The sequence below is a fragment of the Pristis pectinata genome, chromosome 16, assembly GCF_009764475.1.
Source record: "Pristis pectinata isolate sPriPec2 chromosome 16, sPriPec2.1.pri, whole genome shotgun sequence".
Taxonomy (NCBI): domain Eukaryota; kingdom Metazoa; phylum Chordata; class Chondrichthyes; order Rhinopristiformes; family Pristidae; genus Pristis; species Pristis pectinata.
The window spans coordinates 28,804,389-29,957,821 of record NC_067420.1 but is presented as its reverse complement, the minus strand read 5'-3'; the positions used below and the strand labels follow the sequence as shown (position 1 = coordinate 29,957,821).

Here is a 1,153,433-nt window from a genome sequence, read left to right as displayed (position 1 = left end):
TGGATGAGTTTTAGTAACAGCTCCAGATATTTTTGCTGACTAATTTGATTTCTGAATTGGTTTAGACCACTTCAAGAGCATGTTACAATAACAGCCATCTACATTTACACAGATGAGTCTCAAAAGATAGAGTGATATGTAGTAACTATTTTGAAACATTGGCAACTGTAACATGTTACATAAATGATTCAGTCCCAGGTTTTCAGATGTTTGTAAATATGACAGGACTATATGTTGTCAAGGCCGTGTGGATTCAGAATTAGCTTGCCTGTAGAAAGCAGAGGGTTGTGGTGGAGAGAGTGCATTTGGATTGGAGGGGTGTGACTAGTGGTGTCCCACAGGGATCGGTTCTGGGACCTCTACTTTTTGTGATATTTATTAATGACTTAGATGGGGGGTGGAAGGGTAGGTTAGCAAGTTTGCAGACGACACAAAGATAGGTGGTGTTGTGGGTAGTGTGGAGGGCTGTCGAACCTTACAGAGGGATATTGATAGGATGCAGAGCTGGGCTGACAATTGGCAGATGGAGTTCAATCCGGAGAAGTGTGAGGTGGTACACTTTGGAAGGACAAACTCCAAGGTGGAATACAAGGTAAATGGCAGGATTCTGGGCAGTGTAGAGGAGCAGAGGGATCTGGGGGTTCATATCCACAGATCACTGAAAGTTGCCACACAGGTGGATAGGGTAGTTAAGAAAGCTTATGGGATGTTAGCTTTCATAAGTCGGGGGATCGAGTTTAAGAGCTGCGAAGTAATGATGCAGCTTTACAAAACTCTGGTTAGGCCACACTTAGAGTACTGTGTCCAGTTCTGGTCGCCTCATTATAGGAAGGATGTGGAGGCCTTGGAAAGGGTGCAGAGGAGATTTACCAGTATGCTGCCTGGATTAGAGAGTATGGATTATGAGGAGAGACTAAAGGAGCTAGGGCTTTACTCATTGGAGAGAAGGAGGATGAGGGGAGACATGATAGCTGTATACAAAATATTAAGAGGAATAGATAGAGTGGACAGCCAGTGCCTCTTTGCCAGGGCACCAATGCTCAATACAAGAGGACATGGCTTTAAGGTAATGGGTGGGAAGTTCAAGGGAGACGTCAGAGGGAGGTTTTTCACCCAGAGAGTGGTTCGTGCATGGAATGCACTGCCTGGGGTGGTGGTGGAGGCCGATACGTTGGTTAAGTTCAAGAGATTGTTAGGTAAGCATGTGGAGGAATTTAAGATACAGGGACATGTGGGAGGGAGGGGCTATATAATCTTAGGAGTGGTTTGAAGGTCGGCACAACATGGTATTGTTCTATGGTTCTATGGTATGGTAATAATGTAATGACCATTCTTAATTCTAACCTTCAGAAATGTGAGTTTCAGGATACAGTAGAAAGCAAAGCAGATGTAGAAAGTATTGCTGAAACGATAGCTCCGGTTTCATTTAAAGAAAGCAAAATACATCATAACCAGCAAAATTATTGTTCAATATCAGCTTTGTACGTTTTTAAATAGGAAATACTGGTGCATCTTTCCTTGGCTGCAATGCTTTTCAGAGGCCATCCTTCACTTTGTCATGTAATTCCCTTCCTGCTCGCCACAGTCTGTCTCACTCCCTTTTCCATTACACAGTTGAGTGAGCTGAGAATGAGTGAAGTTTGATTTTCGAGAAAGGTAATTAATTGACTTTCAACACTCGTTGCAATGCAGCAGGCTGAAAACTGCAGTGAACGCAGTTCATTTGGAAGCCTGCCAGATTAACTGAGAATCATCATTATGTAGATCATCAGCTGTCCATGGCAATCAAAGCTTCTGCATCCAGTCGATAATGGCAGCTGCTGAGCTCTGACACAAAAATTTGATGTGGTTGCTTTGCAAAATAGTAAGATGAGATTTATCTTTTTTCAGCAGCAATGAAAGTAAGATAATAAATAGTGTTCAGGCTGTGTCATGTCAGTCATAAATACTTCAGCTACCTTTTAGAATATTTCAAAACCTTATCTATGCATATTGTCTCAGACCATGCATTTTAAACCTTCTACTGCTGCAATGCAGAGCAGTCCAGCTGTTAAACAGTACACCTTCATTTGCCTTTAAGGACCATAATTTTCCTTCATCGTTGTGGTGCTCCCTGGGTAAGACGAGTTCATTACGAGCTCTCCTGAGAACCTTCAGCGCCTCACAGAAATTGATTCAAAATGAATTGTTCTCTAATCAAGCTAAAGGAGTGAAAATTGAAGCAATTTATAATTATTCAAATAGAAAATGCATCTTGAATCTCTATGTGTATGAATTGGAAATGTGGAAGCATATTTTATCCTTCATAGATCACTGCTGAGCAAGCAGCACAATGAAAAATTGGTTGCTATAAGTGCACAACAACGGGAGTGCTCGGAACCATGAGGAACCTTCTCCAGGCAACACTCTAAAACAGCAATGCATGGTGAATTGCATCATCATCTGCACGCCTACTACAGAAAACCTTCCATCAGGCAAGCACGATTCATAATCGGATGTGTCTAAGCTGATTTCTGGAGTGGTCTGATTCAACTGGGCAACATTGTGGTCATGTTCCACTCCAGAGAAATATCAATTTTCATACACATAGCACTAAAAATGTTAAGGTTATGCAATCAATCTTCAAGACAATAGTCCTCTTCCAGTAAGTGCAGCTGTTCCTTCATGCGTCATTGTGTTGGTTGCAGATGGAAGCTACCCCTGCAAGATATTTTCAGCATAAGTATTTTCGAATGTCTCTGTAATCTTGGGTCCATATTAGTAGGACAGAACAGTTTCAGTAAACTCCAAGTTTGCAGAACATTTACATTTTTGTGCAGTGGCATATGCAGTCACATTGGAATGGAAAATGTTGAAAACAGCAATTATGTTTAACATGAGCTATCACTGAAATATTTTGGCTAACGTAAAGAAATAAAAAACTCTTGTTTTAAAAAATCTAGACAAATATTCTCAGTTTGTTTTCAAGATGGAATCACAACAGTGTATCAGTGTATTTCAATATTTCACTAGTTCACTACAGAACATTTTGTTTGCAGCCAGCTGTAACATGAGGTTAAAACACATATTCTTCTACAGATTAATAGGCACAGGATACAAATGCATGTCATGTTGTCATTGTCAGTATCTGTTATCATTCCAATGTCCTACTAATGCATTGTAAGCATAATTAGAGTATAGGTGTAAGAATAGAGTATATTCCAGTATCGTGTTGATTCTACCATGAAGAGTGTTTTAATGGAATGAAAATTACACAATAGTATATGACAGGATATAGAGAATTTTTGAATAATAGTCCTGGCAACCTTGTGAATGTAATTGAGTTGATTGTTTTGTATTCATATTGATTAAAACACAAATTAAGTGCACCCCAATATGAACTTTTATTATGTCATCTCTTTCCTGTCTGATCTTTAATTTTGTAAAATCAATTGATGTAAATTAATTGTGAAAATTGAAAAGAAGAATTGTGCATTCCTGTAGATATAAACCCAGCCAATATTGGCTTTATGGTATGTAGAGATATTTTAAATTGCACCAACTCTGGAAATACAAAATGTTTCATGGATTATTTTTCTGGTTAAGCATTTGTAGATCAGCATATTTAATGGCTTCATATGTTTGAGGGGGAAAAATGAATTCCAATTATAAATTGAATTATAAAATATGGAAACATTTTATCTGCCTTGGTTGTAATGGACTATTACTTTCTCAACAATATAACTATTACTGTCTCAACAATATAACTTTGATTTGCACATGCTTGACATGCACAGAGGACATATTCTACCGATAGGTGGGATGGGGTAAACCTATTCTCAAGTGAGACTAACAAGCGAACTCATGAGTGGCAGGGTCACAAATAACTTACAATGGAGACAGTTACTCCAGTGATAAGTGGCTATAATCTAATAACTGATATTGTTTTTGTTTTAGTGATAAAACAAAGATCTGTTTCATCATCACACCATTCAGATTTCTTAGATCGTATGTGCTGCACAGACTTGTAGTGATGGCACAATTGTCAATGCTCATTATCTTTAATGAGAAAAACTGATAGTGATTTCTGCCTTCCGCACAGACACTCTTTAACAAGAAAGTAAGGATGTTCTCCACCTCCTCCACAAGGTGCACATTTTAGTCTTTGCTGCTGTAATCAAGACCCAATTGGTGATTTGATGTGAACTTTACATTTTTTATTTACTATGCTGTTATTCTTACTGTAAAAACAATTGAAAATGTCAAGCCTTGTTGAATGAGTTTCCAATGCTACTAAGAAATTAACATTGTCAATCCAGGATAAATATTCTATATAACTTTATTTTTACATTTTGTGATTTGAATGTTTCAATGTTCTCTTCACCTCAGGTGTATTTCTCAATCTTTATTTCACTTTTTATAAACTATGTAAAATGTTAATAATCTTTGCTTTTTATTTTCTAATTTGCTGTGTGTGAGGGTTTTTTTTAATGTGATTATTTGCCAGCCAGCTCATTGACTTCCGTGTTCAAGGATTCATGGATCTGTCATGTAAGGCACCAGAGAAAATGACACTAGAGTATAGTTAGATTTTGTAGGCAAGTTCAATGCTGTCTCTTTTCTGTGACTTCCAAGATTGAGGCCAAAAACTTATTCATAGTTTTTCCTATTTGGTGAAAAGACTTAAGGAGATTAGGTATGAATATTCTGTTTTGATTGCTGGCATGCAAGTTGTGGGTGGGTATCATCTCCCTGTCATCAATGTGCTGTGGTGACTACAATGCTCAGGTGTGTCGTTGAGTCATACAGCACAGAAACAGACCTTCAACCTATTGGGTCTGTACCAACCATCAAACACTCATTTACAGTAATCTTATTCTAATCCCTTTTTCTTCTCTTTGCATTCCCATCCACCCTTCAATTCTACCTCTTGCCTGCATCAATTTACAGTGACCAATTAACCTACCAACCAGCATGACTTTGGGAAGTGGAAGGAAACTGGAGGACCTGAAAGAAACCCACACAGTCATAAGGAGAATGCTTAAACTCTACGCAGGCAGTACTGGAATTCAAAACTAAAACCTGGTCACTGGAGCTGTGAGATAGCATCTCTAGTATCTGTGCTACTGTGCCAGCTTTTGTATCTGGAAATACTGGTCACACTAATATTTCCCCTTTCTACATCTGCTCTCTCAGCTATTGTTTCCTCCTAAATTATTCCCATACTTGATAAATGATGGAAATATGTAATCTGGGAATGAAAAATGAAGGAGTAAAATGCATGTTAAGTTGCATTGGATGCAACTATTGGATGGAGATGCAAACATTAAGAAAAAAATGTTGAGTTCTTGCTACTTATTCAGTCATAGTTGTCCTCAGTTAATGTGTTACCAGAGGAGGTAGTGGAGGCAGATCCTATTAAAAGGCATTCGGGCAGATACTTGGATAGGAAAGTTGAGGGATACTGGTCTAATGTGGAAATAGGATTAACGTAAATAGGCTTCACAGTTGGCATGGACAAGGTGGACGAGTTTCTATGAATAAAAAAAACAGAAGAGATACAGTGAAAAGACTTGCCCAAGTATATGCTTGGTGAATTTTAGCAGGCAATTAGCAATGAGAGGATAGCACTCATACATGATTTTTGCAGGAAGTTCATGCATTGATACTTTCCTTTTAAATACTCAGCTATAAATGCAATGATGAGATTTTCTTCTTCTCGTATCCCTCCACCAAAGTCGTTCCATTAATGTGTACGGTACAACGCTCATGAGTTAGCCTTGTCAAAGTCCCAAACCATGCGTGGGAGTGGGCAGATCAAAAGGCCTTGCATGGTCTATCTTTCACCATGTATGCAGGTCTGAAGTATTGTAGCACTTCCCCCTTTCACTTTGTTGGCTCTTGACTGACTGACTTAGGGAGAGAGGCACTTTAATGCTTTCAAGGTGGATTATTTTTCCCCAAACCCCTGCAAGAAGCTGCTCCGTCACTCTCATATCCATGCTGTCTCCATTGTGAAGATAACAGCAGTGTACAGGCAACCAGGTTACCGAGTAAGCCTCCATTAATGAGATAAAATAATGAATGATTAAGAAGCACTGATTGTTGTCAAAAATCGGTTGCACAGATTGCCAAATGGATATTCCAATGGCATTTTTCTGCAAGTGTAATAGGCTAAAGATTCCACAAGGTTTTTAGAATTCATTATTAGAGCTTTAACCATTGGTAATAGTATTTGACAAAAAGAATATGATTTGTTCTGTTATATCATCTCCAAAGGTATAAGTGAGGCTGACTGGGAGTTGATCCGTGAGAGACAAGAGAACACAACAGAACAGATTTTATTGAGTATTTTATTCTGCTGTTTATGGCCAGAAGTACAAGATATATTAAAGATTGCCAGTCATTCTACTTAAACCCAAGGTGAACAACTATTCCAAAAATATCTGAAGGTAGAATAACATTTCTTCATTCTTGAGACAATCAGTCATTTAACACATATGGTTACAAAACTGTTTCAACTTTTTTGCTTTTATGAGAACAAATGGAGCATGTTTCTATGTTGGTGTCAGTAGCTGTTTTGATGTCTTTAGAAAATGGGCTGTTGTAAATATCTGGAGAGGCACTCGGGGAAAATACTGTCAGTAGATCAATGCATGCCTGGGCAAAATCGTAACCTGTGAATGCACTGAAAGGTTCAGTGAGCCTTTGGTGTGAAACTGCTATAAATTGAACAGTTTGACAGGAAGAAACAAATCTGTTCCACATCCCTTGGACAAGGGTCATATACAATGGTCATCTCTAGGGACACCTCTTAATGACACCAAGGTGCTCTGCAAAATCTTGAAATGATACTGGTTTATAATGGAAATGGAGTGCCTTTACAAATATGAAGACTGTTTATACATAGCAGAAATGCATTAATTGAGTGTTTGAAACCATGATGTTGACTTCAGAATTTGGGCATTGCTTATTCAATGTAATTTTGCTTCATGATAATTAAGTAAAACTGCCTTCTCACTCTAATAGCACATTTAAGACAAAGAAATTACTTGCAATGAACCTCAGTGACAGCAGTCAGCTAATTCAAGATTTAATTAATAGAGCAGTACACTTTTATTTCTATTCTTAGCAGTGAATGTGAATGTTGCCTGTTTTGATGATAATTGTATAAACTTAACACCATGATGCATATTTCACAATTTTTAGAAATAATTTAACAAGTAAATTGTTTGTAAAGATTGTGAAACATCCTTGATTTTAGCATTTTCTGGGAAGTTACGTTGTGCCAAATTAGCATGATAAAATATAAAGCTTTTCAGGTCATTGGGAGTCTTATGGATCAATTTATTTTTAGCAACTTAGCTTTTAAAGATCATATAAATCAGATGGAAAAAGTATTTCTGATTTAGGAATGAGAAGATCAGTCAGTCAAGCCAATGGACTCTTCTAGCTGAATTGCTAAGGAATCATGCACTATTTATCTTGCTCTCCAAGCAGATAAAGGCCTGTCTTTCCTCCCTGATTCCAGGAGTTATCTGGTTAGAAATGCTGAGATGAAGCACTGTATTACAGTTGCTGGCTCCGGCTACAACTGGATCGTAGTTCTGACATGCAACCACAAACCCTACATTGTCAATGTGTTCATGATTCCTATCAACAGCTGTCCTCTGATTGTGCAGTCATATCACATTAGCAGGACTGAATTGAAATACAGTTAATTTCATGCTTTGTGGTTTGTTCCCCACATCCCTGAATAGCTGTGCAGAGCGAGATAACACACACTCCCACCAGCTGAAAGCCCTCAGAGGTTGCTTTCAATCAAATAAGCAGTTTCCTTTTTTCTGGCTGTCAGTGTTTCTCTTTTGTGGGAGCTCTTTCATTCAGATGACTGGTAATTAGAACAAAAAGAAAAAGAGGTTAATTTTCTGATACAAAAGGCATGCCTGAATTGCATCTTTCTGACACACTTTTCCTTCCCTTTCCAGGAAAAACAAAATTGTTGTAGATTTTGTTCCTACATTGAGTGTTGTCTCTTTTCTTCCCTCAATATCACATCAATGCAGTTGTCTTTAACCATCATTTTAGGAAGGTGAGTGGCTAATTGGATCCAAAATTGGCTTGGTGATAGGAAACAGAGGATGGTGGCAGAAGGATGCTTTTCTGATCAGAAGTCTGTGACCAGTGGTATACCAAAAGGGAATGGTGCTGTTGTTCGTGATATATATTGTCCACTTGGATCTGAGTTTTGGAGGTATGATTAGTAAGTTTGCTGAAAATTGGTGGTATTGTGGATAGCAAGGAAGTTGTCGAATGCCACAGCAGGATATAGGTCAGATGGAAACTTGGGCGGAGCACTGGCAGATGGAATTTAATCCCAAAAAGTGTGAGATGATGCATTTTGGGAAGTTGGGTAAGGGTAGGGTATAGACAGTCAATGGCAGGGTGCTAAGAAATATGGGGGAAGGAGACCCAGTCAGAGGAGTGTGTGCGTGATGGGCAGGTTCATATTCCGCCTGGGTAGTCTGCAACCCAATGGTATGCTAATTGAAATCTCCAATTTCAGGTAACCTGCTCCTCCTTTGTCCTCTTCTCTTTCTGATTTACCCGGGTGGTCTCTCACACACCCTTCTTTCTAAGCCATCCCCTCCATCTGCCCATCCACTCACACGGTCCACCCACTGTTCCCTTCTGCCCACACTACCTCCCTTGGTTCCTCTTCGCCTTCCTTTCTTATCAGGTTCCATGACGTGTCACCCTTTGCTGCCTCCCAGCATCTGTCAATATCTCCACCCTTCTCTCCTCCCCCCCCCCCGACACCGCCTGCCAATTAATTGCTTCTCATTTGGATCCACCTATCACTTGCCAGCTTTTGTCCCACCCAGCCCCCTCACCTCTTTATACCAGCTATCTCCCATCTACTCTTTCAGTCCAGATGAAGGGTCTGACTTGAAATGTCAACTGTCCATTTTCCTCTACAGATGCTGCCTGACCCGCTGAGTTCCTCCAACAGCTCGATTTTTGCTTCCAAATTTCATGCTCTTTCCTTGATGAACCATTGATAATCTTGGTTTTATGACTCTGAATCCATCTTCATCAAATAATATACAATAGTTTGCAAATCTCATTAATACATTGTAAAATGAAAATTAATAGTCATCTCCACAAACCAGCTTCTTCTGATCACTCTTCTCGTTACTACTATCGGGGAGGAGGCACAGGAGCCTGAAGGCCCACTCTCAATGATTCAGAAACAGCTTCTTCCCCTCCACCATCAAATTTCTGAACTGTCCATGAATCCATGAACACTACCTCGTTATTCCTTCTATTTGTACTATTTATTTATTTTTGTAATTTATGGCAATTGTATGTCTTTGCACTACTGCCGCTGCAAAACAACAAATTTCATGTCAATTAAGTCAGTGATAATAAATCTGATTCTGATTATTTATAGTTATCACAGCATTAATTCCAAATTATCTGTTTTTGTCTTCAGGAAGAAATGATTTTTAGTTTCTTCCCAGTCTCTAATCCTCTATTTCTATCTCTGCTGCAATATTTGCTTAAAGGTGTATTGCATTTACACATTTAGAAGTTCAAACATCTGGACTTGCTCAGCAAAAAAATTAATTTCAATAAATTAAATGTTTTACTTCAATGGCGCCGATGTAATACTAGGATCCATGTAACTGGAGAAAAGAATGGAGTTCTCTGAAAGGACATTAAATAAGGACAACCTTGTTTCTATTACTATAACCAGAGGTGCTTTAATTTTATCAGTTAAGGGAACCTTCAAATGTTTTTGGAGTAATATGGAATAATGTTCCATATTACTCCAAAAATGTTTGGTGAAATTAATGACAACAGGTGCAAGAGCTCTTTATTCTAACCAACTTGCTTGTGCAATTCCTGACGTTACCAAAATGAATGGTTAGTTGGGTCAGGAGTGGGGATACTTATTGAGATTTGAAGTTTTCACTCATCTCATTGAAAAATTTAGAAAAGCAAAAAAGAGCTTCTGGAAATATGAAAACCCCCCACAGAAAATGCTTTGGATACTCACCAGACCAGACGGTATCTGTGTAGAAAAAAATGGGTAATGTTTCTGGTCAATGACCATTCATCAGAATGGGGAGAGTGGGAAAATAAGTGTGATTTAAGATGCATTGAGGGGGAAGGCTAGAGAGAAGAATGGGGATGTTTGTGGTATGATACAACCAAGATTGTCTCGGTGACAGTTGTTTTCAGCACCATTTAAGAGAGGGAAATGAATGCTTCTTAATCATAACTGATTGTTCTGATCAGGAAGGAAGATGAATTTGGACAGTTGGAAGGGCAATAAAAAAATGGTGCTACTGTGAGAGGTAGGACTTGGTGGTTGCTGGAATTCTGAGATAAAACAGAAAGCTAGAAATCAGGAAGCATCTGCAAACAGAGAAAATGAGTTAATGTTAAAGTTTTAGGATGTTGCATCAGAAATGACCAGATTTGATACAAATCGGAAAGGCTGGTTACCTGAAGTTGTTGAATTCAATATTAAGTCCTGGGGGCTGCAATGTCCCTCTATGGAAGTTGAAGTGCTGATTACATTGGACTTCATTGAAACAGGGTAGGAAGCAAAAGATAGAGGTCAGAGTGGAAGTGGGAAGGAGAATTAAAGTGATAGGCAACAGGAAGCTCAGTGTCACCCATGCAGAATGAGTGGAGGTGTCCTGTAAAACAGTCACTCAGTCTCCATTTGGTTTCACTAATATTAAAAAAATCACATTGTGAGCATCAAGTGCAATATATTAAATTGGAAAAAAGGCCAAGTAGAATGCTGCTTTGGTCCCAGATGATGAGAAGGAATGAGGTAAATGGACAGGTGTTGCATCTTCTGTGGTTGATGGGAAAGTAACATAGAAGGGGAGAAGTTGGTGGAAATGAAAGAGCAGGTCAAGGAGTAGCGGAGAGACTGGTCAATTCAGAGTATTGGAGAGGAGGAGAAGATTGTATCTGGTGGTTGAATCTCATTGAAGGTGGTGGAAATTATGGAGGAAGATTAATTGAATCTGTAAGTTCCTGTGGTGGAAGGTGAGGGCAAGGGGAACCCTAACCTTGGTCTAGCTGAAAAGGAAGGGGTTGAAAGCAGGAGTGCTGGAAATACAGGAGGCATGGTTGACAGACCTATTGACAGTGGTCAAAGGGAAGCTTTGGTTAAGGAAAAATGGAAGACATTGCAGAGAGACTGGTATGGAAACTCTGATCATCGGAACGGATATGATGGAGACGGAGAAATGAGAAGAAAGGAGACAGGGTGGGATGAGAGGTAGTCAAGATGTCTGTGTGCTTGTAATGGATATTGGTTGCTAACTTATTGCATGAGGTGGAGGAGAGAAGTCAAGGAAAGGAAGAGAAAGATATCAACCATGTGAAAGTGAGAGCAGGATGATAAATGATAATAAAGGTAATAAAATGTTTGCATTCTGTCTGAGTGCAGGAAGCAGTAGCAATGAAGTTGTCAATATATCAAAAAAAAGAAATGAAGGAGGGGTCTGAGTAGGACTGAATCAAAGACTGTTCCATATATTCTGCAAAGAGCCAGACATAGCTTGTAAGTTCCTGAATCTTCCCCTTCGATTTAAGAACATGAGCAGAGTCAAATTTGTTCAATTAAGAGAGAGTTGAGCCAGGTGAATGAAGCTGGTGATGGAGGAGGCCTGGTTCAGCCTTTGTTTAAGGAAGAAGGTTCATCGTGTGTTGGCAGTCAGCAATGAGTAAATCTAGAGAGGCTAAATGGCCAGAAGGAGGGTTACAGGTGGATTGGAAGATCTGGAGATGGAAGAAAGGGCCTATAGTCCTGGCAAAAGAACTGGGCATGGAGATGAAAACGTCAGAGAGGACCCAAGATGGCACTGTTGTTACTTATCTTCTATTTATACTCTTCCCTGAAAGACTTTAATCAGCTGGTATTCGTTTTACTCCCATGACACTGAGACAACCTTAGTCTTCAGATACTGCCTCTGCTATCACCACCCCACCTCCTTAAAATATGCTTATTTTCGCACTTTTCCATTTCTGATAATGGGTTGTTGACCTAAAACATTAAACTCTCTTTCTCTCCAAACGGGTGCTGTCGAATATGCTCTTTTTACAACTGAGGAGTTTTATTCTGGGCAGAGTTTTTGCATTTCTTCCCCTTGCTGCTCAAGAGGTACCAGCTCTGTCCTTCAGTAGACTCAGGAAAATGTAGCTGTATTAGCTGGATCGCGGCAGAATGAATTTCACGGGAGAAAGTTTTACATCTTGCATATTCGGTAAATCTTTTTGTCTGCAATACAGCAGATGATTTCCCCCACATTATTGCTGTCCGGAAAATGAATAAGAAGATAAGACACTGTTCCAAAATTTGCAATTCTATTTGTACTATTGTTCCTGATCAAAGTATTTGTGATTAAGTCAAAAAATGTTTTAATTACAATCAGAAATCCTACTTCATTATATTTCTGGTTTTCCTCAGCAATTTTGAGCTTCTAACTTCATGAAGTTCCTGAGCTAGAAGATCTATTTTGGTAACGTCTTACAGCCAAGTTGCCAATAGCAACAATCAGTTGGAAACCTAGACAGAAATGCTGCAAAGACCTTCTCTGCAGTATCGTGTTTAAAATGTTATTTTTATCCAGCACAATGTCAGAAAGGAGATCAATTCATTTTGTTTACATCCTGGAGTCATGGTCTTCTGTGACTCGTGCTGGTGACCCACTTGTCAAAAGAGTGCTTGAAAGAAGAGTTACGCAAACACAAGAAGTGTAGCTCAGATTCTAAGAGGTTACTGAGCAAAAGAAAACAGAGTGCACTCTACTTCCAGCTATTTGATCTGTTGTATGATCTTTGTAATACTAATTGATATTTGTACTCCTGAATTTGACCGAATGATTTCTCCTCAGCTCTCTGTCTTATTATTTCTGGGAAAGTATTTGAGCAGGAAGGGATAATAATTGACCCTTTTCTCTTCTATCATTTCTTCCTCCCCTGAATAATTCATTCCTCACTGGGTTATTTTTTTCCATCATTTCCAGGTACCATCTGGCACTTCATTAAAGTGAAATTCTTCATTTGCCAGCATGGCTGTCAATTTGGCTTTGGGAAACTTTACCACCCATTGCACTTCTGGCCTGCATATTGTATGCACACATGTACACACACGAATATACTCATGCAAACATGCACATGCAATCACACATACGCATGCACAAATACACACGTACGTGCACACATGTATCAGGATCAGAATCAGGTTTATTATCACTGGCATGTCATGAAATTTGTGCAGCAGTACAGCACAAAGACATATAATTTACTATAAATTGCAAAATAAATAAATAGTGTAAAGAAAGGAATAACAAAGTAGTGTTCATGGGTTCATGGACTGTTCAGAAATCTGATGGCGGAGGGGAGGAAGCTGTTCCTAAATCATTGAGTGTGGGTCTTCAGGCTCCTGTAGCTCCTCTCCAATGGTAGTAATGAGAAGAGGGCATGTTCCAGCTGGCAAGGGTCCTTAGTGATGGATGCCGCCTTCTTGAGGCATTGCCTCTTCAAGATGTCCTCAATGGTGGGGAGGGTTGTGCCGTGATGGAGCTGGCTGAGTCTACAACCATCTGCAGCCTCTTGCGATCCTGTGCATTGGAGCCTCCATACCAGGCTGTGGTGCAACCAGTCAGAATGCTCTCCACTGTATATCTGCAGAAATTTGCAAGAGACATACCAAATCTCCTCAAACTCCCAACAACGTAGAGCCGCTGGCGTGCCTTCTTCTTGATTGCATCAATATGTTGGGCCCAGGATAGATCCTCCGTGATGTTGATGCCCAGGAACTTGAAGCTGCTCACCCTTTCCACCGCTGACCCCTCAATGAGGACTAGTGTGCATTCTCTCAACTTCCCCCTCCTGAAGTCCACAATTAATTCCTTGGTCTTGCTGATGTTGAGTGTGAGGTTGTTGTTGTGAGACCACTCAACCAGCTGATCTACCTCACTCCTGTACGCCTCCTGGTCACTATCTGAGATTCTACCAACAACAGTGGTGTCATTGGCAAAGTTATAGATGGCATTTGAGCTATGCTTAGCCACACAGTCATGAGTGTAGAGAGAGTAGAGCAGTGGGCTAAGCACACATCCTTGAAGTGGGCCCATGTTGACTGTCAGTGAGGAGGAGATGTTGTTACTGATCCACACTGACTAGGGTCTACTGATAAGCAAGTCAGGGATACAGTTGCAGAGGGAGGTACAGAGGCCCAGGTTTTGAAGCTTGTTGATTAATACTGAGGGGATGATTGTGTTGAACACCAAGCTGTAATCGATAAACAGCAGCCTGACTATGTTTTGCTGTTGTCTGGGTGCTCCAAAGTGGAGAGCCAGTGAGATTGCATCCGCTGTAGACTTGTTGTGGCAGTCAGCAAATTGCAGCAGGTCCAGGTCCTTGCCCAGGAAGGAGTTTAGTCTAGCCATAACCAATCTCTCAAAGCACTTCATCACAGTAGATGTGAGTGCTACCGGGTGATAGTCATTGAGGCAGCTCACCCTGCTCTTCTTGAGCAGACACGCACACATGCACTCTCTCCCACACTCATATACGTGGACACGCTGGAACCCATTCAATCTCTCTTTCTTCCTTGCATAGAAATTTCCACCAGTGTGGAGTAATCTTTTAAGGGGGAAGATAAAATGGAAGAGAAAATGAATCATTGTCATCCTCAATTATTCTGAACCCTACTGTTCAGAGCAAAAAAATTCTGGTCATAAAATAACCAAAATCAAAATTGACTGGAATCACATTTTTATACCATCCACTATCAAGCAGAGTAGCCATCCAGATCAGAAAGTAGAGGTCATTTCCTAAATTGTGTTAGAAGTATTAAAGTAATTGTGGTATTCCAACTGCAGTTATCCACCTCAGCACAATTTTAGATTAAATCATTACCTGTGGAAGCCCCTGACTCTCCTTCAGTGCTGTTCATTTACAATGAATAATGGTCATAGAATGATAATGTGAAGTCCCCTTTATATGTATGAAAGAGAGCAATGATTCCCTATTAGCCTGAACGGGGGTCTATATCTGTGTTAAACTTACAAGTGCAAACCTTTACTGTGGTAAACTATTGTTATAATTTTGTGCTCCTGTCATTTTATAGTAAGTAGAAAAAACATGAATTTGATCTTAATTAGTTGTAACTGGTTTTGATCAGTTGTAATCAGGAAATTGGTTTTGCCATTTCAGCTAAAGAAATAATTGCATACCTTTGCAAATAAAGCCCTCAACTTTTGTTGGGGTTCTCCCATCATGACTCGTTAAGCCAATGTTTCTCAGAAGGCATGTGGCCAGAAGGGGAGGGGTTACCACATCCCTTGTCTCCCAGCAAAACCATTGCTGGAAGCTGTGAGAGTCCTGTGCCAAATGCCACACAAGCTGGGAAAGTCTCCGCCAAGTACTGAATACAAGATATCAGTTGGAGAAATGCCAATTATCTCTCGCAGTCCTGTAAAAGGGAAGAAAAATTGGCCAAGATTCTTATTCTTGATATCTATATGACAGCCTCCTCCACAATTGCAGTGAAAGTTGGTCAAGGATATCATTGGATTTGGCTGTGATATCCTTCTTGGTTGGACTGCATGCTGGCTTTTACTACATAGGTTCTCACATGAGGGCATGTCCCAGTGTGGAGAGGTTTGGCACTTTCAGGAGGGGGAAAACAGAAGATTTTATTTTCAACATCAAAATATGTTCAGTTAGGAATCTTGTTTAATAGATTGAATAAATGGTCATACAATAGACGTGTGAAATTAGTAACAACCTACTTTAGACCTAGCAATGTCCATCAGGAACTGACAGTACGCTTGTCATTTTACTAACATACACAGTATGCTGGAGAGACCATCTGAGATCATGTCTGATCTCAATGTAGGGGTTTGTACTGCTTTATAGTATAACTCCAATTACTGAAAGGCTAGGAGCTGATATTACTCTAAGTAAGGATTTGTAGCCTATAAATGTCATTCCCCCTGATTTGACTTGTACCACATTGCTTGTTTCTATTCTGGCCTTTGAAGAACCAATAAGAATTGATCCATTGTTTTGTTGCAGTCCCTGTGATAGTACCTTAAATGAAGATGTTGTCCTTGAATTTTATTGGAGTTATTATTCAGGATTATGGCGAATGTACTGTAGTAATCCCACCAAGATGGCAGTGAGGAGATTATTTCAAGTTAAACTGTGAGATGAGGAGAAAGGGACGTAAGTTCAGTTACAGATACAATTAGATCAATTTCCAAGAAGAAATTATTCATGCAGGCTTATAGAGTACAAAAGGGAAACTTCAAATATTGGAAACATAAAATTGGAATGTTTGAACTACACAAAACCCTGGCTTGTGGCTGAAGAGAGTAAAGACAGCATCAAGATTTTGGATATTTTGACGTTTTTCACAGAAAGGAACTGTACAAAATGAGGTGGTCTTTCAAATGTTATGTTTCAGAAGTAATGTGCACTCTTATAAATTCAATTGGGGTCCAAAACAATAATTACTTCTAGTTCCAGTGGGCCAAGTTTGGTTTTTCATCATAACTGTTAACCAACTTGTTAGCTTGTCTCTGCAATAGAATAAAATACGAGGCACTATTGCATGAAAAACTATTTTATCTAATTACTCAGGATTAAAAGGCAGTCTAGATTTTACAACAGCGAAGCTACTGCTACATATAGTTACAAGAAAAGATGCCTCAATGAAAATTTGGTTGGGAATAAGATCTGACTTTGAGAATTGCACAACAAAGGGAAAGGAAAAGAAAATCAGATTTGCAGTTAATTGGGAAGCTGAGAGACCAATTTCTGTTTAGCATCAGTATCAAAGTTGTACGGTTAGCGTAACGCTATTACAGTGCCAGAGACCTGGGTTCAATTCCGGCCACTGTCTGTAAGGAGTTTGTATGTTCTCCCCGTATCTGCGTGGGTTCCCTCCGGGTGCTCCGGTTTCTTCCCACATTCCAAAGCTGTACGGGTTAGGAAGTTGTGAGCATGCTATGTTGGCACTGGAAGCGTGGCGACACTTGCGGGCTGTCCCCAGAACACTCAACGTAAAAGAGGCATTTCACTGTGTGTTTCGATGTACATGTGACTAATAAAGATATCTTATCTTTTCTTATCTTATTTTACCCCCAATGTATTAAAGAAAAACTTGATGATTTGCTGATGTATGATCATGCAATATGTTTATAACTATTATTGTAAGTTGTATTGATCAAAACAAGTGAATAATAGTCGTTCTCGATGCTCACTTTACTGTTGAATTAATTCAAACAAAACTTCGTCTCATTGTATTTGAACTAAAGTCACATTTGGAGAGATTGAGGAAGTATGCTTAAAAAAGACAATAGCATCTGATTCTTTCCATTGACTTAATGACCGCCTTCTCCTCTGCAAGTGCAATATGCTTAATTTACAAGATACATTACTGAAAAACCCAAGATTATTTTGACAGCATTTTCTGTGTCACCGTCATTCCTACACTTTCCTCCTTCCTCTCCGCACCTTCCCCCTCCACCAATTTTCAGCATTGATCAGGGTAATATTTTTCTCTTTTACCTCCAGGACTCCCTAATGACTTGGACATACTGTATGTCAATAATCCTACTTTGGTGGGCCAGTATCTTGTATTCCCTACCTAGGACTCTGATGAGAGAATTAGCACCACCACAGTGGTTCTTGATGAAAGTCCATTGTTACTTCGTCACAGCAAGTAGAGATGGATCAGGAATCAAGCCACACCACCAATGTCCCCACCTTAACAACAAAAAAGCACAAAGTAACTTTTGTGGCCTGAATGAAAGAACAAAAAATGCTGAAGTTAATCAACGGATTAGGCAGGATCTGTGGAGAGAGAAACAGAGTTAATGTGTCATGTCCAAGGGGTGGAGAGCAAGAGAGATTGAACAATGCAAATCTTGGTGCTGCCCGCTGAGTGGCAAAGGATTGTTAATTGCAGATATTCTACCGTGAGCTGATGTAAACAGAGGGAGATCAGTGAGGACAGAAGAGGAAGGAAAGGCAAAACAATGTTCATTTTGTAGGAACAGGACACTGTTATTTCTGGAAATCTGAAATAAAGGAGAATGCTGGAAATACTCAGCTGGTCAGGCAGCATTTATGAAGAGAGAAAAACTGAGTTAATGTTACAGTTTGATGACTTTTCATAACAATTCTGAATCAACCTAGAAGGGGTGATTATCTGAAATTGTTGAATTCAACATTGAATTCTGGAGGCTGTAACAGTAGCTGGAAGATGAGACGCTGTCCTCGAGCCTGCATTGGGCTTTGCTGGAACAATATAAGAGGCCAAGGACAGAGGTCAATGGGAATGGGATGGATAATTAAAGTGACAGATGACTGGAAGCTCAGGCTCACCTGACTGAACAAAAGTGATCTGCACAGCAGTCACTGAATCTGTGTTTGGTTTCAGCAAATTGACTCCCTGCCACTTTGACAGTTTCCGGTTTCCTGGTCCCAATGGGCTTATTTTCAGTATGGAATTACTATTCCTTCACACCCCCAAATCACACGTGGATTGAAGGTCCTTTGCTTTTCATTAACCAAGTCTTATACTATTACTCCTCGTCTTTGTTAGACATTTATACATTGAACAATCTCATGTTCATATTGTCATATTTCATAATGACATAGAAGGAAGCCAGTCAGCCCACTGCCAATGCTGGATCTCAAAGCTATCCCATTCCCCCACTTGTTTCCCTTCTCCTTTAACTCCACTTCACTTTTTTCAAATGAAAGGTGTAGTCAAGGGAAGTCCCATGAGTAAGCTTTGCCTGTCTCTTTGAAGGATATGTAGCACAATCCTTGCTTCAGATTTCCAGCAAGGACAGTGTTCTGTATCCTATAATTTGAATACTATTTTGTCTTTTCTCCCTCATTGGTCTCCCTCTACATGTCCCACATACAGATCACTGGCAATTAACAAACCTTCACCGCCCTCTCTCAACTGGCAGCACCACCTTGCCTCTTTTTCTGGTACATTCGATGACTGCATTAGTCTGATACTTGCAATCAAACAAAACTCAAAAGTTGTATCAACTTTGCGGCGAATTTCCCCCCTACTCTCCTGGGCATGTAGAGTTCTTGCCTTGCAGCCCAGGAGGCCCAGGTTCAACCCTGACCTTTCATGCTGTCTGTGTGCATTTCCTCCAAATGCTCCAGTTTCCTCCCACATCCTAAAGATGTGCTGGTTGGTGGGTTAATTGGTTACTGTAAAATTACCCCTTCTATAGATGAGTGGTAAAAGGCTTGGAATGGAGCTAGTGAGCATGAGAGAGAATAGGTCATGGTGGAATAAGTCGAGGAATGGCATTGATGGAATTTCTCTCAGAGCTGGCATTGACTCAATGGGCCAAATGACCTCCTTTGTCAGAAGAAAATATGAAACATATGAAAAAAAATCCCACTGTCCATCTCTGGCTCTTCATTCTCCTTTCCTAACTCCTCAATCTATTTTAGCGGATAGATTACTGTTCGACATCCATTACCAGCCCTTACCATCCTGACTCCCATACTGTTTCCTGTAACACATTCATTCTATTTTCACATTTTCTCTGGCTTCACCATATCGATCTGATGATGACACATCCTGCACAGGTGCTTCCAATATGCTGTCTTTATGCCTTAACTGTAGTTTCACCTCTACTACAGTTGACAGCGCTTTTGACCACAGCTGTGCCATTTCCAGCATATCTGCTCTCAACCTTCTTCATGCCACTCATACTAAGGATAGGACTCTTTTTTTTCATTTTCCATCCCACAACCCTCCACAGTCAATAGATTATTCGATAAGAACGTAAGAAATAGGAGCAGAAGTAGGCTTTCTGGCCCGTTGAGCCAGCTCTGCCATTCAATAAGGTCATGGCTGATCTGGCTGTGGACTCAGATCCACCTACCTGCCTTTCCCCCATAACCTTTAATTCCCCAACTATGCAAAAATCTATCAAACTGTGTCTTAAATATATTTAATGAGGTAGCCTGTACTGCATCCCTGGGCAGAGAAGTTCACAGATTCAGTGCTGTCTGGGAAAAGCAGTTTCTCCTCATCTCCATCCTAAATCTACTCCCCTGAATCTTGAGGCCATGTCCCCTCGTTCTAGTCTCACCAACCAGTGGAAACAGCCTTCCTGCCTCTATCTTATCTATCCCTTTCATGATGTTTTATGTTTCTATAAGATTCCCTCTCATCCTTCTAAATTCCAGTGAGTATAGTCCCAGATGACTCAACCTCTCCTCATAGGCTAACCCCCTCATCTCCGGAATCAAGCTGGTGAACCTCCTCTGCAGCACCTCCAAAGCCAGTATATCCTTCCTCAAGTAAGGAGACCAGAACTTCATGCAGTACTCCAGGTGCGGCCTCACCAGTACCCTGTACATTTGCAGCATAGCCTCCCTGCTCTTAAATTCAATCCCTCTAGCAATGAAGGCCAACATTCCATTTGCCTTCTTGATAACCTGTTGAACCTGCAAACTGACCTTTTGCAATTCATGCATAAGCACTCCCAAGTCCCTCTGCACAACAGCATGCTGCAATCTTTCACCACTTAAATAATAAACTGATCTTCTATTTTTCCTTCCAAAGTGGATGCCCTCGCATTTACCAACATTGTACTCCATCTGCCATACCCTTGCCCACTCATTTAACCTATCTACAGTATATCTCTCTGCAGACTCTCTGCGTCCTCTGCACAGTTTGCTTTTCCACTCAATTTAGTGTCATCAGCAAACTTAGATACGCTACACTCAGTCCCCTCTTCCAAATCATTAATGTATATCATGAACAGTTGCAGGCCCAGCACTGACCCCTGCAGCACCCTGCTCACCACTGATTGCCAACCAGAGAAACACCCATTTATCCCAACTCTCTGCCTTCTATTGGTTAACCAATCCTCTATCCATGCACCTTACCCCCAATCCTCTATCCATCCACCTTACCCCCACTCCATGCATCCTTATCTTATGGATAAGTCTTTTATGCAGCACCTTATCGAATGCCTTCTGGAAATCCAAGTATACAACATCCACCTGTTCCCCTCTATCCACTGCGTTCATTATATCCTCAAAGAACTCCAGTAAGTTTGTCAAACAGGACCTGCCCTTCCTGAATCCATGCTGTGTCTGCCTGATGGAACCACTTCTATCCAGATGTCTCGTTAGTTCTTCCTTAATGATAGCTTCAAGCACTTTCCCGACTACAGACATTAAGCTAACTGGCTTATATTTTGCCTACATCATTCTTTAAACAGTGGCGTGACATTCGCTGTTTTCTAGTCCGCCAGGACCTGCCCAGAGTCCGGAGAATTTTGGCAAATTATGCTCTGTAATTTCCGTTGCATTCAATGTGATGTGTCCCACTGAGACATCTTCCCTTGTCCAACCCTTTCAGCATTCTGAAGGGACTGTTGCCTCTGTGTTCATTTTTCCATCTCAACCAACACCCACTTTCCATCTTGCAGCACCTTCACATGCAACCACAGGGGATGCAACATCTGACCTCTAACCTCTTCCCTTCTCACCATCCAGGGACTTAATCAGGCGAAGCAGTGATTCACTTAAACTTCTTCCAAACTTTGCAGAACACCTCTCCTCAGTCCGTTCTGTCTGCATGAGTGAATCTGAGCTTCCAATTGCCTGTCATTTTGGTTCTCCATCCCATTCCCATTCTTATCCCCTTTTCTTTGGCTTTTTATCCTATTCCAACAAAGGCTCAAGGAACAGCAGGCACTCATTTTCTCAGCATGCACTTTTTTCCCCAGGGTAGGGGAATCTAAAACTGGAGGCCATAGATTTCAAGTGAGAGGGGAAAAATTTATAAGGGATCTGAGGAACAACTTTTTCACACAGGGTAGTGGATGTATGGAACAAGCTGCCACGGGAAGTGGTATAGTTGGGTACATTTGCAATGTTTACAAGACATTTAGTTGGGTACATGGATAGGAAAGGTTCAGAGGGATATGGATCAAATGCAGGCAAATGGGAGGAGCTCAAGCAGTCATGGGTGAGTTGGGCTGAAGGGCCTGTTTTCATGCTGTGTAACTCTATTACTCTCCCTCTATTTACATCCCCTCCAGGAAGGTGGTCTGCAACAGAAAACCCTTCACCTCCTCCCGGAGCCAACACCGCCACTGCTTGCATCACTCGGTCCCTTGATCTCCACTCTGCCACCGACATTCCCTGTGCTCTCCCTTCCCCTTCTCAGCAGCTTCAAATCGGTTTGATTTCTCATTCGGATGGAAGGCCATGGACATGAAACGTTAGCTCTATTTATCTCTCTACAGATGCTGCCTAATCCATTGAATATTTCCAGCATTTTTGTTTTAAAATGCAGGCATCTTCAGGGTTTTTTTTGCATACTGTCATCTTCCTGAGTTTTCATATCATTCAAGTAGATATAGAATATTACATGTCACTCATAAAGATGCTCAGACACTCAAGGCAAAGACGATATTATTAAAGTGGAGAAGGTATCTCCAGCAATTTGTAACAGTTTGTGTGTTTTGTTTATCAAAAAAGATCATAATCTCCCTCTTCATATGCACAAACTGACATGATTTTTGTGTTGAGGATTAACTGATCAGATGTCCAGTCCCATCAGTCTCTGTATTGTCTCTCTGTAATTGTTCACATTTTTATGTTAGTAATTGGGTTCCTTCTCGCCTCTCCAAGCTCCAGCTCTCCTCGGAGCTATTAACCAGGTCAAACAGGCTTGTCCCACTCCCGCAGCTCGCGTAATTGCCTTTTTAAAGTGTATTATCGGACTCTTTATTATCCTGTCATATTTCGCTTTCAGGCTCTCCGGAGGGAACCAAAGCGAATGAAATTCAGCGTTTGCGGCTCCGTCCACCTGCCGCTCTCGGGGAGAGAGTGCCTGCTCGGAGGTGTACTGTCATTTAGGGGAATTCAAACTGCCTTGCTCAAAAGACTACAGGCTTCCTCCAAGCCTTAAATCGATGCTCCTAATAATAGTTAACAACAATATTAATAATTTACCGGCAATATTAACAGCAGGCAGCACGTGTCGCCTGCCTGGCGGTGCCGGCTCGTTTTCGGTGGCTATTGGGCCGCAATCGGTTTCTAAGAGCAGGGATCGTGCAGTCGCCATCTACCATTGTGGCAACACACATTCTTAACTCACTGACAATGCACCGGGAACCGCACAGTAAACAGGCGGATTGCACAGTTTTTCCATGTCTGAAAATGAAGTGCTTGCAGTAGGAGGGTGAGACAGTGAACCTCAAACAATGAGGAAAGTCTGCATAAGGACTGGACGCTCAGTCCACAACGTGTAATCCTCCACCCAGACCTCGGCTATTTTTCTTTGACAATTGTCTACAGTATTTCCCCGGGGCCAGAGAGAAGCAATGTCTTTTTAAAAAGAGCGTCATTTCCGTATGAATTATAGTTTTGCACGGTTTGGAAGGCACGGGCTCAGGCTATCTTCAAGATGTTGGACACGACGCCCCTTTACACCAAACGTTCCCGCACCCAGATGGCCCTTCGAGAAATCTGGTTTTCCCTTTTTTGAAAATAAAGTACCAAAGGAAGGTTCGGGGTAGTTTTCCGGCAGGTTTTTGGTGTCGGAGGTCTGAAGGTGGCCCCTCTTTCAACACGGGTTGAAGTTTACAGAAAGCGTTTCACCATCATTGGACCGGGCATGCGAAGTGCCGGGGAAGTGAGAAGCCTAATAACATGGGAAGTGCCGGGAGGAGAGTGAAAAATCAAAAGCACTGTAACCAAGGAATCTGAAGTCTGCAGAAGGCGAGCAGAGTACGTTTCCGTTCCGCTGCTCTGGCCTCTGGCATCAAACGCCTGTTCGTGGGACGCGTGGCTCGGAGGGGAGTCTGCACGCCAAGCAAGTGAGTGCACAGTGACTTCTGTAACTTGGGGGACACAATGCTGCGTTAGTGACCAGGCGCAGCAACTGAACATGGTTTCAGTGTTTGCCGCCTCGTACGTCAGCTAGGTTTGAGTTTGCTTAACATAAACTTCTTTAGCACTAATTCTTGCTCAGAAAAGTATTTCAAAATAGTTTCTGGCAGATTTAAGTTTCCTGTACCTCTTTTTTTGCACTAAACTCATTTCTGTGCAATGAAACAGGAACGAATGAGCGCAATTTGAAATGAACGAAGTAAATTTGAACTGCTTCAGGTGGGATTCTGGTGCCGAGGCAAGTAAAACGAGGTAAGCATTCTTCCTTTAGGGAATCTTAATCTTAATCTTCAGAGTGGCAGTTCAGAGGGTTGTGAATTTTCTCCTTGTTTCAAGTAAAGTAATGCAATGTTACTGTTGTACCTGATGAGAATGAATAATGAAGAACGATTGAGTTCACTGGCCTGAAATTTTAAAGGAAATTTGTTTGCAACAGTCTTGTGAACTTATGGAATCCGTGAACGAGTTCGGCCCTGTGACTGGTGAATGGTTGCTAAACTTTGTAACGGTGGCTTTAACACATGGTACTGAACATCAATTAAGATGGAATTTAAAAGAGGAATCAACTACAGCTGACGGAATAACAAGTCTGTGGTAATAATCATGCGGGTGAATGTGATCAATTCATTTTAAATGTAAAGAAATGTTTAAATTGCGATGAGTGATTGTTTTATTTTAGTGAGGACGTTTTGATTTCCCATTCCTCATACAGATGTAATAGAGCGCAGTCTCACAATGCTCTCGTCTGATGCAACGTACTACCTAACCAATAGTAAATGTTCAGGCAGTCCTTAGCTCTGCCGCTAATTTAAACTTTAATTCAAAGGTCTAGGTTCACCGAAGGTCTGAATGTTCCTTTCAAGTAGGCATGGTCAAAATTCATTCTGAGATTTGATTAAATTGCGATGCGGTCACAATTTTTACTGTGAAGAATAAACGTTTTCAGATGTGTTAGTTTAACTTTTTGAATTATTTCAAACTGCTTGCAAAAGCTGATCAACCGCATGTTGAATACTGTGTTTCATTGAGTATCTATTCAATTGACGCCCCTTAACCAACGACCAAATATTTTCGAATTGCGGAAGATTTCTCTTCCATTCTGTCCATCTGGGGAGCGGAACCAGTGGGGTTAGGTGTTTGGGTCTGCCGATTAATTGTGGCTGAGGCTGCTGTCGATTACGCGCCATCAAATGTCAATGCATGCATGTCAAAGACCTTGCTTACACTCGAGGGTTATCGCCAGAACAGTTTTGGTCAAATAAAGCTTACCCCCAGGCTTGTGAAAGTAATGCAACCGAGCAGTTCCAACGAAGGGTCATCGATCTGAAACATTAATTATGTTTTTCTTTCCCCAGATGCTGCCTGACCCGCTGAGTATTTCCAAATAGTACTGTGTGTTGTAATGTAAGTGAGAAAACGACCCACGCCTTTGCTTGTACTGCACGGGTAGATTTACAAACCAACTTTCGTGTTACATTGAAGCGATTTCTCTTTTAATGCAAAGGTTAGTGTTGGAAATCTCATCTCAAGTTCAGCCAAGGTTTCAACCCCGTAATGACGGACACCGTAAGCAACATGCAGGTTCACTACAAATGTCCAGTGTATTTTGCGTCCGTTACTGGCACATTGTGAGGTCGGTGACATCAGAATCTCCATTTGAAAATCAGAAGTCGTTCAGCGTTTGGAAAGAATTCGAGGAATCGAGAGAATAGCTCTTACTGTTTGTTTTGAAATATGTAAATACCACCATGGTGTTCAAGTCTTTCCAAAAACTATACAGCGAAACTAGTTATTCGGAAGGCTTAAGTACTGTCGTCGATTCCTTTGCCTGTCTAGCGTTTGTGAGTCTCAAACTACAAAGTCAGAATTATAAGTTGAGAACCAGGGACCGTGGGACTTCACCAGCAAGGCCAGATAACCAAGGTCTTACAGAAAGACAGAGCAGGCGCCAGGGCCAGTTATGCTCCTATTTCATTTGATAGAATTCTCCTCCCATTAAGGTAAAGCCGAAGTTTTTCAGCTGCAAGTTAGGACGAATTCAAACAGAATTATACAATAATTTCAGTCAAACAACAGTAAGCCGAATCCTCACTTCTTACAAAGGGAAAGAGTTAAATAAATGTCATCTCATTGTGCAGGGAATGGGAGAAGAATATTGTGAGATAGTTGAAGGCATGCATGGTGGCCCATATTTCACCATCTGGCCTGTTTATTGCACCAGAGGCTGACATGTCATGCATTGCAATGTGACAATTGGGCATTTGGACCTTACACGGTTTGTGCACAAGGACATTTCTGGGCTCTGTGGTGAGCTCCAGCAACAATGACCTTGGCAGGCAAACTCCAAGTGCCTGCTGCTGCTTGCAGAATGCTCTGTTGGACAGTGATGACTTCATTTAAACGCTCAGTGGGCCTTGCTACTCTTTACCGAGTTGTTCCTAGCCAGATGCGTCGTCAGAGTAATTGTTTCGCTTTAACTGCAGAATGGTGTGCAAGCAAAGTAGCGAGGATGCTTGTTGTGTCACGTGGTCGAGCTTCCGGCCTTTGTCGTTTTATCTCGTTATCTACTGATAAAATCCCCCACGTGACACAAACTTCCCGCTTCAAGGTCAAGATCTGAGTGTGGTTTGAACAGCCGAAACGCTCACTACCTTGTGTTCTCGCGACAAGTTCTTCCCAGCTCACTGAGTGCCACGAATGTTTGCTATTTTTGAGGATACTTGGAATCTGATACATTACTCAAGAAAATGACTGAATAAAAACACCAGTTCAATACAGTGCACTTTTTGGACTTCGTTGTAAAGGTGTTGTGAAGCAATAGTTAGTACGCTCACTGTTAGCATGATTAAATGCTAAACAAAAGAATAAAGAACACACTTAACTGACACCATGCAAATGAGTGTCATTCTATATTAACACAATGCTGCTCAATTTGTGTAGAGTACAGATTGCGTCCTACCCAGGCTCAGTGTAAAAGCCTCCTGACCACACATTGAGGGGATGGGGATGATGTGCCCCACTCCCCGACGCAGTACGAAATGTAAAATCAGTTTAGCACCATACCCAGAGCAAAAGAAGTGACTGGAAAATGACAGGGATTTTTATTTCAAATTAAAGAATAATCCCAAATTCATTTAAATATTTGTCCAAACAAATAAAATGTTGAGATATGAATGTTCTGCCTTTGCATGGATTACTCCCGGCGATTTCCCACACAGTAGCGCTGAAGTTTGAGTGTGTGTTGGGTTTTGGGAGGGCGGCCTGTGTTGGGTGGAGAGGTCATCTTGGTGAGGTCGGTAGGTCCTCTGTATCGGATTCTCAGATTGTGCTCCTTAAACCTTTGGCAACTAAAATGCAGACACTTCACCGGGTTTCTTCCCATCCATATTGTTTAATAATGTTAAAAATTCTCTGTAATGAAACGGTTCGAGGGATATTTAAAAACACAGACGCTTATAGAAAGGGCCGCAGTCAGATCCTATGGCTATTTTGATATTTGACATGTGTTGTTGTTGATATCAAAATACTTTCTGCCTGTGGATATGGCTCATTTTTGCAGGCGTATCTTAATTTTTCACTCCGAGAACCACCCTATTCCCTTTTCAAATTAAAGCAATGTAACTTCAATAATAGCATTGGCCCAGAAGCCTGTACTGCAAGATTGCACAAGGGGTCATCATGGCAGCTTTCCCCCGTGAGGACTAGAGTTTATTCCGTCTATAAGTCCAGAGGTGACGGTCGAAAGAACGCTGCGCTGCGGTGGCAAACATCTAGATGATTGGGTTGTACAATTTGATAAAGATATACGCGTTATTTGCAGTCTGAATGTATGCTTGGCAACGCCCTTTAGATTTGCGGACAGTGCAATTTAAATTAAAATTTGATGCTCAAATGTATTGATTTATTGTTATACGGGGTTCTGGCAGTCCAGTTAGAGGGGTCTGGAAGGAAATGCACTTGAGTTGAAGGAAAACATATCGGTATGGTTAAATCAGCACACCATTCGATCGATGGACATTTTGAGGAACCCAGCACATACCTCTCAAAGGAGTTGTTAGACTGCACGTTAGATCATTGCTTAACGCAGAGCTTTTATTTACTCACTGTGCACCAATGTCCTCAAAACGTGAACTTTTAAAAATTGTTTTATTTATTACTAGTAACCTGTCAGAAACAAAGGTGACTTGTTTTATTGGGATCCCGTAATTAAGGGAGCTGGCAAAGAAAACAAGATTGTTCGCTTTACAAGGGATAGAAAATCTACCATTTCAAATTAATTTTGCGTGTCACTTCAGGTAACAATAAGAACAACTCTTCGTGTTTCCAGTGTGTAGGAGCTGGTCTTGTTTCATGAGTATTGAAAACAAATGATTATTTGTGTTGTAATTTATGCGTTGCACTTTTTGGCCAATGTACACAGCGAAGTTACCGATTGCACATTGGAGAATTGCCCAAACAACTTCCAAATACTTAGTTTGAGAACTCATTTGCAAGGTTTGGCGTTGTGCAATAAAATGGGGGGGGGGGGGTAGTTTCATAAGGATTGAAAAATTGGAAGTGCTTGCCATTCTTTTTGCATTCAAATTTCAGTTAAATATATCGCAAGGGTAGACAATGACGGAATTAATTATTTTAATGCGTAGGTAGAGTTACCTGGATCTTGAGCAATTACTGATAATCATTGTGACAGCAATCGAGCAAAACAGGTTTAACATCTGTTAAATATGATGGATAACTTTTAATGTATTTTGATAGAATTGGATTGGTTTCTGTACAACTGAGCACAATGCACATAAAGAGAAGGAAATGAATTTTCACTCATCTAGCACGTCAACTGTTTCCTGCTTCACTGATGCTGACTAATTTGCTGAGTATTTCCATCACTTCTGGAGTATTTTGCCTTTGTATAACTTGACAATAAATTTAGAGGACTTAACTTTTACCTTTCTTAGTGGATTTTGGTGGGCAATGTATTACCATTAAGTACAAAAGTAAGGAGATGCTGGCTTTCATTACATGATCAAAAAGATAGCATTTTTATTAACCAAGAAGGAACATGTGCAGTTCATAAATGTTTATAGAAGAAATATACTGCACAATTTGCCAAGTAACGTAGACTTAAATCCAAGATAAATTACATTATATACGTTTGAGAGAGCAGAAGAAATTCTGCAAAGTAATGTGAAATCACTTCCAACCAACAGACTCCTGCTGCTTCTGTTTCTGATCCACTGTTTATAATGAACAGGCATCAAGGTGACTTCAGAGACTCTGGTTAATCCACATGGAATTTACTGAACTTAATATTGTTTCATGGTGTTGTGTATGCCTTGAGACATAAATACAAATACGCTATATCTGGACATGATTTAAGACTTGTTCTGCATGTATCCACATATATTTTGGGGGATAAAGCTATGCCTGAGAATGGCAAATAGTGCATCTTTGATCTACTGCTCGTATGTAGGAAAGGGGGTTAAACTGCCGCCTGTAGCAGAAGAGCCAACTGGCTTAAGGGCTAATGATCAGGAAACCATGGAAGTTCAACCAAATATAACCACAGGATTTTTAGACATTTTCTTCATTGTTTAAATTTTGTGTTCATTCTTAATTTGCTATTAAATATGTAATGATTAGGGAATGTTTAATTTTAGTCAGCAAGCAATTGCACTACTTTTTGGAGATACCTTAGAAATTCAGTTTTCTCAGGCAGTTTCTGCCAAGTTAGTAGTTGGACAAAAACAAGAAGTTACATTTTGTTGAGTTTTAAAAATAGGGTAAAAGTGGAGGCAGACTTTTTATGTTTAAAAATGGAAGACAGAAAATAATATTGCTAAAAGGAAAATGCTTTCTTTATAGAGAAAATCAGTCAAAATGTAGATTTTGAGATATCAAGGAATATACTACTGCCTGATGAAAAATATAATTTCCATGTACTGTAAAGCGGCAAACTGAATAAGCTATTTTATTACGAGCAAGCCTGAGTTCCACACTAAATTTGCCATGATGAACTAGATGTAAAGGATAGAAGATTGTTTTGTGAATCAAATCTCATCCCTTGAATACTGTGTATAATATTGCAGAGCAAACTGATGCACATCATGACTATAACAGAAAACAAATAAAAAGATACAGATTTGTTTGGAGGGAAAAATCACTAGGTGTTGGTGATTGTGGGAGGGTCAAAAACAATAAATTTACATTATATTAGAGCTAAATGTCGTGCAGATTATTAATAAGTGCATGGGAAACAAATTATGAAAATACAATCCCAAAATATATAATTAGTTGAAATGTTTTTTGGCTGCGCAGGTCGACTCTGTGGTTAAGAAGGCATATGATGTATTGTCCTTCATCAAAAGGGGAATTAAATTTAGGAGCCGAGAGGTATTGTTGCAGTTATATAGGTCCCTGGTCAGACCCCACTTGGAGTACTGTGCTCAGTTCTGGTCGCCTCACTACAGGAAGGATGTGGAAGCCATAGAAATGGTGCAGAGGAGATTTACTAGGATGCTGCCTGGAATGCGGAGCATGCCTTATTAAAGTAGGTTGAGGGAACTCGGCCTTTTCTCCTTGGAGCGATGGAGGATGAGGGGGGACCTGATAGAGGTATATAAGATGATCAGAGGTATTGATCGGGGAGATAGTCAGAGGCTTTTCCCTAGGGCTGAAATGGTGGCCACAAGAGGACATAAGTTTAAGGTGCTGGGAAGTAGGTGTAGGGGAGATGTCAGGGGTGAGTTTTTTTACTCAGAGAGTGGTGAGTGCGTGGAATGGGCTGCTGGCAACAGTGGTAGAGGGAGATACGATAGGGTCTTTTAAGAGACTGTTGGATAGGTACATGAGATGAGAAAAATAGAGGGCTATGGGTAAGCCTAGTAATTTCTAGGGTAGGGACATGTTCGGCACAGCTTTGTGGGCTGAAGGGCCTGAATTGTGCTGTAGTTTTTCTGTGTTTCTATGTTTCTATGTTTCTGCTTTCTTTACAGGTCAGCCAAAGCTAAGATGATCCATAAGTCACAGCTGATGAGCTTGGACATTTTTTATTATCATTGCCATTTAAAGCATATCCAGAAGTCCATGAATAATGGGATCAATGACAAAGAATATTGACACAAAATATCTTGTAAAAGTCAGCTTTGAAAATAAAAAAAATAGCTACAGATGCTGGAATTCTAAAATAAAATCAGAAGACACTGGTCAGACAGCATCTCTGGAAAAAAAAAGTGTTAAGATTTCAGGCCAAAGACCATTCATCAGAAATGAGAAAAAGAGAAAACAAGTTAGTTTTAAGTTGCAAAGAGGATGGGGGAGATTTGAGTAGGTTGAGGCCAGGTCAGTGTATTTGATAAGCTGTATGAGGCCAACTACTTGATTGGTTAATGGGGACAATGGATTCAAACAAAGGATATTTTAAAAACCTTCTGGAGGAAGTGGGTGGGCTTGAATGAGAAGTTGTTCAACATGAAAATGTGCTCAGCTTGGCAAATGAGTGCACTGAAGGAGGGGAAACCAAATGAGCCTCTGTTCAGAAAGGGTTAGAGGGCTCTTGGATCATTTTTGTATAAGATGGTGGTGGAGAAGTATTGTATATCCATGGTAACACCAATCAGGACCAAACAATTGGAAACTGTCAAATTGGTGGAGAGCATTAGAGATGTCACAGATATATGTAGAAAAGGGGTGGACCAGGGCAGCTCTGACTCAGTTGATAACACTCTTCCTTCTAAGTCATAAGCTTATATTTCAAGTCCCATCCCAGGGACTTCAGCACAAAGATTTAAACTGACAATCCAGTGGAACACAGAGAAAGTGCTGAACTTTAAGAGGTGGATGTAAAAGACCCCTTGGTACTATTCTGAAGAACAGATTTCCTGATGAATATTTAATCAATTTTATTAAAAGAAAGAGAATCTGGTCATAATTATTTTGTTGTATATGGGAGCAAATCAGTTGTCACACTTCCTGCATTATCATAGTAATCACACTTCAAAAAGTAATTAATTATCTGTAAGTTGCTTTGGATCATCCCGAGGCTCTGAGGATGCTAAAGAATGCAAGTTGGTCTCTCTTTAGGTTGTGGTTGTTGAGCAACCACCTGGTACTGAGTGAATATCTTGATCTCATTAGTTCTGGGTTGTTTGTATATAGACACACACACACACACACACACACACACATATTTATATATATATAAAAACAAATTGATTTTCTTTCAAAAGGATGGACTGTTTAGTAATGCAGTAGAGTTCAATGCTCAGATACATAATATTTCCCATATGAGTAATGTGATAAAAGTAATCTATATTATTTGCTAATCGTTGATTGTAGAAACACCAATACTGTATGTGGACAGATAAGTTTTGTGTCTCTTATAATACTACTGATATAGGGTCTGTGGGGCTGGAACTTCAATATGCACCCATTGCAAGTTCAACTTGCTTGTTTGCAAGATGATGTGAAACAGCAATTCTGCTATGATTCATCAAACACTGTTCACTGTCTATTCAGGCTTTCCCAGGTGGATGTATAAGATGTCTTGGCACTATGTAGCCACGCCACTCCTCCAATCAGATTAATGCTGTTTTGGCATTTCTAAAGGCACAAGTTCACCAACCATAAACAAATGCACCCAACTAGCCATTGCAGCAAATGCACCTTTAACATATATTGTGCATTCATCCTTCATAAATTAATGCACGGGGTTGAAAACAAAACAAAATGTCTGATTTCTGTAATTTTTGATGGATGCTTGAAAGATGCCGTGTGATATTAAAACTGAAGACTTATTACACTCAAAGTGCAATAGGAGTAGTTGATTAACCTCGCAGGCCTTTATAATTGAAGTCTTATAATAAACCTCCAGATCCTCCAGCAAGCAAAAACAGAAAATGCTAGAAACGCTCAGCAGTTCAAACAGCTTCCGTGGAAAGAGAAGCAGTTAACATTTCAGGCCGGGTACTTTTCATCTCAACTAGGAAAGAGAGAAAGCAAGGTCGTTTTAGGTAGCAGAGCAGGTTGGGGGCGTGGGTGGGGAACAAGGGGAATATATCTGATGGTTTAGACCAGACGACGAAATGTGGCAGTTAATAAGTAGCAGTTAAAATCAGATTACTGTTCCTTGTCTGTGTAACATGTTGCTACTGTTAAGCCTGTGGGACAAATCCAACAGGCCAGACGATACAAAAACAAAACGAAGCCAAAACGATGAGAGGCAGAAGTGGCCATTTCTGATACAAAGAGAAAGAGTGATTTACATAAAGGTGGAGAATTCGATATGTGTATTTGGATCTGTTGTGGTATATATGCAGCAAGTCATGCCTCTTACTTCATCTGCATTCCAGAGCTGTTTCCTCCTTGCACCATTGTGATCTACATTTCCATTTTCTACACTATACAGATTCAAGTAAATGCATCTTTCCCTCCGTTGTGCTGCTACTTTTGTTTTTTTATTTCGTTTGGCTCCGTGATTCCAAAATTCTGTACAGCTTTATCGTCATTGACCTTTAGTAATAGTAAAGAAAACAACTCGAGTGAAAGACTTGCCCACTGGGCTAGGGAGAATTATTCGTGGTTAAACGTCGACTCTTAGTGCGTTCTTAAGTCTATACACTTTATTTTTCATAGAAATTAACCGACAAAAGAAATAGGAACAATTTGAAACTAAAATAAAGGTTTTATTTTCTTAAACAAAACATTCAATTGATTGGCGGCTTCTTGGGATATCATTTTAATCCATGCTGATATTACTGCAGAGCGAATAGAAATCTTGGTTGCTCTCTGAGCTGTTTAGATGGGCTGCCACTGGCTGCTAACCCAGTGAACTTGCTTTCACGCTGGACTGGAGGTGTATTAGTGTCAACCAAAAGATCAGTTGAAGCACAGTTATAGTTAGTTACCCGTTCTATCGGGCTGTTACAGCCACACGTTCCTTGGTCTCAGAGAATTTGGTAATGAAAACGTTAAACTTTTACATTTGCTTGTCGAGTATATTCGAAATCACAATGCATCAATGTTCAAGTAGCAACAAGCTTTAGTTGCTGTCCAATTTCGCTACTGTCAAAAACGTGCTATTTCGGCGTACGAACATTTCCCTCCCTGACTAGTGCACCGAATTTGCCCGCACAGCAATTGTGGCCACCCTTTATAATAAAGTTCGCTTGATGTGATTTTTTTTATAAATGCGAATGCATGTTTCCTTGCAGTAAAAAAAATCTCAGGAATAGCATATCTGTAAATCAGATATCCTCCCAAGAAAATAAGTAATGAAGCTTCAAATGGATCCTTTCACAAAGAGCACAGATTCTGAACCGCTACTCCGATTTCCAAAAGTGACAACGTTTCACAGTGGAATTGTTATTTCAGTCATTTTATTGAGATGCGATTTCTCTCGCCTTGGCGCAATTGAGTCTGGTAATATACATCAAACAAACGTAAAATAGTAGTATTCACAGCACGAATTTGTGACGGCATTCCTATAATGAACAAATAGTGCTTTTTAATACCATTTGTTAAAATAATGTTAAAGATGGTTATGAAAGTACAATTTAAAATCAGCGTTTCCTTAACGTCAAATATACTTTGCATAAATCTTGGTTTAATATGGACATAATATTAACTTTCAATCACACAGTTATCATTAATTGGAAATATGCTACAAAAATCGATGTTTTACTCCTATGATTTATAATTTGTAATGGAAGGTCTACAGTCTAGTTTCAGTTAAAAATATAATTTTCTCAGGTTCTGGAATTGCCTTGCTTGGTGCTAAACAATCAAGATGCTTTGATCACAGCGGAGCTGGGACATTGGAAACATTCTTAACTGAAGGAGTTCGTTTTAATTTTGACCCACTTTCGTCATTCTGTTCGACGTTCCTGTCTCTGTACTCAGCAATATTACTTATGAGTGAATATTCAATTACACTCGAACATTTAGTATAAAACGTATTTGCTTGCATTAACTCTGTAAAATTCAGTTTGGAAATCCGTACACGGTGTAAGCGGTGATATCCCCACCGAACGGAATTGCTTTTACTTGTGTGTGAAGGCCTGCAATCGACATTTGATAACTGCAGCAGAAATTAGGCAAAATGGGAGGATGCTGCTTTGTCATCACCCAGAACCAATGCAAAATGTATACATTGTCTATTGGTAAAAATTGCGGAAAATAAATGTGGAAAAATGAAAATATTGCAGAAAAGTGAATAATGTCCATCTGTGGTAAAGTTGACCATCAGTGCACCAAACTCTATGTATTAAAATTGTCTGCAAGTAAATTGCTCGCCCCCTTATTGTATCGTGAATATGCAAATTTATCGCTCGTAGTCTAGCGTGACATTGTTCCGAAAGGGTGTGTTCTTTAAGCGCCTCGGTTATCTGTTTAAATCATAATATTTTTCGTAGAGGTCGGTGTGGCTCATAGCCAAACCCGTCCCAGCAAACCGGATCCGTCCACAATCCCAGCGCAAGATTCTCTGCTCGGCCAAACGCGAACCCCTTTGGTGTAACGAGATCAACATTGGGACTACAATAATTTCCGTTGCAAGTTGGCCGCGAGGAAAGTGTGAGGGAATGGAAAGTGATTTCCCACAGACCACAGCGCTGGTGTAAAGGTGCTGGTCTGAATTTAAAGAAAGGGACTTTGATTCCTTTTATTTCAGGAGAGTTCTGAAAACTGCTTTATAGAAAGGGGAGTGAGTCGATTTTGTAACTTTCCCCTATAAAGTCCCAGCAAATGACAATGATCAGAAGAAATAAACCACTGGCTTCTGCGAATTATATGATCGGCGGGTCAGACCTGGTCATTTGTTTGGAAAGGTTGAAATCAGTCGAAGCTTCTGTAAAGAGAGGCTAATGTAAATACTATAAATAAAAAGTCTTCATCTATTTCATGATGACTTCAGCAGTGGATGCTTGTATCTATTAAAATGGACATTAACCGTGCAAAGCACAATCTGGACGTACGTTTATTTTGAAAAAAAGCAATACGTGAAAAGTTGTCAGTGAAGAATTTCATCGGTCCCTTTCCGAGTTGTAAGGGCCGGGACAATATTTTGTGATGGTTATCAAACCGGGATTTCGGAATCAAACAAAATGAGAACGTGGATTTGCTAATACTTTATCCAAAAGCAACGATTCCAACTCCCGCGGTTACATAATTGCGTGTTTTATCGTCGGAGGGGGAAAATGTTTTTAGTGTTCGACCACGGCAACATCTGAATGTTTAACGAACGCTCTCGGCTGGCGGCGGAGCGGGTATGTTTCTACACTGCACGTTCGTTCAGACCAAAGCTGGGAATGTTCACTGGTAGTTCAACACCCTTTTGGGCAAGTGGCGCTTCAACTCGGTGGTAAGCAGTGTTTTATCTGTGAAACAGATTTTTGCTTCATTCGCTCGAACTGACTCAAAAGCAAAGGACGTGTGGAATGATTAACACAGAGTTCTCCATTCTCCCCCCGCTTCGTCTCCGTCGTAAAAAAACAACGTTAATACACTTAATTTACAAACGAGCTATGATTTCCACTCCAATGTAGAGGTAATGCAATACACGTTTCAGAAAATGTCTAATGTGACATGTTTGTGACTTATGTGTGTATTAACTCCGTGTCCTAGCAGAGTTTGCGCTTTCTCTCGTTGTAGCGAACTGAAACAATATGATGTATAAAACGGGGATTGGGCGCCCCTCCCACGTGAATGAGTGTAACCTTCTGGTTGATGGATGAACGTGCTGGATTTGGAGACGTGCTTGGCAATGCAATGGCTTGCGTTGTCAGTTGTATGACACGTCGCCTTTCATTCGTCCCCTTAGGCTCACCACGGCAGCACTGGCATCATTCCGACTGAAGAGAACCAACGGGACCTTAGCGGCACAGACTGGGCTAAACATCGACGCAGAGAGAGAGAGAGTGAGAGAGAGAGAGAGAGAGAGAAATAACGCTCCCGTCCCGGATTCGCGTCTTTTCATCGTTTGCTGGTTTCACTGACAGTGAGTTAGAACGGTTTAGAATGCGGGACTCCAACTTTAAGAGCTGTCATGATCCACGTTAAAGACCAGAGCGAAAGGTACACTTTCAGTAGGAATTGGAGATAGCAGTTTGGGATTCATTCCCTCTCCACCAATCTTTGGTGCGCAGATTAAAAGTACCTTCGTCTTTGCATATAACACTCTCCCAATAGCCGAGTAGTGATGGCGATGCTTATAAAAAGTAAGCTTTCAAACGTTGCGACTTCTGTTTCGAACAAATCTCAGGCTAAAGTTAGCGGGGTGTTCGCCCGGATGGGGTTTCAGGCGGCAACCGATGAAGAAGCGGTTGGGTTTGCACAGTGTGATGATCTGGACTATGAGCATCGCCAGGGTTTGCAGATGGACATTCTGAAACCCGAAGAGGTGTCTGGAGGAGCCGAGCCAGTGGATGAGGGTGATAGTCACTATCAGAGAGACGGGGCTGGTCTGCCTCCTTCCAGCTCGAAAGACGGGGAGCCGTGCATGGAATTAGCAGCTCAGGGAAAGCCGAAAATCACTGCCTGGGAAGCAGGCTGGAATGTGACCAATGCAATCCAGGTAAAGCTCATAGCTTCTACGTTCACTCATCACTTCAAATCTTTCGCCCAAGCCATGAACTGGCTGTTAACTCATCGCGGAATAAAGTTACTGCATGGGTATAGAATGCAACTGATCTATTTAATATTCACTAATTGAACATGATCGTGAAAGAAATACGTCTCAAACAGGATAATGAAAGCCCAGGGGATCACAACTATACAGATATATTTAATTAGCTATAGAAAAAAATAATCTATACATCGAACAGCAACATAATTCCAAATACATGTTAAATATAACGAAGCCTGGAATTGTAGCTATTTTTAGTCAACATTTATTGCATGTAAATTCTTGTTCATTTGAACTATTTAAGCTGCAACATACAGTCTCCTAAATGTTATTATAACGAGCGCCCCATTTATGCTAAGAGTAAATGCGTTACATTGATAACTTGAAAGAAAGAAAACATTTGCCCACTTTGCGTCGTATCTTTCAGGGTATGTTCGTCCTGGGCTTGCCCTATGCTATTCTGCATGGAGGATATCTAGGACTATTTTTAATAATATTCGCTGCTGTTGTGTGTTGCTACACGGGGAAGATCCTGATCGCTTGTCTGTACGAGGAAAACGAAGACGGACAGCTGGTGAGAGTAAGGGACTCCTATGTAGACATTGCAAATGCCTGCTGCGCCCCTCGCTTCCCAAAGCTGGGTGGCAGAGTCGTGAATGTAGCCCAGATCATTGAGTTAATAATGACTTGCGTATTGTACGTGGTTGTAAGTGGCAACCTTATGTATAACAGCTTCCCAAATCTGCCTATCTCTCAAAAATCGTGGTCTATTTTGGCCACTGCAGTGCTGTTACCTTGCGCGTTCCTGAAAAACCTGAAAGCGGTCTCCAAGTTCAGTTTGCTCTGCACTTTGGCACATTTTGTAATTAACATCTTAGTGATCGCCTACTGTCTGTCCAGAGCCCGGGACTGGGCCTGGGATAAAGTCAAATTTTACATTGATGTAAAAAAATTCCCCATTTCCATAGGCATTATCGTTTTTAGCTATACTTCACAGATCTTCCTTCCGTCGCTGGAGGGCAACATGAAGAGCCCCAAAGAATTTCACAGCATGATGAACTGGACACATATAGCGGCGTGTATACTCAAGGGACTGTTTGCTCTGGTCGCTTTCCTGACCTGGGCAGATGAGACAAAAGAGGTAATCACAGACAACCTCCCGTCTACTATCCGAGCAGTGGTTAACATTTTTCTCGTGGCCAAAGCTTTGCTTTCCTATCCATTGCCATTCTTCGCAGCTGTAGAAGTCTTAGAGAAGTCCTTTTTCCAAGAGGGCAGAATTGCAATGTTTACTAATTGTTATGGGGCCGATGGTAAAATCAAATCCTGGGGGTTAGCTTTAAGATGCGTCCTCGTGGTCTTGACCTTGCTGATGGCCATGTATATCCCCCATTTCGCTTTGCTAATGGGCCTGACAGGTAGCCTTACGGGCGCTGGCCTCTGTTTTCTGCTCCCCAGCCTCTTCCACCTCAAACTTTTGTGGAGACAGTTGCAGTGGCATCACGTGTTTTTCGATGTCTCCATATTTGTAATAGGTTCTATATGCAGTGTGTCTGGATTTATCCACTCGTTAGAGGGTCTGATTGAAGCGTACGATACAAACGCAAGTGATTGAGGATGTATTCGGGCATGTGTTACGTTTCTAGTAGATTTACAAAACATTTCAGATAGTCGCCCATTTTAATTTTGTGCAAAACTCAAAAAAATGTTACCTAAAATGGTCCAATATCTGCATTACTGTGTGAAAAAATCTACAATTAAATTATCACCGCATTGCGGCAACCCATGCCACTACAAATCAACGTGATATAATTGAAGATGGCAGGCCAGCCTTCAGAAATTCCTTGAGGTACTTTCAGCGTATTCCCAATACGCAGTGGTGCCGGAGTCTGCTATAATCAACACGCTTCCTGACATTATAGGATTTCAACAGTCTTTAGGCAAGAGGCTGGAAGCGTCTTAAAGTCCATGTTTAATATATGGAGGGGAGTATATGTGCTAACTAAGCGATTGTCTCATGAATTTGTGGAAATGTTTTAAAACGTATGTGTGGTGTGGTTATACATGGCGGAATGTAAAAAAAGTTTATCTTGAAGCAAACATTGTGTAATATATATATATAAAACATATATGGTCTAATAAATGAGAGTATCTAATTCACTTTGCTAGTATTATTTTAAAATGTCGAATTCGGCGGAATTACATGCGCTTTAACCAGATTGACCGATCGTTGTGCAAACCGACATGGAAATAAAAAAAAACAGAGTTTGTTAAGTCCATTTCACGTGTTTAAAAAGCAATGACTTTAGTGCATTAAAGGCTTACGGTAGGAGCTCCAGACTATGTCCATATGTAAATATCATCCAACACTTTTAAAATAATATATTTATTTGGCCCTTTCTACGACCACAGAGCTGTCATTCTTCCTAAATAAACCAGCGAATGCACTGTATTTCATTCTTGGAACAGTCTAGGGATGGGTGGGGGGCGGTGGTGGTTGAGGAAATCATAGTAACTTGACTTTGGTGTATCAGTGTTGTTTTATTGCTGTAACCATTGATACAATACGAATTATTTGCCAAGTAGTTCGACATTAGCGCACTGGTTATTTTAGTTTGAAATTATGTAACAAATAGCGTTTGATTTCACAACAAATTGAAATATTGCCCAATAAGGTCAACGTTTAGTTTACTGCAGTGCGTTATCACTGAATTAAAACATTAGTGCTGATTTTTTTAAATCAAACATTAGATCTGCTCATGGTCCGTATTCTTCTCTTCATCTCCCTATTGAATGATAACAAATTGCGTGTTGCTGAATACAAATTCTAAACTTACAACTTTTTTATGAAACACAACAAAGAAATACGTATTTCAACATCTTATTTAGAAAATAAAACTGTGTCACGAGTCAGATTTGATCCACGTACATGTGACCTTTTATAGTTCAAGTACATATTTGAAAGGGAAGTATTTTTAATACAGGTAAACAAAAAGCAGAGATTTACAAAATGGTTATACAATTATGAATTCGGAATGCGCCAGTGTCGATTAAGTAATCCAACCTTGCACACCTTACTGTAGGGCATTTGATGTTTGCTTATTTATCTTAGTAAATGAGTTTTGTTTTAAAGACGTCTTAGTTTGAATTTATGATAGGTAGGTTATTGGGTCTCACGCTGAAAGATAAAAGATAAAACCAGATTGAAAAAAATAATCTTACCGGAAATTGGTCCCCGTTCGACGGGAGGTAAACCAGTTAAACGCATTTCTTCACGGACACATGCCTGAGAACCTTTCCTTAATTAGTAATGTTCACGCGACTGGTTACTTCTGCATTCTTTTCCTATGTGTTTAGATGTTAAAACTAAATTGGTGCAAAGTGCCCGATTGTTCTCTACTTCTTAAGCTAAATCATTTACGCGGTGTTTCTGCAAGAGCTGAAACACTTCTGTCACAGAATTGTTTAAGGTAACTTACTTTAAAGCACATTATTCCTCTCTAACTAGCTGAAGGTCATCCTAGATACAGATAGCAATCGACATCATTTAACTCCCTCACGGCACCGCTTTACATTGTTGTTACAGGATATGACTGTCCCCCAGAACCAATTCTGTTAAAGGTCATCGTACCTGCTGAAAGATTTAAATATAAATTGCTATATTAATATTGAATCTAATTTTCACCCCATTCCCATGCCTGACTATGCTAATATTTAAAATATTGTTAAACCGGCAAGCGGCGTGATGTTAACGCATCGTTTAGATTTAAGCTTTGCAGTTTCTTCGACTGAAGCCGCAATTATTCGTCAGTCTGGAAACGAAATTCAGACGGAAAGCAGAAATAACCTGATGATTTCTAAAAGATATATTTAGAATAATTGCAAACGGATTGATATTTCAGTCAGTTGTACTGTGTTTGATTGAGTAATGAACAGTCTTGCTCCAAACCAGATGCTGATCGCCCGTTGTTCGTCGCTCGTTGTTTGCCAAACTAATTTCCATTTGGCTGGTTAAAAAGTCATCGCAACTAAATTTTATTTGAAAGCCACCATTTAATCTTGTCACTGATAATTATCTTTTCAATTATTAGCTATTTCCGTAGTGCATTTATTCACTGATTGTTGGCACTGAGTAACGATTCCCTCACAGATACCAAGCTTATAAAACAAAGCTTGTTCACGTTACCATCTTTGAGAACCCCCAGTGCAGGGCAGTTGGTTAAATACAACTCTGTTAGACCTTTGTTTTCCATAGAATTCAACATTTTTACATTTTGGTGAAAAGGATGGCTCATTAAAATTTGTCTTCATCGTTTATTCAGTTTAACAACTGAATTCGTTGCCATAAGGGATACTGTAGGAAAAAAAAGTCAACATTGCTTCGTCATTCAATAGGGAGATGAAGAGAAGAATACGGACCATGAGCAGGCAGATGGAATTAGTTAGGTTGGTACCAGGGTGGACGCAGACACGGTGGGCCGAAGGGCCTGATCCTGTGCTGTATTGTTCTATGTTTAATAAAATAATGTAGCAATTTATACTTAAATAGTTGTCTTAAACCCACATCGCTCCATTTAAGACAGCCATGTTACTCTTCCAAATGACAATAAAAGTCCAAAGGTCAGGGAATTTAATCGGAAATAATTTTTAGCGTTATATTAACGTAAGAAGTCATACATTGCTTGTTGCATTTTTTTTCTTCTGAGTGGCAACTGTTGGGAAGAGGAGACTGAAGATATTTTTAAAGATTACACCCGCAGTCAGGGCTTCAAACATTTGTTCCTGCCCCTTGAAGCAGGCCTGTCAGCGATATTAAGAAAGTGCGCATTGGCGAAGCTGGCCGACATATCTCCAGTTATTATGGTAAAAATATATTCCATACACGGCAGGAGTCTTGGGGACGTCCCTGCAATGCGGTAAAACAGGAAAGTTAGTAGAGCGCTCCCAAGCGGCAAATTATTCAACTACATGGTTTCCAGAGCATCGTTTGGTGTTAAAAATGTACACAACACAGGTAAGGGTCAGCAACACAGCGTATATTTCAAGAAAAGAATTTAAAACATAATATTTAGTGCGTTTTGCTATTTCCGACGCTGACTGGCCTACTGTGCATTCTCAGTCTTTTTTCATTTGATTTCTTGTGTGCGGAATTGTCTGTTTTTGCAGTGTCGTTTGATAGGTTTCGCAGTGGCGCAGCTAAAGCGTAAGGAAAGAGAATGAAGGACTTCGCGCTGAGATTTGCCTGCACCGATGTGGACGGTGGTCGTCCTTAGTTTCCTGTTAGCACGAGGTATGATATTTGCAAAGGGTGAGATCAGCAAAGTAACCACTTTGCACACTTCAACAAAATATTAGCTCGGAAATGAGGACATTACGTTACTTCCATTATAAAAAAAGGACGCAAAGTCAGAGATATAAATAACTGTAAATGTCCTTGTCAGAAGGACGGCGGAGAATACAGCCAGAACTCCACTTTCCTCGGAAACAAAATATCACTGAATAAAATTGCACTTATTTTCTCACATCGAAACGTCCAAGCTCTACTTGTGATTTTTTGACTATTGGAACCATTTAATAAAACATGTCAGATTCCAAAGTACGATCAGTTAAGTTTGCCTACATAAAATGAAGAATAGGCAAAGAAAATACAAATGAAACTTTTGATTACTGCCAGTAGACAGAAGTGCATTTCAGACCTGAAATAATAACTATCTTTCCGTTATGCTGTCCCAACCTGTTAAACCACAAAATACCCGTGAATAAGCCAGGCCATTTGGTCCATCTCCATCCAGCCATGGTGGAAACTCCTTTCACGGAATTTCTCCATTCCTTAATCCCATGTTTTTGACTTCCACTACTGGAAATTGGTTTGATCAATCAGTCTTTGTCTGAAGAGGAATATTCAGGCACCAATTCCAAATCTCCATCTATTGTGTACAAATTACTTTTCAGCAATGTTGTAAATTCATTTGTTCCCTGTCTTATATACCTCTAAAAGAATGCCTCTTGGACTCTGGCCTTCCAGTTTGAAAGTCCCAAAATCTTCAGCCTTTTCTTGAAGATGTATGTCAGAAATTAATGGTTCAAACAGTAGTTTGGACCAACACCAGGTATTAATCGAGCTCTGAATGTTCCAGATGTTGCCTTTCAATTATAGTTTAAATTCAGTCTCCTGACAGGTGAATTATAAACTTGAACACTTCATTGGTTATTTATTTCTTTATGGTGACTACAGTTAGCAACACAAACAACTGCACAATTTAATTCATCTGTGCAAAATACTTTGATCCACTTGATAGATATGACAGAATGGTACAGTGGTTGGTTTTCATGTAGCTTGTATTTGAAGTAGAAAAATGGCAGGGCGATGTTGTGCATTTGAGTGCTACCATAAGGAGAGGGGATCTAGTTCACATTTCCCAGTCTAACAAATTCTTGTTCAGTTGGACAGGAGAAGAGAAAATTACATGGGATCATTGAAGGGTATCTATAGAGCTGTTTGCAAGGTGGGCTTAGAAGATCACCTTCTGCCTGCTTTCTGTGTGGCAGTTATGAGATTTCAGTTGGAAAATAAACATGGTTACTAAATTGTTTTATGCAAAAGTTCCTTTCATTTAAATTTCAACAATGAATTCTACATGAAGCTATAATAGAACATAACTCCATACAATTGAAAATCAAGAACATTGATGTTGATTTCATTTGCTGAGTAATTTTTTTCAATGTTAAGACAGTAAAAACAATGTTTTACTTTATTCACATTAAGTTTTACCATGTATAGCCCAAGGTTTAACAGTGTACATTTGGATAGGTACTTATACATGCAACACATAATTTCACTCATGTCTTGGCTCTGTGACTGACTCGGGAAGATCAATCATAGTCAGCTCCTTTTCATATTGAGTTTTCAGCTCAAGAACCAGCGAAAAATGGGTGCAATTATGTGGAGGACACAAGCAAGAAAACTGTGTTGAAATTCAAAGGTGTGTTGCAGCTTAAAGAGAAGTGGAAGCACAGAGAGACAGATTCCGTTTTCTGTTTTAGATTCTATTTTGGTGAAGCAGTAATGGATGTATGGAAGTAATCCAATGCGGTTTGGTACATGGTAAGTTCATCCTCTCTGCCACAGTAAGGGCAGGGATATGGTGGTGGGATGGGGTGGGGAACAGATGGGGGTGGTAATTGGAGTATGGATCCACCCACTTAAAAGATATTCTGAATGCACATGTGCATATGTATATATTATGTATGAGTTTAATATGCCATTCCAAAAGCGAATGAATTTAATTTGTGTATACCCCTGAGTAAGGGTAAGCATTATAGGAGGTGGTTGAAGTATGTCAGGAAAAATGTCAGGAACGTAAAGGCCTCATGTTACCAGAAAAGATCATGCAACTGTCACCTTAACACAGTCAATGTCCCACAGTGGAAGAGGTGAAAATGGGCTTATATTGCTGCCATACAGTTGCATCCTACTGGCATAATTTTTGATTTGAAGTACACTGGCATGGCTATTTCTCTCATCCAGATCATTGACACATATTGTGAATAGCTGTGGCCCAAGCATTGTTCCCTGTAGTCACTTGGAAAAAACTCATTTATTCCTATTCTTTATTTTCTGTCCATCAACCAGTTCTCAGTATATTACTCTCTATTCCACATGCTTTAATTTTGCAATCTAACTTCATATGTGACACCTTATCAACTGCCTTCTGAAAGTCCAGATATACTCATCCATTGGTCTTCCCTTATCTATTTTGCAAGTTGCATCCACAAAGTATAACAGCACTTTCATAAACCATGCTAACTTTGTCCAATCCTGTGAATGCTTTCCAAGTGTTGAATTGAATTTTCATAATAAATTCCAGCATTTTCCCCACTACTGGCACTGGGATTTATGGTCCAGAATTACCATTATTTTTCTCTCCTTTTCTAAATAATGTTATTTCATTTGCCATCCTCCAATCTGCAGGTACTGCTCCAGAGTCTAAAGAATTTTTTAAGATGACCACCAATGCAGTCAATATTTCTTGGGCTACTTGTAGTACTCAGTGATGTGGATTATCAGACCCTGGGGATTTATCTGTCTTAGCCCCAATTAACTTCCTTAACACTATTTCTTTACTAATACTGATTTCATTCAGTACCTCTTTCTCTTGAGACCCTTAGTTCCCTGTTATATCTGGGAGATTATTTGTGAAGAAAGAATTAAAGTACACATTTAATTATTTTACCATTTACTCCCTCCCCATTATAATTTCCCCTCTTTCTGACTGGAGGGTTCCTACAATTGTCTTCACTTGCATTCCTTCTCTTCATGTTTCTAGAATTTTTTAGATAGCTTTGGTGTTTCCTTAAAGCTTACTTTCACACTCTTATCTTTCCCATCTTAATAAATAATTTTGTTCTCCTTTGCTAAATTCTAAACTGCTCTCAACACTCAGGCCTGCTTTTTCTTTTCTGGGAATTTTATATACCTTCATTTTGGACCTAATACTGTCTCTAATTTCCTTTGTAAGCCATTGTATCCTTCCTTTTGTTTTCCTTCTCTCTGTCTCCCTTTCTTTCTGAATAAAGGAGTTATATTTGCAACTTTCCAATCTAATGGAATCCTCCCAAATCCTGTGAAAAAATTTTAAAAAACAACACATCAGCTATCCTACTTATAACCTCTTTTAAGACTGAAGGAGAAAGTCCATCAGGACATTTTAGCCCCCAGCTCCCACAATTTGCTCAGTACCACTTCCTTGATAATTGTTCAGTACCACTTCCTTGATAATTGTAAGTTTCCTACATTCTTCCCCTCCAATTCCTGATTTACAACTATCTTTGCATTTGGATGCAGTCTCTAGGTGTCTTTCCTTATACTTTGAACTAAACAGCACTACTATTTTTTTAATTGTTCTTTGGTCACATACCAATTATGCACTGAGAGAAAGTATTTAAATAAAATCAGCAAACTTTTACACTCTTAAAAAGTGTGTTAATTCTGCATTAATTAAGTATCCTCTCATGTTGGCATGCTGCCTCCAATGGGTTTCTCAGCTTGAATGAATAATGTTAGTTGTTCTCAGTTGTCTGATGCACATGTGTACACAACATACTGATATACAAGATCATCTTCAGTGAATTGATATGAAATCAACTTAAAGAATATAATTAGTAAACTTCACCTGCATGGAGAAAGCTGTGCTATTCTTGGAGGATGTTCTCCAGTCAGGTTCTATTGTCCACAGAGGTCAGAGAATGCACCCTTAGGGGAAAAAAGGCATGTCATGCATTGTCCCTCAGAATAATTTTGTAACATCCCTAGCCTCCTCTGATACAGATTCACAGTTAGCCTTTCTTCATCACCTCAAGGGATGCCAGTTAAAATAGTACTCAGTATTCCATTTGAAAACCGACACCACATACAGTGGTGTTCCTGATATGCATTGGGCAAATCCAGATACACACAAAATATTTAGGCAGCAATAATAGAGAAGGAAACAGTTCCACTGTAATTTCCAAGGTAGCAATGAATCTTGCTGTTGTTTCTTTTCTATCTTGACTGCCTCTAAAATTTGCTTGGAAGGTAGAGATTTTTATGTGCTGCTTTTTTAACCTTGTCATTTACAATTATGCACGATGTAAAATGTTATTGTAAAGAATACCTTCTGAAAGGGCGTGCTTCTTTCAAGTTAACAGATGCCAATTGTTTTTATCTAATATAAATCCATGCCTTTCATAAGCAGCTTTTTTTAAAACAAACCTTCCATTTATTCAAAAATAGACAAATCAAAGAACTACGTTAAATTCAAGATTTTATCCACCTTATTTCTGTTAACTTGGGGTGACCAATAAACATCACATTCACAGCAACAAAATGACAAGGAATGAACCAAAGATATTGTAACAAATGCATGATGTGTTTGCTCTGGACTGGGTTCAAAGAATTATTTCTGTCACATCTTCCATTTCTGTTACATTGTTCCAAATATGTTCGTTAGCTGTATTTAATGACTGATTCTTGCTGGGCAACAATTTACCATTTCAAAATACAGGAATTGGCTAATTTTATCAGATATAGACATTAGTTATTTAGCTTGGCAAGTGATTCTTGATCCACAATGAATGGTCCTGCACTAATTCCTTGATCAATAATCATTATCTTTTCCTAATTAAGAAGTAAGTGAGTGAAATCTATACAACCATAATACACTTCTGGATAGAGAAAAAATGTCTAAATTGCTGCTAAATTGTCAAAATCTACCAGGTTTTAAACAAATACAGAAGGGAATTTCCTTATATATGAAAAGTAATAGTAGTTCAGTTTCCATTGAGAATAATGCAGCATAATCAAAGACCCCACCCACCCAGAACATTCTCCCTTATCTCCTCTTCCATCGGGTAGAAGATACAGGAGCCTGAGGGCACGTACCACCAGACTTAAGGACAGCTTCTACCCCACAGTGATAAGACTATTGGATGGTTCCCTTATACAATGAGATGGACTATGACTTCACAATCTACCTTGGTGTGACCTTGCACCTTATTGCACTGCACTTTCTCTGTATCTGTGACACTTTACTCTGTACTGTTTTTGTTTTTACCTGTACTACATCAGTGCACTCTGTACTAATTCAATGTAACTGCACTTTGTAGTGAATTGACCTGTCCAGTATACAAGACAAGTTTTTCACTGTACCTCGGTACAAGTGACAATAATAAACCAATACCAATAAAATTCTGTCTATTGAACTTGTATTCAAATTTATTATTCGAAACAGTATCCACAGCAAAGACAGAAAGGCCCATGTCTGAAATAAATTTCATACTGATTTTTGCTAATTTCAGCTGTATTGTCAGTAAAGCACTATAATTACCTTCAGTACCAACTGATTGGGGAGGTGGAGATCAAAAGCTAGCGCAACATATTCAGCTGAACTGTGCTTACTAAAGCTGTAGCTGGTGGTGTAATTAAGTTGCAGATTTGTGTGGGTCCACTGTATGTCCAAGTTGTTCTAATTGACAGAGAGTGGTGCATCCGTCACCCCACCCCATCAGTGAACTGCACATGAAGTCAGACCTACTGTTGGATTGGAGTGCCCATACGTTTCAATTGGCTTTCCCAATTGAAGATCAGGAAGAAAGAGTAAGTTTAGTTAGTTAATGTTACTTATTTTTATTTTGTTTTCAATTATCTCTCAGCATTTTATGTGTTTTAATTAATGCTGTCAATTGTATATAATTTTTAATCCTTTACATCTATTGTGATAATTTTTGAATGTCTCTCAACATTTAAAGTCTTTTAACTTACTATTCAGGCTTTGACAGGTCATCCCAAGAACAATGCACTGTAGTAGGCTGCCTCTGGTCTGCTTGCCGCCGAGATCTTGTAGAGCACAGATGACTCCTGGGTATGGAGGTGCAGCTCGATTGGTCCTCCATATCCACCCCAGGTGGACCAGATGGACATGGATAATGGTGGGGGGGGGGTGGTGAAGTGGGTCTGGGTTGTGGGCTCCATCCAACTTGATACAATTCATCATAGGTAAGTCACAAGAGAATTGAACTCACGGGTTTGAATAGCCTGCTAACATCTGCCATCCAGAGACAGTCAAAGAAAGAATGACCAGCTAATGGTAAGTCGGTTTATTTACCATTGGCTGAGGTACAGTGAAAAACTTGTCTTGCATACGATTCATACAGATCAATTCATTACAACAGTGCATTGAGGTAGTACAAGGAAGAACAATAACAGAGTGCAGAGTAAGGTATTACAGTTACAGAGAAAGTGCAGTGCATCAATGAACCATTGGATGTGACCAAGTCCTGCCAACCCATGCTATGGAATATCTTGCTAAACCCCAGGAAAGCCTAATCCAGATGACTATTTTGTAGAAAGATCTATTGAGAAGCTTAATCTTCTCTTCATTAATTTTAGGTGCCTTATTTACTAAGTCATTATTATCTGAATCTGTATGACAATCAATTTTCATTCTATGTATGTTATTTCAGTACAATAGTTATTGTGTACTTCCTTAAAAAGTTACAATGCTGCAACATCATCAATATTCCATGTACAGGTAGACAATATTGCAGAGAAGCCTTCAAAGACCTATCCTAAACATTTTTCTCCAAAGTTTCTGTGCAATTAAATATTGGAACTTGTTCTCTTTTCATTCATTCAAGAGATGTGGGCTTCACAGGCTAAGCCAGCATTTAATTGCCTATTCATAATTGCCCTTGAGAAGGTGGCAGTGAGTTGCCTTCTTGAACCCGCTGTGGTCCCTGAAGTGTGAGTATACACCTTAGTTATGAAATGAAGGAGGCTTGTCTAAGAAATATCCAGATTTTGGCTGTGAGGTTCAGGATTTTTTAAATTCTATATTATGTACAAACCATACCTGTTGGGAGGATTCAGTTCTGAGATTTGTAGGTATGTTGGTATGACAAAGTTATAAAGTGTGAATGGAAATCAGAATAAAATTCAGAGTCATTTGCACAGTGTAATTTGTTAGAAAAAAAATTAATAAAATGATTTGCTGACTCAAAGTACATTAAAATATCAGGATGTACTTATATGATAGATTTTTGAAAACATTGAGGTTTTTAATAAAAATAAATTAATGTTCTTTATAGAATAATTTGCCCTTGTGTGATGCCTCATCATGTCCTCAGAATTTACCAAATCTCTTCAACTACAATTAATTATTTCTGAAGTACTCTTGCTGTGGTGATGTAGGCAAATATGGTGCATGATTAAGACTTGACTTTGGCCTGTGCACTTTCTTCAAAAGAATCATGGGATCCTCTGTATTCACTTTCGAAATATGAAACTTAAACTTAAGTCCTGGTTATATCCTCAACTGGATATAAAAGGACCATTGAAAACGCACCGAATGTCATTTTATGTTGTTAAGTCCTGGCCTGGAATTTGATCCAACCACGATCTAACTCAAAGGATCAGTCATGGCATATAACACAATATACCAAGCCAAGATGACAACTGAAGTACCAAAGAGACAACTTGTTACAGGTTCACATTTATAGCCTTGAATGGTATTCAGATCTGTAAAACAGTTGTACTTTCTATATAATTACAGTAAAGATATGTGATTTGACATTCATTTTCTGCACTTTAATGCCAATATTTAATTTATTTAAAAATATTATGCATGTTTACATGTGTGAAATAATTTTACAATTATAAAGAACTTTATGGAACATCCCATAAATGGTCATGGTCACACGAGAAAACATAAACCATGTTAATTCAAGTATATTAGCTTTTTCACAGCTCCTCTCTAATGTAGTCGGTAAGCAGTCTTTCTGGCAGTTCTGATTGAATTTTATTTTAAGACACATATGCACAAAAATGTATCTAAATTACAGAAGAACATCAGAGCACAAGAATATAGGTGCAGGGCGAGGCCAATGGGCCCTCAAGCCTGCCCTGCCATTTAATATGATTATGGTTGATCTACGCTGACCCCATCTCCTCTTTATGTCATTTCTCCATATCCCTCTGTTCCTTGATCTATCAAATATTTAGCCACCTCCACTTTAAATACTTCTGATGATTCAACTTCCACCACCCTCTGGGGCAGAGAATCCCAGAGATTCACCACTCTCTGTGAGAAGAAGTTTCCATGGACCACAGTTTCAAATTATGCAGGTCACGTGATTGTGGAGCTGTTAGACTGAGCCAGTAGATACAATTAGTTGATCTTCTCATCTCTCAATGGATCACAAATTATGAAAAACATGTGCTTTCAATATAAAGGATGTCAATTTTTTTGTATGCTATTCATAAGTCTTGAGAATGATATAGCTCTATTCTATAATGATAAATGCTAAATATATTTAGACACAGATATGAAAAGCTAATCTTCAAGCTGCCATACTTGGGAAAATTAAAGAAATGTGGTTCAGCCATTTCTAACATCTGCAGTTAAGAAATAATTCTTTATCTTAAACATGGAGTAAAGAATATCTTATAACTCAATCACCCTTTCGCCTTCTGAAGAACAATAATGGTGTGGTTAATCTGCAGCAACCTAGAAAATTAACCCAGTACAGGTAAGGTCAACGGAGACACAAGAGATTCTGCAGATGCTGGAATCTGGAGCAACACACACAAAATGCTGGAGGAACTCAGCAGGTCAGGCAGCATCTCTGGAGGGCAACAAACAGTTGATGTCTCAGGTCGAGACCCTTCATCAGGACTGGAAAGGAAGAGGGCCTAATAAAGACACGAGTTCAGTGGGGCAGGAGCAGGCAGAAACAATGGGCCTACTGGGGTAGTTGGGTTTGTGAATCTTTGGTAGAGGTAGAAATGGGCAGTCTTGGGTAGGGGAACTATGAGGTTGGAGGGATTGGGGGTAGATCTGTGGAGGTGATGAGGTCAGTGATAGTGTGGGAGACAATGGCCTGATGATCCTTGGTGGGGTCAAGGTTGAAGGATAAGTAAGAGGTAAGTTCAACATTTTAGGAACAGTTTCTTCCCCTCTGCCATCAGATTTCTTAATGATCCATGAACCTATGAATGCTACTTCGTTATTCCTCTTTTGCACTTTTTTTTTAGGATCAGTAATGTTTATGTCTTGCACTGTACTGCTGCTTCAAAACAACAAATTTCACGACATATATCAGTGATAATAAACCTGATTTTGATTCTGATTCTGAACAAGGACATGAGGAATGTTACCAGATTGTGGATAAAGTTGTTAACGATTAGGGCAATCATAGAAGACAGGAGAAACTGCATGACAATATCAAATCTCCAGACCTATTATCACCAAATTAAAACATTTGTTCAGAGAAGGGAGTTTCAACTGAGATCATGGAAGACAAGATTAGGAACTGCTATATCTGTAGGAACAATGAAGAATTATTTCCATACTTATGACAGAGACATTTTGGCCCATTGTTTCTCTGCAGATCACAGATCAATTCCATTTTCCCACTATTCTGAAAGCTTAACTAGGCTTGAAAGTCACAAAGTTGCTAGGGTTTGTCACATCCTGAGCTATGCGGAATTCTCCTCATTACCTGTTCAGATGTTATTTATTATACATTGGACATCTTGTGCTTATTTATTGGACTGATTAATAAAAAATACTTAAAATACTTGTGTGAAATTGTTAACATAGATTTGAACATCCTTGCAAATGCTTGTCTAACTATGCTGAATCTCCCGAAAGTAAGATTTGATATCCTATGAAGTGGTCTCTAGACAAGTTGGGTTCCTTTTGTGGTTGCTGGCCTAGTATTGCATTGTTTCTTCTTCTACCAGACAGCCCAGTTGATCTGAATAGAATGAATATTTCAAAAGAATTAAAACTGCCAGCAAGGCAAATCTGGACATGGAAAACCATGTGAATAAACTTCTGAGGACATTTTTTCTGAGAAGTTCACTTCAGAGCTTGCTAAAAATGTTGAAGAAAAGCAGCAATCATTAAATCAAAAGTTCATTAGTCAGTCGTCATTAAACTAATACCAATATCAGTTCATTTTTGGGAGAAGCTGCTTTGTCTCTTTATAGGAAAATGATCAACAACATTCTTCCATAATTCTGAACATGAGAAATATCCTTTTATTTGGAAACATAATTCCCTAGAGGAGCAGCTTCTTCAATCCATTGTATCTGTTGTAAGGCTGATGATCTTGCGTGAGTCATCCAGAGATGCAACAACAAAGGAAAAGAATAAGGTGAGAAGGCAATCTGACTGCAGAAATGTATCTTTCCAATTCTCTACATCCTGCAAATAACACTTATTCTTGTGTGCGCTACAAAGGATGAACAGAATCTTAACCTTTGTGCTGTGAATGGGATATGATTAAGTTAGTATTACAATTGTAGCCATTTAACTGCTGAGAGTAGACTATTTGCTTGTCAAGTAGTTATTGCAACAGTTATTGGAATGAGGAAGAAAAGGGCATTCATGCCTCATTTTTCTGCTCCTTGAGGGAAGTCCGCTTGAAGCACCTGCAGTCCAAGGACTGAAAAGATATAGATAATGGTGTTGAACATAATTCCAGCATGTTTCCTCCATGGGAATTAGCTGCAAGTTAATTGATGCTTTTTTTTGTGAACTAATGTTGCATTGAGATGTCTGAGAACCTCACTTGTACGTAACGAGAATATAAAAACACAGTTTTATCACCTATTAAGATTAATCAATAGAAAGTCATAGAGAATATGAAGCGAGCTCCAAATATCGACTCCCAATGAGCCCATGCTTTCCACTGGCAACAAATTTATGACAAATTGGTTTTTATATTCCATTATTTTATTTGGTTTTTAAGTTGTTTTGTCAAATTTGGCAAAAATTGATGATGCTGTTGATAGGGAGGAGGGTTGTCTTAGGCTACAGAATAATATTGATCAGTTGCTAAGACAGGCAGTTCCATGGCAGATAGAATTTTAATGCTGGTAAGCGTGAGGTGCATTTTGGGAGGATTAATAAGGACAGGACATACAAAATGAATGGTAGTGCCCATGGGAGTATTGAGGAACAAGGAGACATTGATGTAGAAATTCGAGCATCCCTGAAGATGGCAGTTGGTGAAGAAGCCAGATGGGATACTTGCCTTCATTAGCAAGGACATAGAATATAAAAGCAGGGCAGTTATAGTACAACTGTTGCCCTTGATGAGGCCACAGCTGGAGTACAATGTGCATTTCTGGATACTACACAAGAGGAAGGACATGATTGCTCTGTGGAGGGTGCAGAGAAGATTCACCAGTATGTTGCCAGGGATGGAACGTTCCATTTATGAGGAGAGACTAGATAGGCTGGGCTTAGAGGTGAAGGAGGCTGAGTAGGGACCTGACTGACTGATACAAATTTGTGCGTGGCCTTGATTGGGTAGTCAGTAAGAACTTTTCCCCACAGCCATGGTGTCTAAAATTAGAGGGTATACTTTGAAGGTAAGGGGCTAAAAGTTTAGAAAGGATCTGAGGAAGAATTTTTGGAATCTGAAGTGCATAACCCAAGGGCTGGTGGAGATAGAGAGTCTCACAACATTTAAGAAGTATCTAGATGAGCATTTGAATTGCCAAGGCTATGGACCAAGTGCTGATAAATGGGACTAATATAGATGGGTTCTTGATGGTTAGCATGGTAGCTAAAGTGCCTGGTTCTGTGCTCTGTGACTCTATGATTCTATTTTCTAGATATAATCAGCCAGGGATAACCAACCCCAGAGATCTCTAAATCTCTAAATTCCATTATTTGTATCCTTATGATATGCATTTTAATAAGATTACAATGTCTTACTTTGAGAGTTTCTGCTAATGACAATGCAAAAAATGTGACAGCATTTCATTTTTCTCTGTTATGTTTTGTCACAGAATTCTGTCACTCCCAACAGCTTTCACATTATCTCCATCTATGTGAGGTCTTTGAATCAGGTACCACGGCAGGTCGAGGGGGGAGGGTATTCTTATTAATTAGCGGCAGTCGGTCGTCATATGCCAGCTACTGGCCAGACTGGGCTATTGTAGCCGGAGACTGCAGGTCGGATGACTCCCGCCTGGAGAAGCCCATCGGTGGTTTCCCCGATCTCCTCATGGCCACCTGGTCTGCGGTATTGCTTTATGGACACTACACAGGCAGGTGTCGGGATCAGTACAGGTTCCCATTTAGCATTGCCCACCACCACTGGTACTCTCCGGATCCCAAAAGAAAATTTACCCAAGAGAGTCCGTACAGTGGATCTCCTTAACAAATCCATGTCCAATGTGTTCTCAGCTATATTTGAGATTAAAATAGGGACAGTCTCTGGTGAGCCACTATGAATAGACACTCAAATAACGGTCCACATCACGGGGTTGACTGCACCTCCATATCCCAGAACCCACACCTATTCTCCCTTAAATGGATCTGGATTGCTGTGTATCAGCCTCTGCACTAGTATCTACTGATGCCACTTCCCTCTGTACATTCCCCCTCTCCCCACCAAAGGGTTACTGGAACATGAGCCTCAGGTCTCCAGGTGATACTCCAGGGACAGGGGTCACTCACACTTGAGCCCTGGAGTCCCAGCCTCACCCTAATCTATGGGGTGGCAGAAATACCACAATTGATTGAGCTCTGTCAGGTAGGGGTAGAGCCACGACATGGGAGGTGCAGAGAACTTTACCACCTCTTCCCCCTTCTTTGTTTTTACTGACTGGGTTTGCCCCATCCCACAATGCTGCCTCCAAAGGGCATACATGACTCCAGTCGAATGCCATCAATCTTATCTTTGTCTATCCCGGCCCTTAACAGAGCTAGAAACATCTCCCCCCGAGTAATTTTCCATTTATTCTGGTTCTTCCCCACCTTTCCTTTGTATTCGGTCTTGCTGTGCCTGGGATTTCCTTTGGCTACTGTCGGATCTGGTTATTTTTGAATCCGCTGGTTCTTTCAGGAGTTCAAGAATAAGCTGGAAACAACTTGGCGCTTCACAAAGTTTTATTGGGAAAGTTTAGAACAAAGAAACAGTCATAGAGCACATGGCATTGGCTTTACTAGAAGGAGATGAGCCGAGACAAAAGGAACTAAAAATGTGTCACGAACCAGCAACAAAAGAAACACACTGAGCATGATTTAGTGTTAAAAACTATTTTATTAATCACTACTTATGATAATACGTAAAATAAAAGTAAAAAAAATGTTAGTATGTTAGAATTCAAAAATGTTAAACCTTGAACGTTAACCCCAAAACTAAACTCTTTGTGTGTGTGTGTGACAAAGTCCAAACTCCCAGTTCCGGAATGGTTCTTAAAGTTCAGTTCCGCAAGCCATAAGGTGAAACATGAGCAAGGGCTTCTTCAACAACCACCGTTGTCTGAAGATAAGATGTAGATGTAGAAAAACATAGAGAGAGTACATACGAAATCCAAATGTTCCACGATGGACCCCAAACGACACTCCAGTGTTTACTCGGTAGTGACTTCCTCACCCCGAAAAGCATCCGAACCGTGGTCGTCCACACACAAATACCTGTTTCCTTCTACAGGTCAGCAACAAAGTGAACTCCACCGGATTACTTCCAACTTTCATACATGGATTTCTATGGCAAACACAGTTATTGTTTCTCATCCATCGATAGAGAAAACAAGCAGGCTGGTGTCTCTCTCCCTTCTCTCTCTCTCTCCTTCTTCTTCTGACTTCTTCAACAACGTCATTATGTCCTTTATCTTCTATTGACGTAAGCACGCCCCACACACATACACACACACTCTCTATCTTAAAGGGACTTTCACTGAGTCCGTAACAAATGAGCTAGGGCCGGTGGGGGAGGGGGGAGAGCAAGAGAGCAAGATGAGTAAGAGAAAGATAGAGGCAAGAGAGAGATCGAGGCAAGAGAGAGATAGATGCAAGAGAGATATGGAGGCAAGAGAGAGATAGATGCAAGAGAGTGATTAACAAAAAATGACACCTTTTATACCTGAGATAAGAGGTACTCCAAGATAACAGTAGTCCAGTCACAAAACCTATTAGATACCTGTGGTAAAACCAACCAATGAGAAAACACGTATTCATCTGATGGACGAACCAATAAGCTAAGAAGCCGCCATTCCTTGTACAGCCACTTGAGGTGTATTAATCACTATACATGTTAAAAAACTACTTAAAACAGTCGAATCCAACACTACTTTAATCTTAACCTCCTCCCCTTCTACTTCCTCCAGTATATTGACAACCTCTACTAACGTCCTTCCTACTGTCACTCCCAGCACAGCCAACAGGATCCCGCGCAGATGTACAGGTCCTGTTTTCATCAGACGGCTACGCATGCCGCTGGTGAATCTTTTGGCCTCAACCCTGTTTGCGAGGCCATGTCTCGTAACCTAGATATAGCCTCCCATGCAGTGCTCCAGAGATGAGGTTTTGACTCCCAGTCCATGAGATATCAGTCTCTGAGGACTTGTGTGATCCAATACCAGAGACTATGTATCCTGTGGTTGGGGTGCATCATGGCCACAACAAGTGGATCCATGCTCAAGGCACCCATGTGTCTTACTTCATTCTCACTTGTTCATTTGACCAGAGCCCTGATCCCACAGCCAGCTGAGCCAATTGGCTAATGGCTCCCTAGGTTGTTGTTTCATCCTTGCTCCTAACTCTTGCAATTCCCTCTGCTGTTGTACTGTCGCCAACTTACACACTATGCCCATCAGTTTACATTTTGCCTCTTCTGCCTGTTCCTGTGCAGTATTCGCTGCCTTAGTTAATGTCACATCTTGCTTTTCCAGGGTGGCTGACTCCTTTAATTTATCAGTTTCACTTTTAAGTTCTTTAATTTCAGTGCACTGCTGTGTTCGTGCAGTGGCAAATGTCCGTCCCAATTGTGGGAGGTTTTCTTTCTTTTTGGGGAAGCCCTCTACTCTCCAGACACTTAGTAATTGAGATCGGTAACTTTTCCAACTTATCCTTCAACTCTCTCTCCCAATACTGAGGTGATCCCCACCTACTCAATACACTTGTTAAGCTACTGAACCGCCCAGAGTTGTCTGTTCACCCTGGGACCTGAAAACTCTCAGGTTTTGGCTCTTTGGTCTCCTTTCTGAACATTTTCACCGAATCCTGCCGAACTCAAACACTATTCTTTTGAACAGAGAGAAACAACTGCAGGGAAAATGGTAAGGTTCTGGTAGTTAATATTTATTACTTAATTGACATGATTTAAATTAATATAATTGTTTGTATTTTCTAGTGTTTTAATTCTTTTACTTTCAATTATAAATAAGTTTAACTTTTAAGTCTCTTCTTAATCCCTCATAAGTAGCTTACACACTTCTTATTTTTAAACCTCCTGCAGTTCCTTTCAGATCTCTTATTAGGCTGTTCAATGCCAAGTGTGCAGGACACAAACCATATGTTGGTGCTTCAGACGTACACCTGGATCCAAGGTAGATGACTCATGAGCTGAGTGAGACTCCTGTCATTTCTGGTGAACATTTGTTGACTTGTTTCTGCTGAAAAACGTAACTGGAATGACAAAGACCTTGATGATGATGGATCTCTTGTTCGGGAATCTTGGATGAAAAGAAATGTTGTAAATTTAGTCAAAAAGGAAAGGGAAGTGTATGTAAGTAAGCAAGCTGAAATTGGACAGGGCCTTTGAGGAATATGAAGGAAGCAGGAGAGAACTTAAACAGGGAATCAGGATGGTCAAAAGGAGCCATGAAATGTTCTTAGCGAGTAGGATTAAAGAGAATCACAACGGCTTTTATACATACTGTATACTACAAACAAAAGGACAACTAGGGAGAAGGTAGGACCATTCAAGGACAAAGGAAGGAACTTACACCTGGAGTAGAGGAAATGGGCGAGATATTAAATGAATACTTTGCATCGATCATCACCAAGGAGAAGGACATGGAGGATATTGAGGTCAAGGAGGGATATGCTGATGTTCCAGGCCATGTTGATATTGAGAAGGAGGAGGTTCTGGAGCTCTCGAAGAGCATTAAGGTAGATACTGTAAGTCTCCAGCACCTGCTCTATCCCAGGTTATTGAGAGATAAGGGAGGAGATTGCTGGGGTCCTGAAAGAGATCTTGGTATTCTCTTTAGCCACAGGGGACTGGAGAATAGCCAATGTTATTTCTCCGTTTAACAAGGGCAATGGAGACAAATCAGGAAATTATGGGCCGTTGAGCTTTACGTCAATGGTAGGAAAATCATTGGAGAAGATTTTTAGGGTTAGGATCTACTTGCATCTTGAAAAGCATGGCCTTATTGGGGATAGTCAGCCTGTCTTTGTGAGGGGAAGGTTATATTTTACAAACTTGATTGAGTTTTTTGATGAGGTGACAAAGATGATTGATGAGTGTAGAGAGTGGATGTTATATACATGGACTTGAATAAAGTTTTTGACCCTTATGGTAAACTGATCCAGAAGATGAAGGCATGGAATCCATGGAGACTTTGAAGGCTGGATTCAAAATTAGTTTGGCCATAAAAGACAGAGGGTAATGGTGGAGGGGTGTTATTCTGACTGGAGGCCTGTGACCAGTGGTGTTCCACATAGATCAGTGCTGGGACCTCTGTTGTTTGTGATATATAAAAATGAATTGGATGAAAGTGCAGGTGGGCTGATTAGTTAGTTTGCAGATGACACAAAAATTGGCAGAGATGTGGATAGTGAGGAAGATTGTCAAAGAATTCAGCAGGATGTAGATAAGCTGGAAACATGGGCAATGAAATGGCAGATGGAGTTGGCAAATTTCAAATGGCAGATGGCAGACAAGTGTGAGGTGTTGTACTTTGGGAGGTCAAATGTATACAGTAAATGGCAGGATCCTAAGGAGCATTGATGTACGGAGGGATCTTGGGGGCTGCAGGTCCACAGCTCCCTGATAGTAGTAACACAAGTAGATAAGGTGGTAAAGAAAGCATACGGCATACTTGCTTTCTTCCGTCGAGGTGTTGAGTATAAAAGTCAAGAAGTCATGTTGCGGATGTAAAAATCTTTGGTCAGGGCACATCTGGAGTATTGTGTACAGTTCTGGTCACTGCACTTTAGGAAGGATGTGGAGGCTTTAGAGAAGGTGCAGAAGAGCTTCACCAGGACGGTGCTTGGATTAGAGAGTATTAACTATAAGGAGGGGTTTGACAAACTTGGATTGTTTTCTCTGGAGCTGAGGGGCGACCTGATAGAAGTATAGAAAGTTTTGAGAGGTATAGATAGGGTAGACAGTCAATGTCAAATATTAGAGGGCATAGTTTTAAGGTGAGAGGGGGAAAGCTTAAAGAAAATTTACATGGCAAATTGTTTACATAGACAGTGGTAGGTGCCTGGAATGGGCTGCCAGGCAATGGGTGGAAGCAGATACAACAGCAATATTTAAGAGGCATTTAGACAGGCATATGAACAGGCAAAGAACCAGAGAGACAACCAGGCAAGCGACAATGGAAGGAGGTCAGCCTCATGTCAACACCAGGAGTGAAACATCCAGGATATAGATGTTGTGCTCTGCGATGTTTAATGACTGCACGTAAATCATCAATGCCTTCCCCAATCTCTTATCGTGAAATGAGCCTTTTTCTCTGTCTGTATATTTATCATAGAACATAGAACAGTACAAGACTGGACAGGCCATTCAGCCCACAATGTTGTGCTGATCTTGATGCCAATTTATACTAACCTATCAATTTGTAAGTTTGATTTCATTTCCAAAATATCTGTCATTTGTAGAGACACAATCCAAATTTCCTTTTCTCCCACATTAAAAAAGGTAAAGGATGCTGTGGTAGCTTCACTATTAAGTCACCTAAAGCATTCGAACAATAACATTCAATCCTGGCTTTGGAAGAATCTGAAATAAATTAGGTAGCTTTGATCTGAAGGATCAAAGTGGCCATTTTCTTTTATGCTTTCACTGCAATCTTTTTTTCTTAGGCTTACAATTGATACAGCTTTGTAGTATTATTTTTTAGTTCATCATATTCCAAATTATCCTGATGATTACAACTCCAATTTAGTAATTAAGTTAGTTAAAATATCAAAGAAACAGGAGAGTCTCTGCTGGCCGCTAATGGAGTAACAGCTATTTGCTGCTGCTCCCACTATATTTAACACCTTCAACCCGGTTTGAAATCCTTCTCTCTCATCCTCAGTTATAAATTTAAACATGATTTTAGCTCATTATGAATACAAGGAGTGCTAAAGCTATGAAAACCACTAAGGAAGATGATCCTCCTGTAACTCTGGAATCTATTTTCAACAGCTTTGAAAGCTCAATCCAAGTTTGACTCTATTCAAAAAATCCTGGATGATCATAACAAACGAATTAAAGTGAATGAAGCCTCTCTTTCGGCTTTGCATGGGAAAATTGATGACCTACAGAACCTTTGTAAAAAGCAAGCCAAAGCAAATGAAAAATTAAAGCAGAAGGTTACTGACTTAGAAAACAGAAGCAGAAGAAGCAATCTCCGAATTCTGGGTTTAACAGAAAAATCTGAAGGGAATCAACCTACAGAATTCTTTGCAAAGCTTTTGACTCAATTATTTCCTGATATTTTAGAATCTTTGCCTAAGATTGATCGAGCACACAGATCACCCCTGTTTAAACTCCCTACTCAAGTCAAACCCAGATCAATCATCATCTCTCGCCATGATTTTCAAACTAAGGAGTTCTAATTTGTGTAGCACATCGTTGATTACCAAGATTGTAAGATCAGAATTGTTGAAGATTACTCACCTGAGGTTATGAAGGAACAGGTTAAATTTAAAAAGGTCACGTCGGATCTTTATCGGAAAGGTAACAAACCTTCTCTTCGTTACCCTGCAAGACTTAGAATTATACTGGGAGATGGTTTGCAGAAGAGGTTTCGGTTGCCCGAAGAAGCCCAGCTTTTTCTGGAAGCTGACGATTGAATGATTTCGTATTCCTCTCTATGAACATTTTCGGTTTTTATTTTTGGTAACCCCTTACAAATACTTTGGATGCCTCTGTTTTTTGATTTTTTTAATCATTTCTTCAAATATATTTTGAAATAAGGACACTTGTTTTTTACATTTGCAACTGTTTTTTTTAACTCATTGTTATGAATGGGTTGGAATTTACTAACCTTGAAAGTTAGTGAGCAGAGATATTTGGGTTAATCTGTCTTTAGGTAGTTGCCAGCTGTCTTTTTGCTGGCTTTCTGTCTTTGGGTGGTGGGGGAGGTTTCTTCCTGGGAAGCTGTTTTGGGCTATCAGCCAAAGCTGTTGCTTAGTTACCTTATCTGGAACCTCACAATTTGTTTTGATTGTACATTCCAGTATGGTTTGTTCATTATTCTCTTTTTACTTACATTTAAGCAACATTATAATGGATCGAGTTATTAATTTACTTAGTTTCAACGTGAAAGGTTTAAGTCACCCTGTGAAGCGAAATAAGATTTTTGCCTATATTAAAAAACTCAAAGCCGCTATTATCTTCTTACAAGAAACTCATATACGTAACTATGATATTTCTTGTTTTTTTAATTGATGGAATGGGTTCCAATTTCATTCCTCTTTTCAAATTAAATCTGGGGGGTCTCAAATTTTATAGATAAGACAGTTTCATTTGATCAACATAAGATAATAACTGATACTAATGGTCGTTTTGTTATAGTTGCAGGGAAAATAAATAATAGACCGATGGTATCAGCTAATATTTATGCTCCAAATACGGATGACCCAGGATTTTTTGAATGATTTTTTTGCACTTCTACCAGATTTGCATCTTTATTCTCTGGTGTTAGGAGGAGACTTTAATTGCTGGTTAGATTCAAAACTAGATAGGTCATCTCCTAAATCAGCTGTTCCTAATAAATCAGCTTTATTTCTTCAATCATTTTTAATGAAATCTGTTGTCACTGATGCCTGGTGCTTTTTACATCCAGAAGATAGGGACTATTCAGTTTTTTCTCATGTTCACCATACATATTCCAGGATTGACTTTTTTTTATTGATAATCAAATAATTCCATCAGTTCGATCCTGTGTTTATAAAGAGATTGCTCTTTCAGATCATGCTCCCGTGTTTCTATCTTTATATCCCCCTGGACTCCCTCAGACAAACAGATTTTGGCGTTTTAACCTAATTTTGCCATCTGATAAAGACTTCTTAAAATTCCTGGAGAAACAGATTACTCTTTTCTTTAAAGAGAATACGTTGGAAGAGATTTCTAGTCTTATTGTATGGGATGCTTTTAAAGCCTTTATTAGAGGACAAATTATTTCTTATATGGTAAGCATTAGGAAAAAAGCTAACAGAGAGAAAGTCGATCTAGTTAATCAGTTGAAACTATTAGATCAAAAATATGCTTTGGATCCAGATCTGGCTTGAAAGGCAAGTTGAAATTAAAACTAAATATGATCTTCTTTTAACATATCCAATTGAAAGTCAACTTTTAAAACATAAATGTCAATTTTATATTCATGGAGATAAAACAGGTAAATTACTGGCTAACCAATTATAAATCTCTAAAGCTATATGGCAAATTAAAGAAATTTGTGAAGCCAATGGTGAGAGGACAACTAATCTTTTAGAAATAAATGATACTTTTAGAGAATTTTATTCTAAACTTTGTTGTACTAATTTTCCTAAAGATGAAACTGTAATGAATAATTTCTTTGACCAATTATACGTTCCTACACTTTCTACTGATAACCGAAAACAGTTGGATCAATCTATTACATATGAGGAAATCGCCAAGGTTGTACGATCTTTACACTCTGGAAAGACTTCGGGTCCTGATGGATTTCCTGGAGAATTTTATAAGGCCTTTTCCTCTTTGCTTATACCTCATCTATGTTCTGTTTTTTCAGACTCTTTTAAATTGGGTAGGTTACCACAATCTTTTTATGAAGCTTCTATTTCACTCATTTTTAAGAAAAATAAGAACCCAATGGAATGTGCTTCGTACAGACCAATTTCGTTACTTAATATGGATGTTAAAATTTTATCCAAAGTTCTGACTCGCGGATTGGAAAATATTTTACCTTCAATTATATCCAATGATCAGACTGGTTTTATTAAAAATTGATATTCTCATTTTAATATTCATTGTTTATTCTCCCTCTAAGGAAATATTGGAATGTGTGATATCTCTAGATGCTGAGAAGGCCTTTGATCGGATTGAATGGAATTACTTATTTAAAACTTTAGAGAAATTTAACTTTGGGCCCGATTTTATCCAATGGATTAAATTACTTTATCTATCCCGTTCTGCTCGAGTTCTTACTAACTTTCAAAATTCTAAACCTTTTAAACTTCAACGTGGAACCAGACAGGGTTGCCCTTTGAGCCCTTTGCTCTTTGATTTGGCTTTAGAACCTTTGGCTATTTCTTTCCGAGAATCTAGAGATATCATTGGTATCTCCAGAAGAGATATTAACCATAAAGTTTCGTTATACACTGATGATTTATTACTCTTTATATCTAATGTTGAAACCTCGTTACCTCCTATGCTTTCTCTACTTTCTTGTTTTAGTCAGTTTTCAGGATACAAATTGAATTTACACAAGAGCAAACTTTTTCCCTTGAATAACCTGGTACCACTCGATATTAACCTTTCTTTTAAAATTGTAAGAAATCATTTTACCTATCTGGGCGTATCAATTACTAAAAACTATAAACATTTATTTAAAGAAAATTTTCTCACCTTACTGTATTATGTGAAAAGGGTTTTATTAAGTTGGTCACCCCTCTCTATATCATTGATTGGCCGAATTAATTCTATTAAAATGAATATTCTACCTAAGTTCATATATCTATTTCAGGCTTTACCTGTTTTTATTCCTAAGTCCTTTTTTGACTCTCTTGATTCAATTATATCTTCCTACATATGGAAAAACAAACATCCTAGACTAAATAAAGTTCACCTTCAGAAGGTTAAAAAGAACGGAGGTTTAGCCTTACCTAATTTTAGGTTATACTACTGGGCAGTCAATATACGAAATCTTACGTTTTGGTTACATTACATTAATCAAGAGGCTTATCCAATTTGGGTTTCTTTGGAAGCTAACTCTGTTAAAAAATTTTCTATTATTTCTCTGCTTGGTTCTTCACTTCCTTTATCATTAAATAAACTCACTGATAATTTGGTAGTTAAACACGCTTTGAGGATTTGGTTACAATTTAGAAAATACTTTGGCTTATCGAGATTTTCTTTGTCTAGTGTCATTTTTTCTAATTATTTTTTGAAACCTTCTATGACTGATGTAGTTTTTAAAGAGTGGGACAAATCGGGTATTACTTGTTTTCAGGATCTGTTTGTTGGAGGAAATCTTTCTTCTTTTGAACAATTGTCAACCAAATATAGTTTACCCAAAACTCATTTTTTCCGATATTTACAAATTAGAGATTTTCCTCGATCTCAACTACATTCTTTTCCTATGAGTCCTGATAAAAATTTACTAGATGCAATTTTTAATTTGAAGCCTTTTCATGATGGCTCAATATCTAATATTTATGACAGGTTATTAGGAATGAGTAAGGTTCCACTAGATAAAATTAAAAATGCCTGGGAACAAGATTTGCAGATGTCAATTTCTGAGGAAACTTGGGATGAAATTTTTAAATTGGTTAATACTTCGTCATTATCTGCCCGTCATTCTCTCCTTCAATTTAAAGTGGTCCATAGAGCTCAATTGTCTAAAGACAAACTATCCCGTTTTTGTTCGGATGTATCTCCTTACTGTGATAAATGCAATAGCGGAGAGGCTTCTTTAATTCACATGTTTTGGACGTGTCAAAGTCTTAAAAAATATTGGACAGAGGTGTTTCAAACTTTTTCTGTGCTTTTTAAAACAAATTTTAAACTTAATCCTTTGACTGCATTATTTGGGATTGTCAGAGAAAAAGATATAACTTTGGAGGCTTCCGATCTACACATTCTGGCTTTTATTTCTCTTATAGACGGGAGGGCTGTGTTGCTTAAATAAAAGGAAGTTACTCTGGCTACTCATGCTTAACGGTTACGGAATGTTATGTCATACCTGAATCCAGAGAAGATCCGTTGTTCAATTCTTGAATCTAACTTAGACTTTCAAACCCTGTGGGGACCTATTTTGAATTATTTTCAAAACCTTTGACTTGGTGACTAAAGTACAGATATTGGCTGATATCGTTATGTCTCAAGGGTTTTTCCTTGTCTTTTTTTTAACCAAACAGCTCCGATTTTTGGTAGTTGGTGTAGATTTTTTTTGTAATAAAATTATTCCAAGTTTTTCTTTATTAACTATCACATGTGATTATTAATTTAGAGTATTGTGATCTCAAGTATGATTTAACACAATGTATTCAGTAGTATTTTTATTCCCTTTTTGATGCATGTACTCTTTTTGTGGAATTAATAAAGATATTGTCAAGAGAAAATATCAAAGAAACAGTGCATAAATCTTCAAGTCACATTGAAATGATTTTCCTCTCTCTTGCAAGTTTGGAATTTTATGTGTGTGTGTGTGTGTGTGTGTGTGTGTGTGTGTGTGTGTGTGTGTGTGTGTGTGTGTGTGTGTGTAAGATAAACTATAAATGTCTTGCTGTAGAAATGGTGAAATGCCTGCCTTAAAATTCACTGAAGTTTCCAAAGGTGTTTTGACATGAATTTCCAGACACTGTTGATTCCTCCATCACTCTATTCTGCTCGTTTAATTGATATTTAGTTGTGGATCTCTGTATTCCAGTTGAGGTAAGAATATAAATAGTCAAAACAAGCTTGTTCATTTTAGGCAAGGGCTATCAAACACACAACTGGGGTTGAATGAATGAAAGAGGTGTGTTTGCTTGGCACTGTTTGCATTTCCTTGCATTTCCACTATAATTACAGATAAAAGTATTACTTTTACAACGGCATAAACAGTACATGAATCATTAGCCAGGAGTAAACCCTATTAAAAGCACAATGTGGCTAAAGATTGCTGGGGACTGCTAGGGACTTGTGCTGTTCAATGCATATGTGCCTACCAAGAATAAACATGAATAACAGTTCACACTTAATTGCCTAGAATTTTTTCAGTGGCTACAAAGGTGTAATATCAGGCTCATGAAAGTTTCACTTGTGGGCTACCCACAAGGAAAATCAATCAAAAAAACCCGTGATCTTACACCAGGTTGGGCCCTTCCTTTGCCCACCCACTCCCCTTGCATAAAAAGAAATCAAGGACCAGGGCTATGTGTGGTGGGCCACAGCTGAGATAGGTTTGGGATTGTGGGGAAAATGGTTGGAGGTGGAGGAGGGATGCTGCTAATCAGGGGTGATAGGTTTGTGATCACTCGTCTTGAATAGGGGTGGAGTTTAAGGCTTCTGATTTATATATTCTGGCTTTTATTTCTCTTATAGCCAGGAGAGCAGTATTGCTTAAATGGAAGGAAGCTACTCTGCCTACGCATGTTCAATGGTTACGGGATGTTATGTCTTACTTGAATGTAGAGAAGATTCGCTGTTCAGTTTTTGAATCTAACCTAGACTTTCAAACCCTGTGGGGACCCTTTTTGAATTATTTTCAAAATCTCTGATTTGGGGACTAAAATGCAGATATTGGCTGACACTGTTACGTTTTTTTAAGGTTTTTCCTTGCTGTTTCTTCTATCTAACAGCTTCGAGTTTTGGTAGTGAGGGTAGATTTTTTTTGTAATAAAATATTTCAATTTTTTCTTTCCTTATTGACTAACTACTATATGTGATTATTGATTTAGAGTATTGTAATCCTAAGTATGACTTAATAGAATGTATTCAGTCGTATTTTTACTTTCTTTTTCGATGCATGTACTTTTTTTCATGGATTTAATAAAAATATCGTAAAGAATAGGGGTGCAGTTTAATGGTTAAAAATGTGTCCGCAATTAAAATGGAGCTGTCTTCTAACAGTCTCCATACAGAGCAAGCAAGCTCATTGAGAAAAAGCAAGTAAATCATGAGGCCTGGAATCATGCAGACATGTAGTAATGTAGTAAGATAAGATAAACTCGTTTATAAAATAGGGCAACAGAGACTAGCTGGGCACCTGATGTAACGTATAACCTTGTCTCTTTGTTATGGAGGCTGGGTAGTCTTTAAAATGTAATTGACAATTCGGAAAGAAGTGCGGACATATTAATGATATGAGTGTGGGCTATAAACAAACTCATCAGACTTCTATGACTGGGATCCGAAATGGTGTCAGGACCTTTGAGGTCTCTGAGTCAGCCTTTGTTCGTTTCTACAGAGGCTGCAGTGGGCAGAAGGGGGTGAGACTTGCTGCTTTATTGATGCTCTAATAAGTATAGTGTTGTAACTTTATATTGTCCCTTCTCCGTCATTGATCTGAAATCTTGAGACCTGCTTATACTGTTACATCTTGGCACAGAGTTTGGCCTGTACAATTCCCAGTGTAACTGCAATGAAGATGCAGGAAGTGTGTTCTCTGCTGCTGAATTCAGTGTTGAAATGCAATTTGGATAACAGCATGGATCAGTCGTGAGCAAGTTCAGGGCTTTCCTGTTTCTGTATGCTTACTTTGGAGTCCTTAACTTCATAGCAGCCAAATGCTGACTGTTCTGTATGGAACAGTTGTTCTCCTCAGGAAAGTTCAGACTACCAATCTTGGAATTATTCTTTTAGCCCTTGCTCAACAAAACTTATTTCTTCCTACCTTGACTCAAATCTTTCTTCCCTCCTTTAGTCCCTTCCCACTTACAGAACACCCCCACACCTCTGAACCCCTCAGTAACTTTGACAGTTTCCAGTTCATTGGCCTTAACCATCTCATCTTCACCAGGATGTCCAATCCCTTTTCATATCCATCCCACACTAGGAAGGCTGGAGGGGCCTTCACTTCTTCCTTGAACAGAGCCTCAACCAGCCCCCCTCCACCACCATCCTCATTTTGCTCGGCTGAACTTGTTCTTTCATTGCACAACTTAATCCTCAACTGCTCACTTTCTCCATGTGGAAGGTATAGGTACGGGGACTTGCTTGGGCTAAGCTACACCTGTTGTTTCAGTGGGATGTGTGGAGCAGGACTTGTTTCAGTCCTCCCCAGGCCCCTTGCCTCAGCTCTGTTTCGGGAACATTGATGAATGTATTGATATCCCTTCCTACGCTTGTACAGAACTCAAACATTTCATCACCCTTTAAGGTTGGCTTCCTCCCTTCTCTCACTTTCACCTTCACATGGTCCACATCTCACCCTTCCCTTTCCTTTCCTGACCACCCTTATCTCCATCTCAGGGGATAAACTAGTGACTAATATCAATTTAAAACCCACAAACTTTTTTGTGATATATATAAATGACTTGGATGAAAATGGGTGGCTTCGTAAATTTGCAGATGACATAGAAATTGAGACACAAGAGACTGCAGATGCTGGAATCTGGAGCAACACACAGGCTGCTGAGTGTCAGGCAGCATCAATGGAGGGAAACGTTCACTCGACGATTCGGGTCGAGACCTTTCAGCTGGCCTGTTCATTATTTTGACAGAAGAAAAGGCAACATGGCTGTAGATCTTCAGCTATCTCTGGCCATCTAAATGGAGGTCAAGCAATGGATCGTACACCATCATGGAGGCCAAAGTTGCTGCAACCTGTCTTCTCCTGAATTCACACACATTGAGTCAGATTTTTTTGATCTTATGTTCAGATGGCTCCACCATGTGGTCTTGTTGAGTAATAGCAAGACCCGCTGCAGCCAGGGGGCACATGTTGCACAGATCTGAAATCGTTTATACACATTAATGAGTACTGTGGTTGTTTAAAATTTAACACAATGCCTGCAGGTATAATTGTACATTGTCACAATTTCATTCTCAATCTGGCTCAAAGCATAAAACTAGATCACATAAAATTTAAAGCAGTGATACAAATTAGTTGACTCTCTTCCCACCCCTTCACCTCATCCTAATGTTATATCTATCTATACTCTTCCCCAAAATTTTCTTATACATATTTTATTAGTTAATCTATGCTATTCAACAACTCCATGTGATAATGAGTTCAAATTTCTCACAACTCTCTGACTGAAGGCATTTTTCTTGAATATTTGTTTGGAATATCTTTACTGGAAGAAAGAACAGTCATTTATTCAATTTTCCTGATTGTTGTATCTTCCATGTCCTGGTATCATTCTTAAAAGTTATTCTGCACTTCATGCATTTCTTCTGTATCCTTTGAAAACCAAGATGGTGAACAGTATTTTAAGTATTGCCTAACCAAGATTCTTGACCAATTTCATGCAACTTTTCTGCATTTGAATCTATTCCTTAGAAATAAATTCCAGTACTATGTTTGTATTTTTTCCGACTTTTTAAACCAGTAACACTAGTTTTAGTGATTTGTATTCTTTACCTCCAGATTCTTTTTAAATAAAGATTATACACTCTTCCCTGAATTAGTTAAGGTTCTTCACCATGGGGATATTTTAACTCCCCAGCCAAGAGAAAACTTCATTGAAATGGAATGGGAGGATACCAACTCTGAGAGACAGCTGTTTGATTTGTAAGGGAGTCACGTACACTCACGAGAAGCCTTACATCAACGGAATCCCAATGCTGTGTTAAACTGGAAAGAGGTGAGGATCTTGCAGTGACCGCTCTAATAGTGATAGCCTAGCTAGAACAAACAAATGGTATTGTATGATAAGTTCAAACATTGCGGATTCAGTGGCCCTTGCTAGACCATCTTGTGCTTGGAAATTAAATTTTCCCTCCTGGTTTCTGGTTTGAGATTTCCAGTTAATATTAGTTTAGCTCCAGGGATGATAGTTCTAATAATTCTGATAATCCCTAAGATTATCAAAGAAGATCTTCATAATTAAAATCCAAAATTGCTATCAGATGTCAGTAGTCAATCCACAGTTTAAGCTGCATTGACTCTTCAGTTATTTTTGACACTTATGTTAGTGAAATAATAGTTATTATGCAGAATGCAACTGTATTGACAAGTCTGTCCCTGAATAGTACAACTGTCCTTATATGTGACCAGAAATGGTTGACCTTACAAAAAAAAAACTTGTAAGTAATTTCCCCAATATCATTTTAAAAGTTTGGAACATTAAACTTAAATGTTTCATGTGGAAGGAAAATCTCAGTCTTGAATTGTAGGAATTCAGATAATTCAATTGATCAGACAATTGATTCAGGCAATCAATTAGTGAATTTTTGGAAAATTTGTCTCTTCTACACGGTGTTGAATATTATTGTCACGAAAGAAGCAGCAGATTATGTATTATTTTTAATTGTATTCTAGATTAGTTATCTGTATTATATTAAAAGTTTTGTGCATCATACACACTTACTGCAAATATCATAATTCCAGGCCAGAAGAAGAACTGCCATTTATATCTCTTGGCAGAATCTCAGGATATGCCAAACCTCTTTGTAGACCATGAGATGATCTTCAGTCACTGTTTGTAATAAAGGAAAGGTTTGCACATATCATGGTCCCAACAAGAATAATAATAGTATAACCATGTTTTTCATGATGAGGGATAACTACTGGCTCAGACACCAGGGAGAAAGCTCCCGTTGTTCTTACAAAAATTGGCCTGGGATATTTTTGATTCATTTTAAAAAGCAGGTCTCATTTGAAAAATAGCACCTCCATTAGAGCAACACTTCTTTAATGTATCATGTATCATGTCTAAAGTAAATACCGCCACTATTTTAAAATACTATTTTCCCTGACTCACCACAAGCAGTAACACAAGAGTTTTTCTGATATCAAACTGGACCTCCTTGTACTTTCTGTTGTCTATTGTTTTTATTGTTTCATTTTTAAGATTTTTCATATTCCATTGGCACACTTCCATTTCATTGACAGAAATTTCACATTCATGAAACCAGATCAAAACGCAAATGAACAGATGGCACCATGTTAATCAGCAAAATTACTGACACAATTTAACATAGTCACTGGAAATTATTAGCCAATTTTGCACCAAAAACTGGCATAAATTAAATTTCTCTGCACGCATCCTCACTGCAAGTGATAATGACATTATATTTTCAAATCTAATATTATCTGTTGCATCATTAATAACCCTAGGTACAAACTGTTCTGAATCTGCGAAAGGCACCACCAGCAGGACGTGAAAACTCCATGTAAGTCAAATTTACAGGGATGGGGCAATTAAAGGGAAGTGCCAAAGGAAAGGTGAAAGCTTCTCGAGAGCATTAAAAATACATTTCAGTGCATTAACAAGCTCTGCCAAGGCTGAAGAAAGCTGAGGTCATGAATTGGATGGCCGGCATAAATGGGAAGGTGCCTGTAGTTTTAGACAGGTTTCTTTAGACAATTAAGCAGAGTGCCTACCTTTTGGCCATGGCTTCTGCTTTGGTAGCTGCTGAAGCTGAGCAGGTGCTTCATGAGACGATTGAGGAGAATGTTCGTCTTTGATATTCCTACAGTATCCCATCTATCAGCTCTGCAGTATGCTTACCAGAAGGTGCAGCTAGGTTTTAGTTCATAGTTGACCATCATTGTTCCTATACATGCATATATTTTGAGATTCTGGTGTCATTGCATCAGATGGATGAGTCTGGTACCTTCACGTTTCTTGATCCAGGCACTGAGGATTCATTCTAGCTGGGTTGCTAAGGCCTGCATAGATACACTGTGACATTTTGCTAAGTAAAGCAAAGCAAAGCAAGCAACACAACCAAAGACACAGCATATTCCAATAGCTGGCCAGTCCCAAGATTCATTCATTATTGGACCTTGGATTTTTATTCCTGTGAGGTGTGTGGAAGAGACAGCTCACTCTAATGATCATAGACATTCAAAGCAGTTGAAAAAATGAATAATTAAGAATATTTAAAATTATTAATAAAATATTTAAAAATAATATTCTCTTTCTCAGCTTTGCTGGGTCCATGTGGAACTGCAAGCTTGCCTGAACTGGGCATCTGTGAAGGGTCTAGAATAGCAATTTACAAATATCTGATAAAAAGTCAACAGACTGGAAATGAATAATTAAGAAGATTTTAAAATATTAACAAAATATTTAAATATAATAAATTCATTTAAAATCTAACTGATGGAAACTAATTAAAATATAAATTAAAATAAAGCAAAAAGAACAACACACTTATCTTCACTAACCTTTTCGATATAGGTCAGTGACCACTTTCAGTTGAATGTGGCCATGCTGGATAGGCTGTTGATTAATCCTGGAACAGAGCTAAAGGTCAGGTGTGCCTACATTTGACCTCCAGCACAATCCATACTTCTGCACTGCGGCTAGATGGAGATTCTCAAAGGAACTTCTGGCTGTCAGTAATCCACACCGGTGTCTTGGTCAGGTGAAGCATATCCCCTAGATTGTCTGGGAAAAAGTGAATGCTGGCAACACCGCAGGCAGCGTGTAGATATAATATATGCAGAATGAGACCGTTTCTATCACCTGTTGTGTAGATGTTTCAGGAGTGAAAACTCTTCCTGCCCACGAATTTGATTTATCTTTCAAGCAAGATTATAATGGGGAGTTCCTTAGATTTTAGAAGTCCAGCAACTCATAAAAAACTGATGGTTTTCTCTCTGTCGGCTTTGCTGTGTCCACATGGATCTGCAGACTTGCTAGATCAGAGAATCACTGAGAAGTTTAACATGGCAATATGTGAATAACAATAATATCTGACAGACTGGTGGCCAGTAGGTATGAAGAGGGAGAGTATGTGGTGGGGATTTCACAGAAGGGGCAGAGGAGTGAAGTTCTGAGTTATGGTCTTTGCTGTGGTCCTCTGCGAAACACTCTCTCACTAGAAGTTTTTAAACCTTGCTGATTTCCTGCCAGCTTCACCCAACAAGGGTTGCTCTGATGGGTGGATTAAAATGCCATCTGAGTACCATGACATTATTGAGGGTAATATAGAGACTGGTGCTTGTCTCAATCTCTGCCTCAGGCATTAATGTGGATTATCAGTGGGAATAGAGTATAAACCATAAATTCAAGTCAATGACCTAAAAATTGTTCTGCAACTCAAAGGATGCATTAAACATGCAACGCATAGCGAATCAACGCAGATTGTGTATGTGGGCACCCTACTACAACATTCTATTGTGCTGAGGCCTAAGGTGTTATGCCCATTAGAATTGGTCTTGCACACTTCATACGTGAAGACTTCTCCTCCATTCACCTTGCCATGGCAAATCTGGCGAAAGACTGAGACACGTTGCATTTCATGGCTCGTGGGCCGTGGGGTAGTGACTGCGGTGGAGAGTAGCCTGGATGTAGTGGGAAGGTGTGTAGGAGGGGTCGGGAAGTTGGGAGCTTTGATGGGAGGATGGAATTGGGACTATGTGGATCAGGTAAGGGTTAATTAGTTGGGGAAGAGATCAACAGTGAGGTGGTGGGGTTGGAGTGGGGTGCAAGGGGTGGTAGGTGGTAACAACAGATATGGAGAAAACATGGATGTACTAGTGAGAAGATCCACACACCAGGCTCCATAGGCTCAGACCAGTTTGGGCAGGTGCCCCTTAAGTTATGCTGAAGAAACTCTTGTACCTTTAAAGCCTACTTCTGTACATGTTGCTGTGCTGTCTGCCAACCATGACCGTACAAATGAACTTGGCAGAAGTGGAATTAAAATGTGCATCGACTGCTCCTTGATGGCACTGTGCATGTTTGGATATGTCCAGGTGTTAACACATACACACGGGGTACCCTGAACCAATTTAATGTCCTTCAAAACCTGCAGCTTGTACAGACTGAACTTAGTGATTAGGTTTTGAATGAACTTCTTTGCATAACACACAGAAAATTTCTTGCTCCTTTCCCACCGATAAGGCAGTGTTAAAGTCTTCCCTTTCCTGTGTGTCTGCAAGAATGAATATATTTGAAAACAAAACCAACAGTTTGTCCACAAGATGGTGCTTCAATACTTAACTATAAAATCAATGTGAGGAAGCAACAGTAAGTATTTGCACACAAAGTGCAAATTAGAATTTGAATACCAGATATATTGATGCATGGGCTTTCTCTAAGAACAGCATGTAAATAATTCAACCAGAATAACAACAGCATTAATTTATTATCAAAGTAAGTTAATTTTGTTACTTAATAGAGTTACTCATGTAACTTTAGGTCTTTAAATGTCACTTATCATTGGGAAGGTGAACAGGCTTCCAATCATTGGCCATTCCTGCTCTGAGGATCCATTAGAAGTTGTTCAGTTGTAGCCTGAGGACAAGAAGTATCTGCTCTCTGCCATGATACCATTTTCCAAAACATTGCCATAGTTGGGAATTCATCATGTGGAATATTAATGTAAACGTATATTGTGCAACTGCATGTGCCTTCAGAGCACTGCATCGTCAGATAATAGGACCAACCTTTAATATTTCAGTGGTTCATGGGCCTATCAGGAAGCGTTGATATGTTGAGCAAGAGAAGAAGTATGTTAATCTCATCTCAGAAGAACATAATTTCTGAGCTAAGTTTTAAGTTTATGACAATTTTACACTTTTTTTTCCTGTGGTGCCATGATGCTCATTACAGTGCTTGGCAGCAATTCTGATGCTCGTTGCGGAAGCAAAGTTTAGATACGTGGCCTGCACAGTTCCAACAAATTGTGGAATAAAAGCATCAATTCATAAAGAGCACATGAAGCGTTCAGTGGAGAGAGGTTTTATTGTAAAGATTCCCTTATGCCAATGCCTGCAAGTGTACACTGCATTTGGGCTGCTGGTCTCCCTGTGAACAGCTGGCAAAGTACTGCTTCTGGTTAAGTCATCATCTACTGTTTTTGTTGCTTTCTGGATCTTGCTGTGCCTAGCAGCAAACAGTAATCAGCCCCACTACACCCAACAGAGAGATTTTAAGGATAGCTGAGAATGCTCCCGTGGAGCAGAGACCAGGTAGAAAAAGACAAAACCCAGCATCTGTTATCCACAATGTTACCATGCCCCAGGAATGAAAATCTAGTCTCGTGAGCCCTTGCAAGCAGGTTGCAAGTTTTTGTTAAAGACAGTGGCCTGGATTTTCTGATTGTAACACATAATGTGCTGGCATCAGTGTTAAAGTTGTTAAAACCTAGGCAAATATATGCAAATGAACAACTCATTTCCCACTTATTAATAAACAAATATTCTCTGAACATGTTAGGTACTTCCCCATCTCCTGCAATATATCTTCAACAAGATTTTAGTTATATATGCAAAGATTATAATTATATATGCAAAGTTTATGGTGACACAAAATATTTTTGTACATCAATGCAAAAGCAGAAGTATAAGATTACAGCATGTTCTTATTTGCTTCCTGGCTCACCAAAACCTGAGTCTCCATGTCAATAAAGTTGCAGTGCAGTCCCAAGAATGTCAATTGGATCAGCTGGGACCTCCACAGATTAACGAATGAAGAAAATAGCACAGGAAATATGACCTGCTCTTCCAACAAGACTATTTTACCTCAAAGATATGAGAAAGTTGTGCCTCCTCCCAGGGTGAGGGAGCAATGGAGTCAGCACGGAATGATCTGAAACTGATGTCTGGGTCCTTGTGATGTCCCAGAGTGATTGTTTTCTATAGTAAGCCAGGTTTTCCCAAGGATCTGCATCATCGCATAACATCATAGAATCCTCAGCCCAAGTTATATAGAACAGAGAACATTACAGTACCGGCCCTTCAGCCTACGATGTTGTGCCGACATTTTATCCTGCTCTAATATCTATCTAAGCCTTCCCTCCCACATAGCCCTCCATTTCTCTCTCATTTATGTGGCTACCTAAGAGTCCCTTAAACGAACCTAACGTATCTGCCCCCGCAACCTCTGCAGGCACTGCGTTCCACGCACCCGCCACTCTCTGTGTAAAAAGCTTACCTCTGACATCCCCCTTATACCTTCCTCCAATCACCTTAAAATTATGCCCCCTCGTGTTAGCCACATAGTAGAAATGGCTACCAAATATTACTCCTTGAAACTGAAAGGAGCTTTTTTTTAATTTGTGTACCTTATCCTCCAAATCTGATATTGCTGTCAGTGATACAACTATTTTCATTGGCTGTGGTCTTTGTGGGATTGTAAGATGGCAGTATTCTCATTGCAAACTAATGTTTGCACCATAAACCCCTTCTGCCTTGGGATGATGTTAACTGACTCACTGAGTCTCTTCATGAGAAACTTGGCGAAGATTTTTAGGAGCATAGCCAATGCTGATTGACCACCAGTTGTCAATGCTTTTCGGTAGCTCCTGGTCTTCGGTTTTGGGGATTAGCACAGTCTGGCTCACCTTGAGAGTCTCTTGGGTGTAACCCAGGACTATTGGGAGCTTGTGCAAGAGAAATCCTGTGATATTAAATTAATTTTAGGCTTTTACAACACTATAAAATATCTTGAAATATTAACCTTGTTTACATACAGTTTTGAGAAGTTTTAATGTGCAATAAACCATTGTGGCTGCTCAACAAGCAATCTGGACATAAACAAAATGTGTATGTGGATGAGCTATTAAACTAGCTATCAATAACCTTCCCCTTAAATCTCTTCCATGGGCTTGTGCCACCTACAGTGAGCCCTGCAGGTAATATATCTGGCCTATTGATTGAGCATTAAGCTCCATTAAAACAGTCTAAGACTGAGCTGTTGCTTCAGTTATGGAAAGGCCAAAGAGAGTGACAGGTGCATAACCCATGAAAAAGATATTTTTCATAACAGATGGTAAAATGCTTGAGACATAATATAAAGTAGTTAAAAAATGCCAACAAATTTTAATTTTAATTCATATTACGATGAATTTGGTCTGATTCCAACTGGCAGGGAGGAGACAGGAAAAGCCAGTTGCCTGGCTGACGAAAGGGGACTGTGGCCCAACCAATTTCCATGGCAAGATGGAATTAGCATTCCATCTATGAGCTGCTGATACATTTGGAACAGCTTGATCAAAGGCACAGAAAATCTAATAGACCTCCATGGAGCCCAGCCGATACAGATGGTTGAAGGAGAGGAGGTGATCTCGAGAGAGAGCCACAAATGGTTAGACATTAAAGCTCTTTCTGATCCCACAAAAGTAGTTTACAAAACTCTTACTTTTAACTTTTTGCAGTAACCTCTAGCAACCTCTTTGATTAGGCTGCTCAATGCCAAGTACCCATGGGCAAAGTATGTGCAGCATACAGCTGACACATCGGTAGTTCAGATTAAACCTGCGTCTAATGACATCAAGATAGGTGATCTCTGGCCTAATGAAACTCTTGCACATTTCTCGTGAACACTTGGCTGTTCATTTTTGGACCTAACCACAGTGACAGCAAATTAGATGATGAAGGGATGTTTGAATGCAGCAGAGATGTGCTCCAACTTTACCATGCTACAACCTAATTTCTCACAGAGTAGAGGAGACAGAAGTCACCCATAATCTTTTTTTAAAGTGACAATATTCCTCTTTACATGAAATGATACTTCATGATGCAATTTGACCTGTACTAATGCTTTGGCAAGTTCCACATAAGATTCTATTCAGTGCATGCAACATGCTGATTTTTTCTGCACTTTTTTTGCATGTATGTAATGAAGTTATTTCAGTTGGTAAGAACTTTTCGTTGATTTGAATAAGTTAGTAATCAGAATACAATAATATCTCATGCCTGCCATAATAAGATATTATTTTAGCTGCCCCATCTTTCCATAACTTGAGATTTTCATCACACAATGCAGAGCAAATATAGTGTACATTGTCTTGTTCAAATATCATACATCAACAGCTGATGTGGTCTGAAGCAGGAAAATTAGAATTTACAGGAAGCAGAGGTTATTTATTTAGACTGACATATTTCATTTTGAAATGACATATTCAGAAAAACAGATTCATTATAGTGATTCCTTATTTATTGTGTATGTGTCTTGAATCTCCAAAGGATCTCTATTCATGAAATTGCGGGATTCTAATGTCAAATATTTTGACACAACTAACGAGATGTTACCAGACTCACACCAGGGAGTTGAATGATAGATTCAGCACAAGATGTGATGTGCAGGGTAACAATCAGTGAGCATTGTAGATGTATTAACAGGTACTTAGTGAGGAGGCTTTAGGCAAAAATAAGATATTAAAATGTGAGGGTTTTTCTAATTCTGTTGCTGCTCACTTCCCTCCCGATTGCAATTTTAATTGAGCCCATTTTGCAATTGTCTGAGGCTCCCTTCGCAAATTGGCTGCAGTCTCTTGAAGAGATGCCAATTGGAGCCTTGTATGAACTGAAGAGATCAGAAGTTTCACCTGTCACCCAATGTGCTAAGTAAAACCAATGAGATAGGTTCCAGGATTAACATGAGGCAAGATTTTCAAATGTCTTATGTTCCAGCAGTCAGACCATTGGCATCTATGTGTTGGTAAACTTGGAGCTGCAATAATTTGACACTTTCTGTTCTGCATTCTGTGGTTTATTTGGCATGTATTCATTGGACTGGGGCAGCATCTGCTTGGTGGTTTTTTACTGGGTGGAGGAGAGAGGAGCAGGACTAGTGGTGGGGGGTGGGGGAGGTTTTATATGAAGTTTCTGGGAGGACAACAAATAATGGAGATGATTGGAGCAGGATCCACTCAACCAGTAGGGTGGAAAGAACAAGTATATATCTGAGGAGCTGTGCCTGAGGAGTTTGGACTGGAGGCCATAAGCTATGGCTTTTGATAGGTCTAAATAAAATACAACAGAGGTAAAGGTAAATCAAGAGGTTGGGGTTTACCTTTCAGGCCAAATCTCCTGTTCATCCAGTATAACTATGATTGACTTCAAAATGAAGGTAAACTGGGCAAGAGCTGCGATAACAAGCCATTTTGCAACCATCATTTTCCACCACTACCATAATTGAAAATGACCCCCTTGTGGGTTTTTAATTTAACAGAAACCAACAATAAAATAATGTGGGACACCAGACTTTGAAGATAGTGGATATAAAACTCATTAAGAGAATGGATGTGTACATCCCCGTCCAGCAAGCCCTCTCGCCAGATTTGCTACACCTCATGCCAGACAACAGCTCACTAGTGTCCAGTCCATTTTCCTTTGACCGGGTATCACTCTAACCTTCCCCCGAGGTGCCAGTATCTGAGGTGGTGTTGTGGGTTGTTAGCATACTGATGTAATTTGGAAATTATCATCCCTACCACCCTACCCCTCATGCACCTCCAATCCCTGCCCTCAAAACTGCCTCCACAAAGTTCTCCAATCTTACCTGTTCTCCCAGTCTAACATCTCCAGCTTTGATGTCCTAATTGCACTCAGATGATTCCACTGGGCAAGCCCAACACTAGAATCCAGGAACAAACAATTTATTACACCCTTTCTCACAGTAAGAAATTACCAGGTGGATTCAGGGATGTTCGGCCACCCTCTATGAAAACATGTAACATCCTCACTGACTCTTGGGAGTCCCTGGCCCATGATGGCTCAAAGCAGAGGAGTATTCGTGATGGTACTGAACATCAAGTCCACTATCAGGAGCACGCAACAGAAAGAGGGCACCACTCCCCAAACTTGTCACATGACCTTCCTGTCAGGCTACTGCTGCTTCATCTATGGGAGTCTGTGGTCCCACACTGGTCACTTCAGAAACCCAATGAACTAGAATGGAAGCAAGTTATCCTTGATCTCAAGGAACTGCATTAGAATAGAAAAAGAAGACACAACCCCTCCTCTTCCACTTCCTTCAGTGTCCTCTCTTCTCTACCTGCTCTTTCCATTCACCTCCTCTGATGTTGAAATGTCCCTGCAAAGAAACAACAGAAGATGGTTGCACTAGTTAGTGGTGGCCAAACATTTTCATACTGGTGCAGCAGCATTGGTGATAATGAGTGTATCCACTGCTAACTAAATCAAGGAGTAAAGTATCAGCCTCAGAATAAAGTGATGTCCCTTTGGAACTGAGATGAGGAGGAATTTCTTCAGCCAGAGGGTGGTGCACCTGTGGAATCCATTGCCACAGAGGGCTGTGGAGGCCAAATTATTTAAGGCAGAGATTGATAGGTTCTTGAGTGGTAAGGGGGTTAAGGGTTATGGGGAGAAGGCAGAAGAATGGGGTTGAAAAAAAAATCAGCCATGAACTCGATGGGCCCGAATGGCCTAATTCTGCTCCTATACCTTATGGTCTAAACTAGTATGGATTATTCTCCGTCGAGGAAGGGTGAAGCACACACAAGGGCACTGCTCCCTTCCGTTCTTTGCTGTCTTTTTTGAAATGGAAAAGATGAAGGATACCATGTGACTTCTTCATTATTGTTCCTTCTAAGATTTGACCTCTGAGTAACACAAGGGGCAGAATATCAATGTGGGGAGATGGTGTGTTTGTGTTTGGGCGGGTGTGGCACCTCATCCCCACCAACCCACCGCTTCCCCATACTCAGGGCCTCCATCTGCCTTCCTGGCCTCTTTCTCATGAAGACCTTGATGTTCTCTCCCTTTCTTTCCTCCGAGGCAGCCATAAAGTATCTTAGGATGTTGCTATCTGGCTGGCAGAGGGAGTGTACCTTTAAGGCCTGGCACCCTTTCATCACTGGTTTGCAGCAAAAGATTTCCAGCTGAGCCAAATTGACAAGAATTGTCTCAGAAACAGCAATCCCATTCTAGAACATGACCCTGGGTGTACACCTTGTTTCTAATGCATTTTTTGGCAATTTCACAATTCCGTACAGGGATCCAATTGGGTATTAGCACAATTAGCAACACATGTTTGGTGCACCAAATAAAGAGGGGGGGGGAGGGAAGAAATATCCAATTTCTTGGCATGTGACTTTTTGTAAAGAAAACAAGGATCACCTCCTAAAGTTTTAAAATTATCACAGCTTCTTTTGATTATTTTTTTTCAAATTACTTTTGATATTGCAGCAAAGGAGCATAATCCTTCCTTTGATGATCATCCACAGGGTAAGGTATCAAAGAGAATTCTTTACTAATCTTTTGAGGTGGCTTAATATTAGGATTTAATATTGCTTTAACCCTTTGGGTTTTATTTGAAGTGTGCATTTTGCATCCAGTAGAATATGTAAAAAAAAACACATTTATTTTAATTGTAAAATACTATCAAACTAATGTACAAAATTAAAGAAGTCTGCATGGCTTTTCCTACCAAAACAATCTTGTTAAAATTAATTTCATTACACAGAAATTGGATGCAGGAATAGTAACGTGGAAGGGATGAAATCAGAACCAAACAAAAATGTGACTATAGCCATAAGTTAGTCTCTTGTGTAATATTCTTGTTCGTTTTGTGGCAATACCCTCGACATTTAATGACTATTTTAGGGCAATTAATATCCATAATAAAACCTAGAAGTGGATGGAGAATTTGCTCTAATAGATACAGAAGATGTTGGAAGTACTCAGGAGGACAGCCTCACAACTGAATTGACAAAAGATTGTCTACCCTGTTTACCTCTCCTCAGATGCTGTCTGACCTGCTGATTATTTTTGGCATATTCTGTTTTTATTTCAGATTTCTAGCAGCTGCAGTTTTTTTTGCTTAAAGAATTTGCATTATGAGTTCAGAGAGAAAAACCGTTTGTCTCTCAGGTTCAATGCCAGGGCCTCCTGCTGTTCCTAATCTGCATAAGTAATTGGGATTCAGAGACAAAATGCAATTTGTTCAGTTTTGTAGATATCAAACTGTGAACGGGAAGCAGTCAGGAAAAGCAATCAAGAGACTGTAGAGTGTCAATCTTTGCTTTGTGGTAGCTCTCCCATATGTGAGTAAGGAGGGAGTGAATTCAAACCCAAACTCAGGACTTCACTATGTAATATCAGCTGATATTGATAGATTATTCATAGTGGAATATTCTGCTTTTTGAATAAACTTGGGTTTTATTTGCTATCTTGGCTAGATGTGGGCTTGCCAGGTCAATGTTTGTCAAAGAGTGGGGACTTTTGATGCTTGGTCTCGCCAGCAGCTAACAGCACCAAAAAATCCTGCTGATAAGCTGATGATTTATTTATTTGCTGTGACTTTTGGGACCACGCTGTGTACAAATTGCCGCATTCCTCTTTGTAATGGCAATGATTGCAATTCAAAAGCAATTAATTGGTTAATAGAATTTAGGAACATCCTGTGGTAAAGGAATGTGACACAGAGATGAATGTTATCAAAGAATCAGAGTGATAAAGAGGTAATACATGGAGACCATTTGGCCCATTGAGTCTGGTCTTGTTCTTTCAAAGAATAATTTAGTTAAGCATACTGACTTATTCTTAAAATTACTACATTTTTTCTTGAAGTATTAAGATTTGCTCTTGAGGGTGACTATTAAATATGATCTACCATGGTCAGGTACTACCTTTCAAAGCCCAATCACTTATTTTGGAAAATTTATTTTCCTCATGTTGTTCCTGGTTGTGTTCCTAATTCCCACATTAATCTTACTACTGGTAAATTGGTTTATTATTGTCATATGGACTGGGGTGCTGTTTCAAAAAGAACTGTTTTGCATGCCACCCATTCAGATCATTTCATCACATCTGTACACTGAGGCAGTACAAGGGAAAAGCAATAACAGAATGCTGAATAAAGTGTTACAGTTACAGAGAAAGTGCAGGCAGACAATAAGGTGTAAGGCCACGATGAGGTAGAATAAGAGGTCAAGGGACCACCGGTCAATTGTTTTATAACAGCAGGATAGAAAGTGTCCTTGAGTCTGGTGGTATGTGCTTTCAGGCTTTTGTATCTTCTGCCTGACTAGAGAAGGGAGAATGTCTGAGGTGGGTGAGGTCTTTGATTGTGCTGGCTGCTTTACTGAGGCAGCAAGAAGTTTAGACAGAGTCCATGGAGGGGAGGTTAGTTTCTGTGATGTGCTGAGCTGTGTCCACAACTCTCTGCAGTTTCTTGTGGTCGTGGGCAGAGCAGTTGCAATACCAATCTGCGATGCATCCAAATAGGATGCTTTTTTTGGTGTATCTATAAGAAATTGGTGAGGGTCAACAGAGACATGCTGAATTTCATTAGCCTCCTGAGGAAGTAGAGATGCTGGTGTGCTTTCTTGGCCATGGCATCTGCTCTAGGAACGATTTCCTTCAGTTTACTCTATGTACATCCTTCGCAATCTTATCAAATTTCCTCATAGCCTTCTTTCTTCTGAGAAGAACCTCAGCTGCTCCAGTCTATTCCATGAAACTGTAATCCATTATCTCCAGACCACTCATGCAGATCTCTTCTGTACCCTCATTAAACTCTGTACATTCTTCCTAAAGTGTGGGACTGAGAATAGAATGCAATGTTCTAGCTGCGAACAACGTTGTTTTATTTAGCTGACATTATTTGGATTTGGTACTCTATTTCTTTAGAAAATCCAAATTTTCACCAAGAACGTTGATTTAAAATAGATTAGTGAACAGAAGTAATTTAGAAAAATATTGATGTAGAAAGGATTCACAATGGAACAAGTACAATTCTGGAAAATTTATTCAATACGTGACAAAAGACTTGTTAGGGGAGAACATTCTGGGAATGATAGACCTAGAAATTGGCTCACATGCAGGCTTATGCAAATTAGGCACAGGAAAGAAATGCAGGAATAACAAAGTGCATGACACAGCGAAAAACAGACCTTGGATCTCACTTATCTGAGGCTGATGAGCTGCTGACACCAGCTGGGCAGCCACAGACAGCTCAGTAGGAAAGAGAATTTACACTTTGGGCCACTCTATCATCAACATTGGGCCTTGGGTAGATCCTGGTAGAGGTGATGGGAAAGCTGAGCAGAGGAGAAAGTGGGTAGAAATGGTCAGGAAGGACAGTGGGGAGAAGCAAGAATGGCAGACCTAATGCTTTTTACTTATTGTACATGGAACATTGGAAACATCTGTGAAAGTCCACCTAAAATTATAATTAAGATGCAAGAACTTCTGCAGCCCATCCATGTTAGAAACCAGAAAGTAATGAATTGTTTTGTTGTAATATTAGCTCTGTTATCATGCTAAGCATTTAGGAGTGAAACTGTATTCTATAAACCACAATTTGACTTTTTATTTTGTTGCTGAATCACGAAGCTTGCTGTTTATAGTTTTCTACAAGTTTTTTTAATGGTTCCTGTCAACAAATTCCATTGATAATATTTTCATAAATTCAATTAATTTGAAGCTATTAAATGAGTTGGAAATGGTATTGTGTAATTGAATTTCAAATAGCAATAATAATTCTATCATGAAAATAATTTAAGTGCTTCATTAAAGAAACATTGAATTAAAATGTGTTTTTCATATTAATTTCCCATTGTCGTCTACTGTATCCAGTTATACATGGTTGCTGACAATTGGTTAGTTTGATCAGCTAAATAAGTGATACGCTGGACAGTGCAGGTTGAGCATGTCTTTTTTTTCATCTTTCAAATGCCAAAGAGGTCAACCACCTTTTGAGGTAATGTAGACTATGGCTATTTGTTTTGATCATTGTGTCCAAGATTAGATATATGAATAGAAGAGTTAGAGTGAAAATCGGAAAGATCAGCTTTAAAGAATGTTCCCCATCTCCATCTAAACCTGTCTTTTTGTATGATCTTCACATGCTTTATTTAGCCTGAGTGCAACCTGCAACTACTTTTGCCCCCTATGTCAACCCTTGTGGTATAACTTGTGATATTTATTTAATTTTGATTTCATAGTAATCTAATTTATTTATGCCTGTCAAATGTGGAGAATATTTTCCCAATAGTATAAGCTGAAAATTACATCAACAAAAATATTCATATCATTTGTGTTAAATTCTATTATCATGTGCATATGTCATAAGTCAAAGCCTCCATGAGACTAAAACCAAACTTGTTCAAGTTCTACAAAAAAATCTTGTTAAGATGGCTGTTCACCGCAGAGGACAATGTGGATTAATTTTCCAGTAAGTATAAAAATGTAACCCTCCCCCCATCCCACCCATTTTTGTAAGTCACAAGCAAAGTGAACTCAGAGCTTGGTTAAGAGATTAAAAGATCCAGTTATGTTGCTGCTCTTAAAGTGTGCAACAGGATGTTGAAGATTATGGGAAGGAAAACTGGAGCAATTGATCAGAATGGTAATTAAAACATCTGATCAATAATCTTTTTAGTTCTTAAAAAAAAAAGTGGCAATTCCAGCTGCAGGAAAATTCCACAATGAAGGGATGATGATCCGTTCATTTAAAGCAAAGGTCCAACCATTGGAGATGATAGCATCAGTTAGGCTAAACTTGGTTTATAACTGGGTGCAAATTTGCTGTTATCCTGGAGTAGTTAATGGGAACTATACTTCCCACTGTTAACATGAATATGTTTTGTGTTCAGCAATGAACAAAGTCAACTGTAATTTAAGAACATCCACACACATCTTAGAAAGCACCATTTCAAAAATCTGACGTAGCCAACACCCTTTATCATGCATTATTTATTGCACTCAGGATAAATGTCTTGTATTTCTTGCAGGGAGAAGTGGCATTAATGGAAATCTTAATAGATGCATAAACTTTAATCCCAAGATGTTCTTTTCCTATACATGTGTTTCTCTGTAGGATTAGTAACCATGGATGGAAGAGTTTGCAATGGCATTCAGCTCTATGGCTAAGTTACTATTTGAATTTTTTGTGTTATAATATTAATCTATGATGTCACTATACTTCTAAAAGGTGTTAAATAAACTTGTTCATTGAAGGCTATTGGTAAAGTTCAAAGCAGAGAATCTTCAGAGGAAATCTTGGACTTGATAAAACACTGGTTTGAGATGGAAAACATTGAAAACTTGTTTGACCACTTACTTGAGGTGATCAGTGGTACTGATTGATATGCTCTAGTGATCAATATTGAGATCACTATTTTCATTCTTTATAAAGTACTGAAATTGGCAGCTGTTACTGTTTGGATGTACTGGTGGAAAAGGAAGGGAATGCTGACTGCCAGATTTTCCAATGTTTTCTTGCTGCTATAGAAATGCTATGAGAGTAAGCAGGGGCTAGAAGGAAGTTTTCCATTGTTTTGGTGCCAAACAAGTCAGTGTGTTTGGAGAGAGAATACATAGCATTAACAACTTGAAGAATATCATTCAGAACTTAGTTGCTACAGTAGATGAAGTTTAACAACCTCAACTCTACAGTTGAGGGCTTGAGAATTCAATTGCACAGTTCCATTTTCTTGGGGTGATAATTGAGTGTACCATGTGGCATGACCTTGAAACATTTCTGTACTTGACACTGCTGTTCCAGTTGAGAATGGATGTCCTCAGAAGAGGATGTACTGCTTTCAGTTCTGTTTAGTCTGAGTGCTAGTAATTCAGCAACACTAAAGAAACCCAAGACAGCACACTAACTGGTTTACTAAGTCCCCAATATTTTTGCATTTATTTATTCACAGGATGCGGATGCCACTGGCAAGGCCAGAAATGTTCATTCCCAAAGTATTTGCTGCGACCAAGTGAGGGAAAATTTGGCTGCAGAAAGCCAAAATTTCCATTCACTGCGGAGTCTTCAATCTACAGGGCAACAAGAAGTTAACTTAGCAAAAAAAAAAGTTTATCGATCTGTTACCCAGGTCTTCTAATTCTCAGCTTTATCACTCCTGGTGGCATATTTTGTGATGAGCCTGTTTAAACCACTTCCCTGCCCATTATGGCATGTTCAGGCAAAGAATTTGGTTTCCATAATTATTCAATTTAAATGCAGTTGGCAAACACCAGTTTAACCTCATTTTGGCTGCAGAAATTACAAGTCAGGTTTCCTTAACCAAATCCACTGCCTGAGAGGTTCAAGCCCCATGCAACTTGAGACAATCTAATCTTTACTGGAATTTGTCTGGAGGCATTTTCTTTTTAATGCAACATTGGTATTACAACCTTGGCCTTGCAACATTTTGTATTTTTGAGCTGTGGGAATTTAAATGTCATATTTATGCAAATTAGCCACATAACCAAATAAAAAGACTGCCTTGGGATGAACAGAAAGGAAAGTCTAAATACCAGAACAGGTGCTTCACAAGCTCTGAATCCATAAGCATGAGGATGGAAGAAAAGTATGGAATGTCAGTGGGATGAACTGCTGGGGGGGGGGGGGGGGCGGTTGGTTTAAAAAAAAATTAGACTATTGCAGTGCCATCTGACATCTCTGAATCTTTCGATCTTAGGACAAACAGCCAAGCACTCTTCAAATGATCAAAAGCAGAGGAAGATGTCAGAGGTGGTTAAGGTAGAAGGATAGCCTGCCATTTTCCGCCTCTCCGAGAGCAGGTTTTGCGTGTGCTATGACACAATTCAAGTTTTCTTTTACTGCTGACCAAAGGCCATTTCCCTTATGATGGATCTAAGCCAGATCCAGTGACAGTCACTGCTACTTATCTTAGTTCACAAAATAAGGCAGCCAAGACAAGACTACAATTAAAACAAACATGTCCTAGAAATGCACAGCTGCAGTGTTGCTATTTTTCATATTTCCTTGCAACACAGAAGGAGACATGCAGCCTATTGTGTCTGTGCTGGTTCTTGGGGCAATCTTATTAATCCCTTTCCCCCACATTTCCTGATAAAATATTCTCTCGTATGTCCATTAACTCCCCTCTGATTTCCCTACCATCCACCGATGTGATAGTTAACTTGGAGTTGCCTATTAACCTACCAGCCAGTACTCCTTTGGGATGTGGGAGAAAACCAGAATTCCGGAGGGAAACCTATGAAGTCATGGAGAGAACATTGCAGACTCCATACAGACAGCACGAAAAGTCTGGATGGAATCCAGGCTGGTGTTATGAGGCAGCAGAACTACCTGCTGTGCCCTTGAGACAGAATGGTACACTGATGTTTATGGCATAATCATCAGTGAAACATTGCAGCAGTTTGGTATCTTAATAGTAGTTAAATTATCGGCCTATTACTCAGTGGCCTGGATTATTGTTCTGGGGACATGAGTATGAATCCCACTGTGGCAGAGTGCAGAATGCATTAAAACTTGTCACTTTAATTCTCCATCTCACTCCCACTCTGACCTTTCTGTTTTTGGCCACCTATACTGCTGCAACAAAGCCCAAATTAAGCTTGAGGAGCAGCACCTCACCTTTTGACTAGGTACATTGTAGCCCTGGGTTTAGATGTTGAAATCAACAAATTACCAGAACAAAAATGGTCAGTTCTCACCTAAAGTCATTGGCTTGTAATGTTAATTTGTTTTTTCTCTTTCCCCATGAATGCTGTCTGATCTGCTGGGTACTTCCAGAATTCATTTTATTTCAACTTTCCAGCACCTGCTGCATTCTGCTTCCTGCAATTAGAGCATGTCTCTTTTTTTTCCTCTTTGTACCTATCCTTGCTCATCTGCTTTGCCCAGACAGCTCTGCTCACCTCCTTATCTTAGATTGTCCTCTCCACCTGATCCCTTCCTTGCAACTTAAAGACATGCATTTAATTCTTCACTTTTCCAATTCTGATGGGTCATTGATCTGAAATGTGAACTTTGTCTCTCCACGGATGCTACCTGACCTGAGTATTGCCAGTGCTTTGTTTTTATTTCAGATTTGCAGCATCTGCATTTTTTGCTTGTTAATCACAAGTGGTGACCATGGATGCTAATGCATGGTAGTTAAAACCTGTCTGGTTCTCTATACCTTTCATGGAAGAAGGTCTGCTGTGCTTATCCCACCTGTTATGTGTCCCTCTAAATTCCTCAGGTGGTCCAGCTGACCACTCATTTCATGAACTATTTTGAATCTACAATAAATGCTGGCCATGCCAATGATATTCACAAACTGAGCTTTTTTCCTTGGGGGGGGGGGGAGGGGGGTGTCGGAAACAAACTGTCTCCATAGCTCTTTAGCAGACTGCATGTCATTTTCACTTTTGTCAGAGTCCAGCTCTTGAATACATAACCAGGAAAAATTGGCTGGAATCCTCTGTATTCATCTAATCTATGGATCGATGAGATCCTGGCCCAACACAATGCTGAGCTCTTCTTCCGCCAACTTCACCTCTGTTTATTTCTTTGCAAGGAATCCCCACATCTCCAACACATTCTTTCCATTTGGATACCTCCTTCTGGCCTCTTGCTCTCTTGACCTTTTCATTTCTAATTGCTGACATAAAACATGATGTGTTGCCTTGATCCAAAATGCTGATCATCTCTTTGCCTCTATAGGTGCTCCTTGACTCACCAAATTCTTCCAGCAATTTGTTCCTTTTTGCTCCATTTTCCAGCATCTTCAGTCTCTTGTGTTTTCATGCAACCATTCTACTTCCACTATTCTGTCTCTGCTAAATGTGAATCTTATTGTGTTGGCATCTTACCATGGATACAGCAGGAACCAATTATACATAATACTTCCTGCATATGTATGGTGAAATTCTACTTGAATAACCTGAAGGACAAGAGATAATGTTTTAAATTATTATTGTGCACTCCAGAGCTATTTTTTCAGAAGTGCAAGCTCCATTAAATTATCCATAAGTGTAGGTTTGGGGAATTTGGAACTTTTAGCTACTTGCGGTTCTAATCATCAACTCTGCTTAAAAAAAAATGTAAGGATTTAAATAAAATCTAGCATTTTGTATCAATAAGTTAACACATTACATTAGGTCCTGTCTCATCAAAACTCTAAGCTTAAAATTCTTTGTCAGATTGCCTGAAAGACGATATGATTAACACTGCTCATCACATGCTTTACAACATTTTGCTTATCAGGCTATCAAGCTTGGTAATTAGATAAGTTAGTATCTGGGATCCATTGCAAAAATATCCACCAGTAGTGGTAATGGGACCACTCTGATTCACAGTGGAAAATCAATCATCTTGCTGTGGGCCTATTGTCATGTTTAGGCATATTGTGGAAATAATGGCAGATTTCCTCATTCAGGTAGTTTTATGATCATTGTTGCTGAGACCATTTAAAAAAAAAATGGAGATTGTCTTACTGAATTTAGTTTTTACAGCTGCTGTGGTGCAATTTGAACTTGCATTTCTGGATGTAGTCCACAACTTAATTGATGTTCAAAAATGCAGAAATATTGTATGTTTGAAACAATAATTTAATTTGCAAACAGAATTGTTAACTGAGTGGATTTGCCTAAAGAATAAAATTAGCATCTGTAATAGATGGTTTAACATAAATGAAAGCTGGATCGAGCATGTTTTCACATGTGGATGTAGCCTGTATGCAAACGTATTGTTGCACAACTGATTGGCTTGGGTGTAGTGGTCAATAAAAAAAATCATAACTAACCAAGTAAGGAAAAAATAGTGTGCAAATTAACAAGTAGTATCTTAAAAGATACTTTTTTTAAAAAAAAGCAAAAAGTAATTCTTTGCTGCTTTTCTTTGATCTTCATAACGTGAGCTGCTGGTCTTATTGAAAGTAATATGCAACCTCCAAGGTTCCTCAGGATAAGGATCTGACCTTCAAATGACTTCACTTGACTATTATAAATACATGCATTTATAAAGCAACTTTGAGATGAAAGAAACAATTTTGTTTTAGTAGCATCATAATTCATGGTATGTTCCTCCTGTCATTTTCAAAAGCATATCCTTAATACACTTGAGCAGCATCATGGGGGAAGGCCAATATTAGTGCCTAATAACTAACACAGAAACATCCTTGCATAGCCAACATTATTTGCACATATTTATTCCAATATATGATGCCATTTGTTCTTATTTCTTTCTATCATTTTAAGAACATGCTGATTAATATCTTCATTGAGCTAACTGGTTGATGTATTACTCAGCATGTTCAGAACTGGAACTCTTTTGTGCAACAGAGGAATAATTTTGTTTGGGGGAGAAAAATAGTTAACCCAGAGGTATTTCTTCACTTTTATTATGCAGTCTTGAAGTGGAAATTCTAATGTAATTGAACTGATTCACATCTTGAGGTATTACCTTAATTTTGTGGAAAAGTACTACCAATTTACCTAGGGTTCTTAGTTTCAATCATTTGACAATACAAGTAATTATTTTGATGAATCTAAGCTTGGCTAATTCAACAGCCTGACCGTGAAGTGCCCATTTCTGTTCTAGCCCATTCAAGTAGTCTGGTTATATTCCTCAGATGTCTCCTCATCCACCTTGCATGGTTTCATCAGCAGACATAGATGTATTACACTCAATTCTCTCCTTCAAATCATCCAAATAAACTGTGAACAGCTGGTTTGCCAGCCATTCTCTGCTGCATTTGACTGGTCACAGCCTTCTAACCTGAAAATGACCTGTTTATTTCTACTGTTTTCTGTCCACGAAACCAATTCTTAATCATTGGTAGAATAAAACAAGATATTTATGTTGGTCACACGTACACCGAAATGCATCTTTTTGCGTAACTGAGAATGTGCTTGGGTGCAGCTTGCAAGTGTTGCCACTCTTCTGGTGCCAACGTAGCATGCCCACAGCTCCTAAACTGTACGTCTTTGGAATGTGGGAGGAAACCAGAGCACTCGGAGGAAACACATGCAGACACTGGGAGAATGTACAAACTCCTTACAGTGGCAGAATTGAACCTGGGTCACTGGTGCTGTAATAGCATTACACTAATCTCTACACTACCATGCCACCCAACACCATATGCTCTAATTTTGTTCAATAATCTTTTGTGTGGCACTTTATCAAAGGGCTTCTGAAAGATCACATCACATCACATCAACTGTTTCATCCTTATCTATTCCACTTGTTACAACTTCAAAATCTTTGAGATTTGTCAACATGATTTCCCTTTCACAAATGCTTGTTGTCTCTGTCTAATCCTATTATTATTTTTCACTACTGTTACCAATTCCTTAGTAATAGATTCCAGCATTTTTTCCCCCTTGCTGATATCAGCTTGACCAGTCAATGTTTCTCTTTTCCCTCTCTCCCTCTTCAAATAGTGGAGTTACATTTGCAATCTAATCTGTTCGAGTCTGTGAAACTATGGAAGATAACCAATGCATCCACCGTTTTCATAGCCACTTCCTTTGTAACTATAGGAAGTAGATAATCAGATGTTGGGGAGTTACTAATATTCAGTCCTATTGATTTCTTAATTGTACTCATTAGCAATTTCTTCCTTGGTGTGTAAGAGACCCGCATTAACTTTTGCTAACATTTTCCTCTTTGTAAAGACATCTATAGATTTATAATTTATTTTTGTATTTCTTGCTAACCTAGTCCCTTATACTGACACTTCCTTATCAATTGCCTTGGTCTTCATATGCTGAATTATCAAGATGTTGCCACTTTAATTCACCATCCCTCTCCCATTCTGACCCCTCTGTCTGTAGCCTCTTTCACTGTTACAGTGGGACCCAAGGCAAGCCTGAGGACTGACACCTCATCTTCTGATTGGGCATATTGCAGCCTTCTGGATTCTATTGAATTCTCCCTCTGTAGATAACATGCCCTTTCTTCCTAACTACATCTGAAGCATTTCTGCCTGCCATCATTTTTTTCTATTTCTATCTATCATCTGGCCTGCTGGGACAGAAATTATGCAGCCACAGTGGCTGAATCTGATCGCACCTGCCACATAACTTCACTCTATCAGAGAAATTCCCTTTGTTCCACCCATCACCCTTCTCAACCTTTGCTGCTACCAAAATGAACTTGTTTCTCTCTTTGAAGTTTGATGAAGGGTCTGTCACTCGTTTCTCTTTCCACAGATGCTGCCTGACCTGCTTAGTTTTTCCAGAATTTTCCATTTTCTGTTCTAATATGTTGACCCAGGTTTTCTTATGCTGCACATACGAGGCCAGCCTACTTGGCAGGTCAAACAACTCTACTATTTAAAAACACTTGACAGACCAAGAAGCTTAACGTGCTGGTAACTGCTGCCAGTTAAGACACCTCAACTCATCCTATCACAGACATTCCCTTTTGTTCCACACATCCCTTCCCTAACTTCTGTTCTGCTTGAACTAACTTGTATCAATTTCTTTTCCAATTCTGACAGGGTAGCAGACTCAAAATATTGAGTCTCTCTTTCCAGAAATGCTACCTATCCTGAGTTTTTCCAGCATTTTGTTTTTACTGTATGTTTACTGCTTTTTTGATAATATTATAAGCCTTCTCCTTTGATCTAATTCTTTGAATGTTAATTGTTGGCAGTTAGAGCAGTTTGTCAACCTACCATATCCAGCTCATGTCTCATGCCTTTGTAATTTGCTTTATTTAGATTTAAAATCCTGTTTCAGATGAAGTAATCAATTTAAATCTTAGTATAAAATTCTATCATTTTGTGATCATTGTTCCTTAAAAGCCCATTAACTGCCAGATATTCAACCAATCCTTTCTTATTATTGCTACATCTAAAATAATTTCTTCTTTGTTCCTCAACACATTGATCTTTAAAAAATGTACATCTCTTACATATTCCATAAATTTATCCTTCAAGCTGTTAGTGCTAAGGTGGTTTGCCAAGTCTACATGCAGATTAAATTCACCCAGGGCTATTGTATACCCTTGTTACATGCACCTCTAACTTTCTGATTATAGTTGTACAAGACAATGACAGATTTAGTTAAGGAGAAGCTATTCTCATTAGCTGATGGTGTAAGAATTAGAGGACACAGATTTTGCATTCTGGGCAAGACACACAAAGATTGATGTGAGGAAGAACTTTTTTTTTACTCTGCGTAGTAAAGACCTGGAACCTACTGTGGGGGTGGTGGAAACTGAAATGATCAACAATTTCAAAAGGAAATTGGTCAGAACGTTGAGGAAAACAAACCTGCAGGCTAAAATTGGTTTATTATTGTCACATGTGCCAAGGTACAGTGAAAAATGTTTTGCATGCCATCCAAACAAGATCATTTCACCACATCAAGGTAGTACAAGGGGAAAAAATGCAGAATAGAGTGTGACAGGTTACAGAGAAAAGAGTAGAATGATTATAATAGAAGTAATAAGTAGATCTGCAGAGAGCAGCTTGCAATGAGTCACTGCGCTCCGGCACTGTGATTGACTGGATTATTCCACAAAGAGTCAACATGGATTCAATCGGCTCAATGTTCTCTTTCAGTACCATAAATGATTCTTTGACTCATCCCCATTTAAATTTTCTTGTGCCTAAATCCATTTCAATCTACTGGCACCTGAAATGAAAACTAACCCAGTGGCCTGGCAGTGGTGTGATTACTGACTTTAAATGCATTTGTTCATTGTATTTAAATGTTCTCATGTTTGCTGATTGGGGCTTATTGAACTAACAGTTTTCAAACTATTATGCAAGTATACAGAGTTGGAAAGTGCAGCAAAAGCTGTCAGTTCATCAGTTTCTAAAAGCAAGAGGTTAGGTAGTGCCCCCACTAGCTTTTTAGTAAATTGTTGATGAAAATATTTTGAATCTGTTTAACATGCCAATCTTACAGACCTCTTACTCCAATTAAATCTGTTTCATCTTTGAAAAACTGTAGTATGAGAGCACATGGCTGTCATGTGACCGTAACAACACTCTTCCCTCTTGTTGGAGGATAGCATTGCTTATTGGATCAGAAGTGACACCACTGTCAATCGAGGTTTGGCTCCACCCCACCCATCTGGTGTGGGCATAGGGATTGGCCTTCGAGAGAACCTTTGTTCCTGAACTTGCCTGACCATTGGCCTGTCTAAGTCACCTGGGGGGCTCCACCCAGCCTCCCAGCACTATAAAAGGTGTTGCACTCCCCTGGCCCTTCCTCTTTTGACTTCCCCAGGAGTAGTGAGATAATGCTGCAGAGACCACTGGTAAGAGTGTGCACCACCATGTAGTTTGGGAGCATCTTAGTTAGAATCCAGGGATTGTTAGAGCCAATGCTTGTTTGGGTCAAGGTATTAGGGCATTGAAGTGTTTATCCCTTGATAAACTGTACCTTGTTTATTGTATGTGTATCTCATCCTCGTTGTGATTTCCCCCTCGCGTTCGCAGTCTCCTGCATGTGTAAGTGTGCATCTGTTCCCATTCATTCTGTCCCCGCGTTTGCCTTTGTGATTAAACTATATTTTTAAAATCCAAAGCCTGCGTCCAGAGTCCTCCATCTTTAGGATTCCAAAAGAACCTTTTCACACAACAAAAACCCTGCAATTAATTGGAGCTCCAACTAATATCAGTCCAAGTTCTTCCTTTTCTGTCATTAATTGCTAACATTCACTGAGTTCCTGTTGATTTCTTTGATAACCTAATCTATGTTGTTAATCAAGGTGAAATCATTTGCATCATACACTTGCCAAATTGTTGGGTAAAAGTTATCTTTGCTGCTTCTGCTGATTTCTATATAGAAATGAATATTGAGAACTTTGTTTTCTGAACTTTGCTGCAAGTCCTCTGGATTTTTACATCTCAGAGCTATGCATATTGATGTGAAGTAAAAACCATAAAAAATTCTTCAGTGTTTAACAATGAGTACTGAACTAATGCAGCAGAGGGGACATTGGCCAGTTTTAGTAGAGTTCATGGGGAAGTGGTGTTCCAAGTTGCACATTTCTTAAAAACAGAAGCATAAAATGTAGGCCATATTGCCCTTTGATCCTGGTTCACCATTTGGGTGATCATGGCTGATCAACCAAGTTCAGCACCCTGTTCCCACCTTCTCCCTTGATCTCTTTAGTCAGGACAACCATGGATAACTCCTTCCTGAATATTTAATAATTGGGCTCAACTGCCTTCCGTAGTAGAGAATTCCATCGGCTCACCACTCTTTGGGTGAAGTAATTTGTCCTCGTCTCAGTCCTAAATGTAAACTCTGTATGCATAGGCAATGACACTGTTTCTGTACTTCCCCACCATTGGAAACATCCTTCCTGTGCCTAGTCTGTTAGTCCTGTCAGGATTTTGTAAGTTTCAATGAGGTTCCCTCTCATTCTTCTAATTCTAGCAAAGATAAGCCTAGTCTCTTCCCAATTTCTCTTCATACATTAACCCTACCATCCCAGAAATCACAAAGCTTGTTTTCTCCACATTAACCTCAAAGTTGTATGAGAAGCACAAACTTTCCTCTGATCTTGTACCCTGTTGGAAATCAGTGCATTCTACGGGGCTGGTTTTGCCCACATTTGTTCTTGACTACATGGCAAATGAGGAGTGCACCACAAGCATCCAAAGACCAATGGAAGACTGCGATTGAAGATGCCTACCTACAATAGGCATCAAAGTGGTTGACTACCCTTCCACTCAAAGACCCACCTTCTGAGAAGGCTTATCTTGCAGAAGGATGGCTGAGGGGTCATTTTGGAAGAAGAAACAAAGCTGTCTCTTCACTGCCTGGATAAGCAAAGACTAATATTTGGAGCAGAAGGCTTCACCTTCTAGTTGAGGTTGCTTCTGCAGTTGAGGCCCATGCAATTTGGAAATGCACGTTTGTGACAGAAAATCAGAAAAGTGGTGTCAATTGTGACAACGTGCACACAGCTGTCTCTGTGAGGGGTTCCTATGCACGGAGGTCACATCACAATATTGCAAAACAATCTTTACATGCACAGAGTTGCCAATTACATTTGGCAATTGGGTTTTAGCTTGGTTTATTCTTGTAGCATGCAAAAATATTATGCTATCCAAAAGGACTTCAAAGCCACATTCTTTTATAATTAGACGATGGGCCAACTCACGCTGGCAGAGCCATCTTAATATAAGTTAGTTGCAGACTTGTATGGACCTGCTTTACTCCACGTTGAGTTCAACTGAGGAGCTTGATTATGCTAAACGTCGGAACATTAGCCTGAGAAATCTGCCTCAGCGATCCAATGCCAGTAAGAACTAGTATGGAGGACAATCATTTACTTAAATGGTGATTCTTGACCTGGAGATTTGGAAGGGAAAAGTAACTTAATTTACTTCTAATTTTACTAATTTTAGTATTTTTACTAATTAATTATGAAGTACTCATACATTTTAAATGTCTCTGGGTATCAAGAACATTTAAAAGTGGGGGGGGGGGGGGGGGAAAGAATCCTCCCCAGCTCTGACAGGAGACAAATCTCTGCCTCTACCCTCTCCTCCTGTTCAAAACCATCCAGGTGTTCTAGGGTGTGGCCTTGGCAGCATGCCACCTGAGACCTAGTCACTGCTGAGGTATTGCTATGTCTGGCTGGAAACCCACTGGGTGCAGTTTGACACTTGATCTACTCTCTGCATCTGTCCCAAATAAATGCAGGTGGATGGAGACAGTAGGCAGTGAGATGAGCCACTGGGCTGAATCAAGCTTGATTTGGCACCATGCTTGTCATTTTTCTACAGTACAAGGAGATTTTTGTTTGACACTTTGACAAATAAGGTTTGAGTGAAGAATTGGGTTCTGAAAATGGTTGTGTACCAGAAAATGACCGCAATATGTGTTACATTGACAACTCTTTCTCAGCAACCTTTGAATTTGATTTTATTGCATTAAGTACATGACTTCAAGCCCACATATCGTGAAAAAAATGGAAATCCTGTTTCTTCTAACTGAATTGGAATAAAAGCTTTTTCTGAGAGTAATAAGATGTAATCATAAACTTTCTGAAAGAATTATTATTCTTTTGGCACAAATAACTATTGATATGCAAGACTTATTCTACTGCTTAACGTGTAAAATAAAAACGAAATCAGATTTCAGTGCACATGGGCAATTATCTAATTATAACAGAAGTGTTATTTAATTTTAGTTAAGTGACAGAAGAATTAGGGAAAGATTGGAATGGAATCTTTTTTGTGCTCAGCTGTGAGTAGTCTGATCTTTGAGTCAGAAGGTTTCAGTTTCAAGTTGCACTTCAGGACCTTGAGTTCAAAACTCTCGACTGACACTGCAGTTCCAAGGGGGTGGTATACTGTTCAAGGTCCTGTTTTAGGATGACTTATTAAGGCAGGATCATATCTGTATTCCCAGTTGGATGTGAAGGTTGTGGTCGTAAAGTTTTGAAAAAGAGCTGTTCTTTGATGTCTTGGCAACATTTGTCCCTCAATCAACTTTACTAAAACAGATCATCTGATCATCACATTGTACGCTGCAAATTTGTGAATTTTATTCCTCATATGCATTTAAATATTGAATTCATTATGCTTTTTTTTAAGCTAAAGGACTATTAGAATATTTACCCTGTGTGATAGGTTCTTCACTATTCATCTGTTGTACTCTCCTCGTGCATCAGAGTATGCGTTTTTGGAAAAAAATGGATCTGTCTATGTCCAGGCAGAGATGTGCATCTATTTTAACGATGGCATTCATCAAGCAGAGCATACTGATCCTGAGAGCCAGTGAGGTACACTCTGTAACACGAGTCAGAACATGGAAACAAAGGTGTAAAGAACCAGAATATACAACTTCAGTTCATCTGTCTAATTCCATTGTTCAAAAAAAGAATGAACAGTATACTACCTAAACTCCTTAATTGATTTGCTTGCCAAAAGCCTGTTCACCTCCTTCTAAAGTTATTGTTGTTATCAGCCTTGACAGCTTTCTCAGGCAATCCATTTCAAACATTCATCACCTTCAGTGTGAAATAGTTGCATTGAATTTGTTCATTCATCTTTTCTTGTTCTGAGTTTCATGCTGCAGCCTTTTGTTGTCATATCTGGGCCATGCTAAACTGTTTCTGGGAGTTCCATTTCCCATATCCTTCAGCTTGTTCATACCTCTTAATAAAACTTTCTCATTTCTTTCTTACCAAATACATACAACCATAGCTCTTGTAGTCTATCCTGCAGAGAGGAATGTTTTCTGGATAACGTGTTCAGAAAATGGCACCTTGGAGATGGCGATATGGGAAAGTGGGTGATGGTCTGCTTAGCAAGTAGGAGGTGTCGTGATGAAAGCCCCGAGGGTTTAGACTGGCCAAAAGGCTTGGAATTTGAAAGAAGGTAGAGGCACAGGGGAATGCAAGTAAGATCAATATCACAGCACTGTACAATGTGGGTTAAGTAATGAAAAGTGAGGGTTTTATCAGCTGTGGAAAGCACATAATGAGTCCAAGGATTTTAATCAAGGAGACAAAATTGGCCTTTTCTGTACTTTGGTCATCGCATTTTGCTGTTTATGGAGCATGGATCACTGAGAGGCCATCATCCAGAACATTTAATCTGCAGATGGAAGATGGGCAGTAGTTGGTCAGGAAGAGGATAAAAAACAGAAAACCCATTAATAGGATTATGGAAAAACCTCCTGAGAGAACTTCATATCTCAGCCTACTGACCCTAGAGCCTCTAGTCATTAAGACAGACAATCACAGTCAACCTCCCACCTCTTTAGAAAATCAAACAAATTCTTACCATTAGAAATATTTGTGGCTACAGTTAAGCCTAAACATGACAAGCAATAAAGTGACACCCTGCAATCCATACAGGAGCAGCAAGTACATGTACACACCCTCTTCTGGAGGTTTGTCCCCGATGTTGACATCTCGAGTTTGGGTGAGAAATGGGTGGGGTGGGGGGGGGTTAGCTTGTTTACACATATAAGTCATTTTCCAAACTTTGGAGGAATTCAGCAGGTTGAGTAATATCTGTGGGGGGGGGGGGCAGGGTGGAGGCGTGGTGGTGAGGAGAAGGAATTGTTGATGTTTCAAATCAAAGCCCTGCATCAGGATCCTGGATCAGGTTTTGATTCGAAACATTGACAATTCCTTCCTCCTGTGCACACCCCCCCCCACCCGCCCCCCCCCCACTGTTCACCCCACAAATGCTGCTCAACCCACTGAGTTCCTCCCAGCAGACTTTTTTTCTTGTTACTCCTGATTCCAACATCTGCAGCCAATTATTTCCAAACTTTGGAAGTGGCTGAATAGTGGTGTTTTCAGATGCTCACTGTCTATGTAAAATGGTATTGATATCATTGTGAGAGCAGTACCACATGACCAACAGCTCTGTACGTATTACAATAATGCTTAATGTTGAAAATTGCAGTGACTCGGTCAGTCTCCAGGGAGAAGCTACCTTCTGTTTGGTATAAATAAGTACCTTTGTTCATTTAAGTCACTAATTATTTTTCAGTATCCTGGTGAGTGTATAAGAGGCAGCTATTGAGATACTGGGTAGCCAAAGCAACAATCTTTGGTTTCCTTCCACATCCCAAAGACGTGTGAGTTGGTAGGTTAATTTGTCACGGTAAAGTTGTCCCTAGTGTAGGGAAATAGTAGACCTGAGGGGAATTGATGAGAATGTGGGGAAAATAAAAAGAAAAAAATGAGATAAGGATATGATAAGCTGAAGGTCGGGGCAGATTCTTCACACAGGGTGGTGGGTATTTGGAAAGAGCTGCCAGAAATAGTGGCTGAGGCGGGAACATCGGCCAAGTTTTAAAGCCATTTAGAGAAGTACATGAATCGGTTTAGAGGGCTATGGGCCAAATGCAGGCAGATAGGACTAGCTTGCTGGGCAATATAGATGGCATGGATGAGTTGGGCAGAAGGGCCTTTTTCCCTGCTGTAAGACTGAGTGTAAATGGTGGTTGATGATCAGTGCAGACTGGATGGGTCAGAGACTGTTTCCATGCTGTATCTCTGACTAACCCTTAAAGGGCCTGTTGCATACTGCCTCTGAGAAAATCAGTTTTATTTCAACAGGGATTTAATAACAATTAGTGTAATTTTCAAAAGTTAATTCAGTAAGGATATTGGATATCTTGGTTTTTTTTCCCACTCGCCTTATTGTAGATCTGGGAGAACCCTAAGTCCATGTTCAGTCTGCCACTTTTTCTCCATCTTCCAACTGCTTCCTTGGACCGTAGCTCTTGTTGTCTGGGCTAGTATTTAACCAATCTTTGTTTCTTTTTTCCAAACTTGGGGAACTACTTAGGATGTTGTGACTGGCACCCATGTTTCACCAATGAGTAAGATGTAAGGCTGGCCTATTTTGCATCAACTCTCCAGTGGTTACCTTGGGTGTAAATGAATGCTTTGTGCTGCTTTGGGATTGTGGTTCAGTTTGGTCAGGTTCCAGATTCTGGGTGACCATTTCTGTTCTTAACCTGCATAACGAAATTTCATCTTGAATCAAGTGAACAGCGGGCTGCAACTTAATTGAAAGGTTATGGCATTATTGAGAAAAGCTGATTGGTAATTGGTTTGTTATTGTCACAAGTGCTGAGGTGCAGTAAAAAAAAACTTCTTGTTATGCATGCCATACACACAGATCACTTAAAAACATAAGCACTTTGAGGTAGTACAGAGGGAAAAGCAATAACAGAATGCAGAATATAATGTTGCAGTTACAGAGAAAATGCAGTGCAAGAAGATAAGGTGCAAGGGCCATGATGAAGAAATTGAGGTCAAGAGTTCACCTTTACCATACAAGAGGTCTGTGCAAGAATCTTAAAACAATGGGATAGAAGCTGTCCTTGAGCCTGGCAGTGTTTTCAAGCTTTGGTATCTTCTGCCTGGTGGAAAGGGGGAGATGAGAGGATGACTGCGGTGAGAGGTGTCTTTTGATTATGTTGGCTGCTTTACTGAGGAAGTGGGAAGTGTAGACAGAGTCAATGGAGGACTGGCTGGTTTTCATGATGGACTGAACTGAGTCCACAACTCGCAACTCTCTAATTTCTTGCAGTCTTGGGCAGAGCACTTGCCATACCAAGCTGTGATGCATCTTGATAGGATACTTTCTGTGGTGCATCTATTAAAAAAAAAATTGGTGAAGGTCAGCTGGGTCATGCCAAATTTCTTTAGCCTCCTGAGGAAGTAGATGTGCCAGTGAGCTTTCTTGGCTGTGGCATTGATGTGGTTGGACCAGGACTGGCTATTGGTGATGTTCACTCCTAGGGACTTGAAGCTCTTAACCCTCTTGACCTAGGCACTGTTGATGTAGACCAATTTTCTTTAGCGTCCTGAGGAAGTAGACATGCTGGTGTGCTTTCTTGGCCATAGAATCAATGTCATTGGATCAGGACAAACTATGGGTGAAGTTTACACCTTGGAACTTGAAGCTCCTAACCATCTCCATCTCAGCACCATTGATACCTAAAGGTGTGTGTGCTCTGCCCCCCCCCCCCCCCCTTAGTCAATGACCAGCTCTTTCGTTTTGCTGACATTGAGGGAAAAGTTGTTGTCATGACACCATGCACTAGGCTCTCTATCTTCATGTACTCTCTCATCATTATTTGATATCTGGCCCACTACAGTGGTGTCGTCTGTGAACCTGTAGACAATGTTAGAGCAGTATCTGGCCACACAGTTGGGTGTATAGGGAATATAGAAGGCTAAGGATTCAGCCTTGTGGGCCACCAGTGTTGAGGATAATCATAGCAGAGGTGTTGCTACCTATCCCTACTGTCACAAACCAGCAACAAAAGAAACACACTGAGCATGATTCAGTGTTAAAAACTATTTTATTAATCACTACTTATGATAATACGTAAAATAAAAGTAAAAAAAATGTTAGTATGTTAGAATTCAAAAATGTTAAACCTCGAACGTTAACCCCAAAACTAAACTCTTCGTGTGTGTGGCAAAGTCCAAAACTCCCAGTTCCGGAATGGTTCTTAAAGTTCAGTTCCGCAAGCCATAAGGTGAAACATGAGCAAGGGCTTCTTCAACAACCACCGTTGTCTGAAGATAAGACGTAGACGTAGAGAAACATAGGGAGAGTAAATACGAAATCCAAATGTTCCATGATGGAACCCAAACGACACTCCAGCGTTTACTCGGTAGTGACTTCCTCACCCCGAAAAGCATCCGAATCGTGGTCGTCCACACACAAATACCTGTTTCCTTCTACAGGTCAGCAACAAAGTGAACTCCACTGGATTACTTCCAACTTCCATACATGGGTTTCAGTGGCAAACACAGTTATTGTTTCTCATCCATCAATAGAGAAAACAAGCAGGCTGGTGTCTCTCTCCCTTCTCTCTCTCTCCTTCTTCTAACTTCTTCAACAACATCATTACGTCCTTTATCTTCTATTGACGTAAGCACGCCCCACACACACACATACACACACACACTCTCTATCTTAAAGGGACTTTCACTGAGTCCGTAACACTACTGATTGCAATCTGTTGGTCAGGAAGTCAAGGAAGGTCTAGGAGTTCAGAGACAAGTTTGTTTGGAATTATAGTACTGAAGATGGAGCTGTAGTCAATAAATAGGAGTTTGATGTAGCTGTCTTTGTTATCCAGGTGCTCCAGAGACGAGTGTAAGGGCAGGGAGATGGTATCTGCCATGTCCTTTTGGGGGTAGGTGAATTACAGTGGGTCAGGGTTGTCTGGGAGGCTGGAGTTGAGGTGCTGTGACCGGCTTCTTGAAGCACTTCATAATGGTGGATGTCAGAGCCACCAGATTGTAGTCATCAAGGCATATTACCTTATTTTTCTTTGGCATCGGGATGATTGTGGTCTTGAAACGGGTGGGAACCTCAATATTGAAGCAGGGAAGGGTTAAAAATGTCTGCAAATACCCCCACCAGCTGATCCGCACAGGATCTAAGTACACAGCCATGTACTCCATCTGGGCCAGATGCTCTCCTTGGGTTCACTCTCAGGAAGACTGATCAACGTCTGCAACAGAGTCTATGGGTACTGATGCATTGGAGGCTGTTGGGGCGAGTGAAGTCATTTCATTGCCCTTCTGTTTAAAGCATGCATAGAATGCATTGAGCTCATCGGGGAGGGACGCGTTGTTGTCAGCGATGCTGCTCAACTTCATTTTGTAGCCCATTATAGCATAGAAGCTCTGCCACGACTGACAGCTGGTCTGGAACTCTATTTCAGACTGGTATTGTCTCTTGGCATCACTGATAGCTTTACAGAAGTCATACCTAGATTTCCTGCACAAGTCAGGGTCATCCGGTTTGAACGGCACAGACCTGGACGTCAGTAGAGAGTGGATCTCTCTGTTCATCCATGGTTTCCTGTTGGGGACCACCCAGATTCACATGTTTGGTACACAGTCCTCTACATACTTGCTGATGAAGTCTGACGGCAGTGACATACTCAGTTAGATTGGCCGCTGGGTCCTTGAATACAGACCAGTCTACCAATTCAAAGCAGTCTCTGAAGCTCATCTATTTCCTCAGACCAGCACTGTAGGACTTTCTGCACTGAATTCTCGCATTTCAGTTTTTGCAGGGGGCAGGAGCATAGCCTGATGGTCTAATTTACCAAAGTGTAGGTGGGGGATGGATCAGTAGGTGTCTTTAATGGTCAAAGGTGTTTGGGGGCCCCTGGTGGAACAAGAGACGTGCTTTTAGTATTTTGGTAGCACACTCTTGAAGTTGGTCTGGTTGAAGTTACTGGCTATGATGAACAGGGTCCTAAGGGTATACGGGTTCAAGGCTGTTGATCATTAAGGTGAATCATTTCAATCTAATATAACTTAAACCAATACCAATAATAGACCAATATCAATACTTTGAAATGTCTGAATGGTGTCTTGTTTAATTTTGTGGTGCTTTATATAACCATGGTTTTATGCATTCTGTCACTCTCACCAAGCTCTGTCATTGTGATACTGAAGGATTATTGATTGTGATGTTATTAAAGACAGTTTATAAAAATAAAGTAAGTTTCAATTGCAAACTTCTCAAAATGGTGAAACAATCTCCTTGAGTGAAAAATGTTTGGGATCCTTAACTTCCATGACAGATGCATATCCCATATTTAAGATTCAATAATATTCTTTAGTATTCACTAAAGAATTTAAATGCTATCAGAATTCTGATCAATCACATTACCTAAAGTACAAGGTTAGAATGGCACCTGATAATCCCTTAACACCCAGGATGATCAGGCCCAACTTGTGAAACTAGCTGGGAGAATTGAGGCATACTTCCACTGGACAAACTCAAGGTTTACAAAATCGACTACTTTACTTTTGTAAGGCCTTGTAGATTCTGCAAATAAAGCCTGCACTGACTCAGGTGCTCGGTACAGATGGAATGTCATGCAGTGGCAAGAGTTAGTGGTGAAAATGATGTTCTGGTGGGAGAATAATACCATGAGTGAGGTGTGGTAAATATCAAGGGGAGTCAAGACTACTTAGAGACTGAGAAGCTCTTGGAGCTATAAATAACTGGAGGAGAGGAGAACTCTAGTTTAATAATGGGATATGAAACCCGGTGCTGCTTAAAGAGAGTAAAATTTGAGAGGATTTACACATACTTCCTTGTGACACAGACGAGTGACATTCAGTCCATTGAGTCTATGAAGCTCTTGGAGCACCATCAGTTTCATTCTTCTCCTCTGCCCCATGCAACCTACCCTTTCAGACATGCAACTCCCCCAACTCTCCTGCCATCTACCTACACTAGGGACAATTTACAATTGCCAATCGACCTACCAGTGTATCTTTGGGACCTGAAATGAAATTGGAAAACCTGGGGGAAATCCATACAGTAACAGGGAATCTACAAACTCCACACAGCCAGTTTGTGAGGTCAGGATTGAACCAAGTTTGCTGGAGCTGTGAGTCAGCAGGAATCTGCTGTACCACTCTACTGCAAGGTGTGAGGGGGAAAAATATAACAGCCAGGCCAAAGACAGAAGTGGCAACCTTTTAAAAGAGCTAAAGGCCTTCTGATATAAATTGAGAACCAGAGTGGTGGGACTACGAATGTGGTGCACGCTTACTGGAGGGTGTTTCTGGCAGTGACTGCCACCCAAACTGAACCATAAGGTCCATTAGCCTGCACACATTATCTGTGTGCTGCTCTTAAATCTATATGATAGTACACCAGGAACCACTGGGTGGGGGTAGAGTGGGGTAGTGGGAAAAGCTTATGTGAAGTCCAAAGCCTTTTATGTTACTTTGTTGAAAAGATCATTTGGTTGTCAGCAATGGAGCATGAAAGTTGCAGCTTAAGTTAGCTGCATCCCCTGTTCACACTCAGAAATTGCAGAGAGAAGCACACGGCAACTGGTGGGTGGTTGAGATCAGTGGGAGGATGTCATTGGAATCCTGTTGAATGTATCTTGCTAAGTTGCATCAATGCAGCTTATAGAACAAGTGTCTTGATCAGTGGTGTAGACAGTGGATATTGAATTAATGGAGGAGGTCAGATCCTCATTTGCATATCTTTAATTTCTCCAAAAATGAGTTTTCTTAATAATTGTATAAGATGAGATCGGGTCTGATTTTGGTAAATTGCTTAATTCCTCAAAAACAAACGAACAGATTACATTGCCCTATTTTTACTTGGCTTAAACAATATCAGAACAGAGATTCTACTTTGGCACCAAGACAAAGTAGACTAAAGTATTGGTTGTCCATTTTATACCCCACACAATTTTGTAAGTATGTGTGAAATAGCTCTTTCAGTTTTTAAATCCATTCTGTGCAAAGATGATTAATGGATCATAAAGCAGTGTCTCTTATGGATTCCTACTGATCTTTTGTGTATTACCAGCATTTGTTTTTATTTTAGACATTCAACACTGCACACAGCAGATTTTTTTTTTGACGTGTAGGTGCATTAAGGGAATTGGGGGGGCTTGAACTTGCTGCTACAGTAAGCCACCTACACTTATGTTGTGGGAAAATGTTCTTTCGGGTCTCAAAGGCAGAGGTACCTGGTCGCAGTCTTTGGATTTTAAAAAGAATTTATTTACAAAGACACGCAGGGACAGAATGACAGGAACGGATGTACACTCTCACACGTACTCGGGTAATCACGAAACGTGAGGGGAGTTGCAACGGGTGAAATGCACACACACGAATGCGCATGTGACTGCACACACAGTAAGCTAGTTACAAATGGTCAGGGGAAAAATGCAATACGGTGCCTGAACCCCTCCCTGCCTCTGGGACAAGCAACAGCTCTACACTACTGGGAATCTACTTAAAAATGCCCCTAACCCCTGTGGACACACTCTTACCAGTGGCCCCTCGACATGGTTTTGACCCTGGCAGCAATCAAGAGAGCTACACATGTGGCATCCTTTATTGTGCTGGAGAGCTGGGCAGAGCTAGCTCAGGTAATTCAAGAAGTCCAATGGGTCGTGGCCAGTTATGAGAGGTATGCGCAGGGACCAATGGTCAGAGTGTGCTGCTAATGGCTGGGTGGGGCTAGACCCTGACTGACAGTGGTGTCACTTTTGACCAGTACTCAGTGGTGTCACATGACAGCCATGACATTTTCACATTACAACTTACTGTTGACCTACTTACTGAAAAGATGAGTGAGGGCAAATGTGGAGAAAGAGACAAGTGAATTTACTCCTGAATAAGAAAATGGAAGAAGAATTGAACTATAATGTTACTCTTCTTTTTCCCAGAAGTTTCACTAAACCCACTTGATGTATTAGAGAATAAAGGGTCTAACAAGGATGAGGAACTGAAGGAATTTAGTATTGGTCAAAAAAACTAAAGTTGTTGAGTTTGAAAGCTGATATGTCCCAAAGGCATAATGATTTACATCTCAGAACTTTGAAAGACCTGGCTTTGGAGACGGTGAATATCTGGTTATCATCTTTCAAAGTTCTGCAGAGTTTTGATTTGTACCTGCAGACTGGATGGTAGCAAATATAAACTCGCTATATAAGAAAGGGGGGAGAGAAGAACTGGGGAACAATGATAGCTGAGGGGATCAAATGAAATAGTTCCAAGTCTGCTGACAATACTAAACCAGGTGGCATTTTGAATATGCAGAGAATGTCAAGTGGTCTTGAGGTGTGGACACAGAGTTGAGTGGTAAGAACATGGAAGATGGAACATAATGAGGAAAAGTGAGGTTATCCACTTCAGTTCACATCACAGAAAAGAGGAGTATTTGTTAGATGGTGAGGGATTGGGTAGTACTGATGCTCATAGGGACTGAGGTGTGCTTCTGCTTAAGTTGCCAAAGGCTAACCTGCATCTACAGCAAATGACTGAGGACAAAAATTATGTTAGCTTTTTATTATGAGAGGATTTGAACACTGAAGTAAGGAAGACCTTCTGCATTTCTAAAGGGCTGGGAATATAGTTTTGGTCTCCTCACCAGATTTGCTTGTCATAAAGCAATGCAGCAGAGATTCACAAAACTGGCTCCAGGGATAGATTGTTTGCCATAGAAGAGATTTGAGCAGACAGAGACTGCATTCTCTAGAATTTAGAAAAGTGAAAGAAGATCCCATCCAAGCATGCTGAATTCTTTAAGGGCTTGCTGGCTAGATATTCTTCCTGGCTGAGGAGTTTAGCACGGGGGGTACAATTTGAGAATAAGGTATGGCTCATTTAGGACTGAAATTAAGAGAAATTTCTTCAAGGGTGGTGGACCTTTGGAGGACTTGAGGCTGTAGGACTGCAATTCATAAGAGATTGATACAGTTCTGTACATTTAGGGAATCGAGATATGGGGATAGTACTGGAAGATGATGTTGAGGTTGGCAGCAGCTATTATTAGGCAAGTTCACAACTGTCATGTCAGAGGAGTTTAAAGGAGTTTAATTCGGGACCAATAGCTAGCATAATGCTATTATAGCACTAGTGACCCGGGTTCAATTACGACCACTATCTGTAAGGAGTTTGTGCATTCTCCCTGTGTCTGCATGGGTTTCCTTCAGGTGCTCTGGTTTCGTCCCACATTCTAAAGACATGGGTTAGGAAGTTGCGGGCATGCTATGTTGGTGCCAGTAGCATGGCAACACTTGCGGGCTGCCCCCAGAAGACTCTACACAAAGATGCATTTCACTGTGTTTCAATGTCCATATGACTAATAAAGAAATCTTATCTTAACATCCTCCTGTGAGGAAGAAAGACAAGGATGCCAAGGCTCAGGAACTTTGGATGATGAAAGGCTGCAAATTTAGTCAAAAAGGAAAAGGAAGCTTATGCAAGGTTTAGGAAGCTGAAATTGGATAAGGCATTTGAGGAATATAAAGGAAGCAGAAGAGAACTTAAAACAGTGAATCAGAAGGGCTAAAAGGGGCCATAAAATATCTTTGAGTAGGATTTAAGAGAATCCCAAGGCATTTTGCACATGCCCTTTTGCTTTTAATGTAACTTGGGAGAAGGTAGGACCACTTGAGGACAAAGGAGGGGAGTTGTATCTGGAGCCAGAGGAAATGGGTGAGATACTAAATGAGACTTCACATTGGTACTCGCCTAGGAGAATGACACTGAGAACAGTGAGATCAGGGAGGGGTATACTGATATTCTAGGGCATGTTCACATCAAGAAGACTGGAGAATAGTTAATGTTGTTCCTCTGTTTAAGAAGGGCAGTAGAGACAAACCAGGAAATTATGGGCTGGTGAGCCTTGCATCAGTGGAAGGGGTCTCCCTCATAATAGACTGATACAGAAGGCTTAAAGCACATGAGATCCTGTAGTGTGAAAGGTCATGGCTATCATGTGACTGTGACAACACTCCCCCCTCTGGCTGGGATGACACCATTGAGCACATGGCTGAAAGTGACACCACTATCAATCAAGGTCTGTCTCCACCCCACCCATTAGGTAAACACCTTTGTCCTTGCTGGACCACCTGGATTGGTCCTTGCAAGCACCTTTGTTCCTGGGCACACCTAACCATTGGCCTGTTTAAACACCTTTTGTCCTTGCTGGACCACCCAGCCCTCCAGCAGTATAAAAGTGCTATGTGTCTCTGTGTGCAGTTAGTTAAGGACTCCTGAGACCAAAGAGCCAATGTTTGTCCAGAATCAGGGTGTTCAAACATTGTATTGTTTATTCCTTGATCATTTGTAACCAGTTATTTGTGTGTGTGTGTACCTCACCCCGTTGCGATTCTCTTCACGATCCCTTGCGTGAGAGTGTGCATCCATTCTGTCCCCGCGTTTGTCTTTGTAAGTAAAATTCTCCTTTATAAAGTACAAAGACTTGTGTCTGAAGCCCTCTGCCTTTTAAGACCTGAAAGAACCTTTTCTCACAACAGATCCATGGTAATCTGGTCAATTAGATTCAAAGTTAGCTTGGCCATAGAAGCAGGTAGTAATGGAGGCATGTTATTCTGACTGGAGGTTTGTGATCAGTGGTGGTCTGTGAGGAATAGTACTGAATTCCCCGTTTGTGATATTGATAAATGATTAGAGAGTATTAGCTATAAGAAGAAGTTGGACAAACTTGTTTTTTTTCTATGGAGCTGAGGGGTGACCTGATAGAAGTGTAGAAAGTTTTGAGAGGTATAAATAAGGTAGATAGTCGGTGTCTTTTTCTCAGGGTGGAAATGTCAAATACTAGAGGGCATAGCTCTAAGGAGAGAAAGGGAAAGTTTAAAGGAGAGTTACGTGGCAAGTTATTTTTTGCTTACAATGGTAGGTGCCTGGAATGCGCTGCTAAGGGATGTGGTGGAAGCAGATACGATAGCAACACTTAAGAGGCATTTAGACAGGCATGAGAACAGACAGGGAATGTGCAGTTTAAATTGGTATCTTGGTCAGCACAGACATGGGCTGAAGGGCCTGTTCCTTTTCCCATGCTGTACTGTTCTATGTTCTTAAAGATTAGCCATGATCTTCATGAATGGTGAACAGGCTTGAAGCTCAGACTGGATCCTTTACATTCTTATGGTAGAACTGCAATCTTATGGAGTGCTGAAGGAGGCTTGAAGAACTCTGGCCTTTTCCTGCTCCTGAACCTTGTATTAGCTTCCTAGTTGTGTGTGACATTGACTTCAGCTTGTGCTGTGCCTTCATTTCTTGGCTTGAATTTCTGTATGTAACCCTCAGAACTTTGATTTTCTGCATATTTTTGTCAGTACCATGACTATTTTGTAGAGCAGTTTTACGTTTTCTTTTTGGTGAAATTGTCAAACATTGCACAGCTATGATTTAACTAACATCATTGAAGTTATTTGTCTTCATAGAGCATGTACCCTTCAATTATTTTCTGTGATCTTTCTGACCTTGTAGAAACTGCAATGCAAAGTGATGAAAGATTAATGCAGAGAATGTATTAAAGTGGTTCTTGGCCAATAAGAAAAAGCATTCATGAACAGAACCTTGCTTTAGGTCTGTTTATAATCAAGTGTGCACAGCTAATGGTACAAAATTAATGGTCATGAAAATGTCATAAATGCAGTGCAAAAGAAGCAAGATTATATATTAGCAGATTTGTAATATAAGAAAATGACTGTTAATTGACATAGTTGATCACTTTTTATTTGATTATTCTGGAAAATCATTGGAAATAAGGCTATGAGAAATAAAGATGTGTTAATGTAAACATTACCATAGTACCTAATTTGATTATACTTGTACAGTCAAAATTGCAATGGGAAATTTGTTATTATCTAAATCTTACAATTTTCATAAACTAAAAGATGAACTTTACAAGGAATAATCACACACCCAAGGACTAAGGAAAAAAGTAATTACATTCTCAAATGCAATAAACAGTACAGTAATAACACTTCAGAATTATTTTGAGAACAACTGATATTTGTGCTAGCCTGGATGATGGATACTGGGATCAACATTCATTCAGGACACAGCTGTGGCTTGCAAAGGCAATATTTATCGATTTCCATACTGCCCTCAAGAGGTGCTGCTAGGGATGGTTTGATTTAACTGAGTTACTAGAGAGGTGGGTTAACAGTTCGTCTGGAGTCAGATGTGATCCAATTGTGTAAGAAAGTCAGTTTTCCTTTCCTAAATGACATCAGTGAACCATTTTTACTGAAATCTGGCAGGCATTTTATTTTTTAAATTGAAGACAAAGTGCGAATGTTGGCATTGACATCTCCTGCATTATTATTCTTGGTATGTTGGATCACTAGTGCAGTAATATAACCATTGGTTGTATATATAGTGTATCAGGCTCTCACTGTGTCAGGCTGTTACTGTACTTAGTCATATCACTAGATTAATTTGCAATTAAAATATTAGTTCAGTTGGAAGCTAAGTTGGCAGGTTAAATAAACCTTTAAAAAGAGATATTGGGTCCATAATTCATCTGTCTAACTGTTAGAGTAAGTACAATTCAGGAGAACTTGTGGAGATGCAAGAGACTGCAGATGGAATCTGGAGCAACAAACAAGCTGCTGGAGGAACTCAGCAGGTCGAGCAGCATCTGTGGGAGGAAAGGAATTGATGTTTCAGGTTGAAACCCTGCATTTGGTCCTGTTGGCCTGGACTGGTTGATAAAGTTGACATGACTGGTTGGGCAGAGTGATCTTTTTATGTGCATTTATCCAATATTAGATTTGGGTTATTGTCATTGTTACGAACTGGGTTACTATTGGTGGATGTCCCTTTAAGATAGAGCATAGTGGGGTGTGTGTGTGTTGGCGTGGTTACGACAACAGAAGATAAAGGATGTAATGATGTTTTTGAAGCAGTCAGTCAGAGGAGAGAGAGAGGGGAGAGAGACACAGCAGCCTGCTAGTCTCTATCGATGGATGAAAAACAGTAACTGTCTGTCACTACAATCCATGTATGGATTTTTGGAGTAATCTGGTGGAGTCCACTTTGTCGTTAACCTGTAGAGGGAAACGGGTATTTGTGTGGACAGCCACATCTCGGATGCTTTTCAGGGTGGCAGTTACTTCGTAACAAAGCAGTGGAGTTCACTTTGTTGTTGACCTGTAGAAGGAAACGTATTTGTGTGGACAGCCACGATTCGAGAGCCTTTCAGGGTGAGGAAGATGTGGTGGAGTGGTCACTGCTGAGTAAACACGGAGGTGTCGTTTGGGTTCCATCATGGAACATTTGGATTGCATAATTACTCTATTTTCTCTCTACATCTACATTTTGTCTTCAGTCAACGGTGGTTGTTGAAGAAGCCTTTGATCACGTTTCACCTTATGGCTTGCTGAACTGAACTTTAACAACCATTCCTGGACTTGGAGTTTGGGAATTTGCCACACACACACTAAGAGTTTAGTTTTTGGGGTTAATGTTTAAGATTTAACTTTTTTTTTACTTTTACTTTTATTTTTCTTATCATAAGTAGTTATTAATAAAGTAGTTTTAAACACATCACATGACTCGGAGTGTTTCTTTTGTTGCTGGTTCGTAACATCATATACACCAGGGTGTAATGAAATTCCTTGTTTGCATAAAGCTCTCAGAATAAGCAGTATGCACGATAATAAGTAAAACAATAAATACAATGATGAGCGTAAAATAGATTGTCATTGTATTTATTAGTGCAAAGCTTCAGCTCATAATTTTGTACACATCGATTAACTCTCCACTTGGCCTTTTTGATTCAAAGGTAACAACTCTAGCCTACCCAGTGTCTCTTCACACTGTATTTCTCCAGCCCTGGAAACATCCATATAAATCTCTCTGCCCTCTCTTGTACAATCACACCCAGTCTACAGTGTGGGGATTGGATGTATGCAGTTTTCTAGCTGTGGTCTGACTACTGTTTCACATGACACCAGCATGATTCATACTTTATTCTTTAGCCAAATAAGGCAAGGAACCTTCTTATCTACTTTGCCCATTCCATTACCTTCAGGGATCTATGGATCTATTCCAAGATCTCTTCCTCAACCCTATTATTTATTGGGTATTCCCTTGGCTTGCCTGCCCTCCCAAGTGCATTAATTCACATCTGTTTTTTTTAAATAAAACTACCTTGCACCACATGGATCCAGGTGTCTTTTAATGAAGTGGATAATGGGGGATCCATTGCAATTCCTCAAATTACCTACTTGGAGCATTAATTTAATATGAATGCACCAAGCATAATAGTACTGGTTATAATTTAGATCTAGTTACAAATCTTGCATGGAGTAAATTGAGTTCATTTTTCTGAGGAAGAAATTCAGAAATTGATACAATGTGATATTAGAAATTCAGCTCAATATTATAGTTTTGTGATATCCTTCTGTCATAATGCCATACACAGCTCCCCTATCATTAGTGATGTATTATGTTGTCAGTCAATTTATTACGTCTTGGTAAAAGACAAACATCTTCCCAGAAGGTCACCAAGTGTACACATGCAAAAACACTTTATCAGTAATGAAATACAATAATTCAAAAGTAAGTAGTGCAAACTAAAATGCAAAATCAAGACAAAATTCAAATTTAACAATGAAATTGTCAGGTACTAGAGAATACAAGTATTTATCGGGATTTCAACTTGAACACTGCACAGTAACAGTATCACTTTAGTGATATGTCTCAATCTGCATTAATCCTGTTTAAATGAATAATTTTGCTTGGTTTGAGTAATGGATTTAAGATGACATTGAACATATGGGAGACAGTGTGGGGAAAACTGTCCAAGAAGTGTATTCGCACTGGCTAGTGGGTTGTCCTGATTCATCACTGTAGCTTCAGCAGAAAACCTAATTCTTCATCTGTTAACTATATTGGAAATTGGAAGGTTTCTCAAGTGTCCCTTCAATGAATGCAAACTTCAATTTCATTAGCTTTCCTTGCTCTTTGCATGAGAATCCCAACCTCTTGGGGAGCCAGTCCACCCAAGTACCTGGATTTTCTCCCAAATGAATGGTAAGTGATTTAGAGGACCTCGAGAGAAAATCTCTGGCAGTTAAACATGACCTGTCATTTTGTGCATTTGCAGTCGTCGTTTTCCTATTTATTAATTTTAACAGACAATGTTGCAGGCTAGTACATGGGCAGCTGGAATGCACTAAAGTGTGACACATCAATATTTTATGTCATATTTTACACCAGGGTATGTGAATTGAAGATATTGGATCAGATATCAGTGGCTAATGCCAGTTATTTCAAATGGAACTGTAGGTGATGAGCATTTTCAGCAATAATACGTCCAGGATTTCTGCCTAGGCACTAAGTCCCAGATTTACTGACAGATTCTGAAAATCAAATCTGTCAGTTCTTTCTACCAAGGGGCTCCTGGATAGCATTGAAGCATGAGAGTAGTAATTTTATCACATGGCTTTCACCTGGGTACGTGGATATACCCAATCTTTTGGAGATCTCCAGAATTACACTTGGGAATTGTCACTCAAGTCCTGTGCCAGGAAGATCTGAAACCCCATTGATTTTTGATGAGGGCTGCAGATCTGGAGGCAGAGGGGAGGACAAGTTACTTGTTAGCCATTTCACTTCAGTTTGATGCTTTTTAATTACCTATAAATGTCTTTAAATCATTTTATTTAAAGGAAGTTAATAATTTTCAGCATTTATTTCAATTTTAATAGGGATCTTAACTGTTTAAAATCACTCAACTTTCACAGCCATCAAAGCAGGCATTGGGGTTTTGCTGGCTGCCAAAACCTTCAAGGGAGTTTTGGGCAGGGGCTTCACCTCATATTTTCTTATGACAGAGGAGGACACTATTTGGACCATCAAATCTACGCTGGCTCTTGGAGGAATCCCCCACCACCTATTCTCTCATGTGCCCATCAACTTCCCCTTGTATTCTCCTACCACCCTCCTACATTGGGTCAATTTACAGAAGCCAATTAATCTACTATCAGTGCATCTTTGGGATGTGAGTTGACGTCTTGTTGCAACTGAGAATATGCTGCTTGAATCCATGATGCTTCAGGCTACCAAGACTGGCTCTCCACATCCATACTGTGTGGTGGAACAACAAGAGGTGAGGAGTTGGATCAGTAATCTCTGGTCCAAAGTCTCAGGAGAAATTTATTGCAAATTTTGCACATGAATACAGATGAGCAGGAGATTGGATGGTTTTATCGTAGATGGAAATTCTGTATAGTGAAATCTAACATTTGGCCAAGTCTTAAAAGAAAAACTTAAAACACCGAACAAATAATGTTCTGATACATAATTCAATTCTAACTGCTAAATTCGGACAATCTTTAAAAGCCATCAAATTTGGAGTTTTATGTTTAGTTTGGGGCAAAGTACTTAACAAGGATTTATATTTTATCATGTATAGAGTTATTTTATCTGACATTTACTGACTGTAAAATGTTACCATTGGCTATAATCCAACATTCATGATGATTAGTACTAATTTGTATTCTCCACACTGATTTTTAAATGAGCTTTCAAGGATCATGAGATCATGGAATTTTATAGCACAAGTGATGGTCTATTCTGTCCAGTTACTGTGGCAGCTCTTGGGAAAGGAAAAAAAAAACAAATTTAGAATCATCTCCTTTCCCTTCACATTCTTTTTCTTTGGAATGCTTTTGAAAGCAATTTTGCATCTGTTTCCCTGGATCTTTCAGGAAGGATTTCCTCTTGTAACTGAGGCTGTTGGTGGTGTTGTCCATCTGTTTGTACCAGTCACAGATGTTCAATATCAATATAAAGATACCTGCAGCCTTCACTACAATGTAGACCGGTGACACTCAAGAATTCAAGCTCAACTCTTAATTGTCAATCCTACCTTGACAAAGTCAAAACCATAATTACAGCAAAGACTAATGAATTTTGTAATATGCAAGCAGCAGATAAGTGTAGCTGAATTATTTTACATACCATAAAATATGTTAAAATATCAATATTGACACTGCAGTTTTAAACAAAAATTTGGGGCACATAGCCAAAATATGTAGGTAGAGAGATTTGTGTTTGTTTGCTGGGTCTGTCATACTCTTGACATTGAAGTTCCATTGAAATCAATGCTCTTGACTTCATTTACAAATTTATCCAACCTTGCTTTTGGAGTATCTGTTATAAACTATCTTAAATAAGATTTCCTTTGCACTGGTGTTCTCTTCAATGTTGAAATATTTATGATACCTTTTCAGAAGAAGCACAGCTGACAAGGTATTACATTTACCTGAAAGTTTTCAGCCATAGTAATTTTCAATGCAAATTGTCTTCTCTAGTTTTGTAATGAGGTTTGAAAAGTTGGTAATTGGTGTTTGTGTTTGAGACGGGCAGATCCCATTTTATATTGCTTGCCTCTTGGCCAATTGGGAAAGGAAGGGGTATTGATCTATAAACAGTTTATCTGGGTCTACAGAGCTTTAAATAGTTCCATGAGGTTCTAAGGTTTTGTAAAATAGGTGTTAACATCATGCTGGATTTTACTGCAAGCAGTAAAAACTGAAGTGCTGTGAGATTGACCATTCTAGGGATTCTAACTTAATTCCAACAATCTTGGTCCTGACTCTAAAATTGCAATGTAACTTTAATGCTGAAGTAGTTTTGTATCGAATTTACTACTTGTGGCAATGTGGAGAGAATAGCTTTGGGGAAAATTAGTGGGGAGTGGTATGCTCTGAGCTGGTGTAGATATGACGGGCTGAAAGGCATCCTATGTCTGAAGGAAATATAGAAAGCTAAGTATTTGCTAAACTGGGAGGACATCTATAGCCGCTCTTGCAAATTTCCATCATAAGCTTTTACAGTATTCCACTGGAATGGATAGAAATCTAGGGTAGGGCCCATTCACACCAAATATGGGCCTTCGATAGGACAGGACCCTCACTTATTCTTTACAAACCCAGTAATGTAAACAGGATAGAGTTGGAGGCAACCTTGAGTCCCTACGACACTCAAGATGCTGGAGGAACTCAGTGGGTCTGGCAGAATCTATGAAGGGAAATGGACAGTTGATGTTTCGGGTTGAGACCCTTCATCTGCACCTGAAACATTAACTATATAATAAATATTTTAAAAAAAGGTAAAAGTTAATAAAAACTTTCATTGCAAAGCTAGATAATATTAACTACAATTAAAGAACATTGGCTGTATCTTTCAGATGTTCTGATTATATTGATGGGGTCAAGAGAAAATTGATCTTGATAGGAATCCAGTATGCAGCAATGACATTGATTTGATTTGTAGTATTCCATTTTTGATTTCAGAACACTTATGATGTCTAATCTCTCCGATGGCCAAAATTGTATATCACAGTGACAACAGCCAGACACATTCATAAGTTTGATTCAGATCAATAAGGTAAAAAAAAGCTAGTTAATTATGTTCAAGCTTAGTCTCCAAGATTAGGCAGGTGAACAGATATGATCTACAACTGAAGAACTTATTTGGAAACCATCTCCTTTAACAGCAATCCTCAAGGTGCTCAGTTTTGCCGAGAATGTCTAACTCTCACTGTGAGAATGAATGTGCATCTCCTTCTGTTGAAGATTATGATGGCCTGTTTAAAATATTCAACCAGTTATTGACTTGTACAAACACATGCATAAGCCAATTTAGTACAATAATAATCATTCCAATTAAATAAGATTTTATTTGCAGCATCTGGGGCTCTGACTTTTGGTTTAAATGCAGAGCTTTGCTCATTTGTGCACAAATGCCAAATGAAATGTTTCTTGCTTGTTAGCAGCCCACTGTCCATGGTAATGTATTCTTTTCAATGTCAAATTATTGTTGCAATTAATGAGTTTAGTAGCCTAGGTCATTCAAGACTAATTCAGGTAGGCAGGAGAAAACACCAGATGTGTATATGTTTTTAAAGGACTGGTAATTGAGTTGTACAGAAGTATGACTTCAGTTGTACATAAGTTGTCACTGGGGATTTTAGTAAATAGCAAAAGATCATTATTCTTTATTCTGTAGTGAAATACCTTTACTTGAGTATGGCAGATTACGATAACTTTAATGTAATAGCACAATGATATCCTTCCTTCTCCCTCTTCTCTATGCCATGAGCTCGCAATTATCAATCCACTGACAATCTGAAGAAGTATGACATCTGGTGACTAATCAGGTCACTCTTTCCTGACTGCAGAGCCCTCGCAGCTGAGATCACTGCTTTTCTTTATCTAATACCAAGTTTCACTCTCCTCCCATTCTCCTAGCCTGAACAAAAAGAACTTTCTCCCCCTTTCCTGAATGACATCTATCTCAATTGTTTGATACAATTTTAGTACATTACAAATTCACAATTTTGAATAACATTCCAGGTGATCAAACACATTGAACAGTTACCATGGGGATACACTTATAATGGGGTTTTGGGTATGAAGGTAGTTTCAGTGGTGTGTATTCACAATGGGGTTATATTGTTGGTATGAAAATACAAGCTTCAAAACTTTTAATCTCCAATTCTGTTAAAATTAGCTAACTGCATGTTGATATGAAATGTCAAGTGGAAATGAACAAGTTCTTCAGACACACAACAGGGTTTCCAATTGCAGCCTTTTTGTTTACTTAGCTGAAGAACTCTTTTTAGGTGTCTTTTTTTTACCCCTACCAGCTTCTGATTATGGAGCCTTTATTTATGACTATTGTGAATATTGCAGACCCATGGATAATCAAAAACCACAGGGGGTCAGAGAAGAAAAAACATGATTAAACATTTAGAAAATGTGTGTCTTTCTCACTGTGTTCTCACCGCTTGTACATTCACTGAGCCCTCAGTTCTCTTGTGGTATGCTGGATATTAAACATTAAGTGAATTTCCCAACTTGCAGGTGACAAACTGCCTCCTATGTATGCTTTCGAGCTCTGCTAATATAGGTATGGTTAACCATTTTCCTGCCAATTATAATTACACCCCACCATTACTTGAATGTTCATATCACTAAGATCAATAACTTCAAATTACCACTGTTCTGGATGTTCCAGCATACATGGGGGTAATTCTAACTTAACCAACCGGCAGGAATTGACCTGATCAGATTGGTCATGCTACACCATCAACCGATATTTTTTTGCTGTGTATTTAGTTCATCAGAAAGTAACTCCAAGCAGGCTGCAAAACAATTGCAGGACTGTGGGGAAGACTCAGGGGAATGCAACAAACTGATGAAAGCTGGCAGGAGCTTGATGGGCTACATGGCCTCCTTCTGTTCTATAATTATTTTATAATTCTCTAACTGTAAGCTAGTTAATGCCTTATTACATAAAGACTCCATAGGTTTTACAGCACAACAATGGGTCACTCATCTCAACTGGTTCAGGCCAACATTTCTGCCCTACACATGCTTCCTGCCACCTTTCCCATCAAATCCTATTAACAAATCCCCTTCATCTACTTATTTAGCTTTTCCTTATCTCTCAATTTTTCAAAACACTTCAGATACAGCACTTCACTTTGAAATGCAGCCTTCGTTGTTGAGTACAAGAAACACCGGAGTTCAGAAACTGGGGAACTGAATGATGGCAATGGCATTAATGTGCCAAATATTGTCTGGGTGCCAAGGAAGTCCCATTATAACCAGAGTCAGTGGAGCTGTATACAAGTCAACCAAAGCTATTAGAATGAACCTTGCATTTGATGTTTAATATTCAGATTGATGATGTTCTGACAGCTTTCCAACACAAAACTGATTGCACTCCAGATGCCCTGCAACAAATATTATTCACAGAACCAGAAGCTTGCCAACAATAAGTCCCACAGGCAACAGATTACTTACAAATTCCATGACAGGCACTCTTCAAACGATGGTGAATTTAACCCAGAACACATACCAAATCCTGCAGAAGTAGCAAATATTTTTCATGCAATCTTCAATGTTGGTGTAAAATTCAATGCATTCGTGATTAGTGCAAAGACGACTACCAGGATGACAACAACGTGATGGAAATCTAGTTTCAACAGCAACCCAGATTAAAACATGTAATGGATGGTATAATAAGCCTGCTAGTGCAGTGCAAATGGAGGCTCTGCCTGCCAGATGAGACATTGGAGCTTAGATTCTCCATCTGCTAGTGGATTCAAGGCAATTGTTAACCCATGGCTATTTCCTCCTGGAATTCTCATTAGCCATCTAGGGGCCAGAAAACTACACTTTACTACCTCACTGCCTCTACAGGAGTGGTAAGTATCACTTTTTTTTTTAAAGTGTTTTTTGATAGGCCACTGCCAGTTAAAGAGGAATGTGCATTTATAGTTTCAGGTACAATGAGATGTCTAAGGGGCGAAGAGTTCAAGTGTATCAGCATAAAAATGCAACCCAAAGTTATGAAAGGCTTCTATGTACATGTTGCTGATGGAAACATAAAATATTAGTGGGTGAATTGTCTGATTAAAATGCAAGTATTTGATATGCAGGTACAGTGAGCAATCAGGAGGACACAAGACATCATAGTTTTTATTGAATGGAGATGCAAGCACAAGAAGTCCTGCTATGATTATATAGAGCTTCAGTGAGGCCACAGAAGTACTGCAAGTGTCTTTTGTCTCCAAATCTGAATAAACCTGCCTTGGCAACTTGCTGCAAAGATTCATGGATTGGTCTCTGGAATAAACATTATAGCCCATGGAGAGAGCTTGAGTGAGACTGGCCTTTAGTCACCAGAGTTTAGAAGAATAAGAGGTAAAGACCTGGAATCGTATAAGATTCTAGGAGGGATAGATGGGGTAAATATAGGGAAGATGTTCCTTTTAACCTAGGACTATTGAACTATAAGCAAACTTGGGGTCAGCCATTTTGAATTGAGATGAGTAAAACATTTCTTCATTGTAAATCTTTGTATTTCTCTATCCCAGAGGCAGAGATGCTTAGTGTATGTGGAATACACTCGACAGATCAGACTGGTGTTGGAAATGGTGACAATGTGACTCCTGGATTTTTGTAAAGATCTATTGGATTCACCAATGTCCATCAGGGAAGGAAATTTTGTCCTTGCACAATCTGACCAATATGTCGCGGACATCTTGGAGCGCTTGCAGAACATTCTCTAGCGGGAGGGGGAGCAGCCAGAAGTTGTTGTGCGTGTTGGTACCAATGACATGGGTAGAAAGAGGGATGAGGTCCTGTGCATTGAATATAAGGAGTTAGGAGAAAACCTTTTATAAAAAAAATAAGACATCGAGGGAAGTAATTTCTGGATTACTCCCAGTACCATGTGTTAGTGAGGGTAGAAATAGAATGATGCCTCAGATGAATGCGTGGCTGAGGAGCTGGTGCAGGAGAAAGGATTCAAGTTCTTGGATCATTGGGATCTCTTCTGGGGTAGGGGTAACCTGTACAAGAGAGATGGGTTGCATCTGAACTGGAGGGGGACCAATATCCTGGCTGAAAGATTTGCTAGTGCTACTCGGGTGGGTTTAAACTAGAGTGGCAGGGGGGTTGGACCCTGAGCAGTAGAGTGGCTGATGAGAAATCGGAGGATAATACTGAAGCCAATGAGAGCAAATTTAGTCACAGGATAGACAGCACAGTAAAGAGAGGAAAGCCCATTGGTTTAAACTGCATTTATTTTGATTCACGAGGCTTGATGGGTAAGGTGGATGAGCTCGGCATGGATTGGCTCTGGGTACTGGGATATCATAGCCATAAGAGAAATGTGGCTGAGGGAAGGGCAGGATTGGCAGCTCAATGTTCCAGGACGCAGATGCTATAGGCATGAATGAGGTGCAGGTAAGGGGGGGGGGGGGAGTTGCCCCCTTGATGAAAGAGGACATAACAATGGTCATTGGAGAGGACATTCTTGGGGGATCATCCAGTGCGGCCATATGGGTAGAACTTAGAAACAAGAAGGGGATGGTCACTCTGATGGGATTGTATTATAGGCTCCCCAATAGTCAGTGGGAATTAGAGGACCAGACATTCAGAGATTGCAGCTTGTTGTAAACAGGGTAGTATTAGTGGGAGATTTTAACTTCCCTAATATTGATTGGGCCAACCATAGTGTAAAGGCTTGGATGAGTAGAATTTGAGAAATGTGTCCAAGAAAGCTTCCTTCATCAACATGTAGAGGGAACTACTGGAGGGTGCAATACTGGACCTCCTGGGAAGTGAGGGCAAGTGGTGGGTGTCTGTTGGTGAGCACTCTGGGTGAGTGACCATAACACTCTGTTTTAAAAGAGCTATGTAGAAGGATACGGTCGGTTCACAGGTTAAGCTCCTGAAATGAGGCAGAGCAAATTTTGGAGCCATTAGGCAGGATCTTGCAATGGTTGATTGGGTGAGACTGTTTGCAGGGAAAGGAGTGCCTGCCAAGTGGGAGGCCTTTAAAAGTGTAATGTCAAGAGTTCAGGGCCTGCATGTTCCTGTTAGGATGAAGGACAAGGCTGATAGGTTTTGGGAACCCTGGCTGATGAGAGATAGTGAAGCTGTGGTTAAGAAAGAGGGAGGCACACAATGTGTATAAGCAACTTTGAACTTGAGAGAGAAGTTAGCATGGCAAAAGGAGGATATGAGAAGGATCTGGAAGGCAACATGAGGCAAAATCCCTGGTGATTCCAAATCCACCAATGTGCTCGATGGATGAGCCAACCAGTTCAGGGGGCAATTATGGATAATTTAATAAATAATATGGGCATGGAAAAGGACTTGAGATAAAGGATCAGCCGTGATCTTATTGATAGCAAAATCGGCTTGAGAACCTGTATGACCTACTTGCTTCTACTACTTGGGCTGAATTATGCTCAATGGTCATTGGCAGTTTCCATGGAGAACTGTGTCCTCCTCACAAATGGGTTTGTTTCTGACTTCAGTGCTGACACTTCTGATGTAATGAGTGAGGGAATGGATGCACTTCATACCAGCCATTTCACTTTACCATGGTCATGGCTGATGTATGTTGGATGGGGTCATCAATCCTTAAGAAAAAGCAAAGTGGTTCACTTCCTTTTTCTTCAATTTATTTTATCTTATTGCTTTAAGAATTTACAGGACATTAATGTCTTTTTAATTAAATGTAATTATTTGTTTTAAATGTATTTTTAAATTATTTAAACATGGTTAAACTGCATTTATAAGTCTCTGGTGATGTGAAAAGGAGTTCAAAGGCAGTAGTGAGTTCTTAAGAGGCCATTAAAGTACTCAGGGAGTGCAATGTAATAATCCGGTACCCGGCCTAATCATTGCCTGTGCTCTGCTCCACGAGAGGACTCTCAAATATGGAGGGTTAGCTTGGCTGGCGACTGACCACCCCCCCCCCCCCCCCCCACCCCCAAATCTGGAGTTGGAGGCAGGTAGGTACCCTGGATGATGTATATAAGCAGCAGGTTGTATCCAGTGTGATCAGGCCCAATAGGTTAATTCAAGGCAAAGTCTGGAAAATGCATCCACAAGGGCACTTGCTGGTTAAAACCTGCAACTATGATATGAGAGCTGACTTTAGAAGAATGAATGAAAAGTGGTTGCATTGCAAATTTTATAAATCATAACAAAGTCATAGCAAGTATCTTTAACAATAGGAATTAATATTCTTTGACAGGAAATGCTTTCCCCATCTCAGGAATTCTATTGTTCTACTCTGGTGTTCTGTAAGGGTTTAAATATAATTCCAGTTTTGAAGTGAAATTAGAGATGGGAGTATTTGGATCAAATTCAATTTTCATTGCAAAATTGTATTTATGCCCTGATTTTGTTGATTCAGGCTGGAACCCCATAATTGTCCCTCACCCAAACTTGCTTGGGCTGGATTTGGAGGGTCTCTAGTGGTTCAAAGCATCCAAGAATCCAGCAATGAGGCCTTAAGCTTCAAAAGGGCCTTGAATTATGTATTGGAGAAACCTTTCCCCTGAAACTCTTTGGACGGCTTTGACAGCTGCAAAAGCCCTGGCTCCAGCTTTTGACTCTCCGAGCTGTCAAGGTTTTTAAATGATTCTACGAAATTGATATCAAAAATGAAATAAGACAGGAAATGCATATAGAGACATTTCTAATTCTTCACTCTTTTTACTGTGCCACACCTTTTTAAAACAGAACATAGAACAGTACAGCACAGGAACAGACCCTTCGGCCCACTGTTTTTGTGCTGACAAAGATGCCAATCAAAACTAATGCCATCTGCCTGCACATGGTATATATCCCTCCATTTCCTGTCGGTTCATGTGCTTGTCTAAATACCTCTTAAATGTTGCTATTGTATCTGCTTCCAATACTTCCCCTGGCAGTGCCTTCCAGGCACCTACCACTCTGTGTAGTTTAAAAAAAACACTTGCCTTGTAAATCTCTTTTAAACTTTTTCCCCCTCTCACTTTAAAGCTAAGGTCTCTAGAATTTGACATTTCCACCCTGGGGAGAAAGACGTGCACTATCTACCCTATCTATTACCTCACAATTTTATGTACTTCTATCAGGTCACATTTCAGCCTCTGTTCCAGATAAAATGATCCAAGTTTGTCCAAGCTGTCCTTGTAACTAATACTCTCTAATCCAGGCAACATCCTCTTCTACACCCTCTCCAAAGCCTTTATATCCTTCCTGTACTGTGGTGACCAGAACTGGACACAATGCTCTAGATGAGGTCTAACTAAAGTTTTATGTAGCTGCAACATTTTCAAGACCTCATGGCAGTGTCTGAGGCTAATAGGCAGTCTGGGATCTCCGAGCAGGCTGGATTTCTGTGATTAAATTAGAACTGTGTATGACAGCTCAATATTATTGCTTTCCCGGACAGCACTTCTCTTTCTCATTTGTTGTGAGGATTTGGACAACACTTTAAAGTTCACATTTATTATTCATCTCTTGTGGATTTATTTTTTTCCCCACACCCAGCCCCCAGAAATTAATGATGGGCTTTTTTTTCCTTGAAGCACTATTGCCTGTGACCAATGGTCATGATGCTCCTTCTCAGGAGACATTTGTTCTTGATCCATCTCGTTTACTTCAGGTTTGTGCCAAACTACCAAAGAGACTAAGGCCTCATAGTGAAGACAAGAATTTATTTGAGATTATGTGGATTCATTGGTCAAGAAGGGAACTTTCTCACATTAAGTTCTGGTCTGACAGCTATAACAGGATTTAGGAAGCTTGATCTGTGGTTCTACCTGATTATTTTTGATGGCAGATATTAATGTCCCCCACTAAGAAGATAGTTAGTGATTTTGCTTTTCTCCAAATTCCCTTCAATATCTTCAATGTCTAAGAGCATTGATGTGTCTTTTAATGCAAATGATAGTGATTAGCACAGGATTACTTGAGACCATGGGGTTTGGAGTCAATATTGAGCATGACTCTGAATATGTTTGATTTTTGCTTGACCAGTCTGCAGTAAATCATTCCACAGCAGACAATTCCCAGGTATTAATGAGAACTACCTTGCAGGTTGTGGCCTGAGATGATCATAAATTATCATTGATTATGAATGCCTTCATTGTATTCCTGAACTTTGAAGCAATTGCTTATAATTAAGTGGCATGCCAGACCAGTTATAAGAATGTTAAGGATAACCATATACTATGGGGCCAGATTCATGTTTGGGGCAGTTAAGGTAAGGGACTCAGGAGTTTAAAATAGAAGCAGAAGGAGGTTACACAGCCCCTCAGTGCAACAAGATCAGTTGATTCTATGCCTTGACCACTTTCCCACCTGATCTCCTTTTACTCTGATTCCCACAGTGTCAAGAAATATATCAATCTCAGCCTTGAATGTTCTCAATAACCAAAAATCTATAGGACTGCAGGATAGAAAATTTAAAAAAAAATTGAAAGAAATTTCTCTACCTCCTAGTCCTAGAAGTTGGCCCTACTGACATCTTCTCTCCTTGTTCTCATTTCTGCAGCCAGACAATACAGTGTATGACCATCCACCCTGTCCATATCATTCTGAGTATTGGAGGTCTCAATGACATCCTCTCTCGTTCTTAACTCTCGTGGGTGTTGGCCAAATGTAAGTAACAAACAAAATGCTGGAGGAACTTGGCAGATTGGACAGCATCTGTGGAGGGAAATGGGCAGTCAATGCTACGGGTTGGGATTCCTCATCTAGACTGAAAGATAGAGGGGAGACAGCCAGTATAAAGAGGTGAGGGAAAAGGGTGGAGCAAGAATCAGCAAGTGATGGGTGGATCCAGCAAATTACTAGAGGAACTTGACTAGTTGTCTTTAAGGAGGACACAGAAGTTTAAATGCCCAAATTATGTGACAATATCAACAGAACAAGCATCTTTGAAAGAAATAGAGATGCTCTGACAGCAAAGAAAAAAGGGTTGTTAAAGGCTGTAAGCCATGTAAGTGCAGATTTACTGATAGACAGAATTAAAATCAGACTGAGCTGGACTACAAAGCCCATTCGCATCTGGCAGGAATAACTAATTACTGTGCAACATTTTGGTATTAATGGTTTCTCAGGAACTATCTAATCTGGGAAGGTATCTTGCAGAAAATGGGTAAAAATGCAAAGTGGTATGTAAAATTTTCAAACAAGAATGAAGGTACAAATATGAACACTGGAGTTTTGCAATCACAATTTAAATATTTTGAAATTCTGCCATATGTTCCTTAGCTGGCAACTGAGAAATTCAGTAAAAGCTGAACAGTAATGTCAAGAAAACTAACATAGCTTCACAGCAACTGACAAGTCAAAAACAGCCTGAGTATATGCTTATGTCATTAATTACACTGAAACTGCAACAGGGCACAGGTTAGTGGTAACGTAAGCTGCAAATGCACTCAAAACTGCCAAAGTTGCTGTGAATAGGATTGATTATAGCTCTAGTGAAATCCAGTGAGTACCCAGTCACTCACTACAGAACTTTAAACTGAAATCATCAATTTTAATTGCTATGACATTAGGGATGTTTTTAATGGTCAGCCATCTTTTATCAGTGTGGAAAAATGAATTTCAGAACAGTACCTTTAACATTCCATTGATGCATATGAATGCAGAGGAGAATATAGAAGCAGGAGAATGTCATGTGGCCCTGAACTTGCACTGTTATTCAAAAAGATCAAGTTTGATTTTTGTGCTCAGTTTACTTTCCCGCCTTGTCACATGAGAACAGAAGTAAAAAAGCAGGAGTAGGCCATCAAGCCCCCTTTGCTTGCTCCATTTAGTAAGATCATAGTTGATCTTGTACTTTGGCACCAAATTGCTGTATGAATTCTATATCCCCTGATCACTGTTTTCCCCTGTTGTCCTCCTTGTCCCAAACTCTATCAGTCTCAGTGTGCTCAATATACTCAATGACTGAGAATGCACATTTGTTTGAGCTAAAGAAGTTCTCCTCACCTCAGTCCTAAATTTTTGACACCTCATCCTGAGATGTTGCCTCTTGATGCTGAATTCTTTACCAAGAGAAGCAACTTGGCATCCACTCTCTCAATCCTCTGCCTTAATGCAAGTTCTAGGTGTGATGCACATTCTAAGCACTGAGTGAATGACCTAACAATCAGTCTTTGAAGGCAACTCAAAGAAAAGGGCAATGTAAATATTGTCCTTGTATGCCTGTGTAATGCCCCAACAATTGCCATCTTCCAACCTCCCAACCCCACTCATTTTCACCATGTCCCATTCATGACTAAATGGGCTCCACTTACTACCCAAAGGATAATAATGGGCAACAGGTGCTCAATTATAATTTGCAAAATACTTCTGAATTAGTGCAAACAATTTGGACTTTTTAAACTTGAAGCTGACTCTGTATTGGTAACAGTTATGTTCATATTTATGTAAGGGAGGCCTAATGAATTGGGTAGAGGCCTTAATGCATTAGAATACCATATTCCAAGTGTGTGTGCAGCAATATATGGTCAATCTTCACGGCTAGGAACTTTGTGCGTATCCTTTTGGTAGCCGCAGTGAGATTGCCCAATCACCAAACTTGGGTAGTTTAACAACAAATTCAGCAAATCAGGAGGCTATCACTTGGCTCTGCAGATAAGCACTTGCTAAATACATGTACATAATAAACTATAACACAACTAACAGAACAAAGTATAATTGAGAATCATACCTGTTAATGTTCTTTAGCAGTAGTGTGGCTATTCCCTGATATCTTGCATTCAAATGTGCTGCTTGATTCATTTAGTCTTCTCTTTGATTTTTCTGTAATGAGAATCTTTTTTAAAAATCAAACTCCAGAGAAATGCATCCAAATATAGCCACAGCAAGTTTTGTATTTGGGTGGAGGTCTTGGGCTTCCCTTCAACACATTCTATCAGTTGTAAATACTTTATCTGTGGTTGTTTTCCATTTTCTTGGTTGATGATGCTTCTCAGGACCTTAAGGATAACAGAAGTCTCTCAATAAATAAGACCTAGATTTAGCAGACTTAAAAAAAAATGTCTGAAGTATTAAACCCACATGCTGGCAACCCTAATGTTAAACTGCAATCTCTCAAAGCTTAATGTGGACAAGTGGTAAAACAGGATTATATTTGATTATATTTCAGTAACTTACAAAAGTTCACCCTTTCCCACAGGCATGGAAAGAGATGAAAAAATAAGGTTGTAAACTGCTTTTAAGTCTGATGCTCTCCTTATCCTCACTCCTCCAGCAACAGCAATGTGACTGGCATTACTGTGCTTGGCAAAAGTCTGTACTCACTCCACAGTGGAATATTTTTTTGCAGTATGGTAACTTTGGGGCGGGGCGGGGGGTGGAGGAGAAGGTCAGTTAGTACTTGTTATACCTAATCCCTTAAGATATCTCTTAAAAGTCTTTACTTTGAAATGCAACCCTAGTTTGCTTATGTACTCTACTCTTCCTCCAAATTTCAATCCATTGACTTCAGTTGTGTAAATATTGATTCAGGGTACAACATGCTTATGTTACCATGTTTATCATAAATTGAGATGAACTTTTAGACACATGTATTTATACCTGTTCACAGCTTTCCCAGTTCAATTGTGTCACTGAGAATACATAAAACCTTCTCTGAGTCTGAAGTTGTGGTGATGTTGTTTGAATAGCTCTTAGTAACATCAAACTTTTTGGCATTGAATTTTAACTATAACAAGTGTGCAGTCTCATTACCTCCAGGATTTAAGTGTTGCAGAAAAGTTTAAAAATGTAATATTTATTGTCCTCAACATTAGTTTCCTTCCCTTTTTAGTGCTCTTCCTGAAACTGATTTTTAAATTGAATTTTGTATTTAACTTTACTCTTCCTTTTCAGACTTGCACTATTAATTTCAAAATGATCCACTCTGAAGGAGATGTACATTTACTTTTCATTGAGCACAGAAACATACCATTTGACTCATTATGTCCACATTGACTATCAAGTACCCATATATTACTAATCCCATTTATCAGCACAGTCCATAGCCTTCTATACCTTGGTGATTTGAGTACTCATCTAGATACATATTGAATATTGCAGCAGAACCTGCAGCCACCATCCCTTTGGGTAGCATGTTCCAGATTCTAATTACTCCAAGGGAGAAAATTCTTCATCAGATCTCCTTGGAACTTCCTACCCCTTGCCTTTTAAACCTTTATGCTCTAGACTGAGATATATCTGCTACTGGGGACAGTTTCCTCCTACTTATCCTTTCTATGTCACTCATAAATTTTGTATATCTCCATCAGGACCCGTTCAGCTTTCTCTGCTCCAAGGAAAACAAACCCTTCCAATCCAGTTTCTCCTCAAAACTAACACTCCTTTCATGGCATGGATTCCCAGTGAATCTCCTCTTACAACCTGTTGACACAAGTCTCAGGTCCCCAGTTTCCCTTGCAATGGTGTTATCAGTTTGTACATCCAGCTGCTCAAATGTAAAAAAAATGTAAACATCCACATGTGCAAGGGCAAGTCTAACCATCAGGCACTAATTGGTGCTGCTGTGGCAATTATGGTGCAAGAAATCAAACAAATAGGCAATCAATAGAGATAACATGTTGTGAAAAGTAGATTGTTCTGTTTGACAGAAACTAAATTGGTTATGGTCCAGTACGGCAAACAGCTAAAGAGGTCTTAGATTCAATCCTCACTAATTTTGTTGACCTCAGTGAAGAGTGGAATCTCTATAATAGGTTTTGGTCTTCCAGGGCTGATGAAGGGAAAGTTCAGTTAGGTTTCACCCTCCTGATTGCCATTCACTGAGAACTGCTGGATTGTATGGATGTGGAAAAGTAAGCACTGAATTGGACTCTCTGAAATACCTCCAGGTATTAATTAACTTGTCAACATTGGCCACCTTGGCTTGTATGGGGCCAGTGTGGGGTAGAGATACATTGAGCTGTGGAACAGCAAGTATTATTCACTGTGTTGAAGTGGGATGATATGAAATCAGAGCCAAAAAAAACTGAAATGAAATGAGAGTAAAGGAACCAATGCAACTTCTAGGGGACAACTTATTTGCAAAAGAATTGACTATCACCCCACTGTACACATACATTCAACACCATATTTTTCTGACCTTTCCATCACAAATAAAAACAAGATTATAAAAAGCAAATTGCAAAACCTCACACCAACAGCATTGCTCTCAGCTGCAATCCACACATTGCAAGAAGTATTTTGAATGTAAAAAGATTTCAGTCATCCACCCACACATCACACTTACCTAACTGAAATGAACAAAAATAGGCCTGCCTAATCAATTATGCTATTGATGAAGGAAAAAATTGCAAGAATAACATTGTTTACAATTCTTGCATGGTTCTTTTGAAAATTAAAACATGTTTGAAGATAAACCATTTTTTTAAAAACATTCTTCATGAGTCATAATGTGTTGACAATTTGCATACCAGTCAATCCACCTCCACACTGAGCTCATCACCTAGCACATCATAGTACAATGACTACTCCAGAGCAAACAGCAGCCTTCTCCAATGTTAAACCTCTATAAACTGATGCTAGTATGCTGTGGCAACCTTAAAAAAAATAAATTCATTAATTCATCAGTGCGTAGAATACGGAAATGTGCAATGGGGCCCAAGGATTCACCAAAGCACAACATTGTCCATATGGTAATTAAGCAGCTTCTATAATGTATCATAACAGATCACTGCATCACAATGCAAGAGATGTATCATTTGCAACACAACACATCTCCCTAATGGTAACAGTGCAATTCAGAAAACACAATGTGGCATGTCAAGTAAATCTCCCACGTGGAAGTACAGCAGATCTCCAATTAAGTGAATCAGTAGATTGTCCAAACTTTATAGGAACACATGAGATGACTTCAAGCCTGTTTTAGATCAGAGTTTATTTGTGTCTTGACTTGTTCTACCCACTTTGATTTCAGTACCCTAAATACCTTTGCTTAACAAAAATCTATTCGTTTCAAATTTCAGGTTTTAACCTGACCTGTCGTCAACAGATTTTTGAGAGCGTTTCAGAGTCGGAGAGTAATACAGAATGGAAACAGGTCCTTCAGCCCAACTGGACCATGCTGACCACAGCATCCTCCCTGCTAACCCCAGTTCCCCACATTCAGTCCATAACACTCTAAGCCCCTCCCCTCCATGAACCTATCCAAATGCATCTTAAATGTTGCCATTGTACCTGCCGCGACCACTTCTTCTGGCAGCTCATTCCAGGTACTCACCACCCTCTGTGTAAAGAAGTTACCTCTCAAGTCTCTTAAATCTTTCCCCTCATCTTGTGTCTGTGCCCTCTAGTTTTGGACTCCCCAGTCCTAAAAGACTACGACTGTCCACCTTATCCATACCCCTCATAATTTTTTAAACTTCTGTGAGGTCACCCCTCATTCTCCTACGCTCCAAGGAATAAAGATCCAGTGTGGCCAACCTCTCCCTATAACTCAGGCCCTCTAGTCCAGGTAGCATCCTCATAAATCTCTTCTGCACCCTCTCCAGCTTGCCAATGTCTTCCCTATAACAGGGTGACCAAACTGTATGCAATACTCCAAATGCAGACTTACCAACGACTTCTATAACTGCAACATAATGTTCCTGCTCCTAAACTCGATGCCCCAAGTGATGAAGGCCAGCATGCTAAACGTCGTCTTCACCACCCTGTCTATTTGCGTGGCCACTTTCAGCAAACTGTGCACTTGTACTCCCAGATCCATCTCGTCAGTGCCCTGTCATTCACTGTATAATTCCTGGTTTGAATGTCCAAAATGCATTATCTCACACTTATCTAAGTTAAAATCTATTTGCCATTCCTCAGTCCATCTCCCTAACTGATCAAGATCTCTTTGCAATTTATTGTAACTTGTTTCACTATCAACAAGACCCCCTAATTTAGTATCATCAACAAACTTGCTAATCGTGCCATGTACATTCATATCCAAATCATTTACATACATAATGAATAATAGAGGTCTCAACACTGACTCCTGGAGTACCCCACTAGTCACAGACCTCCGGTCAGGGAATCGACCTTCAACCATCACCCTCTGCTTCCCATCGTCAAGCTAATTCTGAATCCACCTCACTAGTTCCCCCTGAATCCCATGAGACCTAATCTTCCAGATCAGCCTGCTATGTGAGATCTTGTCAAAGTCCTTACTAAAGTCCATATAGACAGCATCCACTACTCTACCTCCATCTATCCTCTTAGCTACTTCTTCAAAAAAAAACTCCAAAAGATTCATCAGATATGACCTCCCACACACAACCATGCTGACTATTCCTGATCAGACCTTGACTATCTGAGTCTCACTACCCTTTTGTGTAAATAGTGCATTCTGACATTGTCCCTGAATGCTTTAAGACAAGTTTTAAGCTTAAGATTTTGTCCCCTGATCTGGATTCTCTGACAAGGAAATTATGTTTCTCTTTAAGATAATTGTATAATGTTATGAATTAATTAATGAAACCATCCTGTAAGCTTCAAGAAACAAGGGAGCAATATCTCGTCAGTGCAGTTTGATGTTTTAATCATATTATTCTAATTAAATCTGTGCTCCAAGACCAAAATATCCTTGCTGTTACTCAATGGTGGGAAGCAGGCTTGGGAGATCCAGCTTTGTACATGGAGATTCTTCAGGGCTACAGCCAGGCACTTCTGCTAGGAGACGCAAGAGATTTCTGATGCTGTAATCTGGAGAGAAAAAAAAATGCTGGAGGAATTCAGCAGGTCAGGCAGCATCTGTGGAGGCAAAGAACAGGTGGTTGCTAAGGAGACTTCTGTTTGGAGTATACTACATGAATGCATCAATGAACGTCGGCACTTTACAGAAGAGCACAATGTAAGCAAATCTCCGTGCCTGTAGGAAAGCCCAGAATTATGATCCGAACTATGGGATCTCCAACAGCACAGTTCTCCCTCAACAGTGCATTGAGATATCAGCTGAGGTTATACACTCAAGTCTCTAGAATGAAGCATCAGTCTATACAATCTTCTGACTCGGAAGTAACCGTACTGCCATTGAGTCATAGCTGATACCTTGGTATGAAGGAGGGAAAATTATTCAGATTGTCAGAAACCTTTTGAAATACAATTGACCAGAAACAGTTCTGCAATGGTATGTATGGTAGGCCAACACATGTCTTGTGCTAGGGCTGAATGCAATAATATTCTTCTGCTTTTGCAGTTCAAGATACAGGAAGCTCAGCCTTGCATGGAAAATGTCAGACCAAACAAAAACTTGGGTCACAGTTTGTGAGAGAATAGTTATGACTAAACAAAGCTTAGGAAGGAGTAGCGAGGTGAAGGGATCAGGACCTCCAGGGATGTTGGGATTCAGAAGTGGTGGAGCGGGGTGTTGGCAGGAGGAGGAAGTCGCAGTTGGCTGGTGGCACCGAGAGGCAGAAGTCAGTGATGTAATTTTATAGTAGTGTTGGGGGAAATGGATCAGGGATATGATCAGGACATGGTCTGTTGGTGGAAGCCTAGATGGAAAGCTGTTTATGGGTCCTGCATGTGAAGCTAAATTTGGTGGATATGGCATCAAACAAATATTAAATGCTGTTTCACAACACGGTGCAGGTCTGGATACCTCTGTCCGTAAACATATTACATGCACAAAGGAACTGAAACAAAATTTGCATCCAACAAGAAGTACTTTTATTTGTTTTCATTTTATCAAATTCCTTCATGTAGCACACACAAGCCTTGCACCACATGAAAAAGTAATAGGACAGGGTATGTTTAGTCTGTGATTATACCATTAGTCTTCCTCTTCATAGCAACCAGTTATATTTTTATCGCACTAGTATCACAGTATTACTTCCCACGACTTCCAAATGAGCACATTCAAATAAAATTTGATACCAGCCACATAAGGATGTATTAGAAGAAGTTAATATGAAATGGGTATAAAGGAACAGTTTAATGTATCAGAGAGATGCCATGATGGGGAGCTTGAAGAGTGAATTTCAAAGCTGGGGGAAATGACAAATGCAAGTTTACTTGCCAATGGTTAATTGGAAATTGTACAAAAGGCCAGGATTGAAGGAATATAGAGATTGTAGAGCTGGAGAAGGTTATGGAGATTGGGTGAGGAGGATTAAAATTTAAAAGCTACATAACAATGTTAAGACTAAGAATTGGGGCACTTGCTATGTGATAGGACATCTGCAGTCTGTGGAACCTGATGTCACCTTCTTGAGTGGCATCACTGAAGAACAGCCTATAAATGGACTGAGTACAAATCCCAAAGGCTACCTCAGAGGTAGCAGTGAGAAAATAATGTCATACTTGTTTCTCTGGAATTAACAAGTTGGGGAAAAATATGGAATCGGGGAAGGTAATTCCATCCAGCTGGGACACGGAGGAAGACAGTGTTGTCAGTCATGACAAAGGTTTTCATTGAGATCGAGAAGGATGAGAAGGAATAATTCATAGAGTAATGCTAAAGATGATGGTTTATGTTGATAGAAATGGTCCTTCTATTAAATTTTGAAAGCTTTTACCATTTAATGTGATGTCAGTAAATTACCATAGGTGACCGTTCACACTTAACTGGTTTCCATAAAGGCCTTTTACATTGATATATAACATAATTATTGAAAATTATGCACTAAAGTATTTAGGAACCTTATAAAAATTTTTTCTGGTGAGAAAAGGTACATAAGTTCCTGAACATTTAATAGAAGTGTTAACGTCATTATATAAGAGAAGAAATTTAGGAGAAAGAAATGAATATGAAGGAAAATTGATCACATACTTATATAATAACAACAATTTAACTGGAGAGGAAACCAAATTAGCAAAGTCTAATCAATCATTATTTAATTAAGGATTTAATTACATGATATAATTAACTTTATTTTGAGGCTTCCATTTTGCTAACTTCACCTTTCTACTCATTTAAAATAAAACATTGAAGGGGTTCAAATTTTGAAGTAAACAATGAAAAAGAAACTTTTATTTACAAAGAAAATTGAAGTATACTATACCCCATTCTACTAACCCTATTTTTCAGTAATAGTCAATGGAAGTTCATGTTTGGCAGAGTTGACAGCCTTTCTGTAGCCTGTTTAATTTCACTGGTGTTAGGTTGTGGTATCATGTAACTCATTCAAACCAGGAGGGCAGGAAATGCCTGTTTATTGAGCCAGTTAGATCTTAACTGAGACTGCACCCATATTCCAATAATGTTGTAATGATTAATCATATGGTATCATCCTTAAGAAGATAGTGATTGATTAACTTTGATGTGATAGTCAACCTTGCAGTTAGTATCACAACCCAAAAACCACTCTTTTCTTTGTTTTTGAACTCTGAGCCATTGAATTATCTTTGAGAGGGAGAATGAACAGCACAAATTGTGCTCTTATAACCTTTAGAGGTAGCGATCTTCTGCATGTAACATGAATCTTCCAAGGCTTCTCTCTGCTTTGCAACTTTGTTTTCTAACCATGCTTTCTTGTATTTGGCTATATTTTTGGTTAAATGCTTGGGAATTTTCTGGTCAATTTGACTTGATGCTCAGGATTCAAAAATATTAATGCAAAATCATAATACTGCAGATGCTGGAATTCTGAAATAAAACCAAATGCTACAAATACTCTGCATGGCAAACAACATCTATGGACAGAGAAAGACACAGTTAATGTTTCAGGTCATTGACCTTTCATCAGAAAGCAATGAATTTTATTACCAATCCTGAATTGTACTCTTTTTGTCTCTAAACTGTGTTGTCAGCCATAACCTGTAATTTGAGCTTCAAAAGATGTCAACATTTGTTGATCCGCTCTGGAGCCTTTCAAAAAAAACTAAGGATATGACTTGCACCACTGCCCTGTTGAGGGATGTATAAACCACTCCAGGTCTTCAAAAAGGTTGATGTGAATTGCTGAAAAATGAATTTCAAAGACTGAGCACATACCCTCCATTTACTGGGAGTTAACTTCTGGAATCAAATATCCAGTACAACATTGAAACATCCCGCTGAAGAACATAAAGAAGAGTGAGGCTTGCAGCAATGCAAAGTGGGTGAAGTTATAGAAGAGCATATGAATGTTAGATATGAGTTCTGAGTGACTGATGTTGTGGATAGTTGGGTGATAGGAGTATAGTCCATTGAATAGTGGCTGAGGCTAGGAGTTGGTAGTATATGTCATGTGGAGGTATGTTTTCAAATCTTGATCATATTTGAGGTTCTTGCAGCAATATATACAGTTTTCAGGCATGCAACCTGGCGCTGATGTTCAGGATTATCCTCTGCTGTCTTACTCAGGGTGGCTGGAGGGTATCTTGGTCTCTTGAAGGTGCTGAGGATCCTGCTTTTCCACATCCTTCACTAGTGGCACAATTACCGCCCCTGGCAGACCTTGGAAACTGCTTCTTCCCATGTTGTATCTGTCTTCAGTTTTCCAGGTCAGCTTCACCAGTAAAGCTGCCAGGAGAACCTGCTCCAGACACAATGCAGATCCCCCTTGAAAAATGTTTAAATATTACAGCCCAGCTTTAACAGAAGTTAAATGTTCACAATATTGGCCTTCTGCCGAAGCTTTCAACTGGTGGCATTTGAGCTGGCTGGTGCTGAAAATCATTAAGATACACAAGCAGTACAGAGTTGCTGTGATTCTGCATTGCAATCAACTGCTGAAGGTTCATCATGCGTTGCAATCTCCACACCAATTTTTGAGAGCTTTCAAAAGTAGGCCCCAGTGTCTCTTCTCTTTAAAATAGTAGTTTAAGTTACTCGAAGCAATGAGTTTAATTATTTTTTTTCTCTTGTGTTTGATGTATTTGATTTCCATTTTCCAGAAAAATAAATCGAAGGTATTCTATTCTGGAGAAGTTAAATTATATGCATTCCTCACAGCATTCTTCTTCAATCTTTCTCTTCAGAGATACTGATGTGCTGGAGTGTGCAGATTCCTAGACATTGGGTCCCTATGCAATATTGTAGGAGTCCCTTCACAGCCAGACTACAGCAGTTCAAGATAATTTGCCACCACAATCCCAGGGCAGTTAGGGATGACTGATAAAAGCTGGCCTTGCCAGCAGCTTCCACCTTTTGCAAAATTGTAAACAAAACTCCAGAACATTACCTAGGTCATCTTTCCTAAAGTGAAGTCTCAGTACTATTTTCAGAATAGTTATTGGCAAAACTCCATTAGCCAATATGACATGCATCTCACAAAGAAAAGTTCTTTGTACACCAAGAAAATTAATTTGAATTTGTTTAGAAAGCAGAGAAAACAGAAACTATGGCAACTTCTCCCAATAAAAACAGCAATTTACGAGAGAAATACATTGAGTGGAGGATAGTTACAAATAAATTGCATGCATGAAATCAATAATATTCATTGAATTGTCACAACTGTTGCCTATTAAATTTTTGGTCATCTACTTTCCCAGGATATAGCCATATCCTCGGATGGCATTCAAATTAACAATCGGGTGCAGAAAACTTTGCTGACCTTTTTCCTCTCTTCGACATAGGGATGCTAAAGTCTGTTGGAAAGTCTGCAATGGCTTGCCTAAGGCTTGTTAACGTAATACAGACAACTGATTAAATTGTTTTTTTTATGCTTTGTATGACTCAGTACCACGCAACAGTTAACTACTCCACCAGAACTTTGTGATGTGACTTGACATTCAAGCAGCAGTATGTGAATAACATTACACTATGTTCCTTTTAAATAAATAATAAGCTTTCCTGCTAACCTTGATTGAGTGACAATTCTCCTTTAAGAAATCTTTCAAAAATTGGAGAAAAGATTTTCAATAAACATATTAATTTGTTAATTGAAATGAATTAATCAACCAGTGGTAGTCTGGATACAAATCTATTTCAAAGCTGACAGATCTTATGAGATTCACTGAGCATACAAACTTAGCTTTTGATTGTAAGACAGTGATTGACTCTATTTGTAGAGTTTCTAAGGTGTTCAACACAATCAGTCATAACCCATTATTCATGATTCTATGGTTTCAGAACTTAGACTATTTCCTGTTTTAAATCATAAACAAATAAATACCAAAAGGCAGGTTTAAATGGTTCATTATCTGGTATAGCTGAGGAGTGTTCATATTCCCTAAGGCTCAATTTAACATCCCTTATTATTCAAGATATTAGCAACTTGCAGGACATATGTTGCCAAGTAGGAGTGTTGATGAATGCAGACGTACTGCCATTTAGCATGAATCTTCTTCAGTTAGTGACATCTCATTTGCACTTTTGCGGAAACTGGGGGAGATTAATAATAATGTAAAAAAAACTCTTGGGATTCTGGCTCTGCATTTATAGCTCAAACTGTAGTTAAAAAGGAATTGCCATCCTTGTAAAAAATACTTTTTAGCTGCAGTTTTCTCCATCAAAAATGAAGCAGCATAAGTTAAATTGCACTGACCTCATCCTGAATAGAAAATCCTGTGTACCAAGATATTGATCTGTGAGTGTATAGTCTTCTCCCCGTCCCTCCAAATAAATTATGTAATATTAGTATTTATCTGGTATGGAAGACATTTGAGTTTTAAAAAACATGAATTTGTTTAAAATGATGAATCATTAATGTCAATATATTTCCCTGTTGCTTTTCCTTGCATTCTTTTTGTTGAACCAAACTTGGCCTCTGAGCTTGTTGGTGACGCGAAAGTGAAGTCCATGTCAGATCGCAGGGTTACATATGATGGTGAAATAAAATTCTGCTGCTATTAATGTTCACTGTGGTATTGTATATCCAGCTGTGACCTAGGTCTATTCTGAATTAATCCCATTTTGAACGATGGAAGTATCACACAACAGAATACAGGATACGCTCATTGTTCAATAGGAACATTATCCCCACGTGACCTCTGTAGTGGAAACTTCTGCCACAGGCAGGTGCATTTGCTGAAGCTGGTGAAGCTGAATTTGGCAGGTTGGTGAAGATGAGGTCAGATAGATTGTTTCACTTGTAGATTCTTTTACGCCCAGTCTGAAAGCTTTGGCCTTCAATTTGAGAGCAGTTCAGTCAGTAGAGATGATACCAAACCACTCTTGGAGATGAATACTTGCAGTGCCACTGCTACTATTTGTTTCTTCATAGTATTCAACATGGCAGGGTATTAATTCTTCAGCTGATGGAGGCTAGTAGGTGGCAATCACCCATGCTTTACTGAACATCATGAGAGTTTTATTGATGACTCCCAGTGATGCACACTCCCTTCCCATTGTACACCACTGGATCACCACCCATGGAGGGTCTGACCCAGGAACGGTAATCTGTAACTTAATTAGTCTGTGGAACAATTCCCAGATGTTTGTGGACATGGTCCAGACCTAATCTAGTGTTAAGATTAATGTCATCCAATTCTGGCTTGATTGTTTTTTCAAAAATATTTTTAGCAGTTTGACACTGCTGGCTGGCTTGCCAGGCCATTATAGGGGCCACTTGGAGTCAACCAAATTGTTGTGGGCCTGAGAGACATGCAGGCAGATTTCCTTTCTTAAAGGGCGTCGCTGAACCAGATTGGTTTTTTTGTAACAGCACAATCATTGCATTGTCACTGTTACTGATCCCAGCTTTTGATCCCAACTTTTTAATCAACTGAATTTAAACTAATTGGCTGCCATGGTGTGATTTGTTCTCTTGCTATTCCAGATCACTAATCCAGGCCCCTGGGTTACTACTCAAGCAATATACCAATTACCCTGCACGATGCTGCCAGCTGTGTTTGAAAGAAGTTCAGTTTGAATCACATATGTTTCATAGAGGTGCTTCAGACATGTATTTACTGTTTGCATGAAGTACTTTTTACTGCATATGCTCTCTCTCACATTGTCAAACCACTTACCATTCAGGTGATTGCTTGGGTTTTGTGAAAGTCCATTTCCATCAATCTCTTTCCTGATAGGAAGTTATCAAAGGGTTTTATTAAATGTCCCTTGAACACAACAGTTCTGATCAGTATCAATATCGCAGCACTGTATAAGAGAAGCTCACAAGTAAAATCTTGGGATCATCCTTTCTCTTAGTGTGACAGCAGTTTTATCCGATTACAATGACATCTACAAAGTCATGGGGCTGTAACACATGTTGCCTCCATAAATGCTCATTTATTTGTTGAATTCTTCCAGCATTCTGTTTTTGTTTCAGAATTCCAGCATCTGCAGACTCTTTCATCTTATTATTTTTACCCTCTGTTTCCTCCATTCTTTAGATAGACTCTGTTTTCAAAGTAAATTTAATTTTGCTGCATATTCGACTGTTTTCTGTGTGTTATATACTTCACAATGCCCTATTTCATTGGCTGATGAATTTTGTCAGTGAACACTGCATCCAATCAGGGTCAACCTCCATGGGAAAGATAATTGGTATTGGTTTATTATTGTCACTTGTACCGAGGTAGAGTGGAAAAACTAGTCTTGCACACTGTTCGTACAGATCAATTCATTACACAATGCTTTGAGGAAGTAAAGGGTAGAAACAATAATGGAATACAGGGTAAAGTGTCACAGCTAAAGGGAAGTGCGTTGCAGGTGGACATTAAGGTGCAAGGTCATAACAAGGTAGATTGTGAGGTCAAGAGTCCATCTCATCGTATAAGGGAACCGTTCAATAGTCTTATCAGAGTAGGATAGAAGCTGTCCTTGAGCCTGGTGGTATGTGCCCTCAGGCTCCTGTATCTTCTGCCAGATGGGAGAGGAGAGAAGAGAGAATGACCTGGGTGGGTGGGGTCTTTGATTATGCTTGCTGCTTCACCAAGGCAGTGAGAGGTACAAACAGAGTCCATGGAGGGGAGGCTGGTTTCCATGATGTGCTGGGCTGTGTCCCCAACTCTCTGCAGCTTCTTGCAGTCCCGGGCAGAGCAGTTGCCGTACCAAGCTGTGATTCGTTCAGATAGGCCAAATCCGTATGAGGGGAAGGATCTCCGCAGAGATTCTGGTAGGCCATCATCATGACTGCAACAGAACAGCAGAAACCCCAAGAAGAAAACAGAGAAAATGAGAGAACTCCCAAGGAAATTTAACCCTTGTGGTGTAATCAGCTTTAATCTATAAACTTTATATGTGATGTACCTTAAGGAAATCCATCATTCTTACAGTATTGATTAACAATTTTCTGTCCTGTGTTAAACAATATCTAAAATTAACGGGACGAGCATCATTCCATTGTAAAGTGGAAAATTACCCTTTCATTTTGATACCAGGCAGCAAACAACAATGCCTCAAAAGTCTGAATGGTACTTCAGAGTTACTCAATCAAAATCTATAAACTTTAAATGTTTTAAAATGTAAAAAGATGACAGCCATTTGAAGTTACCTGAGTAACAATGTTTTCAAATAGAGTCTACATTTGGACAAAGTGTTTACTGACAAAATTTGTCAGCCAATGAATTGGAGGTAAAATGAGGCATTGTGGAGCATATATCTTGTAGAAAACAGTCTATTATGCAGCAAAATCGATTTACTTTGAAAACAGTCTATCTAAAGAGTGGAGGAAACAGAACATAAATTACAAGACAAAAGAGTCTGCAGACGCTGGAATTCTGGGGAAAGAAAACAATGCTGAAAGAATTCTGCAAGTAAATGAGCATCTGTGGAGATAACAGGAATGAGTTGGTGTTTCGGGTCAATGCCATGCATCAGGATTGGAGTGAAGAGGAAAGAATGTCAGTATTCAGCAGTATGAGAGGGGTAGGCAGTGGGTAGAAGTTGGTAGGTGATTGGTACAATCAGATGGGGAGAGGATCTGTCCATCATCCTACCTGTCTCCTGACACAGGATCTCCACCCGAAACATTGACTTACACCTTTTGCCTTCACAGATGCTGATTGACCCACTGAATTTTTCCAGTGTTCAGTTTCTTTTGTTCCTAAAGCTACGAGACCTTCTTCCAATAAAGAGCGATTTCACCAGAAAGTACTAGGAGTGGAAGATATTTGCATGCAAATTATGGACATAGAGTCTTACGGCAGGGAAGCAGGCCCATTGGCCCAACTGGTCCATGCCGACTGTGTTGCCCAGTGAGCAAGTCCCATCTGCCCGTGTTTGGCCCATAGCCCTCTATACCTCTCCTATCTATGTACTTCTCTAGATGGCTTTTAAATGTTGCTAATGTGCCTTCCTCAAGCACTATTTCTGGCAGCTCATTCCAAATATGCACCGCCCTTTGCGTGATGAAACTGCCCCTGATGTCCCTTTTAAATCTCTCACCTCTGATCTTAAACCTATGCCCTCTTGTTTGTAGCACCTCCTCCCTGGGAAAAAGACTATGTGCTTTCACCCTGTTTATGCCCCTCATGATCTTGAATCCCTCTATCAGGTCACCCCTCAATCTCCTACGTTCCAGGGAATAAAGTCCTAGTCTACGCAACCTCTCCTTGTAACTCAGGCCCCCAAGTCCAGACAACATCTTGGTAAATCTTTTCTGCACTCTTTCTAGTTTAATAACATCTTTCCTATAACAGGGTAACCAAAACTGTACACAATACTCCAGCTGGGGCCTCACCAATGTTTTATATGACTGCAACATAACTTTCCAACTCCTGCACTCAGTGCCCTGACTGATGAAGGCCAGTGTGTCAAATGCCTTCTTCACCACCCTACCTACCTGTGATGCTGCTTTCGATGAATTATGCACTCGGACTCCTAGGTCCCTCTGTTCCATAACACTCCCCAGGGCCCTACCATTCATTGAATAACTCCTACCCTGATTTAATCTCCCAAAACACAACATCTCACATTTATCTGGATTGAAAGCCATTTGCCAATCCTCAGCCCTCATACCCAGCTGATCAAGATCCCCCTGTAATTTTTCATAACCTTCTACACTTTCTACATCACAACCTATTTTAATATCATCCGCAAACTTACTAGCCATGCCTTGTACATTTACGTCCAAATCATTTGTAGAAATTACAAACAACAAAGGTCGCAGCACTGATCCCTGTGGCACACTACTGGATACAGGCCTCCAGTCCAAGGAAACAACCTTCGACCATCATCCTCTGCATCCTACCACTGAGCCAATTATGAATCCAATCCGCTATCTCCCCTGGATCCCATGTGATAGAACATAGTAGAACATAGAACAGTACAGGCCCTTTGGCCCATGATGTTGTGCCAAACTTTATAAACACCTACTCCATCATCAATCTAACCCTTCTGCACCATAACCCTCCATTTTCTTACATTCATGTGCCTATCTAGGAGTCTTTTAAAAGTCTCTATTGTATCAGCCTCTACCCCGGCTGTGCATTCCAGGCACCCACTACTCTCTCTGTTTTTAAAAAAATAACCTACCTCTGACATCTCCCCTAAACCTTCCTCCTCTGACCTTAATCTGATGTCCACTAGTATTTGTCATTACCGCCCTGGGGAAAAGGTGCTGGCTGTCCACTCTATCTATGCCCATCATAATCTTATACACCTCTATCAAATTGCATCTCAACCTGCGTCACTCCAAAGAGAAAAACTTACTACAAACTTACTAAGCCATCCCTCCACTTCCTCATCCAAAAATCATAAAGAGCAGGGGTCCCAGAACAGATCCCTGTGGAACACCACTAGTCACTGACCTCCAGGCAGAATACTCCCTATCTACTACCATCCTCTGCCTTCTATGGGCAAGCCAATTCCGAATCCACGCAGTCAAGTCTCCGTGGATCCCATGTCTTATGACTTTCTGGATGAGCCTACCACGGGGAATCTTGTCAAACGCCTTACTAAAGTCCATATACACCACATCCACTGATCTAACCTTCCAGACTAGCCTGCCATGAGGGACCTTGTCAAAGGCCTTGCTAAGGTCCATTTAGACAACATCCACTGTCCTACCCTCATTTACTCTCTTGGTTACCTCCTCGAAGAACTCTATGAGATTTGTTAGACACGACTTCGCACATAAAATCAAACTCTTACATCAGTATAGTCACTGAGTTGGAATAGTGCTCTCACCAACTGCAATTATTTTGAAATACATCCACATAAAAACAGGGTGGTTTTACTTTTGCCCTCCAAAATCATTAATTACAAAGAATAGGTAGACTGCATTTTTTATTCCATGTTATTTTCTTGCCAACCCAGGGATCAGAACAAAATTTCTAGTTTTACTTTCCAACAATTCATTCACAAAAATTGTTAACTGTGTATAATTTTGGTGAGTATCTTAGTACTAAAAATAATTGCTACCTGGATAAAGTAACCAAAAATCTTAAGAAATTCAATTTAGACATGACAAAGGATATAAAGATCAGTACTGGGAAGGTTTTGAAACTGAGAATCAATTGACATGCAATAAATTACTACAAGCATGCAATTAGCAATAATATTGATTCCTTGCAGATAATGAGTTACACTACCTGAAATGCCAGTTGCCTGGCTGCCTCACTAGACTAATAATTTTTATTGTCATTATCTTTACGTTGTAATTGCTTTAATTCACTCAACGGTACAGTTGTGATTAACAGAAGAAATCAGAGACTATTTAGACATAAGTGCCAATGTTACAAAAGTGCCCAGCAGTGATCATCTCCAACAGGGGAGAATCTAGCTACGTATCCTTGGCATGGAATGACATTGACAAATACCCCATATTAACCTGCTGGTGGTCACCATTGACCTTAAAGTTAATAGGACAAGCCACATCAATAAGTTGGTTATGAAAGCAGGTCAGAAGTTGGTTATACTGCGGTAAGTGAACTCACTTTCTGACATCAAAAAGCCTCTCCACTATCCACACATCAGGGTGTGATGGAATGCTCTCCGGGTCCCTGGATGAGGGCAACACCAACAATAGTCAAGAAGTACGACACCACCCTGCACCAAAGAGCCCAGTTGATTAGTATCCCACCGACCACCCTAAACATTCATTCACAGTGGCTGGAGTGTATACCTTCTGCAAAATACACTGCAGTTATATATTTTAAACTACTTGCATATTACTTCCCAAGCACGTAACCTCAACCACTAGAATGTAGGGCCTTTGACCCACAATACCTCTGCTGAACACAATGCCGAATATGTTACCCTGCACATCTCCTTTAAACTTTCTCCATCTTACCTTAAATACATGTCCTCCAGTACTTGACATTTCTACCCTGGGAAAAAGATTCTGACTGTCTACCCTCAGCCTCCAACGCTGCAGAGGAAGCAACCCAAGTTTGTCCAACGTGTCCTTGTATCCCATACTCCCTAATCCAGGTAACATCCTGGTAAACCTTTTTTTGCTCCATTTCCTCCACATCCTTCCTGTCCAATTAAGAGGGACAAGGGCCAGAGACACATGGGAACACCACTATGTGGATGTTCCCTCAAAGTCATACCATCCTGACTTGTAAGCATATTCCTGTTCCTTTGACGTTGCTGGAGCTTAATCCTTACCCTAACAGCACGATGGGAGTATCTTCATCAGAAGGAATGTAGCGTTTCAAAAAAGCAGCCCAACACCACCATCTCATGGGAATTTGGGAATGGGCATTATCTGCTGGCCTTGCCTGGGATACCCAGATCCAGAAAAATGAATAAATGAAAAATAAGAACAATATATAAACACACCTTGTGATTTCACCAGGGTAAATTATGCAGATGTAAGTGACCTGTAGTGATAAACAGATTAAGTATTTTTGACACATTGGTTAATATGTAAATAAAACATTATTTTGACTGCAGAGAATATAACTTTTTGTCTAATATCAGAATGCACTATAAATTTAGATTACTAATAAAATTAGCCAACGTCTCAGTACTTGTTGGGATACTTTTAAACCAAATCTGAGATTGAAATAGGGATGCATCTCTAAGGGCCAAGAAGTTGAATTCAGCAATTGAAGTATGTATTAGAATTGTGTGTAGCACCATGTTTTTGAATGCTTGTATCAATGCCCCTCGAAGTCATCTTCCACAAATGCTAGGATCATTTAAATACTGAGGATGATCCTCCTTTGCCCTGAAATCATAGGCCTCCTGCTGCTGGGCCATGCTCTTTTTTGCAACTGGCAGAATTAGCACTGGCTGCATTAGAACAGGCAGTTGCTGCACACACAGAATGGCCCTGCCCCAGCCTCTCCAACTGTCAAAGTTGTTACTGTTATCAGGGGGGCCATGAAGATTGGGAGCTGTTAAAAAAATTAAAAAGATTGCTAAAAGTTACTTTTCCTTTAATATTTAACATGCAAAGTACTAATTCACACACCAGGAATTAAATAGAAATATAGAAATTAAATTGAAAAATATACTAAAAGAACAAGCTTTTTTTCTCCAGTAGGCCACATCTCCCAAGTATTTTAATGGAGAGTGTCGTGCTTATGCTAGGTTTGAACTGGCATGATTTAACCTGGAACTCCATGAGGGCTCCATAACTGCTGCCTGGTGACAGCTGAAGCTGACAGCTGGCAGCAGCAGGGCAGAAGATGCTGCTACAGACTAGTAATGGAAATTGAGGCTTCTGCAGGGAAACACTAGTAAGTACCAACATTAGCATTGGCATGGGTCATTAGATCAGGTGTTGTGCCTGAATCAGTGCCTTTTTCTGTCTAAGCTGTTCTTTGTAAGGTCAGGTGGTGCATCCTGATCAGCAGTTCTGTTCTCTCCTCTCTCTAGGTTGAGTGCCCTCTCTGGACCTTGTATGTTAAGGAGGAGATCGGATTAGGATTCACTGGTATTGATCAGCATTGATAACTGATTTCTGAAAGCAGCCAAGGGGTTTAAGAGGGAGGGAAAAGAGAAGACGTTTGTTTAAAAACTCTTCTAGAAGATCAAAATACTGTAGATGCTGGGAATCTGAAGTAAAAAAAACAGAAATACTCGTCAGATAGCATTGGCGAAGAGTCACAGAGACATTGAGCAATACAACACAAATTCAGGCCCCTTGGCCCAATAAGTCCATGATGACCATGGTGCCCACCCAGCTAGTCCCAATTTCCTGCATTCAGCCAATATCCCTCCAAGCCCCTCCCCTGCAAGTACTTATCCAAGTGCTTCTTAAATGATACTATCGTACCTGCCTCAACCACTTCCTCTGGCAGCTCATTCCATATATTCACCACCCTCTATGTGAAAAAGTTTCCCCTCAGGTCCCTTTTAAATCTTTCCCCTCTCCCCTAAACCTATGCCCTCCAGTTTTGGACTCCCCTACCCTGGAGAAAAGACTGTTGCCATCCACCTTATCAATGCCGCTCATCGTTTAAAATATTTCTATAAGGTTGCCCCACATTCTCCTATGTTCCAAGGAATAAAGTCCTAGCCTGGCCAACCTCTCCCTATAACTTAGGCCCTCTAGTCCTGGCAACATCCCCGTAAATCTTTTCTGCACTCTTTCCAGTTTAACCACGTCTGAGTGAAGCCATGCTGAGTGAGACACAAGCAATTTTAGTTCAATGTCATTTTATTAGAAGTGGAAAAATTTACAGATAAAACAAGTTTTAAGGTACATGAAAAGGGTGAGGGAAAGAAAGAACAAAAGGAAGTCGCTGTGATTGGCTGGAAGGCAGAGAGGTTAAAGGGCAAAAAAGGATGATAATGAAAGACTGAGGGGAGTGGTGATGTGCTGATTAAAGTCAATTTGAGAAAAGGTGTAAACAGAAACAGTTGTATCATTATTTGAAGTAGTTATCAGAGGTGATAGGGTCAGCACAGAAACAGGCTTTTCAGCTCACCAAGTCTGCAACAACCATCAGCCACCCATTTACAATAATTCTACATTAAATCCATTTTATATTCTCCCTACATTCTCATCAATATTCCTCTAGATTCTACCACTCACCCACACACTAGGGACAATTTAAAATGGACATTTAACCTCCTAACCCACATGTCTTGAGGATCTGGGAGGAAACCGGAGCACCCAGACTCACTCAGGGAGAACATGCAAACTCCACACAGACGGCACCCGAGGTCAGGATTGAACCCAGGATCGAGGACTAAAGCAGCATCTCTGGGTCCTGATCCAGGGCCTCAACTTGAAATATCGACAATTCCTTTCTCCCCACAGGTGCTGGTTGTCCCGTTGAGTTCCTCCTGCAATTTGTTTTCTGCTCTAGATTCCAGCACCTGCAGTCTCTTGTGTCATCACCAATTTGATATTGTTCCTTACCAAACCGATGTCTGCAATCAATGAGTCTTAGTGGCGGTAATACGCTTACTTTAGTTAACAAGTTGCACCGATTTGATAAAATCTTTGTGGCCAAGTGATTGGCACATTCTGAATGTGATATGTACCCAAGGATGTACAAGGAAATGTTCCCAAACTTACCCAGACTCTTCATTTTGGTTCCAATGTATCACAAATTTAGCTGCAGTTTATTCTCAGGCAACTTCTAATTAACCTCAATGTTTATTTCATTTGACTGTCACAAACTAATGCTGAGCTACATCAAACATGGTCTGAATGTCTCTGTGCTGTTGAAATGTCATTGGAGATTACTTTGTGGTTAATTTCACCCTTTTCCTTTTATTTTAAGTAAATATAAAATATATAGGCTAAGCTAGAATAATCCAACATATCTGCACAAAAAATTAATTTCTAATGTTGATAAATAACTTCAAAGAAAAATTTCAACATTTTTCATTATCTGAACATTCATAGTTGTCATTAATGAGTATAGTGCAATTTTAAAGGGCCCCAGTGAGACAACAGCTGGAGCATTGTGTACAGTTTTGCCTCCTTACCTAACAGAGGATGTACTTGCCATAGAGTGAGTGCAGCAAAGGTTCAACAGACCAGTTCTAGGGATGGTAGTTTTGCTGTACGAGGAGAGATTCAGATTCAGTGTAGTTTATTGCCATATAATCACCCGAGTGCAATGAAATTCCTTGCCCACACGAAGTTCACAGAGTAAACAGTATACATGGTAATAAAAAATACAACAATAAATACAACAATGAGTGCAAAAGCAACAGAATGGTACAAAGATAGTAGTGTAATCTTAAGCAGTGGGGAAAAAAAATGCTAAAGTGACAATAACAGAATAACAGAGAGAGGTAGAATTAAGATAACGTGGTGGCACCACCGGGAAGGGGATGCAAAAGAGATGATTGGTTCAGGAGTCTGATAGCAGTGGGGAAGAAGCTGTTCTTGAGCGTGGTCATCTGGGCTTTCAAGCTCCTGTATCTTCTCCCAGAAGGCAGAAGAGAGAAAAGGGAATGAGTTGACTGGGTCTGTATACTCTCGTGTTTAGAAAAAAAATGGGAGAAAGCTTACATTCTTAAAAGGCTTGGCAAGCTAGATGCAGGGAGGACGTTTAGCCCTGACTGAGGTATCTATGACCAAGGAAGATAGTTTGATAATAAGCAGTAGGCCATTTAGGACTTAAAGTAGGAAAAACTTCTTCACCCAGAGAGTCATAGATCTTTGGGATTCTGCACACGGAGGGTTGTGGGTACTCATGTTGTGTTCATTCAAAACACAGAATGATAAGATTTCTGGATAGTAGAGAAATCAAGACAGTATTGGAAAATGGCACTGAGGTAGATCAACCATGATCCTGATGAATGGTGGAGCAAGCTCGAAAGGCTAAATGGCTTACTCCTACTCCTATTTCTTATATTCTTATCAATGTCAAAGTTGAGTTTATTATCATATGCACAAGTACATGCATGCACAGGTACAATGAAAAACTTACTTGCAGCAGCATCACAAGCAGATGGTATCAGATAAGCAGCATTCACAAGAAAAACATGAACTAAACATAAACTGTACACAATTTTTACAAGAAAGAAAACAGTTAGAACAAAAATTCCATTGTTGTGCAAAGTGATCAAACTGGTCATAGTGTTGCTATACTGAAGTAGTGATTAGGGTTGTGCAGGTTGGTTCAAGAACCAAATGGTTGAAGGGAAGTAGCTGTTCTTGAACCTGGTGGTGTGGGACTTCAGGCTTCTGTACCTCCTGCCCGATGGTAGCTGCAAGAAGATGTCATGGTTCATCAATGAGCTGAAACAACCATTTCACCAATCAGGATATAGTTTCATAAATGTAGATTTGGCTGCTCAATTTAATGCCTATTGTAAAAGGCTGCTGTGATAAGTTCCGTCAAGCTGTACTTTATCTATTATTCAGCAGCAAAAGTTTTAAGAAACATTGTGAAAATCAGTACAAATATTTGTAATCAGGCTGTATCATTGCTTAAAATAATAAAGCACCAGATGTTTAGTCAATGCAGAAATAATACCTGTTTTGGATAAGATATTCAGGACCATTGAAGAGTCTAAAATATATAACTGTGTGTTTGAAGGTGTTTCAGTTTTCAACGTTTATGCCTGCTGCTTAATTTCCATTTTATTCTGAAGAATGTATAATGAAATCTAATATAAACAGAAGTGGTACATTTGCTCAAGAGAAATTTCTATTTATCTTCCTATGTGGGACATTTTTAGCATTCTCAGCATATTTAAACTTCTCTCTCTCTCACTCTCTCTCTCTCACTCTTTCACATAGCCCCCCTCTCTGTCCCACCTGATTTCTAAGAACTTGAGCTCTCTACTGATGTCATGGAACACTAACATACAAATCCCTGATGCATTCAGTCAAAATCCCATCAGGTTGTTATGATTGGGAAACTACACAGCGTGCAAAGTATTATAAAACAAAAGGCCAGATAAATTTTAACTTTCAAACTATTTACATGGGATCACATTTGGTACTGACTCAGGATAGTTGACCCAACCATTCCCTCCCTGCATTAATGTTCCATCTGAAACTCCTTCTGCTGTTCCCTCAGTGTAGCCTGCTAGTCACATCTCCCTCGTGTACTCGGAGACACACGAGACTGTTGGAATCAGGAGGAATAAATGATCTGCTGGAGGAACTCAGCAGGTTGAGCAGAATTTGTGGGGTGGGGTGGGGGCGGGGGGGGGGTGGCAGGTGGTGGGGGAGAGGAATTCTCGATATTTTGGGTCGACTTATACCCAGACAGGAATTTTACTTCTCTCCATATGGTTCCTGTTATCATCTCCCTTACTTATCAGACTTCAGCACTGCTAGCCTTTGTGTCCCTGCTTGTCAACCTCCTGGCTGTCTCCACCTTCACCCTCTCCTCCTCCCACCTGGTTCCATCTGCCTTTTGTTTTGTCTGCTTCCATCCACCTGTCTCTGTTTCCCAACTCCATCCCTCCCCCTCCTCCACCTGGCTCCATCTGCCTATCATCCTTCACCTCTCTTTGATCCACCAATCACCTAACTGGCCCCTGTCTCACCCCTCCCCCTCTCCTCTTTATAACGGCTGTCTTCTCTTCCACTCTCAGTCCTGACATAGGGTCTTGACCCAAAATGTGGGCAATTCCTTCCCCCACCCTAGCCCGCCCACAGGTGCAACTCAACCTGCTGAGTTCCTCCAGAAGATGGTTTGTTGCTCCCTCATATGTTTGTCCAGTCTATCTTAAATGTACCTATCCTTACTTACAATGGCGCAGAAGAAGCCCATTCAGCAATTAAGTCCATGCCTGACTCTCAGCAGAGCAAACCCACCAGTCCCATTCCTAATTGTCTTAAATGGAATTGGTTAAGAAATTAACCACGATTTGGTCAATTGGAAGAAGTCACTTGGAGGAGCTGAATGGTCTTTGTCTGAACCAGTTACGATAAAGCAAATAACAATATATTAATAGTAAACATTAGAGTTATATAAATTTATGTAGAAAATCATTAATATGGCATTATAAACAAGTTATAATGGCAGTCTCAGTAACCATTGGGATTTACTTAGTACAAATTAGCATTAGGTACAATGTGCAAAATCACCATAAAGTTGATTGTATCCAGCATACATGGGGAATAAGAAGTGCCAGTTTATCACATAAACCAGTTGGTCAAAAGTTAAATAGGTTTTCATGCGATTAATAGCAGTAAATGTCATAGAATGAGAGAAATGAAATGCACTACAGTACTTAGCTACTGTATGAACTGGCAATCCTGTATTATCCAGCAGCCAAGAAAAAAGATATAAGTGATGCATAGCAACAGGGGATACCTGGTAGAACCATAGAACAATACAGCACAGAAAACAGGCCATTCGACCCTTCTAGTCTGTGCCGAAACGTTATTCCGCTAGTCCCACTTCCCTTCACCCAGTCCATAACCCTCCAGACCTCTCCCGTCCATATATTTATCCAATTTATCCTTAAAGCTTAAGAGTGAGCCCGCATTTACTACATCAGATGGCAGCCCGTTCCACACTCCCACCACTCTCTGAGTGAAGAAGTTCCCCCTAATGTTCCCCCTAAACCTTTCCCCTTTCACCCTAAAGCCATGTCTTCTCGTACTTATCTCTCCTAATCTAGGTGGAAAGAGCTTACTCACATTAACTCTGTCTATGCCCCTCATAATTTTGTAAACCTCTATCAAATCTCCCCTCAGTCTTCTAGGCTCCAAGGAATAAAGTCCTAACCTGTTCAATCTTTCCCTGTAACTCAACTCCTGAAGACCTGGCAACATTCTAGTAAATCTTCTCTGCACTCTTTCAACCTTACTGATATCCTTCCTATAGTTAGGTGACCAGAACTGCACACAATACTCCAAATTTGGCCTCACCAGTGACTTATACAACCTTACCATAACATCCCAACTCCCATACTCAATACTTTGATTTATGAATGCCAGGATGCCAAAAGCCTTCTTTACAACCCTGTCTACCTGTGACGCCACTTTCAGAGAATTATGTATCCGAACTCCCAGATCCCTTTGTTCCTCCACACTGCCTAGTGCCCTACCATTTACTGTGTATGTCCTACCTTGATTTGTCCTTCCAAGATGCAACACCTCACACTTGACGTCAGCCTGGTGACTTCCTCAGTGCTGCCATAATGTCAGGTTGGGTACTCTCTCAGTGCTGCCCTGTTGTTGGACAGGCCACTCTCTCAGTGCTGCTCTGATGTGAACTCGGGCACTCCCTCAGTACTGCCCCAATATTGGAGTGGGTATTCCACTGGTACTTCCCCAACACTGGCCAGGACTTTCCCTGGGCATTACCCTGATTTTGACGAAGGTGTTTCCTCTAAATTGCCATTTCTGAAGGGTGCCAGTAGATGAAGTGCTGGATAACTGAGCTTTTACTTTACATCTGTGGTAACCCCTGGAAAAACTGACATACTTAAATAACAAGCCTCCCACATTTGCAACATCTAGAAATACTCCACAGAACAGGCAGCATCTGTTGAGAGTGAAGGAGAGTTAAAGTTTCAGATCAATAACCTTTGCATCAGAACTCAGACTATGGTGACTACACTTCAAAATTACTTAATTAACTGTAAAATACTTCAGAACATCCCAAGGATTTGATAGGCACCAGACAGAATGGAAATGGAATTGGAATTTGTTTATTATTGTCACTTGTACCGAAGTACTGTGAAAAGCTTGTCTTGCATACCATTTGTGCAGATCAATTAATTACGCAGTGCATTGAGATAGTACCTGGTAAAACAATACAGAATGCAGAATAAAGTGTCACAGCTGCAGAGAAAGTGCAGACAATAAGGAGCAAGGTCATAAGGAGGTAGATTGTGAGGTCAAGAGTCCATCTTATTGTACTAGGGAACCATTCAATAGTCTTATAACAGTGGGATAGAAGCTGTCCTTCAGCCTGGTAGAACGTGCTTTCAGGCTTTTGTATCTTTTGCCCAATGGGAGAGAGGAGAAGAGACTTGTTGTCTTGGTGAAGCAGCCAGCATAATCAAAGACCCCACCCACCCGGGACATTCGCTCTTCTCTCCTCTTCCATCGGGTAGAAGATACAGGAGCCTGAGGGCACGTACCACCAGACTTAAGGACAGCTTCTACCCCACAGTGATAAGACTATCGAACAGTTCCCTTATACGATGCGATGGACTATGACCTATGACCTCACGATCTACCTTGTTGTGACCTTGCACCTTATTGCACTGCACTTTCTCTGTAGCTGTGACACTTTACTCTGTACTGCTATTGTTTTTTTTTACCTGTACTACATCAATGCACTCTGTACTAACTTAATGTAACTGCACTGTGTAATGAATTGACCTGTAAGATCGGTTTGTAAGACAAGTTTTTCACTGTACCTTGGTACAAGTGACAATAATAAACCAATACCAATACCAAATGTCTGGGGTGGGTGGGGTCTTTGATTATGCTGGCTGCTTTACTGAGGCAACAAGAAATATAGACAGAGTCCATGGAGGGGAGACTGGTTTCTGTCATGTGCTGAGCTGTGTCCACAACTGTCTGCAGTTTCTTGTGGTCCTGGGCAGAGCAGTTGCCATACCAAGCTGTGAGGCATCCAAATAGGATGCTTTCTGTGGTGCATCGATAAAAGTTAGTGAGTGTCAAAGGGGACATGCCAAACTTCTTTAGCCTCCTGAGGAAGTAGAGGCGCACTGGTGAAATGTCTAACTCCATGACTGACCTAACCCAATCAATCAACCAAGACCAAGTGATTACTGCAATCACGATCGATGAGGTTACACAAATGTGGGTGAACGGGCTGAATTGCCAAGGTATTCTTGTTTATTAAAGGAAGAAACATTCATAAAATCACATGAAGATTAAGTCATTTGATGAAATTATACTGGATGTGGTCCATTGCCTGAGCTTGCTGCCCACAGTTCCTGCCCACATGCACAAACAAACCCGGTCCATATAAAAAGGTCAATGAGCTGATAATCTATACCTAAAAGTCTGACAGGGAGGTGGAGTGGGTCACAAGCAGCAACTAGGCTGAGGTGGCAGATCCTGACCTTGATGGTCTTTTGATAGCTCATGAATAACAACTCTCTTTATATTTTTCTGATAATCAAATAGTCTTAAATCATTGGAAAAGAATGAAAAAGATCAAGAAATAATCCATTTAATCAAAACACCTTCAGTGCTTGAAATTAATTAAAAACATTAATGAAACATAAAATAAAGATAAATAAATAAGACACTCATGCCTTCCAAATGAATGTGGTCAGAATGGTGAGTCCCGTGACAGAACAAGAGGTCAGCTGAACCAGCATCTGATGTCCAGCTCACCTCTGACTTCTGCATTAAATAAAAATAGGTATGGAAGTCAGAGACAAAATGACCCACATGGACGAGGATGTTGCTGGTGGTCCTAGACTGAACCACTGGCCATGGGTGAGCATAATCTGACCTATTAACTTAACAGTTATGTAGAAAGTCAGTGAATTAAGATATGTGGGGGAGTGTTATGGAACAGAGGGACCTAGAAATGCAAGTGCATAGTTCGCTGAAAGCGGTGTCACAGGTAGATAAGGTGGTGAGGAAGGCATTTACCACACTGGCCTTTATCAGTCAGGGCATTGAGTATGGGAGTTGGGAAGTTATATTGCAGTTATATAAGAAATTGGTGAGGCCGCACTTGGAGTATTGTGTACAGTTGTAGTCACCCTGTTATAGGAAAGATGTTACTAAACTAGAAAGAGTGCAGTAACCAGGATGTTACCTGGACTTGGGGGCCTGAGTTACAAGGAGAGTTTGCGTAGACTAGGACTTTATTCCCTTGAATGTAGGAGATTGAGGGGTGAACTGATAGAGGTGCATAAAATCATGAGGGGCATAGACGGTGAAAGCACATAACCTTTTTCCCAGGGCGGGGGTGCTAAAAACAAGAGGGCATCAGTTTACAATCAGAGGCGAGAGATGTAAAAGGACAACTTCTTCATGCAAAGGGTGGTGCATATTTGGAATGAGCAGCCAGAAATAATGGTTGAGGCAGGCACACAGGCACATTAGCAACATCTAAAAGACATCTAGATAAGTACATGGATAGAAGAGATTTAGAGGGTTATGGGCGAAATACAGGCAGATGGGACCAGCTCACTGGGCAACACAGTTGGCATGGACCAGTTGGGCCGAAGGGCCTATTTCCATGCTGTATAACTCTATGACTCTTTGTGCTTCTTAAGGATTACATAGAAGATGTTTTTCCTCTAAGAACAATTCCTGATTTTCAGTGGAGTTAAGGTTTGTTCCCATGGCACCCCTATCTTACTTTAGGTCATCATTAACAGGATCACAAATGGAAAGTACCAGTTACTCGGTCTAATGTTAACAGTCCTGCAATAATATGGCGGTGACATTAGCTCCATATTTGAAGCTGTTGGATCCTGGTCACTTACATTCTACTCCACAACATGCAATTCCCCAATGTTCAGAAAAAGATCAAAGTATTTTTAATAGAACTTTCCATATCTAAAATAATTAGCTATTGAGTTATACAGCACGGAAACAGGCCCATTGGCCCAACTTGTCCCTGCTGACCAAGATGTCTATATGAGCTAGTCCCATTTGCTTGCATTTGTCAACCATTATGATCTGTAGCTACAGCCCTCATATCCCCAATATAGACATGTGGGAATTGCAAACTTTGTTGCTTCCAGGGTAAAGCATGATTCCCTGTCAGAGTGATAGTATAGTTTGAGAAAAGCCAAGTGCAAGACCGTCAGTAGGCAACTGAAAACTTTGCAAATGTGACCTGTACCTTTGCACAGATAGAAATTGAGAAAACAGAGGTTGCAGTGCAGAAATATTAGCCGTAAGGGAAAGGGCTAATGGATTACTAAAAATAACAAAAAATTAAAGGAAGTCAAGTTACTTTTCAAATTTGGGCCAAATGGTATACAGGTCAGAAATATACAGGTCAAGGAAAGTAATTTAAGTGGCAGATGAAATATAAAAACAGGGGAGGATGAATTGATAATGGATGCCAAGATGAGTGAAAGCATAATTTAATGGCTGTGGGTGAGAGGTTAAAATCAGCAGCAGAGCTGGTGCTGTGAAGGTAATAGAGGATTACTAGTTAGAGAGCAACTCTGCATTAACATATTGGGTGGCTGAGTGTCTATCTCAGCAGATGATTAGTTGACTGAATGAATATCAGGCAAGAGGGTTGCATTAATTTGAATACCATCTCCTTGTCACTTTTTCATATCTTTTAGGGCCACATACAAAGGCCAAACTTACATTTATAAACCTTAGAGGATAACTTATTTGAAATTCAAAAATAATCTTGAAAATAGTACAGAATAAAGACTGTTGTGTCAAAAATGTACACAAATCTGCAAAGGAAGTTTGATATGTAGCTTTTATGTATCATTGTAAATGAATAAGAATACATTAAATTGTAATGTGCCATATAGAAGCAATCTGTTTTATAATCTTTAATGATGCAGCATTGGAATAAATGCAGTTTTATTTATAGAGTCATAGAGTCATAGAATGGTGCAGTATGGAAACAGGCCATTCAGCCCAACTTGTCCATGCCAACCAATGGGCACCCTGCTGTATTAATCCCATTTCAAATTTACTGGATTAAATTTGTAGACTGTAAATTCTCCACTTCCAGATAATTCAAATGCTTGTGAGATTATTTGTCTGACTGAAGAAAACAGTCTGTAAACTTCAGTTCAGATGATTTATCTTCTAAAACATGGTTTCTTACAAGTGATAATATGGCCATTTTGAATAGTTATTTACAATGACATTGAGAGACATTTATATGACAATTACAATGCTATTTTGGAATAATCAAACCCATAATGTAACAGTCCAGGAATATTTGTGGAAATATATGTATGATTTTTGATCAAAATTTTATGTTATTTATGTAAAACATATATAATGTTAAATTGCATGGGGGAACATTTGGTAATTGAAATTTCTCCTAATTGTAATTTTCTAGCCCTTTTTCAATAAAATATGATGAGTGAAATCCTTCTTCGGGATTGAGGATGCTTAAATATTTCCACCTGAAGAGTCAGCAACAATATGATAGGTTAAATTGCATCTTACTGAAATGATTTATCTGGTTTTAATGACTTTTATTGACAAAACGTTTTATAATTTTAATTGTTCACATTGTTCTTTTATTCTCCTTTCATTTTCATTCCACAGTCTAGTTAAGACTAGAGGAGGGCATTCATTTTGATTATCCTTTCTTCATACTGACTACTAATGAGACTGTTTTTCACTTTAGGAACTTCTGAACTCACAGTTCTTCTTGCTAACACTGAAATTAAGAGGCTACATGATATTTTGCACAAAACCTATCCCTTAGATTTAGGCTCCTTAGTGATCTGGTGTGATTTCAGTTTTGGGATTTTATATATTATGCTTAAGCAAAAATTGTACCGAGTAATATTTTCTAAGCAGAGTGAAACATGTCAAGTATTTCTGTAATGGGTCTAAGGGAATTTTGAAATGCTAGAGCATTAGCCGTAGAGTCACGGGGTTATGTGGCACAGAAACAGGCCCCTCAGCCTTTCCACGTCCAAGCCAACCATCTGTACCTCACTATACTTACCAATACCTATCCCATTTCCCAGCACTTAGCCCATAGCTTTCCATGCCTTGGCAATTCAAGTGCTTATCTGGATACTTTTTAAGCATTGTGAGAGCATCTGCCTCCATCACCTACTCAGGAAGTGCACTCCAGATCCCAACTACTCTCTAGTTGAAGGATTTCCTCCTCAGATCCCCTTGAAGCCTTTTACCCCTTACCCTAAACCTATGACCTCTCAGTTTACATACGTCTGCTATGGGGGAAACTTCCTGCTATCAACCCTATCTATGCCCTTCATAACTTTGCATACCTCAGTTTGGTACTCCTTCAGCTTCCTCTGCTCCAGGGAAAACAAACCCAACTTATCAGCCTCTCCTACCTGAAAGCTCCATCCCAGTGAATCTCCACTGTACCCTTGCCAGTGTAATCACATCCTTCCTACAGTGGCAACCAAAAATACACATTGTACTCCAGCTGTAGCCTAACCAATGTTTTATAAAGTTGTACCATAACCTTCTAACTCTTATATTCTGTACCCCAGCTCATGAAGGCAAACATCCTGTATATCTTTTTGACCACCTTATCCCTGTGTTGCAACTTTAACTGGTCCTTGGACTTGCATACCAGATCCCTCTGTTCCTCAATAGTCCCAAGGGCCCTACATTGTATGTGTCCTAGGCTTATTTATCCTCCCAAAATTGTTCTTGTAATCTTCCACTGAGTCTGAATTATTTCCCATATCTAACTGATGGGGATGATTCCCAAGATCCACCCTGATTTTGGTGAAACAAAATGACGTCCAGATAATCTAAACTAACTTTTGTGAGTACCTAAGTGCAGTCTTACAACCCCCTTGCATTAGAATCCCGGAGATTAAAATTTTTAATTTGTTCTGATTTCCTTTGGAAGGGATATGAAAGACCCTATGTAAATACAAACTTTTCTTTCTCTCACTCATTATAAGTCAAAGTCTCAGAGCTACCAAACATTGAGATTTGCATGTGTTTTAGGGCTTTCAGTATTTACTTTTATCATCTTTACCCAACTTTTTCCAGCATTAAGTTGTATTTTCAGTAGCAGAATGTTATCAGTTGCAATTTCAGCTGTTCACTGCACAAAATATTTAAACTTGCGAGAACAAGCTTATCTAACAGTAGGTACCATAAGATGCTCCAACACAGCAAATTGTGGCTCAGTACTTTTTTAATAAGAGGTTCGTGATATAATAATGATGAATGTCTGAAGTGATCAAAACTCACCAGGCTGTTCTTTAAAAAAAAATGGATGAATACTTTAAAATGATTTGGCTCCTTAAAGAGAAACATACCTAAGCAAAGATTACCAGAGCTTTCATAAAATGAAAACAAAAATGAAGCCTTCAAATAGTCCCATATCATGGGAATAAAGTTTCATCTTTCTAGCTTTACATGAATGCTATGATTTTATTGATGAGTATCACAAAAGACAATTATGTTTATTTTGTTAGCTTTGATGACATTCTCATCCTAGTTGGAAGGCTGTATGCTTAGAGACGTGTAGGTGTTACTTAGGCACCACTTCAACACTGAGTGAGTGTTGTGTAGTGAGAAGCATAACCTTTTAGGTAATACGTTAAGTCAAAAAACCTTGTGCCCTCAGTTGGATATAAATTTTTGAAGAAGAGCAGATTAATTTTCGTAGTGTCCTGGATAATCCCTCAAATTTAGTAAAGCAGAATATCTGTTCATGTATCTTAATTTCTGCTGCATTTGCCTACATGACTATGGTTGGCTAGCTAATTTACAAAAAAGGTATTTCATTGGTTTCAAACTGTGGACGGTGTTATACAGATGCCAAAAAATGTTTTCCTTTCCTTTGCAAAGATAGCAACTGCTTATTTTATTGAAATTGGTCAAAGCATTGTTAAAGCAAATCATACAGAGGGTAAGTGACTATTGGTAGTTTGATTGAAGATGATTCTGACAATGAACATTTTGAAATGCTCTATAAATTTACTGGTATAAAACTCAAGAAAAGGGTAAGTATTCGGAAGAGTTATCAAGATTAGGCAAAACAAAGGAGAGAGATTTTCAAATGAAATTTATGTATCTGAGGTACTAATACAGAACATACACCAAAAAAGGTTAAAAGTGATGGAAGGCTTCAGTCCCTTTGCTGTGACCATCATGTTCTTTACTTTTTATCACAAATTTGTCATATAATTGTCTTTTTTCCTTTTCCCTCTCCACTTCACAGCTGATGAGCAGATTATGAAGCAGTTGCTTTTGTGTTTTTTTAATATTTTCTTTTGTTTCCCAGTAAAAGAAATGAAAAAGAGTGCTCGAATATACTGCCACAGTCTACATATGCAAACAATTAAACCTTGAGATGGGAGGCCAAATATCAGTTTACCTCAGCCTGGAACATTTTATAAAACCATCAAATTCACCAGTGAGTGTTTAGATATTATGAAGACCACATTATATATTGTCCAGTTTTGTCTGTTTTACACTATTGCTGAAAATTTAGATTATTCTGACGACATCCTGTTTGCTGTTGAGATAGTAATGTACTTCCTTGTTACACCAGAACCAAAGGATGAATCGCTTCTTTCATGGAGTTCTTTTGGAATCATTCATAAAACCAATGATAGGGACTAGTTAATCAATATGTAACCAAATGATCATCAACAATTTCGAGAATAATGTCAGTAAAATGTGAAATTAGATTTCTCATAGCTATAGGTAAAAGTCTTCAATGCCATTATGAATCATATAGTTGTAGTGACCTACTGTTTTTTTGTTTCACCTCAGTCAGTGATTCATTCACTTTGGAACATTTCTGGAAGATATGAAAAAGCACCAGAAATGTGTATAGTTTATCTCTGTTTTTCAGGATTTAATTGTTTGTATTTTTTCTGATCACATATTATTTGCATCTTAAGAAGACAAAATGTATTAGGGTGAAAATCCAGTGTAAGAATTTCGATGAAAGTTAGTAATGAGAGATTATTATTAGCTAGAACTTCCTTCATGGGATAATTTTAAATCATGAGAAAAATTAAAGGTTAGTTAAGATGAAGGGAACTCTAGTGTTAAACAACCTGCAGTTTTATCTCCAGGTTTTGCCACAAAATGCAGGTTCTGAAGCGAAGACCTATAAAGTTTATCAATTATGTGTTTCTGCTCAGCTTTCACATTTGTACATTTTGTGCCCTTTGATTAAGTTCTGAATCTTGTGTAAAGCTAGCAGATTGATACAAATGAGAAATGCATTTTTGTTATTGCATCAGCAGATATTAAGACAAAAGAGCAGTGGAGGGCAGTCCTAGAAGAAGATCTTACAGAACTGATAATGCTCTTACTCGCCTGCTGGATACATCATGATGTCCTGCAAAACATATTCTCCATAGCAATGATTGTTCAACAAGATAATTCCACTACAAGATAATCCACTACACATCTCATCAGCAGAATCTATTAGCAAGTAGTCCCTCAGTACACTTGGACACCCCATAAATCTGTGTATATAGTTTCATAATTCCCATTGCCTTTCTGATGAGCACACAGAAGGAAGGATTGATTCCAAGCTGGAATGCAAATCCATCATATTTATTGGTGTAATAATATGTGCTATTAAAACTGTGTTATGTACTGTGATATTAAGCACCCTTGAGCTTGGTGAATTTGTGTGGCATGACCAAATTTTTGTTCTGCTACTAAAAGTTTCCCTGAAGGAGCAATCGGTCTGACTATAAAGATTCCAACAAATCTCAGGACATGGTTGCAAAGAATGGGGTGGGGATTGGTGGGGGAGGAGGACATAATCTCATCTGACACAAGGCATATGTATGTTATTTAATAGGGAATATTGTACCTACTATGCACCTGAATACCTTGGGTTGAATTGTCCTGACTGACAGCTGACAGTTCCATGGGGAAACAGTAGGTTGAACCCATTTGTATCTCAGATCAACTCAAACTTCCATTGCAGCTAACATCCGATCTCCTGAACCAGCTGGATTTGCTGCTGAGTCCAGTGGCAGAGTACTGACATGGTCCACCAATGATATTTGCATCAGGGCCCTCAGCTCTACTGTACTCCAGATAAGAGAATTATTTATTTGTGTAGTGCAACCTCAATATAACACAAGTGTTGAGGACAATTTTAACACTACTTTATAAGTTACCCATGTTTTAAGTGAAACTACAATTACCTTATTTCCATCTTGGGGACATGATAATGCTTGTGGTATATCCAAAACCATGATATTGTAGCGGCTAACTACACAATACAAAATCAAGACACACAGTCGCTGGTTTCGAGATCGAAGGTCGAATGCCGACCGGGGCACGGTGCGCCTTTAATAGCTGAGCAATTCCCGCGCTACAGTTCCCGCGCTGACGTCACGCGCATGTCACCTGACCTTCCTGTGCGCGGGCTTTCCCAGCCCAACGCTGGGGAAGAAGGAGGGCCCCGCACCATCTTGGATCGGGGCCTCCGACGACGTCGCGATGTCGGGAGCCGGTTCGATGCCGGTGCGGTGAGTCGCTACAATATAATGACGATGGCAAATTATCAAAAGCCATTAGAGTGACTTGTGGGTAGGAACTCAACAGTGTACTGTCTGTGGCTTAATGTCGACTTGGGTTCCCCTCTGCCTTGTGGGATGCCACTCAGATGAGGATGGTCAGCTCATTTGACACTCCACATCTGGCAAAGATAAGTTCAGGTGAACAGTGAATCTGGGTAGCAGGCTGGGTTGAATGTGACCTGACCCATTGTGAAGGTGAATCACCACTTCAAGCCAGCTGCACTTCCAGATGTTATATCCTAAAATATCATCAGCAGCTCCTGATTAAGGACACAGGTTTGCATTGGTTAGTCTGCCATGGATTTATGAGGACTAACAAACAATCTGGTGGAAGAACTCAGCAGGTTGAGCATCATCTGTGGGACAAATGGAATTGTTGACCTTTCAGATCAAAACCCTGAATCAGGACTTGGGTTTTGACCTGAAACATCCACAATTCCTTTCCTCCCACAGATACTGTTCGACCCGCAGAGTTCTTCCAGCAGATTGTTTGTCGTTCCAGATTCCAACGTTTGCAGTCTCTTGTGTCTCCTTTATGAGGACTACTTGTGTGATGGAGATGAGTTAGCCAACAATCCCGTACGTTACATCATGACCTTTAAAGATTCTGTTGGACAAGAGGAGTAAGATTTTGCCACTAAAGCACAATGCTCTTTATTTTGTATTTTCTCTTAAATTTGGTCTGACTTGTTTTAAAGTTAATAGCCTGCAGTTTCTGCTCAATTATGCTGCTTTCTTTTCAGCATTGATCCCTCAATATTGCTACAACTAGTATGAAAGCTGTGTAAATTGTTTCCAGCAGAACCTCAGTTTCCATGATATTTTACCTTTGTTTTAAAATGTGCTGGAAGTTGACCCTGTCCACAAAAACTGCTGGTGCTCCAAGTGGAATTTAATTAACACTGAGTGAATCCACTGTTTGCAGGCATTCAGGGAGGGCCCAAAAATTAAGTTAGAAATTTTGAACATAGGAACAGTAAAAGGCTTGGAATGTTTGGTTATTAAGGGACTGACTCTTTACTCAAAAGCAGAAATTCTAGTGCTAAATATGACAGATAAGTATCCATATAATTTATTAGAAGGTGTCTTTATTCCAAGGTGTGAATTATAATACACAAGACTGATAAGTTGTACATCATTTAACCATGATTAGTTCACAGAGAGGAACTTGTAACCATATACATTTTGAACAGACATTATGTATCTCTATCTCTGCAATAACTGTGGCTTTTTGAAAGAATTTTAACGATTAGTTGATTGGATCGAAGGTTGGCAGATAACACTATTGATGCAGAGATACATATAGTAACTCTGATTCTACTTAGAAATTTTCTATAAATACATTGTAAAATGAAATAAATTGATTTTTTTGCTCATTTCACCAAGTGGAATTTGCTGCCACCAGCAACTGGCCACATCTGATTAAACTTCCTGCTCTCTGCACTTGATGATACCACACTTCCTTGAGAAAGATTGAATTGCTTACAGTTTATTTTTCTGATTACAGTGTAGGATGTATTTGCACATGGAATTGCCAGGCTTTGTTGAATTTTCTGCCATATTTAATTAAGAATGTTCTTAATTAAATATGGCAGAATTCACTTATCTGGAATAACAGGTACTATCACTTACACTTCTTCACTTTCCATATAATTGAAACACCAGGTTGTTTCACACAGGAAACACGGATGCTAAGATATCATGATTGAAGGATATATTTTGTGGAGGATTTTCTAGTTGGAGAAAAGCAGAAAAGTGGAAAGATTAAGCTTGGGGTTCTGGGCTGTAGGGCTGAAGCACTGACAAGCTTCTCCCAATGTGACGTACAGCAGAGAGGATGAATGCACATGAGATAGAACCGATAAGAACAGGATCATCCTTGGATAGACAGCAGGAGGATATTGCAAAGGCAGTGTCAGCTGAGGTCATGGAATGAATTCTAAAGAAAGGCAAGAAATTAGAATTTCATGTGTTGGGATTCAGGGATTATAGAAAGCTAGAAAGACAGGCAAATGAAATTCCGAATGACAAAATTTGGGACCTGGAATACTCAATGAATTGTATTTCTACGGTTGATGAAAAGGAAACCAGAAAGATGTATATATAAGGTGAGTAACATGGAGGGAATTACTGGTATTGATAATGGATAGGTGATACGGTTCACAATTCAGTGCTATAGACGGCACGTGATCAAGTTGCTTGAGTATCTCATAGGACAACGGAATGAGGTGCAAAGACATTGATGGAACAAGCTATCAGAGGAACTGGTTGAGGCAGGTACATGAATAGGAGAAGTTTAGAGGGATATGGGCTAAATGCAGGCAAACGGGACTGGTTTAAATGGGCATCTTGGTTGGCATGGACCACTTGGTCTGAGGGGCCTGCTTCCATGCTGTATTACTCTGTGACTCTATGGTATTGTCCATACATTGTACCCAACAGCAACAGGCTTTTCCTTGTGGTTGGTACCAACTTGCCTCAAGATTGTCGTGAGAATTGTATATGTACATTTATTGAGGTGACTCACACAATGTCAAATTGGGTAATGTGGTAGCGATCGCATCTGCCGTGCACACAAAAATATGGAGTGTAGGCAGATCAAGATGTCAATCCTTGTTCAACGGTAATTTGATGCCAACACTGCTAAACTGGGCCATAGTGATTCAGCTAACACCATGTGTCAATAACTCAAAAGGAACACAGTGCTTAGTAGCAGAAAGAAAGTTCCTACCTACACGATGTCTTCCAGGAGTTTTGACATTTGATTAGTTGGAGAAAACTGTGGTCATTGTTATTGTTAAATGAAGTTTAATTCTCTAAAATTTTCACTCAGTGCTGTGACTGAGATTGAGATTATATCGTCAATTATTACCGTTAGCAATTCCCATCTTCTTGCTGGATTTGGTAGCTGTTGGTCCTTCAATATGATTGAGTGGAGGAAAAGTCCTGAAGAAGAGGATGATCTGTCAGAAAAGGAAGAGGCAGGGGAGAGGATCTGTGTAGCAGGGCATATGTGCAGTTCATTTTCAAGGGGGCAGTGGCTCAGTGTGCATCTCAATTGGTTCTTCACAGACTGAAACCTGCCACATATTCCAGCATAACTGAGCCACAGAGACGTGCAATGACTATTTTGTCAGTGGCTGAGATGGTGATTGTAGTCTTCAATTTCTTCCCCTCCTGATCTTTCCAAGTAATGTTGACATGAAGAGGAAATGGAAAATGGGAAGGGAATGAAAAAGCATTATCTTCAATACTCTCTGTGTCATTGCTGGTCGTAGACATTGTGGCAGATGCTCCAATGTGGCCAGTCTGCTGGTGGCAAATATCCACAATCTTCCCCTGTTTGAGAGAAGGAGGTGTGTTAGTGAGTGTCTTGCAATTTATCCAGGTGATGTTCCTTGCATTAATGAATAACTAGAAGATGTGAGATGCGAGCATCCATAAATGTGTGAAGGTGTAGTGGATGATATGAACGCTCGGTAGGAATGTAGGTTGATAGAGATTGATGTGAGGTAAATGATGCGGGTATAGCATAGAGCACCATGTGAGTCTAGTGGTGCAGTGGTTTCAGGTTGGTTTTTGATGATTTTCTCACTAATTGAACCAGGTGTGAATACTTTCGTTGTGCAGGATCAATGTCCTGTTGGGCTTCTTTCCTCATGTTAGCTTTATTAGCAACCTACTCCTCCTTCCCTAGTGGTCAGTCAGAAGGACTTGCTGAATCCTTCAAGAAAAGGACCTATCACCTTCTCCCCACAGCAGTGTCTAAAAATTGGGATGCAGTTTCTGTCCATCCTTTGCTGTGGCCCGTACAAAGCTTGCAGAACTATCAGATGCAGCAACAAAATAATTCTTTATGGGCTGTAGATTTAAACAGTACTATCTTGCTTCAACAATGCTAGCCACTCACAAAATTGGCACCTGTCAATGTAACTAAGGTCGTCAAACAGTTGAGACCTTGGAGTGGAGATTGAAATTTGCGCAGTCATCACCATGTTGAACAGGCAAGGGTTAAAATGCAATTTGCAATTTCACAGCATGAGGCGCCGGAAACGCGGCAACACTTGCGGGCTGCCCCCAGGACACTCTAGGCAAAGAAGCATTTCACTGTGTGTTTAGATGTACGTGTGACTAATAAAGATATCTTATGCTTCCAGGTCAATCTGAATAATTCTTGCTTCACTTCCCTAAATGATCACTGAAATAGGCTCTCATGTAGCTGGAGCACCTCAGAATTAGTCATGGAGTCACAGGTCATAACGGAAGGATGGGTGAGTGTCTTCAAGTGGAACTGTGGCAAAGCCATCTAAATCTGGAACATTACCTTTCTGCCACTGTTTAGTTTAAAATGATGCACCTATTCTGAAGTACACATCATCTACATATACGAGTTTTGTGCCAACCGCTAAGTAAAAACTATTTCTCCAGTCTGAGCAACTCATTTTTTACTGTAATTCCTTGTTTCCTATCCATCAACCACCTTCTATCCATGCTGCTACATTTTCTTTAATTTATTACATCCCAATTTTTCTAACAGGCCTCCTGTGACCTATCTGATTGAACACCCTTCTGACAACTGCAATAAACTACGTCTACTGCATCATTTATTCATTTGGTCACTTCCTCAAAATATTCTATTACTCTTCACTGGTTCATGCTGATTGCTGAACTCATACATTTCTAAATGCTCACCGGTCGGCCGAAGCTTACTGGGAAATGCCAGCAGCTTCGTACCAATCTGTTGGCATTTCCCCACAAAAGTGTTAGGAAGTCCAGGAGTCCTGTGGGAATGCAGGTGTCTTGATTTGGCTGGGTTGTTCTTCAGTGTCCTGCAGTGCTCCAATACTGGTCGCTGCTGGGAGTTGTCCTCACAAACTTGCTCCAATTCCCTGGCACTTATTCTGATGGACCTGCCCCAGGTTAGATGTGACAAAGGGGTGGAGGCTCCATATGCTTCAATTGACAGGAACAACTCAATGAGGCAAAGTATTAGTTAATCTACATATCTGGAAATAATTGAGGTTATTCAAATGGATTTATTTGTTTAAAATTACCTTCTAGTCTTCCCAAATTTTACTTTGGTTTTAATCTTTTAAAAATGCCCCAGAACATATTCTGTTCTTAGAAATGTCCACGTCAATTTTGTCCGTAAGTTGGGAAATACACAAAAAAAACATGCGATTTGGTCACCATACCTCCACAGTATTATACAGAAACAACTACTAAAAGAAGAGAGAGGAACTAGTTTCCTCTCAATACTTTTAGTTGTCGATGTCAGACTTTTGAATTTAATAATGTTATGGGAGGTCTCCTTTGTAGGGGCATCCATAAGTTGGGTGTTCTTAACCGGGGGATGGTCTGGATTTAATTGATGGTACTGAGCTTTGAATACTTTTGAATGTCTGATAGATTCAAAGTCTTGACTGATTTTAGCCTGGGAGAATGGTTTGAGCACATTTTAAAGTTTTTAATCAGCTGTTCCAAGAGATTTGTTCTTGCTCACCAACTTATGGTATTGCATCACACAAGGCTATTGGTACTTGTCACAGACTCAGCATTTAGAATGGGTTTGGTTTCAAGAGACAAGCCTTTATTGATGGATCGGGAAAAAGCATGTCTGTACTTAGCTCATAGGTCAGCAGTAAGTGTGTACAGGAAAAAGAAAGAACAAAACAGAGAACAGATTTTATATTTTACTCAGTTTGATTTTTCAAAATAGGGATAATTGCTTGTGGAAAAAATCAAGTTTTATCCCAGGGAAAAATGGATTCATGAACTTCCTGCATTAGCAGAAAAACATCCTCAACACAATTATACTTGCACTGCACTTCTAATTTAGGGAAAACATCTCAAGGCATTTCACAGATAGAGAAAGGAATAAAAACTCTGCTTTTGTGAGGGAGCTAAAAAGACCATATGTTTGATGGAAGTGATGTGGTTTACAATGGCTTTCACAGGCTTTTGAAAATTAGAGAGGTTGGGTCTGAAGAAGCTAATTGGTCAAGTGGGATTGCAGAGAAGAATAGAGAGGGTTTAGGAGGCAAAATTGCGGAGTTGTGGGCAGGTTTTGCATATCTGTGAGTGGATAAAGATTAGTATTTTTAAGCTGAATGCACCTATGCAAAACCTGAGAGGCCAGTGAAGAAGTTGTATAATTGGTACTTCAGAAGGGAAAATGCATTGTTCCTTTCAACAAACCAATTTTAGAAGCAATGTAATATTTTACATAAAAGATAAACACTTAGCAGCCAGAGTTTCCTCAGTAAAGCCTGTATAATGGGTTTTATGCACTCATTAAAATGAATGGAGATATAAACTGCAAATGGGCTGTAACCACAAGCAACAAACCTGACTATAATGTCTTCATGAATTGTGGTCGAATTGATTTGCATTATCAGCTGCTTCAGAATTTCCTGTGTCTTGCAGGGGTGAAGTTTCAGTCTGCCGGATGTGGCAGAGATAAAATGTTCCTGGTGCCAAACATGGGAATTTGGCTCTGTGCATCATTCCAGAATTGCAATGTGTTTAGCAGTGAGGTTAGTTATCAGCCTTGATCAGAATTAGCTTTCAAATCATTTCCAAAGTGTTCAACTGTGTGAAATGTTTTTCAAGATTAAATATGCCTGATAAATAATCCATTTTAGTAAATTTATATAATAAATTTAATTATGAATCAAGTAGTCAGTGCTTATGGTAACTGAAGTGCAAACAGAATTAAGTAACATAAAAATATCTAGACTATTGAAGAGGTTGCTCCACCTTGTGATTTGTTTTTTTCCTTCAGTGCTGGGAATTACTTTGCCTTCATTTGGCCAAGATTAGAAATGTTAAGTCCAACATCCACATTTCACACAGTATTCTACTTATCTCACAGCATTGATACTAATGGTAATTTTGTAGCATAAGCTGTGGGTTTTTAGTGCTAAAGTAATTCAAAGTCTTATTGTCAGCTCATGGCTCTGATCTTTTGTCATCATCAGAATAAAGAAGTCGCCACCTGCAGGGAGACAAGCTTTTTGACTCCAGTTGTGAGCAGGAAGAAATCTCAGTCAGCTCTAGCTTTCAGTCATGGCTTGGTCGAATACGAAGTCTGGGCTTTCAAGTGCTATTCCAGAGCCTAAGGGACAGCTGTAGTGTGAGTGTCATACAGCGAGCATTGGTTGTAGAAGGAGATTCTGCTTTAAAGGCTGTGTCAGGTGGTTGATTGCTCTCTGGGTTGCAACATTTGTATAAAATTAATTCTGGAGGAGCCAATGGGATAAAACAATCATATCTGTTGGAACTCCTGTGCCGAGGTGAATTTGATCCAAGATTCATGAAGTCACCTGAATATTTTGCACTATAATTAAGCAGAGACATTCTACAGTGACGGGGCAGACTTTCAAATAAAAATTTAAGACAAGCCCTGCTTGCTCTCTTTGGTGCACATAAAAAATGCATGCCACCACTTTGAAGAGAGCCAGGGGCTTACCTCCAATACTTATCCCTTGATCAACACAAGGAAAGCAGATTATCTGGTATTTATTACAATGCAGTTTGTAGTGTCTTGCTATGTGTTGTTGCGTTTCCTACATTACAGCAATGACTAATTTCAGAGATGGAATGACATTGGATGCCTGGAGTTTGTGAAACGTAGCAGACAATCGTCAGCTGGTCCTTTAAAACTGCTGATACATTGTGGGCAATGGAACAGCGTTAAATTGTGAATCCCCTTTTAAGTGTGACTTAAGTGTAACATTTATTGATTAGTCTACGTTATGTATTTCAGACATGGGGTAAACTATATAGTCATGAGAATCAATAGGGGCCTATCCCTTTAAATAGTATCAACATTATCAAGAAAGCTTGATTATTCTTTAATTTATGTTCATAAGTACAAGATGCATGAGCTACATTGAACAGAAAGGCATCCTTACATCACTTGTACATTGTGCCAACAATGACATCTATCTCCCTGGCCTCTCTCTCTTCCTGAATAAAACCCTGCCAAACATCTTTTGATCGCCATCTTCAGTTCTTCTCTCACCATCTGCATAAATCACAGCATGAGGCAGTGTGTCATAACACAGTAGTGAATGGAGAATATTGTTTAACCTATTTGCAGAATTCATACTTTCTTACCTATGTTAAACCGAGAGAAACAAAATTGCAAACACTCATGATTCTTGGAGACAGGCAGGCAGGCAGGCACTCAGCCTCGATATGATGGAGTATAAAATGTCCCCTCAGAGAAACAAATATAACACAAGCTTACATAGGCGTGAATCAAATATACCAGGCAGCCTACAGGTACAAAAAGGTCAACTGTGTGACCAAACATAAGAGCTCAGATTACACTAACAGGAATCTTGTGTCACTTTGAATATTCCTGCTGTATTTGATATTTCACTCACCTGTACACAATGTTGACTGTACCTAACAGTATCAAGTAGAGTAAAAAAAGAAGTGAAATACTATTTTCAGCCTACCTTATCAAGAAAGACTTTTTCTAAAGAATAGTTGGGCAGGGGAGATGGTAGGGTTGAATGTAAGACTCGAAACATCTGTAGGTTTTACAAAGGCATAGTGTTGTCCATATTAAAAGCATGACATGCTGGAAGTACTCACTTTGTCAGGCAGCATCTGTGGAGAGAGAAAGAGTAGTTTTGGGTTAGTGACCCTATTTCTTTCTCAGCAGATGCTGTCCTCCTGTTGAGCAATTCCACAATTTACAGTACTTTAGCTTTTGCATTGTTGTTTGAAATGGAGATTCTGCCTTTGTTATAATACAATTTGAGATGGTGGATCAGGAAACAATGTTTCAGCATAAAATATCCATAACCTTCAACGGCATTTTCAATTACTCTGCTGAACTCATGATACCATGCAGCACTGGTGGTAGGATTAGTGGAATATTTAGTAGTGAGACTCTGCCCAAGATTTGTCACGTTCGTGAGATACAGGCGATCCCTGTGTTATGGCTGGGGAGGTGGGTTTGCATTCCTAGAGGACGGTCTACATTGGGATTTTCTATTAAGTGAAGCAGCGTCATCTGTGCAAGTGTCAAGAAACGCAAGTTATTATTGGTTTATTATTGTCACATGTACCAAGATGTAGTGAAAAGCTTTTGTGTGCCATCCAGGCAGATCATGCCATACATAATTACATTGAGGTAATAAAAGGAAAACAGAATGCAGAATATAGTGTTGCAGCTGCAGAGAAAGTACAATGCAAGTGGATAAATAAAGTGCATGGGCCACAACGAGCTAGATTGGAAGATCAAGAGTTCACCTTTTAGTGAAAGAGAGGTCCGTTCAAGAGTTTGAGAACAGTGGGATAGAAGCTGTCTTTGAGTCTGGTGCTCCCAAGTTTTTGTATCTTATGCCTGAGGGGAGAGAGGAGAAGAGAGAATGTCCAGGTGGGAAAGGTACTTGATTATGTTAGCTCCTTTTCCAAGGTAGTGGGAAGTACGTATAGATGGAGTCATTGGAGGGGAGGCTGGTTTGTGTGATGGACTGGGCTGCCTTTACAACTCTCTGCAATTTTTTGTAGTCTTCAGCAGAGCAGTTACCCAAATTGAAAAAAAGAGAAATATTGTGTTTATTTAATTATGTTTACTCACAATAACTCCATGAGAGTGAATGTTATTCCGTATCTCAAATTTTTGGGCAGTCATTTGTAAATTCTGGAAGAGCAAATTTCCGTTACCTGAATGGCTGTGACTAACTAAGAATTGCTGGGTTCCACAGAAATTAAGTTACTGACAGGAACATTTTCATTGTACTTATAAAAATATTAAGGACCATAGAAAAGTGCTTATGTGATGCATTAAAATGTACTTATTAGCCGACTTTAAGGTGTGCAGATGATTTTGTTTTGATTCTTAGATTTAAGCTGTTTATTTAAGCAAAAGATAGATAACACCAGCATGATGTAATTCAAGTGCTAAATTCTGGGAGATTAATACAATAGAAATGTTTGTTTCTGTTGCTACTCCACTCAGCACTATGCTAACAATTTCATTTTAATTTTAGTTCATTACCATATTCATGAAAAGTAATAATGTCAGGGTATTACTTAATGGCAAAATGATACAATTTAAACACAAACTTGCTTTAATCATGCAAAGGAGACACAAGATGCTTGAACCTGGAACAAAAACAAACCGCTGGAAGAAGTCAGTGGGTCAAGCAGCATCTGTGGAGGCTAAGGGGTGGTTGACATTTCAGGTCAAGGCCCTGTATCAGGACTGAGAGCGTAGAGGGAAGATAGTGAGTATAAAGGGGTGAGAGGGAGAGGTGAGGCAGAGGCTGGCAGGTGATAGGTGGAACCAAATGGTGGGGTGGGGGGGGGGGGGATGTTGGGCAGAATGAACCAGCTGGGGGATGGGGAGAGGGAAGTGTTGAGACAAGAGACTTATAGATGATAGATGGAAAAACAGATAAAGGAAGAAAATAGGCAGATGGAACCAGGTGGGGGAGGAGATGGGAAAGGTGAACTAAGGGAGAAGAAAGAAGAAGCCCAGGTGGATAGATATGAGGGTGATGGGCAGATGGAACCACATGGAGGGAGGGTGAAGAGTCTTGGTTAAAAAGGGGAGGGGTAGAGAATCTGGGTGAACTGATGGGAATGGAAAAGGAACACGGGGTTACCTGAAATTAGAAAATTCAATGTTCACACCACTGGGTAGTAAGCTGCCCAGCTGGAACATAAAGTACTGTTCCAGTTTGCAGTTGGCTTCACTATGATAATGGAGAAGGCCAAGGACAGACAGATCAGGTTAGGAATGAGAAAGGGACTTGAAATGACATGTAACCAGAAGCTCAAGCTGGTCATTGTGGACAGAGTGCAAGTGCTCTGCAAAATGGTCACCTAGTCTGCTCCTGGTCTCATTGAAGTATGTATAGGAAAACTGTAAACAACTTGTCTACATTGGCAATTGTCCCCACAGTAAGTTTTAAAGATTTGCATTGTTATTTTAATTTTCATTGAAATTTATTCAGATTTAATGCATGCTGCAGTTGTATGCTACACATTGCTAACTTGCTTCAAAAGCTCAGTACTCTTCTGAGCAACGGTAAAGAAAGCAAAGGAATATTATCTCAGAAAATAGGTCCTGAAACCCCATCAGCACAGAGTATTTTCCTTTGCATTAGCAACAGATAAGAGCTAGCCATAATTTAAAGTTGCTCTTCTTTTAATGTTATTCATTTTTTATATGATAACATGCATAGTAAACAGAATATTGCATTGTTGTACTTTGCAGATGAGTTTTCTTCCTCACATGGATGGAGCAGATTATAATTTATCTGAAGTAACTACCAGTTTGAGATCACCAGGAACTAGTATGTATACCCTAGTATGTATGCAACAATACATTGTGGCTTACTATATTTAGTGATTTTAAAGTAAACTGTTTTTATAAACAATTTTAAACTCAAAATCAAGTTGTGCTATTTGCGTGAGAATTGCTTGCATAGATGTATACATTTTTTAATGAATGAAAAAATAAGCTGAATCAGAGACATCATAGTGGTTGGGATCAGACTGGAGAATATTATAGAGTTGGATGAGGGTGAGGGGGAGGATAGGGGTGAGGGTGAAAGTGAAGGTGTGAGGCCTTAGAAGGATTGAAAGGGAAAGCTGAGAATTTAAAAGTATGGGTTTGTGGATCAAAATAATGGACTAGAAACAGTGAGAGAAGTAGTTTTGTGAACAGTAGCAATCTTGATGAGCTGTCATTTATGGAAAGATAACAATGGGAGGTTGAGGGAAACACTGGAAGAGCCCTCAATGTAATGTCCCATGCAGGTAGTGTTATTGACTAGTATAGATCCAAAAGCTCATCATTATCAGTATTCTTATTACCACTTGTTGTTTCACTCACAAATTTAGAAGTCGTGTTGAATTATCTGGAGGAATTCTCAGTGCTGCAGGTATTTAACCAGCTGCACAAGAAAGAGTGGATTATATTTTCAAAGGTACAACTTGGCTACAGGACATAAGAACATAAGAAGCAGGTGTAATATGATCATGGCTGATCCAAACTTGGCCTCAACATCGCTTTCTCATTCTGTCCCTATATCCCTTGAATCCCTTCTGGTGCAAAATTGTATGAAATTCTGCTAATAATTAATCTTTGAATTATCTTGTTCGCACAGACTATTCCCAGGTAGATTTTCAGTGCACAGCCCAAAATGATTTGAGGTCTGGAGGCAAATCTAGTTATGCAAATTAGTCAGCCATGGTATAATGTCTTCAATGCATATTGATGTAAATAACGTTGACCATTTATTTGAAGGAAGTTTAGTTGTAGCATGCAACTGTTGTCAACACCAAGAAAATAATGAAGATGCATATCTATAAGATATTCAACTGAAAATTTATAATATTGCTTTGAGAAAGTGGATAAATTGTTTTGAATCTAAATTCTAAAATCAGTAAATTGATTCCTGCAACTTTTGATGGCCAAATGACGATTCCTTATTAGAAGGTTGAAGATATCAGCTAAACGTATGGGCTTGAGTTTTCCTTGTGTAACTGCTGACATTTCCATTCATAATTGACATTTCCATTTAGAGGTTCTGTGAGATCATGACAATCCCAAAGATGTGATCAACTGTTTGAGGTTGTTTGTCTGGCTGCCCCAACGATAGATTCCTCATGGAGTCCAGCAAGGAAACCAAATTTTGTGGTAATCCCCCACCAAATATGGTGAAGAATCCACATAAGTATCTTGTGGCAAGTTGGGCCTGAAGCAAGTTGCTTCACTGTTAATATCACTGTAGGTGAATGGTAGGGATAGATTTTGGGATTAGTTAACTTAGATGTTTTTAATTAATTAGTTGGTTTTAATGTTCTCTGTTTTCTGAATACTTTTGAACATCTGGAATTTTTGGTAACAATTTGACACAAAGCTAAGATAGGAATGAAAAATGCTTTGCATATCTTAATGCTTGGGATGTGTTTTGATTATGCTACATTATGGAAGGCTTATACACATGCAGCTGTACAACTGCGTCGGTTTTACGGATCCTAGTAGGTAATTTCAAAATCTATTTAGAAATCAGCAGTGAGGTTAGATGATTCCACATGCTGACTGCAACTTCTGGCCTTCAATTTTACTGAATAAGCATGAGAACATTTTAGCACAGGGTCGTTGAATCACTGATTTTTGATACAGTTTCAATGGTATCTATTAAACTTCCTGTTAAATCATTAATGCTAGTTTTATATCCTCTGCAGACCCACTTCATCTGGTTTTTTTGGAAATGGTTCCTTCACATTTGGTACTCTTGCTCCTCTCTCCTTCCCTCACCATGACTGAGAATATCTTCCATCTTTTATGAACACAACTCCCCTTAGCTTCACGCAGCTTAGAAATTTGGTTGTATATCATTTTTTTTCATTGCACCACTTCTAAAAATTGTTAATTTTCGATGAGGATTGCAATAGTGAACATTTTCTCATCACGGCATCTCGCTCCAGAAATTTGAATAGCTACTTCTGGTTATAAATCTCCCCTGTGTAGCTGATATTATTTCCCCATAACACACACATTCGATGGCATCATTCACCACTGTCCTGTGGGGTGCTGTTGTACATTCTGCAACAGCCATGTATTCCAGTGCTGTTCCCTGTGCAGTAGAGGTATTTAAAGGGGGACTTCACAAATAGGATTCAGCCTAGTGCTGGAAACTCAACTCAGGTAGATAAAGAGAGTTTACTTACTGATCAGCTGTCCTTGGGTATCCCTCCCTGCATGAGTCTGTGACCACACTCAATGTCCTGATGACCCATCCTGGCTCCAAAATAGCAGCAGCCTGATGTTATCCTAGGGCAAAACTGGTCCTCTCAGCTGCCCCCACTCCCACTTCCAGGACTGTATGCCCAAGCTGTGAAGGAAAGGGTTCAATAGGCTAACATTAAAACCCAGTGTGCCATTGAGATTTTCTGTGAACAATGATTGACTTGCCATACAATGACTCCTTAATGTGGTTTTAAAAGCCAGATTAAATTTCTAAGTTCACATGTCCATCTGGAAATCTATACCCCAGCTGAAGCACTCTATAATTATATCAACACAATAACAATGGATTCAATTCAGAGGCAGAGTACAAGACACTGAAGCTACTGCATAGCTTCAGTAACACAACCAACCACGGATGAATTTCTGGGCTTGAGTCTCAAAACCTCATACAGTAACATGGCAGTTAAAATTCAAGACGAGCAACATGAATTCTGGACCACTCATTCCTGCAAACAGGAATGAGTTTGAATCTTGAATTTTAAAGAAAAATTAAGTGCCTTGAAGAGTAATTATGAAACTACTGGGTTGCCAGAAAAACTCCTCTGGTTCACTAATTTCACACAGGAAGAAAATCTACCCTTTCCCACTCTGGAGTTTTGTCCCCAGACTGCCTACTCTGTTTAGGAGCAATTAAGGATGGATGATAAACACCAGCATTGCCAGTGGCATCTACATCCAGTGAATGAATATTCTTTTAAATTTATTAGTTTGGCTACAATGGACTCTGCTAGCCTTTTCTCACCCATCTATAAAAATGGCCCATTGAGACATTATACTTTGTTTTGTTTTGTTTTATCTTAGCTTTGAGCAAACATACTCTCTCCCAAATTGAGCATTAATTGTCCTCCAATTCTACTTTGTGTCAGGGTTCAGATGTTTCCATGTAGCCGCTGAGCTTGGCTTGCCTCTGCTGGTTCCCTACTGCTGAGACTGCATTCTGCAAAACATAACACACCTGTTTGAAGTATTTGTATCCCTAGCACCAAAGTGATGTATAATTTATAGAGTGGGAGTTTGCAGAGGAGAGTTGTGCATCTTTTCCAACAAATAAATACTTAAGATATTCACTCAGTAAAGTTTAAGCCTCCTTTAAAGTTTGAAATACTTTTTTTCTTTAATTGCCAACAATTTTTGATGCCTCAAAGGAATGTTTGTTTAATTTTCTACATTTCAAATTCCAGTTACAATTAACAGTGCTTTAGTTCTCGGCAATCATTGAATGAGGATTATATCTGTGGTGTCATTTCTTTGATCTTAATGCTATTCTAAATCGGCTCATGAGTATTAGAGCATCGTTAACCAACAACAAAGAAATTGTGATTTAACAAAATATATTTTCATTGTCAATGTATTTGCCAAATAAGGTCCCTTTGACATGCCAAGCTATCATAATTCAATGATCCTCTGTCATTAGTTCATATAGCATTTCTTTGAAGAATTCACTCAATTCTATTCAAAGATATTGCCCAAAATGCTTGAAAATATCAGCTTAAATTTCCAAGATGTATACACTATAGTCAGTAGAAACAAGGAACCTTTGACAATATTATTACAAACCGGAAGCAATTCACCATTATTTGGGAAAATCCATCCATCAACTCAAAGTACTTGAATTGAAATATGAATGCTGGATATTTATTTTGGAGCAGTATCCAAGACAAATTCACAGACCCTGTGGCATTGCAAAGTAATGACTCTGTCCAATGATGACACTGTCAAGCCTGTGTCAGCAAATGGGAGGACAGCTTTAGCTGATTTTTTTTTGAGACTCTAGCCCCTTGTCCTCATTTTAATTCATTCTTACTGCAAATAAGCCCAGGCAGCTAAGTAGGCAGAGTGATTGACTAAGGTTGGGAAATATTGAGACCATGAGAGGGTAGAGGAATTTTTTGTTTCAGTTAATGTTCTTATTCCAGGATATCTATTAACAGAGAGAAACTGTCCCTGCAACAGGAAAAAAAGAAAAAAAACATTTTGAAGGTGAATTTTGAGATTTCTGTAACATTTTAATAATAAGATCTTGCTAGGATAATAAATGGGGGAGAACTTTCCTGCAGGTTGAAATGAGCATTTCAAAAGAAGTATCATCATAGGTTCTAGCACCCTGTCACATCAGATGAGAAGAGGCAACAGTGGATGAGGTCCCCAATTCAAAGGGCATAGCAGAAAGTGCAGGTGATGAACGAGGAACTGTCACAATGCGTAGAGACTGAGCCCTAGGTGCTCCTTGGTTGCATGGACCAGGGTCTGCCTTTGAAGATGAATGATTAATGAGAAGAAAAGGTGGCTATGACGTTTTATTGTACTGCACTGAACATTCAAAGATACTTGTCAGATAAAATGCAACTGTACATTTATGAACTCAAAGCAATAATGCATGACAGAACTACAAGTCAATACATCATGGAAACTTAGCAAACATCCCCAAGGGACTCCCAAGGAAAGCAATCAAGAGTGATGAAGCTTTGCTTCTTGAAATAAAGAGTGGCCCGCAAATTGTTCTTTATAGCATCAAGGGTAGCGCATACTTCCTTGGTATCACAGCAAAGAAAAAACACAAAGGTCAAATGTGCTCCATACCAAATTTCTGTGAATTTGCTGGCAGCCCGGATCTAGATCCATGCTTATGCTAGGCCACACATGTTAATGCTCTAATAGTTGCTTTTACAGCGGTTCTGGCTCCTTTTTATGTTATTGCAATTTTTTTTCATCATTTTACAATTTGTGGGTGTTGCTGGAAGGCCAGCATTTATTGCTTAATCCCTAATTCACAATGGGTTTGAACAGAATAAGTACTGTCATCCATTTCCATGAGCAAGTACATTGCTCGGTCTGGAGTTGTGTCCAAGTCATTTTACATATAGACTCTAGTTATCCTTTCTTGAAGAACATCAGAGAAGAAGGTAAGCTTATACAATCATATGATTTTTTGTTTGGTGATCCTGAGCCTCTCATGTCAGATTGCATAATGGACAGAATTTAACTTTCCCCACTGGGATCTGAACTTGTGTATCTGGATCACTAGTCCAGGCCTCTGAATTAACATTCCAGTAATATAGTGTGTACTTTCGAATGTAGACAAGGATATCTGAAGAAGCCGCTACTTGGTCTTACCCTCAGGAACCACTCAGTATTCTGAGGGGCTATGTAACAAGACACAGAAGACTCCTTTCTTTCACAAGGCTAAGATTTCCAACAGATTTCTAACAAAAGTCAATGTGCATTGAAAGATTATGACCTGAAATTGGCGACTAGTTTCACAGAGTCACAGAGGTTCTCAGTTCCTAACCTTTATCCTCAGTGGCAGGCTGTATCGAGACAAGTCTTTGCATGGTGAGGTTGCTTGCTGGGTGTAACTTAGCCATACTAATAACCCAACCTAATAAATTCAGGTGTAATGAAACTTGGACAGATGAAGTGATGTGCTTTGAGTCCAGCACCTGCCCATGCATGGGAGAGATTATGGCAACACTATTACAGAAACATTTATAGACTGTAGACTGATGGAACTGGCAAATGCCAGTTTAATGATTTTGTGATCATCACAGCTTCAGCATGAATTATCCTTGTGGTTATAGTTGTGCATAGCTTAACATGGAACACATGGCGCATCATAGTGAATCTCTTTGTTATGAAGCAGAGGCTTTGAGATGTTTCCTTTGACATGTCCAGATAGGAATGTTGAAATGAATGGAACTAGGTTCTGGCATAAAAACTGGTGTAGATGTAACACCTCAAATGCTGTCCACCTGAATTTAGTATCCTTTCACAAGTTCATCTTCCTGCCCTAAATTGTGAAAGATTTTCTGAATTTCAACACTTTGCCACAAATTCAGTTGCGGCACCACAGAAGAATATTGGGGTGAAACCTATGAGGAAAAGAAATACTAGGCAAAAACATTCCCACAAAAATAACAGAATTAATTCAGGGATCCAGATCGGTGTCTACTTCTGCACAGTTCCCTAAATTACAGAATTCATCATTAGCAGGCCAATTGGAAATGTTCAGCAGTCAAGCAGCATCTACCGAGAGAGAAGCTGATATCCTTTTATCAGATCTGCAAAATGGTAGCAATAATAATATATTTATACATTGATTTTATTTGACAAGCTCAATGCTGAGAGCAAATGTATTGGTATTGGTTTATTATTGTCACTTGTACCGAGGTACGGTGAAAAGCTTGTCTTACAAACCGCTCGTACAGGTCAATTCATTACACAGTGCATTTACATTGAGTTAGTACAAAGTGCTTTGATGTAGTACAGGTAAAAACAGTAACAGTACAGAGTAAAGTGTAGTGACATAGAGTTTAAATTTAAAACGATTATAGGAAGGGTAATGAGTAGATCTGTAGACAGCAGCTTGCAACATGTCGCCACACTCCAGCACCATCTTGCACCAAAGAAACTGAAATGTGCCATGGGACCTGATAAAAGGTTCACAAGAAGCAAAATACTGCAAGTTGAGGAAACATGGAAACAAAAAATTGTGGGACATATTTCTCAGGTAAGACAGTGGTTGTTGTGTAGGAGGATCCTGAGGAGGTGTAGTGGACCTGAAACATTGACTTGATTTTCCCAGACGATCCTGGCTTGGTGAGTAATTCCAGTTTTTTCTATTTTTACTTATAATGAGTCTACCAGAGCAAATTTCCTTTGCCTGTCACCTCTCTGTGAAATGAAATGAGAAGCAGCATGAATTCAGCACAAATGACTTCATGACTACCTGCACAACACTTAGTCACTGTTGCAAAGCTCAGCACTGTGTGAGTCTGGGCTGATGAACAGAGCTAGAGGGCCAGAACTTGCTGTCAAAGTGTTGGTGAGTTTAACGAGACTCAGTATTACTTACGGATAAACAGTACAGCCATGTCAGGAAAAGAGTGGATATGTGGTTAAATGTGATTATTAGGGATGTTAATGTGTGCAATTAACACAACAAAAAATAATGTCTTCCTTTAAGGTGTGCCATCTGAAAGATGTAGTCCTGGTCCCAAGATGAATAACTTTGGACAACATTTCTCCTAGAGTCTTCTGAGCACCAACAAACTGCTGATCCACTAGGTTCCACTTATCAATGATTGCCTGTGAACATCCAATCCCAAGAAACTTTACACAAAGCCTGGGCTTCATATGATGCATGAGGTACACTGCTGAGCTACACAACCCAGTTCCAAACCAATCAGTGATTGGTGTCCAGTAATCTTGACCCTCATTGGAAGTGAATAAGTCCCAGCCCTGTTTTCCATTGCCTGTGCCAAAAGAGGATGGTGCAAGCACAAGGTACGATGGCAGCAGCTGCTGCAGGTACAGTAGAGGTAAAAGCTGTGACTACCAGCGTCCACTCACGCTGCTCCCACATTGCTGGCGTTAAGTAACAGCAGAGTGTGAGGGGAAGAAACTTACTCACAAAGGTTAGTACCATCTAGAACCAGAACTTCCAAACTAGAGTCAGTATAATTCTTCTCACCATAGGGCTCCCTCCCTGTAATATCTCCAGAAATATTGATCTTCTATTGTTTAACCAAGCCATCAATATTGTGAAGTTTTAAAAACTTCTGGGACTATCTCCTCTTTATCTTTTGATAACCGTGAAGAATGAAAGGAAGTTGCTTTCTGAGTTGGAATCCCATTGCTTGGGACAGGACCTTGTCCACAGCTTCTCTCTTTAATTTGGGAAACTTTCAATATTGGCCATTAATCTCACAAAAAGCTAAATTATTGCCATGAATATTCCAAGTGTCATCTCAATAATGCAATTCATTAATGACTGCCAATCAATCTTTCAGCCATTGAAAATGAACATTTCCAAAGGTTGTTTCATTCCTTGACTTCTGAATTTTTCAAAGATTTAAAAAGTCAATCTCTTTTTTGACATTAAATTTGCTCCTTTAATTCATTCTTCAACTGATTTCTTGTGTGACTGTGTTTATTCTGCACTTCTTCCATGTCATCGGTTGAGAAGATACCACTTCTGTTACCCAGTTAGCTGTCTCAGATATCCTACTTCTTTCACTGTGCCTCAGTCAGCTTGCACTCAGATCAATTTACAAGGAGGAACTCAGCTGAAGGGTACAGTTAGATTTCTTGCTCAAATTCAGAGTCTTGAACATTGTTGGATATTAAATGTACTATGAAATGAATTGAACAGATTTTCTTTTCAATTCATTAAGAGAATCTCAACCAAGATGTGTGGCTATGGACAATGGAATATAATCAACGACGCATTGAACCTTTTATTGATATGTGCTTTGAGAATATTATATTTGTTAGTCAGAGTTTTAATGCACAATCGTATGTTTCCTTCAACATTATATAATATTCACTGTTATCACAGAAAGTAATGAGTCATTACAACTGACAATTTTTTTCTTCTTTGGCTTGTTTCAGTAAGGCAGGAACTTGCTTAGAATAAATGGGTTAATACTGCAAGTTTTCATAGAAAGAAGTGAATTATAGAAACCATTGTACCTGTTCCCTGATGTAGTGAACCAACTTTTAGCAGGATTCAGCTAACACTCCTCATAGCCACTGTTGCCCAGGCATTCTGTTGCCTGAGCACGCTAGATACTTTAGAGATGTTACATTCGATCCCTAACTGGAATGTGTATAGTGTAAGTTCTTGAGAGACAATTGTGAGTTAATTCTTATCGTCTATTGAGTCTGGAAATGAAATTCTTACACGGCATGACTCTTTGGTGTATCCTTAATAATGCCATCAATATTTCTTACCACTTGTAAGTGAGCCTAGGCTTTGTTGACAAGAACTTACGAGTTTAAAGAAATCCAATTTATTAAATCAAAACTAGAAAAATCAAAAAATGACAATTGCTTCTCTGATTCATATTATTCCCTTGTCACTTCCCACTGTTTCTTTTTCCTTTTGTTTATATGCTTTAGGTCAGAAAGTGGAAGGATTGAGAGGAAGCTGGATGCCATGACCAGTAAGTCTGTAAGGAAGGACAGGCAGGAGTGAGGTAATAGATGCAATGGGACAAATAGGTTGAACTGAGTCTGTTTTAATGCTTGGAGTATTAAGGGTAAAGGTGATGAACTTAGAGTATGGATCAGTACATGAAACCATGATGTTGTGGCCATTACAGAGACATGGTTGAGAGAGGGACAGGACTGGATGCTTAATGTTCCAGGGTTTCAATGTTTTAGACAAGTTAGAGAGGGAGGTAAAGGGTGGGTGGGGGGAGGGGGCAGCTGCAGTATTAATCAGGGACAATTAATCGGGGAGTGTTAGCTGAATGGTGGGCTCATCCACTGAGTCTATATGGGTGGAACTCAAAAATAAGAAAGATAGTCCCAGAAGTTTTTAAAACATCACAATTTTGATGGCTCGGTTAAACAATAGAAGATCAATATTTCTGGAGATATTACAGGGAGGGAGCCCTATGGTGTGAAGAATTGTACTGACTCTAGTTTGGAAGTTCTGGTTCTAGATGGTACTAACCTTTGTGAGTAAGTCTCTTCCCCTCACACTCTTGTGGGATTATACTACAAGCCCCCCTGTAGCTACTGGGACATTGAGGAACAGATATGCAGGCAGATTAGGGAAAGGTGAAAAAACAACAGGGTTGTTGTTGTGGGTGACTTCAACCTCCCCAATATAGACTGGGACTTCCTTAGTACAAGAGGTTTAGACAGGGCAGAATTTGTTAGGTGCATCCAAGAGGGCTTCTTAATTCAGTATGCAGATAATCCAACTAGAGGAGGGGTCATCCAGGACCTGGTATTGAGAAATGAACTTGGCCAGGTCACTGACCTCTCAGTGGGAGAATATTTAGGGAACAGTAATCACAACTCTTTAAGCTTTAAGATAGATATAAATAAAGACCTATGGACCTTGCGGGAGACTATTAAAGTGGGCCAGGGCAAATTATGATACTATTAGGCAGGAACTCGGGAGAGCTAATTGGGAACAGATGATTTTGGGCAAATCCACATCTGACATGTGGAGGGTGTTTAAAGACCAACTGCACAGAGTACAGGACCGGTAAGAAGGAAGGACAAGGATGGTAAGGTAAGGGAACCTTGGATGTTGAGAGAGGTGATGAATTTACTCAAGAAGAAAAGGTTTAGGAAGCTAAAATCAAATTGAGCCATTGAGGATTACAAAGAAGTTAGAAAAAGAACTCAAAAAGGGAATTAGGAGAGTCAGGAGGGGTCATGAAAAGACCATGGTAAGTAGGATTAAAGAGAAACATAAGGCATTCTGTCCATACATCAAGAATAAGAGGATAACTAGGGAAAGAGTAGGACTGCTCAAGGAAGGATAAAAGAGGGAACATGTGCTTGGAGGCAGAGGATGTGGGCAAGGTCCTAAATGAGTACTTTGCATCGGTATTTACCAAGGAGAAGAATGTGGAGGATAGTGAGACCAATGTGGAGCGTACTAATACGCCGGGACATTTTGAGATAAAGAAAGAGGTAGCGTTGGATCTCTTGAAGAACATTAAAGTGGATAAGTCCCCAGGGCCTGATAGGATATACCCCAGGTTATTGAGAAAGGCAAGAGGTGAGATTGCTGGGGTCTTGGCTAGGTCCTGGATGACTGGCGAGTAGCTAATGTTGTTCCATTGTTCAAGAAGGGAATTAGGGATAATCCTGGAAACTATAGACTATAATCTTATGTCAGTGGTACGGAAGCTATTGGAGAAGTTTCTTAGGGATGGGATTAATGAGAATTTGGAAAACCATGGCCTAATTAGGGACAGTCAGCATGGCTTTGTGCAGGGCAAGTCATGTCTTACTAACTTTCTTTTTCAATCTCTTTATTAATTTTCAAATTAGTACAAAATAATAGATATAACATCAGTAATTTTACACATGGTGCAAAGAGATCAGGATATCAATCATAACAGTTAATATATATAATCACAAGGAGTAAAAAAAAAGTAATCTCGACCTCTTGTTCTCTTATTAAGTAAACAAATACAATAGGAAAGATTGAAAATAAATGAAATTTAGTTATATGAAAGAAGAACCGCCAAATCAAAAAAAAAGATAATAAACCAAAAAAAACCCAAAAACTTCAAAAAAAAACTGTACTGATATTTCTTCAATTAAAAAGAAAAAAAAACATTATTATGTCATCAACTCCGCTCCTCTGCATTCAAGGGTTATTGAAAGGGATCTGAAAAAGGTCAGCTTATATCATATGGAAGTATTGAATAAATGGACTCCAAACTTCCTCAAATGTAAGCGAAGGATCGACAGTACCACTCCTAATTTTTTCTAAGTTTAAACATGCTATAGTTTGAGAAAACCACTGAAAAGTGGTGGGAGGTATTGGATCCTTCCATTTGAACAAAATGGATCGCTTGGCCATTAATGTGACAAAGGTGATCATACGACAAGCAGAAGCAGATAAATGGTGAGATTCCATCATTGGTAACCCAAAAACTGCAGTTATAGGATGAAGTTGTAAATCAATGTTCAATACAGATGAAATGATGTTAAAAATGTCTTTCTAATGTTTTTCCAAAAGGGGACAGGGCCAAAACATATGTGTCAGGGAAGCCACCTTCGAATTACATCTGTCACATATAGGATTTATATGATGATAAAAAGGGGCTAACTTGTCCTTGGACGTATGGGTCCTGTGAACCACCTTAAACTGTATCAAAGAGTGTCTAGCACACATTGAAGATGTATTAACTAATTGAAGAATTTTCTTCCATGTCTCTGTAGGGAAAAGTATCTGGAGTTCTCTTTCCCATTCATTCTTAATTTTATCAATTTCCTCTGAACGTATTTTCATAATCCGATCATAAATTATTGCTATCAGGCCCTTCTGATAAGGATTAAAACCTAAATTTTTTTCCATAATTTCAGTTTTATATGGTGTCAGAAAAGAAGGTAAAATAACTTTAAAAAAAATTCTTATCTGTAAATATCGAAAAAAATGTGATCTAGGCAGATTGTATTTATTAGACAACTGTTCAAAAGATAAAGAGCAGTTATCAATGAATAAATCTCGAAAACGTTATTTCCTTCATTCTCCATAAAGAAAAAGCTGAGTCAATTCTAGATGGTTGAAAGAAAAAATTAGATTGAATAGGACTTGATAACTTAAATTTATTCAATCCAAAAAATTTATGAAATTGAAACCATATCCATATTGTATGTTTAAATATTGGATTTGTCATTTGTTTACTCAATTTAGTAAGTGCAAAAGGGAATGAAGCTCCTAAAACAGAAACTAATGAAAATCCTTGCACTGATTCACACTCAAGGTGTACCCAACAGGGGCAATGAATTGCATCTAAATCTTGTGCCCAGAAAATTAAGTATCTAATATTAATTGCCAATAGTAAAATCTAAAATTAGGCAAAGCCATACCACCATCCTTTTTTAATCTTTATAAATATTTATTACTTAACCTTGGGTTTTTATTCTGCCATATATATGAAAGAATTTTGGAATCAATAGTGTCGAAAAAGGATTTCGAAATAGAAGTTGGAATCGCCTGAAATTGATACAAAAATTTTGGTAAAATATTCATCTTAACTGTATTAATTTGGCCAATCAATGATAAAGAGAATGGGGACCATTTAGTAAATAATTGTTTAATGTAATTAATTACAGGTAAAAAGTTCATTTTAAATAAGTCATTGTGTTTCTTGGTAATTTTAACACCCAGGTACGAAAAGTAATCTGTCACTAATCTAAATGGCAATTGCCTATAAATTGGGACTTTCACGTTTAATGGGAAAAATTCACTCTTATTAAGATTTAATCTATAACCAGAGAAAACACTAAACTGAGCAAGTAGTGATAATACTGCAGGAATAGATTTCTCTGGGTTAGAGATATGAACTAACAGGTTATCTGCATAAAGAGATATCTTATGAGTCCCCTTTCCACAAGTAATACCAAATATGTTAGAAGAATCCCGAGTGGCAATTGCCAAAGATTCCAAAGCAATATTAAATAATAAAGGACTCAGAGGGCAACCCAGTCTAGTGCCTCGAAAAAGCCTGAACAAGGGGGATCTCTGATTATTAGTAAGTATTGAAGCCATAGGTGTGTGGTAAATCAATTTGATCACGGATATGAAATTTGAACTAAAATTAAATTTCTCAAGCATGTTAAATAAATATTCCCATTCAACTCTATCAAATGCCTTCTTGGCATCTAATGAAATAACACATTCTGGAATTACAGATGAAGGGGTTATATATAATATTCATTAACCTCCTAATATTAAAATGCAAATAACGATTCTTAATGAATCCTGTCTGGTCATCAGAAATAATTTGTGGAGTACCTTTTCCAGTCTAGAAGCCAATATTTCAGAAAAAAATTTTAGAATCCACATTCAATAAAAAAATAGGTCTATAAGATGCACATTCAGTGGGATCTTTATCCTTTTTAAGAATTAAAGAAATTGTTGCTTCATAAAAGGATTGTGGTAATTTACCCACTGATGGGGCATCTTTAAAAATTTTACCTAACCAAGGAGAGAGAAGGTCAGAAAAGGATTTAAAAAATTCAACTGTATACCCATCAGGACTGGGTGTTTTACACGAATTCATTGAAGAAATTACTTCCTTTATTTCTTCTTCTGAAATGGGTGCATCTAATATTAAATGTTCATTAAGTGGTAATTTCAGAGTCTTCAAATTCCTTAAAAATTCATGCATTGATGTAGAATACTCAGGAGATTCTGACTGATATAAAGAAGTATAAAATTCTTGAAAAGATTTGTTAATTTGATCATGGCCTACCGTGCAGTTATCATCTCATTTACGAACTTTAATAATCTGACGTTTAGTTGAAACAGCTTTCAGTTGGTTGGCCAACAATTTACCAGATTTATCACCATGTACATAAAACTGACTTTTGGTTTTGAGTAATTGATTTTCATTTGGAGGTGTTAATAATAAACTGTGTTGTAATTGAAGTTCTGTTCTCATTTTATTGAGCTCCAAACTAGGAGCATCAGAGTATTTTTTATCGATTTCTTTAATCTTATCAGCCAATATACGTAATTCATTATTAGTTAGTTTTTTCAGTCCAGCAGAGTATGAAATAAATTGACCACGGATATAAGCTTTAAAGGTATCCCATAATATCCCACTGGAAATTTCTTCAGTAAAATTGGTTGAGAAGAAAAAGGAAATCTGTTCTTTAATAAAATGGACAAAGTCTAAATCTTGCAATAAAGAAGGATTGAGTCGCCATTGTCGAGCACCAGAGGGTATGTCCACTAAGTTAATTGATAGTTTCAGTGGCGCATGATCAGAAATGGCAATTGCATCGTACTTACAGTCAGTAACAAGTGGAACTAATCGTGCGTCAAGAAAAAAGTAATCAATCCTAGAGTGATTATGATAGACATGAGAAAAGAATGAAAACTCTTTATCATATGGGTGTAGAAATCTCCAAACTTCTAAAATTCCGGAATCAACTAAAAAGGAGTTGATAAAAACAGCAGATTTGTTAGGAAGTGCAAGATTCGACACAGATCTATCTATTGAAGGGTTTAGACAATTAAAATCTCCACCCATAATTAACGGATATTCGTTTAAATTAGGAAAAGATGCAAATAAATGTTTAAAAAACTCAGGGTGATCCACATTAGGTGTATAAACATTAACCATAACAACTTTTTTGTTATGAAGTAAGCCAGTGATTAATAAAAATCTACCATTTGGGTCTGAAATTGTCTCATGATGAACAAATGAAATTGTGGAGTCTATAAAAATAGAGACTCCTTTCACCTTTGCTTGTGAGTTAGAATGAAACTGTTGACCCCTCCAAAATCTGAAAAAGCGCTGATTATCCTCTTTCCTGATATGAGTCCTCTGCGCAAAAATAATCTGAGCATTCAGTCTATGAAAAACTTTAAAGATCTTCTTACACTTAATTGGACTATTCAAGCCGTTTGTATTCCATGTAACAAAATTAATCATCTTATCCATTTTAATAGACTAAGAAAAACATATGGTATGTAAAGAGTTAACCTTGATGCTAAGGAGATTCGTTAACAGGAAGAGGAAAAAAAGTTCAAAGAGGAGCCGGATATGACGACAGTTCAGGCATATTTGTAATTTATCAATCCAGAAGAAAAAAAACAACTAACCTAAAAACAGCCCCACCCCCCACCCAACAAAGCCCGAAAACTGGCCAATATGCAGCCAGAATGCTACCCACTATTGTTTAACCCCAACCTTTTGGTGGCAGGTCTCCAAGTTGAAAAGAATGTGAGGCACCATCATTAGTCTAAACAAAAAAAAATTAGCCAAAACAATTTTTCAAATTGTAAACAGACTTGCAAAAAATACAGCCTTATTTTAATTCCATAGAGAAAAAGGCAATCAGTCACTCAGTTAAATTCCCAATTATTACCCAAACAGAACATTAAAAATGTTAAAGTAAAATAATAAAGAGAAAAAAAATTAAATTAAAACATGGTAAGTATCCATGTTTCAGAACCAAGCATGAAAAAATTAACAAAGGGCAGGAAAATATCTCCGGACATAAAAAGCATTTATACCTGTAAGTTAATCATTGCTTAGTAGACCAATTAAGTATAAAGTCAAAGAAAAGCACACTTCTTGACCATCTGGAGACAAAAAGTTAACCTTGGAGGAAATCTTCGGCTTCCTTAAAGGAATTAAACCACCGACGTGATTTGTCAGGAAGCGAGATTCTCAGATGGGCTGGGAACAATAATGCGGGTTGGAAATTCTTTTGATAAAGCCACAAGATAATCAGTTTGTAAAGCAGTCTCTCTTTCATAACTTCTGGGGTGTAATCTTCAACCAGATGAAACTTCCACTCTTTGTATTGAATCATTCCTCGATGATGAGCAATTCGAATCAAATGCTCTTTGATACTGACATAATGAAATATCAATATTACTGGCCATGGTTTTTGCTCTGCCAGAAGTTTTGGTCTTAATGCTCGGTGGGCATGATCAAGTACAGGGCTTGTAGAAAAAACTTCAGGGCCAAACACATCCTTCAGAAGTTTAGGTAAGAATTCAATGGGATTACCAGATTCAGCATTCTCGGAGAGGCCGATAATCCTCACATTATTTCTCTGACTGCTGCTTTCTAAATCAATAATCCTCTGTCTTTGCTGTTCCAGTCTTTGTCTGGTCACTATTAAATCTTTTTCCAGTAAATCCAGCCTGCGATCTCTCTCTTTGCCAGCTTGATCCAGTTCAGCAATTAATCGCTGCTGTTTAGCACTCTCCTGTATGAGTGTGGTCTGTCTGTCTTCCATATCTTTTAACAGCGTTTCCAAAGTGGCAAATCTCTGGTAAAGCTTTTTATCCAGTTTAGAGATAGCTTCCAATGCGAGTTGAGGGTCTCTGTTACCCTTGCTATCAGCTCCAGCCTCATTCCGACACTTAGAAGTCAAAAGCAATCTTGTAAAAGTATTATAAAAGTCTTAGTAAAGGGTGGTGCATAAGGAGTTAAAAGGTAAGTGGAGCAAAGCCAAGATACGACCTACTCCATGTAGCGCCACCAAAAGACTCCTCCTGTCTTACTAACTTGATTGAATTTTTCAAGGAGGTGATGAAGGTGATTGATGAATGTAGAGCTGTGGATGTTGACCACAAGGCATTTGACAAGGCTTCTTATGGCAGGCACATCCAGAAGATTAAGATGCATGGGACCCATGGTAACTTGGCCATTTGAATTCAGAATTGGCTTGCCCATAGGAGACAGAGGGTAGTAGTCAATGGGACTTATTCTGGCTGTAGGTCTGTGACTAGTAGTGTTGTGCAGGGACCTCTGCTGATTGTGATATATATAAAGGACTTGGATGAACAGGTGGATGGGTGGGTTAGTAAGTTCGCAGGCAATACAAAGATTGGTGGCATTGTAGATAGTGTAGAAGATTGCCAAGGATACAGTGGAATATAGATTAGTTGCAGATATGTGCAGAGAAATGGCAGATGGTGTTTAATCCAGCCAAATGTGAGGTGTTGCACTTTGGGAAATCAAATGTAAAGGGACAGTACACTTTTAATGGCAAATCCCTTAACAGTTTGATGTACAGAGGGATCTTGTGGTCCAAGTCCATAACTCTCTGAAAGTGGCTGCACTGGTTGAGAGAGTGGTCGAGAAGAGGAATGGCATTCTTGCCTTTATTAGTCGAGGCTCTGGTTAGGTCGCATCTGGAGCATTGCATTCAATTCTGATCGCCCCATTATAGGAAGGATGTGGAGGCTTTGGAGAGGGTGCAGAAGAGGTTTATCAGGATGCTGCCTGGATTAGAGGGCATGTGCTATAAGGAGAGGTTGGACAAACTTGGGTTCCTTTCTCTGGAGTGGCAGAGGCTGAGAGCAGACCTGAGAGAAGTTTATAAGATTATGAGAGGCATAAATAGACAGCCAGTATCTTTTTACCTGGGTTGAAATGTCTAATACTAGAGGGCATACGTTTAAGGTGAGAGGCGGTAAATTCAAAGGAGATATTCGAGGCAACTTTTTTACATAAAGGCTGGTGGGTGCCTGGAATGCACTGCCAGGGGTGGTAGAAGAGGCAATTGCAATAGAGGCATTTAAGAGGTTCTTAGATAGGCACATGAGTGTGCAGAGAATGGAGGGATATGGACGTTGTGTAGGCAGAAGGGATTAGTTTATTTAGGGTTTTAATTATTAGTTTAATTAGTATGGAACAACATCTTGAGCTGAATGGCTTGTTCTGGTACTGTAATATTCTATGTTCTTTATCCAATACACAATCTTTTCAGTCAAAAGACACCAGAAGGCAGCCTGCTTAGAGACCAGAGCCAATGATGCCCTGTAACAATTTGCCAGTTACATGATTGCATTAGTTCTAGATTGCATTAGTTCTAGATTTTGCCTCTTGTTCTCTGTGCATTGCCACCATGGGATCTCTTCGCTGAGAAATAGGAACTGTTGGTGACCATGGGCGTAGATCTCCAGCCACTATCTCATGCACTTGAATTTCTATTCTACATATTAAGTGCCCTAACTTTCTCCTTAAATACAAAAGTGAATGGCACAATGAATTAACCCACTTTTAATCTCACTGTAATTAAGGCTGCATCAACATATGCTGTCATTTTTGCCAGACCCTATTCATTTCTTCTCTACTTTTGATTTAATTTGGAAAATGCAGATTTATAATTAATATACATTAAAATATAAGGATGACATTGTTGAAAAGACGAGTGAAAAATTATGATTATGTTGGCATCTGTTTTTGCTGAGGGTTCTACATTGCAAGTCTGCAAAATGGACAGAACATATCGCAACACTACACGCAACACTGAATTGACAACAGAGCTAACAATTTGGAGCTCAGCACTTCAGCTGATGCCTTCTCCGTACCTTGTGTGGGTTGAAAGCAGTTCAGCAGCAGCAAGAAAACACCATTAGTGCTTCTGGCTGTTGCTGCGACTTTAAATATTTGGCACGACGTACAGTTGTTTCCAGTTACTGTGGTCTACAGGGAACAATGCAGCAGGTGCTGTGGGATTTTGTTTATTGACATCAAGGTTTCTTACAAACCTTTCACTCGCAGAAATGGGTGCATGAGTAAGTTCTCTCCTTGGAATGGACTATGAAAGAGAAAAGGTGGAGGCCACACAGACCAGGACAAACAGCTTGAAGAGAGGAAGGAAAAACAGGACAATAGGATTCAATAGGAGGCTAAATTGGGCCAGGATTCTTCTTGAAGAACAAGATGTTGGATATCAAAGTTTCAAAGTTGGTATATGCTTACAGTTCTACTGCTGGCTGCACTTACCCTCAATACATCAATAAGGACTTTGGTGCTGAGATATCCAAATGCTCCTGTATTGTGTCTGATGGAATATGTACATATTGTTTTTTTATAAAGATTTTAGTAGGGGAAATCTATAGACCTGGTGCAGGATTCAGGAGGCCATTTATTTCAATGGAGATTTTCTAGCTGCAAGAAAAAAATGTAAATGTAAGTAAAGTGACAATTTTAATTATTTCTGTTAGAAGTAATATTTTTAATTGTAAGTAATTTCAATTATTTCATTTAATTTTTCAGGAAATTGTATTTTTTAATTGCTCCTTTCAATTTTAGTTATGTTTCTATGTTTCTAGATGTCAGGAACATCTGAAAACATCAAAAATAGCAAATTGACAAATGGTAAAGCTAGGGTGTGGATTTGCTGTCTGTCGAGCCATTTTATGGCTATGGCCTATGCTCCCTTTCCAAGCGACCTTTTCACATCACACAGGGCTCTGGCAGGGTGCCTCACCAAATGGGATGCAGGAACTCTCAATCAACAAGTCACCCTTATGAATAGATATAAGGTAAGCACAGAATAATTGTCTTTTGGCTGCAAGTACTGTCAGTGGGTGGCACTTAAGCAAAATTCAGGCCACAAGCTTCCCCACTGAAGTTTCCATCTCCTTCATAGAGAAGGGCAAAGGGACAGTGCCAGTGGCTGCCAAGGCAACAGTGGCAATGAACTATTATGATCTGGTTCCTTCCATGCTGGAGTTGGATACTTTTTACATCTCATATCTACCGTTACATTGGAGAGGTCGTCGAGGCTCTCCTTTGAAAATGAGCTAATTGCAATTCAGTTTTTCTTGCCAACGAATAACAGACAGAGAGACTATGTGGTATTGCTCTTGCAGACTTTCCCAGGGTTCGTAGAGCCATGGACTGCATGTAAGGCACTTTGCGGGTGCCATAGGTCAACTATGTCATAGGAATTGGAATAGGTTCTACTTCCTCATCACACAGCCGGTGTGTGACAACAGCCAGAGTATCATGCAGGTCAATACCTTGCAGCCTGGCAGTGGTCACAGTGCCTTCAACTGTGCAAGCCACGTTTAAGCCACTATGGCAAATTAGATTGGTTATTAACCATCAAGAACAATCTATTAAGGATAGGCCTGCTGATTTTAATGCACAACTGAAACCTATGCGTACAGCAGGAAAAGTAAAAAAGAATCATTGGCATCTTACACATTGTGCACCAACGAGATTCAGGTAGGAGAATTATTCCCTGAATATGCTGGCTCTAGAAGCAAGGTGTTCATTGGAATCAATGCCTCAGGAGGTGGTAAGTGTGTGGATAAGAGTTTCAATAGCAGGTTAACTGAAGCAAGTTTGGAGTGGACAATGTTACGGTGATGAGAGGTTTGTGTCCTCCTCAAGCCAAGCTGCCACAAAAAATGAACAAACCATTGCCTTGCCAAATCAACAGTTCTGCTGCACAGGGAACTGGCACAGAGGAGTTGAGGCCAGCATGGATCAGCCATGATAATATTGAATGGCTGGGCAGTCTTGAGGGGGCCAAGTGGACAATCCCTGCTCCGATTTTCTTGTCTTCTTGTAAATTAATGTAAAGCATCTTAAAGGAAGAAAGAGTGGTGCAGAGGAGTTATAAAGGAATTTCGGGTGTTTGGATCTTGAGCAATTAAATCTGGGAATGGGGAAGTTCTGATACTTCAGGGCACTGGAGAAGATAACAGAGATAAGAGGAGACAAAACCATGGAGAGACTTGAAAGCAAGGCTGAGAATTTTAAAACTGTGGCTTTGTTTAATAAGGAGCCAAGATAGGACAGTAAGCAGAGGTGAACAGGATTTGGTACAAGTTAGAAAAAGGGCAGCAAAATTTAGGATGGCCTCAAGATGTGCTTTGTCTGTCCTATTGATCCCATAAAAAACTTCCCCAATGGCTCCAGCGTAGCCATGCAAGGCCATTGACTTGCCATGGAGTACTCTGGAGGAAGTGTTTGAGCATTCCTGGGTTAAGGAGACCCTGTTATGAACTGAATGGCAACAGACAAAACTTGCTGAGTGTAAGACAATGTAGTGGCACCGACAGAGGGAAGGGGGTGTGAGGGTGAACACTTCTTGACAAAGTCATTGCCACTACCCAGGATGGCACCTCAGCATTGCCTGTAATCCACTGCAGAACAGACTGCTGGCTTGTTATTAGACCCTGCAAGTTCCCACAGTCTTGAGAAAAGCAGAATGAGCTTCCACTGGAGCATTCAGATTTTGGGATGGCCACTGTTCTTCAATAGAAGCTGCAACATGACTTCATAAAGATAGAAGGACAGAGAGGTGTTATAAAGGATTTCAAAGGTTGGGGTCTTGAGCAATTAAATCTGGGAATGGTGAAATTCTGATAACCATACTGCCAGTCCATGCTGGAAAGGCAGGCTTCCCTGATGTTGTCATCAAAACAGCTGACAAAGGTGATGCTGTGGTAGTCTGGTGTACTGACCTCTACCTTGCAGAGGCCAGGCGCCAACTCTCGGACACTTCCTCCTACCTACCCCTGAACTACGACCCCACCAAGGTCATTATCTCCCACACCATCACTGACCTCATCACCTCGGGAGACCTCCCCCCACAGCTACCAACATGATAGTCCCACAACATAGGACTGCTTGTTTCTATCTCCTTCCCAAAATCCACAAGATGGACTGTCCCGGCAGACCTATTGTCTCTGCATGCTTTTGCGTCACAGAGCTCGTATCCTCATACCTGGACACTACCTGGTCCCCATCCAATCCCTTCCCACCTACATCTGTGACACATCACATACTCTCCAACTCTTCCATAGCCTTAAGTTCTCCGGCAAGCACAACCTCATCTTCAGCATGGATGTCCAGTCCCTATATACCTCCATTCCCCATCATGATGGTGTCACCGCCCTCCGCTTCTTTCTTGACCAGAGACAAAACCAGTCCCCTTCCACTAATACTCTCCTTTGCCTGGCTGAATTTGTCCTCGCCCTAAACAACTTCACTTTCAATTCCTCTCACTTTCTGCAGACCAAGGGTGTAGCCATGGGCACTTGCATGGGCCCCAGGTATGCCTGCCTCTTCGTTGGCTATGTTGAACAATCTCTGTCTACTCTGGCCCCATTCCTCAACTCTTTCTCTGCTATATTGATAACTGCATTGGTGCCACCTCTCGCACCCATGCAGAACTCGACAGTTTCATAAATCTTGCCACAAATTTTCACCCTACTCTCCAATTCACTTGGACAATCTCTGACACCTCTTTCTCCTTCCTTGATCTTTCCGTCTCCATCTCAGGAGGTTCCTTATCCACCAACATCTTCTACAAACCCACTGACGCCCACAGCTACCTCGAGTACAGCTCCTCCCACCCCGTCTCTTGCAAGGACGCTATCCCTTTTTCTCAATTTCTCTGCCTCCGCCGCATCTGCTCCCATGATGAGGCTTTCCACTCCAGGACATCCGAGATGTCCAACTTCTTTTCTAACTGGGGCTTCCCCCTGACTGTGCTCTAGAGAGCTCGCGCCCATATCTCTGCCATTTCCCACACCTCTGGTCTCACCCCCACCCCTCCCCGACCCAACAGGGATAGGATCCCCCTTGTCCTCACATTTCATCCTACCAGCCTACGTATCCAACACATCATTCTCCGCCACTTCCGCCATCTCCAACAGGATCCCACCACCAAGCATATCTTCCCCTCCCCACCCCATTCTGATTTTCGCAGGGACCGCTCTCTCCGCGACTCTGTAGTTCACTCCCCCCCTCCCCCCCCACCACCCTTTCTGCTCCCACCCTGGGAACTTTCCACTGCCCTCGCCATTGGTGCAACACCTGCCCCTACACCACCTCCATCCAGGGCCCCAAACAGTCCTTTCAGGTGAGACCTGCACCCCCCTTAATGTTTATTAATACCTTAATCATCTACTGCATTTGGTGCTCCAAGTGTGGCCTCCTCTACATTGATGAGACCAAACGCAGACTAGGTGATCGTTTCCCCAGAACACCTGCGCTGTCCGTAACCGCGATCTGCATCTCCCCATTGCCAGTCACTTCATTTCCCCCTCCCAGTCCATCACAGATATGTCAGTCCTTGGCCTCCTCCACTGCCAAGAGAATTCCAAGTGCAAACTGGAGGAACAGCACCTCATTTTCCATCCTAATAGCATGCAGCCTAATGGCATGAATATTGAATTCTCCCACTTTAGGTAATCCCTACACTGCCCCCCACCCCCCAACCATGCCTCTTCTTTTCTTCCCTTTCCTCGCCTATCTCTCTTTTATCTACCCCCTTTTTTCCTCCTTATCTTTGACCCATACCCCTGTGTACCTGCTCTCCCCTTCTCCCCGCATCTGCCTATCACTATCTCTTACCTGCATCGACCTACCAGCACCTTGTGCCCACCCTGCCTCCCCTCTTTTGTCCACCTATCGCTGGTCTGTTTTCCCCTCCTATATATTGGCTTCCCCTTTTCCTGTCTTCAGTCCTGAAGAAGGGCCCTGACCCGAAACATTGACCGCCTGCTTTTCTCCATGGATGCTGCCTGGCCTGCTGAGTTCCTCCAGCATCACAGTGTTTTTCATTCAGGTCTCCAAGTTCTCTGCAAATTCCTTTGCCAATCTCTTCTGTGCTTCTGAACGTGGGCACAGACTTCCTGACAGCCTTCCCATTATACCAAACTTCTCATTCTGCACAAATGTCATTTTCTGTCCATCGGTTTCCCTTTTACTGTCCTCATCTGCGTCCTTCACAACATGTGCAATCTCATCCCCTCCTAATGAGCCAGAACACACCTTTTCTTTGCACTGCCCCTCTCCCAGCACTGACTGCTGTCTATTTGTGCTAGATGCCCCAGTTTTATACTATCTGTTTATTATATTTTCATAGAAATTGGAAAGGCCAGCATATACTATCCTCTAAGAGGGGCTTGCATGACCACTTCAGAGGGAAGTTAACAGACAAGATCAGTGGGTCTGGAGTCATTTCTAACTCAGATATGGTAAGGGAAAGATTGGCAACTTTCTTCCCCCCTTGCAAGTCCAGACAGCCCCCACCCCCCCCCCCACCCTCTAGGTGGAAAAATTATCTTTTCTCGTCTCCACTCTAATCCAAATAACATTACATCCATGATCCCTGGTTTGTGGCCCTTTTGCTAAGAGCTTAACACAGTTCAATTAAGTCTCCCTTCAGCTTCCTTTGTTCCAAAAAAAAAATCAGTCTTTCTCGCCATGGCAATATCACTAAATCTCTTCCTCCCTCTCTCCTGGGCAATCACATTCTGTGGTAATCAGAACTGTATGCAGGACTTGGGCTATGTTCTAACTAGTGTTGTATGCTGTTTTAGCATAACCTCCCTACTCTGGTATTCTATCCTTCAAAGAAAGCATTCCATATGCCTTTTTAACTCTCTTATTGTCTTTCCTGCTACTTTTAAAGATCTAAGAGCATACACTCCAAAGTTCCCATTTTCCTCCACATCATTCAATATCCTCCCATTTATAGTGTAACCTCTTGCCTTGATGCTTGCCCTCACTCCCACTCTCCACTAAATGCATTCCCACACACTTCTTTGGGTTAAATTCTGTTCCACACAACTGACCTTGGCCATCTATGACTTCCTGTAATTTTAATCTTTCCTCCTCACTATCAACCACACACCTATATTTCATATCATTTGCAAACTGCTTCATCATGCCTTACATTTAAGTCAAAATTATTAATATGTAATACAAAAAGCAATGAACCAAATGGTAAGCCTGTGGAAACCGACTGGTAACAGCCTTCCAGTCCCAAAAGACACCTGTCACTCATTTGCCTTTCTTACCTTATCTTATCTGCCACTGAACCAATTTTGGAACCGCTTTACCATTCTCTTTTAGGTTGCATTGGCATTTGCCTTTTTCACCAGCCTGCCTTGTGGGAACTTGTCAAAAGCTATGATAAAGTCCATGCAGGTTATATCAAACACACTGCCTCATTGATCCTCCTTGATATCGCCTCAAAAAATTCAATTTATTTGGTCAGACATAATCATCCCTTAGCAAATCCTGCTGTTTGTCCCTGAATAATCTGTAAATGAAAGTTTATACTGACCCTCTGGACTGATTCCAATAATTTGTCCACCACTGAAGTTAAACTAATTGGCCTCTAAGTACGTGGTTTATCCATTCCTCCCTCTATAAACAATGGTACAATGTCATCATTTCTCCAGTCCTCTGACACTATTCCTGCAGGCAAGCACAAGTTAAAAATTGAAGTCAGAGCCTGGTATATTGGGAAAGCTGCCAGAAAATCTGTGTTCACTGTCAAAATGTCTGGCACCAACTTGGCACAGGACTTTGCAATAGAAAGTTTATCTCCTTAGACTTGCTGAAGTAGCATATTGTAGCATCTTAGTGCCTTTGAGACTTTCTAGTTTGCATACATTTGAGCTGAAGGATTTAGTTGTGTATTTGAAACATCTAGTTCTTCATGAATTGTTATATCACAAATACCGCATTTCTTTATTAGATATAATTGATCAAAATTTGTGCAGTTATGGTAGGGTGATGAAATGACATATCCTGGTAGAATGGTTCATGACTATCCAATAACTGGAATAGATTCAGTGAATTTATCTAACCCTGCAGCTGAAAACCCATTATAGACCTGTTACGGACTCAGAGAAAGTCCCTTTAAGATAGAGAGTGTGTTTGTTTGTGTGTGTGGGGCGTGCTTACATCAATAGAAGATAAAGGACGTAATGACGTGGTTGAAGAAGGCAGAAGAGGAAGAAGGAGAGAGAGAGATGAGGGAGAGAGACACCAGCCTGCTTGTTTTCTCTATCGATGGATGAGAAACAATAACTGTGTTTGCCATAGAAATCCATGTATAGAAGTTGGAAGTAATCCAGTGGAGTTCACTTTGTTGCTGACCTGTAGAAGGAAACAGGTATTTGTGTGTGGACGACCACGGTTTGGATGCTTTCGGGGTGAGGAAGTCACTACCGAGTAAACACTGAAGTGTCGTTTGGGTTCCATCGTGGAACATTTGGATTTCGTATGTACTCTCTCTATGTTTTTCTACATCTTATCTTCAGACAACGGTGGTTGCTCAGGTTTCACCTTATGGCTTGCGGAACTGAACTTTAAGAACCATTCCGGAACTGGGAGTTTTGGACTTTGCCACACCCACACACACACGAAGAGTTTAGTTTTGGGGTTAACGTTCGAGGTTTAACATTTTTGAATTCTAACATACTAACATTTTTACTTTTATTTTACGTATTATCATAAGTAGTAATTAATAAAATAGTTTTTAACACTGAATCATGCTCAGTGTGTTTCTTTTGTTGCTGGTTCGTGACAGACCTGTATACTCCAGTTGTCTCATGGCTGTAACTATTGACAATTGAGCAAAGCAACAGATGATGTGCAGCAGCTTGGTGTCTCATCTGCAATATTATGATTTACGTATAGCAGATGCTACTATAAAATCTGTTACAGATATTTATAGAATTTTTACCTACCAGCCATAAAAACGTGGAAATAGCTGGCATAAAACTATCTGCCACAAATGTGGTATAATCTATATATGTGTTCTGAAATAGTGTGTCCAACTTCAACATGTAGACACAAAATGGTGTAGTATAATATTCAGTGCAAATCCAGTTATGTTTCAGCAATAACATTTTAACATTGCTTTGTTATAACTAATGTGATTTGATGTATCAGGTCATTTTGTATGAACTGAAATACCCTGATCTACTGTATAATGCAATAAAAAGAAAATGACTATGAAAAATAAGCTGGATTGGCAATTCACCATCTACGTGAAATAAATCTTCATATCGAAAATTCATTTAAAATCATTTCCATAATTTCCATAATATCAAATCATTTAAATTAGAATTGTTATCAAAATTCAGAAAAATTGCATTATCACCAAAAATATGGGGAAAAATAGTGACTCATGAATTCACGCTTGGATGAAAGCTCTGCTGACAGTGACAAGTGTAAGCCCATGTTTATCTATTACAAACAAATCACAACTTATCCTTCCAGAAGAAAGGCTTGCTCTTCTGTTTAACATCCTTACATCTTTGGGTCGTAGATCCAAGGAAAATCCTTTGATCCCAGGATATATGGAACAGAGATAAAAGCAGAAATTCTCAGGCCAGTCTTGCAGAAGTGTCTCCAGCCTATTGTGATCTCCATGTCAAATTCTTTGCAGAGATGTCATTTTCAGAAATAAACACATGGGTAGAAATTCATCCTTAGTTGCATCTGGGAAACATTTGCTTATATTAGCGCCATTATGTTCTGTTCTTCCTTTTGTTCTATTGACTATAATGGAAGTGGATTTCAAAAGTGGAAGAAAACATTTGTTACTATATTACAGATTTACCACTTGCTGTTGATGATGTTGGTGATGTAAAATTGCGTCACATTGCCATACTTCTTTGTCCACTGCTACAGATATTAATTTGCTTGTGATTTAATTCACAAGCTGCAAGAACACATCTTTAGAATGATCTGCCCAAGAAGGGTGTATAATTCCATAGCACACATGTTCAATGTGCATGGTTTAGAGTGGGAAAATGGTGACATTAATCCTTGTACAACATGGATATGCTACCAGTCCTGGAATTAGGTCAGATGTCAGCCACACAGTGAAACCTCACCTTAGCAGGAGGAATCTCCCTCAAACCACTTGCTCAAGTTAACTTGAAATTTTGTTGAAGATTGTTCAGGGTCTCAGCTAATTTTAGAGATCTGTGCTGTGTGGGAGTTTAAAACAAAAGATATTTGAGATTGACTCTTAAGGGAGGCTTTCCATGAAAGAATAAAAGAGGAAAAATTACTGGAGTAAGCCATTTTGCACTTGGAGCCTGCTCTTGAACCTCACTCACTTTACTTTCTGATCTCCATATCCTTTGATACATTTCAGGATATATTCAAGGACCGAACATGCAAAGCCCTCTGAGATAGAGAATTCCAAAGATTTACAGACATCTGAGAAGAGGAGTTTCTTCTCATCCCAGTCCTAAGTGGCGACTGCTTAACCTGAGATTTTTTTTCCTCCTAATTCTAGATTTTTCATTCTGAAGAAACAGTCACCCAGCACCAACCCTGTCAGTTGCTCTCAGAATCATACATATCCCAATAAGATTATCCCTCATTCTTTTAGTGAATTGCAGGCCAATCTTCCTTGGCCTCTCTTGATGCCAGGAATTGCACTGGTTAATCTATTCTCCACCACCTCCAAGTCAAGTACATCCATCCTTTGGTACCAAGACACAACCGCACAAAACTCAAGGTTTTGACAAAACCCAACACAATTGCAGTTAGAAAACCTTTGTGCTCCATTTACCTTCAACCTTCTGCTTTCCAAATTGTTCACTGTGCTTTCATATTTGAATGAACACAAAGTCCCTCTGTAGCACACAATTATTAATTTTTCATCATTTTAAAAAAATCATATTTTCCTCTTAGTCCCAAAAGTGCATATATTTCTATTTTTCTGTAACATGACTATAGCTGCCATCTTCTCACTTACTCACTTAACTAGTCTCAACCCTTTGAAGACATTACATCTTCCTCACAGCTCGCATTCCTATTTAGTTTTGCATCATCAACAAATTTGGAAATGTTATATTTCGTCCTTTCATTGGAATCATTGATGTAAATTGTGAATACCTACAAGTCTAGTACTGACCTCTATGGCACTCCATTAGCAACAGCCTGCAGATCTAAGAAATACTTGTTTATCTCTACTCTCTACTTTCTGTCCTTTGGTCAGTCCTCTGATCAGCCCATTTCTTTTGGCTCACTCACCAACACCCTTCACCACCAGTACATTGGCTGCACCATCTGGAATATGCATGGCAAAAATTCACCAACATTCGTTTGACAGCACCTGAAAAACCTAAGATCTCAACTGTCTAGAAGGACTAGGAGAGAAATGGCATGGCTACACAAACACGAGCGTGTCTCCCTGGGACTATGTCCTGGAAGTCCCTACTTAATAGTCCTGTGAGAATAGTGCAAGTACAATGAGAGACCAAGAAAGAGGGTCCCTAGGACAATGTTGAGGGCAATTAGGGAAGAATATTACGACTAAACTGCTGGAAAATTCCAGATTATAAGAGTTAATAAAAATAGATAAAAATAAAATTCCCTATTTCACCAAACATCTGTTTTACTTTCCCGCTTTTGCTAATCATCTCAATGTTCATTTGGCTGAATACAAGACCGACCAAAATCAATATTACAAATCGTATTCACAAATCCAATTAAAACAAAAATTATACAGACTTCAAATTGTACATAACATTAGTGGCTGTCTATCCCCATGCCTTCACCTGTGCTCCCGCTGTTTCACAATGCTTTGCTGGTTCTGTAGCATGGCAGGTAGAAGGTTGCTCATTTGGTGGGAGAATTGCAAACGGATGTGAAGGGCAACCTTGAGCAAAGATGGGTCTGGATGTCCTGGCTTTGAACTGCTTCACCTTGTCACAAGCAGCAGCAGTTTGGACTTACTAATAGACCACAAGAAGGGCACAAGCAGAGTACAAGAGTACCAGTCATGTGAACACAGATGTTGTCATCCTGTGAAATGACACTAATTTGTGTTCCACTCAGCTTCCTGTAGTGCAGCTCAGTAATCCTAGGAATTTGTTGGAGAATAGGATGTTGCAGTGCTGTGAAATCCTCAAGGCTCAGTTTCACTACAGCACAGTAGCCATCTAAAGCTTTAGGACAGCTGGGTCTACACATGTTGAGCAAGAGAAAACCAGCACTTCCTTGCTGGAAGGGAGGCTCAGCAGGATACATTGAAATACCTGTACAAAGTAGGAGCTGTTTCTTGAAGTTTCAAGTATGGCATTTGCAGATGTCACAAATGTCTTGTTGTGTTTGCCCATAAGCTGTTGTTTGAAGCCTGCCCTGTTCAAATCCTGAGTCCCCTGAAGTGGAAGTAATGTGCAACATTATCCTCCAGAAAACTGGTACATTGCTGACCATGGTTGGTGGAAGGTTGCTCACTAACTCCTCTCTTATTGCAAAACACTCATGTCCAGTGATTCTCCTCACTGAATCTACTTATTAGCATACTTGAGTGTCTTTGTTTGAGCTGATGTCTTTGAGTCAGAGATCGAGTGATGATGAGACATTTTCTTCATTGTTTAGTGACCCAACAGCTGGGTTCTCATCAGGTGGGAATTCTTGATTATCTCAGGCACTTGGTAGTGAACTGGGAAATGGGAAAACAAGAGGAACATGCTTACTGATCTACATTTTGTAAATCCAAAGTGATTGTTGGTTGAGATAAATAGATGTGAGAAGGTGGATTAAATATGAATGGATCAATATCTTTCACGTTTTCTGCATGCCACTGACCATGAATTTCACAGTGACCACTTGAATTAAGACCAATACTGTGTCCACCAAGCCTCCAGTTCTACAGCTACAATGTTAGTCCATCTTTCCCACACATTAGAGCGGGGTGTGCTGGTGATTTGTAATGATTCTGGATAATGTACAGCCATGGTTGAATGGATAGGAGTGAGTGTGGAGTAAAAACTGAAAGAATTAAGTGGTAGAATTAAGTGTATGAAGTTGAGGTGGGGAATATAAATCCTGAGTTGTGATTTATAGGGATTGTTATGTTGACTGCTGGGTTCTAAAGCATGGAACAATGGTTGGAAGGGGGTATCTTTTATTGTCTTCATTGGCATTGACCACATGGAAGACCAATGAACCCTTTCTGGCAGTTCATCCAAGTTTGGATGCCTCACATCTGGAACTGGCCCTGTTAATGCCCTTGCACTTATGCCTCAAGATGGACCAATATGGCCACCTGGAACCCATATGCATGTTGGGGTCCTTCCTCTCCTGAGATTTTCACCATACCATCCAGAGCCACATCTGGAGATCAGGCTGCCTACTTTCTGCCTTGTTCTAATCAGTTTTAACAAGTTTAAAACAGCCCAGAGCACTAGAAGTAATGGGCATCACTCCTTTAAGAGGTGGTTAGCATTAGAAACAAGCCTGTCATGAAACCGCAACCTGCAAATGTCCACTGATGAAATAAACAGATGGTTGAAGACTGCAATCATGCTAATATTTATGTGTAAAAACGTGCGTGAACCACTCCAGGTCAAACGGCCGCAGGTTAATTGTGCATCGTGTTTCCAGCACATGACTTCAAGTGCAATCTAATTTCTGTCCCATAGATTCTCTAAGAAAGCTTGATAAGGTTGTTGTCCTGGCTTTTATAGCGTTTTTCTGCAATTACAAACCTGTTTTTTTTAATCTAATAATCTTGCTTAGATCTTCTGATTATATTTTATGTTAAGTATGGTAAAATAGTTTTAATTGAATCTCATTAAAACATCAAATGTTGAGTTTATTATGGGAAAATGCAGTCAACAAAACTGTGAAAAGTGAATGCTTTATTATTTCATTTGCATAATCAAGGTAGTTTTTTTCACATAAAGCTATTGTAAAATTCAATTGACAATATTTTCTCAAGTGGAGTGAAGTGAATGTCTTTTCTATGAATAAACATGAAGGTTTTCACATGATGGTTTGCCCTTGAAATGCTCACATATGACCAGAGTTTGATTGTGAACATTAATTCTGTGTTATCTTCATACTGCAAAAGGCCTCCTTCAGCCCAGTGCTTGATTTGCACTTTTATGGTGGTGACATGGTTTGAACTCTCAGGAATCAACATTTAAACTTTGTAAATTATACGTCTAGCTGAAGAATTTTGACAACAAACGATTTATGGATAAATGAGCTCGCATCTTTTTTCAGTAATGTCAATGTAGACCTTTACTTAGAGAGCGAGGAATCAAAATCTGACACTGGGTAACATCTCTCATTAATGATGTACTTTCTGCTGGTTGGCAATTGCACTGTAGCATCGTTAACAACTGTGGAGGACTCATCATCCAGAAACTGCCACCTTGTTAATTGAAGGCTGGCAGTGCTGAATCATCAATAGGTATTTTGTTATTTTTCACAAAGTGGATTTAAAAAAAATGTTCACAAACAATTTTCTGGTTGACAAGCCACTTGTTGCACCTGGGGTGTGAAATTGATTGGAGTTTCGCTTTAAAATGAACCATATGTTTATTCTTTAAATGCTAATGTTATTTTCAATGTTAGGTAATGTAATGTAATGCTCCAAAATTAGAGATCATTAGTTCCACTGGTATGCAAATGATTGAAAATATAGCCTCTTTTTTCAGTTGCAGATATCTCTGAGGTAGGAATTTGCCCCAGACTGCATATGCTAAACATACAATGCATTAGCACGTATACAATGTACACTGCTTTTGTCATTCTGCTCCATTGAAGTCAACAGAACCAAGTTTTGAAAGCAGAATACAACTCATATATGCCATTATATTGTTGGTTTAGCATCTGTAACTAATGATTCTCACATTATGATGTGGTTGGATGGAGTTTTTTAAATTTATTTACAAAGCCTGACAAAGAGATTATCATTGTGCAAATAATGGATGCCATTGCTATTTCATGAAGGACAAAACCTAATGGGAAAATTTGAATTTAAAAAAATATCATTTATTAAAGGAAAGCATTTATTGGAAGTTATAAGAAACTTGTGGGAAAAGTTTACAAAACTAAACATCTATTTCCAATTTTGTCTCTTTCTACCTCAAAGCCATTGGTTCAGGAAACAATATGGAGTTCCATATGTGTGAGCTGTTGACTCATTCCTTCAGCAAGCTGCTATTCCCCATGATTAAGACTCATAGTGGATATTGATAGACTATAAATCCATACTGACATTAAAACAATGTTCTCATCCTCACTTCAGATCCTTATATCCTATTAGTGTCTATGGCATTCCCATTTGGACAAACGCTCTGAATTTTACACATGGAGTATAATGAACAAACACTTACAGGATGTAATTTTAGTGGATGTGATCAAGGACCAAATTCTACCCTTTTTACTATTGGTACTTTGGGATCCAGCAACACTGGAATTTTCACAAGTACTTGTTGACAATATGAGGAGACCATCAGGCAAGAATCAATGAAGGTTGCAAAATCAAATGGAATGGCAGGCAAGATTGTCAATTGCATAAGAATATTTCTTTCACTTTTGTTTTATATTAATATGCTGCAGAGCTATCTGCTGTCACTCTCTTGTGAGTGTCTTGCCTCATGACCTGCTCCCATTCCTTATCCAGAACATTGAGAATCTTAGCAAGATGCCTACAACCAAGTATTCTCTTTGTCTTAGTGTCTTCTATAATATGTTTGATAAGATGAAGTAAAACTGTTTTTGATAAGACATGAGAGATACTGCAGATGCTGGAATCTGGAGCAAAGTTCCTCCGGTATTTTGTATTTTTGAAAAGGTTTTGTTGTGAAATTTGAGAATTATCACAGAACTTTTGGTCTTTTAACTGAATCTAACATTTAAATTTAAAATCTTAGTCATGGTATTTGGAATAAGTAAAACCACACAGATTTATGCAGGAACAGTGAAGAGCTCTGCAAATTCCCTTTGCATTATTTTTGGAGTATTCTGTAGGCATGTGTTCATCTCAATCCTGACATTATTTACTACATTTAAAGTGATATTCAATGGAACAAATTATCATTTAATAGCTCTTCTGCATTTCACATTTGAGAATTACATTGAAAAGTGATCAACAATACCATTAAGATAATTAAAATTAATTATGAATCAAAAGAACCAATCAACACACTTCATTGTGCATCTTGACTGTCACTGAAATATGAAAGATAGTTATCACAGCTTAAATATATTTAGGTATTATCACTGCTGCCACAGTCTGGGCACATCTCTTCAATCAAATGAGTATTTTTTTAAAAGCTATTTTTCCATGGTTTATGCAACTGAATTTGTATAAGAAATTCATATTTATAGTACTTCAGATTTGAGATATCTATATATCCATTTTAACCTAAATAATTGCTATTGGAGCAATCAAAAAACACAAAAAATGCAGAAACTGGAATTTTGAAATAAAGCCAGAAAATGATGGAAATATTCAGCAGGTCAGCCAGTATCTGTGAGAGAGAAACAAAGTTAACATTTCAGGCCTTTGATCAGAACTGGGGTTATTTAGGAATTGAACATGTATTAAAGCAAATCTGAGATATATCTCTCTCTTGTATGGTAAGTTAGATGTCATACAGAATGCAAAAGTTTCAGCACAGAACATGGAACACTAAAGCACAGTACAGGCCCTTCAGCCCACAATGTTGTGCCGACATTTTATCCTGCTCTAAGCTCTATCTCACCCCTCCCTCCCACATAGCCCTCCATTTCTCTAACATTCATGTGTCGTCTTTGGTATCAATTTCCATTCTGCTCTCACTTTCACATTCTCTATCTTTGACTCTTACCTTTCTTTTTTTGATTTCTCTATCTCCATCTCAGGTGATAAGTAAGGGACTAATATCCATTAAAAGCCCACAGACCACAACTATCCTGATTACCTCTCTTCCCACTGCAAAACCTGTAAGGACTCTATTTCAATTTCCCCATTTCTCTGGCCTCACTATACCTGTTCTGATGATGATACAAACCACTTCCGAGATGTCTTTGTTTAACCATGGCTTCCCCTCCACCATAGTTGACCAGATTCTTAATGTGTACCTTCCATTTCCTGTATTTCTGCTCTCACCCCCATCCTCTCACCCAGAGCAAGGATAGGGTTCCTCATATCCTGACCTTCTACCTCACAAGTCTTCATATTCCAGGTGTCGTCCTCAGTAATTTCTGCCACTTTCAAGGTGATGCCATCATCAGACACAGTGGGAAAGGACAATACACTGCTCTCCTCATTTTACTGTCACTCTCTTGTGAGTGTCTGGCCTCATGACCTTCTCACATTGCTTGTGCAGACCAATGGGAATCTTAGCAAGGTGCTCATAACCAAATATTCTCTTTGTCTTAGTGTCTTCTATAATACGTTTGACGAGATGGAGTAAAACTGTATTTATTCTTCTACAGTGCAGTCCTCAGAGCATTACCAGAAGAAAGGATCCTTGGGTGTTGGTGAAGTTTGACAAAGTGTTTCAAAGTCTCTCCCAACGATTTGATAGTTCTCTGCACAACTTCTGCAATGATCATGAAATGGGTAGTATCCATTTCAATATTGATTCCATAGTTACTCTCAAGATGGGAGGCTGGGTTAGGAAAAGGGTGTTACTTGTAGTGCTAGCCACCAAACCACCATGAATACTGGCAGATACTTTGAGTGACAATCAAGTCTACACAAACCTGATCCCAGTGCTGGTATCAACTTCTTAACCAAGGTGGCATATAAATCACAAGCTAAACTGGTGTTGCATTTAGGAACAGATATTTACCACTAATTTACATCTTTGGTGCTTGAAGTATTCAACAAAATTTGCCCCCAACCTCCATTAATCTTTAGGCCATACTTTCAATTATAATTTCCAAGTGGCAGATGGATTTATAGTTGGATTAAATTTTGGAAATTCTCCAATGCTTTCAATGAATATTGATTAGTATCTATGACCATATTCATTTTAAGAATCTGTTTTGACAAATTTAACTTTCACAATTTCCTAAAAGAACAAACATAGGCTTCAACATTCAATGTTTATGTTAAATTTCAGGATGATTTTGAAAAATTGGGAAGAAGTTAGAGATTATAAACAGCCTAATTAGCTTTCTTTTACATTAACATAAGTCCCAATTGACTTCAAAGGAAATAAGTGATCTGTCACAATTTTGAAATACTACTTTGAAATATCTACACATATATTACAATGATAGACATGAACATGGAAATGGAAATCCTGTGGTAAAATCAACAGTTCCCACAAGACTAGGAAGAGAATAACTAATTCCAATGAGATAGGACAGGGAAATGGAGGAGAATGATGCAGCCTCAACTTTTAATTTTTCAGTTGACAACAGGACCGGAGGTAGACAAATAGGCAGACAAGTTCGAGATCATAATATAATTTACAATTTTTATATATTCAATCTTCAAAGGGACAAACTACAGACCAATCTAAAAGTTGGCTGATAAAAGTAGTCCTGTGTATTGTCATGAAAAATGAAATACAATATAAGCAACAATAATGTTGGGCGCTTAAAATTAAATTTTCTATACCAGGGTTCACTGATCAATGATTACAAATCAATGGGTCATTTGTTATATAAGTGAGAGGTCACATAATAATGGAAGGTTTATTTTATGCATCAAAGAGCCACTCCAGCACATACTTGTACATATGTCAAGCAGCGTGGCACACTGGTGCTCTTTTCTGTGGAGGAATAGGGTGAGTATTTGCACCTGCTATCCTCCACATGGTGAGTTTCTAATCTTGAAAAAAGTGTCAAGCAGAAGTGAAGTGATTTCCCACAGGGCAACAAAGAATTGTACCAAAGGATTGCATGCAACCCAGGAAAATTCAAGAAAGAAAATAAACAGTAGGAATTTAACTCCATAATTATTTTGAATATGTAATACAGAGCACAGCAATTAATGAATCCTATTACAATAACAATTAGAAGTATAAAAGGGCTAAGTTTTAAAGATGGAAATTCATATTTCACTTCAGAAGTAGTAAAATATCCAAATATGCACGCATTGGAGCAGTTAGCCTCAATCTCATCAAAGAGCTAGCTTTAAGGGGCATGTTAAAGGAGGTTAAGATAAATGGTGAAACCGAGAACTGGAGGGAGGGAACTGCAGAATTTCAGAACCCATGCAACTAAAGGGATGGCAGGAATGGGCTGTGGGTCAATAGGAATGCAGAGATCCCAGAGAATCACAAAGGAAAAGAACTTTAAATTTGAGATGTTGCTGGGCCAGGAGTCAATGAAGGCAGCATGTACATGGGCAATAGATAAACAGGATGTGCTGGATTGAAGACCTCTGCTTGAGCTGACGGTAACATCGGGTGGAATGTGGGAGACAGAGCAGGACAGTGTTTTCCCAGTCCAGACTGTTGAAAGTTGGAAGTCGGGGTATAAATGGACTAATTTTTGGTGAGGGAAATTCCCGGTCATGGAGAGGGTGCAAGGACAAAAAAAGAAAGACAAACAAGTGAATGAAAAATCAGGAATCAATAAAGGGATAAATAGTCTCTGAAAAGAAAAAAACAAGTTTCACCACTTGTGAGACCAGAACATTTTGTAAAGTAAAATCAACTCGATTTAAATAGTACTTCACTTTTTGTTTCCTTTGCCCTGAAATGTTCTGGATTTTGCCATGTGTGTTTATTATGTTCAGAATCTAATCTATAAATAGTTAATTCTATCAAAATTATTTTTGTATTTTTTTGAATTAGGGAAGATCAATCTGAAAATTCCATCTATTGACTCTTCATACTACCATCTAGTCTAAGTAGCTGGATGTTATTTTATAGAATGACTGGAGCCAAGTAATTTTGAATATTAGTGCCATTTAGATGTGGCAAATAGGGAAAATGGAAATGTCACACTAATTACCACACGATGTTGGGGGAGATCTCAAAGCTTTACTATGCACCCAGTTAATGCAGGTCACCCATATTATTTAATACCACAGTTTTAACTTAATCAAAAGGTGAATGCCAAAATAAATAATTGATCCAAAAAGATTGTAATTTTGTTTACGTGCTATGAAGATGACGACTGTTGTACAATCATCTTTGGCATTCTCCGGGATCAAGGATGACTTACTTTCACTCCAGTTCTGTGAGTTCTGTTGTGGGTATTGAGGTCAATGAGGGAACCACAGATTGCTCCATAGATGAGACAGGAGATGGTTGTTCGGTTGTGGGGTGGGGGGTGGGGGGTGTGGGGGGGAATGGTGAGGTGGGGGGAATGTGGGTGGGTCAGCAGGTTGTGAGGTGCTCTGCTCTTTCGCTGGTTACACAGGGTCTCTGCTCCTGATACATGGCCTTGAGGTTCTCAGTTTCATCCTGAATGCTCCTTATCTATTTTAACTGGTCATAGGCCAGAGATTTCTAAGAGTCAGTGGGAATGTTGTATTTCTTCAAAGAGCCATTGAGAACATCCTTGAATCTTTTCCTCTGTCTACCTTGCAATCTCTTCTCATGACAGAGCAACTAATAGGAAGTTGTTCAGCCTCTGGTGACTATGCTCCAGAACCCAGGTTACCCAGACCTTAGTTCTTGTGCTGCAGTTTGCAGATGATGCTTGCATTTGTGCACTCTCAAACTCCAATGTCAGCAACACTGAAGCATACAAGAAGATGAGTCTTACATTCAACATAATGTAAGACAGTAGTCCTCTTCCAACATGCCTCTGTGCACCAAACTGCTGGCTCACAATAAAGGTTCACTGCAAGACCCTGGAAAACCCAGATCACTCCCCATAACTTGGGAGCCACCTGTCGGTGTAGGTAGGCGTTGATGATGAAATCTACCATTGCCTTCAATGTGCCAGCATAGCTTTTGGTCAATTGAGGAAAAAGGTATTTGAAGATCAAGATCTCAGACATCACACAAAACTCATTTACAATGCAGGTGTTGGAACTGGGGACGCTCAACAACATGAGTCTGTTTTATTACTTTCTCTAGTGGTGCAAGATTTAGCCATCCTTATGTTCTCCAAGTTAATTTTTTCCCATGTTTTATTGAACCCCAAAGCATGTTATGCTTTCTGATAATTTTTATGCAATATATGTTCAGTTCCAAGAGGGCAAATGAAAAAGAAAATCTGTCAGATTATTATTTAAACTATATCATCTGACATAACTTCCATACAAATCCCTCAACTTCAAAGGTAATGGATTAACATTTTTTTATTCAAAGACATATCAAAGATGAAGTATAAAAATAAACATTTCACAAAGACTCGTGAGTAAAATGAAAGATTTGTACAGTTGAATTAATTGCATTTCAACTAACTTTATGCTAAACACTCAGGACACTTTTGCATATCAGTTTGTGGAAAGTAACACAATGGTTATGGTAATGATCTCGCAGCCCAAATCTTTTTAGTTCTACATCCCACAGTGGAAGTTACATAAGTGAATTTGATCAATTAAGTAGTTTGTGGTAAATATGAGCAAATATGTCTTCAAAAGCTGCTTGAGTGTCTTTAAAACCAATAAAATGCCTAATTTTATGAAAGTGTACAACTTCACTCTCTGTGGCTGATATGAATATAGTACTGTGCTGTGTTATTTTGCTGTATCCAAAAGCCCAAGATATGACTTCATAAATGCCAATATTGACCATATCCTGAGAATAAAAGCAGAATTCAGATTTCAAATCTTCTCTTCCTGTTACAGCCACTTTCATAACATCACATAGCCAACTTCAGGTTGAAGAAATGAGCATGGATTTGAAGAGCTAGTGCAAATAAGTTCCCCAAATCCTCCGTAAACTTAAAAGCAATTCACTCAACATGTTTGTTCCTGATTTAAATGCACCTTTAGAGTGCAGAGCTTGTCAAGCACCAATAAGAATCAAGCACATAGAATGCTTTCTCCCTATGATTCACTAACTCTCTCAGCCTCCATTTACTCTGTGACTGGGGTGTTGGTGGGAGGTAGCTTTCTCTCACACTGACACTGAAATTGTACTGGAAATCAACTGTCAGGGTCAAACCCACTGCCAGAGCAAAGCAGAATGAACCTCCATGGAGAAACCAGTTTTGCATTCTTACACTCCAATCCCTTATACCCAACTTATACACTGCAGATTTAGTATGGAGGGAAGGCAAAACAATTTTGCACTTATGCTAAACTTGCAATTTAAATGCACCCTCAGAGATTCCCACCAATTTGAACTGCCTCCAAATTCATACCTCCAAATTTCATTAAGAAACAAAACCTGCCTAACTTATCTTGTTGAAAAATTAATTGACTTATACAAATATCATGGGAATTTTTAAAAATGACTTTTAATTACTATAATGTAAAGATTTACATAAATTAGAATAAATTAGTTATTTGGGGCATTGATTTATAAAGGTGACATTGGAGAAAATGTTCACTTGCTAATTAGAAAAGTAAACAAAATAACGATTATAATTAGGTGTTCCGGTGTCTATCGATATTAGTGTTTCATATCTTTTCGAGTATTTTGAGCATTTCGAGCTTGATCGAATTCAGGGCTCTGCTTGAGAAGTGAAGTGACGATTGAAAACTCAACATTTCACCAATTTAAAACATAAGATACACGGCTCCTACTCGAGATAAAGCAACTGGAAAGTATCTTCATCTTGAGACATCAATCGCCTGATTTTGTTGGAAGCTGTCTGTCACAAAGTATGCATTGCATGTTACAATGGACGTCATTCACAGCAGAACACAAATGAAATATTAAATATTCAGGTCGTGCTATATCAGTCAATCAACCAGCTTACTGGAAATGCGAACTTATCATCACCTCATCATTCTCCATTGTAGTCCGCTTCTGACAGCTTTAGTCTCATCTCATGCAACCGTGTTCTGTCTTAACTGTTTAGAAAAATGCACCACTTCAGTTTCCAGTTTGAAAGGAGATTTCTTTCCCAAACGTTTTGAAATAGGAGGCGAGCTTCACGCTTGCTTGTGTATACGTGAGAGAGAGAGAGCAAGAAATAGACACACAGCGAGACAGAGAGGGGGAGAAAGAGAGAAACGGCTTGCGTCAGGACCCGGGGGAGTCCTCACTCAGCAACTACTTCAAGATCTCCAAGCTGCCATGCAGAGCCAGTAGCAGTCAGCATTTAAGTGCAGCGCGGTGGTCCGGGTTTCACTAACGGATCATCGCTTGCTAACCAGCCAGTAACTGGATGATGCCACAACTGCACAAGTAATGCGAGAAAAATAGCCAGACATGAGTGTGCTTCTGATTTCCCTCTCTCTACTGGGGCATCTATTCTCGAGGGCTGAGGGACAAGTCTTTGCAGGTAAGTTCAGCGTTGAGAGAGACTACATTATAACCCGTTGTAATGCAAACGTTGTATATACGGGGTAAGTTGCAAAACTTAGACAACGGTCGCTATCGTGGAGGTCGTCATAAAGCAATGCTGTCTCTTGTAGTCCTTGTTCCATTCAGTGATAGTTGAGAATGCGCTTGTCCATTTGCGTTTTGAAATGGCAATTCTTGGCAAACTTAATTTTCAGCCTCAGTTAATGCGCCCACAGTGGGCTCGGACCCCACCAAATTCAGGCAGTGGACAACGACGAGTTGACCCTTTTTCAAGGGCTTCTTCTATAAGCGGCTCATGGATAACACTGATCTGCTTCCAGCAGGTGCCTTTTGACCGAGGTCGCTAACTTTTTGATGAAGTTTACCTTCTGCTATGGGTGACAGGAGAGGTACGTTGATCAGCTGAAGGCGCCGCCTGCTCAAGTCGAATAGAGTCCGGTCTTTGGGTCGCTTGTTCTGGGCTCAGAAGTTAGAGTATGGGGTCCTTGAAAGGTTGTGCGACAGCTAATTGAGTTGGTCAGTATGGGGTTGGCAGGAGTGGGTTGGGATAAGGTAGAGGGCAGTGTGCTCATGAACCGGTCAATTGTCTCTGATTTTCCTGGAACTCAACAAGCCGTCAAGGACATTGTAGTACATTAGCAATCATGGCATAGGAGACAAAAAAAGTGACTTAAGCTATAATTGTCAGTAAATTCCACCGTTATGAACGCTTCCTGAGCGGCGCCCCATCGATCGATGCAAAATCAACTGAAGTTTTGTCAACTGTCAAATGAAACCACAGCAGGAGCGACGCTGCATTTTGTTTAGCACCGTGATACTGACTCTTCAGATAAAATTTCTTAAGAAAACTACTTTTGAATTCATTGCAGTAACATTCATGATCAGACATCTCCACATGATGCTACCCTAAATATGAAGCCTGTTTCGGTGGTGAGGGAGTCTGAGATTTGTCAAAGTGCAATCCCTAAATAAAAGGGTAGTTTTATTAAACGCACCCGCTGGTGATGGATGGAACGTTTCTGGTCATGTGGTATTAGAACACATAGTCTTGCTTGAGCTGTCTAATAATGAATGAAAGTGATTGTGCGTTTTGTGTCAAGTGGTTCATTTGTCTATTACAATAAGACCCTGTTGTTCTCAGTCTAAGCTGATGAACACGGAGCCGAAGGCTTCTGATCAATTTCTTCCTGGTATCAGCTGCGTCCTATTGCTACGAACTGAGTTTGTGCCCCTTTTAAGCAGAAAATAAATTCCTTTGCACATCTTTCAAGTTGATATTCTTTTCTCTGACATCATTGCTTGCATCGCGTGTCACGTGCAAGAAGTATTTGGGTGATTTAGTTTGGTTGTCGAAGGGTGAGAGAGCTAGAAAGAGTTGATAATTTGGGAACAGCATCGGTGCGGTGGAGATTTCGTCTCTGGTGGATACTGAACTTCCCCTATTTGTGTACATTACTGAACTGACGAGGAAGGAAATAAGTGACCCGGATTCCCAGATATAGGACATTCCAAAGCAGAGCTCCATTTTTTGAAAACCTTTGCATTGGCTTAATCAGGCTTATTTATGGGTTCTCTTCGTAGGTGGAAGAATTAAATAAAATGTGCTAATTTGCCAATCTTCCGACATTAGTCATGCAAAACAGTTTTATTTTGGGAGTGAGGTACTCGTTCTCCACAGAACAGCAGTCAAAAGGCTGGTTAAATTTCCAAATACATATAAAACTATTTTCTTGCAGTAAGAAATCTTTTGTGAAATATTTTAGTTTTACCCTTTGGTTATAGACATTGTTTCTGTTGTATGTAGTTCTGCGATCCATTATTATTAATGTTTTGTAGTCAAAATCTTGCTCTTCTAATCTTCCTGTTAGAGATCCGATTAATGTTAAGACCAAGGTTGGTTTTTCGTACAGCAGTCTAAAATTTGAAAACTTAAAATGTGTATTCGGGTGAGATGACACAATTTCAATTAGTTTATATTTATGTTGCTAAAATTGGATTCTTTATTCAGACTTGATATTTCCCCATTTAACCATATCACTTTAACTTTTTGCATTTCCAAAAGGAAAATGATTGTTGCCATGAGGTGGCGCCCTAAACAATAACATTTGGAAAGGTCTTGCTATCTCAACAAGAGGGAAAGCTATCGTTCCATTCTTATGATAAACAAATGTCACTAGAGTTGACATGTTAAACTACATAACTTTAAAAACAGAATTTGATTGTAAATATCAAATTACAACAATCACAGTCCTGATCTATTAAAATAGTTTGTACATTTTCTAAATAAAAATTAAATATTCCATATTGGGTACTCTTATTAAATATTTCAATTTTGCAATCCATGGATCTTTGTTGGGATATCTGCTGGCTTCCTCACCCTTATCTAGATGCAGACACAACGTGAGTTCATTGCATTACTCTCTTTTGGAGATGGAGCATAATGAAGGTGGGCATTGGAGATGCCCAGTTGCTGTCCACTCAATGCCCATGCGCAACCCTGGCGAGATTGCACTTTGATTAGTTTAAGAAGAAGAAGAAGAAACTGCCTGGAACTTCAGTCAAGGTTTAGCTTTGAACTGAATGTGGAATTTATGCAGCTTTAATTGGTCAGGATTCTGCATGATGTATTTCCAAAGCTAGCCTAATTGTTACAATGTGCTCTTCAAGAAAGCTAGTAAGTAAGTATTTTGATATTTATGTAGTTTTGCAAATTCATGAAGTAATTGCCCAAGAAGAATAGAGGATGAGGAAACTACTACCTTTTAAATCAAATTGGAGGAAATAAAAATAAGATATATTAAAAGTGGTCAATGTGTTGTTTAACCTGTTTTTGTTTGCATCATGTGAATAAGTAGCTGGAAGTTCATATAACTTGCCATATAGGTTTGCTGTTATATTAATGAAGGAATGCTGGAATATAATACAAACAGAGAAAATACTGGAAATAGCTACTCGATCATCATCCTAAAAATGAAATATTCTGCATAGCTGAAATACGAATCTGATACCAACATCCCAATGGTGTATTTGCAGGATTTGTAGCCTATATATCTTTGATGTAAAAAGCCTTGTCAGTTTATGTATTATGAAGAGCTTCAAAACTTCATTCTGGGAGAAGCTTGCCATTTGGGGCATCATCCAAGTTGTCAAATGCCATTTGAGGTAAATGTAGAATTTAAAGGTGTAATAAAGAAACATCTTTCATTAGAATTTAGTTTGCTTTGAAATTTGAAAGGAACAAAAGTGTGGCCAGGTTTGTTATTGTGGCAAACATTTTGCTTCATTACATAATTCATTATGATGATGCTGGATTTTTGTCAGAGGATTAGGTGAAGTGAATCTTATAAAAGGATCTAAAGTATAGGTTAAGATCTTGTTCCAGTTCCATGGAAGGCTTGTTGGATATTTATCTATTTTGTTTTAAATAAAAATGATCAGAAGGAAAGTAATTCCAGTGATGTTAAAAAAAAGGTGCAATTTAATAATGGAAACACTATGTGAAGGAAATGTTTGCACAGGCCAAATACACCCTTCTATTAAGAATTAACATATATACACACCATTATATCTTAATAATATATAAATAGGAGGGCCTCCCAAAGGCCAGTTAATTAAGGCTGTGAAGGGCTCAACCAGAAAGGTTCCAGGGTTTGACATGAGTTTAGTTAATTTCAGCAAGAGAAAGAAAGGACTTTTACAATATCATAACAATATAAAATTTTCAGTGGTTTGTACTTTAATAAAAAAAACAAAGTGTCAAACTGCAACAGTTTGAAAATATTCATTTTGAATAAAGTGAAGATAGCACTGTTTTATACCTTTTTTTTATTTGCACTGAAGCAACTTACTACAATACATACACAACAAGTTACCAAAAAGCAACAATAAACTGAGGAAGTGGTTGGTCTCAGTTTTGACGAAGAACTGTTAGTTAAGACACTGGGAGAGCTCTTTGATCTTCAACTTGTATCATGAAATCTTTAGCATCCATGAATTTAGACATATGGCCTTGTTTAATATTTCAAACAAGAGACAGCCCTGTTCTCAATCTTGCATTGAAATTTCAGGTTAGATTTTGTGGTTTATCCCTATTGCAAGGCTTGAATCCATAATTTAGAGTTAAGTGTGCCAATAACTGAGCAACATGCATATGGATTGGCAACAGGAGTAGGCCATTTGGCCCACTGAGTCTGTTCTGCCATTCAGATCATGGATGATCTGCTTGCAGCCTCAACTCTCATCTATTTCTGGTAAACTTTCACTCCATTCCTTATCAAGTACCTATCTACCACTGCCTTAAATACTTAAGGAGAAGAAAATTCTGAAAACTTAGACCCTCCTGAGAGAGAAAATGTTCATCTCATCTGTGTTTTAATTGGGCAGCCCCTCAATTAAACAATGATTCCCTAATTCAAAATTCATGAGGGAACATCCTCTCCATATTCGCCTGTCAATACATCTCATGATCTTGTATGTTTCATTAAAGTATTACTGGTATTAGTTTATTCTAAATTCTACAGGATATAGGTCTAGCCTGTCCGACCTTTCCTCATTAAACAACATCCCTATCCAGGGATCAGTTTAGGAAACCTCTCAACTGCTCTGAAAGCATTTACATCCTTCCTTAAATAGGGAGATCAATACTCCAGATGTGGTCACACCAATGCCCTACCTTTTACACTATTTAACTAATAAGGCTTTTTTTTCCAGCCAAAATTGAGAATTTCACATTTTTTCATAAGATACTCCTGTGCCCACTCACTTAACCTATCTCCTGTTTTTCACTTATTATCCCCATTTTTTTCTATAGAAATCCGTGTTTACTTATCCACCGAGCTTCTTCATTAATCTCTCAGTCATTCTTGGCAGTTTTTTTGTATTCTGCCCAATTTTCTGACTGTTGCCCATTCTTGTGCATCATGTGTTTTCTTTTTATCTTTGATACTAATTTTTAACATTTTAAATTAACTATGGATAGTGGGTCCTCCACTTGGAATTTTTCTTTCTCATTGAAATGTACCTGTTTGTGTATTCTAAATGTTTCCTTTGTATGTCTACCATTGCATCTCAATTGACTGATCGCTTAACCTAATTTGCCACTTCACTTTAACTGTGTCTGCTTTCACACCTGCATAATTCCTTGCATGCACGTCTAAATGCCGGGCTAGGAGCAATTCTTTCCCTCAAACTGAATGTATTATCCAATCGCATAATGATCATTGCTACCTAGGGATGCCTTTCATTTTGGGTCACTAATTAATCCTGTCTTGTTGCACAACACCAAGTCAAGCACAGCCCACTCCCTGGTTGATTCCAGAACATGCTGTTCCAATCTAATGTCACATAAACATCGGATTTTTTTCCAGTCTGTATGTAGGTTAAAATGTACCATGTTTATCAATGTATCTTTATAACAAGTTCCCATAATTAATTTTTTGTCTAACTTGTCCTGTGGCTATCATCAGGGGGCTTGAACACTATTCACGCAAGTAACTTCATGCCTTTCATTACTTTTCATCTCCACCCAAAGCACTTCTGTATCTTGAAGATCAAATAACTGCAGATGCTAGAAATCAGCAACAAAACAAAATTGCTGGAAACATTCAGCAGGCCAGGCAGCATCTATGGAAAGAGAAACAGAGTTTACATTTCAGGTCAAAGACCTTCTATCAGAATTGGGAAGTAAATTAGTTTGAAGTTTCGGGGACGGTAGGGGACGGATGGGTGGGACAAAGGGAATATCTCTGAAATGGTGAGGTCAGGGTTGACCTGGGGATAAAATGGACTTTATTTTCATTCTAATTGTTTTTTTTTCTTGTGAAATTCTGTATAATTTATGTTTTTCTTGTGAATGCTATTTATATAATGCTATGTGCCTGTGATCCTGCTGCAAGTAAGTTTTTCATTCCACTTGTGCATATGACAGTAAATTTGACTTTGACTATAAATGAGGTTCTCTAGTTGATGAGTTAATGGGGACAGTTAGGGAGAGAGAATGTGGTCCTTTGTTCATGAAAATTATGAAATGAGGGCAGACAGACAAAGCAATGCAAAAAAAAAATTGTGGAATGCAGGACATGCCCAGCAGGTCGGGATGTCTCAATGGAGAGAGAAAACCTGAGTCAATATTACAGAGAGGTCATCTCCTCTGTTCTGATACTGAGAGAGAAAGTGAGTTACCTGAAGTTGTATCATTTGGTATTGAGTCCAGAAGGCTGCAACATGCCCAATGGAAAATGACGTGCTCTTCCTCCGGCTTACCTTGGGCCTTTTTATAAAGGCCACTGACAGGTTAGTGTGGACGTGGGATGGAGGATTAAAGTGGAGGGCAACAGAAAGCACAGTGTCGCTCCTGTAGTCAAACACAGATAGTACACGAAGCAGTCACCCAATCTGCACTCAGTCCTCTGAGGTAGAGGAGACCTTGTTGTGAATACTGAATGCAGTGTATGAGGTTGGAAGTCGTTGCTTCACCTAGAAGGACTGCTTGGATGAGAAGAGGAGTAAAAGGACGGCAGCTGCAGCTCCTGTGGTTGAAGGGTAAAGTGGCTCAAGGAAGGGAGTGGCTGGTAGAGATGGAAGAGCAGATCAGGCAGTCGAGGAGGGGAACAGTTCAGTTCAAATGTTGAAAGGTGCGACTGGTGGTGGAATCACATTGAAGGTGGTGGAAGTTGCCAAGGATGATCTGTTGAATGCAGAGGTTGATGGGATGGAGGGTTAGGATTGGGGGAACTCTCTCCTTGCTCTCTCCAGGAGGAGAGGGGGTGAGAGCAGAGATTCAGGAAACGGATGAGGTGCAGTTAAGAGCTTGGATGAAGATTCTTTGACCTGATTCATGAACTCTATTTCTCTTTCAACAGATGCTGCCTGACCCACTGAGTGTTTCCAGCATTTTCTGTTTTCACCTCGACGTGCTTATTTCCTGAATTTGGGCCTTCCTTTTCTATTGCACATGAGTTTAAAAGTCAAATTTTAACAACTTGCTCTACTGCTGTGTAAATAAAAATAGCTTGCCTATCATGTTGCTGATCATGCAGCAAATTTTATTAAGTTCATGAACTTATCAATGTTTATCTTAAATGTTCTTACAATCTTGGAACATTTCATTCTTGACATTTAAAAGTGAACATTAAAAACAAATATGTAACACACAAAAATTTTGAAACCTTGATCTCGTGATGGTCAGCTAAAACTGCCATAATTTACATATCCTATAACTGAAAGATTATACTTGATAGAATCTTACTTTGAACAGTTCAGCTGTCCTTATGGAAACAACAAATGTAGTTTAGCTTTAAATAATAGCAAATCCACACAGCCACAAAAGGAAAGATTCATAAATTGCTTGTCTATCACAAAGCCTTCTTTAATTAGAGCAGAAACAATCTGCTTAAGGAACTCAATTGGTCGAACAGCATCTGTGGGGGGAAAGGAATTGTCGACGCTTTGGGTCAAAACCCTGCATCAGGACTGTTACCATGCACACTGTTTACTCTGTGAGCTTCTCACAAGCGAGGAATTTCATTGCACTCTGGTGTATGTGACAATAAATGAATCAATTTGAATCTGACTGATGCAGGATTTTGACCCGAAACATCGACAATTCCTTCACCCTCCCACCACCCCCCCCCCCACAGATGCTGCTCGACCCACTGAGTTCCTTCAGCAGATTGTTTGTTGTTTCAGATTCCAGCATCTGCATTCTCTTGTGTCTTTAATTAGAGTTCATTCTCGCATATCAGTATGGCCAACTCATTTTATCTTGTAAATGACTGAAATATAAAAGGTGCTTGGGTGAAGAATTTAACATAAAATTTTAATTCATTTTAAATAACAAAGACACATAATTTGGTCACTTCCTTTCAACTGAGAGACTACAGCAGAATAAAAAATCCAATCACCAAGATAACCCTGTGGAATTAATTACAAAACAGTAAATTATATCCCTGGGCGATGGAGAAGATTGGAATTGGATTCCCGACTTTCTTCAGTGTTGCATTGTAGCTTTAGGTGAGAATAGTCAGGTTGTAAATGTCAGAGCAATGATTTTGGAGTGATTGCTTAAGTGCATCTTGATAATCAGGCATTGCAAAAGTGCATGAAACCTTTGTCTGAAATAAGAACTGCCCTTTATAAAATTGCACATTTAATTTTTTACTTCTCTCTGAAAAAATATGTGCTTTCTGTCTAAATCTGCATGTTGTAGATTCAGGCAGAAAGCAGACTTGCATTCTAACATCCTATTGAAACAGTTTGAACCTAAGATTCCGTGTAATTTACCAATGTTTCTCTTGCTGTGGAAATGGTTAAAGAAGTCTGTTTAAAGAAAATTGATTAAAGTCTATACCTTTTTCGTTATCCAGGCACCTTGCCTTGAGTACAAACTGATGACTGTGTGTCATGTCACACTAGGGTCATTTTGTCTCATAAATTCCATTGCTTGAAAGCTGTATGTGCCAGGAAATTATGAAGGAACTGTCAATGATTTTCTGTATATGATTCCTGAATCCAAAACTGTGGGCAGAACAAATATCTTTTATGTACTCGTTAACAAAAAAAAATTAAAAATTGACAATGCTTAAAAGAATATTTCTTTTCACTTCACTTTAAAAATCCAATTACTGCAAGCTGTTTCCCATCTACCAAGCTATTAGTGAATCCCAAATTAAATTTTTTCACACTTTATAATATCTTGTGGTTTATAGTTTTAAATTTACTGCAATATTTTTCCAATTTGCAAACCTAGAATATATGGCTAATTAGGGTCAATCTTTACAAGTAGTTGTACCCAAAGCGATTGCATTACCTGGAAAAAAAACAACAAATGATCTGCTGGAAGAAGTCAGCGAGTCAAGCAGCATCTGTGGGAGGAAAGGAATTGTTGATGTTTTGGTTGGAACCCCTGCATCGTCTACCTGAAGACCTCGGTCTCTATTACAGTCATTTCTTTTTGTTCTTTCCATCCCTCTCCCTCTCTGTAGCTAAAACACACACGTTTTCCAGTTCTTATGAAGGGTCATTGACCTGAAATGTTAATCCTGTTTCTCTTTCTACAGATGCTGCATGATCTGCTGAGTATCCCCAGTATTCTCTGTTTTTATTTCAGATTTACAACTGCTTTTTTTTTAGCTTTTAAATTTTAAATGTGATATCCTTTCGAAAGGTGTGAGATTATGGTTATCACACCAACTATATTCTGCTTCATTAACTTGAAACTGTTGTCCATTTACTAGCATACCACTAATTAAATACAACTTTTTAAATAGAATAGAAATACTCGAAATAAAAATAGTATTATCATTCATTCTCCTCACTAAATAAGCCAGTATTTGCTTACTAGACTGTCTGTTGCAAGTCAATAGATGTGGTGAACATTATGATACCCTGTACATTAAATATGTAGCATTTTCACTGTTTTCTTTCAGCCAAAGCATACACAAATACCATTTTACTGTGCACTACAGATGATTGGAGCTAGATACCTCTGTTGTAATGAATGATATTGAACTTGGAACTGATAGTTATAACATAACAACAATATCGATTTTGCAGAAATCCAATATTGCAACAGAGAAATGCAGTGGTTGCAATGCAGAAGAAAAAATGTATTATGTCCATCTCTAAGATAAGTGACAAAATGAGAAATAGCATGCCCAAAATGGAAGCCACATTTGTTTATCATCATAGAACAATTTAAACTGATAGATCCCCTCATGATTTGCATTGGTTTCAAACATATGGCAAGGTGCCTTTTCCAGGTTTGTGCTCCCAAGGTTTTCATTTTTGTTTTTACAATTTTAGGAATGTCTGATGTAAGTCAAAATGGTTTTAATATTTTCATAAGTAACAGATCTCATTGGATGCATGATGTGCAAGTGCATTCAAATTTTGTGTAATGCTGATTTCAGAAAATATGTTTGACTCCGGTTTTGAAAATTATACTTGCTTTCTGAGATTGTAATAGTTTAAGCCAGTGATCAGAAGATTGTAAATATTAGATCCATCTGGATACCTGTTTCTGATCCAGAACTGTTACACAAGGGAAGCAGTATGTTATCAAAATACTGCAGATGCTGGAAATCTGAAAGAAAATAGATATTGCAAATAATTAGCAAGGTAGGCTGCACTTGTGTAGGGAGAAATAAAATTAATGATTCTTTTGATGATCTTTCAAAAGAAAACACATTTTGGGATAAAGAATCCCATATCTATCACTAAAAGTAGCTTGATATCAGCACCACTGAGTGTATACCAAAGGGCATGGCTGCCAGAACATGTCTGTCAAAACATGTCTGTGACAGGTATGAATGAACCAACACAAGGGATAAACCTATTTGACCTCACTATTATCAATCTATCTATTATACATGTATCTGTCCATGACAACATCGGTAGGAGTGACCATGACATATAACTGTTATGGAGACAAATTCCCCACTTCACATCAATACAGGCCTTCTCATCGTATTGTGTGGCATTGCCATCATGCAAAACTAGTGTGGGTTCAGAACAGACTTTGGGGCTCTAAATTGGGTAACTATGGGGTGTTGAGGTCCATTAACAGTGGCCTAAATATACACGATATCATGTCTGGCAGATCAAATGAGAAGTACTGAAGAGCAAATCAGCATCTTCAAAGGTACACGTAATAATGTGGCACCAACTGGTGAAACTACAGTAGGATCGATTAAAGTGCATGCAATAGATAGAGCTGAGTGATCTCGCATTCAATCCTGGTACATCTAGATCACTGTGTGGCAAAAGGCCTCAGTCTGAATGAGATCCTGGGAAGGAATAGGGTCTTTGGCTCAGTCTGGGTTTTGTGAGGCTAGGAGGAACTGCATTTGGCATTTTTTCTTGGTATGCCAACTTGCTCCTGATGAACTGTGCACACCAGGGCAGGCAAGACCAGCCTCCAAAGGACATCAATGTGTAAATAGCACCACTCCAAAGGAAGAAAGTGGGCAGGCAAAAAAACTTCACTTTGATCACAGGCTGCTTCACCATAGGCAGTAAATGGAGAGAAATCAGAAAGGGAGGATCCTGGACAATCAACGTGGTTTGCCTGAATTTCAATCCAGGTGGAGATAAATTGGATGGCATGATTACTCAGAAGATCCAATACAACAAGCCTGGGAATAATGAAATTTGCTGCACAGTCTCCACATAAGCTTCTCCTAATAGCCACTTAGCTTGTAAGGGGGAAATTTTATTACTTATTTTGGGGTGGGGAGAGAGATGGGGAAAGGGATCATGGAAAGGATTACATGAAGATCAGGCAGTTCAGGAAGGGGCTAGAAGTGTTGGCTGGGCAGACAATCGGGGAACAGCATTGGAATCAGACTAACTGTCCGAGGCAGTGGTCAGGCAGATGATTGTGTGTTGGAATAGGAAAGCTTGTGACTTTGGAGGAGGGGGTTTCAGCAGCACTTATGGCTTGAGAAATCTGTTATTTATTTACAAGGTAGTGATTTATAAGATTTTCTTGAAACCATCAACGTCTGCTTATTTATTTAGCTAAGAATGGGCAACAAAGACTTATTTTCAGTCTGATTACTGATCCAACATTTGTTTTGTTGTGGGATTAATTGTGCAGTAATACCCTTTAGGGATTTTAAACCTGCATATTTGGTAGACAAATATATTTTTGGCACATTCCAGGCAAATAAACAAGACCATCATTTCCTCTGTTATCAGATGTTATCAACAACACAGGAAATGATATTGACAATTTTGTTGAAACATAATCGAAAAATCTGTTGAAAAACAGATTTTTCATGGTCAGAGGTAGGTTTTTTACACAGAGAGTGGTGGGTGCGTGGAACGCACTGCCGGCAGAGGTTGTGGGGGCAGATACATTGGGACATTTAAGAGACTCTTAGCCACATGAATGCGAGAGAAATGGAGGGCTATGTGGGAGGGAAGGGTTAGATAGATATTAGAGCAGGATAAAGTGTCAGCACAACATTGTGGACCAAAGGGCCTGTACTGTGCTGTAATGTTCTATGTTCTATAACTGATTTGGAACCTCATTAAGTCACCTGTAATAACACTAGGGGTGTCAAGGTTAAAATAAGTTACTGGGTTCATACTACAGAGTAGCACTCCATGCATTGATTTATAATTTAGGTTATGAACATGCAAAATACATTAAAATATGCAAGAGTAGAACTTGAGAAGATTTGTTTTTTGACTCCTATCTTTTTTGACATTCTTCAACAAAGAAAATTTCAAGAAAAATAAAGAAAAGTCAGTGTCAGCATCACCTACTGAATTGGAAAAACAGATTTTTCAGGGAGTATGGTTCGGTGTCGATGTAATCAACGTGCACAGGATGTCATCAGTGAACACAGGGTCCCCCTTGTTTGGTGGGGCCGAAAAGGCTTTGAGTGATGTGCACTATGACCATTGCTACTTGGTGGGAAGCTGGTGAGCTGAGTCTGTTGTTGCCATCTGGACTGTACATTGAGTTAAGTAATTTCCGGTAATGAGTATTTCCTACATCTTTAATATTTGGTATTGGTATTGGTTTATTATTGTCACTTGTACCGAGGTACAGTGAAAAGCTTGTCTTACAAACTGATTATACAGGTCAATTCATTACACAGTGCAGTTACAGTGAGTTAGTACAGAGTGCATTGATGTAGTACAGGTAAAAACAATAACTACAGAGTAAAGTGTCACAGCTACAGAGAAAGTGCAGTGCAATAAGGTGCAAGGTCACAACAAGGTAGTTTGTGATGTCATAGTCCATCTCATTGTATAAGGGAACCGTTCAATAGTCTTATCACAGTGGGGTAGAAGCTGTCCTTAAGTCTGGTGGTATGTGTCCTCAGGCTCCTGTATCTTCTACCCGATGGAAGAGGAGAGAAGAGAGAATGTCCCAGGTGGGTGGGGTCTTTGATTATGCTGGCTGCTACACCAAGACAATGAGAGTCCACCTTTTACAATTCCTTTTACAATTTAGGGGAATAATACTGTTTCAAACATTTATACCTCCTTATTGCCACCATCTTTTGACTTGTTTTTATCTGCTCAATCCAGGCCATTCCTTTATTCACTCCTCTTTTCTTTTAAACTGGTTTATCTTTAAATGTTCCCAGTTCTGATGAAAAATAATTGGCCTGAAATATAAACTTTCTTCCTTCCGCCACAGATATTTCTGTAATAATAGGAAATGTACGTTTCAGATTATGATTATTATATCTAATAAAATTGGGAGTCAGGGAGGGGAAAGTGTTAGAAAAGTGAGGTTAAGAACAGACCGCCTGGCAAAACCAGCTATGTGCTTTCTGAATAAGGAATTTAGGATTCTTCCCCACGAGAGGATTTCATTATGGACTGAGTGAATGCTACATTGTTGGAGAGGAAATCCTTGAGGTGAAATGTTAATTTAAGGACTCATCTGGCTTTTGAGGTAGATAGAAAAGATTCCTGGATACTCTCTCATGAAAAAACAGGATGTGTTCTGTCTGTGAGCCAATATTCCTCCTTTAGTAATTACCCCTGAAAACAGGTTAACTGGTTACTGTCTCGTTTGCAAATCCTTGATGAACATAAATTGTTCATTACATTATTGACATGACTTCTCTTCAATGGTAATTCATTCAATATGTGAGCTGCTCTTTGGCGTTCTGGGGATGTAACATTTATGATCAAAGTGATCAGATGATTTCTCATGTTGAATTTGAATTGTGTCCTATACTGGGTCATAAAGCTATGGTTTTGGATCCAACCAGGCAGAATCTTACCATTTTGTCTGGGACTAAACTGGGCATATTAATGTTATTGATCTCTCATTTCTGATTTGCACTGTTTGTTTAATATTGGCAAAATCACTTTAAGCTTTTCACAAATTCATTCTTAGTGCCTCCACCGGTTTATTCAACTGTAGCAGCTTACTTGTTGAGCATTACTGTACTTTAGGATTTTGTGTTGTCTGGTAGAACCAAAAAGCTGCTTGGGTTTGGTGAAGATTGTTGCTCAAAGCACAGCAATTAACCTAAATTATATTTCTAAGTTTGGCTCACTTTCTGTTATAATGAGGTCAAAATGCATAAGGTGTGCGACTTACTTCAATAATTTAAAATCCTGTTTTTCTAGTCACATAATATAGAACTGGTGTGACATAGGCCCAGGTCTATACCTAACTGCTTCACAGTTAAAAGGTTCCAGATTTATGTAATTTATTTTGAATGCTGCTTGATAATCCTGTGAACATTATTTACAAAACAAAAACTGGTGATTACACAGCCAATTAGAATATATATAGCTGATCTGATAATCAATATAAATACACTAAGAGAGCAATTATGGATTTTTCAGACTGCCCTTGCCACACATTTCAGTTGCATAGATCACTCTGCTTAGTTCCAGCAACATTATGAAAGTCTGATATGCAAGAAGTAATTCTTCCTTGAAAATATTGTCCAGTTGGGACAACTTAAAATTGACTTCTGCTTTTGTATTTAATAATAGAACTTTTGGTTTGTTTGAAAGATAAGTCTTTGTGGCAAAGGATTCCTCTGGAAATCTTAAAATTGTTTGAATTAATACATATATTAGAATACCCAATACAACTTCCATTTCATTTTTTAAAAAATTGGATAGTTTCATAAAAAGTACTTCTTAATGCGATAAAAACATGTACCTGCCACAACTGATTATATGATCAAGTTATGACACATTTCATTCTGTGCTTTTAAATTTTCAGCTTTCTTTGTCAAATGTGCATTAGGATCTGACATGGTACTTCATCAAAGTCAGACTCCTGAAATGTGACCTTTTTAGTTTATTTTTTCAGCTAGCACATAAAGCACTAAAAGGGCATTTCAGTATTTTTTACGTCATAAGAATAAAATCTAAATAACCTTTGCGCTCGGGTTATGTTAAGGCCATTCTGACATTCTGGTGAGAAAGTGATAATTGTTTATTGAATTTTCTGTTGATTAAAACATTTGATCAGATAATCACTTCTAATTAATCAGATCAGGTCCAGTTTCCTCTGTGGACTAATCCGTTTGGAATATGTGGGGTTCCATAAAATAAGTGCTCTCTGGAAGAATGGATAGAAGTAAGTATCCGGATTGGTTTGTAAAATTTTTAGATCCAATAAAAAAAGTCTTTTGAATAACTTTGCTTTTCACTCATTGCATCTATAAATAGAATCTTTGTTCATCAGTTGTGTTCTGCACATAGAACTTTTCTAACTTGAAGAAGGACATAAAAACTCAGATGTAATAAAGTCACTTGAGTTATTCGGTTTTCTGAATTAGGAAGACACGCTGAGATTGTACTTTAATGTAACTACTTGCAGATTTGCCATTCCAGATTTCTCATCTAATCAGCAATGATTGAATTAGCTAGATCTTGGCAGAAAGCTAGCTGAAGAGAATGTATTGTGTCCACATGGCAACAGTCTGGTTGAGTTTGCCGGTTAATCACACACGTAATACGCTCATTTGCTGGACTACCTTCTATAATGTTTCAGCCAGGGAGTACAGTTTGAATAATTGCAAGTGTTTTGGAACTCAAGGTACATGTTCATTATATATAAGAAATACTTACACCCATACATATTTTAAATGCTGCCATCCATTCAAATGAGCAAACATCCTTCATCAAATGAATGTGTGAAACCATCAGATTTATTGGTTTTTAAATAAAGTTCCTTTTTATTTTTTTAACACAATTTGAAGGTTGCCATAGTCTTTGTGATTCACTGATTTTTGCCTGACCTGCTCTGCAGGATGAGATAAATGCTTTCCTTGCTATGTCCACTATGACATGGTCACTTTTTTGCCTATGCAACAGATTTGCAAGTTGATGCAGATGGGAGATTGGAGCAGATAAATAGAGCTTGTTATTTTCCGGAAGTACCTCACCTTTGGAATTCAGCAGCTGTTATGAATGCTAACTTTTTCAATCAGTTTTTAAAAATTGCAGTGCCAGGAATTCCGGACATATTCAACCTTTCGTTTCTGTGGTTTGAGGTTCCCACCTGCTTCAAAAAGGCATTTATTGTACCAGTGCCCAAGAATAGCATGGTGACTTTTGTCACAAACCAGCAACAAAAGAAACACACTGAGCATGATTCCGTGTTAAAAACTATTTTATTAATCACTACTTATGATAATACGTAAAATAAAAGTAAAAATGTTAGTATGTTAGAATTCAAGAATGTTAAACCTCGAACGTTAACCCCAAAACTAAACTCTTTGTGTGTGTGTGTGACAAAGTCCAAAACTCCCAGTTCCGGAATGGTTCTTAAAGTTCAGTTCCGCAAGCCATAAGGTGAAACATGAGCAAGGGCTTCTTCAACAACCACCGTTGTCTGAAGATAAGATGTAGATGTAGAAAAACATAGAGAGAGTATATACGAAATCCAAATGTTCCATGATGGAACCCAAACGACACTTCAGTGTTTACTCGGTAGTGACTTCCTCACCCCAAAAGCATCCGAACCGTGGTCGTCCACACACAAATACCTGTTTCCTTCTACAGGTCAGCAACAAAATGAACTCCACCGGATTACTTCCAACTTCCATACATGGATTTCAGTGGCAAACACAGTTATTGTTTCTCATCCATCGATAGAGAAAACAAGCAGGCTGGTGTCTCTCTCCCTTCTCTCTCTCTCCTTCTTCTTCTGCCTTCTTCAACAACGTCATTACGTCCTTTATCTTCTATTGACGTAAGCACGCCCCACACACACAAACACACACACTCTCTATCTTAAAGGGACTTTCACTGAGTCCGTAACACTTTCCTCAGTGACTTGCCTCAATGACTACCATCCGGTAGTGCTTACATCACTGTAATGAAGTGTTTCGAGAGGTTGATTTTTGCTCAATCATCTCCTGCCTCAGTGATGACCTGGACCCACTTAGTTCGCCTATTGCCACTACAGGTCAACAGCAGAGGCAATTTCTCTGGCTTTTCCCTCTGCTTTGGACCATCTGGACTACAGGAACACATGCCAGGCTGCTGTCCATTGACTACAGCTCGGCGTTCAACACAATAATCCCATGCAAACCTATCATCAAGCTTCAAGACCTGGGCCTCTGTACCTCCCTTTGCAACTGGATCCTCACCTTCCTCATCATCAGTGAGGATTGGTAACAACATCTCCTCCTTGCTAACCATCAACACAGATGCACCTCAAGGTTGTGTGCTTATACACAAATGACTGTGTGGCTAAGCACAGCTCCAATGTCATATACAAATTTGTCAATGACACCACTATTGTTGGATGAATCACAGGTGTTGATGAGTCAGTGTACAGGAGAGAGAATGCCTGGTTGAGTGGTGTCGCAACAACAACCTTTTGCACAATATTGGTAAAACTGAAGAGCTGACTGTTGACTTCAGGAAGGGAAAGGAGGGTGAACATGTGCAAGTCTATATTGGGGGATCAGTGGTGGAGAGGTTCAGCAGTTTTAAATTCCTAGGCGTTAACATGTCAGATGATCTGTCCTGGGCCCAACACATAGGTGCAGTCAAATAGAAGGCACACCAGTGTCTTTACTTTCTTGGAAGGTTAAGGAGGTTCAGCATATCACCGAACACTCTAACAAACTTCTGCAGATGTACTGTTGAAAGTATCCTAACTGGTTACATCCTGGTCTGGTACTGTAATTCGAATGCGCACGAATGTAAGAAGCTACAGAGTAGTGGACTCAGTCCAATACATCACGAGCACATCCCTGCCCACCATCAGTGGTATCTATATGAGGTGCTGCCTCAAAAAGCCAACATCTATCTTCAAAGATCCCCATCATCTGGGCCATGCCATTTTCTCACAGCTACCATCGGGCAGGAGGTACAGAAGCCTGAATCCCACACCTTCTCTTCAATGATTTGGTTCTTGAACCAACCTGCACTACCCTCATCACTCCCTCAGTATAGCAACACTATGACCACTTTCCACTACAATGGACTTTGTTTTTCTTTTGTTATAATTGTGTTCTTTCTTACATAATTTTGTATAATTTGTGTTTTCCTTGTGAATGTTTTGTATCAGATGCTATGTGCCTGTGATGCTGCTGGAAGTAAGATTTTCATTACACATGTGCGTGCATGTACTTGTGCATATGACAATAAACTTGACCTTGACTTTTGAGGTAGGCCAGATGAATAGTTTGACTTCTATCTCCTTGTGTTCAGTTTTCATCACGCTGCTATATGAAAGAAGCCATTAAACTGGAAATAGTGCAGAAAGTATTTACAAGGATGTTGCTAGGACTTGAGGCACTGGTTACAGGGAGAGGTTGGGCAGGATAGAACCTTATTCACTGGAGTGTAGGAGACTGAGGGGTGACCTTATAGAGGAATATAAATCATGATTGGGTGAATGCACACAGTCTTTTTCCCAGGGTTGGAGAATCAAGAACTAGAAGGGAAAGATTTAATAGGAACCTGAGGGGCAACTTTTTCACACACAGGTTTGTATGTATACGGAATGAGCTGTCAGAAGCAGTGGTTGAGGCAAGTAAATTAACAACATTTAAGAGGCATTTGGACAGCTACATGGATAGGAATGATTTAGAGGGATATGGGTCAAATGCAGGCAAATGGGATTAGCTCAGATGGGCATCTAGGTCAACATGGATGATTTGGGCCAAAGACCTGTTTCTATGCTCTATAACTCTCCATGACTCTCTAATAATTGCAGCCCAGGTGCTGATATTCCATTGTTCAAATTGTCTTGACACACTTTAGCATAAGATCATAAGATATGGGAGCAGAATTAGGCCATTCAGCCCATTGGATCTGCTCCGCCATTCAATCAAGGCTGATTTTTTTTTTGTTTCAAACCCATTATCCCACCTTCTCCACATAACCCTTAACCCCCTTGCCAATCAAGAACCTATCAGCCTCTGCCTTAAATATACCCAATGACTTGGCCTCCACAGCCCTCTGCAGCAACAAATTCCATAAATTCGCCACCCTCTGGCTGAAGAAATTCCTCCTCAGTTTTAAAGGAAAGTTCCTTTATTCTGAGGCTGTGCCCTTGGATCCGAGGCTCTCCTACTAATGGAAATGTTCTCTCTGCATCCACTCTATCCTATCCACTAGGTTTCAATGAGATTCCCCCCTTCACCCTTCTGAACTCCATGGAGTACAGTTCCAGAGACGTTAAACCCTCCTCATCCATTAAGCCATCCATTGCTGGGATCATTCCTGTGAACCTCCTCTGGACCTTCTCCAGGGGCCAGCACATCTTTCCTTCGATATGGGGCCCAATATTGCTCACAATATTCCAAATTATATGGCATTGTAATTCTGGCACTGCTCTTCCCAAAGCTCTGAGATATTCAGAAACCTGACTGGGTCAATGATGCCCTTTGTGGAAAGGCAATCTGATCTTGTACTAAATTTTATAACGAGACTTCCATTCCACTGAGTTCTTGTATCATCATACAGAACTACAAGGAAAATACGATGTTTCAGCAAGTCTGTATTACTGTTTACTTTAAGACATTGATCTGAGGAGCTTCTGCAGCATGGTGTTGGTGCTGAGATGATTAACCTCCCACACATTCCTTTGGACTTGGTATGACTCCAGTCATTGGAGATTGTTCCCCATGATTCCTAATGTCTTCAGTTTTACCAGCACCTCTTGATATCGTGCTAGGTTAAATGTTATCTTGATTTCAATTACAGTCAATCTCACCTCAAGATTTGAGATTATTTATCCATGTTTGAGTCAACACTATAATTTTAATGTGTTTTGTGGACGGGACTGGGCAATTTTTCACATTGTTGGGTTGATGCCAGTTATCGTAGCTGTACTGGAGTGGCTTACCTATGCTTGGCTCACTCTTGAACTCAATGCTGCAGGACAATTTCAGATCTATAGCCATTTCTCTATCCAGTGTACTCTCACCTTTTCACTGATTTCACATGAATTAAAGTAACCAGAGATTAGTCTCAACAATGGTGAAGTAAAAGAGTCACATTTGTGGAGAGAAATGTAAAACATTTTCTGGAGATGATGAAAATCTGAAATTAAAAAAATGACCTTATAAAAAAAAGGATGTCAGAAGAAGGTTGGTCTTTGCAATCATTGAGGATGGAGATATTCATGGAATCTCTTTTGGCCATTTAATTGTCCATCATTCACAATTGGATGAGGTAAGACTGCAGAAATTTGATCCCTTGCTTGTGGGACTTCTCAGCTATGCCTGTACCATTTAGTGCACATACAAAATTGTGCTGTACCTTGGTTAGTGTGGCACATCCATATTTGTTTTTGCTACACCTGTTGCTGCTTCTAGCTTGTTCTTCTCCGTTCATCAAATTGGGGTTGGTCCCTGGCTTGACTGTAAGGGAAGAGTGCGGACAATGTCACGCCATGACTTTGGACATTGTGGTGGAATATAATTTCGCTGTTGTTGAGCAGAGTCACTTATGGATAGCGATTTGCTAATGACTAGATTTGTTCTGAATCTATCCCATTCCACACAATGACATGGCCTCACTATACACCAAAGATGGTCCTTGGTGTGAAGAAGAAACTTTACCTCTATAAGAGCTATTTTGTGATTACTGTTATGGACAGATATGCTTGTGACTGGTTGGCTGATGAGGATGATTTCAGCCCACCCTGGGAGGAATGTTCTTCAGGCTTCAAAAAGTCATACACAATGAGAGCTTTGGAGCCATGTCCAAAATATGTTCTTTGCCTTGCTGACTTTTGATGCATTGTCCAAGAGACATTCAACATGGAGGATTATTTGTTTTTCAACAGGAGGTTTCCTAGTTTGTGTTTGATTTGATGCCTTGAGACTTCATGAAGTTGAGAATCGCTGGTGAGGTCTATGCACCATTGTACTGCCTCCTTGGTGGGACAGTCCTGCTGTAGAATTGGACATGCTGTGATAATAGAGGAGTTGAAGACACTGGCTGAAAGCTGTGATTAGAGTAAAACTCTGATACTCCGCAACCTGATGGTTTGGCATCTGACTCATCAGGTACTGAATTCTGCATTCCCTTGAAACACACTGGGGGGCCCCCCTTCCCGTGCTCCCTTGAAACACACCAGATTCACTGGAAAATTTATTATACTACTGTGTAACATCTTAAAACAAAAGCAAATTAAAAGTGTATAGATATTAATTGGAATAATGTCCATTTGTCTGGAAAATCTGTCAGTCCAATATCACCAAAGTCCTGACTCTGCTGGATTAATGAATTTTTACTGTACTCCATTATGATTATGTTGGGCTTTTTGCTTGATTAGTTTGTGAGACAGCTCTCTCAATTTCAGTGTAAGGTTCCCAGATGGTAACGAGAAGGACTTCGCTGGGTCAGCTGGACTGAGTTGTGTTTGTCCTTGTTGAATCCAGTGCTGAGATTAATTCCAATTGATGCATCTGGTTTTATTCTTGTTGTCCTTCGTGCCATTAGTTTCATACAACTGAATAGCTTTCAAAGAGCAGATAATGTCAGCTGCTTTCTGTGGACCTGGAGCCACATGCGGGCCAGATTGGGTAAAGGCAGAAAATTACCCACCCAAAAGGATGTTGAGGGTCCACATGATCCAGTAGTTTTATGGTCACCATCACTAATATAAAATGTTAATTTCAGATTATTTAAATGAATCTAACTCCCCAGCTGCACAGTGGGATTTCAGTCCATGTTTTTGGAGCTAACTATTGACAAACAATTCTACATTTAATTCTTAGTGCAAACTAAAGAGCAGAATCAATTATTTTGCATCCATTTTTTTGAACCTCTTCAAACTGCATGTGCCATAAGCTTCTCCACTCATCTATATGGCACCCTGTCAAAAGCCTTCTGAAACCTGTCACCTGCATGTGCTCCCCCTCCCCACCTTCTTATTCTGGCTTCTGCCTTCTTCCTTTCCAGACCCAATGAAGAGCCTTGGCCCAAAACGTCAACTGTTTATTTCCCTCCATGGATGCTGCCTGACCTGCTGAGTTCCTCCAGCGTTTTTTGTGTATTGCTCCAGATTCCAGCATCTGCAGAATTTCTTGTGTCTGCCTTCTGAAATATGCTGTCTTTTAATATATTTTCTCCATCAACCACATCATTCATTTCCTCAAGGGGCTCTATTTGGTTTATAAAGCACAGTCTTCCTTTCCAAATATGTAATAGCTGCTTCTAATTCATCTTGCTGTCTGGCATTTCAATTTAATTAAAGATCCAAAAATGTTCTATGCCATGTATGTTGGACTGCATGGTTATCTCCTATTTCTCATTATTATAATAGTTACGTAACTGACCACTTTGTAACGTTACAGAACACATCCATTCTCCATAAAACTCTGAAATATAATGTATCCTATTCATCTTGGGATCTTTGTGTATATCCTGCCCTACTTTAACTGAACCATCTTCTCTATTACTTTTTGTACATTTATTACAATAGCTCTTTCCTCACTTTTAACCTTTTCTGGATTTGCCACCTCTTGGTTCTCTTCTCTTTTGTACTGAAGTAAAAGAATTAAGAGGTATGCCTGTTAATTAATCTTGACCTTTGTGAACTAATTATTCTTGGCTTTCAGGGGGCCCACATTAAGTTGTAACAATTTTTTTTTGCTGAATATATTTGCATCATCTTTTGGAATTCAGGTAAGTATTTCTCAACGAACTATGGGATCATTCTTCTCAGCAATCCAATTAGGTTGTTGATGTTTATGAAGAGAGCCCAATGTCTCCTGCTCATTGCTGAAGGATTGCAGAATATTGTGGCATCAAGTTCAATTTATTGCCATGGATAAAGTTTAAGATTATAGTGACAGAAAGCCTTAGAAAATAAACAAAGCTCTTTTGTTTCAGGTTATATGGAAGTGCCAATTGTTATATGGGCAACTGTATTGTGTCTCTGTGGAGAATGACCAATCTACTTCTGGTGTGTTGATTGAGGCATAATATTTATCCTGAATGCAGCAAAAGGCATCTGCCCTTCGGATAGTTTGCTGGCATATTTAACATGCCTTAAAATGGGCATGCAATGCAACCTTAATATGGCACTAGAGGAGGGGTCTTGTTCAAAAAGGGCTTCAAGAATGCTTGATCTCTCTTGTCTGTAATGATATCAGTTGGAGTAATTTGATGATTTAAGACTTAAAGTGCAGTTTCTGGTTAAAACTCCTTAGGAAAGTATCTGTTAGACAGGTTTCAAGAAGAGGCCAGAAAGTATGCAATAATTCAGAATTTCTGGTGACATTGTGGCACAGTTTGGGAGAGGGGTGAGAATAAAAAAATTATAATATTTCCTAATGTTTTTATTTCCCAAAGCTGAGATTACATGTGGTTGATCTGTGGCTTGCTGTTGAAGTATGCTCAAGTGAGATGTAGCCAGGCTTCTGTTGACCTCATGGGGATTTCTTGACACTATTCAGCACCTCCCTCATTTTCCAGTTCCAGACGCATTATTGATGTTCCATAGTACAGAACATTTGAATGAAGTCCAGTGTGTCACTAGTCTACCTGGTTTTAGTATCATTGTTAATATTTCACATTAGGCAGGCTTATTTAAAAGTTAAAAGCAACTATTTTAAAGTTATCCTAAAATTGTCAGGATTGAAACCAATGAAAGATGTTCATTTGTCAGATGGTGAAGCTCTATCTCTATTGTTTACTTGTTATGCAGTCAGGATATGTTGTTGGCAGATAACCCGGAAACAAAGAACAAATTAATCCTCACTTTACATCTTTTTATTTGTTTCCTCCATTTTTTTCCCACGTATTTTCTTCTAATTGGTTCTTCAGGCTCTGAGACTGCTTTCTAAATTATATATCTCTCTGTAATATTGCAAACTATCCAAAGGAGAATATTGCGTGAACTGTAAATCTGAGAAACTCAGCAGTTGGAAGATATTTTTTGCTTTTGTAGAGATGTGAAAATCGCAGTTGTTGTACTTGGCATCAATCTGGCAGTGAGGCGTTCAATAGCATTAATAGTTGTGAACTTTAGTGCAACTAAAGATACTAAATTCCTGTGATGTAGTGTGGAAAGAAAAAAAACCTTGATTCATTTTTTATGTGACATGTTTGTCCAAAGTTTTGTAAACATTTATCATGATATAAACCCATCAGCAATATTAGCTGCACTGTTATACAAGAGTTAACATAGCTTTTTAGTGACGGGATGACTGTTATTATTTTCAAGTGGAACCTGATAATGAATTACTTGTGATGATTGGGGGGGGGGGGGGGACAGATAATTAATGTCATAAATCATTAACACCTTTAAGGCATAATCATCTTCAATACCATGCAGTCTTATCCACTGTAGTGAGCAATCCAATTATCTAACATTGGACGAGTTAGTAAACTGATTAATTCTCTACCATCCAGTACTAAAGACTGAACCCATCATTATCATGGCATACAATACTTCTGCAATCCGTTCGGAGTCTAAAGATTAGTTACTGGAATCTAATCGGGAAACAGGTTTTAGAATGAAAAAAAAGAGTACTTTTACAAATATTTAATGTCTGTGAAAGTGTGCAGAAAGAGGGGAGGGGAGCTGACAATTAAATGTTGAGCTTCAAGGGAACTTGAATATGATCTCCTGCTCCTGTATAGAGTGTACTGTTTTGTAGCCTTCTCCACCATAACTTTTCAACATCAGTGATCTGATGAGAACTATTTATGAACTATACTCACTGCAAACTATGTTGAAAATGTTATTCTTTATTGCAGAAATGTTATTCTTTATCTGAAATCCATACAGGGTATAGCAGCCCACTTGATAGGACGCCATTCACAACCATTCTCTCACTCCTCCACCACTGATGCACAGTAGCAGCAGTTTATACCATTTACAGGATGCATTGACAGGACCTTTTCAGACAGGACCTTCTTAAACTCATGACCTTTTTCAGCTAGAAGGACAAAGGCAGCAAAAGCATGGGAACACCACTACCTGGAAGTTGCCCTCCAAGCCACACACCATCCTGACTTGGAAATATTTCACCATTCCTTCATTGTCACTGGGTTAAAATCCTGGAACTACCTCCCTAACAGCATTGAGGGTATATCTACACTTCAAGTACTGCAGTGGTTCAAGAAAGCAGCTCACCACCACCTTTTCAAGGGTAATTAAGGATGGGCAATTAAATCTGGCTCAACCTGTGAAGTCCACATTCCTTGAATGAATTAAAAAAAGAATTAAATAAATGTGGTGTAAATAATTATTCATAGCATACGAAGCTTGCAGCTTAGCAACCCCCGACTCTAAGAAGTATTTTAATCTATAGATTGATAAATATTAAAATGTGATGTTGCAGGTTTCACCTTAAACATTTGTGCATGATCTGATCATTAATATTGGTTTCGTGCAATAGTTGGTTTAACCAAATAGTTAATCTTTTTACTTCCTGGTTTGTTATGTGTGAGAACATGATTAGTTGCTCAACAGCTTGATGGCATCATTGTTGCCAGATGCCACAAATCCTATGCAGCTGATACCCAGCAGTTATCAACACCAGAAAAGAAGCTCACTGGATCTCTGTAAATGGGTTTCTTCAAAGCTAATGGCAAGCTCTGTCACTTTGCCACTGAATGCAAAATTCTTGTCGTTGTTTGTGTTTCGGAGACTCGCTAACTTTTACTTACAGTTTCACTAAACTGTCAAACATTGAACTTCATAGTCTTTGACCAGATTATGTGTGCTCCATTTCATTACTTGCAGATTTTTGGAGAACTCAAATTACTGGTTGCTTTAAAACACATCCTTACAAATATTTTTTTAAAATGCTTAAGTGTGATTTTGTTGAATTACTTGTTATGTCTAACAATATACTGAGATTTCTTTGTCAATCATTGTTAATTTCATTCTTTTATCTTGCATTGTTCAGAAATCATTCTGTGATTTAGCTATTACAGGAATATAGCATAAAAATACTTACGGATATGAAGGTGTAACCCACTAAAGTATTGTTTTCAGACTTTTTAGGATACAGAAAATTTCTAATTATTCTTCTGACTCCAGCTTGTGACCATTCTTAATTATCAATGGAAGCAGGCTGCTTAGCTATATGATTATACCTGGAGGTGTTGGATACCCAATTAAAAAGCAGTGGCTCTCAGGCTCAAATTACATTGATGGTAGAAGTGATCAGTGCCTCGGGCATGCCACCAATCATCTACCTCATACATTTATTATTGCTTTTTAAATCAGGTGGTAAAAGGGCATTTAACCTTGCTGAACAGTTTAATAAGCATGATTAAATTGTTTATCTGGGTAGTACTAAAGACTAGAGACTGCAGATGCTGAAATCTGGAGCAAAACAACAAACTACTGGAGGAACACAGTGGTCAAGCAGCATTTGTGGGAGGAAAGGAATTGTTGACATGCTAAACACTATACATGTATCATTGGTGCAGTACACAGTTGTTATATAGTCACCTTTGCTGTTCTATCTGGGTTCTATACAAGACGCAAGGTTCCTTAAGTTCTTTGGAAATCAAATGACATAAGATTCAATTTCCTGAGTTGGAATAGTATTATGATTTGGAACTGTAGACTAGCCCATTCAAGGTGATTTACTCCAAATTCTGTGAACAGAATTTAAAGTAAGTTAGTAGTAATCTTGACAAAAAAAAATCATCATCATCCTGAAGTGCTTTCTTTGGGGAAAGTAGCAGAGCTTCTGCTCGACTTGCTATTTTCAACATCTTTTTGTTTATCCACTTTTACTTTGAATAAAATGGGAATTGAATAAGTTATGTGTAAAACAGAGTGTGCAACCAATGTCTGCAATCTGTGTTTAAAAAAACATATTCACCTGTTCAATTTGCTTGCTTTCTCTTTTCATTCAATATAATGAAGCACTCCCATTTAACTCCACTGGAATCCTTGATCGGAGAACTTGCGCATGAATAGAAAACCATAATTTCTGTATGAACAACCTTCTACATTAGGATCTATGTCCGTTACCTTTTATAAGCTGGTTATCTGTGGGAAAGATAATATTTGGCTTATGTGTTCATTTCCTTTTGAAAGCTCCATTGGAGAAGGGTTTCAGGTGTTGAAGTTGAAGGGAAGACAACCAAAAGAAGTAGTAGTTCTGAAACAATACAGTAGCATTCCTCAAGGGAAAATAAATGTGAAAACAACTTCAGTGCCATGTCACTGAGCAGTAATACAACCAAAGTAGTAGGAACAGTTAAATGGAAACAGATATTCTTGGAAAAATGGGGATAGAAATTCTATGAAGCACCACGCAATGGTTTTTGTCTGAAAACTGATCAATAAAAATGGCAAGTCTATGCACGCATAGAATGTTTTGGGAAATCATGTATAATGTGCATATCTGCAATTGCAGCTGGGTGTACAGTGCAATCTTAATGAATAGTATGAACCTTGAATGCAGAAGCAGGTCCTTGTTAGACAGTGCAGGCTTGCTTCAGTATTAATGAAAGAACCCAAGCTTTCTTTGGCCTCTGGGGAGCACAACAGTGACACAGATTCAGAAAACTTCAAGGGTAGTCCTGCTGTCCTTCTTCCAGTTAAGCCCTTCCTACTTATTTGGAGGCCCTGACAATGAAAATCACTGCCCAGGGTATCAATTTCCAACAACATGGAGTTTGTGATCCCAGTGCAGATATTGAATGTTGTATGATTTGGGATATTGCTGTTATGTAGCTTCATGTGAAGTTGGTGAGGTACCTCATACAGCAGCACTATAACACATTGTCAGATGCAGGATTTCATTGCCAGTGCAAAAGCATGCCAAAGTGGAAAACATCCCTTGCATTTCAAAATGCTGGCAGAACTGCTTTGTATTTCTGGGATTTGATTTCTTTTTCCCTTTTCAATTTCTAACATAGGGGCTCTTCATTCTCAGATGGGTTTGAGTTCTAGTGCTGCTTACTGCTTTAAAATTGTTTACTGTTATGTGGTGAATTTTATTAGTGCTCAGTTTGCCACATGATACAGTCACACATGGTGACAAAATTTCATGTTGAGGAGAATAAAAATTGAAGGACGATAGCCTGTGGATCTGAATTGCTGTTCCTGTCTGTTGTTCTTGGACAATGACAACACTGATCCAACCTGTTTAATGCTTTCTGTTGAATTAAGGCGATGCTGAGGGGATTGGTCACAGCAGACAAAAATGTAAGAGAGGCTAACGATTGAGGAACAAATTGGCCTTGGTTAAGAAATGTTTTATTCCTTTGAAAATCCTTCCCATCGTTTTTAGATTAATGCTTTTGACTGAACTATTAGATGATACTAGATCCAGGACTGAATCAAAAGTATTTTTTTCCAAGTAATATACTCACTGATTTATACAGCATGGAAATGTGCCCTTTGGCCCAACTGGTCCATGCTGACCAAGATGTCCCATCCAAGCTGGTCCCATTTGCCAGCATTTAGCCCATAACCTTCTGAACCTTTCCAATCCATGTATTTGTCCAACTGTCTTTTAAAAGTTGTTATTGTACCTGCCTCAATCACTTCCTCTGGCAGCTCAGTCTACATAGATATCACCCTTGATATACATATGAAAAGAAAAGTTCCTCTCAAGTTCCTATTAAATCTTTCCCCTCTCACCTTAAGCCTGTGTCCTCTAGTTCTTGATTCCCCAACTTTGGGGGAAAAAGACTCAGTGCATCCACCGTATCTATGCTCCTCAAGATTTTATACACCTCTCAGTCTCCTGTGCTCTAAGGAATAAAGTCTTAGTCTATCCAACCTCTCCCTGTAACTCAATCCCTCAAGTCCTGGCAACATCCTAGTAAATCTTTTCTGCAGGCTTTCCAGTTTCTAATAACATCTTTCCTATAGCAGGGCAATCAAAACTGACCACAATACTCCAAGTGTGGCCTCACTGGCATCCTGTACAACTGCACCATGACCTCTCAACTTTTATATTCAATGCCCTGACTGAAGAAGGCCAGCGTACCAAAATCCTTCCTCACCACCTTGTCTACCTATGAGTCCAGTTTCAGTGAACCATGTACTTGTACTCCAAGGTCCCTCTGTTCTACAACACTCCCCAGGGCCCTGCCATTCACTGTGAAAGTCCAAGCTGGATTTGACTTTCCAAAATGCAATACCTTGCGCTTATCTGAATTAAACTCCATTTGCTATTCCTCGGGCCACTTACTCAGATGATCAAGATCCCGCTTTAATTTTTGATAACCTTCTTCATTGTCCACTATACCACCTATTTTAGTGTCATCTGCAAACTTAATAACCATGCCCTGTGCATTCTTATCCAAATCGTTGATATAGATGACAAACAACAATAGGCCCAGCACCAACCCCAGAGGCACAACACTAGTCGTAGGCCTCCAGTCCGAGAAACAACCTTCCACCATCACCCTTTCTACCATAAAGCCAATTGTGTATCCAATTAGCCAGCTCTCTCTGGACTCCATGTGATCTAACCTTCCAGAGCAGCCTACCTGGATTCCATGAATACATAGGTAAAGATGTTTAAGAACATTTTGAAACTTAGAACATCAGAAGTTTACTCAGTGCCTCTGCAACAAGCAAAACAGTACATTTGAAATATAGTTATTTTTTAATATGTGGCAACCTCTCTATCTTTTTGTATTTGCAAGAAAACTCAAAGCTGATTGTGGGGAAGGTCCTGAAAGTACTGCACAATTATTTAAATCCAAAGAGATATAGGAAGAAAAATCCTGCATATGAACCATGCAGTGACTAATTAAAACTAGTTTGTTATAAGACACTGCCATTTCTTTCTGCGTGAATGTCCCCATTTTGTATGCAAGATGGAAGGACTTCTTCCTCTGTTCCATTTAAAAAAATACCTGCATTTATATGGTACCCATCCTGGCTTCAGGGTGCTTTAGAGCCAGGGAAATGCCTTTTTAAGTGTTCTTGTTATTGTAGCGTGGGCAACACACAGCCATTTTGCATATAACAAGCTCTCACAAACAGGTGGTGTGATGATAAGTTTAGATGATATTTGTTGAGGGATTGTATTTGAGAGGCCAGAACATTATGGAGAAGTCCCTTGTTCTTTAATCAAAATAACATACTGGCATCTTTTGCATCCAGATACAGGGGTTTTAAAATATTCAAGTTTCTGTGAGGGCTTTGAATTTTGGAATAATGTACAGAACTGTCTGTTACCAATAAAGTCAGACCCTTGCATTCTTCCATCACAATATATTCACTTTTGCCACTTCTTTTCTCTTGATTGCACTGATTTGACTGGGATTGATTTTAAAATGATTTTACGTGAAAATCTTCTTGGTAAGAAACTGGTTTAGAAACAGTTTATCCACATAAACATGGCAGTTACTTAACCCACACGTAAAACAAAAAAGTAACCAAGCGAGAACATTGCTGTCGAGTCAGATGGATGGCGGTAATGTATCTCTGTATCTTCCATAACTTCTCCTTTTTGACTGGCAAAGTTCTCGAACCAAAGTCTGTATTTGGATACTTTAAAAACTTATACTCCTCCCTTAATATTACAGTTCTACAGATACATCTAAGGGACTATGTTCTGTTTTCTCTCTTTTAATTATTTCCATTGCTTTGAAATTCATGTTTATCTGACCAAGTTGACATTCTTCTTGTTTTGCTTTAGCACTTGCTTTCTTTGCATTTCCAACTACTGTTGTAAAACTTAGTGAAGCTTTTCACAAACAAAATGCCTTTAATAAAACCCATGTCCATTTATGATCCCTTTTCTCTTCAGGTAATACATTCCAAATTTGGTCTAACTTCATGTTTCAACTGTTCCCTTTTAGTTTCTGGCAGATTTCTTCATTTGTTTCCCTGCCCATGCATGAACACATTTTATAATAGGGGAATAAGATTACGTCTTTGGTCATTTTTGTTTTTAGCACCCACTTTTTTGTATTCCAAATACCATCTTTTGCTGTTACTGTCACTTATAAACAATAAACCTTCTTTTATCTTTTAATGATCTCCTCTACTTGTGTATTTTTTTAAAGAGGCAATTAGTTTTAACACATCATTCCATTGTTTTCCTTTTTAATCACCTCTCATTTGTGGCTTCATTTCATATTCCTGCAATTGAATATTGTATTTAAATATGTATCATATAGCCATCTTTACTCAACCATTCTACAATAAGGTAGTTACAGGCATTGATTGCACTACATCTTCAGATTATTTCCATAATGCCCACATTTTAAGTAATGCCCTGTAATCAACTCAGAAATGCTATATTCCATATTCCAGCACAGAAAGGTTTAACTGTCTTAGCCACGTAGCCATTTTTAATTTGGGTTTTTCAACTGGGAGTGGGGCTTGGTGGTGTGTGTGTGGGAGAGAGGGTCATGGCTGAATATGAACCATCAGTCACTGATACTTCTCACATGTGCATTTTCTGGCAACTCTCCAGACAGAACTCTAATACCAAGAATGTACTTACTTTTATCCTTCTCACTCCAGGGATACTAAATGTAGTTATACTTGTAGTACCTTGCTGACAGTACGTGATTTAGCACAGAAAAGGGATCAATAGATAAGCCTATATATCCTCCACCAAATGGCAGCTGAGATCCTGTGTGTGCCAATTATATTGTCACTGGTCAGAAATGGGCAGGCAAACGTATGCCCAGCTATAGACCCTTTCAAGTTGATTTTGGTTGGGAAAAAAATGGAGTATTTATTTTCATTCCCTTTTCCAAAATGTTTGTGCTGTGACCACCTTTAAATCCATGGCAGAGCTGCTGTGCATTGTGGTTGTTACTGTATATATCCAGAGACCTAGACCATTGATTTTGAATCTCACAATGACAATCGGGGAATTTATATTCTGGTAATTTAAATTAATCTGGAATGTGAAACTAGTAACTGTCATGGTGACTGTGCAACTATTGGATTGTCATCATAATCTATCTCGTTCATCCTTCTGCAGAGGAAGTCTGCCATCCTTTTCCACTCTAGCCTTACTGTGCCTCGGTTGACTTTTAAGTGCTTTTAGAAGTGATCCGGCAAACCATGCAAATCAGGGGTAGTTGAGGGAGGACAGTGCCCTTGACAATGATTTCCACATTTCGTGAACAATTAACTTTTTTTAAATGGAAAAATTTTTTATTGATTATGATTTTTGCCTGGCTCCTAGTATTAATACTTAATACTATTATGAAAGTTTGCTGTTCACCTAAATGTCCCCTCATTAGAATTTTAATGCTGCCTAGAAAAATAAAGGTATTGACACTTGCTAAAACAGTTGGGAGGATTTTTTAAACAAAGCAAAGCCAATAATAGGAATGCAACTTCTACTTATCTGCAGTATTACCCATCTAAACTGAAAGTTTGTTCCCTCATTATGAACCTATCATGCAAAAGGAATATGTAATTGTAAATTAACCTGTACAGTTTAATAGTATGACTTTTCATTACTTTTATGCAAAGTTATAACAATAAAATTAAATAAGCAGATCTAGACAATATGAAAAGATTGGTAGTAAATCTCAATGAAAATTGAAGAAATATAGGAGAATGTGAGATGGAAAGCAGTATTAACAAAAATGTGAGCTTTTCTAAGAACCAGAATATAATTGTGAGAAAATAATATAAAAGCTGTGACAAAAGCAAGATCATTCTGAATGTAGCCAGAGAACAGAAAAGAAAATGAGATGGAAATAAGGCATCTGAAGTGAAAAAGAGAAGTACTTGCGCGACTAAGGTACAGAGGTTACTGGAACGTAAATGGTGAATTCAAAGAATTCCCCATTTAAGAATTGACAGGAGTCTAGTCTCATAAGAAAAGAAATTTGGAAGATACACATGCAATTTTTGAAAAAAGAAACTTTTTAAAATGTTATTATGGTTTGCTTCATCACATTTCCTCTCTTTTTATTTTTGGAGTTCCTAATCCATCAAATGTACTCTGTGGAATTTAATATGTTTTTTCATGGAGTAAATTTGCATAACAATGAGGAAGAATTTTTGCCACTTTTTAGTGGTATTTTCACAGCATTACCATCATTACAATGGAAGAACAGAAGAACTGGCAAGGAAATTACGATCCAAAATATTCTAACAGAAGTTATTGGTTTAGTTATGTTTGAGGCAGTATTGCCTTTGTGATTTTGGCATTGTTCAGAGTTAGACCACTTAACTGGGGATTTGGGTAGAAAGCAAAAGTATGTGGAAGAGAAACATGAGAGTTGATAGTGCAGGATTAGCAACTGAAGGGTCAAGACTTCTAATCCTGCTTTGAAATTCCAATTTGTGATGAACACAAAAAAAAATTACATTAAGAGGATGGTGGATACCTAGCTTAAATCACAGAAGAGAGCCAATAACTTCTACCTCTTCTAGTCCACATATGGCTTATGTCCCACAATTATGGGGTTAAATATTTGCTCCTTATATTCTTGTATGTGAAATACAGAAAGTTGGTATGCAGGTACATCACGTAATTAAGAAAGCATTTGGAACATTGACTGTCATTGTAATTGGAGGAGGAATATAGAAGTAGTCTTGCTGCAACTTGACATGACATGGTGAGACCTCACCTGGAGTACTGTGTCTGGTTTTGGCCTTATCTGAAGAAGGATACACTTGTATTTGAGGTATTTCAGAGAAGGTTCACCAGGTTGATTGCTGGGATGAAGGTTTTTCTTTTAAAATGATGAACAGGTTGGGTCTATGTTCATTGGTGTTTAGAAGAATGAGAGATGACTTTACTGAAACCTATAATATTCTGAGTGGTCTTGTCAGAGTAGTTGCTAAGAGGATGCTATTCCAGGGCGTGATGAATCTGGAACTGAAGGACATGGTTACAGAACTGGGGATGTCTATTTAAAGTAGATGAGAAAGAATTTCTTTGGGGGTTGTGAATCTTTTGGAATTCTCTAACTGAGAGCTATAAAGGCTGAGTAATTAAATATTTACAAGGCTGAGCCAGACAGGTTTTTGGATAAAGGAGGAGTTGAGAATTGTGAAAAAGTGGAGTTGAGGCCAAGATCTGATCAGCCATGATCTTACTGAATGTTGGAGCAGGTCTGAGCTGCCATATAATCTATTGCTGCTTCTATTACTTATGTTCATGTTTGTTCATTGTTTGAGCAATGATGTAATGGAGTGAAAATTGTTTGAATTCTGCAATCAGTTCTCTGTCTTTAATGCTACAGTGCAGGTTATGATGTTGTCTTGCCAGTGTTGTCTGAGAACAAAAAAAAGTAAAAACAATGCCTAGTTAGTATAGGTGGAAGCTCCCTGATGTATTGAATGGTGTATTTTCCACATACCATCAGCCTTTCAACAGGTTTTACAAGCACAATATAATAACTTCACATGCCACACTGCACTGAAGTCCAATTCTACTTACTAGTGTTAACGTTTCTTCTAACCCACCTCAGACTCAGACCATATAGGAGGAAAGTTTTTTTTGTGTAAATTTTCTGGCACAATAAGGAGATAACTTATTTGCTAAAATGATTCACTCTGACATTCTTCAATGTGTTACACATGCTGGTGAGACATAAAGCAGTCCTCCTCCTCAATGACACCATTCAGCTATCCATAGAGTGTGCTGAAGGCTATTTGTGGAGGATGTTGAACCATCTGGTGGCATTATTTGTTATGTATTTCAAAGCTCCTTGCATGCTGAAGTGTGATCTCCATTAAATAGATGAAAATCGATGTGTGCTTTGCAATGTTGTTGTTTATTTACTTCTCAGCTCATTATACAGTTACATGTATATTGAATGCTTTCAATTTTATTGGTGTATTTATACATGGTGACAGCATTCAGTCAGTACTTGATACAACAATGTGGGTTGGGCATTCATTTCTGGAGTGGAACGTGATTGTGAGGTTGATCCTGACACTCTGGAAATTCAACCTGGCACACTTGGTCCCGAATCACATTTTCTGTGACAGACAAGAAAGGAACGATGCCATTTTTCATTCAGTGCTCTTTTGCAGCCTTGCCTGGGAACTTGGGTCACATGGTTCAGAGGAGCATGCGTCATAGGACACTCCAGGAAAAAAAACATATTTTCATTGTGCTGCTGCTTCTACATCAGCACAATTTCAAAAGGCCTCCTGGAACAGGAACCCAGCTCAGAATGGACCATCTAATTTTGTTAACACACCTGCTTTCCTCGGGGTATTCCCCATTTTCTGTGAACTCCTGGTTGTACAACCCTACCCACCTCTTGAGTCATTGACCTCTCAGCACCCTTCTCTCAGATCTCTGGACCCTGTTTCTACCAGCCCTTACTGGACTCCCTCCCCATCCGTGTGGACTTGGGATATTTTTAGTCTTACGCTCTTCTGTGTGAGAGATGATGTATAACTGGTGGATTGTACCCTCCAATACCTTGGGCTTTGGGCACTCTGAATATAAAGTGACAGGTGCATGGCCAAAATGGTCATTTCCACATGGACAAGGACGCAGATACGTTTCTTGGCCTATGACTTTCAAGGACCTTAGGACTACAGGAAATCCAGTTTTGTAAATTTACTACAACAAAATTTTGCATTATCGGGAATAATCTTTTACATTGACCACTATTTTTCCTGTCTCACCCTTTCTTGGCAAGGCAGATATCTTTTGTTTAACTATCATACGAGAGCCTAATTGCATCAATCTCTTACTGACCTGATTAAGAAATGAACTGTTTTTCCATTCATAAAGACAGAAGACACTGGAAATGCTCAGCATCAGTACAGAAACAAAATTAACATTTTGAGCTGATGACGCTTCCCTTTCATGTCTTATCTTATGATTTTGTGATGTTTGCTTCATTATCAACATAAGGAATAAAAAAAAGTCTTGGAAAGTAACACAATGCAGACAAATCAGTATCCAGGATCACTCACTGTGCCCGATTTTCCTTTGTGTTAAGGAAAACGTAATCGAGTACCCAATAAAACAAGTTGGCGATTTGCTATTGTCCATTTTAGGTGACTGGCCAACACAAGTTTCACTCTTGATTTCCACAGGCTCATTTTACAAAGGGGCTTCTTTCACTCTGAATAGAGGTGCCAGTGTGATCCCACTGCCAGTGGGATAGAGGCTCAGGGAAGGAATTTAATACTTTAGGACTTTAAAGATGAAGCTCAGCCATCAATGATGGAGCAATTACATTCAAGCATGGGTCAGAGTATCAAGATGCCTCCATTTTGTGACCCTTCCGTGAGACAGAGTGGCTGTGAATAGCAAAGGGGCCTCAGGTGGTGGAACAAGGCCCGACCCCCAGGACCACCTCTTTGGCTTTCAACGGCCCACCACTGTTGAAAGCTGTTTTGATTGTTTTTATGTCTCTGATATTGGGAGACTTTTAAAAGAAAAAAAACAGTTCAAATGGATTTAAATATTTTTAAAACATTTTTTGAAATGCTTTTGCATTTTTATCTGAAATAAAAAAAACAGTGGAGAAGACAAAAGACTTTCTTTCAGTTCCTCACGTGTGAATAATTGGTCTGACCCTGGGTGAAAATTTGATGGCCTCAAATGCTACCAGGAAAGATAAAATGAATTTAAAGACAGGTCACTGCAGCTTTGCATGGATATTTTTGACCAAGCACTTTATCTTGGATCTGTCAAAATGGGTAGAAACCATGACTTGAAGCCCATTGTGATTTATGTATGGCTTTCAAACCAAGGTCTGTTGGTACAATGTTTTTAAATGACAACGTGACCACTTTTTCCTTCTTGCACATAAATCATATTTAATCAGGAATACAATTTCTTTTCCAGTTCTGAGCGACGGAGAGGAAGAAGTAGTTTTCATCATTTAACTTTTTGTGCATCCAGGCGTTACAGCACAGAACAAAGGCATATGCTGATTTATTCCATCTGGAACATAAAACTAATAGCTGCAGTTTGTATATTGTCAGATTCTTAACTGTACCTTGTATGCCTGAATAAGTTTGTGCATTTTCTTTTTTTTAACGCCAGTTTAAGACAGTAACCTGTAGTTGATGGATCTGGAACAGCCAACTTGAGATCGTGTTTTGCCTTTCTGACATATTCAGTAATTTGGTGCAATAATTTCAGCCAGCTCTTGCATTCAAAATAGCTGATTCTCATGCAAAGCAGCCACCAAGGGACTATCTTTCTAGTCTTGATCATTTTCCAGTGATAAATATGTTATAGTAACTGGCACTTTACCAGTGAACTTAACTGTCAACTAATACCAACAGCATGTAATTTTAGTTAATACATTGTTGCCACTATAAGGAATCAGTTGATTTGAAGCTTTCCCACATTAACAAAATGAGACAATTTTACAATGTTCAAACTAACAGGAGCCTTTGTGTTATGTTTTTAAGAAAATTGAGAAAATTGATATTGTTTACCAATGTCAAGAATGTCAATGAATGGGAACGGGACACGTGTCATATCAGAAAAAGCAGAATTAAATGCAGACAAAAGCTTTTCTTATCCTGCTCTCAACAATAACTCCAATTCTGCTCACACAATTCCTGTATTTCGTACAAGGGATCCTGTGGCTCTGAGAAGTGACGTCAGTCAGTCTGTTGTTTAGAAATATACAACAATGTTCAGAAGAGAGACTTCATTCGATAAAATGTTGTTGCAATATTGGGTAAATATCTATATAAAAGCAAAATGAAGAATGCAAGAGGATAGAATGAACCTGCTCAGTGTTTGCACCAATATTGGATTCATCAACTATCTGAGGCAGATTCCATTAAGATGTCATTGTTATCAGTTCAGAATCTGTACAGATCAATCACGACTTTGTAACACCAGTACAAATCAAATTGGCTTGTTAGCACAGCATTGACCCTTTATGGAAAGGGTTCCTAGTTAAAAGGAAAATGAATATTTTTTTCCAAAATTGTTGAGGTGTACCATTTTATATCGAGTCAAGAAAACTGATAAAAATAATGGTAAAAAGTTAAAATATTTGTCAACATTCTAGAGTAGATTGTAGAACATAGGATTCTACAATAAAATAATTCGTTACAACTTGTTGCTGGTTGCACAGGAATTCTGGCAGATGTGATGTTAAAATCATTGCAAGTGAAATTCCACAGAGGATTAAGGAGCAGATTGGTAACATAATAATACTGAGTGAACCATTGGTCCCTGTTGAATAGAAGGTTACACGTAATTGAATCTCTCCCTAATTGTGTATACCGCAAACAGAATTATTTTTTATAGGATTCTGCATGGTTTGTTCAAACACATTGGTAAATATGCACTAGTATACCTGGATGGAGAAGATGTTTTGGTACAATAACCCTGAGACTGAATTGGAGATTTCAATTGATCTCGACAAGTTAACTGAGGGGATTATTTCTGTTAACCAGAGTGCTGTAATCCAGCATCTAAACAGTGGGATATAATTATTTTGGACAGTTACACAACTTGGAGCTGTCAACACTCCAGGAAAGTGATGATTCCAGTAACTAGTAGAATTGCTCTGAAGCTGCAGAGAGAGGGTTTGTATTTATTTTCATGTGGAACAGGATTTTCAACATTGGCATTTTAGTTTTAGTGTTGATGTTGAAATATTTTAACAGCATTATGGAATGTATAGTAGCAAAGGAAAGGATGACTGATACAATCATGGTCCTTGGCATAAGAAACCTCTTAAGCACATGTATTGCTTCATTCATGGGTTGCACAGGTGAAGGAGCAGAGACAACACCCTTATACAAAATATTTACCCAGAATTTTAGATTATATAATACTCCAATAAAATCAATGTGCTTGGGATGTTGGAGGTGCTGGACTGGCAGATTTTCCAGACTATTGGAATTTGTATCTATTAATACTCCAACACAATTTTTCTTTACATGTAACACAGTGTTATAATCTTCCAGTGAACTAGATAAGTTTAAAGGGAGCACAGGAACCAGGGGCCCGATGAGTCGAAAGGGAGTGTGGGAACTGGGGCCCCAGTGAGTGGAAAGGAAGTTGTATTGTATTAGTGTGTGAAAACACAGCAATTTGGTGATGAGGAAGAGATACGTTTGAGTTATAAATCACCACAAACTGCTGGACAAATGAAACTACTTCATCATTAATGTCAATAAAATATGTAGCTGTGCATCAACCTTTCTGTCAGGTTCAAGGTTTTACTGCATTTACAATGGTAAATTGAATTAAATTACAGCAGAAACTTTGAGTTGATACATGACTGTGTCATGCCCTATTTACTGACCAGGTATTGGATCTCAACAAAAAAGCTGCAGTTCCATTTGGAACTACCAGCATTTTCCAGTGTTTCCAGTAGGATTTTAATTTTTTTAAGTGCTTTAATAATTTTAAATATTTTAATGCAACACTTAACCTCTTTTTAGTATGGAGACATTCATAAAGATTCAATGACTTTGACAGTTTTAGCAGTTGAGTCGGCCTTTTGAAACATCATTTAACCAGTTCTCAAAGCCCTTCACTGGGGTGAGAGTGGGTTCAGTGGATTGGCAACAGGCAAGTGTTTGTTCCTGCAGTACCTCAACCTAAAAGTAATGTGGTATGGCATTGGGAGCACACAGAATCCCTCCATAAAATGCCCAGAAAAGGACTGTGCAGTCTCATTCCTGTAAATAATAAATTATTATTGGATTCCCCCTCCAACAATTTTGTTCTCAGTAAATACCAGTGCCATCTCATTGTCCCAGCGTATTTTTCAATCTTTCTTACCACAGTGCCTAACCTCCCCTTCAACCAGCTTCCCTTGGGAGTGGAGCTAATCTTCAGAATGACTGGGAAACTGTTCAATCTATAGCAGTGTATATAAAACCAAGCTCACTCGAACCCCAGGAGTTGGGCTGCAGCATACTGGCAATATTTACTTTTGTGCATGTTTGGAGGCCAACTCCAAGCCATTGTTTAGTGAAGCACATGAGAAGACGGGCCTTGCAGTCAACAGCAGAAGGCAACAGAGGTCTTCAATTAGTCTGCTCCTATACAATAAAAATTTATGGTGAAACACTAAAAATGTGAAACACAGCTAAGATCTTGGAAATGGCTTATCAGCAAAAGTACACATTGATGATACATGATCACCTTCAATATGCCAGGACAGCCTTTGGTTAATTGAGGAAAAGTGTATTTGAAGATCAGGACCTCAAAGTTGGCAGAATACTCATGATCTACTATACTTCTGAAATTCTGACTAACTTCAAGGCACAGGGAAGATACCCCCATGTCTATCTCCAGAAACTCTTCCAAAGTCACTGGCAGGATAAGTGAACCAACAGCAGCATCTTTCCAACATTCCCAGAACTGAGGCCTTAGTTATAATTGGTCAGCTCCATTGCACAGGCCACTCTATTTTAAGAGAAACAAAGGACTGCAGATGCTGGAATCTGGATGAAAAACACTATGATGCTGGAGGAACTCAGCAGGCCAGGCAGCATCCATGGAGAAAAGCAGACGGTCAACATTTTGGGTCAGGATCCTTCTTCAGGACTGAAGATAGGAAAAGGGGAAGCCCAATATATAGGAGGGAAAAGCAGAACAGTGATAGGTGGACAAAAGAGGGGAGGTGGGGTGGGCAGAAGGTGTGATAGGTAGATTCAGGTAAGAGATAGTAATGGGCAGGTGTGGGGGAGGAGGGGAGAGCAGATCCACCGGGGGATGGGTCAAAGGTAAGGAGAGTAAAAAAAAGGAGGCTAGGCAAAGAGAGAGAGGCTAAGAAGGAGAAGAAAAGAAGTAGCATGGTTTTGAGGGGGGGATGTTTGGTGTGGGGATTACTTAAAGTGGGAGAATTCAATGTTCATGCCATTAGGCTGCAAGGTTCCAAGATAGAAAATGAGGTGTATTTCCTCCAGTTTGTGCTTGGAATTCTCCTGGCAATGGAGGAGGCCAAGGACTGACATATCTGTGATAGTGTGGGAGGGGGAGTTGAAGTGACGGGCAACGGGGAGATGCAGATTGCGGTTACAGTCAGGGTGCAGGTGTCCTGCAAAACAGTCACCTAGTCTGCGTTTTGTCTCACCAATGTAGAGGAGGTCACACTTGCAGCACCGAATGCAGTAGATGATATTAAGGGAGGTGCAAGTGAATCTCTGTCTCCATCTTAATATCTGACACCAGGCTCCCAAACCACATACACGGTCCCAAACTCTATAAATGGAAGAAATTACCAGACAGACAGAAGAAAAAATTCAAGGATTTGCTCAAAATCTCCTTGATAAAATCCAACAATCCCATTGACTCCTGGGATCTCTGGCCGGTGACAACTCAAAGTGAAGAAGGAGCTTTCAGAATGATATTGAGAACCTTGTCCATGCATTGGAAGTGCAAGGAAGCTCTGCGTATATGGAGGAAGATGCACAACTCCCTCACAAGCTGCTCATCTGCCTGTCAAGCATATCTTGCTCCATCTTTGGAAGAGTCTGAGATTCTCACATTGACTTCATCAGTCACCTCACAATCCACAACACTGAAGTGGAAGCAATTTCTTCTCTATCCTGAGTGACTGCTGAAGAAGAAGAAGAAATGCCTCAGTCTCAAAGGTTTGGGACAGGAATGATAGAAACTGCAGTGTCTTTCCCCCTGGCCTCAATTCTGTGAATGTTGGAGAGGGATGCTGCTCTTGGTTCACTCCTGGTATTTAATCAATGTCGGTGGTTATGGAAAGAAGCTATTGATCTACTACCAGTATTGCCTAAAAAACATTCCTCTGCTTTGTCATGGATTAGGATTGATTGTCCAATAGCTGAAATTATGATCAGCTTCAGAAGAGATATGAACATTTGTAAAAGTATTAAGAAGTAATTAGCTCAGTGATATGGTTAACACTTTGCTATTAGAACTTTGCCAGAGTTTACCAATTATTGATATGAATTGCCACAATGTCAGTGATTATTCCAAACAAAAATAGGAAGCTGATCACTTTTTCCATTGGAATACCAAGGGAAATACCACATCTGTTTAACAGACCAACGAATGTAATCTAAAAGTGAAGTTTTTAATATTGATTCTACTCCTCATGAAATATTTTAAAGTTACAAATGAAAGAATTGTGCGCAGAATTTAATTTTAAGTTTTGATGCTAACCTCTTGATTGTCAGTCAGTGTTCTGAAGAAATCTTGATAATAAAGATGGAAAAAAAATGTCTGGATGGTAAGCTCCTTGGATCATTGCTGTAGCTTTTGAAAATGCCTTTCCCAGCAATTTTGGCATTAGATTGGTGCTAGAGAGTGAACAAGATAAAACGATTTATTGCCAATAACACCCTCACTGGCCAACAACACTAATTCTGTTCCTTCACTTCCATAGGTTCCTCTGCTGTACACAGCGTTCTAAAGTCTTACATTTTGTAGAGCTTGTTGTTTCCCACATGGACTGGAGCAACTTAAAACTGCAGCTCGCCTCCACTTTCTCAAGTATAATTAGGATTAGGCAACATGTTCTCCTTGACAATTGTGCCTGCATCCCATGAAGAAATAATATGAATTGTATATCTTCCTTGTTGTTGTTCTTATCCAACTCCCATTTTTTAAAATCTTTTATTCCTTTCGTTCCACTTCTTTTGCCATTTCTTTCCATGCCTTTGCTAGTTCTTCTCCCTTCTCGTTACACATTCCTCCGTTTTTTTCCCTGAGTTTTCCTCTACCCCATCAATGATAAGAGCAATCTGTGGAATTAATTCCACATTTGTTAATGTGTTTTTCATATATTTCTGTCCCTTTTCCTCAGTGCCACTGGTATCTGCTGTAGAATGATGCCTATAACTTCAGGTTTCACTTTGACTCCAGGTTTATGATCTTTCCTCTTTTATTCTTTCTGGTCTCTTTATTAGTTGGTCTGTTTGATAATCACTCACCTTAATAACCTATCTCTCTCTCAACCTACCCTCTATTTCTTACTATCAACTATGCCTGAGGTGACAGAGTTTAACCAGTCAGAATGTATTAACGAGAATTGAGCAATTTCACAGGAGAGTAAAATGATCACATTCCTTTACAGCATCCAATACTCTACAGAGAAAGGAAATGTGATGCATTAACTGTACACTTCAAATGAATAAATTGAAAGATGAATCTGTGATAGAAATAAGATTATAAAACAATGGAAGAAAAAATTAGAAAGTAACTCTGACTTGTTTGGTGTGTATTAGATTTAAAAAAACCAACTAGGTTATGCAAGTTTGCCAGAAGAACATTAATAATGACATATTTGTTATGTATTGGTTTTATCTATCAAGGAGCATCAGCTGCACTCCATAACATGCGGCATACAGTTTTATATAAAAGATGAGTCAGGAAGTTGATGATTGACTGCACTGAGAGAGGTAAGTACAATGCCAGACAGATTTGAAGGTGGGTCTGTTACTCTTGTGTTGGTGGAATATCCATCAACACTTGATGGGAATATAAACTTGGATGAGGTAATAGGGGGCAGCTGGCATCCAAACAACTGAGTCTGTCTTTAAATCACGACGTTAGCAAGAACGAAATAAAGTAACAGATGCCTGATTGGTTTATTCATCTGCTGTAGCCATGAGTTGTGAAGGATGACAAGTAATTCTAATCTCTGCATCCTTGCTGTGCATAACTACAGTAATCTATTTTTCTGGCAACATTCAGGAAGACTCCATTATTGACAGATGATGTAATTAATGAATATTGGATTTTCTTTCAGTGGATAAGTGCCATTTCTTATTTTCTAACACACAGACTTTACAGGTTATTGTTAATTGACACTATCTTAAACATGTAGACTTCCTTAATGCTCCACTGAGATGTTGTTTATTCTTTATTTGATGTACTTGTTCGTCATCCTGAAGTCAGCCACAAAGCAATTACTTTACTTCTGGGCACTGGAGGATTCAATAAAGATGTTAGCAATGTATTTGAATATCACTTCAGAATCAAAATTTAACATTTTAGACTGAAGTACCAAGATTTCTTTCAGTTACTATGTCAGCATGTAGGACATCTTAACACTCAGTCTGGGCTTGCAGTCAGAGCTTGTTTGCAGACAGCTGCAGTGTGGGTACATACTTCATATGGTGTAGAGTGCAAGGTTTATTTGACAATAAAAAAAAGTGGAGAATGGAGAAAATTTCCAAAATGCCCCAGAAAAAAAGAGATTCAGTTGGTAGTTGAGTCATAAAGTCTTGGTCAAAAAAAAAACTGCTGGAAAAACTCATTGGATCAAGCAGCATCTGTGGAGACAAAGAGATAGTCGACAGTTCTTACAACAGTTTGTTTTTTGCTTCAGATTCCAGCATCTGTAGTCTCTTGTGTCTGTCTCCAAGTCTTGGTCAAAGTTTGGTACTGATCTTATTTGGCTAGTGCAGAGAAACCAAAATTGCCACTAATACCATTGTATTGCAAAGGAGGAAATCGGACAATATTCCTCTACAAATCTGCAGTCAATTTTTGGGGAAATGCAAAACTTGAGGGCATCGCAGCAATTGTGCAAATAATTTACTCCCAGTTTTGATGATGGGCCTGAAGTCAGTAACATGAAATAGGTAATGGGGGTGTAAGCTGTCACTTTCACACTCCACCACCTAATTTTCTCTTCCATTAAATGTGTTATTTCTAATTTTGCACCTTCACGCAAAGCAAATTTCACTTCTGTTACTTGTATTTTGAACCTTTGACCGTTGGAATGGTCTGAGTAATTTTTTTACACATTATTACATATCAGCTTTCTTTCAGAAAACAAGAAAGTAAACTCTCCGCACAGTTTGAGGTTATTATTCTAAGGTATTGTTTAGCTAAAATATGGGTCTAATCTATCAAGTGAGTTGAGATTCTGAATGGATGTTCCAGCTTTAATCAGTCCCATTGTTTGAGTTTCCTCTACAAGGTTTTTTACAGTGCCTTCTATATTTTAGATGTTTTGATGTCCGTGTCTGTGTTCTTTTTCAACTCATGATCATCTACTGTTATGATTTGAGATTTTAGCCCTCAATTTTACAGATAATTCTGTTTTTTTTCACATTGTTAATGTACATGTGCTCTATATACCTCATGGTGGCTTTCACTGGTTCACTGTCATGAAGCATTTTTTGTCATTCTTGAAATATATTGTGAATACAGTCAATGTGATCTGAGAAGTCCAGATTGTTTTCTGGAGTAATGCTGTTGAAACAACCATATTGACAGGAATGTGTTAACAATCAAACAAGGCTAGGTGTGGAATTAGACAGATGCATTTCTTCATTAAATCTAAAATGCGATTTTAAAGGGGCAAGGATACATTAGATAACTCGTAGTAAAATTTATTGGAATGATCATGTCCAGAGGCAATCATATAAGTAGGAATATGACCTATAAGTGGGATGGTGAAGGAGGAAATTGAGGTACAAAGGAATACAGAAAAAATTGAAGAGAAATGTAACAACCAAAAATGTCTATTTATGTAGCATTTGTAATGTAGTAAAAAAAATTGGAAGTGCTTCATTGGAACATTATCAAACAAAAATTGACTTTGAGTCACAAAAGGTGCTACAGACAGTCTCACAGATTAAGAACGCCCAATTTATGGACACTCCTACGTTAAGGTGAGCTCCCATAAAATTATTAAATTCAGAAGTTCCTACAAATGGCAGAACTAGTTTCCTCTCTCTCTCCGCTTTTAGTAATTGTTCTTTCTTGTCAGTCTTGCCTTGTGTGCTTTTGATGTCATTCATTACAATACTGTGGAGGGTTAGTTAACGTGTTGAGTGATTTTTGTGTATTTTCTGACTTACAGACAAAATTGACTTTGAGGCGTTTGGAAAAACAGAACCCATTTGTTACCCAGTGATGGCCTATATCATTATTTTCAGGCAAAAATGTGGAAAGGATCTTTCCTTCTGAAATTCCTGCGGGGAAAAAGGAAGCTAGTCTTCAGCCAATTTGATTTACTCTATGTTTTATTAAGAAATACTTAAGACCACTTGTGCAAAGGGTATGGGACCCAATTTGCACCCAGCTGTAGTACTGAATACTTGTACTCCAGACTAGCTACACCTTGAGCCAAGCTGTTCCAGTACAGTTAAAACACTGCCATTTACCCGATTTTAAAGTGGAAATCACTAGGTATGTCCTGTCCCCAAATTGCACAGTAGTGGGGCAGGCATGGTAGTGTAGGAGTTAGCATAACGCTCTTACAGCGCCAGCGACCCGGGTTCAATTCTGGCCACTGTCTGTAAGGAGTTTGTATGTTCTCCCTGTGACTGTGTGGGTTTCCTCCAGGTACTCCAGTTTCCTCCCACATTCCAAAGATGTAAAGGTTGGGAGATGTGTGCATGCTATGTTGGTGCCGGATGTGTGGTGACACTTGGGGGCTGCTCCCAGAATATTCTATGCAAAAAAATGCATTTCACTGTGTGTTTCAATGTACATGTGACTAATAAAGATATCTTATATTCAATCTGGCTTATAATTGTCCTCCTGTCCACTATCATTTAATAAAGATGTGGTCGACAGTGGTATCAAGTGGCACTTGGGAGGGTTCAGAATAGACAGCCATTAAAAAACAGTGTGAGGGTTAAAATACAGATTTATGAGTAAGAATATGGAATGCAAGAACTTACAATGTAAATATTATTTTAATTAAGCATTGATTAGACCTTGGTTACAAAGAACTCTGGGTAGCTTCAGACACCCCGTGCAGAAAGGACACTAATCCCCTTGGGAGCATACAATGCAATTTATCAAGGTAGAGGTGGATATTGAAAGTCGTACTGAGGAGGAGGGACTTTATATACTAAAATTATTACCACTGGAGCAGGAAAAGCCAAAGGGAGATTGAAAAGACCTTTCTAAATTATGAAGGGTTTTGGTACAATGAATAGAGAAGATGTTTTTCTCTGGGAAGAAAGTGACAAGGGGATTATCAATTTAAAATTGCCATGTACAGAATAAGCAAAGTTCTTTTACACTGGGTCAGTGAAGAATGAATTGCTTCACTGCAGGGAGGTGTTAAGGCAAAGAGTAATGTAACTTTTAAAGAAAAATATGACAAATATTTGAAACCAAGAATGGTGTAGGATAATGAGGAGGGACAACATTAAGAGTGGGCAGTGAAAAGGTGGGCCAAATTCCCTCCTTTAGTAGTGTGAGCTTTTATGATGCTAAGCTGACTGTGGTGTGATTATTACCTTGAATTCCCCTTTCAAGATTAAAATAAGTAATTCTATAATTTATATCAATGTCCAGCCTAATTCAATGGTATTTGCAATCTGAAGTGCATCCATAAAAAATGTTATTCTTGCTCTTTAATCTGTGGCTCCTTTCCCAGTTGATTCCTTTTGCTTGACGGGTGAGAATGGTTGTAGTTTGGCTTTACCCACATGATTTTGCTTTTGATATGCCATACATAAGTGTCTATACTCTGGAAGTTACTTCCACTCTTCTGCTAAATCACACTAATTCCAACCACGTTTTATAGGTATCAGTTATTCTGTACACACAGACCACTTTTTGTAGATCCAAAAGCTCATGTTCTTGTTATAGAAACTAATGGGGAATCCACATGGAGGAACAGTGCATGAACTTTCCACTATTGATTGAAGATCTTAGGCTGTATTCTGATAACTTACTGATATGCTTGGCTGTGCAAACTTTGAGCTTGGAATATTGTCCCTCTAGAACTTGCTTCAGGCATTTGGCACTTTCCTTATTGATTATGGCTGAGAACATAATTTGATCTTTTAAATTAGATTATTTATAGAGGTACCATACTTAACTCATAAATTTTTACACAAGATATTCTATCTTGATCAATTTTTTTGAAGTTACAACTTTCTATTGAACATGTCTTACATATTTCACAATTCTGAAAAATATTGCTTATTTCCTAAACTCATTAATACTTCTCCTCCAACGTAGATGAATGGATTACAATATGTAATTTAATTGCTCCCAGCCCTCATACATAAGTATGTAGTACTGGCTTATTTTAGTCATATTCCTGTGTCATTGGAGTGACACCTGACCAGACTAGCTACTTTTGTATCAGCATGTCTTGAATATCATTCAGACTTTCACCTTTCAGTACATAGTGTTTTTCTATTTAAATCCTATTTCTAATCTCTAAATGACTCTACACAGTGCTTTATACATTCAAAGGTTCCTGCTTCTAATGGCCAGTCAGCAGTCCATGTGCACCAGGAAGTTGAATTGAAAGTCAAAAGTAACGTTGGCAGGCTGAGATTGGTAGGGAGATGAGTTATGGCCCAAGTACGTAGAAAGTTTGAGGAGAGGCTTGATTATGTGGAACAATGGTGGTGGGATGGCCAATGATTCATTGAGGACAGTTTGGTTGCAGGGGTTTGCTGGTGACTGTCATCGTCATTGAGGGGGCCTGGGTTGGCAGATCAGTGGGAGGGTCAAGAGCTAGGCTGGGGTGGAAGTCACAACTGGGGGGAGGGGAGCTGGAAAAGAAGTGAAATGAGAGGACCGAAACCTGAGGCGAATTCCCAACACTGGACTCCTCTGGCCTGGTAGGTCCCTTTTAAGTAATGGCAAAGCAGACCTCACAAGGATTGTGATGGCCAACTTCTGGAAGATGTGCTCCATACAAGTGTGGACGGAAATCTTACGGTTGTACCCAGCTGTGCATTGCATGGCCTTGATGCCATTGAGCATGTGCGGTGCTCAGTATATTCACACAACAGATGCCTGTAGGACTTGGAAAGAGAATTGTGGTCTTTACATTAATGTATTCACACAGCATCCAAAAATATGGCACAGGTGACTCAATTATTCTGCATTATTTAAAAAAGAAGAAACTAAATTAATGAGCACAAGCTAAAACCAAATGCTCTGTGAACTAGGAATTATAATGAATGAAGGAATGCACACCAAAGAAAACTAAAATCAAAAGCCTCAAGAAAATAAAGATACAAGACAAGTCAAAACAGAACTGCAATAAAATGAGAGGAAGGATTCAAATCTGTATTGAAATAAAAGTTTCAAAAAAACTAATGAAAAATGCACTATCAACATGTTAATTTGCATGCATGAGCAAAGTTTTGTTGCACAAAGTATTTTGATAGATTCTGAAATATTTCAGTTTGACTTTGGGTCAATTATTAAACCTGCGAGGTTATTCATTTGGATAAATTCCTTTGAGCAGTTCTTTTGAAACTGTTCACATCACCTGATAATGTGTTTCATGATAGTTCAGTTCCATTAATCTCAGAATGTGGTTTTCTCACCTATATACATCCCCAGAGGTTCTCATTAAAATCTGAATGGTAATCACTTCAGGGTAAGCAATGACCATAACGTCCTTCAATTTTCCTTTTAATCCATTGTAATTATTTCAAGGACATAATTTAATGAGTTTACAATTTTGAATAAAATGATCTGAGAAATTTATATCAAACAGAAGCCAGGGAGCTTTTAAAAAAAACACAGGCACGTCAAAATTTTGCTTTGTTTGGCTCTTCTTATAACCTTGCAGCTTCTGCAGAGGTGCTGCTGTTGTGACCCATGGGTAGATATCTTTCAGATATTGGGGTTATTACTGCAAGATTTGAAGGTGACCTTTAAATCTGTCATTGCATAGTTTCGTCCACCTGTCTCTGCAGTCTGCCACAGATATTGGCTTTGGGAATCCCTAATTAGGCATATGGCAATGCAATTGGACCATTTGATTATGGCATTACCAGCCAGATGGAAGGACTTGAGGACATAAAGTGCACTCTATCCAATGTGCCTTTGAAGGTACACATGGGTATGGTCGGGTTGTTCAGTGTAACAGGAGTCATGACACTTGTCCATATTAAATGGTAGGCAGAGCAACACTTTTGCAGACACCCACTTTTTCTTGGCGGACTTGAACCATGTTCCTGTCAGATTCTTCTTAAGTTCTAGCCGAAGGCTGAGCTATCAACCCAGTGAGTGTTACCATTACTGATTTATTGCTTTCTAGTAGAGAACTCTACCAGGTTTATGACCTGGCATTGATTTGCAATGGCAGGGATTTAACTGGATTACCAATGTATAGTCTGTTGGCCTGACTTAAATCTGTTTTGAGTGGATTGTAAATCAAAATAGTGTGTAACTTGGTCAGTTTACATAATGAAGCATTGACTTGTCATATTGCTTAATATGTACAAATACATGCTTCTGTGTAACATAGGATATATTATATGAAATAAATGCTATAAGTCAGGTGATTAGAATATTCACTGTAAAAGCCTTCAGATTTTTGAGGCAATTTGAAGAGCTCATAGTAATTATTTTCTCAGTTTTTATTTTGAGTTGCACTTGATGTATGTAAAATGTAGGAAGTGAGGGAGCGATGTGGCTTTAAAACACATGAGCCTTGAAGTGGGTTTCACCTATTTTTGGTGCATTAAATGTTCACCATAAAGTTGAATTGCTGGGGGGGGGCGGTCGGTGTTTCACAAGAAAGGTCACTTAATTGGCTCAGCTTTGTTCTAAGAAATCTGTTGTTTATGGTTTTTTCCCATTTGCAAACAGTGTATCCCAACCTGCATGTTCACAAATGGCAACAGCTTGTTACCCGGATGTTCTCACATTGCCTGTTGGGAAGTGGGTCACCGTTGTTAAAATACTCTCTCCTTGGATATGAGGGTGAACACAGAGAGACGGTATAAAAGCAGGGTGAGGAGTGAATTAGCTTACTGGTCTCTGCTGAGGCTTATAATGGAGCATCCTGATTAGGCCCAGAGCTGTGACAGGGCTGCTGCCATAGCAACAACTGGACAGATTGTAGCCTTTTTCACTGAGGCACACAGCTAATTCAAGCTTTCTTAGTGCTGCACATGCACAGAGGTATAGCACGTGGAAATGAAAGCAGGGCCTTCAGTGCTTCTAAAATCATTGTGCCTGTGGGGAGCCTTTAAATCAAGTCTGAGTTCCCAATTTGCTGCTTGTTCAAATGTGGGTAAAGAATAAAGGCCATATATCACACCCTTTTAATCCAATTTCTGTAAGCAATTTTCATGTGCAAATATGATTTAGGATTGATCGTAATAGGAAATGCCCAAGACAATCTCCAAATATGCAGACTTCAATAGTAAATGGTGCAAATACTTCCCAAGTGCAAAAATGGCCTTTTCTTGTGCACAACAAAAATGCAAAAGTTTTTTTCTATCTAATTTTCAGGTAACCATTGTTTACCTCAATTTATTCCGTAATATTTAATCTCACAACGTAATCCCATAAACCTGAAGTGCCAATCATTCTTGCATTATTTCCTTTACAAACAGTTCCTGCTTAATCAAATATATTCAAGCACATAAAATGCTGATTCATATAAAACACTGGCTTTCAAGATAATACTTACTGAGCACTTAATCTTCTACACTGAGAATTTATAGATTTTCCCAATATTTTTCTTGCATAGATTTTCCTTTTATGTTCTGTAAATTAGTTGTAATTCTTTTGTCTACCTTTCTTCTGCTTTATTTCTGGGCTCATTAGTATTGGGAAATTAATTTTGCTGTGAGGCATATTCTTTCCTGGTTTGCAGGCAGTTTCAAAGTGTTTTTATTTCACATCACATGGATTATAAATCTGGTATGGTTTCACAGTCACTTTGCAAAATGTTGAAGGACCTGCTGAACTTCCTTGGCACAGCTATAAATGTATGTCACTTTCATTTATTTTTAAAGAGCTCGGTACTTTACAGGTTTTAAACATTTAAGGAAGAATTCATGGGGAAATGGATTTTGAGCCGGTCTGGAGCTGGATGGTACTCAAACTGTAAATGCAGTCTTCACCTTTCTGGTTTGTTCTATCTTTTTTACTTAGTACTATATTTACTTAGTGTCCTGTAGTCTCAAGGTTTATCGCTCTGTAGCACACTCATTTTCATTCAAGTACTGATGTTTCAACTTAGAAAATTAATGTGAAATTTTGTTCTGATGATACAAGTATGATATGTAACAATTTCCATATGCAATGGGGCATCGCACAAAGCAAGATCTCAGACCTGGTAGTCTGTAGGATATAACACATACTCAGATGAATATCTGTCTTAAATCTACTGCTAAACAGAACATTTGGACTAACATTTGAGCTCTGGGATGCTAAATGATGAGTGAACATATCAAGAGCAAGCCAGTTCAGTCAGTACTTTTGAACATCTGTATGATTTAAGCATAGAAATATGGTTAAATGTAGATCATATGAGTGTCTGAGCACAGTATGTGGTCAATATAATAACCAATAAAGTTATATCCTCAGAAACATTGTTGTATTTGATAAAATGCACTTGGTTTCTTAATGGTAATTAATCCAATTGGGCATTAACTTTAAAGGTCTAACCTCTGTTGAAGATGATTGGGCTGTATTTAGAATTCCACTTTGGGCACATCCTTGCCTGTTTTTCCTGACCATGATTTGTTTCGCAACAAACTTTGTCTTTTCTTTTTTGCAAGGAGCTTATAACTTATTCAAAAACCCTGGGAAAAAGCCCCAGGCTAAAATGACATTTTCATCACATTAGAGGAGAAACTTCTTTTTTGGAGAAGTTTCTAAGTCTAACTGTTGGTAGATTGATGTTTGTTAGTTCACTCTTCCTTAAGCTTCTGTCTGCTCTGTGATAAACAGACTTCAGATGTGACCAAACATGCAGGCAAGTTAAGGTTGATTTCTTGGATTTATTTTTGGGTCTATCATCTTGTAACTTCCTAGTCTGGAGAGTATGTTATATATTGTTGTATTGATGGGAATATTGTGTTTGAATCTTTCTCCAACATAAGGCTTCTTAACCATTTTTATGCTTATTTTTAACTAGTGATGCAATGGGCTTTCTTTCTTAACTTGGGGGAAAGGTTCAATGTAATCGCCAATGTCTGTTCGAATCATGGGAGGTTTTACAATTGCTCCCTATAACTTATTTTAAAGGATAGTTTGTTTTTATTTCTCTAATTTCTCCTCCTGTGTTAAACCAGTATCCAGTCAGCTATTGTGCAGTTATTAATGCATTTGAAATTCTGTCATTTCCTTCGTTCCAAAGAGAAATGTCACTCTTATGTATTGGTTGGATTTTAAATCTGGTTATGGAGTGAACTAATAAAAATTTTTTTCACAGACTTACTGGCCTTTGTTTGCAAAGTTATTATGACCATTTTGGTTCTTTCCCCATTCTAAAGGAAAGCTCTAACCCCTGCACTGTTTGGAAATCAGGATTCATAGCAACTATTAGATCATCAAGGGCAGATCCATTTCTACATATTCATCAGTGATTAAATAGACTTGTGTTAAATGAATCATAAATGCATCATAATCATTACAGATCAAAGATGGACACTTAAACCCATGCAATGGTCAATTGAATTTAAAGAAACTAACTCCTGCAAGCAGACGTTGTGACTAGTAAATTCCGCATTTATTGGTAGTGACTCAAGGCAGATTCTATCCTCTAAGTTATAGATCAATCTAAACTAGGTAGATTAAAGTAACTATGGCTAACATGTGCTCTTCAGTTAATAAGTTTGCATTATTGGCTGGCTGTCAGCAACAATCATCCATAGCAACAACAAAAACAACAGCAAATCGTACTGGAAAAGAAAAAGTTGAGCACTTGCTCAGTAGCACTGCAGGCTGCAAAACAAAAATTCACTTTCATTTTTTGTTTTGCATCTATTCTTTCAAAATGTTTGAATAACAATTGAAGCAAATGTTAGAGGAAGAAAATCTCACACCAATTTTTTTGGAAAGGTTGCGGCAACAAGTCTGCATTTTAGGAAGTTTCTACATTTGCCTTGCATTCATTTATCTTTGTCTAAATTTGCTTTGTTGATAGTTTTAATGGTGAGCTGACTTGCTTAATTTTCCTTTTTTACATTTGAGTCTTACTTGCTACAAGAGTTAAGGCTGCACTTTCAAAGCATACTAGTTAATTAATACAGTGCTCTGTTTTCCCCAAAAAATGTTCCTTGATCAGTAATTCTCAAATAATCTTTTATTGTTTGTGACGTGACACACTGGGGTAGGGGAACTCGCTGGCTGAGACAACAATAAAACTGCCATCAAAAGGCTGGCAGCATCCACAAAAAATCGTAGAATAATTACAGTATATGTACATCAATAGAATCAAACAATATGGACGCAGGCTCATCATGTCTATGCTGACCTTTTTGCCAATCTACACTAATCCCAGTTGCCCACATTAGATCTGTGTCCTCCTATGCCTTGCCTATTTGAGTGCCTGCCTAAATGTCTCATGAACATGCTGTTTGTATCTGCCTCCATTGCCTTCTCTAGCAGTGAGTTCCAGATGTCAACCATTTTCTATGTGGAGAAACTTTCCCCTCGGATCCCCTTTTGAATCTCTTTCCTCTCGCCTTCAACCTCTGCCCTCTTGTTTTTGATATCCCTACCATGGGAAAAAGATTCTGACTCTCTACGGTATCTATGTTGCTCCTAATTTTATACACCTCTATCAGGTCACTGCTTGGTCTCCTTCAGTTCAGGGAAAACAAGCCCAGCCCCTCCAATCTCCCCACATAACTAAAGTCCAGGCAACATGCTGCTGAATCTCCTCTGCACTCTCTCCATTACAATCACATCCTTCCTGTAGTGTGGAGACCAGATCTACACACAAGTGTGGGCTAGCCAGTGTGTTGTAAAGTTGAAACTTGTCATCCTAACTCTTATATTCTATACCCCGGTCGACGAAGGTGCCCTATCTATCTATGTTGTCACTCTCAGGGAATTATGGATTTGTACCCCAAGGTCTCTCTGTTCATCAACATTCCTTGGGTCCCATCCATTCACTGCAAATGTCCTTCCCAAAATACATTGCCTCATGCTTTCCAGGATTAAATTCCACCTGCCAATGCTCCACCCAATTTTCCAGCTAATCTATATTCTGCTGTAATCTTTGATAACCTCCACAATCTACAACACCACCAATTTTCATTTCATCCACAAACTTGCAAATCAAGGTGGCGCAGACTTTCTGAGTAAGCTATCCACTTGTTCTCATCCCCTGACTCTTTCAGTTGTTGGTCTGCAATTATTCCCCTTTATGTATTTAGCTAATTCCCTTTAAGTAAGCCACGATTGACTCTACCTCCAGCACTCGTTCAGGCAGTGATTTTTTTTCAGATTATCATTACTTGCTGTGTGAGAAAGCTTTTCCTCCTTTAGTTCCTTTGTGAGTCACCTTAAGTCTGTGTCCTTTGGTTCCCAACCCTTCCACCAACGGAAATAGGTTGTCTTTATACACTTTGCCTGCACAGATTGTTATTGATTAATTTGCCTCTCAATCCCCTCTACTCTGGGGGAAACCAGCCCCAGTTTTTCAATCTACTGGTATAACCAAGCTCCCTAGTAACTCTTTCTTGTATCCTTCTTGAACTGCAGAGCCTGGAATTGGATTGATCCAGTTGTTGTTGAGTCAGTGTATTACGTTAGTGCAATGTGACTGTGACATCAAGGGAATGGCAGCAGTAACAACAGAGACTGTTGTGAGAAGAATGGTGGCACTAACAGGGTAGGGAGAGGGCGATGTGGAAGGTAGAAGTCACCACCAGGCAAGCAGGGAGTCATGGGACTTGGAATGAGGGGCAGAAGGCCAGAGACTAAAAATGGGGAAAGTAGATGTCAAAGATGGAAGCTGTAGAATCCAGCCTGCCTTGGCCTGTGCTCCCTTCCTCCTTGAGTGAGTACCCCTATCTCCACTGATAATGTGCTGTGGAGCCAGACCAAATATTTGATGTAATCTGTGCTGGAAGAAAGGTTCCTGCACCTGACCTTCAGGAGCGTGATCATTCACTGTCAGGGTCAGGAACCTGGCATGGTGGAACATGAGTATCTTCTCCCACTCTTGTACAATGTTCAGAGAAGAAAAGTGGTACCAACGAGAACTTGCAAACTGGAGCTGACTCAATCCTTTGAGATGGCGATGCCTCTCATAGACCAGAAGCAATGCCACTGTGCAGCTGTCTCCAGCTCATCAGCCTTGTTTACCATGCTTCATGCATTTCCACATATAAATTATAAAGGAGTCATAGTCATGGAGTACCACAGTGCAGATACAGGCCTTTCAGCTCATCCAGTCCATGCCAATCTGATCTTTTGCCTAGTCCCATCTACCTGCACTCCGACCATATCCCTCCAAAGCCCTGCCATCCAGCCATCCATGTACCTATCCAAACTTCTCTTAAACGTTACAACTGAACCCACATCTACCACTTCCGCTGGCAGCTCGTTCCACACTCGCACCACCCTTTGAGTGAAGATGTTCCTCCTCAGATTCCCCTTAAATATTTCACCTTTCACCCTAAACCTATGATCTTTAGTTCTAGTCTCACACAACCTGAGAGGAAAAAGCCTGCATGCATTCACCCTATCTAAACCCTTCATAATTTTGTCTACCTCTGTAAGATCTCCCCTCACTTGGATGGTAGAACCTCTCATATTCTCCTTTTATTCTCACTCCATTTAGTACTGTTTCTTACTCCAGTGCATCTTCCTCCACTAATCCTTTTCTCACCCTGTTTCCCTTTTCAGCCCTACATCCTAATACCCATCTTCCTGCCAGATTAGTTTAAACTCTTTTGTCCATGGTTTGATAAATGCATTATTGACCTTTTGCATCCCCATCAATGTCCCATCTCTGACTTCCCATCTGAGAACCTGTCCCAATGCATCAGGAATACAAAGCCCTTTGTTCTGCAACATATCTTTTTCCTTGAATTCTTTTTCTTATTTTTGTACTTACTGGCATCATCCAATAAAGGGAAAATATAAAAATGAGCCAGCACAGATTTTCAAACAGTTGTATCCTCTTGTAAGTTTGTAGTTCCTTTCCTGGAGATTAAAGCTGTCACCGAGAGAGATTTGTCTTTTTTTCTAAGGCAATGTCACTGATGGAAAAAGAATTGCAACGATAGGCAAATTAGCCAGTTCAGTTGTCTTTGATCATATGCCAAACCTATTTTACTCGAACAATATTCCAGCACAACAGCAGAGCACTAATGTTTTCCTTTCAATAACTTCATTATTTTCTTTCTCTGCATTATCAAATTATTTTATTTCATTTGTAACCCTGTGGGAGCAAAAATACCCTGGTACTAGAACACAATGCTATACCCTAATGGCATTATTCCTTTGTTAGGGAATCAATGCCTTGGTAATATTGTTGTAGAATTTAAAATTCTCCAGGCAGCAATATATATTACATCGGGAATCTTCTTTTATCAGTGGGTTCTGGCTTGGAATTGGTCATTTAATCCTTAATGTTAAAATCCCTTTGCATCTTGCAGTGCACTTTGTATTTTTGATGATAATTGGTCATCAGTGAACTTGCAACTTTGCAAATGGTGAGTACTAAACTGTTTTTATTGAAGTCACTGAGATTACTCAAAATAACCAGCCAAATATGTGTTTTCAATTGACTTTTTCAGGATATTAAAATGGAAGTAGTTGGGCACTTCTTCTATAGCTGTGTTCACACCAACTCATCACTCATGATACAATTACCTAGCCTGTTGGAGCAGTCCTGTCACTCCCCTTGCAAAAATTCAATGATGTTTGTACTTTAAAAAAAAAATATCTTATTTGATGTTTTAGAAGTTTTTCCTTTTTGAGAACTCTGCTTTGGGGATAAAAATAAGGTACCATTGTTGGGGGGGGGGGGGAAGGTGGTGGTGGGGGAGAGGAAAGAAAGCTTAAGATATTTTGAGGGTTTTTCAATCATTAGATGTAATTTTGATTCATGCCATCTTTTTCAACATTGGGTGCCAATTTCCCAGTTTTGTAGTTTTTATCTTTGATCCATCACCGTATCCTGACTTGTTGGGTTGTGGTTTCTATCTCCATTGAATAAGTAGTATCCTTCAAAGTCACAGCATTATGTGAAGCTTTTAATTAGTGGCCAGTGCTAATAATACCAAGTGTGTGTGAATGATTGGTTTCTGTATTATAATGTCCAGAATCTTGTATGGCTTCAGACTTAACCTGTGATAATTTGCATATGTTATCTCATTGGCTCTCTGGAGGCCGAATAAATCATCCTGAAGAGAATAAGATTAATCTCCATTCAAATAAATTGGTTATAAAAACACACAATGCTATCCTAGCTAAGGCACATATACCCTGCTGGCCAGTTAAGGTTTATATTTTAAATAAGGCAGCATTGTTTATCATCCCTCTCAATTTTTGTCTTCGAAGAAAACAATCTATTTATCTCGAGCTCACATATTTCATGTTTGCCTATAGCACAAGGGAATCGTAAAATTTCTCAAATGATTTTTCTATGAAGTGGTTTCCTGCTATCCCATTGGTGCAGATTTTCTTGTTTATTAACCTTGTCTTCTCTTCCTCAGTTTGTTATGTTACCATTTACCAGTAAGTTCCCTTGTCCCTTTGCCAAGTATCTGATTCAGGAGAGGGAAGGCACAAATTAGCAATAGTATTAATCCGGTGTCCTTGCAACACTATTCATCAGACTGGAAACAATGAGGAATTGGGTGGGACAATGCTTCCATGATTGTTGAGGCTTGGAAATACGTTTTGGCATGTTATTTGAACACAAGGCTTATGTTCAAACCCACATTGACCTGACAATGAATCACATTTCCTGCAGGTATTGCTAGATTGTGAATAAGAGAAGAAACTTTCCCTTGGTTAGTATGGTTTAGTTCAGACTTACTACACCCTGGACAGATGAAGAATCATACTAGAAATCTCCTCATCTGCATTGTCTGCTGTGTACTTGATAAGTGCATCTAGACACTGAAAGAGGTCCTTGTGTAGATTCTGATTGCTCAGAATCAGAATCAGGTTTATTATCACTGATATATGTCGTGAAATTTGTTGTTGTATGGCAGCAGTACAGTGCAAGACACAAAGATAAAAATTACTGTAAGTTACAAAAACAAATGGTGCAAAAGAGGAATAACGAGGTTGTGTTCATGGACTGTTCAGAAATCTGATGGCAGAGAGGAAGTAGCTGTTCCTGAAGTGTTGGGTGGGAGTCTTCAGGCTCCTGTATCTCCTCCCTGATGTTAGAAACGTGAAAAGGGCATGTCCTGGATTGTGAGGGTCCTTAATGATGGATGCTGCTTTGAGGCGCTGCCTCTTGAAGATGTCCTCGATGGTGGGGAGGATTGTGCTCGTGATGGAGCTGGCTGAGTCTACAACCCCCTGCAGCCTCTTTTGATCCTGCGTATTGGAGACTCCATACCAGGCAGTGAAGCAACCAGTCAGAATGCTCTCCACCGTACATCTGTAGAAACTTGCAGAAGTCTTTGTTACAGTTTGTTATCCTTAACCCAGTAGATTTATTTAATTTACTGTCAATTTTATAAATTCCTATGAATTACCTTTTTATTTTCTTCCCCACTTTCAATTGTTTTTCATCCAGTTTGTTTGAGTTTAAGGTTTTCCTCTTGCATATTTGCAATTCCCGCTTTGGAGAACAGTCTATGGAATTTTAGCATTTTGTGCAATTGATTTATTTTGGTTTGATAGGAGATGACAAGACTTCTTCCCTTTTAAACCTGTGTGTGAGATTAAGCTGGTCCTCTAGTTATGAATTACATAGCTGCATAATAATCTGTGCCAACAATGGATGAGTAGTCCATATTACTCGTGTTGTGAAATGTGCACAAGTGACATTTTATTCGCAGGTATTAAAATAGATTTTTGCATGATTCATGATGACATGGACTACTAATGGTTGTAATAAATATCCAGCTATCTATGTGTACATGATTTTAATTAAGCTAGTTATTTTCAAATATCTATATTTCTGGTGTTGATTGGTATGAATTTATTGGCCCAGATTTTAAAGTTGTACTGACAGTGAAACTGTTTGTGTTTGCTGTTTTTTTTCTCATTGTAAAGCTGACAGCAACATCTGGAGTATACACGTGTGCAGAAAATCCAGAAGTTATTGTCATTAAGTTCTCTTTCCACATAGTGTGCTACTTTGCCACTTTCTCCAACATAATCTTAAGGAAGTGGCCAGTGTACTTTGGAGTTAAGATGGCCATGAACTTGTACACATAAGGCTCCCTCAAGACTGGAAATTGCAGATATTTGCATTGTATGCTAACTTGATATATACTTGCATAAGAAAGGCTGTAGATATTCTTTCTTTTGAGAGAGTTGAGTACTTATTTTCCCATTGTAGAAGGAATGGACATTTTTTGAGCATTGTCGGCTTCCCTCTGGTGAAGGAATGCCATGAACAAGGCAATCACGTTATAGGGGCTGCATGTCAAACTGGAAATGTATTACATTTGGAGTTCTGGTCCTTCGATTCTCATGGGTATGTGATCCTGGACAGCTCACCTTTGCCGGGTATCCTGGCAGCAGTCACAATTCACAAAAGTTTGACAAAAGCACTCTGTTTCATCTGTATTTGAACTACCACAACAAAACACAGGCAACTGGGTGACAAGGGCAGTTCACTAACCACATGGCTCTCAACACCCATACACATGAGAGAATGTGTGACAAGTGATTACCATGCTGCCACATGCAGTCTGATGGCGGAACCCTGCAATATGCAACAGATTTGTTGTGGTTGCCTTGCATGCTTCACAATCTCACTGCACCCTTGTCACCAACTATCCAGCGATCAGCAGATACTTCCCTGGCAGGGGAGAGTCGGTGGGTGCCACCGCTCTCCCAGGACAGGAATCATGGAGGCTGATCTACGATTCATGGGTGAACTCTGATGTTGAAGAAGGAAGAGAATGGTGACTCTTTGTGATCAAGTGGCTGCCAGATGAGAGCTTAACCTGCTGATGTAGGGATGGATGCTAAAGCTGATTGGGAAACCAATCTAACACCTCTTTCCAACGACTAAACCTGCGATAACCAACCAGTTCCATCAGGATAGCTGCGGCAACGAGCGCCTCGGGAGGATGATGGGGGATACAGCTAGACAATCCAGCAGTGCCAATAGGAGACTGGAAATGGTTAAAGGCGCAAAGTTGTGCAATGCCTTCAGCACGCCTGCAGGCAGAGCACAGCCACAACACACTTGGACTGGAATGGCAGCTCCTTATGGTCCCAGATAGACTTCCCTTTCACATCAAAGGCAGTCATGGTCATATCCACTGATCTCATGCTGGTGTTCTTTGACTGCTGCCTCCTTTGAGCCTCCTGTCACCTACTGCAGGACGAGAATGCAGGCTGGGGGATGTGGAAGTTGAATGTCAAGCTGCAGACCCCAGAGAATATCAAGGAACTAAAGAGATTACTCAGGTTGGAGAACCGTGAAGTGCCTCTTTGACTCTGATTTACTGGTGGGAAGCAACCAAGGAGAACATCAAGAGGTTCTTCATCCTCAAAGGTGTTCAGAAAGCAAGACAGTGTCAGAGGGAATTGTACCAACTCCAGACAGACTTGCAGCAATGTCTCCTTCTGCAGTTGAGGGAAGTGGATGTGAGAGAGGAACTCTGAGAGGTGAAAAGCTAGCAAGCTGCACTGTTTGCCTCTGAATCCTCCAAGATCATCTTCAGATCTAGGGTCTGCTTTGTGGAGCAGGATGAGATGTGCTCACACTTCTTCCGAAAGGTTCATGGGGGGGCTCTGTAGTCCACAACCTTAAGGAAGAGGATGGCTTGGTAACATCCTCACAGACAGACATCCTGAGGATCTGCAGATCCTTCCATGCCGGTCTGTATGACAGAAAGGCTACAGACAACCCAGCCTCCCAGAACTCCCTGTCCTCTATCACAGAAGTGTTAGACAATAGCAAGTGGGAGAGTCTGGATCAGCCACTGACCCTGGAGGAGTTGACTGGCTCCATCTGTTCCCTTGACACAAATAAAACTCCTGGAAGCGACGGCTTACTAACAGAATTGTACTTGGCTCTGTGGGATTGGATGGGCCCAGACCTGCTGGAAGTGTATAACACTATGCTTCTGACTGGCAGCATGTCAGACTCCATGAGGAAGGGCATCATCACGCTCATCAACAAGCAGAAGGGGGAGAGGAAGGACATCAGGAATCGGAGACCCATTTCATTGTTGAATGTGGACTATAAGGTCCTGTCCAAGGCCATCGCCAACTGGGTCAAGTCTGCTCTGGAACAGGTGATCCACCTGGACCAAACCTGTGCTGTACCTGGCAGGAAAGTTTCTGACGGCCTTGCACTACTCGGGGATGCCATTACCTACATGCAGGACAGGGGTGGATACCTGCCTGATCAGCTTGGACCAGGAGAAGGGCTTTGACAGGATATCACACACGTATATGTCGGACATGCTCTCCAAATTGGTTCTGGGAAGGAAATCAGAAATTGGATCCAACTGCTCTACACAGATATATCCGTAGTGCTTTTCAAATCAATGGGTGTGAGACAGATAGTTTCCCCATCAAGTCTGGAGTCAGGCAGGGTTGTTCACTCTCCCGTCTTGTTTGTGTGCTGCATAGAACCCTTTGCTGAATCCATCAGGAAGGATGAGAGCATAAGAGGGGTGACATTGCCAGGCAGAGGAGGCACACATGTCAAAACCTACCTGTACGTGGACGATATCGGTATCTTCTGCTCTGATCCACAGTCATTTTGCTGATTGACCAGCATCTGCGACCAGTTTGAGTTGGAATCTGGGGCCAGGGTCAACCGCAGGAAGAGTGAGGCCATATTCTTTGGTAATTGGCCCAACCGATCCAACTTCCCCTTCACCATCAGGTCTGACTACCTGAAGGTGCTGGGGATTTGGTTTGGAGGGGCTGTGGCATGTAACACGAATTGGCTGGAGTGGATTGGGAAAGTAAAACGAAAATTGGGTTTGTGGAAATGGCATTCTCTGTCAATAACCGGGAAGAACTTGGTCATCAGGTGCAATGTGCTCTCAGGGCTGCTGTACTTGGCGCAGGTGTGGGCTGTTCCCTGCTCCTTTGCCTTGGTAATCACCCAGGACATCTTCCAGTTTATCTGGGGGCCCAAGATGGAGTGAGTCCAATGGGTCATGATACACATGTTCCCTGAGAATGGGGGCAAAAGTGTACTCAACTTTGCCCCCATCCTGATGACCACCTTCATCTGTGGCTGCATCAGTCGGTGCGTGGATTCAAAGTACGTGGGCATCAAATGTCATTACATGCTGAGGTTCTATCTGTCCCTGGTGTTGCAGAGGATAGGCCTGGCCCTGTTACCGTGCAACGTCCCAGTCAGCTGGACGTTGCTGCACTACCTGTCCTTTGTGGAAGAGTTCTTCCAAGTATACACCTTTGACTACAAGTCCATCAGGTGGTGATCAGCATGGAACATCCCACAGATACTGCAGGACAGGGACACTATGGGGTGGTTCCCTGAGCACACTGTCCGAAACCATCTGGCAGAATGCCTCATCACCAGATCTCAACAACAAGCACCAAGACCTCACTTGGCTGGCGGTAAGAGAGGCCCTCATAGTCAGATGCTTCCTGTACAGGTGCATGCTGCCCTTGGGATGGCTGTGGTGGCGAAGAGACAGTCATCCACCTCTTTGCAGACTGTGGATTTGCAAAGAAGGTGCAGAGGTGGATGCAAGGGTCCAGTCCTGGTTCATCCCCAGCAGCTGTGTAACAGAGGACTCTCTGATCTACAGACTGTTCCCAAGGACACACACACTGAGATGGACATCAAGTGCTGCTGGAAGGTCATCAACTTGGTGAAGGACGCCCTTTGATTTGCCAGAAACTTGGTCTTCCAGCACAGCGAGATGTCCGTAAGGAAATGCTGCTGACTGGCACAGTCCAGGCTGCAGGAGTACGTGCTGAGGGACGTACTGAAGCTTGGTGCAGCTAATGCTAAGGCTCTGGGGAAGGACCACAATTGAGGCTCCTTCTGCTACCTCACATGGAGGGGCAGAGTTGGGTGGGGAAGCCCCTCGAACAATGAAAAGGGCGTATCACCCTAGGGAGCCACACAAGTGGCATGGTGCTTTGTTTGTTTATCTTTTTAAAAAGGCTTACCCTACTGACTGTAATGACCATGAATGTGAAAGTTTTTTTCACTGTTTGTATATATTTTTTATTATAAATAAAGTTTATTTTTGAAATTAAAAAAAAATTACAGTGAGCAGCTACAGAATGGAATACAGAATGTTGTCTTTCTGGTTGGGTTGTCTGTGACCAATTCATCCAATTGTGCTCCCTAAAATGATGATCTGAATTCCCTGTTTACCAACCATTCTCATCTCATCTTTGTTTCCCTCTGCCCAAGACCATCACAGTTTCCAATTGGCCAGTAATATCAGAATACAAGTCAACTCAAGGTCAACATTCCAAAGAAATGTATCAATTAATCCATTAAGACACTGATTAAAATTAGCTCGTCACTCGTGTGCATTCCCTTGGTACTTATCTTCAACAAACCTTTTTCCTGTCCTAGTTTTATCCCACTGACGGCAGCATCTGTCTGGGAGGAGACTGCAAAAATCCTTGGAGGATGACTTAAGGGAGCTCTGGTCCTGGAAAATATAGCAGCTTCTCAGCATAAGCAGCAACAGCCTAGGCTGGCAAGAGCAAAGACAATGCAAGACTGGTAGTGATGGGAACATTAATGATGTCATTCTAAAGGAGGACAGCTGATTCACACAGTTTGGGGCCCTTGGGCTGTGTCTCAAATTCGAGTACTTTTGAAGAACAAATTATTGGCTGGTGTGAGGAGCTGGAATCCCCTTTTGGTGGCACTGACAGCAAGTTGAAACTGTCTGACAGAAGTATGAACTTGAATAGTAGCCAAAGCAGGCGGTGCAGTGCAAACTGGGCTTTCAGGTACTATGTGATAGTTAGGTTGATAATTGTGCTACCGGATTTGCACACCACTTCTGTGCTGGAATGTGTTTGATAAACATGCCCCTCCAAATCCAATGCAGGGTTGGTGTGGATCCCTCCATGCTCCTTGTAATTGTTCTGGCATATCTACGGAGCCTACCAAACATTTATTTATACATACTGATTACCTGTCTCCTGCGGCTTTCCTCATCAAAGCCTTTTGCGGCAGAACCAATGCAAGGCCTCATGTTCTTGTGTTCTATCTGGGTTACCATCTTGCTCCAGTGTAGCTTCAAGCCACTCTTATCTGGTGACTTCATCAGGTTGAGATCCTATCTCTCAGCTAATATCTACATTACCCAGAGTATTAGTATCTGAGTTTATAGCTTTGTCACCCAATTTCACACTCCATGTGCTTCCAACTTCAATCTCCTCTTGCTCGTCTTCCACCACCCTGTACTAGTTGCACTTCTTAGCTACTTGTAAGGAGAAAGCTGAATTGTGTGGGTGTGGTGAGATGATAGGTGGGCAGTTAAGAGATGCACATTTGTACATCAGAACAGGGAATGATGGGAACCAGGGTGAGAGAAGGAGTAGTAGGAATCAACATGGAATCCTTTGGGAAGTTGGGGGGTGTGTCAATTGTGGCAAGATCGCTGCCTCTGACCGATTTTTTTTTTATTCATGGCCAAAGTATTGATGTGACTGGTTTAGTTTAAATTACTGGCTAGAGGAGACTGTTGATGGGGTCAGTAAAGCTGTTGAATGTTAAGGAGAGGTAGTTGGGTTCTCTTTGGCTGGAGGTGGACGTTACCTGGTACTTGTGCAGTGCAAATATTACTTGCCACTGGTCAATCAGAATATTACCCAAGTCTTGTCGTAAATGATGACCCATTGGATTATTATCTGTGGAACTGAACATCATCAGTGCATTTTCCCACTTTAGTGGAAAGAGGGTTATCCCTCAACTACTGTCCTGATGAACGTCTACAGCAATATCTTGGGGCTGAGATGATTGAGCTCCGATGAACATCTTCTTTTGTGCTAGGTATTACTCTGCCCAGTGAATCCTCTTGGTCTCCATTGACTTCAACTTTTTGTTTTGTGTGAGGCTGCTTGATAGCCCAGTCAAATGGTGACTGTGTCAAAAACTCTCACCTTCAGTTCACCTTTGAAATTCAGTTCTTTTTGCCCATGTTTGGATCAAGACTGTAATGAGGTCTTGTGCCAAGTGATTCTGGTGGAAGTCAGACTGAGCATTACTGAGCGGGAGATTGGTGGCTATGTGCAATTGATAGCACTATTGACAATATCTTCCATTGCTATAGGTTGATGGGCAGTAATTAGTCATGTTTGCTTTGTCTTGTTACTTGTAGATAGGACATACCCAGAACAATTTTCCACATTGTCTAGTTGACACTAACGTTGTAATTATATTTGAGTCCTAGTTATGCAGCTCAGAAACAGGCCCTTTGGCCAAATTCATCCATGCTGATCAAGGAGCCTTCCTGAGCTAATTGCATTTACCTGCATTGGGCCCATATCCCTCTTGACCATTCCTGTCCATGAAGTTTTCCTGTCCATGAATAAATTGTTTTGAGGGGTGGATAATTCAGGAGCTTGTGTTTGTCACTACATACCAGTGGAGTGGTAGACAGCTCCAGTGCAGCACTGTAGTTACAAAGGTCAATTACATCAAATGGGCAGCTTTTTCTTACAGATACTGTGCCACATTGGGATATGTTTTTTTTCCAAAAAAAAGGATCAGTGTATTAATTAATCACCCAATCTTCACATATAAAATGGGAGCAGGAGTAGGACACTTAGCCCCTTGAGCCTGTTGTGCTATTCAATAAGATTATGGCTGATTTGCCATTGTTTTATCTCCACATGCTGTGAGCTTCACAACTGCCTGGAATAGAGAATTCCAAAGATTCTTCACCCTTTGAGTGAAGACATTTCTCCTCATCTCAGTCTTAAATGCCCTACTCTTTTACTTTGAGACAATCCTTGGTTTTGTACACCTCAGCCAGGGTAAACATCCTCCCCAACTTTCCAAAGAGGGAAAAACACCTTCTACTTAGAGCCCTTGATTTTTGTACATTGCAAGGAGGTCACTCTCATTCTTCTAAAGAATGTTGTCTGGGAATGCATCTCTTTTTTACATTGAGAAATTGATGTCCTCCAGGTATCCTCACATGAAGGCTCGGTATAATTGTCATAGGACATCTTTGCACTTATAGTCAAATCCCCTTGCAATGAAGGCCAATATTTGCTTTCCTACTTGTCTGCTGCACCGATCCTTGGCTCTCCTAGACTGTATGATGAAGATCAGTGGAGATACTAACTTTGGACATTTGTGTACCTCATCTGCTAAACTACTGTAGGAGGCTAAAAGTATTAGCAATGATTAAAGTGACTACAGAGGGTAAAGTTATAAAACTTCGTTGATTGAATAACAAAAAGCTCAAACTTTACAAGGAGCTTGCTATCTCCTGTTGCAGCTTGTTATTGCCCCACAAATCTTTGCTGTCTTCATTATTTCAAAATAAGCCAAGGTGTCTGCCAAATGCCAGACTATAATTCTCTTCAGAATGGTTTATGTTTTCAGGTACCTGTCAATAAGTACATATCAAAATTTCTTGAGTTATTGGGAAGGATTCCTTGGGAGAAATCGAACATTTATACCAGAGCAATGTAATGTTTGTTTTTATTTAATATTCTCCCTTATGTTTTTTCTTTTCCTTGTTTTGTTTTTAGATATCAGTTTGTCCTTCAAATAGACCTGTCATGTAAGAGTTTAAGGATTTTTGTATTTTTTTGAAGAAGCATTAAAGCAATGAGCTCATAGTTAATTCAAAGATTTATTTATGGCTTTTCCAGAGACACAGTCACAGATGGAAAAGTCAGATGGTGATCATTTGGTAGGATGTAAATCTCCTATGAATTGTTTTACAAGATACATTGTTATGCTGAGTACTGTTATGGTTGCAAAGATTTAGTATCTCAGTAGGTTTATTATAAAGCTGGTTCAAGTAAATTAACAAACTAGTGGAGTATTTCATTTATACTGTACCTTTTAGCATCGCTGGAAAGATGGCATATTGTGATTGATTTTGGATTTTATACCTCAGTAACATTAAGTCGGTCTCTGGATGCAGCCAAATATACCAGAATTATAGCAGCACTTAACGCAGGAAGTGTGCAGAAATTAGACACATTTTGAAGGAGCACTTAAATGATGTGCTTTGGAGTGGCATATTGAAAACACAGAGTGTACATATTTGTGCATAAATGTCCTTAATGATTATCTGGGGGATTGTGCCCCAGCTGGCTTAACGGGTATCATGATAAAAATATTTGGGCAACATTTCCTTGAGTTCAAATGTTTGTGAAGTGTCAAATCTGAGATATTTAAATTCTCGATTTTTTTTTTGAAAGAGAGTGGTTGCCTAACGTTGTAAAAACCCAATTTCATTAGAGCTGTGACAGGAAAAACATCTTCCACTTGGCCTATACGTGACTTCAGACCCACATCCAATTTTACCCCCTCATTAGGGCAACAAGCGGTCAACATTAAACACCAGATCTGCCTCAGAGTCCACATCCCAAGATAAGAACTTCTAATAAATAACAGGAGCTCTTTCCTTGGTTAGGGGAATCCAGACCAAGAGGACACATTCGTAAATTTGGAGTTGGAATTTTCAAGACAACCGTGGGAATTTGTTGAAGATTGTGGGGAATTGAAAATCTGAAACTTCCTCTGCAAAATCTGACAGTTGAAGCAATTGACATTTGCAGACTGAAATCAATTATTTTGTATGTATAGATAGAAATGTTAAGGTATGAATCAAAGGCAGTTAAGGGATGGATCAACCATGCATGGCTTGACAGGTTTGCAAGTCCTATTCAGAGGTACAGCTTTGGAGTTGGGACCTGACCTGATTCAAATGAACATGGGAATGAATTCCACTGGGAGAAAAAGTGGATGTTTATCTATTTTAGAAGAGAAAATGTAAGTAAAATGTGCAGGAATCTGGACATACTCAATAGATCGGGGGCAATCCATGGTTTCAATCAATCTGAAACATTAACCTTATCTTCCCTCTCTCGATGCTGCCTGATTTATTAAATACTTTCAGAATGTTATTGTTTTGCTGTGCTATACTACCTTTTCTTTTTGAAGCAAATGACTCCAGTTGCTGGAATTCCAAAACAAAATAGATGCTGGGAATGCTCAGCAGATCAGGCAGTATCTGTGGTGAGTGAAATAAAGTTAATATTTCAGGTCACTGACCTTGCAGCAGAGCAGTTCTGTTTAAAACAAAATCATTGTCCTGAAGGAGTAACCCTGTTACTCTCCCCTGACCTGCTGAGTGTTTTTGGGATTTTCTAATTTGTATTCAATATTGTTAAGAGTTCAGCTGCAGACTACTGAACTGCTAAGTACTTTGAACACTGATCTGAAACTGATTTAAAGCATGGATATTCTTACTTTCACTGTTGAAATGAAGTAGTAGAAAGTGGTCTTGGTAATAATGTCCATTTATATGTTGGGATTCTGTAGGGGCTCTGAATGGCTTCACCAACACCTATGCTCACTTCTGACATGATGCACATCAAACAACATATCATTTAAGTAGTTATCAGTGCACACCTAATGTATACCAAGAGAGTGTAGAGGTGGAAGATTATGATGTCAATCAGCTGGAGCTACAGAGCAGGGCAAGGGGTGTATTGCTGGCGAATGCAAAGATGACCATGGCAGTGAACATTTAAGTGTTGTCACTGTAGCTTTACATTATCTTGTCTGCAGTGTTTCATTGCATCAGGGCACCATGGAGGCTGAACTTTCAAGAAGAGATGGATCATTTCAGTCTTGCTGGAGAAGAGGCAAAGTGGGCATATGGGTTTGCAAAGACTGTAAGCTTCCTATTGATGCAGGCTGCACTGACTGCACATTGTTTGTCAACTTTGCCATGTCTCTGAAGAGAGGGAGACCACATTTTTGACATCAGAATATCCTTGTCTTGACCACCATACTTGTTATTGTAACTTTAACACTGCTGAAGCTGTGATCTAGCCAGTGCTTTGTATGGTTGCAATGTTAGCTTCTATCCCTGTGTCATAGAGCCATACAGCACAGAAATAGGCCCTTCAGCCCACTGTGTCAGTGCTGGCCATCAAGAACCCATTCATGCTCATCCCATTTTCCAGCTCTTGGCCTGTAGCCTTAAATGCCATGACATTTCAACCGGTCATCTAAGTACCACTTAAATGTTGTGAGTACCTACTTCTACCAACCCCTTGAGTGATTTCAATCACCCTCTTCCTCCCACCCTATCCTGATCCCATCCAAAAGGAACCATTTAACACCCCACCCCCAGCACTTGGGACATCCTATTTTGCCCTTGTATTCATTTGACAACTTTAAAGATGTCAGGATCCTGTTTGCAGAAGACCTCTTCATCAGCGGGGTTAGCCACTGGCAGTGGAGCCAAACGTAAATGAAAATAGATCCCAATGTGTGGATGTCAGAAGTTAAATACCTTGTAAATGCTACAAAGGCAGTGTCATCCAAACTCTCAAATATTTCCTTCAAGTAAGTGTATCCAGTTTCCCTTCTGGATTTTTTAAAAGCAATTGTTCCAGGGTTTGTAATTTAAATTACCACCTGCAAGGTAAGAAAATGTTAACATTTATACAATCTCACACACACGCACAGTGGCAATCACATTAACCGTTCAGTTGTTAGAGGGAAATTATTTCATTAAAGAAGCATGTCAATAAAATAGGTTTCTGAAATCAGCTTTAAGGAACTTGTCAGATTCATTTATTGGAGGAATGGATGTGGAATGACCTATCATGTTTAAACTGAGGAGTTATTAAGATTAGTAAAGATACTGGATGCACAAAATACTAATAAGGAAATAGATTTGATAGTCATATGACCTGTTCTGGGACTCTCTGTAACATTAAAGGAGTGTTTCATCTTACTTATCAATGTCACTCTCCTGTTTAAGTCTAATTTAAACCTGATTCGAATATTTATAGTTTTTTTCGATGCTTTTCAGATATGCTCAATAACATGCTCAATTTTGCAAACAGTTGGCCATATTATCAGTTTTGGAAGCAGCTGCAAATGTTGACTGTCAGACTGGTGACCACATTAATTGGAAGTTAGACAGGAGTTGAATTGTGGCCATTTTCTTGTGCTGGGACTAGTTAGTGACACATGTCAAGAAATGCAATTTTTAAAATGAATGGGAAAGATGGAACTTCTGTAAAGTATAAAGATACTGTTATTTCCCACTACCACCCCCCCACTCCCCCCACCCGCCCCCCACACCCAGTCGTTCATTCTTGGTGCTTGTTGCTCAGTTTCTGTAACTGTTTTGCAAGGTTGAAAATATCATTTGCTGGTAATGGTGACAAAAGCTTAATATATTTGTATAATATTCCTCTGCCTGTTATTTTAATGCAAACAGTAGCTTCTTTATTTTGAACAAAATTGTGAACAAAGAAACATAACACAACCTGTTCATAATCTTTCCTCTAATATTGCCAACTATCGTTTCTGGCCCATTATCTCTCATTCAGAGTTGATGCATGAGAATGTAAATCATACATGAAGTATGTGAAGTAAATTACATATTGTTCTCAGATGACTGATTTTGGTATTGTTTTGAGACTGACAGTTCCCACATTCCTGTTTATTTAAAAAAAGAAGCACAGATATGAAAGCAAGTTTATTTGCCCCATCTCATTTTAACAGCCACCATACAAGACAAAAGGATCTTAAAAAATTACATTATGGAAAGAAACCATTTGCCTATGACTCCTGGGAAGTCGTACCTTTTGGTTGGATTTGAGTACCCTCATTCCCCCTCCTCCCCCTCCTTTCACTGTACACTGTGATAACTGCTTAAAAAACAAGATTATTAAATTGCCTTGCAAATAATAATCTACCTCAATGCCCAGATATCATGAAACATTACATATTCTAACAAGGCTCCCTGTGAAAAGCTTTTGGCATCCTTCTTTATTGGCTTGATGACAAACGCCTTTTTACACAGAGATGTAGTAGAGGGCAGTGTACATGCCAGGCATTATCAAAAAGTCATTAATATGTTGAACACAACTTAAATACATAAATGTGATTCACGCATCTGCATTCTTGGATAAGATGTCCAAATATAATAGACTCAAATGTACTGTCTATATATCTCTTCAATCAGTAACTGTATTACATGTTTATTATAATGGATTCCTGTTGCACATGAGAGTGGCAGTTCATGTTTTTGACTTACTGTTTTTGACTTGAATTTTATTGTTATGCTGCAGAAAGCCTCATTTCAGCCCTAAAAATGAATACAAAATATAACAGCTGGGATTGTCTGCTCTGCTAGCGTCCTGATGTGAATTCAGTGGGAAAGGCTTTGTGTGCAGTTAACTTGGCTACCACGAACTACAGTGTATTTTGTGCTTCATTTAAAATAATCTTGGCATTTTGATTCCACCTGTGACCAAGAGCCTGCCTTGTGGTGGGGTGAGGGGTGGTGTGGAGCAGGGGAAAGGGCTGATTTGTTCTCAGGTTTGCTGTAGTTGTACATAGTTAGCTTCTTGCTAGAAATTTCAGAAATCATGAATGAAAGGCTTAATGAAAGTATGAGGAGCGTTTGATGGCTCTGGGCCTGTACTCGATGGAGTTTAGAAGGATAAAGGGGGATTCATTGAAACCTACTGGAGCTTCTTGCTAGAAATTTCAGAAATCATGAATGAAAGGCTTAATGAAAGTATGAGGAGCGTTTGATGGCTCTGGGCCTGTACTCGATGGAGTTTAGAAGGATAAAGGGGGATTCATTGAAACCTACTGGAGCTTCTTGCTAGAAATTTCAGAAATCATGAATGAAAGGCTTAATGAAAGTATGAGGAGCGTTTGATGGCTCTGGGCCTGTACTCGATGGAGTTTAGAAGGATAAAGGGGGATTCATTGAAACCTACTGGAGCTTCTTGCTAGAAATTTCAGAAATCATGAATGAAAGGCTTAATGAAAGTATGAGGAGCGTTTGATGGCTCTGGGCCTGTACTCGATGGAGTTTAGAAGGATAAAGGGGGATTCATTGAAACCTACTGGATACTGAAAGGCCTGGATAAGTGGAGGTGGAGAGGATGTTTCCATTAGTAAGAGAGTCTGGATCCGAGGGCACAGCCTCAGAAAAAAGGGAAATCCCTTTAAAACTGAGATGATAAGGAATTTCTTCAGCCAGAAGGTAGTGAATCTGTGGAATTCATTGCCACAGAGGGCTGTGGAGGCCATGTTATTGGATGTATTTAAGGCAGAGATTGATAGATTCTTGATTGGTTAAGGGTTATGGGGGGAGAAGGTGGGAGAATGGGATTGGGGGAATGGCCTGGTTCTGCTTCTATACCTTGTGGTCTATGGTAAATACATATATTTAGATAGAAATTGAAAGAGACTATCAAAACATGAGTGTCCAAACAATCACCATATCAAAACATATGTTGATATCCCTTGTATCCCATCTTACTTTAATGGTAGGAATGGTGCCATTCCATTCTGGCTGCCTTTGAATACATTCACCTAGATTTGAGCCTAAATCTTTAAAGGCTGAAATCATTATCAAACAGCTCCTCAGGGCTTTTTCTTTTCCTTTTTCTTTTTCTCATGTTCATCCAGCCACATAAAGACTCATCAGGCAAGTTGGTGCAGCTTTACTTGAAGAATGGTGATATATGAATCAGTGTAAGAAAGACTCTGAGCTGTGACATGGACACTTCTGCTCTAACCCCTTAAAGGCTGGTGAGGACCCAGATAACAATTTAGTGAGCAAAGCCTTCCAGCCTGCCTCACTGGGTTTGGGTCACTTATTGAAGAAACCTTGGAAACACTTTTTCTGTTATTTTAATCTCAAGATGCTTCCTTTAAATTACAGGGACAACTCGCAGATGGTGAAGTGCTCTTTCCCATTAAAGGGAAAATTTGCCTCTTCCTGTATCAACAGTAAGACATGCACACATGTGAAAACACACATACAATTTAAACCCTTTCAATCCACCAGTTTTATGAAGTGTATCTAAATCTATGGATGGACATCTGTCAGTGTCTGGTTTTGAATTGCTGTCTCTGATGGAAGTATTCTGAATATTTCATCTGATGATCTCCTTTCCTGAATCATTCAGCTTTCTTTCCATTACCAGTATTTTAATAACTAAGAACCAAATGTGTTCAAAGGAAATGAAAAGCCCGCAGCCACAGAAATCCTAAACTGTGTTGAAATAGGCTCTAAATTGTGCAGGGGGCCTGGGCAGTTATGTGTGGCATCATGAGATGAATTCCACATGTGCATAACATTGCAAAGCACCATGACCATCATGAATCCACTGCCCTTGCACAACCATCCATTGTAACTGCACATTAGAACATGGAACATAGAACAGTACAACACAGGCCCTTCGACCCACAGTGTTGTGCCAAATTAATTAAGCTGATGATGCCTAATTAAATAAATCCCTTCTGCCTGCACATGGTCTATATCCCTCCATTTTTTGCACGTTCATGTGCCTATCTAAGAGCCTCTTAAGCATCTCTATCATATCTGCCTCCAGTACCATCCCTGGCAGCACATTCCAGGCATCCAACACTCTGTGTAAAAAGAAAACTTGCCCCACACATTTCCTTTAACTTTCACCCTCTCACTTTAAATGCATGTTCTCTAGTATTAGGTATTTTGATCCTGGGAAAAAGATACTGGCTGTCTACTTTGTCTATGCTTATCATAATTTTATATACTTGTATCAGGTCTCCCCTCAGCCTCTGCCACTCCAGAGAAAACAACTCTAGTTTGTCCAACCTCTCTTTATAGCACATTTCCTCTAATCCAGGCAGCATCCTGATAAACCTCTTCTGCACCCTCTCCAAAGCCTCCACATCCTTCCTATAATGGAGTGACCAGAAATGAATGCAGTACTCTAGATGTAGCCTAAAATTGCAATATAACGTCTTGACTGTGCCTCAACCTATAAAGGCAAGCATGCCATATGCCTTCTTTACCACCTTATCAATTTGTGTGCCCCTTTCAGGGAGCTGTGGACTTGGACCCCAAGATTGCTTTGTGTATCAATGCTACTAAGGGTCCTGCCATTAACTGTGCACTTTCCCTTGACGTTTGATCTCCCAAAGTGCAAAACCTCACTTTCCTGGATTAAATTCCATGCCTGGATTTAAAATTATTTTGGAAGTTGCTCAAGAATCACAAACTTAAATGCATGATCCTGTGTTGTAGCAGAAGCTAGAAGTTCTCTGAGGGAGCTGATATTTCAAGCAGATTTGTTTTGGCTTTGTCTTCCTGTGAAGGATCAGAAAAGGGAGTAGGCAAGATGCACCTCCAGCAGAAAGTGGGACATTGTCGGTCAGAGGTGGGCAACAGGGGAAATTATTGGATTCCCTTCATCACCCACCCACCTAAAATGTTGGAGACAGCTGATCCATTCCAGAAGATTCCATGGTTATCTTTGGTGTTGGACTCCTTAGAACATAGAACAGTATAGCACAGGAACAGGCTCTTCAGCCCACGATGTTGTGCCGAACTGATGATTATTAGATGATCCTTAGTGGTGATGCATAAGGATTTAACAGGGTAGACCCATTAACAGACTGAACAGAACAACTTCTTCTCTCTCAGCTTAATCCATATTCTTTCTGAAATGCATTTGCATGTTCAGTGTTGCTTCCATGACAATTGACCTCTGCATTACGTGTTCAGTGGCCTCCAGCATGAGTCCTGTCTACCTACATTGACAATTAGTGTTGGTAGAAATGTAGGAAGAATAGCAAAGGAAGAAATTACTGTGGCCCTGGCAGAGAAGTTTGTACCTACTTTAGCCACAGGTGAGGTCCCAGAAAACTGTATGGTGGCTAATGTGCCTTTAATTAAGAAGGGCTGCAAGGATAAGCCAAGGAACTACAGGCTGGTGAGCCTAACATCAGTGGTGGGAAAGTTAATGGAGAGGATTCTGAGAGACATCTACAACATTTAGAAAGACCGGGAATAATTAAGGATAGCCAGCATGGCTTTGTGCATGGCAAGTTGTCTCTCACAAATTTGATTAAGTTTTTTGAAGAGGTGGTGAGGAGGATTGAGGGCAGAGCAGTTGACGTTGTCTACATGGATTTTAGCAAGGCCTTTGACAAGGCCCCGCATGGTTGGCTGGTTGGGAAGGTTAGATCACATGGGATTCAGGGTGAGCTAGCCAATTGGATACAAAATTGGCTTGGTGGTAGGAGTCAGAGGGTGGTTGTGGAGGGTTATTTTTGGAAGCCTGTGACCAGTGGTGTGCTGCAGGGATCAGTGCTGGGTCTCCTGTTTTTCTTTTGTCATATAAAGGATTTGAATGAGGATGTCTTTGGCACGATTAGTAAGTGTGTGGACACCACCAAAATTGGTGGTGTAGTGGACAGTGAAGAATGTTATCTAGAGTTACAACAGGATCTAGATCAACTGGGAAAGTTGCAAAGGAATGGCAGATGGAATGTAATTCGGATAAGTATGAAGTGATGCACTTTGGGAAGCTAAACCAGGGCAGGACATACGCAGTGAATGGCAGGGCACTGGGAAGTGTCGTAGAACAGAGAGACCTAGTACAAAGTTTGCTAAAAGTGGCAACACAAGTGGACAGGGTGGTGAAGTCAGGTCATTGAGTACAAAAGCTGGGACGTTATGTTACAGCTGTATAAAGATGTTGGCGAGACTGAACCTCAAGTATTGTGTACCGTGCTATAGGAAGGATGTGATTAAGTTGGAGAGGGTGCAGAACAGATTCACAAAGATGTTGCTGGGACTGGAGGGCTTGAGTTATAAAGAGACTGGATAGGCTGGGACTGTTTACCCTGGAGTGAAGGAGACTGAAGGGTGACCTCGTAATGGTTTAGAAAATTATGAGGGGAATAGATAAGGTGGATGGTCACAGTCCGTTTTCCAGGGTGGGGGAAGTCTAAAACTAGAGGGCAAAGGTTTAAGGTGAGAAGGAAAGATTTAAAGGAGACATGAGCAGCAAGCTTTCCACACTGAAGGTGGTGGGTATATGGAACGAGCTGCCAGAGGAAGTGGTAGTGGTGGGTACAATTACAATGTTCAAAAGACATTTGGACAAGTACACAGGATAGGAAGGATTTAGAGGGATATGGGCCAAACACGGGCAAATGGGACTAGCTCAGGTAGGCACCTTGGTCGGCATGGATGAGTTGGGCTGAAGGGCCTGTTTCCTTGCTGTTTCACTCTGTGATTCTATCAAGTTTAATCAGTTTCTGTTTTATTGCGGGCCACCCAACTGCCTTTACTGTACAGTTGCCCTGACCCTTTCATGAAGGTACAGTTAGTTGTAAACTTGCTGATGACTTGGCGGCCACACATTTTGCTATCACGTTTAAACTACATTCAGTACATAAAACATATGAGCAATGCAGTACACTTCTGGCTATCTTTGTACACTTGCAGCTTTTCTCCTGGGTTTTGACTGTGCCAGAAAGCAATGTTTATTCCAGAAACTCCAGAATAATCCTGTAGGGTTAGTAATCCTTGTTTACAGTCCAAGTCATACAGCATGCAAATAGGCCATTCAGCCCATCATGTACACACTAACCAGTGGGCATCCAGCCATATAAATCCCATCTTCCAGCACATGGCCCATAGCCTTCAATGCCGAGGCGATTCAAGTGCTTCTTTAGGCACTTAAATGCTGTCAGGTTTACAAACCTGTTTGGTTTCAGCTGTATGGCTGTAACACTGGGCCAAGCAAGTGAGACAATAATCTGAAACGGAGCTTCAAGCTATCAATAAACAATCTGGAGGAGGTTACAGGACTGAATTAGAGAGATATAGCTGACCATTATCAACTAGGCAAACGGGAGAAGGGCAGTGTGAAAAGGGTTGATGGAAATCAATGGTGTCACGAAGGAGTTGTTTAGAGCCCAGAGAAGCAGTTATGCTCCTTCCAACTCCACAACAAATTTATTTTTTTTTAAATTGCTTTTTCTGATGGTACCTGCTTGCAAGGTCACATTTGCAAGAGTAAAACCAGAGAGGCACAGATGCAAAGTCATTTATTCCAGTCAAAGTCATTTATTTTGTTTATATTAGGCCAATTGTCTGCTTAGAAAATTAACCTGAAGCTTGTGTTAAGCAACTGCCTGTGGGGCTGGAGAAGTGGCCACATGTGATACTGGGATAAACATTTATTCAAATGCTTTTTTTCTATTGGCTGCATTGTGTTGATCCCTGAACCTGTTGCACCAACATAATTCAAGGGACCCAAGGCATTTTGGGTTTTGTATCTATTTGCTTTTCTTTGCTGCTGTTGTCTGCATGTTCAGCTCCAGCAAACTTCTCACAACATGTAAGCAACTTGCATCTGAAGTGCTCGGCTAATGCTTGCACTTCTCCGACAATGTTTCACAGACTCTGCTGGAGTGTGAGATTTTTCTATTTCCTGCTATAACTCCCTGTTCTAATCAGTGTTAGATTGGTATCACTGATCCATGCCCCAGGCAGTCAACCTAGGTTTGTTTTGCACTTTTCAAAATCATGGAACTCTTTCATTCCAGTTGCCAACTTGCATTTCATTCCAGAACATAGATGCTAAGATCTTATTCCCCAATGAACCAGCCTTCGGTTTTAGTCTGGTGACTGTCACTTTAAATTCAGTCCCCAGCTGTGGTTCTTTTTGCTTTCGTATTCATTGACCTGTGAATTTTCTAGCCTTCTCTACATGGAATTAGAGGTAGCTGAATGTATAAACCAAAATTCTTGCCTAAGTATTTTAAAAGTCAGCTTTGAAGAACATCGAGCCGAGGTTAAGTTAATTCAAATATTTCAGGTTTTGCCCAGTGCTTTACAAGGCTTTAACAGGAAACTGTACTGAAATAGCATGCATATGATTTGCTCAATAATGGCTTGGAACTTGAGGTCTGTTCCATGCTGCCTGTGCTTGCCACTGAGTTGTAAAAGATGTTTCATTTACCTTGCATATTTCTCTCCTGCTTTGTCAATTGCAGTGAAATTCTGCACAGGACATATTGTGCTGAAGAGGCTTCATAAAAACAAAGGGCATGGTTGTTGTGAACAGTTAGATTATGGAACTAGTAATTTAGAGGTCTGGATTAAGGCAGCTGTGGAATTTAAATTGGTTAATAATTCGGAATTTGGAACAACCACGATAGTAATGATGAACAAAAATACGATCAATTTTTTGTGAAAACCTATTTGCTTCATTTTGTGTCCTTCAAGAGAGGAAATCTGGCCTGCCCAATATGTGACATCAGACCTACCCCTGACTCTGAAATTGCTTAGCAAGCCATTGAGTTGTAGATGGTTCACCACTACTTTCACACCACGAGGCCAAAAGGGACTGGCAGGAAATGCTGATCTTACCAGATATGCACAGATCATAAAAAATAAATGTAAAATAAAATTATCACTGCAACTGAAAATATGTTGAATGTTTCTGAGATTCAGAAACTTTCTAAAATTTGTTATTAAAAGTAATAAATGAATTCAAAGTAATAAAACTATTAACAAAAAACTAAAACCTAAATGATTCTAAAGTTGTAAGCATTTTTAAATTTATGTAAAACTTCAGAAGAATTAGATTACTTTGCCTTTTGCAAATTTGCTTGATTTTCAAAATTTTGGGCTCCACAGTGGACTCAGTGAAGATCTGGAGTTGGACCATAGTTAAATAATGCCAACAACCAGCTGTTAATGAGTTGCAGACTTCCATGTTCATGTACAAGTGTACAGAAATCCCAAAGTTGCTGGTGCTTGCAAAGGAAAATGCTCGTAGATATGTATGTGATAATTGACTATTTTTGAATGTGGGTAGAAAATTACTTTGTTTCATTGTTTTAGACCTGTAATTGCTTTAAGTTGACTTAAAATGCTAGAGGACAAATTTACTTAATTTTACTATTTTTTTAAAAAAAAGGTAGTAATTCCAATAAAAGAAACAGATTCAATGCCTTCACATTTAATGAATTTTGGTATTGCTCTCTTTTGAAGAAACGAGTTAAGAAAAGGAAGTCGGTAACTATATAACACATGCATGCATGCATGTAAGTATTATATGGTTACTCATAACATCAACTGTAAGCTTAAAATGAAATGTTAAGTAGCACTAATTGATGGGAGAGAGATGTAGCACAGGGTAATTTCAAGGTACATACAATTAATGGAAAATTTGTCCTGATGATTCTGGGCTATGGGAAGGATCTAAATTATAAAGGTGGGAGTAATAATAGCGCAAAATGACCCAGAAATGCATCAAACTTCTAGAAATAGCAGGGGAAGTGTTCTCCACTGCTCCATTTAAGCTATGACTTCCCAACTAAAAGCTCTGCTTCCTCTTAAATATCACATCCAAAAAATAAAGCACTTCCAAGCAATAGCACATTATACACAGCCAATGCAGTGATTTCCTGCCACTCATTCCCCTCCATCTACTTATGTATATGCATATTGCTGGTGCAGTAGTTAGACCTAACCCTGGAATACTCAGCAGGACCTACAGTGGTTATACCAATGGGCCCACAGCCTCCTGCCACACATCATAAAATCTGTATTAATGATCATTAAAAGTTGATGGATGGAAACCTGGAGTGAGAGTATTGTTATGTGGTGATAATTAAAGGAAGTCTTAAACCTACAGATTATTAAATCTATTTCCAAATAATATTGCATGTTCCTCAACTCACAGTTCTAATCTATAAAGACTGATGCGAATGAATTTGTGTTACATTCTTACATTTTCCTTCAAACTGGCATCAATTCCCCTGCCTGCTTCATTGATTATCAACCAGTTTCCCAGGTGGTTCATGTTCATTAATGGAATTTTCACAACCTGATACACTGCACTGTAATGTGTCACATGGATTTAATTTTATTTTACTGGAAATGGACATATGGTTTTTAAAAAGAAGTGAAATAAAGTTGATCCGAATTTTGGTTTTTAAACTGGCCAACACAGATTCTGCAGCTTAACGTGGATGAATGCAATGCTTTCAAACAGAGAATTCCAGGTTACAGTCTAGTAGTCCCAGTTCAATACTTGTGTTTTGTGTTGTGGATTGTGCATTTACCTAACACTGTGAGATGCACAGCAAGAATAAAAACCGGAATCCACAGAAATTGGCACAACATTGTCTCCAGCCTGTCACTAAGGGCAACCTTATTTTGGTAAATGAGGGCACAGTAATGTGGGCATGCTTTCCCTGCACCCACCTATTTTAACTCTCTTTAGCCTCTAGCAAAGCACTACTCCCATCTTCTGCCACTAACGTACTCCCTTTTTGTTTCTTGCCTTTTATTTTCCCTTAAATCCTCTATTCACTCTCTCCTTTTCCTACCATCCAGTTTCCTCCCTCTATAATGACTGTTACTGATATGTGAATCCTGTTAATACTGGAACTGTTCTCAGCTGCTGCATACTTATAAACAGGAATTCTCATGAGAGTTCCCTCTTGGACTTGGCAGTGTCCAGAAGCACTTCAAAATGCTATCAGGATTTGGGTTGGAACAGCAAATGAGCATAAAGTCAGCACATGCTGATTTTGTTTGCTAATACTGGGCTATTCACTGGAGCCCTAATACATTTACAGTCAGTTTGTACCATGTCACATACTTTTTAAAGCACTTTAATACTAAGTATATTCACTGTTATTTACTAATTTGCAGCAACACAATGCATTGCAGATCAATGAACTGTAGAATTTGCATTACAGAAGGAGGCCATTTGGCCCCTATTTTCAAGGCCAGTGCTGGCTGTTTAAATATTGCTAACTCTACTCCAGTCCATTCGACTCATTCCCATATCTTTTTAATTTGATTTGTTTTTGTAATTTCTCTAATCTCCCTCTTCAAATTTGATTTACAAGCATGGACACAAGGAAAAGTGAAATCACAAAATGGTTATATCAGAAATCAGATACAACATTTTGGGCCTGATTTATTTTTAACATATTCAGTGAATTTCATGCTGGAGAAGCAGAATGATCTCACTCATAGAAGAGATGATTTTAAAAAATTGCAACAAGCTTAACTAGTTGTCAAAGTTGTCAGAAGTTTGGAATATTTCTGAATGCTTATGATTTTCACAAGGTAACTGTCGAGTCACCTAAGTGCCAGGCAATGAGCATTTAAAATAAAAGAGAGCCTAAGCACCTACTTCTGACATTCAATGGCATTACCACTGCTGAGTCCCCAGTATCAACTTCCTTGGGCCTTACCATTGAACAGAAGCTTACTGCAGTAACCACATAAAACCTTGGCTGCAAGACCAGGCTAGAAGTTGACAGGGACAATTCTCTCCTGATGTCCCAAAGCCCTTTCACCATCAATAAGGCATGAGTCAGGAGCATGATGGATTATTTTCCACTGCCTGGATTAGTGTACTTTTAATAATAATGAAGAAGTTCAGGAGCATCCAGGGAAAAAAAAACTGGCATCAATTTAACCATGTGTGCACCAGTGGTAGAGAGAACAGTGCACAGCATCTTCAAATAGCACTGCAGTTGCTCAGGGCTACTCAGGCAGCATCTCCCAAACCTTTGATCTTTACCACCACGAAGGACAAGGGTGGGAGGTGCATGGGAACATCACCACTTGCAGGTTCCTGTCTGAGTGACATCCAATCCCAACTTGGAACTACATTTTCTGTTCCTTCATTGTTGTGGCTTCTAAGTCCCCAGTATTGTGGGAGCAGTAGGATATCACTGTGTTCTCTGTGGAAATTGGCGATGGGCAATAAAAGTCAGCCTTGCCAGCTACATCCACATTCCAAAAAAGATTGAAAGTAAGAATAGTCTTACTCTTCTGCCATCACATATGGATACATGCAAATCCAAACACTGGAGTTTATGTAGAGAAATGGTAACAGTTATGTGTGGAATGACCAATATTTCTTCACAAAATCATGGGCTGTGACATTTTTTCCCTCCAAACCATTTGAATATCAGTAAGGAACATAATAAGACAAAGCCCTGCAGCTATGACCTGTTCGAAGCATGTGTGAGAGGATTGGAACTGGCAGTAGACATTTGTCTTTAACTTTATAAAACTTTGTTTACACAGCATGGTAACAGGCCCTTCTGGCCCAATGAGCCTACGCCAGCCAATTACACCCATGGTCGCCCAATTACGCCCAATTACACCCAATTACACTCCTCTGCTTTATGTGCTAATCAATTGAAGAGAATTTTGGAAGAGGATTCAGAGCATGTCTCTTGCTACATTGCAAGCTTTGTGCAAAGTGGACAACATGGGACAAGTTTCTACTATAAAGCAGGAATCGCCATTACAAATTGGAGTTGTCAGACAGCCCTGAGTTAGCTGAGCAGGTGATAAAAATGATGTCAAATGGCACATTGTGCAATAAAGCCAATTTTTTCACCAAGTGCTGCTGTATAGGTGAACTTAATTACTAGGACACAAAAGACTCAACTGTGCACACAATGTACTCCTGGTAACTAAAAGTTTAGGAAAATTGAAACTACTGCTCGTATTAAGCGCAACATGCATTCTGAATTACAGCGTTGTATAAAATAGAAATTATTGACTATACACTCAGAAAATAGTTTTGTCACGCTTCAGGAGGTAAAATTACAAGGACACCCATAGTATTAAATTACAGCATTAGTCCCACTGTTTTGTTATATAGTTGGAAAGCCAAAGAAATGTTCTGGATTAAATAGACATTTTGCAAATTGTAATATATTATTATGGATATGGTGAAATTTAGAATGCAGACAGATAAGTAACATTCTGTTCCTGGGTCAGTGTATCAAATTCCATGGCATTGCCTCTATGTGTAGATAAGGGAACAATTTGCACCGTGAATAGATAGAATTTAATGCATTATTCTCAGTATAAATGCCAAGGCTGATGAAGAATTGATGGATGCTTTGGTATTATTGTGTTAATTAACTCAGGAAGATTTTGAACAATAACCATGTTATGAAAGTGAGATTCTCTCTGTATATAAAAAAAAATGTCCTTGTGTTAACTGGAATTCATCATGCCTTTCTGGGCAGTGCCCAAGCTGCTTGGACAGGAGCTTCAAACCTTTGAAACGTAAGGCAAACATGAGGGAAAACCATAGAGTAGTTTTGGGAGATGGTACTGAAAGCAAATATTAGATGGTCTTGCACAGAGTCACTCCACTCACTGCAAATTAGGACAGAGGATCGTTTTCAATTGTCAGAGTTTAATGCTGGAGTTATACACAGACATTTCTGCTCATCCATACGATCTATTTGATTAGTTTTTGGAAATAAATATATTTGGATCTGAGTATGACTTAAATCTGATGTGCATATCTTGCCATATTTCAGGGTGTGTTGGAGAGAATAACAGCCACCTCAGTTCTTTTTCTATCTCAGTTTTACATTTATACAGAGCACAGTGCATTAATTTCTGTTGTTCCTTTTCAGGCCCTGGAAATTACCTTGACCACATTAGCAGATAAATATATCCTGCATTTATAATATATTTCCTTGTTTGCTATGTCGATGTAGGCTTAAGCCCATTTATTTTACCCATTAAAATATTGGTGAAAGGGGTGGCCATTATTTCCATTAAATATTCACTACTCATATCATTGACAGTAACTCTAATGCTTTGATCTCAAAATAAGGCCCTAGATGCATAATAGTCCAGAATAAAAATACCTCTTTGTTCTACCAACAACTGCATAGCTCTGTAATATTCAGCTGGAAATGGTTGAGCTATTTGAGCTATTGAACGCAAGATCACTTCTTCAAATCCCAGAAGGAAGAGGTAGCCTATTCAGATTCGCAACATGAGACTTACCATGGTTACTAAGATGACTGTTATCTTAATGTCATTTTTCTTTATGCTTCAATGAATCATTATTATTCTGCTCCATTACTGAGATATAATGTGGATCCTTTAAAAACAGAAATGAGTAATAATGAAAATAAAAATAACAAAATGATAGACTTGATGAATAACTATTTTGTCAGTCTTCACAGGATACTATACCTGAAATTCCAGGGAAAATAGAAACGAATGAAAGATTGGAATTGTTAGTGAAATAGAAAGGTATTTTTATTCTGGCCCATAATGCATGCAGGCTTTTATTTTTGGATCAAAGCACTGGAGTTACTGTTAATGATACAGGCAGTGAATGTTTAATGGGAATAATGACCATCCTTTTATCCATCATTTTAATGGGTAAAATAAATGGACTTTAGCCTAAGTATGAAAAGAGTATTGGGGAAAAAGAGGCACCAAAGGGCTGGCAAATCCTGCAGTGTTTTTGGAAGATTAGTTGAGAATTTTGCAAATGCTTAAACCATAAACATGATGAGCTTTTTTGATTCAGGAATTATTTCTTTGGATTGGAAAATTGTGAATAAAACTTTTGCCATCTATTTGAGAAAAATGAGAGATAGAAACCAGGAATTAAAAATAAACTGCTGGGGAAACTCAGTGGGTCAAGCAGCATCTGTGGAAGGAAAGGAATTGTCACTATTTTGGATCTAGACCCTACATCAGAAACCATGAATTGTTGATCCATTGTGGATAATTATTTGGGACCTATAATGAAGAACAAAATGATCACCATTGAGCAAAAACTGAATTGAAGAGCAAAGATGGATTTAGATAGGATGTGTAATAAAATCAAGTTGATTTTTCTGAAAAGTTAAGAAAGTTGTGGACACAGAGTATATGTAGATATGATTTATATGTGCTTCCAAATCTATTCACTGAGGTAATCATTAGAAACCAAAATTAAAATTTCTGCAAGTTATTGATCTGGTTACAAGATCGGTGAAGGTGTTTTTTTTCTTGGAGACCCTTAAATATGATGATATTGTGCTAGGATCTGAAGCTTCAATCATTCAATATTTTATTTGATGTCGGAGTACACAAAGAAACTCATATACTTAAGCATGTTTCTGACACAAAGATCAGTGTTTTGGTAAGTAGAGTTGACAGGAGAATAAATTTCATTTCGGCAGTCCTTTGGGGTTCAGAATGTCTTGCTTCCGCTCCAGTACAGGAGGTTCTGAGGTGGCTAATGAGGCCAATGTGTGGCCTGCATATTCTGCCAAGAGATTCTTGATGGGGCGAATGAATGGGTCACTCATCAGTCAGATTCAACTGAAATAATTGGAGATATCTTACTGGGGATGTTGGTCTCAGAGAGGATCTTGACGTTGGTTCATGTGTTGTGCCAATGGATTTGGAGGATTTTTCATCAATGGTACCTGTCCAGTAGCTTGAGATACCTACTTTAGATGGTCCATGCCCCAGAAGCATACCAAGGGCAGAGATCACTGCTGCTGGGTGGGCCACGAGTTTCATGTTCGATTTGGAGTTTTAATTTTCAAATAATATTTGCACAGAATTTAGTGGTCAGGTACAAAAGTAATTAAAAAGTTATTGAATTGTTAAGTTTTGTAACTAGATGGCCAAAATAGAAAGGGGAGGAACAGCTATATAAAGCACTGGTTAGAATGTATTTGAAGTAATACCTGCAATTCTAGTCATTCAGCACAAAAATTAAGAAACGCTTTACACAAAGGAATTATATCCCACATGATAACACTACATCTCTTATGATTCTTAATATGGAATTGCCAGGTATGGATTACAATAGATCTGGGTTCACAGAATATGGCTGGAGTTCTGGATCAGTGATGATCTCTTGAATGGTGGACCCAACTCAAGGGATGAATGGTCTCCCCTCCAACTATTCAAAGCTGGAGTCAGCGAGATTAAGATTGGTCAGTGTTGTATAATTTGATTTGCCTGTCTTGACAAGTTCTTAAATTAGATCATTGACTTTGTATGAATTTCAATATGTGACAGGATAAGGCTTTCCAAATTATTAATTTGAGCCAGGTTGAATAACAGAGATAAATATTATGGTATCATGAACTATTTAAAGTTATCCATTTAATGATAGTTAGTGATGTCTCAGCAGCCTACATCAATAACACTATTCTCAAGTTTATCGTAATTTTACACGATGGAAATATTGAGCATTAAACATTGTATGAAGTAAATGAAGATTCATTTTGTGGCTATTCATTACATGTAGTTTAAAATCATTGGGACTGAATAAAAATTCTCTTTAAATATTTATGTATCTGAGAATTGAACATATTTTTGTTTTGGGCTTCAAAAATAATGTATTATTATGTATAATAATAGTGTATATTTTATGACATACCTTATAGGATTGCTATTGGGGTGGGTGGTGCGAGGCACTTTTGCTTTTGTTTAGTTTTACTTGCCTTTTCAGCTGCTGTGCATGATTACCTGCAAGGCAAGGGTGTTGTATATCACAGGAAATCTGTGTTTGGATGCATCCAAAATATCTAGTATTTTTATCAGATGGGGATATGTTATTCTCTTCTATTTTACAACAAGTTCAATGGTTCAGAAAGCTCACACCAAACTGAGGTTTTTCAAGCTACATACTCGGCCCATCTTAAGGGATAAGAGATAAGATATCTTTATCAGTTGCATGTACATTGAAACACACAGTGAAATGCATCTTTTATGCAGTATTCTGGGGGCCCCGCTTCCGGCTCCAACATAGCATGCCCACAACTTCCTAACCCGTATGTCTTTGGGATGTGGGAGGAAACTGGAGCACCCGAAGGAAACCCACGCATACACGGGGAGAACGTACAAACTCCTCACAGACAGCAGCGGGAATTGAACCCGGGTCGCTGGCGCTGTAATAATGTTACGCTAACCGCTACACTACATCCTATGGATGAGATGAATTAATACAGATTAATGTTGTGGCTCTATGCAGTGTACTTCCAACTAATTTGACAATACTTGAACAAAGCATACATTATGAAAATGACATGGATATGGTTTCAATTTGGTAAGTTTTTTGGATTGAATAAATTTAATTTATCAAGTCCTATTCAATCTAATTTTTTCTTTCAACCATCTAGAATTGACTCAGCTTTTTCCTTATGGAAAATGAAGGGTATAACATGTTTTCTAGATTTATTCATTGATAACTGTTTTTTGTCTTTTGAACAGTTGTCTAATAAATACAATCTGCCTAGATCACGTTTTTTCGATATTTACAGATTAGAAATTTTTTAAAAGTTACTTTACCTTCTTTTCCGACACCATATAAAACTGAAGTTATGGAAAAAAATTTAGGTCTTAATCCTTATCAGAAGGGCCTGATAGCAATAATTTATGATCGGATTATGAAAATACGTTCAGAGGAACTTGATAAAATTAAGAATGAATGGGAAAGAGAACTCCAGATACTTTTCCCTACAGAGACATGGAAGAAAATTCTTCAATTAGTTAATACATCTTCAATGTGCGCTAGACACTCTTTGATACAGTTTAAGGTGGTTCACAGGACCCATACGTCCAAGGACAAGTTAGCCCCTTTTTATCATCATATAAATCCTATATGTGACAGATGTAATTCGAAGGTGGCTTCCCTGACACACATGTTTTGGTCCTGTCCCCTTTTGGAAAAATATTGGAAAGATATTTTTAACATTATTTCATCTGTATTGAACATTGATTTACAACCTCATCTTATAACTGCAGTTTTTGGGTTACCAATGATGGAATCTCGCCATTTATCTGCTTCTGCTTGTCGTATGATCACCTTTGTCACATTAATGGCCAAGCGATCCATTTTGTTCATATGGAAGGATCCAATACCTCCCACCATTTTTCAGTGGTTTTCTCAAACTATAGCATGTTTAAACATAGAAAAAAATTTAGAAGTGGTACTGTTGATCCTTCGCTTACATTTGAGGGAATTTGGAGTCCATTTATTCAATATTTCCATATGATATAAGCTAAACTTTTTCAGATCCCTTTCAATAGCCCTTGAATGCAGAGGAGCGGAGTTGACAACATAGTAATGTTTTTTTTTCTTTTTAATTGAAGAAATATCAGTCCAGTTTTTTTTTGAAGTTTTTGGGTTTTTTTGGTTTATTATCAATATTTTGTTTTGATTTAGGGGTTCTTCTTTTATATAAGTAAATTTCATTTCTTTTCAATCTTTCCTTTTGTATTTGTTCACTTAATAAGAGAACAGGAGGTCTAGATTACTTTTTTTTTACTCCTTGTGATTATATATATTAACTGTTATGACTGCTATCCTGATCTCTTTGCACCATGTGTAAAATTACTAATGTTATGTATATTATTTTGTACTAATTTGAAAATTAATAAAAAGATTGAAAAAGAAAGAAAGAAAGAAAATGACTGAAAACTTGCTGGAAAAAGCTTCATATTGAAAGACTCCTTTAAACGGTCATGGTCTTCAAAGTTGTATTGCCTTTCTATTCATAAAATTCACAAAACATCACTTATTAACTTAGAAAGAATTTTGGTCCGATTAATAAAGGTAGAATTTAGCCAAGATTAATATTCAGAAGTAATGGATCTATTCAAGGTATCACCTGACTTCCAAGATGACTTAAAATTTACTTTGTACATCCACTGCCAATTAGCTGGATGTATACTGCATAGAACCAAAATATTGATTTGTATTAATTTGGGCTTCAAATTCATGCCATACATAGCAAAGTTTGCCAAGTATGCATTTTGATTGGACCTGCTACATCCTGCCCTTGGAAAACATCCATTCATTTATTCCCCTATCATTAAAAAGGATCAAAATGGATGTTCCAGTCAGGACAATCACCACTGCAACTATGCTTCAGAGGTATCTATTTTCTCAAGATAGAATTCTAATGTAGTTCTAAAATATTCATGAATCATATTGGAGATATAACCTTGGTTTTGAAAGTTGCAATGTTATTCTGCTAATATGAGTAATACATCAAAGTTTAATGGACATCTATTGGAAAATGTAGCATTTTGCTGTTATTTATACATGTTCCTAGTGTAAGCCATCTTGGAAACAAATGATGCTTTGAACAGATCCAGTACTTTTGACATTTACTAGTTTACTCTCTGCATGTCGACTCGGGGTGAAAAAAATTAGATCAAATATTAAGTGATGGCCATCGCATAAATAATATAGAGACAGCAAAGAGACAAGAAAAAAGTAGACTGCAGTTTATGTGGAAGTGGAGCTTCAATTTCTCTTTTAAAGGTAATTGTTAAATCTCTAATTATATAAAAACAGAAGAAATAGGAGCAGGTGTAGCCCATGCAGCCACTTGTCTGCTCTGACACTCAATTTCATGTATGATTTAATCTTTTTCAATTTTCTGTAAAATTCTCACTAACCTTGATTCTCTTGTATAAAAATTCATAGAAACATAACAAAACAAAACAAGAGCAGGAGTAGTCAGTTTGGCCCTGTCATTCAGTACAATCATGGTTGATTCTCCATTTCAATACCATAATCCTGTTGTCTCCCAATACCTTATGGAGTGTTTTGTGACTGGAAATCTATATATTTCTTCTCAATATTCAGTGACTTGGCCTTCACAGCCTTCTGTGATAAAGAATTCCACAGGTTTACCACCCTCTGAGTAAAGAAATCACTTCTCATCTCAGTCCTAAGTGTCTCTAACTACGTATCCTAAGACTGTGACCCCCTCATTCTAGACCCTCCAGCCAGGGAAAACTTTCTCCCTGCATCCAATCTGTTTGATCCTGTCAAAATTTTGTACGTTTCAAAGATATCTCCTCTCATTCTTCTAAAACCTAGTGAATACTGACCAAGTTGACCCAATTCCCTCATGTTACAATCCTAACTTTACAAGAAACAATCTGCTGAACCATCTATGCACTGCATCTGTGCCAGGTTTTTCTTTTTTAAGGTAAGGAGACCAAACTTCACACAATACTCTAGACATGGTCTTACAGAGGCTGTGCATGATCGTAATAGGACATCCTTGCTGGAAACCTCCTTGCAATAGAGGCCAACATACCATTTACCTCCTTAACTGTTTGCTGCACCTGTGTTTGCTTTTGGTGAGTTGTGTACAAGGACACCAAGATCCTTTTAATCATTAACTTTTCCCAATTTATCATTATGTAAATAATCCTCAGCCTTTCAGCTTTTTATACCAAATGGATAACTTGACATGTATCCACATTATAATGCATCTGATATGTATTTGCCCACTCACTCAACTTATCTTAAATCACCTTAAAACATCTTTCTTTTTTCCTGGCAATTCACAATCCCACCCATTTTTTCTTACGTGAAAAAATAGAAATAATACATTCAGAGCATCAATATATACATGAATAATTTGGCATTGATTCAGCATCCACGGTGCTCTGGGATGGAGAATTCCAAAGATTTGAAATTATAACAGAGAAAAAAAAATACTATTCATCTCAGTCATAAATGGCTGCTTCCTTATCCTGAGACAATTGCCTTTTGAAGTAATCTCATCCAATACCGTAAAGTTATAGCAAGACTTGTTTACTCTCGTACTCCATCTCCCTCGCAATCAAGTCTGACATTCAAATTATCTTTCTCATTACTTGCTGTGCCTGCTTAATAATTTTTAGTTTTTCTTTATAATACCCAGATTTTCTGAGCACAGCATTTAATAGCCTCATACCCATTTAATCTGCTTTTCCATTGTTTCTAACAAGATGGATAACCTCACATTTCCCCTCATTATATTGCCTCCTGTCAGCTTTTGTGTCCACTTAATTAACCTGTCCACAACCTCTCATCTGTTGTTAACATAGATCATAAATATCTGAGGAGCCAGTACTTATCCCTGATGCATCAAAGTGCTATTCCAATGAAATTACTTCCATGTAAACAAAACATTTAAAAACTTGGCATTAATTGTATGTACATTTTTACTTCTAAGGAAGACAAATGTAAATTTTTCATTTTTTTTCAAGCTTACTTCACCTTTCAATGAGATCATTGATCCTATGCTTTGTCCACTTTTCCGCCCTATCACTGTATCCTTTGATTCCTACAGTATCCAAAAATTGGTTGATCACAGCCTTTATATGGTTTGATACAAACCTTTACAAGGTTGATACAAACCTCTTGAGGTAGCAAATTCAAAAGATTTATAACTTTATGCTCTGAGAAATTTATCCATTTCTCAGTTCTAAATGGCTGACCCTTGACCCTAAGACTCACACCCCTAAAACATTTACATTTTATCTGTCCTTCCAAAACATCATACTCTGAAATATAATTCCCAACTTTACTTACCATGAAATTTCATAATAGCTGTTGTCAAATTCATTTAGCTCAATTTGTGTCATTCTTCATATATTTTGTCATTGTCAACCTTGACTTTTAACTTAAATTCATTCCAAGGAAAACTTATATGTATTGATGTGCTAATATTGCTGTATGGTTTTAACATTTTCTGTTTAAACCCATCTCTTACTTGAACCCTGCAAACCATTTTCTTCATCGGTGCCACAAGAATGGCATTAAAGTAATGAACAGTCAAAAACAAACTATAAGGTGGAGAAATTCAGTTTTGGTTCCTGGTGATAAATGCATGTGAGAATGTCAGCAACAGATTGTATTGCCTGCGACATTAAACTCAGTTGACTTGAACAGAATTGAATATTGGGAGGTGAGTGAAATCAAAGGCTGATGTTTGCTACACGTTTAACACTAGTGAATCAACACAATTCCTCCCTATTATAGGAGTTTCATTTTTTATTTGAATTCTGCTAAGCAGTGAGTATTAATAAGATCAATAAGGTTAGTGAACTGGAGATTTATTGATTGTTTTTGATGGTGTGTGTTACTGAACTAATGTAGCTGGTTGATTCTCAGGGCTAACCAATCGCATCTCCAGTTCATAAAAGGACTCCCAGCCTCTATCGTGCCCATGTTTGTTATCATTTTTGGTGTCCTGCTGACTTTGTTCCTGTGGAGGGAGACTTGTTTTGATGTCCAATGATCATTTTATCTCTTGTTGGCTCATCTTTTCATTGAGGTAATGTATGCCAGTGGAGTGCTGGCTCTGTGGAAGATGCAGTCTAACAAAATGAAACATTTTGCAATGTTTTCAGGGATTTTGTGGAGCATGTGTTTACTCAGATGGTCAAATAATGTAGGGAAATGCTAATGCTGTTCCTGTATTATGAAAACCAGCTGTATATTGTGCTCGCATAGGCAACAGTTAGCACGTCCATTTTACTCATTTGCAAACTCTTCACTAATGCTTGAATCAGCCTTTGTCTTAAATTTGCAGCATCTATAATGTCAAACCAAAGGTTGCTGGAGATGCACAGCTGGTCCAGTGACATCTAAAGTTTATAGAGCAGGTGTTACGAGGTTGATTCCACCACATAAACCTTCCTAAATTCAGCAATGTCTGCCTCTCCTTGAACAATCTAAGCATATTTGCTTTCTGTGAATTTGTTTAGAATTCTATATACCATCTTGTAGGATTGGATACGCCAAGGCTGTAACAATGGCATCCACTTATTATTCTGCACTAGATGTTTGTGTCTTTCATGTGCATGTTTTCATTCTCCGTGAAGGCAGATTGAGTTAATATGAGGTGAGGTGATGCTTGGATTCAAATTATTAAGCTCCTGTTTATCACAGTAAGGTGAAAGTACAAATAAATATTTCTGATTAGATCCATTTAGTTCAATCAGTAGAACTTATCTCTTTATAATAATAGAAAATAAAAGACAGGCCATGTGTTCCTACTTCAGTGATCTGCCTAACAGGAAATAAGAGGTCTTCTAACCATCCTCCTGTATACCTAATCTGTAACAAACCACACAGTTCCTGTTGCGATCTCACCATATTCCACAATGTAAAGCCTGTTTCTTTTTTAATAGAAGCCTTCTTCAGTGCCACAGATTATCTCCCCTTCCAAGAACATAACTCAGCAGTTTAACTTGGCAAAGGAAAAGGATTGTTGCAACAACTCCTAGTGCAAACAAATCATTGGAATTTTCTTTCATGGGTCTCCAGGATGTTGGTTTGGAATCTCTTGCCAGCCTTGTGGTGCTGTGAATTTAACAGCTTCAGAGCTAAATTTAACTTGATTGTGTGATATAAGTAACATCAAGGTCCCTCTTGAAAGTATTGTCAAATCCTGTAATGTGACTCCTTTAATGTTTTGGCTGCAAGCTCTTTAAATGAAAATTGGAAGGATCATGTTAGTTAATGGAATGATCAAACTAAAGCAGCAATATGAGGAAGAAAAATAAAGCTCCATTCCTTAATTCCAATAATCTGCTTCTAATAAACCTGGTTGTTTTTCTGTAAAAAGGCATTTAATTCATGAACATTCCAGATTTGGATACCTTCTTTATTTGAATATTGATTTAAAAATATGACATTTTTGATAAGTTAGAGATTTGCAATTCAAACTCCAGCCTGTCATTCGTGCTTGGTGGGTTTCTTCTTACAGAGGATTATCCATTGCTAAGCTAATGTTGTGAATAATCATTTGTAAAACCAACATACAAGAGCAGGGAGTATGGAAGGTTTCGTATGTTTCATTGGAAATAGTATGTGACTCATTAATAGATGGATAAATGCTGCAAGGAATATTGAACAGTTGAAAAAATTGCATCTCCCTCATCTGAGCTTGTCCTTTGAACTTCCCACAAACTGGCATTTTGAATGTGGCACTGATAACATATGTACAGACAGAATCTGGAGTAAGACCTCGATCTAGCTTTGCTTCCAAGTCTAATTTCAGCTTTTGAGCTCAACGTGCATCATACAAATTCAAGAACATGAAGCTAACATTGATTTGCATATATTGTAATTCCACATGAGCAAGTGCCATAAAATCAAACTGAAATGGAAGGCAAACGAGGATAAAGTACTTGCATAGTAAATGGTGGCACTCTTGCATCTGAATCAAAAGAAACTGAGTTTAAGCACCACTCTAAAGAATTGAAGACTGTCTAAATGATGAATACAAAGCATGTGTTATCTTCCAGATGAGACATTTAATCAACAATATATCTAACATTCAGATGGATAGAAGGGATTCAGTGGCATTATTTTGATAAGCAGAGATCTGGGCAGTATTTTTTCCTCAACAAACATTGCTGGTAGGACAACTTATCTAGTTATTATTTATCTGTTTGTGGTGCCTTGATCTATTTCCTTGCATCAAAATACTATTTATACCCAAAATGAACTCCAAATTGATTGACAGTATAAGCAAATCAATGTTTGTATCCTCTCCCAAGTTAACATCCCAGCACTGAATCAACCTTGATGGGATGGGCTTCATTACTTTCACCATTGACATCAGAAATGGGCACCCAGCTCTGAGCTCCAGCACAGTGAAGTGTTATAGAAGGAAAAAGAAAATATTCCAAGAATATTCCAAAACCTTCTTAACATTCTCACCAACCTCCTGGGAATTTCTAACTGTGACCTCTCGAAATGGAGAAAGAGCATTGGAATAGGTATTAAGAACCTGGAGTCTCTTCAAGTGTAACGAGAGAAAATGAAGGAGAGCAGAACCTCCCAAATGACTCATCCTTGCATCTTGTTAAGCACCTTCTGCCCCAGCTGTGGCAGAGTCAGCTGATCCCAAATAGAATTGATACACTTCGGGAGATCGAATTTGAAGGCAGAATACAAGGTTAATGGCAGGACTCTTAGTAGTGTGGAAGAACAGAGGGATCTTGGAGTCCACATTCATAGATCCCTCAAGGTTACCACGCAGGTCAATAAGGTTGTTAAGAAAGCGTATGGTATGTTGGCCTTCATTAGTTGGGGTATTGAGTTCAAGACCCGCAAGGTAATGTTGCAGCTCTATAGACCACAATTGGAGTATTGTGTTCAGTTCTGGTCACCTCATTATAGGAAGGATGCGGAAGCTTTAGCGAGGGTGCAGAGGAGATTTACCAGGATTGCTGCCTGGATTGGAGAGCATGTCTTATGAAGATAGGTTGAGTGAACGAGGGCTATTTTCTTTGGAGAGAAGGAGGATGAGAGGTGACTTGATAGAGGTGTACAAGATGATAAAGAGGCATAGTTCGAGTGGACAGTCAGAGACTTTTTCCCAGGGCAACAATGGCTAACATGAGGGGGCATAATTTTAAGGTGATTGGAGGAAGATATAAGGGGGATGTCAGGGGTAAGTTTTTTTACATGGCGTTGTGGGTGTGTGGAATGCACTGCCGGCAGAGGTTGTGGGTGCAGAAATATTAGGGACATTTAAGACTCTTAGATAGACACATGAATGATAGAGAAATGGAGGACTATGTGGGAGGGAAGGGTTAGATAGATCTTAGAGCAGGATAAAATATCGGCACAACATTGTGCGCCAAAGGGCCTGTACTGTGCTGTAGTGTTCTATGTAGAATTAAAGATCCCAAATAGAAGAGGTGACTAAGTGTGTTGATGTTGTTTACATGGACTTAAGTAAGCCCACATAAGGCACCGGTCCAAAAGGTAAGAGCCCAAGGGATCCAGGGCGATCTTGCAAATTGGAACCAAAATTGGCTCAGTAATAGGAAGTACAGTATGATGGTCAAGTCACTTATGATTGAATGCCTGTGATCAGTGATGTGCCACAGGGATCAGTGCTGGCAGCCTTGCTGTTGTTAATGTTCTGGATGTAAGTGTAGGAGTTATAATTAATAAGTTGACAGTGAGGAGGAATGATATTGATGAATCTGTAAGATGGGCATAGCAATGACAGATGTGATAGTACTGGAGAGGGTGCAGAGGGAATTCACCAGGATGTTTCCTGGGGAAAAAGTGTTTGAGCTATTAAGAGGCTGGATAGGTTGGGTTTGTTTTCCTTGGAGCAGGTAAAGCTGAGGAGGTATACAAAATTATGAGAAGCTTAGAAAGGAGAGATAATGAGAAACTATTTTTCTCTTGGCAGAGCAGTCCATGACCAGAGGGCATAATGTAGGGAAAGAGGTAGAAGATTTAGAGGGATTCAAGAAAGAAATTTTTCAGTTGGTGGGTGGTCGAAATCTGGAACACACTGTCTGAAGGGTTCATGGTGACAGATGCTATCACATTTAAGAGGAACCTAGAAGTCCATTGGCACAGAAGGAAAATGGTATTTATATGGATAAGTTTTTGATGGCTGGCCTGGACATGATGGGCTGAAGGGACTGTTTCCATTCCACATGACTGGGATCTCTTCAGCCAATTCAGAACGCAGAGAAGTAGAGTGGATGCAAGTCATCCTAGATGCTAATCGACTGCCATAGTATAAGATGACTTTATTAGCTGTATCCGGAGATCATGGAGGGTACATGATAAACAGAAGTTATTTATTTTTTGTAATAACGATGGACCCATCTCTCAGGTTATGCTCCTACAACTCAGACTGGCAGAGATGTATCTGTTTCAGAATAGACATGCTAAAAATTGCCAACACTAGCAAATGTTCCAGACATCATGGGTTAAACAGGAACAAGTTATCAATAAATCAGAGTCTATCCAGGTTGTGTTTCAATAGAAACTCTTAAAATGAGTCTAGAGTCGAGCAACAGAACGGGACAAAACATTCACATAATAATTTAAAAAGAAAGCATACTGAAGGACACTTACATGGTCAAAGTCGCCATATAACAAGTGGTGAAAATAGAAATTGACAGGTAAAATGATTAAAATGTAAATGTTAAACAAGTTGGAGAACAAAGGTATCACAGTATCCAAGGCAAATGACATGGAAACAAAAGGATGTGAACTATTAAAAGCTCAGACATTTTAATTAAATGACTTGAAGAGCTCTCTTGCTGTTATTTATGCTCCAAAAATGCAAAACCATGGTAACTGTAAATGTGGCAAGACAAATATATAAAAATATATGAAATGTCAGTGTGGGTATGAAAACAACATTCAACACGGACAAATCAAGCTTTACAGAAAACCATCACACCTACTTCAATATCTGGAATAGGCAAAGCATACAAATGGTTTCTAGATAAAGGAAAACAGATTGAGCAGGACAGCATGTACGCTCTGCGATTTGGAAGAATGAGCTGTGATCTTATTGAACCATATAAGACTGAGAGAGGAAATGCTGAAAAGCTCTTCCCTCTGGTTAGAGTGTAGAACTAGGGGCATCATCTCAGGATAAGAAGTAACCTACTTAGGACTGAGATGGGCAGAAATTTCTTTGTTGAGGAATGTGCAAACCTTTGCGATTTTTCTCATCAGTGATACCCCGCTATTGAGCATATCATTAGCAAGGCGATGGAAGCTGTCAGTGAAAGTGACATCAAGTGGCGCTTACTTACCAATAACTTATTGATGCCCAGTTTTGCATGCACAACTCAGCTCCAGACCTTAACACAGCCATGGTCCAAGTGTGGACCAAAGAGGTGAATTCCAGAGGTGATGTGAGATTGACTACCTTTAACATCTCACTCGCATTTCACTGAGTGTGGAATTAATATTCCCTGATAAAATTGAAGTCAGTGGAAGTAAAAGGAAAAATACTCCAGTGGTCGAAGTTATACTTCACACAAAGGAACATGGTTGTCAGAGATCAATCATTCCAGACCTAGGACATCACTGCAAGAGCTCCTCAGAGCAGTGTTCTGGGCCCAGCCATCTTCAGCTGCTTCATCAAAGGGCTAATAAGTGACAAGTAACATTTATACCATAAGATTGCAAAGCAAAGACCATCTCCAAAAGAGAGATTCTAAACACCTGGCCTTCACAATCAATAGCATGACCTTCACCAACTCCCCCATTATCAATATCCAGGTGGTCACCATTGACCAAAGACTCATTGACCAGGTGTGTAAATACTATGGCTGCAGGAGCAGGTGAGAGGCTGAGCACCTTGTGGTGATTATCCTATTCAAATGGAGTATTGTGTCCATTTCTCATCACCACATGTGATGTGAAGGCATTAGAGGGGATTTAGAAAAGGGTTATGAGAATGGTTCCTCACATGAGGGACTACAGTTACAAGGATAGATTGGAGAGGTTGTGACTATTTTCTTTAGAGAACTGAGTGATCAGGGGAGATCTGATGATGTGGGGTCCAAATAGAATGGGAGGGGTTCAATTTGGTGGAAGGGAGGGGTCAAGGACAAAATATTTTTTTCTACAGTCAGTGCTAAGTTTGATTCAGTAACTGATCCACCAATGTACGCAGTTTCTCAAATTATAAGCGAGGCTAATAAGATAAGACAAGATATCCTTATTAGTCACACGTATATCGAAACACACTGTGAAATGTATCTTTTTGTGTAGAGTGCTCTGGGGGCAGCTCGCAAGTGTTGCCACTCTTCCGGCACCAATATATCATGCCCACAACTTCCTAACCCGTATGTCTTTGGAATGTGGGAGGAAACCGGAGCACCCGGAGGAAACCCACACAGTCATGGGGAGAATGTGCAAACTCCTTACAGACAGTGGCTGGAATTGAAATTGGGTCTCTGGTGCTGTAGTAGTGTTACACTAACGTGCCTGCCTTGTATAATGGCAATGTACTTTGGACCTTACACATGTTTTATCAAGAAGCCATTATCATACACAATTACTGAAACAGCATTTGCAAAACAGTTGAGAACAAAATATTAAAGATATCAAATTGCTATAAGCTGAAACTACAGCAGACATAAAATGATATTAGCCTGCACTTTCCGCACTGTCACTGATCATCTGCCCGACAAACCTGCTCTTATCTTGAGCAAATCCCCACTCCTGTGAAACCTGTTCAGCGACATCCCACATAGCACCTGGTCTTCCAATTGTAAATGTCACAGAAATGCTTGACAACCAGTTACATCCTGCCCAAGCTCAACCAGCAGTCAAAGCTCTCAAACAACTTGAATGTCTTGAACATCCACTGTTCAAATTATTCTTATGATAAAAATACTGGGAAATACTTAGAAAAATCGAATTTACATTAATTAAATCAAATTGCCTCATTTGCCACTGAACCCCCATAGCCATTACTCTCATTGAAATGAATAGAGCTGCTGAATCCCAGTATAATCCCAGAAGTCTCTGCATCCAACATTTTTAAGTGCGCCAACTATGATATTGAACATTCCTCCTTTGATTGAATTGGAATGGAATTTTTATTTCATGGTCCGATAATTAACTCTTCGAGCCACGTGGAGTAAATTCTCCCAGTCCATCTTTTGCATCTTGCAAACAATAGTGGGTCTGAATCCTTTAAGCAATAGTAGTTCAGAGATTAAAAGTGCATTTTAAAATATTGTGCTTTTATCTCTTAAACATTAAATAGAGCAACAATTGTAATTTTGGCAAGTTACAACTGAAATTTAGTTTGGCACACTCAAAAGAAATAAAATTTAGCAATGTGATTCTTTTATCTTCACTCCCAGTTAGAATATTAGTTATTATTGTCTTGCCTTTGGCAGCTGGTTAAACTCTGATTCTGTTCTGGATTTCTATACTTAAGTAATGACAATCATGGATGAGCAAATGGCCAAATTGTCTTTGACTTTTACCAATTAGTGCATGCATGGATTCTTGCTTAAATTGTCCTACAAAGGAAAAATAAATGATTACTAAAAAAAGTGACATAACTTGTGTCTTACACATGAATTCCATGTACTTTAAAGAAAAATGTAAATGAGCATGTACTCGGAGCTCTGTGTGTGGCATTTCATTGTTAATGCATGGACTTGAAATATTTAAGCATTCCAAAATGACGGTTATGAGAGACTTATGAGTGCATTTATATTCAACTTTAGTGGAACACTAACCTTACTAGGTAGACGGATTTTTAGAAACAAATAGGACTTGAGAGATAATTTACAGTATTTAAAATCGGGCAAATTTTCAAATGTTTCCAGGGCAATCATTTTTGGAAATTTGAATTAACACAAAAAATGGATCCAAGATCACAAAAACATTAGGGAATAGAATTTCATCTTCTGTAACTTCAGCGATACGTAGAAATACAGTATTGGCAGTGCATTGGAAACAGTTGGACAGAATTTCAGATCTTGAATGCACTGACCTTACTTTGGTGAAGGTAAAGCAAGCATTCTGTACTGAGGGCTCTAAGCAGACAAGAAACTGGTTCTTCTTGTCGAATGCCTTCGTGAATTTTAACAATTCCAGCACTTACCAAGTGAAACCCTTCCTCAGAAAGTCAATATATTAACAGGTAGCAAAGTGTTTTTTGTAGAAATTGCCCACTCTGGATAAGTTGCTGTTATCCTCCTGAATGTGATTGTATGCCACATTCTGCACATTTGTTAAATGAGAAAGTGACTCTTGAGCATCAACAGCACAGTCAAAAGTTCAGGAGGCTGTAGAGGAGAAAGTTGGCCACTGGTATTCATGAACTATCCGCTCTGAGGGAAACTCATCCAAGAGCACTTTGATGCACAATGCCATCGGGGCCTCAATGCCATCCTTCCATTGCAACTCCGTCCATAATGTACCCCACATTTCAAAACCCACTAATAGACTGGTTTAATTACTTATTATGGTACAAAGAAGCTATTCAGCCCATGCTAGTTCCTAGCATAGCAAATCACATCAGTCCTATTTGTCCTCTCATTATTTCCCTGTACCCCTGCAACTCTTTCACACGCCCATTAACCCCACTTTGATTCTTTTGCCACTTACTTACACTAAGGTGTAATTTACAGCAGTCATTTAACCTACCCAACATGACTTTGGGATATATGAGGGAAACTGGACAACCTGGCAGAAAGCTATGTGATCACAGAGTGAACGTGCAGACTCCACAAAGACAGTGCCTAGTTCAGAATGGAACACAGCACCCTGGAACAATGAGGCAGTAGCACTAGCTGCTGCATCATCTTGGCAATTCCCCAATCATAATGGTACAATATGACACAGCCTTCAATGGCTCAAACCCCCTGGGCCCTTGCCCTTGCCCTTGCCCCTACCCCCTTTGACCCTTACTGCCCTATCTCTGATCCATGGCCTGTTTGGGTAGCCCAACTATGAAGGCTTCTGTGCACGTTAAAAGCATAAAGCTTGTTCTATAGTGCACTGTGCATAACAATTTTTGGTGGTTCCTCAATAAAATATTTGTTAGTCTTCTGTGCACTACTGATTAATGCATTTTCCCAGGCACTGAGAAATTTCTGAGTCCTTCTTACTTAAATTTTAAGGTATACAAATTTACTGTAGAAGTAAAAGAAAGAACTGTTTATTCAATCTAACTTTTCATACAACTGTTCAAGTTGGTAAAATAATAAGATTCCAACTCTAAGACCTGATCTAATTTTTGGAAATAATTCTTGAATCCCAAGACATGGAATTTTCCTCTTTGATGAAATTTGTCTTCACACAGAGTTTTGGGTCTTATGCATTAGAAACTTTGATAAAATGCAAACAAGACTTTAAAAAAAATTACACTATAAAAAAAGGTCATCCAATCTCTTTTTAATCACCATCTACCCATTTACAGTATATCTAGGACTGATGGTGAGCTGAGTGTCAGGGCTTTGGTGCAGGAAGTGAGATGGTCAGTGAGTCCGGCATTAGGCTAATGGCCTTAGATTGAGAGCTAGGCTGAGCTGGGCATTAGGCCCTAAGAGTGGGATCATTGGTGAGCTATGCATTGGAAAAGCAGCAAATAATGTGTTGGGTGTAGGGAATCTGGATATTGGAGTAGAACTGACTGTGCTGGATAGTGGGCCTCTGGTCCAAGGATTTGGCCGGACAGTGAGGCAGAGGCTGGGCCTGTAGCCCTCAGAGAAGAATGGACAGTGAGCTAAGCTCTGGCCTTGAGAGTGAGGCTAACAGCCAGCTGAAAACGAAGCTGCTAGTCCCAGGAGAGCAGCTGCTGGTTGAATCAAGCATCAAGTCTCTGACCGTTTTTATTGGGGGAGAAAGTACAGCTCTGCTCTCTTGCTCGTTCATGTGCACTACCCAAGTCCTGTTTAGTCACCTAGGTCATTTCCAAATGGTCCTTGGCTATAAAAGTTTTGAATTAAGTGTATTTCTACAAGAATCTTCCAAGTCCAAATTTTGTGTGTTACATTGATGAAGTAAAGCTGATCCAATCATGAAGTCTGTACATTTATGAAAGTTGCATGCTAGTTTCCTTTTAACGCTGCTGTTAATTGGAACACAAACTATCCATAATATATCAGGTGGACGATCCACACGTGATTTCTTTGTGCTGTGCTTTCTTGGTAGAATCATTGAAAGTGGATGTTAAGAGACATTATCATTTTTAATGACGTCAAGAATCTGGAGTGATAATGGGTTTGACTAAATCTGATTCCTACACTAAAAGGGTCAATCCCTGAGGAGAGTTTTTGAAGAATAATCTCTAATTCTCTGGAGTTTTGAGAAATAAGTGCTAATTCCATTCAAACATGCATAAGGAATTAGTAGGATAGATATTAAAAGTCATTTTGCCTTGACTGAAGGTCAAAGTTGAGTTTATTGTCATATGGACAAGCACATGTATGCACAGGTGCAGTGAAGAACTTACTTGCTGCAGCATCACAGGCACATAGTGTCATATAAGCAGCAGTCACAAGAAAAACATAAATTAAACACAGAGTCTCAGGATAAGTGACAGGTCGTTTGGATAGAGATTGCGACATTTCTTAACTCAACATTTTGGGATTGTGGGAGGTCAGTTGTTGAGTATATACACAACTCACATCAATAGGTTTTGGGACACTAAAGGATATGGGAACTGAGCAGAAACTGGAGTCCCACGGCCTTGCAGAGAACCAAAGCAGGTTCTATTGCCCACTCCTGTTATTTCTTGTGTTTGACACTCGCCATGCTCAGTTATTACAGAGAAGCAATAAAAAAGCAAACATAGTACTCAGATGTACTGCCACATCAATAAACGTCTGAGAGTATCACACTGAAACCACACGGGGCTTTGGTCAGGGTTTGTACTGAGCTGTATGTGGGACAGAGAAACACTAAAAGTGCTGCAGAGGAGAGCCACATGTCTGTTCTGTAACAGATCTCCGAGTTAAAGTTGGGAAAACCCCACAATCTGCAAACACAAAAAGAGATGAATGAAAGGGAAAATTACGGAAATATGACATAATAACTGAGAAATTGTGGTGTGCGCCCTGGTAAGGTGCATTGTGCTTGTTGCATGGCAAACTCAGCAGTTCAATTGCAGACCCATTGCCGCAGATCTTAGTGTGATCTGAACTGATGTGGCACCTTATCCCTTCCATGCTGTGAGATGTGCAAAGTAAAATGCAGGAGAAACAAAGGACTGCAGATGCTGGCATCTAGATGAAAAACATGATGATGCTGGAGGAACTCAGCAGGCCAGGCAGCATCTGCCTCCCCTCTTTTTCACCACCTTGTGCCCGCCCTGCATCCCCTCTTTTGTCCACCTATCACTGCTCTGCTTTTCCCTCCTATATATTGGGCTTCCCTTTTTCCTATCTTCAGAACTGAAGAAGGTTTCTGACCTGAAACGACGACTGCCTGGTTTTCTCCATGGATGCTGCCTGGCCTGCTGAGTTCCTCCAGCATCAGAGTGTTTTTCATTCTTCAAGGTAAAATGCAGCATCTGGGATCCAAGCCAGGTCCGAATCCCAGATGCATGTTCCGAGTTGCCAGATGATCTCTCAGGACTGAGTGCCCAGAAGGATGGGTGTGAGCAGAGGATCAGAGCTGGGAGTGGTGGACAGAAGGTTGGAGATCAGGGCATCAGCAGCATTGGAAGGGAAGGGCATTGGGTTATTAGAGGGTTGGTAAGCCTGGATGTGGGGCATTAAATGATCTGACATTGGAGGGCTGGTTCCAGAGCCAGGGTTGGAGTTCAGGGTGCAAGTCGAGATTGGGTAGTTGGGATTCAAGACCAGTGCAGGGGAAATGGGGTGAAGGGTCTGAAAAAGGCAGTTGGAAGTGGGGTTGGATTTCAGGACAAAGTTTAGGTGATCAATGGTTTGGTTCAGGGCCAGGATTGGATTAATGGGATGAGATCAGCCATTGTTTGGTATTGTATGAGGAGGAGATTAGAAAGTAAGTATGGGACTTGGTGAGATCCTGTGTAGCACTGTGCAATAGAGATATAGTTGCCTGGGAGAAACCAACCATGGCTGCTCTGGAGAAAACATGGACCAGTTTCCCTGGTAGTGCACCAATAGGGAGGTTGCACATGGAATAACATCATTTGATGCATTGGATGCTGAAGTTGCATCTGACGTGCAAGTGTGACAATGTGCTGAGGATGGTTCTAGAGTGTCCCAGAAATGGTCACTAATGCATTTCATTCCAACAAAAGTGTATTTTCAATTGTGTATCAATGAAAGAAACTGGGCTCAGCCCTGGCTCTTTACAATGAGATGCAGACACAAACCTGTAAATTTCAGAATTGATGTTAAGAAGCAATCCTTTGAGCAGTCACTTGGAATATTTTCCTGTGTAGAGACATTAAAGTAAGAATCATTCAAGGCCTGTTGCAAATGCAGTGGCAGGAATGTAGATTTCTGTGGATGTATGAGCTACATTGACTGAATTGTCTTGTTGATCTGTGCTTGTCCTTTTGGTACAGTGACTTGGATGACCATGGCATCATGATACAGACAGAAATGACAATAAACGTACAAGGTATCCAAATCTGTTCTCTGTTCAGATCACAACACTGAACCTTAGAATCATCTTTGGTATCAAGCTAAATTAACAAACCCCACCACTAAATGACCAGTGGTTTGCTCAACCACCAATAACATGTAGAACTTTATATATCAGTCCTTTAAGTACCATTCCTTGCAGTGGACAATGCTTCTCTGAAAATATGAAATTTGTTCAATGTTATAGAAAAAGTGAATAATTTTCTGATGTAGCTTTCAGGAAAAAATATAAAATTTCTTGCTTCTCTGTGTTTTATTCATCCACAGCACAATAACAATCAGAACCATAGGTATTCATGATGTCTCTGTTTCATTATTCCTACCTGACCTGCCATTGCCTCTTGACATACAATTACATCAAGCTTATTCATTATTACTCTTCCATTGTTCATTTTAGATGCCATCCCCTTCCATAATTCTACTCTCATTTGTTTGATCATAGCCAGATTATTTGTAATAATGGCTACTCTTTCTACATTTGCATTGCATTCTCCTTGCCTTAATCCAAAGCATATATATCCAGCCCCTCCTTTCTCTCATATACGTGCTGTAAAAAAACTTCACAAATGTGGGTTCAGTTTACACTTGCACTGACGATACCCACTTATTGACAGCCTCCCTCAGTCTTTCCTTGCCTCTGTGCTATCATCAGGTTGTCCAATATCCATAGCTTTAGTTATGTCCAGTTAAATGCTGGGTATGATAAAACTATTGGTCTGGAAGTTATAACTCATCGGTTATAACTTGAGTTGGATTGTGGAGTAGGGGTGTAAGGGCAGTGTATGGGAGACGCTATTCCAGTTTTCGAACAGGGCCCAGGATGATGTACGCTGTAGATCAGGACTTTAGAATGGAACTCTGAGGAAGGTCTTGCATGGTGGAGTCAGCACCATGCAAGACCTTCCGCAGAGGTGTCAGGAAGGCCAGAGATTGCAGGTGGAGTAGAGAGGACCAGAGTGAGGATGGGGAATAGATTGAGTGTCAGGGTGAGAATGGAGATGATTAGGAAGGATCGAGTCTGCAGTCAGGGTGAAGTTGGAGATGGTTAGGTGGGATCAAGTACGGTGTAATGTTGAGATTGGGGATGGTTGGGGAGAATTAGGCTTGGAGTAGAGATGATCAGGAGCATTGAGAGGCTGAGCATCGGTGATGAGGAACATGTATTGAAGTGGTGGGGGGAGTAAGGGGATTGTTGCTGATAATGCAATAAGAGGATATTTGTGGACTAGGTTGGGGAGTGGACATGCACCAGGCAGGGTCTAGAAGGGAGGTTTTGTGGAGTGTGTGGTTCAACCTGCAAGGATGGACACTAACAACCTCTGAAGTGAGAGGACAGGTGGATGCAGAACACAGAGGAAAATACTTAAAATGAGGACCTACTCAAAAGGATATGAATGCCCCAGTCTCCACGTCAATGGATTAGATAAGGATGGACTCCTTTAACATTGAAGCTGGCTTCAACTCTCCAGTTAAAACCTCTTTCAATGCAAGTGGTAGGTCCCAAATGCTCAAAGTATTTTTGCATAGTCTGTATTCAGACATGAGTTGCCTGCCACTTGATACCTTTCTACATGCCCAGAGGCTGCTGTTTATTTGACTGTCTAATGTACAGAGGATGGGAACTGTATGTAGGAAAGTGCACTTTGTGTGTACAACTTTGTGTGAACTTTGTTTTGTCCAGCAATGGGGCTTGAGATTAAAATGAGTTGTACAGCACATTAAAATGATGCACCACTCAGAAAAAAAAATTCCTATGAATTTTCTTTACCACAACTAAAACACTACACTTTCTGCTGATTCCATTTCCAGTCTAAACAAGATTGTCTGCAAACTCAGGATTCTGTTTGACCTTGACCTGGGCTTCCAATCTCACATCTGCGCTATCTCTAAGTCTGCCAGCCTCTGTCTGAAATATCACCTCTTTGTGCCCATACTTCAGCCTATCTGCCATTGAATCCTGGAGCCATCTTTTCTTACTCCACAGATGTGACAATTCCAGTTTCCAGCTCACTGACCTCTTAACCTTTGCTTCTGTCGACTAATTTGTTTAAATGTTAATTAAAATTTCAAGAGATGGTACCGTTTTAAATGTAATTTAACAAAAGAGAATTAAGGTGAGAAATACCACAAAGTTAAAGGATTGATACTCTTGGGGGAATTGCAGGAATGGTAGTTGTATTGCTGGACTAATAATCTTGGGAATGTGAATTCATGTCCCACCATAGCAGAGAAATTAATGTCAGTTTTTTTAAAATTAGGAAATAAAACAATCAGTGTCAGTAAAACGTTTTAAGGAGGTAGCTGTCAGATGGTTCACTGTCCTTTTGGAGAAGAAACCAATCACCAATACTTTGCTGGGCTAAAATGTGACTCCAGTGTCATATTAATGTAGTTGATTATTAATTGCCCTCTGAAGCACTTTTGCAAATCCGTCAGCTTTAAAACTCAGTGGTCCAGCAAGAATCTGTCTCACTGGCTTCTCAAAATAATGAGGTATGGACAATCTCTATTGCCCATTCTAGTTATGCCTCTTTCCCACTGTATGAACAAGCCAAACTGAATGAAACATTGCAGGGTTGGATATGTAGCTTTCATTGCTTTTGTACAAATGGAACAACAAGATATAGGACCTCTATGAGTGTAAGTAAATAACAGACATTTTGATTCATACAGAGAACCTGAAAGTTGTTGCTAGAAATTAGATAAATTATTGTTACTTATCTCGTCAACATTCATTCAGGTCCCCTGCAAAAAAATTGCGCAAAGTAACTTTTGAAAGCATGTAAGGGTGTATGCATCCACAAGCATTCTGTTAGTCAGAATGGGTATGCTTCCCAATGAGACTCGACACAGTTGAACATAGCTTTCAACAATTTGCTCTGCACCATTCAGAGTAGGCTGCATAACCCTGGAAGGCAGATTCCCTATGGCAGGTATACAGACACAACACATTATAGTTACCATGGAGGAGAAAGAGACTGCAGAGGAGAGGGAAGGGATCCCCAGGTTTTGAGAAAGAGAGCTAGATGTTCTCATCGTGAGATAAATTCCAGTCCTGTGCACTGGGGAGAGGAGTGCAAATTGTTGTGAGGAGCCATGAGTCTAGAAGGTAGCCCTTGACACCAGGATCCATCCTTCTGGGCAGTACTGAGTGCTGAAAATGTCCAGCAATGTGGTCTCCCTGTGGGTGCTGCTATCATATTTGTTCCTTGGCATTCTCCATGAGGAACTCATTCCCATGGCTCACAACCACCTTCACATTGAGGGAGTGGAATAAATTTCTATTGACTGTTTAAAAAAAAATGTTGAGTAATTGATGGGACCCCTATATTGCATGTGCTATCAAGAGAGGCTGGACAAACTTGGGCTCTTTTCTCTGGAGTGGCAGAGGCTGATGGGTGATCTGTTGGAAGTGTATAAAGTTATGAGGGGCATAGATAGGGTGGACAAGCAATACCTTTTTCCCATTATTGAGCAATCCAATACCAGAGGGCATGCATTTAAGGTGAGAGGGGGTAGGTTCAGAACAGATTTGAGGGGTACGTTTTTTACTGAGAGAGTGGTGGATGCCTGGAATGCGTTGCCTGATAGGGTGGTGGAGGCAAATTCACTGGGAGCTTTTAAGAGGGGCTTGGATGGGCACATTAATGAGAGGAAAATAGAGGGATATGGGCATTATGTCGGTAGGAGGGAATAGCTACGTCGGCACAACATTGTGAGCTGAAGGGCCTGTTCTGCGCTGTACTGCTCTATGTTCTAAGACACACGAGTGCAGTCATTGGCTGCCCATACTTCTGGGTACCAGCAATGCTAGCAAATCACTGTGCCCAAGGTAACCCCGATCCATACTGAAAAGAAAATAGATAAAATAACTTCCCTGTAGGTACAGTTAAGTTCCAAGGAGCAAACATCACTAATAGCCTGTCCTGGTCCAATCACGTAGATGCCACAGCCAAGAAAGCTCACCAGTGCCTCTACTTCCTCAGGAGGCTAAAGAAATTTGGCATGTCCCCTTTGACCCTCACCAATTTTTATCAATGCACCATAGAAAGCATCCTATCCAGATTTACCACAGCTTGGTGTGGCAACTGCTCTGCCTGTGACCACAAGAAACTGCAGAGAGTTGTGGACACAGCTCAGCACATGATGGAAACCAGCCTCCCCCTCCATGGACTCTGTCTAACTTCCTTTTGCCTCAGTAAAGCATCCAGCATAATCAAAGACCCCACCCACCCCAAACATTCTCTCTTCTTCCCCTCTCCCATCAGGCAGAAGATACAAAAGCCTGAAAGCACGTACCACCAGGATCAAGGACAGTTACCATCTGGCTATTATAAGACTATTGAACGGTGCCCTAGTACGATAAGATAGACTCTTGACTTCACAACTTACCCTGTTATGGCCCTTGCACCTTATTGTCTACCTACACTGCACCTCCTACAGAGTAACTGTAACACTTTATTCTGCATTCTGTTATTGTTTTCCCTTGTACTACCTCAATGTATTGTTGTAATGAAATGATCTGCATGGATGACATGCATAACAAAGTTTGTCACTGTACCTTGGCACATGTGACAATAATAAACCAATTTACCCAGGTGATTTCAATGATGCAGTGATGAGCAACTGCATGGAAAGATCCTGTAGTGAGGAAGCTGAAAGTTATTGTGGCCTTGACCTCAATGGAGAGAAATGTCCAGGTATGAGGGGCTAGTTAAAGGGCGTCATGTAGCTTTTGTATATCCCAGTGTTGACAGCCTTGGGAAATCCAATATTAAGAATACATTGTTCACCAGAGAGATTGCGCTACAGTTGGGAGGATGCTCTTTGCTGATAGGCAGGTCTTTGCTTCCTGCCTCAAAATCCCATCTTTAAAGGCCAGCCGTGGCCAGACTTACACCTGCAATGATGGAAAAGACACCCCATGGTAGTCCTGGTGCATTTCTGCACATTTTGGATTTTGAGCAGATCTGAAGCTGTTCAGTCACTTCTCCCAATGCCAACAGATTGTCCCCTTAAATAGTGAAAAATGCAGCAAACTCGCTGCTTGATGAGCTGTTAGACCCAGTGAGTGTTTCACAAGGGTTGCAGGTTGCCCTGTGAGCTCCTATTTATATCAGGAAGGCTGAGAATGACCATTGAGTGAATGGTGTCATTATGTGTTTCTGACGCTGGGAAAGGTCCGAGGTTCTCATGTGGATCTCACACCTGTACCTAATGTAGTTTAGGAAGGGTAAATTCACCTCGAAGTAATTGTGAGTATAATCTGCTCCGGACAAAAGCATTTTTTTTAGGATTAATGCCTAAACAACCAGTGCTAATTAATGCAACTTCTAAACTTGTGTTATCTCCCACCTGCATTGTGCCAATTTCCACTCACCCATCCTACAAAATCAACAGCTTCAATTATTTTTTTCACTGCTTCATCTAAGGTAATTGCAACTGGTGGTATTTTATTTCAACATCTTCTGGAGTAAGTAGTCACTATTTAGTTTAACCACATTCCCAGTTCTGACTCCATATAAACAATAATCTTTTCAATCCATTGGCTCTCTCTTCTGTTGCAGTATATGCAGTAAGTTCCCTCTTAATGGAAAAAACAAAATCTTTTCTTAGTGTTTCTAAGATGTATATTTTCATTGATTTAAGCCTTGGGATAACTGTATCCATGTTTCCCTGCTAACCACTGATAATATCTTTTCCCCAAAAGGAAAAAGAAATCTGACTTTAAAAACAACCCCTCAAAATCGTACCCTTTTGCGTACGTCTTTCATGTACAAATTACACATAGAAGTTGATTGCACATTAAGTCATGCTAGCAATCATCTTTAAATCAATTAGCAACCAGTTGGAAAGTGGCTGATGCTGTTTGTCCAGCATCAGGCACATAGGTCATGACAACATGGGTTGATCAGTGCAGGGTACAGGAATAAGAACATCAATGCTGCACTATGTATTGATGGCCTGCACACTGCCTCTCCCAGCCACACTTCTCAATGTGCAGCATATTATTTAATTCACCAGAGTTCCCTTCACTAATCGCAGCCCCACATCATTTATAAGCTGCACACAGTGATCACTGTCCTGTCAATCAGCCTGGAGATTGCAGTGGCTTGGGACCACTCAAGGCTCAGGAATCAAGTGGACCATTTCTCCATGTCAGCAGAAGTCCAGGTGAGCCTTTTTCTGCCATAAGGAATGACTCACTTACCACTGAAGGAAGGTAATAGGAATCTAGTGGAATGTTCTTTTTAAACAAGAAACATGTTGACCTCCATGGATACCCACTGAGTCTGACTTCCAGCTGTCATTCTATAATATCATCAAGAGGGAATGCACCTGCACATGCTCGAGTGAAAACAACATGCTCCTCTCATTTGAAATGTGAACCAGTCTCACTGCTGTTAAGCTGTCTTCCCTTCTGTAAATATACTCTGATCTGCTGCAGAATTTACATACTTTCTGTTTCAAGTTTTTAGAATTCATGACTCCCACCACACTTTAGATGAAAACAGCTTTCTTCTGCTGCAATCAGATCCTTCCAGCAAAGTCCTTTATTCTATTCACCATCATTATTGACCTTCCTGTGAGTGAAAATTCCAGTTCACTCTCTCTCAGCTTCTAATAACACTATGTGCATTGAACGTAGGAAGTGGAAGCAGGAGTAGGTCATTCAGCACCTCATGCCTACCCCAATATGATCATGGCTGATCTTTTACCTTGGTGTCATTATACCTGTTACTTACCTCATGTCTTTGCTTAACTTTCCAAATTTTGCTGCATTTGGACTGCTTTATTTTAAGAGGAATTTTAAAAGTGGATCTTTAATGAACAATTATCATTTCTCTAGTGGATGAAGGTAATTGATGAAGTTGAACAGGCTTAGAATGGTATCATGTGGAAATTACTGCTGTGATGCTCTTGGGTTGATAGACGGCAGGTGACAGCCATACGTTCTCTCTTTCTTTCTTTCTTTCTTTCTTTCTTTCTTTCTTTCTTTCTTGTGTAACTCCAGCCATTGAAACATTTTCTCCTGGATCACAACTTGCTTCAATTTTATTCAGGCTCCTTTACACCCACACAGCCTAACAATGTCAAAGACAATGTCATTCCACAACTAAATTCAGGTCTTGGGTCTGAGCTCTGGAGGGAAGAGGTCAATATTGTGGTGAAAATGATTTTGGTTCGACAGATCATGATATAGAATTAGTTTAAATCAAGCTTAGAAATAGCAAAGGGCAGAAAGGAGAAAAGAAAGATGGTATTAAATCACAGAAAGAGGCAGATAAAGTTGGCAAAAATAGCAGAGGCTGAAGGATTGGGAGTATTTCAGAACTAAGTAAAGGAAGATCAAGAAATTGATAAAAGGCAAGATAGACAATGAGAGTAAACCAGTATGACATATAAAAATGGAATAATGGAAGCTCTTAAGGAATGTCAAATGGAGAAAAAAAACTAGTGAAGGCAAATGTAGGTCCCTTCCAGACCAAGGGAGAAGAATTTATAAAAGGGAATAAGGAGAGCGTAGAGGAATTAAACATATGTCGTTAATAGCAAGGCAGTAAGCCAGAATATATTAGAAAAGGAAAATATGAATCAAACTGGTGACAGGCAGAAATAGCCAATTGTGACACAGACAGAAAGAAAGAGTGAGTTACCTAAAGCTGGGGAATTCATTGAGCCTGGAAGGATGAAACAAATGCCCAGACGGAAGGTGAGGTGGTATTTCTTAAGCTAGCTTTGGGCCTCATTGTGACAGTGTAGGAGGCCACCGACAGGAAGGCCAGAGTGGGAAAATTAAAGTGGCCGGCAACCAGAACCTCAGCATCAGCCTTGTGGACTGAACATGGGCGCTCCACAAAGCGATCACTCAATCTGCATTTGGTTTCTCCATTATAGAGGAGACCACAATGTTAACGCTGAAAGCAGTACAATAAATTGGAACAAGTGCAAGTGGATCACTACTTCAACTGGAAAGACTGTTTGGGTTCCTGGGAGGTGGGAAGAGAAGATGTGAAAGGACAGGTGTTGCATGAGGAAGTGCCATGAAAATGAGTGGTGGGCACAAGAGAGCGGACCAGGGAATTGCAAAGTGTTGAAAGGAGAATACTAAGAAAAGATTAAGCAGACTTGGTCTGTGTTCTCTGGAGTTATGAAAAATAAGAGGAGATCCCAGCAAAATGTTCATGCTTTTTAGACTGGATGCAGGGAGCATGTTTCCCATGATTGAGGAGTCTAGAACTAAGAGTCAGTCAAAGAATGATTAGGCCATTTGGAATGAAATGAAGAGAAACTCCTTCAGGCTGAGGACGGTAAATCTTTGAAATTCTCTATCCTGGAGGACTGTGGAGGCTCAATCATTGACTGCATTGCATTCAAAACTGAAATTAATAGATGTATGGATACTAGAGGAATCAAGGGAAGGGATATGATGATAGGGCAAGAAAATGGTTTTGAAGCAGAAGGTCAACCATCTAGACTGTGTGTTCAAGTTAGCACATTGTCTGGGAATCAGAATTAGGTTTATTATCACTGACAAATTTGTGAAATTTGTTGTTTTGCGGCAGCAGTACAGTGCAAGACATAAAAATTACTGTATGTTACAAAAATAAATAGTACAAAAGAGGAATAACAAGGTAGTGTTCATGGGTTCATGGACCGTTCAGAAATCTGATGGTGGAGGGGAAGAAGCTGTTCCTAAAACATTGGCTGTGGGTCTTCAGGCTCCTGTACCTCCTCCCTGATGGTAGTAATGCAGAGAGGCCATGTCCCCTTTCAGCTGTCGAAATTTGCAAGGGTCTTTGGTGACATACCAAATCTCCTCAAATTCCTAATGCAGTAGAGCCACTGGTATGCCTTCTTTGTGATTACATCAATGTGTTGGGCCCAAGATAGATTCTCAGAGATATTGATGCCCAGGAACTTGAAGCTGCTCACCCTTTCCACTGCTGACCCCTCAATGAGGACTGGTGTGTGTTCTCCCAAATTTCCCTTCCTGAAATCTACAATCAGTTCCTTGGTCTTGCTGATGTTGAGTGCAAGGTTGTTGTTGTGACACCATTCAACCAGCTGATCTATCTCAATCCTGTACGCCGCCTCATCGCCATCTAGATTCTGCCAACAACAGTGGTGTCAGCAGCGAATTTATAGATGAAGTGACTGTGATACGATATCTATGTGTGAACTAGTTCTGGAGCACAGGCCGTCAGTGTTTTAACCAGGAAGATGTCAGAGCTGTGTCCTGTGATATCCAGTGCACTTGTTTGTTTTTTTTTGTTGGTTTTTTGTAGAGCAAATTGAAAACTGGCATCTGTGATGGTACAGATCTCAGGACGTAACTGACTAAAAACTTCCACTGAGCGCTTCTGGTCGAAGGTAGTAATTATACTATCTGTAAATGGTTATTTATAAATAAGTCCTTGTCAGCTTCCTGACAACATTTGTACTCGGGCACACTACTGCAATTACATTTCAAAAGGCAATTGTGTAACTTCTAGCCCTTCCTACTGCAGCTCTCAAAACAGCCCCTTTTTCAACATGTCGAATTGAAACGAACAACTTCAACATCCCATCCAAGAGGAGAAAACTTGATGTGAATGTTTGTGCTAAAGGGCGTGTAAGCAAAGTGTTGATTTTGCCTTCAAGGTGTTAAAGGTGCTTGTTTTTGTTAATTGCTTTGTAAAAGTAACTAGCCCATCGGAAAATTGTTAGGTAAAGGAAGCAACCTGCATTCACAGGTGGTGCTGTGAGGATGCTGTGGATGGAGTTCCTGTGAGAATAAATTTATTGAGCTGTTGGCAGATGGAACTGAAAACCTGTTTATTTCTACTTTGCATGCAGAAATGTATTTGTTCCAAGTTTCTAAGAGGATTTTCTCATAAAGCCACAGTGAATGGAAACAAGCCCTTTGGCCCACCATGTCCATGCTGACCCTTAAGTTCTCATTTATACTAGTCCTATTTACCAGCACTTGGTTCATTGCCTTCTATGCCTTGGCAATTCAAGTGCTTCTTAAATGCTGTGAGAGTACCTGCCTTTACCACTCATTCAGGCATTCTGTCTGTCATCGTGTATTTTTATTATTATTCGGGCTGTGTGATAAACCTCTTGGACTTCTACCATTTGAAGCTGGAGTTCTATCAAAGATTGGGTATTAGACCAAAGTTATGCTATAGGTGCATGTAAACACTGATGTCTCCTGACTTCCGATGCTTACTGTTAGAACTGCTGCAATCATCTGGTGCTGGGCTCTCGTTGTTTTGACAGGTATCAATCTCCTTCACTCTTTCACAAGGTGATAATACATTCGGTTTGCATTTAGTAATACTGATAGTCAATGTTACCATTGAAGTGAAGATCCCATCAATGAGAAGATTATTTCTCGCAAACTATTCAATGTCTTATCTAATGAATCTTCAAACAGGAAAGTTGTCTGAAAAAAAATGAGCATAAAAATCCACATGGGACTTATCGCCTTCCTGGCTGCACATAATGTGCTGTAATTACGGATTGGAAGTGTTGATTATTTTGCAATTCCCCACACAGATCATTTTATATTGCATTGGCAGAATATATATGTCAGGTGTTAATCAATCAAAAAACTAGGATAATTTACCCTTGGTAATAATATTATGTTGGTAGGAAACTGTCTATTCTGAAATTCTTGTATTTCAGCAGGTGCAAAGAAATCAATTATGATGCTAGGGCAATTAAAAAAAAAACATATGTATATATATATATAGGCCCTGTTTCTTAGAATATTTGAATAATGCCTAGACATTAGGAGTACTGCAGCTGACCCTGATGGTATTTCACATGATTATAAAATAGCTTGGATAAAGGAAGCCCAGTATCCAATTTTGTTTCATATTTGCACAGTCCCAGCACTGACAACAATCCCCTGCAACTTTATTGTTTCTTGGGTGGTCCTGGCCTCAATGTACAATTCCAGCAATGTTAGTTCTGCAGCAAAAAACAAACTACTGGAGGAATTTGGTGGGTCAAGCAGCATCTGTGGAGGCAAAGGGATGGTCGACATTTCAGGCTGAGACCCCTACATCAGGACTGAGAGTATAGAGGGAAGATAGCCAATATAAAGAGGTGAAAGGGAGGGTAGGTTACGGATAGAACCAGTTGCAATGGTGGGGGGGGGGGGGGGGGGGGCGGTGATGGGCAGATGGATCCAGTTATTGATTAAACCCATCTGGAAGGAATATTCCTAATGTTTGTTTCAAACTTGCAGTTTGGAATTCAAATTCACAATTTGGAGCTGTCTCTTCTGGTCTTGTTGCCTGATATATCTGAAGCTATTATTTTAGTTTCCTGCCCCTCTCCAATAAATATCTTCCATAAGTACTTATGTACCATGTGTCTTCTTGTGGCTAAAGAGTCTTGGTTTACCAAATTATTTCTCATAGTTCTATTAACATTTAAAATGAAGCTTGTTGCTTTCTTCTGCAGTGTCAACTCTAGCTCAGTTGGTTGTCAGAAGATTCTGGATTCAAGTCCCACACAAGAGAACAAAATGTGTGCTGACTCTCCAGTGCAGTGCTGAGCGAGAGCTGCTCTGTTGGAAGTGCTATCTTCAGATGAAATGTTAACCTGACCTTCAGTTTGCTTTCTTAGGTAATGTAAACAAAAATCCACAATACTGTTATCAGGTTATCCATAGTTTCCCAGCTAATATCCAAACCTTAATCAACGTTTCTAAAATAAATTATCTGGTCATTATCACATTGCTGTGTGCAAATTGCCTGCTGCATTTCTTAGATTACAACACTGGTTGCACTTCCAAAGTACCCTGGCTATAGAGATTTGGAACATTCTGAACAGGACTCTAGAAATGTAAATCTTCCTTTCAATCTGCGATCGAGATCGTTCCTTTATCCTGTATTCTAATCAGAGGATTATACAGTATTAGTATAAGTTTTTGGAGCTTTGTTAATATAACACAGAATTTTAATTGCATTTCTAAGTGTATTATGATGTTTAGATATGGAGAGTAATAAGTCAAATAACACCCCTGCCTTTTTTTCAGTTCTCTCTTGATGAACTTTATCTTGAGGTTGGAATACACATTCCTCCCACCTTCACTTATTCAGTCAGTATAACCAAAAGTATCTCATAAATCCCTCGGTTTTTGCTGGGATTACCAAGGGAAATAGAATAGTTCATGTGGTCTTCAAAGATTTATTCTCTTTAAGCCTTTTGATATTATCTAGAATCTTTGTACCACCAACGTCAAGGTCCCAGAACACTTTTGTTTGATGTTGGATGGTATTTTGATAGAGCCCTCCCTAGTATTAACCACTTCCTAGTCATATTTTTGTTCAACTCTATTTAGTCCCCTAAACAATTGCTAATCTCATATTTCACACATGACATTTAGAACATTAGGTGATAGGAGCAGGACTAGGCCATTCAGTCCCTCAAACCTGCTGCATCATTCAATAAGATCATGGCTGATCTTCTGCGTCACTACAATTTTCCTGCCTTATCATGATATCATGATATCTCTTTATTCTCCAGAATATCCAGAAATCTATCAACATCTGTTATGAATGAACACGATTGAGCCTCCAGAGCCCTTCGAGGTTGATAATTCCAAATGTTCACAACTGTGTCTCCTTGTTCTAAACCCTTCAGCCAGGGGAAACGGCCTTCCCCCATCTGTCCTATCAAGAACACAAAAAGTAGGTGCAGGAGTAGGCTACCTGATCCCTCAAGGTTGCCCCACCATTCAATATGATGGTGGTTAATCTGACCCAGGCCTCAGCTTCTCTTTTGTGCAGGTTCCCCAAAGCCCTCAATTTTCTGATCTTTCATAAATTTATCTCCTTCCTCAATGATCTAGCCTCTACAACCCTAGAGGATAGAGAATTCTAGAGCTTTGCCACTCTGTGTGAGGCAAAATTCCTATACACTTCTGTTTTAAATAACTGCTCCCTTATCCTGTAAACATGTTGCCTTGTTCAAGACTCTCCCACTAATGCAAACAAAGATCTCCTCTAAGAAATATGTACGTTTTAGTGAGATCATCTGTCATTTCCTCCAACGCTAGCGAATAGCATGTATCCTTTTCCAGGAAAGGAGTCCAAAATGGCACTCAATGCTCCAGGCGTGGTCTCACCAAGACCCTATATAAGTGTGAGTAAGGCATTTTTAGGTCTTGCAGTTAAATCCTTTCGCATAAAGGCCAACATACTCTTTGCCTTCCTAACTGTCTGTTAGCTTTCAGTGGCTTGTGTACATGCCACTGGCCTACCTCTGTGTACCTTAAATTTTCTAACTGACAACCTCATTTTTCTTTCCCACTTGTAACTATTTTTTTTCTCTCCAACTTCCATTTCAGATTTCCCATAAATTCAATTTGTTGTGCTTTGGGTTAATTTCCACAGCAGGCCACTAAAACTGAGACATAGGAAGATGCTGGATTGAATAAAGACCACTGAGCTTGCCAAAACCCTTGGGTATAGCTAAGAGACTTCTAGGTGTAATGTGGATGCCAGCCAGACAGAGACCTTTACAATGGATTACTCTTGCTTGGTTGGAACTTAATCTGTTCAGGAGAATACTCTGCATCTCTAGATATGTGCAAAGACAGGGGTATTTGCCAAAAGTTAGAAATTTAGATGTCCGTTACCATTGGTGGAGAACCACTGCACTCTAACATTTCAATTCAGTTCAGGAAGGACTGATCCTTAAAGTTTCTTCTTCAGAGTTTATTCTTAAACTCTGACTTGAGTCCACACCACTAAATTCATAAGGCCTGACAAGATTTGCATCGGATTCACAGCTGTCAACACAAAGGGTATCATGGAGGTTATGTGGACTGGAGCAAGCACTTAGAATGGATTGCCACTAGCAGGACTTCTTTTTTTTATGGGATGTGGGAGCTGCTGGCAAAAACAGCATATTTTGACCTTCCCTCATTGCCCCTGAAAAGTTGGTGTTGAGACACCTTTTTGAATTGTTGCAGTTTTTCTGGTGAAGATGCTCCCCAAGTATTATTGGTTGGAAATTCTGGGATTTAGATAGTGGTGATGAAGGAATGACAACATAGTTCAAAGTTAGGATGGAGTGTGGACTTGGAGGTGAACCTGCAAAATAGTGGTTTACCCATGTGCTTATTGTCCTTATTGTACTTTGTGGAGTAGACCACAGGATTTGGGAAATGCAGTTGAATGGTATCAAGGAAAACTAAAAGTTGGAATACAACACAATAAATGCATATAACCATTTTATTTCCTTGCCTTTACTTTACTTGTGTGTACTCATGACATACAGAATCTGCAGACTTGTTTTTGGAGGTATTCCACTTAACAGATTTATTCTTAAACTCTGACCCGAGTCCACACACACTACAATTTGGCTTTCATATTTACCCACCTGAAATTGTGCTTTGCAATTTGGGTACATATCTGTCCTATTTCCCCAGACTGAGAGTTAAAATAACTTTATAAGAAATTGATACTTCCTTATAAAGTATAATGTATTTGAGTAAAAGAACAGGGACATATTTATACTGAACCTCTCCAGAAGATTTATATGTTTAGTTGAGATGACACAAGTTTTTACCAAGGCATCAAGACTCGAAGTTGTGGCTGTGTCTCAGACTTGGTGTACCTGACATTTCACCGGCCATGTAGCTCCTAATGTGGTTTAGATTTTCAATGTTCCATCACAACTCCAAAAATGCCAGGCAAATTACCAATGCCGTGTCCTCACTCATGGCATTGTGTGCATCCCAAGTACATCCTTGAAGTGTCCATTACATGGCGAGTAGACTAGCTAGGATAGGCAGCAGAGTGAATGCTTCCCTGTCCAAAGTGACTTACCTTCAGTTGTCTGTCTACTGCAGTTTTAGGATGAGTGTCAGCTGAAGCAACAGGAGTTACCAATGTAAATAGGTAGAGGCATCATTATTGTTAGCAAACTGGGATCTATGATACAGTCAAGGTGGCCAACTCTGCCCAGGTTATTACCAACCTACCTACAATATTGCTGTACTTTACCATCACTGTGTTTCCCTGTGTTAACATCTCACCAGTCCTTACAGCTTTAAATAAACTGCATAATCCCAGAGGAACAAATTGACATTCAAATTATTTAACACAATAGAACTGTACTGCAGCAATAGAGTTATAAAAACAACACAAACGTCATGTGCTGAAGGAACTGTTCTATGTTTGAACACAAAGCTTTTAAAATGTTTCACCATTTAGTGGCTTATTACAAATATCTGCATACTAATTAGCACTGTCATGGGCTCTTACAACCAGAATTAAATATGCCTTTACTACATAAGTACTGGTGTGAAGGTATCACCAAGTGCCTTCAGCATGGGAAGCCTGGATCGGTCATAGGTTCTTGAGATGGTTCCATATTTCCTCAAAACAGAGAAGGATGTCATTTGGCCCATTAAGTCTGTGCTAGCTCACAGCATAATCAAATTCCACCAATAATTTTCCCTGCAGCCTACCCTCCCCATATTCACATCCACGCTGCCCCAGATTCCATCATTTACATATGCACTACGAGCAATTTACAGTTGCTAGTTAACATACCAAACTGCATATCTTTGGGATGTGGGGAGTAACTGAATTACCCAGGGGAATTCCGAATGGACATACAGAAATTTTGCAAACTCCACACAGACAGCACAGAGTTTCAGGATTGAACCTGGATCACTGAAGCTGAGGCAGCAACTCTATTAGCTGCGCTACTATATTATGCGCTACTGTGTTATGGTTATGATTAGTGGGTGGTGACCTTCTGCTCACTGTGCTTGGGTTCTAGTTGAGCTGATGCCTGTCCTGAATTTAAAATCCCTCCTACTAACTTAATTTTGTGGTAAAAGTGTGAAATGCTCAATACATGAAGCTGCCATTGTAAATGCAAGTCAATGTTTTACAATTATTCTATACCATTATCATGTCTGGTGATAGGCTTCCCAACCAGACAATAGCATTAACAAACACCTAAATGATAAGTGTATTCAATAGTATTTACTCTCCTAAAAATTGTTCCTGCCGGTGATAATTCCATGCTATTGCTGTGCATTTGAAAATTATACAAACAAAAAATAACCATGGTAAATTATAGCATATCATCAGGATCCCATTTATTACAATCATTGTACTTCTGAATCAACAGATGCATTGTGCATTGCTGAAATGATGAAAGATAAGATTTGTGTGAATATCTTAACTGTCAAGGGATTTGTTCTACATTATTGGAACCATGGTTTGATTCCAATCAAATTTTCACTACATAAACAGAGATAATTTCCTCTTTTTAATTCAGTTCCAAGAAAGGGTAGAATTTAATAAAGCATGAAATAGAATTAGACTATTTGGCCCATCAAACATGCTCTTTCCACAAATCACACATACAAGGAGCTTTGTCCAGGATCTTCATTAATCGCTTTCTGAAATGGAAACAGCTGATTGAAAAGCTGGCTCTGAGTCAAGTTGCTCACTGCACTGTGTTCAACCAACCATTTTCTTTTGCAGTGTTTCAGGTTGTTATCTATCACTTCAGTGATCCAAAGACAGTAGTGTCTCTGAACCCAACATCCAATTCTCCTGCACCCAAAGTAGCAACTGCAACAGTGTCCCCTCTGAAACCTTGACAGCAAGACATGGAAAGATTTCTGATGGTGCATCACAATTTTTAAGAATATTGACTGTTTAATACTTGACAGTCTTTTCTCTTTTTTTAACAATACAATGCATTTTGTTTCAGTACCAATCAAAATTATGGTAATATTGAAATTATTTATATGAATATTCATTGAGGATATTGAAGATTTACTCATTTCTCTGAGAGTTGAGGAGTCATACAGCATGGAAACAGGCCCTTCAGCCTAAATGGTCCATGCTGACACCTTTTCTATACATGTCCCAAATGTTTTTAAACATTGTAATTGTAATCTGTCACTACGCTTTTACTGGCAGCTTGTTCCAAATACTCACCATCCACACCTCCGCACCTGTGAAAAAGTTGCCCCTCAAGTTCTGTTAATCTTTCCCCTCTTACCTTAAACATATGCCCTCTAGTTCTTGATTCCCCAACCCTAGAAAAAAGACCACATGCATTCCCCCCATCTATGCCCCTCAGTCTCCTATGCTCCGAGGAATAAAGTCCTAGCTCCCTATAACCCAGTCCCTTGAGTCCTGGCAACATCTTCGTCGATCTTTTCTGCACTCTTTCCAGCTTAAAGGCATCTTTCCTAAAGCAGGGTGACCAAAACTGAACACAATATTCCAAATATTCCACTAACATCTTGTACAACTGCAACATAACATCCCAACTTCTACACTCAATGGCCTGACTGATGAAGGCCAGTGTGTCAAAAGCCTTCTTCACCACCCTGTCTACCTGTGACGCCACTGTCAAGGAAATATTTAAGACATCTATTACTGGGATAACTTCTACTAGGGCAGAGAAAGCTAAGACATAATACATTTTTTTCTTGCATTTAATATTTCTTGTATGTACCAGGGACTTGAGATATGGGATTAATGTTATGAGATGGCAGTGGTTATATGCCATGGAGTGTAGGTAATTTATCTTCATGCAGAAAATAGTTACAATCAAGGACTGAATCCATTGATTGTGAGCAAAAGGGAGTTCCCCAAATAGTGAAGGTATGAGCCTGCAGGATGTAATGGGTTAGCACGCTGTACTTTCAGTGAATGATAAAGAGAATTGGCTGAATGTAAAGTAGACTGCAGATTTGCTACCAGCCTGATTTGCATTAATCAATTGCACCAAACTAATTTCACCACATTTTATCAAAGATGCAAATTTGTTTTACAACATAGTTTGTTAATAACATGGAAATATTATTCATAAGGATCAGTGCTGCTGGAATTGCAGTCAAAATCTGCTGCCACTCATCTGCTACTGCTTATCTTTAATAATTATACACATATTTGAGATAGATTAGAGAAAGATAATTCATATCTGTTGGCTTGTAGAGACTTCTGAAACCAGGATAACTTTCACTAGAGCAAAGAAAGCTAAGACAATACAGCGTTTTTTAAAATTAGTGTTTGGTGCAATGAATGGGAAGAAATATGCCTAGAAATTGAATGTCATCCCTGTTTTGGTGAGCTGAACAAGTTCAGCACACATATTTGAGTAAAACTACCCAAGGACAGTTTTCTGTCAGCTTACAGTATTGTACTCACACAGAGCCAGTGAGGTTCCCTTTGGAAGCTGCATATAAAGCATACAATACCATGTCATTCCTGCTCTCAAGATGAGGCTTTCCATTCTAGGACCTCTGAAATGTCCTTCTTCAGGAAATGTGGCTTTTCTTCTGCCTTAGTTGATGGATCCCTCACTCATATTTCCTTTGCTTCCTGCATTTCTTCTCTCACTTCCCCGCCCCCCACCCACTCCCCACCTCTCCAAAAACACACGAACAAACACGTAGAACAGAGAGACGGAGTTCCCTTGGTCCTCACCTTTCACACTACTTGTGAATAGTCTCCACATTCAGCACATCATAAGATAAGATATCTTTATTATTCACATGTACAGCGAAACACACAGTGAAATGCATCTTTTACTTAGAGTGTTCTGGGGGTAGCCCACAAGTGTTGCCATGCTTCCAGTGCCAACATAGCATGCCCACAACTTCCTAACCCGTACACCTTTGGAATGTGGGAGGAAACCAGAGCACCGGGAGGAAACCCACACAGACACGGGAGAACGTACAAACTCCTTACAGACAGTGGCCGGAATTGAACCTGGGTCACTGGGGGTCATCCTTCCCCATTTTCTATAGCTTTAACAGGTCCCACCACCAGTTGCATCTTCCCCTCTCCCCAACCCTCCTTCTACTTTCTGCAGGGACTACTCTCTATGTCATCCCTTCCCAGCCTCCCCTCCCCTGCCCTGGCACTTTCCCCTGCAAACTGTAGGAGGTGCAGCCCTTGTCTCTTCACCCCCCTTCTGTACTACTATCCAGGGACCTAAACATCCCTTCCTGGTGGGACAGAGATTCACGTGCACCTCCTCCAACCTGGTCTATTGCACTCGGTGCTTGTGATGTCGCCTTCTGTACATCGGCAAGACCAAGTGTTAGACTAGTCATTTTGAACTTCTGGTTGCATGTCATTTCAATTCCCCTTCCCAGTCCCACACTGACCTGTCTCCATGGTTACAATATTCCAAATTCAAACTAGACTTGGGTAGTCTCCAGTCCAATAGTATGAACAATGAATTTTCCAGTTTCAGGTAATCCACACACTGTGTCCCTTTCCCTCTCCCAGCAGTCCCCCAGGTTCTTTCTTCCTTGGTTCACCTTTTCCTTCCTTCCCCCCCTCATTACCTCAGCTCATTACCCTCCCTACTTGGTTCCATCTGCTCAACGCACAGATACCTATCCACCTGGGTTCCTTCTCCCTGGGTACACATTTCTTGTCCTCTCCCCCACATCGTTCCATCTGTCTATCATCAATCTCTTATCTGGTTCCGCCTATCACCTACTGCCGTCCATCTCTCGCCTTCCCTTCCCCTCCCCTTCCTCACAGTTCCACCTCCCCATTTTGATTTCCCTTATCTGTTTGGACCTACCAGCCTCTGTCTCAATGCTCCCCCCCCCCATCCTCCCCCAGCAGGCTCTATCTGCCCATCATCTGCAGCCCCCTCACCTGATTCCACCTATCACCTACCAGCCTCTGCCTCACCCCTCCTTCTCACTTCTGTATGCTGGCTATCTTCCCACTACACTGGCATCCAGAGGCAGGGTCTCAACCCAAAACATCGCCAACACTTCCCCTCCATAGATGCTGCCTGACCTGCCGTTTTCTGCCAGCAGTTTGAGTTTTGCTCCAAACCCCAGCATCTGCAGTCTTTTGTGTCTCCAATATCATGTCATTGCTTCACTGATCACAGGGAAAGGCACCAGACCTTCAAGGAACTCCTCCCATGGCAACCACCGAATAGCTGCATGAAAGACTGCCATGGAGGTGAGGGAAACGATGGCAGATAGAAGATCCAACAATCTCCTTTGTTTGTGTGTGTGCGTTCATGTACTCCCTTAACCAAGACCCATACGTAAATGCCTGCATGTCATTGAAAAGTACAGGCTGATCCAGTGAGCGGTGATCAATGTTTTGATGTGAATTTTATACAAAGGTTATGAACAGTCAGGTGACAATCAGTGATGAGGTTTCTGTTACCTTGTGCACTGGAAGTTGAGACCAATAGGTGCTTTGTGCAAGTTGTCATTGTTGCCAAAAAGGAAATCCTTTAATTGATGCCTCATTGCCGATCTCATTATGAAATGCTCTTAGTTTTTATGTGAGTGATCAGTAAATGTTGATGGTTGCACCCAAAAGCTTCAGTTTGTACTGACTATGAACACATGTGACTTGTACGTTGTACGTAAATGTTTGTTGTGCTAGGGTGGTCAGGGTTTGGGGTTTGATTTCACCTGGAAAAGATTGCTTGTCTAGTCTAATCTGGGTAAAATTAGTTCTGTATGTGAATTGCACACAAAACCAAATACTAATGGATCTAGATTCTGGACACCTCTTCCTAAGAGAGTGAGGGGTGAGCCTAGAAGAAATTTGTTTAAATGGAATCTTGTGGGAGCAGTCAAGGCCATGCAACAGGGTGAAGAACATTGCATCTTTCAAGGGGAAAAAAATAGGTAAACATTTAAATTAAAGGAGGATGTAAAGGTGTAGGTAGAAAGTAGAGTTAGTGGTTCTTGTTTCAGATAGAAATGTCAAGAAAAAAGAAAAAAAATGCTTGCTTCTGCACTGTAAGGGTCCATGTTTGATGGTTCTATATCACTAAAGGAAAAAATAGTCTATTCTCCAGAAATGACATTTCATATTGAGCAATAAAATCTGCATTTTTAAAGGTTTCTGGTGATTCAAATTCAACACCCTTTTTCTTCCCACTATTATTTGTGATAATAGAATTGAAATGCCTGAAACCAGGAGACAGCAATGATAATTACATTTTCTAAAGATCTGGCTAATGGGAGTATTTAGGTTGTTAAGAGAAAGCAACTATTTTAGCGATTGAGTTAAGAAGGACAACAGTAATCAACTTCTGGAAAAGAGACAGTAGCTGGGAAGATGAGATCTTCACTCTTATCCTAAATGTCCTTTTGAACCTAATTATAATTCAGCAAAGAGATAATTGTATGCATATTTTCAGCAAGTTAGTATTACTTTAGCAAATCCCTACCCCCTGCATCAGTACCCATTTATTTGTACTAACCAAGGTCAGAACTGTTAACAGTTTTATCCCAACTTTTGTACTTGGGACCAATCCTCTCAACAGTCACAAGTTAAAATCAGTAATTGGGGATTAAATGATCTTCTCTGTGCACACACGCAGCTCTCCTTCCCTCACTGATCTAACATCTGGAATGTTAGTTCTGGCAAGAGTAGATATCAGTTTATTTTTAGTTATTGGAGAATCATTTGATGGGCCAGGAACTTTTAGAAGTGAGCCGTTTTGTTAAGCTGGGAATTATTCCAAGAAGATCTAAGGCAAACAATATTATTAATGTGGCATATGCATGTACAGTGTTAAAATACGGTCTCTTGAGTTAGTAATTAATAATTGGGACTTCTTCATATTTTCTATGAATCAGAGAAAGAATCTCCAAACTGTCAATTTTAATCACAAAGAATAAAATACAGCAGGTGCTAAAAATTTGGAATAAAACAGAAGATGCTGAAAATACTCAACAAGTAGGTGGCATCTGTGGAGAGAGAAGGATAACCATTCATTATGAAATGAGAAACTTAGTTCAGTACTACTTAAGATAGTGGCAGGTTGTTGAAGATTTTTGTTTCCTGAACATTGTTTAATAAGGTTTTCAGTTTTTCAATTTGAGCTGAAATAAAATTAATAATACCACTGCTCAGATATGATCAATAAACTCAAAACTATTTACTTCTATTCATTATTGCCCAGAAATTGAACTTCAGGTGTTTCTGGTGTGCTAAGGAGGTGCTGATTATAAGACTCCTGCCAAGTCAGAAGTCACAAAAAAAATAAAATCACAAAGTTGGGACATCATTGCCATAGATGCTGTCATTTGCGGGGAAGGCAGATAACATGTGATTTGACTGCTGACCCACCAGATGTGGACCAGAGCTTTAAAAGACATCTCTCTATGGCAGTCTGTGGCATACTATCGTAAGTGGCCTTGTGATCAGTGGCAGCCATCAAGTTCACGGATTGAGGGTTCTGTGACCTACACTTATCATTTCACAGAACTTTGATCTTCACAAAGGCTTAATGTTCCCAATTTCTTTCTGTAATAAAAAAAAGGGAGGATTTTTTTGAACGTAATATCTCTGGGTGGGACACTTTCAGCATTATGTACTCTTTGTTTTATTTTCAGTTAAATAAGGTCTTAGATTGCCACATTTTGATCCAATTTCTGTCATTAACAATTAAAGTGAGCCATGCTGATCACATTGCACACAGGGAATGTCGCAGGAAAATGAAACCCTTGTTCAAATGTGAGATGCCCAGAAATTCCTTGTCCAATTTCCAGATGGGCTCAATTCTCTCGGAAATGCATGAAACATTTCCGTGAAAGGAAGGTAAATGCAATGTTAGCATTCATTTCAAGAGGACTAGGATATAAAAGCAAGGATGTAATGCTGAGGCTTTATAAAGCAGTTTTTGGCCCCAGATCTAAGGAAGGATGTGCTGGCATTGGAGAGGGTCCAGAGGAAGTTTACGAGAATGATCCCAGGAGTGAAAGGGTTAATTTATGAGGTGCGTTTGATGGCCCTGGGCCTGTACTCACTGGAGTTTAGAAGGATGAGGGGGAATCTCATTGAAACCTACCGAATATTGAAAGGCCTGGATAGAATGGACATGAAGAGGATGTTTCCAGTAGTGGGAGAGTCTAGGACCGGAGGACACAACCTCAGAATAGAAGGACATCCCTTTAGAACAGAGATGAGGAGGAATTTCTTGAGCCAGTGGGTGGTGAATCTGTGGTATTCATTGCCACAGATAGCTGTGAAGGCTAAGTTATTAGGTATACTTAAAGTGGAGGTTGATAGGTTCTTGATTAGTAAGGGCATCAAAGGTTATGGGGGGAAGGTAGGAGAATGGGGTTGAGAGGGGAAAAAAAATCAGCCATGATCAAATGGTGGAGCAGAATTGATGGGCTGAATGGCCTAATTCTGCTCTTATGTCTTATGGTCGTTTCAAAGCAGGCAAATTCTGCTGTGCCTGATTTACTCATACACAGACACAAATGAGTTCTGTTTGTAGGCAAATGCCTTTTCATTCTCAGTTCTTACTTGTAATCCTAATAACTGGAGAATTGATTTAATTTGTTTATTTCTTCAGTGTTCTGGTTTCGACCATTTAGCCGAGAGCTATCTTCAAACATGTCCTTGAAGCAGAAGTAGGCTAAATGAAATCCAAGAGCTTCTTTTGAATCAGTTGAAGCCTGTGTTCTGGCTTCTTCCCACTGTACCAGTGGGGCACCAAATCGGTAATTGCTCTGTCTTTAATTTAAAATTTAAAAGACTAGTTTTTTTGGAGAAAGTTTCTCCAAAAAGCTTGAATGTTATATATCATGCCATTTTTAAAGAAGCTTATTATTTACTATTTGTGTGATATTCAAAATAAGTGATTTATTTGAGCCATTACATAAATTCACAAATTCCATTCTTGGTGAAGATTTCTTCATTTGCTGGTGGTTAAACAGTTGATACTGATGTTGTTGTAAATTATTTAATAATCCTCCGTGTTAGATGTTGGAAATAAAAACTGGATCAGTATTGGATGGTAAAATATTCATCTTCCTTCTGGAGTTTTCTGATGTGGAGTTTGTGATAAAGGCATATTGATTTGGTGTTAAAAGTTACTGTACTGTTAGAGATGTGATATGAAATTTTAGCCTCTGGTTTAATTTTCAAAATGTAGAAATAGTGACTATTACTTTAACCCCTTAGTGTCAAGTATCAGATCTCCTTCACTCCATTGACCAAAGTCTTCATAAAGTTCCCTTAAAATAGCAAACAACAGAAGTCCCCTTGGTACTGACCTTGGAGCAGTATTGTAGGTGGTGAAGACAAAACAATAGGGTGGCTTTTGTGATGACATTCCCGGATCTGTAATTCAGGGTCCTGACCTAATAATCCAGTAAAAGGAGTTCAAAACCCACCACAGCAGCTGGGGAATTTAAATTCTGTTCACGAAATAAATGTAGTATGCAAAGCTATCGTTAGAAATGGTGACTGTGAAACTATTGGATCACTACCTTCTTCTTAAGAGCAATTAGGGAAGAGCAATTAATGCTGGCTTTGCCATTGATGCCCACATACCATGAATGAATAATACTAAATTTGAGGCTGTGATGAAAGGCAAATGAGACTGTGTTACAGACATCGCTGAGATTTTTCTATAAATCTGGATTTTCTTCATGCTCACGGAGGGACCAGAGCTAGACCAGCAATGCTGGCAGCACTGATCATCACTTGATTCAGTTTGAATGGATAGATGCTAGATCCCTTAACAGGCAACATGTTTTGTTGAATGGGTCATAATTAAATAACTGGAAGTTGAAAGGACTCTGTAAGAATCTGTTTCATAATGTAAACAGAATGGTTTCTACAGCTCCAGCATATTATAAAACCATTTTTACTTGAAACAACTATTGATGCTGTTCTGTAAAGAACAAAATATGTTAATGAAATCAAGCACTTTAGAACAAATAAATAAAATAAACCAGAAGACTGGAAATCTACAACCAAATGAAAAGAAGCTGGGAATGCAGGGCAAGTCAATTAACTTTGTAGTTGGGCATATTGTCAATGTTTCAGGTTTGTACCCTTCAGAACAGCTATATAAAGGAGCCAACATTATCGATGGAATTAGGAAGAGGTTGTGGGGGTTGCATCAAAAAGCAGAAAAAAAACTTTGAATGGAAGGATTGGTGCACTGATTGCTGGATGATACCACAGTTCATTACAGTGAAATTCTATAGAAAAGAACCAGGAACCAATATAAGAAACCAGGAACATGCGGAAAGCCTTGGGAAATAGCTGGAGTTGGACATGGCTAATTACAGTGGCTTTTGTTAAATAGGCAATTGCAACAGCTGTTTAGCCCACAGCAAAATCTTACAAACAGCAAAGAGATGAAGGACCAGTTCACTGATTGCTTGAGGAAGAAATGTCAGCCAGAATAGTGCGACTGGATCTTTAATTAATCCAGCTAAACCAGCAGGACAAGCAGATGGGGCCTTGGTTCAATACCTAATCCACAAATTGGCAACTGCAATATTCCTGTTTTGTAGCAAAAAGTTGATCCAGATTAGGGAATGTGGTTGAGTACCAACAATGCTTTGACTTCGATGAGAACATCCACAACTGATCCAAGCATACCTGATTTATCCATTCCAACAAAAGTTATAAAAAAATTAATTCTGATAAAAGATGATGACTCTTTTCAAATCTCCAACTGTTGGGATTATAATTTGGCAATTAACAAAAACAAATCTACAGATATTTATCATATTTATTGACTCTGCTGGATTTTACTTTCTGGAAAGAGATGTTGGATAAATCAAAAATTGATTCCATCCCACACTCACTACTATCATGTTCTGTAGAACAAGGTACATCAGATCATTCTGTTGGAAGTCTGTAATAGCTACTTTTCTCCTCAAAATGATATGGTAATGTAATTTGGTAATTCACACAGTACTATTGAAGCAATTTGTTCTTATGTAATGATGCATGCATTTCCATATGTTCTTTTAAATGTAGCACCTGCTTATGCTTTAAAGCTAACAGAATTGGTACCTTTATTCCCAAATGACCTATCTGTTAATTTGCACTGTAAGAGATTTTCAGTGTAACCATATGTGCATTCTAATCCCATGTGTCTGGATATTTCTTCTATAAAACCAACATTTTCATGTTGTAGACCAAGAGTTGCTGATTGCAAGTAGCTTAGACCCAATAAATTCAGGAAGCAAAGATAATTAAGTTTGCCAGTTTGTATCCTGTAAGAATTGCAAGAACTGCAAGAATTGTTTATCTTTACAATGGTGATAGCTTTATCAAAGTATTTCATTTTTTTATAGAATGCACTATTCAAATACTACAGTATACATTGAAATGGTAAATGCCATGAACATTGAAGCAAATTCTGCAGAAGTGATGGGAGAAAGACTTTACACTTTTAACATGTAGGATATCTCTGTTAGCGTCCACTGTCACATGAAGCACTTTTTGATCTTGTAGAATAACAGCAGCAGAAATATTCAACTGCCCAACAATGTTTTGTAACCATAAGCTCTAAGTTAACACCCACCTGTCACTTCCACTTCTACTGCCAGCCTTGTCACTACCTGAATGCATACACATTTGACATTTTGTGCCCAGACCTTCCTCAGTCTAAGCATGGGAGTCAGTACAATGTCCACTTATGTCAATCTATGGGGAATATTAGACTGTGACTCTGCCGACTGGGATTTGCAATTAAGGGGCAGTTATGAAGTTTGCTGTTGATTTACTATTCAATGCTAGGAAAAAAAAAGGGTGTTTTTTGCAGCATTTCAAAGTGAATTATCACAACGGAACATTCAATTGCCTACAAATTTGCTGGTGTCTGTGAAGGCATGTTGGACAATCAGTTCGTGATGGGTCTATAAATATTCAGTACATGAGACTCGAGGCACCATCTGTCACAGAACAAGCTTTGAACGCACCAGGGCTGTTTTGGAGTGTACAAAGGATATCACCTGTCTTGAGTAGGGTCCAGGTAAAGGGTTCACAGGAAGGGGCAGCCTGGCAATTGGGGTGCGGATTGGGTATCTAAGCTGAAGATGGTCACAATCATTAGAGGAGTCGAGATGAAAGATGATGTGTGTTGGTGGAGTAGGAGCTGGCATAAGAAGGGTGAAGGAAGTTGGGGAGGTCAGTTGTTAGATTAAGTCAGTTGGGGAGGTCATTTGTCAGTTGGGGTTAGTTTGGGTTAAGTCAGCAGATCGGCCAAGGTTACCGGCTCTGAATGGGTTGGGTGTTACTACCGGGGTTGAGAGTGAGTTGTGCTGTCCAAGTGAGAACTGAATAACCACATTATTTAACCTGGATCCACTTGGGTTGGGTTCTCTCTGTCTAACTGCAGAGGCTGGGACATACTAGGCAGATCCCCTTTAAGTAACATGGAAAGAGTCCTCACAAACCTTGCGACAACCTACTTCCTCTTGACAGCACAAATCCTGAATGAAAATTATGGAATTGATATCTAGATGCAATGCTCCACTGGTGGATGCCACTGTGCATGTCCAGATTGCTCCATGTATTAACATGTCAGTTGCAGGCAGACACCCCCCGCCCCCCCAAAAAATTAGTGACTGTACAGCTTGCAGTAGGTCATGGATTTTTGTGTTAATTTTATTTTCACTAAAATTGATTCTCACCATACGAAGGAATGGTGCTGTATATTCCAATTTGTAGACGAATATGCTATGAGTAATACCAAATGGTGTACTCTGCATATGTCCCTATCTATATTGTTTAAAGAAACAGATGGAGGAAGATATTGTAATAGTGATCAATTAGACATGATTTTTTTCTAGTTGAAGGTATGTTGCATCAAGTTGTTTTCTTACTTGATGTCAATTTGTTTGTCACATGCTTCCCGTCATTAAGTTTTCATGCTCAAGAAAAGTACTCAGGCACTGGAATCCAGTCAACCACTGCAGATTGTTCTTCTCTCATACAGAGGGAATAACTGACTTGCTCGTAACTTCATTTATTTATTGTTTTGAAACAGATACTGCAATATACAAGGCGTTCTTCTTCCAATTTTCTTTTCATTTCCTTTATTCCCTGTCAACAGATAACTGACCTGGCATTACCACAGACAGCAGGTGAGACTGGGATTCAGATGTGTGATGTATTGAACTTCTTACATTTTAGTTGTATTCTCCCAAAATGTTGGGCAGTGGTTAACTGGCAAACTTTCAATGCATACATATTTCTTTTTAGGAAAACGTTGAAGTGTCAGTACCTCCTTGTAAGATTTTTAAGGAACTAACTCACAACTATATAAGGGCCTATTGTCTTCAAAAACACCAGAATGACTGAATTGTTTCTGGCAAAGAGACAAATATTTTTAACCCTTTTGCACAGAGTAAGATCCCGCAATCTCCAGTTAATTTCATTTTGGTGGGGTTCCTTGAGAGTGAGAGGTGGGTAGGAGTTTAACCAAGACAACAAGAGTAAGTCTTCCGAATTGTCTCACAGCCTAAGTTGGCAGACAGGACCTTGATTTAATATATCATCCAGAAACCAGCATCTCTGACAAAACTGCACTGCCTCAGTTCTGCATTGACATATAACCAAAGGTTACAAGGTCAGGAGGTGTTGGAGGATTAAATCCAGGTGTCTTTTCACTCTGCAACTGAGAACTAAGCTGTACTGATAGTTAAAGGAGACCAGGCTTCAAGATGTGTACAAAAAGCAAGGATCTCAGCCATTTACTTTCTGTTCATTAGAATTTATTGTAAAGTGAGTCGAGTATATTAGATACAAATTTTTTTTTTCACTCAGATCTGGATTGCCGAAAGTAGTCATGATATACGTACACAATGTGTTGCAGTTCAGAGTTTGCTCCTATAAATCTTACTTTCCATTCAGCTAGCATTTACTTGAATTTGCACATGATTTGTTACAGGTGCCAGGGATAATAACACTGTATGTGGTTCAGCCCTTGGAAATGAAGTGACAGTCTAATAACAGTGCTAGTGGCATGGTACTTCATGCAGTGGACTGTAAGAAAAGCAGACAAATGACACAGTATGCATCACATTTGATGGATAGATGTTTATGTGCTTTCCTAGTGTGAGTCATTGGGTATTACGACTGGATTTGACAAAATGTCTACAGTACAGGACACACCAAGAGCATTCCAAAAGCATACTGGCAGATATCCAACATATGCACTCTGAGTAGATTACTATCAGCAGAGAAAAACATTACTGTTTAATTATTGTGCAGAAAGTGGATTGAAACTATTAGCCTAGAAAATAGCAACCAAAGTTAAATGACGTGCGACTTTGCCAGGCTGTTTTCATTATTGGATTTACTCCTTTTGTTTCTAAAATGATACATTATGTTAAATAAGATGTTGAACAAAGAATCTTAAACAATAATGGCCAAACTACTGCTGAAACAAATCTGTGATTTTGCTTTTAAATGGCATTTCTTATGCTTTGAACTGTATGAAACCTGGAAAAAAAGTCATATGTCAGGGTGGTGGTTATGAAGAGACGGGAAAGCGTGCAATGGTAATGTTCAAACAAAGGTCAAATGAAACTGTGTCCGATATTAGATCATTAACCTTACAAACCAACTACATTAAAATACGAATCTAATTTACCTTGGATTGAGCCACAAATAAAGCAGAAATAATGGGCCAAATTTTATTGGTGGTGACTGACAGTTCTACAGGGAATTGCTAGCATTAGCCACTCCTATGTAAGTAAATCCTCGACTTGAGCAGACCACTCTAAGTCAGAGCTGAGTGACAGATGGCACTGCCCCCTCACTCTGCTCCTTCACTGGGCTTCACATGGAGATTTCCCAGCATTTCACTGGGGAAACCCTCACACCCCCGCCCTCCCTCTCCGATCGTACACCAGTCAGACCTGAAAACCCTGTTTATTTGAATGGGAATTTCTTGGCCCGGACTGCAGGAGGAAGAAGATGTGATTTATCTTTTACTTATTTTGTTTCAATGACTTTCATTAATTTGTGGTGTTTAAAATAATGTTTTTTATTTTAATTTGATTAATCTATTATTTAATTTCTACAACAGTTGTAGTGGTTTTCAAATGTATCTGAATACCAGAGACATTAAACATTGTCAAAATAAAGCTTTATGGCTTAGACAGAAGATAATGCAATGCCCCCTGTGTTACCTCCTGTCAGAGGCTGTCTGGGTGTTCCAGGACCAGGGTCTTAGTGTGATATCATCTATTCATGACTGAGACCTCATTTCCTCTTGCTGAAAGCCTGGCTGGGTAGGTACTGTCACATCTAGCCCAGTTAAGTGCAGGAAGGTGGGGAACATGAATGGTGAGTTCAGGCTGCAAATTTAACCTAGCATGATTGAGCCGAATATGTGGTTCGAGAAATGGTGGGGAAGGAGGACCTTAGATCATTTGGACCAATTCTCGAGCAGTAGCACACTGTTGAAACTGGATGAGTTTGAGGGAGGGGAGGGGGATACTTAACTAATTTGAGTGAAGGATGGGTAACAGGATGAAATAGTTCCAAAAGGAGAAGATCAGATGTATTGCATATGTCAGGTCACCAGCGGTGAGTTTGGAGCATGTACGTGGTTGATATCTAGAATGCGCTGCCAGAGGAGGTGGTGGACTCAGATACAATTGCTACATTTAAGAGGCATCTGGACATACACCTGAATAGGCAAGGCAGAGAAGGATATGGTCCTAATGTGGACAAATGGGGTTATGCAGACAGGCAAAAAGAACTTCATGGACATGGTGGGCCAAAGAGTCCATTTCTGTGCTGTACAACTCTGTGACTCTAGGTGTAAATATGTGGTGAAGGTTAGTGAGCTGGTACAAAGAAGAGGATGACTGTGAAACATATTCATGGCTAGGGAAGGAAAGAAGGTTGGACAATATTGCACAAAGAAACTTCAGCATTGGGGAGAGAAAGAATAAACACAATTGAGTGATGACAGACTGAATCTGTATGGTGATGTTACTAGGTTTGCATAAAAGCTGCCAAAGTGAAGAAAGAAAATAGAGGAGAAAATTTTCATGCAATTACAATGAGTTGCAAGGACTACAGAACAGCAATAATGAAAAATGTCAGTTCTACTAATAAAGACTGTGCTGATGACAGTATTAAAGGCAAAGAGATGGAGAATCATTATATGTATACTAGAGAATGTTCTTGTTGAGGTGGAAATCCAGTGATCAAGAGAATGAAGCGATGCTGGGTATAAGTGGGAATGTTTCAGTGGGGAGCAATTATATGATTAGTCATTATTAGTGTAACAATGCAACACAAACAGAAACAATGTGAAAATTCATATCTGGAGGATAGGTAATAGTACGAACATAAGGATCTGGCCTGGATAAATGAAGAACAAAAATTTGAAGGTAAATATTTCAACAACGTGCCTTCAAAAAGTATGTTAATTCAGTACATTTCCATGGGAGAAAAGAAGATAATCTAAATATAGATGTTTCTAAATTGTTAAAGATATTGAGATTAAAATAAAATAGAAGCGAACCACGCTAAACACAGAGTGGATCTGAGAAAGGAAACAAAGGGATACCAAATTGTAGGAGTATGAGCATTAGTTGTTAATGTAAATGGAAACCCAGAAGTATTTATAAACATATAAATATTAGAAAAGCTGTCAAAGGGAGTACAGGGTTGGTCAGGAAACAAAAGTAGATTTTCTTCTGAAAGCAAGAGGGCTCGACAAGGCAGAAAATAGGTACTTTACACTGTCTTCAAAAGAGAATTACTTACAGCCAGTATAGCAGCAGAGGAATAGGCAGTACTGATCTTGCACAGGATAAAATGAAGTTTGATAGCAGCTACTGGTGTGTATGTATCACTCATGGATGGGATGAATCTTAAGTTAGAAACAGATGGAAAATGCAGAAGCTGTGGCCATGATTTTCCAATCACTACATGTTAAGATAATGTAATAAGGTTAGAGGATTATGAGTGTAACACCATGTTTTTAAAAAGCAAGGAGGATAAACCCTATAATTACAGGCCAGTATGCTTAATGCCAACAGAAGGAAACAATTCAGGGACAAGAATAGAGGAGTTAAATAATTGTTATTTCGAAATTTATGAGAGTCAGCATGGATTTATTGAAGACAAATCTTGTTCAGGATTGATTTTGTGTGAATGAACTTTCAAAGGCTTCTGAGACTGTATCACAATTGGAATGGGTGAGGTGGGGAGGAAATGCAGGACCGAATTAAAACTTGTGTGGTGAAAGGAAGAGTGGGAGCCTAAGGCGTAGAAGGCAAAGACTGAATGAGTCTTTTGGTCTGTGTTGGTGTAATCCAAAAGTTTGTATCAGGACCAGTCTTTTTAATATACATTAGCTGTATGTACAGATATGTGACATAATTTCAAAGTTTGCTGGTAGGACTAGACTAAGCAATGTAACTATGAGGAGGATGGTAATAGATTTCCAAAGGATGCCAAGGTTCTGATATCTGAAAAATTAGGTCAGACCTGAAACAGACATTGATCATTTGCATATGTTAAAGACCTAACAACCTGCTTCAGGATCCTTTGCAGAGATTTGTCTGCTCCAGACAGCGCAGGCATCAGGCATTATTTTCCAAAGCTGTAACAATTGATAGCAGCAGCAGTACCTTCTGCTATGTTCATTCACTGATCCAGCCAACCATTTTAATTAGCAAAATTAGCAAACTCTGCTCATGAGGAAGAAGCAGGACACATCTGGCATTGAGCTCTCTGCATGAACAGCTCTTCAGAGAAGAACTCAGTGTGGCAGAAACAAGGAACATCATTTCGGAGGTGCTGTTGGTCCCAATGAATTGTAGATAATCGCTTAAGTACATTTAACACAGTCTTTCTCTGTCATGGATTTTGAACATTTTAAATCTATATTTGCATCTCAGTGTAAACAAATTTGACGACTGAATTTTTGTATAGGCCTGCATGCCCTTCCCACTGATTATAGAGAAAGTTTCACGATGGCTTATTTGAAAATTTGTACAAAGAGGGCTAACAATTAATTCACACAAGTCCAAAAATAAGTGGCAGAGTGCAATAGAAAATTGGGTTCATGTGGAGTAATGTAATTTTGGGCATATTTCTGGGTTCTTAGTGCCAGTTAAGAAATTATTTTAATTTGTCAATGGGAATTTTGTTCTTCTTTACAGTAATTTTCTGGAATTAAAAAAAATCTACCAAATCGTGTTAATAATAGGGCAGCATGAAAAAATTGTCCCCAGTGAGGTTTTCAACCTCTTTAGCATGAAGAATGACACTCCTTATTTATGCATAGAACAGCAAGTTTTTACTGACCCTAATTCCCCTGAAACCATACCAATTAAAGGGCCAGCAGTCAAACTGCAGTCTTTGTCCTGACTGAGAGCTCTTGCAGATTTCGTGATTTTCCTGAACATCATTATTCTGGCCCACAGAGATGTCTTAATACCAAAAGTGTGAAGCAAATTTCAGGCCAATATATTAACTTTAAAAAGTAGCAGTAACAAATCTGCAATTAACACACATATTGGTAACTATTCTAAAATATTTCGTCAGTTTTTGGAAGATCAGTCAATCCCACACTTGCATAAATACGCCCCTCTATCTTTGGAACAAAAACTTGGTTATTGCTGTATATTTCCAGTGGATGAATCTGTTAACATCATGACTTCAGTGAATTGTTCCTTTTTTCTATTAAAAATTGAAGGCCTGCATCTTTAGGATTTGTAGTTTCATTCTAGAGGTTTTGAGCTTGTGAAAATGGGCACAATTATACAGGTGTCAGAGATGGGTCTGCTATTTCCCCAAGAGAGGTTATAGTCATATGACAGCTATCTGATATTTAAATACAGTTATTTTAACTGAGGCCGAATCCAATGGACTATCTAACTGAACTGCAGCAAGTTCTCATAGAAATTATTCCTTTTGTATGAAGTTCTGTGATGAATTCTAAGATCAAATTCCAAAGTGAAGATTTAATCCATGTGCAAAATGAGGAAATTATAAAAATGTTAGTTGATGAAGGTCTAATTCCACAAAATTGAAAATGATATTCATATTGTTAAATTAAGATATCTTTATTAGTCACATGTTCATCGAAACACACAGTGAAATGCATCTTTTGCATAGAGTGTTCTGGGGGCGCCCACAAGTGTCATCACACTTCTGGACCCAACAGAGCATGCCCACAACTTCCTAACCCGTACGTCTTTGGAATGTGGGAGGAAACTGGAGCACCTGGAGGAAACCCACGCAGACACGGGCAGAACGTACAAACTCCTTACAGACAGCGACCGGAATTGAACCCGGGTCACTGGCGCTGTAATAGCGTTACACCAACCACTACACTACTGTGCCTATATTCATTCATTCATGAGCAAACTCCCCTTTTCATATTAACGGTAGTATGGCAACATGCGAGTCAAATTGCTGGATGTATTGAAAGTCTGTCGCTGTCAAATCGTCAGCCTTTTAATTGCATTCCAGTTTATTGCATCTTTTCACACAAACTGAAAATCAAAAGCTGGGGATGACCGGCAGCTTAACTGTCTAAAAAAAATGCTTCCTCTCATCATAGCATCCAGTTGATTTTTCATTGTCTCTTAAGATTTTATTATCTACAGTGCTTTATCCAGTCATCTGTTCTAATTGCTGATTACTGTTCGGCTGAATAATTTTTTTTCTGAGAAGCCCTACATATGTCTTCCGTCTGGATCTTTGTGACCTAATTTTGATAGCTTGCAATTTTCTAAATGTATCTTCTCAATGAAATTCAATACTTTCTTCCATTATGCTCCATTCCCAAACATTTTCTTTGAAGATCATAAGATCTAATTTTCCCCTGTCAATCTTCTAAATTGGGAGTCAGCCCTCAGTCTTCTTGGCATCAGCTCAATGGATTGAATGTTTCCAATGTGTTTTGGTGACCATAAAAAAAGTCAATGACCAAACCATTAAACAATTATACAGTACTGAAATGGCAAAATGTATGGGGAACAAAGTGAATTAGAGTTATTAATCTTTAGACCCCATACTGTGCATTCCTACAGATGCAAATTGAAAATGGCACTGTGAGGTCAGCATCACAAATGTGATAATGAATAGCAAAAACCATTTTCTATCACGTTGAGCAATGGTAAAAATATGATAAAGGAACAGTGTGAATGGCCAAGAATAAAAATGTTGAATTAGATTTGTTACATACAGAAAGAGAAATAAAGATCAAGATGAAATGGATAAATAGGTAGGAAAACTGAACAAAAAGGATATTTTAATCGAGTAGTGTTTGAAGTCGATTGTTGGTGAGTGAAAAATTAATTTTGAACATAAGGGCAGATGAAGAAATTGTTACAAAAGAACAAAATTTAGAATCATTGACAGTTCTTAATTGTCAGTTGCTTTGACAAAGCTACTGGAAGTGACGGAGAACAAGATGAATTTCAATCTGCTTCACCTTCTATCATTCTGGTAGTCACACACCGTTATGTTAACGGGCCAGATTAAGCTGATAGCTAACGTGTAGTTCTGCACAGAACTGCACTCGTCACTGTGTTTCTTTCTTCCACATTTGTGTACTGCAACACAAAAATATGCAACTCGCCGGATATCAGCTGCAGGGGAATCTGACCACTTGCTGTGCTTTGGACTCAGCAGTGTGTCCATGAGAGGGTCCATAAGGTACTGAGCTGAGTTACCAGATACACCGTGAACTTGTGCCAATTGTAGCTGGCAGCAACTAGGGCTGCAACATCATTTGAAAGAGGTTGGAAAAGGTAAGTGAAGCTGAGTTTTTTTCAGTTGTTTTTAATATAAATATTTTAAATTAATTCGTATGAAGTGAATGTTTTAAATGAATTAAATAAATATATAAATCTATAAATTTAATCTTTGATTGTTAAAGACATTTGGAGATGGTGGATAAGGCTTTTGACAGCATGAACTGTAAGGAAGTCATCAGGGCCGAGGGGTGAGAGCCTCAGTTTTTACTGTTGAATAGGATCTCAGTTCACTGTTATGTTGCACATTCTGAAAGAAATCTTCCTTATTTGCATTTCTGTACATCAAAACAATTGGTTGTGGTATTATTTACACCAATATAGCAAAACTGACACAAAGATCCTGGAAAATCAAAGGTTTATAAAATTTACATGAGTAATTCACATCCTGTGAAAAAGAGACTCTGTAGTTTCACTGTTCCTTTGATAGAGTCACAGAGCAACACAACATGGAAACAGCCCTTCGACCCAGCTTGTCCATGCTAAGGTGCCCCATTAAGCCAATCCCATTCAGCCCATATCCCTCTAAACCTTTCCTCTCCATGTACCTGTCCAAATGTCTTTTAAATGCTGTACCATACCTGCTTCAACCACATCCTTTGGCAGCTCGTTCCATATACACGCTACCCTCTGTGTGAAGAAGTTGCCCCTCAGGTATCTTTTAAACCTTTCCCATCTCACCATAAACCTATGCCCTCTAGTTTTTCATTCCCTTTCACTGGGAAAAAGACTGTGTGTGTTCATCCTGTCTATGCCCCTCATGATTTTATTCTCCTCTATAAGGTTACCTCTCAGTGTCCTACGCTCCAAAGAATAAAGCCCTAGCCTGCCTGACCCCTATAACTCAGGCCCTTGAGTCCTGGCAACGTTCTCTGGGCCTCTATTTTGGAATCAGCTTCAAAGTCATTTTAATAGTTTGACCAGTAGTGGAGTAGGCAGTAATAGATAGACCAGCCAATACACTTTGGACCTGACAAGTGGGCACAGAGTAACACAAACAACGTGGAGTTTTTGTTCATAATAAGACTGATCTCTGAAGGATCCAGTTCAACATGTCTACAGATGATGATCCAGTGAGGGAACCTGACCTGGCCAATCTTCAGAAGGTTACCAGATGCCGATAAGAGGTTACAAATCTCTGATTGAGAAATGCAGTAACCAACATTTTTAAAGCTTCTGCAATACAGGGAAGGGATGGTGAATTGAGATCGGAATTATTTTACTTAAATTAACACTTGGATAGATGTGATGAGCTAAATGCCCCTTCCCATTCTGTTACAGTTTCTATAAATACCACCATTACATCAAAAATGATACATTGACATTTTTTTCATGAAACTTGCGCTGATCTTTCACTCTATAAACGAGTGATTAATCGCCCCCCTGCCCCACTTCATCTTGGGAATCATTCCATCTGTTTGTTTCATGATGATCAAATTGCTGTAAAATTCCAAAGCAACTCGCAAGTTCAATGTTTACAGCAGCAGAAGTATCCTTGGCCATATGTATAATTGCCCTTAACTGCATAGCAAATGTTACTATGCTTATACAACCAAGACATTGAAATTAACCTCAGAAAATTACGGGCACAAAGCTAGGTATCATCTTCAAGCATCTAATAAAATTTGGAAAGAAAATACAATAGATTTAACAAGCTCCAGCAAGATTTGCCCACACAGAAACAGGGTGATAATATCAGATTCAGTTTTAAAAGTCAGGCAGGTCATTTGGGCTTAAGTTGATATGTTTGCATGATTCCACCTTGAATGCAATAGGCATCTTATTACCAGTACTTCACCGCATTTCAAAACTGTGTAAAGCCTGTTTGGCTGAGGCTCTCAAAGAACAAAATTTATACGACAAGTTTTTCTGGATTTGGACCCAATTTGTATTGATTTAGTTGATCTCTATCTCAATAGGGATATTATTGCTGCCCTTAGTATCTGTGGGTTAAAGAATGAACTATCAATTAGTCTCACTGAATTCTGATTGATGTCCACTGATTCCTACCCAGAGTTTATTGTGTCAATATGAAGTGAGTTCAGGATCAGGGTTCACTGAAAAGCTTTATAAAGTGAAATAATCCCTGATTTGTGACATTTTGCTGGGTACATGATTTACTTCTCCGAGTCAGAACTCTCAGCTGTATGTTGACCACTTAGACAAGATGCCGATATCAAAATACTGCTTGGATTAACTGACCCTGTGTCAAACATTGTTTCATAATTGCTCCTGTGATGCATGTTGGGATATTTTATTTTGTTAAAATTGCTACATAAATATAAGTTATTATTGTTCTACCTCCAACCAGTACCTATTCAATGTTTTTAACATAGGAAAAACTTTTTATTAATTTTTTAACCTGTTTGATTGTCCTCTCACTTTCTATAATTTGTATTTTTCAACATCACAAAGATGATCTAAAAACAATTTATGGCATGAAAGATGTTGAAACAGATTGCAAAATGCAGGCAATGGTTATTGGTATTGAAGGTAAAGGAGGACTTCAGTTTAAAAAAAACATCTTACAAATCTAATGTGGTCTTCCATAAAACACTGCATACCTGTTCAACAATTTCCTGCAATCCCTAGATGTTCCCTTACCCGTAAGCTTTGCACTTACCTCAAGGGGATCTTCTGGAGGCAGATGTATCCCTGAAGCTGGCTCAATTCGCAAAGCTCAATTTCAGGAAGGAATGGTCACTATAAATCCCAAATAAGAGTGGGGTCTGGACAAACTCATCAATGGAAATGCTTCAATAGCTGGCTGAGCCATAGCCAAGAGCTATTGGCTGTCAAACAACTTAAATGTTTAAGTCTCAGGCATTCACAAACTTTAAGAAATCATCCAAATAAAATCATGGTATTAAAATGCATTCAAATAAAACACTCAAACACCTAAAATAAAACACTTAAAAATAATTGAATGCATTCTTTAACAATTAACTCAAAAATGTATACATTACCTATAACTTAATTCTCTACATAACAGTCCTTGAAATGGGAAACTGCTTAAACTCTGCATTGACAGTGAGTTGTTGACTCTGGTTCAGTGAGCAAGATTGGGATATCAGCATTGTGTATGCTTGTGCAGAAGTGCTAAAATTAACGATGGTTATAAAAAGAGAAAATGCTGAAAATCCTCTGCAAGATGAGCCTGGAAACATTTTGTATCAATAGGTTTGAGACATACATGGGAAAAGACATGCAGTTTCAAACAGTTGCTAGGATGTCCAGTTGGAGCATGGAAAGCAGTTCATGAACCACATGAGATCTAATTATTATCACACCATTATATGACCAGAATGACATAATGAATTGAAAGAATTAATTGTTTGTTAACCTAGAGAAGTTCTCACAGTGAATTAAAGGATGTGGTATACAGTGAAATGTGCCAAATATTGACACTTATCGACAGTTCCAAGTAATCGACATGGTAAAAGATGACAAGCTGCACTTTGAAATCAGAGACTTGCTAATTATGAATGGCAGACAGCAAATCCATTACTAGCTTTGAACAAGGGACGGGCACATAAATACCAGGCCAAAGGGCTGTTGGAATAGAGATTTCTTTACCCAGTTCTTACAACAGAAAATCATCCATTTCTTGTAGTGAATTGAAGCAAGTCTCTATCCCAGCAATAGATTGGGTTCTTTAGAACATAGAACATAGAACGGTACAGCACAGAACAGGCCCTTCAGCCCACAATGTTGTGCTGACATAGCTATTCCCTCCTACCTACAGAATGCCCATATCCCTCTATTTTCATCTCATTCATGTGCCCATCCAAGCCCCTCTTTTAAAAGCCCCCAATGAATTTGCCTCCACCACCCTGTCAGGCAATGCATTCCAGGCATCCACCACTCTCTCAGTAAAAACGTACCCCTCATGTCTGTTCTGAACCTACCCCCTCTCACAAATGCATGCCCTCTGATATTGGATTGCTCAATAATGGGAAAAAGATCTTGCTTTGCCACAATGAAGACTGGATAAGGAACTCACCATTTCACAAAAAGCAGATGGTGCGCAGTGCAGCTTCACTACTGTAATTGTCGCCAGTATGTCAGGTACTGAGAAACTGTTAACAGACCCTTATCCAACTCTGAACACTTCAGACATTAGCAGAGAGTGAAGGGAGCCAGACACGTGTGTGCATAATGTTAATCCTGCTAACTTGCCTGGAATTTCCTTGGCTCTAGAACAGCACCCTTACTCAGTGAAGGCTATACTTGTAGCACATCTCATGATTATGACACTCCTCTGTCAGTGAGAAGAGGACTCTGGGATGATGAAGAATTAGGAAACCTGAAGAACTGAACATGAACTGAAACCATGCTGGTTGTCAGTGCTCTAGAATAAAGCATAAACCCAGAGCAGAGAAAAGAAAGAATACTACAAGAAATACTGTAGGTAATACCGTGTTTCCTGCATTTAAGAGGCTTTTAGACAGACACTTTAATAGATAAGGCATAGCAGAATACGGTCCCAATGTAAGAAAATGGGATTGGTGTATATGGCTAAAAACGTCAGCATGGATACCGTGGGCCAAAGGGCCCGTTTCTGTGCTATTACAACTCTGGCTCTGAAATGCAATCAGTCATGGATAACTAGCTCACCCATCTACATCAAATTGCTATTTTGCAAATAAAGATCCCTGCGAATATCAGATGTGAGTCCCATAGGTGTCCCCAACTTATAGATTTTACAATCTATAATATGGACTGTTAGAGACAACCACAATGGTTGCTGGAATGGATCACATGCTAAAACTCATGGGAACCACATAGATGGATGTCGTTCACCCATGTTATCGAGTGAGGTACAGCTGTTGATAAGCTGACAGTACACCACCCATGACAAACAACAGCTGAAAAATCGTAGTAACACAGTGCTGTAACAGATAGTGCTGCTGCCTCACTGTTCAAGTGACCCGGATATGTTCCTGAATTCAGGTAACATCTATGTAGCGTTTGCATGTTTTCCCTGTGATCACGTCAGTTGCTCTGGTTTCCTCCCACATGCCAAGGACTTGCTGGGTCGTAGGCTTATTGACTGCTGTGAAGCATCGCAGGGGAGTGGTCGGAGTATCAGGGATGGAGTTGTTGGGTATATGAGAAAGAATAGGTTACAGGCAAAGAAATGGGGAAATGTGATTAATGGGATGCTCTGAGAGCCGGTATAGCCTCAGTAACTGAACGGCCTCCTCCAATCTCATGAGGAATTCGAGAGGCACCTATCCAGGTTAAAAATGGAACACAAAAGTGATTCCCATTTGAGTGTATAGCTACAGTAATAGTTATACTACCCATTCTTTTTTGATGCAGTTTTGTGACACATCTTAGCTGATGCACAGATGAGCTTTGCTACATTACATACCTTACTAATTAACAGGCTTTTCAATGAAATTCATTGAACCAATAAATTAGAAGCAAATTAACAGACACAACAACCACACTTCGCAAGCTATTTTATTATATTATCACAACATACTTTACTTTTACACCATGTTAAATATTGTGGTCAGCATTTTCTTCACTGGCAGAAAATAGGCTGACAGAGCATTAGATTTGTAATCATTTCTTTATTAGAAATGAAACATCACATGCATTCTAAAGAAACTAACCATTCAAGCAGATCAATCATAAAAAAAATTCTTTTTATTTCATCCAGTCATCATGAATAATTGCATTTTGAGGTGCTGGGGGACAGTAGAGTACAATAATTCTCTTGAAATTACTTCCATTCTGTTTCTTCAAATAATAATATTTCAGCCCAGCCAAGTTTGGAACCTCCTGGCTCCTGAACTACTGTCAGTATCAACGTAAGGAAATGTGAAGTCCTCTGGAACAAGTTTCTTATGGTCTCTTTCTTGAGGGATTTCCTCCATCATTTAAAATGGAGAATGTTGTAAAGGCAAGGGTTCAGGCCCATGCACTGTGCAGAACAAATGTGTATATTGTTTAAAAAAGAGCCGTGATTGTTTTTCAGTTGTGGAAATGCTACTCACATAGACTTGGGTGAACAAGAATGCTGCAATTGTTTAATTTGACCTAATGAATGTATTTAATACTGTACAAATGCATGTGTCAGTTACAACCATTAGTGTACAACAAAGGTTATCTAGAAATGTTGATTTAACACAATTAGAATCCTGGAATCGTTGAAGAATACAGTACAGAAGAAATGCATTCAGCAAATAATGCCTATGCCAGCTCTTTGGTCGAGCTATCCAATTAGTTCCAGTCCCTTACTCTTTCCCTTGACCCTGTAAATGTTTCCTTGCTATTATACTTTCTGTTATCTTATGGGGCCAAGGTGTTGCTGGCAAGGAACCATTTAACATCCATTGTTCAAAGCCTTTGAGAATCCAGTGCTGAGCTTGGATGAAGGTTCTTCTTCAGTGCTAATTGTAAGAATGTAGGATTTTCATTCTGCAATTGAAGCAACAGCAAATGTTGCTCTGAAATGTGGCAAGCTTCTTCAATGTGCAAAATGTATGAATTGAGGCCAGTGGAGAATTTTGTGTCTCACTTTGATATGCCATGCAGGTGGTGGAAAGGCTTTGGAAAATCAGGAGGGGAGTCAGTCAAGGCAGAATATCCAGTCTAACTTTTGTATCTCAGTGTTTACATGACTGGCCTGATTATGTTTCTGGTCAATGGCAATGTTCTCAGTGTTGATGACAAGGGATTTGGCCATGGTCATATCAAAGGGAGTTGATTAGACTCTCTCTGGTTGTACATCATCATTCTCTAGCAATGGCCTAGCACAAATCTTTAATGCCTCTTCTTGGCCCACAGCTGACTATTGTCCAGGTCTTGTTGAATGTTAGTTTAGACTTCTTCATTTTCTGAGGAGTTGCTAATGGATCCAAACAATATCAGCAAGCACCCCACTTCTGATCATGTGATGAAGGGAATGTCATTGGTGACACAAGTGGAGATTGTGCCCAGGTCACTGCCCTGATGAACTCTTGCAGCCAGCCATGTCTTGTGGTTTGTTTATTGGTTGCCAGTCAGAACTAACATCATCAATCATCAATCTCATTCTGACCAGAGGGAAGGTTTCTTCTGAAAGTTCCCATTGAATCTACTTCCACTGCCAGTGCCCTTCAATCAGCAATATTCTTAGTTGTACCATTCATCTTGAACCTGATTTGGCTGGCTCCTGGTCGTTTTACCACAGGAAACAGAGTTTTTCTTTTCATAATTGTGAATGCCTCCATTGTTTCATTTTAATCTGCTTCAAGGTGAGCACCCCACAATTTCTCTAATCACCCTGTATAACTGAAGGCCCACATCCTCGGTATCATTGTGCTCAATCTATTTTGTAAGGGTTTGTTGTCTTTTCTAAAGTTCCGGGATTCAGTACAGTTCTCCAGTTGGGACCTAATCAGCGTTTTATATTGCGTAACTTTCTTTTTGTCAGACTCTGTTCCTCTATTAATAAATCCAAAGTTTTTTGTTTGCAATTTTCTAAACTGCTTCTGCCATTTTCAAAGATTTTTGTATAGAAATTCTACATCCCTCTCTTAGTTTTCCAGCTCCACCATTATTTAAGATTGGATCATATAGTTAATACTGCCTCTCCTAATTCTTCACGTAAAAAAAATAATTACTTCACTTGTCCTTATGTTAAACTTACTCTGCCATACACACATCTACCATACACACATCTACCCATTTCATTAGTCTGTCTTCAAGTCTGTTACTATTCTCTTCTGTTACCACATTTTTGAGTTTTGTCTTATACAGCTTTTGAACTTAAGCCCTGTATATCCAAATATAGTGTAAACACATATCTAAGAGAATATTGGTCCTAATACCAAGCTTCATGGAGATTAGACAATAATCCTTCTAACCGAACACAACAGATGGTTAGCACTTTGTATCAGTTTCATATCTATGCTACCAATGACCCTCTAATCCCATGATCTTTAGTATACCAAACAATTTCACTTTTACAAGGCCTTTTGTAAATTGACATGTGTAATATCAACCACACTATTCACATCCACCTTCTGCTCCTCCATCCAAGAATGCCAGTCAAATTAGTCAAACATAATTTGCCTTTAACAAATACAACCAATATTTGTCTATAATTTTCCAAGTGCCAAATAGGTTTTGGCCTGGATTATTATCTCTGAAGGTTCCTTCTCCACAGACATTAACCGAGATGTCTTATTCCTCTCCTTTTTTTTTCAACAGGGTGTAACTTTGCTGGCCAGTATCTTTGGATACCATCAATTTTGCTGAGATTATTGTAAAATTATGCACCAGAAATTTGGAGTGATATTAATCACCATGTCTCCATTGGGTGACTTTTCTACTTTGTGTACTATCAACCTTTAAGCTTCTTTATTTTTTATCACTTTTCACCCACCTGGTGTATTGGCAGCATCCTCTTCTGTACTGAAGACTCACTTAACACCTCAGATGTGTTTGCACATTCACAGGAAGTAGACTCCAGCCCAACCTAGCTTCTATTGGTTGTGCCAGATGTTGGAAAGGTCTCTTTATATCCAGTTGACTTTCTGGTTATCTTCAGGGTCTAATTGCAGATTTCAAGCATTCTGTGTACTAGTGCAGGTTATAAGTCTTACTGCGAAATTTATGACTGTAATGTTTACTCATGAAAGTTCCTTGTTATGTATATCCACTTTCGAAAGGTATGACAGAGAAAGTTTGACTACAAATTAATTTGATTATTATGAACATCTTGGCGTGGTCAGCAATTTACCATAGGCTTATGTGGACAACTTTGATAAGGTCACAGGACTGCTACAGTAGTTGCCGTGCTTTCTCGAGATACAGTGCCAATCACTCTAACAAACCTATCACTCATTTAGGTGAAAGGCTTGGGGTCTCTTCCTAGTTCTTAAGTGAAGCTGATGTCGAAGAAGCTTTGAACAGCTTTAAGAAACAAGAGCAAAACTCCCACTATGCCTCAAAATGTGTTGGCTAAACAAAGCCAATAGCAAACCAGCTTCATCCCAAATAAAAATAATGGTGATTAAAACAAACAAAACAAAACAGGGACCAATGTCACAGGAACATACTGGGCTAGAAACTCCAAAACAAAATGTTGCTCCACAGTTGATGAAAGGTTTAACTGAGAGTAGAGCAATACTGTGTCGACTTCTGGGCATCTTGGTACCCATCAAGAATTTGGACATGATATTTTTACCTGCCCTGGCATTCTTTCCTTCAATGTAAAACCCATCTGTATTTGTTCAAAAGCCAGCATTTGACCCCACCATGATTTTTAACCTCATTGGTCTGAAAAATAAATGTTCTTGATTTACTCGGGAAACTCCAGGTTCAGCTAAGCCCATTTTCCCTGAAGCCATGCTCTGCAACACCCAAACTGCATTCTTTGTCATATCTGAGATCTGTGATGTCAAACACAACCTCAAACATGTGCCCAGACTGCTTTGCCTGTGGACATCAAGATCAAGCTCAAGGTCACGCTCAGTCTCAGCTTCCTGATCGAAGGATTACTATCTCTGTCATATCTCACATAAGCTGCTCATTACTAAGGAAGTAACCCAAGATCCATCCTCACGGAGCAGACTTTGTGTACTGTTCCTTATGCTCACAAGAGCGGGTAAGGTGGGCACAAGAATTTTCCTGCTTTCATTCATAGGTTGTATTCTTTATCACATTCCTTATGACATAGAAGGAGGTCATTGGTCCATTGAGTCTATGCCAGCTCTCTGAGCAATCCCATCAATCCATTTCCCCATATTACAGTGTAACCTATTCTCTCTCACAGACCATTGACTCCATCCTAAGTCTCCAACCATCCTCTTACATGAAGGTTAATTTACAGTAGCCAGCAAACCTACTAACCAGCATGTCATGGGATGTGAGGGGGAACTGGTACATGCAAGGCCGACAGTGTACAGTTTTGGTCACCCTGTTATAGAAAAAATGTGGTTAAACTGGAAAGAGTGAAGAGAAAATTTACGAGGATGTTGCCAGGACTAGAGGGCCTGAGTTATAGGGAGAGTTTGGACAGGTTAGGTCTTTATTCCTTGGGATGTAGGAGAATGAGGGGCAACCTAACAGAAGTGTTTAAAATTATGAGAGGCATAGAACAAAGTGGATGGTAACAGGCTTTTCAGCATAGGTTTAGGGTGAGAGGGGAAAGATTTAAAAGGGACCTGAGGGGCAATTTTTTTCACCCAGAGAATGGTGAGTATATGGGACAAGCTGCCAGAGGAAGTGGTTGAGGAAGGTACAATAGTATCATTTAAGAAGCGCTTGAATAGGTACATGGAGGGGTGGGGCTTGGAGGGATATGGGCCAAATGCAGGAAATTGGAACTAGCTGGGTGGGCACCATGGTCGGCATAGGCTCATTGGGCCGAAGGGCCTGTATCCATGCTGTTTTGCTCTATGACTCTATGCAGATGAAAGCCATGTGGCAGTTCCTGCTAGGTGCTCTAGTCATCGAAGGGTCTTTATTTTGAGACAGGGACTCCAAGTTCTAAGTTCTCCAGCTAGGGAAGACATCCTCTCAATATCTATCTCTTTGAGCCCTCCGAGAATTTTATATGTTTCAGTTAGGTCACCTCTCATTCTTCTAAACTCTAGAGAACAAAGAACTTGTCTACTCATTCTCTCCTCGGATTACAGACCCACATTCCATGTAACAGTCTTTTGAATCTTTGCTGCATTCCCTGTTTGGCATTTATAACCTTTTTCAGGGAAAGCGATCAAGTGTGGTCTCACCAAGGCCTTGTGTAATGGGATAGTCATCTTTACTCTTATACTCAAACCTATTTGCAATCATAGTCAATAGGCTATTTGTCTTCCTATTTGCCTCGTATATTAGCTTTGATCTGAACCAGGCGGTAAACCTTCTAAGATGTAATGCTATTTTCACAAAATGTATGCTGTTTTCACAAAATTGGCACATTAAATACACTTCTTCCAAAAATCTGCGTGTTCCAAGCTGTCAGTGCTCTGGATCTGATTTCTTTCTGATTTCATGCTGTAAACCTTTTTGTATCGAAGCCCCTGAATGCTTAATTCAACAATGAAAAAATCAACTGTTTGTCTATGGATCATCACAAAGTTAGATAGTTTGTATACTTGAGTTATCACATTAGTGTGTTTGTTTCCATGCTGGGACAACTGACCCCGAGGAGACAGCTAAGTCATCAGGTTAGTCTGTCAGCAGCATTCTGTATTTGTTGATTACCTGCTTGTCACTTCTCTTGCAGTATTTATTAATCTTAAATAAACAGTTTCCTGCAAGAAGAGTCTTGTTTTCTTGGCTAGCGATATGAATATTTTTAAAGTCAGAGTACGTCACATTTTTACAGGGAGACCCTTTGTTTAAACTTTGACAAATACCAGAGCTTAATGTGAAATACTTGTCACTGGATAGTCTTACAATCTTTGATTCTTCTACTTAAATAAGAAAGTCCATACAATTATTGGAAAACAAAGACAAATGTGGATCATTGATACACCAATGTTCACCTCAGTAGTCTGATTGTACAACCTCATTATTACACTTAACAACAAGCAGAGTCGTAGAGTCATACAGCATGGAAACAGGCCCTTCGGCCCAACTGGTCCATGCCAGCCAAGATGCCGATCTAAGCCAGTCCTATTTGCCCACGTTTGGCCCATATCCCTCTAAACATTTCCTATTCATGTATCTGTCCAAGAGTCTTTTAAATGTTATTAATATATTTGCTTCAACCACTTCCTCTGGCAGCTCATTCCATTTACAGGCCATCCTCTGGCTTATTCCTATTAAATTTCTCACCTCTTGCCTTAAATCTATGCCCTCTAGTTCCTGAATCCCCAACCCTGGGAAAAGACTGAGTGCATTCACCCTATCTGTGCCCTTCATGATTTTATATACCTCCATAAGCTCACCACTCGTTCTCCTATGTTCAAATGAATAAAGTCCTAGCCTGCTCAACCTCTCTCTATAACTCAAACCCTCAAGTCCTGGCAACATCCTTGTAAATATTTTCTGCATTTTTTCCAGCTTAACAGCATCTTTCCTATAGCAGGACGACTAAAACTGAACACAATATTCCAAATGCGGCCTCACTAATGTCTTGTACAACTGCAACATAACATCCCAACCTCTGTATTCAATGCCCTGACTGATAAAGGCCAGTGTGCCAAAAGCCGCCTTCACCTGGATAGAAAGAAAATAATGTGACCAACTCAAGGAAAACTTCAGGAAATACCTTCCCAGCTCTTAAACAAAGGGATTTTTAACTTAGTTGAACAAATCAGAATTGGTTTATTATTGTCACTTGTCCCGAGGTGCAGAGGAAAAACTTGTCTTGCATACTGTTCACACAGATCAATTCATTACAACAGTGCATTGAGGTATTACCAGTTAAAACAATAACAGAGTGCAGAATAAAGCAACACAGCTACAGAGAAAGTGCAGTGCATGTAGACAATAAGGTGCAAGGTCACAACGAGGTAGATTGTGAGGTCAAGAGTCCATCTTATCGTACTAGGAAACCATTCAATAGTCTGATAACAGTGGGATAGAAGCTGTCCTTGAGCCTGGTGGTACTTGCTTTCAGGCTTTTGTACTTCTGCCCAATAGGAGAGGGGAGAAGAGAGAATGTCCCAGGTGAGTGGGGTCTTTGATTATGCTGGTTGCTTTACTGAGGCAGCGAGAAGTATAGACAGAGTCCATGGAAGGGAGGCTGGTTTCCATGGTTTCCATGATGTGCCGGGCTGTGTCCATCAAAAGGGACATGCCAAATTTATTTAGCTAAAGAGAGGAAGCTTCAGTTTAACGTCTGATACACACTACTGGCAATATAGTTTTGCCTCCCTGATACACTAAGGTATAAGATTAGTGTATAGCCAGTAATTTCTGTCAAGCTGTCACCTTCTCACTGCCGTTAAGTCACCAGATTGGGCAGAAATAGCATTTACATCTGTGTAAATAGGGTTTCTACTTCATTTCTAGTGCGGTTAAGGTGATAGCATGGAAACAACTCCAGGGAAATGCTGTGTGCTTGTGTATTGAATTTATGGATTAGAGCTTAAATTTTTTGTGACTTTGGGGCATGCAGAAGTACTTTACAGTCAATACTTTTCAGAAGTACTTTACAGAAACACTTTTCACATTTAGTTGGGATGAGGGATAAAGTTGTTGAAGACCACACAAAGCTTCAGTTTCAAGAACCAAAGTACAGGAGCTTTGACTTCAGCCTACCACTCTGACTAGTTATTTTGGAGGTGGGCATTTTCCTTGGAGTACAGCACGTGCATTCAGCAGACATAAGGTAGGAGAAGCAACTACAATAGAGAGGAAGAGGGAGGGAAAGGTTTTTCTTTAGCAGGAGACAGTATCCACCTGGGTCACCACAAAGCAGTTCTCTTTCTTGAACCTCAACAAGGAACAGTGCAGGAAAAGGCTGCAATTCAGCAAGCAGATCATCACTGATTTATGCAGCTCCACCACTCCAGTCTCTGCTTTCTCAGTGGCTGTCAAGGTCATTGTGGCCATGAACTTTTTGAGGTCTTTCAAGCCTGAATCTAGAGATATGTGGTATGTTTGCTGTATACTGTAACACAATGGAGGTCACTGAAACTCCCTTCCTCAAGAAAGGCAACTGCAATCCATCCTCTCTTTCAAGAGCAGGTGGAGTGAGCACATGGCTTTCAGGAATTCAGCTGGTACCTAGTGCCATTGACCACATGCACATCACTTATAGATACCACATGTTAACTCAGGTGTTAACAGAGATCCCAATTGCTCAATATCCACATAGTGTGCAATATACAGTATCCTGGAGATAAAGGTGCATCACAAATACTGTCCTTATGAAAGGGGGGTTTGTGCTCCATAGAACTATCCCAGCTTCCTGAGCAATCCTAGCAATGCTTTGGGACAATGGATTGCCAGACAGCACAGACACTCTGCAAACTGTTTTGAATGCAGTTTTTCCACAGTTGTGACAAAGCAGTTTAAGTTTGCATGCCAGGTATATGAACTTCCAATGAAGCACTCAACCTTGGGTGGCTTCTTTCTTGTACTACGCTAGAATGTGAGACATTGGCCATCGAATGATGTATGACATTTGAGTTTGCAGGTGTGTAATGCACGACATGCATGATGGAAAGGGTGGAACCAAGTTGTCCCTGGAGACCTACACAAGACTGTAGCTGTGTTTCTCTCTGTCCCATGACATTGGCAGAATTCCTAGAAAACCTGTGTGCAACATACCAACCGTTTCAATGTGCCATCAACCTGCTTTTGAAGGCAGCCTAATCTGAGCCCTCTGCAACACAACCTTACACTTTGCTGGCACCTGCTTTATCCTTTCCCTCTTCCATGGCTGCAGTCCACACGTGCTGGGTGCCTCATCATGTGAAGAACTTCCTCTAAGCTTGCTTCCAAAGTATATGCTGTGGCAGTGCCTTAGTTGGTGGCTGCATGTTGTAAGTAAATTGCAAGTGGGTCTTTGCTTTCACTCTATTCCTGCACTGTTGGATGAGGTTGCATTTCCTTTATTATCTAAAAGGGAAAAAGGCACAAATGTAGGGTTGTGATGAGGGGAAGGAGGAAAGTAAAATGTGCAGATTTGCACCAACTGCGGTTTGTAAATCAGCAGAGCTTGTGAGATGAGAAAAAGGTGGCATATGAATTTAAGGATAATATTATCTTCTGTGGTTTCCAACTGTTGCTGGCCATGAAAGCCTGTTCCAATTATGGAAGCTCCCTGTCCATAATAGAACAGTCACTAGTGGGTAAGGTGATGCACTGTTCATGCCCTCTGATTCTGAGTTTACTGCCACCTTTTCCTGCATGGGAGATGGAAGAGTGCTGGTGAGTATCCCACGTGTCTGGGTTACAGTTGAGTAGCTGGCAGGTTGGAGACTTGCATTTGTGGGGCCACGGTGGAGACTTTGAGTGTTAGGTACGGCTAGTTTGGTGCAAGTTTTCAGTGTTGAATTGAGCAGAATCTGTGGTTGACGGTGCACTTGATAAGATATGGTATTTGAGGATGCATTCATTGACCTTGACCACATTTTATGTGGCACTGCATCTAGTTGACTCCTGGCGTTGATATTCCACAATTATCTCCTCTCGCCTCCTTCCAGAGATGGATACAGAAGTCATCTCTCCCCTGGCCCCAATGAAAACAGGGCTTTACTCCTTATTGTACCTCTTTTGCACCAAGGCCTTCAATGCTGGAGAAGTGGTGGTTCACACTCTCTCCCACATCAAACAATTCTTCACAAGTTCATTTGTAGCATGTCTGTAAGCATCGGCTGCAGCCACAAGAGCACTTTCTCTTTAAGATATGTAGGCAGGCTTTATTGAAATACAGATGGGCTTAATCTTATGCTGGACATTCATGAAATTGGGTACTTGATGAGATAATAAGCCAATCAACCATGCAATTAACGATGGCTATTTGCTGCAATTATTATAATAAGCAGACTGCACAAATTGGGTGTGCTTCCAACATTGAAAGCAATGGGTGCCGGTTAATCGCCATCCTGGTTTTCAGGGACTATTTAATTTAGTCCCCTTTATGTCCTCAACTGTATACATGAGAAAAGAAGAAAACGATAAAAATTTAATTAATGTTTGTTACGATTTCTACTTTGAAATTGAAGGTTCCTGCCTGGATGCATTATGTCCAGGGGGCCAATCAACTTTTAGTTTGAGGAGCACACTGCTGTAAAAAATAGCCGCACACACGACCCTGGATGCAAAATGCCACTGAATAGGCTTGTGTGAGGAAAGGACTTTACCAATGCATGCTATGTCATTTGTGGAGTGCACAAAGAAAGTTAGATCACATAGGGTGGCAATGGGCTCATGAGGGAGAAAGGCATTGGGGCTGAGGGAGGCAGTCAAGGATTGTCAGAAGGGTTGTAGACCAGGATCATTCGAAGGGCTGAGGAGAAGATTTACAACTGGACATAGGTGGGAGTGTGGGTTAGGTCATTGTTCAGGAGAGATTGGATCATCAGAAGGATGGATGAGGGGTGGAAAACCAAACAGGGCAAATTGCATGAGAGCTGAAATCAGAGATGAGAAGCCAGGGGAGATCCAAGTCCGTGCATCACTAAGTATTTACCTGAGGCTGGTTTCCAGTGTTAGACTCCATTGACTGGGACAATCTTTGGCAGTCTCCTTTAGGGTTACCAAAGCGAGTCTCACAAGGACTGGAAGGCCTGTTTCTGCGGTGTACCATGGACAAAAGTTCATGATGTCCCGGTTGTCTTGGCACATCTTGGGAAGACTCTCTGCAACTTGGGCCTCTTTAGTTTGTTGGTAGGGCTGTTGCATAGAGGATCTTGTGCAGATCGCACTTAATCTTTGGTGTATTTTTTTTCCTATTACATTTTATTTTTCATTGAAATTGAATCATGTAGTGCACAAAAACATGGCATATGGCAATCTGGTTTCTAGGACTGTTTACACAGTGTTAATAAATTAATCCACTTTATCCTTCTAACATTCAACCTCTTCATGTAGCCATGTTTTGTATTGTCATTTCAATAGATTGAATAACTTTACTGGCTAGAATGTCTCTCATTTTATTATTTGACAATATTTGTTCTCTGCAAGTGAGTGTGGGTATTCAGGAAAGTGGTGAAGATGGTATATTTTTGACCTTGTAAACACAACATCTTTGACTCTCATTTCTCATCTATCACCTTCCTATTGTGTACCAGGGAGTTTAGATTTCAATCAAGATTCCACCTTAAATTCTATGGGCTTGTCAATAGAGCATGTTTTGTTGAATTAGACATTTCCTGACACCTCATCCTCCCACTGCACACATTTCCAAAATATGCTGAGGAATTTCTCAGCATTAATTTCTGGCCAATACTGGCTGTAATTTCTACATTTTTTACCAAGCAGTGCAGTCTAGGGTGATCAGGGGAATATTAAGTTGACTTAACACTTCTGCAGCACACCTTCCATCTTTGAGATTTCTGGTATGATTTATTAGTATGTGGGTATTGTTTTGACACAAACAAGAAGTTTTGCCTTTTTTTATTTCTTGTCTTCTCATTACTGCTTGGTCTCTGCTAAAGAGGTGAAATGTGATTCAGAATAAGAATTGATCTATGGAAAAAAATTGAATTGCACCAGGATAATAAAAAAAAATGCACTGTTGAAGGAATTCAGCAGGTCAAGCAGCATCTGAGTGGTTAAAGGAATAGTTGACGTTTCAGGTCAAGACCCTACCGCAGGACTGAGAGTGGAGAGGGAAGACAGCTGGTATAAAGAGGAGAGGGAGCGCGGTGAGACAGGGACCAGTAGGTGATAGGTGGACCGAGCAGTGGTGAATGATGATGGGCAGAAGGAGCAAGGTGGGGGAGGTTCTCACCATTGTCCCTCTCTGCTTTAAACTGGCTATCTTCGCTCTCCGTCCAGATGTAGGGTCTCGATCTGAAACGTCGACAGTTCCTTTCCCCCACAGTTCTGGTCGACTCTCTGAGTTCCTCCAGCAGTTTGTTTTTGTTTTGCACCATATTCCAACATTGTCTCTTGTGTCTGTACTGGGATAATGTTGCAAGGTAGAAAAAATAATGGAAAGGGCATCTTTTATGTCACACCCCACACTACCATCAATTATTTAAAAAAAATATTGGTTCCTAAAGCCACATTTGAAGAATGAAGAAGATCGTTGTTATCAAAAATTATATAATCTTATCAGTAGCCTTTAAAATCTGCAATAAGTGAAACTAGTTTATTTTAAAACCTTTTCCATTGGAAAAAAATGACTTGCTCGCCAAGTTTACCAATGCATTGCAATGCACTCATAACGTTTCACATCCAACAAATATATCAATATGGCATAAATAAAACTAATGAGTGAATGCAAGCCTGTGCACCGGAATCATAAATGAATATGTTGTTATTGCTGCCTCTTGTATGAAGTTGCTTTAGCAGATCGTTTAATGTGCTTTGGCAAGGTCCTCAAGAAAAAAATGCCCAGATAACAGCTTAACAATATTATTTGGACAATTTTTTTTCAAATGCCCGCTGATTGTGTATGCCCTTCTTATTTCTGGTTGGGGCTTGAAGTGCTGGTGGTGGCACAGGTTCTTGCTTTGCATTGGGACAGCAAATAAAATGGACATGAATCTTTCCCTTAGCTGCTGGACAAGGCTTAGCCATCCTCCGGCTTGCCCCCAAAACTCATCCTCCACTTCCCCATCAGGGTAGCACACACGGAATATAATGTGGGAAAATCCACTCTGGAAGGAAGAATGAAAAAGCAAATTATTATTTAAATGGAAAGAGATGAAAAAATGTTGCAGTACAAAGGGACCACATGAAACAGAAAAAAATTAGCATGCAGATGAAGCAAGTAATTAGGAAGGCTCATGGAATGTTGGCCTTTACTTTAAGTGGTATGTAGCTTAAACACAGGGAAGTTTTGATACAGTTTTATAGGGCACCGGTAGGTAATGTGCACAACTTGGATTTCCATATTTAAGGAAAGACGTATTTGCATTGGAGACAGAGTGTGAAGAAAGTTCACCAGGTTGATTCCTGGGATGAAGGGGTTAATGCATTAAAATAAAGACTGATGTGGTTGGGCTTACATTGAAGTGTTGAAGAATGAGAAGTGGTCTGATTGAAACATAGAAGAATCTGAGAGGCTTTAACAGGGGGATACTCTGATGTTCATCCAGAAAGTCACGAGGCATGGGATACATGGAAACTTGGCTGTGTGGATTCAGAGTTGGCTTGCCTACAGAAGGCAAAGGGTGGTGGTATTCTGCTTGGAGGCCAGTGACCAGTGGTGTTCTGCAGGGATCTGTCCTGAGACCCCTGCTCTTTGTGATTTTTATTAAAGACTTGGATGAGAAAGTGGAGGGATGGGTTAGTAAGTTTGCAGATGACATGTGGTGGTGGTGTGGATAGTGTAGAAATTGTTGTACGTTACAACGGGATATAGACAGAATACAGAGTTGGGCAGTGAAGTGGCAGATGGACTTCAGTCTGGAAAAGTGTGAAACAATACACTTTGGAAGAAAGAATTTGAAGGCAGAGTACAAGGTTAATGGCAGGATTCTTAGCAGTGTGGAGGAACAGAGAGATCTTGGGATCCAAGTACATAGATCTCTGAAAGTCGTCGTGCAAATTGATAACATGGTTACGAAGGCATATGGTGTTCTGGCCTTCATTAGTCGGGGGATTGAGTTCAAAAGCCACAAGGTAATGTTGCAGCTCTGTAAAACTCTGATTAGACCACACTTAGAGTATTGTGTTCAGTTCTGATTGCCTCCTTATAGGAGGGATGTGGAAGCTTTAGAGAGGGTGCAAAGGAGATTTACCAAGATGATGCCTGGATTAGAGAACATGTCTTATGAGGAAAGGTTGAGCAAGCTAGGGGTTTTCTCTTTGGAGCAACGGAGGATGAGAGGTGACTTGATAGAGGTGTATAAGATTGTGAGAGACATACACAGAGTGAACAGCCAGTACCTTTTTCCCCAGGTGGCAATAGCCAATACCAGAGGACTACCATTTAAGGTGAGTGGAGGAAAGTTTAGGGGAGATGCTGTGTTAGGTTTTTTACATAGAGTGGTGGGCGCCTGGAATGCACTGCCGGGGGTGATGATAGAGGCTGATACAATAGGGACATTTAAGAGACTCTTACATAGGCACATGGATGCAAGAAAAATGGAGGGTTATGGGCTGTGAAGGAGGGAACGGTTAGATTGATCATGGAGTAGGCACAACATCATGGGATGAAGGGCCCATACTGTGCTGCACTGTTCCACGTTTTCCCTTATTGTGGTGTTCTAACACAAGGGGGCATAGTTTCAGAAAAAGGAGTCACTCACTTCAGATGGAAATGAGGAAGAATTTCTTCCTTCAGAGGGTTGTGACTCTTTGGAATCTCACTTGCAAGAGTCATGAAAACAGAGTAATTGAATATATCGAGGCAGAGATTGGTAGCCATTTGAACTACAGGAGAATTGAGGGTTATGTGGGGGGGGGAGCAGGAAAGTGGTCAGGACTGGGTTAATCTTGATCTTATTGAATTATGGAGCAGGCCCCAGGGGCCGAATGGCCTACTCTTACTTTTGTTTATTATGTTCTAATGTGCTCCCGTCCTTAAAATAGGTGCAACTCAAGCCAAGGGTAGGGTTAATTTTAACTTTGTGTCTAATGGGAAACTGACTTAGTCATTAAATTTTATTGGCCACTGACGTCAACAGGCAATAAATTGGGCAGTGTGTAAAATGGCAGTTGATCAGGATGATTCAACTTTCCACCAGGAGAGTGAGATTAAAATTAACTCAGTGACAATAAAAGACTGCCAATCCTGACAAAGTGTTATACCTGAAATATTGGGTAAGCAATTCTCATACATAACACAGTGTTTTTGTGCATTGTGCATATACATTTTACCTATACGTGAAAAGGATTTTGTGTGCCTATGATTTTGCAGATTCAGTGTGGATGCTCCATACATATGTGTGGAGGCTGCTGAGCACATGCAGTACATGCTTTGATGTTGGTTGCAAAATTATTTTGCCTACTTAAGACTCAACAAGGCACAGACCACTCGTACTGAACTGACCTGGAGGGTTGAGAACTTCTTTATCATTAAATGCAAGGGAGCAGCTTTACCTGGCAGCAGCAGTTGCTTGTCACCTTACACGTATATCTTCACATTCAAATGTATATGATGAAGTAGCACATTGAAGATTATAGATTTATTCACATGGATCCACATTTGATCAAAGAAATCATGATAGTTTGAGTGTATAATTTTCTAAGAGAAGGAAGGTAAAGGGTAATAGTGAACAGATGCTTCCTCAGTAGATAGAATTGTACAGAGATGTTCCCCATCACCCAGCAGAAAATATAAAAATAATTATGCCAACACATAAAAGGCGTGGATTTGAGAAAGAGAAGTACAGTTTGTAAGTTAGCTGAGGACATAATACTTGGCAGTGTATCAAATAGTGAAGGGGATAGAAACAGACTTCAAAAGCACACACAGCTGGTGAAATGGGTGAATGACAACTAAAATATGGGGCAATTAAGAGTGAGATAATGTGGTATGGGTGAAAATGTAGTCTGAAAAAGCTGTGCAGTATAAATATCCTGTCTGCCTGACCCAGCCTGACTAGACTTGACTACCTGTGTCGGATTTGGATCGAGTATCAAGAGAAAGTCATAAGTTGAGCTTGGGTCATAATGGGCTTGAAGGGAAGTTTATAAACAAACACACAAAGGCTCAGGACTTTATTTAGAGCCTGGCTACCTGACCCAAACCTGATGGGTTTGGGTAGGGTAACCAAAAACCTCAAAGTTAAGGGTCACATTCACAGGTACCTATGGGCAGTACATGGTGGTTGCATGTTCACAAATCTTTTGTAGAAAGGCACATCAGTAAAGCAGTAAGAAAGTGCATGCATTGCTTGGTTTTATAAAAGTAGGCATTTACAAATACAGGATGTCCCCTGGTAATGAACGGATTCCATTTTTATAAGTTGATTTTGTCCATAAGTCAGAAAAGACATAAAAATTACTCGATATGGTAACCAAACCTTTAGAGTATTGTAATGAATGTATCAGAAGCCCATAAATCTGACAAGAAAGAACAATCCCTGAAGGTGGAGAGAAAGTGGAAATTAGTTCTGCCATTCGTAGGAATGAACAATGTACGTTGGACTTTTGAATTTTATAATATTATGGGAACTATAATATGTAGGCCTCCATAAATTGGGCATTTGTAACCCAGGGACGTGCTGTACTAAACTTCAAACAAATCATTTATTGGGCCTACTATAGTATGAAAGTGTACAATTCTGGACACTATTCTTCAGGAAGGATGTTAAAGTAAGTTTATCAGGCATGAGGTGTGGTTAGGTGGAGAGATTAAAGAAAGTGTTTTTTTTCTTTGGATTGCAGATTCAGGAGAATTCACCTGGTTGTGCTATACAAAATTGAGGCCGTTTAAAAGAACAAGTGAAGGGAATTTGTTTTCTCTGACGTTGGTCAGAAACCAAAGGATGTAAATTTAAAGTAGAAAGGATTAAAAGGTGAAAAGAGAATTCTTTTCACAATGAGACACAGCATACACGATCTGCACAATTTCAAAAGACAGGTATTTAAAGGGAATTTATTTTCATAGTGATGGGGAATCAGGTAGTGTATAGGACCAAGTGGGTTAGCTGTTTCAATGATGTGCACAGGCATAATAATCTGAAAAGCCTCTTTATGCTGTGGGACTGCATGATTTAGCCAAGTTGTCTGTGACCTCTTCTTGGGGCTCAGTGCCATTGGAAAATTCTAGCTACTCATGGAAGGTCACTCAGTGCCCATAGATGCTGTTCCACTGCAACCTTAACACACTGGATCACTAATTTCCAGGGTTCCATTAGAGTGAAATAAAATGAGTGGTTCACTTAAAATAAAACTGCGACTCATCCTGTTCTGTCAATTTTGGACAAGTGTATTACATCAAAATTACCATTCTCATACAACATCTTACAAAGTAGCCTCTTTAACAACAGACACTGTGAGCAGATTTTAATGAATGTTGTAGGCTGGGCCCAGTGTGTTTGATCTTCCCCTCTGTTTTTAACATGGAGTTGAGTTTGGAAATGTGCTTATTTTTACTTACGACGCTGAATTAAACAACCTCCCTTTGGATTTCTACCTCTTTGGCAAGGACTAGGGGCACAGACTGCAGATCAGTTGCAGAAACACACAAACTATATGCTTTCAAACTTTGATCTTTGCCTTCAAAAAAAAGGGTTTGAAAATGATTTCTTCAGAGATCAACACCAGTGGGACTAACGCACAGCAGTGGTTCCACATGCTGACTAGGAAGAGCGAGGTGAGAAATCGCTGTTGCATAGTCCATAAACTTCATTCATGAAGTGGGGAGAGTCCATCATTTCCTGATGTTGGCATACTGCTATTTATCTTTCAATTCACCTGCAGGGTAAGGATACTGCTGGCACTTATTACCCATTCTAACTGTCCCTGCACTGTGTGGCTTGCTCCAGAGAGTAGTTAAGAGTCAACTACATTATTGTGTCTGGAGTCACCTGAAAGCTTGATCCAGTAAGGACAGCAGATTTCCTTTCCTGAAGGACATTAATGAAACAGATGGGTTTTTTACAACAATTTGCTAGTTTAACTGTCACTGCCAGTAACCTTTTATTCCAGATGTAGTTAATTACCTGAATTTAAGTTCCCAGCCACTTTGCTGCGATTCAGCCTTATTCGTCTGGTGGTCCAGGTCTTTGGAGACTGGTTCTGTAACTTATCAACTATGGAACCCACATCTACAAGTGCTGGACTTCAGAATCATCCCATATGTTGAAACTGCTCCAAATGCAGAGCTGGTGAGGAAATCCAACCAGAATTCATATGTGACTTTCCCAAATTTAGCAGTCCAACTGTATCAGTTGCCAAAGTGCATAACCTCACACTTGCACAGTATTTAAATAATCACGATATCTACTTTTAAATTTATGATATTCTGAATATAATTGCATCAGACAGGAAAGAATATGCTTTTGCCAAAATGATTTTATTCAAGACTATTTGAAATGTTTTAAATTTAACCTAAAATGCAGTTTGATCGCTTACCATATTCATAAATCCATGTTTAAAAAAAAAGTAATCTTGCCATCTATTGCTCCCACTTTGCAAAACATAATCACAATTATGGAGCATTGCTTCAATAACTTGCAGGGCAACTTTAAATGTGGCAGACACAAGTGACTGCAGATGTTGGAATCTGGAGCAAAAATCAAGCTGCTGGGTGAACTCAGTGGGTCAGGCAGCATCTGTGGAGGCAAAGCGATAGCGTATGTTTCAGACTGAGACCCTGCATCAGGACAGAGTGAAAAGGGGAGATAGTCAGTACAGAGAGGTAAAGGGGAGGGGTGAGGCAGGAGCTGGCAAGTGATAGGTGGATCCAGATGAGGAGGGGTTGATGGGCAGATGGGGGAGGAGAGAGTGGAAATAGCGACAGAGGCTGGGTGGTGATAAATGGAGACAACAAAGGGCTACAGATATGGAACCTGCCTTACCCATCCCCCTTACTTTTTTATACTGCCTATCTCCCCCTTACACCCTCAGTCCTGATGCAGGGTCTTGACCCAAAATGATGACTATCCCCTTGCCTCCACAAATGCTGCCTGACCCGTTGAGTTCCTACAGCAACTTGTTTTTGCTTTAAATACGGCAGATTTGACCACAAATTATGAAATTGAAGAACTAATGGCTAGTTTTATGGGCATGCTTTTGCTTAAAATACAGGAACGTGTCATGGCTGAGGAGAGTTTACTGCCTTGGTAATGTTTTATATAAATTAGTAATGCTATTACAACGCCAGCAACCTGGGTTCAATTCTGGCCGCTGTCTCTAAGGCGCTTGTATATTCTCCCCGTGTCTGCATGGGTTTCCTCCGGGTGCTCTGGCTTCCTCCTACATTCCAAAGATGTACGGGTTAGGAAGTTGTGGGCATGCTATGTTGGCACCGGAAGCGTGGTGACACTTGTGAGCTGCCCCCAGAACACTCTACACAGAAGATGCATTTCACTGTGTGTTTTGATGTACATGTGACTAATAAAGATATCTTAATCTTAATCTTAAATAATCACAATATCAGGTAATAGGACCACAACTTTCAAATGATTTCAAATTGTCATTCTTTCCCTGATGAAAAGCACAACAGCATAGATCTTCCACTGAAATAAAAACAGAAAGTGCTGACAACACTTTACAGGTCAGGCAGGTTCTGTGGAAAAAGAAACAGAATTAACATTTCAAGTCAGAGCTCCTTCATCTGAAAATAGAGAAAACAGGTTAGTTCTAAGTTGAAGAGGAAGTGGAGGACGGTTAGAAAGGACAAAGGGGATATCTCTAATACTGTGTGACCAAATGGATTAATGTGGCAGTTAGAGGCAGATTATGCTTCTTTGCCAGTCACTTCAACTCCCCCTCCCACACCATCACTGATATGACAGTCTTCGGCCTCCTCCACTGCCAAGAGAATTCCAAGTGCAAACTGGAGGAACAGCACCTCATTTTCCAACTTGGAACCTTGCAGCCTAACGGCATGAACATTGAATTCTCCCACTTTAGGTAATCCCCACACCTCTTCCCCACAAATACCTCCTCTCCCACCACGCTTCTTCCCTTCTTCTCTTTCCTAGCCTCCTTTTTTCTACTTTTTTCCCCCTTTGACCCATCCCCCAGTGGATCTGCTCTCCCCTCCTCCCCCGCACCTACCTATTACCATCCTGTGCCCACCCCGCCTCCCCTCTTTTGTCCACCTATCACTGCTCTGCTTTTCCCTCCTATATATTGGGCTTCCCCTTTTCCTACCTTCAGTCCTGAAGAAGGGTTCTGACCTGGAACGTTGACCACCTGCCTTTCTCCACAGACGCTGCCTGGCCTGCTGAGTTCCTCCAGCATCATAGTGTTTTTCATCTCGATTCTGGCATCTGCAGTCCTTTGTCTCTCTATGCTTCTTTGTCTGTGTAATGTGTTACTTAAAGATGGGTTGTGGGACTTGCTGTACTGATGGTGAGAGAAGAACTCTGCCAAATTCACACATGGATGACTGGCAAAAACGATACAAGATATTGTTAATAGATCTTCCGCTGACACTGGAGTAGCCGGCTGCCTTCCCTTGGACCACATTGTTTCTTCCAGCATGGTTCAAAGCACGGTCTCTCATTGTGAGGCAGGCTCCAGTTCATCAGCATGGGCAGGCATGGTAGTGTAGCGGTTAGCGTAACGCTTTACAGTGCCAGCGATCTGGGTTCAAATCTAGCCACTGTCTGTAAGGAGTTTGTATGTTCTCCCAGTGTCTGCGTGGGTTTCCTCCAGGTGCTCCGGTTTCCTCCCACATTCCAAAGACGTACGGGTTAGGAAGTTGTGGGCATGCTATGTTGGCACCGGAAGCGTGGCGACACTTGCAGGCTGCCCCCAGAACACTCGATGCAAAAAGATGCATTTCACTGTGTGTTTCGATGTACATGTGACTATTAAAGGTACCTTATCTTATCTTATCTTATGGCCCATCACAGTGCAATAGCTCACCATCAGTGAGGCCTTCTCCCTCCTTCCACGCATGCCAGCCAGCTGTGAAAGCTGTCACTGCTTTTTGAATGTTTATAAATGTCCTTGATATTCATAAACCCTCAGTAACACCTGGGAATTATTTAAAAATAACTAACTGAACTAAATCTAATGAAAAAGATCTACTTATCATTCTCTTGACAGCTGTTTCATTCCAGCTAGTTTAGTCAGGCCACTGTACTTGTGCCAGATCTAACCTGCCGTAGGCTCAGAGGCAATTTCCCAGCCTGAGAGAGGTAACTCGGTGATGGCCTGACAGAGTCCATGGGGAATCCACCCTGTACAGTGCAAAGGCAGCCAGAAGCGCAGGTGGCGTGATGGAAGGTGCCACTGTCAGTTTAATCCAGTGGAAGTGCCGCAAAGTCTGACAGAAACACAGGGTGCCTGGGCAGAGGATCTGCACCGAAGTTACTGTGCCAAGTATTTACCGTGCTTCTATATTTTAGTGAAATTTTTGTGACAAGTATTGACAAGTGTGTAATCTTGTATTTGAGACTAAGTATTATCCTTTCCATAAGAATGCTCTCTGCCTTTTGTACAGAAGTCATTAGTCATTTGGTTTTTGAGACTGTTAGAATTTAGGAATTTGCTTTCTCTTTACAGCTGTGAGTATTTTAATTTGAGTCAAACCACCTAGTAAAAGGTGTTAGGAGTTGTTGCTGGTGGTTTGCAGCATGATGTTTATAAATCCATTTTATGCAAACAGATTAGCACTAGTGTTTTGATATTTTATTGGCTGACACTCAGTTATACCAATTAAGGGCCTGTTAATGCCGATTAGTGCTCTTTTCCATTGGGCATAGTAAATTCTTCAATGGGAACTGGTGCCACTGACCTGAGTAGGAGTTATTACATGTCTGGGAACAGTAAATATGCAAGTGAGTATTATAGCTAAATTATATGCTCCCCTGTACAGTGGCAGGAGACCAAAGGAGAACTCCATTCAAAAGCCTCGCAATAAACTGCACCAGCTACTCCAAGCTTTGTACGCAAGACAAAAAGCAATTATTTGTCTGTGATGCAGAAGCTGTGTTTCCCCAGGAATGGTTAGATATTTTACTACCCTGTGGGATATGAACTGCAGTGATAACATTATTAATGCAATCATTGCCCTTACTGTGATGGTTAAATCAGTGATTATACTCTTGTTGCTTTGTAGTTTTGTAGTTTTTAAGCCAATACAGAGGACATGTTGGTTGTGATCATTTCCTCTGTCATGGCTCAAAAGCTACAACAGAGGACATGATCTGGCTTGTTCTCCCACCTCACCATATCAATTCTGGCTTTGCACAGCAATGTCAAATGCAACAAGCTTACTGCTAAGTTTTGTGATACCTTTGGGTGGACAGAACAGAAAATGCTGGAAATACTCATCAGATCAGGCAATAGTAATAGAGAAAAGAACAGTTAAGGATTGTGGCCAATGGCCTTCCATGAGAACTGGTAACAGAAAGATAGCAGGCTTTAAGTAAGTGCAGAAACTGAGAAGGAGGAGAGGAAGGAGAGATTTTGAGACACAGTCAAAGCCAGGAGAGGGAGAGTGACAAAAAAGATGATTATGAGTCAGAGAAGGGATGGCAGTTGGACAAGTCAAGGAATAAAAGGTGAATATAGAGGACATGCAAATGGCAATAGTAGATTCATCAATGGAGACACAAGAGACTGCAGATGCTGCAATCTGGAGCAACACACAAAATGCTGGAGGAACTCAGCAGGTCAGGCAGCATCTGTGGAGGGAAATGGACAGTCAATATCTTGGGCTGAGACCCTTCATCTGGACTGATTTATCAATGGTTGCTGTTTAAAAAAATGGAATTGGTGATTATAATCTGACATTGTTGATGATAAAGTGAGGTGTTGTTACTGAAAGTTTTATTGAACTCACAATATCATGTTTTTTTATAAAGCTGCATCATTGTGGAAAAGCAGAGGGCAGGAACATTCCCAAACAGGCATCCAGGCATGTTGCTTTACACTTGTAGGCGATATTTTGTCATCTCAAATCCTGTGCTTCCTGCAAACAGCTGTTTCACAGGAGTTGAGATAAATCATTGAGATTTTTTTTCCCTCTGTGAAGGCAATGGCAATATCTGACTGATGTTCTGAAGGTTTTGCCTGCATGGTTGAATTCCCATTATTGGTGGTCAAGAATAAGATAGTAACCTCTCCCCAGGCCACTGGTAAACACAGTCCAATGCTTTTGGATAAAGTTAGGTAATGTGATTCGGGAGGGATCTTATCTGGTCACTCTACATCAAGAACATTTACTCTGAAAATTCTAAAACAAATGCACTGTTTGAAAGAAAATTTGTGGTACATTAAAGATATAACTGCAAATTTATAAGTTTCTTTTACACTTAACTAAACTAAAAGTGTTTGGAAATTGATTTCTTAACAGTGGTATCACCCTGGCTTCCAGTTTAAGTGTTTCCCAGAGCACAATTGTGGGAGAATTAGTTGTATATTACAGAAGATCCTGAGTTGTAATTCAGATGATTTGAATATGTTCGTGTTTTAATTTTAAAATTTATTCAAAGTATGGAGTGGAAACTTTTAAGGGTGGGTGAATTGTTCAATACTTCAAATGAGACAGATCCATGTTAAATGCAAGCATCTCTAATAGATTTTTTAAAGCAGTTTCATTTCAGTGTCTCAATAATCTACAATATAATACTAATAATAAAACACAATTCTTAACATCAACTACAATAAAGTATCATTAAGGAATGATTTCTGCTGGTAATTGGATCTGACTAGAATGTTGTACTTTCATTTTAGATTTTATTTAATTTACTTAAGGTCAAATAATATAATAGGTTCAAACTTGCATGAATTTTATTCATCCTGAATGTAATCTACCTGCTACCAAAATGTATGACAGTTGGACAAACCAGGCTTCTTTGCATCCCATGTATTATACATAAGCTCTATATGGCCGTGATTCCATTAAAAATGTTTATCTAACACTTGAAATTTCTCTAATTATATAGTTCCAAACTTGCTGAAAGAACACAGCAAACTCTTACTTGCCTAGACCAGCATCAGAATCCTGGAGATCAGATTCAAAAAATCTCAGTAGAGGCAAGATAATTGGGGAAAAAAAAATGCTTGTTACTCTGACTCAGCCAGATTTTGCACATTTGGAGATGGATGTTCAGAACCTATCCTGTATTTCACATTCTGCCAAATTTACCATTGATTTTTGATTCTTCTCACCTAGGTTCTTCAGCTGAATATACTGCAACAATATACGATATACTTCTTTTAAGAGGGAAAATAAAGTTGGTGTCAGCAAGCTCAATTGTTCAAGATTGTCCTCCCCTCACTCCTCCCCACCTCAACTGCCCATCATCTTTCACCCTTCCTCAGTCCATCTATCACCTCGGTCTCCCATCTCACCAATCCCCCTCTCCTCTTTATATTGGCAATCTCTCCTCTCCACTCTCAGTCTCGATTGCAGGGTTTCAACCCGAAACAGTGACAGTTCTTTTCCTCCAACAAATGCTACTTGTCTCATTGAGTTGCTCCAGCAGATTGTTTGTTGGTCCAGATTCCAACATCTGCAGTGTCTTCTGTCCCCAGCTGAAGATTCCACTTAATTAGAGTTGGCCAGATCTTGCTGACACAACCTCTGTGGCTGGGCACGTCACCTACAGTCCTCCCCTTGTCCAGATGCCGGTTATCTATCCTGCTGGCATTCTGAATTCTGGAGTCCAGTAGCATCCTTTCAGCAGTGCCGTGCCTCTGGCGGTGCAGTGAGGAGCTCATCAGCTATTAACAGATAACAAAGTTCAGAGACATACAAAACTATTAAAATTGTGGTGAACAGATAAACTTTTAAAAAGCTAACTAATAGCACAAAAACATGAATAAGTAAAACTTTGCAAATTAAAATAATTTAGATCAAAAAGTGAGTAACTTTTTTTCCCTTTGTCTGCTAAGCTTACAATCCCCAGAGAAATCAATAAGGTTTTGAATCCTGCATTATTTCTGTGCTTGTATAGGATTTCAGAAGTGATTTCCCAGTTTCACACTGGGGAATCACAGGACCCCTACAAACAGCCAGATTTGGCATTCCCAGTCTGTCAGTAAATCCTGGACTTCCATGATTCACAACACATGCACAGAAATCTGGCACTAACTGATGAATGTTGTCAGTTTTGATAGTAACCATTGCCAATTATCAGCATGATTTAGCCCATTAATATTTTCGCTTGATCCTGCCAGATGTATTGTAAAGGTTAATGGAAAATATCAACATCACCAAGATCATTCCAATACAATAACGGCACCACTATGAGTGCATAACAGTAATATTTAGTTGTGTGAATGCTGAAGCAGTCACTGCTGTGATTTGTTTACGAGCTTGGAGGAAATTTTAAAAATGCAGCAAACTGAGATTTTGCATACATTACTGTGATTTTTCTTTTGCAAAATGCTCTTCCCCAGGTCAAGTAAAAATCTCAAATCCTGAGTTTTAGATTGAAATTTTGGCTCTGTGTTCACTTTTAATGGATAATATCATCTTTCCATAGAGATTTGAAGGGCATAGCAGAAAGCTAAGGGCAGTCTTCCAATGCATGCTGACTATTTTAAACACAAATAAAATTCTAATTTATAATTATGATTTAACATTATCTCAGGCAGACAATTGAAATGTGCCTCATTTCTTTCCTCTCATGCATTGAACAATATTGCAACCAATGACTTTTTAAAAAAATAAATTAGACCTTGTTTATGGTCAGTGGCAAGCTCCCCACAGGTAGTGATGAGCTTGCCAAGCTCAAAGACAATACTCAGCGGGTCTGACAGCAGTTTTTGATATTGAATGATGATGTATTAATGTTGACATGGAGACATAAGAGACCACAGAATCTGGAGCAGAAAATGAGCTGCTGGAGGAACAGGCAGCATCTGAGGAAGGAAATAGGCAGTCCACATTTCAGGTTGAGACCCTTCATCTGGGCATTACATCTCTATTAATGTTATTGCTCTCTCTCCATAGGTGCTGCATGAGCTGTTGAGTATTTCCAGAATTTTCTATTTTTAACTCTAACGGCATATTTAGCATTGATGTGAAGCCAAAAATATATTCCAGATCAAATATATTTGATTGCATTGTCCCCACTGTCCTTCATATTGGAACGTAATACTGAATTCTAGCTGCATTAATGTATCTATATTTATTTCTGTTTCACAGTGACTTTAAAATGTGAATACAGCCTTAAGTAACATTTTGGCATATAATCTATTATCCATGTATCCCTCATAATTTTATTTTACTGTTCCCAAACAGCTTAGCCAAAAAGGATGGATTCTTGTGGAAGTGAAGGAATTTGGTTTGCTTTTCCACTGTAAGTGCCACAAGGCAGATCCACCACCAGCACTGTTGCTAGGATTTAGCCTGGAATTCTTGCAAATGTATTGTTTCCAGCGACATCTACCTGAGTCAGCTGTGGCAATTTCTTCCCAGCTGCCACTGTCCAGTGGAACAATGTAATCTTTTCCAGGCTTCCTAGATGGGAAACCCTGCTAACTGAGCTTGCATCAGGTTAGACCTGGCATTAACTTACCATTCCACATTCTGTGAGAAATCAGCAGAAAAGTGAATGGATTTTTTTTAATAAAAGTTATTTATCTATATTATTTAGTTAAGTTGGGTTTAATGTTTTAAATTACATTTTAGTGAGTGAATGTGTGATTTAGTGTTAATGTTGAAAAAACTTAAATAACTCTTTATTTTATAAGTTGTCCCTGGCGTTACTGAGTGTTACTGAATGTGTCAGAGATGTTCAATTGTTCCAATCATGACAATGGCTTCAGGAGGTCACAATTCTGGTGGGGTTGGAGACTCACCAGCTGTCAAAAACCATTCTGTGGGTGCAGTGGTCTGTCTGCACTGAGGTGGCCCCACTGCTGTATTCCACTCTGCTGAAGTTCTGGCAGTTGTGTACAGTGTTGGAAAACTGCACTGGGTGCACACTAGGACAAAGTGGCACAGTGCAGATGACCAGTGATCTGGGGGCAATACAAAACCTATCTCAATATAAATGCATATTCACGCAATTGAAGTAAACCCATTTTCTATGGAGGTGGAGTGTCATGGGCATGGTCAACCAGCATTGGTGAACACTTCAGTGTAAACTGTAAGGGTCATCCAAAATCAGCTCAGCTCTGAAATATTCTCATCAGTTTAATAGTCTCCCTTCGTTGTCACGATCATGAACCCATAATTGGCCAGAATTTACTGGCAAACTTGTGGCTCGTTCAATATGCGCTCATGTATTGAAGTGAAAATTGACCAGAACCTTGTCGTAAAGAAGTACATCAAATCACCATAAATCACTGGATGCTTTGCACTGCTCAGTCATGAGTCTTGATAAAACAGAACCTAAACCTCCCAATGGAAGAAATTGCTATGTTTCCGGTTTAATTGCCAATTATATTTGCTATAGAACCTGGAGCTGATAATTAACAATGCAAGTGCCATTTTAGTGCAAAGATCTATGTTTCTGCAACAGCATTCACCAGCTCTAGCCCAGAATTTAAACTGCAGAGTTTCATTCTTGGAGGTGGTAAATAACTCAAAGAGAATTTTAAAATGTCATGTTCTAATTCTTAATTTTCCTTTTCAGTTCCTTTTATTTTCTCATAAATCAATCTTTTCTAATTCCCACTATTTGTTTGCAATCATTTCTCTTTTTTTTTCAGTTACTAAATCTCATTGGTTCAGGTAATAGGCTCTTGATCTTGATGTCCAGCAATATCCCAGCTGCTCTGTTGCCCTCAGTGCACCATTATTTGCTGATATTTCCGGCAACTTGCCCAACTGCTAAGCTGTTGGATAGAAAATATCTAAATAACAAGGCACGCTGTGAGATGCCCTTCTAACAAATTCTCAGCCAATAATTTCTTCAATGTTGCATGCTTCCCGGAATATCAAAGCACGTCAGAGCTCTTTGCCTCGATCAGACTGTGTAAGTTTTTTTATAAATTCCATGAATAACTGAGCACAGACTACCTTTTCCCATCTTGCATGATTACAACTTCATAAATAACTGAACATGCAATAAGTGCACCTTTTCATTTATTCAAATAATGTCAACTGTGAACAATAGCAAACCCACTCTTTCATCAAACTATATTTCTTCTGGAAGTTTAAGTGTGCCTTTACTGGACCCAAATCTTTGATCCGCATTCCTTTTGAGGATGGTAGTTGTTGGGAGCACAGTATCTGTTAAATTATATGTGCAGAGCTGGAATTCATTTTGGATAACTTGTTTTTAAGGATACCTATTAATCCTAAAATGATGATAATTGATTGTCATTTGATGATCATTTTATGAAATATTTTAAGGTACTTTAAATTATTAATGTTGTAAGTTTTAGAATGGTAATTATAAAGATTTTGAAATATTTAATGAATCTTTGGATACCTCTAACGATGTGAAAATGACCCTACCTGAATAAAGCAGAATGCACCTAATTTGAATGTAACAGCTTTCTTCCAATCAAGGAATCATAGAAAATTTATGATACAGCAGGAAGCCATTTGGTCTATCATGTCTGTGCCGGTAAAAATCAGCAATCATTAAAACGTGTTGATATTGGGATGAATTGGCACCAACTCACTAAAATATTTATGATTTATGTGGAGTTCTATGAGAGTCACTGATCTCCAAATCTTATCAGAACCATCACAGAATGCTCACAGCACATTAAAGAAACAACTTGCCCAGCGATACCAGCTCCCTGTAAGAGTAATCTGGCTAGTCCCACATCTCCACCCTTTCCCTGTAGCACTGCAAATTCTTTGCTTGAAGATACTTAACAAACTCTTTTGATTGCTACAATTGAATCACTCTCCATGACTACCCAGACACGAACGACTCAATAATTTAAGAAAAAATGTCCTCATATCACTTCTGATTCTTTTGCCAGTCATTTTTATTTTATGCTCCCTAGTTCTTGACCCCTTTGCCAATGGGGACAGATTCTCTCTCTCTCTAGGCTATCTATTACCCTTCATGATTTCAAAGAATTCTGCCAGATCTCTTCCACTGTTACTGTTCCAAGGAGAAGAAACCCAGCTTTTTCAATCTATCCCCGTGTCTCTCAACCCAGGAATCATTTTGGTAACTCTCTTCTACATCCTCTTCAAACACTCTCATCTTTTCTGAAAAACCTGGCTGCTCTTTTATTTGTCCATCTTTCCTTCTCTATGTTCACTCTCCTGAATTGCAAGGTGACCAGCTCCTAATACATGCTAGTCATTGTCATAGAGACATGGAATAATACAGCACAGAAACAGGCCCTTTGGCCTTGTTATTGTACCTGCCTCAACCACTTCCTCTAGCAGTTCGTTCCATATACGCACCACCCTCTGTGTGAAGAAACTGCCCCTCAGGTCCCTTTTAAGTTTTGCGCCTATCACCTTAAACCTATGTCCTCTAGTTTTTGGTTCTCTTTTCCTGGGAAAAAAACTGTGCGCATTCACCTTATCTATGCCCCTCATGATTTTACACACTTCTTTAAGGTCACCCCTCAGTCTCATACGCTTCAAGGAATAATTTCCTTGCCTGCCCACAACCTCTCCCTATAACTCAGGCCCTCGAGTCATAGAACACAGAACAGAACAGCACAGTACAGGCCCTTCGGCCCATGATGTTGTGCCGACCTATATAAAGTGATGTGAGGGAAAAGATTGCTGGAGCATTAATGATGATCTTTGTCCATTGTTCAAAGATGGTAAAAGGGATAATCCCAGGTATTGTATACCAGTGAGTCTTACATCAATGGTGGGCAGACTATTGGAGAGGATTCTTAAGGGCAGGACTTACGAGCATTTGGAGAAGCATAGTCTTATTAGGGATAGTCAACATGGTTTTGTGAAGGGCAGATCATGCCTCACAAGCCTAATAGAGTTTTTTGAGGAGGTGGCAAGACAAATTGATGAAGGTAGTGCAGTGGATGTGCGATATATGGATTTTAGCAAGACGTTTGACAAGGTTACCCATGGTAAACTCATCCAGAAAGTCATGAGGTATGGGATCCATGGAGAATTGGCTGTGTGAATTTGAAACTGGCTTGCCCACAGAAGGCAGAGGGTGGTTGTAGAAGGGGAGTATTCAACCTGGAGGTCGGTGACTAGTGGTGTTCCACAGTGATCTGTTCTAGGACCCCTGCTCTTTGTGATTGTTATATATGACTTGGATAAGGAAGTGGAAGGATGGGTTGGTAAGTTTGCAGATGACATGAAGGTCGGTGGTGTAGTAGATAGTGAAGAATGTTGTCATAGGATGCAACAGGATTTAGACAGGATGCAGAGCTGGGCGGAGAAGTGGCAGATGGAGTTCAATCCAGAGAAGTGTGAAGTGATACACTTTGGAAGAAAGAACTTGAAGGCAGAGTACATGGTTAATGGCAGGATTCTTAGCAGTGTGGAAGAACAGAGAGATCTTGGGGTCCAAGTACATAGATCCCTCAAAGTTCCCGCACAAGTGAATAGGGTGGTTAAGAAGGCGTATGGTGTGCTGGCCTTCATTAGCTGGGGGATGAGTTCAAGACTCGAGAAGTAATGCTGCAGCTCTGTAAGACTCTGGTTAGACCCCATTTGGAATATTGTGTTCAGTTCTGGTCACCACATTATAGGAAGGATGTGGAAGCTTTGGAGAGGGTGCAGAGGAGGTTTACAAGGATGCTACCTGGTTTGGAGAGCATGTCTTCTGAAGAGAGGTTGGAGAGTTAGGGCTTTTCTTTTTGGAGTGACGGAGGATGAGGGGAGAATTGATAGAGGTATATAAGATTATGAGAGGCATAAACAGAGTGGACAGCCAGCATCTTTTTCCCAGGGTGGCTTTGGCCAATACTAGAGGTCACCCGTTTAAGATGCATGGAGGAAAGTTCAGAGGAGATGTCAGAGGTAGGTTTTTTACACAGAGAGTGGTGGGTGCCTGGAATGCACTGCCAGGGGTGGTGGTAGGGGCTGATATGATAGGGTCATTTAAGAGACATTTAGATAAGCAAATGGATGAAAGAAAAATAGAGGGTTATGGGAGGTGAAGTAGGGAGGGGGATAGATTGAATGGGGTAAGGTTTATATAGGTCAGCACAACATCGTGGGCTGAAAGGTCTGTACTGTGCTGTACTGTTCTACGTTCTATGTTTAAATAAGTGATTAGAAATATTATCCCACAGATTATTCACAATTTACCTGCACGATTTATATACCCTATACGAATTGTGGTCAGATGGCTTCGAGATATTCCCCAATTAAATCCACCTTGCTGTGTAAAACTTCTCAACGTCTATTTAGTTATTGTGCAAAGTTACCTTAAATGTGTGACCTCTCAATACCAATCCTTCTGGAGTACATTACTTGTAAAGGTGCCAGAAGCTGATTACATAGAAACTACTGAAACAGAATTGTTTTTGTTTGGGGGGGGGGGGGGGGTAGGGAGCAGTAAAGAGAGAGCACAATGGATGTGGGATTAATTAGATAGTTTGCTCAAATGGGCTGGCACAGCACAATTGGGCAGAGCAGTTTTCTTCCAGTCTGCCTGATCCAAATAAAATGGTGATCCCTGAGTTGAACTGCATTTTCAGTTTAATTTATGTGAAATTTCCAAACCATGTCAAAGGCCATGGGATTTTGAAAATTGTTAATAAAGCTTCCCCAATCTCTTGCATTTTTTGCAATAAGAAACCAGCTGGATGCCAGCCTCCTTCCAAAACTAGCCAACCACACTAATCACTGAGGTGGATTGCACTAGTTATTGGATTCCTGAGGAAGTTCTTGCAATTGAACTTTTCTGATGGGCAAGGAAAATAATAGGCACAATTTAAAAGCTATATTTATTGAAATTTAACCAATTAGTGGTTCACTTTGACTCTTTTAAAGGGGGAGAGGGAGCGGGCTCCTGGATTCACTGAGAGGGAGGGAGAAGCCATTGTTAATGAGAGATCTGCTCAGATTTTATAATCCTGTGAACTGGGATTGGGTAGGGAGGGAAGTGGAGGCCAGGAGACCAGCATTAGAAAAAACCTGGCAGGAAGAGGGTAAAATTATCTCCTCCAATAATGAGAATCCCAGTTCAATAGAGCAAGTTTGGAAGAAATTTCACAATCTTGTGAGTAATGTCAAGGTGAGCAGAACACCAGTGAAGATGGCTCTTTCAGGCACACACACAAACATTCACGCAAATTGTGAGGCACTCAAATACTGTGCTGCATCCACACCTCCAGCATTGCATCCTCTCCTTAAAAGCCTGATCTCTGCCACAAAGGAGCAACTTGAAACTCTAAAAGAACATTGCTACCACAGTTTCATGTCCTCGTCGAGCAGAGGGTTGCTATTTGTGAGCAAATAGGTGTACTAAATGGACACAGGGATATAACAGGATATAACAATTGTGGTCCAAGTGTCAGCATCTTGGTTTACAAAGTACCCTGAGAAGTCAGCTGGGGTGCAGATTCAGGGCATTGTTGATCCTCCTCCCTGGGGCACCAGTTCATCTCGCACTGCATTCTCTCAGGTAGCATCCACACGCTACGTCCCACAGTCAACCATCCCAGACTACTTCAAGTAACCCCAGGCAGCAGACTCGAGCTGGGGCAAGAGATTCTCGAGGACACCTGTCCAGCTTCAAGTGAAAAGGAGTTTCCAGACTACAATCACACAACGGACACCAATGTTGAGGTTGTCAGATGGGAAAGAGACAAGGGTGTGTATCTCTTCAGAAAAATCTGATGCTTTTCCATTAATGTATCATTTGATGTGGCCTTGTTATAAATGGTTCTCTAAATATTGTCACTGTTCAAGCATGTTCCCATTTAGGGCAAATAACATATTTTGTTGTGCAGAGATAAGTCTCACAGGATGGCAGCTGCTGGTGTTATTGCATCGCTTGCTGTGTTTCATCTCACCCATTTTACAGTAATGTGCTATTATGTGACATGCTGAAGGTAAGCCTTGACTGCAGCTGGACATTGAATGATGCTCTTTGTATAAAAACAAGTTATAGCGTCACTGCAGCAGGTCACACAATTGTGAAAGAATTGCACAGCACGTATCTTATCATGGCAATGACTGTGCATGATCTCCAATGGAATGCTAATTATTGTGATTCTTATTCCCTGCTTATCCTATTCTTACAATGCTTATCATAATCACCTCTGAAGGAAAGATTCCAATGAAAGACAGAGAAATATGAAGGAGTCATATGTTGAGATTATACATACTTGGTTCTAGTTTTAGCATGCTCTGTGGATTTTGGAAGTGTATGAGCAGCCTGCAGTCAGTTCTCCTGACATCAGCAGACTTTTCCTTAAAACTGCAAGGAAAGCAGTGAATTAGGGCAACGTGCACCTGCTTCAACTCAGACTGTCCGATGACAGTCACAGTGTGAAACTTCCTTCCCCAATGTATGTCATTCTGGCCAGAGGTGGGTGTTGTGTGAATGGTGATACCATTAAATGTATCTCTAATGCCAGGTAAAGGTCATAGAACTGCCTGGTCCAATTTCATATTTGGCACAATTTCACTTGGAAATTGTTGGTGTTATCTACCCTGGGTAAAATCAAAATCAAATCATGTGGTCTTAAAAAAAATAGCACATGCTATACAAATCCACTTTTCAGGCCCATATATTTTGTGAAATTTCAGTTTTATTAGTAAAGACACACAAAATCATCGTACGTTAACACATGAATTCAGTATTATTGCTTTCTAAAACAGTCTCTGTTTTGTTCTGGGCTTGGTGTTTTCTTTGTATCCAGTGATACCCAGTTTGATCAAAAACTGGAGGAAATAATATTTTGCAAAACTGGTAATTTTAATTGTGATTTGTGCTCAGACTGCCAATTGGATTCAAATCCTATGTATCCTTGTTTAATCATTCAAGCTCTAAAACTGTGGAAGAATTTCCAGGGAAAGTTTGTGCTGAATTTACCTTGAGGCCATCAACATGAATTATGTGGAATGGCAGGGTTACAGCACATCTTCAGCCTGAAAATTAGACCAGAAGGGATTCTTGTGTGAGCAGACCTTCTGCCTGCTGCTAGAAACCTTGACTTAAAAAGCTGGAATGGTATCATCCAAGATAATTCCAACAACAATCAACTCCCTACTCATGATTCAGAAAGGTTTGAGCTTCCAGTTCACCATCATCACTGGGAGGTTCCTGAATGGAACATGCTAAACAGAAATTGTACTCATCAACAACAACCATAAGTTAGATTGCATGTTTAACATTGTAAAATATTCTCAGATGCATCACAGGAGAGTTATCAAAAAGTAAAGATCAGGCCACATATTAGGCTGATGACCAAAAGCTTAGTTCAAGAGAGAGAGTTTCATGTGTGACTTAAAAAAGGGAGAAAGGTGGAAAGGTATAAGGAGAGAATCTTGGCAGCTGGAAATACTTTTCCCCAGATGTGGAATGATCAAGACATAAATGGAAGAGTGCAGATATTGTGGAGATTTGTGGGCTGGAAGGAGTTTGGAAGATGGGAAGGACAGAAGCCAGGGAAGGATTTGAAAAGAAGGGTGAGAATTTTAAAAGGAAAGAAATTCTAACCTGGTGTCTATTATAGACCAGGGTGATGGGTGAATTGGATTTGGTCTGAATTAGGATGTGGGTAGCAGGGTTATGGGTGATTTTGAATTATTGTATAGTGGAAAGTGCTGGGCTAGTCACTTAGCATAAAGGACAGAATTATGTACATTATATATAGGTGGCTGATTTGAAAAAGTACTGCAACATAAACTGGTCCCATTGGCTTAACCCACATGCACCCACCTAGCAACAGAATGTAAGCAGTCTGTCCCATTTACGTTAAATGTTGCCCAAGAAATGGGATTTAAAAAGGGAGTACAATCCAATCCATAGCAAAGTAACTATGATGCTTTTCGATCTTTTACCAGTCATAAGACAACATTTCTGCTCTGTCTTGGTTACAGTGGTAAAATGGAATCCCAAATTTTTGCACTTTGCAATAATTCAGCATTTTTTAAATAAAAGGCAAATTGGGAGTTTATCTCCTAGAAATGGCTGAGATTGTGAACAACTTGGAAAAAGCCACTCAGAAACATTGCTCTGAGCTTTATTGCAACAAATGGAGGTACACGGTGTAATCTGAGCTTCAGCCTGATGGCCAGTGGTTTTCTTTTTCTGCTTATTCTATGTGAACATCGAGCAGATTTCTTTAACAGGGTTCATTTACAAAATGAATACTGTACTCTGGATGATCATCTGATACCATAAGATAATTTGGGATTATCATATTTCAATAGTAAAAGGAATTTTAAACACAACTCAAGGAACAGCAACGGAAATCAGATGCCTACTCGATAACTCGATATGAGGAAATAATTGCTAAAGGGCCCTTGTTAAATTTATGGAGAAACGAGAATCTACGGGTGAATTTATTAGGGAGGAGGTGAAATGTTACAAGCTGCTTTTTTCAGCCTTCCATAGTAATCAATGCAATGAGGTCATTTGGCCCAGCTTTAAAAGGTGCCTTATATTTAAAAGGCTAACAAGTTACATGTGAGTTCTACAGCTAGAAACTTTGCTAAGTCAGACATAGACAAAAACTAACAATAATAGCAAGTGACCTCCAGTTTACCAGCAGCTATATTTAATTTGTAGCAGTCCATCAAACGGCATGTGTTGTTCACTGGGTCAACAACATGATTAAATTTAAAGAGTCTTGTAGATTACATAGTATGTGCTGTTTGAAATGTTGTTCTTGATGTTTTTTTTCTGTTGACGATTGCACCACATCAGATTAAATTCCAAGAACCATTGTGAATGCCAGTTGAATAAGAATAAGATTTGCATGTGTCTGGTTCAAAATGGTGTTCTGAAGGAAATCAAAAATATCCAAACAATTGTTGCTATGATATCTCTTTGCAAAAGCAATGTCGCAAAGCATATAATTTGGGTGCCTCACATTATTTTCAATTGGAGCTCAAAAGAATCTCATGAATTAAAGATCAGTGATATAGAACAAATATTTTTTGATTAAAGCAGCAGAGACTACAGTGCAAAAAGCATGGGTAACAAATATCCCCAGAGAGTGAAATAAACATAAATCAAAATATATCCATCTAAACAATGTTGATGCTCTTTTTATAAGAAATTTCTTGAACTCTGCAAAGATCTATTAATGTGGTAACCGTTTCAGTGCTCAAGAATTAACTGTTCCAGAGCTTTTCTCATCAACATTAAAAAAAAATTAAATCTGGGTTCCAACTTAATGAAACATAATATTCTGATGGGGCTTGGTCGTGTCATTCCTAGGAGGATGATTTAACTGGTGGGAGAGCATCATCACCAAGTAATGGGTCAACTATTTAAGACTGAAATAAAAATGAAATTCTACTCCGAGAGGGTTGTGAATCTTTGAGATTCTCTGCCCAAGAGAACAATGAATGTTGTGTCTTTAAGTAGATTATTGATGTCTGGGAGTGTTGAGGATTATGTTGTTCTGCCTGGAGATGGAGATGGGGCTAATGATCAGATCAGCCACGATATTACTGAATGACAGTTCAGGTCCAAAAAGCCATATGGTTTACTCCTCTTCTATTGTGACAGGCATAAATTTTTAAGATATAAGGTGGCATTAATAACAATAAACTCTTGAGTTTATTTCATCTTAAAAGTTCATTTGAGGACCACATGTGGCATTGTACATGGTAATTCAGATTTTAACTTCTACCTGATAGCAGAGAATGTTCTAAAAGCCGCAGTGTTTTACTTACCACTCCACTTTCATTTCAGATCACCATCCCGGCATTCTGTTTGCTGCCTTCAGAAGACCTCCCTAGATGTCTGTTAAAGGAGATGGCCTCTCTTATTGTATTCATTTCAAAATCCCATTTTGTCATTTGGTGATCTTTGCTGTTTGTATTGAATAAAGTGGAAGTAATGCACAGTAGTGGAGATGTTCCAGTGTTACTGGGTAGATTATATTGAAACCAATCAATTTTGAAAAACTGGGCCTAGAATTTAAATTGCACTGCACTATTTCCTTTGTGCTCAGTGATTGAAAATGCAGGTGCTGCAGAGAAAAAAAACAGTAATAACCATTTCTAGGTTGTTTCGTATCACTCAGGGAATCATGTTTTTGTGTCTTTAATTTCCATGTCAGGTGCACGTCAAATTATGCCATTCCACGAACCTCATTCTATTTGGACCATTGCAGTGAAAATAAGTGGGGCACTCACAGGACATACAGGTGTTTTTCACAGAATCGGGCTGGACAGGGACTACATTGAAGTGTCTCCTGCTCATCTTTAATCCTTCAGAATCCCCATTAATATACCAAGCATCTCTACATCCACAGATATCTCAACCAACTTTCCCCTCTTTCCTCATCCACCCACATTCTTCCAATCTCCCTTGAAGGAGGCTCCCTACATGGCCTCAAACCACCCACTACCCCGGGTAGCCAATTAACCAATTTCTGACCCTGCCAAGGATGCAGGAGACCTATGTCTGCCAACCTCACTCCCCATCCCCGTGTTGGTCCTGGGTAATGCATTTTCAACCATGATAATTCCCATTCAGTGGCACCCAAGACCCTGGGCACTATTGAAGTTTGCAGCCTGAGCCCATGACCAATCCAAATAATCTGAATGGGTTGGTCACTCTAGTGCACAGATTATAATGTCGTCACACATTGTTAGAGATGCAAAACAGGTTTAAACTGCTTTGCTTCAAATCTGAAACTAATAAACACAGTCTCATATTCTAAATGTTCACAATTCTTTGTGCATCTATTGGCACTCTGCTTTTCCTCACCAGCAGAACAATAGATTATACCAATGTACTTATAAAATGGTGTGAACATTATCATAAACGAACATCTTGGGTATTTGAAATGTGTGTGAATGCCTGTAGATGATACTCCCTAATTCTGTCACAATCAATTATTGACATAGTTCTATCTAGTATAAAATCCTGTCTCTTTCTCATCTGTTTTACATGACACCATAATGCTGAACTGGTTCTTATCTGGTGACTCATACACATTTACATTTGAACCTCCTTGCAAAGTTGATCTCTTTTGGGTGAATATAAAGTAGGGAGATCGAGACATCAGAGTGAAATCTGTTGTGACACTGGTGCTATGAAATTGAAGTTCCATGCTCCAGCTTGTTTTCTATTTACTCTTTTTTCAGGATCTGACTGCTGTTGGCAAGGGCAGCATCTGCTGCCCATCTCTAGTTGTTCTTGAGAAGGTAGCTGTGAACCAAACCTTGACCAGCTACAGTCCCCCGCTGAAGGTATTCCTAAAATGTTGTTGCCAAAGGAGTTCCAGGATTTAGACAAAACAAGATGAAACAGCAGTGATAGATTTCCAAATTGGGATGGTTTGTGACTTGGAAAGTGACATTCAGCTATGTGTGTGAAGCCCTTGTTGTTCTCTGTGATAGCTGTTGTGAATTTGGGAGGTTATGACTAGGTGAGAAACTGTGGTGATGGTACATGGTGCATGGTGCATCCATAGTGTGTTAGTGGTGGAGTGAATGGATATTTAGGATTCTGGATAAAGTACCAATCAAGCTAATGCCTTGTATGTACTTTGAACAGCCTAGCCCTACACCAATGATATTTAAGCTTCTTGCATGTCAGATGCTGGTTGATAGGGACAGCAGAAAGGTGCAGCAGATAGCACTGTTGTCTCAAGCTCCAGGGACCTCTGTTTGATTAGGGTTGTGGTTGCCACTATGCAGAGCTTGCATATTCTCTCTTTGACTGCTTGGATTTTGTCCAGGTGATTCCACTTCCTCCCACATCCCAAGGATATGCTAGTAGGTTAACTGGCCACTGTAAATTTACCACTTAGTGTAAGTTAGTGGTAAAAAGAATCAGAGGGGAGTTGATGGGCGTACGGGAAGGAGAGTAAGTTGCAAGTGCACAGAGCAATATAGAGAGGGTGAATTGCTCTAATGGATTTGCTCCCTGGGAAGTTGACATGGACTCAATGGGCGGAAAAAGTCTCCATTGTATGCTGGAGATGAAAAAAGATTTCAACTGGCTGATGCCACAATCGTGCAAAAATTCTGAACTTTCTAAACTCAGTAGGTAACATTAACAGGGAATTGTGTGCCAAGTGTGAAAGAATTTTGTCTTCCAGATTCTTCACAGATCAATTACACCTATACTTGGCTGCAATAATCGGCATGCGTTGGAGTGCAGTAGGTCTGGGAGAATGCAAGGAGGCTGCGCAGAGTGGTACAAATTGCAAGAATATAGAGCAGGGTTGTCAAGCAGTGAATGTATCTGCCATTCTCTAGCCAGAATAGTGCAGCAAGCAGTTAAGAAGGAATAGTCTGTGCCACCTGCTTCAGCCAGAACTCCAAACACAGAGCAGGGTAGGTACATTTTGCCATTGACTGTCAAGTTCACTATGTTTGTAAACTTTTACACGTTCACTGGAGCAGAAGGGATTTGCAAACAACTCAGTTTCCATCCGATGTTGCACAAGAGGAGGTCACTGATGCTGACATTTTGAAGAGTTGATTACATTTCATTTTCTCAAGCGAGGGGGTTATAGACAGAGAGGTCATATCACTTTGTGAGGGTAGCTTTAACGCAGGCTAACTTTAACTGGCAGTAACTCCAAAGATAATCAACCCCCTTTCTGAGGCGGTGCAGCCTGTGAGCAACGTGGTTGGTGCTGGCTGCATGTTGCATTCATTATAACAGGGGATCAATGTGCTTTTGGTGTCCATGCTGCATCAAGTAGACCAGGCCATCCAAGTCCTACGCTCATTTTTGGAGGTTCTCCACTTCAGCTCCCACTTTTCCTCAGAGTTGTGAAAGCTCAAACAGCAGTGCACGATTACTGCTGCAACACCTGCTGATGGTACTAGTTGAGAGAGAAAAAGGTTGTGAGCTGCATGATGCAACTGGATGGATCCTTGTCTAGGTTATGACTAAAGGAGAATCAATTGGTTGTTTAACCCATTAATTTCATGCTGTGCTCAGTGAGACAGCCTGACACAATTGATGGAATGTTTCATAATCTACATTGCATGTAAAATCTGAGAGAAATCTTCCCACATGGACTTTGAAAAATCTTCCTCTAGAGTTTCTCATTTCCATGATTCTTTGACTAGGAATATTCAGTTTGGAAAAGATTGAACTGCTGAACAAGTCTCTCAATTTGACAAAGGTTTTGAAGGAAGGTCATCTCTCTTCACTGCCAAATTGCAAAGGTTCTGTGATGAATGATTTCTCACGTGTATTTTATGAAGCCCTTTAGGAAGGAACTCCTGCTAACAAAACATGGGGAAATGCCAATTGGCCAATCAGCCTCAACATTCTGAGTTGTAACTTTGGTGTCAGGTTGGTAGAACTGATTTTGTCTCTTATGAACGATACTGCATTAAATACAGATAAATTTGGACAATGGAGTTTTATGGCATGAAGTAAGTAATCTATCCTGCTGCATCACTGAAAAAGCTACCTGCTTGGGTCTTTCTCAAGACCTTTACTTATATGTTTCTAAACTTTTATTTCTTACGTAGATATCTACTTCACTTTTAAAAGCTATTATGGTTTGTGCTTCAGCAGGATATTTCATACATTAGTCATCTTCTCCATTAAAAGTTTTTCTGGATGCCTCCCTTAATTTTTTGATAATGATCTTAATCTGATGCCCTCCACTGACCAGTTTTCCAGAGTTGCTTTCCACAGCGATTGATGGGGCGATGGGAATTTTCATATTTTTACAAATATTTTATGAAGAAGGCTTTTTGGCTCATTGAGTCTATCCCACTTCTGAGTAATCCCATCAATCCTATTCCCTGTTTATTTCCCTGTAACCTATTCTCTCTGATGTGTCATCAACTTCTTTCTGGTTCTCCTACCAGCCACCAATACCAGAGGTAAGTCACAGCAGCCAATTAAACTACCAACCGGCACATCCTTGGGACATGGGTAGAAACAAGGGAACTCAGGAGAAACCAATGCACTTCCAGGGAAAATATACACAGCCCATTCCAGCATTCGATTATATCATAGCTGAATCTACACCTTGTCCGTCCAGTCTTCATTTCTTCTGATTCTCTTGTACTTAAATATCTATCGATAAAAGCACCCTTGAGCTCAGCTTTCTGGGACAGGATTCCTGATCCCTCCCCTGAACTCACTAGTTTCCATGTCTTCTCCATGGTAAGTACAGTCTGAGAAGTATTTACTTAAGACCTCAACGATTTTCTGTGGCTCCATGTGTTGATCATCAGGGTGACCTACTCTCTCACTAGCGACTTGTTTTCTATTAATATACTATAGAGTCTTTTTTATCTTATGTCCCAGAGATATAGCCTCTTTTTACCATCTTAATTTCCCTCCAGGGATTCGCTTGATCCCAGGTGCCTACACCTGACATATGCCTCCTCCTTTTTCCTGACCAAACCCTCAATATCCCTCATCAACCAATGTTCCCTAATCTTACCAGCATTGACCCTCACTCTAATAGGAACATGCTGTGCCTGAGCTCTTCTTATCTCACTTTTAAATGTCTCCCACTTGCAAGACATCCCATTGCCTGCAAATAGCCACTTGCAATTGACTTTTGGGAATTCCTGTCTGATGTCATTGAAATTAGCCTTACCACAATTTATGTCTTTAACTAGAGGACCAATCCCATCCTTTGCCATGACTATCTTGAAACTGATAGCATTATAGTCACTGGTCCCAAAGTGCTCCCTCACCCACATGTCAACCACTTGCCCAGCCTCATTTCCTAAGATGAGGTCAAGCATAGTCCTTACTCTAGTAAGGGCATCGGCATATTGTTTCAGAAAACTTTCTTGGACAAGCTTAACAAGCTCTGCCCCATCTAATCCCTTAGCACAATTGTAGGCCCAGACAATATTCGGGAAGTTAAAATCGCCTCCTATTACAACCCTATTATTCCTCCATCTGTTTGTGATTTCCCTATACACTTGCTTCTCTAATTCCTGCTGTCTATTGGGGAGCCCATAGTATAATCATAACAAAGTGATCACTCCTTTCTTATTCCTAAATTCTACCCATGTGACCTTGCTGAACATTTCCCTGTTTCCGCTCCTCCTCCCCCCTGAGCCCCCGGGATATCCTAAGTATTTGGTATTGGTATTGGTTTATTATTGTCACTTGTACCAAGGTACAGTGAAAAACTTGTCTTGCATATTGTTTGTACAGATCAATTCATGACACAGTTCATTGAGGTAGTACAGAGTGCATTGAGGTAGTACAGGGTAAAAACAACAACAGAATACAGAATAAAATGTCACAGCTACAGGGAAGTGCATTGCAGGTAGAGAATATGGTGCGAGGTCAAACAAGGTAGATCATGAGGTCAAGAGTCCATCTTATCGTATGAGGGAACCGTGCAATAGTCTTATCACCGAGGGATAGAAGCTGTCCTTGAGCCTGCTGGTATGTGCCCTCAGGCTCCTGTATCTTCTGCCTGATGGGCAGTGTACTGCCATGATGTTCTGCCTAATCAATAGTACAACTCTGGCTTCTCTCTTACTTCCACCTCTGTCATGCCAGAAGCATTGGTACCCCGGAACATTAAACTGCCAGTCCTGTGCATCCCTCAACCGTGTTTCTGTAATAGCTATAATACCTACCATTAAGATCTACCAGTCTATCGACAGAACAGGTGCTAATACAACATTTTCAGGTCTGTGTATCTTTCCATATCCTACTGGAGACCTACAAGTTTAACTTGTTCTGCACTGGGTGGATCAGTGGGGAGTAGGAGTTAAGATGAAAATCATTCAGCTACTTCTTTGAAGCAGTTACTTATATTGATGAGCAGCATGGAAAAGCTAACTAAACACAATGTAAGAAGAAAGTGATCTAATAGTGCATGCTATTATAGATTCTAGTATGTTGGCAGGTAATTGTACTGCAAGTATTTCTACCATGCACTCTGCATTTCATTCCTTCATACTAAAGTGCTAACGATTCAACAGGGAGGGCTTGTAAGCTGAGGCAACTGTTCAATTAGATCCAAAATCCAGCTACCTGCACAAGAGACTAGAAATATTTTACAACCATCACTTCACAAGTATCATCTGCTGCTGTAGTTATTGGGACTACAAAGCTTTATGCAAGTTTTGTTGTGGGAAGGTGTGTTAAAAGGCAATTGATTCACCCATGGCTATTTGAACATGACTAATTTCTTGAGTTATTGAGGTATTAATTAGTTCAGAGTCTACCTCCGGAAAACTTGGTGGAAACCTGGCTGAGGTGCGAGAAACTAAGTGTGAAGTTTATTTATGTGGAAATGAAAAAAAAAACTGCAGATGCTAGAAATCCATAACAAAAACAGGAAATGCTGAAACACTCCACAGGTCAGGCAGCATCTGTGGAAAGAAAAACAGAGTTAATATTTCAGGTTGAAGGCCTTTGTCAGAACTTACGTTTTTTTTTAAAGCATTAAATTTTTATGGAAACATCAACTCTGTTTCTCTTTATGTGGAATCTGGATGAGCAAGCACATCTTGCATTCTGATATCCATGCCCCTTATTCCCAATTGGAAAAATCCTCCAGTGGTTGTTGATTCAGTTGTATCTGGCCCTTCTCCACAACCCCATTGTAGATCTCCTGTTTGCTAAAACCTGTTTACTGCCTCCACCCACCATTTTTGCTGGGAAGTTGTTGTTGAAATGTTTGTGCCTGCGTCTGCAGCTCCTGGATCGAATTTCAACAACTTCTTGCCCTGAAGTTAATATTTTCCCCTGAATTCTGCCATATATATACTTAGATTTGTTTATCATTCTTTTATAGTGGATGACCTGTATCAATTGTGCACAAGGTACTGATGTAGTGCTCAGCATGGGATCTCTGTTTGATGCAGAACGGGTTGTCGGCATGTCCTCATCCATAGATTTAGTAGCTTCTCTGCCAATATCCGAAGCACATTTTTGTTTTGCTTATTAAAAGTAATAACAAATGCTGCGTTATCTGTTCTCCTTGCTTTATCAATCCGTATTGCATGAGTCGAAAAGAGTAATTGGGCAAGATTAATTAGCCATTTGGTATACAAATCCCTCAGTTTTTATTATTAATTCCATGCATTTTAACAATAGTATATACTCTAAGTGATTTTCTATATCTGTGATATTTATTGAGCCGCAATTTCAAGTACCTGGATATTACATTATTATCAGAAATATTAATGTATCCTAATAGCTATTGGTTTCAAGTAAAATTGGTTTAAGTTAATACTCTTATATTAGGTCAGCTAGGTTATTGACAATGAATGCAGTATTTTAATTATAAAGTGCACAAAGCCAAGCTTATTAATTCAACTGCCAAATAATTGCTTGTATTATGATTTAGACAGTGAACTTTTCCTCATTGCTTTTGATTCTTATTGTTAAACCAGAAAGGTATTTTCTTTCAGATACTGCCTACCTTTGTTGTGCCAGAGATATTTTGAAACCGTCCCCCCTCTTTTTCATTTTCAGTTGATGTTTATTTTTACCATTCTCCTGTTATTACCTTCTGGCAGAATTAATTGTCATTGCTAATAGATTCATCAAATTATCAAGAATAAAATGTGCCTATTTGTCTTTTTATGTCTGTACCAATCTTTTAACAAGAGTCATTCAATTAATTCCATCCAATTAGTCCCACTCCTCCACTCTATCTGTAAATTTCTCTTTTTAAAGTATGTTCCCAAATCCCATTTGAAAATTACTGCTGAATGTTGACAGGAATTCCTTTGGAATTTTACCTGGACAATGAAAATTGGAGAATCACTGTGTTTCTAGAACACAGGGATAGATGGTTATATTTGAAACAAGTAGCTTTGATTGACCTTGGGGGAAATACTGAGTGATGTGGAGGCACAGAGGAACCTTTGAGTGTGTGTCCACAGATGCTTAAAAGTAGTAGAGGCAGGTTAACATAATGGCTACATGGCATTAAGAATATTTTCATTTATTAGCAAGAATGTAAGAGTAGGGAGGTCATGCTAAAACTCTATGTCACAGCTCGAATGCCAGCGTTTGCTCAGAAAAGAGCACGGACAAAATTTAAGTTGGCATTGACTAAGATATTGTAGCTTTGAGGAAAGATCGGATAACCTAGTGTTGTTTACTTTGGAACATAGGAGGCTGAGAGGAGACTTAAATGAGGTGTATAAAATTATCACAAGCCTACATAGAATAGGAAGAATGTATCTTCCTCAGCAGACAGGTCAAAACCAGGGGACAGATTTAAAGCAAATGGCGAAAGATTAGAGAGGAGATGAGGAAAACTGTTTTCACTCAGAGGGTAATGGGTATCTTGTACCCATTGCCTGAAAACGTGATGAAAGCAGAAACCCTCATCACATTTAAACAGTACGTGGATATATACTTGCAGAGTCATAACCCCCAGGGCTATGGACATGGTACTGTCAAGTTAGATTTGGTCAGGCACAGGCATGATGTGTTGAATGGCCTCCTTTAGTGTTTTTAAACTTAAAATTAAACCTAAAATGGCCTCATTAAAATCAAAAATTAATTTTTTTATGATTCTGTGGTCCATTCTATTGTACTTAATGATCTTGCCAACTACAAGGGATGTCTGATGTGCCATTTGGAAGGTAGTATTGCATGTGCTGGTCATGAATATCACTAACGTTTTCTTTGTCATTGAAATTTTGCTTAATCCAATTTAGTGTTCAGCACAGGTGAAGTAGAACCTTGAGGGAGAAATGTGTCTTTGGTCACTGGTACTGAATGTACTGAGAGTTAATGCCACTAGTTGTACTTATTTCCTGCACCTTCAAATCCAAAGAAGCAACCGCCTTGTGCTTTTAGTGATAACAAGCAAAGACAGATAATTTTCCTTAAATTTCATGCAGCTGTCTGCAAGCAAGACAACCAAGCAGGTTGTGCTTGGGAAATCCCAGTAAAATGGTGAAGTACTGCAGTTCCTACCTTCCATATGCAGCAGTTATTCTAGAATCAGATTTATTATCACTGTCTTATGATGTGAAATTTGTTGTTTTGTGGCAGCAGTACAGTGCAAAGACATAAAATTACTATAAATTACAAATTAAATAGTGCAAAAAAAGGAATAATGAAGTAGTGTTTATGGGTTCATGGACCGTTTGGAAATCTGATGGGAAAGGAGAGGGGAAGAAGCCGTTTCTGAATCATTGAGTGTGGGTCTTCAGGGGAATGTCCTGGATGGTGAGGGTCCTTAGTGATGGGTGCCACCTTCTTGAGGCATTGCCTCTTGAAGATGTCCTTGATGGTGGGGAGGGTGGTGCAAGTGATGGAATTGGCTGAGTCCACAACCCTCTGCAGCCTCTTTAGATCCTGCACATCGGAGCCTCCATACCAGGCGGTGATACAATCAGTTAGAATGCTCTCCACCGTACGTCTGTAGAAATCTGCAAGGGTGTTTGGTGATGTACTAAATCTCCTCAAGTTTAAAATAGCTCCTGAGAGGGGCGACTTTCTGTGTGCAGCTCACAAGGGAATCGTCAAGTATTCCTATTTACAACTACGACAGCTGAAATCTGCAGCCACAGACTGTGCAGTTAGTAAGATTGTTTCAAGTCATTTAAAAGAACTAGCGGTCTTCAGAACCGGCAGACTCAGGACTCCCAACTACCCAGGGAGCGAGTGCAGCAGATCAAAGCTCAGTGACCGTTTCCATTGTTTCAGAAAATGTGGCTGCCGGGGAGGGCCCAGGTAAAACTGAAATGCAGGGCCCCAAGGCCCCTCTCCCTACAATCTTCCTGGCTAATGTACAGTCTCTGGAAAATAAAATTGAAGACCTCTAATGTGAAAGCCTGGTGCTTGATGGTTGAATCATGACTCTAGCTGGCACTCCAAACTCGTGCAGAACATTTTCACATTTTTTTAAATCTTCTTCATATATTCTGCTAAGTTTTGATCAGTTTTATAATCAGTAAATAAGTGAGATAAATTTCTAACACAACAAATCTTTTCAATGTAGTGTTTTATTTGGGTTTTACTTTTGGGTTTTACAATTATTTGAAATTGGTGCAATTTTAAAAAAAATTATGGACTGATCAAATACATTCACACTAGAATTGTCAGCTATTATAATGAAGCTTTAATTTCCCTCTTGAGACAACCTTTTTGATTTTTTTGTGTTGAGTCAGATATCTACTCTAATATATGAATGTAAACATGATATTTGTTTTGTCTTGCTCTTTGCCCCTTTCAACCCCTCTTTCTCTTTCTCTCATTGACTCTCGCTCACATACACAGATGCATTAACATCCACAACCATATTTACAGAGTCAGTGGTTATAATATTCTTCAACTAAAAATTTGTATTAAGAATAAATATTACACTTCCATTGGTTTATCACATATTTTCCATTTGATTTTTATATCCTGCTTATTTCAAATCTGAATTCTTCAGTTTCACAAACCTTATTACAGGTGATTGCTTTCCTTCCTGTGGAAGCAATAATTTGCTCTGTGTAATAATTGTGATTTCTGCTGAACATTTGCTGTACTTAACCCTATTGTGTGATAAATCTGAATTATTCCTTTTATCATCGGTAAGGGTTCTCATTTTTGTATACATTAACATCATATTGAAACGGATGCTTTGTAAACAAAATGCAATTTTTGTACTCTGGGCCTAACCTCCTGCTCCAAGATTGTGTCTTCATTTTTACCAATAATCAAGGTGGAAGAAGAGATAAAAAGTTATTGTTTCTGATATTGGCAGATGAATGCTGAATGTCACGTCCTGCTGTATGTGACAAGAATGCTGTCACATTTAAGGTGCTGGGGAGTAGGTATAGAGGAGATGTCAGGGGTAAGTTTTTTACTCAGAGAGTGGTGAGTGCGTGGAATGGGCTGCCGGCAACGGTGGTGGAGGCGGATACGATAGGGTCTTTTAAGAGACTGTTGGATAGGTACATGGAGATGAGAAAAATAGTGGGCTATGGGTAAGCCTAGTAACTTCTAGGGTAGGGACATGTTCGGCACAGCTTTGTGGGCCGAAGGGCCTGAATTGCGCTGTAGGTTTTTCTATGTTTCTTTCTATGTTTCTAATGGTGTTCAAATGTGTTAAGCATTCATCATTAATAGTACTTTATTTTTCATTATTTCATCAAGTATTATCTTTTTCTTTGATTATTGTACGTGACTGTTTTATTTAGTGCCAATCTATTAGGCTGTTTTATTTTGTATATTATACTTCCAATGGATGTGGGAAGAATATCCGAATCATTGAAGAGGCTCTATTTTTATAGTGTTACTTTAACAATTTTAATCCGGAAGTGGCCTGCGATAGTCTGAAGACATATTTATTTAATTGTCTTGATTGCTATTGTTGTTCCATCATAATGCCCACTAAAATGTGGGACTAGTAGATTTTTGACAGCATCACTTTCTTAATGCACTTTTTATGCACCATTTATATTCTGTTACTGTATTCATTTTAATCAGGTGTAGAAATCCGCTGCCATCTCAGATTCTGTTACAATTTTATCTTTTCCAACCTGTCAACTGCTTGCTTTAAGACTGGCATATAAAAGACAGTGTCATTTACTTTAATATTCTGTGCATGCCCCCAAAGCACATCTCATCGTCTCTCACCAGCTTCTGTTTAGACAGTACAGTGATGTAGGCAAATTCTCTGGAGACTCTAAACATACCTCCTTTGCTTGTGATGGGGGGAGTCCAGAACCACCGCTATTGCATGTTTTAATAGTTTTCATGTCTTTAGAGTCCAGCAGATTAGCGAGTTCATACATCTGAATAATTCACCAATCAATAGAAATTGCAAGGCTGGTCATCAAGATGGGCACTTTCCTTCAACAACAAAAGATTACTTAGACATAATGGGAGCAAATTAGTATCCACCTGCATCTTCAGCCTCAAGCCTACACAATGAAATGCTGAACTCAAGGAGCAGCTAACTTAAGTGAGCTGAAAAGGAATCTAACCCTGGTAGTATGGAATCAAAAGTTGATGGAAGAAACTGTAATTAAGCAACAGGGGGACCTTCAAAGAGGAAAGGTTGAAATACAGACACATTCCCATGTGGAGAAAAGGAAGGGGTTCAAAACTGGAGCTCACTGGATATTAGGATAAATGTGTTAAAATGAAACCAAAAAGATATTGTGACAAGAATGGCATTCAAATTGTATGGGTCGACGAAACGTGGAAACAGTAAAAAGTATCTAGGAATTCTAAAATGGAATAATAGGTTGAGAAAGAGATTGTGAAAGTTGATTTGCAATTAACACAAAGGGGACTTCCCTTTTACACATGAATTTCACATAAACATCAGATGATTTGCCATAGGACCAGTGGGGCTCGTATATAACCAAGAAGATATTCTTGAAAAGGCAAAAGGTATGATTGAAACTTCAAATAAGAATATAGCAACATAAACAGAAACAGCCAGGTGTATGACCGCTCAAGCCAGTGTTTGATACGATTTTGTTTCTTTACCCTCCTGGATCAATCACCCCAGGAATGCCACCACCACACCATCACAAATCAACCAAACGTCTTCCACTTTCTTTCCTTTTCCTCATCTTGTGCACATTCACCCTCTCTCTTCTGTCCTGATCCTCTTTTCCTTCTGCTGGTAATCCATGTGTCTAATCTCCCCATTTCAACTCAAGCACACCCGTCTCTCCATTCCATCACTGAGCAACCCAACGTACCCTTTCCAACTTAAATCTGCGGTCCCTTTTCTGAACTTAGCTAAGTTTGACCTCTTATCCCAATTGACCTGAAGACTTTAATTCTTCTTGCGCAGTGTCGTGGGAGATCATTTTATGATTACTGTACTTTGTTTATCAACTTTTTTTAAAGAGCTGGCATTGCAGTAATGCAGCAGTGCAGTAAGGGGCTTTTAATTTAAACCAAAGGCATATTGGATTGAGTTAAATACTCAATCACTCAGATAAGAAATGCAAAACATCTTCGTACAGAATATCCAAAATATGACTGGCACACATGACAAAGAAATATCTGGAAGATGTGGCAACATCATCAGTGGACAAACCATTTATGCAAGGCCAGTTTACCCACTCTAAGGAGAGCATCCTGACCAAAATGACAGCCACAGCAGTGAAGGTAGAAGGAGGAAGAGCGCAACATCACCTTGATCTCAGAATTCATTGAGGTAGTGAGGGACGCAGCAGAACAATGAGTGGTTAGGAACCGATCAGACAGTTCAGAGAACTGCAGTTTACAATAACCACTGTAAACATCACTGAAGATAAGGTGGGAAGGAGAATTGAAGCTGGGAAGAAAATATGTCAGTTGATAAGGTGACATCTGGGAGCTGTTGAAGTTTATGGTCCTTGCTACCTGAAAGGAAGAAAATGTGATGAAGTTCCTTTGAGAAGGTAGAATGGCTGTGATCTTTTTGCTGATGATGCCCCTTTGACTGTCAATGTCAATGTGAAGAAAAACAAGCAACAAACCAACCACTGGTCTCATAAAACATATAACCATTGCAGTAAACAGCAAGATCCCTGACACACTTTCCAATGCAGAAACATTTTGAGAGACTTTGTATTGGATTTTTAAAAGTTTGACTTTTATGAAGAATAAACCAAACTTGTTAGAGTGTTTTTATAGTTCCAGAAAATGACAAAGTTATTTTTAGTTTGCATTAATCATTCTGATCCAGAATCCAATTCAATGAATGAAACTGGATGGGTGGGGGGAGGGGTAAGTGGGGGCAGGGTAGGAAATAAAATACAAGCATAACACGGCAAATTACTGACCTTAATTCATTGTGAGTCTTTGGCAACTCAGTATCTAAAGCAGAGTAGCACGTTAGCAAGAAAATAATCATAGCCCACATTCCAGGCTGTTGTACTGAGCACACTATCAGAACTCAACATTGTTATTGACACGGCACACTTGGCAACGCGTGCAGATCAACTTCTCAATTCTCATACAACTCTTTGATTTGACAAATAAAGAGCAGAAAGGTGTCATTAGCCTTTGCTTAAATTGCACATGAAAACAACCCAGGAAACAAAGTATAAAACACTGGTTGCAGAATAATTTAGTTCCTATTTCTTGAAAACTGTGTTCTCTCACAGAGAAATAAAGTGGCTGAAACATAGACAATGATAGTAACATCTGTTGTCTCCAAACACGTTAATAGTCAAATAATGTGTCAAATCATGTGTGAATCTCCTAAGTACTATGCATTGTGCACTCTGTTCTAATTTGATTTGCATGCAATTAGTTAAGTTACTGAAGTAAAATAAAAACAGAACATTTCAGAATTCCAACACCAACATATTCTTGCTTCCATTTTAAGTGGAATATTTTTGTTAAACTTGTTTTCTTTTTTCCCCGAGTTCTTCAAACACCATGAGCAAGGTTATTTATTTCTTTGTACTCCTTTTCAAACATTTTCTCCCATGTAGCATTGAATGTTATTTGTATTATTTACTGCAACCATTAAGCAACACATCCCGAGAGACTGAGTTTTTTTGATGCACTGAAATGTTGCTGCATGCACCCCAAGCTCCAAAACAGGAGCCTCAAAACATTGCAAAATGGTCAGTAAACAAGTGTGTGATGTTAACTGAAATGTTAAATGGTGCCCTGCGCAGGTCCCAACAGGAGCACTCCCAATTTATTGCAGCTGCCTCTGCTCTGTTGCATAGCAGTCAGAGAAGGGCCACATTCTTTAAAGGCTTACTTATCATGGCAGCCAGGCAGCAACAATATAAATTATGGTTGCCATGTAGGAGACTGAAGCTGGATGCACAAACACATGTGTGCACGTGCACAGACACGCTTAAAATCCACCACCAAAGTCGGGCAACTGGATAGGAAGAAATCCTCTTGTGAGTTGCACCTCAGCAAACTTGGAGGAGAACATCCATCTCCCCATGAACAGAGGCACCCATTAAATGACTTGCTCAGTTGTTAAATTATTCAAAAAAATATTTTCTGCTAGTTTGCGTATGTCAGCAAGATATTAAAAGGGTGTTGCAGAACAATTGAAAGACCTACTGCTATGCAAGCCAATTTCCAAGCAATAATAAATTTTCTCCATGGGGAATAAGAGCTAGCCACTCACCCCAAAGGGACACAACTATACGAGTCCCGTTCTGAAGTAGTCACTTTGAAAACTGCTATGAGTCCTTGGACTTGGGCCCGATCCAGCCAGACCAACTCTGCATAAAATGAATGTGCTAATGTTCAGAACTTTTTAAATAACTGCATAACTTTACAAATAAGTACACTATTACACACAATAAGGCTGAGCCAAGGTTCTGAATGGCAATGATCAGGTTGAGTATCAAAAGAACTGTGAGCCTGGACTTGGACCAAGTTCAGAGTGGCTGTGGTTGAATTGGATTCAGACTGCGTTTTAATTTTTTTTCTGAGTAGATCTCTGATGGGAATCTTAATGTATTTGTTATTTTTTTTTAGCCAAAAGGACCTCATAGGTCAGAATATCCCAGAAGGGCTTCGTTAGTATCCTGGAGACATGTCCAAATGTTGGCTCTCTCAGAGGTTTAGTGCATGCTGATCCCTGAATGAGCTCAAGGCAGTGGTTTATATGACCTGAATAGATGGAACGATTAGAGTAGAAACTCATCCTTGTTCACATTCACTGCACATGCAATATAGTTGCAGATGCGTATTTTATTCTGCTTCCAAAATTCTGTTCCATTGACCTCATCGGAACAAATTTTCAAAAGTGGAATATGATGCATGTAAGCTGCTACTTTGAAAGTTTGCATGTCATCCAGAATAAATTTGTGCTCCACTAGTTTCAATCCTTGTTGGTATGTATTTTTTAGAAGAACCTCACTCACAGTGTTTTATCTTTCATGTCATACTAGACAAAACTGGGAGGTATAAACAAGCAGCAGGCAATTAATTGCCTTCATTGTGATCCTGCTGACCAATTCTGTAGGCCATGGCATTTGAACTTTGTAACAGAAGTGCAGAACTAACTGCACAGTCTTCAGGTGCTAAGAAAACAGCAGGCAGAGCTGCATCAAGTGCTGCAACTTGTATGACTGTGCCATAATGTGTGGGAGCAAAGCTCTGCTGTAATCTCAAAACTGTCTCTGTCTCCGCTCAGGCACCTTTCACAGCCAAATGATCAACCTGCAACCACCTCTGTTGTTAATTATGTGCAAAAGACCTCTCAAGCTTGCCCCACCATTCAATAGGGCCATGGCTGATCTACCCCAGGCCTCAACTCTTCCACTGCAACAGATCCTCATAGCCCTTGATCTCACAATCTTTCAAAAATGTATCTACCTCCACTTCAAATGCCTCTAATGTGCCAGCCTCCACAATTTTCTGAGGCAGAGAATTCCAGAGATACACCACAATCTGTGTGGAAAGTAAAGCAGAATTAACATTTTAGTTTGAAGACCCTTTGTCAGAACTCCTTACTTGCATTGATCTATGAGGAGAGCCAAGATTCCTTTGAAGCCCACGTATGCTTGTCAGCTGAATCTGCAGTCACCAGTTTGTTGACGTACAGGTACACGTTTTCACTCTGGACTGTAGCACTTCACCAAACTAATCTAAGTGATGAATAATGTTTTGATTTTCCATGCTGCTGTCCAGTATCCCACAGGGACTGGAATCGATCATTTTGCCGTAAGTGTGAGCCAGAATGCTCTGTTACCTGCAGCTCTTTGTTGAAGTGCAATCACTGATGGCCACAATTCAGCAGCATCATCCACTATCCCCAGTGAGAACTGTATAATTGTACAGGTTAGGAAATTTGCCACAAAATACTTGCTTCCCGATGGTTCTGCACAATGCTTTAGTTTGTTGCAGATATTTACGGTGATTCACTGGGACGTTTTGGTTCATTTTGCTGAACATCCTTCTAACACAAAATGACACATCAGCTCCTTCCAGTAACTTGTCCCCAAGGTTTATTTCTCTTAGTGATTTACAATGATAGCCGAGAAACAACGGTTCCTGCAAGAATTTGCTCTGATATATATGGCATTGAGTTCCAGAGGTTAATCTTTACATTTAATTGTTGTAGTAATTATCCATTACTGATCTTCATTAGGATTGGCTGTCAGTCATTTCTTGCAATACGGTTTTGCAATACACTTTTCTTAATGGTCACAAAGAGTTATGGATGTTTTTTTTAATCACTTGAAAGAATTGCTACAACTTTTGCAGAGGTTTGTTGTAATGATCTCAAGACAGAGGGTTCAGCTGCAACGCTGTCAGTTTTTTTTCAGTGGTCCCTTTCTGCAATAGTTCTATAGACATTCACCTTGACACCTCCACTGTGTGGAAGGATTCACTGTAATCCTCTTACTTCTTCAAATTTCTCAGTGTTATATATTAGGCTTGATGCAGATAGCTGAAACACATATTACTTTATTTTTGTTTCTTCAGGGATTTTTCACCAATTTCATTTCTTGCTGAGATTTAGCACAATTTGGGCTAGAAATTCTATTGAATAGAGCAAAATGGTTCATGCATTAAGTGATAGAATTTTTATGAAAACAATCACTAAACATGGTTGTATTGAAAGCATCCTTACCACTCTTCCATCCATATCCTTTGTGAGAGGAAGTACATCCACAGAGGCCACCAGGCTTACACAGTGATACAACATTGGTTTTGAAGTCACTGATGCAAAATTTTCCCATGTCCTCAACAAATTGGACATTGAACACCACAGCAGGTCTGGTCTGCTTCAGCTCTAGTTCATGAACTTTACTCTATTTGGTTGCTGCCAGTATATCTAGAATGTCCATTTTCAGCTAGGTTACTAATTCTTGTTAATGATCTCCCCCACCCTTCATCCTCCTACGTCTTCCCACTTGCTGATGTCCTGGGGCCCATCAATCATCTCCCTGACCTCTCCCCCATCTTCACCCCAACACTCCTGAATACTTTTTGATTGATCTCTCCCATCCATCTCACCAACTGATTTTAACCTTGCTATCACCCACAATCATCACTGTAGAATCTAGCAGTAGAGTGCATTGACAGATTTATGACATCTATTACGGTCAGGAAGTTTGGGACTTCTAAATTCAGATACACATGCCAACTCCCAAACCTGCTGATGTTTATAGAGATAATTGCCAACATTTCAGAATGGAACTATAAATAATTACCAGTGAGTGTGGGTTAATCCATTAAATTCTCAAAAAATCCATAATATAAAGAATCCATTAGAATGGTGTAGTTTCATACTGAAAATCAAAGTGGTTAATTCTCATAATGATACTTAAATGAAAGCTCCAAATTCTTGCAAAAATTTGTTGTGATTTTTCAATTACTGTCTCAATCAATTAGTATGTTTTGCTTTAAATTTTGTCAAACTATAATGCATTTTTAGCTATCCAGTTGGTCACTAACATTATCTTTATTTGTTAGTGCTTTTGAATATTCTTTCATTGACGCACTTAGTAACAGAAGACATTTATTTCTGCTTTGATGGTACACTAAAATATGCTTTCTCTGCAGTTCTCAGAGGGTGGTTATGATTTTATGTCACTTTCTCATCTCTTTACACTTTGTTGGGATTGTAAATTCTCATTTCAATGATAAGTGCATTTGAAAATGTCAGAATTCCATGAAAGTCAAAGACAAGTCTATGTTTAATAATTGTACAAGACTTTTCCATTACATGCAGTGTTCATGGCATTGCAGAGCTTTTCCTGATGTGGATCATGGCTGGAGTTTGATTTAATATCTTTGAAAAAAATAATAGTTATAATATCTAAGAGGAAAACCAAGTATTTACTATATAATTAGTTATTATGTATATATTTCTTCTTGTCCATATTATCCAGGAGTGTGGTGGAATATAATTTATGATTTGTTATTGTTTTGCTATACGACTGCAAATGCATTGTTCTTTTTATGTACCAATTGCCCTAATACTCTACTGCAACCTAATTGCCAAGTTACAAAGCAAAACAGTTTAGATCTATATTGGATTACTAAATTCTATTCTCACTACCAGCTAATTGGTAATTAGTTTATTTTTGTCACATGTAATGAGGTACAGTGAAAATCTTTGTTTTGCATGCCATCCACACAGATCATTTCACAACATAAGTACATCGAGGTGGTACAAGGCAAAAGCAATAACAGAATGCAGAATATAGTGTTACAGCTGCAGAGAAAGTGCAGTGCAGGCAGACAATAAGGTGCAAGTGGCATAACGAGGTAGATTTTGAGGTCAAGAGTTCGTCTTTATCATACAAGAGGTCTGTTCAGTAGTCTTATGACGGTAGGATAGAAGCAGTCCTTGAGCCTGCTGATGCGTGTTTTCAGGCTTTTGTACCTTCTGCCTGATGGAAGGGAGGCGAAGAGAGAATGTCTGCAGTGGGAGGGGCCTTTGATTATGTTGGCTGCTTTCTTGTGGCAGCGAGAAGTGTAGAGAGTCCAAGGAGGAGAGGCTGGTTTTCATGTTGGACTGAGCTATGTCCCCAACTCTCTGCAATTTCTTGCAGTCTTGGTTGCCATAACAGGTTGTGATGCATCTGGATAGGATGCTTTCAATAGTGCATCTGTGAAAAAATGGATGACGGTCAACAGGGACATGTCGAATTTCCTTAGCCTTCTGAGGAAGTAGAGGCACTGGTGATGTTTACATCTAAGAACTTCTATCTTATTAAGCAAAATATAATGGAAATAGAATGTCCATTTTACCAGAGATTAAACACGAATGAAGATACTGGGGACAAGAAGTAGGATGCATTGGGTGCCATTTGTTGATTAAAATTTGGACAAATGTACATTTTCCACTATGAATCACAGTAAATAGAATATTGGTGAAGATGTCAGTGAAGGTGCAATGAATGTGTGCCAGAAGTTGTGAAACAGGCAGATCATGATATCAATCACCACCTGTTATTAATTTGTCATCAGTACTGTCATTTTGGAACAATGTCCAGTTCATTTGATCTTACATGTCCAACTATTCATTTAACAGTAGGATATTTAACATTTAACACCCTTCTCCTTGCCCTCAGTTAATGCTATTTAAAAGAAGCATTAGCTTGTAATCATTTAGTTTTATTTCTTGTGAGTATAATTCTACAGTTTCATCATTGTGTTATGTGGGGAACATCCATAGGAAATGGAATGCCAATACTGAAGGAACTGTTGCAGACTGATCCAACTAAATGCTTGTAAACATCATTGCGAGAGCTGGCATTCACCTTGGAATACAATGTAACTGGGAGAATGAGCAGAACTAACAAAGAAGCCATAATTGTACTAGATGTTCAAAGAGCAATTCTCCTATTCAGACTCAGCAAGGGATATTCCATAAGCTATGCTTCAATAAAGCAATGGTCATTTAAATTGGCCTTCTGCCACAAGAAATTGCAAAACAGAATTTTTCCCATTGATTTCTGTGGGCCAAAGAGCTGGAAGATCTGCACTCTCCAATGGATTCCATGGAAACTGCACTGTTGCAATACACGGCCAACATTGAACTGGAACAGAAGACCAGAGCTTTCAACCCAGTCAAGTGCTTAAAATAAAGCAGCTCTGTAAGGATCTCTTTGCTATTGAGCAGAAGATCTGCTCTATTAGCTCATAATGTGGTTTGATGTCAAATTCTGTGCACTCCTGTAAAGCAAAGGGTGATGCGAACAAGCTGCTAGAGGAAGAGGTTCCGGCAGGCAAAATAACAATGTTTAAAAGACATTTGGACAGATATAAGGATAGGAAAGGTTCAGAGGGATATGGGCCAAACGCCGGCAAATGGAACTTGCATCTTGGTCGGCATAGACGAGTTGGGCCAAAGGGCCTGTTTCCGTGTTGTATTACTCTGTGACTCTTTGACAACTACAACTGCAATTCAGAGAAGAGCGAGGACAGCAATACCAAAGTGAAATGACAATGAACTTCTGTGCTGGAGTTGGAGATCTTTGCATCTCACAGTTTGCTGAGCACTGAATCATTAGGAAAAGCACGGAAGATCAATACCATGAGAGAATGAAATGTAAGTACTCCTGTTATAACAAAGTGCAGGAACTGCATTATATTGCTATGATTGCAGGTTTCTTTATAGCACAGAATGAGATTCAAAACATGAGTATCACTTTGCAGAGACCACATAAAACTCTGCTCTGTATTGGAACCAAATGGGATTGCATTCCCTCATGTAGGTCCATGACTGCCATCCTGACAGCAGCTATGGTACCTACCTTCGTCAGCAGTCTGCTGTGTTGCCTGCATTTTAGCCAATATGGCAAACCTAAGGTTGGCGTCTGAGTAGCAAGAACTGCTAGGAGACGGCATGGCCAATTATTCTGTGTACACATGCACAACCTATGCACACGATTAGTGCTTATTTACCATTGTGCATTCCTTTAATACTTGTCATTTGTGCTTATTGCACGGTCTTTGCCTTATTTTTGGTTTCCGACTCAGGATCAAGGATAATATGTTTCCAATCCAGTTCTGTGGTTCCAAGGTAGCTGATAAGGTCAATGTGGGATCTGCAGTCTCAGCCAGAGATGGGGCAACAGGTGACTGAAGGCATATCTGGGGAGGTAGTATGGGAGAAGCAAAGGACTGCAGATGCTGGAATCTAGATGAAAAACACTATGATGCTGGAGGAACTCAGGAGGCCAGGCAGCATCTGTGGAGAAAAGCAGGCGGTCAATGTTTCAGGTCAGGACCCTTCTTTAGGACTGAAGATAGGAAAAGGGGAAGCCCAATATACAGGAGGGAAAAGCAGATCAGTGATAGGTGGATAAAAGGGAGGAGGCAGGGTGGGCACAGGGAGGTGATGGGTAGATGCAGATAAGGGATAGTGGTAGGCAGGTGCAGGGGAGGGGAGAGCAGATCCACTAGGGGATGGGTAAAAGGAAAGAAGAGAGAGGAAAATAAGGGCTAGGAAAGGGAAGGAGAGAAGAAGCATGACGGGGGGCATGGTCCACTCCTTCTGCCATTTTTTGGTAGGCGTTAGCATTGTCCTAGTGAAGGGACTTGAGATTCCCGGTGCTTATCCAGATGCTCCTTCTCTATCTTGATCAGTCACAGGTCAGACATTCCCACAAATTGGTATGCTACAATTTTTCAAGGAGGTTTTAAGAGTAGCCTTGAACTATTTTCCCTGTCACCCTGGTGATCTTTTGTTATGATTGGGCATAGAGTAGTGCCTGGTTTGGGAGTCTGGTGCCAAGCTTGGGAAAAATATGCTGGAGATGTTGACCTGAGAGAGACAGCTGATGTTGATTCCTTATCCTACCATGAGACTTGGGGACTATTGTGAAGGCAATGTTGGTGGTATGTCTCCAGCATATTGAGGTTCCTACTGCATTCAGAAGCATTCATGAGCACAAGAATTACTGTCACTTAAACTAGTTCAACCCAAGGTTTTGCTGAATATCTATTGTGTTTCAGCAGTGCTGAATTGTGTTTCAGCAGTGAAGGCAGTGCAGGTCAGGGCCAAGAAGAACCTCGGTGATTGGCAAGCTTTTGGAAACATTAATCTGAGAAAAGAATAATTGTCACCAGGAGGAGAATGGATTAATTAAGGCAAGCCAGCATGGATTTGTTCAGGACAAGTCACGTTCAACCAGCTTGATGGAATTTATTGATAAGTTAACTGATGGAGTTGATGATGTTGATGCATTTGATGTGGTGTGCATGAATGTTTGGAAGGCTTTCGATAAGGATCAGCAAAGTGAAGCACATTGACATAAAACTGATATTAGCACGAAGACCAAAATAGCGAAGTAACAGACAACAGAAGGTCAGGGCAAATGGCTGTTATTTTGGACTGAAAGAAGGTGAATAATGCTGATTCCCAGGGATTGGTGTTAGGGCCATTCCTTTATTTGATCTATTTTAATGAGGTAGACTTGAGATTGCAAGCCACAAAGTCTGTGGATGACACAAATTTTGGCAGTATTTTAAGTTGCAAGGCAGTTGGTGATGGATTGCAACAGAACATAAAGTTGTGGTGCAATGGGCAGATGAAGATTAATGCAGAGAATTGTAAGATGATACATTTTGATAGGAAGAATGAGGAAATGCAATATAGATTAGAGGACGTTGTCCGAGAAGGGGTGCAGGAGCAGAGACCTGGGTGTCTGTGATCACAAATCATTGGAAGTTGCAAAGCAGGCTAAGAAATCAGACATACACAATTCCGGGCTTTGTCAATAGAAGCATCAAGTATAAAAGCAGGGAAGTTATGAAGAACCTTTATAAAACACTGGTCCAGCCTCAACTGAAATATCAAGTTCAATTCTATTTGCTACATTATGGAAAGGCTATGAGGCTGTTCAAAGGTGTTCACAAAAGATTTACAAGAATGGTTCCAGGAAATAAAGACGAATTAGAGAAACAGGGACTGTTTTATTTGGAGAAGGCTGAAGGGAGATTAGTACAAGTACATAAAATGATGAGGGCTCTGTAGGGGGTGGATATTAGAGGGTTATTTCCTTTGGTGGGGAGATTAAGGACCAGAGGTCATAAGCATTAAATAAAGGGGAAGAGAACTAAGACTGACCTGAGGAAAAACTATTTTATGTAGTATGTGGTGGGAATCTGGAATACACTGCCTGAAGATGTGGTTGGAATATGTTCTACTGCAATATTCGTGAAGAAATTGGATAAATACATGGGGAAGCAAAGGCTGTGGAGAAAGCCATACAGTGGAACTAGCGAGTTGTTCTGTTAGAGAGCTGGTGCAGACCAAATGGCCTCATTCTGTGCTGTAACCATTCTATAATTCTGTGATTGCATCATCTCAGCATGGCAGCAAGTATCAGCTGGCTGGTTGTCATTAGAACAGCAAGGCCTCTGGCGGAGTGATGGAGCAGCTTCAGTGTCGACATCCGAAGAGAACACAGCTGATCTGATCCGCTGAGCCATAACCACTGCTCTGGTCTAGCACCCCAAAGAACAGATTGCTGATCTACCCAGTACATTGAAAGCCCCTGGGAACTGTTACCCAGGGCCTGATGACAGAAACCTCAGCTTTCATGCCAGCAGGGTGACTTTGCGTGACAGCAAGCTGAGCTTCCAATATAGCATCAAGAAAGCAGATGACAGTTGCTTTTGCTGCTCTGGGCATTGTGGCATTAGCTGTCAGATATTACATTATGCTTGGGCCACAAGTGTCTGAATAGAATTGGTTGCTGCTTTGAAGTGGAAAGGATGGGCTCCAAATGATGCAATCGCTGGATCGTGTTGGTGCTGGATTCTTCTTCATCCTTAACATTGAATGCAGGCTTTCTGACAGGCCCATTGATGTCCTAAACATCTGTGCTTCAGACCCATCAGTCTTCAAAGTCAGCTGTAGCAGAGCCAGCGTACAACCCTGTTGGCACCTGGATTATCCATGCCTATTGCTCTAGCAGCAAGCCTCCATTGCTCACCTGCTCAACAGTTGCAGGTGCCACCTTTTAATGCCTTCTTTAAATTATGTGCAGTCAGAACCTGAAGGAAAACCTGTGAGAGGGAAATCAGGAGACCACAGTGAGTGCAGGTCGGCAGTAACCTCTCCTCGCTGACAATCGACATAGGCGCGCCTCAAGGATGCGTGCTTAGGCCACTGCTCTACTCCTTCTATGCTCATGATTGTATGGCTAGGCACAGCTCAAATGTCATCTATAAATTTGCCAATGACGCCACTGTTGTTGGCAGAATCTCAGATGGCGATGAGGAGGCATACAGGAGTGAGATAGATTGGCTGGTTGAGTGGTGTTGCAACAACCTCGCGCTCAACTTCAGTATGACTAAGAAATTGATTGTGGACTTCAGGAAGATGAGGTCGGGAGAACACACACCAGTCTTCATTGAGAGGTCGGCGGTGGAAAGGGCGAGCAGCATCAAGTTCCTGGGCGTCAACATCTCAAAGGGTCTATCTTGGGCCCAACACATTGATGCAATCACAAAGAAGGCATGCCAGTGGCTCTACTTCATTAGGAGTTTGAGGAGATTTGGTATGTCACCAAAGACTCTTGCAAATTTCTGCAGATGTACGGTGGAGAGCATTCTAACTGGTTGCATCACTGCCTAGTGTGGAGGCTTCAATGCGCCGGATCAAAAGAGGCTGCAGAGGGTTGTAGACTCAGTCAGCTCCATCACGGGCACAACCCTTGCAGCCATCCAGGACATCTTCAAGTGGTGGTGCCTCAAGAAGGCAGCATCCATCAGTAAGGACCCTCACCATCCGGAACATGCCCTCTTCACGTTACTACCATCAGGGAGAAGGTACAGGAGCCTGAAGACCACCACTCAATGTTTCAGGAGCAGATTCTTCCCCTCCGCCATCAGATTTCTGAAGGGTCCATGAAACCCTGAACACTACCTCGTTATTCCTCTTTTGCACTATTTATTTATTTTTGTAACTTACAGTAATTTTTATGTCTTGCACTATATTGCTGTCACAAAACAACAAATTTCACGACATATGTCAGTGATGTTAAGCCTGATTCTGATTCAATGTCAGTGATGAGAAGTTTATCACTGCCTGTCCAAAGTGTACCTCCGGAGAAACTGAAATGAGACTGGAGCAAGGTGAAGATAATGACACAGTGAAGGGAATGGGGTAAGCATGCTTACATCATCTGCAGCACGTAAATCATAAGAGATGGTTGATGAGGGGGGAGTAAGATGCAAAACACCAGTTCTGTGTGAGGATATCACCATCTTCAGCAGTTTCAGATACATTCAGACCACTGTGAGCATAAATAACTCTCCAGTAATGACCATTCCCTCCCTGCAGATAAGAAAATGCAAATGCCTGTGTCCCCATATAAGTTCTGCTGCCCCATCTCACCCCATCCTGCAAAAGAGAGGTGAATGTGTATGTGAGTGTTATGAAATATGTTGGAGTATTAAATTTTAAATTAACTTAAGTTTTATTTACAGCGTGGTAACAGGCTCTTCTGGCCCAACAAGTCCACGCTGCCCATTTTAAACCCATATTAACCTACGCGTACGTCTTTGGAATGTAGAAGGAAACCGGAGCACCCGGAGGAAACCCACGCAGACACGGGAGAACGTACAAACTCCTTACAGACAGCGATGGGAATTGAACCCTGATCGCTGGCACTGTAATAGTGTCGCGCTAACCGCTACGATACCATGCCGCTTTTGTGGCTGTCATGTTCAATCGTTGGCAGTGTGTGCAAGATATGAAACTTATTCATTTACAGAAGCTGGATGCACTTATAGAATCATTATAGCATAGCAGAAGGCCATTCAGCCCATTGAGTTTGTACCAATCTGTAGAGCAATCCCATCAGTCCAGTTTCCCTGCACTTTCCCAGTCGCCCTGCAAATTATTATCTTTTAAATGCCTATCCCTATAAAGGCACTAATTGATTCTGTCTCTACCACCCCTGCAGGTCGTACCTTCGAAATCATATCTACTCCAGTTGAAATGATTATCCTCACAACCTCTTTCTTCCTGGTCTTTGACTGGGACAGCTCCCTTCTAATTATCTTATCTAAAACAGCCATGATCACGTGTACTTATATGAAATTTCCTCAAAAACCTCTCTACTGCAAGGAGAAGTTCAGCTCTCCAGTTTAACCTTGTTGCTGAAATCCCACACCCCCATCCTAGGAAATCTTTCCAGCACCCTTTAGTTCTTACGCATCTTCTTAAAGTGTGGTGTCAAAACGTAGTACAATAATCCACTTGTCGTCTAACTAATGTGTTATACATGTTCAAAATAACCTCCTTGATTTTATACTCTTTCCCTGCAAGTATGAACCCCAGGGTCCTTTATGTTTACTAACCAATCTTTCAAGATGCCTTGAGACATTCCAGGATTTATGCAATTGTACACCCAGGTCCTTCTGTCCCTCATACTGGGAAGGCCCAGCATTTATTGCCCATCCCAAAGTGCCTTTCATAAGATGGTGATGATCCACCTCCTTGAACTATTACATTTCAAGTGGTGAAAGTGCTCCTGCTGTGCTACAGAATAGGTGGTTTCAGTCATTGTGCGTGGTGTCAGGATTGCCAGTGTGTCAAACATTTGTCTGTGACCTGACAGGGAGCCTTCAACAGTGTTTCAAAACAATAAAAGTTAAAGGCTTGGGAGGTCCTGTCAAAGAAACTCTCACTAAACTCTGAGGTGATGGTTTGACACCAAATGGAACCAAGGCTCTTCTGAGACCGGATGAGAGTCAACTGCGTCACTGCGGTGCTTTATTTATGTAAAGTCAAACTGAGTAAAGGTGCAACAAACAATTTGCTGGAGGAACTGAGTGAGTTGAGCAACATCTGGGGGGATCTAGAGGGAAAACAATTGTCAATGTTTCAGGTCGACAGATGGAACCAGATGCTGGAGGGTATCTGGTGGTCTCCTCTACATTGGCGACACCAAGTGCAGATGAGCCAACTGATATGCAGATTGCCTGTGCTCTGTCTGCAATGGCCATCCCGAGTTCCTAGTTCATGCCATTTCAACTCTCCAGCACAAACCAGAGGAACAGCACCTCATATTCTGCCTAGGTAGTCTACAACCCAATGGCATGAAAATTGAACTTTCCAATTTCAGGTTGCCCTTATCTCATAGTTTTGTCTCTGCCTCTTTCTCTCTCCTTCCAATCACCTTAGGTCCTCCCATTTTTGTCCCCTTTCCCATACCCCACTCCAGACCACCCCCATTATCCATTTTTGTACCCCCTCCCCCTCCTGGTTCCATCCACCCACTACCCATACATTTCACCCACCGGATCCCCTCCCCATCTGCTTTCATCTGCCCTTCACATCTCATTATCAGTTTCCTTACTTATCAGATTCCAGCACTGGCAGCTTTAGTTCCCACCTCGCTGTCTCTCGCTTCACCCTTCCCTTCCCCTCTCCTCCCTCAGTCCTGATGCACGGTGTCAAACCAAAACGCCAACTGTTCTTCTCCCCCCACAGATGCTGCATGAACTGTTGAGTTGTTTGCATCTGCAGTCTCTTGTGTCTCCAGACTGAGTAAAGGTGCCAGATTTCCTTCTTTCTGAACCAAATGCATTTATATATAATCCAGTTGTTGCCATTATTGCTGCCTTCTTTTTGTTCCATATTACAGTAAAACTGATAATCTGGCATTGTCTGGATTGCCAGGATCCAGACTGTGAGCCAGGTGTGCATCCAGAATCAGCATTGGGGTCAGGAACGTGGGTAGGTTTGCGGCAGGAGCCAGGATCCTGAGTGCTTGTGTATTTCCTGCTCCCTTTAAACTCACCGGGCTCACTGGAAAAGTTGTTGTACTGTTGTATAGCATGCCCTCCAGGACATGCCCTCTTCTCATTACTGCCATTAGGGAGGAGGTACAGGAGCCTGAAGACCCACACTCAACAATTCAGGAACAGCTTCCCCTCTGCCATCAGATTTCTGAACAATCCATGAATCCACGAGCACTACCTCATTACTCTTTTTTTTGCACTATTCATTTATTTAATTTTATGTCTTTGCACTGTACTGCTGCCATAAAACAACAAATTTTACGTCATGTGTCAGTGATAATAAATCTGATTCTCATTCCTGTAAAAAAGGTAAGTAAATGTGTGTTTTGGTATTAATAAGAGTAACACCCAATAGTCTGGAAAATCTGCTGGTCCGTTTAAAGTCCTGAGGGTATTGGATGATTGAGGTTTTACTGTCCTTAATTAACTAAGTTTAAAATCCTCAGCTGCTAAAATAGGATTTCAGCTCACACAATCAAATTAGTCACACAGTCCTTGGATTAGTTGGTCAGTGATTTAGCTAGTCTGCTACTGTTCCATACTACTTGCAAGAAAATTTTGTGTGTTTGATGGTAAGTTGAATGTTTTGTGTGAATCATGACTGATGGAGGCTATTAGTAAGTGAATGAGGGGTGCAGTGAAGCTGCACCCCAGAGTACACCTCCAGGTGCTCCGGTTTCCTCCCATGTGCCAAAGACATACGGGTTAGGAAGTTGTGGGCATGCTATGTTGGCGCCAGAAGCATGGCGACACTTGCGGGCTGCCCCCAGTACACTCTACTCAAAAGATGCATTTCACTGTGTGTTTCGATGTTCATGTGACTAATAAAGATATCTTAAAATATGGCTTTTGCGATGCATTCACTGACTTCAACTGTTGAAAACCTTTGATGTTCTTGTGTCACCACATTACTTGGGGCTTGACTCAAGGCACTGAATTCACTACTATCTTCTCCCACTTTCTTCTCTGCGTGTTTCTTGAGGAACTCTGGTCTCCAGGGATACAAGACATTTCTCCTACTCACCATCTTCTTCACTAAGATTTCCATTGCAGATTCTGAATTCTTCGGAATCCCGCTCTCTCCGGTGTTCATCTATTCTACACTATTTCTCAGGTCAGATCTACTTCATGTACAATCGTTGTGTCTCCCCTTCAAGCACTGCATGTTAAGCTTTAAGCTGTGCAGGCCAACTGCACGTTGTGATCTACCCACTGAAGAATCTCCTACTTTTTCTCCCCAATGAAAATAAACAGAGTGTGCTTTGTATGCTTTTAATTATTACACTTCAACATAACTAGTCCTATCATCAATTGAAACGGGCTGTTCATCCATTTCTGGGTTTGCATGAAAATCCAGTCCAAGTTGCTGATTTGATTCTTTAACTTCCAGCTGCCCACAACCCAGCTGAGAAATGTTGAGATGAAAGCTGAAAATAATCCTAGAATGAAGGTGGAAATGGAGGACATTCAAGTTTCCACTGGAAGCTTGCCAACTTTTATTTTCAGATTAAATGAAGGAAGTGCACATTTTCTGCAATTACAGTTGGCTGGAATTTTAACTTAATTTGGATGTTGTCAGTAAGGTTATGCAAGACTTGAAGCTCCCTGCAATGAATAGAATCCTTTTTTCCCTTGTACAGGTAGGTCCAAGTCCTGATCAATATTAGGCCTCGGGTCTTATTTTAATAAGATTGACAAGCCTTAGCCCCAGGCATTTTGTTTGTGAAGAGGAGATCTGTGTCTGGTCCAAGGGAAGTCCTAGAGGGAAAACATTTGGTGAGGTGTGGGGATGATTTTTGGTTTGCAATAGTCCACTCTCTTGCTGTAGAGCTGTGAGGGAGAATCCTGCACAGTCCAATTATTGAAAAAGCAGTGCTTGTTTCAATAGTGTAATGAATTATTAATGTGTAAAGTGACACATAATGAACTTTTTGGAGCTGGTGGGCAGAAATATTCTTAGCAGAATACCAATTGTTTTCTATTAATTACAAATATTTAGTATTCTCTCTGCTTGTGTAACAGATGGTGTGTGGAACTGATCATTGCAAAATATCAACCCTTGTCATGCCTGCATTGATTTGGTTTACGCAGCATCTCTTTACAGTGATGTTTTGCTACAAATGCATTGATTTTGTTTGTTCAACACATTTATGACAGTATTTTGGACTTGGTCAATTGCAGCATATCATTTGAACAATCGGTCAGTGGATCCCCAGAATGCATCAAACATGATTTGTTTTAACTGAATTAGAAAATAAATAAATTCAGATTATTCAGAAATTTCGGATTTGGATAGGCATTTTAAAGAGTGTACAGAATAGGAATTTTAGATTTAGGAGATTGCTGTTTCAATTGGGAAAACCATCAAAACCATGTTTCAATATATTGCCTTCAAATTTCAGGTCTATTTCGGTTACCAAATAAAATCAAATTCTCAATAGCTTTATAGAATTGGATGTGAAACTATTCTAGTGCTCTGTTTGCTTTTAGGTAGCAGAGGCCTGATAGAACCCAGGCTCATGAATGATTCACATGATGAATTTCAGAAACAATAGGCATTGCATTAAAATGGTGGCTTTTCTGTAATAAGGCACCCCATTGACCAGCAGAGGAGTTGATTGCCAGGTGGCAATCCTAAATGAATGTTGCCCTGTTCTTTCTGATCCAACAGGCAGCTGTGATTTGTATCTCTGTGTTGAGTCAAGGTATGTTACAGCACAGAATATCAGATTACAAAACCATGCAGGCTGGTAGATTAATTGGCCACTGTGTATTGTCTCTAGTGTGTAGCCGAGTGGTGGTGTCTCAAGGGAGTTGATGAGAATGTGGGGAGAATAACAAAAAATGGGTTCATTGTCAAATTCCTGTAAATGAGTGGTTGATGGTTGGATCGAACTCAGTGGGCCAATGGGCCTGTTTTCGTGCTGAATTACTCTATGACTTTAATTTCCTGGGTTAATATTAGTCTAACCCTCCTGGGGGGAGCTGCCCAGGCAATTTTGGGGATTGTTTTATCCTTCTATTCCCAGGTTTAAGCTCCATTGAAATCAATGGAGTATAAATTTGGATAGGATGTTAAATTGCATTTACCTTGGATCTACCTGCCCCCTCGGACAGTAGATTAAAAATTGACCCACAAATGCAAGTGACAATTTTAATTTTACCTCCAACATTACAACCATCTGTCATGTGTTAGAATGAACAAGGTGTTCCTGCTTGGAACCCTTGATCCTTGAATGAGCACTGTGAGTTCATGATATGTATTTGTGTCTTGTGTTCATGAGACATACATAGTACTGGAAACGGGTTAAGGTTGTTCATAAAGTTCTGGAAAAAAAACATTGAAAGCTGTTGTGAGAATTTTTGTCCACAGTTGACTGTTCTTCACCTCAAAAGAACAATAGACAAACAATGGAGAACAGGGAGGCATGGGACAGCACCTCAAGCCTGTCCCGTGGTCTACCTGGATGGGCTTGTAAGTGGCTGACAATCACATTATAAAGTGAAAATTGTGGATTCATGTTAATTGTAGGATCCTAATTAGGAAGTTTCAGTACAAATGAGCAGAACATGTCAGGTCATAGCAAATGTTGAGCAACTTAAACAACGGGCCTTAAAGGTACCTTTGGGGACTATTCAAGCAAGAGGTCCAGGGGAATTGAAGTTTCTCGGCATGGTTTGGATGCCATTGCAGAATGGACTAATTTGAATAAACCAAATTCATCTAGTCCTTGTCTAATCAGTCTACTCTCAATCATCAGGAAAGTGTTGGCAGGTATCATTGATAGTTTTATCAGATGGTACCTACTAACTGATAACCTTATCACGAATACCCAATTTGGCTCTCATGTTCAAGCAAGGATGGTTATGGCTATGGTTGTTGGGGGTCCCAGGGCATGCATAGCTGCAGACGTTTCTCAGACCATTGTCCAAGGCCCAAATACCTTCAGCCATTTCATCAGTAACCCTTCACGTATGGTCAGAAATGGAGATGTTGACTGATAATTGCACAATGTTCAATTTCATTTGTAACTCCTCAGCTTCATGCTTGCATGCAAGAAGACTTGGACAATTCTCAGACACCAATTGATAAATGGCAATCTACATTCATGTTACACAAATGTCAACAATGACCATCACCAACATGAGAAAATCTAACCACCAACTGCTGATAATCAATTGCATTTCATTTGCCGAGCCCCCACCTTCAATATACTGGGACCACCATGGATCAGATGCTCAAATTAACCAATCACATAAATAGAGTGGCTACAAGAGCAAAGTATCCAGTGGTGAATGCCTTGCCTTCTGACAGTAACAGCAGGGCACAAATCAAGAGCTTGACGGATGAATGTAACTCCAGTGATGCTCAAGAAGCTCTCTAAAGTCCAGCACAAAACAGTCCACTGGATAGGCACCCAATCAATCATGATAAACAAACATTCTCTCCACCACAGGCATAGTATGGCTATAATGTGTACCATTGAAAAAAGGCACCGGAATTACTTATTTTAATTGTTCTGACAGCACCTCCAAAATCCAGGACCTCTGCCTCCAATAATCTGGTCAACAAGTGTATAGGAATACCAGCGCCTACAGGTTCTCTAAGTTACCATTCTGACATGGAAATATAAAGCCATTCTTTCTTCATTATTAGATCTATATCTGAGAACTCCCTGCCCAATTGTATTCTGGAATATTTTCATCAAGGTGGCTGCATTGGTTCAAGAGACAGCTCACCACCACCTTTGCATGGGCAATGAGCATTAGTCATATCAGCAATGCCCACCTCCTATCAAATACATTTAAAAAGGCAGATTGGTCACTTATCCAATTCCATGCTCCTTTTTTATTGGTCAATTTCTCGGAATTCAGTTCTAACTCAAAATATCATTGTTTTAAGAGGTTTGCATCGTAATATTTATAATTATACTGCTGTCAATGTGTAACCCTATAATTTTTAGATCTTGTATGATCTACTGAATCAGGTTATAATTTTAAATTAGAAAATGTTAATTCTGCAGGCAAACATATACTTCTGGGCTCTATAAACTACAGACAAAGGAACCATAGCAATACACACAAAAGTAAAATGATGTTCAGCTTGGCACTGAAAATGTTATTGTTCATGGGATAGGAAATGCAGGATATGTGAGAAAGGCATTTTCACAACACTGACATTCACAGGAACTCAAGAATGGTGAAACCTCTCAATGATTTCCATGACAGTGAGCAAGTCAAATCAATGTAAAGTTAATGTTGAGGGTTAGTTATGTAGCACTACATTATGATGCTTAATGGTTACAATGGCACAAAATGATGGAATGCATACAAGGAAGATTGTCAGGGTCCAGATCCAAACTACCTGAATCACTATCACACCACCTTACATACCTGCAGGCTAAGTCTACAATGTCTATTAGGAACTGCATACACAGGGTCAGAATAAAGACAGTTACAGATCTGTATAGGATGCTGCAAAGACTAGGAAATGTTGATGTTCAAAGGCAGTCATTGAAAGCAAGTGGGTAGGAGGGCAAATGGTATCTTGGTGTTTATTGCAAGAGAATTTGAGTTCAAGTTATTGCAAGAGGATTTGACCAAAGGAATAAATAGGACTTATTGCAATTGTATTGGACCTTGGTGATAGGCATTTTGAGTACTGTGAATTGTTTTGGTTCTCTTACATGAAAAGAAAATTAACCTTGCCACTGAGGGAATGCGGCTAGAATGGTTCCTGAGATGGCCTGTTTGCCGTGAGGAGAGATGGTATAAAATAGGCCATTGAAACCTACAGAAAATCTTACTGGGCTTGACAGGCTGAATACAGGTAGGATGCTTCCCCCCCTCCCCCTCCCCCCCCCCCCCCCCCTCCCAACTGAGGAGCTTAGAACCGGGATCACAATCTCAGAGTAAGATGGAGGATATTTAGGACTAAGATAATGGGAAATATTTTCATGCAGAGGGTAGGGAAGCTTTGGAATTCTCTACTCTGGAAGGTGATGGAGGCTCAGTCATTGAGTTCATTCAAAACAGATATCAACTGACTTCTAGACATTAAAGGAATCAAGGGATTTGAAGATAGTGCAGGAAAATGGTGCTGAGATGTATGATCCGCTGTGATTTTGATGAAAGGCAGAGCAGGTTCAAAGGGCCAGACAGCCTACTCCTGTACCACTTCTTGTTCTTAAGACAAAGATATTCTTTCTGTACTGTTGGGATGGCTCAAGGCGAGAAGTCAAAGTCTCCTCTCCTTCACCCAAATACTATATGACTTCCCCTCTCAGCAGACTGGCCATCTGGAGTATCAGCCAATGGCCTCCCTCAGGTTTCTGATTCTCAAATCAGAACAATCATTTCTTTTGATACTGAATAGCATCATGATTTAGTAACCCAAAGGCACTGGACTTTTACATATCTCAGAGCAGAAATATTGAATGAGATCCTATGGTTAGATTGTCTGATAATTTATTATGCAGGTAAGGTTGTATTGTATTATTTCATGTTTAAAGCAACACAGTGATGTTAGTCAAGATGTAACCTTCAACTGATACCCTTGACACCGTTCCATTATTTACTTGTGTACATGAATCATGGAAGAACTGCCACAGTGAGCCATGGGTTCGCAATAAAGATTGGATAAATTGGCAAATCTCAATCTTTGGCTATCAATACTTGGGAAGTAGGATGGATGTCAATCACTCCCTTAGGCTCTGCCATCATCTTTTCCATTTGTTATCACTTCCTGCAGATACCGTAGAGAACATTGAGGCTATTTGACAATATTTGCCGCAGACGTAGCAATATATGGCTGAGATTTCAATGTTTACTACAGTCTCTTTGCATGTTTCATATACATGCTCCCAAGCCTTATATATCTGAACTCTTGAACAAAATTTCACTGTATTTATTGATATGGAATAAATGTCCATCTTTTAATTGGAACATTATTTGCCCCATTTTCTTCTGGGTTAAAATTTGCAAAGAAATTATATTGAAACTGTAAGCTGTGTATTTATTATCTCTGCAGAAAAATCATCAATTACCAATAAGGCAAAAAGAAATAATTAGAGTTTTTGAATTATGAGTAATTTGATGCTTTCAGAAAATTACTACTTCAGGCATTAACTTACAAGATTCATTTTAATTTTAAATTTCAACAAACTATTATGTAAACACTGAAAAATGGAATGTAATTCAAATTTAGTTGTTAATGAGAATAGTTTCTATCTGTGTCCTGGGAGTGGGAGAGCTGTAAATGCAGTATTTTCAAGAAAGTAATGAAGTATCCATATTTCTGTGGCCTTGCAGCAATATTGAATTGGAACAGCATCTTAATTATTTGAATACCATACAAGTATGCTATCTAAAATGCCTCGAGAAGATTTAAGAGGTATCTGAAGTGGTTAATTTGTAAAAGTGTATGTGTCAAATGTAGTAAAGGGACTTTTTGGAGATTGAATGAGAAGCTATCAAGATCAGAAGGAAAAGAGAAGAGATCATTCCCCCATTCCATTTCCAAATTACATATAGGTGGTAAACTTGCCTTGCAACAGATTCCTTTAAAATACATTTACCCTTTTACATTTGACCATTTCTGTGAAAAACGTCATTGGTTTTCTTGCAATGATATGAATGCACATTGCTATTTCAGATTGTTGTTCAGAACAAGTATAGCTGCAAATTACTCTGCATTATTTAGTGAAAAATACCTTTTTGGACCCAAAATGATTTTCCTTGTAGCACCTATTTAATCTCGGTTGCCAGAGAACATTTACTAATGGATTTTATGCTTCATTGTGGCTCTCCTTGAATTTTTCTCTTTCCTGATTAGTTGGTCCAATTATTGACGAAGAATAGAAATGAAACTTAATCCAGAAGTGAGCTTAACTTAAATAGCATATATTAAAACAACAAATCAGAAGTACTGCAAAGAGTAACAGCAGGTTGTATAAGTACTAGCTACTATTTCTAGTAGCTTTTTTATTACAATTGCCTTATAATTTCATTAAGATCATTAACGCCATTACTATATGATAGCATAGCGTACAAATGATGGGTATATCTTCACATGACCACTCTTAGTTCTGTTAAGTTTCAACTTCTTCCACAGGAATAATGTAGTTTATTGGTTTGTAAAGAAATTAGAGTTGTCATAAATATTAGAGTTACATAAAATAGACACACAACCCATTATAGGAAGGATGTGGAAGCTTTAGAGAGGTTGCAGAGGAGATTTACCAGGAAGTTGCCTGTATTGGAGAGCATGTCTAATGAGGCTAGGTTGAATGAGTTAGGAGAGGAGCTAGGAGAAGTCACCTCTCATCCTCCTCTCTTTGGAGAGGAGGATGAGAGGTGACTTGATAGATGTGTACAAGATGATAAGAGGCAGAGATCGAGTGGACAGTCAGAGACTTTCTCCCAGGGCAACAATAGGTAACATGAGGGGACATAATTTTAATGTGATTGGAGGAAGATATAAGGGGGATATCAGGTGTAAGTTTTTTACACAGAGGGTGGTGGATGCATGGAACGCACTGCCAGCAGAGGTTGTGGGGGCAGATACATTAGGGACATTTAAAAGACTCTTAGATAGATACGTGAATGGTAGAGAAATAGGGGGCCATGTGGGAGGGAAAGGTTAGATAGATCTTAGAGCAGGATAAAATGTCGGCACAACATTGTGGGCCAAAGGGCCTGTACTGTGCTGTAATATTCTATGTTTAACCCCGTAATAAATGGAGCAAAGGGGCCACTGAATATGGGGCAGCTGAGCCTCGATAGCTGACAGTGGCAGTCTTCTTCTTCGTCATCTTCATGAGCTGGTCAAGGTGTTATCTGAAAGCCTTCTCCCCACTTCTCCCTTTTTCAGATTCTGCCCTAAGAAGGCAGGTAGGAAGATGGCCTTCTAACCTGGGCCGGCCCTGGAATCATGGTAGGTTTCTGACTAATGTCTGAAGGGCAGGTTGCTAAACATAAGGGTGTGAACAGCATCATCCCCAACCCTTCAACAATTCTGCTATGCTGCGTCAAGGCCAGTTTTCTGATTGATGTTCACATTCCATTGGCATTGTACTTTTCCAAGGCCATGCTGTCATCACTCAGGTTGCTGGCTGTTTAACTCAAGCAGGTTGTAACCATGAACTCCTGACAGGATGCTGCCTGAACCATGCAGAAGCCTCACATCAATAAAACCTAGACTCCATCTTAAGCAAGACATCACTGGGAAGTCAGTAACAACTGTCTCAGTAACAAGTACCTGGTCTGGAAACTGGAGTGGCCTACGCAGGTCAGCTTAACCTTTTCTTTTGTGGAAATCATCAGTTATTTTATGAGTCACTATGTGCTTCAAAATCTCTGAGCTGGCTTACTTTACATTAGATTAGCAGGCGATGTCAGCAATGGTGTGCTTATGACAACACTACTTTCATCATGGAGTCTTTTCACTGCTGTTCCCAGATGAACAGAGTATGAATTCAGCCAGGAGTTGAAATTCCCTTGGTCTTCCACTATTCCCTCTTTTAAGATGTTTTTAATTGGTTTATCCATTCTCAAAAACCCTTACATTCCACCCTCATCTCTCTCTAGCTTCACAGCATGTCCCTTACTCTGTATTTCCATTAAAATTGAATGGAATCCAATTGAACATGCCATTTCCTTTAATACTTCAGGTTTAAGGCCTTGGTGTCTTTTATATTTGTCTACCAGCCCTTTCAGTATTTGCCACTTTTTCTTCCTCTTCTGTAGTGAATTCTAAACTTGTTTTAAGAGGACAGTCATTGCATTCATTTGTAGGCTCAGATGCCAAATACATAATAATGTATCATGCCTTATTAATCCGTTAAATTTCTGCTCGTGTTGCTCAGGTGTACAACTGTTCTTTCTTTTCACATGTTTTCTCTGAATATATTTATAGAAATCTTCCACAGCACTTTATGTATTTACCAAAATCCTAATTTTGTAATCTATTTTGTTCCCCCAAAACTTTCATTTGTCCTTTGTCCTGTTCCTGGGGATTCATTATCTCACCTCTTCTTTTTGTTATGGGTTCAATTCTACATCCAGAAATTGGTTGTAAAAGATCCCATCCCATCATTACAATGGAGCTATTCCCAGTATTTATCCCTCAATTAATATCATAAAAACTGATTATCATGTTATTATTACATTGCTATTTGTGGAAGCTTCCAGTCATCAAATATATTACAGTTTCTCACAGTACAAGGGTGAGAACACTTCAATAATATTTGATAGGCTCTCAACAGCTTTAAGATTTCATGAGGTGTTGAAAGGCACTTTCTAAATGCAAGAGCTTTAGAATGATACTTCATCTGACATTTTTTTCCCTAATTTACTTCTCCTCTATTCTACAATGGTCTCTTTTTTATGTTTCTACAGATTTTGCCCAACGGAACCTCTTTGTCCTGGAGCTCTCTGATAGGTCTCTAGATTCCATCTTCTAGCTCACCTGCTCCATCTCTCAATTTATGTCAGTCCATGAATCTTAGAGTTTGAAATTATAGTCCCCACATTCATGTAGCATAAACCCAAGTAACTGCAAAAGCAGCATGAGAAAGCCATCATCATTTAGGCTCACTTTGCAAGTTATTTATACCATGGCTGATTTAAACTTCAGATGTACTATCTCGCCTTTAACCTACATTGCTTGATCCATTCACTGAGTGAATATCTGTTGCATCAGTCATGAAGGCTCCAGTTGTTCTCACATCCACAGCCCTTGAGGGAAGTGTGTTCCAAACTTCTACAGCCCTTAATATAAAATCATGCTTCCAGATTGTGCTCCTCCAAGGCATGGCTCTATTTTAAAGTGTGGCACATGGATTGGAAATTCAAAGCGTTGATCCTTGTGCCATTTCATGTGCTGGAGGCTCTTACTGCTCGATAGATCAGGCTTCCATATCTTTAAAAAAAAATCAGGGCAACCTGAGGTCAAGTCCTGACTGCTCTGGGATTTGATTTAAGGAAAGTTTTGGATTTTCTAACAAGGGGAGATGTTGAACTTCTGTGATTGCTGGGTTATAAGATATGCAGTTTCCGTTTTTGAAACAATAAGTTAGGCTGATAGAGTTTTTTCAGTCAGTTCATATGGAATTAAGACCAGGAAGAAGCTGAAATAGTTACATACAGGACATTACACATTCTTATACTTCTTAGAAATTGTGGGGTTAAATTTAAGCCTTTGTATCTCTTTTCTAATATTAAGACGGATTGGACACCTAAAATGACTTACCTTGGAGCAAGCAAGGATCAACAAGATGGCTTGTATACTTGCCCATAAACAGCAGCATCCTTTAATATCCAGTTTGGATAGTGTGAGAGAAAAGCTGTAGTGTATTTCCTATTGGCTATTGATTGTGGAGAAGTGGAACTGGGGCCAGAAGAACACAAAGCATTTTTATTTTCCTTGCCAGAAGGAACAAGAATAGCTGCAATGTTGGATGGCCAATGAGATTTAAATCAGGATTTCTGGAATAGTGAACTTCCAATGCCAAATGCTATCTTCCTGATTGAAACTGGGATTACAATCAAGACTCAAGGGTCTTGTAAAAGAAAGAAGTCAGAAACTTACTATGTAAACTCATGGGTAATCCCTCTTAACAACTTTTCTCATATTGCCCTCACAGTATTGCCACTAGGTCCAAAACCAGTAGAATATGGCCATTTGCCATGTTGAACATGATCAGGATAGCTTTCTTCATTACCATTGATCTCCCTGGAAAATGTGGACCAGTTCCTACATTGTGGGAGCTACCTCTCAGCGAAAACTGACATTGATAATGGCATTGACTATCAACTTCATGCTGCTGTGTCAGCGTTTAGCTGTTTGAGGTTGAGGATCAAAACCTCATACCTGGCACAAAACTTACTGTCTACTGGGCAGCAATGATACCTTCGCTCCTGTATGTTTCTGAGACTGGACTGATTGACAACGGGCATCTCAAAGTACCAGAGAGATACCACCAGCTCTATTTCCACAAAACCCACGGGCAGGTTAAGTGAATTAATGTTAGAGTTCCTTCCCAGGTCTAATGTCCCAGCATTGAGGCCCTACTTACTTGTTCAATAAGCTCCTTAGGGCAGGCTAACACCAGACCTCTGAAACAGACAGTATATTCCAAGCTCTGTCATGATAAGTTATTACCAGATAGACATGGGAAAAGATTCAAGGACGTTTTCAAAGTCTCCTAATAAAGTGGTCAACATTGCCACTGATTCCTGGCAATCTCTGGCCCACTGCAGCTCAAGTGGAAAAGGACCATTCGGGATGACATTGAGAACCTCGTGTTCATATGTCGGGAGCAAGTGGAAGCTGAGTGGAAATGGTGGAAGGAGTGCACCATCCCCCAAAGTGCCCACCCACCAGCCCCTGCAACCTCCTCCTGCCCCACCTGTGGCAGAGTCTGTGGGTCCCACCTCGACATCTTCATCTCAGAACCCACAGAAATGGAATGGCAACAAATCGTTCTCAGACCCAGAGGACTGCTGAAGAAGAATAGAAGAGACATTCACTGCTGTTCAGATGCTGTGCTTTAATCTGGTCTTTGTGTTTGGGGCTCCAAACCATTTGTGACTTTATTTTACTTAGTCAAAGATCAAACCTCTCCTGTCAGAACACATTTAGCAAAAGCAATTCTTTCATTGGTTAATTAGACTTTCAATTAAGTAATTCTTTGTGATTGGGTTCTGTGTGTGTTGTGTAGAAGCAAGTTTATGCTGACACCAAAATGCACACATTTATTCAATAAGCTCACATAGAGTTTTTCTTTGCAGCCTGAAGCTGATGAGAATTGGTTTCAGTGGTTGTATAACTTCAATCCATTCCTTGAGCTATTCCCTCAAAGAGTGCCATTGTTACAAAGTAATCTCTGCTTAAAGTCCATCGCCGCAGCAAAGTCCAGGAGCAACTTTATTGATGTTGTCATTTTTCATGATGATCAGAAATCTATAAGGAAATGAGGTTTTTCTATACCGTTATGAAATTCACTCGGATGGAGGGTTTGTCTTATGAGGAAAGGCTGAGCAAATTGGCCTAATGCTCACTGGAGTTTAGAAGAAAAATAAATAATCAAATATGATTGTGATGGAGCTTGATAGTGTGAACTTGTAAAGATATTTCCCTAATGAAGGGATCTAGAACATAACTTCAGAATAGAGGTTTGCCTATTTAAGATAAAAATGGGGAAGAATTTATTTAATTGGAAGGTTTTGAAACTGAAATTCTCTGCTCCAGAGAGCTGTGAAGATGGAGTCCTTCAAGATCTTTAATGCCAAATTGGACAGATTTATGTCTATACAGGAGGCAAAGGTTATGGGGAACAGGCAGGAAGTAGAGTTGAGGGCAAGACCTTTTGGGGGCAAGAGTTTTGATCTTACTGAATGGTGGAGCAGACTTGAGGGCTGCATGATCCACTCGTGCTCTTTTTCTTATGTTCTTTTGCTTGCGATCTTATGTTTTGCCTTCTGTAGTTTTCTGATAAGTCAAAACTGAAGAAAGCGATTGGAGGAAAACACAGGATCCCAAGCATGATCCTATCCTAAAGATCACTTAAAACTAAAGTTTTCAAAAATTAATTGAAATGCACCTTTTAAATAACTAAAAATGAAAATCACTTGTTATTTAATACATATTGATGTGCTAATGAAGTAAATGTGATTTCCTTAATTTTTGAGCATAGTAATTCCAGGTGGAGCAACGTGAGGTTGCCCACAAGGGTAGCATACACCATTTACATTCCAGCCTTGGCACTCGAGAACAAAGACAGATTATACTGAGAGGATAAGATTGTCTGAAATCTAAAGTTAAGGTGCACTCATGCTAGTTGCTGCAATTAAACAACTTCAACAATGAAATTCATTAACACAGTTTGCACTTCAATTTTGCATAATTACTTCAATATTAACACCACAAAATAATTTCCCTTTCACTTTTTTCCCAACTTGGAATCTGATAAAGTTTTCCCTTCATTGAATTTTTAGTTTGTGAGACAGAAATATTTAGCAGTTTTGATGTACAGGGCTTTTTAAAAGATTTCTATTGTGAAACCTTGTCAAGGGGATGAACAATATGTTGAGCAAAACTGTGTGAAGAGAATACTGATTCCAGCAGAGTGCAAGTTTGCCTTTATCCTCCTGTGACTAGAATAATTGCTGATCACGGCTTATCAGTAGAATTGGTTTAAGGCAAGTTGCTTTATGTTCCCTGATGAACTTCACAAGGTGGTTTTGTGTTCAGAGGTGGTTTTTAAAACCCAACCCTGCCTGGCTTAAGAATACCTGTGATTTGTTCATGTTTTTTGTCTAATGGCAAACACAAAACAATGTATTCAGCAAAATGATCCAGTTGATCGATGGCTTTTAGGAAAGGATTTTTATGGCATGTGCTTGTAAGGTTAAAAGGTGTAATTGAAGCAGGAAAAAGGAGAATTAGCAAGGGACAGAAATGCTGCTAGATTGAATGAATTGTGTCAAGAGAAAGATTGTTGATTTATTTTGCTTGGTTAGGAATAACTTAAAGCTCACAGTGGGAAACTGATGCATTAACCGCTTAATTCAAAGTGACTTAATAGGAAAATTTAATTTGAGAAGGATTTGTAACTTGTCTATCTCTGTTTTCACACATTAGAATGATATTCTTTTTGTTTAAATCTATACTTTTCAAGATTCAATTCAGAGACCAATTTTTTGGTGTGGTTGTGCTGGGACTGCAGTTCTCTAAGTGCTGGATAAGTCTGCTTCAGAAAGCTGACCTTGCAATGTAATTCACCTGATACAAAGCAGGCGATATGCTGTTAGATTATCAATTCCCAGCAGCTTTATATTTATACAGCACCTCTCATGGTCTCAGAATGCCTCAAGATACCTTACAACCAATCAACTACACTTAGAAGTGTAGCCATTGTTGTAATGTATAACGTGGTAGTCCAGTAATTGAGTATTTTAAGGCTGGGATTAATACATGTTTGGACACTAAGGCAATCAGAGTATATCAGAATCAAGCAGAAAAGTGCATATGGGAGATTGGATCAGCTGTGATTTACTTAAAAGTACAATAAACAGTGAACCGCAAAGCATACCCCTGTCTTGGTTTCCAATGTCCTTGTGTTCTCAAACTCAGTAGCCAATTCCCACAGTACACCTCCAACAAACAGTAAGATGGTAATGGTGAGGTAATTTGTTTTTAGTGATGTTGCTTGAATTATCTTCAACTATCTTTGTTTTAGCTTTCTCACATTTTCTTGCAAGTTTAATTATCTGTTTTTAAGAAGTTTTTTTAGTATCTTTGGAGTGTTTCTGAATGTCCGAAATATTCAAATATATCAACAGTTTTGACAGATTTAATAGCCAATGAAACCAAAGGGCATGACTTAAACTACTGTCTCAGCCATTCTGTGGCTTGTTCTGGCAATCTTACCGGCAGGGCTTGTTCTACCTCTTGCACCAGTGACCTCTTTGACTGTCACCAACTTTTACCGATGCACCATAGAAAGCATCCTATCTGGATGTATCACGGCTTGGTGTGGCAACTGCTCTGCCCAGGACCACAAGAAGCTGCAGAGAGTTGTGGACACAGCCCAGCGCATCACGGACACCAGCCTCCCCTCCTTGGACTCTGTTTTTACTTCTCGTTGTCTTGGTGTAGCAGCCAGTATAATCAAAGACCCCACCCACCCGGGACATTCTCTCTTCTCTCCTCTTCCATCGGGTAGAAGATATAGGTGTCTGAAGGCAAGTACCACCAGACTTAAAGACAGCTTCTACCCCACTGTGATAAGACTATTGAACTGTTCCTTTATACAATGAGATGGACTATGACCTCACGTCACTTGTTGTGACCTTGCACCTTATTGCACTGCACTTTCTCTGTAGCTGTGACACTTTACTCTGTACTGTTACTGTTTTTACCTGTACTACATCAATGCACTTTGTACTAACTCAATGTAACTGCACCGTGTAATGAATTGACCTGTACGATCGGTTTGTAAGACTAGCTTTTCACTGTACCTCGGTACAAGTGATAATAATAAACCAATACCAATACCAATATTCTCTTCCCACCCCTCCCATCTTGCAACATAACTCCATGGCTCTTCTTCAACAACTGCCAAAGCATCTTCTATGTGAGAGATCAGACGAGGCTTAAGTTTAATGTCTTATACAAAAGACAGAAACTTTCCTAAAGCAATGTTCATGCGGGGCTACCCTGACTGGTAAATTAGTAAATTGGTTTATTATTGTCACAGGTACAGTGAAAAACTACATGCTATGCCATCCATACAGATCATTTCATCACATCAGTGCATTGAGGTAGTACAAGGGAAAACAATAACAGAATGCAGAATAAAGTGTTGTAGTTACAGAAAAAGTGCAGTGCAGGCAACCAATAAGGTGCAAGGCCATAACAAAGTAAATTGTGAGGGCAAGAGTCCATCTTAGCATACTACGGGATCATTCAACTATCTTATAACAGTGGGATAGAAGCTGTCCTTGAGTGGTACATGCTTTTAGGCTTTTGTATCTTCTGCCTGATGGGAGAGCGGAAAAGAGAAAATGTCCAGGGTGGGTGGGGTCTTTGATTACGTTGGCTGCTTTACCAACGCAGCGAGGACTGTGGAGGGAGGCTAGTTTCCATGATGTGCTGAGCTGTGTCCGCAATTCTTTGCAGTTTCTTGCAGCCTTGGACAGAGCAGTTGCCATACCAAGCTGGATAAGATACTTCCTATGATGCATCTATGAAAATTGGTCAGGGTCAAAGGGGACATGCAAAATTTCTTTAGCCTCCTGAGGAAGTGGTACTGGTGAGCTTTCTTGGCCGTGGCATCTATGTGGTTGGACCAGGACTGGCTATTGGTGATGTTCACATTGGTGAACTTGAAGATCTCAACCCTCTTGACCTCAGTGCCATTGACGCAAACAGGAGCACGATGCACGGCCCCCCCCCCTTCCTAAAGTCAATGACCAGCTCCTTTGTTTTGCTGACATTAAGGGCAAGGTTGTTGTCATGACGCCATGCCACTAGGCACTCTATCCTCCTCCCTATACTCCAACTCATCATTATTTGTGCTCAATGAGATTATGCAGTCAAGTCTCTGGAATAGAACTTCAACCCTCTGCCTTCTGACACAGAGGTGAGGGTGATACCACACTCAGACAAGGCAGCCACTATTTGTCCTGATCATTGAAAATATGCTTAAACAGTATGCTGAGGCAGAGCAGCAGTTTCCTAGGTTATTGCTTTGGAAGTGTCATGGAGAAGAGCCAACATACAAAACAAGACCGTCTCCATTGAAGAATGCTGTTAAGCGTGCTGATTGAGGTGTCAGAGCTAATGCTCTTATACCTGTGAGGTGACCCTGACTAACAAGATTTGTTGCACTTCATGAGATTTCCAAAGCAAGGATTTTCAAGGTTAGTGTAGTGTCGCAGTATTGTTTTACAAGGCATATGGTAAAAGTGAATATGAGAGATGAGAAACCTAATTTTACCCACCTTTGGTGTGCTAAGCTGTTGCAATGTTTTGCCTTAATACTAAATTGGATGCCACCAAAAAAATTCTAAATTGGAAATTTAGATTCCTCACTTTAAGAACCTTAAGAATTAAGATCCTCACTTAAAGTTCCACTTTAAGATGGAAGGTGAATTGTGTGTTCACAAATGCTACCTGCTTATTGGGTTTGCAATTCCCATTTCATTTGAGTGATATATGGTTGGAAGCAGGGTATTGCTGTTGAAGTGAATTCTCCAGGGGAACCACAGGGTGGGGAGGGGGTTAAATGGAAAGGAGTGTGGAAATTAAGTGGACAGGGATTAAAAGCACAATAGGTTGTCATTCTTCCTCCCCATTTTTTGCATGTTGCATGTTGCTCTGGATTTCCAGCATCTGCAGTCTTTCTTGGGTCTCCATTTGCATTTTGTTTTCCTTTTTACTACCTGAATATACTTACCTATGGAGAGACATGTCTGGATGGCAGACAAAAGCACAATATGGAGCAACGTGAAGGGTCTCGACCTGAACCGTCGACTGTCCATTTTGCTCCACAGATGCTGCCTGCCTTGCTGAGTTCCTCCAACTTTTTGTAAGATGCACAATATGGAGCAACCTGATCGGGCCCCAAGTATGATCAAGCTGTGGGACTACAGATTACAGCAGTTAGTGCATTTCCATTGTGGTCTTTGTCAATGCTGTCTGTCTGCAAAAGGGCAGCAAATGTAAATCGATGCAGGTTGGCCAGGGAAGATAAAGCTATGTGGGAACTGTTTAGTACAGGTTTGCTTCCCAACTTTAGCAGCTTGGCTGTTGATCAATAACAAAGACTGAACTGAGCTAACATGGATCTGACATAGATCAGGTCGTGTATGGTGCACATCATTCTTGATGGAATAGTACCTCAAGTTTCATCATTTTCATCATTTTGTTGCTTTTAGAAGCCTAAAAGGAGAATGTCTGTGAAATCTGTCTTTGTAAAACTGTACAAGCATGTTCTGAAGTTCAATCTCCAAAATAGCTGCACAGCACCAGATTCTGCTCAACTTACTCAAGAAACTTTGCCCTTGAATTTCTATTTTTCCTTCTTCCTCCTTCCTAGTGATTGGGTGAAGCTGTTGTGAGGCTTGGTTTGTAGCTTTATCTCTGTAAGACGTCCCGGCAGCAACAAACATGATGAAACATTCAAAGACTGAACCTTGAAAGTTGACCTTCCAGGTATGTTTAATCTCCACAAGAACAGAGAGAGAGAGAGAGAGAGAGCGAGTGAGCGAGAGAGTGTTTACAAATTATGTAAATAAGAATTATCAATGCTGACAAGGCCAGAATTTATTTATGTTGTGACAAGTGGTCAAATTGTTAATACATTTGTATGACACTCTTCCCAATATTTTAGCAGATGTGTGAATTCATTTTAAATGAATCATGTAAAGCTTCTAGTAAAATAGCACACAGAAAATTATCACAGGAACGTGTTAACTGTTTGTTCTTATGTATTGACAAAGTCAGTTTACGGGCTTTCTTCACTATGCCCAGTACATTGTCAACTGTGATCTCTGTCGTTCTTTTCTCGATGACAGATCAGATTTTAATTCAACATCTGTACTGCTGTTTGGGGACATCATTTTACATCAGTGTAATTGTTACAGAATAAGTATTCAATCCATTAAGTCACAAGCCAGATATATGCAACCAATGCAGCATATTTTATGGTGATCTGCACTCCTGTGGTTGTGGTTTTGACTAGCATTGATGGCAAAGTTGAGTTGCAGATGCTAGTGGGAGAGAGTTTGCCCCTGTGCCTGAGCTGATTCTTCCCTATAAGCTCACTGCAAGGTTGACAGAACAAAGATAAAAGGATGTGACTATTTAAAAGTGACATCCAGCACTACTGGACAAAGACATTACATTTCCTTTGACATTTAATGTTTTATAATTATTTCAAATATAGATGTTTCCCTTTCCAGTTAATGGAAAACATCTGCCTACAAGAAAAGGAGTCATGAAATAGACAGCAACTAATCCCTTATTTGATTGTTCACCATCTGGTCGAGCTAATGCATGAACTGGGGAAAAGGAGGGTTGTCTTCTCTGGAACTCCAAGTCACCATCTTGGAGGAAAGTGGTTGGAGAGAATGATGGTGATTGCTATCTTTGGAGAAGGCATGATTGCTTCTGCTAGAGAAATGGATCTCTTCATGATTTTATCTCCAGCATAACGGAGGAAGAAGAGGAGAGAGCCAGGCTGCCGGGGGGGGGGGGGGGGTGGTGTTGAGCAGGGAGAAGGGCTTTGGATCAGACTGTATGTTCTCAATGAATATCCCTGGAGCAGAGATCCTACATTCACATTGTCTGCAGATGCCATGTTTGCAAGGAACTCTCATATACTAAAAGATGGACTCTTGATCTCCCAATCTGCCTTATTGTGGCCCTTGCACTTTATTTGTTTGCCTGCACTGCACTTTCTCTATAACTGCAGCACCATATTCTGCATTCTGAATGGAGAGTTCATTTCCCTCCATAGATGCTGCCTGGCCTGCCGAGTTCCTCCGGCATTTTTGTATGTTGCTCCAGATTTCCAGCATCTGTAGTCTTTTTTGTGTCTCCATTTGCATTTTGTTTTCCTTTTTACTACCTGAATATACTTAGCTATGGAAATATCTGTCTGGATGGCAGACAAACAAAAGCTTTTCACTGTATCTCGGTACATGTGACAATAATATACCAATACCAATACAAATACCAAAGCATTAAACTTGGTTGACTACCATTTCTTTGCTGGAAAAGGCAGCTTCCTGTCTCCACACAGAACCATGCATGGCAGAGGAGCTAAAATTCCTAATGTTGCTTGACATTTCACACTACCTGCCATTCCTTCAGGCATCTTGTACATTCCCATCTGTCTTCATCTAAAGCTTCCCGCTGAAGCCTCATCTGAAGCAGAATCTGTGTGCCTCCAGAAACTGACACATGGGCTATGTTACCTTCTGGCCTGGCTGCAGACCGCTTGTGGCTATTATCCTATCGCATGAAACCCCCCAATTTAAACCTCCTCTACAGCGCATTAAGCCTGTATCTGAGCTGCACTTCATCCGCCTTTTGTTTCTCAGCAGACAAGGTCTGGCCAAATACAAAAAGTAATATTGTTACTGCTGCCTGGTCACTCGAATCATAATAACAAGGAAGGAACATACATTTTATGAATGTCCTGCAGCTAGTTAAAAAGACACATATTAATTGTGTACTGCTATATCTGGACACACTTTCCATTCCTGTCCATTATCTCCATTATGTGTGGCTGACTTCATGTCTCTCATAAGGCCGAGAAGGAGGGACCCGGGGCTGAGGGCGAGGAAGGGTCTGGGGCTGAGGAGGGGGGACCTGGGGCTGAGGTGAAAAAAAAATGTACGAGAGGACATGGCTTTAGGGTGAAAGGGGAAAGGTTTAGGGGGAACATTAGAGGGAACTTCTTCACTCAAAGAGTGGTAGGAGTGTGGAATGAGCTGCCATCTGATGTGGTAAATGCGGGCTCACTCTTAACTTTTAAGAGTAAATTGGATAGATACATGGACGAGAGAGGTCTGGAGGGGTATGGGCTGGGGGCAGGTAAATGGGACTAGCTGAATAATGTTTCGGCACAAACTAGAAGGGCCGAATGGCCTATTTTCTGTGCTGTAGTTTTTCTATGGTTTCTATGGTTTCTATTGTGGATTCTTAAAAGAAGTCATTTAACAAAAGTTTTTTTTCCCAATGCCAACAAAAATGAGTAACTGAATTCTGTATGAAAAATTGTACACCATAGAAATCTTAGTCATTCTCAAAAATCTCACCACGCATATAGTTTTCCTAGTCCAAGTGCACAAATGAATCAAGAAACTGAGTCATCATCTGAGCAGGTGGAAAATTGCACTCAAATTTACTTTCATGTATAAAGATATTACATTAGGTGATGCTGTTTTGATCAAGGCCACTTTCACCTAGTCTCAAATCTTTGTCTGAAAGTTGTACTTATGGTCATCAATTGCTTTTTTAGATCTGACCTAATTTTTCCAGTCCCCCTTCACCTGTTCCATTTCTGCACCAATGGCCTAAGGCACCAGAAAATAACCTTATTGTGTGTTTGGAAGTCACTGAGTGGAAGATTTACGGGACATTTGTATTTATCACAAGCAGCCAAATTGCCTTCCCCAATGTGACAGCAGCAGTGGCAAAACCAGCAAACGCAGCCACATTGCATGCATTACAGACAGAGCTAGAGGTGTGTCTGGTTTGACAAGACTGGTGCAATGACCTTGGAGTACAATGCCCAGTGCAGTTATAGAAGAATGCTTGAAATGCATTGTTTCATCACATCAAATTCACCTGATATCTACTTCTAGTAATGTTTCTCTTGGGTGAAAAGCCTGTTTTCTATCTCACCTAATCAGGCTACACCTTACATTTGATTGATTTCAGATGTATTACTGAAGTAGTTAAATACCCTAATTAAACAGCACCTGTTTGTAAATTGATAAGAAATATAGGAGGGTAACAATGGTGGATTATTTGGGGTCTTGCCCTTCATCCAAATATTTTATTGGTATGTAATTGGCCTGTCACCTTCTGAAAGATGGGATAAACACAAGTGAGGCCATGGGTAAGATTCAGTCCATGTAATCAAAAGTTTTCCAGTTATGGCCCCTGCCCCATTGTTATTTAGTCACAAATTTGCAGTCAAGATGGTTTCTAGATATTTGGAGACCCAAGAGACTGCAGATGCTGGAATCTGGAGCAAAAGTCTATCTAGGATGTAGGGTCTTGATGCAAAATGTTGATAATTCCTGTCCCCTCACAGGTGCTGCTCGACCTGCTATGTTCCCCCAGCAGATTGTTCTTTGGTCTCTAGATATTTGTTTAGAAAATGTCTAAGATGCACAATGTGCATTATGTAATGCTTACTGAGGTATTTGAAATATGTCATGATTAGTGCTTTGATTCAGTTTCCTAACCGAGTTGGTTTCAAAGTTTGAACTGCTAAATGCAAAACTCCTTTAAATGGTGGGCATTTCAAGTTTATTTATCTATTTTGTGTAAAAAAAAAGTACTCTGTTGTGTGCTTTGTACAAGGGCTTTTGACTTAGCCTTCTAATTGCTCCTCTACAGTCTTAGAGCTGTATTAAGACCACTCTTCTCACAAGACTCCAAGTGAGCCACGTGCACTTATGTAATAGTATTATCACTTCCCACGTTCCAAGTCCCTCATGCCATGCACTAATGTTCACTTGGTTATGTTACATAATCATGAAGTTTGTTATTCTTTGTGTGGTTAGATTTTATCCCTCAAAGCATATGGAAAAACTGTGGAACATTATTTATACATTAGGATCTGATTTGTTTTGACAATTAAGAACTTAAAGAAGTAGTGTTATTTTAAAATACTAGTCTTAAATCAAAGATTATTTAGGTTGTTTTGATTCTCTTCATCACACTCAGTTACTCACGTGAAAAATACACCATTGATATTGTGAGTCCAGTGTATGGTATAAAAATACAGTTTAGACTGGTAGTTATCACAATTAAGATGTAAGTATGTTCTTTCATGGTACTTATTATGGCTGTCCAACATTTCTAGGATTTATTTCTGCAGATTTAGTTTAGTGAGCTTTACTGTGCCAACACAAAGTCAAGGGGACCTATGAGCAAAGCCATGTTGAATTATCTTCACAAACATCCTGGAGCCAGCCCTTTTTTCATTCACCGCACGCTCCTTGTCTAGACTGGGTCTGCCTGTGAGAGTACAATTTGTTGGGTATTGGAAACTGCAGTCAAGTGCAACTTTTAAATATCTGTTCAGTAATTAAGAGCACATACATATTCCTGAACAAAAAAATGTGTCTGCAGGAAACAGCAAATCCACTTCCTTCTCCTGAAAGTTACTCTCAAAACATTTAATATGACAGCTGCTTTGTGGGAAGTGCTTGTCAATGTAAGTGTTGCTTGCACAGCCTTGAGAAGCTGAAGACAGATTGGGTGGGGGGAGGTCAATAGCTTCAAGAGGTCTGTCAAGATAATTTCAGCCAGAATTGCAGTATATCAAGGCATGGGTTATACATATGGACTCCTGTTATCTCTCCCTCTCCCGCACCCTGACTGAAGCTGCAGGCTAAGTTATTGTAAAGCAGCACACTGTGAATTTTGCACACATGTCCTTAGACTGGCTGTGAACGTGAATTTACCCCTTCTTCAAAAAGGAGCTGTTCTTTGGCCATTTCAGGTACTGGCACACATGATGCTCACTGAGTTGATGTAGTTTACATAGACTTCAGTAAGTCCTTTGACAAGATTGATCTAAAAGGTTGTAGCCAATAGGGTCCAAGGCTAGTTGGCAAATTGGATCCAAAGTTGGCAGAGAGTAATAGTTGACAGTTGTTTTTGTTATTGGAAGCCTGTGACCAGTGGTGTACCGTCGTGATCGGTACTGGGACCCTTACTGTTTGTTGTGTACATTATTGATCTGGATATGACTGCGGGACGTATGATTAGTAAGTTTGCAAACAGCATGAAAGTTGCTGGTGATGTTGACAGTGATGAGAATTGCCATGGGTGATGGGATGCCATTGATCAGTTTGTAAGATGGGGAGAGTGATGGAAGGTAGAATTTAATCATGCTAAGTGTGTGGTGATATATTTTGGGAGGACATGTACGATGAACGTTAGGGCTTAGGGAATATTGAGGAGCAGAAGGATCTCGGTGTACAAAGCCAAAGATCACCAAAGGGCAACACAGGGATGAGGTGGTGAAGAAGGCATACAGGATACCACAGCCTTTATTAGTCAGGGCAGAATATAAGTGCAGTGAGGTTATGGCACAATTTTATAAAACATTGGTTATACCACAGCAGAAGTATCATGTGCAATTCTGGTCACCACTTTGTCAGAAGGGTCTGATTACATGGGAGAAAGTGCAGAGGAGACCTGGAATGGAGCTTTTCAGTTACGGTATAAAAATACGGGAGAGACTGGATAGGCTGGGTTTGTTTTCCTTGGAGTGGAGGAAGTTGAGTGGGAACCTGATAGAGGTATGCAAAATTATGAGTGGCATTGACAGGGTAGATAATAGGAAATGTTTATATAGGAAATCTAAAACTAGATGACATAGCTTAAGGGTACGGGGTAAGAAGTTTAGATTGTAAGTTAACAGTAAGGGGATCTAAGGAAGAACTTTTTCTCCCAGAGGGTAGTAGGAATCTGGGACACACTGCTTGAGTGAATGGTAGAGACAGGTGACCTCACATCATTTAAGAAGTATCTAGTGGTGCCAAGACAATGGATCTAGTGCTGGTAAATGGGATTAGTACAGATATTTATGTCATAGTCAGAATGGACATGGTGGGCTGAAAGGCATGATTCTGTATTAGAGAAACAAAGGACTGCAAATGCTGGAATCAAGGTGAAAAATATGATGTTGCTGGAGCAACTCAGCAGGCCAGGCGGCATCTGTGGAGAAAAGCAAGCGGTCAATGTTTCAGGTCAGGACCCTTCTTCACAACTGAGGATAAGGTATTGGGCTTCCCCTTTTCCAATCTTCAGTCCTGAAGAAGGGTCCTGACCCGAAACATTGACCGCCTGCCTTTCTCCTCGGATGCTGTCTAGCCTGCTGAGTTCCTCCAGCATCACCCTGATTCTGTATTATATCACTCTGTGACATCAGACAAACAGAATTGTAGGATTTGAGGCTGCTTTGTTTCTCAGCCATTGTCATTTCAGCCTTCCAGTCCTCCTGGAGGAGACGATTCTATATCTAATGGTCCTTTGCAGAGAATGTAATTTGTTGATCATCTGCCTGAACTTTAAGCCTTTCACATATTGTGTATGTTTCCAAGCTATATCATGAAATTTAGCTCTTAATCCTCTCCTTATTCAAATCATTGAAGATCAGAAATGAAGATTTTGAATAATGGGGAAAAACTAATATCCTTTATGAATATTTTTAGGTTTAGCCATTCATAATCTTTCCACTCGCTGACTTTACATTGCTAAACTAATTTTCAATCCAATTTTCTCCTTTTTGAACTATAAATGCATCACAGTCTTGCATGCACAACTGTATCACTTTCCAAACATACCAGCTCAGTTACTTTGTTCTTATTGCTGATATTACACACACTCAAAAAGTCAAACTGTTATCTGTTGTATGACCTCCCATTGCTGAAAGTATGTTATTGTTTTAAATGTTGGATAATGTATGCTTTGTAATATTCTCATACTCTTGCAGCAACTAATATTCATCTAGGATTCTAATATTGTTCCTCAATCCTTTTTGACACACACAATCACTCTCCTTTAGCTGTCAGAAATCCTCTCCTACATCTAAAGAACAGCAGAAATCCCAGCTTCTTGTTTTTTTTCTTCTCGTTCAGTTCACTGAGCATTCTTTTACACACACCACCAAGACTCAATGCAGTAAATTGAACCACATTTTTATTTATTTATACCTTTGTTAGTTTATCCGTTATTTTCCTTGGGTCTGGCAAACGATTTCTGAATACTGATGTCAAATAGATATTTGGGCATATTGTGTTTACCTTTTTGGGTTTTGCTGCACCTTAACTATAGATTGCTGATATTTAAGTCTTGTTAAATAATTTCCAAATGATGTGCCTTTATGATTTTCGAAATGCCAAATAATGTAATTTTATAATCTGTGGGGTTTGAAAACAGTGCTGATAACAGAGGGTAGCAAATAGCCAGATACTTTTAGGCAGAAATACAGCAAATATGAATTGTTAACTTATTGAACAAACAAAAACTTGGCTTGTTCTCTTTAGCACATACAGTGGATTATGTCATAAATGCCCAAAAGGATCAAGGAAATTGTTGTTGTGGATTATTTTGCTTTTGTGGCAAATGGAAATTCTCGTGAATTTTTAACATTGCACATTTAACATCAGTCTGAGAGCTCATTCACACAGCTTCATTACTCAAAATACATGTCTTTTTATTTTGTCTATGCTGGTCTTGCAACCATTGCAATGTTACACCCAAAGTAAACACTCGAACACCTTGCACCAATGCTCAAGGGAAATATAAGCAGATTGACACATTTTCTCCTTTCACAGTGCAGCCAAATTCATCCAGTTTGGCAAGTTGCCTGGACAGTGGAGGAATAGAATCTCCCACGGTGCCACAGTGGCATACGTATGGCACAGAAGCTATTGAATGAGCAACCACTGATCTATGTGCATAGGAGGGAGTTCCATTCGCAAGGTTTCCTGCTCATTTGTGATGCAATCTATTCTATATTGGGCAGGGCTGTCATGGCTGCAAGGTCAGATCAGAAGGTAGACTGAGCAGAATACCTTTATTGATTTATTGATGCTGTAACAGTACCTCTACCTTATCCCCTCCTGCATATCCCACTGTTTGACATCAAAGTAGAAAATTTTCACCCAGCAGAATCTTGCCAGAAATTCCATGTGTGAAGAAACACAATACTGCTGAATGGATTATTTTCTTTCATTTCATTGCAAACCAAATAGTTTTCCTAATACTTGCACATGTGAAATGGGCATCACCAAACATTTAATGGCTCTCCATGGATTGTCCTTAAGAAGATGATAATGCATCACTGCAGTCCTTGTGTCCTTTATACTCAGCGATTCTAACACACTTCCGGCTAAACTTTCTCACTCTCTGTGAATGAGATCATTCAAAACTCTGCCGTCCACTTCCTAACTCGCATCAAGGACCAGTTACCCATCATCTCAGTACTAACAATGGCTCCCAGCTAAGGATTATTGTAAAATTCTTACCCATTTATTTTCAAGTTCTTACATGCAACCTCCTCCTGTCCTATAACCATCAGAAATGTCTAGTCTTCCAAGTCTGATATCTTGAGTATCCATGAGTTTAGTCAGTGTGCCTTTGGCTGCCGAGATCCCAAGTTCAAGACTTGTATTCTCAAACTTCTTTACCTCTTTGCCTCTCCACCTCTCCTTCCTCCTTTAAAATGCTCCTACAACTTTATGAACACACTTTTGCACATCTGCCCCTATATCTCATTACATTGCTTGGCATCAGCCTTTTTGCTTGACGACACTGTGATATGCTTTGCAATAATTTTACAAAGGTACTGCATCAGAGAAGGTTATTGTGGTAGTGGCAGTCTAGTTTGTTGAAATGATTTGGATTGATGTGCTGTGCCATTTAAGAGTGCAATTAGGACTCAACCATTTTGATATACAGGTAGGTACGGCACGGTAGCATAGTGCTTAGCACAATGCTTTACAGCATCAGTGACCCGGGTTCAAATCTGGCCACTGTCTGTAAGGAGTTTGTACGTTCTCCCCGTGTCTGTGTGGGTTTCCTCTGGTTTCCTCCTACATTCCAAAGATGTACAGGTTAGGAAGTTATGGGCATGCTATGTTGGTGCCGGAAATGTGGCGACACTTGCGGGCTGCCCCCCAAAATCACTACGCAAAAGATGTATTTCACTGTGTGTTTTGATGTACATGTGACGAATAAAGATCTTATCTTATGTCTGAAATCGTGCATGGCCAGACTGGGTAAGGATGGCAGATTTCCTTCCCTAAAGGGCAACAAGTGAACCAGCTGGGTTTCTGGAACAATCCAGTAATTTCTTGGTTACTTGACCCAATGCTAGCTTTTTAATTCCAGGTTATTTGATAAACTAAGCTTAAGTTCGTCAGGTGCAATGGTGGATTTTGAATATGTATCCAGATCATTATGGGTTACTAGTCCAGTAGCTTATCCATGATACACTATTCCCCTTTGATTTTTCTGTATAGACAATATCAGGCCTGTTTTTGTGGGAAATTTTTGTACTGTGCTTTGCCATAGCAGGGTATCCGGCAATATTTACCATTACTTACTCTTGTAGTTTTAAGTCTTTGACTTTTATGTTGAAAGCATGTTAATGACAATCCAATGAGAAAAACTAACAATTGAGCTTGAACATCTCCTTAAACAATCATTGAAGGAATGTGAAATAATTGATGCAGGGAGTGAGAAGGAAATATAAATTATAGTGGGTGAGATGAACATCAATTCACCTACAAGAATGATAAATAGAGGGAAAGTTTGGATTAAATGAGAGAAAAATAAACAAAGAAAAAGTTAAATAAAATTACGTTATTATAATCCCTAATTATAATTAATAGATGAAGGAATGAGAATCCATTATAGGAAAAGTGTATTTTCCTTGCAGCCAGTTTGATTGTCAGTAATGAGCACACATCTTGCTATTAGAAGGGTACTTAGACCTGAATTGACAAGACTTGCCTATCTGTGAAGTTCATTTCATATTTGCTGTGCAAACACAGTAACTTTACACTATTTAATTCCATTCAAAGGAAGCCAGACATTGAGATGCAGTTGTTGCAAAGATAATGGTAAATGTATTTCTATATGTAACTTCACCTCTGCCTGGTTTGATGTTGCTGTGTCTTTATTGTAGGTATAATGGTAAGTGTCTTTAGCCTCAGTATAATTTTGACAGCAAATTATGATCAATATGTTACATTTCTTTTGCTCTTTTCCATGAACTTAAATATTACTTAGCAGTGCCAGAATAACGCTACGGACAGTTTACCTTTTACTAATGAATTCAATGAAAATATGTATTTGAAAAACTGAAAATTGTACATCATAATTAGATAAGAAATAACAAGCTCAGAAGGCCATATATCAACACCAAATGAGGTCAAAATGTCGAGACTGAGAGTACCCATGCAGCCAATTAAGTACCTTAAGTGAGGTAGTGTGTGGAAGAGTGCCACAATTAATGAATTGCTTCAAAAGAGTATCAAAGAGGAAGGAAGAGTATAACAAAGGTGTACCAATTAAGGGCAAGGATAGATGACTTATTTTAGTTAAGTAAGCTCCTTTTATACCTCTGTTTGATTAGCATTCAAACATCACATTGTATCCTTTTTAGTAAGGATATGATTTGGCCTTAATTACATTGAAAATTCTGTTACTCACTGGGTGGTTGAATAGTGGCAATATGATTCCACCAGTTCTATTATTAGTGCCTGGACTCACCTGCAAATTAGTTTCAGATTTAAATTATTTCAATTCAAGGCTGTTCTTCCTTTGATTGCTGCTTTTCATGCATAAAAATAAGGAATAAATACAGTATAGCAACATTGATAGCTGGAGAGCTCCTGTTAATTCTATATGGATCTTGAAGCAAAGAAGAAAAGTGTCCATATGTCAAAAATCTGTAATGAAAAGCAAAAATGCACAAAATCTTCCTGTGCAGAGAAAGGGCAGGTAACATATTTTAACTGTTCACCTTCTTCAAAATAAGGATAAATTCAAACTTTAACAATGTTTGACAGACCAAAGCATATGTACCAATTAACAAAAATAGATTGCCAGAAAATGTTCTCATTTAGAAATGTATTGTCTAAATGGGCACCATGTTATCATGTGAAATATCTGCACGGCAAACAAAATATTGATGCTGCTATTTCTACATACATATCAAATAAACATTCTTATCAGACCATAAGTAGGAGTAAAGTATGTTTTAGGCATTGCTTCCTGTTGTTTTGACTCCATTTTACAGCATACTATCCCCCACAATCTCAGTCCAGCAAGAAGTTGAAAAGGCCATCGAACCACTGAGGAACAGATGGGCCTTGGAAGCAGATGAAATCCTTGCTGATATACTAAATATGGTGAAGTAGTTTTGGCATGAACTTATGACTTGATCTCTCTTAGTCACTTAGCACAAGACATGTCAGGTGACCTCAGTTACTGAAATTGTCTCCATCTTCAAGAAAGGAGACATGTCAGATTGCAGTAATTACGGTAAAGTCTGCCTGCTGTCCATCACAGGGAAGGTCACAACAATGATCCTCCTTATCCATCTCCTCCTAGTGGCTAAAGAGTTCCTTTGAGAGCTGCAATGCAGATTCTGCCCATCAAGAGGGGCAGTGGATGTGATTGTAACATCATGACAAATGCAGGAAAAATATATGGAACGGCATTAACCACTGCATTTAGTCTCTTACGAATTGAAAAAAACCCTTGGATTCTGCAATCTGAGAGCAATCGTGGAGAACTTGCTTAAACTTGGTCATTCTCATTTATTCATTGCCATTCTGCATCTAGTACATAAAAAGCTGATCTTAATCAACAGTCTATCACAGGTCTATCTCCAGCCTCAGCTGGAGTCAACCAATGCTGTATCATTTCACCAACTCTCTTCCCTGTCTTCCATATTACAATGCCCCTCTTATCTCTAACAAGCTTCCAAGTGGAGTAGAGGAAACTGTTCAACTGTCAAACCTTTGTTATTTCCACTCCAGACCCAAGATCACACCAATCTCAGCCATTGAATTCAATGCAGACAATGGTTATATCCATTCACATTCAGAGGCTGAGCTCCAAGTCATCATTCACACCTGCACTGAGACATATGAAAAGATGGGCCTGATACTTCCTCTCCACGCCAAGGTCCAGAAATCATGGATCACTTTCAACATCTTAGCAGCAAAGACAGCATAGATGACAAAATCTTCTGCAGCATCCAGTGCACCAGCTCAGTATTTGGACACCTGAGGAAAAGAATGTTTTTGGAGATCATAATGTTGTATTTGTTACCACATTCATGGTCTACTAAGCAGCTATGATCCTTGCCCTTGTGTATGCCATGGAATCATGGCAGCACTAGTTCACTGTCAACATAAAACTTCATCAGCAAAAATGCTGAAGTCATGTTGTCATTTTCTCCCAAGTGCACACCCCGAGCATTGAATCTCTGCTCGTGCTTGGCCAGCTGCTATGAGTGGGCCCCACTGTTCACATGCACTGGACTCCCAGAAAATGAACGAGTTCTGTCACAGGTAGAGATTACCAGGAAGACAGAGGAAACATTTCAAGGATGTTCTAAAAGTATTTGTTTCAAGCAATGTAATATTCACATCAACCCATTGGCATGTTTGCTCATGAAGTATGTGGGAAGGCACTGAACATCATGTGTCCTGGATGGAAGCATTTTGAACCAGGGCAAAAGGCAGAAGGAGTGCCATCTTGCTGAGTTTTCAGATCAAGCATGAAACTTTCAGCTACCTCAGAACCACACTCTGGAATGGGAGCAAGTATTCCTCCACCCGAGAGGACTACCTAAGCAGAAGAGATGTGCATCGCCTCTGTGATATGTCAACGGTGACCTATTTGAAAATCTTCATGATTCCCTGGCAATAAACTGAAAGCTCAGATGAGCTATGCTTTCTGAGGGTCAGCAATGTTATCACGAAATTATAGCCAAACAGGAAATTACATTCTTCATCAGGTTTATTTTGGAGTTAAACAGAATTTCACACTTTATAGCACATGGTCAGCTAAGAACTAAATATGCACGGCATATTATTTATTCAATTGAGTGTTTCACCAGAGTTTGATAACTTTAGCCAATACACTTTATTGTTGATTCTATTACTTATGCTGAAACAAACTTCTGATATAAAATTCATCTTTCTGATATTTTATGATCTTTTCAGAGGCAAACCCAATGATTCTGAGCAATTTTACTGGATTGTGAATTGCCTCCAACAAACTCTGAGGAGTTACCCTTGATCCTGTGCACCTACTGGGGAGCTCTGCTTAAAGTGAATATAAAATCTAAAACAGGCTACCGTGTCAATAAGCACTGATTCTCCAATTCACACTTCCTTTGAACAGATGCTCCACTGGGAGCCCAATGCTGCTGAATCTACCCCACAGTTATTACTCTTTAACATTTTAATGCCACATTAGAGCAAATTTCAAGAGCAACTTTAAGGATATTATTATGTTTCTCCATCTTTAGCATGTTCCAAAGCACATCACAGCCTGCGATTTAGTTCTGAGATATTTTATAGTCAAACACAGCCAATAATGGCGAGCAGTATTTGTAGACAGAATCATGAAATTGTTATGGAAATAATTCAACACATCGAATCCAGGCCATGTTAGCACTGAAGAAAACAAACTGCTAGATGAAATTAGTGAGTTGAGCAACATCTGTGGAGGGGAAGGAATTGTTGATGTTTCGGGTCAAGACCTAGCATCATGAGTCCCATGTTAGAGCATAGAACATTACAGCACAGTACAGGCCCTTCAGCCCACAATGATGTGCCAACATCTTATCCTCCTCTAAGATCTATCTAACCCTTCCCTCCCACACAGCCCCCTCCATTTCTCTATCATTCATGTGTCTATTTAAGAGTCTCTTAAATGTCCCTAATGTATCTGCCCCCACCACCTCTGCTGGCAGTGTGTTCCACACACCCACCACTCTCTGTGTTTAAAAAAAACACAACTTACCCCTGACATCCCCCTTATATCTTCCTCCAATCACTTTAAAATTATATCCCCTTGTGTAGCCATTGAGAGACTTTGTCCAGGAATTCATTAGAACAAATAAAGTTTGGTAATGTAATATACATTTTATTGTATATCACAAAAAATAATTCCAGTGCAAATGCAAAGCTTCCTTGATACTTAAATTATTCCAAAGTAGGGAAGTTTTATTAAAACAGTACAGAACTTTGAGACCACAGGTTGAGTACTGCATACAGCTCTGGTGTCCTTATTTCAGGAAAAATATACAGGTCCTCCCCAGCTTACAAACGCCTGACTTATGGACAGCCTGTACATATGAATGAGTGTTTGGGAGACTGATGGGATGGATTTTCTGGCTGCTGTGGGGCTGTAGGCATCTTCTGCCATGTGGGAACTCGGTCGACAGCAATATCTGAATGGTGTCGTTAAATGCCCTAGTCTAACAACACATTGCTCTTGGCTGACCTATGTTTCAGTTTAAATATATTGCCGAGAGGCTGTGTTTCCAACTTGCAAGCTGTTCTCAGGAACAGAACCCTGTTGTAACTGGGGAGGGCCTGCACTTGCCTTGGAGGCTCTGCAGGTAAAATTCACCAGATTGATTCCAGGCATGAATGGGGTTTTCTTACAAGGAAACACAAAGCAGCTCGGGTCAAAACACTGGAACTTCGATGGAAAAGAGTTAATCTTATTGAAACATATATTCCTGAGGGGGATGGACAAGTGACTATTGAAAGGATCTTTCCTGTTCTGGGTGTTGGATTCAACTGTTTTAAGTAGTTTTTTGTTAACACGTATAGTGTTTAATACGCCTCAAGTGGCTGCACAAGGAATGGCCACCGTTAGCTTATTGGTTCATCCATCAGGTGAAGATGTGTTTTCTCACTGGTTGGTTTGGCTGTAGGTATCTAATAGGTTTCCTGATTTGGACTATCATTAGCTAAGGAGTACCTCTTATCTCAGGTATAAAGGGAGTCATTTTTGGTTAATCACTCTCTTGCTCTCTTTTCCCCACCCCCCCCCCCCCCCGCCCCCCACAGGCCCTAGCTCATCTCCCAGTAGTAAAGTTAGTGCTATGTGCTCTATGACTGTTTCTTTGTTTTTAAACTTTTCCAATAACAACTTGGTGCTTCAAGTTTTTTTCAACTCATTCCTGGACTCCTGAAAGAACCTGCGGATTCGAAAATAACCGGATCTGACATGGGGGTACTTAGTCCTACTCTAAGGATGTTGGGTCACAACTTAAGGCTTGAGATGAGGAGGAATCAATTCTCTCAGAGTCATAAATCTTTGGAAACCTCTACCCCAGAGAACTATAAAGGCTGAATCTAACTATATTCAAAGCTGAAACTTTGGATATTTTGACTTCAAGTATTGTGGGGTCCAAGCAGGAAAGTGGAATTGAAAGCAGGGTGCAAACTGCTATGGGATACTCATTCTTCTATTTCTTACATTCTTATGAAAAATGCTGATTGAAAATACGATCTTTGTTTGAAAATATTGAGTGGGAAATACTTGGACTGTCTGTAGATTTTGAACAATTCCTGTTACAAATATACATGCATAGTTGTTGCAAAAGGTAAGTTTAATTCTGGGCTGCACCATCAGAAGCTTGTTATAAAATTTGAAGGGGAGTTAGTCGTATTTTTAAATTGTTCACCTTCTGGTTGTGGTACAGGGAGCACCAGAGAGTTAGTCTTTGAAATGCATTGTTTCATGACTTAGAAAATAATCATTATATGCACAGAGGGAAAATAAATATAATTTTTTTGGGTAATAGGTTCAAAACTGGGATAAACACACTGGAATTGAGACACTGGCCCTGACTTAAACAAGACTTTACGGGCAGTGGGTAGGCTGGAGGGTTTTAAAATAAAGTCACCTCTGATTCTGCTGCTTTCTTATGTCTGGTAGTGTCATCTATTGTTTTGATCATATAAGCAGGATACCTACCTTATGCTGGCATGCATGATCCTTAATGATGTAGGAAATTAGTGGGGTTGATAGTGTGGGAAAAAAATATGGAAAACTTACATGAGCTTAAAGGGAGATTAAGGGGCATTTATTATTGGGGGCAGTTATACAGTCAACATCTCTATCAGTACCATAGTGATGTAATGTACCACTTATTTTATGACTTCAGCTGTTCTTAAAGATCTGTATGCATAAATGGAACTTAACATAGCATGGACACTTTCAAAAGGAAAGTTGGACTTATTCAGCTCCTTGTTTTTGTTGGATGAGGATAAATATCAGTTTATTGAACAATTCACAAGTTTAAGCCTTTCTGCACTTGAGTTATTGGATGAAATATGATTTGATTCAAGCAGCTGTCATCAGGTGCTGAACAGAGCTGCCAATATTAAGTTTTCTGATTTGTAATATTATTTATTTTTTGTTTCAAAAGTGTTGTGGGAACTATTTGAAATCAATGGAATTCTTGAGATTGCACTCTACAACTCTGTACAGTTAATGCAATCAGTAGAAGAATAATGAAGAGAAATGATGCAGAACCTAACCATTTTATATAATTCAAGAGGTTATTCTGTCCCTACATTTTGCATATGTTACCATTGCCTTTCCTTGTACCCAAAGGCTATTTGCCATAATGAAGTATTATTTAGAGATTCTCAAAATGGAAATGAGTATATTATGTTCTTGATAGATTATCAAAATCATACACCAATATAAATTTATTCATCCTTATAAATTTTGGGTGCTGGACTAAATTGTTCAGAGGAGTCTTTCCTATTTATCAAAATAAATGGACAAATAAGAGAATTAAGAGTGTATATTTCCTGAATGTGTCAAATTTACCAATTAGCAGAGAAGAGTAGATATCTCGTACAGGCTTATTAGCAGCATTCCAGTTGAGACTTCAGAGGTTCTAAACCCGAGACCAGCAGTTCCAACCTTAAGGTTAGAATTTCCATTTTATCTAAATGCAGATGGTGATCCACTAAAATAATGACTGGAAAATCCAAGCGTTAATCTTGGTTTCTGGTGTCCTTCTGTTAATATTTGCACATCCACACAGACTGTTACTCAGCCAACAGAACCTGTCAGTGATTTATTGTACCCAAGGTACCCAAATGATTTCTGACCAATCATCTGGAGTTAGCAACTGGCACTTTCACTGCTTCAGGAATGAGATTTGTTGAGAGTTGTCTCACTTATTCCTAATCACTTACACTTGTGTGGGCAATCTATATCCACTCTCATGGAGTCATATAATATAGAAGCAGGCCTTTTGGCCAATCATGTCCATGCCAACTATCAGGCATCCATTTATACTGATCCTATGGTAATCCTATGTTATTCCACACACATTCCCATCATCCCCACCCCATCCAGATTCCACTGCTCACCGACGTAAAAGTAGCAATTTATTGTGGCCAATCAACCTACTGATTCACATGTCTTTGGGATGTGGGAGGAAACACCCGGAGGTCAATGTTTAAAACTGAAGGGTCACCCATTAAGACAAAGATGAGGCAAAAAATTTACTCTCGGAGGGTTATGAGTCTTTGGAACATTGTTCCTTGAAGAGCAGTGGAAGCAGAGGATATGAATATTTTTAAGGCAGGTGTAAATGGATAACTTGCTTTTTCTTCTGTCTGTATTGGGTCTGGCATTGGTGATTGCCATTCACTCCCCTAATTTTTTCTTTCTTTTGTATTTTCTGGCCTGCTCATCACATTCCAGTGTGGCGGACGTATAACATTACCCAGACTGCACAACATTAGCAACACATTACCCAGACAAAGGAGCATTACCGTCAATTCAATGGCTACATCATTTCACCCTACTACACGCATTGCCTTTGTTTCTCAGATGCTGCTTCTTTCTCTCCCACCTTCTCTCCCCCACCTTCTTTGTTACTTGGATTAACTTTCATTCTTTCCCAGTTCTGATGATGGTCTTATTAAATAGCAGAGCAGCTTTGAAGGGCTGAACAGCTTACTCTGCACCTAATTTTTGTATTCCTACATTGGTGATGCTCGTAGATTTCTGTCCATCAGGTCTTATTTTCCAGAAACTCAGAGTGAACAAGTTGGATACACAAGTCACAGTGGCAGATTCCTCAGTCTCCTCTCCCGGCAAGCAATGCAATATATCAGGGTGAATTCTAATGTTTTTTACCTCAAGAATTTTCAAAGAAGGCTGATAAATCCCGTATTATATGAAAAGCTGAAGATACTTTTACTACTTGGAACCTGGCAATATAAAAGCTTGTGGAAACCAGAGATATTGTCTTTCAAGCTGATTCCAGATTTTGTCAGTCTTATTCAGACGTAGCATTGACATTCACTGGAGGTTTTCCCTGCTATCCCATCTCTCCAGTCAAGGCCAGGCATCTTATCGTTGGGTTTCAGCAGATCTCCAAAGCTGATTCATTAAATAGACCACGTTGGATTCTTTACCTTGATGCTGTTCTGGCCCCAGATTTCTTGACAGGGCCATTTTAAGGGCTGCTGTGTGGACCCTGCCCTCTTAATCCTTGTGGGTTCTTAGCACTTCACTTTTTGTCATGTGCCTTGTGTGAAAATGTAAATGAGCATTATGCATCAAGCAAATCCATATGTCAATGAGAAACAGGCAGCACTTGAGGAACAAGGGTCCCAACTGCACTGTGTGAGTCTGCCACAATGGTCCCATACTATTTAATTTGCAGTGAACTGTTTACAACAGCTTTAAGCTATGTTTAACAAATGATGCCTAACGGGATGTATAATTAATGTTGACAAAGTATAAAGTGCATTGAATCGTGCTGTATGATGTTGGTAACAAATTTGTTCATACATTGTCAGCATATTGCTTATATTTTTATTTTATCAAAAGTAATCCTAGATTCATCTTATTAAGAGAGAGATATTGTGCAAAAAAATTATCGTGCTTTTCATCAATATTACACTTGATTAGTTCCAACCGCTGAAGTGGAGTAAATTTATTCTGCTTATTGATTCTTGGGTCTTACTGTAATCAATATATCTAGCAACACTTAATCTTCAAGAGGTATATTTTAGGAAGACCTACCATGTCAGGCATTTTTTTTTGGGGGGGGGGGTGGTTAAGTTGGTTTCAAGGTGATACACACATTGCTGATAAAATCAGACTTTTGCACTCCACTGGTCGATTTATCATTACATTTAAACAGGAGCAAGAGTCAGGTAGGAACAACAACATGAACAGCAGCAAGAGTAGAGCTGTTGGCCAAGCCTACTCCACAACTCAACAAGATCAAGGCTGATCCCATCTTGGTCCCAACACAGCTTTCCTGCTCTCTGCCCGTATTCCTTGACTCCCTTACAGATCAAATGTATTGAATATATTTGGTGACTCTGTCTCTGGGTAAAAAATTTCTTCTTCACCTCTATCTGAAAGGGGGAGACCTTTTATTCTGAAATGTTATACTACCCCCCACACCCCGCAGATTCTAGATCCCCCCACCAGGGGAAACATCCACCCACAGATTCTTACATCTTTCAATAAGATCACCTCTTGTTCTTCTATACACCAATAATTATACTAAACATTCTTTCATTGGTTAATCTAATAAATATTCAAGCATATCCTTCCTTAAAAGTGGAGTTCAAAACTACTTGGAGGAGCAATCGAACCATGGAACCGTGGTTCAGGGAGCCGTTCAGGAGGGAGTAGAGAAGAGAAGAGAAATGTAGTTGTAATTGGGGATAGTACAGTCGGGGCATAGACACAATTCTCTGTGGCAAGGATTGACAGACCTGAAGGCTGTTTTGTCTGCCTGGTGCCCGGGTTTGGGACATCCTGTCTGACCTGCAGAGGGATTTCGAATGGCAGAGGAAAGATCCAGTTGTCGTGATCCACGTGGGTACCAACAACGTAGGTAGAACAAGGAAAGAGGTTCTGCTGAGGGAATTTGAGCAGCTAACGACTAAATTAAAAAGCAGAACCAAAAAGGTAATAAACTCTGGATTGCTCCCTGATCCATGTGCAAATTGGCACAGGGTAAAGAACATCAAAGATTGGTGTGGGAGAAGTGGGTTTGAATTCGTGGGACATTGGCACCAGTATTGGGGAAGGAGGGAGCTGTTCTGATGGGGCAGGCTCCATCTGAACCACACTGGGACAAGGGTCCTGGTGAATCACATAACTAGGGCTGTAGGTAGGGCTTTAAACTAAATTGTAGGGGGGTGGGTTCAACAGATTAGAACAGTGTGGATAAAGTAAAAGGGAAGGAGAGTGCTGGAGAGGTTACTGAAGTCTCCAGAATAAAGAATAAGGCAAAGTTTAGAAAGGGATAAGAATTTAACTTCAGGCAACATGCAGACAAATTTGAGAAGTTGGGTGTTGAACACAGGACTGAAGGTGTTGTATTTGAATGCACGCAGTGTACAAAATAAGGTAGATGAGCTCATAGCACAGTTAGAAACTGGCAGATATGACATTGTGGGCATCACAGAGTCATGGTTGAAAGAAGGTCATAGCTGGGAGCTAAACATCCAAGGATACACATCCTATTGAAAAGTTAGAATATTGGTAAAAATGAAATCAAATCCTTAACAACAAGTGACATGGGATCAGAAGATGTAGAATCCATGTGGGTAGAGTTAAGAAACTGTTAGGGTAAAAAGACCCTGATGGGAATTATATACAGGCCTCTGAATAGTAGCCAGGATGTGGGGCACAAATTACAACAGGAGATAGAAAAGGAATGTGAAAAGGGCAATGTCATGGTGGTCATGGGGGATTTCAATATGCAGGTAGATTGGGAAAATCAGGTTGGTACTGAATCCCAAGAGAAGGAATTTGTAGAATGCCTATTAGATGGCTTTTTAGAGGAGCTTGTGGTCAAGCCCACAAGGGAAAAGGCAGTTCTGGATTTGGTGTTGTGCAATGAACCAGATTTGATTAGGGAGCTAAAGGTAAAGGAACCCTTGGGAGGCAGTGATCATAATATGATAGAATTCCCCCTGCAGTTTGAGAGGGAGAAGCTAAAATCAGATGTATCGGGATTACAGTTAAGTAAAGTAAAGGTAACGACAGATACATGAGAGAGGAGCTGGCCAAAGTTGATTGGAAGGGGACCCTAGCAGGGATGACGGTAGAGCAGCAATGGCAGGAGTTTCTGGGAGTAATTTGGAAGACCCAGGATTAGTTTATCCCAAAGAAGAAGAAGCATTCTAAAGGGAGGATGAGGCAATTGTGGCTGACAAGGAAAGTCAAAGACAGCATAAAAGCAAACGAGAGGGCATATAATATTGTAAAAATTAGTGGGAAACTTCAGGATTGGGAAGCTTTTAAAAACCAACAGAAGGCAACTAAAAAAGCAATAAGGGGAGAAAAGATGAAATATGAAGGTAAGCTAGCCACTAATATAAGAGGATACCAAAAGTTTTATCAGAGATATAAAGAGTAAAAGAGAGGCAAGAGTGGACATCGGACCACTGGAAAATGATGCTGGAGATATAGTAATGGGGAACAAAAAAAATGGTGGACAAACTGAATAAGTATTTTGCATCAGTCTTCGCTGTGGAAGACACCAGCAACATGCCAGAAATTCGAGAGTCGGGGCAGAAGTGAGTGCAGTCACAATTATTAAGGAGAAGGTGCTTAGGAAACTGAAAGGTCTGAAGGGTAGATAAGTCACCTGGACTGGATGGACTACACCCCAGGGTTCTGAAAGAGGTAGCTGAAGAGATTGTGGAGGCATTAGTAGTGATCTTTCAAGAATCACGAGATTCAGGAATGGTTCTGGAGGAGTGGAAAATCACAGATGTCACTCCACTCTTTTAGAAGGGATGGAGGCAAAAGACAGGAAATTATAGGCCAGTTAGCCTGACTTCAGTGGTTGGTAAAATGTTAAGAGTCCATTATTAAGGAGGAGGTTTCAGGGCACTTGGAAGCTCATGATAAAATAGGCCGAAGTCAGCATGGTTTCCTTAAGGGGAGATCTTGCCTGTTGACAAATCTGTTGGAATTCTTTGAGGAAGTAACAGGCAGGATAGACAAAGGATAGTCAGTGGATGTTGCTTACGTGGATTTTCGGAAGGCCTTTGACAAAGTGCCGCACATGAGGCTGCTAAACAAGATAGGAGCCCATGGTATTATAGGAAAGGTAATAGTGTGCATAGAAGATTGGCTGACTGGCAGAAGGCAAAGAGTGGGAATAAAAGGGGCCTTTTCTGGTTGGTTGCCTGCGTTCCGCAGGGCTCGGTGTTGGGTCCGCTACTTTTCACGTTACATGTTAATGATCTGGATGATGGAATTGATGGCTTTGTGGCCAAGTTTGCAGATGATACAAAGATAGGTGGAGGGACAGGTAGTGTTGAGGAAGCAGGGAGTCTGCAGAAGGACTTGGATAGGTTGGGAGAATGGGCAAAGAAGTGGCAGATGGAATACAGCGTAGGGAAGTGTACGGTCATGCACTTTAAGAGATGGTATAAAGGCGTAGACTATTTTATAAATGAGTGAATTCAGAAATTGGAGGTGCAAGGGGACTTGGAAGTCCTAGTGCAGGATTCCGTAAAGGTTAACTTGCAGGTTGAGTCAGTTGTAAGGTGGGCAAATGCAATGTTAGCATTCATTTCAAGAGGACTAGAATATAAAAGCCAAGGGTATAATGTTGAGGCTTTATAAGGCCTTGGTCAGACAACATTTGGAGTATTGTGAGCAGTTTTGGGCCCCATATTTAAGGAAGGATGTGCTGGCATTGGAGAGGGTCCAGAGGCGGTTTACAAGAATGATTGTGGGAATGAAAGGGTTAATGTATGAGGAGCGTTTGATGGCTCTGGGCCTGTGCTCACTGGAGTTTAGAAGGATGAGGGGGAATCTTATTGAAACCTACCGAATATTGAAAGGCCTGGATAGAGTGGACGTAGAGAGGATGTTTCCTATAGTGGGAGAGTCTAGGACCAGAGGGGGCAGCCTCAGAATAGAAGGACATCCCTCTAGAACAGAGATGAGGAGGAATATCTTTAGCTAGAGGGTGGAGAATCTGAGGAACTCATTACCACAGACGGCTGTGGAGGCCAAGTCATTGGGTATATTTGAAGCGAAGGTTGATTAGTAAGGGCATCAAAGGTTACGAGGAGAAGGCAGGATGCGGTTGAGAGGGAAAAATAAATCAGCCATGATCGAATGGCTGAGCAGACTTGAAGGGCCGAATGGCCTAATTTTGCTCCTATGTCTTATTATCATACTGATTGCCTTCTGGAAATCCAAATGTGCTTCATCCACTGGTTCATCCTTGGCCAATATCAATCCTCAAAGAATCCCAGCAAATTTATCAAACACATTTTCTCTTTCATAAAACATGCTTGATTGTCTTGTGATTTTCTAAATGTCCTGCTATATACCTCCGTAGCGTAGGGGGCGGCACAGTAGCGTAGCGGTTAGTGCGATGCTATTACAGCGCCAGCGATCGGGGTTTGATTCCCATCGCTGTCTGTAAGGAGTTTGTACATTCTCCCGTGTCTGCGTGGGTTTCCTCCGGGTGCTCCGGTTTCCTCCCACATTGCAAAGACGTACGGGTAGGTTAATTTGGGTTTAAAATGGGCGGCGTGGACTCGTTGGGCCAGAAGGGCCTGTTACCACGCTGTAAATAAAATTTTTTAAAAATTTAAAAACCTTAATATAGATAGACTTCCACAGCTGGGTAACTTCAATGATTTGTGGCATCCAAAGAAATCGGCGTACCTCCAAATCACATCTGAAAGTTACTTGGTTGGCTGATGAAAAATAATTTAATATATTTATATGAAAACTGGTTTTAGTTGGTAACTCCATATACACTTGACTAATTCTGGACTTCTAATCTCTCCTGTGTCAACAACTAGCAGAAATTTCCTTCAACTAAATAATGGGAAAACCAAAATAATTGTCTTCAGTCCCAAAATGAGTCCTAATTCATTATGGGGATTTGGAGCAAATCCGAGCTTGTTTTTCTTTCTGAGATTAAGAAGTGCCTGACACTGAAGCAGCCTGTTTGAAAATGTTGTGAGATACCCGAACCTGAGATGAGTTTCATACCTCATAACTGATCCATCAGCAAGATTGCCTATTTCCAGTCTTTTGTAATGTCACCTGACTCCCACCTTGGCTCAACTGCACCTAACATGGAGTCATAGTCATAGATTCATAGTCATACAGCACAGAAACAGGCCCTTCAGCCCAACTGGTGCATGCCGACCAAGATTCCCATCTAAGCTTGTCCCATTTGTCTACATCCCCTCAACCTTTCCTACTCATGTGTCTGTCCAAGTACTTTTTAAATGTTGTTGATGTACCTGCCTCAACCACTTCCTCTGGCAGCTCATTCCATATACTGACCACTCATTGGGTAGAAAGAGTTGCCCCTCAGTTTCTGATTAAATCTCTCCCCTCTCACCTTAAACCTATGCCCTCTAGTACTTGCTTCCCCAACCCTGGGAAAATGACTATGCACATTCATTCTCTCTATGCCCCTCATAATTTTATATACCTCTATAAGATCACCCCTTGTTCTCCTATGCTCCAAGGAAAATGTCCCAACTTGCTCAACCTCTCTCCATAACTCAGTCCCTCAAGCCCTGGCTATATCCTCATACATCTCCTCTGCACTCTTTCTAATTCAATGGCATCTTTCCTATAGAAGGGTGACCAAAGTTAAACACAATATTCCAAATATGGCCTCAACAATGTCTTGTACAACTGCAGCATTATATCCCAAGTTCTATACTCATTGCCCTGACTGAGGAATGCCACTTATCTCATGAAGACATCATGAAGCCATGATGTCATGAAGAATTCATGAAGCCATGACTTTCATGAAGCCATCTCATCTAGCTGAGCTGCCACTTTCTGGGAACCATGTACTTGTACTCACTTGTCTCTCTGTTCTATAATACTCCGCAGCGCCCTATCATTCACTGTGTAAGTCCTACCATCATTTCCCTTTCCTTGACCCACTTACCCAGCTGATCAAGATACCTCTGTAAATCCTGTCAATGACAATGACAGGATTCCCTGTCAATGACACCAACCATTTTAGTGTCATTTCCAAACTTACTAACCATGCCTTGTACATTCTCATCCAAATTGTTGATGTAGATGACAAATAGCAATGGGCCCAGGACTGAGCCCAGGGGAACACCATGAGTCATGGGCCTCCATTCCAAAAAAACAGCCTTCTACCATCACTCTCTGCTTCCTGCCCTCAAGCCAATTCTGTATCCAATCAGCTAGGTCTCCCTGGATCCCATACGATCTAACTTTCCATTGCAGCCTACCATGCACAATCTTATCAAAGGCCTTACTGAAAATCTATATGCACCATGTCTACAGCCCTGCCTTCATCAACCTTTTTGGTTACTTCTTCAAAAAACTCAATCAAATTAGCGAGGCATGATCTCCCACACATAAAGTGTGGGTTGCTTAACCTCACCTTTATTTCTTCTGGACTTGACTATTCCAATCCAAATCTTACTGTCCACCCTCCTCTGCTCTCCTTCATCAGCCTGAACTCATTCAAGATTCTGCACACCAATTCGCCCCTCATCTCTGTGGGTGTTGATGTACCTTTGGCTCCCAATCAATCAATATCTCAGTTCTAAAATTCTCACCCTTGTTTCAAGATCATGGTGTGATACCTCACCTTATCTGTAGTCCAGATCCATAATCTCTGATTTTGTTCAACTTGTTTCTTTTCTTCTCAGGCCTAAGCACTGCTGACAAGGCCACCTTTTATTGTCTATCACTGCTTGCCGATCACTGAAGTGGCTAACCAGGCCATTTAAGAGTCAACCACATTGATGAATGTGGAGTCATTCATAGGCCAGATTGGACAGATTTCATTCCTTGAAGGATAATAGTGAGCCTGGTGTGTTTTTCAACATTCCAGTAATTTTGTGGTCATTATTAATAATTAGATTCAAAAAAAGAACAGATTATATACTGGTTAAATTCTACAGCTGCTGTGGTAAGATTTGAACTTGAGATTTTGTCCAGTAATTTAATTGCTGCACTGCTACTGTAATCATGTGTTCCTCCAATTTTCACCTGTTGATGATCTCAAAATGTATTCACACCATCATTGCTTGCCATGGTGAGACAATACATTCTGGAATCCTCCGGTCTTCTTCACCTCTCTACTTTTCTTTCTGCCTTGGACCACTCAAGAGTTTCTGGGTGAGCTGATGTTTCTATGAGCATTTGAACCAATCTTACTCCTTTAGAATACAAAATAAAAGCAGCAGTGTGTTACCAGGCCCTCCAGTTTAAGTCCCTCTCCCTCCCTCTCTACCTCTCTCAATAGCCACTTTGGTCACTCTGCTCAGGTTAATGGCAGGATTCTTAGCAGGAGGAATGGAGGGATCTTGGGGTCCAAGTCCATAGATCCCTCAAAATTGCTGTGCAAGTTGATAGGGTGGTTAAGAAGGTGCATGGTGTGCTGGCCTTCATTCGTCAGGGGATTGAGTTCAAGAGCCACGAGGTAATGTTGCAGCTCTATAAAACCCTGGTTAGACCACACTTAAGAGTATTGTGTTCATTTCTGGTCACCTCATTATAGGAAGGATGTGGAAGCTTTAGAGAGGGTGCAGAGGAGGTTTACCAAGATGCTGACTGGATTAGAGAACATGTCTCATGAATAAGATTATGAGAGGCATAGATAGAGAGGACTGCCAGCACCCTTTTCCCAGATAGGCAATGGCCAATACTGGAGGACATCTGTTTAAGAGAGTGGAGGAAAGTTTAGGGGAGATGCCAGAGATAGGTTTTTTACACAGAAAGTGGTGGGTGCCTGGCAGGCACGGTGGTTGAAGCTGATACAATAGGGACATTTAAAAGACTCTTTGATAGGCACATGGATGTAAGAAAAATGGAGGGTTATGGCCGGTGTAGGAGAGAAGGGTTAGATTGATTGTGGAGTAGCTTTATATAGGTCAGCACAACATCATGGGCTGAAGGGCCCATACTGTACTGTACTGTTCTGTGTTCGAAGTGCAAAGTGTGAACAGCCTAGTTTCCTTTCTACCATAACTAGGACTGCAGTGTGGCATCCATTTGGAGCCTGAAGCTTGCACGTGGAATTTAAATTGGAATAGAATACCAAATAAATGAGGTTGCACAACACTGCCTTTGGGTGTGTAGTGCAGGGCTTTCCTGACTTTACAGCTGTTCTCAGTGCTATTCAATGCACAGCACACCTTCCCCAATACCCACACCAACTCTGCCACACTGATTCTGCAACTCCCAAGAATTAATCTCCAGCTAGCAGTATGTTTATGAAGTTAATCAGGAAGAAAATTTAAACCAACTCAAATGTCAGCGTAATAAAAACAGGAAATACTGGATGCGGTCAGTAGGTCAGGCAGTATCTATGGAAGGAGAAACATGCTTCAGGTTGAAGACCTTTTGTCAGAACTAAGTGTTTCCTGCATATTTTGTTTTTATTTCAGGTTTCCAGCACCTGCAGATTTTTTAATTTCCATCATAATCTGAAGGAAAAAAACTGCAGTTGCTGGAAACAATAGTCTGATTACATGGTGCCAAGGATTTTATAATAGATTTTAACCTAATTGCAAGCAATATGTCAGTGCAGAATTTGTTGATTTCTGTTAGCTGTAAAAATAGATTATAAGAGGTGATCATTTTCAATTTTTGTTATTTTAGGATAAGTTTGTAAAGGATTCAGGATGTGCATGTGCATTGTAATTGTAAGATCTGAGCCAGTATTTGTTATCCAATGTACCCAGTCAATTGCACACACATTTATACTGCTTAGTTCTACACTACTGATGGATGATGATGGATTTAATGACTCCTCTTTGGCAAGATAACAAATTATGCGTGATTCAAGTATAATACAAATATGTAACAAGGAAAATAGATCAGTGCCTATAATAACATGAAAACAGGAAAGCAATTAAGAGATCAGAGCAAGATAAGAGTATAATCATAATATAGACAAATACCTTTATCTATCCTGGAGGGAGAGATCAAAGCTTTATAATTATCATAACAGCAGAATAAAAATCAATGATCAGATATATACCAGGATTTGTTTCATAATGACTTATCCAAACCTGATGCATGAATTAATTATAACTGTGTTCATGGCTAATGACAACCGCTTGTCAACTGCTTCAACTGTCTCTCTCTCCTCCCTTAACCACCCCACCACTTCATGCCTTGGAGGTTTTGAGCAGAAGATTCAAGCATCCACTTCTGATGAAAATTGGGAATTAAGCCATTATAAATATTTAAATAGCTTAGACAGGTGGCTACTTTAACCTAGTTGGGGAGTAGCTTGAGGGAGACCCATCCTGAACCCATTCAAAAAGCATTGCTGGCTTTCCCTGCAACATATGGCTCCAGACTTCTTGAATTCCCCTCACCATTCCAACCATACACACCAGAGATTCTTGGACATTTGAGGCATCCAGAAAGGCTGAGGTTGGAATGGAAGGAGATATGTCATCTGGCAGCACATCAGCTGAGAGAGTTAATCACAATTACATCTCAACAGAAGGACTGGCAAGGGAGCTGCTTTCTTAGGCCAGAGAATGTAGAACTAGAGGAGTAAGGAGCTGACAATTTAGGACTGAAATGAATAATTTCTTCACCCAGATGCATATAAATCTTTGCATTTCTCTACCCCATGGCTTTAATGATGCTCAGTCACTAAGTCTATTCAAGGCTGTAATTTTTGGATGCTTTGGTAATCAAGAACTGTGGGGATCAGGAGGGACTGACATGGTTTAGGATCAGTCATGATCTTATTGAATTGTGGGGCAGGCTTGAGAGGCAAAGGACAAAGTCACCAGCATCTGGAGATTCCCCTCCACAACGCACATCATCCAGACTCGAAGGCTTATCATTAACATTGGAGTGTACTTTCACCAGATGGACTGCTGTCGTACATGTTGATGATTCATCACCACCTTCTCAAGTTGATTTAAGGATAGGCAATAAATGCTGGCCTTAGCAGATGTACCAAGATCCCATAATTTTTTTTTAAAATGTGCCATAGACTTTTTCCTTAATTTCACCCATAAGGACTCGTGCCTGCTGCTCATCTCTGTAGTTTTCAGAAAGCCTTTATTAAATGGTGAAAGAGCACCAAAATGACATACAGTTCAAATTCTGGAATGTTGTATTTCATTATTTTAACTTACTCCGATTAATAACCCAATGGTCTCTTACGGCATCCAAGTACATGAATTTCCTTGTTGATTGTAACTTCTTATTAACTTGATGCACGAAGGGTATGATTAACAATCATGCCCAAATTCATTTCTTTTACTTCTGCTGATGGAATGTTTTCTGGATGATTCAGTAGATTAATATTTGATTTGTACTGTTGACCTAAATAGAGCTGAAAGCTTAGCAATTTAATCACAGCAGTGTCCACAATCACTTATTGCACAATGGTAACTATTCAATGTCCATGTCCCCTGGACATTATCTGTGTGTAAATTGCAGTCTATAATAATCTAAATCATTTATATCTTTGAAAATTAATTCATTAACAAATTTTATAACAGTATGACTCATTCCATTCCCCACACTATTCATACATATTTCAACAATAGAAGACCTAGGACAGATCTTATAGTTCACCAATTTGGAAAAAAAACATTTTGACTCAACTACATTGTTCATATCTTGAAGTTAATTTTCAGCATTCTAGATAATTTTGATCTATCCATTAGTCTTAGTCCTCATTAATAATCTGACCCAGAAAATATTTGCATATTGCCTTGGGGGAAAAAAGAAGTGATTTCAGTTGTGCTCTTCACTAATCTAGTTACCTCTTCAAATGAGTATCATAGATTTGTTACACATTGTATTAGATCTGAAAGCAAATAATACAAGTGCTCCTCAGGGGATCTCAAAATGAGACTCTTACACACTCAGGAAACAACCAACATTAAGAACGTTAGAACATAATGTTGAGAATGTTTATTGTGGGTAGCATAGTAGTGCAACAGGTAGAACTGTAGCCTCACAGCTTCAGTGACCTAGGACCAATCCTGACCTCAGGTGTTGTCTAAATGGAGTTTGCATGCACTTCCTGGGACTAGGTGAGATTGACCAGGTCCTCTGGTTTCTGCCCACCTCCTCAAGACATGTTGATTGACATGCTAATTGTATTGCTGGATGATAGGAGAATCAGGCAGGATTTAATGGGCATGTGAGTGAGAATGGGCTAGAGGGAGTAAGAGGAGGAATGAGATTGGTGACTTTACTCCACAGCCCGTGTAGACCTGCTGGGCCAAATCTCCCCTCCTCTGTTGTAAACAAATATGAGAAATATTGTTGCTGGATTCTTCTTCAAATTTACACAGTCGTGTAAGGAGCTGTCAGCTCAGTCATCAGAAAGGATTTTAATATTGTATACCATATCAGAGCTTTGTATTAACCTGTTGTTAGATTAATGGTTATTAATCTAGAAGTTTGCAGTTTCAATTCCCACCCGGAGATTTGAGCAGATAGTCCAGGCTGACCTTTCATGAGGTACTTGGAGAATGCTGCACTTTTGAAGATGTCAGTCTTTGAAAGAACTTTAAGATGAGGTTCTTTCTGTTTTCTCAGAGAAATATAAAAGGTCTCTTCGCACTATTTGAAGGGCATTCTCCCCAGTGTTTTGGTTAATATTTATCTCTCAACCAATGTTAATAAAATAAATGTTCTTGTTTTTATTACTGTTTGTGCAGCCTTGTGTGCACATATTGTGTGTCACGTTCCCTGACAGTACAACAGTGACTATACTTCATAAATGTTTTACAGCAAACAAAACCTTTTTGAAGTCCTGAGAATGATAAATCCAAACGATGTAACATAAATGCAAGTTGTTCCTTTCCCTTGGTCTGCACCTTGAGTATTTTAATTATGTTTACAAAGTATGATTAAAGTATGGTGTACAAAAGACCAAAGCATGCATAATCTTCGTCCGATAACAGTGGATCAGTTTCAGTGGCTCATGATTCTATTCTGTTGTTAACTATAACCTTAAAGCCAGGTATTGTTTTAACATCTGGAAAACAAAACTCACTGCAGGGTGTGATCTGCATTTCATATTCTGCATTTACTAGCACTGGGAAATTTGTGCATTACTTTATTGTATAAAATATTTTTGTTTGGGTAGTGAAAGTGCTGATAATTCCACTGGACTGAAAGAGTATCATTTTAATTGCATCACACGGTATAATTTTTCTCTACTGGAGTACCCTATTGAAAGCCTTACATTGATCATTATCACTGGATTTTATGTATTTCGCATTTTCATCCGTCTCCCAGGATAGACACCATCTTTTGGACCCAAGCCAGTTATCATTTATTAAAAGACAAAGAATAACCAAATGTTTTTTAAGGTTTATTAATCAAGTTTGCCAAGCCCTGAGGTCCACATTTGTGGTTAATGAACTTGAAGCTTAATATCTGTTGTTGCAAAGGACTACTGATGTGACTGGATGGGTAATCATGCAAATATTGTTACTCATGTTACTTTCTCAATTATGTTTCTGTAGGCAGTTGCTCATTTGATGAACATTATAGCAACTGTGGATACATCTTGGCCCTTGGGACCAATGGATTCACCTGGGAGCAAATTAACACATGGGAAAAGCCATCCATAGACCCATCTGTGCCAACAGGTGAGTGAAACTGTCAACTGCATGATAAATCAGGCTCCTACTACTGTCATGATACAGAATCTGTTATTGACTCTTCTATCAGTGAGAAATTGCTATCTTTAGTCACCCTTAGAATAAGCATCTAGAAAGTACTGCACACAGAAATGTGCAGTAAAGCTAACAATCTCAGACATTGCTACTGTTGGCATATACTGAGAAAAATGTACTCTCCAGTTTTGTCATGTCTGATGTCTCGTTATTCAACAAGAGAACTGTGAGTTGAGAGGCAGTATTACATACTGTTGAGTTTATCTATTGTGTAATAAGATGCACTGGTAGCAGACCATAATGAAGCCTGAATACAGCCTCTGTGAGCATGCATTGTATTATAGTTACAGTTCAGCAGCCTAATGTCAGTCATTTATATGTCTTCAGATTGATTTTTTTTCTTTTAATGTTGAACTCACAGCAACAGTAATTTGTCAAAGTCCGTAACAACTTCTGTCGGGTGGTTCTATTTCGTAGAGAGATGTATTAAGACAGAATGGTGCACTTCAACATGGAGTTACTTGAGACTTCTGCAATAAATTTCTGGGAAAAAAAAATCACCTATTGGTGCCGGTGACCTTCTAAGATTACAGCTGGTGTTCCATCCAGCTGAAACATGCTTCCAATTTATTTTTTGATCTCTAGCTTTATTTTAATTTCTTCACTTCCTGGGATTTTGGAGTCAGTGAGAAAGCTTGCATTTATTGCCCATCCTAACTGTTCTTGAGAAGGCAGTGATGAGCTGTCTTCTTGAACTGCTACAGTCCTTGGGTGAAGGAACTTGCATGGTGCCGTTACGTAAGGGGTTCCAGGATTTAGATCTAGCGACGATGAAAGCCCCGAAAGTTATTTCCAAGTCAGGATGGTGCTTCACTTGGATGATGGTGTTCCCATGTCTTTCTTGGTGGAAGAGGGGTCATGGGTTTGGAATATGCCATCACAAAAGCTTGGGCAAGCAGCTGCAATGCATTTTGTAGATGGTATATACTGCAGCCATTGTGCTCCAATAATGAATGAAATCAAAGTTTAGGGTAGATGATGGACTGCTTTATCCAGGATGTTGTCAATATCCAGGGTGGGGAACTATTGTGTTGTTAATGTCAATGAATGTTATGAGTAGATGGTTAGGCTCCCTCTTGTTGAAGATGGTCATTGCCTTGCAATTTTTGTGACATAAGTGTTACTTAACAGCCCATGCTGAATGTTATCAAAGTCTTGCTGTACGCAGCCATGGGCTATTTCATTCACGGGGGAGTTGCAAATGGAATTGAATATTGTACAATCATCAGCAAACACCCTTGATTCTGACCTTCTGATAGAAGGAAAGTCACTGATGAAGCTAATAAATAATATAATGACTCGTAAGATCTCTTGGCTATGGTGTTCTGGGTGGAATATAACCTACACGGATAATAATCTATTACTCACTTGGTGACATTTGGTGAAATGTTAAATGTAAATGAAGCAAGTTTGATTTTTAAGAGAATTATTATTCCGGAAATAGAATCATAACCAAGGTGATCATGACATCAAGTGCCCTGGCAATAATAGATTCAAAAATGCTTAATTAAAAAATCTTTCACAAGAAAGCATCTTGCCTCCATAAAGTTGGCCTTTAGTATTAACTTGTATGGAAACAATAATAATAACAACAATTGAAATTAAAGCTACAGTTCACAACACATTATTGAAGTTGTCTTCTTGGTGGGAAAGTAGCTAACTTTATTCCTGTTATTTCAGCATGAATAAATTGTTGTTGGTAATTTCCTTCACTGTTGGAAAGCTTCATTTATAAATTAAACTCTCCAGCACTGACATGCAATTACTTTGCAGGCGCTATCACCACCAAATATTAAAAGCAACCTGTCTCAGTCTGAGAAATGTAGTGCTGGAAACTGGCTTTGAGATAATGCCCTTTAAAGTTAAAAATTTACATTTACCCCTCGATGTGGCTGTTTACTGAGGACCTCATCCTAAAGAATGATCTGTGACCCATCTTTTTCTTTCACTCACCATGCATGTTTTTCTGCAATTCCTTTGCATGCTATTTTAGCGGAGACATTATTAAGTTAATGGATCATTAAAATAAATGGATTAATACTTTTGTCAAAATGGCATTGACAAGAATTTCAGAGAAGCATGAATATGATTAGCATCTGTATACTTGTGTATTAAAACAGGACTCAGGTTCTTCTGGGTTCCTTTCGAACAATATAATCGGTAATGAGAGACACCACAATTTCACAAAAAGTTTGAGTAACTTTATTTAACACAGCTAAACACAAAGCAAACTACAGCTCCAGCCACAAATCTAATCTAACCCAAATTTAAAAAAAACCCAAAACCCAAACCCTCTCACACTTAACACTTCCCTGGTAAAATTAAGCTAACATTTGCATGCAGTTGTCAGTGATACTTATCGGCATCCAGTACTTAGCAACGTTGCATTCTCTGCCACTCAGTCTATTGCGGAAGGGGAGCCCTGGGGTACTTCAGCAAAACGTGAAGGGGCTTGACAGTCGCCAGGCATTGGCCGCGAACCAACCTGTGGAGAAGCTCTGAAGGACTCTCTTGCGGGACGCATCTTTATAGTCAAGGAGGGCTTTGTGTCTTGTTTGGTCCTGGCATAACAAAGGATTCCACACCTTTGCTAAACCTTCCTGTTGTTTTTGAGAGTCTCATCAGTCACTAGTGCAGAAAAATTCCACTGTTAATGAACAGATAAAAATTACAATCTTCCAATTCCAGTACATGGCTCCATGAGTGTGTAGCTGAAAAAAGTTTGTGACAAACTCAAACAAAGCCCTGGGATCTTGTCTGATGGGGCAAATTAACACTCCCCATCATCTTGCTTGGCTGAAGCAGACCCTGATTGTTTTGCGAAGCTGCCCATTTAACTGCACCCGATTAATGCTTGGGTCCACCTTCCACATTGATGTCTTGCTGTTTCACATGGTTTCAATAACTCCCGGGTAAAACAAATAGTACGTACCGAGAAAGATGCTGTTTTTAACCCCTTACTTACATCCAGCCATTGGTAGCTGTTGCAACAGGGAAATCATTGATTGTTTTTCATCTTACCACAACTTGTAGTCAACAATTTAGTAAATTTAATTGATGTAAAATATGCCACACTAAAGAAACCAAAACTTAATGTAATGACTGATACAATTATAAAAAATAAAACAATTTCAGAATCATGCAGAAATAAATCATGATTTCACCTTATCATTGATCTTTATTAGCTTTGGTTTTAAGTGAATTTGCACTCCTATTTTAAATCAAGTTTGATAAAATATAGGCCTCTGGTTTGTGCAGAACATTTACACATTTGACAAATAGGTAATTATCTGGAACAGTCTGTATCTAAGAATACCAACAACAGATCTCATTTTAAGTTCTGGTTTCATGCTGGACACAAAAATACATAAGAGGAATCTCTTCTACCCCCTCTAACAGTTCCCACCATGTCTCTGTTAATTAGAACATTTTATATTAAATTCAAGTTGTATTCCAAGTGAAACTCAATAAGACCAATCTTCCTGGGATCAATGGAAATTACCACAATGCACGGGCTGCAAACAGCAAAACCCGGTTGCTAATATCTGTACTGTGTGCCTGGTGTGAGGATTGGGGTGCAATGCTGAGGGCACATACCACCAGGCTCAAGGACAGCTTCTATCCCACTGTGATAAGACTATTGAACGGTTCCATTATACGATGAGATGGACTCTTGACCTCACAACCTACCTTGTTGTGACCTTGCACCTTATTGTCTATCTGCACTGCACTTCCTCTGTAGCTGTGACACTTTACTCTGTACTGTTGTTGTTTTACCTGTACTACCTCTGCACTCTGTACTAACTCAATGTAACTGCATTGTGTAATGAATTGATCTGTACGATCGGTATGCAAGACACACTTTTTACTGTACCTCGGTACAAGTGACAGTAGTAAACCAATACCAAAAACAATATGGCATGGGTTGTTCCACAGCACCTGGACTTAAAATTGGAGAAACTTCAGTTGAAGAAGTCTTTCAACCAAATGCTTTGTTATATTTTAATTCACTGCAGCTTAATATAATTCATGTTGAAATATTTAAAAGCACAGGTTTAAACCTTGAAAACTTTGTGTTATTTACTCAAAAAATTAATATGTAGTTATACTTGTATGAGATGTGCAGAAGAAATCAAAAATGGTTAAAAAACTGCATATGCACATTAATATTACTCAAATGTATGCATTACTGTCGAAATGGAGACCATTCTCTGCTTAGTTGTGATTTTTTATACTTAGTGTGCAGCATACTTACTTCCAGAAGTAATGAAGTGGCTCTTGGTCATTCTATATGTGGTAATGATTGATTTAAACTCAAATAAGTTGGTCTGTATAATATTGTCTGAGCAATGTGTCACAGCGGCCAACTGAGCTTGATCACTTAAGGAGATGTGGTGCACTTGATTCTGCTTTGAATATTCTTCTATGGAAGGTATCCAAGCTACAGAATAAAGTGAAAGGGTACAATGGATTACTCACTTTATTGAGAAGCTGCTGAAGGTTGAACTCTGCACATAGTGTATTCCACTGATTCTCCCTAACTGACCTATTTGTGAGTTTCACAAGAGGTGTCTTCATAAGTAACACCACTGTATAAACAATAATTTGTTGCAGCTCCTTTAGGCATTCGTCTGTGACTTTTGTCAAAGGTACCTTAATGCAAAATTAAACTAATCATTCTTGTGCATTCCCTTAGCACCTATTTTCTGTGTTCCTTTGCCTCTGCCGATACATCTCTGCAGTGCTCTTTTTTTTATATTCATTCAAGGGATGTAAGGTTTCTAGGCTGAGCCAGAATTTAATTGCCTGTCCCTGGTTGCCCTTGAGAAGGTGGTCATGAGCTGCCTTATTGAACAGCTGCAGCCAACAATGCTGTTAGGGAGAGAGTTCCAGGATTTTGATATATTTCCAAGTCAGGATGTTGTGAGGCTTGGAAGGCAACTTCCAGGTGGTGGTGCCCCCATGCTTTTGCTGCCCTTGTCCTTCTAGCTGGTGGAGGTCATGGGTTTGTAGCAAGACCAGTGGAGGAGACTGAAGATGGCCCTGGAGGACAACATTGAGTAGCTCTAGGCCTGGAAGTCTCAGCTTCACACTGCAGCATCTCAGCATGGGTGGCAACAGTCTGGACTGGCAGCAATAGCGAGACCAGGGGTGGGGGGAAGAACTTTGCCTGACTGAGAGTGGACAGCAGCTTCCGTGGAGCTGCTGCCACTGCCTTGCCGCAGGTTTCAGTGACGCTTATTGCTTGCTTGTGCCTTGTGCTGATGTGATGAAGTGATCAGTATGGATTGCATGCAAAACAAAGATTTTCACTGTACTTCAGTACATAAGGAATCTTTATTAATCACAAGTACATCAAAACACACAGTAAAATGCATCTTTTTTGTGTAGAGTGTTCTGGGGGCAGCCTGCAAGTTTCGCCACTCTTCTGGTGCCAACATAGCATGCCCACAACTTCCTAACCCGTACGTCTTTGGAATGTGGGAGGAAATCGGAGCACCCGGAGGAAACCCATGCAGTCACGGGGAGAACATACAAACTCCTTACAGATGGTGGCCGGAATTGAACCCAGGTCACTGGTGCTGTAAAGCATTACGCTAACCGCTACACTACCGTGCCTGCCCTGTGACAATATGTGGCAATAATAAACTAATTACCAATTAACACTCGGTTAAGAGGACAGATTACTGAATGCCTGTGAAACCCTAACTTTGAGGCAGTGCAGAGGGGGTTCATGAGCTTGATCCATGGGATGAAGGGGTTGATGTATATGGAGAGGTTGAGCAGGTTGGGTCTTAGCACTTTGGAGATTAGAAGAATGAGAGGTGATCTTATTTAAACATAAGATTATAAAGGAGGTTGAGAACAGAGAGGACGTTTCCCCTAATCAGATTATTTAGAAGTAGAAGGCATAGTTTCAGAATAAGGAGTCACCAATTCAAGACAGAAATAAGGAAGAATTTCATGTATCTTTGGAATTCTCCACCCCAAAGAGCTGTGGAGGTGAGTCATTGAATATACATGTTGGAAATTGACAGACATTTGAACTACAGGAGTTCAGGAGGTTTGGGGAGAGAGGGTAAGTGATGCTGAGGCCAAAATTGGATCAACTTTGATCTTATTAAGTGACAGAGCAAGCAAGAAGAGTCAGTTAGCCTACTCTGCTCTTGTTTCTTCTGTTCAATGGTCCTTCACACACTAATCCAAAGCCAAGATGCTTGCAGTCATATTTTTTACTGCAGGATTCAGATGACAGTATTGGTTTTTAGACAGCACATTCTATATTCTATAAGTGTGCTCATAGAACTGGCCACAACTTCCTTGCTGAAAACTCCTGCTGCCGAGATCATCATCCTCAATGCTGAATTGAGCCCCTCAGGCAGATCCTTCATCTGTGGGCCACCCCATCAACATTCTCCTCTTAGTCTTAGACGATAGAGCTGTCTGTGGCCTTGCTCTCAGTGTTTCATTAGCTAGTTTCTCTAACTTTGTGTCAATCCCAGCTCAAGCACCAGTTCTCCAAAACGTAGGTTTAATCTCAGATGTTCTATAAAACTGTGAGTCTTCTCATTACCATCTATGGTTCAACATCAGACACTCATATTGCTACATCCTTGCATGAATAGGAAAGCAAACATAGTAGTTCATGAATCCCTTAAGTTCCAACACATAGCTGAATATCTGGCAGTGTGTGCAAGCTGTGAATATGGGAATGAAGCTTGCAACAGTGCTAAATGTGTAAAAATGAGTAAGGAATATTTGTGAAGTCTCAATTAATAGAAATAGTTAGGTGGGTGACGGTTGTGCAGACTGGAGGAGTAGCTGAGAGTGGTAATGTTGTTGGTGAGAATTGACATTGGATGATTCATTTGTTGACCTTGGCAAAGGAAGAAGGGAAAAACAGCATTGTTTACGTGGTGAGAAACTCCAAATGTGAATAACTTTAGTGATATTTATGACCTTCATACAGAAAGGCAGATATTCTTGCACTTTAAAGACGTGACATCAAAGTCCACTAAATTGATTCTTCAAATGAAATGTCTGGCTCATGCAGAGAGGTAGAGAAGGAAATCAAGCGTAAAGAGTGGGTGGTAGGTGGTTGTTTCCCTTGCATGCAAGTCTAGAATTGCGGGAATGGGGTGGAGAGTTTCAAGATGAGAGGTAGATATTTTAGAACTGAGATGAGGGAAGATTTCTACTTGAGGATCAATGGAAGTTTTTATCCCAAAACACTGGGGGGGGGGAGGGGGGAAATATGCTCAGTCATTGAGTCCTGAGGTAGACTCTTGAACTCTAATGAAACCAGGAGATTAGGAATCAGGCAGGAAAGTGGCAGTAAGGTTAAAGACCGGCTGTAATTTTTGTCAAATGGATGAGCTGACTGGAGAGCTCATCCTCGTTTAAATTGCAATCCATGGGCCCATATTTGGTTGCTATCAAATGTAGCTGTCATGTTAATTTGGAAATGAGGAAGACAGTGAATTTTTTGTTTAGCTGGATAAAACAAATTAACACAATTATTTGTCTATTAGCTGGGAGATGTACTGATTGGTTGCGGTACGTATTGGTCACAGAATGTAAGATTTGTTCAACTATTGATGCAGAGAATATAATTACTTTTTATAACATCTTGGCTTTGTAGTTCCTAAGGTACATATCCTAGATTTATAAAAAGAACCAGGACACACTAAACGGTATTAAAAATGTCTTCAAGAATGTTGCCAGTTTACATCGAGATGGGAGGGATGAACATGTTGGGTCTGCCTTCCCTTTAAAAGAGAGATCTGAGGGAAAACCTAACAAGGGTCTGTAAAATTATCAAATGTTTAAGAACATAACAAAGGGCCTTTGATATAAATCTGATGCCATGAAATCAAATGAGGAGAAAAGATTTTTTAAAATCCAGATTCTATAAAACTCTCTTCCATGGAAAGTGCTGAAAGCAAATAGTTTTTGATCTGTTCAACAAAGTCTTGATGATCAAATGAGGGAGAAGAGGATGAAGGTTATGATGATAGAGGGAAAAAAAAGATTTGAGTGATGATAAAACCTTCAAAGGACTGGAGACACGAGACAGCAGATGCTAGAATCTGGAGCAACAAACGATCTGCTGGAGGAATTCGGCAGGTCAAGCAGCATCTGTGAGAGGAAAGGAATCGTTGACGCTTCAGGTTGAAACTCTGCATCAGTCGTAAATCAACCAATTGAGTTCCTCCAGGACATTGTTTGTTGCTCCTTCAAATGACTGACCTGGATGTATGACCAATTTTAGCGCTGTATGTCCCACATTATTCTGTGATACATATGGTAGTTCTCACAATGACCACATTCCAGTGAAAGGAAATTAAAATAAAGGACATTCTAACAAGAAGTGATTTTATCCACATTATCTGGTTGATGGTTTCCAGTATTAGGTAATCCACGTTTTGATTTGGGGAGCCTATTTCATTATATTCTTAAGTGGAATTTTGTGTAATCTTGGTTTAGCTTGGAGATTTGGAAACAATTAAAACAGCTGAACTTGATCTGTACTACTGCACTCCTTTGGGAGTGCTTTAATGCTCTGTAAGGAGTTTGTACGTTCTCCCCGTGTGTCTGCGTGGGTTTCTTCCGGGTGCTCTAGTTTCCTCCCACATTTCAAAGACGTACAGGTTAGGAGCTGTGGGCACGCTATGTTGGCACCAGAAGTGTGGTGACACTTGCGGGCTGCCCCCAGCACATTCTCAGTGATGCAAGAAGACGCATTTCACTGTGTGTTTCGATGTACATGTGAATAAATATCTTGTATCTATCTTATATGGAGAAACAATCAACAGGCTCACAAGAATACTGAAGATCCTTCAGCACAATTCAAAGGGGACAGGGGGCAGAAATTCAGCCAAAGTTCCTCAGATAACATACTATTGAGGGGATGATGTGTGGACAGAACTAGGTGGGTGTGGGGTGGGAAAAGTGAACAGAGGGAGAAGAAAACCAGGTGGAAAGGTAAGTGTGTGTGAGAGGAGAACACAGGAAGTAGGGGTTACCATTTCTACAGAGGGACAAGTGGGAAGAACAACATCTCATAATCCACTCGGATAGTTTACAACCCAATGGTACGAACATTGACTTTTCTGATTTTTGGTAAACCCCCATTCCTAGTGTTCTCCCCCCACATGCACTCACCTGTGCATGTAGTTTTCTTCTCCCTTTGTTTACTGTTCCTATCCCCTCCCCCCACCTGGTTCCATTTGCTCATCATCCCCTCCCCATCTGGTTCATTCTATCACCCATCATTCCCCATCCCCCCCCCCCCACTGCTATATACCAGCAATCTTTCCTTTTCCCTCGCAGTCCTAGTGCAAGATCTTGACCCGAAATGTTGACCTACAGCTTTTCCCCCATCGATGCTGCTTGACCCCTGAGATCTTCCAGCATTCTGTTTTCTTCTTTTACCAGGTCATTTTCTCACACCATCACCATATCCAGGTGCACATGGCGGAGGACAATTTGATAACTTACAGAAGGATGCAAGGACAATTAATCAGCATACAGAAGGAAGCAACCTCCTGTTTTAATTTCTGATATCTAATACCGTGCTTTCACTATTATTGTAGTTTATTTTTGCAATTATATGCTCATTCTGCAAGTTTATTAATACATTAATAGTTTGCTTAATCCATCTCAGTTTTGGCTATCTATCCAATTTGTTGTCACTTCAATTTTAGAAATTGGATTTCAGAGTCCAGATCATTACCACGAATCATGAGTAACGGCGGTCCATCAGTACACCTGTAGCTGCAGTTTCTGCCTTCTGCCGCTCATTTCTATTGCTCAGGTCTGACTTGAAGTCAGCCAAATATCCAACCGCTAATATTCATCAACAGCAAAGTAATACGCTGAAGTTGCAAATTTGCATTTCACTTTAACAAACATTGAAGTGGTAAAATCGTGTTAAGTTTTACAATTTATTAGTACAATAAGAACTACTTACAAATTCTGTACCTCCAATATTGATGGATAACAGCCTTAAATTAAAAGTAAAGTATTTACTGAAAAGCTTTGAAAGCATTTGGTGGTTAAATGTAAATTTAATGGGCAGAGTTAAGAATCACATCAATATTGAAAAGGCTATGATTCGAACTTAATAGGCACCTGAGGGTGCCCCATTATTGAAGAGATACAAGGAAGGGAAATTACTGTTAAGAAGAGACGTTTGAAAAGCTGCACTATTTCTGTTAGAAGAGATTAAGGGGAGATTTATCAGAGGTTTCAAAAATATGAAGAGCGAACAGGGAAAACCAACATTTCTGCTGGCACATTTGTAATGAGGGATCATCAATTTACATTCACCACGGCGAGTGAATAGGGAGGTTAAGTGGATTCTCTTTCCATCAGGGTTTTCATAGCAGGAAATACTTTGATATTGGAAATGTTTGACATCGAGACTACTGTCTTATTTAGGGATCAGTTGGGTTGTTTTGAATTAATTTGCAATGCAGGGCACTGTCTTGATTGTCCATCTCTAATTGAGAGGTAGGGATGAACCATTTTTGTGAACTGTTGCAATTGTGTGAAAAGAATTCTCTAGCAGTGCTGTTGGGAAGGGACTTAAGACCTAGCGAGGATGAAGGGACAGAAGAAATATTTTCTGATATAAGTCATTATTTTCTATGTTCAGAATCAAATATCATGGAACTTATACTGCGCCATCTTGGAAAAGAACTTCCAAGTGGTAGGATTTCTAGGCACCTATTTATTCTTCCAGGTAGTATAGGATTCAGTTTTGGGAGGTACTGTTGAGAAGCCTTGGTAAGATGCATTTTGCAGCCACAGTACATTAGTGGTGAATGGTTAGTCAATCAAACACCTTGCTTTGTCCTAGAAAATATTCAGATTAATGCATGGTGTTGGAGCTGTATATATTCAAGCAAATAGAAAATATTTTGACAGAGATCTTTGTCTCCTCTTTAGCTACAGGTGAGGTCCCAGAGGACTGGAAAATAGAAAATCTGGTTCCTTTGTTTAAGAAGGGCAATAGGGATAATCAAGCAAATTATATGTCAGTAAGCCTTACATCAATGGTAAGGAAATTATTGGAGAAAATTGTTAGGGATAGGATTTACTCATGTTTGGAAAAGCATGGACTTAATAGGGATAGTCATCATGGCTTTGTGTGGAGAAGATCATGTCTTACGAATCTGAGTTTTTTGAGGAGGTGATGGAGATGATTGATGATGGTAGGACAGTGGATGTTGTCTACGTGGACTTCAGTAAAGCATTCATCAAGGCCCTCAATGTAGGCTGATCCAGAAGATGAAGGCACATGGGATCCATGGCAATTTTGTGGATTGGATTCAAAATTGGCTTGGCCACAGAAAACAGAGGGTAGTGGTGGAGGGGTGTTATTCTGACTGGAGGTCTGTGATCAGCGGTTATCTGCAAGGATCACCTATATTGTTTGTAATAGATATAAAATGTACATGAGCTGATTAGTAAGTTTGTGGATGACAGAAAAATTGACAGAGTTGTGGATAGTGAGGAAGTTTGTCAAAGGATACGGCAGGTTATAGATCAGTTGAAAATATGGGCAGAGAAATGGCAGGTGGAGGTTAATCCGGGCAAGTGTCAGGTGTAGCACTTTCGGGTGTCAAATGTAAGAGAAAAGTATCCAATTAATGGCAGGACACCTAGAAGTTTTGATGTACAGAGGGATCTCAGGGTGCAAGTCCATAGCTCCCTGAAAGTGGTAACACAAGTGGACAGAGTGATAAAGAACCATACAGTATGCTTGCCTTCGTCAGTTGGGGCAGTGAATATTAAAGTTGGCAAATCGTGTTGCAGCTGTATATAATCTTGGTTCAGCCACATTTGGAGTATGGTGTGCACTTCTGGTCACCACATTACAGGAAAGATGTGGAGGGTTTGGAGAGGGTGCAGAAGAGGTTCAATAGGATATTGCCATGGATTAGCTATAAAGAGAGCTTGGTCAAACTTGGATTGTTTTCACTGGGGCATCAGAGGCTGAGGGACAACCTGGTTGAAGTATATAAAATTATGAGATGCATAGATAGGGTAGATAACTAGACTCTTTTTCCTAGGGTGGAAATGTCAAATACCAGAGAGCATAGATTTAAGGTGGGGGAGTTGAAGGGAGATTTGAAAGGCAAGTTTTCTTACACAGAGTTGTAGGTGCCTGAAATGAAATGCAATGCCAGAGAAGGTGGTGGGAACAGATATGATAGCAACGTTTAAGAGGCATTTACACAGACATGTGAACAGGTCGGGTATTGAGGAATATGGATCATGTGCAGTTAGATGGGATTAGTTTAATTTGGCATCATGTTCATCGCTGACGAACATGATGCCAAACGATGTGTTTATGCTGCACTGTTCTATGCATGTTAATTATCCATCACTTTTGACTTATGTTTTCAGATGGTGCAGAGACTTTAGTGAGTCACTCACTACAGCACACATGCCCTCTTGTGTGCAGGTGTAGCTACAGTATTCATGTTTTTGGTCCACTTAAGTTCTGATCGATGGTAACTCCTAGAAATTTGATAATGGGGGAATAGGAAACGATAATTGTATTGTTGGATGTAAGAGGAGAGGGGTTGGACACCCGCAATGCTGCAAGGCTTGTTACAGATTTTATTAATCTACTAATATATGGATCGCACCAGTATAAGTTCTATGATATGTGATCCTGAACAAGTGATTTCTATCAGGTGGTCCTGGACCCAGCCCGCTGACCAGATTTGTCATCCGTAGTTATGGTTACTGGGTATGGATAGTCAGATGACCTGACACTGCACTTGATAGGAACCAATGAAGTGAGTGGATCGAAACAGTGAGTGGGCCTTGGGTGTTATACTGGCAAGGCCCCTCTCTCACAAAACCTGATAGTGTTTAACCAGGGGCTTTCAAACTGTTTGTACACATCTCTGATTGAAAGAGGTATTTAGGAGTGATTCAAATAGATTTAAATACTTCAAAAAAAAAAGTTATTTTAAAAATTTAAAGTATCATAAAAAGCTCATTAAAACACTAACAAATACAGAGGGCATGCATTTAAGGTGAGGGGGGTAGGTTCAGAACAGACGAGGGGTAAGTTTTTTACTCAGAGAGGTGGATGTCTGGAATGCATTGCCTGATAGGGTGGTGGAGGCAAATTCATAGGGGGCTTTTAAGAGGGGCTTGGATGGGCACATGAATGAGAGGAAAATGGAGGGATGTGGGCATTCTGTAGGTAGGAGGGATTAGCTATGTCAGCACAACATTGTGGGCCGAAGGGCCTGTTCTGTGCTGTACTGTTCTATGTAAACAACTAAAACCAGTAAAATCAAGTAACCTAAGTACATCACTTATCCGGTGCAGGACTAGGGGCATTATCCCTGGCATTAAGCTGAGGGCTGGCTACAATGTGTATCTGGACAACCTTTAACAGCAGGCTGCTGGGCTGAACAGTGAGTCTAACAGCAGTGGATAGTAAGGTGTGCAGCAAACCAAAAACATGCAGTCAAACACAGAAGTCTTAAAGGTGGTGAGGTGCAAATAGCTGATTGCTGGCAATTCCCTTTGGAACTTTGAGCTGGATTCAGCCCACTATTTACTGCCATTAAGGAAAGGCAAGCCAATCTAATGATTGGCCCAATGTGGATACCAACCACCCTGGCATGTAATGATCATTCCCGAAGGAAGCAAAAACGGGAGAGAATGAAAAGATCATGTGGCCAGAGACACAAATAGTCCATGAAGAGTGATCCAGACTTCTCTGTATTATGTTATGAACAAAACTTTGAGACTGAATTTGTTTTGACATACAGAAGGACATAAGGAAACATTTGGTGCAGGTTGTCAAAGGAATGAAAATTATAGATCATGAGAATTAACAAGATTTATCTTTATTGTCAGTGTAGAATAGACAGACACAAATATGAAATTCCTTGTCCATAGGCAAGGTTTAAAAATACTCCAGGCTGTCCCTCCTCATTCTTTTACCCTCCCCATTCCCTGTCAATCTCCCCTCTCCTTGCATTGCCTTCACCCCTCCCCACCAATATTTCCCAGGTGAGATTGATATGGAGCTGGGAAAAGTCAGAGTGGCCCACTCACTTTGCAGCATTCCCAAAGGCTTCTGCTGAATATGACTCCCATTCTCTTCCTTATTATATTGAGGAATTACTTGTCACGAGGGCAAGGGGTCTGGCATTCAATCTTCACAAAATCGGTGAAGAGCCTGTGAAGGAATGATGGATTGATGGATGCTCTTGGCTCACCCATGTAATGTTAGTGATGCCTGAGACCCCATGACAAACAACCCTTTAGTGTCTTGCTTTGAACACAGTGTCCCTTCAGATCTTTTACCCAAGGGCCTCTGGATGGACAAATGGACCTTCACATATTCTCTTGTGAAATTCCAACTCCCTTCATCAAATCAATTTAAAAATTGCAACAAGTAGTACCAAAAGTACTTGCAATGTATTCTGAATTCCAAGCTATTCTAATAAGCATCCTTTAGAATACAATTTATTTTCTTAGATCGATATAATAGATTGAATAGGGGTCACATATTTAAACAGTATGAAACAACTGAATATCAAACTAATTATCTCTTGTAAAATTCTTCTTTTGATCTGAATTCATTATGGTTGTAGAGTAAAAATGCGTAGTAACCTTGAAAGACCTGTTTATATACATATTAAAATGAATTGCCACTTTCAAATAACTACATTTCAAATTCATCGTCAAAACAATTGTTTTCAGTGCATTAATATTTATACACAACATACTGACTAGATTACAAAAATATATTTGCCTTGTATATTTTTCTACAATCCAATTTATTGTACAAAATGCATTCCATCGTAGTTCCAGATGTTAAAAATATTGTGGATAATTGTGAATATAGTTTAGAACAAGGATGTGGGTGGAAAGAAGAACTCAGCTTGAAGTTGATTTAACTAACTAACAAAAGATTTACTAATTGATGCACACTGCCTTTGGTAGTTGGATCAGGTCAGATTGGGAAGTCAACAAAAATCACTTACATTAGGAACAAACAAATTATTTATGTTGCAGTTCTTCCTAATTTTGCAAACCATAGCATTGATATAATTAAAGTACATGCTACTTAGAAGCATGGGGGAAAGCATCAACTTTTCAACCTTTCATGCTGACTTCCAATCACTTGTTTCTGTGGACCATAATTATATAGTTGAGAACATTCAGTCACATCATCCATTAAACTGAATTTCATTCCAACTTGCCTTGCTTTTGATCATTGCTTTTATTTTGTCAATTTCATTTTGTGATTTCTTTTTATGAGCAGACACTGATTAAGTGTTTTTGTTCATCAAAATTTATACAGCAGTTATAAATTTTTTCATATCCAACTGTACATAAGTTTGACAAGCATCAATTGGCTAAAATTGATGCCTATTTTTTGAATTGCTTTTGCTTGTTTTTGAAAGGAGACAAAATTAAAACGATCCCCTTTGACAGTGTGTATAGCTTTATTAAAACAACAAGAGACATTGCTAAAGTACTGAGAAATGAAAAATTGTCGCCTGGTGTGCTTTCAGACTTGAATAAAAATTGCAGAGCGATCCCTTTATGTTGCTTGAACAATGGGATGTCTTTTCTTGGGTGTTATCTACTGACAAAATGATGCTTTATACTCATTTAATTTTATTACCTGTAATACTGAAGTTAATTACCTAATTAATTTTTCATTTGGATTCTAGCATCCTTGCAAAGCCTCTTGAATTTTTAAATGTGCATAATTTTCAAATTTCCTGTACCAGCATGCATCACTTTATATTCTTTCACGCTAACTTCCAGCTTTAATTTCTTGGCACGTTTACATTATATATTCAGATCTCATTAAGTGTAATAAATTCTTTAAATTAGTCATCTCTCATTTAGCTCCATAGAAAGATCTTTGTTTTTAGGCAAAAGTACAGAGAACAAAGACTGTTGATGAAATTATGTTGCTCCTCTTCCTTAGAGGAAGTTGTCAATTGTTAGTACTTAGTTTCCATTGACAAGAAGATTTAAATTCCACATTTTCATTAATTAATTCCCTTGTTAGATATTTCTAGGTATCCAAATATGTAAATCTAAAAGCCAATGGAAGTTTTTTGAAATGTCTTTTTCCAAATTTCTTGTGGAGCCATTGTCAGTCATTATGCAAATAGATTAAGGTAACCTCTCTAATTTTCCTTTCCCTCTTTCTTCTCCAGTTACAGAGAAACACTGTCCAACACAAAAATCTTCTTGTTTCCCTTCTACATTTCTCACTGCTTTGCCTATCCACCCTCCTTCATTCATTGAAGGCGCTCTTCTTATGCTCTTCCCATTCTTAGTGTCTGGTGGCAGACCATTTTGGCTTCTGTCTGCAGTTTTTGGTTTGCTCAATATTCACACTCTAGTATTTAGTAAATCTGGTAGATGAATACCTCTTAATGTAGGTTAATGGCAGAAAAGAATCAAATGGGAGTTGATGGGCATGTGTGAGAAAGAATAAATTGGAACATAGAACAGTACAGCACAGGAATAGGCCCTTCAGCCCAGGATGTTATACTGAACTAATTAACTAGTAATTAAATGCCTAATTGAACGAGCCCCTTCTGCCTACACAAATCCATATCCCTCCATTCTCTGCATATTCATGTTCCTATCTAAGAGCCTCTTAAACACCTCTAGTGGAGACATATATTTATTTGCCTCCACTACCACCATGGCAGCGCATTCCAGGCACCTACCATTCAGTGCAAAAAAAAAATGCCCCGCATGTCTCCCTTGAGGGTTGCAGGGAATAATAAATTGCAGGGAAGTGAGGGGGAATTAGGCAAATGGGATTGCTCCTGTGGGATCCAATATGGATCTGATGGGCTGAAAGATTTCCTTCTGTGAAGTTATATGTATAAGATAAGATATGGCAATCCTAAAGATGCAAACCTGTCATAAAATTAGGAAAATCTGTCCGTCCTTCTCAACCTCAGCAGATTATTTACAAGTTATGGCAGGTAGATAGGTATTTCTATCTACCTGGTCAACATCTTTTATTTCCTTGAGCACCTGGATAGGGCAGCACCATGACAACAAAGTCAAAGCATCTATTGGGTAGCTGAGTGATGCTGAAGGTACACACATATCCACTGCTTTTCACCTGACATATGTGTGTGTATATATATATATTATACTTGTTTCTTCAAAAGCAATCACTTGAACTCGTATAATATGTATATACAGTACCTATGAATACATCCTTAATGTGCTTCATGATGATTGACATGGACAATAGAGATATAGAAACAGAAAATTTTGATATCCTTGTAAAACACAGATGGTCAACAAGTGAAATATAGCTGCTGAATACATCTCACTCATTACCATGGTCACCTCTTAAAACAATTCTAGTTGATAAATAAAAAGTTATCAGTTTCTTCTAAATCCTTTCTGATTCCATTGGATGGGCTTCATTCACTTTGGATGAATTTTAATTTGTATTCTGAAACTGTTCATTTTCCAATTTGCCAATTCTTAAGTGGTTCATAATTCCTAGCCTGTATTTCTCTTTTATAACAATAAATATAATTAAACTTGATGAGCTCCAGTCATCTCATTCAAAACTACATTGATAAAGCTTTATAAGATTTCAGTTGGAGCTTCATTTATTTGATTTATGTTTTTAAGCAGTAAACTGTCTGCTTTAGTGCCCAATGATTAAATAATGGCCAGAATTATTTTCAAGTTGGCATATGCTTGAGGATTTTCCACTCCCTCCCCCCTCAGTTGCCTGATGGTGGCATTTGTCTTTTGACGTCACGTAGCTCCCAGTTTCCTTGAGGCCACTCTACCAGGGCCAGCAGAGGTCAGGAGTGCAGTGACCCACAGGGAAGAACATGGTCAGTGATTCTCTTCTGAACCATGAGGCAAAGGTAAGTGCATTCCAGGCCAGTGTTTAAGTGAGTGTTTCTTTGTGCGAAATACTTTCCTCATTATTCAATTTGTTCTAAGTTTGTGAGGTCATTTAAATGATTCTGGAATTAGTTGATCAGAATCAGGTTTATTGTCACCAACATGTCTTGAAATTTGTTGTTTTGCGGCAGCAGTACAGTGCAAGAAATAAAGACATAAAAATTACTATAAGTCACAAAAATAAATAGTACAAAAGAGGAATAATGAGGTAGTGTTCATGGACTGTTCAGAAATCTGGCAGAGAGGAAGAAGCTTTTATATATAGAGATTAGTGTGAAAAATTAATTTGTGTTGCCAGCTTGCGCAGAAATAGCACAAATTTTGATGGTTAATAGGAATACTAAAATAAAATATATAGTGAAAGTACAAAGAAGTAGTAAAGTATGATAAATGGGTAGTGAGAGCTACTAAAATGGGAATATGGAAAGAAACTTGCAAAGAAAGTCAAAGTCAACACAAGAAGAACAGAACTTTTCATGTTTCCCATCTACAAAATTCTGAAGTTCTTCAGTTCAGGAAAACTTTTTATTAAAATGGAAAACTGTGAATGTAAGTCTGTCATCTGAAGGAGGTGTTGGGGATGGGAGAAGACAATTATAGGCCAAGTAACCTGGTATCTGAGGACAAAAAAGACTGCAGGTGCTGGAATCTGGACACCGGAAGAACTCAACGGGTCAAGCAGCGTCTGTGGAGGCAAAAGATGTAAGTTGAAGTTTCGGGTCAAGACCCTGCATCTGGACTGATAGGAAACTGGAAAGGTTGACAGTATATAGCAGTAACTGGGGAGTGAGAGGTGGGGGGAGAGGGGAATAGTGGGGTGGGACAGGTGTTGGGAGGTGATAGGTGGAACCAGATAGGGAGGAGATGATGGGCAGATGGAACCAGGGGGAGGGGATTGAAGGAATGAACATAGGGAGAAGAATACCAGGTGGACAGCTGAATATGTATGGGAGGAAATCACCGGGGGTTACCCGAAACTGAAAATTCGATGTTCCTACCATTGGGTTGTTAGCTACCCAAGTGTAACATGAGATATTTTTCTTCCAATTTGTGTTTAGCCTCTTTGTAGCAATGGAGAAGGCTGAGGACAGTCAGACAAGCATGGGAATGGGAAGGAGAGTTAAAATGACATGCAGCTGAAGCTCAAGATGGCTGTTGCAGACAGAATGTAGATGCTCTGCAAAATGATCGCCTAGTCTATGCTTGTTTTCATCAATGTGGAGGAGGCCACAAGATGCCAGGAGCTTCTGTCCCACTTTCCTACATAGTACTATGTACTAGCGATCTCTCCTGTTCCCTCTCAGTCCTGAAGCAGGGTCTCAACTTGACACGTCAACTTACACTTTTGTCTGTTTCACCCACTGAGTTATTCCAGCATTCTGTTTTTGAATCTGATATTTGAATTTGGAAGATCACTGAGGTTTAAAATTAAGAATAGCAAGACTGAACACAATGGGCTGGAATGTTCTGATCTTCAACTGGCAGTTCAATTGTGTTCAATTGCAGTGTATGATTTAACTCACTCCTGACTTCTGCACTCGCATGTTGTGACGTAAAGTCAGAACTGAACTGGGATCTCACCTCCTCCTCCACTGCTGCTCTTGGCACTGAGACCAGCCACTGAACACAGATATCCTGTGCTAAGGAGCCAGATGTATTTCATATCCATGCCCTTAGTTTTACAGTATGTCAGAGATAGCTGCAATATGTAGCATGACTTCTTTCATTTATGTAGTTTACTGATATTGATTGAAAAAGTGCTGGTAAGTGCTATGATTTTGTTTTCCTTTCACAATCTTATTTTTTAAAATTAATTCCTAGTATATAAAGTAGTATTAAGTTTTTTTTATACATAATTTTTTTCTTGTTTTTCAAATTCATTTCAACAGTCTTAAAATGCATTAAAGGCAGTTCAGAGGCTTTAGATAGCAGATAGCTGTCATAAGGCTGCCAGGGCTGCATAAGACTGGGACCTCAGTCCCCAAGGGGCTTCAGACCTTGCTGCCAATTGCAGCTCATTGTACTTACCAGGACAGCCAGAGCAGTCGGGCCTCCTGGATGATTGAACCCACAGGGCAACAAGGAAGCATAGTTGAGTGGCGAGTATGAGCAACAGGCTAGAATAAACATGATCTAATCTATGGAAGATTTCAGATGATCAAGAAAGAGAACCATCATGGATTTATAAATAATAGATCTTGTCTGACAAACATAATTAAATTTTCCGATTAAAGTGGTAGATAGGACAATGTTGCTGGATTTAACTTATTTGGTCTTCCAAAAGTTTTTTGATAAAGTCTCATAAAGAAACTGTTTATTGAAGTTGAAGCTCATGGAATTAAAGGCAATTTACTACTTGAGTAGGAAATTGACAGAGTAGTAAGATAATGGGAAGAGACTCAAATTGGTAGGATGTGATTACTGTATTTATAAAGACTCAGATGATAAAATAGAAAGACTCATATTCAACTTTACCAATGGCTCAACTATAACAGTCTTTGTTATTTGTACAGGTGTAAGTATTGCATTACAAAGAGATAAAGCTGGATTGTGAGAATAAGCAAGAGTGCGACAAATGGATTTAAGTGTAGGTCAGTGTAAGGTCATTCACTTTGGACCTAAAAGGGCAGAACAGAGTACTATCTCAATAGTGAAATGCTAGAAGCAATTGAAGTCCAAAAACGCATAGACCTCCACCTTGAGAGATGGTTAAACATAATATGGGCAAGTACAGAAAATTATCAAATGGGGAGAAATGCAGGTCATTATCCATTGGGAAATGAAAGGCACAGAGATAAAAGTTAATGCTACAGTAATACAAAGCCCTCGTTAGACCACCCTGAAGGGCTGTAACAGTTTATCGGTACCACATCTGGGAAAGGATATGCTGAACTTGAGCAGAGTGCAACAGTAATTTACCAGAATGGTCCTTGGATTTCAAGAGTTGTTAATAAGAAGAGGATACACATTTTAGGGTGAATTTCCTGGAATTTAGAACATTACAAGGTAATTTGATAGTTCCAAGATATTATAGTGAACTGATAGGCTTCACAGAGAGAATTATTTCTGATGGTTGGGGAGATTGGAACTGAATTCGATGGTCTATAGCCAGTGAAAATAGGAAGTACTTCCATGGAGGGTGGAAAATGTGGAACTTTCTACCACAAGCACCAATTGATGCTGGGTTAGTTGTTAATTTCAAATAAGAAATTGACAGAATTTTGTTGCACAATAAACTCATTCAAGTTCGTGCAAATTATAACCATTCATTAACTTCTTACCTAAAAGACTACCCACTGTGACCAAGTAATCTTTAATTATCCCTCCCTCAATGAAGTTCAGATCTTTCTTCTTTGTCAGTTCAGTTCAGTGCTCAGAAATACTAAACAAATCGAGATCCTTCTGTCTGAATCTCCAGGCCATGATATAATGGCTACTTCTATGTAACAAAAGAGTTGAAGACATCTTGGTTCCACATTCATTACATCTTTTGCTCTATCAATGATGGACTGATCAGTCTGTTGGAAATTGAAAAAAGAAAATGAGAGAAATTGTGCCGAGCAGAGAATGTTTTATTAAGAAGTATCACAAAAGCAGCTTCTAACAAGTTGATGTAAATTTGAAGAAGTTTAAAAAATTTAAAATTGAAAGAGGAGGATAATTGATCAAATTAGAGAGGAAATAAGCACTGGTTGAAATAAATTGCATTTGCACATACTTAAGAATTGAAGTTGACGACGAGAGAAATTATATATAATTATTCAGAAAATGGAATGATGTCGGAGGACTGTTGGACTACTAATGTGTTTATAAAGAAGGAATGTTGAACAAATCCAAAGAAGTATACAGATTAGCTTAACATCAGTGATATGACTGTTCATGAAATCTTTACTGAATGGTGTAAAGGAAAAGCATCTGAAAATCAAATAAATGATCAAAAGTAGTCACCACACATTTAAGAAGTAAAGTTCTTGCTTGATTAACTTTATTGAACTCTTTTGAGGAGTAGACTTGAATCGAGCAATTGAAGCATTAAACAAATTATCTTTGATAAACTGAGAGTTTCAGAACATGGTGATGTGATGTAAGGTGAGGGAACAAGTAGCAGAAGGAATAGCAGACATTTAGAAGTGATATTCCACAAGGAGTGGTACTGGGACCACTGTTGCAATCTGGACGAATAACTGAAAATACTATTTCAACGAGTGGATTATTGTTAATACTGAAGAAAATAATGAAACATTTCAGGAAGCCATTAATAAACCCACAAAATGACTGTGTAACCTGCAAATTAATTTCAATATAGGTAGTTTTGGCAAGAAGAATAAAGAGATCAAATATAACTTGCAAAATAAGAATCTAAATAGGACAGAGCAGCAGACGGATCAGAAAGTAGGGTTACATGCCACCAAAGGTAGAGCCATGGCTAATAAACAAATCACAGAAGTTCATTTTTTTTTGAGGGATACAACTCGTGTTCAATTTGTACAGAACTTTGTTTAGTGCATTATGCCCAGTTCTACTCTCCATAATACTGAGAGGTATTTGTGAAAGTGTAATAAGGGATTTATAAATATCAAGTCATTATGAGAACTCGTCTATCATAAAAGATTGAATAAGCTAGGTGAGACTTGTTAGAGGTCTTTGTGTTTATGGAAAGGTTTCAAAAGATGGATGTACAGAAGCTGTATCCACTTATGGGGAAGAAAAACACTAAAAGTTGACGATACAGAATACTCACTAAGCAGTGCAATGAGGGATTCAGGAGAAACTTCTTTAGCTAGAGTAGTTAGACTGGAACTGCAAGGAGTAGTTGAGACAAATAACATTGGTTCTCTGTGAGAGAAGTTAGATAAACATGGGACAAAAGAGTAGATTGTTGGATTGACGGGGTTGGATAAACAAGGGTAGGTTGAGGTCAAGAAGTCTTGTTTCTCAACTGGGAAAATGGTCTTTTCTTGAAGCTTAATACCTTCTGAATTTTGAGTGTTCTATTATAGACTGATTAACAATCAAGGAATAATGGTGTATACAGTGTTTACTTCTGCAATATGAAGTCAAGGCTGTTGCTAGGAGTAGTGGTTAGTAGTTGTACTGGTCAAAACACAGATGCCTAAGGCATTGAGAGAACTGTTTAGAAAATTGAAAAATTGTGCAGAATACCGATCCTTTGTACTTCTTCAGTCTTGGCCTTTCATTGTTATGAATGCAAAGATGATGGAGTTCCAAGCAAAGTTTAATATTACTCCACTGGTTCACCTTTTCAGTCTTTCAATTAGCTTAATAGGCTTCCATCCTACTCAGGATGGTATTGTCAGTCAGGTCAAGGGAAAATGTATCCTTCCGGACTGTGTGACCAAAAGATTGATATTTTTCTTAAATTTAAAGAAGGAAAATTTATCCTTGTTCCAGTGATAAATATGTGGGAAGCTTCCTCCCAAGTGCAGGCATCAGCTAATCATCAATCTTTGACTAAGTAAATTCTGGGAAACATTGAAAATGTGTAATCTGCTCTGTCCTATGGGACAAGAAACATTGTGAAATATAGCTTTGAGTAGTATTTACTCAGAGGATAGATAAATCATGATTCCATTCAGAAAATCTTAAAGGCATTGTGCTTAATCACATTTAACCTGCTGTTATCAGATTTGATTAACTCTTCCCTACCTGGACAGTATAAACTGGCCTTATGTCCGCTGAAGTTAGGAAGATAGCTGGCAATTTGATTGAACTGTATAAGATCCTAAGAGGCCTTGTCAGGATGGGAATGGAGTGGATGTTTCCCTTCTGGGAGAATCTACAACTAGGGGTCATATATAAAAATTGGATGTCACCCATTTAAGATGAGGAAATTTTTTCACTAAGAGTTATGAGAGTTTGGAATTCTTGTTTTCAGAGCACATGGAGATAAATATTTGACACGCAAGGGAATGAAAAGTTACCACAGGTAGATGAGAATTCAGAGTTGAGGTTACTATAGGTATAGTCAAAGTCTTATTGATTGGCAAGCATGCCTGAGGGTCCAAGTTGCCGAAAAAGCGCCTAATTTATATGTATGTACCAAGCTGGGGAGATTAAAAACCATTGGTTCAATTCTTCTAGTTATCCACTTTGTAAAGGAAATAGCTGATGCTAAAGTACAGGAGTGTCAAGGACACTGTTTTACCTTTGCATTGTCCTTGAGAATACTGCAGGATAAAATGGGACATTTAGTCCTCAAAAGTGTCTTCATGCACACAATCTAGCCCCATTCCCACTTTGTAAAAAGAATCAGTTTTCCTTTAACAGTTTATGCTGGAGCATTCTGTTATAACATTCCTTTTTTGTTCCCATCTTGCCATTCAGTTGAAGCAATCTATTAGTCTTTGAAACTCCCTTCATAATCTAACAGGTCGTTCTTAACTTTTTTCATTCATAGAAGAAATCCTTGCTTTTACCAGTGTCCTTTCAGAAATGTAATGTCTCAATCTAAATTGTACCTTCTCTATTGATTTTTGTATCAATACAGACAGCCAAAGCATTCCTTATTATTCTAACTGTGGTCTAAGATTTGAAAAAAGAATCAATGGTACCTTCTTATTTTTTATTTGCAGAATCACAGATGATTACAGCAAAGTAAGAGGTCATTCAGCTTGTCAAATCCATTATAGCTCCATGCAAGAGCAATCCAACTATTTCCACTCTAACTCTCTCTCTGCTAAAGCCCCCCCAAATTCTTTCCTTTCAGGTACTTATCAAGCTCACTTTTGAATACTATAATTCAATCAGCCTCCATTGCTGACACCACAAAGATCCGAACCATACGCTGTGTAAAAATAAAGATCCTGATATCACTTTTGGTTTTTCTACCAATCATCTTCATTCTGTATCCGTGGTTCTTGACTCCACCATCAGTGGGTATTTACAAACATACAACTTTGGATAATATGCAGGACACTCAGCCCATCAAGCTCGCTCTGCCATTTAATATTATGGCTGATTTGCTTGTAATCTCAATTCCACATTCTATCTACAGGTGTTAATCTTTCATCCTCTTGCATATCAACCTATTTATCTACGTCCGCCTTTAAATATATTTGACTCTACTTCCACCAGCTTTCAGGAAGAGAGTTCTACAGACTCATAACTGTCTTAGATGAAAGAAATCACTTCATCTCTGTCCCAACTGGGAACGTCTTAATTTTAAACAGTGATCCCCAGGTCTAGAATCTCCCACAAGAGATTCTCCAACTGCACTTCCACCCTATCAAGACCCCTTGACGTCTTATTTCTTTTGATCACGTCACCTTTTGTTCTTCTAACCTCTAGTGAGTACAAGCCCAGCTTGTCCAATTTTTACTCATAAGATTACTTGTTCATTCCAAAGCATTACATCCTTCCATTAATAAGCAGAGCAATACTGCACGCAGTGCTCTAAATCTGTGTCACCAATGTTGTACTTAAGCATGATCTCCGTCTTTTTTGTCTTCAATCCGCCTAGTAATAATAATGTTCTTTTACTCTTAATCTACTTGTCTTTAACCTTCATGATTTTGAAGGGACATGTACTATGGAGATGTGGTCAATGTTCAGGGATCTTTTGCAGGATTTTCGGGATAAATCTGTCCCGGTGAAGCAGAGAAGGAATGGCAGGGTGAAGGAACCGTGGGTGATGAGAGAGGTGGAACAACTAGTCAGGAAGAAGAAGGCAGCATACATAAGGTGTAAGCAGCAAGGATCACACAGGGCTCATGAGAAATATAGAGTAGCAAGGAAGGAACTTAAGAAAGGGCTGAGGAGAGCGAGAAGGGGATATGAAAAGGCTTTGGCGAGTAGGGTTAAGGAGAATCCCAAGGCTTTTTTCTCATACGTGAAGAGCAGAAGGATGGCTAGAGTATAGGTAGGTTCAATTAAAGACAAAGGTGGGAGGATGTGCCTGGAAGCTGTGGAAGTGGGTGAGGTTCTCAATGAATACTTCTCTTCAGCATTCACCAAGGAGACGGGTCTTGACGATGCTGAGGACAGTGTTGGTAAAGGTAATGTTCTAGAGTATGTAGATATCAAGGGAGAGGATGTGTTGGAGTTGTTAGAAAATATTAGGACAGATAAGTCCCCGGGGCCTGACGGAATATTCCCCAGGCTACTTCGTGAGGCAAGGGAGGAGATTGCTGAACCGTTGGTTAGGATCTTTGAGTCCTTGTTGTCCATGGGGATGGTACCGGAGGATTGGAGGGTGGCAAATGTTGTCCCCTTATTCAAAAAAGGTAGTAGGGATAGTCCAGGGAATTACAGACCAGTGAGCCTTACGTCTGTGGTGGGTAAGCTGTTAGAAAGGATTCTAAGAGATAGGATCTATGAGCATTTAGAGAATCATGGACTGATTAGGGACAGCCAGCATGGCTTTGTGAAGGGAAGATCTTGCCTCACAAGCCTGATAGGGTTCTTTGAGGAGGTGACCAGGAAGATTGATGAGGGTAGTGCGGTGGATGTGGTCTACATGGATTTTAGTAAGGCGTTTGATAAGGTTCCGCATGGTAGGCTTCTTCAGAAGGTCAGAGGCCAAGGGATCCAGGGAAGCTTGGCAGTGTGGATTCAGAATTGGCTTGCCTGTAGAAAGCAGAGGGTTGTGGTGGAGGGAGTGCATTTGGATTGGAGGGCTGTGACTAGTGGTGTTCCACAAGGATCGGTTCTGGGACCTCTACTTTTTGTGATATTTATTAATGACTTAGATGAAGGGGTGGAAGGGTGGGTTAGCAAGTTTGCAGATGACATAAAGATCGGTGGTGTTGTGGATAGTGTGGAGGTCTGTTGAAGCTTATAGAGGGATATTGATAGGATGCAGAGCTGGGCTGACAAGTGGCAGATGGAGTTCAATCTGGAGAAGTGTGAGGTGGTACACTTTGGAAGGACAAACTCCAAGGTGGAGTACAAGGTAAATGGCAGGATTCTGGGCAGTGTAGAGGAGCAGAGGGATCTGGGGGTTCAATCCACAGATTACTGAAAGTTGCCTCACAGGTAGATAGGGTAGTTAAGAAAGCTTATGGGATGTTAGCTTTCATAAGTCGGGGGATCGAGTTTAAGAGCTGCAAAGTGATGATGCAGCTTTACAAAACTCTGGTTAGACCACACTTAGAGTACTGTGTCCAGTTCCGGTCACCTCATTATAGGAAGGATGTGGAAACGTTGGAAAGGGTGCAGAGGAGATTTACCAGGATGCTGCCTGGATTGGAGAGTATGGATTATGAGGAGAGACTAAAGGAGCTAGGGCTTTACTCATTGGAGAGGACGAGGATGAGGGGAGACATAATAGAGGTATACAAGATATTAAGAGGAATAGATAGAGTGGACAGCCAGCGCCTCTTTCCCAGGGCACCAATGCTCAATACAAGAGGACATGGTTTTAAGGTAATGGGTGGGAAGTTCAAGGGAGACGTCAGAGGGAGGTTTTTCACCCAGAGAGTGGTTGGTGCATGGAATGTGCTGCCTGGGGTGGTGGCGGAGGCTGATACGTTGGTCAAGTTCAAGGGATTGTTAGATAAGCATATGCAGGAATTTTAAAAAAAAGGGATATGTGGGAGGAAGGGGTTAGATAGTCTTAGGTGTGGTTTGAAGGGCGGCACAACATGGTGGGCCAAAGGGCCTGTATTGTGCTGTATTGCTCTATGGTTCTATGGTTTTAAACTCTTCTACCAACTCTCGTCACAACCTCCCTTTGTTCCAAGGAGATCAGTCCCAGATTCCCCAATCTATCCACATAGTGAAGTCCCTCATCCCTGGAATCATTTTGGTAAATTCTTCTGCACCATTCCAAAGCCTTCCCATCTTTCCTAAACACAATTCTGCAGTTGTGGCCAAGCCAATGTTTTATAGAAGTTCATTGTGACCTTCTTGCTTTTTGTACTCTGTGCATTTATTTGTAAAGCCCAGCCTTTTTAACCACTTTCTCAAATTGCCCCGCTACTTTCACAAAACTATGGATATTTACCCCTAGATTGTGCTGTTTTTATGCACCTTTTTGTATTATGGTTCTGGTTTATAAAGCCTCCTTTCATTTTTCCTACCAAATATAATACTTCACACTTTAAGGCGTTTAATTTCATCTACCACCTGTCGACCCATCCCACCAGCCTGTCGACATCTCCCTGAAGTCTATTACTGTCCTCCACACTGTTCCTTATGCCTTCAAGTTTTGTGTCATCTGTAAATTTGGAAATTGTCCTGTACATCCAGGTCCAAATCATTAATATGTATTAAGAAGCTGGTGGCTTTAGTACCGACATCTGTATCCTTGCCCCCAGTCCAAAAAGTAACCTTTCACCATTTCTCTCTATTTGTTATTTAGCCAATTTTTTGTCTTTGCTGCTGTAGCTCCTTTCATTCTATGACCATTATTCTAGACGAAAAGCCGATTATATTGCACCTTAATGCCCTTAATATAAGAACATAAGTAAGCCATATGGCCCTTCAAACCTGCTCTGCCATTCATCAAGATTCATGGCAGGTCTTATACCTTTGTGCTGTTTCCCAGCACTGCTACTATATCCCTTCATTTCTCTAATATCCAGAGATCTACCTATCTCTGTTTAGTATGAACTCATTGACTGACCCTCCACTCTGGATTCACCACCATCTGATTGAAGAAATTTCTTCTCATCTCAGTCCTAAAGTGCCTACCTCTTATTCTGAGACTGTGACCCCTGCTTCTTGGCTCCTCAGCTAGGGGAAAAATGTTCCCTGTATTTGGCTTACCAAGCTCTGCAAGAACTTTGTAAGTTTCAATGAGATTTCTAACCTCAGAAGAATACAGTCCCAGTTTACTCAATCTCTTGTCATAAGGAAAACTTGTTATCCCTGGAACCAGTCCGGTGAATGTTCACTGTACTCCCTCTTTGACTTCTGTTTGGAAGTCCAGATATATTTCATCAACTGCATGCCTCTAAATACAAAGATGAGTTTGAAAGAGTGAACTGAAACTTGTGTCTGTGTGGTGGCTGTTGTGAAAAAAGCAGCCTGCATCTTATAACATGCAACATTATCTAAATTGTACACAGTGATACGCATGCTGCCTATTCGAGCAAGGCAAATTGATACTTAGACACCTAGGGACAGAACTTCTACCTTGGGAATAATTGGCAAATTGTCCAAATTGCACTTGGTTCTTTTCTCAGATTTCCACTCAAACTCATTTGAACATCATCATGTAAACTCTTCCATTAGCCAATGCAATTGTGTAGCATGCTACTTTTGTTTTGCATGATAAAATATTCCCTGATGTATCTCAAAACTACTCTCAGCTACTACTCTTATCAATATTAGCTAAAAATGGGTTCATCATGATAGTTAATCAATTAATCATATATTTAATCGGTTTCATGTACCACCTGTAACGTGATTTTAAGTGACAATAAATGACTTCAAAATGCTGTGCAGAAACATTTAATTGTTTGTAAAGCAGATAGTTTCTTAGCAAGTGTGTTTTAATATTTAAAAAGCTTTCAAGATATTCCAATGTGTGTCCTTGCACCTAGAAATAAGAACTTAATTTTAAAAGCTTCCTTGAAGACCAATAAACATAGTGATTAGCAGGAACTCACGATGGGGATAAATTTGTTCTGGGGAATATCCAAGTGTATGGTCAGAGCTGGATTTTAGTTCAATATTTTTAGACTTGTGGAAGAAGGTTACCGAATCTCAGTTTGCACAGGATATGCTATGCACTTGAAACTCTTTAGCTTTTGCACTCATCTAACCAATTTCTCTTGAATTACACTGAATCACCACAAACTAATGGAGTCTCCAAGCCCTGCAGTATTTCTGAAGTCCAGTGTTGCTTACCCAGAGCTGTTTTTCATTTTCAAATAGTCTGCAAACACCATGAAATATTTCCTCTGTTTTTAATATACTTCATGCACATTCTTACTATAATGTGAAGAAGTAGCTTCATTTGTAAAGCTATCTTTCATCAATACCACTTACCAAAGAAAAAGGGTTATTTTAAATTTGTAACAAATTCATTCAAATGAAAATTATAATAATTATAGTTCACAACTAAATGTTTGTTACATTAATAGCCAGATGTAAAGCAGAATTTCTAGAAAGGAAATATATTGAGCAACATAATATTGTTCTTCGTGGCTTAAGTTGGCAGGTTTCATCAAATGAGAGATCCTTTTCGTTATGATGGCACCTTTGGCCTTGACAAACAATTCTTTTTCACTGTCTTCATCCATGCTGTACATCTAAGGTCAGCATAAATAGATAGCTTAACTTGAATTTTCTGTAATCCGGACAGTGACTTAGAGTAAGTCAAGCATTCACAAAAGAGCATTTGCCAATGAACTGATTCCAAAACCAAGGGCCGTGTTTTATCAAAAAGCCTGTGGCTCTTATCCTGAACCAGTTAAATGTTTCTAAAATAGGGAAACAATATTGAGACAGACATAGATTAAAGACTGTACAAAAAGATATTGGGTCTAGATATTCCTTATGGTACATTCTACTGTTTATGATGGACTATGCATTGAAAGTCAGGAGTTAAATTGGATAAATGAAAATCATTATCGTGTCCCAGACCTGCACAGCCCACTTCTGTCTCCTGTCCCAAATCCACAAGCAAGACAGCCCTGTCAGACCCAATGTTTCAGCCTGTTCTTGCCCTACCAAACATATTTCTTACCACCTTGATTCTATCCTTTCTCCTCTGATCCAGTCTCTCCTAACTTGTATCTGTGACACCTTTGATTCCCTCTGCCAGTGTTTCCAGTTCCCTGATCTCAACAGGCTCATCTTTACCATGGACGTACAGCCCCTTTACCCCTTCATCACAGATCAGGGTGGTCTGAGGGTCTTCTGTTTCTTCCTTCATCAGAGGACCAGCCAGTTCCCCTCCACCAATACACTCATTCGCCTGGTTGAACTTATTCTCACGCTGGACAACTTTTCCTTCAACTGCACTCATTTCCTACAGATCACAGGTATAGCTCTGGGCACTTGCTATGCCTGTCTTTTTGTTGGATATGTGGAGCAGTCTTCAATTCAGCTCTACCCGGACCCAATCCCTCAATTCGCTTTTTTCTAGTCCATCAATGACTGCATTAGTGCTGCTTCTTGTACTCATGTGGAACTCAACAATTTCATTATTTTTGCTGCTGGTTTTCACCCTGCTCCCACTTTCATAAAGAACATAGAACATTACAGCACAGTACAGGCCCTTCGGCCCACAATGTTGTACCAACATTTTATCCTGCTCTAGGATCTATCTAACCTTTCCCTCCCACAAAGCCCCCCATTTCTCTGTCATTCATGTGTCTATCTAAGAATCTCTTAAATGTCCCTAATGTATCTGCCCTCGCAACCTCTGCTGGCAGTGTGTTCCACGCACCCACCACTCTCTGTGTAAAAAAAAAATTACCCCTGACGTCCCCCTTATACCTTCCTCCAATCACCTTAAAATTATGCCCCCTCATGTTAATCATTGTCACCCTGGGAAAAAGTCTCTGACTGTCCACTCGATCTATGCCTTTTATCATCTTGTATGCCTCTATCATCCTTCCTCTAAGAACTTAAGTTTCAATGAGATCACTTCTCATTCTTCTTTGAGTAATCATCAGACCATAAGATACAGGAGCAGAATTAGGCCATTTGGCCCATCGAGTCTGCTCTGCCATTGAATCAGGGCTGATTTTTTTTCCAATTTATTCTCCTGCCTTCTCCCCATAACCCTTAACCCCCTTACCAATCAAGAACCTATTAATCTCTGCCATAAATACACCCAGTAACTTGGCCTCTACCACCCTCTGTGGCAAAGAATTCCACAGATTCACCACCTTCTGGCTGAAGAAATTCCTCCTCATCTCAGTTTTAAAGGGACGTCCCTTTATTCTGAGGCTGTGCCCTCAGATCCTAGACTCTGCTAGGAATTGAAATATCCTCTTCACATCCGCTATATACAGCCTTTCAGTGTCCGGTAGGTTTCAATGAGTTTCCCCCTCTCATCCTGAACTCCATCAAGTATAGGCTCAGAGACATTAAACGCTCCTCATATGTTGAGCCTTTCATTCCTGGGATTATTCTCGTGAACCTCCTCTGGACCACCTCCAAGGCTAGCACACCTTTCCTTAGATACGGGGCCCAAAATTGTTCACAATATTCCATATGTGGTCTGACCAATTGCTGCAACACTGATGTGAGGGGTACAGGGTTAAATTGTAATAAACCCCATGAGCTAATGAGCTTGCCACAGTCAACTGACAGGTGAAGAATACCGGCTTAGGTGGGATTACAGGTTACCAGGACTCCCAAGAACCCTCCTCAGAGTCAGATGATTTGAGACGAATTGGGACAAAATCCCAATACTGGAATAAAAATGCCATTTAAACCTTTTCCCATAAGAGGCAGCAACAAAGATGTTTTTAGATGGGTGGTGAAGGCGGTGTTTGACACACTTGCCTTCATCGATCGGGATATTGAGCCCAGGAGTTCAGACGTCATGTTACAGCTGTACAAGATGTTGGTAAGGCCACAGTTGGAGTACTGCCTGCAGTCTGGTCACACAGATACAGGAAGCATGTCATAAAACTGGAAAGACTGCAATAAAGATTTACAAAGATGTTACCAGGACTTGAGGGTTTGAGTTACAAGGAGGGGCTGGTTAGGCGAGAACTTTTTTCCCTGGAGTGGAGGAAGTTGAGGGGTGATCTTATAGCGGTTTATGAAATCATCAGGGACACAGATAGGATGAATAGCCACAGTCTTTCCCTCAGGGTAGGGTAGTCCTAAACTAGTGGACATAGGTTTAAACTGAGAGGGGAACATTTTAAAAGGGACCTGAGGGGTAACTTTTTCCACACAGGGGTGGTAGGTATATGGAACGAGCTGTCAGAGGAAGTGGTCGAGGCAGGTACGATTACAATATTTAAAAGACATTTGGATAGGTACACAGATAGGAAGAATTTAGAGGAATATAGGCAAAAGCAGGCAAATGGGACTAGCAACTTGGTCGGCATGGACAAGTTGGGCTGAAGGGCCTTTTTCAGTGCTGTATTACTCTCTGCGGAGGCAGAACAACACAGGACCATGGATAGAGGTGCTGGACCCATTGGAATCTACTCACCTCAGCTCCTGAAACAAATGAGTCTGTCGATGCAATGCTGATTGTATCCCTCTGGCAGGCATCCTCAGTGTCCCTGACAGTGATGTCGGTCTCTCTGTCTGTACAAAGCACATCATGTTAGGTACCATTTGGCCAATACTTAAGGGATGGTTACACTGGAGTGCGCAGTGCACATCTCTTAAGTGTAAGCAGGTTGGAAAATCAGAATCAGGGTTATTATCACTGACACATGTCGTGAAATTTGTTGTTTTGTGGCAGCAGTACAGTGCAAGACAAAAATTACTATAAGCTACAAAAAATAAATAAGTAAATAGTGCAAAAGAGGAGGCAGCCTTGGGAACATCAGACAGGGGAGTGGGAGACACCTGGTCCCTTGAAACAGTCCTGCCATTTGATTAGATCACAGTTGACCTTCCACCACTCTCCCGCCCAATCTCACATCCCTTAATTCCCAATCATTTTGAAAATCCACCAATCTCAAAAATTTTTGGAAGAGCTAGATGCAGGGAAGACAATTCCCTGCTGACCAGTCTAGGATCAGGAGCACCATTCCAAAATAAGAAGCTATGAAGTAATTCAGCACAGAAACAGACCTTTCGGCCCAACTTGTCCATGCCGGCCAAGATGTCCATCTAAGCTAGTCCCATTTGCCTGCTGGTCCCATTTCACCCATATCCCTCTACACCTTTTCTATCCACGTACCTGTCCAAGTACCTTTTAAATGTTGTAATTGTATCTGCCTCCACCACCTCCTCTGGCAGCTCATTCTGTCCATGCATCACCCTCTGTATGAAATTGCTGCCTCTCAGGTCCCCTTTAAATTTTCTCCTCTCACCTTAAACCTATGCCCTCTAGTTTTTGTCTGCCTTTCCCTGGGAAAAAAAAAGACTGTGCATTCACCCAGTCTATGCCCCTCATGATTTTATACACATCTGTAAGGTCGCCCCTCAGTCTCCTATGTTCCAAGGAATAAAATCCTAGCCTGCCCGACCTCTCCCTATAACTCAGGCCCCTAGGGTCCTGGTAACAGTCTCATGAATCTTCTTTGCACTGTTGAGGCATTTACATCTGGGACAAGGAGAAACGACTTCACGCAGGGGGTGGTGAACCTTTGGAATTCTCCACCCCAGAGGGCTGTGGAGGTTTGGTCGTTGTATTTGTTCAAACACAAATCAGTAGGTATCTGGACTTTGTGGGAATCAAGGACTATGGGGATAGAGCTGGAAAATGGTGCTGAGGTAGAAGATCAGCCATGACTTAATGAATAGCAGGGGAGGCATGAAGGGCTGAATGGCCTACTCCTGTTCCAAATTCTTATGTTGAATAAATTAAATGAGTCTTCCAGTAGAATACCATTCATGTTCGGTTAGATTATGGCTGCTCTGCACCTTCACAACTCGCATTATCCATGCCAAGTTAAGACCACTCTACGTACTTACTATTTCTCACAACAAAGGAACCATTCTGCTTAGCTCAGCTAGGGCAGCTATCTCATCAATCCCATTCCCCAATTTATTCCCCTGCAATCTATTTCTCTAAAATGCCAGCAACTCCTCTCAACTCTCCTGCCACTCACTTACACTAGGGGCACTTTACAGTGGTCAATTAATCTACTAACCAGCAGTTCTCCAAGATGTGGGAGGAAACCAGAGCACTCAGGGAAAACCCATCCAGTCACAGGGAAAACATGCAGACTCCACACACAGAACACCAAAGGTCCGGATCAAAGCTGGATCACTGGAGGTGTGAGGCAGCAGGGTTGCCAACTTTGCGTTTGAGTTCAGGCTTCAAATTGTCCCAGAGAAACACTGCAGATGCTGGAATCTAAATGAAAAACACAGTGATGCTGGAGGAACTCAGCAGGCCAGGCAGCACCCACATGGTCGGTCTCTAACTTTCCCCTTTCTTTTCTGGATCTCTCTGCCCCTCTCTCTCAGGAGATAGGCTATCTACCTATAAGCCTATCGACTTTGACTTCTCTTCATCCCACTCTGCCTGCTGCAAGGACTTTATCCATTTACCTAGTTCTATTGTATTTGCTCTGATGGTGAAACTTTCTGTGCAGATGCCTCTGAACTATCTTCCTTCTCCCTGAACCTTGGCTTCTCCTCTACTATTGTTAACAAAGCCCTTGACTCCATCTCATCCATTTGTCGCACCTCTTCTCTCACCTCACCTCTCCTCCGGGACACAAAATAAAATAGCACAGCACTGACTGACCCACACACTCATTCTTCAAGGACAAGGTAGTGCGCAGTTAGAGGCAGGACTAGCTAATTGCTGAAGAAAGGGAGTAGTTGTATGATCTTGGTCCTAACTTTTACAAGGTCCCTAACTTGCAGTGGGGCAGAAACTATAGAGGATGCACCTGAATGAGCACTTGAAGAACTTGCACGGCTGTGGATCGAGACCAAGGGAGTGGGACTAATATAAAGGCTGCCTTAGCAGGCATGAGCACAATAGACCAAATGGCATAAATCTCCATGATTGATGATGGTATCCTTATACTTCATCCTTCTCCTTCTCCTCTCATCCCTCAGTCACCTTGGATTACATGTCAGAATCAGGTTTATTGTTACTAATATGTGTTGTAACATTTGTTGTGTTATGGCAGCAGTACAGTGCAAGACATTAAAATTGCTATAAGTTACAAAAATAAATAAATAGTGCAAAAAGGAATAATGATCCGTTCATGGACTGTTCAGGAATCTGATAGTGGAGGGGAAGAGGTTGTTCCTGAAACAGTGTGTGTGGGTCTTCAGGCTCCTGTACCTCCTCCCTGATGTAGTATCATGAAGAGGGCACGTCCTGGATGGTGAGGGTCCTTAATGATGGATGCTGCCTTCTTGAGGCGCTGCCTTCTTGAGGCACCGTCTCTTGAAGATCTCCTTGATGGTAGGGAGGTTGTGCCCGTGATGGAGCTGGCTGAGTCTACAACCCTCTGCAGCCTGCATATCGGAGCCTCCACACCAGGCGGTGATGCTACCAGTCAGAATGCTCTCCACAGTACAGCTGTAGAAATTTGCAAGAGTCTTGGGTGACATTACCAAATCTCCTCAAATTCCTAATGAAGTAGAACCGCTGGTGTGCTGCCTTCGTGATTGCAACAATGTGTGTAATGTATTGATAACGAAAGCATGCAGATCTTATTCCCCAACCCCTGCCTCACTCCCATCAATTACTCCAATCCTTGAGGCTTTGTCCTTTCACATAACCAATATTGCAAACCTGGTATTGGTAGAAGACAGAGAAGAAAGTGATGAAGGAGAAACCATCGGTTAAGTTGATACATCTAAATGCCAGCTCAGACATTAACACTGCACGTAATTTAGCATTTAGCTTCTTAACAGGAGTTGTTTGTAATGAAACAATGGGGCTCAGTGGCTGCAGCTAGAGCAAAGGATAGAATAGTGCAGTAGGACAAGGTTGCACACATCTCGTTCTGGAAGATTCAGAGGATGTCTACAGTGGGGAAGCCTATAGAAGGAATTATACAAATATAAATACTTAGTCCTTTTGCAAGTCTGTCAGCAAACCTGCTTGGAGTGTCAAGGAGCATGGAGGAATCCAGCACAAACTTGAGCTTAGAGCTCATCCTTTCCAGCAGGAATTTGTTGGGGAAATCAGCTGCTGCACTTATGATTCAACAAAACCAGAATCTGATGGAAGATGTCTCTGCTTTTACTGCAGCGTAAATCAGATACCAAGCAATGTGCAAGTGTTGCTGTCTGAAGTTGGGCCTTCTAACCGAATGAGGCAAGGTCATTGTCCAAGTCATCTGCAGCATCAACCATGCTGCACTTTCTCAGCTGGCACTGCGTAAGTGTACAGGGACATGGCAATGGCATGTGGAATTCAGGCACTAATGGAACACACAAGGAGAGGTTTACATTTATATTCAGTTTGGCAGGTTTTGATTTCTCAAGTTGGTTTGAATGTTTATTTTATGGCAGGTACCATTTTGATATTCAGCCAATCAGATGCTGCAATTGTCTGCAATGGTGGGGAGGGAAGAAGTGGGACTGAGGACAAATGGGAAGTTCAGATTGTGTTTATTGGTAGTACGGTCCTGGACAGCCTCTCAAGTATTCATGGCCAAACCAACAATTTTTACTAAAACTCCCTGGTTGTCAACTTTACCCTACTTTTTATCTTTTGCTTTTTTTTGTCCTAGTTAATTTTTGGACAGCATTTTTAAAAAAAAATGCTTTGTTGGAAGCTTAAAATAAAATTTGTTACTATGGCAAATATACATGTCAGCTTGGTTTTCTGGCAAAAGGAAGCATAATTGATGCATGTATGTGCCACATCGGGGCAAGGAGGACAGAAGTGTGTGCTCACCTTTTTCCTGTCACCAAACAACCTTGCAGTCTCCTCTCCTCTTCCATCATTCTCCAGTTCCTCCTGTCATTTCTACAGGCCTGTAATCTCTAAAATTATTCTCAGCCTTATTTCCAAAATCCTGAGCAATCTCTGACACCTCTGTTTGATATATGACTTCCCCAACCCATTCACAATCTCCCACTTAGCCCCCATCTGCTGCTTGCCAGCTGTCAATCTGGCTAGTGGTCAGATGAGAAACCTGTTGACAATGTTTAAAAGGGATCCTGCCATTAATCTCAGCAGGCTTCCAGTTAATCCATCAGGAATAACTGGTCTCTCCTCTGGAGCTGTAGGTTCCAGTTAAATTATTCTGATCTCTAGTACACTTTATGGAGCCAGAGGAGATAAGGTGATTCTTCGTATCTGTGTGAATATGATACATAAACAAGTGAGCTCACTGTCATATCTAGATTCTTACTGCCATATCTAGATTCTTACTGCACTTGAGCAGAATATAGATTTGAGATGGTGCTTTTCTTCACAAGAGTGTCAGCCCTGCAGATCTTGGTTTTCTGTTAAGAGTGCTGGGTCTGTGAGTTTACTCTATAATGTAAGAGCTGTCAAGACAAAAGATTCAGTTGACACTTTGGCACAGAACTTTTGTAATGCTGAGTGCAAATACTTGTAATGATAGGAAAAGAAAACTTGCATGTGGAGAATTCATTACAATTCACATGTTCAGCTCTTCAACGTGCTCAACCCAGCCCACATCTTGCACAAGGTACCCATGCCTTCCTCAGGGCCAAAGTGACATGTCGCGGCCTGTGATCCAATTGAACTGGAGCGATGAACCCATGAAGTGGATCGATCTGGAAGTGGTGATTAGGTATCAGGCATTGGATATTGAGCCCTGCCCTCAGGTTGTCCTGGTGGCTCAATGAGTTTGTGCTCCCGCATTGGAACATGAGTCCAAAGGGCAGAGTCCACTGACAGATTTGCTGGCTTGAATCCATCCTCATGTTTGAATGCATGTGTATCAGATCCCTGAACTTCCTTGCATTTCCAGGGATAAATGCTGGCAGATCCAACGAAATACATTTCCCCTCAACCCAAAAGGCAGAACATTTTCCACAAAGTTCCTGTCTGTTTTATTTTTTCCCAATTAGTGCAACAATGTTACTATTTTGTGTATTGAGAGAGAAAACACATTTTACACATCCACATGACAATACTTATTTTAACAGAGGTATTAACCTGTGTTCTCTTTTAATCTGATAACACCTCCACTCAAAACGAGAGGTTTATCATACAGAAGAAGATATAATCAATGCATTAATATGGTAAACAGTAATTTCAAAGTCTTTGTCACTTTTTTCTGTTGTGACTGCAGTCACGGATGTACTATAAAATCTATTATTTCTTGTTGGAATCTTGGAATGCATCTTCCGAACGCAGCAATGTAGCAACTCCATATTTAGCTTCCTCTTAATCTTCTGTCATTTTCTCACTTTGAAAGTCTACATAAGTACTCTCCACATAGAGAGTAACCTTGCTTTTCTGGGAAATTATTGGCACAACTGTATTGTAAAGTCAGATTTTTTTTTCCTTCCTCCACAAAAAATTATGCATAACTGATTTATGCCAGGGTTCCACTGAAACTTTCATATGTGCAATTTTTTTGATTGTACCACTTCTGAAAAATGTCTGTCAGAACCCTCCCTTGCTTTTTAACACAACTTCACCCCAAAATGCCTGAAAAGAACCCCCCTCCCCCCCAAGATTCCTGTATTTAGGTAAATGATGCAGTGATATAGATTATTGAAATAAACATGTGACTGTAATAAAACAACTTAATAATTTTGAATGCAATGCATCAGTTTCAGCCTAGAAGACATTCCAAATTTTGCTATTTCATTTCTTTATCTGTGCAGCAGCATATCAAAGTTCTCTTTTTAGACATTAATATTCAGACCTGCATGAAAAAGTAACAAAATTTCTGTCCATGTCTAAACACAAAATACAGAAGTTATAGAGTCATGCAGCACGGGAACAAGCCCTTTGGTCCTACCATGTACCTATCAACCATCAAGTACTCCTTGTATGCTAATCCCATTTCCCAGCATTTGCTTCATTGTCTTCCATGTCTGGGGCATTCAATTGCTTGTCTAGATACTTCTTAAATGTTGCAAGAGCATCTGCCTCCATCACCCACTCAGGTAGTGGATTCCAAACTCCAACCAGTCTGTTTCCCTTGGTGGGTGAGTCTAGGACCAGAGGGCACAATCTTAGAATTAGAGGGTACAGTTTCAAAACAGAGATGAGGAGAAATTTCTTTAGCCAGAGGATGGTTAATTTGTGGAATTCCTTGCCAGGTAAAGTAGTGGAGGCCAGATCATTGGAGGCATTTAAGGAAGAGATAGATAGATATCTAAACAGTCAGGGTATCAAGGGATATGGGGATAAGGCCGGAAATTGGGATTAGAATAGTTTTTTTTTCCCCATTTCTCATTTCTTTTTTCCCTTTTCCTTGGAGCAGACTCGATGGGCCAAATGGCCTACTTCTGCTCCCTTGTTTTGTGATCTTTCTTATGTCCCCTTTGAACCTCTTACTCCTTAAACTAAATCCATGCCTTCAAGATTTCAATGAGATTATTCAGCAACCAACTAGCTTCATTCACTTTTCCACTTTCCCACCTTCACCCTCTCTCCTCCCTATCAAATGATAAAGATTTTTAGGAAGCAGCGTCCAGTGCTGAATCAGCTCTCTCAAAAAGATTACATCAGCTTTCAGCAGTCTAAGCTGGTCGTATGTAAAAAAAAAAGGCCTTTGAAGGCATTGTGATTTCAGTAATGGGACAATTAAGGTGAAAATCTAACTTTGATGCAATGGATAATAACAGACCAACTAGGTTCAATGAGTAAGTATTTTCAACTGGGTTACTTAAGTCTTGAAATCTTCATTCCTCTCCATAAAATTGCATTGGTGACCAATGACAGGATATGTAGGATCCAACTCCAATCCTCTTTGAGTTCTGTTATTGTTTTATACTTTTGTTCCCCAAATTTTCCTGGACCTTTCTTGGAATTTAAGTACTTTACAATCCAGCAACCAAAAATCAAATCCGTTGCAATTTTACCACAATCATGTGTTGCTAAGACTTGCTACTTCTTTCAAAAAAGCACACTTTTTAAGTAAATACTGAAATTCTAGGCCTTTGCCTTTTAAAATCGCTGATACTGACAATTTCAGTTGATCTCATTGGAGTACTTTTTGTCAATTTCATCAACTATACTTTGGCATGGCTATTTAGTTCCATGGATAATTTCACTAATCAATTCCTTTGTACCTGCTGCTTGTGACGAGTATGAGACAAGTTACTGAAAAGTGTTGTGAATATCTTATAAAAATCGTTCTGTTTCAAAAAAAATGTGCCAGGCCTGGTTCCTTTGTAAACCAGGCTTGATATTTATTCTCCACATGGTGTCAAACCCAAGTAGAATTATACTGCCACTTCTTCCAGCTTTGTGTTTCACTGCTCAGGTTAGATTGGCCTGAATCTTATACTCACAACAGAAATTTAGTGCCTCTACCAAGTGGAAACTCCTGTGCAGCGAAGTTAAAGTTGCAGCTCAGGCTTATTGTTCTTGACAGCAGAAATATTGCAACAACTGGAACCTCTCACATGAAGGTATCTGCAAGAGTTTTTGTGCAATGAATTACAGGCATCCCTATGCTGCCTCCTTTGGCATCTCTGCCACCTTGTGACCAAGTATTCCTTGACTAAAGCCAATGCTTGATGTTTTTATTTCAGATTTCCAGTATCTGCAGATTTTTGCTTTTCCAAATACACTGCTCTTGGTTGTCAGAACCAGTAAAATTGGATCAGGCGAACATTTCATTAATGATCTTTCTACTGCTACCTGATGCATGCAGGGACATGTTACAACCTTGCCTTGATGAAAAAAGATCAGTTCTTCTTTCTCTGTGGCTGGTATAGATGGAGGTATATTTTACAATGTGAAAGTCCTCAAGTGCACATCTTTTACCAATTTTATTTCATTCATTTCAAGTTTAAATTTAGAGTCCAATATGGGTATAAGTTTGTCATCAGTAAGTAACATTGGACTCACGAGAAGCAGCTACGTGCAATGCTCTGCTTTTGAAATTTGGTCCCTTTGATTTCAATGGATCTGAAATTGAGAAGCAGGACAATACTCATGTATTTAATGCAACCAATCACTTATGAGGTACAAGTTTTTATTCTCATGATCAATGCCGGCAGCAGCCTCAGTAAGTTGGGGTTAAACATTTGGGAGGGTGGAAGAGCAGATGTTTGTGTTTTCCTCCCTTCGCTCCCCTCTCCCAGTTGCCGAATGCTCACTATGGTTTATATGGGGCCATTTTATCAATGAGCAGATGGTGGATGTGACCACTGTGCCCAGATCACAGTTCAATGTTTTATTTTATAAACAAGGTATTGGCATCCAGCCATGCAACATTTGGAGCAGAGGTATGGGTGTTAGACCGCATATATTAATCCTAGTTTATGGTTTCAATGCAGCTATTAACTGACTAAATGAGACCAAGGGCTCCCTGTTTACATATAGCTCTAACAAATAAACATTGACTGAAATATCACTTTGGGCCAGTTCAACTTCTTTTTAATATTCTTAAGACAGTCAAGCTCTCAATCTCTAAATTAGATCAAATCAACCTCATCTCTTTGCTTGGGACAATTAACAGTTTGGTTAGGCATAAAAGAGAGCATGAACAAACCTGTTGAATTTTGTTCCTCCAAAATATCTGCTGTCTCTTACCCATGTATTTAATGCAATCAATAATGACATTATTGCATTTCCATCCCCTCTCAACGAGTTGTATGGCACAGAAATGGGCTCTTTGGCCCCACCACGTCCATGTCATACATGATGATACTGCAGACGCAGCCTGGCCTACTGAGTTCTTCTAGCATCACTGTGTTTTTCATCTAGATTCCAGCATCTGCTGTCCTTTGTTTCTCTACGTCCATGTCGTACTTTCTTACCCACCTATACTAATCCCATTTGTCTGCACTAGGTTTGCATTCTTCTATGCCTTGAAGATCTAAGTGTTGCCTAGATGTCTCTAAAACCAAGTGATTGTATCTGACTCCACCACGTCCTCTGGCAGCATGTTCCAGATATCAACCACTCTCTGTGTAAATAAAAAGTTTCCCCCAAATTCCCTTTAAAAGCCCTTTCTCTCACCTTAAATCTTTGCCCTCTTGTTTTTAATACCCTTACCATGGGAAAGAGATTCTGACTACTCACATTATCCATGCCTCTTTTAATTTTATAAATCTCTATTAAGTCACCCCTCAACCTGCTTTGCTTCAGGGAAAACAAAGCCAGCTTATCCAATCTCTCCCCATAACTCAAATAATCCAATCCAGGCAATGTCCTGGTGAATCTCCTCAGCACAATCTCCAGTAGAACTACATCATTCCTACAGTGTGTTGATCAGAACTGCACACAATACTCCAAGTGCGGTCTAACTACTGTTTGTAAGGGTGTAGCATAATGTCCCAACGTTTATATTCTATGTCCCAACATATGAAGAGAGGCATGCCAAATGCCTTCTTCACCACCCTATCTATCTGTGTTGCCACTGTCAGAGAACCATGGATTTGAACCCAAAGTGCCTCTGTTTGTGAATATTCCTTCGTGCCCTACCATTTACTGTATATGTTTCACCCCTTATTTGACATGCATAAATGCATCATCTCAACTTGTCAGGATTAAATTCCATCTGCTAATGTTCCATCTTATCTATATCCTACTGGAGCCTTGCTATCCACAATGCAGCCAACTTTCATGTCATCTGCAAAACTACTAATCATCCAAATCATTAATATATATCACAAACAACAAATGTCCCAGCACCTATCCCTGTGGTACACTATTGGTCACAGACTTCCAATCAGAAAAGCATCCTTCCATTCTCTGCTTCCTATCGCCAAGATAATGTTGGGCTCAGTTAGCCAGCGTGCTTTGGATCCCATGTGTCTTAAACTTCTGGATCAGCCTACCATGCTGGACCTTATCAAATGCCTTATTAAATTCCACTTGGACAACATATACTGCCCTGACTTTATCAATCTTCTTAGTTACCTCCTCAGAAAAGTCAAATTAGTGAGGCAGTATTTCCCCACTCAAAGCCAAGTATTCCTGATCAGACCCTGTCTTTGCAAATTTACATAAATCCTATTCTTTCAGATTACCTCCAATAATTTCACTATCACTGAACAAAAGCTCACCAGCCTTTAGTTACCACGCTTATACCTGCTGCCTCTTGTAAATAAAGGAACAGCATTATCTATCCTCTGATTAGATATCCTGGGGCAGGCACGGTAGTGTAACAATTAGCATAACGCTATTACAGCGCCAGTGACCCGGGTTCAATTCCGGCCACTGCCTGTAAGGAGTTTGTACATTCTCCCCGTGACTGTGTGGGTTTCCTCTGGGTGCTCCGGTTTCCTCTGGGTGCTCCAGTTTCCTCCAACATTCCAAAGACGTACAGGTTAGGAAGTTGTGGGCATGCTATGTTGGTGCCGGAAGCGTGGTGACACTTGCAGGCTGCCCCCAGCACACTCTATGCAAAAGATACATTTCACTGTGTGTTTTGATATACATGTGACTAATAAAGAGATCTTATCTTCTTGCATCTTACCTGTAGCTAACAAAGCTGCAAATATCTCCATTAGGAGCCCCAGTTATCTCTCTTGCTCTCATATCAACCTGACTATGGGTTTAGGAGTCTCAGAGAGATACAGTATGGAAACAGGACTTTCGGCACCCAAGTTAGCACTGATCATCAACCACCCATTTACATTAATCCAATTTTATTATTCTCCCCACATTTTCATCAATTGCCCCAACACCCTACCCCCACAAGATTTTACCACTCATCTATGCACTAGGGGCAATTAACCTGCCAACCCATATCCTTGGGATGAGGGTGGAGACTGGAGCACTGTAGGAAACCTATGTGGTTGCAGAGAAAATGTACTAATGCCCCGTAGGCAGCACCCAAGGTCAGGATTGAACCCAGGTCTCTGGCACTGTGAGGCAGTGGCTCTAAAAGCTGTGCCACTGTGCTGTCCTTTTTTTCCTGCTGAGTGGCTATGGTATGAATTATGTCATCTATTACCTGCAATGAATTGAAACGAAAATAAAATGAAGTAGGGCTTTGTTTAAGTCTCTAAATCGGTTCACCATGATTTTTCAGGATCAATTTTATTTTGTTTAATTATCTTACACTTCTCCTGACAATGATCCAATAGCATCCAATGTGATGTGGAATGCTAAGACATTTGGCAATGTGGAGGATCAGAGGGATCTTGGGGTCTGAGTCCATAGGACGCTCAAAGCAGCTGCACAGGTTGACTCTGTGGTGAAGAAGGCATACGGTGTATTGTCCTTCATCAATCGTGGAATTAAATTTAGGAGCCGAGAGGTAATGTTGCAGCTATATAGGACCCTGGTCAGACCCCACTTGGAGTACTGTGCTCATTTCTGGTCACCTCACTACAAGAAGAATGTAGAAGCCATAGAAAGGGGGCAGAAGAGATTTACAAGGATGTTGCCTGGATTGGGGAGCATGCCGTATGAAAACAGGTTGAGTGAACTCGGCCTTTTCTCTTTGGAGCGATGGAGAATGAGAGGTGACCTGATAGAGGTAAATAAGATGATAAGAGGCATTGATCGTGTGGATAGTCAGAGGCTTTTTCCCAGGGCTGAAATGGTTGCCACAAGAGGACATGGGTTTAAGGTGCTGGGGAGTGGGTACAGAGGAGATGTCAGGGGTAAGTTTTTTTTACTCAGAGACTGGTAAGTGCGTGGAAGGGGCTGCTGGCAATGGTGGTGGAGGCAGATACGATAGGATCTTTTAAGAGACTTCTGGATAGGTACATGGAGCTGAGAAAAATAGAGGGCTGTGGGTAAGCCTAGTAATTTCTAAGGTAGGGACATGTTCGGCACAACTTTGTGGGCCGAAGGGCCTGTATTGTGCTGTATATTTTCTATGTTTCTATGATTCAAGAGAAGGCAATAACAAGGGATAGTGGGCAGCGGCAGCGGCAGTAATTAAGTTTGAAATCATGGTGGAAAATGTTAGAAACATGGAGCCTGGCAACCCTTCCAGGAAACAGAAGTCAACAACTCAGTTTATTGACCTATTATTTTCATTATTGTCAGTCATGAAATTGTTGAGGGAATTAAGATTCTTAGAAGAAGTGAGTATCATACCAGTGAGATGTGGGACTTGTTACCTTCATTTTTTTGGGATGAGTTGTATCTTTGAGTGTGTGTTAGGTTGTACATAGAAATCTTGGATTTCTTTCTTCAGCTTTGTACAGGTGCCATTCAACAATGTTCCAGTTGGGATTTGATATTAAATGCCCATGATGTGTCAGGGTGTTCCCCATGTAAATCTGGAAGGTTCTAGATGCTCAAAGCACAATTCCATCAATTTTTCTCAAAATAAACTGAGGTTAAATTAAATTAAATTTTATTTACAGCATGGTAACAGGCCCTTCTGGCCCAACGAGTCGGCGCCGCCCATTTTAAACCCAAATTAACCTACCCGTACGTCTTTTGCAATGCGGGAGGGAACCGGAGCACCGGGAGGAAGCCCACACAGACACGGGAGAACGTACAAACTCCTTACAGCCAGCTACAAGAATCAAACCCCGATCACTGGTGCTGTAATAGCATCGCGCTAACCGCTATGCTACCATGCCAAGTGAATTTTCTTTTTTCAGATTGTTGCAAGTCTTTATTATTTGCACCAGAGATGATGTACTGATTTAGTCACTGAAAATATTCAACCATGAGATTGGAGGACTCTTGGACTTGGAGGGAATCAAGGGATATTGGGACTAGGTGGAGAGGACATTAAAGGTACAGGATTGGCCATGGTCCTATTGAATGGTAGAGCAGGCTTGATGGTACACTTGGGCATCTTTATGTATTTCCTTGTATTCATGAGGTATCTCACATAAGGCACAATTGTATTGAGACATACCTTAGAAATTGTAAGACAAATTGTGTTTGCATACATACACAGTGCCTTCTGAAGGTACTCTTTTCGTCAATGTTGCCAGATATATTGGAAGAACTAATGACCAAATGAAGTACAGTTTGAATCTGCTCTTTTGCTAACCGTCACAACATCCTTTCACTGAAAAGATTTCCTCTTAAGTTGTGAGAGACTTGAGTGGAAGACAATACTCTCTCACTGTGGTATTGCCCTGTCTTCTGGCAACTTCACAGATACTGAAATCGCCCGTGGCTCGTCTAAGATAAAATCTAACCCAGGTATTAACAAGCAGAACATACAGGTCTATGAACCCAGTGCATTTTTAAAATAGAGGAGACTTTATTTTGGGATATTACTGTTTTCCTTCAGTATGTAGCTATTAATTAAGTCTTTTAAATGCCTAATGATTTTTTTAAACATTTGCGGAGAAAATAAAAGAATTAACTGTGTACTCTGATCATTTCAGTCTTGCATTCCATTTATTGGTTTGACAAAAAGTAGAAGCTATTGTGAGAAATTGTGTGAAATAAGAAAACCCCTGTGTTTGATTCAGTTCACCAAATTCAGTGTTTATTATAAGCAATACTTAGAAATGTTGTAAACACTTTCAAGATACTTATGTTTGGAAATGTTTTGGGAGCTGCACTATTTAAAATAAAAAATACTGAGATAACACTCCTTTGCTTATAGAAAAATAGGAATGTACAAGACTAGAAAATGCAAGTCTGTTCAGTTGATCAGTGCTGGCATTCACAAACAGATTTTGCTGACTGTGTCCCCCAGTGTTTTTCTCTCGCAGAATGCCTGGCCAACTCCTTCATAAAATTACTGCTGTGATCAGATGTTATTCCCTCCCTTTGAAATCCATATCCAAATACTCACCACTAGCTGTGAAATATAGTTTATATAAGATCTGGCCATTCACCCCCTCTTGCTATCAAATATCCACTTGGTGTCATTCTTAAAGTAATGAATGGTAAACACTTTTGCAAATTCAATAGCGTTAATGACCTTGAACAACACAATAGGATTTTCTAAGAGCCTTAGCCTCTCTTGTTTAAACTAACTGAGCTTCTACAGCTTCCCTTCGTAGTACAGGTACCTGAAAGAGTAGGAACATTGTGGGTTCTTCTGAACTGGTATCAAACTTCATCTGTCATACATTCACTCAATTAGACATGGAGCTTCAATCATTTATGTTAGCAGTTGATTTTCAGCTGAAGTTGCAAGCGTGGGACAGCAATGTTTCAATTATTAATATCCTGACAAAGTGGTAGGAATTTAACCATTGTTAAAGTAACCATCATTTTCATAGCTAACTGATATAGACTACACTTCTGCCAGCTTCTTAAAACAACAATATTTCCTGCACATATCTTCACATGTTTACACTGAAGGCTCATAAATACTAATAAGACAACATAGGTCCAATATATACCGACAGGTTTAGTTATATTTAAAAATAAAAGATTTTAATTCTGATTATATTTTAGAATTTATGTGTGCCTGTAGACAAACCAAGGTTCTTAGGAACATTGCAGATTGCTTTTTCTCTGGAGACCTCCTTTTGTGGCACCCCATTGACCTGCATCTTCACTTTACTGCTGATCTTTCAGTTGCCAGTGTCCCTGATCCAGATCATGGATATCAACCCAGACTCTCTCATCTCTTTGAACACTACTGAGGAATACTGCACAACCTTGGCATCTGCTGTCCTCTGCCTGTCCCATGGATTTTTACTTTTGTATGCTCTGTACTCCAATGTGTACCGATATTTATATTTTCTGGCTCTCCTCCTGTTGTGTCCCCTTTGCAGCTTTGGCATGCTGATTGTATTTCACTCCTATTAAACTCAGGTGCTCTTTCCACATCTATTTAGTTGTGATTTCCTGCAAGACTCTGTCTGAGTATCCACCAGGAATGTGCCTTTTCCAGATCTCTGAACGTTCTTTTCTGGTGCAAATACCTCACTAGCATTGAAAAACTTCGATCTTCCATTTCCACTTTTCTTGTTGCTTCAATTAGCATGCCATTGCCAACTGACCCTTCGTTACCTATGCAATCGGGTATTCCAAACAACTGAATCATTTCTCTTGTAAGTTCTGCACTAGGTTTCCCATTCGATGACTGACTGTCTCTGTTTCCCTCTGATGAATTATACAATACCTGTGCTGCTGCATATTTTTCCGACAACCACACCCTCTCCCGGTGCTAGCTCATGTTTTTATTTCTAAGTCAACATTTTGGGTCAGGACCCTTCTTTGGGACACATTCCAGCATCTGCAGTCCTTTGTTTCTCTGGTAACAGTAGGTTGCTTTAAATGGCAAATGGAAGCTGTGTGGTTTCACCAATGTCGGTAGCAGGGCTTGCCTCATGTATCCATATTGTAGCCTACAGTTATTCCACCTCAAGTTCCCCTGTTTCGCTGGTTTCCCACCAGCCACTGCCTCTCTTCCAATCACCACACCCGCGCCCCCCCCGACCCCATCTCCCTCCCCACGTCAGTGCCTATGTGACCAGGTCCTAACAGAGAACAGAAAATGATGGAAACACTGAACAGGTCAGGCAGCACTTGCGGAGGAGAAATGTTAATGTTTCAGGTTGAAGACCCTTGCAGCATCTGCAGTTTTGTTTTGATTTTCATCCTGATGGAAAAAACATGGCTGATTCCTGTTCTCTGCCCATAAGACTTGCATCTGTAACTTGGGCTGTTCAAAGCTTCATATTTTTGTTATGATTTCAATCAAAACCAAAATTCTCATAAGTAAGGTCTTGTGTGTTAAAGCATTTGGCCTGTTCAATATTGCACTGTCTTCTTAGGACCCTCACTCTGTCTATGTTATACATATATTGCCTCCTCTGGCATCTGGTTCTGGGTACTGTCATTGAAACAGAAACATTTCAGATTGTGGTGGGTCAAAGAGTGCCTTGCAACAATTTCATCAAATGGTTTGTCATGCCAGTGTCACTTAAGTATTGGATCCCACCTCCACTAATAATTTGGCTCTTTTCTACACAGAATCACTACATTTTGTTCTTCAATATGGTTGTCCTAGCCTGCAAATGTTATTAACCTGGAATAAAACATCCAAAAGTTCCAAGTAAATACCAAATGCCTCAAGCACTTTACTGTATTTCCTGAGCTTTCCAATATATCCTATTTGTGCCAATTTTGCCATGTTTTTTGTGTCCCCTTTTGTATGCATTATTCTTATTTAGTTTCAAGGAGTTATTTCTGTTTCACCACATGTTTGCAAATTTGAAAATCATACAGTCTCACATTCTACAGCCTGGGATTTCCATATATCCTATCCTCGTTGCCGATGTACAGGTGACTCCTGCGTTATAGCTGTTTGGGTAAAGGAAATTCATTCTTGTAGAATTCACAAATCTCTTCCCAAAACTTTGAGTTATGGAATAAAATTCATTCCCACGGAATTTATGTGAAAAAAGTAAATAAATAAATAAACTGAAGATTTATACAAGATTTTCTTTCAATTCACATTTCTTGACGCATATATGTAGATGACACAACTTCACTTCACAGAAAATCGTGACATGGAAAGTTTAGTAGGAAATCAGCACTACGCCCCGCTCCATAACAAGGGAGTCACCTGTAGTATATTATGAGTACTTGTGAACTGGTTCCACTGGTTCAATGCTCTGTCACTTTCAGTCATTAAGTCCTTAATCATGGTGCGTCAAGTAAACCCAATGGTTTATTGTAACAGTCTTCAGCTGAGGTGGCAGCAACATTTCAATAATTAACCACATGACAGTGCCCTTGAGATGAATTTGGCTTCCCTCCCACCATCCTTGCCGTAACCATTATCCTCACAGATCAGAGCACATTAAAATCCTGGCTGGCATTTACCTGGTTATATTTTGGCAAATCTAGGGAGTTTTAAGGGCCAATCTGCCTAATTTCTTCTGGGTGGATAGACTTGTAATTAATGTCAACTCTAACTAGTGAAGGAGTTGTTTTTTGTGTGTCTTCCATAATATTGAATTGATTTCAGAATGTTGAAGCATCTTAATTCTTCAGTTAATATTATTCACACATTCAGCCAAAACTGATAATGACTTACAGAAATATATTTTCTTTTATATTTTCAGTGATTTAATTCATCTCCATTGTTGTGACTATTTTGGTTAATTATGCAAGGGGTTGAATCATGGATATGAAACTATGAAACCAAGTGGATTTGAAACCCACACATTATTTCTTTGTAAGAGAAGTGGCAGTCATTTGGTCTGTGAATGGTATAACACCAATACATCTCAGTAAAGTTTGCAGAAGAGAAAATTAAGTTAATCAGTGATTCACAGAAATAAAATCAAAGCTTTGCAGGAACAGGGTGGAACAATGAGTTAGACATTAGCATCTCAGATTTGAAATATAAGGGAAAATCTTTGGTGGCTGATGGCTGATTTTATTTCTCTCTCCATATTTGGTTCTGCTAACACCTAAAGAAGTATGGGTAGGTTAATTTGGGGTTTAAAATGGGTGGCGCGGACTCATTGGGCTGAAAGGGCCTGTTACCACGCTGTAAATAATATTTAAAAAAAAATTTAACCCCAATGAAATGGCATCTTTCCTCTATTCCATCTCCACATCCAAGTTATCCATTGTCTGAAAACTTTGCCTGGACTCTCTTCCTTCACCAGCAATTAGTGACGATTGCACACCACAGTATTCCCAAAACCACAGCCTCGCAGTAAAGGAAGAGAGTTGGCTTTAAACAGTACCAAGTGCTCGTTATGTTGGTCTCCTTGCTGATAGGTGCAGCCAACAACCACCATATGGAATGTCTCCCACCTCTTTTCAGAGTGTGGATTTGCTAAGAGGATGTGGAGAAGAAGCAACTGCGTAACTGAGGACTCTCTGATCTACAGGCTATTCCCAAGGGCACATACCGAGACAGACATCAAGTGCTGCTGGAAGGTCATCAACTCGGTGAAAGACATCCTTTGGTTTGCCCAGAACTTGTTGGTCTTCCTGCACAGCGAGGTGCCCATAAGGGAATGAACATTCCAGACTGCAAGAGTACGTGCTGAGGGATGCCCTGAAGCTCGGTGCAGCCAATGCAAAGGCTCTGTGGGGAAGGACCACAGTCTAGACTCCTTCTGCTACCTCATGCGGAGCGACTGAGTCGAGTGGGGAAGCCCCTCATCTTTGAAATTGTCTATCCCGGGGGCCACATAAGTGGTAATGGTGTTATAGTTTTAAAATATAAGTATAATAAGAATAAAAAATAATACTACTGAATGTAATGACCATGAATGTAAACATTTTTCACTGTTTCTTCTCTTGTATATATTTTTATGAATAAAGTTTATTTTTGAAATTTTTTTAATGGAATGTTGCTTCAGGAATAAATTATGCAAATGTATAGCAAAATCTTGGCGTAGTGTCTGTTTTTCAATCAGCAGAAAGTGGGCATGTATTGCACACTCAACTCACACTTAAGGGGCCTGTCATTATAACTCCCTTCATGTCCCTTGCACTGTTGGATAAGCACTTAACCCACCATTTCGAAACAATGCAATGTATTTCTGAAGAGCTGCACTAGGCTTCCCATACATGAAATATATTTTTATATTGAAGGTAATAAAACGTTGTCAGCACACTTTGTCCCACTCCCCACCCACCCTTTCAGTTTCCTTTGGAAATCCGGCAGGAACACAGTATAGCATCTCAGAAACTGACAGGGGTTTGGAAAATGGAGACACAAGAGGCTACAGATGCTGGAAATCTGGAGCAACACACAAAGGAGCTGGAGGAACTCAGCGGGTCAGGCAGCATCTGATGAAGGGTCTCGACCCGAAACACGACTGTTCATTTCCCTCCATTGATGCTGCCTGACCTGATGAGTTTCTCCAGCTCCTTTTTTGTGTTGCCAGAGATTTGGAGAAGTCAGGCCTGTGTGGACAGTGATCTTTGCCTGGTAGCACTAAATTGGTGCTATAATATTGGCTGTAGCTGTATTCCACTCCTGATATTCTGCTCCATTGACTTCAAAACCTCGAGTACTATTAACCAAAATCAAATTTCTAACCCCATCTGTTTCTGGATTTTATGGACCAGGCACCACATGAACCCTGCTTTCTTTACTCCATTAGTGCACCATGGCTGTAATGAGTGTCACCTGTAAAATGCACTACAGTTACTCATCAAGATTACTGTGACAGAAAATCCCAAACCCAGGACTCTACCATCAGGAAGGGCAAGGGCAGCCGGCACATGGGAACACTGCAAGCTGCATTTTTACTTCCAAGGTACACACAATCCCAACTAACCACCACTACTTTCTCAAGGGAAACTAGGGATGGGCAAAAAATACTGGCATGGCATTGATATCCACATCCTGGTAAATAAAAAATAGAAGTAAGTGTTCTTTGTGTACAACTGCCAGTGACTTTGGTGAAATAAAATGAATAAAGTAAGCCTTGTTTGAGATGGTGCTTATAAAGTGGCACAACATCAACACAGCAAAACCATGATCTTATGGGAAAAATGTGCAGTTTGGAACCTGTTAAGGTTGTTCCCCTCCATTTAGTACAACATAAATTGTATGTATGATCAACTGTCTAACATTCCTCCAGACCACTTTGGAAATTATAGACTCAAAACTGGCCTATGGGGTTAAAATTGGACATTCATGAAATATTACTTCTCCAGGACATACTGTAGCCACTCACTAAGATCTTTTGAACAGCACCTTCCAAATGCTTGATATTCAGTGTTCAGATGTATGAAGACAGCAGGCACTTTGGGAATCCTCTTCCAGGCCACAGGCTGGAAATGTATTGGTGTTCCTTCATAACTGCCAGGTTAAAATCCTCAGACTTCTTACTGAACAGCATAATAGAACCACCTCTACCACAGGACTGCAGCAGTTCAAGAAGGAGACTCAGTGACACCTTCTCAGGGGCAATTAGGACTGGGCAACTAACTTTGTCCTTACAATCAATAGCCAACTCCCCACAAATGATTTTTTTAAAAAATGGAAAATTAATTTTTTACCCCACTAATGATTAATATAAAATTTTAAATGATGTTGAGAAGTTTAGTGTTTTAGAGCATTGACTATTTGGTTCACTCAGTGTCAGCAGTAAAACTAATGCACCACATCTATTGAATTTTGTACATACTTCAACCTATACATGCAATGTAAATTGAAAGATTTTATAATAATGCTTTTATAAACCTTATTTGAAATAGAATACTGCAATATTTCTTAAGAAAATATGTATTAATAACCAAAAGCACTATTCAAAATCACATACAGTGCAGTTCCTTGTTGGTTGTGAAAACTGTTGCTAGGTTACAGGAGAGTTTCTGGATCTGAGCTGATGCAGCTAATGATACACAGATAGGGAGGATGGAGGATTTCGATGATTGCCCTGATCAGTGTCCTTCCTCTATTTACACGGAATTTTTAGAAAACTGCTTAATGATTAGTGTGAAAGCACTAACCAGTTACATGGAATTTAAGGAAATGGTACGATTATTTAGTTTTTTTCTGCCTCAAAAAATGGATTTAAAATCCTGAATTTTGGGCTCTGCTCCATCGACATAGCATCTCCTGAAAAAAACTAGTTAGTGTGACTTTAACACTGATCATGAAGCATCTGTTCAGGAGCTGGATCAGTGGCTGGGGCCCCTGTGATACATTTGCAAAGGCTGAGGATTTTGTGGATAGTGCATTTAGAGAGGTGGTCGCACTGCTGCAGAGACTGAATGATTCATAGAATCGTACAGCATGGAAACAGGCCCTTCAGCCCAACTCGTCCATGCCGACCAAAGTGCCTACCTGAGTTAGTCCCATTTGCCTATGTTTGGCCCATATTCCTCTAAACCTTTCCTATCCGTGAACCTGTCTAAATGTCTTCGGAATGTTATTATTGTACAGCGTTTTGGGTCCCAAAACATTGACTGTTTCTCTTTCCCCAGATGCCGCCTGACCTGCTGAGTGTTGTCAACGTTTTCTGTTTTTATTTCAGATTTCCAGCACCTACAGTTTTTTTTGATTGTCATCATTTGTTCTAAGCTGCACTGAAAAGCTTGTTTAGAATTTGTAGTCAAATCCAGGAATAACAGAAGATTAATAAAGACATAATCTTTGTTCTTGACAAGGAATTAATTAAATATATACATCAAGAACAAGTGCAAGAGACATAATTAATATTTCTCATTGGTATTTCTGATAGTTAACTGCAAATCAGAAAATTAGCATTAGCTTACTTAATTCCAGTCAATGTATATGTGTAAATCTCGACAGAAGGAAGAAAATGCTGCGTTAAAGTAAGAAGTGTTACCTTCTGTTGAACAATAAATGAGTTGTAATTTCACAAGTATCCCAACACTATATTTTTCAACAAGGCTTAATGGAGCTGGAATGGATAGTTGTCAGTGAACCAGAAGTAGAAAACACAGAGATAGCTCGAATTAGCCAACCTATAAAATAACATTGTGGTAATGACTTCTATTTGGCCAGAATGTACTAAGCAAAAAGAACAGGGGAAAGTGAAAGATAATTACTGTTCCCGATGGTTTGATTAATTGCTAAAGCACAGGCAATTAAATCAGTGTTGTTGCCATTTATTTCCTCATATATTTGAGACAAACAGAAATTATTGGTTGGAGAGAAATGTCAGAAACATGTTCAACATAGCCATTATATTCTTGAAATTATATATGGATAGGCTATGTGAGATTATTGAGGTTTGGTCCAGCATACATTATTTCATTTTGGAGTTCTAGGGAAGGACATTGGCCGAGAACTTGCTACAGTGCATTCTATCTCATTGTATTGATATTGGTTTATTGTTGTCACTTGTACCGAGTACAGTGAAAAACTTGTCTTGCATACCGATCGTACAGGTCAATTCATTACACAGTGCAGTTACATTGGGTTAGTACAGAGTGCATTGATGTAGTACAGGTAAAAACAATCACAGTACAAAGTGTCACAGCTACAGAGAAAGTGCAGTGCAATAAGGTGCAAGGCCACAACAAGGTAGATTGTGAGGTCATAGTCCATCTCGTTGTATAAGGGAACCATTCAATAGTCTTATCACAGTGGGGTAGATGCTGTCCTTAAGTCTGGTGGTACGTGCCCTCAGGCTCCTGTATCTTCTACTTGATGGAAGAGGAGAGAAGAGAGAATGACCTGGGTGGGTGGGGTCTTTGATTATGCTGGCTGCTTCACCAAGACAGCGAGAGGTAAAGACAAGTGCCCGCTTTTCTCGCATACTTCCACTCATTTACTTTTGCTGAAGCTGTGTTGATAAAGTTGTGTTTTGGGCATGTATATCTGGAACACTGAACAGGGCCAGCAATCAGTTTCCATTACCAATGAGATTGAGAACAGAGAAATAAGAGAGAGAAACAAAAAGTTATAGACGTGTTATAGATCTGTGAGAGGAAAGTGGTTTAAATCCATAATTAAGGATAGAATCACTGAGCACTAGAAGGAATTTTGAGCTGAGTTGGGAGAGTTAACATGGATTTGTGAAACAGAGGTCCTATCTAACAAACTTGACTGAATTTTCCATGAAAATAAATTAGTAGGCACTGGAATGTGTGGATATAGCTTTCCAGAAGGTTTCAATGGTGTTCCAGAAAATTTCAATAAGGTTAATAAGAGACTGTCACCGAGAATAAAAGCCAATGGGCCCAAAGCTACAATACTGACCAGGGTAAGGAGGTTGTTTGGATGACAGAAAACAGAGGGTAGGGATAACACGTGCTTTCTCGAGTTAGAAGGAAGTAATTTGTGGTGCTTACAAGGGTTCATTCTGGAGCTTCCACTATTTACCATATTAATTAGATAAAACAGCAAAGAGTCAGGTTTACTTATAAAACAAAATTGATCATACACTGGACAAGGCAAGTAAGGATATAAACCCTTCGTTGACATTGCTTGATTAAGCAAGTGAGTAAAATTTTGGCAGACGAATTTCCACTCAACGTTTGTGATCACCTCTCTTGGAACAGTATAGTAGATCTGTTTATTTTTATTTAAATGCTATAGAAGTGTTAAGTTTAAACAGATGTAAGGGGTCATCCCACTTCCTTACAATTCAAGTTGATACCTGTTTTCTTTGCCCTTTGCTGCCTAAACAACCGTCTAAATGAAAGACCTACGTTCCATTGCTGAAATTCCTACTTTGATGGAATGAATAAAGCAAGCAGGGAACAATAAATTACCATAGTTCTCAGGTGCAATTCATTATATAAAGTTCCCGTAGAGCTTTACTGTGATTTGCATACAGGACCCAAAGGCAGTCTTGATAAATTGTCTGTTGCAATTGATTCCATGAGCATTAAATACTATACATACAATCGTATACTATACTATAAATACAGGTGGGGATGACCACAAGTAGTAGTTTATGAACTGATTATTAGTTGACCAAGCCACTTGGATGGTTGAATCACATGATAAGTACTGTGTGCAATTCTGGGCACTGGAACTTGGAAAAGATACATCGGCTTTTGAAGGATTCAGAATGATATCAGGCTTCTAATGGTCAAAACATAATGAGTGGTGAATTTATAACTCAGTTTATATTCCCTGGAACATAGAAATGAAAGGATGTTTTGATTCAGGGTTTTACACTTTTGAACAGAATTGATAATGTAGCTATTGATTACAACTAAACTTAAAGAAAAAAAACATTCAGGAAAGATGTTAGGAAACATTTCTTCACGAAAAGTGCGAAACTCTCTATCTGAAATTAAAAGATGGGAATCCAAGTAAAACTTTTAAACCTAAGGTTAATAGATGTTTGCTGGCCAGAGTAATTAAGGGATGGTAGACCAGTGGACAGGGTTAGGGTACAGACTAGCCATAACATCATTGAATGATGGCACAGACTTAATGAACTGAGTTGCCTACTCTTGTTGTTACAAAGAATCATTGCGAATGAAGGTGAATTAAAGTGAGTGAATTCAATGCCAAGTCAGACAGAATGAAGGAAGAATCGAATTAAGAGAGATTGGTGTATCTGCAAATTAATTGTTGCTTAAACTTGTCACTGAAAGTTGACTGATAATAAACATCCTAAATATCCTCCCAGCTACATGATTATTAAATGAGTACTAATCATAATCTGCTCAGAAGGTGAGCATTTTTATGTGGCATCTCTAATATGAATATACTGGAAGGATGCCTGCCAGTTTATTATGCTTAATATACTTAACATACTGACTATTTCCTTTGAGAGTGAATAAGGGAGATACTGAAGCTTGGTGTCAGACATCCTGGTTCTGGGGGATGAATCAAATGCACTAAAAGCACATTGCAACCTCTCTAAAACAGTTGACGACTGCCAGTTCTCTACACCTAACCAGGAGCAAGGATTCTTTCTCAGTTGAATTTAGATTATTAATAGGTAATTGCAGTTACACAGATGTGAAAGATTTGTTCATTGGAGATCAGAGTATTTGTGGAATCTCGGAGTCTATACAGAGGGAATGACTCCGAGGGAATAAGTCAGAGGTTACTCTAGAAAAGTACTTGGAGAAATGCAAAACAGCGAAGCTGTCCAAAGCCAGGCTAGGAATGCTGAATGGCCAGAAGCAGGAAATACATGAAATAAAGCATGAGATAAAAAACAGAATGGGGAAAGTACACCCAAAGTTGTTTAAATATTAAAAGTGTAATGACAGCAACACACGCAGCTGAGAAAGAAATGCCTGCTTGTGGGAAAGTGTGTGAGCGATGTGGATTGGAGAACCATTTTTACAGACAATAGATTGTGAAGAGAGTGAATGAGATGAGCCACACAGGGACAGAGATGCTAAGGCCACGTCAAGTGATCTTTTAAGTAATTAAGGTAATTTCACGTGACTCCTGAAATTATGCAGGCCAGGTAATTGCTCTGCTTCTGAGCACACACTGTGCTTCTGCAGAAATATCTCTGCAGCAGTCCTGAAAGAAAAATAGTGCAAGTCTGCTATGCAACTCATTTGGGGGCTTATTTCAATGTCTGGTACAGTTTCTAATCCCTTGTGTCTCTTGTCAGTCTGCAATAGATATGAGCGTATTTGCAGAGATCAGATGGTAACCAAAATTGGGTATGATCTATATCCACATACTGGTACTCCATATTGATGCCAAGCCAATTGACCTTCATTAACTAACCTGCCCTGTTTCCCCAAACATTACACTCTAAAATGGCTAGCCCTGTATTACATTAACTTGCACAAATACCTTCTACCCAACAAATCTTGTTCTTTGGAGTTGTGTTTATGTTACCTGGAGGCAAATGTCAGAGCAGCACACTTTGCAACCTAAAAATATTAAAATTGTCACCCTAAAAATAAATCTTACTCTATTATTTTCACTTGCAAGACTGTTATGGAGGTTATTACAGTGAATGGACGACTGTTATTGGAGATAATTGCAGCAACTAATCTAAAAAATTGATTCCGCAAGTAAACAGTTAATATACGTGGTGTTGGAAGGGAGATTTTTTTTTGGTCAAGGCACATGACTCAATGCTCTTTTTAAGTCGTGAGATTGATAGTCTACCTGAACAGCCAAGATAACCAAAAGAGGACCTCAGTTCATCATTTTTTTCCTCAGGATACCTTCCCTGAAAATTCACTGTCAACATCGTGATACAGAATAGGCTATCAGGACAGTTTAATCAAATTATGTCTATTCTTCCTATCTTTTATGTACAGTATATTTGGAATATACATCTGTACAGTAATGAATAAGGGAAAGGTTTAATTTGCAGAATTAAGACAGTTATTGAATGTACATGAAGATTAATTAAATCTGTTGAACTACAGAGAGAAGAAAGTCTTGCTTATCTCATTAGATCTGCCATCTCACGCTCTTGTCATATCCTTGGAGGTTTGTGAGACCAAGCTGACTTTGACTGCACCAAGCAAATGGTAGGAAATCCACTGCACTAACACAATTAAGTGGTGGAAGAGTCAGGACTATGAGAATAACACAGGATATGTGTGTACAAAAAGGGGATAAAGAAAGGTGAGATGAGGTACCAGAGCTTGAGCTAGAAACTACCGGTCTGGGGTGCAAGTTCCTCTGCAACTGGACAACCGAGAGGACAGCTGTGATTGAGTCAATGATTGATATGAGGTTTTACCAGCCCCTGATATAAGATACATAAACAACTTGGATCACAACGTTGAAAGGAAAAGAATCAAGAGAAATCAATTGAAAGAGGCTGAAGAGGTCCACTAACTCCGATAACTGTCGAGTCCTATGTCAAACATTGAAAAGGTTATGCATTTTATACTTTCCTTGTTATTAGCTACAACTTGATCAGTGTTGTGTTAGTTGTGATCTCAGCTTTAATTATAAACAGACTGCACATCAAATCTCTGCTTTACACCATAGGAAAAATATCTGGCATATTGGATTCATTGCTTAACATCAGGCGCTCTAAGTGGAATTGAACTTTGTGCCTCTGTAGTAAGAATGATTTTATTTTTCTCTTTTTTTACACATATAATGCAGTGCCTTCAAGGCAAAATTTCTTCCCTCTGTCATGTGTGCAGTCCCAAAGACTAATGAGACTGTACTTAAGAGACAATGACATAAAATCCATTTATACATCCTAAAAGGTATGATTCCCTGTATTGAAGATAAAGTCCACCACTGACCTTCAAAGGGTTTGACCAAAATCTATTACACATTGTCAATATGCTCTGCTTTTCAGCTTCCATAATTATTTCAGAACAAGTTCTTCCTTCAAAAGATAGTTAATCCAGTTTAATGATCTACTTTCTGATATCCCCATTTTGAAGTCAGGCTATGCTGTGGGGTTCAAATAAATAAAAAGAATCTGATCTGAAATTGCATGAAGAATGAAGAAAGAGGTTTAATAGTTTTAATTGAATTCTAGTTAAAGCAAAGCCACTGAATGTAGGTATGATAATATGTAGATGTGAATAAAAGTGTTCCATTTTGAACAGGAACAATTTGTATAAGGAACAAGAAATTCTCAGTGTTAAATTAATTTCTTATCATAAAGTAACTTCGGTAATACAAAGAAGTGAGAGTGTGTGCTTATCATTATCATGCAGATTGCCTGCTGAGAGTTTTTTTTAATACATTTTAAATTTTTTTGACCTCTCTTTTTACGGAATCATTTGTTATGCATCATTCCTTGCCCAAGTCTGTGGATGGATGAACTACAGCAAGGCTGTTCCAAGACCAATGTGTGTATGAAAGTGCCACTCAGCAGAGGTGCTTCATTCACACTTCCCTTGAAGTTTTCCTCCTGGCTTGTGTATTCTTAACATATGTATTTCATCTTTTTCAGAAATATCTTGAAATTGTCGACAAACAAAACTTATGGTTTTCAAATAAAAGCATCTACCAAAGTTAGCTCTAGAACAAGAGGGTCAGAGGACCATGGTATTGAGATAGAGGATCAGCTATGATTGTATTGATGATGCAGCAGGCTCAAAGGGCTGAATGGCCTCCCCCATTACGATTTTTCGATGTTTCCATGTTTCTCTGGAGTTTTGTTCTGCGAGGGAATCAAGGCTTGTGTGGTTAAGCAAAATGTAGTGGAGTTGAAGCCAAAGATTAAATCAGACAAGAAACTGAGTGACAGAGAAGACTTGAGAGGCTGTGTTGTCTACATCTGTTCATGCTTTTCTAGGTATCCATGAGTCCAGATTTGCATCGTGCTAATGGGTACGCATGCCTTTGGAAGTACTTCCAAGGAATCTGCCCTATATTGCAGTGTAGATGGTGGAGGTAGGGAGGAGACTGCACACCAGCTTGTATCCAGTCTTAGCAAACTGTGATTATTGACTGTAGTTCAAAACAACAAGCTGGTATCATAGAAACTCAGGTTTTTGGAGTGCCTGCTTTTGAATCCTGTGATGAGTCCCCACAAGATCATCACAGGAGTCAAATGTTGTGTTGATTCCACATTAATTTCTTACCTTCTTTGAGAGATTCATGATTACTGAATGAGCTAGTAGATAGGCTTTGGTTCCATGCTCTGGTTCCAGATGTTATGCAGATTAACAGCATGAAGCTCCTACACTAGGCATGGATTTTCACCAAGATAGAAGCTTTACTCCCTGTAATAAATAATCCTACTGGTGGTTTGCATGCTAGTTAATACTTCTGCGGTATTTGCCTTAAGTGAGCTCTCAAACAAGAGCAAACAATATTGTACTCCATCTACCTAATTGCTTTTAAAATGGTGTGAATAAATTTCTGATTAAAAGCAGGAAAGGGCAACTAAACATTGAGGTAATCTAATACTCCAGGAAACATGATGGTTTGGAGATACAGAAATGGTGAACATGTCCTAAGTGTGGCTTAGAGTGTTTATCCAGTGAGTAGCTGATTTACTGAAGAAAAGATGTTTAATTATAGGTACTTGTTTTAGTTTAAACCAAAGGCACAAATACTTACATTGGCTACCTTAAAATGAGACCTTATGGCACAATTTGAAGAGCAAACATTGACCAATTTATCTTGACCAGCACTATAGTCTAAACAGATTGGCTAGAAGACCCTTTAGCAAGAGGTCAGGAAACATGTTTTGTGTGTTTGTTCTGAAATTATTCCATGGAAACAGCAGGCATCTTATTTGACTTTGTTGGCCAATTGATTCTTATATAGCACTTAGGAATAATTATTTTTCTGCCAGTAATGTCCACTCTGAGCTCTGAATTCACAGTACATTTGCAAATGTATTCTATTCCTTTTATCTCTGTGTTTTTAGCAGTTACTTGTATGAGGTTAGGGAAATAATTTGTGAGGGACCATTTTTCACTGAGGATCACACTGAGGGCTACTATTCTACCTTTGAAACTAAGATTTTTAAAACTGCTGAACTGTATAGTATTTTTATTCTGCAATAAAAATAGTGTTGCAAGAGCTAACTTAACTTATGTGGCCTTTTTTAATTAATTGCCAAATAAAATGTCATAATGGCTCCGTTGGAAAGTGCAATCTGATAGGATCTTCCTGATTTTTGCAGATTGAAACATGGAACTTGCCAATTAAAATAAATTATGCATTAAGATTTCAAAACTGAAACATCACTGACAGCTGTCGAAAAAACCCACTACAAATCCAACTTAGTATTTTTTTAGTGGAGGTGATTGTAAAGTTTTGCTGAGTAGACTATAAGTGTCAAATACATCAGAGCAACAAAGAATTGAGCTTAAGTATTGAATCCTATCCTCACCATGTGCATGGCATAAATGGTACTCTAAATGATATTTTAAGTGAGATATTGGTATTTACTGACAGATAATGAAACCTACATCATGAAGGTTTCTCTGAAGTAAGAACCAACATAATTGTTGTTAATGGCCACAAGTGGAGCCGATAAAGAAAAACAGTAAAATGAATGCAATTCTGTATCTTTTACTTTGTTGCTATTGGGAGTTGAGAAGGTGGAGCATAATTTGGAATATATCATGTTCTTCTACAAAAGGCTACCAGCCCCGTATTATAACAGTATTCCTAAAAATTTGAACACCTTTGTTAGAGCTGACATATACTCTACTGTTACTTTGAAGCCTTGCAATAGTAACAGCAAGACTAATAACTTCCTATCCTTCATGTGGCATCAGTTTCATTTATAACCTTATATTCAGCATTTTTCTCTTGTAAGTGACTTCTTCTGTCCTTGAAACACTTAATGACAAGATGCTTTCTGGCATTTTGACAACAGATAATTTTGAATCTGTTTTGTTTCCCATGCTCTATATGAACTAGGAGTATGTATTGATATTGAAGCAATTATTCAGTCCTAAAGGCAGGACTTCTCAATCCAGATGCACATCAAAAAATCAACTATTTTTGAGATCATTACAGAAGCATTATAAATTCAGTCATTGTAGTAGTGATTCATAATTTTGCTGTAATTGAACAGTTAAGTAAATACATTTTTCTATTGTGTTGTTTTGTACAATTTCAAAGTATTTCAAACATTATTTAGATAATGTTGAGGTGTTTAAATCCACAGTTATTACTGCCCTACATTTTCATACGTCTTTGTTTGTATATCTGTTCTCTATTTGGGGATCAAAGGAACACCCACTGCAACTGCCTCTTTTTTTATTTCACAATTCAACCCAGATGCCCTCACTTGGTGATGCTTCCAACATATCATTTGCCCTTCAGGAGGACGATTGTTGCTTTAACCATAATGTGACCTCCACCCCAAAAAATCTTGATTGTCTTCCTTTCAATTTCATCTGAAAATGATCCAGGAATCCAAAGCCCTCCATCCTGCACCATCTCTTCAGCCACACGTTCATCCGCAGCCTCTCTCTATGTCTGTAATCGCATGTGATGCTGATAGTAACTGCTTTTGTTCTGCTTTATAAACTCTTTGCTAGCTCCAAGTTCAGAGTTGAATTCCTTCCTCTTGATAATGTGTAGCAATGATTTAGTTTGAATGGTAAGAACCTGGTTGAGAGGTTTACCAATGATACGAAACGGTTCTTGTGACAAAATGGAATTCAGTCTGAGGTGTGAGTATTGTATTTGAGATGGGCAAGAAAGCCAAGGAATGCACTGTCAAAAGTAGTACATTCAGTATCTAGAGAAACAGAGAGACCAAGGTATGAAGGTCCACAGATCCCTGGACTTTTTAGTGCAGGGGATTATAAAGGCATACAGGATACTTCCCATTATTGTCTGAGGCAGAAATTATCAGAGCAAAAAGGTCATATGAGAAATGTGTAATCAAAAGTTAGGCCACAGGTTAAGTGCCATGTTTAGTTCTGTCATCGCATTCCAGGAAGGATGTGATTGCACCTAAAAGGGTCCCGTGTGAATGGACATTATAAGCTGGGAGAGTAAATTGACAAAGTGAGAGGTTGTTTTCTTTGGAACACAGGAGGCTGAGAAGTTTTTTAAAATTAATGAATGTATTAATAAATTAAATAAATGAATGAATTTTAAATTAATTAATGAATGTGGGCTGAATAGGTAAGTCAAGGAATTATTCCCCTTCGCAAGGAGTCATTAACTAAGAAACACGGTTTAAGGTAGTAGATGGAGAAAGTTGAGCATTTTTTACCCAATGTTTGTGGGAAAGGGACAGAGTAATTGGAATTCACTGCCTGAAGAGAGGGCAAAGGCAGATCTCTCATCACAATTAGATAGTATCTGAATGAGCACTTTGTGCTCAGAAATTGCAGGGTCAGAGCTGTGAATTGAGATTTGTTTAAATGGCCCTCTTTTGGCTGTATGGTCAAAATGGGTCAAACACTACTTATGTGCTTCATTTGTCAGCTTCTATGAATGTGCATCACTATATGGCCTTCTCCATGAATCCACTTTCTACTGATGCCTAAGTCTTCGTATTTCTTCAGTCTCTAAAATGTATAGTGGGACCCTCACACTAGCTACAGATGCAAGTTCTCATTGATTTACACATACCTTCAGTTTGTGGTGCTCCATGTATTCACAAGGGAATATCCACAAAAATCAGTGCATTCCAAATCTTCAGTCCCATGAAGTTCAAGCTGGATAAATTAACACCTTGGATATGAAAGTGTTAAAAGCACGAACTGCCAAAACCATGGGCCAGATTTCTGAAGTTCATGTGCTATGTAAGAATTCAGGCCTTTGGGTTGAACATTCATGCAGATATGTAAAACATAAGAATGTCATTTGCATTTACATCTTCTTATTAAGGATAGTTGTGGTTTTGTTCTGCATCTGCCGCCACACATTCCACCAGCTGGCTACAGCTCTAATCAATTTTTTTTTTGAAATTCTATGTGCTTTTTGAAAGCGTTTATAAATTAAATCTAAAGTAAATCTCTTTTACATTGTACTTGCTTTGTGTCATAACAACTTGAAACACTTTGCACCTCTATGAATAAATGAAAACAGGTCTTCTGTCTTTATCTTGTAAAAAGCCAAGTGATGAACTGTAACCTTGTTGGACTCAACAAAAGAACTGAAGAAATATTGTTGGGTTGATAATGCTTTAAAAGTAGGATTCAGATTGCAGCAGAATAGGATGTCAGATGTATTGGCATCTCACCTGCAACATGGGCTTCTGAGTTACAACATGCAGCCACGAAAGCCAGGAATGACCTTACTTGCATGAAGATAGTCACCAGTTGTTTACGACAGAACCACTAACCAGAGCCGAGCACATTGTAGCCCATATTACTTGTCTTACATTTCCAGTTTTTCATAAACTTTTTCTCATTCCTTCAGAATGCAAACCTTAAACAACATTTCTGATAGGTGAATCCTTGAGAATTGATTGGTCAATAAAAGCTGTAATCTTCATTATTTTGTGCAAGTTTGTTCTCACACAATTATCCTAATACTAAACAAATTAGAAATTGTGTCCAGTGAAGGGACATAATGCATTCTGCATGCAAGTAGAAGGAGATGTTTGAAGCTAATCCAAGGCTGCCCTACCACACCACCTCAAGGGGTGACAAATATGGGAGTTGTGCCAGTGAATTTCTAAATCACAGCATTTATAGGAGGATTTGCCTGGAGCATTTTTTCTGAAGCAACATTATTGCCTTGATGGCCAGAAAAAGCTCTAACCTGAAAACTGCGAAAAGCTGACATTCAGAAATATTCAAAAACTATTAAAAGTAATTTAAAAATGTTTAAGTTATCTTGAAGTTAAAAGTTATGAAACACCTCAAAAGCAGTTTGAAATCATTAAAAATATTACTGGAAACAAATTAATTTTAATTCTTGCATTTCATCCTCACAACTGTTAAACATCCATTCAGATGAATGGGCTTGTGTGGGCTTTGCAAGTAAATTCCACAGTGTGAATGCTGGGGAGTGCCAGCAAGTTTGTGCTCCGCCTCTGAACTCCATAAACAGGGCAACAGTGTGGTATAGTGACAGATTCCCTAACTGAAATAGGTCAGCAAGTTTATGGTGGGCTGGCATTTACACAAAGACATGGAGGAAGTTGCATGAGTAGATACTGCAATTTCCTATGGATCTTCTGGCAAAACCTTGCAAAAAGAAAGACCATTAACAGACTTCTTGGAGAAAGGAAGAAAATAAACCAACAGGAGATAAAATCATGAATGATACATACTACGGATTCTCAGGGAAATATTGCAGTGACGTTAAACTTGACAAAGACCCTGGTCAGACAGCATTGTTTCCGGCATATTGTTTTAATTTCTCTACTCTTTAAAAAGAATATAAGCAATCTGTAGAAATTACAGTAACAATTTACAAGGATGCAGTCAGGAGTAAGAAATTCACATATCAGTCAAGTTTGGGTCTTTTTCCTTTTTAAAAGAGAAAGTTTGATGTTGGCTTAAAAGAAATCTTTAAAATTACGAATCTGTTTAGTGGGGTAGTTGTGGAGAGGGACAAATTCACCTTTGATTGTGTGTGTGGAAAGCATGCAAAGTACCAGGCACTGACTGTGCTGAACTCCTGTGCCAATGTTTCTATCAACTGTATTGGAACCAGATAAAGGAGGTGGGTAAATCCAGGGTGCATATGTTTAGTGCCAGCAACCAAAGATAAATTACTTCCTTGCATCTCCGTGTGAAAGAATCCAAAGCAGAAAATAATAATATAGAAGATAGTTATCAATTAATTCAATAAGGAAATTCTCACAGATGTGGATCCCACGATCACAGGAAGTATTTGAAGCAAATATATTAGATACCTTTAATAACAACCTACATTATACTTGCAAGAAAAAAGAAATAAAAAGGTGTGTGGAATTGGATAAGATCTGTGTATAAATGACAGCACAGACTAATTCAAGAGAATGTGAGCTTCTGTGCTATACATCCATAAAATTCTGTAAAGTATTTCCTCTTTTTTAATGCCTAAATATTCACCATGATCCAGGGTCAACTGATATTGACCTAACAATGATTTCTTACTGAGATCTATAGAATCCTTAACCACATGGTTGTCAATGTTAGTATACTTGGTGTTCATCAGATTCCACTTTCTGAAGAACCAAACAGCATTAAGACGAATCTCAAATCAATATACCCCAAAATATTGGAAGAGGAGTAGAAAACACAGGAGGGTCTGAGAGTGAAGTATCAAAGACAGCAGCTCACTGTTACTCCATTTCTGTCACTGGATGTGTGCCTGTTTTAGGCCTTTTGTTTACAAAGCTACAAAGAGCTCTGCAGGAAATTGCAGCTCATGTTCCTTCTGGTAAGATTGACTGTAGAAACCAATATAGATGTTGGAATGATTTCTACTGAAGAATAATCCAGGAAATTTTTAACCCTCATTGTGATTTTTATGAATATTCTTCCTTGGCCCCACAAAAATCACTAGCAAAATGATCTAGTAATAGCCTGCAGAGGTCACTTTAAGAACTAGTGACCCTACTGTTCAGTGCTCAGTTCCACACGGTGGAATACCTAAAATTGCTCTAAGCCCTAAAAGTAGTATCAGTTCTTGGTTTAAATATGATTCAGGCAGTTCTTCTGACCACTTGTTTTGAGACCCAGCAAAAAATACTATAGAACAGAGATAAAAATTATCTTGCATAGCATGTAACATTGTGCAATGCAACATGAGAGGCAGTGGTGTGTGCATTATAATATTATTACATTTGGTTCACAATCACAACACCAAAGTACTATAAAGATATGAAAAAGAAATAATTCAGGAATTTCCTGCTGCTTTTTTCTGATCTCAATTACTTAACTTGTCCCGTAGGGCAGAAGCCCAGCGTTTAAGCAGCTACTAACACATAGAAAAATCTCTCTACAATTAGTGTCTAATTGGTCTCGGCATGTGGCCTATTTAGACAGATTTCCCACAAGAAAACTTGATCAGGAGTTTAAAAGCCAGATTAAACACAAATCCACTTTAGCGATTAAACTATACCTACGTGCTTCAAACTCAGACTACCTGTGAACAGTGGAACAAAGAGAGAAAAAAAAAATTAGCACACTATAGATAGAAGGTAGACTGTTCTTGCAAAACTGTTTCAGAGTCAAATGTTTATTTTCTAAAATTAGGGCCTAGTATTTGTATCAAGCTGGCTGCTTGCCTCTCAAGCTCCCCTAGGAGTTCCTCCAGAGGGGACTTCCAGGGAGAAGTTGTCTCCATTCATAATGGCAAGGTCTAGGGCTTCCTGCAGCATGATATCACGTCCCACCGACAAAACTGCTGAAGAAAACATCAGCAGCCTACATTCAGGTTTAGCCAGCTCACAAATTAGGACACAAATATAAACTGAAAAAAGATTTTAAAAATCCTTTAAAACATTAAAGAAGGAAACACTTACCTAAATAGAATTAAATACATTTGAATTAACTCAAACAATTAAAAATAACAAGTTAATGTATTCTCACAGTCTCTCACAGATTTGCTTTCCGTTCAGACCAATGGAGAAGCTGTCCCTGCACCTGGTCCAAGTTGGTGCAGGGTGTGAGTGCAGATTCAACAAATCGGAGTCAATGATTTGCCACAATTGCTTTGCCCCTTCCTAGATCCAATGTCAGGAAAACAACTGTATTCGACTGACTGGAACTTTGGACGATGATGACAATTTATCAGAACGGCTCTAAGTTTGTTGCAAACTCAATGCCAATGTTTGGCTATTACAGGGTGAAAGTGATCATGGTGCAGGTTTTATCAAAAGCTGGGTGCTTAGACAGCCATACTTCCAGATGCATTGATCATTGAAAAATCGAAGCACTCCACAAAAGTCATTAGGGCTAATTTTCACACTGGATAAAAAAACTAGGCTAGGGTGCTTGGTGGAAGGGTAGACTATTGTTGCTCTTCTGCTTTCTGAGCACTTCGATCAAAGTCCCATTAGCCCTAAATTACCCTTTATACTTAAAAGGCAAACAAATAGGATTCAGGTGTAAATACAACATTATTCACACACAGTTAGTCATGCAAAGCTTAACTAAGGGTCCATCTGTCTGACTTCCAAATACTATTTGCTATGCTTGGGGTCCATTGAAGGTGTCTTTGCTGGGCTCCTGGAGTCCATAGAACATAGAACATAGAAAAATTACAGCACAGTTCAGGCCTTTCAGCCCACAAAGCTGTGCTGAACATATCCCTACCCTAGAAATTAGTAGGCTTACCCATAGCCCTCTATTTTTCTCAGCTCCATATACCTATCTAACAGTGTCTTGAAAGACCCTATCGTAACAGCCTCCACCACTGTTTCCGGCAGCCCATTCCACGCACTCACCACTCTCTGAGTAAAAAACTTACCCCTGACATCTCCTCTATATCTACTCCCCAGCACCTTAAACCTATGTCCTCTTGTGGCCACTAATTCAGCCCTGGGGAAAAACCTCTGACTATCCACCCTATCAATACCTCTCATCATCTTATACATCTCTATCAGGTCTCCCCTCATCTTCCATCTCTCCATGGTTCTCTGCTCTACACAAAGCTTGATCTCCTATCTGGGGTGGTGCTGATGCCATCTTCACTCTCTTGGTTGGAGCCTTCAAGGTAGACCTTCACTTACTGAAGTCCTCACTGGCATCACTGGCTGCTCCCGAGGTTCTTCACTGTTGACTACCAGGCAGAGTTATTGTTGCTCTGGTTTGCTGAGGAGTTATACTCCTGTTATACTCCTGCCGTCACCTTCCAGAAACTTCTCTCAGCTTGACCAATTGGATTTTCTTTATTTCAAAAGTCAACTTTATTCATTAAAATATATATATATACAAAAGAATAAACACAGTGCAAAACCTTTACATTCGTGGTCAATACTTTCAGTAGTGTTTACTTTTTTTAAACCATAGCACCATTGCCACTCGTGGTCCACTGGAGTGATAGACCATTTCATTGTTTGAGGGGCTTCCCCACCTGACTCAGTCCCTCCATGTGCAGTAGCAGAAGGAGTCTAGACTGCGATCCTTCCCCACAGAGCCTTAGCATTGGCTGCATCGAGCTTATGTACATCCTACAGCACAAGCTCCTGCAGTCTGGACTGTGTCTGTTGGCAGGATTCCCTTACAGATGTCTCGCAGTGCAGGAAGACCAACAGGTTTTGGGCAGATCAAAGAGCTTCTTTCACCTGATGATCTTCCAGCACTTGATGTCTGTCTTAGTGTCTGACCCTGAGAACAGTCTATAGAGCAGAGACTGCTCTGTTACACAGCCACTTGGGATGAACTGAGACAAGGAGCCTTGCATCTTTCTCCACACCCTCGTAGCAAATCCACAGTCTACAAAGAGGTGGGTGACTGTGTCTTCCCCAATGCAGCCATCCCAAGGGCAGCATGCATTGGGGATGATATTTTATCTCCACAGGAAGGATCTGCTGTTTTTTTTTCCTGATGGCCAGGTGGGAGAGCCTCTGTTAGTCACTTCACAGGATAATGAGTTTGGTGGAAGCTTTGAATTCAACCCTCAATGTAAGGTTAGCTTCATTCAGTTTGCCTCCTTATTTTTTCTTATTCCTTGGACGATACTTGTTAAATATTCAATCTCCAATCAATGGGCGTGCACGTGGTCAGTAACACCTAATCTCGTCATAGTATCACTAACATGTGAGCTCAGACTGAACGACTGGCCCAGCTAGTTTTGTGGATTTGGATCTTCAGTAGTTCGAAGATCAGCTTGGCCAACCTTCCCATAATTCCCAGCTCCCTGTTCTGAGGAGCTGCTTGGCCATGTTAATGGTAGAGGGGCAGTGCACTGCATACAGGGGGCAGAACGTAGAGGTGGGCAGAGCCAGTTCAGCCCCAGCCTGTTTTCTATTCCTACCACCTTTCCCTTCTTTTGCTCTCCAGTTTTCCACACCTGGCAGTAATTTCCCTCTCCTCCACTTGACACATTCCCAGTCCATTTATTGAATAAACTGTGGGTCTTTCTTATAGAAATGTATTCAAACTTCAGCAAGATACCTTTCTGCAGTGTTGTTTGTGGGATCTCCATATCTTTCCAATGCAGTAAATGGATATTATTTGTATTTCTATATTTATTTGAAATTTGGTGTGTATTCTGATTGCTTCCCTTTGAAATCCCGAATTCTGCAGAAGCAGCTGCACTGAAGAGATACATGATTTCAAAGGAAGCTGGAGTCATTTTTATGTCATTTTATAAATCATATGCTGTCACTTAATTGTTTCCTTGGCACATTGGATAATCTTCTGCAATGTAAACGACTTTTCAGTTATTGTGAGTGTGGATCTTTTACCTGTATACATCAATACTCTCAAATACTGTCATCAATATCAATTTGGTTCACTTTTATAGCATCCTTTTAATGGTGCTACAAAAAAAGTGACACATTATAGTGGCTGACAGGTGTATCTGCTATGCATGGTGGTGCCTGCTAGAGCCACTTTATCATTTAGTTTCCCATAGGATAACATAAGAAGATATTCTTCTCTTTGGTTCTTGCACATTACCAGTTGTCTGCAAACTATTTGAAGAGGAGCCAGTTGGCAGGGTGAAAATATTTTACATCTCATTAAACCCATCAGTATGTTTCACTTGTAAGTTACATTTTTTTTTAACAACTTTTATTCAATAGAATGGTGTTGTTTTACCAGTGCGTTTTAATTATGGAACTCCCTTTGGATAATTTCAGGATAATACTGTGATATCAGATGCTTATTCCCAAATAATTTGCTATGGAGGTAATGAGCAGTCAATACATCTGATTGGTTCAGTGCAGTTTAATTTATTGGACAACATATTGGGAGCTGGAGCCTGCAAATTGTATGCAGGGCACATTGGGATCTTGCATGTTGTTAACTTCAAACAACCTTGTCATAATTCACCAGAGCAATGCTATCTTTGCTTCACGTTAAAAATAAAATAAGGTTAAAAAAAGGGGCTGAATCCAGCTGGATTTGGTTCATTGCCCATAGTCCTGCCCACTCATTCTTCACTGCACCAGATATGATGTGTCCTTCTGCACCCAGGAGGTTTCTACTGAGGCGTAGTGTGGGCTCAAGAGATGAGAAGGCCTCGGGTGACATAGGAAGCAAATTCCTGAGTAGAACTTTATCTCCTGTCATAACCTGCTGGGCTTTTTTTTTGAGACTCTAAATACTACTGATATTCTGAGACATTTAAAAACTATTCAAATTGCTAAGTAATTAAACAAAAATAAAACATACTATCTACAGCGACCTGGGTTCAATTCTGACCACTGTCTGTAAGGAGTATGTATGTTCTCCCCGTGTCTGTGTGGGTTTCCTCTTGGTGCAACGGTTTCCTCCCACATTCCAAAGATGTACAGGTTAGGAAGTTGTGGGCATGCTATGTTGGCGCCACAAGTGTGGCAACACTTGTGGGCTGCCCCCAGAACACTCTACACAAAAGATGCATTTCACTGTGTGCTTCAATGTACATGTGACTAATAAAGATACCTTGTAAAAATAAACTGTAAGCACATTAGGACACGAAAAAAATTCCAAACAATAAAACAGACTAAATAAAAAAAAATCTTCTTCCTCGTAATTTCCAGGCTGGGAGTTCCCCTTCAAAAGAATAGGAACATTGATCCTTTGCCTGGTCTGACATCCTGCTAGATAGTCAACAGCCATTAATGTATCCTAAACCATCAACACTGCATGGTTCTGGTGCACCATGTGAACACCATTCAGCAATGCAGAGTATATGAACAATGCTGTCACCAGCCTAGGAATAGAGTCTTCGAAATTATGTTGTGCTCAATGCACCTGATGTGGCAAAGGACATAATACTTCCTTTAACTCTAACTGTTGTGTATGGAGACCTAGGGCCTAAAAGTGTCTGAGCTGCCCACTGTGTCTTCAATGTGGGCAATGAGCAGAAATAAGTCAAAGTTGAGTTTATTGTTATATACACAAGTTTATGCATGCACAGGTGCAATGAAATACCTACTTGCAGCAGCATCACAGGCACATAGCTTTAGATAAGCAGCATTCACAAGAAAAACATCAATTAAACATAAAAATATGGAAACTGTGTACAAGCTGCCCACTTGGTTTGCAAGACTATTTCATGTAGCTGCCTCATAAGTGCTCTGCAAATCTCTGAGTTGCCACTGAAAGGTTCAGGGAAAGGTTTGAGTATTCCTAACACCCTGCTCCAGTGTATGGTTTCTCTCTGCTTGTCACCCATTCATCCACAATGAGCCATGACCTGGCACACAAAGGGCAGCTTACAACCATTTACTGGCAGCTGGTGACAACCCTGTAGCCTTTCCCTCTATGATGCATCATGACAGCTATACTTTGAGTGCTACAGATTTTAAGCAAATGAGCTGACCTTGTAAATGTGGCATAACAGTACTCAAGATGCATTATCAGCCCATAAATTCACAAGATTAATTTGGCTGGTGTCTCTTTACCAGCTGGCCACAATATTCTTTACACCACATGTGCATCTGCATTTGGTGATGTGCCATGATGAGGTAGAAGTACTCATTCCAGCTGCTATATAGTTCCATTATTTGGAGGTTTCCAGCCTCTGATAAGAAAATGTAAGCGGAAAGTAAGTGATATGTAACACTGTTCTGCCTTTTATTCCAAAGTAGAGTTCTGTGAACTGTTGCTTTGTTTCTGAAGCTAAAGCTATTAATTCACACATAATAAAGTGGAACAGCTGTTCAATAATCCATTGGTATCAGGAATTTAACCAGCAGATAATATTGTGATCCTACTATTATTCTATCTAAAATATCAATGATTCAAATGATTAAAATTATATTAAAATTTTCCAGCATATCTAATATGAATTATTTCCCCACTGGATATATCAAAATATAAATGTTGACAATTGTGAAAAACATACAACTGCAGATTTTTGAGTAATATCAGAGCCACAGTAAAGGTACCTCAGACACTACAGTAGCAGTGAGTCAAGACCAGTATGTTGCTGTCTCTTTTTTCAAGAATGCTTGACCTACACCTTCACAGAAACAGCCAACACTTTCACAATATACAGCTTCTCAAACCAGGTTATTGTTGTCTCCACACATTTCACCGAGTATTGTTAGCCTTTCCACTCATCTTCCATACACAGTTGCAATGTGTGAATTACTGAGCCTCTCACTTCTTAATCTTCATTTTTACATATAGCACCCCTGCTTACATACACTTGCAGGCACTTAATGGTCTTTACACTCCCTTTTCTTAAACACTACAGCCAAATAATCCAGAAAATTGTATTACTGGATAATAGAAAAAAACATCATTTGTTGATAGTAGTAAAATGATCTGGAATAAATTTATTTTGGAGGAAAATAGTACCTAAGTGAAAACCTATTAACTTAGATAAACAAAGTAAAAATTTATTCCTCTTCTTGCCTATGACTCATTAAGCAGCAAGTTGAAGTTGCATGTTGAGGTTCTGAGTCCAATCAGATGCCTCAGGAGAACATGTGTGGCTGGATGATTGGCCTCGGCACAAGGATTGTTTTGGATTGTAATTCATGAAATTTGTTACAGGCTGATTGATGAAGCCATAGACCCATCCAGGCCCGTTCTCAAGTGGTTCAAGGTGGACTAGGTTCTCTAAGAAAGGCTAAAACCTAGAAGGTCCGGTGGAAGTGAGAGCAAGAATGTGCCGTGTTCTCACAAGTAGCTCCCCATTGGAAAGTAAACATTTGAGACAGAGACAAATTTTCAGTTGTAAGTATTTTGTCCTAATAATCCTTCTTATTTACCTGCAGGGAAAGAAGTAAAGATCAATGATACTAGTGCTCAGGACCTGTATTTCTCCAAGGATTTCCTTTGTTTTTGTGGAAGAGAAATAGGATTTGATATTGATGATTTAGAACCATAGAACAATACAGCACAATACAGGTCCTTCAGCCCACCATGTTGTGCCGACCTTTAAACCACACCTAATACTATCTAACCCCTTCCTCCTACATATCCACCTATTTTAAATTCCTCCATATGCTTATCTAACAATCTCTTGAACTCAACCAATGTACCTGCCTCCATCACTACCCCAGGCAGCGCATTCCATGCACCAACCACTCTCTGGGTGAAAAACCTCCCTCTGATATCTCCCTTGAACTTCCCACCCATTACTTTACAGCCATGGTCTCTTGTATTGAGCATTGGTGCCCTGGGAAAGAGGCGTTGGCTGTCTACTCTATCTATTCCTCTTAATATTTTGTATACCTCTATCAGGTCTCCCCTCATCCTCCTTCTCTCCAAAGAGTAAAGCCCTGGCTCCTTTAGTCTCTCCTCATAATCCATACTCTCCAAACCAGGCAGCATCCTGGTAAATCTCCTCTGCACCCTTTCCAACGCTTCCACATCCTTCCTATAATGAGGCGACCAGAACAGGACACAGTATTCAAGTGTGGTCTAACCAGAGTTTTGTAGAGCTGCATCATTACCTCGTGGCTCTTAAACTCAATCCCACGATTTATGACAGTTTTCTTAACTACCCTATCCACCTGTGAGGCAACTTTCAGTGGTCTGTGGATATGAACCCCCAGATCCCTCTGCTCCTCCACACTGCCCAGATCCTGCCATTAACCTTGTACTCCGCCTTGGAGTTTGTCCTTCCAAAGTGTACCACCTCACACTTCTCCGGATTGAACTCCATCTGCCACTTCTCAGCCCGGCTCTGCATCCTATCAATATCCCTTTGCAATCTTCCACAGCCCTCCACACTATCCACAACATCACCGACTTTTGTGTCATCTGCAAACTTGCTAACCCACCCTTCTACCCCCTCATCCAAGTCATTAATAAATATCACAAAAAGTAGAGGTCTCAGAACCAATCCTTGTGGGACACCATTAGTCACAGCCCTCCAATCTGAATGCTCTCCCTTCACCACAACCCTCTGCTTTCTGAATCCACACAGCCAAGCCTCCCTGGATCCCATGCCCTCTGACCTTCTGAAGAAGCCTACCATGTGGAACCTTGCATAGCAAAGTAAATCAGCAATGGTAATGAGGTGAAGGAAGCCAAGTGGGCTCAATGGAAGTATGGAACATGCACTATTTGAAACAGTTGAAACTAGTCCTTAGATTGAAGGAGCAGTGAGAAAAAGATCAAGGCTAAAGATTTCAAATGATGTAATCAAATCCCTTTGTACATCTAATCCTGAAGGTTGCCCAGATGAACCGTGTTCTTGCTGTTGCTTTTAGATCAGATTGAGGGAGCTATGTGGATGGTGACCATTCATGTTTTTCTGCCCCAATTCTGGATTCAGCCACTTGCCAAAGTGTGAGCTTGTACCTGGGCAGCTGTGGGTTTCTGTGAGTGACTTGGAGTGTCAAGTACATAAAACAATTTGAGACTTTCCAAGAATATAATAAGACCTCTATCATTGTAATTTGGGAAGTTCTTTTTAGAGATAAGTGATGAGTCATTTCACAATAAAATGTTGCCACTGAATTTAAAACTTTCTTCCAGATCACTACCACTGTTTCAAAGAAAAGGTGGTAATTTCAGAAAAGAAAGTAGTTTTATTGTATTTACATAGCTGACAATTTTAAAAGTATAGCAGAATGTTTAATTATTAATAACTATTTTGTACACATTATTTTACTTCTACATGGATATTCATAAATAAATTATTTGATTAAAGTGTGATCTCATTCTTCCCATCTCGACCAGGACAAAGCATGAGGGTGTTTTTATGAAACTGATGTATCTTTTTTGCCAGGTTTATGACAGGGAAAGTCAGATATCAATGGATAATTTTAAAAGTAATATAGTAAGCCTGGACATTGAAGTGATTTTTTTCCTAGCTTTAAGCATTTCAGATGATTTAACAGTGGCATAGAAAGTGTGTTAATGGTGGTTTATATTCTGGAGCCAGAGTTTCTGGCAGTTTGTACTTGCACTTGGTTCTAATAACTGACAGTAATGGTTACCATGAGAGCCATTAGCACCCAATTAAATTGATAATTAAGGTGGGCAAAGGAAAAGAAAATGTATCAGTAAGAATTTTTCTTCACTTTCTATTATTAAGCACTAATGCTATTAAGGTCAATTTGAGGTTGAGTAATGTGTTGGAACACAATAAAAATGATCATATACCTCTAGCTTTTATTCTGATTATGAAAATTATTCCATGGACAGCACTATCTCATGTCATTAAAGGAACTGCATATGGTCTGCACTCAAAGAGCAGGAGATGTTCATTGAGAAGCAAGTATCAGTAAGGTTCAAGATAAACTCCAGGATTTGATGCCTGCCAATTTGATTTTATTGAATATAGTCTTTGAAGCAATAGGAATTGCTCTCTGGAAATATTCAGCAGGTCAGGCAGCATCTATGTAGAGATAAACAGTTAACATTTCAGGTTGATGACCTTTCAGATGCAAATTCATCAACCTGAAATGTTCCTCTCCTTGTTTCACTGATGCTGCCTTATCTGCTGAGTACTTCTAGAATTTCCTGTCTTTTTTTCAGATTCCCAGCATTTGTAGTATATTGTTTCTGAAATATTATATCCTGTTAAGCAAAGAATGGCATTGGCTCAATGGTCATTAAAAACCAACCAATAGAAGATGGATCACCAGTTTAAGAATTCTTGTTCTTGTTTGGCAGTCCCTCAGGATCGAGTTTTCTGGTTTCCAAGATGGCTGGATGAGGCCAATGGAGGAACTGCAGACTCTCCACAGTTGGGGCAGGAGGAACATCACCAGGAACGACGGGGGGGGGGGGGGGGGGGGGATAATCGTGAGATGGCACCCTCCTGCTATTTACATAGGGTTTCTGTGTGCTTCCAATGCTTGATCTCAAAGTTCTGAATATCTTCCTGAATGTTCCTTCTCCACTTTGAGTTATTATAGTTCAGATGTTCCCAAGTGTCAGTGGGGATGCCATATTTCCTCAAGGAGGCTTTGAGCCGTGAATTTATTCCCATGACAGAATTCAGAATTCAGTGTCTGTTTTGGGGGTCTGGTATTGTGCAAACAATTGATAAAGCCTGCCCAACCTAGCCAACTGCATATAAGTAAGCCCTCATCAATTCTTGCATGCTTGAAATGAAAGTCTGTAATGGTGTAGTGCAAGGAACCCATTTTAGGTTACGGGACCAATTTGGGGCAGCTTTGGTTTTGAGTGTCAAGTAGGATATAGGAACAGCCACCACATATTTATTAGTGCCCACTAAGCAATTATTTCTCTTTGCCTAAATTACTGCATAACATACTTGATGATACAATTTCTAGTCCATTCTTTTTTGTATAGCAATTTAATTCATCAGAAAGTACCAACAAGAAACGATTAAAACTATGCCTCTAAAAAATAAAATTCCTTGGAATGATTGGCTTTACTTTTGCGGAAACACAACAATTTCATGATTGCTTTGTAGTCCAATCCTTGAGTTTGAATCTTTTCCTTGACCTTGGCCTCTATAAATGTGTAACCTCAATGCCTTCAGGAATTGTCAGCTCATAACAATTAGATAGCTGCCATTCTCCGTCTGACAAAAACAATTTCACCTGTTTGAAGTCAGACGCAGACTGTATGAACTCTAACTTTATTTATTTCCCAATTCTCCACTGCTGATAATGTTTAAAGTCGCTCCAAGCAACCTCATAGCTTCACCAGTCACTGTAACACAGCAGACACTGGGAAAAGGGTGGGGTAGTGAAAGTGGAAACAGGAGAATTCAAGACTTGGAAACTGACTTGGGGGGGAGGGGGGAATCAGGCTTTCTGAAAGCAAAGATTAGGAAGCAGTCTGTTCCTACTACACTTCTACCCCTTCCTCATACGAAGTAGTAGCTTCTGGTTTGGTGGAAAGGGAAGGAGGCTCCTCCCCGGTCCCAATATTGTTTTACTGGGCATATCTCAAAGCAGGTTCCTGTGCCTTTATGGACGGAGAAGTCATTTCAAACCAGCCGAGTCTTGAAATGATCCTATCCTTCAAACTTTTCCCTGAGATACAATACTCTGGATTTCTTCTCAACTGTTTCCTTAGCTAATCTAGTTTTCAGCAAAGCAATGAAGCATTATGTACAAGAATGATTGAACAGTTATGGTGTTGTACCTAGCATGAATGATTGCATCAAATTAGCTCATTTTAATTCTGGCATGGTTTACCCATGCTCCTTGCTATTCTGAACTGAATATCTGCCAGGATTGGAAAATTACCCCCTATGGTGGATGCTATGAAGGCCAATGATATTTTTTTCATATAACTATACCCCCTGAAGAATAAAAGTAGCCTGAGGGAAGAATCACTAGCCTTCAGAAAGTGTTCATAGATTGTCAGACCATAAGAAGAGGAATTTGTATTATACTTGCAATACTCACGAAAAATTTGATATAGCCCCTTTTGTTTCGATTGGGAGCAGGAGAGTTTTTGAGTTCGGAGGTCAAATTTTCATTGTCATGAATGGAAGAATGGAGTGGATACTCAATGTTAATTATTTCTACTTTAATTCTAGCTGTAAAATTGACAAAAGCTATTACCTTCCATCACACTGATCCTCCTGGAGATAATGTAGAGATTAGTTGGTCAATCAAATCACACTGTGTGAAGCAGGTCAAAGCTGCCTTGTTCTAGAATTAATATCAGTACTTTCACTTAAACACAAATAAATTACAGTAACTGAAAACCCCCAAGATGTTGCAGCAATTCGATTTACCCCGTGCATATACCGTATGTGCACCATTTTACAATGCTACCCTATTTCCAACTAATAGGTTTAATCTGTGATGTACAGTGTGCAATGCAATTAGCAAGCTTTCTCATGCTAAGCATTGCTCAATCAGGAATATTTTAACTGTTTGAAAGTTTTAATATTGTGTAATAGACGACACAAGCCATGAACTTCAATTTTGAAAATTCTTAGGAGGGTAGAAATAGATGAAAGAAATCAAACCATTTGTTATGGCCAAGCGTGCTCCTTGGGTGTATTTAAGGATTTTCATGATATGTGAAGCTCCAGAAAATCTATTACAGGTTGCACGACATTGTGAATTGTCAAACCATCAGAGCTCATTCAAAGAAAGTATAATTTGGTAGATTTATTGATAGTGAAGATGGAAGCACGAAGTGATCAACAAGAGAAACACAGCATGACTTTTTAAGCGCAGTGTGTTTTTTCTTCCAGTGGGCATTTCATACAGTTTAAAGGGGTTTTGACAAAATGATTTGTTCCATTAAGCACTCGAGTACATGGAAGCAAAGCCGAGCACAATTATTCACTTGTTAATGCCAACGTGATTGGGTGTTTCTTCTGTCTTTGGGAAGAGGTCTAAGTGATGAAGCACTAAAAACTAACAAAATCTATAAGCCTGTTCATCAGTTTTGAGTTTCCTTTTACCTTTTGCAGTAGTCCTTGGTTGAAATGCTGCAAAATGAAAGAAGATAGCTATGACAGTACGGCTACTATGGAAATGTGGCTTAAAGAGGGATAACACTGGAAGCTTAATGTTCCTGGTTACAGGGTCTTCAGGGGAGATAGAGAGGGGAATAACTGAAGAAGCATGTAGCAATATTGGTTAAAGAAACAATCACAGTTGTAAAAAGGACTGGAAATGTGTAGCTATGGGGAAAGATGTTGTAAGTTAGGGATGTTTTCTTTGGAAAGGTGAGTCTGAGGGGAAAATTTATTGATGAGACCAGAAAGAGGGAATAGAAAGGACTTATTTGCCTTAGCAGCAGATTCAGGAATGAAGTGGCATTGATTTAAAGTAATTAGTAGAAGGATTAGAGGGGAAATGGGTGAGAAGAATTCTATCAGCAGTCACGGCCTCAGTACTGCTTCCCACCTTTTTTTGTATTAAAACAGCATTGTAGGTCACCATAATGCTATTTGTGAGAGTTGCTCACAGAGTGAAAGCTACAATTGCATGGTCCACAGAACAGCAATGAGGGGTTTCCCTGTTTACCAATGTACTGAGGCTGACCTTGTGATATTGTCTGTTTCAGTGGTGTATTGCAAGTTCTCAAAGGTGTCAGCATGTTGCCCAGCTGGTGTCATCATTGCAGACAGCCCTTGAAGGGACATACCAGAATGCATGCAACACTTTTGTAAATATGGGGGAGTGTTGCTTCTGAAAGAATGGCTGTTGCACTGATAATTGGGGGAATAAGAGAGTGCTCTCAGGGTGTCAGTGACTTGGATGGGCAGTTGAAGAATATTGCCCTTAGGAGCCACAGAAACCCTCCACAGCTACATCCAGATATTCTCGGCAAGGAGGTCTCTGTAAGGACATGAGTGCAGCCTTTTGGGAAAGCTGTGAATGTGGCAAACACCATTGTCTGCTGCCTCTGCTCCTCGGACAGAAGGAAAAGTAAATTGAGTCTCTCTTTCAGTATCTCCTTAACACAATCGTGAGCTACAAACTGTAACTGGTGGAGATCAGTGACTCCAGGAACAAAGCAATCAAGGCAGACTGTGAGGTTGTATAAGAAGACTTGAGAGGTCAATGATCTCACTGGTGACATAGGATGCAGTGTGAGTGCTTGCCTTTTATGTAACACTGTTGTAGGAGAAATGTGGTCTAGAAAAATGCTTCCCATTTGGGAGTAAATAAGCATTGTCATTTTTCGCACCAGTGAGGTTGAAAGTCTCACTGCTGACAAATTTTGTATGCTGTACCACTGTTGACATTATGTGAGAAAAATTTATTCTGATAAGAAATTGCTAGAGAGAATGATTTCCCATTGGATGCTGAGGCACCCAGATACGTGTGCCAAATTGTTGTCCTCCAAATTTTCAACAGCACAGCTCTGATTTTTTTTTAAATATAGAGTTATTTGAATGAATTTCCAGCTGATACCTGTTAACCTCAATCAAGAGCTTTGACTCAAAGGCTGCACATAATTGTGGATCCATTTCAGGTCTGTGTGTGACATCTATTACAAAGCAACTTGTGACTAACCATCCTAGAAGCTGCTTGTTACATTTAAGGCCATTTCCTCAGTTACATATTTCAGCTTCTATGGAAACATCTCCTTGATTCATCATAATTGGCGACTGTCCCCCTTGTGAATCAATTTACCTCCCCAGTATCAAGATAAAACTCAGGGGTCAACTTGGATAAAACTCAAATACTTGCCCAAACCATCTGCAGGTTATTGATATAAGTGCAATGTTTACATATCTCTTCAAGATGTACCTTCTCAACAGAAGGGGATTGATATGTCATCACCTATCCCGAATGCCTCCAATGCACCTGAACCCACAGTCACCATTGAGGACGTGAGATCAGTCTTCCGGAGAACGAACTGGCAGAAAGCATCTGGCCTGGATGGTGTCCCTGACCGTGTTCTTTGATCCTGTGCAGATCAGCTAGCGAGGGTATTTGCAGACATTTTCAATCTCTCCCTGCTTCAATGTGGGGTTCCCGCCTGTTTTAAGAAGACCACTATCATTCCGGTACTGAAGAAAAACAAGGTAACATGCCTTAATGACTACCGCCCGGTGGCTCTGACATCCACCATCATGAAGTGCTTCAAGAAGCTGGACATGGCATGCATTAACTCCAGCCTCCCAGACAACCTCAACCCACTGCAATTCGCCTACCGCCGAAATAGGTGTATGTCGGACACCATCTCCCTGGCCCTACACTCATCACTGGAGCATCTAGACAATAAAGACACCTACATCAGTCTATTGTTTATTGACTGCAGCTCCACCCTCAATACTATAATTCCAAGCAAGCTCATCACCAGACTCTGAGACCTGGGACTCAACACCTCTCTCTGCAACTGGATCCTTGACTTTCTGACCAACAGACCGCAATCAGTGAGGATAGGCAGCAACACCTCCGCCATGATTATTCTCACCACTGGTGCCCCACAAGGCTGCATCCTCAGCCTCCCACTCTACTCCCTATACACTCATGACCACATGGCCAGATTCTGCTCTAACTCCATCTACAAGTTTGCAGATGATTCCACTGTAGTGGGCCTTATCTGAAATAATGATGAGCTGGAGTACAGGAAGGAGATAGAGAGCTTAGTAACATGGTGTCATGACAACAAGCTTTTCCACAATAACAGCAAAACAAAAGAGCTGGCAATTGACTTCAGGGAGGGGGCGATATACATGCTCCTGTCTATGTCAATGATGCTGAGGTCGAGAGGGTTGAGAGCTTCAAGTTCCTGGGAGTGAATATCACCAACAGCCTGTCCTGGTCCGACCACGTAGATGTCACGGCCAAGAAAGCTCACCAGCGCCTCTACTTCCTCAGGAGGCCGCTTTTCTGATGCTGATCATTACTAATCCATGAAACAGTTCCTTTACATATATCCACAATGCTACTGACCCACCCCCATCTCTGCAAATTCATAACTATCTGCCAACAATACAGCTGAGGTATAGGACTAAATTCTTAAGATATTAGATAACAAAATGAGATTAAAACAATTTCTTTCTTAACTCCTTTTAAATGGCTGGGGAAACTGCTTCTGTATTGCATTGAATGATTTTTTTTACCCTCCTGAGAATCTCATTAATCTGTTCCCAGAAGTTGGAACAACATTTGAGTGTAAGAAATTAACGATTTCTTGACTTTTCCCAGCATTTTACACAATGAAATGATGTATTGTTATGGCTCTGCACTAAGCAAACCCCAATATATTAAAGCACCTCTTGCACCACAATAATAACCTATTAATATATTTTAATGCCAATGATGTGGCTGATGGTCTGGAAGTCAATCATATATATTTTGTATAGCTTATAGAGATGGCTGCCAATAACTAATTTAACCCAGTTTTCTGTTGAATAAGTTCTTAAAATATAAAGAAATCCTGTTGATAATTCTTTCTGGACAAAAAATAGCTTCAATTCAAGAACCCCATAACCAGCATCTTTGCAACAGGATGGCCTGGCCAAAGTAACCTTCAAACCTTCTCTAAGTTTCCTGACACTTAGTAAATAGATTCCCAAGTCTGCATTGTGAGAGACAAATCATAATTTAGCCCTTGCAGTACAAAGCTGAGTTCGGTATTTAATACCCATTGATGCTATTTCTATGATTTTAACTGGTAACACAATACTTCATGAACCAATCAGTTATATGGGATAGAGTTTGCTCTTTGAAACTTCCACCCAAAATTGCATATGTTTTTTTTTAAATTGTCAATTTTAGATAAAATCGCTGTAAAGCATTTTCCTTTTTTTAAGTTTAATTCAAGTAGCTGAAATAAGTTAATTGCAAAATAAATATTTTAAATCAACATCCAAACTTAAATCTCTGAAGTTCAGCTGGAAGGAATATATAGAGGTATTTTTAGATATATCGGGGTATAATTCATATTTGAATGTTTTTAAGAAATACCGTGCAATTTCATTGCATCCAAAAGAACCAGTTTATTTTTTTTAAAGCCAATCTGAACACCTGGAATTTAGCACAATTAATAGAAACTCCTAATAATGCTTAATTCACCTTGGGGATTGTGGTCTGAAGTCTGAGCAAGGCTTGGTTCCAGTGTGTTTTGTAAAAAGCAGTGCAATATATGATGAAAACTCACTAAATGCTAACTGGGCTTGAAGTTCTGTGATTTCTTTTAGTTGAATTGCACCAAACACCAGCACAATTGAGCAGAAACAAGATGCACAATGAAGACCAAAAGTTTTCATTGTGCATCTTGCACCTTGTGTATTTTGCAGCAATGATGAGATTCCATGTGAGCAAAATATACATAAGAAAGAAAGGCAAAAAAACATTGTAAGCACTTTAGGCCCAGAATCCTTAATAGCAATGATTGGGACCATGCTTGTGCCCTTGAAACACACAGTCTTCTAGCCATTGAAAAAAATGGTCAGAAAGTTGTTGTCAACTCATAAATTCCAGATTTAAGGTAGGGAAAGCTCATTGGAAAGATATAAACACATTCTTTTATCTAAACGTGCTCTTTAGCCATTGGACTCCTAAAACCTCATGGTAACAACCAGGAACAGCAAAACCTTTAAGTCAATAACAAACGTGCTGCAGAATATTTGCAAAATCTAGATAAAATTCGTGCTTCAATGTGGGAACATCCTCCATTATTCTGTGACTGAGTGAAAAAAATAGTCGTCATGCATGCGCTATGAAGTGGCAAGCTGTTGCCAATAAAACACATTTTATTTTCTTAAGTCTATTTAGGCAAAATTGTTTTACTGTTTCCCACTATTGTTCCCACATCCACCAACAAATGTCCTGTTAGGATGTGATAAAAGACATAAGCATGGCTTTTACAATCCTCACATTCTCAGCTATTGTCTTCTGTTCCTACAGAGTCCAATGATTTACTCTGCCCATAGCAGTTTGTTTATTGCTTACTATTCCTGCTATGTCTAGCACCAAATTTGGAAAATATTCCTGCCTCCCAGATGAGGCTGTCTGTTTCAAGTCCTGAAAAAATGCATGATGTGAATTAGCATCACCACAAAACGTAGTCTTTGATGTCACATTAAAGTTTAATGTACAATTAGGCAGTGGTTTAGAGAAATGTATATGAAGGTTAGCTACGCATGTTTTAGATACTATCACATTTAAATTGAATTGGCAGTCCAAGTCTTTATTTTGATCAAATTTAACATTAAATAAAGGAATTCCCCTTTGTTTATCAGGGTTAAATGGCTGCAAGATATGTTTCTCTCTTAGTCACATCATATTTATTTGTCTAAAACTTTACCAGTCACCTCCTAGAGCCAAATCTCATTTCACGAGCCTCTACATAAGTGGCTTTGAATCTGTTTGGCCTTACGATATGACAAATGGTCAACCTTGTCAAAACCTACCTTTTCACAATTTTCTTTTTATCCCCCTGCACAGTTGTACAAAAGGCTGAAATGCCTATTCTAACATACTTGTATTGTTTTTATTTAAGACCAACAGACCCATTTGTTGTCACACTTTGCATGATCTCACTTCAATTTCCTAGCAAATCCTACTCTCTGGAGATCTGTCAATGTGGTTGGGAATTCAATTGCAAATTTAAATAGAGTAAACCTTGAGAAATTCCAGCAAGTCAGACTGGATGGAGAGACAAAGACTAACTCCCCAACTCTTTACATGCTTGTCAGCTAGTGGTGTTATTTTTTTAGCAAGGGATGCTGAAATAGAGTTCAGTGGTCTTCTAGATAAGATGCTCGACTATATCAGATTAAAACAAAAATGTGATCAACAGATCAATCTAAGAAACTGAAAAATAACTCTAATCATGTCATAAAGAACCACTAAAATTGCAACAGTATGTGCATATGATTGGGGCTCTATCATGATCTTAAACTTTCCTCAACAATTTGAAGAAAGAAACAAGAATAATACGATCAATGATAAGTACTTTCCTAACATTGGGTGAAACTAGAGGTCTATTGTTTAAGATATTACATGTGTCAGGAGTTGGTCAAATTCAATAAAGATTATTTGCAACTTTTTCAGCTTCTCTCTAATGGAATCTCAGCCTTGAAATTCAATTGCATGGTCCATGTTTTATATGCCGCAGGATTAAATTGCAGACTCAGTTGCTGAACACAATCATGTTCTTATATTTCACTGAAATTTTGGATTGTGTGCATGTTGCACATACACATGAACGAGCTGGATGTGCATAAGTAGTATTAATTCTCATGTTATGCACTTTCAGCACTGCTGCTGTCACATTGGATCATGCATTTCTTACATGGTATTACTGTGAATAATGAACAGAAGGAAGGAAGGAAGTCTATTTGTGTGCAATTTAAAGGTTTATATCTTGCTTGGGGAGTCCATTACAGTAGATGGCTGTGGGGTCAGCTAATCCGCAATGATGGGTCAGATTTCTGATCAATAGCCAGGTAGGACCTATGTTTTTTTAGAGGTACTCTTGTGTACCCTGGTTCTATGTCTTGGTGATCACTCTTGGCACCACAATCTCCCAACCATCATCTGAGACGCAATATGTCTGCTTCCATGTCTAGTCTTGATGCTGTTAACAGCAATTCATCCTACCGTTTCCAGTAGTGATTTTAGTTGAGAACTGCTGCTTTAAGAGCTTCAGCTATGATGAAACACTAGGCAGGTGAGTTTACAGTTTGTATGTCATTAATGGAAGTACATCTACTTACTGTTACTTTCACAAAATACAGACATAAACATTATTCTCCAGTGGCTCTGGAACAACCACCACCATTTTTGCTTTAGCTTTTAAAGCAAACTTGAATTCTAATCTCATGTTTCTGTGCCCAATTAGCAGCACTTTTTATATCTTCATTCTAAGCTTCAGTGACTGTTGACCAGCACTCTCACGTATCCACTTAGACAATAGATACTCCATCAGATTCACGGTCTACACTTTGCTTGGTGCTATGATAACATTTACTTACCTTACAGTTAAACTGCAAGACTAAGTAATTTATTGATAGCATATGCCACTGTAATCCCAGCATGGATTTCTATTTTGCCCCTGTCATAATAGTACCCTGAACAATTTAAGTAAAGATCATTCATAATTTAATAGCATTTTTTTTGCCATGGGCTTTCTCTGTGCAAAGTTATTCCATTTTATCATTATCCAACCACCAGAGGGAATTAATAACAAAAGAGTTGCAATATTCTTTAAACAGCTTTTCCAGGGAAAGTGGATTTCCCTTTTGTTTGTTGCGTTAAACTTGCTTTGAGCATAGTGCTAACACTAAATTGGGAATCACTGAAAAATCTTGTGAAATTGAGATACCCTTGCTTTAAGAGATTGCTGTCTTGCTTTTCCCTCCATTAGATGAGATAAGAATGCAACCCATGAGTCACAGACAACATATTGTTGCTCAGAAAGTAGCTATCATGCCACTTGTGTGCTGCCTCTGGGAAGTGCGCTGATAAAGTGCTCTCTGCATGGCAGCCATGTCGATTGGGGTTTGACACACATTTGTGGGAAGGAATGGTAGAAACAACACTCTGTTCTCCCAAGGTAGATCTCCATTCATTTTCCAATCTGTAGGCAGATTGTGACCCATACTGTGGATGCCCACAAGCCACTGTGATAAACGAGGCCTTCAAGGCCACAATTCTTGCACTGATCAGATCCATGCACAGAAACTTCAATTTGTGGTTGGTGTTACTGGCATTTATTCTCATTAAACTACAGAAAAGAACAACATCCCAGTGAAGGCACTTTAAATCATGCCCAATTCTCAACTTTCAGCGTGATGTATTCCTCATGTTATCCTTGTTTTATCTCAACTTTTTAATCTAATTTCCTTCAGTGATTTTTCAATGAGCACAGTGCAAGTTGATGACATCATCACCTGCACAAAATACAACAGGGATGTGCCGCCTGCACTTATGTGGTGCTAGTGTCTGGTCCAATTTCCCATTGGGCAGGACTGCCCTCAGAAATGGGCTCCACAGCTTCACAACATGCAAAAACCATGTGCAATTTATGTGCTTTTAAAAAAAAGCAAATTTGTTCTTTCCCATCCAGCTTTGAAGCACTTGTCTGTTTTCAAATTGCCACAACCCTTCTCAGTACATATCCCTTCTGACCTCCTGACCTCCTAGTGCTGCCCTTTCCCATTTTGACATAGCTCTCCTTATAATTCTTATTCCTTTCCTATCAGCAGTTATTGTGCATAGCCTGTGATGCCAATTGATCTTGCTTTTAATAGAACATCATATCATACTCCAATAATGGCAGTTAATTTAATGTGGGATTTCTTCGAACAAATGTTCTACACTTATTAGTTATTATAACACTCTTTTATTTTGCCATGATCATTCCTCCTTGTGGTATTCTAACTATTGATAATGGATATTTTTCTTTCTGGGGATGCATGCTCCATTCTGTTGGAATATCTCCAAAGTTCAATGAATCTCTCAAAATGAATGACAGCGGGGAAAGGAGAGAGTCTTTCTCCATGTATCTCTAAACTTTCTTGGGGTATCATTCATCTGTCAGGGGGGATATATTGCTTTGCAGTTTAATAGAAATGCTTCTCTTGAATATTTAGCAAGATGTGCTTCAGTGCAGTATTTTAATAGACCTCTCTATTTAGTTCATTAAACATGCAGCAGACATCAGCTGGGCACCTTGAACTTTGCAGTTGCACTTAATTATAGGGTTACTGCAATGAACAATATAATCATTTTGTTACACAATTTAAAGCCATGGTAAATAGTTCTTAGACTCTCAGAAGTAGCAGTACACCTGTGTATTGCAGAACAAAGAAGCTGCCATTCTAAGGCAGAGCGTGGGCTCATTTAGTTGCTGTGAACTTTGTTTTTGGCTAAGAGGACTAAGAAAACCACTTCAATTCTATGTTTGATTAATTGCACAGTTGTTAAGTAACACATCACTTGTAATTACAGCAGTTTAATTCCACACTAACAAATCAGAAGTCAATTCCAGGTTTCCTACATTAAATTAATGACAATGTTTGCTTTCAATGTTAAACCTGTTTACAGGTGTGCTTTCCTTCTTAGTGTAATGGAATAAGATTCTATGAGAGTCAAGCCTATGCATGGTCCACAGAGAAAATAGAGTTCAATGCAACTTAAGCTTTTATGAAAATAGTTCAGCTGATATCATACAAAGCAAAATAGTTCTTTAGCAATGAAAACAAATGGTATCAAATGTTGGAACTAGTTCCCATATTAATGATCTTTTAGGACATCTGCCATTCTAAAACTGGCTATTTGGCCATTGAATTTTATTAGTTCTATACATCCAAATGACAGCCATAAGAATTTTAAGAATAGTCATCCTGTTTACCTCACAAATAAAATTGAGCCTCAATATCACTATTGATGAATTAAAATGTTCTGGAGCATTTTTTTTCCAGAATGAGGGAATTTTGAATTGAAGTGAGAACTTGCTTGCTGAAAGCTGGTTCCAGTTAAACAGAGGCCTCAGTGTCAGTGCAGAGCAGTGTTAAACAATAAAACTCAAAACTGAGGTCTCCGTATTCAGGCAAGAAATGGATAAACCGCATGACTCAAGTTAAAACTGGAGCCTCAGGATGAGGAACAATTAAGCCAAATGGAGATTCATTAATATTGTTATTCCGATCCTCAGTATGTTGAACAGGGTTGCTCACTTAAAGAGGAAATGAAATTTTTTTATTGGACAGCAATGATTCTTTGGAGCTTTCTTCCTCAAAGGGTAGTGGAAGCAGAGTCTTTGAATATCTTTAAGGCAGATGTTGAGGAATTTTTCATAAACAAAGGAATGAAAGATGGAATGCAGTGTTGATGTTACAGTTAGATCAGCAATGAATACTTTGAATAGCAGAATGGGCTTGAAAAGCTGAGTAGATGACTCCTGTTCCTCTTTCATATGTTGGAGAATTACATCGATAACAAAGCTTTAGAGGAATATGGGCCAAATGCAGGCAAATGGAACTAGCTTGGGTGGACATCTTGGTCAGCATCGATGAGTTCATCAGAAGGGCCTGTTTCCGTGCTGTATAATTCTATGTTCATCACACTATATCAGATAATCTAATCATAATGTAGATTGGCATCCAATTTGATGGAAGGTGTAATTGATGGGTTTTAGGTGAGAATCAGTACTAAAGTTTGTTTTTATGTGAAATGGTTCATTTGGATTTTCAGTCTTAACAGTATTACATTCTACTTCACATTCACAAACTCCTGAAGGATCAGTATGCATAATTATCATTGATGAGTAAGGTTTGTAACCAATACTTCTTTTCAGGCTGTACAGGCTTTCCTCCATCACTGTAAACATTTTGAGGTTTGGTTAAAAATGAGCAGCTCCTACTTCTAAACTGCTATTTCTCCACATCTTACTGTTCTTTCTTCAACTGCTTGTACTGTTTTCTTCTGTTAAATGAATAACAAACTGCTCCTATTAACTGATATCTGCAAAACTGCTATCTGTCATTGACACAGAACGTTGAACCAGTGCCATGTATTTCAGTACAAAAATCTCACCTATTTATTTGAAAATCTGCTCAGTAAAACTCACTTAATAGTTTAAAAAGAAGTGAAAACAAATAATTTGCTGTTGGCAAGTTTTAAAATTTGTCAGCAAATCAGGAAGTTTGTTGGAAAATATGCAGACGTGCGAATAAAATTTGGAGCTTACAAGCAACACATTAATGAATGAAATCAAATAAATAATAGAGTGAATAATACAAAAGTTAGAAATAGAATAAAACAGAGGAAGCAGCACAAGAAATGAAAGTAATCTTGATCTGGTGGTTCATGGACTATTTCTCAATCTTTTCTTTTTATGAAATCATGTTGTGCTGGGTACCACAACATACATGGAAGTGGAAGTATAAGTCTGCATCACAGTTTTAAACATAAGCTTCCTTCTTCATTTTGGTTAGGCTAAAGAAAATTTGGTTTACAGTACATTTGGATTGGTAATGCAAATTCAGATATGCCATTTAGATGGCTGTAATTTAGTAGTGAAGAGTCATGGTGAAGGCAGAAATGTTGTCTATTTGTTTAAAATTGCAGTGCAAAGATATGGGCTTTTTTGTCCCATTTAACCCTCAAAGATTTGAAACTATTATGAAGGAATGAGTGAAGAGTGGGGGAGGAAGCGCTAGCTGGTGCCTGAATGAACACAAGAACTGGCCTCAACCCCTCTTCTGTGCCAGTTCCCCATAAGCCTCAATTCCTCAATCTTTTAAATATTTATCTATCTCCACCTTAAAATATATTAAAAGATCTGGCCTCCACAACCCTTAGGAGCAGAGAGTTCCAGAGATCCATGCCTCTGAGAGTAGTAGTTTCTACGAACCTTTAAGTGACTAGCCTCTTATTTTGCAGCTATGTTCCCTTCTTTGTGACTCTCCTGCTAGTGAAAACGTCTCAACGTCTACCCTGTTAAGCCCCCTTAGGGTCTTATAAGTTTGAATAAGGTAACTCCTCATTCTTCTAAATGCTGTTTCAGCTAAAGGCAGTGCTTACCTGTGGTAGTTATAAGGTCTTACCTTCACCTTTTATGAGGTTATTGTACTTTTTTCTGTCTTGCTTCATGTTTCTGGACACACCACTCCTGGAGAGGAACCACATCAGCACACCCCTGCTTGGTATACCTGACAGTTGCCCGGCCTGCACAGTAGTGTAGAGGTTAGTGTAATGCTTTACTGCGCCAGAGACCCGGGTTCAATTCCGGCCACTGTCTGTAAGGAGTTTGTACGTTCTCCCTGTGTCTGTGTGGGTTTCCTCTGGGTGCTCTGGTTTCCTCCCACATTCCAAAGACGTACGGGTTAGGAAGTTGTGGGTATGCTATGTTGGCGCCAGAAGCGTGGCGACACTTGCAGGCTGTCCCCAGAACACTCTACGCAAAAAATACATTTCACTGTGTGTTTCGATGTACATGTGACTAATAAAGGTCTTAAAAAAAATTGGTCCCTTGCACCCCTCTCTCTTTGAGACTATTTCCTCTGCTGTAATTTTGAGGTTCCGATCAGTGAATATGGGGACTCAGTCCCTCCTAGCTCCTACCTCTCACACTATCATTTTTCACACAACATCACTTTTTTTTCAAGTTGCAGGAGTGCTGCACAGGTCTCTTTGGGTATAAAGTCACAGCTGTGCCTCTATTTGCCTGCAACAATACAGTATTAGATTATTTATGTGGGACCATCCAGGTTCCATACACGGCTGTGTTTGGAAATAAATGAATCTTTACTGTTCACAGGCTCTGTGTTTGAAGTCAGTCCTCGGGCAACCTTTTGAAAACCAATGTTGCCACTCTGTACAAGACTGTTTTAATGCTCCAGTTTAAGAGCAAAGTTTGAGGCTGACGTGTTCAACTCTCAGGAGCAATGTCCCTCACTTCCAACACATCACTAAGGAAGGATGGAAATTAAAATTCCAGCTGCATCTCTCTGTGTTCAGTGGAACTCTGCTTCACTGTGACAATTGTGTTTACTCTCCAGATGATACCACCTTACCATAGGAAAATGTGTGGTCTCATGCTGACTCAATGTTTGTCATTTCCCTGATACATTATACGTGTGGCCAAATGTTTGTCATGTTTCTCTTGTGATGCCGTGATCTTCATCAGTTCTACATGAATCACTTCCACGCAGATAGAACTTCAGCCCTAAAAAAATGTTCTGAAAGCACTTAAGTTATATTAATGGCACGGTAGCGTTGCGGTTAGCGTGATGCTATTACGGCGCTAGTGATCAGAGTTCAATTCCCTTTGCTGACTGTAAGGAGTTTGTACATTCTCCCCATGTCTGTGTGGGTTTCCTCCCACATTCCAAAGATGTATGGGTAGGTTAACATGGGCTTAAATGGATGGTGTAGCCTCATTGGGCTGGAAGGGCCTGTTACTGTGCTGTATAAATAAAGTTTAAATAAAGTTTTAAAAAAAGTTTAAAGTTTAATTTTAAAATGTTAATATAAAATAAAACAAAACAAAACAATTACCTGCACTTTCCTTTTAAATTAAGTGAATAGCATCACTTTACCATGGTTGGCATAAGCTAAAAGGCTAGATGTCGAGTCCATCTGGTCCCTCAGCTCTGGACATCCCCAGACTCAGTGCTTAGTTCAGCAGCAGTGTGGGAGATCAGATGTGCCAGTATCTGATCTCCAATTCTTTACTTGCACAGGTATGGAAGTTGTGGCTGAGCTGAAATGTGTATAGCAACTTGCCAGTGGGTTATCCGCTGAACCACCAGCGGAAGTTAAATATGTTTTGGGTTTTGTGAATTATACATGCTGAAGATAGAGTTCCTTCAGTCTTTGCTTTTGCAGGTTTTGAGGCAGTGAAGGGAATTGCCTGGGGCTGTTATATAAGTATTGTTAAGCTCCTAAAAATTTTTTCCCATATTCTGCCTCTTTGGAGCATCCATTGACAAAGCCATCTTTGTATATCAGACAACTTCAACATCAGGTTAAATCAGATCAGCTATTATCTTATTGAATGGCAGAACATGCGCGAGAGGCTGAGTGGCCTACTAATTTGTATGTTCATATGTAAAAACTGTGGTGAATAGTTTTAGATTTTAATAACGCAAAAATGGTGTTTATCTGTTTTTCACGCTGGGATGAATTCATATTTGGATTAAAATCGATCCATGCACACAGAGACACTAAAAAAACATTAACCTCTATTAGCCTCTAATTTTAAGCTGCTTATCAATGTAAGCCTTACTAGTTCCACTGCTTGGGTATTTAGTTTGTATGGACTTACAATTAGACCAGGTGCATACTGCATTCTGGAAAATATGGCATGGGATTATAAAGACCACAATGAGGTGAAACTAGAAGACACTTGAAGATTGAGAGCCCAAGGTCCCAAAAATAATTAGTCAGAAAATCAGCCACAAAGTGTGCCTGCTGTTTAGGGTCTTTGCCCTAAGTTTTGCTCCTCAAGGCTTCCAGAAGTAAGAAATTAAAAATATTTCTATTTTGGAAATTAAAGTCCATCATTTTGTTTTTACTTGGATCGAAAGTTCAATTCAGCAAAAGACCATCATAGAGTCTGTGTTCACTGTGTACCGGATACTGCATTTCTTGCAGTGTTCTTGATCTGCTGGTGTTTAATTTCTGTACAGTTCCTGAGCAAGTGGCCTTTTCTCAAAATGCAGCTGCTCAGATTTTCATCACATTTTTGAACTAACTGAACAAGTTGTTCTCTTCCAGTGACATGAAGAACTACCTTTGTACAGCCTCAATCAAAATGTTCACAGTTGGAGCAAAAAACCCCTTCATTTCACTTTCTTACAAAACAACATAGGAAGTCGCAAGTCCAATGAAGTCCTGATCATTAAGTTGAAGGCGCCCATAGCAATTGCTAATGGTGCAGTTGCTGGAATGTCTTTTTTCAAGGAAATAATGATCTCAGCATCTATAGACACACCCACTGGTAGAATACAAAGCACTTGAGAAACAAGCATTTTAAAGAAAGTGTTTTAATGGCGGGAACTGCAGAAGATTTTCAAGACTAGAATCTTTTAAAATGTACTTTGAGCTGAGGCTGAGCTCTGAAAGATCACTGAGATAAATATAATAGGGAGTTATTCACCCCATCAAACTTAAATTTACATGGAAATCTGCAAATAGCTGCATTTTGATTGACTATAATCCTTGTCTCTGCTCTTGTTGGATTGCCTTTTTTTTGCTCTGGTGTGCCATATTACCTTAACAGAACAGACACACCGATACACTTATAACCATACATGATCAGGACATTAATAAGACATCATACTGAAAATTCCGTTTACAAAATAATGCTCAACCTTAAGTCTTTTCCTTGTGATTCCAAGTAAAATACAGATAGGTTGAGCAATTAACATGAATATTTTATTATAGATGTGATATAAATAGTTTGAGTGATTTACTCCTTTCCAGGCATAGTATAATAGGGATGAATTGAGTGATAGTGTAACCCTTTTAATCTCTATTAATCACATAACAACCAGAATTGCAAATTGTTTGATCTTTTTTTTCCCTCTGGACCTAATGCTATGTATGAGCTCCTGGTATTCGGGCAGAAATCCAGCAATGACAGTATTTACTTTTTCAGATCTGTTCATTGATACTAATAGTTTTCCAAAAATTGTCCTTGACACTTAAATGTTGAATAATGCTAGCCTGTTTATTTCTCTGCAATAAAAATTCCCACCTGCTGTTCACTGTAGGGATGAGTATATTATATTTTTTTAAGACAGACTGACAACATGTCTTGTAGAAAAGTGTTTTAAACTGATGGTCCTTGGGATACAAAGGGCATTCCCGAAAGCGAGGAGGTGAGAGGCAGTCATGGATGTTAATGACTACAGCAGCTTGGTCAGAGCCAGTAAAATTAGCACTATGTTTGGTCTGCATGATACACTGCGATTATAGAAAGCTATTGTCTTCTTGAGAAAAGATGCATTTCTGATGTTTTGATAGGAATCCCTTGGATGAGTTCTATTGTTTCAGCTCTGGTTCAGGTAGTATTGCTCCCATCTCTGGGGTAGAAAGCTGTGAGTTCAACATCAGAAATTTGACTATGACATTCTAGGCTGACTCTCCATTACTATAATGTGGGAATGTTGGACTACTGAATTATTAGTGGTATTGTCTTTTGAATGATGCATTAGAAGGAGGTCCTGCCTGGTTTTTCATATGGATATAAAAGATCCCATCGCACTGTTAATCCTCAATCTTCTGGCAAATATTTATTTATTGCTAAATTGGATGATGAGGTCATTATCACATAACTCCTTGTGGAAACTTGCTGTGCAAAGATTGGCTGCTGCATTTCCTCCATTACAGCAATGACAACAATTTCTTGGCTGCAACATGCTTGAGAGTGTGCCATTGGTTTTCAGGTTCTGCTTTAAACTGCACTCTCCAGAATACCTTTAAATCCTTGTGGAATGATATTCCAGCAGGTTAAGCCACAAGTATAAGTCACTAACATAAGGGAGTTGTAAAATCCAAAGAAGGCAATCCAGTAAAAGCACGCCTGATATCATTTAAAATAGAACTGAGAAACAAGAAGGTGACAATAAACGTGAAACGTGGCATCTGTCGGCTGTGTGAAGATATGCACCAAGTGGGAACTTAGCCAATCAGCATCAAAGTTGTTTCAGTATAATGAATTCACACAGAAAGAACTGATGATAGATATGAAAAATCTTAAAGGAAAATGTGTGACACCAATGTGGTCACAAGAAGTCAAATTGTCATGGTTCCGAGTGCTGGTTCTTGATTCTGCCCCTTATCCCCATTGATGGTGCCTTGTTGTGCAGCACATGGTTTCCATGCACTACTATTTGCCTAATGACACACACCTGAGTTCCATCAGGAGACTAGCATAAGAACCCTGGTTTCACAAACACTGGTTGCCAGATTATTGGTCTATCTCTGGGTATACTTTGTCTCCCGGCTGTTTAGAGCTGTTAACTCTAGAGCAGTCCCGGTTTTGTGGTTTCTCCTAGAAAACCCTGTTTCTGTGTTGGGACTCCATCTCAGAGTCCTGAGGCAAGATTCCTTCTGTTCGTCGTTCTACGTTCGGTACTGAGGAAGCATCCCAACTCCAGTCTTGTTCTGGTGTTCTGCATTTGGGTTCTCTGCAATCTCGCTCTTCATTTGTGACACAAATAGTGCAGGAATATTGTGGGATTGTATGATTTTTCAAAGATAGATTCTTCATTTATCAACAGGTTGATCAATATTTAAAGGATACATGTTTCACCATTTCAGTAGCATGGGAAATTAGGAGATAGTTCAGGGTAGAATTTTTTTGCTGGATACTTGTACTAAATATGCACAGATAATAGTAGCTTAGATTGTCGTCCTCTTCTAAAAATTAGTTAATTGAAGTCAATGAATCTGATATTTGGGAGTGGAGCTCAACATTCAGATACTTACATAGGCAGGTTCAGCAAATATAAATTCAACCTTTTGATTTAGGTATGTGGAACCATTATTTGCAACAGGCTGGAATGTGTCAGTGAAATATTGGGAGTATTTGGTTAACATTGTGGCATGTTCAGCCCTGACAAATGCAAGATGATATGGCATTCATATCAATTTGATAAATAAATATAATTCATTCACAAAGTAGTGTATGTATGTATCCATCTTAAGACATAGCTTCAGAAAGAATTAATCTTCGAGCGGGACCATTTTCTAGCCAGTATTAGTATACGTTGCTAATACTTTCTGTAATAATACAAGAATATCTTTCTGGGAACTAAATATCAGGGACACAAAATGTCGAGCTATTTATAAGATGAAGTAAACAGAAATTCCTTTTGGGAGATATTTGTACAAGTGTTCTAATCCAATGTTTAATTTTAAAGAATATTTCAGAGCCTTTGAAACAAAAACTAAATTTTAAGTATTTTGAGTACTTTGAATAATCTTTCTATTTTCATATTACCTGACATATATTGTTTTCTAACACCTGCAACATTTCCTTGAGCTGGCCACAAATCAACTCTTAGTGCCACTGTGGAAGATGTACAGTCTTATTTCCCAGTTTGCAGGTGACATTAGTTTTACCATCTGAAATACTAGTAAGGAAATTTGTTTCCTTTCTGATCCAGAATTCTTTTCCCTTCTGGAAAGAAACAATGAATTTAAATAAGTTTACTTTCCTTCAAACCATATATCGAATTGAATAAAAGATTCACTGAGCTGCATGGAACCCACCTCTTCCATGTTCTTAGTGATAACAATAAAGATGAAGCAAACATGGTTGAAATCTTTTCCAGGCTCCTTTTGACGTACCTGTGAAAAGGTGCTGCACGGCTGGAATGATATGAGTGCCACTTGATTTTGTTTTTGCTCATGATTTTACACTGCCTGAATGCCTGATGTCCCTTGCCAATTCCCAGAGGCAGCTTCCAGTTCTTTGTTATTGTGTATTTGGAGATATCTTCTTTCTTTAACAAGATATGCCTGAATTTGGCCACACTGGGGGTTGAAAAGTTTCAACAAGTATCACAATCACATTTACTTGCAGCAAAAAATCTTGCTTACTTTCCATTATTGATGAATGTCAACCATTGTGAATGCACTAATTGAGAAGTTGTTTCAAAGTAGGCCTGATGGAAATGATTCCAGCCAGATATGTGTTTTGCACCTACACCTTACTGCTCAGAATCTTTAATGAGGATGCTTCTGACAATCCAAAAATATTTCAGTTCATTATACAAGTCAGGAAAACAAGCATAAATATGTCAAAAGAACAACACATTTTAAATCCACATATTTCACAGGAAAAAATACCCAAATCATATGAATTCTGAAAAAGTACATTTTCCTGTTGCTTTTAATCATTGCCAATATAGCCTGAAAATGGAAGGACTGTGGAGCCAGAACAGAGTTAATGTTTCAGGTCAATAATCATTCATCAGGTGTTGCTAACCTGCTGAGTACTTCCAGCATTTTTTTATTTTCACGTCAGAATTTCAGTATCTGCAATATTTTGATCTTGTAAGTGGAGCAGTGTTGATTTCTGACAGAACATAACACAAAAATAAAACTTTATTTTACCTTAGCTTTCTGACAATATTATCATAACCTGACAACTGTAGTCTGCAACTTGGTGTGTTATTATGTTCCAAACATATACTTAAGACTGCATTATGATGCAATACAGGTTGCAGCTCTAAAACTGAACATGTGCATTTCTAATTAAAATACAAAAGGGCAAAATGAGGATTTAACCAGTTTGGAGAGAGTAAAGAACTGCTCTGGCAGGGTGTGTGAGTTGAGTTGCCTCTAAAGGAGCTACAAACTTATTAGTTCATCTTTGAAATATAGGCAAAGGTAATCTAAAAATAACCTGAATTCCTACAAAGGAGTGGCAAGGAGTGACTCATAAACCAGGATATTGACAAGAGAAGAGTAAAATAAAAAGTGACTGGATGATAAAATGGTTGCAGCCTCGAGAGAAAAGGCTGAGTAATGGCTTCAGTAAAATTGCTTGTTCTCTGCCTTCCCCTGAATACTTTGCTTGCCGAGTTCAATTGGGTCAACAATTTGTAGCTCTCCTATCAAAACCATTTAACTTTGAATAGTATTATTTTTACTGTGACCCTGAATTAGTTTGTGCTGTGAAGAGACTGTAGGGCTTCCATAATTTGTTCTGCATTTCCATTAAAATACTCATCAGAATGAGTACCTCAGAGGAATTATTTCATGGAGTTTTTCATCTGATGGATTATTTTCTCATGAGGTTCCACCTTGATACTTAGATCGAGTTTGGATCAATTGCTGTTGATGCTTTTCTTATAATTATTCTTTATCAAGTCTTAAATTCTGGAGGTTTAAAATTATTCTTTCCAATTGAGGACCGTTGGTTTTGTTGGGTCTCATTTCTGAACATTTAAGAATCCTAGCTTTAATCCACTGATGCTGTTTAACATTTTCATCATTAGAGTCATAATTTTCTCGGGAAGAATAATCATAAGGTGCACTGAGATATGCCAAAACCACAGCAATGATGACAATTTATTTCCACCTTAAATGTTCCTATCGTGTAATAACACAGTCTACACTCGGTTTCTAGGACCTGGCCCCAATGTTCCTCATCACCCCTCCTCACCCCGGTGTTGAGACCCCACGGCCTCACCACCAATTTTCCTCCCTTCAGCCATCAATCCCAATCTCACAGATTGCATTTTTCCCTAAATTCCACCCCCCCACCATAAGCAACATTATTCCCATCACCACTGACTATGCTTTTCATTCTCCATCCCCACACTATCACTCTTCTTCCACTGCTTACCAGTTCCTCATCTCTGTTTTCCAACCATCCCTTGCCTGCCATTGCTTGATATCCATTCGCTGGATTTTACATCTCCAAGGCACTGATAACTCCCCGAAGGCCTGATTGCCAATCCCCAGATATCCTCTTGTTTGCCTTAGTGGCTTGTGGATATCTACCTTCATCTTCCTGGAATATTGCAATCATTTGAGGTTCTTCATCACACACAGGATCACTATGTGAATTCTTTGTTCAAACCTACATTCCATCAATCTCACCTCATGAAAAAAGAGGAAATAATAAGGCAGAGGATTTTGACATAGCAACTTAATGGCTAAAGCACTATCTCATTTTGGATTGTTGTACCCTTCTCATAAGCCCTTGACAGAGAATCTGGAGTCAGAAAAAACTGCTTCAAATTTGTTAATTGAGTCTAGCTTTACTATCAGCTTAAGTGTATTGCATTAATACTATTTCTTTTTTGCTTATGAAGACATTTACAGCAACCTAGTGCATGCTTTCACTCTTGAAGTCCATTTCATGAATGGCATCCTTCTGGTATGTCAACTAAGCCCATCCTTTGGAAGTGGGACTTAACTGTAATGATATCTGACCTCACATTGCACCTTATTTAAAATGGCAGTAATATGTGGAAAAAATATTTGTTGCAAGATTCAACAAGCAAAATGAATTTAAAATTTAATTATGATGGAAATTAAAGTGATAATAGCCATTACAGATTAATGAGCTAATTCTATTTATTTCGTGAGTTTTTATTTATCTGAAAACTGTGGGTTAAATTGTCCTTCACCTCAACTCAAATATGTTCTATTTTTTCCATTTCTTACCTTTGTTTCAACCAATCCTAAGTTCCACTTTTGATCTTCATTTCTGAACTATATTTCTTTTATATGTTGAATACTGTCAGTCTCACAGACTGCATGAAATCCTTTGGATTTTTACAGCACTGAATAATGAATCTGAAAGCAAATCATGGAATCTGTTTCCATAACACATTTTGCAATGAATTTTAAATAATTCTATAATAACTTTCCCTTCAGCTGAGAAGAAATTATATTTTGTGTTCCCATCTTTATTTTTGGAACTTTTGTATTTTCCTTCAATATTTTACAAAATCATGGTGTCAGCCACACCATAATAAAGACCAGATTTGTTGGTTTGTATTTCTTTGCAAAATGGTTCACTTCAATCTTTACGGATGTGGTCCTGTCTGATTTTTTTTACATGCATTTATTACACAGTGTTTGATCTCAGTTGTATCGTCTTGGGAATCTACCCACATATGACCGAGGAAAAATAGATTAAAAAAAGATGAACCTTACCCACCATTGCACTTGCTATTCCTAAACAGAACAGCCTAATTTCATCGACAGAACATGCCTACTGTCCTGATTATCTTTCCAAATAAATCATTTGTACTTAACATTAAAAAAATTGTTTTGAATTTGTGATCAGAGTTGGCTGGTGGCTGGTGTTGGTGAAATGGAGGTGTTGTGTTGGTATGTCAATGAGATAGATATTATGAGCTAGAGAGGGTGCAAATTGTAGATGTATTTTCACACAAGCCATGTGTGAAATTTACATCACAAATGCCAACGTATATATTCCTTTTGGAAGAATCAGCGGGAGAATGACATTCTTTTTGAGAAAATATGCAGTTAATGTTTATAATTTATCAAGAGTCATAGTCATACAGCGTAGGAACATGCCCATTGGCCTAACATAAACATGCCCACCATTGTACTTATCGATACTAATCCCATTTACCAATGTTTGCTCCATAGCCTAATGTGTCTTGATGAATTAAGTGCTTGTCTTGATGCTTCTTAAATGTTGTGAGAGAACCTGCCTCTATCACTTCCTCAGGCAATGTGTTCCAGAGTCCAACTTCACTTTATGTGCAAATATTCCCTCTCAGATCTCCTCTTAACCTCCTACTGCTCACCTTATAACTTTGCCCTCTTATTTTAGACACTCCTATCATTTGTATAAAGATTCTTACTATCTGCCCTATCTATCCCCCTCATAATTTTGTTTACCTCGGGTCACACCTCAGCCACCTCCACTCAAAGGATAAACGTACCCAGTCTGTCCAATCTCTCTTTACAGCTGAAATGTTCCAATCCTGGTGAATGTCCTCTGCACCCACTCCATCGTAATTACATCCTTCCTATCCTCCAGTGACCATTGTCGCGTAATAAAGGTCATAATTAGCAACATTTCTTCAATTGTATTTTGATAGTTGAAAATTGTTCAGAAAGAGAGTCACATTCTCTGATTCGAAAGCTTTTGCCATTCAGGATTAAACTATCATTGTTATTCATACTTACTTTACATGCTTGAAAACTGTGCTGAGAGCATACAATCATATTTACGGTGATGGGAAGGAGTGCAGTTATATTAATTACATATAGCATACAATGCAGAAGTGGACCAACAGATTTGCAGTATTTATGCTCCAAGTATATCTCTTTGGTAAATCATTCTACATTTCAGGTTGGCACGGTAGTGGTTAGCGTAAAGCTTTACGGTGCCAGCGACCCGGGTTCAATTCTGGCCACTGTCTGTGAGGAGTTTGTACATTCTCCCCGTGACTGCGTGGGCTTCCTCCGGGTGTTCCGGTTTCCTCCCGCTTTCCAAAGACGTACGGGTTAGGAAGTTGTAAGCATGCTATGTTGGTGCTGGAAACGTGGTGACACTTGCGGGCTGCTCCCAGAACATTCTGCACAAAAGATGCATTTCACTGTGTGTCTCGATGTACATGTGATTAATAAAGATATCTTATCTTAGAGTATACACCATGTTGGTTCAGTAAAAAAGCATAGTGGGCATAATGCATTCTAATTGGGTATGAATGATAGTGGTTGGGAATAAGTCATAGTATGATAACAGAGTGGTTATGAGACTGGTATCCAAGGAATGAAGCAATGATGTTAGACCATTTAAAAATATAACCGGAGCTACTGATTTATGGTACAAAGAGCAAAATGGATGAAGTTGTGGCTTTTAATCCCCAAAGTACCAGTAAAAATCAAAATTTGGCTTATTCAGTCTTGACGAGCCAGTGACTTTAGATGTAAACAGGCAGAGTCACTGTGTGTGGTGCTCCAATTGCATACAAAATATTGGTGTTGCATGAAACTGAACTTGATAATATTCTTCTCCACTCTTAAAACTTGCACAACTCAGAGGAAGATTGGATGTCTTGTTTTTTCCAGATTTAACCAAACACACACTCCTCAATCAGTTGTCTGGTGACCTGCCTGCTGGGTCTTAAGAAGATTGTAACAGTGTAAATCTTACACAAAGGTTTATCAGAAGTTTTGAACTGGGTTGGATTAGTCAAAAGGACTGTCTATAGCTCAAGAATAAACCACCCCCAGATAAAGCCTCTGCTACCATTTGCTGTTGCCAAGGAAATTATTTTGTTTCTTGCCATTTGGAATAAAAATTGGATTTATTGCTGTGGTACATATCAGCTATCAGTGCACATCACCACAAACTGGCCTGATGTCTAAATTATTTCTCCAATTAAATTAGCTACTTCCTCTCACTACTCCAGGACAGATCTCACTTCTTCTCCCTAAAATTCAAGGGGAGCAGACTTAAATGAATACAGGGGACAATTGGCTTTGCTCTTCACTATCAGTTTTGGCTGGACTACATAAAACACTACTGGGTCTCCCAAGATTGGTCTCAATTCCAGGATCATCCAGAAGTTTAAAAAAATTCTCAGTTTTTCAATCTCTCCTGCAAACCATCCCTCCTCTCCTTTGTCTCCTCCATCTTCATTTTCTCATTTCCAACATCAAGAACAAGGAGATCATGGACTTCACTGATACCATCCGATCAGCCGCCTCAGCTATTTCCTAAGTCCACAGTGACAAATTTATAGAGCTACAATTCCAGATTTATCCCTTTACTCCTTTCCTATCCAAGTACCTGTCCAAATGCCTTTTAAATGTTACAATTTATAGCTCCCTCTACCACTTCTCTGGCAGTTTGTTCTATATAACCGCCACCTTCTGCATGAAAAGCTTGCCCCTCGGATCTCCTTTAAGTATCTCCCCTCTCATGTGAAACCTATGCCCTCTAGTTTTAGACACACCCACCCTTGGAGAAAGACTCTGACAATCCACCCTACCTATGCTCCTGATATTTCTATTTGATCCAGTTTGCCAACACACCTTGGATCCCATAACTTTCTGAACCAGCCTACCGTGTGGGACTTTGTAAAAAGCCTTGTGAAAGTCTATGTAAGCCATGTCTACCACCCTGTCTTCATCAATCTTCTTAGTTACCTCTTCAAAAAACAATCAGATTTGTGAGACAAGATTACTCCTGCACAAAACCATGTTGACTCCTCTGAATCAGTTCCTGCCTTTCCAAGAGAACGTAAGTCATGTCCCTCAGGAGTTTTTCCAATAATTTCCCTGCAATTGAGGTAATGCTCACCAGTTTGTGGTTTCCTGGCTTAATCCGACTGCCCTTTTTGAGTAAAGGAACAATATTAGCTCTCCTCCTGGTACCTCACTCGTGGCAAACAAAGAAGCAAAAATCTCTGTTAGAGCTTCAGCAATCTCCTCCCTTGCTTCCTATAGCCTCCTGGGATAAATTCCATTAGGCTCTGGGGATTTATCCACTTTAATGTGTGTCAATATTTCCAATACTTCCTCCTTCCTGACAAAGACCTGTTCCAGAATATCACGTCCACCTCCCCGCACCATCCATCCTCCACAACTTTCTTCCTGGTGAATACTAATGAGAAGTATTCATTTAAGATCCTGGTCATATCCCCCGGCTCCACACTTAGATTTCCCTTTTGTTCTTTGATGGGACCCATTCTTTCCCTAGGCACCCTCTCCTTTTGGGATTCTCCTTAATCCTGCTTGCTAAAACCATTTCATGACCTCTTTTCGCCCTCTAAATTTATTTCTTTAGTACTCTCTTACATTCCCCTATAAACCTCAAAGGGCTCACTTAAAACCAAGAGCATCTGCCTGACATATGCTTCCTTCTTATTTTTGATCATCCTTCGATTTCCCTCCAGCAGCTGCTCCCAATCTACTTTTGCCAGGTCCTGCCTTATACTATTGAAATCGATGCTCCTCCAAATTAAGACCTTAACTCGAGGACCAGCCTTATCTTTCTACATGGCTACCTTGACTAACTTGCTGAATTATGGTTGCTTGTTTCAAAGAGTTCCTCCACAGACGCTTCCACCACGTGTCATTCTTATTCTCTAAGGTAAGATTGAGTTTAGCCCCCTCCCTGATAGGACTCTTTACATACTGCTTTAAAAATCCCACTTGAATGCATTTTTATGAATTCCCACCCCATCTAAAACCCATTATACCTTGGCAATCCTAGTCAAATATTGGCGAAAGTTAAAATCCCCCACTGCTATAGTTTTATTGTTTTTACATCCTGTGAATTGTTCTTCCTCAAGTACTGACCCCTTTCCTACTAATCTACCATCTTCTCCAAGCCTTGGCCCCATCTACAACCTGCCTGTTATCTGCAGAATCGCAGAAGTGGTTCTCAAATTTGCTCTTATCTTTCCTTAAACTCTGGCAATTGGGTTTGCCCTCCTATAGTATGCAGATGGATAATTACATCCAATGTAACTTTGCAAAGATAATCCATCCCTCTTTATTCCCCTTGGCTTGTTTGTAACCACCAGCACAGCTGATAACACCATGTTTCTCCAACATTTCTTCCGCTAAGTAGGACCACATTCATCCAAGTCCGGGCTCCTAGTTGTGGTACTGTTGTCATTACAGCCAAAGTATAATGGCATGCTCTCCAAAGTAGCAGATGAAACATTTGACTAAAAACTAAGACCATCAACCTGCAAGTCACATCTTCTGACAGTCATTTATTAATGTTTATTGTTATTGTTAATGTTATTATTGTTAATGTTTATAATTCCTAATCAGTTCTAAATCTGTATTGTTATCAACAATACAAATGTAGCTTTTTCTCAGGGTTATAACCCCCGGAATTGGTAGTTACAGACTGACATGGATTGAGAATTGGTTAAAAGACAGCAAGCAAAGAGTGGGAATAAACAGTTAACTCTCGAGTTGTCAGGCTGTGACTAATGGGATAATGCAGAGATCAGTGCTTGGGCTCCCACTTTTCACAATCTACATCAATGATTTGGGTGAAGGTACCAAATCTCAAACTTCCAAGTTTACTGGTGAGACTAAATTATCTGAGATTGTGGGGAAGGAGGAGCAATGTAAAAAGATTTCAATGGGGTATGGACTGGTTAAGCAGATGGAAAATAACTGGAAAAATGTAGAGTGCACACAGCACTTGAGTACCAGATTAAGGAAGTTTCATTACAATTTTGTAGATTCTTCATGAGATCGTGAGATCATGTGGGAGGGAAGGGTTAGACAGATCTTAGAGCAGGATAAAATGTCGGCACAACATTGTGGGCCGAAGGGCCTGTACTGTGCTGTAGTGTTCTATGTTCACTGTGTCCAATCTTGCTCTCCTTAATCCTGCTTGAAAGGATGTACTCGCCATAGATGGAGTGTCGCAAAGATTTATGAAACTTGGTGTTGGTATGGCAGGGTTGTTGAATGAGGAGATAATAAATCCACAGGGACTATTTTCTCCGGAGTTCAGAACACTGAGGAAATCCTGTTGAAGCAGAAATTCTTAAAAGTCTCAGTGGCTGGATGCAGGGAAGTGTTTCTCTGGCTGAGGAGTGTGGGATCAGGGGGCACAGTTTCAGTCAATGGGTGGGCCATTTAGGTTTAAGATGAGGAGAAATTTCTTCAGCCAGAGCTGGTGAACTTGTTAATTCTCCATTGTGTGGACTTTGAAGGCTCAGTCATTGTGTTAGTTGAAAACAGATGAACAGATTTCTGAACATTAAAGAAATCAGGCGATGTTGGGGATAGTGCTGGGAAAATAATACTGAGATGGAAGATCAACCATGAATCTTAATGAATGGTGGATCAATTTACCTCCTGCCCCTATGTCTTTAGTAACTCACTGAGGCAGGCAAGTTTTTAAAATGTAGTTCATGGAGATTTGGGCTATATTTCTGCCTGCCTCAATTTTTATTAAGGCCAAACATGGATAAGCCCTTACCTTTCATTCAAAAGTCACGCTGTCACCTATTACATACCAGCAACAATAGAAATACAACAAGCCATGTATAAAATGTTAGAATCTATTTATTAATAACTGCTTGTAATAATAAAAGAAATAAAAACGCTAGATATTAAACATTGACCCCAAAAAAATAAACTCCAAAGTGTGTGTGTGGCAAATTCCCAAACCCCAAGTCTAGGAATAGTTCTCAAAGTTCCAGTTCAGCAAGTCATAAGGTAGAACGATGAGCAAAAACACAGTAGATTGTAGACAGAATGTAGAGAGAGAATTTATAAAATCTACATGTTCCACGATGGAACCTATACGACACCTCAAACACCGATGATCTCCATTGCTTTGTTCTGAAGTATCTGCCACACCGAGGGCATTCGATATGTGGCCGCCCACAGAAATACCTGCTTTCCAGTACAGGTTAACCACAAAGTGGACTCCACAGATTGCTCCGACAATCCATACATGGATTATATAGTGACAGTCACAGCTATTGTTCTTCTTCCATAGATACAGGAGACTGGCAGTCAGTCTCTCGCTCTCTCTCTCCAACAGCCAGTACGTTCCAGTTATAGTCTTGCCATCCTCAGATAACACCACACTACACACACACTAATACACTACTGTTCAGGTGCCTTAAAGGGACATTCACCAAGTAGCGACCTGGCTCGTAACACACCCCAACAAGCTTATTTTCATGTAGAAATTCAGGAACTGTTCCCAAGTCCGAACTTGACAGTCAGACCTGGAATCAGGAAAGTGGCCGGAAGAGACCAAGGAAAGCAGCCTTATTAAACTTTCCAAGCAACTCTCATTGTGGGAAGGGAGAAAATCATTCCCCTGGCATGTGCAACATATCTTTGGTCTCCTCAGCCTGACCTTGACCCATCTTTCTAACACTGGATCTTCCTTTCAAACCTTGTCAGCACAAAGTTAGGCTTTGGTCTCTGGGAATGTTGGGTTTTTCGTCAATCTCTAACCGCTTCACAAGCACTGCCAATCACATTTGCTGGCTTGGCAGAAGGGATAACTCAGCCATATGCTTATGAGATCTAGGAGTTAATATGGCTGGTTTCCCATTCAGGGTTCCCTGACTGATGTGCAGAATGCCGATTCAAATTAGCACTTGCAGAACTTTTAAAGTGCATTTTTGGAACATTTTCATTGCTCAGTCTTTTATCAAAATGTTGGAAAAGTTCAACTTCTCTAAAGGCAATTGTATTCATAATGCCAAACACAGAAAAACCATTAAAAACTGAATAACATTTTTAACATGCAGAAGAAAGGAAACAAAATAAGGTGTCAATATGCAAGCACATAGATGCCATCTGTTGCAAATTATCTTTGAGCTTAGATTGTACTGTATAATTCACTACAAATGACTTTCCAGTTGCAAGTATATTACTCAAATTGATCTTGACATTCTCAAAATCGAAATGTAATTTATTGTTTGCTCGGGGAACTCTTTCTCCTTCATTCAGGATGAGGAGCTTTGTGACATTGATTCCCTCTTTCGTCCCTTTAGAGGCACAAGTAAGTATTTTAAATTTGAGTGATGGTTTATGATGGCAGTAATCCATATTCTATTCCTTAACTTCTGTGCAATCGATAAGATTTTCCACTTGTGGATGAGGCTGTGAATAAAGTATATGCAGAGAAGACAGAACAGAGTGAAAACTTCTGTGAAACACTAGGTCAGAGCAAACAGTTTTCTATTCTTGTGTTAAATGGAACATAAAGAGGAGTCAGTTGTTTACAGTTACACATTTTGTCTCTTCCTATTACCACTCCTTTGTAAATCCAGCACGTGGGAGCCCCAAAAAGTTAATCTGAAATACTTTTGTTAAAGTAGATGATGCTGCAACAATGAAATAAATGCAGATTCTTGAGTCTGTCATTGTGTTTGCCAATTCATCAGTAAGGCAGCTCGGGTGGGAAGGAATCTGCATTGCTGCTCTGTTAACAGAAGAGGGGGAGGGGAGGAAAGAGAGGGAGGGGGAAAGGGGAGAGAGAGAGAGAGACAGTGATGGAAGGAGAGGGAGAGAGGGAGGTGAAAGGAGAGAGTGAGGGAGCAGAGAGATGTGCAGGGAGAAGGGGAGGGAGACGGAGGGGGAATGGGTGGGAGGGGGAGGGGAGGAAGGGGAAGGGGGAGAGAGGGGAATGGGGAGGACAGAGAGAGAGGGGAAAGAGGACAGAGGGGAAAAGGGAAGGGGGGAGGGAGCAGGAGTGGGAGAGAGAGAAGGGAGAAGGGGGGAGAGGGAGGGGGGAAAGGGAGAGGGGAAAGGGAGAAAATGTTTGAAGGGGTGGTGGAAAAGGATGTAAGGGGTGAAAGAGATTACTAAAAGGAGAGGGCAAGGGGAGAAAGGCAGAATGATAGGGAAGGGAGAAACAAGAGGTGGGGAAAACATGGAAGTTGAGAGGACAATGTGGGGGAATTGGAGTAGGAAGGCAAAATGGTGGAGAGAACGTGTCAATAGTGGAAGCAAGAGAGTGGGAAATGGAGGTGGACAAAAAGGGGGAAGAGAGAGAAGCAAGGAGTAAGATTGGGGAACAGGTGGAAATTGAGAACAGGGAAAATGAGAGAGGAGGGAAAGTGGGGCTAAATGTCATGCCCTCCCAATTCCCTTTATCTATCTCGATTCCCTCTCTCTTCCACCTCTCTTTCTCGTCCCATTTATCCCATCCCTTTTATCCTTCCCCATAGTTTGTCTCTTTGACCAGATCTTTTCTCCTGCCTCTTCCTCCCACTCTTTCCTGTTTTCCCATCCCTTCGTTCTCCCTGCATCCTTCCATCTGAGTCACTCTCCTCCCCCTGCTTCCTTGAATTCCTTCTCAAAGGAAAAGCATTTTCTATTTGTATTGTTCAATACCATTACTATTCCATTATTGTTGAACTGTGCAATTAAAATGCAATTAAATCATGATTATTTTTTAATCTTTTAACAACCCTAATTTGAATGTTACATTGTTAAATATGGTACTGATAAGTACAGCAAATAATGAGACTTTTCACTGAATTCATTTAAGCAATCATTTAAGATTCTCTAGTTTCCACATTTTCATACTATTTCACATCCTTGCTATTTTACAAAATGTATGTTTTGAGTCACAACCAAATTTCTTAAAAGTTGGAAACATTCCTGAAGGATTCAAAGCTGTTGTTCACAATTTGGGCTGAGATGGTGTTTACACATATGAACTTCAGTCATTCATAAAGAATGGTGCAATCTAATTGAGTGTATAGATTAATCAGGGCAAAGCAAAGACATTCAAAATAAATGATGATCTTTGCCTAAAGAGATCTTTTTATTTTGAATTTGTACTGCCTCCTTCTTCATATTGTATTATTTTACATCAGTTTACTTAAGTAATTTCATAGTCCATTTAATTTAGTTCAGATCAACTTGTGCTTTTAGTCCCCCTTATATTTGTTGGACAGGTACCCAGGATTAATTATCTCATGTTTAATAGTTTAATTCTCAGTCCCTACATCTCCCAAATATGAATAGCAAGAAGGCCAATATAAGGCATCATTTAAAATCTACCCTCAATAGCCCAAAACAAAGTGTGTTCTGTCATTTATTATTGTTTTCTTATCCTACTGCAAATCCTCTACTTAATCTATCCATAATTTCCTTATCGATTTGCTGAAGCATAACTTACATTGAATTCTCATGTGTAAAACTTCTGAAAAATGCCCTGAACATCCAAGTAAATATTTATTTTTGTACTGTATTTGCTGCAATATGCCTTGAGATATCCTGAAAGAGATGTAAAAAGTGCCATGGAAATGTAGGTATTTCTTTGTACATTGGATAGACCTCGATCAATATTTACTTGTTCCCTGAGAGAAGAAAAAAATCTAAAGCAGTATAAATAGGACTATTGCTTCCATATCCTGCTAATTACTTCCTCTGTATGATGTTCCTAGTACAGATATTGGTTAACTTCACCCTAATCTGGCCTGCATTCTCTGTAGGGCAAATAATATTGAACATCCTTAAAATGGTCATACAAAATATCAATCATCTCAATTTATGGAGAAAAGATGAAAATAATTAATGGAAACGCAAAGGTTGAGCCTCTCAACATTGTACTTGAAATCATGTTCTCAACAGGGTTTTTTTTCACAAAACTGTTGAAATGTAAATAAAACAAAGTTCATGATGATTTGATGTGGGCAAAATTATTGGAATCTCGTTTCTTTTCATGCCTTATAAGTATATTACATTAGAGATTGGGAGGGCCCAAGGGTGCTGTATCCCTTCTCTTCCAACAACTAGTTACATAAACATCTGGGTAATTAAATCATGCTTGAGGGCTGGTTAAATCTACTAATAATGAATGCTTGCAACTACGGGAGGATAAATTCCCTTCATGCAGACATTGCAAAATGGCATTTATATGTAATTCAACGCCAAAGTTGAGATACAAGGAATTATCTAGATGTTCATAATACGATAACCTATCCAGCAATAGATTGAAATACACAGATTAGCATATAATAACTCGAATCACTTAAGCAGTTATTCTGTCTTTTTGGCACATTGAGGCCCATCCAAAATTACTTGTATCTCTGACAAATTCATAAACCTAATCTGCCAGTGCAGCTAAAGTAACTAAGAATGTGCCTGAATGATTAAGAACTGTAATGAGCAACAGATTAGCCAGCACTTTAATGTGACGGCCATCAAAGTTTTTATTCTGGAAGTACAAAGAGTGATATTGCAATGGAAAACAATGAAATGGGAGATGATCAGATCACAGTAAAACATATTGTGCTGATAATATGAGGATGAACTGACTGAAGAAGAACTAACTATCAATCAAAAATAACTATGAAAAGGCAAGGACAAATGAGGGCAAAGTAAAAGATACAACTAACAAATATACAGCAATTGGACTGGTTTATATGTTTTGGAAGGTAGCAAAATTATAACACAAACTAGGAAGGGAAGAGGTTAAATTTTCTTCGGTTTGCTATTCAAGTCTTAGACCTTTAGAGTGTATGGAAATCAACCACCTTTTTTTGAAATGTAAGAATGCATGAGTACATGAATCATTTATATTGTCAATTCAGCACCATTCAAATTAAATTGGCATCAGATAAAAAGCAAAATGGATTTCTGGTAACAGAAGTGAATTCATTGCAAAAAAAAGCTGAGTATATCAAAACAATGGAGAATTTGAAATGCAATGTTTAAGACAAAGGCAAATGTTCAGTCAAATAGAGGGCATATAGTCTGCTTGGTTTGGTTCAGTTCCAAAGGGCAGTGATAGCTTTCTGTAGATGGCCATGTCATGTACCCCCTCATCAACAGATAGTTGAATCACATTTTTATTTAAATAGAAAACAGGAAAATAAAGGACAATGCAAGAGAAATCTTCAAAAAGAACAGCAGTAGCCCAAAGATTGTTGAAGCTTCAAGCAGAGTGAACATCCTTCATAGATTTACTTTGCTCTCCAGAAGATAGAAAAGATGAGTTCAGTTTGCAAAAATTTGCCGAAAATAGATGCCAAATCTGAAGGGTGATATGTGTACTTGCAGAGTATGTCCGTAATGAGGAGGATTAATTTTTAAACATACAGCTTAGGAGCAGGAATCGGCCACAAGTTCTTTGAGTCTGCACTGCCATTTAGTTAGATCCTGGCTCGTCTGATTGTAACCCTCAAACTCACATTGCTGTTTACCCATGGTAGCTTTCATCCCCTTATGTATTAAGCACCTATCTACTTCTGCTTTAAATATCCAGCTTCCACACCCCTTTAAGAAAGAGATTACCAAAGACTCAGAGAGGAAAAGAAATGTCCTTCTCTTTGTCTTAAAGGAGTCTATTAAACCTTGCCTGGGCTGCTTCCAACAAATAAATATCCTTCCTTAACTAAAGAGACTAATAGTGCATCTGCACTCTAGATCTGGTCCTACTAATGCCCTCTTTAACTGAAGCATAATCTTTATACACTTGTATTAAGTTCCCCTAACAATGAAATGATAACATTCCATTAACTTTCATAATTACTTGATATACCTAATACTAGCCTTTTATAAGTCAGCACTAGAGCATGCAGATCCCTTTGCATTTCAGAGAGCAGCAATCTCTCACTTTTTAGGTAATATACTTATATTTTTATTGCCAAAATGAACAAAGTCAGCTTCTGCCACATAATACTCCATTTGCCACATCCTTTCCCACATACTTCACCTATCTATTTCTCTTTGTAGCCTCCTTATATCCTCTTCACATCTTACTTTCCAAACTATCTTTGTATCAGCAGCAAATTCAGCAACCATATCTTTGGTGCCTTCATCCTAGTTAATTAAGTAATTGGTAAAAAGTTGAGGCTGTGACACTGATCTATGTGGCACACCACTCATTACATCATGCCAACCAGAAAAAAATCCCACTTATACCTGCTCTCTCTTTCTTGTTAGCCAGCCAACCTCCTATCCATATATGTTACAAGCTACACCACAAGCTTTTATTTTCCACAATAATCCTTGATGTGGCACCTTATCAAATGCCTTCTGAAAATGAGTATAGCGAGAGTTGTTGTCTCCTTATGTTCTAAGGAAGGATAATGACACAAAGATGTACCTCCCATCATGGGAGCAGTTCTTAGTGGAGACCTAGTGCTGGCTGTGTCTCTTGAAGCTAGGTTCTGATCAGCCTGAGTAAAATCTGAGGATGAAACATATGTTCATGGCATGTTTTCTGTCATGCGGGAAGGCATTATCAGGCAGAAAGGCGTGGTCTGGAGGCTGCTCAGCATACTGATCTCTATTCTGTAATTGCTACCAAATTTGCAGCCTGTACCTTTGTGGGAGTGAAGGCAGTGACTGGGCCCTAAGGCTTCTTCCCTGGGCTACTGCTGCAGATTCGAACGAGGCTGCATCTTGCTCCATTGATTCCAGCATCAAAGGTTCCCTGAAAGAATCCAGGTCTCAGATGGCTCATCCAACAGCTGTGTTAACACCAGGTGTTTTGAAAGGAAGCACTCTGGGTTAGTGGCAAGGTAGATCAATACTCGAATGGCAGTATAACCAAGTACTGCAAGATTCTTGGATTATTAAAAAAAAAGACAGTATTAAAATCTCTTCTCCAACATGGCCTGCTTAATAGGTTACACACAAGGATCAAATCATGGTTAAAAAGTAAAGAGAAACTCTGTTGTTAGTTAATTAGTGGGTCTCAAGAAGGTCCACACATTCAGCTGCACTGCCTCACTTTTGGAGTTCTAATCAATAGTCAGGAAATTGGTCATGAATTTGCATACTTGGAAATGCTACCCACAGAATCGGATTCCATGGTATAAATTGATTCAGGAGTATTACAACACTAATTTACTCCCCCTGTTAATTTTTTGTGCTTAAGAAAATTTAATTCGGTTCATAATTTAACTTAAGTGGACAGAATAAAATTAAAGGTCTTTCTAATGAATTTCAAATTCAAGTGAAATGAGTTTAAATTAACAGGAATAGGCAGTAACTGTATTCCATTGTTTATGGAAGTTAAATTGGAGACTTAACTCTTATGTGTAAAATTCTTATTAATATTATTCACATTACATCAGATCTTTGTACATTAATCTAAAACTAATTAGTTAGGAAACAGAATGAGTTAAGTAGAATCATTGCAAATGTTCTGAATAGACTCAATCAATGTGTTGAAACGTACGTTTAATTCACTGCAGCTTCACAATTTATGCAGTGACATGGAGCACCATTTCATTTGAACAGCAAGGAAATCACTGAGAGTAATCAATGGACTTTGACGAGCTGATTACTCTCAGTTGCTACTAATCAGTGAGAAAGACACTGTAGTTTCCTTCTACTATACTATGAAAAACACACGTGGAAATTCAGCACAATGTCTGTTTTCAAGTAATTTATAAAGCATAACCGATTTCATATTACATGAATGCTAATAAATTGAACACCTAAAAGCTCCACAGTGTAAGCTTGGATAAAATAATTTTGATATTATCCTTTCTAAAATTGCAATCCTCTGGTTTTTCTAGCATCTATTTCTTAAATAAATCCATTGACATGGTTTTCAGTCATGATTCTAAAGATAAGGATATATATTTAAACATGAGCTTGACAATCACTTTAAATGTTGCATTGCAAGCTGTTTCCACAAGCTGCAGAAAATACACAATTCAAACTGCATTCACAAAGTTTTTTGGAAGAAATCTGCAGCCCTGATTGTTTTGAGGTAAGAAAGTGCTTCATAGTTCATTAAAACCATTTGAAATAGGTTAATCTGTTTTCAGAAAGAGGCCAATGAATTAAATTGAAATTTAAGTATCCTGTGTGTAGTTTCGGCTATATGTCTGATTGAGAATTTTTTGTGAGATTAGGAAAGACATCTTTAACTGTTTTCATTTTGTTCAGTTTTGAAATGTGTCTGAAAATATAATGCAGACTAACTTATTTCAGTGCTTATACCTCTGAAATCAACACACAGGAAAGAAAATCTGAGGAAGATTTACACCAAAAAACAAATTGGTCATAGACTTTGCCTCAACATTGTTTTGCATTAGTATAGAAGGCCTGACCATCTGTTGCATTTTTATTGTGAGAGGTGTTTGAGGAAAGGAAATTGATGACCAATTTTGGCCATCAATTTCTATGAAACAGCTGCTTTGACAGTAAGAAATGGATGGGAACTGGCGATGAGTCTTGCATGTCAGCTGTCCCATTGATGCCCAAGACCAATCTGTATTGTATGGTATTGTAAATGAGCCAAACATTTATATCCCTTCTCTGTGTTTAATGCTGATTAAGTATACAAGTTGTGCTCTACGCTGACTGTAGAAGCCTTCTTACAATTTTCAGATGCAAATCAGTGGCATGTGCACTTCGTGTGCTCCACACAGAATGGCACAAGTGTTTGTGCTTAATGGGATCCCGTCTAGAATTGGCTGTACGGTGCAAACCTTACTTGTCTAATGGACTGATTTCACAGTTAATGGTGTTAAAGTGAGGCTGGAATAAAATTTATTGAAGCATCTTGGCTGATTTTCAGGAAAATGTGGAGTCATTACATGCTTGCTTTTGCTACCATTCTTTTATTTATTTATTTGGAGCCAAACTTGAAGGCTACTTTTTAAAGTCATTCATGAAATGAGAACTTGTTCACTGTTAATTTAGCTTCAGTTGACTTTTATGGTCAAAACAAAACTTGGCCAACTTGACAGGAAGGGAATGATAGATGGACCCCTGGGAATGTTGACTTACCTGGTCCACTGACTGAACTGGGCAGGCTAAAGAGAACTGAGAGAATTTCCTGGGTGCAAAAACAAGGCTCTGGTTCCAGCACAGGAATTGTCATGGGTGCAACATGTTACATGCATCAAAAAGAGATTCTGCTTAATCATTAGAAATATAATCGGCTATCAAGAGTACATTGGCTCATAAAAAATAAGGTCTCATTTACAGCTGTTGTGTTTGGCACCAATGCTGATGGACAGATCTGAAATAAAAGTCCAAAATCCAGAATTCAAAATTGAAGGCCTCTCTGTCGATGGAAACATCTCCTCCTCGCTGACAATCAACACCTCAAGGATGTGTGCTTAGCCCACTGCTCTACTCTCTCTACGCTCATGACTCTGTGGCTAGGCACAGCTCAAGCACCATCTATAAATTTGTTGATGACACCACTGTTGTTGGCAGAATCTCAGATGGCGATGAGGAGGCATACAGGAGTGAGATAGATCAGCTTGTTGAGTGGTGTCACAACAATAACCTTGTACTCAACATCAGCAAACTAAGGAATTGTTTGTGGACTTCAGGAAGGGGAAGTCAGGAGAAGGTGGCATCCATCACTAAGGACCCTCACCATCCGAGACATGCCCTCTTCTCATCACTACCATTGGGGAGGAGGTACAGAAGCCTGAATGCCCACACTCAATGCTTCTTCCCCTCCGTCATCAGAACTCTGAACATTCCATGAACCCATGAACACTACCTTGTTATACCTCTTTTGCACTATTTATTTATTTTTGTAACTTATGGTAATTTTTATGTATTGCACTGTACTGCTGCTGCCAAACAACAGATTTCACAACATACGCCAGTGATAATAAACCTGATTCTCATTCTTAAATTCTAGCTTCTGATCAATTTCTGCCAGCTGAAGGGCTTTCTCGTATTGCAATGTGCAGGACTGTATGTGATGGTCGAGGTCCTGATGAAATGCTAATTCTGATTCTCTCCCCACAGAAACTGCCTGATCTGATGGGTATTTCTATTTCTATTTCATTTCAGATTCCAGCATCTGTAGTCCTTTGCATTCAGCATAACCAGGGGAGATTTGGCAACGTAGCCAACTTGCTATGAAATCCTCTGCTTCCACTTCATACTGTTTAGACGTGCTGAGAAATGTCCAATTAACACCCTGGAACCCAGATTTTCTGCAGCTGGCTTAGCTTATACCCAGATAATGATTATAGGTTTTTACACAAAATAACATGGAATTTTAGCTCATTGACTTCAGTTCATATGGCTGTAAAGGTCACAGTAATGGCAAGGACAGAAGGCTGTGTGTAAGTGAAAGTTAAAGACATATGGATGATTAAAGGGAGATGCCATGATTGGGGGGATGCCTTTGAAGTTCCTGCTAGGGGTCTCAAACCATCATTAGAGAACAGAGGACAAAAAGTGTTCAGAATGAAATTTAAGTTGCAGCCAATCAAACAATCATGGTTTAGCTTGCTTTTGTTAAAGCACTTGTCACAGAAAACATGACATTCCCTGGAATGTTTCTGAAGATAAATCCAGAAGCAGTTAACAAAACATCCACTAGCCCTAGCAGTGTCATTTGGGAAAGTTAAACATGAATAGTTTAACATCAATCTGTCTGCATCAATCCACTGCCAAAATTAATATGATCACCTTGATCTGCAGTTCTGAGTGCTAATGGGTGAATGTTAAATGAGACCTGTGCATCCTGAACCCTCCGGTTTATAATGATGTCGACCTGTAAACCCAAGGTCATTAAGAAAACTGTGCAAGTCCCATCCCAGCATGTTCCATTTACCCAATAAACCTGTGCTTTCAGCCACATCCCAGTTAACCAAAGCTTTAATTTTAAAATTGGTCTTGAATATAATTAAAAATTATTTTCGATTTTGCCATCTTAAAGTTTGTTTATGATCATAAAACAACCATCTTAATCTCTTGTGCATGCCTCAGTCTTTGCTGTTAGTTAAATGTTTTAAAAAATTGTCAACACTTATCATGTTTTATTTCCTGGTCTGCAAGAATACTCCTGTTAAAAGTCGAATTTATTTTCATATACACAAGTACATGTATGCACAGGTGCAATGAAAAATGTATTTGCAACAGTATCACAGGCACAGAGCATCAGATAAGCAGCATTCACAAGAAAAACATAAATTAAACATAAATTATACACAATTTTTACAAGAAAGAATACAAGTAGAATTGAAAAAAAAGTCCATTGTAGTGCAACGTGGTTAAAGTGGTGACAGTGTTGCTATACTGAGCTAGTGATTAGGTTTGTGCAGGTTGGTTCAAGCACAGAATGGTTGAAGGGAAGTAACTGTTCTTGAAACTGGTGGTGTGGGATTTTAGGCTTCTGTATCTTCTCCTCGATGGTAGCTGCGAGAAGAGAGCATGGCCCGAATGGTGGGGATCTTTGATGATAAATGTTCCTTCTTGATGCAGTGACTTGTGTAGATACTACTGATGGTGGGGAGGGATGTACCCATGATGTATTAGCTGAGTATTGGTTTGATTGGCTTTGTAGTTTGCTTGGTGAATTCATTGTTGCTGAATCTCTGAGATCCCCCAGAGCTAGAGGCGGAGTGAAATTAATGCCACAGAGAAAGTGTGATCTTTGTGCACAGCTTTCCTCACTGCTGACCACAAAACCTGGACCAATATATGCCTGTCTCTGCAATGACTACTTGCTTGATGCATTTCTAATTTCAAGTGACTTTTTTGGAAGTCATAACCAGCTGTTGCAGGTATTCCTCGATTTTCAAATGTTCAATTTATGAACTTTTGCTATGATACTATTGGTTGTTTGGTGTTTAAGGCTTTAACAAAACTTTTTTGTTCTTACAAATGTGGCCCCACTCTCCATCTGTAGGAATGCATTTCATTGTCTTTTTGATTTATGATATTTCACTTGTGTTTGTGATGTTTTCTTTTATGGAAAAGATTTATGATGTTTTCCAGAAGTGCATCCCTTTCAGAAATCAAGGAATAGCTGCATGTGCATTAGTGTATCTGTGCAACCGTTGCACATCATTGATTCACACAATCGAAAGAAAGGACTTATTGTTCTGCTCTTTTATCTTTCACTATAAAAAAAAATCCTGTCTTAAATACAAACAGCCATGAGGTCCAATTATGACTTGTCACTTTAATTCCTGAAGGTATGTCCAGGTAATGTATCCCCAGAGACACAGCACTAGAAAATGCCTCTTTCTCTTTAATCTTCATCCTTTATGTAGGGAACTTCAAATTATAGTCTCTTTATGACCCTGTAAACACTTCACTTGCAAAATTAAATTTTCCTTGTTCAATAAAAAAGCTGAATCCTAACCAGTGAGTAAAAACATTTCCTTGAGAAGACTATTATTGAATGAGAATAAGTATTACCTTTCTCAAATCTTCGGTGAAGGTAATATTAAGAATGGACTGGATCAGGCTTGATCCAGTCTATACCTTGAGCACTTCACTGCTGGGAGGTATGTTAGGATACTGGCCAATTAAATGAGAAAAGATAATTTCCATTACTTTTTATGTGCCCCTCTCCAGTAAACGATGGTTTACAAAGATTTGCGTTTTCTGTATAGGCCACATAGGTTTTATAATGATAATTCAACATAATGTCATTATTTTCCAAGTCAAATATTTTGAAGTTCATTCAGTATAAAATGTATCATCTTAGTTGGAATATTTCTTTACTGGCTAAAAATATTAATTCTTAACATTTTCCGAGTTTGACATCAAAAAAGCTTTTCAAAAGTCTGAAAGTTGTTCACTGAACAACTTACCAAAAGTTGGCACCTACCATTCCATTTGATCAAGCAATAGTTCCACATCAATCTGCTTTCTAATTCTTTCCAATTTTCCACTTAAACTGTTATTGATTTGTCCATAGTTTACAGTAAATTGAAGAGAAACAAGCAGTTGACATTAATGTAATGTACAATTGGTAATCAGAGCTGTTTCTTTCTAAGGAGGGAAAGCATGGCCACAAATAGTACAGAGGGGGATTTCAATGCACATACTTATGTCACCTGGGTAGTGCATGTACCCAGAAAATGTGTCAAGTTCAAGATAATAACTGGATGAAAGACAACAAAAATGATTACAGAGATAAAGAGTTGAGAGGGAAACTCTATTGTCAGGCATTGGTTACTGTACTCTAGAAAATTCTTAGCTGAATAAACAAAAACACTTAAAATTAAAATCTGAATATACTTCACAGATTTTTTTTGAAGAAGCTTCTATGCTGTGCACAGGCCTTTTCTGTCTTTGATTCAATTTTGCAAGTGGCTTTCTCTCCATAGTTGCTCCGGTGATGCTCACCTCATTTCTGTGTCAAAAAGCAATAAATGTCATGTGTTAACTTACCTTTGTTGTTCTTGTTCAACAAAATTCTGTTCCTGCAATAAAAGTAACAATAATGCTATCCAACACAATATGTATAATCTGTTACCATTGTAGTCCTGAAGGTGAATTCCATTAACTGGATTTTGGAGTATATATTAGTCCTTGGTTTCTATGCAAACTGTTAATTGTTCCCAAATTCAGTTAATTGTGTATTTTCAATCCCAAAGAACACTTATGTAAATGTTTAATTAGTGTTCGTGCCAAAAAATTCCTTAGATCCTTACTTGACATCTGTATCTGCTTCATGTGAAGTTTAAGTCCAGTTGAAAGATTGGCTTGTACTCAGTCATGAATCTAAATCTAAGATCCAAAAAAAATGGTCAGCACAGTGAGACATGGTCTCTTAAAAAAAATCACTAAGTTGGGCATCGATATGATGTCTCTGGAGGAGTCTGGGATCACCAGGTTGTGTAAAGAGGGGTGAATCCGCCCAGGTTGGAAGTTGAGCAGGTCAAAGACCCTGTGCCCATCAGTAGTCAGATCGTGCTCATGAATAAACGTTGCAGTGCAGCCTGGTCAACACAGAGAGACATGGTCTCTTTAAAAAAAAGGTCTCGAGCCGAAACGTCAACTGTTTATATCCCTCCAAAGATGCTGCTGAGTTCCTCCAGCACTTTGTGTGTGTTGCTTCAGATTCCAGTATCTGCAGAATCTCTTGTGTCTCAGACAAAGGAACTTGTCTTAGTAAAACTTGACCCTTGTAAATGTATTTATACTCTGTCAATGGGTCAGTTGGGTTCAGTTTGAGTATATTTCATGAAAAGGTCCACAAAATAACTGTAGGTTGTTCAACAATGCTCAAAACTTATCGCTGCAACTTATTTTAAAAACAAGTACTGTATGCCTTATCTGGGAACACTGATAAACAACAGAAAGCCTGACATCAACTATGAACAAAATTCAGGAAAGGTAATGGATAAGTTTTCTTTCATCTTCATTTGTGGCATATGTTCATTGTTGCCGGAACAAACAATTATTGTCAACTTGTTGTCTTGTGAAGGTGACAGTGAACCACCTTTTTGAACCCCTTCAGCCTCTCTACTGAAAATGCTTGCCTGAGGCATGTATGAACAACAAAGGAACTGCAGTAAATCTCCAAGTCAGGATGATATGTCACCTGGAGGGAATTTGAGGGTAGTGGGAATTTCCAAACAAGCTTCCAAACAATTGTTAAATTCATGGTCAAGTTTTTACAATGTATCCTGTAAATAGTATGCACTACATCCAGGGTGTAATAGTGATTGTTGTTAACTCTCAGAAACTTGTGCAAAATTGCTTCATGCTGCATTGGTGTGATTTTCATCTGTGCCATGGCTGTTTATCCAGCTTTGTAGAGACAAAATTCTAGGATTTACTTACTCTTCGATACTATCTATTATATCTTTTGCTGATCTTAAAGCAATCCATAATGATGACTTGCAACTGATCAAGTAGGAAGTTACTGACTTGTATTTATTCCATTTTGTTTTCAATAGGACGTGCCTGGCAAACCTTTGCTTTGTCAGCAGAATGACATAGTTACACAAGATTGTTTGTCTAGGGGAGCAACTAGCTCTGATACTTAGGTTTTAAACTCTAAAGCTGGTCATTATCAAGGGCCATAGCTTTCATTCATTACCATTACTTCATGTCATACTGTATATCTTGAACTGAATTGATGTTGGACCTTAGGTCACGTCCATGTAGAATCATCCACTCAACTTTTTGGAAAACACAAGCAAGCATTTCTTTTCACTCATCCCAAATGCTGCTACAAGAACGGCATCACGCAGCACATGCAGACTGCTGGACTGGACTTATTGTCCTGACGGGACATAAAATAAAGTTAGTACTCTGCACTGAAGTAAGCAGAACAAACAACAAGGTATTATTGCAGCACGTTGAACACTAATGGGAGGGAACACAGACATCAGTTTGCCCTGGACATTTCTCTGATCATTTATGGAAACTTGGTTCCAGTGTCATACCTGCACACAAGTCATTATTATGTCCCACCAGGATAAAGGATGGCAAAGTACTTGGAGTTTCTTCCTCCCATTACTTACCCGATTGATCAAATCCGTCTTTTAATTGAATGTGGCAAGGCTCTTATCACCAATTTACAGAATTATTGTATAGATTAACATATTGCATTTGGTGCTTATCATGCATTTAATCCAATGTAGTGGTTCAGAGCATTGGTACTGCATTCCAAGATATACGTTTGCCTAGGTGCTGAACTCTCCATAAACCAATCCATTTCCCTACCCTCCTCTTCTTTAAGTTGTCCTGTTCAACTTCAGTCAGTTAGTGAAGATTTTTTGGGCCACAAGGCTACAGGTTGCAGTGGCAGTAAATTCTCCAGCTTACTGCAGCATTACATGGAACTTTATTTCTTTGTTTACAGTGTTGCCACATTACATAAAGGAGGATGTGTCAATGAAATAGTTTGAACCAAAGATAGCTTCACTGGGTTTACATTTCTTTTGACTACTAAGTCTACTTGCTTTAGTAAGAGTAGTTTAATCGTTGGTGTTAGTGTTACTGTGAGCAGATTTTTCAAAAATATTACTTCCTGTGTAATTAATATTAGAAACATCTATAAAACACAGAGTTGCTAATTCTCAGAATACAGAATCTGTACATTTGGATTATTTGAATTTGAACATTAATGAGTAGTTGAATAGCAATTTAATTAATTTAGCACAAGATTATCAGTGAAAGGCAGAACTATTTGAGGGGCTGAATGCAGAATAAGTTGAACACTCTCTTGTTATATGTTGTAATTTCCATAATCCTATGAACGTGTTTATTAACATGCTGGTGGCAACTGCACATTTCCCAAAAGGTGCTTTGAGACATCCAAAGCAAAATTAGATCCTTTACTTTTCCACCAACTTTCAACATTTGGAAAAGGATGAACAGATTCCTATCAGCAGGTGTAATTAAAAAACTCTACCTGCTGTGTTAATGACTGAATTTTTTGTTTATTATTTCAAAGATTTATTCAGAATGCATGGTATAATTTACTCAATAATGAGAAAGCCAGAATACAATTAACCTGGTCTTGGATTTGAGATTTCATTACACGGTTCTGATGGTAGTTTATTAATGACATTAATCAACAAAGCCAATGGGGAGGTTGATAAGAGAAAATTGTACCACTTAAATATTCATTCATATTGACCCTGGTTGTAAAGCTATTATTAAAGTGAAATGAATAGTGCAAGTTGACATATTTTCCAGAAAGCTTAGAAAACATGTCATACATAACTGAAAATATATTTCTCATGAAGTATATTTCCAGAATGAAATATCCTTATACAGAATCAATGGGCAAAATGAATAATGCACTTTACATTAGAATGTGAGAGAAATCATGATATGAAATCTCTGAACCGATTGTCTTAATAATATTTGAGCATCATATACATGATTTAAATATAAATTATATGTTTTGAACAAGTGCAGTAAACAAGAATAATGTTCTTTTTTAAGGACATTCTGGTTATATATCTACCCTCAGCAGTTGCCTTTTATTTATGCTGAGGTTTCTCAGTACATTAGTGAACTGACCTTGTCACAATAGATATAATTTGGAAATGAGCCTTTGTTGTTCAAACTGACATTAGGGAATATGTATAATCTTACCTTCATGATATGAAGATGATAGAAATGAATAGATAATATTGGAGGAGGCTATAAGAGACTTCAACATCAAAAGCAACTTAAAATTAAAATATTATCTACATGCTAATAAAGGGAAATGAATGCTGTTTTGTACACATTTTCAAACAATAGCACTTTGGTTGTTCCATGGTCATTCAAAGCATAAATCTGCAGGATGGAATAGTTTTATCATATTATTCTTTTGGAACTATAGCTATTCCACAGTGACTCATGGTGGTAAGCATTTAAAACATATTAAAATAATGTTGTAGGTTTTGTGCATTATATTTGGAATCTGTTTTGCATAAAAACTTATGTAACTAAGAAATGGGAAAATTATTAACCAGAAGTCAATGTGAAACAATTAGGGTGTCATTTGTGATCTCATCAATGTCACTTCATTTTCTCTGTTTATCTAACAAATTCAAACAAAATCAGTTCAACAGATACTTAGGAGTGAACTTCATTATTCCAATTTTCTTCTAAAACTACTTTTACTTCTTGTAGGAACCTTTATGATGGTTAACAGCTCTGGACGAATATCAGGACAGAAGGCTCATCTGATGTTGCCCATATTAAAAGAGAATGACACACACTGCATTGACTTTCACTATTTTCTGTCAAGCAAGGATAGATCCAGTCCAGGTGCCTTGAATGTCTATGTGAAAGTTAATGGAGGACCTCAAGGAAACCCTGTTTGGAATGTGTCCGGTATAGTTACTGAAGGCTGGATTAAGACAGAGCTGGCTATCAGTACATTTTGGCCAAACTTCTATCAGGTAAAGTTATACAAGTAGATATATGAGAGTAATTGTAATATATGAAGTGCATGTGTGCAGATTCAGTTGTTAGCATTGCTGAGTTCTCAACATGACCTGATGTAGTGCATTGGACCCAAACTTACCTTCCTGAAGACCAGAGTAATGATGGAGAGTCATCTTTGCCTCAATCTTACTTCCAGTAACTGGCTCACTCCAGCATGACATAGGCTTCAATTAAGTTGTAGTTGAGGATTAAGTTAACAAAAGCAAAGAAATAAAGATTGGAGCAAACTAAAGTTAGCCTTGCTTTGTTGGAGACTGCCATAATCAAACCCTGCCAGAGCAATACCCGTAAATAAGGGAATGCACAAGCCAGAAGGGCACACCTTAGATTTGAGCTTAAATGGGAATGGCACAAGAATAAGCACCTGATTGCTGTAGTGGCAGAATTCAATGTGGCCAGTTGCTAGTGTTATTTCAGCTACCTTCTGCTGATCAATGCCAAGACCCAGGTCTACACACTCCATGGACTCCTCTTACCATTATTCATTGATCTGTGTGTTGGTGCTTTTATGGTATTAAGGTAATAAGGTGCTCAGGAAATTGGAAATTTGCAAGATGTTGTCAAAATGTTAGCCATGTTGGACTATTTTAAACATTATGTTATTTTTGGGCAGTGTAATGATCATCCACCAGTCATTCTCATGAGAAGTTTTGTCCTCTCTGAGGAAGCAATCTGAGTCCAGTCAGATTACAAACATCTATTCATTTTCCTAGTTAAAGGTAATATAGTTTATCCCTCCACCAAGGGTTTGGAAAGCTGTTCCAATATCCTAACAAGTTTCTGTTGTTTGAGAGACCTACATTATTCAAACCTTCTTTTCTTTTGGTGATGATTTTTAATTGATGCTTATTGATTACCAAATCATTGACTACTGATTATTGTATTTAAAACTGGAAGTATGAAAACCTCAACTGATGTTTTTTTAAATCCAATCTACTGATGAGTCTGTGGTTTTAGATGAGTATAGAACATTCATGAATGATATTAGGGTTTAAGGGGTTAAGTTATGAGGGCTTGCATAAACAAGCTCATAATCCTTTGGGGTTGACCACATAAAGTTCTCTAGCATGATGAAGGGGTTCAGCCGGATAGACACAAAGGAACTATTTCCTCTGGTGGAGAATCAAGATAAAGAAAGAATAAATTTAAAACTGGAACTAGGCTATTTACAAACAAAATAAAAAGTCAATTTTCTACACTTCCAGCAGAATTCTGGATCTCATAACATTAAATGCTTTGGATGCTTGGTTAATTGAAGTACTGAGGACCTCGGGCAAATAGATTTCTGCTGGGTAAGGATAGCAATTGAAATAGATGAAAGGAGTGTAAATAGAATTGATTATAGATAATTGAATGATTCTACAGATTCTGGGGGAGGGGGGCAGTTATTGGCTATTTGCTCTTTATCATGCCCAAGTATGTGTCAGTTACAAATAGTAATGTTGCCACTCCAATAATCAAGTGCAGATCATTTATGCAGGAGGAAAAATTTTGCAAATGAAGCCTTCATTGTTGGCATTTACAAACCCTAAATAGCTTTCTACAGGAGCATGCAGTATTGATCGATCTACTCATGTAACAGTTCATATGGAAATAAGATCTTAACCAATCTGAGCCACCTAATTTTATTTTGTTTTAAGGACTGAAGTTAATTTATTCATCACCAATATTTTTTCTCATTTCAGGTTATTTTTGAATCAGTTGCTTCGAAAGGCCATCCTGGATACATTGCTATTGATGAAGTTAGAGTGCTTGCTCATCCTTGCAGTAAGTTATAAGACTGTATTTGTCATTCAGAGACATTTCTGATGTGATTAAAAAGTAGCTAAAATCTAACATATACGAGAATCACTCTCAACAATATGGACAATTTTAATAATAGGAATCAACGTAGAATGGGAGAACCCACTGAAGGTACGAGATAGGATTCAGACTATGTAATGAATTTAATATCCCGAACATCACCTTGGTTTAATGGAGTGATATCTATATGGACAGAAAAGAGGATCTAATGTGAGGCATTGTCAATGAGGGTCAAAGAAAATCTGGATAAAGGATAAACAACATGATGAGAGCAGTGTGGTGTCATTTAATTGTTCAGATGCAATAGAGTATTTCTACCCAGAGACCTTTTAATGCTTCTCCTTCACTTCATGCTGGGAGTAAATATGTTCCAGCAGAACTTGCATCAAATGCTGTTCAGGCTGCAAACAGCCCACAATAGCTTAAAATTTTAACTGTTGAGCAAGCTAAATAGGGAAATAGACTAAAATACTGAGATGATTCCTTTGGACCTTTATCTAGCTTAGTGAGGAGTGGACCTTGAATTAGGTTACATATAATAAGTTTGTGTTTTTAAATGGTTGAAGGGCAATAAAGCAAATAAAAGATTGAGGATGTACTGTAAGCGTTACAATGATTTAAGGTCATGTTGAAAGATCAGAAATCATCATTTTAAATTATGGACCTACAACAAAACCCGAAAGCAGTTGATTCAATAGTTCAAGTGTATTTCAATAGTATTAAGGTGGAGGGTGACCTCAAGAGCAAATGCTGACCTTGAAAACATCACTTCCAATGTTCTTAAATATATCATTGAAATTAGATATAGGCACCGCAAGACAGCTGTCTTGTCCCATGTACTTTCTGCCTGACAGTCAGTTCAATTGGCTTCATTAGGACAATATATGTTGTAACAGAAGGTGAAAGCTATTCTGCATTGCTGCACCATGTGTCAATTCATTCCCAAATACTTTAGCAATCAAACTTCCGAGTCTTTTATATGGGATCACTTTGCATTGGAATCACACTCTGGAGATTTTGTTACTAATCACCACCAAATTTTGCTGTTTCTGATCCAGGGAAGAAAAGTATCTCTGGAGAAAGCAATCTCATTGCCAAGGGTGCCTCCTCGACAGAGTCTCATGCAGAAACCTTATCTGTGCAACTCCCGATAATTTGAGTGGAGTCAGGCGTACTCCTCATTTCTGATGAGGAAAACCTTATGCTTAAAGATATTAGAAATACTATTCTTACTCAACAGATGTTGAGAACTTAGCAGAAAATGAATGGTTTATTTCAGGTGATATAATAAGAATGAGAATTCTTTTCTGGTGAAAAGTCATTTGCAGCTGAGAATGAGTTTTCGTGATTGAAGATACAGAAGTAAATGGAGCAAAGACAAAACCTAAGGGTAAACATTTACAGTCGGTATCACTGACGAACAAGAAGGAAAACGAACATTTTAGGAAGTGAGCTAAGCATCCACAGTATCCTCCACAGTGGGGGGGTGGGGGGGCAAGAACTATTGCTTTAAATAAATAATGACACTGTCTACATAAAGAGAAATGTTTGAGCATGCATGTCCAGTTATTTAGACCTAATGAAGTACTTATCTGAACTGACGTGGTGAAAACTGAACACTTAATCTTCCTTTAATTAGTTCATAGATGTAGGCAGAATATATCACACAGATAGAATGCTGCTACCTAGAGTCAAAAAGTGTTTTATATTACTTATTTACACACTTTGGAGAAGGATTTTTAATTGGTGGCCATCCATTTCTTAATTAGGTGATTACCAATTGAAAATTGCTGATGGTAAGGATGCAGAGGTGGGATGGGGCACCTTGGCCAATTCTTCTGCATTCAGAAAGACAACTTCAAGGCAGTCCTGTGGGTAGGAAAGCAGCATGTCCACCTAAAATAGAGAGGCGGTTTCTGAAGCTATGGCAAGTTGAGCTCATTTCTTAGTTGTGAGGCCTCCATTGCAATTTTTAGGTTCAAATGGGTAAAGTTTGCACTGTACGGTTGCACTAGTTTTCCATCTGGGCTCTCAAGAAATCTCCCATTCACTCCCAGCCAGTTTGAAGTCATTTCCTACCCTGCCCTATTGACTTGCTGAGCAAGGGAATAGGTAAAGCTCAATCTCCTAGAAGCAGCATGATCCCCTGTTGTCTGCAGCCAGCATCATCTGAACAAGACCTTGACCTCGAAGGAGCTCAGGCCACATGCTAACATAAGGGAGAGGCTGCTTCCTTGTTTATATTTTAGTGTGGCTCAAAAATTCACTCCTGAAAAGAATTTAGTATACTTTGTTTCCTGAGAATCAAAGGATTTATTCCAGTTTGGCTTTGGGGTAGTGATCCGGTTTCTCAGATCTTATTCATAATTTGGTAATGGATTTAATTGTAAAAGACCAGCCATGATATTCTATCCCTTCAAACATTTGAGATACCACAAGGTTGTAAGTACTATGAACACATTGATATTTTAGTTACCAATAATTTGATTTCTATCTTGCAGTGAGAACTGCACACCACAGTTAAACGATCATTCTTAATTTTAATGCTAGACGTCAATTAAATATAGGGTAAAGTGCTGGGTGCTAGAGGGTTGGCTGCTGGTTATACATCTGCTCAGATTGAAAGGAATATCAGCCTTGATGCCTATTTCCTCTTTTTATGTAGATCTTACCTCAGTGTTTTCAGGCTTTGAGTACTCAAAGACCAGATCATTTACTTCATCTTGGGGGAAGGGGTTATATATTGAAGTGAGGTAGAATCACTGAACATTGCTTAACCTCAACACCCTCTGTGATTTTCTGTAGTTCTGAAGTCTTGATGCCATGCTACTTGCTATGATTGGAAGCAAGCATGAACACAACTGTTCTTATTGTACCAGCTGTACATCAGATCACTGCCTTGTTTCCCATGCTCCCCAGCATTTGCTTCTGACTGTGTTTACAAGCAAGTGGACTCAAAAATAATTACTGGAAGAATCTAAGCATATCAAAATCAAATTAAAAATAATGCTAGATATGCATGATTGATAAATCCTGACAATCAAATAGTTAACAGCAATTTGTTAGAATTAGTTACAAAAACAGAAAATGCTGGAAAATTTCATCAGGATAGGCAGTAACTATGGAGAGAGAAACAGAGTCAAGAAACTGAGCAAATGAAGAGACCTATCAAAAAAAAAACTTGTCAAGAAGCACGCTGGTGGACTCATTGCCAGAGGGCTGCTCTGGCCAATTATTGTCCTAACTAGTTTAGGTCACTTCAATGATGAACGTGTTGAGGGAGAATGGAAAGGTGGACCTGGGCCAACAATACCAAGACAGAGGCCATCTTGAGTCACTTCAAAACATAGACAATGTTGTGCCTGAACTAAAAATGTAAAACTATTCACAGTGTGAATTCAAATAATGTGTTTTAATAGGTAGTTAAAGGCAAATAGTTTTCTGCTGGTTGCCTCTTCAACGCTTCAACAATGGGAGAATCTTGTGATTGAGCACAGATTTTGGGATCTCTCCAAGAACTGAGGAACTACAGAGAGGGCTCCACAGGACAAAAAGATAGCAAAAAGAAATTTAAGAACATATTGCAATATGTTTGATTTAATGATTCTTTTATGATAGACTACATCTAGATTTTTCTAAAGATGAAACAGTAGGGTACATCTTGCTGACATGACAAGGAATTCTTGGAATGACTATATGCATCAGTTTGATTCAACATTATTAGAAGTAATTACTGTGTGACCTATTTATTGAAACAAGTTCAGTTTATAAACTCTGTTGCCATGAGAAATATCTAGATCAAGTAAAAATTATTTAGCAAGTGCCAGTACTAAGGTACCTCAAAAGTCAATGAAAGTAGTTCTTTTCTTACGGAGCAGGGCAATTGTGGTAGTTTTGGTAAATTAGCCACACTTCAGGGCATGAATTTAAATCCCACCACACTATGTTATGCTTATTAAACACTATAAATCTGGTCATTGGTGGGCTGGTGGCAGAGAAAGGAACATTGATTGTAAAAGCCACTGAACTTGATCATTAATGTCCTCCAGGAACACCCCTCCATGTAACCCAGTCTCCATGTGCTTGCAATTATTTTATAACTAACTATAAATTCCACAATAAATCTTCAGTTATAATACAATTGTATTGCTCTATAATTCAAGAGAGATGAACAATAAGCGCAGTCTTGGCACCATTACCCATAGCTAAAGAATATTTATCTTTAAAAATCTAAACAAGAGAATCAATTTCTGGCCGTCTTTTTAGGAAAGGACAACCTACTCAAGATGACAGGAGCCTTAACCACAATTTTTTGTTTCATTTGAAGGAGTTCAGACTGTTTGGGATATGAAACAATACATTGGTGCAGCTGCTTTTTTGAGTAAAATAACTTGCACTGAGAGAACTGCTTTGGCTTGTGACCCAACAGCCTCAAAAGAACATTGGCTTGTAAAACTGGCTTCTGTTTGTTGAAAGTTACCTAGAGCACCCTTGGCCAAGATCAACATCATTTTTGGACCCCTCCAGGAATTCTTTATCAACCAGGCAGAACATGCTTCAGATGGTTTTCAAAGTCTCAACCAGAGGTCCATAAAGAGATTGCAGCAGGCCATCGACATATGGGAAGTTATCCTCTTGTTTCTATGGACCTCAGAAGAGCAAGAATATTGAAGGCATTCTGGTTTTCAGTTAGTATTAGCAGATGCTCAATTGGCTGTACATTTCATTAAAAGAGATGAAAATTGCAGATGGAATGATATTGAAGAACATTAAAGAACAAATATGGGGTTCACTCAGCTACCATATCAGAATTTAAGGTCATAATTTACTGACTTTTGGACAAGCACGAGAGTGTGATGTATGCTTGGAGATTCAAAGCAATAAATTGCTCATCAGCCACCAAGTATTGGAAAGGTCTTGGAAGTAAAAGGCAGATGGTCCAGTTGAAGTGTATGAAAGAAAGTGGACTATCATTCTGATTTCTCTGAAATAGATTGAGGGAAGAAGTCATTGTCAAGATTAAAGCTCTGTTTCAAGAAAAGGGTAGTCTTAAGGAAGATGGGCCAATATTTAGATCAATAAAACATTATTTGCACAGCATTATGCGCTATTTATATCAACAAGGTATCCAGAATCAAATGGCGATAAAATTACAAAGAAAGTTACACCCAGAAAGCACATGAGTCTGGTCAGGCTTGTTGCAAGCTCACCCCACAAGATAACTAACAAAATTAGAAGCATCTGGCCAAAAAACTGATGCAATCCTTTTCCTACATGATGTTCACTCCAGTTAATGAAATAAAAGGGATGCTCTAACTTCAAAAAGCCAAACAGATGCAGCTCTGCAACAGTGCTACCCAAGACCTTGATTAATTAAGAGAAGGAGGAATTACTGGAATGTATCCTAAAGAAAAGTTATATAGATACAAGTACACCAACTACAGGGCATCTGTTCATACAGAGCAAATAGAAAGTTGCCTCAGGAGAAACCAGAGAATTCTGAAGAAGACAAAGCTGCCATTTTGGGAATTATCTGAGAGTTGTCTATTTAGTCCAAAAAGTCAAGTTCAGCAGCTTGGTCTGTCCACGACAGCAAACTTCAGATACATTAGAAGAGAAGGACTTGGCCAGCAATGAAAACAGTGAACTAACACTGATCCTTCTGATGCAAAAGATTTTCATCAGACCTATTTCTAATAGTGGCATAACTTTACTTCTTATATTACATTAAACAAGTTTCCTGACTGCTCCAGTGATCCAGAAATATTCAAGTGTTTGATAGAAGCTTCCAGTTGAAGTAATAAGCACCTCACATTTGAAATGTTATAATTATTGTCAGTTTTTAATTAAATGAACTTATTGACAAGCATTGCAGCTAGGTCCTGATTAGTGGAATAATGACTTGGTGTCTATATCTTTCCTTTCAGTATTGATTACTGGGACGAAGACAGTCTCAACAATGACAACCTCGCAACAAAGATTATAACAATAGAGAGCAAAACCACCATTTCAGTACCTCATTTTCCAGCAATTCACGACCAAAAAAAAATTCTATGTATCTCCTCACAATTGCAGCTTTCTGCAGTATCTCGTTTGCCATAGCAACAAGAAATTCTAACACATATCTCTTTTTATTTTCCCTGTGATCATCCCATACATGCTGGGATATGACTTCAAAATTCTGAAATACTTTTAGTGATAAATAATCTTTAATTTTTGGAAAAAACTAACACATTCTTATGACAATTCTATTCTCCTCGTATTCTGGTAGCCTGACCTCAGATTGTTGTTATAGCAACAGGAAATTTGTCTTGTCTCTGTTCTCTGATTGCTTAGATGCCTTAGTGCGTGCAATTGGAATAGATGACATAATTCTGAATTTTGATCTATAATCAGACATCAGCATCCACTGTATCTAAAAGATTTCAATATTAAACAGTGTTGCATGGACATTTTAAAGTCATGCAGAAAGAAAATATAAATGATGTAAGAGGCACATAAGATATTTCAGCTTCACAACCTGAAAAGAACCAAGTAGAGAGATGTAGAACTCAGTGAATTTTTGTTCCTTTGACCACCCAAGAGACATTAGCAAATTCCATAAAGCACATTCCATAATCTGCAGCCTTTTGTTGTCTCTCCTAATCACCTCCCGGCCTCTGTCATCATCTGCCCATCAAACCCCTCTTCACCTGGATCCACCTATCACTTGCCAGCTCCTGACTCACCCCTTCCCCTCACCTCTTTATTCTGGCTACCTCCTCGTTACACTCTCAGTCCCGATGCACGGTCTTGACCTGAAATATTGACTATCTCTTTGCCTTCACGTATGCTGTCTGACCGGCTGAGTTTCTCCAGCAGCTTGTTTTTTGCTCCAGACATTATCCATGGAGGGGAGGCTGATTTTCATGATGAGCTGTGTCCACAACTCTGCAATTTCTTGCAGTTTTGGACAGAGCAGTTGCTATACCAAGCTGTGATGCATCCGATAGGATGCTTTCTCTGGTATGTCTGTAAAAAGTGTTGAGGGTCAATGGGGATATGCCGAATTTCCTTAGCCTTCTGAGGAAGTAGAGGTGCTAGCATGCTTTCTTGACTATAGCATCTATGTGGTTGGACCAGGGCAAACTCTTGGTGATGTTTACACCTGGGAAATCGAAGCTCTAAACCATCTCCACCTCAGCACCATTGATAGATACAGGGGCGTGTGCTCCATCCTAGTTCCTGCAGTCAATCATCCCAGCCCAAGGACATCACTGCATGAGTTCCTCAGGGCAGTGACCTTGACCCAACCATTTTCAGCTGCTTCATCAGTGACGTTCATTCCATCATAAGGTCAGAAGTGGGGACATTCACTAATGATTGTGTAAGGTTGAATTCCATTCTCACCTTTGAGCAAGTGAAGCATGTCAAAATGCAACAAGACCTAGACGACATTCAGGCATGGGCTGAAAGATATGTGACAAGTAACATTCACTCCACAAAAATACCAGACATTGAACATCTTCTTCCAACCACATACACTTGATATTCAATGGCATTACCATCACTGAGTCTCCCACTATCAACATCCTGACGGGTTACCATTGGCCAAAAATTCAACTTGACCAACCTCATAACTACTATGGATGCAAAAGCAGGTCAGAGCTTGGATATCGTAGTGCGAATGATCTGCCACCTCACCCACCCACCCCTGCACTTTTCCACTATCTATAAAGCATGTGTCAAGAGTGTGATGAAATACTTTCCATTCACATGGATGAGTGCTGTTCCAACAACTCTCAAGAAGCACAACACAATCTAGGACAAAGCAGCTTGCTTGATTTGCACCCCATCCACCACTTTAAGTATTCATTCCCTTCACCATAAGCACACAGTGACGGCATTTTGTATAATCTTCAAAAATCACTGGGCTCACTTGCCCAAGTTCCTCCAACAGCACCTCCCAAAACCAATGGCCCTTACCACCAAGAAGCAGCAAATGAGAACATCAATAATTGCAGGTTCCTCTCCAAGTCACATGCCATCCTGACTAAGAAATATATTGCTAATCCTTCATCAATGCTGGGGTTACCCAACAGCACCATGAGAGTAGCTTCATCAGAAAGGCTTACAGCAGTTCAAGAAAGTAGCTCACTGCCACCTTCTCAAGACCAGTTAGGGATAGGCAATAATTACTTGCCTTGCTAACGATGTCCAGATCTTTAAAAAAAGACAAAAAGAGAAATAAAGGATTGCAATGGAAAGGATGAGAGCATCTCTGTGCTGTAGAACTAGCTCAAAATGCACAGGATGAAGGCTTGGAATCAGAACAGTGAACTCAGAGGCACAGCATGTGCAAGAGGAACGGATCTGGTGGGTGCAGGGGATCTCAGAGAATTAAAGAAACATCCTTGATATGGAGAGAATATGAAAGTGAACCTTCAAAAAGAAACTAAGATTTCAAAGGCACAGAACAAAAGAGATTGTGTGAGACTGAGGGAAGTAGATTGTTCCTTCAAATCCAAGCTATTTACAGAATTGTGATACCTTGGCAGCAACTCTAAGCCCTTAGTGATGACTATGTTTTAATGTAAATATTACCATGGAAAGGATAATAGAACATGACAAGTTTTGTTTTGTAATAATATGATGGTTGTTCAGCTCCTCTGCATCTGCTCTGTGTAAGAAACAAGTTGCCAAGAGAAATCCTGTTGTCTGGATCATTTCTAAACTATGAAATAGTGTTTTTATCTGGTTACTGAGAGCTGTTCTAATGACTTTCAAGAAGCACAACACAATCTAGGATGAAGCAGCCTGCTTGATTGTCGCCCTATCCACCACCTTAAATATCCCCGACCACCAGTGCACAGTGTCTGCATTGTGTACCATCTGCAAAATGTACTAGATTCACTCACCACAGCTACTCCGACAGACCCTCCCAAAACCCACAACCTCTATAAGCAGTATAACACCAAGGACATTAGACACAAGCTAACACCACTAACTGCAAGTTCCCCTCTAAGTCACTCACCATCCTGGTTTGGAAATGTATTAGGTCTAAATTCTGAAACTCCTTGAATTATCTTTAAACATTTTTATTCATTTGAAATGGACAAAGTATGTTAGTATGTTTTTACTATATCCAGATATTATGAAATTATTTTGAATGCATGAACACTGACATTATCATATTAATACAACAAACAATGGTATTGCAGTGCAATATAAAGCATTATTTATGTATTTATTTCTATGTAAATCATTTGTGAATTTTTAAACTTTTGAGAAACGGTTCTGCATTTTACTTTATCTTTTAAATGCACTTCCACTACACTGACGTCTTCCTCACTCCTCAATAATTTCCCTTAACAGCCCAGTTTTTTGTTGGAAAAAGAAGTGAAGCAGATCTCCATATTTGTAAAAGTTTATTTTCAGTGCAAGTAATTCTTTTTTACAGTGCTATAAGAAATCAATTACAAGTATTTAGAGAAACCCTGACTTTTTCAAATGCATATAATGGGCATCCATCATTTGACTACCACCAGCTTGGCACAATGGCATACACTTGAATGGAATCTCATTGGAACAGTAATATAGGCAAGCCTCTGCCATTGCAGGGGAACCTATGCAGTAGCTTGTGCAATAGAGTGAATGTGTAGTGACCAAAATTTGTGTAGCACAGATTTAAAGTTCATGGATTTTACTGTGTTACTGGTTTGATGTTTTCCAATCATTTATTCTCGTCTTTGAGAAAGTTTCTTATTATCGCCCACTACAGCCACAGTAACAGGGGTTCCTGTTCATCTCTCGGGAGAAATTCCCAGCAAAGATTTTCAGCCAATAAATTAACAGTGAAGCTTGAGTACCAGATGATTAACCTTATTACTTTGGGAATTGTTCTGCAGGGAAGGCTCCTCATTTTCTCCGTCTTCAGAATGTGGAAGTGAATGCAGGACAAAATGCCACATTTCAATGCATCGCCGGTGGGAAGTGGTCCCAGCACGACAAGTTATGGTTGCAGGTTTGTACTTCGTCTTCTCCATTTTTCTTTTAACCATTAGGTGTTTAAATTGTAGGATTGTCCCAAAACCTAGGCAGGAGAATGTAATAATGATGGTTCATTGTGCCCCTTTTCCTTTGCTCTGTTAATGTCACAACCTCTCTGAGCTTCAAAAGGATATAGTTTGGTAAAGAGTGCCATTAGATCTTCATGTCAAAAAAGCTATTTTTTCCAGTGTTTACAGCTTTCTGAAGGTTTTCCCCTGAAGAACCAATTTGACAAATGTTCCTGTTAGTGTAATAAAGCTCTCCTTCTCTTCAAAGGCTTATTAGAGACTTTCATGAATCCTCCCTATAGTGGACCCACCAAGAGAATTGTTCTTAGCTTTTTCTCTTAAATAATAAATTTAAAGTGAGCCTGTCACTACTTTTATCAAATTTAACTTGATTTTTGTAAATATTTCACCTTACCTCTGTTCTGAAGGGAAATTAGCTCACACAATTCCATGAAGAAATACTTCACCTCTCTGGTCAGTACCTAGCTCAACAAGTCAACCTCCGTTCTACACATAAATTCATGGATCAAGATTTTTTTACATCACTTTCTTTAGGTGAAATAATACCCCAGCTGAGCTGGTGACCATACGTTAGTGCCATCTGACATGATGCTTCCAGGTTGGGCTTTGGTTTTGCAAATGAACACAATTGGCCTTGCACACAAATCAAATGGTTGGAACTTTATGAACAAATTGTAGGCATTGCACCTTTAATACCTCTATAGTATGAATGGTAGCATGGAATTATACAGCCCTTCAGCCCACCACATCCATGCTGACCCTTTGCCCATCTACATTAAAGCCAACTTGCCCACATTAGATCTCTGTCCAGATGAAGGGTCTCGACCCAGAACATTAAATGTCCATTCCCCCCACAGATGCTGCCTGAGCAACAAATTCCTCCAGCAGTTTGTTTTTCGCTCCTAATTCAAGCATCTGCAGTCACATGTCTCCTTCTAAATTCCTTGTCTATTTAAATGCCTGTCTCAGCATCTCTTAAGCACAGTGATGATCTGGCTCCACACCACCTCTTCTGGCATAAGATAAGATTTCTTTATTAGTCACATGTACATCGAAACACACAGTGAAATGTACTTTTTGCGTAGAGTATTCTGGGGGGATCCGCAAGTGTCGCCACGCTTCCAGCGCCAACATAGCATGACAACTTCCTAACCCATATGTCTTTGGAATGTGGGAGGAAACCGGAGCGCCCGGAGGAAACCCACGCAGACACAGGGAGAACGTCCAAACTCCTTGCAGACAGCGGCCGGAATTGAACCGGTGTCGCTGGCGCTGTAATAGTGTTACGCTAATCACTACACTAACGTGCCACATATCAACCATTCTCCATGTAAAAGACTGTGTTCTGTTCAAATCCCCTTTATAATGCCTTCCTTTCACTTTAAGCCTATGCCATTTTGTTTTTGATACTCCTACCATGGGAAAAAGATTCTGACTACCATATTCATACCTCTTATAATTTTTTTTATAGACTTCTATCAGATCACCCCTCAGTCTCCTTCACTCCACATAGAACAAGTCCAGCCAATCCAATCACTCCCCGTAACAAAAGTCCTCCAATCCAAGCATCATCCTGGTGAATCTTCTCTGCATTCTCTGCAGCAGAATCAGGTCCTTCCTATAATGTGGCAACCAGAACTGCACTCAGTACTCCAAGTGCTGTCTAACCAGTGTTTTGTAAAGTTGCAATATACTGTCCCAATTTTTATATTCTGTGCCCTGGTACATATGCATTTGGATGCCATATGCATTCTTCACTACCCTATCAACCTGCGTTGTCACTTTCAGCGAAGTATGAACTTGAACCTTATGGTCCATCTGTTCATTAACATTCCTTAGCGCCCTACTGAATATGTCCTAACCCTATTTACCTTCCCAAAATGCTTCACCTCACACTTGTTGGGATTAAATATCATCTGCCAATGTTCCTCCCAACTTTCCATCTGATCTTATATCCTGCTGTAGCCTTAGATAACTTCCCTCATTATCCACAATACCACCAACGTACATGACATCCACAAACTTATTAAGCAGTCCTCCAACATTCACCTCCAATCATTGGTACATATCACAGATAACAAGGGTCCCAGCACTAATTCCTGCAGTATACCACTGGTCACAGACTTCCAACCAGAAAATCCTGAAATTTCAGGATTTCTTTTCACATTTCTTGATATATCCTACCCGCTGCCTCCAGTCATCAAGCCAAAATGGATCCAATTAGCCAGCTTACCTTGGATCCCATATGCCTTAACATTCTGGACCTGTTTACCAAGCAGGACCTTGTCAAGTGCCTTACTAAAAGCATAAAGGTTTCCTTGCCATGAGCATGGATTCATAAACCCAATCTATGTCTTTGTTAAACCTCTAATTTAAGTCCTCAGCAATGGAAATTTGCGATTGATCAAAACCGACAAGCTTGTTGAAAAAGTTTGAATATTTAACCTGATTTTGAATGTTAGCAGTTGGTGTGATCTGACAGAATAATTCAAAGACATATTCAGGTCTGATAGAATTACAGGTACTTTTAAGGTAGTGAACCCTTCAGATACTCTAAACAGTGAGTTTTGTAATTTTAAGATACCTTCACACACTTGGCTTCTGTTCCAAAAATTCAAGATTTGGTCAATATCCTTTCTAGTTTTTAAATACCTCCAGTTATGACAATTAAATAGTGCCTTGGGTCATTGCTACCATTCTTGCCAGGTTAGTAGAATCCATGCTTATTTTCTGAAATGCAAAGGATTTTACCTACATTTATTATAAACGTGTAGCCACTCACCGTCCGAGCAAGTGAACCGGCTCAGCAGTCGGGTCGTGTGTCGTCGGAGCAGTGAGGCTCAAGATGGCGTTGGGCCTTTGTCTTCCCCGAGTGACAGGGAGAACCCATGCGTGGGAAAAGTTTGATGACGTAGCGCATATGTCATTTCTGTTTTCGGTGGGCAGGAACCATTCCTCTTAAAAGGCCCGCGCAAGGCGGGAAAATAAATCAGTTTTTGTTCTGCAGCCCACCAACTAGTGTCCTGCTTTCACATCGCGGTAGCAGCCACTACGTTGGTGACTCCGACAGTCCAAATGGATTTTGGACCCGCTCAATGAACGACAACGCAGCAGCCAACGCAGTGACACTCAAGCTGCCCACCTTTTGGACGCTTTGGCCCAGCGTCTGGTTCGACCAGGCTGAAGCACAATTCTAACTTCGGCAGATCACCTCCGACTCCACAAAGTACTACCACGTGGTCAGCTCTCTGGACCAGGAGACAGCCGCCCAGGTCGGAGACTTTATCCATTCTCCTCCTCCGGAGGATAAGTACCCAGCTTTCAAAGACCTTCTTATTCGGACCTTCGGCCTCTCCTGTTGCGAGCGCGCCACCCGCCTGCTTCATCTCGACGGCCTGGGGGACAGATCCCCATCGGCCCTAATGAACGAGATGCTGGTCTTGGCTGAGGGACACAGGCCTTGCCTAATGTTCGAACAGGTCTTCCTCGAACAACTACCCGATGACATTCACCTGCTGTTGGCTGACGCCGATTTCAGCAACCCACGTGAGGTAGCTGCCCAGGCAGATGTCCTGTGGAAGGCCAAATGCGAGAGCGGGTCATCCATTGGCCAAATCGCCAGGCCGTGAGCCCAAAACCTACCTAAACCAATCCCAGCAACCGAGCGACCACACCCCAGAAACACAGACGACGATACTGGCGACCAGCTGTGTTTCTACCATCAGCAGTGGGGCGCGGAGGCCCGTCGATGCCGCCCACCCTGCAAGTTTCAGGGAAACATCAGGGCCAGCCGCCGCTGATGACTACGATGGCTGGCCGTCAACACAGCCTCCTATTCGTTCGGGACAAGCAGTCCAGGCGTCGTTTCCTCATCGATACTGGAGCAGAGTTCAGTATTTTGCCCCCGACCGGCCCCAACACTCATAACAGGCAACAGGGTCCTGTACTCAATGCCGCAAACGGCACAACGATACGAACTTTCGGTACCCGTACAGTTCAATTACAATTTGGCGACAGCCGTTTTACCTGGAACTTTACCCTTGCCGCCGTCGCCCGGCCACTCCTGGGAGCCGATTTCCTTCAGACCCATAGCCTGTTAGTTGACCTGCAAGGGAAGCGGCTAGTGCGCTCCAGAACTTTCCAAACCTACCCGCTGGGAGAAGCCAGCTTACCAGCCTTGCGCCTGGACTCAGTTTCCCTGTCTGGCAACGAGTTCACCAAGCTCCTAGCTGAGTTCCCATCGGTTTTAGCACCTCAGTTTACAAATTCGATGCCCAAACACGGGGTGCAGAACCACATCATTACCACAGGGCCACCCCTTCATGCCCGAGCACGACGACTACCTCCAGACAATCTCCGTCTGGCAAAGGAAGAGTTCCGCCACATGGAGGAGCTGGGGATCGTTCGCAGTGCAGACAGCCCCTGGGCCTCCCCCCTGCACGTGGTCCCCAAAGCCACTGGCGGATGGAGGCCCTGTGGCGACTACCGCAGGCTGAATGACGCCACCACCCCAGACCGCTACCCCATCCCTCATATCCAGGACTTCACGGCGAACCTACACGGGGCCCCACATCTTCTCCAAGGTGGACCTCATCCCGGCATACCACCAAATCCTGGTCCACCCTGACGACGTCCCCAAAACTGCACCTATCACTCCATTCATCCTCTTCGAATTCCTTCGAATGCCGTTCGACCTTAAGAACGCCATGCAGACTTTCCAGCGGCTGATGGACGCGGTAGGCCGAGACCTGGACTTTGTGTTCATTTACTTAGATGACATACTAATCGCCAGCCATGACCGCCAAGAACACCTTTCCCACCTCCGCCAACTGTACTCCCGTCTCCGTGATTTCGGCCTCACTATCAACCTGGCCAAGTGCCAATTCGGACTCGACTCTATCGATTTCCTTGGCCACAGCATCACCAGCGAAGAAGCAACACCCCTACCCGCCAAGGTAGACGCTATCCGCCATTTTGCCCGTTCCAACATGGTCAAAGGTCTGCAGGAATTCCTGAGGATGGTCAACTTTTACCATCGGTTCATCCCTGCAGCAGCCCGTATCATGCGCCCTTTGTTCTCGCTGATGTCTGGCAAGGGCAAGGACATCGCCTGGAACGACAAGGCCGCGGCTGCCTTCGTTAAGCCCAAGGAGGCCCTGGCAGACACCGCGATGCTGGTACACCCTAGGACAGACGTCCCAACCACCCTCATGGAGGACACATCCAACACTGCGGTTGGTGGGGTACTGGAACAACTAATCGAAGGCCGTTGGCAACCCTTGGCATTTTTCAGCAGGCACCTTAGACCACCCAAACTGAAATACAGCGCTTTTGATCGGGAACTTCTAGCGCTGTACCTGGCAGTCCGGCAATTCCGGTACATTTTAGAAAGCAGGCCTTCCACCGCTTTCACTGACCATAAACCTTTGTCCTTCGCTTTCTCCAAGGTCTCCGATTCCTGGTCAGCTTGTCAGCAGCAACATTTGTCCTACATTTCCGCATTCACAACGGATATCCAACATTTCTCTGGAAAGGACAATGTCATTGCTGACGCGCTTTCCAGACCGACCATCCACAGCCTGTCCCTAGGTGTTGACTACACGGCCCTGGCTGACGCACAGCAAGCCAACGACGAGCTGCCCAGCTACAGAACCGCAGTCTCGGGCCTGCAGCTCCATGATTTCTTAGTCAGTCCAGGTCAGTAGACCCTCCTTTGCGACATTGCAACAGGTCAACCCCGCCCTATTGTTCCTGCAGCCTGGCGGAAACGCGTTATCGACTCAGTGCACGGGTTGGCGCACCCGTCCGTCAGATCAACTGTACGACTGGTCGCCAGCAAGTTCGTCTGGTATGGCCTGCGCAAACAGGTCAGTGAGTGGGCCAGGACTTGTCCGCACTGCCAGACATTCAAAATCCAACGACACAGCAAGGTCCCGCCACAGCAGTTCGAGCCCACCCGTAGAAGATTCGACCACATCCACGTCGACCTCATTGGTTCTCTGCCAGTTTCAAGAGGAGCCTGGCATCTCCTTACCATCGTGGACCGATTCACAAGGTGGCCAGAGGCAACCCCTCTATCCGTCATCACAACTGATACCCGCGCCCGGGCGCTGCTCAGAACTTGGATCTCACATTATGGTGTTCCGGCCCACATCACCTCAGACAGGGGCACCCAGTTTACCTCCAGCCTCTGGTCTGCATTAGCAAACATGCTAGGGACGCAGCTGCACACCACCATGGCCTACCACCCTCAATCAAACGGGTTGATGGAACGTTTCCACCACCATCTGAAATCAGCCCTGATGGCCCGTCTGAAAGGTCCTAACTGGGTCGATGAACTGCCTTGGGTCCTGCTCAGCATACGCACTGCCCCTAAGGAAGATCTCCAGGCTTCGTCAGCTGAACTCATGTACGGTGTGCCCCTGGTCGTCCCAGGGGATTTCATACCCGCCATTCGGGACCAAGAGGAACAACCCATGGCAGTCCTGGAAAGACTGCGCGAGAGGCTCGGCAGGTTGGCACCGATTCCCACTTCGCGGCATGGTCAAGCCCCATTCTGTGAGCCCAAGGAACTACGAGACCGTAAGTTCATTTTTGTTCGCGGGGGCACACCCCAGGCACCGTTGCAATGACCATACGAGGGGCCGTTCCAGGTCATCAGGAATAATGGGTCCACCTTTATTTTGGACATTGGGGGCAAGGACGAGGTCTTCACGACGGACCGCCTCAAACCGGCCCATTTAGATCTACAACAACCGGTCGAGGTCCCAACACTGCAACACAGAGGCCGACCTCCTAAGCAACGGCTAGCACAGCCCGCGAACCTTGGGGACCGTATCGCCGGTTTGGGGGGGTGGGGGGGGGGAATCTTTTGTAGCGACTCACCGTCCGAGCAAGCGAACTGGCTCAGCGGTCGGGTCATGCGTCGTCGGAGCGGCGAGGCCCAAGATGGCGTTGGGCCTTCGTCTTCCCTGAGCGACGGGGAGAACCCGCGTGTGGCAAAAGTTTGATGACGTAGCGCATACGTCATTTCCATTTTCGGTGGGCGGGAACCGTTCCTCTTAAAAGGCCCGCGCAAGGCGGGAAAATAAATCAGTTTTTGTTCTGCAGCCCACCGAATAGTGTCTTGCTTTCACATTGCAGTAGCAGCTGCTACAAATGCATACTGGGTTGGGTCATTATCTTTGATTGCCTTTCAAAAAAGATATAATGTTAAGTATATACCAGAGCTGCTAATTAGGTACTTTGAACAAAACATGACATATCCTTTCAAGAATAAACCCTTAACAATTGCAACTGCATGGCAAATAGAGTACTTTGGAAGCTTTTCTATATATTTGTAAAGGTCACACTGAATAGTAGGTTCAGGTGTGTCAGTGAAGCATTGGGTTAGTGTGCCTATTAACTCTACATCAGTGATATAGGTGTTTCATGAGATAGCTTCACACCAGCACAAAGGCCTCCTAATCCACAATTAGATTCTGCCCTGACATCATTTTAAAATGGTAGGAGTTTCACTCAGTTTTATTCAACATTTAACTTTGCAATTATCCTCATATGGTTACTGTTGAGGCTCCTCGGTGGGCCGAAAGGCCTGTATTGTGCCTTATTGTTCTATGGTTTGTTGATGGCTTGCTTTGAGAGATTTTCAAGACCAGTGTGATAATTTTGGCACACCCTATGAATATCTTTGAATCTCTAATGCCTTTGTCCAGTTGAATTGTTGAGAAGATTAATAACCTCATTCATCTTTAAAATTATTGTTGTTTGGTGGCTATATTTGTATAATAGTGGTTAATCAAAACATATATTTGACTGTAATTCCACAGTGAATTGGTGAGAGCTCCTCTTCCCCCAGATCAGAATTATACATTTTGGCCTGGAAGTGGGCAATGCAGTGGGACATTAGTGACCATTTCCAGCATAAATTTCCCTGTTGTAAAGATAGATTGTACCAAGGCCCTGGACACAACAGACAGACATTGCACAAATTGCACATTTTTACTGAGAAGGAATTGCAGCCCAGGAAGTGAGATCAAAGCCAGGTTCATAAAGGGTTGGTGGTAGTGGGGTGCTGCTGTGTCTGGTTTCTGTTAGCATGTTCAGGGCCTGGGCTGCGGTTGGGGAGAGAGTAGAGGAGGCTGTGAAATAATTGTCAGGTTGATGCCTTGTGTTAGATTCAGGAGCAGGGCGAAGGAATCCAGCTGGCACGTTGAGTCAGGGAAAGAGGTTCCAGCTGATTATTCATCGTAGACCATGCAGGAAGGCTCAGAATTGCAGACAAGGATCAATGGGAGCACTAAAGTAAGTGACAGAGCAGAAGTGGAGGTGTTGGAGAAGGAGATCTGGGACCATCAGTGGATTGTAGTGAGGGTGTGTTTGTGGAGGGGGGTGTCTGGGCACCAAGTTTAGAGGAGCAACAATCTGCCACAGGAACTAAAGGGGTCGAGCAGCATCTGTGGGAGGAAAGGAATTGTTGACATTCTGGGTCAAAACCCTGTATCAAGACTGAGAATGGAAAGGGGAGATAACCAGTATAAAGAAGAGAAGGGGAGTGGTGGGGCAGGGGCCAGTAGGTGATTGGTGGACTGAAGAGGAGTGAAGGATGATGGGCAGATCAAGCCAGGCAGGGGAGGGGCAGGGTGGAGTAGGGAGAGGCAGGATAATGATAGATGGGGGCAGATTAAAAAAAAAGAAGAGGGAAATGGGACCAGGTGGGGGTTGGGTGAAGGTGGAGACAGCTAGGAGGGTAATAAGTGGGAACACAAGGCTGTCAGTGCTGGTATCTGTTAAGTAAGGAAGGTGATAATGGGAACTATTTGGGGAGAAGTGAAAGACAGATGGAAGCAGAACCAAATGGGGGGGGGGGGGCGGAGCCAGTGGGTGAAAAGTGTGAGTACTGATTCTAAGGAACAAGGAAGGGGACAAAAATCCACTGAGGTAGATTATTTGTTGCTCCAGCTTCCAGAATCTGCAGCACCTCGTGTCTCCATCAACATGAGAGGACGTTGGGAGTTGGTACAGTGCCGAAGGGTGGGGGGAGAATGATTGAGGGATTTAGCTGCCAAGGTTCCCACTCTGACTTTGTATTGGAAAGACTTATCTGTCTGGGAATGTCCAATGTTGGTCTCTACTGGGAGAAAAATCAATATTCAATTGCATAACAGCAAAAAAAATCAATATTATACAATTGAATTCTTCTCAAATATTCTTCTGAAAAGATTATTTAATCATGCCCTGATTTAGTGCCATATTTCCTCCTCCCTTTGGATTTCCTCTTGTCCTGAGGTGCATTAATGCTACGTTCAACATTGATGCTACGTAATTTCAACTTCCCACCAGAACTAAACATATGGCTCATTAGATCTGAGCAGTGTAGAATGAAGTAAGAACATCTCTTCTACTAAATCTCATTCTACTGGACACAATACCCAAAGTGTCTCTTCCTGTGCTCAGTCACTGGTTCCAGATTGCTCAATGGCCTTATCTCTCCTTGTCTCCAAGGTCCTCCCAGCACTAAAGTCCCACTGAGATTTAGGTACCTTTCCAATTCTTGAACATCACCTTCTTTAAGTCTCTACAGATGGCAACCATGTTTTTAGCTCCTCAGCCTCTGAACTCTGGAATTATTGCCTCAAACATGCTCTTCTTTCTCAGATTTTAAGAGACTCTTTAAAATCAACCATTGAGCAAGCTTTTGGGCATGTGGCCTAATACATCCCTACATGGCTGAGTGCCAAAATTTTGTTTGATCAAATATGCTGCGTTAAAGTGAAACAAGGCCACTTTATTATTGTTACAGTATAAATGCAATGATAGTTTGGGGAATAAATTTTGTGTTTGTATTACCATCCTGTTGATTTTTGTTACTATTTTTGATGTTATCTGAAATGCTTTTTAATCTTTTCAATTTGTAATAATCTAAAATTGAAGGCAATAAAGGAAAACATAGCTGTGGAAAGAACAATAAAACTCTTTTAAATAAAAGGCATGAGCAATTACTTTTTCTGAATAGAATATTTATTGCAGTGACCAATAGAAGTAATTATGAAAGAGAAAATAGAATTTAGCATCAATCCTATTGTTTAAATCAATATCATTTTATTAAAAATGTCCTATTTCATAAATATTGATGGCGATTTTATCATTTAAAACACACAGTAATGGATAATAGGCAGCTATAACTTAGAAAATGTATCAAATGGCATCATATACATACAGTATATATGTTGACTTGTGGCTAAGTATTGACTAATGGCCTTATTTTACAGACTTCTTGGCATATAAATTATATCTATGTAATATGAAGTTAATTGTTGGGAAACAATGATGAAGTATGTTTTCCAGATATATCTTTCAGTTGATAATTAAATCATGTGAATTGTAGTAAATTGTCAACAATATCACAAGATCACAAGACAAAAGAGCAGAAGTAGGCCATTCAGCCCATTGAGTCTACTCCATGAGCTAAACTAAAACTATTCCTATCTAGCCCCAGTTTCCAGCCTTATCCCCATATCCCTTGGTACCTTGACTAATTAGATACCCGTCTATCTTCTCCTTAAGTGCCCCCAATGATTGGGCCTCCACAGCTGTATGTGGCAAATAATTCCATAATTTCACTACCCTCTGGCTAAAGAAATTTCTCCTCATTTCTGTTTTAAACCAGTACCCTCTAATTCTAAGATTGTGCCCTCTAGTCCTGGACTCACCCACCAAGGGAAACAGCTTAACCACATCTACTCTGTCCAGTCCTTTCAACATTCTAAATGTTTCTACTAGGTCCCCTCTCATTCCTCTGTACTCTAGTGAGTACAGTCCAAGAGCCGACAAACGCTCATCATAAGTAAGCCCTTTCATTCTGGGAGTCATCCTCGTAAATCGCTTCTGAACCCTCTCCAACATCAGCACATCCTTCCTAAGATATGGGGCCCAAAACTGCACACAATATTCCAAATGAGGCCTCACCAGTGCTCCATAGAGCCTCATCAACACTTCCCTACTTTTATACACTATACCTCCCGAAATGAATGCCAACATAGCATTAGCTTTCTTTACCGCCAATCTGACCTAGTAGTTAACCTTTAGGGTATCCTGCACAAGTACCCCCCAAGTCCCTTTGTACTTCTGTACTTTGAATTTTCTCCCCATCTAGATAATAATCTGCCGGTTTATTTCTTTTTCCAAAGTGTACAACGGCACATTTCTCAACGTTGAATCTCATCTGCCGTTTCGTTGCCCATTCTCCTAAACTATCTAAGTCCCTCTGCAACCTTCCTGTTTCTTCAATATTCCCTACTCCTCCACCTATCTTGGTGTCGTCTGCAAACTTAGCCACAAAACCATTTATTCCATCATCCAAATCATTAATGTACAAAGTAAAAGGAAGCGGCCCCAACACCGACCCCTGTGAAACACCACTAGTAACCGATAACCAACCAGAACAGGATCCCTTTATTCCCACCCTTTGCTTTCTGCCAACCAGCCAATGCTCCACCCATTCTAATATCCTACCTGTAATTCTATCTTTTTGGTTATATCTTTGTGCATTAGGTTCCTTTCCCACCCAGTATCTAGCATGTGAACACACTGTATCCTCTTTCCTGCTCTCCTTTTAAACTTATTGGGTTCACAGGAAAATTTATTGCATTACTGTCTAACATCTCGAAAGAAGTGAATTAAAAGCATGTTGGAGGGGTAATGGGAATATCATCCAATAGTCTGGAAGCTCTGCCAGTCCGGCAACCCTGAAGTCTTAGTATTCATTGCTACTGATGACTGGAATAGAGTAATAGAGTCAGTTGGCGCAACTCATCCAGGCGACCAAGGTGCATTCTTGAGTTAGTGCCATTTGTCTGCATTTGGCCCATATCCCTCGAAACCTTTCCATCCGTGAACTCGTCTATCACTTCCTCTGGCAGCTTGTCCTATATATCCACAACCCTCTGGGGTGAAAAACCTGCCCCAAGGTCCCCTTTAAAACTTTCCCCTCTCTGGGTAAAAGACTGTGACCCTTCACTTATCTATGCCCTTCATGATTTTATAAACCTGTATAAGGTCACCCTTGAACGCTACCACATAAGAATTAGAAGCACCCTTTTGACCTTCATGTCTTCTCTCCTATTCAGTAAGATCATTGTTGATATTTTACCTCAGCACCACTTTGGTGCAGTAAACCCAGATGTAATTATTCCTGCAACATCTGAAAATCTATCATTCTCAGTGTGGAATAAACCCAGTGACTGAGCCTCTGGGATCTCTTAGTATGGTATATACCAAAAATTCACTGCTCTCAAGCTAAAAGATTTTTTTTCTCCCCTCCATCCTGAGTGGCCTACACCCTTCTTTGAGTCTATGATCCTGCATTTTGGACACCAGAGCTAGAAAGGTATCATCCCTACCTCCATGCACAACCAAAATTGACTTGTTTTTGTAATCAGAGTAGATGATATTTCTCCATTTTACATTCAATCTACCATGCCCTTGACCTTTTAGTAAGCCTGCAATATTCTGAAAATGGTGTCCACATTTTTTACTCACCTAATTTCTTTCAGCTTCTCATTCACTCTAGATGTTATTTCAAGAGTCCTTCTGAGTCTTGTATGAAATCAAACACAAAAATATTTGTTTAGTTTCTCTGCTATTTCCTTATTTTCCATTATGATTTCTCCTGTTGTCCATGAGAGAATCACTTTAATTTTGCTATTCTTTTCATTTTTACATGTCAATGGAAACTTTAATGGCCTGTTTATATGTTTCTTGCTGGATTCCTTTTATATTCATTACCCAAATTTTTTCTAACCAATTGACTTGCCCTCTGTTCTGAAATATGAAATGTTCCCAACTCTCAAACTTACAGCTCTTTTTAGCAATATTGCAGACATTTTCTTTGCTCTAGTACCTTTAACTTCCCTTGTTAGCCATGCCTGGGGAAAGACCCACCCTTCGCTGAACCCTGGCATTTTCCCCTGCAATCGCAGGAGATGAAAGACCTGTTCTTACACCTCCTCCCTCACCGCCATCCAAGGACACAAACAACTCTTCCAGGTGCACGTCCTCCAACCTCGTCTGCTGCATTCAGTGCTCCCAATATGACCTCCTTTGCATCGGTGAGACCAAGCATGGACTAGGCGACTGATTGGCAGAGTACCTGCGCTCTGTCCACAGTGGCCATCCAGAGCTCCCAGTTGCTTGCCATTTCAAATCCCCTCCCCATTCCCACACTGACTGTCCATCCTCAGCCCTTCCACTGTCAGGGTGAGGCCTAACACAAGCTAGAGGAACAACGTCCCATATTCCGCCTGGGTAGTCTCTAACACGATGGTTTGAACACTGAATTTTCCAATTTCAGATAATTCCCACCTCTGGTGTTTCCACCCCCTCTCCCCACACCCCCCCCCCCACCCCACTCCATCTCTCTCTTTCTCTCTCCTTGCAATCCTCAATCCTTCTCCGGTCCTCCCATTTTTGTCCTCTTTCCCACACCCCCACCCCCTCCAGCCCGCTGCCCCCGTCACACATTTACATCCCTGTCCTCCACCTGGCTCCAAATACCTACGACCCACACATTTCACCCACTGGCTCCCCACCCACCCCACCCACCCCACTCTTTTGTTCTGGTTCCATCTGCCCTTCACCAATGGCCCCATTATCACCTTCCTGACATACCAGATTCTATCAGTGGTAGCCTTTATGCAGCTGCTTATACCCTCTTTAGTTGTCTCCACCTTTATCCTCCCTTCCCCCCCCACCTGGCTCCATCTGCCCCTTTTTGTGTCTGCCTCCATCTATCAGCCACCTCCCTCTGTCTCCCAACTCAACCCCTCCCCCTCTCTACCTGGCTCAATCTGCCCGCCATCCTTCACCCCCCTCCTTGCTCCACCAATCACCCTCAGACCCATATTTCCTGTCCCACTACTCCCCCTCCCCTTTTTATACTGGCTGTCTTCCCTCTCCGCCCTTCGTCCTGATGCAGGGTTTCAACCCGAAACGTTGACAATTCTTCTCCCCCCCCACAGCTGCTGCCTGACCCGCTGAGTTCTTCCAGCAGATTGTTTGTTGCTCCAGATCCCAGCATCTGCAGTCTCTCGTCTCTCTGTGATTCCCACAACTGCCTTTATTTATTATCAGGGCTGTCCTTCATCCTTTTTCATTTTGCTTATCCCTTCAAAACATTAAGCATCTCGGAATATTCAAAAATTTAAAAAAATCTTTATTGATACAGCACCATAACAGGCCCTTCTGTTGCGACGAGTCTGTGCCACCCATTTTTAACCCATGTTAACCTACCCGTACATCTTTAATTTCTTTCATAAGTTATTTTGCAACAACATCTCTATAATGGCTATCAGATGATGCACATTTATTTCTAACTGTGCCTTTAATTCAAGAAAATTACATTGGAATCAAACATTTCCCATATTTCCTATGATGTGCTTTACAAATTTGTAAGCTGACACAATGCATTGCCTTCTCAGCTGAGGTACAGGGGACATTACTAAACTTGTTTGTAATTGCTGTGGATTTACAGAATAATAGTTCACTCAAGCGAAAGAGTCATGTTCCATAAACTTTGTCACAGCTTATTTCAACAAAAGTGAAAATGGTTCATTGCAGTGAGTTATTATTTGGATTGCTATATCAGGAAATATTTCACTCTACCCTCTCCAGTGTATCCTTTCCAACAAAACTCACAGTTAACTTGTGTGACTAAAGAGATAAAGTCTATCCAAACAGTAATGTCATATAAAATCAATGATGGAGAACTGAAAACTGTCTCTGGCACCTATGAAACCCAATATCCTTCACATAACCAATAGGTCATATGCAAAATCTAATCAAAATCGGAATTTCTCTGCTTTTCATGGATAAGGAAGCTTTGTTCTTGATAATAACGCCCTTAAACAGATTTTGTAATGAGATTTTTATACACTTGAATCTTTGATCTTCCAACTGATCATGGACAAAATCTACAATTTTATTTATGCTGCAAACAACTGTACAGAGATGATCGACAATGGCACTTAATAGAATAGCCTGGCTTACACATATTTTAAGATTTGATGAGAGATAGACTGCACAATGTTTAGCCAGTAATCTAATACTGGTTTGAGGAAAATACTTAGACACCATAACTCAAGAAAAAATAGGCATTCAGAAATAAAGAAAAATAGGCAGATGGCTGCCAGATACAATTTAACATGTATACATATGAGGTGACACACTTTGGAAGAGTGAACAGGAAAGACTGAACTCATATTTGAAACAGTGAAAGCCACAGGTCAATGGGAAGAGGGTAGGATTACTTTTTGATAGTTTTGGCAAAAAAACTGACCCAAACCTAACAGGGTGAATTTCTTTGGTGCAAACCTTGTTGTTACTCTGTCAAACAAAGCTCAAAGTAAGTGAGCATGCAGGCAAATTATCCATAATACAGAAACAGAGTTATTCAGTACTGTTTCAGCTGGTATTTGATAGCAGGCCTACAATTAAAGATTTTTACTACTTTTTTTTCACAGCAATGGAATGGAAAGGATACAGCTTTGATGGTTACCAGGGTGGTTAACCATAGGCGCTTTTCTGCCACTGTCAGTGTGGCAGATACATCTCAGAAGACTACAAGTAAATACAGATGTGTGATTCGATCAGAAGGAGGCTCAGGAGTGTCAAATTATGCAGAATTAATTGTGAAAGGTGAGGCCTTACTCATGTTCTTACAAAACCAACAAAGCATCAATTGAATTATATTAAAAGAAAAACACTGAAAAGTGTTGTGGAAGGTGATAATTTAGAGTATAGAAATATTCAATGGCTAAGTTCAGCTAAATGGCTTTGAGATTTGTACATGTATTGCATTTTTGCTACTTGAAAAGATGTCATATTGCAACCAAAGCTTTTGCAAATATAATTATCCAAGATTATCAGTATTTATCAAGCAAATATAATTTTGTAACTTTAAGCAAACCTTACCAGCTATAACCCTCTGTCAGTGTATTATGCTGAACCTGTCAGCATTGAAAGAATCATAGTCTATATTATAAAGATCTTGAGTAGGATGTCAGTGATTTGTTGTTGATGATACTGAATTCTTGAGTCTTCAACCCCATTTGTTGGTACCTTAGGACATTTTACTTGCTGATTAGAAATGGCAAAGCTTTCAAAATTAATATATTTTCTTGTGTAACTTTCCATTTGCTGAGAATTGGTTTGTACTATAGTGGAGGCAGAAATCCTAACTGGATTTAAAAGCACTTGAGAGCAACAAATTACAAGACTATGGACTGAGAGCCGGAAAGCGGGAGTAACACAAAGAGCTCTATTTTTGGCTGACGTGGATATGATGGTCTGAATGGCCTCCTTCTGTGCTGTATGTTTCTACGACTGGTAAATTGATAATTGGTTTATTATTGTCACATGTACTGAAATACAGTGAAAAACTTTGTTTTGCATGCCATTCATACAGGTCATTTCATCATATCAGAATCAGATTTATTATCACTGATTTATATGACATAAAATTTGTTGTTTTGAGGCAGCTGTACAGTGGAAGGACATAAAATTACTAGACATTACAAAAATAAATAAATCGTGCAATAAGAAAGGAATAACAAGGTAGTGTTCATGGGTTCATGGACCATTCAGAAATCTGATGGTGGAGGGGAAGAAGCTGTTCCTGAATCATTGAGTGTGGGTCTTCAGGCTCCTGTACCTCCTCCCCGATGGTAGTAATGAGAAGAGGGCATGTCCAGGATGGTGAGGGTCTTTAGTGATGGATGTCGCGTTCTTGAGGCACCACATCTTGAAGATGTCCTCGATGGTGGGGAGGGTTGTGCCCGTGATGGAGCTGGTTGAGTCTATAACCCTGTGCAGCCTCTTGTGATCCTGTGCATTGGAGTCTGCATACCAGGCTGTGATGCAACCAGTCAGAATGCTCTCCACCGTAAATCCATAGAATTTTGTAAGGGTCTTTGGTGACATACCAAATCTCCTCAAACTCCTAACAAAGTAGAGCTGCTGGCATGCCTTCTTCATAATTTCATCAATGTGTTGGGCACAGGATAGATCCTACAAGATGTTGATGCCCAGGAGTACAATGGAAAAGCAATAACAGAATGCAGAATATAGTGTTACAGTTATAAAGAAAGTGCAATACAGGCAGACAATAAGGTGCAAGGCCATGACAAGGTAGATTATGAGGTCAAGAGTCCATCTTATCGTACAAAAGTCCCACTCAATAATCATATAACAGCGGGATAGAAGCTGTCCTTGAACCTGGCGGTACGTGCTTTCAGGCTTTTGTATCTACTGCCCGATGAGAGTGGGGAGAAGAGAGAATGTCCATGGTGGTGGGGTCTTTGATCATTTTACCTGCTTTACTGAGGCAGCAAAACATGTAGACAGAGTCCATGGAGGGGAGGCTGGTTTCCGTGTGCTGAGCTGTGTCCACAACTCTCCAGAGTTTCTTGAGGTCTTGGGCAGAGCAGTTGCCATACCAAGCAGTGATGTAGGATGAATACCTGCAGAGCTTAACCAGTATCATGGACAATATTTATTATGAAACTTACATATGTGAAAGGAACAAATTATCTGTTCCTTCATAGCAGCTTGTGAGAACTCGCAGCATGAAAATTGCTGAAGTGGTTTTACTGTATAGATTAAACAAAAGGTACCTGTGTATAAAAGTGAAAAAGAGAGACACCTGCATTGTGCATTTCTCATCCCTTTCAGGGCATGCAAAGTGCAGGACAGCTAATAAGTACCTTTACGGACATATTAGGACGCAAAAGGAGGCTATTTGGCTCATCAAGTCCATGCTGAGTAATCTCATCTGTCCCATTCCCTCTCATATTATTTCTCTGTTGCCCTGCCCGCCAACTCTCCTTTGATACTTTTTGCCACTTTCCTATACCAAGGGGTGAGTTACAGTTAACCTAGCAGCATATGTTTGGGAATGGGAGGAAACAAGAGTCCCAGCAGAAATGCACCCAGTCACAAGGAGAACACGCTGACTCCACACAGGCAGCACCCAGGTTCAGGATCAAACCCAGGCCATAGGAGGTGCGGGGCAGTGGCACTAACTGCTATGATACCGGGATGCCCTATTCAAGTGTAGACTTTTTGTAATGTAGGAAACATGACCATTATTTTTGCACACAAGACAACAGTGTAATAATGATAGTTCTGTGTGATGGTGAGAGATTTTCAAAGGCCACGACATAGGGATTAACTCCTGTGCTTTTGAAATTATATCTACCGGGGTTATGGAGGAGACTTTCACGCCATTAAATTCAATCAGCAAACAATTGCATTTTTTGCATGCATTGTGATGTCTTACTTATGAAGATAAGAAGGTAGAATTGGGTCCAAGCAGAGTGCTTGTGTTATTTCTCAATCATATTCACTTACAAAGCTCAATAATTGCATTTTTTGTTGAACACTAGCCTTTCTCAACCACAATGAAAGAAAAAAAGTCTGAGTTTAATAAATTTCCACAGTCTTCATTCCTAATTTGAACAAGTTTCAACCCAGCTCATTTAAAGGTGCCAATTAATCCCAAATCAACCACCTTTCAGTGTTTGTCCATTCAATTCGAAATGGCTACAGGTGGTTGCCCACCATCTCTAACTTTGCTGGAGATTTGAAATCCGTGTTTGTAGTTTGAGGTTTCTGCCACAGGTGAATTCCTTTATGTGTACTGTGGTCAGAACATTCAAATTGTCTAAACCTCATTTCACATGACTCCTGAGGATTTATATTTGATCTTTGTCAAGCCCATAGTCCTTGTAACACATCATATAAAGTGTAATGTACAGAACTTTACAGTAGGATTGAGGATAAATGTATAATGGAAATTGGAACTGAAACTTGCAGGTGATTGGATTATTTTACATAATTAGATATGGTAAAAATGCTGATGTGATTGAATCAAATCCAACAATCAGTGATAGATTGATTTCAAAGTCAGGACATTTTTGTGATCTCTGCAATAGTTTGTTACATGATATTTGAGTTCCATTACAGTGGAAACAGACTATCCAATTGCAAAGCATATGAAAATAAAGAGTCTGTAATGTTGTGTTGGAATGCTATTGAAATGGCTAGATTGCAGTTCTCTCCCATCTTTGCCAGATTTAGAATATTAGTCTTCAATTCTGTTAAGGAAATGCATTACTTTTGAAAGAGATTCGAACTGAATGAACTACAACGTTAAAACAATATCATTTTGGTTGATTACTTTTGAAGCTTGACTGAAGGTAGTGCAGCAGATTTCAACCCTAATGCTGCCTATCTTTAATTGATTACCTGTAGATGTCTTCCTCCACAAAAAGAAATTGAATATCATTCAGTTTAATTGTGGATTCTGAGGATTTGACAAAGAAGCCAAAGATATGTTTTAACCATTTTTTTATCCAAAATACCCTTTGGCTTTTCCTTCAGTGGTACTCTTTTCTAACTTCAAATTATTAGCTACCATCTATTTATGTTTGATAATAATACCTCCACAATACAGTAACCCCTGAAATTGAACCATTTTGAACCATCTTCGTTTCCACTTCAGTTACTGGGTGCTTTGTCTTGTTTGTACTAAGTGTTGACAGGTGTGATAATTTAGCACACAATTAGGGGAGATCAGTGAGCTTGGTCAAACATATTCTTCTCAATAAGCTAAAGTTGTTATAAATTGGCCTCAGTGAAACCTGATTAGTATGTAACTCGTGTAGGGGAAATATACAAATAAAAATGTATTGCAGAAACCTTGCTGGTGTGAAAAGTGGCATTCATACAAGCAATAAGAACTGGGTATGAACTGGGAAAATGTTGTTACCTGCAGTTGGAAATTCTATCATGAACCCAAGATAAAAATAGTGCAAATTAGCTGACTGTTTCCAGAACCTCGCACATGTTGTCATTTCTGACTTTTTGCAATTTTCACCATATGTTTCTCAGACCTCTGCTGTGCGTTTGATAGAAAAAGAAACTGTAAAATACACCACTTGAATTGAACTAAATTTCAGAGTTTCATTGATTGGAGACGATTATAAAATTAGTTGCTGGAAAAATCAAGCAGACTGTGCTATTTAGATTTTCTAAACTATTCTTGGTATTTCTACAATGGCACAAGCTCACAGTTTAGCCTGCGAGCTGCATTGAAACTTGGGGACATGGGGAGAATGAAACAGGATTCACCTAGAATTGATGTAAATGGGTGCTTGATGGTTAGTTGGACTCAGTGGGACAAGGGGCCTGTTTTTGTGCTGTATAACTCTGAGCTGATGACATCATACAGTATAGGCTTAATAAGGTATTTAAAAATGCTCTTTAAACTTGATGCTTAGGTCAGACATTTGCCAAGAGTAACTTTTCCCCACGAAGATAATGACCAACTGCTCTACTCAAGTATCCATTGTGGCAAGCTAGAATTGTGCCTACTTTTCAGTTTCATACGTTAATGAAGTAGAAGGATAAATGTACAGGGCCCAAAACTGAAACAGGCACTAGGTGCAAATTAAATTGCACACAGGTGTAACCCTGAGTCCCCTGTTACCAGATTGGTTTGGATGGAGGCAGTTGCTAATGGCACCTGCTACTCAGTACAACAAGCCATTGGGATGAGAATAGATAGGTTTCAGAAGCAAATTACATGGATTGTGTAGCTAGGAGGACCAGGTTGCTCCTACCCTTCCCAGATTTTCTTTAAGAAGTTCCCCTCTGCCAATCTTTTCTCACTCATTGATCTCCCCTTCTGACTTCCGATTTAACCAAAGGATGCTGACCATCAACCACCCATTTACACTAATCCTATGCTAATCCCATTTTAATCCCCCCTCGTTCCCATCAATTCTCCCCGGCTTCTACCATTCACTTACACACCAGGGCAATTTACAGAGGCCAATAACCTGCCGACCAGTGTGCCTTTGGAAATGTGGGAGGAAGCCAGTGCATCCAGAGGAAACCAATCCTCTCATGGGGAGAACATGAAAACTCTGCCAAGACAATATTGGAGGTCAGAAATGAAGCTGGGTCACTTCAGTGGTGAGGCAGCAGCTTTACTAGCTGCACCACTGTGCTGCCCAGGTGCATGAAATGTGACTTATTTGTCCAAACCTGTAGTAAATCTCTTTATTTCAGATATGCTGTACACCCTGGGCAACTGCTTAGGTCAGAAGGGAACTGTTGCAAGACAAATTGAATGATCATCTTCTGGAGTTAGCCTTGGCTCATTGTCACACCAAGAGCACCCTTGTCACTAAGCAAGAGAATCATGGGTTTTAGTTCTCTTCTCTTTTGTACATAACTCAGGGAATACAATGTTATTGGAAGTGCCATCTTTCAAATAAAGTGTAAAAGTGAATCCCTGTCTACTCTCTTAAATGGATGTAAAAGAAGTAACAGCACTATTGAAAGATGAGCAGTGAGCTGCCCTTATCAGCTTTCATCCTTCAACCAATCCTACATAACAGATTGTTCATTTATCTCAATGCTGTTTGTGGGACATTGCTGCGTGCAAATTAGTTGCTGCCATTTTACTACATTACAACACTTTAAATATAATCACTTGATATGAAGCATTTGGGAATGTCTGGAGGTCATGTAAATGGAAGTTCTTTTCCTCTATATCCAGAATTAATAGCTGTGGTTTTATTGATAAAACTGTCGAGCCTGTTCTCCATTTTAATTGAGTCAATAAAACTGATTTAATTTACATTTTGCATTTTAATCTTAGTCTTTAATTACATACAGTGATCAAGCTGAGGAAATGAAGTGTGTGTGTGTTTTTATTATAAATACAGTTGTAATCTTATTGTTGCTAATTATCAACATATGTAAAAGTTGAGGAACCTTGATAGAGAAGGTTGCCTTTTAGGAAATGTTCTGTTATGCTGGGGATTTTCAAATCTTCAGGATATACTAATATATTGAAAGAATATTTCCTGGGCCTTGACCTTCCTTGTTTGTGAGTGATTGATGGCATATTATTATTTTATTTATTGTGTATTATTTTAATGCAATGAGTAAAAACTGAAGATGAGGCAAAACATCTCTTGAGGAGGAACTTGCTCCCTTGCAGTGAAATCAGTTATCTTTTGCAATTATATTTTTGTGCTGTTAACTCAGCATATTGTCCAATGTCCTCAAAAAAGAACAAGTTATTGATAACTTTGGATGAAGAAGGTTCATAAATAAGTTACATTTCCTTCTTCCAGAATACCATCTTTTCAATGCCCAGTGACCTGGCACCACAACACTGCAAGTATATTGACCAGTTATTGATTCCCCTCAATGAAGTTCAATGTTCCAGTTTATTGTCATAAGCATGCATATGCAGGGTACAAATGCCATGAAAAATTAGTGCTTTGCAGCAGCAGCACAGTATGTTATAAACATAAATTAACATAAACTTAAATTAACATATATTATACATAACTTACACGTGCACAAAAGTAAACAACAAAATAAACATAACAACACTAGTGCAAGTTGAGAGAGAGAAAAAGAAATATAGTCCGAGGAATAATTTCTGACCTCTGCCCTGAACGTTTGCTTCTCTTGATTTTTTGCTATGAAATTGTATTAGGTTTATTATTTTAATCCCATTAGTTTCTTGTATATCTTTTGATGTTATATTTGAGATAGAACATAGAACATGGAACAGTACAGCACAGTATGGGCCCTTCAGCCCACCATGTTGTGTCGACCTATATAAACCTTATCCCTATTCAATCTATCCCCCTCTCCACCTCACATATTGCTCTATTTTTCTTTTGTCCACGTGCCTATCTAAAAGTCTCTTAAGTGACCCTATCGTATTGGCCCCTACCACCACTCCTGGCAGTGCATTCCAGGCACTCACCACTCCCTGTGTAAAAAATCTACCTCTGACATCTCCCCTGAACTTTTCTCCACATACCTTAAATGGGTGACCTCTTGTATTGGCCATTGTCACCCTGGGGAAAAGATGCTGGCTGTCCACTCTGTCTGTGCCTCTCATAATCTTATATATCTCTATCAAGTCTCCTCTCATCCTCCGTCACTCCATAGAGAAAAGCCCTAACTCATTCAACCTCTCCTCATAAGACATGCTCTCCAACCCAGATAGCATCCTTGTAAATCTCCTCTGCACCCTCTCCAAAGCGTTCACATCCTTCCGATAATGTGGTGACCAGAACTGAACACATTATTCCAAGTGTGGTCTGACTAGAGTCTTATAGAGCTGCAGCATTACTTCTCAGCTCTTGAACTCAATCCCTCGGCTAATGAAGGCCAGCACACCATATGTCTTCTTAACTGTCCTATCCACTTGTGAGGCAAGTTTGAGGGATCTATGTACTTGGACCCCAAGATCTCTCTGTTCCTTCACACTGCTAAGAATCCTACCATTAACCATGTACTCTGCCTTAGAAGTACGTTCTTCCAAAGTGTATCACTTCACACTAATCTGGATTGAACTCCATCTGCCATTTCTCTGCCCAGCTCTGCATCCTGTCTAAATCCTGTTGCAACTTATGACAACCTTCTTCGCTATCTACTACACCACCATCCTTCGTGTCATCTGCAAACTTCCCAACTCATCCTTCCAATTCCTCATCCAAATCATTTATGAAAACCACAAAGAGCAGGGGTCCCAGAACAGATCCCATACATCATGACTTTCTGAATGAATCTACCATGGGAAACCTTGTCAAACGCCTTGCTAAAATCCATATATACCACATCCACTGCACCACCTTCATCAACTTGTCTTATCACTTCCTCAAACAACTCTATTAGGCTCGTCCCTTCACGACCTGCCCTTCACAAAGCCATGTTGACTATCCCTAGTAAGACTAAGTTTCCCCAAATGCTCATAAATCCTGTCCCTAAGAATCCTCTCCAATAGTTTGCCCACCACTAACATAAGACTCACTTGTCTATAATTCCTAAGATTATCCCATTTATCTTTCTTGAACAATGGAACAATATTTGCTATCCTCCAATCCTCCGGTGCCACTCCTGTGGCCAGGGAGGACTCAAGGTCATCATTAACGTTCCAGCAATCTCTTCCCTCGCTTCCCATAGTAACCTGGGGTATATCCTATCTGACCCCAGGGACTTATCTATCCTAATGCAGCTCCAGCTCCCTAACATGGTCTGTAAGGAGCTGCAGCTGGATGCACTCCCTGCAGGTGAAGTCATCAGGGACACTGGAGATCTCCCTGATCTCCCACATCCTACAGGAGGAGCATAATTCTGCCCTGACTGCCATTCCCACTGTTCCATACAAAGAAAATTGCAAATAACAGCGAAAGAAAGAAAGAGAACCTCCCTGAAGCTTTCGCTCACCTACTCTGCCTCTTTAGCCAAAGCCTCAGTTCCCCACTCTAACATTGTCCACTCACACAATGGCCGCTCCACAATGGCTGCTCTGCTTGACCTTAATTTCTTTTTACTGACTAATTAGCTAATCAACAGGCCTATCAACTCACCACAGCAACAAGAACAACAACAACGGACCTTCCTTTTAAACCTGCTTCCCGCTGTCTGTCTAGTTCTCACGGCACTTACCACGGCAACAAGACTGCATTTTGAGATCGAAGAATGTGGTTTCTTGAGCCATTTTGCTTTGGTCTTCCTCCACAATGGCCCTGAGCTTTGATTTATTTTGCTTTGGCAGGAAGCACAAAACTGGAAGCAACTTGCAACCTGATCATGGCATAGTACACCAGCAGACTTTCTGTATGTTTGAACTTACCTGATTTAACAAATCAACCTAGCATTCTTCTTCTTCAGCTAACATCTTTCAACTTTCCCATTCCAAGCTCCATCTCAATGATGGAATCACCTGCATTCCATTTTCACTTTCTTGGCATTCATCCAAATTAAACTTTCCTTGTCACGTTCATTTTATTTTGAATAATTCTTGATCTCCGCACTGGTTGCACGTTTGCTTTTCTAATCTGTTGTAATCTGCAAATTTAGTCACCTTAGAACATAGAACAGTACAGCACAGAAAGAAACAATTCTGCTCACAATGTCTGCACCGAACACAATAACTAAACTAAACATATTTTGCCTGCATATGATCTATATCCCACCAATCCCACCATTCCCTGTATATTCATGTGTCTATCTAAAAGTCTCTTAAACACCACTATGTATCTGCTTCCTCCACTACCCCTGGCAGTTCATTCCAAACACCTGCCGCTGTGTAAAAAAACTTGCCCCACACATCTCCTTTAAACTTTCCCCCTCTCACCTTAAATGCATATCCTCTTGTGTTTGACATTTCTACTTTGGGGAAAAAAAAGATTCTGACTGTCTGCCTATCTATGCCTCTCATAATTTTATATACTTCTATCAGGTCTCCCCTCTGTCACTCCAGAGAAAACAACCGAAGTTTGTCCAAATTCTCCTTATAGCTCATACCCTCTAGACCAGGCAGCATCCAGGTAAACCTCTTCTGACCCCTTCCAAAGCTTCCACGTCCTTCCTGTAAGGGGGTGACCACAACTTCATACAATACTCCAAGTGAGGCTTAACCAAAGCTTTATATAGCTGCAGTATGAGTTCCTTATTCTTATACTCTGTGTCCCGACAAAAGAAGGAAAGCATGCCATATGTCTCTTTTACCACCCTATCTACTTATGTGATCTCTTTCAGGGAGCTATGGACTTGGACTCCAAGATTCCTCTGTACATCAATGCTGTTAAGGGTCCTGCCATTAACTGTATTCTTTTCCCTTACATTTGACCTCCCAAAGTGCAACACCTCATGCTTGCTCAGACTAAACTCCATCTGCTATTTCTCTGCCCATATCTGCAAATGATCTATATCCTGCTGAATCCACTCTGCACTGTCCACAACTCCACAAGTCTTTGTGTTGTCTGCAAACTTACTAACCCACCCATCTACATTAGATTGCAATTCCAAGGCATTTTTGCATACCAGAAAGAGGAATTCCCTGTGGCACTCTAGCTGTGACCTTACATTTCTAGCAAATATTCACTGCTTCCTTTCATTTCTTCAGTCCATGTTTAACTTTGATACTTTCTAAGCTCAGTTTGTAAATGACTATCCTACTCAACTTGGTATTGGTATTGGTTTATTATTCTCACTTGTACCAAGGTACAGTGAAAAGGTTGTCTTACAAACCGATCGTACAGGTCAATTCATTACACAGTGCAGTTACATTGAGTTAGTACAAAGTGCATTGATGTAGTACAGGTAAAAACAGTAACAGTACAGAGTAAAGTGTCACAGCTACAGAAAAAGTGCAGTGCGATAAGGTGCAAGGTCACAACAAGGTAGATCATGAGGTTATAGTCCATCTCATTGTATAAAGGAACCGTTCAATAGTCTTATCACAGTGGGGTAGAAGCTGTCCTTAAGTCTGGTGGTACTTTGAGTCAACTTTTTATGGATGGTGATAAAAGCTTCATTTCACTTAGTACTTCTTCCTTGCCCTGTCAATGTAATATGCCTCATAAAGGCGTACTTATTGATAAGGCACCATTCATGCATTCTAACCGTACACTTTATCTTCAAGTCTGCCTGGTTCACCCACTTCTTTGAGAGAAGGAAATCTGCTTTCTTTACTCAGTCTGATCTTTCTGTGACTTGAGACTTCCACCCTCCTGCCATGGCCTGGCAAGTTATTAAGCTAAAAGCCAGTATGACATAAACACGGGCCTTTGCCAGCAATACAAAAGTATTGGCCATCAGTGTTTGATGAAGTGTCATATCCACAGAGAAAAAGAAGCTGCAATTTGCAAGTGCAAAATAAAAGAAAATCCTGGATATACAGAACAGGTTTGTGTACAGTCTAATAGGGAAGAATATTTCAGGTATAGACTCATTTTCCAAATTCATTGCATAATAACTATTGGGTATCGAAAAAAAAAATTATCCAAATTAGAAACTATAAGAAATGGTAGGTGTGAATAATGCATTGAAACAAAGTGATTGATTTTATTGGAGCCAGTTTGGATTTAGTTCAGTTTATGAAAACCATGGCAAAATAATGTCTGAGGTATTGTTTTTCTTTCCAAATGCTGTAGTGTACTAATAAATTGAACTATGCTTCAGTAGTTCTATATCATAGTAAGCAAGCATCTTCTCAGTGCCATGAAAATACCTAAATTACCACTAAGTGAATTTGTTGCATTTCTCTTGAAAGCCTTACTTGAATACTTGTGTACTTGAATAAATCCTATTGGTTGCTCTGAGCCGTAAGAAGAGGATTATTAAATTAACACTTAATCTGTGATATTATGTTTCTCTGTTTTTATTAGAATCCTTGTAGAGATGATTAAAGATCGGTGATTATTTGAATATTTAAGCCGTGCCATGCAAGGATTGCACCACATCCTATAGCAATTAGTTGCAAGTTTTTGTTCAAATTAACTTGGAAAATCAAATACCAATAAAACATTTAAGCCTTTAGTAGCAGTTAAGTGGGAGCAATTGTCTATTAGGTTTTGTAAATGCTCTGTCATGTTAAAATTTATATTGAAATATTGCTGAATTTCAAACTGTGTTTAATGAATCAGTAACCAAATAAAGTCAGCCTCTGTTTAAATTGATTGTAGTGCAAAATGAAAAAGACCTGTAGCAGAAACAGATGAGTCAAAACACAAAAGTGGATTTAATCAAGAAGTAATTTAGTTTTTTCTGTGTACCACAATGAGTTATTGACAGAAGTATCCAGAGACTGATGTAAATGAATTACTTGAAAGCATTTTACTTTGGGATAAGAAGTAATTCACACAGAAACTCACATTGTGATTCCCCAAGATACCACACATCGACAGTGGCAAAAATTCAAATGCATGTCTATTTACAAAAAGATCACAACAGAGCCTTCAGTATTTGTGGTCCATTCACCTTGTGCATAAATGACAGCTACTTGATGATTCATTCAATAGCCTACAAAATAGTATTTGGCAGCCCAACTTATGCCACTCCTGGGCAGAACTGCATCTTAGCATTAAAAATATTCAGAGAGAAATTAGCCATTGTAGTTCCCACTTTGAAGAATAGTTTTTGTATCCAAGAGAATGCATTGAGCAACATACAAAAAAAGCCTGGCAGCACCCTCAAGACCCAAATCACTGCCAGGCAAGAATTGACTTCAGCAGCAATGAATCTGCTGGAAGAGCTCAGCGGGTCGAGCAGCATCGACGCGAAGAAAGGAACTGTCGATGTTTCTAGTCGAAACCCTGCATCAGGACTAAGGGTTGCATTAAAATGCATGTGTCCTGATGCAGGGTTTCGACCTGAAACATCAACAATTCCTTTCCTCCCACAAATGCTGATCGACTCACTGAGTTCTTCCAGTAGATTTTTTGTTGCTCCAGATTCCAGAATCTGCAGTCTCTTGTGTCTCCAAGATATGACTTCTCTTCTAATCTTGCTTGTAAAATATAACAGCAGAGTTTGTGAAACCGGTGCGAAAACACATGGGAATATTGAGCACTGTTGTACTCAGCTCAGCACATTTGCTTTCAATGATGCTCACTCTCGCATTTCTTTAATGCTGGTGAACAAAGGCAAATTTGGGCCAAGTCTTACTGACCTAGGCCCATGGTACTGAATTGCTGCCTTTGATTTCCCCTTGCTGGGATTTATCAGTTTTGGATGCAGATAAGTAAGTTACTGGACTTACTTACTGGCCTGAAGAAATCTAGACTCCAGCAATGTAGCTTAAGAAATGGCAAGGCCACGAATAATGCAGTGAGGAATCCTCATCCCTGGATCACTTCTGAAAGTTTTGGGAGTAGATAATGCCCAGCCCTAGTTTAGCCATCTGTAAAAACTCTTAGTGATTTTTAATGTCCTAAAATAACGAAAAACATGAAACTAAACAGAACTGCCTAATTAAAAAGGGAATACACATTTTCGGATACACCTTTTAGGAATATACCTGCCTGATATCTACAGTTCAGTGATCTCCATTGAAATCACTGGGTTCTTGGACACTGCAGTGATCTGGCACAGCATCTGAAAGCAAGGATGGGGGATTACAACAAAATGCCTTGAATAGAGAGGAAGGGCTGCAGGGGACAAAATTAAAATTTTATTTATTGATGATTTTTGGAATCTTCATAGTCTATTTAAATATTTTTCATTTTTTTCTCATAGTTTGAATATTTTTAACCGGTTTATGACATTTTGGGCTACAGCCACACCACTTACTTACTTTTAATTAACCGCAGCCCTGAATTTAAGAAACATTTCAAAACATTTACAGTTAACAACCAATAAAATACCTTTAAGGGCCAGGCTTCTCTTACCCCCTTCCTCTCTCCCCACCTGCACATCACATAACAGCATTTGTACCACAATGTCCTACTCCTCATGGGCTTCCTTTTAATTATCATGTCAGCCTGGAAGCACAAGTCAAAATTCTGGTCCTGTGTTTCATGTCTTTGATCAGAACTGATCTGCTGGATATAGCCAGCATTTCCTGCCAACAAACATGTCAAGTTTTTGCACATGGCAACCTTTCACGTCCTAGTTTATTAAGAATCTCTCTGCTTCTGTCTTTAAAATATCCAAAGATTCCTCTTCTACTGCCCTTTGAGGGAGAGTGTTCCAAAGGTTCATGGGTCTCTGACAGAAAAAAATTGTCATGCAATAAAAACCTTGTTCTGTAATCCTCCAGTATTATGCAATTGAACATTGATGATCACTTAAGTCATTTCACATCACTCCAAAAATTTGACAAGCAGTACATAGAGATTCATCCTTGTGTGTCTGATGGGATGTCAGTATCACTCACACCTGCTCACTGTCAAGTGAGAAGCTACTTTTGGACCATCATAGCCAAATTTAAACTAAATTGTAATTGGAGTGACCGTCATTGGCCATTCCCAGAACTAATATGTTTTCCTTTTGCAGCACAAGATTTGGATCCCCTACTGATGTTTAATCCTTTGCCTCCACATTCCCATACCTAACTACCCACTACAGTATGGCATTCACCCTCTTCCCAACACCATTCCATACCTTTGATTTCACTCCCAATCCTTTGAGATCCAGCACTCAACCCTAATCCTCCAAGTCCCAAATGTTCAAGAACTCTCAATTCTCCTGCCACCCTGAAGCCCCATTCACCAATGTTTAGAACTACCTCCCAACCCTGATCCTTTCAGAAAACAACTCCATCCCACCTGCTCCAGCCACCTAGTGACTCATCCATATGTCCCAAATTGTTCTCTCAGATCTACGAGCTGCAACCGCTTTGATGCAACCCACCCAAGGAGAAGTGCCAGATCCTTTCAGTTGAAAGACATCATGCATCAATAAGATTAGAATGGGTGAGGGTGCAGGTCTATAGATAAGACAGTTGCCAGTGCCTACTGTATTGCTCATCATTTTCTATTCAAATAATTCTGCTTTCATTTTTACTTATAAGTATTCAGAAGGGATAAGCCAAAGAGTAGAAGTCAGAAGTGGACCTGCTATCTCTTGAACTGATGTCATAAATATTCAGAGAAAATCATTATTTTCTTTAACAAATATAGCTGCACAATTGTGAATGACAATGAATCATCACTGAGGGTAGCGACAGGGTAATTAGTGGCTATATGAAACGGACATACACCTGCACACTGTCAAAGTGAGAAGCAATTTTATTTTGGAGTGAAAATGATTTATGAACTGTCTGGTCAGAGTCAAGATTGATTTTATTTTTAAATTGCACACTGACCCCAGAAATCTCATCATTAAGCACACAGGCACATGTGTGAAGCTGCAGCAGGTTCATTAATAAATTCCCAAACATAAAGAATAAACTGATTCTATGAAATGGCTGGGCCAACAATGAGAGCTGCCTATGGATTTTTCACACTCCAGGCAGTGAACCTGCATAAATATTATACACCAGAGGATTTTTTTATTTGTTTTTTGTAAATAAATTGGAAGGAAGCCAAACAACTGCTGAAAGTTTGGTGTCATTCGCATCAAGTTAACAAGATGTTGATGGCTGCAGATTAATGTTTAAATCTCAACTTAGACATAAGTAATGCTATGGCGACACAAAGAATTACATGGCAACTTGTACGGTGCTGAATATATAGTCAATTATACAGCACTTTGTACAATTTGAATAACTCATGCATTGCCTATTACAATGTATTCTATAGTGGCTTGTGACTATAACTTTATATAATTACTTGTAGGGTAATGTAGTACTTTATATAGTGAGTTACTTTGTGACTCATATAGCTCCTTGCATTGCATTTCATATAGTGATTTTTATTCCACCTTACATAAGGACATAGAGGTGGGTGGTAAGTTTCTTACCCCTTGAATCTTTGCTGCTATTCAAAAAGATCAGAGGGGATTTGTCTCCCAACTTCATCCATCCATCTTGGCTCCACAGACTTGGATCCCCCTGCCGAGCAAAACTCCCTCCCTGCTGAGCAACACCCTCTCAAGTGTCAAATTAAAAAATATCTGTGAGCATCTGGTGCTGTTTGTGGGGGAATGCTTTGTACTTTTCCCACCCTTTCTCGAATTTATTTCCTGAATAGCTTGGCTCTAATTTTAACCTGCGTCCCTTGTCCTAAGCATCCCTACCATCAAAAAATATTTCTCCCTTTCTACCATATTTCTTGCAAAATCATAACATCCTGAATTTAATCACCATTTAATCTCTATTCTGTGGGATACAAACGTAGGTTGTGTAATTTCTCATCATGATCATTCTTGAAGTATTGTTAGCAGTTTGTTGACTCTGCACCACACCCTCTCCAAGGTGTTCCGAGCTGCAATATTTAGAACCATGTATAATATTCCAGATGTGGCATAATTTGGGTCTCCGATTTATATTCCAACTCTATTCTTATATCCCACTAGTCTTTGTAATTATTGTTGTGCTCTCGGTCAGACATTTTAATGATCTGTGTATGTGGACTCCCGAATTTCTGGGCACCCACTGTTCCTAACTTTTCAACAAATCTATCCTTTTTGTCTAAAATGGATGACCACCCACCCACTTAGTTAATCTGTCAGTGTCTTGCTACGATTTTATATTAATGTCTATGCCACCAATCCTTGCATTATTAGAAAAGTTTGAATATTTATCACTCTGTGGTGTTACCTAAGTCATAAATAAATACAGTGAATAGTTAAAACCCCAGTAAAGATTCCTGTGAGATATCACTAAATCCTTATTATGTTGACTATTCCTTTTCTTCCAATTATAAATCTTCTTGCCATAGTACTGATATACCTCACAGGATTCTTTTTGTATGTGCAGCTCTTACTACTGCTTCTGAATTTATTTTCTGGCTTTGAGTCTATTCTGGCCCCTTAAGTCTATGCAATTCTTTATATGTTCATTGCTTCAGTTTTATGTCATCTCTCACTTCTCTTCAATTATATCTATTTCATTTAATAAAGAGACCTTGTGCCCCTCAGATGCACCGTGTATGTCTGGGCTGAAATGAAATAAATTACTTCCCTGCAGGTCCATCTGTTAACAACTTTGACCAGTCTTTGTCTTATCTCATTAAAGTCAGCCACATCAAAATCTAGAATCTTAGTGGAGGCACAAGAAACTGCAGATGCTGGAATCTGGAGCAAAAAGTGAGCTGCTGGGGGAACTCAGTGGGTCAGGCAGTGTCTTTGGAGGGAAATGGACACTTGACATTTCCGGAAGAGACCCTTCATGTTGACTGCCAGTCCAGCTGAAGGGTCTCGGCCCAAAGCATCGACTGCCTATTTCCCTCCACAGCTGATGCCTGACCTGCTGAGTTCCTCCCGCAGTTTGTTTTTTGCTCTGGAACCTTAGTAGCTGAATTCGTCACCTCTTCAAACTTAATATTGGCTTTTATTGCACTTGATCATATAACGACCACTGTTATATAATTGTTTCTTTGCTATTAAATTATTAACTAAGCCTGACTTGTTACTACATTTAGCATGGCCAATCCTTTTGTTGATTGTGGAACATATTGTTCCAGAAAACTATTAAGGCATTCAGTTCTTTTCTGATTGGAGATTCTCTGCTCCTTTCAATCTACTTGTAAGTTAAAATAATTCTGCTCTTAGCTTTCCAATTTCCAACGTTATATATTCTGCCACTTCATTGCTGATTTAAAGTCTGTAGACAACTCCCATTATTGCTTTATCTCTAACACCTCTAGTCCTCCAATCCAATCAAAGATGCTTCACTTCTTGCTTTCATCCATATCTTCTCTTATAATGCTGTAAGAGTATTGTTGATGAATTAGGAAACCCCTTACAGAGAATCAACTATCAAAACCAAATAGGAAGCTGGAAAAATCAGGAAAGTTTACAAAAGCCAAATACGGAGAGGGATACTTTTGAAAGTGATTTAAAAAAAAGCCAATGCAGGATGGAAATGATGAGGAACTGAGTTCCAGAGTACAGAAGTAGGAAAGCTGAAGACTCTATGCTGTTGGTGGGCAGAAGAGAATGGGCAAGTGTCTCTGCTAAAACTGATGACACAAGGATGTCATATGAATAAATTAAGTAGTTTGCAACTAATATTATTGACAATAACAATACCAGGCTTATTTCTGTGATATGAATAATTACTTCATAGCCTTCCTTTTCTGCATTTTAATGTTAATAAAATTTAAGATTAAGTTATCATTCTATTAGATGTAATGGAAGTTTCTATTTGGAACCAGTGATGTATTTCTGATACATTACCCAAATGATGCTCTCACTTTAATGGCAATTTTGAACTTTTAACATCCCGCCTTTCTTACTTTCCCTCACTTCAGTAAGCTTACTGCAGTCTCTTTATGTATGTATCTGAAGGTTCCCATACTCCATTTTTGATTTATTCTGCAATATATTTTCCTGTGTGTGACTGTTCAGGAAGAGATGAAATAAAAACTATGAAATGATGAGATGAGGACTAAGTGTGAAGAGAGAAGTGGGTAATGACAGAACCAATTAGATCACATCATTATTAATAACATATTGTGAGTGATGTGCAGTAATCATAGAATAAAGAAACAATTATACAGTCTTGAATACTATTATCTGTGCAATGGTAGGCCTATCTATCACACACACAGTATACCCTATTACTAAAATAATTGTGAATGGTTCGGCTAGTTTATTGGGCAGATTTTCATATTCAACCTATAATAAGGATTGGCACAGCAAATATTACTACAAGAACTTAAAGGGAAACTCTAATAGAATTGGCTGTACTTCACAGAGTAAACCAAATAATCATGATGGCATTTAAAAAATAACCAAAATCACAATTGTTCTTTCTATGCATTGATTTTACTATTTAGTCATTGTCTACAAGTGGGAATCACTTCTCTGCATTCCTGCGTCCGTTATGCAACTATTTGATACACTAAACATAACGCAAGACTTTACTTCATCAGGTTATGGTTATATACACAATTTCAAGACAAAAAGGCAGAATTCAGACCGACTCATTAGAGCAGCACTGAAGATTTGCTGCATAGTTGGACATGTTAAACTGGTAAAATCCAAGCCCTTCACTGGGGTGCAATCTATTTCTTAACAAAACTTCTTCAACCACATATTGAAAGATATGTATCTTGACCTGTATTTCACAGCATCACCCAACTTTAAAATAAATGTCTTGATGCTATTACTGTCCACTTCAGATCTTACTGACTACTGAAGCAGGCTCAAGGAACTGTATGACACACACCTGCTCTTGTTACTTACTTTGTTATGTCATCTCAACAACCCTTTTCCAGCAAATTCCATCAGATATCATGGGCTCAACTGATGCCTCTCTTCCTGCCCTCCACATTCAATAAATTGAGTAGCTTTTTTTTGTATTTATAACTTCATGAATTCCTTGTGTTTCGTTTAGAATGATCCTTTGACTTATTGGTGGTGTCTTTCATTGTTATCGGACAGAACACTTGATTAATTGGAGGTATTCTGGGGATTTGAAACATTGCATTAAAAACTGTCAGAAAAGGCATTTTGATTTGTTTTTGACAAATAGTAAACTGGTATTTTTTTATAAAGCATGAGAAAGATAAAACCAGTTATCTGTGAGGTTCAGGAGCTATGGAAAAGATTAAGAAATTAATTAAAATGAATCTTATAATGAAATTTATGAGGGATAAATCCTCCACATGAAGCCAAATCAAATTCCAATCTAAAGAGCTTGTGATAAAGACAGCAATTACAGAAACTGGAGACCTTATTCTAAGTAGCTTAAGAAATTATAAGTCAGCAGCAGTTGCTGTCTGCCAAGGATACATGATTGTGAAGCAACTAAGTGGTGCATGAATTAAAAACCCTATGCCTTAACACACAATTTTTGCTCCTACAATATTAAGATTCATAAAAAGTTGTTTTTTTTTCTCCTTTCAAAGCAGACGAAAGATGGTTTTCAATTAGTTTTACATACAGTAAACCCAGCTGGATACTGTTATTAAGATAATTTGATGCATAGTCATCAGGAAGTCCAGGTTCCCCATAAGGCAAAATAGCAGTCCCTTTGCAAATGCTGAGGGCTATCACCTCCAGGTGTAAAAGGCTTTGAACAAATTAACTGCCTTCATCGTGTTTTATCTTTACTACATTGAGCTATTTCTATCAGTATATCGAATCAAATTAATTCAAAGTAAACAGAACTCTTTGTAGCTTGCCTGCTGATTCCATCAAAGTGCCACACATTGCAATTTCCACTCATGTGTTAGCAGTGCTATCAGCAGCAGTCAGAAATAGTGTGTTTCAAAGCTGTTTACTGGCTGCATCAATCCTTGTTGAGAGTGCTGATGAAAAATCGGCCTTTTGTCTTTCAGGGAACAGCTAAATGCACAAAAGCCTATCATTTCTTCTCAAATATATGAGTACGTATGTAGCTTTAAAATCTATGCGTACTGTGTGTTATGACATTTAATATACTATCGTTGGTCATTGCTGGCGTTAAGTGCTGTTTGCATTCAATAAAGGATGCTCTAACTTTGTTATTTGCCTTACTGAACAGCTGTATAAAGGAGCCAATGGACGCTACATGTTTGCACAAAATCCTCCATTTTTAAATCACAACATTGATCTTATCTCAATTTACAATTTCTCCTGGTCAAGCAACATTGCTATTTTAAAAGCCTTATCACTCCACAGTCACACTCCCCTCTGTCTCTGTAATCTCTTCTGGAGCTTCAATCTTGAATTTAATCCCCTCACCATTAATGGACATGTCAACTCCCGAACCCCTCAACCTTGGAATTGTCTCCCCAACTCTCGCTATCTCTCAACTGCTCTTTCATTCTTTAAGATTCTCCATAAAACCCTTCTTCTTGATGGAGCTTTTGATCATTTGCCCAAGATTTCAATATGGAAATATTGTTGGTGGTATCTTTCCAGGGTCTTGAAGTGCCCTCTACAAGTAATTCAAGTCTCAGAAGCATATTTGAAGTCAACGATCACTGTTGCATCTGCAAAATACTCTAACTTCAGGATGGATAAGCAAAAAGTGTTAGTCCTAGTATTGAGGACGTCGTTGTATTAGTTGACTCTGTTGGGCAGGCCACATCACTTATGTACCTGACAACTGACTTCTGAAACAGTCACTTTACTCTGATCTCTATCATGGGAAGAGATTACTCAGCAGCTAGAGAAGAAGAACCTCCTTGAAAAAAATGCAGCATCCCCTCTGAATATTGACAATTGCTAACCCATGTCTGCTCAAAGTTGAGATCGAGCACTTTCAGGATGGTATTGAGAACCTCAAATCTATGCATTAAAAGCACACAGAAACCCATAAACTGCAGAAAGACTGCATCAAACACTCACCTGCCCTCCCCATCAGGCACCTCCTGCCCCATCTGTGGAAGAATCTGTGGCTACCACTGTGATATCATCAGCCACCTCAGAAAAATGGAATGGAAGCAAGTCATCTTTGATTTTGGGGCACTGCATAAGGAGAGGAAGAAAGCTCAGATCTGGAATCTAGCCAAAGTCAGGAAACCTCTAGGTAAATAAACAAACAGCAAAAAAAGGATAACGGGGTACTGGAACTGTAGGGCACAAGCAACTTGCACAACATGTGAGAAGATAAAGGATAAATAAAAGTAAGATCCTGAGCAAATGGTGAGTAGGTAGCCTCAGATATCAAAAATACATGAAGGCCTGTTTCCTAGTGACAAATTTAGTCATTTGCATGATTGACACTTGGTTGATACCATCTTTCCTTGATATTTACCAATAAAATTGTGATCATATTCTAGGTAATATTATTCCTCAGTGCCCTCATGCGATTAACATAAACATAATGCACAGATCACCCACACAGTATTATAAATATATTGCTTGATTTTATGTTTGACTGTGATACACATATTAGGCATTTGTCATTGAAATATAATCAAAGTGCATAAAATCCTGAAGGGCATAGATAGGGTCAATGTGCACAGTCTTTTTCTGTGGGGCAACTTTTTCATCCAGAGGTGGTCAGTATATGGTATAAGATGCCAGAGGAAGTGGTTCAGGCAGGTAAATTAACAACATTTAAAAGGAACTCGGACAGGTACATGGAAAGGAAAGGTTAAGAGGGATTTGGGCCAAACATAGGCAATTGGGACTAGTTTAGATGGGAATCTTGGTTGGCATGAACCAGTTGGGCCTAAAAGGGCCTGTTTCCATGCTGTATGAATCTATGACTCTAAAAGGCAACTGATTAAAAATAGAAAATGATGGAAGTTAAAAGATTGTCAGTATTTGAACAACAAAGGACAGCATTTGGGGCATGAACATTATGATAAAGTCTGAATTGCCATTGTTCCTTCTTGGCACAGAGGGATCTGGCCTAGTAGAACGCAATAAATATTTACCCTTTGTTTCCATTCATTTGTGTCACCAGCCTTATTTTCTTTGCAGTATTTGCAGATATTCTTTTCTGAAGAATGTTTGGGCAGCTCTCTTTTGTTAACAAACAGTTCTGTTGCTTGCAATTATTGTATTGGCATTACTTTGATAAAATAATGCAGAATCTCTTTCTGAACCTCTTCCACCTACTGTAAAAGAATGGTTTACCAAATTCAAGCCAATGCAATTTGAAACATTACCACCAGATGTTGGATGTAAATATCTGAGGCTGAAATCTTGAGCTGTGGAATGTTTGTAGCTTTTGCACTGTCAATGTCTATTCAATAAAGATCTTAATCCAATTAGTGCATGTACATGACCTATCTTGCTTGCTAATAAACTCATGCATTGTAAACAGTAGTCATACAGTATAGAAGGCAATTAGCTTTGCTGCAGTAATAATGAATCTTGGCAAACAAATTGTATTTTGAGGCCAACAAAGGTAAAATTCAGAACAACATTATCAAGAATGGGAATTATCGCACTCTGCTACGTAGCTTGCAGTGGAGAGACATCTGTGGTTCCATCTGTGCTACATTTTCCATAGCAATTCATTTATAGTTTAAGAGATTCTGAATTAGATTGTTAGTACAAACAGGTGCACTTTTGATTGCCATTTTAAACTTTAAAATGCAATGACTCATTTCTAGATTTACTGCATAAGTTTGCTCTTCATTTACTTTGTGCCTAACAGTGACCATAACAATGCCTTGATAGGTTCAAAAAATCAGCAATATAAAAGGGTAACCACTAGTTGAAATTGGGCTCAGTGGTGGGGATTGAAGATCAAAAGCACTTCAGCTGACACATTGATAACTATGGGATGCCTAGAGCAGTTTTGAGTGTATAATCATGGGTCAATCACTGTCTGCAACATGACTAACACAAAACCATAAACATAAGAACAAATTTGGAAAAATCAGGCATGCAGAAACATTCTCATCATAACACTGTAGGAGGTCATTCGGCCCATCGAGTCCATGCTAAGCATCAAGCAGAACAATTTGATACGTTCCATTCCTTCTCTGCTTATTTCTTTATTTCTCCTGCAGTTTATTCTCCCGCACATATTCATTATCTTCCCCTTTATTCTTCTGCTGCTTCCTGTGAGCAAGGAATTTCATTGTGCCCTGGTGCATATGACAATAAACTAACCTAAATCTACATTAAGGGGCAAACTACAGTTGCTAATTGACCTAGCCACATGCCTTTGGGACATGGGAGGAAACTGGTAGACCCGGAGGAAACCCTTCATGGGAAAAATAGACAGGTTGCACACAGGTCTGGCTCAAACCAGGGTTCCGGGAACTGTGATGCAGCAGTACTAACTGCTGCCCCAGTGTTCTGCCCATTGTATATAATGAGACAGTATAGAGTCTACCTGCTTGTTAAACAATATCACTGTCAATTGGACAATGCAATGCTCTGCACTGACCCAAAGATACTCATTGCAAGCTCAAGTCGCAACACCTCATCTTCCAACCAGGTACATTGCACCCTCCCAAACTCAGCATTAACTTCCAAAATTTCAGGTTATTACATGGTAGTGCAGTGATTAGCATAATGCTATTACAGCGCCAGTGACCCAGGTTCCATTCCGGCCGCTGTCTGTAAGGAGTTTGTACGTTCTCCCTGTGACTGTGTGCGTTTCCTCCGGGTGCTCCGGTTTCCTCCCACATTCCAAAGACGTGCGTGTTAGGAAGTTGTGGGCATGCTATGTTGGCGCTGGAAGCGTGGCAACACTTGCGGGCTGCCCCCAGAAGACTCTACGCAAAAGATGCATTTCACCGTGTGTTTCGATGTACATGTGACTAATAAAGATATCTTATTTTTTCTTACCCTTCTGGCATTTTGAACCCAGCTTTCTATCTTTCTTCCAAATTCCCTTGGTAACTTTAAATAATCACTCTGCCTGTTCACCTGCTCTGGGCTTTTGTTACGTTGCACTCTAGTGCCTATTGTCATTTAATTTCTCTTGTTTTTTGCTCTAATACAGACAGAGTCTTTTGTTCTTTCCTCCCTTCCAGTCCAGTTATTCCCAGTCCTGATGAAACAGAATTGACCTGAAATGTTATCTCTGCTTCTCTGTGTGTAGATGCTGATATCCTTGTTAAGAATTTCCAGAATTTTTGGCTTTATTTCAGATTTTCACAGTCAGCCATATTTTGATCTTGCAATGCTTTCAGCAGAAACTGAAGAGTTGCATCAATTCCCTGCTTAAATCTGGTGCCACTGAGGCAAGAGCATACAACAAAAAAGAGCAAACATCCTCCCTGGTTGTTTTCCAGCAGGAATCAGTCTAACAAATGTGTTTTGTTTTGATCAGATGTGGGTTTTGTTACCAAGGTTATCAGTTATTGCCCATCATTAATTGGCCCTGAACTCCAGAGCTGAAAAGTTATTCATTTCAGAGTGCAAAGAAGTCATCACACTTGGATTCCTTCTGCTGTAATGGTACATTGTTTTGTAATTTTCATGTACAAATAGATGGAACATGGGTAATGCATGGTTTGCCTATTTTCACCAAGCAATGATTAGCCCAACCAATGGATCTTAAACAGTCCACTGGTGGATGCTTAAGAGTTGCCCCAAATTTCCTTTTGATTTTTGTTTGAACTAGGAGGAGCCAGAAGTTTTCTCCGGTTGCTTAAGAATTCCACAGAAAGGATTGATTGATGAGGTTTGCCTTTTACTCAGCCTGTTGACTGAGTACTCACCCAGGTGAATGTCCTTGGGTTAATCATATTTGCTGTTTTAGGTTGGTTTTTGATCATTTTATTACCTCTGGAGAAACTCATTTTAGAAAGACTATTGTAAAAAGGCATTAGCAGACAGAGTGAACACATAAACTTCTTAATTCCCCATATAGGCTGTAGTGAGGTACACATACGTTGCACTCTGCTCACCTGAGCATTCTGATGGAGCCTGAGAGAAGGAGGGGAATAGGTAGCAAAATTCACTTACAGTTCGCAAATAAAAGATACAGAATTAGTGAGCAGCATGGGAACTCTGCCCACTGCATGCCCATCTTGAACTGAAGTCTAAGATCACCACATCTTATCTCGGCTGGTTTTGTTCCAAGTGGCTTCTGTACCTTCTGCTTAGGGAATTGTAACTGAATTCTGATCCCTCTGCAGAGACTTCCATTGGAAGTTTGCTGTCTTAGCTGACAGAAGAGGCAGAATTGCATTTCTGAGTGCCATGCTCTGCTTTTAAATATCCTGTCGCTGTCAAGGGTAAGAGGAATTGTCACTTGAAAGTGTACATATGACCTTTCTATTGGCAACAGTCCTTGGGAGAGAGGCTCTGAACAAAGGATTCTGAAAAAATGATTGTTCAATCCTTCAAGCTCTGAAAGCAAAAGTGATGGATCTTAAACCTTGCGTTTGATAGATGGAGAAACAATACTTATTAAATTTTGATGTACACATGCTGGCATAGACTTTTTTTTATTATTCTTGAATAATAAAATTTTGGTGAGTCTGCGGTCTGAGGTTGGAAGAGCAGATAGGAGTGGTTGAGAGCGAGCTCAGAGGTCAGAATGCACAATTACTGCAATTTAGCCAGGATTGTATTTATCTGTAAAGGGATCTTTTTTTTCTCTATGAAAACCTGAATGGAGCTTAAATAGTCTTTAAAAATATGAAAGGGCTTGATTGGGTAAATATTAGAAATCTCCAAGCTAGGAGTCATACAAACATATATAAATTCACCATCAAATCTCACAAGAAACTTCTTTGAGGTATTGTGGAACAGAGAACTCACACGGAATGTTTGAGACAACTAGCCAGGATACATTTAACCAAAACCAGATAAGCTATAGAAAACAATAAAACTACAGATGCTCAAATCTGAAACACAAACAGAAAATGCTGGAAGAACTCAGTCAGTCAAACAACATCTGTTGAAAGAAAAGGCAGTTAATGCTTTGGTTCAGGGACCCTTCCTCAGATAAGCTTATGATGGAGAAATAAATAAAAGGGAATGTTGATTGGATGAGATAAGGAAGTGAAAAAGAGGTTCATATCGAGCTTAGGTATTAGCACAAATCAACGGGCCTGAATGGCCTGTTTCTGTAATGTACGTTCTGGATAAATCTGCATGCAAATATTAGGAAGTTCTAGCTGCTTCATTTGCACACCTGCTTCTCTTTCCAAAGGATAAAGCGTTGAGAATTGTGGTTTTAACCTTGCTGCTATGGAATTATAATATCGAATGTACAGTGTGATTCAAACAGAAAATTCACAAAATGACATCCAGGAGACATGAGCTCTGGGAAAAGATTTAAGTTTTACAGCAATTATGCAGTAAATGACATAAGAATTAAAGCTAATAATGTTCTCTGGGATGAGGATTTTGTATTGCTGATGGAGACAGATGCTTGAGTACAGGTTATTTATTTACAGAATTTGCTTTCAGTTAAATAGCTGGAGATTGGAAGACATGGAGACACATCACCGTCCTAATATTTCTCATCACAGAATTGTGATGAGGTTGGCTTTTTACTCTACCTGTTGACCGAGTACTCACCCAGGTGAATGTCCTGAGGTTACTCTTATTTGCTGTTTTAGGTTGGCTTTTGATCATTTTATTACCTCTGGATAAACTCATTTTAAAAAGGCTGTTGTAAAAAGGCAGCAGCAGACAGAGTGAACACATAAATAACTATAAAGCACCTACTGCTACATACAAATTTACTTTAATTGTGCTGACACTGAAATGCAGTTCTGCTTTTTCTTGTGTCTTATAAAAATGTATTTCAAAGTAGTGAACATATTAATGACAACTCATATGTATAGAGTACATTTAAATGAAAAATGAAGACAAGATGTTAAGAGATAAAATCTGACATCAAATTACATGAAGAAGTGTTAGGACATGTGACTAAAAGCTTCATCAAAAAAGTGCATTTTAGCACAAAGAAGTGGATGTATTTAGGAGGACTCAAAGGACTGAGGCCAAGTTCACCATTGGTGGCGTTATAGAAACTAGGGTGAGATGTGTAAGAAACACACAGATATGTCTGTAATCAAGGGCTGTTTGCAGAGGGGAGGGCGCAGTGTGAGGTGGTCAACAGACTGGGGCAGGTTACAGACGTAGCAAGAGGTGAGTCCAAGGTGGGATGGGGTCACAAGCATAATAGTCACAGCTTCAAGGCATTGCCAGAGTGAAATCCAATGCAGATCAGTGATCACAAGAGTGATTCCTACTCATGATGTGTCATTGAATCATTGTGTGCAGAAACACAACCTTTGCCCCATCCAGTCTGCACTGACCATGAATCACATATCCTATACTACGAATCACATATCCTATACTACTTCCATTTTATTCTCCTCACATTCACCTCAACACCCCTCTAATTCAACCACTCACTTACGCACCAAGGGAAATTTACACTGGCCAATTAACATACTGGCCTGCATGTCTTTAGAATGTGGAAAGAAAGCAGGAGTCCCTGGAGGAAACCTACACAGTCACAGGGAGAAGGTGCAAACTCTGCAGAGAGCTATAGAGGTCAGGATTGAATCCAGGTCACTGGATCTGTGAGGCAGCAGCTTTACTAGTTGCACCACATGGTGTGAGCTGGCATATAAGCAGCAGAGTTTTAAACGTGATGATGCTTATACAGAGTGCTAGGTAGATTATGGGATACAGTGAAACAACCAGCAGAGCTTTGGGGTAGTCAGGTTTGATGATGATAAAGGCAGGGCTGACGGTTTAAGAGTAACCAAACTATCTGCCTTAGGCAAACCGAAGCTTGATCTGAGTACGGATGAAAAGATTGTTACCTGGGTGCAAGATTGATACTCTGCATCCCCAATTCCCAGATGCACTGATTCCTGGGAAGGTACATTTGCCAGCCCTTTAATCCAGTCCTTGTTCAGATTCTAACATGTGCCCAGTTGTGCTCATATGAAAAGACCTGAATGCCATGGAACAGTGTTGTGAATCAGATGCAATAAGTCCACGTCATTTTCTCTTTGCAGCATTTTGGAATTAATTGTGGGGTCCCATGAGGCTGTGATAAAGGAAATAATCTCAAAATCTTTATCATCTAACAGAATTCTAAAAGATCAAACAATGGTCCCTTCTCTTCTATCTCTTGTTCAAATGCTAGTTCAAACACATGATCATTGAAATTCTGGGTAATGATCATAATATGTTTAATTGGGTTAACTGAACAAGTATTCAAAAGAAAAGAAACTTGGTGAATTTTACAGTTCTGTTAACAAACCATTAACCACAGATTTCTGTTCAGAGCTGCTTGAATTAGTGGAAAATGAATTATTGCCAAAACAAAATGGAGATTGTGGAAGTGAAATGGTTAAGTAATTGGACAAGCAGCAAAGGTTCTGAACTATTGACTACTGGGAAATCTATATTCAAGTAATTAAATTAATCTGAAATTTCAATTAAAAATCCAATGTCAGTTACAGTAAGATATGGGAGCAGAATTAGGCCATTTGGCCCAATGAGTCTGCTCTACCATTCAAACATGGCTGATTTTTTTCAACTCCTTTCTCCTGCCTTCTCCCCATAACCATTAATCCCATTACCAATCAAGAACCTATCAATTTCTGCCTTAAATGCACCCAATGACTTGGCCTCCACAGCACTCTGGCAACAAATTCCACAGATTCACCACACCCAGCTGAAGAAATTCCTCTTCATCTCAGTTTTAAAGGGACATCCCTTCATTCTGAGGCTGTGCCCTCGGATCCAAGACTCTCCTACTAACAGAAACATCTTCTCCACATCCACTCTACCCAGGCCTTTCAGTATCCAGTAGGTTTCAGTGAGATCCCCCTGTCCTTCTGAACTCCATCGAGTACAGGCCCAGAGACACCAAACGCAAATCACATGTTAAATCTTTCATTCCTGGAATCATTCTTGTAAACCTCCTCTGGACCCTCTGCAGGGCCAGCACAACCTTCCTTAGATACGGGGACCAAAATTGCTCACAATCTTCCAAATGCAGTCTGACGCATGCCTTATAAAGCCTCAGCAGTATGTCCTTGCTTTTATATTCTAATCTTCTCAAAACTAATTAAACTATTAGTTTGTTCTCAACACCCATCTGGTTCATGACTGTTCTTCAGAGAAGAAAATGTGCAGTCCTTACCTGATCTGACCTATATGTGACTCCAGACCCACCTTACATGCCTCCTCAATTCAGGAGAAATAGGGATGTACAATAAATGTCAACATTGCCAATGACATCCACATACTGGTGTGTGAATAGATTAAAACAAAACCGTTTTCCTTTTTTGACTTTGTTTTACCCAAAAACAGGTTTGATACAAGATTCAAAGTGAGATTATATTAGAATTCAGTAAATGTACAAGGAGAGGACAGTTAGCATCGCCGATTCAATGGTTAACATAAAATAATTTAGCACAGAGACTTGCTTAATCCAGAATGTTGTTAAACGGCATGGTTTTGCCATCATTGTCACTGCTGTGCGCAGCATGGAAAAATTAAAATGCTATGTGAATTCGTCAGCAGAAAGCATTAGGTTTATAGCAAGCAGAGTTACTCCCTATGGGTTGTAGGTAATAAATTGTGGCTTACCAATAAGCTTAGCTCCTAAATGCTAGCTCCCCTGCCACCTTCAGCTCTAGCTTCAAATCTTAACAATAGTTACAAACAAGTCCATTTCTGTCATTAATAGTTATTTTTAGCTTGTTTACCTAATTTGTGAAAAGACTCCCTCTTCAAGCTAGATATTGCAGTATGGTGCAGAAAATAAGTGCCTGGAAATAGTGGTGTGCCCATTAGGATATATGAGAATGGAACAGGCAAAAGTACAATGTGTTTATTATTCACCTCACTACAGAAAATTTCTGAAGTGTCTGAGACCCATGGGGCATTTCAGAATCACATAGCTGAAAATGTGTTGCCCTGTCCTTTCCCAAATCTGGGCTTGACAGATCAGAAGCCACTCTAAGTTATCTCGCTTGTTTGGTAAGATGCAAATTAGTCCATCTTCTAGAAGTTCCTTATGACCACCAACACCCACATGGCAATGTATTGGTATTGGTTTATTATTGTCGCTTGTACCGAGGTACAGTGAAAAACTTGCCTTGCATAGCGATCGTACAGGTCAATTTATTACACAGTGCAGTTACATTGGGTTAGTACTGAGTGCATTGGTGTAGTACAGGTAAAAACCTGTAAACGTGAAGGTAAATGTGGTCCAATTACCCATGCACTGTCTCAAAAGCAGTGTTGAACAGGGAATGCAGGGAATGACAGAAGCCTGCTTACCCCTGATGCAGAAATCGTGTTAGGTTTTCCATGGTGATGGATGCTAGGAAGTGCAGGTTGAATTTCCCATTTGATGCAGTGCAATGTAGAAGTGGTTGTGAAAGCAGTCTGCTCTGGGGAAGTTTATTTTCAATTGCATAGCTCTAAAAATATACTACTACCTGATCTAATTTCAGAGCTCTACAACTTGCAGATTTCTTCTTTCTTTGTACCAGTTCTGTTCCAGACCTTTTCAAATTATTCACTGCTTCGTCTATAATATAACTGTATATGTTTTCCTAAAATCTACTTTTGCTTGAACCTCAGAACGTATCTAAGAAAGTTCTGTCATTCTTCATGAACTCATAGGTAGTACTTATTGGATCTGTACATGATCTCTCTCTTATTTAAATAGCTCCCATTGTCGCTCTGCAGTTTGACACACCATTTTTCCAACCAGTTAATCTGAGCTTTCAGCACACTGCAATTGACTAATTCCAGTTCAATTCATTTATCTTGGGCTCTTTCTTTACTTTATCTGCTTTCAATATGAACCTGATTAAATCATTGTTATTGCTTGCCCAATGTTCTCCTACCTTCCGGTCATATACATGTCCTGTTTCATTATTCACAACAAGGCCTGGCACTGTATCATTCCTGCTTGACATAGAACATATTAGAACAAATTGATTAAGAGAACAGTTGTGGCTGCAATCTGAGGTCTCTCTATTCTTTATTTTCCTTCCTGTTCCAAGGGATAATTTTGGGGAAAGTAACAAGCACTAAATGACAGCTATGTTAATAAGATGCTGACTACTATAATTTGAATTTCCCTGGGCATGATCAACAGACATCTCCAAAGCTGGCACACAAGTGGAATTTAGATTCAGTTTTTCTGGAGCAATGCATGTAGGCTTCACTCACCCACATCCAGTGATGTGTGGTGGAAGTTGGCTGATACACAATGGCACATTTCAGGGTACACAGATTCTTGGACATGTTCCCAGAGGTGCTGATGGCAAAAGATCAGTGGAAGGGTTTTCTGCACCAGCAATGAGTAGGAGTTCACTTACACCCTCCTCTCCACAACTAATGCACAACCTCTCCTGTCTCGCTCTCCAACAGCAGCTGGTGCTCTTTTGCTGGCCTTGTGTTCTTCTCCATTGCTACTGCAGACTGAGGAGGATCTCTCGTGAAATGCCAATGAGCTACGCACTTTCTATCCAAGTGATTCTTTTCCCGTAGTCCCTGAGGTAGAGAAACAATAGACTTAATTTTTTTTTTCAGGAATTTTTATAGGTGAGGTGCCAGAAAACTGGGGGATAGCTGATATTGTTCCTTTATTTAAGAAGGGTAACAGCAATAAGCCTGGGAGCTACAGGCTGGTGAGCCTTATGTCAGTGGTACGAAAGTTATGGGAGTAGATTATAAGGGATAGGACTTATGTATTTTTGGAAAGGCAGGGCTGATCAGGGATAGTCATCATGACTTTGTGTGGGGGAAATCCTGCCTCACTAATTTTATTGAGTTCTTGAGGAGGTAACTAAGAAGATTCATGACAGCAGGACATAAGATGTTGCCCATAGGGACTTTAGCAAGGCATTTGACAAGGTACCTCATGGTAGGCAGGTCCAGAAAGTTAAGGCACAGGGGACCCAAGGCGAGCTGGCTAATTGGATCCAAAATTGTTTAGGTAATAGGAGGCAGAGGGTCATGGTGGCAGGATGCTTTTCTAATTGGAAGTCTGTAGCCAGTAGTGTGCTGCAAGGATCAGTGCTGGGACGCATGTTGTTTGTTGTATAAATATAGATTAAGGACTTGGATGTGAATGTGGGAGGTATGATTAGTAAGTGTGCAGATGGCATGAAAGTTGGTGGTGTTGTGGATAACGAGTAAGGTCAGCTAAGGATAAAGATCAGATGGAAAGATAGACAGAACATTGGCAGATGGAAGTTATTCAAAGAACAGTACAGTACAGTACAGGCCTTTCAGCCCACGATGCTGTGCCGACCTACATAAACCTACTCCATGGTTAATCTAACCCTTCCCTCCTATACAGCCCATAACCCTCCATTTTTCTTATATCCATGTGCCTATCCAAGAGTCTTTTAAATGTCCCTATTGTATCAGCCTCTACCACCATGCCTGCCAGGCACCCACCACTTTCTGTGTAAAATACCTACCTCTGACATCTCCTGTAAACTTCCTTCCACTCGCCTTAAACAGATGTCTTCTGGTATTGGCCATTGCCGCCCTGGGATAAAGTACCTGACAAGTGCGAAGTGATGCATTTTGGGAAGTCAAATAGAGGCAGGGCATATACAGTAAATGATAAGGCAACAAGGAACATGGTTGAACTGAGGGATCATGGGGTTCAAGTCCATCAGTGGCCACATAGGTTGATAGGACAGTGAAGAAGGCATATGGCATGCTTGCCTTCATAGGTCAAGGAATAGACATAAAGGTTGAGATGTTATGTTGCAACTTTACAAAACACCGGTTAGACCGCACTTGGAGTATTGTGAGTAGTTGTGGTCGCAACGCTAAAGGAAGGGTGTGATTGTGCTGAAGAGAGTACAGAGGAGGTTCACTAGGATGTTGCCTGGATTGGAAGTCTTTAGTTAAGGGGAGAGATTAGATAGACTGGGCTCATTGGTCTCATTTTTCCTGGAGTGAAGGAGGCTGAAGGGTGACCTGATAGAGGTATGTAAAATTAAAAGAGGCATTTATAAACGAGATAGTCAGAACCTTTCTTTCTTTTGGTAGGGGTATCAAAAACAAGAATGCATAAGTTTAAGGTGAGAGGAAGGAGTTTTAAAGCAGATTTGAGGGGAAGGTTTTTTATGCAGAGAATGGTTGATGCCATTCCCTGTCAGGGAGGTGGTAGAATCAAATATAATTACTATGTTTAAGAGACATTTAGACAGGCACTTAAATAGACAAGGCATAGAAGCACACGGGCCTAATACAGCCATTTCTGTACTGCACAACTGTCTGACTCTGTGACTCTACGAATTGTTAAGATTATTTCAAGAATAAATTTTTCTGGTTTGTAGGTGAAGTCCAGAAAAGTCTTATTTTGAAGAAGTCCTTTTCAAGCCACAAGCAAACATGATAACCTAGAAATAGATTTCACCTAATTTTGGTGTGAACTATGCACTGAGTTTTGCCATAATACCAAAGCATGGGTCACCAGAAGAGAATATGAAATTGGGACATCCTCATTTTAAGACGTGATGATAGTGACTTCCTTTCTTTTAGAAGGGATAAAGTATAATTCATGTTTTCACAGATGAAAGCTGCTTGTTGAGCTCAGAGCCATCACCATCATACACATACAAGTTATGTATAATTTATTTTAATCATACATGCAAGTTATGCATAATTTATGTTAATTTATGTTTGTTAACTTGTAATTACTGTAATGTACATCTTGTAATGTACTGTGCTGCTGCTGCAAGAAAGCTAATTTTCATACCTTGTGTATGTATGCCTATGACAACAATGAACTTGAACTCATCTCTCATGTTGTTTCCAGTGGGAAGCTTGTCAGAGCTGCCAACGTGAGCTCTTCATGAAGAATTTCCATGGAGACATAGGGAAAATAGAAGATCCAGGAAAACAAAGGGGCAGAAGGGGAGAAATTGAGGGAGGGAGAGTTCGGTGCACAGTGGGGTGTGTCGGCATTCTTCACAATGTAGAAAAGCCTGATTGGGCCCTAACTAAATTCAGCTGCTGCATTGGGACCACACAGAAGCTATAACTTTTGTCAGCACTGATTGTCTACAAAAGGGCAGAACTTGTAAATCAATGTCCCAGTGGAGACTCTTTAATTCATGTTGGCTTCTGAACTTGCCGGATGATTTGCTCCCTGCTTTACTGTGAATGAAAATTAAAGTTTGTAGGTCATGACTTTTAGATTTAATTTTTATTGGTAAGTCAGAAAAGGACAACGTGCAAAATATGTCAAGGAAATGACATCAGTGTCAGATTGAATTATGACAGGAAGTGCTTGGTCCAATTTTCCAATGGCTAGGACTTCAGTTAAAAATCAACACACACTTCAAAATATGAATAAAATGTTTTTATACATCATTTACACATAGTATTTATTTCCTGCTCTAATTTCTAGCTGCTGGGTTATGGATTTCTCACCAAAATGCCAAGCAGCTTTCTTATTGGTCAAGAACAGGCAATTTAAGTATTAATCAGATTCTTAGTAACAGCCAGATAAACAGATTCTTAATAACAGCCAGATTCTTGGCTGTTCTAGCACAAACTTTTGTTGTTTTGCTAACATTATGTCTTGAGATGTATTAAAATGGCATTTCAACTGACCCCCACCTTGCTACCTTGGGGATCTTGACAAATTGAGGGAAAATTGTTCCCTCATTTCCATTCCTCAAATCTTTCTCACTATTCAGTGCTTTACAATGTGCTTTCATTGCTGTACCGGAACCCTCTTTATTTCAAAACTCAGCGTTAACATCAAAGTAACAAAAGAATCTTTTCTTTCTTTGTAATTCAGATCGAATTTCTTTGGAGATTATTCTGATTGAGAGATCAAAGCTCTGGAGAACAGGCTACCTTACTTTTTTACTTCTATTCTATCCTGCTGAAAGTATTTATTTCTGAGTCTTGCCCCAACTGAGGCCAAGTTTCCACTCAGCAGAAAACATCACGGACAGGAATTCATCTTTGTTGAGTGTACCAAATGCCCAATGTAGCAAAGTAGCCACAATGAACTCTGCTTCTTAAATTCAGTTCTATTGAAGTCACTGTGCATTCATTACCACTTTATGTATTTAACACAGTCAACAGAGGATGAATTTCTAACCCTGTGAGTGCTGCATTGATGGAGGATCAGAATGGCCGCTCTGCTTCCTTGATCACATCAGATGAGGATCTGGTTGATTTTGGTGGTCTGGCCTCATTTCAATGTAGGCACTGCTAATCCAGTTGCTGGCATGTGGAAAGTTCTGAAGTTGATCCAATTTGATCTTAATCCTGCAGGATCATTTTGAAGGGAAGGTTCTGAAAATATTTGGGGCTGGAAGTGAAATGGCATGTTACTGCATCAGGAAAATTTAGTGAGAACATAATCAATGGTAATAGGACAAGATCATATGGATCCTCAAGCCTGCTCTTCCATTCAGTAAGAACTCAGTTCATCCAATACCTTGTATCTACACTCTCTCTTTAATCTGTATATTCCTTTATTTTGTTGTCATCCAAAAATCTATATCAACATGAAGTGCACTGAATGACTGTACAACCTTCTGAGCTGGGATAGGGAATACCAAAAATTCTCAAAGCTGTCCTTACCCCATTTCTAAGTGGCTAGTCTCTTAACAGATATAATGCCCTCTGATTGTAGATTATCCTGCTGAAGGTAACACTCCCTTTGAATGTGAGGTCCTGAGGAGGGATGGCAAGGTTGATGTTGTGAGGATGTTTCTCTAACAGGGGAGTTTTGAACCCGGGGGCATTGTGTCAGGATAATAGTTAAACCACTTGACTGAGGTGAAAAGGAATTTGTTTACTGGAGGTTGTGATTCACAGAGTCATAGAGTAACACAGCATGGAAACAGGCCCTTCAGCCCAACTCGTCCATGCCGACCATGGTGCTCACCAAGCTAGTCCCATTTGCCCACATCCCTCTATATCCCTCCTATCCATGTACTTATCCAAGTGTCTTTTAAATGTTGTTATTGTACCTACCTCAACCACTTCCTCTGTAGCTCATTCCATATATGCATGAAGAAGTTGCCTCTCAAAACTTCCAATAAAGTCTTTGGAATTCTCCTTCCCAGAGGACTAAGGATCCCAAATAAACAAGCAGATTCAAAGGCAAGGTGGATTTTTGGACTATGATAAATCAGGGGTTATGGGAATTGAGCAGGAAGGTTGTGCTGCGGCTCAAGATTGGATTAGCTGTGATCTCACTGAATGGTGGAACAGACTTGAAAGTCTCGTGTCTCACTCCTGCTCCTATTTCTTATGTTCTAACAACTACTGTGAAGATCCTTCTCAAATTCTTGTATGTTTCAATGAGATCACCACATTCTTTTAAACAGAGAATATTTGTACATTCCATGTAATATCTCCTCATAAGACAATCCCCCTTTCAATCTTGTGAGCCTGCACTCCATAGACCCCCAAAAAATTATGTTCTTCCTGAATCAGAGAAATCAAAGCTGCTCACTGCACACCAGGTATTGTCTAGCCAAAGTCCTGTGCAATCAGAGGAAGATGTGGAGTCGGTGGGATTTAATGTTTGATGAAGCATACACCTGGCATCTGATACCCTCATGCACATTCAGAGCTAGTTGCCTAAGACAAATGTCTCCATCATTAACTTCTACCAACAAATTTGTGCCATTCATATGAGAGTGAATATCCAAGGTTACTTTTGACAGAATGAGTGCAAACCATCATAATGTTAATTAAAAATCAGTGGAATGGAGCAAACACAGAATTATTGCAAAATTTTAAAAAAACTTTCAAGAATATTGAGAACTTCAGGGCACACTGATTCTGTGGAATTGTCTTCTATGGGACAGAGGAGGCTGAGGGAAGATGTCTAGATTCATGAAGGGCCTAGATAAGGTAAATAGGAAGGACCTATTCCCCTTAGCAGAGAGGGCAAAAAAGGGCATACATTTTAAATAATTGGTTGATGGATCAGAGGGAAGACAAGGCTGCTCAGGATCTGGAACTCAGTGCATGAAGGTGTGATAGAGGCAGAAAACTTCATCACAGATAAAACTGTCTGAATGTTTATTGAAGAGCTGTGACCTACAGGGTAACAGACAAAGTGCCAGAAGGTGGGATGAAGCGAGACGACACTTTCTTGACCAGCATGGGCACAATGGGCTGAATGGCCTCCTTCTGTGTTGTAAGTTTTCTAAGATTCTACAGAGGAAATGGGTTTAAAAAAATGTCTTTTAGGGAAGCCAAGAGTCACTTTTCCATTCACGGTGATCCTGAAATGGTGAGCAATCTTGGCATGTAGTGAACACTTCCTGTCCGTGAAGAGTGTGCAGTAAGAGAAACATGGAAAATAGGACCGGGAATTGGCCAGTTAACCCTGCTCCGCCATTCAGCACAATCCTGGATGATCATCCACTTCAGTACAAATATTCTTCCTTCCTCCTCATATCCCTTCATCCCTTCAGCATGAAGAGATATATCTAACTCCTTGAATGTGTTGAATGACTTGGCCTCCACTACTTTCCGTGGTAGAAAATTCCACAGGTTCACCACTCTCTGGGTGAAGATGTTTCTCTTGATTTTGGTTCTAAATGGCATACCCCAAATCTGGAGACCCTTGTTTCTAGACTCTCCGGCTATTGGGAATATCTGCCTAAATCTAATCTGTTTAACTCTGTTAGAATTTTATAGGTTTCTATGAGATTCGCATTCATCTATATTACTGTGAATGTGAGCCTAACCAATTCAATGTCTCCTCAAACATCAGTCCTGCCATCCAAGGAGTCAGTCTAGTTGAGCTTTGATGCACTCCCTCCATGGCAAAATCATCCTTCCTCAGATAAGGAAATCAAAACTGCAAACCAAACATAGAACAGTACAGCACAGGAACAGGCCCTTCAGCCCCCGATATCTGTGAACGTGAGATGGAGTCTCACCAAGGCCTTGTACGTGAGCAGAAAGACAAAAAAAAAAGATATCTTCACTCCTTACTCAAACCCTCTTACAATGAAAGCCAACATACTAATTGCCCTACTAAGTCCTTGCTGCAACTAGAAGTTTGCTTTCAGTGACTGACGTACTAGTACATCCAGGTCTTTTTGCACCTTCCTTTTTTGCAAACTATCAGTATTCTGATAACAATCTCTCTCTCTGTTCTTAGAACAAAAATGGATAATCCCACCTTTATCCACATTAAACTGCATTTGCCATGCATTTACCCACTCACCCAACTTGTCTAAATCATGTTGGAGTCTTTCTGCATCCTGCTCATTGTTCTCATTGCTCACTCTGACTTTGTATTGTTTACAAGCTTAGAGATGTTACATTTAGTTTCCTCATCCACATCATTAGAATCAGAATCAGGTTTATTATCACTGACATACTGTATGTCGTGAAATTTGTTATTTTGCAGCAGCAGTACAGTGCAAGACATGAAGACATAAGAATTACTGCAAGTTACAAAAATAAATAAATAGTGCAAAAGAGGAATGACGAGGTAGTGTTCATGAGTTCATGGACTGTTCAGAAATTTGATGACGGAGGGGAAGAAGCTGTTTCTGAAATGTTGAGTGTAGGTCTTCAGGTTCCTGTAACTCCTCCCCAATGCTAGTAACGAGAAGAGGACATGTCCTGGGTGGTGAGGGTCCTTAATGATGATGCCACCTTCTTGAGGCACTGAAGATGTCCTTGATGCTGGGGAGGGTTATGTCCACGCTGGATCTGGCTGAGTCTATGACCCTCTGTGATCTCTTGCGATCCTGTGCATTGGAGCCTCCATATCAGGCAGTGTTGCAAACAGTCAGAATGCTCTCCACTGTACACCTGTAGAAATTTGCAAGAGTCTTTGATGATATACCAAACCTCCTCAAACACCTAATGAAGTCGAGCTGCTGGTGTGCCTTTTTCACGATTGCATCAATACGTTGGGCCCAAGATAGATCCTCTGAGATGTTGATGCCCAGGAACTTGAAGCTGCTCACCATTTCCACCACTGACCCTTCAATATGGACTGATGTGTGTTCTCCCGACTTCCCCTTCCTGAGTTCACAATCAATTCCTAGGTTTTGCTGACGATAAGTGCGAGGTTGTTATTGCGACACCACTCAACCAGCCAATCTGTCTCACTTCTGTACGCCTCCTCATCGCCATCTGAGATTCTGCCAACAACAGTGGTGTCATTGACAAATTTATAAGTGGCATTTGAGCTGTGTCTAGCCACACATTCATGAGTGTAGAGAAAATAGAGCAGTGGGCTAAGCACGCATCCGTGAGATGCGTCTGTATTGATTGTCAGCAAGGAGGAGACGTACCACCGATCCACACTGATGTGGTCTCCTGATAAGGAAGTCGAGGATCCAGTTGCAGAGGGAGGTACAGAGGCCCAGGTTTTGAAGCTTGTTGATTCATACTGAGGGGATGATGGTATTGAACACCGAGCTATAATCGATAAACAACAGCCTGATGTATGTTTTGCTGTTGTCTAGGTGCTCCAAGGCTGATTGGCGAGCCAGTGAGATTGCATCTGCTGTATACCTGTTTTGGCAGTAGGTGAATTGCAGTGGGTACAGGTCCTTGCTCAGGCAAGAGTTAATTCTAGCCATAACCAACCTCTCAAAGCACTTCACCACAGTAGATGTGAGTGCTACTGAATGATAGTCTTTGAGGCAGCTCACCCTGCTCTTCTTGGGCACTGGTATGATTGATGCCCTTTTGAAACAGGTGGGAACCTCCGACTGCAGAAGTTAGAGGTTGAAGATGTCCTTGAACACTCCAGCCAGTTGGTTGGCACAGATTTTCAGTACCCTGCCAGATACACTATTGGGATCTGACGCCTTGCGAGGGTCCACCCTCTTGAAGCATATTCTGACGTCAGCCTCCGAGACAGAGATCACAGGGTCGCCAGATGCTGTGGGGATTCGCACAGGTGTAGTGTTATTCTCCTTCTCAACGTGTGCATAAGAGGCATGGAGCTCATCAGGGAGTGAAGCGTCACTGCCATTTATGCTGTTAGGTTTAGCTTTGCAGGAAGTAATTGCATGCAAACCCTGCCACAGCTGTCATGCGACCGATTGTGTCCCTAACTTCACACGGAATTGCCTTTTTGCTCTCACGGTGGCCTTCCATAGGTCGTACCTAGACTTCTTGTGGGGTTCTGGATTGCTAGAGTTCTGAATATTAATACATTTTGTGAATAGTGGGTCCACAGGCACTGATCCCTGTGGCACCCCACTAGTCACTGCCTGCTACCCATAAAAAGATCTGTTTACTTCTACTGTCAGTTTTCTGTTTGTCAATCAATTCTCAATCCATGGTTGAGATTAATAGAGATTAATAGTTTTAATGGGCACAGCTAGAGACAAGGTGATTGGGCACAAGTGAGTAGGATGGGGCTTTGATTGGATGTTGCTTCTGAGGAGGCAAATACTAAGTGCCTCAAAGAAGTAGATGTCTAGAAAGGCATTGAGGGAAGATGCGGGTTATCTAACAGTGTCAGTCTAGGATGGCAATAGGAGGATTAAGGATGTCTGATTGATCTGAGGAAGACTGAAATCAAAAAGTTCTAAGTCACACAGAGCATTTCAAGGACTTGTGGTGAGAAGAATAGAAGCAAAATCTTTGGAGCAATCTAAGAAACCAATGAATGTTGCGATAAGAATTTTCAGATGTTTCTGGATGGATGAATTAAGATGGAATGAGCAACGTTTTTCATCAGCTGCTATCTTGTAATCTTGCGAAGCAGACTGGAGAAGATCAGAAGAGCCAAAATAAGGTCAATTACCTTTGCAATCATGATGCATCACCTAGAAAATTGTAAACTGAAGAAAAAATGTTGGAAGCTGAAAAATCCTGAAGATGCCAGCCAATACAAGTCATGGATAAAGCACTTAAAATGTTCAAATGTTCAAAATATATTCTACATTTTTCAGTAACACATTCCTACTTTTTCCTCACACATTGTCTCAAATGCAAGAGTTGGTAGTTCCCACATGGAAGATGAGAGAAATTTGTTCTTGGTTTCTGGCACAAAATTCACAATATATTAAAGGCAATATACTGCACTCAGCTTCTGGTGTATGGTTCCATTGGAGTACAGGTTGTGAGACTGCAATTTCATCCTGATGTATTTAAAGATGACTGAAAAAGAGAGAATAATTTTAGGATTACAGAATTAATAATTTTAGACTGATATGATTCTAGCTTCTTGATGGAGTCCAAGGTGTATACCCTTATTTAAAAATCACAGTATCATAATGTTCAACAGATGCCAAATTATAGCCTGATAATTTTGCAAGTTCTGTGCTAAGTCATGTGTTCCTCACTGAGAGGGAGTGCAAATCTTTCAACAAACTTTGTACCTACTTTGATGAACTTTTTGGAAGGGCATGATTGGGAGAGTTATTCTGCTAGCCTCCTGGAATCCAACATGCCCTACTATTGTTGAATTTATATTAAAGAATAATGCTAGTGGCAAAATGCACAATTAGTTGCATTTTCATCATTTAATTCTAAGCATTCAATAGTAGTATTCAGTTGAGGAGAATACAGTATATAAATTGATAGATTGCCTTGGTTAGTGCTGTTATTCACAGACCTTCAATTACGGTTGGCAAAATGCATTTTGTTAAGTATATCTATTTACAAATTTTACTCTCTGCCAACTGAACGTATGGCAAAAGGTTTATTTTATATACAGTATGTTTTCTGTGTCTGGGCTGTGCTGGAAAGGCCAGCATTTATTGCTCATACCTAATCGCCTTTGAAAAAAGTATTTCTCTTGTTGCTGTTGGAGCTTCACTCATCCAGGCAGATGAAGAATATACTATCACACTCCTGACTTGTGCCTTGTTTAGTTCTTTAAGTACAACGATGTTAGGCCATGCTTGACTAATTTGTTGGTCTCCAGATATTTGTGAGGAGAACTTTGCAAAGATTATTGAGCTGGGGTAACCTTTTTCATGTTCAAGCTTGGTGTCTAGCTCGATGCAGGTGACTGATAAGACGTTATCTTTTTTTCTCTGTTTTATGACAAGACTGATAAGCCTTTGACACCATTTTAGAGAGCAGTCAAAAATCAAACACATTGGTGCAAGTCAGGAATCACATATAGATCAGACCAGATAAGGCTGGGAAATTACCCTCCCGGAAGGACATTAGTGGACCAGATGGACTTATATGACAATCTGGTAGTTCCATAGCCACCAAACTAAGGTATTTAGCTTTTAATTCCACATTATTTAAACTGAATTTAAATTCCTCTGCTACCATGAGGGCTTTGAACTTACAACTCTGGATTGTTAGTCTCGCCCTCTTGGTATTGGTATTGGTATTGGTTTATCATTGTCACTTGTACTGAGGTACAGTGAAAAGCTTGTCTTACAAACCGATCGTACAGGTCAATTCATTACACAGTGCAGTTACATTGAGTCAGTACAGAATGCATTGATGTAGTACAGGTAAAAACAATAACAGTACAGGGTAAAGTGTCACAGCTACAGAGAAAGTGCAGTGCAATAAGGTGTGAGGTCACAACAAGGTAGATCGTGAGGTCATAGTCCATCTCAATGTATAAGGGAACCGTTCAATAGTCTTATCACAGTGGGGTAGAAGCTGTCCTTAAGTCTGGTGGGACGTGCCTTCAGGCTCCTGTATCTTCTACCTGATGGAAGAGGAGAGAAGAGAGAATGTCCCGGGTGGGTGAGGTCTTTGATTATGCTGGCTGCTTCACCAAGACAGTGAAAGTTAAAGACAGAGTCCAAGGAGGGGAGGCTGGTGTCCGTAATGCGCTGGGCTGTGTCCACAACTCTCTGCAGTTTCTTGCGGTCCCGGGCAGAGCAGTTGCCATACCAAGCCGTGATACATCCAGATCGGATGCTTACTATGGTGCATCCGTAAAAGTTGGTGAGAGTCAAAGGGGACAAACCAAATTTCTTTAGCCTCCTGAGGAAGTAGAGGTGCTGGTGAGCTTTCTTGGCCGTGGCTTCTACGTGATTTGACCAGGACAGGCTGTTGGTGATGTTCACTCCCAGGAACTTGAAGCTCTCAACCCTCTTGACCTCAGCACCATTGATGTAGACAGGTGCATGTACACCACCCCCTTTCCTGAAGTCAATGACCAGCTCTTTTGTTTTGTTGACATTGAGGACAAGGTTGTTGTCATGACACCATTCCACTAAGCTCTCTATCTCCTTCCTGTACTCCGACTCATCGCTGTTTGAGATACAGCCTACAACAGTGGTATCAGCTGCAAACTTGTAGATGGAGTTAGAGCAGAATCTGGCCACACTGTCATGAATGTATAGGGAGTAGAGTAGAGGGCTGAGGACGCAGCCTTGTGGGGCACCAGTGTTGAGAATAATTGTGCCGGAGGTATTGCTGCCTATCCTCACTGATTGTGGTCTGTTGGTTAGAAAGTCCAGTTACAGAGGGAGGTGTTGAGTCCTAGGTCTTGGAATTTGGTGACAAGCTTACTTGGGATTATTGTATTGAAGGCTATGTTCTGGTAACTTACAGCTGAGTCATTACTTCCCCCTCATAATGAAATATGAGTGTCAATGGCGAGACTTCTAATTATTTCCCATCCCTAATTGCTATGAGAAGTTGTTAGTGAGCTGTTACCATGAACTGCTGCAGTCTGCCTGATGAGGTTAGTCCTACAATGGTGTTATAGAGTCGTACACCACATAAACAAGTCCTTTGGCCCATCCAACTGCTGTACCAATAGATACCAATCGATACCAATCCTGTTTTCCAGCATTAGGTCCACAGCCTTTATACCTCGGCTATTCAAGTGCCTGTCTAGATGTCTCTTAAATGTTGTGATTGTACCTGCCTCCATCACCTCCTTTGGCAGCACGTTCCAGATATCAACCACTCTGTGTGAAAGACTTTCTCCTCTGATCCCTTCTAAACCTCTCACCTTAAACGTATGCCCTCTTGTTTTAGACATCCACACTATGTGACAAAAAGTCTTATTATCTACCCTATCTATGCTTCTCATATCAGATAAGCCCCAGTCTCCTTCGCGCCAGAGAAAACAAAGCCAGTCTATCCAATCTTTCCTTAAAACTAAAGCAGTCCAATCCAGGCAACATCCTGGTGAATATTCTCTGCACTCTCTCCAGTGCAATCACATTCTTGCTATAGTTTGGTAACATGAACAGCTCACAATGTGCCAAGGGCGGCCTAACTGATGCTTTGTAAAGTTGTGACATGATGTCCCAGCTCTTATATTCTATGCCCCATTTGACGAAGGCAAGCATGCTATGTGCCTTCCTCACCACCTATAAATGTCTGTTGCCCCTTTCACCAAGGTCTCTCAGTCATCAACACTCCTTAGCACCCTACTATTTACAGTGTATGTCCTCCACTTATTTGACTTCCCAAAAGGCAATACCTTGCATTTGTTGGGATTAACTTCCATCTCCAACGCGTCACCCAACTCTCTTTCATCCTGTAGTCTTAGGCAATCTTCCTCGCTTTCTACAACACCACCAACTTTTATGTTGTCCATAACCTTACTAATCATACCTCCTATATTCACATCCATGTCATTGATGTATATCACAAACATGAAAGGTCCTAACATTGATCCTTGCAGTTACCACTGGCCACAAACTTCCAATCAGAAACGCAAGCTTCCACCACCACTTTCTGACTCCAATCTCCAAGCCAATTTTAGATCCAATTTGCCAGCTTATCTTGATCCCATGTGCCTTAACATTCTGGACTGACCTAATATGTGTGACGTTTACAAAGGCCTTATTGAAGTCCATGTAGACAGTATCCTGTTCTCTTCTACATTCCCAGTTATCTCTTCAAAAAACTCCGCCAAATTAGCGAGATAGAATTTCCTTGCACACATAGTTGTGCTGACCAACCCTAATCCACCTTGGGTCATGAGCTCCAAGATCTCCCCCAAGTGATGATGAGAAAATAGAAAACAAGTATTTCCTATCCAGAATGGAGTGTGACTTGGAGGGTCACTTACATGCTCCTACCTCTCTTGCCCTTCCAGGCAATTGATGGGATGGATTTGGGAGTGTGCTGTCATTGTGCTTCTGGTGGCAGTGATTAATAGTGAACACAGGGGTTGTCCCACAGGGTCTTTTTGGCCATTGGTCCAAAAGCTACAGCCAGATCCAAACATCTAGGAAGATAGGTCAAGTACATCCTGATATGCAGTTGTGGACTGTCTATGAATAGATTACCTCTATACTGTCTTGACTGGGGTTAATTTTTGCTGTGAAGCCCATGACAGAAGGGGAAGAATCTTAAACACTTGTATTTGTGATGAGTGATGCACAATGATAAAGGAGTTTGTCAGTATACACCTAAATATTACTGTCAGCAAAATAACGTATCTGTATTTTCTCTCTCTTCCACTCTGACTTGATTGGGTTAATACCTCAATTTATGTATCAATTGTGAATGTACTTTGATTTGACCCTGAAGAATAAAAAAACAAGAACGATTATTTCATGTTCAATATGTGATAATTTTAATTTTTCATTTCAGATAGTTACATTTGTTAAATATTTTTCACAATGTGTGGCCATGATTAGGGATACAAATTGGAGTGAATAACCCCTGCACTAAATGTTTATTCAAAACTTATTCCATTGCTACTATCTGGTTGGGATGCCATTGAAGTTTACCATAGGAATGAATTAGCATAGCTTGGACCTTTGGGTAGCCTTGATATTTTTGAGACTGAATGTTTGGCCTGATCCAGCAGATATAGAGAAGAATATCTGCAGTTATCATTGTCACAGTCAGTGTCAACCATAGATTAACCATAGAATATGTTTCAAGAAAAGCACTTCACGCATCACTTAGTCTTGCCCATCCAAATGCTGTGTTCGATATGGTGAAACCTGAGCAAAGTAACCTCCAACAATGATGTGAGTGACCAAGAAGTTATTCCACTCAACAGCAAGACTTAAAAGTGCAGGGCATATTCAACATCTATCATCTAGCCATCCACACTACTGTACAGTTTTAAGTCTCATTTATATACAAAAGGAATGTCAAAGAACTTAGTGTGTTTAAAAGGCTGCAGCTCCTTGGCATTCTGAAAACCATACATGAAGATAATATATCCAATGCTAATGTTCATAGGAAAATACACTGGTTCTTTGATTCTCGATAGCGTCTCAGTTATGTTAAATTAGCCATACAATGATATTAGCTATTGTATGATCCTGAAAGAATCAAGGAGAACAAACTGCAAAAACGGTAGGTTGCAAACATAGTTTAAGGGTATCTTCAGGATACACTACTGGCTGTTCCAAATGTTAGAATGATGCACTACTGAAGGAGGCAATTTGGCTCATTGTACACTTTGGAAGAGGTGTTTAATTGGATCCAATACTCTTTCCCAGATCCAGCAATTATTTCTTTCTCAAGTATATATTCGATTTCACTGCCCTTTCAGAAAATGTGTTCTTGGTCATAGCTCACTGTTTAAACAATATTTTCCCTCAGATTCTTCCACTAATTATATTTCATCCACTCCTCTGGTTACTGGTTTTTACACCACTATTATAACTTCTTTGCATGAAAATGCTTCAAAATGGTTTAAACTTCTGTTACCAAAATATCAGTACCTCAATAACGATATTGAGGAATGGAAAAGTGATGTGAATAATAATTAGACTTGTGTCATTAATTTTCAGTGAAGAGCTGCTTTGATAGGGAGGAGTTTATCAACAGCTTTAAAAGTTCCTGTCTTATTGAAATTTTGCAGATTGTCAGACTATGGAGTATTGTCCATGGGTAAATCTTGTTTATCAATTGGAAAGAACTCCATTCCTTGGGGCCTCTGCAACTTGCTGCCTGTTTATTTTAAGTTGCTTTAAACAAAGTTGCCAAGGTCCCTCTGTTGCCTCCATTTGGCAGAGTTAACAATGCCATATCTCCCTGGTATAGAGTGCATAATGCATTTCACCTTCCTTCCCAGGCTGATGCTTTCAACTCTAAACAGAATATATCTACAGTGATTTGGAATGTTTGTGACAGGTTTGTTTTACAACCAATTACTTTTCATCATAAATGACACCATTCTGGGCTGCCCCAGAGCTGTCATTTTGATCTTCCTTTGAGTTGATCTAACTAGCCATATGTAAAATAGGAGAATCATTATCAGAGCTAATCTCTTTTAAAAAAACACTATTGTTAGGTCAAGCGACATTTGAAATTATCCCCGAATTATTTGTGGAACAAAGACCAGGCAGGCATTTTGTTTCTTTTAGAAAATTTGCTAAAAACTGTAAAACTTGAGAAAAATGTTAATTTTCACAATGAAATAGGACTTTAATGTTCAGGCCAAAGGATAAAAGCAAATGGATGCTCACACTGCTGTCATTTTTACGCAACTTCTTCAAGAGACACTGGCAGCTATTCAACAGACATCTGGCATTCTCATTCTCTCTCTCTCTCTCTCTCTCTCTCTCTCTCTCTCTCTCTATCTAACACTGTACCCATTCCTCCGCACAAGTTCACTAAGTATTTCCACAGCTTATTGTTCTCCCTTGCAGCCAATCACACCTGATATATCCCCCCTCCAAGATCCCAACAGCACACCACACCACAGGTGTGTTCCAATGCAAGCTAACTTTCACCTTCATAGACAACAAAGCCAACTTTTCCAATAGAGGGAGTGATCAGTCTTTCAAATCAGACTCATTAGTACCCATTGGTGATTTCAATCCGACAAATGGCCAAATACATTTTGACAAATTGTAACTTCGTTCTTTTTCATTTGCTAAGCTATAAACAAACCCTATTTGTGGACTGGCAGGGTTTGTCAAAGATCATCCCTGTTTCTTCAATTAAAATTCCATTCTTTATATATAGAACGAAAGAGCTGTCAGTGGAAAGGATTAACTTCTCTGCACTTATGCACACTGACAATATTTCAAGCAATGGATGTGAGTTTAATATTACAATAAATTAGTTATTCTACTCTTTTTTTTACTTTTAGAAACTCATGCAATGTCTAACTGGGAGATCCAGAATTGAATAGAATATTTAAAAGCATGACTAACATCCTTAATCAATCAAATTTATGGTTCTTCCTTACTCAACATAACCTCAGTGTGAGTGGAGTCAAACCAATAAAAAACTAGCTCTCAAAATTGCAGTTACCAAATTAACCTGCACTTAAATGTATGCTTGAACTAAAACTAAATACTGCTATTCATTTCCATTTACACTTGGTGAAGCATAAGCAATTTCTTATTGCAAAACATTTTTGAAGCTCCATTGACAAAGAGCCAGGCAAAATAACTGAGCTTTGACTTCAAGGCCACATCTTATGTCTTATTCCCTACATTTCCATTCCTTGGATGATCAGTCATGGCCTCACCCCAGCCTCGACTGTTCCGATCTAAAATCTGTCGCATGCAACTCAAAATTTGCCAGCCATGTATAACATTCCAAGACTCTCAGAACATTCACACACTTCAAACAAAATATAACTTATTCTCAAAGGATAAACATAACATTGTGTAAAACACAACCACATGTAACTCAAGGAAAACTTTTTAAGGCTTTAATACAAAAGAATGCTGGTAGTCATCAATCATGCAATGACATACATTCAAACATCCACATATCAACCAAAACTCCTGCAGCCTTAAATTCCCTACAGCAGATTAAAATTGAGGAAGTGGTTCACTCTGGTGACTCCCTCCCCCGGTGCTCCTAATGTTTCAGGAGTTATTGGGGTCCTTCTGGGAGAATGAGCAGATCCATAGCAGGACATCCTGGTCCCTTGCTTATAGGGATGGTCAACAAGCATGGAAATAATGTCTCAGTCAACTACAATTAATGCACACCTGTTCTTTTGCATAAGGAGCTGTGGTCCCAATGCCTCTATCTGTGGTCTTTCATTTTTCCTCATCAGATGCGCCCCCTTTGGTGGAAGTTCTAACCATTGGGCAACAGGGTGAAGAGAAGGCCCTTTTTGTTCTCTTTTCCAATTTATCCCTTTTTCCCAGGTTGCAATATGCATCAATAATAACCTTATTATGATTTTGATCTTCTGGGTCATACAAGTCACAGGTACGATGAGTACTGTCATGGGAATGAGCGATCAATGTTCTGATCCACCATCTTGTTTCATTTCTCAAATTGGTTCTATTGAGCCCTAGACCATAATTCAGCCATCATCTACTAGCAAAGGAAGCTTGATGTTCATTAGGACCTTATTGACCTTATGCCCCACTGGATCTCGGCAGTGTGACACTAGAGTGACACCCTGGACAGCATCTTTCAGTTCCTGCACTCTCCCTTCTCCCCTTTGTAGGTTTGGTGACAATGCAGAGAACAATGATGGACTAGAGCATGTTCTCAATAGTTGCACCACCTCTAGATGGCTGTAAAGATGGACTAAGGATCCCCACTACCATCACAAATGGAAACATCTACTTTCATCTTTACTAACTTTATTCGGCTCTGGGGATTAGGATATACCTATGTCTGTCCCACTTGTCTGTCTGCATGCCGCGTAGTGACTAGAACCATAGGGGCACTTAGCTGTACCATTGGGGAAGAGATAGGTACAAAGAGTTGGGAGGGGCTTCATCCTTGGGTTTGTCCCTTTTAGACGAGCTAATCTAGGGATGCCCATTCTATTACCAAAACATTGGCACCTTAATGATGATATTGGAAAATGGAGAAGTGATGTTGACAATAATATTTGTTCAAAGAAAAGCAAATAAACAAGCACATAGAACCAGTCTCAATATTATCCATTATTGGAATCAGTTGATCAGGCAAAGCCAGCAACGTGCACTGAGTTCGAAACTCAGGATCTTTCCTCTCATATGTGGGTCCTACTTTCATGCTACTGAATTGGCCCGAGACCCCCGTTTATTGAACCTTTTTAGTTCCTTGTTCAATCTTGCTAGCGGGCTCTGTGCTCACAAATCTGTGGTGTTACTCAAGGTCATACCCATCATTATGAACCCAAATCTGCTTTCTTACAAATTGCTCAGGTACCTTCTTCAAAGTCTGAATTCTGAGATGCACACAGGCAATCCCAAGGTTATGATGGGGTTTTGTTCCTGAGAACTGTCCATAACTCAAACTGTTTGTAAGTTGGAAATGAACAAAATCAGTGTGTGAGGTCACAGAAACAGCTTTGATGGGAGAGTGAGCAGGCGTGGGAAGAGCAGCCGCCAGCCAGCCCAGCTCTGCATAGCTCGACACAGCCCCCGATTGTTGCGACTCGAGTGCAGGGGGGATATGGGGGAGAGAAGGCTCGCGGAAATGCCCTATTCCCACCCAGCAGAAGATGCCTGCAACCCCACAGCAGATAGCAAGTCCATCCCCATCCATCCCATCAGTTTTCCAAATGCTCGATTGTATGTATGTGCTGTCCATAAATTGGGGGTCCATAACCTGGGAGCACATGTACCTCCTTCCTAATCCATATCTTATCGTGTTTAATTAATTTGTAATTTAGCCCCTGTCCAACAAAAGCTTGGGTTTTTATTGATTGTGACAGTCTCACCTGTCTCCACTGTCCTCCTTTGACAGTCAGAGACTTTTTCCCAGGGCAACAATGGTTAACACAAGGGGAAATAATTTTAAGGTGATTGGAGGAAGGTGTAAGGGGGATGTCAGGGGTAAGTTTTTTACACAGAGAGTGGTGGGTGTGTGGAATGCACTGCCGGCAGAGGTTTGGGTGAAGATACTGTACATTAGGGACATTTAAGAGACTCTTAGATAGACACATGAATGATAGAAAAATAGGGGGCTATGTGGGAGGGAAGGGTTAGAGAGATCTTACAGCAGGATAAAATGTCAGCACAACATCATGGGCCAAAGGGCCTGTACTGTGCTGCTGTGTTCTATGTTCAATGGAAAGATACTTTCCTTCCATTTGTTCGAAGCTATCGTCTATGGTTCCTTTGTTTGTTCATCCATCTATGTGTATTAGTCTCACTCTTCATACTTTGTTGTGCTGTCTCCTACTACATCTTTTGTTACTGTACCTGATTAGAGAAAACAAGTTGGGAGTAATATTCATTCACAGCCTAAAAGATCATGTACAAGTTGTTTAGCTGAATTCCTAAATTAAAGACTCCCATGCCACACCTCCCCTTAACTCTTCAATACTCTGAGGAGAGCAGTCATAGATGACTTTATTCATTCATATTTTTTGAAGTGCCCACTTTCTTTGCCTAGGTTATTGACTCTGGTACTTAACAGGGCAGCACAGTGATGTGTTCTGAAGGGTTAGGGTCAGCCTCACAGCTCCAGTGTGGTTTGCACATTCACTCTGTCACCATGTGAGTTTGCCCCAGGTGCTCCAGTTTCCTCCCACATCTCAAAGATGTGCTGCCTGTTAATTGGCTTCTCTAAATTCTCCTTAGTGGAAACAGCTGGTGGGAAAATCAGCGGGGTGCTTTTGGGCATATGAGAGAGGATAGATTACACGGAAGTAAGTGGGGGAATGTGATTGGTGAGCTGACAAATGCTTGATGGACCAAATGGTCTTCTGTGCTGCATGGAAATATAAGAAATAATGAATGAGAAATTGCATGTTAAGTCATTTTTTGTGTGGCTTTGCCAGCAAAATGTTACAAGGAATTACCTACTGTTCAATGTTTGGCATCAAGACTACAGAACATTATGTAACTTGAAATGATGCCAGTTACCAGTTAGTTTTTTTTTATTCTGAGTTTTCATACTGGCTTATAAACCAATGGCACTATTCATTTTTTCGGGCATGTGGATGGCCATATCTAGAATGCCCAGCTGCATTGTTCTTGGAGCAAGGCTAACAGGGATGCAGGCTCTTAACTCTTCTCACCAATAGATTGTTCTTTTCTATTTCCAACAATTTAAGGACATCACATCAAACAGCTGAGTTTGTTCTATTGAACTAATACTGATTCTGAGAACTATCTTGTGGTTATTTGCAAATTTAATACTGACATAATGTAAAAACTCAAAAAGTGAGTGACTTAACCAAATGTTGCTTCTTATATTAAGCCATCGTTTCAATATGGCAATGGCTGTTTGGTTTTGCGGAGTAATTCCACCCTCGTAGTCTTGTTTGCAAATTATTTCTTAAAATTTATCTGGACTTCTTTGCCTCATAGAATGAATGAGTCTCAGACCTTACATTTTGAATTCGAGTTTATCAGTGATCGTGCTTGTTGCTTTTGTTTCACATTATAGAACCACCCACACCTATCGCTCCACCTGAGCTTTTGGCAGTTGGTGCAACTTACCTGTGGATCAAACCTAATGCAAATTCGATCATTGGAGATGGCCCCATCATCCTAAAGGAAGTAGAGTACCGCACAACAGCAGGAAATTGGGCAGAGACGCATATCGTGGACTCACAGACCTACAAACTATGGCACCTTGACCCAGATGTGGAATATGAAATCAGAGTTCTGCTCACAAGACCTGGAGATGGAGGGACAGGACCACCAGGTCCTCCTCTGACAACTCGGACCAAATGTGCAGGTAAACCAATGATGGTATCAAAATTCCACTTTGGAGCAGATAAAAGGTTCACATCAAATTACGAAAACACGTCTGAAAATTGTGATAAAATAACAATGAATGGAGAAAGCATTTTATCAGTGGCAGCACTACCCCATTATTTTATGATCATGTATGAGTGATATCTTTGATTATCAACTTGTAAATATAATTTTATTCGAGTAGACAGCTCAGGTGTGCTTTACCGGAAGAAGTAATGATTTACAGGAATAGTCAAACATGAGCATCCTTTTACAGATTTGATGACTGTGGCTGAATTCAACTGAACCACAGACAGACATGCAGAAACGGAGTTTTTGTTTTATCGTAGCTAATGCAGCTTGTAACACTCAGCAGGAAGAGTCAGCAGATTAATTACATATTTATCAAGTAAGACTGGCAAAAAAGAGTACATTTTCCATAACCCACACACAGCTGTTAAATAGTAGATGTATTTCTTAAGAATTTGAAATGGTTTTTGGTATTTTTTTTCTCTTTTCTTTTAATGATTTTTAAGGTGAGGGAAGGTAAGGCTGTGGTATTGAAGTCTTCCATTTCAAATGCCAACAGCGAGAATTTTCTAATCGCATTGTAAATCTTCCAACCAGAAGAATAGGACACTTGCAATTTTGTAAAGAGATAAAATAGCCTTGATATGATTCTGGGGGCTAAGGAGATTGAGAGCAGTAGACTGTTGTTGAATCTTGCATTTTCAAAAAGAGGTCAGTAATCTTCTGACATCTTCTCCCCAGAAATTCACAGACTAACAGAGGAAAGCAGTGTTTCTTAGACTCTGCCTCTTTGCCAATGTGAAAAATAGCAGGAATATGCAGGACAACAAAAACCTTTCCTTCTTGAGTTGGAGTATTGAAATGTGAGGTTGGGGGGAGAGGATCGGGGGCAATTGTGGGTTTGATTTTCTTCAGTTTTCTGCTGCTATAATGCTGATATTTAGTGAAATAATGGAAGAGGATACAGTCTCCAGCATTGGAATATAATGGGCAGATTGAAAGTAGAACACCTTCTACTGGAGCCTAACCCATTGTGTCAATGTGATATTTTTCTATTTCCCACAACAGACACCCTGGATTCTCTGTAAGAGTGATTGCTGGTGCAATGTGCAATTTATTTTTACATAGTCTTGTCATCATTATCAATAAGACTTAAATGGTCAAGATTAATTTTGCCTGGGGATGCTTGCAGCCAAAAGATAAAGGAAACTTTCATCCCATCAATCTGAGCCAGAGGTGAAAGGGTGAAAGGATAGTGTTAAATCTAATTCCTTGAAAGGATTGTAGTGATTACGTTAACCTGTTTGTAGGAAGACCTCTTGTCAACAGATAAGTGTGTGGGATAACAAATGCCCCAAAATAGAACCTATAATAATTGTTTATTATTAATAATTCTCAGCTCCCACCTTTCTTCTCTTTATGCTATAGTTCCACTTTTGTGAATCTGCTGTTAAAGTTAATTGACTGTGCTTTAATTTTTAGGTACCAACCATCAGTACTTATGAGTATACATTCTTTAATGTGTTAATCTTATATGACTGTTTGGTGAAGGGGATGTTTCTTGTTTATCACTGTGATTTTCCCTGCACACTTTTATTTGAATCTCAGAGCACTCTGTGGATGTCAGAGCTTAGGATACATTGTACTGAAAAAAAGTGTTCTATTACTCTTAAATGTTGTATCATCAGTCTTCCGCACTGATGTACTTTAGTAAGTGATGAGATTAGGTTCCAAGCTAAGGTCACAGATGAACAATGCCTAAATTCTCTTTCAAAATCATAGTTTCAATTCTATAAAACAGAATAAATGTGACGTTGTCCTAAATGTGTACATTTATTTTTGAAAGTCTATTCTAAAGTAAACAAATATAAGACAAGAAATTTACGTGAGTAACCTCAACTGTTGTACTTCCAAGCATTTCTACTGTAAATGATGCTATTCTCGCACATCTCATGTATCTGAAGCAAACAAAAACATTACAGAAATAAGCCCAAATGTCAGAATTTTTTTTAACATTAACACAACTTCGATAAGGTAAACAGAATTATTCGCTCTCCTCCTTCTTACAATTTTATGCATATTTTCTCAATACTTGCCGTGAAATCCCCATATGACCTAGAGGGTGCTCTGGAAAGACATTGATTCAGTCAGACAATGACCATTTTGATCATTCCCGAGCCAATTAACATTTAGCTGCAAAAGCATTATTTATTATTGGGATTGAATTTATACAGTCTGATGTTCTTCTCCAAGGCCAGGCTGAGGAGTCACAACAGATTGCAGATGCTGTAATCTGGGGCAAAAATCAAAGTGCTGGAGGAACTCTGTGGGTCAGCCAGCATCTGCGGAGTCAAAGGGATGGTCAATGTTTCAGATTGATGCAGGGTCTCGACCCAAAATGCCGATCATCCCTTTGCCTCCACAGATGCTTCCTGACCTGTTGAGTTTCTCCAGCAGTTTGTTTCTTGCTCCAAGCTGAGGAGTTCTGACCTGGGTTTGTCAGGTCTATGACTGGTGAAGGGAGCAAGTGGCTTTGGCACCCAAGGTGTGGGAGCCAGGGTGTCATTTTGGAATAGTCTGTTCAGCACCATGCAGATTCAGGGAGGCTGCCTTCATCATCAGTGACCCAGGCAAACTCTCAACAGCATTGGAGGATCAGGCTGTTCAGGAGCAGTGACACAGGCTCAATGATTTTGAGTGGAGCATCAGGAATTTTTGGAGGATCATCACACAAATTGGAAGCAGCATTGTAGGAGGGGTGGTCAAAGAGGTTGCATCATGGTTGAAGCAGCAGGATAACAAATGAGAAGCACTGGCATCGAGATGTGTGTGCTTGTGTGTTGGGATATGTTAGATGCAGCAGCAAACGGGGATGTCACGTGAGGTCACAGCTTGGAAGCTTTGGGGTGGCTGGGAAGTGAGGAATATTATTGATGGGGTAGGGATGGTTGCTGTTCACTGCAGGAGTTGGGAGAAGAGGTGCAAGGATCTAGTTTCATTTTTCCCTTAGTTGTGGGTCTTCCAATTCCACATTATGGGGTTAAAACAATGCCCTAAGAATGCCCAGTGACAAATGCCCTCAGAGCAAGTCACTCTTCAAAGTTCCAAGAAGAGCAGAGAAAATAGGTTTATGATCAAATTTTTCGTATTTTCTTGTTTCCTTATTTGGTAACTTAAGTGCATGCTGCATATGATACCAACACTTATTCTAATTTCCTGAAGAAGATTGTGAAGCTAGGCAAAATTATTTGCAAACTAGCACAATAAGATTTTTGCACACTGATTCCTGTATTAAAATGGGTGGAACTTGTCAGGCCCACTATGCAGAGGTCACCATTACTGCAACATTGCAGCCCTAGCCACTGGAAAGTGAGTTAGCACGTAAACAACTCTCCCCATGACCACCATAGAGCAGTGGCAGAAAAGCCTACCATGGAGGTGAGGGAAAACACAGGGGAAAGAGAACATGATACCTGCCAATGAGTCCACCCCCCAATCCCCTCTCTCCGTCTCCCCATTGAACTGACCTCATAGTCTTCAGTGTTGAAGGTGATCCTAAGCCACAGTAAGCTATGGGCCCATCAAGTGGCCAGTGATCTTGGCATTGGTTTTTTTACATAATCCTTTTATTAATGAAGAAAGCTTCAATGAATTATTTAACATAATTCTGGCCATTGTAAAAATGAAGCTGGGAGATTATGTTTGCATGACATCAGTGTGACTAGTGACCTTTCAATGGGTATCTCATTCCTAAACCCACATGACTTTTTTGTAAGTGAACAGTAGAGATTCTGGGGAAACCTACAATCTTTAATTTCTGCCAGCAGTGGATAAAGCATGGGCTATATAACTTGTGACTTCATTAGTTCTGTGTATAATGCTGGGCAAATGTCAGCCCCTCCGAGGTGATTCACATATGGAAGCCCTGGGGCTAGTTGAAGCGGAGATGATCACCCAGTTTGCACCGAACTACTTTTGTGAGACTTGTTTTAAAAAAACATAGGCAAATGGATCCAATTTCCAAGCGTTTATGTCTTATTATTTACCCTCCTTTGCCTCTGCTTCCATCGCTCAATTTAATGTATAGAAAGAAATGGTCACATATTTGGTCAGAACGCAATATTCTGACCAATGAAATGCCACAACCCTATTTATTTCTCAGGCATCTTTAAGCCAGGAAAAGCATTACTATCAGGACACACAGTGCGATTCAGTGCAATACTTTGGTGGATAAAGTCACTCAGAGTAATTTAAGGTTAAATTATCCCAGTAAGGATCAAGAACAAATATTACCATCGAAGGATGCTCTACACAGTTTATATTTGTACATGTTTTCATAAATATCTTCTTTATTTTCAATAGCCACAGTTAAAATAGAGCACTTATTAGATCTCTGCAACCTAAAATAATGAAATCTAACATGTATCGCATCTCACTTTATAATGGTATCAGGAGATTTAGACAGTGCCTGGTTTAATGAGGAAAATACTTCTGAGATTTTCTGGGTGTTAACCAGTGTCATTAGAATTACTTTATCTAGTTCTCTTAATGCTTACAAAGCTAAATATTATTTTTTTTTAATATTACTGCTTGTCCTTTTAATGAGCACAGGAAGACAACATCCTGTAGGCATGCAGTTCATTGATTTGTCTTTTGTAAATGCTTTATTGTGTTTTTCAGAAGATAAAATATCAAGAACAATAGTCTTTATATTCTGGGAATATCACTTTGGAGTCCTGAGTGATGTATACTTTGGCTGCAGAAGCTTTAGAGGATTGATATATTCATCATTCTCCTGGATTTGTTGCATTCGTTTAGAACTGGATTTATTGTGAAATAGATGTCACAAGTCTTGTTGCACAACATCATACTTTACTGAAAACAGAAAGTGTTGGAAATATACAGCATGTCAGGCAGTATCTGCATAGAGAGTTAGTATTTCATTTGACTGACTTTCCATTATTCTTAACTAAAGGTTCATAATATTCCGATTGTTTTCATTTAGCATAGCCAGATTTTCTTTAACCCAGTTTTAGAGTGTCTTAATCTTAATTGGTAGGAGTGACAGCTGTTTATACTCATACCATGGCAATTCCAAGGAACTTACATTAGACTGGATTTTTTAAAAATTCTGACAAAGAATATATGGTAAGTGCTAAACTATGCTGTTAATAGAGTTGACCCAGTTATTTCAACATATTGTGAACATTGCAGTCTTTCTATCTTAATTTACAGTAACTATTTTTTGGTATTATTCCACCAATTTTTTCATTGTGGATTTTTTATATTTGTTACTCAGTAATTTTAAAATTCTGAGGTTTGCAGGATTTAATTCTGCAATATAGTTGAGTGCAACAAAGGAATGCAACATCAGTTGTTCACAGTTAAATCCTTGCTCTTTGAAACTGAACTGATTTGTAAAATCAAAATTTTTTGTAATTTTATGCCGCAAGAGTCTGAATTCCTCAAAGTTTGCTCCCTGTTCTGTTAACGTGCAAAGGAAAGGTGTGGTTGCTGCAACCTTGGAATAGAACAGTTGCTCTCCACTCTACTTAATGCCCTATTGGCATTAGAAATGAAGGCAAAAGACTTCCTTTCTTCCAGAAAAACTTGTAAGTCTGTGGCCAGCTTACAGAAAATTTATGGATATGGGACTGGTGCCTGCTTTACCAGATAAGGAATGGTGCTCTTGTTCCTTATCCAATTCTCCATAAGCCTAAAACCATCAGGATGTTCCAGGTTCACTGTTGGTGCAAATATTCTGAAATAATTTGACTGAAAATAACAGATTGCATCAGTTATTACATTCTGAATACCAGGCCTGCTCTTGCACGCAATGTTATTTATGAGACCTGCATCTGCCGACGCTGCTTGAGTTGCAGAGATCCACAGCTCTCCCTGTAAACAATTTGATTATCAGCTGATGATTAGCACAAGCATTTGAGCTGAGATAGACATGACTGCTGCTCTGAGACTAATCTTTGAAGGACAGTACCTTGCCTGATACGCAGAGAAATCAACTCAGTAGCCATCTTCAGTTTGAAGCTACCTTTCACCAGCCTAAGCTACTTGTTGTTTATGTAAAATGCAGCAATTGATCACTGCACGTCCATAGTTTAAATTTTACATTAAACTTGTATTGTTTAAGAGCAGTTTCCTAACAAAGATTATGTGTAAAACTTGATTCCATAGCACCAATTAAAATGCAATTCTTTTTTGACATTGCCAATGTTGAGCTCAGTGTTTCTGTTGGCACACTTTCTTAACCTTGTGCAGCAGAGTATATGTTACGCAACTGGCGTACCCCCTGACCCATGCCATTTAAAGGGATTATAAACTACCTGAAGATAGTAGCTGATCGACTTCAATGGGCTATTGCTACGATTCCACAAGGGTTAGGATATTTTGCAGTTCCTCAAAGTAACTAAAATCTGCAAGAAGTGGTATGCCAAGTGCTGAAGGTCTTTGCCTTGACTTCAAGCTTACTCACATACCAGCTGCTCCCAGACGTGACTGTATCAGTAGGCACTGCCCTTGGAAGAGGACATGAGCAGAGGACCTGGATAACAGAACACAATGATCAAGGGGATAAATACCCTCAGCAGGAGGCTATATCCACCCTGTGTCTTCAGAGAGGAAGTTTTTTTTCCTTAATCTCAGTGACAAATGATGTCTAAGATCTCTCTACTTCAGTAAGTGCATGCCTACTGCAATAAACCACCTTCTTCAATCACAGCTCCAACCTAGGGACTGTGTGAGGGTGGTGTTGCAACACATTGCCCTTGGAACAGCTCTTCCTCCTCATTCATAAAGCTAAGTGCAAGGGGTTATTACTGCTTTTGAAGTAACTTCATTAAAGATGAATATTGAGAAAAGTAAAATAAACCAATTGATTTCTGTCAAAAAGTTGTTACTAAAAATCATTTGGGCAGGCTCCTTATTTTAAGCAGCAAATCAAAAAATAGTCAGCATGTTTCATTAATGGACCATGCAAATTATCATGATAATATTTTACAAAACTCTAATATTTCCATTTCTTGTGGATGTGCTAACAGGAATCAGAATGCTGATTATATACAGCTCTTCTGTAGCCAGTGTTTGAACTGTTATTGAACATTTACACACTTCTGCATATGCAAGCAAGGACAAAGAAGATTTAATTGATTTTAAGTGGCATTTTGTCTTTTAAGACCTAGTTATTGCAACAACTGAGTTCATCATGTGTAACAGAATGACAATACCCACTGGGGAATGTAGGGTGCACAGTTAAGCAAGTCAATGTTTTTAAGAACTCTCCCATTATTTACTGAAGTGTTAAAATCCTTGCAATCTCTAGTTAACAATGGCAAGATTTTTTAGTTTAGTCTTTTAGTCTTTCAGAAACACATCTGGCCCTTTATTAGCTTTATGTATCCATCATAACTGATACTTTCATTATTCTGATATTCATGTCCAGTCTGTTGGTAAACATTACTCTTTATTCCCAGTGCAAAGTTAGTATTATGAGCACCTCTCCTGGGGTATAGAAAGAGAATAAGGATGAGGAATCAGGCTGAGTCAGAGACCTGTTACAATGATGAACTGTTCACACCCCAGGGTCGCCTGAAATATACTGGACCATACTTTGGTGCATTCCCAGCATCTAGTCAGAATAGGCAAGGGTCTCATGCCTGCTTCAGACCCTGTTTGGGAAATTGAATATTACAGAGTATTGTTGATCTGAGAAGCTCCAGATTCCACAGCAGCAACTCTGCCATCACCAAAGGCCATTTTCCAAAAACAAATAAGTTTTAAAAAAGTTTCCTCTGGAGCTAAGAGATGTAAGGATTCTTACCTACTCAACAGAATCCCTTTCAAAGCAGATTCTTCTGTTCACATGATCCCTGCTTCATCCTCCTTTGACTTAGGTTGAAATGGGCAAGTTGTCTATGGAGGCTGGCAGGGGCTGGCAATTACTCTAAATGCTATTAATGAAATCCTGTTTCAAGTTGGCCTTGGGCCTTACTGTTCAAGTGTGCACTACTTGTGAACCGCTGGTCATGTCTACTAAGGCAAGCCATGAGCAATTGTACTTTAGGTTAAAAGCAAAATCTGTTCTTGTCTAAAAGGACTCCTCCAGTGAGTGTTAACACATTTTTGACTTAAAACCCAACTGGATATTAATTGATAGGCTCATTTTTTTCCATTATATGGTAATATTTGATAAGGCATTGCTCTTTTATCACTTTGATAAACTGATTATTAGAATAGAACTATCTACCCCCTACCTTTGTAACATTCAAAAGAAAAATGAATTTGACTGCTTTACTTCAGTGGCACACAATGCCGATGATTGAAAAGATGGCATTGAATTAATAGATTTAAATGACAGAGACTCAAATCAATGGCAGGTGTGAAAATTAAAAGTGATTTGCTCATATACTTGTGGATTTCATATTTTGAGGTTGGAAATAATGGATTCAGGTTTATTTGGCATCCTTCCTACAGTTATGCCATCCTGAGGATTGCTTAATCATGAGACTAGCAGCTAAAACTAGATCTGAGGATGATTCAGCTCCTATCAAAGGGAATTAATTAAACAATTAAGGGTATTTGCATGCTCATGCCCAACAGGAAGAAACTCTCCACCTTTGTCAATTTAGCCATCATTCTCCAAGTTTGCACTTACAGTTAAAAAATAATTTTATAGTATCATTGTCGTTTGTGCCAACAGTTTGGGACATGTGCCATGATTCAAGTTATATTTTTGTTGCTCTTAATAGCATTTGATTTTAGACCTCCTAAACTGATCTTGTTGCACTTCCTCACAATCCAATGCTGTTTTCATCCTCAGCATAACATTGCAAACACTCCAAATTTGGCTAAAATAATGCAGCCTAGAGATTCATCTGTGCCTTTAATGAGCCATTATTTCATAGGTTCTAGTCATGGGTCTGTTGCAGCACAATTCATTAACCCTTGAAGTCAAGGCTTATCTGATCCAGGTATTATTTCATGTGTGTGCAATGTGAACAAAAATACAGTGAGTCCAAGACCAGGGCTATGCCTGGGGCAGGTGGTGGAGAGAGATAACTGGTGGTTTGGACCTGAGATAGGTATGAGGTCCTTGGAGTGGAGGTTCAGAGATCAAGGCCCTGGAGAGTTGTCTTGGGAAACTGAGGTCTTCTGGAGTGGGGTGCGAAATTTAGTCTGGAGAGCATTTGGGGAGATTGCAGATAGAGGGTGGCTGACTGAACGTGGAATTATGTGGGGATGGGGCAGGGGACAGGGCAGAGGTCAGTGTGGAGAAGCTAAAGTAACAAAATGTCAGAGGGGACTTATCTGGCTCATAGTTTGAGCGCTTATCTGGGACCTGCTTGGGAAGCAGTTCTACAAAGACAAAATGTTCCAAGAGTGCATAATGACAGATGCACTTTGGAGCAATACAATCTAATTTCCTGAACAATACTTTAAGCAGGTTGGTGTAGGGAAGAACATCATCCAGTAAGTGACCAATGTAGAAATCATGTCAGATGTGCAGAGATGATTACAATTGGAAATGCCTAGTTGAACTCCCAGTGTTGCATGATTCAACCTGGAAGTGGTCTCAATTGCATTCCATTCTGGAAGTGTGCAACTTGTGTTGAGAAAATCACTTCTGAATTTCCAACCACTGTCACCATTTACATTCAAATTACTTTAAATCGGGCAATAGGTAATTAGCAGCCTTATTGTCTTTCAGTGTTGAATTAATGCTTCTGTTTTCATTTTCATTTTGTTCAATCCAAAAAGAAAGATTCTTGGCCTAATTTTTTTCCCTGCTTAAAAAACATGGTTTCCAAAAGGTGTGGCATGACTTCAGTTATGTACGAGTCTGCAAGGGTCCAAATTTCAATTGCTACTAGCTGCAGTGTATAGTCCACATTATAATTGAAAATCCTGGGCCTCTCTGCATAATCACGTGGGCATCCATGAAAATTCCACCCTTACGTAACTCCCTGACAGCAACTCAGGTTGGGAAGAGCCCTTCAACTTACACTGGAGAAATCTTTGCCCTCCAATAAGACCTTCTCCTGCATCCAAACTGGTGCCATTTCCTAACATGCTTGAAACTACAACAGATATATCAGTCCTGCACAGCAATTTATGTGTCTGCAGCATGTTCTCCAGGTGTAAATGAATCACACTCAGCGCCACACAATTTACCAAAACAAACTGACCAACAATCAGTTTTCTGAAAGGAAACATTACAGAACACATAAAGATCAAGAGCCTCTATCAGGCTGTCATGCATTATTTTGGATATATTTAACAGAATTCCAAACACAAATTCTTAATCTAACAGATTATTTTCACTAGTTATCCTGATTTATGATTAGAACTTTCATTTGGTCACATCAAGTCAGAATTTCCATTAACTAATATACAGTATATGACCAGAATTCAACTGCAACTTTCATTTATACCCATAACTCAATTGGGCAGTTTAAATAACAAAGTATTTTCATTAAGTTTTTCGATGTGCAGGTTGGAGATCGGGGCACTGCATTCCACAATCAGTTACAGAATTCTGTTAGGGCAGATATATTTTATTTATTCTTAGAAAATGTATTTTAAAAGTCTGAATTGGAAATTTATACAGAAATTATGCTTAAGGAAATTCTTATGCAAGAATTGATGTCCAGCTTCCCACCTACTATTCATAAGTAAAGCCTTTAAGAACCACTTGTAACTTAATTTGTGGCTTATGAGATAATAACTCAGAAGATAAATGATGACTCTCATTATTGTCTTTTGTCTGTTTGGACAAAATATAATGTTATAAATTATTCATAAGGTCATAAGCACTGAAGTGTTATTTATTATGGAAACACTTTGTGAACTATTCTGTGGTACTGGTAAAAGGCTAATTACCTTTTGCAGTGTGAATATATGTGGGTTTGAAGTGTTTGAATTATAAGGATATGTCTTATGGGGCATGTTTAAGTGGTTACATCATTGCATCAGTTCATCACTGAACAATTAACAGTCAGGTGATATGTTTTAATTGTAGTAGAATCTAGCTGTGGTGATAGGTTTATCCAGTGTTCTCGAAAACTAGCTGGTTGTTTAAAGGGTGCAATGAGTAGCAGCAAACAATGATTGCTCCCATGTGATGTGAATTTAGTTCTTAGGCACTCCTTTTACAATGGCATTTAGTGTCTTTTTTTGGAATGCAGAAGTTGACTGAGATGAATAAGAGTCAGATTTATTATCACTGACATAAGATGTGAAACTTGTTGTTTTGCAGCAGCAGTACAATTCAAGGACATAACATTAACATAAATTACAAAAATACATAAATAGTGCAAAAAAAAAGGAATAATGAGGTAGTGCTCATGGGTTAATGGACTGTTCCAAAATCTGATGATGGAGGGGAAGAAGCTATTTCTGAATCATTGAGTATGGGTCTTCAGGCTCATGCACCTCCTTCCTGATGGTAGTAAGGAGAAGAAGGCATATCCTGGATGGTGACTGTCCTTAGTGATGGATACTGCTTTCTTGAGGCACCGCCTGTTGATGATGTCCTCAATAGTGGGGAGGGTTGTGATGGAGCTGGCTGAGTCTATAACTCTCTGCAGCCTTTTTCGATCCTGTGCATTGGCTGTGATGCAACCAGTCAGAATGCTCTCCACTGCATCTGCAGAAATTTGTAAGTCTTTGGTGATGTACCAAATCTCCTCAAGCTCCTAATGAAGTAGGGTCATTGGCATGCCTTCTTCATGGTTATATCAATGTGTTGGGCCCAGGATAGATCCTCTGAAATGTTGACCTCCAGGAACTTGATGCTGCTCACCCTTTCCACCGCTGACCCCTTAATGAAGACTGGTGTGTGCTCTCCTGACTCCCCCTTCCTGAAGTCCACAATCAATTCCTTGGTCTTGCTGACATTGAATGCGAGGTTGTTGTTGTGACACCACTCAACCATCTGATCTATCTCACTCCTGTATCCCTCCTCATTGCCATCTGAGATTCTATCAACGACAGTGGAGTAATCAGCAAATTTATAGATGGCATTTGAGCTGTGCTTAGCCACACAGTCATGAGTGTAGAGACAGTAGAGCAGTGAGCTCTGATAATAAGATGAGAAGCTTTTGGAATGATGTGAAGAAAGTTACAATAAAACAGCTAGTAAGTACATAACTATTGCACTATCCAAGTTTTTGGATATAACATAGAAACAGCTTCCCCATGCATGAATGAAAATTTGAGTTGTCAGCCTGCTTCTTACCTCAGAAGTCTTAGATTCAAGATCCATTCCAGAAACTTGAAAACAAAAATCTGGACTGATACACTGATGTGGTGCTGAGGGAGAACTGCATATCCAGGAACTCGGATTTTTCCGTGCTTTATGAACATTTCTGTCTCTTTGGGGAACACTAAATAATCTTTGGACTATTGTAAGGATGCACACACCTGATACTGTGCTGTAAATCTGCCTGATAGAAGCCTATAACCTAAAAAGTCTCACTATTGGCTGACTACAAATATTCTCACTGTTACCTTTGGAGCTGAATACTCTGTCGGGTGAGTATAAAAGATTTTATGGAATTATTTTGGAGAAGAGCATTCGAATGCTTTCCAATATCATAGATAATGTTTATTCCTCAACTCATATCACAATGGGTGAATCTGGTTTGCCATTGCTGTGTGTGGAACCACAGTGCTCTGTTTCCTACCTTGCAAGAGTGACAAACTAAAGTAACTGTAACAAACCTTTTGGACATCTTGAGGTTAAAAAAGGCTTTATATTGATGCAAGTTGTTATTTCTATGAAAAGTTGACAGTGGGTAATTTTTGATTTATATAAAACACTGCATTCATTTCTGAAATAAAGCTGACACAATTGAATTGCTTTCCACTGATTGATAAAGTGGCATGAGAAATTAAATCAGGCTCTTTGTTTCTAAAATTTACCTTCTGATTTTCTTGAAGCCATAGTCTCGGCTGACCTGATGCAACAGTGAGAATGGAGGAAGATTTGATGTTTCCATGATGATATGTAAGGTTTCTGCTTTGGCTGAAACTTACAGAGAGATTTCTTTGAAGTTTTAGTGTAGTTCTTTCCTTCTGTGGCTGTTTATAGAATTGTTGAGTTTTCTGGCACAGGAGGAGGCTATTTGGCCCAAAAAGCCTATGCTAGCTCCTCATAAAGCAACCTTGCCAGTCCCTTACTTCCGCTCCATTCATACAACTATGAAAACTACTTCCTCTGAAGTGCTTACCAAGTCCCTTTGTGGGCAGTGATTGATGCTATTTTTGTCTCTACTGTAAATCATAATTACTTATTGTTTAAAATCATTTTTCCTCACATCCTCCTTGCATTTTTTACCCCTAGTTTTAACTCTGTGTCCGCTGGTCCTTGAAACACAGGCAGAAACAGCTTACCGTTTCTGTTTGCTCTAAACCAATCATAATCTTGTAAGTCTCTATCAAATTTCCTCTCAGTTTTGAAAATCAAAAAAAAACCTCTGATGCTGGAAATTTGAAACAAAAGCAAAAAATGCTGGAAACACTCCGCAGGTTCTGATGAAGGGTTTTCAATCTGAAATGTTAATTCTGTTTTCCTCCATCTCAATTAATTTTGCTGCAAGGAGAACGACTCCATCTTTTCCAGTCGAATCTTACAGCTGACTTCCCTCTTCCCTGGAGCTATATCCCAGGGTTAAACCCCATGCTTTACTACCTAACTACTTGGAGCACTTCTACTCTTGAACAAAGTGAGTAGTGCAGTGAACGTCAGTTTCCCAGGTAATTTGGAGGAGGGAACTGTGAGAAACATCAGCTGGACTCTTCTTTGTATATGTTCTCATTTTCTCTTCACTGTGCACCAATGGGCAGAGTGAAGAGTTGGTAAAAATTCTCTAATGGTCACTTGTGGGTCTCTGTGGTCAGCAGGAACACCTTGAGGGATCCCTTAGTTCTTCCTAAAATTGTTTATCTGTCGTTCAGAAAACAAAAGGCTGTAGATGCTGGATATCTGAAATAAAAGCAGAATAGGTCAGGTAGCATCAATGGAGAGAGTTAATCTTTCATTTCATTGAGCTTTCTTCAGAACGTGTTATTTTCTTTGGACAAAGGATTGTAACCAATGAAAGGTAATAGTGGACAAGTTTTAACAGGTGAATAGAATGTGCATTGTGAATCCTTGAGCATCCTTAATGGGCTTCTCTCACTGAAGGAACAAAGCAAAGTTGCTCCCTGCTGAGAACTAACACAAAAACTGAAGAGCTTCCAGCTTTTCAAGCAAAGAAATAATTTGGTGGTTAAATGAAAAAAAATACCTGCCTTTTTATGAATGAAAATTGTTTTCGTGAACTACCTGATTTTCCAGTCCTGGTCAAGTGGGGAGGGTTTGTTAATAAGACTTCAGTGCTGATTTCTATGTGTAAAACTCAGTTATGAGCATTGGTAGGCTTTCCAACTTTTGGCAATATTACAACCAAAGAAAGACTTATTTGTCCAATATAATTATGTGCACACACCGTCAAGCAGGCATCTCTCTACTGTAGAAAGCCTGTCTGATTTTGCTACTGCTCTAATCAAGGAGTACTGAAGCAGTTTCATTCCAGGGGATGAGAACATAATAAATGAAAACAGGAGTAGGCATTTCAGTTTGAGGCTTAGAGTCATCGAGTTATACAGCATGGAAACAGGCCTATCGGCCCAAATCGTCCATGCCGACCAAGGTGCCTACCTAAACTAGTTCCATTTGCCTTTGCTTGACCCATATACCACTAACCCTTTCTTGTCCACATACCTGTCCAAATGTCTTTTAAACATTGTAACTGTACCTGCCTCTACCACTTCCTCTGGCAGCTCATTCTGTATGCCCACCACCCTGTGTGTGGAAAATCTTGCCCCTCAGTTCCCCTTTAACTCTTTCCCTTCTCACCTTTAACCTATGCCTCCTAGTTTTTGACTCCCCTACCTTGGAAAATAGTGACTATCTATCCTATCCATGCCCCTCATAATTTTATAAACCTCTGCAAAGTCTCCCCTCAGCCTCCTTCACTCCAGAGAAAACAATCCCAGCCTATCCAGTCTCTCCTTATAACTCAAACATCCTTGTGAATCTTCCCTGCATCTTCTCTAGCTTAATCACATCCTTCCTGTAGTGTGGCGACCATTACTGCACACAATACTCCAAGTGCTTTCTCACCAATGTCTTGTACAGCTGTAACATGACGTCCCAACTCCTGTACACAATGCCCTGGCCGATGAAAACAAGCATGCTGTATGCCTTTTTCATCATCCTGCTCACCTGTGTCACCGCTTTCAGGTTCTTACAGGTTCCTTGTGCTTACTCCACCTCTCAACATGATCATGGCCAATGTTTACCTCAGTGCCTTTTTTCCTCACAAACTATAGGGCCAAAAGGCAGGGAACAAAGCAGGGTGGGAGGGAAAATCAGAAGAACTGAGAAAAGGAGATATAGTCAAGGGAGCAAGTCGAGAAGATAAATTGAACAGTTGAAGTGAAAACAGGAAGGAAATAGCATCATACTATAGTATTTTCCCTCTCACATTTCCCCATCTCTTCCCTTATACTCTACTCACTTCTCGTTTATTCTTCTACTCATTTCCCTGGCCCAATTTAATTCATTTCTGCCCCTTTCTTTCAATCATTCACCTCAGTCATTCCCTCCTCTGGTCCACCTGAGTGCATCGATTCATCCCTTCCCTCATTATCACACTTTTCCTTTTCCTGACTTCCCTTTTACTTTATCAACCTCCCACATCCATTTGCTCCTTGTATTGACTCTTGAGTTGAAAAGTGAACAAAAGTTGAAAAGTGCCGAACATGCTCCAGTTACCATGTTGACATATGTTCTGTTTGGATTGACCTGATACTGAAATGTGGTTATTTGAAAGGAGCTCAGTGCTGAAATGAGGTTCAGACATTTTTATTGCGAAGTAGGAAAAATGAGTATAGGATTGGGGTTACATTGCACAGAATCAGAATCAGAGTCAGGTTTAATATCACTGACATATGACGTGAAATTTGTTGTTTTGCTGCAGCAATACAGTAAAAAGACAAAAAAAATTACTATAAATTACAAAATAAATAAATAGTGGGAAAAAAGGAATAAAATGTTCATGGACCGTTCAGAAATCTGGCAGAGGGGAAGAAGCTTTTCCTTAATCATTGAGTGTGGGTCTTCAGGCTCCGTGCCTACTCCCTGATGGTGGTAACACAGTGAGTGGGGTATGGATTGGGTGGAAGTTGTAGAATGTGGAGAGGGGTTATTGTGCAAGTTGTTGGGTTTTAGACTGGTGTTTTGTTGAATAGGATTGGATTAGAATTATGTTGCTTGGTGAATTGAGGATGGATTACAGTTGCATTGCACAGTGAGCTGGGTATGGGTTGGGGTTATGTTGCATGATGTATTGGGTATGGATTGGGGTTATATTGCCATTTTGGATTTGGGTTAAAGCTGCACTAAGTAGGTTTTGAACTGATGTTATGCTGCACTTAATGGGGATCATAATAGATTGTGTTGCACCATGAGTGGGATTTAGATTAATTTTAGTCGATTTAACTGGTGGGACTTGCATTGGGATTACTTTGCATAGAGAGGGGGATTTGAATTTGGATATATAGCACAATAGAATAACAAAGATTGGTGATCAATTCTGCAGACGCTGTCCAATTACAGTGGAAATTTTGCTTAAGTTTTGCCCAGTCATTCATGCTTTTGGAAGTGAGTTCCTGTGAATTTCAATAAACGTGGATTTTTTTTACTTTGCCAAGAGAAGGTGCAGTGTGTTTCAAGATATTCTTTTATCCAATGTAGGATGGTTATTCTGGGGTCTCAGCGGTGCCATTTTGAATGTTTCAGGTCTACTCAATGTTTGATGCTCTCACGAAGCATCCCTATTGTATAAATCTTTCATTTCACTTGTGTTCTATTTGATAGCATTACACCTTTCAGACAACCATTTCCTGTTGCTGCTTTGACAACTTATCTGTGTTTTCTGTGCATATGGTTAGGGTATGCATTTAAACTGCTGAGAAGCAGTTGCCAGAGATGCACTTCATTAATCTCTGTTGGCAGCAGCTTTCCAATCATCTATACATCTTGATATTTGGTCCTCTTGCACAACTTGGAATGCCAGATAACGTGACTGTTTCAGTGCATATGTTTTTTTTTGTGACTGAGCAAGGAACCACCAAATTAGAACCACCAAACTACTCAATTAGTCATGCTTGCATTCTTAAAGGTACCTATGCTTGTAGTACCTTGAAACCACTCATGATTTTAATGTCCATTTGATACTGATTCACAAACCTTTTTTTTAGAAGTTAATTACTTATATACTCAAAAATAAAGCGTTTGATGAACATACAGATGCAATGTAGATAAATGCTATTATAAATGTGGGGATTAACTACAGAGAATCATCTTAACATTCAATTTATTTTTGCATTGAAATCTACTTCATAGATGTTTGGGAGGCATTCAGGTATTTTACCAGTAATGCCTCATTTAATTTAAACTTGAAGAGCATCAGTGTTGATTCACAAGCAGCACTGTCACCTGAATCTTTTTTTTGACTCTTTCTGCTCTTTTTTCTACACAAATGTTGTTTTCACAAGCTCAGCTATGAAGCTTGATTGCCTCATTATTGTGTCATTTGCATGCCTAACTGTTTGACAGCAGCTTACTTTTAATTGAATGGAACTAAGCATTGTAAGTGATAATACCAGCAAACTGAAATAATGGAATTATACAACAGTGGTAACCGAATTTGATGCTGTAGTCTTGTTGCTGTGAGCAGTGAAGTTATAGTTAACTAATGTGCTGCATTGTGGTAAATACCCACTGTGAGTCATTCCTGTTTTGTTTCCTTGGAATTACTGAAATATTATGTGTCTTCTACTAGGATACGTAAACACTTTGCAACCGAGCTTTCAAAATATACATGATAGAGTTGTACCTTTAAAGGGTAATCTGAATAAAATCTAAAAATAGGCTTTACAGATCAAAGCTGGCCAAAAAAAATTACAAATCTCCATGTATCCTCTTGAGCCAAATAATAGCTTAGTTCAATTGCACATGTTAAGAATGGATTTAAAGATGTTGATTTAAAATTGCAATGGAATCTAGAATTAGTGATCTTTACATCTCTCAATTGTATTTGGAGCAGCTTAAGTACTTAGTTGTAAGAAATGAGAACAGAGGCATATGAACAGCAATAAAATTAGAAATAACCCAAATATTACAGGCATAGATTGAGAAGTAACAAAGGAAGCATTAAATTGAACATGTATCAATGTTGGTGAGCTGCAGGCACAATCATTGCCTGAGATTATGATGTAAATGCATTAACAGTTATATGGTTCAAGCAAATCTACAAACAGGTTCTTAGGATTTTTGGTTCCCAAGCATTCTGGAATGAGAAAAAATTTAAGAAAGTGTGTAGCCCTTAAGAATAAGGGTAATGTTACAATTTAAAATAGAAAATCTGCATGTGACCAAAATTATATATGTTAATTGGAGAAACAGAAGGTGAGCTATCAAACCGTTGTGAGCTTTATTGGGCTGGCTCATGCCCAAACCTTGAGATTGCCCAATCATAAGTGTTCATGTAGCTTCAACTAAATTTAAGGCTTTTCTTCCATGACCATCCTGCAAAGCAGCGCGATCTGCTAACAGTGATTTGTCCTCAGGCAGCAGATCCTGAGGCCTCATCCCTGGGCTGCTCTGAGGACAGCAATTAACAGTATTGATCAGAGATATTTAAGAATAATTGTAATATATGTAAATATTAAACAACTAAAACATGTTGAAATATCAATACTTAATTTGATTAAACATTTTATCTGATATAAATTAATTGAAAACATTAATTTTTATCAATACAAAAAATACAGCAGAAGGGACTGAAAAGGATATGCCGTAACAGCATCAAGTGGAGCTGTGACATCTTTGTGTTCCACCTCGATGAAATCTCTTTTGATTCCTTGAATTCACCATCCTTTGAAAGCATCTCCCAATGATCTTCATGGTAATCTTGTTATATATTAACAGCAAATAACTCGTTGGCTTCAATTCCACCCCCTTGGGATTCAAAGAGGAGTTGAAGGGTTGCTCTCACTGTCCACAGTAGCTAAGCTATCTTTATTAGTTACATGTACATTGAAACACACAGTGAAATATATCTACTTGCGTTGAGTGTTCTGGGAGCAGCCCGCAAGTGTCGCCATGCTTCTGACACCAACATAGCATGCCCACAACTTCCTCACCTGTACGCCTTTGGAATGTGGGAGGAAACCGGAGCATCCGGAGGAAACCCATGCAGATGCAGGGAGAACATACAAACTCCTTACAGACAGTGGCCGGAATCAAACCTGGGTCACTGGTGCTGTAATAGTGTTACGCTAACCGCTACACTTCCGTGCACTGTTAGTAGAGATGATATTTCAATCCACATCAGGCAAGTGCAATGACTTTATTTGTTTCTTCATGCCTCAGCACACTTTCTTGGTGCGCATCCATGTGTCATTTCAGTGAAGAGGGATCATACCCAACTCTCAGTATTCTAATTCAGGTATTTTAAAAAAAAATCCATAATTTCATCAGCTAATAAACAGGGCATATTTTTCAGTCAATTGTGTTGTCGGCAATTTACAACATCTAAGCCACCGTGGCTACATTTTGCCTATTCTGCTTGCTGACTCGTACCTCACCGCATATAATTCCTGTTTCTGGCATTCGACGTTCCTACTCTGGCTTTGGAGAGCTTTGCATTTCTGTGAGCACGTTCCTGGAGTTTACTCAGTCCTCCCTCAGGCAGGTTCCTGGATTCCACGAATAATCTGATCTCTGACAAGCAAGTCTGTCGAATCTGCAAAACTAGTTATCTCTATTAAAAAGTATCAGACAATTTTCCATGCTCCCGGTTGCATGCAAACAATGAGTGACAATCCACTGTTACGTTTCCAGGCAGATTATGAAACTTTTGGCTCATTTACTGGAGTCTCACTTGAGGGTTTATTGTATGTTACAGTCTTCTTCCTTAGTGACCCATGGGATACAATGAAATCTTTACTGAAAAAGTCAGCCCATCACTGATAATCTCTTTGTCCTCTCCATTCCTTCTAGCCCTCCCATCACTCATCTGCGATTTAACATTACTATTTTTATCTCTCCCAGTTCTGACAAAGTGTGTCTGACCTGAAACATTAACTCTATTTTTCTTTCCATAGATGCTGCCTAATCTACTGGATGTTTTCAACATATTTTGCTTTTTATAACGTCTTCACATTTGCCTGATCTGGTTTATTGTCACAGCTAAACTCTAATCAAAAGTCAAAGAAATGCAGATGCTGGAAATCTGAAATAATAGAAGAAATATGCTGGACATGTTCAGCAGGACAGGCAGCATCTGTGGAGGCAGAAACAGAGTTAACATTTCAGGTCAATGACCGTTCATCAAAACTATCGGAAAAATGTACTCTCTTCCTTCCACTGCTTTTGACAAGTTGCTTGCCTGGAAATCCAGAGGTTCGGGTGGCTTTATTTGTTTCATTGTGTATTCTGCCTACTGAAGCAGACAGGTCCTTGTCTCTCAGTACAATTCCACATAACTTAGTAACTTTTTAAGTTTTTAAGAGGAGCAACTTTATCACACAGAGATCGGTGAGCATATGGAACAAGCTACCAAAGGAAGTGGGAGAAACAGGTACAATTATGACATTTAAAAGGCATTTGGATAGTTACGTGGATAGGAAAGGTTTAAAGGGATTATGGGCCCAATGCTGACAAATGGGACAAGCTTAGTTAGCCGACTTGGTTGGCACAGACGAGTTGGGACGAAGGGCCTGTTTTCTTTCTGTACGACTCTATGGCTCTATAATATTACAATTGGGAGGGATTACATCCACTATTCTGTTTTCTGATTCAGATACGGTGTCATACGTTCTTTAATGAGCACCTCTGAAACCACTTATTGGTATGTTTCCCTCTCCATCTCTCAAATATTAGAAAAAATCAGTAATTCACACTGACAAGGATACTTTATTAAATAAAAGAAAGACTTTATAAATAAAAACTTTATTAAATAAAGGAAAGTGTCAAGACAGCATTCACCTTAGTGTGGCCTTTTCCACAGGGACAAACTCTCTGGCAAGTTCAAGTCTAAGAGTGTTGCAAAATCAAGCTGTTGGTCACATAGTACAATTCTTAAAGTGGTACTAACCAATATTACAAATGACACGTGGTACAGAGTAAGTTTACTGGAATGTTACCAGGAATGAGGGACTTTGGTAATGAATGGGATACTTAGGAATGTTCACTCTAGAACTGACAAGGTTTAATGATATTCAGTAGTATTAGAGGACTTGAAGAGGGAAATGGGGATAAAAATATTCCCTCTGCTGAATGAGTTGATTTAAAATCATTAGCAAAAAAATCTAGAAGACAGACAAGAAGAAGTTATTTTTCTAGAACATTGCTTGAAAAAGGTGGCGGAAGTTGATGCCTTTAAAAAAAATGTGAATTGGATATTTAAGTGAGAATGAGGAATTTATGGGGTTAGGGACATAAATCAGGAATGTGAAACCAATCCAAGCATGACTGTGTGGCCTTCATCATTACAGTAGGCTACAATGGCTCTTTTATTCTATAATCTTGTTTGTTACAATTTTCTTCATAACATAACTGACAAAGCATCTTTCTCTTTTAAAGCAGAGGAGAAAGGTAATAAATACCAGATAAGTAGTGCCTCAGTAAAATTCAAATTGCAATGTAACTTTTTTCCACAGGAAACAAATTTTTGAATATGAGTGAAGGACAAAGGTTCTCAGCTTAATGATATGATTGTGCCATAATTATGTTCCATTTGCAGATAACACGCAAAGATCACTGCAGATTTCTGAATTCAGCTTCAAAAACTCAAACTAAGCTTTTCATTGGAGATTTTACAATATCATTCTTGACAATATAATCATAAAAAGGTAACCAGTTATAAATTTTTACATTATCATAGATCAGGCTTTGTGTAAATGTAATATTCTTTGTCCATGTGAAAAGAATGACAATGCATGTTATTGATTTTTGACAGCCTGTCACAAATAGCACAATAGCAAATGAATACTGTGCATATTGTGAATGATGACTTCAGTTCTTCTAAAATGTAGCAATGAAGAAGCGTTATTCTTAAATTTTTTAAAAATTTTATTTACAGCATGGTAACAGGCCCTTCCAGCCCAATGAGTCTGCGCCGCCCATTTTAAACCCCAATTAACATACCCGTACATCTTTGCAATGTGGGAGGAAACCCACGCAGACACAGGAGAACATACAAACTCCTTACAGACAGCGACGGGAATTGAACCCCGATCGCTGGCACTGTAATAGCGTCGTGCTAACTGCTATGCTACCGTGCCGTGGATTTTGAACCTGGATATTATCGCAAGGTGTACAGTTGTCTTATTACTTCTTAAACAAATTCTGACCATTGAAAGGAATGGAATTATTCATTCTCTTCTGAGAGTCTATATCCACTTTTTTTTAAATGTTCCGATTCAATATTTAACGGTTTAAGTCTCTCAACACCAGAGGGGTCAATTGCAGGGCCACTCATGCCTCCACCTTCACTTTTTTTTTTACTTAACTGTTATTTTCTATCGTGAAGAAACACATCAGCACCTTCTCTCAAAAAAGCAGTTTAGTCAGCCACCGGTTAAGCAATATTTCCAACACACTTTTGCTTGAAACTTGAGCCTTTGTTTTATTTGAAAAGGGCAAGTTTGTCCTTGTTCGCGAGAGTTGTACTTTCCCTTTAAGAAAAACTTTTGCTCAACAATGTTACCTTCAACTCTTGCCCTCTCTATTACATGACAGGTTTCCTTTTTAGGTCCTTTTATGATCATTTTGGCTTTGCAATTGCAAGAGACAATCTAACAGTTCACTCCCAGTTACTTCAGAGCCCAATGCTATCTTTTCATCAAATGACATGATTTGTAAATTCAGTATTTTTTTTCATTGTCATCAGCAGAAAAGTTCTCTTGACTTACTTTTATCTTGTGCTGAAGAATTGAGTTACGTTGTTTCATGTCTTTGAGGCTCTCAACAGACTACTGCAGCTTGGTTTAGGAAAGAATGAATTAAATGATTGGAGTGATATAGCCACCTGCCTGTGGGACAACTCTGGAACTATAAAAGTTGCTTCGTGGATAGCAATCTGTTAATAGCAAAACCCATAGGTGTTGATTTGTGTGTTGTTAAAGTTCACAATGACAACAACACTTGCGTTTATAACCTCACTTTTAACATAGCAAAATGTCCCAAGGAGCATTAAATAGGTATTATCAAAGAGATTTGACACAGACCAATAAAATGTGATGTTATCACAGATGCACAATAGTTTAGTAGAAGAAACAGGTGGAAAGGTTTAAAAATTCCAGAGCTGAGAATCTTGGGGGCTGAAAGGATAGTTTACAGCGTTGCAGCAATTACATTCAGGAAGATCAAGAGGCCAAAGTTTAGGAGCACTGACATAATGGAGTCTTATAGAGATTACAAAGATAGAGAACATAACAGTATTGAATTAAATAGCAATGAACCCTAATATCATATTTCCACCTGTTCTGGGAATGGCCCAGGCAGCAGGTGCAGGAAGTTCCTTATGGAAGTGGGAAGAGTTTGATTATGAAATGATAATGATTTGCTCGTTACAATTAGCAACTCTTGTCTTATTTCCGGAGCATATATCGTGAAAGGTAATTACAGATTATGTCCATATAAACTGAGTATCCCAGTTGTTAGAAGAATTAGCTACAGGTCATAAGACGATTGCAGCACTAATTTTCAGCATGGGTTTTCATGGGCATGTGTGATCATTGCTCCACTGTTGGCCTAATTTTCTTCCTGCTCTTCTAATAGGTTTTAATATTAATGAACTTTTGGTGGGGTGTGGTGGAGGAGCAGAAAGAATGATAGAGGGGTAACAGGTAGGTTTGCGGGCACCAAATATTAATGCCCACCTGCTGTTACACCCACATACAATTGTTATGGTTCATTTTGTCAGGCAATTTGTACATCAAGAAGCTTGGATTCTTACAGTGGGCAGCAACAGCAGACCCAATGGCATAACTAACTGGTAGGCCTGACTAAATGACTGGCTCTTCAAGTGACCCCATCATAGTTCATGTGCTTCTCAGGATAAACTACGCAAAAAGATTTTCTCGGACAATTAATAGTGAGCAAAAATTAGATGGCTGGACCATTGCGTAGCAGCACCAGCTGTAATTGTAGACATGGTCACATAGAAGTATGAATTCTATTTGTCTATCTAAACCAAAGCCATCAGAGTGAGTGATGGTTTAAAAAAGGTAATGCATTACAGAGCAAGAATTCCTTTTTGGCAGCTTTCTGCAGTGCATAGTCTTTGTTTTCACTGTGTCATGTGTGCCAGGACTAACATAACAACTAAATATCAATTGAAATAAGATGATTCACCTTGGTGATGAAAGAATTCACAGAAGCGGAAAGACAACATATCTTTCAGCAAGTGAGAGGTTGCAAGAAAGTGGTTTTGAATATCATCTATTCCTGAATTAGAACTGGTTATCTTTTGATTTGGATTGCCTTTTGAGCAATTTTGCTGTGATCATGAGTAATATATCTGAAACAGGATACATGGTAGAAACACATCAATGTTTCTGATTACGAGATGGCTGAATATAACCTTTGTTTCCTTTACTGTTGCCGAATGTGTTTGCAGACATTTCGTTTTTCCCCTGCTGTAACTTTAATCAACAATGCCTGGCTTTGCCTAAATTCTCAGATGGAACTGAAAATTGTTGTTGGCAATATTAGCGGGCAAGTGCTAATCCTTCATTGTCTGTTTGAACATAAACATTAGCTAAATTCATTTTAAATAGATTACTGCCCTCACTAAAATAAGGAACAACAAATGTTCATCTGCTAATATCATCAACAGTGAAGAAAACCAGATCTTGCAATTACACAGCACTTTCATACAATATCTTGGACATACCCATTAATGTCTTTGAAGTTTAGTTACTAATTTGTGGCCTGTCGTGCATTGTTTCTCATTCCTTCTGATGAACATTGTAGACTTAAGATAATTTAAAAAGTTAACAGCCTAAAAATTTATTTAGAAATTCCTCATATTATATATCTTTTCTTTAACAGAATAAATGTGTGTGAACCTTTATAATACTATTATTTAGGACTTGTACTATTTGGACAATAGCCACAGGAGAACAGAGCTTAAATGAAAATATTTTTTAAAATTATATATATTGTGTTGCTTTTATATGCATGGAAATTTGAAGTTATTCTTAGAGAAATGAGATTCTGATGTAAATTAAGTTAGTTTTTCAGGGCCAGAGAGACTGTTCAACAGCAGAAATGATTAAATATGCTGTTCAAAGCTCAGTTAGTTCTCATTTAACTAAGCTTAACATTTTCAAAAGATTATACAGTGGAGAATACATGTGAAACATTTCAGCAGCACACCCTGTGACTGAGAAGGACATCACTGACACCACATATGCATTTAACTGAGTAGGTGCAGTATGTGCAGAGGCCAGAAGCTGTTGTCAGTTTGTAGAGTAATGATGGAGAGCACTGGGGCTTTTTCCCCTATTGTGACTATTGAATCTTGAACATTTATATTTGGATTATATTCAATATTTTCAGAAATACGTTACATCTTTTGAAATGCAGTTATTCGGTAAGCTGTTGGATTTCTTAGACTTTTAAATATAATGAATTAGGCATCTTGATACCCTGGTCCGCATAAAATCCTGGCTTTTGAATTGCCCTTGGTCCTTCGTTCAATTTATATTTTGATTTTTTGCAGTAATGTACCAAATATCTGGTAGATTGTTTTCTATAACTCAGTCCTTTGACAGCTTTGTGATTCTGTGAATGGAAATCATTACTCTTTTCCAGCGAGAAAGAACATATAAAGAAAAAGACTGGATGCAAAGTAATTCAAAGTAACTAAATGTAAATCATCTTGAATCTTCATTTCTGATTATGAAGTTGATCCTGTGTTGAAGTTCAGGACTAAAATTCTTACCTGGAGGCCACCTATTTAAGAAACTGCGACATAATTACGTTTGTAAGACAAAGAATTTAGTTTGAATATTTTCTTTATAATCATGAGTGTGTGTAATTAGCATGAAATGGTCAGATAGTTAATTAACAAATTAATGTTGCAGCAACAATTCTATCAGTGGTCAATTTTGTTCAAATGTTACTTGTTAGATGCTGTATCACGATCATTTATTCATAGCTTTAATGAAAACTGGTTTAATTTAAGTCAACCACTTTATCACATGAATGGGAAATTCTAACTTATGGCCTTTTAACAAAAGCAGTTCCTTGCATTAATTATACACGATATAGAACTTAGAACAGTAGAGCATGGAAACAGGCTCTTTGGCCTACCATGTCTGTGTTGACAATGATGCCAATGTAAACTAATCCCATCTGCCTGCATGTGGTCTATATCCTTCTACTCCCTGCCTATTCATGTGCCTGTCTAAATGCTCTTAAACATTGCTACCATATCTGCTTTTACCACTTCTACTGGCAGAGCATTCCAGGCACCTACCAATCTCTGTTTTAAAAAAAAACTTGCCTTGTAAATCTCCTTTAAAATCTCCCCCTCACCCTCTAGTATTTGACAATTCCATCCAGGGAAAAAGGCACTAACCACCTACCCTGTATATGTCTCTCATAATTTTATATACATGAATTGAGTCACCCCTCAGCATCCAACACTCCGGGAAAAAAACAATTCAAGTTTTTCCAGCTTTTCCTTTATAACTAATTCTCTCCAATCCAGGCAACATCCTGGTGAACTTCTTCTGCATTCTCTCCAAAGCCTCCGCATCCTTTCTGTAATGCAGTGACCAGAACTGCACACAATACTCCAAATGTGACCTAACCAAAATTTCATGCAGCTGCAACATGACTTGCTAACTTTTATACCAATGCTCCAACCATGCCATATGCTGCCTTTACCACCCCATGCACTTGTGTTAACACCTTCAAGGAGCTATGGACTTGTACCCTGAAATCCCTCGGTACATCAATGCTCCAGATGCTCATGGCATTTACTGTATATTTTCCTCTTGCATTTGTCCTCCCAAAGTGCATCACCTCATATTTGTCCAGATAAACTTCATCTGCCACTCCTCCACCTGACTTTCCAACTGATCTACATCCTGCTCAATCCTTTCACCATCTTCCTCACCATACGCAATTCCACCAATTTTTGTGCCATCTGCGGACTTACTAATTAGACCATCTACATTTTCATCTCAATCATTGTATGTACATTCCCAGCACTGGTCCTTGCAGAATGCCACTGCAACCTCCAATCAGAACAATACCCCTCCACCACAACCCTCTGTCTTCTCTGACCAAACCAGTTTTGAAACCAACCTACCAACTCACGGTGGATCCCATGTGACTTAATACACAGCTGAACAACTTTAAAACTTGAATAGTGATGCTTCCACTTATTAGCTTGGAAAATGTAGTACAGTGATTTTTTTTCTGAACTCACAGCTCCAAACAATGCAAGCACTGAAGTTATGGGTTATTCTGCTCATAAGCACACTTAAATCTTCATTTATCCAAATCTACTTATTAAGAAAAACCCTAAGGCATTCTACATGTACAGTATGTGAGGAACAAGAGGATGACCAGGGTGAGGATAGGACCGCTCAGGGATAAGTGGGGAAAAATGTGTCAGGAGGTAGGGGAGGTCCTAAATGAATATTTTGCTTCAGTGTTCACCAGGGAGAGGGACTTAGACGAATGTGAGGTCAGTGTAGAACAGGCAAAGGTGTTAGATTATGTTGAGGTTAAGAAAGAAGCAGTGTTAGAGCTACTAAAAAACATTAGGATAGTTAAGTCCCCAGGGTTGGACAGGATATACCCCAGGTTATGAAGGGAAGCAAAGAGAGTGAGGGAAGAGATTGCTATGCCATTAACCATGATCTTTGAGTCCTCAAACATTGGCCACAGGAGTGGTACTGGAGGATTGGAGGATGGGTAACGTTGTTCCATTGTTCAAGAAAGGTAAAAGGGATAATCCAGGGAATTATAGACCAGTGAGTCTTACATTAGTGGTGGGCAAACTACTGGAGAGGATTCTTAGGGACAGGATTTATGAGCATTTGGAGAAGCATAGTCTCATTAAGGATAGTCAACATGGCTTTGTGAAGGGCAGGTCATGCCTTACGAGCCTAATAGAGTTTTTTGAGGAAGTGACAAGATAAATTGATGAAGGTAGTGCAGTGGATGTGGTATATATGGATTTTAGCAAGGTGTTTAACAAAGTTCCCCATGGTAGGTTCATTCAGAAAGTCATGAGGTATGGGATCCGTGGAAAATTGACTGTGTGGATTCAAAATTGGCTTGCCCACAGAAGGCAGAGGGTGGTTGTAGAAGGGGAGTATTCAACCTGGAGGTCAGTGATGAGTGGTGTTCCACAGGGATCTGTTCTGGGACCCCTGCTCTTTGTGATATTTATGAATAATTTGGCTGAGAAGGTGGAAGGATGGTTTGGCAAGTTTGTTGATGACAGGAAGATTGGTAGTGTAGTAGATAGTGAAGGAGGTTGTCGTAGGTTGCAACGGGATTTAAACAGGATGCAGAGCTGGGTGGAGAAGTGGCAGATGGAGTTCAATCTGGAGAAGTGTGAAGTGATACACTTTGGAAGATTGAACTTGAAGACAGAGTACATGGTTACCGGCAGGATTCTTAACAGTGTGGAGGAACAGAGAGATCGTGGGGTCCAAGTACATAGATCCCTCAAAGTTGCCACACAAGTAGATCCCTCAAAGTTGCCACAACAAATGGTGTGCTGGCCTTCATTAGCCAAGGGAGTGAGTTTAAGAGCCAAGAGGCAATGTTGCAGCTCTATAAGAATCTGGTTAGACCACACTTGGAACATTGTGTTCAGTTCTGGTCGCCACATTATAGGAAGGATGTGGAAGCTTTGGAGGGGGTGCAGAGGAGATTTACAAGGATGCTGCCTGGGTTGGAAAACTTGTCTTATGAGGAGAGATTGAGAGAGTTAGGGCTTTTCTCCTTGGAGCGAGAGGATGAGAGGAGACTTGATAGAGGTAGATAAAATTAAGAGAGGCACAGACAGAGTGAACAGCCAACATCTTTTCCACAGGGTGGCAATAGCCAATACTAGAGGTCACCCACTTAAGATGCATGGAGGAAAGTTCAGGAGAGATGTCAGAGGTAGATTTTATACAGCATCTGTGGAAAAACAGAGTTAACGGTTCAGGTCAAACACCCTTCACTGGTGAATTCTGCTGAAGGGTCTTCAGCCTGAACTGTTAACTATGTTTCTCTTTCTACAGATACTGCTTGACCTGCTGAGTGCTTCTGGCATTTTCTGTTCTTCTTTCAGATTTCCTGAATAATTTTTTAAATTTTTACTCTTTTGAGTTTTGCCTCATTCTTCTCATTGCTGGTAACAAATAGCTAGAAATATGTTCGCTTGCAACATGTTTTTAATCCTCAAATGATTGATTTGAAGTGCACTGCTTAGTGCCCAAGTGTGTAATGATTCTTTTGATTGTGTGCATCCGTGCTCATGACATGCTAAATGGACAAGGTACATAAAGACCACATGGGTGATATCAATCTATGTAAAATGCCACCCTTGTGAAATTGATCAACTAGCATGCAGCAGACACCCTGTGTAAACTACACACAGGAAAGCAAGCCTGAACACTGTACCAGAAACAAATCCTGTATTTGCTCTCTTTAAAGAGGTCAATTGCTTGCAAATTGATAGGAGAATGACTTAGAGGTGAGCTGATTGCATCCAACAGGGATAAGGACTGCTGTTTGAATTTCCTCCTGGCTGTCCAGCAGGAGGATGGAAGTCAAAGGGGGTATTTGGAAAGAGGAGGACAAAAGGGAAGGGGTAAATGGACTCTGACCAAGAGGAGACACAAGAGACTGCAGATGCTGGAATCTGGAGCAGAAAGTAAACTGTTGGAGGAACTCAGCGGGTCAGGCAGCATCTGTGGAGGGAAATGAACAGTTGACATTTCAGGTCGAGACCAAATGAAGGATCTTGATCTGAAATGTCGACTGCCTATTTTCCTCCATGGATGCTGCCTGACTCGCGAGTTCCTCCAACAGTTTTGAGAGGAAAGAGGACCTCTCTCCAGGAATCTACTAAGTGCCATGCTTCTGTCTCCAAGAAGCTATGTATGTGGAGGGGAAGGTGTCTGAAACAATGGAAGCAAATATCTACTATCTAGTGTATGTGTAGCCTCAGCGATCACCCAGCCTTGGACTGTTCTCACAACAGAGCTGAAGGTCAGTCTCACTCTATCTCTGATCCTCTTTGCACCTACTAGATCATTTCAGACGTGATGGTTGATACATGTCATTGTTTCCAGTTTGCAGCTCACCCATAGACTAGGAACAGATGCCCTCTACACAGAGAGCAGAATCCACCACCTTCTGCTTGAGGAGGGAACACAATGATTTGGCAGGATTAGAGGCTTCAGTTGGGTTTAGTGAGTGATAAACAACACTCTGCAGATGTTCTGACCTCATGTGTACCATGAGCCCTTCATACACAGTCTCCTTCTCCCTAAATGTATAGATGTTACAAGGCCATTAACAAGAAAATGATAATGGTCAATGCTGTGCATCCTCTAAGGTTATAAAACATGGATTTTCATTGCACCCGTACAGACATGTACTGTATTTGTACATATGACAATAAACTCAACTTTTGACTCTTTTTGACATTCAGCAGCATAACCATTGCCCATTTCTCCAGATGACCCATCCTATTGTTCGCCTTTGACCAGAAAACTGTCTAAACCAGGCAAATAATTACTGTGGTTAAAATAGCATTACATCTTGTGCAGTGAGGAACCTGACACTTCCATTCCACCATTTTCAGGGGCAAGTCAGTGTTTTTTTTCTACCTCCTCCATATATTTTTTATTGCAACAGGGTCTCGGAGCAACCTTTATTTCTTGGAGATTCCAGGACAACTCTAGAGAGATGGCAAACCAACATGATAGGCCTTAAGCCCCATCACTGCAACCATCATCCCTCTTTCTCATGTTGACTCAAGCTTGTGGGAAAAGATCTCTATGCTCTAAAACCACTGAATATTGCTCTCTGCTTTCCTCCACGATGCTCTGCCTCATTCAGTACAAAGTAATTTCATACCACCAACCCTATGAACATCCCGGATATTAATGCAATGTGTACTATTTCTCAACTGGATGGGAACAGCTTGTGAACATCTTCTGCCCATCAAAAAGGGACGCCTCAACCTTTGCCAACTGCAAAAGCAGTTTTACTTACGTAAGTTAACATGGGCAAGGTGGACTCCAAGTCACATAACGTTCCCTTCCAGAGAAAGAGTTTACCAGGACAACAATACCAATATTCCACCGGCACAAGCACTGCAATAGGTTAGGAAGTGCCAAATAGGGATGAGTTGCAAATGCTGGACTCACAATAACAGCCAATACACATAACTGACATTGTATATCATTTGGAGTAGAGGGCTTGGGTTATAGGGAGGGGCCGGATAGTCTGGGACTTTTTTCCCTGGAGCGTAGGAGCCTGAGGAATGAACTTGTAGAGGCTTATAAAATCATGACGGGCATAGATTAGGTAAATAGCCAAAGTCTTTTCCCCAGGGTAGGGGAGTCCAATACTGGGGGGTATAGGTTTAACGTGAAAAGGAAAACATTTTAAAGGGATCTGGGGGGCAATTTTTTCACACAGAGGGTGCTAGAGGAAGTGGTAGAGGTGGCTGCCATTATGACATGTATAAGGTGTTTGGACAGTTACATGGATAGATAGGAAAGGTTTGGAGGGATATTGCCAAATGCAGTCAGATGGGACTAGCTTAGATAGGCAACTAGATGATGTCGACGAGTTGGGCTGAAGGGCCTGTTTCAATGCAGTGTAACTATGTGACTTGATACAGAGAAACACAAACTTTATATTACAATTTCTCTTTTATTAATCTTACAAATCGTAAAAGTCAGAACTCAAAGACCTAACAACCTGAGGTAAGCACTTGTCCTCTGATTCCTGCCGCCATTGCGCACCAGATCAAAGAGGTCACAGGCAGCTGCATTGTCTTCAAACTGGATGAGCAACCAATCACATGGAAGAGTTTTCATGGACGACTGTCCATTGCAAAACCTTGGCCATTAGGTTTAAATTTTAACCACTCAAATCAAAGTTTTTTTTAATGCTTTTATTTTTCTGTTATCTGAGTGCTGCCGGCAAAGCCAACGTTTATCGTTCAATCCTAACTCCCCTTAAGAAGGTGGTGGTGATCCACCCTCTTGAACTGCTGCCATCCAATATCTGCACTCCCACAATGTTATTGAGTCGGGAATTCTAGTATATAGACCTAGTGAATGAGAAAGAGCGGAGATATACTTCCAAGTCAAGATCAAGTGTGACTTGAAGGGAAACTACAAGTGGTGTTGCACTAAATTGGCTGCCATATTTCCTACATTATAACAATAGTTACACTTCAGAACCAATTCAATGGCTGTAAAGATCCTGAAAGGTATTTGTAAGATTTCACAATGTACATCTTTCTTTTATCTAATAACCAGAGCTCAAATGGTTTATTAAGAAAATGAGCACACAAAACAAGCACAACTCGGAGCTGTGGAGATTGAGTATGATCATCAAACTAAAAATGCACTGCCCCAAACTGTTCCCAAAAGTCAATTAATTTTGAGTGAAAGCTACGTTCAAAATTAAGCAATACTGTACCCTGTCAGCTGTACTAATACTTGATGTGATTGCAATGCGAGACATCATTCTATGTCAACAGACTGGAAAATCTTAATAACAAATACAATATTCATCATATAAATAATTGATTGGCTTGTCATTGAGCTGATTTGGCTGGTGAATGGAACATGACTGTTCACATGCATTCAGTCTAATTGTACTGTGTCTGCACTGCAAAAAGCTGATGGCTACAAGACCAGTCACCAGAGTGTCAGTTGAGAAGTTGACACATGTGCAAATTGAAAACTAGAATGCATACAATTTGCAGTCTGTTCACAATGACATGTACAGCCCACTGAGAAGACTATTGTAAACCAGAAGTTTATCAAATGTTCACAATTAATTCTGCCAGTGTACTTGAGTAACTTGTGCAGAAATGTGTCTTTGGCTGTGTGTGCTAAACACACAATATTGTCACAACTGCACATTTTGCTCCATTTCTAAAGTTCAGTCGGTTGACTTCAATGGAACTGACTTTCAACAGAGGGATACATTCCTAAACCACTGCTAAAATATGCTCCAATGTGACTGAGGATAACTTCCTACCACAGAAGTTTGATGATCAGTTGAATTTATTGTAATCAAAATAATCAGATAGTTTTGCTCTGATCATTTCAAAATAGCCCTATTCAATGTGTGCCAGTGGTAATTTAAAAAGATATAGAATTTTCAATACAGAAATAGGGCATTTGGTCATTGACGTCAGCACAGAGGCTTTTTTCTTTAAATTCAAGCCATATGTTATAATCTCATTTACTTGTTCAATACTGCTTTTATATTCTTGCTTTTCCATTTCTTATCTGATACCTTTTGAAATGATGCACCCATCGCTACCTGTCATATTATGTTCTGAATGGCACAAAGCTGCTTTGAAATCCTCCCTCATTTCTTCTGGTGAAATTACTCCATTAATTGAGGCTAAATTAACTGGTGCTGAGAAACGTGTGCTGACATCTGGATGCATAATTATCTGGCTACATTTGAAATTTGTGCTGGCTGCACAACACCATGTTCTTTGTGGCCGAGCAAACAATAGTTAGCCTTAGCAAACTCAGACCTACGTATTTATGTGAGTGGTTTGGACCAGTTCAAGCTGGAGAGTACTGGTTAAAGCTGGCCTGCACTTCTTAAAGGGGAACCCACTCTGGCTGCAACCAGTTATAGAAGCCATTTCAAATAGCTGCTAGGTGCAGTGGAAGAACATGGGTGAGAGCAGCAAACCAGGTAGGGCACTGGACATTTGGTGGGTGAAGAGGAGAGAGGTCCCTTACCTGCTGTAAGCAAGGAATCCCTTCAGATTATGGGAGAAGACTGCTGTTAAGGTCAATGCAAAGAATACAGTCTCCAGATGCAGTGATGCATTAAGTTCAGAGGCATCATATCCACAGGGAATATCATGTTCAAATGGAACGTTCCACCCATGGGGAATCTTCCATGAATGACCCCACTATCCACCACTAATCACCCTCTGTCACTCAGGACTGTGACCTAACTGTCACATGGCCGGCCATGTAACATAGGACAGTTAGGTCACAGTCCTGAATTCATTACTATTTCAAGCCTCACAGCACATCCTACAGCTTGTATGCACTGTTAAGATATTTAAGCAGAACAGGCAGAATACACAAACTGTTTGCACAGCATTCAGTAACACAATTTCCTGTCCTCACAGTGGCACAGAGCCAGTATCAACAGGTATCCCATTCCAGCATGGGATACTCATGGTTGCAGGATGTTATTCACTTCCAGGACTAACAATCATTCCCCAACTCCATGCTAATGACAGATAGAGCACTGTCTGTCATTGGAACAAATATCAGACAATCTATGGACAGACACAGTGTTGAGAACCTTAAAGATGACCCTATGGTCAACCAAACACTCATCTTCACATAATCTCTTCTGGCTTACAGACTCCAGATGTTATATGCATGCACCTCTCACTTCCTTCCGCACCACCTCTTTCACCATTCCTCATCCTAATTCAGCAGCAAGAGGACAAAACTGAAGGGCTACCATCTGACCTTCACAGCCAACAGCTGAGACACTGACATTTCAAACGGTGTGGAGATTAAGTATGTGGCAGGATCAACATATGGTGAGACGCCAGACACCAATGGCCTGCAGACAGCAGAGGAAAAGTCTAGTTCAGGTGCCAGCTGCCCAGTTGATGAAGCTCCACAGAAAGGTTCTCTACAAAAGATGAGGGCTGATGGATATGCACAGCAAGCTGCTTGGAACATTGATCAGCTCTAATGAATGTTTGTGTGAAATGTCAAGGAGAATGTGAGAGTCCAGTCTTGTGCTAGAACTAATGCAGAGCCAAGAGCCAATCTCTTCCAACATGGGAAGTAGTAACCAGGTCCAAGTCAACACTTGCAAACCTAACCAGCATGCAGTGTCTGATACCCAATGACTCAGCTTCATTCCAACACTTGCAAAACCACCCTAAGTGTGGTTCTGCTGCCATAGAAATTTAGAGCTTTGCCACGTAACATCAGACTGGTCTTCTGCAAGCTCTGCTGTGCTGTCATCATAGTTATGGATTCAAAGGTGCTTTGTGGGTGACACAGTTCTCCGCCAATCCATCTTCCAACAGATTGCAAAGACTGCGGATCTGCCATACTAAGGAAAGTGACATTAGCTCCATGGAGCATGAATCTGTTCTCTTTCAGTGACATTATTTCCATTTTCATCGCTGTCACTCTGCCAGATTGCAATGTTGATGGTATTGGCACCATCAGCACTGCCCACCATTGAACTTCAAAAAAGTGCATTGAAATGCAGTGAAGGTCAATGTATCATATTATTTCTTTTTCAATGGAATTACTTATTTTTCTCACATTATCACAAGCAATGGCATTGTTACTTTAACAGCTATCAAAACTATTAACAAATTTACCTGCTACATTATACACATGCCAAAATGTAGCTTCATAGTTTTTACCAAGGTGAGTGCTGGCATTTAGTCATAAATTGCTATGTATTTAATTATTATCATTACAGCTCCTAAAGCATTGACAGCAAAAATTATTGAGTACTGTATCCATTAGAAGTTTCAGCCTAATAATAGGTTGTTCACAATAATATTCATCAATAAAGTTTTTTTTTAGTGAGAGGAGCAATTGAAAGAAAGGAACAAAATTAATTCTGAATTTTATAATGAATATCTGGGGTAATAATCAACAGCTTTTTTAACACTTGATTTATAATAACAATTTATCAACTTTATTTCATTTTCATTTTTAAATGATTTCCATGAGGTTGCAGTCCTGCCAATTGGCCTGTAATAAAGTAGCTGATGCCATTTATTAAACATTCATGAGAAGCGGGGTATTTAGCAGTAGAAACCTTCTCCTCACCTACAATTTTTAAGGGGATCTTCAATTTGCAGTTTTGTTGATGATAAAGTTGAGTGATTTTTTAAAAATTCAACGAGAACTGTGGTTTTCATTGGAGCGAAGAGGTAAATTCTGTTATTTCCATACAGCATGTTGTAGGTGACATTGAGTGGAATTTCCAGTTACTCATTGAACCATCTCCTGTGGTTGTTACGAATGGGTGCATTGAACATAAAAACATAAGAACATGGGAAACAAGAGCAGGAGTGGGTCAATCAACCCCATGGACCTGATCCATCTTTCAATAAGATCAAGGCTGATCCAATCTTGGCCACTATATCACCTTCTTTCTATCTTGACTCCACTGTTGCTCAAAGATTTATTAGCCCTTGGCTTGAATCTATATTGGAGCATCATCACCCTCCTCAGTTCTGTCTTAAACGGATGATCCCTCATACTAAAACCAGATACCCCCATTAAGGGGAACATCCTCCCAGAATCCACTCTATCAATTCCCCCTCAGAATCTAATGTGTTTCAAAAGGATCACTTCTCATTCTTCCAGTCTCCAAAAAGTAGAGGCCTAACCTGTTCAATCACTTTTCATATGTCAGTAACTTCCCAGAATCAACCCAGTGAACCTTCTCTGCACTTACTTACATTTGGTGACCAGAATTGTACTCAGTAGTCTCACCATTTTCCTGTAAAGTTACATAAGAGCTTCACTGCTTCCATTCTCCATATCTCTTGCAATAAATGCCAACATCCAGTTAGCCTTCCTAATTACCTGCTGTATCAGCTTGCCAATCCTTTGTGTTTCATACACCAGGATACCTAGATCCCTTTGTACAGCAACATTTTGTAGTCAGACTCTATTTAAATAATAATTGACATTTTCATCATCCTTTCAAAGTGGATAACCTCACATTTTCCCACATTATACTCCATCTGCCAAATTCTTGTCCACTCACTTAGCCTATCAATATCCCTTTGAAGGCTATTTGTGTCCTCCTCACAACTTGCTAACCCACCCACTTTTGTATCTTCGGCAAATTTGACTGCAGCACATTTAGACCCTTCATCTGAGTCTTAATAGAGACAGTAAATAGTTGAGGCTTCAGCAATGACCCCTGTGGCATTCCACTAGTTACTGATTGCCAATCTAAAATTCTTTATCCCATCACAGTAATTAGTTAGTCAATTCCTCATCCATGCCAGTACATTATGCTCAACCCTGTGCAATCTTACCTTGTGTGATGACCTTTTATGTGGCACCTTGTGAAATCCCAACTGAAAATCCAAACCACAGAACATCTACTGATCCCCCTTTATCTAGCCCATTTATAACATCCTCAAAAACTCCAAGTCTGACAAAATCAATTTTCATTTCATAAAAAACATGTTTACCCATAATTGTCTTACAGTATTCTAAATGTCCTGCTTAATAATAGATTGCACCATTTTCCCAACATCAGATGTTAGGTGATCTAACTATAGTTTCCTGCTTATGTCTCCCTCCTTGGTAGCTGAACTGCTGAGCTTTTAGCATAGAAAGCAAAAGAACTCTGACCAAGAAGTCTTAATCAGCTAGAATCTCCATGGAGCACTGACTCACAGATACCTATGGAGTATCTGCTGCTTCAGGGGTGGAGGACTGAGACTTGTTATGTGCTAGAGTAATCAGTGCAGATCAGCAGCAGAGCTGGACCTAAACTATAGCTGTAAAAGGCACACAATGCTATTCCTAATGACTATTGGGAATATCAGTAATCTGTCTCTATGTTCTACCTCCTATTGCAATAGAGGTTCCAGAGGCACTCTATTCAAGGAACAGGAAATTCATCTCCTTTTGCTTGAGTAAGGAGCAGAGGCAGCATATGAAAACTTTGTGGGTTTCTCAGTGATTCAGGGGATGACTGCAGCCACAAACAATCTGCTGGAGGAAATCAGTGGTCGAGCAGCATCTGTGGGGGGGGGGGGGGGGGGGGGGGGGGAAGGAATTGTTGACGTTTTGGGTCAAAACCCTGCATCAGGACTTCAGCATTGTGCCTGGGAAGTTGACTGTATCCGAACTGAAATGCACCTGTATTGTGCAGATGCTGTGACCTGCTGGTTTGAGGCTTAGTGTATTAGTAATTGTGCGAGGATATGAGTGTTTGTCCTGTGTGCTGGAGGTTGTTAGCATGAGAGTGATCGGAGTGTGGAGCATGACACAATGTGTGAGGCTAGTCGGAGACAGCGACACGAGACCACAGATACTGGAATCTGGAGCAACAAACATCTGCTTTTTTTCTTTTTCTTTTTTTTTTCCCCACCCCATTTCTTTTTCCCTTTTCCTTGGAGCAGACTCAATGGGCCGAATGGCCTGCTTCTGCTCCCTTGTCTTGTGATCTTGTGATCTTGTGAACTCAGCGGGTCAGGCAGCATCTATTGGAGGGGGGGGAGGAATTGTCGATGTTTCAGGTCGAAACCCTGAATCAGGACTGAGAGTGGACAGGCAAGGTGGCCAGTATAAAGAGGAGGAGGAGCGGAGTGGTGAGAAAAGAGTCTGATGTGATTGGTGGACTGAGGCGAGTTGTAAGATGACAGGCAGGTTGGCTAGGTAGGGAAGGGGAGCGGGGATGGAGTTGGGAGACAATGGCAGGTGAATGAGAGATGGAGGCAGATAAAGGGTAAGAGGAAAATAAATTGAGAGGCAGATGGAACAAGATTGGGGGGAGGGGAGTATGAAGGTCAGAGGCAGCTGCTGGAGGGAGATAAGGAGGAACTCAAAGGGCTGCCAGTGCTGGACTCTGATAAGTAAGGAGGTGATAATGGGAAATATTAGGGGAGAGGTGAATGAATCAGATGAGGGGGAGGGGTGAAATGTGTGTGTAGTGGTGAAGGAGGGTGAAGAAGATGGGAGATGAGGGCTGCGGGTTTGCGGATTGGCGGATAGCATTTGAATCTGCAACAGAATTTGGATAAATTGAGTGAGTAGGCAAAGTACTGTCAAATGCATTTTAACGTGGGGAAATGTGAGGTTATGCACTTCAGTAGGAGGAATCAAAAGGCGGATTATTATCAAAATGGAGAGAGACTACAAATGAATAAAATGCAAAGGAGCCTAGGTACTCTGTATGAATCACAAAATAACTAGCAGGCAAATCCAACGAAGAATTAAAACAGCAAGTGGCATTTTGGCCTTCATTGCAAAAGGGTTGGAGTTTAAGAATAGGGAGTTTTTGTTGCAATTGTACAGGGTGTTGGCGAGGCCTCACCTAGAATACTGTGCACAGTTTTGGTCCCCTTACCAAAAAAAAGATATAGTATCATTTGAGTCAATCCAAGGGAGATTCCCCGGACTGATTTGTGAGATGAGAGAGTTGTCCTAGCAAGAGAAACTAAATAGTTTGGTTCTGTATTCTTGAAGTATGGAAGAATGAGGAGTGACCTTATTCAAACATACAAGTTCCTAAGGGGGTAGATGTTGGGATGTTTTCACTAAAACTGAGATGTGTAGGAATATCTTCTCACAGAACGTGGTGAATCTCTAGAATTCTCTGTCTCTGTGGGTGGTAGAAGCTGGATCATTAGAAGTATTTAAGGCAGAGGCGTATGGAGAAATGCACAGGAGAAGAGTTGAGGCTAGCATAGATCAGCTATGATCATATTGAATGGCAAAGCAGGCTGGAAGGGCCTGATTTGCTTACTCCTGCCCATATTTTCTTGTGTTCATGTGTTCTTGTGAAGATACATTCACTGATTTTCACCAAGTACATAAGGTTTATGCAGCACTGCACCTGTGCCCTCAGGAGTAACCTCAACAGCTCCTTTTTCCTCGCCCCCATGGTCAATGGATCACCTCATCTACCAAGTTGTCCAGAGCCATGTTGGAAATTCAAGGGGCCAGCTATTCTCCATGTTCTGCTGTGGTTTTCTCTAGCCTCTTCAAACCCACTGCAGTGATTTCCACCAGCAGTGATATTCAAGGAACCTCTTAAGAAGTGCAGGCATGGCTTCCAGTCGAGTTAGCTGGCTTCACCTTGTGCTAGCCAATTGGACCCGATGGATATGTGCTAAGGAAACAAGCAGCACAATCAGACCTGGCTGGATGCAGAAGAGAAAATAATGAGGATGCAGTCTGAATTTCCTCTGTGTCCCGACCAAATGAACAAAGATTAATTCTGCTGTGATCCAGGTTTTCCACCACCAACCCCTGGATGTCAAAAGATCCCTTCAGGCAACTTACCTAAAACCAAAATAAGCCAATGGTCCTCTTATTTCCCAACTCATTCCCTTCTTTCAGTGAAGTTAAAATATTAACTGCAGTCCACAAGAACAATTCCTGGCTCAAAGAATCTGTCGGATTTTATTGTGGGAGAAATTCTATCGATTTGATTTGAAAGATTACTTCCACAAATAAGAAATATGTAATAGTTTCTTGATTTCTTTAGATTAATAGACATCAGTTGTTGATAATCAACCAGCAACAAATTGATTATTTCATATTGTTATTGCTTGAATTTTCAGCTGATCTGATCATTGTGGTGCTTGAAAGATGTTTCTATTGTGGTTTACTCTGAATGAGTGCTATCTCTTTTAAAATCACAGTAATCTTTAAAGCATAGTAGCTTGCACCACAATTGCCCTCTCAGGCCTTGGGCAGACATGCAAAGTGCAGAAGTATGCCCAAAACAGTTTGCCTCTTCAGGGCTCATTAGTAATTGGTTGAAGTGTCAGCAGTGCCTACCAAGTCAGGAACTAATATATGCAGTCATAAAAACTGTCGTAATTATATTCTATGCCAAGGAATACTATTAAATAATTTAAAGGATATAAAATAAAAATCCTTCCTTATGATGTAACCGCACAGATATTTCCTTTATTTCTCAATCATTAGTCCAGTAAGCCATATCTAATAGTCACATCACAATTTTATATGCACACATCTCTTATTTTCCTGAGCAAACCAAACACTGCAAGTTCTAATGAAGGGACATCGACCTGAATTGTTACATCTGTTTTTCTTTCCACAGAACCTGCCTGACTTGCTGAGTGTTTACAGCATAATACAAAGACATGTTGGTTAATATCTCTTTACTTTGTCATTCATTTTTCAAAGGTTTGTGTATTGTGAATAAATTGTTCCAGGAAATACTATAACTAGGTTTGAAGTTTTTTTTCCAAAATATGATAATTCTTGTTTTGAAGTATTAATTGCATCCATATAGAGCCAAGATCCTTTGTAAAAATACCTATTAAAATGAAAAATAGTTTGCAATTTAGCAAACCAGCCTCAAGTAAAATGTTGACACTCCTGAGATTCTGTGTGCATATCCTTTCATTCCTCCAACAGAAAATTAAAGTTACTGCTGTCCTGAGAATTACGAGCATTTATTTTCTCAAAGTGTTTATGATGGACGATTATATATTTTTGTCATGAATTAAATTACGTAGCTGGGTGTTTCTCTGTTATATGTCAGAACAAAACATAGTGCATGTGCCAAACTCTGCAACTGCTTTTGATCACATTTTGAGGCAAGTATTTTTCATGTGAATGTAACACAGAATGAAACTGGTGGTAGCACATCATAATCATATATGTTGAGGAGCAGTGCTTTCGATAATTTTACATGCAATAGGAGATTGGTGTGGTGGCCGACCATGTCAATGACTGCAGAGGCAACAAGGATGAGATGAAATAATGTACTATAGACATGGATGATGCGATGGAGGTAGAAATCTAATTGAGGAGATTCACAAAGGGCCAATTTTTTTTCATGTCCATTCACCAAAAGGAAGAGGATATAGTGAGGGAAGTAGACAATAAGAATATTGCTGCAGAGATGGAGCAAGATAAGGTTCCATGGGAGGAAATCCCACTCAAATTATATGCAGAAAAAACTGATAATTTTTCCAATAATCTTGCATGCAATCACAATGAGTTTTAAAAATTGCTTTTATTTACTTCTCCTTTTGTGATCTTATTTAAATTCTGCTACCTGTGTGCAGAAAAAAGTTACAGTTTAAATAATAGAAGAAGAATTCTGAAGAAGAACATGAGCTCAATAGTTTAACAGCAGGAAACATTTACAGAGCAGCCTGAAGTGATGTAAAAGCAGAACAAAGCACTGGGAAACTGAGAAATAACATGATGGAAGCTGGAAAAACCAAAACTTGAAAACTGAGAAATGGTGTATAATTATGGTAAACTTAGAATAATAGAACCAAGGGGACAGGGACTCCTGAAGCATTTGCAGTTGTTAATGAAAATTCACAATCCTCCCAAAATGTTATAACTATGGGCACACAGACTTGCATTAACAATATTAAATCTCTGTACAATGCATGACTTGGAAAATTGAAAAGTTGTGATATTTTAAAGATTAATACATTTTGCATTTCATAATTCCATCAGTTAATTTTAGAGAGTTCTGCAGTCAAATATTTTACCCATAAGATAGGAATTCTTTAAGTCCATATAATGACAAAGAAGGTACTCAGGCAAATACTGCAGCCTCCCAAGCAAGAAGTTAGTTCATTGTAAATTAATTAGACTTTTTGACTACAGTTCACTGCACACAGCTCTTTCCTAGTTTAAACTCAAAATAATTTAATTTTAGTTACTACTTTAATTTGAATTTGAACAGTGCTCAAAAACCGTATTGTGAATACAGAAAATAATTTCTGTGGTTTTTGAATAACTTCTCCATTCGAGTTCATAAAACGACTCTTGTAAATTTATGTTAACTGTTTCTTTACATGCAGACAGGAATGTACAAGGTTGTCAAGGCAAGTTTTTATTCATGAACAACAATATTTAAAGGAAATATATCCTATGTTATTCACTGAAAAAGTTTACAGGGAGATTATTTCCCTGTTTCAAAAATGGTGGAATGTTGCAACAGAGACGCAGATGCATCAAGTCAGCGGTAATGTTTTTACTGTGTAAGCAATCTACTTTAATTGGACTCTCCTTCTCAGTTCCTATCCTTCTACATTTCCTATCCTTCTACATTTCCTACTTATCATTTTTTACTTAATTTTGAAAAGTATCTATGAACTCTGGTTCAACAACAACGTGTGTTTTCCCCAGGAGCTCTGTTTTCCTCCCACACCCCAAGGATATGCTAGTAGTTTAGCTGGCTGCTGTAAATTTCCCCGAAATAAGTGGGTGGCAGGAGAACTGGGAACTGGTGGGCATGTGAGGGAGAATAGGCTACAGTGAAATAAGTGGGGAATGGGACCGATGGGAATTCTCTGATAACCAGCATAGACATGATGGGCTAAATGACCTCCTTCTATGTCATAAGCAAATAGGAAAACAGAGAAAACATAGTGATGGGAAATCAATAGTTTTATTCCATTAGGAAATTTACAAATGCCTCCCTTCCCTGCTTTAATTCTTCTTGTGATCTTCTTGAATTTGTTCCTTTCTCCCTCCATCTCTGTTAGAAGCATATTAAAACAATTAGAAATAAAAACATAAAATGCTAAAATATTCAGCAGGTTAGTCAGCATCTATAAAGAGAGATATAAAGTTAACCTTTCTGGTCAATGACCTGTCGTCAGAAGCAGGACAAGTGGAACAGCTTTGAAGTTGCAGTGAAGGGGGAAGGATGGAGAAAACCAAAGGAATGTCCATGAAATGATGGAGAACTAAAGAGACCAAACGACACAAGAGGTAGTGGCAGCAGCTCAGAGAGGGTGGTGAAGGATCGTTAGTCACAACTGATCTGGAGGAGATGTAAATAGAAGGAAATAATTTACAGCAACCACAGTGCTTTGTATATCACAGATCCATAATTCTCTCTCCTTTGACTTCAATCTTCTCCTTCTGTTTACATCTCCACCAACCAGATCAGCTGTGATTAACAAGGCTTCACCTCAACCCCCCCCCTACAAACTTTTCCCAATTCTTAATGAAAGGTCGTGACCCTAGACTTCCAGTAACCACTACCCTCTGACCCCCTCCCCCCACCCTTTTTATACTAGCTTCTCCCTTCTTTCTCTCCAGTCCTGATGAGGGGTCTCAACCCGAAACATCGACTGTCCATTTCCCTCCATAGAAACAGCCTGACCCGCTGAGTTCCACCAGCACTTTGTGTGTCGACCCTAGACGTTAACTCCTTTTTCCTCACTGCAGATGCTGCCTGATCTGACCTGCTGAATGTGACTAGCATTTTCTGTTTTTATTTTAAATCTGTCAGCTTTCCCACAGCTCTTCATAACCTTTCTCAGTTCACCCTGTAAACTCATCAATCTTTATTGGGAGCAACATCCCTGTTGAAAATGACATTAGTAGACAACAATCTCCTTTGGAAAGCAAGTATTTCCTGTTATTTCCCCAAAGGATACTCAGGGGCTGGCACAGAATCAATAAAAAATGCTTCCTCAAGCATTGCAGTTTGGAAAACATTGGATTGTTTAGTTTCCAGGCACATCTTTCCCATTGATTGTGGCTGAGGAGATAGGACAGATCCAATTTGCACAATTATTGCTCTCTGCCTTATTCAATTCATTTTATTTTGTGCTTTTTAAAAATAAATCTAAATTTGCGGCTGTGATAAAATCAGTATTGATTGCAGTTTTAGTGATTTAAAGAGTGTACATTGGGATCATTGTTTATTGCCTTCAATATTTGTTTATTTCCAAGCGGAAATATTTCCATTTTTCTTTTGAATTAATGAAGATTCTCTCCTCACTTAATGCAGAGATTTGATGTCCTTCTGCTCTGCAATTGGCCAGGCGTGGTAAATGCATTTGTAAAAATAGGAATTATTTGAATTCACATGCTCCTTATCAGGAAGAATGAAAGATGTTAAATCATTGCGGGTAATAGAAATTTTCAACACATTCAGCAACAACAAGGTTCCACCACAAGAAAGGTGCAATAAACCAAACCAATAAGTTTTAATCTGAAATAATGGGGCAGATCTTCCACCCTGAACTCAATACGTTTACCGAAACATATCTGGGTAACCTTACGGAAACTCGAGATTCCAGCATAGCACTGGTTTAAAACCAGCTCCTATGAAGCATTGATTCATTTCCATAGATTACCCATTGAGTCTGCAGCAAGACAAACTCAGCAAAAGTACCAATTATTGGGAGAGATCGACCACTGTGTGAATGTTATATTATTTTTGCTTAACTATTTAATTGTTATCTTCAATGTTTTTAGTTTTTATTTGTATGTATATGTTTTAATGTGAGGTGTTTCAAAAAAAGATCATTCTTTAGTCTTTGTTTTGTAACAGATTCTTAGTGTTGGTGAATACCACAAACACTGACAGCTTTGACAGCTGGTAAGCTTGGGGACAGGACCTCAATAGCTGTCAAAGTTCACTGGAGGACTGTGATTGGCCACTGCTGGAGCAAACACTGTTGCATCCAGAAATGTCAGGGCAATGGAAAATCTACCCCTTCTATTTTTCTCGAGGGGGAACTATGGCAGTGAATGTTTGCAGTTTAGATACCTAAAGATACCAAAGATATCTAAAAGCTAAACCAAATCCTGCCGCAGACAAGGTGCACAGAAGAAAATAGGAGCATGCATTGGTGTTCTGACCACTCAAGTCCTGCCATTCAATATGACTTTGACTGAGCAGTCCCAGGCCTCAACTCCTCTTCTGCGCCAGTTCCACATCGCCCTCAATTCCACTATCTTTAGAAAAACTATGTATCCCTCTTCAGTGATCTAGCCTCCACAAACCTCTGTGACAGTGAATTTGAAAATTTCATCACATTCTGTGAGGAGAAAGTGCTGGACTGTATTCAACTGAAATCCACATACACACATTCCCAGTAAAAATGGAATCCTTGGTAATCTATCCCTCCCCAAACCAAATACATTGAGTATGGGTTGAGGAAATTTGAACACTATCTCTGCCCAGAACAATAAAATTAGCACAGATCAATAAGGTCAAAAACAAGCCAAGAAGGAATGAACTTATTAAAAAGGATATTGGATGTTGAGACAAGGTGAAACATTTTGGAGAACAGTCACAAAGGTGCATAGTCAGAGGAAGTTTTTTAAATAAAGAAAGGAACTAAAGAGGCATTGGGATTTCGAAAGAGAATTCCCTTCTGCTCCTACTTCATATGCTTGTACATTCCAACAAGTTAGAATTGATGTACGACCTTTCTGGCACAACCTAGTCATTCGAGAGCTTTGCTGTTTTTCTTTACATTGTGAAGCTTTGTTGAAACTATTGCACAGGATGCCATCAAGTTTCAACGGAACCAGAGAGAAGATCATGTAAATCACTGTTATCGTGTCAATTGCCATTTTGGAATTTTAGAACCTAGTAGATTGAATGAGGAAGGAATAATTACAAGAAATACATAAAATGATTTGAAGATTGAGACTAAGATTCAGTCATTTTGCTTGTCTAAATCTGAAGGCACACAGGCCTCAAAATTCAATTGCATGAGGTTGCTTTTCCTAGCATTATGTAATTGTAATTCAATGTTAAATTTTATTTCCAGGTTTCTTTGTGTCACTCAGAAAATTTGTCAGGACACCTCCTGTCATTCATTATGCTTGTGACCCCATTGCAACTTCCACAACAGGACTGCACAAGATGAAGTCACTTCCCATGGATTGATCCTTTGGGGCAGTGCAGGGGAACTTGGACTAGGTTGCACTTGGACGAGCCTGTCATTGAGCTTTTTGTCTTTTGCCTATTCTCTGAGCTTATCCACATACTAGATCAGGAAATTAATGGAAAATACAATGAGGCTGTCCAAAAATCAATGTTCTTAAAAATTGGCATATTGTTTTGTTTTGATTTTTTTATATTGGTTTAAAATTCAATGGCAGTAGGTGATCACTTTTAGTAAACATCAGTTGGGAAGATTCTGAGGGGATAATTGATTATTCCCATGATAGTTTACAATTCACAAACTGATTTATTTAGACGATAATATCAGAGGAGAATCCTCATACAATCAACTTAATACAAAGCACTAATATTTTAATACACAGATGTTTTTCTTGTCATATCATATGAGACAGGGAAGGCAGTTATTTGGAATAATATGTCATGCCAGATGCAGCTGCACAATGACAATTACTGCTGATTAAAAATAATTAGTTTACTTGACTAACTCTTATTAATATATTTCAGAGGAATATCCATTCTTTGCCAGAAAAATGTCTTCGATAAAAGGCTCCTGGACCATGATTAAACACATCTCCTTCCGACCTTGGCATTTAATTAACTCAGTAGCCTTTCTTGCCTGTAAGCTCCTGACAGAAGGGAGTTATTGCTTAATTAATTTACAGATATCTTAACTCGTTTAAGATACCTTGGCATATTTTGAGAAGGCCATTTTCAAGGGAATAATCCCATGCTGAAAAGATTCTTTACTTTTGATCAAAAAAAGGAAAGAATATCTCTGATCTTGATCTGATAAATCAGGGAGATCATCATGCTTGATTTGTAGGAATCCCGATTTTCCAATGATTGGCATTGCCCTGAATTAGGTTCACCTCATTCTCTGATTACTCCTTCTATCTACGAAGGCATCATGCCAGGTATACATCTTTGAAAAATGAACTCTTACATGTCGGAGATTAGAAGACTACGGATAGTTATGAAATAAGCTTTCTCCCTGAAGATGAGCTGAGGGTTACAGGCTAGCTTCCTACCAGAAATCTTGCCTTGCCAAAGTAATATCAGTGCTCTGCCAGAATGGATATTGAAATGTCTCTCTACATCTGAGTTGGCCCTTCACTAATTCCATTAGAACATAGTTTAGGTTAAATAAAAATTGAGACCCAAGGTACGTGGACTGATTCCGTAAAAAAAAAGACTGAAACTAATTAAAATGCTGAAAAGAATATCAGCTTTCTGTGCCAGTTAGTCAATAATGTATCTTCCTTGACCTTACCAGACTTTGCAAGAATGTTTATTCTTCTCCAAAAGCAATTAGACTTCATTTTATCTCAATTATCAGTCACAGCTGTAGTCTCAGGTGTTCTAAGTTTTTCCTTTTGCACAGCTTTCTTTACTCACAAGCTGTCAATGAGAGTCACAAATGTCCAGCATTTGTTATGGTATATTTGTTGTTAAAAGACTGATTCTGTGTTCTTTGCCCAGGGGATAAAATCCTCCCTGAAAAGAAGTATAGTTGCATTGTCTTAGCCGGAAATGTTTCTGTCTATTTTGGTGTCATGGTTTCATTATATGAACTGATGCTTCATTTATTCAAAATAATTATTTTGGAGCAGTCAGAAGTAACAAGTTATATCTGTTTTGGTGCTTAATTAATATTCTGCAGTAGTTTGGAAAGAGGCCCACACTCAAAGTGTGTTGGTCAGACAAAGCAGACCATTGAGAGGTCCATTTTTGAAATTGTTATTCACAGCATTGGATTATCTTCTTGTTTTCTTGCTACACAAAAAGCTGTGTGCAGTATGATAAACTTTCAAGTGTAGGCACATCTCCTCAGCTCCTCTGCTGTTGAAACCCTAATCTATTTCTTTGTCTCCTCCAGACTCATTGGACTCTTGGCTGCGCCTCACCCATCATCTACTGTCCTAATTGTCAGCTCTTCCAAAACTACACTCCTCGTGACCTGTTATCTACGGTCTTTTCGAATTTACATTGACTGCCAGTTCCTCAACAACAACATTATTATGTTCTTGCTTTCAATTCCTTGTTGCTCTCTCCTTTCCTGACATTTCTTAACTTCTCTCATCCTGCAATGCCAACAGAGCTGTCTGTTCATCCATTTGTGGGTTTACATGCATCAGATCCCTTCATGCCACTTTTGGTGACTTAATCCACCTAGATATCACATCAATAAGTTTCTTGCCAAACCCCTCCACCTCAGCACCTGTCACCTCTCCTTTAAGCCTGCCAATCTTTACCCTCCTTAGAAGTCACCTTTTAGTCTCAGTTGTCTAACCCAAAATGTCGACAATTCCTTCCTACCTCACAGATGCTGCTCGAACTGCTCAGTTCCTCCAGCAGATTGTTTGTTGTTGGTCTAAGCTTTTGCCCACACCTCCCAAAGGCTCCATTGGATAAGATAAACTGCTGGGTCAGGCAGCATCTGTGGAGGTAAGGGGATACTTGATATTTTAGGTTGAGACCCTGCATCAGGACTGAGAATGTAGAGGGAAGATAAGAGAGAAGTGATAACAACAGAAGAATTAAACATATAGGAGCAGTGAGCATGAAGTGGAGAAGCCTTGAGTGCAGCATCATCACCTAAGCAGGAAATGGTGCAAAATTGCAGCTCAAAGGTACTCAGGCAAGAAAGGCAGCCTAGACATGTAAAACTGAGCATGTAAGCCCTTCACAGTATATGTGCAAAGGATGAAAATATTCTTTACAGTTCAAAGTAGAAGATCATGTTGAAAATGCACAGGCACTGAAAACTGCTATAAGAGAGTGTAACAAGGCTATTACATTTACGGATTTTCGCTCTGAGACCTGCTACATGCTTGCTAAAGCTGAAAGCCAAAGATGTTCCCTTCACAGAAGTATTAGAAGTTGGAGGATTATTTCAATCCGCAGCTTTTTGAAATCGCAGAGAGTTACACGTTCGGCACAAGGAATGAAAGAGCAGGAGAACCAGTCAGCATTAAAAGATTTATCGGGAAGTTGTAACTTTGGTGAATTCTTAAGCTGTGTGCCATGGGATAAATTTGTATGTGGCTTAAACCATGAATAGATTGAGTTCAAATTGTTAAGTACACAGTCTTATGTTTGACCTGGCTTGCAAGATTGCAACTTTAATAGAGATGCAAGCAAAAATTGCCAAGGGCTTTTGCCCATCAGCATGCAAACATATAAAAGCAACAGGAGATGCTCCATGCCTAAAACAGGTCAGCATCACATGGGTGCAAGAGGCATGACAGCTTGCTACAGAGGACAGGGCAGTCATTCACCACAGATCTGTTTCTTTATAATGAAATGCTAGATGTGTCATATGAGGAGGAATTATGGTGATGGCATGTTTGTCCAAATCCAGAACAATGAGCCAGGCCATAACAGTGTTACCAGTGCAATCACTTCACGAAGAGAAAATGTTCCAGAGACAGAGTCTGCAGAATATTGAGGAAAGAAAATGATATGACATATCAGCATGCAAATATGTTAATCGGTCATGTTCATGCAATGTAATGACATGTACGTGTCATGAGCACATGCATTAGTTGTTGTAAGTCTGTAATAAAGTTCAACTCTGATGCTCCTGGTATCAATTAGGGGTTATTATAGATCGTACTTACCAGCCTCTCAAGTCTGGCTCCCTGACCACCTCCAAATACATTACAATCAGCAGAGAGGAAAATGCATTCAGGTTTGCTGTAAATGCTCATAGTGCAAAAAGGATGATCTAACAGTTAAGGGGTTGCATGACAAAAGAAGGTTGAACTTGCTGAAGAAAAGACCCAAAAGGAGACGTGACACTGCCCTATGGAATAGTAAAGGGTTAGTAAAGGTCAAAGGAAGAAGGTTATCTATGTCGAATGTTAGGCACACAATAAAATTCATGACCCTCACCAAAACCAGAGACAACAGCGTCTCTACCCTCAATCACAGTAAGTGAGAGTGGGAATGTGGAATTGATTTGGAAATATTTGTTATTCCCCAAATGCCTTAAACAGGAAACTGGACCAATAATTAATAAGAAAGTTGATCAAGGGTCACATAAATATTAGCATATTTCATTTAGATGGAGATTAATGTACCAAGGTTTGACATGGAGGAAGTAAAGGTCCATAATTGAGTTACTGGTCTGTGGAAGGAGTGGCCTGGTGAAGTGGCCTTTCCTCAGTGGAAACTTTCATAACTTTCTGGAGACATAAGAGACTGCAGATGCTGGAATCCGGAGCAAAAAAACAAAGTGCTAGAGGATCTCAGCAGGTCAGGCAGCATCCATGGAGGGAAATGAACAGTCGAGACCCTTCATTTGGACTGGAAAGGAAAGGGGGAGATAAGTGTTTTTGTGTTGCTGCAGATTCCAGCATCTGCAGCCTCTTATGTCTCTAAATGGCTGGAGGACTCAATGGGTCAGACAGTATCTGTAGAGAGAAATTTCTATTGTTATTGTTATTATTTTCTATAGTTTTATACATTCTCCATATACTCATCATTATTTTGAATATAAGAGAATTGTGAATTATCTTCTTTTGGTAACTGGCAAACCTCTCAGCTCTCAGGTGGAATTAAGCTGTCCTAAATGCCTGCACGATCTGTGGTTCTTTGGAAGGTGGATTGTCACTGAAGTGTGTGCATATTTGCATTTACTGATGTCATGGCTACATCTTTAAAATTGGTTTTGTTAACATCTCAGGTGATTAAATACAAAGCAAAGCCCCCCATCCCCACACCCAAAAAAAGGAATTCCATTCTGTTTTGGCAAAGCCCCAGTGTATAATTAATGTTTTTTTTTCTTGGAGGTACACCGGGCAGGAGCTGCCACTTGCCAGCATTCTAATTCTTGGATTCCCTTGAGTTTTTTGGCCCTTTGTACAATCCATCTGTCAAGCCGCTGGGAAATCTCATTTACATATTTTATAATGAACGAATGCCAGTGGCACAGCTGGTTAGAGTTTCCTGCCTTCACATGTGCGATGCTCAGGGTAAACTAGACTGAGAATTCCAAGAGCCAGCTGTCGCCAAGATCAACTGAGTCTGGTGGAAGTTAGGCATTTGTGAGCTCAAAGAAAGGATAGCTTCAATTCCAACTTCTGCAGCTGCGACTGATACTTCGCAGAGATTTTCTTCGTTGCTATTCTGCCTTCACAGATTTGTGTTTGCCTAGGGCAGCTTCTGACAGCCGGAGACAACTGGGAAATGTTAACATTTGCTTTGTTATGTAGCAATATAGGGCAAACTCAGGAATCTTTCCAGACCCCATTCTGAACAGGATTAAGAAACCATTCGCCTTTCATGCCATCCACCTCCCATCAGTCCAGCAGGAACATTTGTTCTGATGCCAAGCTCTTCATTGAACTCAGTGGCCTACTGGAATCTCCCAGACATTTTGGCAATGGACAGCAACATAGCAACACGTCTGGACTGCTGGAATGGTCACTGAGACATGGTAGTGTAGTGGTTTGTGTAACACTTAATGCGCCAGCGACCCGGGTTCAAATCCGGCCACTGTCTGTAAGGAGTTTGTACGTTCTCCCCATGTCTACGTGGGTTTCCTCTGGGTGCTCTGGTTTCCTCCTACATTGCAAAGATGTACGGGTTAGGAAGTTGTGGGCATGCTACGTTGGTGCCGGAACCATGGTGGCGATACCTGTGGGCTGCCCCCAGGACACTACGCAAAAAAAGATGTATTTCACTGTGTGTTTCGATGTACATGTGACTAATAAAGATATCTAAATCTAACTCTAGGGCTCTGCTTTAGAGCTGAGGAAGGCAGCAGGGTGCTGTCTCGGTGAGAGTCAGAGTTAATCACATAAGATAAGATAAGATAACTTTATTAGTCACATGTACATCAAAACACACAGTGAAATATATCTTCTGCGTAGAGTGTTCTGGGGGGGCAGCCCACAAGTGTTGCCACGCTTCCGGCGCCAACATAGCATGCCCAAAACTTCCTAACCTGTATGTCTTTGGAATGTGGGAGGAAACCGGAGCACCCGGAGGAAACCCACACAGACACGGGGAGAACATACAAACCCCTTACAGACAGTGGCCAGAATTGAACCCGGGTCGCTGGCGCTGTAATAGCATTACATTAACCGCTACACAGAGACCCTACTTTTGACAACGGGTCTCCAACCTGAAAAGTCATTCTGTTTCTTTCCACAAATGTTGCCTGAACTGCTGAGTGTTTCCAGCATTTTCTGCTTTAATTTTGAATTTCTAGCATCTGCAGTTTTGTTTTTGATTTTCAAGGTGCTGTCTCAATGAGAATCCAGAAAAGCAGGAGGAATTTCTGTTGCATTGAGACCTCAGGAACGAGAGGGGATGTTTTGTGTCAGTCAAAACCCCAGAAATAAAGGTAACAAACATATAGGGCATGGAATTCAAGTGACTAATGCTTCTCTCCTCCAATATTTATCTGTGATTAATAGCTTGAACACACTGTCAGGAAGAGTGACTACTGCCAAGAGGTGGCTGATTTAAGAATCAGCCAAATATTATGACAGAAAGCTGATAGAACTGGTATCTGGAAACAATGAGATACAAACCGAGGTTGTTGTTGACTTTACGGACAGAGAGATATGTTGATTTTCCAGCCCAGCCCATTCGCTGACCATGAGGAGACTGGCTTTCTGTTAACTGATTTAACTGGAGATGAGTCAAAATAAATAATTAATTATGGGTAGCATAGTAAAAATTGACAAATTGCCAAGAAATGAAAATTAGCAGTAACATTCACTAGTGCTTCCCAAGCAGCTGTTGATTATGTGTTGAGATTGGCTGAGCCAAGTACTAAAGTTTGCAACACCATCTGGTCGGAATCCTTAGTCCATTGTTAAAATACTTGAGCAGGTAACACATAAAGGATGGGTCCCATTTCTATGAACAACTTTGAATGAATGCCACAAGACCCAGAGCCCAGTGTATTTTGGTGGAAGGATGATGCTGGAGTCCTGCAATGCTGAAATTCATTCCCATCTTTGGGACTACTGCCAAACCAACACTAAGCAATTGGTAAAATTTCCTTTTCAGCACAGTGGGTCACCTCATGCTCACCTCTGCAGCAGAGTTGCCATCTGCTTACTCCTTGCAGCTCATCCCTGACCTGTGAAAGTTAGAGATGATCTGGAGGTTAGATACTAGAGCAGCTGACATAAAGCTCTGTCATTTGACTCACCACTGAATTCAGCATCGAAGCACAGACACATTGACCAGACGGATTGCGTTCACATTGCCTCCAGAGCCTCAGATTTGTGCAAACATTCATAGACTGTACTCAAGTCCTTACAGAGACGTCCAGTGCAGCTTCCTGCCAGGAGATCCTGGCTGAAGCCCTGGAGGGTTTTTGTGGCCCCCTTATGTGAAGAACATGCATCCTCTAGGAAGACAAAAGAAACTGCAGATATGGGAATCCGGAACAAAAAAACAGAAGAACTCAGCATGTCAAGCAGCATCTGTGGAGGCAAAAGGTTCAAGTCTCCAATAGGAACTGTTCTTTACCAGCCTGTTGAGGTCCCTCTGATTCCCTGAGGGAGTTTTCTCACCCCATTTCCCCCTCTCATCATTACAGAACCTATTCCTTCAGTCACAGCACTTTCCTGTAGTTGGAAGTGTGTTGTTCATATTCTGGGATGTCTCTTGAAGAGATGGCTCCAGGGATCACACCTACTGACAGCTGTGAGAGCTTGACACTACTGTTCTGTGAAACCCACATTTGAATATACACTGTTTATGTGACTTTCACAAACAACATTGTGTCACCCGTCATGCTGTCTTAAAGCCAAAGTCACAGCATGGAGCAATTTCTAGGTCTCAATAGGTGGCATGGTAGCATAGCAGTTAGCACAACGCTATTACAGCGCCAGCGATCGGGGTTCGATTCCCGTCACTGTCTGTAAGGAGCTTGTACGTCCTCCCGCGTCTGTGTGGGTTTCCTCCGGGTGCTCCGGTTTCCTCCCACATTGCAAAGACATATGGGTAGGTTAATTTGGGTTTAAAATGGGCGGCGTGGACTCGTTGGGCCGGAAGGGCCTGTTACCACACTGTAAATAAAATTTAATTTAATTTAATTTAAAATATCTTTGTAATTCTTTTGGCCCATCCTGTCTGTGCCAGAAGAATTTTCAGTGTCTTACAGCACACTGTATCATTTGACACCAACAAAAAGTGCATTTGGCTTGGAACGAATGCAAAAAAAAAAGTATTTGAAATGCAAATTTCAAGACAGTTGGACTTGGTCAGATCCACTGATGGTCAGGTTGATAAATTATGAAACAGTATGATGCCAAGTTCATTCCTTAGGTCTTTGGTGGGTTAGTTAAGTAAAATCAGGTTGACCACAGTGAGCCTATTAGGGAGGGGAAGAAATCAATCAAACCTCATTCTCTCTGGTCAGTTTTCAGTATAAGTGCTTGTGATGTAGATGGTAGTTGAAGGCATGGTATAAAACCCAGCTACAATATCTAATGGAGACACAAGAGACTGCGGATGCTGAAATCTGGAGCAACAGACAATCTGCTGGAAGAACTCAGAAGGTCAAGCAGCATCTGTGGGAGGAAAGGAATTGTTGACGTTTTCACCATTCCTTTCCTCCCACAGATGCTGCTCGACCCGCCGAGTTCTTCCAGCAGATTGTTTGTTGCTACAATATCTAATAGTCCTCCTCATAATTACCTCCACTTCATGAAGCACCAGAGAGCCTCTGTCCCTTGCAGACCTTTATCCAACCAAGGTAAAAGTGCCTTCTGGAGAAAAGAAGTAAACAGCTTATCATAGCAACCATTCCACCCACCCCCACCACCCCCCCAGCCTATCTGAATATTTCAGTACCTGATCGCAATGTACATTTGTACACGGAAGTTGTTCAATTTACATCTTGTGTTTTTCACCATGAGGATTCTGAGTATTTATCTCTCCCTTTCCAGACTGACTCTCAGTAGACGTTACCCAGCGGCCACAGACGTTATGTGGATATCTTTGTGTTTCTGGAGCACTGATTTGTAATGAGTTGTTGAACAGAGTGCTAATTGTTCCATCTGTAATTTTCTGCTTCCTTTGGGAAAGAGTGAAATGCAAACTGTCTAAGATAAAAGATATTGCCAAAGGCAATGAAACAAAAGCCTACAGCGAGTGAGATTGGTTGCCTGACAGGATGATTTTCTATTTTTTCCTAATTAGCTTGCTAATTTAGTCTGAAAATATAACTTTCAGATCTAACAAATGAAAAATATATAGTTCTTTTTCACACAGCACACTTTGATTTGCAATGAGAGATAAATAAACCACATTTCAAGTGCTTTTTGTCTCTATTGCCTCAGGCTGTTTACACAATATCCAGGAGACTGTCTTTTGTAGTGATGGAGCTTCACATGCCATTTTGATGTACAGGTAACAATGTCGTACAATTTACATATTTTTTAAACACATCTTATGTCCATGTGTCATGAACATTTATAAGATCAAGAAAAATAACCATTGCAATGTCAGTTGTGATTAGCAGCAGTCAAGATCATTACGATTGCCAATAAAATAAATATTATTGAAAGGTTTTGCTTTACGTTACAGTTGCAGTTATTGTGTTTCTGCACTCTGAGTCCAGAATAAAAATCAAAGCAAAACAGAGTGCAATTACCTGCCACCTCACGCCACTTTGCTTCAGGCTCAGTTCAGACCATTGCATCTGATTTACACTACGCAAGTTTAACAATCTCTGTGAAATGCAGATCTTTTTCAAATCATTATTATTGAGCAAAATTTAGTAAATTCAAATCTACTACATTCAGATTTCCAAACAGTCAATGAACCCATAAACACTACCTCATTAGTCTTTTTTTTGCACTATTTATTTATTTATTAATTTATAGTAATTTTATGTCTTTGCACTGTACTGCTGCCACAAAACAACAAATTTCATGTCATGAGACAGTAATAATAAATCTGATTCTGATTCTCAGATTTGTGGATCATAGAATGGTACAGCAAATGCAGCATGTACATATTGAGTATTATACACCATACTTCTTCCACAAATGAGGAAACATATTCTTTAGCAGTGACAGAAGGACAGAGGCACATGGTTATCCCAGACTGTACTCATTCTGCAGTCTTTGAGTCAGAGAGCAGTGAGTTCAGGCTTAATCCAGGATCTGATCATCACTCTTTATTTACGGTTCAGTGCGGTATTGAAGTATATCTGCACTGTCCAGGGGTCTTTACTCTGATGTTAAATCAAGGTCTCATTTGCCATCATAGATCGATATATAAATTCACACAAGGTGTTGTTTGAAGATGATTAGGGGAGTTTTCTCAAGATCTTGTCCATTATTTCTCCTTTAAAGAATGCCACTGAGGCAATTTAATTGATTACTTATCTCATTGATACGGTATTTGTTTACTTGCATAATCAATTAATACGGATATTCAGAACCACAGTAGGTGCTATTTAAGTAAATATTCTTTTCTTGCTGAATTGTTCTGTTTATATTCTTTCGATCCTGAGGTTTAGAAAGAACTGTTCTTTATATCTTTGCTTTACTGGCCAATAAATCTTGAATCAGAATATCAAAATCCATTTGCATGAGCAATTTAAGATATATGCAGATGAAGTAGAATGTCGATTAACACTTCAGGACTTACTTTTCCTGTTCTCCGTTCCAGTCCACCTTGGTGCTGCACAGAAGGTGCAATGCTAACAAGCTGCATTGTACTTTTTTGAGCTGTTTTTGGTGGGTCAAATCACTATTATTATTGTGTAACTGTTTATGTGACATAAACATCACTGCCAGCATTTATTTTCCCCTCCTTACCCCTGAACTGAGGATGAAACTTAGAGTCACAGAGTTGTACAGCACAGAAGCAGGCCCTTCAGCCCACCACATCCATGACGACCTTCTTGCTCATATACACTAATCCCACTTCCCTGCATTAGGACTATCTCCTTCTGTGTCTTGCCTATTTAAATGCCCATCTAAATGCTTCTCAAACATAATAATTGTATCTGATTGCACCAGCTCTTCTGGAAGCACATTCCAGATTGCAACCACTCTCTGTGTAAAAAAACTTACCCCTCAGATCCCCTTTCACCTTAAACATATGCCCTCATTTTTTGATACCTGTGCCATGGTAAAAATAAAACTGACTGTCTACCCTATCTATGCCTGTCATAATCTTGTATATTTCTGTCAGATCACCCCTCAGCCTCCTTCGCTCCAAGGAAAACAGGCCCAGTCTATTCAATCTCTCCCCATAGCTAAAGTCCTCCAATTCAGGCAACATCCTGGAGAATCTCCTCCGCATTCTTCCTAGCACAACCACATCCTTCCTGTAGTGACCAGAACTGCACAAGTGCAGCTTTACTTGTGTTTTGTAAAGTTGCAACACAGCATTCCAATTGTTATATTTTATGCCCAAACCAATGAAGGTAAGCATGTCATATGGCTTCTTCATCACTCTATCTACCCGTGTTGCCGCTTTCAGGGAACTATGGACTTTGATCCATAGGTGTCTCTATTCATCAACATTCCTTAGCGCCCTACCATTTACTGTATATGTCCTACCCTTACTTAACTTCCCACAATGCATCATCTTGCACTAGTCCTGATTAAATTCCATCTACCAATGCTCCGCCCAACATTCTAACTGATCTATATCCTGCTGTAGCCTAAGGCAACCTTCCCCACAATCTGCAACACCACCAATTTTCATGTCATCTGCAAACGTATTGATCATACCTCCTACATGCACATCCAAGTCATTACTATATATCTCAAACAGCAAAGTTCCCAACACCAATCCCTGCCAGTCACAGACTTGCAATCAGAAAAACATCCTTCCACCACTATCCTCTGCCTCCTATCACCAAGCCAATTTTGGATCCAATTAATGTCAATCACATTGGTAAGCCTGAAATCACGTGTTGTTAGACCAAGTAGAGACATCAGTGAACTTAGACCAGTAACTTAATTATTATCCTACTGTATCTGCTTTCTTATAAAGCCTGGCACTGCAAGAGGTGGTAATTTGCAGCTGCCATTTGAAATAGCATCCAGAAGGCCAGCTGGTTCACTGGCTCTTTATCCCTGAAAAAGAACTGATTTGTCTACAAAATAACTGTCCTACACTCTCTGATCTTCCATAGTAAAGTTGTTTTGATAAATCTTAACGTTTCTTAACGGCCAATATCCAAGTGAGTAGCCCACTGAAAAAACACAATAAGTGCAAAGGAATGAGTGGCAACATTTGCCCTGCTTCGTTTGCATGGAATCATGTTAACAATGCATAGTGAAGATACTCTACATTTTGATGTGGGGTAAACTTCAGATGCTCTGGCCTAAAAAAAGAGCAGAGAGATCCACAATGAAAAGGTCTCTGCCTCAATTTTCTATCATTAACATGGAGGGAATGTGTGTACTAGGGTTAGGAAAATGGATCCTAGAGATGACTCAATCATACACACCTATGAAATCACAGTGACAAAATATTAGACACATAGCCTTTGTGAAGTCTCTTTGATGATACACTGCTTGAATGTAGAAATGTGACTCTGAAATCAGGTCAATGCTCTTAATTGCAATCACTATGAATAGAAAAAGGAGCGAGGTAGCACAGGGGTACCATTTTTAAGGAAATGTGTGTCAGAGACTGGAGAAAATTGCCCAAAGTACTGGGCACTGCGAAGAGAACTAGCCAGTCAGTCTCTGGCTAAAAAAGCGAAGTTCCCTGGAAACCATGTTGCTCAAGTAGAAAATGACATATCTTAACTGTGCAATAATATGCGCAAAGCAGGGAATAGAGGTGATGATCAAGTTTCGTAATGTGGAAGGGAACAGAAGAAAAGGAAGGTAGGAAACAAGGTGGACAGATGGATGTCTATTCAGTAGTTTCAGTGTGAGGTTGGTGATGGGTTGTCTGAGAAAGAGCCAGTCCATCAGGAGTCAGCACCATCAATAGCTCAATAGAATGACCAAATGACCAATAGAAAGGAATCTATTTCAGAGACTCACATAAAAAATAAACACATCATGGAATCAATTGTTCTGTGACTGTGATGGGATCATTGTGAGCTGTGGTTTTGAACTGACAATTCATGTGTTTTTGTGGTAAACTAGTTCCCTGTTCCTAACACACTATCTCTTTTAAAGATGGTCCTAATTTAATAAATGGCCTTTATATTCATGTGTAGAGTTTGAATTATGCCTTCATTTGCCCCCGCAGTGCCCCAGTGCTTCTGCAGCTCCTTTGTGTTGAATACAATTACAGCCTTCTGATTCTCTGAGGTCAAAGAACACTCATATTAACTTAAGGAGCTTCCATCACCAACTATTACCATTCAGATAAATAAGGCATCTGTCGATTCATAGGACTTCTTTTATATGCTGTTGGCACTTGGAGTGTCTTGTTTAATTATACATAAAAATACAGAACAAAGATATATTATACATAATGCTCAAGAATATTAAATCAAAAATACTTGAAAGAGCAACAAATATGAAAGGCTAATATTTTGCGCATTTTTTGGTTTCGGGTTCCTCCTGAAGTTTCTCTAAATCTGTGTTGCCATCATCCTTCAACTGTGTTTTGATTATCCAAAGTCCATCAGCCAAGAGATCAGATGAGCAGTACTTCTTGGTTTCAAGGCTATAAGTACAGAAATCTTTCTCAGAGTGAGATGTGATTGCAATTTTGTCAAGCTCAAATCATGCATTCCAGAAATTCAGACAAGCAGATTTGATCCTGAATTATCTTTACACTGATGAGGAATTTTCCACATCAAGTTGGGAACATGATGATGTCATCTTCCATGTGATGCTCCATGGAAATGTTGCCAGGGAAGTCATACTCTCCTGAACCACTAATCTTCCCTTCCCCACCCCTCCAGCATCTATCAATTGTCATTCTTCTTAATTACCCATTGACCTCTTGATTCCAAACACCAATCCATAACCCCTCTTGAGCACTAGACCTTGATTTACAACCTTCAGAGGCCTCTTAATGATGGTCCTCATCACTTTAAGAGGCCCTGATTCATGGTTCTTTTGACACTGTAGGCCTTGGTTCATGGTCCTCATCACTTCTTAGGTCCTACCTGATCTATCTTCCAGCTCATTCACCCAGGCCTTTATCACTTACCCTAGATCTCAATTCAATGACCAGACCTCTGACCATTGCACCTCAATATTTGTCCACCTATCCCTCCAGGCCTGTGCATGGTGTGCTCAGTAGTCTGGATCTCAGGCAGTACTACATTTTAAAATTTCATTGCCATGCCTTACAACTATGAATTAACAAGCCACGGTTGGGGCTGGTGAATTTCTAGACTTTAGTATGTTAAATCCTGAGGTAGAAGGCTACATGTGTTGTTTAACAAAAAGCAGAAATGTTCAGGCAGTGTGATGAGCTCCTTCAAATCTTTGATTGTATGTTTTGATTTTTCAAATATCTGTTGATTTTTTAAGGCACTAAGTCATGTTTACTGAGTTAGCTGGATATTGGCATTTGGAAAAATATGTATTACCAAGAAACAGGCATCTAAAGCTTAGGACAGTTCTAATGAACAATGAAACTTCTGTTATCCATACTACAGATTCCCACCTTTCTGATTCTAAAGCAGAATGCTTCTGGGACAAAGCCTGGTGTAGGACAAAAAATAACTTTGTACTTCAGGAAGGTTTAAATTCAATTTATGTTGCTTTTATTGAAATGTTCACAATTCATGCATATAGATGCTGCATTGTTCTACTGAGACCAAATTATGTAAAATACACTTGCTAATTTCCATCTTCAGTTGGAAGTTGGGAGAAGGGAGGAGGGCAGCCAGTAATGGAGGTTGTGCTGTGTACAGAGAATGAATGCCGAACAGTCAATCCTGATGAGTTGTCCCATTGGTGTATGCAAATTAAAACTGAAAGAATCTCATCTATGGCAGTGAAAATCAATTGAATTTAATTCATCCATACAAGCAAGAAATATATGACAGTCAGTTTAATATTAAGGAAACAATCCTGCTTTAAAATTTCATGCAAGTTATGATTAATTTGCTTCAATATACCTGGATGACTTTAAAGGAATTTCAAAATATAACATTGATGAATAGGGCAATCTCTGGAGCGCTAATAGTGTGCACTTCCATGATAAAATATGTAAACAGCAAAAATATTTCTGAATATATTTTGATTCATGTGAACTTGGGAAAGTTCTTTCTTAATTTGATCAGAAAATATCAGCATTTTAACCTAACGTCAAGCAAACCATCCTCATTGAATTTTTGGTTGCTTCAGCAAAGAATGCAGATGTGAGTGATTGAATGGTTGGTGGAGATATCACACAGTACGCAGTTGCTGGGGATGAATGGGATTCAAGAAGTCATATGCAAAAATCAAATATAATAGTTTTTTTCAAGATAATTGATTATATTGATTAAGGAAATGACATTTAGAATTACTCAGTGCAGAATGAAGTCATTTGATCCATCTTAGTTACAAAAAAACCTTTCAAAGTTTTATCTGAAAGATCTTCCTTCCCTGCACATTCTCCAACATATTTTGTCCTTTTTGTGTATATCCAATTCCTTTTTGAAAGTTATTATTGCATCTATTTCCATGTCTTTTCTGGGTTTCCCCATCATAACAATTCACCATTTAAAAGACCTTTTCCTCCTTCCTCTGGTGTCCCTTTGGCTTCTAGTTGCTGCCTCTTCTACCACTGGACATAGTTTTTCATTAAACATCCATTAAATACTTTATGCAATATCAAGAGGACTTGCACAATTTAGTCAATTGTAAATCTAGTACCAACAGAATATGCAACATAACACTTACTTTCTTATTGAAGCTTAAATTGAAACTGGAAAACCCACAACCGATGGATAGTGAGAGAAGTCTTTGTTAAAATGAGTCATTTCTCTGTTACTGCTGATATGGCTCCAAGTGATAAAAGCTCATTTCCAATCTCCTGAAATTGCTGAATAAGAATGATCAAATGGATAATCTATACTTTGGGCTCTGTAACATTGAGCTCTCTTGGAAACAATGTGCCTTTTGTAAATGTGAGGTATCTTAAGAAGAAATAAGCCTGTGGAATACAGAAGCATTTATTAAATAAAATTACATTCCTTAATGGTATTACAATATTGTTTATAAAATGAAGGGACACAGTGCTTTAATTTCTTTAGGAAATTAGAACAGAAGGAAGAAAGAAGTCTTCATTGCCAAATCAATATATAGTTTATGGCTGATAGATGGGTTGGCTCACATCCTATTGCCAAGGTGCCAAGAAGTGCTCACAGAAAAGATCTTTGCAAGCTTCATGGGGATAGTTATTCAGCAGCTGAATATGCATTGCTCTTGAAACTTTAAATCTAACCTTTTAATTGCATTGACAGTTGGAAGGTGAGCTAAAGGTATGGTAGCACTGTGGTATGGACTAGCAACACAAGGCCTGGAGTGTTTATCTAGATATATTATTTAAAATATGACAATGGCATCTAGAAATTTAAATTCAAGTAATTAAATAAATCTGGAAATAAAAAATGGTTTCAATAACGGTGACCATGAGACTATCAGGTTATTGTAAAAATTCACTTGCTTCACTAATGTCGATCAGGGAAGGAAGTATCCAAGCCTTACCTGGTCTGATCTAAATGTGACTCATATGGTTGACTCATAACAGCCTCCTTAGTTCAGAGGGTATTATGGATGGAAAATAATTGCAGAGATGTCAAGGTTCTGTGGTGAATGAATACTAATTTAAAAAAAAAACAATCTCAATCTTGCAGCACCTTCCAGTATAATGCATCTTCAGAAATTTGTACAGAAATGGGGATACAAAGTGGCCATGGAGTTCTCATTTTAGGAGCTCTTAAAAATTCCATTATTTCAATATTGTTTCCCTCCTTGCATTCCCGAGGCACCAGAAACCAGAGGAAGCAGCATGAACTGAGAAAACCTTTCGATTCTTGTGTTAGATTGAACAACCAAGCCTGACTTCATGGGCTTGGGAACATAGAGGGAATGTTGCCAGGAGCCAGCTGACAGTGTCCATATCATAACTTTTTCCCACTAATCTTCCTCCACTTCTACATTTACATTCCAATGCAATGCCATTGTTATGCAGCCTTTCAGAAATGGGAACTTAAAACCACCATTCTAACACTGAATACATGGTTACCTCTGTTTAGATGAGATACTTCTAATAAAACAAATCCTGTGAAATCCGGTTCTCTCAGACATTTCTGAGGCAAAGTACTGAAGTGCTGAGCCCAGACATTCTACCTGAACCTGATTATCTACATCAGGTTCAGGTCAAGTTGGAAATCAAAAATATGATAAGGTCTCAGGTTGGGTTGGGTTTGGATTCACAATGGGGTAATGTTACACCCAATCAGATTGCAACTTGGATGTGGTTATGGCTGTGCAATTTATAATGTCACACTTTAAACTGGCCACTAATCACCATTTCTCTCTCAAATAATATAAAACTAGGCAATTCCCTATTGAAAACTTCATATCTATTGTTAATTCCAGTAACAAAAAATGCTACCGATACTGTATATGATTAGAGAAAAAAACCTTAAAAATCACCAAAATATTCAAAGCAAATGCAAAATTCTATTGTCACCAGCTCCAAGTTAAAGATAACTTTTAAATATGGGTCAATAAGCCTCAAAAAGAGATTTTATTGGCCCAGAATATTCTTGACCCTGATCATCTTCTTTATCAGGTAGTATTAAAATGACATTTTCGTAGTACACAAATACATAAGAAAATTGTGCCAGTAATTACATGTGTGCTAGGTTGTTTACCTTTTAAACAAAGATTATGACTGGCTTTGAAATTTGTGATCAAGTTGTCTGAAAGAGTAAATTATAAGATCAAATGGTGTTGTGATTTGTTTCTCTAAGTTACATATTTTTTCCCCTCTCAAGAACCAATTATAGCACCACATACAGGACAATTGAATCACCAATAACCCAATGAGCTGAGAGAACAATCAGAATCAGGTTTATTATCACTGACATCTGTTGTGAAATTTGTTGTTTGCAGTAGCTGTAAAGTGCAAAACATAAAAATTACTTTCAGTTACAAAAATAAATAAATCGTGGTAAAAGAGGAATAACGAGGTAGTATTCATGGACCGTTCAGAAATCTGATGGTAGCGGGGAAGAAGCTGTTCCTAAAACTTTGAGTGTGGGTCTTCAGGCTCCTGTACCTCCTCCCCAATGGTAGTAACGAGAAGAGGACATGTCCCAGATGGTGAGGGTCGTCAATGATGGATGCTGTTTTCTTGAGGGACCGCCTCTTGAAGATGTCCTCGATGGCAGGGAGGGTTGTACCCGAAATGGAGCTGGCTGAGTCTACAACCCTCTGCAGCCTCTTTTGATCCTGCACATTGGAGCTTCTATACCAGGCGGTGATGCAACCAGTCAGAATTCTCTCCACTGTACATCTGTAGAAATTTGCAAGAGTCTTTGGTGACATACCTAATGAATAGAGCTTCTGGCATGCCTTCATCTTTATTGCATCAATGTGTTGGGCCCAAGATAGATCCTCTGAGATGTTGACACCCAGGAACTTGAAGCTGCTCACCCTTTCCACTGCCGACCCCTCAATGAGGACTAATGTGTGTTCTCCTGACATCCCCTTCTTGAAGTCCACAATCAATTCCTTGGTCTTGCTGACGTTGAGTATGAGGTTGTTGTTGCGACACCACTCAACCAGCCGATCTATCTCACTCTTGTACACCTCTTCATTGCCCTCCGAGTTTCTGCCAAGAACAGTGGTGTCATTGGCAAATTTACAGATGGTGTTTGAACTGTGCATTGCCACACAGTCATAAGTGTAGAAAGAGTAGAGCAGTGGCCTAAGCACACATTCTTGAGGTGTGCCTGCATTGGTATTGGTATTGGTTTATTATTGTCACTTGTACCATGGTACAGTGAAAAACTTGTCTTGCATACCCATCATACAGATCAAATCATTACACAGTGCAGTTACGTTGGGTTAATGCAGAGTGCATTGATGTAGTACAGGTATGCAAGGAGGAGATGTTATTACCGATTCATACTGGAACAATGGAATAACAGTTCCTTTGCTGAAGGAGCAACTCATCCTGTGCCATGCAGGACTCTGAATTTTATGTCTGGCAACACCAGCCAACTTTCCTGGTTTATTAGAATGCTGTACTTCATGTAGGAGTGGGTGAAACAAACAAAATAACTTTAGCACATGTCCATAAATCCTTATTTTGAATATGTAATCACAAAATTATCAATGACAATTTATAGGTAAATCTATAATTATAATGACAAGCAAATAGTGAAGATAACATCATAAAGTTAAACAGGGATATAGAGAGATTTACTGAATGGGCAAAGGTCTGAGTATAAAGTGGGAAAATGCAAAATTGTCCACCTCGACAATAACATATAAAAAAGAAGCGTATTATCTGAATAGTGAATATTGGAGAGGTGTGAGATACAGGGGGATCTGAAGTACATCTAGCAACAGGGAAGCTGACAGAACCTTTATTGTTGGGTGAATTGAATACAAAGATATTATTTAAGGAAGGATGTTAATGTATTGGAATCAGTTCTGAGAGGGTCTACTAGACTAACACCTGAAATGGACACAGAGTCTTTTCAGGAAAGGTTGGGCAGGCATACATGTACCTTCTTGAGTTTAGAAGAGTAAGAAGTGATTTGATCAAAACATGCAAGATCCTGAAAGGGGTCTTGATAGGAGAGGATGTTTCCTCAAGGGAGAATCTAGAATTAGGAGTCACTTGTTAAAATAAGGGGTCACACATTTGTGACAGAGATGAGAAGAGTTTTTTTCTCAGATGGTTGTAAGTCATTTGGAATTGTCTTCCTCAAAGGATGGTGAAAGGGGAGTTTTTAAACAGTTTTAAGACAGAGGTCGGTACTTGATAAGCAAGTGAGTAAAAGGTTACCACAATAGATAGAAATGCAGAGTTAAGGCTGCAGTTCGATCAATCATGATCTTATTATATGGTGGAGCAGGCTTGAGGAGCCAAGTGGCCTACTCTTGCCTCTGATTCATATGTTTGTAAAATTATAAATAAGTTTCTATTGCAGTAGTGTAAATGGAAGCCAAAAAAACACAGATCATACTGATTATACCTCATGTTGACAGAGCATTCATCTCTGAACCTTTGGGGGTAGAATTCATCCTGTGCTATTTAACTTAAATGCGAGATATGGTAAAATATATGTATTGAATTCCATTTTAATCTTTCCAGCTGAGGAAATGTGGCCACGGTTGACACTGCAAAGTGTTGCTTTCAAACGATGTATAACCCCCTTAACATTTTTGCCATACTATCAGTAGACTGAGTGGTTTTCTTGCTGCACACATATTGCAAAGTGTTAGTACCTTCTTCACTTAATGAAAAATTATTGTGCAAAAACAATAAACCTAAAATTTGGAATAACTTGAGAAAGAATTTGCACAGCGCTGAAGGATAGATCATGTCCTGAATTTACCAGCTTTGAAAAAGGGAAAATCAATTCTTTTGTACAATATTTGAATATCTAATTTTTCTATGTAATATTAATTTTAAAGTTATTTCAGAACTCTGCACCTGTACCAAATCTTGGTATATTGCTGTAAAACAGCAATAAGTTTATTCAAGTGTTAAGTGGAGTATCGAAATATCAGAGCGAATTTTGGGTAACCTAACAGGCTTTGTTTTGAACACTATAAAAATATAAACTATTCATGTGCTTTGCCAGAATTGTATTCTTAAAATTTAATTTGTCTTTTTAAGGACAAACCTATTATGCTACACCTTGCTACTGCTGTAACATTGCTCCTCTGAGTAATCTTAACAACCATTTGCAAGTGGTATTTCATTATTTTATTGCAGTCCTTTCCAAGTAACCATATTATAAATTTCATATTAATAAATTTCAAGAACTTAGTTTAATAGAAAATTTAATCTCCCAGTTCTTTTTTATTGTAAGGTAAACACTGAAAAAAACCATGAACAACTACTATAGTGCAGAAAATCAACTTTGGTTTCATTTATAACAGCATTGACTTGTTCAAGATGAAAGATCATCATCAAAACCAAGTGCTTGATTCAAGAGCTGAACAACAAGAAAATTAAGTTGGGAAATGTTCATAAAAGCTGAACAATAACAACAATGAATGCCTTCTTCTTTCCTTCACTTGAGTTGAAAAGTATAATGGAAGGGAAAAAATTATAAAATGTTTTTCATTAAATAACATCATCCCATTAAAATTAATTAGAATGTGAGATTTTGTTCTGTATTTTCTATTTTGCTTTAGAATTAGTTATGAATTCATACAGTTTTTCTGATCATTACCTCTGAGGTAATCTGTACATTTTGTTGGGCCACTATCAGTGTTCTGATATATCTTTCCGGATGAAATTGTATTCGTAGCATTGATTCTTTCTATTCCAATGCTTAGGGAATGAATTAATTCTGTTTTCATGTCAATGTGAAATGGTAGCAACTGCAGTAGATATGAGATTTAACTAAGCATGGTCAGATCCCAACCATGAATGTAAGCTAATACACAGGAGATGCAGTTATATTCTAGGTTTATGGTGAAGCATAATGATTTTGACAACAGATAGTTGTGACAGCTGATAGCATTAAATCAATAGTGAAATACTATAATCATTCCCATGCATGCCTAAGTTGAAAGGTGGTGCATATATGAAATGAGCTTCTAGAGGAAGTGCTTGAGGCAGGTACAATAACAACATTTAAGAGACATTTAAACAGGTACATGGATAGGAAAGGTTTGGAGGGATTTGGACAAAACACAGGCAAGTGGGACTGTATTAGGTGGTTATCTTGGTCAGCATAGATGAGTTGGGCCTAAGGGCCTGCATCCATGCTGTATTACTCTATGACTCTAAGAGGCACACTAGATTGAGTAGATGGACTTCTATAAAGGCCAGTGCAGACCGAAGCTCTATTTTAAATTCATGTGTTCCATTAGGCCTTCCAGGAATTTAGGGCTTATATAAAATGTACTTAATGTTAGGAGAGATTATTTTATAGTCATCTTCAGTAAAGACTCATTAGTGAGGTATAATATTGTAAGCTCACAATTTGTTCTAGACAGAAAGTGATCCAAATGAAGATCGCAGTTGCAGTGCAGTGACTTATGTGGGGAGCTCACCTGGCATTGAGAACAAAATATTTGGAAGGAACAGTTGCATGTGTACCAATCTCTGATGCCACATGGAATTGTCCACAGTCAGAATATCCTGATGATCTGCAGCTAAAACTGCACAGTCTTAGTTTGGTACCTGCATTGTAACTAAAAATGTTATTAAAGGGGAATAGGGTGATATCTTAAAGAAAATTACCTTTCCAACTACAATTTTTAATAAAATTATTTTTATCTATGCTTTCATTTCTTGCAGGGATTTACTATTATTTATTGGAATGATCAATGTTTCCCTTCGGTGTTCCTCAAATATGTAGATGAGGTCACACCTGGAGTATTGTGTCCAGTTTTAGCCTTCTTACCTAACAAAAAGGATATGGTTCAAATACAGGGAGTGTATCAAAGGTTGATCACACTGATTCCAGGATGGCAGGTCTGTCATAGGAGATGAGACTGCGTAGACTAGGCCTCTGTTCATTTGCAATTAGAAGAATGAAGGGTTACCTCAATGAAATATACAATTTTTTTAAGAGGGCTCATCATTTGATGTGGGGAGGATATTTCCCCTAGCTGAAGAGTGTAGATCGAGGGAGTCACAGTCAAATAAGGGGTAGTTTATTAAGGACAGAAATGGGGGGAAATTTCTCGACTGAGAGTGATTAGTCAATGATATTATTCAAAATGGAAATGAATAGATTTCTGAATCTGACGGGGGAGAAAATTGGCATCGAGGAAAAGATCAGCCATGATCTTGATGAATGGCAGGATAGGAATAAAGGGCTGATAGCCACTCCTTTCCATATATCTTACATTATGTTCATGTTTTACAAGATTTTACTTTGAGCAATGAACAGTGAAGCATAACATAGAATGTTACTTATGAAATTAATAAGATTTCAAAACTTGAAATGATTTCTTTTTTTTCATTTTGATCTAAATTTTATGTGAAACAGCGAAACATATTTTAAACCCAAGAAAGGGGCTTATTACTGTCTTTTTTCTGGATTCCTATTAGACACACAAAATGAATTTATATAGTAAGTGTATAACCTTGAAACAATTCACTGATTCCCAATAATTTTCAAATTTATTATTTTCCTTTTACTAGCATTATTAATGCAAATGAAAGTGTTTGCAAGAAAGAACAGTTGGTCCATTCGTATTGTGCTTTTAAGACCTGCTTTCATAAATGTAAGTTAAAAGTCTGAACAATCCACTATGTCAAGTCTTAACAGAAGTTAGGTGAACTCAGCCTGAGCTGAGATGGAGGAAGGCACTAATTATTGCTGAATTCTGTTCCTCAGTTCATTTAATAACTATTGCGAGTATCAGTGGCTTTCAAAATTTTCTATGTGGGTATGAAGACCAGACATCAGATTGAACTTAAAACTGACCTAAACATAATAGTGGTTGCTTCATAAGTACTATGAATCATGTAAAGGTGAAAGTCATTCCTGTTAAATAGAGGGAACAAGCTTAAAAATGAGTTTGGTTGCCTGTTCTAAGGAAGCTGCCTCCCACCGCCCACTTGCCTGCAACCTGGGAGAGAAACAATGAAACTTCTTCTGATTAGGAGCAGGTTTCTGTGCTGGTATGTGTACACCTTTAATCTCTGTAGAAGTGGATTAAGTTGACAATAGGCGAGACATCATTTAGTTCAATTTCTACCTGCTGTATTCAATGCACAGTTCTGCTTCTATTTCCCTGCTGGGATTTCTTACTTAACGCAGAAGGACCCCACTCCACTATCTTTCTTGCTGATGATGCAGAAGTTATTTCTCTTTTGTCACCTTTCAGCTACTTCACTTCTTCTGCCACATTACGTGACATTCCTCATGTGCTTTCTGTTTTCTGTGCTCCACAGAGATCCAATGTCAGTCAACACCACATTTCTGTATGTCCTTCTCCACAACCACATATCTCTAGTCTAAATATCATTGCTTGAGATCATTGCAAAGTAATTTAGCCTTAATCTACTTACGAATAGCCAATCTTAGTTTGGCATTTGCTCAAAATCTATTTTAAGAAGTTCCACAAACAAGGGAAAATATCACCACATAGTCCTGTACCATGATGGGAAGATGGATGTAAATACTCAGGAGTATTACATTTAACTTGATTTTATGTAGCTATGCTGTATGGATCTAAGTGACTTGCAAAGTCCAAAAGCTGTAATGGTTCCATGATAGAGAATGTTGAAGCACTACTGTACTGTTGAATAACAAAATACATTATGGGTAATTTTCTAATATTGCAGTTGAAGCAGGGGGCTTGCCTACCGCAGTGCATTTCAGAACTTAAGTGCACAGCACAGCCAATTACAGACCAACAATATAAATGAAAACAACACACAGCATATCAATTTCTAATTGCTGGAAACAGAAGCATGATGTTGGAAAATTGCTCCCTAATCTATGTAGACTGTTATTTATGTTGCATTTCTTGGCTTCCAATTATGCTCCACAATCCTAGGTTTGAATCTTCCTAAGCATTAACCATAACCGTCATAGCCCCAAAATGAGTTTAAACATTATCTCCTCTAACTGTGATCTTGGTACATTGAGCCATTAATTAGTTGACTGTACTGTAACCTGTCTTCTGTTGTCAGATTCATCGGGACTGTCCTTGCCTGGATCTATGTTTGCTCATCTGATTGAAACCAAGGTACTCCTGCACTAAAATTCTAGAGCTCCCCATGATCGATCTCCACTGTTCTCCTCCGACACATAAACATCATGGCAGCATCAGAAAAAAAAAGTCATGTATGCACGTGCACTGAAGACTCTCATTGAAACCTTCCATTCCCTCCTCTGCCATAATGTCAAATTACTTCAACAAAATCATGTGTTGGATGAATGTGATTAAACATTGTTAGGATTAAGTTATTATATGTCACAACCCCTGTGAAGCTACCACTGATTTAACCACTTTACACTGAGGACAGTGTCAGACTGCTCACAATCTTAGCTTCCTAATTAACTGTGAAACAAGGTTCAAATTCAACATGCCATTCACCACCAAGCCCTCCTATTTCCTTCTTTGTAATAGTCATCATCTCTGTCCCTATCCTGCCCAATCTTCTTCTGAATTACTCATCCATGTCTTTGTCAGTTTCAAACTTAACTTTGCCAATGTTTTTCATTCCAGATTCCCAATCACTAAATCCTACAAAGTTCAACTTATCCAAGTCTCTGCTGCAACATCCTGCTCATCTACTATCTTTGTCCTTTCTGATTAACATCTCCTTCCTCCATCCAGCACACCACCCTCAACAGGCAAGCTTTCAGCTGCTTAACACCCATGCTTGAGAATTCTCTTCCAAAACGCCTCCAAAACCCCACCTTCAACTTCACTCTTAAGTCTGTTTCTGAACCCCAACTCTTTGACCAAACCAATATCAGCTCTTCCTAATTTTATGATTACAGCTGCATGGAATATCTTTGTATGATTTGTTCACACTAATGATTAGTTTGAGGCCTGTAAGATAATGTTACCGGTCCCTGTTCACTTGGGGAAGCTTTTTGGCCGAGACTTCTGCATTTCACCATAATGATTTGTGATAAAACTAGTGTCAAGTTCATGTCTGATGTTATACTTCCCAGCCATAAGTCTCGACTCCACAAATACCACTAATCTATCTGGAAGAGTGTCTAATATTGCATGGTGCCCATCAGTAACTTTATACAAGAGGTGTCTGTTCCAGCTCATTTTCTGGATTGTCAATCAGATTGAATTCCAAGGTGCAAAACAGTGATGTCTGTCTATATGATCCATTGTCAAGTTTACCTACTTACAACTGTGATCCATATTTGTCATTTCAAGACTGGATTAATTCTAAGACCTCTTGTCAACGTATCCTTTTCAGACCCCAAATCATCTAAAGTTTTACAGCCCATATTCCATCATGTGGTCACCACTCTCCAATATTAAACTCACCGCCAATGTCTGTTTATTTCATAATCCTGCTTTTTAAATCTACTGACTCACCTGACACCAGCTCTGCAATCTTCTGCTGCCTTCAGCTCAGTACCCAACCACCTGTCCTTCTGCTCTGCTATCTGTGGAAAAGCCTTCAACTAATCCTCCACCATGGAATTTTCTTCTGAAATTTCCTTGTCTTACTGTATCATTCTCCAAGTGTGGTTGGGAATGAAGTATTCTCCGGTTATTGATGTTGGCAAAGGACAGACAAAATGGAAAAGAGGAAGGAAAAATGGGATGTAGCCTTTGACAATAAAGAATGACATAAAAGCAGTGGTGAGGAATGACTTTGGCCCAGAAGAACAGGAAATAAATTGATGTGGGTGGGACTAAGAGACAACAAATCTTAAGAAACACAGATTGGAGTGATTTACAGGCCCCCTTACTGTGGCAATACATTTGAAAGAAAATTACCCAAGAAATAAGAAATGATTGTGGTTAACTAACGTGGTAATCATGGGGGAATTTAATCTTCAAGTAGGCTTAACAAACCAAATTGGGAAAAGCAATTAGCAGGATAAGTTTAGAGAAGTATTCTGGACAGTTTTCTAGGAAAACACCTTCTGTAAGAACTAAGAACAGGCCATTTTAGGTTGCAACAAGAAATTTAAATGCTTGAAATCTGAAAAAAAACCACAGAAAATGCCAGTAACAGGTCAAGCCATGGAAAGAAACAGGTTTTTACCTCTCTGGCCTTCACTGTTCCAGTGATGACGAACAGAAGTTCAAGGAAGAGCATTTTATCTTCATCTTAAGCACGTTGCAACCCTTGGACTCATTACCGAATTCAGTAATTCCATTGGCCAGACTTTTGCAAGATACTTCAGATTCACTTTGTTCCTTTGTTTCTTTTTTCTCTGTCTCTACCTGCAGTAAAGTAATAGTCTGTACACTTTCACAGACACTCTCTCTGTTCTCTTTATCTCTGCCCCTCAGTAACTAAAATCGACTTGAAGTTCTGATGAAGGGCCTTAGAACTGAAAAGTTGACTCTGTTTTATTCCCTTCTGATGCTACTTGACCTGCTGAGTGCTTCCAATAGTTTTTATTTCTGTTTTGGATTTCCAGCATTTGCAGTTATTTTTACTTCAATTGAATCAAACATTATTGTGAATGTAATATTGTAATCTTCTGAAAACTGAAGTCTTTAAAAATATTTCAAACAGATCAGTCATAATTATGGACAAATATACTTAAAATGAACAATTGCAAAACAGGAATAAATTTGCAGTCTAATATTCATTAAATAACAATTCTTCGACTACTTTGGCCTGATGATTGCAAGGGAAACTTGCATAAAAATGACCACTCCTATTTTATGGTACAAAACATCTTTAAAGCCACTTGTAAAATAATACAAATTCTCCTCTTATATTGTATGCAAGGATACTCAGGACCCTAAATTTCTAACTCTGATCTTACAATGTTTCCATAGAATGTACTGATTGATTGTAATTTCAGAAAACCAACATTTTTTGCATGATATTTGTTTCATTTTGTTTCTTTTTTCTTATGTCTCTTAACTGAAGGTATTTAAAGTATTGTTGATGAATTTGGACTTCACCCTCTCACAGACATTGTTATCTCCATCCTTACCCCTCTCCCCGTCTCTGCAACTGAGGTTACACCCGTTCTTTCACTTTTCCAGTTCCGTTGAAGGATCCTTGACCTGAAACAATGTATCTGTTTCTCTTTTGTGGATCTGCATGACTTGCTGAGTGCTTTCAGCATTTTCTTTTTATTATTAAGGCTATCTTAGATCTTGTTTAAGAAGGTAGTTTCAATTCTTTCAAGTGATTCACCAGGGAAAAGTCATCATGATATGATGAAATCTTGTTTGCAGTTCAAAAGAGGCATGGATTAGTTGGAAATTAGTGCTTGAACATAAATAAAATCAATTATGTTGAATCATGAATGGGAGAGCAGGCTAGTGCTGGGGATAGGGTCTCCACCTTCCTCTATTCCATTGTTTCTCAAAAGCTGCCCTTTGACCTGCTTACCCTAAACTCTCGCCAAGATTTGTGCTCAGAGATTTGCCTCTACTGTAAGGTTGCTAAAGAAACACCATTTATAAATATGTTCTTTACATAAAATACTGAACTGAGATATTGTTTTGTAATTACTGTTTAACCTCAGCAACCACTGAGTCCCTCTGCATTTAATAAGTCAATAAATCATTGGCCTTCCTGCACACTTTAGTTAAGAATGAGATAGTTACATAAATAATTTTAAATAAAATTACAGTAGATTTGATGGTTTTCAGAACTAATTTTACTCTTTAAATTAAACTAATTGTTAGTGTTTTCAAAGGTCCTTTTGGTTCTTATTAAATGATCTCAGAACAGAAAATCTTCTAAGTAACAACAACCTATTGTTACGACTGAAATGCAGTACTTATATCCAGAGCCAATGAGCAATCTGCGAATCCAGCTAAGACAAATAGTGAAGCTTGCATTTGTCTGATCATCTGGACAACCTTCAGTATGGTCACACTTTTCTTTCAGTCTCTGATCAATTGTCAAAGAATACAAGACTTTGTTCAAGTCATCGCAGAGTTATACAGTATGGAAACAAGCTCTTCAGCTCACCATGTCCATACCAAATTTAATGCACCCATTTACACTAATCCCATTTTTCCTCTTGCACCACCATCAATTTTCCCTACCCTGAATCTCATATTCCCTGCTTATACTGAGGACAATTAGTAATAGCCAATTAATCTACCAACCAGCACTTCATTAGCACTTTGGCAAGAGGGAGGGGGGCCAGAGTACCTGGAGAAAACCCATGCATTCACAGAGAAGGTGTAAATTCCACACAGACGGTATCCAAGGTCAGGATCTAACCCCAGGACTGTGAAGCAGCCACACTGAGCATTGTGCCGCTGCACCACTCATTGTCTTCATGGAATGAGCAATGTGTATCAATAAAATAAGACTGTAAAGTAGTTGCAGAATTTGTCAACCATAACCAAACTTCTGATAATGATATACTCTACTGAAAACTAACTTGGTTGAATTCAATATCTAAATTACTGCTAGTCTCAAGCACTAAATAAAAGTGAACAATTTATCTAAATGTTTTTTGTTACCATTTGCTTGTTCTATGAATAGATGAATTGTACAATGCCTTACTGAAACCAAGGCTTTTGAGCTATGCTAAAAGTAACTGAGCAGTAATGACAAACTGTCTGATTTTAATTGGAGATGGTGCAAAGTATTGAACCCCATTTTCACAAAACATAAACTTGTAAAAATAATCGTCTCTTGGTTCTGTCAAAAGAATATAAGTGGGTGACATTTATATTCTGAGTATTCAAACTATTTCCTTCAAAAATATAGATTGATTGCAGCTAAGAATAAAGCAGTTGACAATAATTTTCTGCTTCCTAAGGGACCGGATGCATCAAGTTGGGCCTAAAGTTATTGTGAGAAATGTTATTATATGTATGTAATACAGCTAATTTCTCTCTTCACTGTTTTTATCCTGATTAACCCGGGCACTTAAATTGGGTTAATGCCTTTAGTGTGAAAAGGACTTCGATAATATCACATCGAGGTAGCACAATAATTTTGTGGATTTAATCCAAATTTTATTTGCAAGGTACATAGAAATGCAAATGTACTTTATAAAAGCAGAAAATGCTGGAAACACTCGGCAGGTCAGGCAGCATCTGTGAAAAGAGGAATTGAGTTAATGTTTAAGGGCATAGAGCCTTCATCAACTGAGAAAGAGAGAAAACAGGTCAGTCTAGATAACAGAGAAGGTGTGGGGGGGGGTAATAGATGGAACAACGGGAATTTCTCTGATAGCGTGAAATAACTTAGCTGTTTAGAGGAAGCTAAGCTGGTTTGTCTGTATAATGTGTTGTTAGTGTTTTAAAGTCTGGGTAATATATTATGGTTTGGCCTAATGGGACACGCCTAGCAGGCCAGAATATACAAATGCAAATGAGTCTCTGCCTATGGCCTCCTGCACAGTTATAATGAAGTCCAACTAAAGCTCAAGAAACAACACTTCCTTCTTTGTTTGGGTACATCACAGCTTGCAGGACTTAGTATCGAATTCTCCCACGTTAAACAACCCACTCTTTCTCTCTATTTGTATCAGGACTGACCATTTCTACCTGCCATCCTTTTACTTCTTCATTCAGTTGTATATGTGTGCCTGTTGGGTAAATCTCATAAACCAGATTATACTGAGTTGGCACTGATTATTGAATTTATTATCTTTTATTGTTACTTTATTGTTCATTATTTCATAAATGGTTCTGTTTTCCTATTTTAATCCATTCAAGTGTTTTTAAATGCCTCTGAATATCAGAGTGTTTAAAACAGTGGACAAAGCCTCTAACACCAGTTAAAAGCTGTTGAGGCAAGGCTGACGGGGTGCCGAGGTTCCTCAGCAAATGAAGCAGTCCATGCCTGCTTACAGCAAGATCCAGACAACATTCAGGCATGGGCCGATATGTGACTATGTGACAAGCAATGTCCACACCATAAAAGTGCTAGGCAATGACCATCTCCAACAAGGAAGAATCTAACCAACTGCTCCTGACATTCAGTGTCATTACCATTGCTGAGTCTCCCACTACCAACATTGATCAATATTCAACTGCACCAGCCACTTAAATAATATGATTATGAAAGTTTATCAAAGGCTGGGATTCTGTGGTGAGCGCCTCACTTCCGGATTTCAGAAATCCATTCCACAATCAACAAAACACAAGTCAGTATCCCTATGCCTGGATCCGTGCAGCTCTTAACAACTCTCATGAAGCTCAGCACCATCCAGGACTAAGCATCCCATTGGACTGGTTTCCTGTCCACAACCTGAAACATTCATTTCCTCTACCACTGGCCCACAGTGCCTGCAGTGTGTACTATTTACAAAAGGTGCTGCAATCATTCATCTAGGCTAACTCAACAGTAATTCAAAACCTGCAACCTCTTTGATTATGAAGGACAAGGGCTTCCAGTGCATTGGAGTACCGCAGCTGCTGGTTCCTCTGCCAACCACACACCATCCTAACTTGAAAATATCCTGTCATTTCTTCATTGGGTCAAATCTAAATCCTGGAACTCACTACCCAAAAGCATTATGGACATAACTTCATCAAAGGACTCTCATGGTTCAAGAAGGCACCTGATCATCACTGTCTCAAGGATAGTTAGGGATGGGCACTAAATGCTGGTCTTGCCAATAACGTCCAGACCCTGAGAAATGAATTTAAAAAAAATAGAAAATGAATTAGAATGTCTGGTAAATGGAATTCAGGAGGTTTTAAAATGATTGAAATCATTGGCATGTGATTATAGAGGACAAAATTAGAGAAATCAAAGAAATATCTATGCGACACAGCATATGAACAGTTAAAGACTTGGGGGATAAACATGTGGAAAAGGGCTGATGAAAAGATGGTTATGTAGAGCATTCAGTTTAATTACTTTGACATTTTTGTTTTGTTTCCCATAAGATTTATAAGCCATCCATTTCCTTTCCTGTACGAGTTGTTATGTTTTCCACTCCTCTTTGTTATGCTTCTTGCTAAATGCTGTTCATCAGTCACATCTTACAATTCTGACAAAGGTCATGCAGAAATGAAAGGTTAATTTTTTTTAATCCTCTTCACACATATTGGAGAAGATTTCTGGAATTTGCTTTTCTAGTTCACAGCATCTGTTGTATTGTTTTCCTGTATTCTTCACTAATTTTATTCAACTGGTTTCATCTGTTGAAATTCTGGTCCAAAAATAGCCATGCCAAAATCAGTGTGTTTGTCAGACATGCTTCCATCACACTCTGATGGAGGCATTTGTTATATCAAATGGTTAATCCCTCTGTCTCAACACTTGATGGTGGAATCTCATGCAAACATGTTAAATTTACCTGGTAATGTTGCAGCAGTAACTTCTTACAGACTAAAGCACCCACAGTAGGTTGTTGACCTTTGCCATCTCTCCTATTCCCATTTTTTCCTCTAACCTTCAAAAAAAATGCTCATAAATTGCACACAGCCTGTTCTATTGTCTGCCTGACATTAATAATTAAAGGACAAGCACAATGATACTGTTACATCTCCAAACCTATGAGACTTCACCGGGATTTTCACCTTTAGAGTGATGATAAATAAAGCAACCTTTAGGCCACCTGAACTTAAACCTTCAATATTGTGTGTTTCAGTACTTTGGAAATCTGATCCAACATCTTGGTTCAATTTTTTCAGTAAACAGACATCATCATGGCAGAAGTATTTCACTTTGTGTTCCTATTGCATTCTGATTCCTTTCAGTAACAGTCAATACAATTTGCAAATTATTGCAACATCTATCAGGAAAAAAAATACAGATCTTAAGACATGGAGAGCTATTAAACTGGTACAGACTGCTGCACTCATTAGTGGAAAGAGACTTAATGTCCTTGTCACGTTCTTTTATGTGCTACTTTAGCAATTTTATATGCACCTATATTAAAGTAACAGGCAGGGGACTGTTGAATGAATATGTTAAGTTTGTTCATATTGCTAACTGTCATTTCTGGGTTTATGCGTTTGATTAGTTTTAGGATGGAGCTGTAACAGACCACTTTTGTTGCTAAGCAACAGCATAATCTTGTCAATCTCAGTGAACCAGCAAACAACTTGTAATTTGACATCTGCATGGATGGCATTGTGATAAAATATACTTGAGTTAATTTTATCTAGGCATAACACCTTTGTAAGAGTATGTCATCTATAATGCCCAACCACCACCTTCTGAGTTCTGCTCGAAAGTTTCTCTTTTTCCTTCATCATAACATCAGTGGCAGTGCTTTCAGTTGGTTAGACTTCATATTAAATTTACTCCCAACACTCTTTGCCTCTCTAGCTGGTCCTTCTTTGAATTTCAGTAAAAACAATCACTTCTTTTAGCAAGGTTTTTGTATTCTCACCTAGGATCTCTTTGGCTTTGTGTCCAGTTTCATCTGATTTTGTCTCACTGAAATGCCTGAGGATGTAACAGTGCCTGATATATTAATACATGACATTGCTCATCCAGCTTGTATTTGCAATCAAGTCACAGAGGTGAAAGCACAGCGAACTGACATATAATGTGCCACCATATCCCAGAATAGTGCTTGTTTTAATTGCAGACACTATGCTGAAAGGGAGAAAGTCAGGGACATCTTAATGAGGAATCTTTCATTATCTCATAAGTTAGTAATCTTAAAAGTGCTGAAGCATGATAGATTATTACTTTAATAAAATGGATCCATTATAAAAGCATGAGTGCTAGTTGAATGATACCTCTAAATTAATTTGCTGCATGACACTCCAGATGAACCTGATCAAATAACCAGATCTTCAGCCAATTTATTTCTAAAACTGAACGTGAAAGGCATTTTCTTTTGCTTAGTTTTGCAAAGGAATGAAATTTGTAGAATATTAAAAGTTCTGATGTTTTTCATGTGTTGAGGTATGAAAGTGGTGCATTTTGTTGGGTTATCTGTGTTTGGTCATTTGTGAGAGGGCACCATCAATCACGTCATTGGACACTGGAGAGTAGGCAGAAGTGGGCAGGGTGCTGGCTCCAACCTCAGTTGCAGTGCCTTGTGTTGAAGCGCAGCTTTCTGCACACAAATCCTGTAGGTCAGGGGAAGCAGCAAAGTACACACACACACACACACACACACACACACACACACACACACACACACACACACACACACACACACACACACACACAAACAGTTCCACTCATCCATCCCCAGAAACTCTGCAAACACTCAGACATGTTCATAAATATTAAATCTTTTAAAAGTCAATCAAATGTAAAAAAAAAATGCGATACATAAGTCAATGTTTCATTCAGAATAGAAACAGGTCATTTTGTTCCTGCTGACCAGTAAGTTTTTAAAACGTTTAAAGTAACACAAATCAAGTATTTAAATAAACTCAAATTATTGGAAAAAAATTGACACCTTAGTCCCATATAACTATTCTCCTCCATTGAAATGAATGGAGATCATTATTCTTTGAGTGTGTGTGGCTGAAACATGGCACAACTTTGTTCTCCATGAGAAATGCAGCACTGGAGCACACTGCACCACTGCCACCCAGTTCAGTTCTTCTGTGTTTACATATGCAGGTACAGAATTCTCAAATCTGTTGGCACTTATGCAGAAAAAAAGCACCAGCAGTCAGGTATGGAATTACTGCTATTTTCCTGCAAAATTTAGCCTATTAACTTGCAATGGGGAGATGTGAGGGCTAAATGGATAACTCTCAAAGTGCAGCCACAAGTCTGATGGGTTAAAATACCATCCTCTATGTAGGATTCTTTACTTTGAATTCAGTAGCATGTCATTGGGTGAATTTATGCTCATTTTTTTTTCCAAGTTCAGTTTGCATTAGGGGTCCAAGTACATCATAGGATTCCAAATGCACTGGTGTAATATCTATGCTTTTCCAGTGCCAATGTAGATTGGGGAGGTTCAAAAGAAACATAGCAGCCAAAGATTGGCATTGAGGCAGAGCACAACGCCAAGGATGGATGGGATATGGGGAGAGCAAATGTTTAACCAATAATTGGGAAGATTTTGTGGAAGTAGAGGATAAAATTCCTGAAGATCCTGGTCTTCAAAGATACTCACAAAGCTGATTTTTGGCTCTGTTATCTCCATTGATTCCTTGAGTAGAGGTCAGAGATGGAACAGAGGAGGTACAGGGATATGGGACCTGTGCAGAGACCGGAGAACCTGAAGTTGTTTCTTTTGAAGGAGAGATGGTAAAGAGATTTGTTAGACCTAAACAAAGAATAGCTGTTCCCTGTGGCAAAAGTACAGAGATTCATGGTGATTGACAAAAGAATATCGAGAAGGGAGGGAGACAATAAGCAGGAAGCTACAGGCCAGTTAGCTTAACATATGTTAGAAGCTATTATCAAAGATGTTATATCAGGGTGCTTAGAAAAATTCAGGATAGTCAGGGAAAGTCAGGTTTGACCAATTTATTGAAGTTCTTTGAAAACATAACATGTTGTGAATGAAGGAGAACCAGCAGATGTATTATACTTAGAGATTTGATAAACATAGAACAGTGCAGCACAGGAACAGGCCCTTTGGCCCACGATGTTGTGCCGAACTAATTAAACTAGTAATTAAAAGCCTACTAAACTAGTCCCTTCTGCCTACACAAGTCAATATCCCTCCATTCTCTGCATATTCATGTGCCTATCAAAGAGATAAAATGCCACTTCGAAAAGATATTGTGGTGGAAAAATAGCTCATAATGTATTAGAGCCAACAAAAGGCTGGTTAGCTAAGAGGAGACGGAGAGTAGGCATATGTGAGATTTTTTGTCTGGCAAGGTGCAATGAGTAATGTGTGAGAGGGATCAGTGCTGAACATTCAATTTTTCTCAATACATAAAAACAATTTGGATGAAGGCACCAAAGGTCTGGTTGCTGAAGTTGTTGATGGTACAAAGTTAAGTTGGAAAATAAGTTTTGAAGAAGACATAAAGAGATTACAAAGGATATAGATAGCTTAAGTGAGTGCACAAAGATCTGGCAAATGGAGTATAATGTGGGAAATTGTGAAATTGTCGATGTTATCAGAAAAAAATACAAAAAGGAGCATATTATCCATATGGTGAGAGGTGGCAGAGCACGAAGATGAAGGGGACCTGGTTTACTTTGTGCATGATTCATAAGAGGCCAGTATGCTGGTACAGCAAATAATTAAGAAAGTTAACATAAAGGTCTTCAATCCTCTTCTTTCTCTTTCCACTGAACACCTGACCTGCTGAGTGTTTCCAGCATTTTCTGTTTTTATTTATGATTTCCAGCATCTGTGGTTTCCTTAATTTTTATTTACTGGACAAATACCTGGAATGAACAGGCTGTCATATGAGGCATACTTACACAGGCCAGGCTAAAATCCGCTAAAGAGTGAGTGGTGATTTGATTGACATAAATAAAATCCTGCGGGGTCCTGCCAGGGTGGATATTTCCTCTTGTGGGAGAGTCCTGAACTAGGGGTCACTATTTAAAAATAAACTGTCACCCATTAAGGACAGTGTGAAGTGATTTTTTTTCTCCCAGAGGTGTCATGAGTTTTTGGAATGCTCTTCCTCAGAACTGTGCAAATAGAATCTTTAAATATTTGTAAGGCAAAGGTAGATAGCTTCCTGGTGAGTATTGGGGTTTTAAAGTTTTTATAAATAGATGGGATTGCAGAATTGATATTACAATCAGATCAGCCATGATTTCTTTAAATGGCAGAGCAGACCTGAGGTGTCAAGTGGTCTATACTTGTTTCTAATTAATATGTTTGTATCAAAACTGAGCAAGATTTATTGTTAATTTATTGTACATAATATCAAAAGAACTATAGGTAAAATAATGGTTGTCTTAACATGGCATGTTGCTATGACCTGCAAAGTATTGGCTGAAATAGCAGTTAAGTAAATTCAGTAATCAAAAGTGAGGGAAACATTGCAAGGCAAAGGGTGGAGAGCAGAATTGTGAGACAAATTGGATAACTCTTTCATGGAGCCAACACAAGCTTCAAGGTCTGTAAAGCCATTTAATGTACTTTACTGTTGTATGCTTCTACAATTCTAATAACTAGCTTCTGGCCTAACCCAACAATAACAGTATAAAAACTGAGTGCACCTTTTGCAAACATGTATAAAGCCCAGAAGCTTCATCAGGAACCTGTCAAGAATGTGATAATTGGCTGTCATCCTTTTGCAGCTGCACAATTCCAATCCCTCTTTTTATTGGCAAACAATTCCAAATTGATCCTTCTCCCAGCTGACCTTTTCTATTCACCCTGACTTCTTCATCTTCAGTGGTCCCAGATCCACTCATAAACCTTTTGCAGCAGTTTTCCAGAGATTAGTTTTTGTTGCAATGCAGTTTTTTTAAAAAATCATCTAATTAACATATTTTGCCTGCACTGTCAATGTAAGATCTGCTTCATTATTGAAACTTTCATACTACTGTGTTTAAAAGGGTGGTGACATCAACAGATATCAGCTCAGTGACTCTCAAATAAACATTTGACTTTTATTAAGTTTTGTGTTGACTCTTCAAATATATGCCGTGCTCCTCTTTGGATGGAAGTCACAGTCTAATCAGCACAGATTAATGTTGACACCGTCAGTGTGCGCATATAGTGCAAAGATTGGTTTTGTGATATGTGGTACCTGAACACTGAAGCAGTGCCAACAAGAGACCTTAATCACCTGCAAATTTCACAACAAGTATGGAATGCATGTAACAGGAGCTTGCCTCATACAGTTTTAATTCATCTAGTTCATTAGTCTACATTGCATTAGCAACTTATGGATCAATTTCCTCATAAGCTGGAGGCTTAAAATTTTCCCTACTGTATTTTTGTTTATGTTCCCAGGATCTACGAATTTTCAATTTTTTATGCCTTTGTCAACAATTATTAATGAGTTCACTTTCTCCATTGCTTCATTTATTTTCTTACTGCCCTCTAAGTCCACCGGTGTTTCATGATAGACTTTTCTGTTAATACTTTTAAAATTGCAAACAGCACTTTACTGCATGATAAGGTTTAAGGGAAAACACATTCCCTAAGCATGATGTGATGTTCCCATGAGAAGCAATATAATCTTTCAGTAATACCAACTATTTTTTATGACAGTGACTACACTTCAAAACTGTCTGAAACATTATAGAAATTGATTTTTTTCCTTTTGCAAATATTTTGTACGAGCCTTTAATAGCATTTTCTGTAGGTAATTATTTTTTAATAGATGAATGGTTAGAAATTCACTTAGGTCAGTGGCTTCACTGAAACTGACTTCAATGGAATTGAGTTTCAGAGGCAGTGTAGAACACACTGAACCCATCACTTTGCACTATCAGCTGAAAAATAAACAACAAATTACATGCAGCTGTAACAGGAAAAAAAGCACCTTAGAACAAAAATGTAGCATTGTGATTTTTTTAGTTACAAGTTTCTCACAAGTATTCAGATTTAAAATTAGCTCCATATCTTCTGACACCACCATCTTTACTGCCTCTTGGAAGCTGCAGTTGGTGCCTTATTTGTGAAAGCAACAAAAAGCAGCAGATGCTGGAGATCTGAACCACACACAAAAAAAATGCTGGAAAAACTCAGCAAGCCAGGCAACACTTTGGTTCTGTGACCCTTTGAATCAGTTCTGATGAAGGATCACAGAACTGAAATGTTGACTGGTTCTCTTTCCACAGATGCTCCCTGACTTGCTGAGGTTTTCCTGCATTTTCTGTCCTCATTTGTGAGACTGCAACATGCATTCCTTCAGCCCTGTGTTTTCCATTTTATTCTCACTTTCTGCAGTGAGGTTTAATTTATAATTGTTCATAATTTTGCACAAAAACAATATCCATCTTATTCCTTATTCAATTTAAATAGAATATTTTTTCCCTTCATTATCCATGGTAGTACTGTGCCTTTTCTAAAATTCAGCTCATGCCTTTTGTTTTACTGAGACCGGACAGACATCTCTTTCTTTCTATTGCTCAGGGCACTTTATTTCCTCCTGCTTTCATCTCTTTCATTTTTTCCATATTTTATTGTGACATTCAGCCCATCAATTCTATGAGTGTTCCCATTAATCCCATTTCCCTATTTATTTACCTGTACCAATTTCTCCTAAATCCACCCTCTTCTGTGGCCTGCAATGTGTGGTACCCCTGCTCTTTCTCACACTACTTCACAGTGAATGCTCCGTTTCTCAGATGTATTCCTTCCACCTTGAACAAGAGTCACACTTTTTCCAAAAATGAAAACATAGAATTTATTTTCCTAAAAACAAGGAGAGTTCTTTGTTAATTTCATTTGCACATGTAAATGTCAAATATACTTTCAAACTTTCTAATTCGTGGCAAGTTTTCAGTGAAATACCTGAGGTTATTTTTAACAGATACTTCATTTTTTTCACAATTCCTCCTTCAGTTTCTGATATCATGAGGATTATTATCTAATACCTAGTTTCCACTCAATCTTACAGAGATGGGAATATATTGGATGCTTGGAACTTGTTCACAAGGTTTGCTAATGCTTCAAATATTTTACATATTATGGAATCTCCTTGCAATTAGTTTTGAGTGCTTGAGCAACACTTCAATCACCGATCAGCAGTTCAAAGACAGCCTGCTTCATGAATCTGTATTTCATGCCAAGGTGCTCCGTTTCCTGTTACAATAGAAACTTAATTTGTTGACCATCTCTTAGGAAGCTTCCAAAAACCACTTCTTCAATGTAGACATGGTGACCTGTTGAGAAAACAAATTGTTGCAGTTCCAAGCCCATCATTCTGGCCGCTGACCAAATTGTGAAATTAGCTTTGAAGCAAAAACACATGCATTACCTCAATAGCTGTGCTGGGAGATTACTGTCTTTCTTTGTCTATTATTTGTCTTCCTAATCATCCAAGAGTAAATGATAAAGAAAGAATGATTAGAATGATTAGAATGATTATCATTTCAAATATCATTAGGTAGATAAGCATTTAGCAATTACTACAGGTTTACATACCTCATTGTACACATTAATTTCAATCTGGAGTCTAGCAGCTACTGAAATGCAAGAACACTTACTGGTATTGGGGGACAGCTGCAGATTTTCATATTTAAGCCAATATGAACCATTACATGTAAAGATTGTGAGGTAACAGTAATGAGTAGCCTAGTATTAGAAATTGTTTGAAATCAATTCCATAGCCATCATCAGAAAATCTTGCAATCCACAAGTAAACACCGTGAGATATATGATATGCATATGGTATACTATTCATAAATACCTGATAGTTTAAGTTTCGCAATATCTCTGTTTAATGATAAGTGTATTTGAATTTATTTTTCTTATCAGTTGAATGATCAAATTCTTTTTCTTAAACATCTTTTTTTCAAAGGCATTGAATTTAAAAGTACTAAGAATATGACAATGTTAGTTCACTGCTTTATAGTAAACTTACAAACGTAAACAATTCCTCTGATATATCAAATGTTCACTTGTAACATGTATCTACATCCAATCATCAGACTGCTTAATAGCGTTTCTTTAATGGAACCATTTAGGTCAGGTCAAATAATTCCTGACACAACTTCAAACTGCTAAGGGAAATGTTTTTCAAGTATGGCCAACAATCAGTCAATTGGATGTGTATTTTTTGAGTCCATGCCAAGGCACTCTCCCATGGCATCCATTCAGTTTGCCAGAACCAAAATCTGCCACATCAGTGTTATACAATATGCAATCTGCAGGTTGAATCTAACCTATCTGATTCTTTATTGTTTGTTCCCATAGGCATTGTGCTTGCACTTATTAGTAATGTTAAATAAGAGTAAATAAGAGTAAATATTTTTGCTTTACCATTTTACCATATTGTTTGCAAAAGAAAAATCAGCCAGACTTTTAAAGACCCTGAGTTTTGCTCCTCTTGAGTTCTCTTACTAGCAATGAGGAAAAGGAGAAAGTATCTTCCAGGATAATTTATTTTCATTAGTTTATTAGGGTTAATCCTTAATAATGGCTGCTGATATAGATTGCATTTACTGTATTCACAATTAAGTATTAATATTTCAGTGGGCATTGTTATGGGTCAGCTGCATGAAATGCACTGGCTTGTGACCCTTTGAGACCCACGGGCAGTAAAAACAATAAACTAAGAGTGGAAAGAGTCTCTTCAGCCTCTGAGGTTAACATTATATCCTGAAAAAACTGATATGTGGGAGCAATTACAAGGTTGTAATCTCATCGATGGGTTTACATGCAGGTTATAAATCAACCAAGCCTTACTCCTGTAGAGTGTGACATTGTTTGAATTCCTCAATGAAATTACTGATTTATGATCCCTTCCAGGTACCCATTATTCTGGAATCTTTATATGGGAGTTGATGCATTACAGGGGATGAAATCAATCACTTTCTCACAATTGTGTCAAATGTTCCTTAATAGATCATATTCATTTTGTGCATAACATACTCATAATATTTTAGACATTCTTAAATCAATATTATGAGTCTGATTAGAAAATATGATACATCTCACTTCTAGTGCAGTGAGGACACATTTTGGTGCTTGCACTGCCTCTCCTTACCATATGTGTAGGAATGAGTCTGGAAAATGAAGAATTGTAATTTAACATGAATGAAGTCTCCCTGCCAAGTCGTTGCTCTTCAAAAATGACAAACAAATTGCCCGTGTGACTGCTAGAACAAACTGAGCTTTAGTATCATTTAAAACTGTGACCAGTGATGGGAGACTGTTTCCTTATTGCATCACTGTGTAATGTCATAATAGTTTATCTTGTACTATTTTGCCTGTATCTTTCTCAGCTGATGGCAAAATAGAAGAAAATATTTGAACCTATAATTTAAAACAATTGACCTGACTGAACTTAGTCACATTCACGCAATTCTGCCCCTGGGGTGTGATGGTGATTTACCTTCTCTCTCGACTAGCCACAGTGTGTTTGTTCTGAGACAGATTTAAATGTTCACAGCTTCAGCTGAATCAATCTACTTTTACTGATGGTTAGTTCTGACTGAATGTCCTTTCAATTATATATATTTCATAGAGAGCCTGGATCCTAACCTAAGTTTGACGGAATTTGACCTTATGTTTCGGGATCTGGTCGAGTATATATTCTGATAAAATGATAAGTTGGGTGTTTAGAACTCCCAAATAGAACTCCAATTTCACTGGAGGGTTACTTATCAGACCAAACCCAACTCTAAAGAGAGTTTGAGAAAATGTGATACTACTGAGCTAGGTGAAATGTCTGGAACAAGTGTCGGAAAGTAATGCAGGAAATGGATCTAACTTAGGAAATATTGAAGAATGGTGCAAGATGATGAGAATAGACTTTGCATTAGAGGTCTTGGTGAAGGAGGTGGAAAGTAGGAAAGATGCCCTGTATCCATAGGGAGCCAGGAGTTTCTCCAGACACGCAATCAAAAGGCAGCAGAAGCAGTTAGTTGTGACAGTCAGTGTAAGTAGCCAAGCCCTGAGGATCTGGATGTAGAGCAACATGAAGCTCAATGAATACACAGGATCAATTTAGGTCAGTGGTAACTCCTGCACTGGCCTCAGGCACTGCTCAATTCACTACAGCCCCATCTGTCACCATTGAACAAACTTTAGCAAACAGGACTCAGGCCCATAATGTAGTTGTCCTACATAACCCTCACAAAGTTTGCAATGCTGCAAATATTATAACCAGATCTCACAGCTTTCACCAACTGCCAACAATCCAACATGATAGGCAACACAGTAAAAAAACTTTAAATGATGCTCACAGACACACTTCCCTCTCTCCTACAGAAAAAAATGTGGAGGAAAAATGAACTCAGCAGGAACTAACTGGAGGGGGACATGTATGCCACCAAGTTCTAACCCCAGTGAAGAACTGGTATTGGCCATGGTTTAATGAAGAGGCTGTAACCACCAGTGAGTTTGAACTAATTGAAAATGACAGTGTTTTCATGTCTCACCCTGTTCCTTGCGTCCATTTTCTCTATCCACAATTCCTCTGACACAGCTGCAGATGGTATAAGCATGACCCTCTTACCTTCCCCCAGCCTCTCTCCCCCTGTCAACCATGATCTACTGACTTTCTCTGTTCAAACTACGGAATGAGTGCTGGTAAATAGGATTAGTATATCTTGGTACTTAATAGCTGGTATGGACCTGGTGGATCAATGGGCCTGTGTCTCTGCTCTCTAAGTCTATGACTCCATGAGATACATTTTATGTAATTTAGGCAATTATGCTGAGAGGGATTTCAGCAGTGATGTTCTGGGCTATGATGATTGATCTCAACAACCACAACTATCTTCCTTTATGCAATGTATGAGTCAAGCCACTGCAGTGTTTTCCTTTTGATGCCCATTGATCCGAGTTTTACCATGGTTCCTTGGTACCACACTCGGTTAAGCTCTGCCTTGATGTCAAGGGTAGTCACTGTCAGCTCACCTCCGGAACACAACAGTTTAGTTTCTTTGGACCACGCCTGTAATAAGGTCTGAAGCCAAGTGGTCCATGAAAAATGAAAATTAACCATCAGTGAGTAGATTATAAATGCTTTTTGAAAGCATTATTAGCAACACCCTCTATCACTTTAAAGATGATTGAGGGTAGACTGACTGTGTGGTCATTTGTCGATTAGATTTTTCCTGGATATACCTCATCAATTTCCACATAGTCTGGCAGATTCCTCTGCTGTAACTGTGCCAGATAGCTTGGCTAAAGGTGCAGGTTTTCAGTACTACAGCTGGAATGTTGTCTAGTTCCATTGCCTTTGCTCTGTCCAGTGCTCTCAGCCACTACTTAATGTGATGTGGAGTGAATTGAATTGGCTGAAGACATGCTTCAGGGAAAGAACGTTAATGAATCCACTGAATAGAAGCATAGTCCTCTCCCAGCAGGACTGTATTTGTACTCCCACCCTGCTACTCCACCACTACCCTTGCTCTTAGCTATCAACTATCAAGCCCAGACTGATGCTGCCCACGTTGAGATGCTGCAGTCTGTAGCCCAGAGTTGCTCGCAATTACCCTCTGAGGCTACTTGAACTCTTCCCCACCTAGACAGCAGCAGCCATCTGTATTGCTTCCCGGGGTAGCACCGCATGGAAACTTTGAGAAAGACAAAGGCACAAATATGATCAGTTGTCTTCTTTATGTAAAGGAACATAATTTCCTTGTTTATTTTTTGTGACTTTTATTTCCTCATTATGGCCATGCTTTTGCTGAGGTCAGTAATGGTGAGTAGGTAAATTATGGGATGGGCCAATGAGGAATTGCGATTGAAGCGACTGGTGCCAGACTTTGATGAGTTCTTCACGAGAAAGGAATTCACCCAGAGGATGGTAAGTCTCTTAAACCCACTGCCTGAGCATGTGGTAGAGGCAGAAAATTCATGGATGTGCACCTGAATAGCAGTGACTCTCAGTGCTGTGGGTCAAATGCCGGGAGGTGGGATTGGGCTGGGTTGGTCTTCCTTGATCTGGGTAGACACAATAGGCTAAATGGTCCCCTCCTATATTATAAGTTTTCTATGATTCCATGAAAACCAAAGCCACAAGTGACTTCCCAGGAAGCCTCATCTCTTCTTGCTATTCATGATAGCCGTATGATTAAGTATAGCATGACTGTATCTCACCTTCAGAATAGTTCAGGAAGTGGAAATGTTTTTTCAGCACACCAGTGGTATTCTTGTCGCATTTGTGAGGGGCATGGCTCTTATTCTATGCATACTGCACATACGTGTACTGGTGGTACATCTGAGACATCAGTGATATCATCAGAGGATGGCCTTTGCTGCCCCTTTTGTTTGCTGTTTTGAAACTGTAGAATCACAACCGCAGCCAGGATAACAGGCATGCCCTGCATGATCTGCTGCCTAAAGTCACATTCTAACTGGAGGTTGAGGGAGGGAATCTCTTTTGGTTCTGGCACTGAGCAGAATTGACATGTGGCCCCTGCAAAGTGAGGCACATGTAGTCAATGGTACTGTCCGAGGAAAATTGCCTGCTCCCACTGGTGAGGGAATGACATTGGTACTGGTGGCTACTCTTGATTAGGTGGCTCCAATAACCTTCTGTGTGCAACAGCAGATGGCAACCTGTGTGGTAATGTAATGTTGCAGACCAGGAGGAGCAAGTTCATTGCCATGGTCAATTTTGCAACCACTAGCAGTGTAATCCCTGCCTTTGTCTGACGGTATTGTGGTTGCACCAGATTGCAGACATCAGTGAGGACTTACTTACGACAGTGCAGGCATTGTTTAAGTTGATCTTTGCTGAGATTCAGTTATAAGAATGAGCACTCTGGGTGATTATGATCTCCCACTAAATGCTCATCTTCCCCTCTTTCTCTTTCCAGTTCAAGCAGCTTACCCTACTCTGCAAGCTAACTGCTCATTCATTCTGTTTTGCAAATTGAACATCATACAATGGTTATGATCAGACTAGTTCAATTTCACAAAGATGTTAGGGAGCGGGATGAAGTTGATGGCTGGGCAATGGAGTTTGAGATGGGTCCCTAAGACAAAAACTTCTGTCCCTGTGTTTAGCTGGGTAAAATTTGTGTTTGCCATTTGTTGGATATCAGACAAGCAATATGACAATTTGAGTCAGAAGAGAGGTATTGGTGAGGTCGAACTTGGTACTGTAAATGGCACACATTGATGTTGATATTTGGTAGATGTTCTTGCCCAGTGTTTGATAGTGGACAAGCAATTTTACAATTTAACACAACAAAAGGTTAGGGGAAGTGCTGGTGAGGTAGAGCTTCATGCTGTCAGTGTTGAAGTTGATGCTTTGTATATGATTTTGCTAAGGATATATGCTGTAATATTGGTTGTTTCTGGCAGTTTCTGCACCTGTTTCTCCAAATGCATGGGATGATCTGAATCTGAAAACCTTGAACTACCTGTAATCCTGCTTTCCATATATTTATACGGACAAGCCAAGTTAGAAGCAGAGTTGTCAGCACGTCTGATACCCTAATTTCATAACAAGCTAGTACAGTGAAAGGCCATAGTTTACTATGGACTGATGTTCAATATATCACCATGTAATGTGCAATTTAGCTCGAAAAACTGTTACAAAATTGCCATTGTCAATCTGTTCAGTTGTTATCTCAATGATAACATCAAAGTCAATGACAAGAGATTTCAAGGGAAAATCACTTTTCTTTAAGCGATGTCAAACAGAATAGTTTGCATGTTATATGGTTTATTATGGCACATTGTGAGACAAGGGAGAAGATGTGGAGAAAATTCACAATGGCGATACCAGAAAATATGAGGGTATACGTCACACAAAAATGCATGAACAGACTGGTCTCTTTTCTCTCAGGAAGGAAGGCTATGGTAACCTAATAAAGCCTTTAAATGATAAAAGGTTTATAAACAGTGGCTTTAGAGACAATGTTTCTATTTATAGTGAAAGCAAAACTAAATGCTATTGTAAGATAGTCACCAAGAAATCCAGTGGGAAATTTAGAAGAAACTATTTTACTCAGAGTGGAACTTACAACCACAGCAACTGGCTGAAGCAAATAGTACAGATGTATTCAAGGGGAGACTGGATATATAAAAGGGGAGGGGTGGTAGGTGGAAGGGTTATGCAAATTGATCTCAACAAGGAATGAATGGAGGAAGGACATATGGAGCAGAAACATTGGCATGGACTGGTTGGACTGAATGGCCTCCTTTTCTGCCATTTATCCTGTGTGAGGAATGATGTTAATTGTCAAGGACTAAACTATGTAGCGGAAGATAGTTGCAAGTAATAGTGACAACTGCTTCTTGATTGCTCCTCGAAGGGTTTCTATATTGATTGTAGCAATTCTTTGAAATTCATATTCAGTTTTTTCATTTTATTAATCTAATACTTCAATGAATCTCATTTGGAATTCCAGCTTTAATGAGTATTGATTATGAATGCAAATATACCAGGGAAATGGACAGTGTGGACTCATGTAGATTAAAATATTAAAAAATTTGGAAACACGTACATTTAAATATCAGCCCAAAGTATTGTTATTTGAATTTATTGACCAATTTAACAATTATAAACTTAATTGTAGATATTTATTCACTGAAAATCTGTGCATTAGGTGAACAAGTGCATGAAAATTATTTGTAAATGAGAAAATAACATCCAGTTTAATTGTAAGAGTAAAACTTAATTTTCTGCTTTAAAGGAATATTTGTTTTCTTTTTGGCATCAATTATATTTTAAACTTTCAGTTTAATAACATGCTTTCAAACTGTCAGTTAGTGCTGTTTATTGCATTCCAGACGTTGTTCATGTTACCAATACATTAATTGCATCTGCGCTGTCCGTCATTATCTTGCAAAGAATAATTAAGTGCAGAAATACAAAAAATATGCTGGAGTCACTGTATAGTTGAGGCAGTGTTTTTGGAGGGAGAAACAGAGTTAACATTTCAGGTCAATGACTATTTGACGAAGGATTATGGATATATTCATGATCAAGTAAAATAATGTAAATCATACATCAAAGGACTATCATGTTATTTTGACTACAAGTGAAAATAATAGTCAAAAAAAAAATCAAAAGCTGTCCAATGGAAGGTTGGCCTTGATTACTGTATATCCAGTGAGAGTGTTCAGGGAACAATTTTCCTTCCTAAATTTCAGTGGGGAATAATGAGGAATAATGTCTGCACTTCCACTGAAAAGTGCCAGTTGTTGCAACCACAACTGCAACTACTGAGCACAGTAAGTACTGCATTACCCATGGCTCTGGTGACAGGATTGATGAATTTTGATATGTCAGGCTCCTTATGGCTAGAGCTGGACATGTTTGCAGTATCACACAGTTTCCTGTCCACTGTTCTACAAGGGAGGCCACAATTCTACATTTGAAGGAGACCTGACTACATTTCATTTTCTCTTGCCTGAGACATACAAGAGGAGAAAGCAAATACCTTGGAAGATCGCAAGCTTTCCCCATTCTACAAGGGTCACAACGACTGCAATAAGCTCCCTTGTCAGCATAGAATGTCAACTCTCCCTTAGATGATTAATTACAACGGTCAATGCTTGGTATTCTGTTTGAAATCATGAAACAGTTACTTTAGGATACTTCACCATAATGCCATTATTTGAACCACTAACAAAGGGTGATTTCTGAACAGCAAGGGACTTCCATGGAGGAACTCACTGATGAATCCCCACTGCAGGCTCATAAACTGCACTCATAAAGTCATAGAGTAATAGAGCATGGAAACAGGTCCTTCAGCCCAACTTGTCCATGCCAAACATGGTGCCCGCCGAGCTAGTCCCATTTGTCCGCGTTTGGCTCAAGTCCGCCTTAAAGCTGCACGGCCCTCATAGAATGAGAGCCATGCAGCCACTTGAAATGTGATAGAGCAGACCAGCTAAAGACTGAAACAAAATTTCTGCCACCTTAAATTCTCTGGCGGTGGTTGCACCAAGAGTTATGGTCATCTCCGTCATGAGCTTATCATCTTGAGAGCTCAGGTCAACCACCAGTAGAACAGGTAACAGCAGGAGCAAGGGAAGGAAGAACAGGAAGTGCAGGAAGAACCAGGGATGAGGCACTCAAGCATACACAGCGATGGCAACCACAATTCCCCACTCATCAATAGTCCTACATCATCTCTTGCCTTTGTGACTGTCCATCACAATATACCACTCAGCCACCATGAAAAAATAAATGTCACCATAAAATAAATCTTGCACGTGGTCCCAGTGAATTGGTTCCTGTTTTCCTTGCACATTTGCTCACTTTATTGTCTTGTGCAGTGCTTCTCTTGTGGCTGTTTCATGGCTGATGCAAGACTGCAAGTGGCTTTGGAGGACAACCTCACACAGCTCTGGGCCTGGAAAGCTCACCTGCAGTTTGTATCATCTTGACATGGTTGACATACTGACTGGTTGGCTGCCAGACAGCCGAAAAAGTACCGTTACAATGGAAAAGAAATGTCCTGTTCCTGAGAGAGGACTGGCTTGTAACCAGAAAGCTGGAGTCGATCCCACTGAATCGAACCATGGCACATCTTGTAAAGTGTGAAAGAAATAAAGGTTGGACGGTTATTGTGAGACTCTGTGAGATCCACCGTTGGGTGACTGCTGCGTGTTCTTTAATGAAGGCAGTGACATGAGCTACCACTCACTTTTTGTGGTTGGGATAACAATTATGCCAACAGAGTCAGCTGCCACTTTGCTCTGCAGATTTCCTTGCCCCCGGATGGTGCCAGATTCCTCCAATGCCTTAATGTTAAACAAGTGACTGTCTGGCAGGCTTCCAAATGGACCATGGTGTCATTCTTTGCTGTGCTCTAAGTCACGTGAAATATGATCCTGTGGTTAAATAGTGAGGTTAACAGATGGTGTGTTCCAACGCGATGGCTTCTTACTCTCCCTCCACTGTCTGATCAGATTGCAACTGTTGACCATCTAAAACTGAAACAGGCACAAGGGTAAGGCTGTGGTAAAGGTTGGGGAAGTCGGAATGAGGAGCATGCTTACACCATGTAAATCATAGGAGACTGTTGGTGAAGGGAAAACAGGAAGTGAGAAGAAGAGAGACACAAACCAGATGAAGAGTCTCGACCCAAAACATCAACTGTCCATTTCCCTCGGTAGATGCTGCCTGACCTGCTGAGTTCCCCCAACGCCTTGTGTGTTGCTGGAAGTGAGAAACAGTTAGGTATGAGGACACCTTCATCCTTTTGACAGTCTCTGCCCTGCTATTAGCCACAGCCTATACAATGGATATCATCATATTGGCCATCATTATTTCCTCTACAGCCTTGTCTGCCCACTCCATTTAGCTGCTATAGTCTCCAGATAAGCACTTTTTGTCCTGCTAACAAAGGGGAAATGTGGCAGTGAGTGTTCTGCAGTGTGCTTGAGTGAAATTTCATTAGTTGGCAGTATGTGCAAGCTGTGAATGCGGGTGTGAGGTTTGCTGCAATGGGAACTCTGTGAGGCTGAAGTGCTACATAAATACGAGGCGTGACTCCTGAGTTTGTTGACAATGAATGATGTGGGTCTGGTAAACTGAGCAGTCACTGAGGCTGCCGGTACAATAGTCAGATATGACACTGAGGATGCATTCACTGAACTTCATTACTCATATAAGGTTAGCAAACTTCTTACCTCACACTAACCAGGCCATTTGGGCTTGACACCTGGTGGTTATATCCACAGTTACCCGCTACCATTAATTTCTGAGTTTCTATCTGGAGGACTACTGTGGATACAGAATGTACAACAGCCAGCTTAAAAAACTTAGAATCGTCTCTCTCCTATTCTGCACCATTTCTCCACATTTCACAGGCCAGCTTCACCTGTGGAACACCTGCAACACCTCCAGTCACAATGCAACTCTTTAAACTGTGCTTGCTAATTTTAAATGGTGCTCAGTGCCAATGATATTGCCACCAGAGTGATTCATTCAGCCAAAGACACTGCATTTGGCACTGGGTGGGCACCATTATTAAATTTTGCAGGCAGCACAGAGCCAGTGTACGTTAAATTGAAAGGAAGTGAGATATTCAAGCTATCCATGTCTGGTCTCTGGAATTTAACTTCCTCCCCCTAGTTGTCATAAATGTAATCAAACACCAGAAGGTGTCTCACGAGAGCATTATTGAACAATATTTGACATTAAGTTATCTATAAGAGGTCCAGAACCCTGGTCAAAGTTTTAGGTTTTAAGGAGAATCTTACATAAGGAAAGAGAGCTGCAGGGATAGGCAGTGAATTAAGGGAACAGGACATGGCACCCAATGGTGATGCAATTAAAATAATGAACATTCAACAGACTAGAATAGGAAGGGAATAGATGACATAGAGGTATGTGGGCATGGAAGAAGTTATACAAGTGGGAAAGAGCATGACCATGTAGAGACTTGAAGGTAAAGGTCAAACAGCATCTGCGATGCAAGAAAATTAATTAAAATTTCACGTTGATGATCATTCATCAGTGCTGGAAGAAATTAGAGCTGTAATGGTACTCAAGTAAGCATAGAACCAAGGAAATTGCTCAGGGCTGTGATGTGAATATGTGTGTTGGTAGACCTAAAGGAAATATCAATGATAGGCTGAAGGCACAAGTGGTTAAACAAGGTCAAGACATAATGGTGTAAGGGAAAAGGAGGGGGTAATAATTATAAAGAAACCACAACTAATCCAGAGGAGCTTTACATGGCAACAGAAGAACCATTAGCAGCATCTTCTGTCAAACAAAATGTTGGCAGTTGTTGCACCAAAAGAAGTGGTGCAGTTCCTCGTAGTCGTCTTGACCATCATGGGAGTAGTATAAGAGTGCAAAGAGGTAAAAGCCAGAATTCAAATATGAACTGATATAGTAAGCAATTGGAAAAGTGGTTACTTCTGAGTACTCTCTCTCGAATTCCTAACTATTCTCCTCCTGCTTTTAAAAGCATTCACAAATCATGTTCGTGATCCTCTCTTTCAATTTACATTTCTCCTCTGTGAAACTCTAAAGCTCTTTATGATGTTTGCAATATTAAAGGTATCATATAAATTCAAACTAAAATTCAAATTCATACGGTGTATCCCTGTATTGTCAACAGCTCTGGCATGTCCTGGGTCTGAGAGCAAAAGGCACTTTTCTCTGTAGGCTGTATCTTCTACGTGGAGGACATGGGCCAAAGTTACAGAACTAGGATGATGCTTTGGCTTTAAGTTTCAACTTAGAGGAAAGAAAATGCTTAAAACAAATTGGAATGTGACCCCGTTGGTATTTCATAATGGTGAACTCTTCATTTGGTGTCTTTTTTGTGCATTTTACTGCACATTGGTTGGCTTCATATTATACTAACTTAATTCTTAGTTAATCAACCACATGGCTGGTTCAGCATCAGTTTATCAGAAATGTTGCTAATTGCACACTTCAGTGCACCAAGCACTGTATTCCCTCCCAAACTACTCATTTGTTCATTGTTCTAAATCTACCTCTTCCTTCACAATAAAAGAACATTTTTTTTCAAAAAACATATGTGGCATTGCCCATATTCAACTGCCATTAGTTCAATTGCCCATTTTTTCAATGCAATGCCGTCCAATTAGCAAATGCACAAATGAAAATGCTAAATTAACTGTAACCTCTTATCACTCTAGGCTTGAGACAACCATTCCAAACAGTACAGCCATCCAGATGAGACAGACAATGGCAAATTCTGTAAAATAACAAAACAAAAATAATGTTTCAACTTCTTATAATTAAATGCGTCTATTATGGCCATTTGAAAATAATTGAATTTAAATATTGGGAATGTTGATCTGATATTTCAATCAAACAACCTTGTCTTAATTTCTCAGTACAGTGGAAGCCATGTACAATGTCATCACACAGTGTTGTCTTTGACTTGCACGGTTATTTAAAACCTGGCAGTATATTCCATTTTTTTTCTTGCTTCTGTCCATTATGTGGTGTAATTAGAGCATGAAGTTGGGTACAACAACAATAAGAATGATGGTCCACACATAAAATTAACCCTTTCATTTGCCGAAAGACTGATTATATCATGCTGTGCCTGCTAAAATTTCCATAGCCAAATATTGTCCCTTTTAGCAATGTTAATGGTCACTTTTTTAAAACTTCCACCTGTGGGGCAGAGAGCTGCATTTTCACAATTGCTGCATTTTCACAATTTGGTCTGAAGTTCACCATGTGATTAAATAAAACATCAAGGACTTTGAGCCAAATTTGCAGGGTACCAAACCAATAGATGGGAAGAGCATTATCTAAAAATACCACCATTATTTGGCTCCACAACGCACATTTGGTTCTTTCTTTTGTTCTTCCCCATAGGAGACCAGACCTTGGGCAGGGAAACCCTTGAAAGTGCCAGTATAAATGATGTTGTTCGTCATTTTCGACTGAATTGACAGGTTTCATTTTTAATCCCAATAATTTCAGTACTACCTCTGAAATATTTTTCTCCCCTGTCAAATATGAAGTAATATACCCAGTGCAATACTTACTCTGTGCAAGTATTACATTCAGAAAGGGAAATTGCTACAAAAATCTTTTCAACATTTTTTTCTCATGATTAGTGCTCGGAGTCAAATAAAATTATAGGGTATTCTGCATCAGAATCAGCTGAATAATACCTAGCTCTGATTTTGAGCAACATTTGATCCGTACATTTTTATTTTTAATTACATTTCTGATGTCATGTATGCTGCTTTAGCTTTAATCACTTAAAATGTCCCTACTGACGCCAGTGCATCCTTGTAATGGAAGGTGCCCTTGTACCCATTCGATGTGTAATGTGCACTGACTCAAAGTAAGATAATAAGACAAATTACAATGTCTTGATTACCCATTCTTAAAAGTTGAAAGAAGCTGATGTATCAATTCACTTCAAATCACAGACTTTACTGTTCAGGACGTCAATACATGTGTCAACTGCACATTAATACATCTTGCTTTGATTTTAGTGGTCAGGTTGCACAAGGAGGTCACTGACGCATTCTATTCAGAGAAAGCTGAGAACATTTCAATCTGTATGGCCAGAAGTTGAGTGAGTTTTGGGAGGATTGCAAGATGCAGGGTGCCACTGGCTACATGCACATACTTCGACAGGCAACATGTCAACGTGAAGAGGAACCGCAACAAAAAAATGACTTCTCTCCTTCAGTGTCCAGCTGAAGTGTGACGGTACCCTGTATCAGATGGACCAATGCCTAATAACATGCTGCCATTCACTACACTTTCAGTTTGTGACAGTCTACCATGATCTTTTCATCTGAGCCACTGTGACAAGCCAGGTGCTGGATACTGGCCAACAAAAGCTGGTTGCCGATGACAATGGCTCATGACTATGATGTGCAGCCTATACACACTTGGGCAATGTATAAGACTGCTGCACTGCTGTAACAACTGCGATAGAGGAGACCTTAGCCTGCGCCAACAAAGATTCTACTGCCCTAAACCACTCGTGTGGAACTCCAAAGACTCTCCAAATCAGGATCAAGATTCATGGTGGTCTGATGTTGTCACAATCCCAATCACAGTCAGCCCTTCCCTCAACTACATGGAGAGGGACTAGTGAGAAGGAGGAGGTACTCATAGAACTAACCATAGAACCATAGAACCATACAGCACGAAACGGTACCTTCGGCCCACCATGTTGTGCCGTCCATCAAACCACCCTCACACTATCTAAACCTTTCCTCCCGCATATCCCTCTATATCACATTCCTCCATGTGCCTATCCAACAAACTCTTGAACCTGTCCAATGTATCTGCCTCCACCATCACCCCAGGCAGTGCATTCCATACACCAACCACTCTCTGGGTGAAAAACCTCCCCCTGACATCTCCCTTGAACCTCCCACCCATAACCTTAAAGCCATGCCCCCTCGTCTTGAGCATTGGTGCCCTTGGAAGGAGGCGCTGGCTGTCTACTCTATCTATTCCTCTCAATATTTTATATACCTCTACCATGTCTCCTCTCATCCTCCTCCTTTCCCGTGAATAAAGCCCTAGCACCTTAAGCCTGTGCTCATATTCCATACGCTCTAATCCAGGCAGCATCCTGGTAAATCTCCTCTGCACCCTCTCCAACGCCTCCACATCCTTCCTATAATATGGCGACCAAAACTGAACACAGTACTCTAAGTGTGGTCTAACTAGAGTTTTGTAAAGCTGCATCATCACTTCGTGGCTCTTAAACTCAATCCCACGATTTATGAAAGCTAACATCCCATAGGCCTTCTTAACTGCTTTATCCACCTGTGAGGCAACTTTCAGTGAACTGTGAATATGAACCCCCAGATCCCTCTGCTCCTCCACACTACCCAGATCCTGCCATTAACCTTGTACTCCGCCTTGGAGTTTGTCTTTCCAAAGTGTACCACCTCACACTTCTCCGGATTGAACTCCATCTGCCACTTGTCAGCCCAGCTCTGCATCCTACCAATATCCCTCCGTAAGTTCCGACAGCCCTCCACACTATCCACGACACTGCCGGTCTTAGTGTCGTCCGCAAACATACTAACCCAGCCTTCCACCTCCTCATCTAAGTCATCTATAAATATAACAAAAAGTAGAGGTCCCAGAACCGATCCCTGTGGGACCCCACTAGTCACTGCCCTCCAATCCGAGGGCATTCCTTCCACCACAACCCTCTGCTTTCTACAGGCAAGCCAATTCCTAATCCACACAGCCAAGCTTCCCTGGATCCCTTGGCCTCTGACCTTCTGAAGAAGCCTACCATGAGGAACCTTATCAAACGCCTTACTAAAATCCATATAGACCACATCCACCGCACTACTCTCATCAATCTTCCTCGTCACCTCCTCAAAGAACTCTATCAGGCTTGTGAGGCAAGATCTTCCCTTCACAAAGCCATGCTGGCTGTCCCTAATCAGTCCATGATTCTCCAGGTGTTCACAGATCCTATCCTTTAGAATCCTTTCTAACAGCTTACCCACCACAGACGTAAGGCTCACCGGTCTGTAATTCCCTGGACTATCCCTACTACCTTTTTTGAACAAGGGGACAACATTCGCCACCCTCCAATCCTCCGGCACCATCCCCGTGGACAACAAGGACTCAAAGATCCTTACCAGCGGTTCAGCAATCTCCTCCCTCGCCTCTCGAAGCAGCCTGGGGAAAATCCCGTCAGGCCCCGGAGATTTATCTGTCTTGATATTATTTAACAATTTCAACACACCCTCTCTCTTGATATCTACAACCTCGAGAACATTAACCTTACCAGCACTCCCTTCTGCATCATCAACACCCCTCTCCTTGGTGAATACCGAAGAGAAGTTTTCATTGAGAACTTCTCCCACTTCCGCCGCCTCCGGGCACATTCTCCCACCTTTGTCTTTAATCGGACCTACCTTTACCCTAGCCATCCTCCTACCCTTCACGTACGTGAAAAAGGCCTTGGGATTTTCCTTAACCCTACTAGCCAACGTCTTTTCATGTCCCCTTCTAGTTCTCCTCAGCCCTTTCTTAAGTTCCCTCCTCGCTACTCTATATTCCTCACGGGCCCTGTCTGAACCTTGCTGCTTATACCTTATGTATGCTACCTTCTTCTCCCTAACTAGTCGTTCCACCTCTCTCATCACCCACGGTTCCTTCACCCTGCCATTCCTTCTCTGCCTCACCGGGACATATTTATCCCTAATATCCTGCATTAGATCCCTGAACATCGACCACATCTCCATGGTACATTTCCCTTCAAAAAGGACATCCCAATTTACACTCCCAAGTTCTCTCCTTATAGCCTCATAGTTCGCCCTTCTGCAATTAAGTATCTTCTTGTCCTTTCTGCACCTGTCCCTGTCCATGACAATTTTAAAGGTTATGGAGCAATGGTCACTGTCCCCCAAATGCTCACCCACCAATAGATCCTTCACCTGTCCCGGTTCATTTCCTAAAACTAGATCTAGCATGGCATGACACACTACTTTTGGCTGGGCTGTCTTTGACTCTGCTACCAACTCTGCTACCAACCCCATTTCTTCATTTACCAATAGTCTTATCCTTCCTCTATTACTGACCAATGTAACATTTACTTGACTACAATGCCAAAATAGAGGCTAATATAAAATCATATTCCAAATCAAATTCTATACAACTATCAAACTATCATCCTCACATCTTCCACTTCTATTCTTCGTCCTCAGGGCCCTTTGCAATTTATCTCAGTATGGCCAATGGACTTTCAGTGTTGGAGACACTCAACTGCTGAACAGCACAGTTTTAAGCAGTTCCGGGCTTACTTGTTCGCGCAAGTAGCAGCAGACAGGGTTGGCTGGTTGACGAGTTACATCAGGGAACAACAGGGTGGCAGAAGAGAGTATACAAAGAGAACAAAGAATAGGAGAAGGAAGATTAGGTATGCGGATATTGTTATCTTCTATGGCGTTTACTCTACTTGTACCCATATTTGTTTTACTACCTAGTGCAATGAGGGCAAGTCCTGACCACTCTGTGGGGTAGGGTGATGCAGAGTTGCTTGTCTCCACTGTTTAGCTCCTGCTGGCTCTGCTTACGTGCCATCTCCTGCAACAGTAACAGTGAGTGGGTGACATGACATGTCATCGATGGTTTGCTGGCAGTCTATCAATGCACATATGACCCCTGCATTGCTGAGTGTGTGAAGTTTCCTTCGAGCACGTAAATGTTAGGTGTGAGTTCTGACTGATAAAGATTGTTGTTGAATGAGACTTGGGAGAGGTGAAGAAGAGTATGGTGAATTTAGCAATCATGTAATTAATAGGAGAAGAATGTGGTAGGTCATTGAAACTGCAGTAATTCATCTGTATCTGGATGGCTTGAGTCCTGGTTTTGAACTTCCCAGTTTTCTCCTCCCATTAATTTTGTGTTTGCATACTCAATCAGATCCTTTGGAAAACTTTCAGACCCACAATCTTAGTGCAGAGTCACTATTGAATAGGACAGCTTCAGTTCCAAAATGAACACTGGCAACTGCTGTAGCCACAAACCACCTCCCCCTTAAGAGCTGCAGGTAGCCATGAAACGGTGCAGCCCAGATTTAAGTACCATTAGCCACAATGACATGGGGGTTCTGCTGAGACAGTGATGTACAGGATAGTGCAGTTAGCACTGGCTCCACAATGAAATCATTATAATAAGCAGATATCATGAATCTGATGTTAAGTCAAACATATGTGTCAAAACCATGCATCATGATCTCCGAGTCCATTTTTTGGAGCTATCCAAATCTGTACTTCATAATTCTAATATTTTCTTCAATCCTTCTATATCTTCTGTCATATTTGACCTCCCTTTCCTAAATGGGAAAACAACATCTTGTTCTGACTGATAATACTTTCTCCAAGATGTTTAGTTTCCTCTTTTGTGATACTCATGCTTCCTTTCTGCAGCCATTAACCCTGCAACTTACCATCAGCCTGATACTGCCTCCATTTTTCTCTCTCTCTCTGGTTGGTTAAACTCCAACTGATTCTCTTTCAGGGAAGCTATGAAGTTAGCCGGTATAAGAACATAAATATCACATTGCTGAAAAATAAATTAAAGCATTAGTTCTCAACATCATAAATGAAGCTTTGCCATACTTTCAATTTGCTAACTCTGGCCTAGTATGGTTGGTGTTGCTACTTGTTGCAAAGGTTAAAACTATTTCATTCTCAGTATATCACTAACACACAAAAATTCAGAGATGAAAGCTTTTACCTCATGACTACTTCTGGGCACTTTAAGGGTTTCATTTATTTCGAGCAGTATAAAAGCACATCACAAAAACACTCCAGCACTTGCATTACCATATTCTGTCTGTGTTTTGATTGTGAGTAGCATTGACTACTTGGCCTCAGTGGAGGAAGGAAGTTATCAGAGATATATCTGGTGGGTCGAGTCAAGTGATATGATTGTTTATTTTTTATATATAAAATGGACATTTCATGGAAGTTACTCTGGTGACATTCAGAAGAAAAGTTGGATAGTTGCATGGTAGAGGAAACTATATATTGTGATTCTTTTTTCATAAAACAAGCTCAATTGAATCCTTCTTATCTCTGTAGGGCAGGAGTTCAATGTGACATGAGCTCATTTTGTATAAACCTTTATAAGAACAGCTAAACTGGCACGAGATGATATGGCTTTGAATTAAACAATTGTTACTTGAAGTCAATCCCCTTGCAAGCTATGAACCAGATATGGCAAAAGTGGATATACATTGACAAATGTGCAAGTACTGATGTTTATAATTCCTTAAAGCTGTCAGATAGGAGTTACCCTTGTGGTGCAATGTGTGATTGCCGTTGCCACCACTGATGCTACTATAGACATAAATAACAATCACTGGATTTAGCCACAACATCATTAAAAAATTTTGACTGCTGGTGCAGACATACAAATGTATTATAGTTAGCTGTTTTGTAACATTAATATTCACATAATGTTGTTAGAGTTTCCACATTTGCCCTGGCTATCAGAAGTATGTTCAGAACTGTCTCATGAGTAACAGCATAAAGGCTACATAAACTCAGATATAAGTATGTACAACTATTGATCAAATTTGATGGTGCAATTATATTCATTGATGGCTGTTGAGCTGTACTGGAAAGGTAAAGTATACCTCTTTGTAAAAACCTAATATCTACTCAATATATAAGATAAGATAAGATATCTTTATTAGTCACATGTACATCGAAACACACTGTGAAATGCATCTTTTGTGAAGAGTGTTCTGGGGGCAGCCTGCAAGTGTTGCCATGCTTCTGGCGCCAACAGAGCATGCCAACAACTTCCTAACCTGTATGTCTTTGGAATGTGGGAGGAAATCGGAGCACCCGGAGAAAACTCACGCAGACACGGGGAGAACGTACAAATTCCTTACAGACAGCGGCCAGAATTGAACCCGGGTCGCTGGCGCTGTAATAGTGTTATGCTAACCGCTACACTACCGTGCCTGCTCTGATATAACATCTGACATTCAGGATGATTTATGTGTAATATTCATGTTGTCTCCAATAGGGACACTTGGGATATCCAAAAGGGAATGTAAATGTAATGTTGATGTTTTATTGCATGAGGGCCATTTTGGTTTTGAGCTCCAAAATGTGAACATTGTCAAACAGTGGAGAAATTCTGACAGGAAGTGTGTGTGTGTGTGTGTGTGTGTGTGTGTGTGTGTGTGTGTGTGTGTGTGTGTGTGTGTGTGTGTGTGTGTGTGAGAGAGAGACAGAGAGAGGGAGGGAGTGAGAGAGAAAGAGAGAGAAAGAGAAATAGTGGATATCTGTTAATAATAATTTGTCAGTGAGGTTCGAAAACCCATCATGTTTATCTTTTTTAGTTGCAAGAAGGAATCCAATTAAGTTCAAATTCAGTTATTCTTTGGCCATTAGTAGTCCATAATAACTCAACATATTGAATTTCCTATTGTCTTCTGCACAAAATTAACACTGATTCCTTCTCAAGGTTTCAAAATTGCTTTCAATACAATAAAGTCTGTGTTATTTAGGTGGAATTTAAAGTTGATGGTGACTTTTTGACATTTGTCTAAATGTAATTATACTTCCCAGCAATTCCTTCTACACAATTTTAAATGTACAATACCAGCTTCCCATTGAGGCAGCACCAACATCTGGAGCTGCTTCACAAGAACCTTATCATATGAAAAAATTGATGCCACGTCACATAAGAAGGGAATAGGACAGATGCCGGAATGTTTGGTGAAAGGTTTTAAGGTGCTCCTTAAAGGAGCAAAATGATGGAGTGAGGCAGAGGCAATGGGAATTTCTGAGCTTAGGGCCATGACATCAGTGCTGCCAATAGCAGGGTGATTAAATTCTGGGATGAGCATAAGGCTGGAGTAAGAGAAGGATAGACATCTCAAAGGGATACAATGCTGGAGGGAACTGTAGAGAAAGGAAAAGGGAAGATCATAAGAATATGGATGAGAATTTTACAATTAAGGCACTGTTTCATAAAGTAATACGACTTCATGCCGGAGTAAACCTACAGTATTTTGTAATTCTGAACTGCCTGAAGTGAGTTCTAATATAAATTAAGCTACTCTTTCAAAATAGTTTATGTTCATTCATTCATACAATCAGTGAATGTTTTAAGAGAAAAAAATTGCAGAGAAAACTAATTACACTTCTGTTCTTGTCTGTACAAGCAGTAAATAGATTATTTTTGATTACATAGTTGATAAATCAAATGCCTTGCTGCAGCTTCTGTTGTTCATATTTGCAAATATACATGGCACTAGTTACATTAATCTTTCCCCCTTTGGAAAAAGCTGAAAATTGCAAAACTGAAAATTGAAAACTTAATATTATACATATAGTTTGGATTTTTTTACAGATATTTAGGAGTTGCATGTTGTTGAATTGGGCTGGATCATTTCAAACCTGGTCCAGTACCTACCTGTCTCCATGAACCTTCTCTGGAAATGGAGTGACAGTCCACACCTGTAAATCTTTCTGGATCCTGACATGTATACAAGAACTTTCATATCTTAAGGATTGCTTCCAACCCTATGAATCAAAAGGCAAGTTTTGAAATATATCACAAAATCATGGCATAAAATGTACAGGACTTCAACCAGTTAATTAGTTGAAATCTGCAGGAAATAATTAAAATACTGTGCTGAAAAGTAATTAAAACCATTCAAATAGTAAAAGAAGAAAACTTACATGCACTTACCTTTGGTGTCCCCATCCAAATAGATCAGGTTGTGATTGTTACATGAGCCAGCCCTGGCTGAAGGGCTGAAGGGCCTGATCCTCAACAAAACTGTAGTCCGCAGCTGGACTCGGCAGTGAGTAAAGCTTCAGAGTGAGAGGTCAGGTGGGCTGGCAACTACTATTATGGTACCAGCAGCTCAAGGTGAGCTCGGTTGAGTCAAGTTGCTTAGCAGCTGGGGTACAGAGCTGGGTATTATCGGGGTTTGCATGACAACATGGAGCAAACACAAAATGGACACAATTTCTTGTGGGCAGCTGAAGTTGAGCTGAGTGTTCCACAACCCCTCCTGATTGGTGAGTCAAAGGCTTTAGTGAAATCGATGAAAGGCCACCCATACTGACTGGTGCTGTTCCCTGTACTTTCCTTTCATGTTATCTACAAAAGAGCCAATATCAGTGAATAGTGGTATCCCAGCACTTCGCTAAATCTTCCTTACTACAATGGTGTTCCTTAGCTCCAACAAACCTCTTGTGGGACTGGGTCTGAACATCACAACTGTTGATTCTAAAGCAACTACTTTCCAGAACCAAGGCCACTAAAATTTTGTGTGTCGAGCTGAAGAGTGGGGAAGTGCTTGCTTGAAGACCAGGTTCCAAGCCATCACTAAAACAGACGAGAGGCTGAGCCTTACACTCACCAACAATGCACTGCATTGCCCTCCTACAGTAAAGGTTCCTGGTGAGATCCTGTAAAACATAGACCTCGTTCTACATATCAGGAACCATCTCATAGTGAAAGGCAGGCATTGATTATGAACCAATGTGTTTAAAGTGTCAGTCTGGCCTTTGGTCGATTGAGGAAAAAAAGGTGTTTGAATATCAAGACCTCAGAGCTGTCAAAAATAGCAAGCCACAGTGATCCCTCTCTTCCCAATGTGCTTCTGAGTCCTGGAGTACCTAATGCAGGTACCTCAAAGCACTGGAGAAATACCATCGATGCTGTGTCCGCAAAATCCTCCAAGTTTGCAGGAAAGATAAGCAAACCTATGTCAGTATCCTTTCCCAGCCTAACACCCCCAGCACTGAGGTCCTAGTTACACTCAGCCACAATGGGCTGGTCACATCATTTGCATGTCTGATACCAGACTCATGAAATTGACTCTATCAAGGAAAGAGATTACCATGCAGACAGAGGAAAAGATTCAAGGATATGTTCAAATCCTCCTCGAAGAAATTAACATCCCCATTGACTCTTAGAAATCTCTGGCACATCACTGCACACAGTAGAGAAGCATTCAGGTGGCGCTGTGAATCATAAGTCAAGATCATGCAGTCGCTTTGTTTAAGCAGCAGAAAGAGTGCATCACCTCACAAACTAACCACCTGTCCACCCTGCTAGGCACTTCCTGCCCCATATGCTGAAGGTGCAAAAGTGGATCCCACAATGGCCTCAACAGTCACCTTAGAACTTTTAGAACTGAAGCAGCTTTTGAGAGACTACCAAAGAAGGAGGTGATGGAGCTGGTGCCGAGGCTAAATTACCAGACTAATAATAAGGGCCTAGATTAACAATTGAGAGAACTGGGTTCAAATCCCACAATGGCAGCAGTGGAATTTAAAGTTCAGTTAATAATATAGAATTTATAATGAATAATAGTCATCATTAGAATGTTGAATTATAAATTGCAGATTATTAAACAGCTGGATTGTTATAAAACCCATGTGATTCACCAATGTCCTTCAGGAGAGGAAATCTGCCATCCTTATCTGCTCTGGCCTATGTGTGACTCATTTTATGCCTCATGTGGTTGATTCTTAAATGCCATCTGAAATGGCTGAGCAAACCTCTCAGTTCAAGGACAATTAAGGATGACAATAAATGCTGGGCTTGCTATTGATGCACAGATCCTGACAAATGAATCAATAAAAAAATCTATACTCTCTGCCAACCAAACTTAACAAAATTATTATAACAGTGTTGAAGTCAATGGAAAGGAAAATCAGGCAGAGTATTAACTGGGCTGGTGATGTTCTGTGGTTCACTTTGATGCATCATCCAAGATAAACTTCAGCCCCACTGGGTTATGATAACATTTCCTTTCACACCTGATTCATAGACTGATCAGAATAATATGTTCCTTACTGGTATAAAATAACTCTTTTGCTTTGCACAGGAAGAAAGAGCAATTGTGGAATGCTGGGGACAAGCATCAGTGAAGCTGCTAATCAGGGAAAGAGTCAAAGTAAATTGGCTTTGCGCTATTCTCTACTGTTACTGCTGTGGTAGCACATTGAAATGTTCCTGCAGGTTAATGTTCCATTAAAATAATGTAGAAGGGAATTGCTTTGTGTGCTCTAACCAGATCATTATAACTATTCTAAAAATATTATGTAACACTGTGCTGGTAATAAATAATATTGACACAGCAAAAGGAATTAAGGTGGGAGGAGGCTGATGGGGAGCATAAGCGCAGACCTGTTGGGCCAAATGGCCTTTTCTATGCTTTAAATACAAAGTAGTTCTATAATGTGGCCAAATATTAGCATCATCAGCTTGGTTTCGATCAGTGATCATACCTAAACAAAGCAAAAAGTGCATCCATGCACTTTTTTTTATCATTTGGTAATAAAACTAAATAGAATATTATAGCAGCTTTAGAAAAGAACAAAGATGGAAACTTCAGCACAATGTTTTATGAAATAGCATCTCCTAAATGCAGAGATGTCATTAACATAATAAATATATGTCATATGATTGTAATGTTATATATAGATCTCTTGGCACTATTTGGAGAGGTACACAGTGTTCCTGAGTGCTGGCCAGCTCTGCATATTCAGATAACCCTACCTTGTAAAATTTAGATTCTTTCAAGGTGGATTTAGAAAGGGTGGATAGAGAGAAGGATGTCCCAATAGAAGATGGTTAGAGAGCCAAAGGTTACAGCCTCAAAGTGATGGGCAAATTACCTGGGAGGAATGACAGGGGAATTTATTTTTAATGCAGAGGGTAGTTGTATCTGGAACTCCCTGCCTGTAAAGGTGGTAAAGAAAAGGTCAATAAGAACTTTCAGGAATTGGATAGGCACTTGAAGAAAAGTAATGTGAATGTTTATAGGAAAAGAACAGGGGAGTAGGACTCTACAAGTAGAATAGCCTCTGTCGATGGTCTTTAAATTATGAATAGAACCACCCATCTGCTGAATTGCTGCCACATCTACCTACAAAGCCATGTGATGGACTTTGTGATTCACTGTCCATGAAGCACTTTGCAATGTCCTTAGACACTGAGTAGAACTGGATCAACATTGCACTGATTTCTGGCCCATACCCAATGACCTGTGAAACATCATGTTCCATATGTTGATGAAGGGCTATTGCCTCTGAGATACTTAAGGAGTGTTCCTCTGAGCTCTACAGGGCTCTCATGGCAATACCTAACCAAAATCGGCCTTTTCTTTCCCCCACACCCACCACTATCCTCCCAGGACAAACCCTACTGGCTGTTGCTAGCAAGGAAAGTAATCCAAAATTTTTCATAAGTCAATGACCTCCAGACACACAAGAGCTAGCTGGCAGTCTGTTTAAGATATTGAAAGGAGGCTTAAGCCCCATTTTCCAGTGAATCTCGGGTTTCCCAGTTGCATGTGGCCTTGCTCATGTACCCAAAAACAAGCCCTCACTTAGTCCACTCAGGGATGATTTACAAATGCAAATTCTTTGAATTTAACATAAAATTCATTGTAAACAAAGTGCAAATTAATTGGATTAAAAGAAGCTAATGGATGTTTTTGGAGAAACAGAACCAACCTATTTTCCACAAAATGATCACTAATATCTAATTATTTTTATGAAGAGAATAATAGTTTCACTCTGATCCATTTGAATTCTTTCTCAATCATCAAGGCAGTGTTGATGAAATTGAATTTAAATTGCATAGTTTTAATGCCATTTCAGGAAAATAATGCATGAAATTAAAATGAAGGAGAAGCTGTCTCATGTCTCCCGTTGTAATTCAGGCACAATCTTTACAAGTTTCCAGTTTCACTGAAGATGGAACATTTCGTACAGTGTTTCAGTCACAGCATGTGGCCTTATGCAATACCATCTCCTACAGAGTTGCAATGTTATAAAGTAAATGGTATCAGCATGCAGCATGGCAAGAATGAAGAGTTTTCAATAATATTGCCATGTGACACATGAAATATTGCTTGCCTTGAGTAGCAATTAAAACTGAAGTTGAACACTTTTTCTGAAAAGGTGCTCATAAGTAATTTAACAAACCTACTTCCCGTGTTAAGACGTAGTTCTATATCGCTGATAGATCTATCACACAGATGTGTTTTAATTTGTTCTTCTGACACTACTGATTGTCAGCTGAAATCAGAAAGGCTCCTCTGTGCTTCCTTGATTTGGCATGGACCTTGTTGAAAGTGTGGTTGCAGAAAACATAGCCCATGGCATCTGAGATACCTCCGTCAATGATAGATGTAATTGTCAATAATTAAGTTCCCATAGCAAATTGTTAAGCATGGTAGTGTCTGATTGTCTTCACCTTGCTTACAATATAACTATAGTGTGTTGACAAATCACCCACAGAGACACAGGAATTGCAGGATTCTAGTGCTGGTTAAGATCATGTAAGTGGTATTGGTACAGTTAATTAGCTTGGCCCACATAAGACATGTTACAGATAAGTGAAAGTGATGGAATACATTCCCATCTCTGAATTGAAAGGCAGTGCCTTGTCCCTCATCACTCTTTCTGCAGTTTGTTAAAAGGATGGCATTTAGGTTGCACTTTCAGGCATAATTTCATACTCATCGGTATTACTGACACCATAGTTTTTTACCGCACAAAAACTGCATCTCAGAATAAAAGTGCTGAAAAATGGTTTTTATTTCACACTGATTTGTTACGAGTAATTGGTATATCAATGAACAGTGCAAAAATCAGTACAATACACTTTGGAAGTGGAATATTGCATAATTAGCCTTGGATTATTTCACTATAATCTGTAAATAACAATGTCAAATTGCTTCTTTGCCCTTTGTGAACAATTCTCATCATTACACTACTTGGAGCTGTCAGTTGATCCTAGAAAGTACAGGAGCTAAGACAGTACAAACAAAGCAAAAATAGTCAATGTTACAGTCTTGACAGTAAAACAAAATGTGAGAAGTACAGAACAGGCCAGTCAACATCTGCAAAAAGAAAATAAGATTATTTTTCAACTGTAGCCATCCTTGAGAACACTGAACAATAACCTAAAATTGTTGTGAAACTTTGGAATGGAAGTGAAAGGAGTTAAAAAATCAGTAACCATCCGAAAAAAAAAGTAATGAAGTATACTTTCTACTTACATGAATCATTGACCACTGGTGCAAGTTTGAGATATTTATAAATTATCCTGAAAGCCGTATCATTCTTAAAAAATTGTTCCATCAAAACACTGAGATGCCTAGAAGAGCAGAAAGTTAATGAGGAAAACAAAAATGCTTGGCATATATTACAAATGGCACACAGGAAAGAACAATTTTATGGCTGTAATCTAATCCTGGTGCTCAGATAGCATTATCAATCATGGCACTAAAATTCCACTTATTATCTGAATGCCAGTTAGACAACAGCCTTGTAATCATTCTATGTGTAATCGGGAGTGGAGTGGTGGGATTCAATCTTGACTCACTAATCAGAAGTTCAGTACATGTTGAACTGCTTTCTGAGATTTGACTAGAGCATGAGGTGAAGCAAACATTTCATTAACTAATTGCTCCCTCAGTATCCACATCTGTGCACATTTCCATTGGGATCACTGCTTAGTGATCAAGGGAAGGAACAATGTCACTGGCCATGGAACACCAAGTCCAAAATGGCTTACTTCCACCTCAACAGCTAAATCAGAATAGATGGCTCATCAAATCTGAGTCTTTTCTGGCATGGAGAAATCCTTAAATTGGAACAGCTGTAACTGCATTAAGTAACATTTGCAGATATAACTGTGACCGGTTGTTGTTACTGCCTTCTTCAGATGAGCCCAATGTGGAGAACAGAGTGAGCAACCTGTCTGTGTTTACAGCTTTTTCTCAGACTGTGCTCTGCATGCTCAAACAAAATGTGCCCTAGCCCCTCTCCTAGACCTTGCTAAATGTCTGTGTAAATTTGCCAAATAAACTTCAATATAGGTAAATGCCAGGTAATGCATTTTGGTGAGAAGAATCAGGAACCCATGAAAACCTTAGTGTTAATAAATTAAAATGAACTCAGATTATTTCCAGATGGGTAGAGCTAAACTGTGGAGATGTTCTACCATAGTTGCACATAACCTGGATTCATCAAACTCAAAGTTAGATTTACTGGAATAATACCAAAGTTCTATTAATAAATAAAATAGTCTGTGGATCTTTATTCCAGAAAGGAGAAGGCTGAAGACCAAACTGAGGTGTTCAAGATTATGAAAAGACTAATGAAGCAATGATATTTCCACTTGTAGATAAGACCAGAACTTAGTTATAATTGAAAGATCATCACTAATCTATTAGGAAAGTTGGTTTGAAGCATCTTTAAAAGATTAAGTAAATTTAGAATATTTGAGATCAATATCATGGGTACACTCACAGGAAGGCTGGATAAGTATATGAGAGAGGAAAGATGTTTTAGTGGGGCTAGATGAAGAGCAGTACAAAAAGTGGTTTGTACAGGGAATAATTCTCAGCAACGATCTTATGATGCTTTAAAAACTTTGGTGCCATCATAAAGACATGGTTCATTCAATGGCAGCAGCAGAAGGTGGGGTGTTATCTCCTATAATCAATTCATGAGACCAGTGCAAACCTATTACTGAAGCTGTTAGGGATTGATGGGAGCTGCTGGAAATAATAGCAGTTTATATTTTGGGAAGAAAGTTCAAGTTTGATGTGTATCTGTCCTGAATGGAGTAGAGGTGGTGTGATCTGGGTTGTCCTCAATGAAAAACTGATGTTATAATTTAACACTAGAAATTTGTCATTGGTCACTTTTGCAAAATGTACATCGTGGCTGTGTAATGTATTGGCTTTAATAACGTTAGTGAACCCAAATTTTGGAAGCTGAATACAACTGAAAGATATTTCATATGCAAAGGTTTAGTGACTGAGGGTGAATACCTACCCATAATTTCTTATTGTTTGGAATTGTTTGTTGCCTTTTGTGTTTGTCTGAACTTGAAATTATTATGGTACACAAGTTGCACCTGTAGAATACATGATAAAAACAAATAAGTTATATATAATAACTCCTGGACATTTAAAATGTCTAAAAACAAGCCTATGTGCAGTCTAATTCTCCTAATTACTAAGTGATAGGCACCATTACCAACAGAGTGCAAGACAAATGTTGCAAGAGGGCATCATTCAACTGAGATGCCAAAAATTATGGTCAGTTGCAAACTTCCATGCGCAAAAACAGAAATTAAATGACTTGACTATGTTGAGTCCTGGGAAGCAATTTAAACAGGGTCTTTTAACCCGCTGTAAGCAAAGTTCACAAAAACTATAGATGCTGGAAATCTGAAAAAAAACAGAAAATGCTAGGAGCACTCAAGAGGTTAAGTAACATCTGTGTAAAGAGAGATAGAATTAATGTTTTAAGTCAATGAGTTTTTGTCAAGACTGGGAAAGAGAAAAACAATTTAGTTTTAAGTTACAGAGAAAGTTGGGCGGATGGATAGGACAAAGGGAACACTCTGACAGGGTGATGACAGGGTTGCCATGGAGCATCAGCACAGCCTGACCTGCTGGGCATGTCCCACAGCCCTGAATTTTGCAGCTTTTCTGGTGTCTTTATTTGTATTATCACTCTCTTCCTGCGTCCATTGACCAAATGACCTCTGCAACTTATCCTCACGCAACCCTTGAGTCACCCTGTCAGTGATGTTCCATTTGTCAATCCATCCTTCTCTGCACTTTCTCTATAACTTAAAACTAACTTAATTTTCTCTTTTTCCCAATTCTGATGAATGGCCTTCTCACTGATCAACTAGAAAACAACTGAAATAAGGAGAGATTGACTGAAAACAAGGTTATAGCAAAATTGTAGAAAGATTTCCCAATGACAAGTGCCTGTTTGTGTTTATTGTTCAGTTTTACAGAAAGAGGCATTGGTTTGTTCAATTGCCACCATACTGATGTTCTCCAAAGATGTACTTCTGTGGTTAGGAAGGATAATATGTCCAACATACATTAACTATATAAAACCAGGAAGTAAAATTCAAACATACAGAAAATAAATGGCACCAGTTTAAATGAGTTTAATTCTTGGTGAGCAGTGTGAACCAGAAAATGTTTCGTTTGAGGGAATGTTGCTGAAAAATTTGTTCCAAAGCAGAAATTCAGGAGGTTGGTAACTGGAAGATTAGAAGGCAGGAGGTGGGAGAGGAATAGACTTGCTAAGTAATGGGTGGATAGGTGGTCACTGGGGAGGGATCATATTGAATCAATAGTTCTGGGAGAGGGTTGTGATTGTAGATAGATAGTTGGGGGAGGGGGGTGTTCAGTCATGGGTTATGAACTTGGAGGTGGAGTGGGGTCACAACCAGAGTAAGATACAGGGAATCTGAGAGAAAGAGATCTGATTTTTTTAATCCCCAAAAAGTAACACATATCCCTAAAATTTATAACGATCATATATTGTTCACTATACCTGGCACATTCATCAGATGTTATTCACTATACCCAGCACATCTATATATTAAGTTACAGTATTCAACCGGATATCAATTTTTCTCCCCCAAACATTCTATCAGCGATAAGCTGGAGAGGTTCATGGTCAGTGTCCAGTGGTGGGAAGGCTTTAAACTGTGGCCATTCTCCACAGAGCCTGCACCAAGCTTCAGTGCATCCCTCAGCATGTGATCCTGACCCTTGGAGTGTTTGGCTGTTCAGTTTTACAGAAAGAGGAAATCCAGCAAGTTTCAGACAAACCAAAGTGCATCTTCCAGCAGAAGTCGATGCTTATCTTTTATCTGCCCCTTGGAATAACCAGTGTTATATGCTGTTTGGGATGAATCTACATAAAGCATTGCAACCCTTTCCAGACTTTCTCGGGAGACCCAGACTCCAGGGTTAGATGAATGACGAACACTGCTGATTGATTTGTGGTCAAAGGCGCTTTCTGCACAAACTTTTCCACAAGGGATATTTGGTACATCACAGTCCAACTGAAGAGAATGTTCGGCTGCAATATGGTGAGACCTTCACATCACCTGGGATAGGTAGAACTGGCACACATAATGACACTTGGCGTTTGTACAGCTCAGGGTCTACACACAGCATGATGAAGCTGAGAATGTGTGTGTGTGTGTTGGGGCAATCTCTCTTGTTTGTGGGATGGAACCTGGTCATCAGAATGACCCACACTCTGCTACTGCACTGCAGAGGTCACCTGAGGTGTCATTTGGAGATCCAAAATGGATCATGTCTACAGGGATGCTATGGACCAGTCTCCCGAGATGGGGGTTGAGGGGAATGGATATTCTGTCAAAGGTATCCCCTTGGTTCAAGCTGACTCAGGCAGTGCCCACTCCTCCCCTGAGTAGTAGAATTGCTGTCAGAGATCTTCCTGCCAAGTACAGCACAAGTCTGAGTGAATCACTAGCCCTTGAGTAGACCAATCGTTGGTGATGGCCTTGTACAGGATGTTATACCTCTGAGTATCTCTGGGTTGTGAATGCCTGACTTATGGACACCATGTACATACAAACAAGCTCCCATTATATTATTAAATTCAAAAGTCCTACATATGGCAAAACGAGTTTCCTTTCTCTCTCCAATTTTAGTAATTGTTCATATGTGTTTTTGATGCCATTTATTACAATACTGTGGAGGTATGGTTACCATATTGAGTGATTTTTATGTATTTTCCAACTTAGAGACAAAATCGTCTGTAAAAACGGAGCCCATTCATTACCTGGGTGTGACCTGTAACTCACATTTAACAGTGAGGTGGGTCTCCAGTTTCAGATCTCTGAAGGTGATGATGCCCTTCCTCATGTATTCTGACAAGTTGCCCACTGGGCTGTACTCTTACTGTAGGTCTAGGCCAATCCAGTCCCACAGAGCCAATAATCCATTACTTTGTTATCTTGCAATGAACAGTTCAGACTTTCTTACTTGCTGTTACCTAACTCATCTGAGATAGACAACCAGAAATTTTGGAAGGCTGTGCTGTATGTGGCTTTCAAATCACATAGCATGGCATAGAACGATTTGCAAATGAAAGGACATTACTAAACCCCACCTTCCTTAAAACTGCTGATCATAGAGCTCCTTCTGTCAACTTTTTGGGAAAAGAAGGACAGGCAGGCATTTGTCGTCCTGTTCCACAGAGTGGGCTCTGGATCAGAACATGATCTTGGAGGACTGCAAGATGAGAAGTAATGCTTGAAAGCTCTTTGTCTCTTCGAGTTACTCCAGACTTAAAGGGACCTACTGGAGATTGATTCCCGATGCCAGATTCTGTAGAGTGGGATTCCCTTAGGCAGGGCCACCTTGAGTAAAGAGGAAGGAGGTGCACCACAAGTGAAGACCTGTTTCTGGGACTGGAAATGTGGCTGAAAACTTGAAATTGGAGTTGGATGCCACAGTGCATTTCTGTGCTTCTCCATGAACACTACAGTGCACAAAAATTGGGTGCTACGTGCTCCAAATACAAGACAACTGTGTAAATTCCAATCAGATGCATTCTCTCTCTCTCTCTCTCTCTCTCTCTCTCTCTCTCTCTCTCTCTCTCTCTCTCTCTCTCTCTCTCTCTGTCTATCTATCTCTTTCTGGAGTTGAAATATTACTTTGCTGGCTGAAAAAAATTATTGACCTGGATTTTGTAATCAATGGCAATCCAGCATCATTTGCTACTGACCACAATAAAAATTCACATTTGTCTTCAGCTATCCACTCAGGATGAACTTGGATAACAAGATGAGATTTTTTTACTGCAGCATTCCTGTTTGACATTTTTTTCCCCCTGTGGAAATAAGAGTGGCCTCACGAGGGGGACCAAGACCAGCTCTATCTATGAAGTTGTAAAATATTTCATTCCACATTAAGACACCCCTCCAGACTTGCCTGAAACTGCTCAGGCTTTAATATCTTTAAATGTTAGTAGTGTTTCCAAAGTATTCAAATTTATTTAAAAAATTAAAATGCTTTTACACGATTTAATAAGATATTAGATAATTTAACTCTGAAGTCTTAGAAAGAATCCTCAGAAGCCTTACATTAATAAGCCACAGGGTAGTCTTCTTAAAATTGACAGTTCTTTCCATTCTCTTCCATTAAAATGAATGTGAAAACAGTCCTTGGACCTGGTGCAGATTCTCAGAATAAGTTCCCTCTGTTAAGTAGATTCAGGTTCAAGTGAAGAGTGAAGTTCTCAGTTCAGGTGAAGGGAAAAACCCAAAACGTTGACTGTCAGTTTCTCTCCACAGGAGCTACCTGACCATCTGAGTTGCACCAGCATCTTGTTTGTTGCTCCAGATTCCAGCATCTGCAGTCTCTTGTGTCTCCATGTTGTCCTGAATCTTATTTCTTTGTTGAATTCCATCAACACCAGACTGAAAACCACAATTTTGTATTGGAGGAAGGCAGCACTTTCCACACTTGAAGATGCATGTGTGAAAATCCTAAAGTTGCTCTCAGTTTTGCCAAATAACATTAATGATACTGGAATTTTCCCCATCAATGTACAACACGATCCAGGCAATAGAGTGTGCAGAAAGCACAAGATCTTAAAGTCATTTTGTGCTGATTATCTGAGAAATACACTAGATTAGAGTTCCTGAGGTACATTGCCACTTTACTGGGGATCATTTGATTGTCATTCAAATCATTCTGGGGCAATTTTTAGTGGATAACATTTGGCAGACTGGTGAAGTCATCCTGCTACTATCAGTTGTGGGTTGTAACTTTGCATTCAGTTGGGATAACCTGACAAGTTTTAGGACAAGGTATTAATTCTATTTTATTTCTTCTTTCCTGTAGGAATATTGTATTATATTTATATGCATGCTGTATTTTTACACAGCTGTTAACTTTATTTAAAATATTGCAAATATAAAAATAGTATGGGTATAATAAACATTCAAACATGAAATTTGCAATATGGAGGTTCCACTGAAATCTTCCCTCTCTCTGTGGGGCAGTTTCTGATGTTTTTCATTGGATGTCATGTTCGTTGGCCTGGTCTAGTTTCTTCATTCTTACCTCCAGGATAAAGTCCATTTTCATCCAGAAACCAGGTGAAGGAAATCTGGAGCTTTCCAAGATTATTCAGTTACTGTGATGTAATGTTCATACAGCAAGATTACAGTGACTACAGTTTACAAATATGCATGAATTTATCTCGAATCTACTACCTTTCTAGGCAGGGAAAAGGAGTAGTTTAACTCAGTCTGGCCAATGATGCACCCAAGTTAGCAATATGAAGGTTATATTTTGAACAGCTAAGATCTTCTTGCTTTTATTGCACAGCACTGTGGGCTGACAAGGATTGCACACAAACCTGACAGCTCCCACGTCAGATTGTCCCAGATCCAATTACCTGGATATGATTGTTCTTTTGCGACACCTGAGGTTGCCCAAGGTGCCGACCCCTGTATCATTTGCTGACATGCCCTCTATAAGTCTGCCTTTAGCACAAGTTGGCCTGTGTCTTTTAAAATGACCACAGGCATATATGCTTCAAGGTCCTTCCAAACTATGATGGCGGTATTGAACAAAGCAGTTTATTCCTTAATCCATCAGTGCTTCACCAATCGAGGTATGAATACCATTCTGTGCAGTTTGCCCGAGGCCACAGCAGCTTTTTGTTTTCCTGGTTTTGCAAGGTGGAGGGTGTCATTAAATACATTCCTGCTCATAAGACATTGTCCAATATGTTCAAAGAAGACTTTTATTTACTTAGTGCTTTTCCCACAACTTTAGGAAATGCCAAGGCATTTATTGTTAGTTAAGTACTTTATCAGGTAGGAGGAACAACACTCATATTCCAACCTGATGTCTGCAACATCAATTTCTCTAACTTCCGGTAATTCCACCCCTTCTTTTCTTCCCCGCCCCCCCCACCCCCCCCACCTCCTTTGTCTTCCTTATTCCTGTGGCTCCCTTCCCCGCCTTGATGACCTGCCCATCTCCTCCCCTCCCCTCCCCTCCCCCTCCCCTCCCCCCTCCATCTTTTATTCCATGGTCCACTGCCCTCTCCTACCAGATCCCTTCTTCTTCAGCCCTTTGCCTCTTCCACCTATCACTTCTCAGCCTATTACATTTTACCCCCCTCCCCCACCCACCTTCCTTCCCCCTCTCACCTGGACTCGCCTATCACCTGAAACTCACCTCTCACCTGCCAGCCTGTGCTCCTCCCCCTCCCCCCCCCCCCCCCCCCCCCCCCCCCCCCCCCCCCCCCCCCCCCCCCCCCGCCACCCTTCTTATTCTGGCTTCTGCCTCTTCCTTTCCAGTCCTGATGAAGGGTCTCGGCCTGAAACGTCGACTATTTCCTCCATGGATGCTGCCGACCTGCTGAGTTCCTCCAGCACTTTTTGTGCATTGCTCCAGATTCCAGCATCTACAGAATTTCTTGTCTACTTTATTGAAATGTTGCTGTTATAATGCAAGAAATGCATAAGTAAATTTGTGCACCTTGAGATCCCACAAGAACAACACAATATTGAGAAAATAGACAGATCACATAACTAATGTGAAAGGATATGACATAGATCAACTTGTCTGTTAAAACCAGATACTCATGAAGCTGCCATTAGACTTACATCTCGCAAGAGCCTAGTATCTAAGGATGTATTGGATTCTAATGATCCCATTCAATACCAAGGGAGGTCCAAAGCATGGCTGCTGTCAGGGAGACATTACAGCCAGCCAGTTAACACTACTGACATTACATTCTTGTGCTCCCTGTGCTTAAGGATCAATAAACATCGTTCTGCTCTTAATTTATTTGGCATACACTCCATTTGAAGGGTCTTCCTGTAAACCCTGCTATGGTCTAGATCAACCTCTTTTTCAATGTCAGTCCTCACCAAAGCTCCAAGTGTAAACACTGCCATATTTTCTGCAGTCTGGGGCTGCCAGATGACAAAGCTCTGATGCATCTGTGCAAACAGCTCTGAAAACTATACTAGTCCCAGGACTGACCAGAGTCTCATTAAAGAGGAGCATCTTTTGTATAGGCACTATTTTGTAAACCAGAGCACAGACTGCACAGTTTTTGGTAGTGTAACAGTAAAGTCCTTTGAGGCTGCGTCAGTACTTTTATTCCTGGCCTGATGCTCTCTGTTCTTTTACCTAAAGACCCTTGACAATTTCCTGCCCAGCTTATCCAGCATAACTGTGTATACAGGTATTAAATTTGAACATGCAGCATGTCTGCTCTTGAGGATAATGAATAACATGTAAATGATGTAAGCATCCATTGGGAAGCCAATATTTCATTGAATGTGCAAGTCATGCACTGCTTACATGGCACACAACCAACTACATATTGACTCAGACTAAACCCAGTGATGTCAAGTTACCTTTTAGAATTTGATATGCACAGAAATCTATCATCATTTTAGGGATCCTTTTAACTCTTTAAGGTATCAAAGACAGGAATCTTTTTGGAATAACTCTGAATGTAATTTTGCTGATATTAATGCACACAAAATGCATTCCAAAATTCAAAATGCTCAGTTAGTCAGCTTTGAGAGATGAGGAGGTTAATTTCTTGCCAAGTGTTTTTCCTTGATTGGCTCTTGTAATCTTCAAACAATTATTATAAGACAATGTTTTTAAAATCATTTTTCATAAGCTTAGTATTGGGCAGAGCACCATACAAGAGCATTTTGCCATTTTCATCATTTCAGACTGTATCTTTAACCTCTTTCTTTTTTTTAATCCCTCAGTCTTCACAATCAGTGTCCTTTGAAAGTTCATTGGCTCTGAAATAACTTGAAGCAACAACAAAATGCAAGATCATGTTCTTTTCAAAAGGATCCATTATGCTTTCTGATTTTGGCCATATTTAACACCATCTGTTCCTGTGGTGCATTGCTTTTTATTTATTTATGTATGCAGCCTGGCATGCACTTGAAAAATTGTCATAGAATCATCACGGCACAGGAGAACACCATTCATCCTATCATTACCAAGCCAGCTCCCTGTACTGCAATCCCATCAGTCCCAGTTACCCTCCTATTCCTTGAGCCTCAGTTTTGTTCGTCAGCCTTTCATGTGGTACTTTGTTGAACACTTTCTTGAAATCCGCATGGGCAGTATCCAGCACGTTTCTTTCTTCAATCTTCTTTGTTATTTTGTCATAAACTCAATTAGGTTTGTCAAACGTGATCTGCCTTTTATAAATCCACAGTGACTCTCCTTAATTAAATCAAACTTCATCAAGTTCCCGTCATTTCTCCCTGATTATTGTTTCTAAAGCCTTACCTGCCAATGATGTGAAACTGATTAGCCAGTGTTTACAAGTAATATCTTTAGTACATCTTTTCCTGAACCAGGTTATGGCACATTGTCTACTTCCAACAGATTCTACCAATCAATATTCACCACTTCCAGTGCCTCTATTATTTCTACTTCTATTGATACTTTGTTGGGATCATCTTCCTTGATAAACACTGGTACTACTTGCTCATTAAGTGTAGTAACATTGCCTTGTAGCTCCATTGCATATCACCTCCCTTGTTCCTATTTTCTCCCACTTTACCTCTGACTATCCATTCACCATTCGCATGCCATTGAAAGTTTTTGTGTTCCCTTAAAATGCTAACTACCATTCTATTCTCATATTCTCTCTTTACCTGCCTCTTCACTTCCACTCTTAACTTATTGCATTTGGCTGGTCCCCAGTTCAATTTATATGCCACATACGCCACTTTTTGTTTTACCCCATTTTCTAGTTCCCTTGTCATCCAAAGAGCTCTGGCTTTACTTCCCCACCTTTCATCCTTTTGGGAATGTACCTAACCCATTCTTAAACTTACATAGTTCATAAAATACATCTGTGTTTCACTGCAAACAATCCAGTTCTCAGCAAAGGATTGCTCTGAAATTAGTCCATCCGCACTGTTGACTTCATTGTACTGACTGAAAAGGAATTGGCTTCATTTCTTAAAACTTTAAACCCATTATCTTCTTCTGCTAAGTTTCATGCCATTAATTTAGAGTTTGTGGTACCCATCCATTGGTTATCTATTTCACATTTTCCAGTCAACCAATCCTTATTAGTATTAGGCAAAATGCATTGCCTACCCAAAATAAACATTTGCTGTCAAATGACAACTGCATCTGCTGGAATAGAAATAACATGGCATGGTAATTAAACTTCCATGGGAAGCTTTCACACCATGTTCCTATCCTTGCTCTTTACTACCCTTTTAAATCCACTAGATAAATGCCAAATAACAAGTGAACTAATGACCAAAGAAGTCCAACAAGTAAAGGATGTCTGCCGGATCTTGTAATGAATAATGAACAGAAAGGGGAACTTATTATACTGGTAGAAGCTTGTAAAACATTAAAAATTTAATGAATATGAAATCATATTTGATTATGCGATAGCCAAATGCACAGTATGTTTACATCTAGCTATAGATTTTGCAAATTAGTGCTCCAAGAGTAGAATTCCACAAAACAAAAAGCTATGTTAAAAATCATGTGCCAAGATTAATAAATTTTCCAAGGTCAAATTTGCTCTCATTATCTGAAGCTACATGGGGATTTCAAATGTTTGTAAAAACTATCCCATTGAAACTGCATTAGAATTTTAATTTCACCTTAGTTAAATATCAGGCCATAGAGAAGTGAAAAACCTTCCATTTATAATTGCGAGATGCCACAACTTCTGCAGCACCATCTGATAGATTTGCTAAAATTGTGATTTAAGATAGTGGTAGCCCTGCATTCATCTGATAGCATGCCTTTCACCTGCACAATTACATTTCACCAGCAGACTGATGATCTTTTGTGCAGCACGATCTGAGCAGTCAGGCCCTGCTGTTGGGAGCAATCAGTTATACTTAATTCTTGGAAAAAAATGAATGATTGAACCCATAGGTCTTACGAATATCAACACTAACCTCACACTGGTTTTTAATCAAACCAATAAAAAGTAATAATCTTTGACAACATGCATTGTTGATATGGGAGGTTTACATTAATATTAATCCTCCAATAGAAGGTTTGCCATTATTTTTGCCTTGATTGTCTGTAATAATTCAAGTAAATCTTTATATTGTCATTCTTAGAAATAGTTGAAAATCCTAGACGTATACTATGGTTTGCATGGTTTACAAGATTTGTTTTGGGCTCCTCTGTGTATCTGCTGTCTAGTGCTCAAGGGATCCCAGGTGCAGCACACATCTGGATGTCACTTCTGTGATTTTATTTCTCAGGGTAGCCCGCACTCTTTTCAATCCACAACTGTAGGAGTGGGGCTTTGAAGTGCCTGCGAGGTCTACATTGGTGCTACTTACGGGAGACCTTGAGCAGATACCAAGTCAGCCCATACCATCTTGCAGAATTCTACACTTGGAGCAACTTTGTAGGTTCCATTTGTTTTATTTACTTATCCTAGCTCATTTGGAATCCCAACCCTTAGGTTTGTGACCCTCGCCTGATTTGATCACACATTACCAACCAATCACCTGACCCTTCGTCCACTTATCACTCAACCAGACCTCCTCTAAACTCATTGATCAGCCACCACTCCACCCACAACCAGCAATAGATGGCATCCTTCACCACCATCATCATTGTGTGACAATTACCAGCCCACCATATCTCATAATCCTTGCAGTCACTGAGCTCCACCACCGCAGGACATTTTGCTCCCACAAATCTCCAGCCCTTTATTTATCTGATGTACTTTGTGCACTCCGCACTGACCCAGCAAATCAAGGAAAGGCTGTTCTTTGTGCATGACTGATTCAGTTGTACCTGATGTCCTGGCCCTTGGATGCAATTGTATTTCTGTGATGGACCCACAATCAAAACAGTCACTGGTGTACCACACTCTGACTGGTTAATGTTCCTGTGCGGGTCTGAGCAAAGGCATGACCACTGCTTTTCATGGTCCTCAGTCACTTTTCCACAGAAATAGAAATTGAAATTCTGCATCAAACTGTTATATGCCACCTCCTTCCAACTGGCCACCCCTCAAAAATAACTTTGGAACTTGAAACTAGACAGAAGCTCCAGACCACGTTCTCATTCCTGCAAGACATTGAAATATGTTTAGTCCTCATGTGCAGGAAATCCAACAGGCTCCAATATATGCAACTCCACACATAATGTTTTGTTTGTCTAGTGTGTGCACTCCTTAAGTACAGAGAGTTTAAGTACAGATTACCGTGATGCAAAGGTGAACAATCATTAAATGTGAATAGAAGTACTGCTGGAATTTACTCAGCTAACGTGATGCTGTTTACTAGCTCGAAACTACTTTTGCCACTGCTTGGGGCAGTTTATACCTCTCGATCCCATTAGTGAGCTGGTCTTTTAATCAATCAGTACAAGTATCCTGGAATATGGTCAACCTATGAGTTGCAAATAATTAGTTACTGAGAGTTGCAAATCAGTAATTAAGTTGTAGTTTTTTGTCACTTGCAGACTCATTATTTCAACCACAAGCCCTGCTATGCTTTTATAAATCATTAGATGGCACAGCACAGAAGGAGGCCATTTGACCTATTGTATCTCTGCCAGCTCTCTTCTTCCTTCCCTGCAGCCCTTCTCCCAAGAACCTGATCACTGGTTGACCTTTCAACAACTTGACAAGTGTGGATTTGAGACCACGCTGGCAGAGAACACATTCCAGGTCATAGTACAATGCAATTCGAAATCAGACAGACACTTGATTACGTCTATGTCATCTTCTGTCACCACCAAAGGCACAGAACATACCACATCAAATAATGCTAGCACTAGTTGGAGATTTAAAGCTGCCTCTGCTAACCAAGACTGGACAGGTGAGCAGATGCCAACCTCATGTAATGTTTTCCTTAACCTGCATTTACTCACCAGCTCTGTGATATAAATTCCCTCCATAACTATTTTAGACTTAACTGGTGTATGCTGCACCAGCTTTTATGACAAGGTAAAAGGATCAGAGAACTGTCACAGCAGGTTACTACTTGTGTGGTGCGCGTGTGTATGTGTGCACACACGTGCATGTGTGTATATGTGTGCATGCGTGCATGTGTGTCTCATTATGGGGTGTTAAGAAGAATGCCTGAATAAGCCACATTCTCTTGCTGTAACACTGTAGTTAAGATGGAAAGAACATTAAATGGATGGATAGGAAACATCACTTTGCTGCAGTTCTCTGTGGGCAATGATTTAAATCCAGCATTTTAAACTACTTTGGACATTCGGGCTGTACCATGAAAGCCTATGGATTTGAGGTGGTGATTTGAGAAGAAATCTTTTGCCAGTCTTCCTCTCTACAGAGTGGAGGTCCATTGTCTTTGCTTTGTGTTAAGGAAAAAGGTAAAGATGAGCAAGAACCTCTGGATTCCAGGCAAAATTGGAAGACATGGGCCCCAGCAATTTCTACCAATACTTCCAAGAGTATAGAAGGATTTCAACACAATTTTCTGTCTCTGACTGAGGAGCCATGTCTTTGATAGTTTTGACTGAGAGCTTGCCTCTGTAGACACCATTTCCATGTTGTGATGTGCTCCCATCACCAACAAAAATGGTGGCATATGTTGTTTGGTTTATGTTGGCAGCATATCATATTCTGAAATCCATGGGCACGGGCATCATCGATAGATTTTGCAGCAAAATTAACATATCATGAAAGAAAGAACATTGTGGTAGTGATATGTAGGAGGATGTCTTCTGGAGTATCCTGCTAAAGGGACAGAAGAAGTATTATAGGCTGCACTGTGCAGTTCAATGTGACTATGAAATCTGGAGACAAATTGACCAAATGCATAAATAGAAAGGAACAATATAAAAACATAATGGATAATATCTGTAACAGAATATATATTTGCCAATTTTAGTTTTATACTCCTTGTGAACCTATTGAGCATCTCCGTGCAGTGGTGCTGACATTGACCAAATCATTTGCCTCTTTTCATAATCTGTGCCGACCCCACTCAATTTTCATTGAACATCAGTTTGGAGGCAATGTTCCCAACCATGGGTGAAAACGAGTAGGGTTCAGTGGTGCTGGTGTCAGGCATGTCAAAGTGTGCACTTACAGTCATAAGGATAGAGTAATACAGCATGGAAACAAGCCCTTCAGCCCAACTCATCCATACCAACCATGGTGCCCACCAAGCTAGTCTCATTTGCCTGTGTTTGGCCCACATCCCTCGAAACATTTCCTATCCCTGTACTTATCCAAATGTCCTTTATATGTTGTTATTGTAGCTGCCCGAACAACTTTCTCTGGCAGTTTATTCCATATATGCACCACCCTCTGCGTGAAGAAGTTGCCCCTCAGGTTGCTTTTAAATCTTTCACCTCTCACCTTAAACCTATACCTTCTAGTTTTTAATTCCCCTTCCCTGGGAAAAAGACCATATACGTTCACCCTTTCTATATCCCTTATCATTTTATATACCTTGATAAGGTCTTGAGACTGAAGTGCTGCTCCTCACATGAAGTACTTATCAAAGGCTGTCTCCTGGGGAGCTGATCCTCCACCGGGTGCTCAGTGACAAGTCACTTTGTCTCCCACTTTCAGAGCTATCCCCTGAATCTTACATGTGGGTGGGAAGGAATTGCCCTGTTGCACACGTAAATGTCCTAAACTATGATGGAAGAGTTTATGGACATGTATCTAAAACCAAACAATGCATGCATCCTTTGGGACTTTGCTGTCATTAAAGAAAAATGAGGAAGATCAAAATGTCCTCTGTTACTTTTCATCTGAATCCCAAAGGACAGTGGTCTGGTAGGAGCTGGCATCCACCAGACATGGTACATATATAAATCAGCAATTGGGGCTGCACAGCCTTTTATCTTCCCGTAAGGACGGACTAAAATAAAAACCTATGATAAAACAAGTGAAAAAGGACAATATCCAAACATACAATGTATCATCCTGTCAGTGATCATTTGGAGTTCAAAGGGATAAAGCCAGGTTTGGGGCTACAGAGGCAATTTCAAAACATATTTGTCAAATGCAAATAAAATTTAACAACATTGGCACTTTGTTCTTCATGCTTGTTGCATTAAGTTATGACAGGAAAATGCAAATTAATCTACTGTTAAATTTGAAATTTCATAGACAATTATCAACACATCCATTATATTCTGCTTCCACTGGGTTTAGCTCTTAACTCTGCTCAAAGTAGATTTATTTTGTGCCTTTTACAAACCAATGAAAAACACCAGTCTCTAAAAAGGAATTGATGTTTAAATTTAAACAGTTCTTTCACCATGCAATTTATTTTATTCCAAAGGATTTAAATATTTAAAATTATACTTTTTACTCAGACACAGATGCTATGTGAACCTTATTTTCCCAGTTTGTTACTAAATGAAGAGGAAGTCTTCAACAGGTTAGAGCAGGTGCTGTGGGTGCATTTAAAGGAACATACATATCATACCAGATTGAGATATCTTCCTTGACTCAAGATTGAATAATCCCAACAAAATAGAATCCTTCTTCCTGACATCACTCCTTACACTCTTACATGGGCAAAACCATTCTTCCGTGGTTTTGAAAAACTTGCACAAATGCATTCAATTTCTGGAACATACGTTCTTTAAACTGTTTCCAAGAACTTTTCATGCAGTTATGACAACAGTCCCAGAGCTCCTTGATTTAAATGAGTCAGTTAAGATGGCAAGAATGCCTGTTAGCCCAGATAACGGGGGGAAATTATATTTAGATTGGAGTGTGTAGCAAGAGTTTTCAATGTGTTCTGTTGAAGAGGCATCTTGCCTTCAGTGCACTGTGTTAGTTTATGTCACATTAAGGTATAAAATTATTTCATACTGTTATTGATATCATTGCTAAATTACACAGAAGAGCAACAGTGTGTGCACCACCAACATTTACATCCATTGAACCAACTAGTCAGTTGATTCAACCCACTTTTGTTTATGATGAACTGATGTAAAATTACTATGGATATTAATAAAATGCAGTGGTATGAAATTCATCTGTGCAACGCTTTAACAGATAAATGAAAATTGTGCCAACTTCTTAAGCTTTAACCTTTTGCACACCTTTGAGATTTTAGGAGATTTGTTCTCTGCATCTGTCTTTCTATGTGGGGTGATATCTGGGTTGAAAGCTGAACTGTCATTTTCAGTACGTAAACTATTGGCTTTGATTTTTCTAGTTGATGGATTTTCCCTTCTCTGATGTGATGTGCAATCCAGAGCCATCTGTTGGAGAACTGTGGCATCAGAAACTATCATGTCATGAAGTTGGATGAGTAGCCAATCACATTGAAGTGATTTCACAAACAGCAAATCAGAAAGTAAAAATCAGACTGCTTTTGTGCATATTTTTGTGAACGGTGTGATCCAATTTCTTTGAAAATTGAAATGTCATTGCAAATCAGGGACTTAATGACTAGAACAGTGAGTCCATAATGTTCAGTCTACGTTCTACAGATGTTAAATGTACAGCACATAGAGGGGACTGGACATATGTAGAGACATCAAATGATGCGCATCAGGATACTACTATCAGGATAGCCACGGTAGTGTAGCAGTTAACATAATGCTATTACAGCGCCAGCGACCCAGGTTCAATTCCGGCCACTGTCTGTAAGGAGTTTGAACGTTCTCCCCGTGTCTATTTGGATTTCCTCTGGTGCTCTGGTTTCCTCCCACATTCCAAAGACATATAGGTTAGGAAGTTGTGGGTATGCTATGTTGGCGCTGGAAGCGTGGCAACACTTGCAGGCTGCCCCCCAGAACACTCTACATAAAAGATGTATTTCACTGTGTGTTTCCATGTACATGTGACTAATAAAGATATCTCATCTTAATTATCTGTGAAGCATTCACGGCCTTTGTGTGGCTCATATAGAACTGGATTTTCTCAGCAACCCTGTGTAATCTGCTTCAGGTGAGCACACAGAGTTGGTCCCAGGCAAACTTGGGCTTCCAATTCAGGCAAAACCCTTTAAGTAAAATACTTTCCCAGTTCTCCCTTGCAACTCCTTTAAACCACTATCAAGCCTCCATAGCAACGTCCCCAGCTCTTGCATGCTTGTGAGCTTCACTTGATCTGCCGCACTTCCATCCCAATCACAGCTCCCAACCACTGGTCTTGCCCCTAACTACAAATACCTTCTCCACTCACCACTGATCTCACCTCTGGGCTTGCAAACCCCACATTGCTGATCGTACACATTGAATAACTAGTGCGCAACCAACCAGGCCAACTCACATTCTGACAACTGCCCCTGTCCTAACAGTCCCTGATAACCAAAGCTCTTCTACATACCAAAACACTCAGGAAAAGTTTGAAAGAAGGCATGTACCTCATGTAAGGTCAATTTAGTAGTGCATCTGTCCTGCTGAATTTCCTACCTCTGGATCCACAAATACAACATCTGTTTGCCTGTTATACACCAACTGTTTAATGTCCACTGAGTCTTATTATGTTTTAAACATTGTTGGGATATACACATGGGATAATGACAGAGAAAATGAAATATCCTCAAAAATTGATTTTGCAACCATGGAATTTTTAAATGTTAATTTGAAAGAATGATAGTCCATATATTCTGCAACAAGAATTATTTTTAGTATGCTTTTAAAACTTCAATTACATCTCATTCGACAAGGCTAAAAATGTTCAATGATTTTAACAGTGCATGAAATGTTGATGACCATAACAAAATACAAAATGATTGTCTTAGCAAAGACTACAAGGGTGCACCTTGTGGAGACGCAGGTTATCACTGAAAGCAATTTATGAGTTTTCACATCAACTGTGCACATGCAGAGACCAAACGTTTGCACTCAGTTTTCAGAACTTAAGCAGTAGAAGCAGGAATGGGCCATTCAGCCCCACATCCCTCCTCAGTCATTCAGTAAAATCATAGCTGATCCTTTACTTTAGTGTCATTGTCTTTGCAACAATCCCATATCCCCTTCACATCCAAAATCTATCAATTTCTGTCACAAATGCATTCAGTGACCGAGTTTCCACAGAGAATTCCAAAAATTCACTATCCTTTTGGGTTAAGAAATTGCTTCTTATCTCAGCCCCTTATTTCAAGGCTGTGACCTCTGGTTCTGGATACTCCAAGCAGGGGAAACATAATTCCTGCAGCTACCATGACATTTCAAGGAGATCGCCTCTCATTCTTCCAATATCTAGAGCTCCTAGGCTGCGTTTACATAATCTCTCATCGGATAAACACCACCCCTATCTCCCCCGTCCCCCACCACCCCCATTCATCTCAAAAATAAATCTGGTGCTGCTTTGTAGCAGTCCCCTTTTCACATGTATATTCTTCCACATTATGTTCCTCACCCATTTTTCCAATCTGTCTATATTCCCCTGTTCCCTCCTTCCTCCCTCCTCCTCACAATCCGCACTACCACTGAGTATAGTATCATCAGCAGACTTGGATACATTACATTTTTTACCCTCATTAAAGTCATTGATATTGGTACACCTGGAGCTTCAACACAAATCCATGACACCCCACTCGTTACAGCCTTTCAGCTCAAAAATGACCTATTTATTCCTTTTCTGCTCACTCACAATCCTCGAACCATGCCAGTATATTACCCCTAATCCTGAGTACTCTACTTTGTTGAAAAATCCCATATGTGTTACTTTAACAAAATTCTTCTGAAAGTACAAATACACTACATCCAGTCATCCCCCTTATCTATTGTACTGTTTATACCTCAAAAAATCCAATCAATTTATCAAATATAGTTTCATAAATCTGTTCATAAATCCATGATAACTCTGTCCAATCTGATTGTTATTTTCTAAATGACCTACAACCTTTTTCTTAATAGCACAGATTCTATCATTTTCCCTACAACTACTGTCAGGTTAATTGGCCAGTATTTCCCTGTTTTCTCTCTCAGCGTGTGAAATAGCATGGATAACATTTGCTACCTTCCAATCTGTGGGAAATGTTCCAGAGTCTGTGAGTTTTGGAAAACAACAAACAGTGCACCCACTATTTCCAGAGCCATTTCCTTAAAAACACTGATACAGGACATCGGGTCCTGGGGATTTATCAGCTTTCTGTCCCTTTTATTTCTCTAAAACTGTTTTTTTTTACTAATACTGATTCTTTCAGGTCCTCATTTACTCTATATATGTTTCTGGGAGTTTTTCTGAAGACAAATACAAAATATTTCTTTTACTTTTCCACCAAGATAATTTCTCCCGTCTCAGACTCTGAAGGACTCAAAAGAGCTTTGCAAACCTTTTCGTTTTTGAATATTTATGTCTCCCAGTAGATTATTTGTGTATTTGCTTTCTCTTTCTTTATCAATTTCTTGATCCCACTTTGCTAAATTCTGTGCTTAGACTTAATGCTCTTTTTGGCAACATTATAAGTCTTTTCCTTTGATCTATTACTGTCTTTATCTTCTCATTAGCCACCAATGGACCACTTTCCCGTTGCTTTTTTGTGCCTTAAGGAACCTGTAATGTTGTAGGCAATGTATTATTTCTTTAACAGTTGGCCTTTACTTGCATCCTGTCATATCTTTCAGAAATAATCACAGAGAGTTCTATTTTGCCACAATTATAATTACAAATTCCAGGCCTTCAACTAGAACTGAAATGATTAATCCCACAGGTAATGGAATCAAAACTAATGATCAGTAAGGTTGGAAGCTAAATTCAAATTGTTAATGTGTTGAATAGTAACAAAAGCTGTTTGTGAAACAGATGCTGTATGAGAGAGATTGTGGGTATTTATGGAAAGTTGCTCTGGAGTGGGTGAATGCCTTCTCACAGCTGTAACTGCCTGTATCATGCCATGCCTCTTCTGATCCTGCTCTTAACTTTTGTGACGATTTTTGGCCTGGAGACACCGTGCTTGCTACATGACAGATGGGATCTGTTCTGTTTCTCAGATGTTTGCTTTGATAAAGCGATTCATTCCTTTCCATCCTGTGCCATCCATAAAGTCACTGGAGTGCTTTCCCACTTCAGTGCATTTCATACTGTGTTGAACTCTGAGGAGGAATCTGTCATATGGGATCTGTACTCATCACTTATTTAGATATTAATGATAATTCTAATTGAAAGCATTTCAATACATTGGTGCATAAAAATGTTTTGATTGCGAGAACCTTTGATATGAAACAGAATTAATTTAGATTCCTGGTTAATAAAGGTCTTAAGTAGTGTATCTACCAGTGTATTTTCTATTCAAATATATGGAATGCAAATATGTAAAAATGAGGAATCTGCAGTTCAAATATTTGACAAAGACAGACTTGCAGTTCCAAGGCGCCTTTAACAAGCTCGGAATATTTTGCATATAATGAAATACTTATGATGTATATCCACTGATAAGTATAGTAGCCAATTTGCACTTAGCAAGCTCCTGCAGCTTGTAAGGCAGTAATGAGCAGATAGTTTCTTTACAATGAATGTTGACAGGTAAAGTGACTGGCATATTAAATACATGCGTGGAATTAATTCTACTTGAATCGGATGAATTCAACCCTTAAATGAAGAAGGCTGTTTCCATCCTCTTTATGGAACATAATTAGGTTTGTATTTTGAGTTTGGCATCTCACACATGGATACATCAGCTTTATCTTTTGTTCTTGCATGTCTAAGAACACTTCCTAACAAGAAAGCTATGCTAATTTGTTTTACCATTTAAAAAAAAGGAATGAATTAAGAGGTAAATATTTCACCCAAAGCATAAGAATGTTGTGGATGAGATGGGAAAGTGGGTGGGACAGAAGAAATATTTACCTTTGTTATGCAGAAGAATCCTGATGTCTGGGGAGGCATTTTATGAGGATGTACAAACTACAACAAGAAACCCAGGCAATGTCTCCAACCAGAGAGTTATGGAGTCTTACAGCACAGAAACAGGCTCTTCAGCCCATCATGTACCTATCTATACTAATCCTATTTACCAGCACTTGGTCTGTAGCCTTCTAATTGGAGGTGCTTCAAGTGTTCATTTCTTCAATTACCAGTCTCCACCATATATTTAGGAAACTCGGCAGGAGGTAGGGATCTGGTGTCATCTTTGACCATCCATTTCCTTTTGTTAAATTCTTTAACAAAAGATCCAACTATCCTGATGTAATTTCCCCTTGAATTTCAGTGGAAAAGTTTCTCAGGAATATTTTTACCAGCAGAAACTGAACTTTTCAGCAAAGGTCAAGTGGTTAATTTCCAGTTGTTCAGTATATTAACATAATTTATCTAAATAGGCAGTGGCTAGATTAATTTATCACTGGCAAATTGTACAGGGCAGTTTGCCCCATGGGATTGGAAATAATTAAGTATGAAGAAAACATAAAAGTGCCTTTCTCAATATACACTCAGCGAAAATTGGCTTGGTCTGTTTAATATTGATGGAGGCATAAACAGAATCATTAGAGCAGGAACTAATTCTCACAGAATGAAATGAAAAGTGTATAAAGTAGTTTGAGTTTTACAAGCTGCAACTTAATTTATTCGGAAATTATTTGCGCAGGTAGGGGGGAAATGAGAAGAAATGCATGAACACAAAACAACATTGGGAAATAGATCACTTTCCCAAAAGTGATTATTGAGGCAAAAGAATTGAATGAATATTTGAAAAGCAAGAAAATTAAAGAAATAGGTAAAGATTAGTGATATTAGATCAGCATTTTGTTCAAATGAAGACTTAGTGCTGGCAGTGATATATTTCATCTCCTTAATCAGTGAGATTTAATGACTAACAAAGAGATGAAGCAAATGGCAGAGAGGGAAGGGAATTAGGGTGAAATTGAGCCAAAGTGAAAACAATGAAAGAGAGTAAAAAAGAGACAGAAAAGAAAATGAAAAAGAGTTAAATTGACAATTTATGCCTTAAAGAAACGAATCTCCGCAGTTCAAATTGTTCCCTTTTCCCATTTTTCATAAGTGCAATTGGTACAAGGTTACACATGATTACACAGCTGCATGGCAGTTTGTGGTTTATAAAATACTCCTATTTCCTATTTTCTGCTATCATTTTTTGAAAAGAGCTTAACATTGAATGGCACAGGATTCTCTGCACTGAAGATATTATAGATGTTCAATCATAGTGCCTGCATCACATTGGAGATGCAATTGCACACTCACTTATTAGAAGGGGAAAAAAGGATTTTTGATTGTCCCATTGCCAGCTCCAACAGTTGCTCTGCAATACCAGGGGCGGCAGCCCATAAATCTTTTCAAATCCTATCGGGACTCTTCATTTGCTTCACTGCATCTGATGCCCTTGACTGTGACCACCTGATATCAGGGAAAAAGCTTTGCTCTCTGCTTAGTGAGTCAGATTACAAACCCATTCTTTACCAATGTGTTCAGGAATTGAAATGGATTTGGAAGAAGTTTTCAGGATTTTAACAAAAAGCTTGAAATAGCAAGCAAAATAATTTCATTAGTGATATTGGCCAATGTTATTTAAGTCCATGTTGGATAATCACTGAAATCTAATAATGTTTGTTGGTGCATGGAATGGAAGAAACTTCAATGATGTAGACTTAAAAAACAAGTTAAATTTTATGATTTACTGGCTCTGTTGCAGAAGATGCAGGGCTATAAAAATAGAAATTTCTTCCTGATACTTTCAACCCTAATATTCTTTGAATAACATAATATTTTAACTTCAGTTAAAAAGAGAAAAATATACACAGTTATGGATGATCTATGTACCTTCATATAGATGGGTGTGGTGATAGGTTATAGTCCCTGATGGTTTTTATCTGCTGGTGTTTCAATGCCTTGTTTATTGTTGTTTGATAATGTTATTACTGATACCTTTTGTAATAAATTGGCAATGCCTCCGAAGCTGTTTCCATAAGTTAGATATGATGATGATATTTCTTAATAATAAATGCATGATGAACTTGGACTGCTGGTTTTGTGATTTGAAATAACAGTGTGGAGGCATGGTGGAATGTTGAGTTTGAATGTGCTGCAATACTTACTGCCGATTTATGGGAAAAACTCAAACATATCTCTTCTGTACCCACTGAGATCAAATTGCTGTCTCAATCCATCCCAACCCTAAATGTCAAGGCCTTAAGTGGCACCAAGACTTTGTACAATACAATGTTATTTTATGTGGGGGAGGAAGGGGGATAGACAAGCCCTGTCCGGAAATAGCTGAACTAACTTTGACAGCCAGTTTAACCAAGCCCATCAGACTTCATTAGCTGTCAAACCTTCCAAGGACTTTGAATCAAAAACAGAAAATGCTGGAAACAATCCATAGGTCAGGCAGCATCTGTGGAAGGCAAAACAGTTAACATTTCAGGTCTGGAACCCTTTGAAGAACATTTATTTCGGATTGCCAGAACTGCAGTTTTTCTTAATTTTTTTCAAGGTCTTTGAATGTTTCTGTAAGTCCCTGACATTCAAAAACATTTTTAAAAATCCATCAACATCAGTTAGATGATTACAAACCTTTAAAATGATTAAAAATTAAAATGCTTATGTCACTTAAAGCAATTAAAAATGTTTAACTGTTCAAGTTATATAAATTAAATAATACTGCCCTTTCCTTCACTGCCACTGCTCTCCACTAAGATGAATGGGATCATTGTTCCTATGCCAAGTGCAGGTTGAGCAGGCAGTTGCCCCAGAATAAACAGTTCATGCTCTGTTGCTGGGACCACATGGAGCTGCCAACATTATCAAGACTTCCATGTTCATGCAGGAATCCCAAACTTGATGGCACTTATGTGGAGGAACAGCCAGCAAGCTCAACCCATTATGTGAAATTTTGAGATTAAAAGGGTAAATTCTGCACCGGGGTCCTGAGTTCAATGACAAAACTACAATGAATTGGAAGGGTCAAGGTTGGCAGTGGTGAGGTACAACTGGCTATTATCAGCATACATGTGAATAAACATTACACTGCAATGTTATAATATCTAAAAACACTCAGTAGTCAAGGTTTATTACTTTGACTACAAGGGCAAGTTCCCAAGTCAACAGCATATGGCTCAAACCATGTTGCTGGTTGTACCTTGGGAATATGATTAAGTTAAAATAACTTTGAACATTTCAAAAACAGAATTATATCCCTAATGTGTTTAATGACTTTAAAATACACATACAACACAGCTTTTAAGAATCCACTAATCAAAACAGTCCCTTTCTAAATTATTTCATTCAACATTGATACAGAAAAGAATGAAGCTGAAACATATACTTATGCTTTTGACAATTATTGTAAAGTCAGATGTCTTTTGGAATAACCAATTCTGTTTTCCTTGTGACTTTGTCTGGATGTCATATACAGTTGGTGTTTTCATTGTTTCCTATACTCAGTTACCTATGACAACATTTTTGATAAATGAAGCTGGGCTGTAAAGAACCACCACTGAACTCGACTGAGAGAGAGGCTTGAAGCAAGATTGATTTCTTCCTTCTACTCCCCCCTTCTGTGCTTTGTCTCAGAAGCCTTGAATTAATGAACGTGTCCCTGTGTCATCGATCAGCTATGTTAGCATGTGCCCTGGTTTAAATGCTTGGATTGTTGGGCTGCAAGACTGAAACTGCGTCTAATGGGCTTGACTGTCCCTGCAGAGCTGAGAATAGTATTAACACTCTTTTGAGAAGAATGTAGAAAATAACTAGTCACCAGGGGCTTCTAGATTTCCAGTGTTAAGCTTGACAGTTCCTTAAGTGATTTCAGGAGTATATTCTGAAGCACATGACTGACCATGGGAATAGTTGGCATTATTACTGTACAGAGCTACGTGATGTAAATATTAGGTATGTTATCAAGATATTTGGAGCATTATTCAAATATAATGTGATTAGATTTTATAAAGTAAGTGAATAGCTGGTGGGCTGAAGATTTATATGAATAAAATAGCTTTAAAGGCAGAAGTCAAAATTTACATAATTGATTGCATAGGTCCATGCTATGCATAATGTATCCAGCAAAGCCCAGTTACAAAATCCTATTGAAATATATCGCAAGATCGTAAAGCTGTGCCTACATTCACATTTACTTGTTATTAGCTACAAAACTGGCACATCTAGTGTTCAGTGTAATTTCACAGAATTACATGTTGGGAGCAATGAATTCCATTGTGCAGACTTACAAACTAACAATAGACACAGGTCTGAGATAAAATTATTCTGTGATGAAGACCCTACAACATCGTAAAATACATGTTTAAGATTATGACAAACCAAATGTATTTCTACATATTCCTTAAACAGCCAGCAGCAACTCCAGTGAGTTAATAAATCATTTTATTGGTCATGAATCTAATTCTGGTTTGTGGCCCACTGCTGTGTACATATTGGCTATACTGTTTCCTTTATTACAACAGTGACTATAATTTAAGAAAGTAATCCATTGCTCGTAAAGAGATTTGAGACGTTATGAAGTTGTAAAAGGCACTATATAAATGTAACTTCTTTCTTTAAATAGATGATGTTTCAAGAGTGTTACAGTGAACTAAAGTGTAAGAACCTGTATTGATTTGGCACCATATCATTCTCAGGATGTGCCAAAATGCTTCTTGAATTGTAAATTGTAAGTGTCATTAGGCAAATTTTGAAGTGATTCGGTACGGTTGAGTCAACAAATATTTTACCACCAAAGTCTCAGAAACCTTAAAAAGAATTAATCCTGTTAATCAAATGTTTTGGCTTAGGTTGTCCAACTAGCAACGTGAAATAGTGGGACTGAACTTCCAAGATTTTTCTGGTATAAAGATGGCATAATTCTGACATAACAGACCAGAATCTGAAGTTTAGATCACATACACCAGAGTATACCAGTCTAACATGAATACCAAGAATTGGTCATGGGCAGAATCACACGTTCCATATACAGTATAGAAGTAACACCAGAGTATGGAGAACAACAAATGCTCTCTCAAAAATTCTGAAGTTTGCTTTATGATTGCCTGTTGATAAAAGGGCACATTACCTGCAAAAATTGTCAAATCAAAAAATGCGTGTGTCAACAGTTTTAATATTCAAAAACTTTCTTTGAGATATTTGCTTTGACTAAACTCTTTTTAGCTAAACAGAAACTAAGAAAGGTTTCTGCAATTTGCTTCTCACCAGCTTCAGAAATGGAAGTAAATATATTCATACCCTTTTGCCACAGTGGCTTTCTCAGGGGGTTTACTGTGGGAGTCAGATGTCATAATGAAACAGAATAGGAGGAAGAACTAATGATAAAGGTGCACATGATATGGCAACATCAAAAGAAAAGGGACATCATTAAATCTTGATTGTAGTAGAATGAGACTCTTAGTACAGACTGGAAACCCATTTCAGTATTATAGATTCCTAGTATGAGACCTTGTCAGCATTGGAGGAGTGTGCAGCCCAGCTGCATTCTAACAAATACATAATCATGGATCTAGCTATGAAGAGCACATTAATCAGCAATAGAGAAAACACCACAATGAAAACAGGATCTATCCACATTAGACAATAATTATTGAACCTCGGTTTTTTTGTAGTGGGGAAAGCAGACTTGATAGTATTGGTTGGAAACAATGGATCTGGAATGATAGTCTCGTAAATTACTTTGGTATGATCTTTTCAATTTTTTCCCAAGATTTGAAGAACCTCCCCCCCCCCACTGCCCCCCACCCCCACACCCGCACCCACACCCCACCCATGCTCAAACCATTCATTTTGGATCCAGTGGCCTGTCTGAAGCTCTTTTCATTGGAATGCTGGTACAAAGGTTTTCATGCTATTTTGACTCTTCTGAACTCTGCCCCTTGGTTTTATTTCTCTCTGTCCCCTTGTTATTCTCTCTGCTATTTTTCTCTCCTTAATGTCTTTTACCTTATTCTTGCCATTTTTTCTATCCCTCACCTTTTCCCTTTGTTGACATTCCTTATCTCCATTCTCCCTCAATGCATTTTGCTATTCTTTTTCTCCCTATGGAATTGTGTGGAGATTAATTTCCACAAAAAGGACTTGGACCAGAAATGATCTTGACTGAAAAGAAGTAATTTTCCCAGACAGTTCCACAGGGAGTAACTCATCCACTGGACAGGTACATGGATGTGAAAGGTTTAGAGGGACATGGGCCAAAGGCAGGCAAATAGAACTAGCTCAGGAAGACACCTTGGTCAGCAAGGATGAGTGGACTGAAGGGCCTGTTTTCATGATGTATACTTTATGACAATGGAGGCCAGGAGGGGATTTAAATGCGGGATGAATTGCTGCTTTGCACAAATTCTTAGCAATGGCCAATTCAATAGCAAGGCTTGGCCATTCTAGGAGCAACCAAAGCACTAGTGTTGACAAACTCCTTTGCACCTATGAATGTCATGAAGAAAGGACTTTGCAGAATCAACATAGACATCTGACTGAATCAGCCAAGGTAACTGAAAAACTGGAGGAATGAAGCAGAGAAGCTGGAAGCAAATTTGGGATGACTCAAATATTATGCAGTTAATATAACCTGTATGGCATAGAATCACAGAAAATGTGCAATATTGGAGAACATTCAGCTCAGCATGTTGGAAAAGAACTATACAACCTAACCCCACCTTCCCGCACTAAGTCCATAGGCTGTAGCTCACAGTACTTTAAATGTACATGAAGTCCTTTCTAAGGGTATTGAGGATTTCTCTATCCATCCTTTCAGGCAGTGAGATCTCTATCACTCGCTGGTGAAATGATTTTTGCCATCATCCCTCTAATCCCACAGATGCTAACCTTAGACCTGCACTCTGGGGTTTTGACCCCTCTGCTGAGCTCCTTCCTATTTACTCAGTCTAGATAGTTTTGGTTTGTATTCCTTGGAATTTGGAAGAATGAGGGGTGACCTTATTCAAACTTACATGATCTTTAGGAAGCTTGACAGGGTAGATGTTGAGATGTTTTCAGTAGTGGGAGAGTCACAAACAAGAGAGCATAGTTACAAGATAAAACTGAGCTGCAGAGAAATTTCTTCTCTCAGAGGGTAATGCATCCCCAAAATTCTCTGCTCCCGAGAGTGGTGGAGGCCAGATCATTAGATATATTTAAGGTGGAAATAGATGTTTGAAAGATTGAGGAATTGAGAAGGATGGGGAACTGACACAGAATAAGAGTTAAGGCCATGATGATATTGAATGGTGAGGCAGGCTTAAAGGGTTGGTGGACAACTACTGCTCCTATTTTCTTGTGTTTTTATTCTTGTAGACTCCTCATAATTTTAAATATTTCTATTAAATCTTCCCTCAGATTCCTCTTTTCTAAAGCAAAATAACCCAACCTGTCCAATCTTTCCTCCTAGCTGACACTTTTCATTCCTGGCAATGTCCTTATGAATCCTCATCACTTTTTCTTGTACAATCTCATCTTCCTGGTTGATAAGATTGCTAGCAGAATGAATCCATCTTTCTGTGTTAAGTAAAAAAAAGGTAGGCTAGAGTATGCATGTTATTTACATTTGTAATGATAGATGAACAGAACCTTAAGCAATTGCACTGAGCAGTTTTCTTAATACACTGTGTTCTGTATGTTTTGACTATCGGGAATAAAGCAGCTTTCAAGTCAATTCAAAAGGCACCTGAACAAGAGCTGACTTGGTCTGTCCTTGGAGTGATTATAAGGGGTTCACAGTTTTAAGAGACAGAGATCCAATCAAGATAATGAGAGTTTTGTTGGCTCCTGCTAGTGCACTGGCAGATATAGGGCAATGGGAATGAACTTCTATAAAAGTACTGGCAATCAAACTGCTTAAGGGAACAATTGACTCCACTGAACTCAAGCAGATTCCCACAGCAGATCCAAACTTGTAATATCCTGTTAATTTTTTTTTCAACTTTTTGCGTCATCACAGCCAAGCTGGCTGTAGGCATGAGTGCAGCTGTCACAGTGTCTTTTTACTTTCTCTAATGAGGAAGAATGTGTTGAATCCACTCTGATATTAATACCAAATTTACATGAAGAGACCCAAGGAATGGTTGCTAAATTTGCTGATGTCACAAAGGTAAATTAGAAAATAAATTGTGAAGAGTTCGTAAGGAGGCTACAAAGGCATATAGTTTGCTTCAGAGAGTAGGCAAAGGTCTAGTAAATGGAGTATGATGTTGGAAAATGTGAAATTGTCCATTTTGCAGGGAAAGATAATGAAGCATATTATCTAAATGAGGAGAGATTGCTGAGCTCTGAGTTATCGAGAGATTTGGGTACCTTGTACTTGCTTCACAAAAGGCTAGAATGCAGATAACAGGAAGTAATTGGGAAAGCTGACAGAATGTTATCTGAGGCAAAATGAATGCAAAAGTAGAAAGTTGTCCTTTAACTTACAACATTTGTGAGACTACATTAGGAGTACTATGTAGAGCGTTGGTCTCATTGAGAAAAGGATATTAATGCATGGGAGGAAGTTCAGAGAAGGTTTTACTGCTGGACTTTAGAGGAATGAGAGGGGAGTTCATTGAAACAAGATCCTGAGGGTCTTGACAAGGTGGATGTGGAGAGAAGCCTTCCTCTTGTGGGAGAATCTAGAACTAGGGGTCACTTTAACAATAAGAGGTTGCCTGCTTACAAAAAATGAAACAAATTTGTTTCTCTCAGAGGGTTGTGAGTGTTTGGACCTCTCTTCCTCAAAGGGCAGTGGAAGCATTGCCTTTGAATACTTTTAAGACAGGGGGTGGTATACATACTTAGTAAGCAATAGGGTGAAAAGTTACCACAGGTATATGCGAATGCAGAGTTCAAATAACGATAAAGGCAGTCATGATCTTATAAACTGGTGGAACAGTCTCAAGGGCCTGTTCCTAATAAGTGAGCTATTCCTGTTCCTACTTCATTTGTTTACATTCATTAATGATGTAGATTCTGAGAAAATCCTAACTCAATACTGTTACATTTTTTGTGGTCATTAGTGAAAAGTTGTGTGCAGGAAGGCCATGACCTCTCATGTGAAGCCTTTGTCAAAGACATGAAATTTGAACGGGGAGGGGGGAGGGGGGTTCGAGACACATCAAAATGATCACATCAGGAACAATGGCATTGTTCTCAAAAACATGTGGCCAAGATGTGTATTCACATATCTGCATGTCTGGAGGTAGTGAGTTGCAGATGGGAGGCCTACCAGTGGTGTAAAATGTGCATGAGTTCTGAGAAATTAAGCCTGAAGTAACTGAACTGACAGACCTCATCTGAATGCCATTGGTCAGCTGTCCTTGTCAGGAAAGCATCAGCTGGGTGCTGGTTATCAACTAGTACATGGGAATGTTTTCTGGAAAATAGTGGAGTCACAAGCAAGAAGCTTCAGGAGTGTTCCGTGGGAGGGATGGAAGAAAGTCCAAAGAAGAGGAAACGAGATTGTCCAGAGGTAGAGTGCTGCTTGCTCAACTAGGCTCCACAAAAGAGATCATGACTTGAAAAGAAAAAAAAACGACAGATGCTGGAAATCTAAAACAAAAACAGAAAATGCTGGAAAAGTTCAGCAGGGTAGGCAGCATCTGTGGAAAAGGGAGAAATCAATGTTTCAGGTCTGCAACTCTTCATCAGGACAGGGAAAGAGAAAGATGCATTAGTTTTCAGGAGGAAAGAAGGTGGGGGAGCAATGTGTAGAACAAAGGAAGTGTCTGTGACAGGATGAGTTGAAATGGCTAAATGGGGACAGTTGTCAGCACATTCAGCTTCTGCATCAGTGTAATGGCAAGGCGGTAGGACCTGCCTAGAGGCTAGATTTATGTCTGTGGGATAAGAAAATCTGAGCCAACACAATATAAAATCATAAAATAGAAAATCCTAGAAAAACTAAGCAGGTCAGGCAGCTTCTGTGGAGAGAGAAGCAGTTAACATTTCAGATGAGGGACCCTTCATCGTAACTTAGAAAGAGAGAAATAAGTTAGTGTGGTTAGCAGCAAAATGTGGGGGAAAGCAAGAGAATTTCTCTGATAGAGTGAACACGTGGCAGATGGGATAAGCTGTTCTGGTTGTGTGACTTGTTGCTGATGTGGTTCTGGCTTTCTGGGACATGTTCAGCAGGCCAAATTATTCACAGAGAGGAAAAGAGAAAGGATGGCAGATAGAAATAATTTTTGTATAGACAGGAAGAAGGAGCATGTTATCTAAAGGTAGAGAATTTGATATCAAGTCTGGATGGCTACATTGTGCCCAGACAGAAGATGAAGTGTCGTTCCTTAAGCTTCTGTTGGGTCTCATTTTTAACAGGAAGTTACAAACAGAGAGATCAGATTGGAAGTCAGATGGTAAATTAAAGTGGCAGACAACAGGAAGCTCAAGGTTGCCCCTGTGGACTGAGCACAAGTGCTCCCTAAAGGGATCACCCAATCTGCGTTTGGTTTTTCCAATGCAGAGGAGACCACAGTGTGAAGACCAAATGCAGTACACCGGATTAGAAGAAGTGTAAGTAAATCTCGGCTTCATCTGAAAAGAATGCTCAGGTCCCTGGATGGTGAGAAGGGAAGAGGTAAGAGGACAGGTGATGCAGTTCCTGCAGTCACATGGGAAAGTGTCATACAGCCGGAAGTGATAAATGATGACTAACGTTGGAAGATTTTTGTGTCTTTCCGACAGCTATAAATGAAACTGAGTCTGACAGGAAAATGATTTCCTCACTTGGGACAAAGGACAAATTCAGTTTTCAAATTTCTTACAAAGTGAATTCCTACTCAAACACCATTCTCACATGGAATTATATCTTCCTGTCCTAATGCACTCATAGATTAGATTCATAGGGTTATACAGCATGGAAACAGGCCCTTCAGCCCAACTCATCCATGCTGACCAAGATGCCTATCTAAACTAATCCCATTTGCCTGCCCTTGGCCCATATCCCTCTTAACCTTTGCACCTGTCCAAATGTTTCTGAATGTTGTAATTGTACCTGCCTTTACCACCTCCTCTATAGCTTGTTCCATGTACCCACCATCCTCTGTGTGGAAAAACTTGCCATTCAGATCCCCTTTAAATCTTTCCTCGCTCACCTGAAGCATATGCCCTCTCGTTTTAGACTCCCAACTCTGGGAAAAGACTGTGACTATCTACCTTATCCATGCCCCTCGTATTCAGTCCCGTGATGTCAGCAATCTGACACTGTGTGATACCAAGCTGAGTTCAGATGGTAGAAGTCAAAGCTCTTGTTGAAGCACTTGTACCTTGAGTGCCTTCTGCCTGTACTGCAGTGGAAGCTCTATCTTCTCCCATCAGCTTTTGAAGACCATGATTATATCCATGATGCTGAGAAGAGCAGCCTACTGCCTCCATACAGCAAGGGACGGGTTCTGAACTCAGCCCAAAGCTATGTGCAAGGCTGGAGCTGGATTCCTTCATGTTTCTAAATGTATCAGGCTAGACAATCTCCCAAGCAACTCAATGCACATTGTCATCAGCCTTCATTTATTGACTGTCTCTTTATGTTCCTCCACTGAATTCTCTACAGCAGAACAGGTGTGTGAGGTCACCCACTGAAGAACTAGTATGAAAGCTAGCAATATCCCCACCCGAGCAGCAGCCCACTCAGACTCGGTAACTCACCATATGCAGATCCTATCTGCAAATTAACTTATCCTGCAGAAGTCGCTGGAATTGTACTTGTGCATGTGGTGTTCAAATGGTATGATGCAGTGTTATCTGTCCTGCAGGTAGTTTTCCATTGGCATGTGGAATGAGAAAAGAATAATTGTCCATAGACAATTGTCAACAGTCCACAGACAATTATTCACAGTCCACAGAAAAGAACATGTGTCAGATTGCTAACATCACGGGACTGAATACGAGGGGCATGAATAAGGTAGATAGTCATAGTCTTTTCCCAGAGTTGGGAGTCTAAAACGAGAGGGCATATGCTTCAGGTGATAGAAAGGCCAGTGAAGAAGTGTGCTGTCTCTCATGCACTACATCTCATTTGCAAAACCATTCATCCCTGATATTTAATGGTAGTTGAACTGATAAATTCCCAATAAGATGCGCAGAATTGACATTTATTTATTAATTTCTGGAATTACTCACCAATAGCATGCACTAATGTGAAAAGATGGTGATTGGCACCATGTAAGTGCTGAGGGTTTTGCAAGCAAAGAGTCTCTTGTGATCAGCACTGTGACGAGTTAATGATGATTCCCAATGTTGCACTGTTTGACTGCATGCTTTCATGAATTACTAGGCCAATGAGTCTTTTCCAAGAAAGGATAAAACATAAACTTTAAAAATAAAATCACAAATGCTAAATGAGATCATGGTGGTTAGGTCAAGAAGTGTGTCAGGCATTCGCTTGTTAAGCCTAAGATCAATTATAATTGAAAGGCAGTTCTGAAGGCAGTTTCAATTTGTCAGCCAACTGTTGGGAGAATTAACCTATTGTGAAATTGTTTAAATCATTTGTTATGTCTTTTGCATGCTAAGTATATGTTCAATTGATTTACAAGATCATAAAGTTGCAACATTCGTAATTATAATTGAATCATAAAATCATACAACATGGAAATAGGCCATTCAGTCCAACTGGTCCACACTGCCCAGAACACCCTTCTGTAGTAACCCCATCACCCAGCACATGCTCCATAGCCGCCTATGCCTAAACAATTCAAGTGTTTATCTGGACGCTTCTTAAATGCTGTCAGTGACCCAGCTTCAACCATTCTCCCAGGCAGTGCATTCCAGGCACTTAGCACTATCTGGGTGATGAACGTCCCCTTCATATTCCTTCTGAATCTCTTCCCCCTTACCTAAATCTATGTCCTCTAGTTTTATCTACCTCTGGTATGGGGAAAATTTTCATACAGTCTACCATTATCAATACCTCCGATAATTTTATATTCCTCAATCACATCCCCTCTTAACCGTCTCCACATCAGGGAGTAAAGATCTAGCTTCCACGGTATCTCCTTGTAACTGAACTATTCCATCCCAGGCAACAACCTGGTGAATCTCCTCTGCACTGAGAGTCTCCAGTGGTATCTCATCTTTCCTGAGCTGTACAGTGCTGATACTCCAGCTGAGGTCTGACCAAGGTTTCATAAAGTTGGAGCATAACCTCCCTACTCTGTATTCAATGCCCTGACTAATAAAGGCCAGTATCCTGTATGACTTCCTAACCATATTGTGTACCTGCATTGCCAGCTTTAACGACCTATGGAATTGTATTCTGAGGTCCCTCAGTTCCTCAATACTCCCTTAAACCTCACCACTCATGGTGTATGTCCTAGCCTCGTTATTGCTCCCAAAATGCATCACCTCATATGTGTCTGGATTAAACTCCATCTGCCATTTTTAAGCCCATTTCACCGAAAGTCGATGTCTCTCTGCAGCCTAAGACTTCCTCCCACGCGATCAACAACTCAGCCAATCTTCATGTTATTTGCAAACTTATTGATTATGCCACATCCAAGTCGTTCATGTATATTACAAACAGTAAGGGTCTCAGCATCGATTCTTGTGGGACACCACTAGTCACAGGCTTCAATTCATAAAAATACCCATCTATCATTCCCCTCTGTCTCCTATTGCCAATTTTGCCAACTTTGGATCCAGTTTGCCAACTTGCCCTGGATCCCCTGGGACCTAATCTGTTGAACCAGTCTCCCATGTGGGGCCTTGTCAAAGGCTTGACTAAAGTCCGTGTAAATCATATTTACTGCTCTGACTTCATCAATGTACTTTGTTACTGCTTCAAGTAATTCAAAGAAATTGCATATATATGAGTAATGAGCATACAGCTTCACATACTGAATTTTTACAGATAGTTTAATAAACCAAAATATTGACCGATCTTCTTACTTTATTAGTAGGTCAGAAAATACATTGTAAATAAAGGACTGGAATATTATAATATCTTCTGTTGCTTATGTGAAATCTTAATCTGTCATGTTCCTCTAAGGTCATAAATTCTTGCTGTTTTAATTTACAGATACCTAGTTCAGTTACCTCAAGTATCTTGAGATCACTCGCAGAGTGTACTTAGTTGTTAGATGGGCTTTTCTGGAGACTGGAATTTACTGATGCTCCTTTTTTTTTGTTTATCTCCCATGCACAAAATCTCCAAAGTATAAAAATCTGCTTGAGTGTCAAAATCCTTCCCATCTGTAAAGAACAATAATTTTCATTGCAAAGCATTACCCTATAGTAATGAGCATCATTGGGTATTAATTTTGATATTGAAATAAGAGCGTGGCCATCAGAACTCATTATTATTTGCACAGAATATGACTGTAATGTCCAGCAATTTTACATTCAGTCAGAAACAAAGTCTGGAATTTGTTACCTAAGATGTTTTTCTTTTTCCCAAAGTAAAATACATTAAATGATCTGAATTTTCTGCACTAACCTCTGAAGTAAACTTGGGAAAAGTTAGGGTGTGTCTATCCCACTGTAAATCTCCATTTAAGAGATTGGTAAATCTTAATTCCTGACAAATAATATTTCAGGCATGATTAAACTTTAGACATGATTCTCAATCCATAAGGTTTAAAAAATAGTATTTTTTATTTTGTATGACTTTTTATGTCCCTTATTTCTTACACTTTATTTCATTTTCTGTCCATAACTGGACATTGAATTCAATGTTCTAACTTGCATTATTGTGGTTCAGACTCTGCAGAATTCTTCAGTTTGATTGTTTTTGAAAATTCTGATTGCTCCTCTTGTTCACACAAGTACAAGGCATCCTGTACTAGGCACCACATATTTAGACTGGTTGGCTGAAAGGGATTTCCATTGCAAATTGTATTGTCCATGTGAATTTTATTAAGGCATTTGACAAGGTCCTGTAGGATAGGCTGATCCAGAAGTTAGATGTTAGACACAATGCAAGCTGGCTAATTGGATCCAAAATTGGCTTGGTGATAGGAGGCAGTGGTGGTGGTGGAGGGATGTTTTTCTGATTGGAAGTCTGTGAACAGTGGTATGCCACAAGAATCGGTTCTGGGATATCCTTGTTTGTGATATATTAAGGATGTGGATGTGAATGTAGGAGGCATGATTAGTAAGATTGCAGATGACATGGAAGTTGGTGATGTAATGGATAGTGAGAAAATTTGTCTAAGGCTATAGCAGAATATAGATCAGATGGAAAGTTGAGCAGAGTGTAGACAGATGAAATTTAATCCCAAGTGCAAGGTGATACACTTTGGTAAGTCAAATAGGAGTAGGGCATATATAGTAAATGGTAGGGCACTAAGGAATGTATATGAATAGATGGATCTTGGGCTTCAAGTCTGTAGTTTCCTGCAAGTGGCAACACAGGTAGATAGGGTGATGAAAAAGGAATAGGGTGTTCCTGCCTTCATAGGTCAGATCACAGTATAAGTTGGGAAGTTATGTTGCAACTTTACAAAACACTGGTTAGACCACACTTAGAGTATTGTGTGTAGTTCTGGTTGCCACACCATAGGAAAGATGTGGTTGCACTGGAGAGAACTCAGAAGATTCACTGGGACATTACCTTGAATGAAAGACTTCAGGACAGATTAGATAGGCTGTGCTTGTTTTCCATGACATGAAGGAGGCCGAGGGGTGAGAGGTACATCAAATTATACGAGGGATAGATAGGACAGATAGTCAGAATCTTTTTTCCCATTGTAGGGGTCTCAAAATCAATTGGGCACGGATTTAAAGTGAGAGGAAGGAGAATTAAAGGGGATTTGATGGGAAAGTTTTTTTTAAACAGAGAGTGGTTGATATCTGGAACTCTCTACCAGAGGAAGTGGTGGAATCACATACAATCACTATGTTTAAGAGATATTTAGAAAGGCACTTGAGTAGGCAAGGCACAGGAGGATCTGGAGCTAATGCAGGCAAGTGGGATGAGTGTGGACAGGCAAAAAAATGAGCATGTGAAGGGTCTATTTCTTTACTGTACAACTATATGACTCTATGACTTTAAGTCTGGAGAATATCTACATGAACATACATATTAAAAAAATAGTTAGGACTCAGTCCATTACATACTGCCAATTATAACAGGCAAAGAAATATATGAATAATTCTAGAGAGGTATTATGTTGTACAAAATATATAATCAATTAAATATTTTGGTCGAGCCTGTATTAGATTTGGTTGTGTCCAGGGGAGCAAAATTAGGTTGGCAGTTTAAAAAAATACATACACTCAAAGATCACGAAAGGGATTAACAGATGAGCAAATTAAAAGCTTGTCTTTTTCTGCAATAATTATTAAAAACATTCAAATACTACTGACAAAAATGACTTGAATCTTCTGCACACTTAAAGTCCTTTAATGGATAAATTTATATGAACACCTTGAAAACAGGAGAGATGATCTTCAATGATTTGTCTGTTATATCTAACCTGAAAATTCAACAATTAGGTTGGAATAGATAGCAAACGTGATATAATATCTTGGCCCTTGGCTGCTGGAGGACTACTGATTTTGTTATTGAGTGGACCTTCAAAGGAAAGGCTGGCAGTCTTTCCTTACACAGATGGACCTCTTACTGAAATATTTCCATTGGGATCGTACTCCTACTGTAGGACTCAACAGGGAATCTTTAAATGTCAAAGTGCGCATGTGTTATCTGTCCATTGTCTCTCAGCATTGAGCTGCTTAGTCAGCTGGAGGTTGGTCAGAAAAGTTCCCAATTCAAAAGTGTGGCTAAAACAAAACCACATTATTCCTTTAAAAGTAATTCCATGTCGCTTCAAAATCTAACCTAAACTGGTATCTGATTTGGATTCTGATCCATTCAGATAGAACTGATTTGAAGGCACAAATTAAGTGAATAGAATAGACATTCCAAATTGTTTGGAAACTATTTGCCATTTTAGGTTAACTGTATGATTATTTGAATACTTATAAGTAAGCCTTTGGTTTTCATTGGTTTCATGAATGAACCTATTTTTTTAAATCTTCTGTGCAAACATAGTTGGATAGGAAAAAACTCTTGTCCACCCAGTTTTTGACCAGCACTGAGACGTCTTTTCACAATCCACATGCCCCTCTTTGCCTCCCAAAACTATATGACCTGCATGAAAAGACTAAATCAACTAAATTGACCAATTTGAGAGAAAAGTCTTCTCTGAGTGCCCTATTTGATCAAAACTAGTCTAAAAGTAAATTTGGGTCTTGAGAAAACTTTGAAGTACTGATTTTGATGAAGGATAATCTTCTTTAAGGAACAGGGCCAACTTCCTCTTGAATGGGTTCAGTAAATCACCATCGACAGATGGGTTAACAGCCTCTTCCAAAGGCCGACTATTCTCGAGAAAATCAGGAATAAGATAAGATGATATCTTTATTAGTCACATGTAAATTGAAACACACAGTGAAGTGCATCTTTTGTGTAGAGTGTTCTGGGGGCAGCCCATAAGTGTCGCAACACTTCTGGCACCAACATAGCATTTCCACAACTTCCTAACCCATACGTCTTTGGAATGTGGGAGGAAACCGGAGAACCCAGAGGAAACCCACACAGACATAGAGAGAATGTACAAACTCCTTACAATGGCCGGAATTGAACCCAGGTCGCTGGCGCTGTAATAGCATTATGCTAACTGCTACACTACCATGCCTGCCCAATCTAGCCTAGATTTTAGACAACTTAAAATTGTGGACTTTAATCCTCTCTAATCTAATAAATAGAAGAAATTGCCAATTCAAAGACAATCTTTTCCCTTCATCATTATGTAAACATTGATTAGATAACTGCTAAGTGTACACTTTTTTAAATGTAGTGTGGTGGCATTCCTTTATGCCTCTCCAAGGCGTTTATGTAACTTTTGAAGGATGCTTCACCTGAAATGTTAAGTCTCCACAGATGCTGCTTGTCCTGCTGAGTGTTTCCAGCATCTCCTGTTTTTATTTCAGAGTTTCAGCATCACAGAAATATTTTTCTTGATATGACCTGCTGTTATAGGAAACAAAAGCTAGATACTCCATTCCTAATGAAACATGAAAAATACACCTTGTCTTTTAGTCAGTTGTCATAAAACTGCATCCTAACACCATATTCCCTCTAGTTTCACAGCATTATTAATGAACCTTCAGAGTTGGATACATCAGATTACTTTGTTCCTCCAGCTTTAATGATTTTCTCAATGACTATGCATATTTGGCATTCATTCTACTCAAATGCATAGCATATTTTCAAATCAAGCATCATTGGCCACCACAAGTATTGTCTATAGTCTAACACTCACACCGACTTGATTTTAACTCCTTAGAGTCGGTGAGGTTGGCTCAGATGGGAAGTAAAAAATTAAAAAATTCTAACCTGATCCCACTTCTAGTTACAGGAGTTTCAGTGGGCAGGCTGGTACTGAACACATGAATTAGAAGCAGAAGTCATCAACTGGTCCCTTGAGCCTTCTCTGACATTATGTGAGATGATCATTGATCCTATGCTTCAAGAACACTTTCTCAACATCCTCTCATTCCCCTGGTGTCCAAAAATCTATCAATTGCAAGTTTGAATTAACTCAACAATACAGCAGACACAGCCTCCTGAGGCAGAGCATTCCAAGGACAGAGAACCTTGCGTATAAAGATGTTCCGCCTCACCTCAAATCGTAACTGACCTCTTAACCTGGGATTATGCCCTCTGGTTCGAGACTCGCCAGGTAGGGGATAGGACCTCTCCGCATCTCCTCTTGGAATCAAGCATAACTCAATGAGATCGCCTCTCATTATCCTCAACTCAAGTAAGCATTTGGCTAATATCTCCCCAGAGGAATTAACCCTCTTATCCCAGGATCATTCTGGTGAATCTGTGCTGCCTTAATCTCAAGCACATTGTTCTTTAGGTATAGACACCAAAACTGCACACAGTACTCCAAATGAGGGCACACCAAAGCCCTGGACAATTCTTCCTTTTCTTTTTACCCCTTTCAATAACAGCTACATTCCATCTGCCTCCTGATTGCTTGTTTACTTTCTGCACCTCACAAATCAGCGCACTAAGAATCCTTCTGTACATCAACAAATACTAGTTATGTATTCTGCTTTTCTATTTTCCTACCAAATGCTCATGATATTTTCCAACATAATATTCTCACCTGACACTTCCACATCTGCATCCTTAACCTGTTTGTATCCCTTTGTAGACTCTTTTGTGTCCTCTTCACAGATCCCTTTCCAAAGAGCTTTGGATTTCTGCCCGCAAATCCTCCACCTTTCCCCACTCCAACAGCATCCACCCCTTTGATACTTGGGGTTACATATCATGCTTTATCCTCCTTTACAAAATTGGGCGTCAGGCCTCAGGTGCCTACATTTAGATCATTAATGAAAATAGTAACTGATTCCAAAATATTATGATGTTGGAAGTCTTTTTCCCCATTTTGGACAGAATAGTAAATTAACCTAAAAGCAAGTTATCAATTCAGCAAAAAGACATTTTTGGAAGGTGGAGTTCCAAGCAATAGAACTAAAGGAAGAAACTGCATGTGAGTGTTAGGCTTGGCTAATATTTATCCAAGAGTTTTGTGATATTTACAAAGATGATATTATTACCATGTGTATGCTGATAGCTTTGCCACTGTAAGGGAACTAGAAAATTGAAGAAGCGATGTGGCCAAATGGTAAATTACGTGAATTTATTATCAAATATGTTAATAATATTTCAGAAATTTTGATTGGATTATGATGTAATGCTAAAAGGAAAGGGCATTGCAATCTATAATTTCATCCTTTCATTAGCACTGAAAACTCTACATAATCACATCTAGGTGTTGTACTCTTGTGTCCTACCAGGGATGATTTTCTCGAAAATGGAGCTTTAGTTTAAAGTTCTGGAGAACAATGAGCACATTGAGAGGTGTTGGACTGTGTTCAAAACTCTGTTTGAGCTGCTACAACAAGTTGAAGGAAATAAGTGGTAATGTTATACATAGGGGCAAGGTGTTCATTGAAGATAGGCAATAGTTACAAACAATTTGCTGAAGGCAGGAGCACCACTGATGGTAAAATTATATTTGTGCAGTGGATCAAGTGGTATCAGGTCATGGGTGCTACATGTTTTTACAATTGACACCAATCAATACAGAGACATGAACAGAAACAGCTCAACTCTTATGTCCTTTCTTTCCATCAGATTGTAAAATAGCAACTTTAACAAGCACGGAGAACATTTTCAAAAGCTGAATACTCTTAACATGCTATAATTCATTGAACCCAGCTAAGGTTATGATACCATAAATCTTAACTGAGTTACACCATATTGCAAAAGGCGTGTTAAATGTTTTGGTTAACGTAAATCTTAAATCAAGTTATTGTTCTATATGTGATTCATTTAACAGTTCAAAGTAACCTTGACGATGTGGAAGAAATGAACTCATCTTCTGTTAGTTTTCAATAGATTTCTTTAATAGGGCCTTTTAATTGAGTTTGGTTATTTAAGGTTACTCCAATGTCTCATAGGTATTAAAAATAAGAACTTCTAATATTTGCTAAATTCCTTTGTCACTGTAGTCCCATAGTATAGAACTGTCCATGTGGTATCCTTAATTAATGCTATTTTGCCAGTCTCAGAGATCATAATGATAGCTAAGGTAGGAAGCAGGGGCACCTTGGGAATCAATTGGACACACTAATTAATTGGTGGATGGTCTGAGCTGAATAACGTAAGAGACCTGAAGTCACCCATATTCCTCCCAGTGGATGAATATTGTATGCAATTCTGTTCCCCATAGGTTTTGCATAACATAGAAGAAAATCTGCAAGCAAAAGCGTAATTGAAGCTGACAAGCATAAATTATGTTACGGCTGCACTTAGTGACATCATGATCTAATGGGAATTGTGGTATTTTCTTAATGCAACAGATAGATGGTTAGTTCTATTGCCATGCTATGGTTCCAGGGATTATTTTAATGGATTAATTTCTTGTTTCCTCATTATAATAGGTAAATATTCATTTCCAAAACATTAACTGTTATGGTTTAAGTGATGAGTGACCTTGGCAATGCTCCCGATCACCATTATCATCAGTAAAAATCAGTCCATCAAGGTCCATGGGAATTAATTTTGAAGCATTAGTGCCAAGGTGTACCCAATGGAAACTTATAACATTACCCTGAGAATAGGAAGGAAAGGGAATTAGTAAATGCCAACACGTCCAACCTGGAGATTAAGCCAAGGCTTGCTCAGAACTGCATGAGGCTGAAGACAGTTGGGAAAGTTACTTTGGAACGAAATGAAGATAGTCAGTAGGTCCTCATGATGCAATTTCTCTGACTCTTTGCAGGCTCTGCTATTGTTTGCTTCTGCAAGATTTTACAGAATCAGGGAAGATTCCTTCTTTCGCAACATCTGCACTATTAGGAGCACTTCATGTGTGAATGTGATCACCAAATGGGGGAGTCCTCAAGAGGAATCCAAAGGATTCTAAGTCCCTTTCCCCATATAAGTCCTAAAAGTGACACTTTGGAAGCAGCTAATCCTCTATCATCACTTATCTACTCAGGAGTAAAATTTCATATCTGTCCCAACGCTCCAGCAAAAAAAAATAATTTAATGTAACTTAGTTGAGACGGGCACAAAGAAGTGATAAGATGCTATATAATTTAGGTAAAATGAGAATAGCTACCTTTTTTTATCAAGTAAGTATTTGAACAAATGTCACATTGTGCATCACTGATAAAAGTACAGTAGGAAACAAGGGGAAAACTGAAAGGAGCCATACTTTTCATGTGAAGAATGTTGTGATTAATAGAGGACAATTATCTCATATCTAAGACCTGACTACAGAAGTTATTCATGGCCATTTCCTTGACTGTCCAACTTCAACTTCTTTACCAATTACCTTGCCTTTATTATGTCAAAAGTAAGAATAATAACTAATTGTTGCACAGTGCTGCATTCAGTTTACTGCCTTCAAAAAAATGAAACCATCTGACAATATCATTGCACAATGTTTTGCTCTATATCTTCAGAACTTCTTTGAGAGCATCTCCAAAAACTACCTAAGAACTCATGGCAGCAGGGTCCAGCAACACTAAGGATCCCTCTGAGTTACAGATCTTCCTGGCTCGAGAATATGCCAGCCCTTTTCTAACATTGCTGGGTCAGATCTTGGAACTACCTAACTGTGATGCAGGAGAACCTTCACCAAATGAACTGCAGTGGTTCAAGACTCACTATGCATTCTCAAGGGTAGATAGGGATGGGCAATAAATGCTGACATTGACAGTGACCTTCACACATTGTGCAAGAATTAAAATATCTTTTATTTTCTTTTTGCAATCCATCGTTCTTTACTCCTTTGTTTTCTCCTTCCTTAATTTCTTTCTGGTGGCCACTGAAATGTGGATCGTAATTTTTAAGTGGCATCATATTTACAGGCCTATGAGAGGTACTATTATTGAAGAAGTATGCTTTCCTTTGTTTGAAGTGTGGCACTGACATCTGAAATTCTGCAGAAAGTAGAATTTCAGCAGAATTTCAGATATATGTGCCATACGTCAAACAAAGGTGTTTGATTGATGCATAGTTGAAGACTAGTGCATAAGCAACACACTGCAGATGCTGGAAGTCTGAAATAAAGCAGAAAATGCCAGAATTCCTCTTGAGCATCTGTGTAGAATGAGAAAGTTAATGCTTTCATCTTTCATCTTTCATCCGGCCTGTAAAAATGCAAAACTGTAGATCCTATCAGCTGACAAGTCCAGATGAGAAATTAAGCTAACAAGTCCAGCTGAGAGAGTAGTCTTAGAAGTATAATGATGATTTGTTTTTTCAAAATACTCACCTTCAAAGAAAATACACAGCTAACTTCCAGTCAGTTAAAGATTATACATGATTAACATTTTTATTCTACCAAAATGTAGTTGTAAAAACTGGTTCTTATTGAATTGGATAAATACTGCCATTCCTCTTACAGTTGTAAATATCTCAGACCTCAGTGCTTGGAAACACTATGAACAAGTAGCTTTGCTTTTACCTTTCTAATATAAGATCAGTTTAAGGGTCTGCATGTTTCTAATTATAATACAGAATTACTTTCACTTTCCCTAGATCCTGTCCATGGACCTCAGAGTGTAGAAGTTGTGGATGTCCGATCTCGTCAGTTGACTATTCATTGGGAACCATTTGGTTACGCGGTCACTCGTTGCCATAGCTACAACTTGACAGTTCAGTACCAGTATGTGCTTGGTCACCGGGAATATACAGCAGAAGAACTGATGCAGACATCATCCCACTATACACTGCGGGGACTACATCCATATACTACAGTGAAACTTCGACTGGTATTGGTAAACCCAGAAGGAAGGAAAGATAGTGATGAAATTGTTCTACAAACAGAAGAGGATGGTAAGTGCCTAAATTAATTTTCCTTTACTAGCACCACAGCATGGACATTTGGGAGACGCTGGGGGCAGTTGCTTGGCAGTTTCTGTTAAAGCTTTTCTGACCACCCCAATAAAGGACAGTGTCATAAGTGTCAAATAGACGGAAATGGAGAACCCAAGGTCAATGTCTTAGAGCTGGTTAGAGAGAGGTTGCAATCTGCAATCGCATAACTAGGGCTGTGGATAGGGCTTTAAACTAAATAGTAGGGGGGTGGGTTCAACAGATTGGAAAAGTATGGATGAAGTAAAAGGGAAGGAGAGTACAGGAGAGGTTACTGAAGTCTCCAGAATAAAGAATAAGACAGAAAGTTTAGAAAGGATTAAGAATTTCAATTCAGGCAACATAGAGATAAATTTGAGAAAAGGGTGTTGAATACAGGACTGAAGGTGTTATATTTGAGTGCATGCAGTATACGGAATAAGGTAGATGAACTCATAGCGCAGTTAGAAATTGGCAGGTATGGTCTTGTGGACATCGCAGAGTCGTGGTTGAAAGAAGATCACAGCTGGGAACGGAACATCCAAGGATACACATCCTATTGAAAAGACAGGCAGGTGGGCAGAGGGGGTGGGGTGGCTCTGTAAGTAAAAAATGAAATCAAATCCTCAGCAAGAAGTGACACAGGATCAGACATAGAATCCTTGTGGGTAGAGTTAAGGAACTGCAAGGGTAAAAAGGCCCTGATAAGAGTTATATACAGGCCTCCAAACAGTAGCCAGGATGTGGGGTACAAATTACAACAGGAGATAGAAAAGGCATGTAAAGAAGGGCAATGTCATGGTGGTCATGAGGGATTTCAATATGCAGGTAAATTGGGAAAATTACGTTGGTACTGGATCCCAAGAGAAGGAATTTGTAGAATGACTACGAGATGGCTTTTTAGAACGGCTTGTAGTTGACCCCACAAGGGAAAAGGCAGTTCTGGATTTGGTGTTGTGCAATGAACCAGGTTTGATTCGGAAGCTTAAGGTAAAGGAACTGTCAGGAGGCAGCGATCACAATTTGATAGAATTCACCCTGCAGTTTGAGAGGGAGAAGCTAAAATCAGATGTAGCGGTATTACAGTTAAGTAAAGGTAACTACAGAGGCATGGGAAAGGAGCTGGCCAAAGTTGATTGGAAGGGGACCCCAGCAGGGATGACGGTAGAACAGCAATGGCAGGAGTTTCTGGGAATAATTCAGAAGACACAGGATCAGTTCATCCCAGTTCATCTAAAGGGAGGATAAGGCAACTGTGGCTGATAAGGGAAGTTAAAGACAGCATAAAAGCAAACAAGAGGGCGTACAATATTGCAAAAATTAGTGGGAAGCTAGAGGATTGGGAAGCTTTTAAAAACCAACGGAAGGCAACTAAAAAAAGCAATAAAGGGAGAAACGATGAAATATGATGGTAAGCTAGGCAATAATACAAAAGTTTTTTCAGATCTATAACGAGGAAAAGTGAGGCAAGAGTGAACATTGGACCGTTGGAAACTGATGCTGGAGAGGTCGTAATGGGGAACAAAGAAATGGTGGGCAAACTGAATAAGTATTTTGCATCACTCTTCACTTGGAAGACACCAGCAACATGCAAGAAATTTGAGAGAGTCGGGGGCAGAAGTGAGTGTAGTCACTATTACTAAGGAGAAGGTGCTTGGGAAACTGAAAGGTCTGAAGGTAGATAAGTCACCTGGACCAGATGGACTTCACCCCAGGGTTCTGAAAGAGGTAACTGAAGAGATTGTGGAGTCATTAGTGGTGATCTTTCAAGAATAACTAGACTCAGGAATGGTTCCAGAGGACTGGAACATCACAAATGTCAATCCAGTCTTTAAGAGGGGAGGGAGGCAAAAGACAGGAAATTATCAGTCAGTTAGCCTGACTTCAGTGGTTGGTAAGATGTTAGAGTCCATTATTAAGGATGAGGTTTCAGGGCACTTGGAAGCTCATGATAAAATAGGCTGAAGTCAGCATGGTTTCCTTAAAGGGAGATCTTGCCTGTTGACAAATCTGTTGGAATTCTTTGAGGAAGTAACAGGCAGGATAGACAAAGGAGAGTCAGTGGATGTTGTTTACTTGGATTTTCAGAAGGCCTTTGACAAGGTGCCGCACATGAGGCTGCTAAACAAGATAGGAGCCCCTGGTATTACAGGAGAGGTACTAGCATGGACAGGAGATTGGCTGACTGGCAGAAGGCAAAGAGTGGGAATAAAGGGGGCCTTTTCTGGTTGGCTGCCGGTGACTAGTGGTGTTCCGCAGGGGTCAGTGTTGGGTCTGCTACTTTTCACGTTATATGTAAATGATCTGGATGATGGAAATGAGGGCTTTGTGGCCAAGTTTGTGGATGATACAGAGATAGGTGGAGGGGCAGCTAGTGTTGAGGAAGCAGGGAGTCAGCAGTTTGCACTTTGGTAGAAGGAATAAAGGCGTAGACTATTTTCTAAATGGGGAGCGAATTCAGAAATTGGTGGTGCCAAGGGACTTGGGAGTCCTAATGCAGGATTCCTTGAAGGTTTACTTGCAGGTTGAGTCGGTAGTAAGGAAGGCAAATGCAATATTGGCATTCATTTCAAGAGGACTAGAATACAAAAGCAAGGATTTAATGCTGATGCTTCATAAGGCATTGGTCAGACCACATTTGGAATATTGTGAGCAGTTTTGGGCCCCATATCTAAGGAAAGATGCGCTGACATTGGAGGGGGTCCTGAGGAGGTTTGCAAGAATGATCACAGGAATGAAAGGGTTAACGTATGAGGAGTATCTGATGGCTCTGGGCCTGTACTCGCTGGAATTTAGAAGGATGAGGGGGGATCTCATTGAAACCTACCGAATATTGAAAGGCTTAGACAGAATAGATGTGGAGAGGGTATTTCCAGCAGTAGGAGAGTTTAGGACCAGAGGGCACAGCCTCAGAATAGAAGGACGTTCCTTTAGAACAGAGATGAGGAGGAATTTCTTGAGCCAGAGGATGTTGATTTGTGGAATTCATTGCCACAGATGGCCAAGCCATTGGGTATATATAAAGAGAAGGATGATAGGTTCTTGATTAGTAAGGGCATCAAAGGTTACAGGGAGAAGGCAGGAGAATGGGGTTGAGAGGGAAAAATAAATCAGCCATGATCAAATGGTGGAAAAGACTCGATGGGCCAATTTGCCAAATTCTGCTCCCATGTCTTATAGTCTTATGTCTTATGAATCGCAAGGATAGGGAAAATTGACAGCAAAAAAGGTTGACTCCATGGTAAGTGACTGGCATATGTGCATTATAAAGTATGTGTGCTCAGTTAACAGTCATTTATAAGAGGTCAATAAATTATTAATAAAGGTAGAGCATTATGATATAAGGCAAATTTTGAGCTTTTTACTGATGCTGTATAATTCAGCAAGGCAAGTTAGCTCTCTAATGGCCACCTCACCTTAACCTAGCATGCCTCCTCTTTAATGATTGGATACATAACAAAGCCTCTCACGGCTTTATATTCATAGTTCCTTCTGCACCCAAAATTTTCAGCATGTTTTTCCAAGCCACCAAGCATCCTTAAATAGGTTCTGAGTAAAATTGCACTTCCCAAGCAAATGGGAGAAAGAAATCTACTCCATGGAAAGAAGGAATGTGCTGAGAAATAATAGAGAAGCAAAGGACTGAAGATGCTGGAATCTGGATGAAAAACACTATGATTCTGGAGGAGGAACTCAGAAACAACATTAGTGCCACCCCTAACAGTGTGCCTCTTTTCATTCTCTAACCATTTTCTGAAGTTGCAGAACGTGAGGACAGAGAGGTAGAAACACATCTTTGGTTTCTAATGTTAAGCAAATGCCATAGAAAAAACCACCTCTGATACTTTTGTCCTGTGGTTCAGTTTCATTAACCTGGATGAACCATTCAGTGAGAGGGAATTGCCATGGGAGGTTGATTCTGGAGCTCATTTACCACAGTGGTTAAAGATTAATTTTGTTTGCCTGAATTTCTTTCCTATTTTTCACCCTCAACTAGCAGAGTTGGTAGTCATGCTCTTACCCTCAATTCCATATACTTTGTTGCATCTTTGGTAAAGACAACGCAATATCAATATCAGCAATATTGATATTAAATGAGTTAAATGTGCTCCAAAAGTTTCTTCTATGTGCTTCTTTAATGTATTTATTAATCTATCAAATATAAATGATGAAAGAATGCAATAAAATAATGCATTCATGTGAAATTCTTCAGGATGCCAATACAATTATCCCTTGAGTAAATCTAATCTTCAAATATTATAATATTGATGAGAAACATATTCAAAAAATTGAAGTATTTTGACATATATGATCTTTGCCCACTGGCAATGCACATTGCAACACAATAAAATATTTGAATTAATGTGCAAGAGAGCAGGGGCATAAATATACATACTGAAAAATGTGTCATTGACATTTATTTGACCCTTGGCATGGGTGTGGGTGGAATAATTACTCTAGTTGTTAAATTTTCTATTAGATCTGTTCTACAAATACGTGAAAAGAAAAAAAATGAATAAAGTCAAGTGAAGGTCTCATACAATCAGAAATGGGAGTATTCATAATAGGGACCAGAGAAATGTGTGAGCAATCAAACAAGTACTTTGCTTCTGTCTTCACTGAAGAGTATACAAGTAACTTTCCAGAAGTGTGAGGCAACAATGAGAATGAAAAACTAAAGGAAGTTAGTGTTAGGAAGAAAATAATGTGTGAGAAATTAACTGCAGTGAAAGCTGATAAATTCCCAGGGCTGAATAACTTGCATCCCAGAGAACTAAAGGAGCAGCCATGGAAACAGGAGATACTTTGGTTCTCATTTTCCAGAATTTTATAGACTGTGGATTGGCTTCTGCAGTGTGAAGCATGGCAAATGCAATCCCACTATTTAAAAAAGGAAGGAGAGAAAACAGTTAATTAGAGACCAATAAGCCTCCCAGTGGGGAGATTGCTGGAGGTTAGAAAAGATGAGATAACAAGACACTTGGAAAATTTCAATGGAATTAGTCAGTCAACGTGGATTTCTAGAAGGGAAATCATGTTTGACAAAACTACTTTAGTTTTTTGAGGATCTAACTGGTCAAATAGATAAGAGAAAATGAGTGGGTGCGCTCTACTTGGATTTTTAGAAAGCCTTTGATAAAGTTCCATATAAAAGAAAAGTGTACAAAATTAAAGCATGTGGTCTTAGGGGTAATGTAGGGACATGGATTGAAAGTTGATCAGTGAACAGGAAACAGAGTTGGAAAAGATGGGACTTTTTTGTGGTGACAGACAATGAGATATTACAGGGATCAATGCTTGGATGCCAGCTTTCTACATGTAGATTAAAGGTTTGGATAAGAGAATAGAATGTAATATTTTGAAGTTCGCTGATGACTCTGAACTGAATAGGATTATGAATTGTGAGGAGGATGCAAAGAGGCTTTGAGGTAACTTAGATAGATTGGACAAGTGGGCAGGAACATGGCAGATGTGAATAATGAAGATTACTGGGAAGCTTTCCAATTCACAAAATGCCAGTTCCTCCAGCGTTTTGTGTGTTACTCTAGATTCCAGCATCTGCAGTCTCTTGTAACTCCAGCTTTCCAATTCAGTTGGTAAAACAGAAAGGTGGCATGTTATTTAAGTGGTGTTAGCTTGGGCGGTGTTGACGTCTGAAGCAACTTGGGTATTCATACCTGTCCCTGATAGCAAACATATAGTTGGAGCAAGCAGTTATGAATTTAAATGGTGTATTGGCCTTCTTAACTAGAAAATTTGATTACTGGGACAAAGATGTCTTGCTGAAATGATATAGGGCATTGGTAAGACCATACCTGGAGTATTGTGTGCAGTATTGGCAGTTGGACTGCTGTAAGAGGAGAGGTTTGGTTGACTGACTTTGTATTCACTAGAATTTAGAAGAATGAAAGGGGATCTAAGTTAAATATACAAAATTCTGACAGGGCTAAAAAGACTGGATGCTGGGGAAATGTTTTTCCTTCTGGCTCAGATGTCTATAATAAGGGGCCACTCTCTCAGATTACAGGACAAGAGAATATAGACCGAGATGAGGAGAAATTTCTTCCCTCAGAGAGTGGTAAACCTGTGGAATTTGCCACCATAGAAGGCTGTAGAGGACTAGTCACAGAATATATTTCAGAAGGCGACAGACAAATTTCTCAATGAAATTTCAGTTGGTAAATTGGGCTGAGCAATAGCGGATGGGATTCATTCCTGATAAATGCAAAATGATGCATTCTGGGAGGTTAAATCGGAGTAAGACATACACAATGAATGGTGAGGCCTGAGGGAGTATTGAGGAAAAGAGTCTTTTGGGTGAATGAGTCCAAAGATCTCTGTAGGTGGCAGCACAGGTAAATAGGGTGGTAAAGAAGGCATATGGAATGCCAGCATTCAGAATCAGAATCAGGTTTATTCCCACTGACTTATTTGACATGAAATTTGTTGTTTTACGGCAGCAGTACAGTGCAAAGACATAAAAATTACCGTAAATTACAAAATAGATAAATAGTGCAACAAAAAAAGGAATAACGAGGTTCATGGGTTCATACACTGTTCAGAAATCTGATGGTAGAAGAGAAGAAGCTGTTCCTAAATCGTTGAGTGTTGGTCATTAGCAAGGGCATGGGATATAAGAGCAGGAAAGTTATGATACAGCTTTATAAAATATTGGTGAGGGCACATCTGGAAGATTATGTGAATTTTTGGTCACTACAGAATAGAAAGGACATAATTTTTCTGGAATGCATGCAGAGGAGGTTCACCACAATGTTGCCTGGAATGGAACATCTAAGTTATGAGGAGAGACTGCATAGTGTGTGTTTGTTCTCCTTGGAGCAAGGCTGAGGTGGAACTGATAAAAGATGCACAAAATTATGAAGGGCATAATTTTTTTTCAGCTAGAGGGTAGTAAGAATTTGGAATGCACTGCCTGAGAGAGTGACGGAGGCAGAGACTCTCACAACTTTTAAGAAGTATCCAGGCGAGCACTTGAATTGCTAAAACATAGAAGGCTATGTACCAATTGCTGGTAAATGGGATTAGTATAGATGGGTACTTGATTGGCATGGACTGAAGGTTTCTGTGCTGTATGACTTTATGACCCGATGACAAAATGCATCAAGTGGTATGGAGAGAGAGTGGTAATATGGTATTAAGGTAGATAATCAGCCGTGATCGAATTGAATGGCAGAGCAAGCTGGTATGGTCTTCTACTGCTCCCACTTATAATGCTCCTATGCTTATTTATGGGCAACTTAGCCCAGAATTTCTGGTAATGGTGAAGTGGTACTACATCACACTGACTGTAAATGAAGCTCCACTGAAAGATCTAGCAAACTCCATAATGAGATCTTTCCCAATCCCATTGCTGTCAGGTATCAGAAATTACTGGAAACACTCAACAGGTCAGGTTGCATCTGTGGAGAGAGTAAAAGAGTTAACTTTGCAGTTTGATGGCCTTTCAGCAGATGGTCTGACAAAAGGTAATTGACCTTTCTATGCTTCTCTCTCCACCAATCACATCAAAGAATTCTTACAGGCAGAAACAATTTTTAATCAACTTTTTCAGCATTATGGTATGATAAATAAAGATTAAACCATATGATTCAAGTAGAAGCTGAAATACAATAGATAAACTTGTTAGTTTTTATTTTAAAGTCCCTGGTAGTCATGTAAGGAAAATTAGGGCCATGTAGTTTATTACACAAAAATTTTGAGATATAATGTCACTAAAAATTTGGTGTAAGATTTTACAGCTATTTTTACAATGAACTGCCTATAAAAGACTGGCATTCATTACAGTTACTGTAAATTAATTTCTGTGTGTTTACAATGGAATTTGGAAATAATGCAGCCTGTGACATCTCCCAGATGAGTGACAACTCTGGGAGATGTGTGTTAAACCATACACACAACAAAATCCCAAACTTGCTGCCAGTTTCATGAAGTAATGGCAGCAAACAATGGCAGTTTTGTCATCATTACTGAGGGAAATGACAGTGATATTTCTTGTGAAGTTGCAAACAATTCTTTTTGATGTATTTATAATTCTGTGAGAAATCTTTACATTTTACACAATTGCTTAGAGAATAACTATAGTGCAGTATAGTAAACATTTCTATCTTAAGGATGAGTAATAAAGACAGTAAATTGTATTTCATTTTAAATAGAAAAAGTCAGTGTTTTAAGCTTTTCTTGAGAAAAATACACCATGACAGTTTTGCTCAGCATTAAATATAGTGCTTTGGGAAATTTTGTATCATATCCTCTCTTCACTCAACCAGTGAGGTTTGCTAGGGAGTATAAAGGAAAAGCCATATAGGAATATGATAAGAAACTTCTTTATTCAGGAGTTAAGAATCATTAAATTCTCTACACTTGAAGACTATGAATGCTAAATCAGTGAGTATATCCAATACTGAGGTTAGTAGAATTTTGGACACTAAGGAAATTGGGGATATAGGAATTGGGAAGGAAAGTGAACAAGTTACAGGATCAGCCATGATGCATGAGGTTCCCTTTTGTCAATAGTATTTATATTTTTTTAATTCTGAGATTGTATATTTTACATACCAAAATATAATGAAGTTAACATATCCCAGAAAGTACAAATATGCAGATGATCAAGAGAGACAACAGCTAAATAAATTTATATACAATCACCTATATTTACTTTGAGGTACAGTATGCCAATTACATTATGTCAAATTAGTTAAAGGAAATCGTTTTTAAATGTCCCAGTATATAATTTTATTTATTTTATAATATTGTAATCAGATATGTTTAATCACATTTTTCTATGATTTTCCAAAATTTAGTACTTCACTGTCAATTTAAAAGGTTTAAGCAAATATACAAAAATATTTGTTTTTAATACTTTGATGGATCTAGCTTCAGTAAGTCAGCAGTATGAGTGAAATTTTTTTAGCTTTCGCATAAACCAAAAATCAGTTCTGATCTAGAAAGAACCAAAACCTTTGAGAAATGAAAAAGATTGCAGTTTAATATGCTTTAAAACCCCAGTGAGAAATAATGATAGATTGCAGAGATGAGTTGAAGTCATGGGGTCTGATCGGTCCTAGGATGCAATTGTGATTTAGAATCTTTTAGTGGCAAAAACTTAGAGTACTGAGGTAGCAAGTTTACAGTTTAAGGTTATTGAAGGTTGCAAATTTGGTACTGGATATTGAAGTACTGTGAATTAATAGGATGGGCCAAGCAGAAGTGGTAGTACATAACAAAGGAGAAATGTGCGCATTATAAGAAAATCTTTATTGGGTGTGATTGAACATGGGTGTTTTCAATATCAGCTCCATTATTCAGCACACTAGTTGTGTATTCATCTTATACTCCTTTCTTTACAGTATTTATGGAGTTACAATTATTCTTCTTGATCTATGCAATGCTATTTTTTTAATCTTTACCTTTGTGTAGCTGTTCCTTTAAGTTTTCAGCCATTTTGTCTTTAAGAGGGTCCTTAGGATTTCTAAGTTTTTGTGATTAATAATGTTCCAAGTTTGATCATATGAATTACTCTACTGGATGGGAGATCCAGTTACATTTCTGTCCCCAGGAGGTGAGGAACTATTCCCTCAGAAGGTGCAGTCACTTCTGATGAAATTCGGCATACATTCTTTCGGATCAATGTGCACACTGATGATTACAGTAGCTTTGCAGTGTTTCTTTGGGCACCATAAATGCCAGGGAGCAAGATATAAAATTATTATTGTAACAGAATTTCAGTTTTCTCCTCAAAGAGGAAAACAATGATGAAACATTATCAAGAAAATTGATTTGCCGGTTTCCTGCATTTTTTCTTTCAATTAAGCTGACATTATTCCTACACTTACAGTTGTTATTCCTTTACATTCAATGAGACCTCAATATCCTATATCACTGACAAGTAGCTAGCTCTCAGATGTAAATAACAATTAGCAATGGTCTGCTACGGTTACTAGCAGTCTGACTATGGATCTTCAGATTTTACTTAATGTAGATTTAAAAGGGGAAATGACAGTCAAAATCTTGATAAATAACTTTAATTTAAAATGGAAATATTAACTCATTTGAAGCAATGTATCTTCTTCTGCTAATTCAATCTAATTTACATTTTTTGCTTCACCAGAGACTATAAATCACATAGTTTCACATAGTCCCACTTACGCAACAGTTAAACAGTCAAAGGACCATGGCTTTGCTATTATAGTAAACATATTCTAAAGATATTTCATTTTGTTTTTAATAATTCTAAATATTTTGTGTAAATCATCTAAATGGCGCAATTTGTGCTGATGAAAATGCTCACGTTGTTCCAAAACATAATTATTTCTTGATTAATCATTTGGCAGCATGAAGCTGAGGCAATTTCCACTTACTTAAGTATACACTTGGCCGCAAAGCTGTAATTCAGCAACTATTTTCAATAGAATGTCTTTCTACTATCTCTCATAATGTTGAGTAGCCTTTAGTGGGCTGTGAGATACAATCTAATTGCAACATTCAGGTGAATGCAGGTAATTTGGATGACAACTTTATCATGCAAGTGTCAGGCACAAAGCAGTTTTGAAAGGAAAGGTGACATGAAATCTTTTAGGAGCAATTGTTTTATTTTTTTTCTGACAATGTCAGAATGGAGGTAAATCCAATACCTGACAGGAAGTAAATCTGTTAGTTGTTGTCTAAAATATGTATAACACATATATTTCAAATTGCAGGCATTATTGAGATATTATGTATCATATTAGGTCCATATTCATAAAATAATTATAGTAGTATATAATGCCATTGACAACTTAGATGTAAAAGTGGCTGTTTCGATATTCTACATTCTATCAAAACTTGAATGTAAGTCTGTTATAACTTCAACATCATGAGATACCTAATTTCTGCCATGCCTGCCTAGCTGATGTTATAATGTTTTGAATGGATCAGGCATGGAATGTGACTATACAAATGATTGTGTTAGTGGTTTGACCAAGTCAAATGACATTATCCTGAGCCTCAATTTGCAAATTAATTAACCACACAGACTAGCTTTCAAACAGAGCAGTGACATGGGAGAGGCAGAGAAAAATAGGAATGTTTAGTGATTAAATTCAGGAAACCAGAAAAGATATAGGAAGCCTACATTTTCCATGTTATTAAGATAGAAGTAACATTTAAGCAGTAAGAAGAGAAGATGGAGAAGAACAGATGAGACAAGGAAGAATGACCAGTGATGATATTGACATTTTTATTTTCATTTCAATTTCATATTGCAAAAACAATGTGACATTATTCAAGCTATCTGCAGACTTGAGAGACTAAACTCTATAAAGCTTTGGATTTAGTAGACCTGGAAAGTTTTCAAATGTTCATGACAACATTTTGAAAACCAGTGTTTATGGATAGTAACCCTGAAATTCCTTGAGAGTATCAGCAATATAGTGCAGGAACTCTGGTTGGAGACCAAAGGAATGTGGAGGTTTCCTGCTTTTTGTGGGAGTTTTCACTTTGGCATGTGAGGGGAGAATGAGTGTCCCACACCTATACATGGCAAATGATGAGCTGGGATCTCAATGAGACCAGGGACTCACTAAGCAGGGAATTCCTACTCTTGACACTCAAGTGCTGCCAGTTTTCTATGGTGGCTAGTACATCTGGTGGGTAGGTACATTCCACCCCCACAAGAATGCATGTGGTTCCTATCAGTGGGGAACGGGATAGATGGTGGCTGCATCTCTGAGGGTGAATCCAATCTATTAAAAAAATCATGATCGATATTTGTTTTCCAAATGTTTGCTATGAATAATTACATTTTTGTAATTCAACTGTTGGAAGGTAGATCAGGAATGGAACTAGTTAAGTTGATGGCAGCTGGAACCAGGTAGGGGAGAGGGGATTGGGACAGGCGCTGGTAGCTAATGGGTGGAACCAGACGGGGAGGGGATGACAGGCAGATGGAATCAGATGCGGGGAATGGCAGCAAAGAGAGCGATGAACAAAGGAAGAAGAAAACGAGGTGGACATGTGACTTATGTGGGAAGAGAACACCAGAGGTTACCTGAAATTAGAAAATTCAGTCTTCATACTATTGGATTGTAAGCTCCCAAGCTAAGTATCAGATGTTGTTCTCTCACTTTGTGTTTGGTCTCTACGTAGCAATGCAGAAGGCAGAGGACAGACAGGTCTGTGTGGGAGTGGGAAAGAGAGTTAAAATAACATGCAACCAGAAGCTCAAGATAACTGTTGCAGACAAAGTGCAACTGCTCTGCAAACTGGTTGCCTATTCTATGCTTTGTTTCACCAATGTACAGCATGTGAAGACAGCTCACACTGTGGCCACTGTGCACCAGTGGTAGATGAAGTGAAATGATTCAGCTGCTTTGTCCTGGATAGTATCGAACTTCCTGAATATTATTGGATGCACACTCATCCAAACAGGTGGAGAATATTCACTTACACTCCTGATTTGTGCCTTGTAGATAGGAAAGGCTTTGGAGCATCAGGAGGCGAGACACCTGCCACTAGACACACAGTCTCTGATATGTTCTTGTACCGCAGTGGCTGGCTCAATTTAGTTTCTGGTCAGTGGTGACCCCTCCCTCCTCTTCAAGGAAGTTGATGGTGAAGGACCTGGCAATGGTAAAGTCACTGAATCTCAAGGGTGCTTTGTTTAATTCTGTCTTGTTGGCAATGGTAACTGTCTGGCACTTCTGTGACATTATTATACTTGTCACTTATCAGACCGTGTTGGTGAGCAGCTTCACTTTCTGAAGAACTGCAAATTGGTATTGAACATTGTGCTATCATCAGCAAACATCTCCTCCTCTGATCATATGAAAATGAAGATCATTAATGAAGCAGCTAAAGATACTTAGGTCCAGTATATCACCCTGAGGAACTCCTATAGTGATGACCCAGAGAAGGGATGATAGACATCCAATATCCACAACCCTCTTCCTTTGCCTGAGGTGCAACTCCAGCCATTGGCGCATTTTCGCTTTTACGCCCATTGACTTCATTACCAGAGCTCTTTAATGCTTCACTCAGTCAAATGCTGCCTTAATGTCCAGAGAATCATCATCTCCGGAATTCAGTTCTTTGGTTCATCTTTGGAGTAAGTTTGTGATGAGGTCTGGACCTCACAAAGCCCAAGCTGGACATCAATGAGAAGATTATTGGTGTGTAGGTGTGTTTGACTGCACTGTCAACAATATTATCCGTCTTACTGCTGATGGTTGAGATTAAATTGATTGGGTGGTTATAAATTAGATTAGATTCATTCTGCTATTTATGAACAGGAAATCTCTGGGTAATTTTCTACATTTTCAGTATGTACAGGTATGCCAGTACTAGAACAGATTGGCTCGAGGCACAGCTGGTTCTGGAGGTCAAATCTTCAGTACTACCATTTGTTGATATCACATGGAGTGAATTGACTAGGCTGGCCTCTGTAATGGTGGAGATCCCTGGGGGAAGTCAAGGTAGATCACCTACTCGCTCATATCCATTGAAGGTCGCTGTGAAAGCTTCAGTCTTACCTTTAGCATGTGCATGCCATGCATTGCCATTATTGATGTGAATCTCCTTAAAGCCTGCTCCTCCCATTAGCTGTTTAATTGTCCATCACCATTCTCAACTGGATATGGCAGGACCACTGAATTTCAATGAGATTGATTGATTGCCGGATAACTTTGCTCTGTATGTTGCTGCTTTAGCACTTTTGCACACATGGAGTCCTGTGTTACAACCTCAACCATAGGGCACCTATTTTTAGGTACAGCAGGTGCTGCTCCTGTCACAGCCTTTGGCACTTGGTGATGCAGATGTCACTCCTCAGACTGGGAAATTAACCAGGTTTGATCCCTGCCTTGATTATAATGGTAAAGTGAGATATATGCCAGGCCAGAAGGTTGAGGTGGTATATATTTTTGCTGCTGCAGATGTCCACAGTGTCTCATGGATGCCCAGTTATGAACTGCTTGATTTGTTCTGCATCTATCCTGCATAGCCTGATGTTGTGCCACGTGTTTCCTCCATGTCTACAAAAAGACTGTGTACTTGTCACTTATACCACTGTCGTCATGGACAGATAGATGCCTCAGGCAGATGAGTCAGGTAAGTTTATCCTTGGTGTTGGTTCACTCACTACCTGACCCAAACCAAGACTGGCATGTATGTCCTTATAGGCTCAGCCAGCTCCATCGGTGATGGTGCTACCAAGCCATTCTTGGTGATAGAAATTGAAGATTCCCACCAGAGTACATCCTGAACACTCGCTAATATTAGTGCTTCTTCAACATAAAGAAGCATTGATTCGTCAGCTGAGAAAGGAAGCTAATGGAATCTTTACTGACACCAGTGCAGCTCTGAGAAAGAGTCGCATGGGTGAAAATGGCACACAGCCCTTTTTGAGCCTTCCCTATGAGAGGCATGGAGATATTTTAATTTACCAGGCCTTTGTTGGCATAGGTGTTGCTATTATGCCATCGTAGGTACCTGGATCTTGTCATATCTCTGCCTCTCAGGGATTACTCCAAGGATATGGAATAGTGTCTGTATCATTGTAACTGAGCAGCTGGAACCCATAGAAAGAATGAAATGTCTATATCGCACCTTACAAGTAGTCCTAATGTTTAAACAGTTTAGAATTGTAGGTGTTTCAATGTAGGAATTAGCATAGCCAATTTGCAAGGACTGAATAAACACCTACAATTAATCAGGTAGTCTGACTTAATAATGTTGGGAGGAGGATAAATCATGAGCATTTCACCAGGTGTAACAGCCCTTTCAAATTGTGACAGAAAATATCTTACAATGGCCTGACAGCAAATTTGGCCTTGCTTAATGTCTTATCTTGAAGACAGCAACCCTAGAGTACAGCATTCCCTCACCATTGATCTGGAGATTCAGCCTAGACTTTTGTGCTCATGTCTCTAAACTGGGACTCAAATCCAACACTTCTGACTCAAAGTGAACTGTACTACAAATTGAGCTACTGCTGTGCAGGACTATCCAGAATTTTAACCCTTTTATTAAGTTTGGTTATGAATATTCTTTGAAAGGTGGCCTATTAAAACAATATCCAAACACCATGTTCAGTGGAATATTGATTGTGGGAGTGAGAACAGCATAACAATTGCAGCCGGTTTCAAAATCCAATATAGTGGATACATGAACTGTGCATTAAGAACTATAAGAGACGGGAAGAGGAACAACTATATGGGCCCTTGAGTTTGCTCCACTGTTCAATAAGCTCAGGGTGGACTCTTGGCCTCAACTGCACTATTTCTATGTCCATTGGTTTTCTTAGAGTGCAAAATTCTACCAGTCTCAGCCATTGATGCATGCAGTGAACTGGCCTCTTTAATGAAGACAGTTTGATGGGTAATATTTACTTTCACCAGAGGGCAAAAACCAACTGGCAATGGATTGACTTCTAGCTTATTTTTGCACTCCACGGCTGCAGATTCCATTGACTAAAAGCAACCCAGTTTCCATGAGGAGATAAAAGTAAACATCCTTCCTCACCACCATTACTAAATTCATGTCAACCCAGATGAGAAAGAAAACAGGACTGAAAAGTAATGAAATAGTAAATTAAATGGTAGCCTTGTGCCAGTTTTAGCACACACAGGTTAGCATTGACAGATGGCTCGAACTCACCATATTACTGAACAAATTAATGCTCTTTCTTTGTCAATAACTTGCCAGTGCCAGTAAGTCTTGCTGACTTCCTGTCAAGCAGTGGGTCATTTTTTATTTCCAAGTTGTCATTGGTTTATTTATTAGTCGTCACCCTTTTAATTACAGTTTTTTCCAAACTGTATAAATGTCATGAATAATTTAACTCTATTTTGTGTAATGTCAAATTAATTAGCAAGCATTTGAATAAATTAAACAGAAATATCAGACTCCCTCTAGTCCACGTGTCAGCAATATTTCAGCATTTAACTGATCAGCTTATCAAACAGTATTTAGCTGTTTCAGCATTGGAGAAACTGTAAAATTACTGACAAATGTATTATGATTCATATCCTGTTTATGGACACAAGGTAATAATTAGCATAACAAACATATAGAAGCCTGCTGGTAACTTAAAATCTGTTCCTCTTTTCCATATCAACCACCCACCCCTCACTCACTCGTTCACACACACACACACACACACACACACACACACACACACACACACACACACACACACACACACACACACACACACACACACACACACACACACACACACACACACACACAGGTTAGGTTCTCCGTAGAAGGACAATTAGGTAAAGGTTTTAACAGTCACAATTACATGTTTTATGCATTTTATGTTCCAAATTGGCTAATGCAGCTGCTACATAAACACAGAAGCAGATTATAGATAATATACTGAAAGGCTAAGAGTCATGGGGTAATACAGCATGGAAACAAGCCCTTCAGCCCAACTCTTCCATGCTGACCAAGGTGCCCACTTAAGCTAGTCCTACTTGCCCACATTTGGCCCGTAACCCTCTATCCGTATACCTACCCAAATGTTTTTGTACCCACCTCAAATACTTCCTCTGGCAGCTTGTTCCATGTACGCACCACCCTCTGCATGAAGAACTTGCCCCTTGGGTCCCTTTTAAATCTTTCTACTCTCAGCTTAAACCTACGCCCTCTAGTTTTTGGTTCCCTTTCCCTGAGAAAAAGGCAATGTGCATTCACCCTATCTGTGCCCCTTATAATTTTAAACACCTCCAAAAGGTCATATACACCTCGACAAGGGGTGATTGTTTTGATCAATTTCAATCAACGTAGAATTATGCTTTATTCAAGAGTTCAGCAACTCCAGTGTAGGCCCATTTTAAGATCACCACTAAAGGGTACCTGCTTAAAGATTATTTTACTGTTTTCATCACATTGCTGGTTGTCTAGTTAAGATTCATATGATGACATTTATTGAAGTATTCAATAAACCATTCAATGTGTTTGAACGATGAGCTCCGGGACAGGCCCAAAGGGATATGTATATATGAATACATAGAAAAGACTGTTACAACAGGCAAGAACTTCAGACCACATATTAGAGACTGTTACAACTGACAAGAGCTTCAGGCTGTCAGATTGACTGAAACTTTCTTTTTTAACTTTGTTTTTCTTCATTATTACATTTCTGCCCTACAGTACCAGGTCTAGTGCCCTTGGAATCAATTCAAGCAGGCCCATTTGAAGAGAAGATATATCTACAGTGGAAACCACCAAATGAAACCAATGGAATAATTACCCTCTATGAGGTAAATCAACACAGCAAATGGCTAAAAATCAATCACTCTTTTCTGCTTCTTAGATTTTTGACGCCTCATAATTGTGGTTTAAGCCACACTTAGAACATTGAAAGAATCGAAGGATGATTGCTAACTAATGACATTTATCACTCTGAGCACTGGGCCCCAACATTATCCAATATGATGAAACTAATTAAATCTGGATTATTGTTAAGCACACACTTTCTTCCCAATGGATATTTAAGTAAGATATTTATATATGAAAATGATCCATGCAGATCATCTAGTTACACCCCATCAGGAAAGATACCCATGAGATTAGTTTTGATTCAACCTAAAGTTAATTCCTTAATCATCTTCAGTCCCACAGTAACTAAAGGTTCTGGCAGTATTGACACTCTTAAGTGCAATGATTTTTTGAACGCTTTGTGTTCATTCTAAAGCACATGCATCGGTTACTAGAAATTTGTGATTTTGGTTTTTTTGTTTGGGAGAAAAAATATGGGGTTTATTTTCAAGAATTATTACAAAAATTATTATAAAAATTATTTTCATAAGTTATTACAAAAAGACTGGTAGCATAGGGACAAAAGGTATCAGAGACAAACATTTAGATCAAAATTCATGAAAAGCAAATTCCACTGTGATATTTAGTGTTGACTGTGCTCTTTGTGATACTGTGTAAAGGTAAGGGAAAGTTGTGTTTTTGGCAGAATTTTGTCATTCCTCTCAAGGCATCCCAGGGTGTTTCAACACGGTGATGTACTTTCAAATACTGTTGTTCTTATTAATATGATACATAGAGACTTTTTTTTATTGATTATGGAGCAGTACAGAGGTGAATAACTAACTGATCTGATTTGGTGGAGTTGGTTAGTGGATAATTGTTGCTTAAAGTGTTGATACTCTAAAAACGAAGAAGACTGCTATTCATTTTACGTCCTTAACTGACTTGATTTTTATTGAACCAGGAGACATCTATTTCTCTTCTGTTACATTTTTTTCCCTTTTCTGTTGGATTAGCTATCATTTTAAGTTAGAGTCAAGACTCTGTAGAAATGTACTCTTTCTATACTTCACTAAACAAGATATAAGAGGCAAAATTGACAAAAACCTGAAAAATAGAGAATCATGAAGCACAAAGAGAGATCATTGAGGCTATAATGTATATGCTGGATCTTTGAAAAACGCCTTCTACTGGGCTCTCTTCCTTGTCCTTAGATCCTCATGTACTCTTATAACACAGAAGGTGATCATTGCTGCATGATAATGAAAGTCAAAAACTGCAAATGCTGGAAATCTGAAATAAAAATGGAAAACTCTGGAAATGCTTAGCTGGTTCAAGCAGCATCTGTGGAAAAGAAACAAAGTTAACATTTCAGATTATCCATCAAAATATAATCCATTAGCTGGAATCCTATTGGGCTGGAATTGATGTTCAATCAACCATCAACTTGTGGCAATGAAGAGATACCCCATGAATCACTACAAGATACCAGATTATTTGCACATCTCTGCTATGAGATGTTAAAATGGCTTTACAATAGCCATGGAAGGCATAAATAACACAACCCCATTCATTTGAGTGGTGGGATTACCAACTTTCTCTCAAAAAACTCAGGTTAAAGTTCTTTTGAATTGCACTTTGTACTCATGTTACAGTAGCACATTGTACTTTCATTATTTGTTTATAATTACTTCTTATATTTTAATATTGAAATATATTTATAAAGTTTTAAATGTCTTCGAATATCAAAGATATTAACAAATACTGAAAATATCTTTGCCAAAGGCCAGGAGGATAATGTTGGGGGAGAGGCCTTAGGCTCTGCCATAGGATGCAGGAGGTTGGATTAAGCACAACCTGGCCCAATGTAACTTCACACATCCAACAATTCAGTGGGAAAAAGTGTTTTTGAGTTAATATTTGCAGGGGAAGATCTAACTGACACATTACAAAATGTTCTACATCAGCAAAGTTCAACCCAGTTTGCAAATCCTGGTTTCTGTCTGGTTGAAGCAACCAAGAGAAAATAATTTCATTGTTTTGCCCTATTATCATATTGTTTGATGGCGAGATCTTCCCATTGTTAGCTCTCTTTCCTTCCCATTTGAACAACTTAGGATCTCTACAAATTTAAACTTGTCTTGTCTCATGATTATGTCTGTTGCAGACTTCCATTTAATTTCTGTGCTGTGCAGGGATGAGAGAAAGTGAATCAGAATTGAAAGGCTGAATTATTTGTAGGCAGTATGCAGGCTTTGGGGAGTATAGGGGTAGCAATTCTGGTTCAAATGAATAGTGGTGCCTTTTTTTTGTATACCAAATTGTATAATAAGTTTAAGGGAAAACAACATGCTACCAGAGAAACAGATTTGGCAAGGGAGGTACAGATAAAACAATATACAAACTTACATAGAATATAACTTTATTCTCTACAGAGCATTTGCATCTAAATCAAAAAGTTGTGTGTGGAAGTACCTTTGCAGAATCAACATCACAAGCTCTGGACAGGTGTTCTTGTTTTAAGGGTGTGCTGTGCTAATGGATGTGCCATCTTTTGGGTGAGAGGTTAGACCAAGAACCTCTGTGGTATCTTACTGAGGATAGAAAAGGGTGTTACGGCCAGCATTTCACCTTTAAGCAACATAGCTCTAAAACCCATTATTTTGTCATGATCGTAGTGTTTGAAAGGATGCCCTCAGCTGAACTACGACTTGGTATGAGTTCACATATGCTGATGTGTTCACCCTGCTAACTAAATAATAAGGTTCTCTTTCACAGAGATCTCAAGTCATGCACTGTTCCTTCTCCTATGTTGGGATCTTAAAACCTATTTGAACTAATTTTACTTAAGATAACTTTAACAAAGAATACATCTGATACTACTTATTATTAACAGATGTGGGCTCTGGGTGTTTGTCTTTTAGACAATGAAATGCAATTCACCCTCGTCATATCACCTCAGGATAAAAATGTTGATGGTGTTTCAATTCTTAGAAGCAACATTCAGAACTTGGCCTTTGAACACAGGGAACACAGGTTGGAACCATACTCCAAATAAGCCCATTAACTTCACTTGTTTCATTGTTAGTTCTCCGACCATTTTAAATAATGTCCAATTTAGTCAAAAATTAAAACACATTTGGAAGGAAGCAATGTGAAAAATAGAACCATAAAGTATTGAACCTGACTTTGTTTTCCGAGAAACTAATAATATTCTTAGCACAATAATATTTCACACATATATTCTTTGTAAAATACCCTATAATTTATATGCGGTATGACATTTTCCTTCAAGAATCGCCATGAGTGAGTGTTGCATTTATGTTCAGCCACTGATATACCAGCAGTGCTTTTCTTTTTCAAAGGAACATTTCCACACTACAGACATACTGAAATTTGTCACATTATAATTTATACTTTCATTACTGTACTTTTGTGCTTCTTATTTCATAAATATTGATGGACAAATTTGTTTGCTGTTCTGCAGTTTTCTATACACTCTCTAGGACATTACATCTTAATATAATGGTGTCTTTTGCTGAGCACCATATCAGAAATCATGCAGCGATATCCTGTCATGGAGAAATAAATATTTAGCTTCTTGAGACTTGAAAATCAACTGCAACAGAAGCAATAAATAGATATAGCAAATACACACTACTCTTCCTGTTACTAGTAACAGCACCAGGATATTTGAAAATATGAATCCTCATGTTTACTCATAATTTTTATGCATCTTTCAATGGTTTCTTGCATGCTATTACCATAGAATATCATTACATCTTCAGCATCACAGGATATATGGTGTACCGAACACATTTTATTTATAACAGTAATTCCAAGCTCCAACAAAATGTAATCTTATTATACCATGATTGATTTTGAGATAAAATGTGCTTAAAAGTGATTATATCATAACATCTCGTGAAAAGATTATATGTAGAGATTTTATGAGGTGATGTATTATACCTGCTGCCTGATTTGTGTTTTTATCAATAAAGAGAAATTAGAATAAAGATGTTTATCAAGAACAGAAAAAGTGTTCTATCTTTATAAATTAACATGTTCATATTCTTTTATCATTTGAAAGGCAAGCAAGGTGCAAGTAGGAAGTGCCAGTTGTAATAACTTGACAGTTTATTTGTGATTGCTGTCAGTGATTAGATATAGATAGCAGCAAGCTTGGAAATAGGCCACTATTAAATAAATCATAGACTCTGCCTTTCAATGCCTGAATGTTAGGAGCACTATTGTGAGTGGCAACTGTAAAGGGCTCATTCACCAGCAATCAAATTTCTTTGTGAACATCAAGGACCAGATGAATAAAATAGCAGAATTGGCGTCATTGCTTCAGAATGCTCTAAACAGTAAATTGACCATTACAGAGATTTTATTTGTGTAATCTGCAGTTCGTAATAGTGGCTTTTGTTTCTTTTCAGATAACCTATAAGGCTGCTGGTTCCTTTGACCCTAATGTGGAGCTTTCCAGCCAAAGAGGGAGAGTATTCAAACAACGGAATGAGACCCACCATTTGTTTGTTGGGCTTTATCCAGGCACGACATATTCTTTCACAATAAGAGCGAGCACAGTAAAAGGATTTGGACTGCCAGTCACCACTCGTATTACTACAAAAATATCAGGTAAAAACCAACCAACATGTTGGACCACTCTAATGAGTGTATAAACAAATCACATAAGATTAATAGAACCATTTATATAAAAAAATTAAAACATTTGGGTGGCTGTCAAAGTCAGATCATAATGCTTAGATTGAATTCTCTTCATTCAATGTAGAATACAATTCTGAATCCAAAGGACTCAAACTTTCTTTAGTATGGTTTACATTATGTACCACAGAGGACTGAAAGGCAACTGCCAATCAGAGCTAGAGAGTAGAATTTAACCTGTGTTCCTCAGCTTGGCAGAAGGTGGTAAGTGGAGCTTCATAGGGACCAGTTCTGGGAACAAATATATGAATGAATTAAACTCACAAATAGTGTTGAAATTTTCAAATGGTACCAATCTGAGGATGTAAAGCAAAAGCAGAATCAGAATCAGATTTCTTATCACTGACATATGTCATGAAATTTGTTGTTTTGCGGCAGAAGTACAGTGCCAGATGAAAAAATTACTGTAAGTTACAAAAATAAATAGTGCAAAAGAGGAATAATGAGATAGTGTTCATGGGTTCATGGACTGTCCAGAAATCTGATGATGGAGGGGAAGAAGTTGTTCCTAAAGTGTTGAGTGTGGGTCTTCAGGCTCCTGTACCTCTCCCCCGATCCTAGTAATGAGAAGAGGGCATGTCCCAGATGGTGTAGGCGCTTAGTGATGGATGCTGCCTTTTTGAGGCACCACCTGTTGAAAACATCCTTGATGTTGAGGAGGGTTGTGCCCGTGATGGAGCTGGCTGAGTCTACAACCCTCTGCAGCTTCTTGCAATCCTATGAATTGGAGCCTTCGTACCAGGCTGTGATGCAACCAGTCAGAATGCTGTCCACTGTACATCCATAGAAATGTGCAAGAGTCTTTGGTGACATACCGAATCTCCTCAAACTCCTAACAAAGTAGAGCTGTTTGCATGCCTTCTTTGTGATTGCATCAATGTGTTGGGCCCAGGATAAATCCACCGAGATGTTGATGCCCTGGAACTTGAAGCTGCAATATGTACAATATGAAAATAAGAATATGCTCATAAGCTAAACAGTTAAAGCAAATTAAATTCAATTTGGTGTAATTTGTGGTGGTTCTGTTTGGTAGGAAAAATATAGGGGACACGTACTCCTGAAAATAGAAAACTTTGTAAAAAGGCAGAAGACCAAAGAATTTCAATTTTGATATTCATCCTGGAAACGTTAAGCCATCCATCCAATTGAAATCAAGCTTCATTGCATTTGTGGTGTTTACAGCCATTCTACTGAAAGGAATAGTTTTAAAATACATCTCAAATGGTCATTTGCACACATAGACCAATGTATAACTTAAGATGTACAGTTGTTGAACAGTAATACATTTGCAGACTAATATTCATTGAATAAAGACCTCACATCTCTTTGGCCTGACAATGCAAGGGGAAATAGTGTAAAACTTGCCACTTATATTTGTATTTCGCAATGCAGGACACCTCCAGAGCCACTTGCAAAATGATATGACGTCTTCCTTGATGTTGTATACACAAATATACAGGACCCTGAACATTTGTCTAATCATAGAATTGTTACTATTGAACACGTCTGGATCGCGTTATTGTCTTTTGCAGCCAAACTAAAATTTCAATGAAAATCCATGAATACAGTGGAGCCAATAACTAATAAGCTGCAATGTTGTGAATATACAGCAGATAAACCTGAGGTGAAAGTTTGATATGGAACAAGTTTCAGACATGCAATTCGTGAAGGGACAAGCTACAATTAATTCCAATAGATATTGAACTACATCATTCATCTACAAATATAGTTTTACTATTCATCTCACCAATGAAAGACTGGAAATGTACTTAAGACCTCCCTAGAACATGGCTAACTTGTATTCTTAATCAACAATAGATCAGGTGTATTAATAACCAATTGCTCTTTTTGTGTCACCATGTTCCAACTGGCTGATACTCGTCCCACAAAAAAATGTCTGTGTGCTGCTTCATTTCCATTCTTCTTTCAACATGATGGAAACAAAAGCCTAACTTTCAACAGATCACAGCAGGTTGCCTAGCTGTGCGGGAGAATATGAAGATTACTGTCTTTATACCAGATCCATGCACATCACTGTGCATGCCCTTGGATGAAGAGGCAAATTAAAATCTGGCAGTAAAATTACATCAAAATGACTTCTTAAAAAAATGTAGTTAAATGCATCCCGGTGCTGTGAGAGGAATTGACATCTCCATCACCTCTGCACACCTTTTTCTTTTAATTGGTGAGCCTAGTTACACCGCAAGGAAATGCATTATTAAGTGGGATGATTTTTGACAGTCTGTCATGATGAAATTGTGAGGGTGTGTATCCAAGGATTTAAATCCAGGTGCAGTACACAAGAAAATGAGGAGCTTTCACTCACTCATGTGTTTTAGACATTTCAGCATGCACAACTGAAGCAAACTAAAAGGGGGATCAACCTCAGTGACAATTTGGGCAGACTGTCCAGTTGTTCTGCATTCTTTTACTCATTTTAAAGATGACAGATTTCTGCTTCCTTTACACAATGAACCATGGAAAATTATAAATATTGAGCAGTGACAGGAATGGGTTTCAATTACTAAGGTGAAACCACACCATAGTCTCCTTTAATACCCATGTTCACAAGGTGCAAGATTAATGGGTACATGCCTATCTTGACAACTGATTAATACAAATCCCAAACAAAAACACCAAAATGTCAAATTCTTTGCTTTGCAGCAACTGGACCAGCATGAAAAAACAATGTGAGATCCCTTGCCTTCTGGAATACTTGTGATTCCTTGGCAATTAGAATAAACAAGTTTTGTGTGAGTACACACTGTATGTCAATTTCACTCTTAATTAAGCTCCATAGTGGGCAGAGGTGGAGGCTCCTTAACATCCAGTTGTACTGGAAGACTGAATCCAACTAAAACTTTTACATTCAATGGAACTGAATTTAATCCTGCCATAAACGAATGCTCCCTTCCTTGAGCCTATTGACCACTATCAAAAAATGAAACATTTTTGATGTCAATTTGAAAAAAAGTGCTTCAAATTTTATATCAACATGAGAAAAAGTGCTTCAAATGTTATCAAATACTGTATATTATTGCACAGCATATGTAAATTAGGAAAGGAGTTGAAGACATAAGAGGCATCATTGGGTGCTCACCAAAACATTAGGGCTGGAGGTAATTAGTTACACGGGACAATTTGCTGGGGGAGAGGAGTGAGCAAAGGGCCATCAGCAAGAGGCTAGGTATGTTTAGAGTGCTCAAGAAGCAATTCTCCAAGCTAATGTTGCCAAGAAATTCATTCCCTTTGGTAGCAGTAAGATGTTATATTGCTGCATCAACTTGATATGTGCCTCTCAACTTCAATCCATTGAAGTCAAGAAAACGGATTTCAGAGGCTGAATCCAGTGTATTGATGCAACCACATAATAATTTTAGCACAAGCAACAGGGAATGAGTTTCCAAGTATGCATGTGGCATCTGTGGCATCCTCACCAAATAATGCAAGTCTGACAGCAACTTCAAAGCAGACCAAAGACAGTATTGCCAAGGTGATGATGTACCTGAATAGTATGCATCTAACTTCTTCCAAATTGCTTAAATCATCTCATAGTAAACCTCCACTAGTGCACAAGAGAAGCAACTGAGGCTCTGTATTCAAAGAGAGCTAATTCCATTTCATCTGTTCTTTCCAGAGATTGGCATATAGAGAGCTTTGCTGGAATTGTAGGCTTCCACCTGGAATGGCCTGTCTTTGGTTGCATACAGCCTATTTTGTGTGCAAAATATGTTAGCTCTGCATTATACTGGAACCAAAAGACATAGCACACTGACATTCCAGTCAAAGTGCAGCTGAAAGCAGTGAATCATACATATCAATGCATGATAGCCTGACAGCTGTCACAATGCCTTCATTCTGCATGAGTGCAGTTCAGTTGAATTTGAGCTGTTGTAGCAGACAAAAAGGAGGCAACTGGATAGCAAGATCCAACCATTGACAACAATGTACACACATATGGCTACATACATACAGAGACTGCCATGCTGCCATGAAAGATGTTAAAGGCTGGACTATCGGCATGTCAAAACGAGGATTCTGGTTGCTATGAAGGAGCCATGCAGTACTCCATGTAGAAGGAGTGGTATAGTTTTGATGGCCAACAACAGAGAAACTGTGAGACTGCGGAATGCAGAAATGGATTGGGTTTATCATTTATGGAAACTGATGAGTTATTTTGGCAGAATGGGTAATAAGCAGAACATTTTGATTACCTGCTACATACTGCACAACCTCATCCATAGAAGGGGCAACATTTGCCTCTTATCCTTTGTGACGAGAAGGAGGAGAAGGAAGTGGGAAATAAGTTTGATTACCCATAAATAACATACCTGCCTGCGATACTCTCTCATTTCCATTTCATTAACAGGTTGGTACTATTTTCTTTTCCCAATCCAGCTATTACTTTTCCTTTGTTGCCTGGCCATTCAAAATAAAACTCACTGCAAAATAAGCATTCCAAACTGAATTTAAAAAATGAAATCATACCAGTCATCTGGTCATCCTAGGTGCCTGCCCAATGCTCCCACACAATGCCACTCTGGTCGCTGCAACATTCCAGGTGAAATACTGTTGATCTGCTGTGTGGGCGATCAGAGATCACTAGGGGAGATCTTGAGCAATTTTGACCCAAAAAAATCCAGCTGTAAATTGAACCATTTTAACACAGGCAGCACCTGTCTGGGTAACAGCCATGCTCGGAAAGGCAGGAAGGATGGCTGATTTCTGTCTTCTTCAAAGGGGCAAACAGCTCAAGCTCCAGGCACCAACTGACAATCCTGTGGGCCTCAGATGTCTTAGTATTCTATTGGGGATCAGATTGTGGATTGTTATGAGATCGTTCAAGTCCCTTTGCACACTCCAATTATTATCTGTGATGGCATCAGTCTGCTTGCATGGTAGCAAGATGGCATTGCATGATACTTGTCTGAAATTCCACTGCACCATCCACATTATGGATGGCTGTTGCTTGTCCTGAAATTGGAACTGTGACATCTTCTAACAATACTGCATTATGGTTTGGGCAACAAATGTGTAAATAGAGTTGCCACCACTTTCTATTGAGAAGGGTTGGCTCAAAGTTCAACATTAAGTCTTGTGCCAAGATGCTGCTATACTCCCCCATTCTCTTTAACGTTGTATATGTGATTTCTGGCAAATTTCCAATGGACCAAACATTTCAGTGTGTATATCTATTCATCACATTCTGTAGGCTGCCTTATTAAAGTTCTCATCTGTCCTCCACTGAAAGGCGTTTTTCCAATTTGGACTATCTTTCTCTGTTGCCTTCCCGTTTCACCTTGTGCACTTCTGAGTATGTGCTATCCAATAAATTAGGCACCATCATGATCCGAGCTGATGGCTGCAAGTGTGAAATCAAATGAGGACATGCCTTCATCCTCTCTACCTTATAGTCCCGTTGCTGCCCAACCTGTATACTCAGTCATCCTTATTGTGAAGGAAGGTATCATTGATTATACTTTCAATTGGCACTTAGTCACCAATAACCTGCTCACTGATGCTCACTTTGGATCTTGCAAGATGACTCAACACCAGACCTCACCACGGCCTTGGTCCAAACATGGGCCCAAGAGCTGAATTCCAGAGGTGAGGCGAGTGTGATTTTCCATGACATCAAGGGAACATTTAACTGAATGTGGCACCAAAGAGCTCTGACAAAACTGAAGTCATTACACATCAAGGGGAAGGTTCTCCCAATGACTGGTGACATATGAAAAGAGTTGAGATTGTTGGAGGCTAATCTTTCCACCTCCAGGACATTGATGCAGGAGTTCTTCAAAACATTCTTTACAGTTCTCTTATCCCTCTGCCTTTTGGATATTTGTCTGGAGACTTCCTGACAAACAGCCCTCCCCAGCAGTCCACCTGCGTATACTCATCCATTATGGCATTCACTGCCATGTCCAGCAAAGGTGTTCTCCCTTGGTCTGCCATCCTTATATGTTTCGCCGGTCTGATTCACTTCCAGCATCTGCTCCAACCGCAGTGAGCCCCTTGGTTAAGAGGTCCATGCTGGCATTAAGCAGTAGAGGCAAGCTTTAACTGGTGCCAATCACTCACAGCACTGGCCCTCTGTTGACAATGAACAGCATGACTGGCCACAGCTATTTTGCAAATGAGCAGACAGCATGAACTTCTTACTGTTTAACATCACAGTTGCAAGGTGGAGGTTAATCACGTATCGAAACCTCTGCACCATATTTTGTTGGTTATGCGATTTAACCCCAACTGGATCATAATTCTGTTTATCAGGTGAATTCACATTCTCCAGCAGCAACTCTGTGGCTGCATTCTGACCCAAGTGAATGATGCACTTCAGCAACTCATCAAGGGCTCTTTGACAACACCTCCTTAACCTCTGATCATCATCTCCGGGAAGAATAAAGACAGCAGGACCATGAGAATACCCTCATTCCAGATTTTCTCTCCAGATCATTCACATCATAACATGGGGTGTACATCAATGTAGCTTCAGAATTATTGGGTTAAACTTCTGAAAGCCTCTGCCCAAGAATTATGTGTAACTTCGTTTCATGGACAGTAGTAGTTTAAATTGGTGGCTCACCACCACTTTCTCAATTATGAATGAGCAAATAAATGCTAGCCTCGTCAGCAACTCCATATCTCAAGAATGAATAATGAAAAAGCCCTTAGATTATCACCATTTACATTGAAATTAAAGCCTGTGAAGCATGCTATTCTATGCTTGCTTATTAGTGAAATATGTTAAGTTATTATTTATGAGATATTCAAGTGAATGTTTCCTTGCATATCACCATTCTTTTTAATGTTTATTGCTGTAAAAACTGAAATGATTCTTCTCAGAAATACTTAGAATGCTAATTGATGTGGGATTTTAATATTTGCATGGTTAATAGCAAGGAAAATGAGCTAATAAGAAGCAATTTGTCAAAAACTATTATCAAGATTTCCTTACTGCTCGGAATATCTGATTGGATTAATGTCTTGGGAATCATTGTAATATAGTCAAAATGTTTTATATTATTTCTATTTGCAAATAATTTCCAAGTGTTGGATACAACTAATTAATGATAATAAACTGAATGTCTGTCGTACCTTTAATAAACTCCAGAATCATCCTGGCTGTGATGGACAGTTCTGAAGAGAACCACAGCATTCAGCCACTCCCTGGAATTATGCCCGGATTGAGCCAAGTGACAGGGATTGGCTCATCTGTCACTGGATCCTTCCAGCATTTCACTGGGGAAAATGCCTTTCCGATTCAATGACCATCAGATCAGTGTAGGGTTGGAGTCCCCACTCAGTTGAATTGAGACTAGGAGGGAAACATCCACTCACGTTTTACTTATTTTAATGTTTTTATTATTTCTCAGCAATGAATGAGTTTTTAATACATTAAAATCATTTACATCCATTGTATTAGTTTCTAAATATGACTGAACATAAAAGACATTTAAAATTTATAAAAACCTTAACAAATTTTAATAAAAGACAAAGCTCCACCCCCAGTTTTGCTTCACGTCCAGGAGTGCCAAGGTACTTCAGTGGCTGATGTCTCCTCAAGTCTGAGACTCAGCTCAATCCACCCTCCACATCTGACACAGACAAGTGCTGGCCAGCGGGGATTCTGGGTGGCAAGTCCAGGCAGCAGGCTGATTCCAACTGGAATGGGCCTATATTGCAGAGTCCTGAGGTGGTCCATAGGCACGTTATCAAACTGAGGCATATATTAGGGCAATGAATGCTGGACATCCCAAAGACTGCCACATCCCATATCTGAATAAAATAACATTTATGATATCAGGTATACTGCATAGATTTTAGTTTACTATTAAACATAATGAAAGACATAAACTCTAATATTTAATGACAATTCTAAATGATGATCCTGTGTAGAAGATGTTGATACAGTTAAGGTAGTTTGTATACTTCCAAGGAAATGCAAAGGTACTTTTGGATTATACAGTGTCATACAAGCAGAGTCAGCTAACTGGAAGAACTTGATTATAATCTCAAAGCAATAAATAGATGTAATTTTTCTTCTGTGGAGTCATCCACTTGTAGAAAATTGATGCTAAGTCAATTCATATCACTTGGGAGGCTTTTATTTGAAGAGGGAACTGTATTGCTTGGTCTGAACTGATTTATGAGCATAACTTAATGAAAAATAATGCAACAAATTCAAGAGATGACTTTTTGGATTTACTTGCAGGAGCAGGGGCAAAGTTAGATTTTCAGAATGTAGCTGTATTTTACTGTCAGTACAAAACTTCTCACCATTAGCCATTTAATGAGAAAACAACCCTCCCTCATCCCTCAATGCACAATTTAAATGAATTACACAATAGATTACACCTCCTCCCTATGAAGACATCTGCAAATTTGAAAATTTGTTATTCAGCTCCTCAAAATTAAATCAAGTGCTAAAAAGGAGGTCCATGTCAATTTACTATGTCATAAATTTTAAAACAACTTATGAACCCTTTGCTTTTTTGACTTTGACATGCATTAGACCATCTCTGTGTTGCAGTCTTCATTCGCCTGAAATCCCCTGAACTACTTGCCTTGCTGATTTCACAATTTAAGAAACCTTCCTAACTAGACTTTTAGTTACCTTTACAGACTCTTAACTGTTTCTCAATGATTTCAACAGGCTCATTTTTTGCTTTATGCACACCCTTTAAACTTTTAATATGTACACATATATAAAAGCAAGGTACAGTTTTGAATGCTACAAACAAACCTGAATTAGAGAGGTTAATACAGACACTATCTCACTCACAGTGCCACTAATTTATATCAACTGAACTTCTAACCTGAGACACTCAACTCTCCAGCACCTAAGCTAGATGCTGACCTTCTGATTTACATAGAACACCTTTACAGCAGTAACTTCCCTATCTCATAATGCTGAACAGTTGAGCCATCTTCAATTATATTCCTTTTTTTTTCAATTGGTTGGAATTTGGTGCTTATCTTGGTGATAGAATTCCACAATTCAGGTTGTTTGTTGCAATTGGTACATTGCTGTATTTATACTAAATATATCAAAACAATAATTTTGTTAAGTAGGATTCCAACACTTTATAAATAGTCAGCAGTATTTTGAGATTGCACTGTACAATTCCAGAGATATTTTAAGAAATATTTGGCAGACCTGTGATGCCCTGTAAGTGTTGAATTTGAATTTTCCTACCTATTTTTAATTACAGTTGAAAGAACTGGGGATGGGGAGCTAGGTCAATGGGAATAAAGTGACTTCCTGATTGGAAAGGAGGGTTATTCAAAATGAAGAACATGTACCCTTGCCTTCTTTAAGGACTGTTGAATTCAGCCAATTTTCAACCATAAGTTATGCGAATGAATTTCTAGGCCAAGCAGTTTGTCAATATAATGAAAACAATTTTCTACCAACCAGTATAGAGTCTTTGTAAGAGGTCATTGATCACAATCTCAGTAAATGATAGATAAATGACACAGTGGGACACAAATGTGGCATCCTAAGTAAAAGTAAGTGTGAAGAGACAATGAAATGATTGACTGGATTGACTGTTCTGAGTTTGTACTATCCTTTTTGATTCCCTTCTCCACCTGTTTATGCTTCTTCTGATTTCTTTTGGTAGCTCCCTCAATGCCACTGTATGACACAGATGCTCCTCTGAATGAGACAGACACAACCATCACCGTCCTATTGAAGCCAGCTCAATCAAGAGGAGCTCCGATCAGGTAAAGTAAAGATGGTCATAATACCAAGATGTAAATTCTAAAAGTAAAAATTCATATAATTCTGTAACTTATGGACAACATATAAATTGATTTTTATTTTATATAATGTACATCTGGTCTGCTATTTTATGAATGTTTTAATCAATATGGTTAGCTTCCAGAAATTGATACATTTAACGTACCAATTTGGATTAAATATGAAGCTTTAACACAGTGCTATCACTTTACTTATAAAAGTACCATCGTTAGACTAAACACTCAGTTTGATTTCTCCACAACTGTATGTGGTTAATGACACAACTGCGTATCACAATCGTCATGTATGGTTTGAAAATAGTGATTATGAAATGACATTCATAAGTTATTCACAGTCATGAAAAGTTCAATCTTTGCAGCTTGTTTAACCATATCTGAAAATTTAACAGTATTAAATTACATTGCTTTGCAAATAGCTTTATAATAATAGTTCCAACCAATGAATTGAAATATGCATAATACATGACAAAGTTCTAGGGGAACTATATTTCAAAATCAATTCATGACTTGTAATTTTCCTTCACTTTTTCATGCTTCTAAGAAATCTTAAAGAATATAGGATGAAGCATCATGAGTCAATTTCCTGAAATGTTTCACTAAGAAAAGTTAAGTAGTTGTGGACTTTGTCTGAATACTTTACCTTCATTTTTCTTTAATTTTTGGTCAGCCATTTTGCATACATCTAGCATGAGGATGCACATTGGTCAAGTTTAGAATATGTTGTATGACTACTTCTAGTACACAATTTGTAGTATCACCTTTATTTTGTTTAATCCAGTGGGATGCTCCTGTAATTGCAAGCTTTATGTTTGGACTTGAGAGGAATCAAGGATTATGGGGATCGGGCAGGCAAATAGAGTTGAGGCTAAGCTATTATTGAATGACAGAGAACATGGCCCCATCCTGCTTCATCTATCATGTTCTTATATTCTTATTTACATGCAAGTGCAAAACATAAAAGTCCAATTGGTCCATAGTACAAAAAAAAAGCTAGAGAGAGCTAATAATGTTAAATAGATAAGTTTAAAGGCAATGTGCAGTAGTACACAAATAAGACACATAAATTATCAGTACAAATAAATATAAGTAGTTTTGCTATTATTATTATGGGGAGATGGCTGCATGGTGACCAAGAAGGAAAAGTGAACATCCAGGGGGGTATAATATTAAGGAAGGACTGTCAAAAAGGGAAAGAAGCTGGGATGGTGGTGTTAATAAAAGAAGAAATCAATGCGATGCTGAGGAGTGACATTATCTCAGGACATCTGATGTGGAATCAGAATGGGTGATGCTATGAAACACCAAGGGTCAGAGGACATTGGTGGGGGTTGTCTATTGGCTCCCAAATAGCTATGATGATGTAGGGGATGGAATCATACATGAAATTAGAGGTGAATGTGATAAGGGTACAATTTTAGATATGGACCGTCTAAGTCAAATCACCAATAGTACTGTGGAAAAGAAATACCTGGAATGTGCATATGTTTTGTTTAGACCAATGTATTGAGAAACCAATTAGAGAACAGACTATCCTAGACAGCGTATTTTGCACTGAGAAAGAAATAGTTAACAATCTTGTTGTGTGTGATCCCTTAGAGACCATAATATGATAAAATTCTTCATTAAGATGGAAAGTAAAGCAGTAGAATTAGAAACTAGGTTTCTGAATCTGAACAAAGGAAACCACAAAGGTATGAGGCGCAAGTTGGCTGTGATAGAATGGGGAGCTTCACTAAATGGTTCAACAGTGAAAATGCAGTGGATAATATTTGTAAAATGTATACGTAATTTCCAACAATTATTCATTCCAGTCTGGCAAAAAAAATAAGTCGGGAAAGATGGTTGAATTGTGGCCTGTACGTGAAATTAAGGATACTATTACTGTATATCCAAAGAGAAGGCATATACATTTGTAGAAAAACGGCAGGCCTAAAGATTGGGAGCAGTTTAGAATTAAGCAAAGGAGGACAAAAAGATTTATTAAGAGAACATAGATGCAGTATGAGAGTAAACCTGCAGGGAACATAATAACTGATTGTGAAAGCTTCTGTAAATATGTCAAAAGAAAAAAGGTTAGTGAAGACAAATATTGGTCCCCTACAATCAGAAACAGTGGAAATTAGGAATAAGAATTGGCAAAACAATTAAATACATACTTTGGTGCTGTCTTCACAAAAGAGAACACAAATAATCTCCCAGACATATTAAGGAACAAAGAGACCAGAGAGAGTGAGGAACTGAAGGAAATTAGTATTAGTGAAGAAACAGTGCTAAAGAATTAATGGGCTAAAGGATAACAAATCCCCTGGGCCTGATCATCTATATTCCAGAATAATAATGGAAGTAGCCCGTGAAATGATGGGTGCATTCATCAACATCCTAAATTCTTTAGACTCTGGAGTAGTTCCTGCAGATTAGAGGGCAGCATATGTAACCCCATTATTTAAAAAAGGGAAGAGACAGAACAGGGAATTAATGCAAGTAAGCCTGACATCTGTAGTCAGGAATTGTTTATAAAGGTCCATTAACAGAACACTTGCAAAGCATTAATGGGATTGGAATAAGTCAGCTGGGTTTATGAATGCGAAATCACTCTTAACAAATCTACTGGAGTATTTTGAGGATGTAACTTGTGGAATAGATAAGGATGTAGTGTATCTGCACATTCAGAAGACCTTTGCTATGGTCCCACATCAGAAGTTAATGTGCAAAATTAAAGTACATGGAATTGGGTTAAACATACTATCATAGACTGAGAATTGGCTGACAGACAAGAAACAAGGAATAGGAATAAACAGGTCTTTTTCCATGTGGCAAGCAATGGCTAGTGCCACAAGGATCCATGCTTAGACTCAGCTATTCACAATAGAGATCAATTATTTGGGTGAGGGAGCAAAATGTAGCATTTCCATATTTGCAGACAAAGCATAAGTGGAGGTGGGGTGAGGGTTCGTGGGAGGGGGAAGTTCAGATAAGAGGATGAAAAAAGACTCCAACATCATTTAGACGAGTTGGATAAGTGGGAAAATGTATGGAAAATGTAGTACAATGTGGATAAATGTGAGGTTATCCATTTTAGATCTAAAAACAGAAACTCAGGCTATTATCTGAACAGTGATAGTTTGGGAAAGAGAGACGTGCAATAAGACTTGGGTTCCTTCCAGTTGCTGAAAGCAAGCACTTGGGTGCAGGAAGCAGTTAGGAAGGCAATGCCATGTTGGACATCATTGCAAGCAGATTAGAGCACAAACACAAGGATGTCTTGGTGAGACTCCATTTGGAATTTTGTGTTCAGTTTTGGTGTCCTTATCTGGGGAAATCGTGCAACAAAGATTTACTGGACTAATTCCAGGAATGTCAAGACTGGCATATGAGGAAAGATTGGATTGGTTAGTCCTATATTCACTAGAGGAAAGAAGAACAAAAGGAGAACTCATAGAAACCTGAAAATATCCAACAATACTGGACCAATTAGATGCAGGAGGGATGTTTCAGGTGTTTCAGAAGTCTAGAACCAAGGGTCCATCTTAAGATACTGGGTATGACATTTAGAACTGAAGTTGGGAGCAATGTATTTACCCAGTGAGTGGTAAACCTATGGAATTCTCAACCACAGAAGATGGTGGAGGTGGAGCCATTAAGTATATTCAAGATGGGGGTGGAAATATGTTTTGATGTTAATGGGATCAATGGAAATGGGAAGAAGTCAGAAACAGGTTATTGAAATGGATGGTCAACCATGATTGTATTAAATGGTGGGGCAGACCCAAAGAGCCGGATAGACTTGTCCTGATCCTTTCCTCAATATTTTTATGTTTCTATGTTAATCTAGAGCAAAAAAAATGGAAATACTTGATCCGTAATTCCTAATGAACGTTCATTTCTATGTAATTTAATTGAGAAAGAGGAGGAAGAGTGCACATAGGAGGAGGCCAAAACAGCCTCAGAAGCTACTATCAGACCTCTCCAATGGTACCAGAGTGAAGACATTGATAAATCAGGCAGGATTTGTCAATATGCTGTAAATCATGTCTTCAGCAAGGCATCAGCTTGTTCTACTCTGCACAACTTGACATTCAAAAAGAAACCTGAGCTTGAGGATTTCTGATCAAGTAGTCACACCTCTGCTGGGGGCAAAAACAGCACGGAATCACTGTTGTGGAGAGGGATACTCAGTGTCATCTTCTATAGGCATCAGCAATATAATCTCATTTACACCAACACAGTCTGTTTTTGTAACTATAATCAGAGTATCTTCTCCAATGCATTTAAATTCCTGGCATGTTTTTCACTTGGCAATGAAAGGCCGCACCACATTTCATTGGCCTTATATGACCAGAATATTAAGCATGACCACCCTATATTGTCCAACTGAGATTTTTGGAGTTTTATGGTAATTACCTGTTCTTCAACAATATTAAGTCCTCAGTCACAATCAATGTACCTAACTAAAATATGATCAGTGCTCTGAAGTATTTTGGACCCCTGCTCTCCATCACACGTGTATCTGAATTTGTCTTCCCCATGCATAATGCAGAAAAAAAAGAAGACATGCAGCAGAGGCAAGAGGATCTAGGAGTAAGGTGTCCGGGTAAAAGACAAAATGTCTCTTCAGTTATCCTTGCTTAACAAAAAAAAATTATATTTCTGACCAGGCAATTGAGACCTGCAGGGAATTTTGATGTAAGTTATCACAATAAAACCTCTGCCAAACTTGCGTAGTTAATGCACAAGTATGATTCAAGACGACAATTAGGAATTTGGATATAATGAGTCAGATTTTGTTGCCATGACAACAAAACTTTAACTGTTATTACCTATGCATGTGCAGACTCCAGAATTTGAGACTAGTTTCAATCTGGAAAAAAAAATCAGAGTCTGCCGTCAATGATACCTTGTTGAAAATAAGAGCTTTTAAATTCCTGATTTGTTGCCGAAGAATTCAACGGTATGATTGACTGCTCAGTTTTCTTGATGACATTATTATTACTAGACCAGATTTCCCAACAACTAATGCCAGCAGTTAATATTGGGGAAGTTGAAATTCACACTGTAGAGGCTGCTAAATATTTTGTATGGAACTTATTTTCAGATCAATGGTGAACCCCAAGATGCTGGAGGCAGCATCTGTGGAGAAAAACAGATGGTCAATGTTTCGGGTCAGGACTGTGTCCTGAAGAAAGGTCCTGACCCGAAACATTGACTGTCTGTCCTGAAGAAAGGTCCTGACCCAAAACATTGACCGTCTGTTTTTCTCCACAGATGCTGCCTGACCTGCTGAGTTCCTCCAGCATTTTGTTGCTTTTTTTCATCTAGATTTCAACATCCACAGTCCTTTGTTACTCTAATGGTGAACCCCATATCATCTTACTAACTATAAAATCTAAGCCAGTATATTGAAGGATAATTAGATAAATATGATAATTAATTTGAAAATAACACAATTTGAGAATCAAAAATGTGCACAAACTTTCCTTAAAATATCAATGTTTATACTGCTCACACTTATGAATTCAGATATTAAAACAATCTATCAAAATGAATTTATGGGATCTCTCAGTCATTTAAAAGATGCAACATACTTCTGAGATGTATTTTCGGTTACAGCAAAATTGAGTTTTATGAACTATACAATAAAATCCAGTACATTGGTATTTTTCAAACTAATGGTGATGTTTCAATGCAAGCTTCGTCCATCTTTCACAGCATCTCCTAATAAAATATCCCGTAAAAGCAGAGATGGAAAAGAAATTCTGTTGCATCCATTTTTTAATTTCCTGAAGTCCACAAAAATGCAATTGAAGAATGAAAATTTTCACATGTATTTAAATGTTCCCAGTCTGGAACAATCTGCCTGTAGTGAAGATTATCCAAGTGACAAACTTGGGCAGGCCAAAATTTTGGTGATGCTCAGTGATGTACTTTCAGTCTTGACAGATGTTTGTTCATCCTGTAAAGTTGTGGGAAACAATTGGCTGCAATTTATATAAATCCTGGTTATGTATGAAATTATTTTACTTTATGGTTGTGAGGAATGACTTGAGCATGAGTAAAGTGGAAGAAATAGTAGATGCATTGGTTGTTGTTTTCCAGAATTCTATAAGTTGTGGAATAGTTTTGCAGATTAGAAGGTGGCAGGTATCAACCAATTGTTTGTAAAAGAAAGGAAAGAGCCCAACATAAGTAGTGGTGAAAATGCTGCAGACTTTTCTAATGGATGAAATAACAGTACACTTGGAAAAGAGCAACTGGATTTGACAAAGTCAACATGGATTTTTGGAGGAGAAATCATGTTTGTCAGACCCACTGGAAGTCCTGATGCAGGGTTTTGTCCCAAAACATCGACAATTTCTTTCCTCCCACAGATGCTGCCTGACCCGCTGAGTTCCTCCAGCAGATTGTTTGTTGCTCCAGATTCCAGCATCTTGTCTCTTGTGTCTCTACTGGAGGACATAATTGGTTGAATAGTTAAAGAAAAATCAGTAGATGTGGTGTACTTGGATTTTCAGAAAACCTTTGATAGGGTCCCATATAAAAGGATCGTGGATTTAAAATTAGTTGACAGACAGGAAACAGGAGGAAGGAGGGCCTTTTACATGGTGGAAGGCAATAACTAATTGCAGGGACCAGTGCTTGGGCGATTCATAATATACGTACATCAATAATGTGGTAAGGGGAACAGAATGCATTATTTTGAAGATTTCCAATGACGCTCAACTAGGTTGGGATGTGAATTGTGAGGATGCATCAAGGCACTTTAGACAAGATGAGCAAGTGAGCGAAAACGTGGCAGATGCAGAGTAAGGTGGATAAATCTGAAATTATCTACGTCGGTAAGAAAAACAAAATGGCAGCATCTTATTTAAATTGTGTTGGATTGGGAAGCCTTATCGTATTGAAAAAGATGAGCACCCTGATAGTATTGAATGCTCTCAAAGGACCAAATGTCCTAATCCTGGTTCTATTTTTTATGTTCCTATATAATATTATTACCTGAATTCTGAATGTCACAAAGGCAATATTTGTTATCTTGTGGGGGTTCAGTTATTATACCTCCAACAACATGTTTTTGATTGATTCTATTTAAACACAATTAAATACTTGGCCTTTTGCAGATAGTTCTCTCATCCAACATGCTGGCTACATTTCAGTATAATGTAGTTGCTCGTATCTTAATGGAATTAATTGTTGTTCTCTGTTTATCGTATGTTAAAAGCATTTTCCCAAATGTTTGTGCATCAATTAAATTTCAGCTGAGAACACAGATGGTTTCAGAAGTATTTTTTTCCAGAACACATCTGGAGAAAGACGGGATTTGGATTTTAAAATCCATCTGTGAAAAATTGACTTTGAAGCCAAGGAAACATTGTTGATAAATGTGCATTTACTTACTTTGCTGTCACATCAGACACAGTAAAATTTTTAAAATAAGTGATTTAAATGAGCCAAGAATCAGTCTTTCTTCATTTGATAGAATGAAAGTAACTTTTTGAAGATCTGAAATAAAATCAAAAAATGCCAACAAGTCAGCAGGTCATATAGCTTCAGTGGAGAGTGAGATGGGGTTACTGTTCAAAATTCACCTTTCCAGCTCCATATCTACTTCCCAAGCTGGTGTATTTACAGCAGTTCTTGGTTTTGTATCATTTGTTACAATTCTAAACCAAATGTTTGATCTTTAAAATCGATTCAAGCATTTAAGCAAGTCATTTGAATCAATTACAGTGATTCATTTTAGAGGTTCTATCTACAGGCATCATCTACCTTGTAGGTGGATGCAAGAAGTCCAGTGATTGATGACTTTTGTCCAGTTTTCTTACCTCAAGTACCACAAAAGAAAAAATAGGCCAATTAATTATCACATCCTGTTTAATTGTTCAAGTCTGTTGTGCACATATTGGCTGTTGCTCTACTCTTTGTAAAACAACAGGGACTCTTTTAAATAATTTCTGTCAATTTTATATGATTGTGGAATTAGAATTGTTCATGGAAAGTTGAGCTACAGCTGGATTCAGACTGAGCTTACTGTCTGTACCCTGTCCTGCACAGACTGACTCCAGCCACATATCTGAAATAAAACCAAAATAGCAGCTGGAGACATCAGGTCAGATGGGGTACAGACAGTAGGTTTCCTTCCATAAGGGATGTTCGTCAACTTGTTAGGTGTGTACACAGTCTGATACTTCATGGCACCAATGATCCATGGTAAAATGGCTTCAATTGGGATTAGAAAAAAATCCTCTCATGACAATTTGAATGATAATGACTTTATAATTTCTATTAGGGAGATTAAAAATTTCAAGATTAAGATTGATACAGATTTTTTCATATTATTTGTGAAATAAGATATCTTTATTAGTCACATGTACATCGAAACACACAGTGAAATGCATCTTTGCGTAGAGTGTTCTGGGGGCAGCCCACAAGTGTCGCCACACTTCCGGCACCAACATAGCGTGCCCACAACTTCCTAACCCATACGTCTTTGGAATGTGGGAGGAAACCAGAGCACCCGGAGGAAACCCACGCAGACACGTGGAGAACATACAAACTCCTTACAGACAGTGGCCGGAATTGAACCCAGGTAGCTGGCGATATAAAGCGTTACGCTAACCTCTGCGCTACCGTGCCTGCTTTCCTTCAAATATTGTCAACCTGTTATAATTTTAAACAATAACATGGAACAATATTGAGAGCAGCAGCTTATGTGGTCTTGAAAGTTACCTATCAGTGTAAAGTAAGGGCAAAAGGGAAGCAGTTGGCTTGAATTAAAAACATTGAATTAATGGATCCAATAAAGCATCTATTGAAGTAATTTCATTGGAAAATTAAGAACTAGAACTAATATATTTCCTCTAATTTCCTTCAGTGTGTTAATGCATCTAATAAAATATCCATTAATTTAATTTCATTTTGAAAATTAATGATTGACTCTGATGTATCCCCTGCTGTCCTTACCAGGTCTGACCTATTCATAGCTCTGTCGATGCCAATGAGGTCGACTTTTGAGTGTCCTCTTCAGCCACCCACCAAGCCACTCAGCTGTATGAAATAAGTTCAGAATGAGATCAGAATCTTTAATATCATAGACCACTGTATCCCTCTCACCTCCATCTCCATCAAAATATTGTGCCCAGCCTGGCTCAATAAGCAGCATAGAAGCGCATGCCCAGAAAGCCATGGACAAACCCAAAAACAAGCCTCCATCGGCAGACTAAATGATGGAAGCAGCAAACTATCAACATAGTTAATTGATCCCACAACAAATAAATCAGATCTAAACCCTGGAACTGTTAAACATCCAGCCAAGAATGGTAGTGAGTAATATGGCAAACATGAGAAAAAGGTTCCATGAACAATTCCATCTCCAACAATCCACCATATCTTCAGCGTGAGGAGGCTGGAGTATTTCCAGTTACCTTCAGCCAGTGGTAATCCAGATGATCTTCCTTAGAACTCCACCATCTGAGACATTAGTAAATAGTGAATTCTATGTAGTATCAAAAAATTATTTTACGTACTGGAAACAGCATTAGTTATGGGATCTGTTAACAGTCTGGCAGATCCACAGTTAGTTGTGACCTTAGAACTGGTATAAGCTACCCACTAAACACAGGGAAATCTGAAAAATTGACTGTCCATTTCCCTTCATAGATGCTGCCTGACCTGCTGAGTTCCTCCAGCGCCTTTGTGTGTTGCTCCAGGTCATTATAGCCTCAGTCCAATCCAGGGCTCGTGAATTTCCAGATAACAACTAAGAGTGAAATCCCTTGTCCTTAAGGCAACATTACTAGTAGAACTGAAGTCAATAGAGATGAGGGGGATACCTGTCCTCTGGCTGGAATCATACCAAGTCAAAAGCCAATGATTTAATCCCCAGAACATCACTGTTAGAGTTCTTCGAAGTTATACCCACCACTCAGTTATCATAAGCCAGTTCATCAGTTGATTTCCTTCCATCATAAGGTCAGAAGAGAGGCTATTCATTATTGATTGTGCTACTTATCTCCATTTATATTTCCTCTGGTAATTAATCAATCCATCCATCAAGAAACACCATCTCAACAATGTCCAGGCTTGTGTTGATAAGCAGCAAGGCCACTATACTTCACAAAAGTCAGGCAATGACCACCATGATCAAGACAGAGCATTATAACCACCAGCAACAGCCCCACTTGCCAGCCCCTCCCCCCTGTCATCAACATCAAGAACCAGAAACATGACAGCAGGAATGTTTTGGAATGTTTTTTGCTTGCTGGCATGGGTTTACCCAAGAAATTCATCCCTATCCAGTATAAATCAGTCCATTTGATTATGCTATTTATCTCACCAATATCATCAACTTCCAACCCACCCTCATATTCACTTGGTCCAGCTCTGACACCTCTCTTGCCTTTCTTGATCTCTGTCTCCATCTCAAGAAACAGATTATCCACTGACATCTTCTACAAACCCACTGACTACCACACTTGCCTTGACTACACCTCTTCCCACCCTGTCACTTGCAAAGATGCAATTTCCTTCTCTCGGTTCCTCCATCTATGGCGATCTGTTCTCATGATGAAGCTTTCCACCTCTCACTGTGTCTCCATTCGATTATCACCCCATCCACACTTTGTAAGAATATGCTATCGTCATTCTGAAGATAAAGTATCCAAAGAAGTAGACATTTGTCCACATTTGGCTGTACGATAATTTGTACAGGATAAAGATTAAACGTTTTTTGTAATCACAAAGTTAATACCATGCCCCTTAAGTTCTTTGTTCATTCTGACTGTGGATATCCAGTTTTTTTATATAAGTAGGATTTCTGAGGAAAGTCTTTGTCATATTTCAGGACAGCACCTGAAAAATGAAATAGTGAGTAGGCCTCACAGTTGAAAGTCAGAACGTTTTTGTTAACTACACATCTATGGAGTAGAAAAGTAATTAGTCCAGGAATTTCTATGATAATCACAAGATTAAATGGTAGTTGGCATTTGTATAATATTTTGCTACTCGCTGTCTGCTCTGAAAACAGCTGAAAGTAAAGAACCAACGGTGCTGCTGAACCAAACTGCCTTGGATGCAAATGAACTGGTAAAGCAAATAACCCAACATAAAGAGGGTGGCAAAGAGTAAAACAGTGAACTTGGGCTGTGTCAAAGTTTCAGTTGTTGTTACAGTTCATCAAGTGAAAAGAAAATTAAAATCTGCCAGCCATATCCAACTATGGAATGTATTCCATTTTCTTTCAAATTTTCTTTCTGCATGCCAATTAAACTTTTTGCACATTACTATAGTTAAGACATCATATCAGCCTTGAACATCCATCTGGTGGGACTACCTGTTTCTGGATATAGGGCATTTTTAGTTCCATTGGAACACAAACCCAATTTATTTATCTATGCATTGTTTAAACATGAATAGATGTTTAAACAATGTGTAGATTAATAAATTGGGATTGTCCCAATGGAACTAAAAAAATGCCCTATATCTAAACATGTGGATTAATGTACAGGTTAATGCAGAATTTTACAGACCTTATGACAAACTGGCACAGAATATTGGTAAATTAGTTGCCAAATGTGGGTGTTCATTGGAGCAATTTGAGTCAAATGCAATAAAAGTAGCCCACTGATATTAAGGAAGGTTGGAGTCTCCAAGATAGCAAAAGACTAAACTTATTTTGCCCATGTGACCCATTTCACAAAATTAGGAAGTCATGTGTGACTAATTGAATAAATAAAACAACTAATCTTCATATAAACTAAATCAAGAAATGTCTGTATTTTACATAATATTTTGAATCTAAGGGACTCGAGTTAATCAGCTAATGTTTATAAGATAAGAGATAAGATACCTTTATTAGTCACGTGTACATCAAAACACACAGTAAAATGCATCTTTTGCGTAGAGTGTTCTGGGGGCAGCCCGCAAGTGTCGCCACGCTTCTGGCGCCAACATAGTATGCCCACAACTTCCTAACCTATATGTCTTTGGAATGTGGGAGGAAACTGGAGCACCCAGAGGAAACCCACGCAGACATGGGGAGAACGTACAAACTCCTTACATACAGTGGCCGGAATTGAATCTGGGTCACCGGTGCTGTAAAGTGTTACGCTAACCGCTACACTACAGTTCCTGCCTAATTCCAGATTTTAACGATTTGATTCTTGGCTCTTGTGATGCACAGTAGTGAATGGAGATATGTCCAGCTGCTGAGGATTTCTTCCTTTATGCATTAATCATAAAAATCAAAGATATTTCAAACAAAGAATGAAAAAATCAATTTGGAAAATATCATATTACAAGCCCATTATTGAACTTACTGTTGATAATCGAGATAGATGGTTACAACTGATCCATTACAGTTTGTGCTAAGCTGTTTTAAAAGGGCATTGATCACTTGGGGTGCCTGAATAATAGATTATAAAGAAGATTATTCTGCCATTACCTATGCAGGGACATTTTCTACATAGATACCCAGGTACACATTACCTTGACCTCTCCGACTGAAATTCGAGTTTTCACATGCATTTAGATTTGGTGAGTGAGGTGATGCAATCACTTATCAAGGTTATGAAGTGAATTGCCATTAAAAAGTGAGGCTGTGCAGGATAAAGAGTGGAAGAAAGGGATACTCCAACTTTGTTTTCATGATATTTTGAATCACACAGGAACTTATGAATTTTATTGGCTTATGGAAAAAAATTCATTTATTTCCAATGTAATAATGTATGTTGTTTTAAAAGCAGGCCTGGTGATTGCTTTTAGCAAAATAATGCATTTGACAGCATTTATTTCACTGAAGCTTTTGGGGAAAATTCACAATTGCCGATCTCTCTCAGCACTCTTACAAATGGACTGCAGCCTGCCAAACTGAACCAATAAGATGAGTAACTGTATGTCCTATTACAGCCATTTGAGTGATCTTGGATTTGAAAAGTACACTGCCAAAAGAAATTTGCAAAGTATCTGTAATGCATAATTGGGGCTTAGAAATTCAGACGTATTTTTTCCAGTGATATGCATCTGAAAATTGATGTTTCCATAGTGAAACACAATTGCAACAATTTTCAGATTGAGTCACACCATTCTGGAAATTCACTTGGCTTTTTCTGGGTGAAATTCATGTTTGGACACCTGATACATTTTTCTTTTGGAGCATTGTAGGGAACATAATTCCCTGCTGGGGAATTAGATCAAATTACCCCTCCCAGATATCATATGCTAACCTCGTGACCGTCAATGAACCTGCCCCTCTCCGCAATGGTATCGATCCTCATCCATCCTCCAGACTCTCCATTGATCACTCAATCTTCCGCCTGACCCTCCACTGTCATGTGCAACCTTCCTAGGTAGCTGAGGCCCACGATTACCCAGTCCCTGGAGACCCACAGTAGTGGCCCTGATCTCCATCCCTCCTTATACACTTACCTGATTACTACTATATCATGACCCCTACATCCAATAACTGTACAGCATGTTCAGCACCCAAGACTGGGGATAAGTTTCTGAACAGTCATGATGAAAACTCCATATTCAGACACCAAAAGCAGCATGAAAGAATCATTTCTTGACTAAAAGCATCAGGCCAACACTTCCAGAGAAAACTTTGATATTTGAAGGTCATGTGAGCTGCCAGTGGTTTTGTATTTTACTAGAAATGTAAAATCATAATGCCTGGGGCAGCCCGAGATTTTTGATATGGTTGGCATAATGTCAGCATCAAAATTCATTTCAATATATTTTCCTATATTTGATTTGCAGATATGCTCAGAGGGCAATTGAAAATTCTTTATATGAGTAAAACTTAATCTGACCTGTTATGATATTAACATATATAAAATAAATGCAGCATTTCAAAGAGGCACCTCATTCAGATCCAAGGCAATTGAAGAAATCTGTCAGACAACTTGTCTTTTCAATTGCAATGCTGGCATCATTTAATAAGCACTGAGAAAGTTTAGTACCTAGGCTTATGCTTCATAGAAGGACACAAATTTTGTGACTTTCATAACGTCCCAAACTTTCCCACATAGAGTATACAATGCAACTTAACAACCAATAGTAGATAGTCAACAGGTTCCTTAGAAAAATATCAGTTTGTAGCTGCACGCAACGCACTACTAAAAGAAACACGCGGAGGCAGACAGTGCTGAACTCAAAAATCCTTTACTGGTTCAAAATCACGTGCTTAAATCTCCCATCCCATGGGCCCCCATGACCTGCAGTGCGGACGTGACATCCGACTGTCCCCGGAGGGTCCACCCCGAGCGGGTAGTTCCAACCCATGCTACCGCGTGTCTGCCCGCGGCTCCTGATGGCGGTTCGAGTCCCGCATGTGCAGGCCGTCACACCAACCCCCCCCCCCCCCCAGAAACGTCCATTGGGGGAGTGGAGCCCCCAGTCTGTGTGGCTTGCGTGGGTGGCCGGCCTTGCCAGCGCGGTGCGGGTACCCTCACTGGTTGCTCAATGTCCAAGTGCACTGGTTTGAGGCGGTTCACTGTAAAAGTCTCTTCCCGGCCACCCACCTCCACGACACACGTGGATCCATTGTGCCGGATCACCTTGAAGGGTCCTTTGTACAGCCGCTGTTGAGGTGACCTGTGCATGCCCCTGCGAATAAAAACATACTCACAGACTCAGAGGTCTTTAGGGGTGAAGGATGGTGTGGGACCATGCTGGAGGTCAGGACCAGTGCCAGGGTCCCTACCTTGTCCCGCAGCCTCATTAGCACCGCTGCTGGAATTTCTTCCAAACCTCGGGCCTCTGGTACGAACTCGCCTGGGACCGTCATGGGGGCGCCCGTAGACCAATTCCACCGAGGAAGTACCCAAGTCCTCCTTGGGGGGCTGTGTGGATGCCCAGTAGGACCCAGGGAAGCTCACCTGTCCAGTTGGGGCCCCTGAGGTTGCGCCATCAAGGCTGACGAGATGCCGCGGAATCGCTCTACCAAACCGTTGGACTGGGGATGGTACGCTGTGGTGTGATGGCAGCTGGGTGCCCAGGAGCTGCGCAGTGCTATCCACAAACCAGACGTGAACTGCGCCCTCTCTGTCAGAGGTGATGTCCGTTGGGAGGCCGAACCTGATGATCCAGTTTGCAACGAGCGTCCTGGCACAGGACTCAGTGGACATGTCTGCGAGCGGTACGGCTTCCGGCCATCTGGTGAAGCTGTCTACTATGGTAAAGATATACCTGGCACCCCGGGAGACTGGCAGGGGGCCGACGATGTCCACGTGGATGTGTTGGAACCTCCTGTACGTCGGCTGGAACTGCTGGAGGGGAGCCTTCACGTGCCGCTGGACTTTGGCGGTCTGGCAGTGTACGCAGGTCCTGGCCCAGTGTCCGACCTGTTTGCGCAAACCGTGCCAGACGAATCTGTCCGCCACCAGCTTGATGGATGCCCGGATGGACGGGTGGGCCAGGTCGTGCAGTGTGTCGAACACCCGGCGCCTCCATGCTGATGGTACCACGGGTCGAGGTTTGCCAGTAGACACGTCGCACAGGAGTCGATCCACTGCCAGGCCGATGGGGACGTCCTCCAACTGGAGCCCCGAAACGGTGGTGCGGTAAGCCAGGATCTCGGTGTCCGATCGTTGTGCTTCCGCCAGTGCTGTGTAGTCTATTCCTGAGGATGATATGCCCGCTGAGTGGAAGCAGGGGCGAGACAGTGTGTCGGCGACGACATTGTTCTTCCCTGCGATGTGGCAGACGTCTGTGGTGAACTCTGAAATAAAGGACAGGTGCCTCTGCTGCCGAGCCGACCATGGGTCCGATACCTTGGCCAGTGCGAAGGTGAGGGGCTTGTGGTGCATATACATGGTGAACTCCCTTCCCTCCAGGAAATACCAGAAATGCCGGACAGCCAGGTAGAGCGCTAGCAACTCTCTGTCGAAAGCGCTGTACTTCACCGACGGTGGCCGTAGGTGCCAGCTGAAGAAAGCCCTAGCCCTCGCCGAGCTGCTCCAGGACTCTGCTGACTGCCATGTCGGAAGTGTCGACTGTGAGTGCCGTGGGTACATCGACTCTCGGGTGCACTAGGAGGGCCACCTTTGCCAGCGCCTCCTTGGCCTGCTCGAATGCCTCTGTGGACTCCGCGTCCCATGCCACCTCCTTTGGCCTTGCCGGCCATCAGGCTGAACAAGGGTCTCATGATGCGTGCTGCTGCTGGCACGAACCAATGATAAAAGTTGACGATCCCTTGAACCGTGCTGGGCTTGGGGAACTGGTGGATAGCCTGGACCTTGTCCGGTAGGGGAACTGTGCCATGTCAGTTGACTCTGTGGCCCAAGAAGTCGATCTCCGTCAGCCCGAACTGGCACTTCCGCCAGATTGATTGCCAGTCCATGGTTGCTCAGGGCTTTGGCAGAGCTGGCGCAAATGTGCCACGTGCTCTTGGTGCGAACTGCTGGCCACCAGGATATCATCCAAGTAAATGAAAATGAAATCCAAGCCGCGTCCCACCGAGTCTATGAGCCTTTGGAAAGTTTGGGCTGCATTCTTGAGACCAGGAAGCATCCTCAGGAATTCGAACAAGCCGAACGTGGTGATGAGGGCTTGTCAGGGTGCACTGGGATCTGATGGTATCCCCTGACCAGGTCGATTTTCGAGAAGATGGTCGCTCCGTGCAGGTTCACCGTAAAGTCCTGGATGTGGGTTACCAGGTATCTGTCAGCGGTTGTGGCGTCGTTGAGCTCCTGTGGTCTCCGCAGGGCCTCCATCCTCCTGCGGACCTGGGCACCATGTGCAGCAGGGATGCCCACGGGCTGTCCGAGCGGCGTACGATTCCCATCTCTTCCATCTTACGGAACTCCTCCTTGGTGAGGTGGAGTTTGTCGGGTGGGAGCCTGCGAGCTCGGGCATGCAGCAACGGTGGGGATGTGGTGCTGCACACCATGCTTGGGGTCGGCCGTGGAGAACTGCGGGGTGACTATGGAGGGGAATTCTGCCAACACCCTGGCAAATTCGTTACCCGAGAGGGTCACAGAATCCAGGTGGAGGGCCGATAGTTTGGCTTCTCTGAGCTGGAAATTCTGGAACGTCTTGGTGTGGACCAAACACCAGCCTTTTAGGTCGACCAGGAGGCAGTGGGCTCGTAGGAAATCTGCCCCTAGTAGTGGCTGTGACACTGCTGCCAACGTGAAAGTCCAAGTGAAATGGCTGGACCGAAACGCAGTGAGATAGTTCGCAGGACGTATGTCCGAATACTGGTGCCATTTGCAGCGGTGAGTTCGGGGCCTGGGACCGCGTTACAAGTGTCCACGTTCAAGGGAGGACGTACGCTGACTTCAGCCCCGGTGTCCACCAGGAAGTGCCGCCCAGAGTGTCAGCCCCAGAGGTACAGGAGGCTGTCCTCAGTGGCCAACCGTCATAGCCATTAGCAATAGCTGGCCCCGGCGTTTCCCGGAAAAGCACATGGTCGACGGCAGCGGCGCGCGCCTGAACCCCATCTTCGGTGATAGAAACACCATTGTTCCGAACTTTCGTCTTTTTTCCCAGTGGGTCTCATGGCTTCGGTTGCGGGGCCTGGGCTTTGGGGTGCGCGCTCGTGGCTAGGCCAATGGAGGGCTGCTCCACATTGCTTACTCTGCCAAAGGACGTCTGCTTTAGCTGCAACCCTGCGTGGGTCGCTGAAATCCTCACTCACGAGGAGAAGGTGAATGTCCCCTGGCATTTGCTCAAGGAACAACTGTTCAAATAAAAGGCACGGCTTACAGCCGTCCATAAGCGCCAGCATATCATTCATGAGCTCGGATGGCGTGCGGTCGCCCAGACCGTCCATGTGTAGGAGCCGCGCGGCCCATTCACGGCGGGAGAGTCTGAAGGTACGGATCAGGAGCGCCTTAAGCTTAGTGTACCTGTCCTCCGTTGGTGGCTGTTGTAGGAAGTCGATGATCTGGCCTGCTGTGTCCTGGTCGAGCGTGCTGACCACATAGTAGTACCGCATGGTGTCGGCTGTAATGTCTCTGATATTGAACTGGGCCTCAGCCTGCTTGAACCAAACATGGGGCTGAGTGGCGCAGAAAGTCAGGAGCTTCAGAGAAACCACGCTGTGCGGGTTGCTCGAACTCATGGCTGGTTGCTGAGTCGCCGGCTCCAGATGCCGTCTGGAACATCGGGGTCACCAATGTAGCCACACGCAACGTGCTACTAAAGGAACACATGAAGGCAGAGTGCTGAACTCAAAAATCCTTTACTGATTCAAAATTGCGCACTTAAATCTCCCATCCCATGGGCGCCCGCGACCCGCGGGGCGGACGTGAAGTCCGACTGTCCCCAGACGGTCCGCCCCGAGCGGGTAGTTCCAGACGCACTACCACATGACTGCCCGCGGCTCCCGATGGCAGTTCGAGTCCAGCGTGTGTGGGCCGCCACAAGTTCTTAAATGTGCCTGTAACCTTTAGCATAATCAGAAGTAATATGGGCCTAATGATGAAATCTGATAACTTAAAGACTTAGGTCTAGAAAATACTGGAAGATAGTTTATCGCCCTCCAGTATTATTTAATTCAATGTAGGCTATCATCTGGAGAGAAGGAAGCATAAATTTAATGTTTCATATCGATGATCTGCAGTATTTTGCACTGGGAATTAGCTTCATGAACGTGTCAAGGGATACTTGCCAATTGAAAACTGGATGTGACCATGAGTTTCTCATCTGTCAATTTTTAAATTTGTTCTGAAGCAAAGAACGTGGCATTGATAAGACTGTAAGTAACGATTTTAGTTTTCAGAGATTAAAACCCTATTATTACGCTGTGGGATAATAGCTTAAGAAAGATTTGCACAATCATCTTGGAACATTGATTCCACATTTTATTCTTATACATGATGTAGATGCAATTGGCAAGACCAGCATTTATTTCCCGTTCCTTATTGTCCTTGAAGGTGAGATGCCTTTGTGAACTCCCACGTGTTGTTAGGTGGGGAACTTAGACCCAGTGTTAATGAAGGAATGTTAATGTCATTCAGACTTGGAAATATCCGTGACCTGGAGATTGTGGTGCTTCCTTGATTCTGTTGACTTTATATTTCCAGGTGGTGGAGGACAGGTTTGGGGGGTCCTTGGGAAGGGAATGAATGTTTAACTTGAAAAATGGAGGGCCAGCCAAATAAGTTGCTTAACCCTGTGTGGCATTGAGGATTGTTACTGGAGTTGCAAGTGAAGCACGTGCACCATACTTCTGATGAGTGAATGCTACAAAATACCGACCCTCTAACATGCTCTTGAAGCTGTAAGTGTGTATATGATAGGCCACACAGGATACTGAAGGTGGAGGATTTGACGATGATAATGATAAAGCCAGTGAATGTCAGGGAGAGATGGTTTGATTCCGTTATTTGAGAAGGTAATTATGTGGCGTGAATGTAAATTATCATCCCAAGATGAGATCTAAGTGTTGTGCATGCAGGCATGAACTATCTCACTATCTGCAGCACAGTAAATGGAACAGAACCCAGTATTGTGCACACATCTGTCCTAATGATAGAGATATGATCACTGGTAAAACAGAAGAAATTGCTTGAAGCTGAGTTATCATGGATTGCATCTGACAACCACTGCCATCTTCTTTTATGCTGGGTGTGATTCTAGCCATTGGAGAGGTCTCAGTCTGTTTCTAAATCGCATCATTTTATGAGGGCTCCATAATGCTGCTTGGTCAAATGACATTATGATGTCCAAGGAAGCCATTCTTATCTTGGAACCATGGCTTTTACTTTTTATCCATCTTTTGACCAAGGCTGTGGTGTGGTCTGTCATGAAAGGATCCTGGCAGAATCTAGGTGTACGTTATTAGCAAGAAAGTGCCACTTGGTAGGAGTATTTGTTGACAAATGGAAGTAGATTACTGGAGCTGTATTTGGACAGATTTTTTTTTATGGGCAGCTTTTCAGATTATAGGGATACCAGTGTTATTGTTGTCCTGGAATTGCTTAGCTAGAGGTGCAACTAGCTCTAAAGAATGTCTTCAACAGTACATTAAAATGTTGGTTCTCAGACCATTTACTGTATCCAGTGTTCTCAACTGCTTCTTGATTATCACATGGAGTGAATCAAATTGGCTGAAGATGGTGGGGACTTCAGCAGGAGGCTGGAATGTATTTGGCACTTCTAGCTGAAGATAGTGGAAACAGAAAAAGAAAATTTTGACATCTATTGATCTTCCAGTATGAACTAGTAATAAACTGACACAATGTAATTGGATTGGTGTCCGTGGCAAATCTCATGTTGCAGCTGAGGATATGACTGGGAGATGTGGCTGCTTTGCTCACTTGCTCCTTGTTGTTGGCCATGGTCATAGCTCCTCTTTGTTGCTGCTTCCTTCAGTTCAAATTAAATTTGTTCAAAGTGACAAATCCTACTTTGAAGCAGAGTATTTGAAATAAGCTGTAACCTAAGGTAAAAGTCATAATAAGGAGCCGAAAAAGAGGAACTTGAATTATCATGCTTCTCTGAAAAGATGGTGGAAGATATATCAGGGAAATGGAAGTGTGAATGGGGAGTTGACAGTGGGATGGGAAAGTGTGTGGCATTCGAATCAAAGGGGAGTGTATTGCACTCTGAGGTGACCCTGCAGAAATGGTACTGAGACCCAATATAATTACTGGCAGTATCACCTGAGTGAGTTGTTTTTACAAAGTGGTAATAATCACCAGCCCCCACGTTACAAAAATTCAGTCAGATAATTCTGCCAATAGTTATACCTGGTCTCAGTACAGTCATTATCAACAGTATGAATAAATGAAACAGTGATTTTCCTTGAAAACAAGCAATAATAAAATGCACTTTGATTTCAAGTTAGCTGAAATATTTATTTTCAGACTATAGCCATGAACATGTTCTGGTGTGATCTGAACAAGATTTACTAAAACTGATTGTTGACCAGCTGAGTGGTGCTGGTGATAAATCAGAAGAGGCCGTCTTTGATACATTTGGCAGTTTTGATATGTCTAATGTCACTTCATTACGAGCTTTCAATGGGGAAGGAGGACAAAGGTAAAGTATTATGTTGGCTAAATAGGATAATCTTTAAAAAGAGATACAATGGTAGAGACATATGACCAACAAATAGTGTATTTGACCTAGTGTGCCAAAGACGAAAGGGCAGTTTTCTGAGGTGGATCCACGTGAACTTTGGCTTAAAACTTTGACCAGCTCAGGAGCCTGACCAAGAAGTAGATCACTACTGAGACTGCTGAGATGATGGCCATTTTTAGAGAGCCCACCCAGTTTTATCTGTTGGGTGTCATGAAGTTATACAGTATGGAGTAGGCCCTTCATCCCAGCTTATCCATGCTGACCAAGATGTCGGGTGTCTATTTTATGTCATTGCATTATGATATTTACACCAATTGTCATTTCTTTATGAACCATTAAAATGCTCTATTGGCTTTACCATTTGGGTAATTTGTAATCTTTGGACAAGGCTGAAGCCACAGAGTCTGTTACTGACAATGCACAAAATAGCAGGGACAGGATCACTACTTAGACAGGAGGTTGTAGAGAAAGAACCAGCTGATTACAGTTCTGATCTTGGAAGGGCCAATCTGCAGAGAAGGCTGGAGCTTTAACACAGTGGTGGTGCTTTGGGAAACCTGCCAAAAAGTTGACAGTCAATGTAAAGAAGCATGGATAAGTCTTGCACTAACTTGGCAGAAGGACTTACACAGAAATTGGAGCCTATCTGCAAATGCTGGTGAATTCCATTTGTGCACTGGTCACCCCAGTCATGATGTTGCAGCTTTGTTTGTAGCCCACGTATGAACCAGCCAATACTTGAGCTCTCAGACCACCATCTCAGCTTGCTCCCAGGCAGCCTTGGACTGCTGTCATTTTAGGTGTGGATTACAATCTACAAGGCAGTTTACATGGTGTCACAGTGCTTCAGCAATCTGCCCTGAATTAGAATTGCTAATGTTGTTGAGTTGCCCTGTACAACAATGGCAGTCATTCTGTGGATCATGAATCAGCAGTTCTCTCTTTGAATATGGCATTCGTTCTCCTCCCATTTGTTGCTGACTGTCAGGTAGCCAGTTTATGCCGAGATTGAAGTTCAACTGGACTAATTTGATCAGGACTGCTTGAGGTAAAGCCCAGGGCCATCTCCAGTCTCCTCTGCTGAAAGTCAGCAGATTTCCCCCAGGTAGACTGTAAACAGTGGCTCGGCACAGCAGAGATTCTGCACAAAGACTGAAGGCATGTGGAAGGCACTTTAAGTGAATGAAAGAATACTTATTTGAATTTTACATGTAAACTGCATGATTTCAGGGTTAGATTGACGGTGAATGACACATTGAAGTTCTGATTATTGCAATTGCATTCAGGTGGGTTCTTCACAGAAAGCTATGGAGAATGGACCTATCCAGTTTCCCTCCTCCCTTTACTCTTGTTCCTGTGTGGAAGTTGTTTAGCATAAACCTGCAACAAGGCCTGGAACTCAAAATAACAGTTCATCAACATGCAGCAGAGCATCACAAAGTTTGACACTAGCTCTGCTGAGTAAGGAGATACGCCAGTGGTCTGCACTATTGCATTTCACGTGGCTTTTATTGTGTGCGCACTGCACACATATGTATGGGTTGAAGTTATTTTCCTGGTTCCCTGTGGATAGCTCTTGTTGTTTTGTAGCCACCCTTTAGTTTGTCACGGTGACACAAATGAAAGAAGCACTGCGAGCTGCTGCATAAAGAAAGCATTATGACTATCATCAAGATACAAGATATTGGCTTGCATGTTGTACCCACGTGGAGATGGAATCTTGCACCACAAGGAACCTTCAATCCAAGCAAAGCTGTGTGCTTTCTCCAGCCTCTGTTTGTTCCCTGGGAAGAGAGAAAGAAATGTAACTAGCTATCAGAAATTTCCCCACACAATAGTGAGTGACAAACTACAAGATATTGCAAACATCTCCAGCTACAACCTGGAAAGACGCAGATTTGAGAAAGTTCATTGCAAGATAGATTTCATCCTTTTGAAAAGAAGACATCAGATGCACCATTCCTGAATGCTCTGAGTGAATTCAGCCTCCTGCCAAAACCCTAGCTTCACCTCCTCCCTTTTGCAGCAACATATCTTTCTCTGAATGTCCTCTGCTCATTCCCCGCTTCTCCCGAGGGGTGCGCTTCTTAGTGCACTCAGTTGTGAGCACTTGGTTTGTACAGAAGCCATGAAGTCAGTAAAAGGCAAAAATAAAAGATCGTTCATCAGAACAGGGAAGGAGCCAAAAGAAGCTCGTTAAGCTGCAGGGAGGGTGGGGAAGGGGATGTCTCTGATAGGATAAAACCAGGGTGACCAAAGGGATAGTTGTAAGCAAGTTGATCTGGTCAATGAGTGAATGGGAACAGTTAGAGAGTGAGAACACGAACAAAAGAACATCGGCAAATGAATGTAGAGTTATGAAATGCAGGGTAGGAAGACACACCCAGCAGGTCAGGCAGGGCTTGTCCTCCACTCCCAGAGGAAGAAAAGAAAACAAGGAGGGAACAACAAACAAGCTGAGTCAATATCATAGATGGATGACTGATACAGACGGAGGAATCAAGTTATGTGAAGTTGTCGAATTCAGTATTAAGTTCAGAAGGCTACAATGTGCCCAGACAGAAGATGAAGTGCTGTTCCTCATTATAACAGAACAGGAGACCACAGACCAAGAGGTCAGAGTGGGAATAGGATGGAGAATTCAAGTGGCAGGCAACAGGAAGCTCAGGGTCGCCCCCACAGAGTGAATGCAGACACTGCAAAGTGGTCACCCAATTTGCATTTAGTTTCTCCATTGTAGGGGAGACCACATTATGAATACTAAATGCAGTACACTAGATTAGAAGTGCAAATTAATTGATTCTCCACCTGGAAAGATTGTTTGGATCCCTGGAAGGACTGTCTCTGTTGAAGAAGATGGCACAATACTAACTTATCAAGGTCAATTAGGGATATAGATAAATGCTGGGCTTGCCATGATACCCCAAAAAGTCACACTGAAAGCACCGAAACAGGGTATGAGTGCTCCCCACCAAGCCAAGGCTCACATCTTCAAAAACTAAACTCTCATTGAAGCGTTTACCTAGATTCTGGGAAATCTGACTATCTACCCTTGACATTCAATGGCATCATGATCCTTCAGTCTCTGACTGTCAACATTCTGGGATTCTGGAGGATACTGTTAACTAAAAACTAAACTGGAACATCCATGAATCGGAACAGACAAGAACAGGTCAGAGGCTGGCAATCCTGTAGTGAGCGAGTCACTTCCTGAGACCTGAAAGCGTTTCCACCATCTGTTGGGCACAAGCATGTCAGAGAGTGCAGTTCCAACAACTCCTCAAGGAGCTTGGCATAATCCAGGGCAAATGTTTGCTTGATTAGTACCCATCCGCCTCCCTAAACACTCCTTCCACCACTGGCATACAGTGTCTATAATGTGTACCATCTACAAGATGCACTGCAGTTCCTCACCTAAGTTACTCTGACAGCACCTCCCAAACTTTCAAGCTCGACCCCAAGAAGGACAAGGGCTTCAGATGTGTAGGACCACCACCACCAACGATTTCCCTTTCAAGTCAGACCTGATCTTGACTTGGAAGTATATCACCAGTCCTTCATTGTTATTGTCTCTAAATTCTGGAACTCTGTCCCCAGCAGCACTGTCGGACTGTAGTGATTCAGGAAAGTAACTCACTGGTGTTGGATCCAGTTATTTTCAAATCCACAGGTTCTTTCAGGAGTCCAGGAATGAGTTGAAAACAACTTGGTGCATCACAAAGTTTTATTGGAAAAGTTTAAAACAAAGAAACAGTCACAGAGCATGTGATGAGCTGAGAAAAAGGGAACAAAGGATGAGCTCAGGCCAGGGGGGAGGAGAGCAAGAGAGTGATTAACAAAAAAACAACACCTTTTATACCTGAGATAAAGGTCTGCGTTAGCTAACAATAGTCCAATCAGGAAACCTATTAGATACTTGTGGCCAAACCAACCAATGAAAAAACCACATATTCGCCTAATGGATGAACCAATAAGCTAGTAAGCAGTCATTCCTTGTGCAGCCACTTGAGATGTATTAAACACTATACATGTTAAAAAAAACTAATTAAAACAGTCAAATTCAACACTGGGAACTTCATAAGGGCAGTTACGAATAGGCAATAAATGCTCATCTCACCAGTAACGCCAGTTCCTCAAAAATAAATAAACTAAAATAAAACATGCCACACCACTCCCCCCTAGATTTCTGGAATTTGAAGTACCTTAAAAATGCTGGTAAAATTACACTGGTAGAACTTTATCAACAACCTAAAGAAATCAGCCAGCAAATAGCCCGTAAATTTTGGATGGTCCCTTTTGTCAGCACTGTTGAATGTGTATGAGGTAATTTGTGGGAGAGCATTACCCAGTGTGTTGAGCATTAAAATGGCAGCACTGGCATCCAATCAATGTTTTGTGCTGATTGACATCATGATCTACATTTCTCCAGCGGACATGCATTATGTGCACACTAATGTCCTCACCGTTGTGGAGTCCGACACCATTCACACTTCATGTGCTTATAGAACATAAAACATAGAATGGTACAGCACAGAAACAGGCCTCACTGCACTGAACTCAATGCCAAATTGAACAAAATCTCTTCTACCCGCACATGATCCATATACCTCCACTCCCTGCATATTCATGTGTCTATCAAAAAGCCTCATAAATGCCACTATTGTATCTCATTCCACCACTACTCCTGATGCCCACCACTCTCTGTGTAAATAAATTGACCTGCACATCTTCTTTAAACCTTCCCCCTTTCATCTTAACTGCATGTCCTCTAGTACTTGGCATTTCTACCCTGGGGAAAAGATTCTGACTGGCTACCTTATTTATGCATCTCATAATCGTATAAACTTCCATCTGGTTTCCCCTCAGCCTCCGACGCTTCAGTGAAAACAACCCAAGTTTGTCCACAGCTTGTGTACTGTGGAAGCCATGTTTAAGCTCACTGGCTACCTGCAACACACAATTGGGTACTGCCAACAAAACTCTCACTGTTTGTGTTTGGCTTGGTTTCAATGCTATGGACCACAAACTAAAAATTATTCATAAAAATAATGTTCAGCCTTCCAATCAACAAAAATAAAATGATCGGACTGATGTCTTCTATCTCATGTTCTGGCTCAGCAGAAATCTTATTACATTATGCTGGTCAATATCTTCGGTGAGGTTCCAGTAGTTTTCTGATGGAATATAATATTTGACTTCAGCAAAAGCAAGGTTAAGAAAAAGGTTAAATTTGAGATATAATGTTGGAGAGAAAATAGAAATATCGAAAGCAATATCAGCATGAGAATCCCATATGATGCTGTATTTCTAATGCCATAAAACAGAATTTAACATTGTTTTCTGTGAAATACATCCCTAAATTCTGGTGAATTATATTGTTGCCAAGTTTTGTCACAGATAAAATTGAAATGCTGCCAAGTTATTTTTTAATCATTTATATAATTTTGCACAGCGGTTTTGAAAAACAATATAGCCTCTGCTTAAGTTGTTGAAATAAAGAAATAATGGAAGTTTATATAATAACTCAAGGGAGAGAGAGAGAGAGGCTTATACTTAAGTTAAAAATTGTATTGGAACCCCCATCCACCTACAAAAACATATCTTGGAACTATTTATTTTTAAGTCTACTATTTCCCTCCATTAGTTATAAATTCTCCCATTGTGAGCTGCATGAGGTTTGGATTTAAATGAAGTGAAAGTCTGAATTCAGAAAGCTTACCTCTGAAGCTAATTTTCTTTGTCAATCAGATTCATAACTTATTCTACAAATGTTTTACATGATAATAGTTCTTATTTATCTGTCTGAAATGGAATGAAAATACCTCCTAAGTAAAATATTGCTGAAAGTTATGTACATATAGCATTTCAAAAATGGAATTTACATAAAATTATAATTAAATATTTGCAAAAACTATGGTTAAGACCTTGAAGGTTATTGAAATGAACCAAATGCTGACTTTACAGTGGCTTCATAAGGCTTTGCTCACCGTCTCCCAAATACAATGAATTCTCTTAACTCATTACCTGTCTGAGCAATGATAACTCTGCTCCACCATATGCCATGGTATATTTGAAATTTAAAAACTGCAGATACTGGAAATCTGAAATAAAAACTGAAAATACTGGAAACACTCAGCAGGTCAGGCAGCATCTGTGGAAAAAGAAACCAAGTTAACATCTCAGGTCAAGGACTGTTCATCAGAACTGGGAAAAAGAAGAAAGGTTATTTATAATTTGCCAAGAAGGTGGCGGGGGGAGAGGTATGACAAAGGACATATCTTTGATAAAATGAGGCCAGGGTTGCCATGGTGATCTGTTGATGAAGCCATCTGGTTGATAGGTTAATGAGGGCACTTGAAGAGAGAAAGAGAACGCAAACAAAGGACATGTAAAAGCTTTGAAATGCAGAGCTGAAATGCAGGGCAATGCCCAGCAGGCAGTGTTATTGAAGAGAGAAAAAACTGAGTGCAGCTTATCTATCTGTAATATTGACTAAAATTATTAACTAATATTAACTCCACCTGAAACATTAACTCTTTCTACAAATGCTGTCTGGTCTGCTGAGTGCTTCCAATATTTTCTGCTTCTATCCCACAGTATAATTGCTTCCTTCATAATTTAACAGCTTGTACAGTGGTATCAACCTTGGCTACAATATGAAATCCATGGCTTTGAGGAGGCAGCTGTACCTCCTTTCTGAAAGAACTGGCACACTTTCAGGGACATAGTCATGCAGCATGGAACAGGCCCTTTGGCCTACTGTAGCCGTACTGACCATCAAGCACTCATCTGTACTAATCCCACTTGTTCCCTCTTGCATCCCCATCAATTCCCTCTCTCTGCCCCCCCCAACCCCAAATCACCCGCCACCCACCTACATAAGGAGCAATTTACATTTGCCAGTCCCCTTTGGAATGTGGGAGGAGTACCTGTGGGAGCCCCACACTGTCACAGCACAAACCCCACACAGACAGTAGTCAAGGCCCAGATTAAACCTGGGCCTCAGGAGTTGTGAGGCAGCAGCACTAACTGTTGAGCAATTGTACCATAAACAACTTCATGAGATAAGGTTCAGCATTTTCTTTTGTAATTCCCATAACACGTGTGTGGTTATCCTGCTTGGGTATACCATAAGATTACAAGGATGTGTGTGGATCACTACATGATGAGAATGATGTAGTTGGGAAGCCATCTGAGTGGTAAATATTGAGCCGCTGCTTGTGGTTGACCCTACATTTAAGTTGCTGGATGTGCAGGATGCAGTTTTCTCTCCAAAGGAGCATGATGAAGCAGCTGAGTCCTGAACTGCCCTCCTGTCTGTTGGAAAGGAAAATGTTGAGAACAGCATCATTGTGGCCACTGATAGTATGGGGCAGACAGACTCCTCTCACTCTTTCACTCTGTGGTCTTCTAATAGACAGTACATATCATTCATAGACAATCTCATATACTCCTGCACTGCTGTTTGATTATGTCCAGGTAGCAGAGAGATGATGCAGGTTTTGACTTGAAACATCGACAATTCCCTTCCTCCTGCAGAAGCTGCTCGACCCGCTGAGTTCCTCCAGCAGATTGTTTCTTTCTCCAGGTTCCAGAATCTGCAGTTTCTGTTGTCTCGAGCAGAGAGCTGAGTGGAACTGCTGCCTGGTGCAGCTCATGCAGGGGAATGTGAATAAACAATTGAAGCAAGAAGTAAAGTACAATAGGCAGTAAACAGAGCACAAGATCAGGTTCAGATTCTTCAGCAAAAACACCAAAGCAGTGACCTAATCTGTGTTTAGTTTCTCCCGTGCAGAGGAGACGGCAGTTCATGAGGGTGACCTCGATTTTCTGTCTGCCTGTAATTTTAATCCTTTATCCCACCCCCACTCTGATCTCTTGTCTTTGCCTTCTTGCACTGTTCAAATGTAAGCTCAAAAATGAGTACCTCAGGTTCCATTTACACACAGTGCTGTCCTTGGGACTCAAAGGGGATTCAAGATCATGAGACTTTACTGTTTGTGTCAGAAGTGGCCATTTCAGATGTAAGGTCAATCCGCCTATAACATTAACTCAGCATTTTGCTGCCTGCAGATGCAACCTGATCTGATTATTCGCAGAGTTCGCTTTTATTTCAGATTTTCAGCAGCTGCAGTGCTTTATTTTTCACAGTTCCGACAGTGTTTCTCCTTTTTTCATTTACCTCCCTCCAGACCAATGGAACAAGCGGTCATCACCTTTCTTCAGCAGCATCAATAGCCTTTGCATTAATTTGACAACCTTGATCCCCAGCCTAACACAGACATTCCCTTTGTTCTCTTTGTTCTGATCCCTCCCTCCACTCTGCTACTTAAACACACACACGTTTTCACACTTTTCCAGATCTGGTGGAAGGTCACTGGTGTGAAGTGTTAAACTGTCTCTCTCTCTCTCTCCACAGATGTTGCCTGACTGGCTGAGCTTCTCCAGCAATTTATGTCTTCTTTTACTACAACTCCTGTAAGCCTGAATCTGAGCCAATGTATCTTGACTGGTAGTGTGGCCATAAGCCAACAGTTTCTTGATCAGTATCTGAGTGGAAAACTATACACCCCACCTATCTTATGGGCTACTAGTCCATAAATGCCAGCTGTTTGCCCCGGTAATGTTAAAAATTAATCCACTATAATTAATGCTTTAGTCATGTATGGTCAGTTGTGTTGTGAAAGGTTCTTCATATGTTCTGCACTGCCATGATGTTGAATAACTTGCTGCAATTCATTTACATGAGCTGTCTATGAATTTCATTGAATTCAGCCCACTTAATGTCAAACAACTAGCTCCTTATCTTTTCATCTCAAATCTCAGGTCACAGCAACCTTGATCATTGCATTGTGCACCAATAGTTTAACCATCTCCATTTCCTGAAGTAAGCCAATATGTGATGCCAAATTGTGGTCCACCTTTCACTTTGCATTGTTTCAACATTTTGCTCTTAACTAATTAAAATTTGGAATGAACCTTCACTTTCAGTTTCTCCATCTCTGCATAGTAAGTAAATTTTTTGACAATATTTCAGAGTTCCTCAGAGTACTAAAACTGGACCCAAAAGTGTCAGAATGTTTTCCTTCAACTTTTTTTTCATTTTCACGAAGGTTCCTTCAGTGAAACCATGAGTCACATTTGTCTGAGTACATTTTTTCCTTTGAATGAATTTTATCCATGTGTACCTTTTTGCTAAAATTATCAAACAGGACATTCTGCACCTAAATATCTAATTGGATATGATAACTTAGATGGTTTGCACAAATATTCTAGTGGCTCTGATGACGTCTCTGATGATATTTTGTTTGGTCTGATTGGTTGCACATTAGTGCCATTTTGCCAGAAAAGATTTTTCACATTGTCAGTGACTTTCTGATGGCTGGGCTCCAATTTGAGTACCTGTGAATTTACGTTCCTTCATCAGATAGATGTTAGAACTAACTCGATAGGAAAATCGAGCCATTTCATCTTATGGGTTAGGTTAATGTGGGAGATTTGGGTTGCAACCAAGGATCAGGAATTTGATGGTGATCTTCTGGAGATTCCAAAGTTTAAAGACTCAAGGAGGTATATATGGAAGTGAATGAGGAAGATTATCTAATGAATGCCTGTCCATGAAGGGAGATTAGCTTATGAAAAAGTTATAATAGTTTAAAAATGATACAAGCTTGAAATATATTCATCACTGCTGATGCTGACAATTGTAATGTATCCTGCTGTGCATAGAATTGAAGATATTTGCATTGAGCCAATCTGCTGCAATTGTGATAAAGAACATTTGCTTAGGATTTCACTTATGATTAAGTATGATGGAAGTGTGGTGTGACAGACAGCAAATGCTTGCTAAATGTACTTTTTAAAAAATACATCATCGATATGTAAGTGCATATATTTATTCTTCATTGTGAGAAAAGTTGAAGATGGAGAACATAAGCAATTTTAACTTGGGTTGCCAAGTGGTTTTACTCTGAAGAGCATGGCTGATCTTTGGGTTTCATAGAGATACCGTAAACTGCTGATGCTCAGGATCATCCCATTAGCACTGGCCCCTTCCCCTCTCCCCTTCCTCTCTCTCTTTCCCCCCAGACATTCTCCCAAATCTGACTATCTACCAGCTGGTTCCACTGCTGGCAACCGCTATATTATTCCAAGTTAGCATGGTAAAGTCAGATACCAACTGGAGGTTTTGAGTGTGTAGGTCACCTGTGGGAAGAGAATCAGTCTGCTGAAGAAGATGAGGAATAACACAGGCAATGGATCCCTTGATCCTTAATGAGGATGTTCAGAAGGTATAGTATTGGACAACCAAATGCCAGCAACATACAGTACAAGCAGCAACTTTTCCATAGAAAGGTTAGCTTTCATCTGCATAATATGTCCTCAGTTTGAACATGGAACATAGAACAGTACAGCAAGCAAGACGCCCTTTGGCCCATCATTTCTGCACTGATGTTCTTGCTTTTCTTGCTCTCACATGAACATTGTCCAACTTTATGAAATTATGAGTCAGGTGGAGGAATTGTTCGCATGGAACTCTCAGGCTGACCATCTTTCTTTGACCACTCAGCAGCTGTGAGTGATATAGAAAACATTTATTTTAGGAGTTCACACCTTATATTGTGCATCAGAAGATGTGACTTTTCAATGCCTATTAAGTAAACAGAAGGTAGTAAACACTCACAGTACTATGACACCACAATGGTCAATTTTACTTGACCATTGTTGACAGTATACTACGTAACTCCTAAACAGAAATACTTTAACATACATTTGATTTTATTGAGTCTTAAAACTTTGTATATGAACATAATCTGGATATCCCAAGATTTTTGTACATTTGTAAATTTAATGTGTTTGAAAAATTGAATGCATATATATAATTTAGTTTCAGAAGAGGCAAACCCTTGTGGAGATTGTCTTTGTGGGTGGTCTAGGTTGCAGAGAACAAATGGGATCAGTTTTTGTCAGCTCGGTGGGTTGCTAACACTGAGGCATCCGGAGGAAGCGGCAAGGAAGTTCATTACCATTTCTTTATTCAAACTTAATAGGACTGTGGCTATTTGGTGCCATTAAAGAATACAGAAAATGCTTGTCTACAGAATGCTAACTGAATTTAAATTCAGTCACATCCACAGATGTTGTTCATGTGACTAGTGTGAGTAGTGTGTTGAGATGTGCTTTGAATGTTAGCACCTTCCCTTTTATTCATGTTCACTTATCTTGAGAATTTTTGGGCACAACACAAAGTAACAATTGACTCAGTTTACAGCTGTTCTATGCTGATTGGTTCACAATATAATTTATTTATTGACACATTATTGGTGTACTATTGAACATCTGACTATTTGTACTGGATACTCTAGGTTAGACTTAACAGAGAGCTACTGCTATTTTCTTTATAGCTTCACTTGGTTTTAGCTTCTTAGCAACAATATCACTCTCAAGTGTGTATTGTCTATCAGTTTGTCCGTGTGTACCTCTCTCCCCAGTAATTCCTAACCAAGAATTTTCCTTGGGGGAAGAATCTGCCTGTGGGAGCTGACATTAAACATGTATAAATGACGAATCTCTGGATGTACTTAGCTTTACATGCGCCGTTCCATTGATTTCATTTTATAATTATTTTGATTATCAGCCAAAGTTATGGACCTTCAAAATTTAATCCAGATTTAGATTCTGCTTACTTTATTGTCATAAAGACCAGGGTGCAATGAAATTCCTTGCTCATGTGAAGTTCACAGAGTAAACAGTATACATGCTAATAATAAATACAGTTACAAGCGCAAAACAGCAAACTGGTGCAAAGTACAATAGAATGGTGCAAAGACAGAAGTGCAATCTCAAGTAGTAGAAACAGAACTGCTAAAGTAACAATAATGGAATAACCGAGAGTGGTAGAATTAAGAGACCGAGGATGTGGCAGTGCCACCAGGAAGGGGATGCGAAAGAGATGATTGGTTCAGAAGTCTGATAGCAGTGGGGAAGAAGCTGATCTTAAGTCTGGACATCTGGGCTTTCAAGTTCCTTTATCCTCTCCCAGAAGGTAGAAGAGAAAAAAGGGAATGGCCTGGTTGGCAGGCATCCTTGGCAATACTATTAGCCTTCCTGAAGCAATGTGCCATGAAGATGGACTGGTTGGAAGGAAGTGATGAACCTGTGATGGATGGGCAGTGTGTACCACTCTCTGCAGGTTCTGTCAGTGTAGAACAGAGCAGTTGCCTGAGATACAACCCATCAGATACTTTGTATAGCGCATCTGTAGAAGTTATGCATTGAGGTAGCAAACTCCTAAAGAACAGATATATTTGTTGACATTGCCCAGAGGGATTCTTGATCAATGCCATTTTTTGGATAACTTAAACAGTTTTATGAAAATCTTTCTTATGCTACTGATACAGATATGCCACAATAAAGTTTATAATAAATTTTGACTAATTAATTTCTCCTATTTCTTTGGTTACTCTTTGTTTAACTATTATTTCCCGGCTAAGAAAACAGAAGGTTGTCCTTCCCTTGGACTTCTGCAGGTACCGTTGATCAGCTGGGATTCAGCTGATTTGTCATTTTATCATTTCTGTGTTAATTGAAATAGTCTTCCTGCGTGAATTCTGGACCACTGAATGATCAAATGTGCATGTTCCATTTTCACTACTTTATAACACCTGCCAAAAAATGAATGTGAAATGTTCTGTCCAGAAGGTGTCTCGCAACCCGAGACTGTAAGGTAGCTGTTACAACACCATAAACTATACAGCTGCATTCATTTGGATTTTCTGTGCCTGTGATAGCCTGGATTCTTAAAGACAACATAAGGAGGAGAGGAAAATTAATATTTTTCACCCCAGTAAATACATACAATTGTATTACCTTACTTCTCACAAGCCTATATTTAGCTTAGAAAACAGGGTCATATAGTTATACTTTCGGCCCAACTTGTCCGTGCCGACCAAGCTGCCTACCTGAACTAGTCCCATTTGCCTGTGTTTGGCCCATATCCCTCTAAACCTTTTCTATCCATGTACCTGTCTAAATGTCTTTTAAACATTGTAATTGTACTCACCTCTGCCATTTCCTCTGGCTGCTCATTCCACATACCTATCACCCTCTGTGTGAAAAAGTTGACCCTCGGATCATCTTTAAGTCTTTCCCCGTCACCTTAAATCTATGTCCTCTAGTTTTAGAACCCCCCCCCCCCCCCCCACCACCCTGGGAAAAGACTGTGACCATTCACCTTAACTATACCCCTCATGATTTTATATACCACTATAATGTCACCCCTCAGCTTCCCATAGTCTAGGGAAAAAAGCCCCAGCCTATCCGGTCTCTCCCTGTAACTGTCCTGGTAACATCCTTGTGAATCTTTTCTGCAGCTTCTCCAGCTTAATGCCATCCTTCCTACAGCTGGGCGACCAGAGCTGCACATAATCCTCCAAGTGTGAGGTCTCACTAATGTCTTGTATGGTTGTAACATTATGTCCCACTCCCCTGACTGATGAAGTCAGACGTGCCAAATGTTTTCTTCACCACCCTGTCTCCCTGTGTCTCCACTTTCAGAGAACTATGTACTTGTAATGACAAAAGAAGGACATCAATTCCCACATTAATGTTTTTCTCCTCAGTAAGATTTATGTTGCAGGGCACCAACCCCCTCCTATGGTTGGCCCTGGTCCTGATTCACTTCTGTTTAATCTGAATGTCAATTCTAAATGTGATGGACATGATCCCTAATATTTCAATGGGTACAATTAATTTCTTTATTCCTCAAAGTATGCCAAACAAAATTAAATTCCAACAGACAGCCAGTTTGTGCGAATATAAATGTTGGATTAAACCTAAAACTAAATCGTATAAATGTTAATTTTAGCTTGGCAAAACTGCATAAATACAATAAAATTACATCAACTAGTGTTTGGGCTAAAATTGTGTTGTATGAAATCATTGCAAGTGCATTGATGTATTGTAGCAATTTTTTGTTTCTGCAAATATCTTAACTCTGGTTTGACCTTTGCTGAAATCATAGGCAGTAGAAATTCATAAAAGCACATTAAAGCATTTGTTATTTACATTGCACGGTGTGATTTCAATCCCAGTGATGGGCAGAAATAATTGTGTGGTAAGTAAAGCCGTTTGGATAAAATAACACACTGGAGTGATTGTTATGGATTAGTACTCCCTATGGAGACTGACTTGACAGCAGGATAGATTTGGCCATACAGGCTTGTAGAGTAGATTTGTTGACACCTACCCACACCAACATTATGGTCATTATGGAGATTAGGGAGGTCTGTAAATAGGTGCACCAGTTATCACATTTTGGTTGTGTGATTCATCCTCCAGTCAAGTAGGACTTGAAAGCATAACCCTTAGTATTTCCTCTTTCCTTTCTGAAGCAATATTATTTAGTTTCATAGAAGGAAACTTCCATTTTTTCTCTTCATGATAATTGCAACAGATTTTCAAACTCCTTTTCCTATTCTATGACTATACTCAGTTTTCACTCTCATTGCTTATATTCAGCCATCTTCTGATTTGGAAGTATATTTGTTTTCATGTGAATGCAGATCCATTGTGTTTATGCACTGAAATGTAACGTATTTTCTGAGCTTCACAACAGAGGGAGGAATGATTTGCATGTGTACTATTGCCAGGATAAATTTGACCAAATTATTTTAGCAGCATCCACTAAGAAGCAATACTTAGTGGAAGAGTAACTATGTAAATAAATGATTGCCCTTCGCTACATCAGGGATTTTAAATGTGGCAAATTCTTTAAGCTTTCTGATGCACAGTTGTACTTTTTAATATTGTAAGTGCAGTTGCCAGCAACATTCAGTGTCCCCAGTAGGGTGAAACTACAAATAATGTGACCTCTTGAGAACTTCTTTGATATCCCTGTGGCCTTCATCCCAGTTAACCAAACGATCATCTTCATTCATCCATCAGGGAGGAGGTACAGGAGCATGAAAACTCAAACTCAATGACTCAGGAACAGCTTCTTCCCGTCCGCCATTGGATTTCTGAACGATCCGTGAACCCATGAACATGACCTCATTATTCCCTTTTTTTGCACCATTTATTTATTTTTGTAATTTATAGATTCTTATGTGTTTGCACTGTACTGCTGCCGCAAAACAACAAATTCCACGTCATATGTCAGTGATAATAAATCTGATTCTGATCTCATTAACTCTCCATTATTCCAGAACTTAATGGAATTTCCCTCGTTTAGCTTCACTCTTACCTATTTGACCATAGGCAATATATTCCTTGTGATGGCTGCTCTTCACATGGTCACATCAACCTCAGCCTTGCACCACCATTCTCAGCTACAGGATCATTTTCTGTGTGTTTGCTCAACTTTTGTCTCCCCGTCACCTCAGTTGATCGCCTTTTCCTGTTCCAGTCCAGCAGCCATCTCAGATAGATCTTAATTGTCTTCACCTAAACAACGGGAAAGCTGAAGTTTGATCTTCTGGCTCTCACTTTGCAGCAATACCTGAAGAAAGATTGAGGAACTGTACAATTAAGATCATTAACTCAACTATTAAGAGGGCCAGGTTGTGTGTGCATTTGTGAAGTAAGGATAGTTTGTGGCCCACAGTTCCAGAAATTGAACAAAACTGCAGCATTCCAGGATACTTCGAAAGAATCAAGTTTTTTTAAATGTACCAGCTTTGAGGACTGTGACAGAGGAAGAAAGAGAGGGAGATATGTATCTGACCCCTTGTTTTTTTTAACAATCCTTAGATCTATAATATTAACAATATTATAGAAGTTCCATGTCTGGAATTCTGTCCTAGAACCTCAAATATTGTAAAAACTTGTCAAACAGCTTACAATGGAAACCAGACAGGAGAGGAGGGAAATGTTGAAGCTTGTTTGCTTAGGCCAGGAGAGAAGGGGGCATCATGAAACCTTGTGTTAGATTAACTTGGAAGCTGCAATTATCATAGCGTATGGAAAAGTAAGACCTCCAAGACATAGGGGTACAGCAGTGCAGGGGAAGAGTGATCCTAATCAATTAACAGATCAGACTGACCACCAGAATATTCATGGATATAGGTAGGGTTCAACTCATAGCATAGACAAAACAGGAGAAAAGGAACGGCCTCCTTGTGACAGTAGTTACATTACAGTTATTGTAATCCCTGAACCTCAAGTAAAAGCATTTTTCCACAGAATAAGGAATTCTAGTTTTTTTTGTGCTTTACTAAAAATCTCCAATCAGGGACTTCTTTACAGCCAACTGTAGTTCAAGTACCAGCCCTCTGTAAACGTAGGTAGGCAGGAGAAGATACCAGTCCTACAGTTCCGGACATCTACCCTCTCACTGACTCTGCTTCCTTCCCTGGCCAGTTACTCAGGTTCAAGCCATGCTCAACTTTGAGCTATTTCCAATTGTGTAATAGCCATTACCTTCTCCTCTACTGCAGTCCATTCATCACTAAAAACATTCATGTTGGGGACAATCACAGCTTCAGCTCGAAAGAGCACTGTTGTTAGCAGATTGGATGTTCTGCCAGCCCGAGACACATGAAGCACTTTCCGATCCTGATTGAAATGCTGCAGAAAAGTGGGACAGAGTTTCATTATATGGTGGAGTGTGCAGCTGGGTGAGCCGTTTACTCATTCATTGGCTGCCCGAAGGTGTTATCGGCAGGCCTTGTACATTAGAAGGCTGGCTGAGGTGTGCCTGAGGTTTCTGTTGCTGGCTGCCTGCTTGTCAGCTGGATTGTAAATGACCCCAATTACTCATGCTCACCTTGCCAATCTCTCATAACCATAAGCTTCTGCTCATTCAAAACTAACCTTTGTTCCTCCAATCCCTCACTAAAAAACATTCCCTTGGCTCCCTTACCCTTCCTTGGCTTAGCATCTGTTTTTTTCTGAACTCATAGCAAACTATTTTAGGATATCCTAAAAGGCACACGTAAGTACAATTTGTTGTTGTTGATGAAGACAAGCCACCTTCACTATCCGTTATTCCAAAGTTCTGACCTCAGGTGTTAGCCCATCCTTTTTCTTTCCTGGGTGCTATTTTACTTTCCTGGGTGATACTGCCAACATTTTCTGGAATTTATGTTGATTTACAGTTTACAGCTTGATTTTTAACAGGAACAGAATCAAACTCTGTGTTACAGGCCCAGATTTATAACTTCCCATAGTATAAAGAGACCAGTAGATTAAAACATACAGGGGAAGTAGAATACCAATATATTCACTTGCCTGTTTGTGGAATTTATCTTCATTGTAGAATGTAAATGGGTAGTCATTTTTAATGGAACTAGGAAATTTAATTTAGTCATGGCCAATAAATTCTGATGCATGTGCAAAAGGCCCAGCACAGTCAATTAGCAGGAGAGACTGGCTTGAGGCTTATAGGTTTTAAGACTTATTACTAATTATTCTATTAGTGATAAATAGAATATTAAGAACCAAGACAGCACTGCTCTGAAAATGAAAGCAGGCACTTCTTGTGTAACTGGTGTCTGTTATACTGATAATGACAGTGGAAACCACACAGTTACAAAGAATAGTCTGCAGAATGTAAAAAGAACCAGCTTGAATTAAATTGGTGTGAGGTAATTGGGAAGGACATTTTGAAAAATGGAATGCAAATTTAGCAACACAGACATCAATAACTTTAATTAAGGCACAGTGTTGACAGGAACAAACAACTATTATGATAACCAGATAACTTCTATTTCTTTGGATTTATACTTATTCCTGAATTTGACTTACTTAAATTATCAAGACAAACCAAATGGTGGAAAGCAGTACTTCTTTGGATCAAAATGTTGCAGTAATTGAAGCTGGAATTGAGTATTTCTCCAGCATTCATTATAAATCTCCCTCAGTTGATTTTGTATTAATAGCAACATCAACCATTTGATTGATAGGAAGAAAACAAGAGCTTGGCTGGAAGATATCAATGGCCTAACCAGATGAGGAGACTGGTGGCAAATGAACTTCACTTTGGAGATTCAAGAATTAATACACTTGGGAAGAGCAGAGAAAACAATGAAATCCAGCATAAACAATAAGATGCTGAGATGATTCCAGTGAAGAGATTTCCAAAAGGTAGCTGAGCAGCTACAGAAGGCATTTAAGATGCTTAAGGTGTTTAAGATGGCATACAAAAAATTTCCTTTGTTGGCCAAGAGAAAGCAAATAAGAGCAGAGATATCTTGCTAATACTGTACAAAATACTCGTGAGGTGTGTAGAAACATCTTTTCACAGAGGGTGGTGAATCCTTGGAATTCTCTAGGCTGTGGAGGCTAGATCATTGGGGGTACTTAAAAAAGAATTCAAAAAACTCTTGAAAGGTCATGGAATTGAGGAATAAGGGAGACTGCCACAAAAGAGTGAATGAGGTCTGGGGCAGATCAGCCAATCAACGTATTGAATGCTAGACAGGCTAGTGAAGCCAAGTGGCCTACTCCTGTTGCTATTTTCTTATGTTTTAGTTCGGCCACAGGTAAAATACTACATTCATTTCTGGTCGTGATATTATCCTAAGAATATTGATTACACTGGTGAAGGCATAAAGGAAAGTTATAGTGAGGCTGTTGGGGCTGGAGTGTTATTGTGATGCAAAAAGATTAGTCTGACTGGATTTGTTTTCTTTGAAACAAAGTTACGTGGAGGGAGATTTATTTATGATGCATAAATTTATAACAGGTCTGGACCAAATGAATGGGAAAGACTGATGAACCTCAGCATGGAACTCAATAAGAACAGGACATACAGTAGAATTAAAGTAATTGGCATATGATTTAGAGGGAAGTCGTGTGGGAGTCTGAAACTCACTGCTAGATGTGTGATAAAGGCAAAAACGCTCAATATGTTTAGAATGTAGACCAGTTGATGTGTCATAAATTGCAAACCTATGGATCAGAAATTCAGAAAGGGGAATAGGCTAGGTGGGTCCATTGAGTATGGACTCAATGTGTTTTATGACTTCCTTTTGCAACATAAATTTATTTTATTCTATGATATTTTTACCAAATGAATATCTTGTCTTGGGCAAATTTTCCACCATTTCTGGTGGGATATCCAAGACATGGCAAGCATATTACAAGAAACCAGCTGACTAGCTCCCCACTGGATTTGCTCACTGCTTGAGTTATGCAGAACGGTGGGTGAAACTGACAAAGTCAGTTGGGTTGCTTCAGATAATTCCTGGAGAAGGGAGACAATAACCAGGAAAAGTGGGAGAATAATCTGAAGAAAGACAGAGAGAGCTCCATTCTAAGGTCTTTAAAAAATATATTCCATTATTAGTGGGGGAAAGCACAGGTTAGGCTTTATGAGGATCCGCTGCTTCCTTGTGCTGACAAATTTCCAGGACGTGCACAACTGCCTTCCTGTTTTTCACAATGGAAATGAATCTTGCTGTAATCTTAGATTAAGGTCTAACATGGTACAGATTTTAGTGCTGACCATGAGAATATGAAGAATGTTATAGTCACTCAACATTTCACAATACAGACAAATGATGCAATCCCAAGTTTGAATTTAATACAACAATATCAAAATGTTAACTCCTCTGGGGTCTAATTTAAAAATATCTCTTATCATTCAGAAAAAAGTACTGATTGTGGAAGCACCATAATTTGAATTGCATGCCCAAGCGCAAGTGGGAATAAATTGCTCATGTTATCAAAAGAAGAAATTGATTCCTGGTTTCAGCCTTTCTAATCCAAACACAATATCCCTTTTAATACAAAAATAATGAAGGTGAAACTGTTAGTGTTCGTCATCATTACCTGACAACAACTTTGATGTTTCCATGCACTGTTTGACATTTCTCTCTGTAACTGCAAGGACTTTGGCGCTCTCACCTAAGAGAGTATAAATGCAGATGTCCAAAGTTTCTGAGAGGATATTACTGCTGTCTTTCCCCATGTGATGTCTGATGGCAGAATAATAAACAGCTGCATTTTCCCAGTAACCCTGCTGGTAAAGTTACCCTTGTGAACCCGTGATAGGTTGGACCTTTTGCAGGTTTAACAACTCAATTCCTTGCAAATAGAATGAAAAATCTGCAAGGAAGTTGGTAATTTTTAGACAATTAACTTTGAACCAATCAAGTTAACAAAGGTATTCCATTGTTTTTAAGTTTTGTAAGGTTTTAATTCTATTTAATCATTAAAAAAACTTTTAGTCATATGATTCAGTTTTAATAGTTTTAGAATGTTTATAGCTGTCAGAGACATTTACAAATATTCAAGAGAAACGAGGGACTGCAGATGCTGGAATCTAGATGAAAAACATGATGATGCTTGGAGGAACTCAGCAGGCCAGGCAACATCCATGGAGAAAAGCAGGCGATTGAATACAAATATTCATGTTTTGCAGTAGGTTGGCAAGCCTGTAGACTTGATATACTGCTGTCAAAAAATTCCTATAGGTTGGGCTTGCTATTTGCTGCTGAAAGGCTTTGCAATTGCCAGGACTTTGCTCATTAGGTTGGTGAAGGCTTCTTGAACCAAGTTCCTCCTGGAAGATCTGCTTCAGGAAAGTGTGGACCCAATGGGAAGAGCTTCAGCAAATGCAAACAGTCTGCCATTCCCAGAAATTCTGGACTACTGTCAGTCATTCCTCTATTAGCTGCATTGCTTATCTTCTTCTCCATGGCAATCAGGGAAATTGAATTTATTCTAACAGTAAAATTCCATGAAAATCTTATGCTTTATTGCCAGAAGTCAAGGTAAGATTTTAATGATGTATAATTACTGCTATAATTATTGCTTAGAAAACTGTATGGCCCTTAAAATTAATTGCTTGTATGTACATTCTAAATCCATCATAATTATTCAAAATATGGGGGATTTTAAGTTCTTTAAAGTCATATAATCATTTAGCTTCTACACTAATCATATGAATATGATCAGATCTTTACTTAGCACTCTGTATAGTGATTTAAAACAATTAAAATTGTGTATTTTGCTTCCTACTATGCTCTGATGAGAATACTTTAAAGTGATTGCTGCTCAGCCAACTTGCTGACATCATAGCTGATGCTAAACACTTGGGACTCCTTCCAAGTAGCAGGCAATGGAAGGTTCTTGCCACTGAGATTAATAGATCTGCAGGGAGCTTTTTTTGAGGTCAGCAGTGAGTACTGTCGCTTCACTATTGGTCACAAATTAATGGAACAAGATATGGATGGTATTAGTTGGACATGTTTCTCACCAGCTTATACTTTCAGGCCTCCTTGATGTGACTTCAAGACCCTGTACCAATGTAGAGGATTGAGAAAATGCTATATTTGCAGGCAATTTAGTATATTGCAGTGCAGGTTAGACTACTTTTAATTTTTTTAAATTTGAATTTCTATCTCCATTAAAAGCCGCCACATTTAGCTTCTCTGTTAAGTCCATCTTTTTATGATACTTAATCCTCTCAAAGGAATAATGAGTGTATTTTTTGAGCTAACTGTTTATTCACCAGGGTAAACATTAAGAGATAAGTTCAGAGAATGTATATATTTTTGCCTCCCAGTTGGAAATAATAAAAGTTTTGCAATTGTGTGGCCAGAGTGATGTCATAGCACATCACTGAAAGTACTCAAGTACAAATCTAAGATAGCACTTAAAAAGCTCTCTCTGCAATGCATAATATTTCTATTATGAATAAGTTGGGACTCAGTGATAGATTTCAGACTAATGTCCCATTCTGAATTTTGATTTAAATTCATTTCAAATCAAATTATTTAAATTTGTATTTTACTACCTCAGAAAAATTGAGTAACCAGGTCAATGCTTGCTCAGCATCTTATTTTCCCTGCTGGAACATCTGCAACACACTATATATTTTTGCAAATGAAAATTTATTTTGGTCTTACTCTGCCTTCTTTTCATTAAGTAAGGTCTGATTTGTTGCTCAGATTTTCAGATTAAAGTCATCCCAGTGAAGTAAAACTAACTTTTAAATGATCCAATATTATATTCAATTACTTTTAGATGGGGTGCTTAATGAGATGTGGTTGATGTTTGCATTAACTGAGAGTTATGGGAAGCAGTTGGATAGACCAGCAGTCCAATTGAATGCTTTATGTCCATTTCAGTGGCTGTGTGGGAACGTCACCATCTCCAACTTCCCCACCCAGACTTGGAAATATGTGCAATTGCTTTGTCATTTCTCAGTCAAATGCCTGTGACTCCTACCCATCAACACTGCGGGAGTATCTTTTCCAAAAGGCTGCAGTCGTTCATCTTTTCCGCGGAATTAAATCCTGACTCACTCAAACCAAAATGTTAAAAATATACACCCCCTTTTCAAAACTTTTAGAACACAAATGGTCCTTTAACTGTTTAAGTATTGTGATGAATTTTTTTATTCCAAATCTCTCCTCCAGCCTACCTTTCTAAAGCAGCCATCACGACATCAGCACTAACCTCTGGTCATTTAAAGTTTACTAGAAAGAAATTCCCAAAGTACCGATGCTTAGAAATGTTATTTCATTGTTGCTTGGTACACGAAGCATGTTTTGCCCACAGCGCTATTGCTAAACCATCAGTCACCAAAAATATTCTAAAATGACTATATCCTTTAAGAGCACCGCTGTGTTTTCTCCCTTTGAGATGAAGTGAGATGCCACCTGTTATACACAGGCAGCAGATACTTGCTCAGCAGGCAGCTGTTGGGAAGCAGGTCAGCACTCTCTCCAATGGCAGCCTGTGAAAGGTGGGGAGAGGATAAAGGTGGTGGGGTATGAGGTTGGGCAGAGGTGGATGGTGGAATTCAAGAAGAAGAAGAGAGGGTGGGGAGAAAATGTATGGTATCTAAGGAAAGCCCACCTGAGAAATGAAGCAGGCCAACCATAGACCATGCAGAAGGTAGCCGCAGAACACCTAATCAAAATGACCAGATTGAAACTTCTTGCACTGATGAGAGCAGCACACAGGTGTTTCAATGTATGGTCAGTGCTACTGGCAATTATACTTCCATTAAATCAAAATGACTAGGAGGATTATTTTCATCTAAAAACAATTAGGGTCATGCATAATTCCAAACTTCTGCACAATTTGCTCCTTGTTTAATTCAGTTAAAACAACCTTTTGCTCTAAGTTCTGTTTTTGTTTTCAAATGAGCATTATGCACATCGGTAATTTTATTACACGAATAAAATATGATGGAGAAATGACACTCGTACTAATGTGAACTATGACACAAAGTGCCAGTCCAACTTCCTGAAGGTGGGAATAAACACTTCAAAACACGTGAAATTTACTTTCTATGCACAATTTATGCATAAAAAAGTACAAATATCTCCATCCTAATCCTTAGATACCTCTTTAAGAATGTTTCCCTCTGGCCTTAAACTGTGATGATAGACACTGGTCCCTGACCCCTGAACTACTGGAACTGTGTGCCTTCTCAATCTTTCATCCCATACTTCTTCCCCACATTTCAACAGTTTCATCACATCATCCCATGATCTGTGCTGCCTTATTAAAAAAATTGTTCCATTCACTGAAACAATGAAAGGTCCATGTGGACAATTGTCACCAACTAAAAAGGTCAAGTATTAAGGTAAAAGGAGAAGCTTATAAGGTTGCAAAGTGGTAAACCTGAGGAAGGGAGAATTTTGAAATACCAAAGGAACTTGATCAGACACATGAAGACCACCATCCATCCCACACAGGCAGGTTCCTATTTTATGATGGAAGGCTCAATAATATTGTCGGCACCTTTGCTCTATTGTCTGAGACCTTCAGGTGGCTGGTCTATTGGATACAGTTGCCCAGAGGCAGCTGTAGTAGTGGTCAGGAAAAAAAGGCAAGATTTATTATTTTCTAAAAATATTCTGCGGATGTCTTGAGGGATGGGAGGAGCTTCTTTGAGTCCTGTGAGGAATTCTTAGGCCGTTCCCTCTCCTTTTCAACAATGGCATCTCTTTGTAGAGTGACCCGGCACCATTGCCATAACCACCATCAGGACCTGCACTCCCACCACCCATCTCCACTGAACAACCAGCTGCTCTCCCACCACTACCACTTATCCCCCACCTGTCACCACTCAAACTGCCCACCATAACCACCTGCTCCCCATTACCAACTGACCTCAGTACCAACCCTGCACCGCCATCTTCCCCACCCATCACCACCACCATTTGAATCCCACAATAGTACCTAACTTCCTCCATCATACCCTTTACCCCACCACAACTGCCATCTACCCCTACCATGGCCACCTACTCCCTACTATTGCCACTTAGTCACCCACCCACAATCTATTCATCTCTCCAGCACCCTCAACCCCACCACCACCACCTCATTCGCCACAGCCACCTACCACCCAACCTACCATTTACCCCTAGCCCTCCATAATCAACAACTCTTTCCAACCACAACCACCAACCCATGCCATCACCGCCCACCCCACCATTACTGTTGCCCATGCCTGCCCCTATTGGCCCCATGCCTGCAGCACTACCCACCTCTGCCACCATTGGACCATCCCCACTACCAATATCTACTCCCTCGGAGGAAGCTGAAAAATGACAGAGAATTGAGCCCATTCAAGATTTTAAACACCAGAAGAGCATTAAGTTGGAGCTGTATTGTGCAGGAACAAGTGTTAAGCAGTGTGGACAAGGGAATACAAATAGGGTTTTGCCTGGCCGTATACCTCAACTGCAGGCTGTTGTCCAATTATTGGCAAAGATGGTTTAAACAAAATAAGGTTATTACTTTTTAAAGTAGAATTCTGCAGTCTTCTCAAGTATTTTAAAAGGAATTTTTCTTTTATTTTCTCATAGCGCTTATCAACTGGTCGTTAAAGAAGAACACTTTCAAAAAGCCAGGAGAGCAGCAGATATTATTGAGTGCTTTCCTGTTCCAGTCAGCTACAAGAATGCTTCCATACTTGATTCACTTCATTACACTGCTGCAGAGCTGAAGCCTGGGAACCTTCCAATGACTCAGCCATTTACTGTTGGAGACAACAAAACATACAATGGCTATTGGAACCCACCACTTTCCTCAGTGAAAAGCTACAGCATTTACTTTCAAGCACTCAGCAAAGCTAATGGGGTAGGTACTGTCTTATACTGAGAGATTTCTAAAAATAGGAATATTTCAAAAGGGCACAGTTTGTACATTTGGAATATGTTTCATTATCTCTAGTCATTCTGTTAAATGGACAGAATGGTAAACTCTGAAATTAGAAATATACCTTAAACTCTTTTGCAACTAACCTAAAATTTTCTTCCTTATCATACCAGCATTTTTGCCCAAAACCTGAAGGATATCTGTAAACTTATTTAAACTGTCAGCTTGTATGGTTTTCAGTATTTTGGATAAACAAAATATTACTGTCAAAATATCTTGTAGGAAAATGATTGGAATTGATACAATCGAATTTAAGAGATCATACTACTTCAGTCATGATTATTCACTTAAAAACATTGGAATGGGTCCAGACAGTATATGGCAATTTCAGGAATAATTTTCATTCTCACTTTCTGGGCAGGGACAGGGCTGAGCCTTTTGTGTACCCATTGTAGATCCAACCTGATTCTCATCTTGTCGAAAACAAAGGGATATGAATCAGGGGAATTCAACAGCAGACAGGGGACACAATCTGCCAGTTGATTGTCCCAGCAACAAAACCGGTAATTACTTCCTTTGTCATAAAGAACAAAGAACAAAAGCTTCCATGTGCTCATAAGAATGTGAGAGACAATACCTGTAGAAATTACATTTCACCAAAACAAATGAGACCAAAGGAAAATTGACTGAGGGGTGATATAGACAATTCTTTCCCTTTCGATCTTTTGTCTCATGATATTTTCCGCATCACCATTCCTGTGGCTAAAGCCACAAGACATGAGCTTAAAATGTTTGATATACAAATCTGCTTGAAATGAATGGATTGTCATCAGCATTTTGTGGGCTCTCATTGTAAAATTATATAATTTTGTGATTCATAGAAAGAGATTCTCCATCCCAGAAAATAAAAAGCCCTTTTTGTTTGTTATCACCCGATCAGCAATTCACAAATCTCATATTCTTATTGCGGAATATTTTTCGGTGGGAGCATGGATTTGACAGTCAGAGTTACAGTTTCATCGTTCTCTCTCCCCAGTGATCCCTTCCAATCTCTTCTCATTGGAAGCATGGCATCTATGACTATCTTCTCATCTTGGCATTTAGCAGCTCAGGTCAAGTGATCAGTCCCAGCTGTAAAATAAGATACTCACTACTCTGCCAAGCAGCACATTATTCTGATTACACCAACTTTCAGAATCCACACTCTGACCTCCTTCTGGAAATGTTTAGACTTGCTGGTATTTCAGTATCCTTCTGGAAAAAGATCCAGGGTAGACTGATCACAAAGACCAAATTCCAGACAGGCTGTTGTGTGACACAGCCATCAGGCCAAAAGGATAATAAGTAAACTTGATTCTTTTAACGCTTAGTCTCAGTCTCTGTACAAGATCCTTTTTCAGAAACCTTCTGTGGACAACTGTGGCAAAGCTCCATATTGCTCGGGAAGATGGGGGAAGTAGCCTTCAACCTGCCCATTTCAATATTTAAGCCATTAACAAGCACTGTACCAATTTACGGTCATCCTGTCCCCACACAATTATATTTTTACATAATATCCTGTTCTACATCAATAAAATATGAACCATTCATAGAGAGCACTGGAAAAAAAATCCAATTTGGAAATGAGCATCAGTCAAAAAGGAGCAATAGTGAAGAAAGATTAATTAAATGATATGAATTTCACTTCACCCCAGGCCATGGACAAGTTGTAAATTGATCTGCAGAGTCAGTTCTGGGATTGGGTTTATTTTTCTCTGAACGTTGCCTCACCTGAAAAAAGAAAGGTAGCAAAATTTTTGAAATGATTGAAGCCAGGTTTGAGGCCATGCCTGCAGCAAGACATCTTAAACCTTAAACATTTGCTTCCTTCATCGCTGGTGAATTGTGGCCGCTGTGTGTGCCAACTGCAAGATACATAGCAACATGAGGGTCTTTGATGGTACCTCCCTAACCCATAATGTTACCCATTTCGAATAGGCGTGCATAAAATTTTAAGGTTAAGTAGCAGTTTTTGGCTAAACACAGTCTGAAATCGTTGCCAATACTAGCATGCATGTGACAAGCTAATGAACAGAGACGGCTGATGTCAAACAGCACTGTGTTTGTTTTCTCTAACATATATAATTCTATCATACATGTGAAGCCCTTATGAATATTCAAGCATTTCACTGGAGGTTTGAGACCTGCTTCAGTGTTAATTAAAGAGCTTCACACAAACTGTACCTCTGCCAGAACTCATTACTCATTGCCTTCACCCACCCCCCACCTCCTGCCAACTTCCCCAGAAACAGCTTCATCATTTCCATTAACAACTTCACCATCATGCAACCAACTTCCCTGAAGTCACTCACTCAAACCCCTCCTTCCATCTCATTCCTAATCAGATACCCCACCTCCCCAATATCTGCCCAATTTCCCCCATCTCATCTTTGCCTCTACCCCTACCACTGAGAAGATCCTGTTAACTCCTGCAATAGCAAGACACTTATGGTGGAAGGGCCTGTTTCTGCTATCTATAAAGGTTTGAACATTCAGAACATTTTGATGGGCCAATCGTAAACTTCCATGAGCCAGATTTGGCCAGCTAGCCACAGATTGGGTCTCTCTAGTCCAGAAGACATACCACCAGGCTCAAGGACAGCTTCTATCCCACTGTGATAAGACTATTGAACAGTTCCCTTATACGATGAGATGGACTCTGACCTCGCAATCTACCTTGTTGTGACCTTGCATCTTATTGTCCACCTGCACTGCACTTCCTCTGTAGCTGTGACACTTTATTTTGTACTGTTATTGTTTTTACCTGCACTACCTCAATGCACTCTGTACTAACTCAATGTAACTGTGCTGCATAATGAAATGACCTGTATGATTGGTATGTAAGACAAGTTTTTCACTGTACCTCTGTACAAGTGACAATAATAAACCAATACCAATATAGGAACACCACCACCTCTAGGTTCCCCTCCATGGCTCATGCCTCTCTGAGTTGATATTTATGACAATTCCTTCATTGTCACTGGGAAAAATCCTGAAACACCCTACCTACTGTTACTGTAGGGACATCCTAATCACAGGCATTGCTCAGCGCTGGCTCATCACCATCTTCTTGAGGGTTATAAAGGAGTGGTAATAAATTTTGGCTTTGCCAGCAATATCAACCTGCTGTGTAAGACAAAGATGATAAATCCATTGAGATGCAAATTGGCCACTGTGTTTCCTGCATCGTAATTCATTGGTTGTAAAGCACTTTGGGGTTTCCTCAGTTTGTGAAAGGAGTCATTTCAATGCAAATATTTTCTTCCTCCAATACCAGTCATATCTTGTTTAAAAAGTTTTGTCACATGTTTGGTTCCAACTGCACCCATTTTTATATACAAATAATACCAAAAGACACTTAATTCACATATATATTAGAAATAAAATCCTCAGAAATAATTTTTTTTCTGTGCAGCACAATGCTGTGTTCAGCCTCGTGCAAAATAAGATTTCTGGTGCTGATTTGCACAACTAGTGATGCCAGCTCTGTGAGTGATTCCTTTTTCCTGGATTTAAAGCCTAAACTGGACTTTTTGATTCTGACTTGCTCCTTTGGAGATTCACCAGCTGTCCTTCTGTGAGCACATCACGTTAATGCAGCTTCCTTTTTGATTTAAAGGCATACTGCTGACTAGCCACCTTTAGAAATCAGGTTAGGCCATTGAAACGCCCTTTAAAGCACATTGACCTCTGCTAAAATCCAAAGTGAGTGACCCTTGTTACGTTAAACAGCTGAGATGCTCATGCACTGTGGGCCTCAGTAGTGTATGCCAATTATTATCTATTCATGGAGGAAAGGGTAACACAGGGTGGATCGGAGACATTGCCCCAAGGAGGCACATTCATTCCCTCTCAAACAAGACCCCATTCTCAGAGAGCCTTCAGAAAACACTGTTTCCTATCCAGACCTTCATGAAGAACACTGTGCTTGCAGGCTCAGTTTTTCAAAGGCAGTCATGATGGCATATGTAAGCTGCACAGGGAAATATTGTGCTTAGGCTGCTCTCTCCATATAAGAACTCCACACAACAACCCCAAATATTTCATAATCAGGAAAGGCTTGTGCTCACTCAACCTATAGGTCATGGTGGATCATCTAAAGCTGTTCCTCCTGGTCAGTCCAAAGTATTCTGGCTGCTCCCACAACTCCTTCATCCATGGGGAGAGTGAGCTGCCAGACCTTTTCAGATTCCCTCACAATGCCACTGAGTACTGCTGTAATGAAAGCCACATGAGTACCTGAACCATTGTGGATAATGCCATAGCTGTCATCAAAATGTGATCCATAGAACCATAGAACACTACTGCACAGAAAACAGGTCATTTGGCCCTTCTAGTCTGTGCCGAGACTTTATTCCCCTAGTCCTATTGACCTGCAGCCAGTCCATAACCCTCCAGACCTCTCCCATCCATATATCCAATTTATTCTTAAAACTTAAAAGTGAGCCCTCATTTGCCACGTCGGATAGCAGTCCGTTCCACACTCCCACCACTCTGAGTGAAGAAGTTCCATACAATGCCATTATTCTCAGGCAACCTCCAATGCACAGCAAGCATGTACACAGGTGTCATATTTGTGTGGTCTGTGCTGCACAATCTAAATGTGCCCAGGATGAAGGGGAAGGAGTCCAGAACCTGAAAACCCATGAGGAGAGATGGGAGTCAGAGGAAAGGGCAAAGGTGGAGGAATCCCAAGATAAATTCCGGTGCCATTATATATCAGCAGATGGGTAGAAGGGAGATCTTACAGAGCAACGCTTCTCATAACTGCTCAGCGCAGACTGACCAGCTCACCTGGAATACAAAATAATCCATCGCATTAATATATTTTCCAACATCCTGCCAACAAACCACACATTACCTGAACGGTCACCTCTGACTTCCTCCTTTGTTGGTGCACAGCCACTGCTCCACATTCATCAAAGAGATGCATCACCCATCCCACTTATTGTAATGGCCTATTAAATAAAGCAAAGCCCTGCGAAAGCAATAACATTCTCCTTGCCTTTGTTCCTTTGTGCAGGTATAATAATTGCTTCAACTTCTGAGCCCTTTGAACTGATCCCTGGTAAGAAGCAGAGTAGTCACAAACAAATATACGTAATAACAATGTGATCCGATGAACATTCAGAGGTTATGGAGCTCCATGTAGGGGTTAAGATTTAAGAACAACCTTATGTAATTCCATTTGAGGCTCATGCAAATCCATTGCACAAATAGAGACAGAAGATACTGCAGATGCTGGAATCTAGAGCAACAAACAATCTTCTGGAGGAACTCAGCAGGTCGAGTAGCATCTACGGAGGAAAAGGAAGTGTCAACATTTCTCCCCACAGATGCTGCTCGACCCGCTGAGTTCCTCCAGCAGGTTGTTTGATGCTCTGTTACACAAATAGATCATTTCAATGTGATGGGACTGGGGAGACAAATTGTTTAACAGCTGCTTGTAAATGTTGGAAGCACATTGATCCACACCACTCTCAGCAAAATTATCTGATGGTTGCGGCAAGCCTCGACCTTGTACAATCCATCACTTAATACCATACCTTTCTCATGAGCCACCTATTCATTCTATTCCATACAGGTGGAGCACGTTCAGGATATTTTGCATCTCTGCAAGCAACCTCCTTCATATTTTACTTCTTTAGGCAAGAGTCCCTGGCTCAGAAGTGTTTACAATAGCTAGAGTTAGCAGAGATCAATAAGGGATGAATCATTTTGAAGAAGGAATAAGCTACCACGAGGATTCACATGCAATCAAGGGCAGACCAACATGTCTCCAATAAGCTCTCACGATGAAGACAGCAGCTGTATTCAGTTATAATCCCCAGTGGGAAGGCATCATTCAGATAAGGAATGGTCTGGAGCACCAACACATGGGACACATTCACTTAAACTTCCATATGAATGATACAGCCTATGTAACAGTGCCAGAGATGCTATGGTCAGTTACAGCTGGCTGATAACAGGTACAATCACAAAAAAATAATGAGGCATCTTTCATATGTGGTTGTGTTTTAACAGAGATTTATTACAAAGGCACATGAACAAACAGGAGAGAGAAGAGATATGTCTTCATTAATAAATATCCTATTGCAACTTGGGGTTGTTCCCTTTTGATGTGTTGTTAGCATTATGTCACAGTGTCCCCTGTATACATGCACCCTGGCTTCTGGAGGCTGATCCCCACCTGTTAGAGTGAACAAATAGCTTTGAGGATCCAAGAGAGGTCTTGGCCCTAGAGAAACCAAAATGTCTAAAGCCAATTCATAGGCAGGTGTATGCTACCTGCCTACACAAGTCAAAAACTACCAACATTTTTTATGTAACTTTTGTAGTGGTAGCAATTTAATTTGTGGTTTAACCATGTCCTGTTAGAAAGTTCCTTTCATGTTGGCAGTGTCTCAGGCTTGTATAAAAATTCAGCTGTCAACCTCTTAAGTATGAATGAGCATCACGTATACAGTGCAACCATCATAACAAGGTCTACTTTAACTCTTATTTTCCAAAGCTCCTACTTAACCTTTTGTCAAATTTATTCACATGTTTACATGTTAATTTTTCTATTATCCGCCACCCCTATTACACTACATTTTTCACACACTGGTTTTCAATCTTTTATATGGTTTTGTTGAAGCTATATTTCAACCACATGTATGTTTTCAGCAGTAATTCTAAACAGTTTCACAGTGAGAACAATCAAATTCCCTGTGTGCTTGGTAATGAAAAGCAATAAAAAAAATACTTCCTGAAGGTGGGAGTGGCAGGAGGGAAGATGGTTGAAATTGTCTTGGACTGAAGTACAAATTGGACATTAATGCATCACTGCCTAGGTTGCTCCACACCTGATTTTTTTTCCTGATGACTTCAAAATGAAGAGGAAATTGAAAATCAGATTGTAAGACAGACTGCTGATGCTCTCCCACCCCTCTTGCAGTACTGTCCAAAGTGTCTTTCCCCATCGAAATGCTTGAGCTGGCAGTGGAAATGTAATCAGAACATTTCAGCAAAACATCAGAGTACGGCCAACACAAACTGACTTTTAATTCAGAGACTCCTAAGATTCCACGGGATTGACAAGAGTTGGGTCAGTTTAAACTAAGAGCTAGATCAATGCTTGGCTAGATCAAGTTTGAGAACATAATAAATGGAAGCAATAGTTGGCCAGTTGTCACCTCATGTCTGCTGTACTGGTCAATAAGTTTATGGCTGACTTTTTTTTACCTCAGCTCCACTTTTCTGAACTAACCTCATTTGATTTTCTTGGCATCTAAAATTCTATCTATCTCTGTCTTGAGTGTATTCCACAGCCCCTTGGTAAGGGAATTCCAAGAATTGACTATCCTCTGGGTGAAGAAGTTTCTCACCTTTATTTTGAGACTGTGACTCCTAGTTCTATACAATCCAGTCAAGGGAGACATCAACTTCACATCTACCCTTGTTCAGCCAGTTAAGAACTTTTCACATTTCAGGGAGATCATCTTGCATTCTTCTAAATCTCAAACAGATATAGAATACGGACACCACACATGAAGAATATCGTCCACACAGAGCCCTGCGGATTTTAATTGTTGGACTTCATTATAATATTATTGGCAGGTGGGCAATTTATGTCAGTGACATGGTGCTCACCAAACTTTGTTGCACAGTTTCTGACAGGTGTCCTGAGTGTATTTAAACTACCTTTTCACTTTCCAGGAGATATGGCCATTACCGAGTCTCAGTCCATTTTTCATTGCAAATAATCACTGGAATAGAAATTTATCATTGAAATCGGTGGAATTGAATGTCAGGCAAGCTTACATAAAGTAAATGTAAAACCACTCATCAAACTGAATTTGCAGTTTGTCGTTCTGTGTGTTTGGAGACAGCTGTAAAAGGAGAGGAAAATTTGCAACAGGGCTTTCTGACCATTCCTCTCAAGATGCTTTTGATGTGATGAAGGATTGAAATGTTTTTCCTTCAAAGTAGCAAGATACCACCCAGCAGGGTCTTAAGAAGGTCTGTTTCAAAATACCAAAGGGGGTATGTTGCACAGGCATCTTCTCAAAGACCAAGATCCTGTGTAAGAAGAGATGAAATAATCTCATGTGATTAGCAAAGGTGTGTGCAAATCATCTTTTGTCAATCTGTTCTGTTCGAGCTGGTCAATGTGCCTTTCCTATCTCTTTTAGCATCAACAGTCATAACTGCCAGTATACCTTCCCCCTCACCACCAGTCACAAGGGCACACTATTCCATTTCTTGCCCTTACTCTTAACACATGCCACATACTCACCTGCTCCTTTGTAGTGAGTGAGTTGGTCAAATCTAAGAATGAAACCTTCACTCTTTATTCTTAGATTTAATCAACCTGCCCACTGGAAGATGAAGAAATGACACCTCCTTTCTTAACTTCTTCCTCAGTTTGCACTTCAATCTTACCCAATGCATCTCAATTATCATACTATATTGCATCTTCACCAATTAGCTTATACAATGCAGAAGTCATATGTTCTTTTGCTTTCTCAGTAATGACTTGTTAACTCTATCCTTTTTGTCCTGCCAAACAAGGCAACAAGTAGAATCAGGGAAAGAAATGAGGTATAATGGAAGGTGAGCCAACACCACAGCCCTCTCCCAGGTGGAGGAGCTAGCTTTGACAATAAATGACAAACTGGGAACAAGCGACATGAGAGATGGATGGGCTGCCCACTTCCCTGAGCAAGATGTCCATCTTAAAACTCACACCTTCACTTATCACATACACCTTTAGTCAAGCTCAAAACCTCAATTAGTATGGTCAAGGTTTTCCTGTTGGATTATCCAACCTATCATTGCCATCCTCTCCCTCCGCAGCTAGAATCTCCTCAATAACTTTCTGAAGTGTCATGCATTCTTCCTTCCAAAGGCCAGAGCACAAGTTGCTAACCAATTTGGGATAAATAGTGAGAGATGTCCCTGTACTGAGCAAGAAGAAGCAGGAGCAGAGACTGGAGGAAGATACAAGCCAAGAGTTCACTCACTGGAGACATCTTTTCCTCCCTCTAATGAGCACTTTCATGACTTTAGTCTCACTAAGCTTCTCTGTTGAGGTAAGAATCCGTGAGACAAACTAGTATGTGACCAACTGTGGGGACACTGTAACTGGACCCTCAAACTACAAATCTCTTTCACCATTCTCTGCAGTTGTGACAGGTGCTTAGACAGCTGCCCTCTAGTCTTTGGGCTCCAATACCAGTACCACCTCAGAGAGACGTGTACAACAGATGGATAGACTGGTGGACTACACGGGCAGGGACCTTTAGGGCATTATTTCTCTGCGGCAGCCCAGAACCCCCTCAAATTGGTGACAGCAATGAGATACAACACAATGGGAGTAACAAAGACATTACAGGCTGTGAGAATGTTGGCCTATATCAACTTGACATCACATCTCCTCCCGCACTACACTCTTGAAAAAACTACCCTCCATGTTTCTGAAAGCATTTTGAAACAACCAGTCTCAATAGTTGCCTAAGAGTTAAGTTGTATAACCTTGCCCTCACAGATTTGAATTTCCGGTGGTCATTGACCACATGCAGCTCTTAATGTCCCTATATCTTTGACAGCAGCAAACCACCTGCTCTGCAGAAGCTCTTGGGAGAACACCTCACAGAAGGAGCAGTGTGATAAAACCTTCTTTTAAAAATTCACAATGGGTTGACGCTTGATTAATTTGAAGCAACTGATTGTGTTTATGTACTCATTAAAGCCTTCATTGCTTTTGGCACTTTCTCTGCTATGTCTTTGTGGACAGACCTGTGCATCTGTCTTGTCAATAAGTCATTAATGTTAAATTTGCCTGAATGATTTCAGTCCTACACAATGCATTGTAAGGGAGCTGAAACTGAAATTACCAGGATTGTTACTGCAAAGTGAATTGCTTTGTGTTTTCTTCTGTCTGAATGTTATATTTTAAACACTGAGCTATTAATTCATTCTTTGGATGCTGCATAGCTTGTGATAGTCTCTTCCCCTTCTTCTCCCTCATTAAATGCAAGGCCTTTTTGTCCATTACCACCCTCCAAGGAGATTTTTGGTTTCAGGGCTTGGATGTGAAGTTAATATGATTCCTTGGTTCTTGTTAAATTTGACCTACTTAAGTATGATGTGGTCAGACGGGGATATAAAAAGCCATAATTAGAAGGTGCAAGCACTCATTTCTATCCACCTAGCCAAAACTATTAGTTTCCATTTCTAAAACTGGGAGGATGTTTGACTGCCATAAGATGAATGCATCATGTAGTACGTAACAGGCACAGAGTTGGATGAGCTATTTGCTTTAATTGCATTTAAAGCAACCTGTTCATAAAACCACCAAATGGCAAATTGAGTCAATACAACAGTGTCGTGCACTAGGATACCTCAGCAATTGCTGAGTCCTCCAAAGCTCTCTCATTTTCAGCATTGTCATCAATTGGAAAGGATATATGGTGGTTCACCACAATGTATTGTTCACCAGAATTCATTTGTAATCTGAAGCTCTCAGGAATTGTTCAAAATAGTCATCATTTTTACAACCTTGAGTTCAATATTTGGCATCTGGAGCTTATGCATCCTGCTGTATTTGGAATCAATCCCCCTGGTTCTCACCAAATAAGTTTACATGATGTGTGGGTCCTTGTTTCCTGAAAAATACATGCTGGCACAGAGGACAAAATAAGGTAAACCAGTGCAACAACTGAATTCTCCATATTCAACGGGCAACAAGCTAAACCTTTTTGAAAAAGAAGTCCCCTTACATTGCTTGGGAGCTATTTTCTGGGGGAGAAACTTGACACCCTCAGAGAGCATTCATTTTTTTGTGATTCTGAACCATAGAGTTTACTAGAGAAGTGTACAATGGAAGCTGTAACACCAGATCTACCTTTCATTGAAAAGATTCAGAAGATTCTAGTGCATCAGCCATAATTTATGCTGTTCTAAAATGTCCTTTCTCCCAGTTCCACCAACTGTGTGATAATTTACTGATAGTATATTTGCCATTCAGTCAAATCAATGACAAGCACCGATTTCCTGAACTTAATTCAGTATTTTTTTTCCCCTGCAAACACTGAGAGAGAAAAACTAAGGATGCAGTTTGGCCCTTGGTCAGATGGTATTGACATGATTAATGAATTTCACATGACTCCCCGTCTGGGAAGATGATAAAAGCTCTGGGATTTTATCTTTACTGTCTCGAATCATCCAAATTAAATTTTATGCATATGTAATAAAATAATAGGCTTTAACATTTAATCATGAAAAAATAAGTATATCACTTGTCCATTTCTGAAGTGGAGTTCCCAAAGTAAGTGTAAAAATCATTAAATCACTTGATTTGATCTTTGAGTGCATTAAAATTCATGTTTAATTGATCAATTAAAATCTCCACATTCATAGTATATTTAAATCTTAAAATTCCACAACTACTTTTTGTTCCTTTCTGATAGATACGTGTTGTGTGTGCAGTTTGGAGCATACTTTTAATGAAAGTGTGGATTTCATAGGTAAATAATTAATACTATCTACAGCTTAAAGATTAAAAAGATCACAAACCAAATATAACTGAAGACTGGACACAGAAGCTGAATGAGTCCAGACTTAAAACATTGCCTACAAGTGATTAAATTCTGCAAAGCAATAGGATTTGAAATGAGGAATTGCATGTTTAAGATGGATGGTTCTAATGAAGGGCCTTTGACCTGAAGCATTGACTGTTTCTCTTCCCACAGAAATGGCCTGACCTGCTGAGTATTTTTGCAGCATTTTCTGTTTTTGTTTTAGATTTTCAGCATCTGGAGTTTTTTTTTACTTTTAAACAATGGATTATTTTTGTGGCACTTCTGAGGTCCTTGATCTATCATCATGTTCACTGTGCCATATTAAACGCTTGGGATAAATTTCCACAAGAAAGCTCCACAGCAAATGTCACTGAGTGTGGTATTCCAGGATAGTTTAGACCTGCAAAATAAAGTGAGCCTCTAGCAGAAATTAAATTTACAATCATGTGTACTCAAAGTTCACGCAGTCACCCTCGTTATCACTGATCTGTCTTGGCACATGTTGTTGACAGCTGCTTTATTTATGGTGTAAAAGGTGATTTCATTTTGGAGAATGTACATTCTGTATTATAAAAGTAATGGGCTCTGAGATTCCAGTCGATTTCTGTTTGGCTGAGATCAGATATACGGTACATGAGTTTCCACTATCTTTTCTGCTAATTTGAAAAATACTTTACTGTAAGAAGCTTTCAAGATAGGTTAGACACTGTTGGGCATTTCTGTTAATTGAGTTTCTTTGGTGGCCTTCAAAAAGGCTCTAAAAATTAAATGTATTTATTTTTGTTTTAATCTACTAAGAAACTGATTAACATTGTGGAAAAGGCGGAAACTCTACCCTATTGTCACTGTTACTGATCTTCATTCATGAATGCATTTGCACATGCTTGATCTCCACAGGCAACTGGTAATCTACAGTAATGAGAAAGGGATATTAGGGATGCATGGTTATCGTGGAGTTGAAATATAGGAGATTGAAAATTGCAGGAAAATATAAACACTTAGATTAAAGGCCTTTTGTATTGGGAATAATGAGGAAGTGTTTATAATTTACAATACATTAACCTATTTGGATGATGTCACGTAATATTCAATTGAAATTTAAGTGGTATACAATTGTTATTTCACCTGGCAAATCTCTCATGATATAACTTATTTTAAATTGGATGATTAGACATAACAATGCCTGATTTTGCTGCTTAGAAGCAGTTTTGTTAAACCTGAACTGTCACCTTAAGGTTACATTTTCCAATTACTAACCATACAGAATATCTTGTGGTCAATTCAAACTCAATTGCTGATGGTGAAGGAAATTATACCTTGGCAGATGATTCTAAGTTTCAGTTTTCAGGTCAGAAGAGACCAATGTGAAAGGATTTATTTTCTTTCATTTCTTTGCCTATTGGAACTGTTGAAGGTGACAGTTTTGACCCTCTTTTGATGGAGAAACTTGCCAGGAGAGGACAGAGAGTCACACCATTTACTGATATGTTTCTCACAATGACCAGCCCACTGAAATTGTAATATGGTCTACTTACAAATATGCTGATATATCATGCAATCTACCCAGTTAGAGCTAATACTTAATGGCCAAAACAAAGTTCGGTACGGACATGGCTATAGATCAGAGGTTTTCAACCTGTGGTCCGCGGACCCGTGGGGGTCTGCGGCGGGTTGCCGGGGGTCCGCAAGCAAGCCAAGAAAAAAATGGAAAGGCGACCTGTTACAAAGACGTAGCTTACTTGCTTGCTCCAGTTTTCCACTATTCAGAAAATCGGCCGTATCTATTCTATCTGTTATAGGCGACAATCTTAGAGACTTAGACAGTGTTCCCTTCTAGTAAGCTGCTGCTTAATATTCGATTTGTGTAGTCAGAGTAGTCAGTAGTGCTCACTACTTACTGCTATGCTGTTGTGCACTGTAGTGTTAGCGAGACTGAGTGACGTTGTTGGTGTGCCTTAATAATATCGCTTACTTACCGTGCATTTACGCCACAGTGACATCACTGTTAAACGAAAAGTTCGCAAGCATGTAAATTTTAGATTAGTTTTGATAATTTTGTTTATCAGTAATAGTAATTAAACTGTCCAGCATGATTGCTGAGTATGGAGAAATTTCTGAAGAGAAAAGCTGATCAGAAACCGAAAGATTCCGATGACGAAGGGGATAAGGGTGACCGAAAGAGAAAACTACGCAAATACGATCCAGAATACATTTCATATGGCTTCATCGCAGTGGGGACAAATGCGGACCAATCTCTTTGTGTTATGTGTTTGCAAACACTGTCCAACGATGCAATGAAACCAGCGAAATTGAAGTGCCATTTAACAACAGTGCATCCAGATATTGCCAGTAAGCCGAAGGAATATTTGGAGCGGCAAAAGGGGCTGTACCTCAAGCACAAAGGCCTGCGCCACAGTAAATGAGAAGGCTCTTCGCGCATCATATTTGGTAGTATTACAAATAGCACGTTCCAGAAAGCCTCACACAATTGGAGAAGAGCTTATACTGCCGGCAGCAGTAGATATGTGCGAAGTTGTACTGGGAAAAGAATCCAGTCAAAAACTGAAAGCCATTCACTGTCCGATAACATCGTTGTGGCTATCCCTCGAGGTCGAGGATGGTGGTCTTCATTCCATTGATCTACTTATGGGCTCTCAAGTGGCTTATTAGTCCAATCTTGGCTCCTAAAGTTCTTCCGCTTTCAGGACAGGTAGTTCCAGATGGCAGATCGGGCTTTGGTTGCTGCTGCCTCTCTTTCCATTTTCTTCTCGTTTCCTCTAATTCTGCACCTCTGCTGGCTTTGAAGGTTGCTGCTCCTTCTCGGATGATGGTTTGCCAGAGTTTCCTGTCCTTTGCATTGGTTTCCCAATTGTTGATGTCGATTTTACATTTCTTCATGTTGGCTTTTAAGACATCTTTGAATCTTTTCTGTTGTCTTCCCCTTTTACATTTGCCTACTTTAAGCTGGGAGTAGAACATTTGTTTCAGCAGATATTTGTCTTTCATCCGAACAACATGACTCCTCCATCTTAGTTGGTTCTTGATAACGTAGGCTTCAATGCTTGTTGTTTTTGCTTCATTTAGCGCACTGACATTGGTTCTTCTATCTTCCCAGCTGATATTTAAGATATTTCGAAGACAGTGTTGATGGAACTTTTCAAGTGCCTTCAGATGTCGTCTGTATGTTGTCCAAGTTTCTGATGCATACAGGAGTGTTGGGATCACCACTGCTTTGTACATTAACATTTTAGTGTTAATAACATAGTAAGCAGAAGAATTGGCGATATGGCGGCAGATATACAGAGCCAGCTGATAGCATGTCTTCAGCAAGTCAGATTTGCGATTCAGCTCGATGAAAGTACTGATGTTGCCAGTGCTGCGCAGTTGTTGGTTTATGTTCAATATTGCTGGGAAGGAGAGGCTTTGGGAGACTTTTTGTTTTGCAAGGTGCTCCCAGGGCTTACAACCGGTGAAGAACTTTTCTGTGTGCTTGACACTTTTTTTATACAATTGGCATTGGCTTGGACACAGTGTATTGGAGTATGCACGGATGGTGCTGCCGCAATGACGGGATGGAAGTCGGGTCTAGTTGCACGAGTGAAAGAAGTAGCTCCACATGTAGCAGCAACCCACTGCATGATTCACCGTGAGGCTTTGGCTGCAAAGGATATGGATGAAAATCTTGCGGATGTGTTTTCCACGTACATTAAAATTGTTAACTTTATCAAAGCCAGGCCGCTCAATCATCGTTTGTTTGAAAACATGTGCAGTGAAATGGAAGCCGAGCATAAGCATTTGTTGCTACATACAGAAGTCAGATGGCTGTCACGAGGCCACGTTGTGCAGCGTGTATATGAATTGCGAGATGAACTGCTCATTTTTCTAAATGAGCATAACAGATCATTGGCACAGTTCTTGACAGATGAGACGTGGGTTGCCAGATTAGCTTATCTTGCAGATATTTTCAACACTTTGAACAGCTTAAATCTATCATTGCAAGGACCTGGCTCAAAAGTTCTGAAAACGCAGGACAAAATTAATGCCTTCCAGAAAAAACTCCGTATCTGGAAGGGAAGATGCGAGCAAGGCGTCTATGATATGTTTCTGTTGCTGGCTGACTTTCTGACAGTGAATGAGACTAAGACAGAGGCCATTGCGAGCACCGTTTTGAACCATATTCAACAGCTGTCACATTATTTTCATGAGTATTTCCGTGACAATGATACAAGCATGTTTGATTGGATTCGAAATCCATTTGAATGCATGCTTACTGATTTAACTGGACGTGAACAAGAAGAATTGGCTGAACTGTCGTCTGACAGGACTTTGCACTTTCAGTTCAACCGAATGTCACTGTTGTCGTTCTGGATAGCATGTTTCCAGGAGTATCCACTGCTGTCTGGCAAAGCCGTCAATGTTCTGTTACCATTTGCAGCCACTTACTTGTGGGAAATAGCATTTTCTGTAGTCACTGCCATGAAAACCAAATACAGATCAAGACTAAATATTGAGGATGACATACGCGTATGTTTGTCACACATACCACCACGTTTGGAGAAACTCTGCAGTGCAAAACAGGCACAACCTTCACATTGAACTGAATACTGAAAGACACTGCTGGTGATTATCAGTGATTGAAATAGTCACTATTTCAATAGGGCCTATATGCAGTAATTTAAGTGCCGTATGCATGAATTATCGATTGTTTGATTTTGTGGGCTTTGCGAGTCCACCATCTAACAAGGATATGTTCTGGGGGCCCGCAGCATGAAAAAGGTTGAAAACCACTGCTATAGACCAATCAGAAAACAATAAAAGTTTCACCACTTTATCTTCATGGCCATTTATAAATTAATCCCTGCTGGTAATTGATCTTTCTGAAATAAATAAACTTCCAACATGTTATCTGTTCTTCCATGCCCCAATTATACTTGGCTCTAAACTTCACTGCTAGTTTCACCTTGCGGCCCCTCCCACTGCCAATGAGTTAGCATGCATTCAGCACAAGTAGATAATTTTTTTTTAAATTAACTTTTAGGAACAGAAGTGTCATAGCCAAAGCCAAAATTTATTGCCCATCCTTAATTGCCTTTGAGAAAATGATGATGGGCCACTTTCTTGAACACTTGCAGTCTTTTGTTTTTAATATCATGATTATGATACAACTGAGTGGCTTTTTAGGTCATTTCAGAGGGCAGTTAAGAATATGCTACGTTGCTGTGAATCAGAGTCACATACAGGGCAGAATGAGTAAAACATTAGGTTTCCTCTCCTGAAGGACATTAATGATCCATGTGGGTTTTAATGATAATCTGGTTGTTTCATGGTCACTATTAAAATTTATAAATTCCAGTTTTTTTTAAATGAATTTAAATTTCCCAGCTGCTTTTGATGGCACTTAGTCTCATGTCCCTGGACCTAGGCTAGGCCTCTACATTAGTAGTCTGGTAACATAACCGTTATACTATCAGTGCACAATGTTATTTTAATGAGGTCAATGATCAAAATGGTTCAGACCTCAAACAGATTTCATTGGGCTAAGCAATTAGACTTGTCGGAAACCATCCACCAATTCAAATGCTTATTGAGAATCACCTCCGTCGCCATGTTGCTTCATCTAACATGGTTTTACTTACATTTGCTGTTGATGTGAAATCAGTACATGTAAGGGATTGTCCAAAATATGCTGCTGTTGACCAGGATCATTAACAGTTGCACTACTTACATAGTTGGTCTAATAACCATGGAATGAGAAGGAAAACCCTAGTGGGTTGATAATTGCATAGTGAACTTTCTTACTGCCATTGAATATTAGCTGCCAAAAGTTCTCTATTAAAATACATTGAAACATAAAGCAATAGGTAGCCATTCAGCCATCATTTCCCACCCAGCTGAAAAATAGCTTTTTGATCAATCCCACATTCAACATATGTACCTAATGTGTTACTGCAGTTTAGGTGCTCTTCCAGATACTTCTTAAGCGTACAAGATTTTCTGCCTCTAGTGCCTCCACTCAGACAGCAAGTTCCTTGATCCCCATCACTCATTGAGTGAATTGTTATTTTCTCAACTCCTTTTAAACCTTCTACTGATTACCTTGAAATGAGCGCCCTCTTTATTGAATTGACAGCTAAGTGAGATCATCCTTTCCTATCAATGATTATGCCGGCCCTCTGCACCCTTGAATCAAGCACGATATCTCAGTGGTGACTATAGGTTGTGGGCAGTCTCTTCCAGAGGATGTGCTGCTGCATCACTCCTGACAGGCTTTGGGGCAAAGTTGGGCAGAGCTTTGCCCTTTGTATTTATGTATTTTAAAATGATTAATAAATAAAAGTCTAAAAAGTTAATTAAAACACATTATTGAAATAATTAAAAGAGTTAAATTAAAATAATTGAAATAAATACTTCCCCATCCTTAATCTCCTAATCTACAGGCTGAGGCTTCCCAATGAAATCAATGGAATCTCCAATGCTATGCCCGGTCTGGCCTAGTGAAGGATCTCAGAGGTGATTTCCAAGCATAATGCTAGGGATTGCAGCAAGACTGGGCACGGCCACTGGACTCCATATGACAGCTGCTACGCCATCTGTCACTCATTAAGTCTCAGACTTCCCAAGCAGAGCTGCCAACTCCAGCCAGTGAAGTTCAGCCCAATATTAAGGTATAACACCACATATAACCTAGCTTACTTACAGTTAAAAGTAATTAGCTGATGTTACTCGGGAATGGCAGAAAATCATTAGATCCAGAAAACCCTATCACTGCTGCAGCTAATTATTTCTGAATTATTTCCAGGGATTTTGGCTTCTTTGCTCAGTCTGGAAGCCCATGATGAAGTGACCTTTTAATGTCTTGTCTGTGATCCTCAGTCTAACCATCACAAGTTAAAGTTGTATCAAGTGTTCATGATCTTATGCATACAAAGTCACGATCTCAGATGATTTCTTTTCAGACTAAAATGCCCCTAAAATCTCCAATAATCAAACCTACTGACACTGGTATTACCTTGCTTCACCTTCTCTGCATTATCTAAAACATCCTCTCTGTTTCTTAGTGACAAGAACTGAAGACAGTGGAATCTGACCAGGTACTGAATCTGTCAGTACTATTCACCTTCCTGTTGTTGTGGTGAAGCAGTTCAACATTCTCTATGTTGGTGAAGGGGGCTCCCTAGATGATTGTTCACTGCATAGATTTAATTAATAAGGATGACCACAGGAAGGCAGATCCTATCATTTCCAGACCAGTGGGATTTTGGTGCCCTATTGTTCCTTTGAAGGTCAAGCTAGAGGGGGCATCTTGATATGTGTGGAAGAGTTGTAGTGTTCAAATAAATGTATTTAAGGTTGAAATGGCAGATGTATAACTAATTATTCTGTTCTGTAATTCATAGCTCATAGCTATATGAGTTTTATGGCAACATTTATAAATCTGACACCTACATTTATCCCTTGTGTATGTGATATCCTTTCAATATCCGTTCAAAAAACACCCTGGCTCATTAGCTCTAAGCAGATTGTACAATCAATGAAAAAATTCTGCCATTCTGTTGAGGATATGTGGACATTCACGGGGAATTGGGTTATAAAATGCTTTTAAAGATTATTGCTTATCTCTTAATGCATTGCTTAAGGATTGGTGAAGGACCAAAAATTCAAAACTAGAACTTTAAAAATTTAGTACATATCTTCTATGATTGGCAATAAGAGTGGATATTCATGTCACAGTTTCCAATTTCTAAGCCTGACATTAAGCAGAAAGTGGCAGCTGTAAGTTGCTGTGATGTTGATATATGCGGAGAGTCATTGTCTACTACCTGCCTGAGCTTCTGCACTAACATGGTAGTCAATAAAGTACCAGAAATAATAGACCTTAAGCCTTAGGTTCAGAGAGAAGGCCAATGAAAAACTGTAGAGATTTCAAGCACTGAGAAGACAATTCCTTGGGTAGATTAATTTATTTTGCAAGTACCTATACCAAAAAACTTCTGTTTGTTACATTTCAATTTTTATTTTGACTCCTTTATCCTCAGGTTATAACTTCAAGTTGCTGAAAAAGCAATGCCAAATAATATTTGAACAAACTCAATTGTTTAAGCTCTTTTTTACTGGTAGTTTCTTGGTAACTGCTGTATCTTTGTAGAGATCCTGCCAACTGAGAAATTTGGGGTAGTTCTGTAATACTATGCAAAATTTTACTAATCTTCTTTTTGGTTAAAAGTGTAATGCATCATATGCATATGTAACACTTTGCAACACAATAGATTATTTTCGATGTACTCTCACTGCAATCAATTTTTATTTAAACATCAAAGAAATAATTAAAATGCTTTTACTCTCCAATGAATAAAATTGTGCTTAGCTGGTCAGTTTTTTTTCCCATTAAGTGTATGAACTACCTGCAGGCATCTATTGTGCCAGATTTTCCAATGTGAATGAAGTGAGATCTCTGTAGGGAGTTAGACTGGGCTGAGATGTTCTCGAGCTTGCCATTCTTACCACTTCTGCCCCCTTGAAGGAATTGGGTCTTGAGAAGCAAATGAATTGGACAGATTTGAAAGAGTACTGTTGCTAACTTACTTCCAGTAACTATTCCTGCCTGATCTGCTGACAGAGTTAATCCTTACGTTGGAGTTTGTTTGATCTGCTGAAGCGTATTTTGGGGTAGAAATACACCTTTGGCTGCTAAACTCAAACCATTGCTGTAGTAATGCCATTGATTTTGGTTGAACTAAATATAAGTGCAATTGATAATGAAGTACATGTTTCATACTGGCAACTAAAGATGAATTGCTACCCTGTAGTATTTTTCCCATTAGCTTGGATAATACCATGGCATATGGAACAGCTGGCTGTCAGAGTGAAGGCTCATTTCAACTGATGAATAAAAACCATCATTTTCATCACAACATGTCAGAAATACCTACAAGCTCTGACTTCCATTCTATTGAAAAGTGCTTGGAGATCTCCCATAATGTCATTCACATTGAGTCAGAAGATACAATACATTGAAAAGGCAAATGAGAAATAAGTGTTGCGCTTGTCTTCTTGTAAATAAAATGATGCAAGTCTTAGAAATAACAGAAACTTCATTCCATGTAGTATGGTGTGTTTTACTTTACTGTCAATGTAGAACTCTATTAAATCTTTCCTTCTTCTTGTAGACTGCACAATCTAGTTGTCTCTGTAGGGCATTTTCAGGTTCCTGTTTGAGAGTAGTCTTCAAAATTGGCAGTTGTTTCATCAGTTTTTCGATTTGCTAAGGCTAAACAAACCAATATCACTCTCCTCTCCCAGGTTAACATGCCAAAATTTGAGGTGTTACTGCACTCGGTCAGCTACACTGTGCAGACTATTTGCATGCCCAATACCTGACTCCCAAAACAGACGAAATTTTGAGCTCTGTCATGGGAAGAGATTACCCGGATGACAAAGGGAAAAGGTTCAATAACATGCTCAATATAACATTCCCACTGAGTCCTGAGGAACTCTGGCCCACTGCTGCTCAAAGTAGAGAAGGAACACATGGGATGGTATCGAGAACCTCAGGTCAATACATAGGGAGCTGTAGGTAAGTGGCAGAAGAAGTACACAATCTCCAAGACTACCATCTGCTAGCCCAGTCAGGCACCTCTTGCCCCATCAACGGAAGGGTCTGTGGTTCCCATATTGCCCTCATTTGTCACCTCAGAACCTATGAAACCAAGGGACTATCTAAGAAGAAGATAAATGTTTTGACCCCAGGACAGATGTAGGTAGTTTGAAATAATTTACCTATCTAATTCTGTTCATGATAAGCAGTGAGAATTTTGAAAATTAACATAATACTCTTTATATTCATAAATGCTTTCATTAAAACTAAACTGAACCAACCACATAAATGCAATGGCTATGAGGGTGCAGGTCAGAGGATGGTTGCCTGCAGCAAGTCATTCATGTCCTGACACCCCAAAATATTTCTATCATCTTTAAGTCACAAGTCAGGACTATGTTGGAATACGCTAAGTTGAGTGCAACACCAACTACTCTCAAGCACAACATCACTCAGGACAAAGCAGTCCACTTGATTGGCACCCCATCAACCTCCTCAAACACTCAATCCCTCCACCATCAGTGCAAAATGGCTGCAATGTGAACAATCTACAAAAGGCACTGCAGATTTTCACCAAGGCAATTGCAACAATACCTCCCAAATCTTCAACCTCTACCACCAAGTGGGCACATGGACTACCACCTGCAGGTTCCCCTCCAAGTCATATATTTCCTGACTTGGAAATATATCACCGTTCCTTCATTCTTGCTCAGTCTAAACCTTAGAACACACTTCCCAGCAGTACAGTGGGAGCACCTTCACTGGATGAACTGCAGCTGTTCAGAAATTTTCTGAGAAATTTTGTAATAATATGCAGTGTTTTATTGCTGTAATACTCGGACAAATTTAATGAGCCAGTTTTTTTCTTGAGGGTAGGCAATAAATACTGGCCTGGCCAGCAATGCCCCCGCCTGGAAAAATAATCAAAAAATGGCAATTCTGTTTTGTTTCTGTCACAGGATATTTTATAGTGACAACATCAACATATAAAGAAAATCCTATGGAGGCAAATTTAACCTTTCACTGGGAAATATGGGATCAGATCAGATTGAATGACTATTGAACACCCTGCCTGATTTTTATTTTCACACTAGTTAGAATAAAATTAGTTGGGGCATGTAAAGGGCAACAGAGTTGATTCTGTAGATTCCCGATTCCCCTTTTCCACCCCTCCCCCAACACACACACACACACACACACACACACACACACACACACACACACACACCCTGGTGAAATCATAAACATGCCCATGGGACTTCTCTGAGTATAAACAAGGCTGTAATGGAGCATTTCACATTGGTATCTGTCAACATCTGGCACAGAATTTTTACTCCACCTCTTTATACACTATCTGTAAAATTTTCAAAGTTGTGGCCCATGAGAATTCATTCTCCCCAACTCCCAAATTTTGTGTCTCCCTTTCAGTACAATTTCATAAATTGTGTTCATGGTGCTTCCTGATTCCTAATACATGCGTTTTTTTTGCTTAGTGAGCCCAAATTGCAGAACCTGCGCGGGATAATCCCAGGTCCTAGCACCTGTTTCGAGTGTTTTCAGTTCATGAAATAGCAGGATTTCATTTGAAAATTTAGTCTTTTCTTTGGGATTTCCTTTTTGTTTTACATTTTTATTCAATCACTGTCAATTGTAAAATAATGTAGATAAATTCATTTAAAATTAATGAATGGAGATGCACCTCAGACCTAAATTGTATTCGTAATTTGTACAAAATAATGGATGAACAAGGGATAAGAAATGTGCATAGTCCTTTCTTCCACATCTTTGTGCGTGTAGATATATTGACATTTTATTGAGCTTAATTTTTAATATCTTGTTCATTGTGATGAATTGTTGGAAGTAGCATGCTGTCTATATATAAGGGCCCAATAGTCAGGAGATTTAATTTTATAAGTGAAGATTTAAAAGTAAAAGGAGAGTGTTTTAAGCCAACTCATTATCTGGCAATTGAGTGACACAGCTGGTGGAGCTGCTGCCTCACAACTCCAGAGACCCAAGTTCAAACCAGACCTCTGGTGCTTTCTGTGTGGAGTGTGTAAGTATGCCCACAAGGAATTTCCTCCCATTTCCAAACATTTGCAGTTTAGTGTGTTAATTCGCCACTGTAAGTGACCTTAGTGGGTTTGTGAGTAGTAGTTGAGAGAAATTGATGGGAATTTAGGGAAAATGATAAATTGGGATTAGTGTAGATAGGTGCTTAGTGGTTAGTACAAACCCAGTGGGCCAAAGGCCCTGTTTCTCTGCTGCATAACTCTACGAATTAATGTTTGAAGTATTTACTCTTGATAGTTTGTTTTTCCACTGAAATTGACTCCAAAGATATCAAAGGAAAACAAAAGCTCTGCTTCTAGTGACCATTACATTTGATGTAGTTAAACTGTTGCTTGGTGGCATTTTGCTTGCAGTAGGGTTACTACTGGGACCAACTTGTCAAAGTTCTGTCTCTTTTTATAAAAAGCTTACTATCTATTAAAATCTTGAAACTGCATATTAAATTGTCAGGGACCGACCTTGTTGCAATTCATTGCTACTAATATCAGAACCGGCACAAATGATTTTTGCTTAATATTCACAACAAATTTACTTGTTTGATAAAATGTGTTGCTAAATACAGTGCTTATTTAATGTTTTATGGTTGGTTGCTGCGTTTCTTGGTTGAACATTGCCCATTGAGCGTAATAATCTCATTTTGATTTTTCTAAACTCCATAACACTGTTACAAATGAGCACAATAAAAGCCTACAGGTATTGCATACCTTTCGTAGTTTGTCTTTCGATCTTCTTTTAACCCTTAGACTTCCAAACAATTGTATGTCAGTATGCCGGGGATTCTTGCTAGATTCTGCTACAATTTCTCCTGACCATTTGTTGGAAAACTGCTAGACTTTCATGTCCTAACATAGTTCTGACATATTAGACTATAGGTAGCAACTGGGGAAGTAAATTATTTTTAAGGAAAATTAAACTCTTAAGGAAAAAATATACATCAACAGTGAATGCTAAGTTTTAAAAAGTTAAATGTATCTGTTTGCTATGACATTGCCTTAGCAATAGAGGAGGATACTTGGAGCTTCTGTACAATGATAACAAGGTGGTGGTGGATCCCTGGTAACTTAGACCTGTCAATTTGACATTAATAATCGGGCAATTACTGAGAGTACTTAGATAATTATGATCTCATCAAAATTTTTCAGGGAAGGTTTCTGAAGGCTAAGACAAATCAAACTAGTCAAGTACTTTCCCCCCCAGGAATTGGACAGATTCCTATGAACTTCGAGAAGTGATTTGATGAAGTTCTGCAAAATGGATTATTAACAAAACTGATGGAACATGCAATTGGAGACCACTTGTGCCAATTGATTTGGAATTCGTAGGGTCTTGGAATAAAGGCAGATAAATGGAGTTTTTTGACTCATTCTTGGGATATGTGGTGATGACGAACCATCATCTTGGACTGCTGTTGTCCTTCTGGTGAAGGTACTCCCACAGTGCTGGTGAGTGGGGGTTCTAGTATTCAGACGCAGTGATGAAGAAGGAATGGCAATATCCTTTCAAGTCAGGATGACGTATGATTTGGAAGGGAATCTGCGGATGGAGTATTCATGCACCCGAAGCTCGAGCTATACCTGGTCTTGTGGTATAGATCATGGGTTTGGGAGGTAGTGTCAGAGGTGACAGTTGTGTAACTGCGGTGCATTCCGTAGGAATGGATGTTAAGAGTGAATGACAGGGTATCAATCAAGGACGCTGCTTTATCCAAGATGATGCTGAGCTCCTTGAGAGTTATTAGCCCTGTACTCATCCAGGCAAGTGGAGAGTAATTCATCATTCTCCTAACATGTCTTGTAGATAGAAAAGCTTTGGGTGGTCAAGAGGTGAGTCACTCACTGAAGAATATCCAGTCCCTTTAAGCTGCTGTTGTAGCCAATGTATTTAGGTGGCTGGTCCAGTTGAATTTCTGATCAATAGTAAACTCCAAGATATCGGATGATGGAGGGAGACTCAGTGATAGTAATGCCACTGAAAGTCAAGTGTAAGTGGTTAGACTCTCTCTCATTGGAGATAGTCATTACCTCCTACCGTGATGACCTGGGCCAGGGATGACTAAACTTTAACAGCCACAGTCATCTTCCTTGTGTGAGGTAAGACTCCAGTATCTGGAATCTTCTCCCTTTCAGACCCATTGATTAGCTTTACCAGGCTCCTTGCTACCACATGCATTCAAGTGCTGCCTGGATGTCAAGAGTAGTCACTCCCACCTCGCTTCTACAATTCAGCTTGTTCGTCCAAAGCTTTGATGAGGTCTGGAGTGAAGTGGACCTGGCAAAGCCCAAAATGGCATTGATGAGTAAGTTATTGCTGAGTAAGTGGCTCTTGATAGCACTGTTGACAGCAGCTTTCATCACTGTCCTGACGATTGAGAGTAGACTGATTGGCTACTAATTGACGAGATTGGAGCTGTCTGCTTTTTGTGAAGGCGACAAACTCAGGCAATTTTTCTGCATTGTCAGGTAGGTGCTAGCATCGTACCTGTTTGGAACAACTTGGCTAGAGGCAGAGCTGGTTCTGGATTACAGATCTTCAGTACTGCAGCTGGGTTGTAGCCTTTGCTGTATCCAGTGCTCTCAGCCATGTGTGGTGAATCAAAATGACTGAGGGCTGGCTGATGGTGGGGATCTGCGATGGAAACTGAAATGGACTGGCACTTCAGCCTGACATGGTTGTGAATGCGTGAGCCTTTGTCTTAGCAGTCACAAGGTGGGCCCCTACATCATTGAGGTCGGGGATGTTTTTGAAGCCTCCTCCACCTGTTAGCTGTTTACTTGTCGACCACCATTCATGACAAGGTGTGATAGAACTCAGGGCTCGGTCTGACTCATCAATTGTTAGATTGCTGAGCTCTATTTATTGCTTGGTGTTTTTGCTGATAGGGAGCATGTAATATAGCTTCCTTAGGCTGGCACTTCATTATTTCGAGGTATGTGTGGTGCTGCTCCCAGCAAACCCTTGTGCACCCCTCATTAAACTAGGATTGATCCCCATGATTTCATAGTAATAGTAGAGTGAGAGACTCATTGGGCCATGAGATTACCGATTGCAGTAGAGTACATTTCTCCCACTGCTGATGGTCCACAGGGCCTCATGGATGCCTCATTTTAAGCTGCCAGATCTGTTTTGAATCTACTCCATTTAGCGTATTTGTAGTGCCACACAGTATAATGGAGGGTGTCCATGGTGTGAACACAGGAACTTGTCTCCACAAGGCTCATGCAGTGGTCAGTTCTAGCAATGCATTTGTGGATAGATGCATCAAGCACAGGTAGATTTGGTGAGGATGAGATCAAGTAGGTTTGTCCCTCATGTTGATTCACGCACTACCTGCTGCATACTCAATCTGCCAGCAATATTGTCCAGGTGGTGCTACCAATCCACTCTTAGTGACGGACATTGAAATCCCCACCAAGAACACATTCTGTGCCCTTGCTATTATCACTGCTTCTTCAAGTGCTGTTTAACGAGGAGGCTGCTGAATCATCTGCTGTGGGAGGACAGTTTGTGGTAATCAGAAGGAGTTTTCCTTGCCTGTGTTTGCTCTGATGCCATGAGGCTTCATTGGGTCTGAAATCAATATTCCTTCCTGCCTGTACACCACTGTGCCACCACCTCATGGTAAGGTAAGGTGTTACCTGAGATTGTGAAAGAGGAATCTGGTACATTATCTGTAAGGTATGAAGCTGTGAGTACAACCATGTCAAGCTGTAGTTTAACTTGACTGGTCCGTAGAAAACTCTCCCAATTTAGATACCAGTTTATGATGATGTTTATGAGGAACAATTTGCAACTGTGCTAGGAGTGACTTTGCCATGTCTGAATTCAGTGCGCAGATTGATGTCAGGTAGTCTGTCTGATTTTATACCTTCTCTGCTTAAACATAGATGTAATAGAACAACTGAATAGTTTGCTTGGCCACTTCAGAGTCAACCAGGTGGGGTGAGTCTGGAGTCACATGTGAGCCAGACTGGGTGAGGATGACAGATTTCCTCTCCTGAAGGACATTAATGAACCAGGTCCATTTTTACAATGATCCAGTGGTTTACATTGTCGTGTCTTTCAGGAATACAAAAGGATGGAAGTTTGCTCCAGTAATACAAAGCCCAAGTATACAAAGACCAGAGTGTACTAAGACTAGGTGTTGCTTCTTTTCCCTCCAAGTTCCAGATTATTAGCGGAAGTTAAATTCCACAGCTGCCATGGTTGGATTTGAACTTGGGTCTCTGGATTGTTAGTCCAGGATTCTTGATTACCAGTTTGGTAACAACCACTACACCGCCACCATAACGTGTTGAGGTACGGATTAGCCATTTTTTTTCTGGATGTTGGCACCTGCAGGAAGGACTAAATGACTCTTGTTCTTGTGGATGTTTGGTTTACTCAATGCAAGCAGGACACACTGATGAAATTAAAAATTTTCATCTGTTCAGTACATTTGAAGCAAGACACTAATGTTAAATGAGAAACACCAGTCTTTGAAATGTATGGAGTTAGTCATGTCATAAGCATCACTTTTTTCCAGCAGTTTAAATGTTGACAAATTTGCCATCAGAGCTCGGAATGAGTTTACAAATTACTTGCATTTGATGTTTGGGAGAATTTTAAAATGGTATTATGTTCGGACAATCCTGATTGTCTTTTGAAGAGATAAATAAAATTATGAGCCAGGGAATTAACATTTCTGGATGTGATTTGAATGGGCTTCAAGAAGATAGTTAAAGAGTCCCTCATCAGTACAGTGTGCACACTATAGGAAGGATGTGATTGCGCTGGACAGAGTCCAAAGGAGATTCATCAGTATGATGCCCAGATTAGAGGACTTTAGTTATGGGGAGAGATTGGATAGCTTGGGCTTGTTTTCCCTGGAGTGAAGGAGGTGGCGGGGTGACCTGATAGAAGTATATAAGATTATGAGAGGTATAGATAGGGTAGATAGTCAAAATCTTTTTCCCATGTCAGGGGTATCAAAGACAAGAGGGCATAGTTTTAAGGTGAGAGGAAGGAGTTTTAAAGGGGATCTTAGGGGTAAGTTGTTTTACACAGACAGTGGTTGATATCTGGAATACGCTGCCAGAGGAGATGATGGAATCAGCTACAATTACTATGCTTAAGGGCCATTAAGATGGACACTTAAATAGGCAAGGCATAGAAGGATACAGTCCTAATGTGAGGAAATGGGATTAGTGTAGATGGGAGAAAGATCAGCATGGATGTGGTGAGCTGAAGGGTCCATTTCTGTGCTGTACAACTCTATGACTCTATAAGATAATGTTGAATTGAAAGAATTTATAAATCTGTTTTGAAATTTGGTTGAATGATAGAAGACAAAGTGTAGGGATAATGGGATGGTACTCAAACTGACAGGATTTGATTACGTGGATCCTTAAGTATCTGTGTTGAGACCACAATTATTCACAAAATTTGTAAGTGGCTTTGATGATGGGATAGAATGACTTATCTCCCAATGACACAAAGACAGATGACATTGTACACAGTCACATTCTGTTGGAGATGAAAGCATCATATTGCAAAAAGGTATCAATAGATTGAGCAATTGGGCAAGATTGTTACAAATGAACCTTACATAAATGAATAGGAGGTCATCAGTTTTAAAGCTCAAATGGACAGAACCCTGCGAATATTGAGAAACCAAGAGCAGTGGACTCCAAATGCACAGGAACCCACATGCATGGATCATTAAACTATTGCATATAGGTACCTTAAACAGTCAGGAAGGCTATATTTGCCTTTGTATCTAGAGGATTAAAGTCCAAAGAGATGGAAAGTTAATTTCAGTTAAACAAAGCCCTAGTTAGTCCAGGTAGTATTGGGAGCAGTTCTGGGCACTATACATTAGGAAGGCTATAATGGCCTTAAAGAGAGTTCAGCTTAATTTTCAATTTCCTTTAATACTTAACATTCAAAGAGATTGATTGCAGAAACCACAGCTGTATTCTATTGAAATTGGAACATTAAGGGTGATCTGACTGAGATGTTTGAGATATTAAAATTAACAGACAAACCATTTATAATGGTTGGGGTCCAGGAATTAGGTGCTTAGTTTAAAAATTCAAACCCTGCTTTTCAGGAGTTCAGTAAGGAAACTCCTCTACATCGAGTGAATAGCAGAGTTTGCAACTCTTATCCACAAATAATAATTGATGTTGGGTTCATTATTGATTTTATATCTGAGAATGAAAGAATTTTGATAACTTTAAGTATTAAGGGAAGTGGAAAAAGATGGATGCATGGAGTGAGGTCACAAACCAGCCATAATACTACTGCATGGTAGAACAGGCATGGAAAGCTAAATGGCCTGCTCCTGTTTCTCTGTTCTTAATCTCTGTTCATACTGATTCATTTCTGATTAACCCAGTTCAACATACACCCTCAAGAAATTCTTTTCTGTCAATTCCTTTTAGTTCATTTGGTCAGGTGTACATATTCATTACACGCACCATTTGGCATGAAATAAATGACCAATCAAATTGCAGTTTGCTTCCACACTGGTTATAACAAAAAAAACACCTATTCTTTTTATTTTGTCATAATTCTGATCAAAGCTCTGTTGAAACATATGCCCATTCTTTTTAGTTACACTGCTTGTAAATGATTATTAATGTCAATGTACTCAAGCTGTTATGTTGATGTTATGAAAACAACAGATGTTCCTGAGGCTTTGCCTTGACCCTTTTCCACAGTGTTATAGTTTTACTGTTTTGTAATGCACTGGGGACCATTTGCTATCTGTGTATTTATGTTCATTTTACCTTGTCTGCACTCTTAGTAAAATTCTATTTTTTTAACAGCAACTGTTTTGAATTACTTATATTTTATTGTTCAGACTTGTGTGATTTTCTTCTTTATTTTTTCCCCTACTTGCCCCACAGTGATTTATTGGTTTACCTGTATTTACTCTAATTTCATTATTGAAGTAAGCACTTTGCAGAAAATGATATTATGACTGATTTTATGTGTGCTTTTAACTATTAAAAGGCATGTCTCCGAATGCTGTCAGTCTACCTATGGGGTGTACTTTGCAAGTAACAATTTAACTCAAAAAATATCAGCCAAAGCTCTCCCATTTAATGCTGTGCACTCAACCTATTCATTATAGCTTTTTTTTGCCACATGGTATCCTAGCAACTGTTTTTTTTCTCTACACAGCAATGCTAAAGAACACATTGTATTGTGCACAATTATCTTCAATAATAGTGAGAAGGAACAGATTAAAAACAAATTATAATCTGGATTTAGACATGTTAAATTGGGAACGTTAATACACCAATTACTGTTCTCGCCTATTCAAAAAAGGACATTCCTTTTCCTGTACTTAACTGCTACTTTCACCAGCAGCAGATTTGAGAGGAAATGGAGTAAGTGACAATTCAATGGCTCAGTGTATGAAATTGAGGCTATTCTCATCAAGATCAAAATAATTACAAGGAAGTATATTCATCTCAGCAGACACAATGCACAATGCTAAATAAAATGATCTGAAATTTCCTTGGGATGGCTACTATTTCCAAATCTTTTCTTATCCCAAGCTTTTACTTAAAAATTACTGCTCAGCAGTAGCCTTCCATGTACAATTTACCCTACAATGGCATCCAGAAATTCTGCCCCCACTGCATTGTGAGCTACTCGCTACAGGCTCTATCTAGAATATCCATGGAAGTAATCTTCATAATATCACTGCAGGGGACATTCAGCAGAAAATTGCTTATTCCCATTCTTTCTGTGACCAACAGCTTTAGAAAATGCAGTATCAAAATAGGGCTGAGATATCTATTATAGTACGGATACACCCCTTCATTACACGTTGGATAGTGTAGTAATTTAAAGTACAAATCTTGCACAGCTAAGGAAAACAAAAGGAATTATGATGTTTTTAAATTGCACCATTGAGATAAAATGGATAATAGCTGCAGAGTAAACAGATGTTTCACAAAAACTATAAAACATGGTGTTTTATGCTATTATTCTGTTCTAATACAGTTGCTACCTCAATTGACAGGAACTGGTTAAGAATGAACAGAAGTAGTCTATAACGGAAATTGATATTGTTCCTGATTGTTTGGGGATAGGGAAATTAATATAAGAATGTATTTTATACTATTATTGATGTGCACAAGTAGGTTGTAATATTAAAGTAAGAAAAAGCTCTATTATGGTGGACAGACTATAAAGATATGCACTAACAGAATTATCCTCCTGCCATCATGATGTTACATTTTCTTTCAAAAAGCATTTGGTAAAGAATCACAGATGTCTTATTATCAAAACTAAAACCTTTGGCATTACAAAGAGACAGTGGCAATGTCAATGGAAAAATTACAGAAGACACAAAGCAAAGTGCATTGGTCATGGTTGTTTTCCAGTCTGGAATGCAGTGTCCTCAAGAGATGGCATTAGGATCTCTGCTCTTCTTGGGATGGATTAATGAGTACAACTTGGGCCTTGGAGGCAAATTTTGAAGTCTGCAGATGGCACAAAACTTGAAAATACAGTGAGGAAGATTGTAGCAGACTTTAGAACATTGACAACTGAATTAGCCAGAGACACGGCAGATGAACTTTAATGCAAATAAGTATGTTATGAGGCAGTTTGAGAAATGGAGTGGGGAGAAGAAATACAAAGTAATTGTATCATTTAAAGAAATTGACAGTACATGTAATGTCCTATGGAACATATATTCTTTACAAACTATAGGACAGATTGGCAAAGCTGTAAAAAAAAACATGACACTGCAGCATTTCGTGCTGTTGCCTTACACTTCCAGGGACTTGATTCAATCATGACCTCGGGGGTTGTCTGTACAGAGTTTGTATGTTCTCCCTGTGACTGCACTGAGTTTGCTCCGGATGCTCCAGTTTCCTCCCACATCCCCAAGATGCGCTGCAAAGTTAATTGGCTACTGTAATTTACCCTTTAATATGGGTTATTAGCTAAAATAACAAAGGGGGGTTGATGGGCATGTGTGAGTGAGAATAAATTGCAAGGATCTTGGGAAGTAAGGAAAGGGAGAAACTAATGGGATTGCTCCTTGAGAGCTGGCATGGATCCAATGAGCCAAATGACTTCCTGCTGTTTTGGTATAAGTGTAAAATAAGATTCTTGGCTTCATAAATTGAAACAGAGAGTATAGAAGAAAGGATGCTGTACCAAACCTTTTCAAATCAATGGTTCCAATTGATCTGGAATACAGTTTCAAATTCTGAGCTCCACACTCATGGCAGGATGTCAAGGCATTAAAGACAATGCAGAGAAATTCACCAGAATGATAAAAGTGGTTAAGGATTTCAGTTAGGTGTAGAGACTGGAAACAATTGGATTCTTTTACTTAGAATAGAGATTGGGGAAATTTAACAGCTGTTTAAAAGCATTGGGGGTTTTGATGGGATAGATAAGAAGAAGATGCCTCCACTGGTGGATAAGCAAGTAACCAGTGGAGACAAATTTAAGACAACCAGTTTAAGAACCAGGAGGATGTGGGATATATTCTCTGTATAATAGTTTGTAATCTGGAATGAGCTCTGTGACAGAGTAGTGGGAACAAAAAAGAATTAGATTTGAACTTAAAAGGGAAAAAAATGCAGGAAAGGGTAGCAGTTTGGGAACTATTTGGATGGCTAACATGTTCACATTGGGTCAAAGGGCCTTTTTGTGCTGCAGAATTCTATGATTACTTTTTATTATTGGTTTGGATTTAATGCCATAACAGTAGTTAATCGTGCCCTATTGTAGCTATCTTCACACAATACCTGTTTGAAGTAACTTTCTTGTAGCCACCCAGTCATGATAGCACCTTTGGAAGAAGGGGCAAAGACAGAATAAACTGTCCCATAACATATACACTATATAAAATACTCTCAAAAAGTGATTTTCATGTATTTATGATCCAAATTGTGCACACAAATTGATCCAGCTTTGTTCCAGTAATCCTTGTGAACTGTTAAATGGCTCATCTTCAAATGACAGCATCTTCTGAGGGGAAGTTTCTGTTTCATTTTGTTTTTGTTTTATTTCATCCCAATTTAATTGTTAATATTGTTGCCACCTTGGGAATAATGAAATATATAGTAAATATAGTAAAACTGATTAAGTTAACAGGAATTTAATGAAAGCACAGCAAATACTTATTATTTAGAAATCACTAGGGAAAAATATTAAATTCTTGACAGCTACATTCAGGTGTTTCTATGTATACTTGTCAGTTGACAGCACATCACCTTCTTGTTCTCCCTGGAGAACAGACTGAGAATGTCAAAGCATGTGTTATTATTGACCCACGTATGTTGATAGTCAGGAAACAATGACTCATCCTTAAGTCATTTCCAGAAGTAATTATGAAGTTTAAGTGCTTTTTTAATGGGGCTAATGAACTTATTTGTAATAGAAACTTGTTCATGGACTGAATTAATCAAGTTCACTTGGCAAAGGCCTTCCAACTCAAAGAAGAAATTTCCTTTGAAACACAAAGTCAAAGATTCCTCATTCTTATTACTTTCTGCTATCTTACATAAATCCAGACATAAGTTAATGTCAGATCTTAAGATCCTACTGTGATTGAGCACAACTGAAAGAATTACAACTCCCATGAAAGTTATCCCCAACACTTTTAAAGTCCATTTTTTGTATCAGCGCCCGTTCCCTTACAAATTCCTCTCTGACTGACACGCTATTCATCACAATTTATCTGCAGCTCTTCCTTTGCTTAAACCTTTGAACTCCTTGTCCCTAGTACAACAAAAACCATTGGATCATAGTTGCCCTCTGCCAGTATTGCTCAACAGCCGGGATACTCATTGCAGACATCCATTTTCCTCAATTTACTTTCTCCTCCAGCAACTATCTCCTTAACTCTATTTCCTCTCTTCCCTGTAAGGCGGGAAACAAGAATGAGATCATCTATCCCTTTGCCTTATCAACCAAACCATTCTTGAGGCTTCTGAAAGCTCTGCCATTGAGTCCAAGACTTAATCCTGATTCCTCTCTCCCTTCCCTTGTGTCATCTTTGATCTGGTCATGGTTATGAATCCTACCTCCTGCCCTTTTGATTCTATACCCACCAAGCTAAAAACTGCCAAATATCATTTCCTACATGTTTCTATGTAGTAGTCTGTAGTTTGCAGGGAAAGGCCTGAACTTCTCTGTGCAGCCTTTTGCATACCCCTGCAGAAGGTTCAGGATGATGTATGTGTCCTTGCAAATGCACAAGGCCCCTGTGGCTGGCTGCTGTTCAAGAGCAACCTCACAGAATCCAGTGGCAGAACACAAAGTTATGGAAGCTCCCCGGCACTTATGCTTGGGAATGTCTCCATTGATTTCAGTAGAGAGGAATCATTATGAGAGAAGCATTAATTCATTCAAAAATGTAAATTTCCAGAGTTTATTTGAACATTTTTAATCATATCTAAGTGTTTTAAGAATTCTTAAATGTTGTGTTATATTTAATTTTAATAGTTTTATTACTTATCATTTTAATTGTTTTGTTTTTAATAGTTTTTGCATGTTTTGAATGTTAAATATCCATAGTTTTTGACAGATTTGATAGCCACCTAAGCTGGGAAAAAACTTAACTAGCTGTCAACAGTTTTCTCCCTTACTTCATGGGCAAGGCATGTTCCAGCCTGCCATGTCTTAGCATTTACCTGTGCTGAGTTCAACACCTTGTTATTGAGATCAAGGCCAGCACTTTGCAGGAAGATCATTCTTTGTGAAAGGTCAGCAGCCTGAGCAGGTAGCTTAGAGCTGGCTGGAAATTTTGGGCAAAAGTTTCTTTCTTTTGCAAGCCAATCAACTCTGCATCCTGTTAGACGGGTGGCATTCTACAATATATTATATTTATTGATTGTTGGTTCTGTGCTACCCTGGGTCAAGTGTTAATTTACTTTTGGATTTAGTTTTAAACTTTTAAACATTTGTACTTTCTTCTATTCTTGACTGATTCAAGAAAGTTCACTGTCATTCATTCTTTCTCAGCCAAGAAGGAAGGAGGTATAATTATGGATTCCTTCAGTATGTCATCAGGAAGAAAAGAAAAACTTGTATTTATACAGCATTCGTCACTTCTCACAGAAACATACAAAATGCTTCACGAGTGAAGTCACTGCTAATGGGAAGGAAAACTTACATCAGGATCGCCCGCTGATCTGCTGCCAGAGAGTGAAATGCAGATGGCTCAGTCAATGTCAGTTTAACTTCAGTGATAATAAGTTTCACTTCCATGTGCCACCATAGCAGGCGAGCTAGAAATTTGTTTGGACTGATGATTTGACTGCTCGGCACTTTGAACCTGTAATCTTCCACTTGAAAGACAACTATGCTACTATTTTCACAGTTAAGGCAGTAAACTCATGCACAATCATAAAGAGGTTATCCACCAGATCTCCAAGCCCAGACAATTCATTTAGCTCATCATCTCCAAGGGCTAATTTTCTCCACTCCCTGTCCTGCATGTTCCCTATAACTTCCTGATGTACTCAGTTGGTGGTTTGGCTTTTTAGTCACAGGGTAACTGAGAAAATGGACCCTTCTTTAGACAGGCTGGAATCTTAAGTTAAGCCAGATATTTTGATAGGAAAATGATACGTTTTCTCTTAGCAAAAATACATTCAGATATTGTCAGTGAATCTGTCTTTTGATTCTCTATTTTTTTTTACACAGTTGCTCTTTATTAGAATCACATGTAAGTAAAATGTTGCACTTTGTCGCTGGGGAAACGTCTATAAATTGTTAAGAAGCAATTGTCTGCCAAACTCAATGAAGTTATTTTGGTTATACATGGATGAGGAGGACCCATGTTGTGAGAGCCAAAGTATGCTTTGCATTGGATAGCTTTTCTGTTGGGATCTACTGCCCTCTGCTGTACAGCATTCCTGCGACATGCGCACCTGCGCACTGCTGCGGAAGTACAGAATGCGCTGGAGGCCAAAGATGCCTGCTTCTGCAGCACTGGACTTGCCATTGAATCCTTTGGTGACTCTGGAATGTAATGAGCTAAATGCACTTTGTATCTGGCCATTCAACTTTACGTCAGCTATGGTTGCTATGCAATCAGAGATCCAACCTTCAATAAGAAGGTAGGTTTAGATAAGATATTTGATTATTTATCTTTATTTCATTTTATCAATTATGTAATAGGGAAGCAAACTGTTCTTAACTAAAGTTATTATTGTTTGATTGTTCGTTATTTTTAAAATAACTTTTAATCTGCTTTTTCAAAGCTTCTGAATATCAAGGATATTTAAAAAAGTGGAAGTGACTTTTGTAGCAATAAGCTGTCAAAGGCCAAAAGGGCAGGTGCTAGAGGCAGGACCTAGTCATCATACGTGACTCCTTCGCCTTTGTGGAAGAGCTGTGAATTGGAAGCCTCCAGCATGGTCTGTCCCAGAGGTACATTGGAAGATAAGCAGTTTTTGCTCACAGCGATGAACAACTGGAACCAGCCATTCGCTAGTTTGTACTTGCCCACAGGCTTTCCATCGACTTTTGCTTCCACTCCAGTTTTGTGGATTCAGAAGTGGCTAATGGCACCAATGTGAGAACTACAGATTCTTCCACAGATGGAGCAGGTAGAACCCCGATAGGATGGATGAATGGGCAGTTTGTAAGGTGGTGTGCTCCTTCTATAGCTGATACTGGGCCTCTGAGTGCTCCTGACCTGTGGCTGTGAGGTTCTCAATACCATCCCAAATGCTCCTTTTCCACTTGTCATTGTTGTTGTCATGGGCCAAGGATTCCACTGAGGATATTACAATTCCACAAGGAAGTTTTGTGCATGTCACTGAAACTTTTGCTCTGTCCGTATGGTAATCTCTTCCCATTGACAGGGATTGGACTAGTGTGCCTGTTTCGTGAGTCTACTGTCGGGCATGAGAGCAACATGGCCTGCCCAGCATAGCTGACTGAGTGTAACTATGTCCTCAGTACTGGAGGCGTTGGCCTGTCCTCCCAGTATATTTGGAGGACTTTGTGGACACAGCTTTGGTGGTATTATCCCAGTGTCTTATGATGCCTCCTGTAGGTAGCATGGGTCTCATAATCATCCAGGAGGAAGGGATCACTGGAACCATTGGCTAGCCGACGTGCACTCCAGCCCAATAGTTGGGGCTGAAATTCTGCTGCAGGCAGCTTTTTGACCCAGCAGCATTGTGGTTTTCACCATTAAGTTCTTTATCTGGAATGTATTAATGTGGACACAAATTTGAATGCTGTCCAATATCCCAAGTATTGAAAGTAATACAATTGCTGCTCCCAAGAGCACAATTTTCAAAAAAAGTGTTCTTTTCTTGGTGAACATTGTCCAATTTTAACCCTCTCACAGGTAAAAGGAAGTGCTTGAGTGCAGCCAGAAAGCGCTATTTCACACTTTGAACTGAAAGATGTTAGTCATTATCTTCACACTTGAGTAAGTCTGATTCAGCAAGAACTAGTTAAGCATAAACATTTTCAATTAACAGCTGGAATTAAATCAGTAGCAAGAACAAAACGAACTTATGAAAAGAGCTAGTGTAAATGAATCCATCATTATCTTCTCATATGTGGCATCATTTAAGGATATTTGAAGTTGAAAATAACAGTCATATATTCTGTTTTTAAAATGGAGCTGAGACAAATTTAGAATGGATGTTCATAAGATATTTTCAGTGGCATTAATGCCAGTATATATTTCCATAATGTTTATTAATCTGCTAACTAGATTATAAGAAGGTAAATACTTTTGAATATTCATGGATTTGGAGATTGTCTCCTTTTGTTTCATTGGAAATAGCTGTTAATTGAATAAATTAGAGGTTTTCATCATTTGATGAACAATTTTGCTTTTACAACTACCAATTTAAATCGTCCCAGCTTCTGCAATGCATTAATGGACCAGATCTCACTGCCCAGTCCTGCCGGTTTCCAACGGAATGCCACGTTGTGCAGTAATAGCTGTAATTCGGACTTACTGACCGATTTGAATGGCTAAAACTGTCCTGCCAGGAAGCCCCAAACTTGTTGGCATTCCCCAGCATAATCACATCCCAATCCAGCATCCAAGACCTCCAAGTGACCTAAGACCTCAGACCTGCTCCATAAAAGGCTGCCATTAAGATGAGGGAAACTCCAGGATGGGGAAAAGCACTGATCTCCAGAGTGTGTGACTATCCATATCTAAAACTGTGCTGTAATTTTTCTCCACATACCTGTAAAATACAGTCTGATCCTACAGGCAGACATTTTGCATAACATTAAAATATTGCAATCAACAAGGAGGCACACAGTGATGCTTCTGTTTATATATCAAGTAATGAAAAATTAATCTGGTAGGAACTGTAAGCTAAACATTGATGACACATCGGGGACCCTTTGATTAACATTTGTTTGTGATTTGCTGAGGGGTTTGTTCATTTTTTTAATGCCTGAGAAACAAAAGTGGTAGATTATAACTTGTATCACCAATTTAGTTCTGTAAGCTCAGAAAAGTGCGCAGCACAGGTGCTAATGTATTTAGCTGTGCAGTTAATTTGAGGTAAGCAACATCAATGCTGAAGGGAAATTGCACATGGAGTGCCCAGGAAAATCTCACTATGTATGCTAATTGGCCCAGAAGTAATTAATAATATGATATAAGCCAAAGAAAAACTGCTTTTACATGTAGTTAGCCAATAAAAAATGTGCACAAGTGGGTCCAGTTTCAAGGCTTACTTTCTAATAATTAATTAAATATAAATTTCTTAGCTGCCTTTGTGGGATTTGAATATGATTCTGGATTATTAGTCCAGGTTTCAGGGTTACTAGTACACTATCATATCACATTTTAATGTGCCCCATTTTATAATGGGCTTTCTGTCAGGCCTACCATTATTCTAATTAATTTGTTTCAAAGCAGCTCTATTTTATTTTATCAAATTGCAGATCACACAGAACTGTTTAATCTGTAAACTATTACTCCCATCAACTCTAGCAGAAAACAGCACAGCTGTGTTTGTGAATTATGTGTTGAATGTCATAGAGATCCCTCAAATAGAACAATTGCTTATTTTTGTTGTAATCTTTTTAGTAATTTTAATTTACTGGCAATTGTTTCAGTTCAGCATTTATACAAGTTGTCTTTGTTTCTACTTATTAACATTATTCAAAATTGTAGGTGTGTAATGTATGCAGTCAGCAATTTAATGTGAACAACTGAAAGAAATTAACTGCGTCAGATGTTTCAACAAATACAACAAATGCATCATCACAACAGGATATTTAAAGAAAAGTGAAGATGATTCTTGATAGTCTAGCAAAATTTAAACTTTTCATCAATGTACAAGAATTCTTGGATCATGAGATTAGCTTGTTCAATTTACACAGTGAACCATCCAACTATCTCTCCTGCCCTACACTTCCAACCACAATTCCCACCTCCAACCACAGTGGATGAAGGCTTTCAGGTTTAAACATGTGGCCTTAATCTGACGTCTGTGCACCTGGCTGTATTTTGCTGCTGCTTCCCCCTATTAGGGAAAATTTCACTGGGCAAGTCAATGGGCATGTAAGAGAGAACAAGTTATAGGGCTAGAGGGGAAAAGGAAAGAGGAATGGGAGCAAGCATGGACCGGATAGGCTGCTGGCCTGCTTTTGTGCCACAATAAATAAGAATCCAGATAAATTAGAATTTTTGAGTCAAGAACATACACACAAACACACACACAAAATCCATGAGTAGGTAACCTCAGAGAAGGATCCATCACATAACCGAGCAAGTCCCAGCATCTTCAAGCCTGCATTTATTGGTGTACCAATCTGTCATGCCAAATGCAGAACCTATAAAATCAATAGAGCTTTAAATGGCTCTGCTGTAAATTGTCCAATGCAAACCTGTTTTATTTTCTTTGAGCAGATTCTCCAGTGCACACAGCCATTCAGTTCAACATGTCAACACCAGCACTTATTCATTGCATGAGCTTCCTTCTGCTCTAATCATAGAAACAAGGAAAAGTGCAGCACAGAAACAAGCCCTTTCAGCCCATCTCATTCATGCCAACCGTGATGTCCATCTAAGCTAATCCCATTTGCCTGCATTAAGCTAATATCTCTCCATTACTTTCTTATCCAAGTATATGTCCAAACACCTTTCAAACATTGTAATTGTTTCTACCTTCACCACCTTCTCTGGCAGCTTATTTCAGATATTTACCACCCACTGTGTGAAAAACTTACCCCTCCAATCCCCTTTAAATTTCTCCCCATTCACCCTAAACCTGTGCCCTTTAATTCTAAACTCGCCTACCCTGGGAAAAAGATTCTGACGATCTATCCTATCTTTGCCTCTAACAACTTTATAAACTTCTATAAGGTTACCCCTCACTCAGTGAATTAAGAATAAACCCAGCCCTATAGTGACAGCCCTTTATTGCAGGCAAAATCCCAGGCACAGCTCAAATGCCATCTATAAATTCACCAATGACACATGTTGGCAGAATCTCAGGTGGCGACGAGGAGGCCTGCAGGAGTGAGATAGATCGGCTGGTTGAGTGGTGTCACAACAACCTCTCACTCAATGTCAGCAAGACCAAGGAATTGATTGTGGACTTCAGGAAGGGGAAGTCGGGAGAACACACACCAGTCTTTATTGAGGGGTCAACGGTGGAAAGGGTGAGCAGCTTCAAGTTCCCGGGCATCAACATCTCAGATAATCTATCCTGGGCCCATCACATTGATACAATCATGGAGAAGGCACATCAGTGACTCTACTACCTCGTTATTCCTCTTTTGCACTATTTATTTATTTATTGGTAACTTATACTAATTTTTATGTCTTGCACTGTACTGCTGCCGCAAAACAACGAATATCACGACATATGTCAGTGATAGTAAACCTGATTCTGATTCTGGTGAATACTCTAAGCGCAGTCGAACCTACTTTTGTACAACTGCAACATGACCTCCCAACTCTAATACCCACTGCCTCGGCCTGTGAAGGCAAACATACCAAATGCCTTCTTCACTACCCTATCCACCTATGTTGTCACTTTCAGGGAACTGTGGACTTGCACCCCAAGGTTTCTCTTAGCAACAATGCTCGTAAGATCCCTACCATTTACTCTACATGTCCTACCAGAATTTGACCTCCCAATATGCATTACCTCACACTTGTCTGCATTAAGTTCCTTCTGCCACCACTCTGCCTAACTCTCTTCATTGACCTCCTACTCCTCTTTCCTCACTTAGGCATGAAGCTTGTTCTTAAATTGATTATTATCCCTCCCCATGTGAGCATCAGTTCTCCTCTACAAAGCAATAGTAATAATTCCATCAACCATTCCATGAAACAAGCAGTCTCCACACTTACACAGTTTAGAAATTCTGCCTTTTCATTTTAGTTTGATCTAATCTGTTCTTACCTATCATATACTTAATGTTCCAAGCTTACCTACCTGCCCACCCTTTTGAAATCCTTCACAACTTCAAAGATCTCTATGAGATCTGTTCATGGTCTTCTATTTTCTGGACTATGCTCCATTTTGAAAACATCACTTAATCCTGGATGCTACTAGTTCACAAACTGAACACACTTATGTCATGAGTTTCATATCTAACACATTATCTTGTGTCTTCCGAAAGTAATGTACACTCCCTCAAATGCAATGCACTTGTCTTCTGTTATTCCTTAGAAGTATTGAACATATTTAATGTTTGACTGTGGCCTTCCTTTCGTAAATCCCTGCTGACTATTTCATAAAGACCCAAATTTTGCAATAGAATTAGGGCTCAGTTAGGACTGAGCAAAACTTACAGAATTGTCATTGTGCAACTTATACTGTGGAAATCTCAAAGTTACTGTCAGAGGTTCAACACAGTTCTGCAATCTGCACTCTGATTTGAACGTTACACAGAGCTCAATGAGAAAGTAAGAACTTGAAAGAGATATAACTCACTCAAAGAACTTACACTGCATTAGAGGAAGCAGCAGGGATGCTTCCTGTACCGGCAGAAGATATTAATAGAAGAGAAGAGCTCTGGGGAACATTAGTAGCAGTTTAAAAAGCTACTAATAAAAAGATAATTAGATCTAAGACATGTATTTTTGTAGATCTAAGTTAAGATATGTTTCCAATTTTTAAAAGTGTTTCCAAGTTTTTAAAAATGGCTGAAAATATCTTAGTTTTAAAAAAAATTCTGTATGTTTCTTATTTTTTAATTTTAATCTCCATGTAATTCTGCCTAAGTCCGTGGTGGGGCTTGGATCACTTTTAAAAATCCTTTGGAGAATGTAGTCTTAATCACCTACATTATGCTACATTCCCACCTGTACAATGCAACAACATTGAAAGGCAAATGAAGAATAATCTCCCAGTGTGTTGTCTGAATTCATGCTCGAAGTACTGATGAAGGAAAGCACGCTGTTTTTATTGAAGTCGGTGGCAAGCATATTTTCACTGCTGACCATAAATTCCAACTTATTTGATGTATTTGCAAGGATTCTTTTATGTTTCCTACGCTAAAGTAAAGTTTGTAGCATCCAAGGTTAGCTTTAACTTTCCTTCTGAATTACATTTTCTTCTTGCCAGTCTTTTGGTATTATCCCTCTGTGTTTGTTTTATATCCATCACCTCTGCTGTCTCTGAATGTTCCTGACTCCAGCATATGTGAATCTTCTATTTTTCCTGACTTAAATTCACCTAGTTAGTCCTTCTGCCTTAAGTGTTGTAATATCCCATTGTGATTTCTGCTGTTGTAATGTCCTCTATTCAGCTCTTCATTAAAAAGCACAGCAAACTATAGGTTCTGGATATGTGTTCAATTCTGAGAGTTAACTTGCTTATTCTTTAACATCCCTATCCGTACTTTAATTTTTTATTGTTTACGAGGGTATTGAATATCTTAACTTTTAAATTCTTTGAATTATTCATTTAATTTTTGTTCTTTACTGTTGTAAATTTTTAGTCAGAACTCTTTGCTTTCTCTTTTGACCTCCTCATTAGTGTTTAAGTACTTTTTGTATTTTGTTATTTTCCTTTATTCATTTTTATCTTCATCTTTTTATTTATCCATGGCACCTTATTCTTTGATATTATTAGTTCTTATTTTTGTGCCATTGTTTGTAGGAATTCAATGGTGCAGAGAAAACTATGTTCCATCAACATAGTTCTGCTTCAATATGAGCTGTTTACTCTTTGTGACTTTACTTTTCTCCAACCTCATTCCATTATTGTTGGATTTTTCTTTGTAGCTAATTGCTTTGGTTTCTGTTGTACCCATGTTCTGACTAACACTTCAATATCATATGGAGGAAGTTCCAGACCATTGGAGGTAGTGCTTTTACATGAGAGGTTAAATTACAATGTAATAAGTCTGTCTACAATGTCTACCATTGCACTTATCTATACTTGATTAACACACTTGGATATGAAACACATATCTCAGTTAGCACCCTCCCACGTTTTGCACACGGTCTTTGCATGTGCTACTAATGTGGCCCTAGCTTGCTCGGCTAAAGAACTTTGTGACATTGATAAACACTTACAGGTTTCTTGTGTCTGGAAACCTCCCTCAGTAAATGGAGGCTTGGACTGGCCAATGCCCTGACTGTCATCTCAATCTTCCACTTGCACAACTTGAGAGCCAGGGAATAATGTCATGTCCAGTTCTGTGGCCAGTGTCTCACCCATTAACCAACACCAAACTAACTTGGCACCAATCTTAACTGTATGCGGACTTCCAGGCAACAGCTCCAAAACATCGAACCTAAAGGAAGGACAAGAGTGAATCTCCTCTGAAAATTGATGGATGCCACCTAGAACAGCAGAACCAACATGCTGCTTCACCTGTCCTGGTTTAACCAACAACCAAGTACTTATTGTTGGTCAACCTAGCTCAGGAATTGCCTGAGAAACGTTCTGCATATCCACCTCTAGGGAGCCATAAAGATCATCATCGAAGCACCGAGGCCAACACAGCTAGAGTAGTTTCCAGTGCTAGCTCACACTGAACTTCCTGATGTATGCAGGGAAATCCAACAGCCCCAAAGGGAGTACACTTCAAACCTTACAAACCAATGACTTTAGGATCTTACAGAGAGCATGGAACAGTACAACACAGGAACAGGCCCTTCAGCCCGCGATGTTGTGCCAAACTAATTAAACGCCAAACTAGACTAATCCCTTCTGCCTACACAAAATCCATATCCATCCATTCTCTGCACATTCATACTATATCCAAGAGCCTCTTAAATGCCTCTATTGTCCTTGCCTCCACTATCACCCAGGCAGCGCATTCCAGGCACCCACCACTCTCTGTGTAAAAAAAACTTGCCCTACACATCTCCTTTGAACTTACACCCTCTCACCTCAAGTGAATGCCCTCCGGTATTAGACATTTCAACCCTGGGAAAAAGCTGCCGGCTGTCTGCTCTATCTATGCCTCCCATAATCTTATAAGATCCTTATCAGGTCTTCCCTCAGCCTCTGCCACTCCAGAGAAAACAATCCAAGTTTGTCCAACCTCTCCTGATAGCACATGCCCTCTAATCCAGGCAGCAACCTCGTAAACCTCTTCTGCACCCTTTCCAAAGTCTCCACATCCTTCTTATCATGGGGTGACCAGAATGACTACAATACCCCAGATGCAACCTCACCAGAGTTTTATAAAGCAGCAACATAAACGTTATGAGGACATCATGAGCAGTCTGAGTTTTTAATCTTGTATACTAGTTGTGGGATCTTGCTAAGTAAATATAGGCTCCTTTTTTTGCCTCTGTGAAGGCATTTACTGTATTCCATTGTAAATACACTTTTGCATGTCCTGATCATGTGGTAAGACACTATATCAACACTACTTCCAATTTATTGCATTCAATAAGGGTCACTATTACAGTGTAGAAGTTAATTGTATTATAAGGTGGACAGAAGACTTGCCACTTCAGAAGACATGATCATTTCTTGAAATGCATCCCCTGGAAAGAAAAGGGGAGGAAAGCAATTCTGCTTCCATTAATGTTGATATAATAACCAGGGACTTTCTGCCCCTCAATGGGGCCTTCCAAGGAGAAAGTTTGCTACCTTATAAGACTGGTCAGCAGGTAGTAAAAAGCTGATTTTCCAGAGCAGCAGGGCTGCTGTAAACCGAATTTGAAAAAAAACAATTTGAATATTGCTTTTGATGGAAGAACAAACTCCTGAAAATTAAATATTGATTTTAGATACTGACACCTACTGGTACACAGAGAGCTTGCTGATGTTATTGAGTCTTGTTTTGTGTGAAACCTTTAATTAGCTACAGTATTTCCAACAGGAAATTGCCATACCAAGTGATCATGACCCTTAGTTGTCATCAAAACACAGCATTTTAACTTCTCTATATAATTATGTTTCACTATCACTGCTGAAGTAATTGGCCTTTGACCAATTTTGTAGAACATTTTACAGAAAAGTAGTAATAGCTCTTCTACTACTCTAATTTTAAACTCCAAACCAGCAGCTAAAAATATATGTAAGATGACAGAATTTTAAAGGACATTGAAATTTCTAGATGAAGAAGGATCAATGTTCATCTTCTATAATTTTGGTAGTTGCACCCTATGGCGTTAATGGAATTCTCAATTATTCATGCCAACTAGTGGCGTATTGATTGTTCTGCAATAGGTCCAATCATAAGGCAAGGAAACTTCCAGTGATGGAAACCTTTGGGAACCATAGGTCCAACCTCACCTGTTCCAACCAAAGGGTATACCTACCATATGTAAATATCGCAGTCTATTCATACAGTTATAAGAAAAGGATGAGGAGGTTAAACCTATACTCATTCGAAAAATGAAAGGTGATCTTGTTGAAACATAACTGATTCTGAGGAGACTTAACAAATGTAAATGTTTCCCTTCATGGGGTAATTTACAAATTAAAAGGCCGACCATTAAAATTGAAGACGTTGATCATGAATCTTTGGAATTCTTTACTCCAGAGTGCTGTGGAAGCTGGGGAAAGGTAAAGGCAGACAGATTGTTGGTCTGTGGAGAAGACAAAGGTTATGGTGACCAGGCAGGAAAATGGTGATCAGGTCAAGATTAGATCAGCCGTGATCTTCTTGGATAGCAAAGCAGGCATGAGAGACCACATGGCCCACTCTTCCCCACCACTTTCCCCACATCTGCATCCGTGATTCATTTTGTAAGAAATCAATATGAATATTTTTAAATATTCCTTTTAGGGTTTTACTCCTCTTGGAGGTTAGAGATCAGCAGCTGTTAATATCAGCAGCACATTCAGAGATGCTGCACGAGTCCTGACTTTGGGACAAGTTAATATACGCAAATAACATATGTAAATAACAGTCTTTAGGCAATACAAGATGAGCAGCAGTGTACTTTCTGTCCGCTATTAGTCTCACTGTCAGGGAAGTGAGGTTGGGGTGGCAGGTTTTCTGGATAGTTAGGGTTTCCAACACTGTTGCGGAATCCCTGATTTTGCTATCATATTCATGCCCCAAGCCAGTTTTGACCCATTCTGGTCAACTCACACCAGATTATGCTAGGAACAGGTGCTGGTTTTCTGTAGTGCTTTCAACAAAGAAGCAAATGATTGATAGTACTTCAGTAATCTCTCATTTATAGTATAGATTTTTGAAGGATCACCTGTAAAGAAATGACTTATCTTACATCAATGAATGTCTGCCCATGATTTACAATCAACTGAAATCAATAAAACCTCTTCATGGTGAGGTACCTTGATGTGAGTAAGGTACTTTGACATTGAAGCATTGAATTGCAACTTCATAGAAGACCATTCAGCCATTGATTTCATGGCAGTGGAGTCAAAGGTGTATCTTGCTGAGAGTGACATATTTCACCATGGATGCCCCACTTTGCTATTGGTGAGGTACTTTACTGTGTGTACATGGTTTCATGTTTTTGAACATTCTGAAATGTATCCTTGCACTTAGTTTCGCGAGGTCAACATAATGATGTGATAGATACAGCTGAAAACAACTCTTCAGGCATCACCAGTATCCTTGAACATTCATATAGCATGATTTACCCTGTTCTTTAAAGCATTAAAGCCCTTTAAGCTATTTTCTCCCGCGGAGTATGTACTTCATGGTCATAATGTTGAGTGCTAAAAGCATTCTGCCCACAGTTTATTCAAGAAGAAAAAGGTAAATGACAAGTTAATATACGTAAATAACAGTCTTTAGGCAATACAAGACAAGCAGCAGTGTACTTTCTGTGAAAGATCAACAGTTTAAGTACAAAATTCTATATTTAACAGCATGCAATAGTGGACAAGCAACTAAAAGCTATTCATCTCTGGAGTCTCTTGGACACAGGAAGTAGGTCTACCTTCCACGTACTTAGATTTATCCCTCATTCATCTGATAAATGACACTCAATCAATGTCCATATATGACATTTAATAGAGTTTACTTGAGTTCAATTGTGCTAGTGGCCAAGAAATGCCATTGGCAGTTAAGACCCCATGTGATCTCTCAGCTCCATCCAAATCAGCACCTCACGGTAATTTGGTCTTTGTTTACCAATATTTCTGCCACAGAGATTCTTTGCCACCTTAACAATAACACAGAGAACTTGTTGATTTCATTTAAAGATTAATACGTAGAAAAGCAGCTGCCTCAGTTCAGTGGCATCACCGCTGGTGATGACAAACCCAAACATTTTTATTGCAATTATCACAAACAATAGCACCTACTAACTTGCATATTAGTTATACACATCTTTCTCCTTCAGTATTTTACTACAGAACTAGCTAATCTCTACCAGAGACTATTTGGTCTACATGAATACATAAAGCATCTGATATCAAATTAACCGGATATCTTCTGGTTCCATAAACCTGTACTATGATTCCTACCTCCCACTTCTGTGAGCTCAACTTAGTGGATGGGCTAAGAACATGAACATGTTCATTTTGCTTGACACTTCTTCCTGATTTGTGTTGATTTTGACACAACTGCTTCTGTTCAATACTAGAAGCTGAATTTGACTGAACAGGGCTCAAGTGTGATCTTAATCTTGAGAGTTCTGCAGCTCTATACCATGTGGTAGATTGCAGAGTTGCTCTGTGCTTTAGCCAAGTGATGACTTATGCTATGTTTTGAATATCTCAGCAAATCTTCCTTCTTGGGAGCACCCCTAAGTTTCCTGACTGACCTCTCAGTTGTTCCTTGTAATCACCAATTGTCCATCATCAATCCCAAAGAAAAACTATCATTTTCATTGCCAATTTGCAATGTCTTCATGAATGCATTGAGGCTCAGCATATCTATTTTCAGAAGTACTAATGTTTTATTTTCAAGACCTACGAATTAAACTATTTAAATGTTGAAGCTTTAAGCTGGAAAATTGTTTGTGACAGTGTTACACAGCTGCTAAGCAGGCACACCACATGCCTCATCTGTCCAATCAGTATCACAAAGTGACCACAGTTGTGTATACGTTAGATTCACAGACAAAAATATTTTCATGTTTAAAGATGTGCAACAATTAATCAGTATTTCTTTTATTCACAAAATGTTGCACATATTATTTACTTTACAGTGCATGCAAGTCTCTGTTTTATATTGCATGACAAAAACCAACACTCCAGCCAGTAAAGCATTAGCTTTAGAAAAGGAAAAAACAAGTTGTATGTCATGGTAGTTTGCTAAGAAAGCTGAGAGTTATTATGATAATATATTTGCTAAACATAGTTGGGTGTTCTCTAGCCCAGTGCTGGAAGAGCAACAGAAAATTGATGGCAATGAAGGTTAAAAGTAATAATACAGTTGACACATCTTTCAAAGTTTGTATGATGCCTTAACCATTATCTCAAAAACCATTATCTGTTGAGCAAAGTTGCTTGTCCCTGTGTGTCTGAAATCAGGCATATGATGTCCTTTTAAGTATTTGAGTATTTGCATAATGGGATCCATCACTTACCCTTCAGCCACAGTACTGCAGCTTGTAAAGTTGAGTATATCCTAAATCACAATGAAATTGCTTTTTCATCCTGTAGTTTCCATTGCAACATATTTTTTAAAAAATTAATATAGGTACACATCCTCTTAAATGACATCACGTGACTAAGAGAAAAAGGATATTTTGTGTAAAGCTGAGCAATTTTAAAGCTTTTAGGCTTTAGAATATTGTGGAACAATCAGGATGCAGAGGTGCCAGCATGTAATTTTAATTTCTTAATTTGGACAATAGGGTTGTAAAATAAACAAGTGTGACATATTGCATTTGTAAAAATAATTAAACAATTAGATACTTACCTTCGTACTGTTCAGAATAAAACACTGTGGAAAAGTCACCTTGACAGCTTATAATTTTGTATTCATTTGACGAGCTTTCATCTGAGCAGGATAGACTGAAAAAAACCAGATGGTGTCCATCTTGTGAATTAATTCCTCATTTCCTCTCTTTATTTTCTTCCGTTGAAATATTTTTTTTCTTTCTTCCACCAAATGATTTATTATGAAATTGCCCAACTATTAATAACTGTTCTTTTTTTAACCAAAATTTAATATCAACACTGTAATAAAAGGCAGAAAGCAGCAGGAACTCCGATTCGGTTTAAATGCACAAATTATTTGATGTCAGAATTTCAGGCATAATTATTTTGGAACATTAATCAAAGCATCTGGAATTTGCATGTTCCTTGAAGTGTGAAAGAAAGTTTTGCTATAGTTTAGCTGAATGGCTACTCTACTCAGGAATGCACAGGAAAAAATAAAATGACAAATGAGGGTTGTGTTTACCATTGGCCAATTGGCACTGAGAATATTAAAATGCGATTTTAGTAGAACTTTTGACCCAGATTAATTTCTGCCCTAAATTAAGTCAACTCGCCCATCTCATGGATTATAGTGTTGGGTTCAACAGCTGTCATCCTCAGGTAGGCTTCAGGAGGTGAGGAGGAAGGGTTGTGCAGGAATGGCAAAGTTGATCACTAACATTGAAGAGATGGTAGTGATTAATTAACATACCCCTACCTTCTGTTAACAGCTGTGAGAGTTTAATGCCAGCTGAAGAACTCCTCTGCAAAACCTGACATCAAAAAAAGGCAGAATTCTGAGGCTGCCTGCTTAGTTTTGAAAAGAAGTCCTTCAACAGAAATTACATTCTTAATTAACATATCCAAATAACCGAACCATATTTTAAGCATTTACTGTCTATTGACACATTGGGTTCTTGCCAGTTCCACTGATCATCAGAGACTGCATGGAGGCTTGTAAATTATGCCTTGATACATTATTGTAATGATTGACACCTCGGTCAACCAGTTGGGGACTTTTGCCTCTCTGTGGTTTCCATATATTTGTTATCTATTGCAATTCTCCAAATGGTCATCCGTATTAGTCCATAGATAAGTTATCCCATAAATAAATAAAGTTGGCTATTGGTATTGGTTTATTATTGTCACTTGTACCGAGGTACAGTGAAAAACTTGTCTTACAAACCGATCTTACAGGTCAATTCATTACACAGTGCAGTTACATCAAGTTAGTACAGAGTGCATTGATGTAGTACAGGTAAAAAAAATAACAGTACAGAGTAAAGTGTCACAGCTACAGAGAAAGTGCAGTGCAATAAGGTGCAAGGTCACAACAAGGTAGATCGTGAGGTAATGAGGTCATAGGTCATAGTCCATCTCATTGTATAAGGGAACTGTTCAATAGTCTTATCACAGTGGGGTAGAAGCTGTCCTTAAGTCTGGTGGTATGTGCCCTCAGGCACCTGTATCTTCTACCCGATGGAAGAGTAGAGAAGAGAGAATGTCCCGGGTGGGTGGGGTCTTTGATTATGTTAGCTGCTTCACCAATACAACGAGAGGTAAAGACAGAGTCCAAGGAGGGGAGACTGGTGTCCGTGATGCACTGGGCTGTGTCCACAACTCTCTGCAGCTTCTTGCGGTTTTGGGCAGAGCAGTTGCCATACCAAGCCATGATACATCCTGAAAGGATGCTTTCTATGGTGCATCGGTAAAAGTTGGTGAGAGTCAAAGGGGACAAACCAAATTTCTTTAGCCTCCTGAGGAAGTAGAGGCGCTGATGAGCTTTCTTGGCCATGGCATCCACGTGGTTTGTCCAGGATAGGTTGTTGGTGATGTTCACTCCCAGGAACTTGAAGCTGTCAACCTTCTCGACCTCAGCACCATTGACGTAGACAGGTGTATGTACACCGCCCCCTTTCCTGAAGTCAATGACCAGCTCTTTAGTTTAGAGGGAAAGGTTGTTGTCATGACACCATTCCACTAAGCTCTCTATCTCCTTCCTGTACTCCAATTCATCACTGTTTGAGATATGGCCTACAACGGTGGTATCATCTGCAAACTTGTAGATGGAGTTAGAGCAGAATCTGGCCACACAGTCATGAGTGTATAGGGACTAGAGTAGAGGGCTGAGGACGCTCTAAAATTTTTCACTAAAAATTCAAAAACAATCAGAGCTCAATATAAATTTTGCATCCTTTGCTCAGGGGATTAGAAGTGGTAAATGGATTTCATTCTTGATAATGCAGTTTCATTTCAGATTTGTTTGATGGAATGACAATCTTTCAAGTCACCTTTCAGCATTTCAACTTCCATGAAGTTGGACAGTTTTAATTCAGTTCTTCACTTAACCTGGCTATAAATGGACACAAATTAAATTACATTGTCAGTCTCATTCAAAAATGTCACAAAAATGACTGCTGGGGGAAATTTAAAAAAAATTGTAACCCTGGAATGATTTCCAGGGATTCTGACTGTAGCATATCAAGACAACCTTGTTTTGTTAATATAATGCCTCATCTGGAATTGCTTAATGCTAGCAATGGGTATTAAAAAGAATTCAATATATCTGCAATAACCAAACCAAAATATATAAAACTACAATGCTCATTTTGTTAGAAATTATTAAGATTGTAAATGAAAGACTATATATTTTGATTTAATTGACATAAATTATCAACAAAAATATTTTTTAAGGATAAAAGATAACAATGTAGCTTTAGTGTGACAATATTTGCCATGAAATATGTTCAGTGAAATAGCCGGATGGTGCAGATATGCTGAGATACTTTCAGAAGAGATGAAAAATGAAGATGGAATCAACCCTTACAACTCCATATGCCTGATTAAACCAAAAACTGACAGCGGTCCACAAGTAGATCGTGTACCAGTGTATTCAGATTTATACTGAATGATCCAACAATGTAAACAAAATTAGTCCCCAGAATTGTTAAGAGCAATGCATTCCAAAAACAACTCAACTTCCAATAGAATTTCACCTTATCCTTTCACAGCACTTTTATTTGGGGGAAAACTTCCAAGCCACTTCATGTATTATCAACAAAATGTGACATCAACTGACATATTATGCCAGGTGACCAAAAGTTTGGTCAAAGAAGTAAGTTTAAACAAACTTTTTAAAGAAGAAAAGAGAGGTAAAATGGCAGAAAGTTTTAGGTTCAGCTAACTATTAACATAACAATGACACATCTTCTTCTTATTCTTTATAGGAGACTAAAATCAGCTGTTTAAGACTGGCAACAAAAGGTACGAAATTTCTTTCTTTCTTTGCATTGTCCAACAACCAGCATCACGTTACAAAAAGAAACTATACCTTCCTATATTATTTGAAGGACTTGTGGAAAGAGAACTTCCTGATTGATGCTTGATTAGTTTGATTGTAGAAATGACCTGCCTGTATTTTGCATGAGTTTATTTTGTGGTTGCTTTGCCTGATGACTTCAACTTTTATGGTTCATACTATATAGCTATTTATTTTGGTCTTAATTTGAGCAGTGCTACATTATGCAGTCATTGCATTGTCATTTCTGTGCATGATTAAACATTCTGAGTTGAATTTGTCTTGAAATTTAGAAGCCTGCATCCACCTATCAACAATTCATTTCTGAACATCAAGCTCTTTTTACTTTGTAGGCATCATTATCATTATAGTTGCTTTAAATGAAGTGAAATGCAAATAGAAACCTATTCAAAACTTTTCAGCAACCATTCCTTTGCTTTGACCATTTTTACATTTTTTTTCACTGCACAGATTATTTAAATTTTCCCCATTTTGTGAATGTCACTTTTCTCTCCTTAGACATGGAACATTGTATTGACACACTATTAAGCAAACTGAAGACAAAGAAATAGAGCTACATTTGCATTAAATCCAAGTATCATAATTTATTCTATTGAAATTAAAATTAGAGGCAGAGGTATCATTAAAGCTTTAATCTGAAGTAATTACTCATTTCTCTTGGGGATTCTGGCTTGATTTTATAGAATGGGGGCTATGAGATATTATCAAAGGATATTTTTTCTTGGTAGACTTGCTACTTTCTTTTTTTTTTCTTATGCATGCTGACCTGGAACTTTCCCCTTGTCTTAACGGTAATAGGTAGGATACAGATAACTACACCGTACATTCTTGTCATCCCAAGTGCAGGTGATTATCTACTGTCAAGTCAGAAATGTTAATTCCTCTCCAACCCTGTGTAAACTGTTGTTTCAAATAATACCTGCAGAGTAATTTGCTTTCTTTTAGATTTAGAGAATGTTTTATATTAAGCATTTTGATCTACACATGCAAGTTGTTTGAAAACCTCAGCAGGTAATTGCATTGGACAGTATGGTAGTGAACCACAGAGATCAAGGAAGAGTCAATTTCAATCACTGCCCAGCAGCAAATTAGCTAACTGTTAGGAGCAATACAACTTTAGCCCCCATGAATAATGAAGGGATGGTTGGGGGGTGCATGGATTTGGGCAGGAGTGGTGAGTCGTGGGAGCTGACACATTGGCCTTAATGGAAAGTGTATGTGTTTGGGCAGAAATGGTTCCACATTTCACCCAATTTCAGCACTTAAGCTTGTGATCAAACAAGGAAAACTGGTGGGACACTAGGGCTGCTGGAATCTACTCAGCTGTGGTCTGCAGAGATCTACAGAGAGCCATAGAGGGTGAAAATTAGAAAATGAGAATAGTTTGGCTGATCGATAATGTGTAGAGGCCCATTGTAATGCCTAAAATTTCATGGTAGGGAGACTTTACAAAACCTTATGCATTTTGGAGACTTGGGTGTGTATATCAGCTTTTCCAGAGCAGTTTTTCTGTGGTTAATGTTAATGTTTTGCTTGACATCTGCTTCCATCACATAAAGCTGCCCAATGGCTGTAACAAATCATAAAATCCATCTATTTTTCATTGGAACATCCGGCACCATGTTTCCTTTTGTAGACTACATGATTCAATTTCAATGCAAGATGAAACACAATGGCAAATGGGAATTTATAACTTGCACTGAGTCAATGATTTTCATTGTAAGGTCTCCATGTTCCTGAGATGCTAGTACATGGAAGAGTCTGTCCTCTACATTTATATCCAACAGCATGCATACTAGTTCCAGGATTTTCATCCTGCCTTGACCAGAGCAAACAGAAACAGGCCTTCACAACACCACAGAACCTGCATTGCTGAAAGGAAACTGCCTGGGCTGGTTGAGGTCCCATGCTGAGAACTAACCTCAGTTTGGTCCCTTTAATGCAATGTGCTTACTCACCTCTCCATCAAACTCTCTCCTCACCCCAGTCATGACCCTACTCATTCACAAGCTCATGGCCCTCACATAAGTATCCCCCAACCCAATATGAGCCGACCCAACCAACCACCTTTGCCCACCAATCTGCGAATTGGAAACTGACAAATTTTGACCTTCCTCATTTACAGTTGCTCCTTCCCAACTACAAATCCCACCCTTCCCCAGGCGCCAGCCGCTAATCTCTACCACCTCTGCCACAACCCCCACCCCCCCCCCCACACTCCCCACTGATCCTCGCAGTTAATCTTCAGCCTGGACTTCCCACCAAACCTCTTCCTCAACCTGTGCATGGTAGCATAGCAGTTAGCGTAACACTATTACAGCGCCAGCAACCTGGGTTCAATTCCCATTGCTGTCTGTAAGAAGTTTGTATGTTCTTACTGGGTCTGCGTGGGTTTCCTCCAGGTGCTCTGGTTTCCTCCCACATTCCAAAGATGTACAGGTTAGGAAGTTGTGGACATGCTACGTTGGTGCTGGAAGAGTGGCGACATTTGCAGGCTGCTCCCAGCACATTCTCAGTAAAGCAAAAAGACGTATTTCGCTGTGTGTTTCGATGTACATGTGAATAGTAAATAAATATCTATAAATATCTATATCCAAGCACCCAGCTTGTCACATTCACCACTCCTGATTCCACCTGCTGTGCCTATTGATCAACACCTACCTCCTTTGAATTCAGACCCTCAACCATCATCTCTCACCCCAGCATCTCTCCTCAGCCCCCACCCAGTCCTGCATCCCACCCCCAGACTGACCTGATTGCCCTTCATGTAATGATCAAAGTCCTTAAATTGTCTAATCCTCTTTCAATAATCCAGAATGCTTTGGACCATAGCTTCTGCATTTTCCCTGTGGTTAGTGATTGAACAAAACATTTGTTGACTTGCTGAGAACTAATCGTTTTGTGCATCAAAACAGCCACTTTTCAACTTCAAGCCAATGATAGTGTTTGAAAGTGTCTGAACATAACATGCACACATGAATGAAGATACAGGATTTTGGTGTTAACTGTCCAACCAGCTAAATCTGTGTTGTCTTCCGAAAAGTATTGCATGCAAGTCAACACCAGTCATTCACTACTCTACCTTGTATCAAAAAATGATAGCATACTAAACAATGAAAAGTTTCAGTTGCAGTTTCCTTCAAATAGTAAAGTACCTTCCAGGATCAATTATCTGACCCCACTTGCATCTTGGGGACTTTCTTAGACCCTAGATGTGCCTGCCATCTTCAGACATCACAACACATACTTGGATTATTTCAATTCTCTATTGTGGCAGAGTCCTGAAGATTATCTCTAATCTTAAAGACTGCCGCAATCTCGTCTATTCTCATACTATGGTAGGATAGCTGTTATTGGTAGTTTTCGCACCTGAAGCCCATCCATTTGTGTTAAGCAGATTCCACCCAAGAAACACGAGTTCATTTGTCTGCTCTACCATTCAGTGTCTTTCTTGGTTCAAAATTTTAGTATGACTGTGTCATGAAGTTTATTTCTCCATAACTGTGAAAGCCCATGACTTTAACCAATTGATTTATATATAACAAATTCAGTGAGGAATTCGCTGTGCTAACTAATTTCCAAATGTTTAAGTAAAGTGATTGAAGCTTATGAAGTAACATGAAGAGATGGAAAGATATAAATAGTCAACAAACATTCACGTAAAATTGAACTCAACAGGTGTTATACCTTGGATATATTTCAAAGACCTCAAAATTCTAGGGGATGGAGAGTAATCAGAGCTAAATTTAACCCTTTTTATTTTGAGACTTGAACTGCCAGTGGAGCAACACCAGATGGATTTTGGGAAATTGCTCCTCATTCCATTATTAAGAAGGGTTCAAGGTTGGTGCAATGGTGAAACTAAGGAATTATAGATCAATTAGTTTGTTCTAAGGAAGTTTCTTGAATCTGTTAGGAGAGGCAGAGTGACTGAGCATATGGACAAATATGAATTTATCAGAGAGTAGCACCATTGATTTGTGAAGGACGGGTTATGGTGAAGTAGCCCAGTTTTTTGTGTTCTTTGAAGATGTTATTAATATTCCAGGTAAGAGAATGTCAATGTACATTTTTTATGTATGTGGGCTACCGCAAAGCAGATAATAAGATGTTATGCAGTGGACACCAAAAATGGAAGTACATGGAAATCCAACAGGAGATTGGAATAATGGATACTTAATCCAATGAGCAGTATGAGATTGCTCATTACTACAGGGATCAGGGTGGAGACTTAATTTTTCACAATTCTTAGATGAAAAAATAGAGAGCCAAATATTAAAGTTTGCCTGCCACACTATCAGGTTCTGAAAGTTTCAACGGAGTGTTGATAGATTAAGTGAATGGACAAAACAGTGGCACTTGGAGCTTAATCTGAGGACATCCACCATGGGTCTAAGAAAGATAATTCTGAGGACCTTTTGTATTGCATGATGGTGTGAAAGTGCTGAAAGACTTAAAAGTCAGTGTACATAAATCACTAAAGCCAGTGATTGAGGTACAAAAGATCATTTAAAAGAATGATGGAATGCTGGTCTTAAAATCAGAATAGCTGAAATGCAAAGAGGTGGAAGTTATGCTTGAACGTGTCCAGTAGACTGCCTTTAGTTCTGGTCCCCACAACTCAGGAAGGATATATTGGCCTTGAAAGAATTTGCAGCACTCTGTCACAGACTTTGGCTACAATATTGGCTATGTTGTAGAGAAAAGTTGCAAAGGCAAGATTTGTATTTCCTTTGATGTAGAATGCAAATGAGCCACTTAATTAGAGTGTTCACAATCAATGAAGAATTCAATACAGCAGATAAACAATTTCCTCTCGGAGAGTATAACCTGTAGAAAATGATTGTGTTTTTGGAGCTCAATAATTTTAGTCCCAAAACATGCTGCAGGAGTTTCTCAGATCAGGATCGTAGGCCAAATCATCTTCCTCCATGACCTTTCCTCCTTCACACGGTTAGAGTGGGAATGTTCAATACTGACCCAACAATACTCTGTTCCACTTGCAACTCCTTTACTAATGAGATGGCCCATGCCTGCCCTATAGCAAGACCTGAATAACATCCAAGTTTAGGCTAATAAGTGGCAAGTCAAATTAGTGCCACACAAATGCCAGGCATTGACATTCTCTAACCTTCACTTTTTAAAACCTTCATTGAATACTCTACCATCAACATCATGGGAGCCACAATTACCAGAAACTTAACTGAAATTTTGACAGAAATGTCATGACTGCAGTTTCCAATTTACTTTCCACCATGTACAAGACACAGATCAGGAGTGTGATGGAATACTTTCCACTTGCCTGAATGCACATAGCAAGAACAATAATTGAGAAGATCTCTGCCATTTACGACAAAACAGCTGGTTGGTTTTGCATTCCAAACAATCAACAGTATGGCTGTTTATATGTCATGCAATGCAGGAACTTGCCAATGCTACTCTGACAGTACCTTCTAGATTTATGAGTTTTATACCTAGAAGGATAAAGGTACTTGGTAATATCACTGCTTGCAAGTTCTCATCCAAGTCACACACAATCCTGATTTAGAAATATTTCACCATTCATTCACACTCTGCAAGCCTCCCATCCATATCTCAGGGCTAGCACAGTGCCAGATAATCAAATATGACTGGCATATCACAGACACATTGCACAACACTCACTTGCAGAAGACTCAATTGTCTCTTGCCAAAGTAGCTGCACACAATCAGGTGCAGCAACAAGGGAACAGATACAACTCTATGATGATATAGGTGGTACTGTTCAGGAGCATCTGTTACTGAGAACCTGGAAAAAATGTCTAGTGCAATTATTAGAACCCATTCTTTCCAGAACGGACAACTCCATTGACACACAACGTTTCAACATCAAATGGCTGATACCTCAGCTTCCATTGCAGACTAAATTAAAACCAGCCAACAACTGCACGTAGCTATGGGCATTCAGAATTCTGTGATGCAGAGTCAGTCTATTACCAGCATGTCTATGGTTGCCAGTGTTCAAAGAGGGTTGCTGCACTCCTGGAATCAGTTTTCCAAAATATTATTAAGATTATTGAGATGCCATCTTGGTGAAGTGACATTAGTTCAGCTGAGCAAAAGCTCAGGATGATAACATCTGTCTTCTCAACATAACCACACTTCTGCTGCCTAACTGTTCCCTATCAGTCAGCTTCCCCGACTGCTGATGCTGCACCCACCAAGATAGTGCAGTCTGAGAACAGGCCTTCATGGCTCTGTCCTCTCCAGTTCATCCTCCAAAGCCAGTTGTAGTTTTCTCCAATGATAGCCTTCCACTTGCAATGCTACACATCAAGCTAAGCAGTAAAGGAATGCACCAGGGGGATGATTTGGTATGGCTATGCAATGTGGCATTGGTTGTTTTTTATATTTTGTTGGTAATGTTCACTTTATGTTGCCCTTTAGGTTGATACTTTGGCCAAGCAAACACTGTGATGGTCTGCAACAGTAGGAGAGTAAGATGTTGGTGCTGGGGCATTGGGTTTGCATTTATGGCATTGCAGTTGGATGAATTTTTCATGGATCATAAACTAGAGGGCAGAGTGTAAGTTGCCTGCTCCTATTCTTCTTCCTCCTCCTTCTCATCCTCCTGAGCTGCTTGCTGTGTAGCCGAGGGCAAGAACTGTGCTCTCCTGATGCTGAATTTCGCAGCATGCAGCAAACTGCTGTGGATCTTGACATCCTCTCAGCTGAGTACCAAAGGTCCAGGAGAGAGACCCAGCTAGAGGAAGCATGGTTTCAGAGCCCCCACTCTTCTATCTGATTTCATGTGATATAATGGCTCATTATGTTTATGTGTTGCCTGAAGTGCATATATTTTGCATTACTGTCGTAACCCAGGTTTTTAGCAGATAGCCCCTGTCACCTGTCGGGCAGCTTTGGTTCATTGTGTTGGTTCAAGTGCAGAATAATTGCACTGCAGTTACTCACTTGGTCCACTCTGACAGCACCTCCTACACCCCACCTTCTGCACCAAAAAGGACAAGGGGAGATGGCACATGGGAACACATCATCTGCAGGTTCTCCACCAAGTCATGCACCATCCCGACTTGGAAATACATCACCGTTCCTTCATCATCGTTGGGTCTAAGTCCTGCACCCCCCACTCCCTACCCACCTCAGCAATGTGGCAGTAGGATACTGGACATTGATCTGCATGACTCATTGCCTTCAGCACAACCCCCTCCATGATGAGGGAGTAGAATCCCTTTCAGTTGCAATGTCTGCAAGAGTTGGCACTTGAAATTTCACACCTGTACTCAATGACACCTTGTGTCACGGAGAAGCCTCATGAAGCCTTCTGCTCTCTCCTGCTCCTCTTGGGCAAGAGGAAGTAACTCCATTCAGCTGGTTCTGAATCCTGAGCACCAGTCCATGGCAAACTGCAAATTTGTGCAATTATCTCCAGCTCAGGCCTGGAAAGTCCACAACAGTTAAATGTTTGTCACAGGAGATTCTGCAGATGCTGGAATCTGGACCAACACACACAAAATGCTGGTCAGGCAGCATCTCTGGAGGGAAATAAACAGTCGATGTTTTGGGTGGTCTTAGGTATCTTGATAGAATCATGGAGACATACAGCATGAAACAAGCTCTTTACCCCACTGAGTCCGCACCAACCATCAACCACCCACTCACACTAATTCTATATTAAACCCATCTTTTACTCTCTCCATAGTCCCGTCAACTCACTCACCTACATACTGAGGGGCATAGATAAGGTGGATGGTAACAGTCTTTTCCCCAGGGTAGGGGAATCCAGAACTTGGGGGGCATAGGTTTAGAGTGCGAGGGGAAAGATTTAAAAAGGATGTGAGGAGCAACTTTTTCACGTAGAGGGTGGTGAGTATATGGGATGAGCTGCCAGAGGAAGTGATTGAGGCAGGTAGAATAGTTTCACTTAAGAAGCACTTTGATAAGTACATGAAGGCTCGGGGCTTGGAGGGATATGTGCCAAACACAGGAAATTGGGACTAGCTGGATGGGCACCGTGGTCAGCATAGACTCGTTGGGCTGAAGGGCCTGTATCCGTGCTGTATTGCTCTAGGACTCTATGATTTGTCACATTTCTGTGGGGTTTGAGCTTTGAATGCAAAGTACCATTATCTTTTGTACTTTTCTTTAAAAGCATTCTATTAAGTTGTTATCTTTGACGAAAAATGCCAAAAATAACACATCTTTTGCTTGACTGCAAGGAAGTTCAGTCATTGAATTACTGCATGGAAACAGCCATTTGCTTCCTATCCATTTCTAGCTGTTTATACTTAACTGAGATGAATTTCCAACCTGGTTCCAGCTGAGTACAAAGCAATATTTGGCAGGTTGCAGGCAGGAGAATTAATATCCTCTCTCAAACAGCTACCAGAAATGAAAAGAGTGCCAGTTCCTATTGTTTAAGTGCTGTTGCTCAATACCTAAATCCTGTGATTTAGGACTTTTTTTGAGCTCAGAAGTCCCCTCAACATCGGTATATGCTCTGATTCTGCATTCCTACTAAAAGGCTGGTATTTTTAAATGAAAACACAAAAGGCTGAACCATTCTGCATGTAGATATTCTCATCTAATTGATTATATCATAAAATGATTCTGGAAAGTTATTCTGATTACATTAAGAATTTTCTGTTAATCTTTGATTTAGGGACAGAGTGGTGATACCCTAATTCAAACGAGTTAATGTGGACTCTGTGTAGCTCCCTGCAACCCCAATATTGTCAAATGGATAAAGCAAAAAAAAAGAATAATAACATAACCTTTTCATTCATTGTGGTGATGATCCAGATCCTGCCAAAATTTCAATTGAATTTTCATGGAACTCTTCATCATTAACTGCAGATGAAAATACCAATAAACAAGAACTTTCATTTTTGTAACTCAGTTCATGAAACAAAAAATGTCCCATAGCACTTTATAAAAATGTTACCAAACAAAAATTTGGCACTGATCTGCATAATAGTCGAAGAGATAGCTTAAAGGGGGAAAGAGAGGTTGGAAGTCAGTTCCAAAACTTGGATAATAATAGTGATTGAATTTTGGGGATAATCCTGACAACAGAATTAGAGAACTGCAAGTATCTTAGAGTTTATTAGACTGGAGGAAAGCACAGTAAAAAGAATGGTAAGAGCACAGAAGGATTTGAAAACAAGGATTGCTTAACCAGGTGCCAGCATAATCCAGTAACCACTCAGAAAGAAAAGCATTGAGAAGAAAAGCAAAGAAAAGATATCAATAAATGAAGTTGCTTCCTCATTATGAAAATGTGCCTATTTATTCTGAAACCCCTTTCATCAAACTTCCAATGTTGGGAATGCACATAGAAACAACAGCAAAAACAAGGGAGCTGAGTATGCACAGGTCAGTCATGACATTCAAGTGTCCCTGATTGATTGCTGTTGCACTTAGTAATTCAAAAAAGTACATCAGTAGTCCATACCGATACAAAACCTGTTAATGTGAAAGATTTATCCAAACCACATCCATTCCTCATACTTTCATTTGTAATTTTATCTATTGTAGTCATTTCTTAAACCCTTAATAAGATGGTCCCTTGTATTTTTTGGACTCATCTGAATACACTCTCCAGTTTACTGCATGAAAAAAATAACAGACGAGCACCATGCAATCAAGCTTGAATGATCAAAAATCAATTTCTCTCTCTTTTGGGAAGAAATTTTGAAAAGCTTTGCATAAGAAGCATTTCATCTCTGCGCTTTCCACAAACCTCACACAAGGACTATTGTGCGAGGACTGACGCAGTATTAGTGACTCCATTAAGTATTGCTCCCAGTCCCTGAAAATGGGTTTCTGTTTCTGTTTGAACATACTGGAATCCTTATCAGCTGGAATTAAAAGGTGAAGGGGTGGCATAATGAAATGATTTTAGATATTTTGTGGTATTACCTGCAGTAAATGTCAAAAATGTGTCTATATGTCAGTCACCATGTCTGTAGCTTGACAATAAGTAGATATGACAAAATTGTTTTCCCATGCTTGAACAGTAATAAAGCATTTCAGAATAACATATTATTGAAATTGGGAAGATAGTAACACTTGGTTGTTTCTATGCTTAGCTTGTAATTTATGATACCATCATCTAATTTTCGAAGATTATGTTGCTGCATTTCTGGCTTTCAGTGTTTTATGGCAGTTATCCTAAGACTTGCCAGTGATTTCAAATGTCATGACATTTTCAAAACTCAGACTTTTAAAATCCCACAAATAGCTTCCTTTATTATTTAAAACTATTCCACATAGATTACAATACAAATCTTTGCTAGGTAGATATTTGGAGAATGAGAAGACTGATACTTTGCAAGGATATTTATTTGTTTACTACATTGAATGATTTCTCACAATTGAATGGATATTTTCATTTATAATGCCTTTAACATTTGATTTTCTCCAAATTACAAGATGAAGAATTTCTTCTCTGAAAGGGTTATGAATCTTTGGATTTCTCTACCCCAGAGAAGTGTAGAAGCTCGCTCACTAAATGTACATTAACATCTGAGATAGATTTTTGAACTACAGCGGAATGAAGAATTATGGGAATCAGATCAGTAAATGAAGCTGAAGCCATGAATTTGTTGAACAGTGGAGAAGGTTTGAGTCATATGGCCTGTTCCTGACCCTTTCTAATGTACTTATGTCTACTTTGGAATTTTTTCTGAATTTGTCAAAACTTCAAATAATTATTAATTTATCTCAAAGACAAGAAAGGAAGCTCAAGATAAGATAAGATATCTTTAATTAGTCACATGTACATCGAAACACACAGTGAAATGCATCTTTTGCGTAGTGTTCTGGGGGCAGCCAGCAAGTGTCGCCACACTTCCGGTGCCAACATAGCGTGCCCACAACTTCCTGAACTGTACGTCTTTGAAGTGTGGGAGGAAACCAGAGCACCCGGAGGAAACCCACACAGACACGGGGAGAAAGTACAAACTCCTTACAGACAGTGGCCAGAATTGAACCCAGGTCACTGGCACTGTAAAGCATTACGCTAACTGCTACGCTACCGTGCCTGCCCTGCTATAAAATAACAAAGTCAAATTGGAAGAGGTGCTTTAAATTGCACAGTACATGAAAATGTGGATTAAAATGGCACTATGCAACGGGTCCAAACTATTTTCTTGTGGGAGATTGATTTTTCTTAGTGCACAACTTGCAAGGAGTTGACTTAGATTACATATAGTAAATGTACATGGTTTCAAGTGATGCTAGAAGCACAAACTCAAAAGATCAGTCTCCTCTAGGCAATGACCTCCTTAAGTAGTGTGGCTCATTTGGAATGCCTGAACCCTAAGTAGCAGGTCAGACTGCCACTTCATGTATTTAGGTGGGCATCTCATGTCTCTGATTATATGCTGTGGTGGCAGAGGTGGGCACTCATGTGGAAGCAACAAAATGGTTGGGACTTGCTCTACAAAGGGAAAATAAGGTCTGACCATGGAGATAGAATCAGGACAGATCAGAATCAGACATTATCATTGACTTGTATGACATGAAATTTGTTGTTTTGTGACAGCAGTACAGTGCAAAGACATAAAAATTACTACAAATTACAAAAATAAATAAATAGTGCAAAGGAAAGAATAATGAGGTAGTGTTGTTCATGGGTTCGTGGACTGTTCAGAAACCTGATGGCAGAGGGGAAGAAGCTGCTTCTGAATCATTCCGTGTGGGTCTTCAGGCTCCTGACCTCCTCCCAATGGTCATAATGGGAAGAGGGCATGTCCTGGATGCTGAGGGTCCTTAGTGATGGATGCCACCTTCTTGAGGCACCACCTCTTGAAGATGTCCTCAGTGGTGGGGAGGGTTGCGCCCATGATGGAGCTGGCCATCACGTGATGGAACTGGTCCATTAGTGAGGATTCCATAACTAGCTTTAGTGCTAGACTCTGCAACAAACTCTCATGTTTGGGCATTCTTCACCTACAATAAAGCCAGCATTTCCATAAGGGTTCTGCACAGTTGCTTCAGAGTGTAGTAGCATTCTAATTGTCCAGCAGCCAATGTGAGTATTCATAACTTGTGATGCAAAATCCTGTGCACAGGAGTACTGAATGCATATCACAATTAATTTCCACTGAACTACAGATATTCAATGCATGATTGATATCTAGGTATGGGTATTTTATTCAGTAAATATATGGCACAGCAGTCAACCTGGCAGTGCATTTGGTATGCTTGAAGAAGTCCTGATCTCATAGATCAAAGAAACAAGCACACCTTTTTAAAGTTAAGTCCTTTTTTCCTGACTGATAATATGCTTCATTATAAATTTTCCACTGGATTCTCATTAAAATGAAGATAATGTAGTCAGAACTATTTGCATACAAGCTCAATTACATACAGGTAGACTCCTCAGACTAAAAATGAATAAGTGACGTAAGCAAATGTGGATATAAGTTTCAAACAGATGGAATCGTATTGAACTTTCAGCTTTTTCAAAAGCTACATGTGGAAAAATATTTAGGAGAATTATTGATCCAAAATTTGCTATCAAATGATAGCAGTTTTAATGTAAATTTGTGTAGAAGATGTAGAAATGTATTGAGTTGCAAATCACCAGAAAATTGTAGACAGTATCATTGCTGCATCTTAACTTCATTAACACAGAGTAATAACATCAAATCCCATTCTTTATGATTATCCATGTCGTGATTGTTCTCCTGATCTCTTTGTACTACATGTATAAACATTGATATATTAATCTGTATTAATTTGAAAACTAATAAAAAGACTGAAAAAGAAAGAACATCAAATCCCCAGTGAGTTTCAAGGAATTTCCCTTGGTTGAGATGGGTACAGCTCAGTAGCACACTGCTCCCAAAAAACCTGATGCAGTGATGAACATGCTTCTTCAGTGAAGGAATCAATAATTACTTGGAGCTCAGTCTCCAAGTGTGCACATACACAAGCATTATCAAAGAATGAGGCTGGGATGACCTTGGGTCTGGAGCAGAGATTAAAATGGTTGAACAGTTTCTCACTTTCAGACTACTACATTTCAACAAAAATTTTATTGAAGGTGAGGTGTGTTGCAGTGAGAAAGATTGAGAAAAAGGTTGGCACAATCTTGCCTGATTCCAGACTACACTGAAATTCAGTCAGTGATGGGCCCATTGTTTATGTTCATGGCTTTCAGGCCATCCAATGCCAGATTTAAGGTTGTTATTACTTTATAAGGACAGCCAAATTTAAGAAGGGCTCTCTATAATAGCTTTTGGTCAAGAGTGGAAGGTTTTCATGAGGTGAAAAAGAGACTTGTATGGTAGTTGAAGCTGCTTGCTAAATTTTTTTTGGATTTCTTATGTAGTAAAGATCGTGTCCATTGTAGCTCTTCGATAGGCAGAATCCATGAGAACTTCCTCAGTGGGAGGAGGTAGTTAGGGTCTCCTTGTCCCCTTGGTTAGATTTGTCTTTTTTCAACGATGGACACAACTATGACACATCTGGGGTCTCCTGGCATGCTGTCCTCTTTCCAATTGATGGAGATGAGGTCATATCTTTGGGCCAGAAGTAATTATCTGCCATATTTTATTACTTCAGCAAGGATTTCATCTGTTCCAATTGTCTAGTGGTCTTTCAACTTCTCAATCACCTTTTCACCCTCTTGCCAGCTGAGTTAACATCCAGATTGTGATGGATAGTTTGGTCTTGGATGGTGTATAAGACACTCTTATCAAAGAAAGAGTCTTCTTTGAGGAGATCCCAAAGTGGTCCTTCCATCAGGGATTGACTATCTCCATTCTGTTCTTTGCTGTCAGTAGGGTGGGCCCTTGGGTGTTTGGGCTGTTTGCTAGATCTCCTTTGCTTATGCATGACCATCTATTCTTAAGGTCATTTTCTTTTGTTGAACCTTGGATTTCAAATGCCTGTAGGTTGAGTTTATTTTCCCTGAAGAAGTGATTGTATTTCTAGTCGATTTTGCCCAGTGATGTACCTAATGACTACAGTCTACAGTCAACTCACCACCCTCCTTGCATTTCAACAGCATCATTCTTCAACCTTGCGGTTAAAATCCCTTTTCTTTACCTCTGCTTGGCACCACAGTGCCATCTTCTTGCCAGCTCAATCCATGGAAGACCTTGGAGGCCTCCAGACTACCACTTGGATGTGGTTGCCATCTATGCCAAGCATCCGTTCACTGACTTGCCTTATAAAAAGGCACAACGTGTTTTCAATTGTTAAAATGCAATCTTAATTTCAAACACTTTGAACATTGTTTCAGCACTGTAGTGGCATTAAGTCAGTTGGGGCAAAGGAAAGATGAAGTCACAGGATATAAGAAAGATGCTGTCATCTAATCCTAATTCTGTGGTGTATACCTGTTTATCACAGTGAATACTCTGTAATTACCTTTCTGCTTAACTGCACAATTCTCTTCAATCATTTTGAGTGGGTCTGCAGCTATAAAGAATGACAGAGCAGTAGGTCTTGCCAATACATCTTTGGTGCCATCTGGCATGTCTGAAAGCCGTCTTCTGCTCAACCCCTCTGCTGGGTCAGGTGCCGAGGGGGTTCCAGAAGCAACTTCAATTCTGTCTACATAAACTCAGTAAAGCTGAAAATGACCCCTTATGAATACTGACATATAAGAATAAATTTCCTGTATGAGACCCTGGTTTGAAATGTAATATTTTATATTGGAAGAGCAGTTCATTTCTCATATAATACATGAAGATTTACATATCTAATAATAATCTAAATTATAATCACCCTGATCAAGAGTCAACAAGGCTCAGCAGCATAAATAGTAATTTAGCAATTTCAAGATGGGTTGAAAATTGGTGAGAATCGTGCACAGTAGTGTAGCTGTTAGCGTAACGCTATTACAGCGCCAGCGATCCGGGTTCAATCCCAGCCACTGTCTGTAAGGAGTTTGTACATTCTCCCCGTGTCCGCGTGGATTTCCACTGGGTGCTCCGGTTTCCTCCCTTATTCCAAAGACGTACGGGTCAGGAAGTTGTAGTCGTGCTATGTAGGCACTGGAAACATGGCGACACCTGCGGGCTGCCCAGAACATTCTACGCAAAGATGTATTTCACTGTGTGTTTCGATGTGCATGTGACTAACAAAGATATCTTATCATAAGCTAGGTAAGTTGTATTTCTTTAACCCTCCATTGTCCCCAATTAACATCAACTGCAAATTATTGCCAAGTATGTGACATTTGGACGGATACATGGATAGGAAAGGTTCAGAGGGCTATGGACCAGATATGGGCAAATGGGACTAGCTTTGATGGGCATCTTGGTTGGCATGGACAAGTGGGCCAAAGGGCCTTTTTGCCATGCTGTATTACTCTATGACTCTACATGATCTTCAGACATGTTTAGCCCATGTAAACAAAAAGCTCTGATTTGGAATATCAACATTTAAGCATGTTCCCAATTAAACAAACAGGTTTAAATCTGAAATAAGGTGCACCTTCAAGCCTGAGATTCCAAATCAATGTTCAGTTAATGCAATAATACTTTCTTTGTTGATTTATTATTGTGAGCTTTAAGAATACTGCAACATGGAAGCAAAATGCTTTTATGGGTAAGTTTTATGAGTTAACAATTCTGCTGCACTGCTATATATTGCCTTCAGTATTGGTTGCAGATCCAGTGCAAAGACTTTCACATCCATATCTCTAATATAGTCTCTCGTGAAACTCACTACCTGATAACTTATCACATTTACCCCATAGTCATGATCCAACAAATCTTTTGCTTTATTAATACTTTCATTTCTCCCTTGGAAGATATGTTATGGGGTATATTATTTCTGCTGAATTAAGTAATTTCTAACAAGACTTTGAATGCTGAATGCCTAAGACCAACATCAATCAGAAAATGGACTGCCAAAGATTCATTGATAGGCAAGGAAACAGTTAATTTGTCAGCATGTTTCTAAAACTAAATCAAAAGGAACATTCAAGCTGAGCAGCATTATCAAGCAAATTTCTTGAATCAGAGATGCATTGCATCAATTAGTTTGGTCCTGTTTAAAAAGGCATCTAATTATGCAAGAGCAATATTCTACTGTCCTGCCCAATTTTCCATCAAGTAATCAGAAGCAGTTAATATATAAGGACAGATTGTGTTTTGCAAGAAATCAAGAAATTAACCCTGATGGCAGTTTGCCTCAATTAAACACAAGCTTCAAAAATGTTCTATCATTTAGAATGTTTAAGGAGTTTCTATATTTTAGAATTATTCAGCAGAGGGAAATAATGGGTAATTCAATTCAATTCCTGCATTTACAAAATTGCTTCAATTTCTTGGCACCAAAATCGTCTGATGTCCAGCGACAGTTTCTAGTGTACACAATGGCCTGAAACTTGACCATTCCATTTACTTTCAATGTTAAAGTGCCATTGTTGGCCACCCTCTCACTGTATGTGAATAGTGTACAAAGAGTGAGAACTTCAAAGCTGAGGTTCACAGACATTGTCAGTTTCTGCACAGCATTCCCTATTCAAAGGTCCCTTCAAAAGCTGCTTGGAAATTTTTGCAGTTGTTACAACGTAACACAGCAAGTGCAATCTTTGCAACCAGCTTTTAAAGGGATCTATCACAATACATGCAATACTTTACCAGCCCCAGGGGAGTGTTGCCAATAAATGAATTAATAGATGCTGCAGTGATGGGAGGACATTTGGTGAGTACTCCCAGTAGATCAGAGGAATCTCGATAGCTGATGAAGAATGCTGACAGCAGAAGTCATGTTCTCTGTACACTCTCAAGCCACAGCCGGTAACTTACCACAGAGGTATCTGTAAGGATGTGATGGCAGTCTCTGAATGATTGCGCATTTAGGAAGTTTGCAATGCTGGCAGACTCCCTTGCCTGCTCACAAGCTTAAGGAAAAATACATAAAGTTGGGGTAACTTCGCTAAAGTTGCACTGAGCAGTGTACAGTGACATGTGACAAAGGCTAGCAGTTCTGACTGGTATGATCCTAAAGCTGGGAAGCTGATTCTGACCATGATCTCCATGGCCAAGGCAGTCAAGTTGCACATGAGGTTGTATTTGAGGTCGCAGGAGGTCAGAGAATCTCTTGAGGTCAAAATATGCAGTTTTGAATGTTGGCTCATTAAATATTACAGTTTCAAAGGAAGCTTAAGAAGTAAAAGCTTGTTGTACTGTGAATAAGAAGACCACTGAGGCTGAACAGTTCACTGGAGATAAATCTGTAGTGTTGCATGACTGTGGGTGTAATTTGAAGAAGTTGTCTGCTGGGAAAAAGAATGAAAATGCCAACAAATAGCAAGAAGATAACTTTCCCATGGGTACTGAGGCACATAAAATGTGTGCTAAATTGCTATACTCATGTTAACCTGATTTTTTTTTTCAACAAAATGGCACTTTTAGTTTGCAGTTGTGAAAACTAACTTCTAGCCCTTTGTATACTATGGAATTTTAAATACATATATAAAGAAATTTATTCCCTCTAGACATTTGAGTTACAGTTCTGTGAATATGGTTCTGGCTTTAAGAACACACCTATTTAATACTTTTTATGTTACAGTGACCCAATTCAAAAAATACATTTTATTGCAAAATGAATTTTTATGTATGTACTATATGTTCCATGAAGGAGATATGTAAGATTAATGCATTTCCCAAACCTATAAAACAGTCATGGAATCAGAATCATTGAATCTTATGGCACAGAAGGAGGTCATTGGGCCTGTTATGCCTGTGACAGTTCTGCAAAAACAAATGATCAACATTGTCCTGTAGCCCAGTTTTTTTCTCTTAATTTGCAAGGCTATGCAAATATGAAATCTTCATGCACAGTTGTTCCTTGAAAATTACAATAGAAACTGATTCCATCACCATTTCAAGAACACATTTTCAGCTCTGAATAACTTTGTGGAAAATAAAAATAACATCTTTATTATCCTTCACATACTTTTCTAATTATCTTAAATCAGCCACATCTAACTATTGACTCACTTTCCAGAGGATGGTCTCATCACATTTTCCAGCAAGGAATGAGATCCTTTTACACATCATGCATATTCTGACTCTCTGAATGAGATAACCATTCCATTTCCTTATCTTTATGCATTCTTTTCAAACATAGATACTTCTTCCTTTTGCAGATTATTATGAATTCTGATTTCACTGTTGCTTCTGGTAGGACAGTTCATATCCAAGCAACCATCTTTTCAAAATTAATTCTCCACATATCTGTTTCATCATTAACATTGCCTGCTTCCACTTACATCCATCTGCCAAATCCAGGCTTGGGTTTTTTTTCATCCAGAATGTTCATTCATGCCTTTGTCAGTTCCAGACCTGAGTGGCCAGCCTTGCATTTGTCACTGTACAGAAGACCAGGATCACTCTAAATTGTCACTTCACTCTTTTAATGATTATCTTAAATTAATACCACCTTGTTACTCATTTGGACCAGTGGGTGTAAGTTTTCCAGTTTGAATATATATCACTTCTCCTCCAAAGCTGCTCTGTTTAACTACATTTGTTTTATTTGAGAAACGACATGATGAGCATTACCCTGCAGACACTCCAACTGATGAAAACCTCTTATAGCTGCATTTATGCATTTAACACACCCAACTAATATCATTTATTTTGACCTCAGTACTGCTCCAATCCATGATTACCTCTGATATCTCACTTCCCAATATAAATCTGACAGATCCTCTTGAACGGGTACTTATAATTCACTTCACTCTACTCCACTCACTCCAATTGAGGCACACCATATTTTACTAAGTCTTTTCAGTGACTTCTCTGGTCTCCCTTTGCTTAAGATTTTACAATTACATCTTCCCACTATTTGAGACAATGGCTATGCTTTCTCATCCAAAAATAAAATGGACAATTGCTAATCTAATAGCATGTGTTTTAGCTTGGCAGTTAAATTATCACACCTTAATATTCTCTCATGTGCAACAAGCTCAGTGATGTTTGAAAGCCAAATCAAAGGCCCATGCTTAACAATATACAGACCATGAAATCCCAATACTATTCTCCCATATGTAGATTTGAACGGGTTCTCACTCACTGCAAAGAATTTAAGGGCAGCAATTACTGACTGTAGTCTAATAACATACACATTTGATACACTCCTATCAAACTCTACTTTTCTCTCTTGTAATTAACATACCTAAAATGAATTGAGTAGTATCTTAATTACTACAAAATCTTCTCTATTTTTGGAAATTAGCTGGCAGACATAGAGCATTCTCCAGCAAGGTACAAGCCATATAAAAATGGAACTATTTTTGGAAATGCGTTTTCAAAGAAACAGTAATACTAAAACGGTTTTACTGAAGGGTCCTCATCAAATAGAACCCTTTCCCCTGAAGATTTGCTGAAGAACTCTGCACCAAAGGAATTCTCAGAATAGTGTATTGCCTCATATGTTATGCACCCTACCCTTTCCCCATCCACCATCATCCTGGGATTCCTGTTCAATGATAAAACCATTATGCTAATCAATTTACTGAACTGGGAAGCAATCAGTTTTACCTCCAGCTCCCAATTCCCCTGCTTTTAATTTGGCAGATGGTGCATTCAGAGGGGCAGATTTTAATCGCAAGCAAAAAACAAGCTGCTGGAGGAATTTGGCAGGTCAGGCAGCATCCATAGACAGAAATGGACAGTCGATGTTTTGGGTCGAGATCCTTCACCTGAACTGAAAGAGAGGAGATAGCCAGTATAAAGAGGTGAAGGGAGTGTTGATAAGAGCCAAAATGTTAATTGTCGGTTTCCCTCCACAGATGCTGCCTTATCTGTACAGTTCTAGCAGCTCTTATTTTTGCTCCAGATTTCATTTCTGCAGTTATAGAATCATAGAGTACTACAGCACAGAATCAGGCCCTTCGGCCCATCTAGTCCATTCTGACCTGATCTTCTGCCTTGTCCCATCTGCCTGCACTCCGACCATATCCCTCCAAACCCCTACCATCCATGTACCTATCCAAACCTCTCTTAAACATTACAATTGAACCCGCATCTACCACTTCCGCTGGCAGATCATTCCACACTCGCACCACCCTCTGAGAGTCTGTGTCTGTGTCTCAAAGTCTATGTCTTTGGGCAAATTTTAGTGTCACTTCCCTTTTGATAAAGATTGAGAAAAATGATTTGATTGGCTTAGCAGCCATATAATCATTGTGAGCCTGTGGTAGATATATGGTATACATTCCAGGACTAGCTTTTCTGTCACACAAACTATTAATTTTGTGTGGTTGCATTCACAACATGAAACTTGATGTTCCTTTATTTATGACCTGTGTATCTAACATGTTTTTATTACTTAAATTGAATTGTCAAGATAATGCGCTAAGGTTTGTGTGCAGAAATGTGAAGAAGGAAGGAGTGCTTTATGTTAGATTGTTATTGTTGATTTCACTTAAGGCATTGCCAGCTATTGAACAAAGTGATTGTTTCCAAGCCCATTGTGTCAAAAAGTGTTTGTCGTAAAGCAGCCTTCTGAAAAGAAGTCATTTCCAGTTTACATTTGTTATATGCAGCTTTCTAAGAATCAGCTGATTGCTTTTCTATATTTTTTGCTGTCATAAGTCTTGCTATAAAGGTATCTGTCAAAAATATCCTGCGTTCAAATTGTATAGATGGCCAATGTTCCTTACTTTCCATTAAAGCCTCATTTCTCATTCTCCCATAAGTTGACTACTGTCTGAGTTTATCAATTGTCCTGTCTGAAACCCAGTCACCAAAGACATTTAGAACTGTTATTTCTGTCCTGTGGCCAGTGTGTGTTTCTGTTGACTTTAAATTCAGGGCACTACAGTTGTGGGTGCGGTGGAGTTGAGACGGAGAATCAGCCAGCTCCTTATTTCTGTACAATGGAACCTCTGGAAATGAATGTGTTTTTATGATGATTGAAGACAAGTTGTGTCCCTTACTGGCAGATATTCTTTCCTATAATTAGATTTTCTGTATTAAAGCTAATTTTGTGATGATGAATATCTACAAGCTTGCATTTCATTGCATTACTAAAGAAAAGAGCTTTCTAGATATTCCAACCATTCAGTATGCAATGGAATATGGTTTGTTGTAAGGCTAATTTATAAATGATGACTATATAGTTGAAGCACCATTAGGGATGGGCAATAAATGCTGACCTTGCCGACAATGCTCAGATCCCAAAAATGAAAATAATATAAAGGTGCTAATTAACTTGCAACAGTTCTAGTATCTTTGGTAGAGAAGAAGAAAGGAAATTAAAGAAAATTTCTGAATATTTCTTTACTAAACTGCAATCGAATCAAAATATTCCATTTTATCTTTAGAATGTAAATGAATATGTATTCATTCACAGTAGTGTAGCGGTTAGCGTAACGCTATTACAGCGCCAGTGACCCAGGTTCAATTCCCGCCGCTGTCTGTAAGGAGTTTGTACGTTCTCCCCGTGACTTTGTGGGTTTCCTCCAGGTGCCCTGGTTTCCTCCCACATTCCGAAGACGTACAGGTTAGGAAGCTGTGGGCATGCTATGTTGACGCCAGAAACGTGGCGACACTTGTGGGCTGTCCCCAGAACATTCTGCACAAAGATGCACCTTACTGTGTATTTCGAAGTACATGTGACTAATAAAGAAATCTATCTATCTATCTATCTATCTATCTATCTATCTATCTATCTATCTATCTATCTATCTATCTATCTATCTATCTATCTATGTGTTGATTTTTCAGTACATGAAAGACAGTGGGCTAGGTTATAAAGCATGGATCAGTTGTATGAGAAATCTTTATTCCTCTTTGCTGCACCTTACTCCACTGCTGTGCACAACAATTTGGAATAAAGCCAAGTGGAAACTTGTTTCAAATTTTACTGAAATTCCTATTTTCACAATGAGAGCAGTCGATGAAAATTATTTTAAGGTTAAGAAACTTAACAAGATCTTACCAGAATCTAATTTAGAGTCATCCCTTAAAGAACAACTTGAAATACAGTATTACCACATTAAACAAATCCCTTTTTGACCCAGTCAATGTTTTCAAGACTACTTCAGTGTGAGTCTGCCTTTATCAATTTTCCTGGAAGTCCATCAGTTGTGAAGGTGTCAGAGATGTGTGATTAGCCTTCAAAAATTGTGAATCTCCTTAGGCTTGAATTACTAGAATTTTGCTAGGTAGTGCTTCAATGTTTTGTTCTCAACATAAACGAAGGCATTTATTAAGTTGAAGAATCACTGTTGGTGTTCTTCAAAAGTCAGGGAGTTACAACTTTCTTTATGATTGAACACATTTGCCAACTGAATGACAACAGATCAGCATACTGACCTACATTACTTCAGGAGTCACTGGGGAGATCTTTGAGTCAATGAAAGTATCATTTAGAAGGAATATTTAAACAAGCTGTCAACTCGCTGTCTTCTATTTTACACTTTTGCTCATTCTCCAAAGACTCTTAGGGGTCCACAGTCACACACTCAACATGGATGTCAATGAAAGCAAATTTCAGAATAGAATTCACAATGCATATGCCACCATATTTGATGTGAAGCACTGAATAAGAATTTAAGATATTAAGATATTTATTTATTAGTCACATGTACATCGAAACACAGTGAAATGTGTCTTTTTGTGTTACTGAGAACGTGCTGGGGGCAGCCCGCAAGTGTCGCCACTCTTCCAATGCCAACATATCATGCCCACAACTCCTAACCTGTACATCTTTGGAATGTGGGAGGAAACCCACACAGACACACAGGGAGAACGTACAAACTCCTTACAGACAGCGGCGGGAATTGAACCCTGGTCACTGGCACTGTAATAGCATTACACTAATCACTACACTACCATGCCTTATTTATTATTAATTGGAACTGACCATTGATGATGGGTGCTTGCCCAATCTTTTTTTTAATCATCTTTCAAAAATTCTTCTGCTGTCTGGAATGACATATTGCCTGCCTACTTAATCTGTGGAACTCACGTCCAAAAATGGTAGCCCAATGGTAGCAGACTAAGATTTCTCTATCTGTCTTCACCTCTGTTGTATGAAAAAATTATTAGTCTTTAGAGAACCTTACAATCTATTTTCACAGGTGATCTATAAATAGATTCATGATGCGGTCAAAACAATGGGAAACTAATTTTTGCAGAGATACCTGAAAAGGATGAATTTAACACAGAAAGCTGAATGTCTGATTTTCTTTCTTGACATTGGTTTGTTTTGAAAGTTCTTTTGATGAATCATAATTGCCTGTTGTTTGACAGCTGTATTTAAGGTAGCAGGCATGCAGTGCGACAAAGGATCCAGTGCAGTAATGCACTTTTATGTGGAAGGGGGCCAGAATTGTTCAATTTTAGCTGTTAAAACCAAGGAAAAACACTCACAAAGGCCAAAAATCGTTCCTTATTTTTTTGTCACCAATAAAACTCCATGCCAACATTAACTGTTAACCATGCAAATTTACATTTTACTTTCAGAATATTCTACATGGCTTTCAAAATACACATATAGAGCAAGCCAGGCTGATGGTGGTGGGAAAAAAAAGCTAGAAGATTTGGGTGGCAAAGCAGTGCAGCAGGTAGTGCTCATGCCTCAAACTCCAGTGATCCCGATTTGATCCAACTTCCGGTGCTGCCAGGTTGAAGTCTATATGTTCTTCCTGCTGTTACCTAGGCTTCCGCAGGGTGCTTCTCTTTCCTCCCACACCCCAAAGATGCGCTGGTTGATAGGTTGGTTGGTTATTATAAATAACCTCTCATGTAGGTGAGTGGTAGGAAAATCAAGGTGACGTTGATGGGAATATGTAAGAGAATGGGTTTTACAGGAATGTAGAGTAAAACCATAGATGAAAACAAGCCAAAAAAAAGTAAAGAAAATGAATGGCTCTCTGAAGAAGTAATTAAGGAAAATCCTGAACCACTGTAAATGCTGCAGAATTTTAATTTCTTTGATTACAATCAAAGCAGCAAGTCAGATCTCGGAGCACCTACAAAGTACATCACACATTAAAGTAACCAGTCTCAAATTCAGAAGCAGTTTTGACAGCAATAACAGAAACTGTAATTAAAATGAGCAGAAATCATGAGGAGGGAGAGGATGTGAAATCGGGCACAAGTGGACCCTTTCATAATTGAAACCCTGCAGCAAGAAGTCTGCTACATTGCATCAGGTTGATTTCATTTGCCTCAGGTTTATGAAAACGATTTGCCATTCATTGCATGCATGATAGGTAATGAATAAAATAGCCATTATCCTTGAGGTAAGTCCTGAGATAAATAGTTTTATCTGCTGTAAGTATGTCCAATGATGACACTGACCTGGAAGTTGTGCAAGTATGCTCCTCCCTCTCTCAAGTAACATTACTTGGAAAGTTCTCAATATTGCGCTTATCAAGATCAAAAAGTTGATGCACCCTTTTGACAGTGTTTTCTGATCATCAGTTTTGCCCAACACAACAAAAAAACAAGAAAACACTAATGAACTGAAACACATAAAAAAAATGAGAAGCTCAGTCCCTACATATGTGCTGTGAGCATATTCATACTCCTGTTGGGTATGTAAAGCAGGGAATCCACAATCCATGAAAGGAAACTTGGTGTGATTCATTTTCCTGAATCTCATAGTCATCCCATTGCGTGTGTGTGTGTGTGTGTGTGTGTGTGTGTGTGTGTGTGTGTGTGTGTGTGTGTGTGTGTGTGTGTGTGTGTGTGTGTGTGTGTGTGTGGGCTGTGAAATTTCATAAGCTCTTTTATCCGCTGACAACTTGCAGGTTGTGACTTTTGCTGCACCTTTTCTCGAACTGTCATCATGATAAGAGATCAGGCAATGCGACATGCTGATCTAACACACTGCATTCGCCTTTATTATATTTGAATTGGAGACACTGGAGGAAAAAGCAAACTGCTGGAGGAACTCAGTGGGTCAAGCAGCATCTGTGGAGGCAAAGGGATGGTCGACACTTCAGGTTGAGACCCTGCATCAGGACTGAGAGTGTAGAGGGAAGATAGCCGGTATAAAGAGGTGAGAGGGAGACAGAGGTTGGTGGGTGATTGGTGGAACCAGGTGAGGTGGGGAATGATGGGCAGAAGGAGCAATGTAGGGAGAGGGGAGGGGGAAGATAGAGACAGCGGCTGGCAGATGATAAGTGGAACCAGATAACAGAGAGATGATGGGCAGATGAAACTAAATGGAGGCGGGGATAGGAAGAGTTGGCCAAGAGAGGCGTCCAAGAGGCCAGGTGGGGGAAGGTCACGAAGCTAGGTAACGGGAGGTGAATGGTGAGCAAAGGGAGAGAGAGCCTCGATGCACCAGTAGGACTGAGAGAGGAACACGCAGCGTGGGTTACCTGAAATTAAAAAATTCAGTGTTCATACCATTGTGTTGTAACTACCCAGGTGGAATATGAGGTTTTGATCTTCTGGTTTGCTTTTGGCCTCACTGTGACCATAGAGAAGGTCAAGGACAGACATGTCAGTGTGGGGCTGGGAAGGGGAGTTGAAATGACGTGCAACCAGAAGCTCAAGGTGGCCCTTGCAGACAGAGCATGGGTACTCTACAAAACTGTCGCCTAGTCTATGCTTGGTTTCGCCAAATTAGAGGAGGCCACATTGAGAGCACAAAGCCTCTTATTTGAGGAAGTGCGCATTACCATTTGGAAGTTCCCACCCAACGAGGCATAAAACAAGCATTCAGGATTCACATTTGAAGCAGGCATTAGAAGCTTTGAGTGTGAAAATAAGGGAATTATGACCTGTTTGAAAGCTCTGGTTTGCCTTGACCAGTCAGGGTCCGAACTATGCACTTTCAGGGCTAAATTTGTCCTTCTAAGTTATCTGCGTAATAAGGGACGGATTGCTTGTTTGAACATAAAATAGGAACAGGAAGGTCTCTCGATCAGACTCAGACATTCAATAACAATGTGGCTGATATGGCCTTTGCCCCTCATTGCCTTATTGCCAACTTCCATGATCTTTGATTCCTCTATAGTCCAAAAGTGTATCTGTCTCAGCTGTGAATGTACTTAATGACAGTTCTCGTTACGTAATTGTCAGCTTTTGAGTATATTCAGCCCAGCCTGTGGTCCTTGAAGAGCTGCCACAAAAAGAAAGTAATAACCTGAATAGTAGGTTGGTTAGCAGTTGTGACCAGGTGTGACCATCCCATAGAGGGAAATACCATGATACAAGCTACGGTCTTCTAACCACGTGGGAGTGCTTCTACTGAATAACTAGATGCTGCATTAATACAAGGGGATTGGGAAAATACTTTCAGATGATAACTGGGACTGGGACTGGGACTGGGACAGGCTCCTGAAGAACAATGCCTGCAGGATGGGTGCAATGGATCGAGCAGGCACTCTTGGTCGGATTATTTCAGGGAAATCTTTGTAAGGACATGAGTACAGTCTGTTGGGGAAGTCTGCAATACAGGTAAATGCTTATGTTCATTCTGCATGTTGCCATAGGGTGAAGGAAACGTAGATAAAGCCTCAACTGGCGTATGAAATTTGAGAAACCTCCCTAATGCTGCAGTGAATATGAAATGTGGCAGAAATCAGCCTCAGCAACTTGGAATGATGGTAAAGTTAGGAAACTGAGAAGTGATCATGACAATGGCCTTCACAGACAAAGCAGTCCGGGAGCATATATGAGGCTGTGTTTGAATTTGCAGTAGTTCAGAGATTTGCATGAGGACAAAGAGTGTGGTTGGAGTGTTGATCCTTTAAATAGCATGGCTTCAGGAGAAATGGAGTCAGTAAAACCTGGGTCTTCTGTCAGTAAAGAAGAACTGTCACCTCAGACCAGTGAAGTTAAAGTCTTACTGGAGATGAATTTTGCATGTTGCACTGCTGTTGATGTCATTTGGGGGAGTTTTACATTTGTTAAAAAAGGTGGTCAGGTAAACAACAACCCCTTCAAAAAGTAGAATATCTCGAAATCATTCAGGAAAGTACACAGAATTGCTCAACTGAGAATTAAACCAATTTTCAATTACACAGATCTGTTTTAATTGGAATTGTATGAAGTAATTTCTAGGCTAAGAGGCTAAAAGCTATTGAGCTTTTATGATGGAGAGGCAAATTGAGGGAGTTAAATTTCTGAGATGGCAATTATAGGTAACTATAGAAAGAACACAGAGAAATTAGCAGTAAAAATTGGTTTGGCATTTAATGTATTAGGAGGTGGTCAATGACTACTATAGAACTGGTAAGCATCTCAAGGAATAAATAGCTGGAGAAACCACAAGCTTCAGACCATGTCTTAACTTGTTATTGAAGGCAAATAACCACCGCATGTGTTTACATTTCACTTACAATTACATCATTAAGTCACACATACTTGTGCCTCTGTTACAGACTTACATTCAAGGTAGATCATCAATCATCCCAGCACCAGCACACTGTCAAAGGTCCAATCACTTCAGCTACTTCATTAACAATCATCCTGGTATCCCAAGGTTGGATGTGGGGATGCTCACTGATTATTGCACAATGTTGCTTTCCATTTGCAACTCTTCAGAAAGTGAAGCAAACTGTAATTACACACAATCAAGACAATATTCAGGCATGGACTGATCAGTGGCAAGGAACATTCATGCCACATTAGTGCCAAGCAATGATCTCAGAGAAGATCTAACCACTTCTTCTTGACATTCCATGGCCTTTCTATTACTGATCTTCTCCGCACACTTTCCACTTCAACATCCTGGCAGTCACCATTGACTAGAAGCTAAATTGGACCGGCCACATAAAATACAACTGAGATTCTGTGTATTCTGTGGCATGTGACTCAACCCCTGGCTCCCAATTGCCTTTCCGGCACCTGCAAGTCACAAGTCAAGAGTGTGAAGGAATAATTTCCACTTGCCTGGGTGAGTACCAATCCAACAACATTCAAGATGCCTCTATGACTCTAGGCTTGACACCATCTATAACAGCTTGATTGGCACACGGTCCACCACTGCATACCGTGACTACAGGGTGTAAATATATAAAATGCACCACACTTACTTCCCAAGGCTAGTTTGGCAACCCCTCCCAAACCCACAACTTCTCCCACTTGGAGCAGCCGCCTCACAACCCAAGCTCAATCCTGACCTCCGGTGCTGTCTATGTGGCTTTGGATGCTGTCTGTGTGGAGTTTGCATGTTCTCCCTGTGACCATGTGAGCTTCCTCTGGGTGCCCCAGGTTCCTTCAACATCCCAAAGATGTGTGGGTTGGTATGTCAATTGGCCATTGTAAATTGTCCTCTGCGTGTGGATGAGCTTATAAAATCTGGAAGGAAGTTGCTGAGAATAAAATGGGTGTGGGTAGGATTAGTGTAAAAATGGATATATGGTGGATCGAAGGGCCTGTTTCCATGCAGTATCTCTCTGTGTTTTTCTGACTCCAAGAAGGATAAGAGCAGCAAGAACACCATCACCTGCAAGTTCTGCACCAAGTTTAAACAAAAACATAATGTCTTTTACTGCTACTGAATCATGGCAAACCACCTCACATGAAGACTTTTGAAGACCAGTTACTATTATGGTATCACCTCACTCATTTCTACACATTATTTATCAGCAACTAAATGATGCAACCATTTAATTGACATGTCGTATCACGTTAAAATTAATGTTTTACAACTAATTGTCTGAATGTGATCATGAAACGTGCTCTGTTTTGCTGTTGGTTAAAGTTTTCAGGTTGACTAACAACAGTTCCATTTTTAAAAAAGACTAAAGTAATACAGATACTAGGAAAAGATCACTTTTCTGGTTTTCATCCCTTGCCTGCTCTTCTGTCCTGAATGTGTCTGAGCTTAGTTTTGTGGTCTTTGGCCAAGTGTTCTTTTTTTAATAGCTGTGTGTCTGTTGTGAAATTCAGGAGCTCGTACGTAGTGATGAACTTCATAGACAAACCCAATCTTGAACTTACCTAATATATATGTGAATTTACCTACAAATATTACTGCAGGAGTTACTGAACTGTAATTAGCAATAAGAGTTGTGTCTGTTTGCTCTTCTTTTCTTGCCCAGAGAAATCCCGACACCCCTGTCACAGCCCAACAACCCCTGCTCCATCTCCATTTCCTGCCCGACCTCCAATACCAATAAGTACCCTATTCTTCCCACTACCTCTATTTACTCCCCCATCACTGCAGCAGTTCAGAATAGTTAATGCAGTGGAAACCAGGGATTGAACCTCATATGTTTCTGATCTATGTGGATCAATACCACACAATTTTTGCTTCTTGCCCACTAAAGCAGTAGGAGAACCCTGCAGCTTCTTTTGTTAACTGCCATAATATATGGGTTTGTGTTTATATAGAAAAGAAGGCAAATCTGAGTGTTCTCATAACAATTTTATGTAAATTTAGATATGCATATCAAGATAGTTGTGTATATCTATACTTTATGAATGAGTTTATACATAATTATGATACATACAAATGTATACATAATTTAATATATAATATATTTTTATAGAATGAAGTATGTATATGTTATAAAGGTATGAATGGGTACAGTTTATGATGAGTTTTTGTTACTTATACAGACAATTGTGGGCATGGTTATAGAATGTAAATATGTATTATAGTGTATATTTTCCATAGATGCCGATCTTGAAAAAAATGAGGCAAGAGATTTTAGCTTTTCAAACGGGTTGTTTAATATAAGGGAAGAATCTCTCTGCTTAAGTGCTCCCAAATGTATTAGGGAAATGTACAGCCCAGCTTTTCCTGCCATTTCCTGAGTATTGTTCCTTACCCCTTTAGGATCTGGGTTAATCTTATAAACAGAATTAAAAGTCAGATAATAACTGAGAGATTATTTTGAATGGGTTTACAATCCATCCCACAAATAAACTAAGCAAACGTAAAAGCAACAACATCACCATTGAAAGTCTTCCTTCATTTTATTACTGACTACATTGATTGTAGTACATTATTCCAAATCTGAGTCAGGTAGTCAAACAGTTTTATTTTTGTTTGCCTGTGCCTGTATGACAATAAGTGCAGTAGAAATAAATCTGTGCTCACCCTCACCCTAGATTAGAGGCAAAGAAGGGTTGAGCCATTGACACCTGCAAGGATGTAACTGCTTCACCGACTTTGCTGACCCTATCCAATCATTATAAAGCAAAGTAAACTGTGCCATTCCACCTGAGACTCGCTTGAACAGTGAATCACATTTTCTTTTGACCCGTGGCTTTTATTAGATTAACTATCTTATTCTGATGAACATTTGGACCTTCAGAAAGCAACAAAATAAAACTCATGCCAGTTCTTAACTGGCATGTGTTTTCCTGATGAAAGGACAGAGCTTTCATGGTGGTTCAGGAATACCTGCTAACTCCTACCTGTCTCAACAAAATACACAAGTGAGTAGATGACCTGCCTACGATCTGCCTCAAGGGATTCTGTGTCAGGTTGAATCCTGCTGAAACAAAGTGCCACCCAATATCCCAGGGCTCCCTGGGCACAAATCATGATTTTGACTTGTCCACTATCAGAAAATGTAGATCCAATAAATGCTTTATAATGCAGTTTAAAATTATTCTTATATGGAGCTTATCCAACAATCTTTCTGAACTGTGATATTGTACTGATCCATTAAAAAACAAGAACTTCACTGGAATTTAACAAAGCTCCTTTTTATTTCATGCCATCCTTGTCAATATTGTTAGATCTTAATGCCATTTGTGTGGACCATATCAACTTGTTGCATTAGGGAACAGTTCTGAACAACAACAATCATTTTATTATTGCACCAACTGTTTAGCATTACATATCCCTTGAAACCTAAAGATCAAACAAGGAATTGCACCACAGGTAAAATCTACTGATTCTTCAATTTCTTTGATTTTTCATTTCAGTTTATCTTTGAAAATGTTTATTTAATTGTATACTTTTCCTATCCCTCTCCTTGCTATTTGTTTAGATTATTTAAAGTACTTGTATCCAGTGATGTTATAAGCAACTTCATGCAATGAATAAATAAAAACAAAGCCAGAGAAAATATGAATATAAAATCATAAAGGAACAGGAATAGGCCTTTCACTTTTGCATCTGCAGAGAATCGCAGAAGAACATGCTGATATTTTGCCTTTATTCATCTCCCCACACTGTCTCCGTATTCTTTGATTCCCTTGGATTCCCTTTATATTCCTGCTTTCGGTATTTTAAACAGCAGATGCACCCACAGCTCTCTGTAATATAGAAATTCAAAACTTCATAACCCTCTAAGAGAAAACAAACTTCTCCTCCTTTGTGCAAGATGGCAGACCCCTTATTCCACGTCTGAGACCAACAACTTTGGAGTCTCTAGACAAGGAAAACATCTTCCTAGCCTCCAACCTTTCAAATCCATTAGGTATGTTACACACTTCACTGAAATCAACCCTCATTTTAAATTACAAGAAATATAGCCTTGTCTACTTTAGCTCTTCTCATAGGAAAATCCCATATTCTCATAAATAAGAACGTTTGTTGCATTTCCTGGATTTGAGTTATGTCCATCCTCAAAGTAAGGTGACCTAATTGTACACAGTGTTCCAGGTGTGCTCAAATAGCATTATAATTAGGATAAGACTTATACTCCAAGACATTCATAGTAAGGGCTAATGTTTGCTTTCCTAATTGCTGGCTGTGTACCTGCATGCTAACTTTTTGTCTGTCATGTACACGTAGTCCCAGATATACCCACCTGAACACCAATAATTCCCAGTCACTCACCTTTATAAAAAAATTGTGTTCTAATAATTTTTGTTTTCGATCTATTACCTAGTCAATTGCCCCCAGTCCCATGAGTATTAAATTGTGTGTGGGATGAAAGAAAGAGCATTTAATAATGGCACAATATACTTGAAGGAAATGTCAGAAACATTTTTTTTACAAAAAATGATATAAGTTTAGTAGCATCAACAACAAATGAAAACGATTCAGTCCCAAGGTCTTAATAATTCTGTGACATTTCTCATTTCAGGTGCTTCAACACAAAACTCCAATACAGTGGAGCCAGAAAAACAAGTTGATAACACAGTGAAAATGGCTGGAGTTATTGCAGGAATCTTAATGTTTATTATCATCATGCTGGGAGTCATGCTAATAGTTAAAAAACGGTAGGTTTTGTGCAAGAAAAATTGCAATACAACTCATGCAACAGGACTTCATGATAAGAAACTAAATTTCACTGATATTATTCATGCATAACAAACGGGAAAGGAGTTAGACATGGGGACCCTGTTAATGCTTTAGATTGCCATAGTTTGGTGGCCCACTTCATTCTTGACCGTACATTTAAAATTGATTTAGGTATTGTTTTGGATAAGCTGGCCACACACGCAGGAATGCAAGCGGATGTAATCTTGTGCAATTTATCCTATCACTTTTTTTTAAACTTTTTTTAAGCTTTATTCATACATCAGATGTATTTTGCTTTAAAAGCAACCAAACCATTTGACTCATTCTGGTTCTGGGTTAACTTACAAAATTTGATGTGTTGATCAAATATACTCATTTTCTTTGCAGCTCAAAATGAAAAGCCATTGAGGACACCAAATTGGAAAAGATATATAAAGATATAAAAATATTCACAGAAATATTTCTGAGCTCCATCTTCAACCAATCTAGAATAGGCAGGATTTACTGATATCTCTAAGATGTGCCATTTTTTCTAAATCTTGCCCAAAATTAACCTGTTTTCACATTTGTAAGGGAGTATACTAATCAGATTTGAAATTCAAGCTTCGTGAAGTTTCAAGTGATTTGATAAAGCAAAGCTCAATGTAATCCTTTAGAATTTGGCTCATATTTTGTCCAGTTATTTTCATTCCTCTGTATCAAAACAGATAATTAAATCCCGCAATAAGGCAGAAATTAAATATTACCAGGGTCCCAGGAATGAACTATTTAATGAGCTCAGTCAGTTGATTTCACTTGGGCCAATGCCACGGCTTGATTAACCTCTACATCCCTGAATTAGAGGAGAAACCATCCAGGCTTCTGCAACAGGTAGCTTTTCTTCGGATCTGATCCTGGGAATTACAGTAAAGGTCAAATAATCAGCAATTCAGTTGTTTAGAAATCCTGACGTTTTGGCATCTGGCTTCCCATACACCCTTTAAACTCATGGGGTCCTGCTTCCTGTGATCTCTTTAAACTTACCAGGTTCACTGAAAAATTTATTATACTGCTCCGTAACATTTCAAAGAAAGTAAATTAAATGCCCATTGGGGTGTTAAATGTGGAATAAGATCTAATAGTCTGGAAAATCTGCCAGTGTGGCACCATCAAAGTCCCAAAGGTGCTGGATTATTAGAGTTTTACACAACAGATTAGCAAAGGAATGTGACAACATTGGAAAACCTGTGCAGAAACAGAAATTAAAACAAAGTAGAAAAGAAGCAGTAGAACTAGGATTTGGCCACTTAATCCTTCGAGTTCACCCCACCTGTCTTTATCCTTGCCATTTTCAGGACTGCTGTTAGATCTGAAGGAGGAGGATACTGAGCTGAACTCAGTTCAAAAGCCTCACAGACACTTGCATGTATTTCCTGCAGTAATGAAAATGTAAATCTGGATTGGAGATGAACAATTTTTTTATGGATATTGTAATCATGTAGCCAGATTATGCTGCTATCCCTATAAATGTTAACTTGGCTTCAAGGGCTGGGGGAAGGGGAAAGTGGGAAGTGGAGGGGGGAGGTGTGAGGGAGTTATTGCTGTCTTGCTCCTGAATCAGAAGGCTGTAGATTTAAAACTATTCCTAGATTTGAGAACATAATCTGGATTAATAACAGCAGCATACAATTGAAACTGAATCTTTTGGATTAGCCTTTAAGACAATCCCCTATCTGCTTAGAACCTATTGCAATCATTGAAGAAAAGAAAGATTTTCCAACTAACATTCTCCCCTAAACTTGATTAGCTGGTCATTTATTCTTTGTGAGAACTTGCTGTATGCAAATTACCTGCTTTATTTACCCTACAGTGAGTGCAGTAGAAAACATATTTTAAGGTGTGTGAGAACATTATTGGACATTATACAAACAGAAGTTCCTTCTCTTGTTTCCCAGTCATTTCAATATTACCTTGTGGATTCTACTTTTTATCTTTAAAGATGAAAAAGGATGTAAATAGTAGAGATTTGAAATAAAAATGGAAAATTGAGGAAATTAATGGCAGTCCAAAAGCATGCTGAAATGAGGGGAAAGAGTCACATTTCAGGTACATACTCTTTCCTTGGAGTTGTTCCTTTTTAAACCTTAAAAACATTGATGGCCTACATGCATTTCCAACAACTTCTGATTTCTGAGTTTTCCTGATGTGGATTGAAAAGACCATCACCATAATAACTTTAACTGGGCTCCAGGTTGATGGTTCCTCTTACCTTGAAATGAAATGAGATGGTCAGATTACAGCCATTTACCAGTTCTAATGAATGGCTGCCCCTCGAGTTAAATCATTAAACGTGATGGTGCATGGCATTACACAGCATATCAATATGAACAAAGAAATTAGGCCAAATGACAATAGATTATATTAATGAAAAATTGCACAACACTTCAGTATGATACTTTTTTGCTATTTTAATAGAAGTTATTGGTCACTTATGCTAAATGGATTAACATGTCTGGCAAAAGAGCAGAAAAAAGAATGTTGTATGAAAGCATTACATATTCATTAACTTATATGGGAAATAATAAGGTCCACTCAGACGACAATTTTGTAAAGCTTAACTTTTGCACTTCTGCGCAAATTGTGAGCACTGTGATAGTGCTTACTGCAATTGCAAGATCTACATAGAATAAAAGATCACAGGAAGCGGGAATTTCAAGCCAACAGTTGTAATGGCTAGTCCATATTATGTGAGTTAAAATGAGTAACAAAAATAACAGATGGTGTAATTTAGAATCTCTACCTCAGCATGGTTTTTATTTTGCCCCCACAACATAATCTGTACAGTATAAAATTGTTTAACCTGAAGTCCCAGTGTGAAATCATGCTCATAGGACTCTCTCTCTCTCTCTTGCTCTTGCTCTCTCGCTCTCTCTCGCTCTTTCTCTCACTCTTTCTCTCTCACTCTCTCTCTCTTTGATCGGAATAAAGATCACAGAAAATTTTCAATACTGAGAGCACAGCATGATTTGTAAATTTACCTTTAGTTATTTGATGGAGTAAACTTCTTAGCAACTGCCAGAGGTCCTATTGCTCTGCTGTGAAGAAAAGTCCAGGATTCCAACAGGAACATTATTTATTGGAATGGGACATTAGAAAAAATTAATCTGGAGATATTTTGTTTCAGAATTAGTCACTTAATATACAACTTTGATGATAACATTGGGAAGCCATGTAAATAATGAAGCACTGGGTTTTGAGAGTAAAGGAATTCACATCAGCTAATGATTGAGCTGAAGGTTTATTGTACAGTTCTTCAACAAATCATTGGATTTAAGGAAAGGATGGGAGGGTGAGAGAACCATGGTTAACAAGAGAGGTGGAAGGTGTATTCAAGAGGAAGAAGGAAGCATATTTAAGGTTTAGGAAGCAAAAATCAGATAAGGTTCTTGAGAGTGATAAGGTAGCCAGGAAGGAACTTAAGAAGGGACTTAGGAGAGCTAGAAGGTGACATGAGAAGGCCTTGGCAAGTAGGGTTAAGGAAAACCCTAAGGCATTCTACATGTATGTGAGGAACAAGAAGGTGACCAAGGTGAGGGTAGAACTGCTCAGGGATAAGGGCAGAAAAATGTGTCTGGAGGTGGAGGAGGTAGGGGAGGTCCTGAATGAATATTTTGCTTCAGTATTAACCAGCGAGAGGGACTTAGACGAATGTGAGGTTAGTGTAGAACAGGCAAATGTGTTAGAGCATGTCGAGGTTAAGAAAGAAGTAGCGTTGGAGATACTGAAAAACATTAGGATAGATAAGTCCCCAGGGTCAGACAGGATATACCCCAGGTTATGATGGAAAGCTAGAGAAAAAATTGCTGAAACATTGAGGATGGGCTTTGAGTCTTCCCTGGCTACAGGAGTGGTACAGGAGGAGTGGAGGATAGCAAACATTGTTCCATTGTTCAAAAAAGGTAAAAGGGATAATCCCGGGAATTATAGACTGGTGAGTCTTACATCAGTTGTGGGAAAACTATTGGAGAGGGTTCTTAGGGACAGGATTTATGAGCATTTTGAGGACCATAGTGTTATTAGGGATAGTCAACATGGTTTTGTGAAGGGCAGGTCGTGCCTCACGACCCTAATAGAGTTTTTTGAGGAAGTGACAAGACAAATTGATGAAGGTGGTGCGGTGGATGTCATATCTATGGATTTCAGCAAGGTGTTTGACAAGATTCCCCATGGTAGGCTCATGAGGTATGGGATCCACGGTAAATTGGCTGTGTGGATTCAAAACTGGCTTGCCCACAGAAGGCAGAGGGTGGTTGTAGAAGGGGAGTATTCAACCTGGAGGGTGGTGACTAGAGGTGTTCCACAGGGATCTGTTCTGGGACTCCTGCTCTTTGTGATATTTATAAATGACTTGGATGAGGAAGTAGAAGGATGGGTTGGTAAGTTTGCAGATGACATGAACGTTGGTGGTGTAGTAGATAGTGAAGAAGGTTGTTGTAGGTTGCAATGGGATTTAGACAGGATGCAGAGCTGGGTGGAGAAGTGGCAGATGGGTTCAATCCAGAGAAGTATGAAGTGATACACTTTGGAAGAATGAACTTGAAGGCAGAGTACATGGTTAATGGCAGAATTCTTAGCAGTGTGGAGGAACAGAGAGATCTTGGGGTCCAAGTACATAGATCCCTCAAAGTTGCTGCACAAGTTGATAGGACAGTTAAGACGTAAGGTGTGATGGCTTTCATTAGCCAGGGAATTGAGTTCAAGAGCCGAGAGGTAAAGTTGCCGCTCTTTCAGACCCTGGTTAGACCACACTTGGAGTATTATGTTCAGTTCTGGTCACCACATTATAGGAAGGACGTGGAAGCTTTGGAGAGGGTGCAGAAGAGATTTACAAGGATACTACCTGGGTTGGAGAGGAGAGGTTGAGCGAGTTAGGGCTTTCTCTTTGGAGCGACGGAGGATGAGAGGAGACTTGATGGAGATATATAAGATTATGAAAGGCATAGACAGAGTGTACAGCCAGCATCTTTTCCCAGGGTTGCAATGGCCAATACTAGAGGTCACACTTTTGAGGTGTGTGGAGGAAAGTTCAGGGGAGATGTCAGAGGTAGGTTTTTTACACATAGATTGGTGGGTGCCCGGAATGCACTGCCGGGGGTGATGGTAAGGGCTGATACAATAGGGTCATTTAAGAGACTATTAGATAGGCACCCATGGACAAAAGGAAAATAGATGGTTATGGAAGGTGAAGTAGAGAGGGGAATAGATTGAATGGGGATAAGGTTTCTTTCGGTCGGCACAACATTGTGGGCCAAAGGGCCTGAACTGTGCTGTACTGTTCTTTGTTAATAAATTTTAGGCACCCCTTATTCTTTAAAATATAATGTGTACAAGATTAGAAGGTACATAATAAGACTGAACAGTCAGTAATTCAAAAGTATAGTTTAATACTTAGATTGATAAAAATCTGACTGTTAAACTAAACTAAGAACTGAATTGCATTAATATGTACTCTACCAAATATATTTTAAGTCAATTTAGTATGACAGATAAATTGTTCTCTGTCAAACCGGCTGGTTCTCTGTTAAACCAGCTGGTGCTCTCCCTTGGCTATCATGCTTTGCTGGGTGTTTAATCATTGATTGGCTGTACTGCCAGTTTTATTAATGACCATTTAACATTTGCACTGTCCTTGATGGAGATGTCATTTGGAGAGTGTTTGGTATTCAATTGTACTAACTAAGTACTTAGCTGAAGGCCTCTTTGGGACATTAATGGCCCCTAAGCAAAATAAATAGACTCTGGCAGTATAGGGACTCTCCAGCAGCTGGTTAAAAATTCCTTCTGCAGTTGTACCTGCTTCCTGAGTTCTTACAAATTCCAGAACCCAGGGCAGTAATAAAGAAACAGAGAACATCATTCACAAATTGGTTGCCTGGCCTCACTTGCAACATTCTGCCAGCTGCCCCATCTAACTTATTTTTACTCTACCTACTCAACAAATAAGCAGAATTCCTGAGGGAACTCATTTTTCTGCTATAGAGTCATAGAGTTACACAAAACAGAAACAGGCCCTTCAACCTTACTCATCCATGCCAACCAAGGTGCTTACATTTCCTATCCATGTACCTATGTTATGATTACCTTTAGAATAAGATCTGAATAGAACATAGATTCTAGAACCCAAGTGACCAAAATTTGTTTTAGGTTAATTCTTGAACAGAGTGTACTGTTGATGCAATAACTTGTGTTCAGAATGAGATTTACAGTGGGTTGTTTTTTTGCAAAACAATAAGTTAAAATAATTAAAGCAACTGAAATCATAGTAGGAAAAGCTGCATAAAAAGACGAGCAATTTTGTGGAAAGCAAACCACCTCCATATTACTTTTCACTCAGCACAAAATATATCATCAATTTTCTGCTCTAAAAGGCACATAACTAATTCCTACAAAATTTGAAATGGCCTTTTCCCTTGTCCCATTTGCTTAAGGTTTACATCATGATTAAAAATCTAACTGCTCATGTCAGAATACTATTTCTTGTGGTACAGTTAAGGTAGTCACTTGTAGGAGGATAGAACAATTGCTCTGTGATTTCCCAGGAGTTAACCATTCCTGAAATAGCATACCTCTAAGTGGTGTGATTTGCAACATTCTATGATTTTACCAGAAAGGTAAGTATATTTTGGGAGGTTCAACACTGTGATACAATATATTGAAGATCTGAATGGCATGGTGGCAAAATCTAGCTTTACAGAAATTTATTTTAAATATACAGCATGGAAACAGGCCATTCCACTGAACTTGTGCATGCCTGACAGTAATCCTCAGTTTGAGCCTGATTTTATCTTACTTCACTTGATTTTTTTCTTTCTCATTTGCTTACTCTAGTTTTCATTTATAAGTATCTGTACATCTCAACTATACACCATATAGAAGCCAGCTCCACATTCACACCCACCACTCCCCGAGGAAAAAAAAAGCTTTCCAATTTCTCTTTTGATTTCTTGGCTAATATATTATATTGATGGCTTCTCACTATGCCCTTCCCCACAAGTAGCAACTCTCTCACTCATTCCACTCAATCTAAACATTTAATCATTTAAAAGACCTCTATTAGGTGATTGCAACCCAGTGTGTTCATTATTTCTTCATTGGCAAAAACCTTGGTATCATCCTTGCAAATTTAGTTGCACCCTATCCAGTGCTTCCAAAGCCTTTGTGAAATAAGATAACCAGATCTATACATAAATTAAAAGTGTGATCCAAATAACCTTCAATATAAATTATGCATTATATTTACTTTTCAATTCAATTTCAAACTAATGTTAGTTTCAACCAGACACTTGTTTTGCCTTTTAATGGCCTTATTCATCTGTGTCACTACTTGTAGTGATTTGTAAATTTGTAATCCAAGATCCCTCCGTCCCTCTCCCTCATTCAGATTCTTATTTTCCAACTAATATGTCTCGTCACTTTTTAAACATACATCAGTGTTATTTATTTCCCAGTATTGTCGTTATTCCAAAAGTTATTAATCTTCTCGGTGTTGACCATCAGTTCCTATTTTGGTGTCCTACCAATTTAAAGTTGTGTTTTTCATTCTAAAATCTAAAATCTTCACATGAATTTTGAGTAACAGTCATGCCAGCAAAGATCTTTGTACAGCCTATTTCCCATTATCTGCCATGCTGAACAACAGAAATTTATCTCCACCAGCACGTTCTGTCTTGCAACTAGCTAGCAAAGCATTCTGCTTAATGTACTTAGACCTTATACCTATATCTGTTATCAAAGGCCTTGCAAGGTTATACCCAGAGTTTGTAATGTATTGGCATGTTCATGTTAACTCTTGTCCAAAGGAGATACCAAATGGAGGGCAGGTATTTATTCACAGCAAAGAGAGGGAAATGTGCATGCAACCCAATAAACAGGAGCATCACTGTGCACCCTGATTAGGTGAATACGTACATTTGCACAGACTTGGGTGAAATCACCTGCTATTAATTCTACCCAGAAAATAGTGAATACATGATGAAATTAAAGAATTTCATTTAATCAAAGAACTGTATTCCTAAGCAAAAAAAAATGAAAGAAAGGATATAGAAAGCACTGCCTAATAACAATGGATTCATTGAATGTATTACCAAAAGTACCAATGTTTTGTTGGCGTAAAGATGTCTTAATTCTACTTTTCTTCCTTACCAGACCATTTGGGAGAATACAAAAGAATTGGGGTTTTCCTGTCTGTAATGTGCCTTTTCCAGGTGCAGATGAATCCAAAATGGTACTCTGGTCATGTGGTAGCAGGGTCTTCTATTCCCCTATGGAATGGCCACTGAATGGCCTTGCAGGGACAAAATTAGACATAAAGCCATCTGCACAAGTGTAGAAAACTGACCCATTACTAAGTTATCAAAGACATTTTTTACTGAGCCTACTATTTTCTCCTAGATTAGAAGAGAGAAATTTACGCAAGAATAAGCCCCCACCCTGGACTGTATTTTGCCTTCAAGTGAGATAAGGAATATTTTCATGTTGCTGTTATGTAAAGAAAATACAATACTAAGTTTGAGAGCATTAAGAACTCCCAGGAATGGTATTGTGGCTTTTCAAAGTACTCCTAAATTGAATTTGCATTTCTTTAAGTCAGCTTTAGCTTTATAAACTGAGGTGGAAAATTCTATCACAAATGATGTAGCTCATGAAAGATCAATTGACTGTGCTGGTAATTGTGCAGGGGAAGAATTGATTTAATCAGTTTTTCAGTAAGCCTCTGGAGTTTGCCGTTAATGCAGCACACAGAAGTCTGCTGGTAGAAATGATTCAAAGCTGTTTTAGCACTGCACAGGAAATAAAATAAACTGAGCTGGAGCTTTAGATCTAATCTTCCTGAGTAGCTTCTCGGTTGTGCTGAACTCTTATATTTCCTTACCTTCCCCTCCCCCAAACCTGCTTAGTTCCAAACCATCATTCACTCTTGAGCAAGTCAGTGAGTAGATCATTGCATCCTTCATGGCCTGTTATTCTGAGGATTGACTCACAGGAGTAGAATATCAATGAGTTGATGCATCATTTTCCTTGTGATGGACACTTTCTAGTTTAGAATCATTAAATTATATCATACGTATTAGCAAGTTAATGCACAGTATTGACCTTTCAGGCATGTTAGTATATTGGCCTTTGCTAAGTAGTTCTTTTCTGTCATTTGAAAACCTAATGGGCTATTATTTAATAGTTATTTTAGCATTAAATCTAAATGATGAAGCTCTTATTTGACTTTAGGCAAGATGTTTCCATATAGCTGCTTGCTTGACAGCAGTTAAATGAAAAGTCATTCATTTTTATTTTACTTAAGAGGTATAACATCAATAGGTTTTAGATTGGTTGGATTTCCATATTCTATTACACTAGTCATGTGATCCTCTGTGACTGAGTCCCTGACAGATTTTTAAACAATCTTTACGGATGATATAAGCAGTAAGAAATAAAGCTTCCTAAAGGCATTATCATGAGGGAGATTGCATTCCCCTTGACTTTGCATCCCCTTCAAATTGTTTTCAATAAAATGAAATAAATAAAGGATGCTACCATTCAACAAATAAACTACACAATTTTATTATTTTAGTATTTGACATGTTACTTGCACTTTTGTTGCAATAAGCTTCAAGGTGACTTTGACATTATCTGTATAATCCTAATCCCCTGACTTTTACTATGCAAATTCATTAATAACTTATTTTCTTATTTTTCCCTTTCATTGCTTTCCCATCCATTTATCCCTTCAACTGTTCACGCATGGCAGGAGGAGTGCTTATTCCTACTCATATTACCTGTAAGTATCGGCTCAAGTAGAATTTTCCCTTCGTTAGTCTCCATGCTCTTCTTATACTCAAACAAAGCTGCCTAGGGTAGATAGCTCAACTATTTACATTTCTTGAAAGGATGCATAAACGCTTAAAACATTATTAAAGGTGTATTTTTAATATATTCTGTTTAAACTTAATTCCTTTATAATTGTGGGATGTTTAATAATTAATGAACTAAATAATCCCATCATTGTGATTTTCCACAAGTTTTGTGATATTATTGCAATGTTGAAAGGTTACGGAAGACCGGTCACCGGCAGAAATACTCTCTCACTGCAGGACTTGCTATATTTGAAATAATATTAACAGCAGGCAGTCATCTGCTGTGCCCATAAATAGGAGTTACCTGAAGCGGTATTCACTCCAGACATCATAGGAACCTTTTTAAATGACTTTTTGCGTGATAGAGTGTGTACCAACAAATATTGAAATTTCAAAACAAACTATGTGAATTATTTGAATGTGATGGAACTGATAAACTCAAGCGGAACACTATGGTGGACATTATTTTCAGAAATCATATTCTCTTTCCCTTTTCCTTTCAAATTCATTGCAATAAGAATGATCCTGTATCTCTGGACATAACTGCATAAACACATTGTAAATAGATAACTTGTGTATCTTGAATACTGAGTCCCCAATCTCCAGCTGAAGAGATCCTAAACATAGATGCAGAAAGCAAGAAGAGATAAATGGAGAAATTGCCCAGGCTATCTTTATGCCAATCCGGTGGCCAGTAACAGTCTAGCATTAGAAATGTTTGGGAAGAAGTTACTTTCCTGTATATTCAAATAGAATCTGGTGCAAGGCAAGGAGTAGAGATTATGTTAGGGGAAAGAAACCTGAGAGAAGCATTTATTTTATATTAGCTGCTTCAGTAATCGTAGCTTGATATGGCCATATTATTTTCATGAATAAATGCATTTGCATGAAATATATAATGATGGCTGTCAATCATAAGTGGTAATAGACTATAATTTTGCAAATGTGTGTTCTATGGACATGGTCCAAGCTACTTTTAAGTTATAGTTCTTATTTATTTGTGATTAACATACACCATTACAGACCCATTATGTATTGTAAACAGATGGTGAAGGGCATTTTACAAACATTGCCATTTTAATTTACAACCAACAATTTTTCTCTTGCGGGAAAGTTAAATTTCTTCTTCATTTTATGAATTTTCTAAATAATCCCCACCCATAAATTTGTTTATTTTAAAATCTGAAAAAAATACACACTTTTGCTCTGGCAACTTGCATGTAAACAAATAAATCCACATCTCCTCTCCTTTTAGGTAATTATATACTGCACCATTGTTTCCAGAAATTAAAAGCACTCTCTGTTCCCTAGATATAAGTATTAATCTTCTGCTACTCATTACTCAATGCAGCCTGTTTCTTGAAGTAGAAATAAATGATTTACCCTTCTGTTCAGTAAAATTTAATGGAGCTTCATGCTTTTTGAAATATAAATTATAAAAATTCCTTTCTATTGTACACTAGCCAAAAATGTGCTACTTTCTGCCCTAAAACTGAACACAGCTGCCTTCCTCGCCCAGAATTACATCTTCCCCACTACCAGCCGGTTTTCTTCCTAAAGTTTGCTCACTTGCATGATTTACAACAAGTACATCAATATTTGCCTGGATGGTATGGTGCTGGATGCCAAGTTGGTGCTATCAGATTGTGGGCACCCTTTCCAGGAGAATTAGAGACTGGGCTGGTGCAATGGATAGATCAGAACAAAGATGGAGAGGGAGGAGACACAGAGACCTCAGATGCTGGAATCTGGAGCAACACATAAACGCTGGGGGAACTCAGCAGGTTAGGCAGCATCTACGGAGGGAAATGAGCAGTCGACGTTTCAGGTCGAGACTCTTCATCAGAGAGGAGGAGTCCAATCTCCTTTGCATTTTCAGCTGGAAGCATGCAACACAACACAAAGTATAGCACACAGTGGACCATCAGTGACCTCAGAACATAATTATGTTAATATCAAATTTCTTTTCTTTACACTTGTCTTTCAATCTGTGTTCCAAATCACTATCTCAGCTCATAATAATATTCCAGAGCCCAAACCATAGAGCCTTAATGATCAGATGTCCTGCATTCACCTGCTCGGTTACTCTTTTAAAATTGCAATCAGATTTTCAGGCACTTCTGGTCATCTGGACCAAGCAGACGCCTACAATTCCAGGCAGTATCACAGCCATTTTCTGTCTATGAGCTTTGAAAAGCTTCTTCCACCGGCCACAGGATGTAGGAAGCACTGGCAAGGTCAGCATTAATTGACTGTCTCTGATTGTCCTTCAGAAGGTAATGTTAAACCTCCCTCTTAAAACACTGAAATGATTTTAGTGCAGGTATTTCTGTGGATCAATTTGGGAGAAAATTCCCAAATATTATGTCCATAATTGATGAAGGAACTGCGATATATTTCCAAGTTAGGACTTGGGGTAGGGTGGGTAGATCTGCAGGTGGTGGCATTTGCATCTGTCCACTGCCCTGGAAGAGTCAGACCTAAAGTTCTAACACTAAAAAAACCTATGATGATCAAAAACATTCCTTATGAATATGGGGGTAATATTGTGTGGTGGTCCTGTTGCTGAACTAGTGATCTGGAGATATGAGTTCAAACACATCAAGACATTATGGGTATTTAAATTAAGCTAAATAAATAATCTGAAATAAAAAGGTAGTATCCATAATGATCACTATGTAACAATTGGATTATTGAAAAACACGTCAGATTCACTAATGCCCTTTCGGAAATGAAAAGTCCATCCCTACCTGGTTTGGACTATAATTGGCTCCAGATGCGGAGCATTCTAGCTGATACCTGTTGTGGCAAAAATAATCACTTACACTATCTGTTCTTCAGGTCAAATAGAACTACATTTATTTCGATCGATCTTACTTGTGCAAGTGGGAGTAGGTGGTTCACACTTTCTCCCTGGTTTGTACAAAGTATGGCATTTTTATACATGATCAGAGGCACGGGACAGACATTCTTCACAAAGCCAATCGATAAAAGTAAGCTCAGGATCAGTCATTACTGACATCAATAGCTGTGTGCTTTATAGGCACTACCTCCACCAGGGACTGCATCACGAGAAAGGAACGTGTTATTTGGCCACAACTGGATGCCATTCCAAGAACAAACTGTCTCTACTTAAAGGGGCCTTAATGGTCTCTGCTACATTTGTTGTAACCATGGGGGTTGGGGGGTGACTTATACAATCTCAGTCTTCATTACACCTTGTCATGGGACCAATTCCCATCACACTCCATGTTTATTATTATGTTCTGAGCTACAAGTACACCTCTCCATTGAGAGAATCAGTAAGCAAAACAAATCATGCAGACAGTCTTCACAGTGACAGAGAGACATAAACCTGCAAGGCAAGAGAAATCAAGAAAGAGGAAGATGGAGAGATAAATAAAAATCAAAAAAGCTGGCATTGCTGGACACACTCAGCAGGTCAGGCAGCATCTGTGGAAAGTGAAACGGAATTAACATTTCAGGTCAAAAACCCTTTGTCAGGAAAGAATAAAGCTTCAAGGTTGACAGAAGCAGTTAACTTAAGGTACAGACATTGTAAAACCCATATATCTTGGCCAGGAATAAAAACAGACATGCTGCTGTATAGATAGACAGTTTTTTTGGACCATAATGAGAAAAATAATCATCAAACAATCTGAAAATCCAAGAGGGATAGGCCACAGAAATCTACCATTTCATTTTAAGTGTATTAATATCTCTCAAAATGCTGGTCAGATTAATTTTACGGGAACACATAAAAAAGTTAAGTGCTAATGTTGCATTAAGTACTTACAGACTTGTGCCTTGGACAGAAAGGATCACAATTTATTTTTCAAAACCAAAACAAAATACTGTGTGGATGTAGCAATTCACTGAGAAATTAATTAATGTCATAAATCTTTAAGGACTAAAGCACAATACTGCAAATACTACAAAAATAAAAATGGAAAATGCTGAAAGCCTTCATCACATTGGATAGTGTGAAACAAATCTGTGTTGCTTCCTCCACAGATACTGTTTGAATTGCTGAGTACTTCTGCCATTTGCTATCGTTTTTCAAATTAAAAAGTTTCAAGATTATAAAACACATAGGCTTTAATCCATGTTATTTAAGATAATCTTTCATTATATCACTTGCTTTATTATGTTGGTCACACAACTTGCATTAGCAAAATAATCAAACAGTCATTGTACTAGTATCTATGGTATCTTTATACTTAAATAATTTTACAATACTAAGTGACTCTAAAAGGGAATAATCCCAAGAAGCACTGAAAATGCCTAATTTATCACTTGATCTATACTTCTGAGATAAAATGTTCTATCTTTCACTTTAGTACTGCAGGTAAAATGTAAGTTCCAAAGTCAAAGCCAAAGACTTGGATGAAAAGTTGAGAGATTTGTTGGGGGAGATGTTCTTTAGAGCCAGTTTGAGGCTTTATTCACAATTTGCATTTTATAGCCTTAGAGTTGAAAACACATATCAAGGACAGTTTATTTTGGAACCAACTGCAGTCAATTCTAATCAATCTGTGTTTGGGGGAAAGCCAAGTTTTTCACATATTAAAAATCAATGCAATCTTGAGACACCAACACGCATGATATCACTTTCATATGCCAATATTTATAATGGATAGTGATTCTGAAAATTTCTCATGGTGATAATGCACCCCAGCCCACATGGTGTATTTAACCTTTATATTAGTTATTTCTTCAACATAAGGCAGCAAATTCTACTGCTTCTCAAATTGCAAAAGCTTTTGTAATTTAATAATAATAATGTATAGTAAAAGTATATTAATATTTGCACCCAATATTAATCCAATAGTTCCCAGAGGTTCACGGTAACACCTTCTCCCATACCATGACCCCCAGTCCTTTACTCCCTCCCCTATCTCACTCACTACATCCCCACGGTGATGTCCTTTGAAAGCACATCAGTTTCCATGTGTTGTACTGGCAACCTCCAGCTCTCTTAACTCCTCCACTGTCTCTAAGTTGTCACATTGTTCGTTTGGTTTCCAATACTAGATGAGCAGGAATTTCCTTTGACTAGTCAGAATCAGAATCAGGTTTATTATCACTGACATATGTTGTGAAGTTTGTTATTTTGTGGCAGCAGTATAATGCAAGACATAAAGATGTAAAAATTACCATAAGTTACAGAAATAAATAAATAGTGCAAAAGAGGAATAACAAGGTCATATTCATGGGTTCATGGACTGTTCAGAAATCCGATGGCAGATGGGAAGAAGCTGTTCCTGAAACAATGAGTGTGGGTCTTCAGGCTCCTTTACCTCCTCCCTGATGGTAGTAATATGAAGAGGGCATGTCCTTGGTGGTGAGAGTCCCTAATGATGGATGCCGCCTTCTTGAGGCACCGCCTCTTGAAGATGTCCTCAATGGTGGGGAGGGTTGTGTCCATGATGGGGCTGGCTGAGTCTACAACCCTCTGCAGCCTCTTTCGATCCTGTGCATTGGAGCCTCCGTATCAGGTGGTGATGCAACCAGTCAAAATGTTCTCCACTGTAAAAATTTGCAAGAGTCTTTGGTGACATACCAATCTCCTCAAACACTTAATGAAGTAGGGCCGCTGGCATGCCTTCTTCATGATTGCATCAACGTGTTGGGCCCAAGATAGATCCTCCAAGATGTTGATGCCCAGCAACTTGAAGCTGCTCACCCTTTCCACCGCTGACCCCTCAATGAAGACTGGTGTGTATTCTACTGACTTCCCCTTCCTGAAGTCCACAATCAATTCCTTGGTCTCGCTGATGTTGAGTGCGAGGTTGTTGTTGTGACACCTCTCAGCCAGCTGATCTATCTCACGCTTGTACACCTGTAAAGAGAGTAGAACAGTGGGCCAAGCACACATCCTTGATGTGCACCTGTGTTGATCAAATACTAGGAAGACCAAATCCTTTTCTTCAATTTCTACCAAAATCTTTATTGGTGTTGGTTTATTATTGTCACATGAACTAAGATACAGTGAAAAGCTTTTGTTTGTGTGCTAGACAGATCATGCCATACGTAGGGACACCTCTATTCCATAGTCATAGACTCCATTCCCATTTGCTGTCAGTTGTCCAAGGCTTAACCAGACTGTTTGCATTCTTGACCCTGGGATGAGCTTCAGTGTATCTCATTGTACGCTTGTACCCACCTCCGTATCCCTGCCTGACTTCACCCTCTTTAGCTTATTTGCTGCTGAAGCCCTCACCCCTGCCAGTTATTTCAAGCACACCTGGCCGATCTCCCTCATTCTGTTCTGTGTAAAAGCCATCAAAATCTCCTAATTTTTATGAAGTTCCTTTTGCCCACCACTGCTCTGCTTACAGTCCAGTGTTGGCTTGCAGTTAAGCAATGCCTTTATGTTAACATTCTCATCCTTGTGTTCAGACTCTTCTATGAGCTTAGCCCTTCCTATTTCCAAAATCTTCAAGTTACCAGTGACAACCTAACTCTATCTATTCAACATTCCTGGCTTTAATCACTCCTGATTAATTGGTAGCTACATCAATAGCTGTCCTAAGCTCTGTAATTCACTTCCTAAACTACTCTTCATTTCTACATCTCTTTCCTTCTTTAAGATCTTCCATAAAAAATCTTTTACTAGGCACAATATTCTTATGAGCCACACTATGAATTTTGTTTAATGAAACCTAATCGCTAATTGTGATAATACTTTGTGCGCTAAGCTCAACTTCCTACTAATGAATCCAGATCTATTGTGCTTGGAACTCACAAACATATGAAGGCCAATAGGAATATTCAGTGACCTCAATAGAACCGTGATGTCAAATCTCTCCACCTATTCCCTCACTCCTCTGTTCTCCACTGCCCAAGGAATTCATTCTGCTCTCCACTCTCTGTAAAGGGAGATCCCTGAGAAAAGGTCTATGTGCACCTGAGGCCTACCCTAATGTGCACACTGTTTGATAGAGGTGTACAAAATTACAGAGGTGTAGATGCCGTGAAACTTTTGCCTCTGGCATGAGTATCAAGGAGCACCAGGCAAAGGTTTAATGTGAGGAGTAAGAGGTTTAGAGAGGATCCGAGGAAGAATTTTTTCACCCGGAGGTTGTTTGCAAACTGGAATGAATTGACTGAGAAGTTGGTGGAGGCAGGCACTCTCACAACATTTCATCATTTAAGAAGCATCTGAATGAGTATTCGATGTGCCAAGGCATGGTAGGCTACAGACCAAGTGCTGGTAAATGGGAGTAGTGTAGATAGGTACTTGTTGGTCGGCATGGACATGATGGGCTGAAGGACCTGGTTCTGTGCTGTATGATTCAATGACTTTAATGCCTTGGCCCAACTGTATTATAGAATATCCAAGCTGGGGCTGTGACAAATCTGTCCCTCTCCTGCACACATCCCAAATAATACAACTTTAATATGTTTTTTTTCCGTGTTGTAACTTCTAAGCTAATATCTTCAGCCAACTTTTGGTCATATGCCTTAATAGTCCTATACTCAGTTTGATGCTAATTTTTATTTGAATATACTACTATGCTGTGCCTTGAAATTCATTACTCCTTCAAAAGCACGATATAGAAGCAATCCATCATTGTTGAAGCATCATCACTTCTGCTATTATTTTCTTCTCATCCTTAAGTAAATTGTGCAGAACTGCAGAGGGAAGTGTAGCTGCTTCCTTCAACCTCCAGTGTCTCCCTTTCACAGTGATGCAGTCTCCACTGCAGATGGAGTAGGAAGCTGAAGCTTCATCTTTCAGTTTTTAATTGATTTGAAGGTAAAAAGCAAAAATAACCAAACTTTTCAGCAGTAAGTGATAAACCAAGGTTTTACATTCACCAACTGATCGTCCAGCCGGCCTTCAAGGGAGATATCAGAGGGAGGTTTTTTACCCAGAGAGTGGTTGGGGCATGGAATGCGCTGCCTGAGGCAGTGGTGGAGGCAGGTACATTGGTCGAATTCAAGCGATTACTAGATAAGCATATGGAGGAATTTAAAATAGAGGGATATGTGGGGGGAAGGGGTTAGATAGTCTTAGACGAGGTTTAAGGGTCGGCACAACAAGGGGTACTGTACTTTCTATGGTTCTATGATTCTATGTATAATCCTCTCACCAACACATAAATGTTTAAGATCGAAACTCGTAATATTAAAAGGTCTTCACAAATTCATTGGCCATCTATTTTAATACAGCATTTCTTCTTTCTTAAGAGTGGTTAACACTTTATTTAAACTAGCTGACAAGGAAATGTTAATCCACTTGTGCATACTTCCAGGACTATGGCAATTGGTCGCTTTTAACCTATGGAGTATAGGCCAACTGAAAGAGCATTCTGCAGTGCCCACTGTAAACTTGGCTATGGCCACAAAATCTCATTCTTTTAAAACTTAAGGTTGTGGCTTCATAATATCCGGAAGCTGCTGCTGTGAAGGAGGCTTTTGATTAATTCTGGTGGTGCACAGCTGGATGATGATTGATTGATTGATTTGTGGCTATGCTGCCAATATAAATGTTATTTTATATCCATCACAGTGATTGGTAATTGTTAACTGGATATTCAGTGACAGCATTCATCCAAGTGTTTGTGTACAGCCCTGTAGGTGAGAAGCATTAATTGACTGCAGTATTAAATAGATACCACAGGGAATTGCCTTTGAGATCCCCATTTTTTCACACCGTATACATTTGTTAATGAGAAATGTATGGTTTGTACACATTTTAACAATTATTCAGTCTTGGACTGATTACAGATTATGAATATTCCCACTTACACTACTAATGCAAATATTTTTGTAATTCAATTGTTTTTGAATTAATTATTCTACAATTTGTTATTTTCATATTCAGGGTATATATGGAAAAATACAATATTAATACATTTTTCACAGAAAATGATAAAAATTCTAAGTGTAGACTTTCGGTTGATTTTCAGTCTACACCATATAATACCTTATTCACAAAATCCATGTCTTGTAAAGATAAAAGTGGTCCAGTGTTTGAGGGTTTGATCTCCTTTACACTGTAGTGTTGCCTTATCTGATACAGTTTGTTTGTAAGGATTTCCCCAGCACAAATAATAGGAAATTACTGCAATTTTAGTTTGCCTCTGGGCTCCATGAGTTTGCATAGGAATCTCAAAGCTGATATTAGTGAAATGTGGAAATGCCAATATTTCCCTACAAATTCTGGCCAATATGTTTTGTCAAGTATTAACTCACCACAGGTTACTTAATTACCTGCTCAAGTTGTTTACCTCAACACAAGGATAAAATCCTGCTAGTCTAGCCCTTCTTTTTCATATAATCTAACGTTGTCACTTACATTATTAAATTTGACACATTATATACCTTGAGTTCCAATGGGACTGGAAGAATAAAATTTTGTATGTCTTTCAGGTTTGCTTCAATGTCTTTTAAGGTTTTAGCCATGCTCACGTTCAAGCATTACTTTTCACCTCTGCCCTGCCTCACTACCTCATGCCTTTCAACTTTCTATCACTTTCCTTCATTCAAACCAGACATACAGCTACCAATGTCCCATTCTCCCTTTTAGATTATTGTACTGAACTACGTCTTTTAAAGGACCTTTTTTCCCCAAACAATGTTCAATACAGATATAGTTTTATTTTTGAAAAGATTATTTATGCATTCTCATTGTTTTTCATTATTGCATCTTCCTTCCACAATGTTCTCGTAACACATGCATGATTCTCTATTCCCTGCTCCTTTCTGTCACAGTCAATTGGTTGACTACATCTGTCACAAACTATGGTATGAAATCTATTAAAGCTAATGGAATGGATTCAGCGTAATGGGAGCAAATGGTCTGTCATCAAACACAAAATGCAATATGTTTACACTTCGATATTTTGCAATCCCATTCCCAAGTCAGTGCTTCTCCGAGTATGAATTCCAATAAGAATCAGTTGCAGTCCAGTAAGTCCTGGGCCATAATGTTTTTTGGATAGTAAGAGTCTACATTGACTTGCTTTTTGCAAAATTCCTTTATAATGAACATTGCAAGCACTGAGGGTGTCTTCACCTTGCCAATGTTAATTACAAAGGAATTTTGCAAAAAGCAAGTCAATGTAGACTCTTACTATCCAAAAAACATTATGGCCCAGGACTTACTGGACTGCACTGATGCCAAAATGGATGGAATTCTAGTCTAATAGCAACTTAAGCCAAATGTTCTGCAGGATTAACTAGTCTATTCTGCTTGTAAAACCTGTATAATGCAAGCTTTTGTAATGCTTTCTTCAGGGATAAAAGTAATTGGGCAACTGTCTTTTCCCATAAAATCTGAGTTCTGGAGCCTCATGCTTCTGCTACTATGCAGGGAAGTGTCCATTGGCTACACCATTCTTCTTGAATCCACAGACAGGCTAAGCAAATATCTAGGTCTGATAGGATTTTGATTAAGTATCAGGTGTCCATAAGTAAACATGGAAAGAAAATCACGATTAAATTCCAACAATCTCAATTAATCTGCTACCAAGTGACTTAAGTCCTTGCTGCCTCTAATTTTAGTTCACCAAACCAGCACATTACTACACAAGAGCAGGAACATCCCAATGAACTGCCATTTAAATGAGTGACAGATTCAATCGATTTATTTTGAGAGCTATGTGAACAGTTGCAAAAATTCACATGTTCCAAATTAAAAGCTTTTATTCTTGTGTGAGGTCAACCCAATTCTTACATCATAGGGGTCATAGGGAAAAGTTCAAGAAAATTCTGAACCGTATGATCTGAATGGTCTCAAATTGTTACGCAATATGTTGAAATCATTTTATAGGTTTCCATTTTAATGCTGAAACTGTAACATTCTGAGCAATTGTTCAGTCAAGGGCTTCAAGTAACAAAAAGAGACATTAGGAAATATAGTTCAGTTATCATGTAACTAAGTACAGATATTCAAGCTATTGGTCTGCAGAGGCTTTTCTATCAAATTATTATGGAAACAAAAAGGAATTGAATTTAAAATGTGGTAATATTGGGCATGAGCACTCTCATACTCAGCTGACATTCATATGATCATTATTTTATCCAGATTAGATGCTTAACATGTCCATTAAAGCGATAGACAAGAGGTAATTACTCTTCTTTGTGTTTCTTTTGTTCTTATGCCTATAATAAAACAGAGGGAGCCCAATGGGCCCATGCAGCTCCTATGGTAACTATCCCATTTGCCCCATTCCTCCTCTCCTTATTTCCCTCTGTCCCTGTAATATATTCTCTTTCATGCATGCACATCAATTTCCTTTTGAATATTTTGCTTTTAACCTACACTAAGGGTAACTTACAGCAGACAATTAACCTACCAGCATGTCACTGGGATGTGGAACTGGAGCACCTGGAAGTGGTCATGGAGATACCTGCAAACTCCGCACAAACAGATCAGGATCTGTCCCAGGTCCCTGGAGCAGTGAGGCAGCAGCACTAACTACTGTGCCAGTGTGCAACCCTGTTATAATTTCAACTATGAATTATTGTTTAAAATATATCTACTTTTCACAAAAATCATTGTAATTTACATCTGACAGGATACTCACATCATTCCACAATAATCTGTTCCCTATATTCTGTCCAGGCTACTTCAATGCTAAGTTCTTTCTTCACTGCTTGACCCTGCTGAAATGGTTCCGCCACCATCAATGTCAAGAGTTCTCTCACTCCTAAGCTTCTAATTATTGGTGACTTTTCTCAAAGCATGAACAGAATTTCTAGAATTAGTTAAGTACCTGGCTCATTTCAGTGAAAATGGTCTGGAATTGCAAGCATCCTTTATAGAAACACTGATGGTCCCTTCATGCAGTCTACATTTTCTCATTGGGGTTGATTTCCAGCAGTTGACTGTTCCATTGACATTGGAAAGGGGGAGATTGGGAATTAAATCCCTGAACTTTTAGTCCATAAAAGTAGGGTGAGAAGCTTGATGTCCACAGTGGACATCAAACTTCTCACCCTACTCATTGGTCCTTGACATTAAACCTAATGGGTCTTAAAGGAATTTCTCACCAAATGATTACTAAAAAAGTTGTAGGCCAAGTTTAGGAAAAAACTAAAATAATACCCCCTATACCACTACCCACCCCCCATAACTTCTCAGTCATCCTGGACACATCCTCCTTGCTTCATCCTCTGCATCCTCTGTAACTTAGCAGAGAAAGGATGAAGGATATTTATTATACTATGCTGACTGGATAAACCAGAGGATTCTGGCAGATCTTTTTCCATTTCCTGTTATTTTATCATGCTAAGCACCAACTGGAGGAGAAAAGGATGACAGAATAACAAATCCTTCATTTACTTTCAGTAGGAGTCGTATATGGTTATTGGGAAAAATATACACACTTCTGCATTTTGTTTTACTAAGTTTCAGGAGATGGCGAGGCCAATATTTATTAGCCATTCCTGATTGCCCTGTTCCATGCTTCTTTCTATCATAATGACTTAGCTGACTACAACTGCTTTATTCACTCTTCCCTCTTCCTTCTTCACTCCACAATTAGTTGTTTTCTGCCTCACCTCCTACCATAACAACAACATTGATCATGATCTATGGAGGAACTGCAATTACTGCAGTCCTTTGAACACAGCTTTGCCCGTTACACATCTGCAGCAGCTTGATTGGGTTGCTTTTATTTTAATTCATTCCCAAAATGTGAACAAAGTCCAGCATTTACTGTCTACTCTTGTTGCTTCCTGGGCCATTTCAGTGAGTAGAGAAGAAACAAGTACCCTGGTGGTTCTGGAGTCACATCGAAAACAGAATGAGTAAGAACGGCAGATTTCCTTTCGTGGACAAGTTTAGTGAACCAAATAGGTTTTTACGATAATACAGTAGGTTTTTATAATCATTAGCAGTACAAGCAGGGATTCTACAAAAGCTTTTCAATTTTCATGATGACCATTGACCATGGTTTTTCACCCTCCCCCATCCTAAAGCAACCCTAAAAAAAGCAGGAACTGCAGCAAAGAATTCAAATTAGCTTTATCTTTACAATGGTGCCTGTCCACTGCTGTGGCATGAAAGAAAAGGCCCTCCTACTACAGCAATAAATCTTGGACAAATGTATTAATATCATAAATCTTTAAGTTTTTCAAAATGCATTGTTGCCTTCAAATGAAAAGTTTGTAATTTCTGCTTGTTATTCATAAATGAACGTTAACAATTTATTAAATGGTTAAGCATTAGATTAAATAGAAAAGTTAGTCTTAAATTAATTGCCTGCATTAAAAAAAAACATAATGAGCAGGAACAGGCCAATGAACACCTCAAGCCTTCTTCACCATTTAGAAAGATCATAGATGATCCAAGTTCAGGCCTCAAAACCACTTTCCCACCTTCTCCTCAAACTCCCTTCTAGTTTAAATATCTGTCAATCTCCTTCTTTGAATAAATTCAATGAGTCCACCTCCACAGAGCACCCTACTCATTACTGATTGTCAATCTGAAAATGACCCAATCCAGCATTTTCCCAATGATTGATGTTAGGTTAACTGGCTTATAGTTTCCTTCGTCATGTCTCCTTCCTTTCTCAAATGGTGGTGATGTAATCCTCCGTGACTTTTCCAAATTCCAAGGATTTTTGGTAGATTACAACCAACATATCCACTATCTCTGAACCATTTCCTTTAGACCCCAGGATACAGACCATCAGGTCCATGGAACTTATCAGTCTTTCTCTACGTTACTTTGCCTGGTACATTTTTTTCTTGTGATGAAGATTGTTTTAGGTTTCTCCCTCTCGATACTCCCTCGAATATCTTAAATAAAATTCATGTTATATTTCTTAGTAATGGAAATTATTTTTGGGAGAATGGACAATGGTAGTATTATTTATCTCTTTAAGACTCTTAAAATAAGTATATGTTGATTTAAGCAAGTCATACTCTCACCTTGACTATTATCTGCAGGTTGACTTTTTTACAAATTGCAAAAGCAGGGGGAATACTCAAGAGGGGATTGAGTATAATTAATGGTTAATTCAACTTTAGTGGAGAAGCTTAATTCAGTTAAAGAGCCAATTATTTGTGAAGGATCATAAAAGCAGCCTGGTCATTGAGTCTACAGATCTGTAAATAAAGGATGAAGAAAACTGCAGAATCAATGGCCAGAGCCCAGCACCTATTAAGTTACTCCTGAGATTCCTACAAAGGGAGGGGATGGAATGGGCAGAATATTGACTGACATAAATCTTCTTTCTTTATTGAGAAGAAACATACCAGAGCCTGGGAAATTGTTAATGTGAAGATGATTTTTACCAAAGGATACAGATGTAACATGAATTGCAGATGAGTGAGCTTAACTTCAGAAATTGAAGAAATGTTTGAGAGCTTTGTGCGAAATATAGTCAATAATTCACAATTTAAAAGGCAACCTGTCAACAGTAAGCCTGGCTTTGTAATACTGTAAGTGATCATACCAAACAAATTAACTGAAGAGAAAGGAAGACATGCATTCATAAAGTGCCTTTCATGTCCCAAAGCACTTCACAGACAAGGAAGTACCTTTTGCAATGTCAACACAATTACAATACAGGGAGTCCCTGCACAGCAAGATCCCACAAACAGCAATGTGATAATGACCAGCTAATCTACTTTGAGATTCATCAGGATGCCTTAGGTAACTTCCCCACTGTTCTTCAAATAACAACCAAGGAATTTTACATCCAGCTGTGAGGGCTTCAATTTAAAATCTCGTACAGAAAGTAACATATTCTGACACTGCAGCACTCCCACTATAAAGCACTCCAGTGCCTGCCTTGAAAAATTGACACCATTTTACCAATAGTAACTTGTCGATAGGGTTCTAACAGAAAAGTTATGACAAAGGTTCTGCCATCAATTGTACAATAGGATGCAGCTAACAGGAAGCAGTTGGGTCAGCAAAAGAAACGGAGACTGAGATGATAAATGAGTGTCTGTACAGAGAGAAGCAGTGGTTTGCAAAGTCCCTCTAAAAGTACTGGATTCTCAGTGTTCCCAATGCTATGAATAATGTCAAGGACAATGGCAGCCTTATTACATCAGCAGTAAAGATGAAATTCAGTATGTGACTAACTATTATGTGCAGCAATATTCAAAATGATTACTTTAACTTGTGTAAGTAAACTGTAAATGCCATGCAATATTGATTTACTAATCTTAATGGACTTGGGTAGAAAATATGTTGCCAATGTATACAGGTCTGAAATGAGAGTGGTCCAGATGCACATTCCCACAATAAAACAGTGTGATTACTGTGACAAATAGCTATTATCATTGATTAGGAGAAGCTTCAAATACAAGTCAAATTACAGATACTCTACATTTTTTTCTGAAATGAAACTCAAACTTAGTCAAAATTCAACCCTTCTCTGTATCCCAGGCAAGGTTGTCTACTTAGACAGCCTTCACAAATTGTCTACCATGTTTTCCCGCATTACAACAGTTACAGTACTTTGAAAGCTGCTAAATAATTGCAATTTATTTCTTATATGCATTTCATACATTTCACTTACCTCTCTGTGGGTAGATTCATCAGACAGTTATTTGTGACCATGTTAAGCTAAAATAGCAGAGAAAAATATACGGTTGATAGTGGGACTGATAAATCGAGGCCAGTGCCGGAGCAGTGAGGAATATGATGAGATTATGTTGGCAGTATGTGAAATGTCTGATTATTTGACCAGTACCAACTTATATTAATGTATATATAAACTCATACATTTTCCAGTAGTGCTAAATTGTGTTGGCATCACATACCATGACCAATATAAGAAGAAACCATAGATGATTTGATGGCAGTGGGGTTATTGGAATCAGTAAGTGCTCAACACAATCTGCTCCATACAATTTTTACTTGCGGCTGGCATTTTGTTTAACAATACTGTCACATTTTAAGTAGAATGCCCACTACCTTGTCCTCCAAAAATATTTCTTTCCCTGGCTGTTTTTTTAATTATGTAATTATGCCTCAGAGTACAATTTATGTACACAATTATGTCAGTCAAAAGGAACAGCCATAGCAGTTTGATGCAGAGGCTGCTGCTACCTGAATCATAAAGTGAGAGAGAAAATTGGAGATAAATAGAGGAGAATTTTCCTTGAAAGATTTTTGCCTTCACCATCTGGCAATCTGACAGTGCAAATTGATAGTTTTTTTATAATTTTTTTCATGGAATGAATATCAGTTGGGTTAAATTGAGGTCAATCTGTTCTGCTAGAATATTGCTCAGTGGAGATAAAATGTTTTCTCTCAAATAAAGTTCCCAAGATATATACTTTAGGTGAAATTCTAAACCATTTAATAATGCTTTAATAAGATAATGGCTCTCTCTTACTCTGCTTTTAGTGACAACCTTTCATACTGAAGGAATAGTGGACAGAATAATAGGAGCACTGTCAGTACTTCAGTCAAATGCTGGTATTTTTGTCATAAAATGCTATATACGAAGGTATTCAACCAATTATTCCCCACTGTAACAATGTAAAGTCTGGATGAAACTCACTAATCTCTGAGAAGGAAGAAAGGCCTGTTTGAATTTCCTAAGTCAAACCACAGTTCAGACTCCGTGATCTGCCAGGGCAGTTTTGCAGAATCTTCTTACAGATGAAAGTCCTGAAAATATAAACCAGCAGAGATTTGATGCTTTCCATTAGATAGTGTGGAAAAATTTAATACTGCATTTCAGCCAAATACAGAAAAAAAACTCATGCAAAAAGAATTCATGGTGACTTAACCATTCACACTTTTGTAAACTATTATGTGAATTGGGAGACTCAACCTTGAGATAATAGAATACTATAGTTATTGTAGCCACATCAGATATCTGTATTTAGTTGTTGGTCTTCAAAGACAAAATCACCTGAAGCTTTAGATTTATTTAATCTCTTTTATGCACTGATAGTTCTTTCCTATAGTTAACATAATTCTTTTATCAACAAATATTGTTTGATAAGATGATTGTTTGATAAAATTGCTTTCAAAGCGTTGAGCTGTCTTTATTTCCTTGCATACCCAAAAGGAAACTGGCAAAGAAACAAAAGGAGACCCAGAGTGGCACCCAGCGAGAAATGGAGCCCGTGGTAACAGCAACAGACAAGAGTTGTAACAAGCATGGATCAGCTCAAAGAGATGAAACATGTAAGTACTAACATGAAAACACCACAAACATTGAGTTAAAGGTATTTGATTTTCACCCATCAATGGGAAAAGCTAAGAAGATTTAGAGATGACGCCTTTGACATAACCTTTTCATTTTAAAATGTCACATGACAATAATTCGAACTATATTTTAATTTCTGAACCTTTTCTTCTTTTAGTCTGTACATTGAGTGTAGCCAAACCCAAGCATTCTTGTCTAAAATATAGGAATAATATTGGCTCTGGAATTCTGCCCAGAGATTAAAAAACAGCCTCATGTTCAGAAAAATATGACAATTCACTTTGATGCTAATTTTATCTCAGCTATGGCTCTGCAGGCGAGGCATGGTATTCAACTCAAATACAAACCCCTCATGGGATTTGAGCAAAAATATGTTTGTTTTGTCATTTCCTTGAAATTAGTACCCTTGCTTAAATTTGCTTGGTCTTTGGTTCTTTTCAAGAAGCCACTTCTTAGCCTGGTGAAAATGAACGCTAACTGCTACTTAAGCGATATTATGGTTTAGCTCAAGGCTTCTGACTGTTCCATTATTTTCTGCGAGCTCAAGGATATTGATAAGTTTAAATACTACTACAACATGTAGTGTACCATGCTGTTGGTTACTTATTCACAAATCAATTAATGAATCTGTTTGTTTGTTTGTTAAGCCTAAATCACATTGTAATATGTTCTCCTGTCATCTTGTGAAGAATAATGGAAATCACATGAAGGTGCAAATGATGGATCAGATTGTGTTCCATTTGACTTATCCGCTGCATTTTTCTTGTGGCTAAACTTCCCATTTGTTCTAATCAAACCAAGGCCTGGTTGTCAAGGCTGTTCAGAATGGGCCTTGAATGGTGACTCAGCCTCAGGTGATGTATCAGAGATGTTCAAGTGGGTTTAAATAATTAAGTACAATAAAAATTGTATACAAAATATTAAATTTACATAAAAATAGTTCAATATACCAGGAAATAATTATAAATATAAAGGTAAGTAAAAATAAAATAACCACTTACTTGCAAGTTGGCAATCCCATTTACACTGGTTAGGCCAGCCATCCCTTGGCTAAGATGACTTGTGCTTTGCCCCTGGACTGGGTAGTGAATCCAATAGAAGGGAAGGAGGGCAGATGTGCTGGCATTAAATCTGCAGCTCCTCTCTGACTACTATGTTGCAATGGCAGCAGGTGTTGAAGACAGAGTAATTTACCCACTAATAGGACATCACTGGAAATTCTTTAACATTGGCCCCAGGTGAGTACACTTTGACCTGATACATTCACCTAACCTGTTAAAAGAGGATTTGAACTCCATTTCTGGGCATGTTATCTTGACACCTAAGCAAGTACATAAGCTACCTCTGCAATGGGTCCTACAATGGTGGAGAACCTACTGTCAGCTTCCATGGATGCTGAGACCACTGACTTTATAGTTTTTGTGTTTAACATTTCCCCAGCCAATCAATCCATGTAGTTCAGCATGGATAGCAGTGTGCAGAGGGTGCATAGGAACCACTGGAGCATCACTGCAATCCTTTTCTCTGGGTCTTGCACAGAGCTGAGACAGTGCAGAGACGCTGGCTAAAACACTGACATTAGTTCAAGGGGGGAAGGATGACAGACCATCTGCTTCTCTGCCACTATCTGTGTTATTCGCCATTATCGTTAAAAACCCATTCAAAGAAAATGGAACTGCTTCCTTTTAGAAAACTGCCAAGTCTAACTAAATAGAAAATGTAAAAAAATTGAGGGTTATATCTTGTTAGACAAGAAAGTTAAGGAATGTGGAATTGAGACCATAAGATAGAGTTAATATACAAACCAGCCTTGATCTAATTGCTTGACAGTACACGTTTGACAACTTAAATGGCTTACTTCTGTTCCTGTGTCGTGAACACATTGACAGACACAGATGAGGAGACCGCTGGCAGGATGTCTGCAATCTTTGAGATCTTGCATCTTGGGAAAAGAGTGATGCAGGAAAATATTAACCTTTTCCACGATCAGCAACTTTAATATTGAATGTTTTGTGTTGCTTGTTCCTTGCAAAGTGGGCGCCCCTCAGTTGATTAATGGGTATATAAGCAGCAAACTGGCTCACATAGCTGGCTATGAACCTGAAATGGAGGCAAAGGAGCAACATTATCTATACACCTGGGATCGAGTTTTGGCTCCACTTGTTTTTATGACAGGTAATATGGATTAATGATGAGCAGCATGTTGAAGCACAGCTTCCATGCACACTCTTTCCTGACATACATGAAGGTTGACATTTTGTTTTGGAAGGTCCTCTTGCTATACAGCTTCCTTGGTCCTTGACTTCACCATTGGTTTTCCCTCTTTGTAGCCATTACCTGTTTTTGTCTGTGATGACTCCCATTTTTACAAGCACCTCAGCTACCTCTGCAATGAGTCCAACAATGATAGAGAACCTACTGTCAGCTTCACTTGATGCTGAGACTGCTGACTTTATAGTTATTGCGTTTAACATTTCTTCAGCCAATCAATCCATGAAGGTCAGCAAGGATAGCATGGGAACCTCTGGAGCATCACTGCAATCCTGTCCATTTCCCAACGTTTACCAGTTTGTCTGCAGCCAAAGACAAATGAATGGCTATTGAGCTCCTCAGGCTTTTCAGCCTTTAAATTAGATCATACCTGATCTATACCATAATTCTATATGCCTGCCTTACATCTGTATTCCTCAATACCAACACCAAACATAAATGCAATGCCAAACTTATCATTCTCATTTTTTGTTCATTATTGACTTAGGTAAGATGCAATAATCCAAATTCACCATGCTGAACTGTCAAAACCCATTCAAATAAGAAAAAAAATCTTTTTCAAAGAATTCTGACAAGCCAGTAATAACTTTCCAGAGACTGAACAAACACAAGAATCCTTTTAAGTAATACTTCATTAACTGGGCTCCCTGGTTTTGCTGGTAGGCACAAGAAGGCATGAGGTAACCGTTAACAGTGACTAAGCACCAATTTTGCAAAGGTGTCCTATTAAAGCAGGGCTCTGTTATCATAGCTTTCCAAAACTAATATTCACTTCAACTGATTGGCAGAGTTGCCTAATGCCCAACTTAAGCAATGAGGTATTTACTGTCTTCTCTTCCAGGAGGTGAAAGCCAGCTTCAGAACTTATGATATTACTGTTGAATCCGCAATTTTAAAACCAGTGAATGTTTTTTAATGATAAATCTCCATCCAAGTGTGGTTACAGGATGAAAAGAAAAATCCATCAAACTGTATCCTCCAGCATGAGTTAACAGATCCAAAGGAAAGAATTGGAAAATTAAAAGTAGCAGGAAACTAATTATATTATAGTTGTCTTTTCATTGACAGACACCTAATCTAAACAAAATAATTCATCATGTAACTAAATCCATTATTAAAAAAAATCATTTTTCAAACTTTAGACAGAGAGAATTCTTGATCCAGGTAAATGGTGCTACAATTTACAGTGGAATGCCAGCAGTTCCACACAGAATTGCAGCTATTTCTCAACAAGGGTGCCACCAAGATTGGTATTCCTGTGCAAATACAGAAATCCCAAAATCCCTGGTCAAGCCCTGAAGGAGTCCTGCTGTACCACATGAATGAGCTGCTTGAGAATCTGCTCACAGGGCTGCACTTGGTGAAACCCCTTGTAGAATCCCTGGGATCATTCATTTCTACGGAGATTTTTTGGCTGCAAGAAAGAAAGGTAAGGAAGTAGGTTGAAATTTAAATAAAACTGTACTTGTTGTAATGTTTTTAATCATTTAAAATTAATTTTAAGTGCTTTTAGGTGTTTTTTTAATGTTTATTTTTTAACTTTATTTGATTTTTAACAGTTTCTAAATGTCAGGGTCATTTAGAAACATTGAAAGAACTTGAAAGCTTTGACAGACAGCAAAGCTGGAGGCAAGGCTTTGCAATCCATCAAAGGTCTCATTGGCTGTTTCATGTGGGGAGTTTGTTCTGGCTACCCACATAGCTAAATGATGTTGTGCAAGGCCCTGGTGCCATGAAGGGTCTTGCTGAATGTGATATAGATGCAAGTTCAAATTTACAGATACAAATCAGGTAAGTGCAAGACAATGGAGTATCTTGGCAGCAGGTGCGGGTTGTGAGCTATTCTCTATACAAGTTCCACACTATTGCATTTGTCTGTTACCATGCTCCTGTGCCTTGTACGTAAGTTGTCATTTTTTTTATCGATTTCTTAAGGCAACAGCCCACATCTTCTATTTCTTTTCCTTGGAAAATATACCTACAAATCCCATTGCTGATATTTCACAGATGAACGTTTAATACATTTCTTTAGCATCACTCTGCATTCTTAATAAAACTGAATTACTTGTTCTGTAAGCAGGTTAAGAATTCTAGTGAAATAGCAGAGAAGAATGTCCTATTTCTTTAATATCAAGATCTGAAATATCTCCACGAAAACACTTGCAAATTGTTTTGTACTATTTCGTGGTTAAATCGTTGAAAGAATGAGTGGAAGAAGGAACAGTAACAAAAAAACTCAGTAATCTGTTTTTAACTCCCTTTGCATGGAAATTCCCAAACAGGTTTTGTGACAAGTAAGTTTCGTATTGAAATTAAGCTAAATATCAAATACTTGTGGAGATGTGGAAGAACTGAGTTTAGTCTTTGCAGGACATCAACAAGGAGTAAAAAGGATAAAAACATGTTGATTTTGTAAATGCACAAAATAAAATGTAGCTTGAAGGAACATCCTTTTTAAATATGTTAGTCTACAGTGTGAAGACATGAGTAAATATGCACCGCCCTAGGAAACTGTTATAGTATGTACATCAGGTCATCTAACTTTTGACACTATCAGCAAATAGACCATGATTCATAAGTTACATTTTATTTTGATAAAGATCGTGCTCTTAGTCTAAATTTAAATAAAATTTAAGTATCAATTGCATACACCTGCCTCATTTATCTGTGTAGTTCTGTGTTTGATTTATGGATGATGCAGCTGAAGTTAAATTCTGATAAAGTAGGAGCATAAAAATAGTGGATGTTATTGGATGACCAGTTCACGATCATAGCAGGGGCATCCTTCGACAGTATTACTGGAGGATAAACAGTTACATCAAAATAGATGGCGTAAGAATATCTAATATTGGCCTTGATCATTCTCCATCTGATCTGCTGCTTGCATTCACTGCCCATGGTGCATTTAGTGTTTGTGGCTCCCAGGGGCCTATTCATCCTCTAGGCCTGGACACTGCGACCATCCTGCAAAACAAAGTGGGGCACAGGCAGTGACCAGAACTTCAGCAACAGATCTTGAGGTTTCAGCCATAAGAACGTAAGAAATGGGAGCAGAAATAAGCCATATGGCCCTTTGAACCAGCTCCACCATTCATCAAGATGAAGGCTGAACTTCAAGCTCAGTGCCATTTTCCAGCACCATCTCCATTTACCTTGATCCCCGAAATCCATTGATCTTGTTTTCAAAGAACAACTGAGTTTCCACAGCCATCTGGGTAGAGAATTCCAAGGGTTCACCACTCCCTCAATGAAGAAATTTCTACTTATCCGAGTCCTAAGCAACCTATCCCTTAATCTCATACTGTATTCCAGGGACCAAGACTCTTTAGGCGAAGTGGGGGAGTGGGGGCATATTCCCTGTGGCTAGCTTGTCAGGCACTTTAAGAATTTCAATGATATTCCTTTTAAACTTTAGAGAATACAGCACCAGTCTACTCAATCTCTCCTCATGTGACAAACACGCCACCCTGGAACAGTTTGCTGAACTCCTTCTATAGCAAGTACGTCTTATTTTTTGGTAAGGAAACCAAAACTGTGCACAGTATTGCAGGCATGGTCCCACAAGGCTCTATATAATTGCAGTGTGACTTCCTTACTCCTGTAATCAAACCCTCTCATAATAAAGGCTAACATACTGATCACTTGATAAATCTGTATGTTTGCCTTCAGTGGTTTGTATACAAGCACACCTAGGTCTCTTTGAACATCAACACTACCTTGTCTCCCACCATTTAACAAACATTCTGCTTTACTATTATTCTTAGCAAGTGGATGGCTTGCACTTTTCCATATATTATTCCATCTCATGTTCCCATCCACTCAATCAGCTTGTCCATATCCCCTTAAAGTCTCCACATCCTTCTCCATACTCACAATCTCGTCTGATTCAATATCATCAGCAAACTTGGAAATTTGATATTTTACTGCCTTAGCCAAATATTTGACATTGATCGTGAATAGCTTGGGCTCAAGCACTGATCATGCAGTCCCACACTGATCACAGACTGCCATCTGAGTCAGATATTATTCCCACTACTTGCTTTGTGTCCTATAATCAACTTGCAATCTACTTCCACATGCTCTAACCTTCTTAACCAACTCCCATGTAGGACTTATCAAAAATCTTCCAGAAATCCAAATATACACTTCCATTGGTTTCCCCTATCTATTCTAATAGTTACATCCTCTAAGTCTCCAGTGGTTTAGTCAAATATGATTTTCCCTTCATAAATCCATGTTGACTATGCTGAATCACATCTTTTGTCTTCATGGTTTTCTGTTATAACATCATCCTTCATTACCGATTCCATCATTTCCTTATCAATGGCATTGAGATGACTGGTTGGTAGTTCCCTGTTTTCCCTCTCCCTTCTTTCTTAAAAAGTAGGGCTGCATTTTCCACCCTCCAATCCACAGGAACAATCCCAGAATCTACAGAACCTTGGAAGATGATGAACAGAGCATCAACTACCTCGAAAACCAGCACTTTCAAAACTCTGGAATGTAGACCATAAGTCATTAGGAATTGTTAGCTTCTCTCGTACTGTTTTTTTCATAGAACAGTACAGCACAGGAACAGGCCCTTCAGCCCACGATGTTGTGCCGGACTAATTAAGCTAATTGCTTTTGCCTGCACATGGTCCATATCCTCCATTCTCTGCACATCCATGTGCCGATCTAAGAGCCCCTTAAACACCTCTACGATATATGCCTCCACCACCACCCCTGGCAGCACATTCCAGGCACCCACCACTCTCTGTGCATAAAAAACTCGCCCCACCTACCTCCTTTGAACTTTCCCCCTCTCAGTTTAAATGCATGCCCTCTAGTATTAGACATTCCAACCCCGGGAAAAAGATACTGGCTGTCTACTCTATCTATGCCTCTCATAATCTTATAAACTTCGATCAGGTCTCCCCTCAGCCTCTGCCACTCCAGAGAAAACAGCTCTAGTTTGTCCAACCTCTCCTTACAGTACATGCCCTCTAATCCAGCTAGCATCCTGTTAAACCTCAGCTGCACCCTCTCCATAGCCTCCACATCCTTCCTACAATGGGGTGTCCAGAACTGAATGCAATACTCCAGAATTGGCCTAACCAGAGTTTTATAAAGCTGCAACATAACTTCCTGACTCTTGAACTCAATGTCTCAACTAATAAAGGCAAGCCTGTCATGTGCCTTCTTTACCACTGTATCGACTTGTGCGGCCAATTCAGGGAGCCATGGACTTGGATACCAAGACTCAATTAATAATTATTTCATTCCATTTCTCATTTTCTCAACCCTTGTTCTCTGATATATCCAGCAGATTTTGTGCATCTTCTTCCATGATAACAGAAGCAAACTAATTGCTTAATTCCTCTGCCTTTTTCTTATTCCCCATTATGAATTCTCATTTCTTTGTCTATAAGAGGCCCACCCTTGCCCTCACTAAATTTTCCTTTTTATGTGCCCACAAGAGCTCTTACAGTCTGTTTTCATTTTTCTCCTAGACGGCCTTGATGGCCTCATAACAGCTCCCTGCTGTCAAAGTCCTTTGAACTATTTTAAATGTCTCTGATGATCGGATACATTGTAAAACAGTTCAAAAAGAACTTAAGTAACTAATTTAAAGCATTAAACAAAAATTATTAACTTTACAGAAGCACTTAAATGATGGAAATTAATTAAAATATATTAAGACTAAACAAAAAATAGCAGCTTTTCTATCAAGGTTGACAACCTCATTCAGATAACATCGACCATTGCATCCACTCTGTTAGTTCATATCTGTTCACCACTAGGCTCAATGCTGAGTCTGTTGCTGGAGTGGGAGGTCAGATGCACGGACATCTGACTTCCACCTCTTTGCGGACATGTATTTCAATGTGCAGGTGTGGAAGTCAAGGACAAGCAGACCTAAGCTTGACGTGGAATCCCGCTCCGGGCAGGGTTTCCTGGCATCTTCTCAAGGAAACGAATAGCACAATGCAGCCCTATATCTTTCTTTCTTCAACCATTTGCCCCTGACTGGAAAATGGTGGTCTCAATGAGACAATGCTGGACTGCCATATCCTGAGCACTGCACCATGCCCAGCTCTGTCTAAGGTCATCATATTTGACATCTGTCTCAAGTGTCCACATCAATATCAGTGATGTTTATCATGGAATTACATTGTATTATTACTGTGAGGGTAATTTAACATTGGGTAGATGTGCAGTGAATAGAAAAGCTGAGGCAAATTCAGGTGCCAGATCAAAACGATCTGGGGGATGACATGGATTTGGGAGCTGGAGTTGATGGAGGTGGTAGGGGTGGCAGAAGTGGTCAGAAGGAAGAAGATGGTGTTTGCAATTGTGAAGGCAGGAGGATCATACAATGGCAGTGATTATTTTCGGGGACCTAGAGGAGTATTCATATTCTTTTTGTCCCACAGAAATATAATGGTTGGTGTGGAATCCTTTCTCTTATGCAGCCAATTAATTTGGATAAAGGATGCAAGGCACATGCTGTGCTCATTTCGGTCCTAAACTGGAACATGGGTACCCAGTATATGTTATAAGATCCTAATTTTCGTATCAAAAGGTCTGACCACTTTGTATAGCCAACAAAAGGTTTTCTTAAAGATGGAGCATGGTGTTAAGTGAGCAGTAATACAACATGTTTAAGGTGGTTACATATTTGTTTATACTGATTTACCCACATCAGCATTGGCTCCAAAGAGCCTACTGTCTGCAAATTGCCTTCTGTAGTGCAAGTTGTATGAATTTCTTGATTTTTCTTCCAGCTTCTCCATTAGTCTAATGCACTAATGCACAGATGACCCTGGAAATGTGCATTGACATGCAGTACAATCTTGACCATAACTTCTTGTATTATTATGAATATGCACATGGCCCAAAAGACTGCCTGACAGTTCTGAGCCCCCGGAGTCCATCACTGGGAACCACATCAGGCAGGTTTGCTTTAGGTAACTGAAATTCAAAAAACTGCAGATGCTGCAAATTCGAAATAAAACCAGAAATTGCGGAGTTTCTCAGCAGGTCAGATAGCATTTGCAGAAAGAAAATCAGAGTGAATGTTTCAGCTTAATGACTTTTATTTTTAAAAATATACATACCTAACTCTCACTTCAAGGCACCTTCCCTGTATTCCTGTACGGTCTGTAACAGTTTAAAATGGCTGATATTCAACAGGTATTATTCAACATCTAGACATGTGTTTTCTTTCTTAATGACTTCAGACAAAATAGAGTTTAAATATATTTCCGAAATCAAAAATATATGAAGCATTTATATTTACTTTCAAATATACACTGGTAGAAATGAGTGTATGTCTCGATACTTTACTGACATTTGTTGTCGTGACACAAGTGCGATGCCTAGTTGTACATTACTAAGCAACTGCCTTCTTTCTCTATTGCCTCTTTCCTTAACCAACTTGATCTGGCTTTTCAATGGATTGGTGGATTACAGTATCAGCGGAACAAGTCACACACAATGCAGTATTAGGTAAGATACTCCTCAATTACTTAATGCTTTTTTTATAGTTATATCTTAAATATGACTCATAATTATTGTGATAATTATTTGCAAGCAAAGTAACTGAAATACATTTCAAAGGTAAGGTACTAGCAAACTATAACAATGCTAACTTCAGCATGTTATGTAAATCTACCTCTTCTCATCTGGCAATGTGAAAGTCTTTTATGGTGTCTACTCAAAATCTATTTGGTTGCAATTTCAACATTTGTCATTCTAACGATCATTGAGACAGCTGAAAATAAAACAGGAATCCATTTCATTGTGATGTATGATCAGGCATCGCGCTCTGATTCATTTCTCATGAACAGCAAGAAGTTAGTATCAGCAAAAAGAAAATGAAAGTGATGTTTGTAAACTAGACACCTGAAATGAGCACTTATTTTGTCCTTGACTCCTAAATTTGTGGAAACTTCAGACAACAATTGGGGTGAAATAGAACTTGGTAGCAGCTTTGTTTTGGATACTACAAGAGCTCTTAGTCATTTAATTAGTGCATGCAGATACCTATAAGTGATTTCTACAAGACTCCATTTTACAAGAGCAATGACTACCTGCCAGAAGTATGCAGATTATGATTTCAAACACTTGCAGCATTTATATTTTGCCAGCTCTGTCAGTCGGGAGTCAGATGTCCAGCTACTATCCTCTCTTACACACACAAGGGGTTAAGAACATGAGAAACAAGAGTAGGAGTAGGCAATTCAGTCCTACACATCACTCTGTAAGATTATAGTTGATCCAATCTTTACCTCACCATCAACTTTCCTCCTTATCCCATGACCCCCCTCATTGTATAACTGTGTGTCAATTGTCACCTTGAATATTTTCAATGCCTCCACAGCTCTCTGGGGTAGAAAATTCCAAAGATTCACAAAACTTTGAAAAGAAATTCCTCCTCATCTCCATCTGAAATAGGTGACCCCTTGTTCTGAAACTATGCCCCCTAGTTCTAGATACCCCTAGTAGGGGAAATTTCTCTCAGCATCTGCCCTATCAGTGCCCCTCAAAATCTTGCATGCTTTAATCCACTCTCATTCTACTAATCTCCAATGAATATCGGACCAACCTGCTCAGCATTCCTTCATATATTGAACCTTCATCCTAATAAACCTTCTCTGCACTGTATTCAATGCAAGTAAATCATTTCTTAAACAGAAAAATGAAAATGATGCACAGTACTGTGGATGTGATCTCACCGGTGTGCTCTGAAGATGTATCAGAACTTTCCAATATTTATATTCCATTCCCCTTCCAATATTCCATTGACCTTCCTAATTACTTGTTGGAGATGCATGCTTACTTTTTGTGTTTGGTGTACCAGGATCCTCAGATCCCTTTGTACCATAGCATTTCATGATCTCACTCCATTTAAATAATTATTGGCTTTTTTCCTTCTTCTTTCCAAAATGGATAACAAGACATTTTCCCACATTATGCTCCATTTGACAACTCCTCTCCTACTCACTTAACCTATTTATATTCCTTAGCAGTTTCTTAGTGTCTTCCTGCAACTTGTTAGCTCGCCTATCTTTGTATCATAAGCAAATTTGGCTACAGCACACTCAATCCCTTTATTCAAGTGACTAATGTACATATTAAATAGTCAAGACTATTAATGAATAAGAGAATGAGCTGAGAGCACAATGGGTAAGATAAACTGCTTAAAGAGGGTTGGTAGACAAGGAATGGGAAATGAGTGCTCAGCAAGAGAAAGTGTTCTACCTGAACCTCGACAAGGAGCAAGATGTGAAATTTCACCATGGAATCCTCACTGAAATTTGCTACCTGCTGGAGTTACAACTGCAATCTCAGATCAGACCATTACAAGTATCAAAGTTGCTCCAGCTTTGAAATTTGCTGCATCCAGCTTCAAACCAAAGTGATGAATTAAATCTTGCAGTAGCTATACATAAGTCAATTAATCACCTTTTCTTTACTGCATGTCTTCAGTGCACATTTTTTGATCCAGTGGTGCAGCATGGCTATTGGAAGGCTGACGTTCATTGGGTGATGGTTTTGGAAGACAACCTCAAGTTACTCGGGGCTTTGAAAGCTTGCATGCAGACTGCACCAATATAGGTCAGCAGCTGACAGACCAAAGCAAGGATACTGAGAGAATGGCACAGCCAGATCGTTAAATGTTGTCATTTCTGAAAGAAGGCAATGATTTGTGTGCCACAGAGCATGTTGTTCAGAGTTCATTCACTCCCATGTTGTGCCATTCTTCATGGTTTCTCAGGTTATTTACATTATAGGATGACTAAATAGTACATTTCTCCTTTAAGAAGCACGGACAAGCTTTAAGTAGTTAAATCAGGCCCTCTGCTCAAGTGTCCAGCTAATAGTGACCATGCGAGTTAATCCTGCCTTGATGTCACCATCATGGAACTGAGCAGCCAGCACTGAGTCTAGCTACATCTCACCAACCATGCATGGATTAGCTATGCACCACAATCTTGGCATCCATTTGTTACACAGTATGACAGTATAAAATCCAAATGCATTTGAATGTCCTTCTGTTGTGTTATGTTCTTCTTCCATGATTGTTATTTAGCTCTGTATTTATATTCCATCTGCAGCTGTTAAAATGTTTTGCCTCACTGCAGTGCAACCCCCACTTTCTGTCCTGGCCATTACTCTGTTCTCCCACCCTTTGTGCTTTGTGAAACTGTATTTGGTTTAAAAGATATGCCTGCTCTAATTTTCAACTGCAGGCTTTCTCACTAAAAAGTGTACTTGTCAGTAGCCTTTCTTTTAAAGTTTAACCTACTGTAAATCGAATTTAACCCCCAATATATTTTCCACTGTTTCAACAAAATCAGCTGAGCCACAGCTGTGCAGGAAGCTATTAAGAACAATTATCTAGAGGCCATCAACGGTTGCAAAAGACAATAGTGAGTCTTTGAGCCATTCTTTGTCCATTCCATCATTGCATTCAGGAGAGAGCATGACTATATTTTTAAAATATTCTTATGGCTGGGGTACCCAATAACCATGTGTCTCCCCTACTGCTTGCCCTTTGTGTAACTTGATATATGTTGTACTGTTTTGTTATGTCTCCCATTGTTAGTGCTAGTCAAATGATGAAGGCACTACGGTACATAATAGAAACATTGAAAACACTTAAATTACAAGCATGCAGAAAATTCTATGCTGGAAGATAGGTTTTTGAATAATATATCAATAATTATTTAATTCAGTTTGTAGACAATAGCAACAACATTTTTCAACACTGATATGATAACCATGATGATAGTACTTCCAATTACAACGAACTTCTCAACAAACTATTAAAAAAGTTAAAACTGAAATGATTGATTGAAATATCTGCATCGTTCCACTTCCTGAATATCTTACTTTCTAAGAACAGAAATGACACCTTAACAAAGCACAAAGCAGTATCAGCTTTTATGCTGGCAGGCATTGACAGGATTCTTAACCCTGAGGGAAATACACCTTTCTAGAAGAGATCTTTGTTTGACTCACCATATTTCAGCTGTGTCAAAAGTTGATAAGTGTTAAGTTGACAACTGTGTTAAGTTGACAACAATCAGCCCCCACCACAAAAACAAGTACTACATTCTCCATGTCCCTGATGATATAGCACCAAAGTAAAAGGTAGCCAGCACTGAAGCTGGTAACAGTGCTTGTGGGCCAACTCTTTTGTCACATTTGAACCTCTATGATAGAGCAACAGTTTCCACCAAACCCTGCAATCCACCTACATTTCAATGACTGAACTGTCTAAAACCCAACGTTAGGACTAATACTCTTTGACTACTTACATGTTTCTTATGGCCAACAGAATGCTCCAACACTATGATGCAAGTTACACTGAGGTATTGGGCTGAAGACAGCCTTTTCAGTTTCTTTTCAGTTTCCAACAATCACAGTTGTGTTTTTATTGTCTCTGGGGCATAGGTGCCCTATGTATACTTGTACTTTTTTGATTTGCAAAACTTTTAAATGATTGGAACAAAAAAACTGCAAGTGCTGTAATCTGAAATGGAAGCACTCAACGACTCAAGCAGCATCAATGGGGAGAGGAACTGAGTCGAAGCTTTGGGACAAGAAACCTTCAACAGAACTCGAGAAGTGAGAAAACAAGTGCATTAAATTGCAGAGAGGTGGAGAGAACCAAGGGAATGCCTGTGCTGACCCAAGTTGTCAAGGTAACAATTAAAAACTGTCAGTTCAAAACAGAAATGAAATGAGAAACAAGTTGAAATACAAAGGTATAGCCATGCCTGTGGAAAACGAAACAGGAGTGGTTATCCGAAATTGATAAAGTCAACATTAAGTCCCAAGAACATCAGCGTATCCAGACAAAAGATGAACGCCGTCCCTTGAGTCTATATTGGGCGTTGTTGGAACAACGTTGGAGACAGCAGATCAGAATGACAATGGGGTAGGGAATTAAAGTGACAGACAACTGGAAGCAAACATCTCTTCTCTTTTTGAGTATTTCTACCTCCATCTCAGGGGACAGGTTAACTACCAATATCCATCACAAGTCTATCAACTCCCACATCTATCTTGACTACACTTTCTCCCACTCTGTTTCTTGTATGGACTCCACCAGCTCATACTCAATGGATCATAATTACTGCAATCTCCATTGCGATTCCACCACCAGATGCTTCATCTCCCTTCCCCAGTTAGAATTCTAATGGGACCTTTGCCTCTGTGACTCTCTGGACCACTCCTTCAGCCACTTCCCTTCTCATAGCACTTTCCAATGCAACTGCAGGAGAGACAATGCCTACTCTTTTACCTCTCCCCTTCCTACTATCAAAAGACTCAAACAGTACTTTTAAGAGAGGTAGCAATTCACTTGTACTTCTTCCAAATTAGTTTTGTCTTTACTGCTCACGACATGATCTCTTGAGAAACCAAATGCAGACTGGGCAATTGAAGAACGCTTCCATTCGGTTTGCGAGGACGACTGTGAGCTTCCAGTCACCTGTCACTTTCCCTCTGACCTCCTTGTCTTTGACTCCTACATTGGTCCGGTGCTACTGCCTCACAATTCCAACAATCCAGGATCAAATCTGACCTTCAGTGCTGTTTGCACATTGTCCCTGTGACCATATGGGTTTTCCCAGCTGCTTCAGTTTCCTCCAATGTCACAAACATGCCTTTTGGTAGATTATGTGGCTACTGCAATAGAATTGGTTATCAGTGGGTAGTAGGCAAAATAAGATGAAGTTGCTGTGCATGTGAGAGAGAATAGGTTACAAAGAAATAAGTGGGTAAATGGGATTGATGCTGCTGATTTGACAGCTGGCATGGACGTAATGGGCTTCAGTGTCATATGAAAGAACATAAAACAGCATCTCATCTTCAATCTATGGTGAAGCCCTCAGGACTTATTATTGAATTTAACAGGACATGGAGGATTGCAAGATCAGGGAGGGTTATGCTGATATTCTAGGGCATGTTGATATCAAGAAGGAGGAGGTATTGGGGCTCTTGAAGAACACTAAGGTGGATAAGTCCTCAGGACCTGATGGGATTCACCCAGGTTATTGAGAGAGGCAAGAGAGGAGATTGTTGGAGCCTTGACAGAGATCTTCGTATCCTCTTTAGCCAGAGGACTGGACTATAGAGTAGCCAGTGTTGTTCCTATGTTTAAGAAGGGTAATAGAGACAAAGCAGGAAATTATAGGCCAGTAAGCTTTACACCCGTGGTAGGGAAATTAGTGGAGAAGCTTCTGTGGGATAGGATCTACTTGCATCTGGAAAAGCATAGACGTTCGAGGGATAGTCATCATGGATTTGTGCAGGGGAGGTCATATCTTACAAACCTGACTGAGATTTTTGAGGAAGGAAGGGCAGTGAATCTTTTTGACAATGTCCCTCACGATAGGCTCAGAGGGTTAAGGCACATGGGATCCATGGAGATTTGGTAGATTGGATTCAAATTTGGCTTGGTCATAGAAGACAGAAGGTAGTGCTGGAGGGTGTTATTCTGACTGGAGATCTGTGACCAGTGGTGTTCCACAAGGATCAGTGCTGGGACCTCTGTTGTTTGTGATATATATAAATGATTTGGACAAAAATGTAAGTGGGCCGATTAGTAATTTTGCAGGCAACACAAAAGCTGGCAGATTTGTGGATAGTGAGGAAGGTTGCCAAAGGATTCAGCAGGATATAGGCCAGTTGGAAATGTGGGCAGAGAAATGGCCAAATGGTGGAGTTTAATCGAAACAAATGTGAGGTGTTGCACTTTGAGGGGGCTTCCTGAAAGTGTCAAGACAAGTATATAGAGTGGGAAAGAAGGCATAAGGCATTCTTGCCGTCATTGGTTGGAGTGTTGAGTAAAAAGTCAGGAAGTCAAGTTATAGCTGTATAAAACTTCAGTTAGGCCACATTTGGAGTATTGTGTGCAAATCTGGTCACCGAATTACAGGAAGGATATTGAGGCTTTGGAAAGGTTTGTAGAAGTGGTTCACCAGGATGTTTACTGGATTAGAAAGTATTAGCTGCAAGAAGAGATTGGACAAACAGTCAGTTTTCTCTGGAGTGTCAGAGATTGAGGGGCGACCTGATAGTAAATAAAATTATGAGAGGCATAGATGGGGTAGATAATCAGAGCCTTTTTCCCAGGGTGGAAATATCAAATACCAAAGAACATAGCCTTAAGGTGAGAAGGGGACAGTTTAAAGGAGATTTACAAATAAACTTTTTTACAGAGAGAGTTGTAGGTGCCTGGAACGCATTGCCAGGGGAAGTGGCGGAAGTACGACAGCAACTTTTAAGAGGCATTTAGACAATCACATGAACAGGTAGGGAATGGAGGGATGTAGACCATGTGCAGGCAAATTCGTTTAGTTTAAATTGGCATCATGGGTGGCATGGACATTGTGGGTTGAAGGGTATGTACATATACTGTACTGTTCTATGATCTATATTCTAACAATTTCGGGTAAACTCTCCTTTTCTTTTTCCCTCCACATGTGTGGCTGGACCTTTCTGCTTCAGTTTGTTTCCTGTTTCTTTTCTGTCTCCAGCTGCTGGTTTTTCCAGTGATTATCCTTGTCAAGTTTAGTCTGCACGCTGTCATGGATATGCACCCTGTTTTCTCCACCCTTCTCCCTCTCTGCAACTTCATGCTCTTCTTTTCTCATTTTTTCAGTACTGATGAATATCCTTGGTCCAAAATATTGACTCAGTTTCTCTCCCCATTGATGCTGCTTGACCAGATGTGTGTCTGGCATTTTCTTGTATTTATGCTAGATATCCCCATTCCAATTAGTTCATTGCAGTGTTCAAATCAAATGTAGTATAACTTCAAGTTTGTTGGAAGTGATGCGAAACACAGACGTCTAATTTGCAGAATTGAACTGCTTTAGGAATGGAGACTTCTGATTTACAGAACACCAGAAGTCTGCAGAATCATAAATTGGCAACCGTACAAACCAAGCAACAAAGAAATGTAGATAGTCATAGACATTTCATCTGACACCAGTCATATAATATCCCCATAGGTTTGTTCATGGATAGTCTCCAAGATATGATAGTGTTGTTTTAAAGTCAGTGCACAATAGTCCCTGTGGGGAAATGATCATTTGAGGATTATTTGCTGAGAGAAGAGTCTGTAGATTTGTGATTGCCTGTAAACTCCCACCTTATGCCATTGGGCATTGCCCATCCTGTCAAAGCCAGAAAATCCAGCAGAAAATTGCTGACTTCCATTCTGCTTATTAAAACTGTTGACACTGAGAGGTGATGACAGAAGCAAGCTTCACAAAGGACTTGTATTTATATGTATAACTTGAAAAGTGAAGATTTCACAGTATTCAGAGGAGTTGGAAAATGGAAAGAACTGACAATGAGTCAGATCGATGGTTTCACAAACTCCATGGCTTCTGCATTCATGAAGTGCAAAGTTCATTAACAAATAGTGGTTCAATTCTCATTTAACCAATGCTCTTGGTGTTTGTATGTATACATATATTATTATACATAACCACTTCATGTGCTAGTGTGTGCACTATATGTTCTGCCCTCAGTAAATAAATGTGACCTCAGCCCAAGGAATCTCACACCAGCAGTGTTCTTCAGAATAAGCTTAATCCTTTGATTAAATTCAAAATTAAATATGCAAATCCAATGCTCTCAGAAGTTCCTTTTGTTTCCTGCACACTACCCCGTGCTTTATTGATGAAAAAAAATATTTTTCTTAGTTTTGGTGAAGATTACTGTTACACTACCCTCCACTTTTGTAATTTTTAAATGATCTAAGCAAGAATACAAAATAATTACACACAAATTCTAAGAACAATGTAGATGTCATAATGACAACAAACAATATTAGAGGTCTTAGACCGTCAGGATCAACTCAGATCGTGTGCTCCCCAACCACCAACATCTCTTATAATCCCCCACCTCCACTACAAGTGAACCACTACAATTGCCCATCCCCCACCTCCGCCCCCACCCCTCCCACCTATCTGTTACACATCTCCTCTTTCTTCAAGACTCCTCCGAAGAGTTGAGCACAAAAATATAAGATGACACAACAGTGCAGTCCTTTGAGATTACTGAACTACTGGAGGTGCCATCTTTAATGTGAGACATTAAACTGAAGTGCAGCATGCTGTTTCTGCTGGATGTAAGCAATGCTGCTTCAAAGGGTAAGGGAATTCTCTTTGGTATTTCAGTCAATATTTATCTCTCAGCCAAGATTTTCTGATCTCTGTACAACTTTGTGCAAGCTTGTTGTGTGCAAATTGGCTGCAGTGTTCACCATATAACAGTAGTCACTGCCCTTCAAAAGTATCTCACTGGCTGGAGAGTATTTTGGGGGACACTGAGGTTGTAAAAGGTGCTATGTTAATGCAAGTTTTGCTTTTTGTTCTTTCAATGCACAGAAACGATCCCCCCACCATCCCGTCCCATGGCAATCTTTTGCCGTGATTGATTTCTATCTGTGTGAACTAGTTAAGAGGCAGAGTTGTGCGGTGCTCAATTTGACCAATCAAGCATAGCCAAGCCCAGTCTCTAGTCTGATTCCTCATGATAACCAAACATTGAAAGTACAGTTCAACATTAGTCATTAGGATCAGGAAACTTGTTGTTATTTTTGCTGTTAATCATCCAGAGAATCAGTGGAAGAGATTACCTAAGCATCAAAGAGCTTGCATAACGGTCCAGGGACTTAATCAGTTAATACTGCATCCCAAAAAGTACTAACGCTCTGATATATCATTTTAATGTCATAGTTTGAGGTAGCTCACATTTTACAATACTGTTTTGCAGTGCTGGCACTTCAGCCTGCTATAAAAATAATGCCCAACTGACAGCATTATCACCATCTTGCAAAAAATCCACAGCTTCAATAGTCTCATGCATGAGTAATGAAACATAATAAAATATTAACAAAAATATATTCCGATTTCAATTGCTATGTTTGATGTAGCATTTGTGCATTATTAAAATGATAAAGAATAAATTCTGGGCTGATGCAATATAAACTGATCCTGGTACAACAGTGCTTATTCATAGGTTTAGAACAGCTCTTGGTCCTGTCTGCAAATAGAATTGCAAAAATATTGTAAAGCCCTTTCAGTAATCTTCCAAGTTATGCCTGACTTTTTTCAGTTACCAAAATAATAAGATCAGCGTCTCATGAGAATTAGTTTCAATACTTATAATAATTAATGTGGAAATTAATGGAGGATTGCTACTGGCGCTGATAATTTGCAAATCATATCATTTTAGGGCATGATTATTGTCTTAATAGAAGTACTTTAAAAAATTTGATCTTAAAAATGATTTATACTTGGCCTTGTCTAATTGGTTTGATGTAAGTCTTTATCATTGTTCCTTTTATAGATGCAATGAGTTGTGAAATAAAGGCATTGCACTAATAGCAAAAAAATATATTTAAATAGATAATTTGTCATTCGATTAAATTGACACCAGAATACTACTAACTACTCTTAAAGTACAAAAATCCCATTAAGAGAGTATAAGTGAAATTATCTGAACAAGTGTTGCCGATTGTTCATGAAATGATGACCTCCAGTTAGTATGCCCTATATATGCCCTATAATGCACAGTTATTTGACATTAATTTTAATTTTGCCGTTTCCTGCGTTATTAATTAGGATTTATAAAGATCTGGAGGAAACGCTGGCAATATCTACAAGCAAATGCTTAATGTTTTCATGGGACAGAGAGATGGGTTGTAGTCTGGCATGAGTAATAGGGAATTTGGAACAGGGAGTCTCAAAGGGGTGGGTGGATAGGGGAAGGGTTCCACTCATTCAAACAGACCCAGAGGACTCAGATCAGAGCCACGATTGGAATGCTTTCATGACAAAGCTGGTATGGATGCAAAAGGAGATGGTTAGTGAACTGCCAGGCCAGTTCACTCCAGTGTGGAGGTTGTGTATATCTCTTTGCCAGGAATCAGCAACAATCCCATCACACAGAGCCAACTGGTTCAGATAACAGCTGGTGTGGAGGCACAGATGGAGGCCATGGTTCTCTGGAGTCTCATGTGGAACCAGCTAGAGGTCTAGTCTCTGCCACAGGGAAGCAGTTTGAAGTTCTGAAGAAGCAGTGGTGTGCAGCCATGGAGCAGTCTGATCTCCTTATTGAGCTATGAGATGCCATTTGTGAACAGATTGTTACTTTCAATAAACAAAGAATTCCTCCCTATGAGCAGCTTGCAGTTCTACAGGATCAAAGGGATGCTACACGTGGGCAATGTTGCCCATCATCACATTTCTCACCTTCATGAATGTCATCAGATGACTCACCTGCAGGAGCAGAGAAACAGTATGCAGGGATTCCTATCTTCTGCAGGATGAACAATCTGCTAGCCACTCCTTCCCCTTCCCCAACACTTTATTGTGAACAGAATCCTCTTTAGATTGTACAGACAGCTGATCTTGAGGAGACCAAATGCCCGTGACTTGCAGTTAATCAGCTGGCTCAGCTCCACATTTGCAGGCTGAAACAATGGTGGAGCATTCAGAGTGCCAGCACATCATTAGACCATTGTATACCCGGTCCCCGAGAGGTTGTGTGCTGTGCAGGCTCTGCCTGTTGATGGTGCCCCCTCACGCAAGCACCATTTCATCTCCCACCATGACGTCCCAGGAAGCATGCTCCATCATGACATGCCAGAGTTCCCCTGGGCAGCAGGTTGAAGCCAGCCCCTCCAGGACAAAACCGCCCTAGGGGTTATCAGGGACAACTGTGTAGACTCAATGTGAAAAGGTGCAACCTTCTAGCAGCCAGACTGAAGACACGCGGTCACTGTGATGGAGCACAGGGACTTTGAAATCCACCCACAAAGTTGTCAATTAGGAAATGCACTCGGGTGTGCAATTTTTCTGAAAGATATTATGATTTCCAATTCTTTGTTTTATTTTTTTCAGATGTAAGTCATTCCAAATGCACTAGCCCTGTTGAAATGCATCCTCATTTAGAACAAACAACATCGTTCATTGTGCAGAGAGAATTGACACTAGTGTGAAAGTTGGTGGCATCGCTGCAGGTTGCCATATTTTGTCAGGGAAGGTTGCTAGTGAAGTATTGTCAGCTGTGTTACCACTGTGGCACCCATGGAGTAAGTATCTCAGAAGCTAAGTGCTGGAGGAAGCACTGCCTGTTCGCTTAAGCGCACTCTCTAAATTTTGTAATGTGTTTGAGCAGTCTGAGTTCTGAAACTACCGAATCAGGTCTTCCAGTGCTCACAGAGTGTCCCTTCAAGTACAACAAGGTAGCACAATGTACTCCAAATTTAACTGTGAGGGTTCTACAAAGCTTATAGGTTGCACCCAGAAGTTCCAATTTATGCTGGCAAGTGAGGAAATATGTGGTGCATGACTTGTGATGAAGTGCACAACTGACACCAGCAAAATGTCAATTTCTAGTGCAGTCTACCCTGGGTAGAATCACTTTTTGCACTATTTATACAAAATTGTTAATGAATCCAGCCTCTAGGTTTTTCTTCTTTTAACGTAGCCATAAATCCACTTAATTTTAAATGAGTTAATCCCTTCACTAAAATATTGGCTCAAGGAGTACCACAAGAGAGCATTGAATATTTGTCTGTGATAATTGCCAATGTACCTGTAATGCAACTTTAAAATGTCAATAAGCTCCATTTGGGCTGGGAGGACAGTGTTTGACATTCTATGCATGTTATAAAGGCACTGCAACATGCTGTTGGAACTGTAGTTCTGAATGTGGATCATTTATCCCAGGAGAATCAGGTGAACAACAATTTCCTGCAATACTTATGTTGGATATAGTTTGCCCAACTCATGTCAGTGCGTAGCCTTTTGCACTCTCCCTTTTGTCAAATACAAACTCTGCTTTTGGTTACATTACACTGTTTTACTGGAGGTTTTCTAAAAACTGACTTCTTGGGTATAACTTTCAGGCAATGTATTGCCAATTTGTAGCCTTGTTCAGCATAGTGACAGATTGGGAATTTAGCTGCTTTCTGGTGGAAAATAAAATGGCCAAATCTTATAATATCTTTATATATAATGGGGCGAAACTTCATTGGAATTACTGACATTCAGCCGATTAAACTTCAGCCAAGTGATGGGCTTACTAAGTGACAGATAACAATCTAAGGTTTCAATGAGGAATCATCAGGCAACCAAATGAAAACTGAAGTTTTCACCCACTGTAACACTGTTTTCCCAAGATTTGTTTTGGAGAGAACTTGAGCTTGGGGAGAGGGTGTGTAGTGCTGAAGAGAAGTTGTGGAGGGAGAGAGCAAAGAGCCAGATGAAAGAGAAGGAGTAATGTGCCTGATGGTAGAAGAAAGGAGAAGGTTGAATTGGCAGGGTGCAAGAGTGAGGGACGAAGGGGAACTGAAGGAAAATGTGAGTGGGTTATGGGGTCGAAGTACATTGGACTCAGAGACCTGGAGGATTAAGGGTGAGGATCAAACATCAAAGGGAAGTACGGGGAGAGGCAGGGCCAAGGGTGTCTGTGCCTGAGTCTACGTGTGTGTGTGTGTGTGTGTGTGTGTGTGTGTGTGTGTGTGTGTGTGTGTGTGTGTGTGTGTGTGTGTGTGTGTGCGTGTGTGTGTGTGTGCGTGTGTGTGTGTGCGCGCGCGCTGACAGGCACCTGCACATGTACCCAGCTATCTGTGTTCCTTAATGATCATGCAAGCAGACCCTGATATACTTACTACTTGGACCAAATCCTTCTTTAGTCAAGTCAATGTCATTGCTGGTGTGCAACGGCTATCACACATTAAAAGAGATACTCCTCAACATGAAGTTCGGGACCATAAATGTCAGGACCTCAGGGACAGTCCCAACTGTGACAGATGTGAACATCGCTCTGCCATCATAGTCTGGGAACTTAGACATTATGACATTGACATCAGCACCTCGAGTGAGAAACAACAGGCAAGAGATGACCAAGGCATGGGGTCCACCTAGTTTTCGAAAGCCAAATGAGGTGAGGAATGTTTTCTTTCGGGTGATTTCTGGAAAGAGCTGGTTGCACATCTCAGTGACTCACCACTGAGATAAGTAAATGGCTCATTCTAATGCAGAACCAGTATGGTCATCAGTACATATGCTCTAACCTTGGAATGTGGCCAAGAAGATTTTTACTCCTAGCTTGGAAATATCGCTGGCCAGCTTCCCAGAGGGAGATAAACTGATCCTCCTGGAGCAACACACAAAAAGCTGGAGGAACCCAGTGGATCGGGCAGCATCTACTGAGGGAAGTGGACAGTCGACATCAGAATGAAAGGTCCTGATCCGAAATGTCGACTGTCTAGTTCCCTCCGTAGATGCTGCCTGATCCGCTGAGTTCCTCCAGTTTTTTGTGTGTTGCTCCAGACTTCCAGTATCTGTAGTCTCTCTTGTGTCTCTATTTTGTTGATCCTCCTGGTTACTTCAATGCCAGGGTTGATAAAGACACAATCATCTGGCAAGCTGAGATTGGCAAGGAGGGTCCAGGGAACACTAACTGCAGGAGAGTTTTCCTCTTGTCAAAAATGCTTGGAGCACTGTCTTGAAATAACCAAAACCTGTTTTGTCAGAAAGACAAAAATAAGACCTCCTGGCAATACCCCTGATCCACTGTCAACTCTCATATTGTGCCATTGTCTGAAGGAGAGACTGTAAGGATGTCTGTATCACCTGCACCATGACAGATTCTGTTGGACTGATCACTGCCTAATCTGCTTGGTTATCTCCATCAGCCTGGCTGCAAGACAAATGGCAGCAACAGAAATAGTATCCAGTGATTTCAATGGTGATTATAGGCCAACAGACCTGAGACAAAAGAAATGTAACTTATGTTTTAATTATTTTGGTTTAAAGTTTTAATTATTTTTAAATGTTTTTATTTAACTTTCCTCTTTTAAGAAATTATTATTTTTTCATCATTTATCAATGTTGATAATTCTTAAAATATATCTGGATCTCAGCAACATTTAAGAGCTATTAAAATACCGCACATTGACAGAAACTATAGCTACACCCCTTGCCTTCAGTCAAAGCCTGGAGGAGGGTCCTCTCTACTGCATGTCCCATGGCCTACCCATGACTGAGACCTTGCTGCCCAACTCCATGATGAAGGTAACCAGCCCAATTCACCCTCTGCATTTGCTGATGGGCCTATGGCAGCAGTTCAGAGTGGCAGGTTAAGTCCAACATGATATATATTGTCCAAGATCTCAAATGGAACAAAATTGCTGAAAATACTCAGCTGGTTGGCAGCATCTATGCAGAGAAACGTTTCAGGTCAATGACTTTTCATCAGATTTTCAGCCTCTGTAATACTTTACTTTTGGATGTTGAAGTTCCATCTGCATTATTGCTGTAGATATATAATTTTGGAGTCATTTCATAAGTATTAAAAATCAGGGAATTGTGGTCAGTAAAAGGATAATTGTGTGAAATTTAAGTCAGCCTTGACAACTTTCTGCTCATTTAAACACATGAAAGGGGAGATTTTCTGACATGCATCTGAAGAGCTGAACGCATATATCACCAAGGTGGATTTGCATGGCAGATGATTTTTTGATTGTTCACTTAAATTAATGGAGGATTGGAACTGGCACAGATAATTTTGTCATTTCCCATCTTCCATCGGTGTTTTAAATTGCTGTATAAAACTAGCAGTAACATTGATCCATAAAAACTGCTTTATTTGCACCTAACTGATTTACTCCACTGTCTCCAGTGGGTCATTCACTTCTTACAATTCCAGATAATTCCAGTAATTGTTCTTTCCTGGCCCTGATCTCCCACATTAATTTAAACAGTCTGTAAGGCTGCACAAATGGAGAAGTCAATCTTCTCACCAACTCCTTCCACTGTTACTGTGCTTATTGACACAAAAACAAAAATGTTTTACAACCACAGATTATTTATTCTTCAATAAATTCATCAGGCCTTGTCAACCTACTTAAAGAGATCACTAATCAGAGACTTGCCACTGCAGTGCTGCAGCCCAGTAGGCAGCCTGCACTGACCTTGACAAAGGCTCCAACTGAAAGCTTATCCATGGAAATGTTTCACCCTTCATACTGAGCATAGTTAGTCCAAGGATCAGAACAATACTAGAATTTCTCTTCCAACAATTTTCCATGAGACCTAATCTAAAACCTGAGAGGCAGATCACATGGAACGCTAAGTTTGTTCCAGGTACTGCACTTATGCAGAGGTATCAGTGCACGTGCAGTGATGTGAAAGGGTGCAATGCATATTTTGAAGATACTTGCATGCAATTCATTTGCAAATGTCTGGGCAACAAGTCACTCATAGAAAAGCAGGACTTTACAGGACTTAAAGGAGATCCATTCTGAGCTGATCCAGAGCCAAGTGTTTGGCACATGGATCCTCCTGCAGGGAAGGTCATGGCATAGAACACAAGGACTGAGGTGTTATGTTACAGCTTCATAAAACGTTGGTTAGGCCACACTTGGGGCATTGTGTGCAATTCTGTTCACCACACTATAAGAAGGATATGATTGCACCAAGATGCTGGGGAGGAGAATCACCAGGACGATGCCTGGATTGGAGCATTTCAGTTACCAGGAAACATTGGACGGGTTGGGCTTGTTTTTCCTGGAGCAGAGGAGGTGGAGTATGCAAACTTATGAGAGGGATAGATAAGATAGATAGGAAGAATCTTCTTCCCATGGTAGGGTGTCAAAGACAATAGGGCATCAGGTTAAGGTGAGAGAGAGAAGGTTTAGAGGGGACCTGAGGAGGAAGATTTTCAAAGAGAGGTTGGAGTCTGGAACATGCAGCCTGAAGGGGGAACATTTAAGAAACAAGCACTTGAGTCACCAAGATCAGTATAGATAGGTGCAATGGTCAGCATGGACATTGTGGACCAAAGGGCCTGTTTCTGAGCTGTACAACTCCATGACTCTATGTCTGTTTAAAATTTGTACTTGTTCCCTTGCTCACCTTCTAGCTGCTACCCCCCCACCTTCAGACCCACCCCACCACTCCCACTGCCCATTCTGGGCAACCTGACCCTTGTGGGCCCAGACTATTCTCTTCCTGATTGAAGGACTGACCTTTTCCACTGAACACCCCTTATCTATTTCAATCTCTCCTCCCTCTTCCTTCCACAACACACTATTAGCAATTAGCTCATTTCCACAGCTGGCTGCACAATGGTAGAGCAAGTAGAAGAAAGGCCTTTGTAAGAATTTTTGCTTTTAAGGCCAAAACTATTATATATGACAATTCAGGTCTTTTACATTACAAAATATTGCCGCAGGGGAGTCTATCTATAAAACTGCTCCCCGGGTGATGTCTCTCACAGTTTTTGAAGTCTGAAACATTTTCCAGCCCCAATTTCACATCTGACTCACCAACATCATGCACATTGAAGCAAGGAACAGAATAATACATTGATGCTTTGATGCATCAATGCAAACCTGACTGTGCACCCAAGGACACGTGTGAGTTGAGGGGACAATTGTGAGCACAGGCTCCTTTCCTTCAAAAATCATTAAGCACAGCAAGGACCCAGGCTGTGTTTGTACTTATACGTTGTGCCTGCTTAATGCACCCCACCAAAAGTGAACAAATTTAAATTTCTGTCCCTGTACACAACTAAATAAAACAATAAATGCACTAAGGTACTCAGATGTAAACAGCATTTTCTCCTTGTACCAGGAGTATCATTGTGAATGACACCATTTCATGCAAATGTTCCAGATTGAGATTGCCAATTAAAGCCTCTTCAGTTGCAATATAAAGTGTAGGAATCCATCGTATTAACACTGGCTTTCTGAAAAAGTTTTGCACAGACTTGGCTTGCTCTCTTTTCCCGTAAATTTTACTCTTCTAAGTACTTATCCACTTTCATTCTTTAACTCCCTGCACACGTTTATCAAAACTCTCATTTACGACTGCAAATACATCCAGGACTTCAGCATATTCTACCTCTGTGACCTCCTCCTGCCTTCAGTGGTATTCTGAGCCTTGCTCCCTACTTACATTCTATTATCATTGGCAGAGCTTTGAGATGCCTCACCCTAATTCTTAGCAGTGTGGAGGAACAGAGGGATCTTGGGGTCCACGTCCATAGATCCCTCAAGGTTGCCATGCTGGTCGATAGGATTGTTAAGGTGTATGGAGTGTTGGCCTTCATTAGTCAGGGTATTGAGTTCAAGAGCCACGAGGTGATGTTGCAGCTCTATAGAACTCTGGTCAGACCACACTTGGAGTATTGTGTTCAGTTCTGGTCATCTCATTGTAGGAAGGATGTGGAAGCTATAGAGAGGGTGCAGAGGAGATTTACCAGATGTTGCCTGGATTGGAGAGCATGTCTTATGAGGATAGGTTGAGTGAGCTAGGGCTTTTCTCTTTGGAGAGAAGGAGGATGAGAGGTGACTTGATAGAGGTATAAAAGATGATAAAAGGCATAGATTGAGTGGACAGTCAGAGACTTTTTCCTAGTGCGACAATGGCTAACATGAGGGGACATAATTTTAAGATGATTGGAGGAAGCTATAAGGGGGATGTCAGGGGTAAGTCTTTTACACAGAGAATGGTGGGTGTGTGGAACGCACTGCCTGCAAAGGTTGTGGGGGCAGATACGTTAGGGACTTTTTAGAGAATCTTGGATAGACACATGAATGATAGAAAAATAGGGGGCTATGTGGGAGGGAAGGGTTAGATAGATCTTAGAGCAGAATAAAATGTCAGCACAACATTGTGGGCCAAAGGGCCTGTACTGTGCTGTAGTGTTCTATGTTCTAATGCACGTTCCAGCTTATTTCACCTTTCTTTATCCTTCCCTGCAAGTCGTAAATAAAACCTTTCTGCAAAACAGTTACTCATTTAGTTATTTCTCCCAACTCCTCCAGTGATGTCTGGGCTTAGGTCTTCTTTGTAACAAAGGCTCTGGAAGGTTTCAATAAGTTAAATGCATAATTTGTTTCATTTCTCCCCTTTACTGAAGTATTTGAAGTCTGTTTCCATGGGAATGGGCAGCAAATCCTCCAGCACACCATAATTTTATTGATGCCCAAGACAACAGATTTCAATCATTTCTTATCCCCAGATAGATTCATCATGTGCTCAGTGAGATAATGAGCAGACCTCTGCACCAGGTCTTAAAACCTCCCCATTTTATTAAAATACCACTTAACTATTTCTCTAACACATTGCACACATGGGTAAAACTACATTCAGCTGGAATGGGATTGCATCATTATTTATACATACGTCCCTGTCCATGTATCATCTGCTTGAGTATCTTCCATGGCAGGTAATTTGGCATCATATATGCAAGTTGCTGTTGTATTTCACTGGGTTTCAACCATCCTTGCCAAGAAATAAAACAAGAAATGCTGGTAACACACAGCAGGTCAGGCAGCATCTGTGAAAAGAGAAACAGAGTTATCCATCAGGACAGAGACCCTTCATCAGAATCAGGATAGAGAGATAATAAATGGCAGTTTTAAATTGCAGAGAACAAGGTGGGAGGAATGGACAGGACAAAGGGAATATCTATAATAGGCTGAGACCAGGTCAAAAGCCTTGTTATGGCACCAGGAACAAGGTGAAGTATAAAATTCATTGTCTACGCTAGCAATGAGCTAGGCAGGTTCAGCCAAAAAGAGGATTTTTTTTTTCAATGAACTCTTGTATAGAGGAGGTGCAGAGTGTATAATTCCCTGTTATACAGCACAATGGTGCAGCAAATAGTGTTTCTGCATCACAGCTCTCAGGATCCAAGTTCAATCTCGAACCCGAATGTTGTCTGTGTAGACTTCACATGTTCTCTCTAAGCTTTCCACTGGGTTTTCCTGTTCTCTCCCACGTCGAAAGATGTGCTGGAGATTAATTGGGTACTGTAAATTATGCCTTAATGTGGGTCAGTGCCAAAAGAATGTGAGTAGAGTAGGGCATGTAGGAGAGAATTATTGCAGGGCTGGAGGCAAATAAAGAGACGGGGAATGGTACTGATGGAATTGCTTTGGTGGGAGCTAGTTGGTCCTGGTTGAAGAAGTCTCTAACAAACTACCACCAACATGTCACCTGTGGAACCGGAGGAGTCAACACACTAGTCCACTGCTACACCACCATCAAGAACGCTTACTGTGCCATCCCGCGCCCGCACTTTGGCAAGTCCGATCACCTGACTGTACTTCTACTGCCAACATACAGGCAGAGACTGAAGGCCTCAGTGCCAGTGGTGAGGACTGCGAAGGTATGGTCAAGAGAGGCGGATGAGTGTTTACAGGACTTCATCAGGGATTCATCTTCAGATCTGAATGAATAAGCCATGGCCGTCACCGACTACATCAAAATCTGCGTGGATGAGTGTGTGCCATTGAGAACATGCCAAGTTTTCCCAAACCAGAAGCCCTATTTGAACCAGGAGATTCACAGTCAGCTGAGGGCTAGATCTGTGGCGTTCAAGACCGGTGATCCAGTAACCTACAGGAAGTCCAGGTACAACCTACGGAAGGCCATCATGAGAGTGAAAAGACAATTCCGTGTGAAGTTAGAGACACAATCAGATGCACGACAGCTGTGGCAGAGTTTGAATGCCATTACTTCCTATAAGGTGAAACCTAACAGCATAAATGGCAGTGATGCTTCACTCCCCGATGAGCTCAACACCTTTTATGCACTCTTTGAAAAGGAGAATAATACTACACCTGTGCAAATCCCCACAGCATCTGGCAACCCTGTGATCTCTGTCTCAGAAGCCGACGTCAGAACATCCGTCAAGAGGGTAAACCCTCGCAAGGCATCAGGTCCCAATGGTGTACCTGGGCGGGTACTGAAAATCTGTGCCAACCAACTGGCTGGAGAGTTCAAGGACAAGGGGAAGTTGGGAGAACACACACCAGTCTTCATTGAGGGGTCAGCAGTAGAAAGGGTGAGCAGCTTCAAGTTCCTGGGTATCAACATCTCAGATGATCTATCTTGGGCTCAATACATTGATGCAATCACAAAGAAGGCATGCCAGCGGCTCTACTTCATTAGGAGTTTGAGGAGATTTGGTATGCCACCAAAGCCTCTTGCAAATTTCTACAGATGTACAGTGGAGAGCATTCTGACTGGTTGCATCACCGCCTGGTATGGAGGCTCCAATGTGCAGGATCAAAAGAGACTTCAGAGGGTTGTGCACTCAGCCAGCTCCATCATGGGTACAATCCTCCCCGCCATCGAGGGCATCTTCAAGAGGCGGTGCCTCAGGAAGGCAGCATCCATCATTAAGATCCCTCACCATCCAGGACATGCCCTCTTCACATTACTACCATTGGGGAGGAGGTACAGGAACCTGAAGACCCACACACAACGTTTCTTCCCCTTCACCATCAGATTTCTGAACAGTCCATGAAACCATGAACACTACCTCATTATTCCTCTTTCGCTATATTTATTTATTTTTGTAACTTATAATAATTTTGTCTTTAACACAGTACTGCTGCCACAAAACAACAAATTTCACGACATGTCAGTGATAATAAACCTGATTCTGATTCTGATTCTGATGGACTGAGAGGCAAGGATACACATCACGTCAGCTTGCTCAATAAGAAGCATGGAGGAATCAGAAATGTCTCTCTATAAAATAGTCCAGAGTAATGCAATGAATGGGGGAATAGTGTGCTTGAAATTAATCCTAGTCAGTAATTGAACCAATCATGTCCAGTCTGACTGGCTCTGGCATTATCTCTTGAATGCAGCCAAGCAGAAATGGAAGATGGGGTGGGTATGTTTGATTTCCACAATAAATGACAAAATATCATTTGTTTGCATATACTATAGTGATTTTCAATTCTGGATCCTATTATACCTGTTTGTTCTTTAGTCCAAAACATTATATGGCCTTAAAATTATCATTTTGTCCTGTGTCACTTAAAATAAGATCTTCCCATACTATAATTTACTAAAATCATGTCATAACTAACTTTTATCATGATAATAAATTGAAGCTGCAACAGAATGAATTAGTTAACATTAAACATGTTAAAATATTATTGACTGTAAATATATTGATTCAGGTGATACTTTGGCCAAGCATGTGTACTGGAGAAAAGATAGTGGAAGGTTGCAAATTTTTAAAAAATTATCAGGCATTTTCAAAGGAGAAGTAATCATATTCAGTTCGTTTATTCAAATGCCCTCTTAAATATACATTTCTCTAGTTAACTTATAGTAAAATTAAACAGCGTCCACATTGAAGTTATATTTGTTCATATTTTTTCTCAAAGGCCATTAACACTCAATCTAATGTGAAATGTCGGTGAGCAATGTACTCCTCTTTTTAAAAACTCTTACATAGCAAATTAGGCATAAATTTTTAGGATCTTCTGTAAGAGTGATTTAGGAACTTACTTGGATTTTTGTTCTGGAAATCTGACCCCTGCCTCACACTTAAAGGATAAATTCATACACATGATATGCGGACCAAAAGTTTCTGCATAACTTCCAGCTAGGATGTTAACAAATGAAGTATTGCTCAAGATTCTAGAATTAGAAATTAGGCTACTTGATTGTGCTGATTGATGGGAGATTTTGTATTTGGGCTAATGGTGACAAGTTTGCTCAAAAAGTTTCAATGCCATATCCAGCCCTTCCTTATTGCATCCCTAGTTCTGTGGTTGAAACTCTTCTTCTTTGGAATCTTTTAATTGAAACCATGTCAAGTTGCTTAACAAAAGCTCGTTACTTCTATTTTAAAATGTTCTGAACGTGTACACACAAAAAAATCAATATCAACAAAAGTGAAGTTTTTCAGTACTGAACTTGTCATTAACTATGCGTGCAAGGAGCACACCACCTCATTTACTACCATCCTGCTGCCCAATCAGGGACCTTCCTCCCCAGATTGGAATGGCCTGCAGTTCCCACATTGGCCTCATCACTCACCTCAGAAACCACAAAACCAGATGGGAAGCAAATCATCCTCAACCCTGAGGGACTGCCTAAAAGGAAGAATTCGGCAGAATCAAAACTGGTGCAGTTCTTGCTCGCCGTGACGAGATATTCTCAGCAAGGTAACCTTGCTTGTTAAGTCAAATAGTGACTTCTAGTGACTTCCAATCAGTACTGCAACTAGTAGCTCAATGCAGCAAGAAAATTCAGATAATTAAACTGAAAAGCTAGCAATACTGGAAATCTGAATGAAAACAGAAAATCCTTGCACAGGAAGTTATTCTCTGGTGTGCACCTTTATTGTAATTTCTGTGCACTTCCAGTTTGTTATGCTTATATTTTGGAAAATGTATAATTTACGTATGATCTTAAGATGTAGCACTCATTTGAAAGCTGTGTGAAAGAAGTCGTCATTTACCATTATGACATAATAATTTAGTTCTCTTCCCTGGGGATAAATAATATTTTCTTCAGTTTCATTATATTTTATCTCGCAATTTTATATCACAATTCCATTTTTACTCAGTTTAGCTACAAGTCATCATGCAAATAAATGTGAATATGTCTGTGTTAGTGTGTCTATATGAAAGATTTATATAAAGACCAGAAGGGAATTTAAGACCTGAACAAGACTTATAATGTTTGCAGTTTGGGAATAGGAGATTAGATACTGATTTCTAATCATCACATGTTTTCTAAATGCAGGCAGCAACCATGAAGATATGAGCCAGCCAACTAGGGTTGTTCAAACTCATTCCTATAGGAACTGCGAACCTGTTGAAATGTCATATCAATCTGGACAACTTCAGCCAGCTATACGAGTAGCAGATTTGCTGCAGCACATCACACAGATGAAATGTGGCAAGGGCTATGGCTTTAAAGAAGAGTATGAGGTAAGTCCAAACTCATATTCATCAAAATTCATTCTGCAGAGTGAAGTGTCCATTCTTAAAATGAAGGGTCCAAAAATTATAATCCGTAATGGGTTAGCACCTCCGAGACAGGAAAAAAAGAGGGATTTATGGTGAACATGTGAGAGGATATTAATATTGCTTTGCCTTCAGGGACAGATCTGGCAAAGAATCTAAAATGATAAAATCAGAGCTCTGTGCAATATTTCTCACAGGAGTGCTGTAGCTCAAAATTGCCTTTGCAATGTTATGATTGTATCATGATAGGTATGAAATCACACTACACAAATGGAAAACAAAAACTGCAGCTTCACAACAGGACATGGCTAGTGAAGAAGGTGACACATGCAAATCACATCATAGCATGGACAGAATGTGAGTCCATTGGCTCTGTTTGTGTCACATCAGCATTACAATGCTACTGGTAATCCAGGGTCACTTTAATTGCCCCAAATCTGATGAACTACAGGCATGCAGGCATCAAGATATTGTTGGTAACATTATCTGGTGCATGCTTAACATGCGTGTGTGAGAGTTCTTGAATGCGGGCAACAGGGAAATATCATCAACTGTAATTTTTAGGTTGTTAAATATGACCCTCAAAACTAATAGTAAGAATAACTGAGCTCATGTATGATCATGCTGTACAATGACATTGTAGTTAACCTGAATAACAAAGCTTTCTGCTAGAGCATTAACTTGGTGATACCTCAATACCTCAAGATGTGTAATGTCTGTAATCACAGTGATTGTTGAAAACAGTTGTATCTAAAGACTTGAGTCTCTCACTTCCAAGTTAGTCAATGCAATCTTTTTCATACTTCCAAATAACTTATATTTTATATAGTGTAGTTCAAATATATTTTCAAACAAAATCACAAGTTCCTCAGGGTGCACTCACAATTTGGAAGTGAATGTGAGTAAGTGACTGTCATTCGTAGCTATCTGTCATTTAAAAATAAATTGACATCCTATACTCCCAAATGGAGAGTGTGCTGTTTGGGATAATGAAGACTGACACTGTACTTTGCGTGCTCTTCAAATGCAGTACCCTGTTGGCAATGTGAAACCTATCAATTTACATTAAAATTACACTGGAGCTTTCCTTTAAAAGATTAATACATAAATTGAATATTTGAAAGGAGTATGCAAACATTCTGTTGATTACCATTGAGTAGGAAAGCCCATAAATTGACCCAAAACATCCATGTTGTAATTTGTCAAGAATTTTGAATCCTGAAGGAGTGACATCACATAAGAATGAATCAATACTAACATTGCATTGGCTGAATGTTATTCCAGTTTACGAGATTATATATAAATTGGTTTCATTTTAAAACAATGAACTAGGATTGAGTGCACTTTGTGTGGGCTAATTGCTCATCATTTCATATACAAAAGCTTACTGCTGTCTTAATTCTTTTCATATCTTTAACCTATTCAAGCTGTTTGATATTTTGAAAGTTTGCACATAAAGAAAGGCTGGAGTAACCCTTGCCATCACAATTCTACCTTCATTTGATATGGTAATTTAACAAATACAAAAAAATGATTTTTAAAATGAGCTGTTAACTTTTTAAATTGCTTCTCCACATTTTACCTTGTCTTAAAGATTTTTCTAAGATTTCCTTTCTCATTTACTATTTAGCAACTGCAAGGATCCCAGTTGATTACAAAACTGCGTAGGCTGCCTGTAAATGTAGGACAGGGATTATATGTGACTGATATACTCAATATGCATTTGATCGAGTTGTCCTTCTAACTGGTAGTCAGCAGGATGGCACATTAGTTTGTGCCAGTGCACCGGCTCACTGAAAGATTTAGAAGCAAGAGCTTTCTAGATAATTTTTGCTTCTTCACTCTGACAGAGCACATACGTATTTCAAATTTATCAACAACTATAGGTAATTTTCCAGACAGGGAAGACACCTGAGTTTGTGGTGTATCATTACATAAGTCTTCCTGCATGTATCAATAAATAGAAGTTTATCAATTCCCTTCCAGAAAAGTCTCCAGATGGATTTTAATAAACTACCTGTGCATGTATTGTAAGTAATAAACCACTTATTGAAGTGCAGGAATTAGCACTTTAAGCATAATTTCCAAGGCTACTGTTCCATTAGTTGCAATGATGGATATCAGTCAATCACAAAACAACCACAGTAATGATCTCTTAACACTTCTCAAGCATCTAACAAGCTACTTAAGCTGCATAAATGTTGACAAGTTCATTATCAGAGCTTTGGAGTATGCAATGTTTAATGAGAATGGCTCAATGGTAAGTGTAATTTTGTAGATGCTGATAATTCTCCACTCATTCTGAAACATAAGTGGAGTTTTAATTGAGGAAGGAAACCTCTGAATTTGCAAAGGAGCTACCAAGCATCGCTACATCATTGGCAGAAGAAAAATCTTCCTAACTGATCTGAGGTTTGGGGAAGTTCCAGAAATGAGAAGCAGAGCACAAAAATGACTATAACACATCAGCACAAGACGTACTTGGACATAAACAAAGTACTGAGTGATATAAGACTTTGCTCAATTGTTACATCTTATGACTGATTGGAAAGCTGATTCAGATACTTGAACACAAGATTTAAGGAGGCCTACAGTGTGTTTTTCAGTTGAAGCAAAAATCTGAGGTTCTGTCTGCCTCCTGAGGGGGACATAAAAGACCCCTTCAGAATATTTACCAACGAATATGGCAGGCCTAACATATACATTTGGTGGACTTGTCAACACAAACCTGGTCATTATCACATTGCTGGTTAATATAGCTTGCAGTGCACAAATTGGCTGCTATATTACTTATAAAGTGACTTCAAAAGCAGCTAATTTGATGTAAAATATTTTTCAAAGTTTAAGGTGGTGAAAGATATTGCTCAAGAAAAAAAAATGCTTGACCTCTGATAATTGTCAAGCTATCCCACATAAATCATTTGGTCTTAAGATAGGAGACTGTGTACGATTTATATGAAAGAAAATAATAATGAACAGTGGCGTTCCCATGGGCTGAATCTCCTTTGCTCAGGTTCAACCAGTAAGGTTGAACCTCAGCAAAGGAGATTCACCCCATGAAAGTGATACTTACAAATGAGAAGACAAAGCACACAATTAGGTGTGGCCTATATAACAGCACTCAGCAAGTCTTTGATCTTGGCCAGCAGTAAATAAAGAGAAGGTACAAGAAAAGCCAGCTACAAATCATCTGGCCAATCTGGGTACATATCTGGGATGTAACCTAAATTGCTGAAGAAAGAAAGGGAGGACCTTGGTCATAATCTTTCAAACATAAATAGATTCAGGATGATGCCTGACAACTGGAAAATTGCAAATGTTTCATGTTTGTTCAAAAAAGTGCGGGGATAAACCTAAAAATTGCAGACCAGTCAGTTTAGTGTCAAAAGCGGAGAATGTCCCAGAAATAATGCTCAGGGACAAAATTAGCAGTCACTTGGGCAAGTTTAGACTGATTAAAGAAAGGCATGAAATGATTGAAAACAGAAAATCCTGATAAGGTAAACGCAATTGATGGGTTTCATATGGACTTACAGAAGGCAATTAATAAGATGCCACATAATAGGCTTGTCATCAAGATTGACAGACAAGAATAAAAGAGGCTGATGGTGTATGGATGGAAAATTAGTAAACAAAAGGAAACAGAGCTCAGCAGTGAAAAGGGTCAAAGTGCAAAGTGAAGCAAAGAGTATAACAAAGAGCATACTCCAAAACGCTGACAAAGATTCTGCAGCCTGAGCTGTTAACTCTGTATCTCTTTCCACACATGCTGTCCGACCTGCTCGGTTTCTAACATTTTCTAGTTTTATTCCATGTTTGGACCAAGGCTGTAATGAGGACTGGCGTCGAGGGGTCCTGGTAAAACCCAAACTGGGCATCAATCAGTAGATTATTTGGAAGTGATCCTTGATAGCACTGTCAGCAACCATTGATATCACTTTACTGACAATTGAGGGGGGACTGATAGGGTAGTAATTAGTCGGATTGGATTTGTCCTTTTTTTTGTGAACAGATTATACCTAGCAATTTTTCACATTGCAGGGTAGATGTCAGTCTGTTGTAATTATACTGGAACAGCTTGGCTACAGATTCAGCTAGTTCTGGAGCTCAGATCTTCAGATTTACAACTGTCTTGTTGTCTCGTCCTATAGTTTTGCTGCATCCAGTTTTCACAGCAATTTCCTGATGTCACTTGGAATGAATCAAATTGGCTGTGGACTGATTTCTCTGATGCTGGGAATCTCAGGAAAAAAACAAGGAATTGGAATTGGTTTATTATTGTCACATGTACTAAGGTACAGTGAAAAACTTGTCTTGCATACCGTTCATACAGATCAATTCATTACAACAGTGCTTTGAGGTAGTATGAAGTAAAACAATAACAGAATGCAGAATAAAGTGCAACAGCGACAGAGAAAGTACAGTGCAGGTAGACAATAAGATGCAAGGTCATGACGAGGTAGATTGTGAGGGCAAGACGCCATCTTGTCATACTAGGGAACCATTCAATAGTCTTATAACAGCGGAATAGAAGCTGCCCTTGAGCCTGGGGATACATGCTTTCAGGCTTTTGTATCTTCTGTCTGATGGGAGAAGAAAGAATGTCCGGGGTGGGTGGGGTCTTTGATTATGTTGGCTGCTTTACCAAGGCAGCGAGAAGGATAGACCATGGAGGGAAGGCTGGTTTCCGTGAGGTGCTGGGCTATGTCCACAACTCCCTGCAGTTTCTTGCAGTCACGGGCAGAGCAATAGCCATGACAAGCCGCGATGCATTCAAATAAGACGCTTTCTCTATGGTGCTTCGATAAAAATTGGTCAACGGAGACATGCCAAATTTCTTTTCCCTCCTGAGGAAATAGAGGCGTGGTGAGCTTTCTTGGCCGTGGTGTCCTTGTAATTGAACCAGGACAGGTTATTGGTGATGTTCACTCCTAGGAACAAGAAGCTTTCTATGCTCTCGACTTCAGTGGCATTGGCATTGACAGGAAAATGTGCACCGCCACCCTCCCCCCCACCCCGCCCTTCCTGAAGAGATCATCTATTCGGGATTCTGGCTCAGTATTATTATGAGCACTTCAGCCTTTTCATTAGCCGGGCCCCGCTGTCATTGAGAAAGTGGATATGCTTGGACCCTCCTCCTCCTGTTAGCTGTTTAATTGTCCCCTGCCATTCATTACCAGATGTGATAGGATGCAGAGTTTGATCTGATGCACTGGTTGTGTGATCACTTAACTTTATCTGTTGCATGTTGTTTGGCAGGCAAGAAACTCTGTATTGCGACTGGCATCCCATTATTTTTATGTATGCCTGGTTCAACTGCCAGCTAGTCCTTCTGCATTCCTCATTGAACCAGGATTCATCCCCTGGCTTGATGATAATGGTAGAGTGAGGGATATATCAGACAATGATGTTACAGACTGTGATAAGGTACATCTCTACTGCTCCTGACGGCCCACAGAGTCTCATTAATGCCCAGTTTTGGGTTGCCAGATCTGTTCTGAGACAATCCCACTGAGCACATTTGTAGTGCCACACAAAATGATGGAGCATGTCCTTGGTACGACGACAGGGCTTTCTCTCCACTTGGACTGCGCAGTAGTCACTTCTACCAATTTCCATCATGGACAGCTCCATCTGCCACAGTTAGATTAGTGAGGGTGAGGTCAAGCTGGTTCACTCACTACTTCATTCCAGCAGCTATGAACTTCAGTACTTGGCTGGATTGGTCTGTGGTGGTGCTACCAAGCCAGTCTTGGCATTGGACATTGAAGTCCCTTGCTATCAGTGCTTTTTCCAAGTATTGTTCCCCATGATTCAACCGTTGATGGAGAATATAATCAGGTCCATGATTGACCTGATGCCATGAGACTTCATGGGGCCTGAAGTCAATGTTGAGGACCCTCCTGCCTCTGTACTGGTGTGCTGTAACCTTTGGTGGATCTGTCCTGCTGGTGAAACCAGGGAATATGGGAACCAGGGAACCAGGGAAGGGGTCTGTCACATTGTCTGTAAGAGATGATTCTGTGAGTATAACTATATTAGGCTGTTGCTTGATTAGTCTGTGGGACAGCTTTCCCAGTTTAGACACCAGGATCCTGGGTGTTTGTTCGGAGGACTTCGCAAGGTTCAATGAAAGGTCAATGAAGGTCCAAAAGAAACTGAATTTTTATCACTTTTCCTCATATTCTATTCCACTCGCAGCGTTCAAGCCACAAAAGTGCCAGGCAATAACCCATCACCACAAGAGAGCACATAACCACCAAACATTAACATTCAATAGTTTTACCATTGCGAAGTCTGCAGCCATCAATATCCTGGAAATCACTGCTGAAAAGAAACTCAATCAGACCAGCCACATAAATAATGTGGTTACAAGAATAAGTCAAAGGTTAGGTAATCTGCAGTGAATGACTCACCACCTGACAACCTTTCAACATCTACCAAATGTAAGTCAGGAGGACAGCAGAATACTCTCTGATTTCTTGGATGACTGCATATCCAATCGCACTCAAGAAGCTTTACATCATCCAGGACAAAGCAGCCATTTGACTGACACTGCAACCTACCACCTCAAACACTGTCACCTTGTGGCTGCGGTTTCAACAAGAGGCCACAATAGGCCTCAGAGCCAATGTTTATAAGAACTTCAGAAATAGGAACAGGAGTAGGCCATTTGAACCTGCTTCACCTTTCATTATGATCATATCTTATCTTCTACCTCATGCCATTTTCTGCACTATCCCCATATCCCATAATTCCCTTACTATCCTGGAATCTATCTTTGTTTTGAATGGATGCAATGACTGAGCAGCCACAGCCCTCTGGGGTAGAAAATTCCAAAGATTTATCACTCTCTACATGAAGAAATTCCTTCCTGCATCAGTTGTGAATGGCCTTCCCCTTATACGAGCTTGAATTCTCGTCTCCTCAGCCAAGGGAAAACATCCTCATGTAGAGCCCTGTAAGAATTTTGTTAGTTTCAATAAGAATTTTTCTCATTCCACCAAATCCTAGAGAACACAGTCACAATCCACTCACCCACTCCTCCAACAAACCCTCCAGGCTTGAATCCATCTTATGAATCTTTGCTGTGCTCCCTCTATGGCAAGTATATCTTTACTTAGATAAGGAGATCAAAACTGTACACAATACTCCAGGTGTGGTCTCACTGAGGCCTTAAAGAATTGCAGTATGACATCTTTACTCCTGTACTCAAGACCTGTTGTATTGGTATTGGTATTGGTATTGGTTTATTATTGTCACATACCGAGGTACAGTGAAAAACTTGTCTTGCATACCGATCGTACAGGTCAATTCATTACACAGTGCAGTTACAATGAGTTAGTTCAGAGTGCATTGAGGTAGTACAGGTAAAGACAATAACAGTACAGAGTAAAGTGTCACAGCTACAGAGAAAGTGCAGTGCAATAAGGTGATCGTTAGGTCATCGGCCAGTAAAGGCCAATATACCATTTGCTTCCCTCACCACTTGCTGCACCTGCACATTGGCTTTCAGTGCATGTGTACAGGGTTACCCAGGTCCTTTGAACATTAGCATTACCTAATTTCTGCTTTTCTGTCTTGAACACTAAAGTGGATGGTTTCACATTTTTCCACATTATTATGCATCCCTCATGTTCTTGCCCATGTACGCAACTTGCCTATATCCCTTGAAGCCTGATTACATCCTCTCCCTACTCACAATCCCGTCTAGCATTCTATCATCAGCAGACTTGGAAAAATGATGCTTGGTCCCCTCAGTCAATCATTAATATAGGTCATAAATGGCTGAGGCCCAATCACTGATCCCTGTGGTAGTTAACTAGTAACAGCATGCCAACCTATGAAAGATCCATTTATCCCACTCTATGCTTTTTGTCTGATAACCGATTCATTATTCTTGTCAGTACTTGATCCCTAAATCTGTGTGCTCTGTCCTCGTTGTCCAACCTCCTGTGTGGGACATTATCAAGAGCCTTCTGAAAATCCAAATACCCTACTGGGTTCCCTTATCTATTCAACTAGCCACAGTCTCAAAGAACTCCAGTAAACCAGTCATACATTCCTCTCATAAATCCATGCTGACACTGCTCAACCCCTATTATTCTTTTCAATGTGCTGAGTTATTGTATCCTTCAATTTTGATTCCAGCAACTTCCCTACCATTAATGTCAGGCTGATGAAGGATCCTGGACCTGAAATATTAACTGTTTCTCTTTCTCCAGATGCTGCTTGATCAGCAATTTCTGTTTTTATATCACATTTTCAGCATCAGCAGTTTTTTGATTTTCGCTTAGCAATGATAAGCTAACAGCTGGATAGTTCCCTGGTTTCTTTCTCCCTCCCTGGAGAACTCAGACAAGTGCAAAGTGATGCATTTTGGGAAGTTAAACTAGGCCAAGACGTGCACAGTGAACGGCAAGGCACTGGGAAGCATTGTTAAACAGAGGGACCTGGGAGTCCAAGTACATAGTTCCCTGAAAGTAGTGACACACATGGACAGGGTGGTGAAGAAGGCATATGACATGCTTGCCTTCATCGGTCAGGGCATTGCGAACAGGAGTTGGAAAGTTATGTTACAGCTGTGCAAGATGGTCCCACCTCTGTACTTGGAGTACTGTGTGCAGTTCTGGTTGCCATACTATGGGAAGGATGTGATTAAGTGAGAGACGGTGCAGAAAAGGTTCACAAGGATGCTGTCGGGACTGGAGGGCTTGAGTTATAAGGAGAGACTGGACAAGCTGGGCCTGTTTTTCCTGGAGCAAAGGAGGCTGAGGTGTGAGCTTATGGAGGTTTATAAAATCATGAGGGGTATAAATAAGATAGATAGTCACAGTCTTTTTCCCAGGATAGGGGAGTCTAAGACGAGAGGGCACAGGTTTAAGGCGAGAGGGGAAAGATTTAAAGAAGACCTGAGGGGCAATTTTTTCACACTGAGGGTAGTGGGTATATAGAATGAGCTGTGAGAGGAAGTGGTGGAGGCAGGTACAATGCAACATTTGAAAGACATTTGGACAGGTACATGGATAGGAAAGGTTCAGAGAGATATGGGTCAAAAGCAGGCAAGTGGGATTAGCATAGGTAGACACCTTGCTCAGCATGGATGAATTGGGCTACAGGGTCTGTTTCCATGCTGTATTCTCCCTTCTTGAACAGTGGGCTAAAACTTTTAACCCTCTCGTACACAGGAACAATTCCAACATTTCCAGAATTTTGGAAGATGATAACCAGAGCATCCACTATTTTTATTGCTAATTCCTTCAGTATTCTGGGATTTATCAGTTTTTAATTTCACCAAGTTCCCTGGATATCCTTACATCCTTATTTCCTGCACATCCTTATTCTTGCTGGACTCTTGGCTCTTTTATATTTCTGACAGGTGTCCTCTTCCATGAAGACAGACATGAAGTAGTTGTTTAATTCCTCTCCATTTCCTGTCCTTCATTATAAACTCTCCCATCTACACCTGGAAGGGACTCACATTTGCCTTCACTGGTCTTTTTCTTTCCACATACCCATAGAAACTCTTGCTATCTGTCTTTATGTTTCTTGCTGATTTATTCTAATTTTCTATCTTGCCTTTTTCTTGGTCCTCCTTTGCTCAGTTCTAAAATGTTTCCAATCAAAGTCAAAGTCAAAGTCGAGTTTGTTGTCATAAGCACAAGTACATGTATGCACAGGTGCAATGAAAAACTTCCTTGCACATAGCATCGTATAAACAGCATTCACAAGAAAAACTTAAGTTATACCCAATTTATACTAGAAAGAACAAAATTAGAACAAAAAAAACACCTAGTCCATTTTAGTGCAAAATGATCAAAGTGGTCATAGTCTTGTAGTGATTAGTGTTGTGCTGGTAGGTTCAAGAACCGGATGTTGAAGCGAAGTAGCTGCTCTTAAACCTGGTGGTGTGGGACTTCAGGCTTCTGTACCTCTTGCCCACTGGTAGCTGCAAGATCCTCATGCCTACTGCTGTTTCCAGCAACTTTATCAGCCTCTCCCTTGGATTTAACACTATTCTTAATTTCTCTTGTCAGCCATGGATTATCCACTTTTCCTCTTGGGAATTGTGCAAATTACACATTAGTTCTAGCCACTGGTTATCCAATGTCAAACCTTTCAACCTATTTTCCCAATCAACCACTGCCAACAACTCCCTCATCCCTCCCTAGTTATTTTTATTTTGATTTAAGACCCTAGTGTGAGATTGAACAATATCACTTTAAAAATCAATGTAAAATTCTATTATAATATGGATGTTCTTCCCTTAAGGCCTCTTTGGAACAAGATTATCAATTAACTCTTTCTCAATACTCAAAATAAGATCTTTTCCTTTGTGGCAGATTAAAAACAAATTGTATGCTTTTAGCAATAGATCACAGATCCTTGTGAAATGATCACCAGAATAGCCAGGACTTATTTTCCTCATTCAGTTGAAAACAATATCCTGTTTCAGAATCAGCATAGTCTGATGGTTCTGAGCAGTTTTCCTTTGTGGTTTCAAAGTAAAATTGGACACCAGAGAAATCGTTGTCAAGCATTTTGAGTACCTGTTTCAATATATGACCTTGCATAGCAACAGAAGCTGTTGCTATGCAGCAACATAGATTCAGTTCACTCATGGTGATATTTTCTTTGTTGTCTTCAATATTATCTCTTGAAAATAAAGCAGATTGACAAAGATAATGACTTTATATGTATACTTCACACAATCCGAATGTGACTCTAAACGATTGTGATTGTATTTTGCTTTGTTTGATGGGCTTTTAGTTGTAATATAGCACTCTGACTTAGGTCAAAACTGATGAAGGTACTAAAGCTTATTTATCATTCTCATTTTTCATGACTTCTGTGAGACATAAAAAATCTTTGAACTTTCATTGGACTAAAATACACTAGGTGCAGATTGAAGAGGCTGATCATGGCTTAGTTTTACCACTATATTCCACATTAAGAACTAGACTGGGAATGGTAACAGATTGTTTGTTGGAAAAAGTAGGAAGCCTCATAATGGAGCCTGTTTCTGATTATGCCCAATGTGGACACACATTTCCAAAACTCTATTGCCCAGGAGAACCAAAAGCAGATGCTTCGAAGTTGTTGAGATTATCTAAAACAGCACAATCCACAATTTGTTTCATCCAGAGTAAATAGGGTTACTGATCATTTGCAGATGAAACTGCATCAATTGTAAAATTAGACTAACACTTCCAATTGTAATCCGCATTAGCATTCCTGATGTTTTCCTCCTTTCAATTGCATGCCTGATGCAATTAGTCAAGATGCAACACATGCTTCAGCCCGTAACAATATAAACTGAAACTGAAGTTGTACACAATAGCTAACATAGAACAGTGTCCAAAGATCTTGGAGCACAGCATAATATATTCTTGCTTTACTTGTGATTTAAAGAGACACACTTCTGACATAAGGAGACTTCCCAGGGCAGCCTCAGAACTGACTACAGACTGCTCAAATGATTCCCAGGTTCTGGAGTTTGTTGAAACCTCCATGGTGTGCTTATTACAGTATTGAGCTGCCGAGATATTCATTCAATGGGTACCACAGCCGTCACATTCCATTACTTCAGGCTTTGGGAGAGGTGTTGCAGACCACATGGACGGTGGGGCATCTGAGGGCTAGAGGCACAGACATATCCTTCGGTAAAGACTCTATGCACAGAGAGTCTTCAGAGCTGCTACATAGTAGCTGGACTGATAAGCATCGTGTTTAGAGGTTCAATTTTTATGAAGTATATATTAACAGAGATATTGGCATTCTGTGGGATGACCTTTGACTACCCTCTCATGCCTGGACCTCTCTTGCTATGGGGATGCATGGAGGTAGCTCATCTTGCTAACCACTGGACCATTCCAGGCAGCATCACAGATCTGTGACCAATGTTTTGGTTTGCTGCTTAATACTGCAGCAGGAAAGTCACTGGGACTTCATCATTTCAAAGACATGATTTCATCTATAATTTTGGTGAGGAGAAAGTGTCATCTTAGGCACTGAGATGTGCCCACATTTCTGCCTTCCCAATACAGGCACCCATTGACTGCACTCATGTGTCCATAAGGGTCACCCATGTCTTTTCATTAACAGGAAGGATTTCTACTCCCTAGCTGTTCAACTGGTCATGGATCATGGCTCAAATTTTATGATGGTGAATGTTATGTTTCCATGGTCCATTTATCTGGAGGGGGTCTGCACTGCCAGACATTTTCAGTGCACAGACATATGTATCCTCGGGGCAGTGGCTACATTCCATAGCTGTTTAAATGGTTCTCTATTTCCTGGTAGTGGGAATTTTACTTCTGCACAAAATGCAAGTTTCCTAGAGAAACTCCACTCTGCACATCTGAATATTAATCAGAAGCTTAATGCCTTGGACTACTGTTCAACATTGATAGTGACTTTTCACCATTATAGCCAATACAGCTGAGAGTAATTCACATCAGGATATATTGATCAGGTTGGCATGCGGGGGGTGCGGAGATGAACTGAGGGGTTAACATTTCAAGCCATTAAAGTCCAGACACATTCTGTGATGAAAAATCCTTCATTTACCTCCCAGTGTGGTTCAATTTAAGCAATTTTCCCAATTGACCATTTGAAGATACACAGCCAGGAAGAACTGATGAAGTCTCACTGGTAAAGTCACCATGTTTTGCTTAGTTCACAACAGGTGAATGAAAACACTTTAGTCTCATGCTTTCATGCTCAATCACTTTTGACTAATGCTCTTGTACCTATTCTGCTGCTTTCAGTCCCACTCATCAATGAAGGGATTAGGCAACAAATAACTGCTGGTTCATCTTGCCACATACCTTGTTTGTATTCTTCAGCTTCTCGAAAGATCCCCTCCCTCAATGGTTGTCATTTGAAGTATCAAAAGAGCAGACCAAGCTTGGAAGAATCCCAAGTTAGCAGTTAACTTCACATTGAGGTTCATACTCAGTCATTTCTAGAATAATATTTGCAGCTATGACATTAGTCAAATTATTTCACAATCATGTGAGGTAATCATTTTATTTAAAAAGCATCCCTCAATATCTAGCAATGATCAAGCTTTTCCTCAAGCACATAGACATTAAATATAAGACATTAGCAACTTACCAGTTGATGCATTGTAGGGTATGAAGTAATGGCAGCTGCCTCCACATCCAGTCTGATTTATCTCTACAAACTGAGAGGTGTTATATGCCTTAAGTGAGAATACAAGTGAATGTTTTCAGTGTCATTGGATTCATCTACAACAAAGCAAAGCCAAACAAGACAGAAACATAAAACCCAGTCTATCAAGATAAACATTCTTGTGCCTTTCCTAAATGACCACTTTGTAGATCGGTTTAGTCCGTCTTGCTGCTGGAAGGCTGCTCCCCATTCCTGTAGGTTTTTCATACTCCTCATCTGAATCCTCAGGGGAAAGACCCACATGTAATGATCCCTGGATCCAAATTATCCATGACTGCAACTCAGGAGTCCCTGATGTATCTTGCCATTTTGCTTTTCCCTCATCAAAATGAAACATTGTTAATGAGCATTGTGGCAGATTTCATATGACCTCTGCTCAAGAGATGGTGTGCATGTCAGTGATCCTCCTGCCCATGAGAGAGGAATCTTCTCCTCCACCTTGGTGTGATGTTGCATACAAGGGTCCCTCCTAACTGTATACCTCCCTTCTGTTCCTAATCTTAGCCCAAATGGAGGAGATGAAGTCTGTTGACTCACTTTTTCTTTATACAATATTTGGAGGCTAATTGGGTGAATGTTCTGGGAGGCATGTGGATGGAGTAATCGGTTGTTTGATTAACAATTTTGTGTGTGTGTGTGTGTGTGTGTGTGTGTGCTTGTGCATGTTCTTGTGGTGTGCTTCACCTCACAGGTTAACGTCATCTGTTTGAGGAGCAGTATTAACAATGCTCTGCAGCTCTCCATGACCTATTTTGTGAGGTCATGACGCTTCTTGTCTCCTTTGCTGCATTGAGGGGGGATTCATACACTTGAAAGAGATAACTTGAGACATCTCCTGCCAGTCTCTTGTTACAATGGCTCTGGATGTGTCCCTGGACCAATTAGTGCACTGAACCTTTCTCCCAGCATATATCTTACTTATAAAAGTATCTCTGTTTCTTTCAATTAAATTGTACAGTTTGTTTCCTTTCTCCAGCAGCCTCTCCCTCCTCTGTAGCAGTCAGTATACTGCTGCCTACCTACCATGAGGAGTATGATTTTGCCTGCCTACCTAATAATAAACCAGTTTACCAATTTACCCTTCTCTTATGTTGGCAGTGGTCTGAATTTAATCTGTTTTGTCCAGAATAGCACAGATCATGTTCAGCATTTTTTGATTAGGATATTAAGTACCATTATGCTGTTTTTGACCAATTGTGCAATGATTTTGAAGGGAAGCCAGTTTGACACTGATGCTAAACACAGCCAAAGATAGATGCAATCCAATTTCTTGACATGACTTTTAGAATGGTGGATGGGATGTTGGTTGAATGAATTAATTCAAATCATGAAACATTTACTTCATTATTTCAGCATAAGTTTGTACAAGCTGAAAAGTAATATTTTCACACTAATTAAAATTATTTCACCAAATAAAGATTCAAATGACATTTTATTATTTTTATTTCAAAATAACTCTTGTCTTATGCTGTTATATTTTCCATGTTTTCAGCAGCATTTCTTGTCAAATTTTGGAATATTTAATGATCTCCTTAGTAAGAACAGCCACAAGGTTAGACTGGCATAGTAAACTTTATAATCTGAGGTCAGATTACATTTAATATAGACAGCAATGTTACCTTCTCTGATGTGTCTAGATAAAATGCAGGAGCTTTTAACAAATAGAATTTTTTAATAAGAGGTGCTTCGTGATTAATGTGCAGTAGTTATGCTTTCATTTATGCTGACAAGCAAGCACATTTCTCTAATTGCCTTCTTCAGATCTTGTCAGCTAACAAAAAGATCTTAAAATTAAATCAGGCACATTAGTTCTTTGAAGTTGTTGCAGGTTTACATTCCTCCAATATAAAATATTATTAGGTGACACAAATAACCTAAATGCATGTTATTAAAGTCAAAGTCTTCCCAACCTAACCAAGTATTTTCTGCCCTATAAGTTTAATGATATTCATACTGTTCTGTTTCTTTGTACACTTGGCACTTGCAAGGTGATGATATGAAAGTGTGTGCGAGAAATATTGCGATCCCTAATGGCCTGTTGACATTGCCATACAGCATGTATCTTGACACCTGTGTGGTAAAGGCTCAGATTGGGGAAGGCATTTATATTACATTAAACAAGTTATATACAGTATGTAAAGGGTTCTGTTGGATCAGATGTTCAGGAAACTGTCTTGCAGCTGTTCTCTGCGGCCGATTGCTGCATTTTAAATTTGTTATTCATGCACGTGCAAATGTGTGATGCAGATCATGTCCAATGAAGTTTAGAAATAACCTTTGGGTGAACACTTAATGGATTGTTTGTGTGCCACGTTATTACTTTGTAATAAATATATTTATGTCGGCATTTACATGTAGCTAGTTCATATCAATGTGTTAGGCATTTGTCTGCCAACATTGTCAACAGCACAATGTCACACATGGCAAATAGTATCATAATTAGTTATGGTGAAAATGCTGATTCAGCTATATTCTGACTTCTATTTAAGATCATAAGACGATATAAAATAAGAACAGCTGCCGACCATTCAGCCCCTCAAGCCTACTCTGCCATCCCGTAGAATCAGTGCTGACTGGACTTTCCTCAAATCCAAGTTCCTGCCCTTTCTTCATAACCCTTGATTTCCTCACTGATTATAAATCTATCTATCTCAGCCTTAAATACACCAAAGGACTTTGCCTGCATAGTTCTCTGTGGCAAGAAGTTCCAATATCTCACAGCCCTCTGAGAAATGCGAGCCCCCTTATTCTGAGATCATGCCCAATTGTTCTGGACTCCCCAGTGAGAGAAAACATCCTTTCAGCATTTGATCAATCTGACCTCCTAAGAATCTTGTTTCAATAAGACTACTTTTAATTCTTCTAAACTCCAATGAGTATATTCCAACCTGTTTAATTGTTTTTCATAGCAAAATTTCTCCTGACCTGAGATCATCCTAGTTAACCTTCTCTGAACAGCACCAAACAAAATAATTTTTTGTTTAAATAGTGGGACCAAAATTATTCACAGTACTCTGGATGTGGTCTCACTAATGCCTTGTACAGTTGCAGTAAGACTTCCCCACCTGTATATTCCAACCCCCCCCCCCCCCTTGAAATAACAACCAACATTCCTTTGGCCTTCCCTATTAGCCATTGCACTTGTGTGCTAGCCTTGGGGGTTCATGCACAAGGACTCCACAAATAAGTGTAATGTTGCTTTCTGCAATTTCCCCCTTTTAAATAATAATCTGTTCTTTTGTTCTTCTGAAATGAACAACTTAGATTTTCCCACCATCTGCCAACTATTTGCCCACGTACCTAACTTAGCAAAATCTCTCTGTACACTGTATGCTCCTCACTGCTTGCCTTCCCAGCTGTTTTTGAGTTGTCCACAAATATATACAAGTATTTAAATTTTAATTTGGCGCAAGGATGAAAATGCCATTATCTTCTGATGATGGCTGTACTTATCTTTTTGGTTGGGTTTAGATTGAAGTGACCAATGATTCTGGTTGGTATTGGTATTTTGGTCCTGCTGGTTGAATGAATTAATGAAGCATTTTATTCATCCCTATAGTGGTCAGGCTGTACCAATTGAAAAGTTTTATTCTATAAATTAGTTAACAGTGAAATATTTCACCCAATAAAGATTAAGCCAGAGAGCACGCCAGTGATGGGATCACAAAAGTGCATGAAAGGAAGGAACAATTAAAGGAGAATGTAAACTTTGATTAAAAATTCAGAAGTTTTATAAATGTCAAAAGCCACCTCCACATACTTTCAATATGTGGGAAAATATATTGTCAATGAAGCCTGCATAGGGAATGAGGAGGCTTATGCTGCAGAAGTCCATCGGTGCATTAAATCTTCATGAGGAGGATTTTCTTCTGTATCGGCCCTTGGCACCATACCCAGAAGTATGTCTACAGACAGAAACAACCAGCGTTAGCCATTAATGTCACTAGATATGCCAACCTTATGTTACATGGCATCTGCAGGTTTCCTTGTAACAGGTGGCATGGCTCAGCTCTTGTCTCTCTTCATTGGCACAAACTACAAGAAGACAGCTCCCTATAATTATTCCTCCGTAGGGACGCCAGGTTCTGTATCTCAGGTTAGTGGCATCTTGCTGAAGCAGTCAGGCATCAGTGGATTGCAATCAGCCTGACATGTGAATGTGTAGTTTGCATGTATAGGCTGGCACCTGCCATCATTCATACATTTTGGCATTCTGGGCATCCTCCCAAGAATGCCATATAAGGGATTAACAAAGAAAAAAATTATTGGCGCTTGTACTGGTGCATGTCAAAGCAATATTTATTTTCATTTGGCAGAAGTCTCAGTAAAATCTACATGCCAAGATGTGAGGAAAAAAGTATTTACAAAAAAAAATTAAATGGACAAGTGCATCTTTCCAAATATTACCTGCCACCTACTGGTCTCAAGCACCTATTTAACACTGTCATTCTTAGTTTCATGCCTTGCAAGCCAGAATAGATCAAAGATTGAGTAAGGTAACATTAATGTGAAGTGTACACCTCTCCAGCCAGATGCTCCCACTGTTCTTTTATTCTGCCTGAAAGGTAAAATTCTGGAAATCTAACTCACCAGACTGCCAGCAGACTGGGATTTCCACATAGTTCCTTGTGCGTGTACCAGACTAATGCAATGATGCAGGAAGTGCTAGAAAACTGAGGAGTGGTTTGATCGACTTCCGATTTCAAAAAGCCTTGACAATCAGATACATTGTGAATTCCCATTCAGCAGTGCAGACGCAGAGTGGGGTACATTATCTGTCAATTGACAGAGGTACACAACAGTTTGAAATTATACTGATTCTGCTTGGTCGGAAGTTCAAATTCATGGTGATAAAGAACCTCAGAAAAGAATAATGGAAAGTGTCTTTTGATAACAAATGAATATCTTACAATGAGATGTTTATTCTCCAAAAATAAAAAAAATGATGCTGCTAGAATATGTTGCACAAGATATTTCTTTATGTCAATAAATGTTTCTCTCTGAAAGATGGAACAAAAAGAAATGGAATTTTAAAGTATTATTGACAGATATAGCAGTTTTTCACTATATTTTTCCTTTTCATGAGTTTATATCTGTCATACCTCAATAGAATAGAACACATTATTTTGCACTTGAAGATATGCTTTCAGTGCAGGATAATTTTGTGGGTTTTCTGTTGTCATGGTGACTCAGCTTTTATGATACCCTTCTGCTTTCAATTTACATCATTATAGTCAGCTCAATCAATTTAATCCTAGTTAAGGTCATTTTTTCAAAAACTGCACTGCAGTCCACTGGAAATGCTTTGTTCAGTTAAGCTGCAGGTTAAAGGTAAGATTACATATTTTTCACTCTGTGCAGATGAGCATTGTAGTCTGAGAGAAAACAGAGAATGGTGCATTTTCTTCACTACCTGAACCATGGCCTCTCACTGTTAATGGCATTTATGTTCTGTTGTTTCTGCAATCATCCATATTTTATATTTACAGGATTCTCAAAGATTTTTACAGTTCTTAAGCATTTTTGTTCAATGATAATTTTGCCAGTACGTACTCCCAGTGATGTTCAAAAGAAGATGTTGGAAATTAGATCACAACACTAGTTCTCCAACCATTCTCATTTTGAGCATGCTGCCTACAAGTTCAGAAAATTTACCTACTAATCTCATTAGTATCTTGCCATTTTGCCAGGTGTTGATGTTGAAATACCCTTATCTCTGCTGATCAAGTGATTATGATGAAAAATCTTACAAGCATTGTCTTGACTTACACATTCAGAATTGGAGTAAGTTCAAACATATGATTAAGAGCCCTGTGTGTAATAGCTCTCTTCACCTTCTTGAATTTTTTCACTGGAGACTTGTTGACTCTGGTTTAAAATGGAGCTAGAATTACACGCATCGCAAATCTCAAAGGGCAACTCTTTATGGGCAATTTAAAGATTGAAAACCATGTGAGATAAGCTGACCTGAGATGAACAAAGCTAAAATCCAGGCAGGAGGTAATCTGTAAAATCTAGTATAATGTATTTTACTGGGTCTTTCAGTTTATTGCAAACATGAGCTGTTAAAGCATGTACTATTTAACTATGAAAGATGTCAGCTATTACCGTATTAGTAATCCTAGCCTGGACCAATTATTGTTCATCTTTCTCTCCTCTACTTGCTGACCTATGTCTTAAGTTAATCAGAACCTCACTTTTAAAATTCTAAACCAGTTGCAACCTGATGAAATGTCTCAACCCAAAATGTAAACCATTCTCTTTGCCTCCACAGCTGTTCCTCCAGCAGTTTGTTGCTCCAGGTTCCACCATGCCATCATCCCTCAGTGTCTCCATAAATCTCATCCATCCCCCAGCCCTCCAAAATCTTTGCACCATTCTAATTTATTCGGTCCACTCTTGAAGGCTATGCCTTCATCTGCCTAGGCCCTAAGTCCCTGCACTTCTCTGTATCTTTTTCCACCTTGAAAACACTCAGTTAAGATTACCGTTTTGACCAAGCTTTTGGTCATTTTTCATATCTCCTTGTGACTCATTTTCAAGTTTTGCTTTATGACCCAGCTGCAAAGCTATGGTAAAGACTCCATTTCACTACAAGATGTTTGCCTTTTGCTGGCTTCATGTTCCTTCTTCTTCCTCCTCCTCCTCCTCATCCCCATTCTCCCTGTCCTTATCCTCTAGTTCTATGGGTTCTTAGATGCATGAAAAATCCCCTACAGAATCAGCACACTCTGCACTGTGTGTTTCGATGTACATGTGACTAATAAAGATCTGATCTGATCTGATCTTATCTTATCTTATCTCAGGTGGATCAGGTGGTGCTTGACTGGGTGGGTAGTTGGGTAATGTGGGATGTTGTGTGCTCCTTCCACTGTTTGTTCGTGGCCTCCGTGTGCTTCCATTATAGTGCACCGAGGTCTTCTCAGATGTCAGAAGCAGCTTTGAATAAACTGACCACCGAGGTTCAGGTCTTGGCAAATTGATGGAAAAACAGCTTAGTGATTCCCAGATTTATATCCATTTCCATATCCAATATTTATCCAAACTGTTGTCAGCATGTGGGAGAGAGCAGGCAATCATGCTCTCACCTCACCCACTCATTGTCAAGATTTTCAGCATCACATAAATTGGTGGAAACCCAGCAGTAAAGGGACTTGCCCCAACGCAGGACAATTGTGATGTATTCCCATTTCAAGAAGTCTGTTTTTTTTTTATGTGGAATCCAAAATAAACTGCCTGCTAATCTAGCATGGGAATGCATTATAACTCTCCTTAATAAATACATTTAGTTCATTTTTGTAATTGAAATTAGAATCTATTTTGGAGTTTGCAATTCAGCTTCACCTGTTGCTCTGTAAGACAAATTTATCAGTTCTGATGATACATTTCTATTCCACAGAGTGAAGATAGGGTTAAATACTTGAATTCACTTCTAGTCTTTCATTCTTGGTATTAGAATTGATTTAAATCATTTTGAGTTTCTGAAGATGTGGCATTGCCATGTTTATTCTAAATGGCTGTGGTATTACAGTAAAATGTATAGCAAGTTTCAATTTAACATCATTCTAATGAATTTGTTTAATATGATCGACAAGGAAAAGGTGGGGGGAGGGTGGAAGTGAGGCACTGAAAGACTCAAGAAGACCAAGGTAACTGTACTGAGTTTCCAGAAATCAGAAATTTCATTATCAGGAAATACAGAACAATTCAATCTTCCTCACAGTGTTGCCAATTGGCATATTAAACCTGTTCCTCTCTGAAAGCAGTTACTGGATTACTGTAGAATTTTGCCATTTTGAAATATTCCTTTTTACCCTGTCTTAAAATTTACCTTTGTTCAATGCCTTTACGGAAAGGTCGGTCTTCTCAAGTGTAGTCATCCAAAGCAGTACAGACCTCACAGTGCAATCCATTTCAACCTCAAAAGCATCAATGAACATCTGCTCTCTCAAATGCTTGTGACTGGGATAAAAAAAAGTGAAGCTACTTAAAAGCCATTAGTTGCACAGATCTACAAAAAAGAGAGCCCTTTGAATGCTAATCGTGAGTGCCATTAACTCCTAAAGATTGTAAATGGATCTCTTATTCTTCCAGACCTCTTGAACAAAAGAGTAATCCAGCCAGTAGCTGTGCTATAAAAAGTAAACCTCTTTATGATGCTACAGGCATAAAACTAGGTTATGAGGTACCAATGGGACATCAGTTTAGAAGAAAGGCATACAAACAATTTACATCATTGCACCCACCAATAAATCTAAATTGTCTGTCATCAGTTCATCAATTTAGGGTGTTGACTCTGGTTCTTGCAACCTCATCTGCTGAGTATTCCAAGCATTTACTTTATTTTATTTCAGATTTCCAGTTTCTGCAATTTTATGATTTTCATTCACTGGCCAGGTGTATTATTGGGTCTTTTCAGATCATGTATTTTCCCTAATACAGTTTGCTAATATATCTGTTGGCTTAATTTCAAGATTATAGTCTAATATTCAAATTCTCACAAGGATGTATAAAATCCAATCATGTAAAATATTATTATTCATCATTTTGCAAAGTAACTGCAGTATTAACTGATTTCAACACTTATGATGACAGCCAACTGTTGTTTCTCTGTCAAATGCCAGTTTGTATTCATTGTATTCATTCCTACTACACATTTTCCCACTTTGCTACCATGCAGAATTTAATTGGTGTTTTCTTAATAAATCCACATTTATTTGAGTATCTAACATGTTTACTGCAGGATTTGCAGAGGTAATATCATTTGTGTTCGCTGACTTCTTTTGAAGCTGCAGGAACCAAAAATGTTGATATACTTCAAAGCGTTATGAAGGTTTGGCACATTCTGTATTCAACGCAATCTGTGGGTTATTTATTAAAAGTAATTTTTCAAACAGCCACATTCCTTGCTTTGCAGAGTTTGCCAGAAGGACAGTCAGCAGCTTGGGACACTGCCAAGAAAGAGGAAAACCGTTCTAAGAACAGATATGGGAACATCATTGCTTGTAAGTAAAAGCTACACAGAATGGATGCATTTCATAAATATTCTGTCTATAACCTTATCTGTCTTATAAATTCTTCCTTACATGGATCAGCCATGAAAACCAAAACAGTCATCTTAATGAAAAGTGCTTGATTTACAGACCAGTTCCAAATGTTAGGCTTTAAATTAATTACTCACCCACCCTCCAGCTCTCAGAAAGTTAACAGTACAAACTAGTGTACTGTCAGAGAAGGTGATAGTATTAATGATTATAAATGAATGCTTTAAAAACACTGAAATAGATTACTCTTGGTGTAGAGGTCGGGCAGCCAGTGGGCAGAGCATGCTCGTTGGACACCTAATGGCAGCAATATTTGGCAGGTGGGCTACAGGGAGAAAATGAACATCTGAGGCAGTCTGCTATTCCGTGCTGCCTTAGATCAGTTGGCCTGGCTGGAAGTGGATAGATCCCTGAATGGGGTTTAGAAGTTGGGACAGTTGGGTGGTGGGGATGGAGACAGAAGAGACCGCAGATGCTGGAATCTGGAGAAACAAACAATCTGCTGGAAGAACTCAGCGGGTCAAGCAACATCTGTGGGAGCGAAGGAACTGTCGACATTTCAGGTTGAAAGCCTGCATCAGGACTGGGTGATAGGGATATCCAGAGTGTAAATGAATCAGGTTGGTTTCGTGGAAGTTGGAGGATTACTCCTGGTCCCTGAAGCCACGCAAATGCACCACAAAATTTGCCTCCAGGTTCCTTTACAGCTGCCCAACCAGCTGAAAATATACAGACCATGTATTAGGAGAGTGCACTTGGTCCTAAAGTGGCAAACAAAAACTTGTGAACTTCAGAGGATGCCTAATTTGAATACAAAAGCGACCTACTCTCTGATTCAGCCAGTCAGTGATTGGCGTTTGGGGAAGTTGGCAGTAACTATAACAATAGCAGGAACATGGCAATAAGTCAATTAGCAGCAATTTCAGGCAGGAAACTTCATAATCTCCCCTCTCCTTTATTATTTTAGGTTCTAAAATTAAAACAATTATTTCCAGCTATCTGTGCATTCTTGCAAGAAGTGACTCTATTGAGTTAGGTATTGCATTATTTGCACAGGTTTTGCAGTTCAGGCACACACATAAAACATGATAGCTGATCAATAATCATCCTTTTCTAGCTGCAATTAAGTGTAAAGCTTACCTTGAGATTTGTGATAAATTGAAGAAATAACAGGAAACACACATTTGGAATGATTTAAATGGAGCAAAAAATTCTCAACATCAGTCGACATAAAAGCTTCAGATGCCGGAAATCTGAAGCAAAAGCAGAACATGCTGGTAAAACACTGGAGGTCAAGTCGCATCGGTGACTGTTCCTCTTTCCACAGATGCTGCCCGACCTGATGAGTTATTCTAGTATTTTCTGTTTTTGTTCTTCAATGCCATTGTTTTGCATCTGATGTCCACACAACAACTTTTTAAAACTGAAAGGAAAAAGCATATATTTTGTCCCAGGTTTGGACCATGCTTACAATAGTTTTCATCTTGTGCAGGCTTATTGGTTTCCTCGTGTCTGATTACGTAGCTGTCTTGTGTCTAAAGGTCTTGTGTACCAGCAGTTGTTTAATGGGTAGCACCCTTTCCTTTGTGCCAAAAACAGCGACCCCAGTACATTAAAGAGAAAATGCCACACTGTTTTAAACTAAGCAAAAAGCTGGCAATTAATATTCAATGAAAATCAAAAACTCCAGATACTGGAAATCTGAAATACAAAGAAAGAAAGTGCTGAAAACACTCAGCAGGTCGGGCAGCATTTGTGGAAAAAGAAACAGTTCATGTTTCAGGTCTGGTTCCCTCTGTCAGAACTGGGAAAGAGAAAAATGCTGTTTAGTTTTCAATAACAGAGAAGGTCAGGGAGGAACAGATAGAACAGAGGGAATATATCTGACAGGGTGATTCCAATACTCTATACCGCAGCACTGGGTGGAAAAGATTCCAGTGCTATATAACTAAGAAGATTACAGATTTATTTAAGTTAAACCCGAAATAAATATAACTACAAACAGAACATCAGGACATTATTGTATTACTGTTGGTCAGACCATCCTGGGAGAAAATTGATAGGCATCATTCCTATATTCCAATGGTGACCACACTTTTAAAAATAATTGAAAGGTTGTGAAAAATTTTGGAATATCACAAAAGGAACCATAAAATTGCAAGAATTTCCATCCTTATGTCACTTCAGGGATTAATAAACCAAGGATTATTTTAGTACTAAATTAGTCATCAAACATTAAACATTAGTTTCAAAGAATGAATCCAGTTGCAAGATAAAACTGACTATTTGTCCCAGGAAATAAAATTGATTCACAGCATTTACTTGGGTCAGGATAGCACAAACTAATAAAGTACAGAACTTCCAAATCAGCAAATTTCATCTAAAAATGTTAATGCAAGTTAACCGCTTCTTGTGAGCAAGTTAAATCCCATGTGTAAATAATGTATAGAAATTGTTTAAATAATAATGGTAAGTTAATTGCACTAACTTTATTAATGTACAAGAATTCTAGGAAATAGCAGTGAGAAATATTTGCATCAAGATTTGCAAATTGCCATAAAATGCTGGCTAATTAGTTCCACGATTAACCTTAAAAATGCAAGAGATTTCTCCATCACTGTCAAGAAATGTCTACCTTTATGCAGTAAAGGAGAAGTATCCCACCACTGGTGTTCAAAATTTCTATTTCATGTCACAAGGATCCTGCTTGTAACTTAGCCCTCGTGTAACTTCAACTTCAGGTGCTCAGAAAGTCAAAAATAATGAAATGGTAAACTCTGGCTCCTACAAATACTCTCTCTTTCTCTCTCTCTCTCTCTCTCTCTCTCTCTCTCTCTGAAAAACTGGATGCTCAACATTGTGAACTGATTCAAGTATTAGTCCAATTTCTATATTGACTCAGCAGGTAAAATCTTGCCAGTGCTATCCTCATCCCATAAATTAATTAGCTAAAGATGTCTGAGGATTTTTTTTTCATTTCAGCTTGGAATTTATGGTTAAGTGGGTTGACTAATGTCATATTCCTAATACCAGATCTGAAAGGGATAGAGCAGGATGCAGCTCAAGCGGACCTGAAGAGGTGATGGTCCCGTGGACCATATAGGGTGAACCAGGAGCAGGGATGGATAGAGCAAAGGGTCCACTAACTAAGGGATGTACAACAGTAATCAGCCACAGGGTGCTTGGGAGTGGACCGTGAAATGTTAGAGGTGCAGGGTGACGAGCCAGCACACCAGATTGGATGAAGCATGAACGGGCTGAGAAGGCAGAGCGAAGCGAGACTGAACCACAGAGGTAGCGGGCGGCTGGGAGAAGCGCGGAGGCAGCAGGATGATCCGGAGTGGATCTGGCAAACTGAGTGCGGACCTGGCAGGGTGGAGCTCGTGGACCTGAAAGGGATGCAGCAGGGTGGAACTCGAGCGGATCTGATAGCGAAAGGGCAGGGTGGAACTCAAGCATACTGTGTAGGGTGAGCTTGGAGCAGGGATGGACAGAGCGAAGAGGCCACTAACCTAGGAATATGTGACAGTAATCGGCCACAGGGATTGGAAATGGACTGCGGAAGTGTAGGTCGGTGCAAGGGTGGCAATAGACACGATGAGCCGAAGGGCCTGTTCCTGTGCTGTATGACTCTGTGATGTGCTGAACATGGTGCAAACATGACATGTCTGGTTGGATCCAATGTTATGAAATATCACCTACCAAGCTAAGCACCCTGAAAACAGTTTCATTCATCTTCCTTTGTGGAAAAAAATCACCAGATATAATTTTTAAAAATATTTCTTCAATAAATCATTTACTTTAAATTCCACCGCTTACTGTACAGCAATACTAGCTAAAGCCCTTTATTATATGCCACACCTGGTTTATTTTAGCAGTACAGGATATTAATTGGCAAAACATTTCCAAATGGACATTGGAAGTTTATTTTTAAATCAACCACTTAGCTACTTCATATGAACATTCTTCACAGTTAAGATTGCCCAGTCAGTTTGTTGAGAGAGCTATATAGATTTCCATTAATTTCTTAGAAGCTCACATGCCCTTTAATGAATCATACATAATTTCTTCCAGTGGCTGGGGTTTTGTGTGACTGACTAAGGAAAGGCTCTCATTATTCACCATGCAAACAATTGTCCTTGCACATCTAACAAGTGCATCAGCAGAGATTTCTGGTCTTCCTGGCATCCAGCTGAGATCTATTAAGAATCTATGATGACTGTAGCAAAGACTGTGGGAAACTATTCAACCAGTTACACTGGAGTGTCCTCGCAGACAGCAAAGCAGGAAATAAAAACCATACATTAGACTTAAGTTATATTGTAAGGTAAATAAGGAATAGACTTTACATAAAGGAAGTAAGGAAAAGATATAAAAGTAAGAAACTCACTTCACTGTTACCTTTCAGGGTCAGTGAGGCTATTCAGCAATAATTATTGAATGGTTAATTTAATGACCACTAACTTTCTCCACTTTAAAATTTAGTTACTCCTGATTAAATGAAGCATGAGGTTTTTAATCAATAATTGTTTTGAGAATACTCGGTAATTCAGCTGAGTTGATGTCTAATGGTAATTTCATCTGCAAAGAGTGCAGCATGGAAACTGGCCCTTCAGCCCACAGTGTCGATGCCATCCACCAAGCACCCATTTTTAATAATCTTACCCTCACCCATTTTATATTTCCCACATTCCAAACAACTCCCCCCAGATTCTACCACTCATCTACACACTGAGGGCAATTTACAGTGGTCAATTAACCTACCAATCTACATGTTTTTGGGAAGTCAGAGGGATCCGGAGCACCTTGAGGAAAGACGTGGTTACGGTGAGAACATGCAAAACTCCATATGGAGAGCACCCGAGGTCAGGGCTGAACCCAGGTTGTTGATGCTGTGAGGCAGCAGCTATACAAACTGCACTGACAGTAATTTCTGCCTTGTCTTTAATTGCACATTTGTGTTTGCTGGAAGCTGGTGTCAACTTTAGCCAGTAATAACAAGCATAACAAACATTGACGGCTTCTCTGATATTGGACGGAGCAATCTGGGTTCTTGTGTTTTTACTGGTCAAAAATGGTTTTGTTTGCAGTTGCATTTGTAAGTTACTTAGGATCACTTTCATTTTCAGGAGAAAATCGCTGCAATCAGTGGAAATACAATTCAATTTTTCTGATTCAAATCCCCGTCTCCTTGTGTTTTGCTGACATCCTGAGGGACTTGTAAAAATAAGATGTGTGGTGTCCATTGGATAGAAGTTTATTAGCCATGATCTTTTAGATGTTCATAGTTTTCAGTTTCGCAGCTATTTTAAAAATAGTGGGCACCTTTCCTTTCTATGTGACTGGGACCATACAGAAAAATGTATAAATAAAAATACAACAGTTGTGTCTACAGCATTGACAATTATAAGTAGAACATAGAGTCATTATAACTCCTTTTCTCTTTGAGTATTAAGCCCAATTATATTATCAAAATGAAATATTTACATTGTGATGGAAATTGCATTAATTGACCCAGCTCACATAGCACTATAAAGTGGTGGCATATCTTCCTCTTGGGTTGCTAATCCTTTTGGTGTTCTGGCAACAGTGTTTGGTAATTCTACAAGACTGCCATGGTGACGGTGAAGAAACATCTCCATGTCAGGGTGGTATGTAACAAAGAAGGGAACACGGAGGGATTGCTGTGCTGTTTCCCTTCTACTTCTTAGTGGAGAGAGTTACAAGGGAGAATAGTGAAGTAATTTGGATTGCAGTGCATCCCACAAATATTATGCACACTCTAGCCACGGTGTGCTGATGGAGATTAAGGTTATTTAATCCAGTGGCAAGGGCGTCAGTTAAATGAGCATGTGTCTAGGTGAAACCCAGGGTTTTTGACCATTGTTGAAACTACACCTACCCAGGCAAATGATGAAAACTTCAACACAGACCTGGTGGTAGATTTTGAGCAAGCAGGTGAGGCACTGGACTCCAACAATTATAGCTATCTTGCTTTACTTCAAGTACAATAATAGCCACAGCAAAGTGATGATGATCAATCACCAACAAACCTTCAAATCAGAATCAGATTTATTATCACTGACTGAGATGACATGAAATTTGTTGTTTTGCAGCAGCAGTGCAGTGCAAAGACATAAAATTACTATAAATTACAAAAGTAAACAGATAGTGCAAAAAGTGGAATAAAGAGTAGTGTTCATGGGTTCATGGACCATTCAGAAATCTGATGGCAGAGGGGAAGAAGCTGATCACTGAGTCAGATCAAGTGATCTGTGGTCTTGTTAAAAGTTCCCACCTGAGCACATCTGAGTGTTTGCTCACTTCTGGGATTTTGTTTTACTTCCGGTGGATGATAATGGAGATCTGTGTGATGTTAGCTAATAAATATGGTTCTGGGACATTTATGATTACTAGCACAAATCCTTAAAGTTTATTATTCTAATAGTCATCTAATTAAGTGTATAATTACAGTGTTAAGATTGAAATTTGCAATTTATTTAGTGAATAGCAATGGTTACAAGATAATGATAAAATAATAATGTTTAATGTGCTTTTCCTTGTGTTTTCTTCAGTTCAAATCAAGATCCTGCTAATTGTCAATGTTCATTGCTCTCTCTCCAGATGATCATTCTCGAGTACGGCTTCAGCTACTAGATGGCGACCCACACTCAGATTATATAAATGCCAATTACATTGACGTAAGTATCAGTTAGTCATTTATTGTGGATAAATTAAAATAAAGCAGGACCCCAAACTTCCTTGTATTTTCTTATGCAAACTGGTACGATCAAGGCAGGAGGTGGGGTGAACAGTGAGGAGTTCAGCCAGTTCCCTCAGATCTTCATTTCATTGTTACAGGGGATCCTAAGCTCCTTAGAAGTGGGACTAAGCATTCGTGCCTCTGAGGATTCTTCTTTGATGATCATATGATGCAACCACTCACTATTTCCCAACATTACAAATAGGTGTTACTGGGGCACATGTTAAGTTGCTATTAGCAACAGATAAATGATACCATTATTTTAGATCAAATTAATCATAAATAATAATGATAGCATTACCCAAACCCCAGGATATGCTCTGGGATCTACACTTAGATATTCTAGCAGTAGATTCCTGTTGTACCACTGGTGCTGGCACAGTGTCCTATCAAACATTTTGGACTTCAGCCTAAGGCCATAAGATATAGGAGCAGAATTAGGCCATTTGGTCTATCAAGTCTGCTCTGCCATTCAATCATAGCTTATTTATTTTTCAACCCCATTCTCCTGCCTTCTCCCCGTAACCTTTAACCCCCTTGCAATCAAGAACCTATCAATCTCTGCTTTGGCCTGACTTGACTTCCACTGCCCTCTGTGGCAACACAAATTCACCACCCTCTGGCTGAAGAAATTCATCCTCATTTTCGTTTTAAAGGGATGTCCTTTTATTCTGAGCTTGTTGGAAGTTGTCGGATGATTTTTGATAGCTGCAGCAAATCCTATTTTCTCGCACTTTCTGCTACTCATCACACCTCTGGTATCCATTACAAACAGGCAGGCACATTAGGGGCAATTTTGTGACACCACATTGCGATGAGGGTTTTCACCTCCCGGTGGTTCAAATCAGAAACGGCTTTTCCAGACACACAAAACTTGGCTCTGCTGAGATTTAAAAGTAATATGTTGCTGTTGATTATTTTATGAAATGCTGTCAGTGACTTGGCACTTTGGACACTTAACCCTAAAATCTTTGAAGTGCTTTGTCCAATTCCACCACTGAAGTAAAAATAATTATGCATTGTCCACAAGTATACTTTCAATTTCAATGAGATTTCCTAGTTTTTCTTGATGGTTTTGATCAAGGAGCACTCTGCAATTTCATTTTAAAGAGTTGTTGAATGGCTAAGTATTAATAACTGTTGGCAGTGATAAGTTCATGAGAGTTATGAATCTATCTTCCCAATGTAAAGCTTCATTTAACGGAAATGTATATCAGGAATTTGCAACAATTCTCATGAACAATATGCTTGCATCTTTTTATGAGCTTCCATTTCATAAAACTTTGTTGGAAGTGTGGAATTCATAAGATCTATCCTTTATGAATTTACTAAACTGATTCCTGGGAACTCGATTGATTTGTGGGATACAAACAGAAAATGCTGGAAACACATGCTGGTCAGACAGCACGTGTGGAAACAGGAACAGAATTAATGTTTCACATCAAAGAACCTTTGTCAGAACTGGGAAAGAAAGATTAAAAAAGGTAATTTTAAGTTGTAGAGAAGGTTGTAAGAGTTGTGAAGGGAACAATACCTTTGAAATGCTGAAACAGAAGGGAGTGGAATCTTGTTGGAACTGGCAGAAATCGCCAAGGATGATATGTTGATTGTGGAGGCTGGTGGGGTGGAAGGTAAGGACCAGGGGATCTCTGTCCTTCCTCTGTCCAAGAAGAGAGGAGGGTGAGAGCAGAAATGGGATGTGATGAAAGAGATGAGATGCAATCAAACACTCTGTCCTTTACGGAAGAAGGAAAGCCACTGTTCAGGCAGAAGGAAGATACTTGAGAGACACTTGTGCAGAAAGTACCATCATCAAGCTGGGGAATTATAGGTCAGTTAGATTATCATCTATATTTGGCAAGATGTTACAGTCAATAATCAGAGGAAGTAACTAATCATTTAGGAAACTTAACATAATCAAACCTAGACAACATGGGTTTATCAAAGGTAAATCATGTTTAATGAATTTGTTCAAGTTCTTTGAGGATGTGACAGGGAGAGTTGATAATGGGAAACGTGTAGTGTATTTAGATTTCCAAATGCATTTGACAAGGTGCCATGTAAGAGGCTGATGCATAAATTAAGCACCCAGGGTATTGCAGGAAGTTCAACAGTGTGGATTGAAAACTGGCTGTCACATAGAATACAGAGGGTTGGAATAAATGGGTTCTTTTCAGGCTGGAAGGATATAAATAATAGCACAACCCAAGGATTGGTTCTTAGCCCTCAATTGTTTACTATTTACATTCATAACCTGGAGGAGGGAACAAAATGTAACATTTCCATGTTTGCTGAAAATAGATGGGAGGACATATTGTGATGAGGACATTATGATTTTGCAACAGTATATAAATAGATTGAGCGATTAGGTGAAAACCTAGTATTTAATGTTGGGAAGTCTGAGGTCATACACTTTGGGAAGACAAATCAAAATGCAAATTATTATCCAAATGGAGAGAGACTGCAAATGAGTGAAATTCAGAGGGATCTAGCTGATCCAGTGCATGAATCACAAAAAATTAGCAGGCAGGTTCAACAAGTAGTTATGAAGGCAAATGGCATTTTGGCCTTTACTGCAAAAGGGTTGGAGTTTAAAAATAGGGGTCTTTTGTTATACAGCTTGTTCTTGAGGAATACTGTGTGTAGTTTTGGTACCTTACCTAAAAGAGAATATTGTTGCATTGGAGACAGTCCAAAGAAGATCCATAGGCTAATTCCTGGGATGAGACCATTATCCTATCATGAGAGACTAGACAGTTTGGGACTGAATTCCTTCGAGTTCAGAAGAATGAGGGGTGACCTTATTCAAACGTACAGTACGAGATCCTAAGGGGGCCTGATAGAGATTTCACTAGCGGAAGAGTCACAAACAAGGGAACATAGTTACAAAATAAGGGACTGGTCATTTAAAACTGAGGTGCCCAGAAGTTTCTTCTCTTCGAGGGTAGTAAATCTCTGGCATTCTCAGCCCCAGAGGGTGGTGGAGGCCAGATCATTAGATGCAGTTAAGGTGGAAATTGATAAATATTTGGAAGATCAAGGAATTGCAGATAATGGGGAACTGGCACAGAAGAGAAGTTGAGCCAGCATTGATCAGCCATGATCTTATTGAAAGGTGGGGCAGGCTTGAGAGGTCTGGTGGCCTTCTCCTGCTCCTATTTTCTTATGTTCTGTGTTCTATTTCTGGAAAGTGGTGGATGTCCTTTGAAGTGAGATTGAATAAAATTGCCCGAATCTGTCGATGATGTCCTTGGGACGCATAAGATTCAGAGAGAAAGTGACAGAGTGAGTGTTTAGAGTTTGTGTTCTCTAGCTAGACAATCTAGCATTAGAGGCCATAATCTCAAGGTAAGGAGTGGGCTATTTCAGAGGAGAAAGGGAAAATTCGTTCAACCAGAAAGTTGTGAATTTTTGAAATTCTCCACTTCAGGGTTTGAGATGCCCAGTAATTGTATATAATCATACTGAGTGTGATAGCTTTTTGGAATCAGAGGATATGGGGATTTGGCAGGAAATGAGGAAGGCACAAGAACAACAAGACTCCTTAGACCTGTGTACAAAGGCTACGCAGGCCTAAGAAGTCATATGGCTTGTTCCTGCTTCTGCTTTTTATGTTCCAACATTGTTATGCACCCATGTCCACACTGAAAGTTGTGAGAAAAGCTGGTTTAATTCTGTTATTATGTTTTGAATGTTTCTTTTTTTCAGGGTTACCATAGGCCACGTCACTACATAGCTACTCAAGGTGAGCACAAGAAAGAACTTACCCTTATGTACTGCAGCATTTTGTATGTTAATCTTAATGTTTTATACTTCCCTTTACTTGTAAATAATCATAAAGAATTGTCTTCCGGAATAAACTTAGAGAGACTTGATGTTAATTTTAAGTCTTTCTGTTCATAGTGGAAGAGAAAATTAGATTGGTGTGATTTTTGAAGGAAACCATTGTGTCACTTTTGTAGATGCACTTTCCTGGACAGGATGGCTACATAATGGCATTTCATGAGGCATTTATGAGGAGACTTAAACCTTAGTTGCTGCAGATAACGTAATTTGATTTTGCAAGATGGATTTCCAACTGATTCTCTGAGACAGGCTTGCATTTCAGTCCTAATGAAAAAGAAGTAACACCATGATGAATTGTGACAGTTATTGTACAATTTCCATATTCAATACAGACTACAAACTTAGGACATTTTTAGTAAAAAGATGGAACAGTTCTTCCTGGAAAGAGTATTCTTACTTCAGATGTACTGGCCTCCAACCAGATGTGCAAACTTAATTGCTAACAGACAACAGTAACATTTCTGCAGTTCACTTCCTTTTCATGTGGGAAAGTTGTTCGATCAGAAAGTGTAAAGGAACCGTGTATTCTTCAGAGCTGACAACTACACTTTTAAAGTAAATGTAATTCTTCTTTTAACTAGGTTATTGTTGCTGTACTTACTATCAATCGATTAGTTGATTCAGCTGGAAAAAGTGTTTGGGTATCTGGATAGTTGGAAGGGAGGAGGTAAAAGGGCAGATGTTGCATCTCCTGAGAGGTGCAGAGGTGCAATAAGAAGGGAATGGCTATTGATAGAGATGGAGGAGTGAACCAGAGCATCCCAGAGGAAATGCTACCTTCAGAATGCTGAAAGGCCAGGGAAAATGTGCCTGGCATCTCACTGAACACATGAAATTATTTTTGAAAGGCTCAGAGTAGCAGAAGTAACACTGTTCTGCAAACTCAATGTCCCCTTTCCCCCCTCCGACACTTCCTGCCATTCAAGTTGTCCTAACCTAAGTAAGATTAATTACTCAACATTTGCAGTCATCGCTCCACGATATGTATGAGTTACAGGCAGGAGAGTCCAATGTCAAAATCAATCCGAGCTTTAAAATTTCCTCAGAATTATCCTTTTGACCGTGCTTCCTCTTAGCTATTTTAATTCTCCTGCCATCATTTCCTCCATGGTGAAGTTCCTTAAACTATTTTCTGCCAATTAATGTTTCTATAAAGTAACCATAATTTGATTTCTCTTTTTGTTGAAAATATTGGTCATTTTTTAAGATCTGACATAATGTGCAGTTAACTGAAGAAGCCAAGACAGGTCTTTGTTGGAGAATTATATCAAGTAGCATTTAAATCTTCACCCAAAGATCTGATATGTTTTAAATTGGAGTGGTTTCTGACAAAACACCATCAATCTTCCCTATTAGGTAAATGGATTTAGGCTTAGTTTTCTTCCATCTCCACAGAGAGTATGCATTAAAAATGGATGATCCTCAACAGCTAAATGATTTATAATCTGTAATACCTCTGAGGTTTTCTGAAGGATTTTAATTGAACTTACATTCTACTTTACACTTACACTTGGACAAGGGGAAGAGCAAGCAGGACACAGATGAAATCTGGCTTCTCTTTACCTTGTATGCAGCTGTTTTGTCTTCTTATTCCACGCTGTCACAATGTCAGTGGGCACGAAGACCTGTCCCAAATCAGTGTTTTACTTGCCACAAATATATATAAATCATACCCTAACTTTGTGACCATTCTAGTATTAGGATAGTGAAGCTTGTAAAAGTGCTTATGTGCACTGGCTGGTGTCTTGGCTGATAGTCATCCCTCATCAATATCACAGAAAAAGATTATTTTATTTGGTATTATTTATTTGTAGGATTTTGCTGTTTGAGCATTGTTTGACATATTTCCTACAACTCAACTGTGACTACACTTGGAAAATACAGTTCATTGGTTGTAATGTGCATTGAAATATCTGGAGGTCATGAGAGTCATGATATAAATGCTAATCTTTCTTTCTTTAGGGTACTCCATGAGGTCAAGCACTCTATTCATTGACAGTACTGGGGATCCTTTACCCTGTGTAGCTCAGGTAGAATAATGGAAGTGTCACTTCATACTTTTAGAGTAGATTGTTAATTAATCAAATTACTCATCAGTTTCCTTAATTATTTCAAAGCTCTAGAGGTAATGTTGTGGCTGGAATTCATTGTTGGTAAGTGTGAGGAGGCTCACTTTGTTAAACAAATAACAGGACTAATTACACTTTGAAGTGGAAGTCGGCTCTCCATGGCGACAAAGGCAGAGACATTGGCAGTTCCAGGTGTACAGGCTTTTAAAGGCAGAGACCAGGTTGATAAAGCTGTTAAACAAAATGTCAATGGGATTTTATGTTTTATTACTAATTGGATATAATGGTGATGATGAGCCTTTATAAAACTTTAATAAAACCTCACTTGCAGTCATGTGCATAGCATTGAGCTGCACACTATGGGAAGGACATTCAACCTTTGGCAAAGGTTCACTGCAGACCCATAAGAAGCTACAGAATGAGGCCATGTGGTCTTTCATACTGCTCGGACATTCAGTACAATCATGGCTGATCCTGTGCCTCGAGTTCTCTGATTCTCAAGTAACTAAAAATCAATCATCTCAGCTTTGGAAATACTTGATGACTGTCACCAACATCCTCTGAGGTGGAGGATTCAAAAGATTTATAACCCTCTGCACAAAGAAATTCTTTTCATCTCAATCCAAGATAGCCAATGCTTTATCTCCTGTCATTTTGTTCCTTCCACCTGGAGGAAACAGCTTCTCAGCATCCAGCACATCAATCACTCTCAGAATCTTCTGTCTTCTCTCATTCTTTAAGACTCCAGTAAGTATACTTGAATCTTACTCAATATCTTCTTGTGGGACAACTCTCCCATCTCAGGTGAATCTCTGCTCCTTTGGTTGCAAGACAAGTGTAGCCTTTTGGTAGGGCAGACCAAAATATTACTCAGTGGTCCAAATGAGGTCTTAACAAAGCCCAACCCAACCTCAGCTACAGGCAAAATAATGGTTAGATACTGTCATATTTGCCAGATTATCCTCATCACCACTGCCACAGAGCTTTGAAGCCTAGGAGAATGCATTTCTTTCCACGTGGAGCATACACTAACCACATAATCCTGACAAGCAGGAGCTGGAGACCAATGGCAGAGAAAGTCTGTGGGGATTGGAGGCTGCAGGTTTCATCTGTTTTCTCAGACATTAGAATCCAGGATTTCTTTTCCACCTGCTCCAGCATTATCTTCACCATTTCCTCATTTGCTGGCTCCTTTCAAGGTCAATGCAGACCTTCACAGCCACTGTAGGCACTGGGGTGGAGTCTCACTGTACTTCACCATGTCAGACATTCCCTACTTAAGGCTATCGAAATCACCTACAGATGCTGGACATCAGAAATAAATCAGTAAATGCTGGAACCACTCAGCACCACCTGGAAGTTGCCCTCCAAGACATTCATCATCCTGACTTGGAAATATATCACTGTTCCTTCACTGTCACTGGGTCAAAATCCTGGAACTCCCTCCCTTAGAGCATTGTGGGTATAACCACACCTCAAGGGCTGCAGCAGTTCAAGAAGGCAGCTCACCGTCACCTTCTCAATGGCAATTAGGGATGGGCAGTTAAATGCTGGCTCATTCTGCAAAGCCCACGTCACTTGAATGCAAAAAAAAAGTCAGGAGACATCTGTGAAGAGAAACATAGAGTTAATATTTCAAGTCAAAGACTCTTCATGTTTCCATCAATTTCTCTTATTATCCCTACTTAAGGTTGTTGTTCATGATGAGGTTGAACTTTGGGGCACCAAAGCATCCATTTTCTGATCTTCAGTATGCCAACAACTGTGCCATCTTCACATACACAAAGGGACAGGCCTTAGGTCTGTACTGGATCTTCCAGCAGACTTTCTATAGCCTAGGATTTTTAAGATTGGGCAGACTAAGTTGCTCTCTCAGCGGCTCTCAGCCTTGCACATGACCTACCACAAATTACCATCAAGGATCAGATCTTGGAGACAGTGGCACTTCTGTTACCTCAGTAACCATCTTTCTCAATATTGACTATGAGACTCAGCACATGATCCAATATGCAAATTCTTCCTTTGAAAAAACTGCTCAAGTGTGTATTCACCAATCATCACCGACAGAAGGACACCAAGGTACGGTCTATAAAGCAGTCGTTATCCTTACACCCCTCTATAGATGTAAACCCTAGGTGGCCTACCAAAAATATCTCAAAAGTCTGAAATGGTTCCATCAACAACACCTTTGGAAGATCTGACATCTCAACTGGCAACATCACAGCTCTAATGCCAGCATCACCAGCTTTGAGGCAATGCATCAACTCTGCTGGACCTGATATCATGTGCAAATGGCAGATTATCATCTCCCCCAGCAGACTCTCTGGTCCAGCTTACTCACAGTCAGAAATCCTGTGGCATTCAGAGAAAGTGCTAAAAGAACATTCTGAAAGCATATCTCAAAAGATAGGTGTGGACATCACAAGCCAGGAAGAACAAGCAGTCAACTGACCTCAGTGGTGCCACATCCATGGCAATGGCCCACCTCAAGAAGAAGCACTCTTCTCCCAAAGCTGAAAAGGGAGGGAAAGTGAAGGAAGTGCCTTCCAGCAGGATGCTGACTGGTGAGGAAATGTTTGAGTCACTGCAGATAGGTTTCAGTTTTGGAATCAAACTCCTGAGTCATCTCAGTTCTCATAATAAAATCTGTGGTAGAGGTAACTTCTGATTGAAGGGATTGCCAACAACAATCTCAGCAAGACTCTGTTACTACGGCAGTCTGACCCCTTGTAATAAAGACCAGTGTACCATTTGCCTTCCCGATTATGCTGCATCCTAACATGGTGTCTCACGAATTAGCACACCACGAATCCACTGCAAACCAACAGGACCAGTTTCCAAAAGTTTACAACACATTCTGCTTTTCTAATCTTTCTATAAAAGTGAAGAACCTCACATTTTGCTCTATTACATTATATCTGCCACCTTCTTTCTCATTTGCATTGTCTGGTTATATCCCTCCTCTCACCTGGCTTTGCATCATCAACAAACTTAGATATGTTGCATTTTGTCATTCTATCCAAGTCAGTGGGCTTTAGTAAATAATTCCAAAGGAGGTCAGGTACATCTATCCTTCAACACTGACTCCAGGAGGCCAGATACACTTCATATCTGAGGCTGCTACATTCATTAAACCAGAAAGTGAACCTCAGTTGTTTGTTTTCTTTTCCACCATTTAATTATTTTTTGATTAATTTACATGAGGTAAAAGTATTCTGAAATTTTATTGTTCTTTTATAAGTAATTTTATAGATTTAATTGTTTAAGTTTCTGGAGCATTGGAGATACTTCGAGAAGGTGGGGAAAGGCATTTTGAAGTCACCAGGGCAGCCCAGAGGCAGGGACTGAGGACCAGCTGCCTCAGGATTACTTGTCACTTGCAAACTGTTCTGAAAGGGGCACAGCAGCAACACCCCCAGGACATTGGGAGCCATGCAGCTTCAAAACAACAGAGCCACCAACTTGCCCTACAGGAGGTGAACACACAAGGCACAGTTCAGGACAAGCACAGTTTGACCCAGTTCTTGGTGTGCTGGTTTGCAAGGCACAGAGTTAAGATCTCTGTGGAACCTGTGGCAGTAGTTTGCCAATCTGAAAGGAATGAATTTATTCTGTCTATTAGCCAATCCTTAATCTCATCCAATATGCTAACATCTACCCATCCCTCTCCCCCAAACTTGAGATGTAGCTCATTGTGAGAAAATACACATGTAAGAACAGACATGAAATATTAGAGATTTTTTTGTCAGTAGAATTCAGACTATGGAATAACATGATTCAAGTGTTTAGGATTATGAAAGGGTGACACAGGGTAAAAAGGACCTTCTCTATATGTCTCCAATGCTCCAAAAATTTAAACAATTAAATCTATAAAATTATTTATAAAAGAACAATAAAATTTCAACACGATGTTTTGAATAGTTGATGAGCATACTGACAAATTAAATGCCAGAGAAAGAGAACAGTGGTGGAAGTTATTCTCCTCCAGGGATTGTGATACTGGAATTCTTCACAGGGTTAATTTTCAGGGCAGAAGTAATGTCAACGTTCAAGGTTAGATTGGATTGATGGATAAAGGAAAAGGAGTTCAAAGGATATTGAGGCACCACAGCTAAATGTAAAACAGAATGATTGGACTACAAAGAGGATAATGCTGGATTGTCTGAGTTAAAAGAACAGTATCAATCTTGTAACTTTTTTTAATGTGTACTTCTATGGTTCTACACCAGAAAAAATCGGGCAGCAATCCAGATATTTCATTGAAAATACAATCACAAGTATTACTGTCAAATACAACATCTAACATCCACTTTTGGTTGTACACAATTCTTTTATTTATCCACTTCTGGTCTCCCACTCGCTGTAACCAATGCATTTCAACAACAAGAATGGTTACTGTACAATAGGTCACAATTTTAATCCATTTCCATTGCAACTAGAGCAAGACAAGGATCCATCATTTCTTTTCTTTAAGCAGCCTTCTTCTCTATCTTGAACTTCTGTCACTGTATCCTGTGGCTTACAAATGGAAAGTCTTTCAATCTAAGGAGCTTATGGGCAAAGATAAAAGTTCTTGCCACCATCATCATCAATCTTCAGTGTGCTGACAACTGTCTGATCGGTGCTCATTCTGCCAGCAATCTTCCAGCAATCCGAGATGGTTTACTTGAAACCTTCAATTTATTAATGCTTTCGAAACCAAAGCACTTCATCAACCTGTGCCTTAAACTGCAGCTTCTCCCTCACCAATAGCAACTGATGAGCGAATGTGGACTGTTCGTACTTTACCCAGTATTTTGGCTCTCAAGCTAATCTACAAAGCTGCCTTTAATGAAATGTTCCACTGATCCCTAGATTTATTTGGTCCTCTGCAACAAGCTACAAAGTTGGGTCCTCAACAAAGCATTTTTTTGGTACAGAATCCCTTCCAAAATGGCATCTCAACTATGAATGCACATTTATGGAGAGAATTGGGCCAGATGCCATTTTAGTGAAGACCATCAGCTGATATCTAATTAGTAGTTTACAGAAATCATGCCATCAGTCAGTGTACAGTTCTGAATTAATGCCAGTGGTGTTACTTTGGGCCTAATCACTGCAGCTAACATGTTCTCTTAAACTCGCATGGCTGAACACATGTTCAAAAACAAGAAGAAAGAGGTGACAATATCTTGATAGGAAGAGTTTATCATACAGAGGGGAGTTGCAGGTTTGCCTAAGAGGGATTCAAGCCTAGGGTGGTGACAGAAAAGTTAGATAGAAATTTGATAGGACAGAGTACCTAAAGGGGTGAAAAGAAGAAAGATATGATGCAGGAGAAGGGTTCAGAGGGGTTAACAGAAAGAAAATAAAAAGGGGAAGAAAGATGTGGTACTCATCCACTTTGGAAATCAAAAGCATATACCAATGAACAGAAAGAAATATTAGTTAGATTAGTACTATAGAAATTATTTGGATGGATTCATCCTTGGAAGTAACTTGGAGTAGAGAGGAGAAGGTAGGAAGGATTACAATGCTAAAGTAACAGGATGCCTGGTGAGATTATTTTGATCCAGTTAGGGTGAAATTCATATGGAACAATGACAAGTTGTTGTCAAGGTTCAGAGATTGATGGTGGCAGTGCTATCTAGAAGCAGTTTGAATGGTAAATTATTGGAGGAGACAGCAGTGGAGATGCTTTTCATCAGTGAAGTGTGCAGAATTTCAGAACAGAGGAGATAAAACAAGTGCAAAGAGAGAGGTTGTCAGAAGTAGCAGGGATGTGTACTTTGTTCCAGAATTCTGAAAAGGGTACCAGACACTGAAGAACCAGGCAAAGCAGTTCATCCATCACAGACACAGGAGTAGTGGCTAAAAGCTGTTCAAAGTTGTTTGAATTTTAGCAATGGGGCACAAGAACAAAGGAGCATCTGAGAAGTTACTGAATACCTTGAGTCTCATCTATGGGAGCACATTGAAGCCAAGCAAAAACCACACAGAGTGCAGAACCTCCCAAGCAACCCAGCTACCTGCCCCATGAAGCACCTCCAAAGCCACCTGTGGCAGACTCCCTGCCACCTCAAAACCCGAGCTGAAGCAAGTCTTCCATGAGCTCACAGAAGATGGAAATGAAGACACAACATCTGAGATTTACAGTGTGGTGCAGAGCCCCTAATCTTAATAGCCAGAGAAATTCAAGAACTTGAAATCTAAAATGATGAGAAGACCCAGTGCTCTTTTTATACATGTAATAGAGGAAAGTAACAGCAACCAAGTCTTATAATGTACAGCAGAACTTCACAATCCTCACGTCAGAGGAATTCAGAAGTTGAAATGACAAATGTAAGCTGCGATACTATTTTGAAAAGAGTGCAGAAGAAACAAAGAACAAACAAGGTCAGAGGATGGGCAGAAGGCTTAGCAGAGGGAGCTTTGAAGCTGTAGCTTGAATTTGTGGTTAAAATGCAGCCAAAATGAGAGCTGGTGAGTCTGAATCAGTGAAAGAAAAGGGACTGGGGAGAAAAGACAACAGGTAGCCAAGGATGTTGCAGAAAAGAGGAGCATGGTGAAAAGTTTAAGGAGCATCCTGCCTCAAAGGAAGCACAAAATTGAACAATGTGTCATAATCTGGGCCAGTGCTCCAAGTGGAAACTCAAATGTTGTCTTCATCTTCACTGTCTTCTTGTTTTTTCCGCCACTATCTGCAGCCCTTGACTTTCTAAAACAATGATGGCACTGGGGTAGGATTGTAGTAAAGGGAGAAAGAAATTAAGAGAATCATGTTTTCACCATTTGCAGCTTGTAAATTAGAATAAGCTGTAGGTTGAGGAGAAAGCGGGATGTGAGAGGAGGATTAGATATGAGGATGCTGTCACCGCCTTTGGTTGTAACCCAGGTATTGCACAATCTCCTTCATGCAGCTAAGGTCACATAACTGACCCCGTGCCCTGCAGAAAGCAGCCTCAGATTATGTGCCAGTTTATTTCTGCAAAATTGAAGGAAATAAGTAAGGGAATGACACTCAATATGGTTGGGTGATGTATGTATCTTGGAATAATAGCTGCATAATAGGTAAACTGTGTAATAGAGGTGTGAAGTGTTCACAATGATAACTAAATGTATGAATGAACATTAGGTATAAATCCTGATTGACAGAGATTGGTGATAGGTGAACCATGGGGTTGTGGTACATTGACGTGACTGAGGCTTGTAGTGCAGTTGATTGGATATGGTACTTGAAGATGTATTCACTGAACTTGACCATTCATGAAAGTCAATGAACTTTTTGTTATTACTGCATCCTGGTGTTCAGATCTATACTCTGGGCTCCAGCTATCTGCTCCCACTGCCCGCAGAGAGATTGTCTAGAGGACCTTTTGGTCTACAATAGATGTCTGCCTAGAAATTCATCCTTGGTCAGTAGCGTCAAACATGTTAAACATTAGCAGCTGTGCCTTCTACTCTGCTTCCAAAATTTAGTTCTACTGAATGGGAACAAGTTTCAGAACCCCCAGATTAGAATGCACAGCTGTTACCACATATTAAGCACTAACAATTGAGGATGCATTTCCAGGCAAACGTCTGTCTGCCACTCCATTCTACATCTGTGCTGGGAAACATTGGAATTGTCTCCTGTGCAGTGCCATTTTTTAGTGTCCCCAGATCAGACAGAGTTCCCAATGCCTGTCAGCATGTGATGCAACCATAATATACCTTCCCATTATGATACAAAGGCTGGCATTAAGTAATGAAGATTAACTTAAAGTATTGCACAAACAACATAGGTCTCATAATGAGATTAGCAGCCAGTGAACAGCGTGGTTGTCTTTATACTGTCATAGTGCAAATCTACGAGCAGCACCAAATTGGCACATTGCTTGCATCACAGACAAAGGGAACAAGTCAATCCAATGTTGCAGTCTCTGTGCCCATTTTGGAGTGGGGAGGGGTTTGAACTAAGTTCTTACGTTGTCAAAAGTGTGGGTTTGTTTTTCTTATCAATGTGTGTCATCCTAATTGACTATTAAATTAAAACTCTATTAATAAATAATTATAAATTCAATTAACACTCAACAATTTTCTTCTGCCTTATCTTTAGTCATACTTTGTCCAGTTCTCCATCTCTCATTGTATTTTGTCAATTGGTCTGCTGCTCCAAACTATCTACTGCCAACTTCTCACTCCACTTTATCTTACCTTACTCCTTTACTCAATTTTATCCAGTGCCATCCTTCCAGTTCAAGTTTAACCTTCAGTGGGTTTCCCATGGCTTCCTTTCCATTGTTTTCTCTTTGTCCCCTGTTGTCAATACCCTGCCTGTCAATGCACTTTATTTGATTATGGTTTCCTGCTCAACTTTATCCAATGTTACTTCCTTTTCCTATTCTTGCTCATGAAGAATGACCTTACACAGAAATTATCCTTTATCCCACTGTTAGAAGACTATTGAATGGTTCACTAGTACAATAAGATGGACTCTTGACCTCACAATCTACATCTTATGGCCTTGTACCTTAATGTCTGCCTGCACTGCACTTTCTCTGTAACTGTAACACTTTATTCTGCATTCTGTTATTGTTTTCCCTTGTACTACCTCAGTGCACTGATGTGATGAAATGATCTGTATGGATGACATGCAAAACAAATTTTTTCACTGTACCTCTGTGCATGTGATGATAATAAACCAACTTAATATTAATATGTGTTATTTAGCACAAGCTGTCAAAATTCTTCTGTTTTTCAAAAATTTATGCCTGATCAGTGCCTCAAAAGAGTGTGTTATCTTCCTTCCCACTTGGCTTCTCTGAACTGCCTCTTCAGTCTCACATTAAGGAAGATAGATATGTTCTTGGTTGTTGCTGCAGCCACTTGGAATTGGATTGTCAGATCATCAGTCTCAACTCAATTCAGATTTAGGATTGAAAGTTGAAAGGATAGTATACTAATTAAATGCACCACAGGGTTCCCAATGTGATACATTTTCTCTTTTTTTCCCTGTTTCATAGCCTCTTAAAGCACAATCTGGCTGAGAGAACAGTATTGATCAAGAATATCTCTGTATCCTCCAACAATGGTAGGGCGGTAGCTTTCTGTAATGACAGGAATGAATGGGGAAGAGAAGAGAATATTTTGACTTTAACATTACACTATTCAACCATGCTGTTATATTGTGAAGCATTTAGATTGTTCTCAAAAGCAAAATTATTAATTCAGACATTTCATGGAGCATGTCTTGAATTTTGGAGAATATTGTGTGAGTTACAAAAATAGATGTTGTTCTGATACAGTGAGATTTCTCCATATGCCACTAAATAGCCTTTAAGCTCACTAAAAAGTGTTATTGATATGCAGGCCAACGTCATTTTCCACAGTATTCAGTATTCTGGGAGATGCATTGGCACCAAACAAACTGTTCCTTTACATACCCTTAGACAAATCCTCACACTATAAATCTCCACCAATATTAGAGTGCTGTAGCATGATTATGAACCACATGTCATTAACAGAGTGATAGATAATCAATATTAATGGCTCTGTCAAATCTACAACTGCTTGCCTGATACAATTAAGAGTGTGTATTATATGTGTATATATATTATGTAATTTAGCAATGTGGCAGCTTTGATTAATTAGTTGATCTAGCTATTTCACAAATCACTTTAATTCAGACACTATTCAATATATAATCAATTAATGAAATGATACTTTGAACCTGCGTGTCATTTTGTATTTTATTGTGCATGCTTGTATGTATGTATGTGTGCGTGTGTGTGTGTGAAAATACTGTCTGTAAAATGTACCTTCAAATTGTGAAGTGGAAAATGTCACTGAGCATGATGCTTTGTTTGTTATATTGTACTTTGAAAATAAACTCTTAGACTAAATGAAACATTTTAATCAATCAACAGAAAAGAAATAGTAATAGAATCGTATTTCACTTGCATTTGGGGCCTTGTTGCTTAACTTTGTGATCTTTCTCTTGAATGAAAACAAATTCAGATTACATTAGCTTCATTATCAGGTCTCTTAATGGGTTCTGTACTGATGGTTTTGAAATAAATTGATTTTACTTTAAAAACAACTAAGCCTGGATAAAACACAGCCACTTCAGTTTGACTAATATCTTAACTTTTTGGGGAGCTGCCATTTGCAAATTATGTTACAGCCTTTTCCTAAAATAAAACTATTTATTGCATTTTGGACTAAAGCATAAAATTCAGTTGACTGAATAGACTTGTGTTGATGCATCATGCCTTTGCATCTCCTGAGGCAGGCCTTGATTACTGAAAGCATGTATCCGTAAGTCCAATGCCCAGAATTCCTCAGAGGAGGTGTTGTGCATTGCTCTGTAACTTTCCTCCAGAAACAAAGGTTCAAAATTATCTCTCCAATTTTTCACTCTGGTCATCTGATTTGCCTTGATTGGTGTCTCTGAACAAACAATAAAGCCCATTGCTTGCTCTCATCAAAAAGGAGACAAACGTGATTATTTTCATGGAGGCACAATATTCCCCTCCCAATCACTGTCACTTAAGGGTTAATGTATTGTGGACCTTTCTTGTAAGGGTTCCTATCTGCTGTTCCTACAAGGCACTTCCCTGTCCATCTTTCAGAAGCAATGATCTCAACAGGAGCACACATAATCACTTCCTGTTTCTGACCCATGGAGTCGCAGGTGGAAGTCCTGCTCTCATATTTATTTCATGACTAATCTGCTCTGAAGGAAAATCCAGTTTTCTTCATCTTTGTTGCATGTATTCTATTCATTTTAATCTTATAACTGTCATATATTGTTCCCAAGGTATGTCTTCTGTTGCTGAACTAAGTAGAACATAATGTGCACTTAAGTGAGATGTAACAAACTTCTGAATGTAATGAAAGGGAGGTAATGAGAAAAGTCTTGTTGAATTGCAAATATCTTTCAATCTCTATTGCTTTGTTGTTTTGATGATTTCAAACTGTTTGAAAAACAACAGAGCAACCAACATCAGAGTAACACGGGAACTTAAATGTATGATCAAAAGGACTGAACAAGATCAAAAACTCAAAGGAGAACCAGGGATTCAGGAGATGATAAGACACGGGGCTGTGATACTTTCACCACTGCTGCTTCTCTCTGGAATGATCCTTTGCTCTTTAAAGTGATGAAGTGCAATGAATCACAAATGAAAGTAGCACCGCACAGTGGGCCCATACCAGTTTTTGTGGAACCCACAGGGAGGGATTTTCTTACATGTACAATATACAACATGTTGCATGCATAAGCAAGCCATTTCCTACAGGTTCTGCCCAGTTACACGTGGCAACAGTAGAATTAAGCAATGTAAACTCACGATCACGATCTCCCATCACAGTAAAAACTTAAAGCAGCCAGTCACAATGGAAAGTGCAGCTTCATTTTGTTGGGTTTAATCAGATTACCTTTCATTGGGAGAGGTGGAAAGATCAGGATTTTACATCTCCAATGGATGATCAGATATTGTGACATCTGAAGTGGTTACTCAGGGGAATTTTGGAATGGCTGGGACCCACAATAAAGTAGAAGGCTTTATCTTCAAAATTGGAGACAACTTGTCCATCATGGAAGATTGCAAGCAATGTAACCTCCACAACTGTGGCTCAGGTAAGGTGCTGACAGGCCTTCTTACTCACTTTAAGACTTGTTTCTCCATTGGAAGCCTATGTAGTTTCTTCAGCAGAAATGAATGAGACTACATAGGCTTCCAATGGAAAAACAAGTCTTAAATTCATTATTACAGGAGCAACATCCCAGTTGCCACATGCTCTGCATCCCGAACATGTAAGCATGTCGCACCACAGAAGATGCCAAGCAATTTCGCATTCAAACTCAAAAATACGAAATACATTGTGTGATTGATTTAGTACTTCAAACACTTAAAAAAATGTATAGGCTATGGGCTTTTTAGCCTGTGACATATTTGCATAGGTCCAAATATGTCAAATTCAGCCTGATTAATTATAACTTAGATTGAATTTATAAATGGTGTTCAATTTTTAATAACAAGATAATTTCTTTGTTTTATTCTATTTTGCTTTCTGTGACAGGTGCAATTGTTACCTGCAAGCAGCATAAGGACCAAACCAAACCTTAATCTTTCAATAAGCAATGGGAGTCTCCATTTCTGTTGGTGCACTAGGATGGGTGTACAAATCGAGCAATCAAGTCTCAGTGTCTCATACCTGTCTTGGAGTAGCACACAAGATTTCAGCTTCATTTTTAAATCAGTATCTGTGACTCTCAGCAAATTAATTAGACTTATAACACAGCTGTATCAGAGAGAAGCAATACAAAGACAATTTGTATAGAATTCCTGCTTTAAAGAAGCTACTCTATACATTTCTGAATTAATAATTAGCCTTATCCACTGTTCCCATTCGTTGTGACAGCAGAAAATGTTTTCAGCTTGACTACTTCAGAATAATATTTGAAAATATAAAATACCCTAGAAATTAATTAAAACATTCAGGCAACTTGTAATAACATTTAAGATAATACAGTAATTATATAGTGTTAATTATTGATTCTATGCTCTTGACATAATAAGGAATTGTGGTGAAGCTTCAAACAGATGGGTGTTACCTCTCTCTTGATCATGTGTATTGCACTGTATTGTTATTATCCACTCCAAGATTAAGAGATGAAGAATTATGATGAGGAAAATAATGCCAATGCACAACAAAATGTCACAGATTGATGACAGAGTTATTAAACGAGGCATTTAAGAAGAAATCTGGGCATATAATGGGACAATTATATGAAGAGAACATGAAGAGAAACACAAGGTTAAACTCAATGGGCTAAATGGTCTGTTTTTTGCAGTGATTACTGACACTTTATGCTTGCTTTGTCATTGCATTTGACTAATATTGCTCTAATATAAATTAATTTAACACAAAACAAAAGAAAATAATTTGAAGGAGCAGTAGGTACCGGAAAATATTTGCAATGAACAAGAATAAGAAAAAGAATTAAGAGAGCAGAATGACTTGCAGTTAGGAGAGATCTTAAGGAGTCTTCTTGATAAAGAGAGGAGAGTTCCAGTGTAATGCTTAAATATTGAGGTGTCCAGCACAGTGGGCTAAGCAGGGGAGAAAAAGGAATGTTTGTAGAGTTGAAGGAAGGTTGCAGAGGTAGTGGGGATGAGAAAGGGAAGCATTACATTGAATGATTCTTGTTGAAAACTATTTGCTATTTTTACAATAAATAAATAATGTCAAGGTAATTTCCAAGTAATTGCAACCAAATATCTGCTTATAAGTGCTTCTTAATTACTAACATTAATCCTATTGTTATGGACTCAGTGAAAGTCACTTTAAGATAGAGAGTGTGTGTGTATGTGTGTGTGGGGCGTGCTTACGTCAATAGAAGATAAAGGACGTAATGACGTGGTTGAAGAAGGCAGAAGAAGAAGGAGAGAGAGAGAGAAGGGAGAGAGACACCAGCCTGCTTGTTTTCTCTATCGATGGATGAGAAACAATAACTGTGTTTGCCACTGAAATCCATGTATGGAAGTTGGAAGTAATCCGGTGGAGTTCACTTTGTTGCTGACCTGTAGAAGGAAACAGGTATTTGTGTGTGGACGACCACGGTTCGGATGCTTTTCGGGGTGAGGAAGTCACTACCGAGTAAACACTGAAGTGTCGTTTGGGTTCCATCGTGGAACATTTGGATTTCGTATGTACTCTCTCTATGTTTTTCTACATCTACATCTTATCTTCAGACAACGGTGGTTGTTGAAGAAGCCCTTGCTCATGTTTCACCTTATGGCTTGCGGAACTGAACTTTAAGAACCATTCCGGAACTGGGAGTTTTGGACTTTGTCACACACACACACGAGGAGTTTAGTTTTAGGGTTAACGTTCGAGGTTTAACATTTTTTTGAATTCTAACATACTAACATTTTTACTTTTATTTTACGTATTATCATAAGTAGTGATTAATAAAATAGTTTTTAACACTGAATCATGCTCAGTGTGTTTCTTTTGTTGCTGGTTTGTGACAAAATTGGGGGCTCGTCCGGGATAGTTCCCAAGGTTAACGAGTGTCGTCTGGGATTGTACCCCAGATTGACGAGATTTGTTCGGGATTCAATCCAAAGATTTTTGAGGGAGGTCTGATAAATTCTTTTTAATTGGCTTGTGTGTGTGGAAACCAGCAGCAATGGATATTAAGGCATTTTTGGAGTCACCAACCCAAAAGGGATTGGAGGTGGCGACAAAGGATGATTTGATAAAGATTGCTACAAGGCTAAACCTTACAGAAGTAAAGCAGTCTATGAGAAAGGCAGATATTCAGAGACTGATAGCTGGCCATTATGTGGAAAAGAAGGTGTTTGAGAAGGAAGTGTTAAAACAGTTTCCTGGCAGTGAAATAGCAATTTCTGAGGCACAGGTGCAGCTGGCAAAGATAGAAGCTGAACGAGAACAAACCCAGTTAAAAATAGAGGCCGAACGAGAACAAAGGAAATTAGAAGCTGAACGAGAACAAAAGAAATTAGAGGCCGAACAAGAGGAAAAGAAATTAGAGGCCGAACAAAAGAAATTAGAGACTGAACAAAAGCTAACTCAGATGAAGATAGAGGCTGATCTAGCAATGAAGCAGATGGAATTGAAGAGGATGGAGCTGGATAGTGAGGAAAAGGAGAAACAGAGGCAGCATGAGTTACAAATGAAACGTAGGAGTTTGGAATCTGATTCTGAAGATGGTTTTTCAGCCAGCAGGGAGGTTCGATTAGTCCCTCCTTTTGAGGAAGATCAGGTTGATCAGTATTTCCAACATTTTGAAAAGGTTGCTGTGAGTTCAAACTGGCCAAGGAAAGGATGGGCTCTTATGGTACAGAGTGTGATTAAAGGTAAAGCTCAAAAAGCTTATTCTGCTTTGTCTGCTGAGGATGCAGCTGATTATACCAAGGTAAAACAAACTATTTTGAAGGCCTATGAATTGGTCCCTGAGGCTTATAGACAAAAATTCAGAGACTTGAGGAAATCTGCAGATCAGACTTATATGGAATTTGCCAATGGAAAGAGAATATGTTTTGAACGATGGTGCCTGGCTAAAAATGTAGATGGGGATTTTGATAAATTGAAAGAATTGATACTGGTGGAGGACTTTAAAAGATGTGTTCCAGCTGAATTAACAACATATTTAAATGAAAAGGCAGTGGAAACTTTACAAGAAACTGCTAGGTTGGCAGATGATTATGCTTTAACCCATAAATCCAAATGGGGACAACCTAAAACCTTTCAAAAGAGTTACAAAGACAATCCAGGTAAACCAGAGATTAAATTGGGAGGTAATCAAAAAGGGAAAGATGAAAAGAAGCCAGGGCTGGAGAAACCTGTTGAGCGTACTTGTTATTACTGTAGGAAACCTGGCCATGTGATATCTAATTGTGCCCTTTTGAAGAAAAAGAAGGAAGCTGGGCCCAATGCTTGCTTTCAGGCAATTAAAAATCAAAAAGCTTTAGGAGATGCTGTTAAAGATCAGTCCTTGCAAGAGGGAAAAGCGGAAAAGTTGGAGGAGGTGAGAAAAGAATTCCGTTCGTATGTATCAGAGGGTTTTGTTTCACTGAATGATGAGTCACCCCAGGTGCCAGTGAAAATTCTTAGAGATACTGGGGCTAGTCAATCTCTCTTGCTGGACAGTGTTTTAAATTTTGGTGAAGAAAGTGACACTGGTGAAGTAAATCTAGTACGAGGCGTTACAGGTGAGACCATGTCTGTCCCTTTTCACAGGGTGATTTTAAAGTCAAAGTTCGTAGAAGGACCAGTCGAGACAGGGATAAGACCTAGTTTGCCAGTGGAAGGAGTTTCTTTGTTATTGGGAAATGACCTTGCAGATGGAGAAAGTGATCCTGTGGTACGGTTAACAACCAAACCAAGGATTGATGAGTCTGAGAATGATCCAGATGTTTACCCATCATGTGCGGTGACTCGAGCTAGAGCTAGAGAATTAGCCAAGACAGACAGTCCGGTGCAGTCTGATGTAGTTCCTTGTGACAGTCCTAAACAGGAAGAAAATTATGATGCCTTATCTGAGACTTTTCTGTCTTCACTGGAGGATCAACATCCTTATAGTGAGCCTGAATTTAAAGATTTGTCTTTGTCGAGGAAGGATTTTATGGTGGAACAGACAAAGGACCCTGAGTTGACAGAATTGAAAGAAAAAGCACTCTCATGTGAGGAGATTGAAAAAGTGCCAACTGGATACTATGTCCAAAAATTTAAAACTCGGTTGGAGAGAGTCTGCCAGCTAGCGAGAGAGAATTTGAAAACAAGCCAGATAAGAATGAAGACATATTTTGATAGACGTGCTCGGCCTAGGACATTCGCAGTGGGGCAAAAGGTGTTGGTATTTTTCCCTAGCCAAAATAATCCCTTGCAAGCTCGTTTTTCTGGACCCTATGTTATTGAATCTCGAGTGACTGATCTAACATATATAATCAAAACACCAGATAGACGCAAGAAAACACAACTCTGTCATGTAAACATGCTAAAACCTTATTATGAGAGGGATTCAGTTGTGGCCTTGGTGGATGGTGTAAAGGTTGTTTCTAGAATGCCTGATGTTGAGGAAGGCCAATTTAGACCAAATATTGTTCCATCGAAACTAAAAAACCAAAATATCCTGGAGAACCTTGAAACGAAGTTGGACCATTTACAAGTTTCACAAAAACAACAGATGAGAGAATTAATTTTAAAATTTAAAAATCTGTTCCCAGATGTTCCAAACAGAACATCGATAATTACCCATGATGTTGATGTTGGGGATGCAAAACCAATCAAACAACACCCATATCGAATGAATGTAGAAAAAAGTAAACTTGTTGATCAGGAAATAAAATACATGTTGGAAAATGATATTATTAGACATTCTACTTCAAATTGGAGTTCGCCCTGTGTTATTGTACCTAAACCTGATGGAACTGTTAGATTTTGCACAGATTACAGGAAAGTGAATGCTGTAACAAAGTCAGATGCTTACCCTATTCCTAGGGTGGATGATTGCATAGACAGAGTGGGAAAGGCAAAATTTCTTACAAAGATTGACCTATTAAAAGGGTACTGGTGTTCCATTAACAGATAGAGGAAGGGAAATTTCAGCCTTTGTAACCCCTTCTGGATTGTATGAATACAATGTTTTGCCATTCGGAATGAAAAATGCTCCGGCAACATTTCAAAGAATGATTAATTCAGTGATTCATGGGTTAAAACATACAGATGCCTACATTGACGACTTAGTGACTGGGAATGATACATGGGAGGATCACATCTCTGCATTAGAAAGGTTGTTTGAAAGACTTTCCAAGGCTAACCTTACAGTTAACTTGGCTAAAAGTGAATTTGGCCATGCCACTGTGACGTATCTTGGTTATGTTGTAGGTCAAGGCAAGCAAGCTCCTGTTCAGGCAAAAGTTCAAGCAATATCTGAGTTCCCTATTCCCACAGGTACGAGGACTGTTAGAAGATTTTTGGGAATGGTTGGATATTATCGAAAATTTTGTAAAAATTTTGCTGATATTGCTCTTCCCCTAACTAATCTTCTGAAGAAGGGAGTAAAGTTTGTTTGGACAGATTCTTGTCAAGAAGCATTTGAGAAGCTGAAAGCCATTTTATGCTACCATCCTGTGCTCAAAACACCTGACTTTGAAAAGCCATTTTCATTAGCAGTAGATGCCAGTGATGAAGCTGCAGGAGCTGTGTTGTTGCAGAAGGGTGACCTTGATGATATTGACCATCCTGTAGCTTACTTTTCAAAGAAATTTAATGAGCATCAAAAGAATTATTCCACCATAGAGAAAGAATTACTGTCGCTTGTTTTAGCCTTGCAACATTTCAGTGTATATGTTTGCACCGCTCAGAAACCATTGACTGTGTATACAGATCATAACCCATTGGTGTTTCTGAGCCGAGTCAAAAACAAAAACAGAAGGCTGTTAAACTGGAGTTTAATTTTGCAAGAGTTTGATCTCATGATAACTCACATTAAAGGCAAAGATAATGTGATTGCTGATTGTCTTTCCCGATGTTAAATGGGAAACATGTATCTGTACTAATCTGATAGTCTGTAGTTGTGTAGCATGATAATTATTAACATTACTAACTGTATGCGCGGTTGAATTTTTCTTGGGAAAAATTTTTTTTAGGTGGGAGGTGTTATGGACTCAGTGAAAGTCACTTTAAGATAGAGAGTGTGTGTGTATGTGTGTGTGGGGCGTGCTTACGTCAATAGAAGATAAAGGACGTAATGACGTGGTTGAAGAAGGCAGAAGAAGAAGGAGAGAGAGAGAGAAGGGAGAGAGACACCAGCCTGCTTGTTTTTTCTATCGATGGATGAGAAACAATAACTGTGTTTGCCACTGAAATCCATGTATGGAAGTTGGAAGTAATCCGGTGGAGTTCACTTTGTTGCTGACCTGTAGAAGGAAACAGGTATTTGTGTGTGGACGACCACGGTTCGGATGCTTTTCGGGGTGAGGAAGTCACTACCGAGTAAACACTGAAGTGTCGTTTGGGTTCCATCGTGGAACATTTGGATTTCGTATGTACTCTCTCTATGTTTTTCTACATCTACATCTTATCTTCAGACAACGGTGGTTGTTGAAGAAGCCCTTGCTCATGTTTCACCTTATGGCTTGCGGAACTGAACTTTAAGAACCATTCCGGAACTGGGAGTTTTGGACTTTGTCACACACACACACGAGGAGTTTAGTTTTGGGGTTAACGTTCGAGGTTTAACATTTTTTTGAATTCTAACATACTAACATTTTTACTTTTATTTTACGTATTATCATAAGTAGTGATTAATAAAATAGTTTTTAACACTGAATCATGCTCAGTGTGTTTCTTTTGTTGCTGGTTTGTGACTTAGTATATATACTAAGTATATTGGAAAAAAATTTAATTTGCAAGCTGCCTTATATTTGGCCTTTCTATTTACTTCATAAGTACAACATTTTTCAAGCTAACTGTATTATCCAAAATGTAACTTATTTTCCATTGTATACATTAATAATTAATAAAATTAACCAATTCTTTTGTTTTCTTATCCTGAAGGTCCAATGCAGGAAACAGTTAAAGATTTCTGGAGAATGATATGGCAAGAGAATTCATCCAGTATCGTCATGGTAACTAATCTGGTCGAAGTGGGAAGGGTATGACATGCCTTCTAAATTCATCTTCTATCTACCTGTTGTGTTTTAGCAAAATTATAACTTCATAAATTAATTTGGGCTAATGTTAACACTTGTTCTTTGAACGTTTGTGTAACCCCTTAGTTGCAGAGTTCCCAAGCTGTCCAAGTAAATAGTTTAATGTATTTTATTGTACACAATAGATAGTAAAATAAAACTCAAAGACTTCCATTCTGCCCCCTTAGGACAATAGTCCATTACTTACACAATTTCAATAAAGAATTCTCAGTGTTTCAACTTTTATTGTTCTGTCCTTTTGAGAAATAATTGAACAATTGCTAAATAACTAAGTGTGGGAACTTAATTGATCTTACTGAGGCAGTGCCCTAAAGTGAGAAGAAATCTAAAATTTTGCTTTTACTTCAAACAAGTCATGTAAACTTAAGCTACTAAATCTCCAAATTAGTGGGCAGGAATTTCATGCACATATCTGGATGCATCACCCTCATATAGATGAATGCATGAAAAATGTATCTTGGTCCCTTGTCTGAAGCAGCACATACAGATATTGCAGCAAATGGCCAGTTGAGGCCCCATTGCAAGACTGTCTCCTTTCTGTAAGATCAAACTTTGGGAATGCCTGTTCCTAAATTGTTGTAATTAATTACCTGGATCTGGATTGTGAAGAAGGAGGAAGGATATGTATCCCACTCTTAAAGATCAAGAGATAGTCACCAAGCTTCACTCGCTCCTGCCAAACCTATCCCATTTTTTGCCTTTTTTCCTATCTTCCAATCCTTCTTCAACATATGCAACTCTCAGCCTAGAGTTTCCAATCCACCACACTGCCTCCTGTTCTGTCCCTTCCAGGATTCATTGACTTGCAGGCCACTGTGATGTAAATAGTGGCAGATCTTGGTTTCAGCACAGCTCCAAACTAAAGGGTAACACTTTATTATTCAGGCACAGGCAACACAGAAGTTGGTGTATGCTAATTTCAAACCCCAATGCAGTTGTCTTTTCTCACATTACAGAAAGCAAATTACATTTGTATAGCTTCACATAATATCTGCTGAGCTTCCCAATTACTTCACAGCCAATTAATGCTGCTGCTTTTTGCTTTGAAGGCAAGTACAGCAAGGTCCAGTTAAGCAAATGAAGCATCCAGGTCATAGAATTGGCATTCTGTTTCTTATCATGATTATTCAGAAATATTTTCATCTGGGGTTAAAGTGCATTCTCCAGTTGAATAAAGCTTCCCTGTCCATGTGGTTTTGTATGAGATCGTACAGAATTATTATGTCGTCTGGCATAAAATCATCTTCTCATCGGTGGTTGACCTTGCTTTATCTATGTTGAAATAAGTTGTGTCCAGAATCAAAGCGACACAAGATTGGAAGTGAACTGAGACAAACCCTTTTGATCAGCTCATTGTGCTCAATGAAAATGTCTCATTACTGTACTGAAACTAGGATGTTCTCTCTTATTATGTGGCTTGGCTGCTTTATTCATCTTTGCTATGGATTAATGATAAATTATATTATTTAAGATGTCAAGACATTCTAATGAAACACTGGCACTAATGTGTGGGAGAAAGCTGACATTTTGTTCCCTGTTATGTTTAATTATCTGGCATTGATTTTAATAGCAACAAAGAATATTGAATTCACTAAAACGTTAAAGTCAGTGGTCTGGTACTTTTCTAGTATCATTTTACCACGTATGCTTTCATAGGGAAAGACACACCCCTTCTGGTCAGACAATTGGACAGAATGTTTCACTGCTGATAATGCAACATCAGTGTGCAGAGTGCTCCCATGCACTGGATATCTTGTTCTCACAATACAAAATTCTGAGGCCTCTTTGCCCCAGCATTTTCTGTTCTTAGTTCAGGTTTCCTGCATCTGCAGTTCTTTTGATTTTCATTAACAAAAGAATCCCACTCTATTCTCAAAACTAGACTGTTTAGCTAGGCTTCGGAATTTGTGTCAGGAAGCTCAGAAAGGCAACAACATCACAATTGCCATAAAAAGTGAAATAAAAGATGATAGCGAAGTAACAAGAATAAGTAGTGGACAAATCAATTAATTACAGGTCACTGCACGGCTCACCATACGCAGATCTCACCACCATGCCGGCTGCTAAATTGCACGTTGCGTCAGTATCTGAGCTGATGCTTCAAGTGTAAAATCAATTAATGTTGTGTTTTCATCATCAATATTTTCTTCCTCTTCCTCCTCTTCCTCCTCTGCCTATCTAGATAATATTGCTTAGGTTTCTGAAAGGGGGTAAAAAACAGACTTCATGTCACAGTGTACTCAGGAAGGTATGAGGCGCTTATTTAAACCATCAGCAGCTTGTAAATCTGTGAGCAGGAGCTTTAGATGGATATATATTACGGTCATTGGTTGCTGCCTCTCTTTTGGCATCAGTCTCAGCTCATGGATTCCAGTGATGGCCAATACTGACTCACCATTCGGGATTCAGATGTGAGCATGCCCACTTTGCTCCGGTTACCTGCTCTAAAATTACTCAGGGACTGAGCATCCACAGGCTACTGAGCTAAAGGTTTAGGAAGTGCAAACTAGCATTAACTTTCAATATTAGTCCCTTGCTGAAGCATCCAGTCAGTGAACAGTGTGGTTAGCACTGGCTGGATGCTACAATCATTATATTCAATAGGCAGCACAAAGTGGGCATTCAGGCTGCAACAAACAATGTGTTTAGTACACATTACAATCCTGCATCTGGTGTAAAGACTCTTGAACTTAGTGTTCCTGTTCTCATTATAACTGTGTATAGTAGTGCATTCCACTTATACAACCTAATCGTCCACCTTTTCAACAAGAACTTTTAATCTTTCTTTTGTGGCTTCTGGGCAGCATATTTATCATGTATTCAAACACCAGTCAATGCCGTCTTCTCTGATCAGGCAGTTCTCGCGAGTCCCTGAGCTGCTCACCTCACTGTCTTCAGCGCTGCTTTCTGGTGACTGAAGTATATGTCACCCAGCTCTCAGCTGCAGCAATCCTTCATTTCACTTTCTCATTCTGGTCTGTTTGACAGTGCTTTTTTTTTCACTTTTCTTCCAATCTTCTCTGCAATCTCTGAAAATTCAATGTAACCTTTCCATGATTTAAGTTGTTAAGTGGACCAGTTTCCTCGTTTTTTATGTTGTGCTGCAAATCTCGATCAATACCTCCCTCTACCATGTATCTCTGGGGGAAAAAAAGTCTGGCTATCCTGTCAATTGAATTCTCAGTTTCTTCCCAGTTCTCTTTTCAGTTTCATCTTGAGGCGATTTGAACTAAAATTAAGAGGGAACATACACATTTCCAACATATTACAAGAGGGTTTTTTGATATATTGTTACAGCTCTCGCTTCTTCTCCAAAACGTAAAGATGGTGGATCCATAATGGCCCAGCTGCTGGCTCTACTTACTGATACCCGCTTTCCGTCCTTTTGCACGAATCCTGATTTCCAGAGCTACCATCAAAAGCAGAAAGTAGCCTATTTTCATCACTCAGCAGCCAGTTATCACCAGTTCCTGTTCACAACCCAATAATCATGGATGATACAGATAGCAGCCATTTAGCAAAATACTTAAAGGAATCCTCAGCTGTTTTCAAATCAAGCTGTGTACTATTTTAGGATATTTTTATTATTCTCTCACAGGATGTGAGTTTTGCTGTCAAAGTCAACATTTAATACCAATTCTCAATTGCCCATATGAAGTTGGTAGTGAGCCAAAGTGTTCAAATTTAAAATAAGGTAAAAAGAAAATGATGGAAGTACTAAACTGGTCAGATTGCAACTGCAGAAAGAGAAACAGAGTTAACATCTCAGGTTGATGATCTTTCACTTTTTCTGATCACTTTGCTGAAACATTGGCCATATTTCTCTTTGCACAGGGGCTGACTGACCTGCAAAGTGTTTCCTGCATTTTCTGTTTCTGTTTCAAATTTACAACAACCTCAGTACGTCATTTTTGAGTAGGACATAAGAAATGAAAGCAGTGGTAGTGTCATTGTGCCTGTTCCACCCTTCCATGAGATCATGGCTGAACTTTAACTTCTGCACCACTTTCCTGCACTAATCCCATATCTCTTAATATCTAAAAATCTAACGATCTCCCTCAAATCTACTCAGTGACTTAGTCTTCTTACCTCTCTGGGGTAGAAAATTCCATAGCACCACCCACTGGGAGAAGAAATGTCTTCTCCTCTCTGGCTAGAATTGCTGACTGCTTATTTTGAGTGTGTCACCCCTGGTTCTAAATGCCTGAACCAGGGGAAACATCCAGCTATGGTGTCCATATCTACTCTGTGAAGCCCCGTGAGGATTAGTGTTTACATTGAACCACTTTGTTGCTTTGTTGGAGTACATAATCCATACACACATTTTACACAACACATGCATATATTCTTAACAAGATTAATGATTATTAGGGGAGTCCAAATACCAGCTACCTGTTCTCCCCCACCCCCGACAACCTGTCCACACCTCTACTCATGAGCTACAATCTTGAACCACTGCAGTTCCTGTGATGAAGGTACTCCCTCATTCCCGTTAGTTAGGAGGTTCCCGAATCTGAAGGAACAGCAATATATTTTCAGGTTAGCCTGGTGTGCATTTTGGAGATGAACTGAGAAGTTGCAGTGGAGACACAAGAGACTGCAGATGCTGGAATCTGGAGCAACAAACAATCTGCTGGAGGAACTCAGTGGGTTGAGCAGCATCTGTGGGAGGAAAGGAATTGTCGACTTTTCGGGTCAAAACCCTGCATCAGGATATTGCCACACAGTACTATGGTCTTACCATCTTACCATGTTCTTTGTGGTGATGGTTGGTGGAGTGGGGTGGAGGCAGGAGGTGACATGGATTTGAGATGAGTTGTTTCAACACATTTTGTAGATGGTACAAACTGCAGTCAAAGTGCTGGTGGAGTTATTAGCTTCCATTTCAGCGCTTCTGTCGTACTTGCAGCACATTGTGAGCATGTGCCTGCTGTAATGCACCATTGCTCCCCTTTGTACCCAGTGGAAGATTCACCATCCCTTTTAGTTTCTGCTGTAGTGGCACACAGTCTGATGTCCTGCCCTTGTGCTCATAAGCTGCAAGAAATCAGTCGTCTGAGTTCACATACTGCTTATTGATGAGGGCCAACACTGAAAATGGCCCTATTCTGCACTGATTCCTCAGGGTTGCTGCCATACTGACCCCAAACAATTCACTACTGGTTTGTTTTGTGCACACACTTTCCCCCTTCTATGGAGAACAATTTTTATTATTTGAACTGCTTCGATATGATAATGACCAGCATGTAACATAATCCATATCTACTCACACAGGGAAGAAATGAAATAGTTTGTTCACTTTTAACTGTGGGACTCTCTGAAGAATTTGGACAAGTTCTTCTTACGCGGAAGTCAATGATTCAACCTGTTACCACTATGGCTGAACAGTTGGTTTTCTAATCCTATCAGTTCACACAGTCATCAGAATCCTAAAGATTAAACCATCACGTTACCTTTGACTACTAATCAATCTCAATAGTTAAACTAAGCAAATTTCCAATATGAAAAATTAGTTTTGGGTTTTAGTTTGGAAAACTAATTTTAAAACAGCTTGACTGGGATCTGCTGAATATATGTGTGAATCCTTTCTGGAGATGATGAATGAGGTGTGTGGAAGGCTGGGAAAGGTAGGTCAGACTCAGCAAACATTTGTGCAAATCGTGATATTTGCATGAACATTTGCATTTACACAGTTTACTCCGAGAGAGTTTGGATTGACTCGGCCTGTGTTCACTACAGTTTGCAAGAAGGAAAAGAGATTTCATTGAAACAAACAGAATTCTGTCAGTCTTGATGGACTGCTTGCAGGGAAGATGTTTCCCCTCTCTGGGGTCTAGGACAAGGGGGTCACCGTCTCACAATTCAGGGTAAGATGTTTAGGACTGAGTTGAGTAGAAATTTCTTCACTCAGTGATGGTGAACTTCTCGACCACGGAAGGCTGTGGAAGCCAGTCACTGAAAATATTTCAGAAGGAGATTGATAGATTTCTAGACGCAAGGGATTTGAAGAGAGAGCAGGAATCTGGTGCAATAAAACTCCAATAATCTGCTATCCAATTGTTCAGAAATCCCTATGATTTGGCATCTACTCACCGAGTGATGTTTTCTGTGGTCCCTTTAAACTCATTGGGACCAACTTCCATGCTCCTTATACATTCACCTGAGCCCATTCCCATGTTCCCTTTAAGCTCAGCAGGTCCCAATCCCATCTCCCTTTAAACTCAGTGGGGCCTGTTTCCATGCTCCTTATAAACTCACTGGGGCCCATTCCCACATTCTTTGTAAACTCACCAAGGCCTGATTCCATGTGCCTTATAAACATACAGAAGTCCAGTTCCCATGCTCATTTGAAACTCACAGGGGACTCAATCCTACATTCCTTTCAAACACAGGGTTACCTTTCCTGTGCTCTCTTTAAACTCACCTGGTTCACTAAAAAATGTATTATAGTTCCATGTAATGTCTGAAAAAAAGTGGGTTGTGGTATTAATTGGAGTAAGATCCAATAGTCTGGAAAATCTGTCAGTCTGGCACCACCAAAATCCTGAGGTACTCATATTGAATGGCAGGGCAGGCTTAAATGGGCAAATGACCTACTCCTACTACTATCATTCTATGTTTCTATGTATGCAGCTTAATTGACTTGAATTTACTTAATTTTAGCTGTTCAATGCTAGGCACAGTTTAAATTTGTTTATCTTGTATCAACAGTAATTTTGTTTAAGTCTATAACAGGTCATTAATTGCTTATGAAAGAGGTGATTAACTTATCTCTGACCAGCTAAGGTTTTTACAGTGACAGTTGAACAACTGTACAAATTAAGCAATTATAAATTTAAACATTATTTAGTTTACATTACACTTGAAAGTGTCGAAGTGATTGTGAACATAAAAGGTGTTCAGGGAAATGGAAACTGTGTTTAGTGAGCTACTTGTTTATATACTTAACTATTCCATTGGTCTGGGAAGGCCCCAGTGGAGAGAAGCTCATACTAAGCCAATATCAAAAAGGAATTGCAAGACAGCACTGGGAAATTACAGACTTGTTATTTTTATAAAAGATCTAAACCCTGCAAATTAGAAATGAAAACAAAATTGCTGTAACTACACAGCAGGACAGGTAGCATCTCTAGAGAAGGAACAAAGAAAAAACATTGGCCTCTCATTAGATCTAGAAGATTTATTGATATAACCAGCATTAAATTGCATAGCTTAGAAAGCATGCACTTGGAGCACACTATGTAACCAAACTCATGCCCCTTCAATGATGCTGGACACAAATAATCTTTATACCAACACTTTGATATCACTTCTAAATGGACAGTTTATTCCCTTGGCCCAGATCCACGGTTGTCGTTTAGAATGGTTAGTGTAAGTTGGAGTTAACTTACACTAACTGAAATCAATTATTTGCTAATTTGTTTGCAACCAGAAGAAAACCCTGCAAGGATTTTCGAAGCTTGGAGGAAACCACTTTAGCTAAGTGCTCACTGCTTCAGGCAGAACAGCCCAGGCTGATTCTGTGGCTGAACTTACTGCTGCAAAATATGGCAGGTCTCTTTCACCTTCTCTGTGGAGAACCAGAGTCTCCAAATCTTTTGCTTCTCAGTCAGGTGCACATGAGACAGCTATTCCCAGAAACTGCCTGATAGACAAGCCCTCCTGTTTGGAGCACTACTTTTCTTCCTCGTGTCTACTCTGGGAAAATGCTCTATCTTTTGAGCTCTATCCTTGTCATTCATGTCATTCTGGAGGCAAAATGACCATAAAATGCAGCCATTCATGACAATCAAAGCAGATGGCTTGTTGGATACTTGGAGATTGCAAGTCAGCCTCAGTCCTGTAGGATTTGTTGATATTCTTTTATGCTGAGAGTGTTGTTATTGCTGGTGATGGATTATGGGGGACCCGATGGTATCCATCAGTATTAAAACCAGCGATCTGGCTGAAGTTACTGGGAGAATGAGTTGCAAGTTCTCAAATGATAAAAAGTTTTCACAAAGGGTTACGACCAAAGATGGGAGAAATAGATTGAAGGATTTCTTTTGACACAGTCATGCAAGTGGGTTAGTACTAGTATGTACCATACTAGACTGCAGACATAAAACTTTGAGAGGAACAATGCTCTTGTGTTTGAAAACATGAGCCCCTTCTGACTACAGCAGAAAAGAAATAGAGAATTGATCTCATGTCTATGCTGTGAATGCATTGACCGATACAGAATAAAAGACGTTGCAACAACTTGAACTTGTATAAAAGTTTTAAAATAGTAAAGGGACCTAATCCAATTTACAGGAACCATCTCAAATAAAAAAAATGATACTGAGCCACAGAAAGAGATATTGGCACAGATGATCAAAAACTTGAAGAAATAGAAGTGACTAAAGATTTAAAGGATGGTAGAGAGAGAGAAAGATACAAAGATTTAGGGAAGGAAATTCAGAGCTAAAATCCTAGGCAGCTTAATGTATAGCCTCCACTGGAGGAGCAAAAAAGATCAGAGATTTGCAAGAGACCAGAATCGTAGGAGTAGAGATGCTGGAACAGATAATAAATGTAAAGAGGAGTAAGGGCATGGAGAGATTTGAACTGAAGAATAAAAATATTTAAATCAAGACATTATCAGACCAGGATTCACTGTGGGTCGGTGAGAATGGCTGGTGGGGCTATGCATAAGGATGTGGGTATGAGTTCTAGCAGCATTATTCATCCACAATTCTATAAAGAGGGTCTCAATTCATGTGGATTGCATTTGTATCTTGCTGCTGGTGGAGGAAGAAACTAGTGTAAGCCATAAAAGTTGAAGAATACAGATAATGTCAAGTTTGATGGATGTTTCAGAGGCAAATCTATGATTCTTCCTCCAGCAGCAGTAAAATGCTCACAGAATGTTTTTTGAAAACCGTGTTCCCTATAACAATCATCCCCACAGGGAACTAAACTCAAAATCATCCTTTATATTTGAATGATACTCTAGCTGCCCACTTGTTTATCTTCTCCATAATATTTATTATGAATTATACTTAGAGAAGTATTACATGCAGTATGCATCCATTCAAGTTTGGTTATCAATTCAAAATATGACAAAAACAAAACCAGTTAGTTCTTGGTGGAACCAAGAAACAAAGGAGCAAGAATTTACAAGCAACTGCCAATCAACAGAAATATCAATCAGCGGGTGCACTCTATGCGATATTGGCATATGGCAATTTGGAACGGAGGGATCCCCTATCGATTAAGTTTAGAAGAATAGGAATATTATACTTAGTTTTGTCTTACCAGCTAATTATCAGGACCAAATACCCACTGGCAGTGCCACAGGAAATCAGCTTACGTAATATGATTTCATCTCATGAACATCTGGAGGCATGGGGACTTATTTCACCATTGTGTGAATACTATTCTTTAATCCCTTACTGAGAATGCTCTTCTTCTTGTTCTGCATCAGGTGAAATGTTGCAGGTATTGGCCAGATGATACTGAACTGTATGGTGATATTAAAGTTACGCTGGTTGAGTCTGAACCACTAGCAGAGTATGTTATTCGCACGTTCACTGTTCAGAAGGTATGCAACATTTATATTGCTTTAATGCTATAAGAGGTTTTAAAGTCCACAACCAGATAGATGTGGAAGGACTGAAAATACTTTGGCAAAAAATGCAACAGTTTTCTATTCCTGATGTACAATCGTATAATATAGGAATGCAAGTAAAATAATTACGCAGATAGTAATAATGCCTGAATGGAACCTTGCACTGACAATGCCACATTGTGCTATGGGATATTAGGCTGCCCCCTTGTGGAAAATGTCATATGTTGTTGATACAAAATTGCTGAAGTTAGCAAATAATTGTATACTTTGGGCAGTTTGCCCTGTTGTCCACTGCAGTTGATGTTTATTACAAGGATCACTACTGGATGTCCACAATACCTCAGCCAAGTAAACAGTGATCATTATCAAGATATCCAGCAAGGAATGCAAAGAAAAATAATTCAACTCAACCAAATTCTCACATTTTCCAAACATAGAGTCATAGAGTCTGCACATATCTGCACACAACTCCGAAAGTCAATGGAAGATAACCAGAGGATCTCCACTTATTGTTAAAATTAGACAATACGTCATTGATTATGGACCAAAATTCATGGCTGAGGGCTTTATCAATTGAATGTCAGATCTGTAACCAAATGGTCATATGCAGTCCCATTCTCTTAGAAATTTGGATCTGAAAGTCTTGTCAACCTAATATAGTTTGCTTTCCCATTTTTTATTTGCCGGTTTATCCCAGATGAATCTTGTGGTCTGGAATCTTATTATTCAGTTGCCTCACTGATGAATAATTCCAAGGTCTTAACGCCAGGGGTTGTTAGTAGGAAAAGCATAAGAACATTTCGGGTAAACTGGAGTTCAACTTCATGGGACAGATTTTTCCTGCATTTGCCTGAAAAGAAGTGATTCATGTGAATGCTTGCAATGTGCAAAATACCTCATTGAACTCAAGAGTTTTGAGAAACTATACCCCTTTAAGGCCTTTAAATTCCATGGTGTGTTCCAGTTAGAGACTTTGATATTACTTGACATACTATTATAACTTATGCATAATCTATCTCAAAGAAATGATTAACTGGTACACAAAAAAAAATTTTCAACCCCAGGGTAAAGTTCTGCATCAAGACATACCCCTATAGTGTCTGAACAAAGGACATGGTGGTGCAGTTTTATAAGGACAACACACTTAACAGCCAGCACAGATTTAGCTGAATTTGCACATGTGGCTTTTCACTTTCAGTGCCTGAGGATCTTGTTGTTATTTGGTATGTGTGGTTCGATTCGAATTAGACATGTCACTATAGATAAAGCTAAAAGCTCCTTATGTCAGTTTTCTCTATTACCTCTACACACTTTTGACATCTTCCCTCCATATGGAGACACCAGAGTACACAATTCATGAGCCCACCGTATTTAATTAATCCATATGGAGTGAAAACCACAGGCCCAGGAATTAAGAATTGGCTTTATTAACCAACATAGATATTCCCCACAATGAACCTGAATGGAAATAGCACTGAGAAAGATTTACAAGTGTTTGACTTAACTTTCTAGAAAGACTTAAGCTGATTCAGATCAATATATGCATGATATCATTCAGTCAATATGCTTACTTTTGTATTCTTAGTAAAGTTACTTAAATGCCATAATTTTACATTCCAGTAATGATTTGTAATAGGTCAAGTGTTCATTAACTTTGAAGAAAATTGATGAATGATTTTACTTGCAGCGCCTTTAAAATGTGTAGATACAATTACATGCAATATTCCTAAGGTTAAATAGGCTAAATACTATTCCAAAGCAAGTTTATGCATTTTGCGATGATCTAGGCATCTCTTCATACATTACAGAAATTTTCCCCAAATACCATAAGATATATTGAGCTCATCTCAAATTAATGGTATACATTGTAGTGGATTAGACAATGAACTCCAATGGCTCACATTCACAATTTTCATTTTGCAGTTTCTGTGCAATGAGAATAAGTCAGTGTTGGTAAAAATGCATTAAACCAATCAAAATCCACCTTTTACACTTCTCTTTTGCTCAATTGCTAATTAACTGTTTTAAATCATAATTATTGATTCACAATCTAAAAAATGTTTATAAAAATGAAACCATAAAGAAATTGTTAAACTTATTTCATAGCCCAAGGGTCTCACATCTTGACTGAAAAGAAAACAGAAGGCATGCAGCCCATATTCCTGCAGTATACCCAGTGACCTGGCCACATGTCAGCTTAAAGTTCACCACTATAAACATCTGTGATATGTGTACAAGGAATTTTATTGCTTGAGAAACAATTTAAAGCAGGAATATCTTCTATTATTCAGCTTTGTTTGGTGACATGTCTGAGAGGAAGTAAACCCACACACATCCTAATTAATGACTCAATGTCAGATGACACATGAACTTGGCATTGTATGGAGCTGAAGAACAAAAAATGTTTGAAAATTTGTAAACATCATATTGTAAGATCAGAAAAGTTTTTTTATTATCTTGCTGAAATAAAAACACAAAATGTTACAAATGCTCAGCACATCTGGCACACCTATGGAAAGAGAAACAGAGTTAAAGTTGAAGGTTCCTTGACCTGAAGTATTAACACTGTTTATCTTTCCACAGATGATGCTGACTTGCTGAGTGTTTCCAGAATCTCCTGTTATTATGTTAGGCTTCCAGCATCTGTGGTGTGTGTGTGTGTGTGCGTGTGTGCGTGCGTGCGTGCGTGCGTGCGTGCGCACGTGTGTGTGTGTGTGTGTGCGTGCGTGCGTGCGTGCGTGCGTGGTGCGTGCGTGCGTGGTGAGGGGCAGGGTGGAAGGAGGGGTTTGGAATTGCACTGCTGTTAATGGAGCTACCCAATATTTCTTTCTACATACAGAGCAGGAACCATAGAACCATAGAACCATACAGCACAAAACAGGCCCTTCGGCCCACCATGTTGTGCCGTCCATCAAACCACCCTCACACTACCTAAACCTTTCCTCCCGCATATCCCTCTATCTCACATTCCTCCATGTGCCTATCCCACAAACTCTTGAACCTGTCCAATGTATCTGCCTCCACGACCACCCCAGGCAGTGCATTGCATGCACCAACCACTCATTCCATGCACCAACCATGAACATCCAGCCTGGAATGAAATTTGAGGCTGACTAGAGCTGCTCCATCTGTTTCCAGTCTCATACATTCCTCCATATCCTGTGCATGTGTCTAAATAATATGCCAACTTATCTCTTTATAGAAAGGCAATCACGAAATTCGGGAGATTAGACAGTTCCACTTCACCAGCTGGCCTGATCATGGAGTACCCTGCTATGCAACTGGCTTACTGGGATTTGTAAGACAAGTAAAGTTCCTTAACCCAAATGACGTTGGCCCCATTATAGTACATTGCAGGTATGTCTCAGCCTAAGTGTGCATTTTATTCACTTCTTTAGCATACACTGTGATTAGTTTTATTACTTGATTACTGGGAATCATTATTGCGCTGTTTGCACTAATAAACACCACTCTTTTAACAATTATTATTACAGTGTAACAACTCACCGTCCAAACAAGCGAACCGGCTCAGCAGTCGGGTCGTGCGTCGTCAGAGCGGTGAGGCCCAAGATGGCGCTGGGCCTTCGTCTTCCCCAAGCGACGGGGAGAACCCGCGCGCGGGAAAAGTTTGATGACGTAGCGCATACGTCATTTCCGTTTTCGGTGGGCGGGATCATTCCTCTTAAAAGGCCCGCGCAAGGCGGGAAAATAAATCAGTTTTGTTCTGCAGCTCATCGACTAGTGTCTTACTTTCGCATCGCAGTAGCAGCTGCTACAACAGCATGTTATGAAAAATGTGAAATGAAAGCAAAACCAAATCTCTTTAAATGCCCCTGAATTTCATTGTATTTTGATGCAATAAAAAGCATGTATTTAGAGTCATAGACTCATACAGCATGGAAACAGATCCTTTGGCCCAACTCAACAATGCTGACTGTGTTGCCCTGTGAGCTAGTCCCACTTGCCCACATTTGGCCTATAGCTCTCTAAAGCTCTCCTACCCATGCACTTACCTAGATGGCTTTTAAATATTGCTAATGTGCCTGCCTCAACCTCTCTTTCTGGCAGCTCATTCCAAATATGCACCACCCTTTGCAATGAAGAAGCTGCCCCTGAAGTCTGTTTTAAATCTCTCACCTCTGATCCTGAACATATGCCCTCTTGTTTTTAAGCATCCCCTCCTTGTGAAAAAGACGATGTGCTTTCACCCTGTCTATGCCCCTCATGATCTTATATACCTCTATCAGGTCACCCCTCAATCTCCTATGTTCCAGGGATTTCCTAAACTTGGCATTACAATTTGACTTTCAGATTGCATTTTGCTATGTGTTGCTGTTCCAATATCAATTTAACTTTTTCTTCCTTCAGTGCGGGTGCAGGAAGGACAGGATGTTTCATTGCTATCGACATCATGCTCGATATGGCAGAAAGCGAAGGTGTTGTGGATGTTTACAACTGTGTCAGAGAGCTCCGTTCACAGAGGGTCAACATGGTACAGACAGAGGTACCTGGTTTATTAATAATGATTTCACTGCCTTGAGGTTTTATCTTTTATTTTGCACTTTCAGATTCCTCCAGTAGAGGTTGCTTTTTTAATTAATATAAATGTTGAACATATGTGTTATCCAATGAAATCTGCAAATTATGTTAATCAAATTGCATTTAAACTGAGAGCAAAGGGATTTGCAGTCCTTTCCAATCCAATATCAGCAGACACGTCCCATATCCAATCCACAACAAAGGGAGTAATTTTCCAAGTCCTCTCATGCAGGAGCTTTGCTGTTATCCATGCATGTCAGGAAATCATGGGCATGTTAGCTTTAGAAGACAAATGAGATTGTTCACTTGCAGCAGCACCTCAGAAAAACCTCCCTTCAATATGCCAAAATATTAGGTTTAGTCACTGAATTATTGACCTCTAAAATGTAATAGGAACAGTCACAACAAAGTGCATCAAGACAAGTAAGTTGGACCAAACAAGTCAAATCATTTGAGATAGCTAAACACAGGCATTCTAACTGATGGAAAGTGAATCAATGTGTTGGAAGATGCATAAGAATTTCCATCCTATGCTAAGCATAAGGCTGCAAAAGAAATGATTTTGCTGACTGTGAATCCATGTGCCTCAACAATATATAATATTTATCCACAGGTGATGTCATTTTATATAATATGTGAGCTTGTATTCAGTGTAAGGAAGAAGGTTAAAACTTACTTCAATCTAAACAATCAGAATAGCATAAAGAGGCACAGACTCAAACCAGCCGAAACACACATGAAGGACCAATGTCATCAAGTTGCATCAGACACAAACGGGGTGGTTTTCTTCACCGAGGGTAGTGGAGGTGAAAAGTCTGGACTTATTTAAGAGGTAATTGGAATCCATGTGTGGGCTTGTAGACCTCCTCTGGAAAGATAAACCAGGATGTTTCAAGTATCCTTGTGATATTGCCAGGAGCACAAAAGAAGGTTCCAGCCCAGAAAAGATTTCTTCCTTCAAACAGTACAGCCGCATCCCCTGTGGGCAGCAACCAAGCAATCAGTTGTGTTCATATGATATCATTCTTGCCCCTAATACCACGGACTGGGCACACAATGCTGGCTGATATTCCTGTACAGCACTGACAAAGTGTTGTATTTTCAGAGATTCCATCCTTCAAAGGAGGCATTAAACAAAAATTGCATTTGTGTGAATGCTAACCACACTTCTGAACAGGAGGGAGTTCTTGATAAATGTACCTCCCTCAACCAATATTACCAATAAGTAGATTCACTGATCTTTCATGTTATTGCTGTTTCCAGGACATTGCTGTCAGGCAATGGCTGTGACATTTACTTACATAACAGCATTTGCATATTAATAACCACTTGACTTCAAAAAAAGTAATTCATTGTGTGAAGTGCTTTGAAGTTATTTAATGACATGGTAAGACACTGTGTGAATGCAAGAAGTATTTTTTATTATAACTGTCAGGGAGAAGCACAGAATATTAATGTGTAGAAACAATATCAATAATAAAGTCACAATATATGTGGCAATAATGGTCTTTGCACTTGGATGAGCATATAGATTCAGAGAGATAATCAGTATGATCCACCATTGTAGTTTTCTAATTAAAATAAATATTGATAGCTGGGGATTTATTACATATTTTGCTGCTGCACAAATCATACCTGCTGATTAGGGGGCTATTCTGTGACTAGGTGTTGCCAGCATAGATCTTTGTGCAACTAGAGTGCAGAAGAGGGATTTAATTATGGAACTCCATCTCCTGATTCATGACACCCTTGAATGGTTGCCCATAAAAATTAATTAATATGTACCTGAACACCAATGTTACTCTGGAGTGTATCAGGATTGTTAGCTTCTCAAATTTACATGAAATCTATTTCAGTATCCTAAGATATAAGAAAACAAAGAAATATAAAAATTGAAGGAGCCAAGGCAGAAATCACAAAGGTTGAAATATCATGGGAAATTCCAGCCTGAATTTGACATATGCACTGCCAGTATGTTAGCCGTCATAGAATAGTCAGAGTGCATGACTAGGAGACTAGCCTTCCTCTTTAAAGAAACATGATTGGTGCTGATCACTAAAAGATTTATTTATTTTTCATCAAGTCTTTAACAAAATTAATTAAATTATAAATCGGTCTTTTGCTTTGCTGTTGATGATCATTCATTTGGATCATAAGAATGTAGACACTCCATTAACCAATGTATCTGCTTAATGGATGTAGGCACTTCACGTACTAGTTTTAAAATCCCTGGCAAATATTTGTAATAAACCAAGAGCACAGAACTTGAGAGATGGCAAACCAAAAGCTGGGATCAATAATCCCCATTATTTCAGCATAATGAATGCCATTTGAGGACTAAAGTGAGACCTGAAAAACACACACACACACACACACACACACACACATGCACACACACACACATACATGCACAAATATGGATGGTCTATTTCCCAATTTAGCCTTGCAGAAATTTTTGTCCAGGTTTCCATACATTCTGTAGTCATTACTTTTATTGCAAACTTTTACTGTCATTTCAGTTAGCAGCCATATTTTCCGATAACTGCCTGCTCCATGTTTAATCTACTGATCCATCAGTAATGGCTCACATAAGTCATAATTCATGATGCTTAAGTATGGAACTTTTTCATAGTAAAATTTTGGAAAGATGTAAAACAAGGTATTTAGATTGTAGTTATTTCAATGCCCATTGTACGCTGATGGGAATGTGGAATTTTTTGACAATAGTGGGTGTTACACATTAAATCATTTAAGTATATAAGCATCAACTATCACGTATTCATCTATTGCTGATTTGATAGTCAGTACCATTTGTAAATATATTTCAGAATGTTTAAAAAAAACCTGAAACTCATAATTTAGAATTGAAAGTACTAGGTGTCAGGGTGTTGTAATGCTGTCTTCATGCTGTTCATTTTGAATTTTGAAAGAAATTCTTTACACGTTTGACACACATCCCTACATTCTGAACCTTCAATTTTCTCCCCAAAGGGGATATCAGTAAGTTCTTTGATTCTCCATTGAACTGCTCAGATTCAACAGTAAATTCAATAAGCAAAGATATTCAGTTTAGATAATGCAATATGTCATTAGAAGAGTACAGAAGAAGAGGGACCTTAGTTTTGATGTACATTGGAAATTAAAGATAACAATGCAGCACAGTGAAAGTCAAGCTGTTGTTTTCCATATTGAAACCCGGGAATGCAAAAGCAAGAGGGAGTTATACAAAGCCTTTAGTTAAATTGGAGCTGGAGTTTTGTGCATCCCAATCCAGAAAGCATATGACAAAAACAGAAAAGGTAGATAGAGGATTGGGATACAGAACACCTGCTAGGGGATTGCCCCATAGATGTCTTGAAATGTCAGAATAAGGCAAATAGAATTGTTAGCTAAACAGTAAGAAGACAGCAGAAAATCAATGTATTCACAAAACAAGGGAGCTAAAAGTAAATTATTTATGTAGAAAGTGGATAGAATATGGATTTTTTTGACACAAGTTATTGCTGAGGCACAATCAATAAATACTCTTAGGAAGGACTGGGCATTTGCTTGAAACCAACAAAAAGACTGAAGAGTAAAGGGAATGAGCAGGAATGTGAGATTCCACTCAATGCCTCTTGGAGAAAATCACCATGCAGTCACAGGCCAAGAGGCCTGGTTCTGTACCGTGATATTCCATTGTTCTGTTATGTAATCTGGAAGCAAAAACTTTTTAACAAGAGTGCCCTGGACTCTTGGTAAAGACTGAGAGCAAACTAATATTGATTGGCATCATCATTACTCAGAGTTTTGTGCAAGTGGGGCAAGTTGTCAGCGATCCAGTGCACCACTATCTGCAGCTTTCTTTATGACAAACAAAGGAAATCCTTACAACATGAATCTCACCTGCTTTTCGACTTGTTGCACAATAGAATGTCCTTAAAATCTTGTGTTTAGTTGTGAGTCCTGTGAGCTTTCAACAGGATATTAATCCATAATTACTGCTTAGCAAACTACTTAGCCCTAAAAGTTTAATTTGATGTCTGTGCATTGTAATTGTCTTAATTGAATATTTCAATATATGAGCAATTTTAACTTTATGATATTTTGGCTTTGACATTAATCACATGTGCATATTTTAGTCCAATCTAGTATTCAGTATAAAGTTTAAAACATTTATTAAAAACTTCCTGGTACATTGTCTATAAATGCTTATAAATGCTCAGCCAATTTGATGCCATCACAGGTGCTTAATGAGGCATCAGTTCAAAATCCAGTCTGATCCCAGACACAAGAGACTGCAAATGCTGTAATGTGGAGCAAAAACAAAACGGCGGAAGAACTCAGCAGGTTGGGCAGTACCCGTGGAAGCAAACGGATAGTCAACGTTTTGGGTCGAGACCCTGCATCAGGACTCTTGCTCGGTCTCGACTTGAAATGTCAACCATCCCTTTGCCTCCATAGATGCTGCCTGACCCACTGAGTTCCTCCAGCAGTTTGTTTTTGCTTCATTTCAGATGAACTTGATAAGCAATTCTGCAATCAAAGCCAACTAATTTTACATACCTAATATTAGATTTAATTTGCCTTTTGTTCTGTAGGAGCAATATGTCTTTGTTCATGATGCAATTTTAGAGGCCTGCTTATGTGGAAACACAACTATACCAGTTTGTGAATTCAGAGCTACATTTTACAACATCAGCAAAGTGGATCCACAAACAAACTCCAGCCAGATCAAAGATGAGTTTCAGGTGAGCATATCAGTAAAATGAAATCATTGTAACATAGAAATTAACATAGAACGTTACAGCACGGTACAGGCCCTTCAGCACACGATGTTATGCCAACATTTTATCCTGCTCTATGATCTATCTAACCCTTCCGTCCCACATAGCCCTCCATTATTTGATTATTCATGTGCCCACTTAAGAGCCTCTTAAATGTCCCTCATGTATCTGCCTCCACCATCTCTGCCGGCAGTGTGTTCCTTGCGCCACCACTCTCTGTGTAAAAAAACTTGCTTCTGACATCCCCCCTATACCTTCCTCCAATCACCTTAAAATTATGCCCCCTCATGTGAGCCATTTTCACCCTTGAAAAAACTCTCTGACTGTTCACTCGATCTATGCCTCTTATCATCTTGTACACCTCTATCAAGTCACCTCTCATCCTCCTTCTCTTCAAAGAGAATAGCCCTAGCTCACTCAACCTATCCTCATAAGACATGCTCTCCAATCCAGGCAGCATCCTGGTAAATCTCCTCTACACCCTCACTAAAGCCTCCAGGTGATTCCTATACTGAGCTGGCTAGAACTGAACACAATACTCCAAGTGTGGTCTAACCAGAGTTTTATAGAGCTACAACATTACCTAGCAGCTCTTGAACTCAATACCCCAACTAATGAAGGCCAACACACCATATGCCTTCTTAACAACCCAATCAATTTTAACTAAGGAATGTGTGGAATAAATGAAAGATGTCCAATGCCTTCAGTGAATCGATAGTATTTTTATAATTGAAACTGACTGGTTACCTCAAAAACAATAGATTTGGGTGGGATAAAATCACCCGCACATTATCAGGAATGAAATAGAAGTTTGTAGAAATATCCTAATATGTGAAAGCTAAAGTGTTTTTTGGCCATAACCTGCCTCATATTTGGGTGCTTATATGAGATGGTATTCTGAACTGAGTAAAAAGTCATTGTATGTTGTGTATCATAGAATTTAAATAGGCTTTGATGTAGTATTATTATTAATGTAGTTATTATTATTCTGCATTACAAACAAAAAACAATATTTCAAATATGGATGTGTATTAGCAATGAGCCAAAATACAACGTAGATTTAAGGGAACTATCATCGAAGATGGGGGTGTTCTTGGTGAATATCTGCCCTATCTCTTCCTGTTTCTGAGGATGTGGTGAGTTGAAAAAGACTGAAGGTTGTGTATTTGCACTTACTGGATTATGTTCAAAGTATGATGGAAATAAACAAACCAAATAGAATTGAAGATTATTAGATACGTTAAAATCCCTCAGGATTGTGTTAAAACCACACAATTCAATGACATAATCTCATTTCCAGAACATTTATTCAGACCTCTGAACTCCTGTGTGGTTAGACACTGATATCTTCCAGTCCTTATTTCTATAGATACAGCTCCATAAATGCTGTGCTCATGGGTGTTAGCGAGATAATATATTCTTAATCAGTATTTGCATCTGCGTGGTGCTGGTGGAAGACAGTGGATGTGGCAGAAATGTTAGTGAGCTGGAAAAGTATAAAAGCTCATAACAGTTTGCTATATGCATGGAACAGTCTGGAGAACCAATTATGAGATCCTGAGAGCCAAGTATATTGTTGCAGTTTGGGGAGAGGACTGACAACAGAGTAATGTGGCTGTACTAGCACTAGGACCAAAAACATACAATATGTAAGTAAGCCTAACAGCATCACTGACCACAGATGATAGCTCCTGTAAGAATATTGTAAAGATTCTGATGGCACCATTTAAGCCAACATTTCCAGAGATACACAGTTACACAGATACAAAAGAGACTGCAGATGCTGGAATTTGGAGCAATAAACAATCTGCTGGAGGAACTCAATAAGTCAAGCAGCATTTGTGGGGGGATGGAATTATCAATGTTTCAGGTCAAAATCCTGCATCAGAATTGGAGAGCATGTTAAAGGAATTTGCAGTGTGACTTATCAGCAATATATTAATAGCCCACTCATCAACCGAAGCAGATACTGGAGCCTGAGGGCATGTACCACCAGACTTAAGGACAGCTTCTACCCCACTGTGATAAGACTATTGAACAGTTCCCTTATACAATGAGATGGACTATTGACTTCACGATCTACCTTGTTGTGACCTTGCACCTTATTGCACTGCACTTTCTCTGTAGCTGTGACACTTTACTTTGTACTGTTACTGTTTTTACCTGTACTACATCAATGCACTTTGTACTAACTCAATGTAACTGCACTGTGTAATGAATTGACCTGTATGATCGGTTTGTAAGGTAAGCTTTTCACTGTACCTCGGTACAAGTGACAATAATAAACCAATACCAATAATAAACCGATACCAATACCATTATCACTAGAGGTATCAATGTTGCAGCAGACTGGTTTCTTCTGGGACAAGGTCTGCACCAAATATATCTCACGCACTTTTTGTTGCGGAAAAGTAATCTGGATGTTAGGCATCTAAACAGGAGAACTCTCCAGGTTCTGGTAGAGCTAGACTGTCTGAATGTCAGTGGAGACAGATGGGTTCGGCTACCAATTGTAGTGATGGGCATTAATTGGATTGAGTCACTTGAGTTGAGGGACTGTACATTTAAAAGTATTGCAACATTGGGCAATGATGATATCCAGGAGTCATTCAAGCTATGAAGTGGATTTGTCCTCACCCAAGTGGACCACTACTCAGGTGGACTCCATTGGCAATCAGCTCACAGATATGGCCATAAGTGAACAATGGCTATATGTCAAACGAGGTGACTATGATGAATGAGAAATTGGCAGCCCTTGTCCTCTGGGAAGGTGATCAGGGGTATGCCTAGGGGCAACTGCATAGTGATGACAGGTGACTCTGTGGAAGTAAGAGCTGAATAAACATTGATGCCACAAGAAGATTAAGAACCAAGATGGCTGTGCTGTTTGCAGCTGGAAGCCATTCAGAGAGGGATGTTCAAAGGCATTGACTTCAAGTGCCGGAAGAGAAATAAAAAGGTCCAATGGTCACAGCGAGCTGCAGTGAAAGTTGCAATGTGAATCAGAGTGTGCATAATGGCACAAATATGAGAAGCAATTCGACAAATTTAGGTTATAAAATTGATATATTGAGGTTGTGATAAGTGAATTACAATTACCGTAGTGAATGGAATATTGGCCATTGCTAAGATATGATGCTGAGAAATGAATGTGATATACTATATTCATGGCTATCTGTAGTTAGTAAAGCATTAGTACAGGATGTGAGATTTGTTAAATGTGAAGTATATTGTAGAAGTCACTTATTGGGTTTATCCCAATTTTAATAATACTAGAACCTTGCTAATCTTACTTAATATTTGCAAAAGTTGCAAACTGAAATCTATCACCTTCAAAGATCTTCTCTAAAATAGAATTGCTGTTTTAGCATTCTACATTCCTGTGATGATTTTGTTGTCAATTTTTACACATCACTGGAGCTCTTTAACTGCATTTTAAACTGCAAATCAATTTTCCTTCCCTGGGGCATTATCATGGAGCAGTGCTAAGTGGAGCTAATTCACAATATTAGAGGGAATAACCTTAAGTACATTAGTTACTAAAAAGGACATTGGAGGAGACCTTGCAGAAATATACAAGATACATCAGAAAATAATTAAGATAAGCCTAGTACAAGTCTGCCTAGGAAGAATGACAAATGACAGCTTCAAGACTGGAAAGAGTATTTTTAGGACAAACATTTCTTTACACAGAGGTTGATCAGCAGCTGAAATAGATTGTTATGAAGGATGATTATGATGAAGCACTGAACTGTTAAATTCAAGTAGGATTGATAATTTGCAGGGATGTTCAAATAAATAGGATTTTTTCATGTAAAACACTGTGAGCACTTTAGAAATACAAATAAAATCTAATTTTGTGTGGTATTCAATATTTTTTCTTGACTCAATATTTTTATATAACAGAAATTAATACCCACAAAGTTTTCTTCTTTAAAAATAAAAATGCAAGACATAGTCAACAGGTAAGGCAGCACCTATGACGAAAGAAACAGTTATTTCAGATCAATGACCTTTCATCAGAACAAGAAAAGTGATCGAATAAGTTTTAGCTGCAGGGAGGGGAGGGGTTGGTGAAAACAATGGGAATATCTCTAATAAGGTGGAAACCAAGATTGCCCAGGTGACATAAAGGCTATGAGAGGCTAATGATTCTTATTAATCTCAGCTTTCTAGGGAAGTATATACAGGGAGATAAATGAGAGCAGTTGAGAGAAAAAAATACTGAAAGTGTGAGATGCAGAAAGCAGCAGTTTTCCTTTATGTTTAGCTGGAGAAAAGCAGGAGATTGCAATAACCAGTAGAGATATGGAGGCAATTAACTGTTATAATTCCATAAGAATGAACTGAAATTTTGGGAAAGTGCTGTGCTTGAGATTTTTTAAATTGATCTGATGACATATTAAAATCTGTACAAATCCAAATTACATATAAGCAACCAAACTCATTCTCTTAGATAGCCTGTACAGAAATAGTATTATTATAGAACCCAATAGCACTCAACCTGTATATATTTATGGGAGGTAAGTTGTTCTAGTCATTATTAGTCAACAGTGTTAAAGAGTTCACAAGAAGTTCCTTTATTTTTAAATTTTCATGCAACTACACAACCAGAGGATTTTTTTTGAACATGCTTAAATGATGTTAGCACACGTGGTAGCCAGGAATCAAAGTTGTTTAGGAAAATGAGGGAGGCAATTAGCAGAAGGATGTAACCATTTTGTCTAACATATAAATGAAAAGTGGAAAATTGACAATTGCTCAGCATCCTCATTTGTAACTTTCATTTGCAGACACTGAATATTGTGACTCCTCGTGTACGAGCTGAGGATTGCAGTGTTGGTCTCCTTCCACGCAATCATGACAAGAACCGGAACATGGATGTGCTCCCTCCGGACAGGTGTCTCCCATTCCTCATTTCTGTAGATGGTGAAACAAGCAACTATATAAATGCTGCACTTATGGACGTAAGCAAAATAAAAATCTTAATATTTGTATAAAGCTTTGCAGTTTGTCCATTTTATCTACACCCAATACAGCTCTGCTAACGGAGGAACATTAGGCCAGATTTTGCCTACAGCTATCAAGTGGCTCCATACAGAACCACTGGCTACCTGTAGTGCATTCTGAACTTCTGAAGTTGTGCACTGCAGCATGGAAGGAAAGAACAGCAGGAAGGTCAGACACAGGCATTGGGTGTTCCTGATAAGCTTGAGCTGGGGGACTGGCTACACTTTTGTTTGTGGCCCCTAGGCTATGCTTTAGCTGCACTTGTTAGGGCAGCAGCATTTCATCAATCTCATGAAGCAGGTAAATGGTTTGTTTTACTGATAGCTTTTGATTTTTGTAATTATTTTTCAACTGTTTCTAATTGTCACTGCATATCAGAGACAATGAGAAACAGTGAAAAGATCTTCCGAAAGCATGAACTATCAGAAAGCCATGAGATTATTCCCTGGCATGGTGTCAATTTGTACTGCCTGAGTCTGGTCACCTCTCACTGCCTGCTCCACCTTGTGAAATGATTACAGCAGGAGCGACTCAGTCAAGTAACATTAGTGCAATCATAAAGTCAGCACAGAAGCAGGCGCTTTGGTGCACCAGCATGGGGCTGGATGAGAACTGGGTTCAGTGAGGTTCTGCCCATTCAAAACTGGCTATATAGAAATGCACATTTGCATATGAACTTCATGAAAAGTTTAATGCTATATTCAGAGCTGAACTAATTCTCTAAACTTGCCGATCTTAGCAAATGAATTTCTGCTGGTGTTATGACTAACATCAGGTTTAATCTCCAGAAGACCCAGAACTGCTTGATTCTTGATACCTGTTGGAACTCTAATCCAATTTATTTGCCCTGCCACCTTCAAGATGGGCACCCCTGCACTAACTGGGCTTCGTTTTCACTCATGCTTACTTCTGGTCTCTTGCCCTTTTAAACACTCGCTTGCTCCGCATCCTTATAATCTGCTACCCCACACTAACTGCTTAATAATACCATCTAAAACTGCCAAAAGTTATGGATGCTGCTAAATATCAACTTGAAATCCAGCAAAGTCCATCCTCTACTAAGGTTGTCAGCTTAGCGTTCTGCACAATCATTCCATTGACGGTCTTGCTTTCTATTTTGCACAGCTTTGGAGCTCTGATCTCTAATGCTGTTCAATCAAAAAAAGTGCACAAAGTCACTGATAGGAACCAGAACTGTATATTTCTGAATAGGTTATCATCTTATGGCACCTCACCAAAGCTATGTTCCTGGTTAAGTAGTTTTCCCTTTAATTAGCTCCTCATCTGCTTCTCCAGTAGCTCAGCGATTATCTTGATATCACACCCTGTGAAATTAAAAAAGCAGCAGGAGCAAGAAGTTTGAAATAAAAATAGAAAATGCTGAGAAACACTCAGCAGGTCGGCCAGCATCTGTGTTTCTCTTTCCAGATGCTGCCTGATCTGTTTCGTGTTTCCAGCATTTTCTGTTTTTAAATCACACCCTGTTTTCAAAGGCCTTTAGATCACACACCCTAATTACAAAAGCCTAACCAAAATGTCTTGTCACAATAGTCTCTAACTTTATAATTGCTTCATCTACAAATAATTTGCGTCTCTCAATCTCTTCTCATGTCAGATGGTAAATTGGTTTATTATTGTCACATGTACCAAGGTACTGTGAAAAATTTGTTTTACATGCCGTCTGTACAGATCATTTCATTACAACAGTGCATGGAGGTAGTACAAGGGAAAACAATAACAGAATGCAAAGAAGTGTTACAGTTGCAGAGAAGGTGCAGTGCAGGTAGACAATAAGGTGCAAGGCCATAACGAGGTAGATTGTGAGGTCAAGACTCCATTTTATCGTACAAGGGAACCGCTCAATAGTCTTATAACAGCAAGATAGAAGCTGTCCTTAAGCCTGGTGGTATGTGCTTTTAGGCTTTTGTATCTTCTGCCTAATGGGAGGGGGGAGAAGAGAGAATGTGTGTCCTGTTTTTCCCTCTATCGCTAAACCTACACATATACAGCCATAAAGGTTAAAATGTGTAATTCTTCTCGGTTTAAGGAGAGAAATATTCACATTTTTAACTTCAAATTAATTCTTTGAATTGACTGTCGTATTATCAATTATTATGCTGTTGAAATTAACACATTTATATTTGCTATAAAATATACACATGACATTGTTAACTAATGCTGCATTTTATCACTTTCTCAGAGCCACAAACAGCCTGCAGCATTTATCGTCACACAGCATCCTTTACCGAACACTGTGACTGACTTCTGGAGATTAGTGTTTGATTACCATTGCTCAGCAATAGTAATGTTGAATGAGCTTGATGCTGCACAGGTACGGAAGATCAACTAGATTTGTCATAAGTATACATTCTGGTCCAACTGGATTCTGCTTTCTTTTCCTCTTTAACATGGAGGAGGCTTTTGAGAAGATACTATTCAGGGTTGAGGAGGAAGAGAGGAAAGTGAAGAATTGTACTGTAATCCATGTTCACCTAATTATTAACACACTGACTCTAATATTAAATAAACAGCTTCATTTCAATGATGTTGGTAGGCTCCTGACCTAGAATTAAACTTATATTACCTGGGAAATTGCTCATAAGGTTATAAATGAATTTAAAGTAAACAAGGGCACACAGGGAAGTAAGAGAGTTGGAAGATTATATTTAAATCATCTCTAATCTCCACATAGATTTTGTTCTGGAAATGATAACCATTTTAAGTAGCAGGTAAAATATTGGCTAACTTGAGTCAGATTACTCATCTGCCAATTAGTCTAAAGAGTTTTGCATTTAATCTAATATAGCTAATTACACCAAACTACTTTCATCCAGAGAACAGCACAAGTGAAGAACTGTTCAGACCAAGAAGGCAGCTCAGTGATTTGCCAATTTGAAAAGTGTTTATTTTTAAACCCACAGTAATTCTGTATTCTGACAGCAACTTTAATGAAACTCTATGTAAAGTCTTTGAGTCTCATTTTCTGTGTCAGACTACATAACTGATTGTGTCTTTTAACCAGCTCTGTATTCAGTACTGGCCAGAGAAAAGTCTGTGTTGCTATGGTCCTATTCAAGTGGAATTCATCTCAGCAGACTTTGAAGAGGATATCATTGTCCGTGTCTTTCGAATCTACAACATGGCACGAGTAAGACTCAAATCTCAAGAGTTCTAATGTCTATTCATTACAAGCATTCATATAAATGAAATTCTTTTTTACTCAGTCAGACACTAAAATATAGCAATTATTTTATCTTGAAAGAGCATTGTGTTGTGAAGTAAACTTCTGAGAACTCTTACTATTCAATTTTTAATGATGTTCACATTATTAGAATGGTGGTAAAATAAATATGTGCCTTGCTCTTCACTGTTCTAAGAGAATATTCTCAAAGATTTTATCCTTAGTTAGCTAACTGAACTGAAAACTGATTAGTTATTTTGAAGAGTTAATTTTGCTTAGCTCCATTGTGAAGCATTATAATGCAAGGGCTCAGATCGGGAATATAATACAGTGACTATTTCCCAGTTCCTTCCTTCTCAATGAAGAGAGCAAAGTTTTCATTTATGCTCTAGGTAAATATGTTTACATTTAGAAAAGTAACAGCATATTTCTAAAGGAGGAAGAAAGTCTTGCAAGTATATGACTTTTGCCCCCGAAGTGCTTTATGGACAATAAAGTTCGGCACTGTTGAAATGTGGAAAATGCAGGAGCTAATTTACTCCGAGCATGTTCCTTCAAACTAATGTGTCAGTGAAACCAGATCATAGATATTGTTTAAGACCCCTGCTCCTCTTTGAAGGAGGGATCCATCTAAGAGAGAGGACAGTGTCTCAGGTTAATGTATCCTCTGAAAGACAAGCCCTCTGACAATGTAGCACTTCTTCCGTACCTCAGTGGAGCCACAATACGTAAATGGACTCTAATGTTTTTTGTTTCTCATCTGTACCTAAATGTATTATGATATGGCCAAATATCATTGTGGTTTTGGCTTCTGACTGCACTATATTCAATTTTCAATGCATATATTTTCCTTCATTAAATGGTTTTTAAACAATTATCTTAGATTGCAGATAAAGTCATGTGTTGTATTTTTCTCTCTGCAAATTGTCTTCCAGCCTCAAGATGGATATCGCATTGTGCAGCAGTTCCAGTTTATTGGTTGGCCTTCATACCGAGACACCCCAGTATCAAAGCGTTCTTTTCTGAAACTGATCAAACGTTTGGAGAAATGGCAAGAAGAATATGATGGAGGTGATGGCCGTACTGTGGTGCACTGTTTGTGAGTATCTACAATGTTCACTTGTTATCACTACTACTTGAATAAAGCATACCTCTAACCATTGATTAACTGTTCAATATCCTCTACCTCCTCCTCACCTCAATGCTTATGCAGTAGCCCTTCTCTTCCTTTCTCCTCCTCACCACATGTTCCTCCATTCCCTTCTTCCTCCATTCAACCCTTCCTCCCCTCCCACTAACTTGGTGCCCTTTTTGTCTTTCCTGCATGGGTATAATTATTCGTCTAATCCCACTTGACACAATTGCTACACTTGGTGTTCACTCCATTTTGCAACATGGTGGAAGTTCAGCTAGTCATTGCTCATTTTTTTTTGCAAGGGAGAGAATTTGTACTCTTCAAGGTCAGGGTTATCTGTCTGGGTGATGTAGGACTTAGCAAAAATAAGGTGCAATGAATTTTTTTTTCAAACAACGCTAACTCCGTTCTCATCCACACAGCATAAATTCCCTGTATCTCTCACCAGCCATCACAGTAGTCCTTACATGAAATTGAAAGTTCGAGTAGAATTTATTGACTGATCTGGGTGCTCAGACCCTCACATTGGGCATACAATAGCAAATTAAACAAATTTGGACTTTCACAGCCCCAAAGAGCAAGAAAGCTTTCATTTCATATTTGAACATCATCCACAAATAGGTTAGATTAAAATATATTAAAGTATCCAACAGTTCAACATCTGCTAATGAATTTCATCACCGAGTGGTTACCCAGTATAGGCTGTTGAGGAAACATAAAAAATTCCAGCTCTTGTGTAGCCACTATGTGGTGAACAAATGAAACAATTATAGGTTTCTAATTCATAGTAGAGCAACCATCAACATCTGCTTGTTAAAAATACTTATGCTTTTGTTTTTCAGTAATGGTGGTGGGCGCAGTGGTACACTTTGTGTCGTTCGCAGTATCTGTGAGATGATTCATCAACAAAATATAATAGATGTTTTTCACACAGTCAAAACACTACGAAACAACAAATCCAACATGGTAGACACACTGGTAAGACTAATAATGCACTTGGGGTTCCCTCAAAGTTTTAGTCTTGAAAGTAGGAGTAATGCTATTAGATAATGAAAGTTTAACCCTCTTTAATGATGGTCTAGTGGCCATGCATTAACCTGTTAAACTGAATAACCCTTTTGCTAAAATAGTACTTTAAGCATTGATTGCTACTAAGAACTGCAGTAATTTCTATTCTACTTGTTTCGATAAACCAGATGGAGTAAACAGATTTTATTAATATTCATTCTTAGTATGTAGGTATCACTATGAGGCTATCATTAAAATCTCTCTTTGGCCTTACAAAGGTGGTGATTACCCGCCATCTTGGACCACTGCAGTCTGTGTCTCTGTGTCAGAATTTTATATGACTGAGGAGTTGACTTGCACCAACCACTCTTGTCCTTGGTGGAGGATATGAACTTTGGAAGAACTGTTGTAGAAGCAGGGGTGGCTTGCTGCAATATGTCCTTTAGATTGTATATAAAGTATCCATACTTCATTGGTGACGGAGAGAGTAGATGCTTAAACTAATGGATTGCACACCAATAAAGGGACTGCTCTGTGTTGGATGTTATTGAGCTTCTTGAGTATTACTGCAGCTGCACCATCCATCTTATCTTGTAAATATGGGAAAGTCTTTTAGTGGTTTGGTTTCAGGAGTCACTAACACTGCCCATTTGTAGTAGCCACAGCATTTGCATGTCCAGTCCTGATCAGTCTCTGGATTCTGTTGATTCAATGGAATATTGATGATGGAGAAGTAGGCAATAGTAAAATCATTTTATATCTTGGGAAGGTTATTAACAATTTTCTTTTTGGACTTTCTCATTACCTGATATTTGTATAACATGTATGTCACTTGCCACTGAACAGCTCAGTCTTGAATATTGCCCAGGTCTTGTTAAATGGGAACTGCCCAGTTCTTGTTAGATGTGGGCAGATATATCTTTATTCTTTGCAGAGTAACAAATGGAGGTGATCAGCAAATAATTCCACTTCTAAACATATGATGAAAGGAAGCTTGATGGAGGTAGTTGGGTTTAGGACCTACTGCCCAAGTATTTTCTGGAGAAGTGTCCTCGAGCTAAGATCATTGACATTCAGCAATCACAACTGTCATCCTTGAATCCAGGTGTGATTCCTGCCACTGGGGATTTTTCCTCCTAATCTATTGTCTTTAGCTGTGTATGCACATTCATAGAAAGAACCATCAGTCATAATGAAAATCACATGACTTATGGGGAATGTTCCTTTATCCCTTCTAGGAGCAATACAAATTCTGCTATGATGTGGCACTGGAATATCTGAGTTCATTTTGAACTTTAATGAAGAGAAGAATTATTATAGTAATGCAGTGCATTTTTGTCAAAGAAGCAGTTTCTGACTTCTGTAAAAGAAAAGTGTGCATCCAGAAGACCTTTGTACAGATTTGTGCTTTCATCCATCTTGGTGAATCCAGGAAAGAAAGCAGGCAGCAATCCAGAGCCAATCACATCCAGTGTCTACAACAACTACCTGGACTAGCTGAAGGACTTATTGGACTATTCCACATTTTATGGGAGTTCTACTTTTGCCAGAAGTTAATTGATGTAATTGGTTGAGATAGAGAATTTGCCAGCTGTTCATTTTGTTGATTGTCCTTGTATATTCCATTCCATGGTGTTAAAATTGTTTAAATGACAGTATTAGTAAATGCTAACTATGATCTATTGGCTTAGTTTTATTTAGCATTTTCTAATAATTAGTATCAGAATTGCTAAGTAAATCTAGGCAATAATATTCCTGCTAGACGTTGTTATGTTAATTTTGATGTTTCCAATGACAGCAGCTTCCATTAAAAAGGTACAGTTTGGGGTCACCAATTATTTTGTGAGAATAAGGCTTTAAAATATCAATCTAACCTTCAAGCAACTTTCAACTACTCTTCAGGCAGCTGACCTTTAAACAAAGTAAGCCATTTTGTGATCCCGTATGACTGAGGCAGTTGAAGGTATACCATTTATTGTAACATTCAGTGGAATTTATAAGTTCAGTAGATATTCTTGAAGCTGTTTAAGGAGCTACTATAAATAAGAATGGGTGCATTAGAGAGCAGGTGATTTATATATGAAATTGAAAGCTATATTGTGTGAAAGCTGGAAATCAGATTTAAAAATGTATAACACCTAAAGGGGAACAAAAGGGTTGATTTTTCTGATGTGATCCTTAATCAGGATTTTGAGTTCTATTTTAATCAAAAGCATGAACCAATTATTTTTAAATTTTGCTCATTGAACTCTATGCACTTCCAGCGTATTCTATGTTTGTTTTGAGTGTAATGGATTCATCCAGGGCACTGTTTACACTTCTCTTATTTCTCATTACCACTAATTTGTCTACTATTCTAACAGTGTCATTAATCTGCAGTGGAATAAACAGGTTAGAACTTCTGCATTTTATAGCCTGGATGGAAATTTAACATCAATAATCAGTGCATTAATAATAATGTAGAGAAAATTAAGCATCGGGGTGTTTCATGCATGTTCTCTTTAATTGATGCAGTCATCACTAAGGTGCACTGTATCAGAAGATTGCAGTACCTGAGAGCCTTGTAAAGGTGATTTGCTGTATTTTGGGTGTGATTTAGTCAAATTCATTCAGCTCATTGTTACTGGCAGAAAGCAAAATTGTAGTATAAAGTAAGTACGTCTCTTGTCAGTTTTTACTGAGGTCTTGTCAAAGCATCATTCTTATACTTTTACTAAACTTTATAAACTGTTAATCAACTTATAATTCTTGTAGATAATATGAACTCCATAAATACATATTTATAAGAGAGTAAAATTTGAGTTATACAAAGTCCTTAAGCTTTACAAGGACCTTAAAATTCTACCTCCTATCAGGTTGTTTGGTTGCAGCTTAGTATGCTTCTTCAATGACTGAAGAATATATGTAAAACACTTTGGTTTGTCTGGTACTTTTCTTTACAATTTGTCTTATATTGCACGAGTTATGGATCATTTATACAATTTTGTTGAGCATAAAACTATTTTATCCCCCTTTGTTTGGCTTTACGTAAAGAAAATACATGACATTGCACAAATCTTGAAATATCAGTCCCCAAGCGTGCAAAGTATTCATCAACCTGTCAGGCACAATAGGCCTAATCTCCATTGCACAACATTAAACTGTTTGCTTTAAACTCCAAGATCAACCCTGTGCTGCAATGTTAAACCTTTGCAAAGTTTGTGGCATTATTGATATATGGTTGCATCAAATCTTAGCATGCAGTTGGCTGGTTGGGGTTAGCAATTCCTTGTATGGCCCTTGACATTGAAGAATGAGTTACAAATCTTATAATTTGATTGCAAAAGATCAAAGCAATGTTCCTGGATATAACTCATGAAAGATGCAAAAACAAAAAAGTGGTGTGACTTTACTGTAAAAAAAACTATTCTGAATAGCCAACAGGTAGACACAATTTACTCCATACTGAACCATAAATCAGTGACTGTTATAAACAATCTAGCAGGCTTTATGCTGTAACACCGAGATACAATTTAACTCAAGCATTGTATTTTTGCTGTGCTTTCTGCAGCACTATGTCCCCCCATTTCAGCATAAACCATGTTAGATTATTCACCGTGGTCTCCCCAGTTTAAATACTAACTATGTATAATCAGAAATTTAAACCAATGTACAGCAAGAAAATATTCATATCAGTATGTTTCTCCTCCCGTGCACACCAGTGTTTGTTGTTCCCTTTTAAGATCAGTTTCTGTGTTTGGTAGTTGAAAGCATGTTTGAATACCTTCATTGTGTAATATTCTGTAGTAGGTTACTTTTCCACCTTTATAAATTGTGGTTAATTATGTTAAGTCAAATAATATATGAAGTATATTTTTGACAGTACATAAAAGTAATGTGACCTTTTTACAACTACAATGCCATTTGATTAATTTATTCTTATATGTTGTAAGGAAATGTTTGTAAAATGGGCTGTGAGCCACCTGTATTATAAAATAAATAGAATATGTGATGCAACTGTGATATCTTCCTGTGCCAGTTTGAATACTGTGTAAAATATAGTAGAGACCAAATTATGGAATGAAATCTTGAAGGTGATAAGCAATTGTTGCCTTTCAACACAATGTTTCACAAATTCTGACCTACAGATGGAATAAGTCAAATACTATGTCATTAGTGATTAGCATTTGGGATGTACAGACTGCCTAAGGTAGTGAGGAATCTTGGTTTAATTAAGAAAAAATTGGTTATTGCAGAGAGGCAGATGGTAAGATTTATCCTGGGGACATGAACTAAGATGAAATCAATGGCCTTCCTCATCCACATTTGATTGTGATCTAATCATTCTGTAACACATTCAGCTTCAACAAAGAGTTGATAAAGTGAATAGCAACATTTTCTGATGGCATATTTGTAACCAATATTTCAGTTTGATTTCAAATGCATTTACATCTGTCACAAATGTCTTGTGAAGAGGTGTTGATTTTTCCTTTAATTTCTATCAGGTATGTTGAATAAATCCAGAAATTATATAATGTTTATGATCCTTTGCCTTTCAGCCTACCAGCCTGTCAGTGCTTGGAGAAGGTTTCCTTTCCTACAGGAAATTTGGACAATAACCCCATTTAACGATAACCCAAATTATAAATTATTTCAGTCAAATTCAGATCTTATAACCTGAAGACTAAAATAGCAGAACCTGCAAATAAATTAGAACAAAAACAGAATGCTGGAAGAACTCAGCAGATCAATCAACATCTGTGAAGGCAAAAGGTTTAAGTTGACTTTTCAGGCTGAACTGCTGATCGGGACTGAGAGGGAAGAGGAAAGGTTGTCAGTATACAGCAGTACAAAGGGGGCTGGGATAGAGACTGGTAGGTGATAGGTGGAGCCAGGTGGGGAAGGGATGACAGGCAGTTGGAAACAGGTGAAGGGAGGGGATGGGAGGGATAAACAAAGAGAGAAGAAAACTAGGTAGACAGGTGAGTGTGGATGAGGAGAGAGCACTGAGGGCTATGTGAAAGTTGAAAATTCAGTGTTCATACCATTGGGTTGTAAGCTACCAAGTAGAA

At 39.5% G+C, this 1,153,433-nt stretch overlaps 2 protein-coding genes and 1 long non-coding RNA gene across 9 annotated transcripts; all 3 read left to right on the top strand.

Moving 5' to 3' along the window:
* Nucleotides 1-23,977: 23,977 nt before the first annotated feature.
* On the top strand, nt 23,978-36,093 carry LOC127578936 (uncharacterized). The gene is made up of 3 exons (XR_007957598.1): nt 23,978-24,237; nt 25,341-25,489; nt 34,729-36,093. It is a non-coding gene; the product is annotated as an uncharacterized LOC127578936 (long non-coding RNA).
* A 207-nt stretch (nt 36,094-36,300) lies between these two features.
* On the top strand, nt 36,301-39,760 carry slc32a1 (solute carrier family 32 member 1). 2 transcript variants are annotated; one of them, XM_052031403.1, is made up of 3 exons: nt 36,301-36,337; nt 36,797-37,549; nt 38,028-39,760. In XM_052031403.1, the coding sequence occupies exons 2-3, from the start codon at nt 37,175-37,177 to the stop codon at nt 39,213-39,215; spliced, it is 1,563 nt and encodes a 520-aa protein (XP_051887363.1). In that variant the 5' UTR covers nt 36,301-36,337; nt 36,797-37,174; the 3' UTR covers nt 39,216-39,760. The 2 variants fall into 2 exon arrangements, with proteins under 2 accessions (XP_051887363.1, XP_051887362.1); XM_052031402.1 differs by lacking the exon at nt 36,301-36,337 and having other exon boundaries at nt 36,667-37,549.
* A 176,706-nt stretch (nt 39,761-216,466) lies between these two features.
* Nucleotides 216,467-1,152,351, top strand: LOC127578729 (receptor-type tyrosine-protein phosphatase T). Of its 6 annotated transcripts, none has more exons than XM_052031108.1 (33): nt 216,626-216,735; nt 433,367-433,501; nt 478,000-478,125; nt 603,631-603,902; nt 605,634-605,715; nt 615,639-615,754; nt 631,328-631,502; nt 683,802-684,095; nt 841,808-842,104; nt 859,277-859,386; nt 863,824-864,025; nt 873,739-873,841; nt 919,678-919,951; nt 972,708-972,744; nt 1,004,742-1,004,877; nt 1,014,681-1,014,710; nt 1,031,787-1,031,905; nt 1,041,654-1,041,689; nt 1,064,798-1,064,985; nt 1,087,136-1,087,223; nt 1,093,887-1,093,963; nt 1,097,734-1,097,770; nt 1,118,997-1,119,094; nt 1,128,600-1,128,716; nt 1,131,946-1,132,100; nt 1,133,112-1,133,247; nt 1,137,863-1,138,012; nt 1,142,842-1,143,015; nt 1,145,259-1,145,390; nt 1,146,081-1,146,206; nt 1,147,175-1,147,338; nt 1,148,217-1,148,352; nt 1,149,621-1,152,351. In XM_052031108.1, exons 4-33 carry the CDS (start codon nt 603,639-603,641, stop codon nt 1,149,672-1,149,674), a joined length of 4,107 nt encoding a protein of 1,368 aa, XP_051887068.1. In that variant the 5' UTR covers nt 216,626-216,735; nt 433,367-433,501; nt 478,000-478,125; nt 603,631-603,638; the 3' UTR covers nt 1,149,675-1,152,351. The 6 variants fall into 6 exon arrangements, with proteins under 6 accessions (XP_051887063.1, XP_051887064.1, XP_051887068.1 ...); XM_052031109.1 differs by lacking the exon at nt 216,626-216,735 and adding an exon at nt 420,355-420,457; XM_052031103.1 differs by lacking the exon at nt 433,367-433,501 and having other exon boundaries at nt 216,467-216,735.
* Nucleotides 1,152,352-1,153,433: the final 1,082 nt, after the last annotated feature.

Excerpts from the sequence above, each read along its gene's own strand:
- slc32a1 (XM_052031403.1), top strand. The coding sequence starts at position 37,175 with ATGGCGATGCTTATAAAAAGTAAGCTTTCAAACGTTGCGACTTCTGTT. Across the intron at positions 37,550-38,027 it reads ATGTGACCAATGCAATCCAG|GGTATGTTCGTCCTGGGCTT; the intron begins GTAAAGCTCATA and ends CGTATCTTTCAG.
- LOC127578729 (XM_052031103.1), top strand. The coding sequence starts at position 216,663 with ATGAGTGTGCTTCTGATTTCCCTCTCTCTACTGGGGCATCTATTCTCG. Across the intron at positions 1,146,207-1,147,174 it reads GAATCTACAACATGGCACGA|CCTCAAGATGGATATCGCAT; the intron begins GTAAGACTCAAA and ends ATTGTCTTCCAG. Across the intron at positions 1,147,339-1,148,216 it reads CGTACTGTGGTGCACTGTTT|TAATGGTGGTGGGCGCAGTG; the intron begins GTGAGTATCTAC and ends TTTGTTTTTCAG.